General features: G+C 40.2%; 1 protein-coding gene, 1 non-coding gene and 1 pseudogene across 10 annotated transcripts; 2 read left to right on the top strand and 1 right to left on the bottom strand.

Moving 5' to 3' along the window:
* Nucleotides 1-36,887: 36,887 nt before the first annotated feature.
* On the top strand, nucleotides 36,888-37,048 carry LOC140917824 (U1 spliceosomal RNA). Its single transcript, XR_012161014.1, has one exon. It is a non-coding gene; the product is annotated as a U1 spliceosomal RNA (small nuclear RNA).
* A 60,934-nt stretch (nucleotides 37,049-97,982) lies between these two features.
* LOC140917834 (U2 spliceosomal RNA) lies at nucleotides 97,983-98,146 on the bottom strand (annotated as a pseudogene).
* An 87,548-nt stretch (nucleotides 98,147-185,694) lies between these two features.
* Nucleotides 185,695-996,812, top strand: DIAPH2 (diaphanous related formin 2). 9 transcript variants are annotated; one of them, XM_073360856.1, is made up of 28 exons: nucleotides 185,695-186,083; nucleotides 209,734-209,766; nucleotides 212,478-212,651; nucleotides 232,209-232,313; nucleotides 246,866-246,886; nucleotides 291,379-291,518; nucleotides 338,506-338,580; nucleotides 338,666-338,735; nucleotides 340,648-340,784; nucleotides 342,848-342,956; nucleotides 349,016-349,126; nucleotides 366,264-366,382; nucleotides 370,699-370,815; nucleotides 375,478-375,596; nucleotides 376,504-376,568; nucleotides 379,552-379,656; nucleotides 383,345-383,650; nucleotides 391,722-391,836; nucleotides 489,534-489,635; nucleotides 499,487-499,581; nucleotides 541,379-541,480; nucleotides 555,905-556,144; nucleotides 592,842-592,971; nucleotides 709,658-709,783; nucleotides 788,760-788,923; nucleotides 817,908-818,043; nucleotides 845,986-846,081; nucleotides 991,669-996,812. In XM_073360856.1, exons 1-28 carry the CDS (start codon nucleotides 185,724-185,726, stop codon nucleotides 991,731-991,733), a joined length of 3,537 nt encoding a protein of 1,178 aa, XP_073216957.1. In that variant the 5' UTR covers nucleotides 185,695-185,723; the 3' UTR covers nucleotides 991,734-996,812. The 9 variants fall into 9 exon arrangements, 8 of the variants coding, with proteins under 8 accessions (XP_073216957.1, XP_073216954.1, XP_073216959.1 ...); XM_073360853.1 differs by lacking the exon at nucleotides 991,669-996,812 and adding an exon at nucleotides 912,569-912,737; XM_073360858.1 differs by lacking the exon at nucleotides 991,669-996,812 and adding an exon at nucleotides 859,682-859,912.
* The last annotated feature ends 156,621 nt before the right edge of the window (nucleotides 996,813-1,153,433 follow it).

Genomic DNA, 1,153,433 nt, shown 5'->3' with positions numbered 1-1,153,433 from the left:
GGGCAGCCAGAGAAGCAGCCATGCTGAGGCAGAGTGGAGCTGGGAGACTTGAGTGGTGGAGCTGGGGCTGGAGCAGTCTGGAGCCAGGTGCAGTGAGCAGCTGGGGAAAACGAGGGGGACCCTGGGCAGTGAGCCCAGCGCAGGGAGACACCCCCAGCCAAGACGCCATGCTGGCCAGACTTGGAGGGGGATTGTAACCCTGATGGGGGCGGGGGCGATGCTGGAAAGAAGGGTCCTGCCACCTTGAGCCTGAGGGCATGTGGCCACCACCAGAGCAAGTGTCCGACCCACAGCATTCCTGCAGCACAGCCAGGGCCTGAGAAGGGGCCTGGGACTTGTGAGGAACAGACTGAACTTCCCTTACATTCCAGAGATGCTGGTTGTGATGTCCGCATGCCACAGAGCGGGTTGACATGTTTTCCTTTAACCTTTCCCATTTTTTCCTTATTTTTTAAAATTGATTGCTGTTTAATAAATAGTATTTGCTTTGAATGATCAGTGGGTCAGGGAAGTGTCCAGTGCAGAGAGACCACCCCGGAGTGGGGACACCCTAGCCCCTGCCCTAAGTGACCAATGTTGGGGGTCCAGCCCCCCAGAAATCCTGGGCCAAACCTTGTTGGGGTTACAAGGACTCTGCCACCCAGGAGAGTGGAAGGGGTGCCCTGGAGGTCAGGCAGGCCTCTGGGTAAAGGAAGTGGGAGTGAGGACTCAGATCCTTTCACTAACCCACTTCACCGGGGTAATGTATAAGCCAGGAAAGTTCCTCACAATAGTGGGACCATTCCCCCACTTACATTAACATAGAAGAGGCTGTGGATACATTTATTCAGATTGCTCCTTGGTGCATGGATTTTCATTGAAATGGTGAGCGTCCTGCTGTTTATTTCTATGCATATGATGAATGTGTGTGTTTAATGAGTCCCTGCAAAAGTGGTCAAATTGAAAATCCTGTGCACGCCCCTGATCTTGACAGTATTGTATACAATGCGTTTTTGAAATAGTTTGCTTACTTGTTGAACAGGAGTCTTAATTCCATTAGGGTCCCATGGGAAGATTGCTTAGTTACATTTTTTCAGTAACTTTAATATAAGCTATCACACAGTATTGGGGGCTTCTAGCTTTGCAAAACGAAAGCAACAATGATTTTTAAGACAAGTCCTGCTATCCCCTATGAGTCTCATTTCCACATTATCCTGGGACTTACTGTGTAGGTACAGCATACCAGTGTAAAGGTTTAGAAACTTGCTCTCATTCTTTTCGTTTCACAGAGGTGAGACTTGTTTAAAATCTCGGTCATCAGAGTTTAGTTTAATTAAATGCAAACACAAATTAATGAGGATTTCTAAACTAAGATCAATGTAATATAATATTCTTTTATTTCATTTAAACTCAATTCTATTTTATTATAATATTAAATAAAAATGATTAAACACAATCAAAGAGCATTTTATCACTGTACATCCTCTAAGCCCTCTAAAAGCAGCAGCAATTCCCAGAGTCCACATGGCCAAATCTCTTCTCAGTAAAGAGGCAACAAAAAGGAGCTTTGTTATTATGGTCACAAGGAGGACAATTCCATTTAGGGAAGAACAGTGAGGTTGGCCTGCAACATACAGTCCTTCTGTAGGAACCATATTAAAGGGTGGATATTGTCTTTTACATGGAGATACATAGGAATGCTATCTCGGCATGACCTGCTGGAAGCAATGCACCTGAAGAAGATATACCAGAGTAGGATCACAACATCCTTTTACAGGCTGCAGCATGTTCCCCTCCCACAAGCTACCATTAAAAACTGGTCATTGCATTGAAAGTGGGGCTCCATCCTGCTCCCAAGTAATACCACATTTAGGATTTGCTGCATTAGAGGAAGAGGATTTTTGGTGGCCTCTCTACAATGAGAGGGTGACAATAGGCGAGAGGCACATTGTGACTGAGGATCACAAAGGGAAGAATCATTCACCTGTAAATAGGTAATGAAAGTTACCTATCACTGGGAGAAATCCATCTGTATCATACCCAGCTGCTGATTTTCTAACCACAGCCACCTATGTGGACAGGCAAAATACTTTGACTTGTTTAAATGTTGCGCTGGTGAGCAGGTTCACATTGGCAAGGAGCAATTCCAAAAGAGAGGACAGCAACAGCTCCTCCTCCCACTTCTTCCCATTTGCAAGTGAAATGTATTCTAGGTAAACACAAACTGATACTTGTGTCTTACTTTGGATTAAGCACTTCCTCTTTATTCCTTTCTGCACTGTTGTTTATGGTAGTGGGTTTCAGATTCATTAAACACAAGCACTAAACTCAGAAACACATTTTAAAACTGCTATCATGAAGAGCTGCACCCACGTTGGATCATCTTTGTTGATAGAGATTAAGGCATCACAGAAAAGAAGATTAACTCATACAAACAATGAACTTCTTCTATTTGTCAATAAAACCTGCCAGTTTGGTTATAATTGCAATGCTAAAGGGTTACAAGATCAAGGAAGATATAGATATTAATCACCTTTGATATTCCAACACCTGAGAAGAAAAGAGAGCTGAGGAATTCAAAAATGGCTGCCAAAGTACTACGAAACAATGGGGACAAATGCATTCAGTGATGTGAAAGAGAGCGAGTGCTCCAGTGTAACTTTTTGGCTGCACTCTGCAGCTTACTTCAGTGCCACTGGCTGATGGATGGGAGACTGAATTTTATGAATGAATGCAACAGCTCCACAATCATTTTCATTTAACAATTCAAATAGAAGTGAAGGGGTCAAGCATGACAGCTTTAATATAGTGTGAAGCATTGCACTTCCCTGCATTAGAGCTGAACATCTTCACAATGATCCAGTGCTGACCACAGAGTGCAAAACAGCAGGAGCATAATTTAGCAGCAATATGCCGGTACGTGACCACACACACATACGAAGCTGTTCAAGGAGGCATGGGGAAAACAGTTCTGGAACTTGGAGCAACAATCAGACAAGATTTATTCCTTACTCCAGCTGGCTAACCAAAAGCAAATTATCCTAATGCTGTCAAGAAGGTGACAGTGAAAATGAGAATTTAAATGATAGGGGGAAACCTGCCTTCTTCCTAGTGCTTTCTAAAGATCCTTATGGCCTGCAATTTTTAAAAATATATTCCAGACAAAGTTGTCAATGTCACTTATAGTTAAGACTGCTCAATACTTACTAATGCAAGACCCTGTTTTCAATTGCTTGTAAATTGGCCAACTTTAACCTTGCAAGCTGCAATTTTCCTAAGCCAATTTTGTGAATTTTCAGCAAAAATCTTTTAGCCATTTGAAAACTTTGTTCTGGATATTAAATAATTGCTATCTGTTTTGCAGACTAGCTCTAGTGCTTCCTGTCCACTAAGTAATGCATGAGGCATGTTGACAAAACATTTTTCTGTAATTAACAACTATCTAATGCATACACACAAAAGGGCAGAAAGAAGGTTTCATGGGGACACTTATTTCTGATACTTCCTTGCTTTCAAGTGCTTGACTTTTCAACCTTAACATTTTTATAAGGTAGATTTTTTGTTTATATTTTGTTTAAAATAGAAAAATGGAGTTAGCTCCAGCATAATCAAGAATATCCTTAAGTCTTACACACTTCCATCTAACCCAAGACAAGCAGACAACATTTGAAGCAGTTGGCTAATGTAAGCCAGTGAAGGGGATGGACATGATCCAAGCAAATGTTCAGGTTAAGATTGGTACCTTTATTATGAGGAAATTCATTGGACTGGAGGAGAAAGAAACCACATTTTAAGCAATTGCAGAAATAGTTATGAGGGGAGGAAGACAAGGTAATGGGATTTGACAACATGTTCACTCTGAAGGCAGAGGAAATGATGAGATGGAGAAGAAATGGTAGAGTAGATGGGAAGAACCAAGATGTCCGGCGATGGGAAGGTGCTTATTTGTTTGAAGAAGGAGAGAAAAGTGCTTGCTGAGAGACTGTAGTTGAGGATGTGGAAGAGGGCTGCAGTAAGAAAGAGCAAGTGTCAGTGAATTTAATAAGGGAGATATCTGTGGTGAAGACTGGGCTAACAGAGGAAAGGATTGCTTTGGGGACAACTGACACTACCTCCTCAGTGTTCTCTTCAAGCACCTTGGCAAGATTCTGGACTTGAACAAACAGGGGGAAAGTGGGGCTATGTAAGATTTTAAGGTGGAGAAGAGATGGTAGGGGTTACAGTACTATTTTGTGCTTTAAAACATTTAAATAACTTATAAAGCACGATTTACACAGAAGCTCTATTTGTACTTTGCATAACTCTTCACATTATCTGAAAGAACTGACCAAGGTGGGTACATATAAATCTCTAGTACGTAGATGGAGAAACGGAGGCACAGAGAACTGAAGAATGTCACATAGAAAGTGAGTGGCAGTTAGGATGAGCATCCAAGTCTGAGTCCCAGTCTGGATGCTCTTACTAGTGGACTTTGTTGCCTTTGACATACTCACCAGCAACCACACACCACACAACAAAAACACTAACCCAGGAACCTATCCTTGCAACAAAGCCCGTTGCCAACTGTGCCCACATATCTATTCAGGGGACACCATCATAGGGCCTAATCACATCAGCCACACTATCAGAGGCTTGTTCACCTGCACATCTACCAATGTGATATATGCCATCATGTGCCAGCAATGCCCCTCTGCCATGTACATTGCCCAAACCGGACAGTCTCTACATAAAAGAATAAATGAACACAAATCAGATGTCAAGAATTATAACATTCAAAAACCAGTCGGAGAACACTTCAATCTCTCTGGTCACTCGATTTCAGACCTAAAAGTCGCAATTCTTCAACAAAAAAAACTTCAAAAACAGACTCCAACGAGAGACTGCTGAATTGGAATTAATTTGCAAACTGGACACCATTAAATTAGGCTTGAATAAAGACTGGGAGTGGATGGGTCATTACACAAAGTAAAACTATTTCCCCGTGTTTATTTACCCCCCACACACACACACCACTGTTCCTCACACATTCTTGTCAACTGCTGGAAATGACCCACCTTGATTATCACTACAAAAGGTTTTTTTCTCTCCTGCTGGTAATAGCTCACCTTACCGAATCACTCTCGTTACAGTGTGTATGGTAACACCCATGGTTTCATGTTCTCTGTGTATATAAAATCTCCCCACTGTATTTTCCACTGCATGCATCCGATGAAGTGAGCTGTAGCTCACGAAAGCTTATGCTCAAATAAATGTGTCTGTCTCTAAGGTGCCACAAGTTCTCCTGTTCTTTTTGCGGATACAGAGTAACACGGCTGCTACTCTGAAACCTGACATTTTTGGTGTTTCCTCCAAGCAGAGCATCAGCTGGAGGTGCCACAAGTACTCCTTTTCTTTTTACATGTCAAATAGTGTACCTGAAATTGGTATGATAATTTATAATGTCACCTTGTGAGCATATGGCAGTGTCAGATCCTTATGACCTGAGGAGGCTAGGTGGGAAGTTAATGCTATTACTTGCACTTACGCATTTGACTTCCAACCTTCATTACTGCATTACTTTAACATTCTTGATTAAAGATTCCACTGGAATGTAAGGAAGTACCCAGTACCCAGGGCAACAAGTACATTTTCTGACATATTTTAATCAGTAACAATGCAATTGAGGGAGGTAATGAGTTTATCATGAAGTGTTCATCACCACACCACCTTGTGATGGCCCTGTAAACATTTGAATGAGATGGTTGCCAGTCTACTTTAGTGCTATTTGTACCTATGCATTCCATGCGAAGAAAATTTCCTTCTTTTCTATCCAATATGTGGCAGAAGAAAAAACATAAAACTTAATGCCCAAGAGAGAGAAACCTTTGCTTTGACTCATTAGGCAATCTCCAAACAAGTTGTCAGCTTGTTTCAATAAAAAGGCAGGTTAGCATAGATAATCACTCTTCAGCATCAGAGTTGGTACTTGACCTCTCTTCCTCTGCAACTTCTCGCTTATGATTACAGTGAATGGTAAAATGCTTAAGCAAGTTAAAAATAAAGCTGGCGGAGTACAGTGTCTCCCCCACTAAATCGTACTCTAACTAAAAATTGCGATCACGCTGGCAAGAAAAAAGGAGTCTGTCTTTTGTGGGACTGCTAACTTCATATGATATTTGAAGTGCTTTTTAATACACCTGTGGACCCTACACTCAGTCAATGGTAGCTTGAATCAAGTCTCTTCTCTCTCCATTTTCATAAAACATCAGTTGATATGCAATGGATCCCCTTCATTCTGCAGTTTTCCTTAATGAACTAACAAAAGTTAACACTAGCTGGCTGGTGAACTCCTGTACATTGTCTGTAGTGTTTGAAATCCTGGAATGTCACCCGAGTTCCACACTGTTCACTTTACACAGTTATAATTTATTAGGAAATGCCTTACGTGACTTGTCTAATGACATCACAGAAAAGGGCTGTACGCATTCCATTTGTAAGGTATCTGATAGCAGAATTACTCACCTTCATGTCTGTATCATTTGAAGATAGCCCCATCATCTCACAAAGGTCATTATTTCTCCAAAAGGCTTTTCATTCATCCAAGTACCAGCCAACGCTGACATTTTAGTCACTTTATCTGAACTGTTAAATATTCAATTAAAACTTCCAGTTTTGCCACACAGTAAAAATTACTAGCATCAGCCTCCATAAATACTGATATTAATCATGAACAGAGTAATTCACTTTCATTTTACCTTTCCAAGTTCAAGTCTATATATTGTTAGGACTTTAACAAGATAGGGTCCAGGGGAAAGTTACCAAGTTTGTTGGAAAGGCAGGGAGCAGAGGAGAGGTCAGTCCTATCCCTACCCCTCTCATACACCAAACACAGAGGGCCAAGAGAGAGAAAAGAGCAAATGCCTTAATCCATCCTGTTAAAATACAAAACAGCCACTGGGGAGGAGCCCAGATGAGCACACATTCTTTGGAGCCTCTGAGAGGAGCTCAGTACTCTGGTCCAGGTTCATCCTCATCAGTTCAGTGAGCAATGAGCCATTGCCCCTAACTCAGCTGTCTGCCATCTTTGCAGGAAACTTTCCATCCCCTTCCCTCCAGCTTCTCAGAAGGAGGTGCACAGTCTTTAATGTTTGTGTGGGGTGTGGTTTATGATTTGTGCATCATGCAGACATTCAATTCATGTTGCTTACAGAAGAAGTATGATGTGTCTTTTATATAACTTTCATATTTGTGCCCTGTTCTCCATGATCATCCCATCACTCCCTCTAAAAATTGTCATGAATATATTGTCTCAGTGGTTTGTTTTCAATCCCAAGCTGCAGAGAGAGTTTGCTGGCGTGTATGTGGAAGTTTCAGGACAGAAGAACATCAATCCACATGATCCAATAAGCATACTATCAATTTGTCCACAGCCTCAGGGACTAGAAAAAACATTCATTACTTACGATCTGACATTTCACCTGTGTGTTCATGGACACTCCTAAAGTAGAAAATATTATCTACTATGCATTGAGAATTCTAGTAGCCAAATGATCCATTTGCTTTTAATCTGTTTTTTAATCTTCAGCCATTAGAATATGATTAAAATAGACTCCACCGACTGGGACTTTAAGGTGCTCCTAAAGCAAGGCAATATGCATGACCTAGAGCTGGCTGCCTCTTTCACTTTCAAATTTACTTCTTACGGGAAGCAGATGAATCCTTTATTTGACAGAGGATTTGGATAATCTGTCAAGCAAAGGTCTCAGTTAATACCACCACAGCATACGTTTCCATGGACAAATGATGTGCAAAAGAGGACATGAGATGTGTATCAAATAAGGACTCATATGGGGAAATCTGAAGCAGTGTGAAATCTGAAGCAAAATTTTTAAATGGTGGAAGTAAATACGTCATTTACACCTAACCTTACCATAATTAGTCCATGTAACTGACTCCACAAGCTATCATTTAAGGCAAGAGCTTAATAGAGTCACATCAACTTATTACAACTGGCAATTAAATAAAGTTAACCTATTTAGTGTAAAAAGGGACAAGGATAAAGGTCATGTTATGCCGTTACATTAGGAAGGAAGAAACTTTTGGGAAATTTGTTCAGTAATTGTTAGAGTTTCTTGCACCTTCCTATGAAATATTGGCAGTTGAACTGCATTGCCATTTGTCAGACACAGGATACCAAACTAAATAGACCCGATATGATCCAGTATGGCAAAGCCTATGACTGTTTATTTTGTGGGGAAGGGTGAGAGATTAAGATAGAGAAGTCCATTCTGTATTGGCCTGTGGGGAATGAGATTGCTTCAAGAAAGAGCAGCTTTGTGTTTTACCCAAGACACTTTTTGACTTCTTAAAAAAATATTAACTATAACAGTCTAATGCACCAACACACAAATGGCAGTTTAAAGACTTCTCTTTCTTTATGCCAGTGTCTGAAATGGGACTGAAATTTTCCAGTGAAATCTACCAGTCAGGTTTTAATTTAACTCCTCCCTCCCTTCAGGATTGCTTGCTCCCACATCCCTGTCACCTATTATGCATTTTAGGAGAAATGTTCGCTAGAGTCTCATCATGCTTAAGACAAATATTTAATTGAGCTTTTGGTTTAAACAATCCAAGGTTACACATTACTTCCTTTAATTTGATTTCTTTTCTCCACTACAAGTAATGTTCTAACCTTATGGTACCTTCATTGTTCAAGGGAACATAACAGAACTTGTTCTTTCCACGGTCAAGCAAGACAGATTTATTCCAATGATTATTTGTCATCACGAATGATGGGCTAGCAAAATGAGTCATCATACTACTTGAATTAAGTATCCTAAGTGTCCTGGGACTTGCAACATAGTAGATCCAAGTAGTTTATTACAGTTGATGAACGAATACACTTATTGTTTCCACTCTATGCCACCAAGCACAATAGCCACATCAGACTTAGACTCAGTTGATTTCCGCATTTGTTCAACCTAATTGCCACAATATTGGTAATGAGCCACTAGATGTCACTAAATATAGTATAGTACTTACTATAAAGAGGCATTCTTCTTGACCATTGGATTGCCACTCCATTTTTGCTTTTTGAAGTCCACAAACCTACTTTTAGAAAATATAGCTATGGACAAACACAGAAGTATTCAAGGAGATCACTATGAATTTCACAGTTGGGAGTATTTCAGTAATCAGAATGCTGAGAAGCACTTCATACTTACAGATTTAAGCACTCTTGTTTGATTGTCTCAGGAAACCAAAGATAACAAGAGCAACTTAGCATAATAATTGACGTATCTAAACACATCTATAATTGGAGAAACTGTAAAGGTGCAGGACCAAATGCTTTTACTGATCTGCATCATGTTTCATTACAACTAGCAAGTAATGAGATTGACAGTTGAATCATAATGTGCGTGGATATGCAAATTGGACATTAGAAACTCAGATCCATTGACGAGGCACTGTAACTGATGTTCAAAATATATTCACACATCAGATATGACATTAGAAGAATGTTAAGGACTGTAACAAAATAAAAGCAACAAAAAAATCCGTTATATTGAGATGTACCATATGTCCTACCCCACTAAGCACAATGAAGTATATTAAGGAATTCATTCAACTCGTGGCCCATTTTATCTCTGTGTTGGAAAACATATGGTAGATTTATTCCACAACTGAATTTCCTTGTTAAAGAATCTTGCCCTGGATTCTTCCCATGCTAAAGACATATCATTAGTAAATCCCAGCCATATATGATTTTTTCCAAGTTTACTTGATACTCTGATCAATCCCATGGCAACATAGCTGTATAGAGGGCACTATCACTATACTCAGCATTCAAGACAGGTTCCCTATCCCAGTTAATTTACAGTTTGAGGGTACAAAATATGTCCCTTACAGGAGAGCTATATGAACAGTAACTGTGAATTTTTCAGAATAGGAAGGATTCTTTAGTATGATCACTAATGAAATTCTGACTGATTTAGATTCCCAGCACTACCATGTCTGAAAGAGAGGGAGGAGGAACAAAAAGGCAAGAAACTTGTAATACTTGTTGCAAATGAGGGACCTGGGGCTGAAAAGGGTTTTGAGGGCCAATTGAAAAGTAAAAGTAATATTTAGAAGACCTACCCAGGCCATCTGTCTGGTTATGTGGCATGAGGGCGAGACTATTAATTGTTGCTTTGGGATAGAAAACAGAATAAATCAATCTGGGAATAAGTTTTCCTTCTCTGCAAAGGGTACTAAATTGATATATCATTTGTCAACAAGTTTTTTAAGGAGAAGAAAAGTACTGTTTAAACATTTGATCTGTTCCCATTGTAGGAAGAGTTGCATGCTTTTTTTTTTTAAAAAAACTTTTTCCTCTATATAATAGGTTAGCCCAACTGAATAAAAGCAATGAAAATTTAAGACTATTTCTATTGATTAGCTTTCCTCTATCACAAGTGCTATCAAACTATTTTATAATGTCAAAGGAATAAAGACACCCATTAAGGAAGTGAAGGTGCTGGTTTCTCAAGCTGTAAATTAGAACGGGATGGGAACCTTTTTGTTGACCCCACAAATATTTTGGAGTTTAATTTTTTTTCAACATTGAATCAGGATGAAAATTGAAAATCTTAAAAAATACTAAGAAAAACTTTTTCATTTTGGAGCAAACTGTTATGTTTCAATAATTTTGAAATGTTCAGTTTCTATTTTGCCCCATTTTTAAGAAACTTTTTCTAAATAGCTTAAATATCTAAGCAAAAACCATTCTGAAATGAAAAACAATTTGTCATTTTTAAAATGCTGAAATGTTTTGACAATTTTGAAACTTTTCTTTTCCACATTTTTTCAAATTAGGAAATTTGTCATACCTGACCCTGTTTTGAGAACAGGTTCAGTTGTGATTAATCAGCATTTTAACAAAAATGAGTCTAAAATTCCTAACCACCTCTACTGTAAATACTATATCAGAAAGTTACCAGCCTTTATGCAGGTACTTCTTGACAATAATGAGAGAAAGGCAGCTGGGAGACTATGGGCTTTAGCCAGCTGAGTTCACCAGCACAGGAAGGGAGGGAGATAAGGATCTCTCTCTTCTCTCCCGCCTCCACTTTCCCACAATGCTTCGCTGCTGGAGCTCACAGCCTGGGATGCTCACAGCCAGCCTAAAAGCATGCAGACTGCACCCTGAGTGTCTGTGTACTAGACAGTCCTGTAGCCTCCAAACCCTCTTCCCAGGGAGTGAGTGCCCTTTTCCGGCAGCAGCCCCCATCTGTTCCCAGCTTCCTGGCTTTATGGGCCCCACCTGTTCCTGCCCAGCTAAACCTGCTTGCAATCAGTTCCCTGCTCCCTGACTCTCCCTCCAGCTGCATCCCATAGAGTTAAAAAATCTACCTGGCCACCTTAACCCTTTCCAGTCCTCTCTGATGTGGACATCGCATCACAAGAACATGTATTCTATAAATACATTAGGAGCAAGAGAAAAATGAAGGAAAGCATAGGTCCCTTAACTTAGGGCTGGTCTGCACTGTACAGCTAGATCAAAGTAAGGCAGCTTACGACAACCTAATTATGTCAGTGTCTACACTACAGCCTTCCTCCCACCAATGTAAGTACCCAACTACACCAACGTAATAACTCCATTTCTACAAGAGGTGTAAGGCTTATGTCCATGTAGTTAGGATGATGCAGTGTCTGTGTAGACACTGCATTACTTAGACTCATACACTCATAGATATTAAAGGTAAGAAGGGACCATTATGATCATCTAGTCTGACCTCCTGCACAATGCAGGCCACAGAATCTCACCCACCCACTCCTGCAATAAACCTCTCACTTACGTCTGAGCTATTGAAGTCCTCAAATCATGGTTTAAAGACTTCAAGGTGCAGAGAATCCTCTAGCAAGTGACCTGTGCCCCATGCTACAGAGGAAGGCGAAAAATCCCCAGGGCCTCTTCCAATCTGCCCTGGAGGAAAATTCCTTCCCGACCCCAAATATGGTGATCAGCTGAACCCTGAGCATGTGAGCAAGAGTCACCAGCCAGATACCCAGGAAAGAATTCTCTGTAGTAGCTCAGATCCCACTTACATCAGCTGTTGGCTGTCTTGTCCCCAGCAGGGAACAGGAATCGGCAGAGATTCCAGAGAACTAGAAAAAAGGCAAATATAGTGCCAATATATAAAAAGGGGAATAAGGACAACCCAGGAAATTACTGACCAGTTATCTTAACTTCAGAATCCAGAAAAATAATAGAGCAAATAATTAAGCAATTTGCAAACACCTAGAAGATAATAATGTGAGAAGTAACGATCAGCATGGATTTGTCAAGAACAAATCATGTCAGACCAACCTAATAGCTTTCTTTGACAGGGTAACAAGACTTGTGGATAGGTGAGAAGCAGTAGATGTGGTATATCTTGACTTTCATAAGGCTTTTGATACTGTCTCCCATGACCTTCTCATAAACAAACTAGGGAAATACAACCTAGATGGAGCTACTATAAGGTGTATGCATAACTGGTTGAAAAACCATTCCCAGAGAGTAATCACCAGTGGTTCACAGTCAAGCTGGAAGGGTATATCAAGTGGGGTTCCGAAGGGATCATTTCTGGGTCTGATTCTGTTCAATATCACCGTCAATTATTTAGATAAAGACATAGAGATATATTTATAAAGTTTGCGGACGACACCAAGCTGGAAGGGGTTGCAAGTGCTTTAGAAGATAGGATTAAAATTCAAAATGCTCTGGATAAACTGGAGAAAATCAAGAGAAAAGCAACAAACATGATTAAAGGCCTAGAAAACATGACCTATGAGGGAAGGTTGAAAAAATTGGGTTTGTTTAATCTGGAGAAGGGAAGACTGAAGGGGGACATGATATCAGTTTTCAAGTACATAAAAGGTTGTTACAAGGAGGAGGGAGAAAAATTGTTCTCCTTAATTTCTGAGGATAGGACAAGAAGCAATCTTAAATTGCAGCAAGGGTGGTTTAGGTTGGTCATTAGGAAAAGCTTCCTAACTGTTGTTGAAATGGACCTTTAATGGCCCACAGCTGGGCAGATTGTTACCGGTACCAGTGAAAATTCAGAAACAATATGCTTAATGCATAGTAATCTATTTGAGAAAGAATCACACAAGCAGTAAAGGTTATGTAATACACATCTCCCTACTAAGCCTCAATTCCCCAAGCATAAACTCTCAGTAACTACGTTGGCCTGACATAGTATCCTGACTGGCAAACAAAGCAGGTATAGCTACTAGTTCTTTTGGAGACTTCTTTTCCCCACTCAGGTACTTGGTCTGTCAAATGTCCCTCGCAGCAGTGTCTTGGTTACCCCGAGGCCTTCTGTCTCACAGCATCTCTTCAGATGTTCATTGGGGAACTAACTAACTAACTTTGTTTAGCATTTATACCTTTTGTTCTCTGTCCCAGAAATATGCCCTGTGGGCATTTCATTACTGGTTTTTCTAATTAATATTTTGGAAGGCCGTGCAAAACAGACACAGACCAAAGCTCAATCAACATTTACCCTCTCATCAATCATTCACTTCAGCTCTTAGCGTGATGCCATCCAAAGGGGTCATTCTGACCAGGGTCAGCCTGTATCAGCTCACAGATCATGTGTTTTTACATTTTTTTTATTTTGTGAACTGGCCCCCCAGCTGATATATTCCAAAGTTCGATGTCAAAACATACATGCAAATAGAGCTTTCATAAACAATTCAAGTGCAATTTCAGCACTTTCAGTAAATTTCCACACCAACTGTCTAATCTAAGAGATTCCTGCTCCCAGAATCCTTTAGCCAATTCACGCATCCCAAGCCATACCAAACCTCATGCTTACCACATTCATTCATATCAGTCACAGTAATTCAAAATAATTTGGTGCTGTCCCAACAACTGTCAGGGTGGTTAAACACTAGAATAAATTGTCTAGGGAGGTATGGAATTTTCATCATTGGAGATGTTTAAGAGTAGGTTAGTCCTACCTTGAGTGCAGACGACTGGACTAGAAGACCTCTTGAGGTCCCTTCCAGGCCTATAATTCTGTACACTTTGGGTAAGCCCCTATAAAAGCCATAATGATCATGAACAACATGGAGTAGAAGTACCCCTGCACACAGCTGTTTCTGAACTGGGGCACCAGCCACATCAGATGTAAGATCGTCCAGGCTTGCAGGCACTACTCAGGCTCACATAACTGCATTGGGTATCTTATGTATGTTACTGAGTCTGTTTGATTCAGTTCTAGCCAAAAAGATAATAAAGGTCATCAGTCAGTGAATGGTGAACCTAAAAGTTTTGGTTTTCCCCAGAGAAAATCTGAAGAACTGATTGCTCAAACTAGCAGGGTAGACACATACGAAAGAAGAAGTTTGAAGTGTGTATCTCAATCAAATGTACAGGAATGAACTTTCAATCTACTTTAAGACTCAGGAACAGCTGCATAGCCCCAGGAGTGGAGGATGAAAGATGGCTTTAAGCCTTATTTCCTCCCTTCCCTTCTCCTCCAATCTACACAAAGCAAACCAAGGACAAACCTGAGGATCTGGCCCATTAGCTCTACAAATATATACCTAGGTCAAATTCTGCTTTGATTTACACCCATCCATCCCCATTTAAATCAGAGTTTAATTTAACCCAGTGACTTCAGTGAGTTGATTCACTTTGTAAAAAAAAAAACCCCAGGAAGTTATGAGATTCAAATTCCAAAAATAGATTATGTATTGAAACAGGTGAAACTTCATTTAGCAGTTGGGAACCACTAACATAGTTTAGCACTTTTGATGTAGCTTGCCAATAACCAGAGGCTAGTTAGCTACACATCTTTTGGCTTGGGATTCATGTGGTAAAAATATTGAGAGCATAGCCAATTCAGATTATGACCCCAAATTCCATAAAGTTGACTATTTCACTGTGAAAGATCCTGAGGTTCATACTTAAAGGGCTGACCACAATTTGCTGCTAACATAGTAAATTCTCAATTGATGGTGGAATTTAAATATCCAATGGCACTTTTTTTTTTTTTGAAGAGGCTTATAGAAAAAACTGTAAAATCTGCATTTGCTGTTCCATTTAAAAATTTTGTACTGTCGCAGGTTATAGTTAAGTAGCATTTGAATACATTATTGCTGTTGCTTTTATCTAACAAATCATGTTATATTTAATCATGCCAATATTTCATGTATTTCTTCATATAACAATTTGCAATATCATAAGAATTCTGCATCACTGGAAACTTTTAAGCAAAATTGGATGCATTTCTAGAAGATATGCTGTAGCTTCAAGTCCAATCGCTCTGCCTGAACAAGATTAAATACAGTGAAATCTTATGCCCTGTGTTATACGGGAGGTCAAACTAGACTAGCACAATCGTTTCTTATGGCGTTAAAATCTACATATCTATGAAAGAATAGATGACATTATAGACAGTTAAGTGGTATCTTATATACCCCAAAATCTGAGTCCCTCCTATTTTCTACTAAACATAGGTATAGTGAACAACATGCCAATTCTTACCCAACTGAGTCAAACAGGTATAAAATAATGACACAATATGTAAAGGGTTTACAATTTAGAGATGTGAAATGCTGTTAACTTAATTTGTAATCTAATATCTCAGTTAACTAAAATCTTTATGCATCCTAAACTTACAGAAATTGCACCTGGTGAAGGTTGATGCTAATATGCACACTGTGTGAGACTGCAGAATTATAATTTCATCTTTGGAAATTTATATGTAGTTGTGCTACTAAATAAAACCCAGGGATCAGAAGGCAGCAGTTGTGCCTTTAACTTTTTTACTGTTAATTACAGAAAAAATCCATGAAATAGATGTGTATTAACTTCTATATAGATAATACAGTTTCATCTGTGTCGACTCTTAACAAATATAGAAAAGATATATGTTAAGATCCCATGCAGTAGACTCAGTAAATCATTAAATAGATATAATCTATAAAACCTTTATCCTAATGTAGTACTAAGAAAAAATAAAACTTTTTTGTGTTAAATTACTGAACACAACTCATACTGCTCATTCATTTCCCTCTAATTTGGCTTTAGAGCTCCTGTCATAAATATAAAGGGAAGGGTAAACCCCTTTGAAATCCCTCCTGGCCAGGGGAAAGCTCCTCTCACCTGTAAAGGGTTAAGAAGCTAAAGGTAACCTCGCTGGCACCTGACCAAAATGACCAATGAGGAGACAAGATACTTTCAAAAGCTGGGAGGAGGGAGAGAAACAAAGGGTCTGTGTCTGTCTGTAGTCGTCTTGGCCGGGGACAGAACAGGAATGGAGTCTTAGAACTTTTAGTAAGTAATCTAGCTAGGTATGTGTTAGATTATGATTTCTTTAAATGGCTGAGAAAAGAATTGTGCTGAATAGAATAACTATTTCTGTCTGTGTATCTTTTTTGTAACTTAAGGTTTTGCCTAGAGGGGTTCTCTATGTTTTTGAATCTAATTACCCTGTAAGATATCTACCATCCTGATTTTACAGGGGGGATTCCTTTATTTCTATTTACTTCTATTTTTTATTAAAAGTCTTCTTGTAAAACACTGAATGCTTTTTCATTGTTCTCAGATCCAAGGGTTTGGGTCTGTGGTCACCTATGCAAATTGGTGAGGCTTTTTATCCAACATTTCCCAGGAAAGGGGGGGTGCAAGTGTTGGGAGGATTGTTCATTGTTCTTAAGATCCAAGGGTCTGGGTCTGTAGTCACCTAGGCAAATTGGTGAGGCTTTTTACCAAACCTTGTCCAGGAAGTGGGGTGCAAGGTTTTGGGAAGTATTTTGGGGGGAAGGACGCGTCCAAACAGCTCTTCCCCAGTAACCAGTATTAGTTTGGTGGTGGTAGCGGCCAGTCCAAGGATAACGGGAGTAATATTTTGTACCTTGGGGAAGTTTTGACCTAAGCTGGTAAAGATAAGCTTAGGAGGTTTTTCATGCAGGTCCCCACATCTGTACCCTAGAGTTCAGAGTGGGGGAGGAACCGTGACAGCTCCCAAAAGAATAAATGATAAAGATTATATGATTGGCAACTAAAATACACCATTTCATATCTCTCTATATCTGCTTACTATATAACTTACTACCAATTTTAAAACTAGCCTACTGGCTAAGTTTTTATCAGTAGATATTGTGACACAGTCAGGCTGGGGAGCTGTAAGAGGGTGGTCCTGTTGGATTACGGGAAGTGGGTGGGCACAAACCTGCCCACAGCTAAAGAACCCTTCCCCAACCTATGGGACACAAGTAAGTATGGGGGAGACAACAGAAAAAATTATCAGGTGTGAGGGACAAAGTGTCAAAAAATAGAGAACCTGAAGGGGACACCGAGCAGAGAACCCCACACAGTGCCCACTGCTCCTTGAAAGTGTCAAGGGAGCCAGTTGGACATCCCCCAGAAGAACTTTGCTCGGATATGTGAGAGGAGAGTGGAACAGAAATAGGCCCCACAGCCACAAAGAACCCTCTCAGCCAACATCCTCTTCCTGGTGTTATAGATGGCCACTTTGGCCATCGCTAAGAGGAAGTTGATGAGGAGGTCCCACAACTTTGTGGTGCCATGGACAGGGTGTGCATATATAAGAAGGTGGGGGGAGAAGTGCCGCCAAAAATGCAGGAGGTGTTCCAGAAGGAGCTGGGATAGGGGCTGCAACCTGGCACACTCTAGGTAGGTATGCGCCCGGGTCTCCCTCACGCCGCAAAAGGGACAGGCATCAGGAACAGGGGTGAACCATGCCAGGTACACGCCCGTGTTCACAGCTCCATGATGGAGCCAACAATTAATATCTCCACTGAGCCGTGAGACCAAGGTGCAATATAGACTGGCCCACCAGGGTTCCTCACCCTCATTTAGTGTGAAGAAATAGATAGTATGGAGCACAAGCGTGTGGAGATGTGCCCTTAGTGCGGTTCAGAAGCAAACTGGCTGCACGTCACACAGCCAGCTTGGGTTGTTCGGGGAGGACAGTAGGAGTGGCTCCCAGGGCAGAGGTCTGATGTAATGGTCCGGAGGGCCCAGGGCATAGGGTGGGCAGGAAGCACCCTCCCTCAGGATCCACTCGAGGTAAACCTGAGAGATGGACAATAAGGCTGCCCTCACCTCCTGAAGTACGTGCCAGGGAGTTTGAAGGCACCCCATGCACCGAGCAAGCACCAGGAGATCCATCCAGTCTCTCCAGTCATAGTCCAGGAGGCCGCCAATCTGGTGACTCCTGCCAGGACCAACCTCTGGTGCACCAAGGGGGACTCCACAACCTGCACACTCATTAGGGGATTGTGTAGCAGGAGCTCCGCGAGGAGATGTGCCTCCTCATAGCCGCCACCGACCTGGTTGCCAAAACTAGCTTCCTGGCCCGGAGGAGGTCCTGGTAGAACACCGGCAACACATAGAGGTCTCTCTGAAGACCTCTCAGTTAGAGCTAAAGGAGTTGCTGGTCATATCGGAGCGCTCAGAAGCGACACAGGATGGTGTGCACCAGTGTACTCCACACCGGACTCCTTGCACTATAAAAAAGTCTCTGCAGGGCCTGTATGCAAAAGACATGGACCTGGGTGCACAGGCAAATCAGACCCTGTTCTCCCTCCTCCAGGGGGAGACTCGAGACCCCTGCAGAGACCCAGTGCAGTCCTAGTGAAAAGAACTCTAGAACTAATTACTGGGGATGGGCCAGGAAACCCAGGGCAGAGATCAGGGTATTGAGCTGGTGCCAGACCATAGACAGGACTAGCTGATTGAGCACCAGTGCCCTCCCCCACAGGGAAAACATGGGAGCAGTCCTCTCCATCTCGGCCACCCTGCCTTCCAAGCCTTTCCAGTTTTCCGGCGGAGAAGGATGCGTGGCGGAAAGGTAAATGCTGAGATAGAGCAGCGGACCCATGCTCCATCAAATGGCCTGAAGTACAGGTGAGAGGGAACTCGTCTGCCACCCGTCCCCGATCACCAGGCCAGAGCGCTTCACCCAGTTGACTCAGGCAGAGCAGGCTGCCGGAGTAAATGGCCTGGAAAGCCTCCACCCATACCAGGTTGCCCGGGTCCTGGACCACAAGGAGCACATCATTAGCATACACGCATGGGACCAGCCACAACTCCAGCTCACGGAGCACTCGCCCCATTAACCTGAGACAGAGGAAGGGCTCGATGGCTAGAGTGTACAGCTGGCCTGACAGCAGACAGCCTTGATGCACCCCTCACCCGAAGCCAGATCGGCCAAGGTCCAGTTGAGCTTGACCAAATACTCTGTGGAGGTGTACAACACCTGGAGAAAACCCACAAACTGGGTCCCAAAGCTGAACACCCACAGAGTGCCCAGGAGATACCCGTGGTTCACCCTGTTGAACGCCTTCTCCTGGTCTAGGGACAGGAAGGCAAATGATAGACCATCCCTACACCCGCACTCTAAGAGATCCCGGACCAAATACAAGTTGTCGAAGATGCTACAGCCCGGGACGGTGTAGGTCTGGTTGGGGTGGACCACATCCACCAGCACGGACCTCAGCCGCAGCGAGATGGCCTTTGCTACATCCTTGTAGTCCATGCTGAGGAGTGAGACGGGACGCCAGTTCTGAAGGACATGGATGCCCCCTTCTTCAGAAGCAAGGTGAGCACAGCCTGCCTGCATGACAGAGAGAAGACCCTGCTCCCGAAGAACTCGGCCCAGACAGAGACAAGGTCTTGTCCGAGAATGTGCCAGAACGTGTTGTAGAACTACATGGTCAGCCCGTCCATGCCTGGAGATTTATTAGTGGGCATGAGATGGAGGGTTTTTGAGAGTGAGAGGTAGATCCAGCCGGTCCTGGTTGCCTGTGCTAACCATCCCAGAGCACTCTGCAGGCATCGGCATCAGTTGGATCCTGAGAGAAAAGAATGGCATAGAAGGCCCTGGCTCTTCCATGCATCTCCTCCAGATCCGCGAGGGGGGTGATGTCCTCTTCCAAAAGACAGGTGACATGCTTCTTATCCCCCTCCTTTTCTACAGGACGTAGAAGAAGCAGGAGTTGCACTCCATCTCCCAAAGGAGACGGATGCAATATCAAACAAACGTGCTCCGAGCCCGATGGTTCTCAAGGGCTCAGAGCTCCTCCCTCTTCTCCTGGCACACTCCACAGTGGGATGGATCCTCAGGGCTTGTGGCCAGATGCCTCTCGAGCTCCAAGACCTCCCACTCCAGCTGCTCTATCACCACATCCCTCCTCTGGCTGGTGCCCCGGGTGTAGTCACGACAGAAGACCCAGGTGTGCACCTTCCCCACATCTCACCACTTCTGCGCCCAGGGAAAAGTGCACCTCTGCCCTCACCAGGCCAGCCAGAACTCCCGGAAGGATGCCACAAAGCCCACATCCTCCAACAGACTGTTGTCAAAGTGCCAATATGCCAGCCCTGGCCTCTCTGCAGTCAGAGGGGCTGTCAAGGCCACCAGATGGTGATCGAAAATAGGGCTGGCCAGATGCTGGAGGAGTGGGCCCATGAAAGATGATGACAAGATAACTAAATGTGACTGAACCAGAAGTGGCACAACCAGTCTGCCTCCATAAGTAAAAGTAGACTCATCATCCAGGTGGTGGTCACACCAGATGTCCACCAGGGAGAGATGGTCTACCATCTCCCGGATAACATCTGCGGTGGCCAGGCACTGCTTGTTCCCTGAGCGGTCTCGCTTTTCAAGGGTGGTGTTGAAGTCCCCTCCCAGAACCAGGTATTCGCAAGAATCCAAAGAGCCGAGGAAGGTGGACACCTGCCAAAAAAAATGCACCTACTCTGGGCCCAATGTCAGGGAATAGACATTGACAAGGGTCAATGCCAGCCCCTCCACACAAGCCCGGAGGTGCAGCAGGCAGCCCAGCACAACCTCAGCAACCCCCAGAACCTTGGGCCATAGGTTGGGGAGAAGAGGGTGACTATTCCAGCTACATTAACTGTGAAATGCCTAAAATACACCTTGTCTCCTCATTCCAGCTGCCAGCTAGCCTTGGCAGCTCGATCCATATGGGTCTCCTGCAGGAAGATCACAGATTACCCCCCGTCCTGAAGCAAGAAGAGCACCGGGTGTGATGGGTTGGACCCCCTTTTCGAGGTACCACCTGACGTAGTGGGGTCCCACTGAGCCCGCATGTTCCACCAGCCTGGGGTCCGTCACCCTGTCCTGATGCAGACACACAGGTAGGGACACACCCAGCTGTAGAATCACAGAGTCTGCAATCAGCTGTGTGTGGGAAGACTCAGTTTAGGGAATTGCCCAGCACTCAGGTGCACACACCTGCCGGAGTGTAAACCCAAAATTGTATCTCTTGCACCGTATAGAGATCTGTACAGCATAAGTTCATCAAATTCACTCCCTCCCTCCCTCAATGTGGAGAAAGATATGCAAAGCTTCCTACCCCTCTACCCCCCATTACGAATTGCACTAACTAGGTTTTAGAATAAACAAAAAAACAAGTTAATTAACTACAAAAGGTAGATTTTAAATGGTTATAAGGGTTAGCAAACAGAACAAAGCAGATTACTGAGCAAAGAAGAACAAACACGCAAACTAGGCTTAATACATTAAAGAAATTGGCTACGAATAGTAATTTCTCACTCTAAATGTTGTTATACATAGGTTGCAGAGTTTCTTAAAGGTAAACTGCACTGCTTGCAGCTTAAATCTCCAGGTATACCCTTCACAGACTGACCTTTCTCCCCTGGGCTCAGACCCAGCCCCCCTCCCCCCTTCAGCTTAGTTCCTTTGTTTCTTCAGGTGTTTCAGCAATCTTCCTTCTTGGGTGGGCAGGCAGTGGAGAAGAGCCAAGATTAACTCACTTCCCAGCCTTAAATAGAATTTGCATATGTTGGTAACTCTTTGTTTCTCAGCCCTAGTCTACACTTCAAGGTTAGGTCAAATTTAGCCATGTTAAGTCGATTTTATAAGCAATGCATCTACACAACCAACAGCATTCCATTGACCTAAAGGGCTCTTAAAATCAACTGCTGTACTCCTCCCCGGCAAGGGGCGTAGCGCTAAAATCAACCTTGCTGGGTCGAATTTGGAGTAGTGCAGACACAATTTGACAGAACTGGCATCCGGGAGCTATCCCAGAGTGCTCCAATGTGACCGCTCTGGACAGCGCTTTCAACTCCGATGCACAAGCCAAGTACACAGGAAAAGCCCTGGGAAATTTTGAATTTCATTTCCTGTCTGGTCAGCATGGTGAGATCAACAGCACAGGTGACCATGCAGTCCCAGAATTGCAAACGAGCTCCAGCATTGGAGACACTGGATCAGATTCCTGTATGGGGAGAAGAATCTGTGCAGACTGAACTCCGATCAAAAAGAAGAAATGCTAATATATATGCCAAGATCGCACAGGGCATGGTGAAGAGAGGCTACAACAGGGACACACAGAAGTGCCGTGTGAAAGTTAAAGAACTCAGGCAAGCCTACCAAAAGACAAAGGAAGCAAACATTCAAAGCCTCTCTGATGCGCAGCGCACCTAGCCGTGCTCTTCTAATCGTTCTGGTGTCTGACTGCTCAAAATCGGCCACCAGGAGATTTGCCTCAACCTCCCACCCTGCCATAAACGTCTCCCTCTTACTCTCACAGATATTATGGAGCACACAGAAAGCAGCAATAACAATGGGAATACTGGTTGCACTGAAGTCTAACCTAGTCAGCAAACAGCACCAGCGAGCTTTTAAACATCCAAAGGCACATTCTACCACCATTCTGCACTTGCTCAGCCTATAATTGAACTGCTTCTTACTACTGTCCAGGCTGCGTGTGTACGACTTCATGAGCCATGGGAGCAAAGGGTAGGCTGGGTCCCCAAGGATAGCTATTGGCATTTCAACATCCCCAATGGTAATTTTCTGCTCTGGGAAGTAAGTCCCTTCTTGCAGTTGCTCGAACAGCCCAGAGTTCCTAAAGATGCGAGCATCATGCCCCTTTCCAGGCCATCCCATGTTGATGTCAGTGAAACGTCCCTTCTGATCCACCAGTCCTTGTAGCACCATTGAGAAGTACCCCTGGTGGTTTACGTACTGGTTGGCAAGGTGGTCCGGTGCCAAGATAGGGATATGCATTCCGTCTATTGCCCCACCACAGTTAGGGAATCCCATTGCAGCAAAGCCCTCTACTATGACCTGCACATTTCCCAGAGTCACTACCCTTGTTAGCAGAAGGTCAGTGATTGCATTGGTTACTTCGATCACAGCAACTCCCACAGTAGATTTGCCCACACCAAATTGATTCCCGACTGACCGGTAGCAGTCAGGCATTGCAAGCTTCCACAGGGCTACTGCCACTTTCTTCTCAACTGTCAGGGCAGCTCTCATCTTGGTATTCCTGTGCTTCAGGGTGGAGGAAAGCAACTCACAAAGTTCCAGGAAAGTGGCCTTACGCATGCAAAAGTTTTGCAGCCTTGAAGGCTGGGAATCATCCCATACCTGCAACACTATGCTGTCTCACCAGTCTGTGCTTGTTTGCCGGGCCCGGGATCGGCATTCCACTGTATCAACCTGCCCCACTGCCGCCATGATGTTCCAATTGCCACATCCCATGCTTTCAGGAACATCTGTGTCCATGTCCACCTCACAATCATCCTCGTGCTGGCATCTCCTAGCCAGGTTCTGCACATACTGCAGGATAATGCGCGAGGTGTTTACAATGCTCTCAACAGCAGCGCTGAGCTGAGCAGGCTCCATGCTTGCCGTGCTATGGTGTCTGCACGGGTAACCTGGGAAAAAAGGCACCAAATGATTGTCTGCCGTTGCTTTCACGGAAGGAGGGAGAGAGGGAGGGGAGACTGACGACATGTATCCAAAACCACCCACGACAACGTTTTTGCCCCATCAGGCATTGGGAGCTTAACCCAGAATTCCAATGGACAGCAGACACTGCGGGGACCATGGGATAGCTACCCACAGTGCACCACTCTGTGAATCAATGCTAGCCATGGTACTGAAGACGTACTCCACTGACTTAATGCGCTTAGTGGGGACATACACAACTGACTGTATAAAATCGCTTTCTAAAGATTGACTTCTATAAAATCGACCTAATTTTGTAGTGTAGACACTATACCCGTAGCGTAGACATACCAGTTGACCTCTGCCCCATCTTAATGGAAAAACACTAGATGTCCAAGATGGGGTCTAGTACCAGGTGACATGATCACCTGACCCTGCAGTATCCAAGCAGCATCCCAGGCAACTTCCCAGGAAGGAGGGAGATTAGTATCTTCAAAGGTGCTGAGCCCATGCCTTCCACTTGCCCCGCTTTCCCTCAACAAGGATCCAGCCCCTCCAAGTTGTTAGTGGAGGCCCAGCCAGCAGAGCAAGGCTGGGAGCAAATGCGATGATACCAAAGGTCAGGGAGGTAATGGGGAGCAGTGTGAGGAATGGAAATCTCACCCTGGGGCAGGCCCTCTGCCATGCCTGGCAGTAGCTCTGCCATCCTCTCCTCTGCGGGCTGCACGGTAATACACACAACGAAGATAGGGCCCACCCACTTGTCTGAGTGCAACTGGGGGGCTATCTCTGGGCCCAAGCAGAGGTGGTGGCAGGCAGGGGAGGAGAAGGGACGACTACCTGTGCCAGGCAACCAGGGTTGCCAGCGGTGACAGAGCCGGCACCATCCCAGGCATCCCTCTGTGCAGGGCCAGGGGGCAGTCCCTCTGGATGTGCCCCATCACCCAGCAGAGGTAACACTGAGCCTCCTCCCAAAAGTAGTACACCCATTACCAGGCCCAAAAAGGACCCCTCGAGCGCCTCTCTGTCACATGCCACTGGCTGCAGTTGAATCTGCAGCTGTTGTCGGAACAATAGGACATGATGGAAGGCAGGAGAGGGCTGATCACTGACAGGGGCTTCCCAGGGTAGAAAGAAAAGGGGAAAGGGTGGCATTGGGAAGGAAGACATTGGGACAGAGGTGAAAACCACCTGTACGCCCAGGTCCTCCAAGGGCTCAAGGGGGGTGTACACTCCCACACACACACACACACACACACACACACACACACACACACAGCCAGGGGCTTCTCCACTGTCTCCTGGGTGGTGACCTCTGATTCCAGGAAGAAAACCATCTTCCTGTACATTTTTGAGGCTGCCAGCACGGCCATGGGCCCCACCATCCTTGTCAATGCCCACATGGTCTCAACGTGGGGAGAGGTGGGCACCAGGAGGCACTGGACACTGCTTCCTGGTCAAGGTGGAAAAGGGGCCCTGGCCACCAGAGGTGGAACTGGAGGCAGTGACCAGGGTAGATGACAAAGTGGTGGGCAGACAGGCCACAGCCACCTGGGCATACTCTCTGGGGGCCAGGGAAGATGCCTCCAGAGCTGGGGGAAGGAATGGCAAGGGATGGGCAGCAGGGGCTATGGCCAACGGCAAGGCTGCAGAAGAGGGGGCAGTCCCAACCACAGGGGGCTTGGCCTTCTGGGCAGGGTTTTTGCTCTTTTTCTTCCCCTGGCCCTTTCTGCCAGCTGTGGGGTCTCTCCCTAGGGCAGAGGAGACAGGAGGCATGGCAGCAATGGAGTCCATACCCGTGCCCACTACTGCCAGTGCCCCAGCGAGGGCGATGGCAAGCAGTCCGGCAGAAGTGATGGAGAGGGCAGCCAGGACAACCCGGGGGGGTCCCACCCACCATTTCTCCCACCATTCGCAGAGAGGACAGGGGCGAGCACTGGAGGCAGGTGGAGGAAAGGGAAGGGGAAAAGGGAAGGGAAAAGGCCAAACATTCCACCCTGCTAGGCTGTAGGCTGGGGAGGAGGTCACCAAGAAGCGATAAGGTGAGACAAGCAGCCAGGTCCAGGATTGGAGAGTAGTCCCAGACAGTGAGTGGTGGTAGTGGGAAGGAAGACATTGGGATGGCCGGGGGGTAGACAGACTCCCCCCTTTTCCACAACAACAGTAATTACCACCACAGGAGAAGGATGTTATAGTCACTTAGTCTGGCAACAAACCCCCTCCACAATGGTCTGCAGTAGCTCCAGATGGTCCAAGCTGTGCAGCTCCTCTCCCTTCTCCTCACAAACAGCTAGCTCCTCCACAACAGCAGCCAGCGAGGAGAGACCCCGCAGTTGGTAACAAAGTCAGTGGGGGAGTCCCTCACTTCCCCACTGGGGAGCAGGCCAGCAGGGTTCCCTAAGGAGCAGCAAAAACCAGGGAGACCACCAGCCGGCGAGGTAGCAGAGAGGGCTCTAGACCAGGCAAAAAGCTGAGGCAAGTGCTCTGGGCCCAGCAGCAGTAACTACACATCCACAAAAGAATGGTGGAAGACAGGGATATCAGGTCTAGAATGGTAAAGGCCCTTTCCCCCGTAAGCTGAAAAGGAGTTACCTCAGGTCAGTTAGGGACACCTGAATCCAATTAAGGGCTGCCTGAGACCTTTAAAAACTCCTCCTTGGGGGCAGACGTGGAGAAACAAGCTGTTGCAGAGTTACTGGCAGTAGGGAGAAGGGCTGTTCCAGGGTGGAGAGCTGCTTTCCTCTCTACAGAAAAAGCTACAAAACAGACTGCCTGTTTAGGGGAAGGATTGGCACCCCAGGGTGCCAATAAAAAGGCTACCCACCCTTACAGTGAGGATAAGGAAAGATATTCCCCTTTGTTTTCAGTCTTGGTTTCCCCTTTTTCCCCCTGTTGTTTGGCAGAGGGGTACTCTCTCTATCCTGCTCCAGGCTTGTCTGGAGAATACTGGGAAGTAAACGCCCAAGTGGGAGAATAAACATTGTCCAGAGTGGGCGCTGATTACTCTAGGCCCCTACCGCCAGAACGGCCGGGGCGGCGAGTTATATCTCCATGTGGTGCCTTGGCACCAGCAATATTCAGAGCCCAGGGGCCCAGCTCCACCAATACTTGGGGCCGGGTGTCCCCCCCAGCCCACCTCACCCCCCTGTGCTTCCCCCGAGTGTCCCCCGGCCCCCACTTGCTGCCCCCACGACCTCCCCGGACCCAGGAGCAGAGCATCCCTGGCTACCTCTTCTGAGCAGCTCCATGCTGCCTCCCTGCAGCAACTCCTGCCACAGGATCCTACCACCCCACATCTCAACTGCCAGGGCAGACTGACTGAGCTTGCCCTTCCACCTCAGACTCTTCCCTTTTCTGGCAGGATCCTCCACCAGCACAGGAGGCCCCCCCCGCCCGCAGTCACCACTCCTGCCCCATGCTGCACAAGGGGCAACCCCATCCCGCACCCCCCAGTGAGGCTACAGTGAGGTGCAGCAGGAGGGGAGGAGGAGCACGCAGCACCCCCCGGCACCCACCATGGGGGAGGCGAGGGAGATTCCTGGACCTGAGCGGGGCCCTAGGACCACATGCAGTGACAGTGGTGGGGGTGAGTATGCTGCTCGGGAGGGCGGAAAAGGGGGGCTCACTGCTGCCGGCTGGGAAAGGGCTGGGGGAGTCCTCCTCTCTGGCCCCTGACCTGGAGGAGCCTGCTTGCACCCCAAACTCATCCCCAGCCCTGCCCCACCCCAGAACCCACACCCCCAGCCAGAGCTTTCACCCCTCCACACACACACACCCTCAACCCTAACCCTAAGTCTTCCAACACCCCAAACACTTTATCCCCAGTCCCAGCCAGAGCCCTCATCCCCTGCACCCTAACCCTCTGCTTGAGTCCTGAGCCCCTCCAGCACCCCAAACACCTTATCCCCAGTCCCAGTCAGAGCCCTCATCCCTCTGCACTCCAACCCTCTGCCCCAGGCCTGAGCCCCTCTAACACCCCAAACCCCCCAGCCCCAGACAGAGCCCTCACCCCCACACTTCTACTCTCACCCTGAGCCCCTCCCACACCCCAAACTCCTCATTCCCAGCCCCAGACAGAGCCCTCACCCCCTACACCCCTACTTTCACCCTGAGCCCCTCCCACACCCCCAAACCCCTCATCTGCAGCCACACCCCACAGCCCTCACCCCTGCACCCCTCCCATCCCCAAACTCCCTCCCAGAGCCTGCACCCTGCATTCCAATCCCCTCCCCCACCCAAACTCCCTCCCAGAGCCTTGGGCAGGTGGGGGCGGAGCTTGCGGGGGGCAGAGTTTGGGCAGGGGCGGGTTCTGGGCACCACCAAAAATTATACAAACCTACCACCGCTGAGAGCAGGATGCTCTTTTGGCCTACTCAGATTACAGCTGACCTTTTCAAATGTAAAATAACTCATTTTGCTTTGTTTCTTCCTCCCCAGAAAAAACAAACAAACAAAAATACCATTACCAAATAGTAGTTCAATTCTTCTGAGCTGAATTCAGTGCATTTTGGGTGGGGGTGGAAAGCAGAGATTTGATATTATAAACACTTTCTCCCCATTCTGTATACCTCCCCCCAAATCCTAGAGCCCATTTTATCCCTGACATGAAGTATAACTGTTCTGGGGTTGCTCTAGTTTCAGACAGTGGAAGTAGCTCCCTTGCTGATTCGACTGGCCCAGGATCACCAGAACTTTGCATTGTGCTCTGACCCTGGCCCTAACTTCCCATTCTGAACATGCATTAATTTGAGAGAATCCCCATCTACCTGCTTAATGCATTTTTAAGTCCCCTCTGTCCCACTGTTTGTCACAAAGACTGGGTGGGAGAAATGAGGGGAAGAACTAACTTTGCCTTTCCTAAAACCTCTTCAAAGTGCAGTTGTAGGGAGTAGTTTCTGCTAGAAATTTTAGATAGACAGGACAGTGGGGAAAAGAGAGCTACCAATAAACTTTAATACACAATGCTTGATTTCTCAAGGAAAAATTTCCCATGATCTTGTATCATAAAAGACACTTAACCATTCAGAATCACTCTAACAACACAATTTAAACAAACAGCATTTTCATTTCTTGTTGGTGTTACAGAAGCACCAGAACAGCTGCTTTTATTCTAGTATTAGAGATATTAGCATTTGCTGTACATCAGGCTGTGAAGAATCAAGAAATAAAGCTTAGGTCAAGGGAATCTGAATTATTTTTGTACGTTGATGGCATTTTGTTCACTATACAAATTTCTTCCTTCAATTTATCTGTTCAGTCTTTAACAGATCATTTTGGCAGCATCCCTGGATATAAAATTAATTGGTCCAAGACTGCATTATTTCCCATTTCACAGGGTGACTGGCATTTCTATCTTGTTTTGTCTTTAAGATTGCTTTGGATAAGATTAAGTATCCAGAAATATGGTTAACCCCAGGGTTGAAATATTTAGTTCAGAGAAACTTTGATCTCTTAATTATTCACATCAGATTGAACACTGGGAGAAATTGCATTTTGCATTGCTCAGGGAAATTAATCTGGTGAAAACAGCCCCTGATGCACAATTTGATTATCTTTTGTGTAGTAGTCCCCTTGATGTTCCCAACATCCACTTTGAAAACCAGATGAAGATGTTTGTGTGAAAGTTATTCAGAATTTATACCATCACAGTCGTGAAACCAAGTTAGTCAACTTCAAAAATGTACTATTAGGTGAGCTGTAGCTCACGAAAGTTTATGCTCAAATAAATTGGTTAGACTCTAAGGTGCCACAAGTACTCCTTTTCTTTTTACTCTGAGACATGATCCCTTGCTGATTTGGGTTGGGTGGGGTTTTTTTTGTTTTGTTTTGTTTTTTTAATGAGGGGGGAGGGGAGGATGAAACAGGCCTCAGTGCTAGATCTGGATAAGACACCTGAAAAAGCTTGGTTTCTTGTCTGACCATTTGCACCTCCAAGCTGAGTAAGTTAAGCAGCCACCACCATGAGCCTGCCCTATTAGTGTTTGGACTCTGTCATATTCTAAATTGTATAGAAAAATCTACCCGACCAAGAGGCTGAGAGTAGGGAAATTGCTAGTTGGCTAGAAATTGCCAGGTGGCTAGTCTAATTACAACTAGAGACATATTTGTGACATCTAGGTTTGATTATTTCAATTCAGACCTAGGAATAAAGCCACACCCCTAAAAAGCTTCAATTGGTATAAAAACATAACACAGGTCACTCAAAGTTGTGCTTGCAGCACTGACTACCCATTGAATATTTAGTCTGGTTCCAAGACTGCCAAACACATTCAAAGATCTCCATTAGACTGGCCCAAGCTATCTGAGTGTAAAACGGAATGATTTGTTGCCATGACTGGTGAATCTGTGTTGGAATTGCAAGTAATTGTGTTAAGAGCGGGGGAGGAGGGGAGCTTCCTAGGCCCTCCATGCAGGCTAGAAAGCTTTGTAGTGAAGTATGCAAGCTCAGTCAGTCTGCAGAGAGACAGTCCACCATAAAGTGGCGGTGTGCCCCGCTGTTTTAGGAAGCAGCCCACTTTGTCGCTCTCTGCTTTTGCGTTCTTGTGTGTTGTCATTCTGAATTCTAAAAAAATAAGTGTTATGTTGCACCTTCCAGCCCGAGTATTTATGTTTTTATCTAGCTACTCTTTGTGTATGCCGGAAACGTAACAATGAACCCCAACCCCCAAAGAATTCACTGTTACCAGTTGAGGAGAAAAGTTTACATTTTATGTATTTCATTCCTAAACTTATTTCCTTCGGTGTTTGCCTACCAAGTATCAGGAGCTACCACAATCAAATCATGAATTAACTTAACAGTGTTTGGAGAAGGGAGATAATTATTGAAGCTGGTACGTAACTATCTTTTACCATCTTTTTGAGAATGGCACCTCTGGAGTAGCAATTGAAGTGCTTCCTCCCCTCTTGTCAGAGGCGCATTGACCCAACCATCCCACCCCCAGTATGGAAAACTTGTTGGAATGTTTTCTGAGTGGAGAATTAAGTGCTGTTCTTGAAGTGTTTCCATTTTACATCACGGTGATGAAGTTCTCCATCTTATTTAGTACTTCAACAGAAGAAAACAATGTCCAGCTGTAACTGCAATTTATTCTATACGCTACATGTATAAGTGGTGCTTACTCTGTCGACACTATATAACAACATATACTGTAAATCATTTCCCTGAACTTACACTTCAGATCCCAAAGAGTGCCTCCAGCACCATGTGTGTGCAGGGAACCACATGTTATTGCTGCTGCTGAAATGTCAAGAGCGTCTAATTTCTTCCTTCATGGAAATTTGTCTTTAAAACATAAAATCTTGAGGCCACGACTAAGTTGACACCAGTTTTCAAGTAGTTACATTTTTTGTAGCTCTTACCATTAGACAGTAGCAAGCAGTTACATGGGCAGCCTATCCTTACCCCCTCAAAATTACCACTTTGAGTCAAACTGGCACTGTAAACATTGCAAGGAAGTGTTTCATCTTCATTCTGATTGACACCACAACACATCAGTACCAAATACATTAATTTAACATGTTTGGAAATAAGATTTTCCCATTTGAAAATCCAGACTCAAAATACCCTAAACTTGGATATTAGTTTTATCTTGGCTGTAGTCAGACAGCATATACAATAGCTAGGAAGTCTGATCTTTGCAGTTTCATTAGAGCAAGGGCTATAGCTTGTACAGAAACAAATGACCTTGAAACATTCTGATCCCCTTTCCCTGGGGCTAGGACTCAAGATTCCTTGGCGAAAATTAATTAGCAATTTGTGTCAAGAAATCCCAGCTGCAGACATAAAGGGTTTAAATCTCTGTAGATCACTTCAATGCTCAATACCATTTTTAGGCAGAGTAACAAATTTAAGACCACCTAGAAACATCCTCAGTCCAAACACTGGCATCTCCTTGACTTTGTTATAGTCAGAGCCCAAGACTATACTGACATCCATATAACATGAGCTGTGAGAGGTACTTAGCATTGTTGGACAGATCATCGATTAGTAAGATCATTCCTGTACCTGCAGCTCACTCCACCACACCACAAACACCCAAAGATTAAGCAAAAGCAGAACAACATCAAAGCACTTCAGGACCAAGCCAGCTGCGAGACGTTCCAGCAACATCTGTTGGAGAAACTCTCTAGCCTGCCTGACATCATCATTGACATTCAAGAGCACTGGGATCAACTTAAAACACCATTCCCAATGCATGTGCTGAAATCATAGAATATTCCACTAATTAGCACTGTCATAAATATAAATGGACGGGTGACCACCTCTCTGTATACAGTGCTATAAAATCCCTCCTGGCCAGAGGCAAAATTCTTTCACCTGTAAAGGGTTCAGAAGCTAAGGTAACCTCGCTGGCACCTGACCCAAAATGGCCAATTAGGGGACAAGATTCTTTCAAATCTGGAGGGGGGGAAAAGGCTTTTGTCTGTCTGTCGGTGTAATACCTTTGCCAGAAACAGATCAAAGATGCAAGCCTTCCAACTCCTGTAAAGTTAGTAAGTAATCTAGCTAGAAAATGCGTTAGATTTGCTTTTGGTTTTTTTGGCTTGTGAACTTCATTGTGCTGGAGGGAATGTGTATTCCTGTTTTTGTGTCTTTTTGTAACTTAAGGTTTTGCCTAGAGGGATTCTCTATGTTCTGAATCTGATTACCCTGTTAAGTATTTACCATCCTGATTTTACAGAGGTGATTCTTTTACCTTTTCTTTAAATAAAATTCTTCTTTTAAGAACCTGATTGATTTTTCATTGTTCTTAAGATCCAAAGGTTTGGGTTTATGTTCACCTCTACCAATTGATGAGGATATCATTATCAAGCCTTCCTCAGGAAAAAGGGTGTAGGACTTGGGGGGGATATTTTGAGGGAAGACGTCTCCAAGTGGTCTCTTTCCCTGTTCTTTGTTTAAATCGCTTGATGGTGGCAGCGTATCAGGTTTTTAACCTAAGCTGGTTCCCAAGGCAAGAAAGAAATCTGTGCCTTGGGGAAGTTTTAACCTAAGCTGGTAAGAATAAGCTTAGGGGGTCTTTCATGCAGGTCCCCACATCTGTAACGTAGAGTTCAGAGTGGGGAAGGAAACTTGACAGGCACCAAGACTGGTTTGACAAAAACAACAAGGAAATCCTAGCATTCATTCAACATAAAAGAAATGCATTTTGTAACTGGAAAAATGATTCCTTTAACAAACAAAAACATAAGGCCTATCACCTGCTGAAAGCCAAAGTCCAAAGGCAGCTACGTGACATCATAAACAAGTGGTGGCAAAAGAAGGCCTCTGAGATCCAGGGTTTCATAGACCAGGATGACATGAGAGGCTTCTTTCAAGCAATAAATGCTATATATGGGCCAAGCTTCAAAGGCCCAACCCCCTTACGTTCTCAGGATAGCTCCACCCTCCTCAAGGACAATGCATCCATTAACAACACTGGAAGGAGCACTTTGAGAGCCTACTAAACCGCGAATCCATCAAGTTTATTCTACAATGCTCAGCAACGGAACACCTTGCTGATCCCCCACCTTCTGAGAAAGTCCAGCATGCCATCACTCAGACAAAAAAATCACAAGGCACCAGGCCCAGATGACATCCCAGCTGAGGTTTTTAAAGCTGGTGGAACAATGCTCCAGCACAAACTTTGCCAACTCCTTGACAAAACCTGAACCTCCACAGAAATTCCACCGGACTTTAAGAATGCCTTCCTACCCCCCCCCCCCCGATGTTCTGGTTTAACTTGGATTTAAACCTGAAGAGTGGTCAGTTTGGATGAGCTATTACCAGCAGGAGAGTGAGTTTGTGTGTGTATGGGGGTGGGGGGGATGTGAGAAAACCTGGATTTGTGCAGGAAATAGCCCAACTTGATTGTCATGCACATTGTGTAAAGAGTTGTCACTTTGGATGGGCTATCACCAGCAGGAGAGTGAATTTGTGTGGGGGGGTGGAGGGTGAGAAAACCTGGATTTGTGCTGGAAATGGCCCACCTGATGATCACTTTAGATAAGCTATTACCAGCAGGACAGTGGGGTGGGAGTAGGTATTGTTTCATATTCTCTGTGTATATATAAAGCCTGCTGCAGTTTCCACGATATGCATCTGAGGAAGTGAGCTGTAGCTCACGAAAGCTTATGCTCTAATAAATTGGTTAGTCTCTAAGGTGCCACAAGTACTCCTTTTCTTTTTGCGAATACAGACTAACACGGCTGTTACTCTGGAACATTGTTACATTATTCAAGAAAGGGGACAAATCTTTGTGCGGGAATTACAGACGTATTGCTCTCCTCTCCATCGCAGGGAAGGTTCTTGCCTGGATCCTACTAAACCGCCCTTTCCCCCTTGCCAAAGAACTCCTCCCCAAATCACAGTTGGCTTCAGGCCATCCCGAGGCACAACCGAGATGATCTTCGTGGCATGACGGATTCAGGAGAAGTGCAGAGAGCAACACCAGGAACTGTTCGTGGCATTCATCAACCTAACCAAGGCCTTTGACTCTATCAATCGTGATGCCCTATGGAAGGTACTGTGTAGGTTTGGCTGTCCACAGAAATTCATTTCCATCATCAGACTACTCCATGATGGGATGACTGCCACCATTTTGTGCAACGGCTCAGAGACGGAACCATTCACCATTCGCACTGGTGTCAAGCAGGGCTGTGTCATTGTTCCAACACTCTTCTCCATTTACATTGCCATGATTCTGATTCTCATTCGCAACCACCTTCCTGACGGAATCGGGATTGAGTATCGTATGCATGGCAAACTCCTCAATCTTCGACGTCTCCAAACAAAATCTAAGATCATGAGAATTGGCATCACAGACCTTCAGTATGCAGATGACTGTATCATTCTTGACAGGTTTCAGAGTAACAGCCGTGTTAGTCTGTATTCGCAAAAAGAAAAGGAGTACTTGTGGCACCTTAGAGACTAACCAATTTATTAGAGCATAAGCTTTCGTGAGCTACAGCTCACTTCCTCAGATGCATATCGTGGAACCTGCAGCAGGCTTTATATATACACAGAGAATATGAAACAATACCTACTCCCACCCCACTGTCCTGCTGGTAATAGCTTATCTAAAGTGATCATCAGGTGGGCCATTTCCAGCACAAATCCAGGTTTTCTCACCCTCCACCCCCCCACACAAATTCACTCTCCTGCTGGTGATAGCCCATCCAAAGTGACAACTCTTTACACAATATGCATGACAATCAAGTTGGGCTATTTCCTGCACAAATCCAGGTTTTCTCACATCCCCCCCACCCCCATACACACACAAACTCACTCTCCTGCTGGTAATAGCTCATCCAAACTGACCAACCTACAAAGCACCCTAAATCTTTTCGCAGATGCCTATCACAGCCTGGGTCTCTCTCTCAATATAGAGAAAACCAAGGTACCCTATCAGTCCTCACCTGCACAAACTACTCTTCGTACTCCACCAATCACCATCAGAGGAGAACCCCTGGAAAATGTGAACCATTTTCTGTACCTTGGCAGCCATCTCCCCCAAACAGCCAGCTTTGACACAGAAATTGAATACAGGATCCGCTGTGCCAGTGCATCTTTTGGAAGACTACTCAAACAAGTCTTCAGTGATAGGGATCTACAAACAGGTACCAAGATTTTGGTTTACAAGGCAGTTATCATCCTCACCCTTTTCTATGAGTGTGAGACCTGTGTAACCTACAGACGACATCTCAAGTGGCTGGAGTGGTTTCAGCAGCACTGCCTCAGAAGGATTCTCAGGATCAGCTGGGAAGACCAGTGCCCTAACATCAGCAATATAGAAGCAGAAATCATGAAATACCAACTCCACTGGGCTGTCCCCTGTGTACGTATGCCTGACACTCACCTCCAGAAGCGAGTATTCTTCTCTTAGGGTGACCAGATAGCAAGTGTAAAAAATCAGGACAGGGGGTGGGTGGTAGTAGGAGCCCATATTAAAAAAAAGCCCCAAATATCAGGTCCCTATCATATCAGGACATCTGGTCAACCTATCTTCTCTCAGCTAAATCAGGGAAGAAGGGCTTGCAGAAGTGTTTCAAAAATGTACTGAAAGTACAACTTAAAAAGGGAGGCATCAACCCAACAAACTGGGAGGACTTGGCACAGAACAGAACACAGTGGTGCCACACCATACACCAAGCCACAGCTCATTTTGAGAACAGATGTGCTCATGAGACAGAGAAGAGACAAAGGAGGAAAGAAAGGGCACAACACTCCAGCCAACAAATATGCCTCCTCCAAGATTACACCTGTCACTTCTGTGGGAAAATTTGCAGGGCAAGAATTGGGCTCCTCAGCCACTTAAAAATTCACCAATGAACCCCCTTGGAAAACATCATCCTCTCACGGAGGAATAGCCAAAGAGTAAAGATGCTGGATTTATGGTGCATTGCAATAATCTATAACTATTAGCCCTCTTTTGTCCTCAACTGCAGAAGTTGTAACAGCCCACTTCACTTTGAATGGTCTCTTACAACATGTTAATTCCTCATCTTGTTCCATCTTTTATTTAGCTTTAACATTCTGAGTACCTTTGCTGGTCCTGAAGAATGACTCCATGTAAGCTCAAAAAGCTTGTCTCTTTCACCAGCTGAATTTGATCCAATAAAAGATATTACCTTCCCACCTTTTCTCTCTGATTTTAAGACTGTCAACTAAGACAATGCATAACAGATAGAACAGAAGAGGCGAATAAAGGGGGATGGGAGAAGCAAAGGAAAAATAAGGGTTACATTTAATCTTTTTATAATCAATTCCGATTTTACTGGTTCAGCTTGCTCTGAAATTTGCTGCAGATTTCAGAGCTAATATCATGCTTTGCAAGTTTCTCCACTAATTTCCCTTCCTACCTTAGGTTTGTCTGCCTAAGCATTCTGGAGGTATCACCACTGTTGCAACCTGACAGTACAACTGTAGAACACCAGGTTTCAGAGTAGCAGCCGTGTTAGTCTGTATCCGCAAAAAGAAAAGGAGGACTTGTGGCACCTTAGAGACTAACAAATTTATTTGAGCATAAGCTTTCGTGAGCTGCAGCTCACTTCACTGGATGCCACAAGTACTCCTTTTCTTTTTGTAGAACACCACACATCTACACAGCAAGCTTCCTCAGCATTTGCTCTGAGAAAAGCTAAGCATTAAGATGCACTTTCCCATTTAGTGGCCTCTCTTGTCCAACTACTTCACTTTAATGCCATTGGGATTGCCTAGTGTTAACCTGGCAGGGGAGATACCATGATCACGGAGGTGGTTTTCCCAGGGTGAGGTTCATCCATTGCACTGTGGGTGTGCTGACCCCTGCGATTTCCCCAAATGCAGGAAACTCGACTGCATAATTTGTTAACTCTCATGGGCGTCAGTGCCAAACGAAGCCAATTTAAGTTAAGAACCTAATTAGGTTGTTTGCCCTTCTAAATGCATGTAAACCTTGTAAACTGGGCTGAAATTCCATTCCCCCCTCCCAGAAAAATACACATTTGGGTCAACTGAAACATTTTACAACTTCATGTCAATTGCACAGAATGGTTTTGATGGGGGAAAATCCCATGAAGTCAAAATATTTCATTTTTTTATTTGACTTCTTTCAAAATTTCTTTTTAGTTTTGTTTAAATAGCATTTTAAAAGCTCAAAAAACAAAACAAAATATTTTGACCCCAGTTTGTTTGGTTTTTTTAAGAACTGCCTGTGAACCAAAAAAAATTTAAAAATCAGTTATTCACTCATGAGTAGTGTGTTGGTTTTTTTACCCCTAGATGTCTACTCCCATTAGAATATTGCTCTATGGTTAACAGGTCAAGTTAGAGATCCAAAACTCCTTGGCGCTGCATGGAAAATAAAACAAACCTTTCCTCCTAAACACTGAAGTACAAAGCTTGTTTTCTTCCCCAACATGAGGCCAAAGTATTCTGGAGGAAACTATCTATCAAGCATCTACTGGTCAGATGTTTCCTCTGATGCATGTAACTAACTACCCTTCGTTATGTTCACGGCATGCACACAGAGACGTTATATAAAAACATAAATTCTGTTCCTGGAAGGTTGCAACATAACACAACTATATTTTTTTAGGATTCAAAATAATTACACAATAACTCAAAAAGAAAGAGAGCCACAAAGCAGACTGCTCCCTAAAACAGAGGCAGAACTCACCCTGCCTTATTCTAGGCTGGCGCTCTGCTCCCTGACTCTTATTTCACACTTCCCTACAAAGCCCTGTAGCCTACAAACAGGACCAGGAAACCCCTTATAAATTAAGAGGCTGTAATTTTAACACAGTTTCTGACACAGGTTCCCTGTGAGGATGGGGTTGACAAGTAAAGCCTTAATCAAAGTATGAGTAGTGTATTTGTTCAGAAAGAACACAAGTACATTCACTCCTGTGTTTAGAACAAGATCAGTACTTCTGGACTCCTCCTTATTCGTTACATTTTTTCTGACCGTGCATCTTGGTCATGTCAGAGCCTTTAATTATCTAAAGAACCACTGTTCACTGTTAATGTGCCATTTCTGAACGCTAGTAAATTAAGATTTGTTTTGCCAGGTTGATCCTCTACATGCTCTGTACCTGGAGATCCCACTTGCAAGAATCCAGTGTTTTAAGCTTCAAGATCCTCAGAAGAGGAGTCTTCATGAAATTCAAGATTGAAGTTAAGATTCTGTATAGCTCCTTTCATTGCCCTCAGAACAATCACTCTGAAAATTTGGGTAATGGAGAGAATTTTTATTGCAAACATGCTATAGTATGAAGTAGGTTGAAGGATGAACAGAGGAAGGTATTGTGAAGACCAAAACAAGCCTTAAAAATAGGTTTGCAATTACTTTCACAGTTTTGTTTTTCCTCTCAACATTGTCTGCATGCTAGGGGTTTGGGGGGCTTTGTCTGGGGTTAATTTGACTACTAATAGGGTAGCTCATTAGTTACTGTCCTGTAACAAAAGTGGCATGTAGATTCTACATGTGCTGAATTGGCAAGAATTTCTCATTTCATACATCCTTAACATTTTGCTTGCTGTGGCAATTCCACAAAGCCAGTAGGCTTCAAGCAGCTGATGAGAAAAAGCTTGGCTAATTGAAAACATTCTATTGTTTGGGTACACTGGGCAGCAGAACATAGACCACTTTTACCACTAATTCCCTTCTTTTCCACTCCTCCCTCCTATTGCACTGCACTCAAAATACAACAGCTCACGGGGACATTAATGAATGAAAAAGCATGCAAGTTCTATACTTCAGCACATTCAACACTATCAGCTTCATTTTCAAGTGGCAATTTTTAAAGAGAAAAATCCAGATGCCATGCCAGTTTCCATGGGTATGGGCTTAAGGGGCATGGTACCAGGCCTTGAGTTGAATAGTCCTCCAGCCCAGGGGCGGATTTACCATGAAACACACAGTGCCCTGGCATGGGGCTCCACAACAACAGGAGGCCCCAGGGCTGGGCACTTGGGCAGCTCAGCACGGATGCATCCACTGCAGGGGGGGCTGCTCCACAGGAAGGGGGTTGGGGGGGGGGTAGAAGTTGTGAGGGAGGCTCACCTGCAGCCTCAGGGGAGCAGGTGGGAGGTGCGGGTGTTGGGAGCGCTGCGAGCACAGGGCAGCCGCGCAGGCGGCCAGAGAGAAGCAGCACTTTGAAGGGGAAACTGCCGCTTCTGTCCGGCTGCTCCGGAGCACACTCTGCTCCTCCTGATTCCTCCAGCCCATGCTCCCAGGGCCGGATTCAGAGAGGGGGTGGGGCTTTAGGGGCTGAAGCCCAGGGCTCCCAGGCCCACTTAGCCCTGGGCTGCAGCCCCCTAAAGCCCTTGCATTCTAGCCCTGCCTGGAGGGGCGTGGGAGGCGGCTCTGAGAATCGCAGCCAACGGGAGCTGTGGGGGGCAGTGCCTGCGGGGCAAGCACAGGGCTGCGCGGAGCCACCTGAACTCTCTGCACCTGCACCCCCAGCACAAAACAGGAGCTGTCCCAGGTAAGTGCTCCACACCCCAACCCCCGTCCCAGCCCTGAGCCCCCTCCTGCACCCTAACTCCCTCCCAGACCCTACACCGCCACCCCAGCTGCACCCTAACTCCCTCCCAGACCCTGCACCCCCATTCCTGCACCCTAACTCCCTCCCAGACCCTGCACCCCCACTCCTGCACCCTAACTCCCTCCCAGACCCTGCACTCCCAGCCCTGAGCCCCAGGAGGAGAATGCAGGGAAAAAAAATGAAAAACGGGGGAGGGACGAGATAAGAGAGTATGCTCTCCCTGAGCGGGGCGGGGTGGGGAGCCAAAAATGAAGCTGAGCACAGGGCCCCACTAACTCTAAATCCTCCACTGCTCCAGCTCCGTTCCCAAATGCACTAAACCCTTTTCTTCCTGAAAAAGAATATTCTGTTAGCCCCATGTTTTATAGTGATCCAACATTTCTCCATTTTCATTATATAGCATTAACAGAAAAGTCTTATCCTTTAATAACGTTAGTGTTACCTAGAAAATTGTTACTGTAGTTTCTAGAACAGGCACACAACCACCAAAGTTGGAGGAGTTCTAAAGCCATCACCACAAGTATTAATGACAACTGCAGCTCTGCACTCTCTTTCATCTCTCTATCTTGATGTGTTTTTTAACCCCACTACTCAAGGTAGCAAGCTACAGCAAAATCTCACCTTAAGACATAGCCAACAGTCAGAAAGATAATCACAGCCACTTCAATAGGTTCTGGTTTCAAAATTGCTTTTAGCTAAGCCAAACCTGAGTAAGAGGATCTTGTTAACATCCTGTGACAGGGTCCTTTTCCAAACAAAGGAAACATGCTTCAAAACCACACAAAATTAACTTAGCAAAGAAACCAACAAGTGATCCTCTAGAGCAACACTCAGAATGCCTGTTTCTTCCTTCTCCCCTTAGGAACTTTTGAATGGATCATTACCATTCTTTGGTGCCCACGCCATCATTTCAATTTAGATCTTAAGTAACTAACAGCCAGATTTTTAAATGTATTTAGACTTTGGTGCACCAAATGTTGCAAGGCCTTTCTGATTTAGAAGCCTAAATTCCATTTTCAAAATGGATTTAGGCGCTGAAGAGCCAAAATGCCACTTGACAGTCAGTGGGATATAGACTTCTAAATCCCTTTTGAAAATGAGATTTCAGCATCTAAATCAGGAAGGCTTTGCAATGCTGAGCACAGTAAAGGCTAAACACCTTCAAAAATCTGGGCCTAAATCAAGGTAAAGAATTCAATAATAATCGCAAGCAAGAAGTGACATTACCATTTGTCACTCTTGCACAGCACTTGACATGTAAGACCATTATTATAATTATAAGCCAATAGCCAAGTGGTGAATGACTTCACATACCTAGTGTCCACTATTGCAGTCAATGTCTCACTTGAAATGGAATTCACCTTCTGCATCAGAAAAACCGCCAAAATAGTATCTAAACTGAGTGAGAGGGTATGGCAAAACAACAAACTGACAGAACAAAGATGTATGGATCGTGTATGTGTTATCAACATACTTTTGTATGGAGGTGAGACATAGACCTTATACTCTCATCAGGAAAAGAGGCTCAATAGCTTTCATATGTGTTGCCTTCATTGAAACTGGAACCTCCTGTGCAGACAGAGTCACCAATACTGACGTGCTCAAGTAGGCCAGTATACCCAGCATGAAAACACTCCTCAAACAGAGACGTCTCCTCTGGCTTCAGCATGTGTGCCAAATGAACGATGGGCACATCCCAAAGAATGTCCTCAACGGTGAATTAGCATCTGGAAAAAGACCCAAAGGATGCCCAAAATTGCGTTTCAAGGATGTGTGCAAGTGAGACCTCAAAGAAATGCACATGGATGTGGATAACTGGGAAGATCACACTTAGGACTGCTACCTTTGGAAACAAGAGCTTAACAAAGGTCTCCGGAGTTATGAGAGGAAGCAGTCCAGTTTAGCAGAGAAGAAAAGAGCTCGCAGAAAGCAGAGCCCAAAGGGTCGAAACATCACCTTTAAACATGACAGACGCAGCAGAGATGGTCTTTTTTGTGTGGGTCTCTTCAGCCACAGCTACCATAAAACCAATTGAGTAAATTCTTTACTTCTCAGGGGTGCATACCCATGGTCTCTCAAGACTACTAGACAAGTGGTAAAATATTCAAAATCTCCATGGGATTTAAGCCAAGGGCCAGATTTTTAAGGTTTTAGGCACCTTAAGATGCAGATAGGCACCTAATGGGAATTTCAAAAGCACCTTGATCCCTAACTCCCAATGTGTACAAGTTCCATACTTAAGCACATTCAGCACAATAGATCCTAGTGGGTATTCGGCACCTAGAATGCAAAATCCCACTATGCACATCTTTAGGTTCCCAAATACTTTAAAAATCTGGCCCCAAATGATTCATCTACTGTTGGAAATGGAATGTAGGAGCCTTTTAAAATTTTACCATAAGCTCTTTGTATTAAAAACGTAACTACAGCCACGACTTTCCACAAACTCAGTGCTACAGTATGGACACCGGCTAGGAAGCAAATGCAAGTTAGCAGATTCACAGGATAGATACACACAACTGTATCATTTGTTCCTGCTAATACACCGCCAATGCACTATTCATGGCAGCTGATTTACCTAGAGTAGGTATAAACTGGATTTCATTAAGCAGATTTCTACATCACATCACTTATAAGCAACATCTTAGAGTTCATCGTTTATAGTTTATAATTTCAGGGCCTTGCCGGATCAACATCTGTGTGTGCAAAAGATCAAGTAACAACAGTGGTCAAGAAAGCTATTTTAGCACCTATACCTGGCCAGGAGGACACAGCTTATCTTTGGGCTGTAGAACATTACCATCATCTACACTTTTGTCGCTTCCAGTGGTGTGGGGGGTTGGTTGGTTGTTTTTTTTCTGGGGGTGGGAGGGAGTATGTTATTTTGTTTTTGTTATAAGTCAATAGGAAATAAAGTTCTTTTCAATGTTCCTTTCTTTTTGTTTCTGTATTAATCAGAAGTGGAGCAGAATGCACAAAAAGAGTGCTGTCACAAGTTGTCATTTTTGGATGCTGAAATAAGTTTGAATACTAGATGGCCTTGTTGCTATATTATCCTCAAGTAGAAACCCAAATTGGCTTGTTATTTCAGCTAGACGCATGTGATTTTTCACCTCTACCTTGAAGACCCCGGGGAGGAAGCTCCCCTCCCCACAGACCAACCTGAGATGGACCCAATCCACAGCAGGAACCAGAACTCTAGGCTGATAAGTTACAGTGGACCCCCCCACACCTTCCCCACGAATATCCCTCTTGCTCTGGTGCTATATGCCTGATTTTTAAGATCCAGAGTATTTTAAAAATTGTGCACTGACGTTTTCTCCCTGGATAATAGACCATGCATTGTGAGTTTGAACTGCAGTGCTGAAGCTATGGCATTGTCATGTCCCATCCCCTTACCAGACTCCTCCAACTTCTCTCCCCTCCTCCATCCAGCATCCATTCTGCTCCACCCTGCAACAGTCATCAAGCAAGACACAGCTATAAATCAATGATGTTATTGATTTCTGTAGAATCACTATTATTTATTGGCTAAACCCCTAGACCTTAAAAACAGATTATTAATGAAAAATCATTGTGCCCCGGTGTCTGTGTATTTATCACCCAGCCATCAGGTAGCAATGATCTCAGGGCCACATGAACTGGGGAAAAGCAAGAGGCAGGTTAGAAAGGACCTGGCTGGGGATGAAACAGTTGTAGAAACTACATAGACTGCGTAGACTGTCGGTCCTTCATCAGTTGAGACTGAGCTGATCACAACACATCTTCCAATCTTCTCTCACTCTGGCCATCCTTCGCCATATCTCCTTGTAAGGAAATCATCCCACCTCTTTGGAGGGCAAACATGTGGCTGTTTCTGTTCTCGCAGATACCACTCGGATATAGCTGCAGTCCATCTGTTGTCGCTGAGTCGGGCCAGATGTCCCGCCCACCACATTTTGATGAGCCTGCTTTCAACAACATCTCATACTCCAGACTGCTGCCTAATTATTTCGTTGGGGATGTGATCGCAGAGCGAAATGCCCAAAAACGTTCATTCCATCGCCCTCTGTGTGACAGACAGTTGATGTTCTTCAATCTTTGTCAGCGACCATGTTTTCACTGCCATATAACATTGCTGGAAGCACAGTCAAGTTAAAAAGATTTGCACAAGTTGTTTTGCTGATCTTTCCTTGGAGGATGTCCTTAATGTCACTGAATGTGCACCATCCAGCTTTTTTTCTGCGTGACAGTTCACCTTTCTGATCGTGGCACATGTGGATTTCCTGGCCCAATAAAATGTATTTATCAACCTCTTTGGATCTGCTCTCCTCCAAGAGTTATTTGGGTTCTTGGCAGAACATCTGATCTCATATATTTTGTTTTCAACCAGTTCATTTTTAATCCTTCTTGACTACTTTTCGCATTCAGTTCTTTAAGCATTCTCTCAAGCTGGGCTGTATTTTCGGCTTTCAGCACTATATCATCTGCAAACCTGAGATGGTTTAGCAGCTCTCCATTGATATAATCCCGCCTTTCAAGTCTGCTCATTGAAAAACCAATTCAAGACAGACTCTGAATAATTTTGGTGAAACTATCTCCTTGTTTCACACCTTTCTCGACTGGGATTTGGAGGGGAGTATCAAACAGCGATATGTCTGTGCTGCAGTCAGAGTTCGCTTCCTTTAGTAGTGTGATATATTTCGCACTGATGCCCTGTTCTGAAAGAGCTTCAAGAACAGCGTGAGTCTCTACGCTGTCGAACGCCCTCTGGTAGTCCACAAAGGCAATGCACAAAGAGAACTTGTATTCCCTTGAATGCTCTAGTAGTTGGTTTAGAGTGAAGATGTGGTCTATCATGCTGTAATTCCTTCGAAAGCTGGCTTGCTCTCTAGGTTGCTGTTCATCCAGGTTTCGTGACAGTCAATTTGTTATTATTTTAGTGAACAACTTGTAGATATGCAAAAGCAGGCAGATTGGGCAATAATTCTTTAGATTTTCTCCATCGCCTTTCTTATGCGGCCAGATGGTATTTCCAACTGGACGATATCTTCTGGATTTCCAGGTAGCAGCTGACCCTTTGGGAGAGAGCCTTCCAAAGTTCCTGACCTCCCACCTTAAGCACTTCTGCTGTCAGACTGTCCTTGCCTGGAGCCTTCCCCTCTTTCATTTGATGGACTGCATGACAGACTTCGCTGATGAGAACCGGGAGTATGTGTTCATTGGTTTGTTGAAGTGATGGCATTGGGTCGTCTATTGGGGATGCAAACAGCTGGGTATAGAAATCCCTGCAGATTGCCTCCATCTCTGTTTGATCAGTTACTGATTCTCCATCCCCGTTCTTCAAAGCCAATAATGATGACCTGTACAACGCCATTCCCATTTGCATTTTTTGAGACTTTTACAATCTTCAGCAGCCTTTAGGAGCTTTTCAGTTAGAAATTTCTCGAAGTCTTTCTTCAACTTCATTTGTATGAGCTTGCAGAGAAGGGAGTACTCAAGCCTGTTGCTGCCATTTATTTTCATTTTCCTCCTCTTCTCCAATAAAGTCTTTGTATTCTCAGAGATTCTTCTGCTAGCTCTTCTTGGTCTTTCACACTCAGCTGATTTAACACACTGTTTCAGTCTCTTACTGAAGTTCTCATAATCGTCTTCGCAGTCGTCCAGGAGGCTCCAATCTTCCCTAGAAATGTTTTCCTTCAGGATTGCCTCATCGAAAGCTAATGGTTGGTGCCTTCTGTTCGCCATACACAGTGCTTTTTTCTCCACCTTCACAGTGAATGTGAGTCTGGCTCTCAGTAGGCAATGATCGCTACAGATATTGAATGATGGCACTACTGAAATATGCTGCATGATGCATCTTCTATCGAACAGAAAGTAATTGATTTCATTTTTTGTCTTTGCATTTGGTATGATCCAGGTCCATCTTCTGTTGGCCTTCTTTTGGAATCACATGTTACCAATGAACATTCTCCTTATTTCTGCCAATATAGCTCGTCGTTCTCCGATACTGTACCTTCCTATGGACTTTTTGCCCTCTATCCCTCTTCCAACCTTGGCATTAAAATCTCCCATCACAATCATATATGTGGAACTCTGAGCAAGGGTTTCCTCCAGTTCTTGATAGAATCCTTCCACATCATCATCTTCGCATGCACTTGTGGGAGCATAGAGCTGGATGATTTTGAGGGTACTATTTTGGTTCAATCAGAGGTAAAGCACCCCGATACGCAATGACTTCAAATGGCATGAGACAATTTTCAAAAACCTTTTCTTGTTTATGATGAATCCAACTCCTCCAACTGTCCTTGTGCCTTCTTCTTTTCCTAGCATGACCGTGCTTCCACCCTTCCAGCTGACCTCCATCTCCTTCTTTCGTCGTGTTTCGCAAACACCCAGCACATTGCAGGCTGTTTTTGCCTTTTCCTCCATGAGATGGTTTATCGATTCCTCCCTTCTCAGTGTTCTGCAGTTATAGGTGCACACTGAGAGAGTTGTCCAGTTTCCTTTTGGCGACCTGGCACCTGAGATTCTCTGCAGCCTCTAGTCGTTTGAATGCCTCACTGCCTCCGGAGTGGTGATCGAGGAACGTGCAAAGAACTGAGACTTGGTTTTCCATGTTGTTTTAGCCATTGTTTTCAGCCACCCGCTGGCTGGGCTGTTAGTGGCACATGTGCCTCCTCAACTTAGCTAGCTTACAGCCTTAGAAAGAGAGATTATACTCCCCTCCACAGAGGAAGCAACCCCCACGCTGAGCTGACAGTCCGACACCTTGATATCATGGTTAGACCTGCTGGAGAATACACTCCGCTACCATCGCTGTCGAACAGCCGGGTCACCGCTGCGCCACATTGAGGCATCGAGGTAGGATTTGCAGCAGTGTAGAAACTGGTAGGGTTTTTTTCTCTCAAGTTAATAACAGCTGTCTTTTGTCCCTTGGAAGAGAACATAGTTTCACTGCTTCTCTCACCTCCACCCCACATCACTGCTTCTCTCACCTCCACCCCACATCTTATCATCCCCTTAAAAACAGGAATCTCAGAGAACAGGAGGGAGAGAGGTTGTGTGGGGGAAGGGGGTGGGATAGGTCCAGGATGGAGGAAGGGGAACAGTTGTAGAACACATTGGTTGACTGAGGAGAAAGTCACAGCAGTCCTTTCTCCCTTGGATGATTACAAAATTTTTACCTACCCAGTGTCTGGCCTCTCCCCACATCAAGCCATTCTGCACAAGCCAGTGGAAATGAAGGTGGGAGAAGCATCCGGCCTGGTGGCTTGATAAACACAGTGAAGTGTCCATGTGCAGCAGACAGGCATGGGCCTTGGGGTACCAAATGATGTTGCAGTCTCTCTCTTTCCTTGTCCATTTCTCCACTGTTAGGCAGGCACAGGGGCAGGATTTTCTGGTGATGCCCAGGCTGTGGTGTGGGACCGTGTTTGTGACTTGCATCTCCCTTTACATGGAAACTTTGTATTACTATATTCCCAACTAGCAATTTCCAGTCAAATTGCCTTCTAAGCCTTGAAAGCATATTTCAGCAAATATCTGATGTAGCAGAAACTCCAGCTGTTTCTTGAGGTTCAACAACAGTGCCAGTCTGTTTTGTCCACCTTCACAGCCAACCAAACCCCTCCAATTAAGCAATTTGTAGAGGGGTAACCATTAGGAGAAACAACTCTATGGCATAGACTGCTGGATCTCCTCCATGGGACTGGAAAATCACATCTCTTTTCCATACCGTTACCTTGAAACTCCTATGTTCTCCAAATGCTGGCCAGTCTTTAAAGAAGAAATTGCAAATTTGTAACATATCCCCAAGAAGCAACTGCCACCCCCTTCCTTGTGACAGTATGAATATTTATGTTTTTTAAAAAAATTAGTGCATTTTTCCGATTAGTAGCCTCTGCTCCTTCATCAGGGGCTGCAAAAGTTGTCCGAGAATCAAGGATTCTAACAGTTCCATTGCTGGAACACTTAAACTTTTCAAAATTGTGACCCTTCCACAGCAAAGTTATGTTATGTGGGGGGATTTTTCAGCTTCTTCCAAAGGAAAAAAAGAAATGCTACCCTCGTCTTTGCATTGCCAGGACCTTCAGCTTCAGAGAGGAAAACCATTCCAGCAGGAATGAATCTCCAGGAGTGAAGGAGCAGTACCCTCAGAGATAGCAAAGGCAGACAGAGAAGGACCTTGGAAGAGATGCTCATAGGGATTGTCAGAAGAAACCAGGAGCATGTTTGAATTCCCCAGGACATGGCAGGAATGGGTTCTTCAGCAGGAAGAGATTTTGATGAAGTGATTCGTGGAACAGGACACATGGCGTAGGGAAAGGGAATATTCCCTGATGGAGAAGCTCCTAGAACTGGTGGCCAAACAAGTTTGGAGTCTGCCTTCTCCTGGGGTCCCTGCACCTGTCAATGAACAACCACCATCAGCTGCTCCTCTGGATGCTGTCCAGCATGCTGCAGAGATGGATGACCCTCTTTCAAGAACCACACCAAGTGACCAGGGGGAGAACCTGAGCCTTCATGACTCCTGGGACAACACTCTCCATGAGCTTCCAAAACTCCTTGCCAAGGTACCCCCTGAGCATCCAGGAGAGGAATGACGAGCTTGCAGGAGTCCTGGAATCCCACCAAATGACAACTGTACAAATGGCATTTGCCACATTGGCATCCAGATGGGTGCATAGGCAATATCAACAAGATTTCAGCTTACTAAGTGCACACCATGACCATTCTACAGCTACTGTAACTGAATTGCATTTTTCCATTTATGTCAGAGTCTGGTTTCACAAGCCAAGTTAGGAGCAGGTCCACGGGGTCCTGGAAAGCAACCGTTGGCAGAGACACACCATACAGAACAATAGTGTTTCTGGGAAATAAAACCTGTTCTTTCCTTTTCAGGTACAATCCTGATCTGCTCAGCATGCTGGCATCAGGAATCTTTCCAGTGTTTCTCATATTTGTATTCATGAATCTGCTTCTGTGATCCACCAAGCCTTGTGAACAAGTGAATAGTGATTTATTTATTTTTTGGTTCACACACAAACTTGCCCTCTATTGAGGGGAAAATATTGAGGTACGAGATCCATCAACGGCCCTGGGAAACCTCATCCTCTCAAATCTAGCTACCACACTCTGCTGGGTTTTCTTGCACCAGAAGCAACAGTCAACCAAGATCTGTTCCATGTGAGCTGAATGAATGGTCTTGACCCTCAGGGTCAGCTGCTTTTGAAATGTCACAGTTCTGCCCAAATTCCATCCAGGATCTCCCCAATCACCGACTCCACTGCATAACCATTTTCCTCCACAATAAGGAGCAAAAGCAGATCATCATCCCAAAGTGCCATGTCTTTCACCCAATGTGGTAGGGAATAACAGTAAGGCGTGATGTGATCAGGAACTGCCATAAGCAAATGTGTGTAGGCAGTTGACAGTATCAACACCACACACAGCAAAGTACAGTACTTCCTAGAGTGTCTCACTGTGACTCTCAGAACTCTGGGATACTGCCCTGAAATGGTTACGCTTACCTCACATAAAGCAGAATTGCACTCATGTCTAGCACAGTACATGAGGACTCTCAGCATGGATATGAGAACCATGCAAAGGCATATAAACAGTCCAGTAATGGGGTATGCATGCCAGTGTAGACAGTCAAAAAGTATGCTTGCTGAGGGGTAATATAGCATTCATGAGCAGAGTAGCAAGCCTAAACAAATCCACTTGAGTTATCCTTTTGTTTGTTTTTTCTGCTCCTGATGCATTCTACCCATTATTTTAGATTTAGCTAAATTACTTCATGGCATATAGATTTGAAACCCTAAAATCCTTTAAAATAATTTTTGCTTGTTTTTAGCTTTCTAAAAGCTGAGGACTGGAAAAGTAGCACAACGGTGACTTCAAAAGAGTGAATAGTGAAATGCCAGCATATGACGCAGTTTAATCATGTTGTTTCAAACCACTACTTCGGTTAGGTTTCTAATAAGTCTATTAGTTTAGTGATCTAGATTTTGAATGAAAGAAACTTTAAGGATTTCACACACACTTTTCTCAGTAAGGCATTAGAACATTTGTTTTGTAAGCTCCAATATCTCCCAATGACCCTTCCTTTAAGAGTTAGGGAAACCGGACTTGAATTCCTGATACAAAAATTTTAAAAAGTGAAAACTTAAAATTACATATATATACACACAGAGAGACAGACAGACGCCAAATTTTCAAATACCTTTTTTCAGGTTACCTTTAACATGCATCTTTTAGAGAAACTGAGTTGATTAAGTTAATGTTTTGAGCTACTTCCAGTTGCAGCTAGGAAATTAAAGCAGAGATTCAATGAGTTTGTATTCTGATATTGCAAACAATACTAATATATCTCTAATTAGCTCACTTTTACCCTTTTAGAACGCACTGCAATGTGTGTTCCTTTCTATAGGTTAAGAGGTAGCTGGGTTCTTGAATTCCTGATGGGGCCACAAAGGTGTGGGTTTGCATGTGGGAGGTCGATATTTTCCATTTAACTAAATTTTCCTTAAGTCTGCTGTAAAAATTTCATCAGGCCATTAGTATCTTATAGTGCTTTGTACAGTATGTTAGCAGTTTAAAACAGCTTTATTCCAAGAGACCTTTGAGAAACAGTTCCTGTTCAAATGGTGACATTTCCTTTTTGGACATTAATCATTCCTATGGCAATAGTAAGGCACAAGAAACCAGGACAGACATTGGGCTTGTTTTGCAATACTTCATTAAATTTCGCTGTCCAAACTATGAGGAATCTTTCTCAGAACTCAATTAAGTAGTGGTTACATAATCTAGTAGTTCAAGAGTTTTGTCTCATACAAAGACGTAACTCCAAAGCATTACAGGAAATTTAGTTATTTGTTTTTCTTCCTGCTCTTGTGCAGTCATCTTTTTATTATTTTTGGGTGGGAAGGGATGCCATATCAATCGTAAACTACATAACCAGATTTATCATTAAGAGGGAAAGGATTAAGCACATTGGTTGTTAATTTAGTCTCCCTTTCTGAAAGTTGCTTAATCTGAACATTTCACGAAAACCATTTTTTGTTGCTGTATTTTTTGTGGCTCTCACCGAGCTTGTCACGTACTGGTTAAGAGATGTCAAAAGCAGAGATGATTCTTCTCTCTGTAAATAGAAAGTTTCACAATCCTTATCTTCTGAACCTGCTGAACAATATTCCTAATCCGGACAAACTAAGAATGCTCCTAATGCTTCAGGAGCACGCACATACAGTACAATAATCCTAAACCTAAACAGAAGAACCATTTTCAAAAGGGTAAGCCATTCATAGACTCATAGAAGATTAGGGTTGGAAGAGTCCTCAGGAGGTCATCAAGTCCAATCCCCTGCTCAAAGCAGGACCAACACCAACTAAATCATCCCAGCCAAGGCTTTGTCAAGCTGGGCCTTAAAAACCTCTAATGATGGAGATTCCACCAGCTCCTAGGTAATCCATTCCAGTGCTTCACCACCCTCCCAGTGAAATAGTTTTTCCTAATACCCAACCTAGATCTCCCCCACTGCAACTTGAGACCATTGTTTCTTGTTCTGTCATCTGCCACCACTGAGAATAGCCTAGCTCAATCCTCTTTGGAACCCCCATTCAGGTAATTGAAGGCTGCTATCAAATCCCCCCTTACTCTTCTCTTCTGCAGACTAAATAAACCCAGTTCCCTCAGCCTCTCCTCATAAATCATGTGCCCCAACCCCCTAATCATTTCCATTGCCCTCCACTGGACTCTCTCCAGTTTATCCACATCCTTTCTATAGTGAGGGGGGCTCAAAACTGGACACAATACTCCAAATGTGGTCTCACCAGTGCTGAATAGAGGGGAATAATCTAGGGTGACCAGATGTCCCGATTTTATAGGGACAGTCCCGATATTTGGAGCTTTTTCTTATATAGGCTCCCCCACCCCCTGTCCTGATTTTTTTTCACACTTGCTGTCTGGTCACCCCTAGAATAATCACTTCCCTCGATCTGCTGGCAATGCTTCTACTAATGCAACCCAATATACCATTAGCCTTCTTGGCAACAAGGGCACACTGCTGACTCATCCAGCTTCTCGTCCACTGTAATCCCCAGGTTATTTTATGCAGAACTGCTGCTTAGCCAGTCAGTCCCCAGCCTATAGCGGTGCATGGGATTATTCCATCCTAAGTGCAGGACTCTGCACTTGTCCTTGTTGAACCTCATCAGAGTTCTTTTGGCCCAATCCTCCAATTTGTCTAGGTCACTCTGGACCCTATACCTACCCTCCAGCATATCTACCTCTCCCTCCATCTTAGTGTCATCCACGAACTTGCTGAGGGTGCAATCCATCCCATCATCCAGATGATTGATAAAGATGTTGAAAAAAACTGGCCCCCAGACCGACTCCTGGGGCACTCCACTTGATACCGGCGGCCAACGAGACATCAAGCCATTGATCACTACCTGTTGAGCCCGATGATCTAGCCAACTTTCTATCCACTTTATAGTCCATTCATCCAATCCATACTTTTTTTTACTTGCTGGCAAGAATATTGTGGGAGACCGTATCAAAAGCTTTGCTAAAGTCAAAATATATCACATCCACCCCTTTCCCCATATCCACAGAGCCAGTTATCTCATCCTAGAAGGCAATCAGGTTGGTGAGGTATGACTTGCCCTTGGTGAATCCATGTTGACTGTTCCTGATCACCTTCCTCTCCTCCAAGTGCTTCAAAATGGATTCCTTGAGACCTGCTCCATGATTTTTCCAGGGACTGAGGCGAAGCTGACTAGTCTGTAGTTCCCCTTCTCCTTCTTCCCTTTTTTAAAGATGGGCACTATATTTGCCTTTTTCCAGTCATCTGGGACCTCCCCCAATCACCATGAATTTTCAAATATAATGGCCAATGGCTCCGCAATCACATCAGCTAACTCCCTCAGCACCCTTGGCTGCATTAGATCCGGACCCATGGATTTGTGCATGTCCAGCTTTTCTAAATAGTCCTTAACCTGTTCTTTCACCGAGTACTCACCTGCTTCTCATACTGTGCTGCCCAGTGCAGCAGTCTGGGAGCTGACCTTGTCTGTGAAGACCAAGGCAAAAAAAGCATTGAGTACTTCAGCTTTTTCCACATCAACTGTCACTAGGTTGCCTTCCCCCAGTCAGTAACGGTCCCATTGTTGTTCTCTGCCATCTAGTTTCCCTGAACTGAAGGCTACAAGGTTTTTCCAAGGATGATGCTTAAAATACTTTGACTACAAATGTATTTGGACACTAGTTGACCAGTGTGCCTGAAAGTAATATGTTTGCAGTGCTGTTGTAGCCATATTGGTCCCAGAATATTAAAGAGACCAAGTGGCTGAGGTAAGATCTTTTAATAGATCAACTTCTGTTGGTGAAAGAGACAAGCTTTAGAGCTGCACCAAGCTCTTCTTCAGATCCTGAAGATATCATCTCACCCATCTTGTGTATATGGAATATGGTAGTTGTATGCAAGTACTATACATTTATTAGTTAGTGTCATTTCCCATGAAGATAGTATAGTGTACCAACCAGCACTGACATACACAGCATTTTGTGGTAACTCAGCAGAGTCTGGATGATCAGTTGTAATTTATTTACTTCAAACGAAGTTTTCAAGTAAGCCAAGATTGCACCATTAGTCGGGAACAGAATTTTTTTTAAGTACAGCCCATACACACTACACACTATCTTATCTGAAGTTCTACCATCCTGTCATGGTGACCTCTCCTGGCCTGCCTGCTCTAGACACCCGCAGTGAGTTCCTGTATCTTGGTCTCGTTTCAGTCTTGTTCCTCCACCTCCACCTCGCGTTCTCTGAGGGTATGCTTACACTGCCATTTGGAAATGTGATTTCAGCATGTGTAGACATAACCAAGATTAGCTGTGATCTAATTAGATCAAATGCTAGTTTGAGTAGTAATAGCAGTGAAGCCACAGCAACATGGTCAGTAGCTGATGGAATATGCACCCAGAGATCTGGAAGGGAAAGGCGAGCGAGATCAAAGCTAGCTCAGCTATTTCTACACATGCTGTAAATGCACCTCCTGACTGCAGTACAGACATACAAGAGTGTCTTTTTAAACACTGCCTGGTTCTTTGTCCTGTGTTTCACAGGCCTTGCACACAAAATCAGAGCTAATCATTCTATCTTTATCCCTTAACAACTCTGAAGCGTTTGCTGAAAGGGGCTATCTTGAGCCATTCTTCTCCTTCATGACTGTATTCCACTGAGTTACACCAGGAATCAGATTAACATACGTAACATAATTAACATACTTGTCATAAAGTGAAAGCACTAAAATGGCTTACACAGGTAGCTGCAGCAGCTATATCACCAATTAATGTTGTCCAAATTCAAGCTTCTTCCTTGAGTTTCCTTTAAGTTTCCAAAGCTTTCACTCCAAACTGTGTATGTAGCAATATAAATCTTACACCTCAAGCTCCATCCTCTGAGAAGGCAGATAAAATATATCCATGAAGGACTTAGAACCTTCCCTTCATCTGCACTGCCTTGATGACAGATAGCCTTTTTCATCCTCATGGCACTAATGGTATCCGCCACGTCTGGCTGCAAAGTTGAATCAAAAATCTCTGCTTTTCCTTATATGGTCTTGCAGTCTGACAGCTCATTTGACATGTTCAAAAAAGCAATTCCATGATCAAGATGCAGCATGTTTTTATCGACCTCGCCTGACTGCCTACTAGTGTAAATACTAGAGACACTTGTAGCTTGAATCTTATATGTGGATGGGCCATAATTAATTTGGGAATATTCATTAGAAAAATAAGATTTCATTGGCACTGTACTAGTAAGTAGTCTTCTCTATATTTAAGGCAACAAATGTGCTTTGGGACAAGACAAGCTCTTTTGAAATCAACTCTGAAATTATAAAAGTCTCACCTGATTCCTGTGTATTTCTAAAGGCACAACTCATTAAAGCACAACAAGGGGTAATACAAAATATTCACTTATGCCATCCACTCTTGATGTTCAAGTTGGAAAAAAAAAGGCAGAGGCAATGGTCTGCAAAAATAGATGCAGATCACCAGTCAAGGGAGGAACTGATATTACACAGTAAGCTACCAATTACATTTTAATTTCTTTCTTAAGAAGTAGAGGTTCTAAGAGTTTTAGATTCTGACTGGAATTTTCAAATAAGGTTGGTGGAGTATGGTTCTTGGGAATTAAGCACAGAACTCTCTGGGGCTCCTTTGATAATCACAACATTCTCGCTTTAACATCTTTAGTTTCAGGCCACTTTGAATGCAGTGGAAACACCTCAACCAACCTTTGGCACGTGATGGCACATACCAATATAGCTAACCAGTTTCAGTTCAACAACACAAAGTTCTAGGGAGCCTAACAAAATCATAATAGGGAAAGGAAATGTTTTTCTAAGAAAAGTGTCAAGATCAAGATGAAAAGGAGTACTTGTGGCACCTTAGAGACTAACCAATTTATTTGAGCATGAGCTTTCGTGAGCTACAGCTCACAAGTGAGCTGTAGCTCACGAAAGCTCATGCTCAAATAAATTGGTTAGTCTCTAAGGTGCCACAAGTACTCCTTTTCTTTTTGCGAATACAGACTAACACGGCTGTTCCTCTGAAACCTGTCATTAAAAAAGATCAAGATGAAAACCTTATCTTGTATACTAAAATGATGTTTTTGTCTGTAGTAAAGTACTAAAATTGGTTTATTTAAACTTCCAGAAACTCCACCCTACAGAGAACAGCTGTCAATGTGCTGGGGGTATGCATGAAGTTGCAGGAATGGTTAGGCCAGGTGAATTTCTGTGGAAGGCCTTAGCTGTGTGGAAACGTCTAGCACAATGAAATTTAGCTTGCAAGGTAGAGTCAATAGTGAAGGATAAGAGTACAATAAAAAATAATAATAATGTAGGCAGAACCACTCAACCAGAAATAGAAAACTGAATCAGGAGAAAGGAAATGTGAATACAATGAAATCCATAAAGGGGCAGTGAAACTAGATGCTATACTCCTAGTGATAGCTGAAAAGGCAAAGTGATACTGCCTTTAGACTAAATAATCCCAGTTTGCCGCAATTTAATTATTTTTGGAGAAGCATTAGAAGATACCAGCATCTCTCAAAAATACTACATGCATAAACTAAATGGAATGTGTTGCAGCAATGTAACTAAGGGCAGAAGTTTGACCAGTGCATTTAGTTTTAACTTGTAGTCAGCAGACCTATATTTATATATATGTGCGCATGAATGAAGGGTGGGCATTGTTTGCTCCCAGTAGAACACGAAACGTACCACAACTCCCATTTGCTTAGAAGAGAGTCTTGCTCATTTTGCCACACTATCAGAGGCTCGTTCACCTGCACATCCACCAATGTGATCTATGCCATCATGTGCCAGCAATGCCCCTCTGCCATGTACATTGGTCAAACTGGACAGTCTCTACGTAAAAGAATAAATGGACACAAATCAGATGTCAAGAATTATAACATTCATAAACCAGTCGGAGAACACTTCAATCTCTCTGGTCACGCAATCACAGACATGAAGGTCGCTATCTTAAAACAAAAAAACTTCAAATCCAGACTCCAGCGAGAAACTGCTGAATTGGAATTCATTTGCAAATTGGATACTATTAATTTAGGCTTAAATAGAGACTGGGAGTGGCTAAGTCATTATGCAAGGTAGCCTGTTTCCTCTTGTTTTTTCCTACCCCCCCCCCAGATGTTCTGGTTTAACTTGGATTTAAACCTGGAGAATGGTCAGTTTAGATGAGCTATTACCAGCAGGAGAGTGAGTTTGTGTGTGTATGGGGGTGGGGGGGATGTGAGAAAACCTTGATCTATGCAGGAAATAGCCCGACTTGATTATGTAAAGAGTTGTCACTTTGGATGGGCTAGCACCAGCAGGAGAGTGAATTTGTGTGGGGGGGTGGAGGGTGAGAAAACCTGGATTTGTGCTGGAAATGGCCCACCTGTTGATCACTTTAGATAAGCTATTACCAGCAGGACAGTGGGGTGGGAGGAGGTATTGTTTCATGATTTCTGTGTGTATATAAAGTCTGCTGCAGTTTCCACGGTAAACATCTGATGAAGTGAGCTGTAGCTCACGAAAGCTCATGCTCAAATAAATTGGTTAGTCTCTAAGGTGCCACAAGTACTCCTTTTCTTTTTGCGAATACAGACTAACACGGCTGTTCCTCTGAAACTTGCTCATTTTAGTTCAGCTCCTGTTTGGACATTAAGAGGGGATGCTGGCTGTGGACTTCGAGAGGACTGCCAATGTTTTTCATTTCTCCAAAGTACTTATACAATTTCTGACTTTTCAGAGACTGAAGGACACTGAATTCATGTTTCAAATGCTAATGGAAGTGATACTACAAGCTTGAGCATGAGACTGCTTCAACCATAGTGACGGTCATCTGTTTCAAATGTCTAAAACAGTAGTTGATAGCTGTTGGAAGTTGGATTGGATATGTTTTTCTGCTTGTACATCTCTAAATAAAATATGTGATTTGTTTAGACATTAAAATTCCACAACCCTTAAGCATAATGAGATGGGGAATGAGAAATATTCACCCTTAAAGTATTTAAGTTTATTGCTTAGACACTATAGAAGCTTTCTATTTCTTCAACTCTAGAAAAGGCATGTATGATTTTTGAAAAGGATGAATAAGATAAAGTGTTTCTTAACATACCAAAACTTTCTCCAGCTATGTTCTGTGAATCCCTTGAAGGTTTTCAGAAAGCTGGGTTTCCTTGTTTCCCACTCCTACACAGCACTTCAAAAGGCCACCACTGAAGATACATGTCCTATATTAGTTAACCATGTTCATATTTGCTGTAGTTGTCAGCTCATTTGATCATGAGTAATACAGGATGTGGCTCAATCCTGAATTAACAGAGAGGTGGGCCACAAAACCCATTAAGGTGTGACTCAGAACCTCTCTACTTTAGCCTTTGCACAGTTCAACATCTTGGGAAAAACACAAGCTGCCAAAGGCAACACACCTAGAACTAAAGATCATTTATATCACTTTAAAAAAATATACTCGAGTTTCAATTTACTTTTCGAACTATTGAGTCAAAAGGCTACAAACAACTAATAAAAGGAAAAAACATGAAAAATCCTCAGTAAGGATCTAAAACATTCATGTCTGTAATAAACCATTGACAGATTTCTCAATATTCACACATTGTCTCTTCTCCAAAGGCTTGTAGCTTTTTTTAAACATTCCTGAAACCTCTATACTACTGTGTTAATTTTCCATAAAGTCCAATTTCCCTACTCCTACCATACTTTATACATCTCTTTTAAAGAAGCTTCTAGCATCTGCAGCTGTGTCTGGAAGAAACAGATCTCATCTTCTGAGAAAATTCACTCATTTCCCAAATTATATTTTTATTTAACACCACACACAACTATAAACTAAGATCACTGCTGTGAGGTAGATACATACTGAAAATTAATCAGTATTTGGTTTTAAAGCCTCAGAATCCTATGAAATTATTTACATGGCCTCCATATCAAGCCTTTTGTTACACTTTTAGATGAGTAGGCTTTGCTTCCCAGATTATCAGCAGTGAATAAATTCCTGGAATGTGGACAAACAACATCTATCCTATTCATTGATGATTAAAATCCCTAATCTAAAGGACCCAAATGATGTTTTATTGTGTTTCTATGAAGGGGTGCAGGGCAAGCATTGGTAGTTTCACTATGATGAGGTCATGCCACTTGAATTCCACATTTCGAGACTCTGTTATAGCATTCTGAATAATTTAATACTATCTCGATTTTATGCCTCAGAAAAGCTTTAAATGATATAGACCTCTTCCTGGCTCCTCCTACATAAAGATGAGACTCATATTTAATTCAGAGTTTTATCAGAAGCTTTATTTCCCATTCCCTTAGACTGACATCCTGACTGCTGAATGTCTTGATTCTCATTTACATGGACAAGTAGGAATTATGCTCGATTTTTAGGTTGTATGTGGTTGATGGATGAGGATACACTCCCAGTGCACAGATCAGTAAAAAATATGAATAACCCCAGATGATTTTGAACAATTTTGTTTATGTAGACTGCACAGGCAATTTCTGAACTTCATCCCAATTATATTGCCTTGAAAGTTCGTCCTATAGCCTCTATGTTGTCTAACCACACCTATATTACATTTTGTTGCATTGGGCAAGCATGCTTTTAGAGGGAATCCAGCACAACTGTTCTAGCGATTGTACTAAGCTACAGATATTGTAAAGAACAGTGCCACGGGCAGTTCATAGAAGGCCTGGTCAGACAATTAAAAGTGGTCATAAATCATAACTTGTTTCCGTACATAGTCATAACTTGCAAAGTCTTCCATACATTTTCACAAAAATGAAGGTGGTAACCGGAATCTTATCTCTCCTCATACTCAAGAAAATTTAGTGTCCAATTCTCAGTAATTAATGTTCTTGAATATTAAGTAATTACTTTGTCTCTGGTAATATGCAACAAAATAGGAAGCATCTATAATTACAAGAAAGGCTTTATTATGACATTCAAAATGCAAGCCCATAGCTTACAAGTAAAATCTAATTAAAAGTAACGGGAGAGGAGCATACTTAAAACTCTAACACTTTTTTTTAAGCGAAGGCTCAAAAGTAGAGCTTGTCAAACTCAGAATTTGAGTCATGAGAAATTTAAAGATTTGTTGTCATTCGGAGTTGGAATGGAACAATATTTTCAAAGTTTCCTATGAAATGGAAATTCCCCCAAAAATTCCATTTAAAAAAAATTCATTTTGGAAAAAATTCACACTTCCTTTTCAAAATATATTTTATGTTTATACTTATTGTTTATACATTATTTCATACATAGTAGTAATAATGCATAATGTCACATTTCATGTTATAGACAGTAGGTGAGTGAGGTAATGTCTTTTACAACACTGAAACATGTCATTATGACATAATGCAATGGTTAAAATATTAAGGGCAGCTGCTACTTAGTACAAATTGAAACATCCTATTTTCTTGATCAAACTTCCTTCTGTTTGTCTTAGAATGAAATAGTTTGACATTTTATGCCCTTAAATTTTTTATAAATAAAAAATAGAATGTCAACTATTATGTCATAATGGCATGTCATATTATATACAACTTCTACATATGAAATAATGTACAAATAAAATAAAAAATATTGCAATATTTCCAAAACGTTTTTCTTTTAATTTCAGGAAAATTGTTTTTTGTGGGACATTTTCTTCCAAACTGACATGATTTCAAGAAAAAAAAAAGAGTTTTAAAGAAATATTTTCCAATGGAAACCTGTTGCAACAAAAATTTTGCCAACCAGCTGTACTCAGAAGTTTCTCAAAACATCTTTCTCGATCCAGAAAACCCAATACTTGTTAATACTATTCCACCTTCCCCTTTATAGGATTTGAATGCTCAGCTTTTAACTCTGTCTTTGCTATCATCATATTTGTACCCATTTACAGCATAGATCACTCCTTTCCTCCATCCTAAGTGAGTGTACTGGAAATGACTTCTCAACAAAAGTTCTATTCTCAAATTTGATATTTGACAGCCTGTACTAACCTCAGTGGACCCAATAATCCCTAGCAGCCTTCAAATATTCATTACAATCTAATCTGAGTAAATTCATTACCAAGCACTACATCTGAACTACAGGAGTTCAGTAAGCTAGGGTTTGTCACCCCAGTTTTAATTGCCTGCCCCCCCACACCTTTTTTTTTTTTTTGCGCCACTTAGCAGGAACTTCCAAGTCTTCAGCAACCTTCTACAAATCACTTCCAATTTAATCCAAAATGTCGAGCTCAGCCCCAGTACCCTTTCTGATGGAAAATATGACCCTTTTTTTTTTCAAGCAAGAAACACTGAAGTCTGGCTTCTACCGTGAACTCAGTTGCAATATTAAGTACGGAGTAGCTAACAGTGCAACATGTTACAATATATTTATTAATCTAGCGGTGCACACATTTGTAATTTGGCAAAGAATTGATGAAGAAAAGCTATGCTGGAAGTGGCTCAGTAGATGGAGTAATTCTGGCAATGCACAGTGTATACGATCACTGGAAAGGTATTGTTTCCTTGGCAACTGTCAAATGCATTGTTAATGTCCCCCAGGAAGTTTTAGTCAATAATGACTCAAGTAATTTAAAGCCTATTTTTAAACTAACTTTTTGTTTAGTTTCATCCTATTTCCAAATTGTATGTTTAATTGATTAATGGGATGTGGCTGAACATTTTTATGAAGAAAGGGTTTTAATCTATAGCTAATTTTTCCTTTACAGGTTTAGAACAGCAAACCTGAAGAGACTTAAGCATGTCCTAAAGAGAAGAAACAGCTCACAAGTTGCCTACCCAAAATTGTATGACAGATGCCTGGAAATCAAACTGAATTAAACTGTACACTGTGCTGCTTTATTTTACATAGTTGCAAAGCATGAATTCACATATTAAACTGATCATGAAACTTGAAATCCAAGTAATTCCTAAGAGCACTGAAGAGTATTGGGTAAAAATCACAAGCATTTATATGTCACTTAGGTTTTTAAGTCCCACTGAAAGTTAATAAGGCTTAAACTGTCAAGTCACTTAACATTTTGAGACTTTGACCCATTATACTCATTACAGTAGCATGCAGAAGCTTCAATCCTGTCTGTGTCCCCTAAGTTAAACACTGTATTAAACACTGTGAAAGCAGGGTCCCTGCTCTGGACAGCTAACAGTTGAAGGATGGTGGAGAGAACCATGAAGGGCAGAGGACAAAACTAATATAGCTACAATTATTTGTTTTTAATTTTAATTAAATGCCAGCTTCCAAAGTGTTGTGTTAGAGATTTGAAGGAAAAGACAGTGAAGCAAAAATTTATTTTCATTATTCATATGAAATGTGCAGATGACTATCCCAGCTTTTAACATCTCTACCCCTTGATTAGTTCCGTTTTTCTGTTTTGTCCATCCTCCTTGCCTTTTCATGGCACTGTTATCCACTAGCCACAGGAGGTGCTTATGTTACAGGCATCAAACGACCATAATCCCAGAAAGATAGCATCTCTTAGCTCATCACTTGTTAGCCACCCAGTTCCCTATTTGTAATACCATGTCATTGAAGTACTATGCTTTAGTCCTGGATGTATTGGAAATGCTAATGAAAGAGTTAAATTAGATAGAAGTTCAAGTGATCAAGATAGTCAAGTATAAAACAATACTAGTTCAGCAAAAACACTCACAACTTGCCTGAGGGAAACTTACCTCACCTTTAAAAACAATCCAGCTACACAACTGGGCTTCACTTTCCATTACAAAGACCAACAGCCAAGTCCTCTGGCTGCCAGTTCAGATCCAAAAGTTGTGTTATCTCTGCATCCCACCCAACCCATGCAGCCCAGCCCCTGGATTAACAAGCTAGCCCAAACTGATAAAAGGATTGCTAAATTTGTTAGGGCACAAAGGGACAGTCAGCAGTTGTAATATCTTATCCAGTTCCTCCTGAGTACCTTTCATCATCTGGGGTCTGCATCTGAGAGGGTTTGCGCGTTTTTGTTTGTTTGTTTGTTTGTTTGTTTGTTTGTTTTTGTTATCAGAAATATTGCAAATCATGGAAAGGTTTGAGGATACTGTCTCTGTCAGCTGGTACAAGGGGTAAAGTTTTAAAAAGTAGCTACAACCTGTTTTCAATAGCAATTTAGGCACTGAAGAGCTTAAGCCTCAGTGTAAGACAATGGGATTTAGACTTTTAAGTGCCTAAGTCACTCTTGAAAATGGAACTTAGCTGCTTTTTAGAACTTTACCCAAAACATATATTTCATAAGAAATGGATGAGAGGGAGGGAGGGTACTGGACAACAGCAATTTTTTTAAATAGTAGATTAAGGCACAGGAATCCAGTAAGTATGCAATCTTTTTGCCACCACAGACCATAGCTGGCTTCCAAAACTAAGCCTACTTCCAATTTTTGTGTTGGGTTTATACTTTAAGCACAGTTGTGAAAGAACAAAAATAAAGACAAATTTTACTAACATCCAACATGCCCACTCCTTCTGCATGTCAATAGCACCTTTTAATAGCAATAAGTTTCCACTGATGAACACCCTGTAGCATTACAAGAGGAAGTTGGTTTCTCTGACTTCTTTATCAGCTCAACTCTCAACTAAATTTCAGTGGCAGAATGTATTCCTAATGAAGTTTTAAGAGCCAGAGAAGTTACAATGTTGTTTTCAAATCTTTAGACTGATAAACAAAGCTTAATCTGATATGTAAATCATAAAGAAGGGCCACAGTTAGAAACCCAAGAGGTTAATTTTAATAATTGACATGAACAGGAACATGAACATCATTTGAAGTCAGGCAACAGGATTAAATTTCAAGTTAACACAAACTGCACATTCCTCTTAAAATGCTTATGATGTGGCACAGAGGCCCCACACTGGCAACAAGAAGGTTACTGGTAGCCCCCATCCCACTAGACCTGCAGCAAATGTCAAAAATGGAGAGGGGAGTTAAGGGGAGGATACCAAGCACAATTCAGGGCTGACCAGCAAGGAGAGAAGCCTGATTGCAGCCCAGAGACTGAGCTAGGCTACCAACTTTACAAATACCCGCTAGAAAAGATAACCAAACCCTGGCTGATCAGCAGAAGAACTGACTGCTTGGAGACAAGCTCTGATAGAAGTCTAGGGTTCTACTGAAGGTTTGTCAGATGACCCTCTTTTGAGTTGTGGCTTTTATTGTTTCCGAAGTCCTTAGGGACCTTACCATCCTAGAAAGGTTAGAAATTAAGCGTGCATTGCCAAAGAGCCAAAGCACTACTACCTCAGCCCTCAGAGACAATGACCTACCCACAGAGAGTTGCCCAGAGGGTCCAAAACAGGCAACCCAGACACAGCACCAGAACGGTCTGGTGAAGGCAGCTGAAAGAAAACAGACAAATGTATTTCAAGTCACATAGGTGCAAAGGGCTGAAATGAAACTACTAGTGTGCTAGAATAGGGATAAATTATACTTTTTGCTGTTGATTTCAGCAAACACTACATCAAGCTTGTAGCTGGGGCAGATTCATGTTACCATGTTCACTCACAGATTTCCTTTAATAGAAAAACCTATTACAGAGCTTTATGACGCTGTGCAGACAAAAGTTATGCATAGCCTCTGGAAAGCACAGGCATCACATTCTGTGTTGGGGACCAGTGGTCAGATGGTTAATTACATGTCCATCACAGCAGAAAAGGTGGTTTTCCATTCTGAGTTCTCTCTTAAGCTGCCCTATCACCATGACACAAACAGCACAGGAAATGTATAGAACTGTGCAGCATTCAAGGTTCTGAAAACTATGCTGCAGTCAAAGTACTGCAAAAATGGTATGAAAAATGTGAATGATATGCAAGATATATGAGGTACAGTTACCAATGTGGCATGACAGCATTCACCTCCTGTTGTGAATGGACTTAATATTTTTGTGACTTTTTTTAAATGTTGGTAGGATAAGGACGTTGAAGAAAAAAACCTAACCCATCCCCAGTCTCATTAAGTTACAATTTAAGTTACCGCTTAATTGCAATTATAACTTGTGACGAATCAGGACTGTTCTTAATGTTTCCTCTGAATATTGTGGGGTGCCTCAGTTTCCCCTATGCAATTCTTAAGTCTCTAGGTGGTGGGATAAGGTGTATGATCGTTGCAGAGTTCTAGAGGGCAGGTGTGTGCAGGGGTCTGGACACAGAGAATGGCCGACACCCTGTTTCCTGGCAACTGATGGCCTGGGCCCTTCCCCCCTGCAAGGTGAGAGCTAAAGGGTTGGAGAACAAAGGAATCAGGTGACCTCCTGGCCCGGGAAAGGGACAAAGCCCAGAGGAGGAGGGGCTGGAGAGAGTCAGTTTGGGACTGGCTGGGAACGAGGAGTGAAGTGCAGACGTGGTTGACTGGCTCACTGCCCCCCAAAATGGACCCAGCTGAGGGGTCCTGTTCTCTGCACCTACAAGCTCTGTGTTAGACCATGTTCCTGTTGTCTAATAAACCTTCTGTTTTACTGGCTGGCTGAGAGTCACATCTGACTGCAGAGTTGGAGGGCAGGACCCTCTGGCTTCCCCAAGACCCTGCCTGGGCGGACTCGCTGGGGGAAGCGCACGGAGGGGCAGCGGATGCTGAATGCTCCGAGGTCAGACCCAGGAAGGTGGAAGCTGTGTGAGCTGTGTGTCCTGCAGACAGTCTGCTCACAGAAAGGAGACTTCCCCAGAGTCCTGACTGGCTTCATGAGGAGCAGTTCCAGAGCATCGCCAGGGGACTCCGTGACATAACTCTCTTAAGATTGTGTGTCTGAGGACTCCTGAAATGGCAGAAAGTTTTAATTTCAGGAAAAGCCAAACTAGCTACTCTGCTTGCATTACCCCACTGGGAAACTATGGACATGTTTACATAGTGATCAGATAAAAATGGTTGCCTCTCTTCCCCCCCACAAAAAAAAACACTAAGGATTTACTTATCACTTCCTCTGCCTCTCCTATTTCATGTACAGGCAAAGTTTGTTTTACTCTATTGCAATTGGTTTGAAATATTGCAGTAACATCTGAGAGAATAATGGCAGGGAGCCAAGCAAAATACCATAATGGCAAGAAAGGGTTTCAAACTAACTTTTGGACTATACTATTTGTTAATTATGTAGGGACCAGTATGGTAGTTTTGATCCAAAGCAGTAATAAATCCAACAGCAACACCTGATTAATCAACAGGTTTCTCTCCCCTCTACCCCATCATGGGTGGCTGCCCCTGTACAACACCAAACCCCTCATCTGCAGTTCCAGAAGGTTCATTTCTCTCTTCCTTCAATTCTCGCTACCATTTTTAATCAGATTGATATCCAATTATACTATTTTTATACATTTAATGACTCCTCCTTGTCCTCATCCCACTTATCTTGACCAATTGCCTTAAATTTCCAAGGCTGAAGAACCTCTGGGCACAAGAAGATTTAAGCTGAAATCTATATATCCTCTACTTCCCAAGGGCTTAGCCTCCTCAGACCCTTAGTGTTAATTTGCTATAGATCTCTTTCTACAGCTTGCTGCCACCATCAATGCAACGCTGGCCTTGAGCACCATTGCCATCTCTGTTTATATTTAACCTTTCATCCATGACTATTACATCTCAATTTAGGTCATGCTCCATCAAAATAGCAGCTTTCCTTTCTTCAGCATCTATACAAAGCTGATGTTCATCTTCTCACCATAGACAGTGTGACATTGAACTCCATATGTTTTATGGAAGTATGCTAATGAGTGTGAATATAATGTAACTGGAATATGCTTCATGCAAATGGTCTCTTGTAAGGTATCAGAGGAACAGCCGTGTTAGTCTGTATTCGCAAAAAGAAAAGGAGTACTTGTGGCACCTTAGAGACTAACCAATTTATTTGAGCATGAGCTTTCGTGAGCTACAGCTCACTTCATCAGATGTTTACCGTGGAAACTGCAGCAGACTTTATATACACACAGAAATCATGAAACAATACCTCCTCCCACCCCACTGTCCTGCTGGTAATAGCTTATCTAAAGTGATCAACAAGTGGGCCATTTCCAGCACAAATCCAGGTTTTCTCACCCTCCACCCCCCCACACAAATTCACTCTCCTGCTGGTGCTAGCCCATCCAAAGTGACAACTCTTTACATAATCAAGTCGGGCTATTTCCTGCATAGATCAAGGTTTTCTCACATCCCCCCCACCCCCATACACACACAAACTCAGCAGGAGAGTGAGTTTGTGTGTGTATGGGGGTGGGGGGGATGTGAGAAAACCTTGATCTATGCAGGAAATAGCCCGACTTGATTATGTAAAGAGTTGTCACTTTGGATGGGCTAGCACCAGCAGGAGAGTGAATTTGTGTGGGGGGGTGGAGGGTGAGAAAACCTGGATTTGTGCTGGAAATGGCCCACTTGTTGATCACTTTAGATAAGCTATTACCAGCAGGACAGTGGGGTGGGAGGAGGTATTGTTTCATGATTTCTGTGTGTATATAAAGTCTGCTGCAGTTTCCACGGTAAACATCTGATGAAGTGAGCTGTAGCTCACGAAAGCTCATGCTCAAATAAATTGGTTAGTCTCTAAGGTGCCACAAGTACTCCTTTTCTTTTTGTAAGGTATCATTACAAAGCTTATGATCTACTAAGTCTGTTCATCCTATTTGTTTGCATATATTATTTCTGTGTCTGGAGTTAGGAGAATAAGATAAACTTGTATTACTAATGTAAACATGTTAAGTGGAAGCCATTAAGGGTGCTTCAGAATCAATGAACTGTGAATGGGTTTGTTTACATGCAGGCCTTCCTGTGTAGTTATCTTCCAGCTACTAGGTAATGAAGAAGGATATCTTACAATGATGTGATCATGCCACCTGAACTGAAATCCATCTTAAACCTGGTGCTTTTCCATTTAGAAGGAGGGGTGGGGATCCAAAAAGAGACAAAAGATTCCCGCCTTGTGCCAAAGCTATACAAGGGGGTGGAACAGAATAAAAGGGGCTGCCAGTCATGAGAAATCACCTAGTTACCATCTGAGCTGAAACTAACAAGGACTATACCAGGGGGAAGGATTGGGCCCAGACTAGGAAGGAGTGATTAATACCTGGGGGAGCAAACAGCTGTGCATATCTCTCTATCAGTGTTATAGAGGACAGACAATTCATGAGTTTACCCTGTATAAGCTTTATACAAAGTAAAATGGATTTATTTGGGGTTTGGATCCGATTGGGAACTTGGTGTCTGGGTGCTGGAGATAGGTGACCTGCTGAGCAGTTTTTGGTTTAAGTCTGCAACTTTGAGGGCGTGGACCAGATCTGGGTCTGTGCTGCAGCAAGCTAGCATGTCTGGCTCAACAAGGCAGGGTTCTGGAGTCCCAAGCTGGCAGGGAAAACGGGCTCAGAGGTAATCTCAGCACATCAGGTGACAGTCCCAAGGGGGTCTCTGTGACTGAACCCATCACAGATGGAAACATGATCTTACTACCCCTCCACTCTCTCACTTATCATTTCAGGGTTTGTTTCACAATTACTCATCTTGTTGTAAGATGTGGTTTTAATCAACTTCTCCACCAGTTGCTTTCCTCCAACTCCCTAGCCTTCTCTGTTCCTTTGCAGGGAATTGCTTCTGTTTATGCAATGGCCTTCCATACAACACTTGAAAATAAAAGTGTTCATATGCTCCATGCTGTAACTGACACCAAGTCCTCTTCTATCTGAAGTCTTTCATCACAGCAACATCTCAAACAATAGCAAAAGAAGAAATATTATGCTCTATAGCTATTTAATTGTGTAGCTTTTGGGATATAGTTTGTATGGAAAACACATATTACATTTTATTTCTACTCAGCAAGTGGTTGCAACAGTTGATTTCAGGATCCAACCCTGCAAAATCATTTCTCAATGCTGATTTTAGCAGAAGGATTTGATTTACCCCAACCAGGATGTAGGATTGATTTCAATGTCTAAGGCAAAGGGCACTAAAAGCTGGAACATGGGATGTGCTAGACGGAAGAAAAAACTGGGTAGATAAACATGGGGGAGGGGGAACTAAGGTTGTGTTTAATTTTTTGTTATTTAGCTTTAACTGAAGATGAGCCTCAGGAAGGAAGGAAGTGGAGTATATGTACTATGTGTATCCTCTGTTCAGAGTACAGTGAAAAGGATACCTGCATACAATGGTTAAATATTTTTAATTAGATAACTATAGTGATAACACAAAATGTGACTGTTCTCAACTATGTTAAAAATATTTCATATCTGAGAAAGCCCTCTGCAATGAGGTAATCAAAATAGTAACAAAGGACAAATGTACTCAAGTTGCTATGACAACCTGGACATTTAGATTGCAATTTATGCAAACCGTGTCACTGTATTTACTAATTAACACCATCCAAATATTGTTTTATTCTTATAACCTTCTCCCATAGATAGTCACTCCATTTTCTGGTACTAATTTTGCAGGAAGTTGCTATTTTTTCTGGTTACATTCAAAAACTCATTCAAATTACCTTCCTGGCATATGGTAACTGAGAATTGCATACAGCAATATTCATTCAACAAGTCTGTTTTTCATCAAGTTTCTTGAATATGTTTACTAAGAGGTGACGTTTCTTGGAAGAAAAGTCCAAGAGCTTTAAAAAACTCAGTGGAATGAAGGTACAAAAGGTACAGGCTCAAAAGGTGCAGGCACTCAGGTTAAGAATTTATAATAAAAGGAAAATCTGAGCTAGCAGTAATGCACATGCACAATTCAATCATACGGAAAAAGGCCAGAGGGCAAGAGGTCCTTCTTTGCTATGGATTTTAAGACCATTGCACACAGGCAGATCTAGAAGGATTTGCCTTTGTGTATATCAAAATGCACATATTATTTAAACATTTAAAATTCTGAATACTAAATAATGTTTTTGCTCAGGTATTCAAACTTGGCTTTATCTGACTATCACACCACAATTGTACGAAAAGCTAGGCTCTCTATAAAAGTGATCAATGATCAGTAAGGCCACTAGAAGGCAGTCCAGTTATTTTCTTCAGAGAGAGATTTTTCTACAAGCTAAAGCTTTGTTGTTAAAGAATTTCAGCCAAAAAATAGTTTATGGGGAAAGGAAGCCAATTGGTTTTGTAAGCTATAAAGGTTAAAATATTTCTGTGAAATATTCCCCCTGGAAGCCTTAGAAGCAACGCTTTTCTCCAAAATTTTATGACAGCTGGTATAGCAAGAAAGCATATGCTTTTTTTATATCTCCTAAATAAAAATGACTAATTTGACTTGTTAACACTGATTCTCTGGAGACAAAGCTAAGAGAGTTTCCTGTAGCTTTATCTAGTTCTTATTATACCTTAACTATGCCTGCTTTACATGAGAAATGATTATCCTAGCCATCTGTCTGCCAACACCAGTTAAAGAATTTACAACTGCACTCTTCAGCATATTGGCTTTTTTTGGAAACAATTTTTCCAGAGATTGTGAGATATGAATGACTCCTTTTCTGAAACTTTTGAGACTATGGAAGTAAACAGATAAGTAGTATGCTGTATTTAGAAGTCATACCTGTAATCATCAGACTTTGAAACCTAATATGTTAGGTTACTATTTCTATTTTGAAGGGAAACTTTGAATTTAGTCTTCAGTGTATCGTGATTATGACTGCAGGTAAGGTCCCAGAGGACCATATATAGAATCTACCAGTGAAATGGAAAATCTACTCTTCAAAACACCCAAGAAGCAAAAAGGAGATTAAGAGAGCTAAAGATATGTACAAGAAATAGACAAATACAAATAAGTCTAACAAATTCAGTACTTAAGACACCGGCCAAATCCACAGATTACTTCAAGGACTAGATAGTTAAATATTGGCTGGCCTGGTTGTCGCTGTAGCAGAAGGGAGAATAATATCTAATAAACTAGAATCTTTACCAAAATGAAAAAAACCCACATCTCCTGGCCTTCTTTCCACCACTGCTGGCACCCTCATTTAGATCTGTGCAAATAACTGGTGTCTGTTTGCTGGCAATTCCAAAAAATTGGAAAACTCTGTTTCAGGCTGAACTGAAAATGAAAATTTTCAGAGTTTTTAGCAAATCAAAAAGTAAAAAAAAACCCTTTTGTATCAAAACATCCCATTCAACATGAATAAAATGTTGTCTGTATATTTCCAGCACTTTTAATGGATTTTGCACTTTAAAAAAAAATTGAAGGGTATTTCAAATCAGAATAATTTTGAACTGCAAAATCAAACTGCTGCACTGTAAAAATGTCCAAACAAGGAAGTTTTGCTGAGACAGAGATTTTTTTTTTTAAACACAACTTGGCAAAACCAAACAAGTTAACAACATGTTTTGTCATCAGCAAATCTGAATTTTTTGCTAAAAAAGTTTTGGCCAAAAATTTTCACCCAGCTCTACTCTTATTCAGGCAGCTATAAGAGAATACAGTCAGTGAGGCTGACTAGCTAGTAGACATACTGACATCTCTGCAGTCTGAAGTGAGGTTAGCAGGCAGTGTGCATGACTTCTTCCAGAGTTTAACGTTAAGTAGGGTTAATGAAGTGTGATTTTAGAGGTTATACATTTGGTGGTCGGCACAGAGGTGAAAGCTGTAAAATAACTATCTTGAACTTACTGTTTAGAGGAAACAAAAGCAAGACAACTGTATCCTTTACAGTGAAACAAAAGATGGAAGTCAAAAAAACTAACCTTCGGTGTGACTTCAGGACCGGATGACATGCATAATAGAGCACTGAATAGACCAATTAGTTGAGCTACTCAAAGAATATGATACATCATTGAATCCAGCTACTTGTGCTGAAAGACTGGAGAGTAACCAACTGTGTGTGCAACTTCTTTTTAAAAGGGACCTAAGTTCATATGAGAAATTACAGAATGATCAACCTAGCAAGTAAAACAAGTAGGTATTTAAATATATTGCATCAGAAACACCTTGAAAGTTATAAATTTGGTTTTCCTTTTTAATTTTGTAATTGTAAATTTCCGCAGAATACCTGGGAAAATTTAGCAAAACAGCAGACAAAGAAGAAGCAATACATATGCATTTAGATTTTTCAACTAGGATTTTCAAATGAGCCCAAGGGAGTGCAGTGCCCAAATCCCACTGGATGACTGCTGCACATACAAGGTCCTTAGGCTCTTTCAGAATTCTGTCTTAAAAGGTTTTGATTAAGACACTCACAAAAAACTCTTAAGGGAATCGGCTAATCAAGAGTAAAAAGAAAAGGAGTATTTGTGGCACCTTAGAGACTAACCAATTTATTTGAGCATGAGCTTTCGTGAGCTACAGCTCACTACATCCGATGAAGTGAGCTGTAGCTCACGAAAGCTCATGCTCAAATAAATTGGTTAGTCTCTAAGGTGCCACAAATACTCCTTTTCTTTTTGCGAATAAAGACTAACACGGCTGTTACTCTGAAACCTAATCAAGAGTGTTTGCTGAACTCCTGTCATGAATTGAAGAGTGGATGCTGAGCTGGGGAAGCATTAAATTTACCGTAAAATAAAGTTAAATAAAAAACAGAGTAGAATTATTGAATCACTTTTGCCCACACAGCATCTTTCCGGCTCTCAGGAAAATGGAGAAGAGTAAATTATTTTTTTCTTTATACTTTAGAAAAGAAAACAAGGCTTTACTCAGCCAAAGGCATTAGAAAGCCACTAGACACTGTCAAATTAGAGGCCTGTTATTGTTTTCACTTTGTACCAACTTCATATAGAAAATACAACACTGTGTGGCTTGCATTTATTTATTTATAATACTTTCCACATACATTTTTATTAGTAAATTAGATAATTTTCAAATTAAATTTAAGATTTGTCATTTCATATGCTTTAGACACTGGCAGATAGGACTGCAGCTGCTATAACAAGTTATTGAAAACTGGTCTCTTTGAAAGTAATTATATTTAACCTCTTCTCTTTGAAGTAAAAAAAAATTTGAGGTTTGTAATTGTAGCTAAGACCAGTTGATTGAATGGCAGGAAAAGCAATTCCTTTTGCTGAGAATTGGTCAATCTATTAAGGTTTTATTTACATACACCCACCACCACTACATCTTCGATTAGCTGTACATACAAAGCTATGTAGCAAGCGTCTCTTGTGGATGACGGGGCCAAATGAGAATAGAGGCAATTAGAACTTAGTCTTTAGCCAAGTGGCTGTAGCTTTATGACAGTAGGAACCGCTACTTTATGAAGTAATTGGATTGAGAAGATAAGAAATACCAGAGTTAATAAAACTGAACACCTAAAAAATGACAGCAGGTACAGTGCACAAGTTTATTAACTATTCTGTGATCATGTATCTAACAAGTAGTAACAAATGCATACAGTGTGCCTGATTTCTTTTCTGTTACAGAAAACTGCATATCACGTTTGCTGACATCTCTCTCAGCCTTGTCAAATTTTAGCTGAAGATTTGAAGTCACATTTAGCAGCAGAAAGATGACTTTGGCAGCAGAAAAATGCTTCATCTAACCTGCTACTTTTAAGATCGATATTCATAACAATCAGGGATATACTGTTTAATTTTAAACTGTAATTCCCCTACAGCAACCTCGCCCAGCAACAGTGAGACCGAGAGCAATATCCATCACAAGTTGCCACTGGACTTCCCTCTGTTGATGTTGAAGTTCCAAGTGACTTCATTTGTTGTTCTCTTAACCAGTTTACTTAAAGTCAAGGCTAATGAGCCGCATCATGCCAAGTCCTGCAGCCCTGTGTAGACTGTATGGGGAAATCTCCAAACCTCACATGAGAGATTACAATTCCTTGTTCATCCATTTCCTTTTGTTACTGAAGGTAGGCTGATGTTTAACATACCCCAACTCCCAACCTCTAGGCTAGATTATCTCAGTGGGGGGTGATAATCAGTCAAGCTCCGGATACCAAGAGCAATTGCTCAAAGTTACAATCCATAAATCAAGTATGTAATCTAAACTGATTCAGCAAGTAGACTACCTATTTATCCATGCAATGTGAAGCCTCATAACTTCTTTACAGTCCAGATACATAATGCAGACCCATGAGCACACTCAGTTAAATCCAGGGGAACATGTCTGTGCATAACATACAAACTGAGCAAGAAGGAAAATGACAGTTTTACACACAGCTCAATGACAACCTCTGTCCAACATGCAGTGGTGGTGACAAAAGCCAACAAAATGTTATGAGGTAGAAGAAATTAACTGGAAGACATTTTAAATGGCATGCCTTCCTCTGAAGCATGGGGCACGGGTCACTTCCTGGAGGATTCTCTGCACCTTGAAGTCTTTAAACCATGATTTGAGGACTTCAACAGTTCAGACATAGGTGAGAGGTTTATTGCAGGAGTGGGTGGGCAAGATTCTGTGGCCTGCATTGTGCAGGAGGTCAGATTAGATGATCATAATGGTCCCTTCTGACCTTAATATCTATTAGTAAATAGATGGTAAGACTAAAAAGGACCATTAGGCCACCTAGTCTGACAGAAGTCACTACATTTCACCCAGTTAACCCTGTATTGAGCCAAATATCTAGTATTGTTCTAAAAAGCATACCTTCTAGAAAGGCATCCAGTCTTGATTTGAAGACATCAAGAGATGGAAACTCCACCACCTCCCTTGGTAGTTTGTTCCAATGGTCAACCACCCTCACTGTTGAATTTGTGCCTTATTTCTAATTACGATTTTGTAAGGCTTCAGCTTCCAGACATTGGTTCTTACTATGCTTTCTATGCTAGGTTAAAGAGCTTTTTAGTATATTTTTTCCCTCCCCAACAATGTACTTACATACTGTAATGAGGACACCTCTTGATCTTCCTTGTGATCGTCTGAACAGATTGTGCTCCTTCAGTCTCTTCCTGGAAGGCACTCTCTCCAGCTCACAAATCATATTTTTATGGCTCTTCTATGCATCCTTTCCAGTTTTTCCAACATCCTTTAAAAATGTGAACAAGAGCCTGTTACATGCAATGTGTGTCTCAGCTGGTATGGGAGTTCAAAGTGCCAACATTTTAAACTTGAAACACATTGGGTTTAAATATAGACAGCAAAACTTGTATTCTCAGTGTAAGAAAAGTCTTATTTCAGATTAAAGGAAACAAAGAGAACCTGAATTACTTTCACTGTTACCATTTGTTACTTTAAGTTCACGGTCCATCCTACTCAACTCTTTACTCAGTAGTTTGAAACTTTTCACCCTCTTCATATGCAAATTGTTCCATGCTTCCACCTCTGAACCCTACATCTTGGTTATATCATTTTTGATAGTGCCCTGAAGCAAAAAGTATATTGCAGGTGATGGTGTCAGGACACAAAGTAGCTGTCCATGGAGAATGGGGGTGTTTCTAGTGGGGTTCTGTAGGGAGCTGTATGAGGACTGAGGCTATTCAACATTTCTATCAAGGATCGAGGTGTCCAGTGCAAAAAACAAGTGCTGATAAATTTGCAGAGGACACAAAGATTGGTGAAATAGTAAACAACAACAAGGAAGGGGAAAATCACACAGAGCCATCTGGATGGTCTGGTAAGCTAGGCCTTTTCAAACACAATGTGTTTAATACAGACAATTATCCTAGAATCATAGAATATTAGAATTGGAAGAGACCTCAGGAGGCCATCTAGTCCAATCCCCTGCTCAAAGCAGGACCAACACTAACTAAATCATCCCAGCCAGTGCTGTATCAAGCCGGGCCTTAAAAACCTCTAAGGATGGAGATTCCACCGCCTCCCTAGGTAACCCATTCCAGTGCTTCACCACCCTCCTAGTGAAATAGTGTTTCTTAATATCCAACCTAGACCTCCCGTACTGCAAATTGCAAATGTAGATGTCTATAAACAAGTTGACCTAAACTAATCCAAAGTTAGCACTTTGAGCACTGAAAAAAGTTTGTTTCTCTGCTACTGGATTTCAGACAGCACTATAAAAGTCTAAGTACCCAGTTACTACTGGCATTTAATTTCCTCCTTGACTGAAGACAGGGAAGACATAAGAACTTAAAAATGGCCATAATGAGTCAGATAAATGGTCTATCTAGTGGCCAGTGCCAGATATTTCAGAGGCAATGAATAGATAAGATAATCATCAAATGATCCATCCCCTGTTGCCCATTCCCAGCTTCTGGCAAACAGAGGCGAGGACACCATCCCTGCCCATCTTGGCTAATAGCCATTGATGGACTTATCCTCCATGAATTTATCTCATTCTTTTTTGAAGGCTGTTATAGTCTTGGCCTTCACAACATCCTCTGGCAAAGAGTTCCACAGGTTGACTGTGCTTTGTGTGAAGAAATACTTCCTTTGTTTGTTTTAAACCTGCTGCCTATTAATTGCATTTGGTGACCCTTAGTTCTTGTGTTATGAGAAGCAGTAAATAACACTTTCTTATTTACTTTCTCCACACCAGTCATGATTGTATAGATCTCAATCATATCCCCCCAAGACTAAGCTTGCAAGAAAACCTGCTGTCCAGACTCCAGTGCCCAGAATACAAAGTGTGTGTGTGTTTGAAGCTTCAGCTTGAGCTTTCTGTCATTTCATCATCAGTTGCAATACTAACCATACCTTTGTCAGACACCTCCCAACGAGCTGGACTCAGCAGTCCTGAATCCTGGGATCTGCCACAGTACAAATAACAGGCACACCAGAGCTCCCTACCAGTTAATCCACTCATCACCATTCATTTGGCTTGCTGAGAAACATTCACACAACCACTGCTAGGAACTCTGTGCCAACTCAAACTACGGGAGTCTGACGAAGATGTAGAGCAAGTAAAAAGTAACAATGAGAAAACTGAAATAGCAAAATATAATGAACTAATCCATATTTCTAAGAAATACTCCTGAGGATAGCAAGTCTGGTTCAGCTTCAGGTATCCTATCAACCACAACATGCTAAGACAGCTCTTTAATCTTACAGCCTATCCATACCTACCTATTGAGGCTCTACAGAGCCCAAAGGAACACAATTTCACGTTCCTTTCTACACTTCTTCCCTTGGGCAATATTCAATGTTAATGTGTTAAACAAGCAATTCGCGCTCAGTGTAATACAACTAGAGACAAGCTATTCTTATTTTTCTTACTACCGTCCTTTCTTGAGGAAATCAGGAGGTTTTGATCATATTCTGAAAGTCAAATGTTAGAAAGAATCATGACTTCTTATTTAAAGTGAGATTGTAGCCACAAGCTTGGATACTTAGCTAGATGAATGGATGTAAGTATTTCAGTTCTTTGGTTGTCCTAGCATTTATAAGCTCAGACTCACTGACTTTTTTTATCTGTGAGCAAAATATATACAAGTTTTGTTATACTATAAAAGTTTGCAATTACCATATATTATTTATGTGGAGGTACTCACTCCATCATTAGTAATATTGTGCCCTAGGATCTGCTTGATGCTGACAGTGTTACAAATGTAAACTAGGAAAATAACATATTTCACAGTGATATAGTCAAATCACTTTACCTTAATTTGTTCAGCACAATGAGGCTATTAAATTACCTCATACTACCAAATAAAATCATGTAACGAAAGTGTCATGCCCTGAGCAGACTGCTTAAGGAGAAACTCGCACCCTTTTGGTTGAGTTCTGATATCAAATGCCAAGCACAACCTGTAACTTCCCACCTTCCTGACCCTTCCTTGTGAACAGAATTTGAATAGGAGTTCTAGTACAGGCAGCGTCTACTGAATATTGGCTACTGGGCCGTTTGTTAAGTTTCAGTTCCCATATCGTGTCAGAAGGCCATCCTTGTATCAGTCTGCTGTGCCTAGGTATTTTGACTGTCTCTACATTCCTAGTTTTATCTACTGTAGACCCAACCCTGCACTCCTTTAGCAGCCACAATTCCTACTTATGTTAGTTTCGCCTGCTGGAAGCTATAGGTTGAGCACCTATAGGAGATGAAGTGTTTAACAGTCAGGTTTAAGTGATAGCCGAGTTTCAATTTAAACACAGTTTATTGGAGTAGATAAACAAATAGGTTCTTAATATTGCAGTTTTCTTGAGTGAAATCAGTTTCTTTACAGAAGATTATATGTTTAAATTGCATGCTGCAATATTTAAGTAACAGAACAAAGATTTAAGAAGAAACATTTTAAGAACCGTTATAAAAGAGTATACCACATTTTAGGTCTACGGGTACACACAAAACTTCACCAACTGTGTGTGTGCTTAAGTAATCATAACACGTATTAGCAGAGGACAACAAAAGCAGTGGGCAAGTATTGTCTGTGTGATTTACAATTGTTTGTGCAAGCAGAATAGCTTTTCCCCTTTTAGAAATATCTGTTATGTAACAAGTGTATAAAGGTTTATCAAGATCTGCCATATTTCCATGTGTATGGCGGAAGTATTTCTACATTGTCCTCAGTCAAATTCCAGGTAATGTAGCTGAGATGTTAATGGCAAGTAGAACTGAGCAAAATTTTTCAAACAAAAACTTATTTTTATAGTAAAATATCTAGAGTGATCAACCAAAGCATTTTGCAAATTCATGTAAGATTTCTTCAAATTTTCATTTCAGTTGAAACAAAAGAGAAGTTTCAGAAATGCCAAACTGTTCAAATGTTACCAAAATCAAACATTTCAGTTTTTTAGAATAGAATCAGAAGAGGATTTAGGCACCATTCACAACGTAGATGGTGGTGCCATCTCATAACTTTTAGTCCAGGGGTTAGGGCTCTCACATGGGATGTGGGAAACCCAGGTTCAAGTCCAGAGCAGGGACTTGAACCAGGGTCTCTCTCCTTCCAGTTGAGGCTATTACAGTGTGGATATCACAAGATCTACCATTGAAGATGTTCCCTCTCTCTCAGGCTCCATGCAAACCTGATTGTGAGGTTATTTCCATAACAAGGGGAATACCTGGGTTCCTCCAGAGCAGGATTTGAACTTGTTCTCCCAAATTCCAGTGAATGCCCTAACTCTGGCTAAAAGTCAGAAGGCAGGCAGTAGCACCACTATCTTCTCCACTATTAGTCCTCAAGCACTGGAAAAAAAATGCTGCACTACTACAGTTTGCAACCTACATTTACCCATTCTCAGTTTGACTCCCCTGTCATGAGGACAACTATTGTCCTCGTGGTAGCAGATAGCACATTCTCACATTGTTAAAACAGCCATGTAGGAGAAGTCCTGAATTTTGTAGGATGGACTCTCAGAACAACTAATCATTGCACAGCACGAGGCAACTGTTCTTGAAGATTTAGATAAATCACTGAGCTTATTTTAATCTACAATCATGCCATATAGGCTAGGTAACAGAAAAATCTGAAGAAGACCTAGTCATCTGCTCCTATGTTGACCACAAGGAAACTACAGGGACACGTGCATTGTGTACCGTGTTATCACAGGGCACTACTAGAGCTGCTTGGATATTTTTCAGATAAAATGGTCCCTTGCCTTCAACAAAATGACATTTTCCTCAAAACCAAAACTTTTTAAGATGGAATTTTTGTAAAAATTGCCCATAAAATATTTCAAAATAAAAAAGTTTCATTTTGAAGAATTGTGAAGCTTGTTTGGGAATTACAAAACTTTATTTTTAATTTTATTTAAGGAGAAGCTCCTAATATGCATTATGATTACTAACGTGTCATAATATAATAGCTGAAATATTCTGTTTTTATTTTTTAAATGTCAGGCAGCTGCAACTTTGTACCTGTTGAAATATCTTATCTATTCTCAAAGTGTTTGTGTTGTGAATTAAACAATTTGACACTAAGTGGAAACTGGTATGATCACTTAAGAATCAGAGCCTTGGAGTATGATATTCATTAGCTACTCATCTTTAACAGTTTATTTTCCCTCTGCCTCCAATATGGTTATTTCAAATCTGCGAGTTGCAACCTAAATCCCTTCCAGACTTTTCCTCTGTGGTCATAAGGGAATACAAATAATGGATTATACTGACTGATAAGTATCCTTTGATAGTCCAGACCTAGTTTCATTCTTGCCTATAGCAGTAAAGCAGTTTAGTGCAGCATCATGATATGCTGGAAGAAGATTACTGCATTAAACCCTTCATACAGCTATATGTCATGATTTCCAGACTATGTGACCTAGGCAAACTGCTGGAGGACCTCACTACTGTAGTTTTTTCACAGTTTTGAGGAAGGGAGCTGCAGCCCATAAACTTCAGTTTAACTTATTGGTAGGACCCAACTTAATCTACAGAACGAATTTAAAAACAGGACATCAAGTTTGGCCAGTTTTATCACCACACTTTCATTTTGATATACCTTTTTAAAAATCTGTTGCTCTACAAATACGGAAAGCCACATGAAGACATAGTGAAATGGCAACATACTCTATATTCCATTTTATGCAAAAACTGAAAATAGACTTTTCCCCCCACAGTGCAGTTGTAAACATCCTAGGTGCAAAGTGCAAGGCCGTTAAATATAACGCATCCAGACAAGTGTGATTTGTGTAGATGTCTTTCCTCTTATACAGGTTTAGGGTTTAAAGTGACGGCTTTTTAAGGTGAGACAAGTAAAGAAGCTTTGCTCAGATTCCCAAAACAGAACTACATTAAAATGAAGCTAAGGTTAAGTACATACCAGTATTTTAGAATTCCTTTTACTATGTTCCTGTAAATTATTTTGATCTTAGTACCAAGCAACATAGGCACAGCAATTTTAGAAGCAAGGTTAAAGTTAAGTGACTGAACATATTCAAATATGGAAACACACAGTTCGAGCATTCAAATGGTTCTGCCACATAGTGACATCATGCATTGACCACAATTATAATTAAGACACTTCAGCAGGGGCAGCAAGTTGTATGGGCCCGTGGTGCCCAGGCTCCAGCAATATTCAGGGCCCGGGGGCCCAGCTCCACCAATGTTAGGAGTTGGGTCTCTCCCCGGCCCCCCACTTGCTGCCCCTGCACGCCTCCCCCGAGTGTCCCCCAGCCCACACTTGTCGCCCCTGCACACCTCCCCCGAGTGTCCCCCAGCCCCCACTTGCTGCCCCGGTGTGCCTCCCCGGGGCCTGGGAGCAGAGCATCCCTGTCTCCCCCCTGCAGCTCCATGCTGCCTCCTGCATCAACTGCCACTGCAGGGTCCTAGTGCCCCCCAACCACTACTGCCAGGACAGGCTGACCCTGACCCTGCCCTTCCCCTCAGACCCTTTCATTTTCCAGCGGGACCCTCCACCAGCACAGGGGGGCCCCGGCTCACAGTCACCGCTCCTGCCCCACGCTGGGCAAGGGGCAGCCCCATCCCCAGTGAACCTACAGTGAGGGGCAGCAGCAGGGGAGGAAGCGCACGTGTGATGGCAGCCTCCCCTCCCCCCCACGGCACTCACCACAGGAGAGGCGAGGGGATTTCCTGTACCTGAGAGGAGCCCTAGGAGCACATGCAGTGACAGTGGTGCAAGGTGAGTGTGGTGCAGGGGGGAAGTGGGGGGCCCCCTGCAGAGCTCGCTGCTGCCTGTGGGGAATCCTCCTCTCTGGCCCTTGCCCCAGGGCAGCCTGTCTGCACCCCAAACTCCTCATTTCCAGCCCTGTCCACCCCAGAGCCTGCACCCCCTGCACCCCAACCCTCTGCCCCAGCCCGAGACCCTCCCACACCCCGAACTCCTCATCCCCAGCCCCACCCCACTGCCCTCATCCCCACACCCCAACCCTCTTCCCTAGACCTGAGCCCCCCCATACCCCACAGCCCTCACCCCTGCACCCCAGCCCTCTGCCTGAGCCCCTCACACCCCCAAACTCCTCATCACCAGCCCCACCCCAGAGCCCTCACATTTTTACATTATTTTAAAAAATATACAGTAACTCCTTGCTTAACGTTGTAGTTCTGTTCCTGAAAAATGCTATTTTAAGTGAAACAATGTTAAGTGAATCCAATTTCCCCATAAGAATTAATGTAAATAGGGGGGTTAGGTTCCAGGGAATTTTTTTTTTTGCCAGACAAAAGACTATATTTTATATATGTATACACAGTATAAGTTTTAAACAAACAATTTAATACTGTACACAGCAATGATGATTGTGAAGCTTGGTTGAGGCGGTGGCGTCAGAGGGTGGGATATTTCCCAGGGAATGCCTTACTGCTAAATGATGAACTAGCACTCAGCTGAGCCCCCAAGGGTTAATGCATTGTTGTTAATGCAGCCTCACGCTCTATAAGGCAGCACGAATGGGGGGAGGAGGGAGAAGACAGCATGGCAGAGAGAGACAGAGACACACACCAGGTGTGTGAGAGAGAGATTTTGAGACAGCAGCTGCTGCCAGCAAGCTCCCTCTATTCTGAGCCCTGTCTTGTCCCCATGTGCTGTGTAGAGATGGGGGGGCAGGAACGGGGGGAGGGGGACACCCTGACATCAGGACCCTTCTTCCCCCTCTCCCCTGTACAGCAAGTAGGAGGTTCACGAGAGCAGCTCCAAGGCAGTGGTGGGGAGGGACACCTGAACTGCCCAGCAATTGATAGTCTGCTAGGCGGCAGCCGCACAGGGAACTTAGGGGAGCTGATGGGGGGGCTGTTGGCCCACCCTGGTTCCAAGCCCCCGCCACGAGCGCTCCAACGGGCTGTTCTTTCTGCAAGCAGTGGACAAAGTAGGCGGCTGCCAAACAACACTATAAGGGAGCATAGCGCAACTTTAAATGAGCATGTTCTCTAATTCAGGGGTTCTCAAACTGTGGTCCACAGACCACCAGTGGTCCATGAGCTCCATTCAGGTGGTCCGCAGATAGTTCCGTCTAAGATGCATGCCTGGGCAGCCGCACATGAGAGAATGAAGGGGCACCCATCTAATTAGTGGAGCTGCGCAGGCGTGGCTCCACTAATTAGGAGCCTGGACCCTGGAGAAGACGTATATGTAAGGTGAGATGGTGGCCTTGGGGGGAATAGGGGATAGGTGGGAGGGGGCAGTGGTGTGAGAAGAGGGGGTGGGGGGAATTTGGGACGTGCAGGGCTATGGCGGCCAGAGAAAGAGGCTCCAGTGTTGCGGCTGCTGGGAAGAGACCCACTTCCTTCCCAGCTTCAGCTTTGTGGCTGTTGTGACAGGGGAGAGACCCCCCCTTCTTTCCAGCCTGAGCTCAGGGGCTGCTGCGGTGGGGGAGAAAGGGAGAGAACCCCCCTTCTTCCCAGCCCCAGCTTGGGGGCTGCTGTGGTGGGGGAGAAGGCACATCCATCGCTTTAGAAAGGTTAAGACTGCTGATATTAAAATATGAGTACTTTAATACTCAACAAGTAATTCCAGAAAAAAAATTATTTTTCATAGTTTGTATCTTTGTAGTATCTATTGAAATCTTTCTTTTATTTTCAAGGCCCAGTCCACTGGCTATTTTATTCCACCCTGCAGCAACCCAAAGCAACCAGAGCACAGCAGTCACTTAAACTGTGTTTACAGCTAATGTGCATCTTCAGATCAGCAGAAAACACCCAGAGCCTACTCCATAATTTCCCTGTTTCTCCTGTCTTCCATGCTCCTCTGAAGACATGCCCCCTTCCCAAAAAACACTCTTCTACCTTCACAAATGTTATTCCCCAGCAAAGACACCACTCATTTCTCCCTTCCTTGTTGAATAACTGGTGTAATCAGGGTTTTTGCCATCATTTTCCACAACTGACGTTTCCCGAAGAAGAAATTCATGCATCATTCTCTGGCAAAGAATAAGAAGTAGAATTCCCCTCTTTCAAAATGGTCACTACCTTCCTTGGTTCTCAGCTGAAGTGGAAACACAATTAAAGGCAAGTTGGTGGCCCCCTACATACTGTCAGGAAGTGCAGAGTAGCAGGTGAGTGGATACAGTGTTTTTCACTGTAGCATCAGGCCCATGGAACCATAGGAGATGGCCATTTTGAAAGAAGAGTTCTTCAAGCAGTTCTCTCAGTAAGATCATTCTTCAGTATCTGCTGAAGAAGAAACTTTTGGTTATGATTAACAGGAAACCCATGTATAGCCTATGCAGAATATGTGTCGGCTTTCTAAGACGTACTCCATTAAAGTTTTTAAGAAAGGAGTTCTGACAGCTAAAATTCTTAACAGACCCATTTTTAAATAATTGAAATTCCTAAATTACTTCAATGACACTCATTCTATCCTACACAAAGAAGATTACATGCTTTGATTTTGAAAAGTATGTGTTATATTTTTCCATATGCAAGAGATTGAATCCTTGAGTAAGTGCCTAACTCACCTTGGTTTCAGCTACAAATCTGCAGCTGATGCCCCATAATGTTGTAATATGGAATCTAGTTTCACTTTAGCTTGACACTACATGGTGTATTTAATGCATTATATAGAATAATATACAACTGGTTAGTGAGCAAGGAATAGAAGGGAAGGGGGGTGGAAATCATTGGGTCCTTTCCATTCACAGACAGAATGATTTATAAAGAGTAAGAATTAGTGGAATGTGTTGGAATCTTTGATGCTCGATAATTGGGACACTAATTATTTCCACTGTTTTCTTTAAGCCTACACTTAACAGACATTCTATATGAGGGTTTATATTTATCTTCTCATTAAAAAAAACCTATGCTCTAACTTTTGATTTCACCTAGGTAGCAAACCCAGATTTCAGTGAAGTTGGTGTCTCGAAGCACTATCCATAAAAAACAGAACACCACAGTCCCTATATTAAAAAGCACACCATCTAAAAATGAAAAATTGTAACTGACAGCTGTTAGGATATAGATATTCAGGCCTCTGTAAAGGCCTATACTCTAAGAATTTAGCTGTATTCTTGTCACTTGGCTAGTTATTGAGGTATAAAAGAAAGAATCAAAATCACTGTCTGCCAGCGTAAGGGCCTTCTCTTACTGTGACAGTCTGAGGCCCTGTTCTTAGGCTAAGGCCTTTGGCTAAGCAACAGAGGCAGCCATAAGCTGGGAAGCGAAAGGTCACATCCTCACATTCCGAACTAGTCACATTGAATGAAGGTGCTATTGGGCTGTTGGAATACAGTCCTGTCCAGATAATGCCTATCGCCTCCAGAGAAAGGGAAGTGCCTAGAAGATGTAAAAGGAAACTTAGTTTGATAGCATCCTGTCTGACAAGAACTCACTTACCAATACCTGGGATGTGAAATCCTCACTTCTGTATTGTTTTGTCATTATAGTTCCCACTTTGCTATTGTTTATTTGCATGGTCTCTGTCTGATTCTGTGATTGTTTCTGTCTGCTGTATAATTAATTTTGCTGGGTGTAAACTAATTAAGGTGGTGGGATATAATTGGTTAGCTAATCATGTTACAATATGTTAGGATTGGTTAGTTAAATTTCAGTAAAATGATTGGTTAAGGTATAGCTAAGCAGAACTCAAGTTTGACTATATAGTCTGCAGTCAATGAGGAAGTGAGTGGGTGTGGGGGGGGAAATGGAAACAAGGAATGGAGGTGGGGAAATTGGAATCATGTTTAGCTAAGAGCAGGAATGGGAACAGGGACACAGGTAAGGTTCTGTGATGTCAGAGCTGGGAACGGGGACAACTAAGGAAGGAAACTGGAATCATCCTTGCTGGAAGTTCACCCCAATAAACATTGAATTGTTTGCACCTTTGGACTTCGGGTATTGTTGCTCTCTGTTCATGCGAAAGGACCAGGGAAGTAAGTGGGTGAAGGAATAAGCCCCCTAACAACAGCATTGAAAAATAGAAGGGTAGAATAACCAATCCCCCACATGTGCACACCCTGAAAATGGTCCTTAGAACTGTGGTATGAACCTCGCACATGTTCCTAAAAAACTGCTTCCCAACGCATAGATAATATAGGTTTCTTAGTTTATAGAGAGCGGCATAGTGAGATGTGGGATTTTGTGTGAAGAAACTGAGAAACTTGAGTCAAATAAGGGAGTCATTTCACTGCAGTTGTGGTGCGGCCGTTCACTGAGTTCTAGAATTTAAGAAGCTGTGTCTTGCATCCATATTTTATAAGCTGTGTCCTGCATTCATAAACCTTCTCTCATAGTTATTGATAGCTTCATTCGTCCAGTAGAAAGTATCAGTTGTGCGAGGTCATGGAGGAAAATCTGTCCAATAACAAGAGCCAAAGTCTAGGGCCAGGCTTTTGAGTATCAGGACACAGACCCTGAAAAAGCAATCCGTCAGGCAACCAGTGTTCGGTTACAGCTGGTCTAATTTCAGGGGCTTCACAAAAAATCTTAAATGGAAACATGTTAATTGGAAATTTCTTTCCACTCCTCGCCCCCCCAATTTTTGATGAAAAATTAGTTATTTTAGTTTTGTTTTAAAGAGGTTATGTACTTATTTATTTTCCCCTCTTTCTATTGGAAAGATGGGGAGAGTTTTAGACATTTTATAATGGTAGAAAAATTAGCTCACTTTTTAAAATAACTTATTTCACACTTCCTCAGTGGAAAGAAGAGACTGGTTTCTCACTTCTTTTACTTCACCTTTGATCCCATTCTTCCAGGGTTGCTATGGTTTGGGGGGGCAGGGAAGGGGGAAAGAAGAGACTATGTTCAAAATAACCTCTCCACTGCATCCCACCACAGCCACTGCGTTTTGCAAACCAGGGATAGACCAAAACATTCATTTGTACTAAGTTTGCTCTGGTGCAGTTGAGGTTCAGGTGCACAATAAAATGTAATATTTCTCTACAGTGCATAACTTGCAACAGAATACACAGTGCATGTTCCAAACCCCTTCTTGAAGATGCATTTGCTGTCACACTACATAGACTGCTTTGTTTACCACCAATACCTTTCTCTTCATAATGAGAACTTTCAGTTGTACAAACTGACAACCATTGCTGCAGAAAATTCTTGCATAGCAAAATGGTTTTCAAATAGGCTGCATTAGATCTGATGGGCTAGATAGGTACTGAAATATTCCTAGCCATTTTCATGATGCTCAGGAAACAAAACAAGAAAAGCAAAGCAAATATCTTCTGGGCCAAAGCCTACAACAGGTATACAATCTGGGATAGTCTTCATACAAGAATGCTTTGTAAAATATGCAGTACGTCCTTATAATACATGAGACTAAAAATTTCAATAATAAGCAGTTGAAAATCCATTTATAGTTCAGCAAACAAGTGTATAGCATAGCACAACCCTCTGAAATATTTTTCAAAAGAATTTTAAACACTAACCTGAAGGTTTTTAGATTCTCAACATTACATGTGAATATTCAAGTTTTGTTTTGATGGCCTCTATTAAAAGCTTACATCATAAAGGGGAAGCACAGTTAGAGCAGAAGTCATCATGAATGCTGGGTTCTACTCCCATCTGTGCCACTGACTTCAGTGCCCTTGATCATTTTAAAGGATCTGAGTACCCACAGCTCATCTTGTGTAGTTACTCAGAACCTTTGCACTAATATCTGTACCCATGTTTTTTCCTGCTATTAAGTCAGGATAGCAATACTTCAGGATTGATTGTTTCCCTCTCTGAAATCCTGTGAATAGCACTAAGTGCAAAGTAATTGTTCATGAAGCAATGATGGCACAGATGTATTGCTCTAAAACTCAAACCAGAGCAACGTTTAGACGAGTGCCTCCATTAGAATTGCAGTACAAGACAGAGCCTGATATTTACACTGTCACATGGGCGTGTCACAAGCCTTCTAAAGCTTCCAGTTTAGATGTGGCAGTCAATGAGCTCTACAGCAGATTCAGTAAGCAATAGCTCACATTAAGCCTCCACAGCTTTTGATGTCTTTTGGCACACTTAATTATTACAAGGTCTTTTAAACCCCATACGGGTAATTCCTATTGATTATTTTGTTGCCCACTGCTGAGAGCAAAGCGGATCCACAGCACATTTCTGTGCTTTTAATCTTTGCAAGCGTGCTGCTCATGTCTAACAATGGTTTTGCATTTTTAGGTGAAAGGAAAAACGGACAGCCTTTCTAGGAGGGTCCTACATTTGGCACTAAGCTCAGCTGAGGGGATGAACATCCCTTGTCACTGAAAGCTGCAGAATAGTGATTTGAAAGGATCTTTTTTGCAACTATAGTTCCAAGCTCATAATTGAAATACCTGAAAATATTTCCTATAGAATTGGATGTGGTAAAAACCCAAGTCACTTTCAATCCACTTTCAATCCAAGAGCTAAGCTGCCTGGGTAAAAATCTCCTTCTCATCCCCCACTGAAACTCAACTTTAATACATATCCCCTTGGGTAGAAATGCACAAGTGGCTCCAACGGCAAGCACACCAATATTCTCTCATGAATACCCAAGTCACTCCTCATCCGTACTATACTTAACAGATTAAATTCACAAAGAATATGCAAACTTCTTTAAACCTTTCCCTGTTGAAGTTTAATGGTTACTTTTTAGTTGGGAACACATTTGGATTTATAACTCAGAACAAAGTCTTAAATCTTTCTGTTATCTCTTATTTACAAGCTGAATATTGTTTAAGGGAACGTCTCTGCCCCCAACACATCTTTCTGTCCCATTTTGACGCCACTGTGAAGCAATTAATATTTAATTGTATTATTTCCTTATATGACCACAGTTTATTGCCAAGGACACCAGGCAAACAATTCTGATGTCATTGCAGATTCCAATTCAAGGCAAAGTATTTGAGAGAGGAAATGCAGTTATTCAGACTCATCTACTATTAGTTACACCTAAACTGTTCCATCCATACAGCTATCACAAAGAGCCTAACAAATAACAATGCATCAACTCCCCTGAGAATCAAATATTATCCCTATTACATGGACAGGAAAGCTGCAAGTTTGAATCATTTGCCCAAGGTCAGTGCTGCAGTAGGAAATAAAGCCCCTGTATCACCATGCCCACTTTCGGCTGTTACCACTAAAATAGTGACAACACAGAACAGGAGAGCCAATGAAATTCTCCAGTTATACATTCTTATTTTGTGTGAGCTGAACTATACAGTTGTGAAAACTCCTTGACGCTGTCAACTGCATACTGTATCTGACAAGGCAGAAACAGCATCCTCATACACATGTTTTGTCATTCCCTATCAGTATGGTGCAGTTGTTATCTCACTCACAGAAACTGTCAGCCCTCAGGAGGAACTGTGATTTAATTAGCTTAGGTTACACTCCAAAAGGCACACAACTTGAACGCAAAATACAACAGAATACTGAGAAGCAAATTGCTGTATCTGCTGAGTGTCTGTATTCTGTTAGAACATTGAAAGAAACCTTTCGTATTTTTAGGGTCATTTCATTGGGTGATCTCATTGGACCTGTTCCATTTAAAAATAAGTGTCTAAACGAAGTTTAGTCTGACTTCAGGCGAGCCTGGGGGATACCATGAAGCAGTTTCTGTTAATTTTCCTCTCTTCCTACAATCCTGGCATTACAAAATCAGTAGTATTCATAAAAGCTATAGGAATGCCTGCTCACAAAATAGCAATAATATTAAGTGATAAGATTAATTCTGCAGAGTGGGGCCATTAAATATAGCACATATTTAACATTTTTCAATATACTCCTTATTTACCAAAAGGAAAAGGGCTGATGTCTGGATGTCTAGTTAGTCAATATTAACACAAGTGCCTTTATTTATTTTGTGATTTTCTTAGTTACCTGTAATGCTGACTTTCTGCTAATGCAAGCAGGCAAAAAAAAAACAAGCAGTTTTGCAAATACATCAATTTCAAAGTCATTGTTTCAAAAGAGTAACATTTGTTTAAAATGTTCATGAAATATTCTAAAACAGATGGAAGGTTCACTTTTGTCCTCCCCTGAGCGCACCCTTTATCACACCACCAAGTGCAAGAGAATCAATGATATCCAGGGGTTTTCATCTCTCCCCCTTAGTTTTTCAAATGCAACAATGACAGAAAGAAAAATGGGAAAGAAAAAGCTTAAAGTGAAAACACCCTGGGGAAAAAAGGCAAGGGGAAAAAAAACAAAAAGCAAAATTCCCAGGTTATTCCTTTTCATATGCAAACAGAGACTTTTTGCAAGAGTATCCAGGTGCAAAGAAAAAAAATTAATGAAAAATAGATTAAAGAATTTTAATCAGCTCTTATCACAACCAATTAGTTAATGTACAAATCTTGGCAAGAAGTGCGCGTTTTCCAGTTCCAAAAACAACAAGTTAGTCTACAGGTCCATAAGAGCAGTTTATACAGGCCACACTAAGGGTATGTCTACACTACGAAATTAGGTCGAATTTATAAAAGTCGGTTTTGTAGAAAGCGTTTTTATACAGTTGATTGTGTGTGTCCCCACACAAATGCTCTAAGTGCATGTAGTCAACGGAGTGTGTCCACAGTACTGAGGCAACCATCGACTTCCGGAGCACTGCACTGTGGGTAGCTATCCCACACTTCCCACAGTCTCCGCCGCCCATTTGAATTCTGGGTAGAAATCCCAGTGCCTGATGGAGCTAAAACATTGTCGCAGGTGGTTCTGGGTACATATCGTCAGAGCCCCGTTCCCTCCCTCCCTCCGTGAAAGCAAGGGCAGACAATCGTTTTGCGCCTTTTTTCTTGATTTACCTGTGCAGACACCATACCTCGGCAAGCATGGAGCCCACTCAGCTAACTGTCACTGTATGTCTCCTGGGTGTTGGCAGACGTGGTACTGCATTGCTACACAGCAGCAGTTTATTGCCTTTTGGCAGCAGACAGTGAAGTATGACTGGCAGCCATCATTGACGTAGTCCTGGGTGCTCTTTTAATCGGGCACCTGGGCAAACATGGGAGTGACTCAGCAAGGTCATTTCCCTTGTTTCGTCTCATGGCGATTCAGTCCTACCGGCAGTGCACTGTCTTTTAATCTGCAGCTAGAAGATGATGATGGCCGGTAGTCATATTGCACCGTCTTCTGCAGAGCACCCAGGTGTTGACGATGGCTAGCAGTCATACTGCATAGTCTGCTGCCAGCAAGCTGTATAAAGATACATGAAGTGGCTCAAAACAAGAAATAGATCAGATTTGTTTTGTATTGATTTTCTCCTCCCTCCCTCCCTCCCTCTGTGAAATCAATGGCCTGCTAAACCCAGTTTTGAGTTCTATCCTTGAGGGGGCCATTCAGTTTCTCATAAAGCCACCCCCTTCGTTGATTTTAATTCCCTGTAAGCCAACCCTGTAAGCCATGTCGTCAGTCGCCCCTCCCTCCATCAGGGCAACGACACACAATCGTTCCGCGCCTTTTTTCTGTGCAGACGCCATACCATGGCAAGCATGGAGGCCGCTCAGATCACTTTGGCAATTAGGAGCACATTAAATACCACACGCATTATCCAGCAGTATATGCAGCACCAGAACCTGGCAAAGTGATACCGGGCGAGGAGGCAACGTTAGCGCGGTGATGTGAGTGATGAGGACATGGACACAGACTTCTCTCAAAGCACAGGCCCTGGCAATGCAGGCATCATGGGGCAGGTTCATGTGGTGGAACACCGATTCTGGGCTTCGGAAACAAGTGCAGACTGGTGGGACCGCATAGTGTTGCAGGTCTGAGACGATTCCCAGTGGCTGTGAAATTTTCTCATGCGTAAGGGCACTTTCATGGAACTTTGTGACTTGCTTTCCCCTGCCCTGAGGCGCAAGAATACCAAGATGAGAGCAGCCCTCACAGCTGAGAAGCAAGTGGCAATAACCTTGTGGAAGTTTGCAATGCCAGACAGCTACCGGTCAGTCGGGAATCAATTTGGAGTGGGCAAATCTACTGTGGGGGCTGCTGTGATGCAAGTGGCCAACTCAGTCAAAGATCTGCTGATATCAAGGGTAGTGACCCTGGGAAATGTGCAGGTCATAATGGATGGCTTTGGTGCACTGGGATTCCCTAACTGTGGTGAGGCGATATACGGAATGCATATCCCTATCTTGGCACCGGAGCACCAAGCCGCCGAGTACATAAACCGCAAGGGGTACTTTTCAACAGTGCTGCAAGCTCTGGTGGATCACAAGGGACGTTTCACCAACATCAACATGGAATGGCCGGGAAAGGTACATGACACTCGCATCTTCAGGAACTCTGGTCTGTTTCAAAAGCTGCAGGAAGGGACTTTATTCCCAGACCAGATAATAACTATTGGGGATGTTGAAATGCCTATAGTTATCCTTGGGGACCCAGCCTACCCCTTAATGCCATGGCCACATGAAGCCGTACACAGGCAGCCTGGACAGTAGTCAGGAGCTGTTCAACTACAGGCTGAGCAAGTGCTGAGTGGTGGTAGAATGTGCCTTTGGACGTTTAAAAGCGCGCTGTTGCAGTTTACTGACTCGGTTAGACCTCAGCGAAACCAATATTCCCACTGTTATTACTGCTTGCTGTGTGCTCCACAATATCTGTGAGAGTAAGAGGGAGACGTTTATGGCGGGGTGGGAGGTTGAGGCAAATTGCCTGGCTGCTGGTTATGCACAGCCGGACACCAGGGTGGTTAGAAGAGCACAGGAGGGCATGGTCCGCATCAGAGAAGCTTTGAAAACCAGTTTCAGGACTGGCCAGGTTACGGTGTGAAAGTTCTGTTTGTTTCTCCTTGATGAAACCTCCCGCCCCTTGGTTCACTCTACTTCCCTGTAAGCTAAGCACCTCTCTACCTCCCTTCAGTCACCACTTGCAGAGGCAATAAAGTCATTGTTGCTTCACATTCATGCATTCTTTATTCATTCATCACACAAATAGGGGGATAACTACCAAGGTAGCCCAGGAGGGGTAGTGGAGGAGAGAAGCACCACGAGGGGGGGTGGAGGAGGGAAGGACAAGACCACACAGTACTTTAGAAGTTTAAAACTTTAAAACGTATTGAATCCCAGCCTTCTGTTGCTTGTGCAATCCTCTGCGGTGGAGTGGCTGGGTGGCCAGAGGCCCCCCCACTGCGTTCTTGGGCGTCTGGGTAAGGAGGCTATGGAACTTGGGGAGGAGGGCGATTGGTTACACAGGGGCTGTAGCGGTGGTCTGTGCTCCTGCTGCTTTTCCTGCAGCTCAACCATACACTGGAGCATATTGGTTTCATCCTCCAGCAGCCTCAGTATTAAATCCTGCTTCCTTTCATCACGCTGCCACCACCTTTCAGCTTCAGCCCTCTCTTCAGCCCGCCACCTCTCCTCCCGGTCATTTTCTGCTTTCCTGCACTCTGACATGGTCTGCCTCCACACATTCGTCTATGTTCTGTCAGTGTGGGAGGACAGCATGAGCTGAGAGGTAGACAGGAAATCGATTTTAAGAGCCCTTTAAGGGTATGTCTATACTATGGAATAAGGTCGAATTTATAGAAGTCGTTTTTTTTAGAAATCGGTTTTATATATTCGAGTGTGTGTGTCCCCACAGAAAATGCTCTAAGTGCATTAACTCGGCGGAGCGCTTCCTCAGTACCGAGGCTAGAGTCGACTTCCGGAGCGTTGCACTGTGGGTAGCTATCCCACAGTTCCCGCAGTCTCCGCTGCCCATTGGAATTCTGGGTTGAGATCCCAATGCCTGATGGGGCTAAAACATTGTTGCGGGTGGTTCTGGGTACATATCGTCAGGCCCCCGTTCCCTCCCTCCCTCCGTGAAAGCAAGGGCAGACAATCATTTCGCGCCTTTTTTCCTCAGTTACCTGTGCAGACACCATACCACGGCAAGCATGGAGCCAGCTCAGGTAACCATCACCCTATGTCTCCTGGGTGCTGGCAGACGCGGTACGGCTTTGCTGCACAGTAGCAGCAACCCATTGCCTTCTGGCAGCAGACGGTGCAATACGACTGGTAGTCGTCCTCGTCGTGTCCGAGGTGCTCCTGGCCACGTCGGCTGGGAGCGCCTGAGCAGACATGGGCGCAGGGACTAAATTTGGAGTGACTTGACCAGGTCATTCTCTTTAGTCCTGCAGTCAGTCCTATTGAACCGTCTTATGGTGAGCGGGCAGGCGATACGGACTGCTAGCAGTCGTACTGTACCATCTTCTGCCAGGCAGGCAAGAGATGAGGATTGCTAGTAGTCGTATTGTACCATCTTCTGCCAGGCAGGCAAGAGATGAGGATGGCTAGCAGTCGTACTGTACCATCTTCTGCCGAGCAGCCATGAGATGTGGATGGCATGCAGTCCTTCTGCACCGTCTGCTGCCAGCCAAAGATGTAAAAGATAGATGGAGTGGGTCAAAACAAGAAATAGACCAGATTTGTTTTGTACTCATTTGCCTCCTCCCCTGTCTAGGGGACTCATTCCTCTAGGTCACACTGCAGTCACTCACAGAGAAGGTGCAGCGAGGGAAATCTAGCCATGTATCAATCAGAGGCCAGGCTAATCTCCTTGTTCCAATAAGAACGGTAACTTAGGTGCACCATTTCTTATTGGAACCCTCCGTGAAGTCCTGCCTGAAATACTCCTTGATGTACAGGCACCCCCTTTGTTGATTTTAGCTCCCTGAAGCCAACCCTGTAAGCCGTGTCGTCAGTCGCCCCTCCCTCCGTCAGAGCAACGGCAGACAATCGTTCCGCTCCTTTTTTCTGTGCGGACGCCATACCAAGGCAAGCATGGAGGCCGCTCAGCTCACTTTGGCAATTAGGAGCACATTAAACACCACACGCATTATCCAGCAGTATATGCAGCACCAGAACCTGGCAAAGCGATACCGGGCGAGGAGGCGACGTCAGCGCGGTCACGTGAGTGATCAGGACATGGACACAGATTTCTCTGAAAGCATGGGCCCTGCCAATGCATGCATCATGGTGCTAATGGGGCAGGTTCATGCTGTGGAACGCCGATTCTGGGCTCGGGAAACAAGCACAGACTGGTGGGACCGCATAGTGTTGCAGGTCTGGGACGATTCCCAGTGGCTGCAAAACTTTCGCATGCGTAAGGGCACTTTCATGGAACTTTGTGACTTGCTTTCCCCTGCCCTGAGGTGCATGAATACCAAGATGAGAGCAGCCCTCACAGTTGAGAAGCGAGTGGCGATAGCCCTGTGGAAGCTTGCAACGCCAGACAGCTACCGGTCAGTTGAGAATCAATTTGGAGTGGGCAAATCTACTGTGGGGGCTGCTGTGATGCAAGTAGCCCACGCAATCAAAGATCTGCTGATATCAAGGGTAGTGACCCTGGGAAATGTGCAGGTCATAGTGGATGGCTTTGCTGCAATGGGATTCCCTAACTGTGGTGGGGCTATAGACGGAACCCATATCCCTCTCTTGGCACCGGAGCACCAAGCCGCCGAGTACATAAACTGCAAGGGGTACTTTTTGATAGTGCTGCAAGCTCTGGTGGATCACAAGGGACGTTTCACCAACATCAACGTGGGATGGCCGGGAAAGGTGCATGATGCTCGCATCTTCAGGAACTCTGGTCTGTTTCAAAAGCTGCAGGAAGGGACTTTATTCCCAGACCAGAAAATAACTGTTGGGGATGTTGAAATGCCTATAGTTATCCTTGGGGACCCAGCCTACCCCTTAATGCCATGGCTCATGAAGCCGTACACAGGCAGCCTGGACAGTAGTCAGGAGCTGTTCAACTACAGGCTGAGCAAGTGCAGAATGGTGGTAGAATGTGCATTTGGACGTTTAAAGGCGCGCTGGCGCAGTTTACTGACTCGCTTAGACCTCAGCAAAACCAATATTCCCACTGTTATTACTGCTTGCTGTGTGCTCCACAATATCTGTGAGAGTAAGGGGGAGACGTTTATGGCGGGGTGGGAGGCTGAGGCAAATCACCTGGCTGCTGGTTATGCGCAGCCAGACACCAGGGCGGTTAGAAGAGCACAGGAGGGCGCGGTACGCATCAGAGAAGCTTTGAAAACCAGTTTCATGACTGGCCAGGCTACGGTGTGAAAGTTCTGTTTGTTTCTCCTTGATGAAACCCCCCGCCCCTTGGTTCACTCTACTTCCCTGTAAGCTAACCACCCGCCTCTCCTCCCTTCAATCACCGCTTGCAGAGGCAATAAAGTCATTGTTGCTTCACATTCATGCATTCTTTATTCATTCATCACACAAATAGGGGGATGACTACCAAGGTAGCCCAGGAGGGGTGGTGGAGGAGGGAAGGAAAATGCCACACAGCACTTTAAGCACAGCACTTTAAAAGTTTACAACTTTAAAATTTATTGAATGACAGCCTTCTTTTTTTTGGGGCAATCCTCTGTGGCGGAGTGGCTGGTTGGCCGGAGGCCCCCCCACCACGTTCTTGGGCGTCTGGGTGTGGAGGCTATGGAACTTGGGGAGGAGGGTGGTTGGTTACAGAGGGGCTGCAGTGGCAGTCTGTGCTCCAGCTGCCTTTGCTGCAGCTCAACCATACACTGGAGCATACTGGTTTGGTCCTGCAGCAGCCTCAGCATTGAATCCTGCCTCCTCTCATCACGCTGCCACCACATTTGAGCTTCAGCCCTGTCTTCAGCCCGCCACTTACTCTCTTCAGCCCGCCACCTCTCCTCCCGGTCATTTTGTGCTTTCCTGCACTCTGACATTATTTGCCTCCACGCATTCATCTGTGCTCTGTCAGTGTGGGAGGACAGCATGAGCTCGGAGAACATTTCATCGCGAGTGCGTTTTTTTTTTTCTTTCTAAGCTTCACTAGCCTCTGGGAAGGAGAAGATCCTGTGATCATTGAAACACATGCAGCTGGTGGAGAAAAAAAAAGGGACAGCGATATTTAAAAAGACACATTTTATAAAACAGTGGCTACCCTCTTTCAGGGTAAACCTTGCTGTTAACATTAAATACATAGCACATGTGCTTTCGTTACAAGGTCGCATTTTGCCTCCTCCCACCGCGTGACTACCCCCTCAACCTTCCCCCCTCCCTGTGGCTAACAGCGGGGAACATTTCTGTTTAGCCACAGGCAAACAGCCCAGCAGGAATGGGCTCCTCTGAGTGTCCCCTGAAGAAAAGCACTCTATTTCAACCAGGTGACCATGAATTATATCTCACTCTCCTGAGGATAACACAGAGAGATAAAGAACGGATGTTGTTTGAATGCCAGCAAACATACACTGCAATGCTTTGTTCTACAATGATTCCCGAGTACGTGTTACTGGCCTGGAGTGGTAAAGTGTCCTACCATGAAGGACACAATAAGGCTGCCCTCCCCAGAAACCTTTTGCAAAGGCTTTAGGACTACATCTAGGAGAATCGCAAATGCCAGGGCAAAGTAATCCTTTCACATGCTTGCTTTTAAACCATGTATAGTATTTTAAAAGGTACACTCACCAGAGGTCCCTTCTCCGCCTGCTGGGTCCAGGAGGCAGCCTTGGGTGGGTTCAGGGGGTACTGGCTCCAGATCTAGGGTGAGAAACAGTTCCTGGCTGTCGGGAAAACCGGTTTCTCCGCTTGCTTGCTGTGAGCTATCTACAACCTCCTCATCATCATCGTCTTCTTCGTCCTCAAAACCTGCTTCCGTATTGCCTCCATCTCCATTGAAGGAGTCAAACAACACGGCTGGGGTAGTGGTGGCTGAACCCCCTAAAATGGCATGCAGCTCATCATAGAAGCGGCATGTTTGGGGCTCTGACCCAGAGTGGCTGTTCGCCTCTCTGGTTTTCTGGTAGGCTTGCCTCAGCTCCTTCAGTTTCACACGGCACTGCTTCGGGTCCCTGTTATGGCCTCTGTCCTTCATGCCCTGGGAGATTTTGACAAAGGTTTTGGCATTTCAAAAACTGGAACGGAGTTCTGATAGCACGGATTCCTCTCCCCAAAGAGCGATCAGATCCCGTACCTCCCGTTCGGTCCATGCTGGAGCTCTTTTGCGATTCTGGGACTCCATCATGGTCACCTGTGCTGATGAGCTCTGCATGGTCACCTGCAGCTTGCCACGCTGGCCAAACAGGAAATGAGATTCAAAAGTTCGCGGTTCTTTTCCTGTCTACCTGGCCAGTGCATCTGAGTTGAGAGTGCTGTCCAGAGCGGTCATAATGGAGCACTCTGGGATAGCTCCCGGAGGCCAATACCATCGAATTGTGTCCACAGTACCCCAAATTCGAGCCGGCAACGTCGATTTAAGCGCTAATCCACTTGTCAGGGGTGGAGTAAGGAAATCGATTTTAAGAGCCCTTTAAGTCGAAATAAAGGGCTTCATTGTGTGGACGGGTGCAGGTTTACATCGATTTAACGCTGCTAAATTCGACCTAAAGTCCTAGTGTAGACCAGGGCATAGTCAAAAAAAGGGCTTTGTCGTGTGGACAGGTGCAGGGTTAAATCGATTTAACACTGCTAAATTCAACCTCAACTCCTAGTGTAGACCAGGCCATATATGTTGCTTTTGGCCCATGCAGACAACTCTAGTTAACTAGAGTAAGCGAGGAGGCATTAGAAACAGATTCTGGCAGAGACCTCTGCCCATTGCTCCAGCTGCTTTTATAAGGCTATTTTCATGGCTCCAAGTGGCAGGGGCCAACTGCCCTTTTTCAGTATGGCCAGCTTCCCTCAGACACACTGCTACTGAGTTTTTGGAGCCACTCCAGACTATGGCATAGTCTTGGCAGGCTGCCATAAATTTGAAAGCAGACCCAGGGTTACTTTTTTTTTCTCTTCTTTTTCTTCCCCCCCACCCTCCCCCCCCCGCCTTTTTTTTTTTTTTTTTTTTTTTTTTTTTTACAGTGGAGGCCAGTTCAGCCCCTGAATCCAGAATCTTGAAGATGCAAAGGTATCAAAGCTAGCTTTGAACCATGGGCACTGGAGCGGGGGGCAGGGATAAGGGCGAGCAATGGAAGGAGGGGGTGGAGAGGAGCAAGCGGGGGAAGAGTACGGGGAGGGAGAGGCAGCACAGGAACAGGTCCTCATAGAAAGGGGTAGCATGAGGGTGGGCGTTCAGGGGAAAGGGTGGTGTGGGGTGGAGCCTCAGGGCACCATGGCATAGGGGCGGAGCCACCGTTCAGTGCCCCCTCCCCACTTTTACAGCACTTCTGCTGCTCCTGCTTTGAGCATCCCCTCCCCCATACATTTGCCCTGGGCTGCACTTCCTGGAACTCAGTATCATTTTTTTCCCGTTCCTGGAAGCACTGCAATACCAGGTCGATGCATGGGGTGAACAGAGCAAGCTCCTATTCCATCCCCCTGTTCCAAAAATCAATTTAATATACAGTCCTCGAATAAAGGACATATCAGATATTAAACTGATAAGATCATATAAGGCAGCAACCTCTTTCATCTCATCAAAATTCAGCTTTTCTTCCTCTGGCATTAGGGGGGCCTGGAGGAAATCAGTCCTGTTCTGCAGGTTTAATTCTTAACACTGGTTTAATTACAGGATAGGATTGGCCAGAGAGGTTTCTTTAAACAACAGAAATACATACCCTGATTCCCACTGAAGTACTGACTCTTGTTATGCTGGCTAACAGTTACCAGCCACCTTTTCTAACCCCCTCTGGACCCAACTATGCTGGAAACCAAGGCCCTGACCCAAATCAGAAATAAACACAATATTTCCCTTACAAAGGAAAAAAGCCCTTTACCTAGAAGCCTTTTCCTCTTCTGCAACCTGTTTCTCTTCCCTCCTCTTTCTCACTTGAAGAGAATTTAAGGAAAAAAACAGAGCACAGGTTGCCCTTAATTGGACTCAGGTGTCCATAATTAACCTGAGGTAACCACTTTCAGTTCACAGGAAAAAGGACTTTAACCATTCTAAGACTGATGTACCTGCATTCAATCACTCTTTTAGGACTGTTAGATCTGATTTTGTTACAATAGCAATTTAATTCTACTACAGAACATTACTAGAGCTCCATGAGCTTTGTCTAAAAAAGTTTAAACTAATTCATGTTCCCCATATTATCAAAATTAACATTTCTTACCTGTTCCATGGTACTTGTGATAGTCAATAATTACAGATGGCTTCCATTTTTTACTGCCTCCATATGCAATGCACCACTACAAAAAAGCCTCATGTCTACATGCTAGGTCCAACCTTGCAAGTGTACTTTGCCCATTTTCTTCTCTTCAGCTTAAACATGTACATGCACTAAACCACTGTCATTGTTATGTTTCAGAGTAACAGCCGTGTTAGTCTGTATTCGCAAAAAGAAAAGGAGGACTTGTGGCACCTTAGAGACTAACCAATTTATTTGAGCATAAGCTTTCGTGAGCTTCAGCTCACTCGAAGTCTGAAGCTCACGAAAGCTTATGCTCAAATAAATTGGTTAATCTCTAAGGTGCCACAAGTACTCCTTTTCTTTTTGTCATTGTTATGGTTTTCCATTTTATACTTTGAAATAAAAAACTGAATTCTAACAATTCACTCATCTTTGAACACAAAATAAAAGGAAAAATATGAGCAAATCTGTACAAAGCTATTTCCCAGAACTCTCTCATCAGTACTCCTGAAATAAACAAGATTTATGAAACAGAATTCTATTTGGTGATGGGAGAGTTTATGTTTGGACTACTGTGATTATTTTGGTTTGAGTATATTCTTCAGCCTATGTTTTATAAGGTACAAATGAAGTCACTTTTCCGTCTCATATGACTAGTTTATGGTGGTTGTATTGTAATGCTTTTCTCAAGTATTAGCAACTCTTGCCTTTCAATGGACTGAGAAGTAAGCTGAACTGTAGTCAGGGTTACTCAGTTATTAGGGAATAGCAGTCAAAGTAGAGAAACTTACTGTCAACATCCCACATCCACAGGGTTAACTTAAGAGCTCAAAAAGATTTCGTTTGCCCAGAACTCTGAATCATCATATCAAAGAGACAAGTACCTGAATTTTCATAACAGAAGCAGAACTTCATCCAGTTACACCATCTCCCCTTCCTGAAAGGATAATTTGGCACCTACTGCACTAATCTAACCGGAAATCAGCAGATCACACTATTAAAAAGTAATTTGTTTATGTATCTGAATATATAGAAGTTTCATAGATTCATAGATTCATAGATATTTAGGTCAGAAGGGACCATTATGATCATCTAGTCTGACCTCCTGCACAATGCAGGCCACAGAACTTCACCCACCACTCCAAAAAAAGACCTCACACCTATATCTGTGCTATTGAAGTCCTCAAATTGTAGTTTGAAGACCTCAAGGAGCAGAGAATCCTCCAGCAAGTGACCCATGCCCCATGCTACAGAGGAAGGCGAAAAACCTCCAGGGCCTTCCAATCTGCCCTGGAGGAAAATTCCTTCCCGACCCCAAATATGGCGATCAGCTAAACCCTGAGCATATGGGCAAGATTCATCAGCCAGATACTACAGAAAATTCTTTCCCGGGTAACTTGGATCTTACCCCATCTAAAAACCCATCACAGGCCATTGGGCCTATTTACCATGAATATTTAATTACCAAAACCATGTTATCCCATCATACCATCTCCTCCATAAACTTATCGAGTTTAATCTTAAAGCAAGATAGATCTTTTGCCCCCGCTACTTCCCTCGGAAGGCTATTCCAAAACTTCACTCCTCTGATGGTTAGAAACCTTCGTCTAATTTCTAATCTAAATTTCCTAGTGGCCAGTTTATATCCATTTGTTCTTGTGTCCACATTGGTACTGAGTTTAAATAATTCCTCTCCCTCTCTGGTATTTATCCCTCTGATATATTTATAGAGAGCAATCATATCTCCCCTCAACCTTCTTTTAGTTAGGCTAAACAAGCCAAGCTCCCTGAGTCTCCTTTCATAAGACAAGTTTTCCATTCCTCGGATCATCCTAGTAGCCCTTCTCTGTACCTGTTCCAGTTTGAATTCATCCTTCTTAAACATGGGAGACCAGAACTGCACACAGTATTCCAGGTGAGGTCTCACCAGTGCCTTATATAACGGTACTAAAACCTCCTTATCCCTACTGGAAATACCTCTCCTGATGCATCCCAAGACGACATTAGCTTTTTTCACAGCCATATCACATTGGCAGCTCATAGTCAACCTATGATCAACCAATACTCCAAGGTCCTTTTCCTCCTCCGTTACTTCTAGTTGATGCGTCCCTAGCTTATAACTAAAATTCTTGTTATTAATCCCTAAATGCATGACCTTACACTTCTCACTATTAAATTTCATCCTATTCCTATTACTCCAGTTTACAAGGTCATCCAGATCCTCCTGTAGGGTATCCCTGTCCTTCTCTAAATTAGCAATACCTCCCAGCTTTGTATCATCTGCAAACTTTATTAGCACACTCCCACTTTTTGTGCCCAGGTCAGTAATAAAAAGATTAAATAAGATTGGTCCCAAAACTGATCCTTGAGGAACTCCACTGGTAACCTCCCTCCAACTTGACAGTTCACCTTTCAGTAGGACCCGTTGTAGTCTCCCCTTTAACCAATTCCCTATCCACCTTTCAATTTTCCTATTGATGCCCATCTTATCCAATTTAACTAATAATTCCCCATGTGGCACAGTATCAAACGCCTTACTAAAATCTAAATAAATTAGATCCACTGCGTTTCCTTTATCTAAAAAATCTGTTACTCTCTCAAAGAAGGAAATCAGGTTGGTTTGGCACGATCTACCTTTTGTAAAACCATGTTGTATTTTGTCCCACAAAAGTTCAACAAGAGCTTATTGCCAGTTGTGATTCCCTTTTAGAGATTAGCCCTATTTCCATTCAATTTTATTTAATGTACATTTCAGAAAATAAAGAATTACATGGTGCTAAAATATTACACACACAGGCCAGCTCACATTCCTATGTACACATCCCTCCTCCAGATGTAAAACTGCCAAAGGCTGAAGGCCCTTCATTCAAGGATAATATAACTGATGGCAGCAAGGGCTAGCCTTATGTCACAGTTCGGACTTGCCACCAAGAGTAGTTGTCTCGCTGATGATCACTGGATGCCATCTTTGAACCCAACAACAGAAAAAAAGAAAGTTAATAAACTGAGTGTGGTAAAGCAATTTGTTTGGCATATAAAGAGTGAGGTGACGAGAAATTTTCTAGCATGAAAGTGTCTTATCTATGAGACCTGGCACTTCCAAGTTAAGCCCAGTTTATATGTATGTAGCAGCTGTCAGTCTACAATTTAAGTATGTTTAGCTAATTACTGTGAAATTGCAGGATGATTTACTGTACAGTTTTAAATTTTTATACTGACGTTAGCATTTCTTCTGAGGACTCCTTGCATGCATCTCATAGAATTGACTACCACCCTATCTCCCCATACACTTATGCTTCCCTGACCTTCTGTTCCTGCCAGTGGGAGAGAATGGCAGAACCACTTTCAGAGCCCCACAACATTGCCTATCTTCAATACACACTCTTAGGGTCCCTGGCCGTCAGAACAATATAGGGACGGGAACTAGAAAAGTTATGCTCGAGTCCCTCACATGGCATTATGAAACAAGCCACCGGGCTTATTTCCCATTTCAGCACTGCCCTTTCTTTTTCATGTTAACATGTTTTCAGCTCTCATCCTTCCTGCCAATCAGCATATCCAACATCAATGGTTACACAAGGGATCTGACTGAACTTACAGGACAAAAACATTAAGCTCTGGAATATATTCTTCCAGCTGTGTGTTGCTAGCTGCTTTCACGGCTGTTTCTAGTAATTGCTCTCATGAGACCACTGAATTTAACCATCTTGCAATTAGGCTGTTGTCAAGTTGCTTGCCTTACTTGTTATCCAGGGTATACCATTTGTGACTCACATTTTCAGGGTGATAAGCATATCAGGGACCAAATTCCTCATTCTCTCCCACCTCCCATTCCATCCCCTGGAAATTTAAGACAAGGCCCCTTAAATAATGGTGCTGAATGGCAACTGTTGATACATCGTCTTACAGATATGCCTTCTCTATATTGATGTTGAGACTGAACTCTCATTCAAAATAAAAAATGTCAGCCCTTTTTTGAAGTTCACAAGGAGCACAGGAGGATATTACAATACTAGCCGCACACAGTGTTTTTTTTACAGGAGACATATTAGTGGCAATGTGGACTCACACTAAGGAAGTGATTGTGCTACAGCATTTCAGGAGCACTGTAATGAGAAATCTGCCTCAAAAGAAATAACTAGTCCCTTTTTCTCTTTGAAGAGTTTATCTGCTTCTGACAAGCACACCATCAAGCAATAAAAAATAAAAGAAAACAAAGAATACAGCCTGTAGTTTAGGAGTTTCTCAGTGTACACAGTAGGCTTTGATAGAACTGCTGCGACATCAGATCAGCTTGTAAGCTGGATCAGTTTATAGGACAGAATAACTGCAAAAGCCTGATTTACACAAGAAGCACTAGATGGAAGCTTTAATAGGGGATGTCATAAACATCATTAAAACATATACTCCAAGACCTCAGTTCTAAGTTTCACCTTAGGCAGTTATCTGAATTCTGTGTATCCTAGAGCAGTGGTTCTCAAACTAGGGCCGCCGCTTCTTCAGGGAAAGCCCCTTGTGGGCTGGGCCAGTTTGTTTACCTGATTGCGGTTCCCACTGACCACAGTTCACTGCTCCAGGCCAATGGGGGCTGCGGGAAGCGGCGTGGGCCAAGGGATGTGCTGGCCGCCCTTCCTGCAGCCCCCATTGGCCTGGAGCGGCGAACCATGGCAGGTGGGAGACGCAATCAGCCAAACCTGTGACACGGTAGGTAAACAAACTGGCCCGGACAGCCAGGGGCTTTCCCTGAACAAGCAGCGGCCCTAGTTTGAGAGCCACTGTCCTAGAGGAGCGAGGATTTGGTTTACTGAAGAGTAGTTTCACAGAGTATTTGACAGCAGGGTAATTACAGTGGTTGTCACTGAAGTGTCAGCATTTACCAATCATTACCATATGATGCTGAGATTCTGCAGTTATGTTTTGAATTCTAAATGAGATATTAATTACTTCAGCCCCATCCCAATGTTAACCAATATTGATTTCTTGATGGCAACCACTGCACATCTGACTGTTCTCAAAGTTGCTTTAGATGATTTAGTTGGCTTTGTGTGTCCACACACACCATTCAGCTGTTCTCAAACACAGAAATTTTGGGGGGAAGAAAAGTCAATCTGTGTTGCTATATAAGATCTTAAACATTTGAACTCTGCAGTATAGTGTCAGAAAGACGAACAAAATTCAGCTCTCTCATCCATTCTCCGCGCCCCCGCCCTGCCCCATGTTTTACCATAATTTACTGTTGGTTTCAATTTAGTTATTGCGATAGTACTCAGTTCCTGACTGATGAATGAGATAACCAGAACTTGATAATTTTCAAGTTAAGTTCCAGTGCTGTTAAAAGAGTGGCATTAATAAAATGGACTAGTTCACACCATAGCATCTCACCCCTTCAACCTACTCTACATATAAGTTTAATATCTCTGAAAAAACTCGAGACTGCAAGAGCCATTGAAGTTCCATGTGATATACACCGTGATTATAGTCGCTTTCTGTAGCGATTTGAAAACAGAGTTTACAGTGCACAATACATGATCTAAAGTTTAGCAGCTTCTACCTACCACTTGCTACTAATACCTCTTAACAGTCTTCTAATGTGCCTTCAGCCCTCATCTCTGGATATATTACATTTTGGACACATGAAAAATATCTGGGGCCAAATTTTGAGTCCTCTGAGTATAATAGAAGTTGCTGAATACAAAGCACTTGTGAAGACATGACTACTTTAGGTACCTAAATGAGAGCCATGGGGTGCTGCACTCATGAAAATCCAGTCCCTGGTTTCTCCTTGCAGCATGCTTGCCTGTCATTTGACAGTAACTCTACCTTTCTGCTAACCTCTGCATCAACACCTGTGTGTTACCTGCCAAACACTCACTACACTTGTTTGAGACCTATCCTTGGTTTTGTTTATATTCCACTAACACCTTCAAGGGCCCAGCCAGGGCCAGGGCCCCATTATCCTCAGCTCCATACACACGGAATGCAAGAATCCCTTTTCTACATTGCTTATAGTTTAAAAGACAAGTAGTTAGCTTCACTTGTCATTCAACCAGCAATGGAATCGGACCTGAATTTTTCACCCTAATATAGCATTTTTCTGTATGCAACCAGAATGATTTGCGCACATGATCAGAGGCTAAGCTGTTCCTCCATTACGATGTCATTACCTTGGCCTTCAAACTGCTATTCTGTCTTGAGTTGAAGATATTTTTACATTTCTCCATTCATTAACTTGGGGTATGTTTACACTACGAAATTAGGTCAATTTTTAGAAATCTATTTTATACAGTCGATTGTGTAAGTCCCCACTAAGCATATTAAGTTGGCGGAGTGTGTCCTCAATACTGTGGCTAGCATCGACTTATAGAGAGGTGCACTGTGGATAGCTATCCCACAGTTCCCGCAGTCTCCACTGCCCACTGGAATTCTGGGTTAAGCTTCCAATGCCTGATGGGCCAAAAACATTGTCGAGAGTGTCGTCAGTCACCTCTCCCTCCCTTCCTCCATGAAAGCAATGGCAGACAAACATTTGGTGCCTTTTTTCCTGGGTTACCCATGCAGACACCATACCACGGCAAGCATGGAGCCAGCTCAGATCACCACTGCTGTTGTGAGAATTGTAAACACCTCATGCATTATCCTGCAGTATATGCAGAATGGGGCTAAGAGATGCCAGCATGAGGATGATTGTGAGGAGAACATGGACACAGTTGTTCCTGAAAGCATGGGATGTGGCAATTGGGACATCATGGTGGCAGTGGGGCTGGTTGATACAGTGGAATGCCGATTCTGGGCCCAGCAAACAAGCACAGACCGGTGGGACCGCATAGTGTTGCGAGTATGGGATTACTCACAGTAGCTGCAAAACTTTCGCATGCGTAAGGCCACTTGCCTGGAACTTTGCGAGTTGCTTTCCCCTGCCCTGAAGTGCGGGAATACCAAGATGAAAGCTGCCCTGACAGTTGAGAAGCAAGTGGCGATAGCCCTGTGCAAGCTTGCAATGCCTGACTGCAATTTGGAGTGGGCAAGTCTACTGTGGGGACTGCTGTGATCCAAGTAGCCAATGTAATTACTGACATTCTGCTATCAAGGGTAGTGACTCTGGGAAATGTGCAGGTCATAGTAGAGGGCTTTGCTGTAATGGGGTTCCCTAACTGTGGTGGGGCTTTAGACAGAATGCATATCTCTATCTTGGCACCAGACCACCTTCCCAACCAGTATGTAAACTGGAAGCGGTACTTCTCAATGGTGCTGCAAGCACTGGTGGATCACAAGGGATGTTTCACCGACATCAGCGGGGGATGGCCGGGAAAGGTGCATGAGGCTCTCATCTTTAGGAACTCCAGGCTATTCGAGCAGTTGCAAGAAGGGACTTACGTCCCAGACTGGAAAATTGCAGTTGGGGATGTTGAAATGCCAATAGCTATCCTTGGGGACCCAGCCTACCCCTTGCTCCCATGGCTCATGAAGCTGTACACATGCAGCCTGGACAGTAGTAAGGAGCAGTTCAATTATAGGCTGAGCAAGTGCAGAATGGTGGTAGAATGTACCTTTGGATGTTTAAAAGCTCGCTGGCACTCTTTGCTGACTAGGTTAGACCTCAGCACAACCAGTATTCCCATTGTTATTGCTGCTTGCTCCATAATATCTGTGAGAGTAAGAGGGAGACGTTTATGGCAGGGAGGGAGGTTGAGGCAAATTGCCTGGTGACCGATTTTGAGCAGCCAGACACCAGGGCGATTAGAAGAGCACAGCTAGGTGCGCTGCGCATCAGAGAGAGGCTTTGAAACCCAATTTCATGACTGGCCAGGCTACGATGTGACAGTTGTGCGTGTTTCTCCTTGCTGCAAACCCACCCCCTTTGTTGATTTTAATTCCCTGTAAGCCAACCACCCTCCCCCCTTCGATCACAGCTGGCAAAGGAAATAAAGTCACTATCGTTTTGAAACCATGCATTCTTTCTTTATTAATTAAAAAAAAGTGAGATAACTGACAAGGTAGCCCAGGTGGGGTGGGTTGAAGGAGGAGAGAAGGACAAGGCCACACTGCTTCTTGTAGCCACACTACAAATCAAAACTGTTTGAATGACAGCCTTCTGTTGCTTGGCCATCCTCTGTAGTGGAGTGCTTGGGTGCCCGGAGCCTCCCCACTCCACATCCTTGGGGATGTGGGTGGGGAGGATATGGAACTTGGGGAGGAGGGCAGGTCGTTATACAATGGATGCAGCAGGGGTCTGTGCTCTTGTTGGCTTTCCTGCAGCTCCAACAGACCCTTCATCATGTCCGTTTGCTCTGCCATTAGCCTCAGCATCACCTTCTGCCTTTGCTCTTCGCGCTCACTTAATGCTTTCCTGGACTCTGCCACTGAATGCCTCCATGCATTAACCTGTGCCCTATCAGGGCTGGAGGACTGTGTGAGCTCAGAAAACATGTCATCACGAGTGCGTTTTCTTCGCCTTCTAATCTGCAATAACCTCAGGGATGAGGATGATAGGGGGAGCATAGAAACTTTTGCACCTGGGGGAAGATAAAAAGGGAGAGTAAAATTTAAGATGATACATTTCTGATAACAAAAGGGAGACTCTTTCACAGTGAATCGAGCAATTCACAGCAGACAGCACGTGTACTTTAGGTACAAGGTCGCAATTTGCCTTTTATATTGAGCACCTGCTGGTATGGTGACACATCACAAGTGACTGAGCAACAGAATTCGGTCTCCAGGCAGTCATGGTAAACCTTTTGGTACACAGGGTTGGTTTCTTCCGCCTTTGTAACATGTGGGCATGGTTTCAAACTACAGTGCCATCCTTTCCCATAGCAAGCAATGAAAGTTGGGTTTCACATTTAAAAGGAGGGGCTGCGGTTTTCGGGTGGATGTGCAGCACATACCTCCCCTCACCCTGCCACATGGCTATTCTCTGGGATGATCCCTTTTAGCCAAGTGCAAACAACCCAGCATGAACAGGGTCCTTTTACTGTTCCCTTACAAAAATTCCCCTATTTCAACCAGGTGACTATGAATGATATCACTCTCCTGAGGCTGACACAGAAAGATAAAGACCAAATGTTGCTTGAATGCGATCAAAACCCAGGAGCATTCTCTGCCATGCTTTGTGCTGCAATGATTCCAGACTACTTGCTACTGGCTTGGCGTGGTAAAGCATCCTACCGTGGAGGATGAAATAAGGCAGCCCTCCCCAGAAATCTTCTGCAAAGGCGTTCAAACTACCTCCAGGAGAGCTTCATGGAGATGTCCCTGGAGGATTCCCGCTCCATTCCCTTACACGTTAACAGACTTTTTTAGTAACTGTACTGGCCACGAATGCATCCCAATTCTTCAGGACAAATCAAACATTTATCACTATTGCTTTTAAACCCTGTAATGTAGTTACAAATGTGCACTCACCAGAGCTACCTTCTCCGGCTTCAGGGTCGGGGATCCTGCCTTGGGAAGGTATTGGCTCCAGGATGATGAAAAGGTCCTAGCTGACAGGGAAAATGGATTCTCCACTTCCCTGCTGCGCATTCTCCTCCTCCTCTTCATCATCCTCAAAATCCTCCTCCCTGTTGCATGAGACTCCCCCTTGCAGGTGTCCACGGACAGTGATGGGGTAGCGGTAGGGTCCCCCCCTAGAATGCCATGCAGCTGATCACAGAAACAGTATGTATGGGGCTCTGACCTAGAGCAAACATTTGCTTCCTTTGTCTTTTGGTAGGCTTGCCTGAATTCCTTAACTTTCACATGGCACTGCTGTGTTGTAGCCTCTCTCCACCATGCCCTGTGCAATTTTGGCATATATATTAGCATTTCTTCTTTTTGATCAGAGTTCGGCCTGCACAGATTCTTCTCCCCATACAGGAATCAGATCCAGTGTCTCCCTTTCGGTCCATGCTGGAGCTCACTTGCGATTCTGGGGGGACTGCATGGTCACCTGTACTGCTGAGCTCGCCATGCTGACCAAACAGGAAATGATATTCAAAATTTCCCAGGGTTTTTCCTGTGTACCTGGCTAGTGCATCGGAGTTGAAAGTGCTGTCCAGTGGTCATATTGGGGGCACTCTGGGATAGCTCCCAGAGACCAATACCATCAAATTGCGTCTGCACTACCCCAAATTTGACCCAGCAAGGTCGATCTTAGCGCAACTCCCCTCTCCAGGGAGAAGTACAGAAGTCCATTTTAAGAGCCCTTTAGGTCAACGGAACGGGGTTGGTTGCGTAGACACATTCATTTTAAAGGTTTCAGAGTAGCAGCCGTGTTGGTCTGTATTCTCAAAAAGAATAGGAGTACTTGTGGCACCTTAGAGACTAACATGAAAGCTTATGCTCAAATAAATTTGTTAGTCTCTAAGGTGCCACAAGTACTCCTATTCATTTTAAAATCGACCTAACACAGCTAAATTTGACCTAATCCCATAATGTAGACCAGGGCTTGCTTTACAACATAAAACTGATGTACAGTTTACCATGCATGTAGTGCAAGTTGAATTACTTGCCTCATCCTGAACAGCATGCTGTTGAGGGGGAGGTTTACAAGTAAATTTATCACTACTAAAAATAACCATGATAAAAACCACATTCTTTCCCTGTACTCAGAATGTACTCTATCATTTTATAGTAAAATATCTTAGCTATGTATTTAAATATTAATTCCCAGTCATGATTTCTGGTTTAAAAAAAAAAGAGTTTAAGAAAGTGTATTGTAACTGCTTTTTTGGTTTGTGTAATATTGAATATTAATGCTGAATATTGAAGCTTTACTGCCTAGCTACAAAAGAAAGTGGATTCCAAAGGAGAGAAAGGCTCAAGTTATCTAAAGACTGTTATAATGCAGCATTCTCAGCACAAGTACTACCCAAATGTTTCTACAAACCTTTAACTCAGCCACTTAACTAGCTCTCAAGCTTGTTGACTGAGTAAGGTAGAGCCTCTCCACTTTCAAAAGCTTGGGTACATCACTGACATATGTACCTAACTGGCACTAATTTTCCTTTGCATATTTATGTTAACACACTCAGCTTGGCCTGTAAATTATGTACTTTACCATAGAATAATAAAACATATCAGAATCACTTCTTGATCAGCTTCTTGCTGAGAAGGCACCCACTTTCACATTACAGTAAAAATAGTTGCAACAACACATAGGCTTACTTCATACATCTTGGTTTCTCCTTTCAAGTTGCAGTGGGGGAGGTTTAGATTGGATATTAGGAAAAACTTTTTCACTACGAGAGTGGTGAAACACTGGAATGCGTTACCTAGGGAGGTGGTAGAATCTCCTTCCTTAGAGGTTTTTAAGGTCAGGTTTGACAAAGCCCTGGCTGGGATGATTTAACTGGGAATTGGTCCTGCTTCGAGCAGGGGGTTGGACTAGATGACCTTCTGGGGTCCCTTCCAACCCTGATATTCTATGATTCTATGATTCTTGATCACTGTGGACAACACCGTCTTCTTGTCTGTCACTCAGACCCATAACTTGGGCATCACCTTTGACTCAACCGGCTCTCTAGGTACTCACATCTAAGCTATGCCTAAATCTTGCAGATTGCTTCTTCATAACATGTCTAAGGGATGGCCTTTCCTAACTATTCACACAGCTAACTCTTATGCAGACTGTTCAGAATGCTGATGCAAAGATCAGCTTCCTGACCCACCAACTTGCCCATGTTAACTATCTGCTGGTTCCCCCTTCTCTATCACATCAGACATAAACTTCTTGTATTTCCTTATAGGAGCCTGCATAGCCTACCCCAATCCTACCCATAATCTTGCATTTATTATAGGGAGGTTGACTGCTGCCTCCCATAGACCAGCCTCTATCACCCACTTTTTGCATTTTCAAATATCTTATTGCTTTCTCCATGCTGCCCCACATGCTCCCGTAAAGATCTGCAAAGCCACCTCATTATCCTACTTCATATGCCTCCTCAAAACACTCTGCTGCGACCCCTACAAATCATCTGACTGATTAGGCCGCTGATGTGCCGAGATGACCGTCTTTCATGTTGACCAATACTGTCTTATTTTTTCCTCGTACTCCCCATATGTCTGTATCCATCTGTCTCTTGTTTTATATTAAGATTATAAGCTCTTTGGGTCAGCGGCCAACTTTTTGTTCTGTGTTTATACATGCCTAACACAATGGGGTCCTGATCCATGACCAGGGCTCTATGGTAGTATAAATAATAAATCACTGTATTTAAGCATGCACTTATTATGGTAAAAAATAGAGCCAGCCAAGGCCAGCATGCAAAATGACAGCAAGAGTATACAAACTATCACACAATATAACTGCATGGGAAATATGATCAGAGTTGGCAGAAGTCTAAGCCAGCTAGATGATGTGTTTGTCCAATAGCTTTCATTCCTGATTTAAGGAGGAAGGGAATTTATTTTTAGTATGTGGGAGTGAATGCCTTGAAAAATATTTATTTGTGAACATTTAACTCAACTGGAGAATTTAAAGGTTGTTTGTTCCACCAGATAGGATTTTAAATAACTAGCAAAACATTGAAGTGGATAGTGTCAGACTTTACAAAGGGGGTAAAAAAAAAAAAAAAAACCTTTAAACTGAAGGCATCCAAAGATGTTTCCAAATGGTCTCTTGCCCCACAGCTGTCAGTCACTAAAGTAGGATTGACTGGGGGTTTATGCTGCAGTGGCTGCTCAGTTTCAGCTTAACTCTGTACATTGACCTTTGAGGATTTCTCTCTCTCTCTCTCTCTCTCTCTTTCAAGTAAATATTGGCTAGAGACTTGGCTGGGAAGAGGTTTGAACTAGACCAAGAGTTGCATTACTCCCTTGGGACTCTAGAATTTACATTGCCCATGAAAGCAGGTTCAACTAAAACTAATCAAGTGTTTACCCAGCACCCAAGCAGATGTTCACCATATAGGCCTGCAAAACTTGGAACCTTCAGCAATGAATCAAGGATGAGTTGAGTTATTTATCATTAAGAAATGGTTAATATAACAGGTGCAGATCATCATTTAAACATCCCTCATCAAGTCTGATCTTCCATTACTGAAACGTGTTTTCTCTGAAGAATTTAACTAAGACACATGCTTTACTATGTTTATTGCTATTACATGAAGGCAGTGAGACACTCTAAAAGATGATTTTCTGTCCTTAGCTGTCCACATTTCATGTTGACAATTCTGTGCACCTAATAAATAAATGGAAACTAGCCACAGAGACACTGATGCTCCTGGCAATTTCCCATAAAGCAAGAGTTTTAGATGCACACACATGGCTGGCTCTATCAGAAGAAATGAATCTTCCTCTTGCTGCTGTGGATATAACTCAGCAAGTAGAGAGGAAAAGAGCTCAAACTTTTTACATTTGTCCAGTACACTTACATGATGGATCAAAGACAAAACACAAAATAGCACCATTTAAGATTAAGGGAATAGCCTGTGAGTTAAATACAAGTTAAGCTTTTTCACTACTTCAAAGAAAGCCTGGAGTAAATGGGTTCTTTGCAACTTTGAACAGGCTGCACTTGCAGCTTACACATGCACACACCGGGGCTTTGACTACACCGAACTTCTCTGAAAGTCACCCAAATTTCATACTGCCACCACCTCTGGCTGGTGCTCTGTGGTCAGTCACTGGCAGCTGTACCATTTTATCACCATCCTTACACTATCTCTGAGCAGGGTTACATGGTGTGGTGGTAAAAATGCCAGCACTTAATTTACCCTAGAGCTCCAATTGGTGCTGCCATCAGTATTTTTTGTTAAATGATGTCAAAAAACTTGGGCCAAGTTTTTACATTAACACTTTTAATGGTCAAAGTTGTGTTTACAGGAAGCTCTGCTTTGAAAGTAACTGGACAATTCAAGTTACTCTTGATCTCAAGAATTAAGAGGAAAATCAGCTTTAACTATCACCCAGTGATCTATCTTTTCTCTATTCTATTCTGGGTATAACCCTCCTTACAAAGTCCGGGATACTTTGCTACATATTTCATTTCCTTGATACTTCGATAAATATATTAGTTTTGTTAATAGTAGAAATAGAGTGGCTTAATAGATACACACACACTTCTTTTCCCTAAAACTAATCACGTTATTTCATCAACCACTCTACAAAACAAACATCAAGAGAAATTAGTGAGAACTTGTAACTAGTCTGTGCTGCAAATAAAAGACCCAGTTATTAAGTATTTCATAGATACAAAGCCATAATTAGAGAACCCTGGCCCTTCAGCTCTGTACATAGGTCTCAAACATCCACATTACAGGAAAGCTCCTTTATCTGGGAACAGGCCTTGTTCTCTGTGGGCCAGTCACCAGAGGGCAACATCACATGCCCAAATCCAGTGTGGTACAAGCTTTCTGCATTTCCCATCATGTGTTTGAATCTTACACAAGCAACTCAAGAAATAAACAGCTTCTCAAGCAGCTTTTTTAAAGTGAAGTCATGAGCTAAATTACTTGGAACCATTTGCAAGCCAAATCTAGCAAAGAATGATGCCAGCTACTCATTAAGTAAAGGTGCACACTGGGCACACATTAAAAATCAGTCATCCATTAAAATCAGACAGAAGGAGGGATGACAGGCAGATGCTGGCAGGCATTCTCTTCAAAAGCCCTTGGAACTCACCCCACCCTTGGTCTGCCCAAGCCCAGAAATGCTAATCTTCCAAGAACTCTGCAAGACCCATTTCCTTCTTCTCTTTATTATGAGTGTTGATGAGGGTGTATGCTGAGATATGTGTATGCCAGTATTTAAATGGTTTTTATTTTCTCTCTTCATTCTTAGAATATGTTCCTGGTGCACTATACCAGTGGCTCTCGACTTTTCCAAACTACTGTACCCTTTTCAGGAGTCTGATTTGTCTTGCATACCCCAAGTTTTATCTCACTTAAAAACTACGTTGTTACAAAAGCAGACATAAAAATACCAAAGTGTCACAGCACACAATTACTGAAAAATTGCTTACTTTCTCATTTTTAAAATTTATAAATTTATAAAATAAATCCATTGGAACATAAATATTGAATTTACATTTTGGTGTACAGTATAGAGAGCAGTATAAACAAGTCATTGTATGAAATTTTAATTTGTACCAACTTCACTAGTGCTTTTTATGTAGTCTATTGTAAAACTAGAGAAGTACCCCCTGGAAGACCTCTGTGTACCCCTAGTTAAAACTCCTGCACTATAGGGATGCATAGAGGATTTTAAATAAATAAATAAATAAATAAATAAAGAGTTGACAAATTGGCTGCATGAGTTGGTAAAATTTGCTGGGACAGTATTAGCTACTAACATCACATGACACTTCACAGTGTTGCTTTGCTGGGTTTCATGCAAATATTCTTTGGTTTTTCCATACCTGGATTCATAGCCAGAGATGTTCACTTATAATTTCAGATTCAAAGCAAGATAAAACAAAGTAGCTAAATTATACCAAAACTGGGCAATGAAAGCAGGAGACACTTTGAAATTCACAAGATTTCCATGCAAATCAGAGAATTGGTCCATACTCCCTGAATATGTCCTTTTATTACCTCTGTCCTGACCTTGATCTGTGTTTTTGTCTAATAACAGTGCTCACTTTGTTTATATTGCTCGCTAGAAATAAACACCTATCCTGGCTGCTAGGCACCTTTGACATATTAGAAATGCTTCCTGAGAGATAAACGTTCAACACTACCCTAGCATACCTTCATATGACCTTATGACCCTCTCCCATAGTTAATGGTAAAGGATGGATCTTGCAGCATGTCAAAAAGATAAATACATTCAGGCTTTTTTGGAAGGGGAAGGGAGGGAAATAAACTCCCAATAAACCTGAAACCCAACTGGGTAACCAGTGCAGATCCTAGAAAAACGTTTCTGACTAAGCACACAGCATACCAGCTGTATTCCACATTGGCCTCCATTTCTAGCTTGATTTAAGGCGTGGCCCATATAAAGCACATTGCAGTCATTTCTAGCTGACTGAGGCCTGACTACTGTAGCAAGTTTTACCTGTAAGAGAAATGGTCACTATCCAGGTCAGACATAGAAAAGAGGATTCTGATGCTGCACGACTATACAGCAACAGGCAGAGACTTAATATACCCCTCAACTGCTAATTCTAGTTACAACTGGCAGACACCTTTACAGGGGTAGATACAACACAGGTCCTAACTTCTTATGCATATCATAATTTACCACCACAAGTTTCTATGTAATTTGAAGTATGGTCATTCCCTGTTGTACACTGCATAATGCTGGGGTCATTTGCCTTAATGTGCTTCAGACTGGACGAATGAACTAAGACAAATGTCTTGAAGAGACTTGACATCGTTTCAGTTTTCCATCCTATAAAATCTTCCACCAAAGTTAATTTGCTCTTCCAACCTGGGGAAACTAGTCATAAAACCGCTCTTGCACAAATAGGCTGTTACTAGAGACTTAACTATTGCTTTAACATTCAGCTTTAAGAAGAATTCGCCCAACCGCATGCATATCACCAGTTTCCCTGGGAAGCTAGTGAACTGAAGGGAAAGCAAAATTAGTAGATGGAACAAGTGTCAGTGCCTTGAGTGTTTTATCTTGAGGGCATGAGAATATGACTTTATATGACCTAGCATGCTTGCTTGGCTGCATGGAACACAGAGAAGTCTTTCCAACATTCAAATACAAAGACATAAAACCTTGTTTGTACCATTAAGCCATGATTCTTCTGAGAGATTTAATAAGAGTAAGAAAAATCAAAAATAGGATGCAATAAAGCCCTACTTTTTAAACATGGAAGCTTTAGATAAATCTAGAGCCAGCTACACAATCCTGCTGGAAAAAGAAAAAGAATGATGTTGTCATAAAAGCCTCTGAATCTGGCATGGTTCTGCTTATTATCAGTGTTTGGGTTTCAGGGTCAAACACAGCACCATGTGTCAGTCAGTGTCTGCTTGGTCATTTATGATCACTGAAGCAGAGGCTTTGCATATCTTTTAGAATCATCATTCTTCTTCCCCTCCCCTAACCCCCCAGTAATTTCATTTTCTCTTCCCTTCAGTTAGATCAAGGAAATCTTTCAAGCATCTTCATAGTCTTGAGTTACATCAGCCCTTCCAATACCAGGATTAGGCTGGGGGGAAGAGCAGGAAACAAAGCATCATATTGCTTCACACTGTGCCTCTCTTAGCACTTGGAAATCATGCTCTAGAATGGATAGCTCAGAATAGCTTCTCTGCAGCACAGACCCTCTTAAAGTAAGTGGGACTTTGACCCCTTAATACTGACCCTATAAGCATACAGTTTGCCACTTCTCCCCCTCCACCATTGATGCTATTACTAAGAGCGCCTTCCCTGGTGCCTTGATCCCATACAGAGGGCACAGGAACAAACCAACTCCTGTCCAGTTCCCTGTGGGTGCCTTCAGTCCTCCAAAGGGATTCTCAGGGAGTTCCAAAATCTCACCCTTTTCTCCTTTCTGCCAATCCTTAAGAGCTTGTCCAAGACTAACAAGGCTACTTAGCTCACAGAAAGTTGGTTAGCACTTGGTGAGCCAGCAGAAGCTCCAGGGAATGGGCCTCCAAGAGCTCAAAGGAGGGGTGTGTGCTTTTAAGGATCAACAAGCCCACTACTCACAAGGGGAGCCAACCCTCTTATTGTTCACTGGGGGTTTTCTCCTCTTGCAGGGCTCAGAAGATCCCCAAAAAAAGTAGTAATGCACCCCCATTCTTTTAAATTCCTTTAAAATCCCCCTGGCCCCAGACCTTTGCAGGTGTGCAGAAGTAAGGTTCCTTTCCTATGCACCTACTGAAGTGCTCAAAGAGAAAGGACTTGCTAAGAACAGTGGGATTCAGGAAGCAGATCATCCAGGTGGCTCTCCTAGCTTCCAGTAGGTGCCCTGAAAGTTGGAGGGACTAAGTGAGACCTCACCTAGCAACAGCTATGTATTCAGTGCAGAAAAAAAGTGAGTTTACTTGGATTAGCTAAGCCAAATTACAATAGCAGGGAAGATGTAGCAACTTGGCTTTTAGCTCAGGTTAACAGCCAGAGTTCAACCCCAGGCTCCCACCAAGGTTTTAAAATGAGCAGAGAATCAGAATTAAAAGCAGACTTCCCACATCTTCCCTTCAATTTTTACCTAAGGTACCTAACCAGAGATAAGAACACTTTCCTGGCACACAACAAAGTCATACCCTCCCCCTCCTAAGGCCTAATACTCCAGATAGTTGGAGGCAGAAAGACAGTTGTCTGCTGTGGTGGCAGCTTACATTTCTCAGGCAACAAAAATGGAAACAAACATAAAACTGAGGGAGGAGAAGAGTGCTCAAACATTTAAAAGGGTCAGGAAACTACAACCACCACCCACCCCACTAATCTGTACCCTGTGTGGTGGCTCCTCCTTTGTGAATCTTCATCCTGATGGCCTGTAGTCACTGCTGGGGATTTGCATGTATTTTGCAATCTTTGCAAGGCAAAACAACTAGAAAGTTGTTGACTAGAGCTTGGGTCTCTAAACAGACATTTGTTGCCCTATACTAAGCTTTCCAGGTCAGCCTATAGCCATGTGGCAAATTCAAAGTTGATAATCTAGTTGGCTTTAAACTCAACTTTGATGATCATGGGCATTAGATCTGTTAGATGAGTCCAAAGAACTTAAATCCATTTTTTCCCATCTAGGAACAAATATCGACCATATAAGTCTAGCAAATCCTTCTTTTTTCTTCGGGGGGGAGGGGGGGTTATGTAGAATCTCCTTGTTGTAGTCATTTATTTTCTTGACAAAGTGCAGGACCCCAACCTAGCTTACCAGCTGAGGACCTTAGGTCTATTTTAGTCTACTTTAAAAGAAAGCCAACATCAGGTTTGCCAGCTTGCAGACTTTCCTGTAAAGCAGCTATATCTGCTTCATAAAAAATCATTTGCATTTACTATGAGTAACTCCCATTATCTTGGCCTATAAATGACATTGTCAAGTCAGAGAAAAAGGAATTTTTCCACAGTCTCTTCACTGAAACTGGCTGCAGTGCCCAGCCTCTGAAACTGGTCAGGCCAATAACGCTAGGCCTTAAGCTTCCCCACCTGTAGAACGAGTACAATACTTACCACCATTAGGAAGCACTGATATCTGATAATGAGTTACATGAGAGACAGACATTATTACTTGTTATAGCCTTGAGCTCAATAAATTCCTACAAGCCAGATTTATCACCTGGAAAGTTCTCCTACTGCTTTCTCTCCCCAGCAATTTGATTTTAGAAACTGTACCCTGCTCTTTCTGTGAGCACATCATCAATTTCTTCTGACACACCAAGTTCGTCTGGTGATTGCTAGTGCGCTTTAGTACCCAAGAAGCTCTAATATCCAACTAACAATACTTTTAGGCCAAAAAGGTCTATTTTAAGCTGTTCAGCCGTAATTTTGGCTTCAATTTACAAATGTAATTTTTCATCTACAAATACAGAACTGTGGCTCAATTTTTATTAAATTTATCCTAAGTGATTTGATGCAAAGTGTGGTTAACTTTGCATTTAAACTGCTTGTCATTTTTTGTTGTACCAATTTTCCAAGTGTTTTCATGGGATATGCTTTGTATCCAAGTTCCACCTGAAGGAAAAAAAGCTACATTCCACAACACAAGTGGGCATACATCTTTAAGGGTATTCTTTTCTCTAGTGATGTAGTTAGGAACAATAATGCATTTATTAGTTTTCTAAATTATTAAAGGTACAAAAACAATGCTTAAGTATTATAAGAGTGTCTTTATTTCCCAGCTATGGTCAACAGACTCAAAATTCTTCTCAGGGATTCTGCTTTTTGCCTGGTTAAAAGGAACAGAAACCCACAGTTTTAAAAAAAATGAGTTTGTATTCATCAGAAAAAACAGATTGTTTTCCTGTGTCAAATATAGATCTAAAGTAGGAACAAACCCAGACACTTGAATTTCTCACATCTAGGAGTGAGAATATTTTCAATAAAACCCTCTAACCTGCTACCAGTAACTCTTGTTCCATAAGTGACTTAACCCCATATTTACATAATTAGTTGTGATTGTATCCACAGTAGTTGATTCAAGAGGCTGCATGACAGCCTCCAGTACATGATCTGACCCTTCTGTGGTCCAGAACGTGTTATAAATGGGAAGCCATAGGAAGTGTGATGCTTCCCTCATTATTCCTAATTTATGAAAATTCTCTTTTAATGCACTTCTGTGAAATTTTGTCTTTCAGGTGAATGTTTAAATAGATTGTTGTGATGATTGCTAGTTAAAAATCTTCAGTACCTTCTGTGTATGACATTCTAGCTTATGTAGTTACTATGTTAGCAATGATGATTGATATATATGAACCATCTCTTTCTCGCATATTCTTCTGAGATCTGAACACACATTCAACAATTTGAAACAAATTTTCAATATGTACCACACTACTTTGAAGGCAATCATCTAATACCTTTTGCCTTGAACATCTGTACTCAACTTTTTCCTTCATGATGATTATGTAGCACTAGTAGGAAAAAGAAATGGAGCAATCTTCCAAGGTTGGAATGGTGTGAAATTAGTAAGTCAAACCACTAATGACAATGATCTAGACAATTGGTACTGAGAAAGAAAACTATTTGACTAAAGAGGACTTCAGTGTGTACAGCTAGTCCTCTACAGCCACATGGTTCAAAGCAATCTACCTTTCTTACCCTTCCTTACGCACATTGAAGAGGAAAGCAGACAAACTTATTTTTCTGGCCAGAGGCTTAAACATTCTGTAGGAACTTAATGCTTGTGACTGCCTACATGAAGCTAGCCATTTCAACCCAATTCCAACATATGCTGCTGTGTAGACAGAAGGAAACTTATTTTGCTAACAGACCAAGGTGGTCCTTCCAGAGTACATATATTACACTCAAATCAGAGTTGTACTGAATTTTGTATATTTTCGGTAACAGGCTGTCATGCTAATCCTTTATTCCATTCCATGTAGCTACTCCATAATTAAGGCTGTGTTATGTCTGTCATTTTTGGTATTACAGTTGCATGAAGAGACTAGATTCAAGGCAAGGGCTCTGTTGGGTAGGCACTATACTAGCTATATTAAAAGCACTCCTTTCCCCATAGTTTTTATGCAGCCAAGAAAGGGGTGTAGTACTGTCAGTAGTACCTGCCATACTGCAAAAGTTTCTCAAACAGCACTTCTGGGGACTCTACTTCGGGATATCTTCTGTAGCTGTCCAGAAGATAACTGCCATAATAGTTAACCATTGGTAATAGACAGCAGCATCCTGTGGTGATCTGACAGATATTAGATCACTCCAACCTTTAACCCTCCTGGAGCTCAGCTGAAGTGCCTACAAGGCCTAAGTCCTCAAGTTTGTCCCACCTCCCTTCGATAGAACTTCTGCTGTTAATAGTGTCTCGCCATCTGTATGATATTTTAACTAGGGACTCCCACAAAGTTTTCTTTAGCATCGGTTAAAGCCCAGATGCCTGTAAAGAAGGACAGTTAATGACAAAAAACCATGTGGGGAGTTTGGGGTGGTCTTTTAATTAACAGTTTTGAGGTGGGATAGAACAGGCTGGGTCAATAGCACAGTTGCCAACTTTCACGCAGTAAATAAGCACCCTGACTTTCACAATTAGCCAAAAATCAAGCTAATCCCATTTCAACACTAGGAAAAAACAAGCTAATCCCTAAGAACGCCAACATTCTATGTGACTAGATCCTCCCGGCATGCAGTCTGGGTCTGTGGTGGGCCCGCTGTGCACCCCTGACTCTCTCCTCCCCTTGCCCCTACTTTTTGATCAAAAAAAAAAAAAAAAAAAAAAAAAAAGCAACAAGCTAGAAGCCAAACAAGCAACAAGCCAAAAACTTGCCAACAAGCTCAAAAGCCAATTAAGCCAAAAACAAGCCCAATTTCTGTGTTTTTTCCGTGGGTTTGGCATGTCTGGTCAATAGCTTGTCAGGGCCATCTCAGGTGTTTATCTATTAATTCAACAGTATTTTGATCACAGGTCTTAGTTTCATAGTCAGGTGTACTCTGACCCACACTGTTCCAGCATGTGCTGTTCTTCAGCCTTTAATATTCAGCTAAGCTTGTCACATCATTTCTGGTTCCTAGCTGATACTGTGCAGTGGCAGCAGCCAGCTTGTTAAAGTCCTCAATGGGTGGCTTCCCAGAGATGAGGTTCTCAGAATTCTGCAGCCATTTCCATGTTTAACCAGTTATTGACAGACAGTTGCCAGATAAGGATGAAAGAGAGATGGCTACTGCTTGGAGAACAAATTTTTGCAGGCACAGAACAGCTGCCAGGGACTGCCACAGTTCTTTCCAGACTGCTCCACCCAGCCAGCAGCAGGAGGCAGAAAGCAAACCGCAAAATCATGACTTTGGAAATACCTGACACTGTGGTAGCCTTCTCAGAAGAAACACCTTGTCATTGGTCTTCTCAATATAAATATAAATTATAAATACTGTTGTGTCTTCATCCCTGCCTTAGCAGGAACCATTTGACATTTTTTATCTAGAAACCACTAACACAGCAAGCAGAATCATCGTCTGATGTAGTTGGAAAAAAACAAACACACATTATGTTTCCTACAATGTCCCCAGGCCTGCTGATCTCCTCCTGCCTGTCCCTTAACTACTCCAACACTCTTAGCAATTGATATATCCAGTGACTTATGCAATCTTTTTTAATTTTCATGGAAACCATCAGACAGCCAAAGAAGACAATGAGACTTAGGTGACCAATCAGTACACTAGCAGTATTAGATTAAAAGTACACCAACAATCCATAGTTTAGACATCGGAATTTGGCCAGAGTGGACTAAATTCACTGGAAATGATTTTTCATAAATAATTTAATAAGTCAAAGAAAGGCTGAAATTTGACAAGTAGCTTGGTATTAGAAGTCTGCGGAGCTCTACTCAATATCTCTATTAAGAGTAATGCAATACCTTTACTGGAGTTACTACTCGGTAGTCATGCAGTTAGACTTAGGTGTTAACACAAGTTCTGAAGGGCTTGTGTATATGGGGAATTCCAAAATAAGAGTACCTTATTCTGAAACAAAAATGTCTATTCGTTAAGTTTCAGAAATAGTAGCCCTAAAGCTGATGGCAACACTCACAAATTATAAAGATTCTTCATTCAACACTGGATCATAGCCATCTGACTGTTACCCAGTTTGTATGTCTCCGTATGTGTTTTACGAAGGTCATGATGAATCCAACAACCGTCCAACCTGAATACTGTTATGTGACATGATCTGGAAGGCACATTAGAATAAGGAGTTAATGCACCAGCTTTTAGTTTCTGGAAACCTAGGTTTTAATCTCAGCTTATGTCGGAGATTTATTACCTATCTACATACATCTCAAACCTCCTCATAACTCTGCTTAGAGAACAAATGGGACTTAGAGAACTCTACTCAACCAGAATTGAGGTAGAATGGTAGAGCTATTGCCAAGTTCGTACTATATTTGCCTTCTCTCTGGAGATTTCATGAATACTGTGGCTTTGTTTTCCAATATTTTTACTTCAAGTGAGGTTTCAGTCCTTGTGGTTGGAGAGAGCTCAGTTATCCACTCCTGTAAAAAGGGAAGAGTAAGGGGGGACAGAATATATTCACATTTATCTTTCAACAATAATGTCTGTCACCAGTGTGACATCAAAATAGACAATGCTCAGTCTTCAGCTTTACCTGTATACTTCAATGTGATTCATATCCTGCCACCATGGGATAGGCTGTCCTGTCACACATTGTTCAATTGAATAATGGAGCGAAAAAGTAAAGCTTTTCATCTGAGGATGCAAACTGAGATGGGTTACATTATGTATTGAGGTTACTGTGATGCATATATGAGTGCATGGAGTACTTTTGCAGGGGAACTGAATATTGATGTTTATTTCTTACAGTCATCAGCAACTTTATCTTATCCAGTAGTCAGCTTTATCATATTAAAGGGTGGCTGCTGTCTTGTGAATTGAGCCCAAAGGCTGAGACTTGACTCTATGTAACCTTGGGCAACTCACTTAGCCCCTCTATAGACATGATGCTTATATACCTTTGTAAGCTTTTTTGAAATGATCAGATAAATAAAACCATCAAGTGTGTACTTTTGGTAGCCATTTAAAAAGATGTATGCAACATCTTTTGAGTAGGCTTGAAATCCCTTAGAGTCTGGACATGAAGGAGTACTCTGAGCATGATTATATACTTGCTTTTGTACCATCCTATTCAGTCCTGTATTAAACACTCTAACAGTGGTTTTCAACCTGTGGTCCACAGACCCCGGGAGGTCCACAGATTATATATAACATTTCCAAAGAGATCTGCACCCCCATTTGAAATTTTTTAGGGGTCCATAAATGAAAAGACGGTTGAAAACCACTATTCTAACAGCCTGATCCTGGAAATGCTCTCATGCCAGTAGTAGTTTTGAACTTGCATGTGTAAATGTTAGCAGGATACAAATGCTTTTATAGTATGTGACTACATTATTGCCCTCTTACTAACATTCAGTGGATCCCTGTGAACAGCTGACGTTATTGCAACTATCTCTACATTTAGACCTAGCTCTGTCATCTTTGCCTTTGAAGATTTGCTGGATTGAAGACTCGGACTCTAATGCTAGGGTAAACTCCCTGTTTAAGCCAAAATATTGTTTCCTTGTCAGCACCTGTGAGTTCATTTTCCCCTCTCCCTAGTTCTCATAAGTTCAGAGTAATAGTAAAATTTATATCAAATTAAAGTGACTTGCCTCATTATCAGCCATCCAGCTATTCACAATAATAGCATTAATGTGTTTCACAGACAGAAGTATACTGCAATGTCCTTAGTAGGTTCTCTCTCTTCTGTATTTAATTACTTGTGTATGCATTTATGTAAGCCTGGCTTCCTCTTTTCACTGCCTCTTCCGCTTTCAAAGGCCCCAAGAACATAAATCGTGATATTATTTATGAATCGTTATTAGCTATAATGTCTCTTTTCCTTTCTCAGGAAACTGTGCTGTGGTTAGATGTTGCTGTTATTACTACTGGCATCGGGAGACTCACACTAAGTATTGCTGCAATTAGAGACTGAAGAATCATTTCTCATTATCTAATTGTGTCATCAAAAATGGGGAGAAAAACATTACAATATTAATTACCAGCTTCTAAGTATGCAAAATGATCCTAGGTTATTTGCACAACCAATGTGTGTCTAAGAGAAAAAAAACTCTTCTGCTGTCATTTAAACCTGTGCTACTCCACTGATTTCAGTACGATTGCCTGGGTGTAAGTAAGGTCAAGATTCTGGCCATTACCTTTTAAGAGAAAAGGCTGTTATGTACCAGAAAAAAGTATTCTGTTGTAATTCCTCAATTTCTTATCACTTTCTTGTAAACAGGGAAACCCTCAACCTGTCACCTTGTACTGACAGCCGCCTTGGACAGCACACTCAGCACTGGAGTCAAATTTGGGTCAGCTGCAAAGAGGGCCAGGTAGACTTTCCAGATTAGTAACCAGCACTTGGAGAAGGCCAGTCAAGTGATGAATTTATGAAAGAAGTCCCTAGCCAAAACATAGGAACAGCTAAATGGGAGGTTGGGAGGGAGGCAGATGAAGTGCAAAATAAATGAAATGTGTCAAGTGGTTTTCCAGTTTATAACCACTCATGAGTAACATGACTATCAAAGTCAAGCAGATAAAATCTTTAGACTATGCTACCATGTGTTCCTAAGTAGTAACACACTCATCCAAAGTCTGTAATGGCACCTGACGGAATGGTATCTCAACATATATATATTTACTAAAGTGGACTCACAAGCATCTCTCCTTCTTTAGTTTTCTAATTGGATTGTTTTAGGGAGGGGAGGAAAAGTAATTGAGGAAAGACTAGATTGAGAAAAGATTTCTACATATCTTTCCAAAGGTAACAAGGTTGATGCCTTCAACTTCCCAAATAAAGCCACACATCTTGATCCTGTTCTCAAATTTGGGCCAGATTTCCATTTGGAGTGTGAGCCACAATACTATATCCTTTTTCTAGAAGATTTAGTAACTGTGATATCCAATGCTGTATTTAAGATTATGATCCAATTCCCACAGCTCTGTTTTCACTTGCGGGGGGAGAAGGGGAAGAGTGTTAGGACTGAAGCATTCCCTTCATAATCTCAGCCATGAAGCAATTATTTTCAATTGTAAGAAAACCTCTTCATCTATTTAAGTTACAGAAATGATTCCAACCATGCATAATAATGTAACCCTTCTGCCTGTTAGACTTGGCAGCAACAAGGGCCGGGTTCAGTATCTAGGGGTTCCATTCCAATAATACAATGCAAAACCAGCTCGAGCCCCCACCCAGTGACCTGGGACAAATATATACCACCCCCGCTGGGCGCCTCCAAGAGGCAATACTTCCCCTCTCACAAGCACAGAGTCTGAGTGTAACAAAAAGCCTTTTAATAACAGAGAAACAATGTGGCATTATGTTGGGGAAACACCATCAATAGGATTCATAACACAACCCATGACCAAAAAACCCATCCCAAGCAAATTGGGGCATGTCCTTTCCCTTTAGTTCTTGAGTCCAGCAACCCAAAAGTCACCCAAAGTCCCAAAAGTCCAACGACCCAAAAGTCTGTGTCCCTGGTCAGGGCAGCCCCAGAGTTCAAAAGTTCACCTGCAGAGTTTTACCTCCCAACCTGGGTGGAGATGGGGGGGGTTAAGGGGCACCTTACATGGTCCAAAGCTGGTGGCCCCACCTTTCCATGGGGCTCCATTCTGCCAGCCACCCCATGGGCTGCTCTAGGCATCCAACAAACTGCTCTGCTCCACCAGCTGCTCCGCTCTGCGTCCCGCAAACTGCTCTGCTCCACCAGCCACTCCGCTCTGCTCTGCTCGCCGTCCCGCAAACTGCTCCACCATATATCTTCAGGCTCCCCCACTACTTAACACAACACTCAGTGATTTCAGCTCTTAGTAAGTTTAGCTCTTTTGTGATTTCAGCTTGTAGTAGGGGAGCCTCAGTGCTGGTGCACCATTAGCCCAAAGTGAATTCAGCTCAGCAGCCTGTAACTAGACTCCTAATGGAATCAAAATTAGCTCTGATATTCCACCGTGGAGAGAGGAGGAAGTGCAATTAGCATGTAAGGCCCTCACCAGGGGGCCCATGTCACCAAGTATTAATACCTGTCCCCAGCCTCTCTCCATTCACAGAGTTTTGGAACCCATGTCCCTTGCCTAGCGAGTGCTACTTAGTTGATGGCGAGTCCCTCCAGTTCCACTGTCCTTGATTCCCATAACCAGGGTAACAACAATTTGTTCTTCCTGCCCCAATAACAGAGACACTGGGGATCCCACAGCAGCCAAAGTGACCATTTGGGCAGCTATGGCCTCATTCTAGGTGGGGTGGGTGTGCCTATGCAAATGAGATCGGCCCCTGAAGTTCTTTTCCACAACTTGCCACACCTCACCACCAGATGTCAGGGTGGAGCTCATCCTGACTGCTTACATTAAGTTACCAATTTGGTTAGAATATCATCTTCAAGTAAAAATATTGTGCCTCCATATTAATCCAGCTATGTAGAAAGATGGCTTTCAACAAGCTACAGCCACCAAGTAGTGAGCTACCCATCTCTCCCCACTCACAGGCAGAACCATCCCACGGACCGGGGCAACCACCGGAGGCCCCTCACTTCGGGACATGGGGTGCAGGGGCGGGAAGAGGCAAGGTGGAGTGGGAGCCTGGGGGAAGGGGTGGAGTGGGGGCAGGGCCTGGGCCAGAGGTGGGGGCTGTTCCGGGCCCCTCACCCCCCTAGGGGCCGCCATGCTCACAGGTGGTGTATACATTTCGTCCTAGAAACCATTTTGCTCATGGACGTATGAATGTCACAAGTTCATAGCTATTCAACTGTAAGAAAAAAGCAAAAATACCCAGATTTTGGAAAAAAGAGAGGCATTACCACAACTCTATGGTACTTGTTCTAACTCTAAAGTTAGTCACTATCCTTTGAAAACACCAAGTATCACTGAAAACTCAGATACCTAACTTTCTTCTGCTGAGTACTAAATACACAAGACAGCACAATAAAGCCAAAAAGAGAGGAAACAAATGTCAAGTTTTAAAATAGATCCACTGCAACTAAAATTGTGTCTGATTGACAGTGTAATTGTTACTAAGATAAACTTTAGTTTATTTAAATGTGTTTCTGAAGATATATTAGTCCTATTCTTTCTGGACTTAAGAGTTACCTTGTACACACTAATTTGTAAAGCAAGTGTTCACTTACTAAATCAAGTGCTAGGAACTATAAAGAAATCCAATATGCAATGAACAAATATTGGTTTTAAAAATTGATTACTACTTGCTACAGGATTTAAAGGGTAAGTTTCACAATAAACTTCTTCTTTTGTTTCAGCCCGATATTTGTGTTTGGCAGCAAGCACGCAGGGGCAGAAGTCAAACTTGCCAACAGAATGATCTTATGAAATTCTATAAAATTAGGTTTGTCAATAATAGAGCTGGGCATATGCTAAGAAAAGAAGACACTAGGGTTCAGGGGTAACTTTAAAAACCCTTCCAAGAGCTTCTGGTCTGCTCTGCTAACAAGAGGAAAGAGGCAGGAAGAAGGCTTAAGAAACAGTGACAGAGCTGCCAGAAACAAACCCAGGGTTGGAATAGCCAAGACGCTATACTTAAACTATGTTTGCTTGAAGTGTTTCCAAAGCTAAACAGAATCCCAGCAAGACCTTGATTCATGATATAGTTTCAGATGGACCCAGTTTGGCAATTGCCATACCCCCATTTTTGTTGCATGCTGCAAATGTTTAATAGTTTTACACCAACCTTGATTGGCCACCTTGTGTAAGTGGTAACTTCCAATCCTCCCCCTCACCGCTTCCCCCACTGCCTGAATGACTGGCTGATGTGTCAACATTTAGACTGAAATTTAGTTTATATATTTCTTTGGCTCTATTTACTAAAATGAAGCTGATAATAGAGCTGGCCAGACAACAAGAAATTCATTTCTCACAAAGATCTGCAGTTTCATCATTTTATTTTGTTCTACATTGGGACAAAACTGATTTTTTGAAATTTTCATGAAAAACTGGAGTGTGTGCCTTCAGAATAACTGATACCACAATAGTTCGGGCACTCAGGTTTAGTTCCTGATTAAATCAGGAGGAGTGGGGACTTGAACCTACATTTTCCTTACCCCAATAAGTGCCCAAACCACTGGCCTGCCAGCTTGTTAGGATATAGATATTCAGGCCTGTCTGCAAAGGCCTGTACTTTAAGAATTTAGGGGTATTCTTATCACTTGGCTAGTTCTAGAGGTAAAAAAGAAAGAATCAAAATCACTGTCTGCTGGTGTAAGGGCCTTCTCTTACTGTGACAGTTTGAGGCCCTGTTCTTAGGCTAAGGCCTTTGGCTAAGCAGCAGAGGCAGCCATAAGCTAGGAAGCGAACAGTCACATCCTCACATTCCAAACTAGTCACATTGAAATAAGGTGCTATTGGGCTGTCAGGCACTATCAGGACAGGATTGTATTCCTATCACCTCCAGAGAAAGGGAAGTGCCTAGAAAATGTAAAAGGAAACTTAGTTTGATAGCATCCTGTCTGGCAAGAACTCACTTATCAATAGCTGGGATGTGAAATCCTCACTTCTGTATTGTTTTGTCATTATAGTTCCCACTTTGCTATTGTTTGTCTGTATAATCTCTGTCTGGTTCTGTGATTGTTTCTGTCTGCTGTATAATTAATTTTGCTGGGTGTAAACTAATTAAGGTGGTGGGATATAATTGGTTAGCTAATCATGTTCCAATATGTTAGGATTGGTTAGTTAAATTTCAGTAGAATGATTGGTTAAGGTATAGCTAAGAATAATACTATATAACTTAGGGGCAAACAGGAAGTAAGTTGGGATTCGAAAATAAGGAAAAAGGAACTTGTATTTAAGCTTGCTGGAAGTTCACCCCAATAAACATCAAATTGTTTGCACCTTCGGACTTCGGGTATTGTTGCTCTCTGTTCATGCGAGAAGGACCAGGGAAGTGGGAGAGTGAAGGAATAAGCTCTCTAACACGGCTATTTACAATGAAGTTGCCCACTGCCCAATTAAATGTTAGTGAAAACATGCTTCAACAAAAAAGTTTTGATGTGAATTAATCAACATTTTCCAACAAGAAAATGTTTAATTGTTTTCCCACCTCTAGCTGCCAACTGTCCAAGAGCCCAGGCCTGCCTGACATGAAATGCTCTCAAAAGCCAATGACACATACCAGCTGGCTCCCCACTTCCTGCTATTTTAGAGTGTGGGATGCTGAATATTTTGGAGATGCCGCTACAGCACTACGGATAATGTTAGAGTCTGTAAAGTATCATGTTGATCTATATGCCATGAAGTAAATCACGAAAGGAATCCAGCAGAAACACAGTTGAATGAAGTACTCTTATCCTCCAAGGAATCCGAGGAGAATTTTCTAGCGCTTATTGTTTCACTGAAACATAGGTAAGAAGTGTTTACTCACCTCTAAAAGCCATCCATCACCTCTGATGAGCTGAAGGGCAAGCTAGATGGACTGATGGGGGACTAAGAGAAAACATAACTCATGTGTACTTCACACCACCTTTTTGCCCAAATCCTTTACTTTTCACACAGTAATACAATATTTTAAATTAGAGACCTCCTGGAGTGATTTTGAAATTTTAAACTTCTTTAACATTAATTGCAAAAACAGCAAGATACCTGCCATCCCACCTGCCATCCCCCCTTCTTATGACTATTGCTTCTTAATGCTCTGAGCTTTAGATTTTTTAAAGTTTTAACAAAAATGGAGCTTTTAACCTTCAGGTTCCAGGTTAGTTGAAATAAGGGAAGCAAGTGTCCTAAAGCAGAAAGAATGATGGCCAAGTGTACAGGTGCTGAAGCACATGAATATGTTATTCATCTTCTTCTACTAGCATTTCCCCCTCAAGCTGAACTTCAGCTTGTCAAGTTATTTTGAAGTCAAATAATCTGAACCAAGTTTGTCCTTTCCTCCTTATTTGTACTTTAACTGAACAAATTTATCTCGACCCTAGTATGGAAAACTCACTCTCCATGAACACCCAAGTCCTGACATAACCCTTACAAAGCCTAAAACTCCTGAAAGCAAGACTATATGCAGTCCAGACTAGAATTGGATCTTTTACAACATCGTATTGCTTCACATGTTTTCTGCCCAGACCTCCAAGTGAATTTTCAGTGTCATACAGCAACTTCCAGCCCTGTGTAGAAGAGTGAGTCACCAGTCAGTACACACCCTCGTGGCTAGGCATCGCATAACAGGCTCTTTATCATCCCTTGGCCAAGTCACATTCAGTTCCACCCCACCACAAACAGTGACCTCACACCAGGTCTTTGGTCCTTGACTCTGGGACAAGTGCTCCTTATACCTCTGAACTCCAGGTTTTCATAGGTATCACACACTTAGAATCATAGAATATCAGGGTTGGAAGGGACCCCAGAAGGTCATCTAGTCCAACCCCCTGCTCGAAGCAGGACCAATTCCCAGTTAAATCATCCCAGCCAGGGCTTTGTCAAGCCTGACCTTAAAAACCTCTAAGGAAGGAGATTCTACCACCTCCCTAGGTAACGCATTCCAGTGTTTCACCACCCTCTTAGTGAAAAAGTTTTTCCTAATATCCAATCTAAACCTCCCCCACTGCAACTTGAGACCATTACTCCTCGTTCTGTCATCTGCTACCATTGAGAACAGTCTAGAGCCATCCTCTTTGGAACCCCCTTTCAGGTAGTTGAAAGCAGCTATCAAATCCTCCCTCATTCTTCTCTTCTGCAGGCTAAACAATCCCAGCTCCCTCAGCCTCTCCTCATAACTCATGTGTTCCAGTCCCCTAATCATTTTTGTTGCCCTTCGCTGGACTCTCTCTAATTTATCCACATCCTTCTTGAAGTGTGGGGCCCAAAACTGGACACAGTACTCCAGATGAGGCCTCACCAATGTCAAATAGAGGGGAACGATCACGTCCCTCGATCTGCTCGCTATGCCCCTACTTATACATCCCAAAATGCCATTGGCCTTCTTGGCAACAAGGGCACACTGCTGACTCATATCCAGCTTCTCGTCCACTGTCACCCCTAGGTCCTTTTCCGCAGAACTGCTGCCTAGCCATTCGGTCCCTAGTCTGTAGCTGTGCATTGGGTTCTTCCGTCCTAAGTGCAGGACCCTGCACTTATCCTTATTGAACCTCATCAGATTTCTTTTGGCCCAATCCTCCAATTTGTCTAGGTCCTTCTGTATCCTATCCCTCCCCTCCAGCGTATCTACCACTCCTCCCAGTTTAGTATCATCCGCAAATTTGCTGAGAGTGCAATCCACACCATCCTCCAGATCATTTATGAAGATATTGAACAAAACCGGCCCCAGGACCGACCCTTGGGGCACTCCACTTGATACCGGCTGCCAACTAGACATGGAGCCATTGATCACTACCTGTTGAGCCCGACAATCTATCCAGCTTTCTACCCACCTTATAGTGCAGGCTTGTGTCAGGGCGTTTCACTTGTGTCAGGGCGTTTCACACCACCTTCCTTGGTGGCTAGTAGAAGAACCTAGGCCCTCCCTCTACTCTGGGTTCCAGTCTAGGGACCCCAGAGTAGCGAGCAGCTAAGATCTGCTTCCTCAGACTTTTTGTTGCTTCCTTGGACTTTTTACCTTGGTCTCTTCTCTAGGCCCTTTTCCCCAGCATCTTTCAGGACTCTGCAATTTCTTCCTGGCTCTGGTAGAGAGCAACGCTTCACAGGTCTAGTTCTTGCCCTGCTATCAAGGGTCACTGAAGGAGTTAGCTCCATCCCTGTGGCGTCTCAGTCTCTCTCCTGGCCTTTTGCCAGAGTACCCTTCTCAGGGGAGACCACCACCAAGGCTTACTCTCCCCGCAGCCTCCTGTCTTCTTCCGGCATGAAATTATTTTATATTACCCACAGAGCTCCTCCCAGGTGGATCTCACCCTTAACCTAGTGACACATGTTTTTGCTACCAGGTGACTTAATTATGCTCTCCAGCTCCCTTCCGAAGTCTGATGGGGTATACATCATACCCTGATTATTCTTTTCCAGCAATTATTGCAATGTATGGGAAAGAAATGCAATTGGTTATCCCCATCTTTGTCTGAGAGGATCCGAAATATACCCTTGACACCCATCAGAACTGGTCTTTGATAGTACAGCATACTATAGGGAAAAGTTAAGTTTTCACTAAGGTCATTAACAGCACCAGGCTTCAGATACTTTTGCTATCTTGTTCACTCGATAAGGTCACCTCCCATAAGCGACAATATTAGTTTTCCAAAGCACAGATCAAGTTTTTGTTACACCCTTAAAGAGTTGTCTTAGATTACCACCTTTAAATGCAGCAATGAGACTAAAAAATCATTTGTCTTCTAAGAATTAAAATATTTCTGTATGGCCTTCTAGGTTTGCATTAGAAGCTTTTATTAAAGTGAAAGAGCCGCATGAATGATCACTGATGAGAAAAGCTATAGCATTATTAGAGCAATAAAAGAGTAATTTTAAGATCCAGATTTTATGTTAATTTATGCCTCAGGGCATTGATGCCACTAATATTTCTCTTTATGAGCCCAATTATTTAGTGCTGTCAAACCAGAGTTCTGTACAATAGTGAAGTGTTTAACAGCTAACAGGCCCCTGTGGCATAAAGGCACAGTAACCTACAAATCAGCAATATAAACTCTTTACAGTTCCAAGCATAGTGTAATTTCATAACCAAATTGTTACACAGAATAGGTTTTTTGAGGGCGGTAATATTGTGTAGGATAAACCAGGATATTGTTCCAAGCACAGCACTGAGTAGTATGGAAGAAAGTATGAAGTCCTGAACAGATGACAGAAGGCAAGGAAGGAACATAGGTATAAGATGGTGAGGAAGAAGAGGGGAAAGGTAAGGGAAAGTTATGGACAGATTTTAATTCATGTTTCAGCTAGTTATTTCACTTTCAGAAGTTGAACTGAACCGTGTTCTTCCCCTGTGTAGTGGCAACAATTAGATGCCACTATACAAATTAACATTTTCATTCTTTTGATTGTAAGTAGATAATAAACTTATCCTGACACAGAGCATCTACAAGACAGAAGGAAGATGTGCTTCAGTCAAATAAGCTAGAATACTACTACTTCATTCTTCATTTTAAGCAAGGGTTACAGAATACATTTCTCTTACTGCTGTAATATTAGAAAACATGTATCCCATTATTCAAAGTTGTGTCTGCCTTACAATTGACATTTTCTATTTTTACGAGTGTTATGACTTTCATAGTAGAGCATGTCCACTTGAGTTTCAGAAGACGAGGTTCATGAGTGATGGTTCATTCTGGATGTTGTGCAAGAGATTTCTCCAAGATCATATCTCAGAAACGTATAAAAAATTACTGAAAGTCAATCTCAAGTTACTTATTGGAATCATTTCACCTTGGTAGGATACATTTAGATGATATGGAGGGAATGTTAACTTTGTCTCCCTGGTGCTCCCTGGTTAACTTTGTGCCAACCATACAAGTACAGCATTTGAGATTTAGCGGAATTGTATCTTGCAAGTCAATTCTCATCTGTTGTTGATTTCACATATCTGACCAGTTATCAAACCACACAACACTTCCGTTAGCTTCAGCCTGGCCATTGTATAAAGCTGCAATGTTTTGAATTAATCAACAAGTTAGTCTCTTTTGTAAAGGTTATAGAAAGGTGTGAATAGCAGATGTTTCCAAAAGCAGGTGATAGCTGCTCGTTTTAATACTAAAACCAAGTAATAATTTGGATTTGAAGCACACGTCTCCATGTTCATCTAAACTAGCTAGCATCCTGAGCCACACAGTGATTTGAACATGTACACAAAAGGAAAACAAATTTAGTCTAAAAGTTATTCCCCTTTACATTATACATTACAAAGCAAACTTGTTAGATTTTTCTGCTTTCAATCTGTTAACAAGTATGTCTGTTTAAGAGTTATTTTAGTTAAATGTTAACATAGGTTAGGTTCAATGTTATCCTATGTTTGTTAAGAGATTTGGATTCTCAGATGTGAACTTATACCATCATATGCAGTTTCAAGTTGTTGCAGATACAGTGGGATTTCAAATTTCATATTTATTCTGTTCTGCAAGGATATCTTTGATTCTCAGTGCTTACATTCACATTTACTTAAATTTTAGAATATCAGATTGTTTCAGATGCAACTCAATGATTTAGATTCCAGGCTTTGTAACTGTGTTGTGGTTAGACTCTACCCTAGTGGCTAGAAAGATCATAGGTGTTATTCCCTGTCCCCTCTGTGCTTAAGAAAATTCCAGGCACTTAAATACTGGCAAAGTTAAGTAATCAACACTGCAGAACTGCATAGGAATCAATTTTACTACTAGTAGGAGTAGGACTTAAAGTTGTTTTACAGGAGAGATTTGAGAGCATTTAATTATGTCTGCTTACATTTAATTGATTACACTATGTCATCGTGCCTTAGTGGATCACAGCCGAGAATGCCAAATTCAGGACAGACTGCTGAGAAATAGGACAGATTCACCCCAAACTGGTGGTTATTCTATCATTAGATTATACCAAGCTAGTAACAAAAGTGAACTTCAATGTCACCCCACTAGTTAACAAGAAGTCAAAAATGCAGTCTCCTTAGGCATTCCAGCCCTTGGCTCTCCACTCAGACCCTAGACTTTGACGATGAGTGGTAACTGAAAACCAATTTAATCAATTCTAGGGTCTTCCAATCCCAAGGGACCAGCCACTTAGCAAGGTCAATATATAACTCAGATCTTACCCAATAATCATGCAGATAACAATCCTTTAGTGACTAAGAATTAAAGGTTTAATAATAAAAGAAAAGAAGAGAGTTATAAATGGTTAATAGATCATATACATACAAATGCAAAGTCCTTATACCAGGTGTGAAGCAGTGATGGGATAGACTTTTGCAAGCTAGCAGTTTATCTGGAATTACCCAAAGAGATTGGGTATTCAAAGCTTATTCAAAGCTTCCTTGTTAGAAATCCAGTCCAGAGAAATTAAGCAGGAAATGAAGACAAAATGGAGATGTCTCAGACGCTTCTTTACATTCTCTGCCACGTATAGAATTTTACTGTCCCAAACAAAGGCCACATCGCAGGTGCATGGAAAATTACTGACCCAAGATAGAGTCACATGAGCATATTACACACCCTTACATGCTTTGATGACTCACAGAGGAGCCATTGCCCATATTCTTTCTAACGTGTCTAATATGTCCTTCTAATGCTTATTGGGCAGGATGAATTTCTTTAATTGTGAGCTGAGTGAACTTAATGGGTTATCAATATAAAGCTGTCTGGCTCTAGTGTAAATTCTATCTGGGGGATGTTACCCAGGAATACAATACATGTGCAAGATACCAGTACATAGCCATATTAATAACTTCAGATACAAAGATGATACATGCATATAAACAGCATAATCATACTGAGAAAATCATAACTTTTCCATTGACATCTTACATGATATACTTTGTACCAGATATGTTGCAATTGTAGAACAGTGGTGAAATCAAGAATGTACATCAAGGAAATCATATGGCATCACATACTGTGTCTGGGGATCCCTACTTCTTGCACACTGAATTTGTAGTTGAGAGATTTCCTCTCCACACACACACACACCTCCAACAAATCACAGAACCTGAAACAAAAATTTCCTAATCTGAATCTAAAATGCACTATTACATAAATGTAGACCAACTCACATATAATCTATGTTGGAGATCTGATGAGTACAAACATAAGTGTTAATGCTTGCAGTTTTCCCCTTTTCATTTCATTCAATCATTTTCTCCCAACTATAGACATAGAAATTCAAGTTAGCATTTGTATGTATTTCAGCACTTTGGGTGGAAACAACTTCAATTTTAAAACACACTGAGGCAGCAAGTGCAACAAACCATTTACACTGATGTCATATTTTATCTGGTTTCTGTCAATGGTAATGACTCATGTTTAGAATAGTCAATTGAAAAGGTAATTTTATCAGATGTCTCCCTTTTAAAACTCCTCTGAAACTGCTGCCTACAAACTGATATTAATCACTACTCTGCTAGGCACATGAAATAACCGAACTATCAAGTTATTGCAAGGTATTTGCTGTTCAAGATGGAAAGTAGTTAAAATGAAGCATCCATGCACAGCATCTGTGCCTCCCCATATTTTTGATTGAATTAATTGCCCAGGTATACATCATCACAATACTGCAATCTATCAATGCTGTTAGAATTTTATGCAGTCTTCAGAATTTTTGCTGTTATGAATAAACTGTGGTTCTCTATCACCACCCCACTGGTTTAGTTTTTTTAAAAGGAAGACCTTATTTTGGGGTATGGTAAAGGATTTATTTATTTGTCAAATTTCCATCAGAATATTATATTTCTTGCAGTCAAATATACACATTTGTATTCTATTCAGCATAATATGACCTAATGAGTAAAGCTGACTTTATTTCCAGAACACTTGTCTACTATCAAGTGTTTTTTCCCCAAGGAATAAACAGATTAGATTACTGAATTTGGTACTCCCACACCCCCCACTGGCATAGTCCCTGAGAGCTTTATATTCTGACATTTACAAGCAGCAAACAAGCATCTCTTCTTCATTTTCTATTTCAAAACTACTTTCAAATTAACTCTCCCAATACATTAGGGAATTTTTCGATAAAACAGTGTACGCACATTGTAGTGTGAAAACCCATCCTTCAAATAAATACTTAGGAAAAGCAATTCAACAGTTTTGACTCCAGGAATTAAAGAAAAATTATCCATGAAAAATAATATTGAGATTATACTTACCAAATTTAGATATATATTTGAAGTACTTTAAGGTTTAAATGAAACTTTTTAACACAAGTTAAACTTGGACATGAGAGAACTTGTAAAAGACTCTGGTGGCACATCAATCCTAAAAACCTAGATAGTTCAAGTCCAAAAAATATGTAATGTCAGTCATGGAACGGAAAATCATTAACAACTTCATATTCTTATGAAGCATGATTCAGGCAATATTCTGATGCCTATGAAAAGAAAATCTTGGAAAGATGTTAAAGGTCTGGCCAAGTGTTACTTAAAGGAATTGCTTCTACCCACTGTAATAGTTCTCATATTCAGACGTTAGTAACTTTTCAATCAATATATGAGTACGGGTCCAAACTATACTTTGAAATCTGAAATAATGGTGACCCATCCCACTTAATGCATTTACATGACCCTGGTGGCACATTCAGATTCTGCTAGATAGAGGTTCTAATTTTAAACACTAATCACAGTTGCCAAGTTCACCAATATGAAGCTACTGTAAATGAAGTACTGTCATCTTACCTTGTCTGTAGACAAGATAAACATATGAACACTCCTGGGTCATTTATTTCCCTGCAGTAGGGACCAAGACCTAATGATGATCTATTCTAAGTCTTCATTAACCACTTCACTGCTTATTTTAGAAGTTTGGATGGGAGTGGGAGGACAATGAGGTGCAAGTGCAAAATAAGATTGTAATTGGGAGTTGCTGCAGGAAAGGAAATGCAGAGGTAAGAAAGGAGACTAACAGAAAAGCGAGAAAACAACAAGGAATACTGAAGAGCATGCACAGCAGTGCTTTTAGGGGTAGGCATGTTTTCCTTACTCCATAATGCTGAATATGACAGTTAAGCATTCAGATAACAATTGAAACTAGGTTTGGTTGCTATATATTGACTATTTTCTGCACTCAAATTTGACTCATCTGAAACCAAATCTTCACACTTCCTGGGATCTACTTCACCATCCATATGTTAACACTCAAAACTTTCAGTTGCATCATAACTCTAGCATGATTCGGAAGTGAGGATGCTACTTCTTTCAATAGAAGAGTCCTGAATATTTTGGATTCCATCTGCTTGTTCCAGTCATCAGGTTATAGTTTGCCTACATTTTTACACCTAGTTACCTCATAGAACCCACAGCAAGGACAGTGGAAGAGCTAGCTTTTATTCTCATTAACGCAAGATAGGGTAAGGGATGTTGAGGCAATATCATGTGTAACCAGAGCCCCAATCCATTCCCCTCATCTATGCCACAGGCAGGAGAGATGAGAGGAGGGGAGCCCCATGCTGTGCAAGTTAAGAGGGCCTACTCCATCACTGTGCAATGTTATGCTTAAGGCCTGTGCCCAAGCAGCCCATCATGTTACATGGCCCTCACATCACACGATTTCTTAACCCACCTATTGCACTCAAACCTTTAATAGGGGACAACAGCAATCGGCTTAGACAGACACACCCTTCCTACTGGACATCTAGAAAATCATCTACCTATTGTCTGAAGTCCTCCAAGAAAATACCTGATCCCATGACAGATGATGTATTCTATGCTCTCTAAATAGCGCTGAGGAGGTTTCCTCCATTTATAAATGGTAAGTCACTGTCTATTTCCCTATTGCAGTAATATACTTAAGTTTCCTGGTTTACTTCCTTCCTTATTCAGTTGATCTTGCAAGTCTGGTGATTGGTCATAATATCTTTGAAGCACCTCCAACCAGACCAAGATAATACCAGGGAAAGAGCAGAAATCTGGCTGCCATTCCTCTTTATTCTAATGGTTAAATCAGCCTCTTTTCCTATGCCTAAATCATTCTCCCCCAGGGAAATAATGATCAGCTGCAGATAACAGGAACAGTCCGCCATAGAATGGATAAGAAAAGTCAGCTAGTCCCACACCGGGTCCCCACTTCTGCCATGACAAGTGGGTTGGCCCAATTGTGGAAGTTTCACCCAGGTCCCCTAGGTTTGCTCGATGCCCTTTTCTGTGTCCAGTGAATAATACTATTCCCATATATCCAGATCTCCATAGATGGGGCCTTCCTGCTCAATCCTGAAACAACAGACCATGTACGTAATCAGGAAATATTGTAAATAGTCTTAGAAATACTATGAATAACTTTCAAAGGAAAACTGTTAGGCAGTAAGTCCACTGGTATTACTTAAACAGACTTCCTCGCTTAATTGTTGTTACATATATTCAAATATAACATTCCAACATAACATTTAGACCGTTACTGTACATACATTCCCCTCTTAAGTTTCAGAAATGATTTCTCAGTCTTTATATAGTGTGCATCATCTGGACTTTTCAGAGCCTGAGAACATCTCAGTCCTTTCAAAAACTTCAAAAACCTTTTGCGCATATAACAGAAGTTAGTCCAGTAAAAGATATTGTTTCACTCACCTTGTCTCAGCAAACAAACAGCCTGAGGCGCTCCACAGCTAGCAGCATTCCAGTCCCTGGGTTACCGGACTGGTCCTCAGTTGCTGGTGAAACAGAAATCTGTCGCCTTGTATCCAAAGTGGTGCAGTTATTGGGATCAGCATTCCTTAGGTCTTGATAAGGCTGTCACTCTTTTCCCCATAAAAGCAACTGCGGTCAGGTAAGAATTTACAAACCTTTCAGGCTCTGCCCATTCTCTCTTTAACAGAGATTTTAAAAAGACAGCTTGGAGCAGTTAACTAGCAGCTAAATCTGAGTTCCACAGGATATACAGCCCTCTAGAGTGTGTCTACACTTTAGCTGGTAGAGAACCTGCGTAGAAAGACTCACCTTAGTGCACTAAAAATAGCAGTGTGGATGTTGCAGCACAGGCGAAAGCTTGGGCTAAGCACCCAAGCTCAGATCAAGATGGTCAGACAGGATTGGACTCAGGTGAGTAGCCCAAGCCAAAATGCACAGCACAGCATCCACACTGCTATCTTGAGTGAGTTAATTTGAGCAGAGTCAGTATATGTCTGTCTATCCAGGCTAGGATGATCACTCCCAGTTACGGTGCAGATATAGCCCTAGAGATAACCATTCCTCCCCTTCAAGCTCTTCCTCTATGTCTATCAGACCATGCTGGACCAGAAATCCTCATAGAGAGCTTCCCAAGCAAATAATTCAGCAATTATTCACCTGTAACAAAGCAGTACCAATATTGAGACCCAGCCCTTACAGCAACACTCTCATACACTCCTATGTTTAACAGTCACTAAATCCATACAGCTGTTTTTAACTCCTATTTAAAATCTTCCCCATGCAAAGGTCCGGTTGGGTCAGCTCTCAGAGGGTAACCAGGTTTGGCCAGTGAGGTGGTTTGCTCGCAATTAAAACTTCCTATATAGCTTCAGAAAGCCACAACTGAGCATGTACAGTAACTGGTCTGATCCATACACTTTGGGGGCTCTTCTAGCTGATTTGCCCTGCCCCCTTCTTTTGTGCAGAGATAGAGTGTTCCAGCTAAAATTCTTGTCTTCTGCCCCTTGCTTTTCTCCAATTCTTTAGATCAAAGTCAAATATGGTAATATTTATTGTGTAGGTCTCCTACACACACATAAGAATTGTTAGCTTCTTTAAAAAAGAATTCTCGGGTACTGGCAGTTATGCACTACGCAGCAATGACACTTTCAGACTTTCAGATCCCATCTTAATTACTGGCCAAAGAAACCAGTCTTTACTTGTAAGCTGAACAAGTTTGATAGAGAATTCACTGAAAGAATATGGAACCTTCCTGGTGCCTTTTTTGACAGTTTTTGTGGAGAATACCAAAGTTACAGTAAGCACGCAGAGAAAAGCAACTATCTTGATCTACAATTCTACCTAACTGGCTTAATTGAGCAAATGGATCAGAGCAGGCTTAAGTACCTGCCTTCCTCAGTCCAGGTGGAAACTGTCTGTAATTGTAAAGCACAGCAGGCTCTCTGCCTCACTCTATTTAAAGCAATTAATCCTTTCAAGTAATCCTCATTTACCTCAGAGTTATGTAATATGTAGGGAAAGCATTTTTGTTACCTTATTTTTAAGAGCTGCAAATCAAGCTTAACGTTGGTTTTTACTTTTTTCTATGAGCACAAAAGAGTCAATCTCACTCGAGTTTGGTACCCATTCCTTTTTGGGTTCTTCAGCTCTGTTTTCCAAAAGAAAGCTTCCAGCTGGGAACCTTTTACCTTTGTCTGATCTTTATTACTCATCACAGTCTCATACCTAGGGAGCTGGGTACCTCTGTGGCTTCACCACAGCCCAGGAATCAATAGATGACTTGTCTTTCCAGGATCTCCAATCTCTATACAAATAATAGCTTTATATTTGATGTACTGATCCTTTGCATACATCATAGTATGGTTCAATTTCTGGTAACTGACAATAAGTTACCTTGAAATGCCCAGAAGAACACCCACTAATATCCTTTTGTACTCAAGTGTTAACATTCATTTTTTCAGCCATGTAAGTTATGGTCTATTATCCATTACCTTATTAAAGTGTTCTTAAGAATAAATAAAGTTTTGATATTGAACAGAAGGTATTGTGGAGAGTTATAATTCCACATTGAACAGCCAACACATTTAAAACATTTCAATTATGTTACCCTTACTTGTATACAGAGCTTTGTGAAGTCATTAAAAACATGGCAAAACAAGTTGCATGCTTTCTCTAATAACATAAGCCAACTTGTCTTTGTAGAAAAGACAAAGTAGGAACTAACATCTTTTCATTTGTGTTCACCTGTGTATTTGTCCCCAAACCATTCACTGGATTTCAATTTTTTTTTATTTTTTTTTATTTCCAGTATTTCGTGTCAGCTGAAATGTTTCAGCAAATCTAAGTTAAATACAGATCAGAGTTGTAATTGTTTCCCATATTTATACACTGCATATTGTTAAGGCCTCCAGTTTTTAGAAGTTAAATACTATATAGCATTTCTAGGAAGTTTGGGTAAGAGATTTTGCCTAGTTAACTACAATTAGTATTTCCATTGCAAGTTTAACTTATTTGGTCACATAGTTTCATATGCCCGCTTCATCATTTGATCAAGTTTGAACGTTGAGGTTAATGAAACAAATTCTATCTAGTTATCAGGCATAAAAAGCTTTTCTTTATAATTGACATCGAAACAAGTGATTAGCATGCTGGAGTTCTTGCCAAGCCTTTTCATATGTATTAATTATTCAGAATTAATTCTTTGAAAATTCAGAAAGACAATGATTAGTACAAAATATGTAATTATTCCACATTACATAATGTTCATAGTTTATCATTTATTTACATCAAGTCCTTACTTCTATACCCTTCATCCTGAAAATACTTTTTAAAAAAGGAGTAAGGTTTCCTTTGTAGTAAAGATGCAAAAATATCACTAAAGTATTAGCATTTTAACATATTTATATCACACATACAGTACATTTCCCAGAGACTATATTACACCTTCCTGTTTCGTTATTTTTTGAGTTTGTTGAAAATTTCACATATTTTTATATCCTTTTTTGTCTTCCCTTTCTAAGCTTATCTTCAGAACAGCAATGAGAGTTGGCTTACTGTGGAAACATTTTAAGTTACTCAATCACAAGTATGTAGAACATATTGAACAATTACAGCAGAACCCTGTTTATCCGATCTAATTGGAAATGGGGGCAGATCGGATAATCAAAAATTCAGATAATCTGGAGAATGTGAAAGTGCAAGGTTGCAGCACCATCTAGCAGCCAGAGGAGAGATCACCCACTTCTGGACCTCTGTGCGCTGTTCGGTTAATATGGAGAGCTGGATAATGGAAAGTCAGATAAACGGAGTTCTATTGTATTCTCTTCTGAGATTATAGGGGACCAAATTTTGGTGAAATAAGCATCTTCACACTGAAGTATCAGTTTATCAGTGGAAAAAGAAGTCAGTGAGGTAGTAAAATTTGCAGATGATACAAAATTCCTCAAGATACTTAAGTCTGAAGCCAACTATAAAGAGTTACAAAGGAATCTCACTAAACTGGGTGACTGGGCAATAAAATGGCAGATGAAATTCAATGCTGATAAATTCAAAGTAATGCATATTGGAAAAATAATCCCAACTATAAATACAAAATCATGGAGTCTAAATTAGCTGTTACCAACTCAAGAAAGAGATCTAGAAGTCATTGTGGATAGTGTGCAGAAAACATCTGTTCAATGTGCAGTGGAAGTCAAAAAAGCTAACAGAGTGTTAGGAACACTTTTCACAAAATGATTTCCCCATATCTGACCTCTTAGTACTCATCCTCAGAGAAAACCTTCACAATACCTTCAAAAGATGTGCCTGGAAGCTTAAATTCATAACTTTACTAGTCACTAACAATCAAGAACTCAATAAAAACACTGAATTTATGCCTCATTACCACAAACTGTAACCCACAAACCCTCCTTGAGATGTTAACTGCCCACTGCACCTTGAATGGTCTCCTGCAACATACATTAGCTCTTTTGTTTAACAATTTGTTCCACCTCACATTTAGCTGTGATGCTCTGAGTACCTGAGACCTGAAGAAGAGCTCTGTGTAAGCTCGAAAACTGGCTCCCTCATCAACAGAAGTTAGTCCACTAAAAGATATTACCTCACCCACCTTGTCTCTCTTCTGACCTTTAATGTCAACATTTCTATCTTTTTCAAACATGGGTTTTCAGAGGACTTTTGCTCAAAGTTCTATCATCTTGCTTGTAAATTATTAAACAGCCTTGTTCAAAATGATTGAGTCCATTTAAATTACATGAAGGCTTACAGAAGTTATTAAGGTGCCATAGTGCTGCTATATACCCATTTTAGTCTGCAAAACTCAGAGAACTGCATCATAATCATTCATGCCTTTTTAGCATCATATTCCCTGGTCCTGAAACAAATCATGTGACTCAGATAAAATGCAACTCAGTGCATCCATCTGTGCCCATCAAAAGCATCCCCAAAAGCCCACTGCATGCTGAAATTCTGATGTTTGTAGACATGCTTTTTGAGATATTAAATCATTTCTAGTAGTCACTGTACAAATACATACAACACAGTCAAGTGCCTAGGGGTTGGGGGGAAACTTGTGCAACCCCAGCTACTCAGACTGGAGAAAAACAAATGGATAACAAGCCAATATGCAACAGATGGCACCTTCTAGAGCAGACAAGGCCAATGAGTAATTTTGGAAAATATCACTATGTATCATTCCCTGAAAAGGGAAGTGCAGCAAAAAAGGCGGTTTCCTAGTTTCAGCAACTGTGTGGCCACATTGTTCACAATATGGCCAAACACCACAATGAACAGTTTAGGTCTTCCCACTGACAAAGTACCTTCTGTTTTCAGATGTTCAGACTTTTTAGAAGGTACAGATTTAAAATAAAATGATTTTTAGATAGGGTGTTACTAAAATGTTAAGAGTCTATTCCTGACTGATTGACTTTTGACATTCTGAAGACAAAAAGAAACTGATCAAATTATCAGACTCCCCATTTGTCTCTCCTTACAGAGATGTTCTTAGTAGTAGGGCAATAGTCACATTTATTTGCTATGCTCATCATGTAAAGTCTCCATGCTCTCACTGCCTGCTCATTTCCTGCTTATCCCAAAGATACCTCTTTTAGATATTATACCTCATATTATGCTCTTACTTTCACCCCCAATCCCAAAACCTGACTAAGAAGGATCAACTCTGTTAGCAACTCCTCACATTAAAAGAACACCCAAAAACAAGAAGCATGCTTCACACTAATAGATTGGTGCAACCTGAAACTATAGTATATGATCAGTCAATTAATTCAGATTAACAGGTTTCATAGATTTCATAACAGATTTCATAGTGACAGATTTCATAGTGACTTAACAAATCTGAAGCATCTTTGTATTTAGGGATAATTCAACAGATTCTTCCTTTGTACCACCCAAGAAACAATTGTGATTTACTAGGACAAGGTATCATCATATTTAACTTATTGGCCTATTGGTTCCAACATGCCATCCTCACGCTGAAAAGAAGGCATTTAAGTTCTTGCCATCTGTACAAGACTGGGCCAATTGATAGGAACAAGCTGACGACTCACAGACTGAATAAGAAATGTTATAAATTTTCAGCAAGTAAAATCCTTAATAGAACCTGTCACTATCTTCAGCTCTAATGCTCAAGAAATAAGTTAAGGCATTTTATAACAATGTCATTGCCCTGCTTCAGAGATGGTTTGATTTCAGGGATTACAATTGTCTGAGATACATGGGACCATTTGCCTTGCAGAAGCTATTTAGATAGACCTCTCCTTCACAGCACAGAAACTTCATCTTATAAAACCTCGAGACACAGGCTGATTGATCACTGTTGCTGCACTGCTCCATCATTAAAAGAAGTTTGTTCTGACAAATGCTTCATTCCGCAGAAGAGCAGCATTCTAAACAGCAGTGAGAAGTGAGGGAGTGGGAATGGAAGTATTTGAGGGAGAAGGTTTTTTTAGAGACAGAGGGAAGCCCTAAACATAGAGAGGGAAGGTGTGAGTAAGCAGTTCTCCCGACCTACTCTGCATATAGTCCACAACATTTAAATTCAGACTCAAAATTTTACTATTAAAGAATTGAAACAGCAGCCTTCTTCACAGCCTTGGTTTCTCCTAGGGTTCCTCATTTATGACTGCTCAGACTACCCTTTCTCCTTCAAAGCCACTTCCATCTAAAATCCAGATGGGTTATGAGATGCCTGATCCAATGTGTCTAATATTTTCCCAGCAGGATTGACACCTGCTAATGAGATAGGGTTTTTCAGGCAAACAATGTTAGAGGAATAGGGAAATAAGCAGATCAGAAAAAAACTTGAGCTTGTAGTTAATTTCTAGATATAGGAGGAAAGGGAAAATAAGTGAATTATTTTGCCTTTCTTTCAAGACTAGTTGCATCATAAAGGGATCTAATGCCAGTCGAGGAGTCACAAGTAAAGGCTTCACCTTTTTGCAAAAGCCACTTAGAAATGTTACAGTGCTATTCCCCTAGATAACAATGACAATAATGTGGTCATGTTACACATTAGCCAATGTATATAAAAATATTTAAATGGTTCTTACTTAAATTTTTGTGTAGGAGCCAAAAATAAGGACAGTGAAACTATTTTTCTCTGGTGTAGTTCTAAAACCAGTGTTTAATGTAGTGGGAATAAATTCACAGGAAGATAACTTGAATGTTTTTAGTACTAGGTAAAGAAAAGATTCTTAACTCATTTGCTAAAGAGTATCCTTGTATGTATGTAGGAATATTTATATCATGCTTCTTTAAAGGTCTGTGTTTATGCATTACTATCAATAGTACTGATGCCATGACTTCAGTATTCCTAATAACATTATGTCCAAAACATTCATTATTAGTTATACTTAGATACAAGAGCTAAAGAAAGACTAAATATAGCATGCATGCATATCAGGGTTTCAACACTGCATTTCTTGAGGTTTCATATAGTTTTGTACATCAAATCCATTCTATCCTGCTTCACTAGCAATACCATCTCCCTCCAAAAGGTCCTGATAAAGTTTGAAAACTGAGTAATTCTAACAGATTTAGAAGCTCTGAGTTCTCCTGTGGTTAGCTAGTGATCTAACTCTGAGCTAATATCGCAATACCTACCAAAACGCTGCACCAGCTCTTTTCCCAACATTATTTATATTACAGTTTCATTCAAATGCCTTAACCAGGATTGAACTAAGAATGTGCATACCCATAGTAAGGTGTGTGCTTACAAAAACGTACTCTTTAAAGAGAGAAGACTAAGGGCTGGAGAAGAAGCAAGCAGAGGTGATATGGTTTACAACACATCACACAGCAAGTTAGTGGCAGAGTCAAGAATAGACCTTTGATCTCCTGTGTCCACTGAGTTCTTCCAAAAATGCAGTTTCTATGCACAAAATGTCTGAAACTATGACACTAGCATGGTGAACCCACGATGGATTTCCAATTAGGCACAGTAGGTATGTGCCTAGGGGTGCCAGCATTCTAGGGGTGCCTAAAAATTAAAAGTGGGTTAAAATTTTCATTTTTAATGGAAAACATGGTCAGCTGTAGGCAGGGGGGGCACTGATGATGCTGTGCCTTGAGACACATACAGTGTAAATCTGGTCCTGGGTGAACCTGGGTAGGATTAACCACAATCTGTGACACGCTACAAAGTTCTCCAGCTAGCAGGAAAGGATCCTGCAAAAGATATTCTGGTGAGGAGAGTTAATGCCAGGGATCAGATGCAAGATAGCCCACTCCCTCTTACCACAGGAAATAAGCTATCTGATGGGCCCGCCATTTCCACAAAGAACAAAGAGCCCCAATTATTGAGCTTCCTGTCAGCTGTAAGCAATTTAATCAATGTTACATCTTTGGTACAGGATAGACATTTATCATTTTCAGACACCTGTAACCTGGAGTGTAACTGCATTTGATAATGTACAATCTTCTTATATGGGTTAGCATTATGCTTTTTCCTTCAGTTGTCTTTGCTTCTAGTAAATTGATTTTGATGTTTCCTGCATCCCTTAATAAGTCCTAACCCCCATTGGTTTGAATGGGATTTCTGCCTGTTTAGGTTCATTAAAGATTGCAGCTACTAAGAGTGTTAGTTGGAAGAGGAATGCCTTCTTTTATGGCCATGTATATGGCCTGTTCTCATTTCCTTGCTAAGCTATTTATATAACTCCACAGTAACTTATTTATAACTTCATTAAGCCACTGATATGCAAAGTCTTAGCCAGGGGATTTTGTTTTGGTTTGGTTTTTGCACTATTGTGAAGTAGTTGTAATTTTTTTATGTGTGCAGAATACATTAAGGTTGAAAGGCAGATCTTCTGAAGAACAATCAAGGGACTTTGTCCTTACTTCAAACTTCAGTTATTGAGAGGAATCCAATAGCCATTTTCTCTGGGCTAATTTAATATAAGGGGGCTTCTGGAATGTCCAGATCCACAAAGGAACTTAGGCATCTAACCCCAGACTTAGGTGCCCAACCCCAGACTTAGGCCCCACTGTGATCCACAAAACTCCTTCCCAACACTGGAGTTGTCTAAGCTCACTCAGTGCCTAAGTTTTTAAATTACAAGTTCCCTAGGTACCTCCCTCTAGGCATGCAGATGTTATCTCCCGCTTAAGCTCCAGAGTGATTCATGAACCAAGGGAAGATAATGTTCATCTGCCTAAATCACTTGAGGGGCCCAATCTGGTAGACTTTCTCAAAGGCTGCCGACCAGATCAGGTCCCATTCAAAATCTTGCCACCAGCGGAGGTGGTGGTGCTGATGCTCACTTCTCGTCCAGTGGTATAATTTGATACATAGGCTGAGAAAAAGGTAAATATAGCTGTCTGTAAATATTATTCAGCCTGCCCAGGAGTAGGTTATCTACACTCCATCACACTGGAACTGGGGCTTTAGATACTACTGAATTATAGAAACCCACGACATACAAAATAGCATGAACAATCCTGCAAAGAGATTAAATTTATGACAGGGACATCATCCTCTTCCCCTTTATGTCCATCTACTTAACAGACATCAACCGATAAACTGTGCAGCCAACAAGCCCCAAAGACTAACAGCCTCCAACACTTCTTCGTACTGTCTGCTACACTGTGTTAACGAAAGCAGCAATGTCAAACTTCTGAGTTTAAGAGGTCGTACCTCAAAGAGTTATTCATTCTCTGAAATATTCACACTATTTTTAATACCTTAGAATTTCTGGTTTACTATAGACTTTTGTGCCCTTGTACAGTAGTTGAGAGATTGTGAGGCTTTTGGAACCTGAGCTTTGCAGATGAAGGGGTATTGCTCTGTGACCCTACATTTATGGAACATTTTTCCTTCTCACTTCAGAAGGAAGTCAGAATTCTCCCCTTTTCAAACTTGTTGTATTCTCAAAATGATAGGGACAGTATTGATTTCAAATGTATGCTCTTTATACTTCTGTCCCTTTGTTCATTTTTAATTGAGGATGGCTAAAGCACTGATTAATATTTGCCTACGAATAAAATCTTTTTCTATTTGCATCAGCTGCTCTAAGATCAGTAAAGGGTGTCAAGAGATGGGGTCAAAAAACAGCTCTGAATACTAACTACTTTTAAAAACAATTTAAAGCCTACTCATGCATAACTGGGCAGCCCCTCTGTCTATTAGCTTATCAGTTGTTCTGGACACTTTAAGACAATAGAGATACACAAGAGATATATATGCTTGCATGTCTACAAGTCATTGCTTTTTTTGTAAATTATGTCTGTTGAGTGGAACAAATACATGCCAGATGTTAAGCTGCCATTGCATAAGTTGCTTAGTTTTATTAACAACAGCCACAGATGTCAAGTATCGGGGGTAGCCGTGTTAGTCTGTATCCACAAAAACAACAAGGAGTCCGGTGGCACCTTAAAGATGAACAGATTTATTTGGGCATAAGCTTTCGTGGGTAAAAACCACTTCTTCAGATGCATGGAGTGAAAATTATATATGCAGGCATTATTATACTGACACATGAAGAGAAGGGAGTTACCTCACAAGTGGAGAACCAGTGTTGACAGGGCCAATTTGATCAGGGTGGATGTAGTCCACTCCCAATAATAGATGAGGAGGTGTCAATTCCAGGAGAGGCAAAGCTGCTTTTGTAATGAGCCAGCCACTCCTTCAGGCCCAAATTAATGGTGTTAAATTTGCAAATGAATTTTAGTTCTGCAGTTTCTCTTTGAAGTCTGTTTCTGAAGTTTTTTTAAATCGGTTATAGAATGTCCAAGAAGATTGAAGTGTTCTCCTACTGGCTTTTGTATGTTACCGTTCCTGATGTCCAATTTGTGTCCATTTATTCTTTTACGTAGGGACTGTCCGGTTTGGCCAATGCACATAGCAGAGGGGCATTGCTGGAACATGATGGCAAATATAACATTAGTAGATGTGCAGGTAAATGAGCCTCTGATGGTGTGGCTGATGTGGTTGGGTCCTCTGATGGTGTCGCTAGAGTAGATATGGGGGCAGAGTAGGCAACGAGGTTTGCTACAGGGATTGGTTCCTGGGTTAGTGTTTCTGTTATATATGCCATCATGTGCAGGCAATGCCCCTCTGCCATGTACATTGGTCAAGATGGTCAAGGATGCTACCTCAAGCTCTGGGTGTCCCTAGGCCTCTGACTGCGAGATGCTGAGTCTGGATGATAGGGGATGAATCACTGCATAATTGCTCTATTCTGTTCATTCCCTTTGAATCGTCTGGCATTAGCCACTGTCAGAAGACAGAATACTAAGCTACATGGATCGTTGGTCTTACCCAGTATGGCCATTCTTACGTTATTATGAGGCATTTCTAGAACAAATAACAGAAATATCCAAAACACAAAACCCGGTAATAGTGGGTGACTAACTCCCCAGCCATCTGCTGGAAAAGTAACATGGCAAAACACAAAATCTCTAATAAAGTATTTGAATGTACTGGGGACAAATGTCTTGTTTCAGAAGATGTAGGAACCTGGGGGACAGACATGTTATACTTGATTCTGTCCAACAGGGAGGAATTGGTTGCAAATTTGAAGGTGGAAAGCAATTTGGGTTGAAGTGATCAGGAAATTAAATTACTATAAAGTGGGACAAAACTGGTTGAAACACCATATACAACGGGTAGCTATCAACAGTTCACCTTCAATCTGGGGAACGCCTCTAGTGGGGTGGGAGATCTGTTCTGAGTCGGGTAGTAGTCAATATTTTCATGAATGAATGTAACTTGGATAGTGGAGTGCATTGCTTATAAAATTTGCAGATGACACCAAGCTGAGAGGGTTGCTAACATGTTGGAGAACTGGATTAGAATTCAAAACGACCTTGACAAATTGGAGAATTGGTCTGAAATCAAGATGAAATTCAATAAAGACAAGTGCAAAGTACTACACTGAGGAAGGAAAAATTAAATGCACAACTATGAAACGGGAAATAACTGGTTTCGCATTAGTATTTCAGAAAAGGATAGCAAATTGAATATGAGGCAACAATGTGATGCAGTTGCAAAAGAGGCTAATAGTGTCAGTGTGGACACTGCATTGATTGCATTGACTGTTGCTGCCTTTCAGAAGCTGTCCCACAACGTCCCACACTGACAGTTAAATCGGTGCAAGCGCTCTTGGTGAGAATGTGCACCGCCAACACAAAGAGCACAGTGTGGACATGCAAAAGTGATTTAATTACTGCAGTGGCTGTATGTCAACATACTTTAAGTCAACTTAATATTGTAGTGTAGACTTGCCTTAACACACAGAAGATATAGTTGCCCTGAGTAGTTTCTTTAATAATGGATTTTAATGGTGCAGTTTGAGTAGTTCACAAAGTAGTTATTCTTGGATATATTTTCTGAAAACAATTTCTGTACTGGTGGGTCAACTTTTAAGTCAAACTAAAACTTGCAATACATAAGGAAAACAGGCAGTATCTTGGAGTTCCAATTTAATACAAACTGTCAACCTTCTTAAATATTAGTAGCTTTTATATATGCTGCTTGCTTTAAAATTGGGATCCTCTTTCCTTTTATGGGGTAACCTTCAGAGACATACCTAATGCATGAGTTTTAACTCATGGATTTTCCTTTGAGTATTTTAACGGGAGGTGGGATCAAGGCTTTACACACACTTGAAGAGAGTGGCTAGAGATGTGGGAACGGGAGGTTGTAATATCTCCTTCCACTGACAAGTTCCCTTGAAAGCAGGTTACATTTTAATCTCTCTATCCCTGTTGCTTGCAGACTTGCTTTTTTGTCATCTAAGGTCTCCAGCAGCCACTTGAGGCTATATAGTGAGATCACTGGAGCCAATGTGCTGTCGCAACATTACACACTCTTTTGAAATTGCAATTTAAAGAGATTTTTGTCCTGGGCACTAGATTTCTAGAGTGGCTCAGCAAGCTAACTTTTTTCCTCTTCTTTCTGCACTTTCTTGTCTGCAATGAGAATTGCAGAATTTCTTATCTGCAAGAAAGTTGTGGGGTTTTTGGATTACAGACACCTAAATTAAATTTAAGATTATGTTGTGCAATTGACACAACAATTCTCTACTAAGCTTCTACTTCTGTCACAGACCTTACCTACCATTTGACAGTGTGTCTGTGTGTGTTTTTAGAGGGCTTACATGCAAATATATTTGTAACCTTAGCTATGGAACAACAGTAAGGTGACAATATTTCCCTAAACTGAAAACAGGATAGGTGGGGCTGGTCCAAGCCACCTGGTGTTGTCGCTCACCCCTCCCCCACAAATGGGAATGGGTATGGGCTGGGATCTGGGCAGCAAAGCAAGATGTGAGTGTGCAAGAGTGTGTACTTTTGGGCTCAGAGCCAGAAGGTGAAGCTATTGGATTATGATCTGGCTAGTGATGCGATACCCCTTTGGGAACTGGGACAGCAGAGGGACAGGAAAGAGACTCCTGGTAGCAGGAGGGACCAAGGAGAGTCCAGATAGCAGCCCTAGGAGGGTAGGGGGAGGCCGTGATGTGACAGAAGTGGGCGACTAGAAGCGGTCAGCGTAGGGAAAGAGGCTGGCTGGGAGGGACTGGTGAAGGCTTCAGGGACTGACCCCGAAGGACAAGGGGTGTGGAGGATATGAGGCCAGAGTAGGGGCTCCAGGAACCACTCTGGGGCAGGAGGGCATGAGGCTGGGCTGGGAAACTCTGGGGATGACTCGGGGGCAGGAGGAATAAGGCTGGGGTGGGGGAATAAGGCTGGGGTGGGAACCACTCAGTGGGGAGGAGACACGAGGCTGGAGTGGGGTATAGGGAGGATGGGCTGTGCCCTATGCCCTGGCAGACGCAGATGCTATGAGACCCAGCTGGGCACTTACCAGCCAGGCTCTCTGGTAGGGCCTGGGGCACAGCTCCATGGTCCGGCTGGCCCCACCATTTTTACAACCGTGACAGAGCAGTATTAGTTAAAGACATCCACATCTGGTGGCAAATACTATTGCTTCATATCTATTGTGTGTACTAGTATTATAAGGAAAATAATTTATTCAACAGTCTCTCTTTCTCTTTTTTCCTTGACATCTGTAAAGGCAGCACATGTTTTGTCACTGGGGGGAGGGGAAGCTTTAGCTAAATAATTACACTTTCTATTACACAACTGATAAAACTTTAGTACAGTTCTTACTTACATGGAAACCAGAGAAGAGTTTGAATTAGGGCCCACAGCACTGCCCTCTGATTGGGTTGCATAGTGAGCATGTGACACTGCATTGCATAGCCGGAACACATCAGCCAGGCACCTGTGCAGCCTCCCAGTGGGGGGGTTACTGCCAGGATGTGGAGATGTCCCCCGCCAAACATCGCCACTTACCCCCCCTAAACTTCCCTCTGCACCCCACAGTTTGAAAACTGGGCATTTGTGCTGTTTGCTCATCCAGGACAAGTCTTAAAAAGGGACTGTCCCAGCCAAAACTGGATGTATAGTCACCTTAAACAACAGTCATCCTATTACAGGGAACAAAGAACAGGGAAAGGACCACTTGAAGTTCCTCTTTCCCCAAAATATCCCCCCAAGCCCTTGCACCCCCTTTCCTGGGGAGGCGTGAGAATCAACAAGATGAGCACAAACCAGCCTTGGATTTTTAAGACCCAAAAAACCCAATCAGAGTCTTAAAAAACAGAACTTTATTAGAAGAACAAAAAAAAAGGATAAGAGAACAACTCTGTAAAATCAGAATGGAAGATAATCTTACAGGCAGTCAGATTCAAAGCATAGAGAATCCCTCTAGGCAAAACCTTAAGTAACAAAAAGACACAAAAACAGGAATACACAGGAATACACATTTCATTGTTTTGGCTTTTGAAATTTGCAAATTTCAAAAGCCAAAACAATGAAAACCTAACGCATTTTCTAGCTAGATTACTTACTAACTTTACAGGAGCTTATGCTCAAATAAATTTGTTAGTCTCTAACGTGCCACAAGTACTCTTTTTCTTTTTGTGGATACAGACTAACATGGCTGCTACTCTGAAACCTATTACAGGGGTTCTCAGACTGGGGGTCGGGACCTTACAGGGGGTCACAAGGTTATTACATGAGGGGTCATGAGCCGTCAACCTCCACCCCAAGCCCCGCTTTGCCTCCAGCATTTATAATGATGTTAAATATATTAAAAAGTGTTTTTAATGTATAAGGGGGCTTGCTGTGTGAAAGGGGTCACCAGTACAAAAGTTTGAGAACCACTGTCCTATTATAACACATTAGTGAACCCTTGAAACTTGGCAATGCAAAAGTTTGATGTAGTTACTTTTGGTTACCATTGCAACAGACCTTTGGCACAGAAAAAAATTACATCATAAACACAAACAGTACGATAATGAATTGCATTGACCAATTATTCTTCTGAATTATTTCTGTGATAAAGCTCTGTGAACAATTAATTTTATGATTTACTGCTTGAATTGGGGGAAAAAACACTGAAGAAAAATTTCCTTTATTAACACTAAATGAGAAGTTTTCGGATTTCTCAGAAAAACAATAAATGAATGCATGTGCTTTGGGTCCAATGAAACATTTCATTTGACCCAGAAAAAATGTTTAATTTTGATTTGAACAGTCTAACTGCATTTTTATTAAAAGCAGAGGCTATTTGGAAATACCATTAACAAAATGGGTGGTGGTTATGCCCTTATACCAGGGGTCTCAAACACGCAGCCCGTGGGCCGCATGCAGCCATGGAGCTATTTGCTGCAGCCTGCCAAGCTCCCTCCGCCTACCCCGAGTTATTTCCTGCGGCTGCCAAGCTCCCCTTCCCCACCCTCCCCTGCAGCCTGCCGCGTCCCCACTCCTCTGCCTATCTCAAGGCACTTCCTGCCGCCAAACAGCTGTTTGGCAGCACTTAGTGCTTTCTAGGGGGAGGAGCGGGGAGAAGTGCTCCCAGGGGAGGAGGCAAAGAAGAGGCAGGGCAGGGGTGGGAATTTGGGGAAGGGGTTGGAATGGGGGTAGGGAAGGGGTGGGAAGAGGAGGGCAGGGGCAGGGCCTCATGGAAGGGGTGGAGTGGGGGCGGGGCCGGGGGCAGCGGTGGGGGGGGGTGTCAGTACTGCGGCCCTTGGCCCAATGTACTAGTCCTCCTGTGGCCCTCATGGTAATTTCAGTTTGAGATCCCTGCCTTATACCCTATAGGCCCATGGTTAGAGCACTTCTTGGGGAGACCTGAGATCAAGTCCCTACTCTGCCTTATGTGGAGCAGTGAGTTAAACCTTGATTTTCCACATTGCAGATTAAGTGTCCTAATCACTGGACTATAGCATATTTTGGAGCAAGTTTTTCAGTCTCTCCTGTTGAAGTTGTTCCCCTTTATACAAATAATTCATTGGTCCATTGTTGGCATATTAAAGAAGGTCTGTATTAAAATAATAGAATCATAGAATATCAGGATTGGAAGGGACCTCAGGAGGTCATCTAGTCCAACCCCCTGCTCAAAGCAGGACCGGTCCCCAATTAAATCATCCCAGTCAGAGCTTTGTCAAGCCTGACCTTAAAAACTTCTAAGGAAGGAGATTCTACCACCTCCCTAGGTAACTCATTCCAGTGTTTCACCACCCTCCTAGTGAAAAAGTTTTTCCTAATATCCAACCTAAACCACCCCCAATGCAACTTGAGACCATTACTCCTTGTCCTGTCATCCTCTACACTGAGAATAGTCTAGAACCATCCTCTTTGGAACCACCTCTCAGGTAGTTGAAAGCAGCTATCAAATCCCCCCTCATTCTTCATTTCTGCAGACTAAACAATCCCAGTTCCCTCAGCCTCTCCTCATAAGTCATGTGTTCCAGACCCCTAATCATTTTTGTTGCCCTTCGCTGGACTCTCTCCAATTTATCCACATCCTTCCTGTAGTGTGGGGCCCAAAACTGGACACAGTACTCCAGATGAGACCTCACCAATGTCGAATAGAGGGGAACGATCACGTCCCTCGATCTGCTCGCTATGCCCCTACTTATACATCCCAAAATGCCATAGGCCTTCTTGGCAACAAGGGCACACTCTTGACTCATATCCAGCTTCTCGTCCACTGTCACCCCTAGGTCCTTTTCCGCAGAACTGCTGCCTAGCCATTCGGTCCCTCGTCTGTAGCGGTGCATTGGATTCTTCCGTCCTAAGTGCAGGACCCTGCACTTATCCTTGTTGAACCTCATCAGATTTCTTTTGGCCCAATCCTCCAATTTGTCTAGGTCCCTCTGTATCCTATCCCTACCTGCCACCGTATCTACCACTCCTCCTAGTTTAGTATCATCCGCAAATTTGCTGAGAGTGCAATCCACACCATCCTCCAGATCATTTATGAAGATATTGAACAAAACCGACCCCAGGACCGACCCTTGGGGCACTCCACTTGATACCGGCTGCCAACTAGACATGGAGCCATTGATCACTACCCGTTGAGCCCGACAATCTAGTCAACTTTCTACCCACCTTATAGGGCATTCATCCAGCCCATACTTCTTTAACTTGCTGACAAGAATACTGTGGGAGACAGTGTCGAAAGCTTTGCTAAAGTCAAGAAACAATACATCCACTGCTTTCCCTTCATCCACAGAACCAGTAATCTCATCATAGAAGGTGATTAGATTAGTCAGGCATGATCTTTCCTTGGTGAATCCATGCTGACTGTTCCTGATCACTTTTCTCTCGTGTAAGTGCTTCAGGATAGATTCCTTGAGGACCTGCTCCATGATTTTTCCGGGGACTGAGGTGAGGCTGACTGGCCTGTAGTTCCCAGGATCCTCCTTCTTCCCTTTTTTAAAGATTGGCACTACATTAGCCTTTTTCCAGTCATCCGGAACTTTCCCCGTTCGCCACGAGTTTTCAAAGATAATGGCCAATGACTCTGCAATCACATCCGCCAATTCCTTTAGCACTCTCGGATGCAACGCATCCGGCCCCATGGACTTGTGCACATCCAGCTTTTCTAAATAGTCCCTAACCACTTCTTTCTCCACATAGGGCTGGTCACCTACTCCGCATGCTGTGTTGCCCAGCGCAGCAGTCTGGGATCTGACCTTGTTCGTGAAGACAGAGGCAAAGAAAGCATTGAGTACATTAGCTTTTTCCACATCCTCTGTTACTAGGTTGCCTCCCTCATTCGGAAAGGGGCCCACACTTTCCTTCGCTTTCTTCTTGTTGCCAACATAGCTGAAGAAACCCTTCTTGTCACTCTTAACATCTCTTGCTAGGTGCAGCTCCAGGTGTGATTTGGCCCTCCTGATTTCATTCCTACATGCCTGAGCAATATTTTTATACTCTTCCCTGGTCATCTGTCCAATCTTTCACTTCTTGTAAGCTTCTTTTTTATGTTTAAGATCCGCAAGGATTTCACCGTTAAGCCAAGCTGGTCTCCTACCATATTTACTGTTCTTTCGACACATCGGGATGGTCACAAGGGAGTTTGATTCCGCATAGTTTAAATTGCAGGGTATTACTAATTAAGAGGTCTCTTGTTTTTCTTTTGGGTCTTTTGTTTTTACTGTTTCTCTCCCGCTCTGTGTGAGACTTGCAAGATGCTAATTGTGCCTGTCCTCAAAGTGATACTTTGTAACTGCCCTTTGAAACAGTACACAGAGACTCCCACCCTCTGTAGTTTTTATCTCACTTTGTTGTGTTTGTGACACCCCGAGAGTTGTTAAAGTCGGGAGAGACAGCAAAATAAAAATTGTGATTAAAATGTGGATAAATGTGATAAATGTGGATAAATATGTGGATAAATAAAGAATAGTAGCAAGATAGAATTGTATATTCTGATCTTTTTATTATATTTACAATAAATGTGGCATTTTGCCTTATCCCCTTTACAAGATCCTGTTGGTCTTATTTTTATGATATAACACCATGGAGAGGAACTAGGTGTTCTCCATCCTAAGTAAGTCCCCTAACCATCTGGGTATAGAGTCATTTCCATTCATGCTCTCTCTCTAGCCGAATGAATAGTTAAGCACTTATGAAAAGTGTAACAGCTTCAACGAGAAAGACCTGAATCAAGAGTACCCTATTGCCTTGTGGGTGGGACACTCACCTGCAACTTGGGAAACCTGAATTGACATGCTTGGATCCACGTCAGCAGAGTGGGGACTTGAACCCAGACTACCTATTATGCAGGTTATTGGTTTGGCCTGTGCACAGCAGGCAGCAGTAGCACCCTGAGCTTCTTCTCATGTGGTTTTGTGAATGGCACCTATATCCCCTTGTAAATCTAGGCTGAAAAGCGCTTCTTTTGGCTGAAACTATGCAGCAAAATGTGTCAAATTCACCAATAGTTTTGTTGACCTGCAACTGCATTTTTCAGCAAATAAACTATTCACAAAATTTCACCTAACTCTATTCTGTAGTAAAATATGAGTTATTTAAGTGCTGTCTCTCAGATGTTGATATTAGGTTTGCTTGGAACATGAGTATTTACATGGTGTTATTTAAGTCACTGTATGAATAAAAACTGCATGTGCTGTGCAAAGTGGAGGGAGAATGTGTTCCATGCAGGTGTTAATTCGCTTTATGTAAGAATTAGACTCAGTTTCTATCTAACTGTGACTAGATTTTAGTAATCAAGCTCATTTATTCCCTTTTCAACTGGAAGGCTATTTAACATCCAAAAAAGTAGCTCCAATATTCTCCTACTCATGCCACTAAAACCAGATGAGCGCACATCCTGCCTGCTGTGCATCATTTTAAGTGAATTCCTCATTAATTTTCAAACAAGATAAAAGTATTTAATCCCATGTATTAATGGGATTATGGGAATGCAATATCCTACTGACTCCTTTGTTAATTCCACGATCCTTCTAACACTTAATTACAAAATATAGTATATGAAAATGATGGCAAAGGCCATTATAATTACATAAGTCATGCAGCCATTAAGGTAACGAATGGTAGAATTTTGCAGTGTCATAAATAACAAGGTTACATAAGTCCTGATCTCTTGCTTAAGGCTGGTAGGGGAAGTAGAACATACACAACACACTCCCCAGCTAGCAGAAAGGCAAAGAACAGAAAGTGCTCTACTCAGCAATAACCTCTTTAAATGCTAGCTAATTTATCAGCACTGCTGACAGTCTATGAAGCAAGTTACCATCAATAGTCTGAGGCTGGAAGAATAGTTTACAAGACAAAGTGATACAAGGATGGAATGGTAGGGGAAATATGGGTTGTCTCAGGGCTGTGATAAGGATATTAATCCTTTAAAAAAGAAATTTACAAGTATCCAGAAATATAAATTAAATACACTGGAAGAAATTCATTGGTGCTAGTGCATTTTAGTCACAATTATTCTTATAAAGTTACTTAACACTTAGTATGTTTCACCTTAAAGGCTTTGTAAAAACATTTATTGTGAAATTGTTTTATACTCATTTTAATGAAAAAAAAAGTGATGGAGAGGTTGTGTCCAAACTTGAGTGAAAATCTTTGTCAAATCTAGGGTTTTTAATAGTCTGACTCAGATTCTTGCTCAACATCTCTCCATCTAGTGGTTTAGGGACAGTTTTTGATGAGTGATAGGAGTAGCTAACTTATCTTCTCTATATAGCCGCTCAGGAGGATGTGGAATAGAATTGAAAAGGCAGCAAGATTACAACTGAAATATCCCCACCCCTACCAAAATACATGTACACAAAAATTGAGTAGTTAATCTGTGGAGCACGTTGCTGCAACGCATCACGGAGGCCAAGAGTATAGTAAGATTTAAATTGGATAATGACAACATACTGTTACATTAGGTATAAAAAGTCCATAGAGTTTATTTCCCTTCATAAAGCAATCCATTAATGATGTTAGGAAGAAATTTCCTTTGATAGCAGGTACTCTATAACTGGTCACTATGTAGTTTCTTGCATCTTTCTTTTAGTTATCTGCCTGTGACGTTATTGACATAATCTGGGACCGTATAGGTCATTGTTGCAACCAAAGTCCTGTAGTGGCACCAAATCTTATATAAAGGGGGTCAAATGAGGTGTCTAAGACAAGATTATGGTTTGCTGATTATGATTGTGCTGTCTATATGTGTGTATCATTTTTGTAGTTGAAGTTATGAATGTTGGCTCTGTACTGTCTCTGGTTCAAACTTGTGCTATGCTTCTGGATGACACCCCAGATAAGTTGGTGTCAGCTCTGCCTAGCCTGCTTGATGGCTCATTAAGGACCATCAGCTACACAATTGACCCACTGAGAGAAGGCAGACACGCCTTGGGACTCAGCAAGGTATGCAGGGACATGCCTATGGGCAGAACTCTGAGGTGTTTCCAGGCCACGTGATGGACAGCTTGTCTTTGGAACAAAGAAAGAAAGACCAGATGGCAAGAGAATATAAAAAGCTGCTGCAGCTCCTCCATCTTGTCTTCAATCCTGCTTCTTACCTCTGGAGGCACTTTGCAACATTGAAGCTTTGAACCAAGGACTGAAAGACCCATCCCAGCTGTGGATGTACTCCAGAGACTTGATTTGAACCTGAGGTTTATTCTATCACTGCTGCAAGCCTGAACCAAGAACTTTGAAAGTAAAACTATTCCCTCTCCCCCGCTCCCCCTCACTCCCCCGCCGTTCCTCAGATGTTGTTGTTAACTGCTGGAAATGGCCCACCTTGATTATCACTACAAAAGGTTTTCTCCTCCCCCCCCTCGCCCTCTCCTGCTGGTAATAGCTCATCTTAAGTGATCACTCTCCTTACAGCGTGTATGATAACACCCGTTTTTTCATATTCTGTGTGTATATAAATCTCCTCACTGTACTTTCCACTAAACGCATCCGATGAAGTGAACTGTAGCTCACGAAAGCTTATGCTCATCTTTGGTTAGTCTCTAAGGTGCCACAAGTACTCCTTTTCTTTTTGTGAATACAGACTAACACGGCTGCTACTCTGAAACCTGTCATTATGCAAGGCACTGCATTTAGCCGTATGGAGTGGAAATCTATCAACTTCATGAAAAAACTCATACAGATACAGACAGACATCATCTTCCTTTCCAAATGCAAACAGATGGACATCGTACCAAAAGGACTGAGGTAAAAAATCCATTACAATCTACATACCACACAGACTATGCTGACAGCTTGTGCCACACGCTCTCAAAGAAACTGCAGAACCGCCTGATCAACATCCTCTACAGCAAACAGGGAAAGATTAAGAATGAGCTCTCAAAACTGGATACTCTCATAAAAAACCAGCCTTCCACACAAACTTCCTTGTGGCTAGACTTTACAAAAATGAGACAAGCCATTTACAACACACACTTTGCTTCTCTACAAAAGAAAAAGGACACTAAACTATCTGAACTACTACATGCCACAAGAGGCCACAGCAATGCTTCCCTTAACCCACCCAGCAATATTGTTAACCTATCCAACTATACTCTTAGCCCAGCAGAAGAATCTGTCCTATCTCGGGGCCTCTCCTTCTACCCCTCCACCCCCACGAACATGATACAGTTCTGTGGTGACCTAAAATCCTATTTTCGACGTCTCCGACTCAAGGAATATTTCCAACACACCTCTGAACAACATACTAACCCATAGAGACCTTCCTACCAAGACTACAAAAAGAAGGATTCTAGGTGGACTCCTCCTGAAGGTCAAAACAACAGACTGAACTTCTACATAGAGTGCTTCCGCCAACATGCACGGGCTGAAATTGTGGAAAAGCAGCATCACTTGCTCCATAACCTCAGCCGTGCAGAACACAATGCCATCCACAGCCTCAGAAACAACTCTGACATCATAATCAAAAAGGCTGACAAAGGAGGTGCGGTCATCATCATGAATAGGTCAGAATATGAACAAGAGGCTGCTCGGCAGCTCTCCAACACCACTTTCTACAAGCCATTATCCTCTGATCCCACTGAGGGTTACCAAAAGAAACGACAACATTTGCTCAAGAAACTCCCTGAAAAAGCACAACAACAAATCCGCACAGACACACCCCTGGAACCCCAACCTGGGGTATTCTATCTGCTACCCAAGATCCATAAACATGGAAATCCTGGACGCCCCATCATCTCAGGCATTGGCACCCTGACAGCAGGATTGTCTGGCTCCCTCCTCAGGCCCTACGCTACCAGCACTCCCAGCTATCTCCGAGACACCACTGACTTTCTGAGGAAACTACAATCCATCGGTGATCTTCCTAAAACACCATCCTGGCCACTATGGATGTAGAAGCCCTCTACACCAACATTCCACACAAAGATGGACTACAAGCCGTCAGGAACACTATCCCTGATCATGTCACGGCAAACTTGGTGGCTGAACTTTGTGACTTTGTCCTCAGCCATAACTATTTCACATTTGGGGACAATGTATACCTTTAAATCAGTGGCACTGCTATGGGTACCCGCATGGCCCCACAGTATGCCAACATTTTTATGGCTGACTTAGAACAACGCTTCCTCAGCTCTCGTCCCCTAATGCCCCTATTCTACTTGCACTATATTGATGATATCTTCATCATCTGGACCCATGGAAAAGAAGCCCTTGAGGAATTCCACCATGATTTCAACAATTTCCATCCCACCATCAACCTCAGCCTGGACCAATCCACACAAGAGATCCACTTCCTGGACACTACGGTGCTAATAAGCGATGGTCACATAAACACCACCCTATACTGGAAACCTATTGACTGCTACTCCTACCTACATGCCTCCAGCTTTCACCCAGACCACACCACACGATCCATCGTCTACAGCCAAGCTCTACGATACAACCGCATTTGCTCCAACCCCTCAGACAGAGACAAACGCCTACAAGGTCTCTATCAAGCTTTCTTACAACTACAATACCCACCTGCTGAAGTGAAGAAACAAATTGACAGATCCAGAAGAGTACCCAGAAGTCACCTACTACAGGACAGGCCCAACAAAGAAAATAACAGAACGCCACTAGCCATCACCTTCAGCCCCCAACTAAAACCTCTCCAACGCATCATCAAGGATCTACAACCTATCCTGAAGGACGACCCATCACTCTCTCAAATCTTGGGAGACAGGCCAGTCCTTGCCTACAGACAGCCCCCCAGCCTGAAGCAAATACTCACCAGCAACCACACACCACACAACAGAACCACTAACCCAGGAACCTATCCTTGCAACAAAGCCTGTTGCCAACTGTGTCCACGTATCTATTCAGGGGACACCATCATAGGGCCTAATCACATCAGCCACACTATCAGCGGCTCGTTCACCTGCACATCTACCAATGTGATATATGCCATCATGTGCTAGCAATGCCCCTCTGCCATGTACATTGGTCAAACTGGACAGTCTCTACGTAAAAGAATAAATGGACACAAATCAGATGTCAAGAATTATAATATTCATAAACCAGTCGGAGAACACTTCAATTTCTCTGGTCACTCAATTACAGACCTAAAAGTCGCAATATTACAACAAAAAGACTTCAAAAACAGACTCCAACGAGAGACTGCTGAATTGGAATTAATTTGCAAACTGGATACAATTAATTTAGGCTTGAATAGAGACTGGGAGTGGTTGGGTCATTACACAAAGTAAAACTATTTCCCCATGTTTATTCCCCGCCCCCTCCCCCCCACACACACACACTGTTTCTCACATGTTCTTGTTAACTGCTGGAAATGGCCCACCTTGATTATCACTACAAAAGGTTCCCCCCCGCTCAACTCTCCTGCTGGTAATAGCTCATCTTAAGTGATCACTCTCCTTACAGTGTGTATGATAACACCCATTTTTTCATGTTCTGTGTGTATATAAATCTCCTCACTGTATTTTCCACTGAATGCATCCGATGAAGTGAGCTGTAGCTCACGAAAGCTTATGCTCAAATAAATTGGTTGGTCCCTAAGGTGACACAAGTCCTCCTTTTCTTTTTGCCATTACTGTATGTAATTGATTCCATTTAACCAATTCTAGCTCTCATCTATATCTTATTCCTTTTATGAATAAACCTTTAGATTTTAGATTCTAAAGGATTGGCAACAGCATGATTTGTGGGTAAGACTTGATTCTTATATTGACCTGGGTCTGTGGCTTGGTCCTTTGGGATCGATAGAACCTTTTTTCTTTTACTGGGGTATTGGTTCTCATAACCATTTGTCCCCATAACGAGGGGCACTGGTGGTGATATTGGGAAACTGGAGTGTCTAAGGGAATTGCTTGTGTGATTTGTGGTTAGCCAGTGGGGTAAAACCAAAGTCTTCTCTGTTTGGCTGGTTTGATTTGCCTTGGTGTGCATAGAAACGCCAGCCTTGGGCTGTAACTGCTCTGTTTTAAGCAATTTGTCCTGAATTGGCACTCTCAGTTGGGTCCCGCCAGAACCAGCATCGTTACACCGCCACTGGCCACTATAAGACACTGGACACTGCACTAGATGGTCCAATGATCTGATAGGGCAATTCCTATGCTTGTAGCTCATATTAAACATGACCTTTATAGCAATGAAAAACTAGAAATTAAACAAAACTGAACTGTTTACTTGTGCTTTTCAAAACACACAGTTAATTTAAGCACATCTAACACTTCACAATTTCGGTTTTGCCCATTATTTGGGCAGCAGCACAAGATACTGTAGCATGAGATGAAGTAATAACTGACATGCAAATGATCAAAATGTTAATTTTCCCTAAACTACTGCCATAAAGGGAAATTACTTTCACAACCTCTATAGAGAGCATAATTAATATTCATGTGTAGATATACTTTTATTTACCAATATAAATGAGTTTACAGTGTACTTTATTCTAAACTACTGCTATAAAATGGAAATCACTTTCATAAATGCTATAAAGAGTATCATTAATAATCAGATGTAGATACAGTTTTAGCTCCAGATAGGGAGTTTATCTCGTAATTTGCACTTAACTACTGCTCTGTATGGAAATTAGTTTCATGAACACTTGAAAGCTTAATTACTAATCAAGCATAGATACAGCAGCACAGTTCCAAGTTCACTCTGTATTGTTATACTCCAGAATGACTGCACTCCAAAAAGTGTTTTTGCCAATCCTTTAAAACAAAAGTTTATTACAGAGTTCACTTTAATATTGTTTGCTAAAATATGGACTTCATACAAATATTACAAAAATTATTAGGATACAGACATTGGTGTTTGTCCATACAAATAATGTGGAAGCTAGTCAATAACATTCCCATTTGTATAAAAAGCAGAAGTATCTGCCAAAGTCATGACTCATAAGCTGCTTGTTGGCTGTATTTAACAGCAGAGGAGCCTACAGTTGATTAGCTCTGCTCAAACAATAAATAACATATCACTGCAATCTAAGCAAATTACTGTCTAGTGTTTCAGGGAACATAGCATAATTCATGTGGACCAAGAAAGACTCCAAAATCCCAACCAACAGAAGAAGTCTTGTTAAGAGATTAAAACTAATGGTTCAGTTATCAAAAGTTTAGAGCAGTTATCAATTATGCACTGTTTATCTTTAAAGTCATGGTCAACTATCTATGGTTAAAACATTTTTACTTCAGTCTACCCAAGAACAAACAAGTAGCTATATAATTATATTAATTGGCTCAGTGACTCATCTTTGGTTAGTCTCTAAGGTGCCACAAGTACTCCTTTTCTTTTTGCGAATACAGACTAACACGGCTGTTACTCTGAAACCTGTCATCTTCCTTAGATGACTAGCTAATCTTTTGCCTTCAAATATTGCAGCAGAGAAGTGGGGATAGTGTGTTTGAGGACATGAGTTTTCATGAAGCATAAACATGGATTACAATGACCATTGCGGTTACAGCAATTAAACTATTTCTCATGTAATTCCTGACAACTGTCTAGGATATGAAGTGAGACTCCAATAGAAGCAGAATGTAGATTTACAGAATACCTACTGGTAACCCCACATTCTGAGTTTGCGCTGCCTGGGCATACCTGAATAGTGAAGATGACTATATGATCCTAAATTACATCCACAACGCAGCCCTGAGTTTGAGCAATATAATGTAATTGACACTAATGCTATGCTGAGAAACAGTGTTTCCAGCGACGATAAAGACAACGCTCGATAACTTGCCAAGTTCTGAGGTAAGTCATGCACCAAAATAACTGACCACAATACCAGCTGGCACAATACCAGCACTTGGTTTAACTCATCTGTTAGTTGTCTTTTCATGTTCTTTATTACTAATTTTTTTCGTACCATAGCATGTGCTTCCATCAAATAGGAAGTAGTAGCTCCTAGGGAGCGAATGAATTAAACTAAGCAAAGAATTAATTATTTTTACAAAGAGCTTTTTAAACATGAATATTAAATAGTAATCATTTTAATTAGTTGAAAATCTAAGGAGCATTTTGTTTTACACAAAATTGTAAAGAGAAAGTTACGTGGTAATAGTAGTCTAAATATAAGATAGAGTAAAACTTTCATAAAGAGCAGACAATTTCAGCTCTTAGGATCTCGTCTAACACATCCAGCAAATCAGCTGCACAATTGCATCAATACATGCAACTTCCGACTGAGAAGCTGAGCCACCCCTACCTAGGTTAGAACCCAGGGCTAGCTGGCATGACACAATGATGGAATTTTCCATCAGTAGAGGTTAGAACTGCTTTGGTGGTTTTCCTTTCTGTTTTAACGAGTGCTTCTCTATCATAATAAGCCAGGGTAATCTGTAAAATGAAGATGCTGCCCCAGTGCATTGATAGTGTATTCAGATTGTTTCAGGACATAATCTGAACATGGTAAAAGGGCTTGAACTGAATTTAGCTGTGAATTATAACTTAAGTATAGGAAGCAAAAACAGAATTAATGGCTAATTTCCAATCCTTAAAGAGGTTAATAGTGAGGTGCCCTACACATAGGCTTTGTCTTGGGACATGTATTTTTTTTACTATTGACTTAGAAAGGGATGTTAATTTTGAGATGGCTGAATCTTTTAACCATCATTAAGCTTCATCAAGCTATGAAGTAAGGAATCATAGAATCGTAGAATATCAGGGTTGGAAGGGACCTCAGGAGGTCAGGAACTCCTAAAAGAACCCACAGAATTGACTAACAATGATCAGTGAAATTCTGACTAGTGTAAGCTACTAGAATGCAAATAGGAAAGGATTGTTCAGTTATGATGGATCTGATATGTTATCAATTAGTAATAAGCTGCCAGGAAAGAGCTCTAAGCTTTTCTGTGGTTAGCTTGGGGAAGGGAGCTCATTGTTCATTAGTAACCAAAATAACCATACTCTAGGTTCTATCATGAAGAGAAAACATCACTGGATGGCAGGGGAACATTATTTCACCCTAAAATACTGTGTTCAGTTTGGGTCACCTATCAAAAAAGGAATAGGAATAGAGAAAGTTTTGGGAACCCCACCATAATTGTAAGCAAAGCGGTTTCCCTCGGAGCAACTATCACCAAAATATGACTGTTAAATTGTGACTCATTTACAGCTGCCTGTAAATAATTTATAAATACTGTATCTTGACCAGGTTATTGTGATGTTTACTGTATGCCTATATTGAGTTAATTCAATAGCAGAATTGTCAGGAAATGCACTCAGGAAAGGGGAGGTGGATCCAGGTATACACACCTCTCAGTACAGAATAGCTATATTCATTGAGCCATTTTGTAGGATGGGATACCCTGTTAAATGGATCATTACTCAATTCTGATCTGGTAATTCTTTGTCACTATAAAATTGATAATCTTTTATTTCTCTTCATGCAACTTTGATCATCTAAGAAATAAGTATTTTAATGGGTAGTTCTAGAAATAAAGCGAACCCTGATCGTGCATAACCATATGGGTCTGAGTAGCCCAACTGAAGTTCCATAATTCCATTCCATTCTACCTGGGTTCTTATACCAGGCTTATCACAGTAGCAGCTGAGTGCTTTCCACTAATGCATTAAGCAACATAACTAACATTTGTCATGTATTTCTATTCATTTTCTCCTCAGAGGGAGAAGTATGTGCCACAGAGTGTTTTGTTTTGGAATTTAGGGTATGTCTAAACTACAAACCTAAGTCGACCTATATTAGGTTGATTTACAGCTACGGCAGTAATTACTGCGGTGGTACACGTCCACACTACCCTCCTGCTCTGAAACTGACAAAAAAAGGTGATATAAGGGACACAGGGTTGACACAGACACTGCTTCGCCTTAACTACACCAACTACATCTCTCATGGAGGTGGAGTTATTATGTCGATGTAATAGGGCACTTACATTAGGGAGGAAGGCAGTAGTGTAGACGCTGACATAATTTGCTTGACATAAGCTGCCTTATGTCTACCTAACTGTGTAGTGTAGACCAGCCCTTACTCTCTCTTGCTCTAACGTATACACCTAGGTATACATTAATGTTTGAGAAGGCAAGATCAAAGAATTATGCCTTGCATTTGGAGCTGAAGGGGGTTAGGTTTAGTAATGGTACCTTGTGCCTGGCAAATTCTTTCCACAGGTTTGGGCCAGCCTCTGAGAAAGCTCTGTCTCCTGAAGCTTGTGTGCTTAAAGTTAAGTATGTTTTGGATTTCAGGATCAGGATGAGGACCAACTTAACAATAGTTCAAATAAATGTTCTTATTTTACCAAGATACACCCTTACCCATTTACAAAGATGGCCAACCCCACATGCAAACAATTTTGAGTACTTATGCCTGAGGCTTACATTCTTCAAATAACTTTGCTGTGAGCAATCCTTAAGGAATCGTTGTCTGACATAGCAAAGAGAAAGCATTCCAATCATGAGAGAAAACAAAATAGAAGGGTAGAGGGGAAGAGATATTTTACTTCTGTGAATTTCATGTAATATTGACTTGATAAAAATCGGCTGGCAGGTTGCAAAACACTAGATTAGACTTAGTTTCCCATCTGGAAGCTGGACTTGCCTATTTCTATGGTAGTGACTAATAACAACTTAAGTAAAACCTGCTAACGCAATGTAGTTACCAATTCAACACAAAGCCATTATATCAAGCAGTCTACCAAAATGACTGATCTATGTAATTAGCTTATTTCGTTTAAGAGGAGGTGGGTTAAAATCATTCCTGATTTAATTCCATTGTTCTGAGGAGTTTAACTTTAAAGTTTTGGACTTTACCATTTTATTGACCTGAACCTATATTTACTGAAAATCCCTTTTAAAAAAGTGAACAGTTAAGCATAAAACAAATAGCCAAAACACTTTTTAAAAAAGTTTCTGGAGTGTATCAGATGTGTCAAGTCCTCTCAAACTCCCCTATGAATCTCTCGAATACTAATAAAGATCCCTCACACTGGGACAGGGAAGTAAATAAAGTTGTGAATAAGGGAGAAGACCTACCCTGAGTAAACCTGCCATTCAGGAATAGTCCATCACCTGGGCTCATTACAGCAGGCAGACTAGATAGGAGTGAAGACATCTATAAGCACAAAGTGTAAATGCTTTCTCTAGCTGAAAGAAACCTCATCTTGATTTCTGCATGTTGAGTGAGGGCAAAGGAAAGCTCCGGTGAAATATGTAGGCCTTGCAGCAGCCATCTACTTTTAACTTTTTTGTTAAACTTTCTTGTACCTTTCTGTAGTATGGCATTTGGCCCTATTTCATGTACCTTTCAGCAGTAAAAGATACAGTCTACTTTCTACACTGAGAGTTTTCATCCTGATTTCTATCAGTGAAACCTATTCAACTCAGATATTTCTGTCACTTTTCATCTCCTGATTTGAACTATGTAATGGTAAAAAGAAAAGGAGTACTTTTGGCACCTTAGAGACTAACAAATGTATTTGAGCATAAGCTTTCATGAGCTACTGTTCACTAGTTTATCTAGTCTAACATCAGATCACACATCCTTCTGTTTCCTTTCCTTTTAGATATTTGGGTACTTCAATGAGTTGGTGATATTTGCAAAAAGAAAAGGAGTACTTGTGGCACCTTAGGGACTAACCAATTTATTTGAGCATAAGCTTTCATGAGCTACAGCTCACTTCATCGGATGCATACTGTGGAAAGCACAGAAGATCTTTTCATACACACAAACCATGAAAAAATGGGTGTTTACCACTACAAAAGGTTTTCTCTCCCCCACCCCACTCTCCTGCTGGTAATAGCTTATCTAAAGTGATCACTCTCCTTACAATGTGTATGATAAGCAAGTTGGGCCATTTCCAGCACAAATCCAGGTTTTCTCCCGGGGGAGAGGAGGGGTGTGGGGGGGGGTGTAGGGAGAAAACCTGGATTTGTGCTGGAAATGGCCCAACTTGATTATCATACACATTGTAAGGAGAGTGATCACTTTAGATAAGCTATTACCAGCAGGAGAGTGGGGTGGGGGAGAGAAAACCTTTTGTAGTGGTAAACACCCATTTTTTCGTGGTTTGTGTGTATGAAAAGATCTTCTGTGCTTTCCACAGTATGCATCCGATGAAGTGAGCTGTAGCTCACGAAAGCTTATGCTCAAATAAGTTGGTTAGTCTCTAAGGTGCCACAAGTACTCCTTTTCTTTTTGCGAATACAGACTAACACAGCTGTTACTCTGAAACTTGGTGATATTTGTGCTTCTTATCCTCCAATGAATGCCAACAATCTCTTTCAGAGTAATCTAATCCAAAACAAAGTAAGCAGTCCTTCACCTCTTCCTAGAGTGAATGTTTTTCACTTGATTGCAGGGGAGTAAATGGGAGTAATGGATTTTCTGTTTCCTCAAAAACCCACTCCTGGAAGTCCCAAGAAAAAGAACACTTGCCTAGAATAGACCTCAAGCCTCTGCACAAGACCTATCCTAAAATGATTTTTTTTCTAACTCTCTTTAACTATAACTTTTCATATAATATAACAACACTCTCATCTTTGGTTTAAGACTCTCTCATCTTTGATTTAAGGACTCAGTCATTTATTCTGAGCCTCTACTGATAACATAATTAAGGGAATCTGTCTATGAACAACTTATGAATTGTCTGAAATAATGTGTGTATATATCAAACTACAAACTGCATTGTAAGGATGCTGAGTCTTCTCTGTTTTTTGTTTGTTTTTGTTACGTTCTGTTTTGTTTTGTTTCGTTTTTAAAAAAACTCTCCCTCATGGACTGAAATTCTATGGTCTCTTAATACAGGCATGGGGTAATTAAACCTTGATGGTCTTCTATTCAAATGGAGGCACTCTGGGACAATGAGTTGGCTGGTATCCAGAAGTACCAATCTGCACAGGTGGGCTGGTAACCAAACAACTGATCACCTGATATGGTGTTTGAGGTGGCAAGGCAGGTTATCTGACAAAGGGAGTGGAAGTTACAAAAGGAAGGTTCTCTCACCTGCCATTTTAGAGATAGAAAAGAGACCAGAAATAGAAGAAAGCATAATGGTGGAATGACAGCACACTCCATGATCCAGAGGAGAAACCATGAGGTGCAGGAGGGAGGTCCAGGAGTAGTGACTGGAACCCTGAAAGGACACTGACCCAGCTCCCAAAGAATGCTCACAAGTGGTGAGGAAACTTAGGTAGAGGATCAGAGGGGTAGCCATGTTAGTCTGGATCTGTAAAAGCGGCAAAGAGTCCTGTGGCACCTTATAGACTAACAGACGTATTGGAGCATAAGCTTTCGTGGGTGAATACCCACTTTGTCGGATGCATGTTGTGGAAATGTCCAGAGGAGGTATAAATATGCAAGCAAGAATCAGGCTAGGGATAATGAGGTTAGTTCAGTCAGGGAGAATGAGGCCCTCTTCTAGCAGTTGAGGTACCCTAGAATCCCTAGCCTGATTCTTGCTTGCATATTTATACCTGCCTCTGGACATTTCCACTACATGCATCTGATGAAGTGGGTATTCACCCACGAAAGCTTATGCTCCAATACATCTGTTAGTCTATAGGATACCGCCGGACTCTTTGCCGCTTAGGTAGAGGATATGTCCTTGAAGGGGTAAACTGTAAACCAGAATGCCCACCAGGGTGATGCCCAGGAAAAGGGTGTATTTAAGCTATTGCAGTGTACTGGTGGTGTCAGCAACAGTTTTGGGGAGCTGGAGTAACTGGCCATGGGGTCTCCCTTGTATGGAAGGTATCAAATGGATGGTCTGTGCTCAGGAAGTGTACCAGAGTGGCTGAAGAAAGATACTGCTGTAGTCTACTCAGAGCAAGGGACGCTGAGGAGCATATTGGTTCAGTGTTGGAATCCTGAAACAGAAGCCTGGTGAGTGTCCAAGGGGAGCTTGACAACCACGCTTTCTCTGGTTTATTAGTCTAAACGTAAACCCCTACTGAACATTATTTTCTCTACCCTTTTACTGTCTCTCAGACTTTTCCCCTGGAGCACTGCAGAAAAACATAGTACTCCAAATAATTTGCTCCTCTTTGTCTATCCATTATCTGAACCAGGAGCAACTTCTTTATAATCCTGCTGCATTGACCCTCAGTCACATGACCTACAAGCAATTCTTCTATAATCTTGCTATCATATGACTCTGTCATGTCCTTAAAGGGCCAGAACATGGAACAAAGAGAAGCTGGACCCAGGCCTGTCCTTAAAGGGACAGCATGCATGGTAGCATTCCAGCTATCACGGCAACTAAGGGAAATTATACCTTTCTTTGTGACGCCTATCTTTGAAAATAATATCTGTAGCTATGTTTCCCCTTCACCCCACCCCCTCAAAAGGGGGAACTTCTGCTAAAGCTGCTATCTGTTGGGTACATAAAGACAAAAATCTATTTCTGCTATCTTGCCTTCAAAAGTGTCTTATGAAATAGATCACACTTGAGAATTGAATCACTCATCCTCTTGGGAACTTGGGTTCTCTTCCAAAAGTAAATTTGAGAATATATTGTGCCTGGGAGGAAATATTGTTCTGCAGAGGTGTTGTAATATTTTAGAGCTTTCATTAGTTTTGTCAAAGCTACTCTCTACGTGTCCCTGGGAGATGAATATATCGCACAAGAGAGATGTTGTGTAACCAACTGCAACATTGCCTTAGTTTTAGTCATTTTGAATGTTAAGGATTCTTACTTTCAGCTCCATGCAATTAATGTGGCAAAAAGATGCTGGCTAAGGGCACATACCTCCTTGCTTGAGATTTGTTCACTAGATTATCATGTATAATAAATTTCAATCTGTCTCCAAAATTCAATCTAGAGCATTAACATTTCTGGCGGGTTTTTTACTTTTTCATCTGAAGCAACTATCAATTTATTTCCTCTCTTTGTGAACCAACTTTCGTTGTCATGCCACTTGCCAGATCTAACTTCCTGTCATGAATCTTAAAGATTCTCCATGAAAGTCTCAGGAAAATAGAAGACTGAAGGCAATAAGACCAGTTATGGACACAGTGAGCTAGGAAAGGACTAAAAGTGGCTTCTGTGATTTTTAAATGACTCCATCTTTTCTGACTTGTTGACTGTAAGTTTTTCATCTTGCTGAATTAGTCTGACAGTATCAAGAAGCAAAGAAAGGGCGTCTGGATGTGATGCATTACTGTGTTGTAAAAGCTGCATACATATCCATTGAAGACTCATTATTCTAATTTATGTAAAATTTCCCCTTTCTGTGTGACATTTCCAAATGTAGCTTTTTTGGGGGGGGGGAGGGGGGAGTTTATGCAAAATGGTTCTGAGTTTTTGGAGTACAAACACACTTTTTCCATTCCAAAGAAATTGGGCTTTTAAAAAATCTCTCAAACTGTTCAGAACCCATTTCAAATTGTTACTGGCTATTTGACCAGAACTGTTAACCAGTGTTTGCGGACATGTAGGATTTTTTCTGTTGGGAGAAGTGGTTGAATATGAGTCGGGCATATTCCTGCATGAAATCCTGTTTATTTACAAAAATGTACTAAAAAATCCTGTTTGCCTGCACATTGCAGAAATAAGCAACAGCAGGCAATTTCCTTGATCGCATTGCCTACATCTGCTCCTCCAGTCAGTTCTGTGCCCCAAGGAGCTTTGTTTATCTGTTCCCTCTCCAGGTCACTTTCATGACTGCTTCTCTAAGTGTTTGCCACCTTTTTATTGGCTTTCACTTCTACCACACACAGACAATCCAACCCAAAACTCAGCCTGCCTTTACAATCAGGGAAACACCTGTTGACCTATTTGGGTTGTTCATGTTTTGCTGTGTGGCTGACTGGCTTGGGCAGCAGCCTCCAATTGTGGCAACTAGCATGTGACAGTTATCTTAGAACCCATAGATGTGAGTTCATAGAGCTGTGGACCCTTACACCGATAAAAGTATCTTCAGAAAGAAGGGTGCTTAGCACTTCTATTAGCTTTAAACAGGTGTATAGATCAAAGACCCACTTGATGGCAGCTGTAAACACCTTCTAGTGTGATATGATTTTAAAGAAATGTGCATGCTCCTATAAAAGGGTTCTTCTTTCATTCATCCCCACCAGAATGCCATCAGATGAAAGCTGGGTTGCCATTTTCAAAGCTAGTCCATTTAATGAGTGCCAATTCTCAACTCTGTATGACTCTTACTTTCTGAGGTCTCATCACTCCTGTAAGAGATATTTCTCCTTCTGCGGATGGAGTAACTGAAGCACAGATGCTACCAGATTTGGTTATGGGCACATGAGATGTCTGGCGGAAATGGGAACAAACTGCAGCACCAGTATTGAGGAATAGAAAACGCTGCACAATGCAGAAACATCCCACTGTCTCTCTTACTATGTTCCACAGAAATGAAGAGGAGTGGGAGAATGTATTCCTTGTGGAAAAAACAACATATAAAATTAATGTTCAGACTCAGGATATCTTTTCTGTTTTGCAGACAGATATTCATCTTTACTTTTACTACATATGTGCTGAAAAAATCCAAACCTTAGAGAAAGCATACATTTAAAAGGGGTAAAAACAGAAAATGTAATAGCCAAATCCTGGAAGTTGCTCAGCTTTTTCAGTGTCCATTAAATTTTAACAGCTTTTGGGATTTGGCTCTAGGTCAGTAAAGGTAGTTGAGACCATTATGACAAAACCTAAAAAATGGAATATGCATTACAACATAGTATCTGTGCATGTATCTAATGATGTAGAAAAAACACAAGAGAAAAAGTGTTTAGTTGTGATACTCTCTCCATATATATAATGAAAAGATTAGATCAACTCCTGTAGAAAAATGTATCTTGTTAAAACAAAAGTTATGTATTGCAAACTAAGAGGCATTGCTGTCCCATATTCAGAGAAGGCAGTCATGCCTTGTCATAACATAGTGTTACTCAAAATTAGATTATTAACCTAGGCTCTCAATAATACCATCAGTGAAGGGAGGGACATTCTGTGGAAAGCTGAAGGGGAAAGCAGGAAAATTGCTTGTCAAGGACATTGGAGCAATCCCTACTGTGCACAAGTAATCGCATAATAAATATTAATAGAACCAAATTCAGTATCAAGTAGTACAACAACAGATAAAGGCTTTTGCAAAATTAGTAGGTGGCACAAACAAGGAGATAATTCATTTAGGTGCATCTTTATGCAGGACATGAACTATAAAACATCTTGACACCATTAATCTTGAAGTTCATGAAAACTTGTACATTGTTTTGTCTATCCCTTTTAAGTATCTTGGGACCATCTAGTTTAGCTAGTCCATGAAAGCTATGCGCAGTCATTGTATTGCATTGATGGTTCCTCAGTTAAGCTAGAGTGGAAAAAGATGATAACCCAGTAGTCATATTTGCAGGCAGAGTAGAAAATATCCATTTTAATATCTGAATTTCTGAAAGTGTAATAGCTCATAATTAGAGGGGACAAACCCACACCAGGCTAGGGCAAGGAAGAGTTAATGGTCCATCCATTTGGGTTTGAATTCATAGCTCCTGCCACAGTATCAAACCTGCAGGGAAGACCTTTCAGTTGGAGCAAAAATGAAGCCTTTAAGGGCTTTTGCATTTGAGGGAAGAAGGCAGCTTAGAAATATTGAAGGAAGAAATCTATTTGGAAAATGGCTTGTAGTTAAATCAGTTTTTCTATTTTTATTTTTGTTAATGTAGCTAAGTTTCAGTAGGTGGCTGGATTTCAGTTCTGTATACTTTGTGTATTGTGACTTCCAGCTATTGCTCACTCATGTAGTTAAAGAGAAGCTAGCTTGTAGTTTGTGGGAGTTTTATTATTGTGTGAAAGAAAAATCTGCATGTAAACAGTGTAGTTCTCTGGACTGGAGCCAATGTGTATGTTGAATTGGGAGGCATAGGACCCCACCGGATGACAGTCAACTAAATATTTAGCCTTCTGTTGCGTAAACAAAATTTGCAATGAAAAATCCTTTGTAAAAAGAAAAACAAGTTGGAAGTTTTTGTTTTTAGAAACAAACAAAAAATCAATATGTTTCCTTCAGGTCTTTGCTATCCTTTTGCCAACAAACTTCTCATAATACTATCATTTTTTAGAAAAGTTGAATGGCTCACAAATATTGACTTATACTATTGACAATCTGATAGCCTCATGTGAATTTTCTCTTGTTATGAAAATATGTGAAGGAAAAATTGGGGGAGTGTGGGAAGGAGAGCGGAAATTCAGTCATGATCTAAAATAGGAGGATAAACGGTCCAAAATATGGTAGTTGCTGGCAAAATGGTGCATCTTCCTCTAACTTTGCATTCAGTGGGTAAGCACAATTAATCTTGATTGTGTCAAGGAGGTAGAAATTTCTTGTAGCAAGAAAAGCAACTAATTGGAGGGAGTAATAGAGACATACTAAATAGCTATATCAGGTCCTGGTTTCAAAACACTGGATAAATAACTTCACACTTAAATTGCACTATCCTGGAATTAAAAGACTCCCACTAGAACCCGCATAGAGTATATTCCTTGGTTTACATCCATTTCTTAATAGAGGAAGTGACCCAACATAGGCTGCCATTTTCTTTTAAAGATACTATTTAGGAGTATTATTCTTTGCTCAACTCCAATCCCTTGGCAGTTTGTTATGCCTCGCCATAGCAAATAAAATTCAACTGCAAATGTGCTGTGACTTTTCACATGACTTATTACTCCATCCCCACTCCACCTGTAGCATGTAACCTTTTTTATACAATGGGTTACGTTTGTCAGCTTCCTCTTGCAATTAAGTATGAGAGGCAAACAAGTGGGGACTGACTAAATCAGTGACTCAACAGTTTTGCCATTTTAGCTCAAAACTGACCAACTGAGTGCCTAATCACTTTATGTTATGACTGCTCCCCAGCCACCTCCTAGCTGGCTAGAAGCAAAACAGTAGTTATGACCACAGAAAATAAAGCCCACTGAGTTAGCTGTAAGGAAGCTGCCTGCATTCATTTCCTTCTTCCCTTTTAGAAATGACCAGGACTACTTGTGTGTTTAATGAATTTCTTATAGCTCTAATAGTAAGAATAGCTTTATTTTTATAACTGTTTATTAAGAAGTCTTCAGGAGTTTACAAATCATTAACACACCGTTATCAGAAATAAAACCCCTAAGAAAAGTAGCTTGACACTTAATTTGGACTAGAGAGAGATTATGCAATTTATAATTATCACACTTTTCTATTGGGCAGGGTATTACTATGGTGTAGAAGAAACCTGCTTATGCCATCCAGAGGCATGAACGTTTCTGGGTGTCTACCTTAACTACCTTAACATTGAGTGAATTCTGTTTTCATTATGACTTACCCAGTCTAGACAATTTAATAATAAAAACTTTTCAAAATGCAATTTTTGGCAGTTTAGGTCATTTTGTCAAATATTGAATAAAGGGTAACCAAATAGCTAAGTAGCTGCTCATACACAAATGCTACTTTGTGTCATTTCAGGTTCGCTAATATTTAGGGCATATCTACACTTACCTCCAGAGTGATCAATCCAGCGGGGGGTCGATTTATCATGTCTAGTGAAGCACTCTCCCATCGACTCCGGTACTCCACCAGAGTGAGAAGCATAGTTGGAATCGAGGGGGAAGTGTCAGCAGTCAACCTACCACAGCGAAGACACCGCGGTAAGTAGATCTAGGTAGGTTGATTTCAGCTACGTTATTCAAATAAAGCAAGGATATGTTAAGTTCAGACAACCAAATGTACATGCCTTTTCAGCACCCTTTTCCCCAAACTTGAATATGTGATTTTTCTAGAACTGTACAGAAAAACTGGGGTGCAAAGGACAAAAATATGGTCTATTTGTGGTGATGCTATTGGGATGGGGAGAACAAGAATGCTTGAGGAAGAGGGCACTGGAAGCTGGCATCCCTGGGGCACAGTTATAGTTGCGGTATGCTCTCTGTGGTAGAGGGCTCTTGTGCTAATGCTGAGTAGTTTGTGGATGAAGAAGCAGAGGTTGTTGACAGACTTGATTTGCATTTCCTGTTAGTGGTTAAGTTAAATATAATGTGTTCTCTTTGCTCCAGCAGTGGTTTGCAACACAGCAACTTTCTCTCTGCTGTTTCTCCTAATCCAACTTCCAATTTGATGACTCCATCATTCAATTTGGTAACTTCTTCTTTTACTATTAGAAACTTATAGAACAAATTATTCCCCCGAGCCTCAGATGCAGAGTAGCCATCTGCTTTAGTGCTCAACTGAATTTCTTCAGACAGGTTAGCATTACTGGCTTTGGGATCCATGCCTTCGCTAGCTGTTAGGGGATTCCTCGTGCTGTGAAGCATTCTATTTTGCAAACTTTTTCAAATTTCAGATTCTTTTAGGGTATGTATCTTCTGGTATCTTGTGCTGTTTTCTAGGGATGCATTAAGTAGGTTTAGAGGGTTAAAGAAGGATACCCTTTCAGAGATCTTGCCTCAGGCAGCCATTTTAAACAGGGCCTCTTCTCTCAAGGTCTTTCATTAAATAGCCACTAGCCAATGAATAATAGTTGGCATGTCTCTCAATGCTATGTGCTTGTTATGTCGTAAACCCTCTGATCTCTGTCCTGGACCATATAATGGGCTCACTAAAAGTTGTTCAGATAGCGAATGTTGGCAATTTTATCTTTACTTAATAGTCAAAATACTTGAGATACATAACTTTGTGGCTGAGGTTACATTAGAAACCGCCAGTAGAAATGTTATCCCCTGGGGTGTTTTAGTAATGTGGTTTTCAATGCTATGAAATTATTTTTTGAAAATTAGAGATTGCAATAACTAGAATGGTCAATGAAGGTGCTTAATTTCAATATAAATATCTCTTTAGCAGTACTATTAAGTGTAATATTCCAGCACCAACAGAGCCCTGCTGTTAGGAAACAGTCTGCAGATTACCGAACAAGATCCTATTTATTATTAGTCTACCCCTCCAGCATGGAACACCACAGTAACATAAGGAAGATGGGAGTTGTAGGTGGCAATAACATACCTGGGAACATTGTGAAAGGGGACTAAAGCTGTGCTAGAAAAAAAAGAGACAGAAACCTGGACTAGATAAAAGTGTATAGATCTTAATTTTATCACAAACATTCAACCAGCCATGAAGATCACTGTGAATAAAAGAAAAGGAGTACTTGTGGCACCTTAGAGACTAACCAATTTATTTGAGCATAAGCTTTCGTGAGCTACAGCTCACTTCATCAGATGCTTCACTGGATGCTCCTTTTCTTTTTGCGAATACTGACTAACACGGCTGCTACTCTGAAACGTGTGAATAAAAGGGCGCTTCAACGCTACTCTACACTACAGGACACTACAGTATCTTTCTGTCAAACTTTCCATCTTCTCACTTAGTTCTAAAAAACCTGAATGACTTTCATAAATTTACTTCTACTAGTGACAATCACAACCATTCTTACAGATTATAATGCGCATAGTAGGTGACTGTAAACAAAGGATACTTTAAAAGCAGAATGGTGGGGAGCATTGTCTATTGATTTAAGGAGAGCATTAGGAAAAATGTTTTCTTGTGAAGAAATACGTGGGAGTGCCAAGGAGGTGGGAAAATGCTGCAGAATGAAGCTTGCTCAGTTTTTTCTTAAGATTATCTGCAGACTTCAACATTTAACAAGTTTTTTATTGGTTTTTGAAATGTTTGCCTCACAATGATACCGATTGAAGAATTTTTTGATGAAGGAGGATATTCTGGAGCACAATTAAAAATATTATCAAAAAGGGTGTTGTGTGACCTTTAACACAGATCTTAAACACATTTCAGACAACAATAGTTCTCTGACCTTCTCCAACTTGCTTTCATGTCAAACCCTTCAAATGAGGCATTTAAACCTCCTTGCCCAAAGCCACTGTCACCAACCTCCTCCACACACCATATGGCCCCTTCTGTTTTCAGAAGGGCATAGCTAGCAGGCAGCAAAGCCTCTTGGAAACTGAAAATTTCTGCCCAAAGTCTTGGGATTGTGCATGTGCTTATATAATTTGAGCACGTTTTTGTTTAGCCTAACATTCAGCCTGCTTGCATGCATCCATACAGTTACGAAAATGTCATTCTGGGTATGTTAAGAAGTTCTGTCCTACAAAAAGAAAAGGAGTACTTGTGGCACCTTAGAGACTAACCAATTTATTTGAGCATGAGCTTTCGTGAGCTACAGCTCACTTCATCGGATGCATACCGTGGAAACTGCAGCAGACTTTATATACACACAGAGAATATGAAACAATACCTCCTCCCACCCCACAGTCCTGCTGGTAATAGCTTATCTAAAGTGATCATCAGGTTGGGCCATTTCCAGCACAAATCCAGGTTTTCTCACCCTCCACCCCCCCACACAAATTCACCAGCAGGAGAGTGAATTTGTGTGGGGGGTGGAGGGTGAGAAAACCTGGATTTGTGCTGGAAATGGCCCAACCTGATGATCACTTTAGATAAGCTATTACCAGCAGGACTGTGGGGTGGGAGGAGGTATTGTTTCATATTCTCTGTGTGTATATAAAGTCTGCTGCAGTTTCCACGGTATGCATCCGATGAAGTGAGCTGTAGCTCACGAAAGCTCATGCTCAAATAAATTGGTTAGTCTCTAAGGTGCCACAAGTACTCCTTTTCTTTTTGCGAATACAGACTAACATGGCTGTTACTCTGAAACCTGTCCTACAAAAGACGCTTGGTACATGCAATAAGACTATTCAAAATGCTTTTCTCTGACTTAAACAGAAAAAAAATCTATTATATGTAGGTTCTTATATTGGATATAGTATGAGCTAGAACTGGGTGAAATTTTTTTCGTGAATAGTAAATTAACTGAAAAATACACTTCTATATTTAGAGGTTTTTTTGAGCACTAAAAATATTTGCAAAAAGAAAAGGAGTATTTGTGGCACCTTAGAGACTAACAAATTTATTTGTGCATAAGCTTTTGTGAGCTATAGCTCATTCACGAAAGCTTATGCTCAAATAAATTTGTTAGTCTCTAAGGTGCCACAAGTACTCCTTTTCTTTTCGCGAATACAGACTAACATGGCTGCTACTCTGAAACCTAAAAATATTTGTAACCTTAGGCTGAATTTGGCAAGTAGTTTCAGACAAAAAAAGGAAAATAATCCAAATATGTCAAAATGGTTTGGTTTGACCATCTTGAAACTAAATATCTCAACCTTTTGTTTCAAAATGTTGTGGTTTGAAATGTAGCTATTTTTTTTAAAAAGAGAGGGCAAATAACATCCAAAAATAACGTTGGGACTGAAAGAAAACATTGACATTTTTTGTTGAGGGTTGAATGAAACCAAACCAATTTCTTTTTCTGGGGGGAGGTGGTGGCAGAATTTGTCAGTTCCTCCTCTAAATAAAAAAAATCAATCATTAATTCAGCTCTAGTAAGAGCATTTTCTCATCGTACATTACATGATGTGATTAACATCTGTCAGGTGTGTGTTTTTTGTTTTTTTTTTAAACTCATCCTTCCCCTGCATTAGAAATGTGTGCAGTGGAATATATTGTCTTGTTTTTGGTAGAGATTTTTAAACACAAACTCACTCACACACACACACGTTTGAGAAGACAACTTCAAAGAAATGCACCTTGCACTCGGAGTGGAAGGCTGAGGTTTGTGATGGTGCTTTGTTCCTGGGGGAGTACATTCCAAAGTCTTAGACCAGCCCCCAAGAAAGTTCTGTCTCTCACAGACTAGCTTCACTCTTATTATATAGAATTCTATAGTGCCAGATATTTTAAAAAGAAATTAAAAACTGTGCTGGAGTAAACTTTCAGTGTCTCTAAACTTGATTTAAGGGTTTTTTTCCCTCCATATAAACAAACTATACTGAAAGTAAATTGATGTTTCACTTCATTTAAAAGTTAATTAGCTGAACTGAAATCCCCAACGTACCTTCCTCTAGAGCTTTTATGAGCCTCCCTATGTATGGTGATTTCATTCAATCCGTTCCTTGGATCTTTATTTATACCTTCCCTGCTGGTCTATTTCTTAGGGAGATGAATCCAATATAAACATTCAATTGGGCAAGAGAAGGTTTCCGTAATACCACAGGACTAGTTCTGTGGCAAATGTAAAGCCTGTGTATGGTGAAATGAAGTTCCAGAGCACTTGAAATTGTGTTGGATACATAAAATGCTCCACTCCACAGAATGCTTCAGGAGCACTTAAGATCTGTGCATAGGAATTTAGGACAGCTAAGAAGTAATCCCTCTAAACTGGACTCTGGGGTGACTGCACTTGGTGTTTTATGTTAAGTTATGGGCACCTTGTTACTAAAAATATAAGTTATGTCCTCACTGCAGAGTTAACCAAGGCTTTTACTGGATTTTAGCCCAAATGCCTTATCATCCACACAGAAAATCCTCTGATCTGGGGTTGGAGGTGCTTTAAGCCTGGGGTGAAGATCGTTGGCTGGGGGTATAGCTTGGAGTCTGAGCTCTGGTTTAACTCTGAATGAAACCCACCCAATTTGCAGTGGGGATGCAGGAAAAATCTTTCTAGCACTTATAGTCCTGAAAAGTCCTTTAAGAATTTCACCCCTCCATCTCCAGGACAACCAAGATCTCTCACAATTGACAATATGACTGGAAAGTAGAAGCATTGCCAGCAAATCAAAGGAAGTAATTATTTCTCTCTATTCGGCACTGGTGAGGCCACATTTGGAGTATTGCATCCAGTTTTGCGCTCCCTCGCCTCCTCACCCCCCCGCCCACGAAAGGATGTGGGCAAATTGGAGAGAGTCCAGCGGAGGGCAACGAAAATGATCAGGGGGCTGGGGCACATGACTTACCAGGGAGGCTGAGGGAACTGGGCTTGTTTAGTCTGCAGAAGAGAAGAGTCAGGGGGGATTTGATAGCAGCTTTCAACTACTGAAGGGGGGGTTTCAAAGAGGATGGAGCTTGGCTGTTCTCAGTGGTGGCAGATGACAGAACAAGGAGCAGTGGTCTCAAGTTGCAGTGGGGAAGGTCTAAGTTAGAATTAGGAAAAACTATTTCACTGGGAGGGTGGTGAAGCACTGGAATGGATTACCTAGCAAGGTGATGGAATCTCTATCCTGAGAGGTTTTTAAGGCCCGGCTTCACAAAGCCATGGCTGAGATGATTTAAGTTGGTGTTGGTCTGGCTTTGAGCAGGGGGTTGGACTAGATGACCTCCTGAGGTCTCTTCCAATCCTAATCTTCTCTGATTCTATGAAAGAATCTTTAGACCATCTCAGCAAAGAATCTCCTGGGATACGCCCACAGACACACCCAGATGAGTGCACAAACACTGAGTGTACAATAAAGGGCGTAGGGTTTTGCTGTGCAAATGTTTGCACTCGGCCTAAGCTACCCAGGTGCTGATCACCTGTGGTTAAGACATGCCTAAATAGACAAACTGTTGAGCAAAAATGGTGTGTGTGGGGAGGAGTGTGATTGACTGACCAAAGAGAAGAGTTGTTGATTTTAATTATATCTGACAACACTTGTTTAAACTGTCTTCGTGCTCCAGTCCAGCCTAATTTGGAAAGTGCTGCTGTTTGCATATTGTTAAAAATGATTGCTGGAAATTATTTTTCACTGTTTGCAAACTGGTAATAAAATTCAAAATTCTTTATAAAATTACTAATTCTAAAGTACATGAACTTGCCTTGATAACTTAAAGTGGAACAATATCCTTGAAGTAACAGAAGAAAAAGTTACATGAAGTAATACAAAGGGGCTATGCCTAGAATACATGGGATAAATAGGAAGACTTAAGGTAAAAATTAGGAGAAATGTCCCATATAAAATAGGTTAGACATGGGGTGTCAGCCTACAGGCTGGAAATGGCCTGTTTCAGGGCTTGCATGATATTACCAAATTGTGCAGAATCTGAAACTCCAGTTTTAAGAATGGGATTCTAGCTTTCATGGTTGTGGAAATCTCGCCAACCACAGTGTAAACCAATGCAATTTTATCTTCCTGAGTCTGCAAACAGCCTGAAAAAATAATCAAGTAAACTTCCCACAGCCCTCTAATCTCATTGGAATGTTACCCCTAAAGCTGAATGATGACACTTTAAAAGTGTTTAGTTAAATGGTTAGCAGATAGAAAGGGGAAAGAAGTAAAATTGAAAAGCCTGGGGAAGAGTGAGAATTGGGGATGCATGACAAGAGTGCTGTGTGTGTGAGAGAGCGAGAGCGAGAGAGAATGGGACATAAACAGGAAAGAGGGAGAGGAACAGAAAAAGGAGGCTGGCGAAAGAAACACTAAGGGCAGAAATAACAGTAGTCCTAATGTTGAACATATTCTTCTACTGAGTGACGCTAAATCCAGGATTTGCATAATTAAAATGTTGATATAATACATAAATGCCACATTAAAAATCTGTGTAAGCCTCCCATTGATATCTGTGAGAGGACTGAAGTGTGTGTCGTACTAAATGTATACCCAGCTACACCGAGGATAATTAAAACCAGCACTTAGGCTCTATGCAGAAGGAGTTTGAAAATCCCCTATCAGACTGTGCAACAGTCTTATAGGAGAAAAGGTGAAATCCCCACAATTTAAAATGGCAGATTTCAGAGTAGCAGCCGTGTTAGTCGTATCCGCAAAAAGAAAAGGAGGACTTGTGGCACCTTAGAGACTAACCAATTTATTTGAGCATAAGCTTTCGTGAGCTACAGCTCACTTCATCGGATGCATTGAGCTTGCTGGTCTCTGAGGTGCCACACGTGTCCTCCTTTTCTTTTTACAATTTAAAATGTTTAAGATGGTACTAGAAAATGTTTACCGTAGAGGATGAAGCTAGAACCTGCATTGATTGGAACACATACAGGAGTCTTAAAAGCTAAATATTTCTGTTAGTCACTTTCCAGTAACTAGGTCAAGTTAACATATTTCATAGGAAATACAGCGTCTTTACTAAGTAAGCATACTGGGGGAGGGGAAGGAAACAGTATTGCCAATTGTACCACTGAATAACTGCATGCTAGATAGAAAACTTCAGTCAAAAGATTTAGGAGAGAAACCTCAGATAAAGGGATGCCCTAATTTTAAAAATAACTGAAGAAGTACTTTGAATCGTACTCAGAAATTACAACTCGGGTTTAGGAACCCTAATCCACTATTAACTAAACACTTATAGCATGATTCTCAGGTTCGAAAACGAAGAAAATATTTTACCATTTGAAGTCCAGTGGAGTCAGGTACCCCTGCAGTTTTAGTGTAAATGTTTTGACTGCAAACCCTTGAGAGGAAATAATTGTTTACAGTATAATTCCATAACAAAATGGAACAAGGGCATTGAAGTGTAGGGTTAGTTTATTCCGAATTTGTTTATATTTATATTGGGGAGCAACATCAATTGCTTGTTTCTGTTTAGAACTTTGTTGTTTCACTGAAATTAAAGTAATAGGGGGCTTGAGAACACAGGCTCGGTGAGAGGAACTGCTCCTTGACAAGGAAGTCTCCGAAGTTGTATGGGGAGGGTATTTAGCCCCTCGATTAAGGCTGGAGTCTGGAGCTGAGAGAATTAGATTTATTTTGTCCATGTGTTTGGGGAGAGGGACGGTGAGATTGTAGCCGTGGTTTGGTTACACTGGGGGAAGCTGTAAAGCACTTTCCCAACTTGGGAAGCATGCCCTGGCAGAGCCGTCGTTTGCAGCGAAGCAGAGCTGACGCTCCTGGGCTGTCTAAGCGGGGCTGGTACTTCGCTGTCTCCGGGTGACCCTGGAGCAGCCACCAGCCGCAAACACGCTGGCTCCCTACGCGCCCTCAGTCAGCAGATGTGACCCGCAAGCTCCGGATCAACTAGATGCCCCGCCCCCGCTGCTGTCGCATCTGTTGCTCGCCGCCCCTCCCCCTCCCGTTCTGCTACGGGACTTCAGGAAAAGGGAGCCTCGGAGAAGCTCGAGGTAAGGGCGGCAGCTTCGCCGTGGCTTCACTTTCGTAAGGGGCATGCGCAGGGAGCTGGCCCCATGCTCACTAGGCCGGCGTTCAGGGGTAGGCACATGCGCAGAAGGGTGCCGAGGGCTCTCTCCGACTGGCCGGAGGGGGTGGGGGGAGAAGGAGGCGGCAGCAGCAGGGAGCCGCCCGTCTGCCCTGCGGCGTGTGAAGCGCCTATGGGGCCCTGAGGAAGCCGCTCGCAGCACAGAAGGCCGTCGCTCAGGGGCGCAGGGCAGGAGGATGGAGAACCAGGCGGCCCCGGGTGCGGGGGGCGGGGGCGGCGCGGGCGAGGACACCCCGGGCTCCGGCAGGGCGAACCTCAAGCGCAGCGGGCGCGCCGCGGAGGAGGAGAGCAGGAACAAGCCCAAGCTGGTGAGGGAGCGGGGGGCACCGCGGGAGCGGGCGCGGCGGGAAGAGGCTGGAGGGCGTGTGACGGGGGTGGGAGGCTGGCGTGGGGCAGCAGTCACGCGCTGCGGGTGCGGGTCTAGGTGTCGTGCTGCCGCCGCCCCGGCGGTTGGTCCTAGGGTTTGGGAGCCGGGCGGGTCCTGCGGAGCGGTTTGCGTGCCCCTCAAGCCGTGGGTATTGTGCATGGAAAAGCCCTGCCGGTCCCTGAGACAGCTGTTGCACGCCAGCCCTCGCGCCCGCTCGCAACCCGAGAGGGGGCACAGGGAGGGCCCGGGCGTGTGGGGTTGAGCTCACGATGCTGCCTTTAAAACACGGCTCCTTCAGGAACGGTTCCTCCCGCGAGACAGGACCCGTGACTCACAGCAACAAGTACGGGTTTTGCCCCGAATCCGCCTGTAAACCTCGTTTGGGCTGCATCTTTGCAAGGGGCTCTGAATTCAGCCGTGGTGTGGCAGTTGAAGTGATTTCAAGTGCTCACACCAGGGCTAAACTAAGTAATCGCTGGGGCTACCTTTACAGTGCGACACCTGTTTTGGGATCAAGAGGCACACTGCTGATTCTTTGATAATCAACACACCAAGAAATAGATATATGTAGCCCATGCACTTCATAAAGTGCCTTCTAAATGTGAAAATAATAATTTTAAAGTCACCATTGGGGTTCAGCGGCTAACCTGAAGACTCATAATGTATTAAAATCTAACTTTTCAGCTACTAAGCATTTTTAGGTCTTGTTAATTTTGCACAGTGGAACTTAACCGGTTTCTTAAAGTAGCTGCGTTTACTTATTTCAATCATGGTCTCTATGCTTTTGTGTTTCAATTCCCAATGAAGAGATGGAACTGGCACTTATAAAAAGCTAAATTTTACCAGATCCCTACACTGTCAACTAGGAGACTGCTAGATGAATTTACCAATCTGTCTTCTCACTTGTTAGTGATAAGGGGGCTACCCTGCTCAATTCTCCTTATGTTTATGCTAAAAAAAAAATTGTAAGGCAATATATGTTGAAATTCAATGCCAACAGGTGTTATGGGAGTCCAGAACTAGGAAATAGTGGTTAGCTTCACTAGGAGGGAGAGATTTAAATGAGTTTTAGGAACATTACTTAATGATGCAGATGGGTATTTCAGCATTGCTTGGTTCCTGTAGTTGTCTAATCTGCATGACTATTCCCAGACTCAGATTTGTGTGGAGAAAATCCCAGGTATTTGCCTATGGTAGGTACACTTACTTCCATGAAACAAGACATACTTTTTCAGAGGCACCCTTCTCCCATTCTCTTTCACTCCTTTGCCCGTGAGAACCATGTGTTAGGCCCTTTGCACTCAGTGGAACTACTCAATGCCTAAAATTACTCGGGTACTTAGTTTTGTAGTATCAAGTACTAAACCTCATTCTTATAAAACTAGCAATATAAAACATGCATATTAGCTTTCAACTTTTGCAGCTTTGTTTGGGAATTAGCATCCTGTTGCAGGGGTGGTGGTGGGGGTACAGAATGCTTGATATACACCAAGTTTGGGGAAGGAGTAAAGGGGAAGGGGTGTAGGGTAAAAATACAACTTGCCACAAGTGGCTGCCTGTGGTGCCTCAGAACTTCCAAGGGGAAATTAGGCTGCGCTCAGCTGGAGAGTTGATCCATACTTTAGAAGAGTAAGCTTGTTAAATTTTGTTGGTTTGAACTGTAGCTGAGAGGAGCTGTTTGCCTCAGTGGATTCAGCCCCCTGAGCTTCAAATGAGTTGTTTCTCATGCACTTAATCTTAACGTCCTTGTCTTTGTACAAGTAATAAAGGTAAGGGAATATTTCAAAGACGGGAGGGGAATTCCACTGTACTTCTACTTATGATTGTTGAGTTGTCTGAAATTAAATTGTGTGTTTACGTGATAGTTTGGTATAATTGTTTTCTTGGCATAATTGGGTTACTCAGGGTCTGCCAAGTTAAGTTATGCAAGTCATCGCAAACTAATGCCAATAAAGATGCAATGTGCCTCAGATCTTACAACGTATTTTGTATATGGCAATACATTGTAGAAAAACTGTTTACCTCCACAGTGCCATTCTATAAAACTTGAAATTTGACTTAAATCTGTAAGTCTAGGCTTCCATATTACAGGACCCTGAGCTCAACAGCACTTTGTTATGAGGGAGAGAAAATGTGCACTGAAGGCAGCAGGGGAAACTCTAAACGTGATCTGAATAACCTTTCATATAACAACTGTATTAAAGAGTAACATCCCTGCACTTCATAGGCATGGAAGAGAACTGTGTTGTATGTCAAATGCTGGAGTCTGCACTTGGCAGTTGTACAAAACTCCTCTTCCTAGCTCTCATCAGAATTTATCATATGTATCAGACCCCCAGTGCCACCATCTCCAAGGTTAGTGGAGAGTTCTACCTTTAGGGAAGAATTAAAAGCTTTATGGGAGCAGCTTTCCAAAATTAATTGGGCATGGATGTTAGACATGGTCCCAGATGAGGTGGACTACCCAGCAACAAATCTGAGGTGGTTTAATCTGCGTGACTGACATATCAAACTGCTATGAAATTCACCCTTAGAATTTCACTGTTGTGCATGTAGGTAAATTGGTTAATGTGACTCAGATTTAGAGCAGTGGTCCCCAAGCTTTTTTGGTTGTGCCTTCCCTTACCTTGTCTATGCCCCCTGGGGGCTGGGAGCCAATGCTACAGGTGGGGTCGTGGTCGGGAGCTGGGAGCAGAGCCATGCCAAGAGCGGAGCTGGGGCCATGGCCGGGAGCCAGTGGCCATGGCCTGAGTGGAACTGGGGGCAGAGTGGGGCTGGGTGGCGCTCCCTTCCTGCTCTTTGTGGAGGCTGACCTGTGCCCCTCAGTTGGCAACTGCTGATTTAGAGGCATAGCTGAGCCTAAGCAAGGGTGGTGGATGTTGCTTGTTGATTGGTTACACCACATTGCTTTGAGCATCCCAGTGATGCTCAGATATGTGTTCACACCTTTCTGTTCACTACAGTTAGCCATATAAAGTCTGTGGAGTCTATTCAGCTCATCTTTCTAAAGAGGCACAGTCAAATAAAATCGAAGGTCTGACTCTTACCTAAGCTTGTGAGTTAAAACAACCAAAAAACCCAAACCAAAACAAACCCCAAAACAACAACAAAAATCCCTGTGTGAAAGTATTTTGTCTATAGTTTCCCTGGTTGTATATAGTCACTTTCCTCTTCATTTGGTTCTCTCAGAAACAGAGAAACTCAGAAAGAAAATGTGACTGTGAAATGCAAATTGGCACCTTAATTGAAGAAAGGTAGACTACTTGAGTGTAACATAATTTCACGTGTTATATTGTGAAAATTAACAATAGAAGCACCCAAGTATATATACATTGGCACTAAAAAAAAGACTTTCCACTTTCTGACCTGTCTACATTTAAAATAGTATAGCTTATTGTTTAAAAATAAGTGGTGTAAAACAGATTTGTCGTTCCTAATGTTGACTTCAGTTGAGTAATGCTATGATGCAACTACAAAAGGAGGGTTTTTTACATCTGGCATCTGGATCATGGTAAAGTATACTCTTCTGAGGTAAGCAACTATTGATTAAAATATCCAAGGGTGACTGCGGCTATCCAAATGTTAACTGTTCGAATGTGACATACAGGCATATTCGAGAGAGCTGTTCCTTGACACAATAAATTATATAATGAAAAAGAAATCTAGAACACTATCACAATTGACTAACTTCACTTAAACAAGTAGAATTAAAGCCTTTGTAGTGGATGCACAAAGATATTGTCTACAGAGCAAACATAATACCATATGTCAGCAACAGGATTATAAGCAACTATGGTTGACATAGCTCAGGTATGTCTTAACACTGTAAATGTTAACTTACTCAAATGTTTTGACCTTCTCAGCAGGAGCAGTTTAGCACTGGTGCACCTGAGGCCTCTTAGGGTGTGTCTACACAGCGGCTAGACATGCATGTCTGGCGCATGCGAGCCGACTTGAGCTCATAGGGCTTGGGGCGATGGGGCTGTTCCATTGCTGCATAGACTTTCAGGCTCGGGGTGTAGCCTGAGCTCTGGGACCCTGTGAGGTGGTAGGGTCCCAGGGTTTGGGCTCCTGCCTGAGCCCGGAAGTCTGCACAGCAATAGAACAGTCCCACTAGCCAGAGTCGACCAGCACAGGCCAAATATGGAGTTTTCTTTGCTGTATAGACTAAAGCAGACCTGGATGGATTATATTATTGGCCAGTTTCTGACAAAGTTGATTGGAGCTAGGTATGTAGAGCAGCATGAACTGCAAGGGCATCAACTAGAAAGATATAATATGTCCTGAAGTGTTGATGTAGGTAGGCTTTTGTAGTATGTATCATTCCAGGAGAAACATTAAAATGGGAGAACATCTGATGCACAGATGACCTTCACTGTAAATCTTTCTGCATGAGTTCATGAAGTTTACTGCTGTTACGTTGTAACTGCTGAGGATGACTTTACTGATGAGGCTCAGGTTTTTATTGTGGTTTTATAGAACACAGGATTATCCAGGGCAGCTGGATGTGATGCTAATGTTAAAATCACTTCAGCAAAATATTTAACTTCTTATTGTAAAGGACAGAAGACTTGGAACTTAAGGCTCACCTCTAATTGAGGAGAGCAACTTGATTTGTGGCTTATCTGTTGGGGGCTTGTTTAACTGGAATTTTAAAAATATCAAACTGCTAATAACTTGTTGCATAAAGCCTAACTAATCTGAGGCACTTGGTATCAGGAAGTGCTATTGATGCTAAGAATTCCATAGGATGCTGATTATTCTCTAATTTTTATGGATAAAAACCTACTGTTGGACAAACAAAGCTAAAGGATTTATCCTTCATGCTTAGAGAAGGAAGCAAATTGCTTGAAGTTAGGAAGATAATTTATATAGGAGTATGTTACTACACTATTGTCTCTGTGGGTTGTTAACATTTTTTAATGCATCTAATGCTAGCCAGTGACAGACAAGGTACTGGACTACATAATCCAAAAGTTCATACTGGAGTAATTTCACTCTCATCTCTTTAGTCATGTTTTAGTTTCCCTTCCTGTTTACTCCACACTGTTCCTGTGATGAGAGAGTGCTCTTTCTGCATGCTCTCCTGGGTCTTGCTTAACTAGTGGTAGTTCTGTTGTTAGCAAGTATAAGACGTCATCAAAGCAGAAATGTATCAGTGTTGGACAGAGGGAGAGGAGCAGAGATGTTAGCGAGTTGCTCTTGAAGATTTTTAAGAGGAAGTAGTGGGTTGCTGATGGGCCCTTTTTCAAGACATTTTAAGTAGATTGAGCGGTATAAAACAAAATAAATGGTCTCTGATACTGTTTCACAAGGCCTGTAGCCATACCCTTTCAAACTTGGCTCTCTTTTGATGAAAAAGGTGAGCAGGGTTGGATATATATGAAAGAAAACCTTACCTTTTAAGGTAACTCCCCCTTGTCCCTAACATGTTACATCTAGCAGTGGTGGTGGTAGACGAGCAACAATGCCCCAACTTTAGTTCAAGAACTAAGCTGGCATTTAGAGTTAGACCAGATGCACAACCATGGCCCTGGCCACCTGTAGTAATTAAACTTCTTTGTAGCATTCTTCATAAGAGCAAACAGTGAAATTTCACTGTTTGGTTTATGCTGGTGTTTTGCCTACCTAGCTTGCTGTGCAGATTCAGTTGGATAACACTCTTTCTCCTTGTCTAAAGAGAAATCATTTGACAACTATTTTGTTGCCGCTTAAAGGTGAAACCCTGTGTACAGGATCCAGTTAAGCACTACGATCGTGTAGGCAGTATTTAGTTTTAGTATAGTGCTTAGAGACCTCATAGATCTTGTTATAACTGTTTATGTTTTCACAGAGGTTGTATAATATCCCATTACTTAATGCATTTATGTATGTTGATAGGAAAGAGTAGCAAATGTAGACAATGGATAGGCTGAAGTGAAAAGGAGACTTGGGTTAAAAGATAAATGTAGAATATTACCTGTTAGTAGCTACAACATAAGATATTGAGGACATAAATATTGGTGTTTTGGTGGTGCCTCGGAGCCTCCCCATGGACAAAGACTCCTTTATATTCAGCACAGTATTACAGATGATAAAAAGATGGCCCTTGCCTGAAAATACTTGGTTTGTAAGGTAACTTTATGACGTGTACATAGTATGTGACACTAAATTGAGTAAATGGTTTAAATAAATGCAGTAAATAGCAGCCGTGTTAGTCTGTATTTGCAAAAAGAAAAGGAGGACTTGTGGTGCCTTAGAGACTAACAAATTTATTTGAACATAAGCATATACATCCGATGAAGTGAGCTGTAGCTCACGAGAGCTTATGCTCAAATAAATTTGTTAGTCTCTAAGGTGCCACAAGTCCTCCATTTTTAATTGAGTAAAAATTCAGTGAAGAGTAAAATTTCAGTCTTGACTATCATAAGACTGTTGATAGACAAAGTGTAAATCCTCCCCCAGAAGTTCTTAATAAAGTGAGAAATCATGAACTTGTTCTTGGGTTTTGTAAAACATCTTGCATTTAAATCAAAATTATAGTTCTAAAGCAGTGGTTCTCAACCTTTCCACACTACTGTACCCCTTTCAGGAGTCTGATTTGTCTTGCGTACCCCCAGTTTTCACCCCCACTTAAAAACTACTTGCTTACAAAATCAAAGTGTCACAGCACATTATTACTGAAAATGTGCTTGCTTTCCCATTTTTCCCATATTATAAAATAAATCAATTGGGATATAAATATTGTACTTAAATTTTAGTGTATATAGAGCAGTATAAACAAGGCATTGTCTGTGTAAAATTTTTACAGTACTTGTTTCAAATACTGGAATAAGTGTCATAGCTATTGCCAAATCTTACCATCTTCTCAGTGGGGTCTGCTGGTCCTTGTATACAGTGACTTTCTAATAGACTCCTCCTATTTCTGGTTCCAGCACTCAAATAAAACACCAGACTAGTTTGCTTGGAAAATGTCATGTTCAGTCAGACTGCAAAAGCTGTTAGTGTACATCCTTTGAAATATTTAACCGTTTTTGAAGGAAAGCTAACACACTCACTGTACTTGCCTTGCTATTTATCTAGTGTAACTAATTTTTCAAAAGAATAGTTTAAACTAACTGCACTTTTTTAAACAATATACTAATAAAACCAGTGATCAGCACATTAAAACAGGTTTCAGAGTAACAGCTGTGTTTCCACGGTATGCATCCGATGAAGTGAGCTATAGCTCACGAAAGCTCATGCTCAAATAAATTGGTTAGTCTCTAAGGTGCCACAAGTACTCCTTTTCTTTTCACATTAAAACAGTTGTTCAGAATGCTTTGAATCCTATTTATGGCTGAAACAAGTAGTTGATAGGAGTGTGTTTTCAAACAGTTTGCTAAAATTTGACATGTGGTTATATTTGTTTTTAGTTTTGGTATGTGAAAAGCCATTGAGAAATTGGTCAGTCTTTGCAATCTTAGGGGGATCTGATGGTGCAGTGGCAATGATAAAAAATGGTGCGAATAGTTGAAACACCAGTGTTTACAACTAGTAAGGAGTATAGTTAATTGTTAAAACTCAATATTTTAAAGCATGTTGCTATACTTTGACTCAAGCATCATGTATCTAGAACCAAAACTACAGTCAAACTTGGCAATCCATCTTCATGGCTTTAACATGCCCATTCACAATGTATAGATGTGTAAGACTGTCTAGCATTGAAACATATAATCAGTTAAAATAGACAAAGCTGCACGTGCTCTGTGACTCTGAAAAGGGAATGCTAGTTTTTAATAAGTTACTGAATGGTCTGCTTTTCTCATGTGCAACTGACAAGTTTTCACTTGATTATTCATCATTATTCTTCAGATTTCCTACCACAAGCTGCTTGACAGTTATGAGATGAGTAAAATGAATGAGTGCTTTCTTGCAGTCTTGCATGTATTCTATGCAAGTTCTGTTTAAGTTGAGAGTACATCTAGGCATTTTCCTCTTGATGGCTTTTCAGCAGATACTCATCATTTGGAGCATGTTTTAGGGAAATCTGGAGAATTTGATTATCTTCAGAATCTTATTTTCATGTGAAAGTTGGCAATCAAGAAATTTTTTTAGTGTTTGTATAACAATTGCTAACATTGCAGATAGACTTGTAATCAAACTTTGGATCAACTTAAACTTGTGTACTACATTGGAATCAAATCTTCTGTTCCTGTTTCTGTATGAAATAAAATAGCAGAATGTGCAAATTTCTTCAGATACTTTCTTCATTTGCAGTCTTCTAATAAGTAGATAAACCTTAATCTTATTTTGCTGCTCAGAAACTTTGTGCCGCTTTAGTGCAGTGGTTGGTTGCTAACCTTTTTATGTAACTTGTCTTCTCAGGAGGTTGCAGACACTTTCAGAAAGTTAACCTCCATCCTCTAAAAAATCAGGTCCCTCCAAGAGAGAAATCTTGAGTCGACAACCCACAATTGCTAGTCAAATTGGATAATCTTGGGCTAAGATTAATAGGACATATTGATATATAAATTTACTTGGGCTAAATTACATTGCTGCACCTTTCACTGGGTTTTTTATTTTCAACTTTAAAAACCATGATAACCTTCAGTGCCAAGGAAGGCTTTGAGACGCACAGACAGTTGCAGTGTGTGCAGAAAATGTATGGACTTGACTTTTTTTTTTTTTTTCCTTCTGTCCTCTTTATCAATTTGTGCATAAGAAATTTTGTTTTTGAGGGTGGAAAAGTCTGAAGTTGCATTGAATTAGTATTGTGCTCTCACAACTGTAGCGTGAAGGTATTGGGGAACTGTGAAACTGTAGGCAACTATAATATCACAACATCCAAGTGAATCCACTTAAATCAGGTGGTGACTTTGAATTAGGGGCCTCAAGGGGTGGGGGAAAGAGAGTTGGTCTTCAAGTTGTATAAGGGAAGCCAAGTGGAAAAAAGTATAACACCGTAGTTCATAGTGTTCTGTTTTTTGGTAACTACTTAAAAAGTGTGTTTTGTTAAATGAGTTGTCCAGCTTGTGTGTTTACTTTAGGACACGTAGCGAGACAACTGGGAATAGTTATAACCCCCCCCCAATACTTTAACACAACCCCCAATACTTTAACAAAACCACATTAGTTTCATACATGTTGAATGCTGTTGAGAAATATGAAGATTTTAAAAGTAGGGCTGTCAAGCGATTAAAAAAAATAATCTCGATTAATCGCACTGTTAATAGAATACCATTTATTTAAATATTTTTGGGTGTTTTCCACATTTTCAAATATATTGATTTCAATTATAACACAGAATACAAAGTGTACAGTGCTCACTTTGTTTTTATTACAAATATTTGCACTGTAAAAAACAAAAGAAATAGTATTTTTCAGTTCACCTAATACAAGTACTATAGTGCAATCTCTTTATCCTAAAATGTAGAATTATGTGCAAAAATAACTGCACTGAAAAACAAAACAGTGCAAAACTTTAGAGCCTACAAGTCCACTCAGTCCTACTTCTCATGCAGCCACTCTACACTGCCACTTTACAGTGCTGAAACTTTCTTGCTCAGGGGTGTAAAATAACACCCCACCTGCTCTCCGAGTGCTGCACCTTTCAGCACTGTAAAGTGAAGAGGGGGACATGCATCCATGCTGATGATGGGTTCGTCTCAATAACATCCAAAGCAGTGCAGGCTGGCATATGTTCATTTTCATCGTCTGAGTCAAATGCCACCAGCAGAAGGCTGATTTTCTTTTTTGGTGGTTTGGGCCTGTAGTTTCCGCATTGGAGTGTTGCTCTTTTAAGACTTCTGAAAGCATGCTTCACACCTCATCCCGCTCAGATTTTTGGAAGGCACTTCAGATTCTTAAACCCTGGGTCGAGTGCTGTAGCTATCTTTAGAAATCTGACATTGGTACTTCCTTTGCATTTTGTCAGATCTGCAGCGAAAGTGTTCTTAAAATGAACAACATGTGCTGAGTCTTCATCCGAGACTACAAAATACATGAAATATATGGCAGAATGTGGGTAAAATAGAGCTGGAGACATACAGTTCTCCCCAAGGAGTTCAGTCACAAATTTAATTAATGCATTATTGCTTTAATGAGCGTCATCAGCATGGAAGCACATCCTCTGGAATGGTGGCCAAAGCATGAAGTGGCCTACGAATGTTTAGCGTATCTGGCACGTAGATACCTTGCAATGCCGGTGACAAAAGTTCCATGCAAATGCCTGTTCCCACTTTCTGGTGACATTGTAAATAAGAAGTGGGCAGCATTATCTCCTGTAAATGTAAACGAAGTTGTTTGTCTTACTGATTAGCTGTGCGAGAAGTAGGACTGAGTGTTCTTGTAGGCGCTAAAATTTTGCATTGTTTTGTTTTTGAGTGCAGTTATGTACCACCAAAAAAAGCCTACATTTGTAAGTTGCACTTTCACAAGAAAGAGATTTCACAATAAAGTACTACAGTACTTGTATGAGGTGAATTGAAAAATACTGTTTCTTTTGTTTATCATTTTTACATTGCAAATATTTGTAATAAAAAATATAAAGTGAGCTGTGTATATGCCTGTGTATATAAAGTGAGGTGGTTGTATTCTGTGTTGTAACTGAAATCAACATATTTGAAAATGTAGAAAAACATCCTAAAATATGTAACAAATTTTAATTGGTATTCTATTGTTTAACAGTGCGACTAAAAGCTTACTCATGCATAACTTAAAGTAGACACACTTCTTTAACACTAAACTTGCTGTCCTGACTGAGAACTTACATAGAAATACTATATTACATGTGTAAAATTAGGGCTGCCCATTTTATAAAGATAAGTAGCTGCAGTCTCTTCAAGTGGCTTTTATGCTCAAAATTCTCTTTGTTAAAATGAAGTTGTGATGACTCGCCTGTCTAACAGTAAATGTCTCCAGAGGAGTTTCTAGAAACAGTTGCCATAGATGATGCCTCAACTTCAGTCCAGGTTTTAATCAACTCTTTGGATTCTAGCTTTAACCCATGGTGGTTCTGTCTACACTAGGGCTCCTGCAGGAGCTAGCACCTGCTGGAATATAATTTTAAACCCTAGAGTAAAGGACATGGTTTTACAAACTTTGCCTCTCCAGTCTCTCAGTAGAGTGCTCTCAATTAAAACTGCTTAAATATTTTTTAAAATTAAACAAAAATCCAGACAAAGGGATAAGAAAGACATTACTTGAGTAAATTGACTTTTTGGATGAGCTCTAGTCTTAAATGTCTTCGTGGTTGTTAGTATCTTGCAACATTAAAGATGGGTCTTGGTATTCAGTGAACTTTAACCGATGAGGAAGAACATTTTATTTTATGTGTGGGAGACTGAGATTATCATAAATTGTTCTGTTGAACTCTACTCCTTCATAAGTACTGTAGAAGTATTCTGGGCAAGAGAGCTGGCTTGAGGAGCTGTACAGTGGAGGAGGAGAAGAGGCAGAAGTATAAACTGAAATTGTCTCCCTCAAATATTGGGATGCCCCTAAGGAGGAGAAAACATGATATTGTGTTGCTTGTTCGTTTGTTTTTTTTTTATTGCTGCAGCAGGCACTGGGTGTCTGACTGGCTGTGAAAATGACAATTATGAATGCTTCAGACAAGTATATGTGACAATTTGAATATATTTCAGTGTTCTATTGCTCATTCCTTTCATATGATAGTTGACTTTCCTGAGATAGCATATGGTACTATAGCAACAATCTATTTCACTTTGCAGCAATATTCAGCAGTGCAAGTGCACAAAGTACATGAGTAATAAAATCACTGTTCCTTCTATACTTGTTTTCCAGGTTAAGTAGATAAATGAGAATATACAAAAAATTAATGGTTCCAGATGTAACATCTACAGAATGTACAATAGTTTAGTACTTTTCTTGGATTTACACTGAAGATGAAAACCGACCAGCTGCCATCAGTGCATGCTTTCATGGTTACATTTTGGTAGAAAATTTATCTTTTTCAAAGTAAGTTGAGGAAATCAGTGACACACTTGTTAGTCTCTGCAGACATGGGTTGATCAGAAAACATTAATCTAAAAACTGTCTTCCAAGTCTCTTTGGTTAAATGTCAGTAAATTAGAAGTGCATCCTGATAGTCTGAAAACCAATTTGAGATGCCTACTTAGATTACCTTAAGTGAATTTAGTGCTTGTGAAAGGTGCCAGATGGGCAACACTGGAGAGAGGGGAAGCCATCTGTTCATATAACTGGTTTGGCACTGGCATTGGAAGAAAGTTTGCTTTAACTATGGTGATGAAAACTGGGGTGAAAGACTAATTTAATCCATTTCCTTTTGCAGTCCAGGAAATGGATTGAGAACTTGTTATAAAATGGTCCCTAAATAGCCTTTGGATCAATTCCCAGTACTTAAATACAGGTGAAAATGTAGCCCATACATAACTGAACAATCCAGTTGCCAAATGTCATGTCTTAGTTATGGGGCTAACTGCACATCTGTCCATGTACCTGTCTCGAAGAAGTTGTGCCTTTTCCCATACTTGTCTTATGGTGGAATTTCATTGTTCTTCTGTTTACATTAGGACTTAAGCACATGATTCTATGCTTACAGTGGCATATGACCATGCAGGTCTGACTATGTTTTTGCTGCTTGCTTCGCCTCCCTTCAGAAAGTGATTTTTCACCAACACTCTTTTAAGTATTTTTATTTAGCAGGTAAATGCAATTTGAGAAAACACATGAAAACCGTCTACACATACATTTAATCTCATCTAACTTCAGGGTTGAGCATTTGACCAATCCCAGAATAATTGTTCAGACATTTTAAAGCACTAATTTATTAGAAAGATAACAGAGTAAGATGTTATGGTCTTCTGTAGGGCAAGCCTTCAGTATTTAGGTCTAATTTTAAAAGAAATTACTTAAATGAGATATATTAATTCAAATATGAAGGGCTGAGTCGTAAAAAAAACCACTTTTTTTTTAACCATGTTAATCTAGTATTGAAGTGTGACAGTTACTGAAGACTGAACAACTACAAAAGCAAGAGAAATTAAAAAAAATAAAACATACTAACAATGTCACTTTAAATGGATTTATACTATGTTGGCAGCAGGCCAACTCTTCAAGCAGCTTAATGGCTGTGCATCTTTTCTCTGGGGGTGGAAGTTTAATGAATGTGAACCTTCTTCTCCCCTCCTCCTTTCCCCCCAGTCCCTTCGGAGTTATTCTGTACGTTTGTCTAATCAGTTTAGATTTGTAAGCTCTTTGGGGAAGGATCCATATCTCAACTTGGTTTACAAGTCCTATTAAACACCATGTACATTGATGGCCTCGTACACAAAGGAAGAAATATAAACATACATAAAATGTTTGGTTGGAGTCTTTTAGAACAATCAAGGTGCTCACCTTTTCCCCAATAGGTGACATTAACTTACAGTAAAATGCATGATCAAGACATTTAAGTAGGCGTCTAACAGATGGTACTATGATGCAATCAAAAAGGTAGGCTGCAGCCTACATCCTGGCATTCTTGCTGGAATATTTGAAAATATTTGTCCAGTCAGTTGATTGGCCTGCCAAGCCAATCTTACTTATGTTGCCTGGTTTTAGGAAGTTAATAATATTAACTTGGGTAATATGGGTTATAGGCTTACCAATTAATTTGATTAGAAGAAAAGCGTTTTGTTTCAGAATTAGGCTACATAGTGTTTGCAAGGACTCAGGGGTATGACCAGCACACTTACACTGAGACAAATGTAGCCTTAAAGACTTTTGAGATAAATGGAATAGTAGTCAAACAGTAATTAAATGCTCAAATAATTAGTTACAAATGAAATAATATTGTTTTAGAGATACATGTGATATTATTATATAGTGTAAAGCTTTTGATTGATATACTCTCACCTTTCTTGATAACCTGGTGGTAAGAGACAGAGAACCAGCCTTGCCTCTGGCATGCCAAAAGAGTTCAGATTCAGGTTTTAGTTCCTCAGTTTTTGAGTGGGAGGTGCAGAGCTTAGAAGAAGCTTAAGAGCTATCGAAGCTAACTTACAGTTTTACTTAGAAGCTTTGGAACTCAGAAGCTTAGCACAACTGGAATTTAAAACTCAGAAGCTTCCTTGGCATGGTGGGTCACCCCTTTTAGAGCTTGAACACTCAGGCCCTCCTCCTATGTTCAAACTTGATTTTCTCACCCACAAAATGTTATTAGTTGTACTTCATAGGCTGGCATATTTGTACGTATTGATGACATATTAATGGCATTACATCATTGTCACATCAGTTATTTTTGTCCTACCCGTTTTTTTTTTCTTGTGGTGGACCTGTTGAGTTTAAAAGATAAGAACTTAGGAAGCTCCCTTTGCCAACCTGCTTCCATGCATCCTTTATCTATCTATTTTTAAAGGTCACAGCCATATATGTATGCTAATTTTGCCTTAGCTCAACATACAGGATGTGTCCTGTAGGTCCCTTGCATTACAGCCAATATTCTTTAATATAAACCCATAAATCTATTATAATAAAACAAATATTCAAAACTATAAGAAAATGAGAAATCAGTTAGAAAAAATATATATTCCTGATTGGCAGCACAAAGCTGTCTTTAGCTCATTGTGCACTGATCAGCTTCTGCATGGTTCTCTTTCATGCTCTTCATACTGTATCTCCTTGTGCCGTTAATCTTGTAAGCTATTTCAGATAGGGAAACTTCTGTCTGGTGCAGTTGATTGAAGCTGTGTACAGATTGTTGGGATTTCTGGCAGTAAACATATAAAACACATTGATATGCTTCCATCAGCAAACTTAAATCTAGCAAAGTAATGGGTTCACATGTGCCAGAGCTGGTGGATAGCAATCCTTTTTAAAATGACGTGCATGCTGTTTGTGACATATATAAATTCAGTACTATGGAAACTTATTTTCACCGAGTAAATTGAAAAAAAAAAATATTTGTTTGTATCTGTTGATAGATAGTATAGTGGTCATTTTAAAAGAACCAGATGGCCATTTCCCACCAATCTTTATTTGTTTTATGGTATCACTGAACACTCCCCCCCCCCCCCCCCCAATCAGGATTAGGGCTCCATTCTATGAGATGCTGGAAAAACTCCTTTGAAGATAGAGACCCTGAGTGGAACAGTGTGAAATCTTATTGGGTTAATGAGGCAAAAAATGGTATTACCAGTGGTTGCCCCTGAACTGTGCTGGTAACCACTGCTGTGAGAATATGCTCTGGGAGACAACTGTTAAACTAAAATGCTCTCCCCAATCAGTATGTCAAACACAGGAGGGTGGAGAGAACCTCTTTTTAGCTTTTAAAATGGAATATGCCTCTAGTTATACTACAAGTAGTAAGTTGGGTGATCTGTCTATACAAAACGCCACATAGACATAGGAATTTTTAAAAGGTTCATTAGTTTTCATTCATAATTCTTTAACACATAATTGATTTAAATTCATTAGGATCCCTAGTCTATTTTGTAGACTGTCTAATGTTTAGTGTGAGGCTTCATTTTTTAATTTAATTTTTGGAACCATTATTGAAACTTTTTATACTAGAAATACAGTTTTTTGCCTTAATTATGAAGGAATTATTACTTACTTTAAATGCTACAGTTGGGTAAAGAGTACAACAATAATCCTAGTTTGTTATGACACTACTCTTGTGATAACTTTTTATGTATAATTTTTAACAAAATGTGGTTTGTAATGTTAAGCTTCAAGTATTTAATCTTCATTGTTGGATCCATTAAAAATGTGTTCAGATAACTTGGTTGTAAGAAGGGAATAGCCACATGTTTTGGACAATGCCTTTATAGCTTTTGTTAAAACATTGATTTTTTGGAAAGGTTCAGTCCATTTTACTGTGTGATGGCAAAGGAAAAAATAAAACTTAATCATTACTGATTTATGACACATTTAAAGGAAATAAACCAAAAATAAGTATGCCCATACCGCTAAAGGATGCTCTCAGCCCATCCCCCCCGCCCATTGTTGGAGATTACTCAGAAATCAAGCTTTCTGGATGCATTATGCTTTACTGAATCTTCTATCACTAGAATTGCTTACAACAGAATATACAAAATTTCACTGGTATCTTTTTCCCCTTTAGTTAAATCCTTTTATTGTTTTCCCAAGTAATGACCCTAAATATTTGGAGAATATGGTACTGATGCAATTAAAACAAAGGTCGGGGGGGCTGTATAGGGGAAAAATACTAAGTGGACAGCCTCCTGAGTGACACTTGAGCTCTTTGGTTATTGTCTGAGACTTGAGAGTTTTTCATGGAAGTAAAAATGAAAAGCAATTTCTTGCTAAATATTTACATCATTACACATGAACGAAGAAGCCAGAGATGTGGAGGTGATGAAGCATAACCAAATAGGATGCAGGGCACAAGGTTGGTAGAGGGTGACCTTTAGCTGAAATCGGTTGGCCTGCTCTTTGAGTGATCCACTCTCTTGAGTGGCATGTAGACAAGCATGAAGAAAATAGAGAAGAGAAGAAATTGAGAGAAAACCCTTGAATATGAGGGGAAAAAACATGCTGTCCACTTTCTTAAATATCTTGGAGATACTTCAGTTGAATAAAGAAACTCTGAAGATCTAGAAAGCAGTTAAAAACTTCATTATATGCTGGGATTTCTGGCACCTTCAAAATATTGTTTAGTTGATAATAGCCATCAAAATATCAAGGAAATTTGGTGGTGTTCCCAGTACTGGTCATTTGCCTTCTATGAAAAATGGCTCTCAGTAAAATACAAGCTTAACCGTGAGCAGAACCAGTATTACTTGAAAACAAACAAATAATTCCCCCCCCGCCCCGCCTCTCCCAAGTGTAGTAAAAAGTAGGATACAATTGTGGGCTTAATAAGGCAGAACTAATGTCAGTTATAAGCTATTAAATCTTAGATACGTTATTGATGTGATAGAGTGCTACACTAAATTCTATTTCAAAATTAATTAGATTGAAACTTAGCACAGAGAGTCAGCAGAGTAATGTTACTTGTACTTTTTATGACTGGTAAAGGGGTGCTGCATAGTTCTTTTGGTCTCATTATGGTCTTTATTGATATGGAAAAGAAGAAAGTGTATTAATTTAGATAAAAATTCAGAACCCAGTGAGACCTCCAGGGGACCTAGATGAGAAGAAAAAATTGGACTGAAGAAAATGAGGAATTATGGCAAAGTAAGCTAATTCTTCAGGAGGCGAAAAATGGGAAACTGTGTTATGGGATGTGATAAATGAAGGGGGCTGGGTAGGTCTCTTTTATGGACACCCAGTTAGCTATAAAATCCCTGTTAGTAGCTGTTTTCTCCTTGCTTTACCTGTAAATGGTTAAGTCCATGGGTGAAAGGGAGGGAGTGGGCACCTGACCAAAAGACCCAATGGGAAGGCTAGAACTTAAAATTGGAGGGAACACAACTTCCCCTTTGTCTGTCTGTGGTGCTTTCCTGGAGAGGAGGGGCAGAGCAGCTATGCTTTAAGAGCTTGGGCCAGGTGTGAAACATCATCTGATCATACCTAGAAACTACTCCATGTCTCGTTGGCAGCCAGTATCCAGTGGAGTGCCCCAAGGGTCGGTCCTGGGGCCGGTTTTGTTCAATATCTTCATAAATGATCTGGAGGATGGTGTGGATTGCACTCTCAGCAAATTTGCGGATGATACTAAACTGGGAGGAGTGGTAGATACGCTGGAGGGGAGGGATAGGATACAGAAGGACCTAGACAAATTGGAGGATTGGGCCAAAAGAAATCTGATGAGGTTCAATAAGGATAAGTACAGGGTCCTGCACTTAGGACGGAAGAATCCAATGCACCGCTACAGACGAGGAACCAAATGGCTAGGCAGCAGTTCTGCGGAAAAGGACCTAGGGGTGACAGTGGACGAGAAGCTGGATATGAGTCAGCAGTGTGCCCTTGTTGCCAAGAAGGCTTATGGCATTTTGGGATGTATAAGTAGGGGCATAGCGAGCAGATCGAGGGACGTGATCATTCCCCTCTATTTGACATTGGTGAGGCCTCATCTGGAGTACTGTGTCCAATTTTGGGCCCCACACTACAAGAAGGATGTGGATAAATTGGAGAGAGTCCAGCGAAGGGCAACAAAAATGATTAGGGGTCTAGAACACATGACTTATGAGGAGAGGCTGTGGGAGCTGGGATTGTTTAGCCTGCAGAAGAAAAGAATGAGGGGGGATTTGATAGTTGCTTTCAACTACCTGAAAGGGGGTTCCAAAGAGGATGGCTCTAGACTGTTCTCAATGGTAGCAGATGACAGAACGAGGAGTAATGGTCTCAAGTTGCAGTGGGGGAGGTTTAGATTGGATATTAGGAAAAACTTTTTCACTAAGAGGGTGGTGAAACACTGGAATGCGTTACCTAGGGAGGTGGTAGAATCTCCTTCCTTAGAGGTTTTTAAGGTCAGGCTTGACAAAGCCCTGGCTGGGATGATTTAACTGGGAATTGGTCCTGCTTTAAGCAGGGGGTTGGACTAGATGACCTTCAGGGGTCCCTTCCAACTCTGATATTCTATGATTCTATACTCATTTGAAACACACAGATATGTAAATAGACCAGGAAATGTCTAGGAAGATGTGCTTAGGTTTATTTCTTTTTATTTCTTTATGGTATGTGGACTCCTCTGTGCTAACTCCAAATACTTTTGTTTTGCTTGTAACCTTTAAGCTGGACCTCAAAGTTATTCTTGATTCTTAAATTTTGTATTTTTTTTTTTTAAATCTAGCATTAGCCTAAATTTCCAGATGTATCTTCTTTCTTTTTTTATTCTTAATAAAATGTACCTTTTTTAAGGATAGGATTGAATTTTTGCGTCCTAAGAGGTTTGTGGACATGTTGTTTGATTAGCTGGTGGCAACAGCTGATTCCCTTGGTTTTCCCTCCCAGCTCTTCCCCGGGGTGGGTGGGGATGTTTGTGTTTGTGAGAGAGAGTGAGTACACCACAGGAAGAAATTCCCAAATGCGCTTTCCTGGGTTCTCAAAGGGGTTTTTGCCCTTGGGTGGTGGCAGCATCTACCCGTCCAAGGTCAGAGAAAAGCTGTAACCTTGGGATTTTAACACAAGCTTGGAGTGGCTAGTATTAATTTTTAGAATCCTTGCGGGCCCCCACCTTCTGTGCTCGAAGGACCAGAGTGGGGATTCAGCCTTGACATGGGAGGAGGACGCTTTTAATCACTATTGTTTAGAAAGGTGATAAACAAGGTTAGAAAATTGTGAAAGACTTCAGGTACATAAATTGAAGCCCACAAGCTAGCTGCTATGGAGGCAAAGAAAAGCCAGTGCTGTTGAACTTTATTTGCAGACTTTAATGACTAAACAGGAGACAATAATTCAGTATTTAACATTAAACAGAGTTTAAGAATTGGTGTTCAAGGAGAAGGTAATAAACAGTATGTGTGAATCTTGGCTAAAAATTGGGATTGTTAAATAAAAATACACTAACTCCTCACTTAAAGTCGTCCCGGTTAACATTGTTTTGTTATGTTACTGATCAATTAGGGAACATGCTCATTTAAAGTTGTGCAATGCTTCCTTATAATGTTGTTTGGCAGCCACCTGCTTTGTCCACTGCTTGCAGAAAGAGCAGCCCTTTGCAGATAGCTGGTGGGGGCTTGGAACCAGGGTAGACTGGTAGCCCCCCCATAGGCTCCCTAGGTCCCTGTGCAGCAGCAGCCGAGGAGGCTATCAGTTCAGGCAGTTCCCTGTCCCTCTCCCAACTGCCATGTGCTGCTCCTGCTCTCTGCTTTGGAACTGCTCCTGGGAGCCTCCTGCTTGTTTTGTGGGGCTGGTGGTGGGGGGGAAGAGGGAGGCTAATATTGGGGTCTCCCCCTCCCCCTTGCCATCCGCTTACCCTGTCTCCATAGAGCGGGGAGTGGGGTGGGGGTGGGACGTGATGTGACAGGGCTTAGGACGGAGGGAGCTTGAAGGAAGGAGCTGCTGTCTCAGCTTCCTGATCTAAAAAGGCAGTGTACTTAGAGTCTCTCTCCCTCTCCCCTCCCCTCCCTCTCTCCCACACATAGGGTGTGTCTCTGTCTGCCATGCTGTTTCCCCTCTGTCCATTTGTGTTGTCTTGTACAGTGTGAGGCTATATTAACAACTATGTGTTAACCCTTGGGGGCTCAGCTGATTGCTAGTTCATCATTTAGCAGTAAGGCATTCCCTGGGAAATATCCCATCCTCTTCCACCGTCTAACTTCATCACCTCAACCAAGCTTCACAATCATCATTGCTGTATACAGTATTAAATTGTTTAAAACTTATACTGTGTGTGTATATATATAGTCTTTTGTCTGGTGAAATTTTTTTCCCTGGAACCTAACCCCGCCCTCCATTTACATTAATTCTTATAGGGAAATTGGATTCGCTTAACATCATTTTGCTTAAAGTCGCATTTTTCAGGAACATAACTACAACATTAAGCGAGGAGTTACTGTATATTTCAAGTTTCTGTTTAGGGTTGTTCAGGGTTGATCTCACAGGTGCTGGAATGAAAGTGGGTTAATGAAGCAATTTTGCTTAAATTTAACTTTTTAAAAAAGAAGTCTTTGAAAAAGGGTGGAATGTATCTGTGTGGAAACACCAGTTAATGACACGTACCTAGGCAGGTTCTGTGTATCAATCATGCACAAATTGAGTGACCTCATGACTCTTCAGATTATGGTTAGTCACGCATTTCAGGCCCAGTAGAAATGGACCTAAAGGGTAAATGATCGAGCCTTTTCGTGTTAAAACAGATATCAAATAGTAAGAATAAATAACTGGTTACTAACGGGCTTACCAGCTGCCGTAGACTATGAATTACACTTCGATTTGATAACTTTGGTTTAACCATGCACGTATTCTGGACTACAAACATGCATGGAGGCAGATTGATCAATATTTTATGACTTCAGCTACTGAGGACATAACCATTACTGTCACATAAGTAGTTAACCTTCCTAAGGCCAAAGTTGACAAATCTTAATGGCTAAAATTAAGTCCACATCTAGATACCTGAATGGAACTGGCCTCTTTTAGAAGTGCAGAACAATCATTTCCTAGTGGGAACACCTGTCGAAATCAGTTAAAATTAAAACCTTTAGATTGTAGCTTTGCTGTTCTGAAATATTTCAAAAATAATAATTGCCAAGTAAAAATATCCCCATTGAGGTATGAGTTAATGGAAATTTTGGGCCTGTAATTTGAATTTTCAAAATACTAAATGTGTAGTGTGGTATTCACTACTTTTGCTGAGGTATTATTTAAATATCTAAGTGTGAGCTTTGTACATTCTGAGTTGCAGGGCCAAGAGGAGGGAGAATTGAAAAGTTACTTATAGTTGCTCTAAGCAACTCACTTTAGTGTTAAACCATTATAAACTTCATGAATAAAATGAATTCCCATTTTAAACTGTTTTTACTGTCATTAGTTAATAAAATTAAGTTTTCTAAAGTCTTTGAGAAAAGCCACATAAGAATTAAATTCTATGATTAAAAACAAGTAAATAATTTTAGGTTTTGAGAGTTTTTCCAGAGCTTTTTCAGAAGCATTGTACAATTTAAATCTGTAGGTCATACTTGAGAACTGGCAGAATGAAAGCCAGGCCCCCTAGCCTGAAGCACTGGGGACTCCAGCAGGGGTTCCCCCATTTTGTGGGGTTATGGGCACCTCAGCCTGTTACCTCCTGTGTGGGCAGCAGGTCCGTGGGTGTAGGCAAGATTGTGGTGCAGCTGCCAGGTAAGGAAGCATTGGGATGTGCTGAGCACCGGTTGCAGCCCTGCAAAACATGCCTGTAACTCAGAAAGACCTGTCTTGGTGCTTCCTTTCCTGGCTGCAAATCTGCCTGTGGTCCGGTCTCCTTTTCCCCTACACCCCCAGCCCCCAAAATGAATAAGCGGCAGGCCTGTTGCCAGTATCCAAATACCATTAATGTTAAAGACAGTTGGATGGTTTGGTTCCTGGCAAAAGTTGCTATTAACATGAAGTTTGTTAATATTAGGGTTGCAATTAAGCAACATCCACTGTAACTCAAGGTGAGCTGTATGAGCCAGTAACGGGGCAGTCTCCAAATACTTGAGTAAAACATTGGCTGCTACTTTGAAAGTACAGTATATGCAAAACTGGAGAGTGTAGGGGAGCTTGTCTGTCAAACCGGTAAGCCTTGCTGGGAGGTTAAGGAGTACAATAGCAAGTGGTAGCACTGGTAACAAAAGGGCTACTTTGTGGGTGGTAGAAGCATTAACTACACTGGTTGAGCTATCACAAGTGCTGCTGTCTTTGAAGCTCCCCTTAGTTTCCAGAACCTAATGCTTTATTTTACACAGTATCCATTACTGATGGCACAATATTTGGTGGTTTCAGAGTTCATTAGTGCTTGTCAATTTGATGATTGACTTGGGTATAGAATGTAGGGCAGCGTAAGTGGATGATCTGGCAATAAAGAAAGATGAAATATTCACAATAAAGCAATGTCTGCAGCCTTTGGATACCGTAGACAGTGAAGGAGTAGTGACTGAGTTGCAAACCATAGCAAGTGGATGATTGGATAGGTTTTGGGTTGCTCCCCTACCCTGGTGAATATTCTCTAAAAGCGTTGTGCAATTTCTCCTCCCTGAGGAAATTATCAGTTTTTCAGGGCTCCATCTTGTCAAGGCTCTTGTTCCTAATGTAGGAGAGGCTGTTAACAGTGCAACATAACTATGTGGGTTGCAGTGGCTATAGTATGCTGCTGATGCACAACTTTTTACTTAGCCATATCTGAGCTAGCTAAAGCTACACTACTGAGTATCTGCGGGAGACTGGTACATGAAAGAAAGCTAGCTGGGTGAGTAAAACATAGTCCCTATAAAATTATATGGCTTTGATTGTCTGGATGGGGAAAGCAATTAGAATAAATGGGAAGGGCTCCGTTTAGATACTCCATCACTGAGATATGGGATCTTTAATGGAGGGACCACACTATAGCTAATTCTCTGCCATGCTGGCAAATAACTATCAATTCATGGTTTTGGATAGCTCATGTAAATCAGTGACATTTTTCTCTAGAACTCTGGAATGGTTCCTGCTCAAACTACCAAAGCCATTACTAACTCAATGGTTCTTAAGTAGTATGTGGTGACAGTTACCTGAAATATACATTACTTTTTAATGTGAGCCAGGTGAGAACAAAATAAAGCTTTTAAAGAAATGAAACATTGACACTGCTAGATCTGTCCAGATTGAGTCTTCTGGCAAAATTGAGAGAAGGGTGCTCCTGCTGGAAATAACTTCCTCCACACAAATCTTAAATCATCAAATTTTCAAGTTGTAAAACTAAGTAAACTCGGACTTAGATATAACAGTTCTTGCACTGGTTACTAGAATCCCAGAGTGAGTTTGATGAAAAGTGTTTAAGTTTGATGCTGAATGGTATGTCGAAATTAATAACTTAACATCCTACAACTCATCTTTCTGGGTGGAGGGAAAGTAATGCTGTAAGGGGTTATAATTATCTGTCTTGCTAGCTTAAACCCATTAATAAATCTCAATTTGTTTCTATTAAATCAGCTAAAGGAGGATTTTAGTTACTGTTTCCACATTAATGTACAAGAGCTTAATTTTTTCTTTGTTTCACACAAAGGTAACTTGCTTTTTCTTTTTTCTTTGGTTTTTAATAGAACATTCAAATAAAAACTTTGGCAGATGATGTGGTAAGGTCTTCATGGCAACTTTTGTCTACAGTGCATGCTGTCTTACTCAAAAGGTTGTGGACAATGTAGCCTGTATTTAAAGGATATTAAATGTTTCACTTGTTGGGTTCTACAAATATTTGCAGTAATTGGGGGTGGTAAAAAACTGTAAATTAATTTATAGGTAAAAATACCAATCTGTCGCAGCTATTCTTAAATCCAGTATTTTGAATGATTGTCACTATCCCCAAATGCTTGATTTAGGTCAAAAATACATTAAGCAAAAGGGATGCAGCTTATATAGGGTTACCTGTTTTCAGTTTTGGTAAAGTAAGTCTTACAGTACTAACTTATTCCTTGCTCCCCCTTCCCCATTTCATGAAAAGTCAAGTGGAATTGAAAACCAAATTTGAGTCTTGAATAAGTTGTAAGTGTTAATTGTAGACAACCAAACTTTTAACCTATTGATTTATTACTTAACAATATGTAAAACAGTTTAAGTTAATCACTTTTATGAAAAAAATTCTACAAAAAATACACCTGTAACCTTAAATAAGCTGCTTAAGCCTGTTGCAAACAGGCAGCGAGTTACATTCTCTCGTGGTGCCCCGGGCTCCGGCAATATTCAGGGCCCGGGTGCCTGGCTACACCAATGTTTGGGGCTGGGTCTCCCACCGACCCCACCTGCTGCGCCCCTGCGCCTCCCTTGAGTGTCCCCCGGCCTCCTTGTTGTCCCCGCGCACCTCCCTGGGCCCTGGAGCAGAGCATCCCTGCTTCTCCCCTGTAGCTTCATGCTGCCTCCCTGCATCAACTGCTGCCGCAGGGTGCTAGTGCCCCCCCCAACCACCAGTGTCAGGGTAGGCTGCCCTTCCCCTTCCCCCTCACACCCTTTTGTTTTCCAGCAGGACCCTCCACCAGTACAGCTGCCCTCCACCCCCCGCCTGCACTCACTGCTCCTGCCCCACGCTGCTCCTGCACTCACTGCTCCTGCCCCATCCACCACCCCCAGTGAGGCTACAGTGAGGGGCAACAGGAGGGGAGAAGGTGCATGTAGCCCCCGCCCCGGCATCCACCACAGGGGAGGCGAGGGAGATTCCTGGACCTGAGTGTGACCCTAGGAGCACATGCAGTGACAGTGCTGGGGGTGAGTGTGCTGTTGGGGGAGGGGAGGGGGTGCTCTCCCTCAGAGCTCGTTGTTGCTGGCGGGGAAAGGGCTGGGGGGAGTCCTCCTCTCTGGCCCCAGTCCCAGCTTGCCTGCACCCCAAACTCATCCCCAGCCCTGCCCCACCCCAACCCTCTGCCCTAGCCCTGCCTCTCCAACACCCCAATCCCCTCATCTCCAGCCCCAGCTAGAGCCCTCACCCCCCACACCCTGACCCTCTGCCCCAACCCTGATCCCCCTCCTACATGCCAAACCCTCATCCCCAGACCCACCCCTGCACTCCCCCAAACTCCCTCCCAGAGCCTGCACCCCTCCTGCACTCCAATCCCCTGCCCCAGGCCAGGGCTTGCACCTCAGACGTCCTCCCCCACCCAAACACCCTCCCAGAGCTTGGGCAGGTGGGGGGCTGGAGCTTAGGAGGTGGAGTTTGGGCAGGGGCGGGTTCTGGGCACCACCAAAATTTCTGCAAACCTGCCATCCCTGGTTGCAAATGGACTGTTTTACTGAATCCGTCTTCTTAAGGCTGTTCGATTCCATAAAATATACCTCAATAATGAGATTTGTTAAATGGTTTGTTTGCATTGATGTTAAAGCAGACATAACAAGTATTTCATTCTTCAGTTGGTGGTATAAGATAACAGGTTTTCTGACTAACAGCTATCCGGATAGAATTGTGTATTAATTAATATGGTAACAAACAGCCTTAGAATGAAGGATCACAAGATCACTCTAACTGGTGGAATGATTCTTTCTCCTCTTGTAATAATAAACTAACTGAGTATGCATGCACTTCTAAAGGGGGGAAAAGGAATACAACCCATTCAGTTTTAGTTAAGAACCTTCATTGCAGATCACATGGTATGCTTTTACTAATGTTCGGCAAGTGTATTAAACTGTGAATGGCTGTTTCTATGCAGTAAAACGATTGACTGATTTGTGACACTACGTGCTAATTACAAGAGACTGTACTCAACAACAGAAAAGTTGGTGACAAAACTTTAAGATACTTTGTATTCCTCTGGAAAATTTCTTTATGTGGCAATATTGTGTACACCTGGTGAAGCCGTGATTATCCCCAAAATTTTGCCATTTCAGCTATCCTCCAAAAACCCACCACCAGTCTTCAGGTAAAAGAGGATTGGGCAATTGTCCTCAAATTTATCCATGTTCATCAGAAATTGGCTAACAGGACTGTTACCAGTTGATGTGCAGCATGCCCTTCTCCCCGTTCCAACTATCTTGCAAGATTTTTGAGACCCTAATGTACTGGTGTGTAGCTGAATATGAGAATGGGAATTAAATGTGGTGATGTAGGCTATACTTCAGTGCCACTACTGTGGATTAAACTTAATTCTGAATGGGGGGGGGGGAAATTCTGTGAGAACGAGGAGTTTTACCAATTTATAAATAGTACAGTCTCTGATTTTTGGCCTTGCTACTTAAAATAACACTTGGTATGTTCGTTGCATCATGAGCATGCAATTTGATCAATAAAGATTTATGCTGCTTTCTCATATTGTGCATATATATATATATAGGAATTATTTTAAAATATCTTTTATGTTTTCAGCGTGACAGATTAACCAGTTTTAGAAAATCAGCTGTAAAAAAAGAGAAACCTCTCATTCAGCACCCTGATTCTCAAGCCTCTATAAGTGAATTTCCAGTTGCCCAACCATTGTTTGATGATCGTTGTATGAATTTATCAGAAAAAGAAGTTATGGATCTCTTTGAAAAAATGATGGTAAGCAATTTGCTCAGTTTTTTTCTTATATTTTCATGTGTATCAACAGTTTTGAAATGTGAGATGTCAATGAATAGTTCTTCCACCTTACTTTGAGACTTGACACTTTGGCTGCGGAGCTAGCTACTATTGTGAAACACCAAGACATACCCTATGCACTTCATACAAAGGACAGATATTTAATTTGAGCTACATAATCTGTCAATTGACTGAATAATCAGTAAAACTTGCCTGAGTGTATGGCATGTTCAAGAGTTGCCTAATTCAGGTCTACAGAGAACCACAAAGGACTTAACAAAAGTAGAACAAATTTGAGATTGCTATCCTTGATAAATAACTGTTTTAAACAATCTTCAAATAGCACAGTTAGAGCAATACCAGAAGTTTTACTGCTTATGTGAATGTTGTGAAAGGATTAAGTGATCTCTGAAAAAGACTGGAGGGCTTACTAATACAAAAAGACCTTTTATATACAAATAACACTACATTTTCTTCAGGGTCTTAAGGTTTCATGTATAAACATTAATGTGTTAGGGCCTATGATAACAGTGACATTTATGGCAAAATTACTACAATCATGCTTCTTCCTCAGTAACATGGAAACCTGCTTTTAAAAAAGTAAGTGTGTATAGCTTATGTACATCAGAGGTAATTGTATTCACATATAACTTGCAGCAAAAGACCATGGTTTGCTTTGTTTCATAGCTTTCTCAGTTCCAATTTAACTCATATTTTCTTGGAGCTACTGTATGACTGTCTATGTATAGTTTCTGTGAGTGTTAGATGACTGAGGATTTTTAACGCTTCTGAGCATGTAAGTTGAAATAGGCAATCTAATTCCTTTCCTTAGGACTGACTATTCTTTCAGAAAGCTAGCAAGTGGCAGAGCACCTTTGGAACAAATAAGTAGCAAAGGGTCTTAATTGTTAATACACTACTGCTTTGATACCTAAATCGGCTCCAGGAGAATCTATGTGGGAGGATTTCAGATTTTCCAGATCAATCCAATCGACCCCAGTAAAGGAAAATGTGCATGAAAGAATCAGATTTAATGCTTTAAATGACTAAGCACTTTGTTCTAAAGAGGCATTGAGAGGAACAGGTTCTTTGTGATGGCTCATTTTGGTGAGCAGATTCAATTAACTGTTGTATTTTAAGAGCTCTCAGTTGAAGTTGAAAGCATAAAAAAATCTAACAGTTTGCTACTACCACGAGTAATGGATAATTATTACCTACTGGAGGCTCTTAATTTGTCAACTGAGCACAAACAAGATGCTGAAATATGATAAGGTTTCGAGGGAGTATAATAGAAAGTTAGCATAGTTTTGAGAATGTTAAGCAACGCTAGCACATAGAAGCTTGAATCCGTGGTGTGCCAGTATAAATTAAACAGGAGCAACATGTATTCATGTTAAGAAGGTGAAAATATTTTTTTTAACCTTCGAGTGTATTATTCCAAAGTCTAAATAGAATGTTTGATTGCATCTGAATTTTTATTCAGGTTATTCCCTTTTCAGAAAAGGTTATGCTTACCTTCATGGCATCACATGTATGTAACTGGAGCTGCCATGACTTTGAGCGCCTTCTCCTGTGATCCAAAACACATTCATATCCAGGTGTGAACATAAATTAGGCTTGCTTTATTACAGAGCAGTTGTTAATGCAATCAGCTATAGATTAAAGTAAGATCAGTACTTAAAGCATGAATAAGAAAGTAAATCCATTTGTTCATGTCTGAGTATCACTGATGACACAACAGAATTTTTGGAATCAGTTGCTAACTTTGAGCATTGAGCAACGGACCTTCCAGTGATCTGCCATACATCATCCTTTCATCTCCTTGGTGGTCATCCCCTAGCGTGATATTCTCCACCTTTCCTTCCACAATAATTTTTCCAAGGTTATCTTCATCTCTGAGCCTAATGTGACCAAAGTACATACATTTGCATCTGATTTCCAACATCAGTGTCTGCTTCTCTCTAATAATATAACTTAAGCAACAGGTCAGTTTTGAAATACTTTAGCCATTAATTGCTATTACTCATGGTAGTCAGGGATGCAACTCAATGATTTTGGGGGTCCCTAGACCTCTGACTTGGTGACGGGAGATGGATCACACAATAATTGCCCTGTTAGCTTCATTTGCTCTGATGCATCTGCGGGTTCCAAAGCTCAGGCTCCAACCCAGCCTGAAAGTCTACTCAGCAGTGGAACAGCCCTGCTGTAGCCTAAGCCCAAGTCGGCTGGCACAGGCCAGCCACAAGTTTTTCTTTGCTGAGTAGATGTACCCTGTAATACCAGGGTACAAAATATATAGGAATGACAAAATAATACCATTCCCCCACCAGCGTGACCTATCTGGGGGGAGGGGAGGAAGGGGAAAAGCATAGTCAAATATAGTTAAATTTTAAATGAATCAAACGGTACCATAGGATCTCTGTGGATAGAAATTCCGTGCTTGAATAAGAGTATAGCAGTAGAATCATAGAACCATAGAATATCAGGGTTGGAAGGGACCCCAGAAGGTCATCTAGTCCAACCCCCTGCTCAAAGCAGGACCAATTCCCAGTTAAATCATCCCAGCCAGGGCTTTGTCAAGCCTGACCTTAAAAACCTCTAAGGAAGGAGATTCTACCACCTCCCTAGGTAACGCATTCCAGTGTTTCACCACCCTCTTAGTGAAAAAGTTTTTCCTAATATCCAATCTAAACCTCCCCCACTGCAACTTGAGACCATTAATCCTCATTCTGTCATCTGCTACCATTGAGAACAGTCTAGAGCCATCCTCTTTGGAACCCCTTTCAGGTAGTTGAAAGCAGCTATCAAATCCCCCCTCATTCTTCTCTTCTGCAGGCTAAACAATCCCAGCTCCCTCAGCCTCTCCTCATAACCCATGTGTTCCAGTCCCCTAATCATTTTTGTTGCCCTTCGCTGGACTCTCTCCAATTTATCCACATCCTTCTTGTAGTGTGGGGCCCAAAACTGGACACAGTACTCCAGATGAGGCCTCACCAATGTCGAATAGAGGGGAATGATCACGTCCCTTGATCTGCTCGCTATGCCCCTACTTATACATCCCAAAATGCCATTGGCCTTCTTGGCAACAAGGGCACACTGCTGACTCATATCCAGCTTCTCGTCCACTGTCACCCCTAGGTCCTTTTCCGCAGAACTGCTGCCTAGCCATTCGGTCCCTCGTCTGTAGCTGTGCATTGGGTTCTTCCGTCCCAAGTGCAGGACCCTGCACTTATCCTTATTGAACCTCATCAGATTTCTTTTGGCCCAATCCTCCAATTTGTCTAGGTCTTCCTGTATCCTATCCCTCCCCTCCAGCGTATCTACCACTCCTCCCAGTTTAGTATTATCCGCAAATTTGCTGAGAGTGCAATCCACACCATCCTCCAGATCATTTATGAAGATATTGAATAAAACCGGCCCCAGGACCGACCCTTGGGGTACTCCACTTGATACTGGCTGCCAACTAGATATGGAGCCATTGATCACTACCCGTTGAGCCCGACAATCTAGCCAGCTTTCTACCCACCTTGTAGTGCATTCATCCAGCCCATACTTCCTTAACTTGCTGACAAGAATACTGTGGGAGACCGTGTCAAAAGCTTTGCTAAAGTCAAGAAACCATACATCCACTGCTTTCCCTTCATCCACAGAACCAGTAATCTCATCATAGAAGGCGATTAGATTAGTCAGGCATGACCTTCCCTTGGTAAATCCATGCTGGCTGTTCCTGATCACTTTCCTCTCATGCAAGTGCTTCAGGATTGATTCTTTGAGGATCTGCTCCATGATTTTTCCAGGGACTGAAGTGAGACTGACTGGCCTGTAGTTCCCAGGATCCTCCTTCTTCCCTTTTTTAAAGATTGGCAGTACATTAGCCTTTTTCCAGTCATCCGGGACTTCCCCGGTTCGCCACGAGTTTTCAAAGATAATGGCCAATGGCTCTGCAATCACAGCCGCCAATTCCTTCAGCACTCTCGGATGCAACTCGTCCGGCCCCATGGACTTGTGCACATCCAGCTTTTCTAAATAGTCCCTAACCACCTCTATCTCCACAGAGGGCTGGCCATCTCTTCCCCATGTTGTGATGCCCAGCGCAGCAGTCTGGGAGCTGACCTTGTTATTGAAAACAGAGGCAAAAAAAGCATTGAGTACATTAGCTTTTTCCACATCCTCTGTCACTAGGTTGCCTCCCTCATTCAGTATGGGGCCCACACTTTCCTTGGCTTTCTTCTTGTTGCCAACATACCTGAATAAACCCTTCTTGTTACTCTTAACATCTCTGGCTAGCTGCAGCTCCAGGTGCGATTTGGCCCTCCTGATATCATTCCTACATGCCCGAGCAATATTTTTATACTCTTCCCTGGTCATATGTCCAACCTTCCACTTCTTGTAAGCTTCTTTTTTATGTTTAAGATCTGCTAGGATTTCACCATTAAGCCAAGCTGGTCGCCTGCCATATTTACTATTCTTTCGACTCATCGGGATGGTTTGTCCCTGTAACCTCAACAGGGATTCCTTGAAATACAGCCAGCTCTCCTGGACTCCTTTCCCCTTCAAGTTAGTCCCCCAGGGGATCCTGGCCATCCGTTCCCTGAGGGAGTCGAAGTCTGTAGGAGTATACTACTTGACCACGGTGGTGGTGGTGATGGTGATTGTGAAATGCTCAGGGAGATTAGAGAGGCTATCAAAATAGAAAACTCAATAATAATGAGGGATTTCTATTCCATTATGGACAGCCTCAGGAAGGGATGCAGCGATAAAATTTCTTGGCAACATTAATGACCGCTTCTTGGAGTAGGTAGTCCTGGAACTCAAGGGGAGAGGTAGTTCTTGATTTAGTTCCAAGAGGAGCACAAGATGTGGTCCAAGAAGTGAATGTAGCTCAACGGCTCATAATAGTAACCACAATATAATTAAGTTTTACATCCTTGTTGGGGTGGGAAAATACCTAAAAGAAACCACCACAGTAACGTTAAATTGAGAAAGGGGAACTACACAAAAATAAGGAAGCTAGTTAAATAGAAATTAAAAGGAACAGTCACAAGAGTGAAATGCCTAAAAACTGCAGGGAAACTTTTAATAAACAGCATAATAGAAGCTCAAATTAGGTGTATACAACAAACTAAAAGAATAGAAGACTGAAAAATACCACCAGGGCTAAACAGCAGTGAGAGAGAATCGGAGGCATAAAGGCATCCTTTAAAAATTGGAAGTCCGATCCCAAGGAAAATTAAAAGGAACATAAACTCTGGCAAGTCAAATGTAAAAGTCTAATTGGTGGGCCGAAAAAGAATTTGAAGAGTAACTAGCCAGAGACTCAAAAACTAACAACAAAAAATTTCAGTACCTCAGAAGCCAAAAGCCTGCCAAACAATTGGTGACACCACTGGATGATCGAGGTGCTAAAGGAGTGCTCAAGGTAGATAATGTCATTGTGGAGAAGATAATTAATTCTTTGCATCGGTATTCACTGCAAAGGACTTGAGGGAGATTTCTACACCAAGCCATTCAATAGAGGAGGTTTTGGAACAGACAGATAAAATAAACCGTAATAAGTCACTGGGACTGGATGATATTCACCCAAGGGTTCTGAAGGAACTCAGATAAGTAATTGCTGAACTAATAGTTTTACCGATGACTTAAATCAGTTTCTGTACCAGGTGACTGGAGGAAAGCTTATGTGCCATAGATTTTTTTAAAAAATGCTCCAGATTCAATCTTGGCAATTAAGACTGGTAAGCCAAACTTCAGTACCAGGAAAATTGTAAAGAACAAAATTATCAGACACATAGATAAAAATATCTTGAGAAAGAGTCAATTTGGCTCTTGTAAAGGGAAATCATGCCTCACCAATCTATTAGAATTCTTGGAGGGGGTCAACACATGTGGACAGGGGTGGTCCAGAGGATATAGTGTACTTGAACTTTGACAAAGCCTTTGACAAGGTCCCTCACCAAAGGCTCTTAAGCAGAGTCATCAGTGATGGAATCAGAGGGAAGGTCCTCTCATAGATCAATAACTGGTTAAAAGACAGGAAACAAAAGTTAGGAATAAATGGTCAGTTTTCAGAATGGCGAGAGAGAAATAGGAATTTATACTGGGACTAATGCTGTTCAACATGTTCATAAATGATCTGGAAAAAGGGGCAAATAGTCAGGTGGCACATTTACAGATACAAAATTACTCAAGATTCTTAAGTCGAAAGCTGACTACAAGGAGTTACAAAGGAATCTCACCAAACTTGGTGTCTGAGCAACAAAATGGTAGATGAAATTCAATATTGGTAATTGCAAAGTAATGCACATGGAAAACATAATCCCAATTATACGTACAAAATGTTGGGGTCTAAATTAGCTGCTATCCCTCAAAAAGAGATCATGGATAGTTCTCTGAAAACATCTGCTCAATCTGCATCATCAGTCAAAAAGGCAAAGAGAATGTTAATAACCGTTTAGAAAAGGGAGAGATAAGACTTTAAATATTATAATGCCACTATATTAAATCCATGGTACTCCCACACCTGGGATGCTATATGGAGTTCTGGTCACTCTATCTCAAAAAAGATACATTAGAAATGGACAAGGTACAGGGAAGGGCAACAAATGATTAAGGGTATGGAACAGTTTCCATTTGAGGAGAGATTAGGAAGATTGGGACTAGTGTGATGGGATCCCCCCGGAATGCAGCCTGGGACTGTGCTCCTTGAACTCTCCCCAGCCTGGGCTGTCTTTCACAATGCCTTGTTTGTGACCAGAAGCAACCCCCAGAAATATACGGTCTTGCACTGCTCAAGATGGGCAGTGCAAATTTATTAATTGGTTCACCACTTCAACAATGGAAAGTGGACATACACCAGCCTTGGCAAACCTGAGCGGATTTGCCCCATATTTCATACAAAGGATGTATGGATGTGAGGAATCATTAAAAAAGTGATAGAGAAAAAGATGGAGAATATCTTAATACCCTTATATAAATCCATGGTATGCCCATACCTTGAATACTGCATACAGATGTGGTCCCCTCATCTCAACAAAGATATATTGGCATTAGAAAAGGTTCAGAAAAGTACGCAGTCTAAACTCTCAACCCTATTAGACTGGGCAACATCTAGATTAAGCAGGTTTCTCACCCCACTGGGTACTGCAGTTATTAATATACAGGTTTGTTCCTTAAACCTGGGCCAGTCTTCTCTGTTGGAGTCTTGTCTTCTTCTCAGTGTCTTAGCGAAGGTGTGGGCAGGAGAAGAGCCCAGTATGTGTTCACTCTCTGTTTTATACCCTCATGTGCTTGGGGAGCACAAGTCCAGGCATGTCTGGGGGGCATTGCTGAGTCTCTCCAAGCAATGTTGAGCAAATCTCCTGGTGTGGCCTCATGCAAGTGTGTCATTCATTGCATTGTAGCTCTCTTGCTGGACAGTGGCTGCTGATGGATTCTTTGACACCTCACCTGGGCATTGGTTACTTTCTCTGCTGTTGCATTTGGGGAGCTAATATCTGCCTGATTCCTCAACTTACAGTATGTTTTATTGACTACCATACAACAAAATTCTCATAACTTCATATTCATTAATGATGCACGTATATGGATGGAGAAATGACTTTCAGCAGATCATAACCTTTCCCCTGATACATATAAAGCATTCCTTGTAAGGTAAGATCACAGTTATATGAAATGAGGACTATGGGGTTACAGTACACTCCCCCAAGGTATAGAAAGTCACAACTAGTCAGCTTGGAAAAGAGACAACTAAGGTGGGGTATGATAGAAGTCTATAAAATCATGATTGATGTGAAGAAAGTAAATAGGAAAGTGCTTACCCTTTCACATAACACATGAACTAGAGGGTGTAATGGAATTAGTACACAGCAGGTTTAAAATAAGGAAAAGGAAGTACTACTTCACACGATGCACAGTCAATCTTTGGCACTTGATGACTGGGGTTGTTGTGAAGGCTAAAACTATAACTGGATTCAAAAAAGTATTAGATAAGTTCGCAAAGAATAGGTCCATTAATGGCTATTACTCAGGACAGTCTGGGATGTTACTCTATGCTTTGGGTGTCCCTAGGCCTCTCGCTGCCAGAACCTGGGATTTGAGAATAGGGATAATTGCCCTGTTGAGTTCATGGCCTCAGAAGCATCTAACATTAGCCATTGTTGGAAGACGGGATATTGGACCGTTGGTCTGATCAATTATGGCCGTTCTTAGTTTTGCAAGTTGGCAAATGATAGACCTATTCACTACAAAGGACAACAAGTAATATCTGTTATGCTCTGAGGGCCTCAGTCTGGCCTCGCTGGTGAACACCTTCCACCTGAGCTGGCAGTTGACTCTCTTCCATGCTTTTCCTCCAATTCTGGTAAATTCACAGATTATGCTTCAGTTGAAACTGTGTCAGGCCAAACTCATTCTCCTTGCCCATGCATGGTGAGGCAGTGTTGGTTTCCCAACCTCCTTGTGCTGTCAATTCAGCCTCCCGTACACCTTCCTATCCATCCTGACTTGCTCAGGATGGAATCATGATTGCATGTTGCATCCTGTGCTCAGCTCCTTGCATTTTGTGGTGTGGCTGCTCTGTATTTTAAAGAGGAGGAAGAGCATTGTTCAGCAGCTATTCAGCAGGTTGTATTCAGTAGTAGAAAACCTTCCACCGGAATGGCCTGTTCAGCAAAATGGAAGTGCTTTTGGCCTGTGGAGTTCAGCCAACTGTGACTTGTATCCAGAACAGCTTGGAGTGTTTGCTGCTTATTCAGTCATTGGGCCTTATGCTTAGTTCATTGAGGGCGTATCTAGTGGCTATCTCAGCCTTTCATATTCCCATTCATAGAAGATCAGTATTTTTCTAGTGCTACGGCAGTGAGATTCTTAAAAGGAATTTATCTCCATCTGCTGGTGTGGAAAAATGTTCCCTTGTGAGACCTTAACTCAATCTTGGCAGCTCTGATGAGACCTCTGTTCAAGCCTCTTGCATCCTATCCCTTTCCTCTTATGTCAAAAACTACATTCCTCATGACAATAACACACGCAAGCAGAGTGTGAGAGTTGCAGGCTTTGACAGAGGAACTTCCTTACACACAGTTCTCCAAGGATGGTGACTTTGTGGATGCACCCGAAATTTGTGTCTAAAGTGGTCTCTGTTTCGTTTGTACCAGACTTGTGTCTTTTCCTAAGCCACATTCATACCTGGAGGAGAAGTGCCTTCATATGTTAGATATCAGATGACGTCTGTCCTTCTACCTTGGCAGGACTAAACCCTTTTGAGCTTTACTTCATCTGTGGTGTCGTATACAGATTATATAAAGGAACAGGTAGTCTCCGCACAGATGATCTCTAAGTGGATAACTTGTTGCATCAAGACTATATCCAAAGCAGCTTCAGCTATGCCCCCTAAATGGGCGTGAAGCCATTCTACGAGAGCGCAAGCTAAGTCAATGGCGTTTTTGAGTGACATTGTCAATATTGGACATTTGTGGGGCTGCATGTGGTCAGTGATACGTAAGTTTCTGAACTATTATGCCATTACCACTGCATCAAGAGCAGATGCAAACTTAGGGAAGGCAATCCTTGTTCAAATAGACTCTGCTTGTGAGTCACCTAAGTGGAATACATGGCTGCATCTACTCAAAGAACATATGGTTACTTCCTGTAACTGTGCTACTTTGAGATGTGATGCAGACATGTATTCCACGATTCACCCTCCATCCCCTCTATTTTGAAGTCTAGTCCCTAAGCATTGGGTGCGAAGAAACTGAGGGTGGTCCTGGAAGTGCTGCCTCATATAGCTGGGGAAGGGCTAGGACCATGAGGTGCAAGCACAGCCCCCACCCCATGGATATTATTAGGCAACATTTTCTGGCTCCAGTGTGCTGGGCATGCACCACACCAGTGGAATTTTGAGAGACAGTTACAATAAGTAACTGTTTCTTCCCTTTGTAGCAGAGCTTGCAGCTCTGACAAAGGAGAAATTAATTTGAGGAATCGCCTATCTGAACATATTAGATCTGTTAGTCCAGGGCTTCCTGTGCTTCAGTATAGGAGATGCAGGAGGATAAGAGGAGTCTGGATAGATGGGGAAGCATAGACTAGGCTAGGATGAAGGGATTCCTAAGGCTTGGAGGAAGAATGACCTAGGATGAGGAAGCCAGGAATGCAGTATGTGCAGGGGCTTGATGCTGGGTTTGTAAGTTGGTTTCCCTCCCAGTTGTCTTACAGCCAGCCAGACCATCTAGTACAGGTTCTCAGCTTGGATCCTTACTTCAGTAGCTTTTCCATACCCCTTATCCTCAAGCTATTCTACATGGAAACACTTTATATTTTGTGATGGCAGCACAAAAAAAACGCTTTGTTTTTGGTGTGTGCAGCACCAAGAGCAATGTGGTGTATGAGTAGGGCTCCTAGATATTACAGTAATACAAATACTATCTTTGGTTCAGAGTTCTGTTTTTATGAATGTTGTGACTCAAAAGGACATTGTGATTTCTTAGTTTCTTGTAATTCTCAAGTTACTGCATTGTGAAGTCAATTATTCTGAGTTTTTGGTGGGCTGAGATCACAATGTGGCCATTACCTCTAAATACAGGATAATTTACCTGGACTTACCAACTGAAATTCTTGAATAATTCACTGATTGATTACGGCAAGTATGGACGCTATCAAACTTCATGTTTGTTGTCCAGCTAGTGAGAGTAAATACTAGGATTAAGTGCAGATCGCTTAGGTTTCAGTCCTAGTCTACTAAATGACAAAAGCTATCTTGGGGTATGTCTACACTACGGAATAAGGTCGAATTTACAGAAGTCGGTTTTTTAGAAATCGATTTTATATATTCGAGTGTGTGTGTCCCCACAGAAAATGCTCTAAGTGCATTAAGTGCACTAACTCGGCGGAGTGCTTCCACAGTACCGAGGCTAGAGTAGACTTCTGGAGCGTTGCACTGTGGGTAGCTATCCCACAGTTCCCGCAGTCTCCGCTGCCCATTGGAATTCTGGGTTGAGATCCCAATGCCTGATGGGGCTAAAACATTGTCGCGGGTGGTTCTGGGTACATATTGTCAGGCCCCCATTCCCTCCCTCCCTCCGTGAAAGCAAGGGCAGACAATCATTTCGCGTCTTTTTTCCTGAGTTACCTGTGCAGACGCCATACCATGGCAAGCATGGAGCCCGCTAAGGTAACCGTCACCATGTGTCTCCTGGGTGCTGGCAGACACGGTACGGCATTGCTACACAGTAGCAGCAACCCATTGTCTTCTGGCAGCAGATGGTGCAATACGACTGATAGCCGTCATCGTCGTGTCCGAGGTGCTCCTGGCCATGTCGGCCAGGAGCGCCTGGGCAGACATGGGCGCAGGGACTAAATTTGGAGTGACTTGACCAGGTCATTCTCTTTAGTCCTGCAGTCAGTCCTATTGAACCGTCTTATGGTGAGCAGGCAGGCGATACGGATTGCTAGCATCTTGTGCCAGGCAGGCAAGAGATGAGGATTGCTAGCAGTCGTATTGTACCATCTTCTGCCAGGAAGGCAAGAGATGAGGATGGCATGCAGTCCTTCTGCACCATCTGCTGCCAGACAAAGATGTAAAAGATAGATGGAGTGGATCAAAACAAGAAATAGACCAGATTTGTTTTGTAGTCATTTGCCTCCTCCCCCCGTCTAGGGGACTCATTCCTCTGGGTCACACTGCAGTCACTCACAGGGAAGGTGCAGTGAGGTAAATCTAGCCATGTATCAATCAGAGGCCAGACTAACCTCCTTGTTCCAATAAGAACAAGAATGTAGGTGCACCATTTCTTATTGGAACCCTCCGTGAAGTCCTGCCTGAAATACTCCTTGATGTACAGGCACCCCCTTTGTTGATTTTAGCTCCCTGAAGCCAACCCTGTAAGCCATGTCATCAGTCACCCCTCCCTCCGTCAGAGCTACGGCAGACAATCGTTACACGCCTTTTTTCTGTGCGGACGCCATACCAAGGCAAGCATGGAGGCCGCTCAGCTCACTTTGGCAATTAGGAGCACATTAAACACCACACGCATTATCCAGCAGTATATGCAGCACCAGAACCTGGCAAAGCGATATCGGGCGAGGAGGCGACGTCAGCGCGGTCACGTGAGTGATCAGGACATGGACACAGATTTCTCTGAAAGCATGGGCCCTGCCAATGCATGCATCATGGTGCTAATGGGGCAGGTTCATGCTGTGGAATGCCGATTCTGGGCTCGGAAAACAAGCACAGACTGGTGGGACCGCATAGTGTTGCAGGTCTGGGACGATTCCCAGTGGCTGCGAAACTTTCGCATGCGTAAGAGCACTTCCATGGAACTTTGTGACTTGCTTTCCCCTGCCCTGAGGTGCATGAATACCAAGATGAGAGCAGCCCTCACAGTTGAGAAGCGAGTGGCGATAGCCCTGTGGAAGCTTGCAATGCCAGACAGTTACCGGTCAGTTGGGAATGAATTTGGAGTGGGCAAATCTACTGTGCGGGCTGCTGCGATGCAAGTAGCCCACGCAATCAAAGATCTGCTGATATCAAGGGTAGTGACCCTGGGAAATGTGCAGGTCATAGTGGATGGCTTTGCTGCACTGGGATTCCCTAACTGTGGTGGGGCCATAGACGGAACCCATATCCTTATCTTGGCACCGGAGCACCAAGCCGGCGAGTACATAAACCTCAAGGGGTACTTTTCAATTGTGCTGCAAGCTCTGGTGGATCACAAGGGACATTTCACCAGCATCAACGTGGGATGGCCAGGAAAGGTACATGACGCTCGCATCTTCAGTAACTGTGGTCTGTTTCAAAAGCTGCAGAAAGGGACTTTATTCCCGGACCAGAAAATAACTGTTGGGGATGTTGAAATGCCTATAATTACCCTTGGGGACCCAACCTACCCCTTAATGCCATGGCTCATGAAGCCGTACACAGGCAGCCTGGACAGTAGTCGGGAGCTGTTCAACTACAGGCTGAGCAAGTGCAGAATGGTGGTAGAATGTGCATTTGGACGTTTAAAGGCGCGCTGTTGCAGTTTACTGACTCGGTTAGACCTCAGCGAAACCAATATTCCCACTGTTATTACTGCTTGCTGTGTGCTCCACAATATCTGTGAGAGTAAGAGGGAGACGTTTATGGCGGGGTGGGAGATTGAGGCAAATCGCCTGGCTGCTGGTTCCGCGCAGCCAGACACCAGGGCGGTTAGAAGAGCACAGGAGGGTGCGGTGCGCATCAGAGAAGCTTTGAAAACCAGTTTCATGACTGGCCAGGCTACAGTGTGAAAGTTCTTTGTTTCTCCTTGATGAAACCCCCCGCCCCTTGGTTCACTCTACTTCTCTGTAAGCTAACCACCCGCCCCTCCTCCCTTAGATCACCGCTTGCAGAGGCAATAAAGTCATTGTTGCTTCACATTCATCATTCTTTATTCATTCATCACACAAATCGGGGGATGACTACCAAGGTAGCCCAGGAGGGGTGGTGGAGGAGGGAAGGAAAATGCCACACAGCACTTCAAAAGTTTACAACTTTAAAATGTATTGAATGCCAGCCTTCTTTTTTTTGGGCAATCCTCTGTGGTGGAGTGGCTGGTTGGCCGGTGGACCCCCCACTGTGTTCTTGGGCGTCTGGGTGTGGAGGCTATGGAACTTGGGGAGGAGGGCGGTTGGTTACACAGGGGCTGTAGTGGCAGTCTGTGCTCCAGCTGCCTTTGCTGCAGCTCAACCATACACTGGAGCATACTGGTTTGGTCCTGCAGCAGCCTCAGCATTGAATCCTGCCTCCTCTCATCACGCTGCCGCCACATTTGAGCTTCAGCCCTGTCTTCAGCCCGCCACTTACTCTCTTCAGCCCGCCACCTCTCCTCCCGGTCATTTTGTGCTTTCCTGCACTCTGACATTATTTGCCTCCACGCATTCGTCCGTGCTGCGTCAGTGCGGGAGGACAGCATGAGCTCGGAGAACATTTCATCTCGAGTGCGTTTTTTTTCCTTTCTAATCTTCACTAGCCTCTGGGAAGGAGAAGATCCTGTGATCGTTGAAACACATGCAGCTGGTGGAGGAAAAAAAAAGGGACAGCGGTATTTAAAAGGACACATTTTATAGAACAGTGGCTACACTCTTTCACGGTAAAGCTTGCTGTTAACATTACATACATAGCACATGTGCTTTCATTACAAGGTCGCATTTTGCCTCCCCCCACTGTGTGGCTACCCCCTCCCTTGTCCCCGTGGGTAACAGCGGGGAACATTTCTGTTTAGCCACAGGCAAACAGCCTAGCAGGAACGGGCTCCTTTGAGTGTCCCCTGAAGAAAAGCACTCTATTTCAACCAGGTGACCATGAATGATATCTCACTCTCCTGAGGATAACACAGAGAGATAAAGAACGGATTTTGTTTGAACGCCAGCAAACATACACTGCAATGCTTTGTTGTACAATGATTCCTGAGTACGTGTTACTGGCCTGGAGTGGTAAAATGTCCTACCAGGAAGGACGCAATAAAGCTGCCCTCCCCAGAAACCTTTTGCAAAGGCTTTGGGAGTTACATCCAGGAGAGCCGCGAATGCCAGGGCAAAGTAATCTTTTCACATGCTTGCTTTTAAACCATGTATAGTATTTTAAAAGGTAAACTCATCGGAGGTCCCTTCTCCACCTGCCAGGTCCAGCAAGCAGCCTTGGGTGGGTTCAGGGGGTACTGACTCCAGGTTCAGGGTGAGAAATAGTTCCTGGCTCCTGGCTGTCGGGAAAAGCGGTTTCTCTGCTTGCTTGCTGTGAGCTACCTACAACCTCCTCATCATCTTCTTCATCCCCAAGACCTGCTTCCATGTTGCCTCCATTTCCATTGAAGGAGTCAAACAACACGGCTGAGGTAGTGGTGGCTGAGCCCCCTAAAATGGCATGCAGCTCATCATAGAAGCGGCATGTTTGGGGCTCTGACCCAGAGTGGCTGTTCGCCTCTCTGGTTTTCTGGTAGGCTTGCCTCAGCTCCTTCAGTTTCACGTGGCACTGCTTCGGGTCCCTGTGATGACCTCTGTCCTTCATGCCCTGGGAGATTTTGACAAAGGTTTTGGCATTTTGAAAACGGAAATGGAGTTCGGATAGCACGGATTCCTCTCCCCAAATAGCGATCAGATCCCGTACCTCCCGTTCGGTCCATGCTGGAGCTCTTTTGCGATTCTGGGACTCCATCATGGTCACCTGTGCTGATGAGCTCTGCATGGTCACCTGCAGCTTGCCACGCTGGCCAAACAGGAAATGAGATTCAAAAGTTCGCGGTTCTTTTCCTGTCTACCTGGCCAGTGCATCTGAGTTAAGAGTGCTGGCCAGAGCGATCACAATGGAGCACTCTGGGATAGCTCCCGGAGGCCAGTACCGTCGAATTGTGTCCACAGTACCCCAAATTCGAGCCGGCAAGGCCGATTTAAGCGCTAATCCACTTGTCAGGGGTGGAGTAAGGAAATCGATTTTAAGAGCCCTTTAAGTCGAACTAAAGGGCTTCATTGTGTGGACGGGTGCAGGTTTACATCGATTTAACGCTGCTAAATTCGACCTAAAGTCCTAGTGTAGACCAGGGCTTGGATTTAATTTCTGTATTTTCTATAACTTTTTTGTTTTGAAACAAAAACCCTAGTATGTAGTCAGAAGTAGAAACTTGTTCTTTTTTTCACTTCTCAAGCATTTGTGGTAAGCCTTTTTAATTAATTAATTAATTAATTTTGAGACCCATTCATTAAACTGACATTGATGTCCTCAAATACACATATGTATTAAGACTTTTTCTCTGGAATCCAAATGTCAGTGCAGGAATAGAATTAGGAATTAGTTTTTTTTTTTTTTTCTTGTAATGATTATAATGGGATATTAAAATGCTAGTTCAGTTTGACAGTAAAAACTTCTGTTAAACAACAAAATGGGCGAGACTACCTGTTCCTGAACAGGAAACATAAGCTAACCTCAGTAATTTGAAAAATTGTGGATTTAACTTAAATGTTAATGCTTCATTAACTAATTTGCCAGTCTTAAGACAGCTTCATGAATGGTTTCTTTTAAGTAACTGAATTGAAATAAGAAAAGGAGGACTTGTGGCACCTTAGAGACTAACCAATTTATTAGAGCATAAGCTTTCGTGAGCTACAGCTCACTTCCTCAGATGCATATCGTGGAAACTGCAGCAGGCTTTATATATACACAGAGAATATGAAACAATACCTATTCCCACCCCACTGTCCTGCTGGTAATAGCTTATCTAAAGTGATTTCCAGCACAAATCCAGGTTTTCTCACCCTCCACCCCCCCACACAAATTCACTCTCCTGCTGGTGATAGCCCATCCAAAGTGACAACTCTTTACACAATGTGCATGACAATCAAGCTGGGCTATTTCCTGCATAAATCCAGGTTCTCACATCCCCCCCACCCCCATACACACACAAACTCACTCTCCTGCTGGTAATAGCTCATCCAAACTGACCACTCTTCAAGTTAAAATCCAAGTTAAACCAGAACATCTGGGGGGGGGGGGGTAGGAAAAAACAAGAGGAAACAGGCTACCTTGCATAATGACTTAGCCACTCCAAGTCTCTATTTAAGCCTAAATTAATAGTATCCAATTTGCAAATGAATTCCAATTCAGCAGTTTCTCGCTGGAGTCTGGATTTGAAGTTTTTTTGTTTTAAGATAGCGACCTTCATGTCTGTGATCGCGTGACCAGAGAGATTGAAGTGTTCTCCGACTGGTTTATGAATGTTATAATTCTTGACATCTGATTTGTGTCCATTTATTCTTTTACGTAGAGACTGTCCAGTTTGACCAATGTACATGGCAGAGGGGCATTGCTGGCACATGATGGCATATATCACATTGGTGGATGTGCAGGTGAACGAGCCTCTGATAGTGTGGCTGATGTTATTAGGCCCTGTGATGGTGTCCCCTGAATAGATATGTGGGCACAGTTGGCAACGGGCTTTGTTGCAAGGATAAGTTCCTGGGTTAGTGGTTCTGTTGTGTGGTATGTGGTTGTTGGTGAGTATTTGCTTCAGGTTGCGGGGCTCTCTGTAGGCAAGGACTGGCCTGTCTCCCAAGATTTGTGAGAGTGTTGGGTCATCCTTTAGGATAGGTTGTAGATCCTTAATAATGCGTTGGAGGGGTTTTAGTTGGGGGCTGAAGGTGACGGCTAGTGGCGTTCTGTTATTTTCTTTGTTAGGCCTGTCCTGTAGTAGGTAACTTCTGGGAACTCTTCTGGCTCTATCAATCTGTTTCTTTACTTCTGCAGGTGGGTATCTGATTTGTGTCCATTTATTCTTTTACGTAATCTGATTTGTGTCCATTTATTCTTTTACGTAATCTGATTTGTGTCCATTTATTCTTTCACTGCTGAATTGGAATTCATTTGCAAATTGGATACTATTAATTTAGGCTTAAATAGAGACTTGGAGTGGCTAAGTCATTATGCAAGGTAGCCTGTTTCCTCTTGTTTTTTCCTACCCCCCCCCCCCCCCAGATGTTCTGGTTTAACTTGGATTTTAACTTGAAGAGTGGTCAGTTTGGATGAGCTATTACCAGCAGGAGAGTGAGTTTGTGTGTGGGGGTGGGGGTGGGGGGATGTGAGAACCTGGATTTATGCAGGAAATAGCCCAGCTTGATTGTCATGCACATTGTGTAAAGAGTTGTCACTTTGGATGGGCTATCACCAGCAGGAGAGTGAATTTGTGTGGGGGGGTGGAGGGTGAGAAAACCTGGATTTGTGCTGGAAATCACTTTAGATAAGCTATTACCAGCAGGACAGTGGGGTGGGAATAGGTATTGTTTCATATTCTCTGTGTATATATAAAGCCTGCTGCAGTTTCCACGATATGCATCTGAGGAAGTGAGCTGTAGCTCACGAAAGCTTATGCTCTAATAAATTGGTTAGTCTCTAAGGTGCCACAAGTCCTCCTTTTCTTTTTGCGAATACAGACTAACACGGCTGTTGTTCTGAAACCTGAATTAAAATACTTTCTTTGGTTTAATAAAACATAGACAATTTCTGCCATTCTCGTGTACAATTGCAGTGTTAACTTCAGATGAAGCAACTTGTTATTGCAGGGTCTGTGTACTTAATGCACACTAAACTACTTACATTCTTGTGATGCCTAGATGTACATGTAAAGAAAAACTTAGTGGTTTAAAGTTGAGTTGGTTCCGCACAATCTACTGGGTACAGTTACAAAAGCAAGAAAATAAGTTTAACAATCATACTACTTTTATTGTACCCATATATACTCACCTTGCAGCTACCAAAATACTAAACATCAACAAAAATGGTGAACCCAAATTCCGTTTGTTGCCGCGAAGGTGGAGTAAAAAAATAAGTAAGTAAAATGGCCCTCAGGTGATAAACCTGATAACTTCTGAGGACGGCAGAATGAGAACCACCAATAGAGAATCGAAATAGTGGACAGTGTTTAGAGAGAAAAAAGCTCAAATAATCTGGACAGAAATGTCAAATTGGTTTCTGCTAAGGCTAGCATTATTGTGGGGTTTGGGGGTTTCGGTCATTGCTTTCTGAGGAGGATTTAAGCCAGTGGGCTTCAGGATGGAAAATATAGTTTAACAAAAGATTTATATAAATAATACTTTATCTTCTGTAAGGCCTTTATATTCTTCCCATTTTATAATCTGAATGCTAATGTGCATGCTAGAATTGAAATTTTTACATATATTTTTCTAAAGTTTCGTAGTTAAAATGCTCATCTGCACTGGAAAAGAAGTTCAGCACTTCATTAACATCCAGGTTGTGAGAATGGCACCAACTCATCGCAAGCAAATAGCTAGTGTAAATAAGCACCTTCCAAAATCAGAACTTCGACAAGTCAGGGAAACAGGAGTATTCTGATGAGACTCTATTCCTTGATCAGGGAACATGGCTTGATCGTGGGATTGTAGTGTTCCTAAATCAGTTAGGGATAATCCCACCTGTTAGTGGCTAAATATGGGTTTGGGAAGCTAGCTTTTGGTTCTTAGTATGGGAAACGGGCCTGTGTAAGAAAAAATTTACAAATTTGGTTATTGTGTCAATGTCTAAAAATCTCATTAATACTGGAGCAGTTTTGTTCAAAGTGACAAGTTTTTATGCCATTAAAATGTTTTTTTTTTTATAAAAAACATAGCTTTGGACATTGATAATACAAAATTAATGCATGTGGTCAACTTAACATCTGAATTGGATCAATTTTAGCATCTTGCTTTCCTTGTTTTTTTTACTGGAAGCATACTTCCTTGTCAGTTGTGTTGAACATAATGCTCGTTGTGGGGTATTATGGAAAATTGTAAAATTAAAATTCATATTGTATAGTTAAAGGTATATAATAAAAATTAAATATTGAGATAATTCAGAGGACAGTGTAAGGGAATAATTGACTGGATTACCACAGATATTTCAAGTAGGTACACAGTAACTCAGTCACTGTTAATTTTCAAATATGGAGCAGTTTTTATTTGTAAAGGGGCATCAGTACTAGTCAAGATAAAAGAAAACTGAAATAAGTATTATCATGTCATTTTATGTTGTCTGCTCATTTACAGGAAGACATGAACTTAAATGAAGAACGTAAAGCTCCTTTACGAAATAAGGACTTGACCACGAAACGTGAGATGGTTGGCCAGTACATTTCTGCAACTGCTAAATCTGTAAGTTAACTTTTCCAAGATAGACCAGAATAATAAGCTTGGCTTCATGTACTTTATGCTTTTCGAGATGAAATAGTCTGATTGCTGCCTCAGTTTATCCTTAGAAATCCATTGTGCATAATGCACTTATAATGCCATCAATTGTAGATAAATTGTTTGAGGTGTACTAAATTAATCTGAAACATGACCCTCACTTACTGCAAACTTGTCAGACTTCAAAATCTACAGCTCTAGGGTAATCAGTAGGACTTGATGATGAAAACATGGAATTGTCAAATTTGTAAAGTAATAAAATTGATGTTGGACAAGGTCTCAATTTGTTAAATTAGTTAAGTAGTGTAGCTGGCTTGGTAGGGCACAAGGTGCTCTGGTGCTGGTGAGAATCATTCTGTAGTAAGATGAAATACCACCATTCTTAGGGATAACCTTATGGAGCTGTCAGTCTTCAGTGTTGAAGAATTTCCATGCTCCTCGCTGTGCGCATAAATACCTGTGTTAGTAGATCCACAAATCACAACTTTGTTATGCCATAAAGGTGTTCAGTTACTTAAAAGTATATGGTTGCATGCAAAGAAATTTTAAATTTAATTTTCCTGATACCTGCTGGGAGAGCAATACAGCGGTGCATAGACAATCCAGGAAGTTTTTGGAAAGCGTAGGGGACAATTTCCTGGTGCAAGTGCTAGAGGAGCCAACTGGGGGGGGAGCTTTTCTTGACCTGCTGCTCACAAACCGGGAAGAATTAGTAGGGGAAGCAAAAGTGGATGGGAATCTGGGAGGCAGTGACCATGAGTTGGTTGAGTTCAGGATCCTGACACAGGGAAGAAAGGTAAGCAGCAGGATACGGACCTTGGACTTCAGGAAAGCAGACTTCGACTCCCTCAGGGAACGGATGGGTAGGATCCCCTGGGGGACTAACATGAAGGGGAAAGGAGTCCAGGAGAGCTGGCTGTATTTCAAGGAATCCCTGTTGAGGTTACAGGGACAAACCATCCCGATGAGTCGAAAGAATAGTAAATATGGCAGGCGACCAGCTTGGCTTAACGGTGAAATCCTTGCAGATCTTAAACATAAAAAAGAAGCTTACAAGAAGTGGAAGGTTGGACATATGATCAGGGAAGAATATAAAAATATTGCTCGGGCATGTAGAAATGAAATCAGGAGGGCCAAATAGAACCTGGAGCTGCAGCTAGCGAGAGATGTCAAGAGTAACAAGAAGGGTTTCTTCAGGTATGTTGGCAACAAGAAGAAAGCCAAGGAAAGTGTGGGCCCCTTACTGAATGAGGGAGGCAACCTAGTGACAGAGGATGTGGAAAAAGCTAATGTACTCAATGCTTTTTTTGCCTCTGTCTTCACTAATAAGGTCAGGTCCCAGACAGCTGCGCTGGGCATCACAACATGGGGAATAGATGGCCAGCCCTCTGTAGAGAAAGAGGTGGTTAGGGACTTTTTAGAAAAGCTGGACGTGCACAAGTCCATGGGGCCGGACGAGTTGCATCCGAGAGTGCTAAAGGAATTGGCGGCTGTGATTGCAGAGCCATTGGCCATTATCTTTGAAAACTCGTGGCGAACGGGGGAAGTCCCAGATGACTGGAAAAAGGCTAATGTAGTGCCAATCTTTAAAAAAGGGAAGGAGGAGGATCCCGGGAACTACAGGCCAGTCAGCCTCACCTCAGTCCCTGGAAAAATCATGGAGCAGGTCCTCAAAGAATCAATCCTGAAGCACTTACATGAGAGGAAAGTGATCAGGAACAGTCAGCATGGATTCACCAAGGGAAGGTCATGCCTGACTAATCGCCTTCTATGATGAGATTACTGGTTCTGTGGATGAAGGGAAAGCAGTGGATGTATTGTTTCTTGACTTTAGCAAAGCTTTCGACACTGTCTCCCACAGTATTCTTGTCAGCAAGTTAAAGAAGTATGGGCTGGATGAATGCACTATAAGGTGGGCAGAAAGTTGGTTCGATTGTCGGGCTCAACGGGTAGTGATCAATGGCTCCATGTCTAGTTGGCAGCCGGTGTCAAGTGGAGTGCCCCAGGGGTCGGTCCTGGGGCTGGTTTTGTTCAATATCTTCATAAATGATCTGGAGGATGGTGTGGATTGCACATTCAGCAAATTTGCGGATGATACTAAACTGGGAGGAGTGGTAGATACGCTGGAGGGGAGGGATAGGATACAGAGGGACCTAGACAAATTGGAGGATTGGGCCAAAAGAAATCTGATGAGGTTCAATAAGGATAAGTGCAGGGTCCTGCACTTAGGACGGAAGAACCCAATGCACAGCTACAGACTGGGGACCGAATGGCTAGGCAGCAGTTCTGCGGAAAAGGACCTAGGGGTGACAGTGGACGAGAAGCTGGATATGAGTCAGCAGTGTGCCCTTGTTGCCAAGAAGGCGTATGGCATTTTGGGCTGTATAAGTAGGGGCATAGCGAGCAGATCGAGGGACGTGATCGCCCCCTTTATTCGACATTGGTGAGGCCTCATCTGGAGTACTGTGGTCAGTTTTGGGCCCCACACTACAAGAAGGATGTGGATAAATTGGAGAGAGTCCAGCGAAGGGCAACAAAAATGATTAGGGGTCTGGAACACATGACTTATGAGGAGAGGTCGAGGGACCTGGGATTGTTTAGTCTGCAGAAGAGAAGAATGAGGGGGGATTTGATAGCTGCTTTCAACTATCTGAAAGCGGGTTCCAAAGAGGATGGTTCTAGACTACTCTCAGTGGTAGAAGATGACAGGACAAGGATTAATGGTCTCAAGTTGCAGTGGGGGAGGTTTAGGTTGGATATTAGGAAACACTTTTTCACTAGGAGGGTGGTGAAACACTGGAATGCGTTACCTAGGGAGGTGGTAGAATCTCCTTCCTTAGAAGTTTTTAAGGTCAGGCTTGACAAAGTCCTGGCTGGGATGATTTAATTGGGGATTAGTCCTGCTTTTGAGCAGGGGGTTGGACTAAATGACCTCCTGAGGTCCCTTCCAACCCTAATATTCTATGATTCTATGGAAGTTCCTAGAGGGGGAGATTTTTTTTCAGGTAAAATGGCCACAGGTTTATCCATCTCCAGTTGGCTAATGTTCAGTTAAGGTTGATTGCAGTGAAAGATGGTAACCTATTCTTGGACATCTGTAGTAATTCCACTGTAAATTACTAATGTGTTTTGCCCTGTATTCCTCTTGTATTTGCTGTATATTGTACTTTAAGCAAGCTGTTTTCTGAATGTTAAACAACGCATTGCAGCACTGCCAGAGCAGAGTAACAGCATTTTTTAAAATTTAGCTTTTGGTATCCAAGAGCAGAAATATGTTTCAAGTGATAAGTGAAATTTGCCATTAGCATCATTTTCAATAGAATTGGGTGATGCATAGAGTTTTACTTGGAAATTGGGACTTTTTCCCCCCCATTTTTGCATTGTTGTTTGTAGGAAGATGCTTTGGGAAATACAAGCTTTATATTCAGTGTAATACCTAAAGGCAGAAATTTTAGTAATTTTATGCAACTGTCTGAGTGCAAAATACAGATACTATACATGGATAATCATGGGTTTTTATTTTTAAAATGAACTGCAAAATAAGATCGTTTCTCTTGCTAATGATAAGCATAGAACTGAAAGTGAGGTAAGTGACTTGAGCTTCTGAGTTTTTTAACAGATTTTCATCAGTACACTGTTACTGTATGAAGTTTTGACTTCAAATTTCTTCGCAACACTAGAACTCCGTATAACTGAATTAATTTTTGGAAGAAGTTACATGATTATCCTTTTTCACTGAATGAGGGGAGTTGATTGGTGTAATGTGTAAATAGAGATATTGAAAGAAAGTCGCATCTGTCTTATCTTTATTAAACCAATAGGTATGAAAGCTTAAAGCTTGTCCTTCAGAGAATGAAAAATCCAGAGTGTAAAGCATTACATGTTTCTAAACATACCACAATCATCGAGTACACCAGCTGTAATAACATTTCACTGTTATGAAAATGATTTGGTAATATTTTTGTGTGAACTAGCTTTGGGTTTATTGAGGTATTTTTGATTAGGGTGCTTTAAAGCTTCTTTTTCTCCATTTGATGATGATAAAAAAATCAAATGTAGGATCAGTCCAAGCAAGAAGAAAACCAATTACATGTTACTAAAACTTCCTTGTTGCAGAAGGAATGGAAAAAGTGTCTACTGGGAATATTTAAAGCAATACTCTTTTCAAAAATATTTTCTGAAAGTGGCTTTTCCCCTAAAGATGTTAAGATATAATTTAGGAATTTTATAATAAAGCATGGCTAAGGTTGCATGCCTAACAGGTTTTGTTTGCATTTTAGGAAACTTTAACCTTATCACAATATGTAATACATTGTGGAGAAGTGTAGGATAAACTTGGGTGTTGATTTTAAATACAATACTAAGTATAGTTTTTGTTTTTTTCCAAAACAACCTTCAGAGAAATCTTCATTTTAAAACGTTGTTCAGCCTTCCGTTTGGATGTTTCATCGATGTCTACAATGTTTTCCTTTTAAAATATTGTACTCCAGCTCAAATGTAGACTTTAAAATAGGTAATTTAGGTGCATGTCAATTGAATTCTAAAGCTTGAATTTATAAGTAAACCAGAAGTGTAGATGTATGTTCGTAACTTTTTTCTCAGTAACATTATTATTCTCATGGTCCTAACTTTTCTTTTGTCTTAAATCTAATGAAAGATTTATGTAGGTAAAATAACTAAACTTAGGAGTTAATGATTTTAATGACTTGACCCACCTATTAAGTGTCCTTAAGATTCATCTATGTTTGATAATTGCATCTGTGTTTGATAATCTTTCTGTGGCAACTACAGCAGTTGATTAAAAGGAAAAAAAATTAAACAGTTGACTCAAATGCAATGTCATTTTATTCTTAAGTACTATTTTCATCAGTCTGCTTTTTTTGCTTGATGGTCATCGTCCTCCGCTGGATGTGCTTCCTTCCCACGTAGTTGACTGCTTCTGTGGATATTATCTCTTTCTGGACATTCCCATGAATAAGTTACAGTTTCAGTGCCTTGAGTGGCTTCTTCTCTTTGTTGCAAAAGTACTTTGTAGGAGACGAAGGGCACCTGGGCTGATTTACTGTGAGTTTGCAGATGATTTGCCAAGTGGCCAGCCTTCTGCAAGTCCAAGTTGATGGGTGACTGTTAGAAGGATTTGGCAGCAAAGGTCAGGCAGATCCATGTGACCACCAATTTCGTGTGTTCATATCACACAATTGAGGTTCACATGGTACATGGTCTGCACCAAGTAGTCTGTACACTTAAGCTGGCAGCTCCTTTCTGGAAGTAAAAAGCATATTAGCGGTAAAGTCTTTTGCATGGTTGTAGTAGGGCTGTTCCAGGTTGTTGGTGGTTGGTTTTTTTTTTTTTTTCTGCCAAAGTCTAGCAGCTTAGTTTAAAAAGTATATTAATCAAAAACATAAATGGCCTTAACTATTTTATTGTTTTAGCTGTATAGGTTTCTTAGTTTTGTCTGTACTCCTTTAGATTGTCCTTATTACTCTTGGGATCCATCCATTAATAGCTGAACTATATGATTTTGTTTTTTGCCAGAAAGTTTTTCCTACCCTGTTATGTCAGATAATATTTCCACAGACTACTTAAGATACAAAACAAATTTAAAAACCTGAAGAGTACAAGACTCCTCCCCCCCCCCCCGGGATATCACAATATCAAAAGACATAGCATTTAAACATTTTAATTATGAGCTAATTTGATTTTTTTTTTTTTTTTGGTCACATAATTGTCCCTGTGGGTTCACCACTTTGTGGGGAGGAGGTACACCTGTGCTTGAAGACCTTTGGGAGCAGTGTCCACATTGTCTGCTCCATGGTCTGTACGCCCTCATGCCCTGTTTGAGGGCGTGTTCCTGCTCTGTTTCCTTCTCAACTGCCTTTGGCATGACACTGAGCTTTGTGGCGTCCATTAGTTAGTGCTACCAGTCTTAGGCTTGTTACTTTAATTGCCTTGTTTCCTTAGTGTTTTATAACATCTGACTATTTACTTACTGCACAAATTTGTTTGTGTGTTTTGTGGGCCTGCCTTGTTCAGTCTTTCATAGGTGTGGTTCAGCACCCTGTCCCATTTCCACCCCGATAAGGGCTTCTCCCTTTGTCAGAGGCTTTGTGAATTTTATTTTTAAATTTGTTATTCCAGAAACTTAAGTTTTTAAATCCTACCATACATGCAGAGGGTCTCTTCCCCTGAGCGATAGCCAGTCTAATTGTCTCCACTGTCTAGAGGAGACATTTGATCAGGGTGCAAGATCTGCATCCGATTCAGAAGCAGATCGACGAACTGAGGAAGGACCAGCTTAAGTTGCTGCTCCTGGAGTGTTGTAGGAGACTCTCCTCTGGCTTGTTGACCATGGTACTTGGCTCAGAACCAGCCAGACAAAGCCACCTCAAAAAGGTAAGTATTGACCCCAGCTCCTCTGGTACCTGCTCCATTGGTAGGGCACAAGGGACATTCTGATGGCTCTCTTGCCATAGTCAGTTCTGCCAGCTACAGCACCATCTGAATTGACTCACCAGTGCCTCCTCCAGTAGCATGTAGATAGCTGCTACAGAAGGATCTTCTAGTTTCACAGGAACCTGATTCTCCCCTGCTGATGGTACAGAAAGAAATCCCCCCCTCCTTCTTCAATATTGATGAGTTCAGCATCCTCGTTTGATATAAGGGATGACGCCTCTTTAGAACTGAAGATATCCATTGAGGGATCTGTGGCGGTTCAATGATGAGACAGAACACAGCTTTATGCAAGCAAGCAGGCTGGTCAGCTGAGATGGGCTGTTCTGCCCCCCCGCCTTCCACCTTCTCCTTTTATTATATTTCTCCCCCCTAAGCATTACACACTGCTACCGCAAAAAGATACACAAAGGAATGTATGACGTTGATTAATATACTTATTTGCCATCCTTTATCTACTACAATCCTGGTTCTCAGGCCTTGAGCCCAGGCTAAGAGAGCCTCCCACAGTTGCTGTCCCAACAATCAAGTTCTCATGGTTCATATCTAGCCCTTGTCCTTGGATAGAGCAATGTGTGCATTGCTTCTACAGAACAGTCAGGGTGTGCCCTGCCTGCTTCCAGGTGGAATAGCTAAACATGAACCCTTCAGGGAATCCACCTCCTGCCCACTCTGACCCCTTTTCCTGGCTGTGAAAGAGGGTCTTCAGGAACCAAGCACATGCGAATCCCTCTACAACCACCCTTGAGTCCATCCCCCTTCCCTTGGGCCCCACTTCAGTGGCCCTTTTGAAATCCCTGGGGTATGTATGGGGATGACGATTCCAGCAGGCAAATGCACTAGAGCTCCTACAAATATCAGCAACCTCCATCAGGACCCATATGTGTCCCCTCCTTAGGAACAAGAACTGAGCGATGACAAAGAGGTATGCTGATGTCTCTCTGGTGGGCTGAGGTGCCCCCTCTTTAAAACCTTACAGTACAGGACAAATGGGCACCTCAGAAATCTGTCGTTTGCATCGGTCTCATTGAGTTCAGAGCAGTTTGGTACGTGTGCAACCACTTTCCACCCATAATGAAAGATCATACATTCAGGATCAAGATGGACAACAGAATAACCATGCATTATGTAAGCCAGTGGTTCTCAACCTTTCCAGACTATTGTATCGCTTTCAGGAGTCTGATTAATCTTGCATACCCCAAGTTTCACCTCACTTAAAAACTACTTGCTTACAAAATCAGACATAAAAATACAAAAGTATTTCAACATTGTTGTTGAAAAATTGCTTACTTTCTCATTTTTACCATGTAAAATAAATTGATTGCAATATAATATTGTACTTAGATTTCAATGTATAGTATATAGAGCAGTATAAACAAGTCACTGTCTGTATGAAATTTTGGTTTCTACGGACATTGCTAATGATTGTTATGTAGCCTGTTGTAAAACTAGACAATATCAAGATAAGTTGATGCACCCCCAGAAGACCTTGGTGTACTCCCAGGGTACACATATGTCTGGTTGAGAATCACTGTTGTAAGCCACCAGGTAGGAGCAAGATCCTATCCTTGGGAATAAAAGCATTAGTACTTAGGAATGGATGCATCGCCCATCAGAGGCATGCTTATCAGGTCTGCAGAATATGTTAGCCAACACACTGAACTGACTTTTTTGCCAGGCCCACAAATGGGAGCTGAGGAATCGGATTATACAGGCAATGTTTTTCATTTGGGGCTTCCGAGAGCTAGACCTTTTTGGCATCCAACAAGCAGTGATGCAAGCTACAATTCAGGGGGGTGGTTCTGACTGCATATTTGCAAGGCAGTGGTTTCCTTGCTGCATGGCCAAGAACGCTGCTGGAAGCTTGTCCCCCAACACCATTGCATCTCAAACTTATGAAAAAGAGCAAAGTCAACATCATGCGATGGTGTCAACCTGCCTGAGGCAGATACGGTTCCTGGATCTGTCGCTTTGGCCACCTCTTTGACTGTCACTGATAATAGGCTTGCTGATTGATTCAAGACTTGGGGAAAACTGTTCACCCCAGTCTACCCATGCCACATCGCATGGCTTGGCTCCTGGATGACAAGTAGGTATAGAAATAGACTCTTCATTTGAAGTGCAGAACATAGTATTGAACAATAGAAAACTGTCCATGAGGAAGACTAAACTTCAAAAATGGAAGCAAATCTACTTTTGGTAAATCTACTGTGGTTTGTCTGCTTCAGATTCTCACTTAACTCACATATTGGACTACCTGTTAAACTTGAAGATGTTGAGTTTGTCACTGAGTTCTGTTAAAGTCCAGTGAGCAGCTATTACGGCCTTACACTTACCTGTTTGTTCGTTATTTGCACATCCCACAACCTGCAGGTTCATTAAGGACTTTTCCAAACTCTACATGTTAGAGAGCCCACATGGGCCTCTGACCTTAATTAATCAGAATAGTTTTGGCCAAAATTATTTTTCAGGGGACTTAACATTCATAAAACTGGGGTTCAGGTGACCGTTTCTTGCAGCAGAATGAAATCAACCTTTGTCGTAGGGCTGCCTACAGCAGCACTGAAAATTGACCCAAGTCAGTATTATTACCCAGTTTGAGAGCTGTGATAGTCACTGGAGCTGTCCAAAAACTCAAAGCACCGCACATCGTCTTACACTTGCTTCTCATTAGTTGACTCATGTAGTAACTTGGCCAGAATAAGGCTGTTTGTTTGGTGCCTTAGGGACTTTTAAGGGACTTTGTGTTCCGTAGCTACAACCCAATGCCATGCCTCTGCTCCTCTGCCATGGCTACTTTCCTCATTGGTATGACAGTGACAATGGGTCACTCATACAAGCTGTGCTCTTGGGTCAACACTCGGCAAATGCAATTAAGTTGTGATTTGCAATGTCCCATCTTAATGCTCATTTCTCCTTGGAACTTTATGCAACACAATGCTTATCTAATCCCCCTAAGGCAAAATGTACTGATGGCAATCTCCTTTCTTCTTTGGTCAGTTCCAGGTCATGGTCTTGTTTCATAAAGCAGATTTCTTTATTCATTAAGATTCCTAAAGTGATCGAGTTTTTAAAACTTTTCTGGCCCTTCTCCAATAAGAATTTAGTATCTCAAAGTTGTGTTGGTACAGCACCTAACACAATGGGGTCCTGGCCTATGGCTGCAGCTCTTAGGTCATATAATAATACAAATAAGGTTGTGCTTCTTAAACGTAATTAATCTCTTCCAAGATGTGCTGCACCTTTTTTAACTGTTATTTTCCTTACTTCCTACACTTGTTGTTGTTTGTTTGGAAACTCTAAGGTTTAGTTGGAGAAGAGTTACTACTTGTTTTTTTAAAACTATTTGTGCTCCAGCATCACATGGCTCCTATTTTTCTGCTTCAGTATAACTACAAGGAAGATGGTGTCTTTGCTCAGTCAGCTAATGCCTGCTTTCGTGAAAGTCTGTGAGGTGGTGGTAGTGTGGAAATGCAATAAACTAACTTTCTACACAGTCTGTATCATATTCTAGGAATTTTAACACTTGCCATTTTTAGATGTTAAATGCAAATCTTGAGTTAAATGTAAATCTTTTTCTACTTTTACTTGTTAATTCTAAATTAGGGTTCCAATGAGCAGGAAAGGGATATTTTCTCTAATGTGGATTTCTGTGATGAAATCCTAGTGACTTTCATCTTCTGATGTTTTAATAGAAATGTAGGCAGGTCATATTAGGAAAATAGGTCCTGTTAGAGGGCTAGGTCAGAGTATTTGGGCATTTGTCCTTAATTTATAACTCATGTCAAATGGGAAACATTGCTTTGGAGTTCTAGTGGAGGCCTCACTGAAATTGATTGCAGCTAGCTGAAGTTGCCTGAAAGGCATGTGAGCTATGTCATTTAAGCCTTTTGGGAGGCCGTATAAGCTGCTGGGCTTTCTCACTACCCCATGTACCAAATAACACTCTCTTCAGGTGTGGGATTCTTCTGTTTTTCCTTCAGAACTTCAGCAAAATAAGACAAGTTCACCATATTGATGATGTCCTTTCCCTCCTGATTAGGGATCTAGCTGTTGTTTATGGGATTATTCTCTGTAGGCCATATTCTTGGAACACAAGAGAGAGTCTCTCTCTCTCTCTCTCTCTCTCTTTCTTCTTTGTCCTTTGTAGCTTTTACACTTAAGGATTGCACTCTGCGGGCCATCTGTCTGAGCTGTATAATATGGGTCCTTTCTCCTCACCCGGCAGCAGCAGTCTAGCTTAGCTGATTTATTTTGTTAGCTTTTATGAGGACTTGGTGATCTTTCTGCTATTGCCTTGATCCCTTTGCCAGGCAGCTGATTAATCACAGATGGGACTGGGCCTCATCTCCCCTTCAAGGACCTAACACCCTAATAAGTTATCATTAATCATTAAGGGTTTTTTCCCTGGCAAGTAAAGAGTAAATCTGCTTATCTTGCCCTATAGCATTCGTTCATTCCTAGAAAACTGGGATGGGAATTGAAAAAGTCTTTCTAGTAGATACATAACACTGGCTGTGCTGGGTCAGACCAATGATCAGTCTAGCTCAGTATCGGGTCTTGAGACGGTGGCTGATACCAGAAACAGGGCAATGGCTGAGTGATCTGTCCAGTTCCCAGCTTCTAGCGTTTGGAGGTTTAGGGTCACTGAGAGAGCATGGGGTTGCATCCCTGACCATCTTGGCTAATCACTATTTATGGACCTGTCCTCCATACATGTATCTAATTATTTTTGAACCCAGTTATACTTCTGGCCTTCACAACATCCCCTGGCAACAAGTTCCACAGGTTTACTGTATGTTGTGTGAAGATAGGCAGCAGGTTTAAAACAAAGAAAATGAACTATTTCTTCATGCAACACACTGTCAACCTGTGCAAGTCTTTGCCAGAGGATGTTGTGAAGTCCAAGACTATAACAGGGTTCAAAAAAGAACTAGATAAATTCATGGAGGATAGGTACATCAATGACTATTAGCCAGGATGGGCAGGGATGGTGTTCCTAGCCTCTGTTTGCCAGAAGCTGGAGATGAGTGACAGGGAATGGATCACTTGATGTTCGTTCCTTGTGGGGCAGGTGGCATTGGCCACGGTCGGGAGACAGGGTACTGGGCTAGATGAACCTTTGGTCTGACCCAGTATGGCTGTTCTTATGTTACTATGAAGTACTTCCATATGTTTCTTTTAAATCTACTGCTTAGGTGATCCCTGGTTCTTGTGTTATGTGAAGGGGTAGATAACACTTCTTTATTCACTTTTTCTACATCATTTATGATGTGTAGAGATCTCTGTCAGGTCCCCCACTTCGTCATCTTTTCTAAGATGAACATGGTCAGTTTCTCTAATCTCACCTCCAAGTTCTTCCATATCCCTCATCATTTTTATTGCCTTTCTCTGTACCTTTTCCTATTCCAGTTCATCTTTTTTGAGACGAGCCGACCAGCACTGCATTCAGTATTCCAGGTCTTGAAGTACTATTGATTTATACAGCAGCATGGTGATATTTTCTGTCTTATTTTCTATCCCTTTTCTAATGGTTTCTAACATTTGGATAGCTTTTTTGACTGCTGCTGCATGTTGAGCGGATGTTTTCAGATAACTGTCCACAAAGACTCTAAGATCTTTCTTGAGTGATAACAGATATTTAGACCCCATCATTTTTATGTATGGTTAGGATTATATTTTTGAAATGTGGATTACTTTGCCCTTATCACTATTGAATTTCATTTTGTTGCCCAGTCACTCAGTTTTGCCAGATACCTTTGTAACTCTTCACAGTCAGCTTTGGAATTAACTGTCTTGAGTAACTTTGTTTTGTCTGCGAACTTTGCCACCTCATTGTTTATCCCCTTTTTCAGATGATTTGTGAACATGTTGAACAGCACCGGTTGACAGTACAGAGACAGGGGCTCCTACTATTACATCTTCACTGTGAAAACTATTTATTCATACTCTTTATTTCCTGTCTTGTAATCAGTTAGTGATTCTTGAGAAGACCTTCGCTCTGGTCCCATGAGGGCTGACTTTGCTGAGGAGCTTTTGGGGATGGACCTTTTTGAAGGCTTTGTCCAAGTATATTCTATCCACTGGATCACCCTTGTTCACATGGGTGTTTGACCACCTTCAAAGAATTGTAATAGATTAGTGAGGCATGATTTATTTTCACAAAAGCAATATTGGCACATCGTGTTACTTCTGAGGGAATTCTGCATCCAAATTAAAAATCTGCGCAATATTTTAAAATTCTGCCTATTTTATTTGTCAGAATAACACAAAATAATCATGCCAGTTTCATTTATTTTGGTAATTTATTTCAAATACCTGTCAGCATTTATGTCTGTAACAATACAGGCACACAAAAATTCTCCCAGGAGTAGAGAGTAAAAGAAACGCCTACAACAACCCAATTCCTGTTTCTCTGCCCCCAGAGCACAGCTGTGCCCTCCTCCCCCATCCCATACCCGCTACTTCCCAGAGCCCAGGGATCCAGAGACAGAAACAGCCTTGTGCTGGGTCCTGAGCTTGTATGGAGTTTTCGGCATGCCATCTCCTTCCTTTAGGGCATGCTGGGAATTGCAGGTGCCTGGACCCCCCCCCCCCCCCCCCGGACAATATCTTCTGTTTGTGAGCTGGACTCTGCTGGGACCAGTGGCCTTTAGTGGTGGCCAGAAGCTCCGTAGCCCGTTTCTGTGGGCAGGAGGAAAGGAAATTCTGCTCTCAGAACATTCATTTCTGCATCAGTTCTGCGTTGTGCAGTGGCACAGAATTCCTACAGGAGTAATTGTGCACATTTGTCTGATAATTCTGGTCTTTACTGTAGTTTCAGCCAATCTGTCTAGTATTGAAGTTTGGCTTACTGGCCTGTAATTTCCAGGATCAATGCACAGCAGTGAGAAGACGGCCAGATTTGAGTGGTCAGAGGTAATTGCATTCAAGAGATTACAAATATTTACTGTTGCTCCCTGGTTAGGCTGAAAAGATTTTACCTTGCTTAGTTTACATAAGACTAAATCTAGAGAAGTTGAGTGAACAGTTTGTCATTTTAATTCAATTTGCTGTCTGTCCGTAGTCTTTCAACACTATAGTTGTGTAGGTAACTTCAGGGAGATCTAAGACAACAAAACTCAGTAACCTATAAGAGGCAGAACAAAATGGTAAGGAGTGTCTGGACCATACACCCCTTGACCACTTGGATCTCAGTCAATGGGCATAGACAAAGGGTCCTTTCCCAGGAAGTTGGATTGCTTATCATGCTGCAGCAGGTGAGGAGAGAAGTTGGGGTCTGTTGATTCTAAAGGCAAAACCATCTGGTGGTAATGAACCAAGCAGATACACATGGTTTTTCTGTGGATTAAGTGTTATGTGCAAATCCAGCTACCTGTTAATCTAGGTGCACGCTTGCTGTTAAATGCAGTGATGGCACAATGAAAAAGAATGGCTTCTAAAAACACAAATTCTGGATTATGTGGTTTTGTCACTTTTGGAAAAACATCCATACTGAATATTTGAACAAAAATGTGATGTGAGGACTTCATGAAAATACTAAAATGAGACTTTCAGCCAGAAGCTACATTAGTGAGCTTATGAAAATTGAATTAAAGAAATGTTCCCTCTTAAATACAGTAAAAGCCCCTTTCAGGTAAAAAAACATTTGCTATAGTACAAAGGTAAAATGTATATTAATATGCTATTAAAGGAGTATTCACTTTGTAGTTCTTCTCTACATCTGTTAAAATGTCTAGTGCCTGATGCCTTAACACTTTTTTCAATCTTTTAATACTTGATGTGAAGATATCAAACTAGACTGCTCTTCAGCTGGTAATGAAATATATAAAATATTGGTAATTGAACATGAGTAACCATCTCAACTATTTTTTTCCACCACAGAATGAGAATATGCTAGTTATGATGTGTTAATTCTTAGACTTTTTGATAAATTAAGTATTAAAAGAGTTTAATTCACTAATAAACATTTGACTACTTCTGTGAAATGCTACAACCTACTAATAACTTTGCTATGTTTTTTGTTTTTTTTCACACTATAACCATTCTTCGCTGACCACTGCATGCAGATAGTTGGAAGTAAAGTTGCGGTGAGTACAAATATGGTAGTGTTTTTCCTAAGTACATATTTATATTGTAGAATTTAGGCTTAAAATTGAGTTATTTCATCATATTTTATGCACCCTTAACACATGCCAGATGGTTCTTGTTTTATCATATTATCAGCTTAATAGTTTAGGGGAAAAAGTTGTAAGAAATTATTAATTTACTGTGAACTCTCAATCTGATTCAAAGCCTGTTTAATTCATTGGGAGTCTTACTGTTGACAACAGACTTTGAACCAGGCCTTCTATATGCAGGTGAGGCAGGTTTTGCTTTTTACAGCAAAAGTAATACTTGATTCATAGTTAAGAAATTCAGTTGGTCTTGAGCTTATTGTGTCTCATGTAGACCTTGGTATTCGCCAGTGGCGCATAGTCCAGTACAAACAAATCTGCTTTAGGATATCACTTGGAGCTATGAGAAACTTAGAGTAATCATGCAGATTTCAAGCATGACATGAGGCCTTCCAGGAACTATGGTTTTAATGTTTCATTGGGAGCATCTTCTGTTTTGACTTTTGTCAAAACAAGAAGTTCACTTTTGTCACTTAGTGTGTGTTAACACCTCATTGCTTTCCCAATAAAGTCATTATATATATGAAGTCTGTCATGGCTGGATTAGCATTAGTGAGGTCAAAAGTATTGTGGAATAGAAGAAAGCAAATCTAATGTTGAACTCGAACTCACATGTAAAATTGAGATGCAGCGATGACATAATATGGATTTTTGTGGAAAAAGTAAAGTCTGAGATTGAATCAGTGTCATTGACCATAGAAGCACAGTCAGCACCTCTATATGGTTTACTAAACAAATACATTATTTTGTTGTGGGAATAGACTCCGGAAGTGAGGATAGTTTGGCAAAAGAGTGTTTTTTCAAATTTTTTTTAAGTACAGTGTAATTAAAAACCTACATTTTAAATTACAGCCTGGAGCCAGGATATCTCTTGATGTAACTATGGTAGCGTCGTTTCAAGAAGACATTAAACCAAACACTCATCTGAAAAGTTATTTAGAAGTCTGCTGCAGTGTTTCTGTTTGAATTACTTCAGTGATTCCTTTGCTGTGTAGTCTTGCGTTATGAACCATAAATTTCAATTTTTTGTTTTATAAGGTCTAATAATTGGTGCATCAGCATTTTACATGTTCAAAGGCCATTTGAGATATGCAAGTGTTATAAATGACACGGCTGCTGGTTTGGCCTCATTCAGAATAGAAGCTAAAAAGTTTGTCTACTTGCTGTGCTCTTTGGCTTGTAAATAGCGTTATTTCAAATGCTTCTTCGGATGTGATATCAGAGTAGTGATATAGCAGTCTGTGTATTATAAGGTATTTCCATTCTGGGGAAAATGAGTGAAATGGCCAATCCTACTTAAGTTTTCTGTTTATGCTGTGGAACAGGGATGGGCAAACTGCAGCCCGGATCTGGACCATCAGGGCTTTGGCTCCGGCCCGCGGGATTGCCCTCCCATGGTGCCACAGGCCCCGTGCCACTCTCAGAAGCGGCCAGCACCATGTCCCGGGGACCCAGGGGGAGGGAGAGGGCGCAGGCGCAGAGGGCTCAGTGCTTTGCCCTTGCCTCCAGGCACTGCCCCCTGCAGCTCCCATTGGCTGGGAACGCGGAACAGTGGCCAGTGGGAGCTTCGGGGGAGGTACTTGGAGGCATGGCAAGGGGAGCATGTGGAGCCATGTGCCCCCCACTTCCCCTAGGGGCCACGCAGGGATGCTTCCCAGAGCAGTGTGGCATGGGGCCAGGGCAGGCAGGCAGGGAGCCTGCCCTGGCCCCTGTGTGTGTCGCTGCCACCCCGGAGCCGCTTTGGGAAAGCAGTGCCAGGCTGGAGCCCAGACCTGTCCTGACCTTGCTCCCCAACTCCCTGCCCTAAGCCCCCTGCCTGCACCTTGCACCCCTGCTGCACCCCTGCCCTAAGCCCCCTGCCTGCACCTCGCACCCCTGCTGCACCCCAATCCCCTTCCCTGAGCCCCCTCATACACCCTGCCTCCTTCCTCTGCCCCAATCCCTTGCCCTGAGCCTGTTCCTGCACACCACACCCCCTCCCACACCCCGCAGTCCTTCCCGCACCCTGACCCCCTGCCCCGGCCTTGCATACAATTTCTCCACCCTCGGCTCAAAAAGTTTGCCCATCCCTGCTGTAGAAACTGGGAAAGGGGACAACACAAACAAATTCTTTCTATGTGTGAATTAATCTAAAGGCAGTCCTGAGAGAATATAATTTAAGGAAGGGAAACTGGTAGCATTCCTAATAAAATGAGGAAAATCCCGAGGATTCTAGGAAGTAGCTTTGAAGATTGTACAACAAATACGTCAAGCCTTGAAAGAGGAGTAGAATTGCTAAAAGACAGCCGCCCCCCGAAGCGCTCAAACCAAACCATTGCACATTTCTCTTCTCTTGATTGTTTGTTTGTTTCTTGAAGGTTACAACAATGCACTTTTGTTTAGAGTAACATTGGTAAATAATACAATCCTCAGGTCTCTCTTGAATAGGATGTTACCATGTTGGAGTGAGCATCTTTTCACTGCTCATGACATCTTTTTGGTGACTTTATTAAGTTGAGTGACATCTGTGATTACACATGTAACAAACCAGCATGTCTATCAAATATTATTAATCAAAACAGTGGGCAGGTGTGCTGAGTCTTTAGCAGGTGAGTGTACTCTGATATTCATGAAATGGTAATCAGATTTCTAAATATCTGTGTGCTTGACTATTTTGCTGAGCACATAATTGGTCCATTAATTTTTCCCTAACAGCTCCCCATATTATCATATCAAACTATAAACTTTTTAAACAAAATTTTGGTATAAAATAGTTTGGTTATCAACACTTTATAAAACCTCTTTCTGCCCCATGTTGGTCACACTCCAACAGGTGATAATGTCAGGAGCTGCCTGGGTGATATTCGATCTGTTAAAAAGCCCATTGTTCTCTCATGAAATAGGAACCTATCCATACATATGTAATCTTTTCTGAAAAGATTACAATACAGTCATGTTAAAATTTGAAGGGACACAGTTTGTCAGAGAAATCATGCTTTGCTGTACTGAATGATTTCAGCTTTTAGGAAATGTTTGTTAGTAAATTTTCTTTTAATATAGGCAATGTCAGATACGAGAGAAAATAATGGAACTAGTATACAAGGTTGTGGTTCTGTAATAAACTAATTTTATATTAGGTAGCACATTGTAAACCTTACTGCTTGTCTTGATTTGTTTGGCAGTATTTTCTTATACTTTAGTTGCTGAAAGCAGAGTATTGTAGCCTTTCTTTTAGAATATTTCTTTTTTTTTCTATTAATACCGCAATAAAACAGCCAAGCAGGAGGAACTATAGGTGCTGCTTGCCTTTTTTTGTGTATTTGTATAAGCACGAGTACCAATTTCTTAAAGAATTGCTGTTCATGTCATGAATTTACAGATATAAAACTTAGATGTCATGCTGGTGAATTCGTCGTACAAGCCATGAGGTAGAACTCTTGAAGAGAGATTATTAGTTGCAGGTAATTTAAATCTCAGTAGTTACCAAGAAGTGGTTTTGGGACTAATATTTCTTGAAACCTTCCAAGTTAGTATGATTTTTAGTTGATGGGAATGATCTGTATAAAGAAGTTTAATGTTTCAGGTGAGGAGATGAAAATGTAAAGAATAATTTATTGAAACTTATGAAAAAAACTTAAATTTATCTACAACTTTTACCTGACCAAAAAGTTAAACTTGACTAATAAAAAAGGGAAAAATAGCATAGCAGATGTGGAGGAAAGCAGATTTGGAGGAAAACCCATTTCCTGCTATAAATTGAAAGGGGGGAAAAGCAAAACTCAGAGCCTGAAGATTTTGACAGTCAACTGAACACACAACTTCCAAGCATGGTGCCACATTGAATTGTACTGTTCTTGAATTTAAGAAGATTAAAAGTAGCTTTGAAAATACCTGTAACCAACCCTTTGCTTTCAAATGATAATCACTTGAATAAATAAAATCTCCTAAAAGAATTCAGTATGTATTTTAACTTTTGTTTGGATGCTAATCAACTTTCAAAGGTTTTACTTATCTTATTATTTTTCAGTTATATACATATATATAACTCATTTGTTTCCTCATTGTTTATGCGAGTCCAGTAAAAATGAACAATATTTTTGGAACAAACAGAACTGAAGAAACAAAAATAAAAAAACAAAAATCTTGTCCTGCTATCAGGAATCTAAATGGGTTAAGATCAGATGAGATCTTTGATCAAATATTATTTTAGACAGAAATTTAATCAAGAATTAATACAGTAAAATTAATTGAAACTGCTGTTTTTCATAATTGAATTGAAGTTCACCTGCTAAAAAAGTAATGTCTGAAAGAGATGGTATTCTTTACCTTTTTGTTACCTGAGTAATTAGCTGCAGATTGATTTGATAGGGTGTTCTCAGATGATATCAAATAGTTGGAAATAAGACTTCATAGACTTACAGTTTTAAACCTTGAGATGAAGTCACATGCAGTTCAATGGGGGTGAGTTTGGAAAGATCTTGATGACCCCGGTCAATTTTCTGACTTAAGAATAATTTTAAAGTTGCATAGTAAAGCTATAAGTAACCACACTAAGAGTTGAAAGGTTGGATGAAAAATATTCTTGAAAGTTGACAAGACTTCTGTATGGTGTGACAGGGTCAGGCCAGATGGCTACAGGAGCATAATAGAAGGCAGATATATTAGCCCCAGGCTAAGTAGGTCCCTTTTCCCTGGGTAAGGTAACAGGAAAGGTTCCAGAACAATCAGGAACTTTCTGGAAAAAATTAAGGCAGACAGGCTGATTAGAACACCTGCAGCCAATCAAGAAGCTGACAGAATCAATTAAGACAGGCAGGCTAACCAGGGCACCTGGGTTTAAAAAAGGAGCTCACTTCAGTTTGTGGTGTGCGTGTGAGGAGCTGGGAGCAAGAGGCTCAAGAAGCTGAGAGTGAGAAGGCATACTACTGGAAGACTGAAAAGTACAAGCAGTATCAGACATCAGGAGGAAGGTCCTGTGGTGAGAATAAAGAAGGTGTTGGGAGGAGGCCATGGGGAAGTAGCCCAGGGAGTTGTAGCTGTCACGCAGCTTTTACAGGAGCCACTGTAGACAGCTGCAAACCACAGGGCCCTGAGCTGGAACCCGGAGTAGAGGGTGGGCCCGAGTTTCTCCCCCATCCCTCCAACTCCCTACTTGATACCGGAGGAGTTGAACTGGACTCTGGGTTCCACCAGAGGGGAAGGTCTCTGGCCTGTTCCCCAATCCACTAGGTGAATCAGCAGAGACAGCGGGGATTATTGTTCTTCCTTTTTCCCATGCTGGCCAGTAATGAGGCTAACTGAGTGAAAGGCAGATTGAGCCACGAAAGTGGCCAAACTGAGGGCTGCCGTGAATCTCTGAGGCAAGCAAATCCGCCAATAAGCGTAGGACCCACCAGTACAAAGGAGGAACTTTGTCACAAGTGGTGTGAGCAGTGGGATCTGGTGTGCACAGCCTGGCGGAAGAAGGAGGGTGTTTGGGGAAGGAAAAAAAAGAGGGTGGGGGAGCGGGTTTATTTTTTTTCACCACAATGGAAGATGTAATGCGGGCACTGATACAAGCCATGGTTGCCCAGCAGGAGGCTACCCATGTCCAGGCAGCTGCCCAACAGGAGACAGTGCGGCTGCAGTAGGAGACCAATCGCCTGTTGATGGACCAGGCTGCTCAAGGCTGTACTATGTTGCGGGAACTGGTAAATCAAGTGAAGGCTGTTACGGAGATGAACCATGGCCATGATGGGACGAGGATCGTATGGGCCAGCAACTGCCTGCAGAAAATGATGGGGGAGGATGACATAGAGGCATATCTCCTGGCCTTTGAGAGGACAGTCCTATGGGAGGCCTGGCCTCAAGATCGGTGGTCTGGCATCCTTGCCCCATTCCTGTGTGGGGAGGCCCAGAAGGCTGACTATGATTTGCCTTAAGAAGCTGCAGCAGACTACCTCCAGCTGAAAGCAGAGATCCTGGCCAGATCTGGGGAACAACTGCAGTGCGGGCCCAGTGATATCATGAGTGGAGGCACCAGGAAAACAAAACCCTGTGGTCCCAATTATATGACCTCATCCATCTCACACGAAAGTGGTTGCGAACTGAGTCCCGGAGTCCGGAGAACATACTAGAGGTTCTGGTCATGGATCGATACATGAGGGGACTACCACCAGATCTTGGTGCATAGCTAAGCCAGAACGAACCCTCCACCTATGATGAAGTTGTTGCACTGGTAGAGAGGCGAAGGACAGCAAGGGAGCTGACCCGACCAGTTAAGGAAGAGGTACCCCGGGTTAAACTAGCAGCGCCAAGCCCTAGGGCTCGGGTGACTGGGTCACCAGGAGAGTCCAGGTGGAAAAAGAGAGGGGCTGAAGGCCCCCCGGAAGCCACAAAGAGTCGGAGCACTGCGGGGGAAGAGGTTAGTGTTACACAGTGTTACAATGCCAAGGAGCCTATGCAGTGTAACCTGGGGAACTGGGCAGACCAATGCTCCCTAATCCACCTTGTTGGGGAGGTCTCACTACCCCACATATGTACACTGGACCAGTGAAACTAAATGGGGTAGAGACCATAGCACTGGTTGATTCGGGGAGTGCTATCACGCTTATCTCGGGGAAGCTCATGAAGCGTAGTCAGCTGCTGTGGGCTAAACGTACGGGGAAAACATGCATCCATGGGACAGTTTACTACCCCACCATCCCAGTAAAAATTGAAATCCAGGGGAAAGCTACTGAGGTAGCAGCAGGTGTAGTCCCTAAACTCCCATACCCGGTGCTCATAGGAAGGGACTTCCCAGGGTTTGGAGACTTACTCCCAGTAGGAAGATTGGAGAAAGAAGGGAACCCTGAAATTAGTGAGACATCCACAGTAGACTGTCAACCCCCAGTCTTCTCTGAAATATCCCCAGATTTGTTCTCCACTCCCAGACAGGGTAGAAAGATGAAAAGGGAAAGGAGGACAGCTAAGGCCTTGGGAACCCGAATACTGGCCCAAAGCCAGAGGGTCGCTCTCGTAGGTAGGCGGATCCGAGCAGCTGAACAGGAGGCCACCCAGGAGAGAGAAGCACTCTATCTGACCCCCCACCCTAATGCCTCTTAACCAGTAGAGGCAACAGAGACTGGCCCCCTAGAACTTGGGCAGATTAGCCTCGGAGAGGAAATTTTGGACGGGACCAGGCTGAAGACCCAAGGTACGACAACATTAGGAAGGAGGTGATAGAAGTAGATGGGGTTCCCGTAGAAGGGAAAACCCAGGGACAATGACCCTACTTCATAATGAAGAAGGATCCCTCACATTAGGTTGCAGCAGTACAGGGACAGAAGGTACAGCAGATCCTAGTACCTCAAAAACACTAGAACGCTGTATTAAGTCTTGCCCATAGTCATCTTGTTGGGGGGCATTTGCGGGTAGAGAAGACCCTGGCATGGGTCCTACAACGGTTCCTCTGGCCTGGAGTACATGAAGTATGGAGGTACTGTGCATCCTGCCCAGAGTGTCAGCTGCGCAATCCCCGTTCCCACTTGAGGGCACCTTTAGTACCCCTTCCCATCATAGAGGTCGAGCGAATAACCATGGACCTCGTGGGAGCCCTGGAGAAGACTGCGCGGGGCCACCAATACAAACTTGTTGTTTTGGACTATGCTACTCGCTACCCAGAAGCTGTCCCCCTGTGGAACACAGCCTCTAAAATGATAGCCAAAGAGCTGGTGGGGATCTTTGCCCAAGTGGGGCTACCAGAGGAGATATTAACAGACCCCATTTATGTTGAAGCTAATGAAGGACCTCTGTACACTGCTCCACATACATACCCTGAGGACTTCAGTCTATCCTCCGCAGACCGATGGGCTGGTGGAAAGGTTTAGCCAAACCCTCAAGGCTATGATAAGGAAGGTGGTAAGTCAGGATGGGAAGGATTGGGACACCCTACTACCTTACCTTATGTTCGCCTTCTGGGAGGTACCTCAGGCCTCAACTGGGTTTTCCCCCTTTGAGTTATTATGTGGGTGCCACCCCCGTGGCATACTAGATATCACCAAAGAGATCTGGGAAGAGGAACCCAATGGGGGGAGAAATGTAACAGAACATGTATTTCAGATGCGAGACCGGATAGCCCGGGTCACCCTTATTGTACGGGAACATTTGGAAAAGGCGCAGGAGGCCTAACAAATCCATTACAATCGCTAGGCAAAAGTCCGACCATTTCAACCAGGGGATCGGGTGATGGTGTTGGTACCTACAGCAGAAAACAAGCTTCTGGTCCAATGAAAGGGGCCCTATGAGGTGGTTGAACCTGTGGGGGAAGTAACCTGCAAGGTGTGGCAGCCAGGATGCTGAAAACAAGAACGGATTTATCACATTAACCTCTTGAAACCTTGGCACCAGCAAGAGGCATGTATAGTGGTCCAAGAGGCCCTGATCCAGGGAAATAACCTTCATGAGCAGCTCAGGATATCCCCTGGTCTGACACTGAACCAGAATAAGGAGATAACTGAGATGATCAGCCGATACCAGGATGTGTTTTCAACCAAATCAGGTTGGACCACCGAAGCATATCCCCATATTGTCACAGACCCCGGGGCAAAGGTAACTTTAAGGTCCTACCAGGTCTCTTTGGCAAAAAGGGAGATCATCAAGGTGGAGGTAAAAAGGAGGTTGGAACTGGGAGTCATAGAAGAGTCCCACAGTCAATGGTCGAGCCCAATTTGTGTTGGTGCCCAAACCCGATGGCACCACTAGGTTTTGTAATGACTTTCGCCGGCTAAACGAGAGATCCAAATTTGATGCATACTCCGTATTGATGAGTTAGTTGACTGCCTGGGCAATGCCCGATTTTTGACCATCCTTGATTTAACAAAGCAAGCTTTTACTACTGGAAATTCTGCTGAGCACTAAGTAGTTCTCCATCTCCTAAGGATGGAAAAAATATTGAATATTACATTTTCTGTCGCATTTTAACACAACCTGGTGAAGTGTAACTTTTGTCCTAACATCTGTCTCATTATCTTAACAAATTTTTAGCTAAGTATTAAAGCATTCCATCTTAAGGTATCAAAACATGTTATAACTACTGTAGTGCACCCACCACTGGGTGAAATGTCAGCTGTGCCATTCTGCATCAGCAGTTTTTTGTATAACAGATTTGTGGCAGATCAGAGCATTTCTCCAGCTGAGAAGGCAAGGATGTGTTTAGGTAAGCAGAACACAGAAAACAAATTTAAAAACTTGCCAGGACACTTAGTTTGCATGGATTATGAAAAGTGGGGCTTTGGATTGCAGCTTTCATATATTAGATGAATGAGGGATTGTAGCAGTTTGGCTCTCTAAAATCTTACTTGGGCACTCTTACTGTGTGCTTGGGGGAAAGAGACACCTACTGAACCACGAGTACCATCACTTCATGCTTGGGTTGCCAATTTTGGTTGGATGTATGTCTGGAGGTTTCATCACAGGACATAATCTTTAGTTAAAGATTAATCTTTAATTCATGGAGACTCCAGGATAACCCTGGAGGATTGGCAACCCTACTTCATGCTGAATCGGGACCTTCCTTTGATTGCTGATAAATGTATAGACCCAGGCCCTGTTTAGCTTCACTTAAAAAAAATAAAAAATAAAAATCCATTCTTTCCATAATTACCACTGATCAAATGGCAATATAGGACTGATAATATAGGTAATGTAGGACTGTTATAGCAGGGAAAGTACTTAATTTTTAAGATGACTATGCTTTTAGGAAGTTTCTTAACACTTCAGAGACTTCTTTAAAGTTCTAATATTACATTCAGGGCTACAGTATTGATTACAACCTGAGCTGCCCTGGCTAGCTTTCGAGCTTCCAAGATGATGATGATGATCTGGAAATGCTAAATAGTTTGGGTCATGGTTTCCCAAGAGTCCACCTTAGTTTGTGTCATGGTACTTCAGATGAGATGAGCAGAAGCTCCTAAAGCAGAGCTTCCTTGTAAAATATGTTTGGGGCTGTTGACAGGGTGTTCAGTTTGAAAGCTCTTTGGCTTTGGATCTTGTTTCACCTAGATTAACCTTCCAGATATGCTGCAGAGGTCTAGCTTTACTTAAAGCATTTGGGTGATATTTGAGGAATTTTAAGTTTTTCATTTTGTTTTAAAAATTTTAGTGGTTAGTAATAGTGCAGCTTAGTGTGGGGCGAGCAGTTTAATTGTCAGAATGATGATGAAACTAAGTTAAACTGTTACGTCACCCAGAGTGTAGAGTACTTGAATTGGGGACATACTCCACAAATCTAAACAAGTAAAACTGACTGCAGAACAAGGGGTTTGAATGTAATTAATTTGGCAAATTTAACGGCTGCTACTCTGAAACCACTCTTTATTCAGAAAATCACTTCTCTTTTTAAAATGTTCAGTGATTATTTGTGAGCATTGTATCTTCAAGGTGGAGGATTTGAGTAAACAATGGAACAAGATAAGAAATAAGTCACACCAGGATTGCCTTTGCCTCCCTTTTATCATGCCATATATATTCCAATTAGATAACGAAAGCGTAGAACTTGATAATTTCATTTGGTAGCAAACCCAGTGCAACCAAATAGTTAATGACTATATGGGGGAAAGGGGAATTTTTCATGGAGGTAAACGTTTTTAAATTAAGGTAATGGAGTATTTTTGTTGTCTGCACTCGCTGTGACATATGCAGTGAAAACAACCATTCTGAAAGGCATTATGGAAATGAATGAAGCAAAAAATTGTAGCTGTACAGCCTATTATAACATTTGATGCAAACCAAAAGCCACAACTTAAAACTGATGTACATATGTAATAGTTTTGTATAGGTAAACTAATTGCTTTTACATAGTATCAGACAGTAGGTATTCCTGATGCTTTAGATATAAGGAAACAGCCATTTTGCTGTGAATGGTGAACAATGACAGGAGGGGGTTTTTTGTTTTGTTTTGAAGGTCCAAATGGCTGCAACTTTATATACCTCCTCGAAGCATCCTGTCCTGGCTGCTGTGAAGGGATGGCAATTTAACTTGAGAGCTACCACATGAGCCAACTCCTAGGTCACATACAAGTGCTTAGATTTCCATGAAATCCAAGTGTTGTTTGATGAAGCTTGGCTAATTAGCACAGCTGGTCTTTGATGTCTGGAGTAGCTCCCCCCTTTAGTTTTATCAGACGGGTAATGTCCCAGTCATATGTTGCCTGGACCAGCTGCCACAGAGGGTGCTAGCCTCAAACTTAACTGGCATACCAAGCACAGTAGTGCCATCTTGCTACAGGCATCATGTTCCTAACTAATGGTCAAAACTGGTTTTCAGATTACTTTAGGCTAGCAGGAGCTTTTTAGTTTTGCCCCTTCTATGTTCCTCTCTACTATAGACCTTCTAATTTGAGGTGCTAAAGCCTGATGCTTTTTCTTTTAAATCATTACTCTGACTTTGGGAATACAAAAGATAATTCTGATGCCATTTTATTCTTCAGTTGCTTATCTTTAAGGACGTGTAAAGAAGTGGGTAGAAAAGTACACATTTCATATAAAAAGTAGCATATATGTGTAATAATGTACAGATTCATAGTGTTTTGTTAAAGGAGTCCTGTTCCAACATTTCAATTCTTGTTTTTAAATGTGGTATTGTGCATGAAAGAGAATTCATCCTTTCCCCCAATGTAAGAGCATTGCTTATTTGTCAGCAGGTTGATTTTCATACTTTCCACAGCTGGCATGCTGAAGAATCAACATGCCTTGTTTCTAGACACCTATCTTTCATTTTCATACCTACATCAGTTGCTATAGGCATAACTGATTGGCTGGCTGGAAGTGTGGGCATATAAGCATGGCATATTATTTCTCCATGTTGACTTTATCCTGGAAATTCATTAGCAGAAAGCTAATGCTCCATGCTTGTGCTCTGCTGACTGAGGGAGTGTGAAAGAGATCCAGACTATCTCATGAACATGCAGTTTTTGCGCTACTATATTTTGCATCAGTACTGCAAAATGTCTAGGTCAAGTGAAGCTATTTATTTAAATAAAATAGAATAATTTCATTTTGACGAGTTGTATCTTGTTAGAAGTAGTAAGTATGGCTGATAACGAGAGTTAAAATGAAACAAAAGTAGAAATTTCATAATTTCTCTTAAAAGTACAAAAAAGGATTTATAGCAGGGGGTGCAGTCCCTGACACAATACCCAATGCATACTAAATCCTATTAGATATAAGTCATGGGTGAAATGGGAATATGAAAAATGCCTAACCTATCTTTATTAGTCTCAGTTAGAGACTGTACAAAGCTAAGGAGCTTTAGGAGCTGCATATTAATCATAACCAGTCTTCTGTGATAAACTTATTTCTTGTAACTTATCAAAGCTGTTCAGAAGATTAGTCATTCCCTTTGGTTGAGGAACGTTTTGCATATTATTCTGGATTTGAAAACCATAGCTTTAAAAACTGATTAACAGATACTTCAATTCTAAAAGGTCTCCTTGAATTATACAGCTTAGACAGCTATTTTCCTGTAATGCCATCTCAACAGGGGGGTGGCTTCTTTGCCAAAACCTCTATATCGTTATTTTGTTGTGTAGAGAATAAGATATTCTAGAGAGCATTACTCGAGGCCAGACAAAAGAATCTTGCAGTATCAAGCAATCATTGAATCATACAGAAGTATTTCTTTATTAAATCTTTACTTTAAGCAACAGTTGGTGGATTCCAGCTCCTGTTTCAAGTCATTTTCAATTGCTCAACTCCTTTATCTCGGAGGGGAAAAAGAATTAGCTTAAGGGGCTGCATAAGTAGCTCATGTTAATGCTCATCATTACTAAAGATGTGAGACATGTATAATAGGAGTAATCTGGCAGCTCATTCTGATGCTTTAGCCTTAAAGAACTTGTACATGTTTATGGTAATTCTGATAAAGTACAATGAAATAGGTGTTAAAAGCTTCTTATTGTCAGCTGATGGTGGTGGGATTCATAGTGCGGTGAAATATTAGAAGTGCTGGGCTGCCCCATTTTGTGCTTCTGGAATTTGGATCCTGAGTTTTCGCTTTGAATCCTGACTTGTTACTTTGGGAAGGCTTTAAGGGGGCTGGGTGCATAGCCCTGGGTGCATGGGGAAGGACAGCTCTACTTTCAACTTCATTAAATCCCCTGGGGATACCAGCCATTTGGTTTGTGGTGATTACTACTTAATGGTGTCTAGCTCTCCTCTAATGAAGAGGAGATAACTACGAAGTAAAGAATTGTAGAGTGTTGGCGGTTGGAAATAGAACATGGATAAATAAGGGATCCTGAGTTATCGGTCTCTTTCCCCCAAGTAAAATCTTTAGTGTTGAATTATTTTTTTCCAACACAAATGTTAACAGTGTAGCTACACAAATGAATAAATATATTTGTCTCTATGATTTGGTATGATCTGTCCTCACTAATTGTAATATGTGGGCCTGCTCCAAAGACATGAATGGTGTAATAACATACAGAAGGTAGAATGGAGGAATGAACTTGCACTCAGATGTTTGACTAGTTAGGTAACTTGCAACAACTACCCACTTTCTCCTCATACTTGACTAATTACTCTGATGCTTTAGCACTGGTGCTTTCAAAGTAAATAAAAAGGACAGGATCTCTGCTATATAACTGACACCTTAAATTAGACTTGGAAACAAAACTATGTCAAAAAATGATCCATGAGATGTATAAAAATGGAAGGGGAACGTTTCTGCTGGGGAACACGACTCTTCTGCATAAAAAAGAGATTGTGTGAACATTAGCTTTGCTGTATTTTTGTTTTTAGTGGTGCAGTATGGAAAGCTTTGAGAAATCCATGGGACTGCTAATGGTAGGCCTATGCTTGGAGCTAGGGGTGGAAGTGATTTCCAGCTTGAGGAGACATACTAATGCTAGGTCTGGTTGAGCTTGTGTACTACAAATAGAATATAGCCTCTGTAGTGGGCGTTGCCCCAAGTATGTGCCTGTGGTATTGGATGGGTGCATAGTTGGGGTAGCTAACTTCTCCCACTGCTGTTGCTACACTCTATTTTTAGTGCACTAGCTCAGTCACAGCTAGCATGAGTGTTTCTCTTCAAGATGGAAACCTCAGCCCGAGCTCAAGGTGTAGCCATACTCAAGTGTCTCACTGGACACTCTTCTTTGATTTAATTGTTAGGCGTGAAGAGAGAACAGTGTGCCTTCTATAAGAAATCTAAGAAGAAGTGCATAGTACACTGCTGATAATTTGCAAATAGCTAGGTATATAAATGAAACAATACTTGGTCCATGAAGTATGCTTGAAAAGTTTTAGAGCAGATATTAGCATCAAATTTTCAGTTCTTTCAGCATGTCCAACTTCGGAGCATGGTGCCAACCTTTTTATTTCTGATTCTGTACCTTTATGGAAGATGGGTTGCTTGTCATTAGTTTATCAAGAAGAAAATAAAACTGTACTGTTTAGAAAGGAGAGATCTATTTTTCAAATAGGACATTTACTTATTGCCCAGAGATAGCTGAGAATTTTAAATCATTGCATGTTAGTGTGAAAAAGCTGTTTAGAATGGGGTTTAATTTTTTTTCTCATTTAATCTTGTGTACTTGGGTTCATGCTAATTGAGTCACCTGGCTGAATCTTGACTTTCTAATCTCCTGTTTTTAGTGCTTCATGTTTGCAGTATTTAGGACCTTAAACTTATTGCTGGCTGAGGATGATTTTTTTTCTGCACTTCTGTACAGTAGTTTTCAGATAAAATTTCACATCAGGGAAGATAATTCTTGTGACCATTTGTCTGTGGAAAAAGCTTCCTTAGCTGTTCAGGGGCATGCCATGTTAAAAATAGTTAGAGGCAATGGATTAGTGAGCGTGGATCAGAAGCAGCCTAATCAGGTACTCCAGTGCCAGAGGAAAGGAGATGTGGTCCACCCCTCTCTCCCCAAAGCTTGTGATATCCAGAACTCTGTGTGGGTAAAAACACCTCTTTCTGACTCATTCAATGCTCTCTATCTTCCTGAGCCATGTGACCTGGATATAGAAGAAATTCCAGGAAGGAACCAGCGTTGGGGTCAGAGAAACTGAAGCTGTCAGTAACAAATGCAGAAGCAGCCTACACAGAGGAGTCATTTGACACCTGAAGTCAGGCTGCTTTCTTCAGTTTAAATTAAGGTCTGTCTCTCTGGTCACTTGACCTTCATGCTCTTTTCTCCTTTTGCCCCATCTTCTCTGCTTTCTTCCTCTTCCCCTGCTAATCCACTTCTAACAAAAACTGACCCAAAGGGTTGAAAAGAATTATCCAACTAATGATGTTGGTAAACCATAGTTTGGGTCATTCTGCTTGTAAGTTGTATTCCTTTCCTTTTCCCTTTGTCTAATGTAGTTAGAGAGCAGCAGTTTGGGACAGGGTTATGGTGGTTATTATTTCTACTGTGCCTAGTACAATGGCACCCCATTCTTGGTTGACCTTAAGACAGTAAATTCTATATAATATGTGGTTCATTGCATGGATGGCATTGCCATGTATGTATCTATGTATACGTTCACTTAGTATTTCAAACATGACTAAATATTGTTTAAATCCGTGAAACATTCTTAAAATAATGACACTCCATTTAGTACCTTCAGGATTTAAGGTATAAAATGTTATGATTGAAGTTTCAAATATGTCATATTGCCAAGTCAAATATAAAGTTCGTAATGAAGAAAAAATTTATTTTCTGGACCAAAAATATCACCTGCCATAAATTAGCCTGAAAACTTACTAGATGTCCCTTATTTATTAGCAGTAAACAGTCTGTTCTGTCATATCCTTGTGCTTTCTCTTTATTGTACACTAAATCCTCTCTCTCTTGCTCAGAAAATTCTAATTGACTTTTATTTTGGAGTGGTGTACTGAGTTTGGGCTTCAGGATTTGGCCCTTGGAAAATGGGACATCTACCCCCCACCCCCCAACCCGGTGCCTCTTAAAGAATTTGCATACATTTTCCCACAAGTAATATTTCGAGGTGAGAAATGTAAAATATGCATATGCAATGTACGACGACACAGCAGTATAAAAAGTATCACTGTAAATGATGTGAGGAATTCTGTGATCCATTACAAAGTGGGAAAAAATATAAGGTTTAAGTGACCAGTATAAAATGTGCTAAATACTTGTAAAGCTACGTGTTCTTCAAGTGGCTCTGCGTATTCCCAATAATGGGGTACTGCACCCCCTGGTGGTGCCTAATGGTAAAACCTCCTACAAGCAATGCCTGCTGTCCTGTGTGTGTGGCCCCCTCTCACCTCGGTGTCTTTGAATATTTTGAGGGCAAAGGTATATAAGAGGGCACAGTACCCTCTATTGCTTGAGTTGCTGTCAGACAGAAGTGAATTGCTCTGGTCGTTTGGATCTCCGATTTTCTCCATTTTAGCGTCTTGTTGGTTTTATAGTTATATTTTATACTTTTGTTCTTCGTATAGCTTTAGTTTAGGATAGTTTTCAGGATAGATTTAAAGGACCCTTATATTCATGTTGCAATCTAATACAGTCATCAAAAATACCTGCAGTTCATGGTGGAGGGGTGCCGTTTCCAATCCAAGGTTCTCCCATTTAGCATGTCAACAGCACTTTTTTCGAAGTTCCTTTCCTTGGTAGCAGCACATCTGAGAAAACAGTCTTTTTGTTGACCCACATTTGGATGACTGACTGCTGAAAGCTGCTACACCTGAGGTGCTGTTGCAGTACAACATGGTTAGTCTCCTTTGATTCTGGGTCTGCTTCTCAATGTCAAGAAGTCAATCTCTGCCCATCTGAGAGAATTCCCCTTTTTTTAAGTTCTACACTGGACTCAAACAGGAAGAGCTTTTCTTCTGGATGACAGGTATAAAAAAATAGAAGAAATGATTTTTTTTTTTTTTTGCAAATTCAAGCCTGTCAGTACCCAGGAGGTGATCATCTTTCTGGTTCTCCTGGGCCTGATGGCAGCTATAGCTTATGTAATCCCCCCTTGCTCATCTCAGAACGTGTCCAATGTACCATTAGGTGTCTCAAGTTTTCACACGCAGCTGGGACTGTCTTCGTGTGTTTGTCACCATGCTTCAGGGTATTGTGGTTTCACTGAGGTGGTGGATGAACTGATAAAATGTTCTGAGTTCTGCTCAATCCCCCTTCGCCATTGGTGATGATAACGTGAGATTCTTTCAACAAAGGATGGGGTGTCCATTTAGCTTACTTCACAATCCAGGGTCACTGGGTTTTGCAAGCAAAGAGCTTTCAATTCAGTGTGGTACAATTTAGGGCAATTCATTTGGCTCTCGTGTCATTCATCCCTCATGTGCAAGGGAAGGTGGTCACATCGCAGCGGACAATAAAACTGTGTTAAATGAACAAACAAGGGGGAGCTCGCTCATTCCAATCTTGTGCCGAAGCGGTCAGGTTATGGGATAGGTGCATTCTTCATAATATCTATTTGGTGGCACTGCATTTGGCAGGGGAAAGCAGTATGCTAGCAGGTCGTCTCATCGGGGACCGTTCTCAGATTTACAAGTGGTCCCTAAAGGTTCAAGTATCAGAATATCTTTTCCCATTGGGGTCAGCCCAAGGTAGACATGTTTTGAGACAGAAAATCAGCAAGAAATGTTTCCCATTCTACTGAAGAGCAGGGAGGGACTGTCAGTCCCTGCTTGATGCCTACTTTTCCAAAATTCCATTTCAGTTAATTCAGAAAGTGGTGAAGATTAGTCAGTACAGGGCAAAAATGTTGATTGCTCCAGCTTGGGAGAGACAGCTGTGGTTCAGATGGACAATATGTGAGTCTTCCTCTGTCTCCAGATAGGTTGTCACAGCAGCAAGGCAAGCTTTATACACACATGCGTACAGTTACTTTCTGTAATTGCTGTACCAATATCCTTTAATATATAAAAAAGGATTTGTTTTACGTTGGAGTGGACCACTGGTGTAAGGTATCCTGTTTCTGATGTATACAATATTGAACATTTCAGAGAGAAGTGATCATTGCCCCACCCTAAATAGTGTATCTGGCAAAACATAAAGTGGTATGTAATGGGAAGATGCTTATTCCTGATGCCAGCTGGTAAGCAATTTATGCCTCATAGTATTAAGGTCAATGATCTAATTAACTTATTGCTAGTTTAACTGCCAACATGCTTGTTTGTCTAATGCCCTTTTAGACCTTTTCCAAATTCTTTGCTAGCCTGCAACTTGATTGTGGTGCTCTCTAATTTCTTTGGCTTCCTCCTGTTTCATAGCATTAAGACAGGTGGACAAGTTGGCAATGGTTCTTGTTTCCCTTAATGTCTTGAGTAACTTTTTTTTGTAGATATTGCTTTTGTCTGCTACTAAAACTTTGTGTTGTATTGAAAGTAAACTCTGTAGCACTAAACCTCCATAAGCAATCCTAAGAAAAGCAGTGACCATTTCTTTATTTTAGAATAACACACTTCACTGAGCTTAATAGGTTTATTCAGGAACATACTTAAGATGGCTATACTTGACACTTGAGGTAGCAAATAGAGTACACTTAATATCTGCTACTTAGTTTTTCTGAGGCTCTGTTGTGAGTATATATGACCTGTTCGTTGTTCAAACAGTTAAGCTTTGCAAACAGAATTCAAGTGAGCTGAACAGTGTTCTTTTAATAAAAAGTTTCTGCTATGAGATGACTTCTAAAAGTCTTTGTTTCTGCGCCCCTCTCGTTGTTAATTTTATCCATATTAACAGTAGTGTTTTATTTAAATATTGATTACACAAAAAAAAATTGTTTGTTTACTGGCATGGAAAAAACAGATTTGTGGTTTGATGTTGAGACGTTCAGGTCGTCCATCACTAGTTTAAAAAAAAATAGTACTAAAAATCGGTAATTGGACATCTTTCGTTGTGTGATAAATAATGGATAGTTCCGTGATATGCTTTACTAAGATGTTGTATTCTTTCAAAAGAATTCTAACCAGGTAATTGGTATTCTCTGTGAATAATTAAAGCCTGCATTAGTAAGATTGTGATCATGAAGTTGGAATTAATTTCTTATCTGTTTAAAAGTAGATATTTTATATCAAAGTTTCTACATTCTTGAATAAGTTTTTTGGTGGTGAAGACAGGCATTTATAGAAAAGTTTTGCTATAATATACTATAGTGGTGGGTAACCTGCGGCCCGTCAGTGGTGGGCAACCTGCGGGCCTTGAGACAGTGTTTACACTGAGTGTCCACAGGCATGGTTGCCCGCAGCTCCCAGTGGCCACGGTTTTCCGGCCAATGGGAGCTATGGGACATGGCAGCCAGCACGTCCCTGCAGTCCTCACCACTTTCTGCAGCTCCCATTGGCCGGAAACGGCAAACGGCAGCAACTGGGAGCTGCGAGCGGCTGTGCCTGTTGACGGTCAATGTAAACACTGTTTCGCAGCCTGCCAGCAGATTACCCTGTTGGGCTGCGTGTGGGCCACAGGTTGTCCATCATTGATACAGTATATTATTGTATTACAGTATTGTGTAATGGTAATGTAGGACTGTAGTGAAAATAATTTTGAATAAACATGACAATTTTTTGTCTATGTGCATACAGTCCAGAATTTAGTTTAAGCTTGCATATACAAATGTTGTGTTCTCGTTCTGTAATTGTAAATTTGTCAAACACACTAAAGGTAAAATTCTATGTTAAACTGAGTGTCATCTTCAGATAGTATGTATATACATGTGTAAAATAGATAATTGTTTAAGTAGTTGCCCTATTGGTGTTCTATGTAAAGTGTGCATATGCCCCTGTGCCTTCAGTGGACAGTTTTTGGCTTGCACATGCATTCTCCAAATCCTCGTGCCCCATACTGAGGATATAAAGGGCTGCATGGGCAAACTGCCTTCAGTGAGGTGGAACATAGGGCCAGCCTGTTCTCTTCATAATTTAGTTTTAGTATAGTTAGGCTTGTTGGTGTGTGTTAGTTTAATAGTTGTTGGGACTATTGTTTCCCCTAATCTTTTTTTTTCCCCTTGAGTAAGGGGTTCTTCTAGGATATGGTGGGTTCACTGGGGTTGGAGGTGTGCAGGAAGGGGCTCAGGACAAGGGGTGGGGGCAGAGAACGGGTGTGGTGTGTACGAGGGGGCTCAGGGAAGGGGGTTGGGATGCAGAATGCAGGAGGGGGCTCAGAAGGGGTACAGGGAGGAGTGCAGGAGGGGGCTCAGGGCAGGGGTACAGAGAGGAGTGCGGGAGGGGGCTCAGGGCAGGCGGTTGGGGTGCAGGCAGGGGGTTGGGGTGTGGGGTGCAGGAGGGGTTCCGGGTGTGGGCTCCAGCCTGGTGCTGCTTACCTGGAGTGGCTCCAAGGTGGCAGTGGCATGCGCCAGGGCCAGGACAGGCTCCTTGCCTCCCCTGGCCCCATGCTGCTCCCAGAAGCGGCCGGCACCGTGTCTCTGTTGCCCTGGGGAAGGGGGGACAGAGGGCTCCATGCACTGCCCTCGCCTGTGGGTACCTCCCCAGAAGCTCCCTTGGTTCCCCATGGCCAATGGGAGATGCGGGGGGCAGTGCCTGCAGGCAAGGGCATTAGCATGTAAAAATCTCAAGTTTAGACATGGAGGCTAATATTTTTAGAGGAAATAGCCTTAATAATAACAAAAATCATCAAAATAATTTAAAAACTATTTGTTTAAATAAAGATTAAGTTGCTACCCGCTATCTTCTTTGGGTATTTCTTTTCATTGGGTTTCTGTGAGCATACTTATTCAAATATTTGAATCAGTATCATCTAAGTTTAAGGTCCTTTAACAGGGAAAACAGTTATTGAAATGAACGTTCAGATGAAGCTGGAAGTTTCTGAAGTAATGTGGCGTTATTCTATATGCTTCAGCTAACTTTTAAGGGTTTCATTAATTGACTGCGTATAAATTCAGGAGGGACTTGAAGTTTTAATGTTTCTATCAATCAAGCTTCCGAATGCAATCTAGGTGATGATGTTGTTGCTCAGTCAGTTTCACATAAGTGTGGAAAAGAGGAATAATTCTAGGAAATTTACCATGACACACATAGACAGTTCCTAATTTTTCACCGGTGTTTAGCGTATTGCAGGGGAAGCAATCATCATGTCAATATGTCATTTAATCCACTTCAAATCAATTTTTTCGTTGTGGGAATATTGAATGTAGTATTGCATTTGATAGAACTGCTTGCTTTTAACATTCAAATTGTAACTTTTTAATGATTTTTTAAGATTTATAGAAGTATTTTAGAAAAGAGAACACATTTTTTCCTATTGTACAGTCTCAATAATGTGGGTATATATATGTGCTGGTTTCATTGGCAATAAAAATGCCTTAGGACCAAAAGTTATTTTGTAAAAATATTTGTCATTCTCGCTTCACCAAAAATCAGACAAAAAACCTTTGAAAAGTAATCCAGGTCAGCGTATACCGTTCATAAGGGCAAATTGCAGTCTTTGTTCCCTACCAAAGAATAGTCTCTTTCACCTTTATCTGCGATCATTCTCTCTACTACATACTTACGCATAATTATTTAGAAATATAGATTTTTGACATGGTACTGATCCAGCAGAATCGATAAACATCTTTAATATCATACAAGAATTGCTAACTTGGTGCAACATTTTAAAGTGGTATGTCCTATCGCAATTTATTTCACACTTGTCTATGGCTATGGGAAACAGTCCCATTGACTTTCAATGGGGTATAGGCATCCAAGTCACCTAGGTGCTTTTAAAAGGTATTCAGAAGACCAGTGCATTGAAAAAGCTTGGTTTTATGGCAACATTCTCATCACAACTGTGTTATGGAGGTTGTATATGTGGTTTATGAGGGCCTACTTTGGTTGATTGCACTCAAGGAATACATTTATAATCCTTTATCTCCTATTTTAGTAGGAGATAGATGAGCAATTCACTCAACTGATTCAACAGGTGATTTAAGAAATATCTAATCCATTAATAACTGAAATACAGATCTGTTCATTTGGAGTGGCATTAGCTTATTCAAGGTGTGTTAAATTATTTCAATAATGTAAGAATTCAGTGTCTTAGTTTAATTATAGTCCAGTTCATAGTTGCTTGTAGGAGGGTCTTATCCCACATTTAAATGTTAACATCCTATGAGATAAGTAGGTTACCTTATTGATGTGCTGTAAAACTACAATGGTCAGCAAGGTGAGATGGCATTCAATTATTCTAATTAAGATGCAGGTTTACAACTCAGAAGCTATGTCGGATAGCCATATGGAGGGAAGTCTGCTTTTATCCTAACCATTGAAACGAAGTACAGAAATCCCAAGAAGGCACTTGAGATTGTAATCTAGATATGGTGTGTAAATTTTATTGTACTAAAGATGAGGGGAAGAACAAGAAAAATCACAAAAAAGTCCTAAAATGAATATTTTATTGAAAATAATAAAATCTTTAGCTGTTATGGTTATTAATCATTGCTCTGTTAAATGCTGCTTAGCACACAGTGAATGAAAAATACCATTTAAGAACTTTAATTCCTAAGATCTGAATTGACATTTGGTCCCTGCCTAGTTTCACATAGTTTGCCAGGTAGGTGAGGCAAAAACAAATGGTTCTCATTAATACTTCAGCAGATCTTTATTTTGTGAAAATCAGGGCTCAGAATACTTCAATTTTTTTTCATCTTAAGTATCATAGCAACCACCGATGGCTAAATGGCCTAGAATGCTTTTGTAGCACGATAATAAAATTTTGCTGCGTATGCTTAAGAAGAGATGTTAACATTTTAAACTACTTTACAGTTCAAAAACCTGTAAGCCTTTTTGGAATTTCCAGCAATAGTTATTTCCTTGAAAATGACTGAATAATTGGAGAAAAGTCTCTCTTGTGCTTTTATTGTACTAAAATGAGTTTTATGTTTCGCTGCTGTCCTCATGCTTTGAACTGAACTTCTGCTACAAAAATCAGCAGCCTGTCCACCTCTCTCATATCCTCCTTTAGTACTTCTCACTGTATTTGCATACTGCAATTTAAATCTGTGGTAGCAACATATACTCTAGTTTTATGAAAACAAAACAAAGCTGTTGTAAACTAAATTTTGGCCTTTGCTACGGACATATTACTGACAATGGCGCCAAAAAGAGTTAAAAGAGAGATGTCTGAGAAAATGATTTCTCCTTTTTTGTAATCCAGTTGTCACTGAACTACAGCAGTGCTTTAAACATCACGTTTTGCATTTGGAAAAAAAAAAAGATGTGGAGTGCTATAAATAGGACTAGCCCTTCTCTGGAGCCCTTTATTTACCTCTTAACAAGCTTTTTCTCTTTACAAAGTTGAATTCCCATATGATTTCCAGTCTACAAGTCTTCCTCAAACATAAAGATGTTCTTCCAAAGGAAAGTACATATTTGATCTTTCCTGGAGTGTGACAATGGCAGGTGTCTGTTTTGTGGGTGTGTCTTAATTTGGTATGCAAACTTGAACACTGTACAGAATTAAGGTTACACACACACACTTTTTGTGGTCAGGCCACTGAGATGAGTTACCCCTGTACGGAGCCCACTAACATGTGATTGACAAAAGCATCTTCCAGAAGGGCGTTCATTCTTGATCTGAAGATGAATAATTCACACTGTGGACTATCTGAGGGTTTTTAAGATGAGATTAAAAGTTAGAGACATGTTTGTAAAATGGATTAAAACAAAAGTCACTCAGAATGCCAGGTGAACCTAAAAGACAATAGAATTAATATGTGTGGACCCTCATTAACAGGTCCATTGCTGAGAGTGGAAGATAGCTCCCTGCTGAGAATGTACTACACTCTGTATAGCTAGTAGAGAATCTGTCTCACTTGTATCAGATTTTGGTAGAATTTTAAGAACAGCTTTGGCTGTCTTGATTTCAGTCTCTTATTTGGGGCAGCAGTTGGAAATTTTTTTTTAATCACCAAATAGTTGTAAAGTCAGTCCATATCATCCACTTGACTATCTGGGAGTGCTGATCTCTTATTGTCTTTTTACTTTTAATATATCCATTGTATGTGCACTTCTATATACATTATTTGGTTCTATTGATATAAAAGTGCTTGTTTCAGAGTAGTTGAGTCACTTATTTTCTGAGCCCTGATTCCCTAAGGCCCTGAATTGATGCAATTTAGCCCTGTATTATATCAGGCCCCAAACAGTCACGATTATCTTAGACCATGACATTAAAAAACAAAACATACCTCACACATATTGGGTCCTTTTTATTTTTTTCTGGTTTTTGAGGCTTTAGGGTTCAGTTTCCACTGATTTTCTTTTAAATTACACCTGTGAGTGTCACTGCTCCTGGACTTGATAAAATTGTCTAAACTGGCAATGTTGGTATGCATAAGTGTCTTTAAAATTAGTATATTCTAAACAGAGTGGATTGTTTGGCTATAACTGCAGTACAGTAATACTTCCAAATGGCTACTATTACAATGCCTCCTACCATTTTTCCCTTCAATTAATGTATAGGTCATTACTTAAAAAAGGAAAACAACAACAAAAAAACCTTAATTTTTTTAGGGTCCAAAGCCAGTCATTCAGAAATGAAGAAATACCAGTTTTCTGATTGCTTCTGTAACTTTGTTCTGTCCCACATCTGTGCACATCCGTTTTGACTACGACCCTATTAAATTCATGGTCCATTTTGGTCAATTTCTTGGTCACAGGTTTTTAAAAAAGGTAAATTTCATGATTTTAGCTATTTAAATTTGAAATATCACAGTGTTGTAATTGTAGGGGTCCTGACCCAAAAAGGAGTTGTAGGGGGGTCGCAAAGTTATTATAGGGGAGGTTGTGGTACTGCTACCCTTAACTTCTGTGCTGCTGCTGGCGGTGGCACTGCCTTCAGAGCTGGGGGACTGGAGAGTGGTGGCTGCTGGCTGGGAGCCCAGCTCTGAAGACAGAGATGCCACCATCAGCAGTGCAGAAGTAAGTATAGCCACCCTTCCTTCTGCGCTGCTGCTGGCAGGACGCTGCCTTCAGGGCTGAGCGTCTCGCCTACAGCCACCACTCTCTAGCCGCCCAGCTCTGAAGGCAGCGTAGAAGGAAGGGTGGCTATACTGCGACACCCCCACCCCCCCAAAAAAATAACCTTGTGACTCCCCTGCAACTCGCTTTTGGGTCAGGACCCCCAATTTGAGAAACGCTGGTCTCCTCTGTGAAATCTGTATAGTTATGGGGTAAAAGGACACAAAAGACCAGATTTCACGGTCCATGTCATGTTTTTCATGGCTGTGAGTTTGGTAGGGCCCTAACTATATAACAGTCTTCAGTTCCATGATCGCATACTGTGTTTTCCATAGGACCAATGCTTCAGTGATTGCAGAGAATAGATCTAGGTGGGATTGGTAGTGGAATTGAGATTGCATGGGCAACCATAAATCTGGTATTTCCAAACATTCAAGTGCTTGATCTTTCAGCTTAAACTTCTAACGTTATTTTGTATGTAACACAGTATACAACTATTCATTGGAGATGCATTGGGCAAGACAGGTCTGAAGACAATTGCATCTCTATCAGAGTTAATGTGGTAGTGGTTTTAGAAAGATAGATTATGTAGAATGAGAGTAACATGGTTTTTAATAATTACTTTACAGTTGTAGTTAAGTTACATGAGAAATTAGCAGGTGATTAATTATCATCATCGTGTTCCTATTATGCCTCTGGTGTTTATGGAAGTGATGGAGCTCCTCCACTCCTGTATGTTTCTGGCAAGTCTTTCAATGGTTCCCCAGCTGTGCCCCAGGTTTTTCAGTTCGGCTTCCCCAGCTCTTCGCCATGTTGTTTTCAGGCATCCTCGTTTTCGCTTGCCTTCAGTTATGCATCTTATTGCTCCTCTGGTGCTGTAATCAGTTTCCATCCGAAACACATGATCAATCCATCTCCAGCGGCTCCTGGCAATGATGGTGTTTGGATCCTCTTGGCTGCACTGTGTCAATAGATCTTGGTTTGAGATTGTTCTGGGCCAAAAGATATGGTGGGTTTTTCTGAGGCAGGTTGTATGGAATGAAGACAGTTTAGACATGTCATAATTTCTCATTCTCCAGCATTCTGAACTATAAAGTAGTGTTGAAAGTACGGAGCTCTGATAAGTCTCGAGTCTGGTTTTGGTGTTGTATTTTGATGATTTTCAAACTGTATTTAAGCTCCTGAAAGTGTTCCTTGCTTTATTGATTTTGTTCTGGATGCCCTGGCTTGTTCCACTGTCCTCACTTATGGTGCTGCACAAGTATGTGAATGTTTCTACATTGGTGAGAACATAATCCTCTATCAGTACTGCTGATGCTGAGGTGATTTTAAAGGTCACATCATCTGTCTTATTGTGGTTGATTTTCAGTCCAATTTGGTGGCCGAATGTGTTGAGTAGAGTTTTTTTTTTTCTTGTATATGGTGTTTGGTATGTGATAAGAGAGCGATAGAATAGTTGTATCTAGCTACTCTAGTCATATTTAATATATTTCAAAGGTAACAAATCTCAGTAAAAAAATCCATTCCGTCAAAAGTCAGCAGAGTAAGAGTATGTTTTCATGCCTTTTAGAAAACAACCTTTTAGATAATTAAAACAAAGCTGTTAGTCAAATAGTTATTTTTGTTGCAATAACTAAAATATGTCCTCTTGAAACAATTTGCTGGAAAGAAATTTAATTTTAAGAATAACTTCGAGCTCCCTCTGTTATAAATTCTGTACTTGTGGAATACCAGGGTTTGGTGTTAGTATCAGAGAAGTGTCAACAATTCCAAGGGTAAGATGTGCATTTGTCAATATGCACTACTGGTTGAGATTAACATTATTAAGTCTATTTCAGCTTTGAGGAATTGAAATTATTTCTATTTTTCAACTTGTTTTATACCTTCTAAGTATTACATATGAAACAATATTTTGGTTATTTGTATTAGTTTTTTGAGATTAATTTTAATATAGTTGTGTGTGTATTTTTGAGCTTAAATATTTTCATTTTTAGATCTTGTATCTGACTGTTTATCTGCTCCCAGAATGCTAGTAAAGTCTTCTTTTGGTTAAAGCAAAACCATGAATATTAAAGTAATGCTTTTGATAAATTTACTTTGGTTCACATACCTTAAATGTTTAACATCAGTGTCACCTAAACTGCTTACACACTGAAGTAATTCTATGTGGAGACGTATTATTTTTCATGCAGTTTGTGCAAACGTTTTGTTCAAGTTTATCTAGCAGATAAGGAGGTCATTAGGGCTTAAGAAGCAATTACACCTCCAATTACAAAAACAGTTTCAAACTGAAGTATTTAAACTTAAATCATATAGTTCTAGACTAGAGTCAATTCTAATTTAAGTAGTTGACAAAAACCCACTAAAATCAATTCGTAAAATTATGATTTTTCTTACCAGAAAGTATGATTATAGCAAACAGGGACAGCTAAGCAGGACTTGCTGAAGTCCTGACAAAGGAGTTTGTAATCATGTCTCATACAGAGAAGGTTTGGCAGAGTTTTGCATGTCACGTGAAATGGGTATAATTTACAGTAAAAATATACTTGTACCATATATATTTATCCTTCGCACATTACAAATGTATAGCCCCTTGATTTCAGGTTCCTATACATATTACCAGTAATTATGGGATATTCATGTTTTATTTTTCCTAAAAGCAAACTTGGTTAATTAATCCTACCTGCCATTTCTGTATATGCAAGAAATCATTCCTCTTTGCTGAAGAGTGGGAAATCAATAAGAACTTACTGTAGCTGTTGACTCATGACTTTGAATAGGAACCCTCTTCACGACCTTGTCAAACAAAGATGACCACAATTTAAGTGCTAGTGAATGTTTTGATGATCGTGTTTGACAATAGTCCTTTCCTTGTACTGTATGCATCTGGAACTTTGGCTTTTAAAGTAATACATTATACAGCATCAGTGGTCTTACAAAATGGTGTGTGGATTTTTTTGCAGTATTGAATGGTTGACACGTAGGTGTTTTGAAGCATAAAGTCTCACTATCTTTCCATTGCTTGAACTTGAACGTGTCATGCAAATCAGACAAATTACATATATCCGGCATGGTGGAACTCTCCCTGTGGATGCTCAACAGGCTGCTGTGCTCAACCTACACTTGGAGTCCCACATGCTCTTTGCTTCTCGGGTCTGAATAGAGTTCAAGCACGGTCTTGATAACTACAGGCCTCTATATACACACTCGAGGTACAGACCCTATGTGACACCTCTCTTGGCAGTGGGAACCCCGCAGTCCAATTGCATAGGCCCTTAAATTAGTGTCTGCTCTCCCAAGCCCCCCCCAGTAGCTGTTGCATGCTCTTAAGGATTCCGTGAAGCTGTGACTCCTTCAGTTTAGTTTCCCTCTTTGGGGAGTACCTAACAGTGTAAACAAACTACACACAGATTCTACACAGGAATTTCTAAACATGCACACGCCTCACTCGTGTAGAAAACATAAGAGTCTTACAGATCCCTACAAACAAAATAAACATTGTGCATGCAAAACCTTCCGTCCGGGATACTGACCACTCCAAGAGCCCTTTTCAGGGTCCCAACAGAGAGAGAGAGAGTGCGCTTTACTAAGAGCAGACCTTGTCCTTTAATAACTTCCAGTTCTGCTGTCATCTGACCCTCGGCTTCAGTCTCGCTTAGGTGATCCAGGTTGCCGATCCAGGTTGCCCATCAGGTGATCCGTTGCTTGGTTATCACCCATCTGAAGTCCAGACTAGAAAAAACTACTTTCTTGCGGCATGACCACCCTTTGGCAATAACGCCTCTTGGAATTCAGTGCCAGATACAGGCAAAAAGGCAACAGGAAATTGACAGTACATTCTCAGAACCAAAATAATGTTCACAAATCAAAATGACACACACAGGCACACATACTATGTGGTCTCATCTATTTGCTGAATACATTTACTAATTCACATGTAATGCTCTAGACTTCAAACTCTCTATTTAGGCATCCATAATGCTATGGAATAGAATATACCATTTGTACTTGTTATCCCCTTTTATAAAGTGCTTATTCAGCATTAATTATTCTGAAGTCACATGTTTAATGGCACATTAGGCATTGTGTGTGTGTGTCATAACAGCAAATATTCTTCTAAACATCATGTTGTGTAGCGTTGCTATCATTTGTTTAGAAATGAGGGTAGGTTTTGCTGGCTTGCTTATTTCCCCCTCAAACATACCAAGAATCTCACCCAAAAACAGAACAGCCTTTTCAAAATAAAACAAAGACAATAAAAGCTTTGTTGTTTGGCATGTTAGGGTAACGGAGGGGGGCGGGGTCTTGTAGTCAAAAATTTTGGTTAACTAAGGGTTATACTTACCAATGGAATACCAATTTTCAAAGAATTGGAATACAATAAAATGAATAAAGTGTAAAATAGTATACAGGTACTCAGCAATCGGGTAGTAGTACTGCACTGCAGAGTGGTTGCTTTCTTGAAGCACTTAGGTGAATACAGGTAGTTTTCTATATAGTAGGTTATCTTATGACACTAATATCACTATGGGCACTGCATGGCATACACCCAGATCACTAAAAATATACTTAACACTAAAACTATACTGAACATAATTTAATCTTTCTTTGATGGTTCAAAAGGCACTTCAGGATCTTGTAGTACCTCGGTGTCATCGTTATCAACATCAATCATCATTGTAGATTGGGATGAATCTGTAATGGCCCTATGACACACCCTGGAAATTGCTTTTTGAATAAATCCCTAATATCAGCTTGTTTACTTGTCTTCTGTCTCTTTTGCATAAAAGTAGAGTGCAGAATGTGCAATGGCATAACGTCCTGGGCAGTATACTAGTCTCTGTTAGATTGAAGATTTGTATTGCGAGATATCAGAAATGCTGGATAATAGAGCTTTCTGGCTGATAAAGTGCCAGGTAACACAGCTTTTACTGTATTTTGAAAGAGCAATAAAAATTCAGGGCTGGAAGGGAACTCAGGAGGTCATTAGCTCATTGCCCCCGCAATGAGGCAGGACCAGGTATACCCATACCATCTCTGATAGGTTTTTGTCTAATCTTACCTGTTCTTAAAAGCCTCTAGTGACCTGGATTCAACAGCAAAACCTAACCTATTCCAGTACTTGATCTACTACAAGATAGTTTCCTTTATTTATCACCAAAATCTCCCTTGCTGTAGATTAAACTGATTATTTATGGGGATTGTCTCAACAATATTGTTAGCACTGTTACTAGCATGATTATTCTGATCAGTATAGACTGTTTTTTATAGATTGTCATGTTGCAAAATGGTGATAAAGATTACCTAGAAGGGCATTGTACTATCTAGGTGGGCTAGCTTGGTTCTCTGATGCCATGCTGATCAGAGAAATCATTATGTTCCACTTGAAAAAAATTTTTTGTTGACATAATTACTAAGTTCTGTTTATGAAGTAGCTTTCAGGGGGGGAAATAATTTTGTAAGGTTTCCTTAAAATGTATTTGGGCATTGTATTAAGTCAAGCTCTGAAAAGAGGAAGCTGTGAAGAGAAATAAAAGAATACAGCTGCTTATTTCTTTTGATAAGTACAATAGAACTTCAGAGTTACAAACACCTCAGGAACAGCGGTCGTTCGTAACTCTAAAATGTTCATAACTCTAAACAAAACGTTACGGCTGTTCTTTCAAAAGTTTGCAACTGAACATTGACTTAATAAAGCTTTGAAATTTTACTATGCAGAAGAAAAATGCTGCTTTCCCTTCATGTTTTTTAGTAGCCTATGTTTAACAGAGTACGGTACTGTATTTGCTTTTTTTTTTGGGTTTCTGCTGCTGCCTGATTGTGTACTTCAGGTTCCAAATGAGGTGTGTAGTTGACTGGTCAGTTCGTAACTCCTGGAGTTTCTTACTCTGAGGTTCAGCTGTAGTTGTGACCCCAGCATTAAAATAATACTGTAGTTGCTACTGTGCTCTGGATTCTCCCTGTCATACCGTATGAGTAATATCAGCCTTCCAGGGGCCAAAACAGACTTCAGTGCAGAGGTCCAGCACAGGGTACCCTGTACCACTTAAACTTTTCACAGACTGTTTAAGAAGTGCTTGATATGCAGTCTGCACGAGGATAAAACTCAATACTAAATTGGTGAATATCTTCATCCAGATAGTCAATCCTGTGTATTAGTACAAATGACTGTTACTTGATTTATTTCATCTTAAATTTACAGAGAAGTAATAACCTAGGTACATATATGAAACACACCTTATGTTGTCTGAATCAAATTGCAAGGTGCTAACTAAAAAAACAGAAATCAGAATGAGGTGAAGTGGCATTAAGGCACAATGGAAACAGGTGTGGAACAATGTCTTTGTAGACTCTTAAAATACTTCTGTTTCAGAATATCAGAAGTAATCTGATGCTCATTTTGTACCCTATAAGCATTTATGAATTTCAGAATAAGAAATAAAGTAGAGATTTTATATGAAGTGCACAATGGGTGCTTTACCTTGGTAGTAGAATATACGCTAACCTAAACCCTTGCTAAGTGCCATGAATTGCCCTCTTTCATTTTATATTTTTAAGGAATAACATGTCCTGATTATAATAGCACTCAGTTACTGATCTGGACTGTTTACATGAGATATCAATGTGTTTTCTTGTGTGGTACTCAAATCAGTTTCCATCTTTGAGGAAGGAGTGTTGCTGACTGACAGTTTGACAGTAATCTTGAAGAATGATCAAATTACCTTTTCTAATGTTATGCTGCTATATCTCTTGTCAGATTATAACAATATAATGACTTATATAGCACTAAGTAGCTAGAATGTTCGTCATTTATAAAATAACTTTTTTTAATATAAGCAGAGAGAAATGAATATTCATATCTAATAATTTCATCAAATATATTGCATATATCTGTCAGGCAGACATCACTTGTGATCTCTTAACAGGTACCCCAGTACTGCCTCGTTGTGGTGTAATCTTAGTGGAGTACTCACTTAATGCCAATTTAGGAGTGTCTTGTCAAATGTGGATGGCAAAGGAAAATGACTAAAATGTATTGGAGAGAGGGAGCCTTAGTCTTGTTGCTAAGCCACAGGGCTGATGCTAAGGAAACCTGTCTAGTGTTTTTGGTTTGGCCATAGATGGCCAAGAACACAGAGAAGGTATTGTGCCTTAGTTGACCCATTTGAAAACTGGCATAATGCTTGGCTAACTCACAGGCATGTTAGGTCAAATTAGTTGAAGATCCACAGATAGAAGGATATATAATTTGACTGTATCATTGCTGTTTTCACTAATAGTAGAGTTCACTGTAGTTGTTTACTTGATAAAACACCTAAAAGTATGAATAATAAGGAATGGAGAACTAAATGTGCCTTGTATTGTCATTAGGTATAGCTGTTTCTTTGTCTGAAATATTACACAAAGAAAAATGAAATTCTACCTTTCCTGCAAGGAATTAATCATCTGTGCTCTTAGTACTAACAAGAGAAAAAAGGCATTAAAGCAGAGCTTAATAGGCTTTCAAAGGTGTCACTAGGAAATTTCGCTGTTGGCTGCCATAACGCAGCTTGCCACTTTTCTTCTGAAACAGATGTGCTTGACCAGCCAGTGTACCCAGCTTTGTTACAAAGTCATTCAAAATGTAGCTGGACCCTCCATTATCTTAGCAGAAGACACCCTCACCCTACAGATAGGACTGGAAATGGTGAACCGAGTCACAAGGAGCAGATCCTTTAATATAAGCAAAAGGTACCAGCCACGTCTGTCATACCTACCCACTGAGAAATCTTGTGTGAAAGGTTGGATGCAGGCCTCCACAGCCTAATGACAGGTTTATCCAAATAATCAATTCATCTGTTGAAATGAAAAGCACCAAAACTCTTTCTTGGAGTGAGAAAGGAGCAACTATAAAACCAAATGGTTTTGGTTAGTGATATGGTTCCTTTTGGGTGATGGGGTGGGGATTTACTTTGTTTGATGAACCATGCAATATTCACAAATGCTTGAGGACCACTCCCATGTATATAAACAGTGTGCATGGGCAGTTTGAGGCATTCAGCCCCTGTTGGAGCTTGGCTCATACATGACCAGGCAGTTCTATGGGTTGATACCAATTGAAGAACACGAGGTGCTCCTTAAAAGGAACAATAAAGCCTCTCTTCTAAAGAAATAATTCATCAGCTCAGCGTCTAAGTAATCAAACTGTAGGGCAAAGACCACGAGTATTCAATAGATGCATCCTCCATGAAAATACATATTTGCCATTCTTTGTTTCTCTGAGTAGGTTTGCATATATTTTCCTAATTACAGTATTGTCTTCTGAACCTTTTAAAACTGTTTCTTTTGAAAAGCAGATATTTCTTTTTCACTTATATGGAGTTGTTCTAGTGGGAAGTATTAAATGTGACTCCTTTTTAAAACGTGTTTTATGTGGTAAACTCTGGTATGTTAAAAAAAAATTAGACCATTCAGATGTTACTTTGAAGCAACCTATATTGATCATGAAATACATACTGTACATCACAAAAAATTATTTTAGTATGCCTCACTAATTGGAACAGCAGAGGGAAGCTGTCCCATAAGACCAGTGAACAAAATATACAAAAGGAATCTTAAACCGCAACAAAGTAAGATGACTTCACTGACAGTGCAGACCATATTTACCAACATGAGCATATATATATAAAAACAACGATCAGAAAGTGTGTGTATATATAATTCACTACTTTCCAAGTGTATAAAAATACTGTGTATATAGACATATATAATTTAGAATGCCTAGCACATAAAATTGTTAATGCAATATAAATCTCTTCATATGTACACATGTTGTACAGCATGGTTGACGTCCTCCTGTTAATATTTATGAAAAAAGAAATCATGTGAAAGACAAAACTAGGTTGTTTAGAGAGATTGCTCTAACAAAAATGTGTTATCTGAACAGTTAACAATGTCCTTGAAGGGAAGCAACATATATGTTTTATCTGAGTGCAAAGTAGAAGTGTTCATCAAATGTACTCGATATTAAAATTTCTACCTCAATAGATTCTACTAAGCTCAGTAACATTCTTCCGTGCTAAAATGTCCTACAGGTTGCTAGCTGCAGTTAGTGTTGCAAAGCTACCTGAATAGGTCATAGAACTACAGTCAAATGTCCAGCTGCTTATTGTCTTGTAACAAGCAAACAAAATTAAAATGACTCAATTTTCACTACTGTTATATAATTTACTTTTTCTAAGTTGCAGTTGTCAAGGCTGATTCCCCACTCTGGCACTTTGAGTGTAGAAGTTGGGGGCCTGCAAGGATTCTAAAAGTTAATACTGGCCACTGCAGGCTGGTATTAAACTTCTAGGGTTATAGCTTTTCTCTGACCTCGGGATGGGTAGATGCTGCCACCACCCAAGTGCAAACACCCCCACTTCCCCTTTTAAGAACCCAGGAAGGAGCATTTGGCAATTCCTTCCTGTGGGGTACTCTCAAGCCCTTTCAGCCCCCCTCTGGGGAAGAGTTGAGAAAGAAAACAAAGGAAATCAGCTGTTGCCACCAGCTAATTAAACAACATATACATAAACCTCTTAGGGAACAAAAAAACCCAATTGTGTTCTTAAAGTAGGTAAATTTTGCTAAAAACGAAAAGATAGAAAATACATCTGGAACTTAAGCTTTTTGCTAGATCTTAAAAAAACAATTAAGAAAATTAAGCATGAAGAAAGCTCTCTTGAGGTTCAGCTTAAAGGTTACAAGCAAAACAAAATGATTTGGGGGTTAGCATAGAGGAGTCCATGATTTGGGGGTTAGCATAGAGGAGCTAATAAGAAAAAAAGAAGAGATAAACCTAATCACATCTTCCTTGACATTCCCTGATCTACATACATATTTGGGGGTTTCAAATAAGTAGTCTTTAGGTATGATCTGATGTTCTTTCATATCTGGCTTAAAGCATCCTAGAGCATAGTTCAGCCCTGTTCCTGCTCTGCGTCTCCTCTCTCTCTGGAGAACAACAACAGAACAACAAAGGGAAGTTTTTTCCCAATTTTAAAAAGTTCTAGCCTTCCCATTGACTCTTTTGGTCAGCTGCCCACTCACTTCCCTTTACCTATGCATGTAGTCAGAGTTTTTAACCCTTTACAGGTAAAGCAAGTGGAGAACAGCTACCAAGAGGGATTCTATAGCTAACCGGCTGGCTGGGTGTCCACAAAAGGGAGCTACCCCCCACCCATTTATCACAGCAGTTTAGTCAAGAATTGCATGGTTTAATTGGATTTTTTTCCCTATGGATTACTGCACATAATCTTTTCCTTCAGTAAAGGAAGGACAATATGTAAGATAAAGTAATCATTGTGTGGGGGATGGAGACTGTCATCAAAGATGGTAGTACCTGATAAACTGAGCTTGAAAAGAAAGGTTGAAGTAATCAGTGTTTCTCATATTGAGAGATCAGTTGTGAAGGAGTTGATGATAATTCGTGAAACACAAGAATCGTTTAGAATCAATGTCAGTAGGCAGACATAAACAGTATGTGAAATGCCAGTGGTGGTCCATCCAGTCTTCCTAACTTCACTAGCACCCGTAGCCTCTAAATGAGTTGAATTGACGCTTCTGTGCTAAACTACAGTGTTCTTAGTGAGTGAGTCCAGCTCCTATGTTGCTACAGTTTAAGGATAAACAGGGTGAAAGATGCTATTAACACTTTTAGGTTTGGAGGCTCTAGGAGCACACAGAGAACAAAGACAGTGACCACTAACAGAGTTACAAGGAAAACGTCTTGTTTGTATTATAAGTTTTACTAAGCAGATGATTAAGGTTAATAAGTACAAATGCTGAGAAATTCCATGCAATAGACAGTGCTGTATTCATACTCATGTACCCAAAGAGATCAGAGTCTCGTGGATCTTCAACAGGTGGTCATTGATAGAGCGGTGATGCCTGCTGGGGTCTTCCCAATGGGGTATCCCTTTTTATCCTATGTTATGACCACATGCACCACCTTTATCTGTGGGAAGGTTCCACCCTCCTCTTCCTTATTTGTATTTCCACATCCCATAAATTTTGGGGTGCCATGCTTCTCATATACTGTTCAGTTTCTTTTATTCTCATTTATACCTCATTAACATGGACACAAACATGCTCCATTTATAACTTGCGGTAAGAGCAAAATTTATGTATTAAAGTATTATGGCAAAGTATTCTGGAATGGTGGCTAAAGCATGAAGGGGTATACGAATGTTTAGCATATCTGGCACGTAAAGCCGGCTACAAAAGTGCCATGCGAACACCTTTTCTCACTTTTAGGTGACAAGAAGCGGGCAGCATTATCTCCCGTAAATGTAAATAAACTTGTTTGCCTTAGCGATTGGCTACAGAAGAAGTAGGACTGAGTGGACTTATAGGCTCTAAAGTTTTACATTGTTTTGTTTTTTAGTGCAGTTATAAAACGAAAACATGTACGTCTGTAAGTTGCACTTCCACGATGAAGAGATTGCATTTCAGTACTTGTATGAGCTGAAGTGAGCACGGTCTACTTTGTATGCTGTGTTGTAATTGAAACCAATACATTTGAAAATGTAGAAAAACATCCAGAATATTTAATAAATGTCAATAGGTATTCTGTTGTTTAACAGGGCAAGTAAAACTGTTATTAATCATGATTAATTTTTTAAATCACGTGAGTTAACTGCGATTGACCTTCCTAATTTCCACCAATGCTAGTATTCATTTATCTTTGATCCTTATTTCCACCTATTGAAGAAAACCATATATAATTTTTAAAGCAACAGTAACTAACGAAAATATTAAAATCTATAATATGTTGATGCTTCTGGAAAGCATTACCTGAGGGCAGAAGTTTATTTAAATAGTGTGTTTGGAGGAGGTGTCCACCAGCTTAACAATATAGGGGGGGTGTGTGTGTGCGTGCTCGCACGCGCACGGGTATGCTAGTAACAGCACCAGCACCCACTTCTGTTTTTATCCATGAATTGCAGTCCGATTTGGCCATTCATATATGCATCACCACACACTGATTACTTTGCATCTCTACCAGATGCAAATATACCAAATAGTGCACTGTCACATCTTGAGAGAATCCTAACCTCTGGTGCTACTCAGTGAAGCAGTGTCTAACTGAATAAGGCTTACGCTGATGGAAGCATTAAAGATTGTTCCATGTCTCAGTAGCATAATGTCTGTGGAGCACTGTTCAAATCCTTGGTGTATAGCGCATGGAGTGGAGAGCATAATATTGGTTCCTGTTCTCATTTTCAGTGTACATTAGCAGTTTTCTTTATTACACAGTTTACTATTGAACAGAAATAATAATGTTCTTGTCATGCTTGAAGGAATGTTTAAGCGCTAACTGTAAGTATGTGATTACAATAATATTCATTGTGCTAGGCACTTCCCATCCACACAGAGCTTTATAATCGAAGTATACTGGATCGACTGAGGGTGGGGCAGAGGGGTATAACACATAAGCAAGAAAGAACAGTATGATGGTAGTATGTCATGTTAAATTCCACAATCTTTTTGGGGGTGGGGGCTGGAGTTAGTGAGGAGGGGATAAGCGAAACATCAGGATAAGACAAGGGATGGGAAAGGGAATGTTGAAGGGAGAAGGGTAGGGGGGAAAGGGCAGTGGAGGAAGGAGGGAAGAGTATGAAGGGCAGGTGTGAATGGCACTGATGTATAGAGACTAAGGGAGAGGCTGGAGAAACAGCAAATGAGCACTGCAGCATTGCACCTGAAGACTTAAGTCACCCATTTACTGTGACAGACTGCCTACACACCCTCTTGCTTGCAACAGAACCCTACTGTTGCTGCACATGTGCATTTCACTCTGGTTGGAGTGTTAGTTTAGCTTGAGCCAGGTTGGAATTCCAAACGTAACTATTGATAACTTCTGAAATAATTCTTCCTCAAAGGAGCAGGGTTGGAGTGACAGGTTGAGGCCCAAGTGTGCTCAAAAACAGTTAAAAGAACCAGATGATTTTTGTAAACTTTTTTGTGGGGGAGGAGGGTGTGGATTTTTCTGAACTGCTTGCTGAATTGACTCAAAATTTGGACCACTAACCCTACCCCACATGTCTGTGATCATCTGAGCAAATTTTGAGACAGTCTCCGGGTTTTAGAGAAATTAGACTCCGAGTGAGTGAGTGACTCTCAACTATAATTATAGGAGAGCTGCTGCTCTGCTATAATGTATCACTCCTGGGGAAATTCTGCACCACTGTGCATGCATAGAATTTGTCTCCCACAGATTTCTTTGCTTCACCGCAGAAAAATGACTTTCTGATGGGGAAGCGAAGGGAAGCTACATGAGTGGTCATGCAACTCTCCTCAGCAGTATGTTTTGGGTGCCCAGGGCAGCTGACAGAGAGGTAAATCACTGTGGAGCAGGGAGCTCCTACCCTGCGCTGGGCTCAGGTGCTAGTCCTGGCTGGTCTGGATGGAACTTCCTCTTCCCCTGCATGGCATTTGGGGCTGTGTCAGACCTATCCCCAGATGTCTCTCCTGGCTGTAGGAAGCTCTGCAACTCCCCTTCCCCCCCACATGCTCCCTGCACCCATTGCTCTTCAGCTGCAGGGGGAGGGGGTCACTGTACAGGGAGCTGCTCCTCCAGCTGTCCTGCCCCTGTGTATCCAGAATCCCCCGGACGAGCCCCACTCGCCCTGCACCTGGACCACCGCAGTGAGCCTCCTACACCCGGATCCCCACTGTCCTGAGCCCCACTCCCCCAGCATCTGGACCCTCCACTGAGCCCCCCGCACCCCTGAGATTAGCTCTATCCCCCCCGCACCAGACCCTCCACCCTGCTGAGCCCCAACCACCTTCACCTGGACCCCCCTGCAGAGTCCTATTCCTGTTACATCCAGAACCCCCCAACAAGCCCTTGTGCATGCAGATCCCCACCACATGTGGATCCCACACTGAGCCACTTGCACCCAGATTACCCTACACAGAACCTTCTCAATCTACACTTGGATCCCCCCACATTAAGCCCCTCCACACTTGGATCGTGCCTTGATGAGCCTGCTTGCCCACACGTGGTCCACTTGGCATGGAGGGGCATGGCCCTAGAGTGTTTCTGGGGCAGGCCTGGTCCTTGTGCTCTGTCAGGGTTGGTTGCAACCTCATCACTGAGTCCATGTCCTGGGGAGAAGCTGCACAGTGATCTCCCATCTCTGTGCAGTCAGTGGTCTGTGCTTCCCAATGCCATGCTGGAATCTTCACATTGATTCGACAAATAAAATGTGCAGAATTTTAAAATATTGTGTGCAGAATTTTTATTTTTTAGTGCAGATTTAATTTTTTGGTGCAGAACGCCCTCAGGAGTAAATGTATTTTAAAGACATGATTGTGTTCAGCCAGTAGAGGAAGATTCTGAGAAATAAGCTATCTAAGGACTCTTAACTTGTAAGAAATTTAACTGTCCACCTGAAAATTTAAAAAGTATGTAAGTACTTGTTTGTGGTCCTTAAAATTCACATTTGGATATCTCTGAAACATTATTGAAGTAAAAATAACAAGGAGTCTCATGGCACCTTAAAGACTAACAGATTTATTTAAGCACAAGCTTTTGTGGGTAAAAACCCTGAAGAAGCGGGGTTTTTACCCATGAAAGCTTATGCTCAAATAAAGCTGTTAGTCTTTAAGGTGCCATGAGACTCCTTGTTTTTGTGGATACAGACTAACACGGCTACCCCCTGATTATTGAAGTAAATTTTTCATTGATTGTTTTGATTGCAGGTTGTGAAGTGATCCTCAAGTTAATTGTAAATAAGTCTCCACTTAAACTAGAGTAAAAATACTTAGGGACAACTTCAGTCAGGATGAGTTTGGCCCATGGTGTTAAATTAAAATGTGTAGAAGATACCCCATCTCAGATTTAAAAAGTTAGTTTGTGTAAGACTGCTTTTTACTTGTGCTAAATTCTGCTACAAGCACTGTGAGCTCAGTATATCAGCTGACCCGCAGTTTTCCTCCCCATTCCCACCATTTTGGTACTGCATACATGTTGGTGGGGTGGGGTGGGGAGAAGGAGGATTAGTCAAGATGCAACAATTCCCTCCTAATCGATTTCAAATTAAGGAATAAAGCTTTTTGTTCCTCTACTTTTGGTACAGTGTGACGCACACTAATTGCTAGCTTTTGCATTATGTTTTAAAGATCAGAAGGGTATACTAGTAACTTTCATTAATCTCATACAGAGCAGCTAATTAAAATTTGTATTATCCATCCATTTTCTACTTTTTTCCTATGTTCTATATCAGAACGGGATTTCATTAATCCACATATTGCAATAAAATTCTTAAATAATTAGAGCTACATTTAAATCACTGTTCACAGATAGGTTTTACAGTACAATACAAATTTTCAGAAGAGCTTTCACTGATTTGACATGTTGATCCTTAAAGTGACTGAAGTTGAGAAGCTGGAATAATTGGGGGGAAAGGGAGAAGACTTCTTAAATCATTTAAATTTTTAAATCCAGTTTTCCCCTATGCATAGCCCCAAAGAACTTGTTGATAGCTGCAGATAAGTATCTTATCAGATAGATGGAAAACTGCTTGGCTGAGTCATTGAAAGTTTTTCAATACCGGGAGCCTCCATAATCCCTGTTAGCATCTCCAATGTTAGTGTTCTATTCAAAATGGATTTACAATGGAGCAGAAGTTGCTGGTTTACTCTAAAAACAAGTGTTCAATGTGGAATTTGTTCTTACTCTGAATTTTCTAACTAGTGTGTTGTTTTTTCTTCCCCTGAACATTTTATTATTAGGAAGTTGTTGAAATTGGGCTCTGGATGAAAATTTGGCCATGATACCCCTGCTTCACATCAGTGACTGAAACATGGTTTTTGAAGGCTATTTATATAAAAATCAGAGGTGCATTCTGAAAGATAACATGCAGTCGATAGGGTTTTATATTTACTTAGGGTCCTGTTTTGCAACTATTAATATTATAGCTGAAAGTCTCTGTCGCACACCCAAAGCTGATTGATGAGCTTGTACATGAAATCTTATGCAATACAGAACCTTCTCCAGTAGGAGCTACATTTTTTTTCTCCTTTTTTAGTTCTGGTACTGAGAACTTAAATTGGAGTTGCACATAGCTGCTTACAGAAGAAGTCATAAACAGTTTCACTTGTAATCCTCCCTTTCATTCAAACCCCATCCTCACTTATGGTAATTAAAAAACAAAAACAAAAAAACACATAGAATCATAGAATATCAGGGTTGGAAAGACCTCAGGAGGTCATCTAGTCCACCCCCTGCTCAAAGCAGGACCAATCCCTAACTAAGTCACGTTTGTGGTGTTGCAGTTAGGTTTGGCACATGTAAGAAACCAGACAAAAAAGCAGGGAAATAATCATTCAAATCAAGTCATGTGACATCACATACCTTCTTTAGCATGAGCACAAACTTCACCATAACCGCAGCTACCATACCCCACAGACCAGAGCTTAAACTCTAGAGATCTCAGTCATCCAAAACCGCTTTTAGCCATCTCTTTACCACCCAAAAAAATCTCCTAATGTAGCCAAGTATGACACCAATTGTCCATAAGTAATAGGGTTGGAAGGGAAAATAATCATAGGTGCATGCATAACTGATTAGATTGCAGGGGAGATTGGGCTGTGGTATATGGTCTTTGGTGCATGTGGTGATAATTTGTGTATTTGTGGGTGGAGGAATAGAGGCATGTGCTATTGAGTGGCTTAAATTTTCATTTAGTTACCTTGCTTTTGACTCGTGTGTGTGTGTATATATATATATATATATATATATATTTTAAAACAGATTAAAATTGTTAATGTAGTAAAGTCAAGCACGTGTGTTGGGTAATGCATGTGCTGCCTTTCTTTGGCATTAAGATAGTCTGACATATCTGCCCTGTTCCATCAGCAGGATGGAACTTGCTCAAGCAATAAATCAGAGTTGTATAGTGAAGGCAACTCTCTTCTGTAAAATCAGTTGCATTTGTTGCAGATATATTTAGGGAATGAGGCAGGGAACTACAGGAAGAGGCAGGCCCAAGAACTATGAAGAGGCATGAAGGCAGGGATTTGAGTAGTTGGAGATGGTTCGACTTTTGCGTGTCTAGGTCACAAATAAGTTAATATGCCAACTTTTGAAGCTGTAATGCTGGTAAAAAGACAAATCTTCTCTTCATTACATAAAAAGAAAAGGAGTACTTGTGGCACCTTAGAGACGAACCAGTTTATTTGAGCATAAGCTTTCGTGAGCTACAGCTCACTTCATCGAAAGCTTATGCTCAGATAAATTGGTTCGTCTCTAAGGTGCCCCAAGTACTCCTTTTCTTTTTGCGAATATAGACTAACACGGCTGTTACTCTGAAACCTGTCTTTATTACATATTTATCTACTTAATTGATTAACTTAACACTTTAGGAGCTTTTTGTAACGGTTACTTGAAACCTGTGCTTGAAAATCTCAGCAAATGACCAGCAGCTGAAATGAATGTGAAAACTGTGTTTCTGCATGCAGTTCCCATAAAATTGGATAGATAAGCCAAGGAGTAAACTGATAAATTTCACGCTTCCCCAAATTTATTTCTTCCAATACTACCTCAATTTCCATGGAGGATGGGGACTAGAGCCCGTGAGCTAAAACTCATCAGAGCTTCCAGTTGCAGTTTGCATGGAGACAACCAAATTTCAGTTCTTACTACTACTTATGTAATAATACCAAAGCTATTAGTAACTCCTGTAACCCAAGCTTCTTGATATCTGATCACTAGACAATCGTAAAGCTTCAACTCTGCTGAACTTCATATGAAATCAAGAATGTACGGAAACTGATATGCATCTTCAGTGGCGGATTTGGGGTTAATGGGGACCTGTGCTCAGCTTCATTTTTGGGGCCCCAAGAAAGAGAACATTCGCTCTTATCTCCCCCATCCCTGTTTTTCATTCTTTTTTCCTTCATCCTCGTCCTATATTACAATTAATAGGAAGTAAATGAAAATAAAGTGAGGTACCTTAATTGTTTTTGTAGTCTAACTTTTTTTTCACAGACCTCTTGAAAGTTGCTAAGGGTGGAGGCAGACCATTTATATGATCTTTCCAAATATTGTTTGTACTGTTAGCTAACTATTGTAAAGTGCTTTGGATAAGAGCACTTTACTTTTTTTTTTAATTATTATATAAAAAAACATTGGGGTGCAGGGTCTGGGCAGGACTTAGGATGTGGGAGGGGGCTCAGGGTTGGGGTGTGGGGTCTGGGAGGAGGTTAGGGTGCAGGAGTGGGCTGGGTGTGGGGTCTGGCCAGGAGTTAGGGTGTGGGAGGGGGCTCAAGGTTGGAGTGTGGGGGCTGGGTGTTTGGGGTGCGGAGTCTGGCCAGGAGTTAGGGTGTGGGAGGGGGTTCCGAGCTGGGGCAGAGCGTTGGGGTGTGGAGTGCTTACCTGGGGAAGCTTCTGTTTGATGCGAGGGGTGCAGGTGGGGATGGGGGAGCACAGGAGCTTCCGTTTGGTGCTTAGGGCAGGGGTGGGGATGGGGGGGTGCAGGAGTAGGGCAAGGGTGTGTGTGGGGGGGGCTGGGTGTGGGGAGGTGCAGGAGTCAGGGCTGGGGTTGTGGCAGGGAGCAGGAGTGAGGGCAGGGGGCTGGGCCGGGTGTGTGTGGCCAGCTCACTGCCCTGAGCCGCTCAGGGTGTTGGCTGCCTGGCCCGGGGGCCCTGTGCCAGGGCACTGTGTGTTTCATTGTAAATCCGCCTCTGTGCATCTCCCCACATTTGTAGAAAAAGTCCCCACAATTCTTTCCCAGAAATAATGTCTTGAGACAATTGTGTTCATTCCTTCCTTCCTTCGCCCAGCTTCATTGTGTTACTATAACAGATAATGAAGTGCAGGATGGGTGCAGAAAGCTGTAGAGTTATGAAATATTGATGGGATATCCCTCAGATACCAAACTATGTACGAAGGTTAATCTGCCTGGGAGTTGTTTCCTTTCCTTAAATAGGATGTCAGGTGGATTTTCCCATATTTACATATGATGTGTGGAAATCTGTACATTAAAATCTACCTCTTATTTGTATGTTTCATAATGTTAAATATTTTTTTAAATAGTCAATCCTTGTATAATTTGAGTAAATCTTTTTTCTCAATTTTGTTTACTTTTAAAAAATGAGTTACTTTCAAATCCATGGATAAAATCTTAAAATAATGTACACTATTTTCTTCAAACATCATGTCACAGATTAATTTTAGCTCTTAGGGAATTTTATTTAAGCCTTAATATATCATGTGCTATACGTCACTATTAGCTGCTACTTGGGTGATAAGTTTTTTAAATTTCTTCTCTGGAGGATGGAAGAAAATTTTTTATGTGCACTGGCCTTCTTGCTAGCCATACAAGGAATGTTACTGTATACAGCCTTGTTTCCACTTGTAAGTCAGAAGTTTGGATGCAGTACTCTTGCCAGATAGAAAGAATGACCATTCTAGATGTGAAATTTCACATCTGTATTTGCTTAAATATATTCGACTAATTAATGTAATTTGGATTCTGGCTATGTTCAAATTTCATCTGTTTTTTTTCTTTTACAGGGAGGATTGAAAAATAGCAAGCATGAGTGCACACTGTCTTCACAAGAATATGTCCATGAATTACGATCTGGTATCACAGAAGAAAAACTTCTTAACTGCCTAGAATCTCTCAGAGTGTCTCTAACCAGCAATCCAGTCAGGTAGGAGATATGTTTTACTTTATAATAACAGAGATATGTAATGGTGTTAATTGTATATAATAAATTGCTCTACCATATGTAGGACCCCTGTGTGAAACATGTTATAAAATCAGTTAATTTCTTGGATTTCAGTACCAAGATTGAAGTCTAAAAGTACTGTGAAAAGATAAATGATCATAATGGTTAAGTGTGTAAGCCTTCTTTTGAAAGGCATAGGCTTTAGGTTAAGCACTGTTAAGAGGGAAGTGTCTAAAAGCAGAGCAGTAATCTTTATAGTTTCAGACTCTGCTAAACAATGTTTCTTAATGGAAGCTTTAGAAACCAGAAGATTTGCTGCTACTGTTTAAAAAGCACATAGCTTTTCAAATTGCTGAAACGATTGTTTTGGTTGAAGGAAGGGAAATCGTTTGACATCAGAGGTGACTGGTAAATCAAGTTGTTTACCTCTGGTGCCAAAGGAGACACTGGTGCAAGCAATGAAACCTGCTGACTAGTAAGCTATGAATGGTTTTATGTATATTACCATATGGCATATTTGCTAATAGATGTGCCCCAGTGGCTTCAGTATGTCTCCTCCTCTGTGCACAGCTTTAGAGTGAGAATGCACAAAGGATTGACATCTGGGCTGACTTTGAATTTGTGTCCATGTTTATGTGAGGAATATTGGCTGACTTTCCATACCCCTAGTGAGGCTGATAACCCGCTGAGTCCCTGAAGCTGTAACATTTGTCCTGGCTGTTCATAATCTTTTTATACCGTCACTAAACATCCCTGAAGGAAGGGGGGTATGTGACCAGTGCACACTTTCTAAGATGTACAGTAATGGAGCTCCTTTAGTGCTGATGGTGGAATGTCCTGAAGTGAAAGGAGGTGAGGGGCCATTTGCTTCATCCCATATGCACTTCAATATCACAGCCATTCTTTCACAACAAAACTTAATTAGCCCTGGCTCAACACAGCTTTTACTTACCATATTTGGAAAAAAAAAATCTCACGTGAAATATGCTGTACATCCACAACAGCTTGTTTTCAAAGCATCATAAATTGATCAAGTAATCAAAGTTTGCCTGAAAGCTCAAACGTGTCTTCCTAGTGCAGGAGTATTCCCTCACATATTTAAGCTTTATGCCGACAGCAATTTTCGTATTCGTTCTACTAGTCAAAACAAATAAACTACAATGCTCATATTTCAAAGTGTGGCAAGTGGTGTTTGTCGGTTTATTTATTTGTTTATTTATTTTAAGCTTTTCAGATATGTTGTATAAAAGTCTTGAGTGGTATTTTAGGTAATGAATCATTTTGTAATCTTCAATGAAAAAACAAAGTGTAGACTGGAAATTTTTTTTTTATGGTACTTTCCTGGCAGACCAAATCTATCTTTTCTTAACTTTTTTGTTTAACTGTAAATCCCTGTTTTAGAGCCTGTAGTTTTGGAATAAGATTATATAGGTATGTGTGATACAGTGTACAAGTCTTTAAACACTTGGGTAGGAGCAACCTAAAAAGAGTTAGACCAAAATATCTTCAGTTTCCTGTGCCAGCTGCTACTGAGTTTGTGGGCCAAGAACGCAAGGGATAAGAATCTTTGAAGTAAACTGGAGCTCACAGGCAACCAGGCATAATGACTATATTTTAGGTTTGGTGCAGCCAGGGGCTACAGGAGTTGGGGAGGCTGCACCATACACAAAAGAAACAGACTGCAGATCAGAGTTAGAAGGAAAAAGTCTGTGTGCGGTTTCTGGTCTCTTTCTGTACAATAGAAATCTGTTTTGGCAATATTTCCCCATACCCTCCTCCCCATGAGTGCTGACCAGGTGTTGGGTGAAGAAGAGCCCACTGTGTCCTCTGTGCACCTCTGTAAACAGATTTATAATCTTCTTCTTCTTCGAGTTGTTGCTCATGTGTATTCCACAATAGGTGTGCACTGGTGCTGGAAGTTTTTCCCCTAATAGTACCTGTAGGGGGGAGCGCCCCCCGCGACCTCCGGAGTGGCGCCTGCCTGGCGCGATATAAGGGGAGCTGTGCGCTTCCCCCACCCTCAGTTCCTTCTTGCCGCCAGTGAAGGTGCGTCAGAATTGCTCTGCTCTAGCTTTGCTGTAGCTCGTCCCCAGAACTGTTAGTTCATTCACCATTAGTACGTCTAGTTAGTTAGCTGTTTAGTTAGTTTAGTCAGTGAGCCCAGGCTGGGGCATGCCCCCCGCCCCAGGGTTTAAGTCGTGCGGCTCTTGTAGGCATTTTATGCCAAGAAGTGACCTGTATGCAGACTGTTTGCACTGCTTGGGAGAAACCCATATCAGTGAAAGGTGCAAGATTTGCAAGTCGTTTAAGCCTCGGACCAAAAGAGAAAGGAACATTAGACTTTGGGCCATCCTGGTGAAGTCAGCACTGACGCCGACTACTACATGCTGCTCCGAATCGGTACCGGGCACCGCAACGTCAGTACGTGGCAACCCTCTGGTGTCATCAACCAGTCGGCACCGCTCCCCACCCACAGGGCATGCCAAGAGGGCCAGGAAGCCTCCTTCTTTGCAGCGGCACCGAGGGAGGTCTGGGACAGAGGCTAGGCCCGTGTCGGGCAGTCCTTGATCCCCACCGGGCCGCAGGCCTCCGATTCAGGTTGAGCGGAGTAGTCTGGCCCTTTCGGAGCAGGCCTCTCTGGATGTCCAGATGCCGTCCACATCTGAAGCCCTCCAGGTGGCCCAGAACATTATGTCCATGCCGGTGCCTGTAGCGCTGCCAGTGTTGGCCCCGCACTCCAGAGGCAAGCTGCTGTTGGGATCTCCGCAGTCGCCTTCGGCCTGGTACCGGTCTCTGTCAAGGGAACGTTCGTGATGCCGATCAATGCCCAGCGACTGCTCAGAGCAGAGTCCAGGTGGATCGCCCTCGACGCCAACCAGAGTGTCTGGCTGGGTTCCGTCTAGCCGGGATTCGCGGCACCGCTCGTCCTCAAGGAATGAATATTGGTGGGACTGTGGCGGGCTTCGCCATTGGTGCTCATCTCTGAGAGAGTACTGCAATCCATCATGGCACGGTCGTCTATGCCGTTCCCTCTCAGACTCCCACTCCAAGTCTCCGCCAAGACATAGCAGCTCTGGGCGTCGATTGCCAGCGTTTCGCTATCGCGGGTCCACCCGCTGAGGCCATTCTGGAACAGCTGTTACTACCGGTTCTACATGCTGAGATTGTGGTCCCGTGGCTGTTGTAGATCCCGGCACCGCCTCTCCTCCCAGTCCAGAGACAGCAGCAGATCTTACGCCAGCCTGGTCTCCATTCATAGCCATCCTTTGTTGGGCCAGGCCAGCCAATCCGAACAGCTGGCCCTGCCGGTGCCACAGCAGGTGCAGTGGCACCAAGTTTTGTGGCTGACCCAGTGGGCACCATGGCCTCTGTTGCAGCCCCTGGTGGGAGCTAGCTCAGTGGCCTGAGCTTCGGAGGCACAGTCGGCCTCCCTCTCCAGACTCCCAAGAAAGGAGGTGGTGGGACGTGTGTCCTCAGCACCATGCCCAGAGTCTGACCAGGTGGTGGACACTCCAGTGCTGGCCGACACCCAGAGCACCGCACCGGCCTCTTTGCCCTGCCTGGAGGAGGTGACTTGTGGTCCTACCCCCCTCTGTCCCACAGGCAGACTTCAGGGCCTACCAAGAACTTTTAAAGAGGGTGGCAGCAAGCCCCCACCTCCAGGCAGACGAGATGGAGGAGCCCTCAGAATCCTTGTTTAATGTGTTGTCCCCATCGGCACCGGGTAGGGTGGCCTTGCCTCTCCATTAAGGGGTTGCTAAGATATCATATGTCCCATGGCAAACACTGGCCTCGTTGGCCCCCATCTCTAAAAAGGCAGAACGCAAGTACTATGTACCCGCTAAGGGGCATGAGTACTTGTATACCCACCCGGCGCACAACTCCCTGGTGGTCAAGTCGGTCAACCACAGGGAATGGCAGGGTCAGCCAGCCCCGACCCCAAAGAACAAAAACTCGTGGAGACTGGACTCTTTCGGAAGGGAAGTTTATTGATCTTCAAGCTTCCAGTTGCGAGTGGCAAACCATCAGGCTCTCCTGGACCGGTACAAATTCAATCTGTGGGGCTACCTACCCAAGTTTGAGGACTCCCTCCAGGAATGCGATAGGAAGGAGTTCAAAGTGCTAGTGGAGGAAGGGGCAGCGGCCACTTGGGCGTCCCTGCAGGCAGCCTCAGATGTTGCGGACACGGCCGCACGATCAATGGCCTCCGGTGTTCATGAGACGGGCGTCATGGCTCCTGCTCTCTGGACTGTCCAGCGAGTCACAGTCTTCCATGCAGGATCTCCCATTTGATGGGAAAGCTCTGTTTGCAGAGGAAACAGATACAAGTTTGCATGGCATGAAAGACTCCCGCACGACCATCCAGACTCTGGGCCTCTATGTCTCGGCTCTGGCAAAACCTAAGTTCAAGCCGCAGCAGACTCCCACCCAGGCCGCCCTCCCGAAGTATGAGGCCACTGATAAGAAGCAGTGGGCCTATAAGAGATGTTTTCAGAGGCAGTCTTGGCCTGCCCCGCAGCCTGGGTCCTCCAAGGGCAAGCAAGTGGGGAAAAGGCGTTTTTGATGTGACGCTCGGGGGCACTCCACCAGTCCTCATCAGGGATCCACCCCCAATAAAGCTTCCTTTCTCCAACCGGTTGTGTGCTTTCCTCCTGGAATGGTTGTGGCTAACCTCGGACCGATGAGTCCTCAACACCATCTTCTGGGGTTACACCCTCCAGTTTATTTTCTCCCCGTCCCCCTTGGTGGACCCCTCGCACGAAGGAGTGGCTTGTAGGTCTAGGAGCAATAGAGGCGGTGCAGAGCACGCAGCACCCCTTATACCGCGCCAGGCACGCGCCACTCCAGGGGTCGTGGGGAGCGATCCCCCCTAGGGGTACTGCTAGGGGAAAAACTTCCTGCACCAGTGCAGGTGGCGAGCACGCACACCTATTGTGGAATAGACGTGAGCAACACATCTTGAGGAACACCAGTTACGGAAAAGTTAACTGTCTCTTCTGGTACTGTGAAAAGTGCCTCTACAATATGCTTCACTTCCTATGATCAGGTACAGTATAATATATAGGCTGAAAAAATATGAATAAGATGTAAACTGTATACACATGTTCCTATGTTACTTGAATCAGTACCTTTAAAAGCCATTTTAAATAAGGGGCTTTCAGTAAGTTCTCACCTGAAAAAACCTTTGATTTACTTCCTTTAACTGCGTTAGAGGTCAGAACCAAGATCTAAAAGTGTCATGGCGACATTCATTTTTGAAATGTCACTGAAGAGCCAAAAGATTTTTCGTGGGTTTTTTTGATAGCGTAAAACTTTTTTGTCATACTATTGCTCCTTCTGCTTGACTTTTTTTCTGCCTTTGGTCTGTAAATCTTGTCCCTGGGGGTTTAAAATTCCCTGTTCTTCTAGTTAAGTTCTACCAGAGGTGATGGTGGTGGTAGCATATTCTACATAACTCTGAAAACATATAACTTTCCGAGTTCCAGGAAAAAGTGTGCATCAAGTTGCAAACTGCAAAGTCTTGCAATAAAGTCAGATAAACTGTGGAGATCAGGAGGAGATGAAATCCTACTGGAAATAACAGGAAAACCTTTATTGATTGAGTTGAACTCATTGAATTCAGCAGTGATGGACATATCTGTAGTGATTACATCTAGTTCATGAAATGAGGCTAACCAAGCAGACTTCTTGAAGTCAATAAGTAATTCTTATATTAAAACTGGGTTTTCTTCAGGGGCTTCTCCTTATAGCATATATTTGGGCAGATCAGTGCCAGCACTCATGCCAGTAATCATAGGCACAAGAACATAAATCACCCAGCATCTCTTGCAGGGCGCATGTTGAAGGGCCTGGGAGAGCAGGATAAATCTTTATTCTTGTATAATTCTGCTGATGTCTCTCTGTGTGTTGCAGTTTGGGGAGGAGGTTGAGAGTGGGATAAATGTTCATAGTATGGACTTTCAGTGACGGTGGGCAACTAAGAAATGTGACAGGTGACTTCACATAATGTTTTTGTTAAATACACAGAGTCACCTGAGCATGAGACAGTGCTGAGCAGCCACCTTCTCAAATGATTTAAAAAAAAAAAAAAAGATTTTTGTTTGGCATAAAGTATGATTTCCCTTTCCCAGCCTTACATTGGTGGTGTCTGTAGGTTGATACTCAGCCTTGTTGTCAGTAAATAAATAATTTGGCATAAGGGTGGAGCTGTACTCTGTTGTTGAAAATATGTGGTTAATCCCCATCTGATGTTTGAGTTATGTCACAATTTAAGGGCTATATCATACCTTGAAGGTGTGTCCCAGTTAAGGTTAGCGTGGAGGCACACAAACTCGAGGAAGCATTGTGTCTCAGAAGGGTCCATTCCCCTAAGGAGGCCAGGATGTACAGCAGACCGCTGCTTTTGAACCACCCTTGAAGAAGATGAAGTATTCATTTCCTTCTGCAACTGGGTGCCTTGCCATAATTTCTCTGTTACTATTGAAAAGCTAGTGCTGATGGTAGCATTAGCCTTGGAATAGTTGAATTTTGATTTCAAGGCTGAATTTATCACATTGCCTTCAAGGAGTTCCTTGCCCAACTCCTGTGTTGGAGGGCACTGTCTTGCCATAATATTTTAATTCTGGGAGGCTGATTTACCTATTCAGTTCTGCTACTGAGGAAGTAAAATCAAACAAAAAGAAATGAAAAACAAAACTTTTGTATTAGATTGGACATTTTGAGTCTGAAAGTAGCTTTCTTTGAACGTAATAAAAGATGTTCCATGAAAACTGGTCAGCAAAACTCGGAGAAATTCAGAGGCATGTCTGTGTACAGTTCGTGCTCTACTTGTACATTCCCACTTCATACTCTTTCTTTTTCACTTTTAATTTTCTCTGTAGTGTGTGTTCAAAGGATAATTAATGAAATGTTGAAGCTCATCCTCTAATCCCGGAGTCCGCGCGGAAGTGGGGGGTTCGGGAAGGGACAGAACAATTGCCTGGATGAAGAGGCAAATACTTACCTAAAGGTTTTGCTATAGGGATTATTTAGGAGAATTTTAGCACCATTTCTCATTACTTGAGTGAAGTCAATGTCGGTCTCAACAGGTATCTCTTGAGTTGTATTGTTAAATTGGAATGCGTTCTCTGCCATTGGAATGCATTCTCTGTCATGATAGAATTTGTCTTATGGTGAAATACACCCCTCCTGCATACACCTGGGCTCTAGCAGCCCATTCTGTTTCACATGCCTTACATGGCTGCTAGGATAACTGCAACCTATGTCCCAGCTCCCGCTTGCTACCCAGATTTCTTCTTCTAGTGGAATTGAGCATGGAGGAGGTCCATTCTCAGACCTGCTCTACATCTGGTTTTTGTACTAGTATAACTGTTTTGGGTGGGAATACAATTTTTTTGGTAAACTGAAATCGTTAAAAGCAGTACTACCCCTAGTCTGAATGCAGTTACACCAGCATAAGCCTTCTTACATAAGTATAACTGCATCCACACTAGGGGGTTGCAGTGTTTTAACTATATTGGGTATAATTCAATCAGTACAACTTATTTGTGTAGACATGGCCATATAGTTTACTGATTACAGTGTCCTCTACTCTTTATGGCAGTCAGAAGTAGAAAAGGTCACTTCTGCAAGGTTGCGTATATACTAGACATACTGGGGAGATTCAGAGAATTATGCTAATGTAGTGATTTAAAAACATTAGTTCAGTGAAGGGTGGGTGGCAATAACTCATATTCAGCACTTTTATTGGCAGAGTTTAGAATTTATGGATTTTGTGGGAAATAACTCTAGCAGAATTGGTTTTCAAATTGTTAATTATCCTCTGTCTGCTTATTAACTCATAGAATAATGAGGAAGCAGTAATACCATTGTAACTAATTTGGGCAGGGACTTCTTTTCTGTTGGCTTTCGTGTGAAGCTGCTGAAGGCAAACTTCTGGGTGCCAAAACATATAATTTCAAGTATACTTTTTAACATGTTAGTGTAGATGACTGCATTAATGGGGAAGTAAACAATTTACTGACTCCACTACATGCACAAAAGGATGAACAAGAACCTAAGTTAATTCACAATGTTTTGTTTATGGAAGTATCAGTTATTCATGATATAAGCCTTTATTAAGCTATCTGTGAATTTCATGCATATATAGTAGCCTAGCATTTCCAAACAGCTCATATAAAAATATTGTTTCCCAAGTTTGCGTATCTTTTGCATACAGCCTACTTCAATACTTGTCCTGGAGCTCCGTTCATAATTTCTTTCATTGAGGAAATAATTAATAATTTTATCCAAATAAGTAGATGATAGTTGACTAGCACTTGAGAAAATAGGTTAACGACATCTAGTTTATTGTATGCTAAATATTCTCTGTAAATGTGACATCCTTGCGATGACAAAAAACCCAAAACATTTAATAAGATGAAAACTTAAAATATAAAAGTTGTGATTTTGTTGTGCATTTAGTAATTTTCTCTTCCTTGTCGTCATTTTATACTAATAAAATGGAAATAGTGTTGGAAATAAATATAATTTGCTTGGTTGCTCATGTGTTATGAAATGACCGTCAAATAAACATGCAGCATTTTTATATTTAAGGCCATTACGTACCACGTTGCATAACCTGATCATAAGGAAATGAAATTGACTCTTACAAAAAGCCCAGTGATGACAAACTGAATATCGTGGTGAAGCTGGTATATTGTACAAGTTTGATATAATTTGACACACTAATAATGGAACAAAAATATAAAGAAATGTATTCATTTAGAATACCTTCTGGCCATTTTTAAATGTATGACTGTGATTTGTGTCTGTGGAGAAAGTATTGTATTAAGGATAGACCTAAAACATTACCACAGGAGATGTACTAAAATATATTTTTATTTAGCTGCTTTGGGTGAAGTGTAGCTATTAAAGTTAGCCTTGACTGATAATTCACAGCAAGTTCAGAAGACAATTCTTGACACTTTGTACCTTCTAATCTTTGCTAGTTGTTGATAGAATCAGTATATAATCATACTGCTATCAATACTCATTCTCATCACTATGACTTGGAGATCCATAACTTCTGCCAAGCTCATGTACAGGTGAAAATCTGTCATTTACATCATTGGCTGCCTGACTCCAACAAAGGAGGAATAACTTGTAGAAGAAAGTAACCTTGAATAATATTGATATAGGTTAACTAGGCTGTAGGACAGAATTTGGGCCTTGTTTGTTCCTGTGCAACCTCCTAGATCTAAGGCCACACCTATAAGAGACTATTTTACTGTAGCATTTGTGCCAGCATACAGCTAATGACATTGCTGTAGCATGTGCACATTTGGCTTTTTTTTTTTCTCCTGGTGCATCATGTCTTCTCAGTGAGAGGCTTTATTAGCAAAAGACAACTGGCACTGTGGGTAGGCATTCCAATATCTCCTGTGCTATCTTGTGTGCTGCTTTGTCGGTCATTTTTGCAGGCGTTGTGGAATACCAGCATTCCTCTCATGGAATTGTGGGAGCTTGGAGTCAGATTTTCACTATTCCCTTTGTTCCATCCCATAATCTGCTTTTCCTCGCACTGCTTTTCAATCTCTCCACTATCTTGCTGTCAGGAGCAGGGATGCCTAACAGATCAGTGGAGTTCTTGTCTGTTTCAGTGACAGGGCACCTGATAATTCTGTTTGCAGAACTTCAGCTACCACAATGGCCAGTTTGAATTGGAGCAAAACTCCTCTAGGTGGTCTCATTTCTGTGGAAAATGACAAAAATTCTCCTCAGTCAGTGGTGAATTAGCCACTGAGCTAGTGGCCTCGGCCAATGCCCTGACCCACTCTATCTGCCTGCCACTCCTGCTGTGGAGCAGGTTTGAGGTGCAGGTGCTTGACTTGCTGTCCCTACCCTGAGTGGAGCACTGGGCAGGCAAAGTAGGGCAAGCCCCCGCGCCTTGACTACATTTCCCTGGCAGGAGCGCAGGTGGGAGGGGACTGTAGGTGGAAGAGGTGGTGGGGGGGGGCACTTGCTCTGGAGCTCCCACAAAACCCAAATCCACCTCTGTCCTCAGAATGTCTATATTAATTTCTGTGTATTTAATTTGTAATGCCATTTCTTTGGCCAGATAGGTACCTTCTAACTTGGATTTGGGAGCAAGAAATTCAAAGATAGGACAGCTGTGTGACTTTGGGCAAGTTATTTAACCTCTGTGTCTGTTCCCCAGAAAAATGGGAATAATACGCTACATCACAAGAACTTTGTGAGCATTAGATAATGGTTCTGAAGCAGTTGGAAGCTATGAAACCCTATACAACTTGTTGTTACTATTAGTGAAGATAATGGAGTGTAAGTGACATAGTAGGTGTTAAAATGTCGGGAGGTGCTGAGATGCTATGAAGAGGATTCTGATGTGAGTGTCTGCTCAGGTAAAATCTCAGCAGTGGATTCCAAAATTGGGAACCACATTAAACTGACAAAAAAGTAAAAGCACCAATAACTTTTTCAGATGTTTGATTTAGTCACCCCTGAGCCACCACTCATTCTCTGAAACACTTTTTTTTTTTTTTACAAAAAATTCCCTTTATGGACTTTTCACAAGATCTTTCCTAATGGAGGGAAAGAACATTCTATAAAGAAAACGTGTTCGTTTTCTAATCACATTGTATCTATTGCTTAATTGATCACAGTTCAACAATACGGAGGTAATTGTGAAGGCACAAACACTGCATTTGACGTCCCTGTTACAATCCAGCAAGCAAGGACAGACAGATTAGGAAGCAGACACCTTATTACAGCTTGTATAAATGCTCTAGTAATTAGTTGGAGTGGTGAAACAAATGGAGGAGAAAGTAATGATAATTAACAGTAATTTTTTCTTAAAACAAAAAGTAACAATACGCTGTTTATACAGGAAAAGTGTCAAATGCATATGTCATGGATAGTTCAAAAAGCATACAAAGACAGAAACACACCAAGTCTGAAGCCTCCTTTCCATTTAGGATTGGTTTCCTAGGGGAGTTATTCGCCTCTCCCCCCCACGCAAAAAAAGTGTTCTGTTAAAAATGTGTATTCTTTTTAGTCAATTTTATTTATATCCTTGGGTTCTAAAATTTGTATTTGTTGGTTGCAATAGGTTTGGCAAATAAGTTAAATAAAGAAACAAAATATACCTGAGACCTGTTGGACTGATGTTTATTTTCACTTAACTTTTCATGAGAACTCTGAACACGCAGAACTCCTTGGTTTTAGGGTTAGTAAGAAAATTGTATTCCCATGGAATATTTAAAAATAGAAGTTGACTTAAATTTCTAGTTTGCTTAATTGTTTTGTTTGTCTCAACTGCACATTTCCTATATTGGTTTAAGCTTTATCCATTAAATAAGATAATGAAAATATCAAGGTTACAAAGGCATTGCAAACCTACTTGGATTTTGCATTTAAAGTAGCCGTTGTGCAATGTCTATTTGGCTGTCACATTTGTCCCCAGAGGTTTCATTTGTCAAGTGCTTTGGCTTCTATTGAAATGAATTATGCTATCTTAATGAAAAAAAAGTAGTATTAAATTTGCCATATTCTCATAACAGCTCAATACTCACAAAGGTCACCATAAGAATTGTTCCACATTTTAACTTCGTTTAGAATACCAACAACAAATCAGAAGTGGAAGAAGGCAAACCAGCGTGGGGAGGAATAAGCGGATATCTGAAGCAAAGACGGCCTGTTTAAAAAAGCAGAACAGATTTAAATTTTGTTTGGTTTACTGTAGCGTGGTTCAGGTGCTCAGATGCTAATGTGAATTTGGAGTATCTAGAGCTGGTAGATACTGTGTTGATGACTTAATTGGTTGTTACTGATGTTTTTAGTCAGTTTTAGTGAACATGTTTAAAGTTTAGTGTAAACATTTGGCTTTTTCTCAATAGCTGTACGCTGTTAATTTCAAATACATTTAAGAGCAAGAAAATATTAAAAAATTGGAAAAGGGGGAAAAAAAAGAAACCCCAAAAGATTTACATCATTTTTATCCTTAGGGGACAGAGAACACACATTGGGAGAAAACTACATTTATCTTTAAAACAAAACATACAAAAATACAGAAACTGCCTCCAACATTCATGGTGAATAATTCGTGTACTCTTAGCTATGTATTTTTACTTAACTATGATTTTTTTAATCTGTGAAACATTTTGCAATAATTCTTATGAAAAACTATAAAAATGTGTAGTTTTTGCCAGAACATATTGAAAAGTAGTTCCATGACCTCAAATCAGTACTAAAATAGAAAGAAGCCTTGTAATTTTAGTCAGATACAATTGATAGTTGCAGTGCACAGACAGGCTTTTTTTTTTAAATGCTAATATAAATGGAGGCAAAATATAGAAGAGGTTCTTTTAAAGCTGGTATTGTTGCCACTGAACAGTTACCTTCTATGTGGGGGAGGGGGTGGAGAGGAATAAAGAAGAGCAAGTGGAGTCATATTCTTAGCAAGTAGTAGAGGACATCCCTGCTGCATGCCACCCATCCATTTTAAAGCATGCGGCTGGTAAAGAACCTTCTATACCACTTTCTAGCCAGCTGGTTGCGTGAGTATTACAGGGATACTACACCATCATCTGTATGTGTATTCCCCAATAAAACTTCTCCAAACTTCATGGGTGCTGTTAAACTGATCCACTATAGTGGATTTCAGGGAAAATCTTAAACATTATTCTCATCTTTGCTCGCACTGTTTAATCATTGGTGGACGTGTTTCTCCTTTAGTTGAATGTCCTGACATTGACCATTTGATAGGTTACTACTTCAACAGTTCTATTATTTTTTCTGTACATCCTTCTTGAGAGAGACTCACTTTCCATATGAAAGGACATAAAGGACCTTCTCTTTCAATTACATAATCAGAGGATTTGGAAAGCAACTGTAACTGTGATGCTTTTAAAAACTGCTTCAGAGTGTAAGATCCAGTTCAGTTGTGGAAACATCAGCCTGCTGTTAAGTTAGTTTTGCTTGGACTTGGGAAGGATGTCACAATGTGTACTTAGTGGAGTGAGGACAAGCAATGGGACACAATCATTCCGGAAGCCTGCTAAACAACCAGTGGGGCCCCTGGACGATCGAGATATGAAAGGAGCACTTAAAGACGATAAAGTCATCGCAGAAAAACTAAATGAATTCTTTGCTTCAGTCTTCATGGCTGAGGATGTTAGACCTGAGCTGTCTTTTGTAGGTAACAAATCTGCGGAATTGTCACAGATTGAAGTGTCACTAGAGGAGGTTTTGGAATTAATTGAGAAACTTAACAGTAACAAGTCAGCGGGACCAGATGGCATTCACCCAAGAGTTCTGAAAGAACTCCTGTGTGAAATTGCGGAACTATTAACTATGGTTTGTATCCTGTCCTTTAAATCAGCTACTGTACCCAATGACTGGAAGATAGCCAATGTAACATGAATATTTAAGAAGGGCTCTAGAGGTGATCCTGGCAATTAGACTGGTAAGTCTAACGTCAGCATCGGGCAAATTAGTTGAAACGTTAGTAAAGAATACAATGATCAGACACACAAAAGAACATAAATTGTTGCGCAAAAGTCAGCATAGTTTCTGTAACGGGAGATCATGTCTTACTAATCTATTAGTGTTCTATGAAGGGGTCAACAAACATATGGACAAGGGGGATCCAGTGGACATAGTGTAAGCCTTTGACAAGGTCTCTCACCAAAGGTTCTTATGTAAATTAAGTTGTCATGGGGTAAGAGGGATGATCCTTTCATGGATTGAGAACTGGTTAAAAGACAGGGAACAAAGGGTAGGAATATATGGTAAATTTTCAGAATGGAGTGGGGTAACTAGTGGTGTTCCCAAGGGTCAGTCCTAAGACCAATCCTATTCAACTTATCTCATAAATGATCTAGAGAAAGGGGTAAAGAGTGAGATGGCAAAGTTTGCAGATGATACTAAACTGCTCAAGATAGTCAAGACCAAAGCAGACTGTGCCGAACTTCAAAAAGATCTCACAAAACGAAGTGATTGGCCACAAAATGGCAAATGAAATTTAATGTGGATAAATGTAAAGTAATGCACATTGGAAAAAATTACTCCAACTATACATACAATATGATGGGGGCTAACTGAGGTACAACTAATCAGGAGAAAGATGTTGGAGTCATCGTGGATAGTTCTCTGAAGTCGTCCACACAGTGTGCAGCGGCAGTCAAAAAAGCAAACGGGATGTTAGGAATCATTAAAAAAAGGGATAAAGAATAAGGAAAATGTATTTACCTGTTCCCATAATATAAGAACTAGGGGCCACCAAATGAAATTAATGGGCAGCAGGTTTAAAACCAATAAAAGAAAGTTCTTCACTCAGCGCACAGTCAACCTGTGGAACTCCTTGCCTGAGGAGGTTGTGAAGGCAAGGACTATAACAGGGTTTAAAAGAGAACTGTATAAATTCATGGAGGTTAAGTCCATTAATAGCTATTAGCCAGGATGGGTAAGGAATGCCTCTATCAGAGGGTGGAGATGGATGGGCAGGAGAGAGATCACTTGATCATTACCTGTTAGGTTCACTCCCTCTGGGACACCTGGCATTGGCCAGTGTTGGCAGACAGGATACTAGGCTGAATGAATCTTTGGTCTGACCAATTATGGTCATTCTTATGTTCTGTATAAGCAGTTTTCAAATATAGTAGTCTGGTTATATGTTATGCAGCTCAGTCTAAATAGCCAGGCTTTTTAAAAAATTGGTACAATGCTTAAGGCCCAGATTGTTGGCTGGAGATTGATGTAGCTCCCTCCTTTTTTCCTGTACTTGGTCACACAAAAATTTCAGTTATAAGGATCCCAATTTCATTTTATTTTGAGCACACAGGGAAGCACCCATTTCTTAGAGCAAGAATTATACCCTCTACCCTAGCTCATTCATGTCTATTGTCTGAAGTGGATGAGAGAGAATATGATCTACTGGGAGAAAACTAATGAATCCGGACAAGTTATTTGCAGCAGTGTCATCTCAGTGCAGGTGGGTGTATGGTCAGTGCTTTTCAGAAGAATTGATGGCAATAAATCACTAACACTCAGAGTTACATGCATGTGGCAGAAATAGACCTAAATCCACTTAGAAATATTTCTAAAATTGTAATTGTCTTGGTTTCTTTTGAAAGCTGCTGCTGAAATTGTATTACACCTTTGGGGGTGACTTACCACTGTAGTATTATTTTCCCTATACTTCATTGTATTCTAGTTGTCGCACATGGAACAGTTTCTGTACTCACTCTTTCATGGTGGTGGTTTGATATTTAATTCCCCAAGGAGATGCAAAGGATAAATTTCCTAAAGCGTATGTGCATGTAGATTTCCACATGCTAGGTATGGTTTGTGTTTTCTTGCATTTTCTTTTACAGTCAGCATTGCCTCTTCTGAATATTTTGATTTTCCTTTATATATTTTAAATAGGTCTGTCAAGTGATAAAAAAAAAAATGTAATTGCGATTAGTCGTGCTGTTAAACAATAGAATACCATTCATTTTAAATTTTTTTGGATGTTTACTACATTTTCAAACATATTAATTTCAATTACAATACAGAATACAAAGTGTACAATGCTCAATTTTTTGTTACACATATTTGCACTGTAAAATTGATAAACCAAAGAAATAGTATTTTTCAGTTCACCTCATACAAGTACTGTAGTGCAATCTTTTATAATGAAACTTGAATTTACAAATGTAGAATTATGTACAAAAAAACCCTGCATTCAAAAATTAAAACAATGTAAAACTTTAGAGCCTACGAGTCCACTCAGTTCTTTTACTTGATCAGCAAATCACTCAGACAAACAAGGTTGCTTTCAATTTGCAGGAGATAATGCTGCCTGCTTCTTGTTCACAATGTCACCTTAAAGTGAGAACAGGCATTCTCATGGAACTGTTGTAGCTGGCGTTACAAGATATTTACCTGCCAGATGTGCTGAAGATTCTTATGTCCCTTTATGCTTCAACCACCATTCCAGAGGACATGCTTCCATGCTGATGATGGGTTCTCTTGATAATGATCCAAAGGAGTGTGGACTGATGTATGTTCATTTTCATCATCTGAGTCAGATGCCACCAGCAGAAGGTTGATTTTCTTTTTTTGGTTGTTTGGGTTCTGTAGTTTCCGCATCAGAGTGTTGGTCTTTTAAGACTTCTAAAAGTATGCGCCACACCTTGTACCTCTTGGATTTTGGAAGGCACTTCAGATTCTTAAACCTTGGGTGGAGTGCTGTAATCTCACATCATTACCATCTTTGCATTTTATCAAATCTGCTGTGAAAGCGTTCTTAAAATGAACATGTGCTGGGTCATCATCCGAGACTGCTGTAACACGAAATATATGCAGAATGCGGGTAAAACGGAGCAATTCCCCCCCCCCCCCGAAGAGTACAGTCAAAAATTTAATTGACGCATTATTTTTTTACTAAGCGTCATCAGCATGGAAGCATGTCCTCTGCTGATGCATGGAAGGGGCCTATGAATGTTCAGCATATCTGGTATGTAAATACCTGGCAACGCCGGGTACATAAGTGCCATGCGAATGCCTGTTCTCGCATTCAGGTAACGTAAATAAGAAGCAGGCAGCAGTATTTCCCAAAAACATAGTTGTTTGTCTTAGCAATTGGCAGAATAAGAAGTAGGACTGAATGGACTTGTAGGCTTCGAAGTGTTACATGTTTTTTTTTTTGAGTGCAGTTATGTAACCAAAAAAAATCTGCTTTTGTAAATTACACTCATGATAGAGATTGCACTACAGTACTTATGAGGTGAATTGAAAAATACTATTTCTTCTGTTTATCATTTTTACAGTGCATATATAAAAAATTGTATAAAGTGAGCACTGTGAACTTTGTATTCTGTGTTGTAATTGAAATCAATACTGAAAATGTAGAAAAACATCCGAAAACGTTAATACATTTCAATTGGTGTTCTATTGTTATAAATGCGATTTAATTGTGATTAATTTTTTGAGTTAGTCATGGGCGTTAACTGCGATTAATTGAGAGCATGAATTTTAAAGTGTAAAATAATTATTGTAAGGATGTAATAAACCTTGTGTTCATATTCAGTTTTCTTATATACATGGTATCAGTACTGGTTACGATGGCTGTCCAGAGGACAACCATTCTGTTTTGTGGTGACTTCTGAGATTATAAAATTAGTTTTTCAATCAAGATTTGAATGAAAATATTTTTTGATCTTGTAAAAACAGATTTGTATTGGCTTGTCCGTTTTTGGATTGAAACCTGAGCTTTCTGATTTAGAAAGAAATAAAGGGTGTGGGGGAGGATTGATGCTCAAACCTGAGGGGTGAGGTCTGGCCTGAGATGTAGGAGGAAGCATGTTCCAGTCCCTGCTCCGCCTGATTAAGAGTGATGTGGGATGAAAAACTAGTTCACACAAGCTCCCTTCCTCATGAAAACTTTTTTGAAAGTGGACAGCATATATCAATCAGCTCTACTTTACTCCATATGCAAACAAACACCAGGGAGAGACAAATGTGATGTGACTTGAAATTAACTACAAATGATTTTACTGTCTTTCAAAATATTTTCAATTTCAGAAAATCAAACTCTATTCTGAAACAAAAAATACTTGACCTTGTAACGTTTATACATGGTTTGAGCTTGAGTAGTACTATATAACATCCATGCATTCTCTTCTCCCCTCAATGCCACCTCATGTTAAAGGAAAGAGTTTGTTACTCTGATTGTAGATGATGACTTTCAAATTCCTTATCGTGAAACTTTCATCTTTTACATGATCTATAAACATTAATTCCTTAATGCCCCTTTAAATAAACTTAAATATCAGAAGCTACCTCTTTATGTTCCCATATTACTATTTATCAATATTGATTCGTTGCACCTTTATGAATCAGATTGTCTTGCTCTTGTTGTGAGTTGTCATATTACGTATTGGACCATTTGTGTAGTGTCAGAGAAATAACAAATTATAAACTGAAAATATGTGGTGTAATACTAATAATTTGAAAGTAATGCTTATCTAAAAGACTATTTCAGGCCTCTAACTTTAGGGGTGGGCGGTGTGGTTTTGATGTATGTTGAGGCTCAGTAGTGTTCACGTTAGACATCAGTAGAGGAGACATTTGGGAGTGCAATAACTTAATATCAGAAGTAAGAGAGCTTTGATTAAAAAACGCAACTTCAAGAAAGGACGAGTATAAAAATGTGTAATTCAAATAATCTTTCAAATAAATGTGTAGAAAAGTGTTTGCTCTTTAAAAGAAGAAACATCTTAGTGTATGCTTTTTTTAAAATAGAAACCTTTTGCATTTTCTGATTTTTATGTTTTAAGTGCTGTACCATTAGCACAATTTAGAACAGAGAGACATCTGTTTGTTCTTTGTAACGCTGACAAATATTAAATTAGAGACTGCATTAGAATTAATTCACTGTACAGAAATGTACATCCACTCCCCAGAAGTAACTGGGTATGATGAACTACCAGTTTATTACTGATGCACAATAGATAAATAGACACAGATCTGCAGTTTGAAGTTTCTTACCTATAACATGATAGTGATTGCATTACTATAGCACGTAGTGTATTTCAACATAAGCTGAAGTCCCCATCCCTGCCCTTCAGCGGAGAGTAGTTTCAAAAAGTTTATTCAGTCCTTTGCATCTTGAATGAGACTCATAGCAAGTGTGTCAATTGAGATGCTGGTTTCTTGAGAGTAAATACATAAAGTATATTGATAAAAAATGTTTAAAGTGTGGTGTGTTTTAAAAGTTGTTCAGCAGATTGTTCAGAAAATACTGCGAGTTAGTCATGAAAGATTTATTGTATATGTAGTCCTGCAAACTGTTAAACTGTAGCACCACTCTGTTTAGCATAAGTGTAGTAGGAAAGAGCAATTAGTACTACATTACTTTCAAAGTGTGGCTAATTTGCTCTTTACACCAAACTACCAAAAATATTTAGCAGCTGAATGTCATAACGGTCTAAAGAATGATATGGAGTTTAAATTATGTCCTGCAGACTGAACTTTGAGTTTATGAATTGAGTTGGCCATTAGATACAGCATTTACCATGACCAATCTAGAATGACAAATTTAATACTGTAAACTTTCAATGACCTTGACTGTATTATGAATCTACTGTGAATTGGCAATTACAGTTCTAACTTAATGCAAATCGAATACTGTGTGTAAGTATGGCGACAAACTAGTTTTAACTGTCCTATATTATTCCTGAATGTGCTAACAATGACAGTATTTTTTTCTGCAGTAGGAAAGGATATGAATATTCGTGTGCTTCCCTAGTGTGTGATGAAACTGCTGTAAATCTTTTCCAGTACTGTATAGTTTCAAAAACCTTTTATCTATGCACAAAGTTGTCAGTGCGTGAAAATAGGTGCATGCATGTTTTAATTCAAGCACAGAGGTGTGCAAACTCCCATAGAAGACTTGTTTTTTGGAAGCATGGCCATCATGTCCCTGCAGCCTGTCGCTTCCTGCAGCTCCCATTGGCCGGGAATGGTGAACTTCGGCCACTGGGAGCTGCAGGTGGCTGTGCCTGCTGACGGTCAATGTCAGCAAAATGTCTCATGGCCCACGATCAGATGGGCCGCATGTGGCCCGCGGGCTGCAGGTTGTTCCCCATTGCTCTACTTACTCTCAACCACCAGCCTAGAGCCACTTTTGGTTGAGATCTAAGTACCACCTTACTGCCAACCACCTCATCCCCTGTTGCCTTTGGGGGTTCACTTGCATTCTTCACCTGCAACTGGATCAAGATCACTATGGACAGTTGGATTCTGGAGATTATCCATCAGCAATATTCTGTAGAGTTTCCCTCCTTTCCACCTCACAAACTCCCTTCAGGAACTCCCTCCCCAGCACTCTCTCAAGGAAATTCTTTAACAGGAAACCGAATCCCTCTTATACCAAGGGGCAATAGATTGCGTCCCACCTCATCACCAAGGGAGAGGATTCTATTCCCTATATTTCCGATTTCCCCCAAAAGGCAGAGGGTGGAGACCCATCCCGGACCTTCTACAATTCAGCATCTTAATTGGAAAACTTAAGTTTGTGGCTCTTGACAAGAAAGATACATATTTTCACGTGGATGCATTATTCACCCATCACAAAGGAAGTTCCTGCTTTTTATGGTAGGCAAGGAACTCTTACAGTTTTAAATTCTCCCCTTTGGGCTGGTTACAGCACCCAATATTTATGAAGATTTTTTTTCTGTGGTAGCAGCCCAGATGAGACATGAGAGCTATTCGGTATTCCCCTACTTGGATGATTGGCTCCTGGTAGGCTGATCTCATCAGCAGGTCAAGTCGGTAACAAGGGTTCTTGTGCAACTTTTAATGGCCCTAGGCGTTGGTATGAATGGAGCAAAGTCTGTTTTTGTTACCTACAAGATCAATAAACTTTTTAGAGGCAAGATTGGAGGAATGCTCTCATAGAAATAGAGTCCACTTAGAAAGGTTTCATGCACTGAGCACCCTGGTTTCCCACACCATTCGCAGACAGTGAACCATGATGCATAAGTTACGTCACGTAGCTGCATTCACCTACGTGACTCCTTTTGCGGGACTCTACTAACGGTGCCTGCAGACTAGCTCCACTCAACCTTTTGACCAAGCAAGGACTACATCAACTCCAGGGTGGTCATTCCTGCCAGAGTTGTCACCTCTCAAACTTAGTGGTCGAACACCGTTCCCTTCAGCCCTCCAACCCTCATGGCCACCATTGTGACACCTTCTGGGATGAGATGATCATCTGGACAGTCATACTGCCCAGGGTTTTTGGACCCCATCAGACACCAGACTACATATAAATTAATTGGAACTGAGGATGGTCCACCTTGTGTGCGAAGTCTTCCTTCTGCTTATACGCTTGCTCCATATTCAGATAATGTTTCACAATACCACCACTATCTAAACAAACAGGGAGGAGTGAGAGTTTGTCCCCTGTCCCAGGAAACCGTGAGACTTTGGAACTGGTGTGTCAAGAACCGCATCATGATACCTTTCCAGTATTCAGAATTCCCTGGCAGATAAATTAAGCAGAAGCTTCTTGATAGACTACAAGTGGCAGATTAACGACACAGTCCTGAATGAGATATTTACAGATGGGGTACTCCACTGTAGGGACCCCTTGATGTCCCAAATGAACAGAAAGCTCCCTTATATAGATCCAGGGGAGCCATGGGTTGCAACTCCCAAGGTGGTTGATCTGCTGATGTCTCGGACCAATGGCCTCTGTTAGGTCTTTCCTCCTTTTCTCCTACTGCTACTGGTCATAGAAAAGATACATTGTGACAGAACCAACATCATTCTCCTAGCTCCCCACTGGGCCAGACAGTTGAGGTTCACAGAACTTCTAACAATGTTTGCCCACCCACAGGAATCACCCATTCTCAGATATCTTAACCCGGTTAACTTCATTTTATGGCCTGGCTTTTGAGTGGGCATCTAATAGAATGGTCACAGAATCATAGAACTGGAAGGGGACAGGACCTCGAGAGGACATCTAGTCCAGTCCCCTCCACTCACGGCAGGACGAAGTATTTTCTACACCATCCCTGACAGGTGTTTGTCCAACCTGCTCTTAAAAATTCCCAATGATGGAGATTCCACAACCTCCCTAGGCAATTTATTCCAGTGCTTAACCACTCTGACAGGAAGTTTTTCCTAAAGTCTAACCTAAACGGCCCTTGCTGCAATTTAAGTCCATTGCTTCTTATCCTATCCTCAGAGGTTAAGAAAAATAATTTTTCTCCCTCCTCCTTGTAACAACCCTTTAAGTGCTTGAAAACTGTTATGTCCCCTCTGTCTTCTGTTCTCCAGACTAAACAAACCCAATTTTTTTTCAATCTTCCCTCATAGGTCCTGTTTTCTAGACCTTTAATCATTTTTGTAGCTCTTCTCTGGACTTTCTCCAGTTTCCTGAAATGTGGCACCCAGAACTCGACACAATAATCCAGTTGAGGCCTAATCAGTGCGGAGTAGAGCAGAAGAGTGACTTCTCATGTCTTGCTTACAATACTCCTGCTAATACATCCCAGAATGATGTTTGCTTTTTTTGCAAGAGCATTACACTGTTTACTCATATTTAGCTTGAGATCCACTATGATCTCCCAGATCCCTTTCCGCAGTACTCCTTCCTAGGCAGTCATTTCTCAGTTTGTATGTGTGCAACTGATTGTTCCTTCCTACGTGGAGTTCTTTGCATTTGTCCTTATTGAATTTCATCCTATTTACTTCAGACCATTTCTCCAGTTGGTTCAGATCCTTTTGAATTTTAATCCTATCCTCCAAAGCACTTGCAACCCATCCTAACTTGGTATCATCCCTATTTCGGCCCTGGTTCAAGTGATCCTTACCAGAGTAGAAGAGAGTCTAGTAGCCCCTCCTATTGAGTTAAATGGAGACTTTTTAGCCAGGGCACAACTGTACCAACATTATTCAGATACTGTAATAATTCCGTTGGTTTTAGACTCTCTTCTATTGGGGTCTCTCTTTGTTCACTATGAATACACCTTGCAGAGTTACGTGTCTTCCTCCCACCGGTGGAAGGACACTTAATCTTTACTCACCCAGCTACAGTGCAATTCATGAAAGGCCTTATCAGGACCTTCCCCTCAGTGGGACCTTAACCTTGTTGTTTCCAAGCTCATTAATCGCCTTTTGAATGCATGGGGATTTGTACCGCGGCTCACCTGTTCACAAAGGTGGCATTCTTAGTAGCTATCACCTCAGCCAGGAGAGTCAGCAAGCTCGGGGCCATCATGGCACACTCTTATGTATTGTTTCACAAAGAAAAGGCTTCTCTTTGACCTTACCCCATGTTTTTCTCCTAATTTTTGTGTTCGGCGTATATTACAAAATACACTTACCTGTATATTTCTCAAAACTCCACACTTACTTTGAAGTCGAGAGAGATCACTTTATCGATGTCCAGCATCCCCTAGTGTTCCACCTGCAAAGAACCAAACCTGTTAGGAAATTCAGAGGCTCTTCATTGCCATAGCAGTGAGGTCACATGGGCAAGCCATATCATCCCAGAGGATTTCTAAGTGGTCTTAGGATATATCACAGAAAGCTACAAGTTAGCAAATATTCCTACTCCTGGAGGTGTTACAGCAGCCTTCATGGCATCCCTGTCAGACGTTCCACTCTAAAACATCTGCAGAGTGGCCATCTGGAGTTAGATCTACATGTTCGTGACACACTATGCCCTAGTTGATGCCTCAACTGCTGTTGCAAGAGTGGGACTGGTAGTATTTTTGCTACCAGCTTCTTTGCACCTGTCTGCAGTCTGAACGCTGCTTGCCAATCACCCATGGAATACACATAGGGACCATCTCTCAAAGAAGAAATCAAGGTTACTTACTGTAACTGGAAGTTTTTTGTGGTGTGTGGTCCCTATCTGTATTCCACTGTCTGTTCTCCATCCCCTCTGCTTCAGGTCCAGTTGGATTTACAGGAAGAGGCGGTGCTGTAGAGGAATCCACCTGCACTGCCTCTTACACCTTTGTTTGCAAGCACGGAGAGAACTACTGCACATGTGGGCCAACAGACAGTGCTTTGTTTTGACGAATTTTCAGAGTTGGGAGCATGGCACTCATGCATACCCGCGTGTGGAATACAGGTTGGGACCACACATTTTGAAGAACCTCCAGTTAAGTATCTTCCACTTCCTTTTATAGGTTATGATTTAATTAGAACTGTTCTAGTCTTTTTTTTTCTTTTTTTAAAGTAGGCTTTCCTTCTGCTCTCTTCAGAGCAGAGGGGATTTGATTTAATCCTGGACTTCTACATAAAAGTGCGTTCTTGTTGGTTGTTATAACCTTAATACATACTCTTCACAACTCACAGTTAGATGTAGGTTTCATTTTTAGAAGGTAGACACTATCGATTTTTAAAGTGATTTATTTTGAAAACTTTTCATATTAAATTTACAGGTATATCAGAAAATTAATGATTGTTCGGTTATTTCATTTACCAAAGGTAATTGAAGCAGGTATTTATGAAGTCATTGGGAAGTGAACTATCTCCAATTCAACGCGTTAATCATTATTTGGAGGATTTTCTTGCCATGCTGTATTAGGAGGAGAGCATCACCAGATAAACATTTAAATAGTTTTATTTAACTAAAAGAACAATGTTATGTATTCTGGATTTTTTTCTTCAACAGCAAACATATAACATTTTAATAAAACGAGCATATGAATTTTTGAATTTAGTTAAACAGACAAGTTTTTTAAAATCAGGTTTGTTTTTGTTAAAATAGTTTTAAACTAAGATAGTTAAATGAATTAAAAAAAAAAACCCAAAAAACAAACCCAAATTAAATAAACTATGCCAGCCAGGTCAACATGAGAAACTTAAAATATTGGCTTCTGCAGCTAATTCAGTTGTCTTCACCTTCATTTTCCTGTTTGTTCATAATCTGGAAAAGAAAAACAAGCTTTCCTGCCTTTTCAGGTTTCAAACGATTTCTCAATTTGGAATGAATTAATCCAAAGGAAGAAAATATTCTTTCTACACCGGCAGAAGAAGCTACTGCTGTTAAAAATGAGATGATCACTTCAACAGTGTCTGAATCCAAGTGCTTAACTGACTTCCACCAGTTCACTGGTGTGACTTTCTTTAAAACATGAGCAAACATATATTTCTTGAATGATTCACCCTTAGGTCTGAAGTTTATTATAGTTGGCATTAGGGAGGGATGATTGCTGGATGTCCATGTTATAGCCAACTCCTCTTCTTCAGCTTTAAGGTACTTTGACCTTGGTACCGAGTATTGAGAATAGTTTCAAGAAAATGAACTGGAGATAGTGCTTGTCCCATTTGCTATTTTAATGCTTGTAATTTAACTCTGTCATTGCATATTTCTCTTCTTAAAATCACCCAGTTCCTTCCAAATTTCAACAGCCTCAGCAATAGAACAGCTATTTCCCTGCATTTTGTTCAAGGCTACAGAAAGAGGCTTCAGGGTGCTTAGCATATGTTCAGCATTTCTCTTAAGCCCAATGTTGAGAACTTTAACTTTCATGATTTTGTTCAGAAACTGTCATCAGATTAGGCCAGTTCTTGAGATAGTGCTCAAAACAGTCCACTATTCCTAAATTCCATTGCACATCTTGTGGGAGAGTTAGCTTGGTTCCTCCCACTTTTTTCAGAGTAGCTGCTGCAAAGTGGTTGTTATGGAAGTATTTTGCAATTTCAACAACATTAGTCTTTATGTCTGGAACACTGAAGTCTTTGGCTGCGAGGTGCATTTGAATTTTTTTTTCCACAGTTCGTTATAGCTTTTACTGCTACTTCTTGTAGGTATTCTGCAGTGTGCACATTTCCTGATGTATCAATTGTTTCTGTATGGAAGACATTCCCTTCTTCTGTTGTCACACAAGCACATACAACAGTATCATTGTGGACATTGCTTCACCCATCAAGACTCAGGTTAACAATTTCACCCTCTTGACCTTTTGCTCACTGCTCAATTTCTCTTTCATACATTTAATCCAGCAATTTGCCTGCAACATCTGCTCTTTTGGGTGGACTGTATCCTGGTCTCAGTGACTGAACCATGCTAATGAAGTGTGGGTTCTCAATCATACGGAAAGGAGAGTTTGTTGCATAAACAAACGGGGCAATTTTTTTCATCAATTACCTCTTTTTGTAATCTTCTGTTTCTTATCACAAATTTATCTATGGTTGTTTCTGGATGATTGTCAAGGTTCCTTCCCCACTCTGAACTCTAGGGTACAGATGTGGGGACCTGCATGAAAGACCCCCTAAGCTTATTTTTAACAGCTTAGGTTAAAATTTCACCAAGGTACAAACTGTTTTACCTTTTTGTCCTTGGACCTTATGCTGCCACCACCAAAGTGTCTAACAAAAATAATGGGAAGTGCCCACTTGGAAGTGTCTGCACCCCCAAATATCCTCCCAAGCACTACACCCCCTTTCCTGGGGAAGGCTTGATAAAAATCCTCACCAATTTGCATAGGTGAACACAGACCCAAACCCTTGGATCTTAAGAACAATGAAAAAGTAATCAGGTTCTTAAAAGAAGAATTTTAATTAAAAGAAAAAGTAAAAGAAAAACCTCTGTAAAATCAGGAAGGGAAATACCTTACAGAGTAGTCAGATTCAAAACAATAGAGAATCCCTGTAGGCAAAACCTTAAGTTACAAAAAGACACAAAAACAGGAATATCCATTCCATTCAGCACAACTTACTTTATCAGCCATTTAAACAAAACAGAATCTAACACATATCTAACTAGATTGCTTACTAACTCTTTACAGGAGTTCTGACCTTCATTCCTGCTCTGGTCCTGGCAAAAACATCACACAGACAGAGAGGACCCTTTTGTCTTCTCTACCTTCCCCCCAACCTCCCCCCCGCCCCTCCAACTTTGAAAGTATCTTGTCTCCTCATTGGTCATTTTGGTCAGGTGCCAGCGAGGTTATCTTAGCTTCTTAACCCTTTACAGGTGAAAGGGTTTTTCCTCTGGCCAGGAGGAATTTAAAGGTGTTTACCCTTCCCTTTATAACAATGATGGAGATTTTTTCTTTTTGCCACAGGTGATATACTGTGGCTATGTGACATACATTATGTGACTGAAACACTATCATTGACAGATAACTTTGAAACTATAGAAAATGATGGTGATCTTGAAGGTGGATAGTCTTCAGAATCCTGCATGTTGAGGATGGATTCTCCTAAACAAAATAAGTCAATGCAGCTATTTAATTATTATTACAATACTACTCATTCAGTATTACTCATTGCATTCACTGACACTCAGTACTACTTTAAGGGTAAAATTGTAAAAGGAAGATCTGCCTATTTAAGCTATTTGTTTTTTTTATCACAACTGCATCTAAAATGATAGTACCCGTAGAGTAACAGCTATACTTTTTTGCTCAAACATGAGAATTCAAGAATAGTCCAGAAGGAAGACAGGCAGTCCTCAATAAAGAAGTATGAAATATAAAAGTTTACCAACTTGAAGATCTTGCATGTTCAGACATGTTCCTTTCTTCATCTTCAACGCAGCTTCCTTCTGAGAAGGAACACTTTTCATGATGTTGTTTCGTTCAGGCAACTAGGGCTTGCATTTCTTTGTTGCACTGTTTTGCATTTTGCACGCATGCCTGTCTTACCCACAGGTAGAGGAACGTCATTAAAGTATTCCCAAACTGGGTCTCTCTTATGGCCTGCTGCCATTATAAGTTTTCCCTTCCAGTGAGAGAATGGTATTGTCGATCTCAAATCAATGAAGGCTACACTCAGAAAGACCTCAAGACTTCTGGAATATGCTGCTCAAACAGTTTCACTTTTGTTTCTCCTGCCTGTCCCTCCCTTTTCACATTTATCTCCAGATTTCTTCTCCTGGTCCAGATCTATTCCGCTCCCAACAATCTTCTATTCATTGAACTTTTTGAAACTTTGCCCTTTTAGAGAGAGGTAAGGGATTAACTCTGTGTACACACATTTGCAGAGGGACAATAGGGTTGAGGTCTATTATTTCTCACCTCTGTATATTATTTATTTTATTTTAAAACCATTTTTGCTGTTAACAAGCATGTTTATCTCTGGAGACACAAATTGACAGTTTGAGAATGGCAAAACTAAGCCCCTCTGATGGTATCTTCTAGACAGAGCCCCATTGGGTAGATAGAAAGATTAACCTAAATAATCTATACAGAAGCTCCCGGAACCCTGTAAAATTGGGTCCCTAATCCATGAACTATTAGAACTCATTTACAAAACTTTCCTTGAACGTTACATGACTCTGTTGTCTCATACCATAGAATTAGAATTTATAATCCCTATTCCACGATGAGATAAAATGTACCTTAATTAAAACTATCTTTAAATTGCTTTTTCCTCAAACAGCATTTTATAAAAAAAAAAATCTGATTTAAATAAGTTTTTTAAAATTTTTTTTAAACTCATTGATTTTTATTCACTCTGCTTTAGAGGGATCATAATTGCTTTAAAAAAAAAACCAAAAAACCCCCAAACCCCTTATGTTTGAGGTACATAAGCCCACATGAGTAAGACATTTTTAACAGCTTGTTCAGTACAACAGAAAATTTAATTGGCAGGTAATGCTACAGTGTTTAATCTACCAGTATCGGGGTGGTCATGTTAGTAATTTTCACTCCATGCATCTGAAGACGTGGGGTTTTTACCCACGAAAGCTTATGCGCAAATAAATCTTAGTCTTCAAGGTGCCACCAGACTCCTTGTTGTTTTGTAGTCTGTCCGTGTGGTCATGGTGGGGTCTATATATTTGGAATGTAAGGAATTCTGTTATTAGTTTCTCCTGTCTATAAAAATATTGTAATACATGAAATGGAAAGGAATAAAGCTTATAAATTGAAGACAGGAGAGAGTGCACCAGTAAATATAACACTTGATTTCTTTATCACAAACATCATAAAACTACATTATAGAATATCTCAAAATGGCAAAGGTTGACAGCTCAGATTTTAGAGGTGAAAAAATATTATAGCAGGAAGCCTGGAGCCCAGAGACAGGAGGGCTTCTGGTGGGGAGTGTGGCCAGCAGACTGGCTTGAAGCAGGGAGCTCTCCACCTGGTGTAGGGTGACAGCCTGAGCTTTGAAAGAGTTGTAGGGTTTATAACAAGGAGCCTACCAGCCTTTCTTCTCAATTTCTTAGCTCCAGCAGGGACTTGTGAAAGACAGCCAACAGCCGATATAAGTAGTGTTTATATGGACACTGCATCGTCCTAACTGCACCGACATAAGCCCTATGCTTACGTCATTATGTTGGTCTAGTAGGGCACTTACCATCGGCAGAACAAGGCTGTAGTGTAGACACTGACATAATTAGGTCGACGTAAGCTGCCTTACGTCGACCTAACTCTGTAGTGTAGAAACCTGTCAAGATGAAAACTTGTATACTACCTACTATAGTAAATAATAAAGAATGACTGTAAATCCTCCATTGATACATACAAATGGAAGTATGTAGCTTTTAAATATCTGTGTAATAGATTGTTGCTGGTTCTAGAAAAGGGGGTGCATGAGAGAGATATGTGACAAGATATTAGTCATTCTCTTGCACTGTGAAACAGTTGCTCAATCTTTCTGCTTTAAGTAACTTAGAGCCTTATATTGTTGCTGTGTGACACGGTAAAATGTTTTATGGTCTACTTCTGTTTGCGTCATGTAGTTACTATTCCCACTGATGTAAAGGGAAGTTTGATTGAGTAAGGAGAGCAATATTTACTCCTTAAATGATAGTTCCTAGTTATTTGGAATGGGCGTTGATAATGTTTTGTATGCAAAGTAAACATATAGGTTTTCGAGCCTGCCTAACTTGATATTTTTACATTCATGCCAGTCTCTTAGTTTGTTGACTTAGTGTTGTATTCTCAAAAAGTTGGTCTTTGTGTCCTTTTTTTTAATGGAGACTTTAGCGCAACAATTTCATGTGTTGTACCAAACAGTACCTGTTCATACTAAAAACAGAAACATGATGGTTATTTAATGGCCTCGGATGCTTTTTTACTAATAGATGTTATGACGTTTTCTCCACCAAGAAGATCAAGTACAAAAGTAAAACACAAATTACATAAGATTACTGAAGTGCTGCAGCCTCCAAAGATATCAGCAACCACTTCAAGAAAAAAATTTGAAAAGTTATGGAAAATAATCCACTCAAAATTAGAACAAATTAGCATTGTGCTTTGTAAACCTCTGGTAAACCAAGGGGAGCAAATGGCAAATGTGCACTGAGAGAGCCTAGCTGCTTGTCCTAAAAAATTCAGTCCCAAGAAAAAATAATACAGCCATCCTAGCTGCTGAGACTGACTGTATTATGAGGGAAGAAAATAAATTGCTATGACACAGCATTGTGAAAATATAATTAGTACATAGATGAGAACACAACGCTGTGACTCTTTTTGTTGTTGTTAGAAATCAAACACTGCTCACTAGTGCTGCTGTCGCATGAGGAAAGAGGAAGTGCTGCGTAATGCCAGTTGGGAGAAGACAAGGTTGGCAACGGAGGCCTGGCTGCTATTTATGGCATTGGAGAGGCCAGCCCAAGCCCACCACTGTTAAGATTTTGGAATACTGTTTAAAAACAGTTTCACAGTTGCTTTCTGGTTTTGCTTCTTTCTGTATATTTTGTTCACTCATTCGCTAAACAAGATGAACAGGCATTAGCAAGAACTAATATTTCCCCCCCTTTTTTCATCTGTGTGCTTCTAATTTATCAGCCTGTCATCCTGATCCCATCTTCTCCCAACTTCTGTCCAATCTCACTCCTATGAGTGTTACAACCTTCTATAGATAGATTTTTGTCACCTCTTTTAGGGGAAGAAGCTTGTCTTTGATCACACCAGCCTGTCCACTACTTCTTAATTCACTTTTCTGCCTCCTCTAGACTTTGTAGCCCAGTTTTCCTCTCCTGATTTTTTAAATATTTAAATACTGTTTCTTGCCATACTCACCACTCAGATCATCTGACAGGTGGCCTTTTCCCCATCCAATTCAAAAGATTGCCTTTTTTCTCCTGACCATGTTCTCATCCTTTTGGCAATTAAACAATCCACTTCTGCCACTTTCTGTCCTCCTGTGGGTTCTACAACTGTAGGCTCTTCCCGTTCTCCTTCAGTATCACCTTTGGGTCTTCATCCTCTCTTTTCCTCATATCTCTTGTCATCTCTGATTTATATTCTTGGACGTCTCCTCTTCTGTTATCTCCCCTCAGCTCATCTGCTCATTGCTTTCAGCTGCTACCTTCATAGAAATGAGTCCCAGAACTTGCCTTCTGTGCATTGTAATCTCCTCGATGTGCTGGTGTCATTGAGTTGGTCTTTGGAATAAAGCTTCATAGTTTACCTGGGAATCCTCTTGTGCTTCACGAAGCCCTTTGCAGAACACACTGAACTCTGTCTCACGTCTTCCCTGCATATGCCGTCTGTCCTGTGACTTATTCCTTTTCAAGATCTCTTCAATTAAATCATTTCTCTTAGTATCTTCACTTCTAAGCATCTTGGCTTCTTCTCAGTTATCTCCTATCTTTGTTGCTGAAACCTTTGTCTGACCTCTTGTCAGCTCTCCTTTTCTACCCTCCAATCTATAGAAAACACAATTGATCAAAAAAGGAAAAGGAGTACTTGTGGTACCTTAGAGACTAACCAATTTATTTGAGCATAAGCTTTTGATCAAGTCATAAATCATTTCTCTTTCCTGTTACATTGAATTAAGCTTAATAGAAATGAGTCCTTTCATTAGCTTCCTGTCACTGCATCAAATTCTGTCCCCTGCATGATCTTAAAGAGCCTTTGAAATCTTACCACCAGTTCAGTATGTCTCTAGGATGTGTATTCTGCAATGTCAGTCCTCTAAGGCCTTGTTGAACCTAGGTAGCTCTGCAAGGCCATCTAGTGACAGTGGTTCATATGTAGAATTAAACTCTAAAGCCTTCAAATTCTTAATGTTGGAATTTTTTTAAACAAAATGGTAGCAGGATAGGAATTAAGTTTCTATTTTACTTGTTAGTCTTTGACTTGAGCAAGTCAAGTTACTAGAGTTGCCACCTCCAAGATAGAACCTGGCCAATGACCACCCCAAGCGCCACCAACAATTGAGGTCCTACCGCTGACCATAGCGGATAACTCATATGTTTGAGAACCATTTTTACATACACACAGAAAATAAAATGTGTATTTGTTACTTTATCAATTTTTCTTACCGTATATGAACATGACATCACTATCCAAAGGTGTGAATTATTGAGCACTCCAGCATGTCTCAAGTGTGTTTGTGGGGGAACTCCATGTTAAATATTTTAACCATCTAGGCTGGTTAAAAACCCTACATGTTACTAAAATACATGTTCAAAAGGTATGCACTTTAAGCAGGAAATGAAAAAGTAGTGTGCAGTGAGTTCTTGGGTATGAGTGATTTTTCCTTGAAATCTGTACTATTCACCTATCTACTTGCTCTTCACAGATTTAGGTTCCATGGTGCTACTTCATTTATGGTGTAACTGCTAACGTTCAAATACATCTTGACACACAGAACATAACATTAATTTCTTTAATGCATGTTTAAGAATTAAAGGATACAGTGGCAAAAGTTTCAGAGTAACAGCCGTGTTAGTCTGTATTCGCAAAAAGAAAAGGAGTACTTGTGGCACCTTAGAGACTAACCAATTTATTTGAGCATGAGCTTTCGTGAGCTACAGCTCTAGCTCACGAAAGCTCATGCTCAAATAAATTGGTTAGTCTCTAAGGTGCCACAAGTACTCCTTTTCTTAGTGGCAAAAGTGAAATCTCTGAAAGTTGCGTGGGAACATTTTAAAGACACCATAATAGAGGCTCAACTTAAATGTATACCCCAAATTAAAAAACATAGTAAGAGAACCAAAAAAGAGCCACCGTGGCTAAACAACAAAGTAGAAGAAGCAGTGAGAGGCAAAAAGACATCCTTTAAAAAGTGGAAGTTAAATCATAGTGACAAAAATAGAAAGGAGCATGAACACTGACAAATGAAATGTTAAAATACAATTAGGAAGGCCAAAAAAGAATTTGAGGAACAGTGATCCAAAGACTCAAAAAGTAGTAATAATTTTTTTTAAGTACATCAGAAGCAGGAAACGTGCTAAACAACCAGTGGGGCCACTGGATGATTGAGGTGCTAAAGGAGCACTTGGGAACAATAAGGCCATTGCAGAGAAACTAAATGAATTCTTTGCATCGGTCTTCATGGCTCAGGATGTGAAGGAGATTCCCAAACCTGAGCCATTCTTTTTAGGTGACAGATCTGAGGAACTGTCCCAGATTTCGGTATCATTAGAGGAGGTTTTGGAACAAATTGATAAATTTAGCAGCAATAAGTCACCAGGACCAGATGGTATTCACCCCCAACTCCTTCACCTTCGCTCCCAGATCCCTTAGTCACTTCTGAACTGCCTGCCTTGCAGTATCATTAATGCCCACATGGATGAGCTGCAGTGGTTGTAGTCAGAGGGCCAGATGATTCTCCTCGTACCTTTGATAATGTCTTGTATATGGGCCCCTGGCAGGGAGCATATCTCCTGGGATCCCAGGTCACTGCAGCAGATGGATGCCTCTGTCCCACTTAGAAGGCAGTCACCGATCACTGCTGTTGGATCATATTAAAGAAGTTCTGTATTAAAATCACAAATGAGTTTGATTCCCCAGAGTTTAAATTCCAGGGTATTAGTAATTAAGAGGTCTCTTGGTTTTTGGTACTGTTTCTCTCCCTCTATGTGTGAAACTTGCAAGCTGCTAATTGTGTTAGTACATTCTAAGACAGAGTCTATTCTCAAAGCAATTCACAAGAGAGAGAGACTCAAAGCAATACTCTAACAGAAACAGCACCCAGAGACTCCCCACCCTTTTGTTGTATTAACAATTGTGATTAAAATAGAGATAGAGGATGTATGTGGATGGATGCTTGGTGTGGATAATAACTGAATGATCAGGGAGGTGCCAGCCTAAGAATCCAGTGTCCATCGGCTGAAGAAGGCGTCAAGTGGAAATAACCAGAGGACCCCCTGGAGGGCAGACTGGAATCCACCCAACAGCCTCAAGAATGGGAGAACCAAAGAACAAGATAACATCTTGGAGCCGTCAGGAATGTGCTATCTGCTGATTGATTCAGCAACAGCATGATGAAGCAATTCCCATAGACTGGCATAGGAAGAAATTCCTATAAAAATAGACTCTAAAAAGTGAGAATTTTGGGGTCTGATTCTGCAAACCAACTTCCAGGAGCATCAGATGAGCATCTGACAGGCCCTGCTCCCTCCTCATGTCCAGGCCACCTGGCCAGTGGCTTGGCATGAGCAACTCTAAGGCTGGTAACTATGGTAACAACCTTGCAGAATCGGTGTGTGTGGGTGTGTGTGTGTATGAATGAATGTGTGAATAAATATGAGATTGAATGGAATGTTATAGCTATAACTAACTGCTTACTATGATTCTTTCTGTATTCACAATAAATGTGGTATTTTGCCTTTTCCCCTTTAATAAGATCCTGCTGGTTTTTATTTTATTGGTACAACACTGCCATGCTTCATTTTCTCTTTGAAGCAGTGGCTACAGTCCTCCAAGCCTTGGGGATAATGGCTTCTTCTCCACCTTTGGGGAAGATTGCTCTTCTCTGGTTGCCAAGGCAGCATTCTGTATTGATCTCTGTGAACAGTGGGTTGGAAGCGGGGGTAGAACATTGTCTGCTGCCAGAAGTAACTAGCAGCCAGCTTCCTCCCTCTGAAGGTGCCATTTTCTCTTCTCTTTATGGTGCTGCTGCATTTCCCTCCAGCTGGATTGCTTTCTCAGCTTTGGAGGTCTCCAAATGCATGTTTTCAGCAAATTCCTCATGTCACCGAGGCTACCTCTTCCTGTAGCTCTCCCACCTGCTTCCTGAGAGATGCTACTAGTAGACCCCTCTCACAAAGGATGGTCTCCCAAGCTTGGCTTATATAACAAGGAAATGCCAGCCACAGTCCTGGCAAATTCACCCTTAGATCTGGGTAGAGGCATCCCCAGTTAGGTTCTCTGTGTGGACATGGGGGCAGGTGAGGTGATAGTCAGGAGCAGTGTTAGAACTGGAGACGTGGCCTTTCTGAACCATGATTTTATTCTTACTCCCTCTGAATCAAGCTTAACATTTGAACTTTGAACAGAGGCTTCTCAAGTGCTATACTTCTTCAGTGGTTCTGTCCTCTTTTATAGCCTGGTTTATGGCTGTGCTTCTGAATTGCAGAACTGAGACCATATATAACAGTAATGTCATCTTTGTCTTCCTATTTCCAAGCTTTTCAACTATTTATACCTAGAGTAGTGATGGAGATTTTTGGTTAACCTTATGTGCTAGATTTATTCTATTATTCTATAGATTTATTTAATCCAGGGTAATTTGGATTGTAATCCTTTAGGGGCAACACACTTTTTTTGTTTTGTTTTGTTTGTTTTTGTCATGGGTGTGTGCTTACCAGAATAGGCTCTACCTTAATTAAAACAAGATTGAATTTAGTGATTTAATTTTGAGTCTTTGGATTTTTAGGTGGGATATAATCAGAAAGCTGCTGCTTTGTCTTAATTTGATGTCACTTGTTTATGTTCCTGGAAGCTTGAGACCTGTTGAACAAGTGGAAAGGGAGAAGTTAAAAATAATTTGAAGCCTTTTGAGCTGTGTTGATCTGGCAATAAAAGCCTACAACATGTCCACTGACATATAAAGTACTTTTGGAACTACCTTATTGAATGTTATAAATTCATTTTGATTTAAACATAGGAGTGGCCTATCCATGGTTCTGGGCACTTTTCTGTATATTATAAACATGCAAGTATAGGAATACTACTACTAGTGAAAATAAATGTAGTTACTTTGCTATAGCTTAGAAGTGGAAAAACAAAACAATCACAGCACAGATTGTAGCATTAAACATAAATCTTGCTTTCCAAAGGCTCAGAAGTAGAGGTGAATATTGCAAAGGGCTCTTAAGGTCAACAGCTTAAAGCTGTTTCAATTCAAGATTGGGACTGAATTCTGAAGCTCAGGCTCCTTGTCAGCAATTCCTTCTCATTCAAAGTGACACATCTTCAGCTTTTACTTGTGGCATTTGTGACAATATATCATGGGGGGGAAAGCTTTCTTAGAACACGCCAAATTGGTCTTTCTTGAGCAAAGCCAACGTAATCTCAATGGGGAAACACATAATAAACAACACATTTCAATACTAGCTTCTGTATAAATGTATTTAACAGGCTGCTGATTGAGACTTCGCAAACACTGTGTGGGAAAGGCAAAGAAACTCTGCCTCATTCCCCTACCCAGGATCAGATTTCTTTGAGGGGGGGAAATGTCTGCAGTGGAATTGGTCAATTTGGGATGAGACTGTTGAATCAATTTCAGTCTAGATGTCTTCCCTTTAATTTTGTGCATTTGCTAAGTAAACCATGGTGATTTTATGAAGAGAGAGTCTGGAAAGAGGATGCCAAGGAGCCACTTCATTGATAGTTGAAGATATTTTTGAGCAGTTCTGCCAAGCCACAGATAAGGACAGAACAAAAATATTCTCCTTTCAGGAAGTTTCCCGTGTTCTCTAATACTGACCGTTAACACTGGTTCTTCAGTTGAACTGGAGAGGTGCTGTGCTTTCTCGGTTTGCAGGTTGTTAAAAGGCCAAAATTCAGTTCCTGCCAAAATAAATCAAATGCCAGATCAAAAGTGTGACCAGGTGAGGCATAAACAAGCTGGGCTATTCAGTGGTGGCTATTGTGACTTTTGAATCCTGAGCTCTTTGTGAATAGCAGACACAAATATGGTTTCTGAAAGTCAGAGTACCGTCAGCTAATACCAGTTCAGCACTAGTACCAGTCCCCTTTTAGCATCATACTGGGATCATAGACTGTCTACTATCAGGATTCCCTCCCCACTCTGAACTCTAGGGTACAGATGTGGGGACCCTCATGAAAGACCCCCTTAGCTTATTTCTACCATCTTAGGGTAAAAATTCCCCAAGGCACAAACTTCGTACGCTGCCACCACAAAGTGTTTTAACAAAGAATCAGGGAAAGGACCACTTGGAGTTCCTATTCCCCCAAAATATTCCCCCAAGCCTTACACCCCTTTTCCTGGGGAGGCTTGAGAATAATATCCTAACCAATTGGTTACAAAGTAATCAGAGACCCAAATCCCTGGATCTTAGGATCATAGAGAAATCCATCAGGCTCTTAAAAGAAACAACTTTATTAGAAAAAAGGTAAAAGAAGCCCCTCTGTGAAATTAGAATGGAAGATAATCTCACAGGCAATCCGCTTCAAAACACAGAGAATCCCTCTAGGCAAAACCTTAAATTTCAGAAAGACACAAAAACAGCAATACACATTCCCTCCAGCACAGCGAATTTCACAAGTCAAACCAAAAGCAAAATCTAACGCATTTTCTAGCTAGATTTACTAACTCTATAGGAGTTGAATTGCTTGCTTTCTTGATCTGTCTCCAGGCAGAGGCATCACACAGACAGACATACAAAACCTTTCTTCCACCTCAGATTTGAAAGCATCTTGTCCCCTTATTGGTCAGGTGCCAGCTAGTTTACTTGAGCTTCTTAACCCTTTACAGGTAAGAGGATTTTATAGCACTGTGTACAGAAAGGTGGTTACCCTTCCCTTTCTATTTATGACATCTACCGTAACTAGAGAGCTGATACCTCTCATCTTTCTTTCCATGATATGCAGGATTTTAAGCAATAACAAAGCATAGTTTGGCACTGATTGTCAATGTAATTGCCAGTAAAACATTTCAGTATTGTAAAATACTACTATGTTTTCAAATTAAGATATGTATTGCAGGACTCCATATATATTTATAATACAAGCCTATGTCAGATGTTTTGTATTGACAAGCTCTCTCTAAGGTAAATTTTCAGTCTAGTGTACTATTTAAACTCTCAGCACAAATGATTGTTAATGTGTTATGCAATGAAATGGTCTTTACTGCCTCTAAATCCATTGTCCTGATCATAGTAATGTGAATATATTTTCAGCTGCTCATTTTTTCAAACTAATACTATGAATTCCTTAGAGAAAATACTTCATTGGAGTGATAATTATATTCCTTTCTGATTTATCATTGTTTGTAACTAGTTGTCATAACGATTCATGGTTGATTTCTGTTCCTTTAATTATAGAATTGTAACTTGCAAATTTGTGTTTAAAGATCATGAGCTTTTTTGAGTCAACTTTCTGTGACATTGGTATTTTGCTTTTAAAGTTGTTTTGGGACTGTTAGTAAACGTGGTAACTCAGACACCTGATGAATAATTTTTCCATCTTCTGTCAATGAATGGAATTGCTTTTGGGTTGACTGTAAATACCAGGAATAGCATATGGATTTTTTTTGACTTCATATTAGTCTCAGAACTGGTAAGCAACCTCCTTATGCTGTTTAAATAGGAAAGGAATGGTGAAAAAAGTTATCAGTTGTAGATAGGAAATCTAGATGGGAGGCTTTGAAACTTGACAATCAATCCCTATTTAAGTGGTTTAAACAAAGGTTTACAATGGCCTTCCAGGCTTGTTTTCTGTGTACTTCTAAGTTTTCTTTCTAAAACAGAAAATGAAATAATTGGACAGTATGGAAAATCACAACCAACACATTTAGATACTACTTCAGCAGCTACAGATTGTGGCATGGTGGATTAGGAAAAAGGTTGGAGTTTCCTTCTTGAGATCATTGATTCTTATGGATTTGTCAGCTCTTCAGTATTTGAAGATAGTGTCGTCTACTAGAAGTCCTTTCCTGCTGCCACACCACAAGTTTTTCTCGGGAGGAGTTTAGAAAGTACAAATAAACCATTTAAAGTAAGAAATGGGAGGAGATTACAGGTGTGCTAGTGTAAGTGTAAATGGGGTGTGTGAGTGAGAGAGAGAGAGAATTTTATTAATTAGCTGATATACCAGTTCAATTCTGAAACTGAAATCTAACCAACCAGATTTTTTAATTTGGTAAGTGGTGTAGCCAGTGTTATGATGGCACTTAATTAGGATAGCCCTCTTTTTTGTTGAGTCCAGGGAGCTCTAGCTTAGTGATTTTTAGCACTAGGTATTTTGCAGGTTTGCTTTTACATTGGACAGTATTTCTCAGGTAAGGACACTTACCTTAGTTATTAACCAAAAGTTTATTAATGCTCCCAGAGCCAGAGAAGTATACAATCAAATTTCATTCATTAAATGTGGATATCACAGATGTTCTTGGGCAAAAAACATATGCAGTCTTCTAAGCAATTAACATAGATCTGAAAAGTGGCCCAATAGCTATGCCAAAGAACAGAACAAGATTTCTAGTTGCATAGACTTAGTCATCAATTTTCAGTTACTTTCAGGACCACTAATACATGACATGTCAAGTAATTCACGTTTTAAGGCACTGTTAGCAATGTGGTCTGTGCTATTTTATTCATTTGGTATGAAAGGGAGTACTGTAGTTTAAAAAATATTGAGAGGAATTGCATTAAGTCTCTCAGGCCTCTTTGCAGGGGATTTTAAAGGAGAAACATGCATATACCATTCGTTACTTAAATCCCAAAGTATGGTTACTTGAGGTCTCACTGTAAAGAGTGTAGACTCAACAGATAACTTTGAAGTTACTTATATTAAAGAACACAGAAAAACAATATATGTGAAATGACTTCTCACCACTTCTTCTTAGTCTTGTTAATCCCGTAGGAAAAGAACTGTTCATGAGACTGGTCTGTGTGTGTGTTAGCACTTCTGGTTTCTACAGCATATTTATGGGTTCAGTCAGCTCTTAGTTCTGTAACCCTGGAGAAGTGGAGAGGCTGTTGAAATGGGTTCAGTTAGGTCTGGAGCCCAACACTGTGACCTCAGTTTGAGAGAGCCTGATTTAGGGTCCATGGAATGGTGGCTGCTTCTGTGTTTCTATTGAACTTTTGCCAACTGAGCACTCAGATTTCAGCTGTTTCACTGCTGCTTCTGTCAAAATTCAAAAGATAGCATTGGTACATAACAAATGTCTTTGATCCTTTTTTATCAGAGGCTTTTAAACTTGGGTTCATTTCAAAGATTGTATTTGAATATTAGCCCAGACTATTAATTGGTGTTCCCCATTCTTTAAACAATTTTAATATTTCAAAGCTATGCCCTCAATCAGTGCTAATACCTTCTAATATTATTTTATCCTTATTGTGCTGTATGTTTGGTACCACTTATATAACACAACAGTCATTTAGAAAGAAAAGAAAAATCTCTTATAGTTCTGCTAAATTCAGTGGACCTACTTGTACATTCTTATGTCTTCTGCCTTTTATTTTTCCACCTTTAAGGTATACAGTAAAATATAAAAGAATTACACTGGAGGAACAAGACAGATTCCAGTATAGAGTGAAGTATATCTGATTCTTAGGGCACACAAATGTATGGTTTCTAGTTTGGGGTGAAAGCTCAGTGATTTGGATTGCTTGGGGGTACCAAGCAGTTGGCTCAGTTGGACCTTCAGTTTTCTGCGTCTCGTAGGAAGTGATTTCTTAAAGTGGATTTTGACTTGTAGTTTCCATGCTTTTCTCTGGTCCTTGGTGAGCGCATAAGGGACAATAGAGCACTCTGCGCAGGGAAGAGGGCACTTCTTCTTGTTTGTCAGCCAGTAGGAGTTGCTTTTAGCAAGATTAAGAGGGATGGAAGCTTCGTACACAAGTAAACTATGGGAGTCCTTTATATGAGCATCTAACAATAACGGAAAGCAGCGGCATATTAACGCCTAGGCCAACAAGGCCTAGGCCTCGGGGAGCAAATTTGCAGGGGCGGCAAATTTATAATAGCAGCCAGAGGCGGCTGCTTCCCCTGCTGCCAGTTTGTGCTGCCCCCTGTCGCTCCTCCCCCAGCCCCGGCCATGTCCCAACTCCACCCCTTCCCTGTCCCCTCCTTGCCCCGATTGGTCCCCTTCCCCAAATCCCCGCCCCGCCCCACCTCCTCTCCTGAGCGCGCCTCGTTCCCGCCCTTCCCCTCTCCTTTGTGAAGCTGTTTCGTGCACAAGCACTGGCAGGGAGCGGGGAGAAGCAGGACCTGGTGGCGCGCTCAGGGGAGGAGGCGGAGCGGAACAGAGGTGAGCTGCGAAGGTGGGGGCGGCAATTATTTCTGGGCCTAGGGGCGGCAAAATCATTAATCTGCCACTGACTGGAAGACTCCTTATCAAGTGGTGCTGCTTTCCTTTCCTAGGGAATGTGTGCTTCAGTTTCAGCTTTCCCACCAGTTGTCACACCTGTTGGATATGCATATTGGTTCCCACTCCCCCGAGCACCAAGAAGAAACTAAAGATTAGGAAGGATGTATAGGGGTAATGGGTTGTAATCTAACTTGTAACAGAGCAATAGTGTACTGATTAAAAGATTCAGAGGGAACTGTAGCTGCTGAATATATTTTCAGGGCATATTTGACATCTGTATTTATACTTAAGGCCCGTCATTCCTAGTTTTTAATTTGTTGAGAATTTTCTGGGAATTTGGTGGTGTTTATTACAAAAATTGAAGGGAAAAAGGTATACATCAGTGGGAAAAACAGTTTAATAGTTTTGGGGTAATTACCCGGTTAATGTTAGGGGATGGGAGGATGAAATGAAGAGTATTAAAAGTAAAAAGCTTAATGTTGTTGTAATGGATTTTGTTTTCTTTTGAAAACAGTTTAAAAACAGTGGAGTGTTTTTATGCTTGATTAAAGGGGTTTCAGTGTAAATGCCAAAAGGCCTGGGTAGCTATCATAAATATAGAGGGAAGGGTAACAACCTTCCTGTATACAGTACTATAAAATCCCTCCTGGCCAGAGGCACAAAATCCTTTTATCTGTAAAGGGTTAAGAAGCTCAGCTAACCTGGCTGGCACCTGACCAAAAGGACCAATAAGGGGACAAGATACTTTCAAATCTTGGGTGGGGGGAGAAAGGCTTTGTTTTTATGGTCTGTGTCTGTCTGTCCTGTGTGCTTGCTGGAGACAGGTCAAAAGAAGCAGGCACTCCAACTCCATTAGAATTCGTAAGTACTAGCAAGGGAATGTGTTAGCTTATCTTTGTTTTGGCTTGTGTTTTTCTCTGTGCTGAGAGAGAAGGCGTATTCCTGGTTTGCTTTTTAGTAGCTTTAAAGTTTTGCCCAGAGGGAAATCCTCTGTGTTCCTGAATCTGAGTACGCTGTAAAATATTTTCCATCCTGATTTTACAGAGATGATTTTTACCTTTCTTTTTTAAATAAAATCTGAATTTTAAGAACCTGACTGATTTTTCCTTGTTCCAAGACACAGGGGTTTGGGTCTTAGATCATTTTGTAACCAATTGGTTAGGATATTATTCTCAAGCCTCCCCAGGAAAGGGGGTGGAAGGTCTTGGGGGGATTTTGTGGGGAAGAGGAAGTCCAAATGTTCCTTTTCCCTGATGCTTTGTCTAAATCATTTGGTGGCAGCAGCATACTGTTCAAGGACAAGGTGGAATTTGTGTCTTGGGAAAGTTTTTAACCTAAGCTGGTAAAAATAAGATTAGGGGGTCTTACATGCGAGTCCCCACATCTGTACCCCAGAGTTCAGAATGGGGAGAGAACCCTGACAGTAGCGCAAACTCTCAGCAGGTTTTTTGAAGAGTCTTTTCTGAGGCTTGTTCTCCTGCACTTCCAAGTATAGCTGAAGGACTATGGGTGGGGGTGGAGTGAGGGGAGAGTGGGACAAGGATGAATGAACAGGGAGTAATCCTTCCATTGGCACCTAACCCTGCTCCCACTGATTCACTGAGACAGAGCCACTACTTTCCTCACCATGCCATGTGCTCCTCAGCTCTGTAGAAGGGGGGCTACTGGGGGTTCCTGATACTCTGGGACCAAGGTGGTCATGGGGTGCCCAGCACTCTCAGAGAGCAGAGGGCAAAAGGGGGTGCCCCATGGTAAGGAGTGGTGTCTGGCACTGAGGATGACAGAACCACAAGAACTTAGGGGGCTGATACCACCTTCTTCCCTGCTCTGTGAACACTGTGTGCTGGGGAAATGGAAGGGTGCCCCTTCCTGGCTCCAGAACTCCTGGAGGGCAGGGAGGAGGGGTTCAGGTCTTTTGCATGAACATGGTGCCGTACTCATGGGGGTGCCCCATGAGGATGAGGGTTTCTCTCATGCGGAAGTGGTACCTTATGGGGGGGTTGTAGGCAGAGGGTGACCCATGAGGATGAGGGTGCTTGGCACTTTTGTGGGAGGAGTGGATATGGCTCTGTGTCCTGTGGCCTCACTGAAGGGGAGGGGAAGCAGATGGGAACCAGTACTCACCGGGGTGCAGGCTTCCGCTCTCTTTGGCATGTGTCAGTTGCTGGGACGAGACTCCCTGCCTGTCTCGCCCTACTGTGCCAGCTGCAGCAGCCACCAACTGGTAGTTACCCTCTTGGCTTCCCCTTGGAACAGGTGCGTAGTTCTGCAGCACATAGAGAGGGCTCTGTGGGAGGGAAGCTTGGTCTAAGGAGTTACAGAACTTGAAAAGTTTGCGTTTAAACTGGTAAAATGAGAACTCGGTTTTTCCTGGTGGTGTTTGTTTTATATAAAAAAAAAAAAGAGAGAGAGAAAAAGCTCTTAAAGGAAGGGTCTTTGCCTACGCTGCATTCTTGGCCATGTCTGATGTGTCATTTAGGGATAGATTTTCAAAAGTATTGAGCATATACACCTCTACCCCCAATATAATGCGGTCCTTGGGAGACAAAAAAAAAAAAAAAAAAATCTCACCATGTTATAGGTGAGACGGCGTTATATCGAACTTGCATTGGCCCCCCCGTTTCTTGTTCCCTGACCCCCCCACCAGAGACTCCCATCCCTAATCGCCCCCAGGACGCCACTCCCTTGCTCCCTGTCCCCTGACTGCTCCTGTTATACCAACAAAATAAAAACCAGCAGGATCTTATTAAAGGGGAAAAGGTAAAATACCACATTTATTGTGAACACAGAATCATGGTAAGCAGTTAGTTATAGCTATAACGTTCCATTCAATCTTATATTAATTCATACATTCATTCATACACACACACCCAGGTTCTGCAAGGTTGTTACCATAGTTATCAGCCTTAGAGTTGGTCATGCCAAGCGGCTGGCCAGGTGGCCTGGACATGAGGAGGGAGCAGGGCCTTGTCAGATGCACATCTGATGCTCCTGGAAGTTGGTTTGCAGAACCAGACCCCAAAGTTCTCACTTTCCACAGTCCATTTTTATAGGAATTTCTTCCTATGCCAGTCTATGGGAATTGCTTCATCATGCTGTTGCTGAATCAATCAGCTATGTCACATTACTGACATCACATTCCTCCATGCTGCCAGATGTTATCTTGTTCTTTGGTTCTCTCATTCTTGAGGCTGTTGGGTGGATTCCAGTCTGCCCTCCGGGGGTCCTCTGGTTATTTCCACTTGACGCCTTCTTCAGCCGATGGACACTGGATTCTTAGGTTGGCACCTCCCTGATCATTCAGTTATTATCCACACCAAACATCCATCCACATACATCCTCTATCTCTATTTTAATCACAATTGTTAACAAAGCGAAATGAATACAACAAAAGGGCGGGGAGTCTCTGGGTGCTGTTTCTGTTGTTAGAGTATTGCTTTGAGTGTCTCTCTGTGTGAGTAGTTGTTGTTACAAAGAATTGCTTTGAGAACAGACTCTGTCTTAGAATGTACTAACACAATTAGCAGCTTGCAAGTTTCACACACAGAGGGAGAGAAACAGTACCAAAAACCAAGAGACCTCTTAATTAGTAATACCCTGGAATTTAAACTCTGGGGAATCAAACTCATTTGTGATTTTAATACAGAACTTCTTTAATATGATCCAACACTCTGAACCCTATCCACCCTCCCGCCCCCTGACAGGCACTCACTGGCAGCGGCGGGAAGCAGAGCAATGTGGCCCCAGCCTGCTTCACTCTGCCACCTCCCAGCTGTGGCGCTCCTCTTCCCGCTGCTGGTGAGTGTGGGGAGGCTGGGGAAAGGACGTCTCCCTGTACTCACCGGCGGTGGGAAGCGGAGCGCTACGGCTGGGAGCTGGTGGAGTGGAGTGGGCTGGGGCCAGACTGCTCCGCTTCCCGCTGCTGGTGAGTGCGGGGAGGCTTGAGGAAAGGACGTCCTCTGCACTCACCAGCGGCAGGAAGCAGAGCGATGCGGCCCCTCCCCCCTGGTTTCCTTGCCCTGGCCCCAGCTGTGTCTCTGTGGGGCGTGGGAGGTTGGGGAAAGGTCCCGCATTCACCTGCGGTGGGAAGCGGAGTGCTGCAGCTGGGAGCTGGCGGAGTGGAGTGGGCTGGGGCCGGGCTGCTCCGCTTCCGCTGCTGCCTGTGAGTGTGGTGGGAATCCCTTCCCCCAAGTGACATGGCTGTGACCGGGGTGAGGGAAGCAGAGCAGGCTGCTCCCGGTCCCCCGCTAATCCCCCTGGCCACTCTGGGACTGCGGGGCCCCCAAAAGTGCCCCCCCACAGCTCCTCCCTCCCAGACCCTGGTGAGTTGGGAGCCCCGACTGCCCCTGAGACCCTCTGCCCCTTATCCAGTCCCCCGGCCCGGCCCCCTTAACACGCTGCTTAGAGCAGCGTGTCAGAGCTTTACCACATTGTATGCGAACCTGCGTTATATCGGGTTGCATTATATCGGGGTAGAGGTGTAGTTTGCTTTTGTAAGATTTATGGCCAAATTTTTGTAAGAGTTCAGCACCCAATGTGTACTATTTTTTAAATCTGGTCACTTAATTTGGTGTCTAAATGGGAGCTGAGCTCTTTGGAAAATCCGATGCCTATTGTAGGTGCCGAGCCCTTGTGGAAACTCTGTCCTCAGTGACAAGACGGAGGCTATGTCTACACTGGCAACTGAACGACAAAACTTTTGTCTTTCAGCCACGTTAAAAACACCTCCCACCCCCCAAAGACACAATTTTTGCCAATGGGCAGCTCTTTGTCCGCAGGAGCGCCCTCCTGCTAACAACACTAACGTCGCTCATTGAGGGTGGAAGTGTTTTGTTGGCAGGAGAGCTGACAAACAGTGGCTACACTGTGCACCTTTTAGCGACACAGCTGTAGTGACACATCCCTATTGCTAAAAGCTGCGTAGTGTAGAAATAGCCTGAGATAGGAAGCACAAACCGGTGCAGTTGCTGTCATGGTGATTTAGAATGATTTAGAGGATTGGAACAAGCGATCATGAGGGGTCATCTAGTCCAGTCCCCTGCACTGAAGCAGGACCTTCCCTTAATCCCCTCCAATGAGGAGAGTCTACAACCATCTTTGGTAACCTGTTCCAGTACTTAACTGTCCTTATGGGTAGAAAGTTTTTTTCCCTAGTAGCTATCCTACGTATCTTTTGTTGCACATTAAACTGATCACTTGTGGTCCTACCATTGGTGGGCCTGGAGAACAATCGATCAGCATCTTTTATTACAACACTTAACAGGTCCCCACTCAGTCGTCTTCTCTCAAGATAAAACATGCTCAGGATTTTTAATCTTTCCTTTTAAGTCAGGTTTTTAAACGTTGTATCATTTTTGTGGCTCTCCTCTGAACTGCCCTTCAGTTTGTCCCCATCTTTCCTAAAGTGTAACTCCCACAGGGGGACACAGTGCTCCAGTTGAGGCCTCACTGGTGCCAAGTAGAGTGGGGCAATTACCTCATTTCTTTACATACAAAATTTCTTTACACCCCAAAATATTAGACTTTTTTTTGCATTTACATTGTTGGCTTTTACTCAGCTTGTGAACTACAATAATCCCCAGATCCATTTTCAGCATTACAGTACTACACCGTACTAGTTATTCTCCATTTTGTAGTTATGCATGTCTTTTCCTTCCTAACAGCAGTATTTTTGTTCTTATCTTTCTTGAATTTCACTTTATTAATTTTTGACCAATTCTCTAATTTGTCAAGGTCATTTTGAATTCTAATCCTGTTTTCCAAAGTGCTAGAAGCCCCTCCGAGTTTGACATCATCTGAAAATTTTATAAGCATAATGAGTTGGATAATGGAATGGAGAATAATGAAAATATCATATAGTACGAGACCCAAGACAGATCCCTGGGGACCCAAGTAGATACATTGTCCAAGTTTGACAGTGAACCACTGATAACTCAACCTGTTGCTGCACCCACCTTATACTAATTTAATCTAAACCACATTTCCCTAGTTTGTTGTGCTGTTAAATATGTGAAGCAATTTCCCAAATGTCAGCACTAGATTTGTATTCTATAAGTGGAGAAATTTTATTAGTCATGCTCAAAGCTAGCCAGAGTCAGTGACCCAAATTCAGGGGTTCGATATCAATACATTAGTTCAAATCTGTTTTAATGTCTTGGTCATTTATAAAATATATTGGGAACACGGGACAAATCATATCGGAGAATAGTTACACATTTGGTCAAATGAAATAAAAAATGAATAAATTAACATGTACATTTTACTCTTCCCACAGCTGGGTCAACAATTTTGGACATGAAGGTCTTGGGCTTTTGTTGGATGTACTGGAAAGGCTTCTGGACAAGAAACAGTAAGAACCCAAAACATTGGGATGGGAGATGGAAACTGCTATTAAGATTTTGACCTTAGTTAAATCTGTTGGTTTTTCTTTCAAGGCAAGAAAGTATTGACAAGAAGAATCAACATAAGCTTATTCAGTGCCTCAAAGCATTTATGAATAATAAGGTAAGAAATATTTTTGTTTAGTTTTAGGTGCTTTTGATCATGCCTGCCTGTTTGATAAAGAGCTAAGCGGAATAATTAAGTTTAACATTATTGCATCTATTAGTGATATTTTCACTTTTTATTTTAGTCATGCTTCTTTGTCAAAAGTGAGAAATTCAGAGTGATAGATATTTAAGTCCTGCATTAGTGAATCGGGGATAAGGGTGCAGTACAGACTTGAGTGTCCAGTTCATGTATCTTCAGTGAGTTAAAATGATGTTTCAGTCACAATTATGTTGAATTCTATTGAATGCACCAGTGGAGGTAGAAGCATAAATTTGCAAATACCATGGTGTGCTATGGACCAAATTTAATTTGCTTGTTAGGGAAATATTCATAATGCTTCTGTAGAATGGAAATAATAATAAAAAAGTTCTCCCCCAATTTTTTCTTCCTAATACGTGGAGTTTAACAGGAACATGGTGCCTCAAGACTCTTCTCTTTTCTCTTGCCTGTTAAGAGGTGGGTGAAGGGGGAGGAAGAACTATGGTAGGGATTATTTACAGGGAGTTAAAATTAATGATTCCATTATTTCTAAGATACTGTGATCTTGGGGTAATGGGCAGAGTTGGTTTGTTTTTAAGATATTATGAAGGCTACCTAGAGTCTTGGATGGGTGCTCTGTTGGTATGGAGTAGTAGAAATCAAAATACGTAATTTATGGGATCAGCTTTTTTCTTGGACTAAAATGTTTAATTTTAATATATTAAAAAATACACCATGAATTTGGGAGTGACAATGAACATTATATTTTTTTCTGTAAGAAATGTCAATGCTACATTTGGCGAGCAGATTGTAGTGAACTTCGTGATATTCTTTAAACTGTAGAAATAGAAGGCCAGAACTATATGAGAGAGTAGAGAAATATTTAATATTCATAAGACAGATGATATAGTCATTCAACCATTATATTCAGACATGGATGTCCACATTTAATCACCTAGTTCTGTGATTAGCAAGATAAACACAGGTTTAGGTTTTCAGAGGAGCTGAACTTGCAGACCCCATTGACCACAAAACAAGTTCTGGATGCTCTGCATCTTGAGGAAGAACATGTTTTTTTTAAACCTGTTTTGAGATTTTACGTTCTGGTAAACAGAATGATTTAAGCTGTTAATTTTCGATACAGCTTGTTTGTACATGCAGATGAAGTTGGACTACACTCAAATATTGTCTTCAATCACAGACATAAATTATACCTATTTTCTCTTAATATGTGCTAATGTATGTGTGTAATTGAAGTTTCTAGTAGTTGCTATTTCCAAACTTAAAAATAGGTACTACTTTTAAGGGAATAGACTGGAATTATGTTCCCAGATGTTAACCAGTTAAAGTGGAATCTAACCAAAGTTTGTTTCAAAGATTCATGTCCATGAAGAGTTTTACTTGTGTGAGCTGTTTTTTGAAAGTTGCATTATTAGATGATTTGTGACTTTTAATCTTTCATAACAGACTGCAAAGTATTCCATTACTGGTGTTCACCTTATACTTTCATGCTAAATGTAGCAATTTATTGTTGTTAATTAGCTTTATTGATGTTACGTAGCTGAATGTATTGATGAAAGATTCAGTCATTGGATGTAGGTGGGGGGGAAAAAAGTGATGGAACCTCTTTGTTGAGATACCTATTATACTTCAGCATATCTGAATTAGTAAGATTTGTCTTTTTCAGGAAGAAGATTATAGTTTAAAAGATGATTTTGGTCCACAAGCAATAAAGCTGATAGTGTGCTGAAGCAAGTTTCCCATTTAAGTGAAAATACTTGAAAAAAATAGTTTTTATGCCCCATCTTGGATACCCAGGCTTTATGAGTCTGAGGGGGAGGAATAATCTTTTCATGAAGAACTCATTGTTGTCTCTTTCTTTTTAAAGTACGGGTTGCAAAGGATTCTAGGAGATGAAAGAAGCCTTTTTTTACTAGCAAGAGCAATTGATCCAAAGCAACCAAACATGATGACGGAAACAGTAAAAATACTTTCTGCTATTTGTATTGTTGGAGAGGAAAATATGTAAGTAATATGTTTGAGATACTTATTGTATGTAGGGCTTTGAGAAAATAACTAACTTGAGTTATTCCCTTTCATCTATTCCTGCGTTATTTTGGCATGAGAAGGTGATAGCAAATGTTCAGATTAGTTTTACATGTTGTAGGTTATTTTGTTACTCTCTACTTTCTTCTGGAGTAGTATAAAGTGGGATAAACTCATGGCCGGTGTTAAGTAATTTCTCTGAAAAGTGTCTTCAGTAACCAGCAACTACACACAACACCACAGAAACACTAACCCAGGAACCAATCCCTGTAGCAAGCCTCATTGCCTACTCTGTCCCCATATCTACTCTACCTCCATCAGAGGACCCAACTACATCAGCCACACCATCAGGGGCTCATTCACCTTCATGTCTTCTAATGTTATATATGCCATCATGTGCCAGCAATGCCCCTCTGCCATGTTCATTGTCCAAACCGGACAGTCCCTATGTAAAAGAATAAATGGACACAAATAGGACATCAGGAACGGTAACATACAAAAAGCCAGTAGGAGAACACTTCAATCTTCTTGGACATTCTATAACAGATTTACAAGTAGCTATACTTGAACAAAAAAACTTTGGAAACAGACTTCAAAGAGAAACTGCAGAACTGAAATTCATTTGCAAATTTAACAACATTAATTTGGGCTTGAATAGGGTCTGGGAGTGGCTGGCTCATTACAAAAGCAGCTTTGCTTCTCGAATTGACACCTCCTCATCTGTTATTGGGGGTGGACTACATCCACCCTGATCGAATTGGCTCTGTCAACACTGGTTCTCCACTTGTGAGGTAACTCCCTTCTCTGCATGTGTCAGTATATAATGCCTGCATCTGTAATGTTCACTCCATGCATTTGAAGAAGTGGTTTTTTACTCACGAAAGCTTATGCCCAAATAAATCTTAGTCTTTAAGGTGCCATTGGACTCCTTGTTTTTGTGGATACAGACTATCACGGCTACCCCCTGATACTTTTCTTCTTCTGTTATACTGTTTTTAGTTGAGGTGAAAAGAAATGCATTACGTACTTAAATGGACAGAATCAATATTTTGAGAAGTATGTTGGAATAGTTTATATACTGGAATTATATCCTTCATACTGAAATATTGACACTGACCCCATTTACTAAGGGAGTCAAAATGACTTTTGGGTAAAAGAGATTTTCAGTCCATGGTTCTTTATAATCGACACTTGAGTTTATCCGGATCATGACATGTTTGAGCTGTTGAATAGTTTGCTTGTATTGCAATATACAGCATTTCATGTGTGAGTGAAAACCATGGAAAGTCCCTATGTGCTGCAAAACTTAAAATTGCCATGATAGAGACACTGAGTTATTGGCTAGTGAGCCAGTTCTCAGTTCCAGAGAAATTGACAGGCAATGTATGAATAGAGTAGAAGAGCTCCTGCGTACATATGGGTCAAACCATTATGGTTTGTATGGCAGTAAATTATATGTTTTTAACCTGTTAGAATACTTGCAAAAATTAATGAGAGTAGATAAAGGTCACCAAATGGACCCAATAATTTGCTCTTAATTTTTAAAATGCCTTTGATAAGGTCCCTTATCAAATAATTATATGGGAAGAGCCTGAGTCTCATAAATAACGTATTTCGGTTTAGATGAGTCATCATGAACAGCTAAAAAACAAGCAACATATGTACATATCCAGTGTTGTTGCTGGTGTCCAGTCAAAGGTGACACTACTACTTAAGTGGCAAACGATGCAAAATATTAAGTTTTTCTCTGACCTTGTACGATTGACTTTTAATCAAGAAGACTATTAAAAAACAAAACAAAACTCTTAACAGATTTCCCAGATATTGTGATTGAATTTTCATTTTGAAGTAGCCTAGGCATTCTGAAGTTATTTGAAGCTTTTATTTTAACACCCGATGTGGAATATCTAACGTACAGTTTATTACATTCTTGTGTGGTTTGCAAGTGATCAGATCGATATTGGAAGGGGAAGACTGAAAGTAGATAAGCTCTATGGTAAACTGCGTATGAATTCCTCTCTCTCTCTCTCTCTCTCTCTCAGTCTGGACAAACTTTTAGGAGCTATAACGACTGCAGCTGAGAGAAATAACAGAGAACGTTTTTCTCCAGTTGTGGAAGGATTGGAAAACCATGAAGCTTTGCAGTTGCAGGTGGGTTTGCTGTATCTTGAACATGATCTAATTGTCAGATGTCTAAGTATAATAAAAAAATGGTAACAAAATCAAATCAGCTCAACTGTTTTAGCATCTTTTAATTGTTTTGCTATGTAAATTTGTGCCTTTATATATTTCAAAAAAAGAAAAATTTATTGTCGGGGTAATTAGGTAGATAAACTCAGTGGAAATTATTTTCCAGCAGTTAGAATCTATGAATACAAAATCAAGAAGACTTCAAATTCAGTAGAAATATTTGAAGAGCTTTGCAGACATACAATAATTAATTGGTTGTGTTCGACACTGCTTAATTAACATTCTTAGTAATAAAGGCAGTCTTGGAAAATTCTGGGGAATGTTGACCCTAGTATTACTGGCTGGTTTTGGATTTTGGCATGGTGTATTTCCTATCTACCAACAGATATGCTGAAAACAATTTTTTGTTTGCATGTTGTTTAAAAATAAAATAACTTAAAAAGAAATGTTAGATGATTAGCTCGTGGCGGGAGCAAGTGCTTGGAACCCCTTTGGCCTTGCCTCCCCCTAGGAACTGCAGGAACATGCAGAGCTCGGTAGGTGAGCCTGCCAGCCCCCCCCGCCCCCTTCCCAGCACCAGTGGGGGTCCCAGGCTGCTTCCCGGACCCCTCCTCCAAGTACCAGCAAGGGTCCCAGGGCACCCGCCACTGTCTGCCTACCCCGCAGCATCCGTGGTGACCCTGGACCACAACCCCAGAGCACTCATGGCCCCCTGGTCCAAGTTTTAGTTAGGGGTAGATAGTACAAGTCATAGACAGGTCATGGGCCGTGAATTTTTGTTTACTGCCTGTGATCTGTCCATGACTTTTACTAAAAATACCCATGACTAAAGCGTAGTCTTAGTCATAATTGGAGGGGCGGTGGTAGATCCATAATAGACCATGTATTCCCTGGCCATTCCTTTGCTGCTTTAGTTGTGTTCATGCTTACTTGCTGGACACAGTAGTTTAAATCCATTAGGAGAGAGCTTTCTATTAAAAATTATGGTGTACTCTGTTTTTCAAGGACCAGCTGGTTTCCTGAACGACCCTCAAGTAACAACTAAATTTTAGAAGTTAGTGAATTACATACCTGCCGTATGCGAAAAGTCTATTTCCATTTTTCATTACATGTTTGACATTCTATTAATCACACTTCTCGCTTTCTTTATCCATAGAAAATACAAATAATTTTGTTCGTCTCTAAGGTGTCACAAGTACTCCTTTTCTGTTTGCCGATAAAGACTAATACGGCTGCTACTCTGAAACCTTTTAGCCCTCTGTCACAATTTCTAGGCAAAGTGCACTTCTGACCTCTTCTTGTGTATACATTTGTACTGCCAGTTAGGTCTTGAGTACTCCTCTCTTATGGTGGAATGGTATAATTCTCCAATTCTTAGACCAGGCCTTGCACAGTTAGCTCTCAGCATTGGCAAAACAAATCTTGTACCTTCATTGAAGACAGGATGTAGGATCCTTGAAACTAATAGCTTACCCCATTTTCCTTTTATTGCCAAAATGTTTCTTTGGGAGGCTGCTTATTTAGTCATGTGTTGCTTTCCTGTTGATTTCCCCAACAGACCCGTGTTAAGCTAGACAAATAAGTTCGTGCAGCGAAGCCCAAGTATCCTAATGTATGGTGGTTATCTCACTGACCAGGTCACATGCAGTATTGAGAAAACTATAGATCAGTATTTCTAAATTATTACATGGCAGATTCATGTCTGTCACAACTACTGCTTTAGATACTGTGATAAGTATTATACAGTACCGTAAGATGGGTTTTAGGATTAAATATATGTAGAAGCTGAAAGCATTTCATCAACTCCTGATCCCATAGACTTGCAGGATGGTTTTCTACAGGATATTTTCTACCATATTCTTCCACCATCCAACTCCATGTCGAGTTCATCTGCTCAGTGTTGATAGCCATTGCTAATATAGCTAATTGCTACTTTATATGCAGACTTGCTCTTTGACCCAAGACATGCAATACTGGTTTGGGAATTTTTTTAAGTCTTTGAAATACAGGGCATGGAAATATAAAAACAGCTGGTTCATAGCTTAGCAATTTTGTCTAAAGTGCTGGATTGGGATTTCAGAGCAAATGCCTAAGAAGAAAATAAGATATATGAAAGACATGAAGTGATTTCAGTGCAGCCACTGTTGCAGAGAACAGGCCGGGGTTGTGCTCATACTGGTTTGAAGAATTTAGCGTGTGTTGTGACTTTTTAGCCTTAACTAAAAGAAAATCCTTGGAATGGGTATCTGGATCGCTCACTTAACAAGAACTTTACAAGAGCAGTCGACTTGGACTGTGGGTTCAGAAAAGCGGCCAAACTGAGGGCTACCGTGAAGCTCCAAGGCGAGCAAATCCGCCAATAAGCGCAAGACCCACCAAGGTAGAGCAGGAACTTTGTCACAGTACTTAAGGCTATGTTCCTGCCATTACTGCCAAACATGAACATAGTGTATGCAGTGGCAAGTGTCCAGATATGCTACAAGGTTTATCTGGTGTCTGGGAGATACTGCCACCATTAGGCAGGATGCCCCACGTCAGTCCAGTCCATGCTGCATTGCACTTTTTACTACTGTTACCAAGAGCAACATGCTCACTCTAACTGTTTCTGGCTAGAACTTGCTGCTTAGTCAGCATCCATTCTCATCAGCTACTCATGCCTCATTAGGTTTTGGTTTTCACCCCATTGGGATAGGTGGATTTCTGTGCCAAAAGCACTTTGTGCCATGGCAAGATGCCACCTTGCTGTCCACATTGTATACACCACTGTTTGTGTGCCACCTTGTAGCGTCTTTCCCCTCTTGATGCACCTGGACACCCAGGGGCAGTGTTTTATAACTCAGAATTAAAAAAAATTAAAAAAAGTATGACTCTAAAAAGCTATTTTTATAAAGACAAAGTGGATGCAAAGTACTATGAATTAAATGTTTTGTTTTGTTTTTCCTTTCTTCAACTCAAATGTAGTTAATTTAACTTAAATCTTACTTGGGGGGAAAAATGGCCATGGGTTGAAAACCCATGTGCCAAAGTAGAATCTGTGGGGTGGGGAGGGAAGGAAGTTACATATTGATTTTTTTTTTTTTTTTTTTTTAAGTTTGGGAAACACAAAAATCTTCATTTGACTCAGGTGCATTCAGATTGGTGTTTTTACATCCATCTTTTACCATTAAGCAGGCTAAATTGTAAAACAGGCAGAAAAGTCTTGCAGCTGTCTTTTGCTTTCGCTTTCATGATAACTAAATATGTATGTATATGATCTCTACCTTTGTGATTGTTTCGTGGTAGACTATAGGTAAGATAATTCAGTTTAGATAGCAGTTTGTCATTTATTGGCCATATCTGAGAACATAAAACCACCTAAATGAAAACTGTTAAATCAATACTTCTTCTCTACGCTTATTCTTTCAATGGTTAACCTCTCACAATATCCCCAGGTAAGTGTTTTATTATTAATAATAATTTTTATTTTGCCAGCTGGAGAAACTCACCTAGTTTCATTACTTGAATATTCTGTAATGCATTTATGCATTGTCTATCAAATGAATATCTTCTATCATAGAATATTATTATTCTTTGTACTACAGTCAATCATACAGATGTTACAAAGAAGTTCATTTTATAGGTTTTTTCCCATTTTTATTGTCTCCTTGATCCAAATATATACACTTTAGCAAAGGTACAACTGCAAGACTCATTAACTTGTTTCTGACAAAAATGTTCTTTACTTGTAATGTACTAACACAAGCCATTAAGCCAGAATTTCTTCTGGCAGAAACAATCATAGCAGATGGCACCTTTTCTCTCTATTAATTTCCGATTGGACATGTACTTTGGCTTGTTCAGTCATGTCATAGTTGTAACATAACAAGGATCATTCAAGCAAACACAATGATGATGTAGTTATGAGCTTGTACAGTATCCAGAGCCTCTACCAACTTTCTACAGCTGTAGAGAAGGTTGCATTGCTCCAACCTTTTTTGTCCTTTTCAGCATAAATTTAGCACATTCCTTAAGGTGTTTGATTAAAACTAAATGGTAATTAAAATTGAAAAGGGTATTTTTAATCTGTTGCTTATTTTTTTCCCTGGCTACTGTTGATTTTTATGTTGGTTCTGCTTTTACTTGCAGTTAACATCTTTCACCAAACCTGGAATTTCCCAGGAGTCCCCTTGCAGACTTAATGTGTATTAGTACTTTTGGCATTACATTATTGTCTGCCTTTTTAAAAAATAAATCAATTAAAATGCACAGCTCTTCAATTAAACTATAAGTAAGTAGCCTGAGACTTCAGGCATTTTCCAAAATGCTATGCAGGAGTAATGCAAGAGACACCTGGCAATTATCTTTTTGTTGATTATCTTCTAATCTCCAGTTATCACAAAAATACTGGGAAGATGAAGCAGGTCCTCCAGCATGGACGACATTATCAAAAACAAAACTTGGACCCTTCATTAGCAATATAATTCTATATAGTCCCCATAGGTCTTAATGTAAGCATATGGACCAATATTTGCTGTTGCATGTACCTGTTGAGCGTAGTTGTTTAACCATTATAATACGAATGAAACATAATGAATCTGCTTATAAACATCAGTGAATTATCTATATATGAAGAACATGTTTAGGGGTAGCCTAAAGTGGTGCAATAGGACCATCACACTTGTTTTTAATGGGATGAATTTTTTGCTTTTCTGAATTTCATTTATAGACGTAAAAATGGCTATCGTATTTAGTTAAAAGCAAACGAAATAAAACACCATACCCAGTGAACAAAATGTTGGTATATTTGGCTACATTATGGATACTGCATGTAGATCAGGAGAAAAGGTGGAGGGTTATTAACCATCAGAGGAGTGAAGTTTTGGAATAGCCTTCCGAGGGAAGTAGTGGGGGCAAAAGATCTATCTTGCTTTAAGATTAAACTCGATAAGTTTATGGAGGAGATGGTATGATGGGATAACATGGTTTTGGTAATTAAATATTCATGGTAAATAGGCCCAATGGCCTGTGATGGGTTTTTAGATGGGGTAAGATCCAAGTTACCCGGGAAAGAATTTTCTGTAGTATCTGGCTGATGAATCTTGCCCATATGCTCAGGGTTTAGCTGATCGCCATATTTGGGGTCGGGAAGGAATTTTCCTCCAGGGCAGATTGGAAGGCCCTGGAGGTTTTTCGCCTTCCTCTGTAGCATGGGGCACGGGTCACTTGCTGGAGGATTCTCTGCTCCTTGAGGTCTTCAAACTACAATTTGAGGACTTCAATAGCACAGATATAGGTGTGAGGTCTTTTTTAGGAGTGGTGGGTGAAATTCTGTGGCCTGCATTGTGCAGGAGGTCAGACTAGATGATCATAATGGTCCCTTCTGACCTAAATATCTATGAATCTATGTTGTCTTTGTGTAAAATTTCATTAAACTTATTTATAAAAGTGTCATTATAGTAAATGACAAATTTGTTCTAAATTTTAGCAGATAATATAATTCATATTATGCACTGTAATTATATATGAACCTCTCGTATAAACTGAAATCTTGTTGAAGTGTTCCCTAAATACATCACAGAGAGAACTTCTTTCAAAAACAATAGGTATTCACTGGGGAAAATCTCATTATATTTATCAAGGAATTAATTAAAAATCATACAGACGTGCAAACAAAAAAATAAAAACCAAAAACTGTAAACTTTTCCTCAAAGATTCGTGAAAGCATTAAGCTTAAAATCAGATGAACCTTTCAATGATTCAGTGCTGTTCAAACGGCCGTCCTTGTACATTTGTTACACTTATAAAGAAAATTATTTCAGCCATTGTAAAATTATTAGATGATAATGGATTTTAACTGTTATGGGTTCCAGACTGTTGCTGAACAATATGATGAGAAACGTCTTTGTTCTTTGCTATATGCCACTATATTGCATTAGTAAGTTTTTAAAATATTTAAAGGCAGAAAGGATTTATTTGCTTGTATGTAAACTGTGTGTGTGCTGAGAGAGAGATTTTTAGTAAGTTAATATTTCTAATTACAGGTGGCCTGCATGCAGTTTATAAATGCCCTTGTCACTTCTCCAGAAGATCTTGATTTTAGGATACACTTGAGAAATGAATTCCTACGCTGTGGACTGAAGAAAATATTGCCAGTAAGTTGTTTCCACATGTTCACTACAGAAATTAAAATAATTATTATTAACCTCAAGACAATGTTATAAAACAAAAGTAAACCTGTCTGAGGCAGCCTGGTTGAATTTTAATGTTTCATTTAAATGTCAGATAAAGGAAAAAGTGAGTGAGAAATCACATCACCAATAATGACCCGCCTGTCGAATCCATTTTCATTCTACTTCCTGCCTAATATTTTAGGTATTCTTTACTTGTATTTAGGAGCTGGTAATATTTTAGTAGTTTTTAATAATTTTATTCTGAACACAAGAGATTATGCAAAAAAAAGAAAAGCAGTTAAGAGTTGCTTTAGGAATCTTTCTTGCTTTTGCATATCAGCATAACACAATCAGAAATGAATTGGTCAGTTACTGTGACAGTCCTAACGGACTTAGTTTTCATTATGCACCATTTGTCAAATGAACTTCAATATATATCACTTTGAGAGCAGATAGTAATAGATCTGCTTTCCATTTAAAATTATTTCTACAATTCTGTAAAATCCCAGCTCTCCTGCTTGTCTTGACCCCTCTCCAATTTTATTAATTTTTTAAAAAATCAGATAACAAAATCAGTGAGCCATTTAAACACTCTTTCTTGGAGAGGACAGATATTACAATGCAAATAATCCGAGTATGAAGATGCTATTATTAACTATTAACAGTAGGGCATCATAGCATACATGTCTGCTTTCTTGCTGCACTGTTTTCTATAAGTAATGGAATACAGTGTGAAGATGAGATACCTTTATCTAAAATCCTCTTTTTTTATTATTGTACTTCATGAACTTTAATCTCTTGGTGTGCTTCAGCTGGCTCAGGTGTTGCATTACGAAGGCGCACAGTACTACTTTACTGTATCAGAAAATGGGAGAGAATGCATCAGGTGCCCTCCACCACATAAGAAGAATTTCATTCTATATGGTGTTCCAGAAACTGACAGCCAGGATATATCTGGTTAATGCTGAATACAATCATAAGTACCTTCATTTGGATACATGTGGCCTTGGAATGCTGAATTAGGGTTTGACCCTTACAGCTGCCAGTCCAGAAATAATGGCTACCTTAAAAAAAAAAAAAAAGAGGAGGGGCAAACAAAAGTTCTACTCTTTGGGGTAGGAATGAGCCCAGCAATGTGGATGTTAGGTCTGTCATGCATCGGATTTCTGTTGCTTTTACTTTCGGAAGTGGAGCCTGTGCAGTGTTAGTGGGTATAAGTGCAGTATCCTGCTGCTTCTAATACTGTCAGCAGGACTCGATGTAGCTACATTACTGATCCTCTTGCCACAGTGCTAATCAAGTACCTTCATTACTCTGAGCACCAGTAACAGCATGTAGATTTAAAAGTTTTGAGGTTTGGGACCACTGTTCACTTTTCACTCTCGGTTTAATCGAGAATTTTGATCTGCAGCTTCTGTTATCACACTCAAGTTCAAGATATTATCTCATTTTTATACTTCTAATTTTTAATCTTTTTTTGTTCAGGTGGATAACTGAAGGAGTTTTTCTAGTTAAATATTAAATGTACTCTGTTTTTTTGTTCTTTAAGCTGCTCCACTGAAGAAGTTTGAGGGACATTTTGCTTTTTCTAGCCATACTGTGAAGAGGCTTAAATATTCATGTTTTTATTTTTTTGAGTTTTGACAGTTTCCCAACGAATTTTAAAACTGTATCAGCCCCATATAACGATTTTGCATAGTTTCCTCCGCAGGTGAGAAATACACAAATCATGGTGGCTGAGCCTTTGAGATGGAAGGGAATAGCTTCTGACAAAATGAAGGTTATGTCCCTGAGCTTAGTTACTATGTTGGTAGTGATGAGTTCTTTGAGACCCTGGGACTTCATACTACTTTTAATAAGAGTAAATGCCTTTGATGGCCAACCTTGGCCAACTCCTGTCCTACCAGCATTACTTGAATCTTCTTTGAGTTCATTAGGGCTAGATGCTTTTTTGGTGGCTCATCTCATGCAGATTTGATGCCATTTGCTGAAAGAGATAGCTTGGTGTCATTGGTATGTTTCTAGTCATGGAGCTTGTGGGGTATCTCTGCTTCTCCAAGATTTCTCGTAGAGTCGGGAAGAACATAAGAGTACTGTAGTATCTGCGTGTTGCAGTTCTCTGATCCTGTTGAAGATAAATGATGGAATTCCTTGTTGTAACATCCACTAGCATCTTGTAAGTGCATCAGCTGCACCATGTCATTGACTACCAAAGTTGGTAAATGCCAAGTCTTGGATTCTACATATGTGGTGATACAGTTTGAGTAGGAAGTGTAGGAGGGACACAAAGTGGCACAGGAGATTGTCCACATCAAGTGTTGTTTTTTGTGAGAACCAGCTGGAATATTGTTTTCTTTAGAGAAGTTAGTAAATAGTCCTTTGATGGTGACATTCCAGGTTTTGTATATAATGTGTCTAGTTTCCCTCCGCTAGCTTGCTACAAAGTGAGAAGGGATAGTGATAAGTTTAACAGGTCGTGGTCCAGCCATTCAAGTTTTCAGTGGTTTTGTGTGTGTTTGATGGTTATTCCCCTCCAGCTGAAGGCAGGAGTCCAAAATCTCAGATGTGGTGAGATGAGATTGGAAGATTTATGTGAAACAAAGAAGCTAAGTAAACAAGCCCAGATGTTCTTGCATGCCACCAAGTGAGATCTAGTCTGTTGGCTGAAAGTGGTTCAGAAGTGTCTGCTCTATTCAAACACTGTTATTCACAGCAAGGAGAAATATCAACCAAAAGACTTTGAGGAAGGCTGTTTGACCTTGAAAAGAAATTACTCTTCCGAAGCACTGTGGGCAATGTAATCTCTATATATTTCACCACAGCCATCATGGAGTGGATGATTGTACACCATGACCTTAGTGGCCAGCATAAGCTTAAATGGGTCAAGGTAGGAACCACACTGCACAAAACTTTTCTGTCAGAAGCCTTTTGTCGCAGACAGTTTCCTTTATGCTGTGTGAGTTCTGTCGAAGCTGTGTCTTGCAACACTGTTTCCAAATCCCATGTGTGGCTGAGTTCCAGGACAAGCAGCAATTGACAACTACCAAAATGTTGGGTGAAGATTCATTTGGGGAACAAGTAGCTGGAGTGGAGTCAGTCTTCATCTGGCAAGCTAGCAATCTCTCTTCAAGCAGGCAGTTGGAGAGAATAACACTGGGTGAAATTAAATGGCCTGTTGTCCTGAGAGAAATTTAGTGGCCTGTGGTATACAGGAGTTCAGACTAGAATATGTATTCCTTCTGGCCTTAGAATCATGTATTATTTTATACAAACACCTTTATAGAAGGAAGCAGTCTTTTCAGGCCTCTGTGGCAAGCAATTATAGCAGCCGTGAGGACCAGTGCCCTACAAGAAGATTTAATAGTTCTGGTGACCATAAGGAGAATTTGACCAGAGATCTATGACTGCTCCATCTATGTTAATCACGAAACCAGTCGAAAGTTCAGAACGCTCTGGAGGCAGATTTCTTCCATTGGGTCAAGAGTAGCATCAAACTGCTTGGGACAGATGTGTATTGGAAGTGGCACAAAATAGCTACTCAGTTTCTGAAATTCTACAGAAAAAGTTGTGTGTGTGTATAGGCTTGTTGAGAAACATCAGTTTAAGCACTGAGCTTGTCCCTTTCAGGTCTTGCCACTTTGAATGGAATGGAATATAGACTTGTTTCCTTTCTATGGCTCTAATGCTCCTAAAATTTTCAGGAGATAATGCTGTCTGCTTCTTGTTTACAATGTCACCCAAAAGTGAGAACATGGCACTTCTGTAGCCTGCGTTGCAAGGTATTTACCTGTCAGATAAGCTAAACATTCGTATGCCCCTTCATTCTTTGGCCATCATTCCAGAGGATATGCTTCCATGCCGCTGATGCTCATTTAAAAAAAATATGTTAATTACATTTGTGACTGACCTCCTTGGAGGAGAATTGCATGTCTCCTGTTCTGTTTTACCTGCGTTCTGCTGTATATTTCATGTCATAGCAGTCTTGGATGAGGACCCAGCACACGTTCTTTTTAAGAATACTTTCACAGCAGATTTGACAAAATGCAAAGAAGGTACCAATGTGAGATTTCTAAAAATAGCTTCAGCACTTGACCCATGGTTTAAGAATCTGAAAATCTGAGAGGGACGAGGTGTTTCAGAAGACTTTAGAAGAGCAACACTCAGATATGGAAACTACAGAATCTGAACCACCAAAAAAGAAAATCAATTTGCTGGTGGCATCTGACTCAGATGATGAAAATGAGCATGTGTCAGTCTGCTCTGCTTTGGATTGGTATCCAGCAGAATCCATCATCAGCATGGACACGTCCCCTGGAACGGTGGTTAAAGCATGAAGCGACATACGAGTCTTTCGCGCATCTGGCATGTAAATATCTTGCGGTGCCGGTTACAAAAGTGCCATGTGAATGCCTGTTCTCACTTTCAGGTGATATTGTGAACAAGGAACAGATACCATTATCTCCTGCAAATTTAACCAAACTTGTTTCTCTGAGCGATTGGCTGAAGTAGGACTAAGTGGACTTGCAGGCACTAAAATTTCATAGAATAATAGAACTGGAAGGGACCTCAAGAGGTGATTGAGTTCAGTCCCTTGCACTCAAGGCAGGACTAAGTATTATCTAGACCATCCCTGACAGGTGTTTGTCCAACCTGCTCTTAAAAATCCCCAATGATGGAGATTCTACAACTCCCTAGGCAATTTATTCCAGTGCTTAACCACCCTGACAGGAAGTTTTTCCTAATGTCCAACTGAAATCGCCCTTGCTGCAATTTAATCCCAGTGCTTCTTGTCCTATTCTCAGAGGTTAAGAACAACAATTTTTCTCCCTTCTCCTTGTAGCAAGGTTTTATGTACTTGAAAACTGTTATCATGTCCCCTCTCAGTCTTCTCTTTTCCAGCCTAAACAAACCCATTTTTTTCAATCTTCCCTCATAGGTCATGTTTTCTAGACCTTTAATAATTTTTGTTGCTCTTCTCTGGACTTTCTCCAATTTTTCCACATCTTTCCTGAAATGTGGCACCCAGAGCTGGACACAATACTCCAGTTGAGGGCTAATCAGCGGGGAGTAGAGCAGAAGAATTACTTCTTGTGTCTTGATTACAATACTCCTGCTAATACATCCCAGAAGGATGTTTGCTTTTTTTGCAACAGCATTACACCGTTTACTCATATTTAGTTTGAGATCCACTACGATCTCCCAGATCCCTTTCCGCAGTACTCCTTCCTAGGCAGTCATTTCCCATTTTGTGTGTGCGCGCAACTGATTGTTCCTTCCTAAGTGGAGTACTTTGCATTTGTCCTTATTGAATTTCATCCTATTTACTTCAGACCATTTCTCCAGTTGGTTCAGATCCTTTTGAATTTTAATCCTATCCTCCAAAGCACTTGCAACCCCTCCCAGCTTGGTATCGTCCGCAAACTTTAGAGGAGAATTCTTGTTTTAGTCAGATATTCCAATCTCTTTCAACCCCTTGATTTGTTGGTTGCCATTGCCTCACTCTTCACTCATGAGCCATATTCCAAGTAAATCTCAAAGGAGTAATCAGTTAAGGCTAGTTTGCAGGTTATGTTAATGAGTCTAAATTGTTAACTTAGCTGGCAATAGATCATCATCTACCTTTTGCTCTTTCTGTGTTTTGCTCAGTTAACCTCAATCCAAAGTTCTATTGTTTTCAGAGATTTGAAACTTTAAATGCTTTTTTACACATGTAACACTTCTGGTATGCATGCACCATATGCACTTGGGATCAGAATGCTTTAGCCAATAGTGTCAGTTGACCATACCTGCTTCCTTGATGACCTCGAGCCCCTCCTCCCTCATGAGTATTAAGAGGGCCTGATGACCAGCTGGCTCTTAGTTCCTTTCAGTCACTTATGTCTGTGAAACAGACCAAGCTAGCAATCTCCACTTTTTCCCATTTGTATATTTTATTATGGTTCTGTAAATTACTTATTTAGAGAAGACTTAAGTTCCTTTGACAGACTCAGATATTTCTGTATGAATTCTGTTCCAGGGTGTTTAGTTGTGATGCAGCACAAGAGAAGTCAAAACATCAGTCCTTCAGAAGTACTCAAAAGGAATCGGAGCTAAAAATATTGGACTTTTTAGAAGGGTTGTTCATCAGCTATCCTTCAACTTCACAGAGTGAACTATCAGGCCCTTCTAATATGTTACAATATTCTTATGTGGAGCAATGTTACTCAAAGGAATTTAAATCTTTGTACAGGGTCAATTAATGGCTAAATCTCCCTACAAGCCCCCACTGATGCTGCTGAATGCTCAGGCTTGATGGCAGCCACAATTACTATGCAGTGTGCAACATAACTCCAGTTTTGTGGGTTGCCAGTAGAGGTTCAAACTATGCTGGAAGGACCTCCCCTTTGTAGCAAGAATGTTGATACAGAGCAGAAAGCAGTCTGCGAGGACAAGTGATTTTGAAAAAATGGAAGCATGTCATCCTTGGCTTACCAACATCACCTTTCCCCATAAGAGACTTGAATCTTTCATATCCTTTAGTATCTTGATAGATAAGCTTAGCAACAAACCACATCTTTTTAAGGTTATTACATGTTCATTTGACTATTTTTGCACATCCACCAATTCAATACCATAGAGTTTTTTCTCACCCTTCAGTGAAAGTTTGTTAAAGGTCTTCTGAGAGTTTTTCTCTGATAGACAGCCTCTTTCCACCCCCCAAACCTTGGGATCTTAATGTTATACCTACCAGTCTGATTGGACCTCCATTTGCATTATTAGCTTCATGCTTGTTACTCCATTGTTATGAAGATGGTCACCTTCTTCTTCTTTCCCTTATCCCATCAACTGCAGTTGGGTCATCTTTCAAGCATCTGCCATCTATCAGAGGCAGCCCTAAGATCCACTTGCTTACCTCTTTCTTTGATGCAGTCTATCCATCTCTTCCTCTGTTCTGCTTGGACATCTTTCCTACCACCCTCTCCTGCTGTGCTAGCTTCACCAGGTTGCCTTGTTCATCCTCTGCATGTGGTGCTTCCTGGATTTTGTTAGGCACCTCATGGATTTTGACTTCCATTTTTAATTTTGAAATCTGTCTCTTCATGTAACTCCTCATGGTGTGAAGACATTTCAAGCATCTCTGTATTGAACCTGCAGTCGCTTTATTGCCCATGCTTCTGCATGATACAGCATTGTCGGGTACACCGTTGTTTTACACGGTTGGGCTTTTTGTCTCAGTGGCGTATGCTTGTCATACACTGCTCCTGAGATGATGTTGCATGGTTTTCCAGCGCTCCCCTAACTGGATTGTATTTCATGTTCAGTCTTGCCATTTGCCATGACCCAGCAGTCAAGGAACTTGAACTGTTTAGAATGATTTAGTCTTACTCCACTAATCTCTGTGCCCACGTGACCTCAGTCTTAGTCGTGCTCATTTTCATCCCAGATCAGTTTAGCTGGTCATACCACTGGTTAACCTTTTCCTTTTGAGGATGCCCTTATTGCTATTTTGTCTGCATATAGCATCTTCTTGCCTTTTCCCACTGGTAGCTGCCTGCTGACATAGTCTGTCAATATAATAAACAGCACACCTCTGGTGTGGTCTGACTTTCAGTTCAGAGACTTGTCATTCCAAAGTGTGTTCAGATCTCTGTTTTGGGTGATATATAGAGGCAGTCACCATAGTTTTTAGATTCTCAGGTATGCCACACTTCCTCGGCACTGATGCGACGATCCTTCTGTCCACTTGATCATATTTCTTTTTTAGGCCTATGAAAGCCCAGAAGCTATCTTGTTGGTATCTTTACCGGATTAGACATGGCATCTGTAGTTACTCATTGTTTCCTAAAGCTGAACTGCTTTTGTTCACGGAGGGGTTCCACCATTCTCCTAAGCCTAGGGTCCAGAATATCTTCCAGTATCTTTACACCATGTTAAAACAGTTTTATTCCTCAGTAGTTATTCTTATGTATGGGAACCAGGAGAGACTTGCACCAGTTTTCAGGAATTTTCTTGTCTTGCCACATGGCTTTAACCGATTGGCTTATCCATTTTATGCCTCTTTCATCCAAAACTTTCACCAGATCTGCCATCACTTCATCCAGTCCCACTGCCTGACCATTTTTTATTTCCTAAACTGCATTTCTCTTCTCCTCCATTACATCAGGACTAAGCTCACTTGTTGACAGCTCTGGAAAGCTCGTTTTAGGCATTCTGAAAGTATTGTTTCCACCTCTCCTTCACTTGTTCAGGTGTTACGAGCAGTCTCTCCCATCATCATTTACAAATGGCATTACCTTTCGGCAATGCTGTAGATCTTTTTGCCAGCCAGCTGTGGGTCATTTAAAAGCTCGACATATGAATTGTTGAGGGCATTGTCTTTGGCCTTCACTGCCCGCTTGTTAGCTCACTTAGCTTCTTTTATATTTGTTTTCATTTATGCTCTATGGATGAAGATGGCGTTCATCATTGCAATTACATCGGTAAGCAGGGTCTGTGAATTGCAAGCTCTGATGAAGGAACCCCTGTACATGATTTTTCACAAGGATAAATTCACACTCCACTCACGTCCTAAACATCTTCCTAAAATAATCTCAGATTTTAATTTAAATCAGTCCATTCACTTATCCATGTTTCCCTCCAGAGACTGATTCAGCTAAGGGAAAGGCTGCTGCACATACTCTGCATGTCCTCTGATCTCTGTTGCTTCATTTGTCTAGAACAAAGCCATTCAAGCAGTCCCCTAGGCTATTTATTTCTGTTGTTGAGTTAGGCAGTTTCAACTTGGAGGATCTCTAATTGAGTGTCACATTACATGAAGCTACATTATGAGGGGGCCAATTTAGAACTCCCAGGTCATGTTAGGTCACATTCTTGCAGAGCACAGGCCACATTTTCAGCCTCTCTTAGGCCTTGTCTACATTAGAGGGAAAAGTCTATCTAAGCTATGCAATTTGAGTTACATGAATAGTGTAACTCAAGTCAATGTAGCTTAGACCTACTTACAGAGGGGTCCAGACTACGTGAAGTCAACAGCAGATGCTCGTCCGTCGACTCCCCTTACTCTTCTTGATCCGGTGCAGTACAGGAGTTGATAGGAGAGCGATCTGTGGTCGATTTAGCACATCTTCACTAGACACGCTAAATTGACCACCGATGTATCGATTGTCATGCGGCGATCCCCTGGTAAGTATAGACGAGCCCTTAGGGGAATGCCTGTAGCTGATATATGTAGGACTTCTACTTGGAATAATACATGTAGTTCGACTAGCCATTACTCTTTAGTTCAGGCATCTTTTTCAGCTGCCCAGTTTTGGAGGGCTGCTTAGCAATCTTCGTTTAGACTCGTGGAATCTCCTCTGTCTATTAGATGGTGCTTGGGAGTCACAAGAAGTGGAACATGTGAACAAGTACTTGAAGAAAAGAGGAAAGTTGCTTCCATTTAGTAACTGGAGTTCTTCCAGATGTGTTCCACAACCTGACCTCTTTTCTTCACTACTATCAAGTCTAATATTCTGATTTGGTAGAGGTGCAGGAACTGAGGATTGCTTGGTTGCCCTGCCTCCTTTATACCCCTGAGGTGGGAGGTGCTTAAGGTTATCAGGGAGTTGGTGTGACCAATGGACACTTGCTGGCTAAAGTGCACAGGGCACATGCACCTGGATGTGGAACACATCTCAGAGAATTCCAGTTATGAAGGGTAAGTGACTTCCCTTTACAAAGCTAGATAAAAAGTTGCCAGAAACAATAGGTTTAATTATTTTAAGAATATCTCAAATCAGCATCATTACTTGAAAACTGTTGTGCTGATTAACTATTTTCTTGCATGATAAGTAATAACAATTCTTATCAACCATTTTTACATAGAAATTATCCAATGGATAACTGAGGGAACAGAAAAATAAGTACCTTTCTCGAACATACAATAAACTTCCTTGCTATAACTTGATTCAATGTCATCTGAGAGTAGATAATACACCATTGTTTTAGTAAAAAATCTTGCTGTCGCAACACAGTGTAACTTTTTATCTTAAGATCAAAGCTTGGAGTTCTAGGCAGAAAGGACAGATGATTTTGATGCAATTTTTCATGTCATTTCTTGTTTACTGATCTTTTGATGGATCAAACTTGTTCCTAGCATAGTAAGCTACAGTTATGATATTCAGTTACCTTGAAATAGCTTAATGTATGCCAATGTCATAAGAAAGATATTACCATAAGAGCATTTCTAGGCTAAAACTAGTGTTGAATATGAAGGTGCTCGTTCATACCTTGTTCAAGTTGGATTGGTGTGGGTTCATTATTAACTGTTTTCCCACTAAGCCTCTGAAATTAACTCCAGTTTCTGTAGAATTCGATAAGAAGGGATGTCATTCGGACTAAAGCCTCCCATCACTTTACACCAGACCTGAAAGAGCCCCTTTGGCTCCAGATTAAATAATATTTTAACTTTAAAGCATCATTAATTATGTTGGTATACAAATGTGGAATGACTTCTAATTGAGAGTAGTTAAGGTTGACCTCTACACTCAGTTGTGATTATATTTGTGGAAAATATCAGGATCAGATGACCTCTTCTACTGCCAAGTCCTGCACATGCATTTTCTCTCTTGTGGAATTTCTTGACTCCACCATTCAGATGTGTGAGAAGTGGGCACGCTTTTAAATCAAGCTTTAATTTATTATCATTGCTTGGACTTCTGTTTGTTTTTAGGGATTTGACTTTGTATTGCTCCATGGTAAATGTCTCTGATAGTACCAAGGCCACTATATATAAAGCAGATTTGTGGGTAGATTATGATCATAATTTTATTTTACACAATTAACGACAAGCGTTACTGGTTTCTCAGCCCTTCAAAGGCAGTTTAATATTGCATAAGTCCTTCCAAAGGTATTGATGGAGAGCCATAGTAATGAATTGGTCCCCCTGCCAATGTCTGTCTTCTGCTTTCATCTCAGTTGAAACATGACATAAACTGGATCTGTTCCCTTGGAAGTTTCTTTCCATTTAGAAGAGCTATAATTTTTTTTCTTTTGACACCACCTGATGAAATGACTCTATTTCCAAAGGAACAATATTGAAATAAATTGTTTCCTGCATTTCTATGTGTTATTCCTTTGGACTCATGCTTGAGGCACAAATTAAAGCTCATTCAACCAGAGCTGAGGCAGGGACAGTAGCCAGCCTCGGGGCAAATTTCACCAGCTGAGATTTGCATGGAAGCTTCTTGGAGTTCATTGCACATTCGCCAGGAAGATTATTGCCTTTGAACTGTGTTCAGAAAATATTTTAAATTAGGTTCAGGATCATATATAGACAGTTTCTGAAATTAGAATCTTATGGGTATCTTTGTGCCTATTTATATCACATTCTTTTACATCTGGCACTCTGGATTTCTCCTATAAACAGGAAACACCTGCATATTTTTAAAAATTTATGTTTTCACTAGTTTCTTATTCTTGTTCTTGTAGATTTTATCTTAACTCGTTATGTCTCAGATGTATAAAAATGTCTGAAGCTTTGTTTCTTGAAAGAAGATCTGGAGAATACAGTATTTGTATTGAAAGAAATGAAAACTGCCATGTATAATTTACTGGGAGAAAATCTACCTAGGTCCTTATCCATCAGTTACTCTCCTGGTGCGACCCTTCTTTAGGTTACTGTAGTTACAGTCGGTCAAAAACTGGGGGGAGGAGGGGAATTACAGCGTTCTGCTTATATTAAATAATCCCCTTATGATGGTCCCAAGGCATAAAACGTATGACAATGCTAATACTGAAAAATAGGAATACTGTATGTGTCACAAGTGCACTTTGAATGTGTACAGCTTAATGTAATTGCAAAATCCAGTTAAAATGCACCAACAGTGTAATAAAGATCCATAGTTTTTGTAACCACACACATTCCCCTCCTTTTAAGGAAAACCTTACTGTATTTATTTCATTTCTGTGTGGATTTTTAATACGTTAACATCTCAGGGTTTAATTTTTGCAACAGGTATGCAGAAACTATTTACATATGCATTAAGAAATTAATGTAATATATAAATGTCTCCCAACAAAACCCTGAGGATCTATTTTACCTATGAGATTTGACAGCTGACTGACAGCTGAAGTGAAATGTGATATTACATTTCATATGCAAAAGAAATTGAAGTCTGGATAAATTTGTAGTTGTGCATTAAGTGGTTTGGGTGTGATAAACTGTGTATTAATGAAAAAAGAAAAGGAGTACCTGTGCCACCTTAGAGACTAACAAGTTTATTTGAGCATGAGCTTTCGTGAGCTACAGCTCACTTTGTGCCACAAGTACTCCTTTTCTTTTTGCGAATACAGACTAACACAGCTGCTACTCTGAAACCTTTGTATTAATGGTGATCTGACAATTTTTATTTTTATTTTTAATTTTTTAATTAAATATTTTAATTTTTTTTTGTTATATGGGAATGTTCTGCATTAAGTAGAAGTTGAACCTTAATATCAAGTCAATGACCATCTGAAAAGTGCTTTTCTGGGGTAATCTGATATACTACATCACCAGGGTAGTTTATGCTTGCCATAATTTTGATTTTAAAATGTGTTGAGCTGAGCAATCAAATTCCCCAAGCAATAGTAGTGTGAAAAGTTGTTAGTGTAGACAGGCACTAGCCTCTGCATTTAATAAAATGAGGAATGCTTATGTGAGAGATGATGATAGAGCATTTGTTTCTGGCCTTAAGAGGACCAATGTCCGGTCAGACTTGTAGTATTTGCTTCATACTACACTATATTACCCAAAAGTGAAAACTTCACTTTGAGACTAAAGGAAATTTATAATTACCAGGCTCAATACCTGCCAGAAATCTAAAAAATTAGTTGAAAATAAATGCTCTTGAAAATACGATAAACCCTATATATTCCCCGAAAGTAAAACTCAGGGGGAAAAGTATTGATACCTCAGTACACCATGCTAGCCTCACCAAGCAACATGGGACAGATACTGTTCTCTAAGAGGTTTGGGAGGCAATAGATAAAGCAGTGTGTGCAAAGTTAAAAACACAATAGGTCAGTGATATTCAGATTGAGGCTCGGGAGCTGCAAGTGGCTTTTAATATGTCTCCTGTGGCTCTTTGCAGCACATGATATTAAAACATGGTGTGATTTAATTATTAATCACGAGTCTATCTAGATGTCTTGAGAAATCCACAACTATTTTTAATGTTAATTGTAGTTCAGTATGGTCATGAAATGCTATATAAATATCAGTGTTGCCATAAATTATGCATAAATTACCTCATTGCACGTTAAGTGGTGTAGGAGCTGTTATCAGGCTGTTTGGAAAAAGTGTGCATTCCTTTAAGGGAGAGGGAGCCAGGACATGACTTTCTGCTGCAGGCCAGGTTAGCCTGGGACATAAGTATGACCATACTGGGTGAGACCAAAGGTCCATCCAGCCCAGTATCCTTTCTATGGACAGTGGCTAATTCCAGGTGCCCCAGAGGGAGTGAACCTAACAGGTAATGATCAAGTGATCTTTCTCCTGCCATCCTTCTCCACCGTCTGACAAACAGAGGCTAGGGACACCATTCCTTACCCATCCTGGCTAATAGCCATTGATGGACTTGACCTCCATGAATTTATCCAGTTCTCTTTTAAACCCTGTTATAGTCCTACCCTTCACAACCTCTTCAGGCAAGGAGTTCCACAGGTTGACTGTGCGCTGAGTGAAGAAGAACTTCCTTTTATTTGTTTTAAACCTGCTGCCCATTAATTTCATTTGGTGTCCCCTAGTTCTTATATTAGCGGAACAAGTAAATAACTTTTCCTTATTCACTTTCTCCACACCACTCATGATTTTATATACCTCTATCATATCCCCCCCTTAGTCTCCTCTTTTCCAAGCTGAAAAGTCCTAGCCTCTTTAATCTCTCCTTATATGGGACCCCTTCCAAACCCCTAATCATTTTAGTTGCTCTTTTCTGAACCTTTTCTAATGCCAGTATATCTTTGTTGAGATGAGGAGACCACATCTGTATGCAGTATTCAAGATGTGGGCGTACCGTGGATTTACTAAGGGCAATAAGATATTCTCAGTCTTATTCTCGATCCCTTTTTAAATGATTCCTAACTTCCCGCTTCCTTTTTTTGACTGCCGCTGCACACTGAGTAGACATCTTCAGAGAACTATCCACGATGACTCCAAGAACTTTCTCCTGATTAGTTGTAGCTAAATTAGCCCCCATCATATTGTATGTACAGTTGGGGTAATTTTTTCCAATGTGCATTACTTTACATTTATCCACATTAAATTTCATTTGCCATTTTGTTGCCAATCACTTCGTTTTGTGAGATCTTTTTGAAGTTCTTCACAGTCTGCTTTGGTCTTGACTATCTTGAGCAGTTTAGTATCATCTGCAAACTTTGCCACCTCGCTGTTTACCCCTTTCTCCAGATGATTTATGAATAAGTTGAATAGGATTGGTCTTAGGACTGACCCTTGGGAACACCACTAGTTACCCCACTCCATTCTGAAAATTTACCATTTATTCCTACCCTTTGTTCCCTGTCTTTTAACCAGTTCTCAATCCATGAAAGGATCATCCCTCTTACCCCATGACAACTTAATTTACATAAGAACCTTTAGTGAGGGACCTTGTCAGAGGCTTTCTGGAAATCTGAATATACTTTATCCACTGGCTCCCCCTTGTCCACATGTTTGTTGACCCCCTCAAAGAACTCTAATAGATTAGTAAGACGTGATCTCCCGTTACAGAAACCATGTTGACTTTTGTGCAACAATTTATGTTCTTCTATGTGTCTGACAATTTTATTCTTGACTATTGTTTAAACCCAATTTGCCCGGTACTGATGTTAGATTTACTGGTCTGTAATTGCCAGGATCACCTCTAGAGCCCTTCTTAAATATTCATGTTACATTAGCTGTCTTCCAGTCATTGGGTACAGTAGCTGATTTGAAGGACAGGATACAGACCAGATTTCAGAGTAACAGCCGTGTTAGTCTGTATTCGCAAAAAGAAAAGGAGGACTTGTGGCACCTTAGAGACTAACCAATTTATTAGAGCATGAGCTTTCGTGAGCTACAGCTCACTTCCTCAGATGCATATCGTGGAAACTGCAGCAGGCTTTATATATACACAGAGAATATGAAACAATACCTATTCCCACCCCACTGTCCTGCTGGTAATAGCTTATCTAAAGTGATTTCCAGCACAAATCCAGGTTTTCTCACCCTCCACCCCCCCACACAGCAGGAGAGTGAATTTATGTGGGGGGGTGGAGGGTGAGAAAACCTGGATTTGTGCTGGAAATCACTTTAGATAAGCTATTACCAGCAGGACAGTGGGGTGGGAATAGGTATTGTTTCATATTCTCTGTGTATATATAAAGCCTGCTGCAGTTTCCACGATATGCATCTGAGGAAGTGAGCTGTAGCTCACGAAAGCTCATGCTCTAATAAATTGGTTAGTCTCTAAGGTGCCACAAGTCCTCCTTTTCTTTTTGAGGATACAGACCATCATTAATAGTTCCGCAATTTCACATTGGAGTTCTTTTAGAACTCTTGGGTGAATGCCATCTGGTCCCAGTGGCTTGTTACTGTTAAGTTTCTCAATTAATTCCAAAACCACCTCTAGTGACACTTCAGTCTGTGACAATTTCTCAGATTTGTCACTTACAAAAGACAGCTCAGGTTTGGGAATCTCCCGATAGCATTGATAGCATTTCTGAGAATTCCAGAGATAATTGATAAATCATTATCATAGCAGTATATAATCATAAAAAATTCTTCATTGATTTGAAGAATTGTCTAGTATTTAGTTGAGATGTTAGACAAATAAAATTGTTTAACAATTGCAAATGTTATATCTTCAACAAATGAATTAAATATGTATATTCTGAGATTGGCTAGGTAGTAATAAAGAAAAGCCTGGATAACACTTTCTAAAGCATTTGAATGATTTAGGCTCCTAAGTCCTGTTTTAAAAAGTGATTTAGGCACTTCAACTTTTCTGTTTCATTGAAAGTCAGGAAGTGTGTAAATTACTCCCAAAGTGAGTTAGACTCCTAAGTCATTAAATCCTTTTGAAAATTGTACCTCAAATCTATAAGGGCTTAATTACAGAAGTTATTAGAGTGTTTTGAGAGGTTGGTTCTCATGGCCACAGTGAAATAGCTTAATCAAAGCCTTGAACTTCCTATATAATATCTGTGGAAGCAACAGAAGTATCATTATTCATCTCGGTCAGGTCTGTTTCATCTAACTATAGACTCCACATTGCTGACATTTTCCTTTTAGACTCCATGCCTAGTCCTCTTCACCATCTTTGAATATTCCCCACTTGTGATTATTGAATGGCTTTTGAAAACTGCAACTTGAATGGAGACATAGTAAAAGACAATCAAGGTGATATATTAATCTCAAAAATCTCTAGCGTGGCATGCTGTGAAAATGTTGAGTTAGGGAGAAAAAATGTTAAATATTTGTGGTGCATGTGCATTAATGTAATGTATAAAAAAAAATCAATGACTGAGGTTTTAGGTAGTAATTAAACATCAGTTTGAGGGGAAAACTATTGTATGGGCTTCAAGAAGTACCGTGCAGGAAATCAAGCTACATAGTTTGGGAAATGTAAAGCTTAAAACACACGCACAAAAAAAACCCCTTATTTTTTTTATTATACTTTTTTGGTAATCCTACAGCAATAATGTTGTGTACAAAAACAAAAATAAAATTAAAAGTTCCTGCCATACTTGGGACTGTTGTACTTGAATATATCAGTATGTTTTTCTCTATTAATGTTGTTTGTTCTTATCACTATTTGTCAAAGGGACATATACAATTGTCTTAACCACATGCTTTCTTCAGGTGTCATGTAATACTGTTTTCTTGCTTGAACTAGTGTGTTAAAAATGAAAGTATTAGCAATTAGTTTACTGTATTGATCTCCTGAAACCTGTAGGTAAAGAAAATCTCCTGTCTAAAACACACTGTGCTGTAACCTGTTTGTTTTAAAAAGAACCAAAAACCTAAGTTTAATCGGTCTTCTGGTCAGTTCTATCTTGTACTAATGTATTTACTGAAGGAAAAAATTCTGCTTAAAAAGGATGACAAACGTGGTTTTGAAATGTGCCTTTTGAAAACTAGGACCTAAAAGAGAAAGAAAATGAAGAACTTGATATTCAGTTGAAAGTGTTTGATGAAAACAAAGAAGAAGACTTAATTGAATTGTCACATCGTCTCAATGACATCAGAGCTGAAATGGAATATCCTTTTAAAAACTCACTACAGAGAATATACATAAAAATTAAAATAAATTAAATATGTAATAAAAGATTCTAGATTAAATTGATTGGTTGCCACAGTTAAATTATGGTCTCTTGGGTCTATATGTTTCAGGTAGTTTTATGTTCCGGTAGCTTTAATATGAAAAAGTGTTACATAAAGGTACCAATACACATAAATGCATGTTACCGTATATACTTGATTATAAGGTGGTTCATTTATAAGCCGAGACTCGCAAGATGGATAAGTAAAAATGGAAACTTTTTATGACCCATTCATAAGCCGACCCTGTAATTCAGGGGTCAGCAAACTTTGGCTCCTGGGCCATCAGTATAAGCCGCTGGTGGGCTGAGAGGGTTTGTTTACCTTGAGTGTCCGCAGGCACAGCAGTAAACCTAAGTAAACAAAGTGTCCCGGCGCGCCAGCTGCTTACCCTTACGGGCCAGTACAGCAACTGATGGGGAAATTCTTTTGTGGGGAGAAGCTGGGGGTCAAAGTAACCACCCCCTGTGACCACCCCCCACGTGACTCCACCCCTAGTCAGGGACCCCCACACTCATATCCCATCCTATCCCTTCCCACCTTATCTGAGGACAGTCAGGGGAGACTGTCTCTGGCTGGAGCTGCTCCAGCAGGCTTGGCAGCGTGGCCTCAGCCTGCTCCAGTGGGCCAGGCCGGGTGGCATGGCCGCAGCATGTTCCAGTGGGCTGGGCTGGGTGGCATGGCTGCAGCGTGCTCCGGCAGGCCAGTTGGCGCGGCTGCAGCCTGCCAACGCTGGAGCTGCAGCTGCTTTGGAGGCTGGGGGGAGAGCAGCGTGGCCAGAAGTGGAGAGACTCTGGCCCCACCTCTTCCCTTCTGGCTGTGCTGCTTCTCCTTGCTCCCTCTTTTGTGGGGAGGGACTGTGTCCCATCTCTCCCTCTCTATACCCGTTCATAAGTTGACCCCCTTCTCTGATGGTTCCCTTTTTTACTAAAAAAAAATTTGGCGTATGAACAAGTATATATGGTAGTTTACAAGTCATGAAGGGAAAGTAATCTTTCATGAAAAAGGACCTTTCATTAAACCAGTAATTTTGCTCTGTCAGGTAATGATTCTTATAAATTAAGAAAATATACAATTAGTTAAAAAATTATGCAATTCAGTTCATGAAGCCAAACGCTTAATTTTTTTGTGGTATTCAGGGGGTGTTTTGTGTAGACAATAGGCTGCTCTTTTATTAGATGATGAACTCATTTTTACAAATGCAAAATTCTTTAGTGTGTTTAACATGGTATGCACTCCTGAATGTCAGGCATGTCCTTTAACATTTACACACAGATCTTATCTAACTTTCACTGGTATAAAAGTTTGTGATATGTGGGGACATTCTTAACCTTACGTTCCAAAGTGCCAGCCGTATTCTTGCCCCTTTCTAGTTGATGCCAGTAAACTCATCACATGTGTATGTGGGTAAAGACTCTGGGTGTGATTTTCAACTGCCCTTGGGTAAATCAATTGACGGTATACCTACATAAAACTGGTGTGAAATCAGAAATAGGCATTTAGTTTGCAGCTTTATGGAAAATTTCAGTTTCATCTGGAATGAAAAAAGTTAACTCAAATAGGCATCTGATGAAGTGAGCTGTAGCTCACGAAAGCTTATGCTCTAATAAATTGGTTAGTCTCTAAGGTGCCACAAGTACTCCTTTTCTTTTTTCAAATACAGAAGTTCTTCTTTGAGTGCTTGTTCACATCCATTCCACAGTAGATGTGTGCGCGCTATGTGCATGAGTGTTGGTAACCTTTCCTCTTAGCGGCTCCCATCAGGCCGGTGGGCCTCCTGAGTGGCACCACTGTACTGTGCATATATACCCCTGCTGGCCCGATCCCCTCCAGTTTCTTCATACCGTCCGTGGCGGCTTTGTAACAACCTCTCTCTCGTAGAAGAGCAGTCCCTTAGCCTTTGGAGTAGCTGTTATCAGTTAGTTTCCATACAGATTGTGGACACTTAAGTCATTAGGTGCTTGGAGGCCTCCAGCACCTGTCCCGGGCCGCGGGGCAAGCCGCAGGCCCACGGCTTCAAGGCTTGTGCCATGTGCCCCAAACCTATGCCAGTTAGCGACCCCCACGACTCGTGTCTACGTTGCCAGGGGGACGGACATCAAACTGAAAGGTGTAGGATTTGCAAGCCATTTAAGCCAAGGATAAGGAAAGAAAGAGACTTTCGTCTAAAGCAACTGTTGATGGAGGCTGCATTGCAGCTGCTGGGCCCGGAGCGCCCGACGCTGGCTCAGGTTTCCTCGGTTCATAGTGCCCCGGAGCCATCGAGAGACCCAGCACTGGCTAAGCACTGTAAACTGTTGGCCCCAGAGCACCAGGCTAGGCCCCAGCACTGATCGCGTTCCCTGATGCGGCCCCCGGCGCAGCCTAAAGGAAGACGTGGTCGTTCCCCGCACAGGAGGCTGGTGCCTCCCAAGGCCCCGAGTGCTGACAAGAGTGAGAAGGCTGCGGTACCGGCGCTGACGCAGGCGATCCTGGCAGCACAAGCTCCCCCGAGCCCAGACCTAAGTGAGCTCCGTGTGGAGAATGGGCTCGGGGGCATAACAGATCACCCCTCTACGCCTGGCACCTTTGAGGCTGCGGAGGACCTCATTGAGCTGTCGGCTGCGAGCCCCCTCCCATATGGGGAGAACTGTCCGGTGCCCATGTCTCAGTTGCTGTCGAGGGGGTAAGCCGGCAATGGTGTGCTGCTCTAAGACACCGTCCCGGCATGGCTCCGGGAGTTGGTCCCGGTTGAGCTCCGACTCTGCAGACTCGCACTTGCCAGTGGCCCAGAAGGAGCTTGTGGCATCGGCAGCAGGTTGATGCGAGGAAGCACTAGAAAGGGCACACCGCTCTCAAGCACTGCCCAGAGACCGGCACCGGGAGGAGTTGAGACGGCCCTCGCTAGAGGTCTCCCGCAGACGGTCCAAGGAATGGTACCTGGTACCGGTCCCGCTCAGCTTGGAGCCACTCTTTCGAAGAACAACAGTTACGAGAAAGTAAGTAACCGTTTTTTACCAGCAATTCCTAGGCCTAACTATTGCCATGCCAAGCTGCTTCATACATAGTTCTAAAAATGAAGCTTGAACCCCAAAACGAATGTGACAAATATCTGAGCAAGTCCCCCCCCCCCCCCCCCCCCGCCTGCTCCATTCCTTCTCTAAGCATGGGAAATGGGATATTGGCTTACTTACCTTATTTACCATTGGAGATGCTGTCTGCTACAGAGACAGCCACATGCATCTGTATAACTCCAATATTCAGGCTAACAAAGCTGTGCACTGGATATCACTGTCCGGCCCTAAATAAGGGAAGTGCTCCCAGTTATTTCCCGATTCATGCCTATAGAAATTAACCCTTTCCAACATGTGCCACACGGGATTGGTATGGTGAACTGGCACCCCTTGCATTACTGTGGTGTTCTTTAGAATCTCAGCCCTTTTTTAAGCTGTTAAGATGGCAAAGAAAACTTCACAAATGTATAATGAGTGTAACCAATGCCAGGAGGACTACATGAGTCTGCAGAAAGCTGAGAAGAATGCCTTCAAGATGTGAACTGTCCCATTCATTTTAGTGGATATTAACTCAGTAACAGTTTCTTATCAGTTAAATCTTTCACGTTGTCATACCTGTACATTAACTGGTATTTTGTTTGTCAACTTTCAGGCCCACCATGAGATGAAAAGTTGATAGAAACAAATCTCTAGATTCCTTGGATATAATAATGAGTAGACAAAATAGGTATAGTATTTCCAAACAGACATGAAACATGTAATCAATATTTATAATATATATAATCTAATTTTGTTCCACTCTTAAATTAAAATGCCAAATTCATTTGTTGTATGAATTAATCACAGAACCTCAACTCTTAATGATTTTAAAATGTTTGCACCATTACTTATCTTGATTCATGTAAAAGTATAATGTGTTAATTGGTCGGAAAATGGAAAATACCTCAGGCCCTGGTCCTGTAACAAATAGTGCAGGTATATTGCTGAGCCTACATGAAGCTCATTGAGTTCATTTGGGCTGTATGTGGGCCCATCAGTCCCCATGAACACTGAGTTGAAGGATTAGAGCCTTATTTGGCAGATCTTCTGATGAGCGCAGTAAAATAATTTTGGTTAGTTGTAGCTGGAAAAAATAGAAATGTTTTAATGAGGGGGATTGTTTAGAAGGCAATAGAATTTAATTAGAACAATGCAAGTGTATTCCTTACAATATGAACATGTTCATTTCACTCATTTGGCATTTTCCTTAACAATCTTTGCACTGATATGAATGAAGTATACCATCTGCTGTATAACATGCTGAAGGACACAGCTTCTGAAAACTATTTCCTCTCAATATTGCAGCACTTACTACTGGTCAGGAATGATTATTACGTCCGGTAAGAGTCAGCTCTAGCTGTTCTTTTTGCTTTTAATATCAGGTGTCCAAGTTGTAGGGTAATGCAAGCTGAAATATTAACACAGTGGATCTCAAACATATGGTTATTTTATAATCTAGGGTGAACTGCTGAACACAAGTTGTCTTGGTGCACTTATTTAAAGGGAAGAGTTTCATTATAGTAGACAAAAGGATGGTTTTATTTTTGAGTTCCTTGTGGTTTTTCTTCTGTATCTCTTAACTCATTGAATTATTCCTCACTTTTCTACCTGCAGGGCAGAAAGGTTCTTGTCTTCAGAAAATCTACAATACCTTTTTGTTCATGTTTTTATTTCAAAACATCTCCATCCCCTTTCAACTGCATATTGTGTCCTTAGAGTGTAAGGTGTTATTACTTATATGTCAAGTGCCTAGCATAATACTGAATCAGGCAGGAGAATTGGTGTTTTCTTATTGTTAAATCATACAACTACAAATAAATGTCAGTTATTCCAGGTAACGGGGGCTTTTCTAGTTTGTAGAGAAAATACAGGGAATTAGTTGGAAGGGATGAGAAAGAGAAGTTATTGGAAGAGGTTTTTTTAATACTTCCCTCAACTATTTTTCTTTTGACTAGTGTGACAGCTCCATTTTGTTTTCTTTTTGCAATATTTCCTTCAGTTAGACTTGAGATGATTTTTCTGGTTCAACAAAATGGAGTGTGAACTTGAGGTGTAACATTTGTTGCTGATAAACAAGTTTAAATTTTTAAATACAGGGTTCGTCGGCATAGACAGATTACAGAAGTTAGACTAGAGAACTGTGTGTGCTCACAGTACAGTTCCTGAGAAATTAACATGTTGTAACTGATCAAATACTTGTACTATTGCTAATAAAGCCTGATAACCAATCACAGCCAAATGGTGATCCTTAAAAACTTATTAGTTTTACCATATATGATGATAGTGTCATAAATATAAAGGGAAGGGTAACCACCTTTCTGTAGACAGTGTTATAAAATCTCTCCTGGCCAGAGGCAAAATCCTTTCACCTGTAAAGGGTTAAAAAGCTAAGGTAACCCGCTGGCACCTGACCCAAAATGACCAATGAGGAGACAAGATACTTTCAAATCTGGAGTGGGAGTGGGGGGGGAGGCTTTTGTGTGTCTGTGATATACCTTTGCCGGGAACAGATCAAGTATGCAAGCCCTTCAACTCCTGTAAAGATAGTAAGTAATCTAGCTAGAAAATGCGTTAGGTTTTCTTTGTTTTGGCTTGTAAATTCTCTGTGCTGGAGGGAATGTGTGTTCCTGTTTTTGTGTCTTTTTTTGTAATTTAAGGTTTTGCCTAGAGATTTTGAATCTGATTACCCTGAAAAGTATTGACCATCCTGATTTTACAGAGGTGATTCTTTTACCTTTTCTTTAAATAAAATTCTTCTTCTAAGAACCTGATGGATTTTTAATTGTTCTTAAGATCCAAGGGTTTGAGTCTGTGTTCACCTGTACCAATTGGTGAGGATATTATCAAGCCTTCCCCAGGAGAGCGGGTGTAGGGCTTGGGGGAATATTTTTGGGGAATAGGACTCCAAGTGGTCCTTTCCCTGTCCTTTGTCGAAATCACTTGGTAGTGGCAGCATACTGTTCACGGACAAGACAAAGTTTGTACCTTGGGGAAGTTTTTAACCTAAGCTGGTGAAAATAAGCTTAGAGGGTCTTTCATGCGGGTCTCCACATCTGTACCCTAGAGTTCAGAGTGGGGAGGGAACCCTGGCAGTTAGTAATCTGCATTTTCAAAATTATGAACCCGTTTCCAGTTGCTCATAAATTTTGCAAAACTTCCACTGTTCAAGCTGAAATTTTCCCTGCTGGCATTTTGTCATTAACTGACTTTTCATGTAAGTTTTCCAGCAAAACTATTTAGCTGCTTCTGGGAATCAAGGTTAGGGGAAAAAAATCGGTTGTTTTGGCAACCAGTATTAAAACCAACCAAACTCAAAGAAACATTGTTCCTTTTGGAAGCTCTAATGTGTTTTTGATTTGGAAGAGAGTTGTGGCCCTTGGGACAGGAACAGACTTTTTGCTGTCCCCATGAAAATCCTTTTAGAATAGGCCAAGTTATCAGACTCTGGAAGTAGCCACTTGCACGTGCTCCATCGATTTTGGTTGGAGGCTTGCTGTTAAAATCTCTAACATTCCATCTTCGCTGAGTGTGCTCCAATCCTAGGGAGTTTCTACATGCCAGCTAGAGTGATCATGCTCCCAAGCCTGCTCAGCTTCCTATTTGGAGGGCACAGAGCAAGACCTCAAGACAGAGGACATAGAGTGAAAGCAGCAATGCTGTTTCCTTTAGATTTGAGGAAGGTGTACCTGGCTGGGATCCAGAAGGATACCTTCCACTGACTGGTGTCAATGATTGTGTTCACTTCAGAAGCCCCTATTTTTGAGCAAGACCTCATATCCCCTTAACTAGGCAGCAGACACATATATTCCCCCTATTTAAAGATAGGTTGACTTAAAGGTTGCATACAGTCACATCTGGTGGAGCTGCAATAGAACTTGGTCTACAATATGACTGTCCCAGGTCTAATCCTTCTAGCCACACTGCCTTGCAGGTGGAATTTACCAAACATGTATGCGTAGCTATGCTAAAGTTGTATAGTTACGTAGGTCTAACTACTGAACCTGAACCTGGGTTCAGAATCTGCTCATGACCTACAAAGAGTTACATATGGTTCCACAAGGTGTTTTCAGTACTGGGAAATTATACAGAAAAAAACCTGTTGAAAGAACCAAAGCATTAAAGTCCATCACTCAAATTAGAAAATAACAGAATTAAGATCGCTGCTTTAATCTTAATTTGACCTTCTTGTGCATATGCATTAGTCTTGAATTACATTATGAAGTGGTTTTTTTTCCTCAGCTGGGCTGAGAAAGTTCTATTTCATTGTAATCCTACTAATAATTTACATGAAATTCAAATTATTCAAGGACTGTCAGTCTGAAATAATTACAGTAATTTGCCTCTAAAATGCCCTAAATTTTAGACAGTAGTTTGATGGCAGTAGTTTAATGTACAGAGTATAACTAATATGAACTTAAGGTCATAGGACACTTGAAATTCAAATCAGTTTTTATTTGTGTGAGTAGTATTGGGGGGCATGACCATGTTTCAGATAATCGAGATTAGGTAACTGAGGTTGTACTGTATCTGGAAGAACTGTAACAACACTTAAGTAGTGAAGGGCTGACCATCTTAGAAATGTTAGTGTAATGGGCATGTGTTACATTGGTTCTATTAGGTCCATTAGTATGGCTATTAAGTTTAATTTAAAATGGTGTTTTTAAACATATGGCTCATAAATACATGGTTACAAGAAAAAAAGAAATTAAAAGCTAATAATTGAAACATAATGGGAGAGTTAAGAAGTAAGTCTGTCCTCCAAATAGAATTTAGAAAATCCACCAGTAAAGTAGTAGTACACTCCTGCATATAGTGTATGGATGAGGGAAGAGAAGTGAAACACTGCAAATCTCCACATTCAGCTGGTGTCATATTGAAACAACTCACACTTATTCGCGTAAGGAAATAAGACATGTACACAATGAGAGTTGAGAACATAAGAATGTACATACAGGGTCAGACCAAAGGTTCCTCTAGCCCAGTATCCTGTCTCCCGACTGTGGCCAATGCCAGGTGCTTCAGAGTAGCTGTAGTCTGGTCAGTTGTTTTGGTTGCCTAAACATGGATCTTGGGAGCGAAACTCCATTTTTTAAAATCTTGTCTAAACTTATATTAAAAAATAATTTTAAGAAATAAAAGCGCTTTGGTCAGAAATCACATATAATCAGTTTTCTTGGATTCAGAAATACAAGTTCTAAAAAGGTAATGTCCAAACATAAACCTTGAAAATCTTTTCAAATTTAACTTCTCTTTTGAACTTATATTTTTGTCTGTCTGAAAAAATGTGTTCTTGTACAGCTGCAACAGATTGAGTCAGTATATAGTTCCATCCTTCATTTGGAGTTACTTAAACAGTGTGTGGATTTCAAATAATTTGTTTGTTTTTTAGCTCCTTAACGTGACATCATATCTTAAGCTTCTTTAAGGAATTAAAGTAGTTTAAAAATTAACCCCATAAAATTCCATAATACCCAATCTTTTTCATATTTGGTAGCTGTCATCATTTTTAGATTTGTATTTAGAAACGTTAAAAATAAGAATTAGTTGTGTGTGTGGGTGTAGTGCTCTTTGTTGCCAATTAATGACCAAAAGTGGTAATGAAGCAGGTGGGGAGGACAAAATAGGGTAAGTATCATTTTATTTTCCAAAGTGTGAAGAAAGTGAGATACCAAGTGCAAAACAAGAATCTGAACAGAGACCCAGGAGACAGAAGTGAAACGAGTACATGGACTATGTGAACTGCCATGCTCTGTTTAAAATAATACTTCATTTTCAGAGACCAAACTTTGGCTTTTTATTTCATACATCTCTTTATGAGAATGACCGTAACAATTGAATAGACAATGTTTAAACAAGGCCTTTTATTTTCAGTCTTTTCTTCTGTTGAATTTATAATTCAGGTATTAGACGTTATAATTAACCTTTTTTTCTCTGTTCCATAAATTATATGCATGGTTTCCATTATATTAAAACTACATTGATGTGTATTCTTCTATCATCAGAACTCAGTATTACAAGATAATTGAAGAATGCATTTCACAGATAGTACTGCACTGCTGTGGTATGGACCCGGATTTTAAATGTAGAGGAAGATTGGATGTAGATTTTACCCACCTTATTGGTATGTAAACCTGAAGTAACTTGTCTCCTTCGGTTTCTTTGTATTTTAGAAAAATGAATATTTTTATAGGTAAGTGTTCTCTTCAGACTCCTAAAACAGAACTCTGTAACTTTTAATATGCGGTTTTGGGAATGAACTCAAATTTTCTAGAAGTTGAGAGCTCCACTGTATAGCTTGTAATCATATTCTTCTAGAACAGCAAAATATTTTACAATGAAAGTATATTGCATAGACTGTTCAAGCAGATATGCCTGGAAAGTTAGACTATGTTTTATTGAGAACAATGGTCAAAGCGCCACCTAGATTATAATTAGGACTGGTTGGAAAACAAAATCTGTTTCGTGAAAATTATTGAGGTTTTGGCATTTGTTTTCATTCTGCATCAGTAAGAAACCAAGATGTTTCAACAGTTTTCACAAAAAAAAAAAAAGAAAAAACAAACAAAGCATGAGGGGGATAGAGACCACTCCAGAATAGCTGCTAGACCAGTTATTAGGACACTCACCTCAAGCCTAACTCCAGAAGGGGATGGCTGTACTAATGTTGAAAACTTGATTAAAGGGGAGAATTTCCATATTGATTCCATATTGATTTACATTTTATCAGAATGTTACAACTTAAGTAATTTTTGGAAAGTAAATGCACTTTTCTGAGCAATAGGTAAAACATTTAGAATTAACATAATATTTCTAAGAAATTGTATAGCTGTGCATCTATTCAAGAGACATAGTGAAAGGAGGAAGGGTTCAAGAAAGATTTAGTCCTCTGGAAGACTAAAAATGCTGAGGTGAAACTGTGGAATTTGGTTCTGTAGCAATTCATTGCACTTTGAAAATATGTGTATTTGTTTATTACTTAGTAGCACTTATTGTCTTAACCAATTTTGTCTTGGTAATTGTCCTTTTAGATGCATGTGTGAACAAAGCAAAAGTAGAAGAAAGTGAACAAAAAGCAGCAGAATTTTCCAAAAAGGTAAGATCATAAATCATTATCATTTAAGTTATAGACAACTGGAAATCTCTGATTAAAACATGCATCAAAAATCTTTTCCCACCTTTCGGCTGAGGTAGAGAAACTGATTTGCTGTTGTGATCAATATTTGGCAGCATTACTACATAATTTGTATCCTTATTGCAGAAGTGACTTGATATATCAAGTCTACTGTTCTTAGCTGCTAGTGTACATTAGCTTAAGACAATGATAGGAAAAAAAAATCTTGTATTCTAGAGCTTATCCTATACTTGTTTTTTCTTGGGAGTGTTGTCAAGTATATTATCTGTGTATACAGAAAGAATAGAGATGGGTAATTGAGTTATTCAGCATGTGTTGTTTATTTCAAATATGTAATATATACTATACTTGGATATAAGTAGTTTGCTTTATTTTCTTCTGCTCTCACTTGTTTAATGTACTAGAAGGTTCCTTGGAGTTTTGAGAGGTGTTTAAGTGGATATACTAATTTTAGTCTTCAGTTAGTTCCCTTGGTATAAAGGAAATGATGGAACTTTCAATCTTATTTCTCATGAAAGTTAGACTGTGATTAGCTGAAGCTGTTTTCTCTCTTTTCCCTTCCCTTAGTCTTTCTGGATTAAATACAATGATGTTCTTTCTGGAGAATGAACTTCTCAGATGAACATGAGTTGCGCTAAATTCAGAGAATTTTTTCAGGTTTTCCTGTAGTTAACTCTCTTTAGAATACAAAAAGAGTCTAGCGATTAATTCGTTGCTCTCTCTTAAGGCTGTGTTTAGATACATATCTTTCTACTTTAGCAAGGTAAAGTTAAATCAGTTTCAGGAGGAAACCGACTACAACTTAGTATCCTTTACTGTTATTGACTGTGTGGGTGGTCAGTACGTATGTTTATAATGGCAACAAAATGCCTACATTCCTTCAGTAGTAATAAACAGCCAGGAGAGCACTCCAGTTCAGTCCTAAAAGTAATCTTACACTGTTATCTCAGAACAAGTATTTCTTAAATGTTAATCTTTGTGATTTAATATATTTCTAAAGATGTTAATTAAGTTATAAAAAAAACCCTAATATAAATGATTTTGTCCTTCTTTTCATTATTAGGAGTAGATTATCAGGCCATAAAATTATTTCCATGTGAAGCATTTCACTAGGGTTGGTTGGTTGTCTTTAGAACATTTAGTAGTCCTTTTAGTAATTTTGCTTTCTCAGAGTTGGTACCAATGTCTTTTTTTGTTTTGCCACATGACATTCCACTTTCAGAATATCCTTTGAGTAACTGAGAAGCTGCTTCACTTACATCAAACACTGATAACAAACGCATTATGATTGCTCGATAAAGTTTCCAGCCATCATGTCTTTCTGGGTCCTGTGAGAAAATACTGAGTGCTGGACATAAAATAGACCAAAGCAACGTTGATAGATGGACCTGGCCTCAGAATCCTCCTAATTTGAAATGCAACATATTCTGGAATGTATTGGACACATGAACTTAAAACTGAAGCAGAGTCTTGTGTCTTCCCATTCACTTGTCAGTGCTCTTAATATTACTTAAATACTGAGTTAAACACAGCACTATTGGTGTTGGAATCCTCAAAGTAACAAATGATTTGGATGCTTTTCTGTGCACAGCATTTCTTTACTACTATTTGAGAGTCGTAGAATGTTTTCCTCAGCTATGTCTTTCCATCCATCTTCTTGAAGGAGAAAGCTTTACAGAATTGCTCCTAAGGAATTTTGATAATCATTTAAAAAAGTTTGCTAAAGGAAGCCAAAATAAAAACTTCTATTAGAGTAGAAATAGTTTCAGTACCAAATTTAGAAAATGGTAATATTTCAGACTGGGCTTTACATACATCCTGGCATGTCAGGGCCAAAAATCATGTCTACCTGGAACATGACCCGTATTAAATTTTGGGGGAAACATTACATCATGAACTGCAGACCTGTATCTTCACTATATATTAACTGTATGTTCAGCAAGAGTGTGCCAATGCTTGGACATCGTTGCAAATCTGTAAAGTGGCCTCATCTGTCAGATTAGACACGGAAGAATTTATTGAAGATCTCCATTTCTTTTTTCTCTATATTCAGATGTCCTCAAAATCTCCTGGGATGTAGGTCTGTCTTTATTTATCTTGAGAACCCAACTCTTCTAACATATATGCAGCTCTACACCATTTACTTCTGTCAGTGAGTTTTAAGTTTCGTAACTATAAAAGTATAGGACTGCAAGTCACTCCTTTTAAACTATGTCATCTGCAGCAGTGATTGCAGTTCGAAGCAATATTGTTAATCGTCAACAGTGAGAGACTATACTTATCTTCAGATATATTCCTTTAATTCTAACCTATAACGTGTTTTGTTTCTGCTGTGGGGCAAATTAAAGTGATCATCCAAGTGCACGTTGTAGTAACTTAATATTTGCATTCACACAAAATATGGTCATAGATTCTAGGAGCATTACGTTGTGTATGTGAGAACAAAAGCTTATTCCAATCACAGATTGCTTTTTTAAAAAAAAAGAAAAACAAAAACTTCTTGGAATGTAAAAGTCCCCCTTAGAATTGTTACACCCGTTCATAAGCAGGATTCGTTACCCATAGGCCATATTTAATATGATTTGTAATGACATTCCAGAATACTCAAGCTACTTTTAATATTTCAGCTTCATGTCATTTCCGAGGAAATCAGTGTGTTCAAAAGATGTTAAAAAGGTTACAACTTGGAAAGTGCTGGGGAAAAAAAGCTTTTCTGAAGTTTACAATGGCAATTTGTTGTGTAGCTGGATCTATACACATTGTTGTGAATTCTTAGTGACCAGAAGAATTGTGTTTTCTGTAGTTTTCCAATCGGTTATGCAATATAATGAGCCACAAATGCTTCTGTTGCTCTACTCACACTATTGTTTAAAGCCTTTCTGAAATTACAGTATTTAGTGTGAGCATAGATGGATGAATGAGTTTATGATGGTAATCATTGCAGTTTGATGAAGAATTCACAGCTCGACAGGAGGCACAGGCTGAACTTCAGAAACGAGAGGAGAAAATCAAAGAGCTTGAAACAGAAATCCAGCAGCTACGAACCCAGGTAATGAAATGAGATATAGACTGTCATGTCACAGGGAGTTCCACAGTAGAAAATTATAATTAGAATGAAAGAGAAATTACCACCAAGAGAATTGTCTGGTGACAATTTGAAAATTTCTTTTAAATAATTCGGATTGATTTTAAAAGTAGAGTACACAGTGTGTTACTTGACAAATGTGTATGAGTTGGTTCTACAAGAGCATGCAGGATAGAGTCAGACTTTAAGGCCAGGAGGGACTGTTGTGCTCATGTAGTCTGACCCCCTGCACATTGCAGACCATGGAACCTCACCCACCAACTCCTGTAATAGACCCACAACCTCCGACTGAGTTACTGAAGTCCTCAAATCAAGATTTAAAGATTTCAAGTTACAGAGAATCCACCATTTACACTTGCAGGTGACCCTGTGCTCAATGCTCTAGAGGAAAGCAAAAAAAGCCCCAGGGTTTCTGCCAATCTGACCCAGGGGAAAATTTCTTCCTGACCCCAAATATGGCAATCAGATGGTCTCTGAGCATGTTGGCAAGATTAATGGAAATAATGTATTTTCTCAAATGTAAGTGTACGACAAGCCTGTCATAGCTGGTTTGCTTATTGAGGCTAAAATGTCATTAGGTTTTGAGAAATTTGAACTCATGACAATTTTTTTCTTCCAATTATATCCAAAAAATTCACTAATTTAAATTTTAATATAAACTTTAATATGTATTTTACAGAAGTTCCTACCATGGTTCTGAAATCTCACATTTCATGGTTGTCAAATGTATGAATAATCTATGATAAAACTATTTTGTGAATGCTAAAATGTAGATTCTAGCTGAGATTTCCTCACCCCCGTGAGTGAATAAGCGCACTTTTCCATGGGACATTATATCAAGCAGACCTTCCTGTTGGATCACAAAATTAAAACAAAAAACAGATGTACGCAAACTAATCATGGTGGGTGATTGATCGGTTTATATTTCAATATATTTTATTTATTTTTAACTTTGATTTTGGTTTGTTTACTTATTTAATGACACAAAGTTAAATTTACATTCTACATGCATTTTGTTTGGTGGTTGTGCTCTGTCAGATTGCAAATGCATGTTGACTTGGATTTCCATGTTTGGTTCCTTCTAGGTGTAGTATTAAGTATATTCTTTGTGGATTCCCTGTACTTAATCAGCCTTAAATGACAACTTGAAGGTGCTTCTTGTTTGAGATTGTAAACTCACTGTGGTATAAAACTAAATTCATAGTGACTCATTGAGATATGAATAACTCTTACTTTAATTTAACTGTATATCATCTCTGGGATTAGATGCGGTCCGACTAATTGGGACAACATTTTTTAGGTAAAATTAATGCTGTTAGTCTGTACTAATATTCTGCTATACAGTAACTTGAGGTTTTCACTGTCAATATATTTTGTATGTCATAAAGATAACATTTTTACCGCTTGCTGGATGTTAGTTTATATTTAGTTATTATTTGGATTAATTCCTTTTATTTACTAAACAGATGATTGATTCATTTAAACTTAATTTACCTAGTCTTGGTTCTGCAGAAATGTTATGGATCCATTTCTGTACACCAAAGGCATGTTTTATACATCGGAACATGCTTTTCCATTTGTAAGTTTAGAGTGGAATGTTGGAAAGCAGAATGTAATTACCCAAATTGAATTTGGACAACATAATTGCTTGAACATCTCTTCCTTTGCACAAGTGTCATGGGACCTTTAATCACAGAAAGTGGTCAAAATCTCTGTGCTAAGTTTCTTCTGAAAGAAAATACTTATTACAATATATTCATACACAGCACATATATCTTCTTGTCAGAATTAAAGTATACATACTTTTATTCTTGTATCAGTATGTGTCATAACTTGATTTATTATGTTCATGGAACCATAAAAGTAGTATATTTGCGATAAGTCAAGTTACAGAGAGGATTTCATGCTAAAGCACAGTATTACACAGATTTCATTCATCGGCCGTAGACCTTCCTCACAAATTGCCACATCAAATCTTGATTAAAGCAAATGATTTACTATACAGATAAGGGTCTCACTCAGGTGCTGATAATCCAGAGTACATTTTTTCTATCATTTCAATTTATTGCATGTATACATGGCTTTCCGAATATTGACATATTAGACTTTAGGTTTCAGGAGAATCAACTATGATCATCAGAAATGTTTTATGCAGTGCTTAAAAACCAGAGGACAAGATAAAACTTTGCTTGCACCTTGACACATGCTAGATCAGATGAAAACATTACATTACTGATAACTTACGGATCAGAGTTTTAGTATAGAACCACTTCCTGGATTACTAGCATTTTAAAAATATCTGAGTGGATACTCTAATCACTTGCAGATGTTTAGACTGTTAAAATACTTGACATCTCACTAGAGAGTGTAAACTCAGCAAGATAACCCACGGTTGCTTGCGTTAAAGAAGGGGAAATATGTCTGAATTGAAATCTCACCACTTTGTGTTATCTTCTTAACCCTGGGATGGGGGCAAGTGCTTTCCACACGACTGGTTTGAGCGTTGGTGACACTTACGATTCTTCAGCTTCTTGTTGCCTTGAGTGCTGGGGATGGACTAGATAACCTCTCAAGATCCCTTCCAGTTCTATGATTCTATGAACTCTTCTGACCGCATTCAGTTTATATACCCTAGTTTCAGGGCTTGCAGGAGAGGGCCACCCTTTTATTCCTACTGGACACAGGTCAAATGAGTGTTTAGTTTTTATCTTTGTTTCTTGCTACTTCCATTGGTATCCAGTGGATGATGATGGCATATAACAAGTTTCTTCAATAGTTTTGTTATTGAAGTTTGATTCATTTCAAGGACTGCATTTCATTATTTGCCACTGTTTGTCAGTTGGGATCCCCTCCTTTTAAACAATTTCTCTTAATATCCCAAAGTTTATACCCACTATGAAAAAGTTGGGGAATAGTGGTCTGTTTGTAACCATGTGTTTCTGAATTCTAAGTCTGACACTCCTACTGACTTGCTATCTGATCCTGGACAAATGCAAAATTGGAGAAAAAAAATGCCTAAGAGAAGTGTTGGATTAAGAGGCACATTTTAAATGGGAATGTGGTGCCTGAGTTTCTTTGTCTTTGAAAATCTCCCTTTACCTGGTTAGTGTTAGTAAGTATTAATGTTGATTTTTACTAATTTGGCATCCTAGAATGCCTGGTTTCTCTGATTTAGAAGGGAAATATTTATGTAATCACGATGATCGTGAAGATGCTAAAATACTCATTTAAATGTTAGCTACAAGGACTGTTTCACTACAAGCAAGCTGTAGTGGTGTAATATGCAGCAACTGTTTATTTAGTTAGCTAACCTAGCATTTTTATTGATATAGCAGAAGCCAATTAATGTCATTATTTGCCAGTGATTCATGTAAAACCCTGCTAAGTGTAGGGAGAAAATAAGGTGATCTTAGACACCAGTAGGGTTGGGAAATGTTTATACTTTAAAGTACAAACTGTAAAAATTACTTGTCCTAAATACGGTAGGTTTTAAAAACATTTTTTTCTGAGTACTTGTAGATATCTGAGAAATGCTGTGTTTATTGAAGTAGAGAGAGAGATGGCATAGAAATAGCCTGGTCAGTTAGTTAGTTATCAAAGCTTTTTTGCAAAATAAAAAAAAAAAAGTAACTTCATCCTGCTTAAATTTCAGAGTCCATTACTTCCAACTGGTCAGCCTACATCAGGGGCTCCTCCTCTACCGCCGCCGCCACCACCACCGCCACCTCCCTTACCTGGTGGAATCCCACCTCCCCCTCCCCCTCCCCCTCCTCCTCCTCCTCCTTTGCCTGGAGGAAGTGTACCTCCACCACCGCCTCTGTTTGGTGGCCCTCCACTACCACCGCCTCTCGGGGGCATACCTCCTCCTCCAGGAGCTCCAGCATCCCTGCCTTATGGAATGAAGGAGAAGAAAAAGTATAAACTTGAGGTCTCTATGAAGAGAATCAACTGGTCAAAGGTACCTAAGTATTTTTCTCCTTATTGGGGGGAAAAAAAGGTCTGTGAGAAAAAAGAGGGTGAAATTTGTGGAGACAATACAAAACCCCCCCCACCAACAACAAACCCTCTGAGAATTCTATCTGTTCATGCTGTGACCAGGGGTTAGAACAAGGCTGTCTGTGGGAGGCATGGTTTGGGGATGATGCAGTTTTGGGCAAGTGGAGTGTAGCTCCAGCACATTGCGGATTAATTCTCCCCTTCTCCAGATGATAGTGTAAATACTTGGTTGCTTTGGCTGTGTGCTGTTTTCCAGGGTTTGTCTTTCAATAATCTGACAGTATAAGTAGCTTTAAATCTTCATCTATTCATCTTTTTAAAAAGTTTGCTTGGGATTTTTTTTCTTTTTTTGAAATTTAGAAGAAACAACCTTCAATATTTAATATTAGAAGAAACAGCCTTTAATATTTTTTGTGTCAATGATGTATACAAGCTTATATTATCATTATTTTCTTTCTCAAGGACAGGATTTTTAAACAATCTCACTTCAGGGAATATGTCATGGGGTGTAGCTGCCCTGTACTGGCATGCTGTCTTTCCATCCGCCCCGTTGGTTGAGTGTGGTGTGGCTGGCCTTCCCTACATCAGTTTCCCTTCCTGAGGTTGCTCTCCTCAGTTTTCCAGACACCAGCCTGTCCTGGCACTGTGGCTTAGTCCTCTGGTCAGGTTCTAAACCTCTTTCGGGATAGCAAAACTACAAGTAAAATGTCCCAAACAAAGAAAAAGGTTCTTCTGCTCTTCAAGGCTTCTGTTCAGCCTGTCCTTTGGGCCCTATTCCGAGCCCCTTACTGAGCTACTTTGAGAGTCCTCTCTCCTGCTCTGATACAGCACACTTGGCCCTCAGGCTTGTTCCGCTGGCTTATCATTCTCAGACCCTTGCTGGATCTGTGCTTTGTCTTTCCCTGTTTTGGTACAGAGCCATTTCTGGGCTTTCCACAGGAGCCTGTTCAGTCCTTATGGATTCCTGATCCAGATGGATCTCATTCAGTCCTTTTGTGAGGTCCAGATGTCCATTAATCTATCACCTTACCCTCCTTAGTCCTGCTACTTCAGGTTGGGAAGCAGCTAACTAATTAAGATACAGATGTGACTGGCCCCATCTCTCTTAAAGGGGTGAGTCACCCTGTGATAGTATAATTTTAAAATCAACTTCTAGTCATTTAAGTGGAAACTTCATGAATGCTCTGTGCTTTTATTATGCGCTGTTAAGGTATGTGTTGTGAAAGCAAATTAACAGAGTTGTATTCTATTTTTAGGTTGCTTATGTGTTTGTGCCACCTGTTGTGAATGTGGTGGAATACTTGGATAAAAATTGATTTTCATAACTTTTTATTGTGTTACCTGTGGCTTGTTGCACAGAACACCCTTTAACAACACTTATCCCATATCTGTCATGGTGAAACATAAACCATTTCTCTAAAAAAGTCATTTACCTTACTTCTGTCAGTTGCAAAGTCTATCAAATATGTTTTAAAAGCCAGCATGTTAGAAAACATCTGTTCTTTGTTTGCGGAGCCACCAAAATTGCAATGGAAGCCTACTCTTGCAGGATCTGCGATTTCTGTGAAAGGTTGTGTAAACCTTTTAGAGCAGACGTAATCCATTCTGTGGACTTTTCAGAAAACAATGCTTGAATGCTTTTAGCATACTTGTTAGGTCTACAGAGTGCTTAGAGTAAGTTCATAAAATCTCATGTAGTTTTGTTTACTGGGAATGGTGTCATATGCTCCATAATGATACTCACAAAATTACAGCTTTCTCGGTATATAGTGGGATGATCATAATTAGTCCACATCATACTTATTGTTGAGATTCAAATAGAAGAAGTTATGAAAAAGTGTTGAGCTGGAGGATGAACGCTGTGAAAAATAAGCAGAGTTGAGACTGAACATTTGTTTGCCGCTGGAGGTATAAAAATTCATCTAACCAAACAGTAGACTATATGCATGCCCTTTAAATTATTTCTGGGTTGTTTTTTGGGAGTAAAAGCAATTGCATTGTCAGTGCTGATCTCTGGAGTCAGGCCATCACCCCACATCTAGAAGAAAGTGCTGAAGACTCTGCAGGCATCAAAATGGGTTAGGTGTGGGCAGTGCATGTCCCTTTTCTACTTAACATTATTGTGCTTTTGAGTGAGAGCAGACACATGAAAGGTACTGTAAGCTGTGAGAGTATAGCCAGCTGTGCACAGTGGGGCATGGGTCATCAGAACCAACTGTTGGAGGATGAAGATTACAAGGACAATTTTAACTGGACAGTAATGTTCTTTACTAAAGAGTTCAATTGTAGTATGCAAGTATGATATGTAACAGTGGCCTACTGTCACAAATCTATCAGTCTACAAAAGCAGCCCCAAAATAGAACACATCAGTGGATAACCAAGTGTGTTCCTTTGCTGGCTACATTCCCAGTCACACTTAAGTGATGGGGAGACAAATAGTCACATCTCCAACCCAGCTCTCAAGTTGCTTCCTCTGTGTGGTGAGCTACAGTGGGAAAACATCTGCAGTTACACGCCTATACTATATAGGTGGTCTTGGAGTTACAGCACTTGACTGGGACTAAAGCAATCTTGGTTAATTTCTGCCAGAGATTTCCTCTCTGACCGTGATCTTGTTTCTTAATCTGTGAAATGGCAGTAGTCCATGTTTATTCAATACCTTCCTGAATCAGGACCCTCCTGAGGTATTTGTCTGCGGCCCTGAGGAGCAAAACTAGTTTGTTACCCCTGTCTCCACACATGGAGTTAATTGGTTGAATGCATGATTTCAAGAATGTTTGAGTCCAAAGTAAGATAACTTTCACTCCACTGGAAATCGGGGATGTTGTGGTCCTCCTTCTGAAAGGAGGACCAAATTGGGCCCATTGTAGCACTATCTTCTTCTTCGCAGATAATTGTGATACTTTCAGTTCTGTGGCAAGTTCCGTTAAGATTTAAAAAACAAAAAGGCCCAGTAGGCGGATATAGCTATGCAGTACTTAAAAACCTCTGAGTGGAAATGTATATATTGTGAACTTATATAATTTACCATGAGAATAAATTTATATTATTTACCATCGTCAGTGTTCTGCCAGAAGACATAGATGTTAAAAGTAATTCTGAAATATATGTAGCATTTACAAAATTAAAAAAAGTAGAGTTAAAAAACTGACCTTTAAACTAAAATATTAAAGAATCAAGCTCTAACTAAAAAGTTAAGCATTCTTTTCTATTTTGTTTTTGTTACTCATTGACCATCTTGAAATACATTTGGACTTTTCTTACAGTGTTCCCTTTTTTTACCCCTTCTATACTTTTATGTTTAAATATCTGTGTGAGAGCATAAATGGTTATGTGGTCATTCCCTTCTTTACTACAAGAAGATGCTTTCTGGATTCCTCTTATTCACCACTTTATTTTTCCCCTTTAAGCTTCTTAATTGAGTTAGCTCGTATCACTGTTGCAGATAGATCTATTCTCTCGATTTACAGAGTGCCAAATCATCCAGGTGTCTTGTTATATTTTACTTGTGAGTCCTTATAATTCCTGGGCTGGCTATATGAGGTTACTAAATAGAGTTATGCAACACTTTCAGTCTTCCCAGGAGCTCACTAATTTAGCAATGCTCTCACTACAGGAAATTCAGAATGAAGTTTAGTACTTGAATCCTATCCCTTACATGCTGTGCTGTCATTAGACTTCTTGACTTTCCCTCTCATCACATGATTGTTTTAATTAAACTTGTGCTAGACACACAAAATGAGTTGAATCAAAGTTTTGTAAGCCTGCATCTGGTAATTTAAAATCCATTTAATCTTAAATTACATTTAATTTAGAAATCCTGATGCCTGTGTTCCCCCAAATGATTACTCCTTTTGCTAATAAAAAATGCACTGTAAACTTACGTGGTATTGTGTGATTACCACTGCTTGTTTTACTGGGCAGACAATTGCAGTATGAACTCCACTTTTTGGTAATATTTAAAGACAAGTGTCTGCAATTCAGATTATTGCTGAGAACTGATGTCACTGGGGCCAAGCAATATAGTTTTCTCCTGCTTCATCTCAGCGATATGAAATAAAAGCAATAATTCCTGTTCCTGATGCCAAAGTAGTGACCGTGTCAGTGCTTGATAGTTTGTCGTAGAGAACTGGAGAGCTAGATTGCTGCTGTTATAAACCCAGAGAAAATTACAGGCGTTTTATGTCCATATTAAATTCTAAGTATATGGTTTTCAAAACCAGAGGTTTTTCATGAAATTATCATTAAACAGTTACACAGATTATCTTTTAGAACATCTCTCATCCCTCTTCAATAGCCATTGTTGATGCTAAATGCTATTCTTATAAATAAACAAATGTCTAATTTATTTTGGCTGAGCTCTGTCTTATTCACAGCATGAATTCCTGTGGGTTGCCTTTATACTGTTTAAGAAATGCATTGTATGTTATCTGTTTTTAAGTTTAGCATTGAGTTGCCCGCTTGTTCTTATATTATTACAAAGGACAAATAGTGCAGTATTGCCATTCTTCATACTTTTAAATTATTTTGTGCACCTGTACCAGATAGTTTTCTTTTCTGGGACCAAGTATCAGAGGGGTAGTCATGTTAAACTGCATCCACAAAAACAATGAGGTGTCCGGTGGCACCTCAAAGACTAACAGATTTGTTTGGGCATAAGTTTTCGTGGGTAAAAAACCCACTTCTTCAGATGTATGAAGTGAAAATTACAGATACAGGCATAAATATATATTGGCACATGAAGAGCAGGGAGTTACCTTACAAGTGGAGAACCAGTGTTGAAGGCCAATTCAGTCAGGGTGGATGTGGTCCACTCCCAATAATGGATGAGGAAGTATCAATACCAAGAGAGGGAAAAAGGCTTTTGTAGTGAGCCAGCCACTCCCAATCGCCATTCAAGCCCAAATTGATGGTGTTAAATTGGCAAAATAATTGTAGCTTTGCAGTTTCTCTTTGAAGAAGTTTCTTTTCTCGTGTGACAGCTCTTGCTTTCCTGTTTCCTTGTTGTCATAATCTAGTCAAGCAACTAATGAAGACACGGGGCAGAGCTGTGGGGGGAAGTCTGAAAGAAAACTAGTGTCAGATTGATATGATGCTCATCTTAAAGCTATGCATTCAAGGCGCAGCTCAGTCCTGAACCAGAACAGAAAATGTCCAAGAAAGACTAATATTTTCTTCTTAAGAGATCTGTGTGAGTAGAGGGCAAACAGATTAAGACTTAATAGTGCATTTATCTCACTGCTTAGCCTGGCTCAGCGAGAGCATTTTGCTGATCATTTTGTCCAGTTTATCCAGGCTTCCCCTATAGGCAGCCTAGAATTTTTTTCCAGATACCTACCCCATACAAATTAATTAGACCCTTATTCACACTAATACTGTAGCAGTGCAACACTCTAATTCTAGAAAGTCTTTAAGCATTGCAAATATTACATATAGAATCATAGGAATGCAGGGCTATCCAGTCCCCTGTGCTGAGGCAGGACCGCTCCTAGACCAACCCTGACAGATTTGTGTAATCTGTTCCTTAAAAGCCTACAATGATGGGGATTCCACAGTCTACCTGGGAAGCTGGTTCCAGTGCTTAATTATCTTTATGGTGAGAAAGCTTCTCCTAATATTTGACCTAAATCTTGCTTACAGCAGATTGGTTTTTTTTTTGGTCCTGCCTTCAGTGGACATTGAGCAAAGTTGGTCACAGTTCTCTTAGTCTTCAAACATGTAAAGATAATCAGATTCCCACACCCCATCATTCTTCTTTCTTCAAGACGAAACATACCCATATTTTTAAACCATTCCTTATATATCATGTTTTTTAAGCCTTTTATTGTTTTTGTTCTCTGGACTCTGTCCAGATTGTCCATATATTTCTTAGTGTGCCACCCAAAATTTTACTCCATCTGAGTCTTCACCAATACCGAGTAGAGCAGGACAGTTATCTCTCTTGTCTTACATATGCCACTCCTGTAAATACACCCCAGACTGTTAGACTTTTTTGCTACGGGGAGTGCATATTTTTTGTCCAGTATTAGGGAAGGAATTGGTAAATATGTGGGAACCCAGTGGGGTCTATATGGAGGAAGCCAAGCTAATTTCTAGCACCATTTTATAGCCAATGTCCAGTGCAAGTTCTTGTTATGGAACGGGGATGGTGATCATATAAAATGAATAGGAATGGGATTTAGAGGAAAGTCTCATTTATGGAAGCTAGGAAACAAGGGTTCAGGGCTGCTGATGTCTGGTACAGTGGGGAACCAATCCCCTTTCTTTTCTGCCCCCTTTGCACTTACATGAGGGGAGGATGGCAGCCTTCCCCTGCTCCCCAGTAGCGTGAACGATTAAGGAAACAATAACTTGCACTGTACAATTAATTGGTGGATACTCCAAGATATTTTAGGTGAATAAAGTTGCAGCCTAATTAAACCACATCCATTGTCTTCTGTCTTTCTTTGGGCATGGCTGGACAAAGGTGCAGCTCTGTATACTGCAACAGAGTTGTGCTCAATAAAGTCAACGATGAAATTCCTATCACTGTCTCCTTACATTTGTCCGTGTATGCACTCAGTAATCAAAATAGAGTGGAATGTAGGACTTGTAAACCACCAACTTCTTTTTGCATGCTTGTTTTTAATCTAAGGGATAGGTCAAGGGTTGAGAGTTGATAAATTATTTGCCTGGATAGTGGAAAATTCTTGATGCTAGTCTCTCTCTCTCTCTCACACACACACACTCACGTTATTTGTGTAGCTTCCATTGTCTGTTCCTAATAGCAAAGTATGAATGCCGGGCTATCCTTTTGTTTTTTTTTAATTAATAATGATGCCTTCAAAGCAGGAGTGACACTGTAAAAAGGGTTTGAGAAAGCTTTCTGTATTTCTATGGATCTTTATTTTCTGGGCAATTTCTAGTTTTGAGATTATTTTTTAGCAATTCCAAAGTAATTAATCATCCACCACTGATAGGTACCCAAATCCTTTTGAGAGAAAGTGGGCAGGTTCGGGAGAAGGTTGTGTTTGGTGTTTTAGCATTGAAGAAAAGACAATTCACTTGGAAAAAATATATACGTATGCTTAAGTGGACAGTTAGGAGTGTTTTAAAAATAAGTTTGTTGAGATAGCGGACGCTGAAAAACAAGCTGTAATTAAATATCATTATGTCTTTTGCTGTTAGGAACAGACAATGGAAGTGCTGCAGATGATTTTTTGGGGGGAGAGTGTCAAGAACATACCACTATCCAGACAAATAATTTATCATTTCTTAACCCTTTTAGCTACTCCTGAAATTAAAAACAAGTACACAAAAAACATTGGATAATTTATAGTGACTACGTGAGTGGTGTCACACTGATTTCACTTCATGAAATCGGAAGACTTATCCATAATTTTTTAAAAAAAGTGTTAGAAATTAAATGTTTCTTGTTTATAATGTGGAAAATAGTTCAAACACTAGGTAAAAAGAAATTGAATTTAAAGGTGACTTTAAAAAAATTATTTCAAGTAAATATATATTGCGTCTCTTAAGGTAAAGGATATCAGTCCTTAAAATATTAAGCAAGTTTGTGTGTAGGCAAGGCCTTATTCTTGTCTCCTTCTGTCCTAGGGCTTGTCTTCACTGTGTCAGTGCACACCAGTTGAGTGTAAATTCTAGTCCGCACCAGTGTGTTTCACGCTAACTGGCCTTTGTGACCCTGCAGGACTTGACACCCAACTGCTGTTTGCTGACACACTGTGAAGACAAGGCCTTAGAGTTTGCAATTCTAAGGTGCTTAAAACCTTTATTTCCCATTGATTTCGGTGGTGCCCAGCACTTCTGAAAAGTAGACCCCTTGTTCAGGTTCCTATAAATGGCGTTAAATGTCAGGAGTGCGGCATTCTTTTGAAAATTGTGGCCATTTTTTCACTTGCTGGAATGCTTTTTAAATATCTACTAAGTTTAAACCAAATCCTCCATTAGGATCACCCATTGACTGAAAATGAATATTTGAAGTCTGAGTAGTCATTAACTTGAAGAATGAATATTTTGCTTTTTATTTCAGGTTGAACCCCAGGATATATTGGAAAACTGCTTTTGGTTAAAAGTTAGAGAGGATAAATTTGAAAATCCAGATCTGTTTGCAAAACTGGCGCTTACCTTTGGTACACAGATGAAAGGTAAATATACTTGTTCCTTAATTTGAAGCACTCATATGTGTGACTTGGTTTTAATTAATCTCTGTGGTATAAGAAAATATTTTCAATGGAAAAAAATAGTACTGCAATTCATTTTATAGATAGGAAATGTTAAAGAGTCAGGTTATAGGCTGTTACCACAGTAACATAAAATAAATATTTAAAATGTACATTTTATTAGTTATGTAGAGCATGGATTGCTTTACTGCATTATTCTTGGAGTTAATTTTTTTTTTGCATTTAGAAACATTACAGTGTACACAATGTTCTTTGAGGGGGTCAAAAAACATGTGGATAAGCGGGATCCAGTGGACATTGTGTACTTAGATTTCCAGAAAGCCTTTGACCCTCACCAAAGGCTCTTACATAAATTAAGTTGTCATGGGGTAAGAGGGAAGAGCCTTTTGTGGATTGAGAACTGGTTAAAAGACAGGGAACAAAGGGTAGGAATAAATGGTAAATTTTCAGAATGAAGAGGGTAATTAATGGTGTAATTAATTGGTCAGTCCTAGGACCAATCCTATTCAACTTATTCATAAGTGATCTGGAGGAAGGGGTAAACAGTTAGGTGGCAAAGTTTTCAGATGATACTAAACTGCTCAAGATAGTCAAGACCAAAGCAGACTGTGAAGAACTTCAAAAAGATCTCACAAAACGAAGTGATTGGCAACAAAATAGCAAATGAAATTTAATGTGGATAAATGTAAAGTAATGCACATTGGAAAAAATAACCCCAACTATACATACAATATGATTGGGCTAATTTAGCTACAACTAATCAGGAGAAAGTTCTTGGAGTCATTGTGGATAGTTTTCTGAAGATGTCCACGCAGTGTGCAGCAGCAGTCAAAAAAGCAAGCGGGAAGTTAGGAATCATTTAAAAAAGGGATCGAGAATAAGACTGAGAATATCTTATTGCCCTTAGTAAATCCACGGTACGCCCACATCTTGAATACTGCATACAGATGTGGTCTCCTCATCTCAACAAAGATATACTGGCATTAGAAAAGGTTCAGAAAAGAGCAACTAAAATGATTAGGGGTTTGGAAGGGGTCCCATATAAGGAGAGATTAAAGAGGCTAGGACTTTTCAGCTTGGAAAAGAGGAGACTAAGGGTGGGGATATGATAGAGGTATATAAAATCATGAGTGGTGTGGAGAAAGTGAATAAGGAAAAGTTATTTACTTGTTCCGCTAATATAAGAACTAGGGGACACCAAATGAAATTAATGGGCAGCAGGTTTAAACAAATAAAAGGAAGTTCTTCTTCACTCAGTGCACAGTCAACCTGTGAAACTCCTTGCCTGAGGAGGTTGTGAAGGCTAGGACTATAACAGGGTTTAAAAGAGAACTGGATAAATTCATGGAGGTCAAGTCCATTAATGGCTATTAGCCAGGATGGGTAAGGAATGGTGTCCCTAGCCTTTGTTTGTCAGACGGTGGAGATGGGTGGCAAGAGAGAGATCACTTGATCATTACATGTTAGGTTCACTCCCTCAGGGGCACCTGTCATTGGCCACTGTCGGTAGACAGGATACTGGGCTGGATGGACCTTTGGTCTCACCCAGTATGGTCATTCTTATGTTAAGTTCATTACTTACCACATGAATCGTCATCATTCATTGTTTTCAAAATTGTGATATATTTGCATTTTCTAATACATACCAATATAGAAAATGTTCTAATTGAAACAAGATGTTGTTTGTTTGTATTTTTAACTGAGAACTCACTATCCTGAAATTCTGAAAATACTGAATTCAGCTTTTTCTATTGTTGAAATTTTCATGACGTAGAATTTTAGAATAATCTGCCAACATTAGCAAGAACTGTAAAATTAGAGGGAAACTACAATTGTCTTATTGTAAACTATATATAGATATAGATTCACAAAAGTTAGAAAACTTGCGTCTTCGTGTAATGCCGACAGACCCTGGTTGCTGGGATTGAACCTGGGCCTCTGGAACTAAAAGCCAACTGGCTGTTAGCTAAGGCTGTAGAGCAGACTCATAATCTCTCTCTCTTCTCTCTCCTTCCCCCCCTCCCCCCGATGGGACAGAACACCACACCCAGAAGGTGTGATGTGCATATATGTGATTTTTCTGTCTTTTGTGTATCTATTCGTCCCAGAGGTTGGTTCTATATTATTTAAACTGTTTGCATAATGTCATTGTATAATATTCAGTATTCTTCTGGATCATTTTGGAAAACAAAATGAAATGCATATATTGATTGACCATGCCAAAGAGAACAATGCACTAGAAAAGCAATTTTGTGCCAGAGATTTCCATATAGTCAAAATAAGATCGATGCAAGTGACTTTTCAATAGTTCATTTCTGCTAACATTTTGGACTACTAATTAGTTTATTTCTGAAGGATATATTTGCTTTCTCAATCTGTAATAATTTATGTCAGTGTTTCAATTTCAAAAAAATCTGAAATATAGTTGACTGACAATTGAATGGCTTACTGTGGATGTGATTCTTTATAATGTCTTCAGCTTTTTGTGAGTTTTAAACATAATTTTTGTATGCTCTCATCTGAATCTGGACAGAAATTTCTCAAGACGGACAATTGTTCATTATTATTCATTATGAATAATCAATCACTATTTAATGCTTGGGCCATTTGTCAGTAGTTACTATGTCAGGCATTCATAAAGTGCAAGTACTGTTCAGGTATGGTTCAATAATAATTTACTTATGAGTTTATAAGGCAATTCAACAAATGATAGCACTATTTTGGACTAAGTACTAAAAGAATAAATTCATGCAGTTACAAATCCCTTTTTCCTATTTGTCAGGTAGCTACACTACATTGCAATGCAGGAGCATACAATTCTGGAAGATTAATGGAAGTCAGATAATCAAGTGTTCATAGGTCAACTGTGCAAAGTTGATTTAAAGATCAAAACAGCAATCTAGATTTATGCTTGCAAAACAGAATGTGTTTCCTGAAAGAGTGCACTTCTTTCTTTTTCTTTCTTCAGACATGCAGTTGCTCTTACTTTTCTATTTAATGCTGAGAGTTGGATTTTTTCACAATTATGCATTGTATTTTAACAATAGGGAACTTGGGCTCTGATAAAGGGGACTGGTGTGCTGCCACATGTTTCAGAAATTACTAGGGGATGGAGAGAGTTGCTTTAAAAATATTGTGTAATCTACTCTTAATTGACTTGAGTAAAAAGAGAGCCTTCTGATATCTTAACCACATTTTGAACAAGAATAACAAGAACCATTGTGTTTTGAAACATCTAAGTGCTTGTGTAGACAAAGTTAATTTGGATTAAGGTAGTGGGAGAATTTGAAGTAGAATAGCTATTCCTGAATAACTCTGTGTGTCCAATAAAAGTTCCTATCTCACCCACCTTGTCCCCATGTTTGGACACTTACTACAGAATAAAGTACTTCGTGTTTGTTTGACTTTGACAGTGGATTAAGCTAAATAGTTATTCTGGAATAATTCCATGTGTAGACAATCCCTAAATAGAATAGAATACAACTGTATAATAACAGAGTAGCTCTCAAAGTGCCTTACCATACTTAAACTCAGTTCCCTTTTGAAGTAGGTATTATACCCATTTTTTTCAGATAGGAAAGCAGAGTTCTGTTAGCTTTTTGTCGTGACACAGAAGCTCTGTGGCAGAGCCTAATATAGTATCTAGATCTCTTGACCCCAAATCCTATATGTTACCTGAAACTTCTCCTACATGTAAGATCTCCAGTTCTAGAATGTGTGTAGGTGTGTCTCTGTGTATATATTGATACATATCATAGAATCATAGAATATCAGGGTTGGAAGGGACCCCAGAAGGTCATCTAGTCCAACCCCCTGCTCGAAGCAGGACCAATTCCCAGTTAAATCATCCCAGCCAGGGCTTTGTCAAGCCTGACCTTAAAAACCTCTAAGGAAGGAGATTCTACCACCTCCCTAGGTAACGCATTCCAGTGTTTCACCACCCTCTTAGTGAAAAAGTTTTTCCTAATATCCAATCTAAACCTCCCCCACTGCAACTTGAGTTGCACTGCAACTTGCAACTACATATGTGTAGATACACCTGGAAAAAGGAAACACGGCATTATACCTGTAGAAGTGCCCACTTGGAAACGTCTGCCCCCAAAATATCCCCCCAAGCACTACACCCCCTTTCCTGGGGAAGGCTTGATAAAAATCCTCACCAATTTGTACAGGTGAACACAGACCCAAACCCTTGGATCTTAAGAACAATGAAAAAGCAATCAGGTTCTTAAAAGAAGAATTTTAATTAAAGAAAAAGTAAAAGAATCACCTCTGTAAAATCAGGATGGTAAATACCTTACAGGGTAATCAGATTGAATCATAGAATATCAGGGTTGGAAGGGACCTCAGGAGGTCATCTAATCCAACTCCCTGCTCAAAGCAGGACTAATCCCCAATTAAATCAACCCAGCCAGGGCTTTGTCAAGCCTGACCTTAAAAACTTCTAAGGAAAGAGATTCTACCACCTCCCTAGGTAACGCATTCCAGTGTTTCACCACCCTCCTAGTGAAAAAGTTTTTCCTAATATCCAACCTAAATCTCCCCCGCTGCAACTTGAGACCATTACTCCTTGTCCTGTCATCTTCTACCACTGAGAATAGTCTAGAACCATCCTCTTTGGAACCACCTCTCAGGTAGTTGAAAGCAACTATCAAATCCCCCCTCATTCTTTTCTGCAGACTAAACAATCCCAGTTCCCTGAGCCTCTCCTAATAAGTCATGTGTTCCAGACCCCTAATCATTTTTGTTGCCCTTCGCTGGACACTCTCCAATTTTTCCACATGCTTTTTGTAGTGTGGGGCCCAAAACTGGACACAGTACTCCAGATGATTACTTGGTGGGATAACTCACATGACTGGAGTACTGTCATGGATGGTTATAAACTGTTCAGGAAGGACAGGCAGGGCAGAAAAGGTGGGGGAGTAGCACTGTATGTAAGGGAGCAGTATGACTGCTCAGAGCTCCGGTACGAAACTGCAGAAAAACCTGAGTGTCTCTGGATTAAGTTTAGAAGTGTGTGCAACAAGAGTGATGTAGTGGTGGGAGTCTGCTATAGACCACCGGACCAGGGGGATGAGGTGGATGAGGCTTTCTTCCGGCAGCTCACGGAAGCTACTAGATCGCATGCCCTGATTCTCATGGGTGACTTTAATTTTCCTGATATCTGCTGGGAGAGCAACACAGTGGTGCATAGACAATCCAGGAAGTTTTTGGAAAGCGTAGGGGACAATTTCCTGGCGCAAGTGCTAGAGGAGCCAACTAGGGGGGGCGCTTTTCTTGACCTGCTGCTCACAAACCGGGTAGAATTAGTGGGGGAAGCAAAAGTGGATGGGAATCTGGGAGGCAGTGACCATGAGTTGGTTGAGTTCAGGATCCTGACGCAGGGAAGAAAGGTAAGCAGCAGGATACGGACCCTGGACTTCAGGAAAGCAGACTTCGACTCCCTCAGGGAACGGATGGCCAGGATCCCCTGGGGGACTAACTTGAAGGGGAAAGGAGTCCAGGAGAGCTGGCTGTATTTCAAGGAATCCCTGTTGAGGTTACAGGGACAAACCATCCCGATGAGTCGAAAGAATAGTAAATATGGCAGGCGACCAGCTTGGCTTAATGGTGAAATCCTAGCGGATCTTAAACGTAAAAAAGAAGCTTACAAGAAGTGGAAGGTTGGACATATGACCAGGGAAGAGTATAAAAATATTGCTCGGGCATGTAGGAATGTTATCAGGAGGGCCAAATCGCACCTGGAGCTGCAGCTAGCCAGAGATGTCAAGAGTAACAAGAAGGGTTTCTTCAGGTATGTTGGCAACAAGAAGAAAGCCAAGGAATGTGTGGGCCCCTTACTGAATGAGGGAGGCAACCTAGTGACAGAGGATGTGGAAAAAGCTAATGTACTCAATGCTTTTTTTGCCTCTGTTTTCACTAACAAGGTCAGCTCCCAGACTGCTGCGCTGGGCATCACAAAATGTGGAAGAGATGGCCAGCCCTCTGTGGAGATAGAGGCGGTTAGGGACTATTTAGAAAAGCTGGACGTGCACAAGTCCATGGGGCCGGACGAGTTGCATCCGAGAGTGCTGAAGGAATTGGCGGCTGTGATTGCAGAGCCACTGGCCATTATCTTTGAAAACTCGTGGCAAACGGGGGAAGTCCCGGATGACTGGAAAAAGGCTAATGTAGTGCCAATCTTTAAAAAAGGGAAGAAGGAAGATCCTGGGAACTACAGGCCAGTCAGCCTCACCTCAGTCCCTGGAAAAATCATGGAGCAGGTCCTCAAAGAATCAATCCTGAAGCACTTGCATGAGAGGAAAGTGATCAGGAACAGCCAGCATGGATTCACCAAGGGAAGGTCATGCCTGACTAATCTAATCGCCTTTTATGATGAGATTACTGGTTCTGTGGATGAAGGGAAAGCAGTGGATGTATTGTTTCTTGACTTTAGCAAAGCTTTTGACACGGTCTCCCATAGTATTCTTGTCAGCAAGTTAAGGAAGTATGGGCTGGATGAATGCACTATAAGGTGGGTAGAAAGCTGGCTAGATTGTCGGGCTCAACGGGTAGTGATCAATGGCTCCATGTCTAGTTGGCAGCCGGTATCAAGTGGAGTGCCCCAAGGGTCGGTCCCGGGGCCGGTTTTGTTCAATATCTTCATAAATGATCTGGAGGATGGTGTGGATTGCACTCGTCCACTGTCACCCCTAATCCTCCAATTTGTCTAGGTCCCTCTGTATCTTATCCCTACCTGCCACCGTATCTACCACTCCTCCTAGTTTAGTATCATCAGCAAATTTGCTGAGAGTGCAATCCACACCATCCTCCAGATCATTTATGAAGATATTGAACAAAACCGGCCCCGGGACCGACCCTTGGGGTACTCCACTTGATACCGGCTGCCATCTAGACATGGAGCCATTGATCACTACCCATTGAGCCCGACAATCTAGCCAACTTTCTGCCCACCTTATAGTGCATTCATCCAGCCCATACTTCTTTAACTTGCTGACAAGAATACTGTGGGAGACCGTGTCAAAAGCTTTGCTAAAATCAAGAAACAATACATCCACTGCTTTCCTTTCATCCACAGAACCAGTAATCTCATCATAGAAGGCGTTTAGATTAGTCAGGCATGACCTTCCCTTGGTGAATCCATGCTGACTGTTCCTGATCACTTTCCTCTCATGTAAGTGCTTCAGGATTGATTCCTTGAGGACCTGCTCCATGATTTTTCTGGGGACTGAGGTGAGGCTGACTGGCCTGTAGTTCCCAGGATCCTCCTTCTTTCCCTTTTTAAAGATGGGCACTACATTAGCCTTTTTCCAGTCTTCTGGGACTTCCCCCGATCGCCATGAGTTTTCAAAGATAATGGCCAATGGCTCTGCAATCACATCCGCCAATTCCTTTAGCACTCTCGGATGCAACGTATTCGGCCCCATGGACTTGTGCGCGTCCAGCTTTTCTAAATAGTCCCTAACCACTTCTTTCTCCACATAGGGCTGGTCACCTACTCCCCATGCTGTGTTGCCCAGCGCAGCAGTCTGGGAGCTGACCTTGTTCGTGAAGACAGAGGCAAAGAAAGCATTGAGAACATTAGCTTTTTCCACATCCTCTGCCACTAGGTTGCCTCCCTCATTCAGTAAGGGGCCCACGCTTTCCTTGGCTTTCTTCTTGTTGCCAACATACCTGAAGAAACCCTTCTTGTTACTCTTAACATCTCTTGCTAGCTGCAGCTCCAGGTGCGATTTGGCCCTCCAGATTTCATTCCTATGTGCCCGAGCAACATTTTTATACTCTTCCCTGGTCATTTGTCCAATCTTCCACTTCTTGTAAGCTTCTTTTTTATGTTTAAGATCCGCAAGGATTTCACTGTTAAGCCGAGCTGGTTGCTTGCCATATTTACTATTCTTTCGACACATAGGGATGGTTTGTCCCTGTAACCTCAATAGGGATTCTTTGAAATACAGCCAGCTCTCCTGGACTCCTTTCCCCCTCATGTTATTATCCCAGGGGATCCTACCCATCAGTTCCCTGAGGGAGTCGAAGTCTGCTTTCCTGAAGTCCAGGGTCTATATTCTGCTGCTTACCTTTCTTCCCTGTGTCAGGATCCTGAACTCGACCAACTCATGGTCACTGCCTCCCAGATTCCCATCCACTTTTGCTTCCCCCACTAATTCTTCCCGGTTTGTGAGCAGCTGGTCAAGAAAAGCTCTCCCCCTAGTTGGCTCCTCCAGCACTTGCACCAGGAAATTGTCCCCTACATTTTCCAAAAGCTTCCTGGATTGTCTGTGCACCGCTGTAGGGCTCTCGCAGCAGATATCAGGATGATTAAAGTCGCCCATGAGAACCATGAAAACATAGAGAATCCCTCTAGGCTAAACCTTAAGTTACAAAAAGACAGAAAAACAGGCATATCCATTCTATTCAGCACAACTTATTTTATCAGCCATTTAAACAAAACAGAATCTAATGCATATCTAACTAGATTGCTTACTAACTCTTTACAGGAGTTCTGACCTGCATTCCTGCTCTGGTCCCAGCAAAAGCATCACAAAGACAGAGAGGACCCTTAGTGTCCCCCCGTCACCCCACAAGCTTTGAAAGTATCTTGTCTCCTCATTGGTCATTTTGGTCAGGTGCCAGTGAGGTTACCTTAGCTTCTTAACCCTTTACAGGTGAAAGGGTTTATCCTCTGGCCAGGAAGGATTTAAAGGTGGTTAGTCATCCCTTTATATTTATGACAACTAGAAACCATAATAGGAATGTAGTTAAATAATTATAGTTACAATCATCAATATTAACTGCTTGAAGTAACAGCATCAAATATATAACTGTAATGACTAATGCAAACTTCTAGGGTTCTCCAGGGGCTTGATGAGATGCAAAAGATACATAGTTTGTGAAAATTGGTCGGATTTAACCCTGACAAGAGATGATGTTTTCCAGTAATTGAAGAGATGAAAAGGTGTCAAGTGAGATAGTCAATACATTAGTATAATTGTGCGGGTGAAATTAAGTATTGCAGAATCAAAACCGTATTACAGAATTCAAATTACAAGTTAATTGAAGTTAAGGCTGTTTTTCTAATTTTTTTTTAGACTGGCAACTATTTTTCTAGGAGAGTTAGTCATTGTTTGTTGGATAATTCCAGACACAAGAAAAATATCCTAGGTGGAAAGATGAAAAAGCAAAGACTGGTTACTCCAGCTCTATTGGTAATGTAGAGTTTCCCTCTTGATAATAGGAAACGATGAGATGACAGTAGCAGTGGAAAGCATGTTCATGAGTCAAGTTCTGATAGTAATGAGGAGAAAATGTCTTTGTCATCGTAATTGGCACAACATGGACAATTTCTGAATGGGACCTTTTTTACAGAGCAAATTTTTTTATTCTCACAAAACTTTATCCAGATTCTTATAAATGCAGCATGTGCTATGTACCTTGCAGTTCTCAAACCTCAGAACTCAGTTAGCCCTAGAAGGAGGCTCTCAAGTCGGTAGGACAGATTTCATAAACTAAAACAAGTGTTTAGTCTCATGTCTTCCATGTCCCTGCTCTTTTTCTGTTTGTCACTGGATCTCAGAATCATTTGTTTCTGACTAAATATTTTCCATATTTTTTCCTTTAAAATTTCTAACAGGAAAGTCTCATTAAGCTATTTTTATTTTAATATTTTGTTTTTATGAGCTAGCAAAAGTATACTTTTATTTTCTGAGACATTTTCATCATATGATGGTGATAAAAGGGAAGAAGTCTGTCTTTTAAAATAAGTTCTTCATGTGAACGTAAGATGGCATTAACAAATCATAAAGGGATTTGTACTTAATGTGCCTTGGGGAAATGTATTTCTCTATAGGCTGTTCTACTTGTTTCAGAGTAGCAGCCGTGTTAGTCTGTATCCGCAAAAAGAAAAGGAGTACTTGTGGCACTCCTTTTCTTTTTGTGTTCTACTTGTGAATCTTATGGTGAAAGAGAATGATAGCGAGAACTCCCAAGTTTTCTTGGGGAGGTGGCTTTATTTTTCCAGCCCATGGCACTGGCAGCTGGGCTCTTAGCTCTGTTTACTTCTTGAATTAGAAATTGCTTATCAGCATAAGGTAAAATAAACTGGAAATTTCTGTGTCTGTAGTGAAAGTTGGAAAATTATAGAGGGCCCTTACCAACCATGCTTAAGGAAAATCAAACAGAAAGCTGTTTTGGCACAGTCATTGGAGGTTTAATGTACTTTTTAACCTTATTCTGTGTCTCTATCCCTTTACCAGTATTGTTTTTTATGAGTTGCCACCTTCCAGTTGGAGTGACTTGAACACACTTTTTTCTTTCAGAGAGCCAGCGTGCTTTACGTGTTATCCTTTTTTTCTGTGGAAGTCAAAGAGCTAAGGTATTTGCTCCATATTTAATCTTCAATGGCTGAACAGGCTCCTCAGGGTTAGCGAAGTTGCATGGTGATCTTGACCGTCATATTCTTTCCTTACTTTAGGATTGTTCCTGTATTTTTAACCTTCAAAGTGCGTGCCTCAATGTCTCGATAATAGGTACTGAAAAATTATTTGGAGTTACACCTGAGAAACCCATTTCCAGGATCAAAATACCGGGACTTTAAGCGTTCATGTGCTTTACTGTAATGACTGTTGGATTTTTTCCAAGTGTTCCTCCCACTGCTTTTGTAGATGTGAAATTGGTCCTCTTTAGGCTTGGCTGATGAGCTAATATTTTCCTATATCTGACCATCTAAGTAAGACAGATTTGCCCAGAAGCATGGAAAATTCAAAACTCAATCTGCGGAACTCAATGAGATCAGGTAACATGTACAGAGCTCACCATTTTAACAAGTCATTAGTAGTTGCTGCATGGTGTTAGACAAGACTGCACCTTTTTTAATCTTACAGATAATAGGACAAGATGTCAATGGTAAGCATACTTTAACAGTGCTGGTAATGTTTGACAAACATCAACATTTTAATAGAGGAACAGCTTGTCTTAATATTAAACTTTAAGCAACTTGAGTGTAATGTAAATCAACCTTAATTATAGGCCAAATCATGAGGGGTAAAATTTTCAAAAGTGCCTAAGTGAGTTAGGCCCTAACTCGCATTGAAAGTCGATTAGGATTTCAGCTTACATGGAACTGAGGTGCTTTTGAAAGTTTTAACTAACGTCTCTATTGACTTGTTACTTGGTCCTTGATCAGACACATCTCCCATTTACTTCATTAAGAGCTTTGCTTGAGTCAGGTTATGAGTGAAGACTTGAGGATTCATCCTTTATATAAAAATTGAATTTCAGCTACATATTACTTTACCTATGCAATTGTTAGTGAATTTTTTTTCTGAAGAGTGTGTGATAAGTAACTAGTTATGGCAAACCCTAGAATACAATGTAAGAAATTACTGGGGAGTATGAAATACATTATAATGTAACTGCGGCAGTTTGGCAATGCTTAAAATAGATTATTAAAAATGAATGCTAAAGTAAATTAAAAATAATAGTGGAAATGCTACAGTCAGAAATTGTTTTTTCAATTCAAAATAAGGTGGATAGTTGTGCAGTTATACTTTGCTGTTCATAATAGGGTGCTAAAATTTGTGCAAACAGCTTTGGTTTTACAGACAGTTATTGTACTTATTAATGGTGTATTAAAGAATTAGTGTGAACTAATCTTCATAATACTCTCCTGATCATAAAAGGGTAGTACATGGAGTAGTTTGGACTTCAGAAAATCAGCCAGTTTTTTATTATTTTTTGTGAGTTGCTCTTTATATTTTCTCCCCGCTAGAGCTGGGCGGGAAACATTTTTCCACCAAGCAAAAATTGAGATTTCAAATAATTTTCTTTTCCATATCAGAATAAAACTGAGACCTTCTGAATTATTTTGTTGGAAAAAAATTGGCGGGGTGCGGGGGTGGGGGAGGAGACAATCACTTCAATGCAGAATAATCCCACCTGGGATATTCAAGACCAAGTTTCAAATCCCTGCTCAGTCTGATTCAGACCAGGGACTTGCATCTCAGTTTCCCATATCCCAAGTGAGTGCCATAACCACCAGGCTATTTGCTATGCTGGCATGAGTCTCTTCCAATGTAAACTTAGTTGAAACTGGGAAGTTCATGACCAGTTTTAGTTTCAGTGATCTGGCATTTTCTGGAGAAAATCATTTAGTTGGAAAACTCTCAACCAACTCTATTCCACAAAGGCTTTAGTAATGTCTGCAGATGGTTTTGTTTAAATTTGTATTAGGCTTACGGTAAAAGCTAAATATAATTTACAATTTGAAAACAAATTATTTTGCCTTTTGGCTTGCTCTTTTTGGATGATATTCTGCTGATTTTAAACTTCACTTCTGAATCGGTATAGTATGGTTACCGTACACTTATTACCCAGTTCTACAGAAACTGCATAAAATAGATTTGTAGAGCATAACTCAGGAAAAGTGTCGTGGCATAAACAGTTTTTTGGAGTGCAAGTTATATTTCACAAGATGTAAGAGATTTGGCATCTAACACTGTGGAGTAGTCTTACACCATAGAAGTAGCAGTACGCAGCTGGTCCCTTAGATGGTGTTTGCAGTTGTAGATGCTCCTCCCAAAAGAACTACAAAAGAGCTCACAGAATAGGTTCAGTTCAAGACTTCGGTAAGTGTATCTGGATGTGCTGGCCATGGATGTTTTGATTCAGTTTTCACCTTCTGCTTCATGTAGACAGGGTTTTATTTCAACCATTGTACAAATGCCGTGGTTGATTTTGTGTGCAGCAGTGTATAGGATATCTTTTTCTGAGTAGTCATCTTCTCCTAAATAAATGTAGGTAATCAATCTGTGCTGAAGATGTCATTGGCAACATCTGTGTTTCTGGCCAGTGGCTGTAATTACACTGTTTATCTAGTTTACCTCATTCTGCATCTCTCAAGTTAAACTAGCTTGTGAATTGTATTAGTTTTATGATGAACTTTTGATATGAAGAATTGCACACCTATTTGGAATTGTGTGAATAATGGATTTTTCTGTTCACTGGCAATTCTGAAAGATTGAAACAAAATTTTGTTTTGGGTCAACTGAAAATTAATTCTTTTTAAACTTTCAGCAAACCAGTCTGAAACTTCTTTTGGGGGTTTTCTGAAACATTTTGTTAGACCCTAAGCAAAACATTTCTGTTAGAATTTAAGCATTTTTTATTGTTTTAAAGAAATTATAAAACAAAATCGCAGCTTTTTGTTTCAAAAATTATTTTTTCAGAATTTTGACTTTTTTTTTACTGAAAGATTTGGCAAAAATGACACAAATTCACAGTGTTCCACTCTGCTGTCATGCTTTGTTTGCTTTTAGGAATTTTTGCCATTTTGTTCCTAAAGGATAAATTATATATACATTTTATTGTAAGATTTTCTAGTGAAAAGTCTGAGGCCATAACTTTCTCAAAATGCTGCTGATAGGGTTTCGTTCATGTGACACATGGTGAGATTGAAACATATTCAACTTCTCTCTGGAGAAGTGGGGTAAATAACCTGAGTTACTTGGAAAAACGTTATTGCATCATGTATTTGAATCTTTACATGAGTATGGGAATAAGATGTCGAAGAACATAAATATTCCTAGTTCTACTCTGACTTATCAACAAATCTCTTAACAGTTCAGCCCTCTGTATGTTGAGAATCTGTATTGTGACAATGACTGCAAGTGGGTAGTATTGGGTTAGCACCCACCCATGGCTAAAGGACCCTCTCCCAGTTGATGGGGAGGATCCAGTGACCCTGGGGCTCAAATAATTACGGGGGACAACAGAAAAAACAATGATAGGTGTGAAGATCAGAGGGTCAAAAGTAGGGATCCAGAAGGGATGCAAGCGGGTCCTGGAAGGCAGATTTGTTAGCCCTAGAATGTTAAAGGCCCTATAATCTGAGAAGCGGTTACCTCAGGTCAATTAGGGACACCTAAATCCAATTAATGGCTGCTTAAGACCTTTTAAAAACCCCTCTTCAGGTTGGGGGCGGAGCGGGGGGAAGAGGAGGAGACAAGCTGCTGCCAGCCTGGTGGCAGCAGAGAAATAAGCTGCTTCTTCTGCACTCCTTCCCATAGGGGAAATGGCCAAAACTGAGTGTCTGCTAGGGGAAGGACCGACACCCCAGGGAAAACAATAGGATGACAGCTTGCCCCAGTGAGGGAGTAGGAAAAGGTATCCACCTTTGTTTTGTGTTTGTGAGACTTTCCTTTTTCTTTGTTGGAGGATCACCCCTTAGGCCGGCCCTGAGGCCATCCTTGAAAATACGGCCAAATAAGCACAGGGTCAGGATGGGGAGACAAACACTGCCTAGAGTGGAGCTGATTCCCCGCCAACCCTCCCCCCCCCCTACACACACACTCTTCCAGAGGGGGAAGTGCTAAGTCTGGTGAGACAAAGAAGTCTCTGCCACAGTATGTTGAGGACTTCTGGAGCTTCGCAGAATTGACTTTTTTCTGTCTGCTTAAAGATGTGAAAACCTAACTAAGCATGTTTATTTCATTTACTTGATTAGGTGAATTTATTGGGCCCCTGTGAAGACATTCCTGTCCTGGGGACAGGTAAAATTTTAAGGACTGTGCTCATAGTTCACAGTTAATGCGTAGGTATCTTCAAACAAACTGATAACCTGTATTTGAGACTTTCTTGACCTCTGAGTGTTCGTATTTCTATGATGCTTCAGGGCCAATATTGAAAAAGCTTCAAATTCTATCCTAGAAGACAGGCATATTGTTGCCCTTTGTCTTACTGTTAAGTTAACTGAAAAGTTGCACAGAATCAAACTAGAAGACCTGACCTGCGAATAGAACACAAGTCACCAATATGCTGTACCAGTGGTGGATTAATGATTTTGCCACCCCTAGGCCCAGAAATAATTGCCTCCCTCCCAGCTCGCCTCCGCTCCGCCTCCTCCCCTAGCACGCCGCTGGGTCCTGCTTCTCCCTGCTCCCTGACAGTGCTTGTGTGTGAAACAGGTTCGTGGACGGGGGAAGGGAGGGAACGTGGTGCACTCAGGAGAAGAGGTAGGGCTGGGGCGGGGATTTGGGAAAGGGGACCAATAGGGACAGGGAGGGGGCGGGGAAGGGGTGGAGTTGGGGCGGGGCCGGGGGCAGAGGGTTTAAACCAGCACCGGGGGAAGCAACCTCTGGCTGCTATTATAAATTTGCCACCCTAGGCCTAGGCCTTGTTGGTCTAGGCGTTAATACGCTGCTGTGCTGGACCCAAGTCTTATCCACTGAGCCATGCTGTCTTAAAATGGGTGCTCAAAAATGGGTGTGGTTATCCTGTCCTAACCACTATCTGCCAAACATTCCTTCCAGATGACGGAATAGTCCCTAAAGTCTTGATCTTCAACTTTCTATTGCTGTCCAGGAAATAGTTGTATAAACCACTGGCAAGGTGTGTGCTAAGTCCCCTTCTAGTAGCTGGTCCACAGAAGATACCTTACTCCTCTTGGCGAAATGGTAGAGGTCTGTGCTTGGGATTTAAGGGTTCAGAGTACAAACCCTGTCGATAACCTAGCAGATCATTGATTGCATGTAATAGAATTTGTTTAGTCCTATTTGTTTAAACTGTTTAATTCATTCAGGTAGAGAACTTCCTTCAACACAGGTTTTATAGTTAAAAAGACCATTATCTGTCAATTATACCACATTATGTGACAAAACACAGGTGTTGCACACTTTGGTCTTGTGTCACACAGTTGGATTGCATGTGTGTCATGCTGCGAGATTTGAAGGAGGAAAGATGTATTCATTTGCTATAGTTAGGGTGACCAGACAGCAAATGTGAAAAATTGGGACGGGGGTGGGGTGTAATAAGAGCCTTTATAAGAAAAAGACCCCAAAATCGGGACATCTGGTCACCCTAGCTATAGTATGTAAACTCTAATGCAAGAATGGCTCTGGGTAGGAAGTAGAAAGGTATAATGAGAGGAAGTGAAATTTGCTTGTTACATGGGATTGAAGGGAACATGGAAAAGAAATGCCAAAGTCTTCTCCCATTGTTTCAAGTAGTGTGGCCCCATCTAGAAAGCCCTCTTTCAGAATACTCTATTGGCAATAATTGCTAATGTTCATTTGGCACAGCAAGTTTTGTTTTTCTGTTCGGATGAATACTTTATCATGACTACCCTTGCATTTGCCACTTAAAGACTGTACTACTGCAGTATGCTACTGGACATTGCACTGAGTGCAGCATGCGGCAGGCCACTTAAGTGTTGGTTTCCACTGGGGGTACTTGTGCTGTGGGAGCTGCTCTGGCAACTTGTTTTATTCTGGGTGAAGAATACAGCTCGATTTGACCTATTTAGCCGTATGTGGTTTGGATCTCTGAGTGACCTCTCTTCTCCTCATGTGATACTGCTGCGGTTGTCATTGATGTGGAGAGAAAACAAGTTTATATCTCTGCAACTGACTTAATTCTGCAAAACCAGCAACACATGCACATTTATCCTGTAGCTTACTATTTTCTACTTAATGACTATATATTGGTCCCTTCCTTAATTCTTTTAACCTTCCTTGTCTGAGCATAAGCCACCTACATTATTTCTGGATGCTGATCTCAGTACACTTTCTATAGAGCTAAACTTTTTTTTATGTCACTAATTTGTCTTGAGGAGTATGTTACTGTACTCATAAGAACTGAGACTAAATCATGTATCAAGAGATCTGATAGTGACTCCACACAAATTGTGAAACGTGTAAGGTATTGCTATGACGAGTTGACTTTTTCAGCATTGGAGCATGGCAGGATTATGTTTCTGAAAAGATCTGCTTATTCATACATTATGTGCAAAAATAATTCTGATGTCTGCTGGGTTGTAAAGAAGTATGCAGCGAACAAATGTGTTGAAACAAAAATAGAAATGGGTTTTATAATTGTTCTATAGCTATAGTTATGCAACCTGAAAAATCTACTTAGTACATTTTCTTGTTTAGTAGCTGTTTAAAGATATATAATAAAAGCCACATATCTGAAAAATGTTTTTTAATTTTACATGAACCTAAATTAAATCCAACAAGTTTAAAATAAATGAGCACTTACTTTTGGTTAATTTCATGTGTGTTCACAGTACTACATGTAGTATGTTCTGTTTTTTTTTTTCATGTAATACATGATCTAAATATCATATATTGAAGAGGCTAGTGTGTGAATGAGTAATTTCTACAAAAAGAGTCAAATTGCAGAAGAGGTTAGTCAATTAAATTGTAACCTATTTCTGTAACTTCCTGACCATTGAGAAAATATTTCAAATGCTGTTAAAGAAGCGGGGCAAGTCTTAATATTCATAAAAGTTGCCAGGTGGAAACTGTTACTATTGACCTAGTCTGGATTTGAATCAGAAACCTAGATTTGAAAGGCTTGGCCTCCTTTTCAGTCCCACACAACAGTTGCCTGTCTTGGGAGGGGATAGGGGGTTGTTTAAGTTTGTGACATTTTTTCTAAATTTATTTATTTGAAACAGACCCAAGAATAATTGGAGTTAATAAATTGTAAACAATTTGGGCCTAGTGTTGTAAGCTTCGTCATGAATAGTCTCACTGGTGTCAATAAGATTATTCATTTGAGTAGTGAAACAGTAGGATCTTTTTAATGGATTTATAAATTATAGTGGAGTAAATGTAAGGGGGTGCTGTTGTGTTTTTTCCTGTTATCGAAAGGAAATCTTTAAATTAACAAACACAGATAAATACATGAGAGAAAATTGTCATTAATCTTTTCCGTGTGATAACGTCCAACAGGTCAGAGTTAAAGAAACTCTTTGTTTTTTAAGACACATTTTCTACAAACCTAATTTTCTTACCTATATAGTTATAATAACTTGGATTATAAAAATTAAAAATAAAGAAAAAGAGAACCACATCAGTTTTTAACTTCCTGTTCTTTTTGAATGCCTTTTTCAGGTACATGTGCTTTAACATGTCACATCTCAAATGTCTGAACAGTGGAACTGAAAATTCCTTGGGGTCCACTTAGATAGCTGTAGTAACTCACACTCTGGTTTAATACCTAAAATTGTCTATGGAAACGCATCATTTTCAGTTCTGAGGTCTCTCTTCGTCTGACTGCGTGCTCTTAGTTCTGTTGGCCTCTCTACCCTTCTGGCAGAAATTTATTGGTAACTCTCATTCATCTCTGAAGACAGTCTGCCCTATTTATTATTTCTATCAATTTAAAGAGCTCAGGGTTTTGACGCTACTTCAGTCCTTGGCTCTGTGTTAAATCAGTAATTGTGTACTCAGTCAACAGATTCCGCAGTGTCCTCCAATTTAGAATTTGTTTCTTAAGCAAATTTCCATATGCACCTCAATCAAAGATGTCTTCTCTTGCAGTGGGTCCAAAACAGACTTTTTGGATAAATGCATCTGTTTCCCCCTCTGTCAATCAAAATAGAGGTTGGATGTAAAAGTATATTCTCTAAAAGGGGGAGTGTATAACAAAGAAAAAGGAGTGGACAGTGCCAACTCCAATTTCCAGTGTCGTATGGTGGTCAAGCCTACTTCATGATCAGAATCCATGAAGACAAATGCGAATGAGCGTACATTACGTAAGATACTAAAGCTACAATACAATTTAGTACCATTTCACTTACTTCTACCTTTCATACAACCTGTGTCTCAAAATGAAAGCTAATTTAACTAATAGCACATGGAGATGCTTTTAGCTAGCTCCCGGACTCATGTATTCCTCCCTGGGCCTCCCTGAATTGTTGTTTAATAATTATATCACAATAGCACATTTTTCTTGGGAATATCTCTGAACCCTTCTGCTTCAGAAGAAGGGCCAGAATTGTCATTAAGACCTATATTCACATCTCACAATAAATCTTGGCATTTGGTTTGATACAGACATTGTAAAGTGAGGTACAGGAAGTGCTTTTGAAAGCTGGCGGGCTAGCTACTAGAAAGACACATTCTTGTCCACATAGATTTAGTGTCCAATTCCTTGTCTGATATTTTCTCTCTTTTGAAAAGAAAAAAAAAATCAGGACTAACTTTTACTAAGACTAAAGTCAATCTGGCAGCCTATGTTCCTCTTTGTTTATTCATCATATGTTTCTTAAAGTGTGCCTCTGTTCTGAAAAGTGCTGCTTTTGGAATCTTACTGCTGATCAAATGTGCTCTGAGTCATATCTGCTGATTTCACGGAGAACACCAACTTTATGCTACTTTTTTTTTCCTGTTAGACCAGCAAAACTAATGCAGGTCACAGAATGAGTTGGTTTCTATTCCTTTTGTGCTCCTTCAACATAATTGTTCACTAATTTCCAACTGTAGAGCCAGTCACATCTAGCAAGACACACTGAATGCAATTTGTTTGCATAGGTGTTGCTGAAGCCATAATCTGAAGACAATGAGGTTGTACACGTATAACTGACAACATGATTAGACTTCTTGTAACTTTATTACAGGTGATCTTTTTAATGATAAATTGAGCATATTAGATCTGAAAAATAATTGAGCAAAAAGGAAATAATACAGTACTTACACTGTATAAAATGTTGATACTTAAATTAAAAGTATGTTTAAAAAGCCTAGTTTTGGTAAATTTTCCTGTTCTGAACTCTAAACTAAACGGTGAATCTAGTACTGGCAGGGCTTCAGAAGCCTCCCTTCAATTCCTGTAATACACCGGTAATGAATGAGATTTAGGCATAGATATTTAACTCTCTGGATAACAGAGAAAGGAGTGAGTGCTATTTCATCTCCACCCTATTTTTTCCCCCTACAGTGTTAGCTAAATTCCTTATATTGCAGTCTACCAAAGTCCCTGTCTTCTCCATAAAACCTCACTATTTACTGTGAGAAGCTAGTCTGTGTGTGTAAAATAAATATTAATGTAAAGGATACAGGACTTCCAAGAGTTTGTAGAATTTGACAAATGCAAGAGAAAACCATTTCCCCTCTCTCTCTCTCTCTCTCTCTCTCTCTCTCTCTCTCTCTCAGAAGTCTGAATGGATTTGACACCAGCTGGTGCTGTTGGGACAAGGTGTGTTTAAAATATACCAAGTACCCCATTCTTGTAAGTCAGCAGCCTTACATGCTTCATGAATGTAATATTCTTTTAAATCTGTTAAACTGACATATGGAGGTCCATTTGTGCCTTCATTCAACATTACTCAACATTTGAAGTCAAATACGGAGCTTCTTCTGGAGAGTGTTTATTCATCTTTCTGGGATTGTTACAAATTGGCCAGTCTCCCAAGAGTGGAGAAATACATAATGGAGAAAGCTAGATTAATCGTCGGTAACTGGAGTTTTTGTAGTAGTTTGTGACTCTCAGAAATACTTTTTTGCTACCTCTTTATAGTCCTTAGATAGTATTTTGAATCTGTGTAAGGGAACCAAGGAGTATTGGTTCTGTTGATTCCTTAATGCTCTTAGCTAGACTGTTCAGGTCTCCAGGAGGGCATGTAAACGGTGCGACAGTGGTATATTATGCATCAAATAATTTACTTAATTTTTTTATGCTGTGCTGAACACTTCAAAATCTGCCTGAGGGAAGCAGGTTATAATGCATTCCAGACAGATTCTGTGCCCGGGAAAAGTGTTTGATACCTATTTGGAGGAGTATCACTGAGAAGCAATCAGTATAGCTGTTTGGGAGCAATGACTTTTATTGTGTCTCGGCTGCTGTGCCACCCCCATGCAACAATAGGTTTTCTACATTGTAGAGCCTGTAAAGGTGAAGCGACAAGCATGCTAAGTGTTGCACCTGGCACAAGAGAAGATGTAATCAAGAGTGGGTGCTGCTCTGTGCAGGTGGGTGAACACTGTCACATGTAAGCAGGGCAAAGAGGAGAGAAGGGGACTGAGTAGCTCTTCCCAGCCTGAAATGCTGGCAGACCTTGGACTTGACGAAAGAGTGAGATAAGACTAGTGTCTCAGGACTGGGATGACCAGACGTCCCGATTTTATAGGGATAGTCCCAATACTTGGGTCTTTTTCTTATATAGGCGCCTATTACCCACCACCCTTGTCCTGAGTTTTTGCACTTGCTAACTTGTCACCCTACTCAGGACTTTTGTTGTTTTTCAAAGATCTGTAACTCTTGAGTATTTTTAAGAGCAACGTGACTGTAGTTAAGAAATTCCCTTTGCTAAGTCAGTGTTCCTTGCTTTCCTGCCAAGTTGTGCTAGTTTAAAGGAGTTAAACAGGAAGCCCAGAGCACCCACAGCTTCATTAGAGTAAATGGGGGGGAGTTAGGGATCTCTAAGGCATTGGTTTGTTTCAGGAATTAGGGTGACTGGACTGTAGTACCCCACATCTCAAGGAATGGCATAAGATGAGTGGTCTGAGGCTAGGGAAGTGCCCTATAGACCCAGAATAAGAAACAATATCTCTACCCTACCCAGAACCAGTTGGCTTAGAAGCACATAGAACCTAGGAATTGGATCCACTCACAACTGATTGGGGAAAGTCTAGCGTGTTACATGAGCAGGTTGTAACACATGGCCCTAACACTTACTGCCTTCTAAGTGGTTTTGGGCCTTGCAGAGGAATGTTCTGATGTGTGTCTTTGCAGAGGCAATATATGTGGTAGACTGTAGTTATCTATGAAGTACTTTCCTTTTCTTTACATTTTCATAATTCTGAAAAATGTTGATGCTGGTAAGAAAATTCTGAACTGTCTTGACCTTATTAATTTTAGTTGTATAGGGCTTAATAAAAGCAACATTAGTGACTTCACAAGCTGTAACATCCTTTATCCTTTTGTGCTTTTGAATAATGACCTTGTGAAATGTCAGATTCAGTAGTGTTCTGTTTGAAAAAGAATGGACTGATACTTAATGATTTGTGCTTGATGTATTGAAGCTCTTCAGTGAAGGTCAATAATTCTATTAGGGCATTTTTTGTAAGTAAAATGTTGACAGAAATTAACTAGGTAGTTAAATTTTAGCCGACAATGTCACTTTTTCTTTTTTTCTTTGAGGAGTTGTCTAATGATAAGGCCAAATTGTACTTGGTGGGTTTTTTAACATTATGAATATCTCATTTATGTGAAGAATTAAAAATGTTGTTTAATTAAAATCTGTGCTAAATAGTAATACAAAACCAGGTCTCTTTGTCATGGATGGATTATCTCGATGGTTTCACCTCATAAAACATTTTATTGTATAATTACTGTATTTGTATTTGATTATTTGTATTTCATACTTCATTCTTAGTTGTTGTCCCTGTTCAGTGGAAAAGGGTATATGTTTTCTCTTCATTCCTACCTACCCTCTCCTCCCTTTCTCTCTCCCCACCCCAGAGCAAGGTAGATCACAGTCATAGTTCCTGTGCTGAATGGAGCAAATGGGCTATACCTTTCTACTATCCCCAGGTTTTCAAACCACCAAAGAGAGGAGTAAGTAAAGCTGTTTTTCTGCTTGTGCATCTATGCAGTAGCAACTGAAGCTGACTATTGTAGCATACAGGGAGCAGGATTCAGTGGGTTTACTCCCCCACATGCTGGAGGAGGCAGAGTCCTGTCATAATGCTCTCTCCTTGCCATAGTGTAACTTTGTGGGTCCTTGTGAAAAACTCCCCATCTGGCCCTCTGAATATATACAGAGTGTGAAACATACCCAAGTGTATAGCACTCTGCAGTGCAAGCCCTTGAACACCCCTTGGAGGGTTGGGGGAGAGATGTGGCCAAATTCTGATCAGCTGCACCTATAGTATATCTAGAAATGGATCTGTGTGCTGGCCCTAATAGCCAGCCCCTTTGAAGTGATGCAGGGAATGCTAAGGGAAAGTGTGCTGGAGCTGTCTTTGACTACAGTAGGACCCTGTTTATCTGACCCTCCGTTATCCAGCTCTCCCTGTTAACTGGGTAAGCAGTGTGCACTGGTCCAGAAGGGGGTGATCTCTTCTGTGTCCGCTAGATGGCGATGCAGCATTGCAATTGCCCAGTCTCCGGTTTAACCGGGTTTTTGATTGTCCGATCTGGCCCTGGTCCCAATTAGGTCGGATAAATGGGGTTCTGGTGTAGTTAAACAAAGGGGAGAAATGCATGTAGGCCTTCTAGGCTCTCTTCTAACCTGTAGACTAGAATGAATAGCTGGGGAGGGGCTGTGTTGCCACCACGGCCTGCATTCAGACTGGTAATTATGGATTTTATCCCATGCAACTCCCTCAGAATTCCCAATTCACTACCTAATTGCTTAAGCTTTGTGTATGTTGTGGTTATGTATTTCATTGAAAGAGAGTAACATACTAGTGGAAACGGATTTATTTGTTAAGTGTAATAGGTGCTTGTTCTTACTGCACCATGGCAGGACAATTTTGTGCAGAGTGGTAAATTACAACTCTTCTACTTGCATGAAATTAAAATTTATTGCTAGCTGTTCCTCTTAATCAGTTTAAATCTCTGAAGAATTTAGTAAAAATATAGCATAAAATGGTTAACATTAGGTTCATCATTAAGAACCTAATTAGATACCCATCTATCAAGAGGATTCAAGTAAGAGATTTACTTACTGTTATTGCTTTAGTTTAACTTGGGTTTAAAAAATATTTAGTGCAAACATTTAAAATGCTCATAAGTTATTTTTATTATTCCTAATTAGCAAATAAGACAGGATGTCTATTTCTGTACAGGTGGTATATGTAAGGGCAGTATTATGTCTGTAATGTGCTTCCTAAAATTGGAAATTTCTCAGTAATCCTTAATACTGTGAATACTGTATTTTTGTCATGTTATATTGGAATAAAATAGAGAACCTCATGTTTAGAAAACAGACAAGATTCTAAGAGTGTCATCATGGATAAGCAGCTCCAGTATATAGTTCTTCCCAAACAGCATTTGTGTTACTATGTCATAATATTAAATAAGGTTGGCTTTTTGTTATCAAACTCAGTGACTTTTTACTGTGATTCACAGTCCAATTATAAAGCTTTACAAAGTAAGTTAATGTCTTCTCCCTAAAGGTTCATGTTAATTTCTGGGTCTTTTAATTTAGGTTGTGTATTTTGCCAGTCAAGAATCGTAGTGATATGCTGAAGAAATTAATTGTGTGTACTGTAGATCTGTAAAGGTAGTAATTAGTACATAATAGTATTTAACTACTGGGATTGTTCTAGTACAGAATACGTTACCCATTCAACCTATCTCAAGAAGAAATATAATTTATGTATCATCAGTCTGACTTCTATCTGCCTTTGTTTATTAGATTTGTAATGCAGCTGTCATTTTGATTTGTTTGTTTTAATGATTGAAACAGGTTTTTAATAGTAATGTTATATTTTGCCATTCTGAAATCTGTGTTGGGGTGTGTGTGTGTGTGTGCAAACTATGAAGAAGATTGTATGATTTCTTAGGAGCAAGCTCAGAATCATGAGGTAACTGAAGACATTTTCTAATGAATATGATCTTAAGGCAATAGTTCTTTTTATCGCGAGCTTTTTCCCGGGTTTTTAGTGTGACCAAAGAGTTAATTATATGTTGCTGATCGTTTTAAATCAAAATAAGGAGTTTTATCTAACTATTAAAAATGTACAATTTTAGATAACAGATTTTGTTTTAGCTCCAGTTTTGACATTGACTCACTCTGGATCATAGACAAGTCACTTGAACTTTCTGTGACTCAGTTTTCATATTTGTAAATCAGGAATATTATTGACCTCAAATGGCTGTTAAGGCTTAAATAATGTTAAAGCACTTCAACATCTTTAGATAAAAGCAGGAGGGGTTAATATTTGTACAGTGGGAGTGTGTTCAATAGGATTGGTTGTTGTGTTTTTTTTATTATTTTCATTAGGGATTCATTAGTTGAAATTACAAGTCTTGGTTTAAATTTAAAGTATATATTCAAAATTAAAGTATAAAATTGTAAGTGTTTCACCTAATACTTACTTCAGACTTATCAAAAGTGTTTTTATGGCAGAACCATGCCTGCAGATAAGAATAAGATATATAGAAGATACATATCAAGTCTACCATCTCATCTTCATAGCATGAAAACTATGAACATGTAGTGTTTAAATAAAGACCAATTTAACATTTTGATTTAGAAGCTTCACTTTTCTTTAACTTTCAGCACTGTAACACTTCATAAATACAGTCACTCTAATAGTATTGTTCCTGCTTTACTGGAATCATGAGGTGAATATATAATCCTTTCCTTAGAATAGCTTTCTTAGCAAAGAAATGTGACTAAGTCTTTGGAGTGCTGTTATTGGCGGATTGCATTATAAAGTAAATGGTTAATAAATCAAACATTGCATTGGATTAATGGGCACCAGTGTCAAAGCTTAACATTTTTACTTGAATATGACATATGTTCATAAGAGCAATACAACATAATTTAGCATCACTATATGCATACATTTAAGGACTGCAGTGGATAGGGTACTGTGAGGGCCTGAGAACATGCAAGGAATGTGAGGGTGGAGAGTGGCGAGGGTTTGGAAGGCAGTTCTGTATGGGCTGCAGGGAGAGGTGAGCACAACTGTATTTCAGTCAGGGACCACAGCATGTCTGTTTGATCGTCGAGCAGCTGTATCATCGGCTTCTGGCTATCCATGTGCAGTTTCTCATCGATGGCCTCTTTGCATGCTCTCTGGGCACTACCAGCTGCAGAGAATTGCAGCATCTACCGGAACATGTCTTCCTTACTCCTCCGATTCATCATTTGCGGGGAGGGATAGCTCAGTGGTTTGAGCATTGTCCTTCTAAACCCAGGGTTGTGAGTTCAATCCTTGAGGGGGCCATTTAGGGATCTGGGGCAAAAATTTGGGATTGGTCCTGCTTTGAGCAGGGGGTTGGACTAGATGACCACCTGAGGTCCCTTCTAACTCAGAGATTCTATGATTCTATCTCCTCATCAGACAGAACTGCTCAGTGGGCACATCTGCAGAAGCTAAAGAAAGAAAATACAGAGATACTATTGTCAGTGCACTCACAAACTTGATTCATACAAGTTAGATACACCTCTTTTCACTTTCCCTTGGCAGACACACAGTGTGAATGGTGAGTTCGGCCAGGGGTGAGGAAAGGGAAGGGCAACATGGGACAAAGGTTAGGCGTTTTCAGAGGGGTATCACCACAATAGGGAACACTAGAATAGGGACGCTATTCTGAAAACTGTCTGGCACTGTTTTCCACAGGTGGGGATGATAGCAGCCGATATCTTGCTTTTGATAAAATAGGATAAAAACTTCTGCCCCACAATATTAAAATTATTAACCAAAGAGTTGAAAAGACACTGAAATGCCTTCTTCCTCTTTAAAAACCAAAGGCACCTTAGATGTCCTACCATACAATTTCAGGGGGAAAATAATATATGGGCCTTGGAATGTGTGGGCTATTTTGAACTGGGGATTCAAAACTGTTGAGAGTTCCTCACACAAAAAGCTCTCCCAACATCTCTTCCCATTTTAAAACCAAAGGCCTCTAGCTCAAAGGTGTGAAAAGTGCAAGGGCATTTAGTGCTTTACTGCTCAATACCACCATCTTTAAAATAAAATGAAATCAGCCTTTCCACATACCTGTCAAGATCTGAGTTAAAGTTTCTATGCGAGTCTTACTACTTCACCATGATCGTTGGGGAGCAGCAAAGCATTTGCGTTCTCTTGTCTGTGCCTGTTATTTTCTCTCCCTCTTCTATTAATGCTTAATTAGAGTATTTAACAGTCTTAAATTTTTTTTAATCAAAGCCTCTTCATAAAATATGGTTGTATATTATTGTTTCTGATATCTCCAACCTCTAATTTGTTAGTCTCTAAGGTGCCACAAGTACTTCTATTCTTCTTATGGATACAGACTAACATGCCTGCTACTCTAAAACAGTTCAGGGATTGCACTTTTTGGTTTATTTCATTTTTGTGGCACAATATGAACTAATTCTCAGATAAAACATAACCCTTAAGTTGAGTCTTGGCACATGAGTTAAGGAGAGTTTGATTTATCAATAGTTGCTGGGGGAAAAAATGTTGATTTTAAAGAAAAAAACTCTATACAATCTGCATTTGAGACCTTAAATAATTTAGTTTCATGTTTTCTAAAAATGTACTTCTCCCCACAAAACATGGATATTTGGTTTACTATTGACTTTTCAAAGTAGCTGTTGATTTTTTTTTGTTTGAACACGTACAGGAAATTATTAATATTATCGGTTAGCAGTTTTGATTCTGTGTAGTTTCATGGTTTGTCAGTTAATAGCCTGATACAGTTTTTTGTGTGTGTCTCTGTGCTTTGTTCCTTTCAAACAGGATTCAAAATATATTGGGCCAGATTCTCAGCTGGTGTAAATAGGTATAGTTTTTATACCTGCTGAAAATCTGGATCATTTTATCTAAGGAAATGGGGAAACTGACTAGAAATTTTGGGTGGTAACCCGTTTCCAGATGGTTCAGATGAATCCCTAATGCACTTTATTTAGATTCTAAATGGAAATGAATTGTAATGGGGAAAAAAAGTTTTATCGCTCAGTGTCAAATACTGAAACAGTTGATTAATATTGAAAAAGTAGCTTTAAAAAAACTGTAAACACTAACAAATGGATAGTACTTTGATACAATAGACTGCTTTGATAATACTCTTAACCAACCACCATCTTTTGGCACAGGTTAGTCTGTTTTACGCTTGTCCCTCTGTGTCAGATATAATCCATATCAAATGTTTTAGCTGCTAATGTACAGGTTGGCTTAACTCTGTTTATTTAAGCATTATGTATTTGTTTGAAACATTGGGCTGTTAACACATCCCTTATCAGTTGAATTGAAAAAAAAAATCATCTGCTTCTAGAATAACTTTACTTAGAATGATTTAAAGTTTGCGGAATTGTGAAGACTTTATTATGCCAGGCTTTAAATTTCATATGCTAAATATGCTAAATCTAAACTGAAATAAAAATATGCTTTCGCCCTGTACTGAAAGCAGGGGGGCTGTTGTCCAGGCTTGCCAGAGGAAGACACTAGTGTTTTATGACAGGGCAGAGAGGGAACAAGGTCAGAAACTGCTGCAAAAAGGTGGTATTGGTCAGCTTTGCAGCACTGACTCACCCCCTTGGAATGTAAGGGTGGAAGGCTTTAAAGATGTGAGCCCTGTCATTGGAAACCCCTTTCTCCATGTGGCAGGCAAGGCAGCACCCACCCTCCCTTCCCTTGAGGTGTGATTATCAGCTGGGTTTGAACCTGCTGTGGGCATTGTGCTAGTCTATCCTTTTTAGGGGGGCTAGGAAGGAATTTTTTCTCTCACTACGGTATTGACTTTGGAGTGGGGTTTTTTCGCCTTCCCCACAGCGGGTGCTAGGGAACACCTAGTATGGTAAATACAAAAGGTGTGGTAGGTTATATGTTGCAACTTATTTGGTAAGTGTGGTGCGGATGTCCAGTGCAGGTATCCAGTGACCAGATAAATGGCCTGGTAAAGGACTTAAAAAGGAAGTGTTGGTTAAAGGAATGGAACGGCGTGCAGTTTGGAGCTCCTATGGTTGGAACAGCAGGGAGACAACCCTCCTTTCTTATAGCCCACCTTACTCCTCCTACGAGAGGGGGCGGGGGTAGGGGGATGGTGGGATGGTAAGGTCCAGGCAATGGATTTGCTGGAGGGACCTGGATGGAAAAAGAGGGGGAGCAGGTGGAAGCTCCCTCCCTGGGTAATTACAGGATAAATGGGGGTTACCTGTACTGTACACTTTTATCTGCTGGGTAGTCCCAGATATCTAATAATAAAGTTGTGACCTGATTAAATCCATATCAGGTGTCTCCTGTCCTTCTTTCGGAATAGCTGGACAATAATGATAGCCAAACTTGCACACTTCTGACAGACAACACTTAGTTAAATCCAGGTGACTTACCTGGAAACTTTTAGTGCAGCAGAGAGATGCTGAAGTTTTAACACATTTGTTGATGGTGAAGGGGGGGGGGGGAAGATCTCCAAAACACTAGTTGCTATAAAACTTCTACAGTTTCTCTACAATGAAAATCTGGGCATTGGTCCTCATGTAAAATATTTTCTTTAGTTAATATTGTTACAGAGTGTTCCTAAGGTTTTGGCTTCCCCTGCCAGTGATCTCAGTTGTGCACCCCCAGTATGGATGATGGAAGAGTTGTGCCTCCACAGCATATCAAAATCTTAGCTAAGACTCTGTTTTCTTAGAACATAAAGCAGTTAACAAATGATGAATCCAAAAATTGTTTAGTATTGTCAAGGTTCCTCCCCCACTCTGAACTCTAGGGTACAGATGTGGGGACCTGCATGAAAAACCTCCTAAGCTTATCTTTACCAGCTTAGGTCAAAACTTCCCCAAGGTACAAAATATTACCCCCGTTATCCTTAGACTGGCCGCTACCACCACCAAACTAATACTGGTTACTGGGGAAGAGCTGTTTGGACGCGTCCTTCCCCCCAAAATACTTCCCAAAACCTTGCACCCCACTTCCTGGACAAGGTTTGGTAAAAAGCCTCACCAATTTGCCTAGGTGACTACAGACCCAGACCCTTGGATCTGAGAACAATGAAAAAGCATTCAGTGTTTTACAAGAAGACTTTTAATAAAAAATAGAAGTAAATAGAAATAAAGAAATCCCCCCTGTAAAATCAGGATGGTATATATCTTACAGGGTAATTAGATTCAAAAACATAGAGAACCCCTCTAGGCAAAACCTTAAGTTACAAAAAAGATACACAGACAGAAATAGTTATTCTATTCAGCACAATTCTTTTCTCAGCCATTTAAAGAAATCATAATCTAACACATACCTAGCTAGATTACTTACTAAAAGTTCTAAGACTCCATTCCTGTTCTGTCCCCGGCCAAGACGACTACAGACAGACACAGACCCTTTGTTTCTCTCCCTCCTCCCAGCTTTTGAAAGTATCTTGTCTCCTCATTGGTCATTTTGGTCAGGTGCCAGCGAGGTTACCTTTAGCTTCTTAACCCTTTACAGGTGAGAGGAGCTTTCCCCTGGCCAGGAGGGATTTCAAAGGGGTTTACCCTTCCCTTTATATTTATGACACGCCCCCCAAATCTCAGCTAGGGTGAAACACTGGCTGGGATTTCTTCCTGGAGCTCTAGGAAAACAGAGTTAATAAGACACATGCATCTCTAAATATACTACCAAGTACATAAAGACTAACAATATTTTCCACATCTCAAGGACGATTTTAACCAGTTGATTCTGGGAAACTTTCACGGGAGAGTGCATCAGCCACTTTGTTAGAAGCTCCTGAGATGTGTTGGATGTCGAAATCAAAATCTTGGAGAGCTGTGTCAATGGAGTGGTATGCCCGTTCAGTCAGTCCTGGGGTGGCTGAGAACGTTGGCGCGTAGCTAGTGCACAGCTCCTGGATCTGCTGTCGCTGCATACGCCCAAGGGTCATGGAGAGGTTCACCTCTTCCACACCACCAGCGCATTTCCCTTCGTAGTAGACACCTTCAGGCCACTCAGCGTCGTCTCCTCCCTGGGCTGTAAACTGACAAACCTTTAATTCTCTGGAATAAAAGGGCTTTAGAGAATTAATATGATACACCTTAGGCTTTCGGTTGGAGGTGGGGAATGCTATGAGATAATTAACAGCTCCCAGGCGCTCCTGGACCACGAATGGCCCTTCCCACGATGCTTCCATTTTATGGGCCTGGAGCGCCTTTAAGACCATGACCTCGTCTCCTACTTTGAAGGAACGCTCTCTGGCATGTTTATCATACCAGGCTTTTTGCTCTTTTTGAGCATCCTGTAAGTTTTCTCTAGCAAGGGCTAAAGAGGTTCGGAGGGTGTTTTGTAGGTTGGTTACAAAGTCCAGAATGTTAGTTCCTGGAGAAGGTGTAAATCCCTCCCATTGCTGCTTCACCAACTGCAATGGCCCCTTAACCTCACGGCCATATACAAGTTCAAATGGGGAAAACCCTAAACTGGGATGTGGTACAGCTCTGTAGGCAAAGAGCAACTGCTGCAATACTAGGTCCCAATCATTGGAGTGCTCATTTACGAATTTACGTATCATGGCCCCCAAAGTTCCATTAAACTTCTCCACCATGCCATTTGTTTGATGATGGTAAGGAGTGGCAACCAAGTGATTTACCCCATGAGCTTCCCAAAGGTTTTTCATAGTTCCTGCCAGGAAATTAGTCCCTGCATCTGTGAGGATGTCGGAGGGCCAACCTACCCTGGCAAAAATGTCTGCTAGTGCCTGGCACACACTTTTAGCCCTGGTGTTGCTTAGAGCTACTGCTTCCGGCCATCGGGTGGCAAAATCCATGAAAGTCAGTATGTACTGCTTTCCTCTGGGTGTCTTTTTCGGAAAAGGACCCAGAATATCCACAGCTACTCGCTGAAATGGAACTTCAATGATGGGGAGTGGCTGGAGAGGAGCTTTGACCTGGTCTTGGGGTTTTCCCACTCTTTGGCACACCTCACAAGACTGGACATAGGTAGAAACATCCTTGCCCATTCCCTCCCAGTGGAATGACCCCCCCAAACGGTCTTTGGTCCTGTTCACCCCAGCATGGCCACTAGGGTGATCATGGGCTAAGCTCAAGAGCTTGGCCCGGTATTTAGTTGGAACTACCAACTGTCTCTGAGGATGCCAGTCTTCCTGGTGTCCCCCAGAAAGAGTTTCCTTGTATAAAAGTCCTCTTTCTACAACAAACCTGGATCGATTAGAAGAGCTGAGAGGCGGTGGGTTGCTCCGTGCCGCCGTCCAAGCTCTCTGGAGGCTTTCATCTGCTTCCTGTTCGGTCTGGAACTGTTCCCTTGATGCTGGAGACATCAGTTCCTCATGGGATTGTGGACCTAGGCTTGGTCCCTCTGGAAGCGATATAGGGGATGGAGCTGTTTCTGTTGACTGTGAACCGCTCTCCGCTGGTGCACTATGTTGGGATTCAGGCTCCGGCTGAGCCTCTTGTGTAGGGTTATCGGCTGCTGCCAGTTCAGGTTCGGTGGGGCCCTCTGGTGTTGAGGTTGCAAGTACTGGATTCAGTGCTGACACGGGGTCTGGTGTTGGTTGTTTGGCTGGTTCCGGTTCTGGGACTGGTTCCGTCTGGGTCTCCGGGACTGGATTCACTACTGCTGTTGCAGACATTGGCCTGGGGTCCAGGTCCATCACCTCTGACTGGGTCCTGATAGAAGTTTCCGGAACAGAGCTAGGCCTCACGGCTTGTTTAGCCTGGTTGCGGGTGACCATTCCCACCCTCTTGGCCTGCTTCACATGATTGGCCAAGTCTTCCCCCAACAGCATGGGGATGGGATAATCATCATAGACTGCAAAAGTCCACATTCCTGACCAGCCCTTGTACTGGACAGGCAACTTGGCTGTAGGCAAATTGAAAGAGTTGGACTTGAAGGGTTGAATCGTCACTTGGATCTCTGGGTTGATTAAATTGGGGTCCACTAAGGAAGCATGGATAGCTGACACTTGTGCTCCGGTGTCCCTCCACGCGGTGACCTTCTTCCCACCCACACTCACAGTTTTCCTCCGCTCCAAGGGTATCTGGGAGGTATCTGGGCCTGTGGACCTCTGGTGTGATTCCGGTGCAATGAACTGTAATCTGTTGGGGTTCTTGGGGCAGTTGGCCTTTACATGCCCCAGCTCGTTACACTTAAAACATCGTCCAGCTGACGGGTCACTGGGGCGAGGAGGGTTGCTGGAGAACGGGGTGGTGGGACGATAAGGGGTCTGGAGGGTTCTTTGGGAGGTAGGTGGGGCTTTGGGCGGCCCCCGGTAATAGGGTGTGGTCTGGGGTGGTCCCTTCTGGTCTCCGCTCCAACTGCGACCAGTTTTCTTCTTCTCTGCCACCTCCACCCATCTGGCTCCAATCTCTCCTGCCTCAATTACAGTTTTGGGTTTCCCATCTAGGATGTATCTTTCTATTTCCTCAGGAACACCCTCTAAGAATTGTTCCATTTGCATTAGGAAGGGCAAATTTACTGGAGATTCAACACTTGCTCCTGATATCCAGGCATCCCAATGTTTTACAATGTGGTAGGCATGTCGGGTAAATGACATGTCTGGTTTCCACCTTAGGGCTCTGAACCTCCGACGAGACTGCTCGGGTGTTATCCCCATTCTGACTCTCGCCTTGGATTTAAACAGTTCATACTTGTTCATGTGTTCTTTAGGCATTTCAGCTGCCACCTCAGCTAAGGGTCCACTGAGCTGCGGCCTCAGCTCTACCATGTATTGGTCGGTAGAGATGTTGTACCCAAGGCAGGCCCTTTCGAAGTTTTCTAAGAAGGCCTCAGTGTCATCACCTGCCTTGTAGGTGGGGAACTTTCTGGGATGGGAAGTGGTACCTGGAGAAGGGTTGCTAGGGTTTGTTGGTATATTCTGCTGGGCCTTTATCCTCTCCATCTCCTCCACATGCTTCCTCTCTTTTTCCTTCTCCTCCTCCTTCAGCCGCATGAGTTCTATCTGTCTTTCATGTTCCCTTTGTTTTTCCTCAGCCTGAAATTTGGCTAATTCCAGCTGTAGTCGAGCTGAGGATTTGGCCATTCTAACCTCTCTGTTTTTAACTAACTTTACACCCGAGGTTTAGAAATAAACAAACAAAACTTGGCTGTAAAATTTTGCTGTGCTGGAATAGAATACCTATTCTCTGATAGTGATTGTCAGCCTACAGAAAAAGACAATTCCCTTGTCTCTGCTCTGGGCCCAAATTAAAGCAAAAAACCTCCAACTACTTGGAAACCTGCTTACCCAGCCCAAAGAAGAAAAAAAATTTCTTTTCAAACCTGTGCTCCTTGTAAAAAAAAAAAAAAAAAATCAAAATCCTAAAAAAAACCCTGCCACTTTTGTCTCCAGGCAGATGGGTAGAGCACACACCCCCTATTTACTTTTAGGAAGAAAAGAAAAAAAAACCCTCTGGGTTGGAAGACTGTGAATTTCCCTGCAGGAGTTAAGTACCCTGCCTCCAGGCAAAGAAAATCTGCAATTCACAAGATAATCCCCTTTTGTCTCTGCTTGGCCACAAAGTAGAGAGAAACCAAGCTGCTTTCAGTTTCAAAGCTGCCTTCTGGACTTCCTAAAAATTCCTTTTTAAAATCTGTATTTCTAGTTCAAAAAATCTCAACTGGATCTCAAAATGATTTCAGGTTAATCCCACCACTGTGCCACCATGTCAAGGTTCCTCCCCCACTCTGAACTCTAGGGTACAGATGTGGGGACCTGCATGAAAAACCTCCTAAGCTTATCTTTACCAGCTTAGGTCAAAACTTCCCCAAGGTACAAAATATTACCCCCGTTATCCTTAGACTGGCCGCTACCACCACCAAACTAATACTGGTTACTGGGGAAGAGCTGTTTGGACGCGTCCTTCCCCCCAAAATACTTCCCAAAACCTTGCACCCCACTTCCTGGACAAGGTTTGGTAAAAAGCCTCACCAATTTGCCTAGGTGACTACAGACCCAGACCCTTGGATCTGAGAACAATGAAAAAGCATTCAGTGTTTTACAAGAAGACTTTTAATAAAAAATAGAAGTAAATAGAAATAAAGAAATCCCCCCTGTAAAATCAGGATGGTATATATCTTACAGGGTAATTAGATTCAAAAACATAGAGAACCCCTCTAGGCAAAACCTTAAGTTACAAAAAAGATACACAGACAGAAATAGTTATTCTATTCAGCACAATTCTTTTCTCAGCCATTTAAAGAAATCATAATCTAACACATACCTAGCTAGATTACTTACTAAAAGTTCTAAGACTCCATTCCTGTTCTGTCCCCGGCCAAGACGACTACAGACAGACACAGACCCTTTGTTTCTCTCCCTCCTCCCAGCTTTTGAAAGTATCTTGTCTCCTCATTGGTCATTTTGGTCAGGTGCCAGCGAGGTTACCTTTAGCTTCTTAACCCTTTACAGGTGAGAGGAGCTTTCCCCTGGCCAGGAGGGATTTCAAAGGGGTTTACCCTTCCCTTTATATTTATGACAAGTATCTTTTAAAGTTACATACACAACCCATTCATACAAAACTTTAAAAACATGGTTAAAAGAAAAGATTTCTACATTCCTTCACATTTTAATTCATATTTCCTACAATATTTTTATAACACACTCAGTAGAGTTTTCACTTTCATCTCCACCAGATAAGAAAAAAAACCTTCTGCACGCAACTTCCCCAAATGTGCACTCTAATGCAAAACATTAAGTGAGTTCAGCAGTGTTAAGGCAAAATAACTTCTGAAATGCATGAATTGTGTGACCCACTCAGATGTGCCAAACTGTTTATAAAATTGATATGAACATATGTGATCACTTAGTTTTGTGTTCAAGTGAACATTTGAAGTTGGAGTGCGTATTGCTTTTGGAATCTGTTGGAGCTGGAAATGCCAGTTGTCTTGTGTGGTATTGACAGGATTTATTATTGACTTCTGGACCTGACATATGTGTGCACGCGTCCCACAACCCTATCCTCTTGCAGTTCTACACCAGTGTGTGCTGCCTCCGTGGTGGCTTTTAATTGCCAATACACTGAATTGTTGCTCACATATGCATACTTGGCTATTTCTTATCAAACTAGCAGGAGTATAGATAGTAATGTACCTGGGGTAGTACAGGTAGTGGCAACAGAGGCATGGCTTAGCCAGGCCAAGTACATATGCGTATGCACTTGGCATAGCTAAGTCCTGCCGCTGCTGCTGCTTCCCATGCTACCGCAGCTGCTGCTATTTATGCTCACTCTGGCTTGATGAGAAATAGTGTGAGTTTGTGTATGTGAGCCGTGCAATCACACCTTCAGCTCATAGTGTAGACATAGCCTCAGAGAGGCACAGAAGCTTGATTTTTTTCAAGCTGCTTCAGGCAGTGTAGGCTTCTTTCTCGTGTGGTAACAGAAGCTGGATCAGTGTTCTGACTCAGTTTAATCATGTTCTCAATTAGCAGGAGGTGTTAAGCTTGAGATAAGGAAATGGTAGATGTATTAAATAGATTATTGGATTCTTTGATTAGATCTGCCCAAACCACTGATGATATTCCCTACATGATAGCAGAGTTAGCATGTGGATAACTGTGTTTAAGAGGATATTTGGCAGATTCTTTAAAGATACCAGTGTTGTGGCAGACAAGCGAAATATAATAGTGTTAGTGAGTACCTTTAGAAAAACTAAAGATTTAAATAGATTAATAGGGATTTTTGAAGGCGGCTTAGGTAGACTCTTAACTCCCATTCAGCGTTTGACACTTAACACTTGTTGGCTCCTTTGAAAATTCCAGCTTTTAAATAATGAATATTGAGAAGCCATTATGTCAGACGGAAAATGGCATGCTAGTTAGAAAACCCACTGAAGATGTTACGAAAACTATTACCCATGTTATTTTTTTTAAATTCCCATTTAAAATACAAAATAAGTCCTCAAAACCAGAAAGCTTAAATAAATAAATAAATAAATAAATAGAAATAATTCTGGTAACTACAGCTAGAACATGGACAATACAGTTGAACGTAAATAGAAGTGTAAAAAAAAAGTCTAGAGGCAATGAAAATAAAATACATAGTAGACAGTCATTAGATGGAACTAAATGATCATGCACGGAGTATTGGCCTAGAAAGGAAATTAGGCGGTAATTGCAGACTAATGTATTTATGACAGCAGTAAAAAAAGAAATAGACTAGTGGAATGAAAAGCAAAATGATAATGTTACTGTATAGATCACCTATAAACATCAACCAGAAAAGAATTGTTTTGGTCACCTTTACAAAAAATAGAATTGTATTGTTCCTATTTCTATAACATTTGAGATACAGCTAAAGATGAGCTGCATATCAGTGTGAAATAGTAAAAACTGTAGCATCACAGTATGGAAATATTGGGAATTATAAAAGAGTTTGAAGAAATTGAACAAGATATACTTGTTTACACTGCAAAGAGGCTCAAAATGAAGGCATCATGGAAAAATGTAGAAAGTAAATAGAAAATGTAAATTTAAGTCAATATATTTTATTCAGTTATGAAAATATGAAATGGTAGTGAATAGGCATTTTGCTTACCAAGCCCATGATGAGTGAACTAAGAGTTGGGTAGAGGGAAAAATAACATGATTGCTGAAGGGAAATGACCTTCCTTGCCCCAGTTCTCCTTTATATACTTCCTGAACAAACTACCTGAAGAGGTCAATCATTACAACCCATCATTCCGAGACACAGACAGCTTGTGTGACACTCCCTGACACTGCCCTCCTACCTCTGTTACATTTAAGATGTTTAGGCCCAGCAAACTATGACACTTGCGGAAGTGGGCCTGTGTTATAAAGCTACTTTTTATTTTTACTTCATCAAGAGTTCAAGATAATAAATGCTGTTGGCGGGTGGGGAAAATAGGGTTTAGGTAAGTTGCAGACTTTCACCTAAAAAAATAACAATTCTCTTGAGTTACAGTGACTTGGCTCATAGCTTTGGGATGGACTGCAGAGAGAACAAAGGGATTATTCTTTGTGTTTTTAGGATATAACTGATAACATTTGTTTTGTTTTGAACATTTTACAAAGAAACTGTAGCTTTGTTTTCATAGGTTATCAACTGGGGAGAGTTGAGTAGAGGTGCACCAAAAAAATCAGATTGCTGTTGATTGACAATTTGCTCGAAGAATATAATAAAGCAAACATGCTCACAAAAAATTGGGGTGGGGGTGGGCAAGCAGGAAACGTGTAAAAAGAAAACCACCTCAGAAACATCTTCCACAAAGCAGAATCTTACCTTGAAGTTTTGAAGGCAACCAACTCTTTAATCTAGTGAAGTTTACTGCAACGTCGTACATTTGAAGCATACTGAAATATGATGACAAAAGAGGCTATTTTTATCCCCTCCATCATACCTTCTCTTAATGTACAAATTTACAGGAAGTTAAAAACTTCTGGGAATTCCAGTGTTTGCTTGGGACAGTTTATTCCCAGACATACCACAGTCAAAAAGATGCTGACTGAAATAGGCCTTTAGTCTGTCAGGAAGTTGGCCCATTATAGCATGAAGCATTATATCATGAAAATCCTAATTTTCTTTGGGTTTGTCCCATAGTATTTCTTCAAGGGAGAGGTGGATAAGTGCAAGGTTTCATCAATGTTGTACAAAGAAATTTGTCAAATGAACATACAAACAAAACTAGTCAATCACTTTTTTTTTATAGGCCTACTCTTATGCACCTGTTCTTCCCTCTTCGTTTTAGAATGGACTCACCATCCACTTGCTGAGGATTCAACATTTCATGGTATAAAATTAATGTGCCAGATCTTGGAATTGGCATTTAGATCCTGTTGTATTTAGGGGGATTGATTGTATTTGAGACTAGCCAAAATCAACATTTTTGTCAAGTTGCTGAATCTTGATTATACATGTTGAAGTCTCAGTTCAGGTGGGTTAACTCTGGAATCAAGGGTGGGTTGTTTGTTTTAAATCACTCTAATCAGTAACTCCACATGGAGCAGTTAAAAAAAATCTTTAAAACAGAACAGGAGAGATGGCATTCTAAGTTTGCAGTGATGTTGCTATTAGTTTTTGTTTACAACTTCCTTAGTATTTTACTGGAAGTTTGTGCTGAGGCAGCTTTCCTGTCAACATGTTGATTAATTTAGCACAGTTTGCTCTCGGATCAGTAGGTGGGTCAGCTGACCAAGTGTGATATCGACATTGTCTGTCTTTTGATGAACTTCGAACCCACTGGTGGCTAATTCAAAGTAAGAAAAGATTCTGTACTCTCTTTAAGGTTAAGTTATTCCTTTTTGTCTTGAAGAAAATCACAGCCTAAGTATTTGAAAGTGTATTTAAAACAATTGTCAGAAGAAAAAAATATTTGACAGCATAAAGCAAATGAAATATTAGAGAGATGCTGGATTTGTAGCTCTTTGTGGGTTTCAAAATAAAACTTCTTGATGAATAGCTGTAACCTATACTATTTAAATGTATATGTTCTAAGCATCAAATAAATGCAGTTAAGCAGACACATCGTCTAACTTTGAGTTATGTGATAGGGGAAAGTAGATATTTTTCTGTCCAATAAAACTACATTGAATAGAATTGGTTTGGTAATAAATGTCAACACATTTAAGCTGTAAATTTGACTTTTCCACTCAAAAATCTTATTGGTCCTTTATGCTTTTCTGATTGTTGTGAAATAAGTCAATTTTTATCTTCAGTAGCTTTCTGTTTTTAATTAAGAGTTTAGGCTGATTCAAATCTTTCTCCTCATTGTTCTTTTTGTTTTTTGATGAGGTAGGATGTATGTGAATCCACTAGACCAGGAGAGGGTTTAAAGGAATATCTCATTTTGAAATTTGAGTGCTTTATGTGTACAGAACCTACACTACAAAGTTGTGTGTCTGTAATCTTAAAATAAAACAGTTATATCTTGCTATGAGATGCTCTTAATATGCCGTATAAGTGGAACATTGTTACATTGTTCTGCATACAGTCAAGTTTTGGAAGAGAATTTGCAAATAGGAAAAATTAGGATGAGATATTCTATCTGGCTAAACCAGAAATGCCAAAGAACCGAACTCAGTAATACACAGAGAATAAACTCATGATGAACATTTGTCTTGAATTTATTCCAGATCAGCAGACTTAAACAGTTGAAAAAAATCATGGAATAACAGTGCATCTTTGAGAACCTCTTTGATTTTTATAGATGAAAGAGACTACTTCAGGACTATTATTACTTTATATTTGTATTTGAGTGTATATCCTTTATTCAGAAGGAAAAAAATGAAATATTGCTTATCACTGACTTTTTATAATAGAAGAAAGTACTAGAGTTAGCTAGTCTATAACTGATATGTCAGGGTATAATTTTATAAATTGCTCTTTTGTCTTAGCAGAAACTTGTTGAGCATCAACCAGTTATGGTAGGGAGAATATTGATGAGATCCTTTGATCACGGAGTTAAACAAACATAGATAATAGGCTAGTAAAGTTTCTGTTTCGAATTACTGATGGCTAATGTGAAGTAGATACTTAGGCACAGGATGTTTTTTGTTTACTTTAAGTATTTTTTTTCTTCTCATTCAAAAGTCCATGTTTAAAAATGCATTAATAGCCTGTTACCTTCACAGTGGTTTGTTTTTTTTCTTGTAAGGAAGTTGTGGATTAGGATAGGAATACAATTAGGTTTCTAATGTTTTAAGTCTTCTGAAAAACATACCACTTGCATTTTGGTGCTCAGCTACTGTAGTCATGGGTCATATAAATACTGTAAATAAAATTTTATGAATATGATATACATTTTTAATCAATACTCTGTGAAGAGGAAGGAGGAGATGGGATTCCTTAGTTATAGTCTCTACTAAAAATTAGTACAAAGGATTGGGTTTCCTAGAAAGTAGTATAGGTGACACATCTTTTCAGTTTGACTTTATTGGCTTGACAACGTGCTACCAATATATACCCTTTGGTATGTCTTTCAGATACCTCAAACATTAGTACAGTTGACTTGGGGAGAGCTACACATTGCGTTTAGGATTTGGTCCCTTGGTTTAATTGTTATTACTATTCCTGATTTGATGGCAGGTGCTATGTAATATGAGGCCATCTCTGTTGTCTGACTCCTTTTTCCCCAGAGCCATGCACAGTAAGAGCATATAAATCAAAATACGATTGTCCTTTAATGTAAGCAGACCTTTGGGGAAGGAAGCCAGATTACTAGTGGCAGAGATGCAGCCTGAAGTGATGGAACAATGTGATTTGAACCTAGAATTTAAATGAAAGTGGAACAGATTCTAAAAAGTTCACAGTGTGAATTTCATATGCACAAAGATTCTGTGGACCAGCACTTAATGAATTAATATAGGACTGATCCTGCTAAAGGTTTTCATTGGTTCATAGAGATGAAGGCTGGAAGAAACTATTAGATCATCTATTCTGACCTCCTGTAATCACAGGCCATTCCATTTCAGCCAGTTAACTCTTTACTGAGCCCCATGACTTGTGTTTTGCCAAAACATATCTTTGAGGAAAGGTATCCAGTCCTGATTATGAAGTGGACAGTCCACACGTCCTTGGTAGTTTACTAGTTTTAATCAGCCCAATGTTTGTTTGTTTGTTTCTAAATTGTGCCTGATTTCTAATTAATTTGTTTGGCTTCAGCTTCCAGTTGTTGTTGTTGTTTGTTGTTGTTAATGAGCCCTTTAGTACTTGATATTTTCTGCCCGTGAAGGTACTTATACACTATAATCAGGTCGCCTCTCTATCTTCTTTTTGATAAACCAAACATGTTGAGTTCTTTGTCTTTCATTGTGAGGCGTTTTCTCCAGCCCTTGAATAATTTGAGACTCTCTTTTGCACATCTTCCAATTTTTCAACATACTTTTTAAAATGTGGATGCCAGAACTGTATACAGTATTCCAGTATCCGTCCTAGCTATGGCAAATAGAGGTAAGTTCTTTCCAGAGCCACTGCTTTCCAGGATACAACCTCCCCACCCCATTTTGATAATCTTGATGATTACCTGTTGTGTTCATGCCCTCTGAAGCAGCTGTCATTGGTCATTGTTGGAAGACAAGGTACTGGGCTAGATGGACCTTTGGTCTGACCCAGTATGGCCATTCTTATGTAGGTAAGGCCTACATTCCTTGTGCCTAGATGTAGTGCATTTGACTGTATTGAAACACATTTTGTTGGAATGGGCTCAGCGTACCAAATGATTCAGATAGCTCTGTATGACTGTTCTGCCTTCATTATAATTTACTACCCTGCCAAACTTTGTCAGTGGTGATGTTAGATATATTTCCAGATCATTGATGAAAGTCTTAAATAGAATCTGCCTTTATTACCAATCCCTGTTGGAACCCCACTAGAAACACCCCAATTCCATGATGATTCCCCATTGATAGCCATTTTTGAGGTTTGTTAGCCCCATTCTTAATCCATTTAGTGTATGTTTTGCTAACATTTGTATATTCCTTTTTTAAAAAAGGAATATTGAGTAGTCTTAAGTCGAATGCCTTACAAAAGTATATTACAACTATACAGTTACCTTTATCAATCAAACTTGTAATTTCATCAAAAGATGTAGGCAGCCCCCTCACTAAAGTGATTAGGGTTCTGTGCACATGTAAGTTCCGGGCTTTAATTTAATTTACCCATATCTTCCATTATTACAAATCCTTAAACAAAAAGGAAGATGGCACTTTTCTGGAGGCAGAATCCACCAGAAATGTAACATAAATGATTATTTATGTTGATACAGGAACAAAATGTCTAATTCGCTCATTACCTCTTGAAGGATGATGTATGTTGCTGCCAGGTTCTGTCTCCATCTAGAATAATTCACAACCTTAAGTGAAGTGGCACTGAGCATTACATTAACACTCAGAATAGGTGCTAATTTCAGGTGACTAAACAGAAATACAATGTGTGGGGAGGGAAGCATTTTCTTTTTCTGTCCTTTATTACTTTTCCTTTTACCTCCTTTGACAAGGACCCTAGGAAGCTGACAGACATGCCTTCATAACATGCTGTCTTTGGCAGCAAAGGGCTAAGCAAGAGATTTCTTAATGTGCATGGGTTGTGATAACCTCTAGGAATGGTTAACAGAAATAGGGCCATGCTCTATGCTGACAATCAACACTGAGTCACTGGGTATAAATCAGTGCAGAATTTGCTGGGAACTTTAATATTAAGTTCTATAAAAATTGAAGGCATCAGCTTTGTTGTGAATGTTCATGTAAAATAGGTCATTGGCAAGTATTTGTGAAATTCACATTCCATGTGATGCTGTATATATGATATGATAGTGGGGCCTGTCAGACTTAAATTATGTAGGATGCAATAAAAATAAATAGTAACTCCCCCGCCCCCTGTGATTTTAATCATTGTCTGGGTGAACAAAATGTTGGCCTTCACACCCAGGGTCTATCTTGGGTGGCTTACATCTCTTTGATCAACAGTAGGAAAGCTCATGCTGTCAGCTTCAGAAGAACAGCGTTGAATTGCTTCACAATGATGCTTCATTTGGTGTGTCTGCTGGTGAGTGGAAAGAAGTCACTGAAAACGATCTGAATGGCCCTAGGTAGAGCAGTGGGATGTAGACAGGCTCAGGAATTTAGATTTCTTAATGGAGATTTTTATAATCCCCCTTCAGGGTTTTACCTCTTTCACCTTCTTTTTTGAACTTCTTTTCTGGTAGGTATTGTATGGATATTATGCCAGTTGATTGGTTGTGTGTGCGCATGTCTGTAGATATGTATAATATATAGACATACACATAACATTTTCTGTTTCTGACTTTTTAGTTAGTATATTTTGAATGAGTCATTATATCAGGATTGAAATGACTCCTGTGAGTCAGAAGCATTGATGTAGTTTCAATTTTCAGGTTATAGTTTTTCATTAATTGCTACAAATTGGTGAGTAACAGAATTATTTCTGTGATACATTTTCTAACCGTCCTCACGTTTTTCCCCACTATAATCTTCTTGACCAATTATATTGAATTGAATGTGTTTTCACAATCTGTCTATAATCCATTTGCAATTATTTGTACATACCTAATTAGCTATGGGGTGCACTAGCAAATAAATTTGCATAAGATAATTTTTCTCACTTTTTCCTTCATATGTGAGTACATTGCTAATTCATTTATCTTTACATAATAGTTGCTCCAGCATGGTATCCTTCCCCAACAGTGGTCATAACAGGTAATTCAGAGGCAGATGTAACACCCCCAAAATGCACAGATGTTATGCATCACCACAATCAGAGAGGAAATTTCTTCCTAATCCCAAGCAATCAGTGTGTGCCTTATGCCATGAAACAAGAATTTTGATTCATGTACATTTATTCTATCTAAAGTAGCTGGATATTTTCATTCATATATGTTCATCTGATAAATACTAAACTTTTTGCCTCAGCAATAACATGTGACAATGAAGAAAAGGAGGACTTGTGGCACCTTAGAGACTAACCAATTTATTAGAGCATAAGCTTTCGTGAGCTACAGCTCACTTCTTCAGATGAGTTCTTCAATGAGTTTCACAGGTTAATTATGTTTTGTATTAAACAACCTTTTATCATTATATATGTATTCTTTTTAATTACGTTAGTTTATCCTTTAGCCCATGTTCTTGTATTATGAGAGTCAGTAAGTACAAGTGTCCAACTGGCTTCTATAACATTAATTATTCTATGAGCTTCTGTTATGGTCTTCCATATTTTTCTCTTCTCTAAGATAATTAGACACAATATTTTTAATCTGTCCTCATATGGCAGCTTTCCACTCCTCAAACAATTTTTCTTGCTCTTCTGTAGACATTGTCTGTTTTAGTCAGTCTTTTTTGTATGGGGATGACCAGAATTGAAAATAGCATTTAAAGTGTTAAGGTACAGAAGCTTGCTTTTGCACTGCTACATCAGTGCTTTTTACCACTATTCCCTTCTGAACAGCAGTCTTCATTAAGTTGTTTTAAAGAAAAAAAGCTAAGTATACATTTTTAAGTCTATGCCATTAATTTAGAACCTATTTTTTGTGTATGAATAGTTCAAATTATGCATTCCAGTGTGCATAACCTTCCACTCCTACAGAGAATTTCATTTGCCATTGTGTTAAGCAGCCATCTTGATTGGTTAAATCTTCTGGGTGTGAAATAAGGTTTGCTAATCTAAAAATATTAGAATCACCCCATAAACTATTCTTAAAACACAAATATGAAATAAGATTTTAGAAATCGGTGCAGAAATTTATTCTTGTCAGACCAATTTTAGATTCCTAACAAATGACCTGATTTTCAGAGATGTTGAACATCCATGTTGACTTCAGTACTTCTGAAAACGAGGACATTGACTTTGGGGCCTAACTTCAGGAGTCTAATCTTGAAATCCCCAGTTAAATACAATGTTGGCTACTTTCCAGTAGTCACTTTTAATGGTGATGACATTAAATGGTGATTTCCTTTGTTCTCACCTTCCTAATAAACCTGCATGACTGCAGTCTGATCCAAGTGGATTGTTAATTTTATCAGTTTCAACACCACCTCTTTTGGCACCATAATCTATGATTAGTGCCTCATCTTTGTTAACAGAAATAGTAAGTCTGTGTTAGATATCTGTTCAATGTAATGGCCCTTGACTTGCAATAGACAATATGTAGGTGGGCAGCTGTGCTTTTTCCCCCCTGCCACTGTTTGTTCCTTTCACCTAAAACTGAATTTGGAAGGATACTTCATTGGCTTGAATAAATTTTTGTATTGTGTTCTGTCTACTGGGGTATACCAGATCAATATATTTGGACTAGATAGGTATTTCAGTGCTTAGAAATGGAGCTGTCATAAAGGAAAGGTCACACTATGCACCTGTGACAGAAATTGTATACATCTTTATATTTTGTTTATCACTTCATCTGTATAAACTAATAGCTTAGGCACCATAGCTTCATTGAACACAACAACATTTTATGGTGGGAACATTTCAATTCAAATAATTTCATATAAAAATAACAAACATTGACATCTGTTTTAGCATAGCCCAAAGAAAACAACTTCTGTATATGGAGTGTATGTCTCGCCAAGAGACAGAATATTTCTTTATTATGTACTTATTTGCCTTTGAGGGGGAGGGAGCCTTTTAAAACTGCATTTGTTTTGTCCCCTTTGTCCCCTTAAGGCCTTATCAATATCGTCATTGCAAATCTTGTAACAATCCATTGTCCTGTAAATAAACATACTGTGTTCTTATTGTACCAATTAACTTCAGATAGCTCTAGTTGTAAAGAACACTAATGACATGCACCTGCTATCTACTAGCCAGAATGGCAAAGCTGTAATGAGATTAGTTTGTAGTTTCCTTTTGCTACTGGCTGAGCTAGTAGATGTATTTAGTTACAGGATTGTGTGTTTAGAGCCCAAGGTCTCTGCTAAGTAGATCTACTAGCTCAGCAAATAGCAAAAGAAAACTACAAACTCATCTCCATAGCTAATTTTCTTTGTCCTTAAGCACCTTTATAGAGGGAGATTTCTCCCAGCATGCCTTTCCCTGGACAGAGCTTCAGAACACCATCTTTTGTACTGGCTTCTGGATTCATATCTGATTAAATTTGGCACTCAGATCCACTTTGAACTGCTTCTACAAAGCATCATTGTGTCTATTCTTTCCACACCAAAACCTCCTGGTTGCTGTGACAGGGAAGGAAAGATGTTATCTATTATTCTTCCTCTACCTCAGAGACGCAGTTTCTGCAAAGAATGGTGGTTTTTTCTTTTCCTTACCCCACCCCTTTGCCACGGCTTTTGAAGAAGGGGTACTGGGAAATAAAGAGATTTCAGTTGTAATGGGTTTAGAGGAGACTAACTCCTGTCATGTGACCATGGCTATTTTCCTTCAGAGCCCTGCCAAATTCATATGACTGAGGCCAGGAAATACCTGATGCTTCGTTTGTATGTTGGACTCCTATTTTATCCATTACTCTATCCCTTAGCTGCAGGATGTTGAGCAGCAGAGTACTTAAACACATGCTTAACACTAAGTATGTGTGCAGACCTAGTGAAGTCAATGGGTGACACATGCTTAAATGCTTTTGCTGGGTTGAGCATAGGGTGCTCAGCACTTTGCAGGACAGAAATTCCAGCATCTATTTTTATAATCCTCCTTTGTGAATAACAGAACCTGTCTCATCAGCTGCTCTTAACTTTTCAAAGTAGATTAATAGTACGAAACGCATGATTGTAGACCAGCTTCCTTGCTGCCTTTAAGGTTTTGAAGAGCATTGGTGGATCTGACGAGAACCCTGTTTATTTCACTTTGCTACCGCTCCAAAAGAATGGAAGCTGGGTCAGCCTGCAGATAACATCATTCACTTACATTTGGAAAGTTAGCATTGCAAATAAAAGGGTTAGAACCTTCTTTTACAATGGATATGGATTCTTCAGATATTGATGACTTAGGCCCAAACACTCACCACAGAAAGCGTTTATTGACAGCTGGTTGACAGTTCAAATGGATATATGACTCTGAAGTATCATAGCAATGGAAACACTGGACCCAATTATGCTCTCTAAAATGCAGTAACTTAAATGAGAGTTGTAGGAGTGTACGTCTGTGAACAGCACTGGCTCTTAAGGTCTAAATGAATATTAATCACAGGTGTGCTGTGCTTGCTGTGATCCAGACATAGTCTTGGGAACAAAGAATCCCTGATGATGAGATAAATAGAACAACCCAACCATTAACTTTACTTGCTTCTGAATTTCAAACTGTAGATGGCGCTCTTGCTCTTCCAGTTGGTTCAGATGGAGAATTGTTCTCTGTATTTTCTTCTCATCCCTGAGATACCTAGGAATGCCAACCAAAAGATGGTATTGCTTTGCAACATAAACTCCCTGCTTTTCATATGAGCTCCTTCTTGATCAACTTCACAGTGGCCTAGTTAGTCTTAGCATCTCTATGATTATCAGAGGTGAGAGAAGGGAGTGAAGTAGATCAGCTTACTTGCATCTTCAGGGTATTCTGATGGAGATGGCTCTTTTTGCATAACTAGATGAGTCAGAGAAGCAAGATGGGGGAAGATCAGGTTGTACAAAACATGTTTTCATTCTTCTTATCACTTGCTTGATGAGGCGAGTCCAGCTGTGGGATGCCAGACTCAGTTATGGCGAAAGTTGGGCATTGTGTGCTTAAACTCTGTCTTCTGCTTCTGTTATTACTTAGCATTGCTACCATCTTAGGATCTTAGGTCCCAGAAAATTCAAACCACTTCAGTTGCCAAGGTGGCAGTGCAAAGCATATATTTTCTTAAAAAAAGAGTGATACTCAAAGAAGTGGAATGGTTACGAATAGCTATTAACCTATTACGTAATAACCTATTATGTACGTGTGTTTTGAAGTTGAATTCAAAACAAAATGTCATGCATTCACTTTAAAAGTATTCTAAAGCATTTATCTAACTTCAAATGATAACCTTGGCAATTGGTTAAAAATACATTTGTAGTTTAGTGTTCCAAGCGGATGTCTTTGTTATAATTATTTATATCACTTTATAATTTTATAAGAAGAAAATCTGTTTTCCCCCTTTTTCATAGTAAGTTATCTGCAAATGCTTTTTTCCTTGAATAATAGACTGGGCTAGAATATCAGGGCTAATAGGGAGGCTGTTTATAGAAGTGGTGCTCTCTCCAATCTTTTATTGTGTTAAAACCGTAAGTACTAATAGCAAAAACAATGTCTGTAATCAAGAACACACGCTAACACTTTCACAAAGTAGTGAGATTTAACCCTAAATATTGAGTCCCACTAGAGGTTGTTTATTAATACACATGCAATAGTTGTACAGAGTAACATGGCTTCAAGATCGACCTTAAGAATGATATATGTAGTACTGCTGCAGCTGGGCTATTGTTTAGGAGAGTCACGAGGCCTCTCAGGAGTTATTTGTATGTTATTTTTTGTGCAACGTTTTTGTCTGGGAAGCCACAGTGCAAACGGTAGCCATTCAATAGCACCTGCTTCTATTGAAGGAAGCGTGTGAGCTTTTTATTTAGAGAGCATCAGTAGCCATTTCATTAATTGCTTCACAAATGATTAGGCCTTCCTATGTTCTTTTTTCATTTGTGCTACAATTACATCTGGACTTAGTTTTTGAAAATAAAACAGCCAGAATACAAATGTATTGTACAACATTGACTAATGAAAAATGCATTGGGCTTTTTAAAATTGAATAGCTTTTAGGGTGCAATGCCATATTTCAGATTGACTTTACTAATACTTACACTAATTTTAATAGTATTATTTCTGAATAAAATAAAATCTTCTGACATCTTACAGGGGATGTTTCTCTCACATGTTCATACCATTACTTTATGTATGACTATTCTTTTTTCTAACCAGTAAGCAATTGCTCTTCCAGTTGGTTCATTTAATATGACCTGGGTTGTGCCTATATGCAGTACATTTTATCACTGTGTATATTCCTAAACCCGTAGAATATGAAATGTATGGGACAGCAAGAAGGGCAAAGAGCATGAGGAGAAAGTCTTGAATTCTGCTATTGGCAAAGCTTCATTTTAATTTTGTTTTCTAACTACTTGCATGTTAGTCTTCAAAGTTGGTAGGAATGTGTACCTTAATACTGTCAGCATGCCAATTATATGCAAGTTTAATTAGCCTTGATGTAGTGTGCATAAAGTTCTTGCATTTTCTTGAATAAGCTTTGATTTCATTTTATGAACAGAAAATGTGTTCTCCTTTTGTAAGATCAGTTTAATAGGAGTGTGAAAATAAATCCTAGACATTAGTGATTATTACTTTATTTAAAGCATTGGCTGTGGTAACTGTGTCTTGCTTAGATCAGAAGTGAGGAGAGGGACTGTTGATTTACAGTATTTCAGCTCTGTTATCTGAGGATCTCAAAGTGCTTTATACATAAATGCAGTGGTTCTCAATAAGGGATACGTATACCCCTGTGGGAAGACAGAGGGATTCTGGGGGTGGGGGGCGAGGAGGGGAACATGAACTCATCTGGATATTTGCCAAGTTTTACAATAGGCTAAATGGCACTAGTGCCGTCAATACAAACTAAAATTTCATACAGACAGTAACTTGTTTATACTATTCTATATACTATACACTGAAATGTAAGTATATTTTTATTTTTATTTATTTTTATTTCAATTGATTTATTTTATAATTATATGGTAAAAATGAGAGAGTAAGCAATTTTGCAGCACTAGTGTGCTGTGACACTTTTGTATTTTTATGTCTGATTTTGTAAGCAAGTAGTTTTAAAGTGAGGTGAAACTGTTTTGTCTTGTGGGGTACACAAGACAAAACAGACTTCTGAATGAGGTACATTAGTCTGCAAGAGTTGAGAGCCGTTAATAAACGTAAAGGGGGCACACTGGTAGGTCTTGTCTGTGTATTAAAAATGGGTAAAATGAACTGCTATGTAAGAACTAGGAATAGAACACAGAAGTTGATTACTAGTTAGTTGTCTAACAAGTAAACTACTTTTCCTGTCGCTATATGTATGGAACCTAGTGCCTTGATCCGCTGCCACAATAGGATGGGGTGATGAAGTCCTATCTCAGCAGAACAGCCGTAGGGACATCTACTATAGATTTCTAAAGTTTGTGTTTTGCTCCTGAACCAGCTCTGGAGCTCTGATTGCTGTATGGAGTGGGAACTTGTCTCTGGCTATCCCTGAGCCTAGAGAACCACTGTCATAGTGAAATGACCTTGTTTGTGCCTATTGCTGTTTTATGGCATTTCGGTGTTGCTCCTTAAAATATGTATGCTTGCTGAATATCTAGCACATGCAACCTTCTGGAAGTTGCATGTACAGGTATGTAAGCAGTATATTCTTCATACTGCAGAGATTTTGTTTTACTTTTCATTTGGAAATTTACCTTTTTCTCTCACAAAATTTTGTTAGCAATTCATTAGTAAAAACAAAATACTGCAACCAACTCACTTATTAGATCAATGAAACTTTCCAGAAAGCAAGTATACAGAACCTTGCTTTTTTGATATTTACCTACTTACTTATTCCAAGGAAAATTAGTCATGGACTGATAAATTGAGTAAGTATTTTTCAGCAATCCTGGTGGATAAAATCAGAAGATTGTCTGTACGGATGATTAAAGAGAGCGTTTATTTTGTGTCTGTTAGGTAGAGTAGCAAAGAATTGTATTAGTTTATTTACGTATCTAGCATAGTGTTTTAGTGGTAAAAGTTCAAAAAGCTGCTGTTTGTGAATTCCAATATGAGTACTACCATACCGTTACCATCATTGTAACTTGTTTTTAGCCTGTGCTAGATTACATAATTTGAAATAAGATTAGCATTAGGATTACAGTGCAGATTTATTTAAGTATCCTTGGTGTGCTTAACTGAGCATTTGCTTTTTCTATATGTCTGCTCTTCCATATGATGATGAGTCATATGCTTAGAAGAATGGACATTTTTTTTCAGTTCAAAGTGCAGTTTGCACTTCAGGTTCATAAATTCACAGTTTTAATGTGAACTCTCTTCTCTTGTTAGTGGAAGGTGTGATCACAACTTAATGCATATGTAATCAGGGAATAGTTTGCCTTTGCCTGTGCACATGCTCATATTGGCCCCTATTCAGCAAAAGCATTTAAGCATGCACTTAACTTTAAGCAAGTGAGCAATCCCACTAAAGTCAGTGTTAACTTTCCCCCTTTTCAGGGAGCCAGAAATTCTGTTCAGTTGAAGGTTTGCCCTCAGAAGTGTCTGTGGGGGGTTTAGTATTCTGCCTACTAGTTCCATCTCTGATGATAGGGATTGATGCTAGTGAATGTTCACATAGGTTGTTTAATGAGGCATGGCTTTAAGAAACAGAGAGAGATCATGCTTAGTGTAAATATCTTGGAGTGGGGGTGTGTGAAAGGGGTCAAGTAGCTTCACAGTGTTGGACGCCTATTTAGTTTGAAAAAAATTACTAAACATATGTTGAGAAAGAAGAAAAGGTAGGACATTTTTTACTAATTGGTTCTCTTAGTGCCAATGCAGGGTGCATCTCCCACTGTTTAGTCACGGGAGTTCTTTGGCATACTTCAGGGAAACCATGATCAAGACAAACCAAAATAATCATAATTATTAGCCATGGCTACTTTATTATTAAGGAAAGGAAAACATTAAGCAACACAAATGACTGAACACAAATGACAAACTGGTTTCTTCCATCATGATCTCTTCTGTGTCTCTCACTGTGGAGAGATTTTAACAGAGATCACATCCCTAAGGTTTTTAGGGCAACTGGACCTGATGGTTATTAATAAATAACCAGCCACTTCATAGTTGGCAAAGTAGTAATAATACAAATTTATAAATTATATAAATAGTAAATACAAAGTTTTTAATAAATAACCAGCCTGTTTATAGTTGGCAAAATAAGCGATCTAAACTACATCCTATGAAGCTGAAGAGAATATTTAAATAAGTTACTTAGAAGAAGCCATTTAAGGATCTGTCTTGAGATAGGCCAATTAACCAATACTAAGAGTCTAAATCCAATTAAATCCCAGAGTTTCTCTGTTTACTGTTGTTTACCTACATCTTCTCTCCAGGAATGCAGGTTTAACCAATTGGTGATTAACAGGAGAAACTGTTAGTCTTTTAAGTTACAACAGTATTTCAATGTGACATAAAAATCATTACAAGAGTTTTAAATCTAATCTCTAGGCACTGTTCTAGTTAACTTTCTTCTTAGGTTGAAGTCTTTGCGAGGTTTCCCTGGGTTGGTTTCTTATTCAGTCTTTGTTTTTCTTACCTTTTTGTGGTAGGTTATTTGTAGAGATGTGCACGATAAGTTATGGAGTGCTTGCTGTCTAAGCAGAGGAGCACGGGATGCTCACTTCTTCCTTGCTTGTTTAGATTTGGAATGGTTGCTATCGCTGTTTCCTTGGCACCATGCATTTTTGGGTTGATTCAATTCTTGAATATACAGAACTTGGGACATTTCTTTAATTGCCTTTTGTTCTTCTTCTGGCAGGAAAGAACCAGATAACTTTTAAAGTTGGTTTTAATTCTTTCTTTTTATTCAGTCCATTTTCTGAGGTAACTTTTTACTTTTATTAGTGTTTGACAGGATACGAAATTTTGTTTTCAGAAAGTCCAGATACTCTTCTTCTTTATAGAAGAGTTTAGTTCTCAGAATGGTCTTTTCAATTACTCTTAGAAAGCAGTTAGCCTAAGTTGTTGAATTTACATGACAGTTTTTGGAACAATGATTTTCTTCTTTTCCTGCATAGGGTGTGTGTTTGTTTCCACACTGCCAGTAATTAATTTATTAATTCTCCATTATTATAAATACTTTCTACTTTAATGGCTTCTTACATTAATAATTAGTCTAGCATCAAATGACCTTGCTATATTTGTCCATAAAACATCTTACTATTCATATAGCAATGATATCAGGAAGTTGTTGTATGACAGCTTGCATTTAGAACAAGAACATTGTGGTATAGCAGGAGAGGTCAGATTGCACATTTGGGGTGTGAAAGGGTGATTATGACCCAAGGACCTCTTGATGCCAACTGGCAAAGGGCACAAGTGCACACAGGGATCCCCTGGGTTCACCAAAAGAATGTCATGTGTGGTCTCTAATGAAAGCCTGTGTCACACTTGTCATAACCATTGTGAGATGTGTGTAAAGAACATAGTGAGGTGTTGTGTATATGTGCTGAAAGTCACGTTCTCTGGGCCTTGTAATTAAAGGTAGGCCACTCAAAGGTAGCGTGTCTTGAGACAAACTTCCCCAGCCATGACATGGGTGACGCTTAACCTCCGTGGTGGACAAATGTCCGTTGTGTGTCTTACAATAGAAATCTATTAGCATATGGAGGCCAAATGCTAATAAAGCACTAGTGGGGACTTCGGAAGGAAATGAACAGGAAGAAGTAAATAGTGGGAAGGACCCTGTTTTCAGTTGAAGATCAAAGGTCTGGTATGGTATATTGGAGGGTGCAGAGGCACACTGGTATCCTTCAATCTGTGAAGACAAGCTGACAATGGGCTTGATCTTATGAAAGGGGAATCTGAGCCATCCTGGCTGAAAATGCTGGGAAAAGGATTTGGGGTAAACTATCCTGTAGGAGATAGGGGAATGTCTTGTGAGTTAAGCTTAGGTTCTGGAAAGCACATTATGATTTTGTTTTATTTCCAGTATTCATAATTTCATAATTTCTATCACTTCAGTCTCTGTTCCTTTATGCTAAACTTTTATTCTTGTTTTCACTATGAATATATGTAAGTGCTGTGTGGTAAGTGGAGTGGTGATCCTGAGTTGAATCTAATCAGCTGGTATGTTCTGTTGCTTTGGGAGCAGTGGATCTGAGAGCTCTGTGTGTTCAGTGGATCAGGGGCTGAACACACTAGAGGGACTCTCTGAGGACTCAGGGTTTAATGGGTGCTGGTGAAGAGAGAGAGAGGCCTGTGGAAACCTGTAAGTCAGTGCTTGTATTACCAGAGGGTGGTGGAGTCAGGGAGTTGATATACAGCAGGCAGAGACAAGACTGCCTCAATAATAAGGGCCGATCAGAGTGAGGGTCATCACTACCTTGGGTACCTGTGGGAAGTGTCACAGCAATCAGTTACTACCTTGGTAGAACAAGATACATTAGGAAATCTGCAAGATATGTAGCTTTTGGAAACCCTTATCTTTGATTAGCTATTTCATTTAAGGCAGTCTGTGTGGCTTAACATTGTGTTCAGATTTGTTGTGACTTGAACAAGAGCTTAAGGTCTATTCTACTTGAGTTCTGCTAGCTTTTGCATCCTGATTTTGTTGTCTGTCTTAAGGTAATTCACCAGAACTCAACTTATGTTCAGTTCACACTTACAAAACAGCTTTCTTTTGATTCAGAATTCAGAACAGATACCCCACTGCACTGATCACTGCTTCAGTCTCATTTTAATTAGTGCTCCTTCACTGTCTTGCTATGGATTGTCATTGCAGGTTAGTCTTCTGCATTGGGAATTTTCAGAAACAGTGTTGCAAAAGATGAAAACTGGCTTACTACTAACTGTTCTCTGCTTGTATTGCATCTGCAGATCCACACTCACCCTCCCTTCCCCCTTCCTTCAGAGTTCAATGTGTTCTCTTGAGGTAAAGAGGAACTGAGATATGGTTAGGATGTAAGGTCTAGAATAGTGGTATCAAGCTACTTGTCTGTACACTACAACAGCACTGTTATTGCTTTCATTGCCTCTGTTTTCTTATGACTGGACGTGAATAAATAAGGTATGAATTTGTAGAAGGAATACACTGAGGATCTGAAGCAACTGACAAGTAGCCTTTTTTCCCCCTTAGGGAGAGAAGAGCACGTGAGTGAGATGTGTTGGAGTCAGAATTGAGGTAAAAGGAAATGATGCATGATGGGGATACTGAGCTGTTCCCTGAGCACTTTGTACCCATTTGCTCAAAACTTGCAGGACTTGATTGTGATTGTGAGCAGTAAACTACGAGTTAAATGCACACAATAATGTTGAAATATAGTTGGACTAAAAAAGTTGATGCACAAGAATTATTACTAAGACAGTTATTTTCCTACGTCATTTGTGTATTGAATAGCCTTGTATTAACCATAAGAGGCACTGCTGAACCACATTTGAGAGTTTTTCCAACTAGGGTTAGTGCACAGAACCAAAACCTTTTTATACCTACATATTTTAAAAGTTCACGTTTCAAATGGTAACTTCAGGAAGGGGCATCATGAGGTGATGGGCTAATTTTGGTTCCTTGGGAGCTCCAGAGACAGAGCTTGGAGGCAGAAGGCAGCAGCAGTGGGGAAGAGTGTTCCCTTACAGAATTGCCTTCTTACAGCCTGGCAGGAGAGGGAAGAACAGCTCCTTATTCTACTCTACTGCATTTCTCCCAAAGCCCTTGCTCTTCTCAGTTACACCAAAATTAACTATGACAACAACAAATAGTAATCTTTTTGGTTTCTTGATTTGAAACAACCTAAAGGAGTTTGATTTTTTTCAGTGCTGAGCGGTCACCTTCTGGGAATCAGGAGCCTTTTTGGTGTATCAAGGAGGGTACCCAAAAACACTTCTGAAAATCTTGGCCTAGTTCTGTAGCCATCAACACCTACATATACACCCTTGGATCAAACTATTTCATCTGTCAAATAAGTAGGCATAGAGTTTATTTTGAGATGGAAAGTGTGGAAATGCTATACTGATGTGATCTAGATTATAGAATGTTTCCTATCCAGCCTATCCTCATTCATACACATTCCAGCACCCACCTACAACCTGAAAGGGGAGATTGCAGGAAGCTTGATGGGTTGAGATCAGAGGAGGATTCACCATCTTCTCTCTCACCTCTCTTACTTTTGAATTGCATCTCTTTCCTTCGAAGCTTATCGGGGTCAGCCTCAAACCAACATGAGCCATATTGGGCTTGTTAGTCTCTGTTAAGAGTATGGTGGCTTGTTGGCTTTATGGGTCATCCGAGGCTGTAAACTTTTCATGAGTGAGCCCATGTACCAACCAATAATTCAAGTGCTATTAGACACCCTCTTGCCCCCTGTGAAGCCAGCTGTAAACCAGTGCTCTGCAGTGCACATTTTCAATACTGTAGCTGCAAGGTATGTAAATACAATGGCTTTTATAATGTAAACCTTACTATCTGGCCTTCAAGTCCTTAAAAAGTGTCCTTGGTTTAAAAAAAAACAAACAAAAACCCACACAATACAAATAAAAATCTTGCCAAGTAGCAACTGAGGGAACAAAGAGGGGAATATTGGAAGTTGAGATTCCTAAAGGTGGGGAAAAGGAGAAGATGAATAGAGGCAGGGTTAAGGTAGTTTGAGTATATTAACTGTGAAATTTCTTACATTGAAATGTTTGAGTTTGTATGGAAATAGTAAATGTAACTTGGAATTTCCTTGCTTTTCTTTTTCTTGGAAACCTCTATCTTCTTGTAAGGATCTATATCCTGAAATGACTGATACATACTTTTGACCTTAACTTAAACCTAAGGATTTTTAAGAGAATTTAAAAGGTTTAGTCTGAGGGTTTTACTGTGCTTTTCTTGTAAATGACAATTGCTTATCAAATGACTGTTGCTTAGAAGTTATACAGATGTCTTTGTAGTTACGACTTTATCCAGAATCTTTTAGAGTATGGTCCATCAGAATAAAATAGCTGGAACAAAACAAAAAGTGGATGTTACAGTGTTCAGGCCAGAGTAAAGAGACTTTTAAAATTAGCACTAGGGCCGGTAGTAATTGTTTTGAAAACGTATTAATGCTTAATTGAACTGTCCTGGTACTCAAGTGAAAATTCAGGTAAATGCATAGAGAATTATTTAAAATTATTAATATCAAAGGTTTCAGTGAATTAGTGCGAAGATCCCTCCTCCTTAAAAGTTTCTGATTTAAGAACTCTGCTGTACAAGAGAAGAATTTTAACAATGTATGATTGGTTCAAAAATAATCTGAGGTTCAAAAAATAGAAAAGTCAAAATCAGTGTGGGATTCTCAAGCCTGCATAAGATCTTACCTGGGGAATGTGGAACCTGGATCTGAAGCAAAAGTCAAAATCTTTATCCTCCAGCAGTGTTATTTCATACCATAGGATAGGGAGAAAAAGACCAAAATGAAATCATAGGCATGTCCTGATTTAAAAAATTAATCCGTACCTAAGACCTCTGCACCACTCTGTTACTTGAACATAACCACTTTCTGTTGCTTTGAAGAACTAGATTCTGAATGATACCATTTAGACAGAAGTATGGGTAGTTACTGCAGAACATCCTCTGTTAATTAAAAAGTGAGAATATTAAATAGAGAAAAAGAAGGGTGGTGAGTAAATGTTGGCTCTAGAGTCGTCTAAGTCTCAGTGTAAGCATAAGCATTGTATTTTTCTAGATATGGTGGGTCTCAAAGGTCCCCATTAAAAAGAATAAGGATTGTACTTCTCAGAACTTGTCAGACACAGGGCATATCACGTGCATGTACAACTGAGGCACTGAGGACACCACTCTAGCTTTGTGATAACCTTGTTTATACACTTACAGAGCACATTGACTACTGTAAGCATTATTTCTACAACAGTACCAGAGCTTTCCTTGTAAAGATTTTGTAAGAAATACACACGAGGAAGGAAGCAAAGGCTTTGGATTCTAAAATGTCTAATTCAGTCTCAGTGATACAGTGCTCAAATGAACTATAGCAGATTTAATGAGCGATTTGAGGACAGAGACACATGTACTGGACACACTAGGGAAAGAGATTACGTGTACAGGGTCTAATTAGCATGAAATATGAATACATTCATATAAGTAGTCTTGATCTATGGGACTCTTTTATATTATAGAGAATGATTTTTGCATGAGTTTAATGAAGAGAAATTTAGAAGTTGGAATGTACAAAGAATTTTAAAATAGTACTTTAACTTTTTGATTCCGGGAAATCTAAATTCCTGGAGCAAAAAGTGTTCATTCTGAACAGGCAAGAAGATCAAACAAAGAGGGAGCTCTATTTTTTTGTAATCCCAAAATAGTCTTTCAGGATATCCTACTTCACATCAGAGATATCCAAGATATCAAAACAGTGGTCATAAAGGAAAATTCACATAAATTCTTCGAAATCTTGACTGCATCAGTCCCAGACAGGATTGTTTTCTCACTCAGTGAGGGAATGCCAGAGCTTGCGAAGGAGCTCTGGCAAACTCCAGCCACTATTTAACCCATGTCTAAACCAGTAGGAAAAACTATCAAATGTGCACCCCCATCCCAAGAGATTAGAGATTTTATTTCCACTCAAATCCAGGATCATTGGTAGTTGGAGCATTCCAAGAAAAGTCACAATCAATATAAAGCCTGCCCCAAGACAAGGACCCCAAAAAGCTAGACTTGTTTGGGCCCAAGGCTGCCTTATCCTTTTTTGCTGAAGCTTGATGTGACAAACTATCAGGGTGGTGTTGCCCAAATATAATTTCCTTACATGGGAGAGGGCTGGTGAAAGTAACACAGGACTGTAGGGAGGAACAGAAGATGGACAAATTGTTGCCAGAACAGTGCAGCAGGCAGCCATGGACTCCTCCAACATGGTGTCAAAGTTAAAAAGCATGGCTTTGACCCAGAGTCAGACCTCTTGACTGTTAGCATCTCAAATACTATGGTAACCATGGGTGTAACTATGTCCAACACATTTTTTCTGAAGTGCATCTGACCCTTTATGGAAAAGGGCAAGGCAGCTCCAAAAGGACTAGTGATTCATGATGGTACCATGCACGGTCTCCTGTTCGAGGGATCGAGCTCTCCCAGTAAGAGTTTGGACAACATACTTCATTCCTTTAAAGACCTGAAGTCTGCTCTGAGGTCACTGCGGACTGGGGGATCTCACTTAATATACTAATCAATTCCGAAAATATCAGCTCCAAAAGAAACTGTGGGATCATCCAACAGTACCCACCGCCAAAACAATTATGAAAATCAATTATCGTTGCCCATCGTCACCTCTTCTTTTGCCCACTCGCTCCCCATGAGCCAGTCAGCAGATCTGATGGGGGTATTTGTAGCCATATCAGAGTAGATCATGAATCACTAGTGCTCTTTTGGAACTCCCTTGCCCCTTTCCATAAAGGGTCAGATGCACTTCAGAAAAAATGTGTTGGACATAGTTACCCATGGTTACCACCATTCACTGCCAGCCTCTTCCCCATTTCTCTTCAGGAACAATTCTCACCAAAGCCTGTTACAAAAATAAGTGGCCCAGTTGCTTTATCTAGGAGCCACAGAAGAGGTTACCCAGGAACACAGGGGAAGAAGCTTCTATTCTCAATATTACCTTATCTTGAAGAAGAGGTCTCTGTGCTAGACCAGAAGAGATTGAACAACTATCTGTGCTGCCTCAGATTCAGGGTAGTACCCCTTGTCTCCATCATTCTATAGCTTCAGGCTCAAGACAGTTTTGTGATACTCGTTTTCCAAGATACGTACTCCATGTAGCTGGTCACCTTGCCCATTGGAAGTATTTGAGATTCAAGGTGGGATCAGATCAAGATACTGTCATTCAGACTCTACATGGCTTTGAGGATATTTATGAAATGCCCAGTACTGGTAATGGCCCACCTGAGAAAGCAAGGCATTGATGTGTACTGCACTTGGATGACTGGCTGATCAGAAGTAGATGACAGTGGAAGATAGTAGTGAGCCTGAAGTGTGCTCTTCACATACCTGGGCCTCCTAGTGGACTACGAATAATCATCACTGATGCAGTCTCAGAAGATAAGAGTTCACAGCAGCTGTAATGAACGCCACATCAGAACCAAAGTCATATATGACCGAAGTCAACTTGCAGTTTGCATCAGAATATAGTATGAAAGAATGGGGTTATCTCACAGTGTTAAGTCAAATGTCATTGTGCATGCACATTATACTTATACAGACTTTACTTGCAGCCTGTCCAACTCTGGCTCAGGTCACTTATGGAGGAAAGTCTGAGTGCCATAACATATCATTGCAGAACTAACTTAGTGTCTAGATCCAGAAAAGTCATAGAAAAGGTACCCTTCTCTGTCTCCTCCCTGCCAAAGACATTGATCACAGATATATCAGGGACAAGTTGGAGAGCTCATTTGGCCCAATTAAAAATTCACATGGGGTTATAACTTAGAGCTCAGAGCAACTAGACTGTATTGCATTCCTACCTGTTCTTTGAAACTTGGTAGTGCAAATCTTCGGACTGCACGCCAGCTGTGCACTACATTAACAAATAAGGAAGTTCTCTCTCTAGATAGAGGGTCAAAGAGTGAGCAGGGGAACTCTGGAACAAATGGACAGGAATGAAGGCACAATGAACCCTTGGTTGTGGGGGGAGTTAGGTGACTCTGGTAGCGGGTAAGGGGAGGCATGCAGAAATTGTGGTAGTGGGAGATGGAAGGGAGTTGCAGGGAGTCCTTGAAATGGAAATGGATAGAAGGTGGCACTCAAGGAGCTGGTAAGGTGGAATGGAGGAATGCCAGGAGCTCCTGGTGTATGCTCTAAGCTCAGCGCACAAAAACTATGAAGTATGTTTTGGGTATTTGATTCACCAGAATCAAGAGACAAAACAGTGATCCTTCTCATCGTTCCATATTGGTTGGGATAGTTGTGGCTGACAGATCTCTTTCAGATATCCATTAAGCCTCTAGTCAACCTCCCAGGACTGATCTCACAGCACCAGGGTCAGAGGCTCAATTCAATCTTGGAGTCACTGCATACAGTATAGCTCTTGGCTGGTTGTGTACTGTGGATATAGACTGCTCCTTGCAGGTCCAGGAAATTTTCTTTTTCAGAACAGGAAAATATCTACCAGAAGGACTTGCTCATCTAAGTGGAAGAGGTCTTGATACACTTGATCCAGCCCAGGTTGACCTAGCCCAGGCCTCAATACCTCAGAACCCTAACTATTTCTTTCACTTGGAACAGGCCGGCCTTACGTTCAGGTCTAATAAGGTGTTCCGCGCAGCAGTCTGTTTGCCATCTATCAGAGTTCAGGGCAACTGCATCTGTATTCTTCCTCTATTGTCCACAACGGGCACCCATTCTTAGGCTTCCAGCTCCCCAGCCTTCACCTACTTGGGCAGAGGCACGCATCTCTTTTTCTTCTGAACAGAGGTATTTCCAGACTGCACTGCCCCCGGCTTACATTATGAAGTCCCCAGCAAAGTCATACTGCTTAAGCAGCCCTGCCTTACTTTTCTTCTTAAAGAGACTAAAAAGTGTATTTGCCACTGTTAAGTTACCACACAGCTCTTTCTAAGCAAGCCAATTTATTTTGAAGGTAAAATCATTACAGTGAGAACATATTAATAAAAGAACCTACATGCAGACCAATAAGCTTGCCAGAGATCACCCCTACTCCAGCAAGGACTCTGGCAGTTGAATAATCCTTCAGACCACATGAGATTTTTTTCTGATGTTGCATGTTCATAACATCTGGGCTCAGAAGAAGCACCCACATGAATCTGACAGTCACTCTTTTATCCAGTTTGCGGTCTTTGAAGAGACCACAAATTGGTGATCAAGCAGACAATTGGTCTCTCTCCAAGGCTCAGCTTCAGGATAATGGTTCCGGAGGTAAGTAATTCCCAAGTATTTCCTAGAATCCCTACTTTGTTTCTCTAGCACATTGTTTCAAAGAGTCCTTTGAAGCATGTAACACTAGAGTATATCTTAGCCATGTCTCCTCCTTAAAGAAGTTATGTATCATTCAGCAATAATAAATATTTGTATTGTTAATACAATGAATGCCTAAGATGCTTAAACTTAATTCAGTAAGGTGTGCCCAGTATGCTGCAGGAAATCGCCATATGAGTATGCAGATACTGAACAGGCAAAGGCTATATACATTCCTCCTAGCACTAGTTCAAGAACAGTACTGAAAAACTTTATAAGAGAAGGATCCTTATACTGTGAATTGAAATAGAGGTTGTGTGAAGATAATGCTTCAAAGCTTGTAACAGCATTTGTACAGAACCTGAGGATTAATTCCAGTTATATTTGGTGTTGGTATGAATTCAATGGCTAGCTTTTTGTGTGTCATTGAGTGTGTGTGTTGTAACTTTGGCCTCTGCCTGATACTCTGCAACTAATTCGATCTAAAAATAGACTTCAATACTTGATAGAACTGATAACAGGTCAGGTAATTTATAATAGGATTTTCATTTATTCAGGTCTGTTTTCAGAACCACAAGCTGGTGCCAATATCTTTCAACATATCAAAAATAAAATGATGGTAGTTATCAGCCAAAGGATGTCAAGCCTTGGGAGGGAATATTTCCATTTCTTACCCACAACTGGGAACCTATCCAGCTGTATTTATTTAGTTGATTAGAAATGTCCAAAAAAACCATTAAACTGAAATTTTCAAAAAGCTGTCTAATGAAAGACAATTACTGTCTCCTTCACAATTTCTTCTGTTGCTCCTCATTCACCACTTATATGCCTTGTATTTTATTTTTCTCTGTTCTTTTTCTCTCTGCTGGGTATTTTTTTTCATCCTTTAAGTATCTTTCATTTTATTTTCTCTGACATTTTTCTGATATGACCTTTTCTTTCCTCTGTTGTTACCTTTATTAATATTTTGATTTCTCCAGTCCTTCCTGCAGATAGTTTGATTCTCTTAAGACAAGGGGGGTCTAAATTTTGATTCCTGTGTAACCAAGAAATGGTGGTGGTAAAGTTTTCAAGGATGAACAGGTGACGGTGGGAAAAAAAACAAAACCTGAGAGTTGCCCTCCAAATTGATGACAGTTGGATGCCCTGAATACCACTCAAAAGCTCCATTTCAGTGAATCAAGTAAACACTGTGGGGTTTTTTTGTTTATTTTTGTTCTTTTGCTGAATTAGGGGTAGATTTGAGTATGTGTTTGAGAGGGAATGGAAACCTAATTGCTACTAGACTTTGGATGCTGTGTTAAAATTAGTTTTTTTTAGAACATTTTTTTTTACTTACTTACTTAGTTTGTCTAATGGGAATGGTTGGAGGGTGTGTGTGTTTCAAAGCCTTCCTTTCCATTCCTTTCTTTCTTTAAAAGATGAGATGCTATCAGAGAAGATAACTTCCCTGTTAATGTGGTAAATTAGTATTTGTGGGTATAGGCTTGGATAAATATTTTTTGTTGTCCAATGTCTTTTTGGGCTAATGATGTATAGATAGTCTGCTTCTACTAGGGCATGAGGAAATTGAGGTCCATTTCCTCTTTTGTAGCAAAAATTCAAGATGATAAATGATGATTGGATTTTTATGTGCATGTAAAGATTTCTTCTGACTTTGCTTTTGGATAAAAAAAATCTTATGGTTTCTTGTTTCTCTTCATATAAAAGTTTCCCACTTTCAAAAACACACATAGAATACAAAGATTAAATATGGTAGGAAAAATAATCACAGATACAGTAGAAACTCAGTGTTACGGACACCAGCATTACAAACTGACTGGTCAACCACACATATCATTTGGAAGTACCCAATCAAGCAGCAGAGACCAAAACAAACAAACAAACAGAAAGCACACCCGACAAATATAATACAGGACTATGTTAAATGTAAACTACTAAAAAAAAAACCAACAACCCTGCAAGTTTAAAAAAAAAAAAAAAGGCTAGGTAAGGAAATTATTTCTGTGCTTGTTTCATTAAAATTAAGATGGATAAAATCAGCATTTTTCTTCTGCATAGTGAAGTCTCAAAGCTGTATTAAGGCAACATTTAGTTGTAAACTTTCAAAAGTTTACATAATGTTTTGCTCAGAGTTACGAACAATCTCCATTCCCATGGTGTTCGTAACTCTGAGGTCCCACTGTATCTCACCTCCTACATTGTTGCTTTTCTTGGACTAAAAAATGGATCTGTTTTCTGTAACAGTTACATTATGTACTTTTGTACTGCAACTGGCAATGGAATGTTTAATTAATTGTTATTGCCTTTATTTATTTTATTACAAAATAGTGTAAATCAAGGAGAGGCCTTTGCATGGAAGAAACTGGAAATAAGGAAAGCTACATGAAACAAATCTGGAAGAAAGGCTCAATACATTTTAGGATTTGGGTATTTTGCCATATGAAAATGCTGTGTTTTTTAATGATAAATCAAATAACCTGTTGCAGTGAATTTTAAGGCAAAGTATCATTAAAGTCAGGCAATAGCACAAGGTTAAATATAAAGTTGTAGAGAATGGGACCATATTTTGTGGACAATTCTTTGCTTTTTATATTTTGAACAGTACATAACTAAATTGTATAAGTACAAACTAATCACTTCTATATATCAAACTAAAAAAAGGTGCTGGTTGTGGTGATGAATTAGTCTTGACTACTTGAGATGAATGTATGAATTATTAACATAGTGGCTGAGTAAGTCTGTAATTTGATTGTTAGAAGTGCAATCTAAAATAAGACTAAATTAGTTTTTCCTTGGTAGTTTTACTTAAGAATTGTGAATCCTGGTGTTGTGTACCTGTATAGAAATTAAAACAAATTATTTACTAATTTATTATTTTAGACATAAATAACCAAAAACACAGGACAATTGTGTTGTTTTGTTTTAAATAACCATTATATCTGGTGCACTTTCTGCACATGGTTCTAGATATACATTTTGAGGTCCAAAATTGTTCTGCTTCTTAATTTTATTCAGGAATATTATTGGGGGAAAAAGGAGGTCACTGCGAAATTTACAATCTTAGTGGTGAAAAGGCGTAGAAAATTACTTACTTTTTAATGAAAGATTGTGTTGGCCTTGGTATTTATCATGTCCCATGGGCTATGAGTGTTTTTGTGGCTTGGAGCTCCAAAGGCCAGCTTTGATTAATAATGTATAATTTGTAAGTTTCTAAATATATCATAAGAGACCTAATTTCTTTCTTTAACTTTTCGTATATACGGAAAACTAAATTAGAGACTCATGGTAAATGCACTTAATTATTTTGAAACAAAACTAGTGGCCAGAGTAGTAAATTGAGATCACTAGTAAGAGTTCAAATCAGTTGCTTGGCAGATGTAACTTTTCATAAGCATTATATTGCTGTAAGCTCAGCTTTAACTTTTTCCTTTTCTGCATACATGTTATCGCAGTCTAAATTGTTAAACTTTGTGCTAAACAGTTTTCAGCACATAATTATCCTTAACTCAATGTAAAATTAATTAAACATCTGCCCCTTTCCCAGTTTCATTTACAACATGATAGAACCTGAAATATGCCACACAACTTTTTAAAGACATTTCTTTTAAAGAATCAGACTTCTACACTTCATATGACTTTACGGGCAGCGATCGATCCAGCAGGGATCCATTTATTGCATCCAGTCTAGATGTGATAAATTGATCCCCAAGTGCTCTCCCATTGACTCCTGTACTCCAGCGCCACGAGAGGCACAGGCAGAGTTGACGGGGGAACGGCAGCAGTCGACTCACCGCGGTGAAGACACCATGGTAAGTCAATCTAAGTATGTTGACTTCAGCTACGTTATTCCCGTAGCTGAAGTTGCGTAACTTAGATCGATTCCCCCCCTAGTGTAGAACAGGGCTAAAAAGTGGTACAGAGACGCATCTTATGAGCTGTTGTGCTGTATTTTATTATTGTGTTGATTTCTGTGCCAATATAGGAAGATTGTGCCTTCAGTTCCAGTATGAACCTTTTGTCCCACCAGGAATTAAAACACAGACATATAATTTGTTTTTGGTTGAAACTTGGCAGGTGGTTTTAGGTCAGAGGAAGAGAGTACACGTCAGCTCAAAAAGACTCCTTTTTAAAGATATTTGTTTAGCTTGTATTGAAAATTTTGATACATAATGCAAACAGAGGACAGATGAATATTCAGAAAAAAGTGGCCATCTTACATCTTTACTATACTCTTACATCTATACTACTCTTAAGAGCAGTGTGGAGATTGCTATCATATATGTTTCTTACATAATATACTCTGTCTATATTGACATACTAGATGTTGGCAGCTGTTCAGATTCATTACACTGTCATCTCAGTGGTTGTCAAGGTTCCTTCCCCACTCTGAACTCTAGGGTACAGATGTGGGGACCTGCATGAAAACCCCCTAAGCTTATTTTTACCAGCTTAGGTTGAAACGTCCCCAAAGTACAGACTATTTTACCTTTTGCCCTTGGACTTTATTGCTGCCACCACCAAGTGTCTAACAAATATATAACAGGGAAAGAGCCCGCTTGGAAACATCTTTCCCCCCAAAATCCTCCCTAAACCCTACACCCCCTTTCCTGGGGGTGGCTTGATAAAAGTCCTCACCAATTTGCATAGGTGAACACAGATCCAAACCCTTGGATCTTAGGAACAATGAAAAAGCAATTAGGTTCTTAAAAGAAGAATTTTAATTGAAGAAAAAGTAAAAGAATCACCTCTGTAAAATCAGGATGGTAAATACCTTACAGGGTAATCCGATTCAAAGCATAGAGAATCCCTGTAGGCAAAACCTTAAATTACAAAAAGACACAAAAACAGGAATATACATTCCATGCAGCACAGCTTATTTTATCAGCCATTTAAACAAAACAGAATCTAATGCATAACTAGCTAGATTACTTACGAAGTTCTAAGACTCCATTCCTGTTCTGTTCCTGGCAAAAGCCAACACACAGCAGAGAAACTTTGTTTGTTCCCCTCCCCCCCCACCCCTCCAGCTTTGAAAGTATCTTGTCTCCTCATTGGTCATTTTGGGTCAGGTGCCAGCGAGGTTATCCTAGCTTCTTAACCCTTTACAGATGAAAGGGTTTTTCCTCTGGCCAGGAGGGATTTTAAAGATGTTTACCCTTCCCTTTATATTTATGACAGTGGTCAATGACAAACTACGAATTCAAACAGTCAGCATGATGGCTTTAGTACATGATGGCTTTAGTGAAAGACCTCTATGGCCAAAGTCATGCCCGTTGAATTAAGTGAGTCTGAAATAAGAGGTTTGGATGGTTTATTGGACGAATCACTGAAACCAGATTTAAAATAATCTGAAAGTACTTTTATGGGAAATGATCAGGGAGAAGTAAATTTTATCTCTAGTAATTGGGAGTTACTGATTAACCATACATAAGATGACGTGAGTTAATTTGTTAGTAGTTTTGGACAGAGCTGGGGAATAGATTGGACTACTTGTGCCTGGAATGGGCATTACTTTGTTAGAGGGAAAGGAAGTCTGCACACTCTCCATGGTTTAACTCACTACTTTTACTCTTTTAAAGAATAACAACTTTCGGTTTCCTTTTCTTCTAACCTCTCTATTTTTATAAATATAGTCTTAGAAACTACATTAAGAGGTAGAGATATTTAGCTAATATATGATTAGACCTATTTGCATGTATTAGTTAATATTACATGTTTTAAAATCAGTGGCCATAATTTGATAGTAAGTATGTGTGTATAATATGAAAAGTACACTAATCATCTTTTTAATCGGCATTTGTATAAAAAAGTTAAAACAGTAATTCCCACCCCTCTGAGTTATTGACAGAATTTTGGCCAGTGGAGCCATAGACTGTAGATGCGGCTTGCTTGTACCCAAGTGTGTGACTGCCTCCTATAGCCTTCTTAAACCTTGGAGAAAGTAGCAAGCCTATTACACTGGCCAGAGAAACACGCAACAAAATGATAGTTTCTGGGGGAATGGTAAAGAACTTCAGGTCCTGATAAAAAAAAAAGATACAGTATTCCTAGACTCCAGACTCCTGGAGTTTAAGGTCAGAAGAGATCATCATGATCATCTAGTTTGACCTCCTGCACGTTGCAGGCCACAGAACCTCACCCACCCACTCCTGTGCATGTTCTAGAACACTTTTGGTAGGGGTGTAAACATATGCTGTCATATAGTCCCACTATTCCCACCCCACTGAGGCAGGACCAAGTTTATGCAGATCTCCTTGACAGGCATTTGTCAAACTTGTTCTTAAAAAATTTCCAGTGATGGAGATTCTGCAACTTCCCATGGAGCCCATTCCAATGCTTAAATATCCTTATAGTTAGAAAACTTTTCCTAATACCTAACCGAATTCACCCTTTCTGCAGACTAATTATTTCTTATGCTACCTGCTGTGGACATGGAGAAAAAATTTAACACCATGCTCATCATGATAGTCCTTAACATATTTGAAGACTGTTATCAGCTTTCGCCTCAGTCTTATTTTCTCAAGACAAAACATCCAGTTCTTTAAACCTTTCCCCATAGGTCAGCTTTTCTTATTTTTTTTATAATTTTTGTTGCTCTTCTCTGAACTGCTCTCCGATTTGTCCCCATCTTCTTTAAAATGTGGCACCCAAAACTGGACATAGTACTTGAGCTGGTGCCTCACCAGCACTGAGCAAAATGTGACAGTTATTTACTGTCTTACATATAACACTCTTGTTAGTACATCCCAAGATATTAACCTTTTGCAGAGCTGATTCTTTACTGCAGTACTACCATGTAGCTATTTATTCACCTTTTGTATTTGTGCATTTCATTTTTTCCTTCCTAAACAAACCTTTCATCTCATTGACTTCATACCAGTTCCCCAATTTATCAGTGCCATTTTGAATTCTAATCCTGTCCTCCCAAAGTGCTTGCAACACCTCCCATCTTGCTGTCATCCACATATTTTCTAAGGTATCTTTTATTCCATTATGCAAGTCATTTATGGAACTGTTGAATAGTTCCAGACCCTGAACAGATCCCTGCAAGACCTCACAATCCCCTCCCAGTTTGACAGGAAACTATTGGTATTTACTCTGAGTAAATAATATTTTCCTACTTTGCTTATGAGACTGTTGTGTGGGCTGTGTCAAAAGTTTTCCTTAAAATCAAGATGTCTCATCCAGTCGTAAGGGACCTCTCCTGTCTGTCTTTCATGAATTTTCAAAGATAATCACGAACATTTCCGAGACTGATTCAGCTGGTTCCTTAAGTACCCTAGGGTGAATTTTGTCAGGCCCTGCCAACTTGACTATATCTAACTTACCTAAATATTCCTTAACCTGTTCTTCTCTACTTTGGCTTGCATTCCTTCCCTCTTGGTAATATCAGTTGTGCTAAGCATCTGGTCACAATTAAACTTGTTTCTGAAGACTGACACAAACTAGGCATTAAATACCTCGGCTTTCTTGGTGTCATCCATTATTAGCTCTCCTTCCCTGCTGAATAGTGGAGCTACACTTTCCTTTGTCTTTTTCCTCTCAATGTACTTATAGAACCTCTTCTTATTGACTTATGACCTTGGCTAAGTGTAACTAATTCTGTGCCTTAGCCTTTCTGACTTTGTCTTTATATGCTTGTGCTATTATTCTGTATTCATCCTGGAAAATATGTCCATGTTTTCACTTGTTGTCAGATTCCTTTTTCATTTTCAGGTAATGAAAGAGCTCCTGATGGAGTCATATTGCCCTCTATTTTTCCTGTCTTTTCTTCACAACAGGATAGTCTCCTGTTGTGCTTTTAATACTGTCTCCTTGTAAAAACTGCCAGCTTTCCGGAATTCCTTTTCCCCATCGATTTTTCTTCCCATGGGACCTTACCTATCAGTTCTCTGTGTTTGTTAGTCTGCTTTTTTTAAAGTCTATTTCCTCATTCTGCTGTTCTCACCCCTTCCTTTCTTTAGTATCATGAAATGTATTTCATGATCACTCCCACCTTCAGATTCACAATCAATTCCTTCCTGTTATTCTGAATCAAGTGTAAAACTACACTCCCCTTGGTGTCTTCTTCAATCTTCTGAAACAAGGTTGTCCCCAGTACATTCCAAGAACTTATTGGTGATTTTATTTTGGCACATTACTACCAAGATATCTGTTGGAAAAGTAAAGTCCCCCATTACTACCTGGTCTTGTGTTTGGATATTTCTGTTTGTTCTAGTGTTTGTTCTATAAATGCCTCATCCATCTCCTCTTCCTGATTTGGTGGTTTGTAGTAGACCCCGACTAAGACATCACCCATTCTCCTCCCCCTTGCCTCTTTATCCTCACCTAGAGGCTTTGAACTGGTATGTCTCTCACCTCCTTCTGGACCTCAAAACAAGTGTATATATTTTTGCTGTATAATGCAACATCTCCTCCCTCTTTCCCTGTCTGTCCTTTCTGAATAAGCTCTTATTCCTCTAACAGTATCCCAGTCATGAGATTTATCCCACCAATTCTCTGTGATACAAATTGTCATAATTTAGCTTGTGTAGTAATATTTCCAGTTTTTCCTGTTAATTTCCCATGCCCCTTACATTTTCCAGAAGAGAACTGTAGTCAGTTTTACACCTGCGTAGGTGAATAAATTATTTCTCTGGGGCCACTATCCAATGGGTTTGTGAAACACAGCTTTGCAGAATTTTTCAGTTCTGTCATTCATACAACTGATCTGCCTTAACTGCCCTACAAAATTGTCAATAGTACCTATTAGATCCTTATTAAATAAATAGCAATTGAAGGAACGAATCTTCTGAAGAACAATACAACTTGACGTTTAATTCCCCGCCCCCCCCCGAACCCTGCAAAGGTTGTATACAAACCATGACCATACTGTTTGTATTAATGCAGTAGTGGCCTCTTAAATGAATCATTATAAAAGAAAGAATAAATATCTATCTATATTGACAGGATGTTGATAATTGCTGGTATCCACAATTTTTATTTTGTGCTAAAGGTTGTTCGAAGGCTAAAATATTTGTTAGTTAGTTAGAGGTGACTAGGAGTAAAAGATCACATCATTTAGACCATTTTTATTGTTCCAATGTGCAGTTCGCAGATACAAATGTAGTCTAAAATATATCTTAATAAAGTGTAGTCAGCTATGTCCTAATTTTGCTACTGGTCATTTGCTCACTAATGTGCATACTTAAAGCAGTCATCTTTTGCAGGTTACCTGATGCAGTCTACTCCACTTAAAATGGGCATGGCTGTCTCAGAGAGAGGATTTAAATGAATATAACTTAGCAACCTCAAGCTGCTTATAAGTGATATTTTAATTCTATCACTTTGCTCTGATAGTATTTAACAGTCAGTGTTTCTCCTTTGCTATCATTTCATTTTGCAATCTGATGAAGAAGACTACCCTGTTGTGTGTGGTTTTGTTTTCTTTTTTCCTCCCTTCCCTATCTTGATAGGCATGTAGGTGTTAATTGTTCAAACAGTGAATAGTCTGATTGGGTTTAACTGACCATAAAGAAAAACGAAAAGATTTTAAGAGCAGTATCCCCTGTCCCTCCCCTAAGGGTGCAAATAAGTACTATTAATAAAAGCCTAGCTAATGGTTGGTGCACTGATAAGGGAAGCTCCGTCTGAATTTCTGAAATAAGATTTGAGGTGTTCAGAGGATAAAGAGTAGGTGCAATCGGCACAAAAGGAATGTGTGATTTAATTGTATTAATCATTCTTGTTTTAATAAAAAGCTGTTGTATAGGAGGATTACGTTTTAATCCACTGGCTTTGGTTATCTGCATATACCAAGCAATTGAATAGTCTGACCTACTGCATATTGCATTACTAGATCAAGGTGTGTGTGTGTGAGAGAGGGAAATATGTCAACTTTACAGCTATGTCTGTTTTCTCACTTTCTAGTGTCTAGCTTGACAATTGTAAGACCTGCTACTGTTGAGAGCTAATGAAAAAGCTCATTTAGCTGAAGTAGTAGGTAAAACTTGAATGTTTTCTCTAAATATTCTAAATATTATTCACCATGCCCTATGCACATAGTTGTGAACTATAGTAACTATAAATTCCTACTTCTCGGTTGATTTTACAGCAAATTTTCCCTCCACGTTTCCAGGAGTACATAGTCCTCGACAAGTGAACATTAAGTTGTAAGTGTTTTGAATGTTAAAAAAACCAAACAAATAGAAAAAAAAAAACACCTTTTTTCCAGGAAGATTTAGTTGGGTTTTTTGAAGTTTCAAAAACAATGGTGGGAAACTAGCATTTCTCTTTCCAAGTTCTACAAATAATATCATCACCTTAATCTTCACATGGTTTTTAAAAGCTGCGCAAATCCATAGTGTCCACTGTTAGGGGGCTTATTCCTTCACCCACTTACTTCCCTGGTCCTTCTCGCATCAACAGAGAGCAACAATACCCGAAGTCCAAAGGTGCAAACAATTCGATGTTTATTGGGGTGAACTTCCAGCAAGCATGATTCCAGTTTCCTTCCTTAGTATCCTCCTTCCCAGCTCTGACACCACAGAGCCTTACACCTGTGTCCCTGTTCCCATTCCTACCCTTAGCCAAACATGATTCCAACTTCCTTACTCCCATTCCCTGTTCCCATTTCCCCCTTTAGCAAAACATGATTCCAATTTTCTTACCCCCATTCCCTGTTCCCATCTCACATGCCCACCCCCACCCACACCCCATCACTTCCTCATTGACTACAGATTATATAGTAAAACTTGAGTTCTGCTTAGCTATACCTTAACCAATCATTTTACTGAAATTTAACTAACCAATCCTAACATATTGTAACATGATTATGTAACCAATTATATCCCACCACCTCAATTAGTTTACACCCAGCAAAATTAATTATACAGCAGACAGGAACAATCACAGAACCAGACAGAGATTATACAGACAAACAACAGCAAAGTGGGAACTATAATGACAAAACAATACAGAAGTGAGGATTTCACATCCCAGCTATTGATAAGTGAGTTCTTGCCAGACAGGATGCTATCAAACTAAGTTTCCTTTTACATTTTCTAGGCACTTCCCTTTCTCTGGAGGTGATAGGAATACAATCCTGTCCTGATAGTGCCTAACAGCCCAATAGCACCTTATTTCAATGTGACTAGTTTGGAATGTGAGGATGTGACCGTTCGCTTCCCAGCTTATGGCTGCCTCTGCTGCTTAGCCAAAGGCCTTAGCCTAAGAACAGGGCCTCAGACTGTCACAGTAAGAGAAGGCCCTTACACCAGCAGACAGTGATTTTGATTCTTTCTTTTATACCTCTATCACTAGCCAAGTGATAAGAATACACCTAAATTCTTAGAGTACAGACCTTTGCAGACAGGCCTGAATATCTATATCCTAACATCCACTAGCAGACTGACAAGCAATCCTCCCCCTTAAATTAATAAAATTGAAATAAAATAACACTATATATAATTGCTTGAACTGTTCTTGATTTAAAAGGACTTTCTTGTTTTTCTGGAAGTATTTTTTTAAAAGAATCTTACCTATTTTCATGCATGGGAGTTTGCTTGCACCACTTGGCTTGCAAACAACTTAACACTATTTAGTTTTAAATATTTTAATGTTTTTTTAAAATGACTATTTCATTAGTATTAGGTAGTATGAAACTTTTCATTTTAATAAAACCTAAATTTTCCCCTAAAATACCAGAACAGTGTCTGCTTAACTTGACCATTAACATGACTTACCCTTTCCTATCTTTAAAATAGAAATCACATTTTTATAACTAGCCCTTGTTTTAATACAAGATTTGGATCAGACACACAGAACTAGAATGGAGTGAATTCACTTGTGTTGGTACTTGTATGAAAATGTAGCTTTACTTTCCACAGACTCTTCAGCCAGGAGGTGTAGCAATTGAAATATTTTGCATAGCAGACTCGCCATATAGTAAGAGAAGAGCTGACTAGAATCACCTTGTCATTTACCCAGAGCAATGATTCTCAAACGTATTTGATCACGCCCCCCTTCTTTGTGTCTGTAGTGTTTTACGTCCTGCCTCCCGCCACACAAGTACATATACGGATTAAAAAAACAAAACAAAACATGGAACTCTCACTAAATATTAAAAACAGTAAGGCATTGATTCAAACAGAGCAAAACAGATTCATTGTAATAAGAGCAAAAGCAAAAATGCAATTGTGGTTGATGCTTCAATTAAATGTGCACATTGTGTCATAGCAAACAGATTAATGTACAGATGGTGGTGGTGACTTTGAATAATACTATGCAAGATTAACAGAAATCTACCAGAATGCACATCTAGATCCCATATAGAGTCAAATGCACAGCGCCATCTGAGGACCTGATATGTCTGGAGGAATCAGCTTTGCTAGTTATTCATTGCTGTGGGTAAAATGTGCACAGTAAGTATTTTTTCCTAAAGCTTCTCAGCCCTGCTCCCCAGAGTACATTCCATGCCCAGCACCCAGTTTGAGAAGCTGTGACCCAGAGCAAAGCTTGATCAAATTCTGTTTTTTCTACTACATTTCATTCTAGCCATTAATTTATTTTGCTATCTTTGAGTCTATCTAATTCCAACTTTTGTTAGATTTTTTTAACAGCTTAAATCAGATCTGTGTGCATTTTTATTGACTTGTTTTACCAGATCCATTCAGCTTTGACAGTTCAGCAAAGATAATAGAAGTGAAACAATTACTGTCTGTAAAATGAAGGAACTCTTGCTTTTTATAGTGGATTTTCATGGGCTTTTTTAACTGTCCCAATCCAAATTGAAGGAAGACTCATCCAGTTTATACTGAATAAGTAAATTGTAGAAATTTTGAAATTGTAGCTGGTTAAGATCAATTTTTGGAAATTTTTTACATAGACAGATAGTCGTGTAAAATAGATTTGTTCAGAATTTCTGAATCCTTTTTTCTTTTGTCTGAGCTTCCTTTTTGATTTTATTTTAAGCATTTGAGCTGTTAGAAAGAATTTCGATTTGAAACATGGAATATGCTGTTTACATACATACATAAGTTCTTCAAGATCCAGTCGAGCTTTGCCTAGAACAGTTCAAGTTACCCTGGTAAACCTGAGTTCCAAGAAGTGAAACAGTATTTCACTGGAAAGAGTTGTTAATCAAGGTTAAGCTTCTCAGATGCAGAAAATTTTCTATGTTGTCCACAGTATGTTCACGGATTTTAAAGAATGTTATGTTGTAATGCAGGGGTCGGCAACCTTTTAGAAGTGGTGTGCCGAGTCTTCATTTATTCACTTTAATTTAAGGTTTCTTTTACTGTGACCTGAACAGCTGTTTTTCCCCTAGAAATGGGCATTGATCTATAACAATCTTTATTTGGTTCCTAGGTACTGAAGAGGTTTTATAAGTAAGGACTAGAGTCCTGGGACCTAAGAGGTGCCTGTCTATTTATGTGACATTGTGACAGCTGAGATCGTTTATGTTTATGTAGTAGTAGGTTTATGGTGACCTAAGTATGGGCAGAATATTACGAAATGGAGGGTTGCTTAGAAAATTTATTGTTATGTAATGGTGCGTGTGTGTCTAGTGTTATGACGTGTCTCTGTTCCAAGGTAGTTCTTACAGAAACTTACCCTTAGTCTATTAAGACCACTTACATTTATAGTTAGATAAATGGAAGAGTTAAATTCCTCAATTTTATTTTGTAACTATTAAAGGGAGGAGCCTTTCTTAGAAGGATTCATTCTGGGAAGCTTTTGTTAATTACATTCTTCTTTCTTCATACTACTCTCTCTATCCACACACAAACAGCAGATGGATGAAGGCAATGATTTCCGTCACATTTTGCATTGTTGTTTTTTCCTCAAAGATTTGAGACGTGTTTTTGTTCAATGGGGTCATTTCCAAGGATGATACTATTAAAAATAAAATGAAGATGTAGATTGTGAAGAAGGATTATAATCTCTGTATGACACCAGAATCTGATAAATAGTACCAGTATCATTTGTTATGTTATTTTAAAGGAATCAAACAATTAGGGTAGGATAAGGATGTATCTTTGTTTAAGGAATCGGAGACCTCTGCTAAGCTGCCTGCAATTTGCATACCTGCAGAAGACAAAAAAAAAAAAGTGTTCTATGCATATACAGATGACATCTGCAAATGCCATATAATCAAAGATAACTTTTTAAAATCCCAATGGCTAATTCCAGTGTATTGTTCAGATGTCACATTTTCATAAACCATGTACTAATTGCAGCAATTCAGAAGTGAGGAATTGTATTTGTAGACTTTTAAGTTTGACTGACATTAGACCATTCTTAGGCACAGGTGAATACTGCATAATATTTAAGACAGACAAACACAATGCAGTTGGCCAAGATAAGGTTGTTTAATTAAACATAGTTTAGCTTTGTTGCTATGTTCTAGTAAGCAGTTTTTGGTGTCCCAAACTGATGATCATATGACATCACAGCCAATTGTATTACATTTTTTTTTTCATTTGCAACCCTCCTTTCCACTCCCTGGATAACCAGCTGGCTTCCCTCAATACTAGGCTTCTAGCCTTCTAACCCAATCACCAGTTGGTATCCTTCCATACTTAACAAGGTGAAAAAAAGTTAGTGCCTTATGAGCCATTCCAAATAATACCTGATGTGGGAGTTTAAAAAAAAAAAAAAAAGCTATGTATTGTTGGAAGGAGTAGGGACTGGAGAATGAATATAGTGCAACAAATAAATGGAATCCACAAAAATCTAGATAACCAAAATATTTTCTTCTTCGAGTGATTGCTCATGTGTATTCCACAATAGGTATGCGTGCTCGCCACATGCATCGGTGCCGGAAGTTTTTCCCCTAGCAGTACCCGTAGGGGGAGCACCCGAGCGACCCCTGGAGTGGCACCTCCGTGGTGTGGTATAAGGGGAGCTGCGTGCTCCCCCCACCTTCAGTTTCTTCTTGCCGCCAGTGAAGGTGCATTGGAACTGTTTTGCTCCAGCTTTGCTGTAGCTCGTCCCCAGAGCTTTTCGTTCATTTAGTGCTAGTACCTGTAGTTAGTTAGACTGTCTGGCTGGGTACCATCTGACTGGGACTCCTGGCACTGCTCCACGCCACGGAGCAATTACCGACAGTACTGAGGCAGATGTCGCCAGAGGTCCTTGTCTTGCAGAGGTTACCGCAGCCAGCAGCGGCATGGACGTCATCGCCATTCCTGCTCAGAATCCCTCTCCAAGTCTCCGCCAAGGCACCATCTCCACAGCCCGGGGCATAGATCGCCGGCACCGCGCTGTTGCAGGTCTGTCCGTCGGAGCAGATCGCGAAGCAGCAGCTGCAAGTGGTACCAGTCCTCCGCATCAAGATTGCGGTCCCATGGGTGATGTCGCTTCCAGCACCGCCGTTCCGCCCGGTCCCTTGACAGTGGTCGTTCATCAGCCCGGGCTCTGCTCGTAGTTGCCCTTCCATGGGCCGGGCCGGGCCAGGCCAGCCAGGCCGAACAGCCGGGGCCGTCGGTGCCACAGCAGGTGCAGTGGCACCTGGCCCAGTGGCTGGCACAGTGGTACCAGTAGGCACCGTGGCCTCCGACGCAGCCCCTGGTCGGGGCCCGCTCAGTAGCTGGAGCCTCAGAGGCACCGTCAGCCTCTCTCTCCAGGCCCCCGAGGAGAGGTTGGTGGGACGTACGTCCTCGGTACTGTGCCTGGAGACCGACCAGGTGGTGGACCCTCCGGTGCTGACGGATACCCAGAGCACCGTACCAGCTTCCTCACCCTCCCCGGATGAGGCGATAGTGGCTCTGCCCGCCTCTGTCCCGCAGGAGGACTTTAGGGCCCATCAAGAACTTTTAAAACGGGTGACATCGAGCCTTCACCTCCAGGCAGAGGAGCTGGAGGAGAACTCAGACTCCCTGTTTAATATGCTGTCATCTTCGGCACCAGTCAGGGTGGTTTTGTCCCTCCATGAAGGTGTGGCAAGGATTTCAAATGCCCTGTGGCAAATGCCGGCTTCCCTGGCTCCCATCTTGAAGAAGGCGGAACGCAAGTACTTTGTACCTACCAAGGGGCACGAGTACCTCTAAACCCACCCGACGCCCAACTCCCTGGTTGTCCAGTCGGTCAACCACAGGGAGCTGCAGGGCCAACCAGCCCCCACTCTGAAAAACATAGACTCAAGGAGGCTCAACTCTTTTGGCCGAAAGGTTTATTCATCCTCGAGTTTCCAGTTGCGGGTGGCAAACCACCAGACTCTCCTGGGCAGATACGAATTCAACTTGTTGGGTTAGCTGCCTAAATTCGAGGACTCCCTCCAGCAGCGCGATAAAAAAGAGTTCTAAGTGCTGGTGGAGGAGGATGCAGCTGCTGCCAAGGCGTCACTGCAGGTGGCGTCAGGTGCGGTGGACACTGCAGCTCGATCTATGGCCTTGGCGGTGTCCATGAGAAGGGCGTCGTGGCTCCTGCTGTCCAGTGAGGCGCAGTCGTTCATGCAGGATCTCCCGTTTGATGGCAACGGTCTATTTGCGGAACAAATGGATACAAAGCTGCATGGCATGAAGGACTCCCACACGACTCTGCAGACCCTGGGTCTTTTATGTTCTGGCTCCAGCCAAAACTAAGTTTAAGTTGCAGCAGGCCCCTGCTTCGGCTGCCCAGCCTAAGTATGAGGCTGCCTACAAAAGTCAAGAGATAAAAGGCTCCCTCAGCGGCAGTCACGGCCTGCCCCGCAGCCTGGGTCCTCCAAGGGGAAGCAGGTGGGGAAAAGGCAGTTTCGATGGGATGCTGGGGGGGCACCCTGACAGTTCCCAAAGGGAACTAAATGAAGCTTCTCTTCTGCAGTCAGTTGTGTGCTTTCCTCATGGAGTGGTTGCGACTAATCTCGGACTGCTGGGTTCTCAGTTTGGTCTCCCGGGGGCTATACCCTGCAATTTGTTTTGCCCCCGCCCAGCCATTCCCCACCCCTGTTCCTTCTGGGGGATCCTTTGCACGAGCAGGAGGTGCGGCAGCTCCTAGACCTGGGAGCGGTGGAAATGGTCCCCGGGGAGTTCAGAGGCAAGGGGTTCTACTCCTGCTATTTCCTTATCCCGAAGGCCAAAGGGGGACTCAGGCCCATCCTGGACCTGTGGGATCTGAACCAGTTTAAGGTCAAACTCAAGTTCCGCATGGTCTCCCTCCATCATCGCCTTCCAGGATCTGCAGGATGCGTATTTCCACATCCACATATTCAAGGGGCACAGACGCTTCCTCCGTTTCCTGGTGGGACAGAATCGTTACCAATTTACGGTCCTCCCGTTTGGTCTATCCACTGCCCCAAGGGTGTTCACAAAATGTATGTCGGTGGCAGCAGCCTACCTCAGGCGCCGAGGGGTCCAGTTCTTTCCCTATCTGGACAATTGGCTGGTCAAAGGCAGCTCCCATTCGCAGGTGCGGGATCACGAGACACTTCTACTGTCCATGTGTGCTGTCTTGGGCCTGTTAGTAAACGACACCAAGTCCACATTAGTTAGTTAGCGCATAGGGTTTATCGGGATGTTCTTGGATGCCTCGTCGGCCAAGGCCTCCCTCCCACCGGACAGAGCGTGCCTCCAGCTCCTGGGTCACATGTCGGCGTGCACGTATGTGGTCTGCCTCGCCAGGCTCCGAATGAGGCCCCTCCAGCTTTGGCTGGCCTCAGAGTTCTCCCAGGCCCAGGACAGGATGGACAAGGTCCTCACTGTGCCTGATTGCCTCTCTTTGATGGTGTTCCATCCCAAACAACATGCTCCAAGGGGTCCCTTTCCGAGACAGGGTCCCGTCCTTCAAGCTGGTGTCCGATGCATCGGACCTAGTTTGCCCCCCCACCCACCCATGGGGACCGTTCAGACCCAAGAGCTGTGGTCAGCCCCATAGCTATAAATGTCAAGAAACTCAGGGCGGTGCGTCTGGCGTGCGTGGCCTTCTGCTCGCACTTACAGGGCAAGGTAGTCAGGGTCCTCATGGACAATACGGCCACGATGTTCTGTATCAACAGGCAAGGCAGGACCCTATCTTCTGCCCTCTGCCACAAAGCCATTAGCCTTTGGGACTTCTACATAGCCCACGACATCTCTCTGAGGGCCTTTCACATGCCAGGCGCCAGCAACATGCGGGCGGATCACTTGAGCAGGGACTTCTCCTCCCAGCACGAGTAGTCTCTCCACCCAGAAGTGGCTCACCAGCTCTTCTGAGTGTGGGGAACTCCGCAGGTGGACCTATTTGCAACAAGACGGAACCGGCGCTGCCCCCGGTTCTGCTCGGGGGGGGGGGTGTATGGGAAAGGGCATTATCCTCAGTGCCTTCCTCCTGTCATGTTCAGACCAGTTTCGCTATGCCTTCCCCTTGTTCCCTCTCATCAGCAGGGTCCTGGAGAAAGTAAAAATGGACAAGGCACGGGTTCTCCTGATTGCCCTGCCAGCATTGGTACGGGACCCCCATGGGCCTGCCAATGGTTCCGCCGCAGCCATTGCCGCTCCACCTGGACCTGCTCTCCCAGGACTGAGGCTGCCTCCTCCATTCCAACCTCGTGGCTCTCCAACTCATGATGCAGCTGCTCAATGGCTAGGCGGGGAGGAGTGGACGTGTTTGGAGGGGGTCCAGCACGTACTCCTGGAAAGTAGGCGGCCCGCCATACGCCGCGCCTACTTGGCGAAGTGGTCCCGGTTCTCCAGATGGGCTGCCAAGCGGGGTGTTTCCCCGGTGGCCACCCCAATCCAGTTTATCCTAGACTACCTCCTTCACCTTAGAGCCCAGGGCCTGGTGCACCTGGCGGCCATATCAGCCTTCCATCTGCCAGTGTAGGGACACACGGTGTTCTCCCATGCTATGACTGGATGATTCCTTAAGGGGTTGGACCGTCTTTTTCCATATGCTAGGCCCCCTGTCCTGCCGTGGGACCCGAATTTGGTGTTATCCCATCTCATGGGGCCCCCGTTTGAACCTCTGGCCACATGCTCCTGGTCTCTCCTCTCGTGGAAGGTGGCCTTCCTGGTTGCTATCACGTAGGCCAGGCGGGTCTCGGAGCTCAGGGCCCTGACCTCCGAACCCCTGTACACGTTTTTTCATAAGGATAAGGTTCAGCTCCGCCCACACCCTGCTTTCCTCCCTAAGCTTGTCTCCGCCTACCCACACCCCGCGTTCCTCCCTAAGCTGGTCTCCGACTATCACTCGGGCCAGGACATTTTCCTGCCTGTCCTCTGCCCCAAGCCGCATGCGTCCAGTGAGGAACACCGCCTCCACAAGCTCAGCGTGCTTAGGGCGCTAGCCTTCTATCTGGAATGGACTAACCCATTCAGGAAGTCCTCTCAACTGTTTGTTGCCTCAGCTGAACTCATGCGGGGTCAGTCGATTTTCACCCAGCGCCTCTCCCACTAGATCACCTCGTGCATTCCCACCTGTTATTATCTGGCCGGTGTTCCCCTGCCACCAATTGTAAAAGCACACTTGACTCAGGTCCAGGCCTGGTCGGCTGCCTTTGTGGCCCACGTCCCTATCCAGGATATTTGTAGGGCCGCCACTTGGTGTTTGGTTCACACGTTTACCTCGCACTATGCGATTGTCCCCCAAACCAGGGATGACACCGGGTTTGGCAGAGCCGTACTCCATCCTGGGGATCTGTGAACTCCTCCCACCTCCAACAGATATAGCTTGGAATTACCTATTGTGGAATACACGTGAGCAATCACTCGAAGAAGAAAAGACAGTTATTTTTTCCGTAACTGGTGTTCTTTGAGATGTGTTGCTCATGTCTATTCCACATCCCGCCCTCCTCCTCCTCTCTCGGAGTTGTCTGGCAAGAAGGAACTGAGGGTGGGGGACCACGCAGCTTTCCTTATACCGCGCCATGGAGGCACCACTCCAAGGGTTGCTGGGGTGCTACCCCTACATGTACTGCTAGATAACCAAAATATTTTCCCCAGTGCAGTATTTGGAATGTAACTTTTCCGTAATGTCCACTTTCCTTTTTAATGTTGGTGAATCACATCAAGAATCAAAAATCCTATGTACAACATTGATGGACTTTCATCATGATGACATCAGTGATAATTTTTCTTTGGGTATAGATTTTTATATATACACGAACATATGTAAAATAAATGGCTGCCTGTGTGTTAATTGCAACAATTTCCACTTTAAAATGCATACCATGAAGCAGCATATGTCAAAAATTTGCATATGTATTTCAAGGTTTAGCTTTCTTTTCTTGTGGACTTGCAACCAAAATAGATGTTTTGATTTGTACAGGCAAAATACATTTGTTATCTTATATCTAATGTTGTTTAAGATGTTTATGACATTTGTAAAGCACTCATCACCATAATATTTAGGCAGCTACCAAACTTGTCCAGTTTCCACCAACTGTCTCCCACTTAGGGCTGCCAATTTTGGTTGGATATATTCCTGGAGATTTCATCACATGGCATAATCTTTAATTGAAGATCAATCTTTAATTCCTGGAGACTCCAGGCCAATCCTGGAGGGTTGGCAACCCTACTCCAACTGCATATTGAATAGTAATGTTGGAGGGCAGCTCACAATTGGAACTTCCATGTTAAGTGTCTCAAAAGTTGAGGCTAAGGTAGGTTGGGCAGGGGGAGAGGAGAGCCTGGGGGAAGATAGGCAGAAAGTGTGAGACTTGTTCCCCTACTTCAGTATGTGGAGAAGAATAGTAAGGAGAAAGGAAGGGAGAAATAGGTGACAAATTTACTTTGTTCCAGTCCCCTATGTGACATTTCACAAAGAAGCTATTCTTGTCTATGAGGACGCTGTTCATAAAAGGGATACAGTCAATTGAAGCATTTGTCTGAATTTTTTTTGCTCACTAGTTTGTGATTTTACATATTGCTCTAAAGGTCAACAGGAAATATTTGGGTTTCCTTTCCCCTCAGCATTGTACTTTGTGTATTTCCAAGTAATTTCTGTTTAGACTGTTTTACTATAATCAGCATCCACTGCTATTTTGATCCTTTACACAACAACATGAACAAAAGTAAAACAAAGCAGAAACTTAAAAAGGGATTTTGTTTCTGTAAAAGCACTAAAAAATGGCTGGATGAATTGAGGAGCAAATTTAGTATTGAAAACTATATGAGCTAGCACTTTTGCGCGCGCTCTCAAAAAAAGAAAACAAACAAAAACCCCAACCCCCCCCAACACCTCACAACAAGAATAATAATAATAAAAAAGCCCAAACCCCCCTTCCCCCAAAAAATAAAGAACCCAAAACATTAGGTTTCAGGTTGGAACTGTTAAGTTAAGCAGGAAATAAACTCTGATATGGAGCAGTTAATGAAACGTGTTTAATGATTGACAACAATTATTTGAAGACCACAATGTGCCATGATGTTCCATACTTCTACTGTGAGTCCCACAATTGATGTTGACTGGATTAAGTAACATTAGTATTTTTTCTTAATGACCTGCCCCCCCCCCCAAAAAAAATAATGAATGGTGCAAAAGGCTTTTGGTCTGTTCTTTGAGTGTTATGGTAAATTAGAACACTACCTGCGTACCCTAGAACCTGCATGGTTTTTTTTAGTTGTTACCATTACTTATTGCATTTTACTTTTTTTGCCCCTTCTCTTTATTCTGAGATAGCTCACTGATCCTTCTTTCTATATTTATAAAACATTTATAAATTAATGTAATTTCCTTCAACACGATGACATTGGTTAAGCAAAATCAGGTGGCACTGCACATTTGTTTTTTGTTTCGTTATTGTGTTAACAGACTTTAAACTTAAAACAAAATGCACCTTCAGATCAATTATTCTTTTTATTTTTAATGGGATTTTTGTTTTCTGCAAGCTTTGATATAGTAACTTTTGATTTTAGTGATATCAAAGACTGATAACACTTCTGTGATCAACATAGTGTCTTTGTTGATTTCTGTTCTTTCCTTTACTTTTATAACACCTTGTCAAGGTTGTTAGCTTTTATGAATACCGGGAGGATAGAAATGTAGCAGAGGCACTTTATTTATGTTCATACCAAGAGTGGATAGCTGTACAATTTGCATTTCTACCAGGTGGCATTGGGAGTATGTGGTTAGATCACACAGCTGCTGAATTAATTGGCAAGTGGGTGTGGCTAGCAGATGGTTGGCATATCTGGATTTAAAAGATTTTCAGGTCCACCTCTAGATGGATGGATAAATAGTTTATATTCTCAATCCTGAGACTAGAAAACCAGGACTTGAGATTCTTTTGTACTTTTGTTTGTTTCCTGGTGCTGAGTCATACTGAATTGTATATAGGTTTGGTAAAATTCAGATTTTTATAAATTTGATGGATGTGTTAATTTTAAGCATTTTTTTTAAATTAGGCTCGTTGCAAATGGACTAGCGAATGAATAGTAAAAACAGATCTGATTTGTTGAGTTAAGAATATTTAGTTATTATATTTTTATGTGATGTTGACAAGTGGTTTTAACCATTTACAAAGCCTTACTTTTTGAATCTCAAAGTCTACTATAAAATAATTGTCTGATTGTGCTTCTTAATTTTCTACAACCATGAACATTTAAATTAGTAAAAATAGGAAAAAATGCTGAAACTCATGATTTTTCTATCACTGAAAATTTGAATCTATAAAAAAAATTAAGTCTAAATCACTGGATTTTAAATTCTCAAGTTCTCAAGCAGTATTTTTCTGACTTTGCCTATGCGTGCACTTTGATTTTTATATATGAAATACTTTTTCTTCTGTTTGTGTGTACTGTGAAATCGACGTTTAACAACTTTTACTTAAAAGAATCAATCTTTCTAAGCCTAATTTTGTGTGTGTCTGTGTGTGTGTGTACATATATAGTGCACTACAGGGGCTGTAGTCTTCCTCTCTCTGACTTACATTCTTTTTCCTTGACATGCAATTTAATTCTTCTGTGTTTATAGGAAAAAGTTTTATGTATTATGCTTATTTATGAAGTGCTGCTGCAATACAAGTCTACTGCAAGTGATCCAGAATCTTCCAGTTAGCACGTTAGTAGGTAAATGTGATGATACAGAGTATAAAACTGAACTACAACACTGGAAGACAGGTTGGAATAACTTCCTTGCTTCTGATGAGGTTGGGCCGTTTACATGTCAGAGCCGAGAGAATTCTCTATCTCTCATAAAATACCTCTGAAGAGCAAATATTTAGATAGCCATTTGAAACAATCTAATCTATTCTGTTACCCCCAAAAATACATGATGGGAGATGAGACCTAAGGGGAGAGAGAGAAATATTTCTTTTGAAACTGTAGGAGAAACAATGAGGAGTCCTTGTGGCACCTTAGAGAGACAAACAAATGTATTTGGCATAAGCTTTCGTGGGCTATAATCCACTTCATCAGAAGCATCGGACTCATCATTATTTTTGTGATACAGACTAACACGGTTTCCCCTCTGAAACCTGTAGGATAAATGTTATTTAAGGCAGAATGTCATGATCTGAATTAGAATATGGCCAGGAACCTGGATCTATTGCCTTTATTACTACCATATAGGTCTTTAAGGACAGATAGGATATAATTTCAGTGCCAAGTGAAAAATGCCAAATAGCTAATACCACTTCCTTAGAGGTTCAGAACTGACTAGGTTATGGGAGGGTCTTTGCTATTCAGTTTATTACACACCAATGCTGAATGTAACACTGGGGAATTCTTCTGAGACCCCGTCTGCTGGTAGCTTTCCTAAAAAAGAGACTCTGATGCCAAGTTGCTTAAATTCCTTGTTTAAAAAGAGGATGGGGGGGGGTAGGGAGAGAAAAGAGATTTAATAAGGAACTAGTCTTACAATTTTCATCCCACTTGTGAATTGTAGTGGAAGGTAACTTATTGAATTGCTAGGTTTTAGACTGATATTTCTCTACTGCTGGAATGGAAAGGATTTATATGGCTTGATGGTTTTAGACAGTATTTTAACTTTAAGTAGAATAATTCTTTCAAATTTGTAATGCACATAATACTGAAATTAACAAGGTTTTGAGAGAAAATGAATGACTTGGTATTCTAGTAACCTGATGCAGAAGTGCTTCAATAATGTTGTACATGTTTGCTTTAAAATGCAAAGGGCATAATAACTTTTATCCAAGCCTGCATTTAACTGCTTCTCTTTATTACCAAGGTGGATTGTAAAAATGAATAGCAATCTATTTCCTATTCATATTTTTCTTTATAATGTGGATACCTTTGAATACATTATTTGTTTGTCTGATTTTTAGTTAAATTGCTTTTTATGGACATTTAACGTTTAAAATAATATTGCTAATAAATTCTGATTCTGGCCAGTTTTTCATTGTTAAATCCTTTGTTTAATAACTGTGGAACATCAGTGACTTTTATATTGTTACATTTTCATACTTTGTCTCTTTGTATGCTTTATTTTACCAAGTTCAGTCTCATTCAGAAGGATTATTATGAAAATTAGTTTTCATTTTTAAAGCTATACTGTGTTGCTCTCTGTGCATGACATATAGTATGCTATATATAACATTCAGTAGAGAAAGAGAAATTGTGAATTCTTTCCCTCAGTCACACTAGAATTCTTTGTTAATCATGAAGGTAAAATGATGCACAATATTTCAGTTTTAGAAGTTGTACTTTCCGTATCCTTGGAAGGGCTTTTTGGAGATTTTTCAACCACAATTCAATAATCACACATACACCTGGGAAATAGTTGCTGAATTGCATCATACATTATCTGTAAGGTCCAATGTCTCAATTGATATCCACACTGATTCATCCACTTTCTGTGTAACCAAAAGCTTCCCTTTTCTGATCTGTTTTCCCAATATGAGTACATATGTAATCTAATATTTTTCTGCTGATTTGTCTGAATTAATGTTGTACTGCAGTCATACCTTGTGAGATTTCAGTATGGTGTAAGTATCATACATTAAGATGGTTTTAGAGTTGGAGACTTTTTATGCAAATCCAAGTGATTAAGAAGTTTAAATTGGTGATCCAGTAGGTGACAATCTTCCCTTACTGTGCTTGCTGTTACAGCTTTTCAGATGACTTGTAAAACAGGTCCTCATCACTTCCGCAAGACAGGATCTTGTTCAAAGCATATCTGAAATATAGGAAATTAAATAGTCATAAACCACACAGTAAGTCTCTTGAAATGTATCATAGAGACTTGTCTCATCAATATTACTTTTCCCAATAGTACTGATTGACAGATAATCAACAAGAAACTTGGAAACTTTGAGTTCTTTTGGGGCACTTTAGACAATTCAGCTGTCCTAAAATCCAGTTAAGTACCAATACCAACAGCAAATTCGTTTGCATTTTCCACTATTTCCCCCCACGCTGCATCAGATCTTGCTGATTTTTGTTGTTTTTGATTTCCTTTGATCAAGTGTGTAGTACGTAGTAAAACAAGTCCACTTTATTGAAGTTGCTCTGATAATGCATTTGTCACACCAGTTATTCTTTTCAAGATAAGCATATACAATAAGAAAGGTGACTTTATCTTAGCTTGGAATCCAGTTGGCTCGGCTAAAACTTTTGAATGATATGTGCTGACTCAGATACAGTGAGAATGGCTTCATAGTGCAGTTTTATCCAATAAAACCACCTGGTAGCTGTCATTTACACTAGTTGAATAATTTTCTGCTGGAGCTGTTTCTGAGCTTGAACAAATAACTTGTGTCTGGTATTGCTTTTGACTACAAAGTGACATGACACTTGTACAATGATAAAGAATTCTGTAACTTTGGGCATATCTGAGATAGTGTTGACTAAAGCAAAGTTTTGCTTGTGGGCGTGGCAGTGAATGTACCCACATGGAGAGCCTTCTCTTTTATTCTTGCTTGAACTCCGTTAGTCAACTCATTCATGATGTTTGCACTGTCTTAGCATTGTCCCACACAAAACTTCAAGTGGAGTCTCATACTGCATACTTTGACATAGATAAAGTTTGCTAAGGAATCAGTACAAATTTTTCACATCTGATAATTATCAATAGCTCTTTCTTTTACATGAAGGTATTGGATAGTTAGAGTAAGGTGTTCCTTCTTAGAAATGTCTTTAATCTCATCAAGGGAAACAGGAGAAAATAGTCGTTCCTTGATCTTGAATGTCAGCTGTTGTTGTTCTCTCTCTTCACCAGAAACACAAATTAGATCATTCTGACATTTGTGAGATAAGTAACGACCATTCCAACATTCCCTTTTTGAACATAGGTTTGTATCTGTACACATGTGAAGTCTACACAGAGTTAAATCCTTGCTTACTTGAAACCAGGTTTGGTTTCTGGCCCTCGTGACACAATATTTTACCATTGGTGGAGTTGCTTTTAAAATCCTGAAAGTAAGGACATTTAGAGTTAACTCTCACATATATGCCACGGCATACTGTGACAGGGTCGGGCCAGATGGCTACAGGAGAGTGATAGAAGGCAGATTTATTAGCCCCAGGTTAAGTAGGTCCCTTTTCCCTGGGTCAGGTAACAGGGAAGGTTCCAGAACAATCAGAAACTTTCTGGAAACAATTAAGGCAGACAGGCTGATTAGAACACCTGCAGCCAATCAAAAAGCTACTGGAATCAATTAAGGCAGGCTAATCAGGGCACCTGGGTTTAAAAAGTAGCTCACTTCAGTTTGTGATGCGCATGTGAGGAGCTGGGAGCAAGAGACACGAGGAGCTGAGAGTAAGAAGGCATACTGCTGGAGAACTGAGGAGTACAAGCATTATCAAACACCAGGAGGAAGGTCCTATGGTGAGGAGAAAGAAGGTATTGGGAGGAGGCCATGGGGAGGTAGCCCAGGGAGTTGTAGCTGTCGCACAGCTGTTCCAGGAGGCACTCTAGACAGCTGCATTCCACAGGGTCCTGAGCTGGAACCCGGAGTAGAGGGTGGGCCTGGGTTCCCCCCAAACCTCCCAAATCCTGATCAGACACAGGAGGAGTTGACCGGGACTGTGGGTTCATGAAAACGGCCAAACTGAGGGCTGGCCTGAATCTTGGAGGCAAGCAAATCCGCCAGTAAGAGCAAGACCCACCAAGGTAGGGGAGGAACTTTGTCACAATACGTTATGAAACCAAGGCAGTGCAGCTTTAATAGACTGTAGCCTCTAATACACTGGGTATGGTGCTCTTAATAAACAGATATTTCTCAGTCCAGTTAGTGAGTGGAAACTTGTAATCTGAATCTGAACTCATTCTAGTTCTGGACAGCCATTTCATGTTTCAGTATAGGTCTTTTTTTTTTTTTTTAATTCCTCCGTAAACATAAGATACATCAGCTACATGGTTACTATGCATAATATATCAAGATAATTTTCCTGCATATTATTTAAAGCATAAAAAGTCCTATTGATATCCAGGATAGAAATGTCATTCTTTTCAGTAAGGTTTTATAATATAATAGTGTATTTTGGAACTAATGCACTGTAACATTACTGTCAAAACTGCTGATAGAGTGATGCTTTTTAAGTAAGAAGAACAGACATCTGCATTACTCTTCTTACTCAGTATCTCTTTATGTAAAATAGCTGCACATTGTATGTTTGCCATGCAGTGTTCTGTTTAAATTGCACTGTGCAACTCTTCTGTTTTTTTAATAGATAGTTTTATAACAAAAAGCAGATGACAATACTGGCAAAACTTAACAGTCAAGATGTTCAGCCATCATTTTGCTGTGGCGGGACACGGGGCCAGGGCGTTTTTCAAGTGATTGTCCACATGGATTTCACTCTTGGTGTACATGCATACTGGTGTGCAAGATCTCGTTGTCTGGCTATTTCAAAAGAATGACAGGAGACATTAGATATGGCTCTAATCAGGCCGCAACTTTATTATTAGATGTCTGGGACTAACCTGTAGTGCAGGCGAAAACCCCCACAATTCAGCGGGGGTGGGGGGGTGCTTTTTTCAGCCCACCCCCACCCCACACCTTTCCATTCATATCCCTCCAGCAGATCCACTGGCAGGAACCTCCAATTCCAGGAGTGCAGGGGGGCTTCCACCCTTTTTCATGCAGGTCTCCCCAGCAATTCCGTTGCCGGGACCTTACCGCCCCCCCACACTTGTAGGAGGGGTAAAGGTGGACTATAATGATGGGGGGTTGGCTCCCTGCTGTACCAGTCAGGAGTCCCCAGCTGCCCTGGCTTGCTCAATTACCAAGCACCTTTGATCAGTTCTTTTCCCAAGCCATTTATCTGTTCTTTTGTGCCTTAATTTATGGAGTACTGCACTGAACATCCGCTATACACCTAAATAAAGAGTTGCGACATACAGCCTACCACCCATCATGCTATGCATGAACAGAGCCCACCTGAACCTGCTGCGAGGATGGTGAAGAAACCCCCACTGCATCTGGCCAATATGGTGGTAAGCGTATGCCTAAGTTTAATTCAACCAGTTGGTTTATATAAAGTATTACTTCATGTTATGGGCAAGATAGGGTTCCTTGCCTGTGCACATAGAACCACAATTGTCAACGTTATGTCTGCAGGATTTGAGATTGATCAGACCTGAGACATATCAGTGTCTGTAAGCAATGGGCACTTGAGATGTCTTTTATGTCTAGAAGAACATGTTTCTGAGCATTGCTCAGTATGCAAATCTTTTTCAAAGCACACTCTGAAGGCAAGAAACTATTTCACACAACACACAGTCAACCTGTGGAACTCTTTGACAAGGGATGTAAAACTATAACTGGATCAAAAAAAAAAAGGAATTAGATAAGTTCAAAGAAAATAGTTCCATCAATGGCTATTAGCCAAGATGATCAGGGATGCAACCCCACGCTCTGGTGTCCCTTGGTGTCTGAATGCCAGGTGCTGGAACTGGATGACAAGAGATGGATCACTTGATGATTGCCTTGTTCTGTTCATTCCCTTTGAAGCATCTGGCATTGTGCACTGTCAGAAGACAGGATACTGGGCTTGATGGACCATTGGTCTGACCCAGTATGGCTATTTTTGTGTTCTGAAAAGGTAGACTGCAGCTGCATCTTCTAGAAACATCAGACATTTTTTGATCCCAATAAGCAGTTGGAGAGATCTCCACCTAGTTAGTCACACTTCTCTCATGTCACCCAGAGCTCATAGCACACTCAGAGGTCCCATTCTTTTGCTTTGGTGTTGACTCAAAAAGTGGCTGTAAAAATCACCACTTCAAGGACCAGGGTAGATACAAATCTCCCTCCCCTGTGAGGAAATAAAAATCCTCCCCCAATGCTCCAACATTCCAAAGTCTCAAGGCAGAGCTACAGAAATTGGCACCGATGATCACTTCACATAGTAAACACTGTGCCACCTTCTTCCCTTCCCCCTCAGTAGCACTCAGTCGGCATACCTCTTTTTGGCATTGAGTGTCCTGGTGCCAGATAAGTTTGTACCTATGGTGACTGCACTGAGAATGCCTACACTGAGCACATCAGTGCCAGCAACTGGACTCATGGGTATGGATGGAAGATAGCACCAAGACTGTTCTCAGCACAGGTTGATTCAGCTAGGGGACTGGTACTGGCATCTTTAGCCTTGGTCAGATGAAGAGAGGAAATAAGTAACTATAGCCCTTAATAGGCAGAGGACACTTGTCCAAATCACTCCTATGAAAGAAGAATTCTCTTCAGCGTCTTCAGAGGAACAGAGCATATCTGCTAGACTCTGACCCATCTTCACCATGGATAACCCTGGAAATGGGTCAGACAATTTAGGCAAGAATCCCTATGAGGAACTCTCAAGTCTTCTGGGTCTGGCCTCTAGACCAGATGCAAGTTTCGGTACAGTGGTCCATCGGTTGATCTTCACATAGGATTCCTTTTTACTCATCTCGAGGCATTGTATACTGCCTGCTAATCAACAAAAGTGGAATCTGTGTATTCAATTGTTCAAAGAAACAACTCTTACTTACCTTACAGAAATTGTTGTTCTTCAAAATGTGTTGTCCAAATGGATCCCACAACCTGCTAATTTTTAATCCTTCTGTAAGGACTTCTTCATTGGTAAAAAAAGTAAGAAGTGGTTGAGACCACTCTGACCCTTATCGCCTCAGCTTCATTGGTTGTGAAGGCTCCCAGAGCACACTGAACACTGCTATTCAAAAATCTGATTTTGTGTGCCTGGGGCACAAGCACATCAAGAGTGAAATCTGTGTGGACAGTACATCTCCAAGAACCACAATTACTGTAATGTAAGTAACTGTTCTTTCTAAAACACGATCTTCTTTTATATTGGGAGTACAAACACTTATGCGTCAATCAATCAAACTGTTATGCTGATGTGATCTCAACTTTAATGCCATCTTAACATAGTGTTTGTCTGAGAAGTTGAAGGGATGCTCACTGTGCTGAATGTTGTTTTAGGCTGCACTCCGAATCCCTTTTATAAACTCTAAAACCAACTAATTTAAAGAAAAAGAGAAAATGTCAACTCAGAGGGTAAAATATAAAATCTTATTTAATGCTGTTAGGGCCTCTAAACATATTGTAGTGGTAACATTTAATGGTGTTCTGTAATTGAGTGAGTGAACAGGTGTACAAGTATATTAGTTAACATGCAACTGCTAATTTCCAAAAGCCATGTGTGCTTACAGATTTTTGTACCAACTACTAGAGTAACCTCCTTCCCTCCTCTTAATTAGGTCTCTGAACCATTACAACATGTTTGTGTATGTTCCTTGTGATTAGTACCATTAATCTTGTTTTATATATTTTGAACTTCTAGAACATTTTGACTAATGTCATTGTTACGTCTTCATATGCTAAACAGGTGTAAAATGGAAATAGTTCTTTCTGTGGGATATATTAGTTAGTTCACAGATGTAGGTATCACTGAAGACACATGCTTTATGTACATGCAGTACATAACATAGAAGAACGGAATGGAAAACAATCTCTTACAGCAGGTTGCATCATCTCTTTTTCCTCCAGCTTTGATAAACAAATACATTATTACTCACAAAATAGAACATAACACCAAATGAAAACAAAATCTTGATTGCTTACCAACATGTTTAATTTAGACTCTCTCTTTGTTGTTCTGGAAAGAGTTGTTGCTGGCCTTTCCCAACACCTGAACCTTTTAATTTTCCTTGATTTGAGTCGCATTCTCTCTCCCTTTCTGGTTGAGGCAGAGAGTGAAGAGAAGCAAAGAATAAAAAAGTGAAATCACTGTATATGTGTAGACATTATGAGGCACTGATGTGCAGAAGTTAAAAGATACGTTTCTTTTGGTCTTTTAGTGAATAATTAAGTGAATTAATTTAGTGAATTAATTAAGAAAGGTTCCACTCATCCCAATTTAGGGAAATCTATCTTTAAAGCGACTAAACAAAAAAAAAGTATTGTTTTCCATTTAAAATTAATCTCATGCTGTCCATTTCATTATGGTTTTTTTTTTTCTTGAGAACCAAGTATTTTGAATAAAGGAGTTTGCCAGTGAAGAATAATTAATGTATAAATCAGCATTCAACCAAGTGAAACAATGAATGCTTGTTTACTGTAACCTGCTTTTGTTTTAATAACACTCAGAATGAGGCTAATTTCTTAATTACCCTGATTTTCAACATATCTATGAATATTTTGTTTTTGTTGAAATATGTTTTCTGAACAAATGCTTCTTCCCCCTTTTTGTTCAGTTTTTGATTAATAGGTTTCAGGTTAAGTAAAAATTATATTCACTTCCTTCAATGCAGTATCCCTTTTGGCAGATATATTTGTAAATTACAAAAACAAGAGTTAGTATAAAATTATAACACAAACACTGTTTCAGAATGAATTTAGGATTCTAAATAACACAAACATTTAATGTACTGGAAACCCTGAGATAAGGGTCTGACACAGAATTTATAAATCACTTCCTCTTTCTCTTTTAACATATTAATCAGTACTCTACATGAGTACGAATAAAAAATCAAAATTTGTATAGCAACCTTTTCTCTGACACAAGAAATCTGATTTCAGACTTTAGTGTTTTGTGTGTGTGTATAAATATATCTCTGCACTGCAACTCATTGAGTCTAAAGACATCTTCCTTCCTAAGTATTATATTTTAACATTTGTATACATGTTTTATATATATTTCAACTATTGTGTGTATGTGCATACACAAGCACACATGTAAAGATTGCAGTAAAGTAATGGCTGTTGCAGAAAACATTGTCAAAAGATTCACCATGCTCAAAAACTACGGAAATTACAAGATAAAAATAAAATTGCCTTTGTTGAAATGTCTGACCTTGCTCTTGTTTCATGAATTCAGTTTATTTCAGATACATTTTGTTGACACATTGCATATGTGGTCCACAACAAGTACTGTATTAAGCTGAAGTCAACAATGCATGTTAGTATAACATCTGACACAGACATTTCTTAATCACAAAGTTAAAACAAAAAAAAAAAGTAATGTATCCATGATCAAAGTGAAGGTTCCTACATGATTTTATTCATACTTACCATAGTATATGCATGGGATTTCAAGAGCTTGCTTATTATGTGGTCACTCCTTTTTTCCATCAAAAGGAAGCTAGATATACACTACTTCTCTAATATTATCTTCCATTTATGCAAATGCTGTAGTTTCCATGGGGATGTTGTAAGAAGAATGAAAGAGGAAAGTGGTCCACACAACTGAATGGGAGAGATGTCTGAGAAACTGTCTCTATTAGGGCAGAATCTACACTCTGAAAAAGTTTGATAATCTCAGAATTTTACTGTCATCCATTTGTAGATTTCTTTAATTTTTAAATTAAATGGAGATGTCAAGATGCCATAGTAAAGGGTATTTAATAGGATTTAAAATTAAAATTATGCTTATTTCCTTTGCAGTCCAGCTAGAATAGAGAATCATTTGTTTATATTTTCCCCATTAATTTACATTGTCATTTAAGATCACTGACATAAATCTATCCTATGTATTTTACTGCAGATGCAAATATGTTTATACTACTTAAACTCACTGAGCACGCACCTACTGGTGTATAATTCAACATATATGTTAAGGTTGCCATGGTAACTTGAGCAACACTTAATCAATGTAACTAATAATGAAATATAATTAATTCTCTGAGTGACACATCCTATTAATGCACAATATATTGTCTCAGTGAAGGGAGAGGAGGGGGAGAGAATGCAAAAAGCAATGGCAGCAGAGGACTTAACAATATCCTTATCTCCAGTAGCGCGCGCGTGTGTGTATATACACCCACACACACATTCAAATAAGTGTTTTTTTTTTAAACCTACAGATTTCTTTCAAATATAAGGCATAATGGTATAAATAATAGAGATGAATGGAAATGCTACCGGGTTGCAATCTCTAGGTTTTTGATTAATGTTTAGCTGTTACTGTATTAATCATTCAATGTTACTTTGTTAAACTGCATTTTAATCTTGGTTACATATAGCAGCTAAACAACTTGTCGTGTTGCATGTACCTACTGGGATATAAGTTAATAGGGGAGTGCTGTAACCACAAACATTACAAAAGGACAGTTTTACTAAACTAGACTGGGGAAAGGATCATAACCAAGTTTAGTTTATTTATGCTGATACCCACGCATCAGTGCAAAACTAATGAATTTTTAACACAATATTATATAAAATATTTGACTTGAAAGAAATAAGAAAATGTAGTAGAAATATGTTACTTAGTAGAGTAATTACTGCTACTTACCTGAGTTGTTAGTTTTAATAATTATTGAAAATTTGGAATGACTGCCTTACCACAGTACTTTTACTAGCCACAGATTTATGCTACAATGTGAATGTTAAAATTTTGCATGGATATTAACTATTAAATTACTGTCTGAGGAGTAAATATTTGTCATTACTTTCCCAAGAGAGCTCTCCAAGCATAACCTGTGGATAATGTGCATTACCATATAATAAACAGGAGCAAATGCAGTGGCAGAGTAGACTCTCTGATGACAATTTACAAATATTGATCAAGACATGTAGGTAAATGACCGACAAAATTGATTTAAACTGCCGGCAGTAACTTTCTTAATTTAACAATAGATGAGGGGTGCTTTTATGCTAGCCCCTTCTCTTGCACCATCATTTAATTGGATCTTGTGTGGAGTTACAGGGCTCCAACCATATAACCAGTGATTCAGAGTAGACTCTTTTCAGCCTATCTCTAGGACTCAGCTCACTTCTGAATACTCTAGCCCTCCATCTGTGAGGGAGGTAGCCAGGGGAGCCTCTGTCTGTGAAATTTTAAGATTTACCCTTCTTCCTACAGACAAAAGATCTACCAGCCAAATCCCGGGTCTCATTTAACTCTGGGATCTGGCCCTTTTTATTTTCACTGGACATTGGCTGCAAATTATGATGAACAAAACATTTGTACATTATCTCTTAATATTAAAATTCCCGTTCTTTTTCCTTTTAATCTAACTGCTCCACAGTGCTGCAAGGAATGCGCGCGCGCACACGCACACAACCAAACCTCCACTCCCCCCTACCCCCCCCCCCCCAAAATATATCAAACGCATCATAACACACCCCACCAGATCTTCACCAATTTGGCCCGACTGGAAAAAAATTCCTTCCTGATCCTGAAAACAAGTAACTATGACGTTTTGGAAATGCAGATCCATATAACTTCACTACAGGAACGGAAGCAGTGGGAAGTGGGGCAGTTATTGGGACAAGATTGTCCCCCAGACACTGGGGAAGGCTTTCAATTGAATAGAGAGGGAGGTGATAGCCAATAAAAGTCTATTGGTGACTGATAGTTGTAAAATTAAATCCTGCTTTTGATATCATTATATACTAATTGAATTGTTGATTCTGCAGATATGAACACTTGAGTAACTTTAAGCATGGGAGTAGGCCATTGCTATTGTGCTCAATGGACCTACTCTGTTGTGTAACGTTACTTATGTGTAGAAGTGTTTGTAGGATCAGATCCTAGGTGACAGTTACTCATTCTTGATTTGTATCCTTCAGTTATGTCTCAGAAGGCATTGACGTTCTAATCTCAAATGGACAAATATTTGTATCATAATTTTTAAAGATGACCTAGAAAAGGGTGCAAGCTAGGTTAAATGATTTTTTGCGGTTGTGTCCTGGTTTTCCTGAAAGTGTTTTGTTTTGCTGGGTTTTTTTCGGGTAGAGGGCTCTTGGAAGAAGTGTGGTGTTCACTCCCATGTTACAGTTGAAGGAGGTGAAGTGTTGCATTTTTGATAGAAACCTGCTTTCTTCCAAACATTCATTGGTCACTGGAAATTCAAAAAGTGTAAACAAACAAAGAGCAAGTTGTACACAGAACGACTAAATGTGCCTTCTCTTTTCCGTTGCTCAGTTGTCAACCATGTGTGTTTTGTGATAAGATAATTTCATTAGTTTGGCATTCATTATTGTCTTCCAGAATAATAAAATTATGAATTTCTTAAAGTTGAAAAACAAACAACGAACTTTTAGAGACCACCTTTAAGCATCTTAAAAAGCAAATCTACAAACCTTTTTTTTCCTTTTTGTATTACCTCTAAGGACCGTCAGATATAAAGAAAGCCATGTGTGTGCATTTGCTTGATAGAATTTAAGATTAATTTAATTGGTACCTGTGAAATTTGCATGAAAAATATTTGTCCAGTTATGCAAAAAAGTGTTCGTATGTACGTGTTTAAAATTTAAATGTGTGTGTTAGTATATATCATTTTATAAGTTCCAAATATAAAACTTCCAGTCAGATAAGCAAATGTATTAATCCAAAACCTAGAATATTCATAATAGTTGTGATTTGATTTTATGCATTACAGCAACGGTATTCATAATTTTAATTAAATTATTAAAAATGTAGTAGATGCCTACAGTTTTGAGAGTATTGTCATTAGATCTCATAAACAAAACTGGTCTGTGACTGATGGGTTCAGGACGGTACAGGAAATGGCGGTGCTTCAGCAGATAGCTCTCATCTTCTTTGACCTGTATTGAATCACTGGAGAGTTTATTGTTGAATGTGTTGGATTTAAAAAAAAAAAGAAAAACTGAGAAAACAACCAGTTTCTGTGATTTTAGTATTTTTGCAAGAGTGGAAGTATACATCCCAGTGTCCTATCAAATTTCAGTTCGTAAATTCTGTATGGCCCTTCTACTGCTTTTTAATTTTGTTTTATTTGCCATTGTGTTTGAGAAGATCTTATTGTGAGCTAACGTGTTTCTTTTCCCTTGAACTGAAGAAAAATTGAGAAGTTATTTTTTCCCCTCTAAGGTAGCATTAGTGTCTTAAATGAAGTTGTATCTGTTAAAAATTTAAAACTATTATTGGTGAATTAGAAATTCATATGTACACATTTATTTTACAGCTAAAAAGGCAGTAGATGATACAGAAGAAAAGAAAGTAGTTCTGCCAAAGAAACGAGTTAAAGAATTAAGAATCTTGGATGGAAAAACAGCACAGAATCTGTGTAAGTAGTATTAAATCATTTATCCGATAAGCAGAAAAATGAGCTTGCAAACGAGCTTTAACTGGTTGTTGTGTTAATTCCCCTTCCCCCTCTTATCTTGTCATTTTCAGTCTACAAGGAAAATAATAAAAGGAAATAAACATTTATTTTCCTCATGATGCTGCAGCTGTTCTGCAGAACCCAGTTCCTTATTCATCTGCTTGTTGCTGAACTCTGGACAAATAATGCATTATATTGCGTGAAACGCAGTGTAGCAAAATGGTTTTGACAATTCTCCAGACTCATGCAGTGGGGAAATAGGAGCACAACTGCATTCTCTCAACAAGTCTGCAGTCACTTCTGTGGGTCGAGGCATAGGCTCTTAAGAGGAAAAAGAGAGTCAAAGAAGTAGCTACTTCAAATGGCTTTCTCTTCAGGTCTAGGCACATTTCCAGTCAAAACTCACTCAAGATTTACTGCTCTTTACAGTTGGTAGACTTTGTTCTTTGAGTAATTGTATTCCACTGAGGGTTATGCGTGCACACAATGCACCCTGACCTTTTGAAAGTAATGTTGTTTGGCAGTCCGCATATGCACCCTGTGCCACCTCATGATTTTGCCCAATGCGATAAAGGTGCGGCAGGCTGCAGGTGTCTCCAGTTCCTTCTCACCGCCACATGTTCTGAGTTGGAGTTTCTACTCCAAAAGTTTACAAAAATATCCAAACTGTTCATAGTTCAGATTTATTGTTTGTTCTGTATTTTTTTGTTTGATTCCACCTTTTTTGTAGCAGATTTAGAAATTGGGGCGCCATTTAAATGGTGTTTTCTGCCAGACTACTCCCTTCCCCTCTTCCCCCTAGTACCCGGGATTGGGTACTGGATTATGCCAGAGTTGCTGGGGTTCAAAACCTGTACTGCCTGCTCCTTCTCATTTTCCATCAGTGATGAGCACCAGCACTTTCTGTACTGCTTGGGGGAAGCCCATATCATAGCCACGTGCAGTGTCTGCCTCTCCTTTCCTGACCGTACTCAAGAGAACCAGACTCTCTACCTCAGGAGAGACTTTATGGAGGATGCCATGAGACCGGCTTCGGCTCATGGCTAGGGAACCCACTCTGTACGTCAGCCTGAACAGGTGAAAATGCTCCCCATACTGCAGAACCCCCATAGTGTTTCACCAGGACCAATGCTAAGGACTTCACACCGGAGCATAGCCATGAACTAAGGAAGCATGCACATATTAAGCATGACAGTAAGTTTTACTCCAAGTCTGTGAAGGATTTGGCACTGTCCATGAGTTCTGGCCATACTCCATGTCTCACGAGACCGAGAAATGGATGCACTGATTGCTGGATCTGCCGGTATCAATTACAGATCCTGCCACTCCATCTCCTCCAGCTCCACTGGTGTCCCGGGAACTGTGAGTCTCCAGATAGATGCAGTTCCCTCCAGAACGGATACCCCGGGAGATTGGGAAGAGCCCTGAGTGTCCATGAGTTGTTTGCACCTGAGGGACTGCCGTCTCCATGAGCCCCGATCTTACCACCAGTTGGAAGGGACCTTTCGACTGCTATGTCCCTGCTGCCTTCTATTCCAGTAATTCCGACAGTACCACCATTTGGTGAGAATTCTGACTCCTTTGATTCAGACGATACGGATGTCTGACACTGTGTCCATATCTCTCGTTCTGGAAGCATGACTACTGGAATGTTCCAGTGGCACCATGGTAGTTCTCCACCTTACCGTATCCACATAGTTGTTATCTGGCACTGTGGTCCCAGGCTATGCAACAGCAGGTCAACTGGGTTGTGGCCCCAATATTCATGCTCTGAAAGATCCCACTAGGTTCAGGAGAATTTCTCCACGTTGCCACCACAACCCTTGTCAGGTAGGTGCTCCGACAGTGTTGGTTGACATGCTGGTTAGCCCAACTTCACCGGTATCCCTCATCTTCTCCAGATGCAGCCACTCCTTCAATCCCCTCCTCTCTGTTGGACAACTATCACCAGTTCCAAGAATTGCTGTGGAGAATAGCCAATGTCCTATAGATCCCCTTAGAGGAGGTACAAGACAGTCAGCACCAGCTGCTTGACATCTTACACAGTTTGATACCAATGAGTGTGGTCCTACCAACCAGTGGTGACATCCTCCAGTTGGCATGCACTGGCATACCCCAGCCACACATCCACACATCCTGAAAGGGGTTGAGAAGTAATACTGTGTCCCTACCAAAGGGTCAGTGTTCCTGTTCTCTCATTCTCTACCGAACTCATTGGTCATCCAGGTGACTTCAGAGTATTCCAAGCTACAACACCCCTGCTCCACCCTCGTGACTCTGCAGTCATGGACATCTTTGACTGATGAGGAACTCCAGTGAGGGATCTTCTCGCATTCCACAACAACAACAGATGCACCCAATATTGTTCAAGGAGAGAAATCAGAGCCCAGTCTCTGTGGGATGCCCTAACCATGAATTGGTGGGACTGCACATGCTATGCTTCCCCCCGCCCCCACCTGGCTCCTCCTACCACAAGTAGTCCACAAGGTCAGATGAGAGAAAGCAGCAACTCCTGATCGCCCCCTGCTGGCCTTACCAATTCGGGCTCCCACTTCTCCTCTGCATGTTGAAGCACCTTCCACTCATGCTTTGGCTGTTCCCAGAGCTACTCACCACAACAGCAGACTCAGACACCCCAACTTGCACACCCGTCGATTGATGGCTTGGTTTTTGGATGGCTACGTCCACTAGCTCAGGAGTACTCTCTGCCAGTGCAAGTGTCCTTTGAAGCATCAGGAAAGACTCCGCAAGGTGCTCATATTGAGCCAAATGGATGCATTTCACTTCCTGGGCTACACGACAGGGCCTTGTCCCCGAAGCGATGGGCATCCCACTACCCTTGGGGTATTTCCTCTTTCTGAAGGACTCGGGACTAGCACTCAGTTCCATAAAGCTGCCATTAAGCACTCTGAGCCATAAAGCTGGGGGAGTGAAAGAGCTTGAGGCTACCCCACAGGAAGGAATTCCCAAGTGCGCCTTCCTGGGTTCTCAAAAGGGTTTTTTTGTTTGTTTGTTTTTTTGCATTTGGGTGGTGGCAGCATCTACCCATCCAAGGTCAGAGAGAAGCTGTAACCTTGGGAGTTTAATACAAGCCTGGAGTGGCCAGTATTAATTTTTAGAATTCTTGCGGGCCCCCACCTTCTGTACTCGAAGTGCCAGAGTGGGGAATCAGCCTTGACACCCCCCAATGGGATCTCACCTCATTGACAACCACTCCCTCCTGCTCGCTATTTCTCTTTTCCATGAAAGTCGCTTTCCTTATAGCTATTACATCAGCTAGGAGGGTTGGGAGACATGGTAGCTAACCCTTCTCCCCCTTCAGCACTTTCTATAAAGACAAGGTCTCTTCACGTCTTCACTCTAAGTTCCTACCCAAGGTGGTTTCCGAGTTCCACTTCAGTCAAGTCATACATTTACATACCTTCTTCCCCAAGCCTCACACCTCTAATGGAAAAAGGAGGTCTCACTTGTTAGATGTTCGGAGAGCTTTGGCTTTTCATCTTGATTAGACAAAGCCCTTCCGGAAATCTCCTCTGCTTTAGTAGCCATAGCAGAGAGATTCAAAGGCAAGCCATTTCCACGGAGAGAATCTCCAAGTGGGACTCAGAGTGCATTACGCACTGCTATCAATTATTGGGACAATCCTCCCAAAGAGATTTGGGCCCATTCTACGAGAGCACAAGCATCAACTACAGCCGCACTCCACAGTGTGCCCCTTGCAGACATGTGCAAGTAGCCATGTGGTGTTCGATACACATCTTATTCCACACACACTGCTCTAGTGCATGATTCTGCCATGGGTGATGCATTTGGAGCAGCAATTCTCCATTCCGCAGTCTCCTTACACTATCTTCCCACATAGGTAGTGCTGGTTACTTGCTCTTGGTGGAATACAATAGGGACTATCCCTCAAAGAAGAAAATGAACATACTTACCTGTAACTGGAGGTTCTTCAAGATGTGTGGTCTCTATCAGAATTCCAAATGCACCGTACTTACCCTCTGCTGTGGATCCCATAGATCTGTGGTAGAGAAGGAACTGGAGATGCCAGTTGCCTGCTGCATCCTTTATCACCTCAGGCTTAACCATGAGGCTGCATAGGATGCTTGTGCGGACTGTCGAACACTGAAAGCTCCAGCTCCCGGCACATGTGCATAACCGTCAGCAGAATACAGGTAGGGGCCATGCATCTCAAAGAATCTCCAGTTACAGGTAAATAACTTCATTTTCTGTTGCACTCCATCTCCCTCTGGGGAAATTTCTTAGGAGCTGCTGTTTGGGACTCTGTGATAGCATGACTCATGAAAAAACTTGGACTCGTCTCTCAATAGCTGTGCCCCTCTAGCCATCTAAAGCACATCCCATTTTGACTTATTGTTATTGTACCACAGAACTAATTCAGACTAATGACTGTGTGACCTGTTGTTTAAAAGAGCACAAGAGCAAGTGAGAATAGGAGAGCTAGTAATCACAAAACGCATTTCATTTAGATAAGTAAATTTGTACTAATTGTTTAAGTAACACTTCATAGTAGATATGTACTTCTAAATGTAATGTTACGTGTCTCAGAAATATAATGAAATCTTAGTAATGCAAGGTCTTACTGCCATTAAACCTTTCTATGAAGGGTGGAATAATTGTTGAGAATTACTTGGATTGTGAATTTGCAAAATTTATATAAAGCAAGAGGTATGTACATTGATGCAGTGATTCATTTAATGTGTGGAATAGGAAATGTTAAAACAAACATTTTAAAATGAAAAGCTTTACCCATTGAATTTAACACATGGAGAAGCTTTGAAGTATTTCACACATTTGTGTTTGGAAGTCCCCAGTTAATACCTGTGCAGGCTGCAAGTCCTATCCTAAACTGGGGAATCTTTAATATTTAAATCGGTTAACAAAAACATTTAGTTATTATCATTATGTCTGTTCTTTACCATTATTTTCACTAAACCAGCATAATTTACCCTGAAAGCAAGGGCAGATACTTCTGCCCAATACAATTCTGTTCATTTTTGGAGTAAAGAATCTATTACTGCCATCTATGATAACGCTAGTATATGCCTGCCTCATTGCCCACGTCAAGAATAGCCTTGCAATCTGACCCTATATAATTCTACTTAATGAGGATTTTTGGAAAGTATTTTAAAAATGTAGCAACAAAATATGTGCAGGCTTACAGAAAAAATACGTTATTAATTAGTACTGCTGAGAAACATGTAGGTTCTCATTTTCTAACTGTCATGGGCTAAGAGCTCAATCAGGCCAAAACTTTATGACTTGGTCACCTAAAGTTAGCCGCATGACACAGAACCAATTGACCTAAACAGTTGGTCTTATCTCTGTCTCCTGTCTTCCTCCTCTTCCCCCCCCCCGCCATCCCATTGAATTTAGTGGTAGCTCGAGGTGGTAATTACCTGTGAAAACCAAGCTACTTTTAATTCGGTTTTGAGATTTAAGGTAGAGCTGTGGCCTCAATACTTAGTGGCAGGATGACGTGTCGCTGTGCATTGATTCTTAAAGGCAGCTTTGATAAATTCCTTAAGGAGCAAGTCCCCTTCATATTCCCAGGCCAAGTGGTCGTTGTGGAGGTGGTGGTGGGGAATTGCAGAACCATACCACTATCTGCCTGGCCCATCTACGCACATATGGAATGAAAACACAATGGAAAAGTAACAATGATTCCCCACCTGCGGTCTCACATACATTCTGTAAGCTTCAGAATGACAATGCCCAATTACCTGAATTGCTTTAGCTCCCATACTCAGCTGGGCGACTGCTGTTGCTGCCCCAATCCTGAATGAGAGGGAACCATATGAGAGAGGCCCATCCTCCCTGGTCTTATTGCCACGTGTGCCCTCGCAGCCTCCACAGGGAAGATCCCAGGCTTGCCACCTTCCTGTAGAATAGTGGATTCACTCTCGCCCCCTTGATCCATTTTTGACGACTTCCAGGTGAATATAACCAATCACCCCTTCCAGTGTATATCCCTCAGTTCCAAAGACCTGCCAGAAGAATCCTTACAGGATCCAGCTACTAGCTCACTGATCTTAAAAGCTCCAAAAAAGGCTGCCACAAATGCCAGCCTGAATAAGGCCATCTCCTGTCCACAGCCTCACGTATGGATTTCAGGATCTACATCAGATCCCTAAGTGTGTTAACGGTGATGGAATGACATGTATCCTCACTCCGGCTGGTGCTTCCAGACCACCCCACTCTAAACTTTTGAACTAAAACACTGGGTAACAGCTTAGCCATTGACAGATGTAAGGGCTGACAGGTGAGTAGAGATGGTTGAAGATGCCAGCTGTTGGATTGCTAACAAAACCATGCACTGCAGCATATATTTCTCTGCAATGGGCCATATTGGTGACAGGCCTTCCAGATCCTGGAATTGCACAGAATTTAACTCTGCAATGTTTGCGGAGATACCGATCTCTGTGCTACACTGACAACCATCATATGCCAAGATTCCATAGTTAGTGGTATTTGTTCGGGTTCCTTGTTGGCTCCTGGTGCCAGATCCCAAAATCTGTCCATCTGAAAATGAGACAGTGCATGTGCTATGCTATTATCAACCCTGGGCACATGCTTGGAAGAGAAATAGATGCTAATGCTTAAACATGGTAGTACAAATGCCCTTACCAATCACATAACCTTGTGTGATCTGGAGGACTGGTGATGGATAACGTATACCAGCTATGTTGTCACACCAGAAACAAGCCCTTTTATTTGCAAACTCCATTCCCCAAATAACCACTGGAACCTAAACAAGAAAAATTCCAGGAATGTTATACTCTGCACTATCCCTGTTACCATCCAGGTGGAGAACCATTTTTTGGGTGAACTATCTGCTTTGGTAAAATATCCCAAAACCCATCCCTTCCAAAGCATCTGAGTAGATCTTAAAATCAACCTCCATTATTCATACATTCCCTTCAGAATGACACTCCATTAAAATTGCTCAGAAATTGTCCCCACACCCTGGGGATGAAATCCTCCTCCATCTTTCTAATAACTCTTTTAAAATGGTGAGGTCTTTCTATGCTTGCAGTGGTCACTGCTAACCCCAGGGCTACCACCGAGCAGGGAAAGTTGTGACTAGACTGCAGTTCACAGAGTGTAACTTTCTTTGCCCCTCTACCTCTTCTAATTAAGCCCAGTATCTCCCAAAGCTTATCCTGAGGGAGTTGCAGTATACCAGCCTATGCATCTAGCTTGATCCCCAGCTAGGTCAGTGTAGAGGACGGTCCCTCTGTGTTGGTCACATGTGCTGTCTCTCTCCTATTTTGAAAGTCCATTATTGAGAGACAGGCTCAAATATTAACATAGTTGAAAGAGTATCAAAGCAATAATTATCAAAGCTCACCTTATGGCCTGGTCATGTTATTAGAATGAGTGATGATAGACTCCGAAAGAAAGGTTTCTCAGAAAGCACAGGAGGGGTGGTCAATGAAAATATTTTTGACATGTTTAAATAGAATCTTAGCTCATTCAACATAAATTTTGATATCAGACACATAATGAAGAGCAACTATCAATGAAGGTTGTAAACACTTTGAAGAAGATAGATGTGGAAAAACTGATTTTTAAAAAAAGGCCAAGCATCCTGTCAAGTATTCAGTGGGAAACTGCATGTTCCCTTGTGACATCTGTTCAGGATCTTGCTTCTCACAGATTGGACTGTGTAGCCACATGAGAACACCACATGATGCTGTGACGACATTGTCAGATGGGATGGAGAGCCATATCATGGCCAGGGTGTTCGTGTTAGCACAGACATGGCTCACCTTGACACAACTGTGCCAAGGCACGGTTAATGTTGAAGTCTACATGGAGCCAGTATTGAAAATGATGGCACAGAAGCCAACCTCAGGTAGAAACTTTGGCCACATTGGGTCACTGGTAGAAACTGATCTGAGACACTCTTCTCTGACAAGCTGATTTGACACCCTGTCATAAAGGGAAGGGTAAACCCCTTTAAAATCCCTCCTGGCCAGAGGAAAAATCCTCTCACCTGTAAAGGGTTAAGAAGCTAAAGGTAACCTCGCTGGCACCTGACCAAAATGACCAATGAGGAGACAAGATACTTTCAAAAGCTGGGAGGAGGGAGAGAAACAAAGGGTTTGTGTCTGTCTGTCTATGCTGCTTTTGCCAGGGATAGAACAGGAATGGAGTCTTAGAACTTTTAGTAAGTAATCTAGCTAGGTATGTGTTATGATTTCTTTAAATGGCTGAGAAAAGAATTGTGCTGAATAGAATGACTATTCCTGTCTGTGTGTCTTTTTTGTAACTTAAGGTTTTGCCTAGAGGGATTCTCTATGTTTTGAATCTAATTACCCTGTAAGGTATCTACCATCCTGATTTTACAGAGGTGATTCCTTTACTTCTATTAAAAGTCTTCTTGTAAGAAAACTGAATGCTTTTTCATTCTCAGATCCAAGGGTTTGGGTCTGTGGTCACCTATGCAAATTGGTGAGGATTTTTACTAAACCTTCCCCAGGAAGTGGGGTGCAAGGGTTGGGAGGATTTTTGGGGGAAAGATGTGTCCAAACTACGTTTCCCAGTAAACCCAGTTAAAGTTTGGTGGTGGCAGTGGAGATCCAGGGACGAAGGATAAAATTAATTTGTACCTTGGGGAAGTTTTAACCTAAACTGGTAAGAATAAGCTTAGGAGGTTTTCATGCAGGTCCCCACATCTGTACCCTAGAGTTCAGAGTGGGGGAGGAACCTTGACACACCCCTTCAAGTTATTGCAGCTCAGATGGTTGCAACTGTGGTAGCCTATCAGGACTACTTGATGACTTTTAAGTCCAAAATCCATTTGGAAGAGTATAGATTAGCACAGGGGCCACACAGCAATGGGGCTTCCCTGAGATATTTCAGCTAACTCATCTTAAATTTCTTTGAGAGCCTCAGAGCTGTGTTAGGCTTTAAAAGTATACAGCATGTGCTCACCTCAGTACTGGCCCCGCTACTACCCCAGTAGAGGTGGGGAGGAGGGCCACGTGTCTTTTCCCACATCATGTTTATCCCTTTGGGAAATGTTGTACTGCTGTTGATGTTGCATTTTTTCAGCACTTTATCTCACACAATGCCATAGAGTACCAGCTCCCAATGATTATTAACAATCTCAAGTGCACAATTTACACATACATGTGAGTGCTTTTTGTGAAAGGGGCAGGATTGAAAGTAAGAGATTGAAATATTCTATTCACAGCATACGTCCAGTAGGTACAGTAGCAGTGCAGACATTTCACCCTTCATAGAAAATTGCTTCAGTGTTTGTGAGGGTGTGTGTTGCAGTATGAGAGAGTAGAATCATAGGACAGGAAGAGAGCTCAAGGGGTCAAAAGGTGACCAGATAACAAATGTGAAAAATCAGGACAGGATGTGGGGAGCAATAGGTGCCTAGGTTTAAAAAAAAAAAAAAAAAAAAAAAGCCCCAAATATCAGGACTGTCCCTATAAATCGGGACATCTGGTCACTCTAGGTCGTCTAGTCCAGTTCCCTGCACTTATTTCAGTCTTTGGCCTGTCAGTTCAAATCATCAAGGAGGGAAAATATAATTGCCTTTTTATTTTTTAAGAATGTGGACATTTGTCATTAGAAATTGTCATGAGATAACCGACTTATTTTGCTAAAACTTTATGTAGTCTTCTATATAAATTTGTTTTTTCCTGTAGATAATCTGACCTATAGTTAACCTATTTCTGAATGTGTTTTTGCAGTAAAAATATTACTTAAAATATGATGTTGCTTCATACTTTTGACTTATTTGTTTTTAATAACTTCCTATTTAATTTCAGCAATCTTTCTGGGATCTTTCCGAATGCCTTATGAAGAAATAAAAAATATTATTTTAGAGGTGGATGAAAAGAAGCTGAGTGAATCCTTGATTCAGGTAAGTCATAATGTAATCTGTTTCAGCAAAACAGCTTTCCTCATAACAATCTCTTCAAAGAAATGAGCTTTAACTCAAGAAGAAGAATAAGGAACTATTCAAAATTGTATGCTAAACGCATGCTATAAACTCCTCACTTTATCTTCTTTAATACCTATGCATTGTGACTGCTCTTTCCGTTTTATTTTTGGGTGCGAAGAATACAGACAAAGTAATTGTTATATAAAGGAACTGTTGACAAAAGGGTACATTTGTTTGCCATAGTCTGGCTTCTTTTTGCTTTCATGTTAATTTTCTCATGCATACAGAAAATACTAAAATAATAATGAGCAAATACTCAAATGGTCATTAAGCTATCTTCTACTGATGACGTGTGGGGATGCCCCAACCCCCATTCATGTCAGAGAATACAAGAGCCATGTTGGACATCAGATACATTGATTTAATATGGGGTAATATTTACTGCTTGTTAATTACAATATTTTGCAAGTTCGTGCTTCATCATGATGACTTACAGATTTTTTTTTTTGCAGTCTGTGGCAGAGGACATAGTACAATTATATTATTGACACCTTTTATTTAATATATGCCAGGGTATCGTGCTGCTTCATGCAATGACCCCTTAAAGTCAATGAGTTTTGCCTGCGTGGTGACTGTATTGTCAGGCACCATGTACTTAACAATCAGTCATGTTTCCTTTTGTCACTGTGAACATAAATATTGCCTGCAATCATGAAGTATGGAATTTATTCTCTTCTCTGTGCACCTCCATATACTTTCCTCTTCATAGGGGGAAGTTAGTACAGTGTCTGATTCTGCATGGAGACAAACCTACTCCTAACTTGAACTGATTTGATGAGGAGTGAGGCCTCAGTAAATTATCAATGACCAAATAAATCTATTTAAATCTATGCAGAATCCGTCACAAAAAGTCCTGGATGCTATTATTAGTGGGTTTATATGATGTACAGCAGAGAAAGCATAAAAATGATACTAATGTGTTGCTCAAGACCCGTTACACCATGTGAAATACTTATCGGGAAAACAAGCTGTCAAGTTTCCTTCCCCACTCTGAACTCCAGGGTACAGATGTGGGGACCTGCATGAAAGACCCCCTAAGCTTATTCTTACCATCTTAGGTTAAAAACTTCCCCAGGGTACAAACTTTGCCTTGTCCTTGAACCCTATGCTGCAACCACCAAGCGTGTTAAACAAAGAACAGGGAAAGAGCCCACTTGGAGACGTCCTCCCCCAAAATATCCCCCCAAACCCTACACCCCCTTTCCTGTGGAAGCCTTGATAAAAAATCCTCACCAATTTGTACAGGTGAACACAGACCCAAAGCCTTTGGATCTTAAGAACAATAAAAAATCAATCAGGTTCTTAAAAGAAGAATTTTAATTAAAGAAAAGGTAAAAGAATCACCTCTGTAAAATCAGGATGGTAAATACCTTACAGGGTAATCAGATTCAAAACAGAGAATCCCTGTAGGCAAAACCTTAAGTTACAAAAAGACACAAAAACAGAAGTATACATTCAATTCAGCACATCTTATTTTGCCAGCCATTAAACAAAAGAAAATCTAACGCATTTCTAGCGAGATTACTTACTAACAAACAGTTGTAAGGCTGCATTCCTGATCTGTTCCCAGCGAAAGCATCAGACAGACAGACCCTTTGTTCCCGCCCCTTCCAGCTTTGAAAGTATCTTGTCTCCTCGTTGGTCATTTTGGTCAGGTGCCAGCGAGGTTATCTTAGCTTCTTAACCCTTTACAGATGAAAGGGTTTTGCCTCTGGCCAGGTGGGATTTTATTGCACTGTATACAGAAAGGTGGTTACCCTTCCCTTTGTGTTTGTGACACAAGCTATATAATATAAGTCTGACCTTATTCAAACACTTCTGAAAAAAAATCTTCCATTCGAATCTAATCCTCCAGATATGTGAGATTGTCATTTATTTACTAGTATAACATTTTCAGTAATACCAATTGCAAAGTATTTACTGGTGGAGGTTGTTTATTTAATCATTTAATACATTTTAGATCTTCTAAAAAATTGTGTACAAAAACTTAGTTATGCCTCTTACATATCACAGGAGGTAAAGCTAAATTGGTATTATATAGTTGTACATATTGAAAATGCTACTTTTCTAATTTATTGTGTTTTAGAAGATATTACTTCCATCTTGTAATTACCAGAAATAATTGGATTATTACTTATATTGAGTACAGAGGAAAATTAATACCATGGTGCTAGTTGCTAGAGAAAAAACTCGCTGGGAAAGAGCAGCGTGTTGTCAGAGTCCTTTTTTCTGCAACTTGTTCCCCCAGATGCTGTCACAGGTCAAATCTGGGAAACTTCAGTGCATGCTGAAAGTCAGGTGTTCGGTTATAGTGTCCAAGATTTAAAAAAATAAAATAAAAAATTGCCATTGCAAAGAAGGCAGCTTGCTCTAATGAGTGGGAAGGGCAGCGGTGCATTTTATAATGATCTGTTCATTTTCAGTGTGCTATGTTCTGAGCAGCAGAGAAACTCACCAGCTTCTCTAGTAAGGCTTCATTGAACTGCTGTCTGAAAGGGACAGTACAGGCGTAGTCAGTGCTGAGCTGCGGGGTGTGTGTGTGGGGGTGGTTCTCGAAGTGTGGGAAAGAAAAGTCTATCTTTGCTTCTCTTGCTGGGAGACATGAATTCTTGCCTTTTCTGTGACCTAAGAGCAACCAACTTGATTACTTTCTTCACTTAGAATATAGGCAGTGTATATGAAACTGTTGAAAGATAAATTGTGATTTACCCCTTAAAACAGCTGTGAGTTGCAAAAGACTGGGGAGGGGGGCATAGTGGTGGGAATCCTCAGCCCATATTCAAGAAGGGAGAAGAGAATGAAAAGCACATTCCTCTTCTCTCTTCCAGGTGGCAGGAAAGTCAGATGTGTCAGGGCACAGACCTCTTTTCCTAGAAGTTGGTTAGGTTCTCTGGGAAAACTCTTTCGCAGAATTTCCCAGCCTGGGATTTAGAGGTGAATCACAAAGCTAGTTCAGAAGGAAGTAGAGTAGAAGAGTAATTTCCATGTTGAATTGAATTAGTCATAGAAAGCCATATGACTCTGGATCATCTTGGCTTCACATTATACTTGAGCTGCTGTGCTGAAACTGGAGAACTTTTTGAAATCCAGGAGGAGTCCCTAATATAGCTAGTCAAAAGAGCCAATATACATTTTGCAAAGATTACCTTTCCTTGGGTATAAGATGTATCAATAAATGTATGGCTGATCCAACCACCTTTTGAATTCCTTTGAATTCCAGTGATTGTATGTTGTTTTTACCTTACCCACTGCAAGTGTTATGTTGAGTTATTTATTAAAATAGTTTTTATATAGTAGCAAATCCATATGGTCGTATTTTGTAATTAATCTTTACCTCAGAGTCTGTTTTTAGGAATTGCTGAGAAGTGGAGTAAGATTAAAATTAAAAAAAAAAAAGAAGACTCTTGTGTGGGGTGCAGAGGGTATGGTGGGTTGTGAGAATTATTTGATCCGAAGATGAATAAATTATGAAGTTGTAATTTATTGTGTGTTAGAAGAGTTTAGAAGTGTTCTATTATGACAAAACAAAAACAATATACTGCATTACAACGCTTGTCTGTTGAAAAAAGAATATATATATATATTTTCAATTGGCTTCAGATTTCTTCAAATCATATTGATCTTTCAGAAATGCTGGCATGTATATGGTGGTCATGCAACAAAAAATTGTGTGTAACTAGCAGTATCCATGAAAATCACAGTGAAGTGTTATGTAAATGGATTTTTGTCAAGTTGTGATTCTCAGCTGTGGTAAAATTAGAGGTCTTTCATTTACTTGTTTATATGACCTCCGTTACTAATAATGAGTACATACAACCTTAGGCCTGTTCTTTTCATCAACAGCTATAGTATTTACATAAGGCATTGATGAATGCTAAATTATGCTAGCTTCTGAGACGAGTGGAAAAAACTAAATTAACCTTTAACCATTAAACAAAAAAAGAGTGAAAATTTTTGCCAATTCTGTTTCTCCTCTTGTAAATTTGGTACGTTATTGCTTTCAACTCAGCATAATCCTTCATTGCTTATTCTTGTCTAGTAGAGGGAAACTCAGGTGTGTGTGAAGGTACAAATTTAATATTGTTTAATTATCAGAGCTGCAGTTAACAGATTGTGTGTTCTAACAATTCCTGAGCTATCCGTCAATGCTGGGTTTCCCAGGTTACAACAGTGTATAAATGACAGTGGTCTTAAGAGAGTTTGCCATTTCAGTGCTAAGAACCATCAAACTGTTAAGCTACAAGTAGTGATCATGTTAAAGCAAAATGTGTGCTGAAATGTGAGAGCCAGCTCATCCAGATGTAATGGAAAAAAAAAAAACAACCCAGCACTTGGATAACTATTAAATATAAATGATTCTCTTGATTCTGCCTGTGTTAAACTTGATGGCAAAACTCTGATGTTGAAGCTTGGGCTCAGTGTTCGGAATGTTTAAGATGAAAATAGCAGCTAACAAGGGAGAGGGGTCCTACAGACAAGAGTCTCTTTTGCTGTACAACCCTGGTTGATCCCTGGAGCAGGTCCATCCTGAGCACTGAACGAGGCAAGAATCCAACAGCAAAAATATGTGACCATGTAAGTAGATTGTATCATAATGCATTCACACAAGGGGGCTGAATTAAGATGCATAACTTAATGCAGAGGTTAACTTAACTTCTGTCATTTTCTTATTTTTGAGTGCTTGATTTGACATTGTATCCGTAATAATGATCTTTTAACATACTTTTGTATGTAACTTCCTAGACTTAAAAAAAAAAAAAAAAAATGAAAAAAAATCCATCGTGGCGGCATATTGACGCCCACAGTAGGGCTGGAAGTTTTAGAGCGATCCCAGATCTCTTTCATTGAGCTAAAAAAGTAACTGACAGTATTTTGTGTGCCAGCACTAGAGTGGGATGGGACTTGTAGCCAGTATGTTTCACAGATATTTGCTGAGCAGAGGAATGATGAGAGCGAGAAATCCTGGGTTTCATTCCCTTTACAAAGAAATAGCAAATCACTAATTTTGGGTGGAAGGGGGGTAGATTTGGATTTATACCCCATCCTTTTAAATCAAAGTCTAAATACTTAGTGCAAAAAACCCAAACCAAAATAAAGCAAAACCACCACCAAAAAGTAAAACAACCACACATTGGAATAAACCCTGCATGGTAAAGTCCTCCTATTGAGGAGAAAAATACATTCCCCCTTTTGTATATTAGTGCTTAGCTTAATTTCATGCTATAGCCTTCCATCAGGGCCTGTACTGAAATTCCAGTGAGCTTAATTTTAGCACAACCAGGCCGTTGTATCCTTCAACTATGAGCCCAACAAGCAGCCTAGTAGTATGTTTCTAGTAGATTATTAAGCTTAATTGTTTGGAAGCTGGTAATGATGTAGGGTGGTAATTTCTGTAGCATATTGTAGAAACGTATAAATGAAAAAAAATAGAAAAACTGAATACATGATACATTGTTTTACTATCTGCTTTCCTTTTTTCCCCCCACTAATCAATGTTTCTTTAATACACCGTTGTTTGTGCATTTTTATTTGGGGTATTGAGTCCATATGTATTGGAATACAGGTGCAATTCAAGGCAACTGCATCTGCACTCCCTCTTTGTAGAACAGTAGGCGCACCTACACTCTGTCGTCTGGCTCCCCTGGCCATCACCTCTTGGGTGAAGAGATACATCTGTGTCCCATCTGACCCGGTGTATCTCCAGGATGAACAGTTCCTTGCCTTCCCTGTCTTATTCCTAGTAAAAGACTCTGCTTAAGTAGACCTTATGGAGACTAACAGGGTAATTTCCCACAGTTATAAGGTACTGCACATCACTTCCGATGCAAGCCTATTTTATTTGTAAGTAAAAGCATTACACAACAAACAATATTAAAACAATTAAAAAATCTACACTGGGCAGTCAGTTCATGTGGTTTTAAACCAGACAGTCTTGCATTTCTAATGTTTTTCCCCCATCTAGAACTGAGACCAAACTGGATATGTTTGGTCCAGTATTGGATAGTGGGTGCCATTTTAAATAGTATTCCCTGCCCCCACTGATGTGATGACACGCTCTTCAAAATGGCGGCCTTCTTGCAGCATGACAATGCACACTGCATTCAAGGTCTCGCTGGTGGGGGTGAGCCCCCTCTGTTCCCAGAATTATCAGGTCTGGTATTCTGAAGAAGTGTGAGTGGTCACTTTAAGCTATCTGTATGCTAATAAACTTACCAGAAATCTCTCTAACCCTAAGATGGGTTTTCTTTTTTACACTCTTTCATTATACAAAAGGGAGAAGAGGGAGGGAGTTATGCAAACAATCCAGTAGAGCATTGTTTTTTAATTATTAATTTTTATTTTCCTTTGTTTTGCTTTTATATTTCCGATTAGAAATTTGCAGAAGTTAGTAAGAGTTCAATACATACTTTGTTGTGCTTATGTATTTGTTATAAACTGTCTGAAGTGATGAAAGCTTAGGTGGTTGTAAATGTGATCAGTATGGGAAGCATGACATTGATAAGACTACAAAATCTGTTTACATGGAGTTGTTGTTTTCCCTAGAATTTAAAATAAGAACTCAGATTGAGCAACCAACTCTTGACAGAAAACTATCATCTATTAAATTATAGAAGTCACTGTCAAGTATTGTTTCAATTCCTGCACACTGATTTTATAAAACCAACAATAAGACATTCCAGTTTTCTGTCCTCTCATTGCAACTTTTTTTTATTAGACGTAAAATCCTAGTGTCATAGAGGAATTTACAGCCAGAGATAGAAATTTTCCTATTTGTGGACCCCATTTCTTTTGTTGAAGCTGGTTTATTTTTTTCTCCATCCTGATATAGTAGACACTGCTCTTTGTGGGGAAAAGTGCCAGTAGCAGGATTAGGTAGCTGATCTGTACTGCACCCTACTGAAGTACATGGATGGAGGGGCTTTTTATTACCTCCTTCCTCAGATACCATCTAAGATTCTAATGAGGCAGGGACTATGTCCAGCAATATCCTCAAAACACCAGAAAGGAAATAGACTTCAAGTAATTGACTAGATATAGGACTTCAGTTAATGTTCTTTCTCTGATTTTGAATGCATAGCGTGGACTTGCTGTAGTACATCATAGATTCAAATACTTAAGGAAAATATTTAAACTCAAAGCATTGAGGCTCCTACATTAATCTACAGTTTGGACATAGTGAGACTGGTTTACAGTGTATTTTCATAGGCACTGTAGTTTGAGTTCAGTAAGGTTTCTCTGTGTGCTTTTACATGTACTTTTTATGTCAATTTGCAGATTTTTAGAGTCAGTGGTGGTTTTTTTGGGGTATGCTGTGCTGAGAAGCAGTTTGGGGGTATGTTGCTGCACCATAACAATTGCACTAACATAAAAAAACAGTTATGCCCTTCTTCAACCTTAAACTTGCTTCTTTCATCCTGGCCAAAATTCTTATTTAGTGTCACGCTTCATCAGTTGACAAGTGCAAATCCCCAGGCAGGGTTGGGAAGTGAAGCCAGAATAGTTATGGTCACTTAAATCTGATGTAGCTTGCATCTCTGTGTTAGTTGTATAGTATATTGTACGAGTATGTCTGAAAGACTTTCTCTTTTATTACTATTGTGGTCCTATTTTTTGGGGATGATAACATGCAAAGGTGGAACAGATACTGAAACTTTTTAAAGAGAATATTCTTAAAACCCAAATTCTCACTTAATAAACTGCTCCAAAATATCCCTGAACATACTGAATCAATTTCTCGCGTTCCCCCTTTCGAGACCTTCTCCATAAAGCAACGTACTTCTTTTTCTCCATTTAATAGAGGCGTAAGAAATGGAGGGGGAGGAAGGCATTGTAAAATAATTGTCTATATGTAGTTATTCATGGTACCAGCTGTAGCTGGTCAAGAATCAGAGAAAATCAGAGTGGTACATTAACCAAAATGACATTGAAACTCAAAATTCAATTTATTTGATTGAAAAATGTCTCCCTAAAGTCCTTCAGATAGATGTATTAAATCTAAAGTGTTGCTTTAGGACCCCCATAAAAAGAAAATTTGAATGATGAATAAAGTCTATCATTCAAGGAGTTTTGGACCTTGACGATAAACAAAACATTTTTAAAGAGTTGAATAAGACTTAGCCACTTAAGGGTAAGGATCAACTTTACTGATTGTTGTATCTTAGGCACATTCAGTATCTATTAAAATAAAGTAGTGGTGAATTTATTCTGAAAACAATGGACATTTTTTTTAATAGACTGAATGTTCATCTGTAACATGTAAAATAATGGAATATTTATCTATTGGATATTTTATTTCACTATGATGATTTATTTGTTTCAATTTTAGTTATTTTGGGCTGACGCATTGCATTCCATATAATGTTATAAAGTATGCTAATGAATGTGAATATAATGTAACTGGAATATGCTTCATGAACAAGGTCTATTGTAAGGTATCATTACAAATTTTATAATCTACTGAGTATGGTCATCCTATTTGTATAAATATATCATTCTTGTATATGAAGCTAGAAATATGAAGTGTTACTCTTAACTCCTATTGTAACTATGTAAAGTGTGAGCCATTAATGGTGGCTTGGAATCTTGATTGCTCCCATCAACTAGGACAGTTGGTTGTAATGAGTCTGTTTACTTGCAAGCTTTCCTGTGAGTCAGGCGAGGAAGAATGAAGGCTTGGATGTCTCAGGACATGTGACTGTCACCTGGTACTGGAATCCATCTGAAACCTGGTGCTTTTCCATTTAGAAGGAGGGGTGGGGACCCAGAGGGACACAAGATTCCTGCCTTGTGCCAAAGCTATATAAGGGGGTGGAACAGAACAAAGTGGGCTGCAGTCATGAGAAATCCCCTAGCTACCACTGGAGCTGGAATCGGGACTGTACCAGGGGAAAGGATTGGGCCCAGACTAGAATGGGGTCGAAGCTGTGAAAGAAGCTTATTGGAACATCTCTGAGGGTGAGATTTTTATCTGCAATCAGTTTCTTAATGTATTAGGCTTAGACTTACATGTTTTGTTTAATTTTGCTTCGTAACTTACTTTGTTCTGTCTGTTAGTACTTGGAACCACTTAAATTCTACTTTTTATATTTAATAAAATCACTTTTTGCTTATTACTGAACCCAGAGTTAGTGACGAATACCTGGGGAGCAAACAGCTGTGCATATCTCTCTATCAGTGTTATAGAGGGCGGACAATTTATGAGTTTACCCTGTATAAGCTTAAAATGGAGTGGAATGGATTTATTTGGGGTTTGGATCCAATTGGGAACTGGGTATCTGGGTGCTAGAGACAGGAGCACTTCTTAAGCTGTTTTCTGTTAAGTCTGCAGCTTTTGGTGGGGCATGGTTCAGACCTCGGTCTGTGTTTGCAGCAGGCTAGTGTGTCTGGCTCAATCAAACAGGGTTCTGAAGTCCCAAGCTGGCAGGGAAAATGGGCTCAGAGACAGTTTCAGCACATCATGTGGCAATCCCAAGGGGGTTTCTGTGACCCAACCTGTCACGTGTACAATTAATATAACAGATGCTATCTACCATTCTGTTTTTTGCACCTTTGATGAGTAATAAAACTGGTATGTAAATGTTGGAATTGTCATTTTAGCTGAATATGTAATAGATTTGTTAGGTATCTGAAGAGTACTTAACCTCAAATTAAAAATTTGAGTAAAACAAAGCAGTGGTTTAAAAATTCAGTTGTAGGCAAAATTTGAGAGGTAATGAAAATATATAATTTTGGACAAATACTTAACTTTCGTGTATGAATTCAAGCTGTTTCCAATTTTTTAAATCTTGTTTTATTTACTTACGTTAAACAGTATGAGAATGTACATGTAATTGACTACGTATATGAGAGAGATTATTATATACAGAATAGGTCCTGCAAAACTTAGTTATATCTCCCAGGTATTTTTTAACGGAGTTAAGCAGGTCAACTTTGTAGTATTTTTTGGAGGGTGAGGGGAAATCAAATTTTATAAAAATGTGTCATAAAGAGCAATCCTTAATTTGTGTTGGATATTCATAGATAAAATCAAATGCTTAATTTATTGAAACCCAGCCTAATTTTGGGATTTTTTTGAGAAAATTCATTTGTCTCTCCTCCCCCCTTATGCTTATCATATTTTCTTATGTGGAGCGTCATCTTATTCCTTGTCATTATTGAGGCATACTGATTTTTTTTCTCTACATTATGTGGTAAGAAAATATATCATTTAGCCATTAAAGTAGAGCTAATACTCTGTATTGAATGTTTTTAGTTCATATGAAAGGAATCTTAAAGATGGTGCTAGAAACTCCAGTCAGTTTATTCAAAGTAGTACTATGGTTTATGCAGATGACAGTTCAAGCTGTGCTTTTGTTAATTTGCTAGTATCTTATAATTTCTACTTGTCCTCTAGTGCATGTATTATTTGGCTGCTGTATACTATGGTTCACGTTATTTTTTTTTAAGCCCTGTCCTTCCTTTCCCCATTCTCCTCCTTTGTATGTCTTCGTGTTCTGTATCTGTCTAATTTAGATGGGAATATTTTTGTGGTGGGGAATTTTAGAATATTTATTAGTGATAATAAGCCCCAGGCACGTACCTTTCGCAGAGGCAGTGGGATGGACTCGAACTGTTAATTAGGTCTAGAATGGCAAGTCCTATTGCTATTCTGACTTCATGCTTTTAATGCAATTTATTTTAACTAAAACAGTGTGGTTTATTACCTGCAAATACATTATCACTCTTTTCATGATCCCCAAAACATTGCCGGAAGACTCATATCTAAAACACTTTGTCTCCTACATACAACTCCAAATATGCTGAGCAGCTCTGCAGAAGGACTTCAGAAAAAACTGAGGAATCATCTTCTGCACCTCACATATTCCAGAAGGGGCCACTTCAAACAAGAACACAGGAAGGAAGAAAATCATGAAACCTACCTGGAGGTCATGCAAGAAACACCAGACTGCTATATTTAAAAAAATAAATAAAAAAACACCAAAACAAAACGAACCCCCCCCCCCCAAAAAAAAACATTAAAAAAAAAAAACTACAATAACTCCACAAGTCACAGAACACCACCTCTGGAAAAATGACACCAGGACCCTCGATGTGGACAGTACACGACAACCCAAAATCATCAATTTTTCAAGACTGCCCCTACTGGAGCTGAATTATCAGGGGACTAAGGGACTGAAATTCTGCCCCATGTCAGAGCCTGATGCCATACAAAATGTGTGGAGAACCAACTCCAACTTAAAGAATTATTTCACAATAATGATGGCACGACCCACAACTGTCCACCGACAGTTTTAAGTAAAAAGAATCATCTGACTGGTCAGCCAACAGTGGATGAAATCACACACTTCTTCATTACATGGATTTCTTCAGGAAAAAAAATTGGTTGTGGAATCCTTAACAAACAAGACATCCTTCACAGTCCCTGAAATCCAACCACCAGACAGTGATCAAACCAGCAGACAAAGGGGATACCATCATAATTCTCAGCCAGGTTGACTACCTTGAGGACAACTGACAACTCTCTGGCACCACCTACTGTAAAGAACACAAAGACGACCGCATTTCACAATTCACCAAGGAATTTTAGAAAGATCAAATCCTTCCCCAAACTCCAAAAGAAACTCTGCAACTTTATGCCTCATGAATTCATCCCAGGGACCTTCTACAGGCTTCCCAACATACACAAACAAGGGAACCTGTGCAGACCCATTATATCTGGCCACGCCATTCTTACTGAAGGGATAATCAGGATACATAGAAACTATCTTCAAACCACTTACCACACAAAAGGCCATCTTCCTCTTGGATGCGGATGATTTCCTTCAGAAACTTCACAGTGTTGTTCACCTCCCTCAGGACACCATTCTCGCCACCATGGATATCACCTCAGTATACACCAACATCTCTCACAATGACTGCAACATTGCCTGCCTCAAATATTAGGATAATGGACGATAATCAGGTATCCACCCCAAGCACATCACCAAACTCACTTACATCTCTACTCTGATACAACATGGTCCTTGGAAGTAAAAAAATCTTACCGCGCTATAGGTGAGACCGCGTTCTCGAATTTCCTTTGCCCCCCTGCTCCTTGTCCCCTGACCGCCCCCTTCAGAGACCCCCGTTCCCTAATCACCCCCAGGACCCCACCCTCTACCGAACCCCCCTGTCCCCTGACTGCCCAGACCCCTATCCACATCCTCCGCCCCCTGACAGGCACTCAGTGGTGGGAAGCGGAGCAGCCCGCTCTACTCCACCAGCTCCCAGCCGTGGCACTCTGCTTCCCGCCGCCAGTGAGTGTGGGGAGGTTGGATAGGGGGTGGGGTCCTGGAGGTGATTAGGGACGCAGGGTCTCTGGAGGGGATGGTCAGGGGATAAGAAGCGGGGGGGCATCCTTTCCCCAATCTCCCCGCACTCACCGGTGGCGGGAAGCGGAGCGCTGCGGCTGGAAGCTGATGTGCTGATCCAGTGGAGCGCTGCTTTACCACGTTGTATGCGAACCCATGTTCTATTGGGTCGCATTAAAACTACCTTTCTTCCCTAGGCCTTAACTCCTTATCTTTTCCCCTCCTTCCTGCTGACCAACAGCTGTTTCCTTATACGTGAGTTCACACAGAAGATAACACTGGCATGTAGGGTTGAAAGGTCTCTGCTGGTTTCTTTTAAAAAGGCATTCTTTTTGTCTTTTTGAAAATCGTCTTCAATCACCCCTATCAGAGAGAGAGAAAGAGAGAGGCCTTTAGAAACTTCCCCTTATTTCATTAGTTAATCTTTGAATCAGACATCCTCCCTCCTTCATTCCTTTTGTCCTTTAACCCATTATTTTCAAGGCCTTCCTTCTACTTGCTAGTCAGGGCCATTCTTTATAATACACTGTCATAAATATAAAGGGAAGGGTACCACCTTTCTGTATACAGAACTACAAAATCCCTCCTGACCAGGGGCAAAACCCTTTCACTTGTAAAGGGTTAAGAAGCTAAGATAACCTCGCTGGCACCTGACCAAAATGACCAATGAGGAGACAAGTTACTTTCAAACCTGGAGGGGCGGGAGGGGGACAAAGGGTCTGTCTGTCTGTCTGATGCTTTTGCTGAGAACAGATCAGGAATACTCTTCAGAACTTCTGTTAAGTTAGTAAGTAATCTAGCTAGAAATGCGTTAGATTTCCTTTTGTTAAATGGCTGGTAAAATAGGTTGTGCTGAATGGAATGTATATTCCTGTTTTTGTGTCTTTTTGTAACTTAAGGTTTTGCCTACAGGGATTTTCTGTTTTGAATCTGATTACCCTGTAAGGTATTTACCATCCTGATTTTACAGAGGTGATTCTTTTACCTTTTCTTTAATTAAAATTCTTCTTTTAAGAACCTGATTGATCTTTTATTGTTCTTAAGATCCAAGGTTTTGGGTCTGTGTTCACCTGTACAAATTGGTGAGGATTTTTATCAAGCCTTCCTCAGAAAAGGGGGTGTAGTGCTTGGGGGGATATTTTGGGGGAAGACGTCTCCAAGTGGGCTCTTTCCCTGATCTTTGTTTAACACGCTTGGTGGTGGCAGCATAGGGTTCAAGGACAAGGCAAAGTTTGTACCCTGGGGCAGTTTTTAACCTAAGCTAGTAAGAATAAGCTTAGGGAGTCTTTCATGCAGGTCTCCACATCTGTACTCTAGAGTTCAGAGTGGGGAAGGAACCTTGACGTGGTGGCAGAGCGGTGGGATCATTTTGAGATTTTTTTTTTTTGAGATCATTTTGAAGCAGAAGTACAGTAGGATTTTAAAAGGACATTTTTTTCCCCCCTTTGGGCTGCTTGGAAGCAGGTTTTAAGCTGAAAGCAATTAGAGTTTTTCTGTCTCTGCCTGGGGCCAGAGCAGCAGGCATAACAAAAGGGATCGTTCTTTTTGAGCTGGAGTTTTCTCTACCTAAAGGGAGGGTAGTTAACCTCCTGCAGGGAAATTCACAAGTTTTTCACGGACCTGAAGAGGGTTTTTTTTTTTTTTTTTTTTTAGCTAAGAGCAGGTAGAGGATTTTACTGTAGGCTGAGAATAGCTATCACAGAACATAGGTATCTGGTTACAGCACAACAAAATTTTACAAGCCAGGGGTTTTTTTTGTTTTCTTTCTAACTCTCGGGTGTAAAGTTAGTTAAAAACAGAGAGGTTAACATGACAGAAACCAAGGCACAACACAGACTGGAGTTAACCAGACTGGAGGCAGTGAAAGAGGCAGAAAAACCCCTAGAGGCTGCCCACAGGAGAGAAATGGAGGCAAAGGAAAATGAGAGGAAGCATGCTGAGGAGGAAAAGGAAAAAGAGAGGAAGCATGCACTGGAGATGGAGAAGGCAAAGGCTCAGCAGAATATAGCAACAAACCCTAGCAATCCTTCTCCAGGTACCACTGGTCATCCCAGAAAGTTTCCCACCTACAAGGCAGGCGATGATACCGAGGCCTTCCTAGAAAACTTTGAAAGGGCCTGCCTTGGGTACAGCATCTCTGCAGACCAATACATAGTAGGGCTGAGGCTGCAGCTCAGTGGACCCTTAGCCGAGGTGGAGGCTGAAATGCCTAAGGAACACATGAACAAGTATGAACTGTTTAAAACCAAGACGAGAGTCAGACCGAGCACCCGAGTATTCCTGTCGGCGGTTCAGAGCCCTAAGTTGGAAACCAGACATTTACCCGACATGCCTACCACATTGTGAAACATTGGGATGCCTGGATATCAGGGGCAAGTGTTGAATCTCCAGAAGATTTGCCCTTCCTAATGCAAATGGAGCAGTTCTTAGAGGATGTTCCTGAGGAAAAAGAAAGATACATCCTAGATGGGAAGTCCACAACTGTAATCGAGGTGGGGGAGATTGGAGCCAAATGGATGGAGGTGGCAGAAAAGAAAAAAAACTAGTAGCACTTGGGGCGATTATCAGAAGGGGCAAACTGGAACAAAACGGGTGGAGGGAGGAGAGAGGAACAATCCTGGTCGCAGTTGGAGCGGAGACCAGAAGGGACAACCTCCAACCTCACCCTACAACTGGGGACAGCCCAAGGCCCCCGACCCACACCAAGGAACACTCCAGACACCTTATTGTCCTGCCACACCATTCTCCAGCAATCCAACTCGCCCCAGTGACCCGTCAGCTGGACGATGTTTTAAATGTAATGAGCCAGGGCATGTAAAGGCCAACTGCCCCAAGCACCCCAACAGATTACAGTTCATTGCACCGGAATCACACCAGAGGTCCTCAGGCCCAGATGCCTCCCAGATACCCTCGGAGCAGAGGGAAACTGTGAGTGTGGGCGGGAAGAAGGTCACAGCGTGGAGGGACACCGGAGCACAAATGTAGGCTATCCTTGCTTCCTTAGTGGACCCCAATTTAATCAACCCAGAGATCCAAGTGACTATTCAACCCTTCAAGTCAAAGTCTTTTGACTTGCCTCCAGCCAAGTGGCCGGTCCAGTACGAGTGCTGGTCAGGAACATGGACTTTTGCAGTCTATGATGATTATCCCATCCCCATGCTGTTAGGGAAGACTTGGCCAATCATGTGAAGCTAGCCAAGAGGGTGGGAATGGTCACCCGCAGCCAGGCTAAGCAAGCTGTCACACCTAGCTCTATTCCAGAAACTTCTACCAGGACCCTGTCAGAGGTGATGGAACAGGACCCCATGCCAACGTCAGCAACAGCAATAGTGGATCCAGTCCCAGAGACCCAGACAGAGCCAGTCCCAGAATCGGAATCGGCAGAACAACCAGCACCAGAACCAGTGCCAGCACTGAATGCAGTTCTGGCAACCCCAACACCAGAGGGCCCACCGAACCTGCACCAGCAACAGCAGATAACTCTACACAAGAGGCTCAGTCGGAGCCTGAACCCCAACATAGTGCATCAGCGGAGAACGGTTCACAGTCAGCGGAAACAGCCCCATCACTTGCATCGCTTCCGGGGGAACCAAGCATAGGTCCACAGTCTTATTGGGAACTGATGTCTCCAGCATCAAGGGAACAGTTCCAGACCGAACAGGAAGCAGATGAAAGCCTCCAGAGAGCATGGACGGCGGCACGGAGCAACCCACCACCTCTCAGCTCTTCTAATTGATCCAGGTTTGTTGTAGAAAGAGGACTTTTATACAAGGAAACTCTTTCTGGTGGACACCAGGAAGACTGGCATCCTCAGAGACAGTTGGTAGTTCCAACTAAATACCGGGCCAAGCTCTTGAGCTTAGCCCACGATCACCCTAGTGGCCATGCTGGGGTGAACAGGACCAAAGACCGTTTTGGGGGGGTCATTCCACTGGGAGGGAATGGGCAAGGATGTTTCTACCTATGTCCGGTCTTGTGAGGTATGCCAAAGAGTGGGAAAACCCCAAGACCAGGTCAAAGCCCCTCTCCAGCCACTCCCCATCATTGAGGTTTCATTTCAGTGAGTAGCTGTGGATATTCTGGGTCCTTTTCCGAAAAAGACACCCAGAGGAAAGCAGTACATACTGACTTTCATGGATTTTGCCACCCGATGGCCGGATGCCATAGCTCTAAGCAACACCAGGGCTAAAAGTGTGTGCCAGGCACTAACAGATATTTTTGCCAGGGTAGGCTGGTCCTCCGACATCCTCACAGATGCAGGAACTAATTTCCTGGCAGGAACTATGGAAAGCCTTTGGGAAGCTCATGGGATGAATCACTTGGTTGCCACCCCTTACCATCATCAAACAAATGGCCTGGTGGAGAAGTTTTATGGGACTTTGGGGGCCAGGATATGAAATTTGTAAATAAGCACTTCAGTGATTAGGACCTAGTGTTGCAGCAGTTGCTCTTTGCCTACAGATCTGTACCACATCCCAGTTTAGGGTTTTCACCATTTGAACTTGTATATGTCCGCGAGGTTAAGAAGCCATTACACCTGAAGCAGCTATGGATGGGATTTACACCTTCTCCAGGAACTAACATTCTGGACTTTGTAACCAACCTACAAAACCCCCTCCAAACCACGTTAGCCCTTGCTAAAGAAAACCTACAGGATGCTCAAAAAGAGCAAGAAAGCCTGGTATTATAAACATGCCAGAGAGTGTTCCTTCAAAGTAGGGGACCAGGTCGTGATCATAAAGGTGCTCCAGGTCCATAAAATGGAAGCGTCGTGGGAAGGGCCATTCACGGTCCAAGAGCACCTGGGAGCTGTTAATTATCTCATAGCATTTTCCACCTCCAACTGAAAGCCTAAGGTGTACTATATTAATTCTCGAAAGCCCAAGAATTAAAGTTTTGTCAGTTTTCAGCCCAGGAAGGAGACGACGCTGAGTGGCCCAAAGGTGTCTACTACGAAGGGAAATGTGGTGGTGGTGTGGAAGAGGTGAACTTCTCCATGACTCTTGGGCATATGCAGCAACAGCAGATCAAGGAGCTGTGCACTAGCTATGTGCCGACATTCTCAGCCGCCCCAGGACTGACTGAACGGGCATACCACTCCATTGACACAGGTAATGCTCACCCAATTAAAGTCCAACCTTACCTGATGTCTCCTCAAGCTAAATCTGCTGTAGAACAGGAGATTCAAGATATGCTACAGATGGGTGTAATCTGCCCCTCTGGCAGTGCATGGGCATCTCCAGTGGTTCTAGTTCCCAAACCAGATGGGGAGATATGTTTTTGTGTTTTCTACCGTAAGCTAAATGCTGAAACTCACCCAGACAACTATCCAATGCCGCTCACAGATGAGCTATTGGAGCAACTGGGACAGGCCCAGTTCATCTCTACCTTGGACTTAACCAAGGAGTACTGGCAGGTACTGCTAGATGAATCCGCCGAGGAAAGGTCAGCCTTCACCACACTTGTCGGGCTGTATGAATTTAATGTACTCCTTTTCGGGCTGCGGAATGCACCCGCCACCTTCCAAATACTTGTAGATGTTCTCCTAGCAGGATTAGGAGAATATGCAGTCGCCTACCTTGACGATGTGGCCATGTTTTCAGATTCCTGGACAGACCACCTGGAACATCTACAAAAAGTCTTCGAGCGCATAAGGGAGGCACGACTAACTGTTAAGGCTAAGAAGTGTCAAACAGGCCTAAACGAGTGACTTACCTTGGACACCAGGTGAGTCAAGGAACTACCAACCCCTTACAGGCCAAAGTGGATGCCATCCAAAAGTGGCCTGTCCCAATGTAAAAGAAACAGGTTCAATCCTTCTTAGGCTTGGCTGGATATTACAGGCAATTTGTACCGCAATACAGCCAAATAGCCACCCCACTGACACACCTAACCAAAAAGAAACAGCCAAATGCCATTCAAGTGTCAGAAGGCCTTAAACCAGCTTAAAGCGACACTCATGTCTGACCCTGTGCTAAGGGCCCCATACTTAGACAAACTGTTCCTAGTAACCACAGATGCATCCAAGTGTGTTGTGGGAGCAGTCTTAATGCAGGAAGGACCGGATCAAGAATTCCATCCTGTAGTGTTGCTTAGAAGAAGCTGTCTGAGAGGGAAAGCAACTGGTCAGTCAGTGAAAAAGAATGTTACACCATTATCTACGCTCTGGAAAAGCTCCATCCTATATTTGGGGATGGCGTTTCCACCTGCAAACCGACCATGCTGTGCTACGGTGGCTTCATACCACCACGGGAAATAACAAAAAGCTTATTCAGTGGAGTTTAGCTCTCCAAGATTTTGATTTCGACATCCAACACATCTCAGGAGCTTCCAACAAAGTGGATGATGCATTCTCCCCTGAAAGTTTCCCAGAATCAACTGGTTAAAATTGTCCTTGAGATGTGGAAAATATTGTTAGTCTTCATACACTTGGTAGAGCTCCAGGAAGAAATCACAGCCAGTGTTTCACCGTAGCTGAGATTTGGGGGGCGTGTCATAAATATAAAGGGAAGGGTAACCACCTTTCTGTATACAGTGCAATAAAATCCCTCCTGGCCAGAGGCAAAACCCTTTCACCTGCAAAGGGTTAAGAAGCTAAGATAACCTCGCTGGCACCTGACCAAAATGACCAATGAGGAGACAAGTTACTTTCAAAGCTGGGGTGGAGCAGGGACAAAGGGTCTGTCTGTCTGTGGGATGCTTTTGCTGGGAACAGATCAGGAATGCAGCCTTACAACTGTTTGTTAGTAAGTAATCTTGGTACAAATGCATTAGATTTCCTTTCGTTTAATGGCTGGCAAAATAAGATGTGCTGGATGGAATGTACATTCCTGTTTTTTGTCTTTTTGTAACTTAAGGTTTTGCCTACAGGGATTCTCTGTTTTGAATCTGATTACCCTGTAAGGTATTCACCATCCTGATTTTACAGAGGTGATACTTCTACCTTTTCTTTAATTAAAATTCTTCTTTTAAGAACCTGATTAATTTTTCATTGTTCTTAAGATCCAAGGTCTTGGGTCTGTGTTCACCTGTACAAATTGGTGAGGATTTTTATCAAGCCTTCCCCAGGAAAGGGAGTATAGGGCTTGGGGGGATATTTTGGGGGAAGACGTCTCCAAGTGGGCTTTTTCTCTGGTCGTTGTGTAAGATGTTTGGTGGTGGCAACGTACAGTTCAAGGACAAGGCAATGTTTGTACCTTGGGGAAGTTTTTAACCTAAACTGGTAAGAATAAGCTTAGGGGGATCTTTCATGCAGGTCTCCACATCTGTACTCTAGAGTTCAGAGTGGGGAAGGAACCTTGACATCCACATATTTCCTTAACCAAGTTTAAGCTAACTTGAATTGTTTAATTTTATACTTATGCCACTCTCACCCTTCTTGACACTCTTTTTTCCATTGTTTCTCTGGTGATTTTTCCTCTCCCATACTGATGATTGATAACTCTGGCAGCCTGTTGTTGGCCCTCTCTCCTCTTCCCTCTAAACTGTGTACCTTGGCAAGTCTCCCCCCAGGAAGAGAATGATCTGTATGTTTCGGACTCCAAGATCTAACTCTCCACCCAACTTCCATGATTTGACCCATCCCCTCCTTTGACTGCCTCTGTCACTTTTTCTGTGAAGGTATACTGACAACTCAAGCTCATCACATCAAAAACTGAAAAATATTTTTCCTCAAAGATGTTTTCCTTCAGCTCTTTTCTTTATTACCATTGACCTCACAAGTATCTTCCCTGTCCCATTGGCTTGTAAGCTGAATGTCATTGTTTACTCTTCTTCACACATGGATTCTTTAGTCATGTTGGATTTCCAACAAATGGCTATCATCAGTCCATAGACGTCAGTCCTCAACAAGTCTCTCAGACCTCTCTGCTCTTATCTCAGTTTGTTGCTCAGGTTAGACTGTTAATCTCTGTTCCCTTCATGTCAACCTCCTATGCTTGCCTCCACATGTCCTCCTGTATGGTCCTGTATGCCTGAACCACCTCTTGAGCCACAAATGTTATACTTTCACTTTCAAACTCCACTTGAAAAACACACTTTTTCAAGGCTGTACATGTATCAGTGACTAAAATCTGTGTGAATGTATATAAATAAATGCACATAAATATATGTTATAAAGTAAATTATTATTTTTTTAAATTTTTCAGACATACATCACTACCTATCATTTACCTGGTTCCTCCCACACACAACTCTTTTTGTTGTTTGTAACTTCCTCTTGTTCTTGAAAGCTCTAGGGCTGTTTTTGGAAGTCTAATGAAATTAGAAAATACATAAAATCTCTGCAACTTGAACTTTTATTAAAATTCATTGAAATTCATCAATTTTTGTACCAGTACGAGACTACATGCCAAAGAATGATTTAATTTTTCTTAATACAGTGTAGAGAGCAGAGCTCTTTACTCAGCTTTAATAAGCAACATTTTAACAGAATGAATGTGTAGTTCAAAGTCTAAAAAGCTAGCAATTTATTGTATTGTATTGAAAGGGTTAAGACATTGAACATGTAATAAAATAAAATTCAGCTTTATTGACAATGCAGAGAAATAGAACAAATGGGTATTTTAAGCTTTGGTCTGTATTTTAGTTCTTGAAAACCTATGCAACTGGAAGTGTTAAAAGCTGCTTCTAATGAAAAGTACACAAGATCTCAAGTTTTTCTCCCTGTGTGCAATCACTCACTCTCATTTTCTGCTCATGTAGTTGCAGCTACTTCTAATGGCTTCTCCCCTTTTAATTTTTTTATTTTTTGGGGGGAACTCTTCCTTCACTTATAGCCCTGTAGTCCACATCAGTTTCAGTTGAATTACAAAGCTGTAAATGAAAGTGGAATTTGGCCTCAATATTTATCCTGGCTCTGTTAGTTTGTTCCTAAATTAGTCAATAAACTGTCACTTATCTGTGATTGGAATTCTAACTGTTCTGGTAGGAGAGACCTACTGTTAACTAATTTTTTCTCCATTTGTTCAATAATGTGTTCAAGTAAATTGAAAACAAATTCACTTCTGCTCACCAGCTACCATCATAGAAAATTTAGAACTAAGTGTGCAGGATTTTTTCTTGTCGAGGATTTTTCCTCCAAAAGAAATCTTTATTGGTATAGATTGTACTGAATTAAAAAGTAACAGTAACACTTAATTGTGTGGCATACCAAGAATTATTACTTCAACTTTTAGGTTAATGTGTACAACACTTTTTAACAGTTTAAAATGAATTGACAAAGTTGGATTCTTTGTTGTGAAAAGTAGACTGAAGTCACAAGTGAACACTATATTAATGTAGATTTAAAAAAAAAATCTACTGAAACAATTTTCTTAAGTTTGTTAATTTCTTGAACAGTGAATGCAAGGCTCTTCCAGACTTATGGAACACATAAAAGATGCCATAGGTTGAGGATTTGTTGTGAAGGAAAGTTGAACACAGTTTTAGTTAGTGGGAGGTATCGTGTAGGATGAAAGAAACCTTCAGACACTTACTTTACTGGCATTATTCTGTATGGCTCCAATGTGTTAATACTTTTAATAAATGTTCTCTCTAAATTTTTTCGTCGTGGGTTTTCTTCATATCTAAGATCTTGATCTGATTTCCCCTCACACTGTATTGTTTACTTTATAACTTACCTCCCTCTCTCCATGTCTTGACTATCCTATTTCCAGCACACTCCCCTTAGGGCCATCTTTAACTAGGAAGGCAAGGATGTTGCTGAGAAGCTAAATGATTTACTTGCATATATCTTCACAAGAGGATTTTGGGGAGAAGATGCCTGCCCATCCTGGCATCCAGTAATAAAGATGACATTCCCTCGGAAGAAGAGGTGCTGGAACAAATCGCTTTAAAAGCGCATAGATAGCGTACATCTAAGAGTTCTGAAGGAACTGAGGCCTGGTCTATACTGCCAGGGAGGGGGATCAATCTAAGTTACACCGCTTCAGCCACGTGACTAACGTAGCTGAAGTCGACATACTTAGATCTACTTACCATTGTGTCTTCACTGTGGTAAGTTGATGGCTGACGCTTCCCCATCGACTCCGCTTCTGCTTCTCACTCCGGTGGAGTACCAGAGTCGACGGGAGAGCACTCGGTGGTCAATTTATCGATTTAGACTAGATGCAATAAATAGACCCCCACTGGGTCGATCGGTGCCAGTTGATCCAGTGGGTAATGTAGGTAAGCCTAAAAAGGAAAACTATGTATCTCTAATCTTACAGTTCTTTGCAAATGTTAATTTGAGTAGCAGAAAAAGGAGAACAGGAGACATTATCTAGAGTTGGAGAAGGTCTTTGACAGGTCCCTCAGAAGAGACTAGTAAAGAAACAAAGTAGTCATGGAGCGAAGGCAAAGTATTGTCATGGATCAAAAACTGGTTAGGAAACCAAAGGGGGAACAAGTAGGACAAAATGGTCAGTTTTTATTATGGCAAAAGGTTAACAGCAGAGTGCCTCAAAATTCAGTACTTGGTTGAGTGTTGTTTAACATATTCACTAATGATCTGTGAAAGGCGTGGTGGTGGTAAGCAGTGACACAGCCAAAATTGTCAATGACACAAACTTATTTAGGTTAGTGAAGACCATAAAGGACTGAGGAATTCTGTAGAAACCTAACCCAGGTCGGTGATTTGGCAGTACAGTAGTACGTGATATGTTGATAAATGCAAAGTAATGTACAATAGAGGGGGAAGAATGCTACTCGTACTTCCTTAAGAAGTTCTAATGTAACTATCACCTTAAGAAAGCATCTGTAGTACTTACTCCTGGGATAATTCTGCGCCATTGCACATGTGCAGAATTCATGTCCCCTGCAGATTTCTTTGCTTCCCTGCAGAAAAATGACTTTCTAACTGGGAAGCAAAGGGAAGCCACAAGAGCAATCTTATGACCCTCCCCAGCAGTACATTTCAGGTTCCCAGGGCAGCAGGCAGAGAGGTAAATCAATGTAGGGTACGGTGCAGGACTGAGAAAGACCCAGCTGGGCTGGGGAGGACGAGACTTCCTCTTCTCCTGAATGGCATATGGGGCTGTGTCAGACCCACCCCCAGATTCTCCCTCACCCCTACAGCTGTAGTAAGATTTGCAAAGTGCTTTCCTCCCCTGCCCGCCCCTGCCTGCACTTCCTGCACCCACTTCTCCTCAGCTGCATGGGGAGGGATTACTGTACAGGGAGCTGCTCCCCCATCTGCCCATCCCCATGCAAGTCCACATCCCCCTCATACCCAGACCCTCCACTGAGTCTCATCCCCCAACCTCCTGCAAGCCCCACTGCCCCTGCACCTGGACCACCCCAACAAGCCACCCTCATCTGGATCCCCACCCTTATGATTCCCAACCAGCTGCACCTGGATCCACACCCCCCACTGAGCCCCACTCCCCCTGCATCTGGACCCCACGAGCTCCCCACTCCCAGACCCCCTGCTGAGCTCAATCTCCCTCCCCACACCTGGAGCCCCAACCACGTTCACCTGGACCCCACACAGAGTCCCATTACTGTTGCACCCAGAACTCCTAACAAGTGCCTGTGCATCCAGATCCTCCCTGCACCAGATCCCCCACTCAGCCAGCCACCTGCACTCAGATTGCCCCACACAGGACTCTTTCAACCCACACCTAGATATCCCCACACTAAGCCCTTCCACACTTGGATCTTGCCTTGCTGAGCCTGCCTGCCCACACCCGGTGCACCTGGCATGGAGGGACAGAGCCCTGGGGTGTTTCTGGGGCAGGCCCAGTCCTTGTGCTGCATCAGAGTTGGGTGCAGCCTCACGACTAAGTCTGTGTCCTGGGAGGGCGGAACTGCATGGTGCATGCCAGTGGCCTTTGCTCTCCAGTGCCATGCCGGAGCTTCCACACTTATCTGACAAATAAAATTTGCAGAATTTCAAAATACTTTGTGCAGAATTTTTAATTTTTTGGCATAGAATCCCCTCAGGAGTAAGTACTGTGTAGCGTTATTGGTCACCTCATCTTGAAAAGGGTATTGTAGAATTGGGGCGTGGGGGAGTTAGAGAAGAGTGAAGAGTGATTAGAAGCAAGCAAACATTCTCATGTAAAGGGAGATGTCTCATGTAAAGAAAAAAATTGGTGTCTTCATCTTAGAAAGGAGATGAAAAAGAGGAGACATAAAAAGTATATACAAGAACAAAAGGTCTAGAGAAAGTAGATCAGAAGCCTCATTCTCCCTGTCTCATAACACAGTGACTAGGGGACATGAATTGAAATTAGGTGGCACTTGCAAAAGTGATGGGTTTTTTGGATTGTTTTTTAAATACAGCACATAATTAGAATGTGGAACTCCTTGCCATAGGATGTTGTTGGGACCATAAACTTAGTATGATTCAGAAAAGGATTGGACATTTATATAATTAGCAAGAATATCCAAAGTTGCTGTAGTTGGTGCTAGCAAATTTTGAGCAACTCTGTGGTTCGGGTTTTAAGATCGTTTACTAGAGAGGAAGATGAAATCCAATGTGGGCCAGGTGGAAATTATTCCACATCTGTCCACTTCAGGGTACTTGAATCTTCCTCTGAAGTGTATTGTGTTGGCCTCTGTCAGATACTGGAGTAAATGGTTCTTGATTCTGAGGGCTTGTCCACACTATCAGCCTGATCGATGGGCAGTGATTGATGCAGCGGGGGGTCTACTTATGTATAGTATAGACGTGATAAATCGACTGCCAGTCGCTCTAGTGTCAACTGTGGTACTCCACCTTAAGTAGATCTAAGTACGTTGACTTTAGCTACATTATTCACGTAGCTGAAGTTGCGTACATTAGATCGATTCTCCCCCCACACACACACATCCATAGTGTAAACCAGCCCTGAGTCAGTAACTGAGGCAGTTTCCATGTTCCTATAGCCTAGTTGTCGTGTGTTGAAATACTTTGCACATATAATAGATCTTTCATCCAGTAATTTCAAAGTGCTTTATAACCATTGCTTACTGGAGCCTGAATGCTTTATTGGATTTTAATCAGCACTTGTACTGCTAATTCTTCATCAGTGGCATTTATTCCAAAACATATGGACCATGTCCTATGATCTTCATCAATGGACATTTCAAATGGGAACTATTAAAATATTCACAATGGACAAAATCCAGTCCCTTTCCAATAAACAGTGAGAAAATGTTTGAAATCCATAGTTAAGGTTGAGTCTTATTGATTTATATTATAAATAGGGCTGTCAAGCGATTAAAAAAATTAATAGCCATGAATCATGCGATTAAAAAAATTGTGATTAATTGCACTGTTAAACAGTAATAGAATCCCATTTATTTAAATATTTTTAATGTTTTCTACATTTTCAAACATTGATTCCAATTACAACACAGAATACAAAGTGTATAGTGTTCAATTTATATTTATTTCTGATTACAAATATTTGCACTGTAAAAAACAAAGGAAATAGTATTTTTCAATTCAGCTAATATAAGTACTGTACTGCAATCTCTTCATCATAAAACTGGAACTTACAGTTGTAGAATTATGTACAAAAAATAACTGAATTCAAAAATAAAACAATGTAAATCTTTACAGCCTTCTAGTCTACTCAGTCCTATTTCTTGTTCAGCCAATCACTTAGACAAACAAGTTGGTTTACATTTGCAGAAGATAATGCTGCCGGCTTCTTGTTCACAGTGTCACCTGAAAGTGAGAATGGGCATTCTCATGGCACTGTTGCAGCCTGGTGTCACAAGATATTTACGTGCCAGATGTGCTAAAGATTCATATGTCCCTTCATGCTTCAACCACCATTCCAGGGGACATATGTCCATGCCGATGACAGATTCTGCTTGATAAGAATCCAAAGCAGTGAGGACCAATGCATGTTCATTTTCATCCTCTGACTCAGATGCCACCAGCAGAAGGTTGATTTTGTTTTTTTGGTGGTTCAGGTTCTGTAGTTTCCACATCGGAATGTTGCTCTTTTAAGACTTCTGAATGCATGCTCCACACCTCGTCGCTCTCAGTTTTTGGAAGGCACTTCGGATTCTTAAACCTTGGGTTGAGTGCTGTAGCTATCTTCAGAAATCTCACTTTCATACCTTCTTTATGTTTTGTCAAATCTGCAGTGGAAGTGTTCTTAAAATGAACAACATGTGCTGGGTCATCATCCAAGACTACAATAACATGAAATATATGGCATAATATGTGTAAAACAGAGCTGGAGACATACAATTCTCCCACCAAGAGTTCAGTCGCAAATTTAATTAACGCATTATTTTTTTAACGAGCATCAGCATGGAAGCATGTCCTCTGGAATGGTGGCTGAAGCATGAAGGGGCATATGAACGTTTAGCACATCTGGCACGTAAATGCCTTGCAATGCTGGCTACAAAAGTCCCATGCAGATGCCTGCTCTTCTTTCTGGTGATATTGTAAATAAGATGTGGGCAGCATTATCTCCCATAAATTTAAACGAACGTGTTTGTCTTAGTGATTGAACAAAACATAGGACTGAACGGACTTGTAGGCTCTAAAGTTTTGCGTTGTTTTGGTTGAGTTCAGTTATGTAACCAAAAAATTGACATTTGTAAGTTGCACTTTCATGATGGAGATTGCACTACAGTACTTGTATGAGGTGAATTGAAAAATACTATTTCTTTTGTTTATCCTTTTACAGTGCACATATTTGTAATAAAAATAATATAAAGTGAGCACTGTACACTTTCTATTCTGTGTTGTAATAGAAATCAATATATGTGAAAATGTAGAAAAACATGCAAAATATTTAATGTATTTCAGTGAGTATTCTATTGTTTAAGTGCGCTTAATCGTGATTAATTTTTAAAATCATGATTAGTTTTTTTTTGAGTTAATTGCCTGAGTTAACTGCAATTAATTGACAGACCTAATTATTAACATGATATTGCCCTCACCTTACAATCCTCATGGGGGGCAGGAGTAGATAAGTTGTGTTTTATATAAGATTTTGCAAGTGTGCCCAGTCACAAAAATGTCAACAAGAATAATAATTTTACCCAAATTTAATGTTATTTTGACAGGATACCTGCAAGAGATGTGTTTAAAAAAAATATTGGTAATATTTCGAAAATTCTTCTAACAGTGTTTTGCCACATCAAAGCTTCAAAACAATTAATTCTACAAATTTCAAATTAATTTTACTTTAAAATACTTCGGCAAAATCTAGTGCATGGGACAGTGAAAGTTATTTTCTCATGGAACATGCATAGCAGAATGGCACATATGCTCCACTGGCTTTAAAACTTGCCAGTGGAGTCTAAAAGTGTTCTTCCTTTTAAAAAAAAGAAAGAAAAAAAAAGTCTTTTAGCCCTTTCATTTGTGTACAGATAGGGCAGGGATCGGCAATCTTTGGCATGCAGCCCGCCAGGGTAAGCCTCGTGGCAGGCCGGGCCGGTTTGTTTACCTGCTGCGTCTACAGGCTTGGCCGATCGCGGCTCCCACTGGCTGCGGTTCGCTGCTCGAGGCCAATCTGGGCTGCGGGAAGCGGCGCGGGCCGAGGGATGTCTACACTGCAATTAAAAACCTCTGTCTGGCCCGTGCCAGCTGACTCTTACTGGCGGTGCTTAGGGTCAGGGGTTGTTCAATTGCAGTGTAGAGGTTTAGGATTTGTCTGGAGCCCAGGCTCTAGGACCCTTTGGTGTGGGAGGATCCGAGAGCTCAGGCTGCATCCTGAGTCCGAACGTCTATATGCAATTAAACAGCTCTTTAGCCTGAGCCCCTTAGTTCCAGACAGCTAGCATGGGTCAGCTGTGGGTTTTTAATTGAGTGTAGACATACCTATAGAGGTCACATCATGTCTCCTGCACTTCCTTCACAGTTTTGGTACAAAGTAGAGGAAGCTGCTGTAACTCTTAGAGGGTCTTATCCATCAATGAAATTCTTTAATCTCATTACTGACCAAAACCAGGAGAAAGCCTTACTGATTGTTTTTGTATAATTAGTATATGCTTCTGAAGTTCAGTACCCTTCAGTACCTATACTCTCAACCCTAACTCAAATATTACAAAAGTCTGGTTTGGTTTTTTGGTTTGGTTTGGTTTTTTTTGGTTGTCTGAGTTTATTAAGGTGGAACTGTCGCATAACAAGCAGTATGCTCCCAAGAGTGAAATGATTGCTCAGGCTGACCTGTTTCTCTTGACTCAAGGAAGTGTGTGTGTGTGGGTTTTATTTTTAATGTCAATGTTGTTTTGCTATAAAAATATTGAAAAGTTGTCAGTCTTTAGTGAATGATTGTCCGTCCTGGAGCCAAGGGAATAGTTATTTTCTCAGTTTTGTGAGCTCAAAATCTGTAAGAGGGTTCAGCTTTGTGTTGCCATATAACAAGGGTGATGAAGTCAGGAGTTATTGCAGAGACTGATTAATATATGACCGTGTAAGGCATCAGTCCCCAGTTATGTTAACTGCCATGAATTTGCATGTTTTTTTTTCAAAATACATTCATATTTTGCTAGTTTATGCTGCTCTATTGGATCATATTATGTGAACAAATTCCTTTCCGAACTGTTACATATATAATTATAATATCATAAATTAGGATAGTAAAGATTCATTTGATATGTCCATTGAACGCTCTGTCTTCCTCATTTTCACTTTTCTTCATGTTTGTATGAGACTACCTTCCTTTTTTCGTTCAGTTTTATATTTTATTATGGAGGTATTCGTAGCAACTGTATATTTAAGGTTCTACTGAGACTTGCAGTTGTGATTGGGATTAATTATCTTTATGTAATACAAATGTACACCAGCATCCATCTTGTGACACTTATACTTATGGTAAAGGCTCTCCAACACCTCTCCTCTCCCCGGCAGGCAAATTTGACTTAAATCTATTCAGCTGCTTAGAAGTTACAGACAGAATAACTCTTCTTTGACATGTAGCTGTGCAGCCTGTTTCCTTCAGATCCTTCTAGCTAAAAAATACCTTGGTAATAACATCCTATGCTTACTATGTAGGTGGAGTTAAACTAAATGTAAGACTTGTGGCAGTGTTTTATTAAATGCTTCTGTTATTAATTTTGTTTGTCATAATTTATTTATGCCAAGGAATGCTGCTGCCTTCATAAAACCACCAGTCTATTACCACTTTCCTTACCCCCTTAGTCTTCTGCAATCCCATTGTGGTTCGACAAAAGGAATCCTTTTCTTAGGGGCCTGGCAAGAATTGCCATATCCAGGCTGCTCTCTGGCATATCACAGTAGGTCTGCCAGCTGGACAGTATTCCCTGTTAGTACAGGTATATGAAGGGATTCTTAGTTTGCTTTTACAGCAAGCCTCTTCCTCTCCCTGCTCTCTCTCTGGTGTTGGGATGTGGTGATAGGGAAGGGGGGACTTGCAACAAAACTTGTTTGAGAAGCAAAATTGTGTCTCAATTTGAGAGGCAATTTCTGTGTCCGACTAGCTTTTCCAGGTCACTTTTTTGGCCTCCCTAGCACTGGGTAATCACTAAAACACAGTGAGCTCCTCATCCTGGTTCTCTGCACTGTGGTCAGAATGCTGTCCCCATGCCCTTCTATCCATTTTAAAAAAGTAATACCTTTAAGATATAAAAATGTCCAGTTTTAACCTTTTTATCAAACGTATAACTTTCAACTAAATATCCTCCTTCAAGGATGTTTCAGCCTGGCTCCCATGCTAGGACTGCATGCTCCATTGCCCACCTTGTGTTCCCATGCAAAAGCATAAAAGGCAGGGCAACCACATTTTTCCCTCAGTTTCTTCTTAGAGCGTGTGGCAGCGAGAGGGAACCTGGCAAGTGTTTTACCTGCTGGTCATCCTTGTTATTCTGGTGAAGATCTCCCTCTCTCTCATATAATATCTGAAATAAAAGAACTAACAAAAGAAGAAGGAAAAAGGATAGAGGAGATAGTTGTACATACCCCTTTCTATGCCCCGTACAGTGGAGAACCATCATGGTGAACTGTAAGCTTTCAGGGTTTAGGGCTCTGCCCAGCCTGTGGCAGAATCATTCCTCTTGTCAAAAGGCATAGCCAATGTAAATGTTCTGTTCAAATAAGTTCTTTTCTGTTCGAGGAAGACACACATTTCTGATAAATGTGCAGTGTGCAAATCATTCACGTAGAGGACTTTCAAGTCAAGGGAGACGCAGTCCAATTTCATCTGCTCCAGCAGTTTTATGCATTTTTCTCCAGCTCAGAGCAGGGAGTCCTCAACACTAGTTTTCACAGATGACTTCGGAGCAAGTGTAGGAGACCCTGCTACAGAGCACTGATCCAGCACAGGCATAACAGGACACAAGTAGGAGGGTACCCAATTTGTATGTTATGGTGGCTCGACATCATTGCATGTGTCCCATAGATAGTTCACTTTGTATAGATCCAGAAAGAGGAAGAGATCAGTCTTTTCAGTGGTTATCACTGCCTAGAACACTGACAATGGGGACAGAGCAGCCAGACTCTTAATTGTTTCGAGACAGAGCTGTCCAACCAGCCCCAGTGGCTGGTGATTTCATGGAGAGAGGTGGGCAAACTGTGGCCCACGGGCCACATCCGGCCTGCGGGACCGTCCTGCCCGGACCCTGAGCTCTAGGCTGGGGAGGCTAGTACCCGGCCCCTTTCCTGCTGTTTCCCCTCCCCTGCAGCCTCAGCACGCTGTGCTGCAAGTGCTCTGGCCCACCACTCCTGTCAGGCAGCGTGGCGGCATGGTAAGGGGGCAGGGAGTAGGGGGCCCCAGAGGGCAGTCAGGGGACAGGGAGGAGGGGACCATTGAATGGGGGGGCTGGATAGGCATGGGAGTCCTGGGGGGCCTGTTATGGGGTGGTGGTGTGGATAGAGGTCAGGGGACAGGGAGCAGGGGGTGTTGGATATGCGTGGGAGTCCCAGGGGGCCTGTCGGGGGCGGGGGTGTGGATGGGGTCGGGGCAGTCAGGGAACAGGGAGAAGGGGCGGTTGGATAGGGGTTGGGTTCCCCGGGGGTGGTTAGGGGTGGGGGTCCTGGGAGGGGGTGGTCAAGGGACAAGGAGCAGGGGGGATTGGATGGGTCGGGGCAGTCAGTGGGCAGGAAATGGAAGGGGGAGGATAGGGGCTGGGGGCCAGACTGTTTGGGGAGTCACAGCCTTCCCTACCCAGCCCTCCATATAGTTTTGCAACCCTGATGTGGCCCTCCAGCCAAAAAGCTTGCCCATCCCTGACCTAGGATCTTCTAATACATATTTCCCGAGACTCTGGATATTTAGATGGTGGTTGTCTGTGAATAGTCACACAAACTGTGATATCCTGGCTGCATCAGTCCCCTGCCAGCATTGATTCCCCCATTAGCAAAGGCAAACAGGAATTGGCCAAAGCCCTTTAGCAAACTCCATACACTGTTCAGCTGACCTCCAACATGGCAGAGAAACATTACCAAGTGCCCCAGCTAAATTCAGAACACTTCTCTTCCCACCCAGTGCCTCAGGTCATTAGTAGTCACAATGGTACAAGAGAAACCCTAGTCAGTGAAAGGTACATGTACACCCAGGGACAAAGGACCCCAAAAGTTGAATCTCTTTGGGGGCAAAGCTTATTGATTGGCCTCACTGCAACTATAGGTGGCAAATTATCAAGCATTATTTGCCAAGTAACATGTCCTGACAAGGAGGAGGTCAACTTACCTTTTGTCCAAGCTGCCTGATGATGGTAGGGAGGAGATAAAGGAAATTATATTCATGGCCAGATGGTTGCCAGGACAGCCTAGGACATGGTTGTAAGGTTGGTGGCTGTGACCATGTAATCCTGAGATGAGCCTTCGGAGCTCTACCAGAGGCGCAACTCGTCAAAGAGATGGAGCTTTTCAGTTTGAAGGCTGACAAAGCACTTCACCCTCTTGAAGAACATGAGGGCCATCCTGAGATCCATTGAGGGATTGACACACCATCCCCTACTGAAAGCCCTACAAGTATTAGTCTTGACAGGGGCAATGGGCTCATGCTGAACCTCAGGGCAGACATAATCAAAATGGTCATGGTGCCAAAGGAGACAATCATCCTCTGCTTCCCTTGTCATCCCGGTCGGCCAGACAACAAATTTGGTGGGAATGTCAGGAGCCACATCAGAGCTGATCATCACAGCCACAACTATTACCTTATGAACATACCTCTCAGTCGTAGGCCACGTGCTGGCATTCATTTACGTGAAGCTGCTTGTCAAACTTTGCCTTCAAACTCTCCAACTTGGGCTAAGGAATGTCTGTTCTTCACTGAAAATGTGATAAGAAACAAAGGTCATAGTACCATGTCATGTTACCACAGAGACCTGATACCCAAACAACATGGGATTACACACAACCATTCTAGAGTCCAGAGCCACCGGGGTAGCTTGTACAATATTACTGCCTGTCCTCCAATGGGATGCTCATCCTTCTGCCTGGAGGACATCAACTTCTGGAAATAGTGTGACATGAATGTCCCTTAACTTTCCAGGAATCAACAAGTGAGCAGATTTCCTGAGCACATGGTCCCTCTACACACCCTTCATGGAAATGATATTCTATCAGTGGGGTACATGGAAGACTACTTTGTCAGAAAGGACAATGCAAAATGTTAAAACTTTTGCTCAAGAGGGTCCATGGTTGCTACTGCATGACTCTCTTACAGTGGAACAAAGAATTCATATACATCTTCTGTATATCTTCATATACATCTTCATATACATAATCATATTCTGATTACCAGGGTGATTTCTGAACTCAAGTAACAAAGCTATGATCATTCTGGTATCTCTATAGTGGCTGAGGCAGTTTGGGCTGACAGATCTGCTTTAGATGTCCATTTAACCTCTGATCCAGCCCCCACACTTTCTGGATGTGATCTCATAACGTCACAGCCAGAAACTCCATCTAGACCCAAAGTCACTGCACCCGACAGTGTGGCCGCTGTTTGGCTAAGAACAGTGGACAGACTGCTCCTGTCAGGTGCAGGAAATTGCAATATGTCCCGCATTACCCAGGATCTTGAAAATGTCTGCAGAAAGGGAGACCCATTCACGTACACTTTGTAAGGTCTTTTGGAGCAAGATTTCCCTCCCATAGACGTAGGCCAAATAGAGTTAAAGTTTTGGTGCTAAATAATACTGGGAAACTGCCATGGAAAAGCTTTAACTTAGAGTTGTAGTGTCTCAGCTGTATTTCCACACCACTCAAATGGTTTAAAAAAAACACACACAAATCTTAAGTTAAAGTAACATGAACATAATAGAGCGTGAATCTTCATTGCCACGCTCAGCCACACCAACATATGAACTATGTCTCTATCACATTTCCAATTCAACAATGTCCTTATTCTCATCATACACATACAAGAAGTGAAAATCACATTGCAATGGACAGCCTTAACTATAACCTATTATGAAGAACTTGCTATCTCTGTGTATGTGAAAGTGAATATGATATTTGTGGGATTTTGTTAGCAATAGAGTTGGTAAATTTTTTAAATGTTAAATTTTGGCCATTTTTTTCATTGCATTCAAATTTTGATATGGAAATACCCCTGAGAATTTCAATGAGCGTGACTGTGCACAATGTTTTTGTTACTTTTCCATTTCCTGTTTTTGATCAGTTTTAGTCAAGAACAATCACATTTAACATCACATTGTCCGGTTGTGATTAACCCTTTGTCATGTTCTAACATAACATCCGGTTGTGATTAACCCTATTCAAACATCTAACGTAACCTCTAATCATAACATCCGGTTGTGATTAACCCTATTCAAAGTCATGTTCTAACATAAACTGATTTTCTAATGAATGCGTAGGCTTAAGTGTACCTCCTTTTAGCAATGATTTTACTTTGCAACTTCTCTTGGGACCTCCTGAAAAGCAATATGTGCAACTTCTACAGTATAGCTAGGCAGAAATATACATTCAGATAACTTCAGTTTCTGGTAAATAATCTTTGTCATCTTAACAGCCACAGCTTTGGACTCATACTCTGTGATGTATTTTTTTTTTTAATTTAAAATATCATAGTTTGCCAGTGATTCTCTCTCTCTCTCTGTCTCTCAGAGATTAATTAGAATTATCAAGGAAAAGTGTATTTGATCGTATTTATTTATTTGGGTTAGTTAATTCTTCTGGGTAGCTGCAAAATAAACAGATTTAAACATATCCTCGTGTACTGCTACCTTCAGAGGTTTAAGTAATACAACAGGATTATCATTGACATTAGATCAGTATTAAAATTTATGCCTCAGGTGTGGAATGGTATTCTGTGTTAGCACAGTGAGGAATCTGAAGATTGTTTTTAGGACTGAATTAAAGACAAAAAGACTGACTTGTAAAGATGCTTCGCATATTAATGTCTTTCATTCTGTGTGATTATATTTGAGGTTTTTAGAGATGTGTGACTTAAATTGTTGCCGACTTTCATTTTATAACAAGTACTTTTGAAAACCTTTTTTTGTATATATCAGAATATGCCAACACTTCCCTGTTGTTCTATCTTCAGAACATATGTTAGACACATTATATTGATAGGAGAGATTGTCAAAAGAAAAAAAATTTTTAAATAAGTTTATATATGTTATGAGCTTCAGGTATATAATATAATTGGAAATACACTTTCATCTTCTGTTTTATTATGGTTCTGTTCCAGGATGTGACTTATAATATAACCTTTTATTTAGTTTTATTTTTCTTAATCAAGATAAGATCAATAATTAAAGGAGGAAGTCTGCAAATCCATCAAATTAATATCTTAATACCTATCTTCCCACAATCACTACATTGTATCTTTGCATAACTTTAAAGCTTCATATTTGATGTTTTATTGACTACCCTCACTTATTAATAATGTCTGGATAAGTTAAGTAAAAAATAATTTCATAAAGAAGTGTTCCAGGAAACCTATATGGTGAAAAATCCTGGTCTATTTTAAAACAGTGGATGGACAAAAGTAGTAGTTTCAGTAATAGCTGGCATTTTGTATACCATCTTTCATCCAAAGATCTCAAATAATAATAACTTTTAAAACTGGAAGTACATGAATAACTATATCTGTTTGGGGCTCTGGGCAGCGGTGCAAAAAAGGCAGAAGTCATTCTGCAGTGAAAGGTCACATCCTTAACAAATAATACACAATCATTCTGGAAAGAATTTGGTGAATCCTCTACTCAGTGTAAATCACTGGTGAATTTTAGATAGGCAGACTGTAATTTCTCATTGGTATTTTTCTGTACACAAGAATAATAGCCTTAATCCAATGGAACTGTCATGAGAGTTATAACAAATCAGCATTCTTGCTTGCAATCCAAAATAATGTTGTTTTGTTCCATTGTAAATTCCTGGCTTTAGTCTGTATAAGCAAGAGCCATATCATTTAACAAAAAGCAAATTAACAAAACATCTTACAAAATCATTAATGTGTTTTGAATTGAATCCCTAAGGCATTTCCAAATTCTGTAGCATGAGAAAATCCTCTTCATGCTATCCCAGTCCATTTGTGTACTCATTGCCATGATGACAATATTTTGAGTAAGAGCTTCACTGAAATCATTAATCATATTTATTTATTAAATCAGTGATTTTTGGAATCCAGTACCTTGGTATTAATTTCTGCAAGTTTATAAGAATGATCATTAATCAATTTCCTCTCAAGAAAAAAGGATTTTGCATATCAAAATGCATTTTTAGTTGTTTGATTATGAAGATAGACTCTGGACCATATCTCTCAGAAAATTACCTCTACTTCCATGAACTTCCTGGGCTTCAGAGCTGCAAGAGATGTAACTTTTTCTAGAAGGAATTATCCATGTAATGTAGGATTAGATGTTTGTTCTCTCTCCCCTTTCCAGGGGTAAAGTGTCTTACTTAGCCCTCAGTAACCATATATGATTAATTAGTATATTTTGGAATGACCTATTAAACATACTCAATGAATCCCCATTACTGCCACTCAGTTTGTTCCCCAGGCTGCCGGAGTGTTAATTAACTGGAAAGATTTAAAGGGGGCAGGGCCTGACATCATTCAAACTTCTCCATGGCTAACATTTCAGATGTCAATAAGAGACTTGAAGAAGAAGACGATGCAGCTCAAAAATTATCTTGTTACCGCTCTCAAAATTTGTATGCAGGCAAAACTGGCAATCAGGATGGTGCAGATTGTCTGATTGGAGATTAAACTCCAAGCCAAGAGGTCTCTGTGTACCCAGACTTGTATAGGATGTTTATTCCAGCCCCAAAGAATAGTCCCATAAAATGAGAACTGTTAATACAGTACCAACTTTTCCATGAACTTGGACCATCCAAACTCCCATAGCTCCATAAATACCTGTATCTGATGTGTGTGCACATGCGCGTGGAACCTTCCCAGCTTCCATAGCTCCATAAATACTGTCAACTGTGTGTGTGTTTGTGTGTGCGCGTGCATAGCTCCATAAATACCTGTATTTGGGGTGTGTTTTAGTTATCCTGTAGAGGAGCCTTGGCTTTCTGTAGTAGTTGCTGACTCAAAATGATGCAGATATTTTAAATTGAAAATGGGTCTTAATAATAAATGAGCATTTGTGCTGCAGTCTGAGTGTGTGCAAACAGAGGTATAATAAACAGCAGAAATAATTTTATCATCACACATCTGCTATTTGTTCTAAATGGAATCCCAGCAGGATTACTCTTTTGCTTGTTCAGTTTGTTTGATTCTAACACCATTTTCGCTGTCTGGAGATGGTTTATCATTTTACTTCTAAAGCAAATTGAACCAGTAACAAAAAAAAGAAGATAATTAGTACCAAAGTTTGTCATTTTCATAAGTAGATGTAGTTAATCATAAAGCTGAGTAAAAATAATTTGGAAATGAATACACTTTATTGGGAAATAAAAACATGATTATCACACAAGGTAAACAGAAGTATAACGATTGTATTTGAAGAGACTTTTTCTTTTATTAGTACAATAGCAAATTTAACTTTGTACCTCAGTTAATACCTTGAATATCTTTAAACAGTTAACTTGGAGTGGGGAGGGATGAACACAAACAGCTTCCTGATGATTAGATGAGACTATATTTGGTTATAGTATGTCTTATTAAAACAGTTCTGGATATTTTAGAAAAGATGTTAAAAAAAAAAAAAAAGTAGTAGTGTCTTCCATGGGTATGTGATATTAGTTGCAAGATTGTAGACTTGATCTTCATCTGAGGTAAAGGAGGGAAGAAAAAATGAAACCACCTTCTTTTGAGCTTCATTGGGCATCAGATCATCTTTCACTAGTCCTTGTAAAATAGTCTTTACAAGGAAAACTGACCATTTCAACCCTTTTTTTCCCATGGTCTCCCCATCTCCATCACAACTAAACTTTTCACCTTCACCTTTGAAGCCCTATATATCCTTGCCCCTCCTTACTCAACCTTCTCTCTTGTTTTGTTGTTCCCTGTCCTCTTCCTTCAGTAAGTGACCTACTTGTCCCACAAGTGTCTTTCATTCTGCTCTTCACTCAAGGAACACCATTCCTGAGCTACTCTGCGCGGAAGGATTTAAGTGAAGACTCACTTCTGTTACGATGTCTATCCCTGAGTTTAGATAACTAACTTTGCAACTCTAAAATAATCAAGAAATGGGCAGCTGTCTTGTTAGTTCTGTGTTCCTGCTGTCACCCTGGACGCTCTGTTTGTACGTTGTGTTCCTTTCTCCCATCATTTGCTTTCTATAATATTGAGATCTCTGTGCATGATTTGTCTGTATAGCACTTAACTCTGCCATATTATTAATACACTGTAATACATTTTATTAGCTGCAGTGGCATTCCAGACCATTTGGAAACATACATGATTAAAAAGTTTAATATTAAATATTATAATAAAATACTCCTAAATTACTTTTTATCCATATTTCATAAATAAGTAGACACAAAAGTAGCAAAACACAGATTTCTACAACCTTTGGTTTTAAAACAAAAACAAAATTCTTGGCTGGGTAAACTTAAAAAGAAAAAAAAAAGTTGTGAACCTGCTTGTTTTCTGCTTTCAACACATTTTAACATTACTGCAGTTGAAGCACAGTTAGTTACCTTGTTAATGTATTTGTGACTGATAAAATCAGCTTTGAAGCAACAACTACAAGACTTGGAGAAATAATGTGTGCAGGGTGTCTGTGTACGAAACAATTTGAGTGCATTTATGTATGCTTACTTTGTTCCCTGCAGCTCTTTTTAAATATTAGTATTTTCCATGTTGCATTGGATTATGCAAGTAAAATAGAAGACCTTGAAATGCACACTTACTAAACTACATTAACTGTGTCAGTGCTTTGTTTTTGAAAAGGGACATGAATTATGGAGGAGCATTTTGACAGTTGCAACCATTAAAAGACATTGACTGAAAGATTCTGAGACACTGTCAGTTCCCTGAAATGCTATGTGTAAATTAAATTTAAGTTGTATCCTCTTTTAAAGGGAAAATGAAAGTAATAATGGGCAAAATGACTTTTCCCCAAGGTCACAAAAATTAAATTTCTTTATGTGCTTCCTTGGATATTTAATTTGTGAGAATTTATTATATAGAAAAAACAAATAGAGGTAATTATTACTTAAGCATCAAATAGAGCAAAGGCTTCATGACAATGTGTTGAGGCAAATTTCCATTTTCACTTTTATTTCATGGGAACGTGTATCTTGATCGATGTGTGCATTCAATTCAAGTGCATTTTTTCCTATGAAGAAATAAGGAAAGGACAAAGATTTGTTCTTCAGAACTGTGAAAACTAGACTGGAACTGGTCATGTAATATTCTATTTATTTCTATTTTTTTCTTACAGGACTGACACTTTACCAGCTCTGCTTTTAATTCATGTAAGCTTGTAACTGGTATTGAAGGGGTTGTACTATATAATCAATACGAAACTTTCTTAGTATTCTATCCAAACTCAGTGAGTGTGAGGTTTTGCGTCATTTGAGTCACAACTGCCAACTGTTGATCCTGTATCTGAAAGTTTTAGGCATTGTGTTCACATGTATAAAACAAATGTCTTTGCAAACTAATGTTTTTTGAAAACTATGTACAGTATGCTTTTAGAATCTGTGACTGACAGATATGTTGCAGGTCTTGGAGCTAGAATAAAGAGCAGGTGTGGTATTGTGTGCAGTCTTTGCCAGGGCTTTCCCTAAAAAAGAAATCAAGCGTGTTTCTCCATAACAAAGTCTATGGACAGAACCAGCATGAGAAAAAGAAATCATAATGTTAAAAAGCCAAACAACTATAAGAACACTACTTAATTCTAGATGGCATAGGCACAGTGATAGTTATGCCATTCTAAAATGAGTTTGACAAAATAAATTAGGGTCTTTTGCAGTTTAAACACAATTTATGTACAATATGATGGACTTAATCATGGAGAGCCCAATTCTGTTCTTCTACAAGTAGCATGGCTCAGTGAGTTGAAATGAGATGAGAAAGAACAGTTAGGTTTTGGTAAGAAAGTAAGGGCATTATAGTTCAATACCTTCACTTCACTAACAATTAACATTTAAGGAAAATAAAGTTTGGGGAATGCTGTAGGAAAATTGCCAAAATGTGGGAAGTAGTTAAGTTCTCCGTTCTATGAACAGGAATAATTTTACATCCCACTTCTGAAATACCATAAAGTGAAAGCTATGATGCATGAAAGATTGTATTCTACTGTTACAGTGGTGTCACAGACTCATCTATACCGAAGTTTTCCATTTAAAAACCTTTAGTTGTAGTAGCCTTACAAAACTACAGTAGGCTGAAACATGAGTAGTGAGTCAGAGATACGATTTTTGTAATTTGAATTCCAACATATATTCAATGATGAAAGTGATTTTTTAACATAAATATATGGAAATACATGTCGACCACAGTTTGGGTCAGCAAGCAGCTGATGTTGCTTAATTGTAATGGAGACTGTAATAAGTCCTATAAGTTTTAGCAAGGACATTTGAACTGCGTCCACTTCCCAGAGGAGTTTGTACATCAGTAAGATAGTGTAATGTTAGCTTGTGAGAATGGCTTGCATTTAGTTAGGGTGTGCATTACTTTTATCCCTTTCTGCTCCGGCTTCCCTTCTGTAGGTCTGGAAAGCATCCTTAAATGTATTCAGCCTTTTTCTGCAACATAGACTATTAGATAGCAGATTCTGGAACTCAGCAAAGGCAGTCCAGGTGGACTAGACTGTATGTATGCTATCTGAAACAGCTTTGTAAAGGTGTAGGGGGAAAAAAATGGGTCCTTAAGCATTCATCACAAGGGATCCTATAAAATCCTTATGCTACTCTAGAGCTGATTCAGATATTATCTTTTGCCATCAGTGCTCCAGTTTTCTGTCTTCCCAGTTTGTCTACCATAAGTCATCGATGAGCAATGGCGATCTGTGGCGGCAAGGCAGAGGGAAGGACAGCCACTAGGAACTAGTGTATTGATGAGTGTGTACAATAGTAGTACACATGTTCTATCAGCCTGGCAACATTCTGATCCAGCTGGACACCTGTGTTTAACAGGAAACCTAAGATCCTTGAGTCTCTTAGAGCAGACAAGTATATCCTGCTCAATTTTTTTTTTAAAAAAAAGCTAGTCTTTTCTTCTTACACATGACAAAGAAAAAACTGTGCAAGAATAAATTTTACATATATTGATTTAACTATAAAATTAGGGATTTCTGTACACCTGTACTACCCAAAGTATATTTATTTAAAATAAAGCAATGAAGAGGGGCATGCAAATTAGGCCTGTCCTTTTGCCAGAGTTCAGTTAGTCATATGATATATGCAGCATTTTCTTTGTGTATAGTGAGATGAGCTTATGAACCAATTTTACATCTTGCTTAGCATTATCAGAGGAGAAGAGGTTGAAAAGTTATGCTTAATAGCTAAAGCTCCAGAGACTTATGCAATTTTGGAATGGTTTCCATTTCTGTGTAAATGTCTTTCAAGTGATGACTGCAGACTGCTTTTGTGGATAAGGCCCAGAGTTATTTTGGGAAGTAAAATTTTGCTTTCTATGTGGGTGGGAAGGAAGATAATACTCCTTATTTATAATTTAATGAGGAAGATGAAACCACAGGGGCAAAAAAAAAAAAAGTTGGGAGCCAATGACTAATACTTGAATGTGTTGGTGCTAGTGGTTCAGAGATCACAGCCCTAACTCCTTAATACTGGAAAATCATGATTCCTGTCACAGAGGCTGTTTAGTGGAGATGCTGACATCTGTATAAACCCATCTAACTTACTGATTTGTTGTGTTACTTGTACGTTAAGAGATCAATGTTTGCATGCATTGGAAATATCCAAATGGGGAAAAAATAGAGGGTCTCACAATATTCCCTTAATTACCAAGTCATCTAACAAACTACAAACATCGTATAATATAAAATGTTTAACAAATGCTCATTAAAATCACAGCAATTAGCAGACTATGAAGGTAAAGTAATATGCTTTTTTATTTCTTTGGTTCCAGAATTTGGTGAAGAATCTTCCTGAACAGAAGGAACTCAGTGCCTTAGCCCAGTTAAAGCATGAATATGATGATCTCTGTGAGCCAGAACAGTTTGGAGTTGTGGTATGTGTTCGACTAATATTCAGCCGGGCTTGTCATTTATAAGATACATTAAAAGGAAAAACATTTAAATAGTGTATTTTTTTTTTCATTACTGTTAATGCATGTTTTTCAGACTGCACATATTGTGGACCACTGTCTCTCTCTTTCTCTCTCTCTCATTTATTTTGCACAATATTGACAAAAATCAGGAAATTAAGGTTCTTATGGAATAGAATCCCTACAGGTACTTAACAGAGCCTACTCTATACTGTACCACTGAAAGGAACAGTGATGTATAATTAACGGCCACTTTCTATAAAAGTCATTTCTATGACAAATCAAATCTCTCTGCTGATTGACAATGGAGTGCTGTTGATAAATAATAGAGCAGAAGAGGTATATTTTAGAACTTCTTAAGGATTCATTTATGCAGAGTCATCGACTGATGATTTTTTTCGCCCATTTGTTGTTTGTACTTAATATCTAAGAGACTGCATTGGCAATTGAAAGAGTTAGCCTATGTATTATTCCTAAGTTCAGATATTCCTCCCTCGCCTTGCAATAAAAAATTAGGCTATTCATGCTCATATATTTGTAACATATATCATTTTGCTACTAAAAGGAGTGGAACTTGAGAAAAGATGCAAGATATCTTATTAAGACGAATCAATAATTTTAGGGTTTATAATAAACTTTGTTTATTCAGATAAATTGTGGACCTGACTGCAAAACCTAGTAAAACCTCTGCATTTGGGAAAATTTCAGATCTGGATCCAAGTTCTGGGCTAGATTCTGATGATACTCAACCTTGAGTTGCAGCACTTGTCTCCAAAAAGTAGTCCCTATTCGGAGACAAAGTATGACCAAAATAAGAAAATCAAAATGTGTCCATTTGTGACTAGGACTCATCTCTAAATCAAATGTTCCAATATAGCATAAGTTACGTAGTAAAGTCTAAGTTCCAAAAGTACTATCCAGAAGTGTTTTGTAAAAAGTGTGTAGTTCAATTGCTATATATGCAGTAAATCAGATTGTCACAAAAATAACTGCAATTTTGGCTAGAGATCGTAGTCTGTCCTGGGAAAAATGTTATAAGCAGATATCCATTAGAACAGGAGTTCTTAAATTTCATTAAACTGCGACCCCTCTTCTGACAATAAAGTTATTACATGACCCCTGGAGCCCAAGCCCTGCCACCCCAGGTTGTGGGTGAGAGGGGGCTGCAGCCTAAGCACCATTGCCCCAGGTGGGGCTGGAGCTCCGGCTTCAGCTTCAGACCTGAGTCCCAGCAAATCTAATGCTGGCCCTGGTGACCCAGTCAAATGGGATCGCAACCCTCTTTGGGGTCCTGACCCACAGTTTGGAAACCGCTGCATTAGAAGTTCAGTTTGGGCACCCAGTTTGACTGCACAAAATATAAGTAAGTCAGTCCTTACAACGCTTCTCAGATGTTGAGGCAAAGGAAAAACGTTTGGCCTGATCAGATGTGGCTTTTTTAAATATAGGAACTGGAAAATGAAAGGTTTAGTGATTTTTCATATATTTTCTAGCTTTCTAATGAATGGCCTAGTTCTACAATGTCATCCCTTTTGGAGAGACCAATTTATACAGGAGCAACTTCAAAAGTAATCTGGGGAGGGGGTTCAGGAGGACCCTGTGGTTGGAGGAGAGGAGAAGAGAGGTAAAGGTAACAGAGAGTAGCATACAACCTCAAGAAAAGAATTAGTTCAGGTTGATTCTGTTGTTGAGGTAGTTTATTCTATTTATCAGTGTCTGAAGGCATACTTTTCAAAAAGTAGGTCAATTGTTTTGAGACACACCTTACTATTGCTAAGTAGTTTGCTAGGTTTTTTTACAGGCTAAAAAAAAAAAAGGCCCTGGTTACTCCTTTTCTGTGCAAAAGTATATAAAAGGGAACTATTTAATGCCAAACCTTTAAGTTCCAGTGGCAACACAGAAAAAGTCATCCAACAGTTCCCATGAAGTCTTCCCTAAGGATCTTCTGTCTCTCCTAAATTATTTTCAGTTTGTAAGCCACACATTCCACCTTGATATGTTTAATGTGTTAAAGCTCCCATACTTTCACCACAGGAGGATGTAGGCTCCCTTTGGAGTCACTGTCATTTGTGTGTGTGTTTGTGTGTGTACTGGTTTTTTTAATCAACCCATGTTTATCATAGAGGTAGATTCTGTTTAAAATCAGAAACATTCTTCCCTCAGAAGCTGTATCCTTGAGTCTGCTTCATTCCAGGCCCTGCTGGTCCTGGGATGAGCCATAAATAAGGCTACGTTTTAGTCATGGGTATATTTAGTAAAAGTTATGGACAGGTCATGGGCAGTAAACGAAGTTTCATGGCCTCTGACCTGTCCATGACTTGTACTGTCTACCCCTAACTAAAACTTGGTCCTGGGGGCTGCGGGTGCTCTTCTGGGGCAGGCGGGTGGTGGTGGGCGGCCTGTGATTCATGCTGGTTGGGGTTGGGGGCGTGGAGCCGGCAGCGGTGCGTGGCCCGGCGCCCCTGCTGGTGGTGGCGTGGTGGGGAGTGTTGGCGGACTCCCAGGCTCCCTATCCAGCTCCGCGTGTCCCTTCAGCTCCTAGGAGGAGGGAAGGTTGGGGGGCTCCGCATGCTGCCCTCGCCATGAGTTCTGGCTCCATAGCTGCGGTTCCCGGCCGATGGGAGCTGCAGGGGCAGAGCACAGAGCTCCCTGGCCCCTCTGCCTAGAAGCTGCATGGACATGCTGGCCGCTTCCAGGGGGAGCCTCCCCCCAACTAGGTAAGTGCCACCGTGCTCTCCAACCCAGCCCTGATCCCCCTCCCACACCTAAACTGCTGCCGAGTATTTGAGCAGCCCCTGAGCTGGCTGCACCGGCTGCTGCAACAGTCACAGAGTCACGGAAAGTCACAGAATCTATAACCTCTGTGACAGACACGCAGTCTTAGCTGTAAATAAGTTTTGAATTAATACAGCCTTATTATAAATTAGGCTGTTCTTTATATTCACTCATCTAGCTGCAATAAGGGAAGTGTGTGTTTGTGTCTGTATGTGCATATATACATTTATATATACACACATAGATTTAATATAATATAACATAGTTTGCTAGCAGTGTGCTTTCTACTACATCTGACAAATTTCTGATATCTTTTCTTACCCTTCTTGTGATTTCAAGAAAGCTCATCATTCTTGGTATTCAGTTATCTGGAATCCCCTGCAACCTGACTTTGGTAACAGACCTTATCACTGTATCCTTTTCCCCCTAAACTCTAGGCTTTTTTTTTCTTTCTTAATCTTGTTTGTTCCTTGTCCTCTGTCAGCTATGGATATGAGTTTTCTCACAGCTGCCTGCATTTTAATAATTTGGTTTATTAAATCAAAAATAATTTACCCTTTTCTCTTCAAACTGTTATTGGTTTGTGGTTATGGCCAACAACTGTTATCTGTGCTAAATAAATTTAATAGTAAAGATATAAACTGGAAAAATCTGATTGGAATAACATTAGTTAAAGCTATGTTTCACTTTCCTGGCCATTCAGCAAAATGAAAGGAAAAAAAAATTGTGTGATTTCACTAATAATATTTAGAATTTACATTCGGTGTAGTAACTTTCATTGGTCAAAATGAAAATGGAAAAAAAATAATGTTGATATGATCACAAAGCCACAAAGTGTTTGAAGACACAGATTACTGTTCAGATCCAGTAGTTGCTTTACCTTTTAAAACCAGATAGGTAGATTAATATTGACATACGCAAGTAAAAACATGGTACTGAAAATGAAGTTAAATGCATTGCTAGTGTATTAGTGACATATCATGGATCTGAAAAGCTGGTTGTAACAGCTTAGAGGTTGTATTAGTTGATGCAACCTATTTTTAATTACATGCTCATTTTTTGTTATTTTTACTTAATAACATGCCATATATTCATCCTGTCTTGGAGGATGATAGTCATGACCTTGACAGATTGCATAAAGATAACATAGCTTTTATATTCTGTATCTTGATACAGTGTATCTTGACTGGTATGAAATTTATTGTTTACAAATTGGACTGGATTGCCAACATAAATGACAATGTAACTCAAATTATTTTTTGTTCTAAAAAGCGGCAATTAGATTAGTTCTCAGGCTTACATTTTTTATTAGGTTTGATAATGTCAACAGATATTTAAGTAACCCAATGACAGCCACTGTAATGCTGTAGTGCTAAACTGTCCTCCGTGAATGGTTAATGTTCTTGTACTGAGAGGAAAGTTTACTTACTCTTATGGCAACATCCAAGTTAGAAGAGAATCCTAGAGTAACATCATTTTAATTCACAGTTGTCAGTTACGAGTATTTGCTATTTGTGCATTCATGAGGTGTTTAGCTGCTGTTGTAGTGCATTTGATGTATGCCATTTCTGCAAAGATGTACTTGAAATAGTTATCTTATTTTGTCATGATGTAATCAGAAAAAAGTTAAGGGTGTTGCTAAGATTATTGACCATTTAAAGTGAAGTTTTGGGTGAGAGGATTTCCCAAACAATATGCCATTTGATATAAACTGATACAAATTCTGCTGTTATACTCGGGTAAATCTGGAGTAACTCAACTGGGATGATGGCAGTTGCTGTGGATTTATACCATTATGAAAGCAGAATTTAGCTTCCTGCTTTTATGAATTGTATGCTTTCTGAAATTTCACTTATTATTATTATTATTATTTTATTTATTACTATTTATTTATTATTCCAAAAATCATTCTCATGCCCCTTGTTTTTTTTGTATAACAGTGTGGTCAATTTACCTTTGACTCAATCTATCAACCTTTCATTCAAATACTCTTAATTGTTAGTAATTTCTTTCGCATAAAATCCTACTTACCCCTAAGTGCTATTGAAAAAAACTCTACCCATCTCATTCTGGTTGTCTTTACGTAGCTGTGTTTCTGCATTTGTCTCCAGACCTCTAATATCAGGACATTACAGTTAAACTTTCAAGTATCTTGTTTTTCATTAAAATAAAAAAAAGTCCAAACTTTGTTCTGTTGTCCACCATCCATTTTAGTAGTGTAAATACTACTACAATTCTGGTTTCATGTCAGTGGAGGAAAGACACCAGGGAATGGTCTGAGGCCAAGAAGAGACCTGGGGGTTTGGGAACAGAGGGCTGGGGCGGCCGGCCAAATAGCCCCAGGCAGAGGGCATCAACCGGGGTAAGGGGTCGGTGTTACGAGTGTGGGGAATTGGGGCGTATAGTGACCCAATGCCCCAACAGGGAAGAGCCAATGCAGTGCAGTCTGGGAGATTATGGGGAGCAATGTGGCCTAATCAGCCTGGTAGGGGTCGCAGTGACCCCACGTGGGTATACAAGGTTGGTAAAAATGAATGGTATTGAGACCATAGCATTAGTGGATTCCAGGAGTGCTGTCACGCTGGTCTCAAGGAAGTTGATGGGGTAAGACCAACTAACCTGGGCCAAAAACACAGGGGTAACGTGCATTCATGGCACCATAAATTTTCACCCCACAATCCCAGTACGGATTGAGATCCAGGGGAACCCTATGAGGGTAACTGCAGGGGTGGTCTCCAGGCTCTCCTACCCAGTCTTAATTGGTAGGGACTTCCCTGGGTTTGAGAGCTTACTCCCCCCAGTAGAGCCAGGGGTGGGTAGCAACTCCCGGGCTGAGACTGAGGCACCTACAGATGGCCTCACCCCAGTTTTTGCTGGATTTGCCCCAGAGTTATTTTCCCACAGGGGCAGGTGAGGATATCTCCCGAATTAACCCCAGAAAAATGAACAGAGGTCATTGATATGATCCAACAGAACCAAGACGTATTCTGTACACAGCCAGGCCATACGACACTGGTCCAACATCATATCGTCACCAGTTCCGGAGTAAGAGTGATGATAAGACCGTACCAAATACAGGAAACTAAAAGGGAAGAAATTCGGGTGGAAGTGAAGAAGATGCTGGAACTCGGGGTTATTGAAGAATCCCACAGCCAGTGGTCCAGCCCTATCATCCTAGTCCCCGAGCCTGACGGCACCCCGAGGTTATGCAATGACTTCCGGAAGTTGAATGAAGTAACCCAATTTGATGCATATCCGATACCATGCATCAACGAGCTAGTTGGTTAGTTAGGCAAGGCCTGATACCTAACCACCGTGGACCTGACCAAAGGATATTGGCAAATCTCCCTGGCCGAGAATGCCAAGGAGAAGACTGCCTTCTCTACACCTGATGGCCTGTTCCAGTACACTGTCCTCCTTTTCGGACTCCATGGGGCCCCTGCAACATTCCAACGACTTATGAACAGATTGTTGCGACCCCATGCCAAGTATGCCACCTCCTATTTAGACGACATAGTCATCCATAGCCCTGACTGGAAAACACACCTAGGAAAAATAGAAGTGGTGCTAGACGCTGTGCGGAAGGCCGGCCTCACTGCCAACCCCCTCAAGAGCATGATAGGGCTAGCTGAAGCCAGATATCTCGGGTATGTAGTAGGGAGAGGCTTGGTGAAACCCCAGTGGAACAAAGTGGAGGCAATACAGAGTTGGCCTTGATCGGTCCTCAAAAAGCCGGTTTCTAGGGATAGTAGGATACTATCAGAGATTCATCCCTCATTTCGCCATGAGAGCAAGGCCGTTGATGGACCTGATAAAGGCCCCGAGATAGTAAAGTGGACTGATGCGGCGGAAGGAGCATTCGCAGATTTAAGGACAGCCCTTTGCTGTCGTCCAGTACTCATAGCTCCAGACTTTGAAAAGGAATTCATCCTACAAACAGACGCCTGGGAGGTAGGGCTAGGAGCCGTCCTTTCACAGATGGTAGGGGAGGAGGAACACCCGATCCTATACCTCAGCTGGAAACTCCTCCCCAGGGAACAAAAGTACGCTGTTGTTGAAAAGGAATGTCTGGCGGTAAAATGGGCCATGGAGACTCTCCGCTACTACCTACTGGGGCGGCGATTTACCCTCTTGACAGACCACGCCCCGCTCCAGTGGATGCACAGAAACAAGGAGAAGAACACAAGTGTGACTAGATGGTTCCTATCCCTGCAACCCTTTCATTGCCGGGTACAGTATAGGGCCAGAAGCCAACACAGCAACGCTGATGGCCTGTCACGACAGCGCTGCCTGTCGTCCGAAGTAGCCCAACCCCATAGTGTTGAGCTGGAGGGGTCGGGGCGTAGAGTGAATATGTGATACAGCATGGCCAGAGGGCAGCAGGAGAGTGATAGAGGGGAGATATGTAAGCCCCAGGATGATGAGAGCCTTATTCCTCTGCAGAGAGATTAATTAGAGCACCTGAAGCCAGTCACCTGATAAACCCCCCCGCTTAAATCAGACAGGGGGAGGAGTTGAGGCAGAGTGGTTTGGTTTGGTGTTGGAGCGGAGGAGAGTTTGGAGAAGTGTTGTGGCGGGCTTGAAGACCAAGACCCTAGGTAAAGGGAAACGCAGCTTGCGCAGAGAGGGCATGAAGCCCCACAAGCTGAAGGGCCGGAGAGGGAAGTAGCCCAGGGGAAGGAATCACTAGTTCAAGTGGTTTGTTGCTATCCCTAGGGCCCCTGGGCTGGGACCTGGAGTAGAGGGTGGGCCCGGGTAGGGCCGGCTGTACAGTTTTTGCTGCCCCAAGTAGTGAAAAAAAACTGCCGCCACGGCCGGCAAAAGGGAGAAGCTGCCGCCGATTTGCTGCCGTGGCCGGCGGAACAGAGAAGCTGCCACCAAATTGCCGGCAGGACAGAGGGGCTGCTGCTGATTTGCCGCCACCGCGAAAACACTGCCGCCCGTTTCTAACTGCCGCCCCAAGCACCTGCTTGGAATGCTGGTGCCTGGAGCCGGCCCTGGGCCCCGGTCCCCCCCTCTCCACTCCTGTTCTTTGGGATACTAGTGGGACAGTTGATAACCCAGACCAGGGCAAGAAATGGTGCCCTGAACCCCACCCACAAGAAGAGAAAGCGCAGGACCCATCATAGTAGTGCCAGCAATTTGCCAAAAAGACCTAGCTGGGAAAGTAATGAGTGATCATAAAAAAACAATAATTGCCTTAATTGAGGGGTGACTGCAGGAAGAAGCTGCAGGAAGGGACAGTCTCCTGTAGTAGTCACTGATGAAGGAAGACTCCAGGTGGTCAGCCCTTCCTGTCATGGCTGGGTAGAAAGCACCAGCTGGAAGCTTTGTTTGCCTTTTGTGAGTTTGTGGTCATTTTGGACAATGAATGAAGCCAAGAAAGAGGGACTAAAGAGGGACTAAGGTGTGGCTGCTATCTCTCCAGGCTGGTGAGGAAGCAGTGTTTTATACAAAGTACAATATGCAAATTTAAGATATTTTAACATTTTAATTGATTCGGGTGTGGCTGCATCCAAAGGACTGACACTGGTGTCTCATATATTACCAGTTTAAGGATACTGGTACTACCAAGGTTACTGTCTGTTTCATTTTGTTTTTGTTTGGTAGGGTGCCGGGGAGATTTATCAGAATGTTAAAGTAGCACTTGGTGTTAAAAGTTAGGCCACATTTTAGGAATATAGTTATAGCACCATAGCTACACTGGCATAACCCTGTAGTGTACAGCAATGGATGGGTTTTTTTGTGGCTGCAGAAATAACAGCTCTATGAGTGAAGGTAGCTAGGTTGACGGAAGTATTCTTCAGTGACTTGGCTACATTTACACTGGGGCTTAGGTCAGAATATCTACGGTGCTCAGAGGTGTGGATTTTTATATCCCTAAGCTCTGTGGCTATTATCAAACTAAATTTTCAGTGTAGATCAGGTTATGTGCACATGGAGAGCTACCAGCAATGATATGTTTCATCCCCTGTATGCGGCCCACTCTTGTCTTGCAGAGCTTTAATGCATCCCATTTATTCCACAGATCCACCTTTCTCCCAGCCCCTGGGAGAGTTGCATTCCTCTCCCATGTGCTCCTATAGAGTCCCATTGTCCTCTTCATGCTGTTCGTACAGGCATAATCTGTGTATTGTTCCCAGGGTCTCCCACCATCTTACTGTTTTTATATATATATATACACACACACACTCAGCAAACATTGTCCAGCTATGCCAGAAGGACAGGAGACACTGCATGTGTGGTTTAATTAAGTTGCAACTTCATTCCTAAACATCTGGGAGTATCCAGCAGATAAAAGTGTACAGTGCTGGTGATTCCCTAATTATTTACATATGACTGGGAGAGGGGCTGCTCTGAGCCCTCCCCCTTTACTCATCCTCGTCCCCAGCCAACCTGCTGCTGGGACCCTTTGTCACCAGGGGCAGATTAAGGTTTTGTGGGATCCATGGACCAGAGCAAGTGGGAGGCCCTGCCCATACCTTCCGCTTACAGTCCCCTCCATCCCCCCACTCCTGCCGGGGAAATGGGGTTGGGGCATGGGGACTTGCCCCATTCCACTTGGAGCTCCTTCCGGGGAGTGGGGTCAGGTCGTGGGGCTTTGTCTGCTCTGCCCACGCACCCAGTGCTCTGCCCACCCAGCAAGTACCTACTCCCACTCCCTGGCTGTAGCACTGCGGGGATGGAATGGAGCAAGCCCCTGAACCCCAACCCTGTGCCCCAGCTGGAACGCTGGGCAGACAGAGTGGTTCAGAGTACTCGGACGCTCTTTTTTTCCGGGGCCCCCAATTGGCTGGGGCCCCTGGGCACAGGCCTCATTGGCCAAGTGACTAATTCGCCACTGTCTTTCACGCTGTCTGGAGTTACTCATGACATGAGTGCCTCAGAGCAGATTGTCAAAAACAGAGCAGACACCCCAAACTGGTGTTGTGTTCTGTAATTAGATTTCACCAATGTAGAACCAAATGTAAATTCCCAAAATGCGGCAATAGCCTTATATTGGAGTCACAGAGAGTTTGCTTAGACTCTCCAGTCTGTCTTGCCACCCAGACAATCTGGATTTAGTGATAAATGGCCATTTATACCAAAAATCACAAATTTCTGATTACTCCCATTCCCAAGAGACCAGTCACTCACCCAGGTCAAGTTGCATTCTAGCTCTCATACCAAAGACAATGCTGGTAGCCAATTCTATAGTAAACTAAATATAATTTATTAACTCGGAAAAGGAAATGAGTTATTGGGAAATTAAAGCAGGTAAAATACACATACAGGTGAGTCACAGTCTATAATTTCTAATGGTAGTGGAGTTGTAGTAATCTATTAGTTTCCCAAAAGTCTCCCAGGGATACCCAAAATAATTCTGGGTATCTCTTTCTTCTTGTTGCATCATTCTGCCCTCTTAGAATCTAAACAGTCCAGACACGGATGATTTTTCCCTGAATCCATACTGATAGCTTCTTCTCACAGAAAACAGGCTGACAGGGTCACCACCTATGCTGGCTCTTTCTTTGATGGGTGGAGAGAGAGGAGCACATTTAGAGTCTTTGGTATTTGTGTGTGATGATCACTTTTCTTCAGATGTGCACAAATTAGCACTTTCCTGCTGAAGTTTTTCATTTCCATTACACAAAGCTTCTTTCTCGTTGATGGGTTATTTAGTTACAGGGGTATATGCAATGTAAGTGTTTGCTGTTACATTATAACAGGATACAGATAAGTGAAAACAATGTGTGTAAGTTTAAACACCAAATACATTCTTATACATATAACAATCATTTTGATCTGTTCTAATACACAGGTGAATTGGCCTGGAGCTTTGGTGTGAGCTGGCATTTGGTCTGCCAGCATCGCACCCTAGAATGAGTGTTAAGGGGGACTGTAAAGGAGGTGGGTTGATTCTCTGCCATACCAGTTATAGGTGCCACAAACTCCTGCTCCCCGTCCTCCCCGTTTCTGGTCCTGTAAGGAATACCTCCTTTAAAACCTTTACCAATCCATTTTATATGGTCACCATATCCCTTCCCTATGGAATACCTGGACATTCACCACAAGGAGCTGTCAGTAATTAGCTGGGCTGGCTCCCCGCCCCCTTCTCCCTCCTAATATCTAGCAGTGGTCCCAGACACCTACTAATGCCATCTTTGATGTCTGCCAAAAACATGACAGCTCCATGATGACTTTAGTGAGAGCAGTTACAAAAGGGTTATTTCCCCACAGAGTTAGGGATGCTTTTGCTTATGTATTTCAGCAGATGCTTGTTGGATTACACTCAGAAGCATAACTCTTCCAATAACTTTTTTTTTTTTTAAATCCTTACTATTACTACTCTGGATATTCTTGTTAGCCATATAAATGTCAAAAAAGCTCTTGGCCTCAATTTTGTGACAATTAATTCCACATGTAAATGTCTCTAATACAGAGGTCCCCAAGCTGTACAGCACTCCCCTCTAGGGGGTGTGGAGATACATCGGGGGAGGGCAGGGGGGCTTGGGCCAGTCCCATGTGGGCAGAGATGGAGTGCCACCCAGCCTCTCAATGCCCCAGCTCTGCTCCGGTCCCTCCCCCAGCTGCATCCCCAGCATCTGGCCCTGTACTTGGCCCTGTCCCCAGCCTCAGTGTATCTCTTCTGCTGGCCCTGTACCATCCCCCAGCCTTTGCTGCTGGCTGCAGCTCCGTTCCTGGCCTGGGGTGGGAGTGTAGTCGCACTTGGCTGCTCTGCTTCCAGCCTCTGCCCCCTCACTCCCGGCCTTGTCCACCCTCAGTCGCAGTCCTGCTCCTGGCCCTGGCTCAGGGGAGGAGATGGAAGGAGGGCACAGACAGGCATGGCGGGGGGGGGGGGGGGCAGGCACAACCCTGAAAAGTTTGGGCACTGCTGCTGTAATATGTCTCACGTATTAAGAGATCTCTAAAAAGATTTTCATTAACTCTCTCAATCAGTCAATAAAGTTATTTAAAACAACTTTTTTATGTGTTTTGCTATTTTAATCACAATTTACACTAATGTTTTAATAGTCCATTTGGAAGGTAAGAGGAAGTGTTAGATTATTTGTGATGGATAAGAAAGGCAAGAACATTTTTTGGCAGTGAGCCATAAATCTAGCAAAATTGATCGGGGGGACTAAGTTATTGAATCACTAATGAGTATATTCCTGAAGGTGTAGTGCATGACTGATTCCTTCCTGACTAGCTGCAGTGTTTGGAGGTATTGTGAATGATTGCTTTGCAACATGAACAACTGTAGCTATTGAGAAATATCCAAAGTGTAAAGATCATGGTATCTTAGTTAACTGTTTTTTTAAAGAAATGCATCAAAAGGACAACAGACTGAAATCCAAATGTTTAATTGTGTACCACTTGTATCCAAGTAGTTAGGGGAATAGAAAGAATGGAGCTAGTCTGTGTCCTGGCTGGATATTTCTCTGAAGTCTTTTTGCACAAATCTTAGCTCTTGCTTCAAGAGTCTCAAAGTACCAGAATTTTGTGTAACTCTCCTCAGGAGAGTAGGCAACATAATCTGAGGCCAGTTCAGAGGGAGTTACATAGTTCATCATAGACTCAAGCAGAAAGCTCTGCCCCTTCCTCTGCCAGTTTTCATCATCATTTGCTGTGATACATTGATTATATAGCTCTTTCTGGAGCATTCTGTGGTGGGGGGTAAATTTGAAAGGTCCCAGCAAGAAGAGTAGCACCTATTAGACTCTGAGGCGAAATTATTCTTGATAGTCACTCTTCGATACTATCAGTGAGGCCCAAATTGTCATGCATAGTTAGTAACAACTATTAAGACCACAACTCAAGGTAGTATTGCCTACAGTTGTTAGGAGAAATGACAAGTAATCCATTTTAGATCTCAGTTTATTAAAAACAAACAAAAAATCCCAATCAAAACAACAAACAAACAAAAAAACCCACGTCATATGTTCACAAGATCTCAGATCTTGGCTCCAGGGAGAAGGCCAGCTTGTGCAACTGAGACCTCAACTGAGAGAAGCGATCAGGAAAAAAAAAAAAAACACACACACAAACCTGTGAATGTGATGGATATAGCTGTCCTTCAGCTAATACAAAAATTATTTACAAATGAGCTGCTGTTCCATCACCGTTCGTCTTCCTTCATGATTAATTTACTTTTTTAACCTCTGTTGGTATACATTTTAGACGTTTGAGATTTAATCTAGGTAAAACAAGATTATATGACTGTGCCTGATTGACCAGGGCAGACAGTTTCAGTAGAGTCTTATGGGGATTGATGAACATTTTGCAGAACTTTGTGTTTGGTTATTAGTCACATTATTGCTGCAGGAAGAAAGAGGGAGAAATTAATTTTCATCTGAAAACGCAGCTTAAGAGTAACCCAACCAAGTATTAATTTAAAAAAAAATATTAAGGGAATTTTACATTCACATTTGGAATTCTTTGCCCCAAGATTGAAGCCAAGAGCTTACTTTTTTTTAATCCTGTATTGGACATTTATGTGGCTAACAAGAATATCCAGAGTAGTTACAGTGAGGATTTTTTTTTTAAATAGTTTTTTAGAAGAGTTATGCTTTTGGGAATAAGCCAACATGTGAAAGTTGGGAGGTTAGCAAGAACTTTTCTTATTGCACGTGATTCCATAATCACCCTTTGCTGGGTGATTCTTGCATATTTTTCTGAACCATTTGGTATTGAGGTCAAGGACAGGATACTTCACTAAGCTAACCACTGGTCTGATGAAAGTATGGCAATATTTATGTTCAATTGGCATGCAAAATTATCTGAATCTAATGGGAATTTACTAGTTGCAGACTCTTTCTCAGTGTTTGCTGCACATTGTGTTTAAGTGGCTAAATGTTGGTTTTATGTACAGTGTTGGAGTTATTTTTATCACAGGAAATAGAACTAATGAGCACTATATAAATAGCTATTGGAAATATACAGTGTAAAACCAAACTTGATAACACAAGAAGCACTGTTGAAGAGAAATCTGTATGCAGTGCTTCAAAATGTATGCAGTACATAAAAGTGAGCTCATAAGACTTTATTATAACTTAATTACTTAACATGAACATTTTAAAAGGGATTTGAAATTTTTCATATACAATATTTCATCTGTGTTATAAAATGTAAGATAATTTTCTAGTGTTACTTTAAAATGTAACAAGTCCAAAAGTAAGAGGTAGTTTTAGAATGTTAAGCACCATAATAATAGGTAATTTCTTTGGAACTGTGACGTCAGTGACAGAATGTTAGTGACAGAGTCTTATTTAATCTGTAGTTTTTAGCATTCCATGTATCTGGTTTTCATCTACTTCACCTTGAGGAAGTATTTTGGCAGAATGCACAATGCTGGTTGCCAGTGATTTTTGCAATTTACCTAAATAAAACTCTCCAATTCTAGAAAATGTTTTATTAATATTAAATAGGTTGTTGCAATTGGTTAAACTGAAATTGACATTGTTCTGGGAAAAGCTCTTATATTTGGAGATACATATTACTTGAAACAATGAGAATGCAGTTGTACTGTATGACTTTATGTTGGAAAGAGACAATATTGTGTATAAAATTGAGGTATGAAAAGCTTTTTGTTCTGTTTGTCTATATTCTCACTTAGCATTCTTCATCTTGCAGATGAGCTCAGTGAAAATGTTACGGCCTCGCCTCAATGGCATCCTTTTCAAGCTTATGTTTGAGGAACATGTAAACAACATCAGACCTGGCATGATGGCAGTAACGCTAGCCTGTGAGGAGTTGAAGAAGAGTGAGAGCTTTAATAGGTGGTTAGAGCTAGTGTTGTTGATTGGAAACTACATGAATTCAGGCTCAAGAAATGCCCAATCGCTGGGGTTTAACATCAGCTTTCTTTGCAAGGTAAGGTTAAACTATAACAACTTTTATTATTTTATAAGTGCAGAGTTGGGGCCAGATTCTGTGCAATGCTGCTCTAAACAAACAACTGAGAGTGCACCACCATGTGAGAATCCCCAGCTGGTACTCAGCCAATGTAGCCAACTCAATATTACCCCATTTATGATAAAGGGTCTGTGTGCCCAAAGGCTGAAGGAAGGGATATTGCTGGAGATTTCCTGTCTTCTGCTGATCCTTAATCAGTGTAACCACTCCTTGGAGGAAGTTACAAAATCATATACATTAGAACAGAGCTAAACCTGCTCTGATACTTACTAGAGGTTTCTCACAAGCTACAGGTGCCCCAAAGATTTAGGTAAAACAAATGTATTGAATAGTTGATTGGGCTCAGAGATCACTCCAGAATGTTATCTACAAAGGCCTATAGGGGTGAGAGGAATAAAAGCATGGTTGTTATCATCTGGGTATATCATATGTAACCAGTTCCCTGCCAGTCATAGATTTCAAGGCCAGAAAGGACTCTGTAGTATAGGCCATAGAATTTTCCCGAAATAATTCCTAATATTTTGGTTCAATTTCAGTTGTCAGGTTTATTGTGCCAGTGCTGGGTGATACTGCTGACCTGTGATACATTGGAGGTCAGGCCAGGGATATGTGTAGACCTGGGGGTACGCAGAGGTCTTTAAGGGGATACTCAAATCATCTAGATCATTGTTTCTCAACCTAGTGGTTGCAGCCCCGGGATCACAAGTGGAGGACCAGCATTAGGGGGTGGCAAGCAGGGCAATTGCCCAGGTCCCATGCCACCGGGGGCCTCGGAAAACTAAGTTACATGTCGCCTGGGGGTCGGGCTTCAGACAAAGCTCACAAGTGACAAACAGGCTCAAGTAGCACACTGAAATGTAAGTGCACTATTTATATTCCAATTGATTTATTTTATAATTCTATGGTAAAAATGAGAAAGTAAGCAATTTTTCAGTCCTAGTGTGCTGTGACACTTTTGCATTTTTATGTCTGATTTTTGTATGCAAGTAATTTTTAAGTGAGGTGAAATTTGGGGTACACAGGACAAATCAGACTCCTGAATGGGGTACAATAGTCTGGAAAGGTGGAGAACCACTGGGCTAGATGATCTGGGTGGTCCCTTCTGCCTTTAAACTCTGACTCTGTTTTAGAGAAAAATAGGCAGAAATATTAAATAGTTCCAGTGTAAAAAGGGAACATACATCAGTCGCCTTTGAGTGTACTGAAAAATATGTTTATGATTACAGATGGGTTCCTTATGCTTCAATCTGTAACCATCCTATATTTAACTAAGATTGTGTGACTGCAAAACTGCAGGCACAAAGAAACCTTCAAAAGCTATAGTTTTAATATAATTGAATTTGGTTATGTCCATAGTAAGTACATGCAAGACATAGCTAATCTGAATCAGTTTGCAAGATCCAGTTTTATGTGGATTTTAAAACAGTGCAAAAATGGCAGATTATTAAATCACTGATAAATACATGTTTTAAAACTGGTTAGCACTTAAATCTTGTATATGCACAGTCATGCAGATGGATGAAGTACGGATTAACCTGGTTTAACTAAGTACATAATGTACATTGCAGTAAATTTGGAACATGGGGAATTGGGCACAGGACTCCTGTTACTGTTACCAAGTGTTCCATGCCTAGTTTCCTTAGCACTGTTCTGATTTTTTTCCACTTTTTTGCAGTTCTGCTTCCTCCTCACCATCACACACACATAAGCAGAGGATGTAATACTTGTAACAATTAAGTTTGTTTGGTCTTCTCTGCAGTCCTTGGCTGACATTTGGCTTGTGCATGAAACTATGCTAGCTGTTGCATGCTTTGGCTGCAGCAGTTGAATGCTTTAATATGCATTGGAATGTGTGGCATTTTGCTTACAAACACTGTAATTGATTTTGCTTACAAACACTGTAATTGATTTTGCTTACTAACACTGTAATTGATTTTGGGGAGCAATGTAGCAGAAACTGTGTATACCCTAGGACATGCCAGGCAACACATTGTGGCTCTTATTAAAAGGAGGGGTGTCATGATGCAGAAGAAAAGGATACAACTTTTGCATGACAGGGAGATGCAGAGTGGTTTAAGGGGTGTGGTGCTCATGCAACTGAGGTTGCTATCAACCAAGTCAACTGCTGCCGGTCTGAGCTTGTGAGGAAGCTGTTGTTTTTGAGGGTGTGTCCTACTCTTGTGGCGACTCTCATGAGAGGATAAGAGAAACTAATTTTGACCAGCCTAAATTCATCAGATTAGACGTCAACAATCAAAGTGGTGTGTGTGTGTGTAAAAGTAAATTGCTTTTTTTCCCACCTTATTGTTTGCCACCATCATGGTTGTCAAATTTCCCCCAGATCATAGGTGACTCTTGAGCTTTTGATGTAGGTGTTTTTATTCTACAGCTGTAATGGAACTGTCAACACCCCCTCCCCCCCCCCCCCCCCCCCGGTAATGTCTTTGGTCAATGCTGCTCCTTTAAAATATTTCCCTGCTTGATTGAGTGTCAATCAAGGAAGATTTCCTCTTCCATCTTGTCCTTGTTTTAGGATGACAGGTTCAAGCTCATTCTTAAGCAAACTCATATTATTTAAACCAGGGTCGATACCAAGGGTGAAGTACTTCCTTGAAACAGAGAGCAGCCTTCATAATTGCACAGGCAAGTAGGCCTGCAGGGATTCAGTGTGCATGCAGATATGGAGGCTGCTTTATGGTAACGAGTGGGTCCTTAGTTAATATTTAACAGGGATGACGGGCATTCTTCCGGTAGGCGTTCTTGTTCTAGTGACTTACAGTACTACCTAACAGTGCAAACTGGGGATATAAATATAAACAAGCAACCTCAAGTCTTGAGAACAGTTTATTTGCCAAAGTCTGGATAATCCCAAAGTATGACTTTATCAGATTGTTTTAAAATTAAAAGCTTTCAGTTCTGAACCCTCCCTCACACCCCCCCCCCCCCCCAAAACCCACCAAATTAAAACAGGAATAATTTAAACTTGATTATTTTTTTAAAGCTTGGCAAACATTTTGTTTTTTTTCTTTTGTGTGTTATGCTAATTTAGACATCCAGTGTGTCTAGATATGAAACCATATATTTTTTTAGTTAAAATCTTTTCTCCTGTACTGAACCTTGCTTATTTATGTAAATTGACTCCTTTGGAATAAAGGGAATAAATAACCTGTACAAAAATTAAAAGGGTGAACATTAATATCACGGAAGACTTTTATAGCAACTTCATATGTTTTGGTGATAGCCTTTCTGTCATCTACCTCTCAAATAAAAGTTTTGCCACACAACACTGATCTGACATCTTTCACTAGAGGTAGACTCAAAGGATTTAGCACAAAGCTTTTGCCAACTTCAGATAAAATAAAAACAATCTCCTTGGAAATACTATCATGTAGTAATAGCAGTTTTAAAGAGAGAGAGAGAGAGAAGACTGAAGGTTTTTAAATCAAATACTGCTTTCATTTTTCAGTAGAATTTTCATCTAGTCGGAAATTCATGCTTTAAGCAGGAAACGACTTGTCCTTAATATGTGAGGAAGACTATGCATGCATAGTATTCCTGCACAATGTAGATACAGGAAGGTAATTCTTAGAGTTCAGGTAATATGTTTATGGATAGCTGTCAGCATAAATCTCTCCGATGCTGACATAGTACATGTAAATTGACTAATGTTGTAAATTGTATTCTACTGAATTAAATAACTGTTGAAGCATAGCTAATTACGGTTGCAGCTAAATTCCAGTTACTATATCTGAGGTATAATTGCTTCTTTTCAGTTGGACTGTTCCATACTAAACTTTTTTTTTTTTAGGACTGCTATTTCCATTTAAATTATTTTAAAACTAATTTTCTCTTTGGTAGATTTGGAAAGAAAGTAATAAACTGTTCTATGTAATAATCTAGGTTGTAATAAGGTGTTTACTTTGGTGGTGGTTGCAGAATATATCAAATGTCCTTTGTTATCGGTTGATGTCAAAAATTAAACTAGTTACCATACACAATCATTGGAATAAAAATCCAAGAGATGGCTAAACCAAAAATGTTAATTATACCAAAGGTGTCATTAATGCATAGCTAGAAGTATTACTTTCACCGTAGAATATTAATTGAGAGCAGCACATTTTCGCTATGTGATACACCAAACTAGCATGTGCTTAACTGAAAGAAAATTAATGGAGGTGAAGATGAGTTTTCTGATAGAGTGCCCTATGGATGTCTGTTAGTTATTATAGAAACAACAGATAGTGATGCTAGAGATAAGGGTCATTGTGCCATTTCCATTGTAGACCCCTTTTTTTAGCAGTTTACATCTTGGCCATTCTAATTTACATTGGATAAAAAGAAAATCATACAGTAGTCAGACAAAAAGTATGTTTCCTTGTAAAATATCATTGAATTGTGTTGTTTTTAGTAACTTTTTGATTCCTTAAGATATTTTTTGGCTGAAACTTTTGTTACTTGTACTTTAGTAATCCTCAGATACTTGATTCTTAGTATTAACTCTGTCTCATTTACTTCCTTTTAAAAATGAGATATTTATGTTTGAGAAATGACTTTTTGCAGTACTTTAACTTCATAATTTTGTTTTGTTCCCTAGGTAACTTTGTTTTATTGCAAGTTATTAACAGTAATAATGGCTACACGTTGTTTGCTAAGAATCCAGTTTTTGGTAGATAACAATGAAAGTCTCCTATTCAATTTGTACCTAAATTTCACTGATACTGTATCGGTTGATATGGAGGGATTATAAACACAATACAATATTAGTGGATTTTACTTCCCTCTCGGCCACCCCGCCCCCACCCCCAGTGCTCGTTTGTAACAGAAGTACTCTTTATCCATAGTGGTTCATGACACAAACTATTCTGCTTTGCCCTCATGGTGCATCTAAGACCTCTTCTGGGGCGGCTTCTCTGAGAGTTTACAGGATACTTCAGTCTTCACGCCCACTGTGTCCTTAATCTTCATTTTGATTTTGGCAACCTTTGGGCCAGTTGTTTCTTACCACTTCATTGTGTATAATACATTTGCATTTCTGTTGTAATGGCTCCGAAGCGATTTAAGAAATTGAACAATGTCAGCTGGTGACTTTTTCTTTTATAAAAACACATTAAATATGATACCTGGCTTTAAATGTAAAATTTAGTTTATCAACCTTATTACAACAGTCCAGGCAAGTTTGTGTTTTAAGGTTACCAGCCAATATTTGTCTCATGTTGAAATGTAGTTAATTACAACTCAAGACCCCTACAATTCCTAAGCAAAATGGGTATATGTTGGAAGTATTTGATTTGTTCAGTGTGTGTGATGCTTGACCTTCATTTTAAATGTTATTTTATTCCAGTTAATAGAATCTTCTTATTCCTAAGACATTCAATAATTCACTGTACTATTAGAAGAATGTTTCACAAATGAAATACTTCACTTGTCCTTTGATTTTACATTTGAATTTATTAGTTTCATCTGACTTTGTTTTTTCTCCCTATTTCTTGTTTTTATTGTTATGGAAAAGCACAACACAGGTCAACTAATATCAGTAATCACAAGTTATTCTATTGGCCAGTATTATGTTGCCTTCAGTTTTGTTTCATGCCATCCAGAGGTATACAGAAGCCAGCAATTCCATAGAAAGCAACTTAAATATGTGAAATACAGAAGCCAGCAATTCCATAGAAAGCAACTTAAATATGTGAAATATCTTATGTCACTATGATTTGCTTGGATTCCTTGAGCGTGCTGGTACTTTCCTCCTTTGAGAACTCCAGGGGAATCTTTCTCTTTACAAGGAACTTGACCATCTTTCACTTTCCGAGTTTCATTGGAGGAAACTGTTAGTCTTTTTTTCAGTTGGGTAGAGTGCACATATTATATAATGAGTAAGTTTTAAACTTTATACCTGTTCCATGTAGTTAGTTTTTCAAAAACACCCTTTTTTAAAAATGGCGGATGATCATCAATGGTATGAGTCACAATCTGTACGTGGCATTTGCATGAGCTCTGTTGCAGGGTTAGATTAGAAGTAGGCTGTGATAATTTACAGCCAATGTAAGAAACACATTTCTTCCATTATTAATTTTTTAAGCACTGCAAGCTGGAAAACTGACAACTTTCACCAGCTTTAAAATAAATAAATACAGAAATGAATATGCTTTTTTTACATTTGTTTTCTCAGAGCCTATTTACTTTTGTTTAGGTATGATAGCATCACACATCAAGATTTAATTATAAATTTCAGTTTATAGTGTAATATATTTTCTATAGAACAATGCTTTATTAATTTGATCGCCTTTTGGCTATTAGATTTACTTACACACGCACAAACACACGTTATTAAAATAAATGTTGAGGAAAGAAAGATAACCAGGCAATACTCACAGTAAGTTTGATTTCTTCCCTTTGAAAAATTTCTCTTTAAAATAATGGAATTTTCACTCTGGGTTTGGGGGGAAGCTATAAAATACTGAGAAAGAGGCCCATTTGCTAGCGAATCTATTCAATGTGTGTGTGTATATAAAAACTGACATGGGTGAGCTACTTCCTATAAAGAGCTATCAATGTAGTGAATGGAGAAGGGGAAGGGTGGGAGGGGACAAAGCCCCTTGTTCCAGCTAGGGGGAAGCATCCACCTGCTGAGAGATGGGCAGTGAATTAGAGTTTTGGCTGTTACCAGCTTCCTGAATAGGGTACTGGTGCCACAAAGTTTGTTTGCATCATACTGATTAATTGTTTTATTAGTCACTACGAAGGCTACACTGGGGAAAGTTTATTTTTAGTACAAATGCAGATATACCCATTTTCATATGAAGGGATACATTTTGACTCTTGGTTTAACTGGACTTCTGTGTTAGTTCCCATCATTTGAAAGGCGGCCATATAGCGACTGTGCTTTAGGTGCATTTTATTTCCTTTTTTGGTTTATGGATTATACCAAAATAAAAAGTTACATGAACTGTGTCTGCATTACATAAATATACAGTAGATGTAGACATATATTGTCCTAAACAAGAAAAAAGATGTAAAGAAACCTTCCTTTTTTGGTAAAACCACTTATGGGAAGTGACGAGTCTCAGGTTTGCAAGAAAAGAACAAATGTTGATGAGTCCCCATATATCATACGTGGCAATAAATAATTTCAACATTGGAACAGACAAAGAAGAAAAATATGGTTTATGGTCTAGCTGTAAGCTTTACTTGGTTCACCACAAAGGCTCTTTCCATAGAGAATTTGAGATCAAATTAACCCAGCTGGTTTAGTATTCTATGGTCTCGTGTATTCATTTTCTCAGTCTAATCTATGCCTGATTTTATGATTCTCAAAGTATGGGAAAGCTGACAAGATAAAGAACATTTTGTGTATATAATTAGTCACTTAGAAAACAGGTTTTTTTTATTCTCTAAGAGCTCTCATCTGGAGAGACTTTCGCCTTTTGTGAATGGAATTTAGAAAGAATCTAATGGTGTGACCTTTCCACTTAGTTTTTTATACTATATTTTTCCCCAATATAGAGATGTTGCCAGTGGGTCAGTCTTCAGATCTGACAAAAGGCAATGGGCACAAATACAAAAGCAAGTGGGAAGTATAGGAAAGCAGGAGGAACCAGGCAAGCATATTAAGTTGAAAATGTAGACTATGTTTAAAAGTTATGAATGTCTTAATGGTTGGACAGTAATTCAAGCCATCACTTACTAGATAAGCCTCCACACATGGTAAGAGAGTCTGAAGTTAATAGCCTTAGAAAAAATAAAATGTTTTAAAATTTATTCAGCATATTTCTTTAACTATGTGGAAAATTTACCAGACTTACAAAGGGGAGTTAGGTGTCCAATTTCTATTGAAAATCATTGTTGTTTGAGAACCTAACTCTCATTTGTGGTTTGGAAAAATAGTCTGGCAAGTGTGTTAAGTCATGAAGAGAAGAGATGTAGAAGATAGAAGTATAGTGGTTTGGATTGCTTCAGCTGTATATTTCCACTATTTCCAACTGTGTATGTGTAATCTTTGCCATAGGTTTCTAGACCTTCAAACTGTAGGTTTTATATTCAAACTACAATATTATTTTAAGATGCGTTCCAAAATGGTTATGTGTATGTGGGCTCAATTGTAGCACCATTTTCAGTTAGGTTTTTAATGGACTACATGATTTTTGCCAGCAAAGTTTTCCTCTTTCTATCTGAGTTCCTACAGATACTTAATTTGATAGTGAATGTCTCTGGCATGTCTTATTGTCTATTGATTGCACAAATATTCTTTTCAGATATTGGCAAGCAATGGAGCTTTTCTTTTTGGTCCACGGTTTGATGATGTGCAGTAGAACAAGAGACATTGCAAACAGCGGCAATGTTGTAGGGATTGAGAGTTGGAGTCATTACACTTTTTTTTTAAAATTGTGGCATGTGTTATGTGTAGTAAATTGTGGTATGTGTTCAACCGAGTTAGATGGAAGGTTTATACAGAATGCTAAACAAACGTTAAGAGCTTGGTTTCTTTAAGTTGACACAAGTGAAAATCAGGTTTATCGTCATTGAAGTTATGCAGGTATAAAACTCTGTGACTTGTTGAATTTCATGAAGTAGTTACATAATTGAAATGTATATGTCTGTACAAAGTTCCCTAGATCCCACCTGCAGGTTTCTGAAGGATGGGTTCTCAGAACTTTCTTCCATAAATGTTTTGCATATATTCCATTAGTCTTACCACTTGATTTTATTGGAAAAAAATCATCGATGGTGTGTGTGTGTGTGTGTGTGTGTGTCTGTAAATATTCAAAGTAATAGTACGGATCTTAAATTTAAACATTCAGCATGAAGAAACCATACATTTAGAGGTTAGAATATTAAATAGGAGCAGGTTAAATCATGGATAAGAATCTGTGATGTATTACCTAAATGGGATTTAGGGAAAGTTAACTGATTTCTCTGTAAGTCTGCTGAGGAAGTTGGATAACTTAGTTAAGTGGGACTTCATGTCTCTATATTGAATAAAGACTAAAAAAAAACAACTTTAGATTTGTCTGTCAGTCTGTTAAACAGCTGTAAATATAGAACAATGCAGTTTGTGTTTTTGTAAAGTACATATATGTGATGGGCCAAAATTTCTGTGACTGTATGGACAAATGCATAACTCTCAGTAGGACATAACATACAGATGTATAAAAGAACATTTAGCTTAATGCTGGATAATGACTGGGTATCGTATTTAATAGACAAATCTTCCAATAAAACATCATTCTTCTTCGAGAGCTGTCCCTGTGGGTGCTCCACTCTAGGTGTTGGTGTGTCCCTGTGCCTTCGCTCAGAGATTTTTACAGTAGTACTCGTACAGGTCGCACATGTGCAGAGCTCGCCTCTTCCCCCCCCCCCCCCCCCCAACACACACACACACACGCTCTCTGAGTGTACCTTCATAGTACGCGTGCATGACCGGTCTCCTCAGTTCCTTCTCTACCGTCCCTGGCCTGAGACGGAACTCAGAAGACTCGTTAGAAAACTTTTTCTCCCTTGTTACTCTTACCCTTTTAGATAGTTACTTTGTTACCACTAGTGTTAGTTATTAGTGTTACCAGTAGTGGGTGTTAGTTTCTCTCTCAAAAATTCTCTTAGTTCCTGTCAGTACACCCACTTCGGACATGCCTGGCTCCCCAGGCTTTAAGCGCTGCTCTAATTGTAAGGATGCCATCCTTCTATCTGATGGCCATTCAAAATGCATAAAATGTTTGGGGGAGTCCCACTTCCCCCCAAAATGTGCCCACTGCAGCAAACTTAAGTTTAGGGCACGAAAGGACAGGGAGTTGAGGCTAAAGCTGCTACTGTTGCAAAAATCCTTACGGTCAGCTTCAGACCCAGGTGCTGATTCCGGCTCTGCTCCACACCACAGCCCCCCGCCTCTAAGAAGACGAAGAAAACTTCAAAAAAAAAAATCACCTTCTGTCACCCGCAAAGCAAACTTCGCGGGAGAAGGCTTCTTCCGGCAGGTCTACCACCTCCCTCCCAGCGATCCCCCGGCTGAGCACTTTTGACGCACAGGCTCTGGCGCCGTGCGAAACCTGCCTGCGGCTGCGGGGGTAGTGCGAAGCTCCGGTGCCAAGGCTTCAGGCTTCCAGTTGCCTGCCTCTCAATTGGCACCTTTCGGCACCATGATGGAAGTGGTGCCGACACATGCAGATGTGGCTCCTCCCCCTCTCCCCCCTGCAGGCTATCACCGCTGCACCGACACCCGCTGAGCTGGCCGTCAGCGAAACAACTTTAAAGACATCGGTGCAGAGGAACTTTTCGTTGCAGCAGATTCCTCTCGCACAGCCCTCACCTCACAGAGAGGCTTCAGCACCCCAATTTACTAGTCAAATGACCTGCTTTTGTCACCCATTTTGCAGTCACCCTTACTGAATGTCTGCTTTTCGCCAAATGCTCAGCCAGGGTCTGAACAGCCTTCCTCCAGTGAGGAGGAAGCTGGTTTCCAGGAGCATTTTTCACCATATGAAGTCTCTCATCCTCAGACCCCAATTAATAGAGGTCCTAGAAACAGCACCTCTTGCTACTCTCAGGATCCTGCCCCATAGTGTGTAAACCTGTGGATGGCACCACCTATGACCTTCCCACCACAGTGGCAATACTGGGCCCCGTGGGCATCCTGTCCTCGAGACCACACTCACTATGCCACCTCAACCAAGCCCAACACCAGCCTGGCACCACAAGCTCACAAACCTGCCACTGATGCCAGTCACCAGACAGCACCATCACAAGTGCAGAATCAGGCACGACCTGTCTCGAACCCAGCAGACCCAGTTATGCCTGACGAAGCTCTGCTTCCTCCTCCCCCCATCATCTTTAGATGACTTCAAAATTTCAAGACCTTTTCAAAAGAGTGGCCAGTGAATTAAGAAAAGGAGTACTTGTGGCACCTTAGAGACTAACCAATTTATTTGAGCATAAGCTTTCACTTTGAAGTGAGCTGTAGCTCACGAAAGCTTATGCTCAAATAAATTGGTTAGTCTCTAAGGAGCCACAAGTACTCCTTTTCTTTTTGCGAATACAGACTAACACGGCTGCTACTCTGAAACCAGTGAATTAAGAATTAATCTGGAGGAGGTTCCTGAACAGCAGCATGAGTTAACGGACATCCTGCGGCTGCCGCCTTCTTCTAGAATTGCATTGCCAATCAACCCAGCCCTTCTGGAACCTACCAAAGCCATCTGGCAGACTCCTGCTGTAAGCTTTACCTACCTGCAAATGAGCGGACCGCAAGTACTTCATCCCTTCCAAGGGCTCTGAATTTCTTTTCACTCATCCAGCACCTAATTCGCTGGTAGTTGATGCAGTCAACCAAAAGTACGAGCACCGGTAGCTCCTCTCCACCCCAGCCGATAAAGAGAGTAAGCTTTTAGATCTGCTTGGACATAAAATATACGTATCTTCCACCCTACAATTTCGAATTGCTAATTATACGGCCATTGTGGCAAAATATGATCACAAAAATTACAACAAAATGGTTACCCTCGCCACCATAATCCCAGTGCTGGAGCAGGGCAATTGGTTTTTAGCCCTTGACCTACAGGGCACCTATTTTCATGTGACAATACATCCAGCCCACAGACGCTTCCTTCATTTCACCCTCGGCTCGACTCATTTTCAATACAGGGTACTATCCTTCTGCCTACCCACTGCCCCTCGTGTTTTTCCAAGCTCCTGGATGTAGTTACTGACCACCTCAGGAAGCAAGGAGTCATAATATTTCCTTACCTAGATGACTGCTTCCTCAAAGCCTCAATGCTCGACGAAGTGCTTCGATTCATGCAACTCACCGTTGATTGTTTCCTATCCCTCGGCCTATAAATAAACAATGACAAATCCACATGAATTCCTACCCAGCACCTGGAGTTTATTGGAGCACACCTCGATTCCCGGATGGGAATAGCATCTCTCTTGTCCAATCGCTTCAACACCATAAAGCAGCTGGCAACAGAACTTCTCAACAGTCCTAAAGTCACCGCTCGAGACTGTTTACGAGTACTATGTCACATGGCCCTGTGCATTTTCGTAGTCCAAAACGCACAACTCTACATGAGGTGCTTCCAAGCTTGGTTGGCCATAGTTTACAGACCCAATGTGCATGCACTAAACAAACCCCTATCCATACCTTTCTGAGTCAAAGACTGTCTCCTATGGTGGACAGTTCCCTCCAACCTCTGCTCTGGAGTCCCCTTTCTCCAGGAGGCTCCATCCATCATAATGACTACCGACGCATCCCTCACAGGGTGGGGTACTCACATGTTACATATCGCAACCCAGGGGCTATGGACTCCAATGGAAACCTCCCTGCACATAAACATTCTGTAGCTTTGAGCTGTGAGCAATGCCTGCCCCTTCCTCTCATTAATCTGGAACCAACATGTACGGATAATGACAGACATCATCGCTTGCAAGTTCTATGTAAACAGACAGGGAGGAGCTCGCTCTCATTCGCTTTGCACAGAAGCTATGAAACTCTGGAACTGGTGCCTTATGAACAATATCTGGATATCAGCCGCCTACCTTCCCAGGGCTATGAATACCACAAAGGATGAATTAAGCAGACGCTTTCCCTTGGACCATGAATGGGAGATAAATGAAACGATCATCACCAACGTATTCCGCATTTGGGGCTACCCAACCATAGACCTCTTTGCAGCTGCGAAAAACACGAAATGCCCTGAATTTTGATCCAGAGCAGGACTGGGTAAACACTCCCTGGGAGATGCATTTATGATCCGTGGCTCTGGAACTTACTCTATGCTTTTCCCCCGGTCCCGATTCTCCACAGAGTTCTGACAAAAATACAAACAGATTGTGCCTTGATTGTCCCAGGGTAGCCCAGACAGCCGCGTTCCCATTCCTCACCAGGATGTCAACTCGACCTCCAATCTCACAGCATCTCATCCGAACCTCCTAACGCAGCAACATGGCCGATTTCTCCACCCCAATCTGTCCATGCTTCACCTCAAAGCTTGGTTCCTACATGGTTCTCCCAAAACAAACTAGCATGCTCTGACAAAGTTCAAAGAGTGCTCCTCTATAGCAGAACACAATCTACTCGCACCACCTATCTCTGAAAGTGAAAGCGATTCACACAATGGTGCTCAACTAAACAACATCGTCCTAGTTCTGCACCTCTTTCGCTCATACTTGACTACCTATTAGACCTCAAGCAATCGGGCCTTTCTTTCAGCTCCATCAAAGTCCACCTAGCTGCTATTACAACTTTTCATGACAAGATGGAAGATACCTCTGTTTTTGCTCATCCAATCACCAAGTGTTTTCTCAGCGGGCTCCAATCCCTATACCCGGACATTAAACCTCCGACCCCTCTGTGGGACCTTCACTTAGTATTATCTTGCTTAACTCAACAACCATTCGAACCCCTAGCTACTTGCTCCCTCTTACACCTTTCTATGAAAACAGCATTCTTAGTGGCAATCACTTTTGCCAGTCGGGCAGGAGAAATAGCAGCTCTCATGGCAGACCCACTGTATACCCTATTTTTTAAGGACAAAGTTACCCTTCAATTACACCCCAAATTTCTTCCAAAGGTGCATTCGTCACTCCGTATCAACGAGCTGAAACACCTACCAACTTTTTTCCTAAACCACATGCAAACTCTTTTGAATCCACAATGCATACGTTAGATGTACGCAGGACTTTGTCCTTGTATTTGGATAGAACCAAGCCCTTTAGGAACTCTTCTAGACTCTTTGTCTCCATTACGGAGTGATCCAGAGGGACACCTGTTTCGACCCAGAGACTTTCAAAATGGATTTCTGACTGCATCCGATTCCGTTACGCCTCCAGCAGACATCAGAACTCACTCCACTAGATTAGTGGCTACCTCTGTGGCTTTTCTACGCAAAGTTTCCCTGACTGACATCTGTAAAGCAGCCACTTGGTCTTCTGAACACACTTTTGTTAAGCACTATGCCCTTACTCAGGGCCCCCTCTCGGATACATGATTAGGCAGAGCTGTTTTATCTACTGCATTTCCACCCAATCGGAAGTCCCTACCTCCTTGAGATACACCCCTTTTAAGTCACCTAGAGTGGAGCACCCACAGGGACAGCTCTCGAAGAAGAGGAGGAGGTTACTCACCCTGTGCAGTAACTGATAGTCTTGGAGGCGAGTATCCCTGTGGGTGCTCCACTACCCACTCTCTCCCCTCTACTTTGGAGTTGGGGTAGCCTTCATTGTAGAGAAGGAACTGAGGAGACCAGTCGCGTATGCGTACTATTAAGGTATGCTCAGAATGGGGGGGGCAAGCTCTGTGCATGCATGACTGGTACGAGTACTGCTGTAAAAATATCCGAGCGAAGGCGCAAGGACGCACCAACACCAGGAGTGGAGCACCCACAGGGACGAAGAACGTCAGTTACTGCAGAGGTTGAGTAACCTCCTCCTATGCATTCTTAAGTATACATTCTTAACATAAATTAATATTCAAGTGTAGTACTTATCAGTTGTTGGACTTTTGTTCAACAGTAATACGAAGATTTAGAAAAACTGCAAAAAAAGGCCTCCAAGAGGAAGACATCTTCCTACTATAAATTACATTTTGTTGAATTAGAGTCAGTCCCAGTCATGGAGAATCCGGAAAAGCGTTTTTGATGACAGATTTAGAAGTAAACCCAGAAAAGCATGTATTAAACCTGTCTGGTCGTAGCTACAAAGCTAATGTCTTTATGGTAATTACAAATCCTTAAAAATACATTATCTTTCTGGATGTTATATTGCAATGTGTGGTGTTATTGAAGAAAGCAATGATTTGTAAACAACCCTTGGCAGAGAGCACAGAACTTAATTTTGTTTAAATAAAGGAGACCAGCATTAGAATGCATGTGCTGTAGCAAGACTGGCAAGCAATAGTAGCTGTTTTGATCTATGCACTGGAGTGTTCATGATTGCTTAAGTATTAACTGTTCTGTGGATATACAAATATGATAGAGAAAGAAGCAACGACTAGAGAAAAAAAGATAATGCACTAGGATAACTAAAGGTGAAACTTCTGAATATGTTGGTGGGTTTGACAATTTTGCACCAATAAACCAAGGACTACTCTTTACCATGTTGCAATAAATATTAACTTTTTGCTATGCCGAGAAGATACTTAGGGTTGTGTGACGTTGCCATGGCAAAAATCTATTTCATTGAAGGGGGGGAAGAGGGGGGAAGGAGGGTTATTTTTAGGCTTGCAGAAAGTTCAGGTTCTGTTTTTGTTCTGCTCTGAATCAGCGGAGTGAGGTACAGCAGGAATAATTTCATCTGTAACAGAGCTTTCTTAGTCAATGCTTCCTTCACCTCAGCTGCTTACTGTGTTCACTTTATATGGCAGATGTTAATTATTACATTTTTGTATATTCTAAATGATTCAAAGCCACAGTGTTTGTATCCAGCTCCAGAACACCTCTTAAGTTTGGGCCAAAACTATACTGTACATATAAATAGCTATAAAACATACTAGTAAACATTTAAGGTAGGATTTTCAAAATTGCCTAAATGATTTAGGAGTATAAATCTTGTAAATCAGTGGGACCTGTGTTTGTAATTCATAAGTGGATTGAAACCCCCACCCTGAGAAAATGCTAATTTTTATCAATAAACACATAGTGCATGTACTTTATAGAGGGGTCTTGAATTTTAATATTTTTAAGACTATTTTGTGAGATTAAAAACACATTCTCACACCTCCAAAGGAACGATGTCTCTGCTTTCTGAACCAATCCTCAGAAAATGGGGGTTTATTGACCTCTTGCATCATCTACATTTGAGAGCTCTACTTCTAGGGTCAAAGTGAAGGAAACAACCGCCGATACTCTCCACTACCTGCCCATTCCCATACCATGTCCCTGCTCTCATCATTTCACATCTGTTCCTCAATTTTCTTCCACTTTTAGTCTGTATGCTTTTCTGTTTTTTATCTTCTCTCCCCTCTTCCACTTATCTGTTCCCTTCTGCCTTTCCTTTCCCCTCTGTTCTTCTCTTCCCCTCTTCTGTTTTTTTATCTACCTTGTGAACTTACAGCTTCCCACCCTGCAAAATATGAGGTGTGTAAGAGCTTCCTGGATATCTTTCCAGACTGTTGCATCTTGCAATACCTCTAATTATTGCTACACTTTTTGGTATGCCTGATATAACACATCTGGCAGAGCTGGGGACAAGTGTTGGAGTGGTAGCGTTGGTGATGTTGGAACACCATGAATAAAACTTCCCAGCACGTGATTAAGACCTCTTTTTGTTGAAGGGTAGGGGAAAGATAGACTTCGAGTAGTGTAGTCTCTTTAGAACTAAGTATTAGAGGGCCTCGTTACAGCTTTGGTACCAAACAACTTTGTGGTATGCGGTGGTATGAAAACATATATGTGTGTGTATATGTATATGGGGTGGGGGGTGAGAGGGAAACTGTTAAATTAGGGCAAGACTGTGGTCCTCCTTAGTCAAATTGGTGAGCAGTTACTCTCAATTAATGCCGTTGACATTGATCACTGATGTGAGTAAAGAGTTCATAATTTGGTCCCCCCTTAAGTAATAAGCCTGCTTTGTGCACTACATAAAGCATTAATTTGTATTGTATACCAAGTTTCTGAATCTCTCATATTGGTTTTGTTCACACTATAATTAGATTTCTCTTAGTTTGTTTTTTTTCCCCCCTAGAAAACTGCAGGAAAGTTTAGCATTTTCTTATCTCTCTCTTTACAAGAAAGCAAAATTGTTTTCTTTGAATACTTAAATATTTTAAATGGGAAATCTCATTCTGTTACTACTTTAAGTTTTTCAGTGCAATTTACACATTTCTGCATATAAAGACGTACTTAATTGGCAGTTTTGTACTTAATATGTTACCTAAAGATGTCAAATGTATTTTTTTCCTGTCTGCACTATGTATTTTTGTTGAATGCAAACTGAAAAGCACATGAGTGACAAGTTAGTTCTGCCAGAGCAATTATGCAGTATTTAAAACCATTCTGAAACTTGACTTATTCTATATTTATTCATACTGCAAATGCAGAAATATAATGTGCAAAGCACAGTATCTATTCTAGTTTTAAAAAACATCTGACAAAATATCTTAAGGCCACTGGACAGACATGTATTTTATAACTGCACTGTGGTATCTTAGGAATTAGAGATAAAAAGAATCCATGTGGTCATCTAGAGTCCTTCACAGTGCAGAATTGTTTCCTAAAGTACGTTTCTTCATAATAACTTGTCTAGCACACTTCTAGATGACTGAACCCATGGGACTTCCACCACTGTCCTTGCAAGAACATTTTTACCATTTAATGTAAAGAGTACCTACTGTTTCAAATCAGTTATAGATAGGTACCTACAAAGAATAAGGGGAAAATTGTGTGTGTGTGTGTGTGTGTGTGTATATATATATGCACACATATGCATACTATGCTTAGATGAACAATACAGATGGTTTGTCTTTTCTTTTTGTTTTTCAAATCAGATGGCAACTATTGCGTAGTCTTACTTGGTATAATCATGGAGCTGATAATGACATATTTCAGTTTATGGAATATTATTAAAACTTCTATATGTAGTTTGTTGTGTCTTAAAGAAGGTTGATCTTAAAATCTGACCATTTGTGTACAATACTATTATGAAAGCTCAGTAATCCTTTATCGTAAATGTTGTTGATCTTTACAGTGGGGTCTATTATAATCTTCTGGATTTGCACGGTATTGTGCTAGGCTTGAGCGTTGAGCTGCTCCATTATAGGGATTTTTTTGTGATTGAGTTAGATTTAACAAATAGGGAGGAATTAACATTGCCTGTTATAACTTTCATTGCCCTTTTAAGAGATGAAAGTGTTAAAAAAATAATTAAATAAAACACATTGACAAAACCTATTACACTGTGAAATAACAGATAAGGAGTTTGATTGTCTAAGAAGGAACAGATGCTAGGAATTAAGGAGCTAGGAGGGGTTGGGGTCAGACAAAATAGTATATACAGAAGAAGAGATCTGGGAACTGGCATGCAGGTAGTTAGCACATTTGAGTTGCAGGGCAGACAAATTCCATACAGAGTGAGAAGGGGGAGGAGTGAACTGTTTACTATTGGTTTAAACCAGAAGTGAGACAAATAATTCTGCAACTGGAAGTACTGCAGTACACCTGAGAGGTGCAATATTTTAGGAGTAGATTTCTTCTGTCATCCCCAGTCTGCAGTGCATGAGTAGATGTGGGCAGTGTAAAAGCTGTGTGAGTGTGTAAAGTGGGGGTGGAGTTCTGAGAGACAGAACAAAGGCCCAGCAGTTGGAAAGACAGGATAAAGCAGAGATGCCTTGTGTGGACTGCTCTTATAGGCTACTTGGAGAGAGATGAGATGGAGGATTCAAATGGAGAGGCCAAAGCAGCCAGCAGAGATGGTGTACTTCTGAGCTTTTATTTTGAACAACTGATTTCTGATTCTTCTAGCCAGATAACCCTTCCCTATTATCTGAGAAACTTCCACAGAACTTCACAAAGCAAAATAAGTATAAATCAACACTCCTCCACTGAAGATTACTTTAAGGCTTACCCTTATCAACAGATGGCAAGAAAGTGGATGAAGGAACTAAAGGCCTTTATTGTTAATTCTTTTGGTAAAAAGTATTAGCCCATAATCAATTTTCCAAGTGTCACAACTGGTCAGTGCAGACTGTATAAAGCCTAAGGAAGGTGTTTAGCTATCCTGGTCTGGTGGTAATTGATAATGCAGACTTCACACGTCTCTAGATAAGTAGCCTATAAAACCTTTGGTAATTATCTGATACAACTGACAATCAGTTTTACCTCTTGTAGGCAACTGTTAAAGTCACGTATCTAAAAAGTGGAAGGTTTAGCTGTCATCTCCATTGTCAGGTGATTATTCTTCAGTGGGAATGAGGCATTGGAAATGGGACTCATCCTCTGGCAATATAATTAAACCATACCCACAAACTACAAAGTGAACAAATGAAGTATCTGTACTTCAGTGCATACCCCTGTCATCTGTTTATCACTGCCATTCGCTTAGAGGGGGAGAAAAAAAGGCTATGGTAGGATGTTAGAGGAACATAGTTGAAGACCAGACGGTGAACCTTCCCTGGAGTGCCTAGTCAGGTCTCTGATCTTCAGCTGTTGCTTGTCTCTTTGTAAGGATCCTTGACTCACTCCTTTCTGAATGGGTTTAAAGGCGTACAGTTCTCCGTCCCCCCACCATATGTTGTGATATCCACTGCAAGACAGTATGCCTAACAACCAGCACCTGTGCTTGCTTGCTTTCTGAGGATAATGTCAGTGTTTTTACCAGTAATCTCACAAGTTTTCTGAAGCAAGCACATTTATTCTTAGAGCAAAAGCATTACAGAGAAAACATTTAAAAAGTGATAAATGACCCTAACGCACAGTAAAAGTTTACAGTTGGTCACCCCTACCTCCAACATCAGGCTCTGGTAGGTGTCAGTCTTTCAGAACCTTCAAATGTGTTTGCTACCTTGGATACTAATTCTTGTCAGATTTCAGATCAAGAATAAGACCCATTTGGGATAATCCAGGCTTTTTTTTTTTTTTTTTTGGTCGGGTCTCCTATAACACATTATCACAAATCAATGGCCCTCTTCTCTGGCTGAAGCTTCAAAAGGCTGTGTTTTTGCATAACCAGTGTTGGGAAATCTGCATTTATCAGCCCCTGGTGATTCTAGATTTCTTAGGACCCTCCCTCCCCCAGTGAGACAGGAACACACAAATACACATACCTGTTTTGATACAAAGGTGGATAAATATTCTATTGCTCATATTGTTTGGTCCGTGTCAATATATTGCTTTTTGGGGTTTTTTTGTGTGTTAAACGTAAAATACAATATGGTTCCCAAAGGTGCTGCATGCAGTTGTAATGTGTGACACAATTCCTTTCTCCTGTATTGGGATAACAGTCCTATAGAGGACACTTAGAGACAGAGCATTGATGAACATCGGAATGGTTATGGTAACATCTCCAGTTAACGATAAATGCACCTGACCATCGTGGCTACAACTGAAAATTGTTTGGCTCTTGAGGCAAAGCTCTTGACTTTTATAGTGGATCTGCAAAGGGGAAAAAAAATCTGAGAATTCTGTTTACAGCCTTTTCTACTTTTATGTGAGTTTGTTATGAAATGCTCATTCTCCTTACATTCACTTTGTAATGCCACTGTGTGTGTATGTACACACGTGCACACATACACTGTAGGGAGAGAGCATGTATGTATATGTTGGTTAAAACTTTAAATATTGTATTACTGATCAGACACTTGGAGGTATCTTTCAGAAGCAATCCTGTAGCTAACATGGCAGGTGGAAGTACGCAAGAACTATAGAATCATGCACTAATTGTAGTATTTAATATTAGCAAAGTGCTTCAGTTATGTGTAATCAATAGGTCTACATGCATGTACTTATATATTTTCGGGGCTGCTGGCCATTACCTTAAAAAAAAAAAAAAGGTATAACTACGTGTTTACTTAAATACACTGGAAAAAATATGGTATTGCAAAATAAATTGGATACTTGCAAAAGCAAATCTTAAGTTTGCTCTCCATTCCAAATCCTATAGACAATGGGAGTTGTTGATGGGCAAAGGCATCAGGATTGGGGCCTTTATGGAGAAAATCATTAAAAAATGAAATGTTTATAAACACGATGTGTTGTGTTCTGACAGTCACTTTGTTCAAAAATGTTTAATGCTAACCACATAAGTTCAATAGTAGTAGTGATGGAGTTTGTTTAGTGAGGGTTTGGATGGCAATAGATGCTTTGGGGACAGTTATGGTGAGTTTCTCTACTTGATTGATGGCTCCAATATCCAGGTGAATCATATCTTGAGAAGAGGGGAGAGGACGTAGATTCTTGAGCTCTCAGCATGCAGTATTTAAAGGTTAAAACAAAAGGCAAATGTGAGAAATATTTTTGAGTAACATTGCCTCAGAAAATGGCACCTTTTTCTTTATTGTTGACCCATATATTAATATGTACTTTTGTAAATCTTAAATTACATAGAACCCTGATTTATGGACATTAATGCAGTAATCTTAGTCTGTTTTATTGAATAGAAAAAGGCTTTGATTTGTTAGTGCTTAAATATTGCCCTGTGGTTACACTTAAGTAGTTGTTTCTCTAACCTCCTTTGCTAGGTGCCCATTTTTATTTTATGTATCTATATGTACATAACGGTCACGTTCTTCTGTCATGTTCAGGAATTATTTTTTCTTGTTTTTGCAATCATCCTTTTCGGGTGGGGTTGCCAATTTTGTTTGTACGTATTCCTGGAGGTTTCATCACACGATGTAATGTTTAATTAAAGATTAATCTTTAATTCTTCTTTGAGAGGTGTCCCTGTGGGTGCTCCACTCCAGGTGTTGGTATATCCCTGTGTCTTCGCTTGGAGATTTTTACAGCAGTACTCGTACCGGTTGCGGACGCGCAGAGCCTGCCCCCCTGCTCTGAGCATACCTTAATAGTACGCATGTGCGACCGATCTCCTCGGTTCCTTCTCTGACATCCACGGCCTAAGACAGAGCTCAGCAGACTTGTAAGAGACTTTCTCTCTCTTCATTCACATACCTTCCCTGTTAGTCTGTTTGTTACCAGTAGTACTTAGATACCACTTTTCCTGTCTTTTTCTCTCTAAACCAAAAAACAACAACAACAAAAAAATTCTTTGTTCCTGTCAGTGGCAGCTGCTTCCGATATGCCTGGCTCCCCAGGCTTTAAGCGCTGGTCTAACTGCAGTGATGCCATCCCTATTACAGATGGCCATTCACAATGTATAAAATGTTTGGTGGACTCCCACGTCCCCCCAAAATGTGCCCACTGCAGCAAGCTTAAATCCAGGGCATGTAAGCACAGGGAGCTGAGATTAAAACTTCTCCTTCTTCAGAAATCTTTAGGGTCAGCTTCAGACCCAGTCGCCGACTCCGTAGCCACCCTGCCTCAAAGAAAGACCAAAAGATTTTTAAAAAACCTGGCACCCTCTCTCACCTGCAAAGAGTTCTTTGTGGGGCAAGACTTCTCCGGGCAGGTCTACAGCCTCCCTCCCTGTGCTGCCCCAGCTGAGCACTTTTGACGTGTCGGGCTCCTACGGCGCCACATGAAACCTGCCTGAGCTGCGGCTGTAGCACAAAGCTCTGGTGCCGAGGCTTCAGGCTTCCAGTTGCCTTCCTCTCTCGTGGCATCGTTTGGCACCATGACGGAAGCGGTGCCGACACATGTTGACGTGCCTGACACACACAACCCCCTCCTTCCCCCGCAGGCTATTCCTGCTCTCCCAGCCCATCTTCCGCTGAGCTGACTGGCAGTGAAACAATGTTCAGGACATGGTTGCAGAGGAACCTTTCTTCACAGCAGATTCCCCTCGCACAGCCCTCACCTCACAGAGGAGCTCCAGCACCCCAATTTACACAGTCAAGGGACCTGCTGGTGTCACCGATCCTGCAGTCACCCCTGTTTAATGCCTGCTTCTCTCCAAATGCTCAGTCAGGGTCCGGACAGCCTTCTTCCAGTGATGAGGAAGCTGGACTTCAGGGTGAGTTTTCACCAAATCAAATCTCCCATCCTCAGACCCCAATCAATAGAGGTCATAGAAAAATTACCTCATCCTACTTTCAGGATTCTGCCCTGTGGTGTGTAAACCCCTGGATGGCACCACCCATGCCCTTCCCACCACAGTGGCAATATTGGGCTCCATAGGCATCTTATCCTTGAGACCACACTCTCTGTCACCACAGCCAGGAGTGACACCTGCCCGCCACCACCAGCTGACGATCCTGCCACTGATGTAAGGGACCAGGCAGCACCGTCACAACTGCAGGAGCTGTCACGACCTGCCTCGAACCCAGCAGACCCAGTTGTTACGCCTGATGAAGCCCTACTTCCTCTTCCCCCATCATCTTTGGACAACTTCTCAAAAGAGTTGCCAGTGAGTTTAGAATTAGCTTGGAGAAGGCTCCTGAACAGCAGCATGAGTTAACGGACATCCTGCAGCCCTCTCCTTCTAGGATTGCATTACCAATCAACCCAGCCCTTTTGAAACCTGCTAAGACCATCTGGAAGACTCCCACTACAAGCCTACCTACCTGTAAGCGAGTGGACCGCAAGTACTTCATTTCTTCCAGGGGGTCTGAATTCCTTTTCACTCACCCAGTGCCAAACTCGGTGGCAGTAGACACAATCAACGAAAAGAACGAGCATCAGTTTCCCCACTCCACCTCATCCGACAAGGACAGGAAGCGATTAGATCTGCTCGGATGTAAAGTATACGCATCTTCTATGTTACAATTTCGCATTGCTAATCATACTGCCTTTCTGGAAAAATTTGACCACAAAAATTTCAACAAATTTGTTGAAAAGAAACACAATTTACAGCTCTAGGTTCTGAGGGACAAATCATCTCACATTTTGCTCTTCAAGCGGCCCTTGATGCAGCCAATACTGCAGTAAGATCTACTGCTACAGAAGTTGTCATGCACCGAGGTTCGTGGTTCTCCTCCTCTTCCTTTCCTCGAGAGGTCCAGAGTACTATCGAAGATCTTTCCTTCGACGGCGACAAACTCATTGCCTCCACGATGAATGACATACTCCATTCAATGAAGGACTCAAGGGTAACTCTCCGGTCCCTAGGGATTCAAACCCCTACAACCAGAAGGTGACAATATAGAAATCAACCTTACCAGCGCCCACAGTACCCCACATACACCCAGCAATTCCATAGGTCACATGAGCAACAACAAACAGCAATAGCAGAGACCCAGATACCAGGATCACTGCCCCAATTCCTTGACAGCATCTCAATCCCCTCCAACTAATAAGCAGATTTGAAGCCTTAGTCAGGTGTATAGAAAACAACGTTCCCACTTCAGTGCTTACACCCTATGTCCCTATTTTTGGACACCACCTGTGGCCATTCTCCCATCAATGGCAAAACATTACCACCGTCCAGTGGGTTATGGAGGTCGTCACAATTGGCTATTCCATCCCTTTCATATCCTTGCCTCCTACCCATCCACCCTCCCCATCCCTCTTCAGGGACCCCTCTCATGAGCAACTGCTCCTCCAAGAAGTACAACACCTTCTTCTATTGGGAGCAGTGGAACTTGTGCCCAAAGAACACAGAGGGAAAGGGTTTTATTCCCATTATTTCGTAACCAAAAAGAAGACGGGGGGATGGTGACCAATCCTTGACCTCAGGCGGCGCAACAAATTTATTAAAAAACAAAAGTTCAAAATGGTTACCCTCACCACCGTAATCCCAGTGCTGGAGCAGGGCAATTCGTTTTCAGCCCTCAACCTACAGGACGCCTATTTTCATGTGACTATACATGCGACCCACAAATGTTTCCTTCGTTTTATCCATGATTAACCCATTTTCAATACAGGGTGCTACCCTTTGGCCTATCCAACGCCCCAAATGTTTTTTACAAGCTCCTAGCTGAAGTCACTGCCTACCTCAGGAGACAAGGGGTCATAATATTTCCTTACCTCAACGATTGTCTTTTCAAAGTCGCAACACTCGACAAAGTGCTTCGATTCATGCAGCTCACCGTCGCTTGCTTCCTATCCCTCGGCCTACAAATAAACAAAAACAAATCCATGTTATCTCTGACCCAGCACCTGGAGTTCGTAGCAGCACACCTTGATTCCTGGTTGGGATTAGCATCTCTCCCGCCCGACCGCTTCAACACCATAAAACTACTGGCCACGAAACTTCGCAACAGTCCTCAGGTCACTGCTCTAGACTGTCTACGACTATTGGGTCTCATGGCCTCATGGACTTTCGTGGTCAAAAATGCACAATTACACATGAGGTGTTTGCAAATTTGGTTGGCCACGATTTACAGTCTGAATGTACACGCTCTAAACAAGCTTCTATCCATACCTTTCCCTATCCATATCAAGTCCCTGCCTCCTTGAGATATACCCCTTTTAAGTCACCTGGAGTGGAGCACCACAGGGACAGCTCTCGAAGAAGAGGAGGAGGTTACTCACCCTGTGTAGTAACTGATGTTCTTGGAGACAAGTGTCCCCGTGGGTGCTCCACTACCCACCCTCCTCTCCTCTACTTCGGAGTTGGGGTAGCCTTCATTGTAGAGAAGGAACTGAGGAGACCAGTCACGTACGCGTACTATTAAGGTACACTCAGAGGAGTGGGGGCAGGCTCTGCGTGTGCGTGACCAGTAAGAGTACAGCTGTAAAAATCTCTGAGCGAAGGTACAGGGACGCACCAACACCAGGAGTGGAGCACCCACAGGGACACTCACCTCGAAGAACGTCAGTTACTGCTCTTGCTTCAGACTCCAGGACAATCCTGGAGGGTTGGCAACCATAATTTTGGTCCCTGATTTTATTATATTTGTCATCTAATCCAAAACAGTGCACACAATCATAACTAGTTTTGTACAAGTTTAAACTGCCGGAAATTTGACTGAGAAGGCTTGGGGCCCTCATCCTACAAACACTTAGGCATGTGCATATCTTTAGTAATGCAAGTAGTTTAATAGAGTCCGTTAGATTAGGCATGGAAATAAATTTATACATACAAGTAGTTGCAGAATTGAGGTCTACATTATTTAAGAGTTAGTTTAAAGGTAAACTACAAAGCTTCAACAAAATCTCTCCTAAACTCAGAAATAGCTTTTGGTGTGTTTTTTAATCCTTTCCTACCTCTACAGGAAAATTCTATGTAACTCGTATGTAACTCATCCTCAAGCAGTTGTCTATATTTGTTCATATGGTGTTAAGTCTTCTCTTTTGTCTTCAGCTGTTGCATAGACTCTTCATTGCAAATTTGAAAGAATTTAGATTTCTGTAAATGCAGCTAAAAATTAGGAAAACCAAGCCTTAACAGCCTCTACTGGGGCTACTGCTACATAGTAGGAAGAAAAAAAAATAAAATCCTCTTCAAAGAGGTGCACGTCATCACCAGAGTAGTAGTACTTTGTGTCTCGGAGAGCAGGAAGAGAAGTTGCCAGCGTATCTAGCGGGTAGGGAAGAAGTCAAGATGCAGGGAAGCATTGGGGGGGAAGAGTGGGAAATGTGATGGACGGAAATGAAGAGCAAATTTTTCAATTTGTTTTGAATATCATAGGAGTTTGTTCTTCATTTCCTTCTCTCTGTCACATTTCCTCCTCTTCCCCTGCAAATGATGCCCTGCATCTTGGTTTTCCCCAATTCCTCTATGAAATTGTATAGGTAGGTTTACAAATTCTATAGAAAGAATGTTTGATGTGTAAGTTATTAAATTTTGTGAGGTGTTTTACTCACACAGGCCGTGAAAGGGTTAATATGGGCCTGAAAAGCTGGGTTAACCTGCCTCCTTATATCAGGAGAGCTACAGGCCTAATTGGAAATAAAGCCCAGCTGGCGGAGAGCAGGGCTTGTTTCCCTAAAGAGTTGGGTAAGCCTCTGTAGAGGAAAAACAAAAAATGGAGGAGAGGATGTGGGGAGTTACCTGTGTCTCTGAGAAGCAGCCTGAAGTAAGGCTGAGAATGAGGAAGGAGATAAGAGCAGAAATCCTTTCCCAGGGCAAGCTGGAGGACAAGCTGGAACGGTGCTGTTCTGGTGGGTCCCAATTGAGAGTGCCAATTCAGGACAAATTGCTTAAAGCAGGGCAGTTACAGCCCAAGGCTGGGGTTCCTTTGCTATTAAGGGACACCAAACCAGCCACAACAGAGAGGACTTTGGTTTTACCCCACTGGCTAACCACAAGTCACACAAGCAATTCCCTTAGACACTTCAGTTTTCCAGTATCACCTCCAATGCCACTCATTATGGGGATGAATGGTTATGAAAACCTAAACCCCAGTAAAAGAAAAAAGGTTCTCTTGATCCCAAAGGACCAAACCCCAGACCTAGGTCAATATACAAATAAGATCTTACCCACAAATCACACTGTTTCCACTTCTTCAGAATCTAAAATCTAAAGGTTTATTCATAAAAGGAAAAAGATATAGATGAGAGCTAGAATTGGTTAAATGGAATCAATTACATCCAGTAATAGCAAAGTTCTTGGTTCAGGCTTGTGGCAGTGATAGAATAAACTGCATATTCAAATCAAGTCTCTGGAGTACATCCACAGCTGGGATGGGTCATTCAGTCCTTTGTTCGAAGCTTCAGTGTAGCAAAGTTCCTCCAGAGGTATGAAGCCGAATTGGAGATAAGATGGAGATGAGGCAGCTGCCTTTTATAGTCTCCTCCAGGTGTAAGAACACCTCTTTGTTTTTACTGTGGAAAATTACCACAAAATGGAGTTTGGAGTCACATGGCTACAGGTGGTAGCCATTGCCCATATGCTCTCTTGAATGTCTTCAGGAAGACTTCTTATGTGGATTGGAGTCTTCCAAGGTCTATTGTCAGTTAAGTGTTTCTTGATTGGGCACTTAACATGTAAATTCCTTTTTCAAGAAGCTGACCAAATGCTTTAGTAAGGCTACTTTAGAATTAAAACACATTGATATACAAGTACATAGCCAATATTCAGAACTTCAGCTACAAAAAATGATACACACGCACACACAGATAGCATAATCATAATTAGCAAATCATAACCTTTTCCATAGACACCTTACATGACAACCTTTGTACAATATTTGCTGCAGATATATAACTATGGTTGCACCAATGATCTATACAGTCACAGGTTACGTCAGTAATGTCACACAAGCTGAATGTGTGAGGAGTAGTGGGCCTGTCCCTGGATTGTTGTGTGGATTGAGGAACAGAAGCACAGTCTAAAGCACCAGAGGCATGCTTCTGACAAGATGGTTGCCAGCTGTGAGACCGTTTGGGTTGAAGGTGTGGCTGTGCTTATATTTATGTTGGATTTTTGGAAAAAGACTCTGAGGCCACAGAAAGGGCTGAACACTGTATAGTGGTCTGGCTAGAGGGCAAAGTCACTCTTATGTTCAGCAAAGTCCAAATGAATGTGGGGGAAACTGAGATAAAAGGTGCTTCAATGATACATCCAACCAGAAGGAGGGGGCATGCTGAGTTGACAACTTTGCTACAAGTTGTGTAGAGAAAATTCTATATAACACATTTGTTTTCATCCCTGTTCAATTGTATAGTCTCTCTTGCCATCCTCCACCCTCACCCACCTGTCTCTATCAGGCATTTAGGATAGAGATGTTTTAAGTTACTTGACTTTTAGAAAGTTATTTTTCTCTTCTATTAAATCCTTTGACAGCTCTCGGTTTACTAAAGACATTTCAGAAAGCTCATTTTACATAAACATTTACATAAGCACTGATAGTAGAAGTGGCATGCAAACCATGTACTTATGTCCCAGTCTCCCATATTTATATAGTTGGATGAAGAATAGACATTTAGTAGCAAAGAATATTTGAAAAACTAAGTTCATTTAAAGAGATACAGCCAACTAGAAATCTAGTCAATTAAATATATAGATCTCACACACACACACTCTTTCTGGTGCTGAACTTGCCATTTTGTGTATTTTTGAAATCATAGTTCCATAATGTTTTTTTTACCTCCCCCCTGCTGATATGTAAAAGACCCACATAAATATATGGGAAAGTGACTGACCATGGTGGGGAAACAATAAAACTTACTATTCATAAGTGCTGTCAAATACACAAAGTAAAAATATCTTGTGCTTTGGATAGTTTATCTTCAGTCTTTCAGTTACAGTATTTTTAGGTGTCATTTGTAACAATGGTAGGTAAAAAAAAATTCAGAATGAAGTTTGCTTTTCAAGTTGACATTTACTTCAATCTCTATGCTCCTAAATAGCCAAACCAAAAAGCAGATCCTCTAAAGCTTTTTACAAATGGCTGTGGCATGATGTATGGCTTCAAAACTCAACCAGAATGTTACACATAAAGGAAGATTTATCTCTTTCTGAGGCATAGACCTGAAGACTGGAGAGTTCAGAAACTAGATGATTGGTATGTCCATGCCACAAGTTTTATGTTCTGTATGTATGAGATTTTAAATCATTTAAATCATTGACGTTTTTGACAATGTATCTGTTACTATTGATTTTCCAATTTTGTGCTTTGCCGTTCAACTGAAAGTTGTTCTTAATAAATTCCTATTGAGCATTGTGTTGCTCTATTGAAATTTATCAATTATACTATGCACACAAAGATCTCTTTCATAAATCTGAGCAAATTTAGAAAAAATCAATGTATTATGAAAAATAACTTTGTCATAAAAATCAGTTATCCATATTTAAACTTGATAGCATTTAACCAGCAACTTCTTCTTTAGCTATAAATGAACTGGGAAAAAACTGAACCAAACTAGAACTGCATTAAATTAGTAAAGTGCATTGCAAGCCCTGTATACACAAGTGCCGTGTTAAGATTTTAATACTCTTGCACCATTTCATAAAGTTATTAAAGATGAGGGAGATAGCATTGATTTTATTACACTCTGAGATCAGTTACTTACTGGCCAAATGAAAATTACAATTAAAATTGCAATATGTTATATTAATTGGTGGTATATTAGCAGTTCTGATAGTGTAGTATTATCATTTCCGTTCTTCAATTCTTTAATAATTTAATGATTCAGACTGACACATTTGCATAACTTTAAAAAATATTTCCAAACTGTAAAACTATTTATTTAAATGCATATTGAACTTAGTCTCACTTTTATTTCTTTCAATTTACTACATTTAAAACAACACTTACCTTGTAAGCATTTCTGCCAAATTACATGCTAATGTGGGAGAAAGGGAGACTGGAATGACCAATCCTGATGGTGTTTGAGCATGAAGCAGAGTGGATTTGAATAGGATTCTTGCTTACAGCCTGGGGTCTAGGTGTGGAGCTGTTTGGAAAACAAGGACCTTATGTAAATGAATCCTCTCCTTTCCTGCGCACGCAATGACGACTTCCAAGATTTCCTTTTATCCCTGGATTTTGCCCATGGGGGGCAGTATTTGTCATATTTTTATCATGAAATAATGAAAGACTTACATAGGAAATTGCATACAAAGCAGTACATTAAAAGATAATGTTATGGCTGCAAGGTAGAAAATGCCTGAATTAAAGCTAAATGTGTTACCTTAATTTGATCTCCTTGAGAATACACTTTATTAGAGGTTTAATTACACGATCATATATTATTTATTCTACGAGAGTCATGCTCTATTTAGTGCATAGTCTAATGATGACTAAAGTAAAAGGTTGCAAGAACAGAAAGGATGTTTTCTTGTGTTAAAGACACTGGGCTGGGACACAACAGAGGCATGTTCTGTTCTTGGCTTTGCCACAGACTACCTATGAGATAGTGGGCAACACCATTACAATGCACCTATGCAACAAGGATAAAATAAGGTTGCCAGGGCAACCTTAGTTCTGGCTTTTACTTACTTTTGAGTGCTTGACTTAGGAATCTTCACTTTCTGTTAAGTCATTTTTGCATGCAATTTCCTACATCTCTCTAAAAAGGAATTAAAAAACAAACCCCAAAACCATAATTACCCCTATGTGGGCTATCAGCAGAGTTGGAACCCAGAATGTTTAGGCTAAAGGTGTAATTGGTAGCAGGTACTGTGGTGTTACTCTCTGTAGATGATGAAGTTTAAGGCCAGAAGGGACCGCCAGATTATCTAGTCGGACCTCCTGTAAATCACAGGCCACCAACACCACACACATCTAAACCCAACAACTAAAATTAGACTAAAGTATTACAACCCACAGGTGACTAGGCTATTTAGAGAACAGGAGACAGTGAGGTGTCCCAGTGCCCGGAGTAGGATTGCCAACTTTCTACTCACACAAAATCTAACACATTTGCCCTCCCCCACCCCTCCTCTGAGGCCCCACCCTCCGTTTACTCAATCGCCTCCTCCCTCTGTTGCTCACTCTCCCCACCCTTACTGACTCTCTCCTTTTCACCTGGCGGGCTCGGGATTGGTGTGTGGGAGGTGGTGAGGGCTCTGGGGTGGGGCTGGGGATGAGGGATTTGGGGTGCAGGAGGGGATGAGGGCTCCGGCTGGGGGTGCAGGCTTTGGGGTGGGCCTGGGGATGAGGGGTTTGGGGTGCAGGAGGGTGTTCCGGGCTGAGACCGAGTGGTACGGAGGACAGGATGGGGATCAGGGCTGGGGCAGGGCTTAGGGGCACAGAAAAGGTCAGGGGTGCAGGCTCGGGGCAGCTATTAGCTCAGGCGGCTCCTGGAAGCAGCAGCATGTCCCCTCTTCAGCTCCTAGGCGGACGGGCCGCAGTTCCTGGCCAGTGGGAGCTGCAGAACCGGCGCTTGGGGCAGGTGCAGTGTGCAGTGTGGAACCCCCTGGCTGCCCCTACACATAGGAGCCAAATGGGGGACATGCTGCTGTTTCCGGGGGCTGCGCGGAGCCAGGGTAGGCAGGGAGCCTGCCTTAGCCTCACTGTGCTGCTCATCAGACTTTTAATGGCCCGGTCAGCAGTGGTGACCGGAGCCACCAGGGTCCCTTTTCAACTGGGCATTTTGGTCAGAAACTGGACACCTGGCAACCCTAGCCCAGAAGCATCCATTAGATGGGATGCAACACACTTTGCCAGTTTTGTGCTCAGCTTTTTTTATGCAGCATCAGTATTTTGAGAATTGGCTATCCTGGTTTCTCTTCCTGGCTATGGAAGGGAGTGTTTTTTTAATGTTTAAAGATAGCACAGCCTAGCACATGCATTCAGAAAGGGAAAGGAGTAATTAGGGGCTCCCCTTTATGAACTGCAGCTTACCACCACTATCCTGTTTGATGAGCAAATTCTGCCAGCTAATGCTTTGCCTACTACTCATCTGTTTTCTCCCGTGTTCCCATGCGGGAACATTTTGGCTGCATCCCTTGCATTCCCAGAAATGCTTGGAGTCAAAACCTGGAGGACACTAATGAGGGCTCTGATAGTGGAGGGACAGTTCTTACTCCCACCGACTCCACTGCATGGCCACATAAGCCCTAGGAACAATTTGGCCCTAATGATGTGTTACTAAAGTGTATTTTCATATGTTTGTTTTGGGGATTTTTTTACTTCCCTTGAAATAAGATCAGCTTTACTGACTACATTTCAATAGGTATTTGTTCTAATGTTAATGTACTGTAAATCTGCCTCGAAGCACTTCTCTACAGTGAGAAGTGTAAAGAGAATGAGAAAAAAAATAATCTTCTCATCTGCCACTATTTTCCTTGTCTGTCATCTTTAAAAAAAATCAGTGATCTATTTCAGATGTAGCTTTTATCTTATAGCCCAAATAAGACATTTCTCAGTTTGAGAAGACAGTGACTAAATCTCAGCTGTCCAGGCTTTTTCAACAAATACCTAGCTGCTCAGAAAAACACTTACATTGATTCTTGACTTACACAGTCTTTTCTGCATTCATTGGCTATTTAACATAATGCAGCATAAATCTGTGGCTCATTTTTAAATGTATTTGTTCATCTAAAACTTGCACCTGGCGAGCCCTACCTTGTTCAGTGTGCAGTTCATCACTGTGCAAAAGGCCATCCCAAGATTGTGGAATGTCAGTGAGTGGACTTAATTTGTGATTAGGACTTGTGTCTTTATTGTGTGCAATGATTTAATTTCACCCTCAGAGCATTCGTAGTGTGTCCAAAGAATCAAGTATGCTCATTCTGTGTTTGTGTGTGTGTGCGGCCATGTGCATGTCACTCTCACAACCTACGTTAAATCTGAATCTTGGTAGGAGAATCAAAAGTAAGTGTACTACAGACTTACAAAGTATGAATCTCAAAGCATTATAACATGGCCAAATCAAAACCAGTGTTTACTGGAACATTCAAAAAGTATCTCTCATCCATGATGATCAGTTTTCAGCCAAATTCCTACTTTGACTTTAAAACCATATATTACTAATATTGCACTAGAGCAGTGGGATAGGAAGGTCATAGATTTTATTTTATTTGAACTCAACTCAAAAATGGCTGTACTATTTGTTTCTGATCAGGGGTCAAAAATCATGCTCTGACAAAGTCTGTGACAAAGACAAGACTTTCAGCCTAAGAGATTAAAAGTTCTGAAAGACTGAAAACAGGCCTTAGAATGGAAGCTATTAGGAAACTTCATGTTATAATGTCCCAGTCATACTGATAATTACTTGTTTAGACAATGCTTGATTAATTGTCACTGAATGTAAACGACTGTTTATTATTGTTTGCCTGTTGCTGGTAATCAGTTGGATTATCTGTAGTTAAGGCAATGATTTAGTTATGGAGCTTGTGGAAGTCACAGAATCAGTGACTTCCAGTGACCCCAGGACTTCAGCCTGAGGTGGTTGGGAGCTACAGGGTCCCTACAGCCTGTGGGGACAGGGAGCTGTGGGGTACCCCCAGTGTCTCTGGCAGCCCCCCGGAGCTCCAGGCTGCCATTGGTAGTGGGGTACCCCATAGCTCCCAGCTGCCATGGGTGGTGGGGGAACCCTGAGCTCCTGGCTCCTGGCCCTCCATGTGGCGGGGGTACCCAGCAGCAGCAAGGAACCCCTGGAGCTGCAGGTGTCGTGGGTACCTCACAGCCCCCAGCTGCTACAGGCAGCTCCTAGCCCCTGCATAGCTGCCCCACTTCAGGCAGTGTGAGGATCTGCACATCCCTATTTTGTTAGGGATATTTTTAGTAAAAGTCACGGACAGGTCACGGCTTCCATGACTTTTTCTTTTTTGCCCGTGACCTGTCCGTGACTTTTACTAAATATTCAAGACAAAATCTTAGCCATACCTCTGAAGCATAAAACATAACACTAAAGATAATGGCAACAATGGCATAAATGTACCCATTGTGGAACGCCTGTCAGTCGAGTTCCACTGGGGATTAATTCAGCCAAGTTAGATGTTTTTCCTATGTAGGACTTCAGGACTGAGTTTCATGTTGTTTTATTTTGTGGGTCTTAACTTGTTAAATAGTAAAAATTATAAAGGAAAACCCACCTGAAAATAATATTTGTTTGATATGTTCTTAGCTCTATTACCTAACTGTTATAAATACCTTGAAGAAGGTGCATTAAATAAAGATATTATTTAGTGAGCCCAGTATACAGTGCAAAAGGCAAAGATTAACTTCATTAAATCAGTCTTCTCACTGTTTCCATCTGAGCAGCAGGAGTGCCTAGACAAGTAGATTTCACTGCATGCTTTCTCTTTTGTTGTCATTGGCAATCCTTAAACTATATTTGGTCACCCCAATAACACTTAACAGAATTCAGTTGATCAGCTTTGTGACACAGTGCTGTCCAAGATTTTTAACAGTATGAGAATATACTAAGGTGTTTAAGTAGTCCAGTAAAATACCAACACAGACTTAGTATAGTATTTTTATTCGTGCCACAGAACCCAGCTCTGATAGTCTGAAGGGAAGATAAATTTTTAGCCATTTGAATTAACTCAATTTTACCTACTCTGTGATGATGCAACACTGAAAAATAAATCTTTTTTTTCTTGTTAAACCCTTTGAAGAAATAATTAAACTTAGTTTACTTTTTAAATTTAGTGGCTACGGAACTGAATTTAGGTGTTTTTTTTCTTTTTTCTTTTTAAAAAAAATGGGTGGGAGGGGACTTTTGTGGAGATGGTGCGGTAATACATTAAGACCTGATTTATACTGCATACCATTACTAAACATTTTTTGGTCTTTAGTAACCAAATCAGTATGAATTAAATTGCTTTCTAATTGCCTCAATATCCTATATTTTTAAAAACCTGTTTATGGAGTGTACTCATTCTTAACAGGGTAAATCCTTAAAGCTGAAAGGCCTGCATTAAAATGAATATCAGCAGGGCAAACCTGTCATCTGAGGATTATAGAATTATAACTTCTAACAATTTGCAGAATGAGACAAAAAAACTGGAGATTTTGTGCACATATTAATGTATTCTTTTAAAATAAATCCTTGATTTCATTTGCAGGATATGCTGTAGCTTAGTCTGTATTAGACAAAGCACTAGATGTCAAGGTGGGTTAAAAAGCATTTACAAATTCATCTGTGATAGTAATGCTCATCGATGAAAAAGTCTCTGAAAATAATTATGTGCAGTCTGTATCTGCGTTATTCTGTGCTGTTAGTATCCTTGCAAGCAAGTAATAATTACATCCTCTATATCGGCCAAATCTAAAATGAATACACACAAACACTTTTGAGTTATACCTGCATGGGTGGGAGACGAAGAGACGAGGTAGGTGACACTATCTTTCATTGGATCAACTTCTGGTGGTGAGAGAGACAAACTTTCAAGCTTACACAGAGCTCTTATTCAGGTCTGAGAAGTGTACTTAGTGTGTCACAGCTAAATAGAAGGTGGAACAGGCTGTGTAGCATAAGTATTTGTAGTTGTATGTAGTGGTCAGAGGGTTATAGATTGTGAGACCTCTGGATGATGTTTTGTTTAGTTGTATTTTTAGAAGAAGTAGATGCCACTGTTATGTTTTGCTTCCCCTTTCTTCACATTGTGGAGTTAACCAAATTTTGCCATCTGAAATGGAATCCTTCATTGTTGGGTGGGATACAGAAACTCTGAGCTGAGACTTAAATGCATCATCTGATGATTCCCTTTGATCCATAGGGTTCTTCATTAGACACCCAAACACATACAGATGGGAATTAGCATGGGGGTTGGCCCCAAAATCAGTGGTTATCTGCAAATTTGTCAGAACCCGTGTATCTTAGCAGTGCCACAACTTTCCCATGATTCTTGCTGTCCATAAGTTTCTTTCAATGGGGAGTGATTCAGACCATGCAAGGAGCCCCCATATATGGTTGGTGGTGGAACAGTGGAATGGAGAGAGGCCATGTCTCCATTTGTTCTCATTGAGTCTGAAGAATCTCCAGCAAGCTCCTGTAGAGACATTTCCATGGGAGAGCAGAAAGCATGATGAGATATTGAAACTACTCCCTCTCTCATTCTCCTGCTAGCCAGCCAGTCTGGATCTCTTGGGCTTTTCACCTCTCTTTTTGCAGAAGAGGGTGGGGGATTGGGAGGAGGCTGTTTAGTTCTTAATTTCAAACGTTCTGTGAAGGACCAACCAAATAGGTTATGAAACACTAATATAATTCCATCTTGATTGATTGATTACTTATTGGATTTTGCTTAAATGAGTAATTGGGATTTATGATGGGAAGAAGCTCCATTAACCTCTCCCTTGAGAGCTTAAAAGAGCAAACGTAGATTAGGGGGCACTGTATCCCAGAATACATGCAGCAGAGGGATTGCTTTAGAAGTTGGAATTCATTTAGAAAGGTGAATTGAATAACCTATTCAATTTCTAACAATATTTTAACTTCTAGACTAACAATGTTTCAACATTCAGTCCTCCCCTTTGTGTGGACCATCTTTGCACTTCATACTGAGCATAACTGACATTGAAACAGATGTGCAGAACCACGCATCTCTGTATTCTGAAAAAAAAATTAAAAATTTATGGTGTTTGGATTTTTCAAATATTTCAGATCTTTTATATGATTAACATTGTTTTAGAAACCACACTAAGGTTGATTTTAAAGGAAATGATTTTGAGGATCATAACAATTTTTAATTTCATTCACAAGTTGGAAATGTAGATAATTTTCACTAAAATCTTTAATTAAGTGAATTAAAATAAATCTTAAAGTAGATTTAAGAAAACATTTTCATAAAGCTAAATAATATATTCTTTCCTTATGTCTTTACTCTGCTCTTATCTTTGCAGATTAGAGATACTAAATCATCAAATCAAAAAACAACACTCTTGCATTTTCTGGCTGAAATCTGTGAAGAGAATTATCGGGACATCTTAAAATTCACAGACGAACTGGAACATGTTGAGAGTGCAAGCAAAGGTAAGCATGTAGATAATATATCTAGAGTAGTTTTTATCTGTATTGGTATGGAATGCTCTCAGAACATTTAATTTTAGATTGTAGGATTATGTAACCTCTAAGCATTAATAATCCTCATGGATTTTTCTTCTTCTGGTTGTTTATTGACCTGGGAAAAGGTACAGGGAGTGGTTGCTTTTAAGTGGAGTGAGATAACACAGCACATTACAGTGAAGTACTTTGAACTTCACACAAGGAGTTTTATAACATCAGCATCCCAATAATTTTCAGCTCCCCATTAATGGTTTTAAAGACCTGCTTTATTGTTCATATATGCAATCACAACATACACAATTAAATAGTCAAATCTCCTTAAATCATTATTATCTAATTCAAATTGCAAGGAAACCAAGACATCTTAATTTTACAGGACAGTTAGTCAAGTCCTCAGAAGTATAAAAATTCCTTACATTAGTAGTCATTGGACATTTTGAAGGATTTTTCCAGGACTGTTTGGATAGATGATGACTGGGGATTTGAAACCAAAACGCAGTTTTACTGGTCAGGTCTTTACCCATGTATTCATTCATATTGTCAGGTTTGTAGAGCGTTGTGTTTTTTATTCAGACAAATACTGCCTATGTTTTTGAATGCTAACGTTATTGATCAACAAGTAACAGCAAAACACTTCAGTCTCTGCTCAGAGGTAACTACTATAAGTGGTGTTACACATTTACAGATATTTTGTTCCATATTACAAGCCTGTGATTTTTGATGCTATAATCAAGGAAACAATAGACTTAGTACAGAGTAATTTTTTTCTTGTATTTTGCATTGTTCAGTATTATCAAATGAATAAGAAACTGTGCTTCAAAAAGGTACCAGAATAAAAAAAGGTTGAGGTTATGCTCTCTATCATTTTCCCAGTAAAACAGATAAAAATAGAGGTCACTTGTCGTTTGTACAATTTATTTAATTAAAAAACAATTTCTACTGGAACTAAATTTAAAAAGCTCATATTTAGTCCAGCGTCTTTAAACAATTTATCTTTACAAAACCTAAATGTTAGGTCACTTGCCTGGTTTTAAAATGGCAAAATCTTCCTGAAAGATCTCTTGCACACTTTAAATACTGTGTTAAATTCTGAGGTGCTGTAATCAATGGAAGTTTGCTTGAGAAAAAACTGAGTCAGGAACTCAGAGCTTGACCCTTACTGAATCTGTCTTATATGTTAATACCCAACATTATCATAATTTAACATAAAAACTATTCCAACTGTTAACTAAAGAACATTTAAAACTGTAGCCTGCCACTGTGGAGCCCAATTCTGCAAACCTTTCTGCATTTATGTAATGTAACTCATATCTGTCAGTGCTGGTAAGAGTGGACCATAACGTTGAGCTAAAAACAAATATTCGAGAAATCTTCATGAGGCTAAGTCTCAATGAATGTCATTTAGGACTTTAAGTTACTTTTGGAAATTTTACCCTTTATCCCAATATTTGGCAGAGAATAAAAGCCACCTCTAATTCTTTTTCACACAGTAGGTATTATACTGCCATCAATTAATATTATTTTAAGGTTGTTTACAGTGGTATCAAAAGTTTGATCTGTTTAAAGTGTGGGGAATGAATGGGCTTTTTTTCTTATTTCAAATATCAGTGTGGTAAATGTGGGTAAACAGTGATGTATTAATGGTGACAGTTGGTGAGCATGTACCTTTCTAGGCACAAGTACTTCTACACAAAATTAAAGATCCCAATTAAAATACTAATGTCACAGTCATAGGGTCAGCTGTGCTTTAGGCCTCTTTTAGTTCCTGTCAAGTACATAGGTTTTGCTACTCTCCCCCGTTACTGCCTTACAGTGGTAGACTGGATCTTTGGGCTGCAGCTTTTCTGTTTACCAGCTATGTTAATCCAACAGGCCCAACTCTCTTCACAGTGGTGTTCTGGCAGCACTGTGCTACACACACACACATCTCCCCCATAGCTCTAGGGCAGGGTTAGAGGTCTGATTATAGTGACTCAAAAACAGCATCTTCAAACAAGGTATGATTTATTTATGGAAAGATACACAGTATGCAGAGTAAAGGTACAAAACCAATAAAGGTTTATGCTCATATTTCTCTTTGCCTAAACCTTAATCTTTCCTTGCTAGCTTTGGTACATTCTGTTCAGTGCAACTACCTCCATCTCAGGGCTGGTGATAGAGAGCCTGTTTGCTGCAGTTCCTGTGTATCTTCCTCAGTGTGTCTCTGTCAGCCCCTAAGACAGCCTCTGACAACCCACTCAAGTTCCTCATCCCATCCCCTCCCGCTTCTTACCTAGACCCGCATCATTACGATTTTAGTAACCCCTTGGATCCAAGGTTTCTGGAAAGAGAAATTGCCAGCCTGGTTGGAGTCAGGGAGGGTCATTCCCCAATTTATAGCTTCCGTATTGTTTCCTTAAGGATCCTTGGTGCCCTCTAGACTCCACCTTATCTTTGCCAATATTTTGTTCCCTTCCTAACAGCCTTTTTTGACTGAACTCCTTGCAGTCAGGCAGAATAATATCAAACTGATAAAGTGAAGTGCCTAAAATATTTATTAAAAAGAATACACATAATTCCCTCGTTTGCCACAATAAGCAAAATAAAGCTAAACATAAAACATAGTTTGCCATGCCAAAAGCCCTCTGAAGTGTAAATGATCTGATCAGGTACACTCACAATAATAGTGCTTCTTCCATCTTTATTCTGTTCTTTTGTTTACTTAAATTGGGTCTCGCACTGGTTAGTCTCAACATTTCCCTCTCTTCCCCTGCAGTAAAATTGTTTGTTCTTGTATGCATGTGTTAAATTTCAAGATAAAAATATTTCCTTTGTCTGTATGTTCACATTGTCATATTAATAATTTGTCTCCTTTATTGTTATGGATGTGTGAACTTTCTTTCTTATATCTTATTAGTGCTGCCTGTTAACTCTTAGTTAACTTAAGAGTTTTATTATTGGCCATTCTGTCACTTTTTAATATTTTTTGCCCTTAATTCTTGGCTGTACAATTTATCATACAAAACTTGTTTAAAACCTGCATGAGACCAGATTTGCAGTCTCACTTTGAGTACAATCTCTACTACACTTGGAAATTGCCAAGTAGTTATTGATATCCATAGATCTCCAGTACCGATCTTGCCACGCAATCACTGAATATGTTCTGCACTTAAAGGAAATAAGTAGTTAGTGAGTGTCAAGAGTTTGTTAAAGAGATGCATTTTTTTTTTATTCCCCCCCTTTTGTTTTGGAAACAACTTCCCAAGTTCTTTCTGGAGATATCATATTTATGCTGATTTTTGTTTGTTTATAAATATGTGGCTGTTTATGTAAGAACTTGGCAACAGGTTTCTCCAAATATGTCATGTGGAAACCCCAAATTGTTGAATTTTCATGAGTGATTGTGTCGTACAAAAGTCTTAGCATTTTGTAAAGTATTGAAGGGTTACTATAAAAAAAAAAATGTACCATGGCCCTAAATATTAGTTTCTGGTGTAAGTATTTAACTAAACATGAGTTAGATCAGGAGAGAACTTGATCCTTCACTCTATTTTACGCATTTGAGAAAACCCCACCAAAAAAAACAGTACATGAAATGGGCATGGTCAAATAGTATAAATTCCCAGTTTGATTTACTTTAAAATTATTATATTCTGATAATGAAAATTACTTTTTGAGAAATTATATATATACACGCAATAGAGTCAATAGCAACATCATCTATACGACCCTATATAATTTGGCTGTGCTGCTGTACAGTCTGTCGGCCATAATTCTGTTCATCCACCAAAAATGTTAAAAGTTAATTAAATCTTTACAACATTAGTGGTTCTCATGACAAACAATGTGGAGTTGTGAAATAATGTTGGCTTGATTTGCATAAGAAATACTGTTTTCAATAAGAAATAAAAATTAAAAGCTGAAAACTTAGATAACCCTGTATTTTAAAAGCCCTTTTTGTTTTATTGCCAGCCTCTGTGGCCTTTATAATGGATTGGTCTATCTGTCTCTTTAACTATTTATTATAAGTATTATAGTTAAACGTAATATACTTCACAAAAATTAATTTAGAGCTAATACAATGTCTGGTTTGAGAGCACTGATTGTGTGAGGTTTCCAATACCACTGTATTCAAATGTATTAACCCTGGCCCATAGGGACCATCCTTAGGGCTTTTAACCATTATAGAGTAATTCATTCTCCATATTACATATAAACCTTGACATCTAATGACTATACTGGAAGAATTCCAGTTATTCACAAGTCGGTTGTGGGCACATGTTAGGAAATGTACTGGAACCCAAAATTCACTACTTAATAAATGTACATAGGGACACAGGAATTACCATAGTGGATCAGAACCAAGCGGTCTCTTTGTTCTATGACCTTGTCTCTGAGCATGGCCAGCACTTGATGCTTTAGAGAGGGGATTAAGAAATCATTTAGTAGGCCGCTTCCTCTCCCCCCCCCCCACTTTAGAACTCATCTTAATCTTTAATAGCTAAAGACTGGCTAAAACCAGGGGTTCTCAAAATGGGGGTCGGGACCCCTTAGGGGGTCATGAGGTTATTACATGGGAGCGGTCGTGAGCTGTCAGCCTTCACTCCAAACTCCGCTTTGCCTCCAGCATTTATAATGGTGTTAAATATGTAAAAAAGTGTTTTTAATTCATAAGGTGGGGTCGCACACAAAGATATGTGAAAGGGGTCACCAGTACAAAAGTTTGAGATCCACTGGCTTATACCTTGCATGAGGGTCAATATTCCTTCCAGAATTTGTTAGCATTAACTAAAGTAACTCTGGATATTCTTGTTATCCAATCACTTTTTGAATTTTCCTAAACTTTTGGTCCCAACACCATCCTGCTTCCTGTGGTAATGAATTTCATAGTTGTGTTTTGTGAAAACATATTTCCTCGTATCAGTTTTTAAATTGCCACCTTTTCTATTCATTGAATGTCCCCTTGTTTTTGCATATGGGACACTGAGATCAGAATTTCTTGATCTACCTTCTCTATTTATTCTATATTTTATTCATTATTAATTCATTCATTATTTTATCATATCCTCTGTTATTTGAGTCCTAAACAATCACTATCTGTTTTTCTTTCCATATGAGAGTTCATACTCCTAATAATTCTGGTTGCCCTTCCGTAAACCCCTTTAATTTTGCAATACAATATGTAAAGTATTCTTAAACAGTTACCTTAGTCTTACAGAATCAAAAGCTGCTGTCGTGGGTTTTGAATTAAATACTTCTTGGCCATTCAGATATTTAAACTGACATCTGCCGAAGGCAGTGTCTCCTGTATACTAAACTTTTAGAATCCATAATAAATATGGTCCATACTCTTGGAAGATCAGGAATTTATGTCGTAAAAATTAGTCACAGTACACAGCTGGATGAGCTATTACCAGCAGGAGAGTGAGTTTGTGTGTGTATGGGGGTGGGTGGGATGTGAGAACCTGGATTTATGCAGGAAATAGCCCAGCTTGATTGTCATGCACATTGTGTAAAGAGTTGTCACTTTGGATGGGCTATCACCAGCAGGAGAGTGAATTTGTGTGGGGGGGTGGAGGGTGAGAAAACCTGGATTTGTGCTGGAAATCACTTTAGATAAGCTATTACCAGCAGGACAGTGGGGTGGGAATAGGTATTGTTTCATATTCTCTGTGTATATATAAAGCCTGCTGCAGTTTCCACGATATGCATCTGAGGAAGTGAGCTGTAGCTCACGAAAGCTCATGCTCTAATAAATTGGTTAGTCTCTAAGGTGCCACAAGTCCTCCTTTTCTTTTTGCGAATACAGACTAACACGGCTGTTACTCTGAAACCTAGCAATATCATGAAAACTGCCTCGTGGGTTGTATTCATATTGCTTCAGGGGAAATATTGCATACATTTCTTTACTTCAGTAGTGTGCAAGCTGATAGCCCAGAAAGTTTCCAACTAAACTTGTCACTGTCCATATTAACTCTCCTATTAAAGGAAACACACACACTCACTCACTTTCCATAATCCTGGATAGGCAAAGTGATTTTTAAACAAATACAGTAGGCAGTGTTCTATGTACTAACGCAACCTAGCCAATAGAATCATAGAATATCAGGGCTGGAAGGGACCTCAGGAGGTCATCTAGTCCAACCACCTGGTCAAAGCAGGACCAGTCTCCAACTAAATCATCCCAGCCAGGGCTTTGTCAAGCCTGACCTTAAAAACCTCCAAGGAAGGAGATTCCACCACCTCCCTAGGTAACGCATTCCAGTGTTTCACCACCCTCCTAGTGAAAAAGTTTTTCCTAATATCCAACCTAGACCTCCCCCACTGCAACTTGAGACCATTACTCCTTGTTGTGTCATCTGCTACCCCTGAGAACAGTCTAGATCCATCCTCTTTGGAACCCCCTTTCAGGTAGTTGAAAGCAGCTATCATATCCCCCCTCATTCTTCTCTTCCACAGACTAAACAATCCCAGTTCCCTCAGCCTCTCCTCATAAGTTATGTGCCCCATCCCCCTAATCATTTTTGTTGCCTTCTGCTGGGCGCTTTCCAATTTTTCCACATGCTTCTTGTAGTGTGGGGCCCAAAACTGGACACAGTACTCCAGATGAGGCCTCACCAATGTGGAATAGAGGGGAATGATCGCATCCTTCAATCTGCTGGCAATGCCCCTACTTATACAGCCCAAAATGCTGTTCGCCTTCTTGGCAACAAGGCACACTGTTGACTCATATCCAGCTTCTCATCCACTTTAACCCCTAGATTCTTTTCTGCAGAACTGGTGCCTAGCCATTCGGTCCCTAGTCTGTAGCGGTGCATGGGATTCTTCCGTCCTAAGTGCAGGACTCCACACTTGTCCTTGTTGAACCTCATCAGATTTCTTTTGACCCAATCCTCTAATTTGTCTAGGTCCCTCTGTATCCTATCCCTACCCTCCAGCATATCTAGCACTCCTCCAGATCATTAATGAAGATATTGAACAAAACCGGCCCCAGGATTGACCCTTGGGGCACTCCGCTTGATACCAGCTGCCAACTAGACATGGAGCCATTAATCATTACCCATTGAGCCCAATGATCTAGCCAGCTTTCTATCCACCTTGCAGTCTGTTCATCCAGCCCATACTACTTTAACTTGCTGGCAAGAATACTGTGGGAGACGGTATCAAAAGCTTTGCTAAAGTCAAGGAATAGTTTACCATTTTCTTTCAGCAGTGTTCATTTTACTATAGTCTGCTGTTAATTGTTTGCAACTTTTTTGCATCAATTTCAGATTCTAATAAAATGTGAAAAATGCTGCCATAGGAAGCTATCAATTTTGTATTATGAATTCAGAACTTGTACTGTAGTTACAAGGAAACCAAAGGAGAGTTAAATTTTTGACTAATGTCTTGCACTTTTTTTGCATACAAAAGATGAGTCTGACAACAAAAATCCATTTGGGCTGAGTTTCTAAATCTGCAAATGAGGGTTTAGGAAAGGGCTAAGGGAGTCTTATCTATAACCACTAGCACATTTAACATGCTGCATATGCATTTTACTTACTAATATTAGTCATGTTATGTAACAATTACACAGTAGATTGACTAAGAATAGCCACCTTTTTCAAAATTCATTGTGTTTGATGCAAAAAACATGTTTTATTCATAAATCATCATTTTGTTTTCTTCCTTCTTCATGTGCTGTGCCTATATTGAGACAACAATTTTCTGTGGGGAGTTCTGCTTAAAACTCTTGGCCCAGTGTATCCCTCTTTGATGTGTTCTGTACTAAGTGTGGTGTAGAAGAAAAAATATGGTTACAGTGTATAGTGCATTTTAGTTAAGTACATTTGATTGTGTTTAGTGCTAGTTGTTGGAAAAGTAGAAGAACTACAGCTTTTGTCTGTTTGAGAAAGCTAATTAGGGGCATGCTGGGAAGAGCACCCACTCTGCGAGGTTCAAACAATATGTTTGTGCATCAGTTTCTGTTCAACTTTCATCTTCATGTATACATCACACCTTTGCACAGCACTGATCCCCTGAGGTGCACAAATGCAGATGAAATAGAAGCAAGAACAGGTCCGTGATTCATCTTCGTCTGCATACCATGCACAGTCTGTGTGGCACAATAATATGAAAAAGTGAAAGAGAAGACTTTCTGTAGTCAGGGTGGTGGGACAACGTTTTTGGAAGGTGATGGGTACTAATGGTATTTCAACATTATTAAAACTGTTCTCTCAAATTTGTGAAACAATGTTATTCTGATTTTTATTTATTTATTTATTTATTTTAAGTATGGAAGTCACAGATACATGTTTATAAAAGACTTCTTTGAAAAATGGTGCTTGAAAAATTCCACATCCACTGGAATTCTCTTGTGTTTCTTCCAGTAGCTCCTGAAACCTTCTGATTTTTCTTGATTGTTCTTATCATCCTATGGTGATTTATCTGCATTCTCTCATATCCCACTGACAGTGTTTCAGATCATTATTGAAATACAGCATCTTATCCTGTACCTACATTCCTTAGGACAGGATCAATGTCAGTGTGCTCGAGGGCCAACAAGCACAGGTAGTTTATAATGCTTTTTGCCCAGTACATTCTGAGTTTTGTGGACAAAATGTTAACTTCTTACCAATTGCCTGTGGTGATTTTGAGGGGCTTCCTTAAGGTATTGGCAGAGGACATGAAAAGGCTTTTTTGATGTACAGTAGAACCTCAGAGTTACAAACACCTTGGGAATGGCGGTTCTTGATAACAACTACATTTTCTCAAGTTTGGACATCTTGAGAGGTCATTCCTGGCATACTCTATTTAAAATATGGTTATACAGGGCTCTGCTGGGCTCCTCAGGCTTTTCTCCTTCTAACTAGGGTTTGGATACATCCATTGTGATACTTTGTGGGGTTAACTGGAGTGTGTGGGGTTAATCGCTATCACCTACTTATAGCATGAAGGAGTCTTGTCTGTGCCCACTGGGGATACTTCTCCCGGAGCTACTGGCTGCAGGGGACACAAGCATTCCACTCTGGGTTACTGTAAGCCCCTCTCTCACCCTCTGCAGGCGAGCAATTTACACACCCTGCTTTGTTACCCTTGAGTGCCCAATCCTTTTTGTTCTGGTTACCAGCAATGTATGCCAATCCACTGTTTCCCTGGAAGCACCACACCCTAGTTTACCAGTGTCCCCTCAATTCAACACTCTTTGACACAAGCACTTGATTGTGTCTGTAGTAAAAAACAAATACTAGTATATTTAACACAGCTTAAGATAAAGATCCAAAATAGATGAAGGTGAAAGGATTGGAAAACAAAGTTACAGATAAAAGAAAAAATATAAAAATCAATCTATAGCCTGGACTTATTGACAAATTCCTTCCCAGTCCAGTACAGAGCTCACCCAAAAGTCAATCCTTACAGCATATGTCCAGTCCAGACAACATTCTGTGAGATGCTCGTGCTGATAGACCATCACCTCCACAATGGATACCGTTGTCCCCTTTCTTCTTCTGATAGACAGTCTGAGACTTTTTTGTCTCATTTTATAATAAGAGCATTAGATTTTAACTTCAGCTGAGCCCTGAATAGTGTCTCCTATTCAGAGAGTTTCCTTGGGTTCTTTTATCTTCATAAGTACTCAGGTCTGCATGGTATTTAATGCAATATAGTGATGTCTAACTGAGTTTGCATAGAGCTTTGAACAATAGCTTTAGGAATCTTGATGAAGAACCAAGAACACCCAGTGGCAATAATTGAAAAGTTAACATTAACTATTACACTTTTGATCAAATAATGTGAAAAAGCAAGGAGAGAAATAACCTTCTGAAGATATGTACAATTTACTGTGAAGGATAGTTCAGAACAATGCCTTGAATGGGTGGCACTTAGTAGATATTACCACTTTTCTGATACTATAGTTAGTATTTGATACTACAGTATTTCTGATTTCTGTAGTAATGAAGAGAATTATCAGAGACATAGATGAACATGATATGTTGGGAAGAGTCAAAACTGCTTTTGTAAAGGAAAACCATGTCTCATCAACCTGTTAGAATTCTTTGGGGGGGGGGGTCAGCAAACACGTGGACAAGGGCGATCGAGTGGATATAGTTTACTTGGACTTTCTGAAAGCTTTTGACAGTGTCTCTCATCAAAGACTTTTAAGCAAAGTAAAGCAAAGTCATGGGATTAGAGGGACGGTCCTCTCATGGATCAGTGACCAGTTAAAAGATAGGAAACAAAGGTTAAGAATAAACCGTTTTCACAGTTGAGACAAGTAAATAGTGAATAGATTAAAAACACACAGATTAAGAACAAGAAGATTAAGACTAGCATAAGAACACAGGAACATGTAATAAATTAAAGGACAGTACATTTAGGACAAAAAAATGAACTACTAATTACACTGTGTATAGTAAACCTGTGCAGTTGTCTGCCACAGTAGGTAATTCAGATACATACTGTAGCTGGATTTTCAGAAGGGTCGGATAATTCCATGACCACTAAAACATGTAGCCATGCAAGGTGAGACAATGAGGGTCGTCAAACATCAGAACATATATTGATTACCTGCCAGGAAGAGGGATTGATGATTTGCATTTTATGAATTTTGAGATTGGGAAGCTTTTTCAGATTTTGCATCAGGGATGTGAAGCCCAAAGCTTGTGCAGCAGAAAGCTTAGAGGACCCCTATGCAAATCTAGCTTTCTAGAATATTTGGAATGTTGTTGTAACGTTATGTTTAATTGTCCAATCACAAGAATAAAAATTGCCACATTTACAGTAATAGATATTATATGTTATAGATATTAGAGTCGATATAGATGTTTATTGTTTTAGAGAGAGAATTAATAATTAATCTAATGCTGAAATAGAGCTGCCACTGGAATGGAACACCACGGGCATTCTATTCTACCAGTATTATGCAACTGTTTTTAGGAGGGGAAACTACACAGGGAAATTTTAAGTATGAAGAATTTAATTACTGGAAATCAAATTTTTCTGTTACATTTGGTTAAAAATAAAATACTTGTGAAATGACTTAGGCTGTTCTAGTAACCACAAATGTTTCAGACTTGATCTAACGTGGTATCTTTAGCAGCATAGCACTACCTAACTTTGTAATTACTGAGTGAGGGAAGAATGCCACCTATAAAAGAAACTCACCTGAGATAGCATCTGGGAATCCTTGGAGGAATCATATTCTGCTTCTAACCAGGCCTGAGCTTTGGTTTACTTATATCTGAAGAGATCATAGCCTGACATGGAGTGCTATTTCTGCATAAAAGCAAGATGATCTATTTAATATTTGTACTTGATAGTTTATAGAAATATAAATATACCTTAGATAATGGATTACCAATTTACTAACCAACAGTAGGTCACTTGCTTTGCAGAGGAGTTTTCTATATGTGTGCTGCTCTAAAATGGTGGCATTTAAAACAATTTCCTTTGATCTGATTGTGTAACCTTACGTATGTGTGTTGAAGTGTAAAAAATAGATTATTAATTTTGGAGAATTTTAGACCTTGTAAAAGTGAAGGACTGATTGAATTTTCTGTGTGTATTTGGGACAGGCACTGTGCTAAATATAAAAAGTGTATTAAAAAAAAAACCCTCAATGTACCCCGGTTTTCAAATGTAGCACCACTGCTTCTATAATTCTAGTACTGTCATTTGTTCCAGAAGTTGTCACTGGTATTCTGAGATTAATAAGAACTGAGACCAGACTGTCTTCAGGTCAACGGAATCTTTCTATTGTGACCTATTTCAGCAATGAAGAATAAATATTTTTAGTCCCTTTTAAAAATTAAAAAGGTGAGATGTGGTTCTTTGTCACCCAGAAGATACCTTATCAGAATTTTTTTACCCTGTTGACTATGCTTATCTCTCTCTCTCTCTCAACAAAAAACAAAACAAAACCTCACTTTGCTCACCCTCGCAGTTGTATAATTGAGGAACAACATTTCTTACTATGAATAGTTAATGTTTATTTTTCTGACCCAACTATTGGTGTGGAGAGTCCTATTAACAAGGGATGTCAATTATGATTCTAGCAGCATACTCAAAATTGCTTCTGTAAAGGTGAAATGATTCCTCTCTTCCAGGCCCCTTTCTTGTTTCTGGCATGAGTATGGAAAGGGTAAAATTAACTCTTGCCCAGAAGAGCTTATGCTAACACTACATGTCACTTAATTTCCATAGAGGGAGTTGTTCAAAACAACCCTGTGTATCCTTTTTTACCCCATAGGAGGGATTTAGACTCACTCCAAATACACCATCATGGTAGTAGTTTTGAGGCTGACCGGGCTAGAAGAATGACCATGTAAAAAGTTGGGGTATCAGTTTAGAGCATTTTTTTTTTAACTTGGCTTTGTTTCAAATTAGACCATAACCAAAGTTTTCAGAATTTCCCTCAGGGCCCTGCCTGTGATTTGATGCAAGTTCATTAAACACAAGATGTTTTTGTAAAACATGTTAGGTTCAGTGACTCTGCATTTTCTGATTAAACAGAATTTTGTAGGACCAATTCTGACCAGATCTATAGGGCCATGAGATTCATGACTGTATGGATACAGTGCCTCAAAACCCCTGAATTGGGGCAGTAAATCTGTAGGCTGGAGTATCTAGGAGAAGGCTGCATAGCAACCCCATCACCTAGCAGGGCTGAAATGCAGCTCTGTGCACAAAGATTGATTGTTAGGGATTCATGTAGATAGGACGAGATGATTAATTTCACCTTTAATTAATAATGAAAAAATCTAACAGTGTGTTGTGTGTGGCAGCCTCATGTTAGCTGCATGATGATAGCCTCTGACTGCTGTGTTTTACAATTATGATGACCTATAATGCATTGGCATTATAAACATTTTTGAGAAAAACTCCAAAATATCTCTTACAATCTTTTTTAATTAGTTAACTGTAGAATAAAATAACAGTTAAATGATGACATTATTGAACAATTAAACCATTGATAACTACCTTAAATTAATCTTTCTCTTTTGCACTAATACCTAAAATTATCATCCCAAAAGAAGTGTACATTGAGGGATGTCTTTTCAGAGTTAGCCTTTAAAGCATGGAAGTTACCTTCTAAAATAATGAGTAATTTATCTCATTATTATTGTTGTTCAGAATCTACAATCTTCCCATGTACTTCCTTGCATGTAATGAAGGAAATACTTTGGTCATTGCAAATGCCTGTGTTATCGAACTACAAATGCTTAGTCATCTAAGTCCCCATGTTTCAATCAACTCTTGGTGATTGACCTCTGAACCCGACCTTAGTGGGGCTTCATGTGGGTACAGGGATTTTCTCCCCACATCATTTGCTGTGGCATCAAGGCTTAGAGCGATTTTCTGGTTTTTAAGGGCTATTGTGTGTGTGGTTTAAATATTTGTGTGTATGTGTACAGGTAAATGCTAAAATAACGTGTGGCTGGTGGCATTTATTCATGATCTGTTGTTTGTGATGCATAAAGAGCATACCCCAGGTTGCCATTTGTAGTAGGAAGAGATTTCACTATTCACCATAATTGATTGCCTTTTTAATTCCTGTATTATCAGGATATTTGTGATGGCCTTTTGTAGAGGTACACCGTTGTCTGTAGTAATATGTGTTTTTATATCTAAGTAGATCCATTAATAGCCACAAACTTCCTGGGAACTAGAAGCACAGACAGTAGTCTCACTTTCACTCTACCTAGTAAAAGTATTAGCCCTCTGGTCATCTTTTCCATTTGGCAATTCCTTATCAAAACCTCAACTGCTATTCATATATAGTATATTTAGGGTTGAATTTGAAGCTTAAAACAAGTGTTTCGCTGTAGTTTATTATCTTTTATGTTGAAAATGTTTTTGATACACCCGTGTAATTTATTTTCTAGAGATTAATTTTTAAGATTAATCTATCTTTTCTTTATAAAAATTCTCTTTATAAAGGTTTACTGGTTTACTAGACATGTTTGATAAATCCTGTATTGGTTTTCTCCTGTGGCTAACACTTTTACTTGCAGCTTTGTGGATTTTTACAGTTTGATTTAAAATCTCTAGTGTTTTATAGGTCGGCTTGAGGGATTAAACCAAAAAGGGTTAGTAAAGTTTAATTAAAACCATTGCATCTGATAGAAAAAAGCATATTAATGGATGTGAAGTCACTATTAATCTGAAGGTTTTGCATAAATCTGAAATGGGTTTCACTTCAGTTAGATTTGTTCCATTCTACAAGATAAAAGCTGGTTAAGTTCCCTATAAACAGCATTAACTTCTTATAAACAGCATAAATTATTGTAAATTTTAATGACCAAAACCACATTTGAGCTGTTCTATACTTTGACTTGCAAAGCAGTTTTTTTTTTTTTGGCAGAATGAATGGTATTTGTACAACTTGCTTCAACCATTGCCTGCTGTAATTTTTGTTTAAACATAATTGGTCATCTGTTCCATCATGTGTGACTTTTCATTGTCCCAGACTAGTTAGCATGATTTGTGTGCAAGAGGATTGTCATAAATATAAAGGGAAGGGTGAAATCCCTCCTGGCCAGGGGAAAGCTCCTCTCACCTGTAAAGGGTTAAGAAGCTAAAGGTAACCTCGCTGGCACCTGACCAAAATGACCAATGAGGAGACAAGATACTTTCAAAAGCTGGGAGGAGGGAGAGAAACAAAGGGTCTGTGTGTCTGTCTATATGCTCGTCTTTACCGGGGATAGACCAGGAATGGAGTCTTAGAACTTTTAGTAAGTAATCTAGCTAGGTATGTGTTAGATTATGGTTTCTTTAAATGGCTGAGAAAAGAATTGTGCTGAATAGAATAACTATTTCTGTCTGTGTGTCTTTTTTGTAACTTAAGGTTTTGCCTAGAGGGGTTCTCTATGTTTTTGAATCTAATTACCCTGCAAGATATCTACCATCCTGATTTTACAGGGGGGATTTCTTTATTTCTATTTACTTCTATTTTTATTAAAAGTCGTCTTGTAAGAAAACTGAATGCTTTTTCATTGTTCTCAGATCCAAGGGTTTGGGTCTGTGGTCACCTATGCAAATTGGTGAGGCTTTTTATCCAACATTTCCCAGGAAAGGCGGGGTGCAAGTGTTGGGAGGATTGTTCATTGTTCTTAAGATCCAAGGGTCTGGGTCTGTAGTCACCTAGGCAAATTGGTGAGGCTTTTTACCAAACCTTGTCCAGGAAGTGGGGTGCAAGGTTTTGGGAAGTATTTTGGGGGGAAGGACGCGTCCAAACAGCTCTTCCCCAGTAACCAGTATTAGTTTGGTGGTGGCAGCGGCCAGTCCAAGGACAACGGGTGTAATATTTTGTACCTTGGGGAAGTTTTGACCTAAGCTGGTAAAGATAAGCTTAGGAGGATTTTCATGCAGGTCCCCACATCTGTACCCTAGAGTTCAGAGTGGGGGAGGAACCTTGACAAGGATACTTTTGCACTCTCCCCAAAAATCCTGGCTATGGTGTGATCTTTTTGTAATTTAATGGGGTGCTTTTTTTTGTTTGTTTTTTTATCATTTAGTGAGATTCTGAGTAATAGAATGACTTCAAATGTAAAATCATTCAGATCACTCAACTGCACATATTAATTGGAGGAGTGGAACTTGTGTGAATTTCAAATAAGAGCTAAGGGATCATCTTTTTGATGATGTAAAACAGCAGTAGTTGTCATGGCCTAGTACTTTGGATTTGTCCTTGCTGTTTTTAGATGGGTAACCATGCCACAGATTGAGCTACACATAAAACCTAACCACATAAAAATACGTACAGGATTTCCTACATTTGGCTTTCTTCTTTGCTAATCACAAGTGGATGTAGTATATTTTTCTCTGTCCTAAGCAAAATAAAAGAAATAAGGCTCAATTGCTCTAATAGCACAGAAATAATTTTGTTTCAGAAGAGAGAAATCAAGATTAGGAAAAAAAATAAACAGAATTCACTTATTTAAAGACTAAACTAACAATAAAACATGAATTGAACAGAAATTAGATTTTAATATGAAAAAGGATTAGGAGAGCAAGTCATGCATTTCCTAAAATCTCCAATAATCTGCTGTTAGCTGGTAGCAAAATTCTTGATCTTTTTAAAGTTGGAAAACCTACCTCAAGATTTTTGAAAAACAAAAACAAACTAAGAAGCAGTTTTATACACCTTTTCTGGGAAATATAAATAGGAGTCAAAATAACTAATCACTGAAAGATTATTGAATTTGTGTTGTTTGAGCAGGAAATAGGACTTCATAGAAACTTACTTTGACATTTGCATATCATTTTGCATTTTTCGGAGACAAGATATGTCATGTGGTAAGAAATTATAGGCCAGTGACAAGCTGGATGCTTTTCCTGTTCAGTTCCAGAAATGAACAATTAAGTTTTCAAAAAGATATAGTTTTTTTGTACTAAAAAAATATTTTAGAGCCAGATGGTCTGCATCATACACACTTTCAACTTTAATTCTTTATTTAACTTCCCATTTCTTAAAATGAACATCAAAAATTTAAATTGTGTTGGTGTATGAGGACTACAGCGAGGAGCCTTGATCCAGATGAACCTAGATCTTTGGGGTTGTCATAGTGAGGTTTCTCTATGAACAAATCTATTGGAATCGTAGAGGGGTGAATGTTATGTCTGGTGGGATATGAGAGTAGTGAATGGTGCAGAGGGCTTTATATTCATATAAAACTTTGAGCATTTAAAATGTAGATTCAAATTTTTAAATGTTTTAAAGCTTAATGTGGAAAAATAGATTCATGCTCCTCTTCCACGTCTGCTATTCCTTTTTCCTTTTAGCTGCTTCCAAGTTTTCTCTCTCTTGCCCCTGTGCCATATCCCCGCTGTAACCCGTTCCAAGATCAGACCCCATATTCTCATCCACTCCACTACACTCATTCCATTATCGCCTTACTATGTCCCTTCCTAAACTCACATTTTCTCCATCTTAATGTTTGTGAGCTATCGTAAGGTAAAAACACAGTGAAGATCAGACATTTCAGTTTTAAAACCCTCTTCGGAGGGGATAGAGGGCTATTTACCTTGTGGTTTACTTCGTAATAAAACGAATGTGCCTGGTCTTCACTATGTTTTTTTTACCTCGGGGTGTATCATGCGTTTTAGTTTTCATGAGGTCAAAAATGCACTTTCTAGCAGTGAAGGCAAGTCCTGATTACGCAAGAGACTTACAGATCTATGGAAAAACTACGCCTGAATGCAGTTTCCTCTGGGAGAGTCCTCACCAGTGATTGGCGTCTTTTGGTCAGAGTCCTTTGGCAGGAGGTGGGCACTGGGTTTGGAGGGGCAAGTAGGTTCTTCCACTCCTCCTGCTCAGCTTTCTGCTTCTGGTCATGGTCTGCCTCATTGCTCGGAAATCATGTCTGTCTTTTTTTTCACCTTCTTTCTTTTTAAGAAAGTTTGTAACACCTCTCCTTCCCTTGGGGATTGGCGGAGAGTCATTACAAGTTAGAGGCTCTGCCAGTATCTATCATTGTTCCACAAGGATAGAGCTGCTGAAGACACCTTGATGGCCTGGTTACACGTTTTCAGACATAGTACTTTTGCTACATTCAAGGACCTTGCTGACAAATTGATGTTCTAATTAACAAGAACTGTTAAAAATCTTAAATAGTATTATGCAAAACAAAAAATTTCACAAGTTTACATGGACAGGTTCTCTAAACTGTCACAATATACAGATGAGTTAATTTGGATGAATGGGAGCTAACTACTTCCGCCAAGAGAAGGCGAATAGTTTTGTTTTCTGCATCTCCAAGTGTATTACTCTTTTGGCATGTTAGATTCCAGGAAAACTTCTACCTTTCTGAAATGGTCATAATGGAAGAATTCTAAACATTTCTAGTGACAACATAAAGGTCATATTAAGTAATAAAAAGATTTCTTGGTTTGGTGAGTATCGTGATGAATCGGGTGTTTGGTCACTAAGTCTTGACCTGAAGTCTACGTAACTCTTTTGGTGCAAGGACAGTCTCTTGGTTCTGTGTATGGACAGCACCTAGCACAACGGGTCCTGGCCAATAATTGGAATTCTTAGGCATTATTGCAATACAAATAACAATAATAATGTTTTCTGTAGCTCAGTGACAACTTTACGGTAGGTTATCTGTTCCCCTTTAGCTTTTTGTTTCATCGAATTGTAGAACATCAGGGCTGGAAGGGACCTCAGGAGGTCATCTAGTCCAACACACTGCTCAAAGCAGGACCGATCCCCGATTAAATCATCCCAGCCAGATCTTTGTCAAGCCTGACGGTAAAAACTTCTAAGGAAGGAGATTCCACCACCTCCCTAGGTAACGCATTCCAGTGTTTCACCACCCTCCTAGTGAAAAAGTTTTTCCTAATGTCCAACCTAAATCTCCCCCACTGCAACTTGAGACCATTACTCCTTGTCCTGTCATCTGCTACCACTGAGAATAGTCTAGATCCATCCTCTTTGGAACCACCTTTCAGGTAGTTGAAAGCAACTATCAAATCTCCCCTCATTCTTCTCTTCTGTAGACTAAACAATCCCAGTTCCTTCAGCCTCTCCTCGTAAGTCATGTGTTCCAGTCCCCTAATCATTTTTGTTTCCCCTCCGCTGGACTCTCTCCAATTTTTCCACATGCTTCTTGTAGTGTGGGGCCCAAAACTGGACACAGTACTCCCAATGAGGCTTCACAATGTCGAATAGAGGGGAACGATCACGTCTCTAGATCTGCTGGCAGTGCCCCTACTTATACACCCCAGAATGCCATTGGCCTTCTTGGCTACAAGGGCACACTGTTGACTCATATCCAGCTTCTAGTCCACTGTAACCCTTAGGTCCTTTTCTGCAGAACTGCTGCCTAGCCATTCGGTCCCTAGTCTGTAGCGGTGCATGGGATTCTTCTGTCCTAAGTGCAGGACTCTGCACTTGTCCTTGTTGAACCTCATCAGATTTCTTTCAGCCCAATCCTCCAATTTGTCCCTCCTTATCCTATCCCTACCCTCCAGCGTATCTACCACTCCTCCCAGTTTAGTGTCACCTGCAAACTTGCTGAGGGTGCAATTCACGCCATCCTCCAAATCATTAATGAAGATATAGAACAAAACCAGCCCCAGGACTGACCCTTGGGGCACTCCACTTGATACTGGCTGCCAACTAGACATGGAGCCATTGATCACTACCCATTGAGCCCGACAATCTAGCCAATTTTCTACCCACCTTATAGTGCATTCATCCAGCCCATACTACTTTAACTTGCTGACAAGAATACTGTGGAGACAGTGTCAAAAGCTTTGCTAAAGTCAAGGAACACCACGTCCACTGCTTTCCCTTCATCCACAGAGCCAGTTATCTCGTCATAGAAGGCAATTAGATTAGTCAGGCATGACTTGCCCTTGGTGAATCCATGCTGACTGTTCCTGATCACTTTCCTCTCATCTAAGTGCTTCAGAATTGATTCCTTGAGGACCTGCTCCATGATTTTTCCGGGGACTGAGGTGAGGCTGACTGGCCTGTAGTTCCCAGGATCCTCCTCCTTCCCTTTTTTAAAGATGGGTACGACTTTCGCCTTTTTCCAGTCATCCAGGACTTCCCCGGATCGCCATGAGTTTTCAAAGATAATGGGCAATGGCTCTGCAATCACATCCGCCAACTCCTTTAGCACTCCCGGATGCAACGCAAAAGGACAAAGTGATTTTATTTATTTATTTATTTATCTTATTATTTTAAGTTTATGATGATTTTCTTGTCAAGATTTAATGGTAAGCATTTGACAGTCATAGTTCTTTGATTGTCTTTGAATAGTAGAAAAGTGAGACAAACTGCATACCACAACATGTGTCTCAATGGAACATTCTGAATAACTGAAGAGTAATCAAGGACACATTGTCAAGGTATTGATGCTATGAATTCCTGGAGTAAATGTTAGTGGTCTTCATTGCATCTTTGTTTATAAATGTGAGCAAAGCAGTGCTATGGTTATTCATAAATTTATGCTTTCACGGTATTGGAATCAAAGTGCAGATACCTGATCCCCAGCAGTTCTCAAACTGTGGGTCAGGACCCCAAAGTGGGTTGCGACCCCATTTCAGTGGGGTAACCAAGGCTGGCCTAGACTTGCTGGGTCCCAGGACCAAAGCCCGAGAGCTTCAGCCATTGGCGTCTGTACTCAGGTTACAGGCCCGCTGCCTGGGGCTGAAGCCCTTGGGCTTCCGCTTTGCCTCCCCGCCGCCACCCCGGGCTCGGGCGGGCGGGCTCAGGCTTCAGTCCCCCATCCTGGGGTCACACAGTAAGTTTTATTGTCCAAAGCGGGTCATGGTGCAATGAAGTTTGAGAATCCCTGAGATAAACTAATCAAGATCTATGATTTTAAATTTAACCTTCTTTAGGAAAAACTCATTTTCTGTAGGCTAACTGGTTTCCAGTGAAATCTGTTTTTTTACAGCTTACAATAAAAACTACAGCACGTGCATACAAAGTTTGATGGGTTTTGTTTTGTTTGTTTGTAGTACCAAAAGAAATAATGTTCATATTTCTATTTTGATTTCTCTATTGTCTTTCTTTATATTGTTATTGAAATCCAAAAAAATGATAAAAACAGTGAAGAAAAAACACTGTTCAGAAATGCAGTTCTTGCAAAGTTATTACTTAGACTGTGTAGAAAATGACTGCACCACAACCAAATGGGGGCAGAATTTGTCTGGGCTTATGCAAAGAAGGGCAGCTCTGCTTTGTGGTTGTGGGGGCGGAGAGGAGAAGAAGGAGGTCAGAAACTGCTGTAAAAGGTGCTTGGTGGTCAGCATTGCAGCAGTGACTCAACCCCACCCCCACGAACATACATAAAGGCACAAAACCTGAGTGAGCCAAGTCTCTATCTAAGCAGTGAGGGGAGGGGGTTCGGGGACTCTTATGATTGGTATGACAGGAAACCAACACCTTCCCCCCCACCCCCCTTTCTCATAGCCCTCCTTAACCCTCTTACAAGTCTGGTGGATGGTAAGGTCCAAGCCATGGGTTGGCTGGGAGACCTGGATGGAAACAAAGGGGGGCTGGTGGAAACCCCAAGGATTGATTTGAATATCCTATATTCGCCACACAACATTCCTTGCTATGTCATATATCAGAGTAAGTCTGAATTGCACCACTCTGTTAAACAGAGTCCCTGGGGAGGTGCCTTAAGACAATGAGGGAAGTTTATCTTTTCCTTTTGAGGATTTAGAGTATATTTCTTCACACATAAGTATCTTCCGTCTTCTCCCCTCCCTGTGTTTTCAATTAGTAAATATTATCTGAATTTGTGTCTGTTTGGTTGTGATGCTTTAGGGTTCAATCCAGACCAGTAAGAGGTTGTCACCACCTGCTCTGCAACTTTGGGTACCTTAAATGCTATGCTGCTGTGGCTCACAGCGTTCATACCAGCAGCCAGCCACACAAGCATACAGGTCACAGTCTGGCTTTCACCAGCCAGTTACTTTTTGCAGAATGATCCCAAAACCCTCCCAGTCCCAAATTTTGCCAAAACTATCTACGAATGTGACAATAGGCTGAGGTTCCAGAATTGAGATTTAATGTGTTACCCTCTCAGGCCCAGCAAGTGAGAGTTTTGCAATTGCTAAGCTGTGTGACAAAGGTCCTGACACAAGAGCTTATTAGCCTTGTTAGCAAACTCTTCAAGAGATATCTGTCTGCAGTGTCCAGCCCTCTCCTGGAACACTCACAGAAATTATTCAGTTTTATTACTCCTTTAAAGAGGCAATACACTGTAGCTCATTAATTTAATTGCTCTTATTTTAATCACAACCTTAAATTGGTTTACAGTAAAAGTAAAGCAAGTGTATTTAACAAAAGGACATAGCATTAAGTGATACCAAGTATAAGGAATAAAGATAAAAAGGGTTACAAGCAAACAAAAGTAAAACTATATTTCTCAGACTAAAATTTAATTTCTGCCATTTACAATCTTTGTCTCAGCAGATTTCTCATCTAAATTCAATTCCAAGAGACTTCAATCCCCTTGGTTGAAGGATCTAACGTTCTGTGATTTCTTGATCTCTGAACCCTTTAATCTACAAGTAATGGATAACTCTGGGGTTCTCTACCCTTTCTTTTTTAGTCCAGTAAACCTTTGAAATTTGTTCTTTGAAAAGTAAGCCCGGCCCAAGCTTCTCTCTCAACAAACGTTTTTAACAGAGGCTCTCTGTGCCAATCCTGCAAAGACATGCTGCTTAGTACTGTATTATGTTCCAAAGACGTATGTGGGGCTACTCATGATAGTAAGCGCCGCAGCTGTTAATTCCAAATTGGGCTATTAGAGTGAATTTCACTCTGTGCTGAGTTACAGCACAAGGCCTAAGTCTTCAAAACAGTGCTTAATTGTGACTTAAGTGGTTCACACACCTAATGCTGGTACTCTGCACAGACATTAATTTCACCCTTTAACTATTCTAACTCTGATAATCCAGCCCCAAACTACTTATATACAAAGAGTATTTTTACTCAACCAAGCAAAGAAAGTCCACATCTTGTTCTTTGTCACAATCTCTGGAAAATGATTATCTATCTTACCTATAATTTTATATGATCTAAAATACATAGTACCTTCATAAGTCTTTTGTAGAATAGCTGAATCTCTTTCTCAGGGATTTCTAAGCTGGATTGCACGTTATGTTTTTCAGAATTGTATATGTAATACATTTTAACAAAGGAAAAAGAAGACTGTATCAAATTCTTCTGCTTCCCATGCAGTTATTTTCTATCCCAAAACATGAATACTTGGAACTGTCGTTACTAGTATCCATCATTGGAGTTATGGCAATTTATACTGGCTGAAGATCTGCCCTTTAAGGACATTGTAAATTGGAGGATATTTTAAACTTTTGGAAAGCATGCAATTCTTAAGATATTTATTCAAGTGTAAATGTTATGACTGCAGTATGCTGTTTTGTTTGTTTTTGCATACTATGAAAATAAGGCTATATGGATAGTACTAAGGTTGAGTTGTTAAATAATTTAAAAAAACTGCTTTGATCATCATGTTTGGATAGTGTACTGCATTATGTAATACAATGTTATGTAGTAGGAGGAATTTTCATGCTAATTGCTTAACTATTACAGAAAATACCTGGCTCATTACTGTTAGTGAGAACACTAAAAAAGTTTATTGAATTTGCAAACGTTTTTTCCTTGCTCTGTTACCATTTTAACAGTATGCAGAACACAAAAAAGATGCTGCCTGAAGGAATAAGTAAGTTATGCAATTATTTTGTACATGAGTGCTGGAACAATTTTTATAGCGGGGGTGCTGAGAGTTATTGAACCGAACTATAAACCCTGTATATGATGGAAACCACTTCAAGCCAGGGGGAGCAGCAGCACCCCAAGTTCCAGCTCCTATGACTTTCTGTGATTTATCTTTTGCCATCTCACTCAACATGCAAAATAATTATCCTGGTTTGCAATACAGATACACTTAACTGTGTTTCTAGTGAGTTGGTTTTGTTTAATAAGCTATCAGGAGGCTATGGTGGTTCAAGGGCACAGTGATTTTCTGCATCTTTAAACTACAGATTTTTTAACCTACTCTCAAAAACAGCTATAAAATTTGCAGAGACTTAAATATGCACACTATTAGAAAAACCTTACGTCAGACAGACCCACTGGACTAAATTTAATTTTGGCATAATTCAATTGACATTATCAAAGTCTTGGTCCTTGAAAGTTATATTGTCATAGCTACATAGGTTAGGGTGTGTGTGGTTCTCCAAGCACTTTTACAAATAATTCTTAAGGCAAACTTTGTCATGTTGCTCTTTGAAACCAGAGATCCTTCTGTGTTAGGGATTTGAAACACTTTAAAGTAGATCTTGCCACAGATTTTTTTCCCCCACTTGAGAAGGGGTTGTCAAGGTTCCTCCCCCACTCTGAACTCTAGGGTACAGATGTGGGGACCTGCATGAAAAACCTCCTAAGCTTATCTTTACCAGCTTAGGTCAAAACTTCCCCAAGGTACAAAATATTACACCCGTTATCCTTGGACTGGCCGCTACCACCACCAAACTAATACTGGTTACTGGGGAAGAGCTGTTTGGACGCGTCCTTCCCCCCAAAATACTTCCCAAAACCTTGCACCCCACTTCCTGGACAAGGTTTGGTAAAAAGCCTCACCAATTTGCCTAGGTGACTACAGACCCAGACCCTTGGATCTTAAGAACAATGAACAATCCTCCCAACACTTGCACCCCGCCTTTCCTGGGAAATGTTGGATAAAAAGCCTCACCAATTTGCATAGGTGACCACAGACCCAAACCCTTGGATCTGAGAACAATGAAAAAGCATTCAGTTTTTTACAAGAAGACTTTTAATAAAAATAGAAGTAAATAGAAATGAAGAAATCCCCCCTGTAAAATCAGGATGGTAGATATCTTACAGGGTAATTAGATTCAAAAACATAGAGAACCCCTCTAGGCAAAACCTTAAGTTACAAAAAAGATACACAGACAGAAATAGTTATTCTATTCAGCACAATTCTTTTCTCAGCCATTTAAATAAATCATAATCTAACACATACCTAGCTAGATTACTTACTAAAAGTTCTAAGGCTCCATTCCTGGTCTATCCCTGGCAAAGACCAGCATATAGACAGACACAGAGACCCTTTGTTTCTCTCCCTCCTCCCAGCTTTTGAAAGTATCTTGTCTCCTCATTGGTCATTTTGGTCAGGTGCCAGGGAGGTTACCTTTAGCTTCTTAACCCTTTACAGGTGAGAGGAGCTTTCCCCTGGCCAGGAGGGATTGCAAAGGGGTTTACCCTTCCCTTTATATTTATGACAGGGGTCTACTCTTCTTGACTGTAACATGCATTACTGCAAATTCCTACCTTCCTTTACAGTCCTGGGCTTTTGGAAAGGACTGAAAGGCAGGGAGAGTCTGTGTTTCTTAAGGGAGCACTGTTATATGGTCTGCTTCAAGCTTTATTTATTTCATTAATTTTGTGTGGGCTCTGTATGTAAAATTAACACCTAGTACTTGGAATAGCTAAATGTCTATATTAACATGTAAAATGGGTAGAGATTGTGGTTTGTCTAAAAATTATAATGATTAAACATGTTTGCGTAGCTGTAGTAAAGATACACTGTTTTGAAGTAAATATATAGAATCAAATATTCTAGCTCTTCCTTGTCATGCAAGACATTCAGCATTCATTGCATCCTTGCATAAAATGAAGAGCAAGAATCTATGGAAGAATGTGATCTGAAACCTATGCTAAATGTTCTGTGTGGTATGGACCTGAGCTGCTTAACTGTCAGGACATTTTGGTAGGGGGAGCTGGAGTAACATGGCTTGTACACAATATACACTGCTCCAATGGCCCAAACCCACATGTAAGAAGCAGCAGCATGGTGCATGCACTCCTTGTTCCCAAACTTCTGGAGTAGTAGCACAGTGTCCCCACACCTATTAAGGCAGGTTACATCTTGAGGATTCCATTCCTTAAGTTCCACACCAGTTTCGCTGAGCGTTAAGTTGATCTAGACAGACTGTGTGTCTATTCAATGATTTGGTACTTTCTTACAGAATGATGAAGGCATGAGAGAGATCTTGTCAGGGGCTACTGAAAGATAGAGAAGGTGGATTAGGCTAAGATGCTTGTTTTGAGAGGTTGTGGGTATCTGTGTACAGTGGCAGGTTGGGAAATCAGCTATATTATTTGCCCTCCAATACCCTACCCCTTCGCAGCTTGCAGTTATTCACTTTTCCAGTCAAGTAAATCTTTACATCGAAAAGGAATGGTGTTACTAATTTGTAATCCTCAAATCTTTGTTGGGAAAAGCGTCCTTGTGTTACAGGAATAACATTTAATTTTCAAAAAAAGAAAAGGAGTACTTGTGGCACCTTAGAGACTAACACCTGTAGCTCAGGAAAGCTTATGCTCAGATAAATTTGTTAGTCTCTAAGGTGCCACAAGTACTCCTTTTCTTTTTGCGAATACAAACTAACACGGCTGCTACTCTGAAACCTGACATTTAATTTTCAGTGTGCGGTTTTCTGAGATTTTTACAGCTGTCAGTTAAAATTGCCTAAACAGACACAGGGGTTACAAAGGTATTTCCACCTCTCTTTCTGAAAATGTACGAATGTAATATACTTATTTCAAAACACTTAGATCTACACATATAACACAGTAAACTTTTACTTTTTTGTATTTGTTTGGCCATGGGAGATAGACTTCAGTTCATTATTGATTTAAAAGCAGTTACGTATGGGATGTTTGTCTCACGGGTAATAATTTGAAGGCCTCAGCCTGTTCCTAGTGGATAACTATTCCCATTAAAAATAAAATTCAAATCTGTAATAAACATCCCCTTGCTAGCGGACGTAAAGTCAAAAAAAAAAAAAGGCAAAGGATTTAATTTTCATTGAGACCAAATTTTCCTCTTACACCCAGAAGTAATCCCCCCATTCAAAGGGGGTGAGGGGGCATATTGATGGGACAGTGTAAGGAAGCTATTGTTCATGCTGCACTTATTTGTGGATAAGTAGAAAAGATTTCATTTTACTTGGTTGTTGTCATGTCACCTTTCATTAGAGCAGGTAGTCAACGATTTAAAATGCTCCATATTTTTGTTTACTTATTCTGGTTGTTTCACTGACATCTACTGTTGTAAATTGTAGCAGCTCTGTTTTAAGTCACTGAAGCTGTAACGACTGCCTATTGTGCTGATCAGTATTGTCTCATTGTTTCCTTGTACTCTGTCTCTAAATCTGTCTGTATCTCTGTTGTTTTTTGTCTTATGCTTAGATTGTAAAGTCCTTTTGGATAGGGACCATCTTTTTGACCTGTGTTTGTACAGTGCCTAACACAATAAGGTCCTGGTCTGTGAATGGAGCTCCTTGGCACTCTGATAAAAAACAAAAAAAACCTAATAATCACCTAATCTTTTTATACCGGCAGAAAATTTGGACCATATTAACCAGTGTAAGTTCCCCCTTTGTGACATAATACAAAATCTGATTGAGTCTGGTGATATTTCAGTGTGGATGGTGAAAGTCTGAGAAGATCAGGGGTTTTGTTTTGTTTTAAATCGTCCCCTCAAAGGGGGGAAAAAACAACCTTAAGAATACAAAGATATTAAAGTTCTTGAAAAGCCCCATTTCACCATTAAGGATGCTAATGATATACACTATATTCTATATGAAACTTTGAATATGATTGGAACCAATGAGGGATGTTTTTACATGCTTATTACGTGTACTATCTTCGACTAAAATTTTCCAGGTACTTTGTGTGATAGGGCAATTTCCTGCAATATCTTTCAAAGATCTTATTTGAATTAAATGTATGCATTATTCTGGGATTCTGTGACAGGCCTGATACCTGGGACTTCAGAGGACTATAATGAAGATGTGCCAGACAACCATGGAGTTTTGGGATAAGTGAAATCCTGGGCAAATTTCCCAACTCTGATTATGCAAAACCCCAACCTTTTGAAGCTACACCTTGAGGAGAGGGTCATTGTCTCCTGATTACTTGTTACAGAAGGCCAACATCAAAGGCCCATGCTATATGATGAAACAGCTGATTGCCCAGCCTTTATGTTGGGCCTTCGATCTGGTTCTGGATCGAAGATGCGTAAACTTGTAACCACTGGGAAAACTCAGTTTGGGGTTTTGAAGGTCTAAAACCCACCAGAGCTCTAAGTTGGGAGTAGGGGGTAATTTCTGGTAATCGTTTTAACATGGTGTAGTTTTTTATTGTGTTAATGTTTTCTGTGCAGTGCTTTGAGCTTCAAGAATAAATTTACTTGCTTAGAAGGAACAGTGTAGTAAATAACTGAGAAACATGCTGGTAACGGTCATCAGAGAGAAAGCAAAGCGCAGGCGCTGGCCTGATTAGATAGTCTGGCTTGCTGGAGATATAACCGTGTAAGGCAGGGAGCTCTGCAGTCTTAAAAATCCCTGGTCAGGAGGGAGTGAGACACCAATCTCTGCCCAAGAAAGGTGATGGCTGGGAACCAGCAGCCTAAAGTGGGTGCCCTTGGTGGATCATAGATCGGCAATACTGGTGCAATTGCCGTGAGTCTGTTGCATTTAGTATTGTACAATGAATTATATTCTCTTCATTATTTCTGAACTCATATACATTCATTTTTCTTTTTAATTGTATGTGTATAGTGAAGTCAAAGTAATTGTAACCATTTAGAATTAACACTTTTGCAGAAGTGATAGTCTTGCAAAACAGGTAATGAGAATTAAATCTATGGCTACGTCTGCATTCAGTAGTTAATTGTGTAGACAGCTACACTGCATCTCATTCCCACCATGCAGGTGAAAAGCAGTGGCTGTGAGTTTAGTACTGGTAGAACTATGCAATCCTTTGCAAATATAAATTAAATAATAATTATAACCCTTGTGGGTTACATATTCTTATCACATTTTGTCAGCTGGCAAAACTGAGACAGAGAGAGGTTAAATCGCTAGCTCAAGGCCACACAAAGTGAGCACTAGAGCACATATTAAACATCAGAGTCCTAGGACAGACAACACACCTCATGTAACCGTGACAAATCTTTAAAGACTAAGAGATTCTTGATAAGAATTCTGAAACTTTAGGAGAAGTGCTAACTCTAGCTTTAATACTGGTGGGAATTCAACATCCCAGTTCTAGAATTCAGGCTGAGGAGAAAAAGCCACTGGAGGAGAAAATATGCTACTTAAGCCTACTCAGATGTAGTCAGATAGGTACAGTTATAGTAGAAAATAAACACTCATTTGGACACACTGATTCTTATAAATACTAATATTAATTCTAAGTCCATAGCTGGCAGCTGTAATTCCAGTTTTAGCAATGGACAGGAATTCTTTCAAAACAAAACTCCCCCTCACCTTTTACTTCAAAACTCCTCCTTTGACTTTGCCTGTAGATCAAGAATGGCGACTGAAAACAATCTCAGTTCTACACTTACATTCTCTCTAATGTATTGATTCTGGGACAGTGAGGAGGAAGAGGAATTGTGATCCCTTAATACCAATGAGGCATATTTTGCTTGTGGTAACTAAGGAATTCAGGTGTAGAGAGGCTAATAAACGTTGCCAGTGGCAATCTAGAAACACTTCACCACCATGTTTGTGCTAAAATCTGAATGTTTATGTTTAAGTAACAAAAGACATATCCAAAATGTAAGCTCCAATTGTGAATATGGATGAAGGTTAACAATCCTCTGGATGAAGTGAGACTTATTCTGAGATAGGTTTTCTCTGAAGGAGGTTTTTGTCCTATATAGCTGAGGCAAATTCCTAGGAACAGGAAAAGTGTTTGCTGACTCCTTTATGGAATTTAACTGGGAAGACCCAGATGTCCATCCTGACAAAGACAGGGGTATGAAAGGAGTCATAGGAGCTTTGCCAAAAGAGATCAGTCAGGGAACAACTGAGATGAGGAGAAAGAGTTCAGATAGGAGAAGCATTGCATTGAGAAGCTGCTAGTAACAAGCTACTGTTGTTAAACCACTAGGATTTCTGGTTTTGGATTGGGTTATGGTCACTCTTTAGACCAGGGGTCTCAAAGTCCCGGGGGGCCATCTGTGGCCTGAGAACCTCTCCACTGCGGCCCATGGAAACTTTTTAAAGAAGTTCTTTCATCTGGCCCTCATGGCTGCTGGCTGGCAGGGGAGGGGAGCAGGCAGGAGAGATTCACATGCCCCTTCCCACAATGTTGCTCCATCCTGCTGCTTATGGGACCTTCCCAAGGGTTGCACTCGGCAATGTGCCATTCGCCTCGGGCGCTCCACTCCCTGCAAGCGATTCCCTATCCCTGCTGTTACCGGTGGAGTGACCCATGCAGCCACGCTGCTGGTTGTCTGCTACAGGAGCTGAACCCCGCAGCTCCCATTGGCTGGAAAGGAGAGGGACAGAGATACCATCACTAGTTGCTGGGCAGAGTCAGCCATGGAGGCAGCATCACTAGTCGCCGGACAAAGTCAGCCAGGGCGGCATGAGGCCAAGGGAGTGAGGGAAAAGGGTGGGAAACCGTCTTGGAGGTGGTGTGAACACCATCTTCAGTGACCTTATTGGCCCGCTGGGAGGATTTGAGGACTGCCACTGGCCCAAAGATAAATGGAGTTTGAGATCCCTGCTTTAGACCAGTGGTGTCACCTCCAACTATAAGTTAAAAAACCTCAAGAGACCATCGTCAGAACTGGAGCAGAATCTTTGACCTGCTCAAGCAGTGCATACACTTTTGCATGAGTAGGAATCTCCAACATAGCATCTGTGAAGGAGATGTGTTATAGCCCAGGGCTTACATACCACAAGGAAGGATGCTGATTTCCATCCAACACCCTCAACTCATGTTTCATATACAAACATAGATCTACTTTGGATCAGACGAGTATTCCACTTATCATAATCCAGTACACTGTCTCAGAGTGACCAGTACTTCATGTTTCAGTGAGAGGTGCCAGAAATCGCAAAGTTGACAATTATGGAATAGCTTGCCCATAATGGATTTTTCTTTTTAACTCTGCTAGATTGGTTAATTCTGGAAACACAAAAGTGCACGTCTCTCTCTCTCTCTCTCTCTCTCTCTCTCTCTCTCTTTCCCTAAATCAGACCTAAAGTAATTGTTAATGCTCTCATTAGCTATATAAAAGTCTAATCTTACTGTAAATCATTTAATAATCCTGATCTTAACATCTAGCAGCAATACATTCCACGGGCTACTTATGTATTGTATGTCCTTTGATCAATTTTAAACGTGCTTCCTTTTAAACAACTTCAGTCTGTTCTTGAGTTGTGAGGTTAAACAAAAAATTCTCGTTTAACTTGTCTATACCATTGCTTGTTACGTGTTCCCTCTCAACAGTCCCAACTCTCTTCAGTCTTTCTTCATACAGAAGTCTCTCCATGACTGTAATAATTTTGTGTTTCCCCTCTCTGAAAGTCACCTTTTTCTGCTGCATGTTTTAGATAAGGTAACTAGAACAGGACACAATATTCCAATACTCCTCTGTGGGAGTACCACAGATGTGTGCAGGAGTGGCAAACTTCACCCATAGAGAATGGGGATTTTAGGGAGCTATAGCATGGATGTTTTAACAACAGTACTGTTGTTGGGACAATCTTTTATTGTTCTGCTCTTCCTCCACTCCCTCTGTACAGGATTTCTGAGGCATGTATTGGAGTAGGTAACCTTAATTGACCTGTTCTCGCTGGTTCATGTGTGTGTAAAACGTATTTATTATTTCCAGAGAGAGTAGTAACCCTTCTAGTAGAAAGATTTAGCTTTGTTTTGAATCTATAGTTTCATTGATGAATTTTGCTGTTTGAGTCTAGCTGTTTTATTGACTGTTTACTGTCCTTCTGTACTCATATTGCAACAGTCCACGAAATGTTAGAGGAAAAAAGAACAGTCAAATAAAGAACTTCTACAAATAAGTTCAGCTATCAATCAAAAATACAAGAAGAAATACATTTAAGAAAATGTGATAGAAATGTAGTTCTACAAAGATCTAGATATCTTATATGCCAGGGATTTTAATGACACACACATTTCTAGGGAGCTTCTCAGCGCGGTATCACTAACACTGATAATTTTGAAGAAATCCTGACTTAAGGGCTTGTGATGGGAGGAGCAAGGAGACTCTCCTCATCCTCAACCAAAACCATACTCACTGATTTAAAAAAAAAAAAGCAGCATGGCAGAAGACAGTAAGGGGAAAGCGAAATAAAGAGGGGAGTCTTTATACTTCCTTATATATAGGAGGTAAAATTTGGACTCATTTAGATTTTAGAGATCACCGAAGAGAGCAAACTCCACAACCAAGGGCCATACACAGAAAATGCCTTATCCTTATCAATGTAAATAAAGCTCTGGAAATCCATATTATAAATGTTGCTGTTTAACACACATTAGTATGCCCATAAATAAAAATAGCTCTGTTTATGGTGACACCACCAATTTGATCATCTCTTAAGCATGAGAAATCCTTTTAGTTTACCCCATCACCATTGCTGAGATGTACCAAGATAACTGTCACATACACACTAAGTGAATGTGATTTAAAAAAATAAATACACTTACATTTACTCAGCAATGAGTTTTCTAAAAGACAAAACAAAATAAAAAATACCCAGAGTATTCCTTATTTTTTTCTACACACAATGCCTGAAAAGAGAGTTATCCACACTACCAATTCACAATTCCTGCTCTAAATGAAATGAGTGGAAGTGTCACGGTTCCTCCCCCACTCTGAACTCTAGGGTACAGATGTGGGGACCTGCATGAAAAACCTCCTAAGCTTATCTTTACCAGCTTAGGTCAAAACTTCCCCAAGGTACAAAATATTCTCCCCGTTATCCTTGGACTGGCCGCTACCACCACCAAACTAATACTGGTTACTGGGGAAGAGCTGTTTGGACGCGTCTTTTCCCCCAAAATACTTCCGAAAACCCTGCACCCCACTTCCTGGACAAGGTTTGGTAAAAAGCCTCACCAATTTGCCTAGGTGACTACAGACCCAGACCCTTGGATCTTAAGAACAATGAACAATCCTCCCAACACTTGCACCCCCCCTTTCCTGGGAAATGTTGGATAAAAAGCCTCACCAATTTGCATAGGTGACCACAGACCCAAACCCTTGGATCTGAGAACAATGAAAAAGCATTCAGTTCTTTACAAGAAGACTTTTAATAAAAAATAGAAGTAAATAGAAATAAAGAAATCCCCCCTGTAAAATCAGGATGGTAGATATCTTACAGGGTAATTAGATTCAAAAACATAGAGAACCCCTCTAGGCAAAACCTTAAGTTACAAAAAAGATACACAGACAGAAATAGTTATTCTATTCAGCACAATTCTTTTCTCAGCCATTTAAAGAAATCATAATCTAACACATACCTAGCTAGATTACTTACTAAAAGTTCTAAGACTCCATTCCTGGTCTATCCCCGGCCAAGACGACTACAGACAGACACAGACCCTTTGTTTCTCTCCCTCCTCCCAGCTTTTGAAAGTATCTTGTCTCCTCATTGGTCATTTTGGTCAGGTGCCAGCGAGGTTACCTTTAGCTTCTTAACCCTTTACAGGTGAGAGGAGCTTTCCCCTGGCCAGGAGGGATTTCAAAGGGGTTTACCCTTCCCTTTATATTTATGACAGGAAGTTTTGCCATTTACGTCAATATGCAATAGATTAGACCCAAAATGGCAGTATTTCCATTTTTTTTAAAGTATAGATGGCATTGCAAAGTATTAAAGGCTAAAACAATCAACTTCTGCCCTCAGGTGCATGTGTGCAAGTGAAGGCATCATTTGGCTCTCTAGGGTTTAGAGAAACAGAAGGGCAGAAAAATGCATTTTAAAAATATTTTTCTAAAACCCTTTTTATAATTCAAAGAGAGATAAATTATTTTCTAGATTCACGGAGAAGGGCTGCAGGGTCCGTTGGTTTATGAATTCTATGCCTAGTTACCACCCTGAAACAATTTTAACAGCTGAGTAATGAACCCCGTGAAAAGAGGGTTTAATAACAAGAATTCTGGCAAGTTTAACTAGAAGGCTTGAATGGCATCACTATAATAATATCCTTTGTTGTTGTGGTTGTCTAAATCATAAAAAGTGAGAGCCAAAGGCGATAAGTAGCTCAGTATATTTAAGCTGTTTTCTCCACATTCCAAATCTTTTACTTTTTTTTATTCCTGTCAAACTAATGCCTGATAACTTTTCAGAGAGTTATATTTTACACAAAAACACAGTATATATTAATAGCTCTACAGGACTCCTTAAAAAACAGGATTCCTTCGCCCCCCCCCCCCACCTTCAGCTTGTGAAACTGCTGATGAAACTTCCATGAAATAAATGTTATTTTTGTATGACCGTGTTTTGCATTTTCAAGATCCCTAGGAATGAACTTGTTCAATGAATTAGGAGAAATAATGAGAGTCCCAGTGAATTCTGATGAGAGAGCCTGTAGAATTGAATCTGCATTAAAATTGTCAGTGTAAAACTAAAGAGGATAATATTGTTCCACAACAGTTTTAATTAGCACTTCAGTTTTTCTGAATGTCTGAGTGTTTTTTTTTCCCCTTCACTGAAAATCACGACGAAACAGAGGGAACAGAAGAACACTTGAATTCAAAAAGCCCCAGCATTAAGCAACGGTGACAGCACCACATTTTTCTTTGTTTTAATGAAGATGTTACAACGCTCAGCCACTCACAGTGAGTGAGGCACGCAGCAGTGCATCCGGGTGGTTGGCAGTGAGCACGACAGTGAAGAATAAAGCCAACAAACAGTGAAATTACTTTGGCTACCAAGATGTTTCCCTCCAGTTTAGGTTGTGTGTGTGTATATATGCAATCCCAGTATCTGAAGGAGAATTGGTTGAAACCAATTTAATTAAACAAAAGTCAACTTGAAGTTGAATCCTCCATGCTTCTTGAAAAAAGTATTGCCATCATTACAAGGCTCAATGTTTAAAAATAAGAGAGATTAAGCCACATATCTGGATTCAGTGACAGTACTAAGGTTTAAGACTGGTAGCTTTACCTGGAAAAATGGAATTCTGAAGGAAATAATTTCTACGGTTCTTTTCTTTACCTTTCTTTGCTTTACTTCTGTTTCTCTTTCTCTCTCTCTCTGTATTTAAGGTTATTAAAAATACTTAGGTTGGAAGAAGTGTGGAACAACTATGGAATTCACCATGAACAGCACTTTACAGACCTAACTAACCTGTAGAATATCCACGGTGATAAACACTATGGGAGGGAGGGAGAAGGGGAAATAGAGAAAGGAAGAGACAGTTGGCTTTCCATTTCCAGTTTTCAAAACAAATGAAATATTCTGAAGAGAAAGCTGATAGATACATTGGACACTTGTATTGTCCTTTAATATTTCCCATTCTTAGTCTGATACACGGACCAACATCATGTAAGTATGCATATAAATAAAGAACTTATTGGTAGATGAATAGGGGATGGGAGAAATGAAAGACCAAAACTATTTATCTGTTTATTTTGTAGCTTTTCCTCTCCTCAGGGGAGGAATAATGCTTTTTAGTAATATATATTGTAGAAATACTTCAGTATCACCCAGAAGAAAAAAAAGTTTCAGATAAAGACAGGACTTGGTATATTCGCTGCTTGCTTCATTAAAATCATTTGCTGCATTTCGAAGGTGGGAGAAGTTTTATATCAGCTTCACAAACCTGTCAAAGTTTAATAGCTCAGGCTGAAAAATCCAATAACTTTCTCCTTACCATGATCACAGAACTTTTTAAAGTCTGATTTACATAGATATTTTATGGGTGTGTGTGTGTGTGTTCTAACTCTGATCTTTATAAGAGGATGTATGGCCTGATTTTCACAAGAGCTCAACAAATGTGTCTCTGATGTAAATCAATTGAGGTTTGGGTGTTCATTACTTTTGAAAGTGAGGTTATAAGATTAGGGCTTTATGATAAAAGTAGGAGAAGCAAGGGAAATGAAAACATAGGGGGTAGGGCAAAAAAACCCAAACAAACCAAGAAACCAAGGTCAAAGGTGTAGATAAGAATTTTCAGTCAGATGTTTTCTGTATAAATTACTGCTATTAGATTTGATAACCCCAACAGCCAATACCCTTCACCCCACCCTCAAACAAATAACCATGAATTTCCCAACTTCCCAGTGGTACTGACTGAATATACTGCTACAATACAAAAGTCAACTTGGAGTTGAATCCTGCATGCTTCTTGAAAAATGTATTGCCATTTTTTACCATTTGAATTTCTCCATACATGATCCTGGTCCTCCTCTCTTCAACAACCAAAGCCTAACCTCTGCCTCCACTCATGCCTCCTCCCCTCCCTGCCCCTATTGGATGCCTCCGCAAATCCCTGCCTTGGCCCCGCCTTCTCCCCCAAGCGTGCTGCGCTAAACAGCTGTTTCACGGAGCAAGCGCAGGGAGGGAGGGGGGAGAAGCAGGATCGAGCGGCGTGGTCAGGGGAGGAGGAGGAGGTGGAGGCAGAGGTGAGCTGGGGCAGGGTGGGGAGATGCTGGTGGGTGCTCTTTTCCCCCTGGGTGTTCCAGCTTTGGTAGACTTTTAAAGTTTAACACTTACAACTAAAAGTTTTCCATAGTAAAACAGATAGGAAAATCTGTTCAAGTTTTCTTTAGTTATAAAATCAATACATAAACCGCTGAACACAGAATATATTGTAATCATGTATTAGTTTGAATTGACAAGACATTTCTACAGGCATAAAATTGTGTGTGGAAAAAAATGTAAATACAAGTTAATTCAAATACTTCCACTCAAAAAAATCTATGCCCTACACATTAATATGCATATATATAGGGTGAGAGATTCTGCAATCTGTTACACCAGTTTTATGTTGGTATGACAGCACTGAAATCAGTGGCATTACACCATCAAAACTGGTGTAATGCAGTGGGGAACCAGGCCCTTAACGTTTAAAATGTATGTTGAATACAGCACACACAGACTACCCTTTTCCAATATTCAGCTTCATGATCGGCTCTTCTCGTCTTTTACCCAGAATTCTGGTATGTAAGTTTTCTGATGAACTTCAGGGATGTGGATGTGCACAAATATATTATTAAGAAAGGTAAAGTTAAATTAAAAAGAGTGCTAAGATTTCAGGAATACAAGCCATGAGCTTGAGGGGAAGACATAGTCAATTTTTTTTTATTTAAATAAGAATTCATTTTTTTCCTCCTTCTCTCTAGTTGGTTGTAAATATTCTTAAAATTTTGAAAATCTATTTTTTATCAATTTTGAACTTTTTTTTACCATTTAGCAGACAGTTTTCTCTGTATGTGCCTTGTGGAAGTATAAGTAAACATAGCTCATCTCTTTTTATTTCTGATTGTGTTCTGAGAAATTGAATGTCAAGAGGGTTCTTAGACTAGAATTTCCAATTAAGTTGCGCTCCTTTTGCTGGTTGGCTGCTTGACTGGCTGTCTGTGCAAGCAGAAGAGCATATAGTAGTATAGATCAGAGGTGGGCAAACTACAGCCCATGGGACCATCCTGCCCATTCCCTGAGCTCCTGGCCGGGGAGGCTAGCTTCTGGCCCCTTCCCCCGCTGTCACCCCTTCCCCCGCTGTCACTCCTTCCCCCGCAGCCACGCCGGCGGCGCAGCTGGCTCTGTCCAGGCAGTGTGGCTTCCAGTCCTGCCTCTCTGAGTGGCATGGTAATGGGGTGGGGAGGCTGGATAAGGGGCAGAGGGTCCTGGGGGGCAGTCAGAGGACAGGCGGTAGGGGGCGGTTGGATGGGGCAGAGGGTCTGGGGGGGGCAGTCAGGGGATGCGGAGCAGGGCAGGATGGATAGGTGTGGGAGTGCTGGGGTGGCCGGGCAGGGATGTGGATAGGCGTTGGGGCAGTCAGGGGACAGGGAGCAGGGGGGTTGGATGGGGGTGGGGTCCTGGGGAGGCGGTTAGGGGCAGAAGGTCCTTGGAGGGGGCAGTCAGGGGACAGGTAGTGGGGGGGAGGGTGGGGTCAGGGGAAAAGGAGCAGGGAGTGGCTGGGCGGGGCAGGGTTGGATGAGTCGGGTTCTGAGGGGGGCGGATGGGGGCGGGGGGCCAGGCTGTTTGGGGAGGCACAGCCTTCCCTACCCGGTCCTCCATACAGTTTCACAACCCCGCATGTGGCCCTCGGGCCAAAAGGTTTGCCCACCCTTCGTATAGATTCTATATAAACAAGATAACAGTTTGCATCTAAGTTACTTAGCAGCGTCTCTTTAAGCTTTTCAGCTCCAGGACTTTGAAAATAACTGCTAAATTAAAGTTTGCGCTGCTATAACCTATGGATTATATTTTTGGGCCCCATGTTCATTCTTTTGTTGTTCAAGCACAAATGATTAGTGGCAAAAGGAATAATGTAATGGTGTAAACAAGGTTCTTACTGTGCTATTTGTTGTGCTAATAGCACAATGCACTTTATATACTATTACTACCGATAAAGTAAATATAATACAATAGCTATGGCCAAAGTTCTTGGGAAGACCAAAAACAAAATTATTTTTTGGTGTTTTCACGAAGAAACTTCTTGTTGCCCAGCTAATAGTGGGAGCGGTTAGTTTGGTTAATTGTTTTGATAAACCTTTCCTTTTAAAGCCTCTAGTAATTTTCAGTAATTATTTGGGCCAGGAAGTCAACATACGCCACCATCAGAAAGGCGATGTTATATGTCAGTGAAACATGGTTGCTGACGAACATCAACTGCCTCTCACACAGAGGGCAATCGAACGAATATTTCTGGGCATTTCGCTCCTCGATCACATCCCCAGTGAAATAATTAGGCAGCAGTCTGGAGTGCGAGATGTTGTTGAAAGCAGGCTCAGCAAAATGCGGTGGGCGGGACTTGTTGCCCGACTAAGTGACAACAGATGGACCGCAGCTCTATCAGAGTGGTATCCGTGAGAACAGAAACAACCATGCGGTCAGCCTCCCAAGATGTGGGATGATTTCCTAACAAGGAGATATGGACAAGCATGGCGAAGGATGGCCAGAGCAAGAGAAGATTGGAAGACGTGTGGTGATCGGCTCAGTCTCAACTGATAAAGGACCAACAGTCTACGCAGTAATTTTCAGCTTGCCAGTGTTAAAAAAAAAAAAAAAAAAAAAAAGCTGTCTACATATTGTTCATTTGACTTGAATTACCTTAATCCAACTTGGATCTGGATAGAATGATGAGAGTTACTGGGGGGAGGTGTGTTTCAGGTTAAAAACAGCAGCTGAATAAAATTGCGTTGAGGCTTTACTTAGGTTTGTTTCTATTATATCATGTTGTTTGACCCTTATGAACATTATGGCAAAGAGTATTATGCACTGTGGATCTTAATTTTATTGAAAAGCTTACAAAATAGAGCAAGTTTCGTAAAACATAGCATTTTTAAAGTTTTCCCTGCTGTCTTCACTATGTGGTATCATAATCTAGAGTTGATAAATCTGATCAAAATAATTCTAATATTTCAGTCCTTATGGCAAGAAGTTTAGATATGATTTTTAAATTCTAGGCAGTCTGTAATGATGGATGATTTAAAAATGTTTGGTACAGTTGCATTTTGATCTATATCTGCATACTGCTGCCCTTTTTCATCCAAAAGTGTTTATTGATTCTGGGAGAGTTTTCATAATTTAGGTTGAGAGAATAAGGAACCTAGTGAATGTTTAAAAAAAAATGTAATAAAACCCTTGAATTAAAATGACTGTAGTACTTAGTTGGGTTTGTTTGTTTATTGTTTTGTTTTGTTTTTGGTGCTACAGAATTAAGTAATAGTCTTAAATGAGTCAAAAAGAAAAGGAGGACTTGTGGCACCTTAGAGACTAACAAATGTATTTGAGCATAAGCTTTCGTGAGCTACAGCTCACTTCATCGGACGCGTTCAGTGGAAAATACAGTGGGGAGATTTATATACACACAACACGAAACAATGGGTGTTACCATACACACTGTAACGAGAGTGATCAGGTAAGGTGAGCTGGTGCGGTGGGGAGGAAACACCTTTTGTAGTGATAATGAAGGTGAGCCATTTCCAGCGGTTGACAGAACGTCTGAGGAACAGTGGGGGCGGGGGGAATAAACATGGGGAAATAGTTTTACTTTGTGTAATGACCCATCCACTCCCAGTCTCTATTCAAATCTAAGTTAATTGTATCCAGTTTGCAAATTAATTCCAATTCAGCAGTCTCTCGTTGAAGTCTGTTTTTGAAGTTTTTTTTGGTTGAAGAATTGCCACTTTTAGGTCAGTAATCGAGTAACCAAAGAGACTGAAGTGTTCTCCGACTGGTTTTTGAATGTTATAATTCTTGACATCTGATTTTTGTCCATTTATTCTTTCACGTAGAGACTGCCCAGTTTGGCCAATGTACATGGCAGAGGGGCATTGCTGGCACATGATGGCATATATCACATTGGTAGATGTGCAGGTGAATGAGCCTTGGATCATGTGGCTGATGTGATTAGGCCCTATGATGGTGTCCCCTGAATAGATATGTAGACACAGTTGGCAACGGGCTTTGTTGCAAGGATAGGTTCATGGGTTGGTGATTCTGGTGTGTGGTTGCTGGTGAGTATTTGCTTCAGGTTGGGGGGCTGTCTGTAAGCAAGGACTGGCCTGTCTCCCAAGATGTGTGAGAGTGATGGGTCGTCCTTCAGGATAGGTTGTAGATCCTTGATGATGCGTTGGAGAGGTTTGAGTTGGGGGCTGAAGGTGATGGCTAGTGGCGTTCTGTTATTTTCTTTGTTGGACCTGTCCTGTAGTAGGTAACTTCTGGGTACTCTTCTGGCTCTGTCAATCTATTTCTTCACTTCAGCAGGTAGGTATTGTAGTTGTAAGAACACTTGATAGAGATCTTGTAGGTGTTTGTCTCTGTCTGAGGGGTTGGAGCAAATGCAGTTGTATCGTAGAGCTTGGCTGTAGACAATGAATCATGTGGTGTGGTCTGGATGAAAGCTGGAAGCATGTAGGTAGGAGTAGCAGTCAGTAGGTTTCCGGTATAGGGTGGTGTTTATGTGACCATCGCTTATTAGCACCGTAGTGTCCAGGAAGTGGATCTCTTGTGTGGACTGGTCCAGGCTGAGGTTGATGGTGGGATGGAAATTGTTGAAATCATGGTGGAATTCCTCAAGGGCTTCTTTTCCATGGGTCCAGATGATGAAGATGTCATCAGTGTAGCGCAAGTAGAGTAGGGGCATTAGGGGACGAGAGCTGAGGAAGCGTTGTTCTAAGTCAGCCATAAAAACGTTGGCATATTGTGTGGCCATGTGGGTACCCATAGCAGTGCTGCTGATTTGAAGGTATATGTTGTCCCCAAATGTGAAATAGTTATGGGTGAGGACAAAGTCACAAAGTTCAGCCACCAGGTTTGCCGTGACATTATCGGGGATGCTGTTCCTGATGGCTTGTAGTCCATCTTTGTGTGGAATGTTGGTGCAGAGGGCTTCTACATCCATAGTGGCTAGGATGGTGTTTTGAGGAAGAGCACCGATGGATTATAGTTTCCTCAGGAAATCAGTGGTGTCTTGAAGATAGCTGGGAGTGCTGGTAGCGTAGGGCCTGAGGAGGGAGTCTACATAGCCAGACAATCCTGCTGTCAGGGTGCCAATGCCTGAGATGATGGGGTGTCCAGGATTTCCGGGCTTATGGATCTTGGGTAGCAGAATACCCCAGGTTGGGGTTCCAGGGGTGTGTCTGTGCAGATTTGTTCTTGTGCTTTTTCAGGGAGTTTCTTGAGCAAATGGTGTAGTTTCTTTTGGTAACCCTCAGTGGGATCAGAGGGTAATGGCATGTAGAAAGTGGTGTTAGAGAGCTGCCTAGTAGCCTCTTGTTCATATTCCGACCTATTCATGATGACGATAGCACCTCCTTTGTCAGCCTTTTTGATTATGATGTCAGAGTTGTTTCTGAGGCTGTGGATGGCATTGTGTTCTGTACGGCTGAGGTTGTGGGGCAAGTGATGCTGGTTTTCCACAATTTCAGTCCGTGCATGTCGGCGGAAGCACTCTATGTAGAAGTCCAGTCTGTTGTTTCGACCTTCAGGAGGAGTCCACCCAGAATCCTTCTTTTTGTAGTCTTGGTAGGAAGGTTTCTGTGGGTTAGTATGTTGTTCAGAGGTATGTTGGAAATATTCCCTGAGTCGGAGACGTCGAAAATAGGATTCTAGGTCACCACAGAACTGTATCATGTTTGTGGGGGTGGAGGGGTAGAAGGAGAGGCCCCGAGATAGGACAGATTCTTCTGCTGGGCTAAGAGTATAGTTGGATAGATTAACAATATTGTTGGGTGGGTTAAGGGAACCACTGTTGTGGCCCCTTGTGGCATGTAGTAGTTTAGTGTCCTTTTTCTTTCGTAGAGAAGCAAAGTGTGTGTTGTAAATGGCTTGTCTAGTTTTTGTAAAGTCCAGCCACGAGGAAATTTGCGTGGAAGGTTGTTTTTTTATGAGAGTATCCAGTTTTGAGAGCTCATTCTTAATCTTTCCCTGTAGAGGCTGTAGAGGATGTTGGTCAGGTGGTTCCGCAGTTTCTTTGAGAGCGTGTGGCACAAGCTGTCAGCATCGTCTGTGTGGTATGTAGATTGTAATGTTTCAGAGTAACAGCCAAGTTAGTCTGTATTCACAAAAAGAAAAGGAGTACTTGTGGCACCTTAGAGACTAACCAATTTATTTGATCATAAGCTTTCGTGAGCTACAGCTCACTTCATCGGATGCATCTCTAAGGTAGATTGTAATGGATTTTTTACTTCACTCCTTTTGGTATGATGTCCATCTGTTTGCATTTGGAAAGGAAGATGATGTCTGTATCTGAGTTTTTTCATGAAATTGATAGATTTCCATACGGCTAAATTCAGTGCCTTGCGTAATGACAGGTTTCAGAGTAGCAGCCGTGTTAGTCTGTATCCGCAAAAAGAAAAGGAGGGCTTGTGGCACCTTAGAGACTAACAAATTTATTTGAGCATAAGCTTTCGTGAGTTACAGCTCACTTCATCGGATGCATTCAGTGGAAAATCAAGTGGGGAGATTTACATACACAGATCATTGTAAATGGCAAAGGAGCAAAAATATACCCTTTGTCTTAGGGCTTTTAATATGTTTTTTAAAAATTACTGAAATTTGCTGTGTGGCTTCACGATTGTAAGAAAGAACAGAAGTTGAGCTTGTATTTCAGTTTGACAAGGAAGAATCCATCTCAGAGAGGCAAACATTCATTCCCTTTACATCTGTGAAATATGTTCTTCTTGCATGTTCCTTCCAAAATATATTAAAAGTTCCTGGGTTTTTTCTTAGTTTTCATTGGCTGACCGAAGTACACGGTGGCCTGTTATGATTTTGTACTGTTTCTGGAAATCCAGGCAATTTGTGCGTGGTGGGGGGGAGGGCAGGCGGAATTAAAATTAGAAAAGAGCTAATAAAGTACCTAGTTCATCCCCCTGCCAGTGCAATTCCCTCCCTTTCCCCCCCAAATCTCTGTAGTGCTTTGCTAGTCTAGTTTAAGTGTTGAATGTGATCCGCATTCAGCCACTTCCCTTGGAAACACACACAGCTTCTTGTTTTAGTTCAGTCAGTGAATTTGTATTAGAGCTACAGAACTCTGTCTCAGGCAGATGACAACCTAGAGAGTTACATCAATGAAATTCCAGCAGTCCACCAAACTACCTGGAAGCTGTTAGCATACCACATCCGAGTCCAATCCTGCACTGCCCTACACAACTGGTTTCATAAAAAATTCAAGTCGTTGATTTAAAATCAGCAAAGCCCTAAATGTTCCTATATTACAGTTATGTGACGGTTTGCCTTTTCCCCCCATGTCACATTACAAGATGTAAAATCTGCTGCTGTTTCCAAGTTTTAACCTTGCCATCTTCAGCAACTGGGCATTTTTAGTGGAGAGTCCATGTTTTTGATATCTACTTCTGCTAGATGTCCAGCTGAGCCTGAATTTGGCCATCTTAAATTTGGTCAGGCTTTGGATCAACATTATTGATGACAGGGAATAGATATTTTTGTTAGTAAACAGGCAGATTTATTATTTTGATGTGGATTGTTTGCTTTTATTGATTTATGACATCTGGGTGATTGTGATGGGCATGGGCCTCAGTGTGACTGTCTAAGTAGATGGCATATAGCTTTAGACCTGACTGTGGGATGGAAAGACTTAATGAAAATTATAGCATTATTACCTTCAGGCCCAATCTTCTGTGCTACGTTAATTTTTTCTCCTGTAGAAATTGTATACTTGTTTAGAGGGTAAGGGAGAGGCATTGCAAATATTATTAGGTAAGTACTGGAACCCACTGAGGATCAGTTGTTTGACTATTTAGGATTTTGTTTTCAATGTTTTTTGCAATCAAATGAATGCTAAATTAAATATACACATGAAAGAATTTTGGATGGTGGCATTGTTTTGGAACGCATTGTGCTTATGTGTTTGGATGGGGGCATTTCTGGATATTATTGTAGTGTGTGTATGGTTTCTAACTATTTTTTTCCTGTTTACCCTGATAATCTTTATTTGGACACTTGGCTATTGCCCTTTAATAACTGCCCTGGGTTCTGAAGTATGTTCAGCAACATTGTTTCACATTCTATGTAGGGAGACCACGGAGCAATTATTTCTGGAGACTTGATCTGTTCTGTTCCTTGGGTAGTGAACAGGGAAAAACAAGACAGAAAAAGATTGTGCAGATTAAACATAAACTTACACTGAGACATTTTGTGTTGGTCCCATTGATTTTGCTCCCTGTTTCCTCTAGGGAATATAGTGTGTGTGCTTAGAGTTGGCCCTGGGAGTTTTAATGACCTTAGTGATGCACTGATTTTCGATTAAACCTTTGATCAGTTATAACTGGAGATCTTTAGTGAGGTAGGATGTGCCAGGAATGCACAAAGGGGATTTTTTTGTTTTTCCTACTGAACACCCCATCGCGGTTGGGGAGTCACTTATCACAAACTGAGCAGTAGTTTGCCTTACATTTTAGCTCTGTAGGAGCATAAACTACTTATTTAAAGTATCAGAGGGGTAGCTGTGTTAGTCTGTATCCATAAAAACAACGAGGAGTCTGGTGGAACCTTAAAGACTAACAGTTCACGTACAGCCCCGAGCTAAAACCTCTCCAGCACATCATACATAATCTACAACCTATCCCGGAAAACGATCTCTCACACAGACCTTGGGAACCAGGCCAGTCTTCTCTTACAGACAGCCCCCAACCTGAAACAAATACTCACCAGCAACTACACACCACACCACAGAAACACTAACCCAGGAACCAATCCCTGTAACAAACCTCGTTGCCTACTCTGTCCCTATATCTACTCTAGCGACACCATCAGAGGACCCAACCACATCAGCCACACCATCAGGTGCTCATTCACCTGTACATCTACTATTGTGATATGTGCCAGCAATGCCCCTCTGCCATGTACATTGTCCAAACCGGACAGTTTCTATGTAAAAGAATAAATGGACACAAATCGGACATCAGGAATGGTAACATACAAAAGCCAGTAGGAGAACACTTCAATCTCCTTGGACATTCTATCACAGATTTAAAAGTAGCCATACTTCAACCAAAAAACTTCAAAAACAGACTTCAAAGAGAAACTGCAGAGATACAATTCATTTGCAAATTTAACACCATTAATTTGGGCTTGAATAGTGACTGGGAGTTGCTGGCTCACTACAAAAGCAATTTTCCCTCACTTACTATTGACACCTCTTCATCAATTATTGGGAGTGGACCACATACACACTGATTGAATTGGCCCTGTCAGCATTGGTTCTCCACTTGAAAGGTAACTCCCTTCTCTTCATGTGTCAGTATATTTATGCCTGCATCTGTAATTTTCACTCCATGCATCTGAAGAAGTGGCTTTTTTACCCACGAAAGCTTATGCCCAATAAATCTGTTAGTCTTTAAGGTGCCACCGGACTCCTTGTTGTTTTATTTATTTAAAAAATCCTCGTATTTGTTTCTAATTTATAAATGTTAATTTTGAAAGGAAAACATGGTTTTATAGTAAATATTCAGTGATATTTCATAACAAACTGAACATTTTATCATAATCTCAGTTAGTTTATGTATATGCCATTTCAATAAAATAGTATCCCAGGAGAGTACAATGCACAGTATGTCACAAATAATATATGTTTGGACTTACAACTGGGTATATCACATGATCATGTAATATATATGAACTATATAGCCTTAACTCTGGATTTCTTTGGTTTTATTTAGGGCTGTCGATTAATTGCAGTTAATTCATGTGATTAACTCAAAAAATAATCACGATTAAAAAAATTAATTGTGACTAATCAGTTGTGATTAATCAGTTCATTAATTGCACTGTTAAACAATTGAATATTGAAATGTATTAAATATTTTTGCATGCTTTTCTACATTTTCAAATATCTTTATTTTAATTACAACATCGAATACAAAGTGTACATTGCTCACTTTATATTTTCATTACAAATATTTGCACTGTAAAAATGATAAACGAAATAGTATTTTTCAGTTCCCCTCATACAGGTACTATAGTGCAATTTCTTTATTATGAAAGTGCAATTTACAAATATAGATTTTTTTTTGGTTACGTAACTGCACTCCAAAACAAAATAATGTAAAACTTGAGAACCTGCAAGTCCATGCAGTCCTACTTCTTATTCAGCCAATCGCTAAGACAAACAAGTTTGTTTACTTGTTTGCAGGAGATAATGCTTCCACTTCTTAATTACAATGTGACTTGAAAGTGAGAACAGGCTTTCTCATGACGCTTTTGTAGCCGGCTTTGTAAAGATATTTACATGCCAGTTATGCTAAACATTCATATGCCCCTTTATGCTTCAGCCACCATTCCAGAGGACATGCTTCCATGCTTATGACGCTCATTAAAAAAAAATAAAGCGTTAATTAAATATGTGACTGGAGTCATTGGGGGAGAATTGTATGTCTACTGCTCTGTTTTACCCGTGTTCTGCCATATATTTCATGTTATAGCAGTCTCGGATGGTGACCCAGCACATGGTGTTCGTTTTAAGAGCATTTTCCCTGCAGATTTGACAAAATGCAAAGAAAGTACCAGTGTGAGATTTTTAAGGTTAGCTACAGCAATCGACCCAAGGTTTAAGAATCTGAAGTGCCTTCCAAAATCTGAGAAGGATGAGGTGTGGAACATGCTTTTAGAAGTCTTAAAAGAGCAACACTCTGATGTGGAAACTACAGAACCCGAACCAGAAAAAAATATCAGCCTTCTGCTGGGGGCATCTGACTTGGAGAATGAAAATAAATATGCGTCGGTCTGCACTGCTTTGGATTTTTATAGAGCAAAACCCATCATCAGCATGGACACATGGTTGTTGAAGCATGAAGGGACATGAATCTTTGGCATATCTGGCACGTAAATATCTTGTGACACTGGCTACAACAGGGCCACATGAACGCCTGTTCTCACTTTCAGGTGACATTGTAAACAAGAAGCTGGCAGCATTATCTCATGCAAATGTAAACAAACTTGTTTGAGTGATTGGCTGACCAAGAAGTAGGACTGAGTGGACTCATAGGCTCTAAAGTTTTCCATTGTATTATTTTTTAATGCAGTTATTTTTGTACATAATTTTACATTTGTTATTTCAACTTTCATGATAGATTGCACTACAGTACCTGTATTAAGTAAATTGAAAAATACTTTTTTTGTTTTTTACAGTGCAAATATTTGTAATAAAAATAAATATAAAGTGAGCAACTGTACACTGTATTTGAAAATGTAGAAAACATCCAAAATATTTAAATAAATGATATTCTGTAATTGTTTAATAGTGTAATTAAGTGCACAATTAATCATCATTTTTAATCATGTGGTTGCATAATTAATCACGATTATTTTTAATCACGTGATTAATTGCACCGGTAATCACGATTATTTTTAATCACTTGACAGCCCTAGCTTTATTACTTGAAAATTTTAGCCTTTATGTTGCATTAACATAATTCTTTGCTTTTAATAGATATCCCTTTTTATGTAACTTTTTTTTTTGGCTGAAGCTAAACATGAAGAAGGTTTGTGCATTAATAATACATGAAATGTAACAAGGAAGATATTTATTCCTTTTTAACGAATCTCAGCTGGAATGGCAAAGGCTTTTTTATGGTTTCTGGGTGAGAAACGCTATTTCTTTCTAACTAAAAAATGAATTTCCTTTAAGTTGCCTTAGGTAAATTTAAGATTGTTAGTTCCTAGCTAAAGCAGTGAATTGAATTTATAAGTGTGACTCCCTTTCCTACTAGTTTGCTTGAGGATTTTAGACAAATTCACTTTACTTGTCAGATAATGCTCGCTACTTATCTTCTCATTCTAGGGGAAAAAATACTCTTTATCTATACTTGGCTGTTCTCTCTTTTCCTCCCTGCTAATGGTTTTGAATGTTCAGGTCTGGAAAAAAAAATGGTTTTCTTATACTTGTAATAGTATCTCTGCCTTTCACATTATACATTATAAATAGGGTTTATTTCTGTTTTATGGAGACTCTGACATACCAGAAGAATACTGAAGACCCAGTATACTCTGTGATAAACTGGAAACTTGGCTAAACTACGTAGCAAGCCCTCCTAGATTTTGCAGTACAGTAGAAATTCTCACAGCTCAGGTAAACTCAGAAATTGACATTTTTACTAAACTGAATTTGAAAATTCATAATACTGTCAAATCAGAATATTTTTTCAGTGAGTGTATTCATCTAAATTAAATGTAATTGACTTCACCCTTTAATTTTCAATTGTCACTGTTTGTACGGACAGCCTACAAATGTGCTGTGGAAGTTGTCAGGAGGAAAATCTGTCATGTTTGGCTTCTGCTTGGGGCAGGTGATTCTTTTGGTACTAGACAAACCATGGGAGATGATTTGACATTTAAATTGTTATTGTTAGGGTTGTGCGGTTTTTGTTTGTTTGACATTGCACTCCATTGGGATGAGCAGCTCAATCTTGCATTGGTTGATATTCAAGACTTAATTGGTTACACCTGGTTCATGTTCTTAAGTCTTTCTTCATAGTCATATGTTGTCATTCTAAATGAAATCTTATGTGCAGAAGAACGTTGTTGTTATACCCATAATCCGTAGCAAATTCTGGATCCTATCTATATAGAAATACAATTGGTGATGTTAAGATACTATTTGCAAGAACCAGTCCTGCAAATGGCTTTAGTTTAGATAGTACAATTATGCTGGCTCCGATGGCTGGATAATATATTTTTAAACAAGGTGTTGAAAAACATTCTTCAAATGTTACAATGTTGACAGCCATTTCAAACAGTTATACCCCAGCCACTCTAGCCAGCACATCTGTTGCACATTTTCAACATTGTTCTTGAAAATAGTTAACCTGGCACATTTTGTAGTATACATAGGGTGTTATTTATACAATAGGAATACACAGTCCCTTATCACAAAAATGAGTCATTATGCTGCTGTGTAGAGACTCCATAGTTAAACTAGTAAACCTTTAAAAGCCTGGACCCCTCCTTTTGGTTTTTAGCATTTATTCCTTTAATCTAGTCAAATTCCTTTACCATTTACCTAGCACTATCCAATTTGTTGCTGCATTTTTTTTCATTTCCATTTTACCCTGTCCCCAGGTTGTCGTTGTTTGTTTTAAATAGGACAGTTCATTTTCTAAAATAGGCAATGGCATTTTTTCCCCCTTTTCTCTAAATCCAACCCAGAGCAGCACAATAGGGAAGACTTCCTTTAAATTTATTTTGTGGCTCAGCAGGTAAGATTTCCCCAGTAGTGAATGGAGAATAAGTATGGGTAAGATGGCAGAGCTAAGCTCAGTGATGGGGCAGTAACTATTTCCAAGCTTTCTGGTGTACTCTAAACATCTTTAAAGGGAAAACATCTTTTACAACAAACCAGTACAGTGTTTTAATTGGCTAACATTCATTTGATTTTTTAAAACTATCTAGAACATTATTTTTAAATGGTAGCATAAGAATGGCCATATTGGGTCAGACCAAAGGTCCATCCAGCCCAGTATCCTGTCTACCAACAGTGGCCAATGCCAGGTGCCCCAGAGGGAGTGAACCTAACAGGTAATGATTAAGTGATCTCTCTCCTGCCATCCATCTCCACTCTCTGACAGAGGCTAGAGACGCCATTCTTTGCCCATCCTGGCTAATAGCCATTAATGGACTTGACCTCCATGAATTTATCCAGTTCTCTTTTAAACCCTGTTATAGTCCTAGCCTTCACAACCTCCTCAGGCAAGAAGTTCCACAGGTTTATTTGTTTTAAACCTACTGCCCATTAATTTCATTTGGTGGCCCCTATTCTTGTATTAGGGGAACAAGTAAATAACTTTTCCTTATTCACTTTCTCCATACCACTCATGACTTTATATACCTCTATCATATCCCCCCTTAGTCCCCTCTTTTCAAAGCTGAAAAGTCCTAACCTCTTTAATCTCTCCTCATATGGGACCCCTTCCAAACCCCTAATCATTTTAGTTGCCCTTTTCTGAACCTTTTCTAATGCCAGTATATCTTTGTTGAGATGAGGGGACCACATCTGTACTCAAGATGTGGGCGTACCATGGATTTATATAAGGGCAATAAGATATTCTCAGTCTTATTCTCTATCCCTTTTTAAATGATTCCTAACATCCCGCTTGCTTTTTTGACTGCCACTGCACGCTGCGTGGATGTCTTCAGAGGACTATCCACAATGACTCCAACATCTTTCTCCTGATTAGTTGTACCTCAATTAGCCCCCATCATATTGTATGTATAGTTGGGGTTATTTTTTCCAATGTGCATTACTTTACATTTATCCACATTAAATTTCATTTGCCATTTTGTCACCAATCACTTCGTTTTGTGAGATCTTTTTGAAGTTCTTCACAGTCTGCTTTGGTCTTGACTATCTTGAGCAGTTTTGTGTCATCTGCAAACTTTGCCACCTCACTGTTTACCCCTTTCTCCAGATCATTTATGAATAGGTTGAATAGGATTGGTCCCAGGACCGACCCTTGGGAACACCACTAGTTACTCCTCTCCATTCTGAAAATTTACCATTTATTCCTGCCCTTTGTTCCCTGTCTTTTAAACAGTTCTCAATCCACGAAAAGATCATCCCTCTTATCCCATGACAACTTAATTTACATAAAAGCCTTTGGTGAGGGACCTTGTCAAAGGCTTTCTGGAAATCTAAATACACTATGTCCACTGGCTCCCCCTTGTCCAAGTGTTTGTTGACCCCCTCAAAGAACTCTAATAGATTAGTAAGATACTATATCCCTTTACAGAAACCATGTTGACTTTTGTGCAACAATTTATGTTCTTCTGTGTGTCTGAGAATTTTATTCTTTACTATTGTTTCAACTAATTTGCCCAATACTGAAGTTAGATTTGCCGGTCTGTAATTGCCAGGATCACCTCTAGAGCCCTTCTTAAATATTGGCGTTATATTAGCTATCTTCCAGTCATTGGGTACAGTAGCTGATTTAAAGGGCAGGATACAAACCATAGTTAATAGTTCCGCAGTTTCACATTGGAGTTCTTTCAGAACTCTTGGGTGAGTGACGTCTGGTCCTGGTGACTTGTTACTTTTAAGTTTCTGGATTAATTCCAAAACCTCCTCTTGTGACACTTCAATCTGTGACAGTTCCTCAGATTTGTCACCTACAAATACGGCTCAGGTTTGGGAATCTCCCTAACATCCTCAGCCTTGAAGACTGAAGCAAAGAATTAATTTAGTTTATCTGCGATGACTTTATCGTCTTTAAGTTCTCCTTTTGTATCTCGATTGTCCAGAAGCCCCATTGGTTGTTTAACAGGCTTCCTGCTTCTGATGTACTTAAAAAACATTTTGTTGTTACCTTTTGAGTTTTTGGCTAGCTGTTCTTCAAGCTCCTTTTTAGCTTTTCTTATTACATTGAATTTGTTTATGCTCCTTTCTATTTACCTCACTAGTATTTGACATCCACTTTTTAAAAGATGCCTTTTTATCTCTCACTACTTCTTTTACATGGTTGTGAAGCCACAGTGGCTCTTTTTTAGTTTAGTTAGCTATGTGTTTACAAACTTAATTTTGACTGAGAGTATGGTAAAAAAACAAAACAGGCAAAGAGAAAAATTGTGGGAGTGAATATTATTGTCATGATATACTATTATGTAGTTAGATAAATCAAAATCAGTAACTTTGAAATGGAGTATCATGTAAATGTCTGTGAAAAGTAGTACATTTTAGTAATGTGTGATTGATTTGCTCTGGTTTAAAGTGCTTTATCTTAGACATACCCTATAGTTCAAATGGCATTGGATATTGGATATCACTACTGAAAAAAGAACATAATGAGATATGCATGTTTCTAGCTGTACGTCACACTATTGCTTATTAATGAAGTGCCTACCAATCGAGTGATTCTGTGATTTATACTGACTCATTATATAATGTTCGATTATGGTAGTATTCAGATGAGCAAAAGGATTGAGAATAGTTAATCAACAAGGAAAGTGGCTTCAAGCAACCTAATATTTTTTTTTTGTGAAATTCCTGTAAAAGGGAAGCCATAATCATCTCTAAAATGTATGTTAAGGTAAATAATGTTTCAGAACATACATACAGAGTGTTTGGGTATTCAACTTGAAGTAATACGTAGATGCAGATACAGAGTAATACAAAGAATGATTTCATACCTGATCTGGAAATCAGAAGAAGAAGGTGGGTAAGGTAATGTTTGTATTGGACCAACTTCTATTGGTAAGAGAGAGAAGCTTTTGTGCATACATAGGTTCTGAAGAAGAGCTCCGTGTACTCTTGAAAGCTTGTCTCTCTTGCCAAAAGAAGATGGTCCAATAAAAGATATTTGTATCTTGTATCTCTAATATCCTGGGACCAGCACAGCTACAACAGCAACACTGAATATATGATTTGGAAATGGTGATCAGTAACCCTGGTGTTGCAGATTAAATAAATTCACAAGATTGAGAGCAACTGCAATAATATCTTGCATTAATACAACATGGGAAGGGGGAAATGTAGGGAGCATTTTCTCCATTTTATGCCCCACTTAAAGGACAGTTATAAAGATTGCTTCCTTAATATGTACCCATTGGTGAGGAGTGGAATGTTTCACCACCTTAGAGTACAATGTAACTTGTGCACTGACCCTTTTGTATCAGGGAACTCATTGAGGGATTTACATGTGTGAGGTACAAATTCCTTCTGGAGCTCCTCTTGTGGTGTTGTGCCTTTAAACGCATCTACAAATGGATAAGCTATAAGCAGGCAGAGTGTCAAATGTTGCATCGGGTATGTCTTCCTCATGCTATGAATAATCAAGTAAAATACTAATGTAAATTCCAAAACATTAGATTATTTTTGCAGAACTTTTAGGTAATCATTTAGTGCTAGCATATAAGTGAGATCTCTATAAAGATAAACATACTAAAAGGTTGATTCCAGATAATTTTCACTTCTTCAGCACCTTCCATTGGAGTACATCAAAGCATTTTACTGGTACTAATAAATTGAGCTGCACTACTGCTCCATTAATTAGTTGTTTATTATTTCAGAAGGGGTAACTGAAACAGAGAGGCTAAAGGACATAAAAATGGCACGGTTCTTCTCCCCTCCCCTTTGTAATGTATATGAATGAGGCCTGAAAATCTTTCCCCTCACTTTTAATCTTGGCAAATTAAGAGTAAAGAATGTCAAGTTTTATCTTTTCTGTTTTTCTGGAGAAATGTAATGAATTTTTTCTTGGACTTTAATAGTTGAGTCTGAATGTTTCACAAACAGACGTTTTCTCTCGTGCATTTGTTAGGCATTGAGTTAAAGATATTTACAAAAGCAAGAAAACAAATATTTTTAATAGTTTGAATAGAAGCCCCTTCCCCTTTAAGCTTCCTTGGTATTGCACTTGATGTTGTTCTATTTTCTGTACCGTTATTATTTATATTACCTTGTAAGAAAAAAAAACATGTCAGCTAGACCCGGAATTCTAATTTGTAGAAAGAAGTGGGGAAAACATGACTTTAAGACTTCCTTGTACATCAAAAAGAAATAAAACAAGGTACAGCCCTTTTTTTCTCCTTGTCAGGAGACTTGGCCGAGGACATGTGGAAAGTCAATGTTAGAGCCAAGAAAACATCTCCAACTCTCTGAATATTTACAAACTACCTTTAAACACTGTGCCTAAGAAATGAAGCCTCATTTTTCTCCTCAAGAACAACAAATGCTGGCTTTTCTTTTCATACATGATGCCAGCTAATAGTCATGTGTTGATGGCTGACTAACAAATGACATTATTTGTAACACTGATATCAGGCACTGGCCTAAGTGGTTACTAATTAACATCCTTGGATTAAAATGCTGCTCCTTTGGCATTAGAATTGTCAGTTTATTTTTATATTTCCACCAGTGATTTCCACAGTATCCAAGTGATGCAGCCAAGGAATTGGAGACAACTGCTTATGATTAGGACAGCCAGTTGCTAGAGGCTTCTCTAGAAAGTGCATTTTAAGCATTTGACAGGATTGAGAAGATTAGTTCCATATGAACTAAAAATAATCTTAAAGACTGTAATTAAGGTATGCTTAAAGGGTAGCTACTTTTGGGGGTGCATAACGCAGATGTATATTACCTGACGAAATGTTCTGGTTGGGGCTTATTTGGGAATCATTCTTCTACTATATACAGAAGACTTGGTTCAACCATCCATCACCGAATTATTCCAAAAATGTCACAGTCTGCACTGCAAACAGCAAGTTTGTGTGTATTCTTTAGCTGATTTACAAATAGCTTCCTTATCCCTGTAGCTATGAATGGACAAAAGTTAGTAGCTCATGTGATTACATTCTTCTGTCATACTGTAGTGAAGCATTCTTTGTGAATTCCTGCTGTTTGTTGCATAGGAGTACTTCAGGGTATGGAGAGTGCAAAACTGCAATGCACAATGAAGAGTTACAAACCAAGGCTGTCTACTGTGGTGGCTGGTGCTCTGTGTGCCCTAGGTAGCACGGTCTGTCTAGAGGGGTTGTCTTGATAGCTAGTGCGTACATTGCATGTGTCATGACATTCTAGCCAGAAGTTGCTTTACGCTATGCTTTTTGAGGTCAACACCAAAATGTGCCCAAAGTCAATGACAACACTACTCCAGTACTCAGTCTCCATCTTCCTTAATTAAAGGGTGCACATTGAGGAGGAGAAATTAGAAGGTTGACATTAGAGAGGATGTAGGGGCAGAAAAAGAGATGGAATCTCTGATTAACATCTGAATGACTGCAAAGAGTGTTGGTTGTGGAGGGAGATGTAAATAACATTTATCTGCACCACATTAGCAAAATTTTGCCCAGTATATGTAAATAACTGATTGGACGCTACATAAAGTCTAGGATACATTAATATAATTCATGACATGAAGCACATCATAGTTGCTACTGTTTATATTGCATATAAATGTTTTATGGCCACTACCGTGTGGAGGAGATAAGAGTATGGAGAAAGAGAGTGAATTAGAATCAAGTGGCCTCATTCTCAGAGCACCCACAGCTCTCTCACACTTAGTAAGAGCTGTTGATTCTCACCATCTTTGAAAATTAGGCCATATTTATTAAGGGCCTAACTATGGATTTTGATGCATAATTTTTGGTGGCCAAGTTTGAAGATGTTAGTCTATTGAAGACCACATTGGCATTACCCCAGAAATTCATTTTTTCCTTATGAAAAGAGGTTCATTTTTCTGGGGAATTAACATGTCATGTAAGAATCAGCTATTCAGTTTCCTGGAGATAAACATTCAGTGATGTTTATTTCACTGCTTTTGGGAAAAAATACTGTTATTTCCCTATGCTTAAGTTGATCATATTACAGTATCTAATATCCTGATGCAGAATTAGGAAAAATGTGGATACGTATGCAATCCTTGTGCATGGTACAATCCTGACATCACAGGTCAAACTGGGAGAGAGCAGATTCCATATTTTATGTTCACAGTCTGAAATGTAACATCAGGACTTCATTCTCCCCTCAATCCACAGTGGATCTCTCTCCGATATCAGTGGGAGATTTGCACAGAGATCAAGGGGAGAACACAGCCTACATATAGTAACCAGATGTTTGTGAATTATTTAATAAATACCTTATTTTCCTATTCAGTAAGGAAATGTGTTCCTGTTAGTCAACTGCTGATTCTGCCTTTTGTTTCTCTTTCTTTCCTATCTTCCTCTCACTCTTCTCTTTTCTTGCACATATCTTGTTTTCCCTTCTGCTTTTCTTTCCCTGAAACAACTGCTAATCTGTTTACACTCTGTTTGTGTTTGGAAAGTAAACTTTGCAGCCATGAAGGCTAGAAATTTCATTTTTAAATGAAAGCTTAGATTCTGCTGCATCTGTCTGTCTTGTAGGCTGCATAAATAGATCCAGTGGGGTGAATTTGACACACGAGCAGCATATTTGACACCATGCATGAAAATGTGAGCAGCTCAGTGCAGGAACTGTCCTTGAATTTCAGACATAGTGGGCAGTGCCACAAATAATGTTTAGATGGTTCTCCTCAATTCAGGGACTGTCTTATGGGTTTGTACAGTGTCTAGCACAGTGGGGTCCTGATCCATGAACAGAGTCTCTAGGCATTACTTCAGTATAAATAACAGTAATAATATATTTAAAATAAGAACATCTTGAATGTGGATTGTGGATGTGAATTTCTGATGACAGATTTTCTTAACAAAGATCAGTATTGTACGAAATAATGTGATAGTTGTTTATCATATTGTATCAGATTTTGAAAACGTTATTTTGAAAATGGAACTGAGGTGCTGGAGACAGATTTCTTTTAACACAGTTTCTGTGACAGGAGAGTTTCAAGCTGGATATTACTGATTACTGTGAAGTGCAAATGGTGCTATTTTGCTTTACAGCTATCATTAAAAAATGTCTTGTATTCATTAAGATAAATATGTGCTGCATGGGCAACAAAATTGAGAGAGAGAATGGAAATTACGTGTACAATAAAAGCTCAACCCAGCAGAAATTAGTGAATGTATCTTTTCACTAACAGGGCAAAAAAAGTTACTGTTTTCAGATATTTTTCTGCATGTGTAAAATTTTAAAATGCCTTGATTTAAAATTTAATTTAGTGGTCCATATTGGATGCATTTACAAATAAACTATTACTGTTTCATGTATTAGAACACCATTTTAATATATATTTGATTATAATATAGTGTCTAGTAAGGTATTTGTCTTCAAGGATGTATAATTTACTTGTCTTCAGCTGTATGAACACGTTAATAACTTTCAAGCACACGTATAAAGATGCAAATTGTATTTTATTTATTTTTCCTATACTTGGTTTTTTTTCTTCTGAAAGCTTCCTTTCTCTTTTAACACATGTGGGCAATATAGCTATACAAATTTGAGCAAATTGATTTTAATGGAGCAAGGAGAGTTCTTCCATGTTCCTATTACACCTCTACCCTGATATAACACAAATTTGGATATAACACAGTAAAGCAGCGCTCCGTGGGGGCTGCCCACTCCAGTGGATCAAAGCAAGTTCGATTTAATGCGGTTTCACCTCTGATGCAGTAAGATTTTTTGGCTCCCGACTTTTGAGCCTTTTCTGATTTCACATATAGCTTTGTGGTGCTCATCATAATTTCAGATGAATACCACGGTACTAACCTTGTTGGCATTAAAACTCCTGGAGTACTTTTAATAAGAGATTCGGTATTAACCCCAGTGTCATAGGCAAATTCCATTTCGGGTAAAAATAGTATATGTTGCTTCCTAAACATTATAATTTCAATTGGGTACATAACCCTTTACCTCTGTCCCTTGTCATGTTGCTGGAGCAGAATGGGAGCTAAATTCTATGCCAGTGTGTTTCAGCCCACAATTAGTTGATGACTAACTATGCAGATTATCATGCTGCTACAAAATCTTTCAGAATAAAATATGCTGTAAAAATGCATATAGTATAGTGTCATATAAGGTTACTGTTATCCAATTTATAGTATGTGGCCAGACTACTATCCTCTAAAGCATACCCACTGTCTTCCATGGAATACTCTTCAGGCAAGCATTCTGCCCATATGCTATCATTTTGCAAGGTTGAGGCCTGATACCATCTTGACCAAAGAATGAGCTTCAGTTTAGACTTTTCCATCTGAAATCTAATCTGATCTGAAATCATAACTGGATCCGTGCTTATGTGTCAAATGCAAAAATAACTGATAAACCTAATGGGTAAGTGTCATAAATATAAAGGGAAGGGTAAACCCCTTTAAAATCCCTCCTGGCCAAAGGAAAAATCCTCTGACCTGTAAAGGGTTAAGAAGCTAAAGGTAACCTCGCTGGCACCTGACCAAAATGACCAATGAGGAGACAAGATACTTTCAAAAGCTGGGAGGAGGGAGAGAAACAAAGGGTCTGTGTCTGTCGGTATGCTGCTTTTCCAGGGATAGACCAGGAATGGAGTCTTAGAACTTTTAGTAAGTAATCTAGCTAGGTATGTGTTAGATTATGATTTCTTTAAATGGCTGAGAAAAGAACTGTGCTGAATAGAATGACTATTCCTGTCTGTGTGTCCTTTTTGTAACTTAAGGTTTTGCCTAGAGGGATTCTCTATGTTTTGAATCTAATTACCCTGTAAGGTATCTACCCTCCTGATTTTACAGAGGTGATTCCTTTACTTCTATTTCTATTAAAAGTCTTCTTGTAAGAAAACTGAATGCTTTTTCATTGTTCTCAGATCCAAGGGTTTGGGTCTGTGGTCACCTATGCAAATTGGTGAGGATTTTTACCAAACCTTTCCCAGGAAGTGGGGTGCAAGGGTTGGGAGGATTTGGGGGGGAAAGACGTGTCCAAACTACGTTTCCCAGTAAACCCAGTTAGAGTTTGGTGGTGGAAGTGGATATTCCAAGGGCAAAGGATAAAATTAATTTGTACCTTGGGGAAGTTTTAACCTAAGCTGGTAAAAGTAAGCTTAGGAGGTTTTCATGCAGGTCCCCACATCTGTACCCTAGAGTTCAGAGTGGGGGAGGAACCTTGACAGTAAGGTTCTCAGGTGTGTCTAAACTTGGCTCAGATGCATCATGAAGGAGCCATCAGGGACTTGGTTATGGCACCTGGTTCCCAACTAGCATGATGGCAGTGCAGTTTAGAGCTAGAGGAGGGCAGGTAGGTAGGCATGGTCCCTTTCCACAAGAGCTTACCATCTAGGAATCAGGCAACATATGATGGTGGGGAGGGGAGGATAAAACTACTTTTTTTTTTCCGATTTACTTTTGATCAATATAAATAATTATCCAGTACACTGAAAAAATGGATAAAAAGAACATTTATGAAGTTTGCTAAGTCAATCACTCAAAAGTTAGGAAATTCCTACAGGCAACTGTCCTTGACTACATAAACCTGTTTGCTATTCAGAGAAGCAATGAAGCAATCAAATGTTTTACTGTCTTTCTGAAGGGCTACAAGTTCATGATTATTCTCAAAGTTGAAGGAGTTACTCTCAGTTTGTCTAAAATGATTTTGAAATAATTTGAAATATATATTACAAAAATTAGAGCATAATTGCTCTCAACAGCCATCTTGTTGATTATTGATCATCATTAGCAGTATGAGAACTCCAGTACAAGAAACTGCAGACTAGTTTTCATTCTGTTACAACAATCAGAAGAGAAATTGTATGCTGAAAATTCGACTCCATTCTGTTTGGTGGTTTTCACAGTAACATGGAAATAATCGATTGACGTTACAATGGTTGGTATTAAAAAGTCAACATTTAGGGTGTGAATTTAAAGCAGGTTAAAGCTGATTAACTCCATGTATGGAAACTCTTATTCTGGAATTATGCTTTATTTTGAACTAGCTTAATCCACCTATTTCAAATATAGGAAAATATGATGGTATTAAAGTTTCCATGGTGTGGTAATGGTTAGAAAATGTTAATAGTGATTGTACTAATATGTAATGTCAAAACATGATTAAATTTCCATAATATACAATGCAAATTACAGCACTACTATTTTGTCTCTAGAAAATCTAGAATTTAGTGGTATCTAGTCTCCTATAGACTGAGTCTATCAAAAATCTATTGCACTGTTCAGTTGAAAACCTACTTCAGAGAGGTGGAGAACTAGAAAAACATTTTTGTTTTGATTAAACATTTTGTGGGTTGATTAAGATTATACAGAAGCAATTTGAGTTAAATTGGTAGCTATCTATTTACGAACAATGGGTAAAGGACGACGTACAGCCAGGAAAATGTACATTCAGATTCTAAAACTGCGTGCCTATTCTTCTTCATTGTGCCCCACCATAGGTATTGTAAAGGTCTCTAAAAAGTGTATAATCTTCTTTGGTACATGTCCTCCAGTAAAATACGTAGTCAGAAGGGAATGGGTCATGACAGGTTACCACCTTAGTTCTGAATTTTCTGTGTCTTAATGGTGGTTTATTGTTCATATAATTGTCTTCACAACTGAGTGTTGGATACATTAGAAGAGAAAACAGGAACTTGTTATTTGCTACATTTTGATTCTTCACTGGAAAAATACCAAAGACACTGTGGTGCTAGGCATAGCATATAAACCTCTTGAGAACGATAGCTCTTGTGTGTTTTTGCATCAGAGCTAAAAAGAGTATGAAAGCCACTAATGAAGTGGAAGCCTAATATTTTCATTGAGCTTCTGTGACTGAATGTAGGAGTCTAAACTATTAAAGAAAGAGAGAGAGACTGTTCAGAAAAAGCTAATCAGTATGTTTCTGGAATTGCACTGGGGTGGGGGAAATCAGGGAGCCAAGGAAGCATAATACCACTATTATATTTATTTGAGCATGAGCTTTCGTGAGCTACAGCTCACTTCATCGGATGCATGCTCAAATAAATTGGTTAGTCTCTAAGGTGCCACAAGTACTCCTTTTCTTTTTGCGAATACAGACTAACACAGCTGCTACTCTGAAACCTACCACTATTATAGTAAATGCTAACTGTTAACTTCCTCTATCATAGTTCCCCTTTTCTTAATATGTGTATCCATCAGCTCCAGAAATAGACTGTCAGGACAAGTATTGCATTTACAGCTTAAAGAACAGTCATCTAATTTATAACTCACATTAAAAGTGTCAGCTTTTTTTCTTTTTAATTTTTGCAGTGTGAGTGTTCCAAACGATGCTGTGCCTGTGCAGTACATGCTCGCCTTCGTTATACAATTAAATTAGGTTGTCAACCTGCTTTTAATTATTGGTTTGTCTCTTGCTTTAGTAAAGTAAATTAAAGGTGCATTTGTCTTGACAGAAAGCTATGGCCTTATATTTTCCTTGTGTTTTCACTAAGTTGTCCTACTTACAAGCAGTATCATTTAATAAAGTCATTGATTGCATTCCATTTGGCTGCCTTTACTGTACTGCTGGAGTGGTCATTTACTTAGCTACTTGTGTTGTACTGGCACAAAGTGAATGGAATAGGCATTGACTTGATGAATTTAATAGTCCTTTGTTGTACAGTATGTTGCAATTACAAACCTGTCTCCAGCAAAAGGAGTCTTGCTTGTGGTAACTGTTTGTCATCTCCCTAATATCACCAGCCTTCAGCCATTCAAGCACTCTCCTTTGGGCTATGCCAGCCCTAACTTTGCCTTGTAAATTAACAAAAGGTTAAGCCCAGACCCTTTGAATTGCTCTCCTGTGATATCCAGTCTCTGACTCTGAGTACTCTCAGAAATTCCAGATCCTTTTCACACAGCGGTGCCATGTACCCCACTTTAAATCGTTGCTCCTGTATACCACACAGCACTTGTGAGTGCTAGTTATAAAACAAAAATAGGTTTGTTTAAGAATAAAGATTTAACTAGAGATGAGAGTGCAGTGGCAGTAAATGGTTATAACAGAATCATAAAATGTGAACTTGGGTCTGCACTTCTCAATAGTTACTCTATAAAGTAGGTTTTCCCCACAAAGTCCAGTCTGCTGCAGAGCTGGCAGGTTTCACAAGAACCAGGATCTAAATGTTCATGAAAGCCCCATGCTCCTGAAGGGGTTTCCTCAGTGAATGAATACAGAGTGCATATACATACACATTGTTATACTGAAACAGTGTTTTGTCCATCTTTATAGCCAGGGCAATCTCCTCCTGGCTCTTTTGTTCGTTTTCACCTCCAAATGGTTTTGATCATTTGCAGTTGTCTTTGATTATTTTCTGTAGACTGTTCTGGATTGTGGTCATTGTAGACAACAGAACCTTGCATAACCTCGCCAGCTGACTAGGGAGGGGTTACAGCTCCCATTTGATTGAATGGGTCATCACCAGGACACATTATACCTGGTCACTATTTTTTATTCAAAGTCTCTAAAGCATATTTTCACTATAAATACATATCTGTATATATGTCTTGCAATGATGGACTCTTTACAAATTATGACCTTTCTGTAAATACCTTGCATGTAACTCTATGAAAAAATATCCTGTAAAACAAGTATTTGGTGCAGTGAGTTTGTCAGGTCTGAAGTGAGAGTTCTTTGCAAGGAACAGGGAACCCTTTGAAAAGGAACCTCTGAGTATGTCAACACAGCATTGTAAGCCTGCGGTTAATGGGACTCATGTCAGGGAACCCTGGGCTTGAGTGTTTACACTGCATTTTTACCCTAGGTTAAGGATTTTCTGTCCAGTGCTCAAACCTAGGGCTCTGGCGTCCACACTGCAGTGCACAGACCTGAGTCAAAGTAACCCTATCCCGGAGTGCCTAGTTTCCCCCCCTCCCCCAGTGTTGACAGTCTATTCTTAGAAATGTGTTGCGCTGTGGGAAAACTCTACTGCTCACCCTGTTTCCTAACTGTGACTGTGCTATTGATGGGACTCAGGTGCCCATAAGGAGCACATGAGTACATAAACTGCATGATTAACTCCTTTGGTGGCTGTCTCAGTAGAATGACTGCAGTTTGAGAAGGCTTTGTACTGAAGTACCATCTAATCTGCAAATTGGGTTCTCCACCTCTGGGCAGAGTCACATTGGCAGGAAAATGCCCATGTGCACCTGTACTGAGGATAATTAGCACATCAGTTTCCAGGGCTGTCAAACTATTACAATGAAACTTTGCAATTCTTAACTTTTAAATGGGATGTTCAATGAGGGGGTTTTGTTTGTTTGTTTATTTTATTTATTTAATTGTCTGTTTTTTTCAGAGGAAAAACACACCCACACACACCCTGGCTGCTGCCGACTGTGGAGCAGTGAAGTGCCTCCCCAGGGTTTGGGGGTGTAGTGTGCTTCAGCACCTCCCAGGGATTCCTTGTCCCTGCCCCTGCCACACCCCAGGAGGCAGGGATAAAGGATCCTCAGGAGGCTATGGGAAAGTTTTGGGGCTGGCTCCCACTCACTGCCTTCACAGTGCACGCTGCCCGGGCACCTCCACGCGCACAACCCCAGAGAGGGCAATGGGGACCAGAGAGTGGAGCAGGGACCAAGCGGATGCCCTGTAGGAAGGGGGAGCAGCCAGGATATTGGGGGATCATCTCTCCCCCCGCCATGCTGAGGTGGGAGCTCTGCCACTTACCTTCCCTGCAGGGCAGCTGCGTAGTCCCCACTGTGCTCTTTGACCTTTGCTCCCGGGCTCCCCTTCCCACCCTGGGCTTGCATGTGCTCTCTTTGCAAAAAAAGCTTCCTCTAATCCATCTCCATTGAGAACCCTGCAGGCTTTGTGATAGTGTGCTTGAAGACTGGTATTCAGCAGACAATAAGTTAACACTGATCTGAACTGCTGCCGTTTCCAAAGGGAGGTGTCACTTCCATTTGCATTAGACTGCACTACAGATTGTTGGCAGAAAGAGGACGAGGACTAAGGAAGTTGCCCCAAGGAACTCTGGGATACATCTGGAGGACTTCTCGACCCAAGCCAAGCTGGGGCTGTGTGTACACAAGAAAGCCATAGGGCTCGGACCCTACATCCCAGCTTAACCCTGGCTCAGATCCTCCAATCCTGCAGGGTCCTGGGACCCTAAGCTCAAGCTCTAGGTCAACACAACTGATGTGCAGACAGAAGCGGGGTTGGGCTTGAGCCCAGGCTTGTATTGTTGTGTAGATGTACCATCTGTGTCACAAAGACCCAGGGTTGAATCCCTGTTCTGGAGCAAGGACTTGAACCCAGGTCTCTCACATCAGAGGAGAGTGTCCTAGCCACCAAGCTATAGGGTATTCTGGGGTGGGTCCCTCACTTCCTTATGGTAATAGACTCAAAGGTCCAATCTATTTCACTTAACAAAGAGAAGGTGAGGGAGTGTCTTGATTACAGTCTATAATTATATTTAAGAATGGGCTCTTCAATCTAGCACAGAAAGGCATGTTACAGTCCAATGACTGAAAGTTGAAACTAGACCAATTCAGATGGGAAATAGCGTACTAGCTAGTGTGAGCCCTGATACCACAAACCAGCCTACTAAGGATGGGAAACTCAGTCCCAGCTGCAGTACAGACATGCCCCAATTTTCTAGTTGGGGGAACATGTTATTATTTATATGAAGTGGAACAGATGAGATTAAGAGATATCCATCACAGAATACCCTTTAGCCTAGTGGTTATGACAATCACCTACACTGTGGGAGGCCCATGTTCAAATTCTTGCTCTGAATAAGCACGTCCTGGATGAGTGCCCTAACTACTGGGTATAAAGTCAATACTGCCACTACCTGCTCCTCAAGAATGGTGGCTGAGTCCTCTTGTGGATTTATCAACTTCACCCCTCTCCTCCTCCCTCCCCCTCCCCCCAAAAAACAAAAACGCCAAACAGCTATTTGGTGAATTCAGCTTGAATTCACAAATAAACTTCAGGTAACCTGAAGCTGCATTGTAAACAAATCAGCTATTTCCCTGAAAAAATTCACCTAACTCTTCTAATAACTCCACCTTTGATTGTGCCTGGTCCATGGGACGTCAGGTTCTACAATCAAGTTCCAGATAAAATATAGCAATTTAAAACACTGGCTTTTTAAAGGTACTTACTAGTGTTGTTGGAAAGACAATCACCTTGCTTCATTTTTATTTATTTATTTATTTTTAGTAACAGTGTTCCCAATAATGCCAACTTGGATATCCACCAGCATTGGTATGCTATATTTAAACACCTGTGATTAATTTATATTACTGTAGTGTGTGTGTGTGTGTGTGTAAAAATTGTATTTTGCTTTTCCATAGCATACAAGTTTAAATAAAAATCGATCATATATTGGCAGTAAAACATCCTGCCTCTCAAATACGAATTTTTTAAATCAACTATAAATTGATAACAGTGAGGAACAACCATATTTTAAAGGTCTGATTGTTTACGCAACATTGCTTGCCATAGTATAGGAGGACATTCAATTGCTTTAGTATGCTTTTTGTTGAAATAGTCTCGGTGTGTTGCAAAGATTTACAGCTGCATGAAACAGTTTACAAATTTGTTTTCTGAGCTGATTAACAAAAAGATGTTTGGAGTCTAATGCTGACATCAGATTAAAAAACAGAGATGCCATTATAAAATGATTGCATGCTGGAAATATAGGAAATTGTCCCTTAGGCAAAGAAACATTTGGAAGTTTCCTTCTGCTTCGTTCTACAATAATATGCTGATATGGAAGGAAATAATTGCCTCTAAAGCTTGACCATATAGTCATAACATTCTTAATTTAAGGGTCATGATTTTCACAGGTGTAGACATCCACAACTCTTCTTGTCTTAAATAAGAGATATAGGTGCTCATCCTTTCCAAACATCAGGCTCATTGGATGGAAGGGCTTTTTCAATTTACATTTAGCTCTATGGATTTATTGTGGTAAAGGAGCAGTTAGTTCCTTCTTTTTTTCTCGTTCTTTGAGCTGTTGTAATATGTTTACTACTTAAGAGAGTTTTCTGGCATATGACTATGTAACAGACCCCTAAACATTTTGAATGGAGATGTGGTCCCCTTTGGAAATCTTAGACATAGTTGGCTGACCCCAAGGGGTCTGCGGACCACAGATTGAAAACCAGTGTTCTATGGTAACGACAACCTTTTGTGGACCCCTTAAACATAGTCTGCAGATCCCCCAGAGGGTTGAGAACCACCCTATATAATGTTATGTCACAGACAATGGGCCATTTTGTCTACTTCTCCATGAACTACAAAGGAGAAAAAAGCAGCAGCAATTCAACTCTACTTCTCCCAAAACTATCTGAGGGAGACATCATTCCCCACTTCTTGCCCTGCACTTCCACTGCCATCTTTGCAACTAAGCCAATGGAAGTTTCTCCAGACAAGTACCATGTAGTAGCGGCTCTGTGGGTTTGGGGAGGAGTGACTAGCTAATGAAGGTGAAGCTGTGAACAGCTTCTTCATGTGACATTGTGATCTATGAAGCTTGTGAAATCTCTGTAGGGATTTAAAGCTGCTCCTTTCAGTATTAAGTCACAATTACTTTTAGAGTCCTTGGGTATGCCAGAAGCAATAGCAAGCAGCTGATGGCTGTCTTGTACCATCCTGCAAGTATGGAAAGAGGCTTGTGAAGCTGTTAAGAGGGGCTAGCCTGTTGAATGAGTGCTACAAAATCCATGACATTTCTTTTGAGCTCTGGTGAGGCCTATGTGACCAAATGATGCTCTTGGCCACTGCCACAGACTCAAAATTTCCCCTCCGGGGGTGTGTGTCTCAGCAATTCTTTAATGAGTCATTCCAAGCTCCCCAAGTGGTTGTTTCCCCAGGAAAAGGATATTTGGACTGTTTCAAATTTTCTGAGTAAATTTAGGAGTGATATTATTTACTTTATAAGTATTACTGTGTGTTCAAATATTGGAAGGGACATCCAGAGCACGAGATAGACAGTCCTAATATATGTATGTTTTAAACATTTAAAGAAATATCAGCTGTTCTGTCCTTGATTCTAGATGCTGTAGATACAAATATAAAATATCAGCACATAAGAAACAAACCAGTGACTTCTTCAGCAATCCTAAGTATCTGCACGTGTCTTCTCAGCCCATAGGCAAGGGACCTGGTGATTTGACCCCTTTCTGCCTTGGCAGCAAACTACAGTAACTCCTTGACTTACTACCTGATGGAAAGAAAGAGTGGATCTCCCACTCCTTCCTTATTTCCACTACTTTCAATCAGCTACTGTCAAGGTTCCTCCCCCACTCTGAACTCTAGGGTACAGATGTGGGGACCTGCATGAAAAAACCTCCTAAGCTTATCTTTACCAGCTTAGGTCAAAACTTCCCCAAGGTACAAAATATTCCCCCCGTTGTCCTTGGACTGGCCGCTACCACCACCAAACTAATACTGGTTACTGGGGAAGAGCTGTTTGGACGCGTCTTTCCCCCCAAAATACTTCCCAAAACCCTGCACCCCACTTCTTGGACAAGGTTTGGTAAAAAGCCTCACCAATTTGCCTAGGTGACTACAGACCCAGACCCTTGGATCTTAAGAACAATGAACAATCCTCCCAACACTTGCACCACCCCCTTTCCTGGGAAATGTTGGATAAAAAGCCTCACCAATTTGCATAGGTGACCACAGACCCAAACCCTTGGATCTGAGAACAATGAAAAAGCATTCAGTTCTTTACAAGAAGACTTTTAATAAAAAATAGAAGTAAATAGAAATAAAGAAATCCCCCCTGTAAAATCAGGATGGTAGATATCTTACAGGGTAATTAGATTCAAAAACATAGAGAACCCCTCTAGGCAAAACCTTAAGTTACAAAAAAGATACACAGACAGAAATAGTTATTCTATTCAGCACAATTCTTTTCTCAGCCATTTAAAGAAATCATAATCTAACACATACCTAGCTAGATTACTTACTAAAAGTTCTAAGACTCCATTCCTGGTCTATCCCCGGCAGAAAACCAGCATATAGACAGACACAGACCCTTTGTTTCTCTCCCTCCTCCCAGCTTTTGAAAGTATCTTGTCTCCTCATTGGTCATTTTGGTTAGGTGTCAGCGAGGTTACCTTTAGCTTCTTAACCCTTTACAGGTGAGAGGAGCTTTCCCCTGGCCAGGAGGGATTTCAAAGGGGTTTACCCTTCCCTTTATATTTATGACACGCCCCCCAAATCTCAGCTAGGGTGAAACACTGGCTGGGATTTCTTCCTGGAGCTCTAGGAAAAACAGAGTTAATAAGACACATGCATCTCTAAATATACTACCAAGTACATAAAGACTAACAATATTTTCCACATCTCAAGGACGATTTTAACCAGTTGATTCTGGGAAACTTTCACGGGAGAGTGCATCAGCCACTTTGTTAGAAGCTCCTGAGATGTGTTGGATGTCGAAATCAAAATCTTGGAGAGCTAAACTCCACCGAAGAAGTTTTTTGTTAGTTTCTTTGACGGTGTGAAGCCACTTTAGTGCAGCATGGTCGGTTTGCAGGTGGAAACGCCGTCCCCAAACATATGGGCGTAGCTTTTCCAGAGCGTAGACAATGGCATAACATTCTTTTTCAGTGACTGACCAGTTGCTTTCCCTCTCAGACAGTTTTTTGCTGAGAAACACTACAGGGTGGAATTCTTGATCAGGTCCTTTCTGCATTAAAACTGCTCCCACACCACGCTCGGATGCATCTGTGGTTACTAGGAACGGGTTGTCAAAGTCTGGGGCCCTTAGTACAGGGTCAGACATGAGTGTCGCTTTAAGCTTGTTAAAGGCCTTCTGACACTTTCCGGTCCACTGAACAGCATTTGGCTGTTTCTTTTTGGTTAGGTCTGTCAGTGGGGCAGCGATTTGGCTGTAGTGCGGTACAAATCGTCTGTAATAACCGGCCAAGCCTAAGAAGGATTGAACCTGTTTCTTTGACTTTGGGACAGGCCACTTTTGGATAGCATCCACTTTGGCCTGTAGGGGGCTGATAGTTCCTTGACCCACCTGGTGTCCAAGGTAAGTCACTCTGTTTAGGCCTATTTGACACTTCTTAGCCTTAACAGTTAGTCCTGCCTCCCTTATGCGCTCAAGGACTTTTTGTAGATGTTCCAGGTGGTCTGCCCAGGAATCCGAAAATATGGCCACGTCGTCAAGGTAGGCGACTGCATATTCTCCTAATCCCGCTAGGAGACCATCTACAAGTCTTTGGAAAGTGGCGGGTGCATTTCGCAGCCCGAAAGGGAGTACATTAAATTCATACAGCCCGAGATGTGTGATGAAGGCTGACCTTTCCTTGGCAGATTCATCTAGCGGTACCTGCCAGTACCCCTTGGTTAAGTCCAAGGTAGAGATGAACTGGGCCCGTCCCAGTTTCTCTAATAGTTCATCTGTGCGTGGCATGGGATAGTTGTCTGGGCGAGTTACAGCATTTAGCTTACGGTAGTCCACGCAAAAACGTATTTCCCCATCTGGTTTGGGAACTAGAACCACTGGAGATGCCCATGCACTTTCAGAGGGGCGGATTACACCCATCTGTAACATATCCTGGATCTCCCGTTCTATAGCAGTTTTAGCTTGAGGAGACACCCGGTAAGGTTGGACCCTAATTGGGTGAGCATTACCTGTGTCAATGGAGTGGTATGCCCGTTCAGTCAGTCCTGGGGTGGCTGAGAACGTTGGCGCGTAGCTAGTGCACAGCTCCTGGATCTGCTGTCGCTGCATACGCCCAAGGGTCATGGAGAGGTTCACCTCTTCCACACCACCAGCACATTTCCCTTCGTAGTAAACACCTTCAGGCCACTCAGCGTCGTCTCCTCCCTGGGCTGTAAACTGACAAACCTTTAATTCTCTGGAATAAAAGGGCTTTAGAGAATTAATATGGTACACCTTAGGCTTTCGGTTGGAGGTGGGGAATGCTATGAGATAATTAAGAGCTCCCAGGCGCTCCTGCACCATGAATGGCCCTTCCCACGATGCTTCCATTTTATGGGCCTGGAGCGCCTTTAAGACCATGACCTGGTCCCCTACTTTGAAGGAACGCTCTCTGGCATGTTTATCATACCAGGCTTTTTGCTCTTTTTGAGCATCCTGTAAGTTTTCTTTAGCAAGGGCTAAAGAGGTTCGGAGGGTGTTTTGTAGGTTGGTTACAAAGTCCAGAATATTAGTTCCTGGAGAAGGTGTAAATCCCTCCCATTGCTGCTTCACCAACTGCAATGGCCCCTTAATCTCACGGCCATATACAAGTTCAAATGGGGAAAACCCTAAACTGGGATGTGGTACAGCTCTGTAGGCAAAGAGCAACTGCTGCAACACTAGGTCCCAATCATTGGAGTGCTCATTTACGAATTTATGTATCATGGCCCCCAAAGTTCCATTAAACTTCTCCACCATGCCATTTGTTTGATGATGGTAAGGAGTGGCAACCAAGTGATTTACCCCATGAGCTTCCCAAAGGTTTTTCATAGTTCCTGCCAGGAAATTAGTCCCTGCATCTGTGAGGATGTCGGAGGGCCAACCTACCCTGGCAAAAATGTCTGCTAGTGCCTGGCACACACTTTTAGCCCTGGTGTTGCTTAGAGCTACTGCTTCCGGCCATCGGGTAGCAAAATCCATGAAAGCCAGTATGTACTGCTTTCCTCTGGGTGTCTTTTTCGGAAAAGGACCCAGAATATCCACAGCTACTCGCTGAAATGGAACTTCAATGATGGGGAGTGGTTGTAGAGGGGCTTTGACCTGGTCTTGGGGTTTTCCCACTCTTTGGCACACCTCACAAGACTGGACATAGGTAGAAACATCCTTGCCCATTCCCTCCCAGTGGAATGACCCCCCCAAATGGTCTTTGGTCCTGTTCACCCCAGCATGGCCACTAGGGTGATCATGGGCTAAGCTCAAGAGCTTGGCCCGGTATTTAGTTGGAACTACCAACTGTCTCTGAGGATGCCAGTCTTCCTGGTGTCCACCAGAAAGAGTTTCCTTGTATAAAAGTCCTCTTTCTACAACAAACCTGGATCGATTAGAAGAGCTGAGAGGCGGTGGGTTGCTCCGTGCTGCCGTCCAAGCTCTCTGGAGGCTTTCATCTGCTTCCTGTTCGGTCTGGAACTGTTCCCTTGATGCTGGAGACATCAGTTCCTCATTGGATTGGGGACCTAGGCTTGGTCCCTCTGGAAGCGATATAGGGGATGGAGCTGTTTCTGTTGACTGTGAACCGCTCTCCGCTGGTGCACTATGTTGGGAATAAGGCTCCGGCTGAGCCTCTTGTGTAGGGTTATCGGCTGCTGCCAGTTCAGGTTCGGTGGGGCCCTCTGGTGTTGAGGTTGCAAGTACTGGATTCAGTACTGGCACGGGGTCTGGTGTTGGTTGTTTGGCTGGTTCCGGTTCTGGGACTGGTTCCGTCTGGGTCTCTGGGACTGGATCCACTACTGCTGTTGCAGACATTGGCCTGGGGTCCGGGTCCATCACCTCTGACCGGGCCCTGATAGAAGTTTCCGGAACAGAGCTAGGCCTCACGGCTTGTTTAGCCTGGCTGCGGGTGACCGTTCCCACCCTCTTGGCCTGCTTCACGTGATTGGCCAAGTCTTCCCCCAACAGCATGGGGATGGGATAATCATCATAGACTGCAAAAGTCCACATTCCTGACCAGCCCTTGTACTGGACAGGCAACTTGGCTGTAGGCAAATTGAAAGAGTTGGACTTGAAGGGTTGAATCGTCACTTGGATCTCTGGGTTGATTAAATTGGGGTCCACTAAGGAAGCATGGATAGCTGACACTTGTGCTCCGGTGTCCCTTCACGCGGTGACCTTCTTCCCGCCCACACTCACAGTTTCCCTCCGCTCCAAGGGTATCTGGGAGGTATCTGGGCCTGAGGACCTCTGGTGTGATTCCGGTGCAATGAACTGTAATCTGTTGGGGTTCTTGGGGCAGTTGGCCTTTACATGCCCCAGCTCGTTACATTTAAAACATCGTCCAGCTGACGGGTCACTGGGGCGAGGTGGGTTGCTGGAGAACGGGGTGGTGGGACGATAAGGGGTCTGGAGGGTTCTTTGGGAGGTAGGTGGGGCTTTGGGCGGCCCCCGGTAATAGGGTGTGGTCTGGGGTGGTCCCTTCTGGTCTCCGCTCCAACTGCGACCAGTTTTCTTCTTCTCTGCCACCTCCACCCATCTGGCTCCAATCTCTCCTGCCTCGATTACAGTTTTGGGCTTCCCGTCTAGGATGTATCTTTCTATTTCCTCAGGAACACCCTCTAAGAATTGTTCCATTTGCATTAGGAAGGGCAAATTTACTGGAGATTCAACACTTGCTCCTGATATCCAGGCATCCCAATGTTTCACAATGTGGTAGGCATGTCAGGTAAATGACATGTCTGGTTTCCACCTTAGGGCTCTGAACCTCCAACGAGACTGCTCGGGTGTTATCCCCATTCTGACTCTCGCCTTGGATTTAAACAGTTCATACTTGTTCATGTGTTCTTTAGGCATTTCAGCTGCCACCTCAGCTAAGGGTCCACTGAGATGCGGCCTCAGCTCTACCATGTATTGGTCAGTAGAGATGTTGTACCCAAGGCAGGCCCTTTCGAAGTTTTCTAAGAAGGCCTCAGTATCATCACCTGCCTTGTAGGTAGGGAACTTTCTGGGATGGGAAGTGGTACCTGGAGAAGGATTACTAGGGTTTGTTGGGATATTCTGCTGAGCCTTTATCTTCTCCATCTCCTCCACATACTTCCTCTCTTTTTCCTCCAGTTCTTTGTCCCTTGCTTCCATAGCTCTCCTGTGAGCAGCCGCTTGGTGTTGTTCTGCTTCTCTCGCTGTCTCCCTTTCTTGTTCCTTCTTCAGCCGCATGAGTTCTATCTGTCTTTCATGTTCCCTTTGTCTTTCCTCAGCCTGAAATTTGGCTAATTCCAGCTGTAGTCGAGCTGAGGATTTGGTCATTCTAACCTCTCTGTTTTTAACTAACTTTACACCCGAGGTTTAGAAATAAACAAACAAAACTTGGCTGTAAAATTTTGCTGTGCTGGAATAGAATACCTATTCTCTGATAGTGATTGTCAGCCTACAGAAAAAGACAATTCCCTTGTCTCTGCTCTGGGCCCAAATTAAAGCAAAAAACCTCCAACTACTTGGAAACCTGCTTACCCAGCCCAAAGAAAAAGCCAATGGGTAGAACACACACCCCCTATTTACTTTTAGGAAGAAAAGAAAAAAAAAACCTCTGGGTTGGAAGACTGTGAATTTCCCTGCAGGAGTTAAGTACCCTGCCTCCAGGCAAAGAAAACCTGCAATTCACAAGATAATCCCCTTTTGTCTCTGCTTGGCCACAAAGCAGAGAGAAACCAAGCTGCTTTCAGTTTCAAAGCTGCTTTCTGGACTTCCTAAAAATTCCTTTTTAAAATCTGTATTTCTAGTTCAAAAAATCTCAACTGGATCTCAAAATGATTTCAGGTTAATCCCACCACTGTGCCACCATGTCAAGGTTCCTCCCCCACTCTGAACTCTAGGGTACAGATTTGGGGACCTGCATGAAAAAACCTCCTAAGCTTATCTTTACCAGCTTAGGTCAAAACTTCCCCAAGGTACAAAATATTCCCCCCGTTGTCCTTGGACTGGCCGCTACCACCACCAAACTAATAATGGTTACTGGGGAAGAGCTGTTTGGACGCGTCTTTTCCCCCAAAATACTTCCGAAAACCCTGCACCCCACTTCCTGGACAAGGTTTGGTAAAAAGCCTCACCAATTTGCCTAGGTGACTACAGACCCAGACCCTTGGATCTTAAGAACAATGAACAATCCTCCCAACACTTGCACCCCCCCCTTTCCTGGGAAATGTTGGATAAAAAGCCTCACCAATTTGCATAGGTGACCACAGACCCAAACCCTTGGATCTGAGAACAATGAAAAAGCATTCAGTTCTTTACAAGAAGACTTTTAATAAAAAATAGAAGTAAATAGAAATAAAGAAATCCCCCCTGTAAAATCAGGATGGTAGATATCTTACAGGGTAATTAGATTCAAAAACATAGAGAACCCCTCTAGGCAAAACCTTAAGTTACAAAAAAGATACACAGACAGAAATAGTTATTCTATTCAGCACAATTCTTTTCTCAGCCATTTAAAGAAATCATAATCTAACACATACCTAGCTAGATTACTTACTAAAAGTTCTAAGACTCCATTCCTGGTCTATCCCCGGCCAAGACGACTACAGACAGACACAGACCCTTTGTTTCTCTCCCTCCTCCCAGCTTTTGAAAGTATCTTGTCTCCTCATTGGTCATTTTGGTCAGGTGTCAGCGAGGTTACCTTTAGCTTCTTAACCCTTTACAGGTGAGAGGAGCTTTCCCCTGGCCAGGAGGGATTTCAAAGGGGTTTACCCTTCCCTTTATATTTATGACAGCTACAAATTATTTTCCCATGCTCCAGTGCTTGTGCATCTCATCATATTTTCTACAGATAATCTTTTAGAACTGATGCATGTGAGCACTATACTAAATGGTTCTTAGAACATGAGCCTGATCGGGGTTTTGTGCATGTGTAGGGGGATGGGTATTTGGCTGAATTTCAAGTGAATTCTCCCTTCATTGAGATGAGTTTATTAAATAGGTTTAAAATTGTATTTATTTTGCTTTTTCTAGAAGTTGAATTTTAAATGTTTTAAGTAAGGAGAGGAAGTCTAAAGTATCTTTCAAAATGGATCCTAATTTTTAATAGAAAGTCATGAGTGGAAATACTTTGCATATTCTTTTTCTGCTCCTTCTTTTCCATTCATCTATTTTTTTCAATGGAACAAGAAAATCTACTTTTGTCACTTTATGGCCGCTATAGAATGTTGTTGGGTCTTTTAACACAGTTTCAGTTATAGTATCAGTGTAGTGGTGACCTGTTGTCATACCTTGCACATGCATCCGAGCAAATGAGGAAACCGCAGCAGGGAGCAGAATGAAGGAGCAATAGGTCTATGGGGCAGTCCTTTTTACTTTGCTTTCTTCATGCACAGCAATATCATGAAAAAAAACATACACCTACACATACATGTAAGGCTAGAATTCCAAATCAGAGTTTAAATAACAATCATAACATTCTTTAGTTTTTTCCCTTGTATTTGAAGCTACCAAAATATCTCAATAAAATAACTGCTAAATGTTGGTTTTGGCTTATTTTACATATATCATGCAGAAGATTTTGAAATTACCGTAACTATTGTAAGTATGGGTTTTTTGGTGAGACTGTGTAACTGTTTCTGTATGTTCAGGCTGTCATCTTGATTTATTAATCATGTTTACAGTTCATTTTTAAACCACGGTGAACACTTTTAAAAGAGCCAGAATAAAACTATATTTTTGAGAATGTAATTTCTTATCAGTTGTCTTTAGGGATCAATTGCTTAATGACTACCAACAAGCAGTTATTTTACTCTTATCAACTCAGACATCAAATTATGTTAATCATGGCTACCTATTTTCTGTTCAACCACAATGTATGTGCTTTCCCTTACTACTTTATAAGTGCAACATCTTAGAAAATCTTAGCTCACTGGTGTAGCTTAAGAAATCAACATCACAGTAACATAAATCCTGATCCCACGTGATAGCGCATATGTTTTTTTGGCTTCATGTTATTCAACAAGACCTTTAAAAATGCATTGATCTGCTGTCCTTATCACCCCTTCTAATCATCTTAATTACGTGTTGTAGCTGTTGATGATTCCTCTAACTTCTATGTCAAAATATAATTGTACACCATAAAAAGCTTCTCAAAAACAACACCACCTAGTTAAGGGAGTACTGTAGGACTTATGAAGTAGTATAAGGATCTACCCAAAGGAATAACAAATTTAAAATATTTACAGGGGATTGGAGCCTGTCTGTTATGGGACATTATATAGCTGTAAAATGCGCAGTGTTTGCTTGAAACATCTCATCCTATTAGCAAATGATGATCCTTTTGGAAAAGGATTATGTAAATTCTGTTGACTTATTGGGGGTATATAGATATAGGGAATGTGGCTCTTGGATGAAAGAGGACCTAAGGTTTGGATTAAACAGTCCTAAGGTACGACTCCTAGCAACAGCTAAGCCTGAGGAGAATGCTGAACAAAAGATACCCCAGAAGAGGGGTGAGCTTTTATTGATATGCAGTTTGCAGGCTTTATTATATTAGGTACAAACACACAAATACACAGTAAATCTTGTAAAAAATATTATTATGGTTCAGTTGTTGGGCCAGAAATATAAGTAAGAAAAAAGTGTGTCTCTGGACAAAATCCAGGTGGAAGATTGAGCTGAAGGAGTTACTTGTGCCTGCATGAATGTCTAGAACCTACTCTAAACATGGCCATAAACTCTTCCTTATCCCATATGGAAGCAAGCACCAACATCTGTTGTGCAACAGGCTACCTGAAGAGCTAGCTCAACAGGTGAATTTTAGCTGTTCCATACCTATTTATGCTAGAGACCACATTGAGTGCAGTTCCAAAGTTCTGAATGAAGTCACAGTTCCCAGGGCAGGTCTTTAGCTGTCTCCCATTTTGTTGGCAGTTTTACTGCCCCATAACTTCCTATGACTCTCAGCCTCCTCATAGGGTTTATTCCAGTTTCGAAGCTTTGGCAGCTGAACTGGCCAAAATAAATAGTGTGACTGAAGTTCAACATTCCTATTTTTTCCCAGCCATTCCTTGTTATTTCTTTGTTTTATGAGACCAACAAAACAGTGACACAGCTGTGATTCTTTCGCTCTTACTAATCATAGAATCATAGAATATCAGGGTTGGAAGGGACCCCAGAAGGTCATCTAGTCCAACCCCCTGCTCAAAGCAGGACCAATTCCCAGTTAAATCATCCCAGCCAGGGCTTTGTCAAGCCTGACCTTAAAAACCTCTAAGGAAGGAGATTCTACCACCTCCCTAGGTAACGCATTCCAGTGTTTCACCACCCTCTTAGTGAAAAAGTTTTTCCTAATATCCAATCTAAACCTCCCCCACTGCAACTTGAGACCATTACTCCTCGTTCTGTCATCTGCTACCATTGAGAACAGTCTAGAGCCATCCTCTTTGGAACCCCCTTTCAGGTAGTTGAAAGCAGCTATCAAATCCCCCCTCATTCTTCTCTTCTGCAGGCTAAACAATCCCAGCTCCCTCAGCCTCTCCTCATAAGTCATGTGTTCCAGTCCCCTAATCATTTTTGTTGCCCTTCGCTGGACTCTCTCCAATTTATCCACATCCTTCTTGAAGTGTGGGGCCCAAAACTGGACACAGTACTCCAGATGAGGCCTCACCAATGTCGAATAGAGGGGAACGATCACGTCCCTCGATCTGCTCGCTATGCCCCTACTTATACATCCCAAAATGCCATTGGCCTTCTTGGCAACAAGGGCACACTGCTGACTCATATCCAGCTTCTCGTCCACTGTCACCCCTAGGTCCTTTTCTGCAGAACTGCTGCCTAGCCATTCGGTCCCTAGTCTGTAGCTGTGCATTGGGTTCTTCCGTCCTAAGTGCAGGACCCTGCACTTATCCTTATTGAACCTCATCAGATTCCTTTTGGCCCAATCTTCCAATTGGTCTAGGTCCTTCTGTATCCTATCCCTCCCCTCCAGCGTATCTACCACTCCTCCCAGTTTAGTATCATCCGCAAATTTGCTGAGAGTGCAATCCACACCATCCTCCAGATCATTTATGAAGATATTGAATAAAACCGGCCCCAGGACCGACCCTTGGGGCACTCCACTTGATACCGGCTGCCAACTAGACATGGAGCCATTGATCACTACCCGTTGAGCCCGACAATTTAGCCAGCTTTCTACCCACCTTATAGTGCATTCATCCAGCCCATACTTCCTTAACTTGCTGACAAGAATACTATGGGAGACCGTGTCAAAAGCTTTGCTAAAGTCAAGAAACAATACATCCACTGCTTTCCCTTCATCCACAGAACCAGTAATCTCATCATAAAAGGCGATTAGATTAGTCAGGCATGACCTTCCCTTGGTGAATCCATGCTGGCTGTTCCTGATCACTTTCCTCTCATGCAAGTGCTTCAGGATTGATTCTTTGAGGACCTGCTCCATGATAATGCCCCTGTATTTAGATGCCCTGCTTCATATCCATCTTTTTTCAAGGTTAGTTTAAACCAATGTTTCCCAGACTTGAAAATCCCCCCGCCCTCCACCCACCGCCACACACATTTCAAGAAAAAGAAACTAAATGCACAAGACCTTTGCCCCTAGCCCCTGCTGCTCAACAATCTGTTGTTTAAGGTCAATCTGTATTAATGTATACATCTTCCACAGACCCCCAACTTGTCTTTTGCACCCTCCTCACCAGTTTGGAAGATGGTGGTATCCAAGGGACACACTGTCACCTAGTGGACAGAGCACTGGACTGAGACCTGGGTTCTATTTCCAGCTCCATCACTGGTCTGCTGCGTGACCTGGGGAGTCACTTCACCTCCCTGTTTCTCAGTTTTTACATCTCTGATGAGATCTAATGATGAAAAGCGCTATATAAGAGCGATGTGGTATAATTATTATTATTTATTAATGTATTAATTATATTTTCATACAATATTTCCTTTCTGTTCTTACATGCTTGGATGAGCAGTGAAATAGGGAATGATATTGACATTTGAAATATCATTGACAGCTGACTGAGCACCCATTGAAGTGAATGGGGCAGGGCTCACCAGAGACCTATCCTTTTAGGCATTCTGTGAACATATGCAGATCTCTGTACTGGGTTACACTTCGTATTTTGAAGGTTTTCTTCATAACCGTAATAGCCAGAGACCTCTGAAGAATCCGCAAATGAGATGTTTGTCTGTGTGAGCCCCTACAAGCATAACTAAGGCCCTACCAGTTTCACAGTCCATTTTTGTCAATTTCACAGTCATAGGATTTTAAAAATCGTAAATTTCATGATATCAGAAATTTAACCTGAAATTCCATGGTATTGTAACTGTAGGGGTCCTGACTCTAAAGGAGGTGGTGGTGGGGGGGGTCACAGGGTTATTGTAGGGGGGTCGTGGTATTGCCACCCTTATTTCTGCGCTGCTGCTGGTGGCAGTGCTGCCTTCAGGGCTGAGTGGCTGGAGAGCGGTGGAGGTTGGCCAGGAGCCCAGCTTTGCAGGCAGTGCTGCTACCAGCAGAAGCGCAGAAGTAAGGATGGCATGGTATGGTATTGCCATCCTTACTTTTCTGCTGCTGCCTTCAGAGCTGGACCTTCGGTTAGCAGCTGCCACTCTCTGTGTGCCCAGCTCTGAAGGAAACAACGCAGAAGTAAGGGTGGCATGGTATAGTATTGTCACCTTTACTTCTGTGCTGCTATTGGCAGGGCGCTGCCTTCAGAGTTGGGTTCCTGGCCAACAGCTCTGGCAGTGCAGAAGTAAGTTTGGCAATACCGTGACACCCCCGCCTACCCTCCCCCAATAATCTTGCAGCTCCCCCATAACCCCTTTTTGTGTCGGGACCCCCAGTTTGAGAAATGCTGGTCTTCCCCATGAGGTCTGTATAGTAGAGGAGTAAAAGTACACAAAAGACCAGATTTCATGGGGGAGACCAGATTTCATGGTCCCTGACATGTTGGTTGTGGCTGTGAATTTGGTAGGGCCCATACCATAACCACACACTTTCTATTTGAGAAACACTGATTTTTAGCCACTGTGACAAAGCTCTGTCCTTGCCTCCGTGGGCCCCGCATTTCCTGGTGGATTTCACTAGCCTCAGAGGCTCACTGTGACCCTCCATGTAACCCTTCTTTCTCTAGAGACAAGGGTCACAGTCTACTGAGCCATTTTCATCATAAGCCAGCAAGGGAGGTGAGGAGAAGTTATCCTTCCTTGTGCCTGATATGGTGTGTACTACTCAGCCTCGCCAACAACGCAACTTCCTTCCACAGCTCCTGATGTGCACACCCACCTGACTGCCTGGGAGGCTTTTAACTAGTTTCAGCCAGCGCCTGATTGGCTTCAGGTGTCCCAATCAACCTAGCATTCTCCCTGCCTTCTGGAAAGTTCTTAATTGGCCAGGTGTCTTAATTGACCTGGAGCTACTTCCATTTCACTTAACCTGGTACGAGGGATTTGTTTAGCCTGGAGCTAATATATTTTTCTCCCACTACTTTTCTATAGCCATCTGGCCTTGCCCTGTCACACCACTTTAGCACAAGCTGTGGCAAAAATGGATCATCATGAGCAGTATACAATATCTGCTACCTTGAGAATGTAATTGATTTATCCTTTTGTCATTTCCATCACAAAATATATTTATACACTTCATAGGGAGTTTTTTGTGGGTTTTTTTTATTTTCTATTACTAATGGTAGCTGATAAAAGATTCATACTGCTGTAGAGAGATTAGTGATTTTTTTATTTCTTTGTATTCTGCAGTCACACGCTTGAGCGGGGAAGACATACACACCCAAATATAGTATATTATTACTATATAAGTAGATTTCCTTTTGCCATATATAATAACAATATTGTGAGAAACAAAACAAAAAGTGTTTTAAGTACTTAAGTGTACAGGCATCTGAATGTGCTTTGGGTAAGATGATAATTTTATATTATAGCACAGCAAATCATAATAAAACACTCCAGGTGCATTGTCAATCATTGTCTTAGGTATTTGTTCATTTGCAAGTGTAAAGATTTAAAACATTCTTGAGAGGAGTTTGTGTAATCTGATTTTCTCCTCACCATCATCCTACTCCCAACCAAATGAAAAAGTCCCTAAATATTGCTGTGGGTGAAGCTGTTCTTTGTACAAAGAAAAGCTGCAGTGTTTTCCTCCCCATACAGTTTAAATTGCTGACGAAGACTTTACCAAACCTAGAATCATAGAATATCAGGGTTGGAAGAGACCTCAGGAGGTCATCTAGTCCAACCCCTTGCTCAAAAGCAGGACCCATACCCAATTAAATCATCCCAGCCAGGGCTTTGTCAAGCCTGACCTTAAAAACTTCTAAGGAAGGAGGTTCCACCACCTCCCTAGGCAACGCATTCCAGTGTTTCACCACCCTCCTAGTGAAAAAGTTTCTCCTAATATCCAACCTAAATCTCCCCCACTGCAACTTGAGACCATTACTCCTTGTCCTGTCTTCATCCACCACTGAGAAAAGTCTAGAACCATCCTCTCTGGAACTACCTCTCAGGTAGTTGAAAGCAGCTATCAAATCCCCCCTCATTCTTCTCTTCTGCAGACTAAACAATGCCAGTTCCCTCAGCCTCTCCTCATAAGTCATGTGTTCCAGACCCCTAATCATTTTTGTTGCCCTTTTGTCGCTGGACTCTCTCCAATTTATCCACATCCTTCTTGTAGTGTGGGGCCCAAAACTGGACACAGTATTCCAGATGAGGCCTCACCAATGTCGAATAGAGGGGGACGATCACGTCCCTCGATTTGCTCGCTATGCCCCTACTTATACATCCCAAAATGCCATTGGCCTTCTTGGCAACAAGGGCACACTGCTGGCTCATATCCAGCTTCTCGTCCACTGTCACCCCTAGGTCCTTTTCCGCAGAACTGCTGCCTAGCCATTCGGTCCCTAGTCTGTAGCTGTGCATTGGGTTCTTCCGTCCTAAGTGCAGGACTCTGCACTTATCCTTATTGAACCTCATCAGATTTCTTTTGGCCCAATCCTCCAATTTGTCTAGGTCCCTCTGAATCCTATCCCTGCCCTGGCACGTTGGTGGAAATGAAATAGATTGTGCTTTCTGGCATGTTAAATTTAGTGCCTGCATCTATGAGTGTTCTTTTCATAATAGCATCTGAAGATTGGCATTTTCTGTCATATTCAAAAGCTAACATCATACTGTATGGTGACTTCCATCATTCTTTCAGGTTTCAGAGTTGTGGCCGTGTTAGTCTGTATCAGCAAAAACAACGAGGAGTACTTGTGGCATCTTAGAGACTAACAATTTTATTTGGTTTATAAGAGTGGGTTTTAGCCCACGAAAGCTTGTGCCCAAATAAATTTGTTAGTCTCTAAGGTGCCACAAGTACTCCTCATTGCTTTTATCATTCTTTCAGTTTCCACAACTTGTAATGTTGAAATTTCTGAAACTACCTTAATGCCCTTGTGAATGCCTTAAACACAAGAACATTAGGCAGGGCCAGATTCAAGAATTTTGGGGCACTGTGCACTCCAACAATTGCCCCACTCCCCACCTTCCATAACTTGGGGGTGGGAGGTAGGTGGGAAGTCCTTGGGATTGGAAAGTGAGCCCACCCTGCAACTCACCCCACAGCAGCGCCTGTCCTTCAGGGCTGCCCCAGCTCCTCGCTCCGGCCCATTGACTCTGGCCACAGTATTCAGGCTGTGCAATTTCCCACTCCACCCCTTCCTAGACCTGGGTTGGAGGTTTTTTTTATTTGCTGGAGGAGGGGCCTAGTAGTTTCTCCCCACCATCAAGTTGGGGGCCCTGTGCAAATGCACCTAGTGCAGTCCACATTGGTTATTCCAGGCCTGGCATTAGATAACTACATTTTTTGAGTAATGCTTATAAATGTACATGTATAACCACATTGACAGCCGCTCATGCCCCATTCAGATCAGTAATTCATGGTGTCTTGTCCCTCACACACACACACCCCATCAAAATGTCTTACTGTTCTGCTCTCTTAATTAGGGGACAGTGGAGAAGAAAGTTAGGGACAATTTCAGTCTATGAAAGCAAATTTTCATTCATATTTTGTTGTTGGCAAATTCCAAAATAGAATTGCTAAGATACAGCAAACAAACAGCTTTTGATATAATTTGATTGGTCTAATATTCCTGAGAATTAAATTTTATTATATATGACTTTATGGAATCTAGACCGTACTCGGCACAACTGTTTGCAGTGTTATCATTAACTAATCTTTATACTGAGATCTTTAAAAAGATGCCAAATATTTAAGCAATATTAAAGGATAAAAATGGCTAAGAGACCCTTGAATCTTGAGCTAAACTTAATACAAATCACATTGTTTTACTAATTTCTCTGTTTGTAATCCACGTTGCACAATGGGGTACAGATTCATGAATGGGGGTTCTAGGTACTATGACAATACAAATAATAATTAATAATCAACATTGCAATATTTGGTAGTTATCACTTTACTTTGGTGTCTCTCTCTCTCATTAAAAACTGTCATGGGGCAGCTAATTCGTGAGTCAGCTGAGAAGCACAGTTTGGTATGAAAGAAATACATTTGATATCATCCCTGCTAAATTATAGATCTATTTCATATAGTATTGAATTTTTATCACCTAAACAAGTCCTGAGATCCTGAGTCAGCTGCAAAATGCAGTAGTTCTACTGGGCTTTGCAATGTGTTTCTGGTTTCCATTAAGGTAGTTACAAAGAGGTACTATATTCCACTGTAAAATATATAATGGATGGGATGTCTGTGCTTCAGTGGTACTCTGTGTTATGTGCAACATGCTGAATGAGGTTACAAATCAGGCTGCTGTCACTGGATACAGTTGTGTTCATATTGGAAGTATGGAACGTACAATATAATGTTCAGGGATTATGTGATCTTACTGTAACACCGATCGACCCCAGTCACTGGCGGGCAGAATCAAACCTGGGTCCTCTGGAGCTTAGCGCATGAGCCTCTACTGCATGAGCTAAAAACCAACCTATTCTGACAGTTGTACAAATCGTGTAAATTATTTTGGTTTTGTTTCCCATTCTTTGGTTTTTTTTCTTTGTTTTCCAGTCCTGACTGTCTTCTAATTTGTGTGAAATGTTAGGTGATCTAAAGGCTATTCAGAATTTTGAAGCAAGCCAATTATGTCTGCATCACTTAAATGGCTTTATAGCAATGAGCTATGGTGAGAGTGTCAGGTTTATGTGAATCATCTGAAGAACATTTCTTTCTCTGAAAAGACAATGGAGATTATTGTGTATGGCATGAATGTTGAGTATCTCACTGCAGTATAAGGATTATAGGATGGAGCTGGAGGACAATCTAGGTGGCCTTGATGTGCTTCTATTCAGCTAGGAAACACAAGATTGAGGCAGCTAAACCAACTCACTTAGCAATAGAAGTCTAAACCAGTTTTCAACTCCCTTTAATCCCTTGGGCTAATAGAGTTCTTTAAAAACAGAGTTAGGAGGAAACACCAATGTGAAAACGATGTATAACAGCCCCTTCTCCTTCTCTTGAATGCTGGCTTTAAATGATTCTGAAAGGTTGTCTACGATTCTTTACACCTCTGGGAGTACGGTTCTCACTTCAACAAATTGAAAAGACCAGAAAGCAGTTACCTTTCAAAAAGCATAGAAATTCTGAAACCATGAGAGAAGTAGCACATTGGAAGCTTGCCCGTATATATATGTGTTTTTCTTTCTCTATGTATAGTGTGTGGTTGTATAAATACACAGAAACGTGTGTGTGTGTATATATATAGAATATAATGTAATGTGCATGTAGTATATATACACATAGTATGTGCGGACATTTGTATGTGTTTCCCTACATAGGGACTGAGACAAATCACAGTAGCAGAATGACTCTGTAGGGAGTGTTTTTTAGCAGCAGAGAAGGGGTGCAGAGAAAATGGAGCTGGTTTGTTGCAGAGAAGAGCACTTCAATGACAGGTGAAAGTATCCTGTGTAAAAAGAAAAGGAGTACTTGTGGCACCTTAGAGACTAACAAATTTATTTGAGCATAAGCTTTCATGAGGTACAGCTCACCGCATCGGATGCATGCAGTGGAAAATACAGCGTGCAGGACAGTTGCAGCAGACAGGTCTCAAACTCCTGCCGAAGTGGGGGTTGGAGGTGGGGGTGTGTAATGTTTAAAGGCAAAATGAGGTAGTGTCTGTAAGACGGACTATAGCCTTATGCAGTACTAAGTTCCATTTTTCTCACAAGGTGATTCTGAAATGAGCTATCACCAGATTGCATTATTTTATTTTAAAATACAAGAAACAGAATTCATACTTGTAGAGTAGATTTACGCATGAACAACACATAATCATAGATATTCTATTTCCAAAATAGAAGACCTGACATGTCTCCTTAATAAGCAATTCCAGCTCATGTATTCAATCATAAAACAAATTAGAGGAATTGTTTTTTAGTTCACTGTTTTATTACAGAATGAACTTGAAAAAGATTCATTTGAAACTCATGACAATTTTTTCTAATGTTTTGTAAATATTTTTGCATCTAAACTGGCATCTAGTATTCCAGATTTCATCATGGTATGATGTAAATCTATTAAAAAGCAGGGTGCTTAAAAAATCTGCCTCAACTACAGTGTGGTTACTATTGTCTCTTTACTGATCTTTCATGAAATTTACTGAAGTGATGTTGCTTTTACTTTTAGCTGAGCTACCCAGGACATATAATGATAAAATTTCTGTCTTGTGAAGGACTTTCATTCAGAGATCATTGAGAAAAATGTACCTATTCAACTCTATATTCTCTTCATTTTTTATTGTTTTTTGAGTGAAACATGGTCTTCTATTAATCCACAGATTAGAGGTAAAGCATGATGGAACAGTGTAAACATATTTCCCTATTAAAAAGAAAAGGAGTACTTGTGGCACCTTAGAGACTAACCAATTTATTTGAGCATAAGCTTTCGTGAGCTACAGCTCACTTCATCGGATGCATATTCCCTATTAAAGTGTCTCAACTGTTTTGGAGGGATCACTAGGTGTAACATGGACATTATGGTTAGGTCTCTGTGCCCTCTTACTCTACCCATCCCCCTACTAATGCTGCTAACAAAGGTGACTATTGCCTTGATCAGTTGTGATCTTATTTTGTGGGTTTTGGTGGGTTTTTTCCCCCCAGTATGAGTATGTTTTCTGGGGCTAGACTGAGGTATAGACTATCAACATTCTGTCTTTTTGCCATACTTATTTGGCAAGTTTGAACTTTGGACTTGTTGGTGAATAATTCTGTGTCTCATTGGTCCATTTGGCTAACCAGTTCTACATACAACATTTCCTTTCAATAAATCATTAATATACATTTAAATCAATTTTATATTTTTGAAAAAGGAACTAGGTTTTTAAATTGTCAAAATATCTGAATTTGGGGATGGAAGAAAGCTGCTAGTAAGCATAAATTCCTTTTCAACATAAGGTCTGTGAAAGTGTGTGTTGTTGAGGATGGGTTCCCTCATATAAGTTTTGAATAAAGACTTAGGTCCCATGTAGTTTGTGATTTTTCTTTCACTGTTCATATCACTAAACATAGAATATGTCAGTTTCTTCAGTTGGTATTTTACATGAAGGCATCTTGGTGTTCATTTGAAATTAAACAAACCTATGCAAGTCTGGTGTTAGCAAATATCCAGTGAAAGTGTGTGGAAAATATGTAAAGATAAACATAACTGAAATGCTATTTAATTGTATTAAAATATATTTAGCTTTAATAAAACCATACAAGTCAAGAAATTAGGACTCTGTCACACTTCTAAATCAGCCCTGAGCCAAAATATTGTGCCTCTCTTTGAAAGACATAAGGTTATAGCTAAATAGTGAGCTAAGTTAATTGTCTCTGTAACCTAGTCCCAGCCCAGAACATGTGTATGGTTCCTTAATTCTTGGACCATTTCCAGGATGTAATTTTCCAGTATGTAATAGGCAAGGAGACCTATTCTGTGAAATCACTGTAAATGATGGTCTTAAGTACAATTACCTTCACATATTTCTGTTTCACTTACATTAACATGTTGACTTGGTTTTAGGAGCTTAGGTGTTAATGTGTCTCCGTGAGCTCAAGAAAGGCTAAGATTGATGTTTATAGTACATATTTTGCCACTGTTTGTAATGTCTTGTCTTTCAGGCCGAGTGTGCAGTGGTTTCATTTCACTACATCGTACGCTAATGGTACACCCTTTCCAATGCAATTTGTCACAAGTTTTTGGTGCATGATATTTAAGTGAAATCATAGTTCTTGTCATGGGTTGTTCTTTGTTTTGTTTTTCTTTTAACTCAGGCTTTTCTTGTTTCTAGATTTTGAAAGTTTTGTATTTGCCCTGTTACAGTTTTCCAGTTTAGGTTTTTGTTTGCTTGTTTTTTTTTTGTTTTAATCTGTACGTATTTTTGAAATCTGTATTAAAAATACTGTATTATTCAGATAGCAATAAGACAATGATATATGAAATTAGCATTAGCCTTTGTAAGATGTGTAAGCATTTGTGGTGTCAAGAAGACTAGAAGCTAGTTCTGGATCATGATTGAGATCATGAGTTTCCCAAGTTCAACAGTTTCTATTCCACAGAGTGCCATTTTGTCCCAGATGATTGATAAAAGTCTCCTGCCTTATTCTGCATAGATTATGAAAAGGCTATCACTATCAAGAGCTTCCACAGATACCCACTTCATTAAACATGATCCCAGATTGTCAGTTAATTTATTTCTTAGATGGAATGTCTCATTAAACTCTGATGAGGCTAGGAGCTGCTCAGAGTTAGACTTATAAAGCACTCTTATCTTAAAATTGTGCTCTGTCCCTGCTGGCAAAGTGATAGGACAGAACAGTGAAATCAATGCATAGTTCATTTTATCTTTGACAAACTGAAATATTGTTTTGCTGCAATAGTCCTATGGGGTCGAGAGATTTAAAATCTCTCACACAGTGGATTAGCAGTGTTTTACAAAGCCCTTTGTGTTTTTGTTTGCTTTTTGTTTTGTTTTCCATTTCTCCCTTCTACCTACAGAAGTAATTATTGTTTTTTTAGCTTTGGGGGATAACCCGTAACTGCTTAACTTAATAGCTTTATAATCAGTAGTACTTGCCATCCTATTTTTAAGCTACATTTTTTCTTTGTAGACAATGTATTGGGTAAGAAATCCTATAAAAACACCAAAGTCTGACATATTTAATATCTTGGTTTTAGAAAGGCTTAAAAAGCAAATGCAGTGGTAAAGAGAGTTCAAAAGACAATCTATTACTTGATTCTGCCTTTTTGAAATTACAGTTAAAAGCACTAGTTGTCGTATTTTTCAGTAGCAGTTTTTGTAGTGGTGCATTTCGACAACAAGAAATCTAGATTCTAAAAGCCTTAAAGAAAAATAATTAAAAATCACTTAGTTATGGCCTTTCTCCTTTGTTTTCCAGATGTGACTTGCAGAGGTAAAAATGGTGCATATTATCATTGTCAAAAATAATAAGATGGCTTTTATAATACTACTTTGAATTTACACAAATGAAATGACTGATGTATAATACTGACAGGAGATGATTTTTCTGGAAGAAAAAATGAACTTTGGTCAGGGATTGAAACTGAGTCACTTTTTGCCAACAAGTTGACAAAAAAGGATGAGTAATAACATGAGGTGGGGACGTTAGTTCAGTCGCTGATGGCGTCTCTACACAGATATACTTAGGAAAGTTGAGACAAATCAACTCAAGTTGTGAAGTAAGCCTGATCTATGCTTAAAATTTAGGTTAATTTAGCTGAGGTGTGAGAAGCCCACACCCCTGACACCATAGCTGTGCTGACCTAACCCCAAGTATAGGCATAGCTAGTCCACAGAAGAAACGTGTGTTGACGTAGCTATCGTCACTCTGGGAGTTGGTGTTCCGAGAGTGACAGAAGAGCCTCTTCCATCTCTAGAGGCTGTGTCTATACCTTGCAGTTATGCCAGCATAGCTACAGTATCATACCTATGCCCTTATAGTCCCCGTAGTGTAGATGTGGCCTTACGTGTGTTAAAACTCTGTGTGTATGTTCTCATTCAGAAGTAAATTGACCTTAGTTGACTGTAGCTTAATCTTCCTCCAAGGAGGATATAATATAAAAATCCTAGGAACTGTTGTAGATCAATTAGAAGTCCAGAAGAGCTCATCTGGAATCTGAAACCTGAAGCCATGCCCTATGCTTGTACGCTTCGACTCTGCTATTAGTGATTCTGCTAAAGCAACAAATACCTTTACCAGAATCTCAGGTGGATGAGTTTGTCTGGTTTTACTTTGATTAAGGCTTGAAAACGTCTGTAGGTCAACCAGCTGTAATATTTTCTATGGAGTTACATAGATATCATGCTTACTACTGACCTTGTATGTGGATATTAGTTATAATCTCACTCAAGTCTGACCTTTTCATGAGTTGAATGAATAAATCTAAAAAGTTCCCAGTTTTTATAAAGTTTACCTTTTCCAAAAACCCTGGTGTTTGCCTCAAGGCAGGAAGGAATATGATGTACTATTTCTGCTGAGGGCACACCTGTGTTTGCTTCAGTTTGGCACTGGGATATTCAAGAATAATTACAGGATATTAAATGAAAATATGTTAAACAGCAGCAGTTTTTCAGAATCCAAACTTTAGTAGTGCAGATCGAATTTGCATTCCTACAAACTGAGGTGTTTTTTTGTTTGTTTGTTTTGTGGCTTTGTTTTGTTTTGTTTTGTTTTTCCCCTGAGCTGTTCATCAAGCTCTTTTAAGAAGACTTCTATTTTCACTTTCCCTCAGGGTTAAGAAGTAAATTCATCATTAAAATATTCTCAGTGCATGGAGTTAGTCTTAATACTATCCAGACTCACAACTAAGCTAATTCACTCATTTTACATCAACTTGCCTTTACTTATCAAAGCCATCTAAATACTGGTTTCAGAGTAACAGCTGTGTTAGTCTGTATTCGCAAAAAGAAAAGGAGTACTTGTGGCACCTTAGAGACTAACCAATTTATTTGAGCATGAGCTTTCGTGAGCTACAGCTCACTTCATCCGATGAAGTGAGCTGTAGCTCACGAAAGCTCATGCTCAAATAAATTGGTTAGTCTCTAAGGTGCCACAAGTACTCCTTTTCTTTTTTCATCTAAATACTGTTATTAGCTCTCATTCTTCAGAATCTTTGCTTTGCGTCAACTAATATGACACTCAGGCATGATAAACTTTGCTTTTCATTAAAAACAGGAAGGTTTACAGAGCTTTTGAATTTTTATTGTGTAAAAGAAAATGTCTACATTCACCCTCTGTTCGAAAACAATTCTTAGTCTGATGTGGTTTTTCTTAGACAAAATTATTAGCATCTCCCTGGATTCAATGACAAACTTGCTAATAATGGGACTGTATTGCAGTGGATATAGTGTGTAATAGAATGCTCAGGCTGGCTTACTTTCAAACACTTTCCCACTCTGGCTGGCACTTGACATTAACATGAAATTCACTGTTTCTAGCATTTATGAAGATTAAAGTAGCCTGCTAAACATTTATTGAACCTTTGTTCACACATACTCTGAACCACTGTTTTCTGCAAATTAAATAAGTGATAAGGATTTCTAATGACAAGGGAAGAAATAATATAGGTAGAATAGTCAAAAGAGGGGAAAAAAGAGATCACCTTCCATGTCAAAATGACACCATGCATCATGTTAAATGACTGCAGATCTCTATTCGTCATAAATAATAAACAAAATCATCATTTCATCAGTTACAAATTTAATTATGTATGATGACCAGAGCGTTGATGATAGTTTTGTGATAGTCTCTGAATAAAGGGAATACTAATCAAACGAGATGATTATACCATTACTCCTTATCATGGAAAAGCATGTGCCATTACTCCTCTCCCCCCTTCCCCCCCACATATAACAAAACTTACTTACAGATATTTAATATTCATTAAAAGACCTAGGCGTGGGAGAGATTTTGTTTTTGGAGCTGAACTTAATCTCTCCGCCTCATAAATACCATCAGTTATAGGTAGACTTGGAAGGATTAGATTTTTATAGATAAATGTCAGTAATTGTTGATTTCACCATATATACAGAAGCTGATGAAAAATATTTCCCTCAACGATAATCAACATTTATAGATAGAGTAAGAAAAATTCTGCTTGAGCACTTACTAGAGTTTGATTTAAGGTTATTTACTGTGTATATTTTGACACGTTATGTTGATGGCCTCATAATTTTGTTCAACTGTGAAAATGTAAATAAAAAAACCAAAAATGGTTAATTAAAGCCACATAATTTTACATATCTGTGAAATTTAAATCAATCAATAATAATCTTAAAAAATTCTAGTTATAAAAATGGAAAACTGAATTCTGCCAAGCCTAGTTATAGGACTCCAAACACAGACACACGCATGCAAGACACTGTAGTTTACTCAACCTGAGGGCACAAAAGTTTCATGTATCTCAACCACCCAGCCTTCTCATATTGCTAAATGGGAGGGTGATCCCCACTGATTCTGGGACAGGAAGCCTTGCTTGGTCACAATATGGAAGAAGGTTGAGAACCAATTTAATAAAGCTGTGTGGAGTTAGATATGTTTTTGTGTAATCATATAAGTTAGAGATAGAAAACACCACTATTTACACTAACCTTCGGGGAGAGGTAGATATGCTGGAGGGTAGGGATAGGGTCCAGAATGACCTAGACAAACTGGAGGATTGGGCCAAAATAAATCTGATGAGGTTCAACAAGGACAAGTGAAGAGACCTACACTTAGGAAGGAAGAATCCCATGTACTGCTACAGGCTGGGAACCGACTAGCTAAGCAGCTGTTCTGCAGAAAAGGACCTGGGGATTACAGTGGATGAGAAGCTGGATATGAGTCAGCAGTGTGCCCTCATTGCCAAGAAGGCCAACGGCATGTTGGGCTGTATTAGTAGGAGCCTTGCCAGCAGATCGAGGGAAGTGATTATTCCCCTCTATTCAGCACTGGTGAAGCCACACCTGGAGTATTGTGTCCAGTTTTGGTCCCCCCACTACAAAAGGGATGTGGACAAATTGTAGAGAGTCCAGCGGAGGGCAATGAAAATGATTAGGGGGCTGGGGCACGTGACTACTTACGGGGAGAGGCTGAGGGAACAGGGGTTATTTAGTCTGCAGAAGAGAAGAGTGAGGGGGGATTCAATAGCAGTCTTCAAATACCTGAAGGGGGGTTTTCTCAGTGGTGGCAGATGACAGAACAAGAAGCAATGGTCTCAAGTTGCAGTGGGGGAGGTCTAGGTTGGATATTAGAAAAAACTCTTTCACTAGGAGGGTGGTGAAGCACTGGAATGGGTTACCTAGGGAGGTGGTGGAATCTCCATCCTTAGAGGTTTTTAAGGCCCGGCTTGACAAGGCCTTGGCTGGGATGATTTAGCTGGTGTTGGTCCTGCTTTGAGCAGGGGTTTGGACTAGATGACCTCCTGAGGTCTCTTCCAACCCTAATCTTCTATGATTCTGTGACCACTTAGGTAATTGCTGGATTGTTCTCTGGTGTGTACATTAGTGATTTGTCTGGTACAGATTTCAATAATTCAAGCAGTGGGGCTTCTCTCACCTGTTTTGGGGGTCTATTACATGGTTGAACTGATTTCACTGGTCAGATTTTCTTTTCTTTTTTTCATCTTTTTCAATATGGTTTTTATTCTTGAATGTTGGCTGTATTTTTTTTAAATTGAACACAGTTACTGGCTATTGATAATGTAGTCTAATATTTCATATTGGATATGTTTTTACTAAGTTTTATGGTTATAATATGTTACAATAGAGAAGGCAATATAACTAGTGCTATTCATAGAACCATAGAATATCAGGGTTGGAAGGGACCTCAGGAGGTCATCTAGTCCAACCCTCTGCTCAAAGCAGGACCAATCCCCAACTAAATCATCACAGCCAGGGCTTTGTCAAGCCTGACCTTAAAAACTTCTAAGGAAGGAGGTTCCACCACCTCCCTAGGTAACGCATTCCAGTGTTTCACCACCGTCCTAGTGAAAAAGTTTTTCCTAATATCCAACCTAAACCTCCCCCACTGCAACTTGAGACCATTACTCCTTGTCCTGTCCTCTTCTACCATTGAGAATAGTGTAGAACCATCCTCTCTGGAACCACCTCCCAGGTAGTTGAAAGCAGCTATCAAATCCCCCCTCATTCTTCTCTTCTGCAGACTAAACAATCCCAGTTCCCTCAGCCTTTCTCATAACTCATGTGTTCCAGTCCCCTAATAATTTTTGTTGCCCTTCGCTGGACTCTCTCCAATTTTTCCACATCCTTCTTGTAGTGTGGGGCCCAAAACTGGACACAGTACTCCAGATGAGGCCTCACCAATGTCAAATAGAGGGGAACAATCACATCCCTCGATCTGCTGGCAATGCCCCTACTTATACATCTCTGTATTAATATATTTTGTTTACCTGCAGAACAGGTACAGTATAAGTGGTGCCAGTGTAAACTTCCCCATATCTAGGGATGAGAGATTGGCCCACTCGCTCTCCTGTTTTGACCATCAGTTAGTACCAGTTAAATTGGTAGTTTTATGGAAGGGGCACATCCACTAGCAACTGGACTGACAACTCATTAAACACAGGGTCAAGCAGCTATCAGGTAACTTAATTTATGTGATTGTAGAATCATAGAATATCAGGGTTCGAAGGGACCTCAGGAGGTCATCTAGTCCAACCCCCTGCTCAAAGCAGGACCAATCCCCAACTAAATCATCCCAGTCAGGGCTTTGTCAAGCCGGACCTTAAAAACCTCTAAGGATGGAGATTCCACCACCTCCCTAGATAACCCATTCCAGTGCTTCACCGTATGTTACAATATAAAGTTGAACTTATGAAAATATCAGCCTTTTTTTTAAAAGTAAGTTTCTAGACATCATGGGTTGCAGAGAAAAGCTTGCAAACATGACCCAAGTACACATTAAAAGCTCAGATACCAGAAAGAAAAGACAAAGAACTGTGAAAACTTTGAGAACTCACTGTTTTTAAACCAATGTTTTGATTTTGTGGGGGCCTAACTCATGATCTGTGAATACTTGGGAATGATAATACTGTTCTTCTTTGAGTGCTTGCTGATGTCTATTCCACATTAGGTGTGTGTGCATGCTCTGTGCACCCTTGTTAAAGATTTTTTCCCCTTCAGTGGTATCTGTTGGATCCGTTCTAAGTGCCACCTCATGCACCAGTATAACAGGCCGGTATCAAGCGGAGTGCCCCAAGGGTCGGTCCTGGGGCCGGTTTTGTTCAATATCTTCATAAATGATCTGGAGGATGATGTGGATTGCACCCTCAGCAAGTTTGCAGATGACACTAAACTGGGAGGAGTGGTAGATACGCTGGAGGGTAGGGATAGGATACAGAGGGCGCTAGACAAATTAGAGGATTGGGCCAAAAGAAATCTGATGAGGTTCAACAAGGACAAGTGCGCAGTCCTGCACTTAGGACGGAAGAATCCCATGCACCGCTACAGACTAGGGACCGAATGGCTCGGCAGCAGTTCTGCAGAAAAGGACATAGGGGTTACAGTGGACTAGAAGCTGGATATGAGTCAACAGTGTGCCCTTGTTGCCAAGAAGGCCAATGGCATTTTGGGATGTATAAGTAGGGGCATAGCGAGCAGATCGAGGGACGTGATCGTTCCCCTCTATTCGACATTGTGAGGCCTCATCTGGAGTACTGTGTCCAGTTTTGGGCCCCACACTACAAGAAGGATGTGGAAAATTGGAAAGAGTCCAGTGAAGGGCAACAAAAATGATTAGGGGACTGGACACATGACTTATGAGGAGAGGCTGAGGGAACTGGGATTGTTTAGTCTGCGGAAGAGAAGAATGAGGGGGGATTTGATAGCTGCTTTCAACTACCTGAAAGGGGGTTCCAAAGAGGATGGATCTAGACTGTTCTTAGTGGTAGCTGATGACAGAACAAGGAGTAATGGTCTCAAGTTGCAGTGGGGGAGGTTTAGGTTGGATATTAGGAAAAACTTTTTCACTAGGAGGGTGGTGAAACACTGGAATGCGTTACCGAGGGAGGTGGTGGAATCACCTTCCTTAGAAGTTTTTAAGGTCAGGCTTGACAAAGCCCTGTCTGGGATGATTTAGTTGGGGATTGGTCCTGCTTTGAGCAGGGGGATGGACTAGATGACCTCCTGAGGTCCCTTCCAACCCTGATATTCTATGATTCTATGATAAAAATCTCACTTTAGTAGTCTGTCTATGATGGGATCCCCAGGGTGCAGCCTGGGACTGAGGGACTGCTGTGCCCTCTTAACTCTCTAGCCTGGTCTGTCTCTCACAATGCTTTGCTAGTGACAATCAGCAAACCCCTCCAGGCGCTGTTATCACTCAGCACAACCGCATGTGGAGCCCCACACCCAGCTAGATTGCATGAATGCTCCCAGAGCCACTCATGAATCACACGGAGAAAGTCACCAGCCGAATCCTGCCAGCCTTGTACCTCAGGAATATGCTGTCTTGCACTGCTGAAGATGAGCAGTGCAAGTTTATTAGTTGGTTCACCACTTCATCAATGGAAACTGGATATACACCAACCTTTGTAAATCTGACCAGATTTACCAAACACTTCAGGCAAACTCACTAGTAAAGATAAACAGTAAAACAAGTTTATTGACTGCAAAAGATAGATTTTAAGTGATTATGAATGATCGGCAAAAATTCCAGAGTGGTTACCAAAAGAAAAGAAAATATAAGCATGCAATGTAAACTCCTAACCCTATTAGACTGGACAACATCTAGATTAAGCAGTTTCTCTCACCCCACTGGATATTACAGTTCATAGTACACAGGTTTCACCCTTGAAACCTGGGCCAGTCTCCTCTGTTAGTCTTCTGTCTTCTGCTTGCAGCATAGGTGGGGACAGGAGAAAAGGCCAAGCATGGAGCTCCTGTGTTCCGTTCTATACCCTTAGTCCATGTGCTTGGAGAACACAAGGCCAGGCATGTCTGGGGGCATTTCTGAGTCCCTAGACAAGGTTGAGCTATGTCCCTGATGTGACCTTCTTCAGAGGAGTCACTGAATTGTAGCTCCCTTACTGGTCAATGGCTGTTGACTGTCGTTTGACACTTGCCCGGGCTTTGGTTACTTTCCTTGCTGTTGTCTGTGGGGAGCTAATATCTGGCTGATTCCCCCAACTTACAGCATGTTTTAGTGACAATCATACAACACAGTCTCATAATTTCATATACACTAATGATATACATATTTAGATAGAATGGTGAATTTCAGCAGATTGTACCCTTTCCCCAATTCCTTACATGGCATGGATTATATAAATATCACAATTATATATAAATGAGGAATATAAGGGTTACAGGGTGCTCCCCAAGGTATAGAATGGCACAATGTCTATCATAACAAGTGTAAAGTGTCTTTCTGTTGTGAACTATTTATGGTGGGTGGTTGTTGTTGGTCAGCTTCTATGTTCTGCCCCAGAGGTGGCTGCTTTCAAACCACTTTCAGTTTAGGACTAATCTCAGCCCTAGGGCTAAAAATAATATTTAAAACTTAACAATACTTCTGGAGCTGAAAAGAACCAATCTTTTGCATGATGAATCAGAAACTGATAATCTGGGGGATGAATTTGTTTCCACACCATCCTTTTTAACTCTCTGTGGACTACTTCATGCAGGAAGAACACTTATGAATTCTAGTAAATTACTTCTCTGGCCAAGGAAATTAGGTTTATGACCTTCCACGTATTCCAGGCACTCACAAGGATAAATAGGTCACTAAACAATCATCTGTTTAAAAAGTAAAGTAGTTATGAATTATTTGTGCATATATGACATAATGAAGAGAAAATTATAGTGTGACAATAATACTTAATCATTGTAATCAACAATGCCAATAAGTGAAGTACTAAAATAATGCATAGGTATTTCTGCTGTTGTCTCCATGAAGTTATTTTTCAGTAAGAAAATATTAATATCAGTATATGACCACTCTGTTTCCAATGCTTTTAGCTATTTATAGCACAGTTTTTCCTCAAGTTCATCATTGCATTTGATTCATTAATGAAGTAGCTGATGGCTGTGGGATCTCTTGGGAAAGTTCCTTTGTTCTATGATCAGTCTTGAGGAAAATAGAGATCATTAAGCAAATGTGGGTTAGTAGTATGTGGCAAGTGTGACTTTACATTTCACATGCTCTTTTCACTAAATGGTTGTAATGCTGCTGTGAGGCCAAAAGAAAACTACTGAAAATTCCACTAAAATATGTGAGAATTCTTGCAGACAGCAGGAATTCTGCAGGGGCTTTCCTGGCTTCTTCCTCTGTTATGAACGTACCTCTTACCATGTTAAATGTGTAAACAGTAGAAGAACTACAACACAGTTTACACGGAGTAAAACAACCGAAGAAATGGAGGAAGTGCACAAAATGAACAGACAACACAACCAAATAAAAATAACAATGAAAAACCAGAAAAAAAATTGGAATCAACAAACAAGACAGAATATGCTGTAACAGAACCATAACTAAGACCCAGAACTTCAGTCTTCACAATGTTATAAACAAAAGAGGGTTCATGGGAAGAAATTTTCTACATGTACATATGAAAATGAAAATGTGTATGTTAAGAGAGACAAGAGTGTGACAGAATATCTGCTTCTTCTGCCATGTGTTTGGCTTACTCCGTGTACGAGTGGTGGTGAATTAGAAATTAAAGATGAGGAAATTGTCCTTTGAGCACATTGAGCTATCTTCTAGAGCCACACACTTAATTCATTTAGGGTGGCTGTCACCATCATTTCCTGATAGCAACTCTCCATGATATGGAGCCGAATTGTTACAGCTCTTGGTTGTAATGCAAGAAACTGAAAGATTCTTGCTAGTGTTGTTTCATTTAAATTTTTGACCATGGCAGTTGGAAAGTATTTAGCACAGTCCATGTTATTCCTCCTTTCATTTTTGTCTTCTGCTGCAGCTTCCTTTTTATTGCTGCTTCTTTCTGTGTCAGTTCTCAATACTTTGCTTTATCATCTTCCTCTCCATCTCTCCCATTCGGTTTCTGGAAATTAACAAGATGTGGTCCTTCAGTGTGTGTATGTCATGCTAGTTTGTCCATCAGGCCTGCCTACTATGTACCCACGTGTGTATAATACGATCTTATATATAAAATATAGTAAAAATTAAGCACCAGGTTTTAAAAGTCAACATTTTTTTGTGGGGAAGGAACTCCACTCCCAGTCTCAGTCAAGTGTGTTTGTTAGGTGTGCCAGCCCACTATCAGTTGTTACCAGCCTTCATTCTCTAACATTATCACTTCCTTGGGGCACTCTCTACATAGGATATGAGGAAATAAAAATGCAAGCTGAAAGAAATGTGCATTGTTTTGAGAGAGAGAGAGAGAGAGAGAAGCAGTTTGGCTTTGTTTTGCAATGATCACAAAATTCAGTTTGGCTTTTGAATAGACAAAACAGAAATATAGCCATTCCTCATCTCTGCTAAAATATGATTTTGTGCAACTGCATGGATCACTAGATATTTAGTGGGGAAAAATAAAGCCTTTGACCTGTAGGTAACCAGTTCTAATCTATGTGAGGTTAATAGCAATGGAAAGCTCTTACCTTTTCTTGGTGGTTGGATGGTTATGTTAAAAACCTGGAGGTCTGAGTTTGGTTCCTTGAAAACAGGTGTCTACTTTGCAAAAATCACTTCACAATTGGCACCATTCTTTGCAGACTTTGTATAGAAACCAGGTATTGAAGGGACATTTAGACTGAATGTTTGTGAAGCCTTAGCATTTATCCCTCAAGAACGGGGTTGAGGCACATTATCAGGGGGGCTAAACATATTTGGTTGCTGTCCATTCCTTCTCTGTGGGTAGAGAATAAGTTAGTAGCTTTAACCACTAATTTTGAATCATGTGTTCTTTCATATCAGCATGTGGCACATAATTCTAAGACTATTAAATGCAGATGTAAGCATTATAAATAAATATAAAGGGGAAGAAGTAATTGTTAACTGTAACAAAGAATATCATACATCCCTGAGCTGAAGACTTATTGTAACATAGAAGACAGAATGTTTATATTTCAGCATTGATTTTTTTCATTTAATTCACCAATGATTAAATTAATAGTCTGAAAAAAAATCATTTAAAATTACAGAGCACATAGAAAATTACAAAGGATGCAATAAAACTGAAAACGGAGGTCTTGGTAGCTTAGTAAAATCACTGTTGTGATTGTGTGTAGTGGGGGGCGGTATCAGGCACAGATGGGAAAAAGCATACACAGTTTTTGCATCCTTTCATTGCAGAATGAACACTGGATGTAGGATACACATGTTCTTTGTCAAGGCACATTTTTAATGCAGAGGAATTATTCCTCCCTGACAAAACCCAGCTTGATTCTTGGTATACCATTGTTCAAGGAATTATTTCCTCTTCTGTGGGTGTTCAGAGAAGTACCATTGAGGCCTTATTCTTTGACTTCTGCTTTTTTCTCTCTCTTGCTCTCAGATCAGGAAGTCAAGGTGCATTTATACCTTTCAATCATCCAGGATTCAGAAAAAGTTCACTCTGATAACATGTTTCTCATTTTTGAAGTGACTCATTATCAGGAGGCTGTGAATTTCAAATAGAAAAAAATACAATTGCTGCCTTTTTTCCTGGTATTCAGTCCAGGTCTTGAAGGTCATAAATAATGCAATATCTTTGGGGAAAGTTGTCTATGTACATGTAAGTTCTGTGTTTCCATTTGCTCTATTAGCACACCTATAACAAAACTACATTGTGAAGGTTTCAGAGTCTAGTATGACCAAAGCTGCCTTACACACACACACACACACAGACACATACACACACGAAAGACCCCTGGTGCACCCAGGGTGTATATAGATAGATACTCTACTTCACTAGCTAGACTTGGGTTGTTTTGTGCCTAATCTGTTAGTTCTGATGCCCTCTCTTCAAGGTATTGTGCCTTATTTATGCTATTCCAAATGAATTTAGCCCCTTGCTTTTTGCAAACATAGGCCAAAGATTATTTTTTAAGAAGGTTCTAAGCCTTAGAGTTGCTAAGCAAACCTTCCAAATGTGAAGAGATTGAGTGTTGTCTTCCCAAGTCTGAAAACAGAGAGACTAAAAGAATGGGTACAATTTTGCTGTCACTTACACAAAAGTAAATCTGGAATAATTCAGATGAAGTCCTGGAAGTTACTCTAGAATTCTCTTCAGTATGAGAGCAGTGTGTGACCCAGTAGTTTTAAGAGGTGTGACTTGTTTACTTTAATGGGATATTAACGGAGGCTTAGTGATGATTTAAATGTCAACATTGTTAATTATTCCCCTTCCAAACATTTGAGCAGAAACTCTCTGAAAATGCAACTACAGTTATTGATGGATGCAGTGGTGGATACTGGCACAAGGGTCAGCTGGTTACTATTAAGTCTTTCTGAAGATAGGATCTAAGTTCAAACCTAATCCCAAAATGCCTCATCACTTCTTTTCTTTCCTCCCCATAAGATAGAAGAAAATAGGAACTTCTCTCTGTATCTCGTTCCCAAAGCATCAACTACTTCCTAAGAGTTAAATACTTAAGCAGCCTCTCAAGCTTTCCTGGGTGTTTAAAAAACACACAAACAAACAAACAAACCACTCACCATTGGTCCAAAAACCAATTGCCAAAACTTCTAGCTTTTTTCCCCTTTCCCATGTGATTATGCAATGTCAGCAGAAATGTTTGTGTTGCATAAAATCAGTGTAATACAAAATTAATTAGGGGTATGGAACAGCTTCCGTATGAGGAGAGATTACTAAGACTGGGACTTTTCAGCTTGGAAAAGAGACGGCTAAGGGGAGATATGACGGAGCTCAATAAAATCGTGACCGGTGTAGAGAAAGTAAATAAGGAAGTGTTATTTACTCCTTCTCATAACACAAGAATTATTGGTCACCAAATGAAATTAATAGGCAGCAGGTTTAGAGCAAACAAAAGGAAGTATTTCTTCACACAACGCACAGTCACCCTGTGGTACTCCTTGCCAGAGGATGTTATGAAGGCCACGACCATAACAGGGTTCAAAAAAGAACTAGATAAATTCATGGAGGATAGGTCCATTCATGGCTATTAGCCAGGATGGGCAGGAATGGTGTTCCTAGCCTCTGTTTGCCAGAAGCTGGGAATGAGCGACGGGGGATGGATCACTTGATGATTAGCTGTTTTATTTATTCCCTCTGGGGCACCTGGCATTGGCCACTGTTGGAAGACAGGATACTGGGCTAGATGGACCGTTGGTCTGACCCAATAGGGCCATTCTTATGTATGTATGTTAATATAAAATTACTCAGAACACACATATGTTGCTGCATCTCTTCCCCCCTTCCTTTGTTATTGCCTGATTGTAATCTTTGAGGTAGAGACCTTGTTGTTTTGTTTGTAAAGTGCAGTAAATTATTCCTCTGGAAATGTTCTTGCATGGCTTACAGCTAGTGGCAGTATAATAATGATACTGTGAAGAATGAAAGCACACTTCCTCTTAATATTCTCCTCCTCTACTGACCCAAACTATTCTCAAATACTGGTTGGTAGTGTGCTAGAGTACTGTCCTATCTCTCAGGCCACTGATGTGACTGATTGTGGAATGACAGAAGTTAGAGGTGGAGAGGACCTATCAGATCATCCTGTCCATCTCCTTGCAAATACATATGTCACTGCCTGAATGTAAATATAAAGCAACATGTTTGTTTAATCATTTGGTGCAGGGATTTTTATAGAAAGCTCATTCTTAGTAGAATTGCTTCGAAGAAGAAATAGACATACTAGTAGCTGGGCATTTTATGAAGTCCTCCAGAATCAGTCTTTCGCTAACAGTCGAGTTGTTGTCATAAATATACGTACTATTGTAATTCAGCAAATTTGAACATGGCCTGTTCACCTGTGTACGTTTCTATGTGTTTGGGGGATTCTTTCAAAAGTAAGTGTTAAAATATTAAAAATGAGCAGTTTCTGTTTGTTCTAGCATTTTGATAAATATTTTTCAAGAAAGAAAACAGTCTACTTTTTGTTGTAATTTTACTGTATGTCTTCAAAGTTCTGTTCCTGTAAAAAAAAAAAAAAAAAAAATCCCCCACACCCACCCAAAAAAGATTGTGTTGTTCAGTTGCTGCATCCAAAGAATCTTCAGAGGATGTACAGAGTCAGCTAATTCGATGTTTCCAGCCATCTGGCTCTGTTACTTAAGGATATTAAGAGGAAATATATGATGGGGTATTATGAAAGTTTTATTGGCAGGTTTTGGAGGTAGTCACATAACTCACAAATAGTGAAGCCACAAGTGATTAATGTACATCATCTCCAGTGAGTGGCAGCAAAACTTTTTTGTGCCACACCAGACCACCATTCATTTGGTAGAGGTAACATGTTTTGCAGAAAAAAGGCATTTTTTATATATTTAAATGATCTTTACGTATTTGTATTTGAAATGTTTTTATTCTCTTTCTGGCAAAATCAAGCTACTGTAAATCCAACTGTCCAGGCTACACAGAGAAAAATAACTGATCAATATTAGGAACCTCTAAAAATAACCTACAATAAAGTTTTCTCTTTTATATTGTAAATTTACTTTTATATCTCCTATCTGATGTACCAAGGGTAGCAACAGGACTCCTGGAATGTGGGATTTTGGGTTTTGCTCATGATGTAAAACTACAGTTTCTGTCCTTGGTGGGGTGTGAAATGTCAGAACTTACATAAGATTGTTCCAGACTCATCTGTAAAAAAAAAAAATATATCTGTAATTTTGAGAGGAAATTCCATATTGGGAGGAAGAGAAACTTTGTATGGCTATTTGTGTATTTGGGTGAGAGGTAGTTAATAGTTATCAGAAAAAAATCCCAGCATTTCTCCTGTCTTGTTCTTCCCTCCCCATGTTTCTATCATGTTTAATCTCAAAACCATAGTACTGTCAGAGAAGAGAGAGATTCTTTGACCATGGGAAATTTTCTCAATATGGAAGAGGACATTACTTTTCCTAGTAGTGGATCATATTCATCAGGCTACTGTATTACTCGTGACATCATGGAAGCTGGGAATTTTTTGATAGATGCATTTTAGAATAGGACTGCACTGTTTCATTTGGTCTTTCTGTGTGTGTATTTCAGCAGGATCTGTTGGACTCAGTGCAAAAAGAGCCAGCACCCTATTTAGCATGGGTTTGTTACTGTCTTGCTAGTGATATGCATGTGGTGGTGTGGCATCTTGTAGGAGTAGTGTGGAGACAGGTGGCCTACCTGCTTGTGTAGTAATGTAGAGGATTCCCCACATACAGTGGCCCCTCTAGCTTATGCTCTGGGAGGTAGTCCCACCCAGTTCTCCTTGGCTGGAAAGATGGTGTCCACAACATATGGGAAAAGTATTGTGATATGAATCCCTTTTTTGTCAGTCTTGCTAGTTATTAATGACTAATGTAGGTAAAATTATAAGATTTATTTTAAAAAAAATTCATGTCACTCACTAGCAGTTCAAATGATATCTTTACACTTGAATTAACCCCAAGGAAAGATTGAGATCATTCGTACATATCTAACTATAATTTAGCACCATTAAGGAAAGGATCAGATTAGAATAGGATTAGAAAGGATTCAAATAGTTTGGACTGAACAATGAAGGAATATCAGTAAAATGCAGTCTGGTTCTAATGATTCTACTGTTACTTTATAATTATGTGCAAGCAAAGTAAAGCACTTTACCTCCATTTTTCTTTAGCGAAGTTGAAATTGCTAATGTGATTTTGTGCCCTCCCAGTCCACACCACCCCTGTCATGTCCCATAATTAAGCTTTAAATCACAACAGTCTACACTATCGTAAGAAGAAGTTACACATTCCATTCACAGATGTTTGTTTGCCATTATCACAATTAAGCAGTTTGTATTTAACTACAATCTACAGTATCTCCTGTGAAGAATGTTGTGTTGCACAATACCAGCACATACTGTATATTTGGATTGCATATCAGTTAATAGTTTCAGATAAACTGCTTTTTGAGTATATATATCTCAGCTTTGGGCAATTATGTTACAGAATCTTTGTCAGCAACCATAACACGGACTTTGTTTGTTTGTTTTTGCAAAGTGACTATGGGTGAATTTTTTGATGATTTTTAATATTTTTGCCCACATAAGGGGGAAAAAAATGTGAATGGCAGGAACCACAGGCAAAATTGGAATCTTTCAGACAAGTAGTAATAGTTTTATTGGATCTTTAACTTTAAGACAAGTTGTCACTGTTCTGGCAGCTGTGAAAGTAGGGAAGGAAGCAGCTGCCCTGAGCTGTCATTGACCTTTCCCCTTTTCAGTGTTCAAATGCCAAGCGTCCTATTATTCCAAAATCTGCAGACCCATACAGACTACTGCATGGGAAGCCACCAAAGCTTCACAGGAGAGTTTAGTTCTCCCTGCAGCTATAACAATTTCTGCAGTAAGAGTGAGCTGATGTCTGATTTGCAGGGTGGGGATAACCAGTTACAAGACCCCCATTCATTTTATATTTGCTAAGGGTAACATAACACCTGCTTCTAGAAACAACCCCAGAGAGGGGATTTTTAGCACTTGTCCTTACTTAGGATAAAACATTTATTGTAAATAAATGAATACGCTTTCACTTAACCATTAAAATGGACTATACTGTTGAAATGGGTTGTTGATCCATAATCTTTTTTCTCGTTAACGTAACATCTGTTTAATTTCCTTTTCTCATTCTGGGTTATGCTATGGTATTAAAAATGGGACTGGGATTGAGAATTCAATCAATGAAAAATATTGGCAAATTTACTTGTTTTTTATTTGTTTCTATGCCTGTTTTTACACACTTAGGACACTGAGGCCTGCTGTACACAACACAGTTATTCAGGTACAGCTGTGTCAGCCAAGAGTGTAAAAACAATCACCCTCCCAGTTGACACAGCTAAAATGACAACAAAAAAACAACAAAACAGTTTCTCTCTCTCACACACACACCCACACACCCACCCTGAAGAGTTAGTCTGTCCATTTAGCTGATGTCTCTTGGGAAGGAGGTATTGCTCTGCCAGCAAAAGGATGTCTCCTGTCTGCATATGCAGCATCTATACTCGGGGGCTACCCTGACATTAGACTCTGTAGTCTAGATATGGCTTAAGTAAATAGTAATAATAATGCTCTAGTAGAGAGAAGGGTTGTTAAAACAGTGATTTGGTAGTAGGTTACAGTTGGTTTTCAGAAAAATAATTCTGTGGATACTCTGTTAATCTCCTAGGGATTTCTATCTCTTGTATATATCCATTATACTTGATATAAAAAACACTCGTAAATAGACATGGTTTGGTTATTAGATGAAGTTGGGAATGCTTTTAAGCTGTTCTATTTTAATAGATTTCAGTGTTAGCAATTATCATTGATCTTGACTTAATAGTTTATTCAGCTTATTTGTTGGTATATTATCAAATACTAGGGTTATTTTAAATAAATATTGTCAGAAACTAATGCAGATCAACTGTATTGTTGGTTTACATTTAAAAAATCACATTCACCACCGAATCAGAATTACAGTATAATAATTTGAAAGAGAAATAGAAGGTAAATGTAGTAAAACATAGTCACCAAAGATGTAGGTGTTTGTTAAGATGCATGATGTAGAAATTAGGAGATCTATCTTTTTTGTTCCTAATATACTTCAAAATTTTCTCTTTATTGTCCTTAACTCTACCAGTCATAGATTTTTTCCTTGTGTCTTTTTGCTTGCCTTATCAGTTATCTACAATTCCTAGCTTCTAGTTTGTATTCATTACTGTCAACTTCCTCTTTCTTCCATTTCTTGTACATTAGAGAGAGAGAGAGGGTGTGCTGCCTTCACATACTCTCTAAACACGTTGGGTTTTTAACCAATGCAACCTTCTTCCTTGATTGTGGTTTTTGGGAATCTTGTAAAGTGTTCTTTAATAATTCCTAATTATCATTTAAATTTGTTCTGATTAAATTTTTCCTCCCAGCTGATTTAGCATAATTGTTTTCTGCTTTGTGATATTGGCCCTTTTAAAGCCCGCTTAAAGCTGTGTTCCTTGATGATTAGAAACCCTAATTTTGACATCCTATATTGAGAATTCCAGTGTCAGGAGGTTAATATATGGAGGTTAATATATGATCATAACTGGAAATGATGCACTACCTAATGCCCAAGCATTGGGACAAATATGTAGATATTGCAATAGGAATTGGGATTTTGATTTTGTATTTGTTGGATGCTGTTTGTGATCACATTTTTAAACACACTCCTTAAAAATTACATAGATTTATGGTGAGTTTTCAGATCCACTAATAGAATTTAATATATGCATAAAAATAACATTTTGAAAACTTTTTTTAGTTTAATCAGCATTTACCTTGACCATATTAGTCAATATGTTGTTGCTTATTTAAACTCATATTTTTATTAGGCAGCGATAGTATACTAGTGGAGAAAATAAAATTTGCTGTTTGCAGGTAGGTACATAGGAAGTCCTTGTTATTTTGAGAACAGTATTTGTTTTTATTTTATGAATAAAATCTTAAAATTAGAAAGTGTTCAGATGACACTTTAAATGATCCTAATGATTAATAAATTTTAAAAAAAACATTAAACAAATATGAAACAAAACAGATTTATCTTGGTAAAACTGAGTTTTCCTTCAATATGCAGGGTAGATAATGTACTACAGAACTTGGAGCTTGTGAAATCAAGGAGGGATATGGTGTACGCAAAATCTGACTGGCAGACTAAAAGAACTAAAGTTGTTTTTTTTTTCTTTGAAAGTGGCCACTTTGGGGAGGGAGCCATGACAGAATACTGGTTCAGTACTCACATATTTATGGCAAGGGCCACCTGTTCAAAGAAGTTCCATTTTGCTGCATGTACACAGTATCGTGCCTCTTTATTATTAACAAGCTTACTGACCCAAAACCTCCAAAGACTCTTATCAAATGTCCATGACCCATCACAAAGCCAATGAAAACATCTTCTTATTTGTCATCCTTCATAATACTTAAGTAGTAAATCCTTCACAATGATTTACTGATGAGTGGAAACAAGGAAAACGTACATGCAGCATTATATATGTAAATATACATTTAACATGTATTTATTTAAAATAAAGACTCGAATACCTTTCCTAAACAGCAAGGGGTGGGTGGGTGCAAGCACATATGTACACACATAACGAGAGAGCATGCACACGTGAGCTGAACTCCGATGAGACAGTGTTTTGTCAGAAAATGCCAGTTCATCGCATCTGAAATATTTCATGAAAAAGTATTGGATTTGACAAGGGCACCCTCCCTGTTACTTGGCAGACTTGTGAGGACCCCAAGGTTTCAGGGTCCAGCTCTGAGGCAGATTACTGAATTCCTTAATGACATTCTCATTAAAAGTTCTTTCTGGGAAATGCTGTTTTGTTTTCATTAGCAGAACTGTCTGAATTAATAATGAATAAGTTCACTTGGAAGTTATTTACATAAAGTACTGTTCTCATGTCACTGCCACAGACAGCTTCTCCTATTAGGGGTGAGAGAGAGCATCCTGCGACTGAATTTGTAGAGTGTCCAGTTTAATGCAACACTACATGCCATGGGATAGCCTGCTAGAAATCCAGCCCAGCACGCGAGCTAGTACAGCACCATTGTGGATGCAGTTACATTGGTCTTGCATGGATAGGGTTTTGCTGTGGGGTGCTCCACCCATGTTAGCCCAGACTAACTGCATTGAAGATATGCTCACAAAGATTGGGGAATGACCTGCTTGACTACTGATGCTTTCAGAGTATTCAGAATCACCAAGGAATCAATAAGTACCTAAAGGTTGTTTACTTCATAAACAAAAGGCAGACATACTCCCCCACATAAAAGGAGAAGATCTCACCTCTGACATTTCTTTCTGTTTTTAAAAATGTCATTGAATGACGCTGGTTTGGCTAGTTAAGGGACATCTTACAGATTATCTACAAAATTGTCTTTTGTCCTGTGTGTCAAAAACTAAAATACTTCAATAAATGTAGAGAGTAAGTCTTTGCCTTTGTACTTTTATCTTAGTTAAGACATTTAGTTGAATAACGCAAGTGCTTTTGAATTTCGTTGTTACCTCTATCCATGAGCTAAGGCTTAAAATGTTGTCAGTTGAAGAAACAAAATTCAATTTGTTAGGATCTTAGGAATCAAAATATAAGGTTTTATCAATGGAACGCAGTTTCCATGCTTATGTGCTCATAAGATACACGTTTCTACAAACGTCTGGCAGTGTTTCCACTGTTTTGCTGTTTTTTTAGAAATATCCATACATTTGACTGTGACTTTTTCTTTAAATTCTAGCTGCTTGGAAGCTGTGATGATGTCATTGATTCACTTACAAACACTTCCAAGCAAATCAGACTGCCTTTGGGATTTTGTGCAGAACCTACACATGCTAATTCAAATACGTTGTAATCTATTTCCACACATAATTAGTAGTGCTGTTAATGAAAGTTGGGCACTTGTCAATGGAGGAGTACAACTCTTTCATGTGTAAATCATCCCTCAGACTTATTCTATATAACCTCCTAATGTTTTGGGGCCTATCTAACCCCAATGTGTGCAAAAATGTAAATGAAAATTGTCATGCCAAATCTGTGCTTCTTAAGTATTCTCAAACTAGGATGGAGTTCAGTCTTTCCTCAGTGGTTCTGTCATCCTACCTGTTGTGGTTTCTGTGTACTGGTAAAAAAAGTCATTAAAAAGGTACTGGAGTCAGTTAGACCCTTCAATGTCAGTGGTAAAAATGAAATATTACACTTCTAAGATCTTTGGGGTCTCCTGGACCCCAAACGCGTACCAAAATTGAAATAAAACATGACAGGCAAACCACTGCCTCTTCTTTCTTTACATATTCTCAAACTATGATGGGAACAACCTGTTATAATTTATTTAATCCGAATACCAGTTGTGGCTTTAGTGTAGTAAAAAAAGTCATTCCAATTTTATTGGGGTCAGTTTGACCCCCACATTAACTATGAAGGTATTCTAGCATCAGATTGTTTTAATTTTGAGGCAGCAGTTATGATATGATTATATTAATATTTCAGTATTGTTATTATATTCATCATTTCAGTGGTTTTTGTTTTTCAAAAGAAATGCACCAAAAGAGTCTTGGGAGTTTTTGAGACCCCAGATAGCATTTGCCACATGTATCATCACAATTGTCCAGCTAGTTGAGTTTCTTCTAACATAACACTCTCAACTTGATTTTCTGGGAAGCCTACGCTTGCTAAGAAGAGTTTTTAGGGAAGCCACAGTTGTCAGATCCACTTTCTGGCAAACCCATAGTCGCTGAGGCAAATACTCATTGTTGTGTAGAAAAGACTCTTGTTTGCTGGGAAAAAGACTCACTGTTTCATTGCACATGCACATGTCTGAATGAATATATTGTTTGAATTTTGTTGAATTGCACCTGGCATCAAAAATCTCTGACTAAGAGATGAATATTTCTCGGGGGCGTAGATACAGAAATGGTGAAACTACTGTGTAAAAAGAATGACGAGTACTTGTGGCATCTTAGACTTACAAGTTTATTTGGGCACAAGCTTTTGTGGGCTAAAACGCACTTCATCAGATGCTTAGAGTGGGAAAAAACAATGGGCAGGTATAAATCATAGAATCATAGAATATCAGGGTTGGAAGGGACCCCAGAAGGTCATCTAGTCCAACCCCCTGCTCAAAGCAGGACCAATTCCCAGTTAAATCATCCCAGCCAGGGCTTTGTCAAGCCTGACCTTAAAAACCTCTAAGGAAGGAGATTCTACCACCTCCCTAGGTAACGCATTCCAGTGTTTCACCACCCTCTTAGTGAAAAAGTTTTTCCTAATATCCAATCTAAACCTCCCCCACTGCAACTTGAGACCATTACTCCTCGTTCTGTCATCTGCTACCATTGAGAACAGTCTAGAGCCATCCTCTTTGGAACCCCCTTTCAGGTAGTTGAAAGCAGCTATCAAATCCCCCCTCATTCTTCTCTTCTGCAGGCTAAACAATCCCAGCTCCCTCAGCCTCTCCTCATAACTCATGTGTTCCAGTCCCCTAATCATTTTTGTTGCCCTTCGCTGGACTCTCTCCAATTTATCCACATCCTTCTTGAAGTGTGGGGCCCAAAACTGGACACAGTACTCCAGATGAGGCCTCACCAATGTCGAATAGAGGGGAATGATCACGTCCCTCGATCTGCTCGCTATGCCCCTACTTATACATCCCAAAATGCCATTGGCCTTCTTGGCAACAAGGGCACACTGCTGACTCATATCCAGCTTCTCGTCCACTGTCACCCCTAGGTCCTTTTCCGCAGAACTGCTGCCTAGCCATTCGGTCCCTAGTCTGTAGCTGTGCATTGGGTTCTTCCATCCTAAGTGCAGGACCCTGCACTTATCCTTATTGAACCTCATCAGATTTCTTTTGGCCCAATCCTCCAATTTGTCTAGGTCCTTCTGTATCCTATCCCTCCCCTCCAGCGTATCTACCACTCCTCCCAGTTTAGTATCATCCGCAAATTTGCTGAGAGTGCAATCCACACCATCCTCCAGATCATTTATGAAGATACACAGTACGTGAAAAGATTAGTTTTTGTAGTGACCCATCCACTCCCAGTCTTTATTTGTCCAGTTTGCAAATTAATTCCAGTTCTTCAGTTTCTCGTTGGAGAAGTTTTTTGAAGTTTTTTTTGTTGAAGAATTGCCACTTTTAAGTCTATTATTGAGCGTCCAGGGAGATTGAAGTGTTCTCCGACTGGTTTTTGGATGTTGTAATTCTTGACACCTGATTTGTGTCCGTTTATTCTCTTGCATAGAGACTGATTTAATTGGGGATTGGTCCTGCTTTGAGCAGGGGGTTGGACTAGATGACCTCCTGAGGTCCCTTCCAACCCTGATATTCTATGATTCTGTCTGGTTTGGCCAATGTACATGGCACAGGTGCATTGCTGGCACGTGATGGCATATATCACATTGGTAGATGTGCAGGTGAACGAGCCCCGCTGATGTGGTTAGGTCCTATGATGGAGTCCCTTGAATAGATATGCAGACAGAGTTGGCAACGGGGTTGGATGCAGGGATCCATTGCCAACTCCATCCACATATCTGATATATGCCATCATGTGCCCCTCTGCCATGTACATTGGCCAAACTGGACATTCTCTATGCAAAAGAATAAATGGACACAAATCAGACTTCAAGAATTATAACATTGAAAAACCAGTCGGAGAACACTTCAATCTCCCTGGACACTCAATAACAGACTTAAACGTGGCAATTCTTCAACAACAAAAACCTTCAAAAACAGACTTCAACGAGAAACTGCAGAACTGGAATTAATTTGCAAACTGGACGCGGTCAAATTAGTCCTGAATAAAGACTGGGAGTGGATGGGTGACTACAAAAACTAATTTCCCCCTACTGTTACTCACACCTTCTTGTCAACTGTTTGAAATTACATTGGCCTCATTACCACTACAAAGTATTCTACTGTTGAGAATAGCCCACTTCCACCTTAACTGAATTGTCTTGTTAGCACTGACCTCCTACTTGCTAAGGCAACTCACATCTTTTCATGTACTGTGTATTTATATCTGCCTAATGTATTTTTCACTCCATACATTTGATGGAAGTGGGTTTTAGCCCACGAAAGCTTGTGCCCAGATAAATTTGTTAGTCTCTAAGTTGCCACAAGTACTCTTTGTTGTTTTTGCTGATACAAACTAACTTGGCTACCACTCTGAAACCTGTAAAAAGAATCTTTCTGGAGTGCCTCTGTAGCTGAGGGGTGGTCTTTCTCCATGCCTAATTTCCATCATGGTGTTGGACTGGTACAAGCCACAGTCTCTGATTCCTGATAGTGACCCCCACCTTGTTAATGCAGGATTTAAACATCATGTCACACTGGTGCAGGAATAAAAACTTGCAGCCTTTCCTCAGGCTTCTGGGGAAGGAGCATCTAGCATGCTGGGTACTGATGTGTAGGGCCTAGGAAATGGGGAAGGAGTTACATCTGTTCCAGAGAACGAGACAAAAAACACATAAAAATAAGTGAAATGTAAAAACTTGGTATATTCAGAACATGGCATCTAGGTGCCTCATTTGTTCAAAGTAGTAGGTTGTTTACTCCCACTTGGCTGCATATGTACCTTTTATAATGTTGCTGTTACTATCTGTTTTCATTATCTAAACATGGGGTGAGTTAGACCCTGGTGTCTGTAGAGTGTATAGCTTTTTAAAAGTTTATTTGATCATGGTTTCAGTAAGACACCAACACAAGTACTGTGTAGTGTGCTTCTGAATCCAGGGAAGTTTTAACTTGTTCGTAGTTCACTAATTATAATAAAGTCACTTTTAAATGCATCCCATGTGGGTTTTCCCCCCCAATTTCAACATACTAAGATTTCTAAGACCCAGTAGGGAAGTAGTTGGGTGATTTTTCATCTAATATGAGGATTAATTAAGCACAGAAACTCGTTATACTTTTTTGTCATTGTTAATTGGTTTTGTCTTGATACTTTTAAATTTCAAATGCAAAGATAAAGGACTATTTATGCTAGGCAGTTATGCACTTAAATATTTTCACAGTGCTGAATGCAGTTAAACTTTGTTTTCTGTTATTGTGCCAGTTTATTTACCAGCTCCTTTTCTCTTTACCAACAAAATAACCATTTCCATCTTTCTAATTTATTTTTCAGAATTTATAATTTATAATTTATAGAAAATGTTCTAGCACATTTTACTTCTGTGCTGTTTTCTCTGTATTCAAATATATCATGTTGCTGATAAAACCTATTACTGTTGTAATTCAAACAAGTTCTTCGCTTACAACATAAATATCACTGTTTCTCTTCAGGCTCACCAAAAATGAATAAACCAATAAACTATTTGCACTGGGTGCAAAGGTCAGCCTGCATGGGTCATGTTTGCAAGACCTGGGCCTTACTACGTTGGCTGTGCTATTGCATCTTCTGCTCATCTAGTATCTCACCCTCCCCCCTCAATTAAAATAATAAAAGAAGATAGATGCAGTATATTGGAATTTGATACTTATGACTTGTTGCCGCTTTAAATTGGCAGTAACTACACTAAGTTCCATGAAGTTACACCAATACGAAATGGGTTCAGATGAGAACAGGGTCAGTTTAATAGATTTTTGCTGTGTGTAGTGGATTTACATCTGCATCATTTTTTTCGCTATCTGTGTTTCCACTGTGTGTGTGTGTGTGAGACTTCTCCTATCTCTTAGTTTAAAACCTTTTGATTTATTATTTTTTAATCACACCGTTTTATTTTAAGTACAAAAAGAAAAGGAAAAAGATAAATATTCATAGTAAGTGTTCTGGGTGAGTCACTTGTGAAACAGCAAAACTTACCAATTTAATAAAAAATGAAAACCTGTGAAAAGGTGTCTAGTGTATTACACCTATAGATCAACTGAGTCCCCTTATTAAAATGAACTTTGGAAGCACAATCAGATAAACTGCAGGAAAGAACTACATAACTGTAGTTTTAAATGGCTTGGTACTGCATCTTGTATGCAGTGATATGGTATAAGACATAAAACATTCAACAAAGAGACCTTGTAATCAATCAGTAGATATCTGCCTTAGAGTGAGACTAGTCGTCTATAAAGCTGTCTCCACTGTCATTAAAAGCTTGCTAGTTTGTGTCAAAGACATTTCCTTTAAAATGAAAGCGGCAAAATTCTAGACTCTCAGAAAGTAATGCTGAGGAAGGATCTGGCTGTGAAACAGTATACTAATATTAAAGGGTTAATCTTGGAAAATATGCTATTGTGATTTCTTGTCCAACCTTAGGGACTGATTTTTGTGAGCTCCACAGCTATATGTGGTGCACATCAGAAGGCAGATGGCAGAATATGGTTCAAAAATGCGTATTTTGCGTGTAGAGATAGCACATACATATTTGTATTAAACCGAACCTAACTGTTTTGTATGATCAGAGAGGAAATTAAAGGAGGAAGTCAGTACTTCAAGATTTTTTAAATACAAATAGCAACCTGCTTTGTCAGTATTTTCTTCCTATACTGAATACATTTGGGTTTGCTGAGAGCATTCTCCCTTATAACCCTGCTTCACCTTCCATGTTTGTCCTCCCACTGGTACAATGGAAATAATTGTGATGTGGAATGTTCTAACCATATCAAATGGGGGTGAGGGTGAGGGAGAATGGGGGTGAGGGAGAATGTGAAGGAGACACCTCTTGTGGAATCAGATCTCTTTAGTTAACAAACCTTCTAAAACAAATTACAAAAAAAAAAAAGGGGGGGGGGTTGAATTGGTTAAGGTTTTAAAAAAATACATCTAAGCTTCCTCATTATGAAGGTCTCTCTTCACAGTTGTCCCTGCCAGTTTCTGGATATCCTTAATTCCCAGTGAAGACCATAGTAGTTGAGGCTCATTTCACAGGATTAGTCCCTAAGAAAAGCAACAAGTGCCAAGATATTTTGGTGTGTTTTTTTTTTTTGTTTGGTTGGTTTGGTTTGGTTTGGTTTTTAAACAAGACAAATCTTTTTTAAACTCCTCCAGTGGAAGATCAGTTACTGGCCTGCCATTAAAAAAAAAAAAAAAGTAATACTCAACTGTGCGTGTTGAACATCAATTAATTTCTTATATTCCTATATTTGGTGTTTGATTCCTCCACCAGCCCCTATTCTCTCTCTCCCCCTACAATGTCTGAACTTTCTGTGCATATTTTCTGGCAATTTCTCCACTCTGAGTTATGAAAGGACTCATGTCATTGTAGCAAGAGTACTTTGCTACCACAGTAGTATCATTCTACTGCTGAAATTCTGCCAAGAATTTGATTTTGCATATTCCATTCTAAAACCAATACAGCTGTGAAAGATTTAAAATTGCCAGCTAATACTGTAGTTCTATCCTTTTTTTTTTCCTTTTCTTTCTCTGTTGGGGACAGGGTAGATTTGTTTTAAATTGATTTAAAACATGATTTAAATCACTAGTCTGGAAGACTCGATTTAATCATGGATTTCTACATAAAAGTGCATTCTTGTTGGTTGTTATAACCTTAATATATATTCTTCACAACGCAGAGATAGATGTAGGTTTCATTTTTAGAAAGTATACACTATATACATTTTTAAAGTGATTTGTTTTGAAAACTTTTCAGATTAGTTTTACAGCTACATCAAAAAATGAATGATTGTTTGGTTATTTCATTTACCAAAGGTAATTGAACCAGATATTTATGAAGTCTTTGGGAGGTAAACAATCTCCAATTCAAATATGAATTAATCATTAGTATTTGGAGGATTTTCTTGCCATGCTGTATTAGAAGGAGAACATCGCCAGACAGGCATTTAAATATTTTTATTTAACTAAAACAACAAAGTTATGTATTCTGGATTTTTTTCTTCAACAGCAAACATATAATATTTTAACAAAACAAGCATAGGAATTTTTAAATTTAGTTAAACATTCAAGTTTTTAAAATAAGTTTGTTTTTGTTAACATTGTATTTAACTAAAATAATTACATGAAATTAAAAAAAAAAAAAAAAATTAAATCGACTGTGTCAGCCAGGTCAACATGAGAAACTTAAAGTATTGGCTTCTGCAGCTAACTCAGTCGTCTTCACCTTCATTTTCATGTTTGTTCATAATCTGAAAAAGAAAAACAAGCTTTTCTGCTTTTTCAGGTCCCAAATGATTTCTCAATTTGGAATAAATTAGTCCAAAGGAAGAAAATATTCTTTCTACACCAGCAGAAGAAGCTCCTGCTGTTAAAAGTGAGATTATCACTTCAACAGTCTCTAAATCCAAGTGCTTAAGTGACTTCCACTAGTTCACTGCTGTGACTTTCTTTAAAACGTCATCAACAAACATATATTTCTTGAATGGTTCTTATTCCCAAACTGGATCTCTTTTACGGCCTGCTGTCATTATAGGTTTTCCCTTCTAGTATGGTAGATCTCAATTCAATGAGGAGTACACTCAGAAAGACCTCAAGACTTCTGGAATATGCTGCTCAAACAGTTTCACTTTTGTTTCTACTGCCTGTCCCTCCCTTCTCACATTTATCTCCAGACTTCTTCTCCTTGTCCAGATCTATTCCGCCCCCAACAGTCTTCTGTTCATTGAACTTTTTTGAAACTTTGCACTTTTAGAGAGAGGTAAGGGATTGACTCTGTGTACACAAATCTGCAGAGGGACAATAGGTTGTGGTCTGTTATTTCTCACCTCTATATATTATATATTTATTTATTTAATTAAAAACATTTTTGCTGTTAACAAGCATATTATCTCTGGAGACACAAATCCACTGTTTGAGAACTGCAAAACTAAGCATCTCTGATGGTATCTTCTAGACTGAGCACTGAGTCCCATTTGGTAGATAGAAAGATTAACGTAAATAATCTAAACAGAAGCCCCTGGAGCCCCATAGGATTGGGTCTCTAATCCATGAACTATTGGAACTCATTTTCAGAACTGTCCTTAAACATTACATGAATCTATTGTCTTATACCATAGAATTAGAATTTATAATCCCTATCCATGATGAGATATCTTTGAGCTATAATGTATCTTAATTAAAACTATCTTGAGATATGCTTTTTGAGGAAAAAAACTTTTATAAAAAAAATCTGATTTAAATTTAAGAAAAATTTTTTTATTATTTCATTTTTTAAAAAAATAATTGATTTTTATCCACCCTGATTGAAGAATGTGCTTTATTTCACATGGAAGCATATTACAACCCACAGTCTGGAAGCCCTATGCTTAGTGTCATAGCCATCCAAATTAGGAAAAAGTTAATTCTTTAGATCATTGTCAGATAATATTCTTCAAAGATGCTGGCAGGAGTAGGAAAGCATGGAGCATGGAGCAAGTGAAAGGTAGAAAAGGACCCTGTAAGAACCAGGCTGGAGAAGGTGTAAAATGAATATGCAATACTAGCACATTTTTAATAGGGTCCTTGAGATAAGTCTTCAAGGAGAAGGACAGGAAAAAAGGTGTGAAGAATTTCAAGGATAATAAAGCCATAATTAATACAGTGTTTGAGGGTACATTGAGATATTACAGAATATTTTATTTTAAAATTAATATTATTGCTGTTTCACCATATGTTCTTCATTTGTATTTGTGTAAAGTGTCAACAGCTCCTAGTATCCAAATCTTTGTCGGTAGGTGTTAAAAGTATTGAGGGCTTCCACAGATGTTGGTTTATAGAAATCAGTGTATTTCAATAAAAAGAAAAATATTTGATCTTTTTCTATAATTTTCCCTTAAATCATTTATATAGCCAAGTACATGCATTAATAAGATAAAATCTCTTTGAACCTTAGTTTCTCTTTAATCTTCAAATTAGATTTAAAAGAATGAAATATTAGAATTTCCATCAATAAATTTAAATAGAAATAGATCCATTTGAACTAATGGCTGAATAAAATGGTGACATTCCCACATTTAACATGATGATTTGGTATATTATATTACACATTCTCACTTATTTTATGAAGGGTAGAATTTTTATGAGCAGTAATTCAGAAAAATGAGAGCCTGCTTCGTGGAATTATTCTCTTTACCTCAAGAATACTTCTACCGACATTGCTTTTCTTGATATTGCTTTTCTTTAACATTTTTTCTTTAAATTAGAATTCCAGAAGTTTTTCTAATTCATTGTCTCATTCCTTTTCTAAGTTTCAGCTCAAAATCTCAAGAGCAACCTTGATTCAATGGAACTTCAGATCCAGCGTCTAGAAAACGACATAAAGATGTTCCCTAAATCAGAAGATGCACATGATAAATTTGTGGAAAAGATGACCATATCCTTTTTGCACTTCTGGTTTGATAATCTTAGTTGTTTTGTCTGTCTTATTAAATATTTACAATATTTGAAATTAACAGTTAGAAGTGTGTGTTGTTTCATGTTTATTGTTTTGCACAGGGAAGAGCATATCAGAAAATTTTGAGTGTTTCTTCTCTGTAGCTTGTAGCATTTATAATCAGACTTTTAAGAAAAAAGATGACACCACTCTCAAGGCTTCCCACTGAAGGAACTGAATACCCAGGATCCTGTCGTAAACTGGAGAGAGTATATCTTTATATGATCCAAGAACAACTTTTTGATAGTGGTTGCATCACTTCAGGCTCAAAGAATATGGAAAGAAGGGTAGAAAATGGAAAATACTTAGTGAGAAGTTTTGGCTGCAAAATTTTGGCTCATCAAGAAACTTTAAACTTTAATTTAAAGTATTACAAGTTGCTGATAGTCATTGTCTGTTTTGATTTTTTTGAAAGTTATAATTTTAGGAGAAAAGTGCCAGCTCTGGTAAGTATGATTAAATAGTCTGAACTGAAGATTGACTTATCATTTTATCTCTGTAGGGAATAAATACTGTGAATTCTTTATCTAAAAGTAACTAAAATAGACAGCTGTATGTCAGTCACTGTCTCAAGATTTAACTTCTGGTTGTTCCACCCTTCCACTCTTTCAAAAATTTTCACTTATGAAGTAGTTCAACTTTTGGTCAAGAGTAAAGAAATGTATGTGCAAGAAGCTGACTATCAAATTTATGTGGAACTGACTACATTTCCATTGTGGTTAAAGGAAATTTTCAGTCAGTAATTTAATATAGAAATCCACATATTTCTTTAAATGAGAAAATGTTTAATGTGTGTTTGCCTGTTCCTGACTCATGAGGTTTGTATATGTATTTATTTACAGCAGCTTGAGGGGCTGATAGAATGTAGTATGAGTATTCAACTTCCTCCATAGGAGAGGCCGTACAGGTAGGTATGTTTGCCAGTGGGCTCACCTTAATGCATTTGGAGAAATCTGTTGAGCATGATCAGTGGACTAATGTAAAGTGGAGCAATCCTGCCAACTGGCATACTAATTTGTAAGGGAGTTAGAGAAAAGTCATTGTTCGGCCATGCTGGAAGAAGGACAGGAGACACGGGATTTAATTAGGCCACAACTTTATCCTTACATATCTGGGAATACCCAGCAGATAAAACTATACAGTACAAGTAACTGCATAATCTTTTCAATATATTCTCAAGGGGCTTCTGTCAACCCTCTCCCTTACCCATCGTGCTGCTGGGACCTCACCATCCAGCCTCTTGAATGAAGGTTTGGAGGGAGGGGAGTTTGGCTCCCTGCCATACTAGTCGTATGAGCCCTAAGCCCCCCTCCTCCCACCCCCTGGTTTCCACTCTTTTAAAGAATACATCCTTTAAATCCTTTACCAATCTGTTTTCTCTGATTGCTGCTGCATCCCTTCCCTACAGAGTACCTGCACTGGACATCTGCCTCACATTTACATAATGAGTTTCAACGTTATAGCCTAACTCCCATTTCAATTTTGCTCCAACAAAACCCCCAAACCTGCTGAAGGGAAGGCAAAAAAAACCCAGAAACCCCGCTTACCTTGGCCAATCTTGTGGTAAGGAAAAAATTCCTCCCCAGTCCCCCAAGAAAGGAGCAGCTAGCACAGTGCTGCCCACAGCTGATCCTTACAGAACCCAGTATTTCACTACATTCATGGGTTGAAGGATTGGTGCTGCTCCACTTGGTCCAAGTAAAAGACTTTTCTTGCACTGGCATGGACCTATATAATCCCTCACCCCTTTTCTGGTCACCTACGGGGGGACCTGGTTTGAAGCTGCACCAGAAAGTCACTCCCTAGCTCAATAGCCCTTAAAGCAAGTGGTACACACTTTTTCCAACAAGCCAGTTTACAGCCCACACTGCGATGAGGTGCAGTGAGAGAGTGAGTCATAAGCTCTCAAGTGCTGTCTTCCCTGCATGGACCATTAACAGTTTCTGGCTGGACCACAGGAAAGTAGTTCAGGGCTAATTTATATCAAAAACTTTCCTCTTGCTTTATGCATTGCCTTCCATCCCATTTGCTTCAGGGTTTCATAAGAAAACGGTCCTGAATATGGCCAGAATAATCTGTGTTACCAGAATATTTTGCATAACAGTTCTAAAGCTCCAACCTCCTACTTCATCTACTTTCCCAGGCTCCCTTCCTTAACCACAATCCAGTCTGCTCATTCAGTCAGCTTGTTTTGTGAACAGAGCATCCTTCAGGAGCTAGATCCACATTTAGTTTAGTTCACACTTGAGAAAAAAAGAGTACCTTCTCTGCCTATTATAGGGAATCACTTCCAGTGTTTTAAGTCCTATTCTAAAGGCTTTGGACAAAGGGCTCACCCCTGGGTTCCTCAGGGTGCAGGTTTCAGTTGTAGCTGCACTTAGGCTGTCAGAGTTTTCACGTAAATTCTAATCTTAGTTTCTCATTTCCTAGCAGCTTCTTGTATTTGACCACCTGTCATATCCCCATGACCCATTATTTAGGGCTTCTCTCTTTCATTTGAGATGGTTTTCTTGATTTCGAGGGTTTTCTTTATTTTCAAGGTGGTTGAAGGAGTTTCCTTCATCATCCTCAAGTTCAATATGTGGGGAAGAGCCAGTCAGATCAAATCCATCTGCAATGGTGATATTTAGGCTGGAAAGAGTGTAATTTCTTACCTGGTAATTCTATTGGTACACATGAGTTAAACCATTGCAGGACCATGTCCTTCAGTTCTCTGAAAAAATGTTGATGCTCTTGTTCTGTATGTATGTTTATAGTGCGGATCAGTTACTTAAATCTTTGAAATAGCTCACATAGGGTAAGTATGAGTGACAATGGTGGCTGGATCATATGAAAATGCTAAAATTCTGTTGCTTCCTTCCTGATTTTTTTAAAGAAATGGGACTCCTTCATCTGACTGCATTGGTAGAACCAGACTGCACAGAGGAATTAAAAGGTAAGAACAATTTCATTTTAATAGATCGCTGCTAACTTTTTCATGCTGCCAAAATTCTGGGGCCTGATGAGTTTTCTATGGAAGTTAAGGCTGGAGCTGTGAAACTGAACTAACGAAACTGCTTCACTTCATTGCACATCACCACACTTCTGATATGACAGCGAGATGCCATCCATGGCTCTTGGTAATTAAAAGAGGCATGTTAGGCAGTAGTAGGTGCCTGGCTGCTTTATCATACTGTAACATTGAACAAATTTGATGACTTGACAAAATAGATAAGTCTGTAAGAAAACAACTGTTTCTGTCTAAGGATTTTTGTTTTCATAATTAATTGATGACCTGATAAATGGTTGATTTTTATTTTTAGAAAGGCAGTTCCAGTAAATTAAATTGTAGTACATGATCAAAATTGATATTTCTTATCACCATTAAATACACCCTTTTATTTTATACTCAAATACTTTTTTTTTTAGACTCAGGAACAACACTGCTGCTTAAAAGAGACAAAAAGGAGGTCTTTCTGCTTCCCTTGTGTGTTTCTGTCAGCCCAGTGTAGAATTGTTTGGGTGCTGATGGCACACAGTGAAATTAGAAACTTGTGGAATTTCAGGGAGAGTGAGCTCAATGTGCTTTATAACTGCTTGTGCTTTTCAGAAAAAGGATGACAAAAATGTCAGAACATTAATCATTCTCAGCAGAGGGAGCTCTGGGATGCACTTCCATGTATATATCGTAATTAAAGGTATTGTTTCCCTTTCCCTGTACACCAATACAAGAGGCTACTCAGTATCAATTGTAGCTGGAGCTGTCTTCAGTGAATATTAAATAAATATTGCATGATGCCGTACTAAGAGAAGAGGTCAGTTAATAGAGCACCCTATTCCCAACAGTGAAGCAAATTTTATGATGAGAAAATATTGACCCAGTTTTCATGTGCTTAAAAAAAAGAGAGAGAGAGAAGAGAAGTAAGAAACAGGTCCAGGTATTGATTAGGCTTTAAGTGATGAAGAATGAATGTAAAGCTTACTTACAAAATTGAAATATGTATTCTTGCTTTTCTTGTTCCCCCTTTAAACAATTTAATTTGTAATTTCATATCACCTGTTTTTTCTCTCTTTCTCTGTAAGTTATGACTTCAGTGAGTAGTATTTCATGTACTGTAATCTGTAACTATCAGAGCGATTATCTCATGAAGCTGCATTCATATTTACACAAAGACATGGAAGAAGAGAGTAGTGATACAGTATTCCACAAACTGTTCAAAGCTAAAACATTGCAGAGAAATTTTATTCAGATAAACATGGTAGGCTGATTAAAATGTTAAATTAAAACTTTTTAATTTTAATTTATGTAGTTATTTTGTCTGTAGTCTTTAACTTGATATAAATTTGAACTGTTATTTTAACACATTTTATGGACTAAAAATGTGAGGAATCATGGAGTCACATCTATCTGAATAGCAGATTTAGTGGAGAAGTTGCTGAAACTAAATGAAAAGAGAGCCTTTGATAGTAGAATTAGATTTGGTTTATTTTAGATTTGCTTTAGAACTCTGCACAGACTTGTTTTTAGATTGGTTGTCCTAGAAATATCAATGCAGCTCCATGTTCAGGAGTATATATATTTTCCCTGTATAATTGTTCAGAAATTTCAGTTTAAAATAGTAATAAAAGCACTCCAGGCAGTATAATTGTCAAGGTTCCTTCCTCACTCTGAACTCTAGGGTACAGATGTGGAGACCTGCATGAAAGACCCCCTAAGCTTATTCTTACCAGCTTAGGTTAAAAACTTCCCCAAGGTGCAAACTTTGCCTTGTCCTTGAACCGTATGCTGCCACCACCAAGCGTGTTAACAAAGAACAGGAAGAGAGCCCACTTGGAGTTGTCTTCCCCCAAAATATCCCCTCAAGCCCTACACCCCTTTTCCTGGGGAAGGCTTGATAAAAATCCTCACCAATTTGTGCAGGTGAACACAGACTCAAAGCCTTGGATCTTAAGAACAATGAAAAATCAATCAGGTTCTTAAAAGAAGAATTTTAATTAAAGAAAAGGTAAAAGAATCACCTCTGTAAAATCAAGATGGTAAATACCTTACAGGGTAAACAGATTCAAAACATAGAGAATCCCTGTAGGCAAAACCTTAAGTTACAAAAAGACACAAAAACAGGAGTATACATTCCATTCAGCACAGCTTATTTTACCGGCCATCTTACAAAAGTAAATCTAACGTGTTTCTAGCTAGGTTACTTACTAACTTAACAGAAGTTCTGAAGAGCATTCCTGACCTGGTCCTGGCAAAAGCATCACACAGACAGACAGACCCTTTGCCCCCCCCCCTCCAGCTTTGAAAGTATCTTGTCTCCTCATTGGTCATTTTGGGTCAGGTGCCAGCGAGGTTATCTTAGCTTCTTAACCCTTTACAGGTGAGGGTTTTTATAGAGGGGTTTAAAATCAAGAGGGATTTGATAGCACTGTATACAGAAAGATGGTTATCCTTCCCTTTATTTTTATGACAATAATTTTAGGGGATTATTACCTTTTTCAAGTGGTTAATCATTGTTCTTTTGCCTTAATGTGCATAGCAGACAGTACCGCTAGAAATAATGAGGTCTGAGTTGGAACTGTTAGGGTTATAAGGAGTAGACGCCTTGCAGAAGCAGACAGACTCTAGGCTATTACTACTTCCACCTTGAGCAGTTTACTTTCTAGATTTTAAGGCCAGAAAGGGACTATTAGGAACATCTAGTCTGTTCTCCTGCATAGTACATGCCAAAGAATGTCAACCAATCAATTCAGCATCAAATCCATAACTTCTGTTTGAGCAGTAGCATATCTTTTTGAAAGGTCTTGATTAAAAGGTGTCAAGTAATGGAGAATCCACCATATCCCTGGGTAATTTGTTCCAAGGATTAATTACCTTCACTGTTAAAAATTGAATCTTATTTCTAGTCTGAATTTGTCTAACCTCATCTTCCAGCCATAGGATCTCATTATGCCTTTTTCTGCTAGATTAAAGATCTGTGTGCTGTCAGAAATGACTTCCCCATGTTGATACCTGTAGACCATGATCAAGACTCCTCCTAACCTTCTCTTGGATAAACTAAATAGATTAAATTTCTGTAGTCTGTACTGTATTTTCTAGGTCTTGAATTATTTTTGTAACTCCTTTTTGAACCTTTCTAATATATCTACATTCTTTTTGAAGTGTGGAGTTTAGAACTGAACACATTATCCCAGTAATAGTCTCACTAATGCCATATGCATTAGGCCTAATACCACAGCTCTACTTGTACTTGATATTCCTGTGTCTCATTGGCCCTATTAGTTACAGCATCATATTCAGTTAGCTACCATGACCGTAAGTCCTTTTCAGAGTCACTGCTTTCCAAGATATAGTCCCATCTTATAAGTGAGACTTCGATTTTTTGGTCCTAGATTTATAGAACTTCTTTTCCTTTCTTTTTTCCAGAGAGTCCTTTGCTTTACATAATGTTTATAGCGCCATTGTATACAGTGCCATTTATTAGCAGCCTGCTATAGTACAGCTACTATATAGCTTACATCTCCTTAAGCAGGGAGAAGGCTGCAGCCACTACACAGTCCCTCTGGCCTTCTTCATTTTTGGTGGTTAATCATCCCAACATTTTGAGAGCCAACCAAACCCAGGTTATTCCAGTACCTACCATTTTGTTTTTATTAACATATTTTCCCATGCCTAATAGTTTTTGAATGGTCCAAACTAGATGCGAGCTGCACTTAAAATTTAGCTCAACATACATCTGTCAGGCAGGGGTATGAGAGAAACACAGCCCTGATGCCATAGCTATGGCAACCTAACCCCCCACCGCTCCGTGTAGATGCGGGTATGTCAGTGGAAGAATGCTTCTATGGCCATAGCTAACTTTGCTAGGGACAGCGGAGTATTAACGCCTAGGCCGACAAATTTGCAGGGGCGGCAAATTTATAATAGCAGCCAGAGGCTGCTTCCACTGGTGCTGGTTTGCACCCTCTCCCCCTGGCCCTGCCCCAACTCCACCCCTTCCCCGCCCCCTCCCTGCCCCTTTTGGTCCCCTTCCCCAAATCCCTTGCCTCTGCTCTGCCGCCGCCTCCTCTCTTGAGTGCACTGCATTCCGCCCCTTCCCCCCTCCTTTGCAAACCTGTTTCACGCACAAGTACTGTCAGGGAGCCGGGAGAAGCAGGTCCCGGCACCGCGCTCAGGGGAGGAGGTGGTGGCAGAGCGGAGGCGAGCTGAGGGGGGGGAGGGGCAGCAATTACTTCTGGGCCTAGGAGTGGCAAAATCATTAATCTGCCACTGGCTAGGGCAGGTAACAATTGTACACCAACATAAAAGTCCTTCTGTCTGGCTGCATCTACATTACAGGGTTATGCTGGTGTAGTCTCTGTGGTGTAGAGACAACCTTAGGCTTTTGAAGTTCATATTCATTGTTGTGAGGGGAGTGTGGAAGGGGAAGTTTAATCCTTAGTTGCTCTCACTGTATGGGCAAAGGCAGTTTTCCGCAAGGCTTGTTAAAAAGATAGCACTATATCTGATTACATTGTGAAGGCAGTTCTTGGAAAAAGTAAGGCAAATTTATTTATTAACCATTAAAGCAAATGCAGATTATTGTAGTATTCAGGAAAAATTCAAAGATGCATGCTGCCCCCCTTCCCCTGAAAAGCACAATCTCTTGTTTTCAGTGCCTTTTTCTTATCATCGATCAGTGAGGGGGTTGTTTTGTTTGCGGGGATTGGAATTTGTTTCAGTGAGACATTCACAATAACATTCATGTATGTTGTCCCAGATGATTGGCAAAGTCTCTTCTGCCTAGGGACATTGTTGATTAATCCAGCCATCAAGGGCCTAGTGGTAAAATCTGCAGCTGGCAGAGACAAGACTGGTAGTACTTGCAGGACCAGTTTCTTCCTGTTATAATAATTATACCAGGGAGGACTTTGTCCTGTAATAAAGAAACCATCTGATACCATGTCTAGATCTTGGAATACTTTTGACCAAAGGTTTGCTAGTTCACATTGCTTGTAGCTTGTACTAGGAATTTCCTATTCTTTGTGGGCAAATCACTGTTTACCTTTTGGAAGGAGATGTGCTCATTTGTCCACAGAGAGAAGCAAGATATAGTTAAAAGGCCAATGGTTTCACACCATTACCGTTGACTTTTTAACTATATCTTGACTAATCAGACACGAGGTGCAAGTTAGTGAGAAAAGAGCCGGAACAACTATTTCTAATAGTGATGCTTGGTTTACTCACCTTACTATATTGCATTAAATCCACCTTTGACAAGTTATTTTTTTACTCTTTTATAAAGAGAAAAGATGGTCAAAATTTTTAATCCCAGGTCCAGCAAGTATTCTCACTAAATGCAAGTAGTAGTCATAAGAAATAATGTAATAAATATGCAGTATTATTGTAGCTATCTTTTGTTGGACCAACTTCTGTTGGTGAGAGAGATAAGTTCTGTCACCAACAGAAGTTGGTCCAATAAAAGATATTTCCTCACACACCTTGTCTCTCTCAAGGCAGTAAATAGACTGTTGAAGTTGGGCTTGCTATCTTTATTTGGAGTCAGGGAACTGAGTTGGGAACTCAGCCTTATTTTTTCCACTCGTTGTCATTTATCTTCCCCTCTCCCCCCCGCCCGTATTGAAAAAAAAAGTTATAAAATAAACCTGTTATTTTCTTCATCCTAATCTACATTTATACTCTTCATAGAATTTCTTAATGTCAGTTTTCCTCTTTACCTGCTAGTAAAACCTTTCAGTAAAAAGTGGTGTTGTTATGCTTACATAATAGGGGCATGTTGATGGGGTGGGGCGGAATTTTTTCTCTGGTTGTCTTTAAGATCATTGCCTCTCTGACATTCAGAAAACCTCAATAAATAATTACTGCCACTCCAGGCAGGGAAACCCAGTGCCAGGCTTTCTATTTTTGAGAGAGAGAGAGAGACTGGACTGGGTGTGTAGGAAAAGGAGTCACATCAATGAGAGTAGAGAAGGAAGGCTACGAAAAGCAGTTTGACAACTTTAGAACAAACTGATGGTTTGGATTTTGTGGGTTAGCTTCCTCACACAGCTGTGTTACTGCACATGTGTCCTGACGTACAACTAACTTACAGGTAGTTGCTTCAGCTGTGGACCTATCTTGAGCGGAGACTGTACATTTTGATACTGTGTGGTGGTTTTGTGATGTACACAAATGAAGACAAGGCTGAAATAACCAACCTCATTTGCACTGACAACCTACTTGCTAGGATTTGAGTTGAAAGGTTCGTGCATTTAAGTCATTCTGCCATATTTTTGATACTTTTGAAGAATTGATATGTAGCATATAATAGTGTATGTGGTATGCAATAATGAGAAGAGAATTTTATTTCTTAAAAAATCTAGTTATGTTGTAAGTAATGAACCTAATGAGATGTATCCAGAATGCAGCTCTCTTTTAATTTACGTATTTTTAAATCAATGAAGCCTTTCTTGTTTTATCTGTGGGTGGTTTCTATATTTCTAGTCACTGATACTGCATCTGTCACAGTATTAACTGAACACTAGACAAAAAACATTGTCACATACACAAATCACAAAGTTTTGGTGCTGCCTTTCAGTTTTCTCCATCCTGCCTACAAGTGATTACAGATCTATTTTTTATTAATATTGTCAGAGGAAGCTTGTAATTATGGGAATTATATTGCAAAGAGATGTCTTGAAAGGATTCTTGAAGGTGGTGATATCAATAGCTCTAATGTCTCTCAGGAGGAATTCTATATTTGTGTTCTCGATGCTAGAAATGCTGTGTGCCTGGATCCCACTAGTCTCATTTATACTGTGGGCAGTTGAATGGTTCATGATAAATAAAGCAGTCATGGTTGTAAAATGAGAGGGAGGGGAAGTGTCAATCTATGAGAGTAGCCTAGACCATCTCATTGAGGGCCCAGTTAATCTGTGAAGGACCTTGAATTTGATCCATTATTGCATATGGAGATATTGTAGCAAGCAGAGCACATGGGGAATGTGTTTGCAATTGGCCTGAGTAGCTCTTCAGGTATTCTGTGACTTGTTGTGTCATATGAAGCTTTAAGGCCACTACATTGATTCCAAGATACAGAGCCTTGAACTAGTCAGGCCTGGCGTTCACAAATGCAGGTCTGTGTTCAATAGCATGACGTGTACAATCTCCTACCCTGGCACAGACTGGAAAAAGGATTTTGTAGTGGGTGCTGCTACTGTTTTTAGTTTGGTATGTAATATTAGCAGAGTGTGAGGAATCTGAGAACTCTGTTTGCTATCTTAATGATTTAAGGATTAGATACACTCTGTTGAAGGCTGGTATAATGGTGGTTGTCTGTCTTTGAGGTGTTTCCCTATGACCATTAACTTCCTCCTTTCCAGAGTTTATTTGGATTTGGTGCATCAAAAGAAAAGCTGACCCATTAAGAGAGATCCAGGTCCCATACTGCCCTGTTACAATTTCAGCCTAGAACAGGAGAATTCTGGTGCTATTAGCTCTTAAGATTTATGGGAGCTGTAGGCCTGATAGCGAGGGATGTTGGAAGAGAATCTGTATATAAGAACTTTTATTTTGTCCAGTGTGGGAAACTTGAAAGGAATAAGATCCGTGGTTAAGTCTCTCAAGCTGAAGGGTCTGGGAAGAGGCCTACATGGACAGCTGGGTAAAGTAGCCCAAGGAAGGGGTGAAATTTAACTAAACAATCTTAACTAAACGTTGTCATAGCCTGAGAAGGGAATCTGGGGACTGTTGCAGAGTATAGGAAGTAGCACTGAGGAAACAAGAAGAAGTGGATGGCCTAGATAGCTTTTTCTGAGTTCTCCCTCTTGAGGGGGAAGATATCTTTACTGCGATGTAAGCAAAGGGTTAGTAGAATTTGAGTTAGCAGACCCTGACTTTGTTAATCTAGGTCTTGAGTGTCTACACTCATCTGTACTCTCAGGTTAGGATTTGCTGAACCCTGCCTCTCAACCTGGGGCTCCAGTGGCTATACTACATTATGCAAGTCTGAATCAAACCACCCATATCCCAGAATTCCTCATGCCTTGAGATAAACAACTCCTTCTCTTTTTAATCCTTCACCCACTCAGTAACCCGTTGTACACTAGTTGATCTTTGTGTATACTTAAGTGGTGCAGGAACCTTGCTGTTACTGCTGTCCCCAGACCACTTTTGCACAAAGGTTCTGTAAGTCCATTCTCCACTGCATGAGATTGTCCTCTGAGGGCTTACTAATTAATTGTCCACCCATAAAATTAAAAGATCAAGGCATCTAAGAGCCCTGGCAGGGTCTGCAGAATCAGAGATGTTTTGGGGAAACAAGGAAACTTTGAAGATGCACAAAAGAGAGTGGAAAATAATTATCCCATTGCAAAGAAATGGACATATAGGCAAAATTCCTTTCATGTAATGTACCAGAGCAGTGATTTGTTATTTCTCTTTATTCTGATTTTCAAAAAGAGATGACATTTGCCAAAACAAAATACTATTTAAACAAAATTAAAACTTCCAGCATTTGGGTTTTTGCAATTTTTTGACGCCAATGACATAATTTCTGGCATTCAGCCGTATGTCCAGGTCACCATTACTTAAGGTAGTGATGGTAAGTCTTGTTGTGTGGTAATAACAGCTGTATTCACAACATGAGTTTTGTTGGTTCCTCGCATAACCTGTCTTGAGTGTAATGAGATCCATTTGAGAAACGACGTGTTACCTTCTTTAAACGTTTTTGGCAATATGTGAAATGTCCACTCTTCATTAAACTGATAGGATGACTCCTATCAGCGAGTTATTTCATGTAGTCATCCAACTTGGCACTGGAGAAAACCATGTACTGGGAGGCAAAAACTACTGATTGTCTGCCAGCTAAACGTTTTCTCCAGCATGAGGGCTCAGAGTGACTGAGCAGCCAGGCATCGTTAAGACACGGACAAGGAATGCTGACAGAATGTTAATGGCATTAACATACTGTCATCTGTTAGAACCTGTAATCACCTTATAGCTTATTATGGAAAAAATAATTGACTTAAAGAAATGTCATTTCAGAGAAGCACATACTCTTTTTCAGGCAGATTGAAATATGGGGTGTCCGTTGTTTCGTAAGTGTGATGGGGTACCACCTGACATACTGGGATACCGCTGAGCCCGCCTGTTTCACCAGCCTGGGCTCCCTTACACTGTCCTGTTGAGCCAGGCCCTCAAGCCTCCTCCAGCACACACACAGTTAGGGACACAACCAGTTGCAGAAAGACAGACACTGAAATCAGCACTGCATGGGAGGGTTTCAGCTAGGGAATTGCCCAGCACTCAAGTGCATACCCCCTCTGGAGTCTAAACCTAAAATTATATTGTCTTGTGCTGCACAGAGAACTATACAGTGGAAGCTCATGAAATTTGCCCCCTCCCTCAATGTGGAGAACAGTATGCACAGCTTTTGTCGTCCCCCCCGCAGTTATGAATTCCACAGACTGGTTGTAGAGAAAACAAAAACCGGTTTATTAGCTACAAAAGATAGATTTTAAGTGATTATAAAGGATAGCAAACAGATCAAAGCAGATTACCCAGCAAATAAAACAAAAAGCAATATAAGCTTAAAATACTAAAGAAACTGGCTACAAGTAGTAATTTCTCACCCTAAATGTTGTTTTAGGTAGATTGCAGAGGTTCTTGAAGGCAAATTGTTCTTGCTTGCACCTGAAAACTCCAGGTATTTCTTTAACAGGCTAGATACCTTTCCAGCCTGGGCTCATTCCTTCTACACTCCCTCCCCTCCAACCCTTTGTTTCTTAGGGCTTGTCTACACTGGCAATGTACAGCGCTGCAACTTTCTCACTTAGGGGTGTGAAAAACCACGCCCCTGAGCTCAGCAAGTTTCAGCATTGTAAAGCACCAGTGTAGACCGTGCACCAGCACTGGGAGCCGCACCTCTTGTGGAGGTGGTTTTTTTAGAGCGGTGGGAGAGCTCTCTCCCAGCACTCTGCTGCAACCACACAAGCCATGTTAAAGCACTGCCAGCGTAGACTAGCCCTTAGATGTCACAGCAGTCATGTTGGGTGGGGGTTCAGTGAAGAATGACCACTGATTATGTCACTCCCCTGCCTGAAATAGGATTTATATATGGTGGGAATCCTTTGTTTTCCAGGGTGATTTCCTCTCCTCCCCCAGTGGAAAAATACTGGTATTCTATCATGGAGTCCAGTACCAGGGACATAATCACATGACCCTGCAGTGTCAAAGCAGCCGTGAGTCAGAGGTTGTTTGTAGCATCCCAAGAAAGCTTCTGAGGGAGGTGGGAGATTAGCATTTTCAAAGACCAAATGGTCCATTGACTTGTTCCCAGTTAGCCTGCCACACTGATTGCATTCTGTCTGGTGTGCGTTCCCCAGATGCAAACACTTTTGTATTACAGATGTATAGTCTATAGTCCTAACTTTAGATACAAAAATGATACATTCTTACAAATAGGATAATCCTATTCAGTAAACCATAACCTTGTCAGCGATACCTCACATGACCTATATTGCATAAAATACTTTGATTATGACACAATCATATCATTATATTACTATGAAAAAATATGGGATGCAGTGTCAGATGTCATTTCAGAGGAGCCCATTCTCTTTTGCAGGCAGATTGAAATCTGGGGTGTCCAGTGCTTCGTGATTGTCTGTATTAAATTCTGATCTTGTTCTGAACTACGGTCTTTTCAGAAATAAGCGAGAGGAGGCAGTTAGGTACTTCTGTGACCCCCATTTCTGAAGTTGAGTTTATTTTAAACTTGCATTTCTGATATGGAGGCACCCCTTAGTACCTGGAGGTGGTTGGGGTAATTGAAATAGCTCCAATTGTAGGTCTTTTTAATAAGTTAATGACAAAAGGATTATACATGAGCTTTTAGTTTATAGTATTTATCCAAAGATCTTTCCAGTAGCAGTCTACAAAGGTGACATTTTAAAATATGTTGATTGAAAAGCAAGTTCTGACCTACAATTTGTCTTTGGGAAAATCACTGCTAGTTATCCAGAGAGAAGCATTCTCTTTATAGTGCCCAATGAAAAGAGAATTTCTTATTGACGTTCATATGGGTTGTGTGAGTCTAATTGCCTGTGAACAATACTGAAAAATACCCTGCAACAGATCTTCGGTGGAAAGGATGAAAATCTTCATAATTATAGAATTTTTTTCAGACCTATTTGTTCTAAAACCTAGTTCTCTCATTTTAAAAAAATGAAACAAATAGCTTTCAGAATTCCCTTAAGTAGGGAGCAAAATTCTAATGGGAGTTTAAAAGTAGCTACTCACTGTTACCATGTACACTTCAAAGTTCTGTGGCGATTAACATTGCAACAGAAAAGAGTGGCTTGTAGACATAACACTGGTGTCTTGTTATTCTGGTATAAATCCTGTGGTTTTGTTTGTTTTGTTTTTTTAAAGAGAGAGAGGAGAGAGACCCACTCAATATTTTTCATATGTTATTCCTTTAGTGTTGGGCTTTGATTTAAAATGCGGGTATTGAGACCTTTCTCTTGACAAATTCTGCTTACATCTAGAAAGCATTGATACAGCCTCCAAGAAGCGTATGTATTAGGATCTGTTACATCAGGGAATTAAGTCTTGTTCAGAGAGGTTTGCCAGTGCATGGAAGGAAAGTGATACAGGATTGATGCCTTTAAAATTTAGCCTAGGAGATCACAGAATATGAGCTGTCCTTCATAAGAGTTACTTAAGAAATTGATACTCAAACAACGCTGTTAAGTGTTCTCTTGCCATTAGTCACAATGAAAAGTAGGACTTTCTTGCCATGCCAGTATAGGGAAAACTAAACAAATAATGCTACTAATGTCACGTATTGTCGATATTGCATGGAAATTAAAGAAATTTAACATCAACTGTGGTTGAAAATTGCCATTTTTTCTAACAGGGGAAAGTAATGTGAGCCAAATTCTGCCCTCTGTGAAGCCCCATACAAGTGCATTGAAGTCAATGACTCCTGTGATCTCTTGATTTCAGTGGATTTTATAGGGTTTAAATGATGGTAGAATTTGGCCCAGAATAAGGAATGCCACCTTTGAAAAAATTTCGAAGTTGTTGAAACCATCCTGAAGAAATGATGAACACTGTCACCACACTGTAATTAGTATTTATTAGGAATGTTGGTAGTGTAGCATTTAAGGAGGATGTTCTTTTTGATACTGTGTTTCTGGGCTAAGCATTAATTTTGTATCTTTTTTTATAATAGCTTAGTGTGAGTTCAGTTCTATCTACTGAATAAAATGTTCTATTTAGTTTGGATGCCTCTTGAGAATAACTTATATAAAAGTTGAGAAATAGAAAGTAATTATATTGTTTTCCAAATTTCTGTGGTATGTAGCCGAGGAAAGTTTGCCCCCTTTAACTAAGGTCAACGGGCAAATACAGAAAAGTCAGCCTTCATATGCTGCTGAAACTTTAGTATGTCATAGTATTTCATGGAAATATGGAAAAGCTTGTAATAAAACTCAGATATTAATTTTGTAATGTAGACTTTTCATGTTCTCATTTTTTCTCTTGTTTATCCTGCTTTTGCGGTTTCTAATGGCAGGGAAAGGAAGTTGACCAGGTTTATAGAAAGGAAGTCTTGTTCACAGCTCCTTAGCCTCTTTGCTTCCTGGTAGGTGAAGACTTGATGACTGTCTTTCTCACAGGATGGGAGAAGAGGGAAATAGAAAGTTACTAATTGGTCATTCTATTTGCTATATGTCCCTCTTCTCCCATCCTGAGAGAAAGACAGTCATCAAGTCTTGATCACATATAATTAAAAATTCTTTGTTGACATCTTCTCACCAAAACAGATAACCGGAAGGGAAAACATTTAATAGCAACAACGAAAAATATGGCATTACTATTAGGACTGTGCCAATATGTTTCTTGGCCCTATCTCCTCAGGATAGCTATTTAATTTCATTATCCTAATCCTATAAGAGAGGAGCAGAGCAGGTGGAGATTGGATGTGAATTTAATTAGCTCTGAAGTTCTTGCTATTCTCATGCTTCACCTCTGATTAGATTAATTTAGTTGTTCTGCTCAGCTGAGTAGGTGACTGGAGTAACAAAAGAGGACGTAGGCAGGGAATCACTGATTGGGAAGTGTAGCAGCCAGGAGTTAGGAGTGTGGTTGGGTGAGAATGAGAAGCAACTAGGAGACATGGTGGGGACAAAGATATGCTGTTAGAGGTAGTGAGTCATGGAACAGGAGGGGGTTGAAGAAAGAAAAACAAACAAAAAGTTAAAGTATGAATGAATGAGAATGAAGAAACCAAACAAGACAGATGAAATAGGGTATTTTGGTATTGTCTTTCTATATTTTCCAGTAATCTGATATTGCCAGGACAGCAGGGGGTGGAGGGAATAGTTACAGAATTCATTTGTAACTCGATATAAATGACAAAGTGAGTACTAAAAGACTATACTGAAAGATACCAACCATAAAAATTCTTTTTTGAGTGAAGTCCCTTTGTGTATTCCACATGTGGGATGCACACCATTCACCTGAGCCTGGACTTTTTTGCAAGCAATGTACATTGGCCCACACATGCGCCATAGCTGTCCATGTGCTTTCAGCTGAGGGCCATTGCCTCTCCAGTTGCTTCTTACCACCACATGGTCTACGTTGGAATCTTTCATGTCCTCAGCTCCTTTTTACTGCATCATTCCTGTAAGAATTGTACATAGTAAGTTTTTAGTAGTTTTAAATAGTATAGTGTAGCATAAATTATTAGATAGCTTTTTTGTTTTCCACCACCCGGGGACTTTTTCCCTGAGAAGCCTGGGAAATGTCCAGGGTCCCTGCATTCAAAAACTGTGAATGACCAATACTGTGGGTGACCAGTATCAACACTGTCTGGGTGAGGCTCCCGTTTCTGCCAAGTGCAGCATCTTCCACTTCACCTCCCCTCTGAACTCAGGATCAGGAACTGAAACTCAGAAAACAGCTCATGAAGAAGACAGTGGAAGCCCCAATCAGATCTGGGCCCCCATACATCAGCCTTGAAAAGTGGACAGCACCCCTCAAAGCACCATCTTGGGAACAGAGGCTAATTCTGTTAAGCCTAAAGAGAAGGCTTTGCAGGGCAGTAAGAGGCACTCTCATAGACATAAGGACAAATTATCTATGTGCATGGCACACCCCAAAAGAAGGGAAGAGCCAGCACACACGGGTACTAAAGTCTAAGGCTGACTAAATTTTCACAGGTCCGATGATTCCAACACCAGTTCCAGTGGTGAAGATGTGAGAAAGACAGCTCCTGGTACTTCCATCCACTTTGGGAACCGGGGCAGTACCCATAGTGACACCAGTGGACTCTACTTGTGCTTTAGGAATGTCTGAGACATATGTCTTCCCAGAAGACATTTTGCTCTCCCCATCCGCATTGACTGCTCTTATTGGGTCTGTCTATATTCCAGTAGGTTGTAACACCGGAGGAAGAGTCTATCAGAGATTAAGTCATTCCCCCATTCCACCCACTTGCCTTAAATCACAACCATTGGTACAATCAGTACTACTGGTGATCAGAGATCTAGCTGTCTTCTCTTCTGATGATCTGGAGGCTCCGCAGGATTCTGCGACCTCAGACATAAGCCCTAGAAAGTCAGGGATTCCAACCAGACATGACTGGCCAATGGACAGGTGGTACCGTATGCCATGGGCTTCCCTCTGCTGGTGGATCGAACATATTGGCAATATTGGAAACTGTGGGAGCTCTGTGCCAGGACACCCCTTCCTCCCCCGGATCCATGCATCTGTTCTGCTTGCCATTGCCCACCCATATACAACTGGCCCTGTTGGAGTATTCAGAGGAAGAAGGTGAACTGGTTGTGATGGTTCTCACAGTTTTGGGAGCAATCTCATCACTGAAGAAGGTGGTCACTCTATCTTTTTCATGTCTGTCAGATGACTTTAAATAATACCAAGAGCTCATGCACAAGGAAGTGGCAGAGCTACAAATGGAGCTAGGGAAAAGTTGCCCTCTCCATCAACAACCCAGCAAAGATGGTATTTAGCACACGCCTGCTTGTTGTACTTCTGCCCCTAAGATGGCCAAGAAGTGCTACTTTGTCCCATCCAAGAGGAGGAAAATTCTTGTATCTCACCTTCTGCCAAACTCCCTGGTAGTGCAGGCAACTACAGAGCAGTCCAAGAAACAGAACCCAAAGGCTACTCCATCTGATAAGGGACACAAGAGGCTTCATCTGAGAAGAAAGGTTGTCTCTTCCCCGTCCCTGTAATTCAGGATCTCTAATTATCAGGCTCTCTGGGCCAAATAAGATTCCATCCATTCTAGAGTTTAAGGACAAGCTCCCTAAAGAGGATAGAACCTGCTTCCATGCCTTGTGGATGAGGGCAAATTGGTGGCCGAAACTTCACTCCAAGCCATAGCTCTGGCTATTGGGAGATGGCTGTGGCCATTTTTATGAGGAGACTCTTGTGGTTGCAAACCTCAGGTTTCCCTAGAGAGGTGCAGAGTACCATCCAAGATCTACCCTTTAATACTATCAATACATTCCATGAGACAATGGAGGAGTTTCTCCACTCCTCAAAGACTTAATAACAACTCTTCATTCACTGGACATTTATACCCTTGTCCCCAAGAAGCAGCATTGTAGACAGGGGTATAGAGGAAGATCACCACCTCAGTCCTTTTATCATCAACATCCTGAGGAGCCACCACACGAGAGACAGAGGGTATACAGACCCAGGAACCCAGCCTCTGCAACATCCATTCATCCTGTAACCCCCAAGTGAAGAGTTTCTTGTCATGGGGCTGTCGAGACCCACATCCCTTTATTGGTGCCTTTTCATTCCCCTAATCAGATGTTTGGAGGCTGTCTTATCCAATTTGTCAAAGAAAGGAGGGCCCTAACTACAGACAAATGAGTATTAGAGGTTTTGACAGCTACCTAATCGAGTTTCTGACAACTCCTTCCTGCCAATCCCCTTCCCAATTCGTATTCAGGGACCACTCTCATGAGGAGATTTTATGACAGGTAGTGAACTTGCTGATCCCCAGAGGAGCCATAGAAAAGGTTCCAGCTCAACACTATAGGGATTCTATTCTCCTTATTTCTTGATCCCCAGATGGAGTCCAGTTCTCAAGCTATGTCAGTTAAACAAGTTTATCCACAAATTAAAAACTGCATGATATCCTTGGCATCAATAATTTCCTCATTAGAGTGGGGCACATGGTTTATGCCTCTTGACATGAAAGATGCATATTTTCATATAGATATCCATCCAGCCCACAGGAGTTTCCTCAGGTTCCTCTTCAACCAAGACCATTACCAATTCAGAGGCCTTCCCTTTGGTCTGGCCACAGCGCCCAGGGCGTTTACAGAATTTTTTTTTTTCAGTGGTGTCTATTGCATGACGAGAAGGTTTTAGTCTTCCTGTACCTCAACAACTGTCTTCTCCTAGGCAACACCTGCAAGGCGTTTCATAGGGCAACTCAGGTTCTGTACGGCCTTTTACCTTCCCTAGGTTACTGCGTCAATAACAAAAAAAAAATCCATGTTGACCCCCACAAGGTCATGGGGTGATATTAGACTTGACTGCAGCAACAGCAGTATCTCTACCTCCCAAAAGGTTTCAGGCCATAAGCGTAATCATACGCCAGGTCACTGTCAGAACCAGGATGTCAGTGAGAACTTGCCTTTCCCTCCTTGGCAGCTATGTTGGTGGGAAAAGCTCTCCTGCTGACATAGTGCTGTCCACACCAGCCCTTATGTTAAAGTAACTTATGTCTCTTGGGGGATGTTTTTTCCCACCCCTGAGCGACATAAGTTGTACTGACAAAAGTGGTAGAGTAGACAAGCCCTTAGATAAACAAGCAAGGGGGAATGAGCTCTCTCTCTTTGTGCTTAGAGGCAGTCACCCTCTGGAATTGGTGTATCAAGCATCACATAACCTTATCAGCAGCATACTTACCAAAATTGCCTAGCAGATACTTTTGCAGTAATCACAAGAGGGAGATTAATGATTCAGTTCTCATCGACGTCTTCATTTAGTGGGAATTGCCAGCCTTTCTCCTCACAAGCAAACAGGAAGCTTCCTTTGTACTGCACCAGAGTAGCTCTGGGCAGATTGGGAGATACCCTCCTGATGTCGCCTGGGGTATGCTTTCCCTCCAGTTCCTTTGATAGTAAAGGTTCAATGGAAGATTTGCCAAGACAGAGCTTGACTCATCCTCATTGCACCCAACTGATAGAGGCTGTTCTGCTTCACAGATCTGTGGAAGATCTCAGTGCAACCATCCATGAACATCCCCACTTGCCGGACCTTCTGAAGCAACACAGGAGCATGGTTTCACAAACCAATTCAGGACCACTGCAACTAAGAGCCCAGTTTTTAGAGAGAATCAGAGACAGAGTGCTCATGTTCCAACAGGATGCAAAGTATAAAAGATTCTACAAGAAGATGTTTCTCAGTTAAATGGAAGCATATCTCCACTTGGGCTCATCAACACAATTTGTCTCTGGACTCCACTGGATATCTTACATTATCTATGTACCCTTAAGTCTTTAGGTCTTGTATTCAGTTCCCTGCAGCTACATTTAGCAGCAATCAGCACTTTGCATCGACCAGTGGATAACCATACCATCTTCACGCATCCTGTCCCAACTAGATGTTTGAAGGGGATTCTGAGATCCTTTTTGCCTGTGGTGGTGATTGCACCTCAGTGGGACCTTTGTTTTGTTCTGTGGTATCTAAGACTCCCTTTGAGCTGCTGGCCACATGCTCTATGACTCATCTGTCCATGAAGCTATAATGCCAGAAGAATCAGTGAACTGGCAGTGCTTAAATCGGGCCCGCCATACAGGAAAGGTCTGACTACACTTCCTCCCCAGATTCATACCCAAGGTAGCTTCTGAGTTTCATGAGTCAGGTCATCCGCTTATCTGTATTTTTTCCTAAACTACATGCCTCAGAAGAGGAAAGAAGACTGCATTTTCTGGACATGAGGAAGGCTTTGGCCTTTTATCTGCCAAGAATAAAGATTTTTAGAAAGACTCCTAAATTTGTTTCTATGAGAGTGATCAAGAGTTCAACTTATGTTGGTGCAGAGACTTCTGAACCGGATCTTGGATTATATTATCACCAACAATCTGGCATCCCCGCTGCCCCTCTCTTTGTGCCATCAGTTGAGAGCACAAGGAGAGAGCTACAGAGCATGTGTGGGCCAAACAGTACTGCTTGCAAAAAAATTCCAGACTTAGGTGCATGGTGCACATTCATATCCCATGCGTGGAATATAGATAGGGACCACACATCTCAAAGAACCTCCAATTATGGATAAATAACCTCCATTAACATACACTTTTTTCTATGCATTACTTGATACAGAATTTCCTATCAATGTATTGTGCCATATCTATCATATGTGGGAGTAGCTGACAAAACACCAGGGTAATTGAACACTACCAGGGCTGGGCTAAAGTTCCTTCACACACCCATGTGACTGGCTAAAATAGCATGTATTTAAAATGCAGATAAATTATGAAAGACGGATTATTGAGATTTCATTGTCAAATATAGAGTGGGAGTATCATTCTGCTTGGGCTTTGCCTTTTATCATGTATTGGAGAGCATAGCAATTCTCCACATACAATCCCATATTTTATTTAATATAGCTTGTCAAGGTTCCTCCCCCACTCTGAACTCTAGGGTACAGATGTGGGGACCCGCATGAAAACCTCCTAAGCTTACTTTTACCAGCTTAGGTTAAAACTTCCCCAAGGTACAAATTAATTTTATCCTTTGCCCTTGGAATATCCACTGCCACCATCAAACTCTAACTGGGTTTACTGGGAAACATAGTTTGGACACATCTTACCCCCCAAAATCCTCCCAACCCTTGCACCCCACTTCCTGGGAAAGGTTTGATAAAAATCCTCACCAATTTGCATAGGTGACCACAGACCCAAACCCTTGGATCTGAGAACAATGAAAAAGCATTCAGTTTTCTTACAAGAAGACTTTTAATAAAAAATAGAAGTAAATAGAAATAAAGAAATCCCCCCTGTAAAATCAGGATGGTAGATATCTTGCAGGGTAATTAGATTCAAAAACATAGAGAACCCCTCTAGGCAAAACCTTAAGTTACGAAAAAGATACACAGACAGAAATAGTTATTCTATTCAGCACAATTCTTTTCTCAGCCATTTAAAGATATCATAATCTAACACATACCTAGCTAGATTACTTACTAAAAGTTCTAAGGCTCCATTCCTGGTCTATCCCCGGCAGAAAACCAGCATACAGACAGACACAGACCCTTTGTTTCTCTCCCTCCTCCCAGCTTTTGAAAGTATCTTGTCTCCTCATTGGTCATTTTGGTCAGGTGCCAGCGAGGTTACCTTTAGCTTCTTAACCCTTTACAGGTGAGAGGATTTTTCCTCTGGCCAGGAAGGATTTTAAAGGGGTTTACCCTTCCCTTTATATTTATGACATAGCTGATCAACCTCTGACTTTGTAAATTATAATTTCTAGATTTTATTTTATGATTGTGGGCGTTTTGTCTTTGTTGAAGTAGTACATTGCTATTCATGATAGTGCCACTAAAAGAACTACTGCTGTGAAACGTGTCCAATATTTGCCTAGATGCTATGGAGATAGTTTCTTTAGAAATGGTTAAAAATAACTACGTAATAACAAATAATGCAAATATTACTTTTATGGCTCGGAGAGATCATTTCCAAGGCCATGCAGAACTCCAGCTGGTATAGAAATCAATTACAGATTATTGTTTTAAAATATTGTAAATATGCCAATCCAAGAACATTCAGAATAGCATTGTTTTCTAAAGCAATACTGTCGCACAAAGAAATTACTGTAGGGGTTCTTAATAGTTCAGTAATAACCTTTCTGAAACCCTCTTAATTCTCGTCTCCTGCTTGGTTAAATAGGAGGCGTTTATAATTTATACACAAGATGTACTTTAAAACATAATTGACAAAAAATATAGCGCTAATACAGAAGTGGAACACAAAGTAGTTCCAGGTCTACAGAAAAGCCATATGTTCATTTAAAACATATTTTTATATATATAAATAAGGATGGCATTCCAGTTTTTTTAAATGCTGTAAACTACTGTGAACAGTGGGTAACTGGGTATTTTAAATCAAGGTGAAGACAAATCATTCAAATTAATTTATTTGTTGATCAATTAAATATAAGAATCTATAAAATTATAATAGCTTGTGGTGCCCTGATTTTTATACATTTACATGTATATTTTGCTTTTTGTTTATGCTAATGTAGTTGCAAATTGAATTCCTTAAGAAAGTGAAACTTCAGCTAGAAGTGTTACAGGTCATGTGACAGTGCCTAAACACCAAGATTTAAACCTCATTTGTTACAGAAGAGAAAGAAAGAAAATACTGATATCTTTTTCCATCTTTCTCTTCTCATTTTTCAGTCAACCCAACCAAATCCCTCAAAGTTCTATACTGCCTATGGATTTTTTTCTTTATATAGGTTATAGAATGGGATAGAAGAACTGCCTCATTCAGAATGTCAGAGAACGATTCCATCTTGCAGGAAGAGACGACAGATGTCAGACCTCACTAATCAACCCCATTTTGCTCCCCTAATCAGTGAGCCCATGGTAGAGGGTTTTTTTCCATGTTATTTTAACTTGTGTGTGTTATCTCATTTAAAAGTAAAAAAGCACTGACTTTTTTTAAAAGTAAAAAAGCACTGTTGCTCGGACCTGGGGGACCCTACAGCATTCAGGTGCATATGAAAGCAGCGCATTTTATTTGAGTGTCAGTTCAGTCACAGTATATCTGCTTTTGAAACACAACTGTGGTGTGATAACCCTCTAAAAAGACAACTGCTTGTGTGTGTGATATGTTATATGTGTATACGAATGTACATGATGAATTGTAGGTACCAAAACAATACTATTGAAGTTGAGTGTTCCGTCTTACACAGGTATGTGAAAAACGACAATAAGCTCGTTGCCAGTTGAGCCCCACATAAACATGTGTTTAACAGTAGTTGTTTAAGACCATTTGTTAACACTGGTATTTTCCATAACCATGTTCTAGCATGATACAGTGTGTTTTGTGGACAGGCTTGTGGACAGGCCTCAATCCTGTTACAACCATATTCAAAACCATCTACTTGTTTAGACTTCCAGGAAGGGTAAAAACACAGAATAAGAGCCTCATCTTTACTCCAGCCTCTTCATGTTGCTGTAACTTAAGCCACCTTGACTGCTTAAGTTACACTGGGGCTCTCTCCAGCCCCTGGAACAGCCCAGTATCAGGGTGGCATAAAGCCACCTTAGCCCCCTGCTCCCTTGAGTGGCAAGTTCTGTGCTGCAGCTCTTGGTGGCACAGGACAGAATCTCATCCATCTCTCCCAGTAACCACACAGGTTACAGACAAGGATAGGGAAAAAGGTTTTAAAAATATGTTGTGACTGCAGTGTAGATGCGGCTTTCATCTAGAATTTGGAGCTTGAGAGAGAACGGTATGTAACGCCACAAAGAAAAGGCCAAGTCTTTGGTAACAATGCAGTATTGAGATTCCCTGAGAACTCCATGCACAAATAAATAAAATAAAATACCCATCTCATGATGAAGCATGGGAAGCAGAGTAGATGAGGACATAAGTGATAGATAAAAGATTCCAGACAGTAACAGAAACTGAAAGAGGTTGCAATCCAGGAAACCAGTATGCTTTAAATTGTTCCTGAGACACAGCAATACCTGCTTGAAAAGCTGTTTGTCAGGGAGAAGAACCACAGTGATTCAGTGAATTTAAAATTATTCAAGTGTAGAAAGAGTAAGCGACACTGCTAACACACATTCTTTGGGTGAAGCATGTCTGAGAGGAGATTCTGTTGTCCAGTAGGAGGCATGTGGAAGTAAGCTGGGGATAGAGGAAAAGCAATGGAAAGTTTTGGTGATGTGAGGTAAATTCTCACATTTCTTACAAGAAAAAAAAGAGACTCTCAACTTGAGATCTAGTCAATTTAAAAAAAAAGTGACATGTTCTGTATTTCACTTACCCATTCCTCAAGTCGGCTGCCAATTTTTAGTTTTATAAACACATTCCTCCTCAGCCCTCTGCCTTACTGTTGCTTGAGGAAGACCCTCAATAGGGGGACCTGACTGAAAATACAAGGGAAACAATGAAACTGGCAATACAGAAAGCATAGAGTAAACCATTGCACTTCAGAATAAACTGTAATTTTTAAGTTGTTGTTGTCTTAAAACTTTTAAATAGTCCAAAAGGAACATACTAGAGCAGTGTAACAGGATCCTCTGCCCACCCCTCTTCCTGGGGACCGCTGACTGCCCCAATAAAGCTCAGAGAGGCTTCCTGTTATGCAGCACCCATGGCTTTATTTACACAAACAGTTCTCCCACCACCAGTGTTGACCTATTTACAATGCTTACAGGGTTAGTTCCCTCTTTGGCTTGCAGTCAGCCCGCAGCCGGGAGACTGTCCATTCTCCTGGCAGCCCCTCTTCATACTGGCTCCTAGCCCTTATAACTGCTGGCTTGTCAGGCCCACAGGTGGAGCCAGTCCCCAGGCCAGGCATCATGCCTGTTACACCAGCCCCAGTCTATTTCTCTTGATTGGAGATGGCTGAGCAGGGGCTAATTAGGTGCTTTTGCAACAGCACCCTGCTACAAGCAGTAATCATAGAAATGTAGGGCTGGTAAGGACCCCAAGAAGCCATTAAGTCCAGCCCCTTACATTGAGGCAAGACCAAGTAAATCTAGACCATTCCTGACAGGTGTTTATCCAATCTCCTCTTAAAAATTTCCATTGATAGGGATTTTGCAGCCTCCCTGGGAAGTCCATTCCAGAGACTAACTGTATAGGATAGATTTATCTAACCTAAACCTCCCTTGCTGCAGATTCAGCCCATTACTTCTTGTCCTATCTTCAGTGAACATGGAGAACAATTGATCAGTGTCCTTTTTATAACAGTCCTTAACATAATTGAAGACTGATCAGGTCCCTCCTCAGTCGTCTTTTCTCAAGACTAAACAAAACCATTTTTTTTATCCTTTCCTTATAGGTCAGGTTTTCTAAACCTTTTATCGTTTTTGTTGCTCTCCTCTGGCCTCTCTCCAGTTTATCCATATCTTTCCTGAAGTGTGTGGTGCCCAGAACTGGAGACAGTATCCTGCTGAAACCTCACCAATACTGAGTAGAACAGGACATTTACCTCCCATTGGTTACGTACAACGCTCCTTTTAATACATCCCAGAATGATATTAGCCTTTTTAGCAACTTCATTGCATTGTTGACTTGTATTTTGAATTTGAATCCTCTTCTCCTAAGATACCTGGGAGACATCCCTTCCTGGGTTACTGTCATCTGCAGATTTTGTACGCATACTTTTCATTCCATAACCCAAGTCAATAATGAATAAATAGAATGGTACCAGACCCAGGACTGGTTCCTGTAGAACCTCAATAAATACACCCTCCCAGTTGGACAGTGAACCCTTGATAACTATTCTTCCAACCAGTTGTGCCTTCACCTTATAGTAATTGCATCTAGAACACCTGTTCCTAGTTTGCTAGAATGTCATGTAGTACTGTCAAAAGCAAGATATATTTCATCTACTTCTTGCCACTTCCCCCACCACCACCACCACCATCCCATAGGTCAGTTACCCTGTCAAAGAAAAAAATTGGGTTGGTTTGGTATGATTTGTACTTGACAAATCCATGTTGGCTATTCCTTATAACCACCTTATCCTTTAGGTCAGTGGTTTTCAAACTTTTTTTCTGGTGACCCAGTTGAAGAAAATTGTTGCGACCCAGTGGAGCTGGGGCAGTGGGTTGAGGTGCGGGGGTGAGGCTGGAGATGAGGGTTTGGGGGTGCTGGCTTTTGGTGGGCTGTGGGCTGGGGTGGGGAGTTGGGGTGCAGGAGGAGGTCAAGGCTCCAAGCTGGGGGTGTAGGCCCTGGGGTGGGGCTAGGGATGAGCAGCTTGGGGTGCAGGAGGAGGCTCCAAGTTTGCGGGGGCTCAGGTCTGGGGCAGGGGATTGGGGTGTGGGAGGGGGTTAGTGCTCTGGGCTGGAGTGCAGGCTTTGAGCTGGGGCCAGGGATGAGAGGTTTGGGGTACAGGAAGGGCTCCCAGTTTTGGGGGGGACTCAGGGCTGGGGCAGAGGATTGGCGTTGCAGGCTTACCTCCGGTGGCTCCCAGTCAGCGGCGCAGTGGGGGTGCTAAGGCAGGCTTCCTGCCTGTCCTGGCACCATGTACTGTGCTGCACCCTGGAAGCAGCCAGCAGCAGGTGCAGCTCCTAGGCGGAGGTGCACAGGCACACACACACACACACACACACACACCCCCACTCCCATTGGCCGGGAGCCAGTGCTCGGGGCGGGGTCAGCGCACGGAGTCCCTGGGGTCAGCGCACGGAGTCCCTTGGCCCCGCGCCTCGGAGCCGCACCTGCTGCTGGCCGCTTCTAGGGCGCAGTGCGGTGTCAGAACAGGTAGGTGCTAGCCTGCCTTAGCTGGGCAGCACCGCCGACGGGACTTTTAACGGCCTGGTCAGCAGTGCTGACCACAGGCACCACGACCCAGTGCCTGACATTCTGTGACCGAGTAGTAGGTCATGACCTGCAGTTTGAAAACCACTGCTTTAGGTGCTTACAAACTCATTGTTTAGTAATTGTTCCAGCATCTTTCCAGGTAAATTAGGCTGACTTGTCTATAATTCCTCAGGTCTTCTTTGTTCCTGCTTTTAAAGATAGGTACTATGTTTGCCCTTCTCAAGTCCTCTAGAACCTTAGCCGTCCTCCATGAGTTCTCAAAGATAATTGCTAATGATTGCAAGATTGTGTCAGCTAGTTCCTTAAGTAACCTGGCCCTGCTGGCTTGAATACATCTAACTTATCTAAATATTCTTTAACCTGTTCTTCCTCTGTTTGGGCTTGCTCCTTCCCTCTTATTGTTTAATATTAGTTGTGTTGAGTATCTGGTAACCATTAACTTTTTCAGTGAAGAGTGAATCAAAATAAGCATTAAACACTTAAGTTTTCTTGATATAATCAGTTATTAGCTCTCCTTCCCTGCTAAATAGAGGACCGACACTTTTCTTCACCTTTCTCTTACTCCTAATGTGAACCTCTTCTTATCGCCTTTTATGTCCCTGGATAGGTGTAACTCGTTTTGTGCCTTAGCCTTTCTAATTTTGTCCCTAAATTCTTGTGCTATTTGTAGTCCTCGCTTGATGTGAGTAATTAGACTTGAGGGAGGCCTCACTTCTTGGGACAGAGAATTAGGAAGGTAAATTGGTCAGCAGGCTGGAAAAGAATGTCTGTACTAGCTAAGATAAGGGGGAACCACTAAGGAACCATTTCCAATGGAAAAGAGAATAATACATAAGATAAGTTGTGGACGTAAAGGTGTACATGAACAGTGCGTGAAATGAGCATGCTCTACAGATATTGGTTTCTACAAAACATGTGATGCAATGAATAGTAAATGCAAGGTAATGTGTAAATGTATATGAAGGAAGACATTACTGTGTAACTTTGACGTGTGGTATAAGAACATTTATACAGGGTCAGACTAAAGGTCCATCTAGCCCAGTATCCTGTCTTCTGACAGTGGACAGTGCGAGGTGCCCCAGAAGGAATGAACTGAACAGGTAATCATCAGGTGATCCATCCCCTGTCACTCATTCCGAGCTTCTGGCAAACAGAGGCTAGGAACACCATTCCTGCCCATCCTGACTAATAGCCATTGATGGACCTATCCTCCATTAATTTATCTCGTTCTTTTTTTAACCCTGTTATAGTCTTGGCCTTCACAACATCCTCTGGCAAAGAGTTCCACAGACTGTGTTGTGTGAAGAAATACTTCCTTTTGTTTGTTTTAAACCTGCTGCCTATTAATTTCATTTGGTGACCCCTAGTTCTTGTGTTATGAGAAGGAGTAAATAACACTTCCTTATTTACTTTCTCCACACCAGTCATGATTTTATAGACCTCTGTCATATCCCCCATTAATCGTCTCTTTTCCAAGCTGAAAAGTCCCAGTCTTACTAATCTTTCCTCATAAGGCAACTGTTCCATACACCTAATAATTTTTGTTGCCTTTTTTTTAATCCTTTTCCAATTCCAATATATCTTTTTTGAGACGGGGTGACCACATCTGCACACAGTATTCAACATGTGGGCGTATCATGGATTTATACAGAGGCAACATGATATTTTCTGTACTATTATCTATCCCTTTCTTAATGATGCCCAACATTCTTTTAGCTTTTTTGACTGCCACTGCACATCGAGTGGATGTTTTCAGAGAACTATCCACAATGACTCCAAGATCTCTTTCTTGAGTGGTAACAGCAAATTTAGACCTCATCGTTTGATATGTATAGTTGGGATTATGTTTTCCAATGTGCATTACTTTGCATTTATCAACATTGAATTTCATCTGCCATTGTGTTGTCCCAGTCACCCAGTTTTGAGAGATCCTTTTGTAGCTCTTCGCAGTCTGCCTGGGTCTTAACTATCTTGAGTCGTTTTGTATCATCTGCAAATTTTGCCACCTCACTGTTTATCCCTTTTTCTAGATCTTTTATGAATATGTTGAATAGGACTGGTCCCAGTACAGACCCCTGGGGAACACCACTATTTACCTCTCTCCATTCTGAAAACTGACCATTTATACCTACTCTTTGTTTCCTATCTTTTAACCAGTTACCAATCCATGAGAGCACCTTCCCTCTTATCCTATGACTGCTTATTTTGCTTTTGGTGAGGGACCTTGTCAAAGACTTTCTGAAAATCTAAGTACACTGTATCCACTGGATCCCCCTTGTGCACATGCTCATTAACCTCCTCGAAGAATTCTAGTAGATTGGTGAGGCATGATTTACCTTTACAAAAACCATGTTGACTCTTCCCCAATAAATTATGTTCATCTATGTGTCTGACAGTTTTGTTCTTTACTATAGTTTCAACCAGTTTGCCCAGCAATGAAATCAGGCTTACCGGCCTGTGATTGCCAGGATCACCTCTGGAGCCCTTTTTAAAAATTGGTGTCACATTAGCTATCCTCCAGTCATTTGATACAGAATCTGATTTAAATGATACCTTACAGACTACTGTTAGTAGTTCTGCAATTGCACATCTGAGTTCCTTCAGAACTCTTTGGTGAATTCTATCTGGTCCTGGTGACTTATTACTGTTTAGTTTATCAATTTGTTCCACAACCTCCTCTAATGACACCTCAGTTTGGGACAGTTCTTCAGATTTGTCACCTAAACAGAAGACTCAGGTTTGGGAATCTCCCTCACAGCCTAAGCCTTGAAGACTTGCAAAACTCCCGTTAGCTAGCTCCTCTGGTATACATTTTATCCACCCCTTGCACTTAATCAACTCAAGTGTAGTTTGATTATATGTCAAAAAAGACAACTCAGTGTCAAGTTTGGAGTCTAGCTGATTTCTTAGAAACCAGGTGAATAAGGTCTCAGAAGCTGCCCCAGTATACGGATAAGCGGATAAGGTTTCAAAAGGTACACCAACATACTGGTGTCATGATTCGGAAGCACTCCTCTGGAGCAGGTAACATATATATCCCTTAATGTGAGGATCACAATATAGCATTAAGGGAAATGGCATTGGAAATGTTAAAGGATTTAAATGAAGAAATTAGTACCATGCTGCAGAAGTCGGTTAAATCTAAAGATGGACCTGATGGACTCCCCAAAGAAGTATTAGGGGGAAACTGGGCCCAGGTGAAAAAGGAACTCCAGAGAGTGGGGGGAGGGAAAGAATGCTTCAAGGGCACAGCAGAGCTCTGTTGAAGGACTCTGAAATTTTCAAAAAATAGAGCCCATTGGCCTCCATGGAAAAAATACTATCTAGTTGTTGTGCCCTCCTCCCTCGCACTCTCCCCAGCAGAGAGAGTCCAAATCAAGGGAGCAGTTTCTCAAGGATTATTTTTGATGGCTAAAACATCACAACAAAATGTGCAACCTTGAGAGGTGAATATAAAAACAATAAAAAGCAAATAAAAGTTGTAGGAGAGGAAACAAACTAAATGGAAAAAATTCCTGGAAGTTCAGGGAGAAACCAGTGTCTGTTACCTATTTGTGAAAATTCAAAGTAAAAAACAGTCATCCATCAAGGACTGTATTTGGAGAGTTCAGCTTTGCAGACAGAGTATACTAAGTTAAGAAATAAGTGAAAAAAAAAATAGCTTAAACCTACCAAAAGCATTCGGCTGAAAAATGTGTCACTTTGGGATATAAGCAAGCAATTGGGGGTGGGGGTGGGGGGCGAAAGACCTTAAAAGCGGCTTTTGCACATATTAACACTGCAGAGTTCAGTGGGAATTAACAGGTGAGGGCTATGGAAATGTTTAACAGTGAATGTGTTAAAAAGAATGTTTAAGTGTTAAAGAAGAGAATGCTTGCTTTGATAATGAAACTGAGTTATGGCAGCATATCTCAGTGCAGTAACACCCGTGAAACCCTCAGAAAAAAAAAATCAAATTATACAAAGGAGAGGTCAGGTGATAATTACCACCACTACATGTTTCCCCCACTCCCCTCTTTACAGCCATTCTGAAGGAAATGGACCCTTCCCAATGAATGTGTCTGTACAAGATCAATTGTGCTGGCTGCTGCAGGCAGAGTAATAATCTGATTTGAATCACTGGACTATGAATAATTTAGTCAAAATCACTAAAAAGAAAATAGGGATTTTGTATGGTTTAGCTGTTTCCAGGTATACTAATGGAGAAGTAACCTGTGTACAGTTTTCAGAGGAACAGCCGTGTTAGTCTGTATTCGCAAAAAGAAAAGGAGTACTTGTGGCACCTTAGAGACTAACCAATTTATTTGAGCATGAGCTTTCGTGAGCTACAGCTCACTGTAGCTCACGAAAGCTCATGCTCAAATAAATTGGTTAGTCTCTAAGGTGCCACAAGTACTCCTTTTCTTTCTGTGTACAGTTGTTGTTTTAATTATTTTTCTACACAAATTGCTAAAAGGTGGTGTGGGAAGAGGAGGAGGAGATGACCCCTAGTAAGTTGAAAAAGAACTACTGCCTGTCAAAAAAAAAAAAAAAAAAAAAAAGTAAGGTGTATCAATCTGTTTACTAAAGCCTCAGATAACTAAGATGCAAAACATAAGGGAGTGAAAACAGCAGTAAAACAAAATGTTGCTAAAATACATCAGATATTAGAGCCCTGGCCAAAAAAGTCATCTTGCCTTTAAATAACTTATTTAAAGGTTAAATATAAAAATAAAAATTGTAGTTTAGAAATATAAGCAACTTAAATGTCATCTGCTCATAACTTGCAATTTTCAAAAATAAAACTACCCTAACAGTATTCTTCTGCACTCCTTACCTATTTTTCCACGTTTCCACTTTTTGAAGGATTCCTTTTTGATTTTCAGGCCATTCATGTTTAGCTGTACTTTGCTTTTTAAAATTGCCTAATTTAAAATTTGCACTGTTCATTAGCAGATTTATCTTACATTTTGATAATTCTCATGTAATGACTGACTGAAACTAGTAACTATTGACTGTCTGGTGAGAGTCTTGTCTTGTGAATTATCCAGCAAAACTTCTCTGCCAAAGAGTTTCTCACAAACTTTGGGTTCTTATTCAAACCAAATCTTCAAACACTTTGTTTTCTACCCCTCACTTGTTTATGTAGATCTCCACTGCCATGTCACACATTTACTTTCTTATTTAAACAGTTTTAATCAAAAGTTGTAAAAAAGCTGCATCAAGCTTTTCAAATCAAAATTAAATGAAGCCACAATGGGTTACTGTTTTGGAAGGAACCCGGTTGCCTGCAGGCATTTTAGATATTAAACTTCTAAAAAAACAAACAAACAAAAAAAAAACCCCTAGCAAACAATGTAATTTTTTTATTGTATGTTCAGACCATTGAATTACAAGTTTCTAAAATTGTGGTAATTTCACTGATTTGTGCTGCTTTGCTCTGTGTGCCTTCATGTGTGTGTGTTGCAACTAAAGTCACTTTTAAACTTCGATAGTTAAGCACCCAAGTTATGAAATGAGAAAGTAACATCTGAGAGATTGATTTTGGATTTTCTAACCTCAATTTTCTTCATATTTTACTGATATAAGATCAGCATCATGCCCAGAATACACAATGTTAACTGTACACACTTACACGTTGTGATACGTTGTTTAATTATAAAGCTACATGCTATTTCTCAAATAATGCAATATAAGTGTTCTCTATAATGCTGGATAATCCCTGATAGGCTATCCCTGATAGTTTTGTTCCAAGAATGAGCATAAAAGATGGAGTAAACAAATACGGTTTTTTGAATCCTTGCTCTACTACTTGTTTAATATTAACATTGGCCAAGACTCTTCATCTCTCCTCTGAAGTTTTCCATCTGTATAATAGGGATAATGATTATTATTTCCTGTTTAGAGCTGTAAAGAGGATTAATTAATAAAGAGGTGACCTGTAAAGGGGGGAAAATATGACTTCTGTTTTTACTTCTTTATCATTCATAATGAGGCATGAAAGTTTGAGAGTGTTGAGAGGTAGGGGATTGGTAATCATTTCCTCGTTCCCCAAGAAATATTATGAACATCTTCCCTCATTTTGCTGGAGAACTCTTTTGAGAATTGGAGTGGGAGGTTTCTCTGACTTCAGTAGAAAGGCCAAGGGTGTTCGAATATTTAACAGAGACATTTTTCTCTCAAGTAGAAAGAAAAGGAGTACTTGTGGCACCTTAGAGACTAACCAATTTATTAGAGCATAAGCTTTCGTGAGCTACAGCTCACTTCCTCAGCTCTGAGGAAGTGAGCTGTAGCTCACGAAAGCTTATGCTCTAATAAATTGGTTAGTCTCTAAGGTGCCACAAGTACTCCTTTTCTTTTTGCGAATACAGACTAACACGGCTGTTACTCTGAAACTTTTCTCTCAAGTGTTTGCCTGAGTTTGAATTAAATAAGTGTCATCATAAATCAGCAAAAACAAAGTTTAAACACTGACAACAACAACAAAAAATAAAAACAACAAAAACATTTCTTGCTCATATGTTTTTGCTTCTGTCAAGTTTCCTTGTTTTTTGTGATGTCATATTCCCCCAGTTCTGTAGTCCTCCAGCAGAAATAGAGAATTCAAGAACTGATATATTTAGTGTGTTTTGTTTTGGGAGTGGAGGTATCAAGAAAAATATGTTTTGGTCTTTAATCCACCCATACACATAAACACCTTTTAATTTCTCTGCAGGTCATTTTTTAATGTTTTTCATCAAGCAATAGGTATTAAGTATAAGTACTATTTGTGCTGTGTGATCCCTAGTTTTATGTTTAATTCTGATTTTTCTTGCCTTTGTGCGTGTAAGTTTGACAGTAAATTAAAATATTTTAAAATATTGTGTTTAAATAATTGAGTTCCCCATTGGTCATTTGACATTGAGTCGGCTTCAAGTACTATAGGTTTTGTTCTTGCTGGATTGTAAATTGCAATTTATTGGAACATAAATGAAGTAATAGTGGGGAAATTTGAGAAGGAGGAGAATAACTTATGAATGAGAGCAGACAAGGGGAAATTTACCAAATTTTCTTATTTAACATAATTCTACATTTTTGTACAACATTTTATTCAAAGTGCCACAAGATGGTGTGTAACCAGCTTTTAGAGCCATTTTTAAAGTATAATATATTTTTAAACAAATATAGGTGTTACAACTGAAATTGATTTTTTGTTTTGCCTCTAAATTAAAATATCTGGATTTCGGTGCATTTGGCAGAAGTTATGGAAGAATTCATTTGGCCAAAACAATGTACACGGGGAAATTAGAGATTAAATTTAAAGTACAAAACGTGTTTATTATGGTGAATTATGGCATAATAAAGAGTTGGCTGTTTGGAGGTTGAAATGTACAGCTAATTTTCCAGAGTAAGCTTTTAAAATGTTACTTATCAATCCAACAAGTGATGTGGGTCACTGGGCTAGGTGAACCACTGGTCTGCCCCAGTTTGGCAGTTATGTTCTTATGAAAAATGCGCATCTAAAATCATTGATTATGCTGCACAGGAAACTGACACTTGGACTAGAGTTGAGTTGTAACATAAATTAACTAGTCAATTATTGACTGTTCCATTTGACTTTGTATGCCTTAAGAATCTGAAAAGATTTCAATGTTGTCAGAAACAAGTACTGTCCAGGGATTCTAATGGGTTCATCAGCTGGGTCCTAGCTAGAACTTTCAGCAAATGTTGCTCAGCTGTGCCATCTGCCATGTATGCCTTCTGCATAGCATTTTAATCCAGTAAAGTGTTTCTTTTTATTAACCTGTTTACGCAGTATTTAAAATCTGCACATGAACACCTGATCCCTGCAGTAACCAGAGCCTTTATCATTGTATGTCTGTGTTCTCATTAAGAATAATGACAGGCCGAAGAAAATAGGGCATGTTCTTCACTCTGTTAGTGAACAGTAAGTTTCTTTAACTCATACAAACAGTTAATTTGGACTCTGAAGAATTGTTTCTGAAAACTAAGTGAAGGAGTAACAGTAAAAGGTAAATGTGCTTTGTGCACTCTTTATGTAGTTTTGGCAAGGTACTATAACTAAGGGCAAGTCTACACACAAAATTGCACTGGTTTCATTTATAGTGTTTAGTTAAACTGATGTAACTTTATGTGTGGACACTCAAATAGGTTTTTAACCTGGCTAGTATCAATTTAGCTAGTGCGACAAGTAAACAGACATGAGCCAGATTTAAACTGATATGAGCATCTACACACAAAGTGACACTGTTTTTTAGCAAGTCGCTATAAAAAGCTTTGTGGGTTATATTGATACAACTTTGCACATAGACCAGGATTTAAGGTGTTTCACATCGTATAAACGGTAGATGCAAAGTGAACATCAAGGTCAAATTCCTCACTTTCTCTTCAGTTTTATTTTTTTATTACCATCCTTAATTATCTTAAAGTATGAACAAATTGTTGGCTAAATTGAAGTGATTTTTAGCATTTTGGGAATCACCTCAAATTGTTTGAAGAAAAGATATTCTATCGCAGGCAGCAACTATGTAACTATAATAATATTTTTAAAGTAGAATAAGTATTTAAGAACATATATATATGTGTGTGTGTGTGTGTGTATATACTTTTAACTTTTTTTCATTGTACAATTTGATTTTTTCTTTTCTTTTTTTTTTTAAATACATTAAATGGGGTACTAGGATAAATTTAGTAAATTCCACAGCATAGTATGTGCATAGAATTGGCATATTGTTTGATTGCAGTAAAGTGGTTAAAATATATGCATTGGGCCATAGATTCAGGGTCATTGTTCTTAACTGTATAATTTTGCATCCACAATCCATTGGGTCCAAACTTTTGCACCCGGAAATATGCAGAGCCTAACATTAAAGTAGAATAAAGACAATGGATTTCAAGAAGGTAGATTTAGCATACTCAGAGAATTGGAAAGTAAGATGCCTTCGGGAAGCAAGTGTAAGTGAAAATGGAATTCAAGAGTGTTGACAGTTTTTTTAAAAAGAAACATTATTAAAGGCACAAGAGCAAACTATCCCAATGCCATTCCAAATATAAAAAGTTTGTTAAGAGAATACCTGGCTTAACAAGGAGATGTTAAAGAGTCATACAAAAAGTTGAGATGGGTCAAATTACAAGGGTGGATATGAAAAAACAATGCAAGCCTGTAGGGACAAAATTAGAAAGGCCAAGGCAAAAAATGAGATTAAACTAGCTAGGGAAATAAAGTGAAACAGGAAAAGATTCAAAATACATGAGAAGCAAGAGGAAGACCAAGAATAGGGTAGGTCCATTACTCAATGGGAGGCGGAGGGGAAGAGATGACAGCAGAAAACATAGCAATGGGTGAAGTGCTAACTGCCAATTTTGTTTCAATTTTCACCAAAAAAGTTAGCAGTGATTGTGTAAATGGGTGGGAGAGGATCTGTTAACTAAAATAGGAAAAGAACAAAGTTAAGAATTACTTAGACAAGTTAGGTGTCTTCAGGTTGGCAAGGCCTGATGAAATAACTATAGAATACTTAAGGAACTGGCTAAAGATATCTCTGAGCCATTAGCAGTTATCTTTGAGAAGTCATGGAGGATGGGAGATATACCCGAGGACTGGAAAAGGGCAAATACAGTATCTATCTATGAAAAGGAGAATAAGGACTACCCAGGAATTATAGACGAGTCATCTTAACTTCAGTATCCGGAAAGATAATGGAGCAAATAATCAAACAATCAGTTTGTAAGCACCCAGAAGATCATAAGGTGATAAGTAACAGTCAGCGTGGATTTGTCAAGAACAAAACATGTCAGACCAATTTACAATCCTTCTTTGACAGGGTAACAAGCTTTGTGGATAGCAGGGAAGCAGTAGATGTGATATCGCTCAACTGTAGTAAGGCTTTTGATATCGTGTCACATGACCATCTCATAAACAAATTAGAGAAATATATCCTAGACAAACCTCCTATAAGGCAGGTGCACAACTAGTTGGAAAACCACGCTCAGAGAGTAGTTATCAGTGTTTCATAGTCAAGCTAGAAGAGCTCATTGAGTGTGGTCTTGCAGGGATCCATCCTGCGTTCGGTTCTGTTAAATATCTTCATAAATGATTTGGATAAATGGCAAAGTTCACAGAGTAAACTTATAATTACAGATGATACCAAGCTGGAGGGGTTTCATGCACTTCGGAGGACAGGATTAGAATTCAAAATTATCTTCACAAACTGGAGAAATGGTCTGAAATAAATAGGATGAAATTCAATGAGGACAAATTCCAAGTATTGCACTTAGGAAGGAATAATCAATTGCACAAATACAAAATGGGAAATGACTGCCTTGGAAGGAGTACTGAAGAAAAGGGTTCTATAATGTATCACAAACTAAGTATGAGTAAACAATGTAATATTGTTGCAAAAAAAGCAAACATCATTCTGGGATGTATTAGCAGGAGTATTGTAAGCAAAACACAAGAAGTGATTCTTCCACTCTATTCAGCACTGATAAGGCCTCAGCTGGAGGATTGTGTCCAGTTCTGGGCCCCACACTTTGGGGAAAGACATGGACAAATGGGAGAAAGGAGAGCAACAAAAGTGATTAAAGGTCTAGAAAGCATGACCTAGAAGGATACATTGAAAAAAATGGGGTTGTTTTAGTCTGGAGAAGAGAAGACAAAGGGAGCTCATTAAGTCTTCAAGTATGTAAATGGTTGTTATAAAGAAGAGGGTGATAAATTGTTCTCCTTAACCACCAAGGACAGGACAAGAAGTAATGGGTTTAAAATACAGGAAGGGAGATTTAGGTTAGATAGTAGGTAAAGTTGCAGTGGGGGAGGTTTAGATTGGATATTAGGAAAAACTTTTTCACTAAGAGGGTGGTGAAACACTGGAATGCGTTACCTAGGGAGGTGGTAGAATCTCCTTCCTTAGAGGTTTTTAAGGTCAGGCTTGACAAAGCCCTGGCTGGGATGATTTAACTGGGAATTGGTCCTGCTTCAAGCAGGGGGTTGGACTAGATGACCTTCTGGTGTCCCTTCCAACCCTGATATTCTATGATTCTAAAACTTCCAAACTGTAAGGGTAGTTAAGCACGGGACTATATTATGTAGGGAGGTTGTGGAATCCCTGTCACTGGAGGTTTTTAAGAACACGTTATACAAACACTTTACTGCCCCCATTCCGGCCCCCGCCCCCATTCCAGCCCCCCCGGAACTCCCACCCTTATCCAACCCCTCTTGCTCCCCACCCCTGGCTGCCCCCGGGACTCCTGCATCCTATCCAAACACCCCTGCTCTCTGCCCCCTGACCATCCACCCGGGACGCCCATCCCCTATCCAATCCACCCTGCTCCCCATCCCCTGACCACCCCTGAGACCCCCCGCCCCTATCCAATCTCCCCTGCTCCCCACTTCCTGCTCTCCCCGCCCCATGTTACCTGTGGGGTGGGGGAAAAGGGGGCTCAGTCCTTTTCCTGTGCGTTTCCCCTTCTCGTTTGGCTGCTCTCCCTGGCCGTCGGGCAGGGCTCGCTCCCTGTCTGGGTTTGGCTGCTGGGGATAGGAGCCAAGCATGCTGGAGGTGGAGGGAAGCCCTGGCTTGCTCTGCCTCTGTCCCCGGCAGGAGGGCCCAGGCCCCTTGACCGCCTCCCCCCGGGGCACTAGGCCTGGCAGCGCTATAGCCGTGCCACCTGGCCAGAGCTGCAGCCACACTGCCCAGGTGCTGGGGGAACTGTGACTGTGGGGGGGGGAGGGGAGCAGAAGGGGAGGGGCCAGGGGCTAGCCTCTGCCCCACTCACTGCGCTGCCAGGGAGTTGGGCTTGCTCCTCTGTGAGCCTGTCCTGATCCCACTCCCTGGCAGGAGCTTGGGGGCCAGATGTGACCTGCTGGCCGTAGTTTGCCCCCTTCTGCTCTATGATCAGAAAGGAGAAAAATCCATTGGAAATTATCACATCAAGGTCTTCATTTTTCCTTTATCCTCTGCCTCAGTTTTTTTTGGATATGTGTTCCATAGAGGATGTGTTGGGAACATAGTTGGAAGTGATGGTCAGTCTCTCCTGTACATTAAACATCACTCCTGGTTTAGTAGTTTAGGGAAGCAGGGCCCTTAGGAGTATAGCATGGTGCCCGTTGAGTACTGCAGATGCACTGGGCCTCTGCATTAATGTCCCAGTCATTGGTGTGTGTCAGAAGATATGTGATACTATGCTGTGAATCTCAAGATACCTGTATGTGTGTTTGGCTCTTATCTCCCTGTCTAATATGTGGAGTTGTGTGAGTGAACTGCACTCTCCAGTCTTTCCTCCCCAACAGATTGGCAAGCTGAAGCTCATGGAGTTTCCTGGCCTCTGTGTCCATTTCCCCCCCATAAAAGGAAATATAATCCTTACCTATGCATAAAGCATAGAACCAAGATTGGGAATCTGCTGTGACTGCACACCATCAAATAGCAAGAATTTCTTATCAGAAGTGTTGGGTTAACTGTTTAACTTGTTACATTCTACATAGTTTTCAGTGAAGCAGTGAAGGTAACTTGGAAACAAACCAAGTCAGACATATTTGAAATTTCAAATGTTATGTTTTTATCCTAATTTGAATTTTAAATACTAATTCACTGCATTCTTGTTTCGTTTCTTGTTAACATCCCACTTTGCTTTTCATTCATCTCTTTGTTACTATCTCTATATTTTTTCCTCATTTCTGTTCCTTGATTAAAGGAAGGGAATCCTTTATGAACGAAATGCAATAGATGTACACCAACAGAGAGAGTTATTAGTAAGGCACTGATGCTCTGTTTCACCAAGTATATGAAAAAATTAAATTTGTGATGCGATGACTGCCTTATGGACAACAAACTTCCTTAAGGGCATAAACAAAGGATAGTGATAAATAGGAATACATTTAGCAGGGTAATGTGTTTAGCGGGGTGCTTTGGGGGTTGGTGTAAGGTCCAGTTTTGTTTAACAGCTTTATGAATGATCTGGAGAATAAGATAAACAGCACATCAATTAAATTCACAGATAATAAATTGGTAGGTAATGCAAACACCAGTGAGAGCAGAGACATAATACAAAGGGACCTAGGGAGAGTGGAAATATGAGCAGGAAATAATAAAATGAGATTGAGCCTGCAAAAGTGCATGTTAATACATCTGGGAAAAATAATACAGAACACATGCGGTTATTGGGAAGATAAGTTGCTGATGGAAGACAGCAAATTGTATACAAGTTCATTCTGGTATATGGCAAAAAAACAAAACGAAAAAGCGAACAAAACTTGGTGTTGCATTATAGATCATCATATCTTCAAAATGGCTTGACTTACTAACTCAAAATTGGTTTTATTGGTCTTGTTTGAGAAGTGCTTGTTTGCTTTGTAGGGATAAATGAAGGAATTAAAGATATACAATAACAACAACTTGTGAAATGCACATACAATACACTCAGGCCTTGTCTACAGTACAGATGCTTTGACAATATAGCTATAGTCGTATAGCTATGCCTGCAGAGCCCAAACAATGTAGACATAGTTCTATACTAACAGAAGGAGCTTTTTTTGTCAGTGTAGTAACACTTGCCTCCCCAAACGATTACTTATGCCATCAGAAGCACTCTTCTTTTGGTTTAGCTGCATCTATACTGGGGTTTCTGCTAACTTAGCTATGTCAGCTGGGGTGACATTTTTTCAGACCCCTGAATGACATAACTATCCTGACAAAACATTGTAGTGTAGATCTTACCTAAGGTAAGCAGGTAAGTTAACTAGGGCTTCATTTGGTGTGGCTACAAAGTGAAGTGGAGGAAAACTTTGTGATGGGCCGAGATGGAAAGAAGCCACACAGAGCAAGAAGGAAAGGGAAACTTTACATGAGATTTTGTAAATTGATGAAAGTGTTTGCATTTTTCTTGGCTGAAACAAGCTATCATTTGTTTCCTGGTTTTTGGGGTGAAGGTGGTATAAAGATAGATTATGGAGGTGGAGTAGTCTGGTGCCTGTATGCTGACCTGTGGTTGGGAAATCATCTGCATGGATATGCATGTGCATTAAAATGGCCAGATGAGGTATTTTGTTTGTTTTTAGTTTCTGCTTGTTCCTTTTCTGTTATCGCCAGGCTGTCACCCACGTTGTGCTCTTACAGAGTTGTTTTCATAACTAGGTACAGAACAGAATGGCTACTACCTTAAGTCACACTCTTACAGATTTGTTTATGGATAGTCAGAAGAATGTTTACAATTGTTTAAAAACATAAACTAAAGCTCACCTGTTATTCACTATAGGCAGTGAAGTGGCATCTTCATGTGCTGACCCAGTTGCTGGTGGGAATGGCAACTGTGGATGGGTAGAAGTGGAGTTGGAAGGGAATGTGCAAGGACATATGCCATGTTGAATGTAAAGTAGACCAGAAAGTACATTGGGGATATGGAATATGGATTTGGGTGCGTGTATGTTGGAACACAGGGATCGGGGGGAAGCAGGAGTTGGTGTATAGAGGAAGAGCAATCACAAACTGGCAGGGCATGGAGAGGAAGTGTAGGTATTGCCAGAAAGGGTTGGTGGTGGTGCATGCAGGGGGAGAAGGGTACAGGGAAAGGCATGGAGGTGAATGTGGGGCTTATAGGGAGAAGGGGAGTGTGGGAATTAGCAGGGAGGGGAGTACAGGGTTTAGCAGGGAGGTAGAGGGGTCTTGCAGTTAGCAAGTAGGCAGGTATGGGGATCAAGGAAGGAGGGTATGAGGGAAGATGGGGAGATGGGAGTGGGGCATGCAGGGATGAGTGGTAGGGGGGAAAGGCAGTCATTTATCAAGGTTGAATTTTAATATCTCCTACTTATGCAATATTGTAGGGCTTACTTTTCAGTGAGGATAAGAGTTTTTGTGTTAATCCTGTTAATATATGTCTACCCCAAGACCCACATTGATGTAACATTCAATGGAATTATATTTGTTCTCTATGCATTTAATTACTACACATTTAATAAACTACACAGAAATGTACATCCAACAATACCTTCCCAATAAGCAAACAAAATAAGAGGTCAAAATGAAGGGTGGGTGAGTGATATAGTTTTGGGTTGGTGGTTTACCTTTTTTGTTTGTTTTTTTGATGAGACTATGCAGATACTCCACATGAGGGAGCCCCTTTCTATTCGTTAATGCAGACTGTATCTGGAAAAGTGCTTCATTTCTGGTATTTCTGTACAAGAAAGATACAGGCAAATTTAAATAAATTCATATAAGAAAAGGAAAAAATATTAAAGAGATGAAGTAACTTATGAATGAAGAGTAAAAGCTAACTGTTTATATTTTGGCTAAATACTTATGAACAGGCTATAATATGTTTGTGGGAAATGATGGAAAAAATGTTTAGAGTTTTCCAAAGGGAGAGGTATACCTAGGAATACATTAAATTTAACAGGGGAGAAATATCAGGCTAAATAGAAAGAAAGCCTTCCTAACACTGAGTACTGTTGGAATGTAGAATAGTTTCCTAAGGGAAATAGTGGAAGCTCCATAGTTAGACTCACATAAGTTAAGCTGTCCAGATCACTTGATTATATTGTAAGGAGGGATCCTGCTCTGGTTGAGGAAGAGACAAGATGATGCAATACGTTTTTCTTTTCCAATTGTTGTAATTTTTTTAAACATACAGTATATGAAATTGAAGAAAAAAGGTGCCCAATAACCTCCTAGGGTGCTGACAGTATGGTCCTGTCCTGCTAAAAGTTAGTGCATTTAACAGGAACTGAAATGGGTTTCACAGGTTACTGAATCGATTGCCAGGGAGTTAATACTAGAAGCAGGTGAAAAAACTGCAGCAAAGACAAGCAACAACCCCAGGTCTCACTGCAGTTGCAAAATTATCCCTGGCAAAATGTTCCATATGTGGACACAGTTGGCAACAACAAAGCCCGTTGCCACATATCTATTCAGGGGACACCATCATAGGACCTAATCACATTAGCCATGCCATCAGGAGCTCGTTCACTTGCATATCTACCAGTGTGATATGTGTCAGCAATACCCCTCTGCCATGTACATTGGCCAAACCGGACAGTCTCTACGTAAAAGAATAAATGGACACAAATCAGACGTCACGAATTATAACATTCAAAAAGCAGTTGGAGAACACTTCAATCTCTCTGGTCACTCGATTACAGACCTAAAAGTTGCGATTCTTCAACAAAAAAACTTCAAAAACAGACTCCAACGAGAGACTGCTGAGTAGGAATTAATTTGCAAACTGGACACCATTAAATTAAGCTTGAATAAAGACTGGGAGTGGATGTGTCATTACACAAAGTAAAACTACTTCCCCATGTTTATTTTTCCCCCCTGCTGTTCCTCACACGTTCTTGTCAAGTGCTGGAAATGGCCCATCTTGATTATCACTACAAAAGGGTTTTTTTTTCTCTCTTGCTGGTAATAGCTCACCTTAACCGATCACTCTCATTATAGTGTGTCTGATAACACCCATTGTTTCATGTTCTCTGTGTATATATATATCTTCCTACTGTATTTTCCACTGCATGGATCCAATGAAGTGGGTTTTAGCCCACGAAAGCTTATGCTCAAATAAATTTGTTAGTCTCTAAGGTGCCACAAGTACTCCTGGTTTTTTGTGGATACAGACTAACATGGCTGCTACTCTGAAACCTACACTTGTTCTATCTCTTCTTATTGCCTAAACAATACAAAGCTGACATACTGCAACATTTCTCATTCTTGCAATCAGCAGCTTTTGATTTAATTCGCGGATTCTGCACGATACAGTGCGGATTTTACTTTTTTAATAGTTTGACAAGGAGATTGCAACAAACAAGGCAATTGGAAGCCTGCTGGGGTTCCAGGGGCTTCATAAATATGCAATGTGCTTCTCTTCATTTCCCCTGGCCCCTAAAGAAGAGAGATGCTGAATAAAATTAAAACCACGAGAACTTTGGAGTTATTACTTATTTAAAATGAGCACTGGCCATTTTACAGGTTTATCTAGATTTGAAGTCAAACAAGTAAAATTAATGAATGATATAATATTCATTTTATAATACTGTATTGCTTCTTTTTACTATTTACTGCTTACCTTTAAACTAAATATCTTTAGGTAAAACTATTTTCCCTCTTGGATTATCCTTTCTGATTTAATAGCTTTATTGAGTTTTATGTTCTGGCTTACTATGCAGATAAAGCTTTTTTTGTATTAAAATATAGTTTTCATGAGAATGAACATTAGTGTAATGTTACATTCAGATATCTATTGTATCTCCCTGCAATCGTGTACTCATAACTTTGTCAAAAAATCCTTTTTTGGGTTGAAACTTCCTTTGTTTTTCCTGTCAGGGTGGAATTGTTTTATTATTTGTGTTTATTTATTTTAAGAATTTTAGGAAAATACCTGCAGTGCTTTGAGTTCTGAGACAGTGGGATACATTATTTTCAGCTTAATTTAAAAAAAAAAAAGAATTATTTTTAGTCCCAGTATATCAAAAAAGGATGAAAATGAAATTAATCTGCAAACTGATCATTTGGCTACACGAGGAAATGTGCTAAATTTGGAGGGTAAAAAACAAGTGATAATGTAAGTGACTCTCAAACTGTTTCATTGCATGTTCATTCATGGCATCTAGGATTTTAGTAGAGTCTTATGAAAACTACATATGCTGTTTATCTGGTTTGACTAGGCACTGGGCTGTTAATGGAACAGTTTGCACAAAGGAGATTGTGGAAACTCTGGTTGAGTGGTTAAGGTGCTAACATGAAATTTGGGAGACACTGGATATGTTCCCAGCTCTACTGTAGGTTTCCTATGTGAACCTGCGAAAGTCACTCTCTTCATGCTTCAGTTTTCCATCTCTAAAGTGGTATCCCTATCTCACAAGGTGGTTGTTAGGTGCTCCAATATTATGGTGGTGGGGGCATGTAAGTATTAAAGATAGTGTAATAAGTTTCTAGCTGAAACATGTAGTAAACCTATTTAATTGAACTCCAATAACAAACAGGATAGGAGAAAATAATGTTTTGTTTTGTTTTCTTATGGGAAGGTAGAATAGTCATAAGGTAAATTGACTGACTGCTGTACTATTAAAGGTGAACTTTAAAGAAAAAAACTTGTTCTTTTACTGCTTCTCTGATGTGTAAAGATATTCTGAATTCTTTCTTCACAACTCCACTCTTGGTTTTTGGTGGTGGTATTTTGGGTTTTTGTTGTTGTTGTTTTCTCTCTTGTTTTGTTAGCATGGTCCATTACAAATAGAGGAAACTCAGAATCTTTTGTTTTTAGTTTCATTACTCTTTCAAGCACAGAGGTGGGAGGGTGACAAACCAGAAGAGAAGAAAGGTGGGAATTTCACCCCTTTTATTCCAAGTGAGGTGAGAACTCTAAAAATGAATAGGTACAATTTAAATTATTAACCAAATCATTGGTCAATTAACCAAAGACAGTTTTCTTTTCTTTTATAGTTTAAAAAATGCATTAAATGCAGAAAGGAAGGATGGTCTTGTGTTTAAGGCACTGGACGTGGACCTAGGAGACGTGGATTCAGATCCTGACTCTATTACAGGCTTTCTCTGCTTCTGTGTAAGGCCCTGATCCTTATACACATGGTTAGCCATAAGCACATGCATAAGTTGTTGAAGGATGGGGCCTAAATTGGTGAGAAGTTTTCATTTCTCCCATCTTTTGTCTGTCCAGTCTATTTAGATTGTAAATTCTCAGCTATTGTGTAGAACAATAGGTTCCTAATCTGGGAAAACATTTATTCTATGTAATAAAATCTTAAGGTTGCAGTCTTAAATACTAAACGTCAGGAATGGAAAAAAGTTATCAGCCACACTGCACACACTGTGTAGTATGGTATGCATTTAACAGGACAATTAGTAGACAGAATATTGTTTAGTCACATCAGGTTGGCCACATTGTGCCTATCGGAATCTTAACATTTTCATACTCTGACTCTTGTGCATTTGAATATGTGGGCACTAAATTATCAATACATTATGGTAGTTGTTTGCATTAAATATATTTGTTACTTTCTGTATGAATTCTCTTTATATACATGTGCTCTCCTGACCTAGGCATTCATTTTTCATACTTCGTTTCGGATATACTAAACCTTGAAATCTTATATACTTCAAAAACTAATTCTAGAACTTTAACAACGGAGAAGAATAAGGGACTTACTAATGTTTCTGCTTTTGAAAGAACCTTGGAAAGGGATTGGAAGTGAACCCCCATAGAAGTGTATTTATCTCGTGGAAGTGTCTATCAGGTCTCCTGATTCAGCTTGTTAAAGTAGGGTACACCTGGCAACTCAGATAAACCCCAGCTAATTAAATCCAAACGAAGCAGGGAGACTGCATGAGCAAAAGGAGAGCTAAAATGGTTGCAATTTATATGAAAGATTTAGAGCAAACAAAGTTGTTAATGTTATAAGCTACATTGTATCACTGTACATTTCCAAGCTAATATAACTTGTCCAGTAGTGGCAACCTTATAACAGTGTCATTCAGTTTTGTGCCACACTCCTACTTTTTATTGTTCATAGCACATCCTGTGACAGTGCCTTAGTTATTTGAAATGATCATGTTTAATTAATACGAAAATAATATGCAAAATGAGTTTTACAAAACCATAACATAAATATTTGATTTCTTTGCAATACCTGCATTTCAATCGTTTTCTTTAACTTTTCTTTATTCATCTAAACAGATTTTACCTAGTTACTATCCGGGGAAGGTACACTAGAGATTCATTACTCAAGATACTGAAGTTATATTTCATTGTTTAAACTGAACATGTTTAAACTCTTAAGGCTCTTTTTCCATCTCTTTTCATTACCTATGAGTGACATAAAGTATGACTGGTATTTTGTCTTGTCATCTTTTAATATTCCTCATTGTGTCCTATCATGAACTGAGAATGAAGACAAAGACAACTTGGATTTAGAACAGAATTTTGGTTGCTTTTTAGGCCCCGGGTCCTCTTGCTGCCTCATCGCATACAGAGGGGTCTGCTTCCCCTAATCATCAGGCTAAAAGTTCTCAGACTAGTTTAAATCACCCCTCTTTTCATGTCCCTGAAAACATATACATGAGAGCATTGTACTGCAGGTCTGGAGAAAATTGAAGAACATTGGGGGAAGAGTGAAAAGCACTCCCAATATATTGTACCCTACATGGCTATGTTTACTTAGTTATCAGTTAGACTGCTCTAGTCCTGTTCTTCTCCATTGCTCTGTTCCAAAACATATGTGGCCAAAGTGGGTGGAAATGACCATCTATCACACTACTCTTCTTAACTTTGTGAGCTCGGTATGTCTGTTACTCTTTAAAAGTGTGGCACACTTTTCATTCCTGTGGGAACCATGAAAACCCCATCAGACCAGCTTTACAGCTCCTATTGTTGATTTGTACTGTCGGAGGAGCACAAATGCTTATGGTTACTTTAAAAAGTAAACTGGGCATTTGCAATAGAAAACAAATCTTCAGAAATGATCTGTTGGAATTTATTCTTCAGATGGAGCAATTCAGAAGCCCTTATTTATTTGCCCCTGCCTAGAGATTCCATGAAGATATGAAGCACTGAACTGCATTTATTGATCAACAGAGATACAAGTCAGAAAGACAGCACCAAAGTTATGCTGATATAAAGTTCTATCACTTAGATAATAGACTAGTTTATATTTATGTAGGGGGAAAGGGCCCAGCAGATTGTCTTCAGTAATTATTCTGTAATTTCCTTTGAAATTTGACCTCATGAAAGTGATAGATTAATGTAATTGCCTAGAGCCAGGAATATTGTAGATAGACACTGAAGGTTCCCCAAACAGCTCTCCTAGTTTATACTGAGATTAAAAGAATTTTGCTTTTTTTCCTGTTTCCCTTGCAAATCAGACAGGACTTGCCTTCATTAGAAAATTAGGTTTTGTTTGAATACATCATTCAGATTTTGTATTAAATGTGGCTTTCCAGTTTGTGAAGATAGGGACTGTTATAAATATAAAGGGAAGGGTAACCACCTTTCTGCTTACAGTGCTATAAAATCCCTGCTGGCCAGAGGCAAAGTCCTTTTACCTGTAAAGGGTTAAGAAGTTCAGGTAACCTGGCTGGCTCCTGACCCAAAATGACCAATGAGGGGACAAGATATTTTCAAATCTGGAGGAGCGTGGGGGAAAGGTTTTTGTCTGTCTGTGTGACACCTTTGCTGGGAACAGATCAAGGATGAAAGCCCTCCAACTCCTGTAAAGTTAGTAAGTAATCTAGCTAGAAAATGTGTTAGGTTTTCTTTGTTTTGGCTTGTGAAATTTGCTGTGCTGGAGGAAATGTGCATTCCTGTTTTTGTATCTTTTTTGTAACTTAAGGTTTTGCCTAGAGGGATTCTCAGTGTTTTTAATCTGACTGCCTGTAAGATTATCTTCCATTCTGATCTTACTGAGTTGTTCTCTTATCTTTTTTTGTTCTTCTAATAAGTTCTGTTTTTTAAGAATCTGATTGGGTTTTTTCGGTCTTAAAAATCCAAGGCTGGTTTGTGCTCATCTTGTTTATTCTCAAGCCTCCCCAGGAAAGGGGGTGTCAGGGCTTGGGGGGATATTTTGGGGAAATAGGAACTCCAAGTGGTCCTTTCCCTGATTGTTTGTCAAATCACTTGGTGGTGGCAGCGTTTACCTAATCCAAGGGCAAAGACTTTATGCCTTGGGGAAGTTTTAACCTAAGCTGGTAGAAATAAGCTTAGGGGGTCTTTCATGCGGGTCCCCACATCTGTACCCTAGAGTTATCTAGTTTTGTTATATAGACAAACATCCAATAATATTTTTTGCAGTCACAAAGAACTTTTCATCCATGGATCTCAAAGCTTTCTGCCAGGACAAGATTTTGTGTGAACAAGACACCACATTTTGTTATTCGAAGACCTATAGAGGAAAAGTGTTACGTAAGAGCAAAATACTGTAGTGTATTCTCTTTCAAATGCTTCCATCACTGTAGTATCTAGCTATTGTGTCATCTTTCAATGATGGGTTATCATTTTGGTTTCCTTATTAGCATAGCTGGATTACAGTAAGAGTTCAGTATGAAAAAATGACTTTTCAAATCAAAAAGTATTGAAAGTGGTTTTATGTCAATTTGACAATAAATGACATGCATACGATCTAAATTAACTGATCAAAATAACTGGTATTCCCTTCTTTAAGTGAAAATTATAACTAATTGTCCATCTAATTGTCTATCTATCCAACTGTCTGTCTATCTTTAGGCCAGATTTGGCAGAGTTTATACAGACCAAACCAGCTTCTGCATCTAAAATTCCTCACTAATCATAACAGTTCTTCTTTTTTATCCACTTTTAAAATGCCAAAGGATTGAGTGATGGTAGAATTGAGAAGATTTACAGACTGTGGCTTTTTGCTCTGCTCTGCAGTCTCTAAGAAGGTCAGCATGTTAGTAATAATTTCCTGTTTCTACCGCTGGTCACTAACATTATTTATTATAGAGCCGTAACATCCATCTTCATTATGTATCTAAAACAATATTACAATGAACATAAAATTATTGTTGATGGCTGTCGACACTGAAGTTTGTTCTATTTGTGCTTTCTCTTAAATCTTACTGTCTGAATGAACTGTTAATAATTGCTGTACTTGAGACAGCTGAGAACCTGTTGGATTTCTTCTGTGTTTCCCACAGCCCTTTGGGCAGAGCCAAAACATTCCAGTGACGATTTCAGCATTATTATGCAGAACAGACAGACTTTCTGCAGGAAGAAATAACTACATAGATATCTTCATTACAACTCAGATTAATGAGTGTATGCTATATGAGCCTTGTACTAAATGCTCTCTATAGCTATATAGATATACCAAATGCCTTCCACTGCAGCGTAGATCACTTGTAGGTTTAAAGTAGTGTAAATGTGAATTCTCTGTAACTTGAAGTCTTTAAACCATAATTTGAGGACTTCAGTAACTCAGTCACAGGATAGGGGTCTATTTCAGGACTGGATGTATGAGTTTCTGTGGCCTGCAACGTGCAGGAGGTCAGATTAGATGATCACAGTGATCCCTTCTGACCTTAAAGTCTATGAGTATAAGTCTATCAAGATGTAGAGGTACATACAGTAAATAGGTTACACGGTAATTAGATATGAGAATGCAACTACATTAAACCTACATTTCTGAAGGTCATTCCTTCGGTATTTGGGTAGAATAGTTGAGAGTAAGTTGTGTGTATGTGAGTTAGAGGTCTGCATGTATTTAAAAATACTTAATTTGTAAAAAATCTGTTCTAGCAAGTTCTAAACGCAGTCTTCAAGGTGCAATGTGCTATTTGATTTTGTTTCTATTTAATTTTATAGCACCTTTATTGATACAGCACTATGGCTCACATAAGTGTCAGCTAATATTTATTTAGGAAACTAGCATAATAGGCATCCATGCTCTTGTCAACATGTCTATGTATATTGCATTTAAAGTTAGTAGGAATTGTGTACCCCAAGAACAAAATGTGCTTCACTCTGTAAACATGATGCAGCAATAGGGATAGTCTGCTGTGCTGATCATTGCTGTGTGCTGTTGCAGCTGAAGAATGTGAAGTGATTACATTCTGTCTCATGGTTTGTGTTGGAGGTCCTTGCATCACTCCGAAGTACATTTTTTTGAAGTCAATAAAAGAGTGAGTACGTGTAAGTACGGATCAGAAACTAAACAAAAAACAATGCAAATTGTGAAAAAATTGGAAAAACAGTCATTTTAGAATATACATTATATTTGTTCTTACTAAATAAGTAGATGTATAGATTCCCAGGCCAGAAGTACCATTATGATCATCTAGTCTGACATCCCACATAACACAGGCCGTAGAACTTCCCCAAAATGAATCCTAGAGCAGATCTTTTCGAAAAACAGCCAATCTTGATTTTAAAATCCATAGTGATGGGGAATCCACCATGACCCTTGGTGAATTCTTGCAATGGTTAATTACCCTCCCTGTTGAAAGTGTACATCATATTTCTGGTCTAAATTTGTCTAGCTTCAGTTTCCAGCTATGGATTAAGAACATAAGAACGGCCATACTGGGTGAGACCAAAGGTCCATCAAGCCCAGTATCCTGTCCTCTGACAGTGGCCAATGGCAGGTGCCCCAAAGGGAATGAACAGAGAGGTTATCATCAAGTGATCCTTGCCCTATCACCCAATCCCAGCTTCTGGCAAACAGAGGCTAGGAACACCATTCCTGCCCATCCTGGCTAATAGCCATTGATGGAGCTACCCTCTATGAATTTATCTCGTTCTTTTTTTAACCCTGTTACAGTCTTGGCCTTCACAACATCCTCTGGCAAAGAGTTCCACAGACTGTGTTGTGTGAAGAAATACTTCCTTTTGTTTGTTTTAAACCTGCTGCCTATTAATTTCATTTGGTGACCCCTAGTTCTTGTGTTATGAGAAGGAGTAAATAACACTTCCTTATTTACTTTCTTCACACCAGTCATGATTTTATAGACCTCTATCCTATCCCCCATTAATCGTCTCTTTTCCAAGCTGAAAAGTCCCAGTCTTACTAATCTCTCCTCACAGGGCAACTGTTCCGTACACCTAATAATTTTTGTTGCCTTTTTTTTTAATCCTTTTCTAATTCCAATAGATCTTTTTTGAGAGGGGGTGACCACATCTGCACATAGTATTCAACATGTGGGCGTACCATGGATTTATACAGAGGCAACATGATATTTTCTGTACTATTATCTATCCCTTTCTTAATAATGCCCAACAGTCTGTTAGCTTTTTTGACTGCCGCTGCACACTGAGTGGATGTTTTCAGAGAACTGTCCACAGTGACTCCAAGATCTCTTTCTTGACTGGTAACAGCTAATTTAGACCCCATCATTTGATATATATAATTGGGATTATGTTTTCCAATTGCATTACTTTGCATTTATCAACACTGAATTTCATCTGCCATTTTGTTGTCCCAGTCACCCAGTTTTGAGAGATCCTTTTGTAGCTCTTCGCAGTCTGCCTGGGTCTTAACTATCTTGAGTCGTTTTGTATCATCTGCATATTTTGCCACCTCACTGTTTATCCCTTTTTCTAGATCATTTATGAATATGTTGAATAGGACTGGTCCCAGTACAGACCCCTGGGGAACACCACTATTTACCTCTCTCCATTCTAAAAACTGACCATTTATACCTACCCTTTGTTTCCTATCTTTTAACCAGTTACCAATCCATGAGAGCACCTTCCTCTTGTCCCATAACTGCTTATTTTGCTTTTGGTGAGGGACCTTGTCAAAGGCATTCTGAAAATCTAAGTACACTATGTCCACTGGATCCCCCTTGTGCACATGCTCATTAACCTCCTCGAAGAATTCTAGTAGATTGGTGAGGCATGATTTACCTTTACAAAAACCATGTTGACTCTTCCCCAATAAATTATGTTCATCTATGTGTCTGACAGTTTTGTTCTTTACTATCGTTTCAACCAATTTTCCCGGTACTGAAGTGAGGCTTACTGGCCTGTAGTTGCCAGGATCACCTCTGGAGCCCTTTTTAAAAATTGGCATCACATTAGCTATCCTCCAGTCATTTGGTACAGAAGTTGATTTAAATGATAGGTTACAAATGCCAGTTAGTAGTCCTGCAATTTCACATTTGAGTTCCTTCAGAACTCTTAGGTGAATACCATCAGGTCCTAGAGACTTATTACTGTTTAGTTTATCAGTTTGTTCCAAAACTTCCTCTAATGACACCTCCATTTGGGACAGTTCCTCAGATCTGTCACCCAAAAAGAATGTCTCGGGTTTGGAATCTCCCTCACATCCAGGGAAGACCTATGCAAAAAATTCATTTAGTTTCTTCGCAATGGCCTTATCATCTTTGAGTGCTCCTTTAGCATCTCAATCATCCAGTGATCCCCCTGGTGGTTTAGCAGGCTTTCTGCTTCTGATGTATGTATAAAAAAAATTTCTGTTACTTTTGGCGTCTTTGGCTAGCTGTTCTTCAAATTCTTTTTTGGTCTTTCTAATTATATTTTTACACTTCATTTGCCAGAGTTTATGCTCTTTTCTATGTTCCTCATTTCCTCTATCTTCCACTTTTTAAAGGATGCCTTTTTGACTCTCATTGCTTCTTTTACTTTGTTGTTTAACCACAGTGGCTATTTTGTGGTTCTCTTATGATGTTTTTTAAATTGAGGTATACATTTAAGTTGAGCCTCTATTATGGTGTCTTTAAAAAGTTTCCACGCAGCTTGCAGGGATTTTACTTTTGGTACTGTACCTTTTAATTTCTGTTTCACTAACCTCCTCATTTTTTGTGTGGTTCCCCTTTCTGAAATTAAATGTAACAGTGTTGGGCTGTTGTGGAGTTTTCCCCACCACAGGGATGTTAAATTTAATTATATTATGGTCACTATTACCAAGTGGTCCAGTTACATTCACCTCTTGGACCTGATCCTGTGCTCCACTTAGGGCTAAATCAAGAATTCCCTCTCCTCTTGTGGGTTTCAGGATCAGCTGCTCCAAGAAGCAGACGCTTAAGGGACCCTTGGAGTAAGTTTGTTGTCTGTAGTGTTTGTGGTGTGCTTGTTGCTTGACTGAAATATACCGTGTAGTCCGTTTGTTTGGGAGACCTCATGCTGACCATGTGTGCCGTGTACCATGTGTGTGCTGAGCCTATATTTGATACACGTAGGTACTTATAGACGATAATCAAGTCACCCCTTTACCTGCTCTTTGTAAAGCTTAAATAGATTGAGTTCCTCGAGTCTGTCATGCCTTATCATGTTTTCTATACTTAAATCTTTCTCGTGGGAGTTCTCTGAACCCTTTCCAGTTAATCAGCATCCTTCTTTTGGCCCTTTTGGCCCAGTGTCACACTGACTTATGTTATGCTTAACAGCTTATGTTCTGTTGATTACCTACCATGACCCCCAAATCTTTTTCAGAGTCTCTGCTTCCTAGGATAGAGTCCCCCATTCTGTAAATATGGCCTACATTCTTTGTTCCTAGGTGTATACATTTACATTTAGCTAGATTTAGTTTGCTTGCGCCCAGCTTATCAAGTGCATCAGTGACCTGTCCTCTTGATTACTTACCAGTCCCACAATTTTGTCATCTGCAAACTTTCAGTGATCATTTCATGTTTTCTTCTATCTCATTGATAAACTTGTTAAATGTTAATGTTAAATGGTTGCATAGTCTGTGAAACTAAGTGTAGTAATCAAAGACCTAGCTTTCTTTAGTGAAGAAACTTATTTTAATAATTAAAAACTTTTCATGCATTGGAACCATTAACTTTTCAGCAATGTTATTTTGTCCTGAAATGTGGACATATATCGTCCGTTGCAGTGGGAATTACGGCAACACACCCATTCTTTCCTAGTGTACTGTACTTCTGTTCTGCAACTGTTCTAATGCCCTGGTTTTGCCTTATACATACTTGGAGGAAAAAACTCCAACTGCGTCAAAATACAGCATATATGCATTCAAAATTCCAAATGTTTGAAGTTTATTAATGGGTTATCTTTCAGCCTGCATTTGGTATGTAGTTGGACTATATGCTAAGTTCAAAAGGTTAAAAAGTCATCCATTTAAAAGATGGGCAGTTTATTGAAGAAGAGAATAATAAGAAACACGTCTTGTCCATTTTAGGGTCAAACGGAATACAATTCAAAGTAAAGGGTACAAACCAGGGCTTACTTCAGCCTTCATGGACATAGAGGGCCAGATGTCTCTGGTGTTTTCCTTGGTATTATATTAGGGATGAATCAAGCCCAAAATATGCAAGTAGAACATTCCCTGGTTTCTCTCTAGCCTCCTGTCCACTTTCCCCTTTATTATTCCCTTTTGTTCTTCATTTCTTAGCCCTGAGGATGTCAGATACCAGCTCCACTGCCAATGAGGTTCATTTGCAAGCTGCATTTGCTAATCCACCCATCCTTGTTAACAGAATGCAATGTTTACTCTTTGGTGAGGGTTTTAATCCCCTCCCTGCCAAAGTGTGTGTACTTGTGATTATTTGCAGAATTTTTCTGCACAATTAGATTTTTTCTGCCTAATTGTATCTTGGTTTCCCCCTCACTGTTACATTTAAAAGTCAGTATTGTCCCTTGAAGCTTAGCTAAATATTTTTTCCATACACTCAAATGTCAATTTTCAAAAAATATTGGCAATAATTTACAATGTGTATTGATCTAATCTACTGCAAGACAGAATGGTTTAAGCTTCATGGGCCTTTTTATCTACAGGATTGCTCACTGGTTCATATTTGACCCAAAGTGACGGCTGCCAAAAGTCCTTACCAACTGATAAGTTGTTCGCTTGGGTGAAATGAATCTTTGGTTTTATTCTCGTTCATAGTGGGCATATGTCCAGTTCACTGTAACCATCCCCCCTAAATAGGCACTAATTACCTCCTTTAACAACAGCGTCAGAGGCACTAATCTTCAATGGGGCATGGAGATTGCACTCTCCTCTTGCCCAGGGTTAAAGTACATTTGAGGCATTATGGGAAAGCTTATACTGTTGCTGCCTGTACTGCATCTGTTTGTTGTGTGGCTTAATTGAAGATTTCCACACACACACACACACACAATATCGGTTAGTCATGTAAAGAAAGATTAAACTTTAAGCAGCTCTCTTTAGAACCCTCTTTTCCAAGCAGCTTTGCATAAACAGTAGCAATCATGGAGTAAAGTACAGCTTTCTAGCTAGTGTACTCAGGTGCTGCAGTAAGATAACACCTATGACTCCTGAAATTTTCCTGGGTATGTATGAGTAGAGAACTGATTGTTGTTGATCAACAGTGATGATGTAGAATCATTCTCATGAAAACTGGGTACCACAAAGTATTATTAAAAGTTTGCAGATTCTGGATACATAAGCATCCCAGCCATTGGAGTGAATTGCTTTGAAAAATGCTAAGATTTCAGTGGGCATTTACCACAATTTAAGTTGGCCAATCTAGCTTGGGGGGAAAAAAACAGATAAATGAAAGATGCAAAACTCAACTGTAAGTATGAGAATTCCTGGAAACAGAATGTAAAGAAAAGGAGTACTTGTGGCACCTTAGAGACTAACCGATTTATTTGAGCATAAGCTTTCGTGAGCTACAGCTCACTTCATTGGATGCATGCAGTGGAAAATACAGTAGGGAGATTTTATATACACAGAGAACATGAAACAATGAGTGTTACCATACACTCTGTAACGAGAGTGATCAGGTAAGGTGAGACGTCAAGAATTATAACATTCAAAAACCAGTCGGAGAACACTTCAGCCTCCCTGGTTACTTGATTACAGACCTAAAAGTCACGATCCTTCAACAAAAAAACTTCAAAAACAGACTTCAACGAGAGACTCCTGAATTAGAATTAATTTGAAAACTGGACACCATTAACTTCGGCTTGAATAAAGACTGGGAGTGGATGTGTCATTACACAAAGTAAAACTGTTTCCCCATTTTATTTCCCCCACACTCACACTGTTCCTCACACGTTCTTGTCAGCTGCTGGAAATGGCCCACCTTGATTATCACAAGAGAAGGTTTTTTTCCTCTCCTGCTGGTAATAGCTCACCTTATCTGATCACTCTAGTTACAGTGTTTATGGTAACACCCATTGTTTCATGTTTCTGTGTGTATAAAATCTCCCCACTGTATTTGCCACTGAATGCATCCGATGAAGTGAACTGTAGCTCACGAAAGCTTATGGTCAAATAAATGTGTTAGTCTCTGAGGTGCCACAAGTACGCCTTTTCTTTTTGCGGATACAGACTAACATGGCTGCTACTCTGAAACCTGTCAGAGTGTAAAGACACTCCCATGCAAGTTTCCTAGAATGCTGTATCTCTTTTGAAAAAGATATCCAGAGAAAGCAGTTATCCCAGATTTGTGGACTTAAAACACAGCATCAGAAAATCCCATAAGGGAGAATACTTATTGTATGCATCTCCAAAATGATGCTCGTTTCACAAAGTTGGGTTTGATTTTTGATGTGTGTGTCGACAGTGCAATCATACTGTTGCTATTATTAACAGCTTATTGTAGCTGTTTCTTTTCTCATATAAAATGTTGTAACACACTGATGTTATCTTTTTAGAAGTATCATTCTGTGTGTTGCCATAGATGCACAAAGTGACTGCTTTTCTAGCAACAGTGGGAGAAAAAAAATTACAATATGTGGATTAGTCTAATTTTGAACTATTGTTAATGAGACCAATCTCAGGCCCTGTATCACTTGTGTGAGAAGGAGTGCCTGGCACAGGGAGCGTGGCCAAGGTGCCCCAATGCCCTCATGATCCCCAACTCCACAGGGCTGTTGGCAGCTAGTGAAAGTGGCTGCTCTAATTTGTGTTGCTGATCAGTTCAGAATCAGAGCTTGAGTCTAACAACTTGATTGTAGCTGAGGATCTGGGCAATCTGATGTGTACCTGGTATTTCCTCTTTATAATTTACACATAATAACAGTTGCACATACAGTAATGTGGATGCAAGTCATATCTAAAGATGTAGTGGAATTTCCTAGATTAAACACAACTTTAAATGATTAACCAGTCTTTTTCTCTGTATATTGGTAAAATAGAAATGTACAGTATAAAGCAAAAAAGTAGAATTAATGTACATTAGTAAATTTAATCTGCTTGCTAATGTTATCATGAATTGTCATATGTCCACTGTATTTAGGAAAATTCAGTCTTGATGTATGGTGCTTTGCTCTGAATGCAGGGAAAGGAATTAGTTTGTGTCTTTGTTTAGTGTGTTCAAAATGCAATGAAAGGCAATCATGTTTTTATAAAGTTTAATTTCTGATACTGTGTATTTATATAAAACATGAACATATTTTATTTCTCCATCTATTTCACCATAAACTCGAAGGCATAGTTGTGGCCTAGGGTGAATTGGTCCCACAATATGGTGCCCACAGTTCATAAGGTAAGTGCTGCATTGCTGGCACAAAACAAAGGGAACAGGTCTTGACAGGTGGAAAATTGCAACTGCAACAGTGGAGACAAGGTTTGAAAATCAAGTCCAAGGTGGTGTGATGATATAGTAATAAATAATAATCATAATGATCAGCAGATAACATTTTTATTTTAACCTTTTTGAAGGAGAAATACTGAATGACATGTATGTCTAACTTAATTATAATATTTCTCACTTCCTTTTTTGCTAGTCAGATTCTGCCCAATGTCTGTGCTCTCTGACCATAGCGTTTTGGACACAGTATGAAAAATTTTCTCTTATGCATACTTTACATATACAATGGATATAATTTATTTGTGGACTTTAGTGGGGATGAATTGGACTTAGCAAGTTTCAAGGGAGTTTCACATAACCAGTTTAAAAAAATACACATTTTTCTCTAGATTCCTTTCTACTCAATTTTGGGGTGGAGTGGAGTGAATTTAGGCCCTAGTGTGAAAGTTTCTTTTTATGGACACAAGAGTGTGCATACATAACTACCTGGACATGGAACTTAAATATTTAACTCCTGATATAATTCTATTTAATTTACTGATTCCCAGTGTTGTTGGGCTATCATTAAGTTGATACATATACATACTCTAAAGAATGAGGGAGATTCATTTTGAAAATCTGTTTCTTTCTCAGCATTTTAAGTTGGCTTCTGTGGGCCAGCTATACTGTCTGCAAGGAAAAGCCCTTAAAAGGAGTTACAGAGATGAATTTGGCCTATTGTAATTTTGTTCTAAAAGTAATTATGTTGTTTTTAATGTCATTTACATATAAATTGGGGCAAAACATAAAAACCCTGTTTTTCATCAAGTTAAGATGCATCTGTAAATCAGTTGTATTTTAAAACACATAATTAAGTTGACGTAGGTAATCTACAACTAGAAGAGAGATCTTCTTTCAGAAAGTCAAGTTGCTATTGGAAAACTGCGAGTGGTTGAGATTTGCAGTCTTTTAGATCTCACTACTCCAGAGTGAGTTTTTATTTTTGAGAAATTCTTAAATTGTTTTTAAAATTGGCATGATTCATAGAAACAGCAGCAAAATTGTTATGCGGAAGACTGGATTGAATTCTTTTCCTGATCAATTGTGTAGCGTTTAGCACAATTGACAGTGGTTAGTTAGTTTAATATATTTTCTCTTCCTACTTGGCATTGGGGAGGAAATGAAAGTTCCCAACAGTGAAAAGCAAACTGGGAGCTCTCCGATATGGGACAGCTGTAATTCTGCACCTGGTTCAAATGTTGAAGTGTTTATCTGTGGAACTAAGACTTCTATGTTGCTATGTTCGGGACGTACTATCTTTATTGTAATTTTATATGCTTGGCATTGGATTTGAGTACTGGAGGCCCGTAAAGCAAGAGTGAAAGAGTTATTTCTTCAAAAGAAATTTGACTTACTTTTGGTTAAAGATGTGTCTTAACTTCCAACCTAAGCTTCAGATCCACTCCATCATTGTGTAAAGAAGAAAACAAAACTTAGAGAAGTTCATTAGCACTTGCAAAATGTCTTATTAACATTCTTTACTGCTTCCAGGCTTTTTTCATGTGGTCAGTGTTAAGGTTGTGGAGTTTTTTTTTTGTTTTGTTTTTTAGTTGTGGCTAGATTTATATAGACTTTATTTTATTTATTTATTTATATTACACTTAGGCGTAATGAATAAGAAGTTATGGTTAATTTTTGTTCAGATAAAAACAGATTTTAATTTGTACATTAAATGAAATTCCTTCTTCATTTTGTTTACTCGACTAAAACTAAACTTTGAAATAATTTGATGAATTTGGATTTTCCATTTTGTTTAATGTATTACAAAGTAAGTTGTGCACATGATGTAGTCTCACATGTTGCTGCTTTTGACCATTCAAAACAATGACTACTGTGTTATGAAGTGTGCTTGTTGCTTAGGGTTGTTTGAACTGTCAGGACATTTTCTAATGGTGTTTGTAATGTTAAATGTATAGTTTGTGTTATGGAAAAAGTACTTTGGGGCTTCCAGCTCCGACCACACAGTCCAGTCATGTTGCACATTTGGTCATATCAAATGAACTGTCCTAGCAATGATATTAGTTGCTGTTTTCAGCTTCTCTTGTGTTTAAATGTATGAGCTTTATTATTTTCATGGCTGTTGAAAATCTTGCTTTTTTCTATTTGCTTTCATAGGGCCTAATTCTGCTCATGTTTGCCATTAATTGGAAGCAAGATCGGACCCTTCTTCCTTGCACCCTTTTTTGTAAATCTACTTATTTCCCCCTCTATCATTCTTTATTACCTTTTGCTTCTGCACTTTGACCCATTCCATATTCTTTCCTCTCTGTTATTCTCCCCTTTTAATTTCTTTTTTCTGTCTTTAGCCCCTATACTGCTCTTCTGCTTCTTGACTTCAAATTTTTGTTTCTTTCCTAACTGCTGCTCCCTCTTTAAAAAGCAGGGATTTAGTGGAGGTCATACTAGGTAGTGGGTGCAGGGGGGAGGGTTGGCACATTAGGGTATATTTTATTATTTATATTGGCAAAGGTGTATTGAGTAGGCTACAGTCTTTGCCTTCACGGTGTTTGCCACTAGCTAGTCATCATATATATAAAAAGTGTGCATGCATGTATTTTCAATTTCATGAGCAGAAAAAGACACAACATAAAAAAGTGTAATGGCTCAATTGTTTCTAAGCAAATATAGGCAGTATATAAGGCATCTGCAACCAAGTTGGAACAGTTCCACCATGGCTCATTGATGGTGATAGAATCTAATATCTCTGCAACTCAGTTGGTAGCAGTAGTAGGCTGTTATGGTCTATGTGGATCAGCTGGAGGCTGTATATTTTTTCAGTATTCTTTTCTGGCCCAGAGTGGAGAAGGAAGATATGTAGCCTGCTTACTCTTTCCCTTGGTCTGCCCAGTCTTCATTGTGGGAGCTGCAGTGTGTCCCCCAGGAGGACAAGACAATAGTGAAATGGAGACAGCTGAGTCTTCCCTCTTGAAACCCATTTTTTTGTGGAAGGGGGTGGAAACCATGCATGTAAATCTCTCCAAGTGATCTGCAAAGTGAATCTTGAGTGGATAATCTTAGTCAAAGTCTGCATGTTCCATGGGTACAATCTTCTTGGTCAGATCACTATTATCTTGTCCTCCTGGAGGACACACTGTATTTCCCACAATGAAGACTGGGCAAACCAAGAGAAAGAGTGAGCAGGCTACATATCTACGTGATTGGACATAATGAGACCCTATACCTGGATGAAACTTAGTATATGGAGGAAGCATGCATAAACACTTGAAAATGCAGAGTTGCACTGCTAGTCATGTTTGGAAAGCATTTACAGTTAGTGTATGGTTTTCTTTAGATTTTCCACACTTGAGTTATGGCGTGGATCTTATCAATTGAGAATGTATACAGATGCAAACTGGTATGTGGGAAAAAAAAGCAGGCAAGTGCAAAGTACCATGTTCATAATAAATTTGAGCATAAGTGGGGCATGAGAAACAATATAACTGACCATACAACATGGTCAAAATAGTTAGGAAAGGCATTTTTATAAATAAAGTAAATGTAGTCATCTCAATGTCAGCAATAAAGAGTGTACCAATAACAAATGGCAAACACAACTTTTTAAGAGAAAATATGTTTTCAACAACAAAGAACAATAAAAAACTTGAAAGATTTTTCTGTTTACTGTAATGCGTGGACGCATGTGCGTACACACACAGATATAATGGTGGAAAGTGCAAAAACTTGGATGATTTGAAATATTTTCTTTGTAAGTTAGCTAAATGTCCTGTAATGCAAAAATTGCAATGAAATGTACTGTGATGGGACAAGGCCTGATGGCTACAGTAAAGTAGTGGGAGACAGATATATCAGCCACAGGCTAAACAAATCCCTGTTACCAGGATAAGCAAGTGGCAGCTGCTCCAGGTCAATTAAGACACATGGGGCCAATTAAGATCTTTCCAGAAGGCAGGGAAGACAGCTAGGTTGATTGGGACACCTGAAGCCAATCAGGGGCTGGCTGAAACTAGTTAAAAGCCTTCCAGTTAGTCAGGTGGGTGCATGTGTCAGGAGCTGTAGGAGGAAGCTGTGCTGTTGGACAAACTGAGCAGTACAAACCAAAACAGGCAGAAGGAAGGAGGCCCTGAGGTAAGGGTGAAGGAGATATTTAGGAAGTGGGGGGCTGCTGTGGGGAAGTGGCCAGGGAATTGTACATATCCTGTTTCCAAAAGGTCAGCTACCATAGCTGATACTATTAGGGTCCCTGGGCTGGAGCCTGGAGTAGAGGGCGGGCCTGGGTCCCCCCCCTTCTCTCTCCTTCCCCCCCACCCCCCGTAATTACTGTAATCAGTGAGACTGGGAGACAACAGAGACTGTGCAAGGGAGAGTAGCCTCTCCTCACCTCCATTGCTGGCTTATGATGAAAATGGCTCAGTAGTTGCCTCTGGAGAGAGAAGGGCTAGGTGGAGGGTCACGGTGAGCCTCTGAGGCTAGCGAAATCCACCAGGAAGTGCGGGACTCACGGAGACAAGGACAGAGCTTCGTCACAGTATGTAGTGCAGAAAATAGTGAAATAACCTATATGCCAATGATATCCCCCACAGTACAGGGCCAGTTTTGAGATAATGCTCCTGTACTTTTCCAGAAGAATTGTTATGTAGCCATCTCCATTCACTTACCTGCAGATTCCAATCAATCCCACTTCAGATATTTAGGTGGATGTGATCAGTCACATGAAGTGAGAGACTTGACACATGGAACAGGCTTAAATACAATATAATAAAAGAAACATGAATCAACATAAATAAGTCTTGATAAGAAATTTAGTTGCACACGATTGTGATTTTCCCTTCATCTTAAGATAATGTTAAAGGTGTTAAAAGTATCCTGACACCTCTGCACTAAATAAAGCTGCAATTGTAAACATAGTTCTCTGGTTGATGATGGCCAATCATACGATAACCCGTGAGACAGAAGGTAAAATAATGAAGGAGGAATAATTTTCCTCCATAGCTTTAAAATACTATTAAGAAAACCAGTGACTTTATTTGCAATTACTTTAAAGTAGTGTCTTTCTTTCTGCTTGCCATAGCATCACTTCATGGACTGTTACCTTTGAGATGGAGAATTGGTCTTCAAGAGAATTTTAAATAGCATTGCAAAGAGGCATAACAACATTACCAACAAAGGTTACTAGCCAAGAAAACACTGTGGGGAGAGCTGCTTTTTGGAAAGTATTGAATGAAGGATGTTCTATTTCTTAGAAATGTTATTTAAAATTCAGAGACCAGCCTCCTGGTTTAAAAAAAATGTTTACGTTGATGATCATATTGCAGTTTGTGGGTGTGGGCTTTTGTTGTTTGTCATGCCTCCAGGTGGAATTCTCACATGATGATTCCTTACTTGCCACGTCTGATGTCTCTTGTAAAGATCTGATGTCAGATTGCATGAAATTATACTGTCCAGCTTGTTCTGATCAAAATACTGCCTCAGTGACATTTTGGAAAGCACTTATGCTAATTTCAGGCTGCAGAATGCCAGAAGTACATAAATTATGCCATTCATCTTTGTCTGAAAAAATGTAATAATAAAATTGTTAGACAGTTGTTACTGTAACAGGCTGGGTGTGTTTGCCTGAAGTATCCCACCCTCTTAGCAGGTTTTAATCCTTTTGGGGAAAGGGCTAAATGGATTAGGCTGACTCACCGAGGCAGGTTTCTCATGATCTTATCCAGATATAAGAGAGAGAGAAGTGGGTATCTAGAGAGAGGAGGTGGTGATCAGTCCTGAGAGAGGTATTCCAACATTAGGCAAATTGGGCTGAAAACTGGAGCATAGCTCTATGTTGCTAATTTCTTTGTCAATAAAACTAAACCCCAGGTTGTTGATGAATTTTATTTTCACTACCCAGCTTGTGGACAATATGTGGGCACCCTTTTACAGTTTAAAAACAGTTTTACAGTTTACAGTTTCCTTGTGCCAAAGAAAGACCTTCAGTCAGAAATAGTCTTCAACTTCTAGGTCACTTGGCATCTTGCACTTTTGTCACAGAAAATGTGAGGTTACACCTTCACCGTTTCCAGGGATGGCTCAGATCAATTTACTTGCCAAACAGACATAGCCTAGACAAACAGGTGTCAGTTCTTCAATAGATAAAACCCTTACTAAACTAGTAGAAGCACATAGCTGCAGGAATTCCCTCCCTTCAACCAATGCCAGTGTTAACTGTAACCACGGATGCTTCTCTGCTAATATGTGGAGAGCACCTTGATACTGTCATGGTACAGGGCAGATGATCACCCCAAGAAACCACTCTCCACCACAACCAATTGGGGTTCCTCCATTGGCCATTTCCCCCAACACCTCTGATCCTCAGACTGGTGAACAAAATCAGACAGGACAAGGGCAGAGTTATCATAATCGTCTTGATGTGGTTGAAGCGAGTGTGGTATTCTTACTCATTTCACCCAGCTCCTTTGTCCATCAATAAATCTTCCAACCACTCCTCAGCTTTTCTTCTAGGATGCTGGTCAGCTGCTGCATCCTAATTCAAGAATTCTCCACCTCATGGCTCCCCGATGGTCCGCTTGCGTAAAATTAGCCTGTTCTACAGAGGTATAACAGATATTACTTCATAGTAGGAAAGAGTCTATCAGAAATACTTTATTTCAAAAGTGAAGACTTGGTCACTGGTGCAAACTCTGGAAAGTAGTTCCTGAATCTGCCTTGCTTCTGCTTGTTGTGAATTACCTTCTAGAGCCAAAAAAGAAAAAAGGAGGGGGTATTGTTAGTTATCTCAAGGTTCATTTGGCTGCTTTAACAGATTTTCATTTCTCAATTGAGGTGTTCTTGCTGTTTGCTCACTCTACAACTGTAAGGTTCATGAAAGGATTGGGAAATATTTGGATCCCAGTTTGGGACCTTAATTCAGTTCTTAAGTCATATGAAACCTTCTTTTGAACTGACGGTGACCTACTCCTTACTAAATTTGTCTGTGAATAAAGCCTTCTTAGTGCCTGTTATATCCGCCCATCAAGTCTGAGAAATTGGGTCCTTCCTTAATGGCAGACCCTCCTTTCACGATATTCTACCAGATCAAGGTTTCCTTATGGCCACACCCCAAGTTCCTTCCTAAAGTGTCATCTGAGTTTCATCTCAATCAGATAATTTACCTACCAGTTTTCTTTCCAAAACCACCTAATTCCAATTAGATAAGACTAAACTATTTCAAAAATCTCCCACAGTAACTCCTCGCTTAAAGTCATCCCGGTTCATGTTGTTACATTGCTGATCAATTAGGGAACATGCTCGTTTAAAGTTGCACAATTCTCCCTTATAATGTTGTTTGTCAGCCGCCTGCTTTGCCCATTGCTTGCAGAAACAGCAGCTCGTTGGAGCTAGCTGATGGGGGCTTGGAACCGGAAGCTCCCCTATCAGCTTCCCGCTCCCCTAAATTCCCTGTGCAGCAGCCGCCCAGCAGGCTACCAATTGCTGGGCAGTTCAGCTGTCCCTCCCCCCACTGCGATGTGCTGCTCCTGCCCTCTGCCTTGGAGCCTCCTGCTTGCTGAGCAAGTGGGGAAGGAGAAGAGGGGTGCTGATGTCAGGGTGTCCTCCTCCACCCCATTCCTAATTCTGTACCCCTTCTCCACAGAGCGGGGGGGGGGTGACATGACAGGGCTCAGGAGGTTGCTGACAGCAGCTGCTGTCTCAACTTGCTGACCTACTTAAAAAGGCAATGTACTTAGAGTGGGGTCAGTATACTTAAAGGGGCAATGTGCATCTCTCTCTCACACACACACACACACACACACTCACTCTGTGTCTCTGTCTCTCTCTGCCATGCTGTCTCCCCTTCCTCCATTCCTGCTGCCTTGTAGAGTGTGAGGCTACATTAACAATGTGTTAACCATTGAGGGCTCAGCCATCATTTCGCAGTTAGGCATTCTCTGGGAAATATCCCACTGTCTGACTTCACCACCTCAACCAAGCTTCACAATCATCTTTGCTGTGTACGGTATTAAATTCTTTGTTTAAAATGTATAGTGTGTATATATGTGTGTGTATTCATCTATCTATCAAATATAGTCTCTTGTCTGGCGAAAAAAATTTCCCTGGAACCTAACCCCTCCCCTATTTACATTAATTCTTACGGGGAAATTGGATTCACTTAATATCGTTTCGCTTATAGTAGCATTTTTCATGAACATAACTACAACTTTAAGCGAGGAGTTACTGTACTCTCTTTGGTTAATTTGTAGACCAATCTAAAGGTTCTGCTATTTCTACCCAAAGGCTGTTGAAATGGATTTCTGGTTGTATTATTGCTTGTTACAGTGCTGTCAGCATTGCTCCTTCTTCTGCTGGGTCAGCTCGTTCTGAAAGGTCACAGTTGACGACTATGGCTCTACTTAAAAATGTCCTCAGTTTCTGAGATCTGCAGAACTGGTACATGGTTCTCAGTACAGTGCTTTTCCAAGCATTATGACCTAGTCGATGCCTCTAGATCTGCTAAAAGAAAAGGAGGACTTGTGGCACCTTAGAGACTAACAAATTTATTTGAGCATAAGCTTTCATGAGCTACAGCTCACCTCATCGGATGCATTCAGTGGAAAATACAGTGGGGAGATTTATATACACAGAGAACATGAAACAACGGGTGTTACAATATACACTGTAAGGAGAGCGATCACTTAAGATGAGCTAATACCAGCAGGAGAGCGGCGGGGGGGGGGGGGGAGGAGAGAAAACCTTTTGTAGTGATAATCAAAGTGGGCCATTTCCAGCAGTTGACAAGAACGTCTGAGGAACAGGCCGGGGGGGGGGGGGGGGGAAATAAACATGGGGAAATAGTTTTACTTTGTGTAATGAGTGGGAGTGGATGGGTATTGCTTGAAGTGGAGCTTAGGGACACGACTCAAAGAAGAAAGAGAATTTATTCACTATGAAGGGTGTTCACCCCACACAGGAGTAGAAGAAGTTAATGGGGGCCGCATGGGCCTGCCACACCCCAGAAAGGAGCAGTGGCCTAGAGAGGTGGCACATAGAGCAGCCAATCAGGGCCCAGCAGACTATTACAAAAGGAGCTGCAGGGCACAGCAGGGTCAGTTGCTGCAGAGAGCCCAAGGAGTGAGGACTGCGTTCCTAGCAGGCTATAGCAAGGGTAGCGCTTTGGACAAAGACGTTGCTGGCTGGGGCTAGGGAAACAAGAGGGAGCTCCTAGCTGGCTGCTGGGACTTGCTGACAGAATGTCTTGAGAACAGGTAGACGAAGGTGCTTGGGCCATGGGGAAGTGGCCCAGGGAATTGAAGCAGCATTGAACGAAGTTAAGGAGATGCAGCAAGAGGCTGCTATCTACGGGGTCCCTGGGTTGGGACCCAGAGTAGTGGGTGTGTGTGGGTCCCTTCCATTCACCACTGGGGAAGTGTCTTGAGTGGAGGACAGTGAAACCCACGCCCTGGAAGGAGGAAACACAGATGATGACATGACCAGAGAGCCAAGTCAGGAAAAAGATGTGTTTTTGGAGTGACACAGGTCCGCAAGCAGAGACGACGACAAGAGAGGCACCACCAAAACAGGGTGCACTGGCTGGCAGGCCTAATCCCCAGGACAGCCAGCAGGAGGCACCACCATGGGGAGTGAACTCTGTCACACTCGCCCTGTGCAATGCCTGAAGTTCTTGGAGATGTGTACCCCCCTATGGGTACTCCACTACCGTCCCTCCTTCCCCTCTGCTTTGGAGTTTCCTCCTGAGTGGAGAAGAAACTATGGGTGGTTTGCCCACATTGCCTGATGTAGCCTTGGAGCAGGAAACCAGCATATTGGCAGCACATGTGTGGGCCAGATGGACACTGCTCATGAAAATCTCTGATTGAAGGCAGGTGGGGTGCACCTGAAGTGGAGTGAGCACCCATGGGGGACATATCTTGAAGAACTACAGTTACTGCACAGGGTGAGTGTAACTCCTCTTTTTAAAAGTGAATAGTTGAGAGTTTCCCTTGAGGACAGGAGCTGGTTTTCTCAGTTGGTCTTTGAGTGTAGAGTACTTTTCTCATACTTTCTGAGAGCAGGGCTCAAGCTGAGCTTCTTTTATATTTTGAAGTGGTGAGGTCTTCTTTGTGCATTAAGCTGTAGTGGTGCACCAAAGGTGATTTTACTCTATCGTGTATATACAGTGCAAAAGTAGTTCCATTACTTGTATGGATAAACTGTTATCAACAACTCATTTTAAGCCAGAACACAAAACAGAGATGGCATATTAACTTCAAGATGTGCAAGTGGCAGATCTATTTAAACCAAGAAAAAACTATTTATATTGGAAACTGCAGTTATGTCACAATTTAGAAATGACCCTTTGTTATGACGCAGAATAAAACTTTCTGAAAAACGGATTTTTTTCTTCACCTAGAGACAACACAACTGGTTAATCCACTACAGTTTTGGAGGCATAAACTTTGTCATGTGATCAAATATGAAAATTCCATGCTGAGTTCAGATTTTGATGATCAACAGGTGGTATTGAGGGGTTCATGGTAATCCTTTAGTGGACGTACTAGACCCATACATTTTGCGGGGAAAGAGTCTTAACACTTGAATAGCAAAAGCGTTGCTGGTCCTGTTTAAAATGAATTACATGAATCACAAATGACAGGTTTCAGAGTAACAGCCGTGTTAGTCTTGTATTCGCAAAAAGAAAAGGAGGACTTGTGGCACCTTAGAGACTAACCAATTTATTAGAGCATAAGCTTTCGTGAGCTACAGCTCACTTCTTCAGATGCATATCGTGGAAACTGCAGCAGGCTTTATATATACACAGAGAATATGAAACAATATCTATTCCCACCCCACTGTCCTGCTGGTAATAGCTTATCTAAAAACTTTTTAGATAAGCTATTACCAGCAGGACAGTGGGGTGGGAATAGATATTGTTTCATATTCTCTGTGTATATATAAAGCCTGCTGCAGTTTCCACGATATGCATCTGAAGAAGTGAGCTGTAGCTCACGAAAGCTTATGCTCTAATAAATTGGTTAGTCTCTAAGGTGCCACAAGTCCTCCTTTTCTTTTTATGAATCACAAAAGGGGCTTTGAATAGCAGTTGGTTTTCAATTATATTCATTCTTCTCTAAAATCTATATAGGTCATTATATGTTCTTTTTCTGGCTTTTTCTCTGTTTGTTTTATTGTCACTAATTATTCTGCTTGTATGTTGCAGCTCATATTAGTAAAAGAGAACCTGTGAAACCACAAAAATATTTAAATAGCTGGAAAGGAGTGATATAAAAACTCCAGAGCAAAGCTAGTAGGAATTCAGGCTGAAACTCTAATCTAACATTGTGCACTGTCACACTTCTGAAACTTTTGTAATACTATGTCATTACAAAATATATCCAAAAGTAATGAATTTTTAGCTTGCCTTTTTGTTTCTGTGATTGTGATTTTCAGAAGAGCCAAACATTCACAGCTCCTGTTGAAGTCAATGAGAGATGCGGGCGCTCAGATCTTCTGGAAATCAGGCCTTACATTTATGTATATTACAAAAATTGCTCCCCAATAAACATTCTACATTCTCTAGTTCAGCTGAGAACAGACTTCTACAATCAAATTGGAAAGCTTTGAAAAACAGACTTTATCTTGGAAATGTTGATAGTGTGCTATAATTAAACTTCATTATCTGAGATTTTGAATGTCCTGAGAGAGGGTACCATTGTCGGTACAGTGAGAATATCATTCAATTAAGAGTATGGAATACCTAATTGAATAATAACTTTAGCTATTACAAACTATGAAATCATTGCATGAAAATGACAGAAGCAGGTAGATGAATACTGACCTGCATATTTTCTCTCTTGCAGCCTTTAGCATTAAGGGAGAAAATGGTGGAGTGCTTCATCTTTACATTGTTATATAGCTCATAGACATATTTTGCTTGACCTTCACCTGATTATGATTTAGCAATCTACAGGTATAAAGAAAACTGTTTCCTAACTCTGTTCCTAAGCTATACGAGTTTAAAGTATATTTTAGAAATAGCAAACGGGTCATCAGATATTCAAACCCGGCAACAACTCTCAAAGCTGTTTCATTATTAGGTTTCCTTAGGGAAACTGAAGTGTAATGACACACTTATTTTCCAGCATGGGGGTAATCACTTTTCAGTTGTATAGCATTGTTTGCCATCAAACGGTGATAATGAAACAAATTGACAAAACACCACCAAATGCAGAGTGGGGTGCTTAATATTTTTCACCTGCTAACAGCACTGACATTGTATATGCTTCCTTTCCTAACTTGGCAGGGGAGGGGCAAGAGGAATGATGCCCAACCAGTCCCTGTACTGAGTTGTTTTCTTTATTTCCCCTCACCACAAAGCAGACATTTGGACATGTACAGGTCTTTAGTGGATCCATAAAGGCAGGTTTGCACAAATTCGCGAGAAACCCTCTGAAGATTTCTTACAAAAAGTAGTATTTTCCATATTTAATAAGGGTTCCATGTTTTCCTATGACCGTTCCAAAATATGTTTAAGGCATATATTTTCTGTACCGTGACAAGCCTTCAAACAGCAAGTACATTCTGAACATAATGTATGGGCAAATAGTGGATAAAAAATCAGACTTCTTTATTTTTGCCAGTGCTGCTTAGGAATCCCACACTGACTGTTGCTTACCTTTTCATCTCAATGCCAGTTTATTTACTCCGGTTAGCTCTTTGATTCTTTGTTTTCCAGGCAGTAGAGCGAGAACTTTGCCACAGCAGATATTTTAGGAGCAGGAAGTCTTGCACCTTACTTCCTCACAGACCTCAGTTTACCTCCTCAGTGGTACTTTGCTTTTTACTGGGAATTGCATAGTCATCTGTAGTATAATGCCTCCTGCCCACCTCTGTTAAGATGCACTTATTCATATCTTCTTATAACCACAAACTTCAAAAAAACAAGTGTGAAAAGGAAAATCTCCCAATGGAATATATCTCTAACTTCATTCTTTTAATTCAGAGTCTCCTATAACAAGTAGGTATGAAGAGCTATCAGAGTAACTTTGTTTTTAATTGTTATTGCAGGGATGTGGTCTTCTGGGGCCTCTGCTGGGCTTCTTATTCCCCTTCTCCTATTGCATTGGCTGGTCAGAGGGGGAAGGAAAGATGCTCATACTCTGATCTCTGTTCATTGCACCACTTCACATTCCCAGCCAATGTGACCAAAATTCTGGTTGTTCTTTCTATCCCACCTCCAATCTGTGGTGGTGAGAGGCAAATTACCAGATTTTTGTTTTGTTTAATTGCTGAGACAGACTTAGGGCATTGCAAATAGGTCGTATGTTTAGGTTTGAAATTGGTGAGATTCCTGATATCTTCAGGAAGGGAGTTCTGTGAACATGGACAGGCTACTGTGAAAGCTCTGTCTCCAGCTCTTGCCAATCTTTTACTTGCTTTGATTATCCCTGTCATTCTTTCAAATATGCAGTGTCAGGGTTACTGAAGATGTGGCAGCTCAGACCCAAATTGCAGAGAGATTTAGAAAACTAGGAACACGATCCTGAACTTGAAGTCGGCCCCCCTCAAAGCTGGACCTTCAATTTTTGTTCTTTGAACTTGACTTCCTTATCCCCCTGTCTGATTTATGTATTATATGATAGAAACCAATAAACCCCAAGGCAGCAGAGGTAATTTTTACTACCACAGGCATATAGCGATTCAGAATCACACTTTGTGCTCACTGGGTGATAACTTTCAGGTTTCAGAGTAACAGCCGTGTTAGTCTGTATTCGCAAAAAGAAAAGGAGTACTTGTGGCACCTTACAGACTAACCAATTTATTTGAGCATGAGCTTTCGTGAGCTACAGCTCACTTCATCAGATCTAGTAGCCACAAGTACTCCTTTTCTTTTTGGGTGATAACTATTTTCTTATGTTTGACAGTATGCAATAGTGTGGCATGTATATCCATCAGTTGCTTAATTTAGTGAGCTTCTTCAGGCCTTTGGTAAAATGCCAGCAAATGATAGTCATTTTGTAACTTTCCAAGTATGAAGCTCATTGACCAAATGACTGAACATTTCTTTTCACCAAATATTACTAGTTTTATAGAATGACATATTCTTAATACTGAGGATTCCTCACCACGCTTTCCAACACATACTCTTCTTAAATTTAATTTGCTCCTCACAACTCCTTATATATAAGGCTAAGATTTTGTCATGGATATTTTTAGTAAAAATCATGGACGTGTCCTGGGCAATAAATAAAAATTCACAGAAGCCATGACCTGTCTGTGACTTTTACTGCTGCAGGTCCATGGTTTCCCCTGCCTCCGTGGTGGCTGGGAGCTGTGGGGTTCCCCCTGTGGAAGCTGGAAGTTTTGGGGGGGATCCCTCTTCCCATGGTGGCTGGGAACTGCAGGGTGACCATATTTCCCAAAGAGAAAATGGGACACCCCCCAGCCACTCGCCCGAGGTGTCCCCCTCCCTCCACACAAGACTGTTGCCCATCACTGGAACCCTTGGAAGGGCCCCTCAGGAGTCTGTCAGCTGTCACTGGAACCTTGCAGGGAGCCCCCTGTCGCTGCTGTCACCTGTCTCTGGAACCCTTCCAGAGTCCTGCAGCCCCTGGAGCTGAAGCAGAGAATGTCATGGCAGTCTCTGGAAGTCACAGATTCCGTGCCTTCAATGACCTCCGTGACATAAACGTAGCCTTACTTATATATCTTTCTGTGTCTAAACACTGACTTGTTTGCCTGTGTGTTGGTCTTCCATGTCAAAGTAACAAGAGGTTTCAGAGTAGCAGCCGTGTTAGTCTGTATTCGCAAAAAGAAAAGGAGTACTTGTGGCACCTTAGAGACTAACCAATTTATTTGAGCATAAGCTTTCGTGAGCTACATCCGATGAAGTGAGCTGTAGCTCACGAAAGCTTATGCTCAAATAAAAAAATAACAAGCGAATCAGACAGTACTTTTAATATGGCAGCTCAACTGATTAAAAATGAGCAGTTTCTCCAGAGGGAAAACACTAATGTAGCAGACACATGACATTTTAAAGTAAAATGTCCTAGTCAGCTGAATAATCTGTTAATGGAAGCTCCACTTGCCTACCTCTTAGAGCTTTGAGAGAGAACATTCTTCTTGTTTCACTGAATGCTTATATTTGAGGTTACTTTAGAGTTATTTGGGGAGAAGTCATGCAATGAGTAATACTATATTATCTAATAACATGCATTGGGTTTTTTTCATTTCAATAACTGAACCTTTTATTTTATTTTCTGTCTGAAGGTTAAGTGTAGTTGAAAATTAGAAGGAAACAGTTGGCTTTTAAATCATCTCGTTTATTATTGTTGTTTGTTATTATTCTAGACTAAAATAATGCAACTTCAAACCTTCTAATTTGGTGCTCAAAAATTCTCAAACTCTGATTTAAAAGCGGTTGCCATCTGTAGTAAGATGAAAATGAGAAAAGGAAGTAGAGTGAAGGGTGTATAAAATGCATATACTAAGCTCTTTTTCTGTGACCTAATAAAATAAAATTTTCAAAGCTTTACTGTGGATAATGTATGGAATGTTACATAGATGGTAATCAGATACTGTTGTGTTATTAGCTTGGTGGAGTATTTTCTAGCCTAAGAAATGAAACCGCTAATGAAACAAATACCCTCTTTTCCTAACATGCCCCAAAATAGAAATCATGTTCCTGTGGAACATGTGGAATTTGTCTAAAAACCTAGCCAAATCAAGGCTGAAAATTTAGCAAAGACCGCAGCAAAGACGGCAAAGCATCCATCAGCGGGGTAGCCGTGTTAGTCTGTATCCACAAAAACAATGAGGAGTCTGGTGGCACTAAAGACTAACAGATTTATTAAATTTTAATTTTATTAAAGACTAACAGATTTATTTGGGCATAAGCTTATGTGTGTAAAAAAAATCCACTTCATGGACCCAAAACATTCATGGAAGTAGTCATTTTACAGTTTGCTTAGAGCTGTAAAAGTCCTTAGCCCAGATGTTTAAAGAGGTAGCTAGGTATGCCACTTGTCTGACATGATACTAAACATGACGTTGCAGTTGTAGGTAGGTGTATTTAACATCCTTAAATCTTACTGGAACCAGACAAAATGGATGACTGGTTGTCGTTATCATCCTTGCGCTTAAGGAGACGGCATATAAACCCTACAACAGTCCTCTACAACTGACCAATAACTCAAGTTTCCATTGCTGTCTTCCTACAGGAACACTATGCTTAAAGCTCATGCATACTTCTAGAAAGAAGATGCTTAACCTCAGTTAGTGTTCTACCATGGGAAAGTAGCATAGAGTGGAAAAGGGCACCACCCAAAAGAATTTGTGGTATAGACAAGCAGAGACACTTGCAAATAAAATTCCCTTCACTTGTTGCTTGTCAAATCATCTTCAAAATATATAATCTTAACAGTCAAGTAGGTAAAACTTGAAAGTCAATGGCAAAAGGCAGTACATTGAAGTCAATGGCAAAACTTCCATTGACTTCAGTGGAGTCAGGTTTTAACCTCAAGGCTGTATTAGAAACAGGAGTTTGTTGAGTTATCATAACAATACTGTTATCTATAGTTTTTATAGCTTTGTATTTTCAGATTTTGCATCTCAGTTCCTTATTCTTCAAATGATGCATGCAAGTTCACTTTTTTGGTGATAACATTTTTTATTGGTTTTAAGTATTTTAGGGTAATTTATGCTTGTTGCTAATATAACACTAATTTTTGAGGGAATATAACAATGTATGTAACTTTGTAGTTCCTCACATCTTTAATATGTTGCTTTATTTTCTGTAAGGTGATAAGTTAACTCATGGTAAAAATATACCCTTGAAATTCCATTACAGCAACACAATGGCCAAAACATAGAGTGAGTGCTGTAGTTCCACTGCACACTTTTGGGTAGGCAGATAAAGAAAAGGCCATGAATGGGAACTCAACAGAGCCTTGTGCAAAGAGTCAAACTTCATGGCAGGCGGTTCCATGGACCATGGCTGCTACTGAATCACAAGGGCTGTTGTTGTGGCTGCAGAAGTGTCCCTTTTCCTGCCCACTGCATTGGAGGAAGAAGAATTCCATTCCCACAGTCCTCACACAGCTTATTTTCTTAAGGGGAGGATAGACGGAACTTGTAAAATTGTGTAGGTTAACATATATTTTTTTTCCAAGACAAGTTTGCTGAGTAGGTTGTTCAGGACAGTGGCTCGCAGCCACTAATGTGTGTATCAGCAAAGGTAATTCAGGCTTTAATAAGAAATTCTCTAGGCTGTGTGAAACCCTCAATCCAGGAATGTGCCATTGCTGCCCACAAATGTGCTAGGCCCCGATGCATCATAAATGCCAGCCTCGTATTCGTTTGTGTATATCCTAATTTTCAGTGGAGACAGAGGTACTCCAAACCATGGTCCTATGTAAACTGAGAGTTTGTAGCCATCCAAGCTCCACTGTGGGTAGATTGTGGACAACTGAATTGGAAAGCAGTAGGCATTGCTGACATATATGTACCTAAATAAAAGGTTCACAACCTCTAGTTTAGGGTTAGCATGGAAGTTTTTCCTATTTTTAAAATGTGATTAGTTCACACTACATTAAGATGCACCTTTCCCCCCATCTTATTGATTATATTTTTTTTATGTCAATGGATTTTAGAAGCTAGCAGGAAAAAACATTATGTAGCACTCCACAAAACACAAAGAGCAACCTGAACATTTCAAGACCTTATAAAGAAAATCTTGGGTAGTTTAAGTTGTCTTAGTCATTTTTTGCTGATAAAAATTATACATAAATGTATAGGCAGGGCACGGTGGAACATAAGCACTAGAAGCAAAAAACTCACCATGGATATCCCATTTGCTTCTTTGATGTAGGGTTTTTTGTGCCCAGATTTCTGTTGTAAACAAACTTTGTGAGTGTCTCATCCACCTTGTAATCTAACCAATTTTCCTCTCTTTTTTGCTTTGTTTTGTAGATAATAGTGATTTTATTTTTTTGTTTGTTTTGGTAAGGAAACGTGCATTCTAGCATTTTGACATACTGCTTATACCTCTAAAATATCTTGTCAGTGATAGAAAAAGAGGTTGTTATGTTTCTGATTGTACATTTGTGGAATTATTTTCTTCTATAACACTTTATATACTGCGTAACACTAAGGATTTTGACATTTAAAAATGTAGAAATTGCCAGGATTAGACCAAAAGAGTGTAGGTGCTCCAAGTTGGACACAGTTTATCAGTAAATCCAGTTCTTATTTCAAACCTGTGAGTATGTCACTCATTAAGTTGTAGCAGTAATGTACATACAGAAGGAAAATATATCTTTGATGTACCAGCAAGCTTTGTAGGGAATAAACCTTCCTTGGTTATTTCCCCTCCTTCCAAAAAATATTTGCATATGATTTACAGTAAAATTTGTCTTAAAAGCCACTGAAAGTCTTCAAAGAAAGATGAAACAGAATTGATATGTTTGAGATGATTTGGAAAAATAGGTTGCCTAGAAAGAGGTGGTCTCTCTTGCATGGACTTCTCCATGTTGTTCTTAGAATACTGTGTTTAAGTGAAAAGAAAAGGAGTACTTGTGGCACCTTAGAGACTAACCAATTTATTTGAGCATGAGCTTTCGTGAGCTACAGCTCACTTCATCGGATGCATACCGTGGAAACATCGGTATGCATCCGATGAAGTGAGCTGTAGCTCACGAAAGCTCATGCTCAAATAAATTGGTTAGTCTCTAAGGTGCCACAAGTACTCCTTTTCGTTTTGTGAATACAGACTAACATGGCTGTTACTCTGAAACCTGTGTTTAAGTGAGGGGTTTGATACCCTCACTTAGTCACAAACAAGGAAAATTCAAGCAAAATATTAGAACTGTTTTCAATAGAGCATCTTTTCACATTGGTATTGCATTGCATGAGGCTTCTAAGATTGCATAGGCTTTTGAGATATCACCCATACCTAAGTAAAATGGAAATGTTAAGAATAGAATTTCAGCCTGGATTCTCTTACCTTTTTATTCATGGGTGTCACAACTCGATTACTTCTCTGTCGGATTGTTTGGTTTGTGGGTTGGGTGGTTTTTTTTATGTACAGCACAGCAATTTCATCAACTGAAGTTCTGGGTCAGAGGAACTTGTTTAACCATGGACTAACAGTTTTAAAGGTAGTGTGTGCCTGATCTTAAAACAAACAACAAAAGAGAGAAGTGTATTGAAGCTGTTAATAACCTTTGAGGAAAACAATGGGGAAACTCTCTCTTAATTCTTCCCTTAATAACGTGTGTTAACAGTTAAATATTCTCAGATACGTTTTTCTGAAGATAGATTATATTGTGTTTACATATAAAATGACTTCCTTTCATGTGAAGTGATAGTTGTACCAAATTTCTAATGAAACCTATTGTGAAGGTCAAGTGGATCGCTACTTGATTTCTAGCCCCTCTTCAGTTACTAATAAGTATGTGCAATATACTTCAGCATGCAACAGACTTGTGACATTTTAAACAACGGGCAGATACTGTGCATTCTTGAGTCCTATATACATCCCTACCATTTCATTCCCAATCTGCTTTTGAGGAGAGATTGACAATTTACATTTCATGTCTAATTCTTTGTTGTTTATATCACTCATGTTTTCTACCACATCCAGGGACAGTGTGTGTTTGTTTTTTGAATCTCTAACTTCAAATGAATGAGAGTGTCTTATTGACAGCTTCAGGGTTAATTTAAAGTATCAATTTTCACTAGCTATTTTTATGTTCATTGTTGTAAATGTTGCACATTTCAAGTAGTGATTCTCAAATGTAGTCCAGCAAGCCACTTCTGCCACAGTTGTAAAGCATCTAGTCTTTCTTTAGGCAGTAATGCTTCTCTTGTTATGCTTGATGCTTCCTGCTAGTCCAGAACTCTTTGGAGTTCAAGAAGTTTTTTTTAAATCAACTAATCTTTAAAAGAAAAAAAAAGTGAAAAATCTTCACCTCTCTGCACCCTAAATTGCTACTTTGTCTTTATTTTGGGAGTATTTGGTGTAAATTCAACAGTGTTCAAAATTGGAGCTATAATAAACACATAGAAGGATGTAATCAAACCGCAAAGTGAGAGATTAGTTCAATAGGTGGATATGGGCAATTAGATGCAATTCAGTGCAAATGGATATAAAATCCTACACCCATGGAGAGCACATGGACATTACAGAGGCAAAATGGGGCTCAGCAGTCATTGCATTATGGCAGGATTGTTTCATCTTGTCTCTAATACTGTCTGGTATTACTTTTTTCAGGTAACTAAGCAGTAGGATTTTCACCATTAAATGAGAGGCCATAACAAGGGGAAGTTTGCAAACCAATGATGAAATGTTCCTGAGTACATATAATTCTGCCTCACCCCCATAAAATCAGTAAATATCAGGTTGGATTATAGAGCAATATCAATTAAATGAGAATATAATTTAACTTTTGTGCTATTTTGTTGTTTGTTTTAACACTGAGATGGTTATATTTGCATGATCTTCCTTAACACAAACTTACAGCTTTGCTAAGAGTGCCCGAGACCAGTATGAAAAGTTGTCCAACATGCATAACAACATGACCAAGTTATATGAGAATTTGGGAGAGTACTTTACCTTTGATCCCAAAGCAACAAGTATAGAGGAATTTTTTGGTGATCTGAGCAACTTCCGAACTATGTTCTTGGTAAGTAAAGACTAACAAAACAGTGATACAACATTATTGTGTTTTGCTTCAAACTTTTCAGTGTTGTTTTTCCCCCAAGTGCTCATTGATAAAATAGATTGTGTGTTTTGATCCTATAACAGAGAATGACAGGTGTAAATCGACAGTTTAGAAACAGATTGAATTATTTTCTCTTCGAGAGCTATTGATTTGCAGTCCCCTGTTCCAACTTGTTAGTTCACAATTCTTAAAAAATTACATTTGGATTTGATGGTTATTTAGGTATGCATATAAAATGTTCTTCTCCCTGTTTAAAAAACAAACTGAGGAAGAAAAAAACCACCCACATTTAACACATGTGCAAAAAAACTACATGAAATTGGACAGGTCCATGTTTGAAAAATATTAAAATAAAAAATCTGTATGGTTGTCACTGGTGACGCCGACATTTGCATCATTCTGAAATCTAGAGACTAAGCTTTTTAGTAGAATATTGCAGTTTAGCAGGCAAGAAGATAGAAACCTTCAAAATAAGCTTTCTATCTCTGATTAAAGGAATCCCCCAGAGCTCCTTTGGGTCCTAAATTCTATTATTCCCAGCCAGCCAATGTGTCTGACTCATATTTTTTTTTTTTTTTTAAGAAATTTTGTTTTTTCAAAATAACATGTAAGTAGGGAAGCAGGTAGGGAAAAGAGATGGACAGAACATCACACTGTGCCTCCAGGGAATAGTCAAATTGCCTTGACTTATCAGTACTACTTAGCCATTTACCACACAGCTAAAGCAAATAGATCCGTATTGCCAGAAACAAGCTTTAATTCTTTAACTATCAGGATTTTCAGTATAGTAGATGCAAACTGCTCTTAAAGCATAACTTTAGTACATAATTTAATTTTTTTAAACTTTAACTACAGCACATTTTAATTATTTGTAATACAGTTAAAATTGTTCATTTTCCTAAGTCATTTATGCAATGCTGCTATAATAGGACATTACCACTAGCACATCAGTATAAAGATTGGTCATGGACAAAAGCAAGTGTAATGAGATATATCCGTGCATCTATTTTTCCTGAAATCCCATGCTAAAATTTTCAAATGTGGCAGCTTAAATTTGGGCAGCTGAAATAAGTAATTCTACCCAAATAATACAATAGCTAGGGAAAAATTAGCTGATCTGGAGATTGTATTCAGATGAACAAGATTAAGCATTATGGCCAAAATCTGTCCTCAGATGTATGTATGTAACTCCCATGAAAGTATATAGGACTTCACTGAATATTTGCCCTTGCATTTCCTAGAAGTCACATTACAGTGGGAAATCCCATTTTTATTTTGTTTAAACCTTACTACTTAATCTTCCTTCAGACTTACTGGATATTTAGACATAGAATGTCTTTTTACTCTTCAGTGCTTAACGGTGAATTTCTGGAAAATACATTATAACTGGTTTGGACTTTTATTCTTCAGATGTTTTAAACCAAGTGGCTAGTTTTACAAAAGCATGTGGCTTTTGAGGGGACTCTACCACTAGTGGGAAGAAAAATTTGTGATATTTGTGTTTTCAGTTGGGAGAAGAGAGAACTAAAATAAGATGTTCTAAACTCTGCCAAGAATAAAAATGTAAAAAATTGTGACCTTTCCAACTGAACATATAAAAAGAACTATTCTATAGCTTCACTAATCCAGGAGGAGCTGAAAATGTCATTAATTCATGTATAAAATGTGGTTCTTCTCTGAAGAGTAATTCTGTAAGAATCTTATTTTGGAGTTCCATGTTTTTCTCACTGATATCAAAGGTGTTCATTTTGCAAGAAAAAGATATCTCAAATATAACCCCTATAAACTCCCCACGTGATCATAGAGTTGAGCTGGGGTCTTTCCTTCTCAGTCGTCATTTCTAGTAATAAAGACTCAGCAAGCCTCAGACTTGGCCTGCATTTACACTCGTTCTATCTCACTTCTCAAATTATGAATCCTCCTGTCTCCCCCCATAACACCTGTGGGAAACACATTTTCTTCAGTAGTTTTGATTTGATGATGATGGTAATAAATGGAGTAGAGTCCAGCTCACTCCATCTTGGCAACGCTGGCTGTAAAATGCTAATATGGTAAGAAGCAATAATAAAAGGCACTTTTGTTCCTGAAATCAGCAGATCTGTCTGTAAATGTACCCATGTGCAGGAAGCAGATCTATATAGTATAAAGGTGCATTTGTACACATCCATTTTTCAGAGTAATATGGCACTTTATAAAAAGAAATGACTGCAAAACCTTTGTGTATTCAGTTGTTAATTTTATCCAGTACACTTTTTCTTTTCCTGTTTTGCCAGTCTGCATTAACTTAACACCATTACTAATAATGTTGCATTTATTAATGAATAATTAAAATACAGTATATGTGTATTATATTATAACTACTGTAAACAAATTTGAGAGGAAGCAAAAAAAAAAGTTACATTTATATCTATGGAAAGAGAGAGACTGCATAGTCACTCATGACAAAGGTGTAAAATGAAGAGAAAGACCTCATATTTTTTTAAAAAGCCATAGTGAGTGATCATTTCTGTGTGGAAGTCACTTTAAAAGGGAATAATGAAGAGCGAAGAGACAAAAATACCAACTGAAAATAAGTCTTTGTTTCATTCAGGTTAATGACAAAGCTACTATTGACTTGATTGCAGGCTGAATTTCACCCCTAGTGCCACATCCTGCATTCTCTGCTCACCCAAAACTCCCATTGATTCTAAATGCAGGATTTAGCTTACTTTACAACAGCATTTTAGATATTTTGTAGTCTTAACCACATAGAAAATATGTATTCTGTGTTGTAATTGAAATAAAAAAGTATATTGTTTTTATTACAAATATTTACACTGTAAAAATGATAAAAGAAATAGTATTTGTCAATTCACTTCATTCAAGTACTGTAGTGCAATCTTTGTCATGAAAGTGCAACTTACAAATGTAGATATATTTTGTTTTATAACTCAAAACACTCAAAAACAAAACAATGTAAAACTTCAGAACCTACAAATCCACTCAGTCCTACTTCTCATTCAGCCAATCACGAAGACAAACAGTTTGTGTACATTTATAGGAGATAATGCTGCTCTCTTCTTATTTACAATGTCACCAGAAAGTGAGAACAGGCATTCACATGGCACTTTTGTAGCCAGTATTGCAAGGTATTTACATACCAGATCTGCTGAACATTCGTATGCCCCTTCATGCTTCGGCCACCATTCCAAAAGACATGCTTCCATGCTGATGATGCTCATTAAAAAAAAAATGTTTTAATTAAATTTGTGACTGAACTCTTTGTGGGAGAATTGTATGTCGTCTCCTCTGTTTCACCCATATTCTGCCATATATTCCATGTTATAGCAGTCTGATGATGATCCAGCACATGTTGGTCATTTTAAGAACACTTTCCCTGCAGATTTCACAAAACGCAAAGAAGGTACCAATGTGAAATTTCTAAAGATAACTACAACACCACTTGATTCAAGGTTTAAGAATTTGAAGTGCCTTCCAAAATCTCAGAGGGACGAGGTATGCAGCATGCTTTCAGAAATCTTAAAAAAGCAACACTCCATTGCAGAAACTACAGAATCCTAAAAAAAGAAACTCAGCCTTCTGCTTGTGGCATCTTACCCAGATAATGAAAATGAACATGCATCGCTTTGCAGTGCTTTGGATTGTTATTGAGCAGAACCCGTCATCAGCATGGATGCATGTCCCCTGGAATGGTCGTTGAACCTGAAGGGACATATGAATCTTTAGTGCATGTGGCATGTAAATATCTTGCAACACTGGCTACAAAGTGCCATGGGAACGCCTGTTCTCACTTTCAGGTGACATTGCAAACAAGAAGCAGGCAGCATTATCTCCTGCAAATGTAAACAAACTTGTTTGTATGAGCGTTTTGCTGAACAAGAACTAGGACTGAGTGGACTTGCAGGCTCTAAAATTGTACATTGCTTTATTTTTGAATGCAGTTTTTTGTACATAATTTTGCATTTGTAAGTTCAACTTTCTCGATAGAGATTGCACTATAGTACTTGTATTTGGTGAATCGAAAAATACGATTTCTTTTTTTTTACAGTGCAAATACTTGTAATCAAAAATAAATATAAAATGAGCACTGTACACTTTCTATTCTGTGATATAATTTAAATCAATATATTTGAAACTATAGAAAACATCCAAAAATATGTAAATGGTATTCTATTATTGTTTAACAGTGTGGTTAATTTTTTTTAATCTCTTGACAGCCCTATTTATTTATTTATCCCAATTTCACTATAATTCTTTGATTGACTTTATATACATGTGTATAATTCACACATTTGCAAATGTTTCTCCTTGAATATAAAAAATAAAAACTGTGCAGACTATTTTAATCACTTACTTTGGCAGACATTTTATACTTGCTCTATATGCACTATGTTCCCTTTAAACATGATTCTGCCCTCAGATTTGTGCACACAAATCTTTGTGAGTATTTCTAAGGCAATATTTGACCTTAACAATTTACCATAAATATAAACCTCACCTGTTTCATAATTGTATTAGATGTCCAGTGTAAAAACCAACAGTATTATATTGGAATGCTAAAGTCAGGTTTTATGGATTTTTCCTTTAAATATAATAATAGATAAAATAAATAATAAATAAAAACTAAAGCAATGCCTCTAGGCCAACCAAGAACAGGACACTTTTGTGCTGGACACTGTATGAACATGAAGTAATAGACAATACCTGCCCCAGTGAGCTTAGGGCACTATTTTTAAAGGGAATTTGGCACCTAATGGGAGTTAGGTGCATATTCTATGTAAAAATCTGGTCCTTTAAGGATTGTCTAGAAAGACATTTAGTCCGTAGCAAATTGGGGTAAAGTTTCCATCTGGATGCTCTTGCTTTGCACTAACAGTTCCTTAGTGTACTTTGATCTACCCTGCTTTGAAATGGAAGTAGATTGAACTGCAGCATGGGGCATGGGTCACTTGAAGCTTTAAACTAGTGTAAATGGTGGATTCTCTGTACCTTGAAGACTTTAAATCATTATTTGAGACTTCATTAACACAATGAGAGGTTAGGGATCCAGTAAAGGAGTGAGTAGGGGAGGTTCTGTGGCCTACAATGTGAAGGAGTTCAGACTAGATCAGGGATCGCCAACCTTTGGCACACGCCACACTCGGGAAAGCTGCTGGCAGGCCGGGACAGTTTGTTTATCTGCAGCGTCTGCAGGTTCGGCCGATCACAGCTCCAACTGGCCATGGATTGCTGTCCCAGGCCGATGGCGGCTGCAGGAAGCAGCATGGGCCGAGGGATGTGCTGGCCACCTTCCCGCAGCCCCCATTGGCCTGGGAGAGCAAACTGTGGCCAGTGGGAGCTGCGATCGGCCGAACCTGCAGACGCGGCAGGTAAACAAACTGTCCCGGCCCGCCAGCTGATTTCCCTGGTGGGTCGCATGCCAAAGGTTGCCGATACCTGGACTAGATGATCATGATGATCCCTTCTGACCTTAAAGTCTACGAGTCTATGAACTGTTTGTGTGTGGCAGCAGAGTCCAGATGGACATTTAGTGTGCAGCATGCTAATACAGGATAGATTTACACCCCAATTTGCTGCAAACTGTGTATGTCTCTGTAGACAAGCTCTAAATCTAAAGAGAGAAGAGAGATGAAGATTAGGGAGGAAAGGATGTAACACAAGCAGAATTAACACTGATAGTTAACTAACATCATGTTAGTTTCATGATTTTTTGGGATTTGGGGCTTGGAGAGCTTGTTGTTTAAATCCTTTGGTGGGATTGTATTGGAAGAGAATTAGCTAAATGGAAAGAAAAAGAGAGGGGCCATAAAAGGGAAGGAGGATAGGGCAAGTGAGAGAAGGCAAGGACGGGAGCATGGAGGAGAGGTGGAGCAAGGCTGAGGTGAAGACTGAATGGAAGGGGGTTGGAGTAAACAGCCAATCTGCGCAGGAGAGAGAATCACAGAAATGCATGGCTGGAAGGGACCTCAAGGTCATCTAGTACATCCCCTGTGCTGAGGCAGGATTAAGAATACCTAAACCATCTCTGACAGGCATTTGTGTAACCTTTTCTTAAAAACCTGTAATGACAGCAATTTCACCACTCCTTTAATATCCTGTTTTAATTCTTAACTATTTTTATAGTTAGATTTTTTTTCCCTGATATCTACCCTAAATCTCCCTGGCTGCAAACCTAGCTGATTTCTTCTTGTTGTACCCGCATTGGGCATGGACAACAAGTGATCACCATTCTCTTTATAACAATATTTTTCATATTTGAAGTCTGTTACTATTCCCCCTCAGCTTTCTCCTCTCAACTAAACATGCCCAGTTCTTTCAACGTTTCCTCATGTGTAATGCTTCCTAAACCTCTTTTGTTTTTGTTGTTCTTGGTTTCCTCTAGGTTCTTTCCAGGTTATTCACATCTTTCTTAAAGTGAAGAGTCTGAAACTGGACACAGTACAACATCTGAGGCTTCGATAGTGCCACGTCGAGCAAAAAATTAGTTCTTGTCCCTTACATGCAACACTCGTGTTAGTACATCCCAGAATGACATTTGTTCTTTTTTGCAACAACATAATGTTGTTGACTTATATTCAATTTGTGTCCCTCCCCACTCTGAACTCTAGGATACAGATGTGGGGTCCCGCATGAAAGACCCCCAAGCTTATTTCTACTCGCTTAGGTTAAAAACTTCCCCAAGGCACAAATCCTTCCTTGTCCTTGATGGGTAATGCTGCCACCACCAAGTGAGTTAGACAAAGATTCAGGAAAAAGACCACTCTGAGTTCCTGTTCCCTAAAATATCCTCTTCAAACCTCTTCACCTCCTTTCCTGGGGAGACTTGAGAATAATATACCAACCAAATAGGTAAACCAGATTCTTAAAAAAACGGAACTTTATTATAAAGAAAAAAAATTAAAAGAAGCACCTCTGTAAAATCAGGATGGAAGGTAACTTTACAGGGTAATTAGATTCAAAACACAGAGGAGTCCCCTCTAGGCAAAACTTTAAAGTTACAAAAAACAGTGATAAACCTCCTTCTAAGCATAGGGAAAATTCATAAGCTAAAAACAAAAGATAATCTAACGCACCTTGCCTTATTTACTTACTCTTTTTGCAATATTGAGACTCATTTTAGGATGATTTTAGGAGAAGGAGTTTTCTGACCTGATGTTTCTCTGCTTCCCCAGAGAACACACACAACAAAAAACTCAAACAAAGCCTTTCTCCCCTCCCCCCAGATTTGAAAGTATCCTCTTTCCCCATTGGTCCTTTTGGTCAGGGGCTAACCAGTTTATTTGAGCTTCTTAACCCCTTACAGGTAAGGAGGATTCTAGGCTACCTTTAGCTATATGGTTATGACAATTTGTGATCCATTATAATACCCGGATCCTTTTCTGCTGGAGTGCTGCCTAAGCAGTTATTTCCCATTTTGTAGTTGTGCATTTGATTTGTCTTTCCTAAACACAGTGGTTTGGCAATGGCCTTTATTGAATTTCATCATCTTGATTTCTGACCAATTCTCCAGTTTATCAAGATCATTTTGAATTGTAATCTTGTCCTCCGAAGTGCTTGTAACCTCTTCCAGCTTTGTGTCATCTCCTCTCTATTATTCAAGTTGTTATAAGAACAGTCAGGGTCAAAACTGTACAAAACAGTCTGATGATATCAGTGTCAGACAACCCTGGCTTAAACTGTATACAGCACTCTGATGTCATCATCGGTGTCAGACAACTGCTGCTTAAACTGCTTCTTCATCTGCTCCTGCCAGCTCAAGTCTCTGGCTGCCTCCTCTCTTCAGTTTCTTCCCTTCTTTCCTCAAGACCACATATGGGGAGTTAAAGTAAGTTGCTTCATGGATACTATTGCCCCCAGAAAAGGGAGAAGGGTTCTCCAGAATTCTAGATCTGCAAGGTACTTCAATTTGTAAATATATTGTGTGACATGTCCTGCTAGTGTTCTATGTTTGTTTAGAGATCTGGATATCTATATCTTTTCATAAACACTCAAAATACATATATTTATTTGTAGATTTTGTTGCAGTGTGGCGGGAGTGTAGTGAACTGAGAATTTACTTGAAATCAAAGTTTTTCCCAGACTCTTCTCAGATTTATAAACTTCAGACTGCACCATTAAACTTTCACTTTTAAGTGAAGAGTCGTTTGGCTAAAGGATAAGGCTATGGAAATACCTTGATGGGTGAGATTAGAAGACAGTAATAAATGATTTATTTGCCTTGTGCCACTCGGCTCTTCCTTCTTCAGACATCTCAATAAGAATAAGGATTAAATACATGTGGCCGAAATTTTTGTTAAACAGTTTAAAACCTGAGACTTAACTTGTTACCCAGCAAATAAGTCCTCATGATCCAGGGTACTGTTGTAGGTCCTAGTGCCTACAGGGCCAGCTGTGTCATCCTCCTCTTTCTTCCCAGTGCGCAGATATGCGTGCAGGCAGAAACACACACCAGTTGGGATATCCCCCTTGGGCCACAGCTGGAGAAGGAAATGGGTGCTCTGGAGATGGTGCCCCATTTCTGTGCCCAGTACTAAGGCATATCCCTGGAGGTGTTCACATCACTATCTATATGTTTCATCCAGTTATCCAGTTCAAGCCCAGATTTTTTTATTAGCAGCCTCCTTACATTACCAACATTCAGTGAACGTTCGGCGACTGTCCGCACTCCCCAAAACCCTCGCCACCTATCAAGAGGTCTGCAGAGATGTACTGAGAGAGACAAAAAGCTGTTCTTCTTCAAGTGCTGTCCCTTGAGTGCTCCACTTTAGGTGTTTGTGTGCCCCAGCACTCGTAATCAGAGATTTGTAGTGGCAGTGCCTGGTTGGGTCGCACATGCGCGGTCCCTGTCTTGTACTGCTTTGAGCAGTTAACCGGCGCTGTGCGACCAAAACCCCTCTCCCCCCGCAGTTCCTTCTCTACCGTCTTTGGCTTTGAGTTGGAGCACTTAGCAGTGCCTCGCTACTTAGTTCTTCTAGCCTATTTACTACCATCATTTAGTTAGGATAGTTAGTGAATTAGTTTCTCTTTGTCCCTGTTGCCTCATTTAAAAAAAAAAAACATAAGCAAAATAAAGTATGTATTTTTATTATTATTATTTGTTACAAGCTAAGTTTCAGTTGACCCTTTAGAATAGTTAGCCTCTCTGGGGGCAAAAGCCTTTCCTGATGGGAATGCCTGGTTCTCCAGGCTTTAAACATTGCCTCACCTGCAGTCTGTCCATACCAGTTTCAGATGGATACGCGCAGTGTGTTCACTGCCTAGGAGAAACACACATAACACACAAATGTCCTCATTGCCACAAGTTAACTGCTTGAACAAGAAAGGCTAGAGACTTAGAACTAAAACACCTTCTCATGGAGAAGTCTCTCAGACCGGTATCTGAGCCTGAAGCCCGGACCCCACCTGGACAAGCCTCGCGAACCATGGCTTCGCGAACCAAGGGTCCCTCCTCCACCACCCAGGCGTCTGATTACCCTATTAAAAAAGTGTCCAAAAAGCAGGTAGTCATATCCCTGATGCAGGAATCGGCCAAGAAGTGCCATTAAGAAAACGTCAAACAGCATCAGCGCTGACCACACTGGCTGTGCCAGTAGCCAAGATAGCATGACCATCTGGCACTGCCAGTACCCCAAGAGCTAAGGGCTCTAAAAGAGCCAGCTCAGATACAGGCACCATGGGGAAATCAAAACCCCATGCCTCAACTCCAATGCATCCAAAGCCACTATCTGCACACAGTGGCATGGCACTGGTGCAGACTGTGACTAACTCTTCAACCCTCCACTGCATGCCCAGTGCACCCACCAGCACAGCCTGTGGTGCCAACATATACACCATAGCTCCCAGCACTGACTGTCATGCAGCCTCCAGTATAGATGATGCAGACACCACAGCAGTTCCTAAGGCACAAAGAACTCTTAATCCAGTTCTACACGTGACTGTCCCATTTTCGGCACCGACGTGTGCCCAGCACATTCTGCACCGAGTCTTCTTACGACTCCATCACGCTCCGCTCCACCTTTTTTGAGCGATGAGGAGGACGACAAAGAAGGGCAAATAGACTCCCCTCGAAAATCTCCTGCCCCCCATGAGCCATCCAAAATGGGACCCCCTCAGGGGGTGTATTATACTGATCCCAGACATCCACAATGGTACAGCCAACCCTGGGGCTCACCTATGTCCCTTTCACCCCAGTGAACATACTGGAATCTGTGGGCGACATACCCCACACAACAGGGATTGCCTACCACATCCAAACTAAGCACACACCAATCACCTGCACCTTCAGTACCTGGATCTTTGGAACCAGCAGGGAAAGGAGATGAAGAGGAGGAAGAAACCCTGAGACCAGGGCACTACATACTCACCTGTCATCATCCTCCCCCTAATATCAGGGCTGATTTCAAACAATTCCAGGACCTATTTAAAAGGATGGCGAGTTTTCTGGACATCTCTGTGGAAGAGGTAAAGGTGCAGGGGTCAAAGTAACTTAAAGGACTTACCGGTATGCCGGAGTCCTGAGCGGCGGGGAAGGGGGGCCGGGGCCTCAACCAAAAGGGGCAGGGCCTTTAAATCCCCGGGCCCTTTAAATCTGCTCAGGACTCCGGCGTACTGGCTTCCCCAGGCCAGCAATTTAAAGTGCCTGGGGTTCCCGGCCCTTTAAATTGCTGCCAGAGCGCTGGGGCTCAGGCTGCAATTTAAAGCCTCGGGCCCTTTAAATCGCCACTCCGGGGCTTTAAATCGCCGGCCTGGGGAAGCCAGTACAATCGGACTGGACCAGCTTACTTTCACCTCTGTCCATGGGACAAAGCACAAACTAGTGGACATTTTGAATACATCCTCTTCTTCCCAAATCTATTTACCTATGAACTATACAATAATGGAACCTGTCAAAAGCATTTGGCAGACCTCTGCAACTGCTCCTCCAACCCGCAAGAGGTCTGACAAAAAATATTTTATGCCAGCCTAGGACACAGAGTTCCTCTTCTCCCATCCAACACCAAATTCATAATCAATGCAGACCATGAATGTGGCAGACAACAGCAGCCCAAGAAAACACCTTATGATAAGGACTGGAAAAGTCTCGACCTTTTTGGCCACCAGGCTTACATCTCTGGATAGCCAGTTCTGAGGCCTTTCTGGCAAAGTATGATTACAACAATTACACAAAGTTTTCCAAATTTATTGACTTTATTTATGAAGGTATAAAAGAAGAATTGATAGCACTTGTATCAGAGGGACAGCTCATCTCTAGAACAACTCTCCAAGCTGCACTGGACTCTGTGGATTCAGTGGCGACCACAGTGGTGATGAGAAGGGCCTCATGGCTCCATCTCTCCGACTTCCTTAGGGAAATGCAATACATAGTCAAAGACTGACGATTCTCTCCGTACACTGAAAGATTCACAGTCAACACTCCGATCTCTAGATCCAAGAAAAGACAGTGGAGTTACTATGCCGCAGTGCATATTCACAACAACAATGACAGTACGAGTCACAGGATCGCAAATAGAGGCTATCAAGGAGAGGACAGCCTACTCCTTCAGCAGCTGCGTTGCAGCCATCGACAGGGGGGGGCAACAAATTTGAAGCCTTGGTCGAGGGCCGAAGAACCCCATGCCTTTTTGTGCTGAAGACGTCTACTCTCTCCTGACCATTCAGAGATTGCCTAGTTCCATTTTATCCAATCTGGAAAACCATCACATCCACCAGATGCATGCTAGAAATCATACAAACTAGTTACACCATCCCTTTTCTTTTCAAACCCCCTACCCACCCTCCCTCCCTGTCTCTCTTCAGGGATCCCTCTCACAAACATCTACTGCGTCAGGAGGTTATCCACCTCATACATCTACAAGCAGTAGAACCCATTCCAACAAGACACAAATGGAGGGTATTTTATTTCCACTATTTTCTCACAAAGAAAAAGTCAGGCAGGTGGAGACCCATACTCGATCAGGACCATGAGTGAGAGCTCAACAACAACTACACAACTACACATATTTCAAGAGTGGGGTTACCAACAATAGACCTCTCTGCAACCGTGTGAAATACCAAATGCCCCAGGTTTTGCTCCAGGGCAGGTCTTAGTACACATTCTCTCGGCGACACCTTTCTCATCGAGTGGAATGCTCTCCTCTTATATGCCTACCCTCCTCCTGGCTCAAGTGATCCATAAGATCAGGCAGGGCAGAGCCACAGTAATCCTAATAGCCCCCACATGGCCCTGACAAATCTAGTATCCTTACCTTCTCCCGCTGGCAGTGCATCCACCACACATGCTCCCGCTTCTGCCTCAACTGCTGTCCCAGCATGCAGATCACATCCTGCATCCGTATCCTCAAAGATTCCACCTGAGATCATGGCTCCTCCATGGCTCAAGGGATCTGAGTTGACCTGCTCAGAAGATGTACAAAACATATTATTAAATAGTAGTAGAGCAACTACCCACCACACGGACCTACACAAGTGCCAGCAATTCAGTGCCTGGTGCCAACGAAAGCAGATGGTATCCATTTCAGCCTCCTTACCCTTAATATTAGACTACCTCTTAGATCATAAAATGGCAGGCCTTTCCATGAGTTCAATAAGAGTACACCTCTCCGCTATCACAGCGTTTCACCACAAAGTGGATCAACTCTGTCTTTGCTTGCCCACTCACCAAACATTTCCTCAAAGGCCTCTCCAACATCTACCCAGAACTACATGATTCTACTTACACCATGGGACCTCAACCTAGTCCTTCAGGCCCTCACCAGTTCCCCATTCAAACCCATGGCTACATGCTCAATATTATATGAAGGTGGCATTTCTAGTGGCAATTACATCTGTCAGACGTGTAGGAGAGTTGTGTGCTCTCATGGCAGATCCCCTCATACACTGTCTATTTTAAAAGATAAAGTATCCCTGAGACCACACCCCAAGTTTTTACCAAAAGTCATCTCAGCCTTCCATCTGAACCAAGCCATTCACCTACCGACATTCTATCCCAAGCCTCATAAGGATAGGAGGCAGTCCACACTTCATATTCTCGATGTATGGTGGGCAATGGCCTTTTACATAGACAGAACAAGACCATTTTGTAAACCACCCAAACTGTTTGTTTCCATCACTAAACACTCCAAAGGGAGTGCCATATCCAAACAGAGGCTCTCCAAATGGATATCTGCTTGCATAAAACAATGCTGTCATCAATGTGACTGACAGCCTCCTATGGGGATCCGCACACTTCCTCCAGAGCCCTATCGACCTCCATTGCTTTCCTTAACAACGTACCCATCATGGACGTCTGTAGCGCTACAACCTGGACCTCAGCCCATATCTTTACACAGCATTATGCATTAGAGCAACAGGCAACATCTGATGCTTCTTTTGGACTCACTGTCTTCTGCCATGACTTCAACTCCGAATTCCCCTCCTCCTACCGGAGGGCACTGCTCTGAAGTCACCTAAAGGGGAGCACCCACAAGGACAGCACTCGAAGAATAGAAAGTTACTCACCTTATGCAGTAACATAGGTTCTTCGAGATGTGTCCCTCTGTGGGTGCTCCACTTCGAGATGTGTCCCTCTGTGGGTCCTCCTCCCTTCTACTTTGGAGTTTATCACTTAGTCTCTCCAATAGAGAAGGAACAGAGGTGGGATTGGTCGCACAACACCAGCTGACTGCCTGAAGCGGTGCAAGACGGGGACTGCACATGTGCGACCCAGCCGGGCATTGCCACCACAAATCTTTGATTACGAGCACGGGAGCACAAACACCTAAAGTGGAGCACCCACAGGGACACACATCTCAAAGAACCGACGTTATTGCACAAGGTGGGTAACTTTCTCATTCCAGCTGTTCCAGGTCATGACAGATAGTAATGTTTTCCATATCCCAAATATGGTGTTCACTGTTAGCCTGTGCAAACCAGTGGAAACCTGAACAGGTTAGAGCTGAAGCTCTATAGAATGCTATACCACTCTTATCTATAATAGCAAGGAGTCCAGATGAAAGCCACATTGCAAATAGAGGAGAACAGAAGATGTCCTAAGAATTTCTCCTGTATTCAGTAGTGTTCAAAAAGAATTCTACGTTTATGTACATAATGAAACTGGTTGTCGATGAATCACAGTTAACTCATGCGATTAACTCAAAAAATTAACTGCGATTTAAAAAATTAATCACGAATAATCGCACTGTTAAACAATAGAATACCAATTGAAATGTATAAAAAAAAATTGATGTTTTGATTTTCAAATATACTGATCTCTATTACAACACAAAATACAAAATACAGTGCTCACTTTATATTAAATTTTGATTACAGATATTTGCACTGTAAAAATGATAAAAGAACTAGTATTTTTCAGTTCACCTCATACAAGTACTGTAGTGCAATCTCTATCATGAAAGTGTAACTTACAAATGTAGGGGGGGGTTGTTACATAACTGCACTCAAAAACAAAACAATGTAAAACTTTAGAGCCTACAAGTCCACTCAGTACTACTTCTTGTTCAGCCAATCGCTAAGACAAACAAGTTTGTTTACATTTACAGAAGATTCTGCTGCCTGCTTCATATTTACTATGTCGCCTAAAAGCGATAACAGGCATTCTCATGGCACTTTTGTAGACAGCATTGCAAAGCATTTAAGTGCCAGATATGCTAAATATTTGTATGCCCCTTCATGCTTCAGCCACCATTTCAGAGGACATGCTTCCATGCTGATGACGATCGTTAAAAAAAGTGCATTATTTAAATTTGTGACTGAACTCCTTGGGGGAGAATTGTATGTCTCCTCCGTTTTACCTGCAATCTGCCATATATTTCATGTTACAGCAGTCTTGGATTATGACCTAGCACATGTTGTTTGATTTACCAACACTGTCACTGCAGATTTGACAAAATGCAAAGATTTGCAAAGTGAGAGATTTCTAAAAATAGTTACAGCACTTGACCCAAGGTTTAAGAATCTGAAGTACCATCCAAAATCTGAGAGGGATGAGGTATGGAGCATGCTTTCAGAAGTCTTAAAAGAGCAACACTCAGATGCGAAAACTACAGAACCCAAACCACCACTTTTGCTGGTGGCATCTGACTCAGATTAAAATGAACATGCATCGGTCCACGTTACTTTGGATCATTATCGAGCAGAACCCATCATCAGCATGGATGCATATCCTCGGGAATGGTGCTTGAAGCATGAAGGGACATACGAATCTTTAGCGCATCTGGCACGTAAATATGCAACGATGCTGGTTACAACAGTTCCATGCGAACATTAAATGCGCTCACTTTCAGGTGACATTGTAAACAAGAAGCAGGCAGCATTATCTCCTGCAAATGTAACCAAACTTGTTTGTCTGAGCGATTTGCTGAAATAGGACTGAGTAGACTTGTAGGCTCTAGAGTTTTACATTGTTTTATTTTTGAATGCAGTTATTTTTTTTGTTCATAATTCGACCTTTGTAAGTTCAACTTTCATGATAAAGAGATTGCACTACAGTACCTGTATTGGTGAATTGAAAATACAATTTCTTTTGTTTTTTACCGTGCAAATATTTGTAATAAAAAGTAAATATAAAAGCACTCTACACTTTGTATTCTGTGTTGTAATTGAAATTAATATATTTGAAAATGTAGGAAACAACCAAAATATTTAAATAAATGGTACTCTATTATTTTTAACAGTGCTATTAATCGTGATTATTTTTAATCGTTTGACAGCCCTAAATGAGACTATTTACAGATCTACTGGAAAGGGTAAACCCCTCATGTTCCAGGACATAAGCCAAACAATAAACAATGCAGTTGGTGTAACAGGGCCTCCTCGATCCCACATCTGTCTCGGTCTACAAACCATGCAGAGACCTTTGTGCTGGTTCAACACCCTGTGCAGTTTGTTTATTATTGAGTCCCACTACCTTCACAGAATACCTAGCGCCTTTACAAGCAGGGGAAGAGCAATCTCTCTCTCTCTTACTGCCTGCTTTCCCCCTTTTCATTTCCTTCCTGTGCCTATTTGTGGGCTCTGGCTAATGGCTTAATTAGCCTTTCTGCCCTGCCCCACCCACAAATTAGGCACAGGTCTGCCTCGAAAGCTCCAATCTGCTATGCCTGATTGGAGCTGCTGTGAACAGAGAACTGGCTCAGGGTTTCCTACCTAGCACTCTGTTAACGTTGGGAAGAAACTGCCTGATGTATAAATTATTACATAATTGTCCACCTACTGTTTTTTTTTTCTCCCTTTCCGCTACAATATCTTTCTCTGTCAGAAACAGGATACTGAAGTAAATAGACTAGTGATCTTTGGTATAGCCAGTTGTATGTTGCTGTGTTCTGGTTCACAGCCACTGATAACTCCCTTCCAACTTTACACTATTCCAGGGTTTCATGGCTCATTTAGTAAATTTCCAAGCTGGCTAAACAAATAGCCCATCAGGATGTTCTTAAGGGTGGAGTGAAAAGAAAAGTCAAAATTAAATGAAGTTAAAAATATGTTCTAAATGTCTCCTGTGAACATTCCATATAAATATTCAGCGATTGACTTCAACATAATTTACACAAGAATAACACAACTGAAGTCAAGTTACTTTAATGTTACCAAGATATTTAATCTCACTGGCAAACTCATGTTGTTTTCTTCAGAGAAGTGTAGAATGAATGGTTTCAATGAGTACTTAAAAAAGGATAATTAGATTATTAGTTTCTGAGTGAAAAATAGCCACCAACCCTTGTTTGCTATTTTAAGCAGATTATGGTTACTTTGGGTCAGAAGCAGATATACATATTTTTTCTTCTCTAATTGTTATCTTCATCAAAAGTTAAACATATATTGCAGAGAACAGAAAAATAATATTTAATAATAGGAACTTAGAATAAAACTAGTTTAAACAAGATACATGTGTCAATTAGTTTTAATAAGACATAAGCTTCCAGAGCAAATTTAAAAAGGGCCTAAATGGATAAATTAATCTTTAACAACATTGTGGGGATGTTGCTTTTTTTGTCTCATCTAAAAATGAAATGTGTCCAAAAATGACTTCTTTTCCTAGTGGGATTTGTTCTAGGTTTTCAGAAGTTATGACAATAAATGACAAGATATTACAGAGTTTTTTAAAATCCCAAGCAGTCAATGTTAGGCCAAAAACTAACTTTCATTGTCGTGATCAAAGCATATCAGTGACTGCAAAATAAGAGAAAATTCCCTTGAGTCTTACAGTTCATCTTCACATATATTTTTTCAGCAAAATGTTCCCTATGAATAAGTTGTTGTTGCATTATCCCTTAGCATCAGGAAGAAAGGAAGTTATAAGGGAGGCAATATGGGATGGTGCAGTGGCTGACCTTTCTCAGTTGCTTTGTGAGCAGATACAGATATTGATTACTATCAAAATGTTTTCTGTGCTTTGGAAAAGGGCACTTAGCCCAACAAGCCTGCCTTGTTTGTTTCTTTGTTTTTCTCTTCTCCCCTGATTTCCAACTTTATTTTTGAATCACTTCTCCTCCTCCACATACCAAGTTGCCATTAAAATGTCTAATTGTTTCTCTTACATAGTTTTTACCACTACATGATTAGCTTTGTGCTTTAAAGGTAGTGTTATTTTGGTACTATTATGTGATGATTATAACAGCAGAAAATACACTGTAGAGTTAGTTATAAGGGCCGTCAGTCAAGGGACTGCTTTAAATCTGGAAGGCTGTCAACCATATGACTGCAACTAGGCAAATACAATTGACAGCAATCCTGCCTAGTAATCTAGTCAACTGTTCCCTATAGGTCATGATGGTACTCTGAGCTATTATGGTTCCATCTAGAGATGCGGGAACTAGAAAGAGAACCGTCCATTATTCTGATTTACAAAAGCTATGCCTACACCTCCTTCTCCTTATCTTTTTTTTTTTTTTCCTCTCCTTGCTGGAAGCACAGAGCAGGCAGGTCAGTCACCTTTACCATGCCTTCCCTTTTCTGATTCTTCTCATGGAAGAAGGAAGAAAATAATAAATCAAGGAGGCAAAACAGCCTTTTCCTCAGGATGTTCAGGACCACCCTCCCATCCCTGCATCCCTTTTGGTCTCTTCTTCACTTGCAGGCTCTCTTGCATTAGATTGGTTCCCTGTCCTCACAATGGCTGTGTTGGCAATTCTACGTAAACAGGACTAAATGATTAGAGAGCAGTTCTGTTGAGTAAGAAGATGCCATTTTTACACAGATGTTTTACAGAAGAGACATTAATTTCCAGTATCATTGATTTAGTCTTTTCTCTAATAAGGGTAAACTCAATCTCCTTTATTCTTGGTTTATAACAGAATCATAGATCAGGGTAAGTACCATTGGGCAGGTGCACTGCCTTTTATGTTCTGTTTAGTGCAGCTTGGGGCACTTAATAAATATTAATAGTAATTCAGGTTGTTAAGCAAGATACCATTTTACTCCATTTTACTATGGATCCTTACTTTAGCCAACCAAATTCTTATCAAATGCTCTGTGACATTGTCTTGGACATGCAGGAAGAAACGGAGGACGTGGTTCAGTTAGGTCACAACTTGATTAACTTGACTTATCTGGGAACTACCAGCAATAATTCATACAGCGCAGGTCATGATTCCTTTCTTAATTGTTTCCACTTGGTAGAGAGCTGCCATTAGATCCCCACTCCTCCAAACCTGGTCCCAGGCATTGCTGGGACTCTTCCACCCTCCCTTCTTATTAAGGTTAAGAGGTTGAGGAAGAGGGGTTGTCTCCTCACTGTGCCAAATATTAAGTGCCCCAACCCCATTCCCCAGCATCTTTTGGGGATGCCTTTCCCTAAGTCTACTTTAAATTCTGCTTTATCAGGGAACTGGACGCTGATGTGTGGAACAAGTACCTGCATTGGACACCTGCTCAGTCACGACAGTTTGAACCTAACCTCCTGACCTACATCTCTGGGTCCCTGAGCTGCTGTGGAAAAGGCAAAAAAACCCACGCCACCGAGGCCACTTTGGTGCTGAGGGAAAAATTCCTTCCCAGTTCTGAGAAAGGTCACTAGTGCAATGCCAATAGCAAAAATCCCAGCCTGTACTAATCCCATGGGTGGAAAGGTGGGAGCTGTAAATTCAGGCATGAGAGGGGGCTCAGGGTGGAGGAACAGAGCTTATGTGACCTACCCCAGAGGCACAGGAACCAGTGGCTTGCTGTGGCTCAACAAGCACTCAGCTGATGCCTTCCCCCCTTCCTGCCACCTCCTCTCAACCCCTGAGGAAAGGGAGGAAAGACCCACAACCCTTTTTTCTCATCATTTCAGACAAAGTCACCCCTTTGAGGTTACGTGGATTGCATTCTAAATAGCTAACATTCATTTTGTTTTAATTTGTCTTTCTTGGCATTTCCTTAACTAATTCACTGAAATTCTTTAAGAAAAACTCTTCTCTTACAAGGATGTGATGGCTGTTTTCAGTCAAATTAAGTCTTCAACCCCCACAAAACTGTATTATATCTTATTTACCTGGCATTTAGAGAAGGACTCCCAAAATAAGGAGGGTGACTCACAAGACTTATGATCTGCAGGCTCTGCCTTTTATGCAGATACATTCACAAGCACATATTGACCGGTCTAAAACTAATATTTGAAAACAGAATGTCTGCCAGAAAAAAAGTTGGACTCAATTGGAAAAGGTAATCACAAGCATTTAATGGCCTGGCTGTCACAAGTTACAGATAAGCTTTTTTCTTATTCTTTTTCCACATGAGCAAATTATGTCTGGTAGTCTGTGTCTCAACAATAACTCTGCTTTCCTGAACCCAAGTATCCCCGCTTGTGCTTGAGTAAGAGATAAAGTCTTTAAATTCGATTATGAAGAAATGAAGCACAGTTTATAGTCCAAAGAGAGTAAACATTTAAGCATATATGAGCAGTTTATCAGTTGGCAGTGTAGATGAATGGGTTCCTGTAAAAGAAAAAAACAAACTCAGCTGTAGTTTTGTATCAACAATGACCATTGATTGTCAATCAGTCAGCATATGGAGGATGCACTTTGAGGTTACTCAGTGGTACAAAAGCTGTTCTTTGTGCTCCAGCAAAATGTAAAGCATGATTAACTGTTAATGGTTTGACAGCCAGCATTAGCCCACACGTATCTCAAGTGTTCCTAGATTTCATAAAGCTAAGTTGTCTCTTGTCCACTTTAAAATGGAGGGAACTGAGCATTTGTTTTACTTCCTTCACAGGAAAAATGTTTTTCACCATGGTAGTTTTCAGTGGGTTTTAGCACAAATGCCATTTCAGTTAACCTTGTAATCCTTCCTTCCAGTTTCTTGCATTTGCTTGCTATACATTGCTTAAATGAAATGGCAAGCTGTTCGGCACAGAGACCATTTCTTCCTGGGTTATTTACCAGACCCTCTATGAATGGGTGCAATTCTCAGTGGGTCCATAATAATAATTAATAATAAATGATGGTCTGTGTTTGTACACTGTCTGGCACAATGGAGTCCTGATCCATGACTGGGGATCCTAGGTGCTATGGTAATACCACGGCTACTAATAGATTCATAGATTATAAAGCCTGAAGGGACTACGTGATCATCTAGTCTGACCTCCTGCACAGTACAGACCATAGAACTTCCATGAATTTATTCTTGTTTACATTTTGGAGCATATTTATTTTAGAAAAACATTCAATCTTAATCTTAAACTTGTCAATGATGGAAAGGCTACCACAGCCCTTGGTAAATTGTTCCCATGATTAATTAACCTCATTTCCAGTCAGATTTATCGTGCTTCAACACCGAGCCCCCACATTTTGTCGTACCTGTGTCTGCTAGATTGAAGAGTCCATATTGGTTCCCCATGTAGGAACTTATAACATGTTCTCAAGTCATCCCTTTACCTTAGTAAACAAAGTTGACCAAGCTGAAGCCTTATTACATGTCTTGAATGCCTGGCAATTGAATAAATAAATTGAGACCAAACTGAGATGTAGAGATCTGCCCACCAGCTTACTATGGGATGGTTAAATATCCGTATTCAGAATGCTTAGAAAGTAACGGGTCCATGGAATAGTCTTAAAAATGCCTGTATGGGGTAGCAGAAAGGTGTGGAAAAATAAACAGTAGAAGTTCCAAATTTTTGCTGGCAAAGCCTTAGGCTAAGAAGGACTCATTCAACATAAAATTTGGATCCAAAGATCTTCTGAATGGAATCCTATTATGAGGTCTTTCAAGGTACTTATTAATCAAAGTGGCTCCCGCTGGGTTCATATTTAGACACAAAGCAATTTTATGATTCTGCACACCACCTAACTACATGGTTCCACACCAGTGACTAAACATGTGCAGTGGTAGAGTAAGCCCAAATAGGCACTGGATTTAATCTAACCTAATAGCTCCCACCTGGCTCCTTGTCCCTACCAGTCCCATGTTCAGACTTATAGTGCTGAGTACCTAGATCCTTTCTACACTTAAGTACATGAAGTACTAAAAGAATATGGAGCTAAAAAGTGATAAAGATTGTAACACAGCTGATCATAACTGAAATACTATGGAAAATTAATCTGACCAATGTTATACTACATTAAAAACATCATAATGAAATTATAAAAAGGAACATTGCGCAGGCTCCACACCAGTTCCTTCAGACCTTCTATCAATTCCCTTCTGAATGGAGGCTGCTGTATCATCCTTTACTCTCTGCAGCGTTACACAGGCATTAATTAACTTACATCAATCCTGCACAATCTTCTTTGCAACTCTTGGCAGTTCTCGCATTCTCCATTAACTCTCCCGAAGGTTTTTCAACAGAGAATTTTCTTCCTGGGAGTAATTTTTAATGCACAATATCAAGGTCAGGGTGTACCAAAGTTTCTGAGTCTTTGCACTTGAGCTGCTCACTCTAGGCAGTGATCTCACACTATTATTCTACCTTGATTTTAAATGAATACAGTGCTGGCAAGCTCTGTTAAGTTCTCTCTGCACACGCAGAGCAGACATGCAACGATTAAAGCTTTTGCATACTGCTCGACCAATGAGCCTCCACCCTGACCCAGAAGGACGACTTTCTGGGATGAGAGAGTAGTTCAGTTGCTACGGTCCTTTCAGGCTGTGCTGAGATTTTATGCTATTGATCAATTCATTCACCAATTCATTTAATTGACATCAGAGAATAGCTACTTCTGATCACTACATTCATAGGCCAGATTTAGCAACCTGAGTGCCTCTGTATTCCTTTATTTTTCTCCAATTTTTATTTTTGTTTTATTTATATTCACCTGGCTTGATCATTGTGGCTGAGTATTGTATTGTGACAAAAAACTAAATAAATGAAATTATAACAACTAATGGCTAATTAGAAAACTGCATGAAGGTTACATATCTTTAGCTTAAAGTGGAAAAGAACTAAAAATCTGTGTGTAGCCAGTTTCTGTCATTTTGCTTTTAATGATAAGTGTACATTTTGTTGAAGTGTAACTACTCATTTCAAATCTTCCATTAATTATCTGAATGAGGGCTTTCCATATCAATTATGAAGTCAAGATTTTGATTTTTATCAAATATTTTAAATATTTGGGTGGAAGTAGCAATTAAGACTGTAGTCCAAAATCTATTCTCCTAAAATCTATTTTTCAAATGTACAGCACATAAATGTATTATACAAAGTTAAAGGACATACAGCATGGTTGGCTTTTTGTTACTAGCCCTGATCTTTATTCACTCATCTCATTACACATGGAAAACCACTGTTGCATTAATGTACTATATTGTCATCTTCAGCAGTTATGCTGTGGTGTTGATAAGATGGTTAGCAAAGCCCATCTCCCCACTGAATATACCACAGTAGCAGTATTTGCCAGGAGTCATAATCTCTAATGACATCCCTTAGAAGTTCCATTTCAGACATGAGGCCTCTGATGCATGAACCACAAGATTAAATCACGAGTGCAATCATGATTTTTACCCTTATTGTTTCATATTCACCCACTGGGAATCACAAGCTTTGCCTGCCACATTTTATACTACCTTGGTTCGTCATGTTTCAGGGTTCCTTTCCTTTGTTATTGGGTTAGCATTTTATTTGAATTTGTCATTCATCCCAAAGAGATAATGGAATACTCAGATATATAATGAGAAAAAAAAACATATTTAGTTTGGCAACACTAAGCTTGCATTCCTGTAGCTTATAGATTCATTTCCAGTTAATCAAAGTTCACCATTCTAATGAGCTGTGACGAGAAAGACGTTTTTTTTCTTACAACTTCAGGTTGTGTTTTTTGCAGTTGTAAGGCAAATTTAAAGGAAGGCCTTAGGGATCAGAGCCAGCCTTCATTATCAGTGCATGACCGCTTTGTAACTAACTGCATCTTTAATATCCAAGGAGATTTTGCACACTACAATCTGTTTCTTTGTTCTTCTTTTTAATAATTTATCTTTGTGATGCTATTCACAACTGTGTTAGTGTGCAAAGATCTGTTTGTCCATCAAACCTCAAGATATATACAGCATGTAAGAGACGCATTAATTTTTTATTTGATTCTTAAGGAAGCTGAGCAGTAAGCTGGCTGTGCTGAAAACAAGAGGCTTACTTCAGTGAATCCTAATAAAGACAAGGGGGAACATGTACACACATTTTGCTTCAACTTGCTTCCTAAACAACAGATAATTTCCTCAAAGAATGTATTTCTCTGCCCAGAAGGAGTCATTTGTACAATTAAGCTCAAATAAACTTTTCATCTGATCTTCAATGCGCAAGTGAGGAAAAAAAAATATTAACCTGAAAGCTCTCTGGTACTCTACACCAACAAATATACTTAGGATTGTGTTTGTGCATGATATTTAGTCCCCCAAATAGGTCATAATTAAGGTTTTAGCTAAATTCAAGAGGGCCATTTGTTTATAATATTTATACTTTACTGGAAATCTGAAATTAGTGTTCCCATCTGCACTTTTCCTTCCCCAAATATTATGCCAGACTACAGAGAATGAAAAATACGTAGAGAATTAAATGTTTTCCATCGTTTTTTTTAATCTCACATTTATCCTGATCATTAAATAGACTCTTTCTCTTAATATCTGATATAACAAAGATATAGGATTAATATGCCTGGGGAAATAAGTACAGCATTCTTTATGAGCACTTTATATAAAAAAGTGATATTTTCCCTCTAAGTGCTTTTTTCCTTTTTCAATCCTTAGTCCCCACTATGGTAGCATCTCACGGTTTTCTAAATTACACAAATATTTTGGCCCCAACAACACTGAAGAGTAAACCTTTGTATGCATTCATGATTCTTTCTGCATGAAAAAACATTTCCTAACATCTGCTCGAAAGTTGTTCTTTCTGTTATTTTCACTTATATCCCTTTGTCCTGGGTAAAAAATGGAAACTTCATTTAAAGATTTTTATGCACTTTAATCAAATCCGCTTTTAACATAATCCCAAAGAAGACAACTGCCACATGAAACATGATCACTCAGCCCGTCTCTTATACCTACCACTTTCCACTGTAAAATGTAATCCTTATTTTTCTTCTGTATTACAGTGATCATTTTGCCAAAGAAAAGTGGATGACAAAACCACCTTGTAGAACAAAATAATTCTGAACCTTTTCATTAAACACCAAAAATGTATCTCTTTGAATAAAAGTACAATTCATATTGATGAAAGATTTTATATGTACTTACGTATATTTTGAGAGGGAAATATTATATGAGTATCTTTACAAATGTGCTGCAGGTGCCCACAGCAAGATTTTTATTCGTAACTTTGAATTTTCTTTTGTTTTGCAACACTTAAATGTGACGTGTAACTATTAACTTAATATGTAGTGTTTTGTGTTGTAAGAGCAATGCATAGTTGTGTAGTACAACTGGCAATTGGTGGTATATGGTTTGAGTTTTTATTGACTTATATTGTAGTAACACAAACCTCCTCTTTTTAAAACGCAATTTCTAAGTATAAAACGTTGCCAGTATTGAAGCAGGGCATCCCAGAAAAGGGCATGGCTGGTGTTCAATACCCAAAAAAAAGATAACCTGAAATTGCACCATGGTGTGTCATAAGCAAAGAGCTTTAGCACAGTAGTATGAAGGAGAATGTAAACAGAATAAAGGCCAGCAGAAGAAAGGAGAAATGAAAAAGTGTGAAGATTGAAAAGTGTTAAAATCTGTTTTGGCCCTTTTATTGTTTCTTTCCCTAGCTGATCTCCTTGTCATCCTCAGCCAGGAAGAAATCTTTGCCATATCCATGCAATTTTTATCACTGAACTCTAAAAGGCAAATTTTGCAGGTGAAAATTGACTCTTCAGTTTTCAAAGCTTATGAACTTCTTCCAAAGCTTATGAATGTTTGCAGAAGCCCAAATATGGGGTGGCCAGATGGGAAAGATTTGTCCTTTAAACAAAGTCTATTTATACTACAACTGATACCATTTTCTCCTGAGCTGAGGTATATAAGATTCTAACTCAGTCTTGGGCACAGAAGACTCCCTCTAACAGTAAACTACGGAAAGAGCAGGTACTAGACATAGTGGAAGTTTGAGGTCCCCAGAAAGAATTTTTCCCTTTATTAACTTTCCTCAAGCCAGCACCTGGCATAGCTATTCTGCCAGATGGGAAGATGCCACTCTCAAACAATTTTGCCATTTTCACAATGGCAAAATTTTTCAAAATGAACACAGAAAAAACGTGAAAAAAATTCATAGGGCTCCCTTTCTCACCCATCTATGGTTAAGCTCTTGGCATGCAGAGTTTTCTGTAGATGAATCAGAAGGAGAATGCATGTGTTTTATATATAGCTGGCAAAGATTCATTTAAAGTTAGCCAGAAAGATGGACAGACACACAAGTGTGTGCGTGCGCAGTGTTGGTCCAAGGAGATTAGCTAGACAAGGTGAGGTAATATCTTTTGTTGGACCAACTTCTATTGGTGAAAGAGAGAGACTTTCAAGCTTACACAGAACTCTTCATCAGGTCTGGGAATGATACTCAGTGTCACAGCGAAATGCAAGATGAAATAGAAACAGATGTTGCAAGAGACCATTCAAGGTGAAATGGGTGATTAACATCTCTACAGTCATAGAACAAGGAGGTTGAGTGGGTTACAGATTATTGTAATGAGCCGTAAATCCAGTGTCTTAATTATGGTTTTTGGTGTCTACCATAGTTAAAGAATTTAATTTCCCAGGCTCGTCTTTCGATGGTGTTGTGCAGGTTTCCTCTGAGCATGAGAACTGAAAGGTCAGATATGGAGTGATCGTTTTTTGAAAAGTTTTTGCCCACAAATAATAGTGGTGGTTTTATCTTGTATTATTTTTCTGTGTGAGTTCATTCGAGAGCATAGCTATTCTTGTTTCACCCACATAGATGATGTTGGGGCATTGAGTGCACTGGATGAAGTATATCACATGTTACGGCTAGTCTTAGTCCTAGGTGTTTTTTCTGGATTGTATTTGTCTGGGTACACCACAAGAAGGATAGGAGACACTTGTTATGGATTTTAATCAGTCCGCAACTTTATTATATAGATGTCTGGGACTACCCAGCAGATAAAGTGTACAGTGCAGGCAAATCCATGCTTATTCAAATCAGTGTCAATGGCTACTGGGCTACTAGTTTGTTAATCTGTGACATTTCTTATTTGTTTTTTTCTTAAGGTTATGGGGATTTACTTTCATTGCAGTTTGTGAAGTTGCAATGAAATGAAGTGTCTGCCAGTTGTGATCAAATGTGCAGAAACAGAACTGTCCAAAAAAAGAAGGGATAAAATATTGTTTTCTTCTTTTTTTTTCTTTCTCTCAAAATATTGTTGCTTTTTAACAGTGTACTTGGTGCAGTAAATACCAATCTTAAAGTCTAATTTTCAGAGGTGCTCTGAACCTTCAATTCCCTTGATATCAGTGGGAGCTGTAGGTACCTAGCACCTCTGGGGGAAAAACAGGTCATTAGCTACTAAATAGGATGCCATATGGGGTGGGTTCTTTCAGGGTACGTATACACAGGGATAAAAGACCCACAACACAGCCCTGGCTGGCCTGGCTCTGACTACAGGGCTGAAAATTGCTATGTAAACATCTGCGCTCAGAATGGAGCCAGAATCCTGGGACCCTTCACGGTCTCAGGCTCCAGCCCGAGCCCAAGCATCTACACTATTTTCAGCCCATCAAGCCTGAGTCAATGGACCCGGGCCTGCCATGGCTTTGTTTTATCTTTTTATCCCTGTGTAAACACACCAGAATAGCCCAGTGGCTAGGGCACTTTACTACAATGTGAGAGACCAAAATTCAAATTTCTTCACCATAGCAGGCGGAAAGGGGAATTGAACCTGGGACTCCCACATTCTAGGTGAGTGCCCTAACCACTGGGCTAAAAGTTTTAAGGAGGCTACGAGCCTCATCATCACTACCACCACCTTCTCCTCCTTATCAAGAGGTTTTGTGACTCCAGCCCAAAATACCAGAATGTTATAAAAATGTTAAAAACAATTATTTTGATTTAACATTTTCAGAACATTTTGATTTTTTGGTTCAGTTGAGGTTATTCAGCAAATTTGACATAAATTCATAAATAATTTTGCTTTAACCAAAACTGCAATTTCCACCAGATAAACTATTCACCAAAAGTATTTAGCCTAGCTCTAACCATAAAAAAGATGTCTTCATGGGGTCCTTAAATGTACAGAAAGTAAGCGTTTTCGGCTGAGCCTAAAATGGCCCTGTTATTCCATGTGTAAAGGGCAGCAGGGAACAACGCATCATGATGGGCTCTTTTGACCAAATATGTTCCTCCTCCTTTGTAGGTTTGAGTTATGTCATTTGCATGATTTGGGCTGACATAGAGGCTGAAATTTTTAGAATTTAAGAAATTCAGACAGATCACTTCCCTTAGTTTAAATGCAGGATTTATATCAAATTCACCTACATGAGGGGTTCTGAAACTGGGGGTCGGATCCCTCAAGGGGTCGCAAGGTTATTACATTGGGTGGCCAGGAGCTCTCAGCCTCCACCCCAAACCCTGCTTTGCCGCCAGCATTTATAATGGTGTTAAATATATTTTAAAGTGTTTTTAATTTATAAGGGGGGTCGCACTCAGAGACTTGCTATGTGAAAGGGGTCACCAGTACAAAAGTTTGAGAACCACTGACCTAGACTGCTTTGAAAATCTCAACCAGAACATTTTAGAAAGCATAAATTAAACTGCAGTAGAAACCAACAGAACTGTAGTAACTTGTATATAAAGTGCCTTCACATGGGGGACTTGCCTTTCTTCCAGCTTGCCACTTGCCATCCTCAAGGTTTCTGTCTGAGACAGTCTGACGTAGGTCCATTATCTTGCCTACGTAAGCCCAGGGGATTGCTATAGAAAAATTTCATGCATTTCATCTCCCCATAGGTGTTACCTGCTGTTCTAGTTGTGAAGAACTATTTCAGTATTTCTAATCATCTTCTCTATCTCTCTCAAATCTATTAGTATTTCATGTTGCACTCTCTCCAAGGGTTGTATAGATTGCTACATGTTCAGGATCATTAGGTACTAACTCTTTTTCCTTTTCCCTTATTGGATACATGATAAAATAGTAGATTAACACCTCATTTTATTACTGGTCTAGTAGGCACTGTGTATTTCAAAACCTCCCTTTTAAGTGTATCTAATCTAGGTAAAAATCTGCTTCACTTGTGCAAAATATCATCCTTCAGTAATTCTTTAACACAGATGGTTCTTTAATTTCCCACCTCCCCAAGCTGTAATGTTTTGGCTTGATTTGTACCTGATTTTTTTTTTCTTATAGAAAAAGAAACAGGAGGCTTTGACTAAATAAAGTTATTTACTTAATGCTATCAAAAGCACATAAATCTCTCCTCAGGAAGCAATAGTGTAGCCCCAGTACGGGCAAAGTCTACACACAACCAATTTTTTTTAAAATTAAATTACCAGTTCCCCAATTTACAGTGCATAAATCATGGAAAAATCCTATTTTCAACATTTCTTATACAGGAGGCACTGAAGGAAAACAACAAGAGAAGAGAAATGGAGGAGAAGAGCAAGAGAGCCAAGCTGGCAAAAGAGAAAGCTGAACGAGAGAGACTAGAGCGGCAGCAGAAGAAGAAGCAGCTGATTGATATGAACAAAGGTAAGACAACATTTTCAGTAGAGGAATTTGTAAACAGAACAAAAGATATTCTAGTTAAATCTCCTCCAGGTTAGAATGAAAAGTCCTTAATTGCTATTTTGAAAGTGCAGGAACCAAGTTAACTTTTCTAGTGTCAATTTTCTACCTTGGTTTGGCATACCTGATTTTCATGTTATTCTGCATCTGTCATTCACTATATGCAATGTCTCTTCCAATGCATTTTGTGGTGAATTATTGACTTGTTTTCATTTGTTGCAGTCAACTGATTTCTTTTTATATGGATTTCCTCCCAAGAAAAAGTTTCTTTCTTGTTTTGTTGTTAATTTTATTCTGTAAACATCTCCATAATCAAGATATTGTGGCAATTAACATCTTTCTTTTTGAGCTTGGAGGCTCCATGTTATAAATGGATGTTCTCCCAACAGTACTGTTATGAGCTGAAAAATCTGGTTCAGCTGTGAGCCTAAATACAGAGTGACATTTCAGCATGATAAAAAGTAATGTGTTGAGCTTACTGGTTAGCTAGAATGACATTATGTAGTTCATGAGGGCATTCTATGAGAGAGCCCCAGAGGGAGAGGAAGGAGAAATCAATTGGCTCCTAATATCTATTTTTTGCAAAGTTCCAGAAGCCTGCAAAATGCAGGCTTTACTTTCCATCCCTTTGGACCCCATAACTGAGGGGAGAAGACACAAATATGAATTAGATTGAACAAGAGATTACTTTAGACTTCAGTTGCTGTTCTCCTTCTGTGATCATTTTTGTGCTGTTGTGAGACTGAACTAATCCTTCTCAATCATAAAACGTATAAAAATGCTCAGTATGTGACTACAACTTCTCTTTTCAACCCAGTGAACAAATCTGACAGGTTCACTTCAAGCAAAATAATAGATTTCTTTTTCTTTGACAAATCTTATGTAAGGTGCCAAGATATATAAGTTTTTTACCAGAATGATGTTACAATAAACCGTATAATTAGAGTGAATTGAGATAGCACTAAACTGGAGATCAATCAATTACGGAGAAGGGTTTGAAATAAAAACATTATATTTTAAGTGTGTATATACAGTATTTGTAGTGAAAGGTAGTTTATTCAGGGATGCTTTACACTTCAGAAATATTAGGACAAAATTTTCAAAAGTGATCAATGATTTTGTGAGCCTTTATTTTTGGATGTCCAGCTGGAGAGGCCTTTGGCCTTATTTCCAGATATGTTGAGCACCCACAGCTCTCATTGAACCACAGGGAGTTCTGAGTGCTCCTCAGTTTTGAAATCAGGCCCAAGATATCCTAAAAAATGGAGTTCCCATAGTAACTGGCCTTCATTTTCTATGAAAACTGCTTTGCCGATATACTTTTAACACAGTTTCATTAAAATGTCTTCTAGTGAGTTTAATTGGGGACTTTCACACTATAGCAAGCCTGGGGAAAAAATATGGCTACGATTTTCAAATGTGACCAGTGACTTCGGGTTCCTCAATTTTTGGTGGCACAACTTGAGACATTTTAAAAGGGCCAGCATATCAAAAGGTGGGTGCTTGGCATTTAGTGAAAATGAGGCCACTTTAAAGTTCTCAAACTGAGCACTCAAAAATTGAGGATCTCCAGGTTACTGGGACTTTTGAAAATGTTAGCTACATAATATTGTTGTTTTTTCAAGTTTGCTACACTGTGTAATTCCCTGTCAGTCTTTTAATATAATTAACTTGTCTAGCAATATTCTGTATTCCCTTTTGCAGTTATTTCATATCTTCTCACTTTGTAGAAAAGAGCGGTCTATCTCTCAGCCTAGATTCTTTTTGCTGCCTTTCCAGTGAAATCATAATTCCAGCAGTATGTCTGTGAAATCACATGCTTAATTGCAATGTAAATGGGAAATAAATGGGCAAGGGAAGTAAGGACAACCCCAGGGACGGACCAGTCAGCTTAACTTCAGTACCCAGAAAGATAATGAAGCAAATAATTAAGCAATCTATTTACAATTACCTTAAAAATAATAAGTAACAGTCAGCATGGGTTTGTAAAGAACAAATCATGTCAAACCAACCTAATAGCTTTCTTTGACACGCCTTGTGTATGTGAGGGGAAAAGTGGTAGATGTGGTATATCTTGACTTTTAGTAAGGCTTTTGATATCGCATGGGGTCGTGCCAAGCATCAGTTCTGGGTATGGAACTGTTGAATATCTTCATCAATGATTTCAATGATAGTATAGAGCAGTGGCGGGCAACTTGCGGCCTGTCAAGGTAATCCGCTGGTGGGCCACCAGACTGTTTGTTTACATTTGCACAGCTGCCCACAGCTCTCAATGTCCGCAGTTTGCTGTTCCTGGCCAATGGGAGCTGTGGGAAGCAGTGTCCAGCCCATGCCGCTTCCCACAGCTCCCATTGGCCGGGAATGGCAAATCGCGGCCACAGGGAGCTGCAGGCAGCCATGCAAATGTAAACAAATGGTCTGGCGGCCTACCAGCACATTACCCTGATGGGCCGCAGGATGCCCACCACTAGTATAGAGAGTACACTTATAAAGTTTGCAGACGATACCAAGCTGGAAGAGATTGGAAGAGATTGCTTTGGAGGATAGGATTAAAATTCAAAATGATCTGGAGAAATGGTCTGAAGTAAATAGGATGATATTCAGTAAGGACAAACGCAGAGTACTCCACTTAGGAAAGAACAATCAGTTGCACACATACAAAATGGGAAATGACTGCCTAGGAAGGAGTACTGCAGAAAGGGATCTGGGGGTCATAGTGAGTCACAAGATAAATATGAGTCAACAGTGTAACACTGTTGCAAAAAAAGTAAGCATCCTTCTAGGATGTATTAGCAAGAGTTTTGTAAACAAGACACGAGAAGTATTTCTTCCGCTCTACTCTACATTGATTAGGCCGCAACTGGAGTATTCTGTCCAGTTCTGGGTGCCACATTTCAGGAAAGATGTGGACAAATTGGAGAAAGTCCAGAGAAGTGCAACAAAAATGATTAAAGGTCTAGAAAACATGACCTATGAGGGAAGATTTAAAAAATTAGATTTGTTTAGTCTGGAGAAGAGAAAAATGATAACTGTTTTCAAGTACATAAAGGTTGTTAGAAGTTTTCTTTTTAGGGGGAAAGGGAAATTCTTAAATAATGGTGTAAAAAAAATCAGGAAAAAACTAGGACAACGTACTTTCTGAACATGAATAAATAGATTCCTGGCTAGTTATCCAGAACATGTTGTTGCAGTGACCTTTTTCATGAATATGTGAAGTCATCTCGCTGGAGAGTTTTCATGAAATTTTCTTGTATATGTAACTAAAGCCATAAAACCCTGGGTGGGAAAATTCATGCATTGTCATTTTGACTAAAGAACAGCATACAAGTCAGATAGTTGGCTGTGTCAACCAGTTGAGATGTGATTTCAGTATTGCACCACCATTATGGAGGTCTATGAAAGAGATTGAAAAACAAAAATAACATCAGTTTGTTGTAAAGGTTTAAAAACTGTAAGAAGAATTTGACTACATTTTTTTCATATTTCCTGTTAAGATTGTTACACTAGTACAGAAACATGATTGACTCTAGTTTACAATTATTTGTATTTTGATCCCATATGCCCAGTTCTCTCCTGTAATTAAAAAAAATTGGAATGGGAAAAAAGCACAAAGAGCCTCATCCAGCTACTGCTGAAGTCAGTGAGATACTCCCATTGACTTCAAGAGGGGCTAGATCAAACTCAGAAACTCTGCCAGGCCTGACTTGTGCAGTTTCTTCTTGTGGAGGGCTGTCAGTCTTGTGGGCTAGTTGAGATAAGGCGTTTAAAACCCACAGAACTTGATCATCATCAAGCAATTTTGTTGATCCTACGGCTTTAGTGTAGATTGCTAGCCACTTTAATGATGCTGTCCAGCCTCACCTTCCGACTGGCAGCCAGGCTCCCTTAGGAGCTGTGTTCTATGTCTCTGCACATCCTCACTTTGAACAGTGTATGTACAGAGTGGAACCTGTTTAGAAATATATTAGGGTTTTGAGAGTAGTGTGGTATAGAATGCAATTTCTTTCCTTGCTGCTGTATCCTCTCAGACCTCCATGCTCCATCCCAATATCCTGTAGAGGGGCTCCTGGAAAGTAGGAACCCATGCCATCAGCCCACTATGTTTTGCCTTTCAAAGTTTTACAAGCATTTCCACCCCTTGTTCTGCTTACATTACATTTTGTGCTATCCAGAAGAGGGTTCCTTTGGGACATAGTGCCCCAAATAATCTGAATTTTCTGAAAGATAGTTCCCACCATCGCTGGGAGATGAACATGTCAACTACACTTTCAAACCTAAATCCTGGTCTTCACACAGTTTTTGTACCAGTACAGCTATTTGTACTGGTTCAGCTCCTACTGTGGGTGCAGTTATAGTGATGCAAAGGTACCTTATAACAGTCTACCTTATTCCTCTTCTCATGTGGGAATTGCTATGCCAGTATGTTGCATCCACACTAAAAGAGTTGTACCACTTTAACTATATAGATATGTAGTTAAATCAGTGCAACTTTTGCATTAGATAAGTCCTTGTATAATTAATATTTGGCAAGAATGGCTAGTCACCTGTAAACACTCAGAACTTTGCAATGAGCCAAATTAGAACAGTTTTCCTTTCATCTTGGTCTGTGATCTTTCTTAGATGTGCAACTAATTATTTTTAAGAGAACATATTTATTAGATACCTTGCTATATTTGTTGACAGTGATAAATTATGTTTTCCTATTTCTTTCATGTTTTGTATTGTATTTTTTAAAGTAGTTGTACAAACTTCCACTGTAACGTATGCACAGAGATATACATACACAAATTGTTTTTGTGGTAGTCTTGTAAAAATTCTTGGACATAATATTTTTGGAAGCTTATACACATGATTTTGCCACAGAGCCTCTAAATCTCATTATGTTTGTTTATATGTTTGTTTGGGGGGCTTTTTGTTTGGTTTCTAGTTTGTTTTGTTTGAAGTGACTTCTTCAGAGTTTGCGGTGAACTTTATTTTTATGACATATTGATGATGTAATCTTTTTTTAGCCCCATGAAACCACATACTCTAACATTATTTTGTATCTGGCTAGAGTGGAAAAGATACCAAATTAAAAAAAAATAGGAATAACCCATAGATTTGTTCAGATAAGCCTTTGATGACTTGTGTAGGTGGCAAACTCTTTCAATTCACAGTATGATGTGAATTCTTCTCTAGTTAGTTTCAGTTTAAATACAAATTCTACCTAAAAGAGTAAACTTCCATTTTATTAGATTAAGTTTAATGAGATGTGTTCAACACTTGACCAATCACTGGGCTTCCTTTATTTCTTATTAAGTGTCAGATGACTTTGCTGGAAATTTGTTTTAATATGTAGCCGAAGAAGGGGATATTCTGGGAAGTGTTAATGCATGATGCCTCAAACTGTCTTGATCATAAATCTTGCTCATAAATATGAAGGAACTTTACTGGAAGTAGATTTTAACTGAAGTTTCAAATTTGGTCCTTGGTCTGTGTGGAAAATACCAGTGTGTGGTTGGCTATCCAGTGTAAAATGTGCTGAAACCACCATATATAATACTGAACTGCCAGTAACTACCTTCAGTGGCCGTGTTCAAATCTTAACCAGGGCCTGATGATGAAAATAACCCTATCTACCTGTCTTCATTGCTGAAGTATGTGTTCTCTTCTATAATAAAACCATTGTATGCCATAATATCCATTCCACATGTTATACCATTCCACATGTTATACCTCTAGTGAAAAAGACAATTAGAATCCAGAACATTCTCATTCAATAAGTATGTCTTAGTTTACCAAATGAGTTTTTTTCCTTGTTACGTTCAGCTTTGCAGGGTCATTGCTGCTTATGAAAATGGCTTGCAATTTTTTCTAAGCCAATATGACACAGAAGTCATAGTGGAAAGGTGCATACGTCCTCTCAAGCTGTCATTTTGACAAGGTGACTCTTTTCACCCAGGGATATTTTAACCTAACACTGTTTTTTCACTCATTCTCTAACTATTTTTGAATATAAAATTCTAATGCTCTCCTGAAACCTTTCAGTGTGGAACAAACAAGTGCCTTCAGTTTTCCAGCCTCTTAGTTTACATGTCTAAAGTAATCTTACTGCCTACCTGCATTTTAAGGGCTGAATCAAGGAATTTTTTAATTTTTTTTTTTACATATTGTAAAATGACTAGCATATTTTAGACATTATATAAATATAAACAGTAATAATAAATCCTGCTTCCTGCAGCTGGTAGGACAAAAGATTATAGGGAGCCCTTTTCGCCCCACTCCAACAGTCAAGCAAAGCATATACTGGATAACATCAGTGCTAATCCCTTGCTGCTCCAGCCAGAGTAGTAGTTACCCCTAAAATATTAAAATATATCCATATTAAGACAATTCAAATTTTTTCACATGAGGACAAAGGCAGGGTGATTTGAATAATGTATCAATTAGTCCCTCCCAGAATCAAGTATCAAAATTATATTTCCACCAGTAAACTTATGCAAGTACTCCTTTGTGTGTCTGTTTTATGAAGGTATATTAATGTTTTCCCCTAACACAGATGAAGATAATGTAAATGGAGTTCTTTGGTAGTGGTTGATGGCTATCTGGGATGTCTAGGTGTTCTAATTCTAAAAACATATGGACATCCCAATATTGAATCATAAGTCACCTATTAAAAATGTATCTATTCTATTAATGTTCAGACCTGCGTTCGTAATAATAGCTGAATTTCACAGAACTGTTTCACGGGCATTGATGATGTAAGGGTCCAGTGCAGAAGGTCACTTTCACAACTAGTCCCTAATGTCACAGCAGTGTCTTAATTTTTATGTACTTATTCTGTGTCCTTCAAGATAAGCATGCAGACTGGGGAAAAAAACGACCCTAAAATTGGTGTTAGAAGGATATTGCTTTTGACCCATACTACTGCATCAGCATTCATATAACACCGCTTTGTGCTAACTGATAGTGTTGGCTAGTGGTTAGAACAGGATACCTGGAGTAATGAAACCTGGATTCAGTTGCCTACTGTATTAATGGTTAGCTGTGTGACTCTAAGTAATTCAGTATCCTTATGCCTCAGTTCCCTATCTATAAAATATGAATAATACTTATCTGTTTTTGTAAAGTGCCATGAGATCATTGGATGAAAGGTTCTACATCAGTGCAAGTTGTAATACTGGATCTTTCATCTGAGGATATTGACAATAATAATAATCCAACACTTTACAAAGCTTCATAAACCCCCAGGAAGTAATCATACTAAGGTACTGTGTGGTTAAATTAGCTCAAAGGGAATCAGGGAAAGAAACAATAGTAGAAACAAGGAGCCATGATTTCCAGACCCCCTGCTCCTTCCACTGGAGCATACTTCATTATATCATGATTTTTTTATTTTGTATTTATTTGCATATATTTGTTTATTGGGGGATTCAGCTTCATAGCTTCTGTAAGTCAAGTGGATTGTGCACCTGCCAGGGGGTTCCTTGCATTTATTCCTCCCTCAAGTTCCCACTGTGCCACCCTTCCATGCCCTTCTATTTCAGGGACTCGTGCAACTCCACACACCCCTCCTCCCTCATGCCAGGGGCTCTGTGTGTCCACACATGGTTACCTTCTCGCCATGTCAGGGGATCTGTGTGGCCCCCATTCTCTCCTCCCACATATCTGGGTCCCACATTGTCATTCCCATGCTAGGACCTCTATTTGCTCTCCTTTCCCACCTGTGGCAGGGTCTCTTTGTTGCCCCACATTCCCTTTCCCTGTCTGCATTCACCCTTTCTGGATCCCTGTTGTCCCCACCCATTCTCCACCTCCACATCTCTGAATCCCTGCTTCTCCCCATCCCCACTTCTCCCTTCCCTTCTGCTGCCAGAGTCTGCTTTCTCCTCTCCATCTCCAGTCCTCTCTTTCTAGGTTCCTGCTTCCATGTCCACCCACCAGTTCCCCCTTCTGGTTCCCCGCTTTCCTTACCACAGCCACTCCCCACCCTGTCATTTCCTTGTGGATCCCTGCTTTACCCCTTTCTGGGTCTCCATTCCCTACCATCTCCAAGTCCACTTCCCCTCTGGGTCCCTGCTTACCCACACTGCCATCATTAGCCCTTAGTCTTCACTGGGTCTCTGCTTCCCCCACTGCCACTCGGGAGCACATCCTTTGGTGTCCCTGGAGCTTGCCACCTAGTGTTGCCCCCTTCTGCTCCAGGTCCCCTACTCTACTCATCTTTCTTTCCCTTGGATCCCAGCTTCCTTTGTAGAAACTGTCCTTGTAAGGCTCTCATATTTCTGTTAGAGTCCAGGCTACAGTCAAAGTTCCCATACAGGAAGTTACGCTATTGCTTCTGGCAGCTCTGATTTTCTTGTAAATTGGGCTTTTCTGGTGTTGTGACTTGCACCAAAATCAGTAGGCTTGTGCCTACTCATGCCTAGAACATTCCTTGAAGTTTTGGAGTTTATTGAAGATGATGTTCAAAAGTTACCACATTACTGACAAACAAAGAAGTTATATCAAGTTGGGTATTACATTTCGCTTCGCTCAGCCACCTATTTGTATTAGGAACCTAGGGTCAAGGACTGGAAGAGACCTCCGTGACATCAAGTCTAGTTCCCTACAGTCACAGAAACCATAATATAATCGTGTACTTAAATTTATCAGGCTTCGTTTTAAAATTAGTTCGCTTGTTTGTCCCCACTACTATTAGAAAGCACTCCTCCGATGGTTAGAAACCTTCATCTAACCCTACCTCTTTTCATCATATGTTGTGATTGGTGGTTTTGTTCCACCACACACATCATAAAACGTGTAGCAATCCTTAAAAAAGAGTGTGAATTTGTTAACTGGCAAGTTAGGTTCAGATAGCAATAATCTATCAATCAAAACTTGGGATCATTTGAGCATTTCCCAAAACTTTAATACAACTAATCATTTATAATTTCTCAAGAGCTTGAAGAGCTTGAAAAATGTGCTTGGAGGGTTCTGGGGAAGAGGAGATACCAAATCATAAAGGCTGGAGTAAATATGTGATGAGATTATTGGGTGGTAAATGCACTTGGGGGATACAGAACAGCTATAACTGAGCCAAAGGGTAAGAAGCTCAAGTTATAAAAAGGTGACAATAAAGACAGCCAATGAGGATCATCTTGGGATCAATAAACTCATTGTATTTACATTTTAGAAAAATATTTCCTGGAGAAAATAAAATGGTAGGGTATAAAAATGTTTTGTAAAAGAGTTATCAGCACTTACTATGAAAAAACCATGGCACTTCTTCAAAAAGAAGAACTTACCAAATTACAACTTACAACGTACCAAATTGTTGGCTGAACTGACCAAGTTCCAAGATAATTGCCTATATAATTCCCACATCCTGTCATGTCATTTGGACAAACTATTCTTATCCAAACTGTTATGCAGTAGTGGTGTTCTTGAATATGACAGCTGTGCTGCATCCCAGAGGTGGCCATACTTTTCAGTGTAATTGTTCAGTAAAATGATGCTTATACATACCATACTTGATGGGTGTTAGATAAATAGTAATAAAAATTTCTGAAATAAATAATTTAGTTGGTCAGCTAGCAGCCTCTTTACTGATGGTTTAGCCAGTAGTCAAAGAACAGGAAGGAGATTTGCACTTTAAATATAGAACTGTCATAAAACCGAAGCTTTATCTGTATGCAACTGAAGGGTGGGAGGAAGAATGGGTTGCTTGTTGAATTTTGCATCAGTGGAATGTTGTTTTTGTAGCTGCAGCATATAGTTTCACACGTCTGTTGAGATTTTTTTCTCCCAAGGGGCTTTCTACCACAGTATGTCGAGACAGAGACAAATTAATCATGTTGATAAGTTTTTTATCTACTGTACCATGGTGTTAAACAGCTCTGAAGAAATATACTACTGAAACTTTTCAAAAATAGCTTAATTAGAAGTGATTTGAATCAATTAACTTTCATTCTCCATCAGCTAATACCGTAATACACCTTAGTTTTTAATATTGTTTCCACTGAAACATGCTGAGTTACTAAGGGTTGGAAGGTTCTTTTAGATATTAGCCTAATACGGCACTCCTATACATTGCACATTATTATTAAAAACATTTAGACATTACATTCAATTTAAGAGCAAACTGATGATTAGACAATGCATACAGCACTTTTCTTCAGGAGAGTAACTCCACTAGGTATAACAAAGAACCCTTGTTTAATATCAGAAGTCTGCCTATCTTTTTTTTCCCCCTCATATGCAGACATCTAATTAAATGAATTGAACCTTTCTTTCATTGATTTAAGTAGAGCTTTGTCAGGATCAGATTACAGTAATTAAATATGCAGCTTCAAATTGCAAGTCATTGGTGAGATGTGTAACCTGTTGTGCGAGGAAAGTGATTAAAAAACCAAAGAATATCTATAAACTAACACTGTGTTTAAGATTGAGTATGTGATGCCTCATCTTTTTAAATTGAAGAAGAAGCAACATGTGATCATTCCTAAAGTTTAAGGCAGTAAAACTAGAGAGACAAGGTGGATGAGTTAATATCACTGGTAGCTACAAATTTGTGTTCTGTGTACAGTACATGCCTGCTGCCTGTCACAGTGTGACTTGTCCATTTAAGGAGAGATGAGACCAGTCAGGCTTGTGCCATAATAAATTAGCTGCTTCCCAGGCTGAGGGGACAGGACTAAAGTGGGTCATGTGATAGCTTAATGGACATCCGGGCCTTAAAAAAGGGCTGAGGGAGATCCGTCGGGGTGACAGGCTGGTCTGGGCTGGAGGCAGTGAGTCAGGGTATGCTGGACAAGGTAATCTAGAGGAACCAATTTTGGGGGCGCAGAGCAGGGAAGGATGTAAGGAACAGAGAACAGTAAATATCTCAGAGGAATCGGTCTAGGAGCTGAGTGTTCTATCTCTGAGCCTTAGAGACACTCAAAGGTAACCCAGAAAGGGGCTGGAATAGGACCCAGAGAGCAGGTTGAAGAGAAGTCCCCAAAAGGGAGAAAAACGTTTTTGTACTGGGGGCAATTTTTCGTTGGACTTTTGCTATGCTGGAAGGAGTTAAATTTTATTTGTGATTTGGCTGTAGAACTAAGCCACATCTCCAGCACAGTCTGGTGTTTGGAAAGCCATGGAGACCAATCTCAGGAAGGGAAATTGAGGCAGAGAGTGCCAGCTGATTATTTTTATTTAACTTTATCTTGCAGAAGACCATTCTAAGATATGAGATAAAGGCTGAAAACAATCTAAATAGCTCTGTACTAAAGGAAGTGCCGTAATAGCACCCTTGTGCTGCCTAATCATTAATTAGAAACTTGTTTTAGTTTAATATTTCAATATTGTAATTTTTTTTACCGAAGTGTCAAATGAACAGCTGCTATTCATCAATATAGCAATTAAATTAGTTGTGTTCTCAGTCAAGTGTATTTACATTCAAGTCAATAGTTGTTGCTGACAGATTCATAGTATCAACTGAGAGCACTCAGCCCAAACAAAGAATATCCAATTAATAGATTTCATAAGCCGACATGGAATGTATAGGTTCCTGGCCTATATTTGAATGAGTACAGAGAAGTCTCAGTGTTCAACAGCAGATTATTATTGCACCACCCATTTGATAGTTGTTTGTCAGCATTTTATAGTGTGCAGTGGTGACACATTACATTCTGGGTGTTAACACCTCATTCTATTTCCATTCAATAACTCTAGGTGTTTAACTCTCCTACAAGTGTCTTTCTATTGCAAAAGAATTGAGAGAGATCACTTTTAAGCAGAAAGTGGTAAAGAAAATTAACAGTACGCAACTGAAATCAAAAGAGTACCCCAAGAAATTCCACCTTGAGGAAAAGATTTGAGGTACCGCTAGGGGCAGAGGAAGAGAGAGAGACTGGAGCTGAAGAAAAACAGGCAGGGCTCAGAGACAATGTGATTCAGGCAATAGCAGTCACAGTTGGACATCAACATAGAGCAAGAAAAGGATAAGCTGGAAAAGGAAAGGATATGAGGTCTCAGTGAGAACAGAAAAATACTGAACGGAAAACTCCTGAATGCTAAAACCAAGGAAATATTGGGGAGAAAAGGGGAAAAAAAGGAGTACAAGAAAGCAAACAAAGCCACGGAAAGCAAAGCAAAGCAAGGAAAGATAAAAGTAGAGATGTTGAAGACCTAGCTGCTGAAGCTTGTGCTGTAATGGGAAACCACAGAGTCATTTATCAAGTGACTAAAACCCTGTGTGGAAATATCAAGACAGGAAATGGACCAGTAAAAACCAAAGATGGAAAAATGCTCACAATTGAGGTAGAACAGAAAAATGGTCAGAGCATTTCAAAGTACTCAACAATCCCAGACCCACTTCACCAGATTTTGATGAAAAGCGAACCTGATCAACTTGACATTAACATTAACCCAGTAGAGGCTAAAGTTAAGAAGCTGAAACATAACAGAATGGCAGGCAATGATCAAACTGCAACAGAAATGCTAAACGCACTTGAAACCAATTAAACTGACAACTGTTCAATTAAGTTTTGGGAAACGAGACCCTTCCTGGCCAGTGGAAACATGCATTCATTGTCAGAATACCCCAGAAGGGTGATCTTACTGACTAACACCTGGAGAAAAGTACTTGTGGCACTGGGTTTTGGTTTGGTTTTTTTGCGGATACAGATTAACACAGCTTCTACTCTGAAAACCGGAGAGGAGTTGCACTACTCTCTGTTGTAGGGAGTCTTCTGCAGTGTGATACTATATAGCAGTGGTTCTCAAACTTTTGTACTGGTGACCCCTTTCTCGTAGCAAGCCTCTGAGTGAGACCCCCCCCCCCGTTATAAATTAAAAACACATTTTTAAATATTTAACACCATTATAAATGCTGAAGGCAAAGCAGGGTTTGGGGTGGAGACTGACAGCTTGCGACTTCCCATGTAATAACCTCACAACCCCCTGAGGGGTCCCAACCCCCAGTTTGAGAACTCCTGCGATGAAAGAGGCAATGGATGCAAAGCTTAGAGAAGAATATGTTGAATTCAGACCCAAGAGATCCTCCGTAGATCTAGTATTCACGTTAGGTAGCATCATAGAAGTGTATGTATAGATTGTCAAGGTCCCCTCATCATCAATTTCATTGATTTTTCAAAAAGTATTTGACAGCTTGTACAGACATACATTGAGGAATGTTCTTCAGTCCTACAGAATCCCAGCTAAATCTGTCAGCATCTCTCAGGTCACATACTGAAGATGCTAAATGCTCTGTAAGGGTGAACAACCAGACAACAGACAATAATAGTAGACCAAACAAGGCTCAATTTAGTTATGCTAAAACAAATATTCTTTCAACCCAGACATCAAACAGTAACTTCATATGACAAGATAAAAATATCAAGAACAAACCACATTTCACTTAGCTGGGCAGCACCATAATGGCTAACTGAGATCTCAAGAAGAAAGTGGCATCAAGGATAAGGAAAGACATCCACAGCATTTACCAAACTCAGCAATGTATGGAAATCAGATATACAGCACTATACAGAATGAAACTGAGCATTTTAAATGCAAACATAATGTCTGTTAATGAGAGCTGGAGATCTACCAAAAAGTAGGAAAACTAAGTGCCTATAAAAGATTCTGAGCATTGGTTGGAAAGACTTTATCACCAATGACAAGATCTGAGATATTACCAACCAGCAGCTTGTTTCCACTAGAATCAGAAGGATGATCTGGACATAGTTGGGGAATATCCTCCAGATGCCAACTCCTGTATGAAGCTGTCAAGTGGAAATCAAAGGCGCCCAACAGAAACTTTAAGAAGAACTTTAAGAAGAAAGCTCCTACTCAAATTCTGTCACTGGGACTATAATAGCAAATTCAGATTCTTTCAGTCTATTGAAGCTGTGATTTTCAATAGAGCGTAAAGGAGTTAGGAACCCAGGTGCCATTGCAATCCAATTTTGTGTGCCTGAATAAATAACATGCCCTATATAAGAGCATATAATACAAATTCATCGGACTAGCGAGATTAATACATGTTGTGCAGTGACAGTATGTACGTATACACACACACACACACATTTGTTTTGGAATGCAGCTATTTTTGACAAAAAGACTTCGCTGTTTTTCCCTTTGTGTCTGTGTAGTTTGTTTCCCAAACTTTTAAGTTTAGAGCAAAATGTGTTTGTGACAGAGGGTGGCTCCTCTCCCACCTTCTCCCCGCAGAAACTGTACGGACTCCAGTGTTGGTGCCTTCACTATATTCTTTTAAGTTCCCTGCACCAGGTCCACCAACAAGCCCTGTGCAACTGTCTATTGATAGTGCCAACAGCACTTTTGACCCTCTGCCCAGGACATGAGGGAAATAGAGGGACCAGCTGAGCTCAACTAGCCCTCGTCCGTGCCCCCCGCCCTCATCCTTGGCACTTCCTTCCTGCCTCTTTATCCACCTTGCACTGATGAGGTACTTGACTCCGTAAATCATACAGTGGGCCAGCCTGACTGCCTAATTACCCCGATCAGCTTTCTCAAGGGGAACTAATTAACACCTGAGTGATCAGAGTGCAGGCTCACCAGTTTGCACACTGCAGTCTCACAGTGGGGTTTCAGAGTAGCAGCCGTGTTGGTCTGTATTTGCACAAAGAAAATGCATCAGATGAAGTGAGCTGTAGCTCACAAAAGCTCATGCACAAATAAATTTGTTAGTCTCTAAGGTGCCACAAGTACTCCTTTTCTTTTTTACAGTGGGGTTTATAATTTTACATTTCACCAAAGTGTATGTATTTTTATAAAGTTATTTGTTTATCTGGGGTTGGGGAAATGCTGCCTTTATGTTAGTGTTTTCCCTGTAGCCCTTTTTTGGTCAGAAACCCTTCAAACATTTTATTTTTTATTTTTATGTATTTATTTTTTCACCAACTGGTCCTTTTTGAAATGCAGAAGGAGAGAGATTTTGCTTATTCTTGCTAGTCTGAGGTCATGTGCATTAGTTTAAATCTATTTTGAAAGGTGGATATCTCAGCTGTAGCTCACGAAAGCTTATGCTCTAATAAATTGGTTAGTCTCTAAGGTGCCACAAGTCCTCCTTTTCTTTTTATCTCAGCTTCTGTTTATTATGATTATTTAAAAACAATTGAAAAGGAAAAGCAATTGTGTCAGAGCAGATTCTTTGAACTAATTATCACTATAGTAAATTTAAGTTGGAAAAGGAAACAGACTTCACCTTCTAGTGCACTTATCAAAGACTCACTGCAGTAAAGAAAAGGATTTCCAGCTCTCATTTCCATGGAAAATAACCTGAAGCTTTGCCATTTTTTCTTTAGTTTCTTTTTCTCGTCCGAGGAACGCACCCTAATTAAGGTGGGGGTGGGAGGAGAATTAAAATTTATACATTAGTCTTTGAGTATTTTCACTCTAGTGGGTCTTCCAAAAGAATGTTGGGCTCAATTTAGGGAGCTACCATCTTTAAATCCTTTCTGAAAGCTTCCAGTATTCTTAGGAGTCACTAATTCTAATTATTAGGCCGTTCTGTCTTTAGGGTCATTTCAAGTTATAAGCTTAAATACGTCACTTGGAGAATAGAATTTAAGTGGAAGTGACATCAGAAATGAGACTGAGTAAGTCGCAAGCTTTAGCAATAAATCCTCCTTGTATATAATTCTGGATAAAGCAAACTGCAGACACATTCGATGCTTACTTCCCAAGGTGTAAAGTTTTAGTTTTATATTTTCAGTGAGGTAATGTCACAAATCAAATATTTGGGAAGGAATTCTATTTCATCTTGTGCTATAAATGTTAAAAGGACATTCTGCTAGTATATTTTTAGCTGCAAAACTAGATGTTTGCCTTGGCCTCATATCAATAAAAAGAGAACCTTTTTGATTGGTGAGCTATCTGCATTTTTGCGAAGAAGTAAGAACCTTTATGAGTAGTATTAGGGCTCAGTCCACAAGAGAAAAGGCCTTGGAGCAAGTGAACAAGTTTCTTCTTATTAAAATAGTATATGAAGATGTAACTTTGGGTTTTGAATGCATAGTTTTCATTGAAAAATTCAATTTGATATTCCTTTATAATAAGTAGTCTGAATGTGGGAAGCCTTTTGTTCTTCACTTTCTGTTTCTGCACTTCACTCTCTCAGTTTCTTGTATATTCATTCAATCCTACATAGCTCAATCAGACATTCCTCAGTTACTGGGTTATAGAATACAAACGCATGTGTTATAAGTTTGATATATACATATAGAGGAAAGAAATACATTAGTGAGTTAGATTTCATTTTTAATGCTATGAGTCCATACTCTAATATGCTTTTTACCTTATTTCCCACCTATTTCCTTCTACACTGTATAATCAAAATTCAGCTATGTGCTGTAAGTTGAACTGTGTATCCTATCTATTGATAGCTAAATGATGATATGAGAAATGAGGAAATTACTGGGAAAAATACTATTCCTTATTAACTTATGCTTGGTTTTACAGAGAACAATATGAGCAACATGTTTCTAGTGAAATTTTTGTAAATATTAATTGTTCATAATATCCATCCTAGTGATACATTAGTGTATCATGCCGCCATGCTGGAAATTAAAGTTGAACCATGAATTCTGGATTCAGTGTTTCTCTTACTGGGAATCAAGTGTGTGATGAAAGCCAAGTTATATTTAGCAGTGTGTGCCTCCTGTCTGACTTAGACTGTTTAGATCTCATAGTAGGCCGACCCTGAGCTGCAGCGTATGTGTGTCTGTCTCCCCATAATCTCTGGCCAGTCTTAAAAATGGGATCTCAGACATCTGTTTTAAGTATTTTCCTACACTGTTGGAAAATCTGCTCATCATTTGTTCTAGATGGAAGACAGCCAACTATAGATAAGCCAACAGATAGTCTGTTTGAACAGCATAGTTTTAGCATTTCTGAGTATTTCTTCATTTCAGTGTTAACATGGATGTTGTCCTCAACATCCCTTCCTGACGAACAGAAAGAATCTAACTCAGGAGCTTGGATTTTGCTTCTGCCTGGGCTGGCAACCTACCGATTTTGAAGTGACAATGCAAATTAATCAAGCCTGGGCGCTGGTAGTCTTCCAGTCTCATCCCATAATTACACATGCTGCAGTGTGCTTTCATCCCATATTAGCCTACTCTGTTTGTGTGGCACTTCAAGAGCATTTGAACAGAGAAATCCTTCTCCCGTGCTGCCAGCTGTCCAGAAACTGACACCAGTCTTTGGTAAAGTCGCAGTGTGATATCAGTAAGTCCCAAGAGCCCAGGAAGGACAGACAAGTTTTTTCCCACAATACATTGTAAATGAATCCTTAGACTGGCCTGGATAACTACAATGAAGATGTATTAGCAGCAGCAGCATAAAAGTGGAACAGTAGTTTTGGTGCAATGTAATGCTGCCCCAGGCTACACACATCAGTTGCTAACACCTTTGGGGATGTAAGACACTGATAGGCTATAAAGTTTCAGTGGCTAGTCTCCTAGCAGATAAGCTTTGACCTGGGTCACTGTTTCCTACTATCTCTCACAGGGAGTCTGTATCTGGTCTGTCGGTAAAAAAGCTATGAGTTTTTAGAATCCAGATAATTCTGTGACCTTGACAGCTTTGGGCCTGCAAAAGGTTTTTCCCCCAGGAGAAATCATAACTTGGAAAGTTCTCCATTTATGCACATCCTCCAGTATTCATAATTCAGAAAATACCTATACAAGTAAAAACCATAGGTACAGATACAATCATTATTGTGTGGTTAAGATTAGGTAGCTGTCACAATTTTACATAATGTTAATCACTGTAAAGAGACAAAATGGTTGATGGTTTCATAGTGATGGTAGACATCCTCCCACCCCAACAACCCCCCATTTTACAGAGATCTCAGTGGCATTAGCAACTTTAGCAAAATCTACTGTTCAGATAAATAGATTTCAAGCTCTGTTTGAGTCTTGACAATAGAGGACAATTAAATTTAGAATAACCTGAATTTCAGACAGTCTGTGTTTGGGAAATCAGGGTTTAATTTTATAGTGAGGAAACTGGCATAACATAGTCTGTTCATTCAGGCTGCCACATTTGATTGTTTTAAAACTGCTGCTGCCTCTGTGTGCTCGTCCTGAGTGAAGAAGGAAAGAGCTAGCCAGCACTCTGAATTGGCAGAAATCAATATTAGAAAAAAATCAATCCCACAGCCCAGAAGACAAAATAATTGGTGAAGATCACTTGAACAGTCTTGTTCTGTGGTGCTGTAGTCTCAAAGAAGGATGCCACATTAAAAGGCTCATGCATGGAACACGATAGTGTACTCTGTCAGTACCTTGAAAAATTGTAAGAGGGACCTCGTGGAACTCGCATGTAAACACGTAAAATATGTTAAAGAAGTCATGTGCAAAAAAGAAACATGAGATCCCAGTGTGAATGATAAAAACCTTTCTTTTCCTAAAAAAAAACAAGATAAGTTCTTAAAGAAGAAAGTAACCTTTAAAGGAAGATGACTCCATTAATGCTAGAAGGATTCAAGACCTTGGATTATATGATGCTTATACATAGGTGCCAATCGCAAAACTTTAAAGTTGCTTCAGTTACTTGACTTCCGATCATAACATTAAGAAAGTAATTGAACTTGTATATTACTGTAAAATGTATATTACTTTGGGTACAATACCTCTCGTATTGCCTCATTTTCTGTCAGTTTGGCAGTTTTGTGGCCCCCATGTTAGAGGTGTGTGTCTATTTGTTACTGAGCATTCCACATTCATGCTTATTTTTCTAAGTTTCATGAAAATCAACCTTGCAAAGGCCATAAATCCATTCAGAATAAGGCACCTGGGACAATGCTGATGCATTTTAGTTGAATACATTCCTGCTAAAATAGACCTTGACTAGTGTGATATTTTCTGAAAATGGAAAATATGTAATTCTAGAAATCTTTTTTATAGCTTGCCAGTACAACTAAGCATAGCTTTGTCATTTTATTAACCTGATCTCAGGCTTATGTAAAGTTATCACAAACAATGAGTTGAAATGTTATGTATGGAAGGCCTTGTGTTGTTTTGTAGACTGACGTGAGATATTGATTCTCTTATCGTTCACACTTCCCTAACCTGTTCTTCTTTTAATTAGAAGTTGATAATATTCACAGAATTTTACTCTGGTAGAAATTGCTGAGGAAAACTGGTTCTCAAGGGCATTTTTACTCTGTACACAAAATGAATTTAGAAACAAAAATTGAAAACCAGTGCTATCAAGAGAACAAAAATATAAAACTTCCAAGAAAAAAAACTGACCATCATACACTATGTTGTGACCAAATATTTAATTATATAGTAATTATTTATATTAGTTTATTATACTAAGCACTTTCTACTAGTGAGTGGTCTGTATATACAATGACTATGATTACACAAACTAGTAAAAGCTGTGAAACTCTTTAACCCTTTCACTTTTAAAATGCAGCCAGTTTTGGAATGTGGCAGCTATTAGCAGCCCACAGCAGTGTAATATAGGACAAGAAGTGCAGAGGGAAAGTATAGCAGTTTAAAACTCCATGAGCAATGAAGATGGACAGAATGTAATTATCCAAAGTGGAATTTGCCCAGGATGTGGAAGTATGACCTCTAGCTCCTGGAGAACTTCCTTGGGATCTTAAATGACTGTAAGCTGTTCAGGCCTTGCTTTTGTTTTTTATTCTTATTTTGTGTAATGCTGTAAATCTTTAGATGCTATGCAAACACGTTGAGACATTTTCCTTGCTTGCCCTAAGGAACTTAGTCAAAGACAGACAAATTATACTACAATAATTCTTGAAAGGAAGGGTATAAGGCATACTGGTGAAGAGAAAAACGTAGGAAAGATTTAGGACATAATTAGATTTCAGTGAATGACTGGAATAGAGATTTGCTTCCATGGCAAACAAAAAGCACATTTCACACTCAAAAATGAGTTTAGGAACAACAGAAAACAAGGGTTGTAATGAAAACTGTTTTTCCGTCTCAACTGTAGTGGTCACTGCTACTCTGGCTATACTAAATGAAGAAAAAGTTTTTCTTGTATTGATTTGTCAACTGTAATCCGCATCCTGATGATATGATTTATAAATGGGAAAGCAAATACCTTTCTGTTAAATGTCGGTGGGCTTATCTAAGGTTTAGCATATGAAATTTGTCAGGGAAGAGATAAAAGAACACTGTGGCCACTAAATCTTAGCTAAGGAACACCTAGTCCCACATTGAGAACAAAATCAAGAAAACATTTATTCTTCATTTCCATGTTTCCTCACTTTTTGATGAGAACTAGAAATCAATATTTGGTAAGATAGTTTTCCATTGAAAAGAGAGAGAGTGGATTCACAAATGTGTGAAGGATTGTAGTTGCTCTGTGGAAAAAGTGCTAAATAAACATATTCTTTATCATCCTCAATTTCATCAGGCTTGTGATTTCTACCTTTACAACACATTCATCTAGGTTAATTTAGCAGTATGTGGACTATGCTAAAATATATTGCTTTCTAAGTTGTAGAATCCTAGCTTCTACAGATACTTCAGATATATCCACAATATAATGCAAGTGCCACCTCTTCCAATAAATTGTTATAAAAAAAGAAGATACTTTAATCCCTTTGCTCTCTCTCTGAGCTGGCTTAAATGTCAGATTCATATGGTTATTCATGTAAGTTTAGAAACCTGGTGTGCTTGATGATCACAACTTCTGATCTACATTAATTTCTTGCACTGTTCTTATCCAAATTATGATAACCTAGAAACGACTATCACACATGTGGTGGAACAGAATGTTTTGCATCTTTACACCTGCTATGTTGCATAGCTGTGAACTGGAAAATGCCACATTAGGAAGATATTTAAAATATTGAAACAGTAGATTGGTAGTTATACATACCGAGAGAGAGATCCCTTAGCAGTAACAAAACATTTATATAAAAGTGTTTTAAACAGTTAGCCTTTCATTTGTATTTCTCTTGATTTTTACATTTAAAAAAGAAAGATTTAAGTAGTGATATGCAAGAGCAATCTCTTCACTGTTGATACAATCACGATAAAAGCAAAATTAAATAAACATTATTTTTTTAATTTAAACAGTAAAAAAATAAAACCAGGATTAAATGTTGTCCTTTGATTTCCAGCTACCATTGGTGAGGAGCAAAATATAAGGAACAAGAGTCTAAGTTTGAGGACAGATAATCTGGCATTAGGATGGTAATGATTTCTCTATATATTTAAACGCTTCCAGAAAGACATGCTTCCGTTTAGTTTAGTTTCCATCTTATCTGCTTCACTCTCTGACATACCATATTATATTAGCTGTAGGTTGCTAGTTAGTTGGACAACAGTTTAATGGATTCATTGTAATGTTTCAGATCGAGTTGTTATATGAAGAAAATGTAAGATCATCCCTTCACACGCACCATCAGATAGTTTCTTAAAGGATATTTGGTTTGATAAGTATAATGAACAAGCAGCTATGTTCCCTATGTAAGAAAGTATATAACTGTTATATGTTCACATTTGTAGAAGAACGTATTTAAAAAGTTTATTCAATGGAAAACTTAAGCCTCCTTTTCCATTATGTGTTCAAGAATGACAGAAATAGACTGTTTGCTCTCTATAATGTATGCAACAATGTAAGTTGAGGAAAACAATTGGTTTGGTAACTCATTGGGTTTTTTCTCCCAGCCCAATTCATCCTTTTGGTGCATACCAATCACAAACTTCCTGGAACATTTTTGGTGAATTCTTACCTCTGAAATAATTCTTATCAAGCAAAACTAGCGTCTCAGGTGAAAACTGCAGGTTGAGGTTTCTTGAGCATAGCCTCTATTCACAACAGATTTTTCCCAGTTTTGTGATGGACTGTTTAATAACTGGTTTTGGTATCAGTCCTAATGGTTGAGTCAACTGGATGGATTTCTCTTATTCCTGCTGTCTCTGTGCTCCTTCACACTCCTGTCCAACCTCATTCTTTTTTTTTCATTCTGGTCATAGGTTGTCTGCTCCCACAAAATCTTCGCTCCAATGTCTGGTTCCTCTCAAATTGTGGCTTAGTTGCTTTGCAGTTCTACTTTCTGTATATGTATTTGTTTCTGTAATACACAGCGGAATTTTGTACAAGTTTTAATGGACCTGATATAGGAAGCTATTTACACATGTGCCTTGCTTTCAACATGTTGAGAACAATGGGAAAACTCCTGTGCTTAAAGTTAGTCATGTACTTAAGTAACTTGACTTCCTGAATCAGGACCTGTAGGTATTTGTTAAAAGTAAAACTGAATTTTCATGAAGATATATGGGCTCTAAGGGTTACTCTCGCGATTCCATAATTTACACTGTCCAGATGAATCTAATCATTTATTCCAGGTTCAAAACTATATCTTTTCTTTTCTTTTCTTTTTTCTTTTACTGGATAGGAGCAAATCAGCAAAGATTCATTCCAAAACACTTTCTTCCTTCATGATAGCAGAGAGCTCTATTCACCTCTCTCTGAATGGCTGTCATAATCTTTTCCACAGACTTCTTTTTCAGAGAAACTGTACTTGTCTGGTAGTGCGATTTCTAACTCCACTGATTTTAAGGCTGCAATATTCTTCATTTGGCAAGTAAATCATTAAGTAGTGATTCAACAGCTCAGGTGGCTTGGCTGTTGGACCATGTGAGCTGAGTTTCTGAAAGCTCCAGGTAATCCACTCTGCCCTCTGCCAATACCACGCAATACTTTGAGAATTCAGAATTTATTTCATTGTAATAATTGATACCATGTTTCATATATTGGTTAAATGATGAGTCATCATGACTTAATTGTGTACCTATATAATACTGCCTACTTAACCTGTCTTTGTCAAAATAGTATGTAAAGCCGTGCATTTGAGAACTTTGAATTGCATATTATTTACTGAATAATCAACTCCTACTGCAATACTGATGTGACCACTCAGCTTGCTCTGCCAGTCAGATGACACAAATTTGAGCAGCCTAGAGAAACTAACTGAATGTATCCATTGGAGCAGATTTGTGAGTGGTGATGTGCTGGATCTATGTGGTTCAAAGGCATTAAAAAAGTTATGACCTATTGATAACGTAACAAGCAGGGAGCTATTGGATTATAATGTGGAGTTCTTGTATTGTTTGAGTATAATTAAATGCTAGTTACTAATACTGTATATTACATTTACTGGCAGCTTCAGTTGGTGGACAGCATCTGCCCGCTGGAGGGTTTTATTGATTTTGAAATTCAGTGTCACTTCTGTTCGAGGGCATGTGCTGTTTGAATTATAAGACATAATTAATTTCTTCAAAATACAAAATATTTATTCAGTTCACCTGCACTCCATGTAAGCGTAGACATACAACACCTGCTCATTACCAAAATTGATTATTTTTGCTAAAAACAAATATGTGATTAAAATATTAGAAATTATTACTGACCAAGTGGACATGCTTTGAGTTGTCTTGGTTTGGGCATAGCAACACTGAAGTACTTCCTTGTGCAAGAAGATCTGTGTCTTTAATTTCCCCTTCAGTCTCATGTCTGACTATACAAAGTCATTTTGACCCCAAATGAGATTACACAGACTACAGATGACCTAGTTATTGTAGTTTTGTGTATTATTTACCATAATACTACATATGTTTGCGCTAACGTTACACTACATGCACGCCCTTTTTTGTAATGGGGCTGTAATGATAAAATAATCGAATGCCGTATAGGTCTTCTGCAGTAAACCTTTTATTTGTATTCTTGAAGTTGGGTTACACTTAAAAATAACTGCAGCCAAGTTTTGAAATACATCATTTTTATTAAAGTGTGGCTTAAAAAAAAACCTGAATGTAAAATCTGCTAAGAGTAGAGGTGGGCGTGAATCAAAACTCCTGTTCTGAACAGCCCCAAGCTTTAGTCTCTAAGGTGCCACAAGTACTCCTGTTCTTTTTGCGGATACAGACTAACACGGCTGCTACTCTAGAACTTGTGGTGTATATCTAAACTTAGCAGACCAACCTCTGTGCTAGTTCAGCATGTCTGTAAACAATGACATTTGCAAAGTGATTTTGTCCTTAACACTTGTGGAATAAGACACAGGACAGCGACATGTGGTTTAAATAAGGCTGCAACTTTATTAGCTTTAAATAACCAATTAGCATCAGAATGGGACAGATCACTCCTAAGCTACCCAGCAGGTGCAAGTCCTATCCAGTTCAGTTTTCCAGTATTGGATCCACAAAGCAATCATTCGGCTGTTAGGGGAACAGACAAAATGTGGCTTTCAGGTGTGAACCATTTCCCTGCTCTAATTATACCAACTCCTTACACTCCCTGCAACAATTAGGCAATTGCAGGGCAGTATAGACCTGCTTTCTATCTTCATTGCCCAGGGCCAATCAGGATCCTCACAGCAAGTAATCAAGGGGTCAAGAGGGCCAGAAAACAGGGACCCCTCAGATTCTAGCTCTTCCCAGCATGATGTTGCAGGGAGAGAAGTTTCACACACGTTCTCTAATACCCCCTTCCCTTCTGGTTCCAGGACTCCACCAAGAAAGAAAGGGTGAACTGAGAAGCTGCTGCCTCATTCCTTGAGGCCAGGTCCAACTCTCACCCCATTAATGTTCTTGCCATTTGGGAAGAAAGAAATGAAATAATTATTTTTGTTTCATATAAAATACCTGCGCTAGATAGTGGTTTCTCAACTTCATTAAACTTGAGATTTTCGTTTTACAAGTTTCTGTGCCTTTGCAGGTGGTGTAGAACAAATTAAATGTATTACCAAAGATCTTTTTATTTTTTTTACCTGGTACATAAGCAAAAGCTGCTAGGGAGTCTGAAATTCCATTCTAACCATACTCATCACTTTTAGATGAAGATCAACCTGAAGTGGAGCTTCCTATTCAATTCCCTGTTAGTCACTTGAGAACTTCTGGTTCAGATAAAATTTAATTAAGATCTGAACCCAACCCAAAACTAAAATCTGATTGACAAAATTCTGAAAGACACAGCCTCTGTAGTCAATGTCTAGTGTTACACAGTTGTTTACTTTGATATTCCATAAAAATTTGTTGTTTTAGCTGCCACGGTAACTAAAGGTAGGACAGTGACATCCACTGTAAAGTAGTGGAAGTTTGTATAAAGGTATGTGAGGTGTTAAAGGAGTTAGTAGATTGTTTCTGTACTTCTTTATTTATTTATTTTTTAGTTGGAAACACAGTAGATTTTTTTCTAAAATGCATATTGGTAACCACTGTGTTTATTAATTTTTCAACATAAGGTCTATAATAGAACAGCTAAATTTACATATGAAGTGACCATATTCAGTCTGTGTTTGAAACTTGTACTGTATATTTTTGGTTCCATGCTTTGATAAGCATGTGAGGCTAAATGTTTGCTGTAATAGTTCATTCTCATTTTAATTTCTCTTAAATCTTTATCTTTTGAACATAAATTCAATGCAGGAAAAACTACTAACAAAATCATGTAAGCAAAAACAACCGCTTCCCCTCCACACACACACTTCTGATCTAAGTGGCACAAGGAGTAGTTCCATTGACATCAAGGGTTAAAGATTCACAAGGATAAAACAAGATCAGAATCTGGCCTGCTCTTTTAGAGGCTTCTGTTGTTGCTTTTCTGGCTATGTTGCCTTCTGCCTCCCGCCCCACATAACTTACAAGTTTTCCACACCTACTGAATGCTAAATGTTTTCTCTCACTTTGATTTACAATTTCAGTATACCATTTAACTTGCACTAATGTTTGTTGTCTACAAATATGAACAAAGGACTGTTATGGGATTGGCATATTCTTACATGGGGTCTGAATGTGGCCCAATTAATCTATATGTAGTAGTGAACCAAATTGAAGAACCATAAGCAACGGAAGAATGCTATAAAACTAATGAGGGGTGGGAGAGACAGAGATAATGTATCTTCTGAATGTGTCTTTCAGCATCCTATCGTTTCTACATGATTCACAGACTAGAAATATTTACAAAGACACAAATCTTTCATGTAAACTAATTGTCTTCCTACAGTCCAGTGAGGTACTTAATATTCAGTTGACAACAAAAAGTCCCAGAGATGCTAATAAAAATTCAACATCGCATTACTCTACCTGTTCACTCAGTCTAGTCAGCTTTTGAGATTTAGATCTTAACATATTCACATGAACAGAACAAGAGACATGGTTCATTGATGCAGTTACAACTTATGGCAATCCTTGACCTGTATTTCTTGCATTTATTACATGCCACCATGAGCCCTTAATAACAGAACAAATTGAAACATGAAGAAAGTTAAACACTCAGATGAATAACATAAAAAAAATTAATCATTTTTAGCCAATCTCCCATAATGCTCCAGGGAACCAGGCAATTTAAGGCCTAATGGCTTGCCTCCCTGAATACGAACAAATGGGAGCAAGAAAGAAATGGCATTCTGTGTACTGAGTTCAGATATATGTCTAGCAATGAAGGCGTTTTTTTTTATTCCTTCTCAAAGCTACCTGCTTGAAAGACCAAGGAGAACCCCTGTGAAATTAGTGGGGATACAGTATAAATAGAATGAATAAATAAATAAATGGTAAGAAGTGTGTTTATTTTATAGATCTCTGAGATAGAAGCAGACTGTTTTAAATGTTTGCAATATTAACACAATTGGTACTTAACCTCAAGTCACTGTGTTTTATCAAGTTTCAGAGGAACAGCCGTGTTAGTCTGTATTCGCAAAAAGAAAAGGAGTACTTGTGGCACCTTAGAGACTAACCAATTTATTTGAGCATGAGCTTTCGTGAGCTACAGCTCACTTCATCAGATGTTTACCGTGGAAACTGCAGCAGACTTTATATACACACAGAAATCATGAAACAATACCTCCTCCCACCCCACTGTCCTGCTGGTAATAGCTTATCTAAAGTGATCAACAGGTGGGCCATTTCCAGCACAAATCCAGGTTTTCTCACCCTCCACCCCCCCACACAAATTCACTCTCCTGCTGGTGCTAGCCCATCCAAAGTGACAACTCTTTACATAATCAAGTCGGGCTATTTCCTGCATAGATCAAGGTTTTCTCACATCCCCCCCACCCCCATACACACACAAACTCACTCTCCTGCTGGTAATAGCTCATCTAAACTGACCATTCTCCAGGTTTAACTTGGATTTAAACCTGGAGAATGGTCAGTTTAGATGAGCTATTACCAGCAGGAGAGTGAGTTTGTGTGTGTATGGGGGTGGGGGGGATGTGAGAAAACCTTGATCTATGCAGGAAATAGCCCGACTTGATTATGTAAAGAGTTGTCACTTTGGATGGGCTAGCACCAGCAGGAGAGTGAATTTGTGTGGGGGGGTGGAGGGTGAGAAAACCTGGATTTGTGCTGGAAATGGCCCACCTGTTGATCACTTTAGATAAGCTATTACCAGCAGGACAGTGGGGTGGGAGGAGGTATTGTTTCATGATTTCTGTGTGTATATAAAGTCTGCTGCAGTTTCCACGGTAAACATCTGATGAAGTGAGCTGTAGCTCACGAAAGCTCATGCTCAAATAAATTGGTTAGTCTCTAAGGTGCCACAAGTACTCCTTTTCTTTTTGTGTTTTATCAAATCACTCCACGTGCATTTATTCCATTAAATAGGGTCACTAGATTCTTGCTCAGGAATATCTTATAAGGTTCTTAACCATCAAGTAGCAGTCACAGATCAGCAGTTATTTATTTGCATACTGCACATGTCATCAATAATACACAGGACAAGATCTTTAAATTGAAAGAACAGTGAGGTTGTCATCAGTATTGCTTAATAGACCATCATAAGCAAACTAGTCAGGAGTCTGTATGAAGCGTTCATTATGTTATACTATATATGAATTTAATTTAGAGGTTTTATGTAAATCTGATGTCAGTTTTGCTTTCTTTTTTTCATGCAATCTCACTTTAATTGCACTGAGATTAATTTTACTTTTTCCCCTATTCATAGAGGGTGATGAGACAGGAGTGATGGATAATCTGCTCGAGGCCCTGCAGTCAGGAGCAGCCTTCCGGGATCGCAGGAAACGAACACCAAGAATTCAGGGTGAGTAAGACATTTTCTACTAGATTTGTGGTTATGGAGGGAGGGGAATCTAGTGTTCCAAATATGGGGATGAGGGGAAGAGTCTTGCCCAGGCTTTTAAGAGCTTTCACTGAAAGTTGGTCTTTCACTTCTGGTATGAAATCTCAGCAGGTTATAGCTGTGTGATCACAATTTTAAACTTGGTAACTAATTATCTTCAGATAATTGTAGACTCTGCAGAAAACTAGAACAAGGGTTCCCACTGTGTTTAATTTCACATTTTAAAAAATCATTGTTTTTTTAAAAGAGCATGTGTGTATTTTATATCATTTAAACCCATCAGTATAATTAAATTATTTGTTGTAATTGGCCCTAAGAAAGTCATAGTAACTTCTTACACTAATGGAGTGATGCATATGGCCGCTAGCTTTTCTCAAGGGCCATGCTCAGGTTCATGCTCATTGGGCTAGAAGCTGTAACCTTTATGGGGAGTAAAACTCAATTCATTATTAAAGCAGCTTCATTCTGTTGTTTTACTAACATTCTGTAGGGATGTTCTTGAATTATTGTCCTCTGTACAGGTATTGGTTTTGAAGTGACTCAAGGAAGAGTGGAGCAAATACTCACACACACATAACTTTCAAACACATAAAATATATAAATTATTGTTACTTTGAATCTATCTCTTATTAAAGTGTATGGCAACATACGTTGTATTTTGTAATTTTCTAGTTTTAACTTGTCTTATAGCAAAAATAGTATTTTAATAAATCAGATTGTTTAAAATGACTTCTTTACGCAGGGCAAAATCAAGCCCTTATGAGTCAGATCCATGCGGAGGGTTTGGAAAAGTGGTATTGGTGGCAAATTGGGAAGTACATCTTACCACTCCATAAAAGAGTAAAGTGAGTCCCCGCTCACCCCATTAGTTCTGATCCTGCAGTTAGAGCCATGTAGACAGACTTCTTGCGACTTACCTTTACATCCATATGTAATATATAAGTCTTGGAGCTATCTGACTGCAAGAATACATTTTATCTCAAAGGGAGAGGTAGCCAGGAATATTACCACTGTTTTCTTCACACCCTATCCCTGACTGCCACGTAGGGCTTAGGACTTCGAATTACCACTACTGTTCAATTTTGCTCTGAACTATCAGTGCAAAACCATTCATTGTCATTTTAGACTCAGCATAGTCTCCATGCAGCTGAGTTAATAAGGCACAATGTGCTACCTTCTATCTGGTAGCAGTAAAAGTAAAGGAATATAATAGTGATTTATTATTGTTTATAATTTGTCATAAACCTGATCTTAAAAAAAAGAACAAGAGTGAAATACTCGATGCACACACTATTCGCAAACTGTGCTACATTTTCAAAATCATCCTTCCATCTGAGCAATATTTCTGTTCTCCCAATTAAAAGAAATAATATGAGCATGCCTGAGTAATTAATTTGTTATTTTTAAAATGGAAACAGGACAAAGTATGTTTTCTGTTGTCCTTGATCTGAAAGCTTATAAATACAATGTGGTGCATGTCTGCAGTAAACTTGGTCAGAGTAGGCAATCTTAATGTAGTCTGTCAGATTTTTTTCTTTTTTGCTAACATTGGCTTTGCTTTCGTCTGTGATAGTCATAAGACTAGATGTAGAAATCTTGATTGATTCTGTCATCAGTGGTGAAAATTAATATATTAAGTCCTACCCCCACTCCCCGTAAAGTCTGTTGAACAATCAGGGGATCATTCATTTTACCTTTTATTGAACCTTTTGTCTTACAACCCGGCTACATAAATGAACACCGAATTTTCATAAGTGCATACTGTATTTTCTAATGGCACAGTGACGCAACAGTACTTTTAGTTAAGGGTCTGCATAAACTCCTCTGTTCAATAGCTCAGAACTTCCTCCAAAATATTCGCCTGTGGCTGAAATTTATGATGCCTCATTATTCTTTTTCTTTCTTAGAAAGTCTGTGTGTCAGATATGAAGTAGACATGTAATAATGTTATGAGTACTGCTACGTAATAGTTTTATGAACATGGTATGTGACCTGGTCAGTGAGGTCAAGTTATTGTATATTGAGGGTAGTGGAATGTTTATTGTATACTTATGATGGCTGAATTCAACTGCTTGTGTATATGAAGGTGACACACTGGCTTCTCAGATAAGAACACTGAAGAGTACGCTTATAAAATCATAGAAATGACTAGTTTCAGTAATGCTGTCTTCACTCTAATAAGTTGCAGGACTTATTTTGGCAAAGCTTGGCACTTGGAAATGAAAAGAATGCTAAAGTGTTAGAGCCCTTCTCAAGGGAAAAGGGAGGAGGGGTGTCACTTGCCAAAAACTGTTTAGGGAGACAGGCTAACACAAAGAGAGATACTCTGTGGAGCATGTCTAATGATTTGGGCTATCCCAGAGCCATGAAATGGTAAGCCTGAAGGAAAAGCTAAATATGCATACAGTCTGTTGTCGTTTTGAAGTTGTTTTCTCTGAAACACTTTTGTTCCAAATAAATAATACTTTGCTTTAAGGAGGCTGTTTGATTACTGTGTCACTGCCCCAGAGAGAACAGAATTGCAGGGTTAGAATATGTGAGACCTACTGAGGTAAATCATGGTTGATGCACAGGGAGGGGACTGCAACTCAGGGCCCAGTCTGAGAGTGTGAGAATTGCATGATTCCACTCTGAGAGACAGGTGACAGCTTGAGACCTAAAGGGGGGTGCATGTGGAGAGAACAGGAGGGGGATTAGAGATTCAGTTAGCCCAATAACTGGGGAAGTTTGTACAAAATTGCTTCCGCCACTGTTTTTCAATCAATCCCGCTCCTGCTATTCACAACCTATCCTGTACTTTCCCACTATTAGGCCAATTCCTCTGCCTTGTTTGAGGAAGTAAGCAAGGGTTTGACCCTTCATCCTGGAGACACATATGTGACTAGGACTGTAACTTGTGACACAATGGCAGCACACATTTATTTTAAAAAGATAGGGAGCCCTATTTGAGTGGAGAAGAGAAGTGAAAGCTAGGGAGATATAAAGACTCCCAATTATGGAGAGGTGTGAGAGAAGGATGTAGCACTGGTGCAGAGAGATGAGAGCAGAATTTACCCAGCTCACTTCCCTTAACAGAGACTCTTCTGTGTAGTTACGGCTCACTCCACGAGTAAACATAATCTTAGAGGTGCTGCTAGCCAATTGGGGGCCCTAAGAAGGAGTATTTTACACACACACACACTAAAAAGCAAGTAGGGGGCCCCATTGAGCTGCTCAGGGCCCGAAGCAATTGCTTAGTCTGCTTAGCACCAACTCCAATCTTGTCTTTAGTCTATCGGCTGTTTATCATTAAGTAGCTGTAGTGCCACTGTGGATGGAATATTGTGGGTTCAGAAAGGATGTAGAAAAAATAGGGAAAATACAAAAAAGGGAACCAAATCTGGAAGAAATGTTAAAAGAGACAAAGGGAGCTAAATGTATATAGTTTAAAAAGGAGAATATATGAAGATAGGTACACGGGGACATCTTCAAGGAGTATAAATGAAGGAAGGGAATTACTCATAGACTCAGAGTTGATAGGACATTGAGCAATGACCTGAAAGGAAGGAAGTGAGGGTAGTGGGGAATAGTTCTCAACAGCAAGAGCAATTGGTCAATGGAACAAGTATTCAAGAATAGATTCAGAATAAAATGTTAGTGGAATTGATGTTTCAAGCAGTCCAGCAAAATGCAAAGAATGAAACTGAATGAATCAAGTCTTCTTTTCTGGCATCTACTTTCCATGGTTATATTAGGAGTTTAACAAACTATTTACTCATATTTGTGCTGGAAATGGCCCAACCTGATGATCACTTTAGATAAGCTATTACCAGCAGGACAGTGGGGTGGGAGGAGGTATTGTTTCATATTCTCTGTGTGTATATAAAGTCTGCTGCAGTTTCCACGGCATGCATCCGATGAAGTGAGCTGCAGCTCACGAAAGCTCATGCTCAAATAAATGGGTTAGTCTCTAAGGTACCACAAGTCCTCCTTTTCTTTCTGCATATGTTGGTAGTCATCAGAAGTGGTTGCCAGCTAATAACAGTTCAATAGCCTATGTAAAAGGACGAGCTGGTCTTATTTCAGTCCCTAATAAACATTATATCACAAAATCAACTCACTGTTTGGCACCCTTGTCACTCTGTGCAGAAAGGCCAAGAACTGAATTATCCTTTTTCCCTAGAGTAAGTCTTTCCGTAACAGTTTTCAGGCACAAGAGCACAGCAGTGTGAAGGTGTATGCACTGGAACTGTCCATACTGTACTTTCTGTATTGATAAAGAAAGTCCTTTATTTATCAAAGTTTTTAAGCTAGGACCTTTCATGGCCACTAAATTCACTTCTAGAAAAAGAGAGAGACAGAAAGGAATGATTAAATTAACCTAAATCATCAGGTTCTTGAATTAAAACCCAATATGGTGTATAAAAGAATAAATAGCAGATGGGAAAGATACAGCACAATTTATTTTCATACATAAAGTAATTACATTGGCCATTCAGTACTCACTTTGAGATATTTCTAAGACAAAATAGCATGTTTAGATTCCAGTGTAACCCTCTTAAAGCTAATGCATTTGTTTCACTGTTCTTAAACTCACACCAGACCAATTCTAGCAATTTCTTTGACCTCCAGATCACTTCTTTATAGCAGCAGATCACTTCTTTATATTCATTTCCTTCTGATCTTCAAATTATCCCATAGATCTTACATAAAAATAATTTCAATCTATGTTCAAGTATTGTTCAGATGCAGCACATCAGACTAGAGATTTTACCCACTTACGAGTGAAGGTTTTTCATTATAAATTCTGTGTTCTGCTTCTGCATGGATTACTTCCCAGACATTAATAGTTTCTCATGTCAGGACCATTGACAATGGTCCTTGGCCTCTGACTCATTTTGCAGCTCCTTGAAGAACTGCTTTCCTATTTCTATATTAGCTCCTGGATCTTTTCAAAACTAATCTCAGAACTTATTTGCTTGATACTGATTTTTAATTTGCTTTCTTATTTCATTTATTAAGGGCAATGAGATTCTCATTTTGGGTGACTCTACATAAGCATAGTGATTCACTGATTGATTAATCAGATCTAGGTTTGCATTACCAGAAGATAGAAGTTTAGGAGTGCAATATACAGTGGAGTTGATGACATTTTTTGTCAACAACTGGAGAACAAATTGAGTACAGACTGTTTTATGCCCTATTTATATGCAAAATTGTTCTAAGCAAGAACTGATGTTCTCTATAGAAATTTCAATCACTTCTTCTTGTCCCTTTTCCAACAGAATATAATCAGCTCTCATGCATATTTCGTCAGCGATGATCTCTGCAGGACAGCGAGATATAGGGTCAATTCCATTTGACTGTTGTGAAAGCATGAATTTAGCAGGCTGATTTTTGATATAGGAAATGGTGTAAAGGTTAGCATAAAGAAAGAATATTCTGCAAGAAACTTCCTCTTGTGATGCCTATTTTCATGACAGAAATTCAGACTACTATTTGGCCACAAGCCAGTATTCCCCTTTGACAAACCTACAGTTTAACAGTGATGGCGTAGATGTACCAATCCTTGCATATATTCCAGAAATATGATGAATAACCACATGTGACTGACATTCTTAGAACATTTGATGGTTCTTCTGCCCAGAATCAATAGAGGGTTCAACAGAATTTTATAATCCATTTTTATCTTAGTCTCTTGTGAGTCAAAAAAAATTTCAGCTTCATTAGAAAATAATTAGTTATGACATTTTACATTCATTTTTATACATACATCATTTGCATATATAAGGAATATAGCAGGATATAACTATCCTGGAATATGTCATTTCATCTTGTGGGTGTGAGTAACGTAGGCTGAATGGATACAGTCCATATCCACAAATAGCTATTTGTTCAAATCAACTCTGTCTTTAAAATTCTCTTGCTTTTAAATCCATTTATTGTTGAGCTATTGCCACCTTTAATTTCATGCTGTGTTAAACTGAGCCAGCCTTGAAAAATTAAAAAATGTACTCTGGGTATTATTTTAGGTAAATTCTATGGCCTGTGGTATACCGGAGGTCAGACTAGATTATCACAATGGTTCTTTCTGGCCTTGGACTTTATGAGTCTTTCAATAATAGGCTTTAAGACCTAAATTTTAGAAGATGATTAGTGATTTTGCATGACTCTATTTTTTAGGGAGCACCCAATTTGAAATTCCTTACAGGGACGTGGTTTCTCAGGAAGTGTTGAGCAGTACAGACCCTCTAAAAATCAGGACGTATGAAGGTGTGTAAAATTGGCATCCAAAAATGAAGGCACCCTAAATCATTAGTCCCTTTTTAACATTTAGATCTAGTTGTTCATTTGTAGTATGAGAAGAAAGGGGTCTCTAAAGTGTAATCAACAAAAAGCTGAACTATATTAGGCTTGGAGGTATCAATAATCGGATATTGCTAAGGACCTTATGAGATTCACAAACTAGTTTTTTTAATTGCTCCAGTACAGATTAGTTCCTTGAGAGTTATGTGGAACTGCTGTGCTTCTGTCTTTACAGTAACACTGATCTGTGTGTCAATTTTAGTTAAAACTAAAGATGGGCGTAAGCATTCTCATGGGGAGCCTTTGAGTAAGTACAATGCCACCAAATAAGGAGAAACTATTTTACAAATGAAATAATAATAAAATTATTGGAGGACTCTTTTGTTCTGTACCCTTGGCTAGTACATTGTATCCTTTTTGTCCATCACTTGTCTGTGTTTTCATTTGTTTGTAAGCTTGTTGGGGCAAGGAATAATGTCGTCGTCTTTGTTTTCCAGCACCTAGCACAATGGGACCCTTGTCATTATTTGGGTATTTGGGCAGTAACTCAACAAATAGTTTAATAATAAGCACTTTTACTGGAAGAATATAAAAACAAACATGTTGCATCACAACATCTTTGCATTGTATCATCATGTTGTATCACAGTACCATCAAACCACAAATATGTTTGAACAAGTAAGATTGACATGTCAAAATGTGGACTACCCCTTAAATTAGTTCAGATCGTAGATGACAAACTCTAGCACCACCTAATATTTGAGTACCTAATTGAAACAGCAATTTAAAAGTAAACACTCTCTCATTTGCCTTGGAAGCCACTCCCTCTCTGTTACGTAACTCTCCAAAATATTCAAACAGCTGGAAGACGCTTGTAGATGAGATTTTGAGACTTACAACCAATATCTAAATGGGAGCTAGATGGGAAAATTTTACCAACTTTTAAAACTCACTATAAACTTCTAAAGAGAATGTTATTTAGTTTCCTTTTTAGTATTCTGGATGGATTCTGATGATGGGGGCTTGGAGTTTTCATGAGTGAGGATCTTCTTTAGACAGGAGCTAAGTGAGTGCCTCTGGGGTTTTAGCAGGAGGAAACAAAAAAAATATTTTATTTTGTTTTAATTTCCTGTGGGAGAAGTAGGGTAGGTCTTGGGATTTCTTAGCTTGCTGGGCTGTTTGGTTGTGTTTGGCTAGCATGTAGCATATAGCTAGCTGTCTGTACTTTCTCTGTGCAGTAAGCAAGAATTTTTCATTTCATACATTATTCATAACTTGCTGCAGTGCTTCCAGAAAGTCAGCATCTATCCTTCACACACACAAAAGAAGAAAGAGGGAAATATATTTTTGCTGTTGTTTTGAAAGTTAGGGCAAAGATTTCATCTTCAAGTGGTCTTGGTAGCAGTCATCCATCCTTAATCAAAAGCAAATAAGAGAGAGAAACATTAATGTTATATTTCTTTCTGTTCTCTGGCAACGTTGGACATAGGTTTCATTTCACTGCTGCATCTTGAGCTATTCTGACTGCAAATAACATAATTCTTAACAAAAACCAAGTGAAAGAGAGATATTTTGTAGGTTGTTACTGTTGCAATTGTGGTATATTTCCCTTAAGTACATGATAACAAGCAAACTCAACCACATGATAAAAATACCCCAGCAATATGGTCATTTCACACAGTTTCTTTTTCATGCATGTGTTCTCTATCTCAATGAAGTTTCATATCATAAACCTGTTGCCAAAACCAATGCATAATGAAAATGAAAACAACAACAACATGAGAAAGAGAGATAATAGCTGAAACCGCTAGTCTTAACATAAAAAGTAGATCTTTCTTTTGGTGTATTTGCTTCTTATGGTTTTATCAAGAAGATCTAAGATAGAGGCACAAACCTGAACGTGATGGTATGATATTCTGATCAGCTTGACTGATAAAAATATCATTTAGCAAAAGAGGCAAATTGTCAGTGGTGGCTGCTAATATGTAAAAGACAATTTTACTACTAAAACCACCAATTGTAATGTTTTCCTTCTTTTTGATCTTTGAAAGAACTCTGAAAGGACCAAGATGGGCTCCCTAACAAGAGCAAATAACTTTCATAACAGGAACGGGGAAGTACCGCTAACAAATAACAGGAGCTGTCCTGGTAGCAGAGTTGAGTACTAAAGTGTACTGTAAATTCCAAAGAAACTTAAGTTAAGACACACAGACCAATGTGGACCCACCCCATCTCAGGGGTTACTCCTAACGGCATTATGTTCCATGGGGATACAATGACTCCCACAGTTCTTGGTTTGTTGGAGCTCACTGGACTTAGCTGGGGTTGAAGGAGAGGATATATCCCTTCCTCTTTCCCTTTAAGGTATTCTGGTCCTTGTGCTTTGGGGAGTGTGGGAAAAGGGCAAAGAGGCTCTTTGTTCCGTCTTTCCACCTTGCATAACCACATCTTGGCTGGCTAATATCTGACCTTAAATCTGAGATGTACAATCTGGAATTGGAGATACTGATGATGAAAGTTTTAATTGTTAATAAAAGAGGAAAGAGTGCATGACTGAGTTTTAAAAGTAAGCTTTACAATGGTAAAGGAAAGCGAAAGTGTTTTTTTCTGGTTTATAGAAAAGGGCCCTTATTGTTTGTGCTATGTTAATATCTGGTAATGCAGAAAGGGGTATTGCATCTGTATTTGGGCCGCAGATGGAATTATCATTATAAACATTTGATACATACCACAAGTGCGGCATCAAAGAAGAGAAAGTGGAAAGAGAAAGAAGTTATCCTTCTTGATCATGTCAAGGAAGGGGTTTACACATGCAACTAATGGTGGTGCAATTTAGGAAGTTCCCGAAAATGTAACCCAAAAATGTATGTTTTAAAATAAATTTATAGTTTTGATATGAAAATGTTACAATATAAGTATAAATGTGTTTGCTTTCAAGGATCAGGAAGTTTGGTTATATTGACAGGCCGGGGGGGAGGGCGCTTGGGATACAATACAAGACCCAGTGTACCTGTTTGTGATGCATAGAATAAACTGCTTTAGTAAGGGAAGTGGGGCATTTTAAGAGTGGGCTACAATGACTTTATGTAATGTCCTTCATGGTAGAGAAGTAGGAGTTTTGACTGTCATGGGTAAAAAGAAGATTCTTCATTGCTGCTACAAATCACAAACAAGACTCCACTAACTAATCACACCTTATGCCATCTAGCATCTTCGCCCAGGGACTTCCCAAGGCCTCCTGGCTACCCTAGAGTATAGATTTGGGTAAGAAATGGCAGTGTTGATGAAAATGAAAGATTTATCTTTTATTTTTTTAACAATTGTGCAATTGCTACAGCCCAGACACCCCAGATATGGATGCTAAGAAGGATGAATGGATTTTGATGTTGATGTTTTGCTTATGGTAGATGGAAAATATGTTAGGGGGTCTCTGTAGCTTTTGTGGCTCCAGACTTAGTTGTCATCCATTTCTAAGTCAGAAGACTTAAGGGCGTATTACAAATGTTCAGCACTGCAAGATTCAACAGACTAGAAATCTTGCCCTTGAAAGATGCAAAGGCCTTTGGTGCCTACGAAGTTTTTATTTTACTTTTTCTTGGACCCAAAGCTATAAGGCCTGTGAAGTACAGATGTAACATATCGTATATTTTCTACTAGACAGAAATGGTTTTTTTTCTTGCCTGATGGTATTTTTAATCTGTGTGTGTGTCGTATTTTGAACAAATGGCAAGTATGGCAAAGCAGAACAGTTGACTGGGTTTGTTGGTGGTGTAAAATCTTGTGCACAGTGCCACTTAGTATTGTAACTTTTCTGGAAGAATATACCAAACAGGGCAGTAATAGTTCAAAAGTGACTGAAAAGAAATAGCACCTTCCTTTGAGATAATTCATTCAGACTTTTGCCCATTCAGATAGCCATAGTGAAAAACTCCAAGGCTTTTTTTTTTTTGCTTTGGGACGAAATATTGTTTTTTAACAAAGTTGTTACCAGGAGTTTTGACAACAGCAAAATCTCATGTTGGAGTTTTGCCTGAAGGAAGACTTCAGGATTTAGCCCAGTATGGGAATCATTTTCTTAATGATCCTTTTAAACATTAGTGTATGCAGCCTTAAAATAATTAATTTTATTCTATTGTGAAAGAAATTCACTGTAGAAGCATTTATTTTAAAACTTGAAAAGTAACACTGTTTATTTTCTCTATGATAGCAACCCTGAGTGGAGATATATTTGATATAGAAATATTTATCTCTTTTTCTCTGTGCATTTATAAACACCTAGATAAATGTGTCTGGGTAAAATCCATAGGCAAATAAATTATGGGTTTGGAAAAGTACATCTAGTTTTGTGTATGAAACTGTTGTTTTTTCCTGTCTCCTGTTTTGCAAATCTTGCAAATGAACAGGTAGATTTTAATATAATACATTATAATTAATTAAACACTGTTTCAATAAAATCTCTTCCTCATCAGGCTGTGAAAATAAAAAAGACTACATTTCATTGCAGTCCTACATATTAATTGATACATTGATTTTTCAAATGCACGATAATTAATGAGACACACACTGCATGCTCTATCTTCTTAAGCTTGTTTTATTATTGTACATGACTACAGGATTTAACTGCAAATCTTGTACCTTCACTAGGTTTCTTGTCTTTAGAGGCTATACTCTAAACATTAAAAATTGCATATTTTCAATGTAGTATTGTTTCCTTTTAGAAAAATATTCTTGCTCTTTTACAACTTTGCCAATGTCCTGACATGCTAAAACTGAAAAAGGAAATAGCCTCAGGGTACGAGATTATTAGAGAAATCTGATTCTGAAATATTTTCCTTCTAATATTTGTTTAAGCAAATTTCTATGCAGACCTAACTGTTCTTTCTGGTTTTTTTCTTACCACTAAACAGCTAAATGTTTTCTGTGGAATTAAACTTAAAGTTTCCAGAAATGTTAATAGCTAATGCCCTTTTTTGAGTGTCCTAGTTCAGAAATATTGCAGCTGCAATGGCATTATGTGCCATCACTTTTCCACTTTCTCACTGCAGGGGAGTTACAGCTTTAAGGTACATGTATGCTCTTTGTGCTTTAGATCTGAGTGTGGAATATATTAATAGAATATGTACTGCAGTCTGTGCTGAAATGCAACTTTTGGATCATTTTTGAATACCATACATCAATATCATGTCAGCTTGCAGCACATCAATGAGATGCACACTGGGCATAATTTAAGAATTGTCTTGTGAACTTGATTTATTTGAGGAAACTTGTTATATTGTCATTACCATTTCCATTTTAGCAGTATGCATGAGAGAGAAAAAATTAAAACAAACCTGCCTTATTCAACTTTGACACCTAATTTGAATCTTTTATGCGAGCTATCTGGAAAGCTGCCACCACTTGTTAAACTTCAATAGGATAAAATGAAACTGAGACAGTAGAACATTACTGCTTTTTAATGGCTTTAGATAATTTTCAGATTACATAAAGACACTTTTTAATTAAAAAAAAAATTCAGTGCACGCTTTTAAAAAATTACCCAGATCTATGTATTATGTCTGAATCCATCAGAATTCTCCAACCCAGAAAAGAACAGAACTTATATTTTACTGTAATTTGAAACTTTTGATGATGAGCATCCTGAAGGTTAGAATTAACACATGACTTTCACATTTATCCTTCTATTATACCAAATAAAATCATGTTAGACAGTTAGGTTTCCTGATGGCTGCTCTTATTTGTTAAAACACATTAAAATAAAACTTCACACAGCTAGAACCCAATCCATTTAAAAGAATGTATTGCAAATGGTACTTTTATGAGTAAATTGATTTCTGATATACATGTTTGTTGTCTGAGCTGGTAAGAATGTTTATCGTTATTTATATAGTTTGCAAAGTGTGCTAGATGCTTTTTTGACAAACCAGAAGCTAAACCTATCCATAATAGTGTTGTGGAGTCATTTTGCTGCCTTGTTAATCAAACAGAATGGCATCACCTGTGCTTTGCATACAAGACAAAAAAATTATTGCAACAGACTACCTACAATTAAATGTCTCCCATGCTTTGAAAATAAATGGCTCAATGTTACTTTCACCAAATATCTGGTCTTCATCTTAGAGATCCTATAGTACTGAGGCACTAATATCCTTTGATTTTGTTATACTCCACTGACAATATCTCTGTAATTTGTTTATTTTTTCACAATATGTAGAAGCATTTTTCATATCTCATTTTTAGATGGAGGATTTTTGCTTACAATAGAAGAGTCGTGGACTAATGAGACTTATTCATATCATTTAAGTACCTCAGAGTTATCCCAAATGTAATGGCAAAAGATAAAGAAGGGATCACAAATAATAAATTTGTCCGGCTTTCTCCACCAAGACATTATTGCAAGCTTTAAGTCAGCTTTTATTGGTAAATATAAATATGGGTTATATAAGAAAAGACCATCTATAATGGCATTCAGATCTAGTTTTAGTAATTGCTTTAGTCCAGAGAGCTCCATAAACAGTCCCAAGGCAATTTAAAAACAGGTATTTGTTGTATAATCAGTTTTTACTACGTATGCATTTTATTTTATGATTTTGGTAGTTAAAGTAATACAACTAAATAATATATCCTAGTCGACTAGTATGTAAACTACGGTCACAGCATGTCCATGTGTTACTTTGCATATGGGATGAATGTCGTTCGCAAAGAGAAGGGAATTAAAAAAGCAAAATACTAAAGCAATGTTAACCCCTAAGCTTCCTAAACCAGACTGCCCTGGGTTTTAGCCAAGAACTTCCATTATAAACTGTGGGAGTTACATAGGTATGAAACATTTCACAACTTGGAGTATTTAGGAATATGAATACAGGCAAATATACAAAAAGCAGAAGTGTGTGAATTAGGATAAGTACAGTGTCCTTACCTGTGTGTCATTGTATCTAGGCATAACTGTATTGATTATCTTCCACTGAAGAATGCTATGTCTTGGTGAAGGGTTGTTTTTTATGTTAACCTCAGATCCTATTGCAACTGATTCGCAAAATACCAGACAATCCAGATACGTATAGACCATATCTGTGCAAGAAGTATTTTCCCAAGTGTGTAAAATCATCATCTTTCTCTGATAAAAAATGCTAATGCTTGTGTGTTGTAATTGGCAGACATAGCAATATATGGCACTATTAACTCCAAACATTATATATATTGTTGTGTTGCTTGTACACTTGTATACTGCTTTAAATTAAATTTGTGTTAATTTCCTTCATATTTTTTTTAATTCAAGCTAAAGGGTAATACTTGAATCTGTGTAAATGAAAATATGCAATGGAGATTGATATCCTTTCTGAATAATGTCATTCAAAAATATGGTGCTAAGGATAAATGTTTATTATAAATTACTTCTGAGTTTACATAAGTAACCCAAAGTTCAAGTATTAATTACCAGATTTATAAATAGTGAAAAAGAGCTACCTGCCTTTATTAGTATAAATTATAAGACAATACAGCCTGCAAATATTATCTGTAATGTTATACTGCAAAGTATCTGAATACATTTATAAGCATAAAAAAAAGTTTAAATATCTGCACTATATTTATTCTCTTACTTCCTTAAGAACCAAAGGTATAAGTTCTCCTGTTACAATCTACAGATATATTAGTATGTGTCCTTTTGAAGCAAATATATAATGTCCATTAATGATAAACATGACACAAGAGTAATGAAAGAACTGTATGGTACCATGGTATCTGCGAAACATCTTATGTAACATAATTGCTTACAATGCTTCATACATATAGGGTAAGTCAAGGGTACCATGCTAATTACTTCTGGTATCAAATTTGACTATTATTGCTCTTATTTTTAGAGGCCCTTTCGAACTAAGCATATGATTTTGCAGGTCCTAGGAAAGCTACACAATCCGGCTGTTATCATGGTCTGAGTTGCCACAGCCTATTATGAAGCTCCTAAAGCTTTGTTTTCAATTCCAAAAGCCTATTTAAATGTCAGGTGTGGGGAAGTAAGCTTTGAGAACTGAAAAATAAGCTTTTATGAGACTCAGAAATGGATGTGGCAACCTGTTTCTCACAAAGAGTAATCCAAACACTAGCTGCAAGTTAGTATGGTTGGGTTTTATATGAGTGGCAAGTACACCATCATTTACATTTTTGGCATCTCAGTTCAACTTAAAGCTGTGCTGTTCTGATGAGGAATGTTCACTAGATTTTAAGGGCAAAAGTTTGAAAGCTTGATGTCTAAATTGTGCATATACAGTTAGCATGCACATCCATTGAGTTAACAGCAAACACACCCATTCAGAAATTATTTTTATACATTCAGATACTGATTTTTATATGCACAAATGAAGGATATACAAGTTTAGCATAGATATCAAATCACATTTTGGAACTGACATGTTTTTGTTAATAAAAACTGAGTTATCTTGAAATGGGTTTAAACCCCCACCACCAACTTGCTGCTTGAAAAATTCTGTTTCTGCAATATTTTTGCATTTCTGTAGTGGCAGCATGCATTTCCCAGGGGATCCCAAAAAACCTGTGCATAAACTAAGGAACTGTTTATGGCACAATGGCCATGACTTTTTTAATAAACATAACATAAAGTAATGAAGGAGGAATATGAACATAGTCTTTCCAGCAAAGTGGTGCTCATAGCTGCGCAGCCTGACTTGCAGATCCTAAGATTAAAACTGCTACACAGCCATCATACTGTTCAGCCTATCCAGGCCTAGACATGCACATTAGACTACAAGCCACACTATATCCCCCACCACCACCACCTCTCGAGAGGGTTAGGGGCACCACTGAGAGACTTCCAGGCAGTCTCTGCCAGTAAGTGTGTCTGTCCCCGCCACACACTGAATCTCACAATTCTTGGAGATACGAACCTCTTCCTACCTATCGTGTCAGCCTAAGCAGGCAAATGTGTTTATTCCCTGCAAAGAATGTCTATCCGCACAGTTTTGACAGAATATTCTGAGACATGGAAACCTGAATGACACTCTGCCTAGACTCAAACAGAAAAGAAAATGCAATGCTTAGTCAATGTAACAACAACAACACATTTAGCAACTGAATGCCAATACGATACCCTAAGGATAAGGACAGATAATAGCCCTGAATCACACTCCAGCGGCATGGGTGTGTGGAAAATCCTTGCTACAGGTAGAGAGTGTGAATGGTCCATTGTTCCTTCCCTGCTCAGCCTAGGCAGGGAGCAGTTCCCGAAGAGGCTCCTTAGAGCCAAAGGGAATGTCCATTGGCACAGCCCAATGCAAAGCCAGGCTATGATTGGTCAGGAGAGGGAAATATCCATTGGCATCCATCTAGAGAAACCTCTGGCAAAAAAGTACCAGCTAGCTACCATGCCACTGTCCTGTGAATCTATTTGTAGAGCTAAGGGAAGGGCAGCTGATCTTGTCTCTGAATTATAAACACAATATAAACATAATTTTCTCAGGTGTCTCCCAAATTAGCAGGTCAGCTTTAGATTTGTTTGTAATAAAAGATGCTTGGCCTTATGGCCAGTTTCAGAAAATAGGTCTCAGAACGCTTTCATTCACGTTTAAGTGGGCAACAATATGTTATGATTCTCCTTTTATTTTCTTCCAAGTAAATTATTGGTAGGATAAAGATATTTTTAAGTCATAGAAAAAAATAACATCCATAAAATAGATTGATTCACACTGTTCAAATGTCATCTTGTGAGATTTAAACATATTGCATAAAGACAATAAATGTCATCCTAAAAGTTTAGCAATCAGCTGGACACATGTCTATTAAGTTTGATTACAATAATAAACCTGAGTGGTGTTAATTTGTAGAAATGTTAAATTTATTATTGCTTTTATATTACCTGAATAAATGGCTGTTTCACTCCTTCCACAAATGATCATATGACTTGAAAAATATTTTCTGAAGTATAGATACGATATAACATTTTTATATGTAATTCTTCTTATGAAGTGTCCATAAAACACTTCACAGAAGAGGCTGAAACAGACAGAGAGGGTCTTCAAAATTAGATCCTGGGCAGTGATTATCATACAAGTAGAAAAGGAAAAACTGCAGGAAGGTGGACTAGAGCCAAAGACGAAATTTAATAATGGTAAAAATGCAAGTATTATTACAGACTACAGAAGCTACAATGAAGGGAGAATGTAAGGATGCAATAACATGAGGAGAAGATAAAGTTATTCATTTGATTTGAGGAAAGGAATATTAAAAATAAATAAATGGGAAGCAGTTCAAGAGAGAAAACAACACAAATATCCACACTATGAAAAGAGTCCGAAAGCCAGGAGTATGTGAGTTGGGTACGGCAGTGAATTTAAGAGAGTCAGAGTAGAACAAGAATCCATGTAAGTTTCAAAAACCAGGAACACAAGATACATAGCTTGATGGAAAGTCAGTAAAGGTTATAGAAAACGAGTGTTCTGGTCCTGCTTCCTGGATCAAATGAACAGTGTGGACACAAAGTCTGACGGACCTGAGATTTAGAGAGAAGGGATTTAGGAAGATCAGAAAGGGGATTTGCAATAGCTGATGGGAAGTAATTAAGGCGTGAATAAGTACTTTTGTAGCCAGTGGTGTCTAAGGGTAAGGATGAATTGTGGTGTTGGATTTACAGATGAATGATTGTGTTAAAGCACAGTGAGTTAGAGAATGAGTCAGGAACATGAAAAAAGAAGGATTTTTCATTGGCACAGAGATTATTTTGGTAGAAATTTAGGTTGTACCAAGGAGCATCAGGAAACTGGTGGTAGAGAATTCAGAGTGTGAAACAAAGGAGTATAGTGTATATTGTGTCATCTGCATATGTGATTGTCAAGTCTGAAGTGATATCATCACATGAGGGGACAGATCCTTAGCTGCATGCATTGAAATTGTCATAGCTCCATTGAATTCAGTTGATCTATGACAATTTAGGCAAGTTGAGCATTTGACTCAAGATATCCAACAGTAAGAAGGCACATAAAAGACACACTTTGGAGCACTTCACATTGGAAAGAGAAAAAGATGATGTGAAGCCTCTGTTAGAAATGCAAAAGTTGTGGCTAGAGGGACCAGAAAAAACCCACTATAGGGATATGATTAAACAATCCACCCCAACATTCCTGCCTTTTTTCTTTCTTTTACCATTATTCTTAAAATCCCTAATTCTTTCAAAATAAAGCAAGATGTCTTGAACTCATTTATGGTCTTTATTACAACCTCTTTCCACAGTAACTTATTCCATATATTTTATACCCTTTTTTCTGGAGAACCTTTGCCCAAGTACCCCCTATTTTTAAATTACAGTAGGTCTCATGCATTTTAAACCTCTTACTTCTGAGGGAATGCTGTAACATTGTTGATGACAGCAATTTAGAATAAAACACTGAATAATCTTGTGAAGACAAGTAGTGATGAAGCTGATAGATTGGGCAAGGGTGAAGATGCTATTAGTCTGTTTTTATGGGCCAGTCTACAATGAAAACTTACATCAGCATAGCTAAGTGTCTTAGGGGTGTGAAAAATCCACACATTTGAGAGATGTAGCTTGTCAGCCTATCCACCTGGTGTAGACAGTGCTTGGTCAATGGACGAATTATTCCATTGACCTAGCTACCATCTCTCAGGGGGGTGGATTAACTACAATAGTGATAGGAGAGCCCCATCTGTCACTCTAGTGGGTGTCTACACTGAAGTGCTACATCAGCATAGCTGTAGCGCCACAACTGCATCAGTTCAGCATTTTAAGTGTAGACCATAGGTCTCTTTATCCAAAGATCTCAAAGTGCTTTACAGAACTGTTTATTCCGCCTCCGTTTTACAGATAAAGAAACAAATGTACAGAGAAGTTAAGGGCCTGGGCGTCAGAAGAGCTTAGTACCTACAGATCCCATTGAAATCAAAGGGAGCGGCATGTTCCCAGCCTATCTGGAAATCCAAGTGCTTTGTAATCTACCCAGGGTCATACAGTTGGTCAGCGAATCAAACAAACAAACCATTCCCAGTCTCTATTCAAGCCTAAGTTAATTGTATTTGCAAATTGGATACAATTAACTTAGGCTTGAATAGAGACTGGGAATGGTTGATTCATTATAAAAAGTAACCTATTTCCCCTTGTTTATTATCATCATCCCTCCTCCCCCCCCCCTTCCTCAGATGTTCTTGTTAAACCCTGGATTTGTGCTGGAAATGGCCCACCTTGATTATCATACACATTGTAAGGAGAGTGATCATTTTAGATAAGCTATTACCAGCAGGAGAGCAGGGTGGGGGGGAGAGAAAACCTTTTGTAGTGATAAACACCCATTTTTTCATGGTTTGTGTATATAAGAGCATCTTCTGTATTTTCCACAGTATGCATCCGATGAAGTGAGCTGTAGCTCACGAAAGCTTATGCTCAAATAAATTGGTTAGTGTCTAAGGTGCCACAAGTACTCCTTTTCTTTTTTTTTAAGATATTAAATAAAATTGTTGAAGCAGCTATATGCAGTGTACTTGACAAATAACCGAATCTGCTTTTCGAATTATAATTATTTTGTGTGTGCCTGGTACTTTACTGTAGTTAAGTAAACATTCACCCCATGCCTCCATTTTAGAGTTTAAGATGAGAGCATTCGGGCAGATGTTGGAAGTAGTGCACGTGTGAGTTCAAGTCAACTCGTTTTTTGTCCCCTGAAGTAAAAAGAATGTGGTGAAGGAGCAATATAGCAACATTAAGTTTAACCAACAAAAGGACAGGGATTTATAGGCAAGATGACATTTTCCTTTTCTAACATGATTTACACTGTGAAGTGTTTATCAATCTTCTTGCTTTTTTTGTTATCGTTCACTCCCCCTCCCATCCCAGCTGTTGGTTAATGTGTTTTGCAGTTAGAGGCCCATTATTGGCAATGTAAATGTTTACATAATGCTCAGCATCTGCACCATAATATGCTTAAATGAAAACAACACAACCACAAACCAATCAAACGTTACTAAGATACTTCTCTGAGTTTTTCATGGGAGGACTGCATTCCATTCATGACCCTTTGCAATCAAACCAGTTTACGAAAGGTTTACCCAATTTACTACTAAGGCCTGGATGCAAACCAATATTACAATCAGTGGGTCTAATTCTGCAAAGATTTTCACCCCTTGCGATACCCTAAAAGTCAAGAGGCCTCTTTGTATGGTTTTATCATGACATTACATATCACTTCCAGGATAAGTTTGTTTGGATTGCGCAAGGAGTAGGTCAGGATAGAAATTTTCCCTTGGGTTCTTTTCTGGCTTTTCAGTGCAACCTTGAGCCAGACAAATCAGATAAAAAAAAATGACTTAGTATTTGATTTGTGGCTAAGCTTTACTACTACAGTAAATAATGGGAGTGATGAAATTCCTTTTGGCTGAGGAGCTTCAAACAGTCACTTTTCTATATGAAAGCAGACCCTGGGAAACAATCATAGTGGTAACATTACATTTTTTGATAGATTGAATCTTCAAATATCTAAGTCATAAGTGGACTGAAAAAATAGTATCTCTTTTGTTAAAATATAAACTAATAGTCAAGTGTGTTTCTAGGAAATGAGACTTGATTGTGGCACTAATGCTATTTCCGTAATGATTTTTATACTGTTATTCTAATGCAAGTGCCCATTACTGCTGACAAATAGTATTTGGGAGCCATAAAATTGGAGTGTCCACAACTATCTCAGCTCTGTCAGGAGCAGCAACATGAAATTAATATTTTAGGTTTCCATTTGAGTTCGTGAAAAACATAATCACAAGGTATCAGTGTCCTGTAGCTGTCTGGAATTGACAAATTCTCAATATACTTTAAAAGTGTGATTCTGTGCTTTCATGCCGAGATCTGAAGTTTTGTTCATGATGACAACTGATTTTAGATGGATTCTTATTTCTACTGGTAGTTATTTGTAGGTTTTTTTTTAATAAAACCACGATTTGAAAGAAGCGAAGATACAGAAGAGGATGTATTCAGTATGAAGAGACTAATGATTCTGTGAAATCTGACTCAGTTTCCCTGAAAATTTTTCTTCTTTGTGGTAACTGCAGTGCTGCTACATAGTATGATAGTAAAGTAAACATTTACCATTTATGATGGTGCAACTATAGAAAGTCAGATTACAGATTTTTCTTTTCTACATTTATTTTCACCATGTAGTCCATTTTGTTTGACAGTTATAATAATTGTTTGTTAGTCCTGGGGTTTTAAAAACTGTGAGTACCTTTTGATGATGGCTGAGGTGATGATGATGACTTGCCATACATTAGCTACTCATTTTTATTCTTGATGTTAGTGTTGTTAGTTTTCTCCTGTGAAAGTTTTCTCTTTTTACTCCTCATATTCAGTACTCATCTACCAATGCAGAGACTCTTCTGTGCAAATCCTACCCCCCAAAACCACAGAAACTATCTTATATTGGAACTGGAAGACATTTTTCCTGATGCCAGATCTGATGGCACAATAAAGTGAAACCATTATAAGAATTTCTCAAATATGCATTGCCATAGTGATTAACATTGGATGCCTGGCAGACAACTGCTTTTCCATGAGTATGGCAAAAGTTCCCGTCAATTAAATGGTGAAGTATTTGGTAGCATGTGCCAGTCTAGAAATCACAAATTATGTATAAATATTTGACACCACAACAGATGGTATGGCCTAGATCACATGTAAGGTATCATGTTTTCTTCTGTGCCACCTCCTTCTCCACTCACCCCCCTTATTCCCCCAGTCAACTGACTGTAAACGACATGTGTTGCTTATTAAAGGGTAGAGTTCTTGGAACTATTAAGTCATTTTAGTTTCAAAACCACAGCTTTGGCTGAATAGAATTTCTGAGAATTAAACTTGCAACAAACATTTCATAAGCCCTCTGAGTAATGTCCTTGGACTTCTCTACATAACATCTGATCTGGTGTACATTACCTACTATAACTATAATGGTAAAGTAGAGAAATTTGAGAGCACTACAACACACATACCAAAAATCTGACTTTTGTTTCCCGCAGAAAACTTTTAATCCTAAACATTTCATTACCTCTGCTGCTGACCCTTTACATCAACTAACCTTCTAAATAAGGGACACTGATCTTTCTGATGTACCTCTATCTTTATGAGGGATATTCCTTTCTCCTTGGTAAGAGGGAAGTTGACCTGCAAAGAGGTTGAGACGGTTGAGATGGTGAAGGTGCTGGGCAATCTAAGACCAGAATGACGGGCCTCAACAGCCCACTATCCCAGCACTCCTATTGAACCCCCCTCCCCTCTCAGAACCTTACATCATAGTGTAGGTCTTTGAATAAGTGGCTGGGGAGGTGAATTAAATGAAATGAATGGGTGAGTGGCTGAGGTTGGTTAGACCAGAGCAGAGGAGAGGGGAGCAGGACTCAGGCAGTGGGTGGCTGGGATGAGAACCTAGATGTAATCATGTTGCAAATCATTGTTAGTTGATGGCCAAATTTGTTTAACATATTTGTTATCTTTTCTTGTTGAGGCTGGCAGTATTTTTAATGAAACAAGTAATTGTGTGGATATTCCACTGTCATGTACTTAAATCAAACTCATAAGAGTCAAAGGCTGGTACAATAAAATTTTGTGCAAAGCAAAGTTCCAGAATGACAGGACAGAGGATTAGTCTTCCATAAGACTGGTGTGGTGAAGGTAGAGGTGCTTTGATACTGCAAATGCATCAGCTGTGCATTTTGAGGAGAAAAATATTTTATATACCCACTGCGTCCAATAGGAAGCAAAGCAAGGAAGCAAACACCCTACACTCAACTTTTGAGTTCTTCACAATAATTGGGTGTGAACTCCTAGCTCTCTCTCTTTCTTCTGCATTTTCCCCTGCACTCCTGAGATTAATCACCACAAACTCCCTTGCTAGGAACCCACTCAAACCAGATGCCATCTATAGGGCCTAATTAATTAATTAACTTGAAGGGTGTGCTGATCAAGCACAGATGGATGGGCCCTATGTTACACGTAAGGGCTAGTCATCTTGTGACAGTTTCTTACACCATGACTTACGTTAGTGCAAATGCTTAAGTAAAAGGCAGACATAGTGACAATACTTCAAAACAGCTTTAAAAATAATCAAATCTGGCTACATTCAGAAGTTATTTAAGTACATGGAACATTGTTTGTTATGATCAGACAACTGAAAAGTTCTTGGAAGCAATGCGAGTTTTTAACCCCCTTCAAGGCTTCTTATGCTACACTGGTACATAGAGAGGATCATATCTGTTCCAGCATACTAGCCTTTTGGGTAAAACGCAGTATGCCAGAACTTAAGTAAATTGAGATTGATAGACTGAAAGCAGTAACATCATTCTATTTTGGGTGTCTAGCGCAAAATATCTTTCAGATATGATAGATTTTGCAGTTGTTTTTCTCTGGGTGAAAGTATTGAAGATTCATTGCATGTAATCTTGCACTGTTAAATTATAAACATGGGAGCACAAAACAAGAGACTTTGTATCAAGCATGTTGCCACAGAATGAACTCATCTGAGGAAGCTAAAGTCACTATGGTCCAGTGTTTCTCAAATGTGGCCACCAGGGGGCTTTTCTTGTGGCCACAGCCTCCTGGGCTGGGATGGGGGGAAATATATTGGCCCCTCCCCTCCCTGTTGCTCCTGAATGCACTGCCTTGGTGTTGATTGCTGCCGCCGCCAGCAGAAGTTTGTGCCCTACCACCTTCTGACGATACCTGGGGCACAACCCTGGAATAACAGGCGGCCAGTGAATTCCCACCTTCCCAGGGGCAGTGGGGCTCAGGCTTTGGGCTTCAGCCATGAGATTGCAGGGTGAGGGGCTTTGGACTCCAGCCCCAGGCTCTAGCTGTGTTGTGGCAGGCCCCAGGGCTTTGGGCTCCAGCTTCCTGCTGCCTCCTCTGACCCCCCCATCCAGGGCTTAATTTGTCCCCAGGCTAGGCAGGACTGGATAAGTCTGCTGTGAAAAGTGATACTTGTATGTTTATTAATATCACTTTTAACAACAGACTTAGTAGCTAGCAATAAATAAGTTACAATGATTTGGATAGGTATATGTGCATATTTCTTTGTTTTTCCTAAAGCTAATGCAGTATTGTAGCAAAAAGTGTGAGAGCAGCCACCAGCAAGAATTGGTGGCCGCACTCTGAAGCCACCAAAAATTTGTCCTGAGAACCCCTGACTGTTCCAGAACTTTTGTTGCAGTTGATTTTATGAAGTGTTATTTTTGAACCAGTTATCTACAAGCTATCATTTGATTGTGCACCTTTATCTTGAAAATTCTAATAATCAGAAAAATGAATGGAAAGTCTTTACATTCTTGAGGTGTCAAAACTTCTAGCAGCTTAGCAAAGCGCATTGTTGGTTGAAAATGGTCATAGAAATGTTTGAGTGTATATATGATACGTAAATTTAATATTATCCCTTGAAATTTGCCACTTGCTTCCTGAAAACCACAGACTCCAGATTAGTACTATTAGTAAGAATGAATGGAAGCCAAGTTTGCTGCTTTTCAAACACTAACATCTGTTTTGCAGTGCATGGAAAGAAACATCACAACCATTGCATATAGTTATTTAATTTCACAAGGAAACACATTTATGTTAATTTTGGCATGTACACTGAATACTGACATTTGTATACATTTTCTTCAGGAAAAATGTAAATTATTTCAGATGAGAACTATGTGCTGATTTTTAAGTGAGGATGTCTCTGGATTTTTTTCTGTATAAATACCGCATTCACATAAGAGTTCAGTTTTTCTTCAGCTGCGAACAGTAGTGTTGACTATTTGATATATGTTCCGTTTGTCTGGTGTAAAAACTGCAGAAGAAAGTTAATTATGAAGACTTTGAGGCTTTCATTACTTTCCAACTTTAATGAAATTTTAAAATATAGTGAGATGTACGTTGTTGCAGTTGGTAATAGTTCAATGTGTCTTGATACTTATGTCAAGTACCACTCAGAAAGGTGGTGACAGGATATAGATAGGAAGAGGTTAACCCCATACCGTAGGCTAAGGAGCCCACGCCCCCTCACCCGGCATGCTCCAGCTAGACCACAGTATAAAAGGGAGCAGCTCAGCATAGTCAGGGTTGACCACGGAGGAGAGAGGATATACATTGCTGGCTCCTGCCTGGGAGCTATCAGAACCCCAAAATGCAAAAGCCAGGCACACCAAGACCCAGGTCAATACCCAGCTGTCTGTGGACACCCACAAGGGAAAGGAGTCGCAGGGAACTTCACCTGCCAACCTCCCTGAAGAACTAGAGGACCTGTGGATTATGGAGCAGGAAGATAAGGTGGGAAGTAGCCTAGGGGAACCAGACATTGATCCAGTTGTGGAACTGGGAATGGAATTAGTGTTTCAGGGAGATCTCTGCTGACTCAGTGGCAGATACACTCGTCAGTGATAGGGCCCTGGGCTGGGACCTAGTGGAGTAGGGAGGTCCTGGGTCTTCCTACCCAGGCTGCCAACCCACCCTGGTTGGTGGCCTACCCCCTTTTTGGCCACTAAGCCATGTTGCCTGGCACAGAAGGACAGTCCTATTGACTTTGGACTTTAGGCCATGCTGCCCTGAGCAAAAGGGCAGCCCTGTTGACCCTGGACACTTGTCCATGATGCACGGCACAGAAGGGCAGCCCTATTGACTCCAGCAACTAGGTCACGCTGCCCTGCACAGTGCACAGAAGGGCAGCCCTATTGACCCTGGACACTAGGCCATGCTGCCCTGTGTAGAAGGGTAGCCCCATTCACTCTGGCCTCTAAGCTGTACCTCCCTGCGTTGAAGGGTGGTCCTATTGGCTCCGGCCTCTACGCCATACTGCCCAGACTCTAAGGACAGGTCACTGGCACTGGCCATTGTGCCATATTGTCCTGAGCTATAGGGCTCCCCTAACAGACATAGGCCACTCAGCCAGGCTGCCCTGAATTTAAGAGCAGCCTCCATCCCCCCGATTCAGACCATTAGGTCATACCCTCCTGAGAAGAGGTGCAGTTGTTTGGACTTGGTCACAGTGTCAAAACACTCCAAAGAGGTGACAGGGTATTCCTGCCCTGTGACAGAAGTATTAAGGATTACATTATGGCTTTGTTATTGGTGCTAGTAGCGCCATTAGAGGCTGACACACCAAAAAAGGAGGTTCAGTCATGGAGTATAATAAACTTAAAAGGACACGCAAAAAAACCCCATTGCTATCACTTGCTATCACTTACTCAGATGTAGGGGTAGGTGATCTATCACGCTCACCTACTAATGCCTTGTAAAATTGTATTCAGTTTGGAAGCTGGACGAAAACTTCCTTGAACATTTAGGAGAAATGCAGCAAGGAATCAATTCTGAAGCACTTAGAGGAGAGGAAAGTGATCAAGAACAGTCAGCATGGATTCACCAAGGGCAAGTCATGCCTGACTAATCTAATTGCCTTCTATGACTAGATAACTCGCTCTGTGGATGAGGGGAAAGCAGTGGACATGTTATTCCTTGACTTTAGCAAAGCTTTTGTTACGGTCTCCCACAGTATTCTTGCCAGCAAGTTAAAGTATGGGCTGGATGAATGGACTATAAAGTGGATAGAAAGCTGCTTAGATCATTGGGCTCAACGGGTAGTTATCAATGGCTCCATGTCTATTTGGCAGCCGGTATCAAGCTGAGTGCCCCAAGGGTCAGTCATGGGGTTGGTTTTGTTCAATATCTTCATTAACGATCCGGAGGATGGCGTGGGCAAGTTTTTAGATGACACTAAACTGGGAAGAGTGGTAGGTATGCTGGAGGGTAGGGATAGGATACAGAAGGACCTAGACAAATTAGAGGATTGGGCCAAAAGAAATCTGATGAGGTTCAACAAGGATAAGTGCAGAGTCCTGCACTTAGGACGGAAGAATCCCATGCACCGCTACAGACTAGGGACCAAATGGCTAGGCAGCAGTTCTGCAGAAAAGGACCTAGGGGTTACAGTGGACAAGAAGCTGGATATGAGTCAACAGTGTGCCCTTGTTGCCAAGAAGGCTAACGGCAATTGGGGCTGTATAAGTAGAGGCATTGCCAGCAGATCGAGGGACATGATCGTTCCCCTCTATTCGACATTGGTGAGACCTCATCTGTAGCACTGAGTCCAGTTTTTGGCCCCACACTATAAGAATGATGTAGAAAAATTGGAAAGCATCCAGCGGAGAGCAACAAAAATGATTAGGGGACTGGAACACATGAGTTATGAGGAGAGGCTGAGGGAACTAGGGATGTTTAGTCTACAGAAGAGAAGAATGAGGGGGGATTTGATAGCTGCTTTCAACTGCCTGAAAGGGGGTTCCAAAGAGGTTGGATCTAGACTGTTCTCAGGGGTACCAGATGATAGAACAAGGAGTAATGGTCTCAAGTTGCAGTGGGGGAGATTCAGGTTGGATATTAGGAAAAACTTTTTCACTAGAAGGGTGATGAAGCACTGGAATGCGTTACCTAGGCAGGTGGTGGAATCTCCTTCCTTTGAGGTTTCTAAGGTCAGGCTTGACAAAGCCCTGGCTGGGATGATTTAGTTGGGATTGGCCCTGCTTTGAGCAGGGGGTTGGACTAGATGACCTCCTGAGGTCCCTTCCAACCCTAATATTCTATGATTCTATAAAAATATTTCCTGTGTATGAAATAATGGCTCTGGGTTCAGTTCAGGAACACCCATTATTATTTTAAACCTTTGGATTTTGTTATAGTTTGAAACATTGACACAGGTGTGCATTCACTCTTACGCCTGTGTGAAAATATGTAGTAGGCCAAATCGTACAGCCCTTGCTTGGTAGGAGTTTTGGTTCAGTAAACACAAATTCTGTAACCCTTCCTGACAGCAGGAGTTTTACCAGAATATGATATTTGGCCATTTGTTATATATATAAATATACGCTTTAAACAAGCAGATCACCCAGTGCCCAAAATATGAATACCTTTTGGCCCTTGCAGGAAAGGACCAGGCTCGTGATTACACTTGTGAACAATCTTGGCAGTGTACAGACAAATGAATCTCAAGTGTTCTTCAATTTTCTCTCTCCTTCTTACCACTCTGTAGTACTTCACTTTCATATTTGACTTGTCCAGATTGCATGTGCAGTTCTGTTATTGCCAGCATATGTCAACAACAGTGTCAATGAAAGTACCCTGCCCTTCATTCCACAGTCAGACAGTTCTTCCCTACATTAGTCCCAGATCCTGCAAAGTGAACATTGCATATATACTCCTTCCATCCAGTGGACAGCAAGGAAGTAATGATGTGTAATTATTATTTTTTCTGTACATTTGCATCTGTCTCAGGAAAGGTGTGATCCTATAAGTTGTCTGGTTTGTTTGGTGGTTTTTACTCTGAGGCTTGTAGCTTTCAGTATTACTCACACATTCTGGATTTTAAAAAAAGACATTTTATTTTTCTTTTGGTGGGAGCTGGGGGGAGGCAGGAAGGGGGAGATTATGGCAATTATAGCTGTTATTCCTAACTTATTAACCTTTTTAATAACTCAGAGGGAGAACTAATGATTCTGTGCTGCAAATACTGTATCAGTTGTTTCATGAACATTTTTGGACCTGGTCCTGCAGTCTATATATACACAAGTATTCTCATGGAACTCATATTCCTTGTGTGTGTAAGGGTTGTAGTATCATGCCCTATATCGTCACTTTTGCTGTAGTTAAAAGACATGGCAATATTTTAGGGAGGGTTAAGAGACTGGTGAGGTAGAGGCTGTGACAAGAAATGCATAAACACTGGCTCCTCTAGAGCAGTTAAAACTGATATGACTTGCTATTACAATAGCAGCTAAAAGGATAATAATGGTCTTTGAAAATTAAAAAGCTCTAAGGCAGAAATGTCTTACTGTACATCGAGTGTGTGGAGGAATCAATTACAAATGTTGCTTTGCTCTTCCCTTCAAAAGACACAAGTCATGCCATTATATTTATTTTAATGCTTTTATTAGTGAGATAAAATATCTGGGACTGGGTGGCATCAGGAAAACTTTGGTATGAATGTAGACCAGGGTACTTTTTTATTTTTTGCTTTGTGGCCTCTCTTAGACTGTCCTGAGGGGACTGTGTGTGTTTGACATCTCATTCTAAAGTATATAAAATCATAAAAATAATTGTAAGATCTGTGACAGCGTCATTAATCTCAATAATTGTCATTAGTCCTATTAAAACAAGAAGCACATAATAACAATGCAGTGATTATGTATTTTCCTAGTTTTAAGTAGCAGAAGACACAGATTTACAGAAAGCAAATTCCTTGCAGCCATGCCACAATAACACTGCAGCTGTATTACAGGCAAGTGTGCTAAATTGGCTAACTGGCTGGCATGAATTATGCCGTTACAAAACTGGTTAATTCATAATTCAGAGAAGGTTGGCTTCAAAGCTACCTTATTGACATGCCTGAAGAAAGTGGATGGAACTAATTAACACTCAGCATTATATAATAGGAAGAATTAAATAAAGCAGCTTCAGTGTTAAACTCAGACCCCTATGAAGATATTCCCTTTAGTTATGGGGATTTTGGAATGATGGACAGGCTAAACCAAAACTCATAATCCTATTACAGTCTCCTATACCCATCTAATAAGCTTAAAGGGCTGGGGTTGTTTTGGTTTTTGGGTTTTTGGGTTGTTTTTTTTTTTACAGTCTATGATATTGCCTTTTCCCTATAGTTTTTCCTGATAATATTTTATTTATTGTACACATTGAACATCTTGTTGTTTAAAATGTTTGTATAAATGTTGATATATTTTAACTGTAATTGTGCTATTGGCTTCTAGGGATTTCAAATTATATTTTTACTAAAGGTATTCTGTTATGAGGAACATAAATATGATAATTATAACTGAACCTCTACAAGGGTGATATATATGGAAATATCAAACCCGTAGGGGTATCATGAACTACAGAGTGCAAACAAGTGATGTTTGAACTGTATTATATACTCTAGGGCTTCTGTTCCCGCAGAGTTATTATTGTATCTGAGATTACTCACACCTCCTGAAGTAGCTTTCTTCCCCCCACAACTTCTATCCCCACTAAACAATTATTGTGAGAGACAATACTCATGTTCCAATGGCTGGAAGAAGATGAAGCTGGTGGTTTAGACTAGTGAATCAATTTTCAGCTGAGCTATGTGGTTCATATGAATTAATTGATCCTTTAAGAGCATTTGTCTGACTATCAAACTTCTCATTCAGTTCAATGAGCTTTGTAATTATCATTTAACTTAAATTTTGCAAGATACTGTTTATATCAATACACTAAGAGTGATGTGTGGAATTTTTTGGCTGCAAATCATGTGACGTTCACAATTTGAAAGTTGGATGTATACGTTATGCTTTCTGTGCTCATGTTCCAATTTTTAACGATGTCAACCTACTGGGGTGAGTTAGCAGCTTATTGAACAGGAATAATGCTTATCTATAACTAGTCAAAGAATAAATAGATGATACAAATCTCAACTGTTAATTGCTGACACTTTTGTCTGAAGTTCTATCTGAGTTCTAATTCAAAATATGTTTACCAATGCCAACACCAATGTTGTGTGCACCAACCCACACAACAGAAATATCTTGCTTATTTATTCATGTAAAAAACAAAACAAAAAACCCACACTTTTTTGGGCCATATTGTTTTGGGGCCTTATATGGGGGTCAGTCAGGGAAGGAACTTGTCCTTACACTTCACACTAAGAAAATTAGCTTAAAGATCATTTTAGCCTTAATTATATAACATCTAGATTAACATGGTGGGACAAACAAAGCAGGGCTTCTATAAAGAAAAGATATTCGTCTCTAATGTAGTTGAATTTATTGAGTGTGTCAGCAAAACAGTACATAAAAGAGAACCAAATGATGTAATTTATTACCTTCAAAACAGACTTTTAAGCATGCACACTAAATAGTCATGAACAAGAGGTAAAGCATTGAAATAGCTTCAAAACTGGCTATGAATCTGCAAGCAAGGGTAGGAATAAATGGTCAATTTTCATCACGGCTAAATGTGTCACAGGGGATTCTCTGCAGTTCTTTACCTATTTTAATATATATAATCTGTAAAATGAGATAAACCTGGAGGTGATAAGTGTTCAGATAATTCAAAATTATTTAATTTAAGTAAGTGTAGAGAAGACTGTGGTTAACTTCTGAGGACACTAATAAAGCTAGATAAATTGGCAATATGTGGCAGATAAAATTAGCTCTGGCAAATGGAAAGTAATGCATGTTGAAAGGAATACTTTTATCTACATATACATGTTCTTTTATCTACATATATGTAGATAAAAGTGTGTGTGTATATATATAATATGTATTATTGGGTTTGAAATTAACTTTTTTTACATAGGACAAATAGTATTATTGTGGAGAACTAAATGCGAATCTGTTCTTGATGGGCAGCTGCAGTCAAAAAATAAACTGGGTTGTATAAAGAATCAAATAAAATACTAGTTGTATTTCAAAAAATATTTATAGCCGCAATAGAAGAGGTTCAGAACTAAACAAGCAAAATTATTAAAAGCCTGGAAAGTTTTCATGTGAAGAGGTTGAAAAGATCAGCACTGTTTAGTTTAGAGAGGGGACAAATAAGCGGAGGCCTTCATTAAAGGGATACAAAATTATAAATAGTATAAGTAAATAAGGCCAGGTCTACAGTGCAAACTTTAGTGCAGTATTCTTGGTTAGGTGTGTGATTTTATGGGGGTTTTTTAGGACATTTCTATACAGGCAAGGCCCTAATGCAAATGCAGTTATACTGGCAAAAAAGTGCTTTTCCCAGCATAACTTATTTTGTTTTGGAGAGCTGGTATAAGCTATGCCAGCAAAAGAACTCTTTTGCCTATTGTATAAGTTGCATCTACGCAAGGAGGGTTTGCCAACATAGCTGTACCAGCAAACCTTTTCTGTATAGACTAGGACTAGGGATGTTTGTTTTTACCCTTTCTCATGATACAAAAACAAGCTGACATTTAATTAAATTGAAAGGCAATAAATGTAAAACAGATAATTTTTACACAATGTATAATTAACTTGTGGAACTCACTGCCATAAAATATCATGGAAGCAAAGGGTTTAGTATGATGATTTTTTTAAAGGGTTAGACATTTACATGTACTATTAAAATCCTCAGTCACATTAGATCCCAATCACATTCACAGTACATTAGGTCCTAGTTCAGTAAAGTATCCTTATTTCAGAGGGCTGCTTACATATGTACTTCACTCCCATTGAAGTTAATTGGAATTAACGTGCTTAAGTACTCTCCTGAATTAGGGCCTTACACAGGATAAAAAGTATAAGGGACATAAATCTGCATGCTTCAGGGCATAAGACATTGATCAGGTTAGGCAGAAATTGTGCCTACTAGCAGATTACTGCATAATTGTCCAACATGAGGAGGTTTGCACCGTCCTCTAAGTATCTGTTATTGACCATCAGACACAGGTACTGGATTTGAAAGGCCACTGGACTGAACTTGAATGGTTATCTTTATGTTTGAATGTGTCCTGGACCCTCACTTTTATGCACTAGGACTGTTGAACCCTTGAAAGGGCTACGTCAAGACCCTGCCATCAGAGCTTCTATAGTGTAATTTCATATCAGTATCTCCATGAAAATTTGCAAAGATGAAACACCGAATTCTCATATTTGTATGTGTTATTGTCTCAACATAATGCCACTGAGATGCTCAAAGTTTGGAGTAGATGCAGTTCAGAAATTGTTCCCAAAATGAGTTCACATTTCTTCCCACCAACCTTGGATGTTAAGGTGTTTGTGCTGTGTACGTTTGTCCCTTTTGTGTTCTGTGTATACATCTAGTATAACTACTTAAAACAACTTTGTTTTCTTTGTCTCTCACACACATACACACACACACAAATGTAATTAAAAGAATCCTGTGTCTTCCCAGGTGGTTTAGATAACATGAGTTTTCTTTATGATATTGGTAGAGGTAGGATGTTGATATATTTATTAATAATAGTAGCAGTCTTAATAGCAACATAATATAGTTTTTTATTATTTCTGTAATGCCAGAGTTTTAAATGGCATTTGACAGAGATATACAAGAGGACATGGTCTATCCTCTGAGGAGCTTACATGAAGCTTAGTGCTGTTTAGATTATGTTGTGAAGGATGTTCTCTGGTATGTTTTGTTATATTTAAATTAATCTGTATGAAGAGCTCTTTCTACCTGGCATTTCCAATATTCATAGACGGTATCTTTTAGTGAGAGAAGAATTACTAACCCGTAGGTAGGATTCTGTGAGACTAGTATAATCAATATACATACTATCCCATCCTCTCCCACCTCCCCCAGGGAAGTTTTATATCATAATTTTAAATTGCTATCTTTAAATCAGATATGAAATTTGTCAGAATTTACTGTATGACTTAAAAAAATTAACTGTCTTTGAATATGTCTTTGGATGCCATGCACTAGATGCCTCACATTCAGGAGTGTGAATCCATTCTACAGGTCAATAGTGCTTTTAGAGAAATTTGCTTATAGGTGCGTAATTGTCCTTTTGATTAAAGCAATTGCAAATTATTCACATAAAATTGTACAGAAGTGGCTGTATGCTTGTAAATCAGTGAAGATATTAAGAGAATGGTTTGCCAAGCTTTCGATTTTTTCCCTACAAAGTAATAATAGAGGAGGTAAAGAAAAGACACTTCACAACTGAAATAGGGTAAAATATCAGATTGTTAAATTAGTTGCATATTTAAGTAAAGAAACTATTGATCAAGCAGATTTCCAAATGAATCTTTGGAAAAAAATCCAAAAAAACCCCCAAAATGAACTCAACAGCATTCCTGCGGGGATTGGCCTTCATCAAATGTTTACAGTGGTTTTTGGTACCTTGGCACTACAGTCATACCACTGGGGGGTTGAGAGACAATGCCGAGGGTAAAATTTCAGTTCATTGCTTCCGAGGAGATGTGTGCAGGCTTTTGAGCTGAAAGGTTCATTAGGTCAGACTACATGAGCGGTCAGTTAGCCCAAGAAGACAGGAATGTATTTTTTTTTTCTTCCTACAAAAGGAGGAGGGGAAATAATCCAACTTTAGGAATTGCATCATTCACTTCCTACAATCACAGTTCCTATACTATCAAGTTGTACATCTTTACATTCTGCAAGAATTAAAGGATAATAGGTAAACTAGAATTGGATATGTGATTCAATCATAACTAGATTATTTAGAAGATTTTTATTTATTAAGTATGGTGAGATTTATGTAGGTTTGAATAGGAAGCCAAATGCTTATTCTTTAATGCCAGTGATATATAAACTATAATAGTATGATGTACAAACAACAATTTTAAATTAAACCGGTTTCTCAGTTTTGTTCTCTTACAGACAAATTAAAGTAGTCAGTGTCTGCTTTATCCTTTAAAGATGTTAAATAACTAGTGTCTAACTTTTGGTTTGTGTCAGATATTCTGAAGATACTTCATAAATTCTTTTCCTTATGAGCATGTACATGTTTCAAAGCAAGGGTGACTTGGACAGCCTATTCCATTATACATAAGTCTATTTTATTTCTAAGTGTCATCCATTAGGACAAACATCTTGAAAAGGACACTGACTGAAATTTCATTCCTTGTCCTAACGGGTAGATATAAAATAAATTTATGTTTAATGGAATAGATTATCTAAAATTCCTGTTTTTGAAGAGTGGATGTTATGAATATTTATTAAATAGATCCTAATACTAACAGACATCCATATCATAGGAAATAACACCTATTCATTGAGGGCAACAATGTTTGCATCACAGCAGCAAAAGTAATATAGCTGCCAAACGGGCAGAGACTAAATAAATTAAGAAAGAAATTTTGTATTAAACTTATTCTCAAAGTAAAAATTCATTACAGTCTAGTTGAAAATTTTCCTTCAATAAAGAGAAACAGTTTTTAGTACTAATTTCTCCTTTAGATGAAATATTTTTATCTTAAACTGTTGTTAAAAGGCAATTTCAGTAATATTATTGTAACTATATTATACACTGCTGCTGTTAGAAAAGGCAGCTGAAAGGATAGGACATTCAAAGGCAGAGCAATGTAAAGGAGTGCAGGCCCTGCACAGAAATTATGTTCCCCAATTCACAGAAAGATGCTCAACAGACAAAAATATGCAAAAATTGCTGCAATATTGAGCTGCCTAATGCAGAATGCGTCCCGTCATGAGAAAAAAAATGCGGTACACCAAATAGCACTGGTCATGAACTGAAACATCTATTGAAGGAAAGTGAAGAAAAAAAAACACCTCATTGATACTGGGAAGACGTGGTACACTGTACAACCACACATATGGCTGAATCTGTAGTAAGAGGCCTATGGGAATGTGTAGCCAACCTTGTCATCTGATATTAAGGCCACACATTTTCAGATGGCACCTGTGTACTTAAATATACACTGAAACATTTATCTTTTGCCATATGGGGGTGGAATGATGTGAGTGTGCAGATTTTTTTGCTAGTAAGTTAAAGCTACTCTGAGCAACTTTACTTTTATAATTCATTTCCTGTAGCAGCCTACTTTGTTCTTCAGGATAGCATATGTGTTATTTTTGTCTTTGTCCTGACTCCCACCAAGTTACTTCTGACTGTGCCCACTTTTTTAATGAGATCTTTTAGGAATCTTTTATGTAGATTTTTTTTTTTCAGTGTGGCCCTACCTTAGGAAAATGTGTGTATTAGATAGCCTTTCACTGTACCTTTGACTTGAAGGCAGGCACTAAACTACCTATGAGCCGTTTTTCTATGTCTGTGTGCTAAAAATTAGAGTAACCTTCAGAAGTGCGCACCTATGTTATGGAGAAAGCACTCTAGAAACTCCTGTAAATAAATACAATACAAAACCTGACTATGCCCAAACCATAACCACCTATTTAATACTGTATTACTGATTATACACTGTACTACTGACATAAACCAGAAACATTATCCCATGCAGCAGGTTCACAAAAGAGTTGCAAATACTGGTTAAGAGGAGTATAATATGGGTGCAATCAGAGTACTATCAATGCACTGCAGAAGTTACTCTCTCGGGAAAAAGTATGTTTCTGCAGAATGCTGGTAGCCAAGGTATTGCCACAGTGACAAGAACTCTCTTGCTATTGGCAGAAATTTGCAACTATTTGTAAAGCTTTAAATATATCAGTATAAAAAAAATATAAATTATATGCCACCATCTGAAAACAGGGTGCATATATGGCCTACAAGGGACTCAGAAAAGTTCACTGCATATTAGAACACAACTGACTCCTAAAATCTGATTGTCAGAACTTGGAGAACTGAAGTTCAAAAAAGGTGTGGTGGCCAGGGGGAGAGTACTAGCAAAGTTTGAGAGAAACAGATTTTTTTTTTACTAAGAGAAATAGTTCTTCACTAAGCAGTGTGAAGAGCAGGTATGATAGATCCTAATCAGGAAATTACAAAACCTTTCTATGAAAGAGCGATAGACTTGGGTCATATTCTGTCTTCAGATGCCTGTGTACAGCTGTCATCAATTTCATTGAGAGCTCCACGCCAGCATCGAAAGACAGAAGTTAGCTGTTATTTAGAAATACAGCTACTGCTTCAGAAATGTTTTCTGGGTTCCATCATCCTATTCAATAAAATAAGATGATGACAAAGTTCTGGAAATTTCTTGTTGAAACACAAGACCTTTGCTCTTGCTTGTGGCTTTGCCTGAAAGGCAATTTAGTAGTGCTCTGGAGAGTCTGTGCCTGGAATACGCGGCTTAAAATACGCAAATTAAAAACTTTATTTGTATATCACAAATATGTTGTCAGTATTTTGATTTTTAATTTGTGGAAGTGATTTGAAATAGCTAAGATATTAAACTTGAAATAATTATCAAACCCAAATTGTCATTGAGATGAGGCTAAACAATGGAGGTTCTATTTTAAGAAAATTCCAGTCTCCTTAGCTGCAAATAAAATTAACAGATGGTGTTCCACAAAGATGACATCAGAAACTGAAATACTGAGAGCACTGGTTTAATTAAGTCAAAATCAGAGAATGAGCTTATCAACTTTAGTGAATATATGTCACTGCATACACTAATATGGTGTGGTAAAGTGACATGACATCATCTTGAGTGATGGTACATGGCACAGGAGGAAAATGGGGACAAGGGACTACAGCTGTCTAAAAGGAGGAAATGTCTGCAAGCAAGCAGAATGTGGTCCTCTATAGTGGAGTAAATCCTGTGCTCCCAACAACCTCCCCCAATCCCATGTCACTCACACACACTTATGGAGTGCCAGGAGAAGAGAGAAGGAACTGAAAGTCATTCTATTTCTCCTTGGTTTTAGCAGAGACTCCCTTTTCTTCTGAAGGGCAGGGGGAGCTGGAGGCAGTAGGCTCTTTCTCATTTTCTCCTTGCGCCCTTGAGAGAAAGGGAAAAAAATCTTCCTATAGAGGAAAGGAGGCAGAGGGGGGACCTAGATAAGACAATTGTTTTTCTCGTATCTATCAGGTTCCTTCTGTGCTCAGTCTATTGGCAGAAAGGGATTTGGAACTTAATCTGCCCAGCCAGAAACCAGCCCCTCTTGCTGCTTCTATTTCATATTCTTCTATCTGATGAGTGCTTCTTTCACAAGCCAGGAAAGAGGAGGTGTGTTTTGGGGGAAGCTCATGATAGGGAAAAAAGGGACAATTATCCCTCTGTTTTAGCAAAGAAAGAGAATTTGTGCTCCCCTTAAAAACTCTTTACTCTGTGTGTTTGAGAGAGAGAGAAAACGTGCCCACCTTTTGTCTTACTATGTCAATAAGGAAAAAGAATGAGGAGTACTTGTGGCACTTAGAGACTAACAAATACATTTGAGCATAAGCTTTCGTGGGCTAAAGCCCACTTCATCAGATGCATGCAATGGAAAATACAGTAGGAAGATATATATATATATACAGAGAACATGAAAAAATGGGGGTTGCCATACCAACTCTAAAATGGCAAGCCCCATTTTTTCATGTTCTCTCTGTGTGTGTGTGTGTGTGTAGATATACATATATATCTTCCTACTGTATTTTCCACTGCATGCATCTGATGAAGTGGGCTTTACCCCACGAAAGCTTATGCTCAAAAACATTTGTTAGTCTCTAAGTGCCACAAGTACTCCTCGTTCTTTTTGCTGATACAGACTAACATGGCTACCACTCTGAAATAAGGGGCATTATATGCCAGTTGTTTCTCACGCACATTACCTGTTAGCATCAATAAGAGATCTGTGTGTGGGAGCATCTGGCCCTACATATCAATCTAAATGAAGAAACCCACTATTTTAAATTGAAGATATGTTTAAAAATGAAATATGTCTTTCTATTTTTGTTTTTAAATCACTAAAATATATCATGTGATAAATGGCTGTTTTCATGCTTCTAAGAGGGAAAACCTTTGAAATAATAAAGGCAAGCTGTTATTTTTTTTTTGTGTAAATCCTTAAAGTTTAGAGTTAGGATATATAATATACTCTCCAGTAATTTAATCTGTTAAAAACATTCAGTAAGAAGTTATTTTAATTGTGGGCTAATTAATTATAGTTGACTGAGTTGAGCTAAATATAGTAGGTTTATTTTAGACATACAAATCAGTGGTTTGTCAGCTTTTCAAGGCATAATCCTAGTTTCAACATTAGCTGACGGTAGTCACTCCATCAGGCCTGAAGATGTGCTCTGGAGCATCGCATCTTTTCACTCATGACTAGTTATTTATTTTATGAAGCATAATTCACAACTGGCATAACGAAAGTGGGCAGGGCTGAAGAAAATATTCCAAAAGGTTCCCTTTATTTTTATTTGTTTCCTTCATTCATATAATAGGCAATTGTCAGTGAATTATAAATGCTGCTGCAACCTGCATCTCCATGTGTGGTTTTATTTCCATGGCAAAAAATAGCACCCAAACATAACAAATTTAATTCATGTAAATTATGTCTCTTCTGGCTGTATATTCAAGAATATGTAAATTTAACCTTGCTCCATAAAAGTAACTCACTGCTAGTAGCTTCTGTGACAAATAAACCCTGCTATATAACATACTGCATTTTCATAATACTGCATAATGCAAAGGACAGTCTTAGAAACTGCCTTCATAAGACAGGAATTTGCACTTTTTTAACTGAATATGGTTTCTTTGGTTCTGTTTTAATCCAGGCATCTGTGGATGTTGTTTTTATTTGAAAAGAAAGGGATGAGTTGTTTCTAAATGTGTGTTGTTGCTCCGGGCATGCGAAAGAATGAGTTTCAATCAATCAGCTGTTTACAAAAAGACTGTCTTAGTGTCAGTGCCAGTTGATGGATGTTAGGAGTTGAAACCAGGATTTGTGCTCTTCGGTCACTGAGCTGACAAGGGAAGCACGCTTGCTCAGGTGAAACTCTCTTTCTCCAAGAAAGAGGGTATCAAGGTGCCCTGTTTGAGGCCATTCTTCCCCCAAGCCATACTGGTATTCTCAGCCAGAGAGGGGTATTACTCATCACTCATGGAGGGAAACTGAACAGCATAAATAATCAGTATTATTATTGGTTGCATTGAATAGCACTTTGAACAGATAGAGCCCTGCCTGGACACAAAATTTGTATCCACATCCGATCCACAAAAAAGATCCCCGCATATAAAGCGGATATCTGTGGATTTACAGGGCTCTATGGATAGACATAAGATTAATGTTAAAATTCAGTGTAGAAATGAGGAGATCCATTTTTAATACATACACATAATGGTAAAGTAAAATGGTGCTTTAATAAAAGCACCAGAATTGAAAATGAGCTTGGTCCAATTCTAGTGTCCAGTAGATATTAATGTCAAAGTTAGAGAATAAAGCCACATTATGTTTTGTGCATGAGTTATAACCTTACTCTCTACCAAGTGGACAGAAACACACACCAAAACAGCAACTGGAGAACTATATTAATGGAGATTACCTTTCCCTCTTCAGGGATTTTTTTTTTCACCTGATGCTTGCGTTGGCTAGCCATGGAGAATGTACTCCATTCCACAATACTGTGATACTTTATTTGCTACCAGTTCTACTTGCATCATGGATTTTTTTCCCGCATGGAGGAGTCTGCATTTGCATACCTCTCTCGGGATGGACTTCACCTTAGTAAGGAAGGAAATAGACTTCTAGGATGGAGGATGGCACAACCGATCAAGAGAGCTTTAAACTAGGAATCTGGGGGAGATCGTTGGGAGATGTCCAGGTAATCTCCACGCCGAATTTTCTCTTTGAGAGGGAAGAAAACGAAGTAAGAGAGGATATAGCCGTGGGTAGGAGAATGGACATCAGTAGGAACAGTAGTGACATACCAGTCAAATAGGTGATACTGATGGTAGAATGTCTGTGCCTAATCAGGTAAAGAATGTGAGTGAGGCCAAACAGCAAAAATTAAGATGTTTGTACGCTAATGCCAGGAGCCTAGGTAACAAAATGGAGGAACTAGAGCTACTGGGGCAAGAAGTGAAACCAGATTTTATAGGAATAACAGAAACATGATGGAATAGTAGTCATGACTGGACTACAGATCTTGAAGGGTATGTGCTCTTTAGGAAAGACAGAAATAAAGGCAAAGGTGGTGGAGTAGCATTGTATATCAATGATGAGGTAAACTGTGAAGAAATAAGAAGTGATGGAATGGATAAGACAGAGTCTGTCTGGGCAAAAATCACATTGAAGAAGAAAGCTCCTAGAGCCTCCCCTGGGATAGTGCTTGGGATGTGCTGTAGGCCGCCGGGATCCAATTTGGATATGGATAGAGATCTCTTTAATGTTTTTAATGAAGTAAATACTAATGGGAGTTGTGTGATCATGGGAGACTTGAACTTCCCAGATACAGACTGGAGGACAAGTGCTAGTAATAATAATAGGGCTCAGACTTTCCTGGATGCGATAGCTGATGGATTCCTTCACCAAGTAGTTGCTGAACTGACAAGAGGGGATGCCATTTTAAGATTTGGTTTTGGTGAGTAGTGGGGACCTCATAGAAGAAATGGTTGTAGGGGACAACCTTGGTTCGCGCAATCATGAGCTAATTCAGTTCAAACTAAACGGAAGGATAAACAAAAACAGATCTGTGACTAGGGTTTTTGATTTGAAAAGCGCTAACTTTAAAAAATTAAGGAAATTAGTTAGGGAAGTAGATTGGACTGAAGAACTTGTGGATCTAAAGACGGAGGAGGCCTGGGATTACTTCAAGTCAAAGCTGCAGAAGCTATTGGAAGCCTGCATCCCAAGAAGGGGAAAAAATTCATAGGCAGGAGTTGTAGACCAAGCTGGATGAGCAAGCATCTCAGAGAGGTGATTAAGAAAAAGCAGAAAGCCTAGAAGGAGTAGAAGATGGGAGGGATTAGCAAGGAAGGCTACCTTATTGAGATCAGAACATGTAGGGATAAAGTGAGAAAGGCCAAAAGCCACGTAGAGTTGGACATTGCAAAGAGAATTAAAACCAATAGTAAAAGGTTCTATAGCCATATAAATAAGAAGAAAACAAAGAAAGAAGAAGTGGGACCACTAAACACTGAGGATGGAGTGGAGGTTAAGGATAATCTAGGTATGGCCCAATATCTAAACAAATACTTTGCCTCAATCTTTAATGAGGCTAATGAGGATCTCAGGGATAATGGTAGGATGACAAATGGAAATGAGGATATGGAGGTAGATATTACCACATCCGAGGTAGAAGCCAAACTTGAACAGCTTAATGGGACTAAATCGGGGGGCCCAGATAATCTTCATCCAAGAATATTAAAGGAACTGGCACATGAAATTGCAAGCCCATTTGCAAAAAACTTTAATGAATCTGTAAATTCAGGGGTTGTAGTGTATGACTGGAGAACTGCTAACATAGTTCCTGTTTTTAAGAAAGGGGAAAAAAAGTGATCCGGGTAACTACAGGCCTGGTAATTTGACATCTGTAGTATGCAAAGTCTTGGAAAAAAATTTGAAGGAGAAAGTAGTTAAGGACATTGATGTCAGTGGTAATTGAGACAAAATACAACATGGTTTTAAAAAAGGTAGATCCTCTCAAACCAACCTGATCTCCTTTTTTGAGAAGGTAAAAGATTTTTTAGACAAAGGAAACGCAGTGCGTCTAATTTATTTTGATTTCAGTGAGGCATTTGATATGGTTCCATATGGGGAATCATTAGCTAAATTAGAAAAGATGGGGATCAATATGAAAATTGAAAGATGGATAAGGAATGGTTAAAGGGGAGACTACAACGGGTCACACAGAAAGGTGAACTGTCAGGCTGAAGGGAGGTTGCAAGTGGAGTTCCTCAGGGATCAGTTTTGGGACCAATCTTATTTAATCTTTTTATTACTGACCTTGGCACAAAAAGTGGGAATGTGCTAATCAAGTTTGCGGATGACACAAAGTTGAGAGGTATTGCCAATAGAGAGAAGGTCTGGGATATCATGCAGGAAGATCAGGATGACCTTGTAAACTAGAGTAAGAGTAATAGGATGAAATTTAATAGTGAAAAGTGCAAAGTCATGCATTTAGGGATTAATAACAAGAATTTTTGTAATAAACTGAGGACACATCACTTGGAAGTAACAGAGGAGAAGGACCTCGGAGTATTGGTCGATCACAGGATGATTATGAGGTGCCAATGTGATATGGCCATGAAAAAAGCTAATAAGGTCTTGGGATGCATCAGGCGAGGTATTTCCAGTAGAGATAAGGAGGTGTTAGTACCGTTATACAAGGCACCGGTGAGACCTCATCTGGACTACTGTGTGCAGTTCTGGTGTCCCATGTTTAAGAAGGATGAATTCAAACTGGAACAGGTACAGAGAAGGGCTACTAGGATGGTCCGAGGAATGGAAGGCCTGTCTTATGAAGGTAGACTCAAGGAGCTTGGCTTGTTTAGCCTAGCCAAAAGAAGGCTGAGAGGAGATGTGATTGCTCTCTATAAATATATCAGAGGGATAAATAGAATAATTATTTAAGGGATAAAAAGAATAATTATTTAAGCTCAGTACCAGTGTGGACAAAAGAACAAATGGATATAAACTGGCCATCAGGAAGTTTAGACTTGAAATTAGACGAAGGTTTCTAACCATCAGAGGAGTGAAGTTCTAGAACAGCCTTCCAAGGGAAGAAGTGGGGGCAAAAGACATATCTGGCTTCAAGACTAAGCTTGATAAGTTTATGGAAGGGCTGATGTGATAGGATAGCCCAATTTTGGCAATTAATTGATCTTTATCTATTCGCAGTAGATATGCCCAATGGCCTGTGATGGGATGTTAGATGGGGTGGGATCTGAGTTAAGACAGAGAATTCTTTCCTGGGTGTCTGGCTGGTGAGTCTTGCCCACGTGCTCAGGGTTTAGCTGATCACCATATTTGGGGTCGGGAAGGAATTTTCCTCCAGGGCAGATTGGCAGAGGCCCTGGAGTTTTTTCACCTTCCTCTACAGCGTGGAGCACGGGTCACTTGCTGGAGGATTCTCTGCACCTTGAAGTCTTTAAACCACGATTTGAGGACTTCAATAGCTCAGACATAGGTTTGGGGTTTGTTACCGGAGTGGGTGGGTGAGATTCTGTGGCCTGCGTTGTGCAGGAGGTCAGAAGAGATGATCATAATGGTTCCTTCTGACCTTAAATTCTATGGTTCTATGACATACGTAAAGAATTTGTATTCTCAGCCATGCTCACAGAAATAAATTACTAACTGTAGAGTTAGAATTATTTCAGTGCAGCACAACCTTTCCTGTATGGTCACCAGATTACATATTTTGGCATCAATCATAAAACAGAATTTGATTAAGTCAATTAACATAAAGTTTCAGAATGTGTCTCCCTGTTGATTATTTGGAAACACTCCATTCATATTGCTGTATAATGGTATAAAATAAGGAGAACATCCAAAGATGTTTTAGAAGGAAATTTTCCAAATTTTACTCTTACACTATATAGTCAAAACGGTACTCTGTCTAAGATTATAATAATCAATGTATCTTTGGTGGACACGATTTTGATTTCAGCACATAATTTGATGGCAGATGGGAAAGTGACGAGATCTCTTACTGATTTTAGTTGGCTCAGTTATCAGATTTGCTTGCAGTGACTTGCATTTGAGTTCTAATACATGCGTACTTTATACCAGAATTAATCTTTTTGCATTGTCACAACTCAATGCTAATTCCAACTGAAATTATGTAGCACATTCATTTTAATAAATTCAGTTTGCACTGTGGCTTGTATTGGCCAACATTTGATATTTTAAACCAGCAGTTCATGTACATTTACTGTATGAGGTCCAAACACTGTTTGTCAAACAGTATCATTTTTAAAGAGAGGAAAATAAAACATGACAAACTGCACTATGTCTTTGAATGTGTGATTATGTAAATTTGTTTATGTTAATCTCCGATACATTACCTAGCATTAGCTCCCTTTCCTTTATCTAGCTGACGCTAAAGCTTGTGTTAATTTACAGCAGAAATATAGGTATGCTTGAAATCACCTAATTTGAAATTGTAGTTCTTAGACTGAAGAAGTAAGAAATCTAATTATGTAAAGAGTATTTTGAATAAAATATTGCATAAATGAGTAGAAACATAGTTAATTTCCAAATGCAACCAAAAGTAACAGTCTTTCAAAGTAGTGGTTTGTCATCATAACATTAAGCCATTTCATTCTCTTTAAATTAATATGCATATTTTAAGTATGCCAGAGTGAAGAAGTCTACTGTTTTCATTTTGATAGTATTTCTCACAACTTGCTGTGAGATTTCTGATGAGAAACTAATTCTCTAAAAAATAAAAGGAGTACTTGTGGCACCTTAGAGACTAACAAATTTATTGGAGCATAAGCTTTCGTGAGCTACAGCTCACTTCATCGGATGCGTATAATTAGATTTACCCATGACTTTCTCTCTAATCATGAGACTAGAAGTTTAAGATCCTTCTTAAAAAAAAAAAAAAAAAAAGCCCCACACTGTGCTTCACTTTATTTAAGATGGCGAATTTATAACTGCCGTCAGTATGTCCTTATTTTCATTAATGTGAACGCTCTTTGTACAAATAATGAAGTTTGCTTTTTAAAATATTGTTAAACACAATAGACCAACTCCTGTTTTCCTTACTTAAGCAAAAGTACCTTTTTTACTTTTTTTGTGAGTTTTGCCTGGATAAAGACTGCAGGATATGGTCCGGTATTCAAATGAAAATAAAATATAAAAATCCATTTCTATGTAAGATACATTTTATGTAAGTAAGATTCAGCTTATTCGTATATTCTATTTTATATACCTATATGGTAAAATTACTTTTTTAAACAGGAAGTTAGATTGAGATATTGACTGAGCAAGCTCTGCAGTAGAAAAGCATTCCTATGTGCGATAGGCAGCAGACAGGAATGATGAGAGTCTGCAACTCTGCCACTTGCTTCAGTTTTTACAGAATGTAGGAACTAGCATGACAGTTCTCATTTCCTATTCCAACTAAATTTGCACTATTAGAACATGAGAAACAACAAATGTAAAGAACTAAAGTAATCTGCCTGTAGGAAAAAAAAAATGTTCAAAGAACTCCATGGATAGGCACATTGAAATAAGATTTTATTTGCACACTGTGATTGTGATTTTGCAGAGTTTCCCCTCTCCTATCCCAGATAATGATTATTGAGCAATTAGAGTACTGTATCTCTATCAATAAAGTGCCTACAAATAATAACCCCATTAGGACACCATTGCAACATTAACGGTAGCATATGTAAACTGATACTTGTGGAGTTCCCACACACAATAGACTGATTAGTGCACATAAATAGTATTATGAGAGCTAGATACAGTTTGCCCAAGGCGGCATGTTTCATTACGTCAGTCACTATCTGATTCAAGCACCTAGGACATTTTTAAAATTAAACTATTACACATAACCAGGAACTTGATGTGAAAAGATCAACATTAAGCCCAAAAAATTGAGGCTTCTAATACTGAAGCAGTTAAGAATTTTAAGTAGTGCAAATTAATGTTTGCTGTGCTGCAGTGCTTCTGCACATGTAATAATGATTGGGATAAGAGGTCAATAGGAAGAGATTTTATAGCAATAATGGTTCCCTGCCCTGTTTTTCTCTTGTATCTTTGGCTCAGCAAAGGCAAAGCTTTTTGTCAGAGGATCTGACACAATGCAGCTGCAAACAGCAGGGGGAGAGTTTGGCCAAATTGCCAGCCTCTAATGAACATCTATAAAACAAAACAAAATTTACATTACCAATGACAAATCAAAGCTGAAAGTTCGCCTTGCCTGTTGTCATTCATTGCCATTCATATTTAGGAAGCAGACTGCTGTGATAATTGATTTGATGGTCCAGCTTGAGTGGAAGCACTTCTGGGCATAGCAGGCCTCAGAGATGCCAAAAAAGAAGAAAAGGTGGGAATGAAATAATGCACTACTTTCTCCTCAGAGGCATGTGGCCCAGTTTTTGAGAACAGAAAAACATGCTTTAGAAAAAAAAAAACTCTTAAGAACTCAGTAATAAATACAAAAATGACCATATAGCCTCAGTCAGATTAAAAATAGGCATTCAGACAGAGACAATGAGCATACATATTTTACTGGCAGGTGAATAATAGGAGAGCACTGTGGAAATAATCTGATTTTTAACGGACTCTGTCCATGGGAGTACCTTTTTCGCTGCTCTTTTGTGTAAGGACAAAAGTGGTTCCCTTTCTAAAAAGTCTTTTAATTTTTTTAAGCTGTTCAAAGTGGAATTGATGGTTCAGAAGAAGAAAATGAAAACAGTAATTGAGTTTCAAAGGCAATATATATGCCTGGATTATCCAAACTCCTATTGAGTTTATTTACTTCAACCAATAGGTGATAATGAAGCTTGTCTCTATATTTGTGTCTGGAGGGTGGTGTTCACCCATAGCCTCCTGCTGATATGAATAACTTAGGAATCTAAGTGCCGGTTGAGAAAAATAGATAAAAAAGGTACTCAATTCAGTACCTGACCTCTTAATCACAACTCCCAGCTCAACTGTGTGCCCTGTCATCAATTTAAAGAACCAAACAAAACCAGAAAAAAAACGTGAGCTGTCAAAACACAAATTTTAATCAGAACCTGTTTGTCTTCTGAGAGAAAGGTACTTACTTACTTGCAGAAGCTGTGTAGTACTTTAACTTTGCTGAACTGTTTGTATTCATAGTCTGGGGTTTGGGATTGTGGGTTTGTGTGTGTGTTTTTGGCAACTGTAAAGAAAGCAGGCATGGCTCAAGTTTGACAGCAGAGAGTTTTAAAAAGAGAAAAGGGGTGGGGAGAGCTGATGAACTAGACAGAAACAAGTTTATAAATATGCTGCCCTAGTTCAAAAGTAAATCTCGCCACCTCTGATTTTCAATTTTTTATCAGTATTTTCTCAGCTGCAACAAGATAATAGGCATTGTAAGCCTATTGTCCACTCAATACATACATTGACAATAGACAAAAACAACTCAACTGTAAAAAAGAAGTTCTATAAAAGACTCATGTATTAACTGCTTATGGAAACACTTGGTATTTTTCTTTTTATCCATTATAATTTTTTAATGCTTCTTTTGGTATGTTGGAAGCACAGACTCAGAGTTTAAGATAATACGTTAAACATCCAAAAGTGGGATAACTAGAGTCTCTCACATATTATATTCCTTTATTATCTTCACTAATGTATATGATACCTTTTTGCAAGGATCAAGGCACTTGACAGAATTATAAACAAGAAACCCTTTCACTCATCACCACTGGTGTGGAATGCAGTGAATACAATAAAAGTTTTTTAGGAGAGGAAGTGAAAAAAATGTTTACTGTCTTATCAAGACACTCAGTAAAACACAACACAGATACAGGGTTGGCTGGCAGAAGACTACAACTTTATTAGCTTTACACTTTTATCTTTATTTGGGGGAGAGGGCTAACCTGCCCCAAAAAAGACTATGCATTTTTTTTATTCCAGTGCATTGTTAAATCACCTCCATGCCAAACATACAATATTCAGGGATGGGTCTCTTAAGCCTAACCCCTAGGATTCAACATCTCTCTGAATCCTCTCCCCTCATCTCCCTCTGTGTGAAGAGGAACGAGGATACCTGCGAAGGATACTTCAGTCTATGAAGATTTAAGACTTCTTCGTCTAGTGTAATCGGGTCCACCTGTTATCTCCCAGGGCTCATGTTTTATTTCTGTGAGCTGGCCCATTTGAGCGTCTCCTGCACATTGGCCATGGGGGGTGCCAGCAACAGCTTGGCTACAGCCTCCTCCCCACTGCCTGGTATCTACCTCCCATCAATCCAGTCTCTTAAATCCTCCCAACCACATATCTGTCACTGTGTCTGATAATTCCCACCTTCCCTGTAAAGTCCCAGAGCATTGTATCTGATTTCCCTGTGTTTGATCACCGGGCTACCAGTGTCTCCAGAAAAGACTCTAGTGACCTTTCAGTTCCTACTTCTTCAGGCCTGATCCACATCAGCACAGTTGACATTTCTCTATCAAGCATTTCAGACCAAACCACATTCGGTGCCAGCAACAGCCAGGTAATCCAATCCAAGTTCCTGCTAAATCCTGACTCTCAGATTCCTCAGTTACATTCCCTTCCCTCACACTCTGGCCACAGACAGACAGACACAGGCATAATCTTCACATTCATTTTGGGAGGAGAGGAGGCCCTAGAGTAGCCAAGCCTGGCCTTGCTTTCCTCTACTCCTCTCGGAATTCCCAGGATTGTCCGTCCTCTGTTTGTCATTTCAAATAGTGTCCCCACTGAGATAGGGATGGTAGGGGGGCAGTGAAGTTACCAGGTAATTTAGATAGGCAAAGACCAAATCTGGTTATGACGTTGGGATTTAACCCCTGCTCAAATGTGTCATAGATTTTCAGTGACCATAAGTGGTCAGAAACCCTCAGTTGTATATGTTGTGACATTGGATATGTCTTCACTGCACAGTTAACCCAGGCAACTGGCAATTGATTCTGAGCACCTACTTTAGCCTAGCCGACATGTGTGTCCCCCCACAACAAAGCTCTACCCACGTAACAATGTCCTCGCTGTTTTTGCATTTGCCCCTATGTGACTAGGGGCATGTTTCATAGTTCTTTGTGCTGAGAGATGCTTGAGAATTCTTTCCCTGTTAATTATGGGGAACTTGTCTGCCCTTTGGGGAGGGGATGTGGGAAAGACATTGAAAAACTATAAGCACTCGAATGATTTTTACCTACATCCTCACGGCAAAGTTAAAGTGGAATCTGGGTTCTAATCTATACGCTGGGTTCTAATCAAATCCAGATTAGAGGCTTCTGTGTGGATAGTGAGCGAATTGGACTAAAAGCCATATAAGAGCCTGGGTTAACTGTAGACTGAAGGCAATACCCATTATGTAATATTACAACATGATGGTGTGTCTCAGGTTTTCCTGCAAGTCCCATTCATTTAAATAAGAGACGGTTCTGGTTCCAAATTGCAACATGTCTGCATTTTAACAAGTTTTCTATTAACGACATTGTGTATTCTTTTATATTAAATTACTGGGTCTTTTTAATGTATTAAATTTGTTATTGAGATATCCTGGTGGTTTTCACCCTGCAAGTATTTATTTAAATAGAGTATAGATACATTCCAGTGCCTTACCCTTTGACACAATCTTGGAGAAGAATCCTCATCACAAGACACTGTGTGTATACATACATATAGAATCACACATACAGAATATGTGTTGGTTTGGTGTGGCCATAAAGGCTTTATAAACATTACTCATGAGTGGTAAAGCCAGGAGTGAGTTACACAAAATATCAATTAATTCATGCCAGTAACATCTTTATACTACCCCACACTGCCACACATTTTGTACCTACCATGAAAGTTACAGAAAAACTATTTTAGGAATATGTTAGAGAGGCTTTAATAATTCTGGGTTATTTCTAGTATTTCTTCCTCTGTAAAGCCAGGTGCCTTAGGTACTTGTCTTCAGGCAAACTGTCCTGCAGTACCTCAAGAGCCTGAGTACAAGTCTCAGGGAAGACTGTTAAGAACCAGGGCACAAGCTGGTTGTGAGTTCTATACTTAGCCTTCACCAACCAATTATCAAGTTTAAACTCCTCAAGCACTATAACAGCATTAACATGGAGTCAAAGACAGTCCTCTTGGGTACTCTGATCTGTCTTGCCACGCAGGTGAGCCTACCTTTATAATAGATAGATACACCAAGAATCACAGCATTATTCAGGTTACTCCCAGTCCCAAAGAACCAGTCACTTACCCCAGGTCATTTGCATTAGATCACACCTAAAAAAATGCTTGTAGCCAATCCTATTATAAACTATCTAAAGATTTATTAAAAGGAAACGAGTTATTTACAAGGTTAAAAGCAGGTAAACATATATACACATATAAATTACAAGCTTAAGTTGCAAAAGGTAATAGACGCTTCTATAGCAAGTAAGCTTTTTATGTTCTTCAGGGTTAACCCAGGCTAAATAGCTGAAGATCCCTTGCTTATGCCTAGAAACCTTTACCCCCAGAGTCCAAGCAGCATAGAAATTCCTTTCCTTTTTGTTACAGTTTTTCCCTTCCTCCCATGTGCTATGGCTGCAAACTCAGGTGATGGGAGGAATCCACTTGCATTACTCATCTTAAGGGTGAGGAAGAGCAGAGCAGCAGAATCTTTTGTCCTCTTTAATGTTCCACAGTAGTCCGTCTGGGATTGATGGACCTTCCTTGTTGGCCAGGACGTAACACCTTCTGTTGGAGAGCAGCACTAGTTAATGTCTCTCTCGTGTGGTGATTTACATAGTCATAGAGGCTCACAATATAAATGCTCAAGTATTACCTTACATTATGGGATAGGATGTTAAAAGTGAAATTAATGCATGCAGCAACTCATGAGCATTCCATACACACCTTCTTATAATTCTATTATCTATTTCAACAATGCTGACACACAGGTGAGCCAGAGTGGTTCTAGCTATGCATTTATCAGTGTTCAGGAGAGACATGGGACTTTGGCATGAGATGGCGCCTAGTCTGCTAGCATCACAACTTAGTTATTACCATTAATCCAGCTGTGCAGGAATGTGAAGGAAAGAAAAAAAATCAAAATAATTAATGTAATAGTCTTGTAAAATTATCTAAAATAGCATTTGGAACCCTAAAAATCATTAATTCAAAGCCTAGTATTTCAGGAACTTCCCAGGGAAGCTGCACATGCTGGGGACTAGTTAGTGTGCGAGAATCTGTGACATGCTTCTGCCCAGTGGGACAAACTCCCATTTCTAGTCTGAAGGGTTGCAAAATATTGCATTTCAAAGCCATGATATTTTTTGAAGATGCTCAGGATTTTGACATGTTAGAGTAAGTCTGATGATCTAGATTTGTGAGTAGAGAGAAGCTGATACAGCCATAGGGATGTGATACATTTAATTGTCACATGCTTGTCTAATTTATGACATGAATATTGCCTAAATGATGACCAGGGAGAGGGTGTATTTTTTCACATCTGATTTCTTCAGCTTAAAATTGGGAGGAGTTCTGCATAATACACAGAAGTCTGATTCCATGGCCTCAAGAAAACAAAAAGTAATGAGAATTATATTTGCACAAATAAATGCTGTTTTCCTGCATTATTTTTTTTTACCAAATGCAAACAATTGTAACATAAGCACACCCTGTTTTCATGTTGGTTTGTTCAAGGAGTGAAGAAAATATGACAGTTTAGGATTTTTATGTTGCTATTCTGCAACATTCCTTGGAGAAAATGTATTTGCAGTTCATTATTTTTGGATTAAGAGAAAAAATAAGTGAGAAAATACAGAAATACACACATACACACACAAAAAGTATGTTATACACATAGTATATAATATGTGATGAGTTAAGTTCAAAATTACATTATATTCACTGCTGAGAACTATTGATAACTTTACAGTCATATAATCACACCTGACTTATCTGTTGCACTCATGAGGATAAATAACATATTTACATTTAAGTCATCACATATCCTGTACAATATGTAGTCATTAAATGGAAATTGCATTCTGGGTATTCTGGCACGTATTCACTGAATTCATTTTAAAATATTACTTTTAGTTTTACTGTTGTTTCCAGAGAAACCCTATTGAAAGCTAGAGATGAGGATTCATGAAGTAAGCATGTCTGGTGTATTTCTGTTTGAGATAACTGTGCTCCCTGTAGCTCACGAAAGCTTATGCTCTAATAAATTGGTTAGTCTCTAAGGTGCCACAAGTCCTCCTTTTCTTTTTGCGAATACAGACTAACACGGCTGTTACTCTGAAACCTGTGCTCCCTTACTGGACCTTTTCATATCTCTGATTGTATGCAGCCCAGTGTATTATCTCCCTTGTCAAATAACTTTCAGCTTTGGATCTGCAATCCCTTGATCAAAGCCTTAGCATAACACTTAAGCATTGCACCTTAATCAGTGGGCTTCAGCATATTTGTACATTAAGTCAAATCATTAGTGCTGCCCCAGTTTCTTGAGGGGCTGATAAAGATTGGATTTGGATGGACTGGCAGGGGAAAGTCATCCCTAGGGTCTTGGTTGGATTGCCCCCTTCTTGACAGCCTTGTGCATGAGCAGGGATTGGCCAGATGAGGCTGGGGTAGGGCACTGAGTTCCAGTTTCTGTGTCTTGATTGGTCCATGCATGGGCACTTCTTTGGTCTGATGGGATCCCCACACTCCTAAGGGGAAGGGGTCAGCTTGCATTGCTCTTCTTGGACTTTCTTCCAACCCACCCACCCTTTCCTCAGATTTTTGTTTTGTTTTGTTCTGCTGCTCTGGGTTGTGGTCAGTGCCCCATACTAAGAAGGAAAGGGGAAATCTGAGGCCTTTTCTGATGAAGGTGAATTTCATAGGAAAAGGACTGATGGTGACAACTTCTTAAGGATTGTCCAGCCTTTACAGTAGCTTATTTATGAACCACACTGAACATATCCTATTGGGTAAATAGTCTGGGAAGGAGCTTCCCAGATATTCTCCCATTACTTGTGTTATGTTGTAGCTAATGAAAGCTCTGGATTTCGTTTTAACCATTTGGATGACCTTGTAAACTGGAGTAAGAGTAATAGGATGAAATTTAATAGTGAGAAGTGTAAGGTCATACATTTAGGGATTAATAACAAGAATTTCTGTTATAAACTGGGGACGGATTACTTGGAAGTAATGAAGGAGGAAAAGGACCTTGGAGTATTGGTTGTTCCAGGACGACTATGAGCCGGCTATGTGATATGGCCGTGAAAAAAGCTAATGCAGTCTTGGGATGCATCAGGCGAGGTATTTCTAGTAGAGATAAGGAGGTGTTAGTACCGTTATACAAGGCACTAGTGAGACCTCATCTGGACTACTGTGTGCAGTTCTGGTGTCCCATGTTTAAGAAGGATGAATTCAAACTGGAACAGGTACAGAGAAGGGCTACTAGAATGGTCCAAGAAATGGAAAGCCTGTCTTATGAAGGTAGACTCAAGGAGCTTGGCTTGTTTAGCCTAACTAAAAGAAGGTTGAGGGGAGATATGATTGCTCTCTATAAATATATCAGAGGGATAAATACTGGAGAGGGAGAAGAATTATTTAAGCTCAGTACCAATGTGGGCACAAGAACAAATGGATATAAACTGGCCATCAGGAAGTTTAGACTTGAAATTAGACAAAGGTTTCTAACCATCAGAGGAGTGAAGTTATGGAATAGCCTTCCAAGGGAAGCAGTGGGGGAAAGACCTATCTGGTTTCAAGATTAAACTCAATAAGTTTATGGAGGAGATGGGATGATGGGATAACATAATTTTGGCAATTAATTGATCTTTAAATATTCATGGTAAATAGGCCCAGTGGCCTGTGATGGGATGTTAGATGTGGTAGTATCTGAGTTACTACAGAGAATTCTTTCCTGGGTATCTGGCTGGTGAGTCTTGCCCATATGCTCAGGGTTCAGCCATATTTGGGGTCGGGAAGGAATTTTCCTCCAGGGCAGATTGGAAGAGGCCCTGGGGGTTTTTCACCTTCCTCTGTAGCAGGGGGCATGGGTCACTTGCTGGAGGATTCTCTTCACCTTGAAGTCTTTAAACCATGATTTGAGGACTTCAATAGCTCAGAGATAGGTGAGAGGTTTATTGCATTCCGGTAGGTGAGATTCTGTGGCCTGCGTTGTGCAGGAGGTCGGACTAGATGATTGTGATGGTCCCTTCTGACCTTAATATCGATGAATCTATGAAACTAAGCTCTCTGTGGGCAGTCTTATTTACTGTGGTGTGTAGGCCAAGTATCTGTGGGCATCTCATCTTTATCATTTCTTATACTATCTTTGAAATGACCAGGACGTTTACCTGGAATTAATGTAAGATGTAGCAAGAGTGCCATGTAGAATTAAAAAGATTAGATAAATAACTATAGACACAGTGTTGACATACAAAAGCTAAAAATGAGATTAGCCTATTTTCATATTTGAAGTGACTCTTTTTCTAATACTGTGGTTTCTGCAGTCAGTATGTAGTAGATAGGATGCATGTTTTCCTGCATAGTTTTGGCCTAGACTGTTTAATGAGAGCATGAGACAATTAATTTTGGCCTAGTACTAAGTTTTCCATTTGATTACCAGATTTTAAAGTTCTCTGTCACCTCCCCAAAATGTAGCTTCCCCCAAAAAGTGGAAATATGTTTCCACTACATTGCCCAGGAATTTATCCACAATACTCTCATTAATATTCATTGCAATTGCACTGATAAATTCCCAGGCAACCCTTTGAAAATTTATCTGAGAAGGCTCGGAGCTGTCTTCCAATGGATAATAGAAAAAGGAGTGCACTGTGTTAGGGTTGCCAACCCTCCAGGATTGTCCTGGAGTCTCCAGAAAATAAAAATTTCTAATTAAAGATTATGTCATGTGATGAAAGCTTCAGGAATATATCTAACCACAAATTGGTAACCCTAAGTGTGTTGGAAATATTGGATGTAGAATTTTTATTCACAAGCTAGTACACACTCAATTATTTTTTGTTACCTATGTTAGTAAGAGCCATTATGATGCTCAGACATGATAAAATTCTCCATAATATTTTAGGAAAGAACCAAACATTTTGCAACAGGATTTAAAGTTGTAACATTTTATTTTACACTGCTACTCCATTCTTTAAAAAACGGCAAGGAAAAACTCACTGTAATATGGAGATGCCAAATTGTTACAAATAAAGCCCTTCTCAAAGCACAAGAGAGAAGCACAAAAGCGCCTTGCTTAAAAAGCCAGAAAGATATTGGAAGGTGACAGATGGTATTCAGATGCCTGATCTGAGTCATTAAAACTTTTCTAAGAACTAGGAGAAGCAAGTTGGACTTGAGGTAGTTTTAGGAGTTAGTTAGGCAGGTCTTTTTGAACATTAGGAACTCTTTTGAAGGATAAAGTTACTAAAAACTAGTTCAGGGCTTTCACACAGCATAAATTAAGCCAAAACTTTTTATAGATCATTTTAATGCAGACAGAATTGTTCTTTTGAGCCCTTCTATTTCTTTCTACCTAAAAGTATAAATCAGCAAACATTCTTTTTCAATGATTATATCATTTCTGTCTTCCTAAAGATTTATTGATATTTTATAGTACGGTGGAGGTTTATTCGAAAACAATATGCTTGTATAGATTATAAATAGTTTAGAACTGTTGAAAAAACATTGGATGAGATTGTCAAGAAAAAGACCCTTATACATTGGTACAACTGATACTGAAAAATAAGTATATAAATCTGTCTGCTTAAAGTTTTATCTAGATATTTTTTGTACATTTGCTATGAAATAAAACTTTAAATAAAACTAAATTTTAACTGTACTGAAACTGGGAGCCCATCTCTTAAATAATGAAAAAGACATGAAGCAGGTGGGTTCATTGTCTCCAGCTTTTATATGCTTCTTGAGCTCTGACTTTGACATTGAGTATCGAAATAGCTGAAGAATAAGTTTTCTCTCAGTGGGTATTGGAAGATGGGAAAAGTTTAGGAGATGGTGCATTTTTTTTCTGATTGAAAGCAATTCGGAGTGTGGGGAAGAAAGAACTTCTTCATTTTTAGTTACTGTTTATTAAGTGTCAAGCATGTGCTCAGTGCTTTAAAAAACATAGAACAAAATACGGCCCCTCCTCCAAAGAGTTTGCAGTGTAAATTAATCTGAATTAGAGAGTAAAGTCTAAACTTATTATACATAAAAACAGAGGACCAAATTCTTTACAGATAAACTCCATGGAAGTGAATGCAATTACTAAAGTCAAGAATTGACACTATATTTGGTATATTTTATATATATAAACTCATACCAGATATATAAATTGATGCTTATAGCACAGTCCACTGACAGTCACATGAGTTGTCCTGTTGTCTTCATAGCAGTAGACCAGTTGTTTTAGTAAGGGTTTGAAACATGGGACCTTCGAGTGGCACCTTAGGGTACTATATCACAGTTTTCATTTTTTGTTTGCATACATTGGAGAGTTTTATTTCCTTTTTCTACCTTTTAAAAACTCTAGCAACTTTTTAAAGCTTTTTTATAATTTCAATTTGCCACTTCAAAAATTTTTTGTTTTCTCTTTACTGTGTTTGTTTAAATGCCTGTTTTAAAAATAACTCATAACAGACTTTAGCTTTGTATACAAATAAATGAATCAATTCAGTTGTTTTAATGGAGAGCCACCTGGGAATACAAGAATAAAAGTAGTAAACATAATATTTCTTGTTGCTGAAAAATAATTGAGAATATCACACAGAGGAAGTCATGCTTTAAATAAAGACTTCATATCACATTTAAAACTCAAGTGGGACCTTCAAGTATTCTGTTTAGTAGAATAATATATTGATGAACTCTGAGACAATTAATTATGTTGTTTCACATCAATTACAAATGCATCAGTTGCATTATCATTTTACATATGTCCCTTACAATTCATCACCATTAAATATTAGCATTATTATACAAATTGAGATACACACAATATATGTTTTTTCTAAACAGTGACATGAACCAACATCATTAATTTAATTTAAAATACATAGCTTGTAATGCACCTTCATTATTTACTTACAGGATGAAATTCACCTATTGCAAAATGCTCAGGTCGGGTCCTCTGTGCCACAAAATCCCTATACTTCAAAACAAGTCCTAGGCAAAGTTGGATGGTTTCCTGATGTGTGCTGGGGGGTAGTCTCCATGGCAGTTCCAAATATGTGGGCATGAAGGGGGTACTGGTGCTTTGCTTTTGCAGACAGTGTTTGGAAATCCCTGAATTAGTCGTAGTCAAGGAGCAGTGGCTGCTTAATTAGCCCATAGACTGCTGAACCCTCAGGAAAGCGATGCTGAAGTTCCACAAATATGTATTCCATTTCCACTTAAGCCTTCCACTCAAACAACATAGCCCATATATGACCCTTGAGGATTTCACTCTTGATGTACATAATGTGGGTGTTAAAAGTTCTGATCAAAAACCTTGCAGATTCCAAATTTCTTATGGGGATATAGACACATTCAACTTCTTTCCAAGTTATTTTTTAGGTGAATTTCAGTAGTAGACATTTGGAAATATGGCATAAATATCATTTTCTTATGCCGTTGATTTTCCAAATCTGAAGTTTCCAAAAAAGTTACCATGCTACTTCACTTCTTGGTACTGAGAGTCAGGATTTCCCAACATGAATTGCAGCCCTGGCAATAGGCAGACAGTAATTGGAGGTTGGTACATAAGGTTTTAGTATTGGTCTCTAGTGAATTATTTAAGAATATAATGCTTGATTCCCTTATGAATCAGTACATACTTTCTCATTCTAAAAATAGATGCTGTCCCATTAACCCTGGAGTTTTGTACATGACGCACTAGCTAAAAAGTAAGATATTCTATTCCTAAAAAGAACAGATAGTTGGCAATCTTTACTAAACAGAAGCATGAAACTGTAAACCTGGCAATGTGTTATAAAACTGTCTCATAAAGTACATATAAATCACATTTACAGTAGTGTCAAAAGGGATAAAAGCTTTGTTTTGGTATTACAAATCAGTTGCCTGAATGTGTGGATTTATTACTACAAACATATACAAGGAATTATAGTTGTGATCATTAAATCCGTTTTCTCTTGTGATCTCAGCTACACTTGAACATGTCTTCAGAGATGAAAATCTAAGCATATTCACCCACCATGACAACTGGATCTCCAATACTATTTAAACTATAGCTGTTAAAACATACCACTGTGATCAATATAAGTCAGAATTTCAGCTCAAAAACCATAGATGTGCTGAAGGTCTTTTGGAAATTATTTTATTGAAATGAACTTTGTATACAAACTGAGAAATCTACAGTGGCAAATATAAACCGGAAACCTGTAAACAAATCAGTTCAACTGTTTGTTTCACACAATGTGAAATGCTACAGTAATGCAAAAAACCTCACTACTAAGCCTCTGAAATGAATGTGGTGTTTTTTCTGTATTGTAATCCAGTTGCATTGTTCAGGAGCTACTGCTATGCTTTCTCTCTGTGCTGTATCTACTTCAAAATCGTTATTGGGGGTGATATGGGGGTTGGGGGGGTGACACTAGTCATATTGTGCCAGGATGCTGAAAACACTGGCTTTCCACAGGGAGCAGCAAATGGGCATAATTCATATAATATATACAAAAGAATCTCAAACCATATAAATCAACTTAGCAGAGAAACCTGCATGTAGGATATTCTATGAGCAGAATCACAGATATTTAGGAACATACATTTTATACAGCCTGTATGCCTAACTATTATAAAAGTCTAATGGGTCTAAAAACTCTTGAGTAACCACTTTTCTATAGGTTTCAGAGTAACAGCCGTGTTAGTCTGTATTCGCAAAAAGAAAAGGAGGACTTGTGGCACCTTAGAGACTAACCAATTTATTAGAGCATAAGCTTTCGTGAGCTACAGCTCACTTCCTCAGAATTATAACATTCATAAACCAGTCGGAGAACACTTCAATCTCTCTGGTCACGCGATCACAGACATGAAGGTCGCTATCTTAAAACAAAAAAACTTCAAATCCAGACTCCAGCGAGAAACTGCTGAATTGGAATTCATTTGCAAATTGGATACTATTAATTTAGGCTTAAATAGAGACTTGGAGTGGCTAAGTCATTATGCAAGGTAGCCTGTTTCCTCTTGTTTTTTCCTACCCCCCCCCCAGATGTTCTGGTTTAACTTGGATTTTAACTTGAAGAGTGGTCAGTTTGGATGAGCTATTACCAGCAGGAGAGTGAGTTTGTGTGTGTATGGGGGTGGGGGGGATGTGAGAACCTGGATTTGTGCAGGAAATAGCCCAGCTTGATTGTCATGCACATTGTGTAAAGAGTTGTCACTTTGGATGGGCTATCACCAGCAGGAGAGTGAATTTGTGTGGGGGGGTGGAGGGTGAGAAAACCTGGATTTGTGCTGGAAATCACTTTAGATAAGCTATTACCAGCAGGACAGTGGGGTGGGAATAGGTATTGTTTCATATTCTCTGTGTATATATAAAGCCTGCTGCAGTTTCCACGATATGCATCTGAGGAAGTGAGCTGTAGCTCACGAAAGCTTATGCTCTAATAAATTGGTTAGTCTCTAAGGTGCCACAAGTCCTCCTTTTCTTTTCACTTTTCTATAAAGAACATCATGGGTTTTTGTAATAAAGAATCTAATACCTCTGTATCATTTTGAATACATTTGGATGTCATGCAAAGAATGAGCATATGCAGGACTTAATAAAGAAACGTCATTTCTTCTATAGTGATCACTGAAGCATAATGCAGTAAATGAGGTATTTTTTTAAACTGCTCTATCCCAGAACAGTCAAACATATATATTCAAGAAGCTGCAAAATGTTATACTTGATACATCTGCTGAACCCTGAGCCAACAGCAGTTTAAAGCTGACTTTACACCTACACCAACATATTGCAAATGTCAAATAATTTGTGGGAAAATGCTGATATGCAATTTTGACTTGCAATAGATCTGGTTTGCCAGTGCATTTTCTTTTCTGTTATGATCCGCATTTTTGTTATGATTTTGAGTTTGTGTCCCCATTTATCTCCCATTTACTGATGTTTTGAAGAAAATAATAATTAAATTGCAGGATAATTATTTTCTTAACTCCAAGCATTGATACAATTTGTCTTGCCCAGATTGCTTTATTTTCTGCACACACAATGCCTTGTTGTTGTTTTTGTTATAAAATGTAGTAAACACATCAATTTATTCTGCAAATTGTTTTTTCTTTTAAGGTTTGATTCATTAGTACAGACATCTTGCATTCCTTTTGGTAATGGTGCATTTGTCAGGCAGCAGCCTACAGAAAAGTGAAACTATAACTTTTTTCCTGTACAGTCTATAGTACCTTCTATAGCACCAGCCTGTCATTGCTAAAAAAGGTGGTTTCTCAGGAGACGTTGACTTTTTTTTTTTCACAATACTGTTTTTAAAATGACTCTTTATCCTCTGTTTTTCAGTAAATTATCTCTAAAGCAAACAGGGTGTATTTCACTCCAGCTAGGGATGGGAGGCTCATTTATCTATGGATCACTGTGTGTTGCACATCAGTATCACAGAACATTGGAGATAAAATTTATACACAGCAAAAAAGAAAATGTATTTTTCATTTAAGAAGTCAACCTCTTGCTCTGTTACAGAAAGCAGCTCAGACTGACTTGTGTCTGTATTCAGTGCTAATGCTAAAACAGAGTTGCAACTCTGTGCTCTATTCCATATTTAATAAGCTAGAGAGTATAAATAAATGAGTGAGCAAAAGTCAAATGCTGTGCATAACAGCCATCTTCTGTCTACTTTTAATTTATTGTCCGTCTCAGTGGGGCAGCATGCAGAACTTTGCTTTCCCACCTTCCTATATTGCTAATTCTAATTCCGTTTTTCCCAATGCTGTCCCTGCAGCACTTCTGGCTGGTCAAATGTGTTGAGTTACTTGCCAGACTCACTCCATTCGTTAGGTGCTTGAGGATTAAAGTGTGTTTGCTTCCATTGTCAATCTATTTCTTTAAAGATTAAACTAGAGAGAGCCTAGTCTGGTGAAGAAGATCGTGTGGGAAAGGGGAAATTTTCCAAATTAAGGTTTTTACATCCAGATAGGCTTCATTAAAATTATCAGTTTATTTTATTCTGAAGGGGAGAGGGTATTTTTTTTAGTTTTATGAGCTTTCACAAAATAGTGACTAGTTGTATATATTCTCCTGCTATACATATGTTTTAGTGTTTGACGGTCTACTTGCTCAATAGATTTTTATGAGAAATTTTTCAGGGTGGTTAGAAAGAGCAAGTAGTTCACTGGCTTTAATAATTTTCCTTTTTTTTTTTTTAACTAATTTAATTAATTTACTAATTGATTTTCCATAGTCATTCTTTTGGCTTAAGACAGGCTTCACTCTTAAGTTTTTTGCCTTTTTCCACAACAGAGAATTGAGCAGAGATTTGTGGCTACACTTAGGTGGGCACTGAAGTTACTACTTGGCTACAAGTTCTGAAGTTTGTAGTTCTGCAAGAGTCTTTTAATTGTTCATATAGTGGAGAAGGGAAAGGATAATGATTTAGTAGTATCTCTTGAATTTCTCATATTGTCAGTCAGATCTGGGCATATACTACAGATATGCCGTTTCTAGACGACACCTGAGGGCGTGTGTGTAAATATTGCAAATCTTATTAATATTGCAAAGATAGCAAATACCTTTGGATACAGCAGCTGTGTCAACATGGGGAAAAAATCTGCATATCGGATGTTGTCTGGGAGAAGAGGCACCAAGCACTTTATGATAGATTTTTTTGTTTGGTTGTTGGTTTTTAGTTGTGCTATTATTAGTCTGTTATTTAAGAAGTTTTTAGTAAGGTTTTGGGGGTTTTTTTATGGGTTCTTCCTAGCAAAGAGTCTGGTTTGTGTTCTAGAACTTTCCAAGCTAATCAACATCAGTGATAAATTTCTTTGAGTAAAGTCACCCAACCAATCATTATTTGACTTCAGTTCAGATACCCTTTTTTCCCTGCTGTTTCCCTGACTATTTTATATTTAGTAGAACAAAATAAATCTTCAAGAAACGGTGCTTTTGGTCAGCTTTTTAAATGCAAAGAAAGGCTGTTTCTCTTATTTGTGTTTGCTTATTGGACACATTTTAATATCTAAAAATTCTTAAATATAGCTGGTTATGCAGGTGGCAGGGGGATACTTTTTAAGATTTGGCTGTGAAGCAATTTTCTGCTGGCTTGATTTTGTAATTTTGAGCTCCCTATTTCCTTTATCCTTTAGACATGCTCTTTCTTTTGGTCTTAATGGGCATATTCAGACTCATAACAAAAAAAAAGTTTATTGAGTGAAAAGCAGGCAGCTTCCAGGGTTGAGCATCTTGTTTGCCACTTTGCTATGCACTTCACTGTAGTTGCTGCACTTTTGCTGTCATGTTGTTAGATCTCACAAGTTTAGCCGGTTAGGACTGTCTTGGTAAATGTGTGGGAGATCCCGTCACTGCTCCTAGGTGCCCTTCTGAATTCCCTTGTGGTGTCAGATGATGTATTCTTCACTTTCCATTCTAAACTCTTGTGATTCTTGTGCCCTGCTAAATTTACTTATGTATGAAAATGTGTAACCTAATATGTAAGTATTTTTTGAAGGGATAAAATTGTTCACAGGTTTGACTTGTATTTAATTATTTACCCACATGAACAACTGGATCTAAGTCCAGTTTCTAGTCCAGTTGACGCAGGACCGGCAGGGAGTTAGGGTATTGGGGGGTGGGGGTGAAGAGCACGAGCTTGGGACGGGGCTTGGGACACAAGAGGAGTTGTGGGGTGCCGGATCCAGGCAGCTCTCACCTTGGGCAGTTCCCCGCAAGCGGTAACCTGTCCCGGCTGGTCCTAGGCAGAGACGTAACAGGCGGCTCTACACACTGCCTCCGCCCGCAGGAGCCGCCCTCACAGGTCCCATTAGCTGCTGTTCCCGGCCAATGGGAGCTGAGGAGCCAGCCCTCAGGGTGGGCAGGGGCAGTGGCAGCGGCAGCGCGCAGAGCCACTTACCGCGCCTCTGCCTAGGAGAAGCCGGGACATGTCACCACTTGCAGGGACCCACCCAAGGTGAGTACCCTCTGGATCCAGCCCCAATCCAACCTCCCTCCCAGAGCCCGTGGCCCTCACCCCCTCCCACACCCAAACTTCCTCCCTCTTAGTTAACCGGCATTTTTCACTTACCAGCACCCCCCATTTTGCCAACATGCTGGATAAAACAGCTTTTACTGTATATAAATGTAAGTTATTATTAGTGTAAATGGAACAGGTGTCCATTGCTGCTCTTTGCTTCTACTAGACCAAAGCTTGGACACTAAAGTAGAAAACACATGTTGGGCCCTATAGTTAAGGTTGCACTAGTGATGTTGTGAACAACATTTTTTTTTTCAAGGGATTTTATAACTTAACAATAATAACAACTAGTCCTATAGTTTATGCACTTGTGATAAAGTTGGCCTTCTGTCATAACACACACAGATTCCTTAATTTCTAATTACTTTAAAAATTACCTTAGACTTCTGACTTTTTGAAATTTAGATGGCTATAAAGGTAGGTGGATGTGTCATTGTGGATGGATAAGTCATTGAACAAACCTCACTGAGAGCCTTGAAGGAAGTTAAGCTCTGCAGTGCCCAGAAAGCTCAGGCTAATATAGAGCAGAATAGTACTGATGTTTAAAATTGGAGAGGGAGATGAACATTTGAACCACTTCCAAGTTAAGAACATTTAGTTAGGGCTTATCTCTTGCAGTTCCATTATGGCTTTCATCTGAGCATCTCGAAGTACTTTAACAAATAATTTATCCCCAAAACACCTTTGTGAGGGGAGATGAATATTGTGCCAATAAACAGTAGTGACTAATGGTTCTTAAAACTCCCTAAATACATATTTATGTCATCTACATTTTAAAAGTTTTTATTAATATGGCATGTTAGAGGTAGTTAGACAGTTTTTCATGTCAACTCTTACTTGTTAGAGAAAATGTATTATAACTTTTTAAAAAATTAACCCCTTCACTGCCCAATAGTTGCTTAGTGAACATCTAGCAAAGCAGTATGTACCTCTATGGCACCATGGACATAGCACCATCAACGTGTCCTGTTGAATTTTTGCATATGAAGAAAACTAGAAAAGGAACACCAAAAATACGTGTGTACTGTCAGGATTGTGATGCAAACCAACAAGAGCAAGATAATTCACTGTTAAGAATGGTGTTTCATCTGTAATTCATTCCATTCTGCATAGGTATTGCAGGTACTATAGAAGGAAGCATGATCTTACATCCTATATGATCTGCAATACTTAAGCACAGTAGAAAGATTTAAGAAATAGTGGCAGCTTATAGTTCAATATCATTTTTTGTTGGTCTCTGTCCTACAGCTTTAATTTTAAACAGTTTTTTGTTGCAAATTGTTTAATATTTTTAAAAAAATCTATGTTATGCCTGTTCATATTTCATTCATTAAATCAGAAACTTTAACTCCCCCCGCCTGTGGAAATCAGTCAAGACAGCGTGATGTAATTTATTACTTTAATCTTTACTATTCTTGGACTTTTCAAAAAAGAATTAAAAATATAAAGCCTTGCTGTTGAGATAAAAAGGATTTTTGATATATCTGGAGACTTAAAAAAACAGAAACTGTAAAAATTTTACAGCTTCAAAGTGTTTCTCAGATGTTGCATTTTCAAGGACATTTTGTTTATGTGTATCTTTTCCCAAGCTTCTGTCTTTCCTTGCTTTCCTTGTTGCTCTGTCCAACTTAGTGGTATCTTAATGATTCTGGGTGAAATTCTGGCCCATTTAAAGTGAACCACAAAACTCCCATTAATTCAAATGGCTCCAAGATTTCAGCTGCTGTGCCTGAAGTCCCCCAGAGGTATTTACAGGTTTGAGTTTTCTGTGCTCTAATGTAGTTTTTGTCAACATTTCCACTATAAACTCCTTGTTTTCAGGATTTTGCAACTCTGTTACTATAATCCATAGTTGGATCACTGCAGTAAAATTTTGTCCCTTGGGCCAGATTTGTTAGATGGTGAATTACAGTAGATTTCCTTCTGCAGCTCGAAAGTTACTTCTCTTTCCCCTTAACAAGTTTCTCAGTGGCCTGTTTTAGATGTCATACACATGGTTCTTTCCATCTTTAATTGTGATTTTTTTTTACTTAAATTGTTCAGTGTCATAATCCTTATCCACATTTGTCGTTTTAAACATAGAATGTATGTTGTTTTGAAGTTTATTTTGGTATTTAGTAGCTTCTTTTGCTCAATAGCCCCTGTAATACATAGGTATCAAATGTGTTACTCTACCTAAGTTAAGCACGCCAAGGTATCAAAATACAGTTTGATATTACTTCAAAGTGTTTGTAAATACTCAGTTCTCAATGCTGTGCAGCCTGCTTCTAAACACCGTCAAAGCAGCAATATGTTTTTACTCTCTGAATGACCCCTACAGTGTAGTCTCGGCAAAGTGGCCGAGGATGCATACTTCACATCTTATTTCTTCTCCTTTTCCTTTAAAATAAATAAATAAATAAAATGCCCATCCTCATTCAAATGGTTCTGGGTTGAGTGGACATTCTTAGCACGCAAGAGGTTAAGACAGCTGTGCGCTTTTTACCCAATGCAGTGTTTCGAAAGTTCACATATTGAGAAGCATTGTAAAGGTACAACATACACTAGCCCTGTGTGCACTCAAAATGATTGACAAAGGGTAAAATAAATGTGCAATTTTATTTATTGTCAAAAATGATCAAATACATGAGAACAGGAAGCTTGGATGCCACAATATGTTGATTAAGAGGCCTTTTGCAAGGGTTGTAGTAAAAGAAATATGCCCAGAATCTCTAGGCAGCAAGCATTTGGATTCAGCCCATTTTGTCCTTTGAACATTGTACATCATTGGATTGTACACAGAACAAAAGAACTGTTATTTAGGCCTTGTCTACACTATGCAGTTTTGTTGACAAAAGTCAGCTTTTGTCGACAAAACAGTGGAGGGTGTACATACTGAAATGCTCCTCCTGCCGATGTAACTCCCCTGCTATGCCAACATAATAAAACCACCTCAAGAAGAGGCAAAGAGCTTATGTTGGTGTAGACACTGCGTTCCTTACGTCTGCTTTTGACTGTCATTCTTGTCAATTTCACGGCTCCACTCGAGCAAGGAGCCCCGCTGAGAACGATGCTGCCCCCCCAGGGTTCTGGTTGCCGCTCCCCACCAGGAACATGGAAGCCAGCCAGACTCCGGGCATGGATCACCCAGCTGGAGGTGAGAAGCCCCAGGTGGCTTCCCCCTGCGTCCTGGCTAGGAGCACAGAGGTGAGAAGTCCCCAGGGAGCTGTGTGGAGCTGTGAACCCTGGCTCCCAGTCCTCCATACTGACCACCTTCAGTTGGTGGAAGTGCTCCTGGTGAGGATGCTCACCACCAACAGGAGAGTAGTGTGGACATCAGCAACCGCAGTAATTAATGCAGTAGCTGTAAGTCGACCTAACATAGGTCAACTTATCTTTGTAGTGTAGACATAGCCTTAGTCTCACTGCCCACTGCCCTTCAACAGCAAAGACTAACGCATCCCCAAGTATCTCTGTCTACCTGCAGTTCATAACCACTGTGTTCTAATCATAACTGAACTGCTGTGTACAACAATTCAGATGTTAAGTAGAAACTGCAATGGCTCAGACCCTTCTACTCTATGTTCTAAGGCCAGCCTGGTAAAACAATAATATTGAGTGATTGCTGTTAGCAGCACTTTAGTTGATAGGATTGAATTTTCTTGTGAGGTGCTAGGTGATAAGTGAGGATCAGACATTTGCTCTGATTGGATGAGGATGTGCTGAAGGAACACCTTCAAGGTGATCAGACCTTTGCCTTTCCCCCTGTGAGTTAATATCAATTGTTCACCTCCCCCCCCCCCTTTTTTTTTTACAAGCAATAGGAAACATCTTTATCACACAACCAGGATCCTTAACAAGAATTCAGTAAATATGCATGGGAACAAGTATATTTTTACCCCTGTAAAATAATTTACCACTTTTAAAAGAAATTGCTCTTATCACCATTTGGAAATAATTTTGTTTCAATTTCATACAACTTTATAAAGATGTTTAATACTAATATTTTATATTTCTATAGAACCTTTCATACTGAAGGATGGAAGAACATTTAAAATTCAGTTTCTGCTCCAATTCCATTATTGGCAAGATAAAAGAGACAAGAGTTGTCACCATGCAACACATATCTGTGCATAGCATGGATTTTCACGGTGGTAAACCCTATTTTCTCTAAGTACCTGAAGGGTCTGTGTATTCAATTAAAATAGCCTGCAATATTTTAATATTTTTCTGATTTATACTCCTTCCTCAATATTTTATTTCCACAAAATTTTGCTGACTAGTTATTCAAATATATTAACTTCTGATAAACAGCAAAATTGTGGATAACAAACTTTTACTGGAGTATAGTATTAATATAATAGTTGATGTCCAGACCTCGGCTGTTGGACAGAATGTAGCATTGCCTGTTTTGGCACAGCAGAAACCTTAATCTAGAGGGAGAGAGATTCCATATCCTAGATGCCAAAAGGCCCAGAATTTATAATGTCATAAGATGAAAATGTTTAGAAAATTATTTAGGCTTTATCCACACTAAAAAGGGTTTGCTAGTTCAGTTATATGGTATAGCTATACCAGGAGGAGGGAGCTGGACAGGGGGCAGGTGCTCTGCGACTGAGGGGACTATTTCCCATCCCTCCTGAAGTCACACCTGGGCTGAATCCACTGGCTCCCTGGGGTCCTCTGTTCGGTGTTCTCTACTGGATCCCTGATTTCATCCCTCTGACCGTCACTTCTATCCTTGTTTTTTCATTTGTTGTCCCCCGTGATCAGTTGATGCCTGGGTCCAGTGACGACTCCACTTAAGCTGAGGGGTGGGTGGCATTTATTAATGGGTTGGCCTACACCCACCCATTCCCAGAGCTTCAGTAGGTATATGGTATAGCTATAGCAGCAAATTCTTCCAGTGGAGTTGCCCCTTATGTCAGCAAAAGGGTGCTTTTGACAATATAATTTATACCTTTGAACAAAGTAAGCTGCACTGGCATGAAGGTTGTGGTGGCATCACTGTTTGTTTTTTATACACCTAACCAACACAGCTATGTTAGCAAAACTTTTCAATGTAGTCCAGGCTGCAGAATTTTTGTAGCTCTTGTAAGGAGAATATCAACTCCCACCCACTGGCTGTCTAATATCACTATTACAGGAAATAAGTCTAGAAATCTTTATGATGGCTATCTAAAGTCCTTCGTTTATACTCTCACACACTAGTCTCTTGACCTTAACATCTAGATCTGATGCTCTCTCTGTGAAGGTTGTCTTGCAAGCCATGTGTAATCCTAATTGCTCAGCTCCCTTACATGAGGGTTGTGCTTCTTACTCAATTTCCACAAACAGAAACTATGTAGAGTTCTACGTACTACAGGTTCTACGTTTAGAATTCTAGGGTTTACAGAAAGGAACTGCCACATTTAGGAGGACAGCATAGCCTTTTTATAACCTCACCTCCTGATTCTCAGTGTTGTGAAAGAGCTTACACAGTGCCTATTGGATATTGCTTTCTAGAAACTCCATAAAGCTCAGCTGTGCCGGGGTGCCCATTGCACAAGTGTGAATATGCAGAGGCTATTCTCTCAAAGAACTACCATAACTGGTGATTAATCTTTCATTAAAAGGCTTAACAGTAGTGAAAATTCAGGCACGACTGATCTGAGGCTGCCTGCAGAGAAGTGAGGAATCTCCAGATAATCCCATCATCATTTGTGATAGGAGAATCCTAAAATCCAAACCAAAATAGTAAACTAGATTATACTGTGAGAAAAAGAGGATTTCTGTTTTAAGGCAGTACTGGCCTTACCTTGCACTTCTAGATCTGCAAATGTATGATAAGGGAGTTGTCTGGTTATAATTATGCTTTGGAGAATTAGATTTTTATTGGTAAACGGTAAATGTGATTTCACCGTACACACAAAAACAGACGAACTATTTCCATTGCTAATAACTGAAATGTTCAGACAGGTAAAGTAAGAAAAATGCTGCTTAGAATTTATTAAGAACTTAAAGAAAGAAGTACCTCAAAGTATGACTAAATTAAGACGCACTTGACATCTAATTTCATTTAATTTTATCACTGTTGTCAGATTTATTGGATGAACAAAACCGTTACATTTTTCTTTTAGTTGCTTTAAAGTACCATGGTTGTGAGCATAGTGGAATGGAAATTCCAATTACAGAATGTGGTAAGGGATTACAGAATGCAGAATCTGGTAAGGGATTACAGTATTTTGGGGAGCACATGTGAGTGAAAATTAGACATGTTATATGCAAGATTTTTTGGGGAGGGTATTGTGACATAGTGAGTGCTGCTTGCCATAAACTATCAGGGTGGTATATGGTGTAGGTAATTTAGCACATATAGCCAAAAACCACATATGTGTCTAACACTTGCTGAAACCCCTGCTGCGTGATGTTACAATCCAGACTAGGTAGTGTGGTGGAAAATTAACCATGTGTTGTGTTTGAATCAGAACCCGCCTTTATTCAAGCATACATATGCAGGGAGAGTCAGCCATAGCTGTTCTGTGTAAGCAGAAAATACAGGAGTTTATATAGCTGAAAACCACAATTTGTTCAGCACACTTCCTTTAACAGCATTTTTCCTTAATTGGCATATAGTGCAAGTTCTAACAGTAGCTTTCCTTATTTTGGATATGGCAAAACAAGCTTTTCCTGTTGACAGGTTGTTCTTTGTGGTTAACAGGTGTTTCCTAATTTCTAACTATTAGGGTTACATTTCTTAAGCTGTTCTGTTGCAACTGCCCCACAATGGAATTTTTGTCAGCTTCTACTTATGCTTTTACACACACAGTTAGCTTGACCAAAGTTTTAGGCCTACTTGGGAGGTTTAGGCCTACTGGATTTTTCCTCCACAGTAGAAATATGGTGAGATTCTTCTCTTTTAGCAGAAACATAAATGTGCTTGAGAAAATGATATTCCTAGTTAGGAATTATCAGTGTACCATCAAGAAAGAAAATTATAGGAATGAGGCACCTTGAATTAACAAAAACTGATGAAATTTATCTTTAGCTGTGGAACCAGTAATTTAAAATATTTGTGATTCAGAAAGGTATGCTCCTAATACATGATCCGTATGTGTGTATCTCCCAAAAGTACCTTAAATTTCCTTCTGTTGTTGGCTGAAGCATTCAAATTATTCTCAAGAGTCTTCAGCATAAATCCACAAAAAGAACAGGAGTACTTGTGGCACCTTCGAGTCTAACAAATTTATTAGAGCATAAGCTTTCATATACTACAGCCCACTTCATTGGATGCATAGAATGGAACATATAGTAAGAAGATATATATATACACACATACATACAGAGAAGGTGGAAGTTGCCATACAAACTGTAAAATGCTAATTTATTAAAAAACTTTTGTAGTGATAATCAAGATGGCCCATTTAGACAGTTGACAAGAAGGTGTGAGGATATTTAACATGGGTGAATAGATTCAATATGTGTAATGACCCAGGCACTCCCAGTCTCTATTCAAACCCAAGTTAATAGTATCTAGTTTGCATATTAATTCAAGCTCAGCAGTTTCTCACTGGAGTCTGTTTTTGAAACTTTTCTGTTGCAGAATTGCCACCTTTATGTCTTTTACTGATTGGCCAGAGAGGTTGAAGTGTTCTCCTATCGGTTTTTGAATGTTATGATTCCTGATGTCAGATTTGTGTCCATTTATTCTTTTGCATAGAGACTGTCCAGTTTGGCCCATGTACATGGCAGAGGGGCATTACTGGTACATGATGGCATATATCACATTGGCAGATGTGCAGGTGAACGAGCCCCTGATGGCGTGGCTAATGTGATTAAGTCCTATGATGGTGTCACTTGAATAAATATGTGGACAGAGTTGGCATCGGGCTTTGTTGCAAGGATAGGTTCCTGGGTTAGAGTTTTTGTTGTGTGGTTGCTGGTGAGTATTTGCTCCAGGTTGGGGGGCTGTCTGTAAGCAAGGACTGGTCTGTCTCCCAAGATCTGTGAGAGTGAGGGATTTTTCATAAACCCAGGTTTGCACATCTTTCGTATTTCTAATGTTGGCCATCTCTGCTTATTTGCGACATTGTAGGCTAAAAAGGTTACTTGTTTGTGATCAGAGGTTATGAACCTAGCACACAACACTCACAGTTTCTGTTTTTACCATATATACGAGCACAGGTAAATTAATATAGTTATACTGATATAAACCCCACTGGGGACATTCTTATTGCAGTAAAAGTGGGTTTTTCCCCCCCAATTTGGCTTAAATCCTTTCCTAAGCAACGTAAGTTAAACTGAGGAAAATAAAAAAGGGGAGGGGATTTTATTAGAATGAGTGTGTTCACGTGGGGTTTAATGCCAGTGTAACTATATCAGTTTCTATCCCCACCTTATCTTATGCTGGTATAACTTTCCTGTTGTAGGCAATCCCTTAGTCTTGGTCACAAGGGCATAGACCAAGGATTCTTTCCCCCTGGTGAGTTCTGTGGCAATGAGGATACAATTGGCATACAAAATGGGAGAAGTCTAAGGACCCAAAGAGAAGACATGGGTTGAGCTGATGGGCACAGTGGTGATATTGAGCTTGAAATCTTACATCACTGAAACTCCCAGTGCTGCTTCCATGTATTTCATACTATTGGAAGCAAGAAACAGGGGAATTAATCATGAGGCTCTCAAAGAAGAATTTTGCTCTTAATACTGAATTTCCCTCTGTATTATAGTAAGAGTTATAGACACACTGTACAGTGAGGGTTAAATGAAATCCTGTTGCCCCATCATGACAGATTATAAAGAAAGAAAACATATTTGTCATATAGGAGTTGCCTTGTTATAACTTCCATAAATCTTAATTCCAGTACCTGGGTGAGTTCAATCATTTATGAAATGGTAGAACATACACGCAAATATAAAGCTTAGGGTGGATAGTGAATCACATGTTGATATACACTTGTTCTTTTTAGTGTAGGTCAAATACTTATTTCCACTTGCCTTACTTTTTTTTTTTTCATTTTATTTATTCTAATACAATTATTGGAGGGGAAATTATTATATTTTGTTGGTTCATCATCGTTGAAACTGTGGCTGTTCTGATGTAATTAACCATCCAAAGTAATGAATTCTAAATTGCATTTTCAATTACTAAAATTATCTTGAACTAAAAAAATTCATTTTGTCCCATAGAAAGCTTCATTGCTTTATCACTGTTGTTGTACTAGAGCTTTAGATTAGGGTAACTTAGTTTTTAAATTAAATGTCAAATATAATTTGTCAGTGGAAACATGAAGTGTATGACTGTACTCTGAGGGGAAAAAGCCAGCTCAGCAACCTTTAATATTGATATATACATAAAATCAACTTTCCACCCAATTAGATCATGTCTGGCAGAATGTGAAATGTAATTTTACATATACATGCATACTTACACTGCTGTAAATAGAAAGAATAAACAGTACCTAAGGCTAAAGTTTTGTCATAGCTGTCAGAGAAATATTAGATTCCAAAATTTTAATTTTTATTAAATATTAATGACTTTTGACATTGAGATTTTTGCTATGATATTTGAAACTTTGGGATGTTTGTGTGTGCATGAGTGGGTGTATGATTGGCTTTGTAATAGTAAACAGCTGAACAAACTTAACTGAAAGCCTCGGAGAGCACCAATTTGAACCCTAGGCAGTATGGAAGGCTAATAGAGAGCAAGAGGTCAGGGATAATGCTGTGAGTAACATAAAGGATCAAACCCATGGACTCCCAATGAGAGCTGAAATTCTTCAAAAGATCCATGGGCCAACCCATGCTTTCCCATGATTAGTTAACCCAAAAAAAATAAAGATTTTTGGTAGAGAAGAACACAGATATGTTTTGCTAACCGGAATCACAGCATCTACCCTTGAGGTACAGATTTAATTTCTAGAAAGTTAGAAGTAAATCATTAAAATACTTTTGGAGTTGCAAGGAATTAAGCATTTTAAATAAAAATTCCTAGCACTGGTGTCTCATGGGTTATTCGGGGACGGGGGGGGGGGGGGGGGGGTTGGACCACTCTGGTGTAAAAAGTTTACGTAGATGTAGAGCTAAAGAAAACCTCATGCATACACTGTCTTTAAAAAAAACAAGAACAAAGTTATTAGCATCATTTGTTATTCATGCTTCTGTCTGGCGCATCGAAGCCAGCAAATAAAACAATTCATCAAATGCCAGTGTTTATAATTTTCCATGTGATAACTCTGGCATTAAAATTGAGAGACAAAATGAGTGTGCTTACCTTCTAATAGGCTGAACATGAGATGCTAGCTGCTTGGCACTACAGAAAAGTTACAGTGCATAAAGACTTGTGCCTAAGAAGATGGAAAACACCCTAAGAAGATGGAAAACCATAGAAAACTTTAGGCACCTTTCACATAAAGTTTTCTATCTAGCTTCCTTCCAGAGCATATAGGTCTGTGCACAGAATACTTTATGCACTGAAGTTCACATGAAGTTTTATAATATCAATATTTATTAACTGTATTTACATTGTTCATTTTATCCACATGAAATTTTATATCATCAATATTTATGAAGTCTCTTTACATTTCAAATACTGTATAATATTGCACATTTTAAAATAGGCAATTTGTGGGCAAAAACAATCATTAGCTAAAAGTTAAGATGGTTATGGTAAATATTAAACCGTATGCAAGCAGTTTAAAGAAACAAAATTTTAGCCATGTGTCTTTCAACATAAATATTAACAACATATTTTCCATAGTTGAAGACATGCGTATTAATTCTCTGTATATTAAAGTAGTTCAAAAGTATGTTTTTTGGGTCATAGTATAAGTTTTTCTGAATACATTTCAAGCAAAGTTTTGTGTGCTTATATTGTAAATCACTGAACATAGGCGATATAAGACAAAGGAATACTTATGTAAATTGCCTTACATGGTGACTTTCATAGTTTTAATATTTGAATTATGTAACTGTTATTGTTTGAGAGGAAGGATAGCTCAATGGTTAGGGTTCTATCCTGGGATTCTAGAGTCCTGGGTTCCATTCCTTGCCTTACCACAGACTTCCTATGCAACCCTGGGCAATTACCATAATGTGTCTGATCCCTTAATCCCTCATCTCCAAAATGGGGATAGCAGTAATTCCCTACCCCACAAAAGTGTTGTGAGGAAAAATATATTAAAGATTGTTAAGCATTCAAATACTATGGTATAGGGGACAAGACAGATAGATAAAGATTAGGTAATTTACTACAGAAACTTGACCTTTCAGTGAACAAAGTATTTTTTTTTTGGGGGGGGAGTGGGAAGTACATGAATTTGACAACTGTTATATGCTCTCATGAGTAAGTAGAGAGAGATCTGTTATCTCTATGACTTAACTATTTTCCATCCTAGTCGGTTTGATTATTTCTACATTCATTTTAAGAATTAAAAGAAAAATATACTTAGTCATATTACACAGGCTAATGAGAGCCAACAGTTTTAGTATAGCATGTCTGCATGGCACAGCTATGTCATTAAGCATTGGAAAAACTACTGAGTTGAAGTCCCAGATATGCACATTGCACTTCTTTATGCATAAAGCCACTTGTCTGAGTTTTTTTTTTCTTTCTCAATTTGTATTAATTTTTCCTTTTTTTTTTTAAAGGAATTTGGTAAATGCATATCTTTTTGGTGGTTGACAATTTATTGTTTAGACATCTCACACTATGTACTATGTGAAACCACAGGTTTCTATTTGGAATAGTAAAATGAATAAATAGAGAATAACTTGTGCAAAAATGGGATTATGATTAGAATTGATAATCAACATAGAATAGGCTGTTCTCATACCCCTTAGTTTAGACCTTGTTTTATGAGTTGGCAGGTTAAGGTAAAGACTTGGGGGACCCTAGATTTTACCTTGACCTACTAACTCACATGTAAACTATGAACTGCCGTGTCTGTGTTTGAATTTTACCTTCCATTAGTAAATTTGAGTTAATTAGCTTTGAGAGAAGAACACACCTTTTTCCTATTGAAGGTTCATCCTTAAAAGAACCTTATTTTATCTTCTGTCCTATGGTTGTCAAACAAAAAAAGCCAAAAAAACCCAGCAAGCCAATTATATGCTTACCCAGCCAATCAGAATTTAATGGTATCATTAAAGTGTGGGAGCAATGCACATAAATTGTGTGGATTTCCACAAGAACAGTTAGGACAAAGTTGCTTCTTGTTGAGCCAAAACTACATATTTTTAATCTAAAATTAATTAATCCCTTTCTTTTCCCAATTTACCCTTTAATATGAACTCACCAATAAGGGCTTCTTTACACTAAGTGTTCTAACACAATGTCACGTGTTCAGTAATATTAGATTAAACACATTAGCACTCATTGTAGACAAGGACTGTTGTCATAAAGTTTGAAGCTAGAAGGGACCACCAGGTGATCCAGAGATCACCTGCTGTGTTTAAAATCCTGACAATTGGTCATGGTTAACCTATACTAACTTGAAATGTAATGCTTTTTATAATAAATCAATTGCTGGAGGAGTCTCTTTAAACCACGATTTGAGGACTTCAATAGCTCAGACATAGGTGAGAGGTTTTTCGCAGGAGTGGGTGGGTGAGCTTCTGTGGCCTGCGTTTTGCAGGAGGTCGGACTAGATGATCATAATGGTCCCTTCTGACCTTAGTGTCTATGAATCTATGAAATCATTTAACATCTGACTATGACTATATGACAAAACTTTAAATACAATAGTTTTTGTCGGCGCAGAGAGAAAACACATTTAACGTTATGTTGATTAACATATTATTTACCCAGTACTGCTTCCCACTGTAAAGAAACGCTGAAAAGAATTTTTCTTTCCTCTGCTTACTCAGTTTAATGTGCATCCCCTTACAGTCTGTCCAGTCATATTTACTTTAAAAGAGTTAAAAGTGAAAGATTGGTGTTTCAAGAGAGATTTAAATTAGTGTTTTACCGTCTAATCCACGACAGGAAAAATAAGCCCTGCTATCACTGAATAAGAAATATTAGAATTCTGTTTCCATATCTGAATACTAAATTTTGAGTCCTTGGTGCATAGAAGTGATGCCTGAGCATTGCCATAGAATCACAAAGTATGTTTCATCCTCTTAGGGAAATATTTACATTTTTCTATCCCATCACTTTTACTCCTTCTGACCTATATATTTTCTCATCCTTTCCCGCTATTTCTCACTTGCTATCTCCCTTTTTCTACTCTCTTCTTTGCTTCTTTCTTCTCTTCATCTCTGCATACTTATTTTTTCTTTACTTGTTCATTTTTCAACTCTTGTTTACTTCCTGTTCCCTTGTCACAGTTAGTCCTTCATTTTGAGTGTTCAAAAGTACCACTTGACCAGTTAATGTTCCCCAGTAAGAGATGTCAAGACACTTAGTTTTTTGTTATAAACTATTTGCAGAGAAGCTCAATACATCTATTTTTTGTTAGAAAAATATTTCACAAAAGGAAACCTCCTTTTACAGTAACAGCTGTCTGCATCCTTACTCATCAGTATCGTCCATCAAAAATTAAAAGTTTTATTTTTTAGGAAAAAAAGCCTTGACAACGATCATCTTCTCTTACTGCTCAGTGATATGGAGTTGCAGGCAGGGCTCAGAGCAAATTCATCACTATGTGTTTCTTTATACTGTGACAGGGCATCGGGAGCCCTCCTGAGATAGGCCTGCAACAACCAGTGTATTTGCCTCAATTTTCCCTTTTGTGCCAAATCTAGAGTTTCCCAGCACAGTCCAAACCATACTTTCACTCATTCAGGTCCCAACAGTTCATCAGCTCACCATGTACACTCCAGGGTCTCTTGCCACACCCCAGCTTCGCCTTTTGGCTCCAGCATCTGTCACCACATCCCAGCTCTCTGGAGGAGTTTCAGCATCTCTCTCCACACATTCCAGCCCCTCCAGCTGGAGTACTTCTCTGCCCCGTTTCATCCTCAGGTCTGGTTCTAGCTATCACCCAGAAACATTAGCAGGCTTACTCTTCTATCATTCCTCAGTCTTTTCTAGCCCTCTGGCTTCAGTTCTCCAGCTCAGAGAGCAGTTGGCATCTCCCACTGCTGCTGCCAGCCTTCAGACCTGTCTGGCTACGCCTCTCTAGACTGGAAAAGTTTGTAGAGGATCCTCTGACTGTCTTCTGCTTTCACCACCCTGATGTGGCTTTGTTGCTCAACTAGGGAACTCTCACTGCTCCCTCCTTCAGGGGCATCCCCTTCCTGAAGCCTTCAGCCCAGCTTTGCTCTTCTCCTGAACTCTGGGTTGTGAACTCTCTGCTTCCTCTAGATTCTCTGTCTCTGGCTTCTAATTTCTAAACTTTCTCTTGTCTTTGGCTGTCTGTCATTTATGATTCCCAGGGGCAGCCCCACCGTCCTAATTACATTAAACTAGGGCACACCTGGACTGAACATTTAAGGTGCCAGCTACCTTATTACTATTACCTTTCAGACAAGTTTAAGAGAAGTTAGGTGAGTTGGACAATGTATCGTAAGTGTGCATTGAATTTGAAATCAGGCAGAAATATTTTTAAATCAGAGAAGCCAGTCCTGTTAATGTAAGAAATTACATGAAAAAATAACAGAATCTTAAATCTGCTGTAGTTTTTCCAGTGACCCAGATCTGACAGCACTGTTTCAAGATACAAAAAACAATGAGCCACACTTAAAAAGGCTGCACACTTACTTGCTTCTGTAAGCTGAGCTCATTTCACACTGCGTTCCTCCATTCTGCCTTACTCCTGCCCCACAAACTCAATTTCCCTCAATTTCAAAGAGACTGCAACCACATTTCGCCAGGGGATCTGTATGCCCCTTCCTCTTCCTTTCCCCATCCTGAATGTGGAATTACAAAAGTTAACTTTAACCAGCAGTTATTTCAACCTCTGTATGTAATGTTAAATTTTCCTTAACAGGAACTGATAAGAGATCTGTACTAGACAGCTCTTAGTAGAATGTGCATTCCAATCTCTCAAACAACCTATGGGAGATCACGTTCAAACAAAACATTCCAGAGTTGTAGAAATTTTAGGAAAGAGCAGCTAGAACTTAAAATATTTGGCAATCTGAGCGAGCAACTTCATGGCTAAAAAAACTATAGTTACTTTTTCTAAAATCCATCATATGGCACAAACATTGACACTTTAGTATTATGTGGAGAAAGAAAAAGCACTCTCTTCAAGAGTTCACTTAGAAGTGAGCTTTATTTTCCCTGACCCAGATGTGTCCAAGTTACGATAAAAGAAAGAAATCAGCTATCTCAATTGATGATACTGATCTTTAGAGTACATATACATATGCCCACAAAAGTCCTCTAAAAAGATTACCTTCAGCATATTCTTTTAATGGCTTTGTCAAACTGTCATACTGAAATGTTTTGTGTTTGGCGATTAGTGCTTTGATATGAAAGTTTTTGCAGGAATTCCATGGAAAAAATCTTACCTGTGTCCTTGGGAGGTTCCCTCTTTCTTCAGTATCCCTTGAAATGCCATTCTCCATTTCAGGATGCTCAGTTTTTCTTAAAGGAAAACTCTAGTGATTGGTGCTTATACCTCAAATAGGTAAATAAATATATATTAGAATTTAATGATATTTTCCACTATTCGCATAGGGCATGATTCTCCTTTTGCTTACACCCGTTGCACTCCAACCTAGTGTCATTTGACATAACAGCAATTGCTGAACATGTGTTACAATGTATTTCTCTTTTTTCCCCCCAAGTGTTACCCCCATACTTCTACAACATTAAAAACAGCTTTGACAAATGGTGGTTTCTAAAGGGAGAACAAGTTCACTGCTACTTTTGCATCAATGGATACCAAGATGGAATCTTATTGGTGATTTTGGATTGTTATTTATAGCTAAAAAACTTAATTACTTTGGTTATTGACTCTTTTTTGTGGTTACTGTGGTTTACTCGTAAACTGTTGGGGGGGGTGTTGTTTGTTTGTTTTTGTTTTTTTGCCTTTGATAACTCATGAATACTGTTAATAGTAAGGAAACTTTATATAGTTACCAAAGGTAGAGCTGGAAGATATGGTGATTAGGATATCTCTTACATTGTGTCAGATTTTTATTTTAAATATCTAAGCCCTTCATTGCAGAGATCAATTCCATAATGTGTGTCTCCTTCCCAAGACGCAGAGTTGAGAATCACTACTTTAAGGATTCTTTGTGGCTGCAATAATGAACAAAACTACTGAAAAATAATTAAAGAACTTGATAATCAGTTCATTAATCAAGTATATCTGCTGTACATTATACAGAGACAAATAGAGAAGGACACTGTGATAGCCAGAAATCCTCTCTCAAAATCAAAAGTAAAGATAAATACAATTGAATTTCCCTTTGTGGTTTGATTTCTGTCTCGCTGCATTCATCTATAAACCATCTATCAAGGCAAGCTGCCCACTATTAGTTGATTCAGAGCTGGTTTTGAAAGCTGGACCTGAACCTCCCTTGATATTTGCCTGATAACCACCTAAAATCTGCTTGTTGCTTGTAAAAGCTGCATTTAATCATCCAGTCTTTAATTTTGTTCTCTCAATGAAACCCACATATCACTGCACTGTAACTTAGCAAATGTACACTGAGAAAAAGAAGTAAAAGTGCTCCCTGTTGCAAGGTTTCTGAATTCCAGTTATATTAGAAGTGAAACATGATCTTTCTCAGATATTAGCGCCATAGTTATGTATTTTTCTCCTCTCCTTCCTTCCCTCCATTCTTGTTCTGTTGTTAACCCCTGGTTAGATAAAAACATGTCATAAAAGCCTCCCTTCATTTAATCTGTTTATAGACACAGTTGTATCTTACTCAGCAGTGCCCAGAGTGCCATGGGGAGGCATATTTTATTCAAGACATACTCAGTAATGCAATACAAGTTTACTTTGCATAGTATGACAAGAGGATGATGTAATATCATTTATTGGACCAACTTCCGTTGGTGAGAGACACAAGCTTTCAAGCTTACACAGAGCTCTTCTTCAAGTCTTCTTCAGGTCTGTGTAAGCTTGAAAGCTTCTCTTTCTCACGCTATGCAAATAAAACGCTACCTTTTATCTTTAATATCTTGGGACCAACAACACTGCATACAGTTTTGCATGGTGTATTTTGTACAAGGGTAATAGCGTTAAAGAAAAAACAATTACAGAATTAAATAGCTGCAGTATTTATAACAGACAGTTATAAAGTCCACTCCCAGCTGCTTTATATGAGACAGACTGAAACTCAAAGGTTTTCCAGTTGTTATCCTTTAAGTGCAGTTTCCCCAGCACATAAGGGTGTGGTGGATAAAGGGCTGTGGGATAAATTCCAAACATTCTCAGTGTCTTCTCCTCCTAACAATGCAGCCATAGCTTCCTTTACATCCTCAACCCAGCACCCAGCCTGAATAGATAATGTGAGAACTAGGTAAATGCCTGTGATGGGGTTTGGGGCTGTCTCCCCACAAGCTCATGGAGATGCAGCAGAGCCACTTGGTGGAGACGACTTCAGCCTTGTGGTCAAAGTAAACTATGAGCATCCCAGCCTCATGTGGCTGGGAGGATCCATGTAGTGGTGGACGCTTTGACCCTGCCCTTAATGTGCACTACCTTTTAGTAGCACCCCTTTGAGACACTTTTCTTCGAGTGTATATCAAAAAATACAAAGCAACCAAAGAGTCCCTAACTTATACCGCTGATTATACCATTCCAAGGCAAAATCATAAAACTAAACATGAAATTACAAGTTGCTCATATTTCAACTTTTTTCCTAAAGCATCGTCCAGCTTGATTTCTCACTTTTCAATCTATTTACGTAGGTTTCAGAATCCACTGTTTATGCACGTCCTGGTGCAGATTTAATTGTAGAAAGGAATGGTGTTAATACATTGTGTGTTTTTCTTTGGGGTGTGGGATTTTGGTCTACAGTTGATACAATAGGTGTGTTAACAGAAGCCTACTCTCTGAAAGATATTTTTTTTTTTAGCATGATATAAAAATCAGAAGCCTTTCAAATATAAAAAAAAAAGGAACACTTTCTGCAATTTTCTACAGGAACAAAACCAAAATCCTGTAAATTTCATTAGAATTTTAACTTCACAGAGGGCTATGGTGTTTCATTCTGACATTACATATCGATGGCAAGTGAGACATCTTCATCTGTACTAATAAGGCTAAAGTTCATAATTCACAGGGAACAAATGTTCCATACTCTGTCCAGGTTGTTTAGGAACAGTATTTATATTCCACTAAATTTAGTAATATTTAGTTGTTTAATCTGAGTATATGAGATGTGTAAATGATGTAAGATCTGTTCTCAATTAATGACAACTCAGATAAAAAATTATATACCAATTTTGGTCTCTGCAAAAATTCATGAAGTAGTCACAAATCAAAATGAACCTAAGTGAAGAACTACTCTATAGGAGATCATTAGGAGAATGTTCATTATTCAGGTGTAGTCTGTAGGCTACTTTGCCTTTTGGAACCCTTTGTAATTGAGCTCTCTTTCTTTGTTCTTTTTTTTATTCTTTAATTTGGCATCCTGTTAAATGAAACATTAATTTCTCTTAGGGCCAAATGTTCATCCCACTGTCTAGCTACAGAAGCTGGGCTGGATCCTGAGGAGATGCCCTCCCCCGCAATGCCTAGGTCTGTAGAGTTGCTTCAGTTTAGACTTATTAAATATATGTAGTATGTTATTCCAAAAATGAATTGGTCTTCAAACAAAGAGACAAAATCTCTGTCCCAAAAAGCTTTCAAGCCATGTGCGCCTTTTGCTCTTCTGATCCTGTCTTTAGCCTGTCCACAGTCTGGGAGCCCCCATAAAGATGAGCTTGGTACCATAATGAGGTACACACCCCTTTTACAGCTCTTATAAATCCAGCTGCACATGCCCTTGCACAGGGGCCTTAATTCAGAGTGATAGAGCATAATTTAGAAGAATGTCTGTTTAGGACATCTGTACTCTTACATAATGCGTTTCTTTAGCTAGACTGGGTTACTGTTTGATCTTATAGCAGATCCTGTTTCAGATATTTTCTTGGAGGAGTTTAATTTGATATTCAGTGTAAACTTTTGTACTGATACTTTGTGTACAGTATCACAGCTCCCAACCTCCTCTCTAGTAGATTATGGCTGTTACTCTACTCCTGTACTGCCTTTATCCTCAGTTTCCCTTGCTGGAAATTGCTGCCAGAGCAGCACTTTTCTTCCTCTTGGGGTGGTATAATTCGCAGCCTGTTCCAAAACTATCATCAGTGGAGCTGCATGGTTAGGATTTTGCCAAGTGAACTTCAGGTCACATATTCTTCGTGAAGGTCCAGAGAGGATGAGCCATCTGTTCGTCCATTTCTACCTGTTTAATAAGCAAGAAATTTCAATACATTTGTTATTAATCACTCTGTAACTGTGGATTACATAGTCACCTTTTGCAGCTTTAATGTAGAGTGTGTTTTTGTCTAACAAGTTAATACTAAATCAATCACTGAGAAATTCTGGGATTTCTACTGGATATATGTATCTGGGAGATACTCTAACCAGTTTCTTTGGAACCTTAAAATAAATGATATTTTGGTCAACCATGTTGAAATTACATATCTGACGAGCTTTCTAGAACTTAAGGTATGTGTTTGGGATTTTCAAGGTCACTCCTTAACTCCTAGAACCAGGAGTTATCTGTCCAGTGTGTGGCTGATTTTACAATAATGATTCACTTTTGAGACATTGCTAAGAGTATCTCGTAAGGTAGCTGCTTTGTTATTTATTTGCTTTTTGTTTTTTAAAGACAGTTTTAGTTTTTTCCCTTCTGTCCTACCAAAGTTGGAATGTTCAGGAGTAGAATCCCCTCCCAATACCAAGTCACTGAGACAAGAAAACTACATCCTTTATCCTTTTACACGATTCTTGGAAAATTTGTAATGGTTCTTAATTGTATATTCTTCCTTTACCTAGTATTGATTTTAGGGCTGACAAGCAATTAAAAAAATTAATTGTGCAATTATAAAAACTAATCGTGATTAATCATGCAATTAATCACATTGTAAAACAATAATAGAATACCATTTATTTAATATTTTGGGATGTTTTCTACATTTTCAAATACATTGATTTCAATTATAACACAGAATACAAGGTGTACAGTGCTCACTTTATATTTATTTTTGTATACAAATATTTGCACTGTAAAAAACAAAAGAAATAGTATTTTTCAATTAATCTAATACAAGTACTGTAGCATAATCTCTTTATCATGAAAGTTGAACTTACAAATGTAGAATTATGTACAAAAATATAACTGCATTAAAAAAAAAACCAATGTAAAACGTGAGAGCCTACAAGTCCACTCAGTCCTACTTCTTGGTCAGCCAATCACTCAGACAAACAAGTTTGTTTACATTTGCAGGAGATACTGCTGCCCACTTCTTCTTTACAATGTCACCTGAAAGTGAGAACAGGTGTTCTCATGGCACAGTTGTCGTCAGCATCGCAGGTTATTTACATGCCAGATGCGCTAAAGATTCATATGTCCCTTTATGCTTCAGCCACCATTCCAGAGGACATGCATCCATACAGATGACAGGTTCTGCTTGATAAAAGTCCAAAGCAGAGAGGACCGATGCATGTTCATTTTCATCATCTGAGTCAGATGCCATCAACAGAAGGTTGATTTTCTTTTTTGGTGATTCGAGTTCCACAGTTTCCACATCGGAGTGTTGCTTTTTTAAGACTTCTGAAAGCATGCTCCACACCTCGTCCCTCTCAGATTTTGGAAGGCACTTCAGATTCTTCAATCTTAGGTCAAGTGCTGAAGCTATTTTAGAAATCTCACATTGGTACCTTCTTTGCATTTTGTGAGATCTGCAGCAAAAGTGCTCTTAAAATGAACATGTACTGAGTCATCATCGAGACTATTATAACATGAAATATATGGTAGAATGCAAGTAAAATAGAACTGGAGACATACAATTCTCCCCCCAAGGAGTTGAGTAACAAATTCAATTAACAAGAATCATCAGCATGGAAGCATATCCTTTGGAATGGTGGCCAAAGTGTGAAGGAGCATATGAATGTTTAGCATATCTGTCACGTAAATACCTTGCAATGCTGTCTACAAATGTCCCATGTGAACGCCTGTTCTCACTTTCTGGTGACGTAAATAGTAAGTGGGCAGCATTATCTCCCATGAATGTAAATACATTTGTTTGTTTTAGCGATTGGCTGAACAAGAAGTAGAACTGAGTGGACTTGTAGGCTCTAAAGTTTTGCATTGTTTTGTTTTTGAGTGCAGTTATATAACAAAAAAAAGTCTACATTTGTAAGTTGCACTTTTATGATAAAGAGCTTGCACTATAGTACTTGTACAAGGTGAATTGAAAAATACTGTTTCTTTTGTTTATCATTTTTACAGTGTAAAATGATATTGATTATATTATTTAATCAAAAATAATATAAATTAAGTAGTGTACACTTTGTATTCTGTGTTGTAATTGAAATCAATATATTTGAAAATGTAGAAAAACATCAAAAATATTTAATACATTTCAATTGGTCTATTGTTTAACAATGTGATTAAAACTGTGATTAATTTTTTTGAGTTAATCGCATGAGTTAACTGCGATTAACCCATAGCTCTAGTTGATTTACAATATCTTCAGTTACATTCCCTGATAATTAATGCCCAGCTGAGGTTAACTGAGGTAGCAGTTGCCTTTATCACAGTTTTAGACCGCTTGTTTATCTAATTTTTAACTGTATTTTCTTTAGAATAAAAATCAAATGAATAAACACATTACATTTAAGGACGTCAAAAACAAAGTAAAGATTCTTCTTACCTACTTAATACCAGCAAGAAATACAAAACTATAGGAATATTCCCCATTACACAGCTGTGTAAGAAAGGACAAAATACCAATGTCTCTGGGTCTCAAACTGCACATATTACAGAACTTTAAAGTTGAGAATAGCATCTCAAAAGGCAAGTACTTAACTAATAATAGTTAGCTATAAAGGCAGCCTATAAGCAATGCAATGGATTTTAACAGCCTTATTGGGAACTGCCTCCAGAAATGGAGAGGTTGTGTTGTTCATAGGGCCTTTGATATTCATCAGCTATAGACCCTTTAAATTTCGTGGGGTGTTTTAACTTTTCTTTTCCTTTTTCATGAATTCTTCCAACTGATCATATCATTACTTTGACCTTATGTTAATATGTCTGTCAGTGTTTCTTTCTTAGACCTGGTCTACACTAGGACTTTAGGTCAAATTTAGCAGCGTTAAATCGATGTAAACCTGCACCCGTCCACACGATGAAGCCCTTTATTTCGACTTAAAGGGCTCTTAAAATCGATTTCCTTACTCCAGCCCGACAAGTGGATTAGTGCTTAAATCGGCCTTGCCAGGTCGAATTTAGGGTACTGTGGACACAATTCGACAGTATTGGCCTCCGGGAGCTATCCCAGAGTGCTCCATTGTGACTGCTCTGGACAGCACTCTCAACTCAGATGCACGATTGTCTGCCGTTGCTCTGACGCAGGGAGGGGTGACTGACGACACGGCTTACCGGGTTGGCTTACACTGAGTTAAAATCAACAAAGGGGGTGGTTTTACATCAAGGAGTATTTCAGGCAGGACTTCACGGAGAAAGAAATAAGAAATGGTGCACCTAAGTTATTGTTCTTATTGGAACAAGTAGGTTGGTGTGGACTCTGATTGATACATGGCTAGATTTACCTCGCTGCACCTTCTCTGTGAGTGACTGCAGTGTGACCTAGAGGAATGAGTCCCTTAGACGGGGGGCGGCGGCAGTGGGTTGCAAATAAGTACAAAACAAATCTGGTCTATTTCTTGTTTTGATCCACTCCATCTATCTTTTACATCTTTGGATGGCAGCAGACGGTGCAGAAGGACTGCATGCCATCCACATCTCATGGCTGCTCGGCAGAAGATGGTACAATAGGACTGCTAGCCATCCTCATCTCTTGCCTGCCCGGCAGAAAATGCTACAAGAGGACTGCTAGCAATCCGTATCGCCTGCCTGCTCACCATAAGAGGTTCAATAGGACTGGCTGCAGGACTAAGGAGAATGACCTGATCAAGTCACTCCAAATTTAGTCCCTGCGCCCATGTCTGCCCAGGCGCTCCTGATTGACCTCACAGAAGCAACCAGGAGCACCTCGGACATGACAATGACGGCTACCAGTCCTACTGTACCATCTGCTGCCACAAGGCAATGGGTTGCTGCTGCTGTGTAGCAATGCAGTACCACGTCTGCCAGCACCCAGGAGACATACGGTGACGGTGAGCTGAGCGGGCTTCATGCTTGCCGTGGTATGGCGTCTGCACAGGTAACCCAGGAAAAAAGGCGCAAAATGATTGTCTGCCCTTGCTTTCACGGAGGGAGGGAGGGGAGGGTGGCCTGACGACATGTACCCAGAACCACCTGCGACAATGTTTTAGCCCCATCAGGCATTGGGATCTCAACCCAGAATTCCAATGGGCAGCGGAGCCTGCGGGAACTGTGGGATAGCTACCCACAGTGCAACACTCCGGAAGTCGACGCTGTGGAAGCACTCCGCCAAGTTAATGCACTTAATGCACTTAGAGCATTTTCTGTGGGGACACACACACTCGAATATATAAACCGATTTCTAAAAAAACGACTTCTATAAATTTGACCTAATTTCATAGTGTAGACATACCCTAAACCTAGCAAGCTCATAATGTTGCTGCAGGAATTATAACAGCTGAGACGAGAAAAATAAAACACCTTTTTTTTGTCACTGATACAAAAAGTAAAATTATATGATTAATATTTAATTATTATTAACATAACTCCCTAATTGTCCATGACACTTCAGGATAGGTATTCAGTGCCAAATTTGTAATGTTGCATTGGAAACAGGAGAAAGAAGAAAAAATACTGAATCAAGGCAAGAGAAAGGGAAGAGAGTTAATTACTTTCCACGAGGGTACCAATCCGCTTACACACTTCCTAGGATACTCAGCACTTTCCATTGTGGCATTTAAATTTAACACATTTAAAATAGTGATCAAATAGGTTTTATAGAAGCTAGTGGGATCGTTATGAGGGCGCACAGAGAAATACTGTAAAAAGCTGGGAGGAGGGGCACAACTCAAAGAAGCTCTGAAGGAGATACAAAGCCAGCTTTAACCCTTTCCATCCATCTTTCACAATCCACTTAAGACCAGAGAAACACACAAACTGAGAACTACAAGAGAAAATGAAAAGGCAGCGATAAACTGCATGAATGAAAATAGGAGTTGACAGAAGTGACCATAGAATATTATAGTAACATATATGGGCCCTTTGTCAATGTCAGTAACAAACGTTCACTTAAATGGGAAATTACTACCACTTACATAAAATATGTGACAGGACACAAAAGCACTAGTAAGAAAAGGGTACTTTAAGGCAAGTATAAAGGTTTCACTCCTGTCTTCTTCATGCTACCAAGAACAGGCCTTGGGATTTTGGGAAGGGACAGAAACATGATTCCTTAAAGGAATGTCCAACTTAACTGATTGTAAGAAAGGGTAGAGGGTCTTTGACATGGGGGCTTTAAAAATACTCTTACTAGTGCTAGGGTTATATCTAGGCTGCACTCTGTCTCTGTCACTTATTATCTTTACTGTGCAGCGTAGCTAGCAACATTAATATCCCATACAGTGGTTTGCATTGCAAAAATCAGCTTTTCCCAGTATCGGATATATCAAAGTTAATTCCTATTCTAAGTGCAAGGTGCTGGTGCGGAGCAGAGAGGGAAGCAGAGAAATGTTTCCATCCCTAATATCACTGTGTTATATATACTATTTTCAACAACCAGAGAATCAGCTGTGAACATGCTTGTTATTTTTAACTGTTTTATAAAATAGCCAGTATTAAAATTACATAGTATTATAAGCAACAAAATGAGCAATGTAATATATAAATGCATTGCTAGTGGCTTGCTTAGTTCGTTGTAAAATATTTTTTCAAGCAGAGAGAAGGCAAGGGGGGTATAAATCAGTGCACAACTTGTAGAGTTTCTGCATCTTCATTTTTCCACATCAATTTTAGTTTTATGTTATTTCCCTATGGAGCCTATCTAAAAACTTATATAAAAATCACTTAGTCCATGTCACTTTTACAGACTAGAAGTCAGTTTTCCTGTAAAATTTACAAAAAGACATTATTTTAACTGTTTTGGTTCAAGGAGCACCTTGCTGTACAGACTGACTGCCTGATCTTGAACAGTGACGTTCTCCTAAACTGGGCTCTAATACATTTGACTGATTCATTGGGTTAAAAATTATGTTCATGTTTTCTTCTTACTGAAGCACTTTAAAGGTGGTTTGTTTGGGGTGGGTTTTTTTGTTATTTTCTGGGGGGGTTGCTAAGGAGTGGAGAAGGTTCAGCAAATAACAGAATAAACCCTTTCATGTTTGTAGCCTCTTTTTGCTGAACATTTTGAAACACATTTTTTGTCCTGCATTTCATCAGCATTTACAGATAAAAAAATTTGTCACTCGTGCCAAAGGAAATGTCTAAACTAACATTTGCTATTCATTCATTATTCTTCATAATGTTTTTCGTATATATGTAAAAGCACTTTATTTTGTCTGAACTATCATCTACAGTTACTTTGTAATTCCTAAGGGTTGTCAGATGTTCATTAAATCTTGATTTTCTATCAAGAGGAATTAATAATCTTGCTTTTGAGGGAATTTAGAAGCAATGAGGGATTGAGCTCAAATATTTGAATACCATCTCAGTGTTAAATTGGTTATTCAATTTTCAACTTAGTTTTAACTGGTGGGTGTGGAATAAATTAAGTTCATATATCCTTATCTCCATTTTAATATTTGCCTTTTTCCATAACTATGTTACAGTGGACATGTACAGTAGCTTCTCTTAATTTACCAAAAAAATCTCTTTTCATTCATTTAGAGTACCATCTCAAATAAGAATAAGAGCTAATAATGATGAACTATATGTCTAGATGGTATATAATGTGATCCTTAGGAAATCAAAGTAAATTCAACAGAATACTACAGACATTGATTTGTAGGACAGTTGATCACCTTTCTTCCAAAATCAAGCTAAAAAACTATTCATTTTCTAATACTGTTTCGCTGCAGACTGCCAGTTATATATCTAGGAACACAAGCTCTAAAGTCTTTACCTGTTATTGCTTTATTATATTTACTTTTAACGGCTATGTTTTTATTAGTTTGCTTCATTTTCATTTGCTCATCTCAGTTATAGTGTCCTTTGATAGAAAATCAATTAAAACAGCTAAGGATTTGGAGATGTTTACAGTCTGGTTCACATGCTATCTATCTTTTTCTAATCTGTGTTGTATCAGCCAAGATACAGCCATCATGTCTCCACACCTTGTGCTGTCAAACAGTGACAAGCCAGGCTGCTCTTGTTGACACAGTATGCTCATCCACCATGTAGTGTGGCATTACGTTTACATTCGCCTGCACTTCTGAAACAAAATATGGGTCATGGAGCTTATTTTCCCCTCGCTTTATTCCCTTGCTATATGAATTCGTGTATGTTATTTACATGTGCTGCCATATCATGGCCAATCTGAAGTTGTGCAAATATTACACTATCCTGAGCTGCAGTGCTTTTCAGGACCTCACTATTTAGCTTCATTTCTCCCCCTCCTTGTGTAACAGATTTCTGACCAGATTTCCCAAGTCCCATGTATATTGACACAGTTTCCCAATCCTCCTCCAAGTTCATATTTTCTTCTTTTGATATTTTTAGACGTGGAGTCTCTACAGTAGTTTGAACCCATATGCCATCCCGTCTGTCCCTTAAATAAATAAATAAATAAAATTGCTTGCCTGTATTTTGTTGGCATTTATCTTGCCCTTCAATGGGTAGGCTGAGCTTTGGGGACAGTATCCAGCTCTCAGTGGCCCACAGCTCAAGAAATCTAAATCACTTTTTCATTTCTGAGGCAGAACAATATGCTGCAGGCAAAACACTGTTGCAGTTCAGTTAGAATAAATGCTTTAAATTCTAGAACTAATGACAATGGATGATGTAGGGAATTATCTTTTTCAAGAAGCAGTACAGAGTTACTGTATAGCATCCAGTCAGAAGACTTAAACGGTTACATTTTTTCCTATTATAGTAATTACTTTATGTATCTGATTGCTTGTTTGCTTTCCCGTTGACAGTGCCTGGCTTTTTTGCCCTTATGGGAAGTGCTTTTTGTGGTAACTATTTTTTAACCTTGAGGTTTGTCCTTTTCCTTTATTTTGTACTATTTTCTGTGACAGATTTTCCCAGTAGGCAGGCAGCTACTCCGTGAGGGCAGGAAAATTCAGCAAGTTTCCACTTGAGAAGCTTCCCTGGAATTCCTCCATCAGAGAAACAGAGTTTGTCCCATTCCCAATGGAACCAATGATGGTTCTACCCCCTAAACCTAAGATTTATGAAGGTACAGGGCCAGCCACACACATAGGCTCTTTGCAGCCTTGTTGGCTCTCTGCCCTCCTCAGCTCCAGTTGGACCCAGAACCTACTGCAAGGCGGGGTTCCACAGGGCAGAGGGGGGAAATGGGTAGTATGATAAACTCAGCATTAATATTTTTTTTCACAAATCTTGAGATTGGTAAGAGAACAATCCCACCAGCATTGTTCCACCCCTCCCTCAACACATACTCCAGACCACTTAAGGTCAAGGCATGATAATGTGGAGGCAGCAATACTCCTTCTGTTCTCTTTCCTTTGCAACAGGGATCTTCAAAATGAGTAAATCTGGCCATGGTGGAGGTTAAGAAGGCTTCATATTGGAGTAGAATGGGCAAATATGTGGCTTGTAAAACCAGAGAGTACAATAAGCTATGTATCTGGGCATTTTACTTCAACATGAAGCCCTCCTAACCTCTGTAGCAGCCAGGCTCCACAGCTACTTTGCATCCATTAGCAATGCTGTCTTCCTCCACTCAAAGTGATGCAGGGCAAGTTCTGACTTTTCTTCACTTGAATAATAATATTCTACAGGTAATAGAATTCTGTAAGGACATAAAACTTTCACAAGATTTCATGCAATTCAGTATAAGCTGTGCCGTCTCAGCAGCAGACCACTGGAATTTGAAAATGCTCCAAGAAACACTGATCTTTTCAGCAATGTCAGGGCTGCAGAATAGCAATGCTTTCCATCTTAGCCAAGTTTGGGGAATTTTTTTTTTTTAAAAGCTGCATGCAGTTGAGGGGAAATGCCATGTTTCCAGATTTTCAGCATTTGTGAAAGGTGCAAGCATCCCAAGTGGTGTCAGCTTCAGAAGTGGGAATACTAAGTTGACATAGTGCAGACAGAAATGGCAAAGTTTTTGTGAAGGAAGCAGTATGTTTTTAGGATTTTACCAGTGCCCTAAAATTTGAGGTGTGTTCATAGTCACTTCATTTTGACTGCATATAAAACAAACAGGGAACGTATTGTGTAGTAGGGGAAAGATCTTAAGGATGATATAGGTAGAAGTATTTCTATTGCTAAAAGTTGCTCATCAAGCGATATTTTTCCTGTATTATAGTGATTTTTCCTATTTTAAAATGTTTTATATGAAGAACACTGTATTCCAGGATAGTAAATCCCAAATTCAAATTAAAATAATTCATGTAATAGTATAAGTTTATTTACAAGACATAGGATTTTCTTAGGTCCTGGAAGCTGTTGCCCTTCAGATGGAGCCTCATACTTTATCCCTTTATATATTGCATTATTGCACTGCACCACATTCCTAACCATGCATTGTAAAACTAATTCAAAATTAATTCCATTATTTAATTTTTGCAAAACACATGGATAATCTTTTAGTGATAAAATTATGATTGAGTACTTAGTATTTACCACTAGGAAAACCAGCCAGATGTGGATGGCTCCTTCATCTCACAAGATTTATGGTGCATGCAAGAGCAACGTCCATCTTTTTCTGCACAAAGGCACAGTCTGATATTTGCTTCCTCTTGAATTGTTTTTGTGAGGCATAAAAACGCCCCTTGAAATACAACTGATCCCAAACCATTAAATGTACCTTAAAAAGCATTTTGCACATTGTGTTTGCATGATTATTCTTTTATAAATTTCATATTCATATTAGTTGCTTTATTTAGAAAAAAAACTAAAGAGAATTGTTTAATTTTCTATTCTAGAAAAAGCATTTATCAGACCAAAAACAGATGAGGCATCAAAAGCTCATCTGTCTTATGGGCTTTGTGTTAAATAAGAGGCTATGAATTCCAAATAACTATAGCCCCCACCTGATATTCACTATTGCATTGTGACTAATAATAACATCACCTCTATAGAGCCAGACAAATAAACCAGCAAACCAAGCTGTTTTTGTTGTTTAACTTCAGAAGTGTCTGTACATATATGATTACATAAATTTTGCATGTGTGCGAGGAGACATAAGAACTGCTTTTGGCACAGTTTATTTTAGCTAAACCTCTTTTCTCAAGCCCTGTTAGTTAGCTTGAGTAAAATTCTTTCTTGGTCCAGTCTGTCCACTCGGACGCTCTTTATGTCCTGTCCATTGGTTGCTCCACTAAACAGGTTGTCTCAGGTCTCCCACAGGGCTGTTAATCAAAACCTTTCCTTTCATTCTGCACATGCTTCAATTAATTTTATTTGCCACCATGATTTAAGGTTTAATTTGTATGATTATACACAGATTGACATTTAAAGCCACCATAATATTCCTTCTGTCATCTCTGCAATGTCTCTCTTTACCAGAGTCCAGGTTTGGATGTGTAAAAACTCAACAGATGTAACCAGCACTGGCCCATTGTTTGTAGGATTTACAAACAACATCACCCACCTCTTTCAGTCTTGTATAGCCACCTTCTCTGGTTTGAAATTTGCAAAAATGTCTGGATCCTGCACTAGAAATTGAATTGCAGCTCTCTCATTTGGCGAAATCTCCCACCTTCTATGAACACTATCTAATTACGTCCTCTTCCCTTATCAAAGGGATTTCCTTTAGATTTGTTTCCTTGCAAAAATATATACAGCAACTAGCACAAACAGTTACACCTCAATTATGAATGGCACCAAAGATAACAAAGACAATTGTAGCTTGGTTAAAGTAGATCCTTCTCTAAAGCTCTTCAAAATCACGGTCTGTTGCGGACCAAATGAAAGACAGCACAAAGCTTTAAGCAAGCAAGCAGGCTGGTCTGCCAACGGGCTGCTGCCTGTCAGCTTTTCACCCTCTCTTTTATTTCTCTCTCTCCCCCCGCTCATTACATACTCCAACAGATAAAAGGAATACACTGGCTTCGTATAATATTCTTATTTACCAATATCTATCTACCACATTCCTTGCTTTCGGGCCTTGAGCCCAGTCCTGGGAGGCTTCCCACGGTTCCTGTCATCTGGGCGAGATTCCAAGGCTCATGCCCTTGAGAGGAGCCGTGTGTGCACTGCTCCTACACAACACTCCGGGTGTGCCCTGAATGTTGCCAAGTGTATGAACCTTGTATGAATGCTACAACGGTCTGTTGTCTTTTACATGGTCACCAATTACATTCCCCAGTAAAAAGAAAAGGAGTACTTGTGGCACCTTAGAGACTAACCAATTTATTTGAGCATGAGCTTTCGTGAGCTACAGCTCACTTCATCGGATGCATACCGGGGAAACTGCAGCAGACATTATATACACACAGAGATCATGAAACAATACCTCCTCCCACCCCACTGTCCTGCTGGTAATAGCTTATCTAAAGTGATCATAAATAAACCTGAAGTTTTCTACATGATACTTGAATTCTGAGCATGCCACCTTGGGTATCTGTTTCTCTGTCCATCCTGGTCTTTATAATGCCCTCCATCACTGTACTATCCAAGCCCATACCAAGATGTACTTCCAAAATTCACAACAATAAGCCAAGAGTCTCGTTTTCTCCTTAGTTCCTTTAGGCAGCCAATGCTATGACTGTGTATTTGTTTTCCTCCTTAATTTTGTTTAATTCTTTACCATATATAGCAAAACCTGTCAGTCAACTACTGTGTCTTTTTGATGTAGTCTTTTCATGTGTGTTTTCTAGAGCTGTGCAAATAACAGATTTTTCGGTTTGCTAGCAATTCCTAATATATCAAAAATAAAAATTGTTTCAGGTCAAATTAAAATTGTTTGAAATTTTTTATGCATCAAAAAGCTGAAAAAAAATCAATCTGGGTTGAGCAAATTGTTTCATTTTGACAAATCAAAAGCTTTTGTTTCAATTACAACAAACTATTTTAATTTTTTAAATGAAATTGAAGGAAACATTGAAACAAAAAGTTGTTTTAAGCCAAATATCATTTTGAAATGTTGAATGTTACTCTCAGAATTTTTTTAAGGTAGTGCAGCTTTTTGGTTTTTTGCTTTTTTACAAAAACAATTTGGCAAAACTGGCACAAATTTGTAAATTGATTTGGTGTTACCGAAACTGCATTTTGGCGGGGGGGGGGGGGGGGGAATTAGGCCGAAAAATTTAACTTAGTTCTAGTCTTAGCATAGTCAGATAAGAGAGCAGTTAGAATTGACCTTTCTCGGTTTCCCGCGTTCTTCCTCTTTCCCTCAACTTCCTACTCTCTCCCTTCCCCAGAGGTTCCATATCCGCCTTTTAGCTAAACATGGCAGGACAATTTACTCTAGAACTTTTGAACATTACTTCAATATCAGCCAATGGGTTTATTCTTCGTCTACAAGGCTGTTGGAAACTGCATTAATGTATCATACCTGCACAATATCCATAGCAGCATCTCCTAAGTGCCTGTCCTAAAGCTTGAAGCAGATTTATGTCTGTAATATGTGAACATTAACATTTTACAGGTACTTTGTTCCCTATTTTTACTGTTATTTTATGGGTAAAGAGCCCAGTTGCCAAAGTACTGCTGAAATCCTAGCTCTAACACATCTCTTCTGCCATTGAGTTCTCCGATAATGATGTAGATCCACAGTAGCAGCACTGAAACTAAACTGCCTTTGTTGTTTTATTCTAATAAATCTTTCAGAGTAAAGACGCACGATTATAAATAGCTAAAGAACTTATTTGTTAAAAATAAATGGTAATTTATCTTCACTGGCTTACAGAAACAAAGTAAATTAAGAACAGTAACTATAGAATTAAGTTTTAAGCTGCGAATAGAATATAGGACTCAACAATAGAAATCTTGCAAAGTAAAAAATCCCACCACAGTAGACCATGACCAAAAATCCCAGTATTTAGAACCATACATGGTATGAATGCAGATAGTAATGACAAACCAAAAGTAGTTGTTAAGCATTGACAATATATTTGCCACTGTACGAGACAGAAATTGAGGACAGGTCCTACCCCAAATAGCTTACGTCTAAATGAAAAAACCAGGCAGGCCCATTAGGGAACACAGCAGAGGCATTTGTTAGATTTCTTTTTGTTTTTTGTCAGAAATAGGTACGGTTAGGATGTAGAGCGCATATAACGTGGATCAGATTTTGTGGGATTTGTGCAAGAAATTAATTTTCATAGGAATTTGAATGAAGATAAATTGTGGGTCTCAACAATTTTGAATATGCTGTAATTTGAGTATGATCAATACTAGCAAAATAGGTTATTACTATAAACAGAATAGGGCATGTAGCCTGATTTTAGTTGCACAGTCAGCTAGTAGGCAGAGATGGATATATTTATAGATCAAAACTGACTTGACTCTGACTTGACTGTGAAGTCAGTATCAGAACAGAACAAGAAAAGATGGTCTTGTGGTTAAAGTACTGGACTGGGAGTTACTGGTTGATTTTTGGCGCTGCCGCAGACTTCCTCTGTAACCTGGGCCAGGTTCATATAGCACCGAATTTTTGAAGATATTTAGGTGCTTAAAGAAGCTGATAGTTTCTGACAGAGGTTTTCAAAAGCACCTCGTTGCTTATAATCCATTGATTTCAATGCCAATAGTGGCATCAGTTTCATGACCAATTTACCTTATACCTTAGTATAACTTGTATTAATTTGACATTATTTGGATGTGCAAAATTGTTATAGCTTTCATTTTAAGGGGCAAAGTTGTTCTTCATATTGATGTGTGCCAGGTTTGTAGCTGTTGGAAGGAGAGAAGGGGGAGCTAGAAGCTGAAATAAACCCAAACAAGTAGTTACTACTAAAAAGGAGGTTGGAAGTCTTCAGGACCCGATCTAGCAAGTCTTCTGACAGAGCATGTTGAAGATAGGGTGAACTTATGATTTGGAGGCCTTTGACTCAGAAAGAAAGGATGAATAAAAATAATTTTGCAACATTTTTTATTTACATTGTAAAGCAACACTTTTTTACAGCCAAATACAACAGAGGCACATGGACAACTGTAAAATCATATTGTTGTATTTCCCCTCAGTAGCAATATTTAAACAGAGGAAGATTACACAGAAAGATTTGATGTACTTGACCTAGTTTTAAATGGTCTTTTTATATTGTTGTTACAGTGACTTAGTCACTATTTTGCTAATTCCAGAATCAAAACAGATACTTAACCTGGAACAAAAAGGAGCTTTTACATTTTTTTCATTCTTCCTTTCTGGTTGCTTTGCACATACTTACAATTCTGCAATGGCCTCTTCATACTAGTGTACTTTCTTAAATACATTTGTGTATATAAAAATGAATGTTTCTATTGTCCAGCCAAAAATCTATGACAGTCAGATGTAATTTAGACTTTCTCTGTACTTCATGATTCAGTGTAGCGATGCAGCTTTGTATTGTTATACCTGCCTTGTAAAAGTCCACCCTGCATGCAGTAAGAATTTGGAGATAAAGCATTAAAAATATGTGACAGGACTGGGCACGAGGTGTGATGCAGTATAGTCATATGCTTCATTATCCAAGATAAAAATGTTAAGTGTGATTTCACTCATGATATATATTCACATATTTGAATCTGTTGCAAAGTAACCTAAAATTGTCCCTAGTACTATAGTCTGAGTTCTGCTACTCTATCCATTATTTACATTCCTGTTGTTGTTGTTGTTATACTCTTGTCTAAAACATGGCTAAAATTTAACTAGGACTCAATTTCAAATATTAGAGGACCACAGTCCATACTCACGTGTGTGCACTATCACAACTCCAGTTTTGCACTTACCTAGAAAGATACCTATGCAACCACGTGCACAAGCAAAAATCAGGAGGTGATTTGCATGGATATTTTCATGTACACACACAAAAGTAGGTTCACTTATGTACCAGCATGCAAGAGTCTAATCTTTTCTAATCTCTATTAGAAAGTGAGGCCCACACAAGACAAACTATGTAGCAAATTTTCTTAAAATGTTTACCAAGAATATATTTCACCATTTTTAAGATCTACAATTGACCTGTTTCAGCTATTTGCTAACATGAAATACTTCTGTTTGGATTTCTTGTATCCTAAGTATCAGCACTGTTGTTCTATAAATTATTAGTTCATGGTATAGATTTGATCTTTTGATATTTAAAATAAAAAACCATTCAATAGCTCTTTTTTTTTTCTTTAGTGGCCTATGATTGAAACAGCACGGCAATCTTTGATCCTTCTTCCACTAAATTCCACTAATTTAAGTAGCTTCTGCAGGTGCTTGTGGATGTTGTATGCATGTGGGCGTATTTTGGGCAGGGATGGAAGGAGGAAATAGAAGAAAAATGTTGGTGGCTAGTCATGCCGCATATCTCTGCATTCAAACTATACAAGTGCTACAAAATGAGTAATATGAAGTATGAAACTATTTCAGAAGAAAGTGTCTGGGGACTTTCAAGGAACCAGTGTGATCCACTTTCTTAAAAATTATGTCTAACAATATCTATATGTGGGTTGTAGGTTTCATTTTTATAAATACAGTCGTGCAACAGGTCGTCCTAAGTAATACTCACATGACTATTATGGTTCAGCTGATTAAACCTTCCACATGTCCATAAGATGTTAGGGTGGTTTTTTTTTTTTAATTCTCTTTTTATAATATGTGTATAAAGGAGCAAAGAAAATAAAATCACAAAAAAACTTCTGTTTTGCCAAAAAGTAAAATAATATTATAATCAAATATTTTATATATACATTTAGCTAGTACACTTGCCTAGAAATACAGGCAGGTTCAAATTCTAGACCCAGTCTTCTGCTCAGCTCCTGCATGTTTGTTTTGGGGATGGAGGATTAACCTCTTGTTACGCCTTTTATGCATCCATCTGTCAGATGATCAGAAGTAGTATTTACAGATCTTTACTTACTGTATTGTGGTGGTTTCATACATTACAATGGGTGGATTGAAAGAAAGCCAAGTTTTATGCCTGCCTAGAAGAGGCATGTAAGAGCTTATGAAAATGCATTAAGAATATGGAATGTATTTCTTCACAATACATTTTAATTAAGATAATTAAGTATTCACAATAGTTTCATAGTGTTATAAGAATTTAGAGATACGAATTTTATTAATTGTTAAGTATCAAAGAATCCTTAATGTTGTTCAAATATCACATCATCCAATAAGCCAAGGATTTTTACAGTACATGAATCTAGTAGGATTTTTATGCACTGCAAGTACAATTTATTGCTGTTAACTTTGAAGTTTTTATTATTAATTATGCACAAAATAATTTTACTAACAGGCATTATTATTTGTATTACCATAACACCTACGAACTCTAGTCATTAACCAGGGCCCCATTGTTATTCTTTCCTTTTTAAACTGAGGATATTGAGCCAAATGTTAGTCAGGCTTGCATGAAGTTACCCTGGTTATATTTGCATTGTAGTAACTAAGACCAGAACTTATGTTTTGTTTGCTTGTATGTATATAACTTGTAGGCAGCAGCAGTACACCAAGGAAAGCTAATTCAGTCAGAGACTAACTAAGGCAGAATAGAGGGTTTTATGCTGATGATATAGTCATCCTCTGAAAAAAAGAATCACAACTCTCGATAAGCATTTTCCCAAAATCTAATTCCAATACATTCAGGTAAACAAAATTTGTAACACTAATAGTACCATCTGGTGACTTCCAATAATGTTACATATCTGGCCAATTAGATATATAATATAATTTTTATGTTTTGGTTTAAAGACAGAAATCTGCCTCCTGATATATAGAATTTGCCATTGTTTAGATACAAGTTAGCATACTGTGATATTTAAGCAAACTTTCATTGTTCTTCTCCTCTTGAATTTTAAAGTTTTAATATTAATTATGAAATAAGGATCACACAAAAATCTAAAGCTACCTGCACATTTCTGAGAAATGAGGTAAGAAATGTTGAAACTTATACAAAGCCTAATAATAAATGTTTTGAAATTGTGTATCCTTTAAATACTATTCAAGTCAAGACACATATGTGGTTTTAGTCTTATTCCTCTTTTCTGTTCTTATAATATATATAAGTTAAATGACATGAGCTACGCAGCAGGCCAGAGAGAGAAATGATTAATCAAATCTTTTCCCTATGCCAAATCTATGCACCCAATTTCTTGCCTTCATCTCATCTCTGTCTCTCTTTGGATCTAAACCTGTCATCCCTCATCTGTGTCATTTTGGACCCAAACCTGTCATTATGGGAAAGACAAACAGTTGCCACTGACTGCTATTACTTCTCTGTGGGGATTAGTTCAGTACCAACAAAGAAATAGTCACATGCACATTGGCTACAAATGAGAGCTGCGTTCATCAGAAAAGAAGCTGTCATGGCAACCTTTAGAAAAACCAGTCTTCCTTTTTTCAAAAGTTTTTTGTTTTTATAATTCTTAAATGGAGATGAGGAGAGAGAAAAAGATACAGTTAGCTGGTAAGGTGAGAGTTGAGATATTTCAGAAGAAAGACATTGCTCAAGTCAGTTGTCTAATGGGATGCACTGGTAAATAAGGAAAGTGGAAAAAAGACTAAGACAATTGAGAGCAGGAGAGTGTGGGGGAGAGATCTGTGGTACAACAATAAGGATTAGGAAAAACAATGAAGGAATTAGCAAAAAATCCCCAAGAAAATGAAATACTCTAAGCAATAGAACCCGTGTTTGTGCATATTTATATAAAAGACTTCAGTATTTACAGATTTCAGAGTAACAGCCGTGTTAGTCTGTATGCGCAAAAAGAAAAGGAGTACTTGTGGCACCTTAGAGACTAACCAATTTATTTGAGCATGAGCTTTCGTGAGCTACAGCTCACTTCATCGGATGCATACCGTGGAAACTGCAGCAGACTTTATATACATACAGAGATCATGAAACAATACCTCCTCCCACCCCACTGTCCTGCTGGTAATAGCTTATCTAAAGTGATCATCAAGTTGGGCCATTTCCAGCACAAATCCAGGTTTTCTCACCCTTCACCCCCTCACACACAAACTCACTCTCCTGCTGGTAATAGCCCATCCAAAGTGACAACTCTCTACACAATGTGCATGATAATCAAGGTGAGCCATTTCCCACAAATCCAGGTTTTCTCACCCCCTCATCCCCCTCCAAAAACACACACACACACACAAACTCACTCTCCTGCTGGTAATAGCTCATCCAAAGCGACCACTCTCCCTACAATGTGCATGATAATCAAGGTGGGCCATTTCCAGCACAAATCCAGGTTTTCTCACCCCCCCACCCCCACCCTTTTTTTTTTTTCCCAAAAAAACACACACACAAAAACTCACTCTCCTGCTGGTAATAGCTTATCCAAAGCGACCACTCTCCCTACAATGTGCATGATAATCAAGGTGGGCCATTTCCAGCACAAATCCAGGTTTTCTCACCCCCCCCCAACCCCCATACACATACAAACTCACTCTCCTGCTGGTAATAGCTCATCCAAAGTGACCACTCTCCCTACAATGTGCATGGTAATCAAGGTGGGCCATGTCCAGCACAAATCCAGGCTTTCTCACCCACCCCCCCCTTTTTTCCGGGACACACACACACAGACACAAACTCACACTCCTGCTGGCAATAGCTCATCCAAACTGACCACTCTCCAAGTTTAAATCCAAGTTTAACCAGAACGTCTGTGGGGTGGGGAGGTAGAAAAAAACAAGAGGAAATAGGCTACCTTGCATAATGACTTAGCCACTCCCAGTCTCTATTTAAGCCTAAATTAATAGTATCCAATTTGCAAATGAATTCCAATTCAGCAGTTTCTCGCTGGAGTCTGGATTTGAAGTTTTTTTGTTGTAATATTGCGACCTTCATGTCTGTGATTGCGTGACCAGAGAGACTGAAGTGATCTCCGACTGGTTTATGAATGTTATAATTCTTGACATCTGATTTGTGTCCATTTATTCTTTTACGTAGAGACTGTCCAGTCTGACCAATGTAAATGGCAGAGGGGCATTGCTGGCACATGATGGCATATATCACATTGGTGGATGTGCAGGTGAACGAAAAAAGCTGGAGAAGGTGCTGTCCTGTAGATAAACCATTAAACCATAGTCCAATTTGACCAATCATGCTGGAGGTTCAGGACATAAATAATCCTGCCAAGATATCTCCTGAGCAACCAGCCAGCAGCATCAATCTCAAGCCGTTCTCAAACAGGTTAAATATTACAATGCTACAAGAGTTCACAGCATGCCTGGCTATACCGAAAGAAGGACAGGAGAGATGGCTGCAACTTATTATCAGATGTCTGGGACTGTCCGGCAGATAAAAGTGTACAGTGCAGGTAACCCCATGTTTATTCCATGGTTACCTGGGGTGCTTTTACCAGCTCCCCCTCTTTTTCCATCCAGGTCCCTGCAGCAAATCCATTGCTGGAACCTTTCTATCCACCCCCCACACACCCCCGTAGGAGGGTTAAGGTGTGCTGTAAGAATGGGGAGTTGGCTCCCTGCCGTACCAATCATAGGAGTGCCCAACCAGTTCATTCCTTTAACAAACACCTTTTTAAGTCCTTTTCCAAGCCATTTGCTGGGTCACTGTATACCTTTTCTGTGGAGTACTTGCACTGGACATCCGCCCTACACTTAAATAATGAGTTGCGACATTTCACCTACCGCCCTTCATGCCATGCATGAACAGAGCCCTTCCTGAACCCGCTGTGGGGAAGGCGGGAAAAACCCCAACTGCACCCAAGCCTATATGGAGGTAAGGGAAAAATTCCTACCCCCGCACCTCCCCCCCAAAAAGGGGTGGCTAGCGTAATGCCCACAGCAGGCCTTGATCAAACCTGGTATTTTACCACTAAAGGGGAAGGAGGGTGGGCCCTGCTTGAGGCTTCAGGCGCAGAGCTGCCCCCTTTAAAGCCTGCATTCCTAGGGGATGAGTCAGCGACCTCACTGACCCTTTTGCATCAGTTTTCACCTCTCTTCCTCCCCCACCCCCAGCACTGTTCCCTTCATTCAGCCAGCCAGCCAAATACCACCAGCACCACCCCACCCCCACCCCCACCCCACTTAAAGGTGCAGGATGGTAATTATATAGAAACCAGAAAAGTGCTCCAAATTTACCAAGTACTGTCTATATCTGCATGGTACATAAATTGCACCACACTAAATGGACATGGCAGATACACATCAGAGGCATTTTTATAGCAAGGGTCTCTTTGTTCAGGTTTTCTGCCCACTGCATGTTTTGAATCCCTTGGCACTTAGGGTTGCAGGGGCGGCATATACAGAACTCCATTTGGGAGTCCCACATAAGTATGTGCCAGATCAGGTTCTTAATATACCTGCTGCTGTTTGCTGTGTTGCGTTCTTTCCGTGATGTTGCATTGCTGGCTATGGAAAATCAGACTGATATAAAACAATATTCTTTCCCCAAAGTAGTGAGCATAGACTTCCAAACCCATGTCAAGTGTGCCACACCTATTCCTTCCTTTTTTGCCTTGCTTTCCAGGCTGCATTTTCTCCTGCCTCTGCCACACTGCTATTATGCTTACCAGCTTCTTGCTTTTGATCCATTTTGATGCAGATCACTCCCCTCCCATGTTATTCCTGACTTTCCTGCTGACTAGGCCCCATGTTGTTGTTGCTCCTCCTCTTTCTGCTCAGGGACTACCTTACCACTTGATGTTCCTCCCCATACTACTATTTTTTTTAATTCATCGCCTTCCACCAAAACAGAAAAGAAGTAAAAACAAGTATTTTGCTGGCTTTTGATCACGCATGTCATCTCTCATGCCTTTTTGCTTAATTAGATGTTGTTGGCTCTTCCTGCTGTTGAAAAAGATTCTGCACCAGTTTTGTTATTAAAGAAGTTTGTTATAATATTTTGCACTTTTCAAGTGCTAGAGAGCTCTATTCATTTGAGGAGAAAACTAACGTGCAGAGAAAATAATAGTTTGATTTTGAAACGTCACTGAGCACCAGCAATTGCTCTTGATTCCAGTGGGAGTTTCTAGTGCTTAGCCTTTCTAAACATCAGACCAAAAGTGATCTCCCAATAGACAGAATCCCAACCAGTGGAAAAAGCAGGAATACAGCTCAGGTCACTTGACTGTCAGCCCTGAATTCCTGGCACTAGACCACAGCTGCCCAATTGTACATCGGTCACCATTAAAAAAAATCAGCATGTACTAATAGTTTACCACACAGTGGCATCAGAAATGCTACAGACTTTTTCCTGTGCTTATATAAGGAAAACTCTCACCTGTGGCTCCTCAGATACTATGGTACTATAACAGCTGGTTAATATTGACTTTTTAATGGCAACCACTGTACTTTACCAAGGAGGCAAAAGGATGCTTCCCTATGCACCCCAACTTCTGAAAACAACTTCTGAAAACAAACCAATATAGCTCCCTTTTCTTCCCCCAAAATAGTGCATTATGTCGTGTTGCTTATTTTGTTTGTCTTGGTGGCATGATAAATAAACTGAAATTTTCTACTTTATTATCAGTGTGCTTCATACTCACTGCTTTGGGGATCACTTGTAGCTCAGCATGTTTCACCCATCCATTTTTTTTACATGAATTTACACCTGTTTGCCTTCCTTGTTTGGAACGGACAGATGGTATTGATATATAGCATAGCTGGAAATGTAGAGTGCAGATGATTTCAAAATATTATTTCGCCTCTCTAAATTAATGCCCATATAAACTAAAGCTTTATTTATAAAAGCAGAATACTTTTATGTATCTGTCAGTGATCCAAAATGTTACATTTTGGAGGAATTTACTTTGTTGTTAGAGAAGATAGTTTCATATGACACATAATGCTGAATATAATACATTTCTTTGTAGTAACAGGGCTTCCATTCTGATGAAGTAAAGTTATTCCACTGAATATATAATTTGAGTGACCAAACAGAAAATGTTGCCAACTAACAAAAATTTGCAGTGTACTCTGACATCAGAGAATTGGATTCTTACCCAGGAATAAGTTTTTTGCATAACACAATTTCTTATGAAAAAGTCTTTTTGAGGTTTGGCTTTATCAAGATTTGAGATTTAGCTTTATCAATTGGCCCTTGGCAAAATTGTAGACTGAAATCCAATCAGGTATCCCCTGATAAGCAGATAACCCCCTGGTGGTAACTGTCATTACATTTTTGCTTATGTAAAATTTCTAAAGCTTCAAATCTCATCTCATTGTTCTGCTTTAGAAGAAAGGGGATTTGTAGCTTATGAACAGATTTAACCTTTTGGAAATTTACTATCTAAGTGGGCAATTGTATTGTAATCAGGAAATGAAAGTATAATAATGTGATCAGAGGCAACCCTAACAGTGAAACTAGTAGCATAATAAAATATCAGTAGTGTCTGGGTAGAATTTTGGTTGCATTTATACAATATTTCAGAATGCTAGTAACCACTTGTAAAAGTATAGGAGAGATCTAGCAAAGCCAAATGAAAACAAAAATCCATTCAAAACCCTTCTGCCATTGCAACTTATACTGTGATTGTGCCAGATCTCATAATTAGTGTTTGAGCAAAGTCAGTTCTTGGGGTGAGGGACATCCAAGAAATTACATAATAACTATTCAGAAGTTATTTCTCTCACTTCAGAGGTAGAAGTGTTAGTGAATCACTGACGTCAGCGTTTCATTAACATTTTTACATCTGAAGTGGGAGCATTAATACTGAATAGAACTGGTTGGGAATTTTTCAACTAAGCTTTTTTTAACCATTTTTGTCAGAAAATTCTGATTAATAAAAACTGAAACTGTTTGCAGGAAAGAGTCAGTTTCAACAAAAATGAAATATTTCAAAATTACCAAAATGAAACATTTCAGTTAACCTCAACACAAAAAAAATTCTCATTTTCAGCTTGTGAAAATTTGAGATTTCTACTTTTTGTCCCAATTCAGAACAGCAATCATTTTTTAAAATCTCAAATTCTCATAGGATGGAAAAATCATTTCCCACCCAGCTTTACTATTGAACCATGCCCCATCATGCTGTTGAAGAGGACAGTGCACTGCTAGTGTTTTCATCTTTCAGAGAAGGCATAAAACCAATATCAGTTCAATAATAATTTGCATTTAAGTCTTTCATCTGAGGAACTCAGTGCTTTACAAACATTAATTAATCCTAACAGCACCCACCTGTGAAATCTGTTAGGTGTGATAAGAATAATACCCATTTTATAGACAGATAACCTGAGGCATAGAAAAATTAAATGAATTTTCTGAGATTATACAGATAGTAGGTATCAGTATTGCAAATTAAATTTAGGAGACCCGAGACTCAGAGTCTTGGACTAATCACTAGAAAACTCCCTCCCATGGTACTTTGCGTGAGAGAAGGGATTTAACTCCTGAGTCTTGGCCATCATCTAGCTCAGGAAATTACATCTACCTAAAATTCTCCCTGTAGTTTTAGTTGGTATTCTTCACTTTTCTGCATTAGGGCCTGATCTGAAGCCCACTGAACTCAATGGAAGATTCTCTATGACTGCAGTTGGTGTTATAAAATTAGACCCCTGAACTGCTGACTGTGTACTCCACTTATATTTCACCCCAGCGGTAGCTGCATTTCAGTGGTGGGTGAGTGGTCTTTACATATGGTATGATTTGTACTTGTAAAGACCTTTGGGATGACAGTGGCTATATAATATAGCAATTACTTTTAAAACATGAAACCTCAGTTGTGCAGGCCTTTCCCTGTTAGATACGGTTAGTTTTATCCCCTTTGTTCTGGCAGTCACTATAATGTTCATACAACTTCTGACAGGGAAAATGGTGAATTATTGTGTCTCATACTTTCACCTTCAAGATGTTCCTTTTGCCACATAACTGGAACCAAAAGGGATCTAAACCCATTGTTTTGATTTCCACCACTACATGATGGAATAGCCTTCATGGATATCAACATACGCTTTGTATTTTAAATCTGAATGACTTTTTCTATTTAACTTTGATGATGTTTAGAGGATTCCAGCCATAAACACACTTGGTGAAAGTAATTACTTCCTGTTGCCCTGTGTCAATACACAATCTACAGAGGGAGGGAGATGAGAGAGATATTTATATTTGTATAAACAGAAAGAAAGAGAGAGTTGTTTTTGAGAAGCAACGGATGGCTCAAAGAGTCTATTTTCATATTTCCTTTGCTGGATTATTATATGATTGTATCATTGCATCAAACAGCTGCAAGTGAACGTAAACTGAATACAATGCTAAGTGACCTTTTAGTTTCTCATCATTAAACTTAAGTTAGTTGACCTTTCTCCCTCATGCAGGCTTTCTCCAAAGCACCCTGCTGAACCTTTGGTACTAAACTCTTGAATCATTATCTGTCTTAAGGATTTCCTGTGCCTCGAAGGTACTATGACATTTGCTAAGACTCCCCATTGAACTTTCCAGGCACTTCTGAATCGTGATAGTGTCATTTGATATGTTAGATTTAAAGTACATGAGACTTGTTTTTATAGAATAACTCAAACCAAACAAAAGGAATCAAGTCAGAATTAGCACTTTGACTCTTTGTTGGCACTGTGTGTGTATGCAGGCAGATATGGGAAATGTTTAAATATATTCTTATTGCAATAAATGATAAAAGGTTGAGAAATGCTTTTGAGGTTTTAGAGTGTGCTTTTTCCTCTTTTTTAATAGTCCTGCAAATTCTATTTCCAATCCTTTTACAACTCTACATTTCTAAGAAAATAACTGATATTCCGAACTTGTAGTTTAAATCATTTCTTAGGCTACATAGTCAGTAGACTACATAGGATATAACTGATGTCATTTACATAATTTATGAGAGAAGTCCTGTAACAGATCCTGTATGACAACTTTTGAAAATTCTTTAGCTGCAGTTTACTGTTTTTTGTTTTCACTGAGTCTGACGTGCTAAAGTAATAGACTTGAATTTCAGACAAAAAAAGTATTACATTTAGAAGCAACATACCAAAGTCAAGTTAATATAGTTTACTGTTGCAAGTCAAGTGTATCGTGCCAAAATTCAACCTCTCTACAGATAATACAGTTAATTATTTTTATTTGTTGATGTTTTTTGTTGTTGGTTTCTTTTGAAATATTAGGTCAGAGGGAAAATGATAATTCTGCTAATTGATTTTTGTAAGCAGCCCCCAAATAAGCCCCAATAAGCCCCCAAATAAGCCCCAATAAGCAGCCCCCAAAATAATTGAAATGCCTTAGAAAGAAATAGAGAGCTATTTTATTTACCTTACAAACAAAAATAACAGATTATTAAAGTTAATAAGGCAGCAGATAATATTTACCAACACTTTCTGTTTTTTACTTTAACATTATTTAAACATGCAAGAAATACGAAGCAAACAAAATAGCAGAAATATGCCACTGCGGGACAGGAGTGGAAATTTAGGTTAGATCAGAGGTTCTCAAACTGTGGTCCGCGAGCTCCATTCAGATAGTGCGTGGATAGTTCCCTCTAAGGTGCACGCCTGGGCTGCCACACACGAAAAAATGAAGGGCCACTCACCTAATTAGTGGAGCCACAGCTCCACTAATTAGGTGCCTGGACCCTGGAGAAGATGCACATGTAAGGTGAGGTAGTGATCTTGGGGGGGATAGGGGGTAGGTGGGAGGGGGGCAGTGGGGTGAGAAGAGGGAATGGGGGAATTTGGGCTGCGCAGGGCTGCAGCGGCCAGAGAAAGAAGTGACTTTCCCCAGCTCCTGGGCTGCGGCTGCCGGGGAGAGACAGCCCTCCTTCCCAGCCTCAGCTGTGTGGCTGCTGTGACGGGAGAGAGAGGGCACATCCATCTCATTAGTAAGGTAAGACTACTGATATTAAAATATGAGTTGTGTGCTTTTATTTGTAGAACAAAAAATGTTAAATATTAATTTTTATATATATAGTACTTTTATCCAAAGCTCTTTACAATAGTTAGCTAACAGTACAAACAGCATTTGGAAAAATCATTAAGTGGTCTGCCGAGACCCTCAGCAATTTTCAAGTGGTCCATGGAAAAAAAGTTTGAGAACCACTGGGTTAGATGATCTAAAGTGATTATTCTTAGTGGTGATCACAATTGACTCTGGGCCCTGGTCTCTGGGCTGCTTAGTCCCTTACGGATATGTGTTTCAAATAAATGAAAGGTGGCAACCCAGTTTACATTTTCTTTGTAATAATGAGGAAGAGATGTAGAAAATGTTTTATCACTGTGCTAGAGAAGAAAATTAAATGTGCTTTCTTGAGTATATTACCTATCTATCTATTTGCTGGCTGACCTGGTGTATGTAATGAAGTACCTAGACACTGACCAAGTACTATTAACAACATTCAGCAATCAACGCTAATTCACAGTCCTGCCTGTCATGAAAACTGCTGGCCTTAAACATCCAATTAATCAGAATAGAAACAAAAATAGTATCTCTTTTAGTCATAAGCCTGACTGAATAAAAAAATCCTTGCACTGTGTGCTCTTAAGCCTGACACATTGTAATTCTGGTGAACAGTGGGAAAGCAGGATATTAGCTATTTTCTGAGGTTTAGGTTCATCAACAGAGTACTCTATGGCAGATGTCTTAGCAAAAAAAGAGTTCAAAGCACGATGCCCTTATTTAGCAGTTAGCCTGAATGTCCAAATGCACACGTGGATGGTGGTTTAAGGATCATAGAGCATCTCAAGGACAAGCAAGAGCTCACTACAATGTTATGTTTAGGGGGGATTCTGATTTAGAGGCTGTCATAAAAATAAAGGGAAGGGCAACCACCTTTCTGAATACCATGCTATAAAATCCCTCCTTGCTAGAGGCAGAACCCTTTCACCTGTAAAGGGTTAAGAAGTTAAGATAACCTCGCTGACACCTGACCAAAATGACCAATGAGGAGACAAGATATTTTCAAAGCTGGAGGTGGGGGGGAACAAAGGGTCTCTCTGTCTCTGTGATGCTTTTGCCGGGAACAGATCAGGAATACAGTCTCAGAAACTCTGTTAAGTTAGTAAGTAATCTAGCTAGAAATGCGTTAGATTTCCTTTTGTTTAATGGCTGGTAAAATACGCTATGCTGAATGGAATGTATATTCCTGTTTTCGTGTCTTTTTGTAACTTAAGATTTTGCCTAGAGCAATACTCTATGTTTTGAATCTGATTACCCTGTAAGGTATTTACCATCCTGATTTTACAGAGGTGATTCTTTTACCTTTTCTTTAATTAAAATTCTTCTTTTAAGAACCTGATTGATTTTTCATTGTTCTTAAGATCCAAGGCTTTAGGTCTGTGTTCACCTGTACAAATTGGTGAGGATTTTTATCAAGCCTTCCCCAGGAAAGGGGGTGTAGGGCTTGGGGGGATATTTTGGGGGAAGACATCTCCAAGTGGGCTCTTTCTCTGTTCTTTGTTAACACACTTGGTGGTGGCAGCATAGGGTTCAAGGACAAGGCAAAGTTTGTAACTTGGGGAAGTTTTTAACCTAAGCTGGTAAGAATAAGCTTGGGGGTCTTTCATGCAGGTCCCCACATCTGTACCCTCGAGTTCAGAGTGGGGAAGGAACCCTGACAGAGGCATTCAGTCATAATCCCATGGATGGTAGCTTCATTCCACTGGCTCCTCACCCAAAAGTCTGAACCTGTAGCTCATCTCATACTGAGCAGGATTACTATTGCAACAACACGTCATCAGCGTGAAACTAATCTCTCTTATGACAGTCTCAAAAAGGCACAGACTGTTAGTCGCTATGACCTAATACTTGAAAAGACAGAATTCGTTTTTTCATATAGAACGTTCTCCGTAATAAGATTAAGGAATCATGCAGTTAAAAATATTTAAAGTTGACAAAACAGGAGTCTGAGATTAACCACATCCTCAAATTCCAAAGGAAGTAGGCAGCTTTGGGCAAATATGAATCCTGATGGAATAGGACAGTTTTAGAGGGTGACTGACTAGTGTAGTTCACAGATTTAAAACAGGATCAAAGACGAACTCCAGGAAACTCAGACATTCAAGAACCTAATCTCCATTGTGGTAATTGGGAAGACACTGGAGACAACTGATGAAGGGTTTGATTATAATGTCAATTTAGACATTTTTCAAACAACTAGATCCATAAAATGAGAATTAGAAGGGCAATGTGAGTGAACAGCTGACATTTATCTAAATTGCAGGAAAATGTATGTTGTTCTGTGGCATATAACAAATTGATTTTACAAGGGTAGAAAGCATGTTATAGGAGTTGTCAGTGGTAGGTGGTTAACATCATAGTCTTAGACTTGGAAGTTCTAGGCTGAAGTTTTGTTTAGTGAAATGGTCTCAGACTGTTCTCTGAGAACCACATTACCAACTCAAGATATCTGTGTTCAGGAGAACCTGAGGATCAGGACTGTAATGTCACTAGCAAAAGCGCATGGTAAAGTTTATATATCCCCTTTTATTTTGGGGTGCGTCAGCTGATATTTGGATATCAGCTGTGCCTGGGAAATTGAATCTGAATGTTCTACATTTATTTTTAGATCTGTGACTATAAATCACACGGTGTCTCAGACTCTCCATGTTCTCTTCCTCTAGCCTCTTTGCTAGTTAGATTCTCCCCGACCTGCAGAGCCCAACCCCTGGTCTCTTGCCAGCCCTGAATTGTTTCCTTATTTTTGTATTCTCACCAGTGGCCTGTTCCACACCCTTTTCCTTCTTGCTGCTCGGAGCATGTGGCCAGCTTGCTCTTGCCCTGTCATTCCCCTCCCTTACCTTATTTTCAGCCATGAGGGAAGTTGTGAAGAGAAGACTTCATCTTCCCAAAAATCTTCCTAGGTATCTTTGGGTTTGGGGATGACATTGCTGCTCCCCAGCCTACACCTGTTTCTACTACATTGGCATTGAAGCACTATGCAGTATCTCTCAGTTTTGAATTAAAGGACCAGTGAAGCTGGATGAGAGAGCTGGATGGTCCCACTGCTGCAGGGGAGATGAAAGGAGCAGAGCGACTGTCCACTCCTCTCAAGATACCCAGGTGATTTGGGGACAGTTCGCCCTGGCTTTTCACAGAAGGATGTGGCATGCATGGGGCCAGCCATTTCGCCACACTCTGAAGACACCAACAGAGGAATGGAGTTAAAATGTCATTGGTCATCAGCAAAAAGAAAAGCTAAAGACAGGAGTGGGGTGGCTCATTTGTGGGAGAGGACTTTCCAAGAGACCTGCAAAAGAATCTGAGCAGTCTGAATAGTGGATGTATTTCATTTCCCATCTGTGGTAAGAAGGCCAGGAAATGGGAGGTGAGGTTCAGGTATTTTATTTCCCTGCCTCACTGTAGTGACTAGAAGGAGGGGAAATGAGATTGGTTTTTTTTTTTTTTAAAATATTCCCTATTGAGGAGCCCAGGGGAGCAGGCTGAGATTGAGGTACTCTATCTCCTCTCTGCCTCCCTCCTCCCTTATCTCTAAAGAGGCCAGCATAGGATGATTCTTCTCTCCATGTGTCCTCAGATGGAAGGATGTGTTTAGCTGTTGCCATCTCCGTTGCACTGGCTACTGCTAATGGCAGTGGAGACAGGTGACCCAAATATCAGGCCAACGAATATTACTCAAATGTTATCTTGCCAACTAGCACAAATATCTGTGCTATCTATAAATGTAAGATTCTCTTTGGCTATCCCTACTACCCAGTGCTGTAGTCTCTTGTTTATGAAAAAAGAAAAGCAGTACTTGTGGCACCTTAGAGACTAACAAATTTATTTGAGTATAAGCTTTCATGAGCTACAGCTCACTTCATCAGATGTATTCAGTGGCTTGTTTATGTAAGCATTAACAACATTTGAGAAAATTTTCTCTTCCCAAATCCACATTGTGGATCTTATTCTTCAGTATACATGCAGCTCACCCATGGATGTCACTGGAGGAGCTGGAGCACAATATCTCAGTTGTGACCTGAGGGGAGAATTTTATCCTGAAATGAAATAGGGTTAGTGTGTCAGGGAAGAAGAGTAGAAAGATAAGTTATTAAAGAAATTAAAAACTGACATAGGGACCAGGAGCACAGAGGGTGTGAGCTACTGCAATACATGGAAACAATTATGCAATGCTCTTCTCCCTGCAGTGTGAAAGCAAGCCCATGAGAATTAAAAGTGGTGGAAGTCCTGGGAGGGTGGGAGCAGTAGGTTTTCCCTGTGACATGAACCTTGTGAAGAGCCCTTTATGAGCACAGTATGGTTGGAAGTTCCTGGGTCCTGCAATGGGCTGGAGGGGAGTGAAGTTGTGTAGCAGCCATACTGCATGACAAACTGTCCTGGCAAATTAACATGGTGTGATGATAAACACAGAAGGTGAGGCACTCCATGAAGATGCCATGAATTCATGGGAGTAGGGCTTGTTTTCACCAGAGATCCTTGACCTCAGAGGGGTAAGGATGCCCACTCCACTAGATTTTGAGGAGCCTCCATATTGGAAGAATGATTCATCCCTTGGTTTCAGCTTTAACTGTGAAGCTTCTTGCTTCTATTAGTTTGTGTCACCACTATGACTGATTAGATTCCACTATTTTTACTGTAGCTTGTATGGGCATTTGTGTGTGGGTTTTGTTTTATGGTGTTTTTTTGTTTGTTCATTCAATACAAAGCTCAAGAAAAATCCATCTAGTCTGCATTTTAATTTGATTTAGATAAAATTAAGCTTCTCAGTTGATAACTATTTCATGCTGTTTAATGTAGAGATAGATGTGCATGATAATGAACGTAGGATCAAAAATTATCAAAGAAATCTATTGTTTACAAGATAGCACAGTGTAAAATGTAGACAAGGAAACAGGCACGGGAGTGAGAATGGTAACAATATAGCAGCAGTAGCCACACACACAAAAAAGACAATAATTGTATAGAGCATATAGAAAGGTCTGTAGTCAATACTGGCACATGGTTTCTAGCACTTACTCAGCATTATTAAGAGCACATTTGGAATACAGTGCACAGCTCTGGTCACCCAAATGTACTATAGCAAAATATTGTTGAGTTTGAAAAGGTGCAGTGGAGGATAAGTTACGTTTTTGAGGGTATGAATCATAAAGCAAGATTAGCTAGCTAGACTAGCCTGTTTAGCATGGAGGAAAAAAAACTGAGAGATCTGAGACGTACGAGATTTTGAGGAGAAAGGACCTCATAGATGCCAATAAACTGTTTGGGAGAGTACATAATTCAAAAGCAAAGAGATCACGGACTGAAGTTAAGGAGGAATGGCTAACATCTTATGGCATAGTTAGCAATATTAAGCCTTATTAGCATGCATATGGTGAAGGTATTTTTTATTCATGTTCTGAATGCCTCTGTTGACATGCATACATAGTTAATTCGGAGTCAAAGAATAAATGAAAAATTGTGAATTTAACTCATTTAACTCATTCATCTGTCACCTGGCTGTGAATTGTATTATACTGTAAATCAACTTAAATTAAAATTCAAGGTTGATGGGTGAAAAAAATTGCAAGCATCCACTAGAATATTAAAAAACAAAAACTATGTTTAAATAACGTTAGAGTTGTGACATTGCCTTTGTCAGGTTATGACAGTCAAAGTTAACCTTGTCACTGACCCTCCTTCCATTAGAGGTAATGCATTTTATAAGAGTTTACGGTGTCAGAAATCTGGAGTTGTGGTATCAAGGGGTTTAAGGCTGCCACTGAGTTCTCAGTTCATCTCATTTTGCCTAGGCATTGCAACACTTATGGCTTGTAATACAGTATCATGCATTAGTTGGAAACCCCAGCAATATCTTTGGTAGGAACCATGGGACAAGCAAAGGACAGTATGTCCTAGCTCCAGTCACTTTTTGTCAGTCATAGTTGTATTCAGATATAGGGAGTTGGGAAGTAATTTATTTTCTTTTATTTTAACTGTAGATTGTTTTTGCTTCAAAGAGAAAAAAGAAGTCCTTTATTAAAGTCTGTGAGATTGACATGACAGATTCTATGGCTGTATGTCTTTCTGCCAAATGGCACGTCTTTATGGCATCTGTCTATTATTGAAATCTGTTCTTGATTTTTATTTAGTGCAGGTGATAGATTTAAAAAATAAGGCCTTTTAATAATGCAGACTATAGGCTCCCAGCATTCACAATACATTACATAGAGCAATAAGGGTTTATTGTTCTAATATTCATTTGGGAAGTTTAGAAAAGGCTGACCCTGCACAGAGTTCATTGTAATATATAATGTAAACAAGACTAAAAAGAAAAGTTTCTGGAACAATTGGAACAGTTGTCTAAATAGGTATATTAAAAATGTCCAAAATGCATATAATTCACCCAAAAGCGTACACTGGCTCTTTTGGAACTAATGTATATGTGCTGGTATATATAAGAGGAAATCACTTGTGAAATGTCTCAAAAATGCTCAGTTTAAATAAACCTGTGGTTTGTTTAAATATTGTTATCCTTATTATCTCCTCTGTCCCTGCTCTTTTTGCCACTCTGGTGGTGCAATGCTGCTGTACAGTCACTGGAATCAGCCAGCAATTGATACTCCCTCCAAACAGGAGTTCCTCAGATGGCATAGAGCTGCTCTCCTCTCTTCCCCCACCCAGGGCTTTAGCTTAGGATGGTGTGGGAAGGGTTGCTACAGCTGGATATTTATACTCTGGAAGTCAGGCAGGCCCTTTCCAGGATAGAAAATAGGAAATGTGCAAAGCTGGCTTAGAAGCCACTTTTGCCCTCCATTCCTCTATTGGAGTGGAGAATCTGGACCTACATTTATTTATATTTTTTACATGGCAGAGGTGAATTATGGACTAATTATCTGCTAAATTTGGTTTCCAAATAATCCAGTACATTTGATTTTTGGTACTGCATCATCCACATAAGAGTATCACATAGGGTGACCAGACAGCAAGTGTGAAAAATCGGGACAGGAGGTAGGAGGTAGTAGGAGCCTATATAAGAAAAAGACCCAAAAATCTGGTCACCCTAGTATCACATTAGGCTTCAAGGATGTTGTCATTACACACAAATACCATTAAATTATAGCTGTTCTGAACTCCAAAACACACACACAACAGAACATTGACTATGTTCAGAACATTAACTGTTCTTATAATTTTTAAATGGCGAAAGTGATTTTTTTAATTTTTATTTTTACTAGCAAAAACTGTGCAATTTGTGCTACACTTTAGCGGTTTGACCCTGCTCCCACAGAAGTTGTTGGCAAAATTCTCATTGATTTCAGTGGGAATAAGATCAGATGCTTTATAAACCTGTAGAGAATTTTAGTGGCAAAGGTATTCTATATCGTTGACACAGCTGTCATTCTGCTGCTGGGTGCACCATCAGATATAGCTATAATACATAAAGGAACCAGCATTAAGGGCTAAATTCTGCCCTTGAATACACACTTGGTCTCCTGTGAATTCAATGGGAGCTGCTTGGGCTCAGCCAAGAGGGAAATTTGGCTATAAGGGTTGTTTTTATATTTCATCTCACAATTTGAAATGTGTTTCTCTTGAGCTCTAAATTGCCTTTTGTATAAATCCTTTTAATAAGGAGTAGCTTCACATTTCATAACACGTACATGCCTTTGTTGCAAATAATTTATAGTTAAAGACACATAAAATATTTAGTAATTCACAGTGGGTGGGCTTAGAGAAGTAACAGGTAGTAATGAGATCATCTTGCCAAGCTCGAACAGGAGCTTTTCTTTAATGCTATATAATGAAGACAGTGGACAAGCATTAATGATTACTGCTTGCACCAGCCACTCAGACAGGAAAGATGCAGTTTTAAGTTTTTTTCATAGCATATTCAATTCCATTTAAATATTGCAAACTAGTGAATTGCAAATGTTAACATAGGCATAAATTAAAAATGTTGATATTTTATTTAATCTAAAAATAATAATTCTGGATAGGCTGCCTTTATTGTATTATTTAAAATATCTCATTTTACATGTGGACTACAAGCTATTGCAGAGTTGTCACTATTTTTTTTATAAAGCGAATTTGTTGCTGTTGCATTAAAAATACAGGAGGAGGACTACTGTAGGATTTGGGGGAAAGTGGTTTGCCTTTGACAGGCACTGTCACTAATTGTGGGCTAGGAAGAAAACTATGGTAGCCAGTTTATATGAAACACTAGGAAAGTCTCAGTGCTCAGAAGAATGTTATCCAGCTCCCATTATAAAAGAATTTCTTTTCAGAAAAGAGAGAGTTTTCCACTTTCTTTCCCATCTTTGAATTCATTGCTTTCATATTGTATGCAAAGAATAAAGCATCTGTGCATGGAAGACTGTAACTTCTGGTATTTAAACTGCCAACTGCTAAAACTGATTAAGTTGAACCAGAAGAGGGAAAAAATGTCCCGCTGAGGCAAATGCATTCTTACACCCCTCTTTAATAAAATATTGTAAGGAATAGCTAGAAAGCGTCCCCTTGAACTTTCATCTGGCAGTTTTTGATTGTAGCCTTGTGAAGGAATCACTATTGACTCCTGTCAGGCAGTTTTGGAGAGGAGGTGAAGAGCCTTCTCTCATGATTTTCTGTGTGTTTTGTCAAGTCTAGTGCTTTCAGTTGAAGTGCAAAGTGAAGGCTGATGTCAGGAAATGCCTCAAAGCGTGAGCTGGTGCTGGTCTCCCGCGACTTACTTTTTTTAAAGAATCAGATTGGATTGTAAAATGATGGCAATCTGACTGGACATAAACACGTTTATTGCAGGCTCAGCAGCCGTTACATATCATTAGTGAAAGGAGGCAAGGGGCAAGGGGACCACTTTGATGTCAGCTTCATTCTTTTTAAGGACAAATGCGTTCAGATGGGAAGATACTAACTTTATGACTACTTGTTTACTTAAAGTTCAGAACCCATTACTGCCTTTATTTTTTCTTCCTATTTTCTGGCCTTTAAGTCAAACTTACTTTCAGTGCTAATGCAAATTGAAAGAGTAAGAGAGAGAGAATGGGGAGCTGGGAGTAGTAATAGAAATTGGAAGCCATTTTAAGTTATATTGTTTATGAATTGTCATTTATTAGCATCAGATCAAGTCTGTTCAAAATGTGCACATTCTGTTTTTTTCGCCACATTCTGTACTGTTTTCCTTAATAATAAGTCTCGGTGCCAGTTAAACTAGTGAAACACATTTTTATATCAGCACATTTGTTCTAGCTGACATAAGATACCTTTTTTATTAGTGAATATAATTTTACTTTAGTACAGCCACTAAAAGGGTATTTGCTTTGCATGTTAGCCCTGAAGGGACAAGGTAAGATGTTTACTAGACAGTTCTGTCCCTGTGTTGTTGTTTTTTTCATTGCCAAAGCAGACATGTAATTTGTTTGCTCTTTGAAATGCTTTTTGCACTTTTGAATATTTGACATGTTAAGAAACTGAAGATGTAGGGATAAATGTTTAGCACTATGCATGGGATTCAGCCATGGGATTTCTAGTAACACTAATGGTAGCCCTGCAGTTCAGTCCCAACGATCCAGCAGAAAGGTTGCACATTAGGGGTTTGCTTTGGAGCAAGTTCCAGTGTAAACAGAAGAGGAATATAAATACAGTATAGTATGGAATCTGTATGATACTATAAGGCATATATCTTGGATCTGACCTGCTTCCAAGCTCTGACACATAATAGAATTCATCCTTCTTTTGTGTAATTTTTTTTTAATGAAGCACTTTCAGTTGTCCCATTTGGTTTAAAACAAATCAGAAATTCATGTCCTAAATGTTTCACTAGTCAGAATAATTAAGTTGATCAGGTCTGGGAGCAGTGGAAGGAAAATAATGGGGTCATTGAAGCATTCAAGCTCTAATGGGAACCTGAATTCATTCAGATATCAAATCTAATAATTGCTCTACACCTGTATACACAGTCCCATTGAGCAAATTCACATTCAAGGTTTAGTAGAACAGTTTCAATACTGTGCTCCAAGGGGACTTGATACTGTTTTTAAAAGACAGTGTTATTTTTCAACAACTTCCTTTGTATGGCCAGTTGTATTTTAGCTGAATATGCAGCCTTCATTTATCGGCTTGGAAAATATTTTCATGATGACTTTGTTGCTCGGAGTAACTGTATATCAGACCAGATAAAGAGCTAAGAAAAAGGTGAAGAATATCATGTGGTTTTCAAGGTTTTCACCTTCTGGAGACCAGTTGTTTTGGCCCAAAGCACTAGCGTGGTGAGTAGCAGAGATTATTGTACTCAAGTGGGGCATTTGAAAGCAGTTTGTCTCCATTTTATACAACATGGTAGAAGGGGGGAGATAGCTTACCCACTGGCACAACCGCTGTTTGGAAGAGGAAACTGCACATAGATGAGGTAGTAAGGAGTCAGCATAGATTAGTGAACTTTCAGTAAGGCCACTTGTAGTTCCTGAACCTGCTAACACTGAAGTCAGTTGCAAAACTTCCATGGTCTTCATGGGGTGAAAGTTTACCCCTGCAGTGTTATGACATTATTGATTTTTTTTTTATTTTCTCTCACACGCACACACACACTCTCCCTCCCCCCGCTGCTCCCTCCTTCCCACGGGTATGAAAATGAAAGCTAATGGAGGTAGCTGTTATTAAACGCCAAAGCCAAATAATGCCCAGAGTACTTCTTTTTCCAACCCGATGCAGTAGTTCTTCTTCACCCTTCTTTTATTCTTTCCACTCTCCCCTCAGCCGGGAATTCCATCTCCAAATGAGACAGAATGGATGTATATGGCTCTGCATGCACTGGCACAGAGGCCTATTTTCGTGTGTGTTTTTTAAAGGCCAGTTACCCTTGGAGGGAAGGAGAAAATAGATTGATTTGTCTTGTAACCCTTGAGGCAGGCATGTGTTGTTTCAAAATAAGGCTTTCTATAGTCACCAGTCATGGAAGAGCTTTCAGTTCTTTCACTGAGGTGTTCCCCAGATGCTGGCGTTACCAAAGGAAGCAAAATGGAATTTAAATATTAAATAGAAATTTCAAAGGTTAAAGGAATTTTAACTTGATGGATACTTTCCTTTCATAGAGATGTGAGGCAGTATACATCACTGGAGTCACTACTAATAAAAAGCATGCCCAAATAAATCTGTTAGTCTTTAAGGTGCCACTGGACTCCTTGTTGTTTTTACTACTAAAAAGCTGTCTGAATTAAATAAATTGAATGTAAGGCTTGAGAATAATCCTATCTTTTTCCTGAATTAATATTATATGTTGTTTAAATTGATTGGATTTTGTGAGCTCAGGATAGGAAAAATATTTCTTTACTGGATGGGATCAAGATACAAATAGACTCTCAGATTTTGGTGACAAAAACACACTTATGTTTTCCTCATGAATTGAATGTGGTCACAGCTGGATTGCAGTGCACTAGTAAATGTCATCCCGCATACCATTAAACATTCTAACTTGCACATTATCCATTTTTAAAGCATTTTTGTGTATAAGACACAGAGTATAAACAGTCACTATGAGCCACATTTTTTCATGAATCAGACAAAGACTGCAATTAACAGAACATAAAATATCATGTGTCACAATTACAGGGCTAGCTGCACCTCTGTCCCTTTCTGGTCTCTCTGAATGCCCCCCTCTCCAGTCAGGTTTTAGGCCTTTTGTCTTTACTTATCTTGGGGGTGGAATTCCACAATTCCCACATTCTTAGATCGGGCCCAGCAGTACCCTATATATCAACCATTCTTACCCATCAAATGCAAGTGGGTTCTTCCTTTAGGGAGTCTGTGACCAACGGTAGATAGTGGTCAAGTCAGCCTTCTTAAAAACCATGAATTGTTTATTCTAACAGTAGGAACAAAGCTTTTAGAGAAAAGGGATTAAAAACCAATAGTCTACTCACATGTCTGTCTTACCTAAAGGCCTTAATGGCAACCTAATGTCTTCAAACACCCCAGTGTGTGCCTGTCTCTCAGTCTGGTTCCACCAATCAACTACCCCTGTCTCTTGAGAGAGTATTTGTTTTGAAATCTGCCACAGTTCTTTTGCTCTCCTGTGTTCACATGCCTTTCCCTGTCCTGACATTTTTTCTTAACAACTCTCAAGTCGTTGCTGAGAAGCAGCTTATGTTGAGCCATTTTTTCCTTTCCAGTTTGTTCTTCCTGACAGGCCCTATTAAACTAAACCAGTATGGTCATACAGTAAACTTACTAGTAGCCAGGTCAGCATACAGTATCGTACAATGTTACAGAACAGATCCAAATCCATTACATAATGAACCTATAAAAGGGATGGGAACAGGGAGTACATGCAGTGGGTCAATTAGTAGTCACACAAGTTACTCAGTTCAGTCTTTGTATAACTTTCAGGAGACCCAGGGTAATGTACCCAACTCTGTTATGGTGTAACAGCATTGTGACATTGCCCAACGTACAATCTGGACAGATGGACAGCTGTGTCCCCTCAATTCTCCAATCTGGAGTACCTCTTACACTGCATCACTGAGAGTCACCAATCCTGGTCTGCTTCAGCATGTAAATCACTCCCAGCTATATTGTATGAGTGCTATTGCCAGCCACACATGAATTACATTGTAGGGTGACACCAGCAAATTCCCAGTCCCAGATTTTCCCCTAGAAATGTGCATCTTGTACTGCCCAGCACTCTCCTGGACAATACAAGCGCATATAAAGTCCATAATTTCATTAATAGAAAATGATATGCACAAATCTTGTTATCTCAAATGGAGTTTCCCAAACACTTCAGTCCAAGCATACTAGTTTAGATAAAACAATAAAACAAGTTTTTTAACTCCAGAAAGATTTTAAGTGATTACAAGTAATGAGGCATAAAAGTCAGAATTGGTTACAAAGAATAAAAAGTAAAACGCACTAATATCTAGCTTAAGAAGCTAAATTAATTCAAAGCAAAGGTTTCTTTCACCACATGCTTAGAGCAGTCTGCCTGGATTCCTTTCAACCAGGACCCTTCCCCCAGTTCAGTGTTACTTCCTTGTCTTTCAGGTGTTGTTGAAGCGGTGAGCAGAGAGAAAGAGTGGAGTATTTGGGGGCATCTGTTCCTGTTTTCCTATAGTTCTCTTTTTTCTTTGAAAACCATCTCCAGCTGGAGTTCAGGAGACAGAAGGTCTATGGGGACAGGAAACTCCAGCGGTTCCTTGCCAAAATGTAGATTTCTCGCTCACACCTTTTTTCCTGCCAAAAAGTGGCCGCTTAACTAGATTATAGTTTATTTGATTTTGATTTTGTTGACACCTGGCTGTGGCATCAGTGTGCCTTTTGTCTGTGAGGAACTGGTTTGTGCCTGCTTTTCTAACTTGGAGCATGTCTCAGTGGCATTATAGAGTAGAATATTATGACTTTCCGTACAATATTGCCACACATATTTTACCAGGACAGTAATGATCAGCAAATTGAGTTTACAAATGATATCTCACAAGCTATACTTTATACAAAATCCATCACAGCCTTGTAAAAAAAAGGTGAACATAGGAATGCAAACTGTCACAAGGATCTAAGAGACAGTCCCTGTACCTGTCAAAATTAAAAAGTGTGCCCCATTAAAAGATACATACTTACTCAGAGAAACTTTGCAATCCAACAATTACAAAAGGATTCATTTATTTAGCTTATGTTTGATCCTTATTTGGTTTTTCAAAGTTTTCTATAATTTATCGGTGCTTCCTGTGGGCCAAATTGTGCTCCTGTCTCTTCAGTCTGTAGGACGCTTGGCCCTCAACTCAGAACCTAGTTGCAGAGTAAAGAAGAGGGGAAAATGCGGGGACCCCACCCAGACAGTTTTTGTCTGGTGCTCAGTAGGGCTCTGTTCCAAAGGTGACCCCTGAGCTTCAGTCCCCTGGAGAAGATTGAGCTGGGAAATCCAGAACTATTGACATGCACTAGCCATTTTCTCCTCTGCAGGAGCTCTGCAGCCTGGGAAAAGGATTCTTTTCTCCTCTGCTCCATATCCCATATATCCTCTATACAGTGCTGGGCCTCACGCATTTTGTGCACTGGGGTTCAGGATTTCAGTAAAATAAGTAAGTGACTTCCCCAAACATGACTTTTGAATCTACTGCTGTGTCAATTGCTTGAAAACTCACACTTTTCCTAAAGGGTTGAAATTAGGGCTGTCAAGCGATTAAAAAAATTAATCACGATGAATTGCATTGTTAAACAATAATGGGATGCCATTTATTTAAATATTTTGGATGTTTTCTACATTTTCAAATATATTAATTTCAATTACAACACAGAATACATAGTGTACAGTGCTCGCTTTATATTTATTTTTATTACAAATATTTGCACTGTAAAAAAAGAAATAGTATTTTTCAATTCACTTAATATAAGTGCCCTAGTGCAAGCTCTTTACCATGAAAGTTGAACTTACAAATGTAGAATTATGTACAAAAAATAACTGCATTGAAAAATAAAACAATGTAAATCTTTGGAGCCTACAAGTCCACTCTGTCCTACTTCAACCAATTGCTCAGACAAACAAACTTGGTTACAATTTGCAGGAGATAATGCTGCCCGCTTCTTGTTTACAGTGTCACCTGAAAGTGAGAACAGGTGTTTGCATGGCACTGTTGTAGCCGGCATCGCAAGATATGTGCGTGCCAGATGCACTAAAAACTCTTATGTTCCTTCATCTTCAACCACCATTCCGGAGGATATGCAATCATGCTTGTGATGGGTTCTGCTCGATAACGATCCAAAGCAGAGCGGACCGATGCATGTTCTTTTCCATCATTCGAGTCAGATGCCACCAGCAGAAGGTTGATTTTCTTTTTTGGTGGTTTGGGTTCTGTAGTTTCCGCATCTGAGTGTTGCTCTTTTAAGACTTCTGAAAGCATGCTCCACACCTCCTCCCTCTCAGTTTTTGGAAGACACTTCAGATTCTTAAACCTTGTGTTGAGTGTTGTAGCTATTTTTAGAAATCTGTCATTGGTACCTTCTTTGTGTTTTGTCAAATCTGCTGTGAAAGTGTTCTTAAAACAAATGTGCTGGGTCATCATCCGAGCCTGCTATAACATGAAATATATGGAAGAATGCAGGTAAAATAGAGCCGGAAACATACAGTTCTCCCCAAGGAGTTCAGTCACAAATTTAATTAACACATTATTTTTTAACAAGCATCATCAGCATAGAAGCATGTCCTCTGGAATGGTGGCCAAAGCATGAAGGGGCATACGAATGTTCAACGTATCTGGCACATAAATATCTTGCAACACCAGCTAAAAAAGTGCTATGTGAATGCCTGTTCTCACTTTCAGATGACATTGTAAATAAGAAGCAGGCAGCAGCATCTCCTGTAAATGTAAACAAACTTGTTTGTCTTAGTGATTGACTGAACAAGAAGTAGGACTGAGTGGACTTGTAGGCTCTATGGTTTTACATTGTTTTGTTTTTGAGAGCAGTTATGTAAAAAAAAATCCACATTTGTAAGTTGCACTGTCATGATAAAGGAATTGCACTACAGTGCTTGGATGAGATTAATTGAAAAATACTATTTCTTTTGTTTATAATTTTTACAGTGCACATATTTGTAATAAAAATAATAATATAAAGTGAGCACTGTACGCTTTGTATTCTGTGTTGTAATAGAAATCAATATATTTGAAAATGTAGAAAAATATCCAAAATATTTAATAAATTTCAATTGGTATTCTATTGTTTAACAGTGTGATTAATCATGATTAATTTTTTGTGTTAATTCTGTGAGTTAACTGCAATTAATTGACATCCCTAGTTGAAATAGATCATAGTATAGCCATTTTAATTGTCAGTTAGATTTGCTGAGTGACAAAGATTTGACTCAGAGGCTTGGAAGTCAAATGAATACAGGGACACTGTATCATTTTATCTTTTCTGGTTTCAGGTTACAAAAAAGACTAATCCCAATACATTTAAAATGTCACCTTAAGTTAGTTCTGAAAGGTCAAGTTCAGATTTATTTCACCACGCATGTTTAAGATGCCTATTGAAGCGCTCTTTTAAAAAGTTTGAGTTTAAAATATTAATTAACCAAAATGAAACATACCAACTACTCAGCCTCCAATAACACAGAAGGTAACTGCATTCAAAAATCTGTTTTCGGAATCAAAGGATGTTAGAAATTTAATAAATCTGCCAGGTTAAACTCTGGGTTCTGTTGTATTGATCTGCAACATCAGAGGAGATAAAGAAAAAAGTGGTTGCTAATCCGAATGATGGAGTAAGGATTACTTGACCTAGAGCAGTGGTTTTCAACCTGTCCAAGATTTCCAAAGGGGTCTGCACCTCCATTTGAAATTTTTTAGGGGTTTGCAAATGAAAAAAGTTGAAAACCACTGTTGTGGAGTACTTTCTGAGCTCAATTTACACATGGGTTGTTTTAAGACTAGCCAATGAGTCCAGTTGACTAGACCCCAATTTAGAGAAGCATCTGTTGCTGACTTTCTCAAAGGGTAGTTATTTTAAAAGCTGGAATATGAAGGTGAGATCTTAAAGTATATTTGGTGATAAAATCAAAAAGATGTTCAGAAATTTTTTTCAGACTTGCCTTGTTTGTGAAGTGCGGGTGAAAAGAAGTCAAGAGAAAACATTGACAGAACAAAGGGTGTGACATGATTAATTTATTAAGTACCTAAAATACAATTAAATACCAGTGGCTATCACAAACGTGTAGATGGACTAGTGCAACCTATTACGATATGGCAGACCCCTGTCTGTGTTTCGTTAGCTTGCTTTATTTATCTGTAGTGGTACCATCTCCTGAAAGATCTTTATTTCAGGCCAATTCTAGCCCTGTGCCAAGTAAGCTGTTGGATACACCATTCTGTTAGTATTCAATCCCACCATACACACCTACATCCTCACCTTGCTGTGCTTTTACATGCACCCACACCTTGAAAGATTAATTTGTTTGTTTCAACACAGAGTCGTAACAACAGTGGGGTTAGGATGGCCATGTATTCAAACCCAAATATATCACCATTTTTCCTAGTACTGCCCTTTCCTTAATATATATTTTACTTTGTTCCTTAGAAAGATTTGTTTCTATAAACTAGAAAGAGTTGTCAGGCTCTTAATTAGTTCTCATTATTGACTAGAATAAATTGTCATAATCACTCATAGGAACAACTGTAGGCAATACCTGAAAGAGAATATCGTGTCCAGCCACTAGCACTTAGAAAAGATTGGACAATGATGGGCTTCCTGGCTGCCTTTTGCATTCTCCAATGTCACCAACAATTACCAAGGGAATTTAACCTACCAAGGAAGAAGGTTCAAGTGTTCTATGGGGAAAAGTAATAAGTGGGTTAATAGTCACCCTTAGTTGCTGTTTACAGCTACTGACAATATGCTGTGTTACAGCAAACTGCATTGAAACTTAGCTTTAATGTTCCCTATCTATGGGTGGCCCAATGCAGTCTGTTGAAGACATGATAACATTACAGACAGAGACTGTGCAGGATGTAGCAAGCCAAATTCACCATGATCCAGCTTCAGTGAAAGAAAAAACAGTTCTAAGCAGTTACTGGAACTTCCATTCTTTCATTGAGGTCAGGTGGTATGTTCAATCTTAACATGAACATCACAGCTGCACAACTTGCTCATTGGAATTAAGTATTGTGGCAGTGGTTTAGGGTTCTTCATCTGCAGACAGTGTGGTGGCCTGCTTACTAATTTTTAGTGCAATCACTCTAAATACTTATTGTAATTAAGAGGTTGAAAGGATAGACCACTTCACAATTCATCAGCTCTGTCATACTAAGCAGAGTTCAATGTTTAATTCCTTACAGTGCTAGAAGGATTGTGTAGTAGTTTACTGGACAGGAGCTTGTTTTGTTTTAACAAATATTGATTGTAATGTCCCCAGAGACCAAACTAACTGGGAATTGCTGACCCAAACAGTGGAAAACCGTTACAATGGTTGCCATTAAAAAGTTTTCCTTTATACTTAGACCTGGCAAATGTTGACTTTTTTTTATTGGCAGGCATTTGTACGTTTTCCACAGAAAGAGACATCCAAGATTTTTGGTTTTAAGAATTATTTTCAAATGAAATTCACTATAGTCTGCCATTTTATATTGTTTATTGTTTATGTTATAGTAAAGTACACTAGAATTATATGAATATTGTCCCCTGGGTCTCTTATGAAAATGAGATGGCTTTCCCAGGGAGAAAAATTGAAAATGAATGAATGAATGAATGAATGAATGAATATTTGATGCAAATGCTTTCATTGCGTTCCAAAGGCATAGGCCTTACAAATGCCCATAGAGGGTGCATTTCCCCATCTTCTGTGATGCTTCAACCAAAATTACTCTGATAAAATGGAACTTTTCTTGTTCTTTCCACTGCTAAATTGTTCTCTTAGTTCCTTTTTTGAGTGGTCATTTTCAAATTTACTCAGCCAGGATATATTTTTAACATGAAGTACTGCTCTGTTTTATTTTGATTGCTCTGGAAAAGGTCATTCTTTCACTTTTGGGAAGTTTAAAATAAAAGACATATTGACTTTGGACACTTAACTTAATAATGTTAATTTTTTTAAATATACCAGCATCATCGTCTCACTCTTAGGTCTCATGCCTCCTGCACAAAACTTCCTGGCTACAAATTCCTCAAGCCAGAGCATTTAGCACAAATACCACTCCTCGCCCTACATACCAGCAACATGCTGACACTGGTTCTCGAGTATACTACTGTGACCTGTCAGCCATAACATTTATTAGATGGGTCTTTTACTCTTCAGTTGTGAAAGCACGGTCACAGGATTACTTTTCAGGGGCAAGGGGGAAATAATTCCCCTTGTACTGTTGCTTCTCTGAAGATATCATCTCCCACGACCAACTTCCCCATAGCATTTGAGGGTTTTGCTTTTACTGCTGCTTATAAGTGAATATTTCATCCTTTTGCCTGAAAAAGGATCAGAAGGTTCAGGGCACTGGGTCAGAATGTTTCTAGCTACTCCTATGTAGGGATTCTGTAGCCATCCAAAACTCTGTAGCTTTGGGATTTCAATCCAGATTCATGTGGCAGGCTTGATACCCAAGAGAGGGAATGATGTCTTCAAAGAAGTATAATTACAAGGTAAGTAATTTTCCCTTACAGGCATAAAACCCAGTACATAGAGATGAACCCTTTAGTCTTGATGACTGTTGGCTACTATAAGAAAAACTACAATCATCACTGACATATCTTGCAAATGAATGAAGGCAGTTACATTATATTTTATTACAATATAGAAATGAGCTTTAAGTTGATTTTACAATTAAAATGAAATTCCAGATTCTATTTGTCATATCTGCTGCTGTGTGCTCTTTTCTGGAGACTTTAAAAACCTCAGGTTTCAGAAATATGTTGCAAATTATGCATGAATACAATTGAAGTAATTACACATGCAGTGGCCATAGTTGACTGCACAGTTGTTTGCTCATTTTTCTGAAAGTTTAAGCTACAATTCTTTTCAGGGGGAAGAGCGAGGACACTATTTTCATATTTGAATAACTGAATAATTTTCCACTTGAGAATTATTGGATTTTTTTAAACTATTCAGTTCTGAAAATTAAGGAGACAGTAATGTTTATAAACCACAAGAACTACACCTGGGATATATGCAACTCATGTTACTAGTTTAGTTGAACAACAAAATTTGCAACGATTTAATTTCAATTGTCATATTTAACCTGTTGTCTAGATGTTAGAAGCTACTGTTTCCCCATTTCTCCTTGGAGGAATTGTTCTATGTTTGAATAACGAGGTACAAGTGTCAGAGGAACAGCCGTGTTAGTCTGTATTCGCAAAAAGAAAAGGAGTACTTGTGGCACCTTAGAGACTAACCAATTTATTTGAGCATGAGCTTTCGTGAGCTACAGCTCACTTCATCAGATGTTTACCGTGGAAACTGCAGCAGACTTCTGTGTGTATATAAAGTCTGCTGCAGTTTCCACGGTAAACATCTGATGAAGTGAGCTGTAGCTCACGAAAGCTCATGCTCAAATAAATTGGTTAGTCTCTAAGGTGCCACAAGTACTCCTTTTCTTTTTGCGAGGTACAAGTGGTAATAATTTCCTCTTTCTGAGCATTCATTATTTCTTTACCTTGTCACACAAAGTTGTCACTTTTGAACTCTTGGGATTTAAAATCAGACAAGTTTCTTTACTGTGAAAGAGGTAAAGTTAGGTTATCATTTTTTATTCATAAGGTATAACTGTAGTAACTAGAAGTTTTTAGAATGCACATGTAACTATAGAGCAGGGGTGCGCAAACTTTTTGGCCCAAGGGCCACATCGGGGAATAGAAATTGTATGGCAGGCCATACATGCTCACAAAATTGGTGTTGGGGTGCGGGAGAGGGTGTGAGCTCTGGGGTGGAGTTGGGGATGAGGAGTTTGGGGTGTAGCAGGGTGCTCTGGGCTGGGACCGAGGGGTTCGGAGGGCAGGAGGAGGATCACGGCTAGGGCAGGAGTGGGGGAAGGGATGCAGGTTCCGGCTGGGGGCGCAGGCTCTGGGGAGGGGCTAGGGATGAGGAGTTTGGGGTGCAGGAGGGTGCTCCAGGCTGGGATTGAGGGGGTTGGAGAGCGGAAGGGGGATCAGTACTGGGGCATGGGGAGAGGCTCGGGGTGCAGGCTCCAAGCGGCGCTTACCTCAAGCGGCTCCTGGAAGCAGTGACAGGTCCCTTCTCCGGCTCCTACGGGGAGGTGAGGCCTGGTGGCTCTGCACACTGCCCCATCTGCAGGCACCAACCTTGCAGCTCCCATTGGAGCATGTAGGAGCTGGAGCGGGATCATGCTACGGATTCTGGGAGCTGCGTGGAGCAGCCCCCGACCCTGTGCCCTGGCTAGAGCAGCCCCCAACCCAGCACCCCGGCCAGAGCAGGGCCAAGCCGCTGCTACGGCCCCCAACCCAGTGCCCCGGCCAGAGTGCTGGAGCAGGGCCGAGCCATGTGGTGCAGTCCCCAGCCCAGCTCCCCAGCTGGAGCTCATATTGCCAGCTTAAAATGGCTCACGAGCCAGATCCGACCCGCAGGCCATAGTTTGCCCACCCGTGCTATAGACAAGGTTTTACTGCTCCTGTCAGCCATACATATGCTATTAAATACTCGTGTGCTCATGGATCTTATTCAAAGCTATTGGCAAAATGATGGGCAGAAAGGCATTTGTGTACAAAGGGTGGGTGTTAAATGACAGAGGTTGTGAAACCACTGAGCTTATCTGTATGACTCCTTCCTCATTCATTACAAATAGTGGAAGGAGTGTAGTGAATGAGGCATTGGGTTGCAGGAAGAGAAAGTTTGATCTTGTAGTTAAGGTACTGGACTGGGACCCAGCCTTGTCTCAGCCACAAACTTTCTGTGTGATGTAAGTTAGATCAAAACGTTCCAAGTGGTGACTGCATGTGAGCTCTTCCCTTTCTCTGTGACCAGCATGAGATAACGTGGACCTGATTTTCAGAAGTACTGAGTATTCATAACTCTGAACTCAGTGAAGCTGCAGGTGCTCACTACCTCTGAAAAATTAATTATCTCAAGGTGAGCACTCAGGCTAGCACTTTACACTAGCACTTATGTCAGCAAAACTTTTGTCACTCAGGGTTGTGAAAAAACACCTCCCTGAGTGACATAAGTTTTGCCAGCGCTGTGTTGGCAGGAGACACTCTCCCGCAGACATACCTACCGCAGCTTGTAATAAAACCAGCTCAACAAAAACGGGAGAGCTCTCTCCCATCGGCATAACGCGGCTACACCAGCGTTCTTCCAGTGACACAGTTGTATCAGTGCAGCTGTGCTGCTGTAAACTTGTAAGTATAGACAATCACTGAAGCATCCAATTTAGTGGACACTTTAGACTCAATTTTTCTCTGTTCCTCATCTGTAAAATGGAGGCAGTAGTGCTTTTCTGACTCACAGGGGTGTTTTGAAGATAAATTAATTCATGTTTGTGAGGTATTTGGCTATTATGCTGATAAGCACTGTAGAAAAGTTCATGAGGAAATAAGATTTCACACACTTAGTAAAGTGTCTGGAGGGTGGACAGTAAACAAGGCTTGGAGCCACACAGTTTGTGGGGAGGATTAAGAAATATTGAATGGGTCTCATTTTACTGAGCATTGTCTATCCTGTACATGGAATGTGGCCTCTGTCCTGAGGAAAAAAATATGTATGCATCCGAGAGTTGCATCCGAGAGTGCTGAAGGAATTGGCGGCTGTGATTGCAGAGCCATTGGCCATTATCTTTGAAAACTCGTGGCGAACCGGGGAAGTCCCGGATGACTGGAAAAAGGCTAATGTAGTGCCAATCTTTAAAAAAGGGAAGAAGGAGGATCCTGGGAACTACAGGCCAGTCAGCCTCACCTCAGTCCCTGGAAAAATCATGGAGCAGGTCCTCAAAGAATCAATCCTGAAGCACTTGCATGAGAGGAAAGTGATCAGGAACAGCCAGCATTGATTCACCAAGGGAAGGTCATGCCTGACTAATCTAATCGCCTTTTATGATGAGATTACTGGTTCTGTGGATGAAGGGAAAGCAGTGGATGTATTGTTTCTTGACTTTAGCAAAGCTTTTGACACGGTCTCCCACAGTATTCTTGTCAGCAAGTTAAGGAAGTATGGGCTGGATAAATGCACTATAAGGTGGGTAGAAAGCTGGCTAGATTGTCGGGCTCAACGGGTAGTGATCAATGGCTCCATGTCTAGTTGGCAGCCGGTATCAAGTGGAGTACCCCAAGGGTCGGTCCTGGGGCCGGTTTTGTTCAATATCTTCATAAATGATCTGGAGGATGGTGTGGATTGCACTCTCAGCAAATTTGCGGATGATACTAAACTGGGAGGAGTGGTAGATACGCTGGAGGGGAGGGATAGGATACAGAAGGACCTAGACAAATTGGAGGATTGGGCCAAAAGAAATCTGATGAGGTTCAATAAGGATAAGTGCAGGGTCCTGCACTTAGGACGGAAGAACCCAATGCACAGCTACAAACTAGGGACCGAATGGCTAGGCAGCAGTTCTGCGGAAAAGGACCTAGGGGTGACAGTGGACGAGAAGCTGGATATGAGTCAGCAGTGTGCCCTTGTTGCCAAGATGGCCAATGGCATTTTGGGATGTATAAGTAGGGGCATAGCGAGCAGATCGAGGGACGTGATCGTTCCCCTCTATTCGACATTGGTGAGGCCTCATCTGGAGTACTGTGTCCAGTTTTGGGCCCCACACTTCAAGAAGGATGTGGATAAATTGGAGAGAGTCCAGCGAAGGGCAACAAAAATGATTAGGGGACTGGAACACATGAGTTATGAGGAGAGGCTGAGGGAGCTGGGATTGTTTAGCCTGCAGAAGAGAAGAATGAGGGGGGATTTGATAGCTGCTTTCAACTACCTGAAAGGGGGTTCCAAAGAGGATGGCTCTAGACTGTTCTCAATGGTAGCAGATGACAGAACGAGGAGTAATGGTCTCAAGTTGCAGTGGGGGAGGTTTAGATTGGATATTAGGAAAAACTTTTTCACTAAGAGGGTGGTGAAACACTGGAATGCGTTACCTAGGGAGGTGGTAGAATCTCCTTCCTTAGAGGTTTTTAAGGTCAGGCTTGACAAAGCCCTGGCTGGGATGATTTAACTGGGAATTGGTCCTGCTTCGAGCAGGGGGTTGGACTAGATGACCTTCTGGGGTCCCTTCCAACCCTGATATTCTATGATTCTATGTATGGTCATGTTAAAGACTGTATCACAGTTAGAGCTATGCGAAAAATTGATTTTTTCCAATTTGCTGGCAGATTTGAGAAATAAAAAAAATGTTTTGTGTTGTTTTTAAAAAAATGTGGCAAACCAATTTAAAAAAAAATTGATCAAAGCGTTTAGTTTTAATATTTTTACAGAAAATTAAAGAAAGTTTCAAAATGAAAAGTAGTTTTGAAACCTAAAAATAAAACCTTGATTTTCAAATGGAACATTTTGGCAATTTTTGTTTTTTCAACTTTGACAATTCAGCAAATTCAATATGAATTTGCTAAATGGTTTGGTTGATTTGAGTCTACAATATTTGCTGAAATATATTTGGTCTAAACATTTTGCCCAGTTCCAGTTACAATGCAAACTAAGGTTATCTGCACAACCATAATTTTAGCATTTCCTAACTTTTGAGTTCTTTACACTTTGGAGCCTTATCCATATTTTTAACTGTAGAGTTATTTAACAGAATTTAATATAAAAAATACTATCACAGATGTGCACCTTAACTTGCCAATAGCCTTAACTATATTTTTTTTATTGGATACCTTGAATGTGCAAATAGAGGTTGTTTCCTATGATACGTATAAGAAAGCACAAAGGAATACTGTAGATATTGAATAATCTTCAGTAAGCTTAAATTGGTTTGTTTAAGGGCTATCACTTTATAGAATTCATTTTTTCATTGATGCTTTTGTGCATTCAATTTATTGTCTAGTCTCACATAGGCTCTCAGCATCTGAATTTAGCTTTGTAAGTGCATACCATATTTGTCATAGAACATAACTAAGATCGAAGCTCAATTAGCAAATGAAAGCCTTATACAAAAACTGAAATGCACACACCCAGTAACCCTTTTCAAAAAAGGTCTTTTTAATGAGCTTTGACATTTTGCCCACAGAAGATCACTGGTGCTGTTTCTATGCAGTTCCAATGTTAAGCTGAATAACTGTTTTTTGACTGATACTTGGACTGATTCATAAGATTTGACTTTACTCCAGTGAATTAGTCAGCTTAGTAAGTATGTAAATATTAGTCATTAAGAGCCTAAGAGAATGGTTTTATACACTTGTAGTTTTAATGGTAGACATGTCAAAGTAAACACTTCTGTACCCATTATAGCATAATACAGATTTAGTTTTGTGTTCCTTGAAGCTATAGTTAGTACACTGTGGATTTTTCTGCTATCAAGTATTTCAGTTTCACCAAAGTTGCTATAATTGAATTTATTTGATCATGTAACCTCTATATTGCTACTAGAGATGATAGTTTCCAAAAAGGGAGGTTCGTAATAAGAGAGAGAGCACCGATTTTTAATACCTGGAAGGGGGGGGGTAAGAAAGTGAAATACAGAAAAGTGATTTAATCTTAGTAGTGATTACAGTTCTGTAAAATATCATTTGTTTTTTCCTCTAACACAGCAGAGTTTCATGCTGATAACAAGCTACTGAATTAATAAATCCATTGCAACTATTGAGAGGTTTTTTTTAATAACATAAGTACTGTTGAGCACTAAGAAAAGGAGACTACCTTTCACAGATGTTTTTTCCCCTACCGGATCTGTAATTCCTCATACATAAAGAATGTAGGGCGAAATTATACATTTGAAATTTCATATCAAGTCAAAGGATATAATTAGAATATTTTGCCTAAGAAATAATTGTTCAGAACTTTTCCCCCCATTCATCTCATGGCACAAAACTGACAGGCAGGTGGGCATCTCTTTTCATCTTTACACGTGGGTAATTTTGCATTACAGTTAACGAGAGATAGGTGCATGTATCCACAGCAGAGTTGACTGAATATTATTTATTTCCATCACAAAACTAAACTGAGATGATAAAGAAGCAGTATGGTAGGTCTTTTCGTGGTGCTTCATTTGTCTGAACCTTTCTTCGACAGACACTGAAGCAGAGTTAATGAGTGAGCAAAAAACTCCCTCTTGAATTTTTCTTCCAAACTTCCCCATCACTTCATCTCTGCCCTCATAAAGAAACTGTCTCTTCTTCTGATTAATACAGGCTTTACTCCTAAATTTTTCCATTTCTTTGGCAGCAGTGATGGCATCTTCAAATTCATTATGTCTGCAGGCCACAACAAAATCAAGGCAGCTTCTCATCAAAGTAGTAGTGGTCATGCTGTCCATCGATTGAGTTTGTAATACCTTGCTTACAAAGTTCAGTTTGAACAGGATATCGTGCCAAACCACAACTGAGACCAGAAATTTGAATTCAGTGATCTGGTTTGCCAGGCTTTTTGCCTCATGTCATATTCCGACCTTGGCATTACTCAACTGTGCCAGTTCCATCAGGGAGTTGTAAACCACAGTCACTTGGTACCTTGCTGGCCTTTCGCTATCAATGCAGCTCTCCCAGTGAACATCACTTACTGCCTTCACGGTCAGATCTGTAACATTGTCCATGAGGATCTTCCACCTGATAGTTGATGCTGAAAACAGGACATATATCATTTGCAGTACTCCAAAGAGAGATATTAAATCTAAAGAAGATGATGCTGCATCTGACACAATCAGGTTGAGGGAATGGCAGCCACAAGGCATGAAGGAAGCTCTTGGATTCAGCATAAGGATCCTTGCCTAGATGTCACCGTTTCTTCCCTTCATGTTCATGCCATTGTTATAACCTTGGCCGTTCTGAAGCTTTATTTTATTCTCATTCAAATCTTTTATAAACAGTTGTGTTAAGCCTTTTCCAGTAGAGTCATCCACAGACTGGAAACAGATAAAGTGTTCCTTTACTTGGATACAGCCATCCTCGTTGTCAACAAGTCTTACTGTAAATGACATCTTTTCACTGTGACTAATGTAGGGAGTGCAGTCCATTATTACAACATACTACTTTGCTGTGATGAACCGCATCAGTGTTATGAAGCACCTTCCTTTCCATAAGGTCAATAAATTAATTTTGAATTGTTTTGCTGCAGTAATGGCTCATAGCTGCTTTACAAACTACTCCATGTAGGTGCTCATGCATGACGTTGCCATATTTCCCAAGGAGCTCTACCAACCCAGGAAATTACCATTATGTTCAGTGAACGTCGTATCCAACAAGCCCCGGGAAGCCAAATTATTCTTTGCAAGAAAGAGGGTAATTGAGATAAGATGCTTGAGCACATTCCTCCAGTGCTGTGTTTCCATGGTACTTACACACTTCAAGTCTTAAAGCGCATTGTACACTTTCAAAATTACACAATAAAACAAGGTTCACAATATCGCAGCTGGACTCTCGCTTCACTTGGTTCTTATATCTCACTGTCGATGCCCCGCACCTTATATACCTGCGAGGGCATGGCTGACAAGATTCTAGGTGGTTCAAGGAAAATGTAGTTCTCAGAAAGGTTCCGCTAGATTCTCCAGAACGTTCTAGGAGGTTAGTGAAAATGAATCCACATACAAAATACTGGAAACATTTTACTTCAAACATTCTATTTTCCCTTTTGTCACTAACAACAAAAATGGCACCCCAGACCGTCACATGGGTCACCTGCTCCTAAATCTGGCCATGAGGCACTGATACACTGTGCCTGATACACTGAGGCACTGATTAAGTATGTGAAGTCTAGCTATTTCTAAAGACCGAACAAATAACATCTTGTGTTCTGCATTTAATGGTCAGTCTTATAGTAATTAAGCAGATACAGGACAAGCTTGGTTGTGGGATCAAGAACTACTACACGGAATCCACAAGCAGCTAGTAAGTTCTTTGGGACTATTTTAAAATTCACATATACACGTCCAAGAGTGATCATCACTTCTGCACTAAGTGATTACAGCTTGTCACTCTTCCTGGGTGGCTTATTTTTACAGTAGTTCTCCTGACAATACAGACATTTTGTTGTAATTACTGACCACCTTCTGCAGACCTAAACTACACATATATAAACAAATCTTGTCCATCAGCTAGATATGTATGCTGGGATGGATGAATAATGGCCACAGAAATTTTATCATTCACCATGATTTTTACCTGCTCCTGCAGTGTACATCTATGCCTTCTTGATATTTGCTTTCAACTGTAATGTTGGATGCTATCAAGTTAAAGCTAAAGTCTTGTATCTTTGTTTTTTCCCCATGCTTTTTGTGGACATTTGCCCTTCATTTAAATGGTGAGAGTGGGATTTCTTTGCAATAATAGCTTTACATACACACAAAAAACTTGTTTTACCCAATGTGGCTCCGATAAAGCAAAAGAGAAAATACAGCCACTGTGGATAGCTGAAGGTACACTTCTCTGGAGTTATTTCATTCAGGTAATTATTTTACTTGACATTTTAGAGCTACTCACACTTTATTTAATCGATTTGGTCCACATTGCAGCCTCCGTTGTGAAATCTCCTGTTTTAGCGCTGTGTCAGTCAATGTTGGATGAGCTGTAAAGCTTCAAGCTTATGCTCTGCTGAACCAGCTTTGACACGTTTGTCTGCTGACTGGATGTGGAGTGAATACTTTTGTATAAAGCTTATCACTCTACGCTATAGCAATAGCTATTCTGTATCCTTCATTTAAATTTCTTAATACTTGAATTTGTGGCTATGGCGGGTTTGTATTGAGTTTTGGTTATTTACTGCTTGCTTGATCTATAAGCCCATCCACCCTTCCAGCCCAAATACCACTAGGGGTTCATATATAATTTGGTTTTCTGGCTTTTGGAGGAAGTTTCTTTGTCTGCAGATCATTGCATTAACTTTGTTTTTGGCCTTACCATTTCTATGTGAGCTGAGATCAGAGGCTGCTAATAGGAGAGCTCAGAGGTAGTGGGACTAGTGGTGAGGGGTCCATGGTTTCATTGTTGGACTTTGTTTGTTCTTTTTGTATGGACTATGTAGCTGGGCCCTGGGCCCCTGAGTAAACACCTGAGACAGGACTTTGTTAGTGCCATAGTAAGGGCCTCATGGTTCTGATTCTAGGAGCATTGATCAGCCCCATTTTTGAAGTCTGAGTGGTTAATTGCTTAGAGGCTGGTGGTGAGGTGTGGAGGTGACCTGAGCTAAGCAGCAAGACTTGGAATAAAAAGTTGCTTGCCACACAAACTCAGGAACTGCAAACAGAGGCAGCTAACAGGAAAGTTTCAGAGGGACCATGAATGGCTTTCATTCCTGGTTCTGCTCTATATGTGATTTCAAGATGGCCAGCAGTAGAACAGTGGTGATGACCTACAGTAACTGTGCTATGTTTGCTTTCCTGCCTGAAGCCAGAAGGTGCTTCTTGTGCATAAAGTGCAAGTTGATTACTGCTGGAAGAAAAGATTCTTGGATTGGAAAGGCAAGTAGAACTGTTACTGAGAATTAGAGAAGCTGTGGAGTTCCTAGATAGCCAGATTCAGGAAACTTCAGTCCCCCACATTCAAGAAAGAAAGGAGCTGGCCACCAAGAAGACACAGAGAGAGAGGACTCCAGAGAGAAGGATGGCAGTTTGTAACCACCAGAAACAAGCAGTCATGGCAACGTTCTACACAGCTCAAGATAGACAAGAATGGGCAGGCTGTGGCCACCAGAGAGAAGAGTACCAGGAGAAATTCCACACAGCTAGAAGTTTCCAGTTGATACCACGTCCTCAGCATGGGAACTGTGGAATATAATTGTCAAGATCCAGCTAGTCCAAAGGAACAGAGAGTTGTACAGGACACACCTGTCAATGGCAGCTTGGCCCAACCTGTAAGACAGGATTGCCCACAAAGTGTTCTTCAACCATCCAAGGAAGACAGACGATCCTTGTTGAGAATTAAATAACCAGAAGAATTGAAAGGACATTCTGCATGTGGCAGGCAGACAACAGAATGATGTGCTGCCATCCCAGAGTCAAGACACAAGACATCACTCTAAAATTGGATAGATTTCTGAAGTGAATGTGAAAGGATCAATTGGTGATGATTCTTATTGCCACCAATGATAGTGTTTTGTGGGCTCTCTCACATATAATGGATCACTTCAGGGAACTCGGAAGCATGCGGAAGAAGCAGAATGTCCAAGTGATCTTTTCTGATCCTTCCTGTCCCACAGGTGAAGGAAGATGGAATGCAGTAGATTCTGGAAGTGGCTCAATAAGTGGATGATTCTGGTTTTGTGGAACATTCATCCACCTTCTATGGGGAGAGGAGACTGTATAGTTTGGAGGGCCTGCACCTCAGGAGAAAAGAAACCAATCTTCTCAGGGACTAGCAGACCAGAGTAGTCAGGAGAGCATTAAACTAATAACAAAAGAGGAAAGATATGAGCATTCAGTTAACACAAAAATTGAGGTGTTGAAAACCAAATTAATCAAGGAACCAAAAAATGTGAAGAGAAGAAAATATTTATTTGCTTAATACACCAATGCTAGGAGCCTGGGTAACAAACAAGAGGAATTAGAATTGCTTACTTATGATCATAATCTCAATCTAGTTGGTGTTCCTGAAATCTGGTGGGATGATTCACATGATTGGAATGTTACAACCTATTTAGGAAGGATTGAATGGGCAAAAGGGGAGAGGGAGTGGCACTCTATGCCAAAAAATGGCACTACCTGTTTTCAAGTCACTGATGACTTGGAAGAAATGGTCTTGAATGCTTATAGATCAATGTACTAACAGATAAAGCACAAGATGAGGTGCTGTCTGCTATAGACCATCAAATCACACTAGGGAACAGGATGACCAGCTCCTTACACACCTATCTATATAATGTGTAGGAAAAATGCTGGGTGATCATGGGGGACTTCAGTTTGAGTGACATCTGCTGGAGATCTTGTGCTGCTAATAATAAAACATCCTTGGAATTTCTAAATATTACAGTGACAATTTCCTAACTCAAGAAGTGTTGAAGCCAATACAGTGGAATTATTTATTTAGACCTCATCTTAACAGATAAAGAGGAGCACAGAAATAAAAATTAATGGTAGCTTAGGTACAAGTGGTCATGACTTGATCACATTTATAATGTGCAAACAGGATAACGTCTAGACCAGTAATATATATATTTGGTGCTTTAAAATGTCACATTACTAAAAACAATTATGAGCCAAATTAGTGGGGAAGAAGAATTTAATCAGAAAAATGTGAATGATAATTGCAAATCATTAAGAAAACTATACCAGATGTACCAAAAGCCACAATTGAGGAATAAGACCATATTGGTCATAACACAGATCTGGTTTACAAGGAAAGTGAAGATAGCCATAAAAATATATAACAAATGAAAGAAAGAGGAAGTTGATAGTAATGAATATAAATCAAAATCTAGGAATTGCAGAAAATTGATAAGGGAATCGAAAGGACAGAAGGAAATCTTTGGTCAGCAATGTTAAGGACAATAAGGAGTTTAAGTCTATTAGTAATAAAAAGAACCCCAACAATAGTATTGGTCCATTAGTAGATGGAAGTGCTAGAATTATCAATAATAATGCACAAAAAAGAAGTGTTCAATAAGTATTTTTTTCTTTATATGGGAAAAAAACAGATGAGGTAGTTGTATCATATAACACTATTTCTACTCTACTAGTATCTCAGGAAGATGCTAACCAGCAGCTATTAAAGTGAGGCATTTTGAAATCAGCAGGTCCAGATAATTTGTGTCTATGAGTTTTAAAAGAGGTGGCTGAGGAGCTTACTGGACCACTAATGCTGATTTTCAAGAAGTCTTGGAACTCTGGGGAAGTTCCAGAAAACAGTTGTTGTGCCAATATTCAAAAAGGATACATGGGATTTCCTGGGTTACACAGGCATGTCAGTCTGTCATCAATACTGGGCAAAATAATGGAGTGGCTGGTCCAGAACTCGATTACTAAAGAATTATAGGCAGGTAAGATAATTAATGTTAATCAGCATGGGTTTATGGAAAATACATTGTGACAAACTAACTTGATAGGTTTGACAAGATTACAGTTTTGATTGATAAAGGTAACAGTGTTGATGTAATATACGTAAAACTTCTGCAAGGCATTAGACTTGATATCGCACACATTTTCATTAAAAAACTCGAATTATATAAAATTAACATGGCATACCTTAAATGGATTTAGAAGCTGACTAACTGATAGAACTTAGTATATAATTGTAAATGAGGAATCTCATTGAGCAGGTATGTTTCCAGTGGGGTCGTTTCTAGTGTGGTCCCTCAAAGATCGGTTCTTGGCCCTATGCTGTTTAACATTTTTATCAATGACATAGAAGAAAATAAAATCATCACTGTTTGCAGATGGCTCAAAAATTGGAGGAGTGGAAAATAATGAAGAGGACGGATCACTGATTCAGAGTGATCTAGATCAGTGCTTCTCAAGCCATCTGATGTGGGGGACCAGCAATTTTTTTTTCCAATATGTGCACAGACCGGCACCGGTCCGCGGACCACCACTTTGAGTAGCACTGATTTACATCATTTGATAAGCTGGGTGCAAGCAAAAAATATGCATTTTAATATGGCTACATTTAAATGTGTACATCTAGGAACAAAGAATGCAAGACATGCATACGGGTTGAGGGACTCTGAGAAGCACTGATCCTGAAAAAGATCTGGGGGTCCTGGTGGATAATCACCTTTACATGAGTTCTCAGTGTGACATTGTGGCCAAAAAGGTTAATGTGATCCTTAGATGCATAAACAGGTGAATCTTGAGTCAGGTTATTTTACTATTGTATTTGGTACCGATGCAGCTGCTGCTGGAATACTGTGTCCAGTTCTAGTGTCAACAGTTCAAGAAGCAATTGGAGAGGTTTCAGAGAAGAGCCACAGCAATGATTAAAGGATTAGAAAACATGCTTTAGAATCCTTATTGTTAAAGACTCCAATGAGCTCAATCTGTGGTGTGTTACAGTTTAATAGTACCTAACTGGAGAACAATTGGCTCTTCAATCTAGCAGAGAAAGTTATAACACAACCCAGTGGCTGAAAGTTGAAGCTAGAAAAATTCAGACTGGAACTAGGGCATAAATATTTAACAGAGTTAATAACCACTGGAACAATTTACCATGGATTGTGGTAAATTCTCCATCACTGGCCATTTTTAAATCAAGATTAGATGTTTTTCTAAAAGATCTGCATTAGGAATTATTTTGGGGAAGTTCTCTGGTCATTGTTATATAGGAGGTCAAACTAGATGATCACTGTGTTCCCTTCTGGTCTTGTAATCTATATACAGAAAAACAAAAACTCTGCTCCTTCTGCTTGCTTCTTGTCTCTTTTTCCCTGCTTAGCCACTCTGAACAGCTGTTGGCTAAAACAAATAAAACTATATTTGTTGGATAGGTCTGTTCTAAGGAGCTTGTTCTATATTTGTTTACTGACAGTGAGTGTTCTGCTGTGTACCCATGGTATATGACCTAAAGACAGTACAAATTAGCAGAACCATCAAGAGAATTTCTTTGCCCTGGAGAATTTTATATGCATTCTGCCCCTAATCTCCCAGCATTGTTGTGGGAATGGAAGCAACAATACTTAAGGTTGCAGAATGGTTCCATTCTCATCCCCACTACCATTTTCAGTCACTTTTTGGAGAGAAGAGAGCTAAAACTTCCTTCTCTTGATGTGTCGGCCCCTTATTTATTCACTTAAAAAATTGAGCAAAAATGCTTAACTTCTTTGAGAGTACCAAGCGTGAGAGAGAACTTTTGATTGGCTTTTGAAAATCATATACTGTTAATTCACACTAAATTTTGAATGCCTGCTCTCACTAAAGTCATTCAGTGTGCATTGTAGAGAGGATATGGTACATTTTCTTATGTCCATGGACTGAGGCAAGGCTGTGTGGTTATCTTTCAATTTGCCCCTTTCTAAGGTTTGCAGAAGCAAGGAGACAATGATGCCCTTGTTTCCTATCCCTGCTGATCAAGATGGGAGGCAGTCATTAAGTGGATCATACTGGACTTTAGTAAGGCATTTGACACAGTCTCACATTCTCATAAGCAAATTACGGTAATAATGTCTAGATTAAATTACTATAAAGTTGGTGCACAACTGGTTGAAAGATAGTAGTCAAAGAATAGTTTGTTAGGTGTAACTGTTTCACGTTACTCAGCCCTGGGAAGGCTTCAAACAAAGTGCAGAAAAGAGCAACAAAATTGATAAGATGTCGGAAACATGACCTATGAGGAAAGGTTGAAAGATTGGACATGTTCAGAGAAGAGAACTTGAAGGGGGACATAAGTCTTCAGATATGTAAAAGGATGGTGTCATAAATATAAAGGGAAGGGTAAACACCTTTAAAATCCCTCCTGGCCAGAGGAAAAACCCTTTCACCTGGAAATGGTTAAGAAGCTAGGATAATCTCGCTGGCACCTGACCAAAATGACCAATGAGGAGACAAGATACTTTCAAAAGTGGGAGGGGGGGAGAAACAAAGGCTCTCTCAGTCTGTGTGATGTGCTGAATGGAGTGTAGATTCTGTTTTTGTGTCTTTTTGTAACTTAAGGTTTTGCCTAGAGGGATTCTCTATGTTTTGAATCTAATTACCCTGTAAGGTATTTACCATCCTGATTTTACAGAGGTGATTCTTTTTACTTTTTCTTCTATTAAAATTCTTCTTTTAAGAAACTGAATGCTTTTTCATTGTTCTTAAGATCCAAGGGTTTGGGTCTGTGGTCACCTATGCAAATTGATGAGGATTTTTATTAAACCTTCCCCAGAAAGGCGGGGGGGGTAATGTTTGGGAGGATTTGGGTGGGGGAAAGACTTTTCCAAACAGACTCTTTCCTAATAATAATACCGGTTAGATGTTTGGTGGTGGCAGCGAAAGTCCAAGGGCAAAAGGTAAAATAGTTTGTACCTTGGGGAAGTTTTAACCTAAGCTGGGAAAAGTAAACTTAGGAGGTTTTCATGCAGGTCCCCACATCTGTACCCTAGAGCTGACAGTGGGGAAGGAACCTTGACAGATGGTGATTAGTTGTTCTCTATATCACCCACGGGGAGGACAAGAAGTAATGTGCTTAGTTTGCGCCAAGGGAGAGTTAGGTTGAATATTAGGAAAAACTTTCTAATTATAAGGATAGTTAAGCACTGGAGGGAAGTTGTTTTCCATGACTGGAGGTTTTTAAGAACAGGTTAGACAGACACCTGTCAGGGGTGGTTTAGGTATACTTAATCCTACCTCTTGCAGTCCCCTCCAGCCCTACATTTCTATGGTATTGTATATGACAGCAAATTTTAACATAAACTGTTTAAAACTAAAAAGAAAAGGAGTACTTGTGGCACCCTAGAGACGAACAAATTTATTTGAGCATAAGCTTTCGTGAGCTACAGTGAGAAGTGATGCTGTAGCTCACGAAAGCTTATGCTCAAATAAATTTGTTAGTCTCTAAGGTGCCACAAGTTCTCCTTTTCTTTTTGCGAATACAGACTAACACGGCTGCTACTCTGAAACCTGTTTAAAACTAAATGGATTGTGTTTTCAAAAGCACCTGTGGTGCAAAAGTCCCACACTATGTACTTCACTGTCTCAGTAAAATCTACTGTGTACATTCTGTCATAAATGGCTGTAACTGATTCTGGTATACACTGTACTACAACATGTTTCACAAACGTTTTAGAAGGAATTGTAGGATACTGTATTTGAGAAATAGTGTCTTAGATACAGGGTTGCCAACCCTCCAGGATTCTCCTGGAGTCTCCAGGAATTAAAAATTAATCTTTAATTAATAATTGTCATGTGATGAAAGCTCCAGGAATATGTCCAATCAAAATTGGCAACCCTACTTAGATAACTAAAGACTTTCACACTGCATGTGCAAATCTCCACTTTAGTACTGAACTGTGCAGCCTTTTTTCCATAAAACATTTGCACACAGATGACTATATATCTGGCTGTGTGCGAGAATAGGATGAGGTTGAACTTAGTATATATTATGGAACTTCTTGTAATACAAGGTTTTCAGAACAATTAACTGTGAACTTGTTTTTGTTACCCTCATTCTTATATCCAGTGTTTGTATCTCTTATTTGCCTTTTCCTACCACTACATTTTATGTTCTTCAGAAACATATATGTTCTAAAACATACAATGATAATCAAATTGACAGACAGAATTACAAAATAAATATCATTGAGATTAAAAATTGGCTCAGTGGATGTAACATTTCCTTTACAACGGCTGTGAGATCTATGGATAAAAAAGAGCTATAGACATACTATGAATCATTGGTAAGGCCTAATCACATTTTCAGCAGGTCTGATTATTACAGTGCATAAACCAGTTTTAATTTGCACTAAAAGAGGTTCTCAGATGAAGTCTATCCCCATAAAGATCTTAATATGAAACTCTTTGTTTTAGATTAAGGTGTGTATATATACACTAATACTTCATTTCCTCTGTAAACCCTACGAACACAAATGGAAATTTTGATCACAGCGGAACAGGTGACTACACTAATACAATCTCAAAATACAGTAACAGTTTTACATAGCTACTAACAGCTAAATCTAATCCATCGCTATTTTTAGTGTGGCACAAAGGTAAGACCAGAATATAATTTGCATTCTGCTTCCCTTCCCAACAGTAAAAGTTGCAAGAAAGTTCTCTTGTTGAGCACTGTCGACCTCTCTGATCCAGTTTTCTAGTTACTTATTTACATATTTACTGCAGAAAAATCTCTTTAAGTGCTAATATCATGTCTTAGTGAGAATAACTGGATCATTGCCCTCTCCGATGGAGTTGTCCAGAACTTTCTCCCTGCCGCCGCCACCAGCTACCTCTCTAGCTTATGATCTGTGTGCTTGCCATCCTTAGTAAATGTAAATCCTTTCTTAACAGTTGCAAATAATTTAGAAAACCAATTCAGGTTACTGCTAATGATTAGAAATTAAATTAGCTTGATTTGAGGTCATCTTGGGAAGGAAAGTCCAGTGTTGCCAACTGCTGGAAGTTTGATGTTTTTCTTAAGGCCTCGGCTCCTGGACTCACATAATTAGACGAGAATCTTAACTTTCATTTGAGAAAAAAAAGTTTCCTGCCACCTTCACTGTTGAGAAAACATGAACTCTAAAGAGACAAAAACCATAAAGCAAATAAAAAGAAACCAACATTTACTATCGTTCGTAAATCGCATGATTTTTTGCACATTTAGAGTTAGTAATATGGAAAATCTATCAACTAAATAGCTCAGCAGATGACAGTACTTGGGCACCTCTCCCTACTGCTACTGTTGTATTAGAAGCACATCACATGTTTGAGTCGATACTCCCCTTCCTGGATTTTTCCTGCTTAGGCAGCAGTGCACTGAGCTTTAATTTCCAGTAACTGCTGACCTTATCATTGGCAGGTGAGGTATATTCCCTCACAAGAGGGGTAGTGTAGATGCATTATCTTAACCATGCAAGGATGGAAGCGGGGAAAGGGAAGGCTGCGAAAACACCAACAAGAGCTACAAAAATACTGTGGAGGAGTTTCCATTGGATTGGACAAGGGATCTACACCATACACTTTCCCTCATCTAGGCAGTCAGCCAATTTCTGGCTTTGTTGGTTGAGGACTTAAGTAATCAATAGAACACCTTTGTCAAACAAGAATTTTATCCATATCAGTTGCATTTTGTGCAGCAGACTAGCTGCCTCTGAAATCCACAGAAACAAATCCATTCTTGTTTCGAAAAAGAAAAGTCTGTTTTCTGCCACATTCCTGGCTTTTAAAACAACTTTGAAAGCATTTGTCTTTAGCCCATGATTATTTCTTCCTGTGACGGGGATATATTCATTGCAATAATTACTCTGTAATATTTCATACTGAAAGTTGTTAACACCACACAATCAGGAAATGTTTAGGAAGTGGCTGATTTAACTGTTCTATTTATATAAGTATGTGTACCCAATTCAAGTGAACCATCTTCCAACCCTTACATTTTTTGTGTATCTTGTTCTGTCCGAGAGGTGTATTTTCACCACATTTGTACTGAACACTCAGTGGAAATTTGAATTGCCTTTCCTCCAAAGTCACTGTACATAGACACTTTGTAGAATAACACTTTTACCCAGCATTTTAGTTGTCATCTGCTATTTCCAAGGGGAGTATGCTTCAGGATTCTTCCAATGCTTTTATCACCCTGCTTCTCTGATCAAGTAAGTAATTTATTGCTGATTGCAGAACTCTTGAACTCAGCCTGGCAGCTGCAGTGTAAAACCTCTCTGATCCAGTTTTCTAGTTACTTATTTACATATTTATTTGAAATAGTTTTCAGGACTGTTTGAAAACCTCTTGACATTGCAATATCCATGTTTCAAATCTTATGGTGTGTTGTTTTTTCTCTCTTTTTATTACAGATAACAGACGAGTAACTTTGGAAAGGTCACGTTCTCGCCACAATGGAACTATCACAGCTATATGATTCCTCTGAAGCCAAAGAATTGGAGAATTGTTTTACTTACTTTAAAATGCAGATCTATTGAAAAAAGTTATACATACAGACACCGGCAATGATCAGAAATGAAATTTAAATGAATTCTAGTGAAGAACAGACCAGAAGATAAATACACATTATGTACTTTTAAGAGCTAAAAAAAAAAAATCCACTTACTGTACTTTAGTAACACAATTATCAGGATTTGTAAACAGTGTTAAACTATAAGGATCTATGTTATCTTGTTATCTGATGTGTTACTTGCCATTTTTAAGGTAGCAACTATCTTGAAGAGAGTTGAGACTTCTAGGAAAATATTCTATAAGGAGCAGAATTAGAAAATAGAAACTTGCTGAAAAAATGCAGCAACGAACAAGATCAGGTCACAGAAGGGAGGCATGATTCCAATTTGGACATTAAAGGAAAAATGAACAAAAATTTGCATATTAATGAATTCAGATATGAGCTGATATTGCACACATCATAGGAGACCTATTTTGTAAGCATGAGAAAGCAGTGTATAGCCCCAATCAAGTTACTTACAATCTTATCTCAAGTTAAAGCTTGATGGATTTAGCTACTTTGGTTGCAGTTAAACTTACCATAAATCTAAGGTTTCCATGGTTTGATGATATAAAACTACTTATTGATAAAAACATGGGATTGTACCAATGTTAAACCGTATCAATTGCATAATATGTTTTTAACTATATTTAAAAGAAGTATTTTCTAATTATGCACTTATAAAATATATACTTTATGCACATATTTTTAAGGAAAAATAATTATCATATTGTAATTATTCTAAAATGCCTTTGTTTAGCTTTTAGAGACAAACTACATTATGCAGCTGTTCAGGACTGCCTCTTTCTAAGTTTTCCCTTTGTTTCTCAGGTAAAATACCCTCCTTTACAGTTGGATCTTCGTGCTGGAGAGTAAGCAGATAAAAAATTTTGTTTTTTACCCTTCAACACTAAGCAGCAGTGACCACAATCATTGTAGCAGCCTGACCTTCCAAGGAGGTGCCTCCCATTCTAATTTAAATACAAGCCCCTACACTTAGCACCTCAGGTGAGCTTAGTAGCTGAGACTGCTTACATTCTACCATTTAATGGGAAACTACAGTCCAACTACCCTTACCTCCCCAGCCTGAACCTGAACATGCGGCCTTGCTGGGCGTTGACTTTAACCTCTACCAAGGACTCAAGGGTTATTGTTTTTATGTCATCATGAATGGAAGTGAGCATGGAATGTGGACATTCCACATAACAGGAAATGGTATAAAAAAGTAGAGATATGCTCTGCAATTGATTCAGTTTTGCCACCACGTGGGTTATATTTTTATGGACATTATTATTCCCTGAGGATATTGGACACCTTTTTTCTATGTTATAAACAGTGTTTGAAAAGTAGGGTAGGCACTCTATTTTCTGTGCACCAGTTGTTAATCACAGAAAAAGTGGAGCAGTCATATTTGGAAGCAGTATAACTTTGCACTACTCTTTTGAACCAAAAGTCTTTATACAGTAGCTTCTTTATGCTTTGCTGGCTTAAAGACTTTCAAGATTACTGACTGGTCTGGGCTAAATTCTTACAGTATTGAATTTCATTACAAGAAAAGGCATTGAGCTTCTAAATATGCAGGAATGAATAGGATCAGCCCTGCTGATATTTCACATAAGTCATAAAATAACCTAGTAAATTTTGCATCCATAGTAGGGAAAAGAAATACCGAGGGGTAGTTAAAGCCACTGGTTTATTTGATGGCATAAATTGCAGGCTTTTATTTTAGGTTCTCATTGAAGTCAAATGGGAAAATTCCCATAGAATTAAAAGGGAGCAGGATTTTTACACATCATTACATTTCTCAACACAAACATGACGCAAACCTAGTGAAATGTATGCTGTAAAAATAATACGACTGTGTCTAGTTTCCTTCTGGTAACAAAGTAAAGAGTTGTGTGTGTATTTTAGAAAAAAATATAAAACATAATTGTCTCCACTGTTTCAGTAAGAGGCAGTAAGAATTACATTCCATTTTGCATAAGCAAACACTGGCTTTGTATTGATGAGTCTAAATTTTTTAAAATTTTAAAGTAGTAAATTCACAGTTGTAAAAAGGTGCTCAATGTAAAATAGTCAAAATGTAAAGAAATTAGGTCTGTAATGGCTATATTTCTGATTTATACCATCGTGAAACAATGTACTGAAGCTCAAAAGTAAGATAAACAATTTACTAGGATTTAAAGGCAGAAATGTTGAAAATAATCATTAGAACACATGTGAACTTAACCTAAAACCCACAATGGATTCGTTATACTGTAGCACTAATTGTTACAAGTACAGAGTTCTTCATTTCCTGGCATTGTGTTTTTGAAAAAGCTCTGTAGTAGCAGATTGCAGATATTTAAAAACCAAATCCTAGCAAAAAGCAAATCCAAAAAAGTAACATGATCTGATATTTCTATTTTGCTACACAGTCCTTTTTTCATGTTTGAAACATTTCTATAATTTAACGGACATATCTGTTAGAAACAAAAGTGTGTTTCAAAGGAAAACTAGTTGAAAAGATAATTTATGTAAATACCGGGTGCTTGTATTTATGAAGTCTAAAAATATTTTCTGAAATGAATGCTGGGTCACTTTGTCTTTTGATAGCTTTTCAGTCGATATGAAATTGCAGCTATTTTTAATGTTTTTATTATTGATAATTTTCATAGTTGTCACATTTATGTAGTGACCTAGAAGGTATGTTTAGCCCAGAAGTGCAGCACCTTTTTCAGAAATGGACTTGCCTTATTTTCTAATATTAAAAAATAAAAATAAAAAAATATTTCAGTTAAATTATATTTGCACTCAGAGTAATCCCAGAAAATAAATCACCAGAGCTTTTTGCACACATTACAAACCATTTAGGGAATACGACATAAAATTCCTACTAATTATATTTTATTATAAGTCCCTTAAGATATTACATTACACCTATCACAGCACATTGGTTTGCATTCACATTTTAAAATTTAAAAGTAACAAAGGAAAAAAACATTTTATGATATTATTCTGTTTACATTTCTTAGAGGTTTTTTTAAAGAGGAAATTATTTGTGACTTTAAAATGAATGAAACTACATTTGTAAGTTGATATGGAAATTTAATATTAAAGTAAAATTTATATATGCACATATCTATTACTTAAAACTACTGACAGTATGGGTCAGACTCATAAAAGCACTCGGCATTATTTACGCAAGGTTTACGCTGTTAGGTCAGAAAAAAGTGCAACACACCATGTAATGTATCAAGTCTGTGATTCTGCAAATGTCCTTTTCCTGCACATAAGTGACATTTGTTTTGAATGTTAACCACACCTTTGACTAGTGCTCAAGCCAAAACAAATATAATGGCTCCTAGGTCATTAAGAAGCATTCCCAAAAATACTGTTGCACAAGTTTGGTCTGGTTTTGGACATTAATGGCCCATATGGCAGCAATCTACATACATTTGCCTGTTCTTAATTAAAAATGCAAACTTTACCATATGTTCCCTTTTATCAGACACACACCTGATATGATATACACACACTGTATATGTTAATATGTACTATGTGTGAAATCCACTGAAACCACTGAGTTTTTCATGGTTTCCATCCAGACCACTGTTTAGCACAGGCTTACTTAAAACTCATCCCACAGTTGAAGAAGGATTGCAAAACTTGAAGAGAAGCTGCAAAATTTCAGGTTGATATCCAAAGGTTTGATTGGCTGCAAATTTCATAAGGAAGTTTTGTATAGCTCTACTTGTACAGCTGTCAGCCACAAAGGACCAAGCTTATACTGGGTACTTCCCCAATAGAATTGCTCGTTTAAAAAACTGTGGTAGGTACAATAGGGTCAAAAGTTGTCCTTACCCTAAATTGCTAAATGCAGATCTGTGTAACTTTTAAGGGCCACAGTCTGGCAGAACTTGCACATGTTGTGCTGTTCACTCTATTCTTGAGAAAGGAATACCGTACTTGACACTGCATCTTGCACATTAAACAAGGACTTGCTTGAATTGTGCTTAGCTCTCTCCATGTTTAAACCTCTGAAAGTTCAGGCATTCTATCACCTGTTAGTAAATCGGATCACTGTTGAAGAAAGGAAGCAGTAGACATATAATCCCACCTTTTGTGTGCCATATTGCTTTTGTGCATCTTACATACTCAAATGAGTGTTTCTGAGCCACATCTCTTCTACTACACACACATTCCTTCTGCTGTGAGATGAAAAAACAAATTTCTCCAAAATGCTTTGTGTTTGTATACTCAAAAACTTGTATTCTTCTGTGCACAGAAAGCGGTGTTATACATACTTGCTGGTAAATTCTACTGAGAGAGTGAGTCTCTCTGGGTGCAACTCAGTCCTCACTGAAGTCAATGGAAAGACTTCATTGGAGTGAGATCAGGCCCTCAATACACATAACTTCCATTAGTACCCTTTTATACATAGGGCACAAAATATGAACATATTCTTTTACAATTTACCTTAATTCCACACACTTACCATGTACCACTCTGTGTGATTTCTGTTTGGAGTCAGACATGTAGGGTAATGTCTCTCCAGATGCCAAAACAATACAAATGAGAAATAAACCAAAACTCATGCACTTGTATTTTTTAAGTGAATAATGCCCAACTATGTGTTTGTATATTATCTTTAAAATATTTTTGGTGAAATCAGAGCCTGGTTTTTAATGAATACATTCTGAACACTGTAGCAAACTTATATGTTTAAGATGATTTTGTTAAATTCTCTAGTGTTTACCTGTTTAATCCAATTGACCAATGTCAAGCTGAAGCATATCTATATTACGTGACATAACGGGGTATGAAAGTTATTTCCTATTTAAGGGTTTTTTTTTACTCTGAGGTGTCAAGTATGTTTGTTTGAATTATGGGGAATGATGTCTTCTTTTATGGATGACTTCAAAAATACAGCTGAAAAAGATTGTATACTGTTTATTGGTGATGCCATTTTAGTTAAAAAGTAACAATAAAATGCAATCATTGAACACATTACAATGGGTCCATATTAAACAGATTAAATATCTTGAGTCAACCAGAGACATTTCATGATACAGATATTATAAATCAGCTAGCCAGCCATGGCTGGTATTTTCCAAGTCGTTTACTTCACTCTATCACAAAATGGCCATATTGGAATAGAAGCTTGACAGGATTTTCACATTAAAAATAGTCTATTGTGCATTATGCAACTTAATTATACTGCCATAGTGGACTGAAATGACTTAAAGAGAGGAGATTGCCCTGAATTTCTCAAGTATCTCGCTGCAGCTTCTAAATATGCAGGAATGAATAGGATCAGCCCTGCTGATATTTCACATAAGTCATAAAATAACCTAGTAAATTTTGCATCCATAGTAGGGAAAAGAAATACTGAGGGGTAGTTAAAGCCAGTGGTGAGCTGGAGCTGGTTCGCACTGGTTTGCTAGAACCGGTTGTTAAATTTAGAAGCTGTTTTAGAACTGGTTGTTCTGTGAGGAGCACCCAAGGTGGGTGCAGAGCACCCGCCGGCAGCTCCCCGCCCCATCCCCGGCCCCAGCTCACCTCCGCCTCCTCCCCTGAATGCGCCACCCTGCCCTGCTTCTCCGCCCTCCCCCTTCCCCCAGGCTTCCCGCAAATCAGCTGTTTACACAGCAAGCCGGGGCAGGCTGAGAAGCAAGCGGTGGCTTCCCGCTCAGGTCCAGGGAGGCAGAGGTGAGCTGGGGCAGGGTGGGGTGCCAGGAGGGCTGCCCACGCCGCAGCAGGTAACCCGGGGCAGGGGGACGCACGCAGGGGAACCGTTCTTCACCCCAGCTCATCTCCGCCACCCTAGGCCTGAGTGGGAAGCCGCCGCCTGCTTCTCAGCCCTCCCCGGCTTCCCGCCGAACAGCTGATTCGCAGGAAGCCGGGAGGGGCGCGGTGTGTTCAGGGGAGGAGGTGGACGCGAGCTGGAGCTGGGCGTGGGACGGGAGCTGCCGGTGGGTGCTCTGCACCTACCAATTTTCCCCGTGGGTGTACCAGCCCTGGAGCACCCAGGGAGTCGGTGCCTAAGGCACCACTTTTGATATGATCAGTGGGGGAGCGGCTGCTCCCCCTGTTCCCCCCCCAGCTATGCTCCCCCACTCCTAGGAGCCAGAGGGACCTGCCGGATGCTTCCTGGGAGCTGCCCCAGGTAAGCACCGCCGGGACTCCCCACCTCGCCCCCCCGGCAGGTGCCTCTGGCTCTTAAGGGTGGGGTGGGCACCCACTACGGTGGCCCACAAGACCCTCCTGCCCGGTTCTGGGGGCAGTCAGGTGACAGGAGAGGGGAGTGGATGGGGCAGGGGTCCTTGGGGGTGGGGGGATCAAGAAACGCGTGGGGGTTGGATGCGGCAGGAATCCTGGGGGGCAGGGGTGGGCAGTGACCCCCTCATGGGGTGAGGAGGGAACCTGTTGTTAAGATTTTGGCAGCTTATCACTGGTTAAAGCCACTGGTTTATTTGATGGCATAAATTGCCGGCTTTTATTTTATTATAGTGCAATTGTAATTATTGTAAAAGAGAAAAAACTACCCAAGTTTACTGGGTTAGAGATTTACCACATTAAATGAAAACAACTCAATGCCTGTTGTAAGTCTAAAGTCTAGGGTTGTTTCAGTTTTGCACTATTGGTTCTTCGCTTCCTAGCACAAGACAAGTCCGAATTGCAGTCACTCGCAGATATTTTGGCCTTGGTCTCAGAATGAGGTTGCGCCTATCTGTGTCTCAGACCGCTAGCCCCACACTGTCTTCCTCAACTCCAGTTACTTTCCTCTGTACTCAGTTAAGAAGCTCACTGTGAGAACTGTAGTGTCACAACCAGTTTTGGTTTTTTACCTCCACCTACAGATATTAGCTTACATGTGCATTTCCTTTGTGTAGCCTTTAATTTGCCCTCTTTCCCTTCACTCTTCCCCAAAACTGCTCCTCAAGTACCCTTTGCACAATTTAACTATGGAGTCACTATGTTGGCTCTCTAATTTAATTTAAAATTTGCTCAGTTCATTGGCCTCAAAAGTACTTGATAAAGCAAAGTAGACTTTATCTGGAGAAGATTATAATAAACAATACCAGACAAAACATTTCAGAAATTCTTTAACTGTTGTAATATTGAAATGGGAAGAGAATTGCTACTTTGGACTGATATAAAACAGAGGGTAATCTGGTACTACACGCTAAACAAATACTGCCCTTAGTGTAGTATATACTGTATTGCAAAAAAAAGAAAGAAACTGATCAGTCAACCAATTAGCTGGATTGTGCAATGAATGGAAAAACCACCCAGATAAAACAATTCCAACATAATTTTACATATACAGTATAGTTTCTGCTGCACAGAAGATGGCACCATATGATACGGTATGTAATATTCCCATAATCAATGATGGGCAGAAACAATTTCCATGCCTGTGCACTAAATCAGTGTTTCGATCAATACATAGCATTAAGCCAGATGCTTACTGCAGTTCAAACATAATTTATATGCATAGTTCATAGTAATAAGGAATCGTAAGTATATTCCTAATAGCTTAAAGAAATTAATATGCGCCATAGTTCTCATCATGTGGTGCAGTTTCGAGGAACGTGGAAAATCCTTTAACATGCTGAAAGATCCAGAGTTTAGTGGGTTTGTATTATGGCTGTGTTTAAAATAAATGGGCAAACTTAGTCCTGCTCTAAGTTGTTTGACTTCAAAACAGTTACATAAGGGAAGAATTTGGCTCAGCATATTACAAAAGAGGAGATAGTTATACTACAAATTAAACTGAACAGATATGCCTACAACCACAGCAAGAAACACAATCCTATTTCCAAGTAACTCAGGGACACTGTTGGTGTGGTCTAAAGTAAGCTGTGTTCCACCCTCTGCACCCAGAAGATGACCAGAACAACATGCGACTAAGTGCAATAGGCAGAATTTCCCAGGAGAACTGATGTGTGGGGAGAAATAATTGTAAATAAGATAAAATGAAAGTTTTAAATTGAAGAAATACAATTATTCTGTACTAGGGCTTGATTCTGCACCCATTGAAGTGAATGGCAAAGCTGCCTTTGATCTAAATGGTGCACGATCAGTTCCCCAAAGAGTAGCAGCGTTCTTAGCTAAATGGACAGACCCAATCCAGATCTCATGGAAGTCAATGAGAATTTAACCACGGACTTCAGTGGGAGTGGGCGGAAAGATGGAAAAGAACTGTGAACCTGGAAAGAAACCTTGTATTATGTGTAAAGGAATATTCCTAAAACTAATTCAAACCTACAGGGAGGTACATCTGCCAACAACATATTGGTGATACACTTAAGCAATAGTCCTTGGAATCTGAATTTATTAATTTAATGCTGTCCATATACCTGTGAGGATTGTGTTTGGGATTTTGAAAATCGCTGATGAGGTAGAATAGCCAGGGCAAAATCCTGCCTGCAGCAATGCTTCAAAATTCTATTATGCCAGAGAAAATGAAATTTAAATCCAGACATTTGCATGTAAAGATTTTTATAAATTACTTGAAACTGAAATAAGTCTATAGATTTAGGATGTTTCTCTTTGACACTTGTGCGCGAAAGACTGAATGAATCTCAGCCGGGTTTGAAAGTAGTGAAAATAGCAAAATAATTTGCATTACATAACTCAGATGCTCTGTACATAATTCTGTGATCAGGGGTCCATTAGCAATAGAAAGACAGGCATAGTGCCCTTCCTCTAAAGAACAGAAAGCACTTTACAACCATTAATGACATTAGTCTAACAGCCCCATATGAGTTAGGATAATTAATCCTTTTTTTGCAAATGGGGAAACTGAGGCAAAAAGTTTAAATTACTTGCCTGAGGTCACAAGCCAAGTTAGTGCCTGAACTAGGAATAGACCCTGTAGATCACCAGTTCCAGTCATGTGCTGTAACTATGTGTATGTATATCCTACAATCAGAATTTGCCTCTTGCTGCACAGCTTCAGTCCAAAATCTTAGCTTTCTTTCTTTTACGTTTTTTTAAAAATTGGTTGTAGCTCTTATGGTTGCAGAGAGAACATAAATTTGAACTGAGGGTAAACTGATGCAGTGAGTCTGAGTCTGCAGAGCCTGAAACAGTAGCTCAGAGGGATGAAGAGCCCCATGCATCTCAGTCAGGGCCCTCTGATTCCCCAGCCACAGAGTTTGGCCTTTATTTTTTCAGGAAGCCATGGGAATTTACTTTTCTCCCACCCCCTGTCTCCCTGCCCTACTGGGAACCTGCCTACAGCTGCCACTTGTTCTCTGACTTTCCCTTCAAGAGGGTATCGGTCAGATTATAACACATGCCAGGCAGCCGCAGGTCCCAGAAGTATAGACTGATGAGTAGGGCTGCAGGGACATACAGTGTAGCAGCAGAGGTCCTGGGATATTAGCGGCTGTGGCCACTTACAAGCTCTCCCTTTTTTTCCACACACTGGAGAAAGGTGGTTCTGAACTGGGCCACCTGAACAACACTATGGGAATCAAGGTCTGGGGGCTGGAACTAGGCAGCCTGAAGAGCATAACAAAAAAAAAATATATATATTGAAAATAATCAATGATGAATTGTCTGTGATTTGCATCTAGGAACCATAGTTGGGTTGGTGTGGGGCGAGGGATATTTAATTGTGACAGAATGGATTAATGTTGCTGTACAATATAAGGATCATTGCTGAAGAATTTGGTCCCAGTGTGCTGTGATGTATACACTGTTCTCCCTGTAACACGTCCTCCTTCACTCAACCCAATGTTACTGTACAATTAGTGTTTATCAACTATTGTAGTTGAATGTCTGCATTGCTGATTGGATTTTCTGCCTCACAAGGACAGACCTGAAGGCAAAATGCTTGCTTCAATAATTGTATCTTTAAAAAAATTAAAAGAACATAACTCAAACTGAGAGTCATTTCAAATTGTATCCGATTGCTTTCTAAGAAGAGATGGCATCACCATTATCACCGAAATTGCTCAATCCCAGCAGATTCCACTTTCCAAATCCATGCTTTGTATGTGTGTGTGCGCAGAATGCTGCTATGATTAACTGAGTTATATTACTAATTGACAGCAGTGTCCTGGGGTGAGTATAACATACCAAAATTAACTATTAATCTAACATGTTAAAACTGCCTATCAGCTTGAAAATTGCAACCTCAATAATTACCAGCTTGTTTCCATGTTCAAAGAGGTTGGCAAAGAGACTGTTCTTTGGACTGGTTGGTTGTAGCAGTCCAAGGTCTTTTTGTTCTCACTCTCATAAGTAACATATTGGCAGAGTTCCATAGTTAGGCAGTCTGCAAAACTATTTCAAGTTTTCCAACACTGTCAATTTGAGCACAATTCCAAACGCTCAAGTAAAATGGAGAGTGAAATACTGGAAACAGAAATATATTCAGGTGAAATATATAAAAAAATGCTTTATTGCTGTGATTTCCATGTGCTATTTGAAATAAAAATACATTGAAGGATCCCATTACTGTATTAATTCACTTTTTAGATGTGTAAATTCCTCAGAGACACAATCACAGCCTTAATTATATGCAAGGGTCTTTGTTGCACATATGATACTCTGTGCAATCATAATGCTTTGTATATCGATTGACTCAGACCCTTATTCCTTCTAAGCAAATCTTAAAGGCCTGGAGCAGCTGCTGGAATGTGATTCCTATATGATGGAATGAAGCTTATTCAGCAATCTTGTAATGATTAAGGTAATAAGGGTAATTTATAGCCTCTTATGTCTTAGCAATACCTCAGGCCAAAACACAGAACTGATGTTAAGGGAAACAATAGCCTGCTAAAAGACTTGTGGACACTAAACCACACCAATTCTGTTAGGTACTGACAAGCAAGGAAATCCTGTAGATGATATATAATTTATAGGAAAGCTTTAATTAGTTTATAGCTGGGGCTTAAATGTCTGGTTAATATTCCAAGCCAGACATCTAAAAGGCTCTTGATTTTAGAATTATTGGACAAATTATCTAATGAAAGATCTATACTTATTGCAATTGTTCACTTGGATGCTGCTGTGTAGCCGGTAAATATTCAAATTTTCAAGATTACAACCCAACTTTAATGTTTTTAAACTAAATATCTCCTCAGTGCCTGATTCAAAGCTCACTGAAGTCAACAGGAGCAATGCCATGGACTTCAATGGTCTTTGGATAATGCCACAACAGCATATTATATAACCTTTGTTACAGCTCTCACTTGTAGTATAAATCAAGTTCTTCAACAGCAACAAAACCTAACTAGTGCCCAACTTTATTAGACAACTTACTGCCCTAAAGTATCCTGATGAGCAGTTCTGTTCCAGCTTTATTAGAAAGTCACCTCTGGTAAGCAACTGGTTTTTATTGGTCTTATGAGTAGCTGTTTTCAACAGGTTACTCTGCATTTATGTGGTCATGTTTGTGGATATAAGAGACTTGTGTAGCAGCTGAAGGGCTAAAGGAATAACTTATGGGGCTGGGAATCAGGAATTCTTATGTCCTGATGCCAGTTCCACCCACTGTAGTGCCTTGATCAAGTTATTTAACCTCTGACTCTGTCTGAACTAGTTGTTTCCACCCTAAAGTAGTCTATCATTGCTACTCCTGGGACAGTGCCATCATTGTTTTAGCCACAAAGGTGTCTAAATCTACGGAGTTTTCTCTACACCAGTGCTCCCACCAGTGCAGTTGCCACAGTGGAAAATCTTAGGAGAGAAAAGCTAGAATAAATAAGGCTACTGTGCCATTCTGTGCACTTTCCATCTTATTTCACAGGAGTGTGATGAAATTTCATTAGCAGGGCTGGTTCAGTTTTTTCACTGAAAATTATTTTTGACCAAAAGAGGTTTTTTTAAAAAAAAAAATTGTCAAATTTTTGTTTCTGTTTTTTTAAAAATATGTTTTTAAACACCAGGAAACAAAACCAAAATTACTATTTGTTTAATTTTAAATAAAAATTTTTGTTTTGGGTCAACTTGAGAAAACAAACAAAAAAGTTCAGGTTTTGCTTTTTCATCAAATTCCCTGACACCCTCCACCCCCTTCCGCTAACAAAAAAAAAACAAAAAAACCCCAGAACATTATGTGGGGGGGAAAGATTTTTTAAAAATTTTCCTGCAGAAAAAATATCTTTTTTTTTGCTAGCCCTATAAATTACATTGTGTTTGGACAGTCTGTGAAGATTAAAAGTTTTATATAAATGCTAATTCTTACTAGATTTTCAGTCTTGGAGCATTTTTTTATTTTTTAAAACATTTGAATTATAGAATGCCATTTTTATCACTGTCTGAGGTTTTTTTCTGTGAAAGCCTAGAATTTAAGTGGTTTTATTAAATGAAATATTAAACCACATTAGTGATTAATCTGTCCAGATAAATCTATATATCCCTGCTCTGGGATTTTTTTTCTAAACTCAAATGTTGTCAGTTTAGTAATATTTGATTCATACTCTACCACAGAACTCACCCAGTCCTTAAAGGGAAAAGAATTCAATGATCTAATACATCTTATCAAATTTCCTTTTTTGTACTATGAGCTAATGTACAAACACATGGGATGACGGAAGTTTAATCATACACAGTTTGCTCAGTACAGTCACTTTGCAAAAAATAATGCTGACCTTATTCTTGATAACATATGGCCCCATTATGTAGTACTCAGCTATTAACTGTACTTTGTAAGTGCTGCCTTACAGAATACTTACCCCACCTGGGTATTTTCTAAACAATTTGGAATGCAGAAGCTATTCCAGCAGCATCTTTCTTGCGGTTCATACGTGTATAAGAACCCTGATTATCTTTCTTATCAATACCAAGTACCAAGAAATTGAACAGTCACTGACAATACTTTAGGTCTGATTTAGGTTCGCACAAAAATCAATTAAAAATTTGCATACCTAATAATAATAGAAATAAGTGTTTTTTCTTTTTAAAATGTCAATAAAAATGTTTTTGTTCAGATGTACATATTCCCCTGCAGAATCAACAACCCAAATATTGCAATTGTATGGGTCTTTTAAGGCAATTCAATGTTTGGTTAAAGTTCCATACAGTATTTAAACCATTTTTCCTACAAAAAGCATTGATTTATCACTTTCAAAGGCATCAGTAGCTGATGGGCCTTTCTATGGATCACAGAAGGCATCAGTATACAGAAATGGGCAGGAACAATGCTCTCTGCTAATGGGTTTGGGAAAGTTGGAGGGACTTTGAAGGCAATATGGAGAAGTATAGTGCTGCTATTTAGACCACATCTGTGTATAGCGGTACTGTTCAGAATCACTTCCAGCTACAGCACAGATTGGAGTGCCAGGTCCATCACACCACAATGGAGGTCATTTGGAAGTGCAGGTAATATCCATAGCTGGCTGAGTGACAAGGAAGGAAAAAGGAGGCTATTGAAGAAAAATGAAGAGTGGAGGGGCAGGGATTAGAAATATAGAGGAGGAGGAGGGAGAAAAGAGAAGACAATGTAGGAGCAAGACAGAGAGGGAAGGTGGTAGAGGGAAGAGAGAGGCAGATTTTAGAAGAGGAGTAGTTGGGAGATCTCTATCTAACCATATTAATGATGAGGGACAGATAAAACAGAAAAGTGGAAGTGTGATATGACCATCTTTGCTTTCAGTCATTCCAGTATAAATCCCCTAAGGAGTTACTTCAGATTTAGAGTGGTGTGACAGCAAAATTTGGCACAAAGTATATCGGAAAGAGAGCAGGAGGGGAATTAGTGAAGGGAGAAGAAGCCCAAAAGAAAGGCAGACTCCAGGGGAATGAAGGGTTTGGAAAAGAATAATTGGTCTTGGAGTAAAAAGAGAAACTTCTGAGGGAAAATGCAAACAATGGAGAGAGCAAGCCTCCAGCTATGTAAAGTTATCTCCATGCCTGCTAGGAGGGAGTTACATTCATCAGAAGATACTATCAGAATGCCATGAGCATGTTGTCATCGAAGACTGATTAGAAAAAGGTTTTTGCCAATGCCATTAGAACGATGTTAAAATACATTCAGTAGGAAATATCTTTTTAACATATTAATTGTGTATAAAGATCTCATTTTTTTAAAATAGGGTGCAAAAAAGAAACCACTTTGCCACCCTAGAATAGATTAAAGTCAGGCATCTGAAATCATGGTTGTATTAGACATGTTGAAATGAGATAGCTGGTAAAATTAATTGGAATACTTAGTCCTTTCTTAAACTGGAATTCTTCCAAAATATCATAACCCTAATATTAATCATACACTTGCGTAGACACAAGTTACAGAAAGGGTCAGAGAAGAGATGTGCTTCAGTGAATCTGAAAAAAATGCAGGTGCTTTCCAACCTCTTTGAGTCTGCCCTCACGCATCCTGCCCACATCATCGCTCCTCTAAGGCATTATTTATACAGCAGCCGCCACCTAAAGGAATACCAGATCATAGGAAGTATAATCCCTGTTACATAACAAAAGAACTCAGAAGGATAAAATTCCCCATTTCAGTGGTTTTCAGCCAACTTTGTGAGGAAAGCTGTCAAGGTTCCTCCCCTACCCTGAACTCTAGGGTACAGATGTGGGGACCTGCATGAAAACCTCCTAAACTTACTTTCACCAGCTTAGGTTAAAACTTCCCCAAGGTACAAATTAATTTTATCCTTTGTCCCTGGATCTCCACTGCCACCACCAAACTCTAACTGGGTTTACTGGGAAACGTAGTTTGGACACGTCTTTCCCCCAAAAATCCTCCCAACCCTTGCACCTCACTTCCTGGGGAAGGTTTGGTAAAAATCCTCACCAATTTGCTTGTGACCACAGGTGACCACAGACCCAAACCCTTGGATCTGAGAACAATGAAAAAGCATTCAGTTTTCTTACAAGAAGACTTTTAATTGAAGTAAAGAAATCACCTCTGTAAAATCAGGATGGTAGATACCTTACAGGGTAATTAGATTCAAAACATAGACAATCCCTCTAGGCAAAACCTTAAATTACAAAAAAGACACACAGACAGGAATAGTCATTCTATTCAGCACAGTTCTTTTCTCATCCATTTAAAGAAATCATAATCTAACACATACCTAGCTAGATTACTTACTAAAGTTCTAAGACTCCATTCCTGGTCTATTCCCGGCAAAAGCAGCATACCGACAGACACAGACCCTTTGTTTCTCTCCCTCCTCCCAGCTTTTGAAAGTATCTTGTCTCCTCATTGGTCATTTTGGTCAGGTTACCTTTAGCTTCTTAACCATTTACAGGTGAGAGGATTTTTCCTCTGGCCAGGAGGGATTTTAAAGGGGTTTACCCTTCCCTTTATATTTATGACAAAAGCCTCTTCAGTTTTCTTCTTTTCCTGTTCATTTAGCCTGACATCACTAAGGGTATGTCAACACTGCAGCTGGAAACAAGCCCCTCAGCCCAGGTAGACAGATTTGTGCTAATGTTACTCTAGCTAGTACACAAAAAACAGAAATGTGAACGTTGTGGCTTTGGCTGGTGCTCAGGCTCTCAACTCAAGCCTAGGTGGGGTGGGCTTCAGAGCCCAAGTCGCAACCGCCACACTGCTATTTTTAGTCTGTCTATCTGGGCTGGGAGGCTTGCTCCTAGACATACCCAAAGATCTCTGTCCTGCAAAATATCAAGTGCCCTTAACTGCTCTGTTTGCAAGGACATAACACTGCCAGCAAGTCTATCTTTCTCAACCTTACCAATCCCGGTGATAACGAGTGATTGAGACTCGTTGTCCTTTATTTATGAACTATATAGGATCTAACTCATAGGCCAAAATTAATTTCCTGTGGAGGAAAAAGTATAATATAGGACTTAAAAAAGAAAAAGAAAAGTAAAATATGGAATCATAGGCATCCTGCTTTGACACAATTTAATATGGAGTTGAGTGAGGCTGACCTGTTAAAGCATGTATTAAGGGGATGCTTTTTCTTTGCATCAAAGTAAAGACACATTAATGTAAATGATTAAAGTACCTGGTAAAAGTCTTCTAGCAAGACTTTTCTCAGATATTACAAAATGGATTGTTCCACACAACCAAAAAAAAAAAAAAAAAAAAGTAAAACTTCACCAAACCAGGCCTATCCTTTTGTCAGCTTCTTTCAGTATTTAATGATTTTCAGTTTAGAGGTGTATAATTGATTGAACTATACCTAGTTACATGATTTTATCAGAAACTGAGATACTGTGTTAGGCCATGTCACAACTTCTTTCATTTGTTGTGAGGGAGTTTTCATTGACTGATTTACTATCAACAAGAATCAGATACAGGTGAATAAGCCTAAACAGATACTGGAGTAAAAGATCAGGTAGGATCTGCTTTGCCTGATTCAAACACTGGAATATTTTGTTGAATTTATGACAATTTTTCTGATTCTCAGATAATTGTAAGATATGCAAAATGAATTTAACATACTCAGAATGAATCTTATGTTACATTCGTGTCAACTTACATTGGTGTCAACTTGCATGAAATATATTATACAAAAGTGCTAATGTATCTACCTCAGAATAATTTCAACCAACACGCAGCCCTGAGAACTGTGGAACATAGACCCTGTTTATCAGTGCACAGCAACACTAGACAAATTTTAGTCTAGGAAACGAAGACTACCACAATATCTAACAGTAACTGTGGAGGAATTTACGGAAGAAAACTTAAGAGAAAAGTGCCGTCTTTAACAGTAGATGTAGACAAGATCTCATCCAGAGAGCCAATTAGATGAAAATGAACATTTCAACCATACTTCATGCCCCTCTGATGCTTTGGAAGCAAGCTGATTTTCAGGTGGATGTTACCTGGTTACTGGCGGATTTCAAGATTTGGGTGGCCAGTGGGGGAGGTTTAGATTGGATATTAGGAAAAACTTTTTCACTAAGAGGGTGGTGAAACACTGGAATGCGTTACCTAGGGAGGTGGTAGAATCTCCTTCCTTAGAGGTTTTTAAGGTCAGGCTTGACAAAGCCCTGGCTGGGATGATTTAACTGGGAATTGGTCCTGCTTCGAGCAGGGGGTTGGACTAGATGACCTTCTGGGGTCCCTTCCAACCCTGATATTCTATGATTATATGATTCTATGATCAGCCACTGGAACATGGGAGTAGGTGAGTTTAGGGTGATGGAAATCCCATCTTACATGTACCTCCCTTACCATGAGCCTCCACGCTTCTCCGACCTGGAGTATTTCCTTCCCCGGTTCTCAACCACATTGTCAAGCTGGGAGTCAGCAAGACAGAGGTGGGACATAGCTATAGCTGGGAAGAATGAACATGGGGCCATGACCATCTGTAAGGAGGATCAGCATGTGAAAACAGGGAAAGTGAGGTACTCAGTTCATTGGTGGAGAGTTTTGGTGACAGGGTGCTAGACAATGAGGACTTTCACTGCATTTTGCGGGAGGGAGAGAGCTACAGCTGGATTGGGTAAGTGTATATATGTATGTAGTATCTCAGTGGAGAATGATGAAAGGGTTAAAGAAGCAAAGTGTTTATATTTCTCATAAGGGCTGCTTACTCAGGCACAATGTAAATGTACCAATCCAATAGCGTGTTATATGAATAAATGTTTTGGCCTGAATTAATAGCGGATATAACTTCATCAACTTCAGTGGAATTAGAACAGTGATTAATCTGGTTTTCTTTCCCCTTCGAAGAAGGCTGTCCCTCTTTGGCTCAGTTCCCTACACTGAAAGCCTTCACAGTAGGAAGCAAATCTCATCCTGAACGTACCAATGTGAGCTGTATTTGAAAACAGTATTTTATTTTAAAACTGGTATTTTTAAGCCTTATGCTTTTATCTCCAAACGTACGTGTTTTGAGTTTGTAACACACTGTGAAGTTTCACTAATATAGGCAAATTCCTTGAGCAAAAGCAGGCCCATATCACAGCAAACAACAGCATTTAAGCAAAGAGGATTTTGCATCCAAAATATGTAAAAATGTGTATTTTGATTTGATTTAATCAAAACTGCAAATAAAGCCCAAACAAAGGGGGGGAGGGAGGAGAAAATCCAATGAAACTGTAAAACTTTCCCTATGAAATTCTGAAAAACAAAGAAAAATTTTTGCATTTCTCTAGTTGCAACTAAACCAATTTAACCACAAACGAACTGTACAGAGGAAGCATTATTGCTACTATGAATAGTGCTTTCTACTTCTACATCAACATAAAGAAAAGGAGGACGTGTGGCACCTTAAAGACTAACAAATTTATCTGACCATAAGCTTTCATGAGCTACAGCTCACTTCATCGGTTGCTTATGCTCAAATAAATTTGTTAGTCTCTAAGTTGCCACAAGTCCTCCTTTTCTTTTTGCGGATACAGACTAACACGGCTGCTACTCTGAAACCTGAAATATATCAACATAGGATTTCCTGGATGTTAATGAATAAAGCCTCACAATGCTTAGGTGAGTATTTATTCCCCTTTCATAAATTGAAAAATGTGGGCCTTCACCTCTTTGCCTTAGTTTTCCCAAGTGACTTAATTTTAGGCATCTACATTTTTGGTGCCCAATTTTAGGAACTTAAGACCCAATTTTTGGAGGAGCTCAGCACACACAATTCCCACTGAAGTCCATGGGGGCCATAGGCAGCACACACCTATGGAAATCAGGTCCAAGGTGTTTCACGTTTGGCACTCAAACATGAAGGCACATAAATTAGAGGACTTTTTCAAATTTTCGGCCTTTCTTACTTGCCCAAAGTTTTACAGAGACAGTACTAGGGTTAGAAACTGAACCCAGAGTTCTCTACATCAAGTGCTCTAACCACTTGAGGACCTGTACTATACTAGAGGTCAGACTAGATGATCACAGTGATGCATTCTGGCCTAGAAGTCTATGAAATACTCCTTTCCATTCAGCAACATGTGAAGGGGTTACATTCTCTGACATTTGAGAGTTATTGTGACTAATTTTCCCAGAGCTGGACAAATACCTGGAAATCACAGAGACCTTCATCTCAAAGCTGCTGGTTCTAATCTAGCCCAGGATGGTAGTGACCAAAAGTTATTTCTATTGGATGATAATTTGGCAATGTATTGTATGTACAATTGGTTTGGGTTGTTGGTCCAGTTCTTAGTGGACATCTGTCTACAATGCAAAAACTACCACCAGAATTGGCATTACTTCACCCTCTTATTAGTAGTCTAAATATTAAGGCGGTAGACTGACCAGTCCTTTCATATCACATCTCTAGCTCAGGAGTGAATTACAGTTGCGGGATAATTTGCACTACTACTTCCTATGTTGAAATAATTCTATGGATAAACAGAAGTCGTGACTATCCAATGTTGTCTGACTCCTTCCACTTGTCCAAAATTTACACCAGCGGGAATACACCATAACAGATTTTCCCTTTAAATTTGTTAAGCAAAACATCTCTTCTGGACTGAAAATGTGCATTGCCAAATTTAAGATGGCAATGAGGACAAAATTGCAGTAGCTGAAAAAATAGAAGTTTATTCTGAAAACACTGAGGTGTGGGTGTTATTTTTCTTTAGCACTGATACAATGAGAAATGGAGCAAGCTCGATAAATGGATCAGGGAAGAATCTCTCTCCTCCTAGGTCCTGCTTTTAATAAGCTTCTTAAATATAAGGTTTAAGGCATTTTGTAATTATTTTAATTATGCTAATAGCATTTGTGCACAAAACTCATGAATCTAGGAACTACCTTTCTAAACAGTGTAATACGTGTAAATAGTGAAGCTCAGACAAAGCTCGTGCTGCACAATTACTACAAGAGACACAGGAACGCTGTGCTTCACATAACCATTGCAGATGTTGCTAAAGCTACTGATCTAAATGGACCTCCTAAGTTATATGAGATATATCTACACTGGAAGAATTCAGAGCTGTAATTCTCAAGTTCAGTTACAGCAACAGTGGAAGCTGTAGGGTAGACAGGACTCAGGGATTTGAAACTCTTTACTGTTTCACTCTTCAGGATCCCTAGTGATGATGACTTCTCAATCTCCCCAGGCAAGTTTGTCCATTCTTATCATACAATTATAAATTGTTTTCCAAGGTAAATAGGTTGCTTAGAAAATTGTTAAAACATTATTTGCAAATTAAGACAGGATACCTTGAGTTCTAGGGTCTAGCTCCCAAATTTGGAAATGGCTTCTAAATTTGTCAACATGAAGCAAATAGTTTGAATGATCATTCATCCATAGTGGGGGAGCAATATCTGATTACATGAGTCTGTCTGCTTAAGTGCTAAACTCACTACCTCTATTAGAGAGCTGGCTTAGGGGATGGAACACTAGATCAGCAGGCTCAGCCCATAGATGATGTTGCAGCTGCTGAGCCTTTTTTCTGCTTATGGGGGAAGCTACAGAAGGGGATCCTAATATTTGATGGATTCAGGTCTTATTTAACCTTAATCCGCTCCCAAATGGCTTATCAAGCTTTTATCTTTAGCTGACTGGGGCAATTCAACAACAGCAAATACTGCTCGATACTGGGGCAATTCAACAACAGCAAATATACCTTTGGTGGCTTATATGCCATGAACGGGTGGGCAGATTCCAGGTCTTAGCAGACAGATGTCCGCAATCCAAATTACCCTCAGGATGTTGTCAGTTTCAGTAGAGAGCTTAAGGATCAGGTGTGCCCTTAAGTCTGATTTGTCATATCACCATCTGATGTGGTCCCTCCAGATTAAGGATCAGACATATTAGCAGGGCTGCAGTGGGGGTGGGGTGGGCAGCCCATTCTGAACTTGTTTTATATATAAAACAGACTTCTGTTTCTGCAGCTGTCAATCTGACACCTTCCATGAGCGCTAGACTCCCCTAAGATACATTTCTTCATATTTAGCTTAAGGTGCAAGGTGAGCTGCAAAGTCAGCCTCAAGATTCCATTGACATCAGTAATATGTGCGGGATGTTCCTTTTGGGCTGGAGGGGGTCAATCACACTCCAGCCAAAGGCTGGTTCTTTTCCTCACATAGGTATTGAAGCTGTATAACTCTATTGACAGTGGAATTATTCCTGATTTACATATGTGTACATGACAGCAGAATCAGGATAATCCTTTTTACAACTTCCTTCAGGTCCCCCTACAGTCATGGTGGCAAATTCCAACAAGCCAAGAGGCTCTGTGGAATTCCATGGCAGCAGGAAACATTCTAGGGCATCACTGTGAAAAATAATGAGGATATTTTTAAGGTAGTAACGTATTGAATGCCCCTTTAGCTGGAAGGGAGACTTCAGCACATAAGGGAGTTTTGAGATGATAGATGTAGTTCACATTGAATAAATATTTCCTGTTACATTATTTTCTCCCAGTGTAGTTTGTCTACAGTTACCAAATCCTCTCTTGGAGCCTGATCTTGCAAGGTTCTCATTAGTGGGCATGCTCTGAGCCACCAGAATCAGACCCTCAGTTGTCTTTTCTTCTGGATGTATATTGGAGATCAAAATTGCAACCACATAATTCTAGAAAGCATTACAAATATTTACATCTAGAGGAGCATCATGAATCTTTTCTCAAATATACAGGCTGATCTACAATTTAGACTGAGCTTCAATAAGGACTAGGGACACTGACTCTGTAGAAGATTCAGTTCAAATTAGAACCCAGAATAGGTTTTGATGGGTCAATATTAGTTTTCAAAAGTGTCTGCCTGTGAGAAAGAGAGAGCACAACCTTAGAGACCATGCATCATGTTTATAAATCTTTGTACAGGTCACTGTGCTTTTATGCATGATGAACATTCCTCACCACCCTACTTGTCTGATTTGAACAAGTCCTTTTATTTAAAAACAACACAATATACAACAAATTGCTATGGACAGTGGAAAATTGCAAATCTAGTCAGGGAAAAAAGCAGAGATCCCACAAGTTTAGTTTCTCCCTGTAATTTGTCTGCTATTTTCTACAGCCTCCCATTCCTTCATTTGAAAACAATAACTACATCAAGCTCTAGTCTTCATTTGGCCCTCCAAATGAACTGCTAGCCTGTTAATCCAGCCTTAAAGACCAGACAGCAGCAGCAAGCTGGAGCCATTAACCAGCAAACTAGTGTGAAAATACATACACATTCACACCCTCTCACGATGAATCTACAACAGCAAATTTAGTACCTATTTTTCAGCACAAATGAAGCTACAGAGAGCTAGCAATGGTGTAAGTGATAGTGTAGAGAGAGCACAGAGGTTTTGTCTCAGCACTGCATACACAAGGTTTACAATAGTATCCATTTTTCAGCACCTAGTGTTAGCAATAAGGCCCTGATGCTGCAATTTGTTCCACATGACAAGACACTATGTTCTCACAAAGCCATGTGCAGGTGCAGAGGTCTGCCTGTGTGGAACAAAATGCAGGATCAAGGCTTGAATTTGCAAGTCCTATTGGCTGTGTCTTTACTAGACTTCTTAGTTGTGTTTGACACCTGTTGATAATACTGCTCCTCCAGACTTGTCTCAATTGGCCTTAAACTCTGTTGTCCCACTAAATGGACATAGGGTCAGCCAAGCGTTGTTTAAAATTACACCTATTTTAAACAGTTTGTTGGCTCCAGCTGAACCTTGTCTACACGATGCATATTTGGCATACCAACCACTATGCAGTCCACCTGGCATGCTGAAACACATATCTGACTCCACATCTGGGTACTCTTAACAGTGCTAAGGTGTTACAATCCTTTCCGTATTAGATTTGCATCAAGCAAGGCTGACCACAATACGGTCCTCCCACATGCTACTCTCCATCAGAGATGTATTCATGTGGACATAAGTGCCTGGTGAAATAGCCCTAAGGGTGCAGATTGTTCTTGCACTGCCACCCCACACTGGGCACTATTCAGCTGGCCTGATTGGGTTTCCATTTGTACTCCAATGCACAGCGGTCAAGTCGGTCACAATCCACCTAACTGCACAAGTCATGCTGCATACACCTTGGAGCACAGTTGCATGCTATTTGCACAGTGTAGAGCTACGACTACTGTCACTAATATTGTATAACCCTATTCTACTGTCAGCAGGTCTCAGAGGAGTGCAACAGAAGAGAATGTCTTAAAGCAGACATCCAACTGGGAAAAATCAGAGCTCTGGGTCCAGCAAAACTTGGTAATACATGGTACTTTAATTGTGTATGTCAGGGTGTCTCACCATGATGGGCAAATGGAGGCACAAGAAGACAAAGGATCTCTTATGGAGCCATTGCATGGATTTCAATAATTATGGCACCAACAGGGATCCAAAGAGATTATTCTGAAAACCTATCAAATGTAATAGAGAATGAGGCCCTTTCAACCATTCTGGAGCAATCTATAGCAGATACCCATTCTATAGAATTTACAGATGATTCTTTATCATTTTCTGTTAAACCACATGGGACTCCATAAGGAGCTGTTTAAATCTTGGCATAATTAAACATACATGTCTAACTGTCTGCATATTGTTTAGCCACTGCTGACAGAAAGTCTACTGCAGCAGCTCTACTGATTCAAGTATTAAAACATAAATTATATTATCTACTGCATACAAAGTCTACATCTGTTTTTGGTTCACCCCCCTCCACCCCCCGCCATGTATCTTCAGTGTAGTGTGTAACAGCTACTTCATTCTGTCAGAACATATAATCATCCTAGGTTAATTCTGAACTTTCCCTCTTCCTCCCAGCTCTACCCTTTTACCTCCATTGCTTTCTTTGTTTTGGGTCACTGGGCCAGGCATGCTCTCTTGTTATCAGAGTTTCACAGTTCACAGTTTGAAACCCCACCAGTTCTTAACACAGATGTTGCAGACAAGAGATATTTAACCACTAGTGTTGCATTTGTAAACAGAGCCATTGTGGCAGAAGGTGAAGAACTGCATTCAGAAATAGAAAGGCTATGGTAAGACATTTTGCTAAGACTTATCTTACAATTATTTGACATTTAGAAAAACTACATTGTAACGCTTCATCTTTTGCCTTCAGTTATCTCTGTTTCACATGGGATTTCAATCCCAGTGCTTCTTGGAGGTACTGTCCAGATGCAGCAGATGCCTAATATTGATCCAAATGCCTGGAATTCTGCATCCAACAGTAAATATCTACTTCAATAGGTGTGTTTGTATATAAGGCTCTGAACGGGTTTGAACTAGAACATTGGCTCCAAAAACCTTTGAAGTTTGGGGGATTTCAAATCCATACTGCTCCTGAACCATGAGGCTTGACTCCATCTGTAGAAGGGGATTCCATACGTCAGCACCAGATCTAAAGCCCTTTGAATTTTTTTGGGGGGAAGTCTGAATCCAAAACCATAATTCATGGCTCAAGCCATCTCTGATATAGACTTTTGCAAACTAACTTTGACAACAAGCCCATTGTTTCTACATACATAAATATAAAGCCATTAGTGCACTTCAGCTAAAACAATGATGGGCGCTCCTTCTTCAAAACAGCCAGCATGAACTATAGCTGAGGGTTCCCGGGGTAAGCCATGACCTTCCATCCTCATACAAACCAATGCCACTGAGCCTAATAGTCTCCTCCTCTTTTTCTTCATTAGAAACTGCAGCATCTGGGAGAGGCCTTTACGGCTCCCAGACATCAAGAGAGCTGTGAAAGTGACAGTTTGGAATCTTATCTGCTGTGTTACTAATGGTTGTGTTCCCCCATCATCACACCCCTCTCCTACAATTTCTACCCCTCACATCCCAAACTTTTTACTTGGCGTCCTTTTTTCCTCCTCCCTCTTATTTCACCCATTCGCCTCCTATTTCCACATTCCTCTCCCCACTTCAGCTCGGAGTGATGGTTGCCAGCTGTCATCATCACCACTAAGCTGGCCCTGTGCTTGTGTTTTGTATCACTTTCTCCCACTCCTCAGCTGTTTGCCTTTTTTAGATTGCACGGCAAAGGCTGTTCCACATACATATTTCTTCAGCACCCACCACAGTAGGATCCTCACTGAAGCCTATGGGCACTAACACAATACAAAGAAACATCTTAAAAAGTAATAAGGAGCATTCAGCGTTGACTTTCCCTGATGGCAAAACTTAGTTATTCATAAGCTTCTGGAGAGTAAACACAAATGTTAAAAAAGAAAATGATAGATGAGAAACAGGTGTAGCATCTGGGGAGCACTATACTCTTGAGTTACTGCAAGCTGTTTGACATGCTCCTTACATCTACATTTCATAGAAGAGGGGAAATTATTACTTACCTTGGCAAATTGGATGTGAGAAGTAATTAGAAGACTATCCCCTTGAAATTTCAGGAGATTATGCAAAGAGTGACAGAGTCCTTTATGTTTCCAGGGCATGGATTCAAATCTAATTCAGACTTGTCATTGCCATGTTAGTGGTCTAGATTCTATAGAAGGGGTAGTCGCAGCCCAACTCTGTCCTGAATACTACTGTTGCTCAGCTGAGTACCTAACTGGCTTCTGCTCCCCACAGGCTGTTGCTGGATGGAAGGCTGATCCAGTAGTTAGGGCACCAGCCTGGCATTCAGGAGTTCATTTACCTCCTCTGCCCCTGTGACTTTGGGCACGTTACTTAGGGTATATTTACACTATGAAATTAGGTCGATTTTATAGAAGTCAAATTTTAGAAAGGGATTTTATACAGTCGATTGTATGTCCCCACTAAGCGCATTAAGTTGGTGGAGTAAGTCCTCAATACCGTGGCTAGCATCAACTCACAGAGTGGTGCACTGTGGGTAGCTATCCCACAGTCCCTGCAGCCCATTGGAATTCTGGGTTAAGCTTCCAATGCCTGATGGGGCAAATACACTGTCACAGGTGGTTTTGTACATGTCGTCAGTCTCCCCTGCCTGCCTCCCTCCCTCCATGAAAGCAATGGTAAATGATCGTTTTGTGCCTTTTTTCCTGAGTCACCCATGCAGACACCATAGCACGGCAAGCATGGAGACTGCTCAGCTCAGCACTGCTGCTGAGAGCATTGTTAACATCTCATGCATTATTCTACAGTATGTGCAGAACCTGGCTAGGAGACACCAGCATGAGGACGATTTTGAGATGGACATGGCCACAGACGTTCCTGAAAGCACAGGAAGTGTCAGTTGTGACATCATGGTGGCAGTGGGGCTGGTTGATACAGTGGAACGCCGATTCTGGGCCCAGCAAACAAGCACAGACTGGTGCAACTGCATACTGTTGTGGCTCTGGGATGATTCCCAGTGGCTGCAAAAATTTTGCATGCCTAAGGCCACTTTCCTGGAACTTTTGAGTTGCTTTCCCCTGCCCTGAAGTGCAGGAATACCAAGATGAGCACTGCCCTGACAGTTGAGAAGCGAGTGGCGATAGCCCTGTGGAAGCTTGCAACACCTGACTGCTACCGGTCAGTGGGGAATCAATTTGGAGTGGGCAAATCTACTGTGAGGGCTGCTGTGATCCAAGTAGCCAGTGCAATCACTGACTTTCTGCTAACAAGGGTAGTGACTCTGGGAAATGTGCAGGTCATAATAGAGGGCTTTGCTGCAATGGGGTTCCCTGACTGTGGTGGGGCGATAGATGGAACCCATATCCCCATCTTGGCACCAGACCACCTTGCCACCAATACATAAACTGCAAGGGGTATTTCTCAATGGTGCTGCAAGAACTGGTGGATCACAAGGGACGTTTCACCAACATCAGCGTGGCATGGCCCAGAAAGGCACATGACGCTCGCATCTGTAGGAACTCTGGGCTGTTCGAACAGCTGCAAGAAAGGACTTACTTTCCAGACCAGAAAATTACCATTGGGAATGTTGAAATGCCAATAGTTATCCTTGGGGACCCAGCCTACCCGTTGCTCCCATGGCCCAGGCTGCCTGTGTACGGCTTCATGAACAGTAGTAAGGAGCAGTTCAACTATAGGCTGAGCAAGTGCATAATGGGCCTTTGGTCATTTAAAAGCTCGCTGGCAGTGTTTGCTGACTAGGTTAGACCTCAGTTCAACCAACATTCCCATTGTTATTGCTGCTTGCTGTGTGCTCCATAATATCTGTGAGAGTAAGCGGGAGACGTTTATGGTAGGGTGGGAGGTTGAGGCAAATCGCCTGGCAGCCGATTTTGAGCAGTCAGACACCAGGGCGATTAGAAGAACACAGGTAGGTGTGCTGCACACCAGAGAGGCTTTGAAACCCAGTTTCATGACTGGCCAGGCTACGGTGTGACAGTTGTGTGTGTTTCTCCTTGATGAAGAACCGGTTGCTCCCTTTGTTGAATTTACTTCCCTGGAAGCCAGTCTCCCCCTCCCCTTAGACCACAGTTGGCAAAGGAAATAAAGTCCCTATTGTTTTGAATCCATGCATTCTTTATTTATTTTTTTATAAAGGGAGATCACTGACAAGGTAGCTCAGGTGGGGTGGGGGAGGTGGGAAGGACAAGGCCACATTGCTTATTATAGCCACACTACAAATCAAAGCTGTTTGAATGACAGTCTTCTGTTGCTTGGGCCATCTTCTGGAGTGGAGTGGCTGGGTTCCTGGAGCCTCCCCCTTTGCATTCTTGGGCGTCTGGGTGAGGAGGATATGGAACCTGGGAGGAGGGCAGGCGGTTATACAGTGGATACAACGGCGGTCTGTGCTCTTGTTGCAGCTCCACCAGACACCTGATCTTGTCCTTTTGCTCCCCCATTAGCCTCAGCATAGCCTCCTGCGTGTTCTGATCACGTTCACTGACTGCTTTCCTGGCCTCTGCCACTGAATGCCTCCATGCATTCAGCTGTGCCCGATCAGTGCGGGAGGATTGCATGAGCTTGAAAAAAAAATGGCATTGCGAGTGCATTTTTTTCACCTTCTAATCTGTGATAACCTCATGGACAGAGATGTTAGGGAGAGCATAGAAACATTTGCACCTGCAAGGGGGATAAAAAGGGAGAGTAAAATTTAAGAAGATACATTCCTGAGAACAAAAAAGAGAGAGACTCTTTCACAGTGAATCAAGCAATTCACAGCAGACAGCACATGTGCTTTAGGTACAAGGTCTCATTTTGCCTTTTATATTGAGTGCCTGCCGGTATGGTGACACATCACACACACGTCTGGGCAACAGAATTCGGTTTCCAGGCAGCCATGGTAAACCTTTTGGTACATGGGGTTGGCTTCTTCCGCCTTCATAATATGTAGGAATGGTTTCAAACTTCAGCGCCCTCCTTCCCCATAGCAAACAATGCCGGTTGGGTTTGCCATTTAAAAATTTTGGGGTGGACCTGCAGCACACCCCTCCCCACCACATGGCTATTCTCTGGGATGATCCCTTCACCCCTCCCCACACTCCATGGCTATTCTCAGGGATGATACCTTTTAGCCAAGTGCAAACAGCCCAGAATGAATGGGATCCTTTTGCTGTTCCCTTACAAAAATTCCCCTATTTCAACCAGGTGACCATGAATGATATCACTCTCCTGAGGCTAACACAGAAAGATAAAGACTGAATGTTGCATGAATATGACCACAACCCAGGACCATTTGCTGCCATGCTTTGTGCTACAATGATTCCAGACTACTTGCTATTGGCTTGGCATGGTAGTGTCCTACCATAGTGGACGAAATAAGGCAGCCCTCCCCAGAAACCTTCGGCAAAGGCTTTCAGAGTACCTCTAGGAGAGCTTCATGGAGATTCCCGCTCCACCCCCAGACAAATAAGAGACTTTTCCAGTAGCTGCTCTGGCCGTGAATGCATCCCAATTCTTCAGGGCAAATCAAACATTAAACACAATTGCTTTTAACCCCAGTAGTGTAGTTACAAATGTGCACTCACCAGAGGTGCCTTCTCTGCCTTCAGGGTCCGGGAACAATAGGCCCTGGGAGGGTATTTGCTCCAGGGTGATGAAAAGTTCCTGGCTGCCGGATTCTCTGCTTGCCTGCTGCGCATTCTCCTCCTCTTTCTCCTCTTCCTCATCCACAAAATCCTCCTCCATGTTGTATGAGACTCCCCCCTTGCAGGTGTCCACAGACAGTGGTGGGGTAGTGGTAGGGTCCCCCCCCCAAAAAAAATGGCATGCAGCTGATCACAGAAGTGGCATTACTGGGGCTCTGACCATTTGCCTCCTTTGTCTTTTGGTAGGCTTGCCTGAGCTCCTTAACTTTCAGGTGGCACTGCTGTGTGTCCCTGGTGTAGCCTCTCTCCACCATGCCCTGTGCGATTTTGGCATATATCTTAGCATTTCTTCTTTTTAATCAGAGTTCTGCCTGCACAGATTTTTCTCCCCATACAGGAATCAGATCCAGTGTCTCCCATTCGATCCATGCTGGAGCTCGTTTGCGATTCTGGGACTGCATGGTCACCCGTGCTGCTGAGCTCGCCATGCTGACCAAACAGGAAATGAAATTCAAAAGTTCCCAGGGCTTTTCCTGTGTACCTGGCTAGTGCATCAGAGTTGAATGATCTGTCCAGAGCGGTCACATTGAGCGCTCTGGGATAGCTCCTGGAGGCCAATTCTGTCGAATTGCACAATGCTGAATCTGCACTACCCCAAATTTGAACCAGCAAGGTTGATTTTAGGGCTACTCCCCTTACCAAGGAGGAGTACAGCAGTTGATGTTAAGAGCCCTTTAGGTCAACGGAACGGGGTTGGTTGTGTAGCCACATTGCTTATAAAATTGACCTAACTCAGCTAAATTCAGCCTAACCTCATAGTGTAGACCAGGGCTCAGCCTCTGTAGGCCTCAATTCCCCATCTGTAAAATGGGGACAACAGAACTGCTCTAGCCCACGGGGATGTTATAAGGAGAAATACATTAGAGATTTTGAGCCATTCAGTTACAGTGGTGACAGGGGGCATATGGGTTCCTAAAATAGATTTCGATCATGGTTGTGATACCTTGTTAGGGTTAGTGTGGAGGAAGCTTGCATTGTTTATTCCAGTGCTACTCCGGTTCTGTGGATGACATCAAGCTCTAGCTCTAGATCTTTCAACCTGGCACCTTTCAGTGCTGACTAGAGAGAATAAAACCTGAAATCTAGTTATAGTTTCTAACTGGATAGTAGAAACTGACATAGTCTTTTCTTTGGCTCCTTATCCCCTCTGCATTTCTGGTTTTCATTACGACATATTTAGAAAAAGGATGGGGAGGGTTGGTGGGTGAGGGAGAGGATACAGCCCTTTATAATTTGTCGCTTCCAAAATGACAACTTTTGCCCCCTTCCTGTTTTCCAATTCCATGTTTATTGTTCCATTAAATCTTTTGTGCTAAAGCTATGCATGCCTATCTGCTTGATTAATTATACACTATCTTCCTTCATCTTCAAAGTTAAACTGACAGTAATTGCCCAAAATTGAATGCATGACCTCTAAGTCTCTGCCCTGTTTAGTGTACCAGAGAGGGATTTGGTTACACTCTCTAATCTGCTGTCATTGAAGTATAAAGAGATTTAGTCCCCAACTCTGAGACAATGTTTCATATCAGAATAAAAAAGTGCTGATAATCACCATTCATCACCTGCAATACAAACCAGAGTCCTCTCTATCTGATACACTGGCATGTAAAGTAACTACTGCCTAAGGGAGTTAAAGATGTTGCCCCCATTGGCTAATGCAGGGTCAAACCAAGACCGGATGGGTACCACTCCTCCTCTTAAAGTTAATCACTCATAAGGAAAAAATTGCCTATTTTTTCAATCATTAAAAATTATTTGCTTACTTAATTTTTACTTGTTATTGGTAATTAAGCATTGCTAAGGAACCTCCATCAAAACATATTTACTCGTGTTTCCTATTTTATTTAAAATCTAAAAATATTTATTGCAAACTACTGTGTTTTAAGAACAAATGCAAATATTTATGCACAAAACAACAAGACTCAAGTTCAGAAATCACCCTCCTCTTCTATGAGCATTGGGGATTGAGAGTGTGTTGAATGGATCTGGGGGCACTGATAAGATATGTCATCTCTGTGGAATCATCCCATCCCCCACTGAGAACCTACAGAGGCCCCATGCTGCATCCTTGCAAGGACCAGGTTCTACTAAGTTTGAGGGTCAGGATGGTTAGGAAGAGGAGCTGCTGCTCTCATGGCTGAACTCTCATTGGCTGAACCTGCAGATATCCGCAAAGGAATCAGGCGTTAATGCTACTCCAAGCAACTCTCAGACAAATACACTCAAGCTTTTGGTCCTGTTGAAACTCAAGCTAATAGACCGCTAATACAATTGTAAATTCTAGCATTGATGCTCCACAGACATGTGTTCAAGGAGGTTTTAAAGTGTCTCCCTTAGCTTTTACAAATGTCTGTGATTGTCTACACTAGAATTTACAATTGTGGTAGCTAATTTGAATTATCTGACAATCAATTAGTTCAACCAAAGGTTGTATCAGTACATCTGTAAGAAGCCATGCTGCCATGAGTAGGGAGACTAGCCGAGTAGCATGGAGCAATCGGCCCGCTAAGTGGCCATCTCTCCTACTCCTGCCTATCTGGGGATTGCCTTTCCCATGGATCCCCATGATCTGCAGTGGTGGAAAACCCCAAACCCTATCCACTTTGTAACCTCTTGAACTCCTTGCCCACCCTGCCGTCCACTCGGTAGGGGTGGTTTCCTGGAAACTCAGTGATCCTCATGGGTTACTTTGTGAAAGAGGATGCTAAAGCCCTGAATAAACTTTCTTTTTTCTCCCAATGACTTCATATTACAAAGAAACTGTCTGGATTAAGCACTGGTTGACACTTGTGTTCTCCAGAAGTGCTGAAGAACTTTTGAAGGCAGCTAAAGTATCCAACTGACAAAGAACTATCCAAGTGGCCAGCTTCCTTAGGGCAGTCATTACCTTCTGTTCCATGGGGAATGGTGCTCTCATTTCAATACCCTGGCATTACATTGCTTGGGCTAGCTCATCAAGAAGGTAGAGAAAGGTCTCCTTCCATATGCTGATGTGCTGCTTATCAAAGATCTGAAGAACAACTTGGTCTTACCAATGTGAAGTCATGATCTAGACCTCCCGACAATGCTGTACCTCATAAGCATCGTCCTCAAGCACTGCATGGAACTGACTACTCTGAGCTGAGCATAGGGGTGCACAATCATTGCAGCAAACCCCCCATTTGTTGCTGTTCTTGGTCTATGTCTCTCTGAAAATACTGCTGGAATACCACATAGCTATGCCTCCCAGTGACTTTTCAAGAGCTCTAATAGAAACCTTTTTGGCCAAGCAAGGAGCAAGAGCCTGGTCTCCATTCTGAGGAAAGGATGAGGAAATGTCAAAAGCCTCAGGGGCTCATGGTTGTTTAACTACTTCAACAACTTCCCAAAATATCCCAGAAAAAAAAACTGCCTCAGGGATCTGTCCCAGGAACTGTTGGAGAGATATCCAGAGTGACTGTAACATGGTCACAGAATGTAGTTCAGTGCTAGCATGGATGCAGGGTAAACTACAACTAACCTCCGGCAAAAATGGTATGCCCAGTGTGGACACTGCATTGCTGATACTTCACACTGAGAATATCCCACCAGTTCAAAATTCTGTACTGGGGACAAGGCCTATATGACGAACATTTCCAACTAAAGATGAACCATAAGCTCTGCTACAGCAGAGTACTAACAGGAAAGGGTAGATGCAGCTCAGAGAGAGGCCAGGCAATTTGACAGGAGAGAAGGGAGAATGAGACTATAAAGTCAGGCTCTGCCTCCACTGGCCAGGGAAACGTGTTTGCACCTTTCTAGCAAGCTGATCTTTATCATGGTTCTTGATGGAAAGATGCTAATACCTTGTCCCTGGCCAGTAGAGATGAGCCTTACTTGTTTGTCAGGTGTCTTGGCTCTACTTGTTTATCTCACAGAACAGTTGCTAAGATAGTGAAGAACAGAATTCACACTTTTCCTGATGCTCCTGCTTTTGCTGAACACAGTTTTCTGCAAGGTTAGGCAAAGAGGGGAAAACCACATTAGTTTTCATTGGCTACAGTCTTTGCAAAGGAAATGGATAGAAATATAATTCATAGCTTCAATATGAAAGGTCAACCTCTGAGGCAAACAAGAGACACACTGAGCTCAATTTTTGGTTCAGATCAAGCTGTGCTTGGCGCAGGACTGGAGCAGAGATGGGTGGACTATATCATTGTGCATCTCTTCTCAGAACCTTGAGCCACTTCATCCCTAGCCCAAATTAGAGCAGCCTCAAGGCTATTCTAATTTACACCTGGCTGCAACAGCCACCAAAGGGCTATCAGAACAGCCAAAATCAGCAGAGTACAATAGCGCTCTCTGTATGCCTCCTTCCCACTACATCCTTTCACCAGGGATGACACAGAACTGGCTAAACTGGACTCACACAAAAGGGAATCTGAGTACTGAGCAGTGGAGTACAGGATCTGGCCTAGTAATCATAAGTCCATGCTTTCTTTATACTCATGATACTACACCTCTTCATTACTTGTGCAAAGGCTTTCAGATGAAGTATCTGGAGTATGAAAGGGTTTTTATATGATCACATTCTGTTTTATTCTGGTCTATCGTATTATATTTTCTACTTCCTCTATTCCAGCAATTCTGCCTTTAAATTGTGGCTTGATCAGAGCTGAGAAGTACAAAACTCTTGTTCTTACAACTACCCAGCAGGAGAAAGGACCAATGCAACTTCTTCTATAGTGAAAGTCTACTTAAGTGACTATAACATTAACAATAGGAGAAGACCTCCTAGTAAATTCAGAGACAAAAATCTAAAGATCCACCGTGACTTTAACTGCTGTCAAGTTTTAAAGGAGAAATTTTTATCCTGGGAGAACATAGACTCAGAAATTAAATCCATTTACTTTTTGTTTGTTTTCCATTACTAATTTTCATATTTGCTAATTACCAAAGCTACATGTGTTTAGATAAAAGGTTTAACTGCACATAGCCCAATTACTCATCCTATCTGATCATGTTAAAGTAGCATAATATTGGGGCTGTGACAATGGCATTTCACTGTAAACCTGAGTTTCCTATTTTTTCCACTTTCTTTTGAAGTGAGGTTGTTAAGACAGAGCTGAAACAAACACTGGATCAAATATTTCCTTCCCTGTATTTACTGGAACGTGTATTTTTAAAAGTTATTGCAAGTATGGGGTTAACAGAAGTGGAAACTAAAGTCTTCAGTTCACCTATCAACAAGGGTTCTCTTAATGACCTTGGTGGATTCCTGGCCTATAGGAACTGAAGGAAGAGAGTGGAGAAGATTTCAACAAGAGAAAGTCAGCAGAGGAGAAAGAGGAAGGGATTGGCTAGCAGGCGAGTGAGGTTGAAGGGATGAGTTGATGATTGAGAGATGGAACTCCACTATTGAGAGATCAAAGAAGGAGCATTGTTTAGTGAAAGCAAAGTTGAGTGGATGGCCAATTTTGTGAGTGGGGAAGCTGGTGTGGTCAAATGAAGAACTGAAGGAGTTGGGAGGCGAAGGGGCCAGATTGCATATCAATAAGGAATTGGAAGTTGCTGAGGATTACGGTAGGGATATTATGAGGGAAGAACAGTATTTGCAGATGGGAGGAGCTTTTAGGGGGGGTGGAGAAATCTGACATGATGGAGGAGAGGAGAATAGAGAGTCTGATGGTGAGATTTTAGTATGGTTAGAACTAAACAAAGATTCCTCAAGTGTGATTTCATATATGTTGGATAGAGTTCTCTGCAGATATGTACGGATGTCTGCTGCTACCAGTGACAACAAACACTATGGAAGTAGGAGAGTCATGCTGCTTTGTGTGCATTATTCAGGTTTATGTTCAATATTAATGTATATCTCTCAGTGAAAGCAATGTCAGCTGTGCTTCATGTCTTCCTGCCCCTCACACTGTTAGGAGTTAGTTCACTAAGTTTTGGAACCGTCTTTCCACCAGTCTATAATTTTGGGTCTTCCATTCTCCCTTTCCCTATAATCTGAGGTTTGTTTTGAAAAGATAAGTGAATGTTGTGATCATGAATCTGTGAGACTACTATCCATAGTATGAGCGGAGATTGGAGCAGGCAGGTATGCTGTGCGTGCAGACTGCTGGCCTTACAAGAGCTCTGTGGACAGGCAGCCACCTGTCTGTTGGAAAAGCAACTGCATGTAAAACTAGGAATTACACTGAATTCTCAGCCCCTGGCTTGTCAACCTTTCTGCCCACAATGGGAGTCTGCTGCATTAAATCATACATCTGAGAAGTGATTTGAAGTAGTGTGGAGATCCTCATCTCCAGAGCATGGGCTGCAGTAAAAAGGTTGCCATTTAGCTGACCATAAGAATCTCCCTCTTTGGGACGGTTATAATCCCAGAGGTGATACCTAATGTGTGAATGTTTCCACCAATGCCAAGGGGCATGTAAACTTCCCCCTGTCAGCATCTCCCACTCCTGACCTGTATCAGCTCCCAGGATTTCAGTCCTGGAGCTTTGCTGAGCAGAGGTTGTCATTCATGCCAGAGTGTGATTTGGTTTTGAGACATGTACAAGTGGGCACTAAGATAAAACCTCCTAATTTATTACTACAGGATTGAACTCTATCATTTCTGAAGCACAAATGTCCTTTGCCCACATCATAAACTGAGCAGATCTCATGTCTGATACAGCATCCTCACACTCTGAAAAGCCTGCTTTTTTGTACAGTGACAGACCTCTGAATAGGGAATCAAATCAGGCAAAGAGTTAAAAGAGTCATACAAGAAACCCGATCAAATCACTGCAGGAGATGAAACTCCGGGGGATCAGATACAAAATGCTCTCACTTCTTATTAGGTTAACTTGTCCACAGAAAAAATAAATATGGCCTTGCCGTGTTTGTGGCAGAGCACAAGTGAAAAACAGATTGAAAAGGTGATTTTTAATTTAGAATGATAAGATTACTGACTCCATTTCCTGACGTGCTTGCTGTTCTCAGTCTTAGGGCTACTGTTTTTTAATGCATTCCAAATGTAAACAGGAAAAAAGCCATTTCTCATTCCAAGCTCTCGCTTTCTGTCACTCTTTATCTGAAAACATATTGAAAATCTGGACATATGCACTCATCCTAACTATGGCCCTGATTCAATAAGATATTTAACTATGTGCCTAACTTGAAGCACATGACTAGCTCCATTGAGTTTGACACCAAATAGCAGCAATAAATTAAAATTAGCTACCCCGGGTAGAACTTATTACATATAGTAGCTGTCTTTCAACTTTTCCCCCTCCCTCCTCCATGCCACCCTCTTTATCAGCATAGGGGCTTTGCTGCATGAATTATACCAAAGGGTTGATGGCAGATGTGTAGAAGTTTGAAGTACAGTTCCACATGATTTTTGTCTGATTTCCACTGTTACTTTAAAGGAAAGGGAGCGTATGGGCCATTATATATAGGAATTACTTTCTCACTACTGAAATGCAGCTACCTGTGAGAGGGAACAAAGCAGCTGTTTGAAAATACACAACATCTTAGAACAGGAAATGAAAAAACACTCTCCCCAGACATAAGAACATCAGTATCTCTTGCAGCTGTCTAGTGGCCCTTTAAGTTTCTGCAGAAGAAAAGGTTTCGTTTTAAACATGTGATGTTTCTAGCCCTCCTGATGTGAAGAAACTCTTCAGAATGTGGCCCAGTACAGCATTTTCTTTAATTTATAGAAGAAGGCAGTCTGAAATGATATTTCTAAGGTGTGAACTGATCCATTATCTTACCAGAATGTTACCTCTGAAGCCTAATGACATCAAGCGACACATAATTGGGAAAGATTCTATACTCAGTTACAAAAGTCAAGGAATTGACATCAAAATCAGACATGAAATCGCCCACCTGCGTTATTTTGGCAGATATGTCCAGCTAATGGGCTTACCCAGCATGACTGGGCATCAGTGAAATTGGAGATGGAAGAGAGCTGTTAGATTAGTGGTGTACAACCTGCAGCCCAAGACTGCTCCTGACACTATAGATTTCTTGAAGAATAAAGTACCAGTGAGAACAGTTGGTGAAACAGAGTAGAAATCTTCTGGTTGTGTTAGACTGAGCATATCTAGGGGTTTTCAGCAGCAGTTGCCAAGCTCATCCTGTGCCTCTCTTTGCAATGATCAGTGAGGACTGCTACAGGAGCAGAGGTCTTCACTTGCAACTGTAAGGTTTTTTTTTATGAAGAACTTCAGCAAATTGACCTTTGCCAACACATTCTCAGGAAATAGGAGTATGATATCCATCCCTGTATTGAACTGATCAAGGAGCTTTAAGGTTTGGTCAGCAGTTCAGAGACTACAAAAGGGTTCAAGCTGCTCCCATTTTCAGCTGAATCTTAAAAAGCTGAGGCTAAAGGTCAGGTAGAACTGATTCCTTAAAAATTATCTTAACCAAGTTAAGTGAAACAAATGTACTGAATTTTATGAAAGCCTGCTGAATCAGAGACATGCAAATTTACAGAAGGGGGCTGCTGTTTCCATATGTTTTTGTCAGTATGTATATTTGTGAACAGACTTTTTTATAATGAAGCTGAAGAAACCCAGCACAACAGTCACCTGTGAGATCCCATAGTGCTAGCTGATCTAAGAGATCGAGCTAGATATCAAGACAATGATTTCAGAGAAGTAGGAAAAGTCTTCTCATTGCTGTAACTACAGGCTTGAAATACCAAACAAAGCAAGGAGTTAGAGATCTTAGGTTCCCATGGTAATTAATAGGACTGCTTTGTGCTTATGCGTTATAGGCTTGATCCCATGAGGAAGTGAGCACCCTCAGCTCCTTTTATTGCATCCTGTTTTATGATCTTTCATATAAATAAGTGCATAACATTTGGAAACATGACATAATACTTGATAGACATGTAGTTTAAGAATACAGTGGGCCATATATAGCCCTGGATTATGTGCATTACCCATACAGAAAGCATTGTACCTCAAGAGCTTATTAGGAAGTGTATGCCTCTCACTCTTAATGGGGTACAAGTTATGCTCCCCTATGTAGCTGGCCAGTTCACCTAGCCTATCCAGAAGGTGGGCAAGAATATAGTCCCACCTCCTCTTCAATACAGCCTACCCCAGAGGTTCTCAAAGTGTGGTCCATGGCCTACCAGTGGTCCGCAAGCTCCTTTCAGGTGGTCCATGGATAGTTCCCTCTAAAGGTGTGCACCTGGGCAGCTGCACACGAAAAGAATGAAGGGCCACCCACCTTATTAGTGGAGCTGCACAGGTGTGGCTTCACTAATTAGGTGCCTGAATCCTGGAGAAGATGTACATGTAAGGTGAGGTGGTGGCCTTGGGGGGAATGGGGGTAGGTGGGAGGGGGTAGTGGGGTGAGAAGAGGGGATGGGGGGGGAATTTGGGACATGCTGGGCTGCGACGGCCAGAGAAAGAACGTTCCCCAGCTCCAGGGCTGCGGTGAGACCCCCCCTCCTTCCCAGCCTCAGTTCGGGGGGCTGCTGTGGCGAAGGAGAGAGGGCACATCCATTGCTTTAGAAAGGTAAGACTACTGATATTAAAAATATGAGTTGTGTGCTTTTATTTGTAGAACAAAAAATGTTAATAATTAAGGGTTTTTTTATATAGTGCTTTACAACAGTTAGCTAATGGTACAAACAACATTTGGAAGGATCATTAAGTGGTCCGCCAAGCCCCTCAGCAATTTAAGTGGTCTGCGGAAAAAAAAGTTTGAGAACCACTGGCCTACTGTATTTGTGGTGGCTAGCACCCCAGGGTTCACTAGCCGAAAACAGTGTGTGCTCCAATAAGCAACAGGGTGTGCAGTTATTTTTGTTAAACATTTGTATTACAATAGGGCCAAGAAGCCCCAGTCAGGATCAGAACCATATGTTGAGGCAATGTCCAAACCCTGAAGGGATTGCTATCTAATTTAAGGTATAATAAAATAGCAAAAAGTAGGAGAGAAAAAGAAGGAAAAGAGTAACATCAATAATAATTCATCAGTATATAGGCTAGCTACTTAGCACACAACTGGTTGGTTACAATTTCATATGCCTGTTTTGTGTGACAGTCCATGAACACCAACTGGGTCTAATTGTACATCTCTGAAATGGACAGTTGTGTCATTTTTTCCCTAATGTGTCCGTGGTGGCAATATTTACCTGCAGAGAAAATACAAACTTTAAGATAGCACAGAAAAGTTCATTTTGAGCAAGTTAATTAACACAAACCAAAATTCTAATTGTTGTTGCTGCTTTATGAATAAAGATACTTAAGTATATAAATATTAAATAGAAATATTTTAATGGACACATTTAAATATTTAATATGCCATTATGTCATTTTTTTTTTCAGATTAAAAATTCACAAACTCTCTCATCTCTTTCATCCTGATAAGGTAATGTATTTATCTTAATTATTTGTTAGATATTGTTATAAACATTGTGAATATTTTATATTTAAAATAAAGCAGATATATTTTCCCCCTTTCCATTATGGCTGTGTGGAGATAACATTAGTATTTAAGTAGGTATTTTATGTACTAGTTAATAAAATTTTGCTACATCGACCAAATATAGTTAATTACTGATTGTATAGAAACATGGTTGTACACACTTTGGTAACTCTACAGCCGTTTTTATATGAGGATCTCAAAGCACTTCACAAGCATTAATAACTTGTGCTATAAGAGCTACGAGTTAACTCAAAACTGATTTCATTTTGCAGATAGCTAAACTGAGTTTTAGGGCAAAATCTTGAAAACTGAGTGAGCAAATGTTTTAAGATGAAGCTTGTAAAGTAGGAACTCTAGAGTGTTTAAATTAGAAGTAGAATCCAGTGGTTCTACAAGTGTAATTTATATTTGAAGTACAGTAGTTTCCACTGGGGGTGTGTGTGGCTAGCTAGCAAGGTTGAAAGGGAAGACTGTTAATACAGGAGTTTCATAGAGACAGCAGAATGCATGCAGTACCACACAATTTAAAGAAACAGTCTATATCTGCAATACCATCAGATGAGCGCACTCTCTTGAATTTGCCAAACATGCCTGGACTCTGATGCCACTTCCTTGCTTACAGGTAGCTGGCCATCTAACTGATGCCATGTGTTGTGGCTTTATTCATGCAACTAGCCGCCTGATTTTAGCCTATTCCTTCACAGTCAAATAGACATGGCAGTGTAATGTGTGGCTCTGCCCTTGACTGCTTCCTTGTAGGGACTGGCTATTTTCTTTCTTCCGCAGTTTGCGCATGTGGGCTGCTCCATGGCCATGACCTTCAATGTTATGTTCCAGGTGATAAACTTCAGCCCTTGCCCATGTTGCATGTGCAGTATACAGCACTATATAAGTGATGAAACTACATGTATGTAGCATTATTCTTTGCTGCATAGATGTGTGTGTTCTTTAATTCAAGACCCAATTGCAATACATATAGCAGGTAGAGATACAGATACTGTGGGAACTTGCTCTACAGTGTCCTGATGTCTGTGTGCATATGTGTGGTTTTTAAAAACTATAATTTATTGAATGTCATTCTCCTGACTGCTTCATGCGCACATGCATGCTCTCTCTCGGGAAGATGCTCACATGCTATAGTTATTGGCATTGTATAAAGAACCTGAATAAAGTAGGATAGATAGAATGGAGTGCAATTACAGTATCACATTTCCCATTCCATTAAGGTTAATTTTTGCACCAAACAGTCAGGTTATTTTATTGTATTAAAAGAAAAATTGTAAAAAACAAAGGACAGATGTAATTGAACCCCCCCTCACTCTGTGGAAATAGAAAAATATGACAGCTAAACAAAGGGGGCTTGATATGTATATTTTTCCCCATGGCATGTTGTTAAGCAGCATTTTTTTTAAAAGTTAAATGGAATGCCTTAAATGTTCATCTTGACACCAACACAAGAGTTTATTAATGTATAAAGGTTAAATTAAAAAATAAATACAAACTAATGCACAAACTCATTCTGGCAAGAATACATCAACATTGTAATGTCAAATGTTAACAGGGCACACACAGGAAAGCAACCGAGTGAGTAAACATTGATTGAAAAATTATCCTTATTTATGAGAATCCTGTTAATAAAGAAACCTAATGAGTGACACTTGCATCCAAAAATTTAAGGCAACTTACTGAGCTAAAGGAGAATTTGCTTTAACTGCCAGTTAAATACTACTGATTTCCTCCTCCAAGCATCCAGTCATTGTCCTTGAAATTATAGCATGCAGCTCCCGTAGCTTCTTCATCCTAATGAACCCTTACTCCTCTGCTATACCATTAGCTGAATTGATTTTACTATTTGTTCTCCAAACTGTCACCCTGGGATTGATCCAAAGCCCCATGAAGTCCTGAGTGGAAGTTCAGAACTGTTGAGGTGGTTCAAAATTTTCTTTTTTGATGGCCTTAAGAGTTCTGCATCTCCTCCATCCCTTCTGTTTTTGAATGACTGGTTGTTCAAACACACAAAGGTGTCAAAATAAATGCTCATCCATATGTCTCTAGAGGAAAGAGACTAAGGTCTTAGACATGCTCAATGTGCTATTTTCAAGTCTCCAGAAGTTTGGTATTTCTAAGTGCTCATGTTCCTTATTCAGTGCTATGAATGAAATGCATGCCAATCATGGCGGTGTTTTTTAAACTTGTTACTTCCAGAATGCATATATGCACTGTTTATTTAATACTAACTTTATGCTTGGGTTCTCAGTTGAAGAATCCATTCCTGCTCCCTGTGAAGGCAGTGGAAGTAGAATTTGAGACAGAAAAGTTAAGGATATTATTGCAACAGGGCATGAAGGTGAACAGTGTTTGCCAATAAGATTTCCAAACTATGAATTGCGTATATTCTTTTGGAATGGTTTAAAGGTTTCTCCTTTCATCAAGTGTAAAGTCACTTTTCAGTATTCATTTATGTGTACAGAGTACACAGTTTCCCTCCATTCACATACATATACAGTGCCAGAGAAGTAGTTTGATGCCCTTTGCAAGAACCAGATTTGATCTACAGTGTCTAAATGTTATTAAAATAGCCACTATGAGAATGTTAGTTACGGAAGCGCACATTGGTATGGAAACTAGATTTTAAAGACACTTTAGAGACCCAAACCTATTCCCATAGGAATTTTGTCATTGACTTCGATGGGATAATGATCAGGCATTATTTATTATAAAACTGTTGACTAGAGCTGGTCTTTTTTTATTTTTGGATGAAACCGCTTTTTATTGGAATATATAATTTCACTGAAATGTTTTGCAGGAATATGTCAATTTTTACTAAATTTTCAATGGGAGAATGTTAAAATGAATTGTTTCAGCTTTCTTGTTTTCTTTCAATGTCGTAAGATTTCATTTTACTAAAGTAAAAAATTGTTTCTCATTTTACAATATTTTTAAGCAATATTTTACATTATTGAAACAAAACATTTCTCTTATCAAAATGAACCATTTTGACATTATCAAAACAAAATATTACAAAGTTTCTGAATAAAAATATTTGAGAATTTCCATTTCACCGAAAAAATTTGCCATTTCAACTTTATTTTCCAATTCAGAATGGAATCATTTCAAAATGTCAGAATTTCCCATGGAACAGAAATTTTGTTCTGCAATCAGCCTGCTTGTGCTTGTTGTTTCATTTTTTTTTTTATTAGTGGATAGGGTGGTTTATCTATCAGTATGCAGTTTGTTTTTCTTTTTAGACAAAATGTCTCTTGCTCACAGAATAAAAACATGACAGATTTCAAGCTTGAAAATGAAACTGACTTTTGATGGGAGCAAAAAAGGCCATTAAATCCAACAGGTTTTCCCCTTTCTCTTTCTAATTAAAATACATTTAATCAACTTGATAAAAAATACTCTAAGATCAAGATAAGACATGGATTTTGTCAAGGTGAATAGAATATTGTTAAAGTTGCAGCTTTGTGAGGACATTGGTTTTGTATGGAAATTCCATTGTAAGCAGACAATGTCACTGACATTCTATATCTCACACATGATCAGATTCATTCCCAGCAAGCCCACTGCAATCAGTGGAGTTACTCAGGATTCGTTAGTGTAAATGAGATGAGAATTTGGTCACTGTAGATAGCCTAAGTATAAATAGAGATTGGAAAATTGATCTGCCAAGTGGTATGATTGGGCCAAATCATATAAAACTACCGTTGATTGCAATTAATTTTACCAGAATACAAAGTGATTTAACACTAAAATATATATCTTCAGGATCCAGCCTATTGTAAATACATCCTTTTCATGGCTTGAGATGGCAAGTCTGAACTAAGCACTAGGACACATTTTCCTGATCAGATATTAAAAACCACCGTCTGGAAAGTATTTGGGAGCCTTACTGGGAGGCATGAATTTGAACATAAGGCAATTTGTCTGCTGCAAAATGAGAAATCATAATGTTCTTGCTACTCAACCAAGCTTATTTCACAGCCTGATTTATTATGGCACAGAGTGGATGACCAGTTTGATGCAGAAAGCAAACATAAAAGGAGAAGAAAACATGAGACAGTGAGTCACCGAAGTGAGTAAATCTTGTGAGAAAGTTTTAGCATAGCAGTTAATTTAAAAAATTGCCTAAACCTTTGCTATGTTGAACACATTTTATGCTTATTATAGTACCTGCTACCACTCAAATCCAATCTTGGTTCTCTTTTACTTATTGATTCATGATGGAATTTAAAAAGTACGATCTGCAGCACACAAGCCTTGGAAGAGAGGAGAGTACAGAGAAGATGAACCTTTCTCCAAGATGTTCAGAAAATGTGTAAGATCCTTAACTCAGCTTCTCCTAAAAACAAAAATCTCCAAACAGATGGTTGAAGAATTGGTAGCTGACAAGACTGTTGGACAATCAACAATAGAAACTAATTACCATATAATCCTACTAATGGTACCTAAGCAGGTACTTTTTGACACAACGTAAGTTCTTTGACTGGCTAAGTATCTTCTCTTCAGTGAGCAAAGTTAAAAGGCATAATTAGTAAACTACTTCAAGAAGAAATCATCAAATCACTTTGAAAGAGTAAGTATAGTTATCTGACAACTTCCAAAGTTAACTTTGTTGGCAAAAGGAAAAGTAGCATTCCAAAAAGTTCTCCCTGTTGACAAAGTATCAAGTGGCCACAGAGACTAGGGAATAAATCACATCTGCCTGTAAAAAATCTGCAAGAGGGATTGAGTAAAGTAACTTTTCTGCTGAATTCTCCCATCAGAAGGGAGGTTGACATTCCTTTCTACTGGCCACAGGGCATGAGCCTCCAATTCCAGCTTGGTCAGGGCAGGCTTTCCCTTTTCAGACTGAAGACACGGATTGCTAACAATGAGGATAATCAACAACTGGAACAATTTATCAAGGGTGGTGGTGGAGGATTTTCCATGACTGGAAATTTTAAAATAAAAAATGGTTGTTTTTCTAAAAGATATGCTCAAGTTCAAACAGGAATTATTTTGGGGAAATTCTATGGCCTGTGATATACAGAAAGTCAGACTAAATGATCACAGTGGTCCCTTCTGACCTTGGAATCTATGAACTTCACAGATGTTCCAAATTCTACAATATTTTAAAATATATATCTTTGAACATTCTTTTGAGACATGACTATACCAAAATGGCATAGCTTCCCAATGGCTTCTAGGCCAAAACCCCTTTGCCAGAGGTGGGGGTTTTACAGCATGGAGAGGGAATTTTTTTTACAGTCATAGTGGGTGGCAGGGCTAGTGAGAAAATTCTCCTGGATTGTTACTGTGGAGAATGGCTCTTCTCCAACTTCTCCTCACTCCTTGACCAGCCACAAGCCTGAAAACACATCGTATGGAGTTAGAGGGGAGTCACAGTTGCTCCCGCTGCTAGAACTTTGGCCGAGTGGATTTTCGACACTCTTTTCATCCACAGCAAAAAAGAGAAAGGATGACAGACCTCAAAGTCATTTGACAAGATGTGTGACTTTTACGGTGGTTTTCTGGGAAGTGCTAGTAATTTTGCTGCTTTAAAAAAGTCCAAAATTAAAATATTACAGAAAAAAAATCAGATTTAAACAAACTAACTTGAGATTTGTAATTTTATATTTGTAAGGCAAATTTATTACCTACTTTATCAATGTTTGTACTACAATATAAATTGTAGCCCATAAAAATAGTTTGTATAGATGTGAGAAATACTGAAATTAGATTTTGCTTTATTAGATGGTACAAATATGAGTGATTGATTTTTTAATCAGTTTTTGTATTTTGACAAGTCAGAGAATATGAACAAAACTTTTCAATTTAGTTACTGTGGTGTCACTCACATAATCAATAAAATATTGTGTTTTACTTAGATCTTTATTATGGACAACATATTTTCAGTTAGTTTTTGTTTCATGGAAGAGAAAAAAAGCAAACAGAGATGGTTCATTTTCTTTTGCTTCAATGGGTGCAGTAGAAATAGAACCTGCTGTAGAATGTTAATAATGGCACAAGAATCCCACTTGCTAGAAAAACCTTTGTTTCTTACTGAGATTTTTAGAAGGTTGCCAGAGACCCATCATGTTCTAGTGACTGGAGGAATATTTTTACTTAATTACAGTAGTTTAAAGCCATGAAGTAGATGAGATTTTGGGTTTATTTCACCCTTTGCACCTGAACAAAAGAATCTGGCTGTACTAGAGTAGCAAGGACACTACTTAGATTTGCAGAAGCAGCACGCAGTTATTGAATAGTCTGGGTGTAAAAGGTAATGGTATCAAGAGACACTTTACTTTCTGCTGCTAACAGATTCACCTGCAGTACTGCAAATCAAAATGTTCATGTGTAGCACAGCAAGTCACAATATGAAACTGGCATGGTGAGAAGTGTATTGCCGAAGCAGTTCCCAGGAATGAGAAAAAAGTAATGGGGGAAAATTCACTATTTACATTTTTTTTTAAATTTGCAACTTTCATGATGTAAATTAAAAGTAGTACACAAAGGACCTGATCCTGAGAGCTGCTGAACCCCCAAAACTTGCATTAAACTCCATTGGTCTGGATCAGGCTGCTCTACATTTTATGGTTCCTTAGTTAATTGTCGATCAGCCTAGGTGTGGGCAATAATCATAACTGATTCCATGTTTGTCTGCACTGCAGAACCCTAGGAATTATATACAGTATGGATGGGGTGATCAAAACCCTTCACCATTAACCTAGCTCTGCTCTGACTGAAGTCAGTTAACAGAGTTAGGCTAAGGGTGAGTGCTTTTGAAAATCCCATTTTACCTCTCCCCATTGCCAACTAGTGAAACCCTAAAGAATAATGCTGAATACCTGGTTTGTTTAATTTTAACTGGCATGGGGAATGAAGCAGGACAGACTCTCAAATGGTTGGTCCCTGTAATCCTTTCAGTTTATGATGAAAAGTAATCAACTGAAAAGGCACAAGTTTGTCAGCCCTGATACTTATCCTTTTCTCCATTTTCTTCCTTTGCTGGAGATTGAAGATTGCTGAAATAATAATAATTTGAGCCTAATAGCATCCTCGTCAATAAATGCTTTGTGAAGGAATAGCCATTATCAAGTTCAAAAGAGTGACATGGTTTTACTGGGCAATATTGTTTTATTTGCTTCCAGAATATCTGGTGGTTTAATTACATTACAGGTGTGATCAACGGCTATTTATATTTACACCCATTCTAGAATAAGTCTGTATGATCTGTCAGTTTGGCATAACCTCTTGTGCACTTGACAGGGGCTAATAAGGTGTCATTAAGTGGGTGTCATTCACAGCGAGGCTTGCAGATTTGTATATCTCAGGCCAGAATTTGTCTGGCTTTTCTATTGACAAGCAGATCCCTCACTCATGCTTTAAAACTGACAGATTTTTGGAAGGAAGAAATATGGAGCAGAGTTTGGAATTTAAGCCTTTACTACCCTCTGTAGTTTAAAATATTCACTATCAATAATAAGTGAAGATTTAAGAAAAACATATAATTTGACATCTGAAGTGGAAAACACAGCTTTGGGAACTCTATGACCCTGGTGGTGCTTATGCTGCCTGGCAAATAAGTTAAAACTGAATCAATATTTATTGAATGCTATGTATTTGCTAGGGGGGAAAAAAATCATACTTGTGAGCTGACAAGTATTAGTGGAAGAGTTAAACATTCAGCTTCATTTTAGTTGAAATAAGCTAGTTTACTTCTCCTAATGAGAAATGGAAACATTTTCCATGCAGGCTATTAACAATGTGCACTTAGTGCTTGTGCACCCTGACACCAACAATAAGGGTGTGTGGGTAGTATAGGAACTAGCTGATAGCTCATAAAGTACATAAACTCTTTAGTTGTTTGAGTTTTATAGGTCCATGACCTATTGCCCTCTCATGTGTCACTGGACACTAACGCAAAACACCTGAAGTTCCTAGGCAAAGCTAAACATTTCTCTATAAAGCAAGGGGAGGTTTTTATTTTTATAGCAAATGAAGGATGTAGATTTATTCCTTTCCATATAATCAATGTTGTTACCATGAAGTGACAACTGATCTCACAGCACACTGCATTTTGAGTTCTTTAGACCGGAAAGCTGTTGGGTGCTGTGTCAAGTCAGGGACTGGTTTATCTATAAAGAGTATACAATTTTAAAAGATATAAGACAGATTTCTCACAGGTTGCAGTTGTTTGTTGTTTTTTTCTAAAGAAAGGCAGAATATATCAGTGGCTAAATATCAGCAATTCAGGGGGTAGGGTGACAGATTCTATCTGGTAGAATAGAAAAGGAATTATCTTTGGATCAATTTTCTTTGTTCCTCAGATTTAATGATGGAGAAGACACTGTAAAGACGAATGCCTGGAAATATAAGTAGTCTGATAAGGAATGCAAGATGCTGGACTCTTTGCTGCAGTGAAGAACACACCTCACAGAACACAGAGTGAAGCCAGATAATCTGATTGGTCAGGTTTAGGAGAGAGCAGCCAAATGTGTAGCAAACATGCCGGTGTCCAGAGCTTAATCACTTAAGATGCTTTCCCCCTCCTCCAATCACTTGTGTATTCTCATGTAGTGAATTCTAATCACTACATCTGCTTCATTCCTGAATCCCACATTATTACTGATAGAGTAAAATCAACCTCTTTATACTAAGACAGCCCCAAAGGGGGCCATTAGTACAGAGTTACTGCACAGAAAAGGAGAAGCTGTTTTGGATCTATGTGTAAAAAGATGGGCTTAAAGACAGAATACAAATCACCATCTCATCAAAGTTACAAGCTAGACACTTGATTATTCATATGACTGGCTTTGACTTCTTTATTATATTATTATAATCATCATCATCATCATCATCTTCAACAGTGTATTAGACCCCCTCATGACTAGAGGAAATAGCAAGTAAGTTCAGGGATCTGCCACAGACATACTGGCTAATTAATGGAGAATCAAAAGGCACCAGTAAAGTTTACAAGGCTATTTGTAAAAAGAAAAGGAGTACTTGTTGCACCTTAGAGACTAACCAATTTATGCTCAAATAAATTGGTTAGTCTCTCAGGTGCCACAAGTACTCCTTTTCTTTTTGCGAATACAGACTAACACGGCTGCTACTCTAAAGGCTATTTGTGAGGCCTCAGAAATCAGATACAAGAAAAATCTTCCAACTTTTCCGAGGGAAAGATGGAACTCCTGTCAAGAATCCTACACAAGTACGTACAAAATGGCAAGTTTCTGTTAAAAATACCACTGAAAACTAGTCCAATATTTTAACAGAAGCAACTGATTTACAGCTAAGTTGAAATGCAGTATCTATTTTAAATGCCTTTTTTTAATTGCTTGTAACAAATTCCTTTTTAGTTGAAATTGTGTATGCTAGGTCTTAGTCCAGGGGTGGGAAATTTTGCAGTGTTTCAGAAAAATCTCTCCAGCCATTTTTGTGTTCTCTGTGTGGATGCTAAATATACTTGCATCTTTGGTCAAGATATGATCTCACATGCAGTGGTGTTCATACAAGACTTGGAGGCTTACAATGGTGACATGATCAAGGGTACGTAGGTGGAACAAGGGAGTGACATTTACATTTGGAGCTAGTAAATAATTTCAGTTGAACAGTTTTCCATTGGAAAATGCTGAGTAGACAGAATTGCATGGATGCAAAGGGAATATATGGATTCCGTCAACACTTTCAGTGTAATCATAGAAGGCTGGTCTGTCTGCCTAGTTTCCTGCCAGCTTATCTGCCAGGCTGCCCACCTGCAGATGGACAGGCAGGTAACCTAGCTGGCCTGCTGCCCTCTCCTCTCTTGCCTGACTGGTTTGCTGCTTTCCAGCTCCCTCCCGCCCTCCTTGTTGGGTCACTGGCTACATAGCAAGATGCTAGCTTGCCATTGGACAGCTCCCTGAACAGCTTGCTGGCTGGCAGGCAGGTTACCCTGCTGCCTGGTCACCTGGCTGCCTAGCTATCTTGCTGCTGACCAGCTGACCAGCTTCCCAGTTGTCCAGCTATCTGATGGTCAGGCAGCCTGCCCGGCTGTCTGGCCAGAGGGCATCAAATTGGATTGCTTTATTTCACTGAAAATTTTGCAGTGATGTGGATTCATTATGATTCAGCAACCTAAAATTTCCCTTGAAAAGGAAGTTCATTCCAGATTCCGAGTAGTTATATTTAGTTTAAAATAAATTAACCAAAATAATTTTTGAACTGTGAAAACACCTTGACAGTGCGTCTGCCTTAAACTTTTCTGATAGTATGATTTTACAGTGGCCAAGTCGACTGTTATTTTGAATGTTGCAAGCTTCATTTTCACATCTTGCTTACAGCTCCACACCCAGATTAACTGAAACTAGTGTAGAAAGGATTATTTTACATTTCCTTGCGCCAGTCTCCCCTTGTATTGTTGGCAGGGTTGTGGGAGAGGGGAGGATTTCACTCTGTGGGAGGCAATCAGTGTTGTTGCCTCCCTTCTCTCAGAGTTTTCAATTTCCATCATCATGGATGTTGCAGCTTGCTAAAGTGATTTGTTGAATCAACACATCCCTTTAACTGTCTTAGTCATGCCCCCTACTGGTTTGGCATCAATCAATTTTTGAGCTGTGATGATCCCCTGGAATTTACTCTTGGCAGCCTTTGTGCTGTGGGCCTCTATGGCTTTATATCAAGTGTCTCTGCACATTGAACACCATGTGGACCCAGAACTGGATTTCGCCTACAGTTTTGCCTGGGAACCCTGACTGACTTTCCTAAATATTTACTGCAGGCAATACTGCAACAACACACACAAAGCAGGATTTGATGAACTCTGAGTTTCTATAAGGCTGGTGCACTTAAATTAGTCAAGCATCTCCGGGTTTATTCATAATAAAAAACCTGATTTGTGGAGTTTTAGTAGCAGGGTGTGCAGAGGAACAGCTTGCTGGAATTCACTACATGTTTTTGGTGGATTCCATTAGAAAGAGGTGACGGAATGATAAAAAAATGTAACTCTCACATTTCCTTTAAGAATCTGACATTGATTCAAATCCAGAATCTATCCCATCCCCAAACAATGTTTTTAATGGGATTAGCCATGGGGTATTATCGGTTGTTAATGGGCACTAGCCCAGAAGCCTAGGGCAGGGATGGGCTCCAGCCTGAGCTGCAACTTCAAAGTACATTTGCACCTCAGAGTTACAAATACCAGAGTTATGAACTTACCAGTCAACGACACAGCTCATTTGGAACTGGAAGTACACAATCAGGCAGAAGCGGAGACCAAAAAATACATAAATAAATAAAAGCATGCATATGTAAACTACTGAAAAAAAAAAAAGGGAAAGTTTCAAAAAAAAAGATTTGATAAGGTAAGGACACTTTATGTGCTTGTTTAATTTAAATTAAGATGGTTAAAAGCAGCATTTTTCTTCTGCATAGTGTGGCAGAGGTTCGACCTTGTCTCAGTGCCTCCCACGCTTCCTGGCGGATTACGCTAGCCTCAGAGGCTCACTGTGACCCTCTATGTAGCCCTTCTCCCTCTAGAGTCAAGGGTCACAGTCTATTGAGCCATTTTCATCATAAGCCAGCAAGGAGGTTGGGGAGAGAACTCCCTCAGTCTCTATGGGCTTATTCCAGAACAGTTTAGCCTCCTGTCCTGACAGGGGCCTGTCTTCCCCTCCCAGGAGGTGTTTCTGTAGTGGCAGGTTGGGGGGAACCCAGGCACACCCTCTACTCTGGGTTCTGGCCCATCAGCTGTTGGCAACCGACCTTTCACTGCCAGAGTTGCTACATTTCCCTGTGCCACTTCCCCACAGCTCTCTCTCAACACCTTCTTCTCTCACCCCTTACCTTAGGGCTCCCTTTCCAGTAGCTTGAGGATGTCTTCATTACTCAGCCCTTCAGCCACACTTTCTCTCCCCGGGCTCTCCTTGATCTGACTATATACCTTTTATAGTATCAGGGGCCCTTAATTAGAGTCAGGTATTCACATTAGCTTAATGGCCTCACCTGACTCTTTTCAAGTTAATTGGAGCCAGGTGTTTTCATTAGCCTAATGGCTTCAACTGACTCTTTACAGGCTAATTGGAGTCATGTGTCCACTCTAGCCTGGACTAGGGAAGCCTGCTCTGGTCAGTCAGGGAACAGAAAACTGCTTATCCAGGGGCCAGTATATCTGCCTTCTACTACTCTGTTGTAGTCCGGGGTTCTCTGCTCGGTGTCCCCGTCCGGTTCCCTTCGTTTGACCCTCTGACCGCACTCCCGTCCCTGTTTTTCATTAGTTGTCCCCCGTAATTAGTTGGTTCTCCAGGCCCTGTGGATCCCCCCCTTAGGCTGTGGGGGGATCCTTTTGTAGTGGACGAGCTCTGCCCGCCCACGTCCTGGATTCCCAATAGGACTACTCTGTTGTAGTCCGGGGTTCTCTGCTCGGTGTCCCCGTCCGGTTCCCTTCGTTTGACCCTCTGACCGCACTCCCGTCCCTGTTGTTCATTAGTTGTCCCCCGTAATTATTTGGTTTTCCAGGTCCTGTGGACCCCCCCCTTAGGCTGGGAGGGATCCTTTAGCAGTGGACGGGCTTCCCCTGCCCACTTTCTGGATCCCAATAAGACTACTCTGTTGTACACGCTCGTGCTCCACACCCTTCACGCCCTCACCCTTGTGTCCCACCCCGATACAAAATGGTGGGACCTCCTGCCACCTTTGGAGGGTGAGGAGCCCCGGTGGGCCAGCCTATATTCCACCTTGGTCCCAAGGCCTGCCGGGGATATCAGTTGGCGGCTCCTTCACGGAGCCGTGAGCACGGGCATGTTCTTGGCGTGGTTCACCCCTATCCCAGACACCTGCCCCTTTTGCGGCGTGAGGGAAACCCTGGCACACATATATCTCGAGTGTGCCAGACTGCAGCCCCTATTCCAGCTCCTCGCAAATATTTTATTATGTTTTTGGTTGCACTTTTCCCCTCACCTTCTTATTTATGCACTTCCTATCTGTAGCCCCACAAAGTCACGGGATCTCCTGGTAAACCTCCTCCTGGTCCTAGCTAAAATGGCCATCTATAAAATCAGAGTGAGGAGGTTGGCCGATGGAGTCTCCTGTGACTGTGGGGCCTATTTCCGATCCTCGGTCCGTTCACGTATCCGGGCAGAGTTCCTCTGGGTGGTATCCACTGACTCCCTTGACGCCTTTGAGGAGCAGTGGGCACTGTCTGGGGTTCTCTGCTTGGTCTCCCCTTCCGGTTCCCTTCGTATGACCCTTTGACTGCACTCCTGTCCCTGTTATATCATTAGTTGTCCCCCAGATTTATTTGGTATCCAGGTCCCGTGGATCCCCCTCTTAGGCTGGGGGGATCCTTTAGCAGTGGACGGGCTTCACCTGCCCACTTCCTGGATCCCAATAGGACTACTCTGTTGTACCCAACTGGCCTGGGTCTATCACAATAGTTAAGTTTCAAAGTTGTATTATGTCAATTCAGTTGTAAACCTTTGAAAGAACAACCATAACATTTTGTTCAGAGTTACAAACATTTCAGAGTTATGAACAACCTCCATTCCAGAGTTATTTGTAACTCTGAGGTTCTACTGTACAGGTACCTGTCATTTGATCAAGAAGCTTTAAAGCTCAGTGCCTTGCCCATAACAATGGGACATTTATGTGTAAAACTTGGGGAAATCCACTGAAGTTAAGTTAATGGAATTTCTTTGTCTTTACATCAAGATAATCTCTTCTAGGACAGACAGACAGACAGAGAGAGAGAGAGTGTGTGTGGACAGTACCTATCACACTGTAGTTGCTTCTGGCATACAAATATAACTGAGCAGAATTTAGCCCATAGTTCTTTCAGAATATTCTGTATACTAATTGGATGTACATGTCCACAAGTGGGCACATTGCTCATAAACTTTGCTCAGCAAGTGAATAGACCAAGCTTTTTTGTGGCCTCCACCATGTTTCATTACTCTTCTACTATTACTGGAGCACTTAGGAGACAGAGTCATGGATCAGGATCCAATTGTGCTAGGCGCTTTACAAACACAGAACAAAAAGACAGCCCTTGCCCCAAAGAGCTTACAATCTAAGCATAAGACAAAGAAAGCAGAGGGATTCACACAGACCAATGGGAGAGGACAATATTGGTCAGTATAATGGACAGTGATCTCAGCACACCAGTAGCCTGTCAAAGTTTGTAGGCATCACAGCAAAGGAGAGCTTTACTGAGTGATGTAAAGGCGGATAATAAGTTAGTTTTGCAGATATTTACAGAGAGCTCCTCCCAAACCTGCTCTCTTGCTCTATCTATCTCACCAAGCAGTAAAATATTTAGGGGAATGGGAGTGTTTGCTCACCTTGGTTTGTCTCTATGTCACTGAAAACTCTTGCTGCCAGCTGAACCAGCAGAGGGCACAAGGGGTGCATAGAGTTTTAGAGGGATCCTTTGATTCAGATGTATGCATATTAAGTTTACCAAAAGGTGGTACGTGAGGTCTCTAGAAAGCCAGTAGCCCACTGGTCATCAAAATCACTGCAGAATGTATGGATGGATAATACTGAAGGAATTTTGTATCTTCACTGAACATTATGTTCTTAAGGTATGTGAATTAAGGCAGGTCACCAGAAATTGATAAACATGGTCCTGTCAGGCAGTAGGGAAGAGATGCTTATCTTGCTTTGGCTGGTCTTATGTGTACTGTAGTCCTTCACAGTGGAGGCCTACCTACAGTCTGAGCCAAATGCTAATCAAGAGATTGTAAACTCAACAAGAAAGAGGCATCCAGGAAAAAGTAACAAGTGGGGTATGTGTCCTGTTTACGAGTGAAAGCTATGATTTTTGGGGATATAACTTGGGTACCGGGAGACACCCTGAATCTTTCACCAAGGAGGCAAGATGACAGCATGACTTGTCACATGAATTGAAGATCACAGCAAAGCCTGGCTGAAAAACACAGAAAGGACTGCGGGGTGTGCTTTGCTATACAAGAGATGAAAGTAACTAGTTAAATAAGTCTAGGATCTAGAATGCAAGTTATGATTGTATTTTATATATAACCATTTGTTTCCAATATTTCTACTTGCTATCATTTGAATTTCTATGCTTTCCTAAATAAACTTTTCTTGTTTTCACTATAAACATATATAAGTGCTATGTGTTAAGAGTAGCTATGATCTAAGGTGTGATTGGTAAGCTGGGGTGGGGTACTGTTGCTTTGGGAGCTTAAAATCTGTGAATTCTGTGACTGTCCAGTAAACGAGGGGCTGGACACTATAGGGGGACATGATAGGGCTCTGGGGTTGGAGTATGCCTATCACTAACCTGCAGAGGGAGAGTGGACCCTGCATAGGCTAGGAGCAGAGTGCTTCAGTTGCCTGTGGCTGGCGGAGTCAGGAGCTGACCTATGCAGGCACAGATAAGGCTTCCCCATGCTAAGGGCAGGTGGTAACTCTGGATGCCCCTGGTAAGTGTCACAATTCCTGGACACCGCTGTCATGGCACTAAAGTTCTTTTAGCTTCCTGCTGTAAGATTTCCCATTCTGTGTTTGACACCTGAGGCTATTTCTATGCCTGCCTGCAGCCATGCAGGTGTGTGAAGTACTGGGAATCCTGATAGTGTTTTCCCCGGTTCCTATACAAAAGTCACCTGGATCTGTGCAGACTGCTGCTGCTGCAGAGGCTGAATGATGGAAAGCCCTGTAGGTCCTGACAAACTGTGAGTTAGGGTTCCTAGTTTGAGATGAGAGGTCCCCACCAGGAGGCATAATTATGAGCATGCTTGCTTCTCACTCCTCCTCCAGACCATGTAAGGAGCAAATAATCAAGGACCATGTAGGAAGCAAATAACTGTGCTGTGGACTGAAGAGACTCTTGACTTCCACTATTTTAGGCAGCAAGAATTAGCTGGAGCTGGCCACCGGCTCGCATTTAGACATATAGCCTGCTGAGGGATCTCCCTCCTTGGTGTGGTATGATGTTTGGATCAGCCTGCAGAAGTATCACTGTCCTCATCTGGATTTACCAGTAGCCTGGATTCTACTGCTCCCCCTGCTGGTATCTCCAACAATACCTGGCCGCTGCAGTCTGAAGCCTTGATGCAATGTGCTCCCGAGAAATGGGGGATGCTGCTGTTCATTAATATGTCTATGCTTGTGTCAGTTTCTGCACTCCATAGTCCAGTCCAGCATTACCTCACAGGTGGGAGGAGGACAATCAACTTGGGCCATAGGGACCCAGGATATGTTTAAATTATCCTTGCTTGACTGGACATTTGGATTTCCTCTAAGAACTTCCCTGACTTATTTCCGTTTGCACCCTCTTGAGCCTGGGTCCAAGAAAATCAAATAGGAAACAATTTTGCAACTTTTGTTACAAATCCTGTTTAATGGAAAGGGGCTAGTTTCCACTATTGGGCTTAAAAGTGCATAGTTCTTCATTGAAAACAGCGCACTTTTGAGGGAATACTTTGTGCATTTTGTACATTTTTGAAAAATCTAGAACAATTTTTGAGTTGAAAATGAAAAGTGGATACATTTCTAGTGTTTTCAGTTTCATTTAAAAAACCTCACACAACACGTGGGCATGAGAGCACTTTCTAACAATACATCTGTTGCTGTTTCCTTTGAGAGTAAGCTGTGCAGTTCTGTATTGCCAAAATCACTCATCCTGCAAGCTAATTGCCAACAGAGGGTATTGTGTTTGATGAATGACTAAAGAATGAGTGAGTAAATAAGTTGCCCCTCAAGGTCCTGTAGACTGAGTGTCCCTGGTTTTTGCAGAGGGAAAAATCCAGCTACGAATGCCTCATCCTGCATGCAATACTCCCACCAACAGCAGTGGAATTACTTGGGTGAGTCAGGATGAATGATCTAATCCAGCTCTCATCAAAGTCAATGAAAGATCCCTGTAGACTTCAACAGGAGATCAAGCCCCTGTCACATAAGGGTTGCAGGATTGACCCCTTGGCTGTTATTGTCATGCCACTTTTTCCTCTTCCCCCATGCCCTGTTTTTAAGAAGTCCCCTTGTCTTTAGAACAATGTAAAAAACAAATACAAACTGAAGAAAAACAATGAAGAGTCTGGTGGCACCTTAAAGACGAATAGATTTATTTGGGCATAAGCTTTCATGGGTAAAAACCCACTTCTTCAGATGCATGGAGTGAAAGTTAAAGATAAAAATAAAATAAAAATAAAAAAATAAATTTAAGTTATTTATGCCTGTATCTGTAATTTTCACTCCACTCATCTGAAGAAGTGGGTTTTTTACCCACAAAAACTTATGCCCAAATAAATCTGTTAGTCTTTAAGGTGCCACCGGACTCCTCATTGTTTTTCTGAATACAGACTAACACGGCTACGCCTCTAAAACTGAAAGAAGTACAACAAAGCCAAAATACCATTATCCGGCTCTTATGATATTTTCCTATAGTGCTTCTGCAGTAGCATGTTATTTTCAGTGCCTCTTTCAGCAGTTGTGCTTCCTACATTGTCTCCTCCAATATTTTACCAGCTTTTTTCAATATCCTGTAACTCATCCTCCTTTCTATCTGTATCCTCATTTCTCTCAGAATTTCATTGCCCATCTTCCTGTGGCCCTAATGCAATAATCGGGTTTGTGATGCTGGTAAGCCAAGTGCCAGCTCTGGTCAAGGCCACAGGCATCAGCTAAGAGCTGACAAACACAGAGGTGGAAGCCAGACCTGCTCACTTGTGTTAGTGTAGTTCAAAGTAGATGTTAAAATGTATAAGAATGTATTTAGTGTTTAAACTCCATGAAAAACTGGTGGGATGTTGGAGGCATTGTTTTCACTTATCTGTACCCTGTTATAATGTAAAAGCAAACATTTGCATTGTATATACCCCTGTAACTAAGTAACCCATCAAACAAGAAAGAAGCCTTTTGTAATGCAAATGAAGAATTTTAACAGGAAAGTGCTGATTTCTGCACATGGAAAGCTAATGGTCGTTGTGTAAGAGATCAAAGTTCAAAGTCTGCAAGTGCATTCCTCTCTCCCCACCATAAAAGAAAGGACGTGAGGACTGTCTGGTCAGCTTAGTTTCTGTGAGAAGAAGCTATAAATACAGACACAAGGAAAAATGCTTAATCTGTGGACTGTGTGGAGCCTAGCTGAGCAGAATAACCAAAAAAGAAAATGGAGATCCCCAAATTTACTCTGGATGGCCCTAAAAGACTTTTTGGAAGACTCCCAGATAACTTCACCTCTGCTACCTTTTGAAATTATAGACTGTGACTCACCTGTACATATATTTTTACCTGCTTTAACCTCTCAATAGCTCTCATTTCTTTTTCTTAGCTAATAAACCTTTAGTTAGTTTACTATGGAATTCACTACCAGCATTGTCTTTGGTGAGACAGGTAGGTTGCAAATCCACCTGATGTGTGACTGGTCTCTTGGGACTGGGTGTAACCTGAATATTTTGTGATTTTTGGTGTAAGTGGCCACTTATCACATAGTCCAGCTTGCCTGGGTGGCAAGATAGACTGGAGTGTCTAAGGGGACTGTCTGTGACTCCATTATAAGGCTATTGTAGTACTTTGGTAGTCCACATCTGTTAGTGGATTGGTGAAACCTAATTATAGAACATACCACCAGTTGGAGTGGCTGCTCTGAGGTTGGAAGTCTTGGTTCTGAGCCAGTCCAGACAGTGCGACAGGGTTATGCATTCTTCAATCCATTTTCAAACATCCCCTGCCATCTTATTTCTATTTTTGATCACACCGTTTGTCTCCTCCTGTATTTTCACTCTACAATAAAACTTGTGTGTCACAGTGTCCTTTCTCTTCCAGCATCTATACTATCAAATTTCTCCACACATATTTGCCCCCTGACTTTTCACCTGAACTGCACATTACCCTCTCCCCACCTTCCTGTGTTACACTGCTGTATGGTCCCTCAATAATAATGTTCTAGCTCCTTTTCTGAAAATTGTCTTTTCCAGGCTCCATAGATTGATGCTTTTTGGCCCCTCTTTGCTCTCCACACTTACCCACAATACTGTCTTTCGCTAGAGATGACATTATTCTATTGCTTTCCCCTGTTAATCTATTTCACATGTTCTCTGGAGTGTCATTTTTTCAGCTTCAGCTGTCTCCTAATTACATTTTCTAACACTTTCTGCGCTAAGTACTGTACAACACATTATAATTCTACTACACCTTTGCACATTCTGCTCTGTACATCTCCACTTCTCCTCCCCATTGTCAGATCCTCATAGATACCATCTTGATGAATAAATTATCAAGATTGTTCTACAAGAAATCTGCCATGTGGTATGTGACCTCTTTTAAATCTGAGAGTTAGTTATGAATCCCATATTAGAACGACATGAGCTGTTCTTGTGCAGTTGTGTGTCAAGCTATTGTAGCAGCCAGTTCATCTGAATATGCACCATCTTCCTTTTGTTTTCTTTCCCCTCTTTTCTTCATCACTTTTAGGACAAAATAAACTAAGAATAGGAGGTATGCACAAAATAAAAATTGATCCAAACCTTCACTAAAAACTCAAACTGAACCACAGCAAGTCTTCTTTGAGATACAAAATTAAATATATCTATATAGATGTATATCTTTTTTTCTTCTGTTCCTCTGCTGTCTTGAGTTTGGTCAAGAATCAGAGAGATCCATGCGTCACTAGGAGGGTTAATCATGTTTGCTGGCCCAAGTAGAAAGGAGTATTGGAAATCTCACAAGATTCTCTCATAAGAAACTTATATCAGTTTTACAAGTTATTACAGATCAAATAAGCATCCACACTTTTCGGTTCTTATCAAAACTGAACTATAAGACTTCCTGACATGCATCCATCAACAGCTAAACAGAAACCCTAATTCTAATATAGTGAACATTCAAGGAAAACATTGTTTAGTGCCTTTCTTTTACATTGTTATTGCCCTAGTGCAATCTCATACTTCTAAAATGTACCTTAACAGTAAGAAGCATTAACAAGTGACAAAGAGTGAAAGCAGAGCAGAGATGAGAATGGGGGGGAAATAGCCCCTTTCAGCTATCTAGCTTCTCAGGCCTGCTGTACAGCCAGGAACTTATTTCTGAGGCTATTAAAGGGAATGGCAAAAGGAAAAAGAAACCATACAGCAAAAAATTTCTGGCATAGCTTTCCCTAACCTCTATAGAGAAAGGACACCTCTTGCTGTTATGTGTGGTATGTGTGAAATCTACCCCTGACAAAGTGAAACCCTGAGAGAGACAAGGTGAGTGAAGTAATTGGACCAACTTCCATTGATGAAAGAGACAAGCTTTTGAGCTCCACAGATCTGTCCCAAAGAAGAGCTCTGTGGTGCTCAAAAGTTGGATTTTTAAAAAAAAATAAAAGAACATCTGTAACATTGCTATATCATGTCTGTATGTGTATGGTAATGTAATGAACATGAAAGGGTTTAGTGCTTTCAAAGATGAAAGAATCTTATCAGTAACTGTTCAATCTTTCTAATTCACCAGCACCCCATTCATTGAGGCATATTGTCACACCCCAGTGGCCCCCTCCCTCAAGGAATCCCCTGGGGAAGGCAGATTAGCATTGTATATTGCTAACACTGTTGCAAGCATTGCAGGATATTTTGGGAAGGGTCAAAGGTGTAAGTAAGTGTGAAATGGAGGATTCCTTTGCAGGTCGCGAGAGGCGGGAGGGCGGGGGGGGGGGCTGGAGGGGGAGACGGAAAAGAGCAAAACATGGGTTAACTCCACGCTTCTGCTAGGCCCAAAGATAAGACGCTGACTCCAGACAGCTCAAGGCACACAACACATCTAATTCTCAGCTGCCTGCAAGAAAGAGGGGGCCCCAGAATCCACCGGCAAGCTGTGAGAAAGGGAGATCAACTGAACAAACCCGCAGAGCCAGCCCATAACAAGAGAGGAAAATGAAGGCCAACATGGAGAAAAACAAAGAGGACAACAAAGTCTAACTGGTGTGTTTTGGAAAAGTCAAGGAGACCACAGAAAACTGGTGTAGACTAGCACAAAGAGCACCAGGAACAGAGGTCATGGAATGAAATACCCACAACGGAGACCAGAACTTAAAACCCTTCTAAAAGCTGGAGCAATTCAGAAATCACAGCAAACCCCGGACGACCTGGGCCCAGAACAGAACTCCCATCCACCCTTCCCCCTCTTCTTCTTATGTTACACCCAGGCTTGGCCAGCCTCGGGTAGAGTGTGTGTAAGTATAAAAGTGAGTTAGGGCTGGGGACACTAACGCTTTCTTCCTTCTTCTAAATGACATGGGGAGCACCCATCACTCTTCGCTGTTATTTTATTATTTTATCAATAAAGCTTTAAAATTTAAACACTTGGTGTGTTACTTCATCTCCTCCCTTAACAATCCTGTGGCCTCAGCCTGATCAACTAATGCCTCAGGCAAATTGGTAACAAAAATCTATCACAGTATACTGCTGTATAATCACAATCAAGGAAGTCTAAGCAAACTTCATAAAGACAATTTTACTTTACTTGTTACAGGGTTGTATGTAATTTTACACAATCGCAGATTATGTACCACTGATCGAATTTAGAAGGCACCCAGAATAAGGGGATCTGCTATGTACTTTAAAGCATCTTATTTAAGTCCCCTAAGTCATTTTCCATTTTATATTTCCCGTAACACCATCACATGAGTCCAACCAACCCTGCCATAAGTAATTAACTAGAACAATGCCATTGTCTCTAATGCCAAGTGAGGTAAGAAGCAGTGGCCCCCTTAAATTCAAGCTCGTATTTTAAAGAGCCACTAAGTAATTTTGCATAGCACTTTTACGATGGCAGTTTACTCACCTTATCAAAGCAACACACTTTCTTGCCATGAGAACATATCAATCTAAAATCAGATTGATGCAAAGCAAAAGTGAGGTGGGATGAGGGGAGTTCTCCTCACTTGTTATAGCCAGAAATTGTTGAGAACTCCAGCTGAAGGCATACTACAGTATTTTCGTTTCCAGTTTTAACACAGTACATCGCTACTGGTCCCATAATGCACAGTACTACATCCGAAGCTTGCTACAACACCCTGTGTTCTCTCTCTAGATTAAAATGCTTAATACAAAGATTTCTGTTCATGTCTGTAGATCAGACACAGTTCTCCAGTAGATTGATGACCTGAAGAGTGTACCTTTGAGCTTTGGCTACAAACAAGGGTGAACCAATTAGTGCAACCTAAGAGAACACAAGCATTTGACTCTGAAATGATTTAGGCAGTGTGAAATGTTTCCAAAATGAACACAAACCTGACCCAGTCTTTGTCTCATCACCCAAATGAGGAAGCATGGGCCTATGGGCTCCATCTGCTAGGGTGTTCATGGTGCCTATGTACTATCGTAATAGGCCAATTACAAAATGAATAGATGTCTATATATTATTCCAAGGTCACAGAAGCCTTAAGTTGGAAATGCACAATTACTTTTACCCAAATACCTATAACTGTACCCCTACCCCAATAATAACCTCTCTGTATTAGCCTTATTACCAAGGTCATGCAGCATTAAATGATCAGTATTCTCAAGAATTATCATCTCTCTCTCTCTGAATCTTATAACAATTCCACACTATAATATTATTAAACTAAATTTGATTCATGCATATATTACCAACTCCCAGGACTTCTGCCTGCCTTTTTATGAGCATACACAGATCGCAGAAAAGGGTTGTCCATAAATTACATAACACACTTTTTGGTGATTTTCAAGACCCACCCACCCACTTGTAGCACTTTATAATACTCCAACCAACACTCTGTCATGTAAAATGACCACCCCCCACAATGTGTTACATAATTTATCAACAGCCCCAAAGAGATGAATGCATTTTATCTCCTCAATGAAATCAAGCATGTTAAGGAAAGCCAGTCCCCACTCTCCCTAAAAGGTACAGTACATGTCACCATAGCTAGTCCATCGACAGATGCAAATCTCCAAGTCTGAAATCCTTAAATTAAGGGATATATATGGTAAAAGCACAGGTTAGTGTGGTGACTAAGGATCGTATGCCATATGAGACAAAGGGATGTACAAAAATGTTTTGTAGTTCAGATTTACTATTTCTATACACGATAGAACAAATACATGCTTTTTCTGAATGTAAAATGTCGCCTTCATAGCTATGGAAGTTTAAAGTCCTATGGAAATGTAACTGAACTAATTCAAGGAAAGTACTCATAAGACCACATCTTACAAAATAAGGAAGGTAGGTGTAATATGGCAGACTGGCAGTTGTATGGGGGCAATGCTAAGGTTGTTTGCATGACCTTAATCGTATATTTTCACATGGCAAAATCCATCCTCTCTCTTTGTCTTTTAGAAGGAGAGGGTGGCATTTTGACGTTGGTGAGTGGTTGGGGGACTGGGGATGACAAATTCTTATGTTTTTTCTTTCCCTGGCCATCATTAATTAGGGATGTCACATGGCAAAGATGGAGCTGTAGTAGTAATTGATGTTATAAATCATTGTATGTTTAAATATTGCAAATACGTGTACAGCTACTGATCAGGACTCTTATCTTTTACAATATAAAGGAAAATGAATAAGTAATATCTAAATAGAGTATTTGGAAATATATATAATTAATTTAGTGGATCCAAAGTGAATTTCCATATTTCTAAAACAGAAAAAAATCACAAACCTGTCCCCAAAACCCTGAGCTGTGATTTCTTAAAAGATCATTTTTCTTTTCCCCAAAATATTGCTGCTACATCTACTCAACTTTAACTGCGGTTTAAAGACATAGGTTCTAAAAAATGCTCCAGCGGCAATTTCAAGGCACTGGGATCCAGATACTCAAAGGTATTTAAGTGCTTAATTGCCACTGAAGTCAATGGAAGTTAGACGTCTAAATACTTTTGAGGATCTGGTCCTGGGACGTTGAAATGACGGGCCTTAGAAGTGAAATGCATACAAGGACTCAGGCAGAGCTCCCAAACTGCGCAGAGAGGAACCCCATTCTTTTTTTCATTTTGGCTCCCACCTCCACATGTGGCTTCTCTCTTCCTATCTCCAGATCAATATTGCTTTATGAGACCATGGGGCCGAAATTAAAAAAAGAAATCTACACCAGAACATGCAGAATTCTATGCATGCTTTATGTGCACATTAGCCAGGTGTGCTTTATGTATAGGAGTACAGCTAATTATCTCAATACCTCTCTAAAATTAGTAAGAGACACTACTCACCAACTCCAGCTAGAGTAAAGTAAATTGGGCATATCTAGGCCAAGTCATTTTGAAGTCAGAAAACTCTGCCCAAAATAAAACCCTATCTTAACTTTCAGGGGGTAGCCGTGTTAGTCTGTATCCACAAAAACAACAAGGAATCCGGTGGCAGCTTAAAGACTAACAGGTTTATTTGGGCATAAGCTTTCATGGATAAAAAACCCACTTCTTCAGATGCATGCCACCGGACTCCTTGTTAACTTAACTTTGATGGCCATACCTCCTATACCTCTTGTCCGATTTTCCCCAGACTTTGTAGGAAAATGTTATCCTTGTATACCAAGGATCTGAAATGTGGAATGGTAGGCAAATTCATTCACTTTTGAGAAATTTAGGAGGGTGAGTACCTGTGCATGTGTGTAAGTGCAAGTCAGACTTATTATGGACAGCATATTTTCATTTTGGACAATGTGTGCCTTTACATGTTTAAAGAATACATATGATTATGAAGTGAATAACTTACAGAAATGTTTTGATATTTTTTCAGTGAAAAAAGCAGCTGTTTTGGAGGTTGGAAGAAAAAATCCAAACTCTGCCAAAGGATGTTTGATCCCTTGCTGAGACTTTGTGGGAGAGTTTGGTAAGAAAATGGGGAATCCTGGATCTTACAGTTGGACTCCAGAGGGCCCCCAAAACATGGAATGTATAAATATTTCATTATATGTCATGTCTGTCATTTTGATTGGTTAATGAAGCTCTACAGAGATTCTAAAAAAGGTATAACTCAACAATATGCAGATACATACATTAGTAAGCAATATATAAGATTTTAGGTTAAAGCAAATGCAGTTTTCTAGCAGATCATAATACAATTTGCACATAATTTTCATCCAAAATTCATAAGGCTTTTTAAAAGCATTAACTATTCCTACACCCAAGATAGACAAATCAAGGTAGAGGAATTTTGAGTGACTTGGCCAAAGCTACAGTGAGCTAGTGTCTGAGACAGGATTAGAATACAAGGATCCTGACCTTCATCCCTCTGCCTTAACCACCAGAGTATACACTCTCTTCCATGATATACAAAGAAGGAAAAAAAACACTCAAATGGGAGCTGGATAAGCAATAGGTTTTCTTGAGTGAAGACTCTTACAATATTTAACTCCTTTGCTGCACTGCATCTGCTGTGTTGATGCATTCAGCTGCAATCAATGCAATGTTCAGGTTCCAGACATACATGGTGCAGTATGTTCAGCAATACAGCAGATGCACCTTATCTGCAAGTTTGCAGCAGTCAAGTGGTTAATGTTTGACTAGAGTATGCGCCTTCCCCACATTGTGTCCAACTTTCACATGACATTGTTTTAATTCAAACCCTGTAAGTTTAATTTTTTCCACTTTCCATTGCCTCACATTTTTGTGTTGATCCCTCACCATTGCTATTTTAGCACACAGATGCACCATCAATACTTCACATCTTCTACTAAAAGTACTTTGAAAGCAAACCTTCAACCAGTTCTGTCACTGTTTTAACGTTAAATAACCCAAACCCAAGGTACTGGAGTGCCCATCTCTCCCCTTATGCTGGTCCAAGACAGATGTGATTGTATGGCTATATCCTTGCCCTCTGACCAGAGATTCTGTTTCTCCATCTGAAGCTGCCTGAGGGCAGGGTTTTTTCAGTTCAGGAACCATCTCTGTGGAACTCCCTTCCTATGCATGTCTGATGAATAAGTCTGCAGCTGTATTCAAAGCTTTCTGCAAGTAAGGCATTTCAGTTCATATCAGTTCATTTCTGTCCTTTTCTCCTCTGCTGTTCATTAGTTGTTTTAGATTATTTTCTCTGCCCATGTTGCTTGAATGACTTATATTTCTTGTCTATTGAGTCTACTATTTTAATTTTGTACTGAAGCTCATTTTTTGGGCAATGGATGCTTTAGAAAATAAAACAACAGAGGGAGCTATGTCAAGGTAGAGGTTTTTTACTTGGCTTCTGCTGCTATATGATGTACAAAAATGCATAGTCAGAAGTTTTACTTTATACACAAGATTGCCCTGGAGAAAGAGGTTACAGGCTAAGATGAAGATTTGTTTTGCTTAACATTATTAAATCCTCCTCCTCATCTTTGTGCTATCCATTGCCATTTTATTTTGTGGAAATAGCTTCACACCATAGGTTAACAAAGTTGACAACTGGTAATACTTAAAGGGGGTATTAAGTTAATGCATTTAAAACATCAAAGGTTTACAGCCCAAAATTGATCATCCCAAGCCATTTTAAGTAAGAGAGATCAATACAATCAGCTCCTCCTCTTTAAGTATAAATAAATGCTTTAATAGACATAGGCATAGACACTGGCCGTAGATTATAATTAGATGCAGGATTTACTTGCTACATATTGCAGAGAGGTCCCTTTAAATACCCTGATAACCAGCCACAATTATTAACGTTGCTTGACTTTCTAGCATTACAAATATTGGAATGGATGCACTGGCACTGAAACCCTTGATGAAAATACCAGTTAAGAATCTAGACTAGGGATAAGATTTTCAAAAGTGACGAGTGATTTTGGTCTCCCAAATTCAGGCACCATATAGTTTTTGAAAATCAGGCCACCCTGAGGTGTCTAAAAATGGGCACTCAAAATCACTACTCACTTTTGAGAATCTTAGTGTAGGTGATTGTTTGATCTTTGTGCATGTTGGTGGGGACATATGCAGCACCATAGCCTGTGCTATGCCTGTTACATGAATATATTACTTACTTCAGTCTCCAAGGTTATCAGTCCAACACTTTTCTTCAAACCCTCTAAAATTCACTTTGAGAGGGAAAAATTAAGATCAGTTCCACCTTAAACCTTTTCTGGGGCCCCATAGGGGGACCACATCTTCCCCCTCCTCTCTCCCTAGTACTCACTCCATAGGACCTGTGAATCTAAAATTCTGGGGACCAGACAGGTTGTTAGCTTGGAAAAAGCAGGAATCACATATTTTCAGAATCAATCCATATGAATGCCAGCCAATTTGTTCTACAGCCTGTGCCCATTTTAAGTGAAACAATGATAAACAATTTTATTGAAACCACCACTTGGATCACTCACCTACATCAGTATATTTATCACTTAATATACAGTGGTCAGAGAAGTGCATTTTATTTATTAAATATTTTCTTTTGGGTGGAACCAATATCTATTTTCTCAAAGATCAATTTTAACTAGAACCAATGCATTTTAAATTTTCATGCAAGTCAGGACTAAGTATTTATGTTGTTTTTCTTTATACAGTACTGCATGTGGTGTGTTTTACTTGGAAAGTTGAATGCATAGGAATAGTGGTTCAGTGGTATATTTCTTCCTCATACTCCCCAACTTTCACAAAAAATAAATTAGGTTTTCTTACTGTTTTGTGTTCATCACGACCAGGAAAATCTGCTGCTAGTGAAACTTCCTTGTGATGCCCAAGGCCTTTTCAAACAGATCCTTAGTTATAAAAGGCAGCTGTGGGGTGGATGTAACTAGCAAGCATCTGCAATAATTCAAAAAGGAAAGAGGCAATGTTAGTGCTGGGCAAATAGATTTGGATAAATAAAAACAGATCCAAATGTAATGCGTAAGTCAAAGAGAAACTGAACCAAAAGATTTTAGGAAGTTCAATAAAGTTCAGTTAAACTAATAATAATATTTTTCACTTGTCTCTGCCTTTCCACCTGCTGGAATGGTTGGTGGAGAAAGTGCCAAAATACAGCAAGGGAGGTTCTACTGGCAGTCATTCCAGCCTACCCAGAAGCTGGATGTACTGAAAATCTCCCCCAAAGAACCATTCTTGCAAAGTAACCACTATAGTTTGGATATACATCTGAGTTTTGAGAGCAGCTATCTGGTCAAAACCATATTTTTTTTTAGGTTTGTCTACTGCTAGAAAATAATCCAATACCTCCTAATCTCTATAGTTACTTGTGTAAATGAAAAAGAATCTTGACAGATTAGCACAGGGTTTATAAAGGACATGTAGAAAGATAATATGCCTCTGAAGAATATGTGACCTGAGGAAGAGCTCTGTGTAAGCTCTAAAGCTGGTCTCTTTCACCAACAGAAGTTGATCCAATAAAGGATATTACGTCACCCTTCTCATCTCTCTAATATCCAGGGACCACCATGGCTACAACAACACTGCAAACAACAAGCCTTTGCTCATTTTATATGTGCTAGATATACAACAGGAGACTTAGTGGACGGTCAATAAACAGGTTGTCAGTATGCCAGAAGGGATGAATAGAAGTGATGGGCCAAACTGGTTTGGTAAAGAAGAGATGTCTCTGAACAAACCCTGAGGCCTACTGTTAGGCAATATATTCCATCTACCTTGAATTGTTGCTATTTTTTGGAAGAGCCATCCTTATGTGTGATAATGCTAGAGATGATATATTAGACAGGAAGAGTGATCTAAAGAACACAGAACTGAGACTTAAATGTTCTGGGTTCTAGTCTTGCTTTTCCCTGCAGACATCCTGTGTAACTTTATGGAAGTGCTTAACCTCACTGTGCTTCAGTTTTCAACTGTAAGCATAAAATACATTCCTATCTCAAAAGGAGGTATGTCAGACTTAAGTCACTGGTGCTTGTAAAGAATACATTGTACTTCTAGAATGCTCTCCATCTGAGAATTTCAAAGTAGGATCAAGCAAAGCCAACTGGAATATCATACTTGAAACTCAAACAGAGTCTTAGGACATTCACTAACAGCATCAGCTGAGAACCTGGTTGTGGGTGATAATGGTTATTCTTCAAGGAAAACACATTACACCTGTGTTTTATTCTCTGCACAGGCTGCTACTTGGCTGCCAGGGGAAATTATTGGTGCTGATAACTACATGGAAAATCCTAAATGGAACAGACCAAGGATAAAAAAGTCCTCTCCACCTCTAGCCCACTGTGCCATCTATGCTCATCCAGGACACTGCAACTCCATTGTTTGTGTGAAGTTTGTGGGAGTTGAAGGCAGGGCATTTCCATATCTCAGTAACTTGTTCCCACTCTAAGTATGCTTGGGTAAACTTGGATCTTTCAAAGCGTGGCCATCTCTCTGCCTGGCTTTTCAAACTGATTAAAGCTATGAAATCCTTTATCCTTCACTAACTGACTAGATATGTCATATATCTGTGGAGATAAAGGAAGAAAGAGGCATGCCTCGGGGTCCTATTTCACCCCGGGGTGTTCGCTACTTCCCACCACCCAACACAGATGTAATGAGGTTAAGTGGTGTCCGTATAAAATAAGTAAGAACTACTAATTATTCCTCAAGAAAGGCTTTTAATGATTTTCGACTATAGTAACAGCATAAACAAAACAAGAAAAGGAAAACCAAACACGAGCACTGAATAAGAATTAATACAAAAGGCAGATTATATTGAAGACAAGTGCAAGTACATGTAATATTGTGGACCATTTGCGAGTTTCTGAACAGTGACTCTACATATGCTGGTCCTGGCAGGTCATAATAAAAGACCTGAAGACAAGCATAAGTAAAGCTATTATTCACCAGCTCTATATTCCTGGTGACAAACTATTTCAAAGGCAACATAAAGCTGATGAACGACAGCGCTACATGCATTTGCTCGGACTACTTAAAAGACAAGCACTAATACATGCAAAGCTATTATGCATCAGCCAGCTACTATTGATTTTATACTACAGTATCGATAAAGCTATGATCGATTTGGCTCGAGCGACCAGACTTCTTTACTCCATAGACTTACCCTGCATTTGTCCAAAAATACGTTACCCTTCAATCAGCTGCTTTCCACACCGGCCAGGTACAGACAGTCGAGAAGTGCACGTCCCTTCAGTTCAGGGGGTGTGGGTACCGAAAACACCTGTGCCTTCATTCTTTTTATCTGATCTGATGGCCGTGTTTTAGAACAGACCAACCAATCAGGGTGGGCCACATTGTTTATGTGGTTGCCCTAGTTGTATAATTGATGCATATTTAATTTTTATGTCCAATTGTTAGTTGTTCGTATAATTGAGGCCTATTTATTTTCGGTAGCCAATTAGATTTTGAATGTGGGTAATCTGGGGTTGATAAATACATAGGAGTCAGCATAAATTATTGTCTGGCTGCAGCGCGTCCTGACAACAAGCCACAAGCTTAAGTTTTGCTTTTGCAAGGCTTGCATTTTAAAGCATACGGAAGTTTGAGGCCTAACGTTTGCAATACTTCTATTTTGTTCAAGCTTGACAAGACAGTTACTCAATTTATTCACAGTGTCTAAATGCAGCAAGCAGCAGGGAAGCATTGTGTTTTGTTCCTCTTACATTTAATGTTAAGTACTCAATCATGTGAACTACTGTGCCTAGATACCATGAATGATGGGAGTTCTAGAATTGAATATTTAAATACTCCTGTAATTATCTGAATAGTGTATCACAAATCCTGTATTGATTTAGCTCAGGTTTTAGAGGGGCCTGCGCTTTTGGAGAAGAATAGTACTTCTGTTTCCCCACTGGCTGTCAAATGGCCAGGATGTTCATTGTACTGATGTATGTGAAAACCTAGGTAGCCAGGGCTTTGTTAAAGTTATTAATATAGCTATAAATATGCTAGCCAGCATATATTAGCCAACACAGTATTTAGCACATATGACAGTTTACACTTTTAGCACATTGGTAAACTAACTAATCCTCACTACATTATCCCTATTTGATCTATAAAGTAGAATCACAGACTTTAAGGTCAGAAGGGACCATTATGATCATCTAATCTGACCTCCTGCACAACGCAGGCCACAGAATCTCACCCACCCACTCCTGTAACAAACCCCTGACCTATGTCTGAGTTACTGAAGTCCTCAAATCGTGGTTTAAAGATTTCAAGGTGCAAAGAATCCTCCAGCAAGTGACCCATGCCCCATGCTGCAGAGGAAAGCGAAACCCCCCCAGGGCCTCTGCCAATCTGCCCTGGAGGAAAATTCCTTCTCAACCCCAAATATGGCAATCAGCCAAACCCTGAGCATGTAGGAAAGACTCACCAGCCAGAAATCCAGGAATGAATTTTTTGAAGTAACTCAGATCCCACCCTATCTAGCGTCCCATCACAGGCCATTGGGCATATTTACCGCTAATAGTCAAAGATCAATTAATTGCCAAAATTAGGCTATCCCATCCCCTCCATAAACTTATCAAGCTTAGTCTTGAAGCCAGATAGGTCTTTTGTCTCCACTGCTTCCCTTGGAAGGCTGTTCAGAACTTCACTCCTCCGATAGTTAGAAACCTTCATTTAATTTCAAGTGTAAACTTCCTGATAGCCAGTTTGTTTCCATTTGTTCTTGTGTCCACATTGGTACTGAGCTTAAATAATTCCTCTCCCTCCTTGGTATTTATCCCTCTGATATATTTATAGAGATCAATCAATTAAATGTGTCTGATTTGGAAGGACTCCAAATGACTTACATTGGAGTTGGATTACACCCTGAGAGAGGCTAACTATCCCCAAGGCTCATGAATCAGTGGAGAAGAACCAGGATGAGGACACAGGAATTATTGGCTCCCAATCCTATGCTATTAGCCACTAAGTCTCATTTAATGAACATTCAGCACATTTCACACTCCTTACTTGGGAGGACACCACTAATAGACGAGGGAAAACATATAATTTGTCTGTATCATAGAATTATAGAACTGGAAGAGATATCGAGAGGTCATCTAGTCCAGTCCCTTGCACTCAAGGCAGGACTAAGTATTATCTATGCCATCCCTGACAGGTGTTTGTCCAACCTGCTCTTAAAAATCCCCAATGATGGAGATTCCACAACCTCCCTAGGCAATTTATTCTAGTGCTTAACCACTCTGACAGTTAGCAAGTTTTTCCTAATGTCCAACCTAAATCGCCCTGGCTGCAATTTAAGCCCATTGCTTCTTATCCTATCCTCAGAGGTTAAGAAGAACAATTTTTCTCCCTCCTCCATGTAACAACCTTTTATGTACTTGACAACTATTATCATGTCCCCTCTCAGTCTTCTCTTCTCCAGACTAAACAAACCCAATTTTTTCAATCTTCCCTCATAGGTCATGTTTTCTAGACCTTTAATAATTTTTGTAGTTCTTTTCTGGACTTTCTCCAATTTCCTGAAATGTGGCACCCAGAACTGGACACAATAATCCAGTTGAGGCCTAATCAGTGCAGAGTAGAGCAGAAGAATTACTTCTCCTGTCTTGCTTACAATACTCCTGCTAATACATCCCAGAATGATGTTTGCTTTTTTTGCAACAGCGTTACACTGTATACTCATATTTAGCTTGAGATCCACTATGATCTCCCAGATCCCTTTCTGCAGTACTCCTTCCTAGGCAATCATTTCTCAGTTTGTATGTGTGCAACTGATTGTTCCTTTCTAAGTGGAGTACTTTGCATTTGTCCTCATTGAATTTCATCCTATTTACTTCAGACCATTTCTCCAGTTTGTCCAGATCCTTTTGAATTTTAATCCTATGCTCCAAAGCACTTGCAACCCCTCCCAGCTTGGTATCATCCGCAAACTTTATAAGTGTACTCTCTATGCCATTATCTAAATCATTGATGAAGATATTGAACAGAACCAGACCCAGAACCGATCCCTGCGGGACCCCACACGTTATGCCTTTCCAACATGACTGTGAACCACTGATAACTACTCTCTGGGACGGATTTTCCAACCAGTTATGCACCCACCTTATAGTATCTCCATCTAGGTTGTATTTCCCTAGTTTGTTTATGAGAAGGTTATGCGAGACTGTATCAAAAGCCTTACTAAAGTCAAGATATAGCACATCTACCATGTCTCCCCTATCCACAAGGCTTGTTACCCTGTCAAAGAAAGCTATCAGGTTGGTTTGACATGATTTGTTCTTGACAAATTCATGCTGACTGTGATTTATCGCCTTATTATCTTCTAGGTGTTTGCAAATTGATTGTCTAATTATTTGCTCCATTATCTTTCTGGGTATAGAAGTTAAGCTGACTGGTCTGTAATGCCCTGGGTTGTCCTTATTTCCCGTTTTATAGATGGGCACTATATTTGCCCCTTTCCAGTCTTCTGGAATGTCTTCCATGACTTTTCAAAGATAATTGCTAACGGCTCAGTCTGCTCCTGGAGTATTCTAGCATGCATTTCATCAGGCCCTGGTGATTTGAAGACATCTAACTTGTCTAAGTAATTTTTGACTTGTTCTTTCCGTATTTTAGACTCTGATCCTACCTCATTTTCACTGGCATTCACTGTTAGATGTTCAATTGCGGCCAACCTTCTTGGTGAAAACCAAAACAAATAAGTCAGTAAGCACCTCCGCCATTTCCACATTTTCTGTTATTGTCTTCCCCCCCATCATTGAGTAATGGGCCTACTCTGTCCTTGGTCTTCCTCTTGCTTCTAAGGTATTTGTAGAATGTTTTCTTGTTTCCCTTTATGTCCCTAGCTAGATTGATCTCGTTTTGTGCCTTGACTTTTCTAATTTTCTCCCTACATACTGGTGTTATTTTTTTATATTGACTGAGTTTCCACTTTTTGTAGGACTCTTTTTTGAGTTTTAGCTCATTGAAGATCTCCTGGTTAAGCCAGGGTGGTCTCTTGCCATACTTCCTATCTTTCTTACACAGTGGGATAGTTTGCTCTTGTGCCCTTAATAATGTCTCTTTGAAAAACTGCCAACTGGTATGAACTGCCATCAAGTCAATCATACTGCTTGTGAAAGGGGCATAAGATGCTTGACATGTATGGAAAAATATCTGTGAAAGAAGGTTATGTTATTAGCTCTGAGAGGGGAGTGGGGTTCCTTGGGTTAGAGCATTGGGGGTGGAGGCAGCTGGAAATCAGGATGTGTGGCTCTGGGAGGGCAGCGCTCCTGCAAAACCTGAATGTGTTCCCCCAGTGCCTTTTCCTTTTGCCTGCATGCCAAATGGATTACACGAGATAGAATTCTTTTCCTCTCTTTTTATTTTATGTCTGGCATTTAGCCAAAGTAAGTGCTTTAATCTTATGTATACTTAAAATGTGGCTTTTTGCCTAGGAATTCCTAACATATTGGCATTTTGCCTAAAGTGCTTTATCATGCACTATCTATAAAATGAGTTACTTAAAAAAGGCATTTTGCCATAGTATTGCTTATTATAGAACTTCACCCCCGACCCCACAGCCTGGCCTGGCCATCTGCACGAGTGTAAGTTAAATTAACAAAAACTAGTGTCCCACTACTTAATGACCATTATTCCCCACCAAAGGTAGCAACCTTGTACTGCTTGTTTGGACTGATCTTTTGGCTAGATAGCTCCTGGCTAACTCACCAATTTATTGATAAATTGTATAATCAATTGCTTGAGCACACATTGGGCTGTTATGAAATATATTCAAGAAGCCAAATAACCAGTGTCAGTCAGGTTTATTGCTCTAAGCCAATAAAAATATAGTACAGGAAAAAAAGTTCTATGCAATAGCAGGTTCCAGGAAACCATCTTATGCAGTGATGTTACATTCACTTTATGCAGGTGTGCTCCAAAGTTACACATTTCAGCTGTAACAGCTGTGTTAGTCTGTATTCGCAAAAAGAAAAGGAGTACTTGTGGCACCTTAGAGACTAACCAATTTATTTGAGCATGAGCTTTCGTGAGCTACAGCTCACTTCATCGATGAAGCAGGGCATGCATCCGATGAAGTGAGCTGTAGCTCACGAAAGCTCATGCTCAAATAAATTGGTTAGTCTCTAAGGTGCCACAAGTACTCCTTTTCTTTTTACATTTCAGCTGGTATTTATATGATGATTTTACAAATTACAGATCTCAACACTTCACTAAAATCCAACCCATTAGTTTGTCCCAGTTCCCTAACACATTGTTCCTTTTCTTCCTTATCTTAGTTTTGGATACTAGTATTCTAGGTATTGGTCCATGAAAGTACTTCCCTAGGTTACACGAAGACATAGAACGAAATATATCTTCATTTTGCCAAGTTTCCTATCTGTGTATACAAAATGCTTTCTTCAGCAAATGCAAGGAATTATGGGATACTTAGCATAAATGAACAGGATTATTGTACACTATAGGCCAGTTTAGGCTCTATTACTGTTACAATATTTGTTCTTAATTTTAGGGGTGCTTAATGTACACTAATATTTATATAAATATATATGGTGTGGATAATACACATTATATATATATATATGTGTGTGTATATATATATATATATATATATGCATGCTAGCTAGCATGTATTAGTCAACACAGTATTTAGCACATATGACAGTTTACACATTTAGTGCATTGGTAAACTAACTAATCCACACTACATTGTCCCTATTTGATCTATAAAGTAATTGTGTCTGATTTGGAAAGACTCCAAATGATTTATATTGGAGTTGAATTAGAGCCTGAGAAAGGCTGGGTGACAATCTCCAAGGGTAAATGAGTCAATGGAGTAGAACCAGGATTAGGACTCAGGAGTTCTCGTCTCCCAGTCCCATGCTATTAGCCCCTATGAACACCCATCACATGTCACACTGCTTTCTTGGGAGGATGCCACTAACAGAAGAGGGAAAATGTGTAATTTGGCTGTATGGTGTGTACTGCCATCAAGCCAATCAAATGCTTTTGAATGGGGCATGAGAGTGTCACAAGAATTTACAGTAACTATTAAGTCACTTACTAAAATAACCAATGCAGGTCATTGAGCCCAAATTGATTTTCTCTATTCTTTCCATTCTCTCTCCTCAGTAGGCAAACAAACATGTTCTCTATGAATATACATCACAACAGACTGACAATCACTGAGCAACCCAAACTATTTATCCACAAAATCTATCATTCAGCTTATTACAATGTATCCAACCACCACCACATGCTTTGCTTCAGGGAATGAAATACATAGAAATTGCTGAATAAATGATGTCACCACAAGACAAGGCCAGAATAATGAGTCAGTGAAGTTCTAAATAAGACATAAAGTCCATTTTTCACCCCCTCTTCAGGGTGCTGGAACAATTTTTATTATGGGGGTGCTGATTTTGTTGAACCAAACTGTAAATAATTAAAACCACTTCAAGTCAGGGGGTGCAGCAGCATGCCCAGAATCCCTAGTTCCAGTGCCTAAGCCTCTCTTCCTCTTTTCTTGTCTTCTCCCTGCCTTTCCTGCTTTGTTCTCTACCTTTTATCATTTTTCTGTCTCCTTCACACTTCTCTGATTCTCCATTTCTCCAAACTCATGCTTGTAGATGTTATCCATTCCTCTTAAATATACCAGGGTGTCTTGTTTTGTCCATTTCCTCATTGCCTTTTTCCCCATGGCTTTAGGAGGGTCATTCTAAGCACCTGAGGTGGTTTGGTGACCAACTCCCATTGAATTTTGGTGAGAATTGGTCACCTAATTCCCTAAGGGATTTTTGAAAATAGGTGTTTGCAATATTTGTGGAAGTTAGTAGTAAACTACTCTTACCTTCCAAAAAGGAACTTTGAAAATGACAGCTCTTCCACAGTCTGAAATGAGAATCTCAAAACAAAAATTACTCTTTCTTTGTGTCTACCCGCTGGTTCAGCCCTCAAGAATTATTATTTTGCAACTGCTTAGTATCAATTTCCATGTACATTTTAAAATTTGAATGAATAGAAGGTCCTACTCAAGGAGACAGAAACTGGAGCAGCTACTTAAGTCACCTCTCATCAAGTGTGAACTTCCTGAACACAGAATTGAATAATCGAGCTGATCGGAGGATAACAATGCTGTTTCATGGCAACTTTTGAGGTTTCAAATTTGTTTTTGATCAGTATTGGAACAAAACCAAAACCTGTCAAACATTTTCACAAAAATAGAAGAAAGTGTGTATGTGTCTTTGTGTTTATATCATGGGTGGTGTGTATGTGTCAGGGTGCTGGCCAGAGATGGGAGAGATCCAAATTTAAGTACTTGCTCTGCCTGATCTAGAACAGAGTTTTTTATCTCAGATCACTCCAAATCTGTCTCTCCCACATCCCAGGTCAGTTCCATAACCACCGAGCAACAGAGTCTCTCTTTCTCCCCTTCCCTCCCTAGTTTAATAGAAACTGATTCAGTTTCAGCAAAAGTTCCAACCAGCTCTGCTGAACAACTTTCAAATGATGTATACCACTCTTAGCCCAGTGGGCTGAGTCCTGCTTGCCTTTCTAACACAAGCAGTGTCAATGGGAGCTTAAAAGCAAGAAAATAGAACAGAATTTAGACACTCACAGAAGTTACTTCACCCATGTCTGAGTCAGAACAGAGCAGCAGTGCTGCACAACAGTTCAGGAAATGGGGAGGGGAATAATATAGTGTCCAAATTAAACTGCTGGGGGAATTTTAGGTAGGTGGAATGTAATTATGAGATTGGAATTTGGCCAGGACACCATCGAAGGAGTTATGAACCTGCCAAGCAGTCATGAAACAACCTGCCTCATAGTTTTCCCTAAAGTAGTGGGGAAAGGACAGTCTTTCCACTGACACAATGTTGGATAGGCCAACAATTAAATTCCTTACTCGTGGTCCCACAGTATCAAGGCAAACAGGGAAAGAAAAATTCTGCTTTTGGCCTAAAAAAAACCACAGTGGCTTTGCAGGATATTCAAACAAATACAGAGAAAAGTGGTATACAGAGTGAATAATATCAGTGAGTTTCACAATATATATTTATTTTGTCTTGTTTTGTTAGTAGGTGGTTAGTATAAACACTGTCTCTAATGTTCACAAGAGCCCATAAATCATCTTAAAGTATGCAGACTGCCTTTCTCTAGGTGTGTGTTAGCTTTCAACCAGTGTTTTATGTCATAATCTTTTGTAAAAATGCATAGAGAGGAAATTTAGATGAAAAAATTAATAAAAATCCAATTTTATGAAGCATTCAAGCTGACTAAACAGAACTCTGTGACTGGTTATTAAGTTATGAAAAGACCTTTATCATCTCCTCCCACTTACACACAATCTAGAAATCCTGTTTAGTGAAACCATGGAATTTTCAAGAATCAGACAGTGCTGTCGATCAAGAAGCCAGGCAACCTTGTGGGTCTGCTGCCATTATCAGAAGTAAGGGTGAATTTGTGGTGCTTCTGATCAGGTTCAGAATTGATACCACAGAAATTAGAAGTGATTTTCTTGATTTCTTTCCGTCCTTCAGTTTTATTGTGCATGACATTCTCCAGAGATTAAGGTGACAGTTTACAGTTCAGCTAGAAGGGACTACATCAGAAATATCTGCCTAGTGCAGAATTGTCTGCATTGGATTGCAACAAGGTCCTGAAAAATTAATGTTGGAGAGAGAGAAACTTTAATTTTTATCAAAGTTTTGCCACTGGCCCTCCTTTCCTCAAAGAAGTGCTGATTTTAAAGCCCTGTCTGTTTCCATCAATCTGTTGGAATTAATCCTATTTAAATTTGTTTCAGTAAGTTCTTTTACTTCTCATTAATTTTAAAATATTTTTCTTCAGTTGAATGTAGTCCAGTGTAAGTCTAAGTACATAAGTCAGTGCCTGACGGTTTTTTTGCCCATTAGCACTGCTGTTCAATAAAAGATGCAACGCAGAACCACTGCTTACACTAGATAAGTAAATGACAGTTTCCTTAATCAGATTGTAGGGAGCGGGGAAAAACAGAGATTTTATTTGGAAACAAACTGTTTAAGTTTTGATTCCTTCAGAAATTAAAATGAATGGTTTTACATAAATGTTCCTGCTAAGTGGCTACAGAGGAAAACATCCCCTGCTAATGGAATATAAAATAAACGTATACAGTTAAAAAGAACACTTTTTGATTTGTAAAATTTAGTATAATTAGGTAATTTCCCTTTGTGTGCAAGCAGCCTTGGCACTAAACTCCCACAAAGTGATGAGTCACATGAAGCTGATTATTGCCTTGTAAATAGCAAGAAGCAAGCAAAAATTATCATTTGAATACAGTAACCTGTGAGTATAATGCATTCTTATAATTTTATTGCAGAACCAGTAGCAAAAGTGCACCCTGATGGTTGAGGAAGTTTTACCAACATTGTTTTCTGGAACTCTTGAGGGCCTGACAGAATGTATGTGACAAGTAACGTTAACACGCTCCTTTGCTGAGCTGTGCAAACACTTTCAACCACCACCTGTAGATGAATTCACTCTTTTAAAGGGCTCATTTCTTTGATACCTTTGTAGCAATTTGGTAGCTCTAAGCATTTCTTTGATTTTTTTATGCACTGTCAAAGGTACATAGTACAGAAAATTGACAAATCCTTACATCAAACTTTTCAGAATAAAGACCTCAACTAATGTAGAAGCAAAACTATATACAATTACTCATGCACAGAGTCTAGGCTTTAATGAATATATGGGGTCAAATTCCCTTCTGGTGAAAATCCATTGAAGTCAGTAGAGTTATGCCATGAGGTAATCTGGCCCAAATCCTTTAGTATGTGTAAATGAACAGATTTACAGAATGCTAATCATAGTGCAGTTGGTTTTCAAACTCATTTAGTGAGCGTCTTACCAAAGGGAATTGTATCTTCTTTAGTGAATGCAACACCCACCAAACCGTAGGATCCATGGAGTAAACCATGGAGTAAATAGTCTTACTCTTTTGCATAATTGGTAGCAATGAGAAACCTTCTGGGGTTTAACAATTTTTTTAAAGTTTGGTTTTTACATGTATCTTCCCCATAAACCATTAATAAAATCAAATTGTAAACATAAGTATTCTTGTTTGAAAGGAATTGTCCTGATTCTGGAAATACTGTGCACTTCTTGTTTCCTGCCTCCATGTGGCCGCTCAGAAACTCACTTTTTACCAGAGCCAAAAAACCCGACCCTCTAACAATGACAGTAAAACTCCGATTTAGCACGTGTTTTGCTAGCCGGTTCTAAATTTGGCAAGAGCAAGTGGTCTCATCTCTCATCATTAGCATGTACATGACATGTTCAAAGGGCCATACCAAGTGCCTTTTTATATTACATATGCTGTGTGACTTGAGACACATTAAAAGATAATTAAGTACATTAAAAATAATTGATTTACTTATTTTTTTGGTTTAAATAGGGACATAAAAATGATTCATGCCCACTTTATTTCCCAAAGAATATCTTTCATAGTACCAATGTACATTATGTAGAAGCAATGCTCTCTACACAACACTTCCTGTGCAGTGTCAAAGGAACAGGCAGACTGTAATCAATAAGTCAGAAATATAAAATAGGATGAAAATCTGGACAGGTATTTGGTTTGAAAAAATCCAAAATCCCTGAGTACATCTAAAATGGTAATAATAAATGGACCAGTGCAAATAATGTGAGGGAAAGTACACAGCGGCCAGCCCTTAACTACAATGGGAGAAAAACACATTTTCCTGCTAGGAGTGCCCATTCCCAGTTATGAATCTAAGTAGCCATTTTCATGTGCAAAATCCCAAACTCATTCTTGGTAATTACTCTTGAAGTTTTGCATGCATGACTGTGTGCCCAGGTATTTGAAAGTCAGGTCCTAAATTTTTGTGAACGTTCAGTTTAACAATAGTTTCTTCTGTATTAAACTGATTTCTAAAGTATGTTCTTCCATATGAGCAATCACAGGGGTCTGAGTCAGTTCCATGTTGTGGTGGACATAATATCAATAACCTAGAAACAGTGATGGATGGCTACTAATAGGCAGGTGGAAAAATACATGCTACCCACTACTAGTGGGAAAAGGATCTTTTATTATATTTATTTATTTTTAGCAACTCAGTGACCCGTTTGTCAATGTTATTGTTGGAGTTTGTTTTTGGTACTCTTGCTATTTATACTGAATTGTGCGAATGTTACTTGGACTGACTGGATGTGATTTATTTTTCAATCATATGCACCAAGAATGTGCTGATTCTGGTTTCTGTGGTCTAGAAATTATGACAAGGCTCTGGGAACCTGCAAGAAGCTTCTGTGCTCCTGTTTTCTTGGAGTTCACTCAGCCAATAAACCTGCAAAACTGAGCAAGTAACAGGACTTCACTGAAAGAATGATGCAGCTTCACATGTGACCATTTATTGGTAGGAATTGTGTAACTAAGGAGTTGGCCCACTCAATTAACGTTTATTTACTCTGATTCCACTTCTCTTTGGTTCCATTAGAATCCTAGTTGCCTCTGAAACAGCTCCAGTCCCTTCTCATTCCTAGAAGATTACTGGCAGTGTCAATATTGGAAGATTCAGTTGACTGAAAAAAGGGTATAACAAACCAAACAGCCTAGTACTTAGAGCTCACCTAAGAGGCATTCAAAATAGAATCTATCCTCTTTCCATTCCAGTAGCAACTGCTTCAGCTGACTGGAACATGAACATTATCAGTGTCCCATTGTTGTATGACATCAGTTATACATGGCTACTTTCTGCATCTTATGCAAAATATCTATTCGAAAACTGCAGTAGGCTTGTAAAGAAGAGAAAAATATCCAAAGGCAAATGTGTATACAAAGATAAATGTTCATGTCTATAGGTGCATTTCTTAAAGGGGTAAAAGCAACATACAGAAAGCATGTGCCAGCATTTTCTATTAGAAAGAATGGACAAGTTGCAAATTTCTAAACTAGAGATTTTTTTTAAAAGAGTTATTTTCTGCTCCATAGGAAAAAATGGGGCAAGATAGAGATCTAGGGAGAAATATAGTTTGGAAATAATTTAAGGAAAAAAAGATGTGAAAAATAAGAGGAAAAAAAGCTGATTGCTATTTTGAGAGTTATCTTGGTTATGTGCAGGTATAGTCACCACAGTTGTCTGAATAACTAATTTTTTGGTTCAGTGGCTAAAATAAGAAAATTTTAAAAAATTGTTTCAGGGTTATCCAAAACTAAACTTTGGCAACATTTTTTGTGAACCAAAAATGCTGAAAATTAGTATTTCTGGTTAAACAAAACATTTTGTTCAACACAATTTAAAACTTTAATTTATGTTTTAGAAGGTTAATAAAGTAAAATTTGAAAAAAGTTTTGAATAAAAAACCCAAACATTTTATGTAAAAATATTTTTTAAAAAAAAGTTTAGATTCTTAGGGATTTCCCCCCATTTTTTTAAATGAAAACATTCAGACCCGAACTTGCAAATTGTTCTAGCTGATTTAAATATACAACTTTTATTAAAAAAAGGTTTTACATGAAAAATTTCACCCTTCTCTAGTAGTCACATGCTTTCTTCATACCACTTTAAACCACTATGCTCAGTATGACAGCTTAGACCAGCCATGTGTGGCACTAAAGATTATTGGTGGGCTAATGAAACCCTGATCCAAATACAATGAATAATTTCATATCCATCCAGATTACTTAAAAAATTCTGTGTGAAATGTTTTAAACACAAATCTTTTGTAGCATTTGGGACTCTATCTTGAAACTCTCCAAATCTAAGGAAATTCATTTGGTAAAATATAGCACATGATCCAGACTTCTATATTATTCATTCTGTGATTTCTAGTCATTTAAGTATCTGATTATTTGTGACCTTGGACTCTCCTTATCTGAGATTATTGTGTCAGAAAGCTTGGCAGTCAAAATATCCTTGCATGGAAATGAAGGAGAAGAAATAGCAGACAATATTCATGATTACACTTATTACAGCTATAAGTTCTTCCATCAAGGATCTCAAAGCACTTTGTAAGTATTAATAAATTAAGACTCAAACACATATTCCTGGTAAATATCTTCATGTTACAGGTTGGACTGAGCTAAACCCTTAGAGCTCGATCCTCAGCTGCACCAGGGCATATCTTGGTGTGGGTGAGGAGTGGGGCAAGTCCAAAGTCACCTTTCTTTCCCCTGCTTCCAATCCTGCAGCTGTTTGGAGGCCAGATTGGGTCTTGACATAAGTTAAAGTAGCCCTTTTAACTTGCATCGCTTGTAATAATCACTAGGAGCCACTGCGCTGGTAAGAATCTGCAGCACAGTCGTCTCCTAATAATATTCTTCAGTTTCTCATGCAATAGTGAGACAGGACTCATGAACAGTTTGTTCAACTGCATCAGTCCCTGCATATATGAGAGGTTTCAGAGTAACAGCCGTGTTAGTCTGTATTCGCAAAAAGAAAAGGAGTACTTGTGGCACCTTAGAGACTAACCAATTTATTTGAGCATGAGCTTTCGTGAGCTACAGCTCACTTCATCAGATGAAGTGAGCTGTAGCTCATGAAAGCTCATGCTCAAATAAATTGGTTAGTCTCTAAGGTGCCACAAGTACTCCTTTTCTTTTTGTATATATGAGAGAAGATTGCTGTCTGGTCTGAAGACACTCCTCAGTAATTCCCTGTTCCGACAGGTCTGGCACCCTGAAAATCATTCACATTTGGCCACATTTTGTAATATCTCTGATTTTAAATCCCGAGATTCAGCCCTTTTTTCCACTGTGGCCTAGATTGCAAGGCAATGCATAATTCACAGCCCTGTCATCGACAGCCAGTCCAGCTCATTTCTGATGTTTTTTAAAAACATGCTCAGATTCTGAGGGAAAAGCCAGGAAGCTGCTCTGATGATAGCTGAAGAGAGTGCTTTGAATGAAAAGAATTAAGAAAAAAGAAATGAAGATAACTTTTCCAACAAGAATTTCACTCTGACATTTCCCTAACTTGACATAGTGTTTAATTATCAATTTATCTTCCACTTCGGTGATAAGGAGTATACATTTAAATAAACAAGGTAGCAGTGATGGCTTGTCAGCCCAGGCAAGCAAGGCACAGCCTAGCCAAGAATTCCCAAAAGCTACACAATAAATTGTGCATATTCTTTTTAAACTGATAAATATATATAGATTTAAGAATAAATTGTGATTTGATTTAAATATCTCAACCCACTCTCTCAGGAAGTGAACTGCAACACCAGAAAGTTCAAAGAATGTAGTGCAGTGTGAGGCTCAAATCTTGGTATAGTTAATAGTGCCTCACAAAGCTGCCTTGTTACCATGGTAATTTACCACGTCCAGGAGTCACTTTACAAGGGCCTTTCTGTGGTAACCACAGCTTGGTGTGCCCACAGCAGGACTGTAGCAGTTAAGCCCTGGCTCCAGGTGTTTTGCAGAGGATAAGGCCTGTGCCTCGCTGGTCCCCTCCCTAATGGGGCGGGCTGTGTGTGTACGCATGAGGAGCCAACAGTGGTGGCTCCAGCTCCCACGTCTGCCTGCTGCTTCTTCACTATAAAGAAGGTAAGATTTTAATAGCTATTACATCATACGTTGGATGGGCGTGGAAATAACTATTTTGTGATTTGTGCCTCACCTGTCAAAAAAGTCATCAGCCATCACTGCAAAGTAGGAGTATTATTTATCTAACCCATAGCACCTAGGAACCCTAGTTGTGGATCAGGGTCCCATCATTGTAGGCACTATACAGACATGTAACAGTCTCTGCCCCAGAGTCTTTACAATCTACAGGAGAGTCAGGGTGCAGGAGCAGGACAACAGAGAACATGTGGCTTGAGATGGGCGATGTAACAAAATGAATAGAATCAAGCAGAAAAGCAGAAGTTGCAGCTCTTCATTTGCCTAAAGCAATGACAATGTATTAGATATGGCATTTAAGAGAGGCATTAAGTATTATCAACATAAATCCAAAAGAAATTATGTGCCCACTTAAGAAAACAAAATATTTTAAAGTAATATTTATTTTCATTGTCTGAAATTATATACTTAAGGTCATGACCTTTCCTCTACAGATGGTGTCAATTGAAAGAGGTTTGAAATTTCTTCTAAATATTCAGGTTGCTTACATATTTGATGAGAGAGAGGGGTTGGTTTTTTTTGTTTCACATAAAGCTGAAATGCTATGTTCTATATCTGAATCTTTTGAAAATTATTCAGAATTCTGGTGGAAGATCCAGGGCTGCTCCTTGGGAAGAGTTGGAGGCCTGGGGATGGTCTTAATTTTTTTTTTAAACAAAAAGCTGAATTGTTATTAAAAACAGTTCTTAAAAGCTAAAATATTTTGGTATTGTTTTATTGTGAAAAAACTAAAAAATTGCAAAAAGGCAAAAAAATTCAAAATGTGGGGGGAGGAGGGGAAGGAATTGGCAGTTTTTACATGTCTTTAATGACATCTAAGAAAGTAAACGTTTAAGAACTTGTAAATGGAAATATACAATTATCAGAATTCATTCCAGCTAGAGTAATATTGAGTGCCTTGTACCCAACTTCTTCCGTGCAGGGTTTGCACTGATAGGCTTATTGCCTGTAGGTTGATGTTCGCGATGCTGCCTTTGCCACAGGGCTGCACCCAGTGCAGCCCAGAAATAGGTGGTTCTCTCTTAGGAGTATGAGTGTGACCAGGATAGGTTCTACTGAGGGGTCTTAAAGTCCCCTTTCTTTAACAGATCCCCTGGAAGTGGCAGTAGTACAAGCACTGCCTGGCTTTCCCCAAGGGTGAAATCCCTCTGGGGGTACAGAAAGGAGTACAAGTTGAATTTCCCTGCACCAGCTCACTTCATTTATGAAACCTTAGGAGACACTTTTTTGCATCTCTCATAACACAATTTATATAGAAATTTATTCATTTACATGATAGGCTGATGGCATTAATCATTTGCTGCTATCAAATAAAGTAATGCAGCAGAGAAAACCAGTACCAGCTGATGGGCAAGGGGGGAGGGGGCAGAGTGAGAGCAGCAGCTTCAGCAGATGTAACTGAGTATGCTCAGTCCATGTGAACATGCTCAGTCCAAGCCAAGCAGCACCTCTTTGGGGGCATATGACTCTGTGTGCCCCCTTCCATGTAGACTAGTCAGGTGTCCGGTTTTTAACCGGAATGCCCAGTCAAAAAGGAACACTGGTGGCTCTAGTCAGCACTGCAGATTGGGCCGTTAAAAGTCCTGTCGGCGCGCAGTGGGGCTGAGGCAGGTTCGCTGCCTGCCGTGGCTCCGCGTGGCTCCCGGAAGCATCGGCATGTCCCTCCTCTGGCTCCTACATGTAGGGGTAGCCTATGTGTGAGGACAACAGCTTATGTGTAGGCTCTGCATGCTGCCCCTGCTCAAGCGCTGGCTCTGCATCTCCCATTGGCTGGGAACCACAGCCAATGGGAGCTGCGGGGATGGCATCTGTGCAGGGGCCAGAGCAGGGACATCCTGCTGCATCCGGGAGCTGCTGGAGGTAAGCGCCACCTGGAGCCTGCACCCCAACCTCCTCCCACACCCCAACCCCCTGCCTGAGCCCTGATACCCTTCCTTCACCCCAAAGTCTGATCCCCAGGGTCTGTACCCCAACCAGAGCCTGCAACACAACCCAACCCACAGTCCAGAGCCCACTCCCGCACTCTGAACCCCTCAGCCCCAGCCTGAAGCCCCATCCTGCACCCCAAATCCCTCAGTCCCAGTTCCACACCAACAACTGGAACCCAACCCCCTACTCCAGCCTGGTGCAAATGAGCAAGTGAGTGAGGGTGGGGAGAGTGAGCAACAGAGGGAGGGCAGATGGAGTGAGCAGGGGGTGGGGCCTTGGAGAGCGGTGGGGCAAAGGTGTTCCATTTTCATAGAATCATAGACTATCAGGGTTGGAAGGGACCTCAGGAGGTCATCTAGTCCAATCCCCTGCTCAAAGCAGGACCAATCCCCAATTTTTGCCCCAGATCCCTAAATGGCCCCCTCAAGGATTGAACTCACAACCCTGGGTTTAGCAGGCCAATGCTCAAACCACTGAGCTATCCCTCCCCCCCTGCACTCTTTTGTGCAACCCTACTCCCACGCGTCACCTCTGCAATGTGCTTTGGCTAATATGTTAATGGAAGTTGTAAATGCTAAAGATTCTTGTGTATTCTTGCATGATTTTAAGCTATTGTTGGACTAAATTCTGCTTACCTCCTTCATTGACTTCAGGTTTGTTACATTGTGTTTGTTTTATCTATAAACAAGACTGGAAGCTTTAATGGGAGGGGGGGAAGGAATGAAATATTTGTATCTCATTTAGTGGACAACCACAGGTCAGAGAGTGCTACCATTAGTAACCTGGGATGAGCACACATTAATTGATTTGTCTTTAATGAGGGTTGAGCAGGGCAAATCCTGTCAGGTGCTGAACTGTAACTGTCTCTTTGTGACAGTTTTACCTTCACCCTTTATGTTATTACCACCATTATAGAAAGTGAAAAACTGTGACGAGGTGTATTATAAAACCTGCACTGCCAAGGAAAGGGTTTGGGGGGTTGTGTGTGGTAAGGTAGCCCGCCCCGCTGGCCTTGCTAATCATGCACTATAGCTATAGGAAGGAGGACTTTAAAAGGAGGAAGCTGGAGTATGCAAGGGGTGAAGCTCTGAGAAGATTGGCTCCTGAAATAGCAGGAGTAGCCCGCCACATCAGAATCCTCTCCCCACAAACCTCTGCAAGGTGTCCGTGAACCCCAGGGCAAGACCTGATAGGGGGACTGACTTGGCTACCCAGCCATAAGGACTCCAACAAAGCTGTTACACAGGCATCCCTGAAGTAACGTGGAGCCTTGGATTTTTTTAGCTTTCTCTTGACCCCAGGAAGGACTAGGTTTGTGCTGACCTGAACTTTTGCTCCCCCACACCCCGAAGCAAAATAAGCAGTACATGATAGTGGGGCTGCTACCAGGACTAAGATTCTGTGACCTGTAGTAGGCCAAACCTGTGGTGGAAGCTGGGTGTGGTGAGGGGTCCCAGCCCGGCACTGGAGACGCCCCAGAGATACTCTTTACAGTGTCTCTATGGCGTCTTCCTATCTTCACTTTTAAGGCTATTTTTTGTTTCTGAGAGAGCATTACGACTACCTCTTAGTCAGATTATAGATGCCGTGCTAGCTATACTGTTACAGTACTAAACCTGCCATTGGTGGACTCCTGGTTGGCCACCAGCTAATGAGTTTTATGATTAATATACCATTTTGCTCCTCTAGTCTTACGTCTTTTTGCCAGAGAGAGTTTCCAATTTCTGGCTTTAAGACAGGCTTCCATTATTCTGCTAGCTGACATTCTCAACCACAGCCAAGGCAAAACTTTGGAAGAAGAACTCTCATGTTCTAGCTTTTCAGATAATATCCCCGTTTTTTTTTTCCCTGAGGATGGGATTCTCTGTGTTGTCTACATTTATTTGAGACTTGAATCTTATAAAAGACAACACCACGGTGGTTGGGAGAAAAGAAAGAATGGAGAAATATATGTATGGAAAAATATGCGTATGGAAAGTTAACTCCTATTTTCAAGGTCTTAATATTTCCAGTTGGTTTGGGAATTCCCACAGTTAGCTCTATTATGGGTAATTTACAAGTTTGTATTATGTAGTTCTCAAATTCCCCCAGCACCTGTTTTAAGGGCACACTGTTTTGCTGATGAATAACCCAAGCCTTAGATAGTGATTTGTCATTAATCATTATAAGCAATAGGTCTAACAAGTTATAAATTCAAAGTAAGTCTGTTTTACTAGCTCTGTATTTATTAAAGCTGAAATAGTCTATTAATTTCATTACAAAAGAGCACATAGAAATGTTTCTGTTGTGACAGGCCCTTTGTCTTTAAGGGACATCTCATATTCTGTCAGGATGGCCCAATGAAACAACTGTTTGCCTCTGCAAGGAAACTGTGACAAAGCCCATTCTTAAGTTTATCCAGGTACTTGAACAAGCCTCATCACTGTTTTGTCTTAACACCTTAGTCTGACTCCATGTTGCATTTGTTCTAACACACTAACTACTGCCAAAGCATCTGCCAGTCATTGAAATCTAGTCCTCTCACGCACTTCATGCATGGAATGGAAAAACTGTTTTGTCCGGTCATTATAGCCTGAAGCACTAGGAGAGCAGGATCAGCAATCAAGATTATTTCCCCAAGAGTCAAGTTGAAGTTGTGTTTATCAAAAACTACATTATTTTAAAATGTATCTAAGTTACTGCAAGCAAGACAAATAATTGGCACAGTCTTTTCTCCAAAAGCTATGTTTTGTTAAAACTGCATCTTGGTTATAAAGGAAGAAATGCTGAGAAAAATCACTCACATGTTTTACTGAAATTCATTTCCTTTCTATACTATTTTTCCAGGACAGCACATAATTGCTCCTTGAGTAGTCCCAATCTTCAAAGTTGTATTAGATTTTTATGGTTTTCATATGCCCTTTGGAATCATACTGACTTCATCACAGTTCACAGTGATTTTACATTTGCACTGTATCAAACCACATAATTACATGACCAAAACGCCTATCTGGTTAACTTTGGTTAATGACTATAACATATTACCAGCGTGTGGAGTAGTTGGTGCACTTGGATGTGAGAGATTCCTCATAGAAATGGAAATGTGAGGACAACAGACATAAGATTTGCTCAGATCAATCCCACTTAACTATTTATAAATATAAGAGTCCAATGACTTATGTATTTTAACAGCAGGCAGTATAATTCACAATTGCTAATGGAGACTAACTTTTAAAACTTTCACCATGCATGCTTGGACACTCCTTGGGTTCACTGAGCACAGGTGAGACGTCTCTTTTTTTCTAATGTTCAGTTCCAGTTCACTGAAGCCACACCCACCCTCTCAGGGAAGGAAAACTCTGAAGGTTCCTCTCATTGTCCTTCCTCAGAATTATTCTCTTTGAGAAGGCAGGATCTGAATGCCCTTCCTATTGAGTAAAGGAGCAAACAAACCACAAACCCTTCAATATTATCTTGAAGGTACTGGACCTTCTCTGCAGAGGCCATTTGCATCCGTTCCATCTCTGAGGATCCCTTTTTCCATTGACTTTCAGGTAGCATATCCTCAACATACCCATATTGCTAGAGACTTCAGGACAGCCACTGCTCCACACCAGTTTAAAATGACTGGGTCCTCCAGTATAGAATCTCTGCATAGAAAGTTGTAGCAGCCTACCAGCCAACAATATTACCTACTTTGTAGAATCTACCAGAGGTCTGGAGGGAGGTATGTCCCTGCTGGGTACTCGCCTCCACGTGTGGATAGTAGATCCCCAAAAGGCATCTAGCAGATCTTGTGAAGGTGGGGTAGTGACCAATGACTAGAGCTGAATCTGTTAGCAGGGACTTGAACTTGTGTCTCGACATCCCAGGTGAGTTCCCTAACCACTAGCCTGTTAGTTCTCACTGTGTTTTTCATGAAAAATCTCAAAGGTCCTGGTTTCATCTTGATGCAGAACAGAAACACATGTCAAAACCTTGATTTTTCTGTGAAACAGAATTCTTGTTTTCTGTCCAGCCCTACTGACCACCATCCCTCTGTGAGGAGTGGAGGATATTTGAGCATTGAAGGTCTCCTCTATCAGCAGATCTGTAGGAACAATCTGGAACTCCATGTGTAACTCCTCTGAACACATTAAAGGATTCTTAGCCACATGATTTTGGAGCCCTTGATATGCCTAAAGGATGAAGTCTCCTGAGCTAACCCTCAGAACAGCTCATCTAGGAACAAGGGGTACAGTCTAGAGCAACTCTGTCAACACTTGAGAGATGCCATTTAACAGCTTGTATTATCTATTCACTGTCTCCCTCATCTTCCTCCTCACTGGCTTAATGGTACCTACTGTGCTGTGGAATTGACTAATCCAAACTTTGTTCTTGACTCTTATGTAAGCCCTTTGGTCTGAAGCCTTAGAGAATGGGCAGTGCATATAAGAGGCTTGGGAAGGCTAAGCCTGCCCCAAAAGAGCTGGACATGCAGGAGGGCCAATTCCAGCCCACAGCCTTTCGAGTGCTAGAAGTGAAGCTCCCTAGAAGTGGGGGGGGGGCACCAGCATCGGCACCACGGCCCTGCTCACACTTTGCCCCAAGGCCCTGCCCTCATTCTGCTTCTTCCCCTTAGCTCCCACCCCACCTTCCGCTCTCCTTACCCATCAGAGTGGTGTATATAGTTCCCTAGATTTCTAGGTGAAGCTCAAGCAGGTGTTCGTTTAAGTCTTTAAACCCCTAGAAAACTGAACCAACTCTTTTTGCTCCCAATACCCGGCATAAGGGTTACACCTATATTCTAGTGGGAATACATGCTGGAATAGGCAATTCTTCCTCATTTCATGACGTCTATTTCCTCTAATAAGTTCTTTACCAGTTTTGTCAAATCCTATAGCTAAGTACCAGTACATTATTGAGTATGAAGAAAGAAGCTAAGTTTTTAAAATGACAGAGTTGGGGCTAGAAAGAACACTGATTAAAATCAAGAGAGCATGATGCCAACAACTTTGTAGCTAATGACTTTGGAAAACATGATCCGTAACTAGCATTAGGTTTTCATAAGATAAGTGTGTCTGCATAAACTCCACAGTAATATTTTATATGTGTCCTGTTGATACAAAGCATGCTGGGAACTCATTCAGTAACAGACAAATCTCAAACATATTAACCTTTATGAGCCTGATTTTCAGAGGTGCTGAACGCCCAAATGTTCCGTTGACATCAACTAGAGTTCTAGGTGTTTGTTAGCATCTTTACAAATTTTACATTTCTTATGCATCAATTGGAAAAAACAACAAAACACACATTTACCTTTTAGAAAGTTAGTTCACATCCACTTCAGCAAGGTAGTGACTTAAAATGTAGAGAGGTGACTTTTCAGTCACAGCTGCAGGGGCTATACTTTCATATTCAAGCCACTGTAAAGTCAAAAAGCATTATTCATCGAGATTTCATCTGTTTACCTGTATTATTATGAAAGTTCTTTGCCAGTGTAGAAAAGTGTGTTCATGACACACTTATCAAAATAAGAGGCGAACCTCTTAAACACATGGATGCTTCACATACTAATATGTGCACCAGTTTTAATCATCCATAATACTCGATTGTGGATTTCAAGTAGAAAGAGAATACAGACATATTTATTTCAGGGGTTACATAAATAAATAGAGAGAATAAATATATGTATTTATTTCAGCAGAATAGAATCATAGAATCAGAGGACTGGAAGGGGCCTCGAGAGATCATCTAGTCCAGGCCCCTGCACTCAAAGCAAGACTAAGAATTATCTAGACCATCCCTGACCGGTATTTGTCTAACCCGCTCTTAAAAATCTCCAGTGATAGAGATTCCACAACCTCCCTAGGCAATTTATTCCAGTGCTTAACTACCTTGACAGGAAGTTTTTCATTATGTTCAACCTAAACCGCCCTTAATGAAATTTAAGCCCATTGCTTCCTGTCCTATCCTTAGAGGTTAACAAGAACATTTTTTCTCCTTCCTACTTGTAATAACCTTTTATGTACTTGAAAACTGTTATCTCCCGTCTTAGTCTTCTCTTCTCCAGTCTAAACAAACCCAGTTTTTTCAATCTTCCCTCATAGGTCATATGTTCTGACCTTTAATAGTTTTTCTTGCTCTTCTCTGGACTTTCTCCAATTTGTCCATATCTTTCCTGAAATATGGCACCCAGAACTGGACACAGTATTCCAGTTGAGGTCTAATCAGTGTGGAGTAGAGCAGAAGAATTACTTTTCATGTCTTGCTTACAACACTCCTGCTAATACATCTCAGAATAATGTTTGCTTTTTTTGCAACAGTGTTACACTGTTGACTCATATTTAGTTTATAATCCATTATGACCCTCAGATCCCTCTTTGCAGTACTCTTTCTTAGGCAATCATTTTCCATTTTGTAGGTGTGCAACTGATTGTTCCTTCCTAAGTAGAGTATTATGCATTTGTCTTCATTGAATTTCATTTTATTTGCTTCTGATCATTACTCCAGTTTCTCCAGATCATTTTTAATCTAAATCCTATCCTCCAAAGCACTTGCAACCTCTCCCAGCTTGGTGTCGTCCACAAACTTTATAAGTAGGGCTTTACCAAATTCACAGTCCATTTTGGTCAATTTCACAGCCAGGGGATTTTAAAATCAATCAATTTCACTTTTCAGAAGTTTACATCTGAAATTTCAGGGTGTTGTAACCATGGGGTTCTTGATCCAAAATGCGGTCAGGGTTGGGGGGATTGCAAGGATATTGTACAGGGATCATGGGATTGCCACCCTTGCTTCTGTCCTGCTGCTGTCAGGGGCACTGCCTTCAGATCTGGCCAGCCAGAGAGGAAGGCTGCTGGGCATCCAGCTCTAAAGCCAGCACCACCACTAGCAGCAGCTCAGCAATGTGAGTCACAGGGTATGGGGTGGGGATGGGTTCCCATAGGTCTGGTTTTGCTCAGCAGTCTCCTGCCCCAGTGGGGGTGGGTGTGTGACAGCTTGAGCTGCAGCCTCTCTGCACGAGGTGGTAGTGGTGACAGCTCAAGCTGCCGAGCTTCCTGTAGCTGGGGGATATCCTAGAGGTGGGTGTGACCCACCCTGGGAGCGGGCCCTGCAGGGGAAGAGGAAGTCTTAATCCCTAGCTGGGACTAGCATCTGGAGCCGTATGCAGGGTAGGCGCCCCCGTCAGGGTGTCATATTTCACGGGGGGGAGGGAGGGAGATCATATTTCATGGTCCATGATGCATTTTCCATGGCCATGAATTTGGTAGGGCCCTATTTATAAGTGTACTCTTTATGCCATTATCTAAATTATTGCTGAATATATTGAACAGTACCAGACCCTGATCCCTGTGGGACCCCACTCACTATACCCTTCCAGCTTGGCTGTGAACTACTGATAACTACTCTCTGGGAAAGGTTTCCAACCAGTTATGCATCCATGTTATAGTAGTTCCATCTAGTTGTATTACCTTAGTTTGTTTATGAGACAGACAGTCATGAAAGAGAGTATCAAAAGTCTTACTAAAGACAAGATATACCACATCTACCACCTGCCCTCTATCCACAAGGCTTGTTACCCCGTGAAAGAAAGCTATCAGGCTGGTTTGACATGATTTGTTCTTGACAAATCCATGCTGTTACTTATCACCTTATTATCTTAGGATCATAGAATATCAGGGCTGGATGGGACCTCAGGAGGTCATCTAGTCCAACCCCCTGCTCAAAGCAGGACCAATCCCCAACTAAATCATCCCAGCCAGGGCCTTGTCAAGCCTGACCTTAAAAACCTCTAAGGAAGGAGATTCCACCACCTCCCTAGATAACCCATACCAGGGCTTCACCACCCTCCTAGTGAAAAAGTTTTTCCTAATATCCAACCTAAACCTCCCCCACTGCCGTTTGAGACCATTACTCCTCATTCTGTCAACTGGTACCACTGAGAACAGTCTAGATCCATCCTCTTTGGAACCCCCTTTCAGGTAGTTGAAAGCAGCTATCAAATCCCCCCTCGTTCTTCTCTTCTGCAGACCAGTTCCCTCTGCCTCTCCTCATAAGTTATGTGCTCCAGCCCCCTAATCATTTTTTTGTTGCCCTCTGCTGGATGCTTTCCAATTTTTCCACATCCTTCTTATAGTGTGGGGCCCAAAACCGGACACAGTACTCCAGATGAGGCCTCACCAATGCCAAATAGAGGGGAATGATCACGTCCCTGGATCTGCTGGCGATGCTCCTACTTATACAGCCCAAAATGCCGTTAGCCTTCTTGGCAACAAAACACTCTTGATTCATATCCAGCTTGTCATCCACTGTAATCCCTAGATCCTTTTCTGCAGAACTGTTGCCTAGCCACTTGGTCCCTAGTCTGTAGCAGTGCATGGGATTCTTCCGTCCTAAGTGCAGGACTCCGCACTTGTCCTTGTTGAATCTCATCAGATTTCTTTTGGCCCAATCCTCTAATTTGTCTAGGTCCCTCTGTATCCTATCTACCACTCCTCCCAGTTTAGTGTCATCTGCAAACTTGCTGAGGGTGCAATCCACACCATCCTCCAGATCATTAAGATATTGAACAAAACCGGCCCCAGGACCGACCCTTGGGGTACTCCGCTTGATACCGCTGCCAACTAGACATGGAGCCATTGATCACTACCTGTTGAGCCCGATGATCTAGCCAGCTTTCTATCCACCTTATAGTCCATTCACCCAGCCCATACTTCTTTAACTTGCTGGCAAGAATACTGTGGGAGACCGTATCAAAAGCTTTGTTAAAGTCAAGGAATAACACATCCACTGCTTTCCCCTCATCCACAGAGCCAGTTATCTCGTCATATCTTCTAGGTGTTTGGGAATGGATTGCTTCATTATTTGCTCCATTATCTGTCTGGGTACTGAAGTTAAGCTGACTGGTCTGTAATTCCCCGGGTTGTCCTTCTGCAGCTTATATACATTGCATGGGGCATGTGCAAAGGAAGTCAGAAGCAAGAGCTGTGGTAAAACGGTGTTAGGTTGGGAGAGTTTGAAAGTTTGACTTAAGCTACTCTCCCCTCCCAGATCCACAGAGGGGATGATGTGATGATGCAATAGTGGAAAGGAGCTACAGATATGTTCCTTTCTCCCCTCTTGTTCAAAGGGAGGATTTTAGTGTGCAAAGGGAGGATTTAGTGCTTTTGTAGTGGGCTGTAGCACGAAGCAAATTATGCCAGTGCTCACTACTGAGTTCAGTAGTCTGTTTTATCTATCCATTTATGTTAGTGCACTATAAGAATCTATTACCATGGTGTCTATGTTCTTTCCAAGTAAAGAAAACCATTTTTACCCTTTACTTAGCAACATAGACAATAGGTTCCAGTAGCAGCGGAATAAGTTGACTGCATGGCATTTTGCAAGATAAATTCCTCACCATAGTCTGTTTCTTTTTGCATTGTCGCTTGCAAAACCTTCAAAGTTACTGTCTCCTCATCCACCGCTGCTGATACCCACTGTACACACTTGAGCTATGGATCAGTGGGTACACTCTGTACCTTTGCATGCCAAGATGAGGAAAATCAATTTCACTCTTGAAGAGATGAAACTAGTGTTGCAGAAGATCAGTGCGTACTTCCAAGTGCTCTAGGGCACTGAAGTCTTAATGGGGATTCAACAAAACAGGACATAGGTATGGAACAAAATTCTCTATTCTAATGCTAGGAATACTTTAAGAAAATCAAAACACTCTAAAGGAAGAGAAAAATATTCATTGCTTTAACTGCAGTAAATACTAATGCCCTTTTACATTAGTCACATTAAATACTATATGTTATAATACTAACTATAAATTAGAACGGTTATATTATAAACACAATAAAAGCTGTAGGTACACTAAGAAAGGGAGAGGTAAAAACATCAGGCGTGATGTTGGAGGAAAGCCAGTGTGTGTCTAAAGTATTGCTGAGATTAAGAGAAATTCACCTGTAAAAAATATTTTGGTTGTCACTTATCTAAGTAGAGATCATGTAGAAAGAAATATAACTTTGTTTTATTGCTTCTTAATTCTTTTACCCCTATAAAAGTTATATATGTTTACAGAACCTGAAGAAGTAAACACAAAAGGGCGTCTTCTTTAAAAATCCTCATTTCATTATATATCTCACATACATTTAAAAGTATGAGTAATGACTGTTCTTATTTTTCATGTTTTTGCTGGAGAGCTCTTTGGATGACCTAGAGATGCAGATTTTGAGTTTTCTTAGCCATTATTTGAAGGGGGGCGGGGGAAGGCTGAGTCATTTACAAAGAGAACTTTTCTATCAAGTGCTTGAATAAAAAAAAACAACAAAACGATTGAAATGTTAATTGTCTGCATAAACCCCGCCCACTGCTTCTCACATGGTTCATCAGAATTAATTTACAGGGCTTCTCTGATGTCATAAGCCATTTCTCTAGCCATGCAGTTAGACAAACGGAGACAGAGTTCAATTTCTAAATCAAACAAGCAGGGTGGGGGATGGAAATTTCAAGTTATTTTATTCACCAAATGCAAAAAGGCCTTGGATCTTGCAAGGAGCAGCACATGGACAGACCCTTGTGCCCACAGAGATCCCTACTGGAAACAATGCACAGAGAACTCTTTGCAAGATCATGGCCTGAGCCAGGAAAAGAGAGAATGGGAGAGTCAGAAAGCTATACTTGTCCAGGGGCTTATTTTACTCATGCATTCAAGCTTTCAGCAAATTCTATAAAGTTTTGCAGGAATGATTTTCATCCCTTTCACATTCTTCACATATTGAGTATTAGAGATTTGTGGAGGAACAGACAAAACTTGCTTAGTCATGTCAGTTTCCTGTCTGCTGTGTTTGGAAAGAAAAAGGCAGCCAAGTATCTTGTCACATGCTAAAAACTCTTTTCTGAATATCAATTTTGCTCAACTGGCTGGGGAAAAGAAATCAAATATAAAGCAAAGCTGATGTAAGAAAATCCTAGTATAGAAGTAACAGGTCTTTCGTAAACCTGACTTTTACTGAAAGATGGAAATACAACAGTAGTTTTGAACTGTTTGCTTGTGGGAAAAAAGATACACTTTGGATTTTTGTTCTTTTTTAAAAAGTGGTGATCTAAACAATTATAGGTTTTCCTTAATGCACACCATTATTTATAATGATATATGGACAAAACAAACATTCATTATTTAACCTTTGGCACTATTTACATAATGAACTACTAAATTAAACAATTAGTCTGCATACATACTTTTAGAGCTTTAGCAGCTAATGCTTTCAAAGAAGGTCAAACATTTCAAAAGGATTAACTTTCAAAATATACAGCAAGAAAACAAATTGGGTCTTTTGTAATGGAGATAAAGCCCTCACAGACCCTATAAGGCCACAAAGTCTGAGTCTGAGATGACAAGCCATTAATACCTTTATAAATTTCAGGTGCAATCTCTACAAATGTATAGTACACACTGTCACATAGCTAGGATCAGCACTCTGGATCCCACATTTTATCCAGTTCTTTATATACTCAGGACTACAGTGTTACTTTTCCACATCATAATTCCTGGAAACTGCCTTGGCCCCTGATTTTGCAATGAGCTCTGCACAGGCAGACCCTGGATGCCTTTAGCTTCAATGTGGCTCCAAGAGGATATCAGAGTCTGCCTGTGCAGAGCTTATTGCAGGATCCAAGCCATATTATGGAAATGGATGTCTCTGGACAAGTTAGAAGAGTTGGTGCTTTGGGGATATCTACAGGCCCAGATTTATATACCTGTATGTCCTTTATAGAAAAGCAAAGATGACCAGTTTGCTTTTGTATTCTGTGAATAGCTCATTCTGTAGGTAACAGTTACCCCTACATTTTTAAATCTTGCATCCTTTTTCTTTGGTTCATCATAAATCAGAGTATCTATGACTGAAATCATTAGCTGTTTCTCACTTAGGGCAAGTATATGGGGGTGGGGGGTGTTAAGCCCAGTAAGTTTAAATTGTGTAAGATGCCTTGCTAATTGCGGTGCTAAATATAAGAACCATCTCTCCTGGTTCTCAGCTTCTGTGTGGTATAAGTGATACATTTCAGCAGTTTTTCATTCAGATGCAAATTATGGAATATCACTGCCATCATTGTAGCTTATACGGGCAACTGGGGGTATCTACACAGTAAAGACAAACCTGCAGCTGGCCCATGCCAGCCAACTTGAGCTTGTCGGGCTTGGGCTGTGGGACTGTTTCATCGCTGTGTAGATCTCAGGGTCCTAGAGTCCGAGCTCCACCTGAGCCCAGAAGCCTACACAGAATGAAACAGCCCCACAGCCCAAATCCCGTGAGCCCAAGTTGACTGGCATGGGCCAGCTGTGGGGTTTTCTTTGCTGTGTAGACATACATGGAAGTCAATAAAGCAATAGTGTAACAAATCTGAAGCCATCTTTGGAATAGTTGTTGCTGTGGTGCACAACAGAGCCACTTGGAACTTCAGAGTGACAGCAGGCACAACACTCAGATCCTCCCTTTCCAGTACTAAAAGGACCGACCAGTTGGCTCAAAGGTCCACACCACTGAGTCATGTAGTTATACCAACATACGTTGGTTGTGAAGACCCAGCCTAAGTTTAACTGAGGAAACAAATCGGCAAAAGAGAAAAAGAGGTTGTCAAGGTTCCCTCCCCACTCTGAACTCTAGGGTACAGATGTGGGGACCCGCATGAAAGACCCCCTAAGCTTATTTCTACCAGTTTAGGTTAAAACTTCCCCAAGGCACAAAGTCTTTGCCCTTGGATTAGGTAAAACACTGCCACCACCAAGTGTTTTAGACAAAAAAACAGGGAAAGGACCACTTGGAGTTCCTATTTTCCCAAAATATCTCCCCAACCCCTTACACCCCCATTCCTGGGGAGGCTTGAGAATAAACAAGATGAGCACAAACCCCTTGGATTATTAAGACCCCAAAAACCCAATCAGATTCTTAAAAATCAGAACTTTATTAGAAAAAAACAAACAAACAAACAAACAAAAAAGATAAGAGAACAACTCTGTAAGATCAGAATGGAAGATAATCTTACAGGCAGTCAGATTCAAAACACAGAGAATCCCTCTAGGCAAAACCTTAAGTTACAAAAAGACACAAAAACAGGAATACAAATTTCTTCCAGCACAGCGAATTTACAAGCCAAAACAAAGAAAACACAATGCATTTTCTAGCTAGATTGCTTTCTAACTTTACAGGAGTTGAAGGGCTTGCATCCTTGATCTGTTCCTGGCAAAGGTATCACACAGACAGATAAAAGCTTTTTTCCCCTCATCCAGATTTGAAAGTATCTTGTCCCCTCATTGGTCATTTTGGGTCAGGTGCCAGCGAGGTTACCTTAGCTTCTTAACCCTTTACAGGAGAAAGGATTTTGCCTCTGGCCAGGAGGGATTTTATAGCACTGTATACAGAAAGGTGGTTACCCTTCCCTTTATATTTATGGCAGAGGTACATAATAGCTGGCCAGCCTCAGAAACAGACCAAAGTAGGGAAATCAAGTAGCATGAGATCAGATATCTTCACTACTTTTAGTTATTCTGTGGGAGGCAGTCCTAGAGCAGTTATCCCTTTTGCTGTCATTAATCAACTGTATGCTCCTCTACTTCCTTGCTTTATCTAAACAAAAAAATATAATCAACAAATATCACCTTTCATCTGAGATTCTTATGTCAGGGACTCCTAAAAAATAAAAAAACTAATTACTAAAATGCGGCCCAATCTAAAACACAAATTTCTCCAATGGTCAATTTTTCTTTCCTCCATCTGCTGGGACTTGATCCGATAAGATGAATCTGTGTGTGTTACAGAATAAAAGTTGGCTAACTGAAACAAACTGCTCCATGCTAGCTCCACTCCCCTAACAAATCATATCAGAATTCTGAGTCCAAATCACAACCTGTTTCTGTGGCCTGATCCAAGTAAGTATTTTGCGCAGGGGAGCAGGATCCATGTGTAAATTGCTCTTGACTTGCCTGTGTTGCAGTGTCCAATGATGATAATCCATAAAAACTTTGAAAAGATGTCTATTGACTGATCTAATTGCTACAGAATCTGTTAGTCAGAGTCTGCCCTTTAAAAGTTGATTAAAATCACTGAATGCAATAAAAGCTGGATCAAACACAGCGCATAGCTGACTAATTGGTCTACAGCACTGAATTCAAAATCTTAATCAGAGCCTCTAAGAAATGCTGTGTAAAAAAAAAGATTCTTAATAAATTGTCATAAGATCCTCCTTATGTTCTTTGTCTGAATGCCACTGTGAAAATGCCTTTTCAGAGATTGCCTACTGGCAAAGGCTTTGTGAACTTTAATGTCCTCCTTTCTCCTTTTCTGTTCTCTGTAATATATTTTACATTATTTTTTTCCCTTTGTTCCTATAGGAAAATTCTCTCAGGGACAACATCTTTGCTTTTTCTTCCTTTGGGTATGTCTACACTGTCAAAAAAAAAAAAAAAAAAAGGACTTGGCATTGTGGTTTTCCAAAAAGGAAAAAATACCAGCACAAAACCAGATGCTGTAGCTATGACATTTGCAAAGGCATCCTAAACACCAGGTGTACTATACAAATACCCAGTTTCTTTTTGTACCCTGCCACACTGGTATCATATGGTTGAAGCATCTGGTCATTCCTACCCATGTTTTTCATAGACAGTATTTGTTAAAAGCAAGTATACAACATGGCTTATTTATGTGCTGTGAGCAGAAAGTGCCACGATGGCCTTATTGTGTATGCTAATGGAAGCAATAAAGATAGGCACAACTGTTAACCTACAATTATCTTCACAGCCTAGTCTAATTTCAGCAGGTTTCTACTCTTTTGACTTTGAGTTGCTGAAGAAACATGGTTTTTATAGTCCTTCATGCTTTTGCAGCAAAATAATAAAACCTCAAACCACAGGCTACAAATGCAAGTGCTTCTCACGAAGGTGAGAGCAAGAAGTGAAGTAACCAAGGTGGAACAATTTACATTTGTTTCTAACATGTATATTAATGTTCTTAGAAAAGACCTCTTAACTCAAATAATGAATTTTGTGGTATTCCTAATTCTGTGATACTTGGGTTACTGAACCATTCATATTTCCTTACCATGACCCTGTACCTTCAGCCTGCCAACAACCATCTAACTTTCCAACGGGTGGATGTTACTCATGCAGCACCTGATCCTGCAAGAGACTATGTGGGCATATCCCTGTGGTGTACACAACCCTACTGAATTCAGTGGGGTTATGAGTGGGTGTGGGGTTCATCTGCCCAGAGTTTCTTCCAGGATCAGTAACTAAGGCCCAGATAATTGATTTCAAGAGGATTTAGGTGCCTAATTACCTTTGAGGATCTGGGCCTAAGCAAACAGAGAATCATTATTAATATCTTCCCATAAGGGCAAGACAGTTTCTTGACCTTTTGCTTTAGCAGACATTTTAATATGGTTTCTGGTCTAGGAGACCATGGTTTCAAACTAACTATAAAAGTAAGCAGAACACAGCCACCCACCCTTCCTCCATACACACACTTAGTAGCTTCAGAATGCTGTCAGGTAGAAGAAGTAGGGCTAGAGTGCCTACCCTCTTGTCAAAGTAGATTCTACTAAGGTACAAACATTCTATATAGTTGAAAGGACCTGCATCCATCCATCACTTTTCAGAGCAAGGGAACAAGATTCTGAAAAGCAATTCCTCTGTTGTAGAGCATTAGCGATTACTCCTCTTCCCCCCCCACCCCTTTATTAAAAAGGGATTATCAACAAGCTGTTTGACATACTGACTACAGTATTTGGAAGACGTTAAGAAATTTAGGCAATCTAAGAGCAGGTTGTCTTATGGCGCAAGCTGGCAAATCCAATAACAGAAATCACTAGCATAAATTGGATCACTGGGGTACAATTTTGGAAAAGGCTAGAAAATAACTAGATTTCAGGGTAAGGATGATGGGTTAAAGTTTGTCTGGTATTGCCTGTAGTTATGTGGGCAGGCATTGATGGACTTTGAATGTTGCTTGCTTTTTATAATGTTGTTTTACAATCAATGTGGTAACAATGATGTTGGGCTTTGTTTGTGTTTGTTTAAGACACGAAGAAGTTGAGAGAGAGGTTCCTACTCTTCCATTAGAAAAAGAATAATCATAACATTCAGAACTATGTGGAACAGTTTAAACTTTTGCTGGGCATCCTCACTATTGTTACTGCAAGTGTCAGGCTACAGAATTTATTCATTTGTATTATATCTGTAGAAATCCACTTGTGTGAGCCCTAGCATGTAATCCCAAACTGTTCTCATGCTGTTCAAGGGATTGTTCTGCATATAGATTGGTTTGTGTGACCATATGTTTAAAAGTTCATTTCACAGGAACAGCTGAATCAGTTGATGAGATTGAAGTGTATTCACATTGTCTCCACAGTCTTCATTAAAGGAGATGGGGGTCAATATTCATTCTGGAGATTCCTGTGTCTAGCCATTATTTTGACCGAAATGGAACTGGAGGAAAAAAATATCTTGTCCCCAATTTATTTTCCATCTTTATCAATATATTGCAGATGCTGCTGCTATTCTGTTTCTATTCATTAGCATTACTGCAAATTGTGTTATAACTGAGGATTTAACTAGTCTCAGTAACTGGCAGGATCCTCCTTAGGAAAAATATCCATCTCATCCTGGTTCTTTGCTCATTTCTGAACTCGGCAGATGGATCACTTGTCCTGTTCCTTTTCATCATTTGACTTTTTAAAATTATCTTTATTATGCCAAAACTAAAATCTCTGTGCTTTGAATTATAAGAGATGTATATTAAATTTACTATGGGAAGAAAACTTGAATGAATCTCTGTAAGTTAGAATTTTTTGTTTATGGGAAGGAAATGTAACAGTGAAATAATAATAAAAAATCTCCTCTAGTTTTCCAGCGCTAAAGCCTTGCATATCTCAACTAATCACCCCTTCTATTAGTTTATTATGTAACATCTTTACAAAAAGATTACTGCATGCAGCCCACAGGTACAAAGAAACTATGAACTCATTCATTAGCTGAGTAAAACTGCTTCATTGACTTGAGCTGCCCAATGTGGTTCCATTTTGATTCTGGTACATCTCATTTTGAAACTGAAAACAAACTCAGTGTTTTGTCTTACAGCCCATATTCAAAAAGGACTTATACATGTACTTTCATGCTTATGGCTCTTTCCACAGTCAGCAGCTGTATAGTCTAGAGCCCTAAACTTTGTTTCTTTTCCTAAATCCCGGGATAAAGGTATTTACCCTCATCTGAACATCTTAGTCCTGTAATATTTTAAAATATGGACTAAAAAGCTAATAGTTCATAGGACGTTAGACAAGCCCGTTATATGAACTTAAAGTTGTTTCACTGGAGTTTAGCACTACACTTAATAGAACAAAAAATCTGTTCCTTTTAATACAGTAAACCTATTTGGGAGTGAGTCTAAAATCAAACATCTTACCTTCACATGAAATGTCGTGACAAATTGGCAAAAATACGTTAAAATTATTTGCTGAGTGGTCTAATAAAATCAGCTTGATACATAAGCATGACAATGTAGCAGAAGGATAAACAAAGACAAATTAATTACTTGAACTTGGAAACCTCTGTTAGGCTTCATACAAACCTCCAAAGGCACACAGGCTGTATATTTTGCTCCGGTCTTGCTGTTTTTTTCCAGTAATAACCTCCTATTTTTTCCTCTATTTCTAGTAAAGTGTTTTTATGACATTAAGAAAAACAATAGTGCTGGAACAAAATTCCCTTTCAAATGCATGTACCCTGTGTTTTAGTAGTTAGTTTGCAAACAACTGGAGTTTAATCCGTATTCAATTTCATTTTGGCAAGGTCAGGCCATCAGTCTGTTACAGAGACAACAAAGCTGAGTATTACTCTTTTGAGTTGGTATCTTTTTAGACCATTGAACTTGAAAGAAGTGTGATGAACTAATTTATTTTTAAACTAAGCATATAAGAAAAGACAATGCAGTGGTCATTCACACTTATTCGGTGGGAAAAAGATGCATTTTAATACAGTGCATGTTTTTTGGTTCTATTTTTCCTTTTCACCTAACACTCCTAACCCCCATGAACACCCCCTTTTTGTCTCCCTCCCCCTTTGTTTTCTAGTGTCCTTGTTTATATGACTCTGTTCAGTCCAAAGTTTAATTCCTGCATTGGGTTAGGGTAGAATGAGCATAATACCTCCAACAGTCTGGGTGTGTCCAAGGCAAAAGTGTCACATAAACTCTGACATACTTACAATACAATTCCAATCCTCAAACCTCACATTTTGCTTATTTGAGAAAATGGTGTGGTCTGTGAAAATTAGTTTTTCTATTTTAAAGCATAAATGTAGATTTATAAATTTTCATACTTTACATGTCCATATTCCAAGTTAATGTTTGGACAGAGATCAATGTTCATAATGGAACATGCAAACCTTTCATATTCTGTGTATCTAAATCTAATTTTATGCAATCTTGAAAGGGACGGAGGGAGGGCAGAGAAAGAGACAAAAACAAAGTCGTTGACACAACGTTGCAAAATGTGTGTGATTTTTTTCCCCCTACAATTATTGTACACAAAAAAAATCCCTTATTTAACCCTGAACCTCCACTCGCATGTAAGGTTATGCTGTTCTCCCCTCCTGCTTTTCAGCATGCCTAATTAATTTTGTTTACAGCCACATAGCAAGGAGCACTGGTGGGAGAACAATCAGGGTCACCAAAAATTGTGGATATAAATTTTGTTAATCACTGATAATATAATAATGAATGTCGGTACTGAAGGCTTAAAACTTCTGTATATTATAAGAGAAAATGTAACCTCTCACTCAGTTTATTTCAAACAGTGCAGTGAAACTGCTATAAAAGCATGTCAGCTGAAGTTATTTTTGTTGTTGGTATGGAGTAAGTCACATACCTAACATGGCGTCCCAGTGTATGTTTATGCATCTTTGAGGAAGAGACCACAGAACATAATATAGGCAAGATTTTGTATCCAGGCAGCTCTTTGCTGAATAGGTTGGCAGATTATAAGAATGCCATTTTGACCTCTGATTATTTTAAACAATATCTTAAAGAATAAAAACACACACTAACCAGCAGAATGACACTAGCTGGGCACCAATTTTGTAATGCTCTTTGATCACACCTAAAGCTTCATTTAACCAGATTCAGCATCCATAGAAGAGTTGTTTCTTCCCTTGATAATTGTGGCATCAGCCTTTCCCCTGAATTTTGAATAATAAGCACAGTATTAACCCACAATGATTAATGGCCTCACCAAAGAAAAGTGTCAAGTCAATGCAATTTTTTTTTTGAATAGCACCATTACAGTTTTCTCACTGAGAGACTGTCAAGAGACATTGTCCAGATAGTCAATTAAAGAAAAAAGTCATTACCTGTGTTGTCAACATAGGGCCAGAGCATGGCTTGCGCTGCATGGCTGCATAAGGGAAGAGCTTGTCTTCATTTGAAATACTACGGCAGCTGTGCAACTGTAGTGCATCCGTGTAGATACTACCTATGCGGACAGGAGGTTCTCCCATCAGAGTAGGTAGTCCACTTCCCCAAGCGGCAGTAGGTAGGTGGACAGAAGAACTCCTCCATTGAACTAGCGCTGTCAACTGGGGGTTAGGTTAGCTTAACTATGTTGCTTAGGAGTGTGGATTTTTCACAGCCCTGAATGACATAGCTCATATGCAAATGACATAGCTCATATGCAAAGCCTTCCCCAAGAAAGGGGGTGTAGGGCTTGAAGGGATTTTGGGGGGAAAGACGTTTCCAAGCGTGTTCTTTCCCTGTTATATTTGTTAGAAGCTTGGTGGTGGCAGCAATAAAGTCCAGGGACAAAAGATAACAGTTTGTACCGTGGGGAAGTTTTAACCTAAGCTGGTAAAAATAAGCTTAGGGGGTTTTTCATGCAGGTCCCCACATCTGTATCCTAGAGTTCAGAGTGGGGAAGGAACCTTGACAGGGTATTTGTGGCACCTTACAGACTAACAAATTTATCTGAGCATAAGCTTTCATGAGCTACAGCTCACTTCATAGCTCACAAAAGCTTATGCTAAAAAAAATTTGTTAGTCTCTAAGGTGCCACAAGTACTCCTTTTCTTTTTGTGAATACAGACTAGCACGGCTGCTACTCTGAAACTTGACAGGGTATGTTTTCACTGCAGAGTTTGCCTGGGTATGGGAACTCAGGTTAGCCAAGCTCAGGTATGAGTGTCCATACTATTAAATAACAGTTGAGCCCAAATCCTTGGTTTGTAGAGGAAAGTGTGATGTGGAGTAGTTATTTATCTGTGCTATAGATATCTACTGTTATTGGGAGATTTTATTAAAAGCTTCTGTTTACACTTCCTGCCTTTGTTTCCCAAACATTCACATGCCAGTGGATTGTGCAACCAAATACTTAATTTTTTTAAAAAACAACAATTAAACAAAATCACCACCACAGGCAGCCCAGTGCAAGTGTTAAGAAAAAGTGCATTGCAGAAATAAAAAACAAGGCTAATCAGTGTTATAGCACTGGTAATGGAATTGCACATTGCCACTGTACTGTTCTGCCCCCATGGAGGTAGTGTGAACAAGGTACATCTTCCTATGCATACTTCCATTTCCTACCCAGAACTGTCCACTTGTTTCAGGATGTGGTAGCGTGGAACAATGTTCATTGAAAATTGCTGCATCAGGGTGGCCTGAGAAGGGGCAGGGGCCTGCTATCTCCTAGTTACCAGGCTAAGTAGCCACTCGAATAGTTCACTCTGCTGCTTTTAGTCCTGGTTCCTTGTTGCCCTGCTGTGCTCAGTGTAGTCCACCACCATTCTCTCCTCCCTCTCTCTGTCCTGTTCCAGCATTTCCCTCTGTATTTCTACATGCTGGTCCAACTTCTGGCCAGAGTCCTTTTACAGGTCCCACAGCAAGTTGTTGCTGTCCCTTTTCCCTGATTCACAGTCCTCTCCTCAAGAGGCCTGGGTGGATGCCTTGCTCCAAATGAGGTAGAAAAGCCTGGCACAAGCAATAAAAATACTTACTTTGTTGTTTAGGGAGAAAAAGAAAATTGTATCTCCTTTAATATTCTACATCACAGCAAGGCTACAAGTTGTAACTTTTATCTCCTGGGTGTGCCTTAATTCTCTCTCTTTATCTAGGGCTGAATTTAAGGGTAGGTGACCAGGCAACCACCTGGGCTGCTAGGCTTGGGGCATGCTGGGCTCACAGATTTACAGATCCTAGCGTGCAAATTTATCATATTATATGACAGGGATATATCATGTATGTAAATCATGCAAAGTCATGAAATGGGCTACAAATAAGTTATTCAAAAGTTTAACAAATGCAGGTGATGGGGTGGGGAATGCATGGCATTAGGCTCTGTGCTTTGGACAGTGCTGAGCACCTACTCAAATTTATCAGGTTCACAGTAAGTTAAAAATTTGCTGTTTGGTGTCTTCTGCCTTGCAGCTTATGGCCTTCTTTTTTTTTTCCTCCTTTTTCTATACTGAATCACCATCGACTTATTCCAATTATCCGCCAGCCTGCCATTTGGAGAGTTAGAATCATAGATCCTTATACAAGTGATGATTATCGGTGATAGATTTCCAAATTGTAGACTTTACTGACCACACACCAGACATCCACCAGGACCCCGGTGTGAGCCTCTGATCAGCTAGTAGCATACTGAGATGAGGATCTTCTAGTTGGCATCTCTCTGAGTGCTATGTAGAAATGGAGCAGATCATGTGGAATGTGGGGTTTAAATATTGACCAGATCTATATAATCTGGTAGGTTTCAGAGTACCAGCCGTGTTAGTCTGTGTATATAATGTCTTCTGCAGTTTCCACGGTATGCATCCGATGAAGTGAGCTGTAGCTCACGAAAGCTCATGCTCAAATAAATTGGTTAGTCTCTAAGGTGCCACAAGTACTCCTTTTCTTTTTGATAATCTGGTAGGTGATTTCCAGTGCAGAAGAAGGGAGTAGTTAGAAAAGCAGAAAAATACAGGCTTTAGGAGACTGTGGGAAATCACTGGAGGACTATCAGCACTCATGTTCTGTAATCTGGCTCAGAGCCTACATCCATACTGCAAAGTAGGTGGGCTAGAGCTTGTGTTGAAGAAAAACCTGGGCTCTAACCTATTCATCCAGCCAGGTAAGCAAGTCTGGGTTGAAAGCGTATGTAAACCCCAGGTAAAAGGTTTGTGTGTGTGGATAGTAGGAAAACCTGGTTTAACTCTGCAGTGAAGACATGTGTAACACCGACAGACCCCGGTTGGCGAGATCGAACCTGGGAACTCTGGAGATAAATGCATGAGCTAAATGCCATACAGCTGTTAGCTAAGGCTGTAGAGCAAACTCATTAATCTCTAAGTGGTCTCGTGCCACTAGATGGCACAGAACACCACACCCAGAAAATGTGTAGGTTACACACCTCCCCTAGCTGAGGAAGCATGTCCTGAGCTTCAAAGACTTACCAGTTGAAATCCTGGACAAGCCCCTTCTTGTAACACTGACAGACCCTGGTGGGCGGGATCGAACCTAGGACCTCTGGAGCTAAATGCATGAGCCAAAAGCCATATGGCTGTTAGCGAAGGCTGTAGAGCAGACTCATTAATCTCTCTCTAAGTGGTCTTGGTGCCTGTCATAAATATAAAGGGAAGGGTAAACCCCTTTGAAATCCCTCCTGGCCAGGGGAAAGCTCCTCTCACCTGTAAAGGGTTAAGAAGCTAAAGGTAACCTCGCTGGCACCTGACCAAAATGACCAATGAGGAGACAAGATACTTTCAAAAGCTGGGAGGAGGGAGAGAAACAAAAGGTCTGTGTCTGTCTGTAGTCGTCTTGGCCGGGGACAGAACAGGAATGGAGTCTTAGAACTTTTAGTAAGTAATCTAGCTAGGTATGTGTTAGATTATGATTTCTTTAAATGGCTGAGAAAAGAATTGTGCTGAATAGAATAACTATTTCTGTCTGTGTATCTTTTTTGTAACTTAAGGTTTTGCCTAGAGGGGTTCTCTATGTTTTTAAATCTAATTACCCTGTAAGATATCTACCATCCTGATTTTACAGGGGGGATTTCTTTATTTCTATTTACTTCTATTTTTTATTAAAAGTCTTCTTGTAAAACACTGAATGCTTTTTCATTGTTCTCAGATCCAAGGGTTTGGGTCTGTGGTCACCTATGCAAATTGGTGAGGCTTTTTATCCAACATTTCCCAGGAAAGGGGGGGTGCAAGTGTTGGGAGGATTGTTCATTGTTCTTAAGATCCAAGGGTCTGGGTCTGTAGTCACCTAAGCAAATTGGTGAGGCTTTTTACCAAACCTTGTCCAGGAAGTGGGGTGCAAGGTTTTGGGAAGTATTTTGGGGGGAAGGACGCGTCCAAACAACTCTTCCCCAGTAACCAGTATTAGTTTGGTGGTGGTAGCGGCCAGTCCAAGGATAACGGGGGTAATATTTTGTACCTTGGGGAAGTTTTGACCTAAGCTGGTAAAGATAAGCTTAGGAGGTTTTTCATGCAGGTCCCCACATCTGTACCCTAGAGTTCAGAGTGGGGGAGGAACCGTGACAGTGCCCCTAGATGGGATACACCACCACACCCAGAAGATACGTGGGTTACACATGCCCACAAAGAAATGCCATTAAGTTGCGTGTAAGACTTCACTTCACTCAACCAAATAGTGTAGCCCAGAGTGTAAAGTGAATTTTGAATTGGGGATGCAGAATTGTTTTTTAACTCTTTGCCTTTCACTCATCTTGACCACGTAGACTGGTTGGTTTTGTTTGTGTTTAGTCTCCTTCATTCACTTCTTCTTATACAATGTTTTGGGGTTTGTTTCTGCACACAGTTCAATAGCAAAATCCCACTTTACACAGATATATAAATTATTGAAACATGCCTATTCATAGTAAGTTTTTATAAACCCTTACCTAAAAATACTCAACTATTGGATTAACCCCACCTTACATTCTCCCTCCCCCTGTCCCCCCACTGCAATCAAATCAGGTTCCTTGCAGACTATTTTATAATATTCAAGATGATTAGATTGAAAGCTTCCATTTGTTAGAAGTCTAATTTGAATGTTTATGGCTATTTAATTGGTCTGCCCATACAGTGCATGCCTAGAATTAAAATCCATCCTCCCACCCCAAGACCCTACAAACATGGTTCAACATTCTTCAGAAATGTTGTATACTACAGAATACAGCATGGAAAACTGCATGACTCCCTGAGTGCACAGAATCAGTGGTACTGAAGAGGTTAATCAAAATAGCATTACTCCCTGTAATATTGAATACTTTTCAATTTGCCGCACAAATATTTAGAAATAATGCACACTGGAAAAGTTAATCCCAGCTATACATATAAAATGGTGGGGTCTAAATTAGCTGTTACCACTCAAGAAAGAGATCTTGGAGTCATTGTGGATAGTTCTCTGAAAACATCCACTCACTGTGCAGCAGCAGTCAAAAGAGTGACCAGAATGTTGGGAATCATTAAGAAAGGGATAGATAAGATGACAGATAGATAAGATAGATAAGATGACAGAAAATATCATATTGCTTCTATATAAATCCATGGTACGCCCACATCTTGAATACTGTGTGCAGATGTGGTCGCCTCATCTCAAAGAAGATGTATTGGAATTGGAAAAGGTTCAGAAAAGGGCAACAGAAATGATTAGGGGTATGGAACAGCTTCTGTATGAGGAGTGATTAATAAGAATGGGACTTTTCAGCTCGGAAGAGAGACAACTAAAGAGGGATATCATAGAGGTCTATAAAATCATGACTGGTGTGGAGAAAGTAAATAAGGAAGTGTTATTTACTCCTTTTCATAACACAAGAACTAGGGGTCATCAAATGAAATTAATAGGCAGCAGGTTTAAAACAAACAAAAGGAAGCATTTTTTTTCCCACACAGTGCACAGTCAACCTGTGGAACTCCTGGCCAGAAAATGTTGTGAAGGCCAGGACTATAACAGGGTTCAAAAAAGAACTAGATAAGTTCATGGAGGACAGGCCCATCAATGGCTATTAGCTAGGATGGGCAGGAATGGGGCCCCTAGTCTCTGTTTGCCAGAAGCTGAGAATGGCTGACAGGGGATGGATCACTTGATGATTACCTGTTCTGTTCATTCCTTCTGGGCACCTGACATTGCCCACTGTTGGAAGACAGGATACTGGCACAGATGGACCTTTGGCCAGACCCAGTATGGCCATTCTTATGGTCTTATGTCTGGGTGTTTTGCTACTTAAAATGCTTTCTTTACCAGCAGAAAGAAAAGGATTTTTTTTCTTTGTATTTCTGTCATAAAACAATTGGTGTGTCATGTTGCATCACATCACATTGCATTATGAAATGCAAACTGACATACTTTATCCTTAAGGTATTTGAACATATCATGTCAAAGTAGAAGAAAGAATGCTCTCTCTCTCTCACTCTCTCTCTGGGTAGTATCTGTTTTTTATTCTTGTTTTAATTTCTCTGTAATCTCTATTTAAAAAAGTAGTAAAGGACAAGCAGCCAGCTCTCCTACCTAAACTCAATGTCCATTCTAACCCCTATTCTTTTCTTAAGCAAACTAAGAAAGAAGAAAGCCACGAGAGCTTGAGAAAACCCACCAGATGAGCAAGGTCACTTTAAAATAAAAATCACTTGTCCGGTTTGAGTGCCTGAGGAAAAAAATAATTAAAGTCAATGGAGAATTTAGAAGTGAGAAAAATATAGGGCAACAAGAAATCATAATAAAACCAGTCCCTGGGAAGCCAGAGGGGCTTAATGCCACTCATCATCAATTTGTGGGATGGGATATATGTCAAGGATTAAAAATAAGAGTTTGTCAGAAAATACAAGCCAGACTTGGGCTTTTGTACAAGGAGGAAATCAGGGATCTAAGTGGTGTTTTGGTGTCATGGCATTCAGGGCCACGCCTTGGCATTTTTTTTGCCGTAGGCGACTTACAGTTTGTGTACCCCTGCCCTTCTACCTTATTCACTTTACATTTTTATTATGCATTTAACTTAACATTTTGGCATTTACACTTTCTCTCCAGAAATTTTTTTTTTTTGTTTTTGGAAAAGTTATTTTCCAAAATGTTGCTGCCCCCTTGAGTCTGACATCCACTGTAGCTGCACGTCTAGAAGGTAAGGTTGACCTTGGTAGGTATTAACTGTCAGAGACTTATTTATCTAAGGATTCATTTAGCTTTGCAATGACAAAGGGCTTCAGGTGAACTTTGTAAATTGTAAAATCTCTATATTCCTATGGGTCACAAATCCAAAAGCAACATTGGGGTGTGTCATAAATATAAAGGGAAGGGTAAACCCCTTTGAAATCCCTCCTGGCCAGGGGAAAGCTCCTCTCACCTGTAAAGGGTTAAGAAGCTAAAGGTAACCTCGCTGGCACCTGACCAAAATGACCAATGAGGAGACAAGATACTTTCAAAAGCTGGGAGGAGGGAGAGAAACAAAGGGTCTGTGTCTGTCTGTAGTCGTCTTGGCCGGGGACAGAACAGGAATGGAGTCTTAGAACTTTTAGTAAGTAATCTAGCTAGGTATGTGTTAGATTATGATTTCTTTAAATGGCTGAGAAAAGAATTGTGCTGAATAGAATAACTATTTCTGTCTGTGTATCTTTTTTGTAACTTAAGGTTTTGCCTAGAGGGGTTCTCTATGTTTTTAAATCTAATTACCCTGTAAGATATCTACCATCCTGATTTTACAGGGGGGATTTCTTTATTTCTATTTACTTCTATTTTTTATTAAAAGTCTTCTTGTAAAACACTGAATGCTTTTTCATTGTTCTCAGATCCAAGGGTTTGGGTCTGTGGTCACCTATGCAAATTGGTGAGGCTTTTTATCCAACATTTCCCAGGAAAGGGGGGGTGCAAGTGTTGGGAGGATTGTTCATTGTTCTTAAGATCCAAGGGTCTGGGTCTGTAGTCACCTAAGCAAATTGGTGAGGCTTTTTACCAAACCTTGTCCAGGAAGTGGGGTGCAAGGTTTTGGGAAGTATTTTGGGGGGAACTACGCGTCCAAACAGCTCTTCCCCAGTAACCAGTATTAGTTTGGTGGTGGTAGCGGCCAGTCCAAGGATAATGGGGGTAATATTTTGTACCTTGGGGAAGTTTTGACCTAAGCTGGTAAAGATAAGCTTAGGAGGGTTTTCATGCAGGTCCCCACATCTGTACCCTAGAGTTCAGAGTGGGGGAGGAACTGTGACAGGGTGGCTTGTTTTTGAAAGGCAACACAGTGATTTGAAGTGATTAAAGATCTTCAGTGTCCTGGCGTCTAGTGGTAATCCAAACTTTTGCTATTAGTACCTCACTTTCAGAAGCACTGAAATTGCCTTACCGTGCATTTTAAAAATCCCCTCCACTCCACAGCAGACTTAGATTTATTCTCTGCATTTTTTATGAGTTACAGTTTACAACTTACAGTACATTTCTTAAGAGTCTCGTGAATCGGTTACTTGATAGATATGAACCTATTTATTCACTCTTTACTTACACCCTGAGTGACTTCCCCTAGATGTTTCAAGATCTGACATGAGTATTCCATAAACCTCCACTGCCCAGAAGGTTAAAACATGTTCTCATGCCCATTGTCAGTGCCCTTGTGCACTCATGTCCTGTTTTTGTTGGTCTGACAGCCATTTTAGCATAAACTAGTTGGCACTTATTCCTTTTTTTGGCTGTCCATGTCTAGAGTACTTTCCCGTGCGATTTGTGCTAGTCTTTATTGAAGGACTAAAATGCCTGCACATTAGGCAAGCCAGAGAGAAGATACTTCAATCCTGTCAGTTTTCTTAAGGAAATCTTTTGGGAAACGTGTACTGCCCTTACTCTGGTCTGTGCATACCTAGAAGGTGCCAGTGCAGCAACTTTCAGAAGCAATACATTGACTTCAAAATGGGTATTTATTTTAAAGAAAACCTTTCGCTATGCACTTCAACTAGTATAACATTCAGACTATGATAGAAATCCTTAGTTCTTTGCCAGTGTTAGATTGTCCTGTATAGCATATTTCCTACTTCTTAACTCAGTCTAATTTTCATCCATTGCTGGTTATTAAAAGCCAGACAGAAGATCTTGTGATACCTTTATTAGTTCTTTGGTAATCCTCTATGCAAAATACTATATTTTATAACATTTGTTAAACATCATAAATTTGGGTTCCAAAACGCTCTATCCCTTTATTGTACTTTCAATCTCTTCCCCTTCGTGGGGTCCAGTATGTTGTTACTCTCCTGCTTTACTCCAGCATCTTTTCCAGTTCCCCAAATTCAAAGTTGACTTGTGCTGGGATACGTATTGTAGGGTGCCTGAATTGTCCTGGAGGTTATTGCTGCTCCTACAAGGGACACGAAATGCAGACATACTTACACAGTCTTTGTCCCTGCCTGGAAATCTGGCCTGTCCTCCTGTGAGACGAATGTGTTGGGATTTGGATCTTTTCCCTAACAATAATTTAGTTGGGTGATGAAGTGTTAGAATTGCACAACAAGGCAACCCAGATTTCTCTCTCACTTATGGCCTTCCCAGCTTCCTTCATTTGTTTGTTTTGACATTTCTTTTGCACATTTTCTTTTCCTTTTCTTACAGCAGTATGGTACATCTAAAGCTATACATGTTTTTGCTACTCCCACCATATCCCTTTACTTAACATAATACTCATTTGTGTTTCACACTAAATGGTTTTGTTTTCACCTCCTAGTTACAAGAAGTCTGAAACATTCTACAGGAAAAGGCATATAAGGAAATATGGACTTAGCCATAACAGCTATATTTGAAATTGTAATAAACACTCAGAGCTATTATTGAGTTTCAAAAATATATGTGTGTGGTGTTGCAAGCAATGTGTGGAAGTAATATTTAATATTCTTCTCTTAGTGAGATCTTTTGTTAGTTTTCTGAAACAATGATCTAAAAAGCACTGCAAAGCAGACTTTCTACTAGTTAGATGAAAGTAACTTTCTCCAAAAAGTTTAACACTTTCATTCAGAAACTTGATTGGTGTGGGTCTATGGTTCAATAGTTATACAACTTCTCCCACTGTCCTATTTTCTTCTAACTTTATTAAACTTAATTTACAAGCAGAAGAGAAACCCCTGCTAAGGCCAATGCGAGAAGATAAAACTGCCAGTACAGGGTAAAGGACTACCTGCCTGACACATGATTCATTAGGGGATTTATTCATTCAACATCCTTCTGGAATTGTTGACACTAGAACTGGACACAGTATTCCAGAATGGTCGTACCAGTGCTAAATGCACAGATAAAGTAATTGCTCTCCTTATTGAAAGTTTATCTTCCATATAGGATACATTTTAAAAAAAAAATCCTTATTAGAAGATGATCCTTTTCAAATTCTATAAGTGTCTAGAATAATTTCTATATAAATCTAGAGGGCTTATCACTATTAAATTGTAAAGGTCTTTTCCTTATGAGAAGCTTCCTTTCTTCTTTTAGGATACTTAATTTAAGGGAGACATTGGGAAATTCTAAACCATTAGAGGAATGTGGATCATTTGTTGTATCTATACTACTATGCTTTGGACAACTGGGAGCCGCCTCCAGGTTTCCAGCACAAGCTTTTTTATTGCCTCCCAGTTTTGTCAACTAAGCTGGGACTGAGGCTCTCTTGGCATTGCTCTGCTGGCTTCAGGAAAACAGCACCCTCCGTAGGCCCCTACAGAAGTTCTCCTTGTTGGCAAGCACTAACACTTTTCAGACTAGCACTTTTCTAGGTTTTGCCTAGAGGGATTCTCTATGTTTTGACTCTGATTACCCTGTAAGGTATTTACCATCCTGATTTTACAGAGGTGATTCTTTTACCTTTTCTTTAATTAAAATTCTTCTTCTAAGATCCTGATTGATTTTTCACTGTTGTTAAGATCCAAGGCTTTGGGCCTGTGTTCACCTGTACAAATTGGTGAGGACTTTTATAAAGCCTTCCCCAGAAAAGGGGGTGTAGGGCTTGGGGGAAGACTTCTCCAAGTGGGCTCTTTCCCTGTTCTTTATTTAACACGCTTGGTGGTGGCAGCATATGGTTCAAGGGCAAGGCAAAGTTTGTACCTTAGGGAAGTTTTTAACCTAAGCTGGTAAAAATAAGCTTAGGGGGTCTTTCATGAAGGTCCCCACATCTGTACCCTAGAGTTCAGAGTGGGGACAGAACCTTGACATGGTGCCACAAATACCCTTTTACTTTTCAGAGAGTTCTACAAGACTGCAGGCTGGTTCTCATGCCACAACTGCTCTTTGAAAAAATCATATCCTTAATATATGATAGAGATCTGTACAAGCTATGGGTTTTCTTCATGTAGGAATATAGATTGCAATTTGTTTTGGCTTGGCCCTTTAAGCATATTTCATTTTAACGTATGCAAAAAGTATCAATCAGCCCATATTCTATGCACATTTCCAGTATTTGAAACATACTCTTATCAAGTGGGTAACTGAGGTTTCTGACTAGATACCTCAAAGGGCTTCCACTAACCATGTCTGCCTAGGAGAAAAGATTATGTCCTACAGTTACAGGCCTGGAAAAACAGAGCTCATGTTCTATCCCCACATCAACCAATGACTTGTTTACTAGCTTTGGTCAGGATCCTTTTCTTCTGTGTCTTTTTACTGATTAGAATATGAAGATAATACTTAACTATCTCCAAGAGGTATAGAGAAGCTTGGATTTGTTCATAAAAATGCTTTTGATAGTCCCTGATGAAAGACACTAAAGTAGTTCAAAGTTTGATGCCTACCAATGAAATACCCTAACCCTCATGTTTTAGCAACACTGGGAATATATCCATGTTCATTTTACTACAGCATGACAAGCTTTACTGCCAGCAAAGAAGCCATAACTCAAACTAAAGAAAATACAATTTATTCTATTGTTTGAGTACGGTCTAGTTATACTTACAGATTTCATTTGACTATAGGACAAACAGAGTGAGCTACAATACTTGAACCACCAAGCTGGCCTGACTATATAGGCAAGTTACTCAACTATGTCATTTTAATGTTTCCTACACATTTTGTTTTATATATTGTGTATCTCACTTGAATCTGATGTCCCCACCCCAGTGCTATAGGCTTAAGTTCCATAAAAAATGCTCAAGTGTAAAAAAACACAAAGCAACAACTACTGCATAGTGAAAGAGGGGAAGTCTCAAGACGGTTGCTGTAGCTACTCATGATTCCATTTCTCAGAGGCGGTTATGGCTTATCAGTCAAACATCAGAGCAGCATTAGCTGCTGGGAATCTTTCCAGTGTCAGAGTTCACACCATAAAAAATAAACCTACACACCTTCTAAAGTATGGATTAGCACTAGTGCAGGCTGCAAATGTGTGAAACAAGTAATTGGATAGAAAAACACAAGGGCTACAACTTCCTTCTCATCTGAACAAAATGGTGAGACCAGGAATCTGATAAGAAGAAGAGAACTTGCAGCAGGTGCATGTAGAGACTAAATGTTATGATACCATCTGCACTCATCTAATTCTAGGCACATCGTTGCAGAGAACCATAGAAAAATCAGACAACAGCTTTGACTGTGAGATATAAATCGAGAATATTGGCTCTGCTCAAAAGCAGGGATTGGAGATTAGTGATAATGGACCATTTGCTAGCATCAAGCCTGGGCCTCCTCCCAAAATCTGGTGTCTCTTGGCCAATAGAAAATCAAAACAGCTGCATGCCAGTGACGTACAGCTGTTTATTGTTTGCTGATCCATGCTGCAGAATATGCCACATGCGATAAAGCAATTGCTGGATAGTGAGAGCTTAAAGATGAAACTAGAGTAATCTCATCTTGATAAACACAGAGAGAAGAGTAACTAACAAACACACTTCAGTTCTGTAAGCCAGTATCCCGAATGAGTCAATCTGCTTATTAAGTTTAGGGATACAGCATGGAATGCACATAGCCTATATGACGGTAGCGTTTCTCCAAAGTGTAATGATCATAATAGAACAGCAATTACTGGAGACCTAACACCACTAGGAGAAACTATGACCACCGCTACCTGTTTTTGCACCTTCCAGCTCTTGAAGTTTGGTGTTTTATTTATACTTGAATAGTTTAATGGTCTTCCTAAAGCTACATAGCAGCCACTTAGGTCTGGAAAGCTATGACCTAAATTTCAGGGGTTTTTTTGTTTGTTTTTTTTTAAACTAAAAGAGAAAGTAAATTGCAGATTTTTTCCTAACCTAAAGAGTTTAAATTGTAATGCAAAACCATAGCAGCACATTAGCATTTCTACTTTGGAACAAGCTAGAAAAGTTCTGAACACCCCCTCCTTCACCATAAAGAGACAAAAGTTCATGCAGTAAAAATGTTTTTCCATAAAAAAATGTAGCAAAAGAAAATATAGAAGAGGGGTCACATGACACTGGCAAGGAGAATGACGGTCTTGCAGCCAAATTCCTGTGGTCTAGAGGTCAGTCCCACTTTGTGCTGTTCTATTTACATTAATCAATTTGTTTTTAAAAGCACTTCCTGTACTGCTGTATTTCCTAATCTATGTATAGGAAATTCTCTGATTACAAAAAGTAAATATTAATTAGCATGACATACTAAATGTGTCTCTCCTTTTAAGGCCCAGGTCCACCTTGACATTTTGTGATGCTGCATCTGCAATCCAGTGGTTGGGAGAAGGCTATTTTGATAGTCTTTGAGAGCGCTTCAATACTTCTTCATTCTCAAAGCTCTCCTTCCTTGAGTATTTCTAATTCACTTTCTATGACTGGCAGGAAGCATGACTGGTAAAAAGTGGTGCATCATGTTTGGGGAAAGTTATCTGTTCTCCCATCTGGTCAAAACTGGAATGTCTGGAAATTAAAACTCAACAAATTCAGACTAGAAATAAGGTGCAAATTTTTAACAGTAATGTTAACTAACAATTGGAACAATTTGCCAAGAGTTGTGGTGGATTCTCTATCACTGGACATTTTAAAATCAAGATTGGGTGTTTTTATAAAAGATAGGCTCTAGTTCAAGTACAGCTATGACTTGAAGCAGGAATTAATACAGCATACTCTTATGGCCTGTGTTATGCAGAAGGTCAGACAAGACAATCACAACAGTCCCTCTTGGCCTTAAAAATCTATGAATCAAAGAGATGGTAGCAGTTGTCTTTGCTTTGACAACCCTCTAGGGAAATGGATCTGACACAGGGCCTCTCATATCCAGACATTCAGTTGAGCCACAGTGCCCCTAGTGTAACAAATATATCAATAGTTGAAGTCATCCTTCAAAGAAGGGTCAGCACTTGAGGACATTCAGACCCCTGCTTTGCTCAAGAATAGGAATGTCTCACTGTATTCGAATGAATACCTGCATTGAGCTAAGGATATGGTAAATAGCACAATTGGCACTTTACATCAATGTAGACATAACAGGCCCTATTCTGAGTTCTAGCCAAGGTGCACTTGGTGCAGTACTCCAATACCAACTATCAAAGACCAATATGACTGTGTGAATTCTTTATGCCCCTCAGCCTCAATCCTCCCAAACCAGTAGCTCGTATAGCAGCTCTCTCTCACACACACACACGCACAAAATCATGCATTCTCTCATAGCCTGGTCCCTTCATTTTTCTCTATATATTCATCGTCTCTGGGCACATGTGGAAGACACCACCTTGTAGGAGGAAAGAGCTTCAGGCAGGATTTGGGGCATTAACCAATACACAGATACAGGGTGTTTAAGGGCAAAAGGAACCATTAGGTCATTTATTTTTATGTCCTGGGTATCACAGGCCATATAATTTCACCCAGTTGAGCACAGTACCTTGTGTTTGGCTAAAGTGCATCTTCCAGAAAAGCATCCAGACATCAAGAGGTAGAGAATCCACCACTTCGCTTGGTAGTTTGCTCCAAAGCTCACTGTTAAGAATGTGTGCCTTATTATGAAAAGGCAGGGAGAAACAATGCTGGGACTGTGACTGGTGGAAGGAAGGATGACAAATGGCAGAGATGGGTTGGAGAACTTGATAGCTTGGGAAGTCTGTCCATGTACCACTTATGAATTCTGATTAATTTTATTAACTCTATGTTTAACTCTGTGCATTGTTTCAGGGTCTATGTCACAAATTGTGCCCCATCTGGAAGCAGCTAAAGGACAACCAAAGAAGTCATTAACATGGAATGACTTTGTTCAGTGGGAAAATGAATATGCTAAAAAGAGATTGGCCAAGCTAAAGGAAGATGGTTATCCAAGGTTGTTTGCAGGTGGCAGGGGAGGAGGAATGTGGGCTTGGAGAAATGGAAGTTCATCAGAAAAGGAGAGCAGAGAAATCAGCATCAGAAGCTGCTATTAAAAAGACCCATGGTCTCTGAGCTAGAGGAACCATTTCACTACTGGACCTGAACAAGCCAGAGGGATCTTATTGCAGGGGCAGGGAGAGAAAACCTGAGGCTGAGTAAGAGGAGAGAGTCTTGGGACCGTGAAATGACTGACCAACAATCCAAAGAGCTCTTGGAGTAGCAGGGATGTAGGAGGGAGGTAGCATGCAGGTTTTGTTATTTTGCATGGATCCACAATTGTCTAGGCTTTGTGTGTGAATGAAGTGTGTACTGTGTGATTAATAAGCTATTTTGAAAAGTCTCTTGAGTTCTTTACAGTAAGTATTGTGTGTCCCCAAAGCATAACACTGTAAATTGCAGTATCTAGGAGAGTGGAGCTCTGGATAAGCTACTGGGGAGAGAGCTGGAGGGTGGGGAGTTCATCCCTGATCTTAGGGACCAAGGCAGCTAGACAGTGGGGTCCCACTTCTGCGAAAGGTACTAGACAGGGAGTCTGTATCCCAGGAGTGAGCCTGCGAGACCAGAGAGGATGGCTGGATTCTGTTCGGACTGTATAGAACCACACAAAATTCAGTGGGGGCAGCTTGACCACATCTATGATGCATGGACTGGGGAAGAATAATTACAGTGGCAGTCACTGAAGAAAGGTGAGAACGTGAGTGAACTGGTTTTGGGTGCGGGGCGGGAGCTGTATGTTAGAGAGGCGGGGGGTGGGGACATCTGAAGGGAAGAAGATGGAGAAGAAGAGAGTGTGTTATTGGAGGACATCATTGGCAGTGGAAAGAAAGAGTCATGTTTTCCTCTCTGTAGAAGAAGAGAGTTTACCAGGAGCTGGTAGAGCTTTCCATAAGTGCTGCTAGAGGGCTCAGAAGAGTATTGCCTAATCAGCAAGCTGAGAGGAGGCGGTGGGAAATGGATGGCATGGCAGTACCTTCCCATAGCAAGAGGCCTGTGGCCTAAAACACAGAGGATCTGCACTGATAAGCAGGAAGTGAATCTTTCTGATGTGGACTGTAGGGATTGCATGTGTGTTGATCTCTAGATTTGCACATATTTAGTAAGTGTCCCTGTAAGGGAAAGCAGTCTGTTGCCCACCAAGAGTTGTCTCTCGGGTTTCCCGTGCCCTAAGCAAAAGAGTAAAGTGTCCTCCTTCTGATAATCTACAGTCACTAAATGTTTTGCTGCTGTAGACAATTGCTTGTGTAGTCATCCCTAACAAGCACTAGATGCTCATGCCTATTTGTTTGGAAGCAGGCTGACTACAGAATCCCTATTGCTAGCTCATTCATGGATGTGTGTGTGTGACCAGCATATTTGAGTGTTACTTAAATCTTCTGCCAATCAAATGATCAGAACATTCTGAAAGTGTTTTACAGAAGATCAGTAAATTGCTGCTATTTTATTGTTAACAACATTTTGTTATGTACGAGCCCACAAATTTTCCTTTGATACCATCACAAATACAAGAGACAAGAACTAATCAAAAAGAGGAATTCTTTATATAATTCATCAAGGAAGAGAGAACATTAAATAAACTAATCAAAAAATAAATCATATGGCACAAAGCCATTTGAATTTGATTCTAGTAAAAAAAATCCACTTATTTCTGTTAGAAATGTTTAATATTTAATGTTATTTTCAGCATACAAGTGACCCAGAGGAGGAGTAAATATACACAGACACACCATACTAGATTCATAAAGGGTACCCAAGTGTAACTTTTGGATGCATGCTGCCTAACTTGGGATTGTGAATTCCACTAGGCATCCAAGGTCCCTATACAATGCATAGGGAGAGTTAGATGCCTAAAGATGGGATTCACAGGAGCCTGCATGGTGAGAGGGGAATCACTTAAGCTAGTCAGTTGGAACTGCAGCTGAGAGGGAAGTGACCTTAGCACTACCCCTCAAAAGGAAGCTAGGTGCCTAACTCTGGACTAGAGGCAGATCCCAATCCTTGCTCAAGATTCACAGCTATGGATCTTCTCCTGAACTTGGGCACTGAAGCCAGGTCAGCCCTTTCTCAAGAAAAAAAGGGGGGGGCAGGGAGGTGCTGCTTCTCCCATTTTTGGTCCAAATCCCTCTGCTGCCCACTTTGTAGCAGGGACTTCCCAGGTGAGTAGCCTAGCCACGGCATTATGGGGTGATTCTCTCTCAGAGCCAGTGATTATGGAAGTATTTCCTATGAAGTGAAACAGTTTTGGCAGGAGAGTGTGAGAGCCATCCTAAAATACCCTTGCATAGCCCAGTGGTTAGGGCACACCCCTAGGAGGTGGAAGACCTGGTTTCAACTCCTTGCTTTGCATCGGATAGAGAGGAGGGATTTGAACCTTGTCTCTTACATCCTGAGTGAATGCTCTAATCCAGCAGTTCTCAAACTGTGGGTCGGGACCCCAAAGTGGATCACAACCAGTAGCGTAGCTACAGGGGTGAGCAGGGCAGCGGCCGCCCCTCCACTGAGCAGAAGTAGCACCTTTTTAATTCTTTGGTGCCTTTTAAATTTTTGCTCACCTGGTGGCACGCTGGGTCCGGGGCGGTGGCGCGCCGGGTCCTTCAGTGCCGCCGAAGACCGGAGCGAGTGAAGGACCCGACGCCGAAGCACTGCTGAAGACCCAGAGCGCCGCCTGCCCTACTGCCCAAGACCTGGAGCACTGCCAGGTAAGTACTAGTGAGTGGCGCCTTTTTTTTTTTTTTTTTTTAAATCTCCGCTCCCCGTTTTCTCCACCTGGCTACACCACTGGTCACAACCCCATTTTAATGGGGTCGCCTGGGCTGGGTTAGACTTTCTGGGGCCCAGGGCTGAAGCCCAAGCCTGAACCCCACTGCCTAGCAGGGCCAATTGGGGGAGGAGGAGGGCAGGAGAGCCATTTGGTGTGGGCATCAAGCTCAAAGGGGGCCTCAAATTTAGACACGTGTTAATTTTTTGGCATTTGATAAGTTTTGCAACTTGGTTTTATGCACATCCCTATCAGCAAATAAGAGATGTGATTTGGTAAAAGATAATTTTTTTGTTAACTGATATAGATTTTGTCATATTAAAGAGTTAAAAATTTTCATGCATACTACTAAAAATATATCTGTTCTGAAGACACAAGTTTAGACCATGATGAACATGTCCTCTCAGATCGGCTGATTATATAAACAAACCACTACTAGTGGCTGGTGCTGGATCAAGTGCGTGTTGAAAGATAGAGAATTGTTACATTTTAGTGTCTTTATCGTTTTACATCTAGTTGACTAAGGAATTATTTGTGTGTGAGAATTCCTCATTATCATCTTCATATGGTTGCTAAAAGAGGTGACTGGTTCGTTGGTTGGTTGGGCCCTAGCTTGGCCATTGTCACAGGCTTTAGTAGTCTATAGGCCCAGATTCAAGGTGAAAATTTGTGAGGATAATCTTGTACAGTGAGTTTTGTGAGGACACACATTTGGCATATTTGGACATTATCCCTCGGTCTGTATCCGTGTTTTTACTCATACATTCTAATCTTCCCTCCCTTTCCCTCTCTCTCAAATTCCTTTGTCTTCAGCTCAGCCAGTTGTATTATACCTTGTGGGCTTGAGTTTTGATTCAGTGATAAGGAAAATAACCTGTCTGACTGTTTCATTTTATGTTCTTTAGTATTCCTTCATTTTAAGTCTTTTCAGCATTTGTGTACCTGTTTACAGTAGAAGATTTCAAGTGTAGATAAACTACTTATTTACAGCAGAATATTTCAAGTGTGGGTAGGCTACATATTAACCAGATAGATCACTATGAAGGGGAGATTTGAAAGTGGTGCAAGCAAGAGACAGCGAAAAAAACTGAGTGAAGCAGCAGCTAAGAGCTCAAAGCCAATAACTTCATTTCTCAAACACTGGAAAACATACCTTACCCAACAAACAATGCTACAGATAAATGATAAAACTCTGCAACTACAACAGGTGATATTTCAATGGCAATACCTGAACATGAGAATAGTAGTCAAGAAGGAGATGTGCCAACAGTAACAGATGCAGCAGACATCTGCCTACAGACAGCCCCGCAACCTGAAGCAAATACTCACCAACAACCACATACCACACAACAGAACCACTAACCCAGGAACTTATCCTTGCAACAAAGCCCGTTGCCAACTGTGCCCACATATCTATTCAGGGGACACCATCACAGGGCCTAATAACATCAGCCACACTATCAGAGGCTTGTTCACCTGCACATCCACCAATGTGATATATGCCATCATGTGCCAGCAATGCCCCTCTGCCATGTACATTGGTCAAACTGGACAGTCTCTACGTAAAAGAATAAATGGACACAAATCAGATGTCAAGAATTATAACATTCATAAACCAGTCGGAGAACACTTCAATCTCTCTGGTCACGCGATCACAGACATGAAGGTCGCTATCTTAAAACAAAAAAACTTCAAATCCAGACTCCAGCGAGAAACTGCTGAATTGGAATTCATTTGCAAATTGGATACTATTAATTTAGGCTTAAATAGAGACTTGGAGTGGCTAAGTCATTATGCAAGGTAGCCTGTTTCCTCTTGTTTTTTCCTACCCCCCCCCCCAGATGTTCTGGTTTAACTTGGATTTTAACTTGAAGAGTGGTCAGTTTGGATGAGCTATTACCAGCAGGAGAGTGAGTTTGTGTGTGTATGGGGGTGGGGGGGATGTGAGAACCTGGATTTGTGCAGGAAATAGCCCAGCTTGATTGTCATGCACATTGTGTAAAGAGTTGTCACTTTGGATGGGCTATCACCAGCAGGAGAGTGAATTTGTGTGGGGGGGTGGAGGGTGAGAAAACCTGGATTTGTGCTGGAAATCACTTTAGATAAGCTATTACCAGCAGGACAGTGGGGTGGGAATAGGTATTGTTTCATATTCTCTGTGTATATATAAAGCCTGCTGCAGTTTCCACGATATGCATCTGAGGAAGTGAGCTGTAGCTCACGAAAGCTTATGCTCTAATAAATTGGTTAGTCTCTAAGGTGCCACAAGTCCTCCTTTTCTAGATGCAGCAGAAGATCCTGTGTATGATCAAGAAACTCAACAGCAACAGGAAGATGTAGATCTTACACAGCAAGAGCAATTCATGAATATTACAGGTTTGACTGTGACGGACATTGGAATTATTGACAAGAGCAATGCTTCCCAAATGCAATCTTTTCTTCAAATTAGTTGTTTTGAAATTCCAAGTAACATTCCATGAGATGCTGATAATCATGCCTTCCCTACTCGTCTGCTGACAAAAAACAAAAAAACACAACTCTTCCAAATCGTGAGACCTGCACAAGAGACTGGTTATGCTGCGTTACCTGTGGTTCTTTCAACCCAAAGCTCTTTGTAACTTTTACTCTGTGCAAGGCAGTGTCAGGAAATAAATCAGGGTAGACATGGCTATCCAACAGATAGATGGCTGGCACAAACAGGACAACACAAGAGTGCTTTCACTTAAAGCTAAACTTTACTTAGTCTCAAGCACTTATATACAGGTCTGCAACAGGTTAGTAAGACACCCTCAACCCTTGAGAATTACCAAAGCTGAGTGTGGCTCTTGAGTGGCACAATGGCAGCCTGTCTGCTAGTGGGGAACCAAGATGCATCCAGAGGGAGAGTCCAGTCCTGAAGAGTCCCCCTACCTCAAACTTTTCCCCCTTATTTATACATTAGTAACAGAATGACGTCCCTTAAAGCAAACTTGTTAAGTAAGCAGTTTCAATGGTCAAGTGAGAGGTTCCTTCTGATTGATTAACCAGGTATGGGTTTTTCCCAGAGTTTGCAGCCTTGAGGCCCCAATAGACATTCCTGGGGCACATCCTGCTCTTTAAGATGCATATATCAGCAACTTCAACACAATTCTTATCAGGAAGGACGCGGGGTTAAGCTGCCCTCTCTGTGGCACCCAGAACCCCCTTCTGCCTTGGTTAAGTTAAGCCTGCTGACTTGGCTGCTTTTTGCAATAAGCCATAGTGGTTTCAGGCACTTTACTGGTTTGCCAAAGTCTCCCCGTACAGCTGGAGTACGGAAAAACAATCTCTGTACTGTGCACACTGCTTCATTTTGAACAAAAAAGTGCTGAAAATGCATCAGTTCTCTCTGATCAATCAGGATGGAGTATCAACAGAGGTTGGAGGAAGTTGAAAGACTGAATGCCATCACGAGAGCTCAGCATCACACAAAGAAAACTATGTTGCATGGAAAATCAGCCAGTAGGGCAGCATCAGCTGAAAGTTCAGCTGAGAATTTACTCTTAACTGAACTCTCTACAGGAACTAACTGGAAAAAACTTCTTGAGCGCAGCCTTACGGTCATCCTTTTTCTTTCTGAGTGAGGATTGGCTTTCTTTGGTTCTAGTCAATGTAGTGGTGATCGTGCAAATGGAAATTTTCTAGACATAGCTGAGCTCCTCAGCAAATATGACCCATTTTTATTGGAGCATGTTAAATGTGTTTGAGAATTGCAAGAGAGTCAAAAGTGCATGCAAGTCCATTATCTCTCCACACGCATACAAAACAAGTTTATTGAGCTATGTGGGTCATTTGTACAAACAATTCTTGAAGAGATTTGAAATGCCAAGTATTTTTCAATAATTGTTGATGCCATTCCAGATTGTTCTCACAAGGAACAGACTACTATGGTTATTTGATATGTTAAGATTGTAGGCAGCTCAAAATTTTCAATTGAAGAAAGGTTTATTTTGTTTGATAATTTCATGAGAAAAACTGGAAAAGAAATTGCTGATCAAGTACTAGCAATTCTAGAAGGTTTTAAGTTAGATTTTCAAGTCTGCATTGATCAAGCCTATGACAATGGATCTAATATGGCTGGGAAGTACAAAAGGTGTACAAGCAGTTCTGCTTGAGCATAATTCAGACTGTATTTTCTCCAGCTTTGGAAACCACACACTAAACCTTGTAAGTGTTGACTGTGCTGAATCATGCAAGGAGGCAACTACTTACTTTGGAGCTGTTGAGCAAATGTACAATCTCTTCAGGAGCAGTCCACAAAGATGGGAAATTCTAAAGCAATATCTTCCTGTTTCACTGCATGGGATGTCCAAAACTAGATGGTCTGCATGGATTGATGGTGTTCAACCAGTTGCTCAGCATTTGAATTCAGTGAGAAAGGCTTTAAATGAGCTTTAATCTCTCAATCTCACTGCACAGGATCGAACTGAGTTCAGTCTATTCAGAAGCACATGTCCAAATTTGAATGCATTCTGATGTCATCTTTGTGGATGAAGCTGCTTACAATGATCCACCAAACTAATCTGGTAATTGAAGCAACAATTCTACACTTGATGTAGAGAGGGACAACATTGAAAGTTTTATCAATGACATTCAACAGATTTGTGAACAATGGGATGCGATCCTGACTGAGTCCAAATTAGTAGCACAGAATATTGGCATTTCATCTGAGTTCTCCACCAATCACAACTTACCTACTGAATCCAATGCCGAGCAGCATTATAGGGTCAATGTCTTCCTTGTCATCATTGCATAATGACAGGTTTCAGAGTAGCAGCCGTGTTAGTCTGTATCCACAAAAAGAAAAGGAGGACTTGTAGCACCTTAGAGACTAACCAATTTATTTGAGCATAAGCTTTCGTGAGCTACAGCTCACTTCATCGGATGTGAGCTGTAGCTCACGAAAGCTTATGCTCAAATAAATTGGTTAGTCTCTAAGGTGCCACAAGTCCTCCTTTTCTTGTCATCATTGACTCTATTCAGTCAGGTCTTACACATTGATCTGAGTCACTTGCAACTAATTTGTACCCTTTTTGGGTTTCTTTGGCAGTTCAACAGACTGAGTAATGAAGATCTACTTTCTGCAGCTGAAAAGTTTCAGCAACAGTACAACAAAGAAATCTCAAAAGATCTCAATGATGAGGTCATCTTCCTCAAACAAATGTATTCCATGAACTTTAAATTGGATTGCAAGCCAAAGGAATTGCTTCAAGAAATACTTGAACTTGGACTCTCTGGAGTGTTTCCTAATATCACAATTGCATTGTGTATTTTTGTCAGTTTGCCTGCATCAGTGGCTTCAGGTGAATGGACCTTAAACATGTTTAAGCAGGTAAAGAACTATCACTGTTCAAATATGGGACAAGAGCGTTGAAGGGGCTCGCCATGCTTAATATCAGCTGTGACATTGCACCAAAGCTATATTTTTCCTCACTAATTCCTCCTAACTCCTCACAACGGCATCCACAGTTGGATCTTGTCTTAAGCTGAAGTTGTGAGCTCTTTAGGGGCACGGACAGTCTGCCTGCAACATGTTTTTACAGTGCATAGAACAAAGGACATCATGTTCCTTGGTTACAGCCCCTAGATGCTACCAGAGTACAATTAAACTTACAAGACTGTGCTAAACCTGTTGTTTGGAAGTCTCTCTACAGTGTGAGGAACAAGAAAATGTGCCTTAGTCTTGTCTTACAGGGGTCACTACTAGGTGGGAGAGTGCAGGTCAGTTTCCATGCCTGTTCAGTTGTTAGCTTTTCTGCTGTGACAGCCAGCCAATTAGTGCAAAATGCATTGGTGTTTTCCACTTGTGATACCACTGATAACTGACAAACCTTTGTATATACTAGAATACAGTACAGATGAAAATACTTTTTCGTAACTCAGTGTATTGTCATGTCTGTATTTGGTATCCCATAGACCGTGTGTCTAACAATCTTTCACATGCTGAGAAAAATCTATTTGAAAACGCTCTATCTTCAAGGATAGAAAATGGTATAAATCCTGACTTTTTTTTGTTTAGACTATAATCTGGTTTTCCAGAGCAGACTCTCTGCAACCAATTTCTTCACTGAAACAACATATGTAATTTCCCCTTTAAAAAGAAACACACATCAAGAGGTGTTGTGATTGGGAAGACAGCTTTTTAATGGTGCTGTAGAATAGAATAAACTTTGTACTTGCCACAGATTAGTATTTAAATAGCTTGCTTGGATGTATTCACAGGTAATTACAAAAAACAAACAACCACCCCCAGCCACCATAACCTTTAATTAGATACCACTTTCAGAATTAAAAGTTATTTTGCCTCAACTCCATGCATATAGCCTTTTTTTGGGGAACTTTATCACCCCCCAGTTGAACAGTTGCCTCTTCACACACAATAGATTCTGCCTCCCATCTGTACAAAAACACAGGAGACTTCATGAAGCAACACATGGTTTGCTTGTTTTTCTAGTGAAAAGTGTCATCTTAATTCTCTCACTCTCTTAATTCTCTCACACACACACCCACCCACCCACCAAGCAGAGTTAGGAAGAAAGAATGTGTTTAAACCCTGGATTTGTGCGGGAAATGGCCCACCTTGATTATCATACACATTGTAAGGAGAGTGATCACTTTAGATAAGCTATTACCAGCAGCAGAGTGGGGTGGGGGGAGAGAAAACCTTTTGTAGTGGTAAACACCCATTTTTTCATGCTTTGTGTGTATAAAAAGATCATCGGATGCATACTGTGGAAAGTATAGAAGAAGTGAGCTGTAGCTCACGAAAGCTTATGCTCAAATAAATTGGTTAGTCTCTAAGGTGCCACAAGTCCTCCTTTTCTTTTTGTGTTTATTGAGGTTTGCTTTTCAAAAGCAAGTGTCCTTCAGTAGCTAACGAGTGTTTGAATTTGATATTTATCTTCATGTTTATTTCATGCTATAACTAGATATTACAGCATTTAGTTCTAGATCCTGCAAGGACTTAACTACATGCTAAAGTCTGGTCTAATGAAGTCAATGGGGCTACTTACAGGTTGTAAGCATGTCTTTAAGCTTAAGGGAAAGATCCTCAGTTGGTGTAAATTGTTATAGGCCCACTGAATTAAATGGCCCAATGACAATTTCCACTACCTAAGGATTGTCCCTTAAGTTTTTGCAGGAGCAGGACTAAGCTTGTCTACACTGCTGATTAGCTCAGCAAGCTGTGGTGTGAATGTACAGGGCACTTGCCTCCTATGCATTAACTGATCATGTGGACTCTGCTTACAGTAGCATGCTTTGATTTATTGCTATTTCAAACTGCAATATATCAGTGTATATGAAGCTCTTAATGTGCAGTGAGGATGGTCCACATGGCAAATTTAGCATGCAATAAGCTAGAGTGCTGTACATTCACATACTAGCTTGCTGAGCATTAAGTCTGTGTGAGGAAGCCCTTGGAGAGCAAGTTCTTTGAAGCAGGACCATCTCTTCATACCTGTGTGTCAAGCACCTATCATGTTTTGGGCACGCTACTGTATCTACTTACCATTTCAAGTGAGTGCTATGGTTTGAGCCGGTGAATCTTTCATTGAAAGCCTCTTAAATTAAAACTGGCTTTTTGACAATGAAAAAATCAATTTTTTATTTTGCTAATGAAAACTGGACATCTTTGGTTACCTTTTTAGTTTTCAAAAAACTAAAAATTCTTCCAAGGCAGTTCTAGAAAAGCAAGTACATTTTTTGGTTTTTGTTTTTCAGTGAAAAAGCTTTACTGACCATACCAAAAACATTTGCAGAAAGCTAGGGATTTTTGCCCCCCCCTCCAAATTTGCATTTTTAATTAACTCTAGTTAGGTTACTGGGTTAAAACTCACTGAAGTGGCTTTATCCTGATAGAGGTATTGGGCTTCAGTGGAATTATTCTTACATCAATGTAACAGAGTAGAAATAGGCCTCCTGTGTGTCTGGCCCGTTTTACTAGTAGCAATGGAATGATTTCTCCACTTGCTCTCCTGATCCCTTTTCCCCTCAAAAAAAAAAAGAGGTTGGAAAAAAAAAATCTTTGTGCAGATTCAATTTGTATGGAATTTTCCTTTAAAACATTTGGAATGAAATTTACTGTTCTTAAAAAGCAAACTATTAACAGCACAAAATGGGGTATTAGAGAAGGTGACTGAAACCTTGCCATTTGTGACCTGAGCTAGGAAATAAAAGGCAAACATATCTCACTACACCACCCCGCCCCCAAGTCTCCTTATGTTTCTCACACACAACTAAAAGTGCCCACTAGGCTTTTGGATCTGAACCTTGACAGTCTGTTATTCTGAAACATGACCAACTTATTTTACCTAGTTTTACGGAAGTTAATGGAGATAGAAATAAGCTCTTATGATGTCTCTTTATCCTGTGAAGCTTTCTGCAACTGTTTATCTTGACATTCTGGAAAGTGACTGTGCTTCATCATCCAGTTATGAAAACAGATACAAGAGTAGCACTATGCCTTACTACTAGGTGCATCAGCTTAGGGCAAAAAGTTGATTGCTTCTCGCTGGGAAACCTGACTTTAAATGAGAAAAATACTTGATGTTCATGCATGCCCCTCTGGTTTCCTGCACTCATGTCCATCTTAGTTTGGCACTGTGTGTATTAGTTGGTTGGATCATCTCACTTTGGTCAAGATGCCAAGCACTAACTGCTTTATATGGGCACTCTGCATAATCAGGCAAGTGGCATCATTTGCAGCTGGAATGCTCTTCTCAGTGACATACTTGAAGCATTGGTGACTCATGCCTCTTAACAATTGAGTACCCCTGTTTGTGTGCCCAAAAAGCAAAAAGAGCCCCTTCATGGTGGATAAAAGGAAGACATGGAAAACAAGAGAATTTTTGGCTGCCAAAAAAGGCTGGTTGTAGTGCAGCTGGCAATTTGGACAACTTACAATATATTCAGTAGGAAAATACTGTTTCTACTGCAGCAACAGAGAAACTAAACCACCCAAGACTGAGGTTGTGCCCTTGATTTGAGAAGTTGGCTGCTGTCTGTATAAAGGCATAGAGTGGAAGAGGTACAACTTTGTACTAGTCTACGTGGTTCTATCAAAAGCTAAAGTCTCTGTGCCACAGGAATAGTGTGGAAGGGCTATCCACTCCTCCTGAATTAGGGTGTGGCTTTACGTCAGGTGAGCTATAGGAGCTTGTCCAGAGTCCACAGCCAAAAACTATTGAACTCTGACTCTTTCTTCCTCGCAGAATAGAATCCTAAAATATAGCAGTAGTAAAAAGTGTGTGAGATAGTATGCAAAAAAAAAAAAAATAGATGAGAACGCTTAATATACTAAATCATGACATCACCAGAAACTCGATCATGAGTGTGTCCTAAATAATGTACAATTAAAACCCATTTAACTGTTAAGGATAGGTGCTATGTTCCCAGTGCTGCTCTGAGCCTCTGCCCAGGCTAGTTTCATAAGTAGCTTGGACAGTTCTAGTTTTTAAAGGTTTTTTTTTTTGGTCCCAAGTTCCTTTCTAAATGTTAACACATGTGTATTTAAAAGCATTTGTTGTTTTGTTCAACTTCTAGGAGGAAACTAAATGACATGGAGACAGTGTAAGACAAGAACAGTGAAATTTTAAATATTGTCATTGTTGGTATGATGACCTCCTGGGGTCCTTGTGGCAGATAATGAGGTATGAACAACTGGATCATGTTTTTCCTACATCGTTAAGCACCAAATCCAAGATCTGTTGGAGACAATAGCCCATGAGGATATGAACTTAGAAAGCATAAGATTCAATTCTCAGGGGATATTTATAACAAATAGGCAAATACTGCTGCATCTACCAAAAACTCTTCTCCAGAGAGTCTAACTATCATGTGTACTTTCACATATTTCCAATCCAAATATAGCATACTGGGTGCTAAGGTCATGTAATGTCATGTTCTGTTATATACTTTCCAGTTACATCAATTCTTGGAATTCTAAAGAGTGAAAAGAATAAACTCTTGTTCTGTATACATCTCAATGTGAAACAGTACCTCCTGTACCTGGTACAAACACCCACTCCCCTACCAACCATCAAAGGTCCTTCCCTCCTCTACACAATCTGTTGTGCAGAATGAGAACTGTTCCCTATCCATCCTCTGTGGCCCATCTCCTCTCAGCTGAGAGCATCACACATGTCTGTACTAGCTTGCCTCACTTCATGGAACCAGTTCTGGGCTCTCGGCTAGTAAGACTACAGCCCTAGCTGCTGTTGCTCTGCATGAAGCAGCAAACACTTGCACCTGGTAACAAGGGGAGGCAAGATCAAAATCACTGGTGATCTGAGATGCTGTCAGAAAGGGAGATGGAATATTATGACTGGTTCTCTGCAGTCCGATCAGGGCCTCTTCCACAGTTGTCACAGGCCACGTATGCTTAAAATCCTCTAACCAACAAGAGCGATCAGTCCTGATTTGCATGGGAGAAGGTGGGGCAGCAGAAAATAGAGACAAGAAATATATATTTTCACCTCTATGCAATTATTTGTGTTCTAGCTCAGTAACCTAGCAATAGACATATTGAATTGGCTGTGCTGGAAATAAATGTGTAAAACCGAATCATGGATAATAAATCTCTTTAATTCTGCATAATCACATGCAGTATAGGTTGCAGAATGTGGCTTCTCATCTGTTGAGCAAGGTTAGCCAAAAGGGTGACTTGCTGAATGCGAGGCAAGGCTTTGACTTGGATATCTGAAGCTGTACAAAGACTGGATCCTAGTTATCTCAAATTGCCTACTTTGCCTCTCCATGTATTATACTAGCTAATCAACAGAAAAGTCCATTTCCCCCTCATCTGGAATTTGTTGCTAGTTGTGTGGTTTACTGAAGCCCATGTTTAAAACAACAAGCAGCTATCCCTTTAAAATCCTAGGGGTTTCCTGGTTGCAGGCTAGTAGACTCCGAGGAAAGTGTGCAATCTGTGTCCTCAGTCTGCAAAGAGCCAGTCTTCAAGATGTCTGAGTAGAGTATGCTGGGATGAGTAGTGCCTGTCTGCATTAGGAAGTGGCCTGCTTTGTGTCTCTCTGGTTTTGGTTCTTGTGTACTAGGAAGGGTTCTAGATTCTAAGAAATAAAGTAGTGTTATATACAATCCTCCAGAAAGATTTAAAAACGATAAACGCTCTACCTTTTCTGTATATATGCTGTGAACATAATACTGGTTTGATGGTATCCCTGCTCATCTAACACAGTCCGGGCTTTAAACTATATAGCGTAAGGCATCCCAAAGTTTCTTAAAAATTGTATTTTCTGTAGATTGTTTTTACACATGGGAACAATTAAAATGTTTACATCTGTTTACATTACTACATCTGCATTAACATGTTTTACTTTTTTATATTTTCAGATCAACAAATTTAAATGACAATAGCAGATTGTGTGAGAATGTAACACTTGAAGTATAAGACTGACAGCTTTGGAGAGTGGAAATCCTCTCGTTATCCATAAAAATTGGTGTAGTCTATGCTGTGGTAATTTAAACGTCCCACACCATCCTGTCAGTTGTGCTGTATTTTGCTGCGTAACTACAAAAAGTGATGCTGTCAATCTGTGCCAGAAGAGTACCCAGAAGTCACCTACTACAGGACAGGCCTAACAAAGAAAATAACAGAACGCCACTAGCCGTCACCTTCAGCCCCCAACTAAAACCCCTCCAACGCATCATCAAGGATCTACAACCTATCCTGAAGGACGACCCATCACTCTCACAAATCTTGGGAGACAGGCCAGTCCTTGCCTACAGACAGCCCCCCAACCTGAAGCAAATACTCACCAGCAACCACATACCACACAACAGAACCACTAACCCAGGAACCTATCCTTGCAACAAAGCCTGTTGCCAACTGTGATATCTATTCCGGGGACACCATCACCTTGATTATCATTATGCATTATGCATTGTAAGGAGAGTGATCACTTTAGATAAGCTAGTACCAGCAGGAGAGTGGGGTGGAGGGAGAGAAAACCTTTTGTAGTGATAAACACCCATTTTTTCATGGTTTGTGTGTATAAAAACATCCTCACTATTTTCTACTTTATGCATCTGATGAAGTGAGCTGTTGCTCATGAAAGCTTATGCTCAAATAAATTGGTTAGTCTCTAAGGTGCCACAAGTACTCCTTTTCTTTTTGCGAATACAGACTAACACGGCTGTTACTCTGAAACCAGTTTAGATACAGAATGTTAGAGAGAGTCCCTGAATGGTTATCTTTTCTCTCATGGAGCTTCTTCCCTTCTTTATGTTGCTGAATCCTGAAATTATTAATGTGGATTGATATCAGTTATGTGATTAAGATATGCCTTGTGTCGGAGGAAAACCACAACATGATTTACTTGAACACTGATCTAGAGGAGCTCTGGAGGAACGCCACATTCACGTGGAGAGAGAGAGAGGAATGCTGGTGTTCAAAATATTTTCAAGTGTGAGAATTGCCTTGGAAGGTGCCAGTTTCTTCAGCCCTTCACTTTCCTTTGCCCCTATCCAATGACTCTTGCTGCTATCAGACATTCCTATCATACACTCAAAACATTATTAGTGCTGCTTCTGGTTCCAAGCTTTGGCTATCAAAGAAGACTTCTTCCCACTGCCTTAGGACTGTCTCCATAAGGGTCATCATGGCCTATTCAATCTTGGCTTTTCTGTAGAGATTGCTACTTTCTTCAACTTAGTCATTTTACAATATTTGAGCAGATTTTAGTCTTTGGAACCTTGTGCATATTGATTTTGGTATGACTTTCATACTATTCATTCTGGGTCAAATTGTGCAGTCTGGGCACATGCAGAGGGGCAGAAGTAGGGGCTTTAATATCATCTCGGTTGAGAAGATGTGGCTATGAAACAAACTTCTAGAGACTGGGTGAATCCAGAGTCTTACTGTCTTTAGGAAAAATGGCAAAACTTTCCACAGGAACTCTCCTCTAATAGAACTCTTCATTCACGAAGTGCTTAAGTTCCTTGTTTCCCAATGTATAGGATGGTTGTCTACTGTAACAAAGCCTTGTCATAACAACACTTTTCACACAAACATCTCCTTCTGCCCCTCTCAGAAACAGAAATTTAAGATTCTTATTTAAAAAAACACCTAAAAAACCTACCAGACTGCGTAAGCTGGGGGTGGTGGTGTCGTCTCTCATCGGACCAGGAAAGAGACAGCACCACACCAGTGTGTACATCAAGTGTATGCTCAGCATCCGTTATTGTTCAGACACTCAGTTACACAAGAACAAAGCAATTCCCTGACCAACACTGGTTTGCAATCCTCAGACACCTTGCCCCTTGCTTCTCTCAGATCCTGCTAAGAAGGCTAGCCCCTTTCAAGTCCCCATGTGAATCTTGGAATAGGTGGGCAATTCTCAATCCTTTCCTGGCTGTTTCATCCTTTCACTCAGAGACTTGACTCTGAAAATGGGGAAAAGTGCTAGAGACTTCAATAAGTCCACGAGGGACTTCCCTGCTACCACTGATTTTATGTGGAAGTCATTCAGATAATTAGTGATGGGCAACTGTATTAAACTCTAAGATATTTTTTCCCTATCTGCAATATACATGTGCTATTGGATTTTTGCATTCTTTTTCAGTTAAAATATCTAAATGAAAACCTGAATGGAACCAAAAGCTGTAAGTCCCTTTACCTATTCATGAACATAAAATCAAGTCAGTGCCTAGAGTGTTATCCTCCAAGTTTTTGCTAATATCCATATCAATTAATATCAAGCTCACTGATTTTTCAAACACTCTCCATGTCAGCTACCAGATGTTAGAATGACATGATTAAATAGCTTCAATTCTGTAGCATCCATAATCCTATTCTTAAAATGCTTGCCCCCCGTCTAGCTTTACATAGTATTTTTAAATAAAACAAAAACACAATGCAGTAATTCATTTAAACAGTGTCCTTTCTGTCACTCTAATGGCTGACACTTAGCAGTAATATTTTATTATGACACTGAATTGTCCCAGTTCAGTAAATATCTGTACAGACAGACAATCTATTCTAAACAAATACAGGGTCAAATAATTTGGTTTGGCAGAATGGAATATACCCAGTCTTTCTTATTTAGAGACTAAATAGCCAGTGATAGCAAGAGAACAGTGCTACTGGATTTAAATTACATACTTTTTCAGCCTTTCCTCAACTGAAAATCCTGCTTGCTACAATTTCACAAAGAAGAAGATTGGGTATAAGTATTAAGACTGAATTTTTATGATGACTGAAGGAAAAATATCCCCGTTAAGAAGAAATGATTGCAATGAAGCGGTCTGGCTCATTCATCTTCACCTAAATTGATTCATAAAACTATAAACTTTGACTTGGCTAATCCACCCAATTTCATTCTGTCAAGCATTGATACCAACAAATGATTGTTTAGTTTGCACAGTCTCCCCTCTATCATCCCCTCCCCCTGCCCCGGTTGCATATCTTGTTTGTGCTGCCCTAAGTTCTCCTTGGTGATGAGAAGGGAATTTGCTTTGTAGGAAACTGGGGTAGGTTGGCAGAATTTTCTGACAAACAGACATTGGATGGGTAGCAGCCTGGAAAAACTTTCCATTCCACCTCTTTTCTTTTGGCACTTATCTCACTGCATTGTAAAGGTGTCAAAAACAGGTACTGGAATAATGCAGAGAAGAAGAATACGTGAAGTGGAAATGCAAATAGAAGGCAATGTGGAGAATTGCCTTCTACCCTCCCTCTACAAGAGATTTCTGGGTAGCCTCTGAAAGGGAGAAAGCTAGCTTTCTCTCTCGAATAAAAAAACTTGTAATCTGGAGATAGGAAATGAATTCTTCTAAGACAAAAAACTAAATTATATAAAAATATAGTGTGTTAAAGCAGTTCCACAACAATGAATCTGATTAACAAATAGCAGGTCTTGTCATATAAATTATCTTTTAAAATTAGATTTTAAATAATGTAGTAATGCTTTCATGTATCCCGTATTTTTTTCAAACAAACAGATTGGTTAACTTCCTAATATTTCTGAAAGGTGCAATTCCATCCCGGCTCTGAAGGAACTGAGAAACTAGTGGTTTACAATCAATCATTCAATTATAGACATTCAATGCTATTTTCTAAAACTTAGTTTTCGCTTACATTTAATCATCCTCTTTGTGCTCGTAGATTTGATTTTTTCCCAGTTGTTTCCAAAAAAGTATCTGCTGAACATTAGGAACAACTGTACCCATTGAGACATTTATTGATACTGTCAAGATCAACATAGTGCCCATAAAAGAGAGCATGATTAGACATTTTAGTATGTCCATTTATCTTAATATTTCTGCCATTACCAATGAACAATTTAAATAACTCTTTCATATAGGTTACAGTAAGCTGTGGGGAAGAGCTCTACAATATTTTTTATTAATCTGATTGAAATGTTAATACATTTTAGATAGTTATGCAGCAGTAAAGGCAGCACCAAAGTTGACTGATTGCTGTAAGAAAATGTAGAATGCAGCATAAACCCGACAGCACTATAGCCTTAAAGCTACACAAGTCCCAGCACACTTACAGCTATCACTCGGGGCCCAATCTATGGCCTAAATTGGTGGCAGATTAGACATGCAGCATGAGCTTCCTTCTGCCGTCTAACTTTGCTGCGACTAGGGACATCCTGCACTTCTTTTTTCCCTCAGCTACCTTGGAGGGCACTAGTATGAGATAACTGTGGCAGGCCTCTCTGGGGAGGGAAAAAAAAAAAGTGGTGGAAGGGACAGTGCCTGGTTTCCTCCTGCTTCCCACAAATCACAGTATGTCTCCTAACTGGAGAAGGAAAAATATACCACACATACACAGAGTAATGACTAGATTGTAACTTGGATTTACATCTGCGAAACCCCCTTCCCCTGCTGAGCTGTAGGGAAAGGGACAGACAGTGGGACAGAATGAACTTGCACAATACAGAAAGCATGCTCAGTTGTGTGGAGTCAAGATTCCATGGCAGTTGGAGAAAACTGGTGTGTGTGTGTGTGTGTGGGGGGGAAGGGGGCTGGAGACCAGCATCTGAGGGGAGGGTCTCTGCTAACAATGGCTCTGAGAAAACAGGGTTTTAGTGGACATCTTGTGACCTGCTGCCTGGCTCCAGTCACTGTCCATGATTGCTCTTGATTTGTCCCATGACGGATGGTAATTAGGAAGACTGGAGAGCTCCTCATTCCCATAGACCGTCACAAGGACTGAGGAAGAGTAGGGTTGGGGTGAGTTGGCTTTTCTGGATGATATTGTGTTTTCTTGGTGGACTCCGAGTTCATAGCGGGAACGTGTTAAATGTCATATGGGTGTCTTTAAACAATCTCTCATTTGAGGGTGGGTTGGTTTTTTTTTTTTATAAAGTAGTTTGTATTTTGGTTAATTTTTTATTAGCCAGAGGTTTGGAAGGATTTGCTGCACAGCTGAGGTACTAGCTAGCTCAGTTACGGCCTGAACTTGATGGAGATGTGGGCAGCATTCTGCATCACTGTTGTATTGTTTGTACAATGGGCATAAGGTGGGGTAAGAACTACCAGTGCCTGTGCATGGGCTACTTGGACTCGTGGCTGGTTCCATAGCAGTAAGAGAGCCATGTGCACCCACTATTGAATTGCTAACCCTTTACCCAGAGAACAGGATCATGGCTTAGCCACCATCATCATGCTGGAAACAGCAGGTGAGCAAGAAGCTGAGGTGGTGGGGGCATAATTTGCTGGGAGTGTAGGCATCCCCTCCAAGAGCAAGAGAGAATCAGAGGGTCCTCTAAGTACCTCTAAGGGAATATCTAGACTTCTGTCATGTGGTGTGATTTGCAGCTCGAGGAGACAGACCTGAGCTAGCTTTACTCTTGCTAGCTCAGGTACAAGAGCAGTGCAGCTGTGGCAGCACGGCCTTCAGTATGGACTGTACCGAGGGTCCCAGGTGGACTTGCCTGCCTTGAAACATGCACTATTGTGGCTTCACTGCTCCGGTACTGCAGCTAGATTTGATATAGCTTGCTCAGATACTTCTTCTTGAACTGCAATCACATCCTGTGACTGCTATACAGACATATGCTTAGAGGCACACATTCCACATATGAGCTGTTCCTGGGGAAGCACAGTTTTATGCCACTTCAAATGCATGAATTGTGGCAGAGCCAGTTTATCCCTAAATTGTATTCACTTTCCATCAACTTTCTCAATCCTTTTCACACATGTGCAAAACATATGGTCCTCAGTGAGAACTTCCGGAACAAGAACATCTGAGTTAGAGCACAAACAAGCAAAGGAACAGCTTTCTCAGGACATATCTAGTCCCACCGTCATCAACTGTTCACTGCTTTTAAATAGGACCATCATTTGGTTCTAAACGTGCAAACACTATTTTTTATTCACACAAAACAGCTGGAGAGACTTATGTATTCTAAGTCCCTGGACTTCAGCTGCAACATTTTTGAAAGAGCACAGTAAGAGATGTTGCAAACCAAGAGCTCATTCTTCTTAAAAACTGAACATGTAAATCTGGAAGTTAGAATAAAAATGCCTTCTTAAACATAAAGTTCACTTCCATGATGCTTTAATTAGTGCTACTGTCAAGGCAGAAAGATGGACAATCTTTCCCAAAAGGGTATAGTGCAGAAACTAGGGATCTCCTCTGAGATTACTTCCTTCTAATGGCTTCAAACCTTCACTCACATATTACACTAGGTAGATGGCATTTTATGAGCAAAGATGGAAGACTAATCCTGTTCTTGTTGCAGAGCCTGTAAGTATTTGAATATAAAAAGACTACTATGTCTGCTACAAATACATTAGCACAAACTTATAAAGATATATTAAAAGCACTCAAAGGCTATCATTAATTCAGACCGTCTCAAAATTGACAAACTTCTATTAAATCAATCTCAACTTTTATTTTTTTAAATGGTTTGTATCCTTTATGGCTGAGAAGGAAGTTTGAAAATGTGACCGGAGTACAACTGCCTGTGTGCACAAGCCTGAAACAATATCTTAAGAGGTTTGAACCGATCCCCTATATCTTAACTCTGAAATCTGCCACCCTGGAGGAGCTGCCAACACAAGACTCTGGTACCTGCAAAGGCTCCCAAAGACATTCCATCATGGATCGCTGAGTTGGTGTCACCAGGCCCTTTTCCATCCTACAACATAGTCTTCTCAACTTTAATAGGACTACATTTTTAATTTAACTGATGAGAGCTGGATGAAAATTCAAGCCCATCTCAACGAAACCTAGGTTTTCAATGGTTTACGCTTCCTGGGAAGTAGTCATGCTAAACTTTTTGTTTGGGTTTTCTTTAGTATTTAGTTGTGACAGTAAGTACTTTTCCCAGATCTGAGGAAAAGCTTAAAAGTTTGTCTCTCTCACCAACAGAAGTTTGTCCAATAAAAGATATTACTTCCCTTCCCAATATCTGACACAGCTACAACAACATAGAAAGTAGCCTTCATGAGAGGATATGCCAGAAGTGGTAGTGAAAGGGTACTACCCTCACTTCAGTGAGGATAGAGGACTCTGTGGCTTTTTTTTCTTAATCAGCTATAATTTTGTAAGGAATTGACTTGGGTTTCAATTTGGCATTAGCAAGTGGTGTGGAGAATCAGTTTAGCTTCCTCCCAAGTGGAAGTATCTCCTGGAGATGCACAAAGCTCTGTGTATTAGACAGAGAGAGACCAGATAAAAAGACTTTGTGGAAGATTCCATATTCAGCATAGGAAATAAAGAAATAATTGAGGGGAGGAGGGGGAAGGGAGTTGGTCAGGGAACTGCCTTCCAAACTAGCATCATGTAGCAGAAAAAAGCAAGAGCTGCAGTAAATGCTGCCTGTAGGGGAGACTGCTACATTTGCCACAGTGACAGTGCTGTAGAATCTGACAAAGAAACAAGTACTCAGGAATCATCTGTTAGTGACCATGACAAGGAGGGCAGTTCTTGCAGACACTGTCACATGGAAAGAAAACAGGCTGAAGAGCTATAAACAAAGTAATGATAAATGGCAATGTATTAAGCTGAAAAGGGGAAGTTGTCCACCCCTTCTTCCATGATACATCAGAGTAGCCCCAGTCTTATTTAACATCTTTATTAATGATCTGGAAGAAGAGGTAAACAGCACATTAATTAAATTCACAGTGTGGCAGATACAAGTGAATACACAGAAATAATAGAAAAGATTTAGAAAAATGGTCAGGTAATAAAAGATTCCGCTTGGGAAAATAAGCTCAGATACTGAGGGAGAAAATAATTCAGAACACAGACTGTTAATGAGAGGCAGATTCTTAGAAAGGAGTTATGCTGATTCAGACCTGAGGAGTGGCAATGGAGAACAAAGTTCTCTAGTGTGGTGTGGAAGTAGGAAAAAAGATTTTTTTTTGCTGCAGAGGCATTGTGTCATCAGCTGGAGCAGGGGTTAGCAACCTTCAGCATGCGGCCCATCAGGGTAATCCTTGTGGGCTGCAAGACATTTTGTTTATGTTGACCGTCCGCAGGCACGGCCCGGCCCCCTGCAGCTCACAGTGGACGAGCCTGTGGGACACAACTATAGGTTTTTCTGGCATAAGTCTCCATTCAAATCAGTCACACACTTTCATTGCAAGCCAGGCAGTTCACGGATAGACTCCTGATGCATGATCAATAGTGCTGTCTATTCTGGTAGGCATCCCCCCCCACGCCCACCCCTCTTTATGGAACTCCTGTAGGTGCCAGTGATGAATCTTTACTTACTGGAGGAAGATCTCACAAAGATGGGATTTTTAAAATTAATGAAGAGAATGTAGTGCTGCTGAGAAGTGTTGGTTTGATGGGCCTGGAAAACTGTTCCTAGTGTATTCTTAGAGCATATACAGGAAAGGGACATCAGGACAAGGTTTTTCCATATCAGCCTGCTACCGAGTCTCACTCTTGATTTCTAGGTGTGCCAATTCATTCCTTAATCATCTTCTGAGAATGCCTTTAACAATGCCAATTTTGTTGAAGGTTTGTGATGTGGATATAACCACTAGGAACTGGATTGAAACCATCAATTCATTTCACAGAGTACGAAGCAGCTATTGGGTAGCCATGACTTTCAGCCTTTACTGAAGGGGCAGAAGTGAGCTAGTGATCTTTACATGAAAGGCACTATCACCTGCCTGAGCCCTCTAGGGTGACCAGATGTCCTGATTTTATAGGGACAGTCCCAATTTTGGGATCTTTTTCTTATATAGGCTCCTATTGCCCCTCTCCCTTGTCCCGATTTTTCACATTTGCTGCCTGGTCACCCTAGAGCCATCACAGTAAGTGGTCATTTAGAACACTGCTGGAGATGCATCATAGTAACTGACCAAAGAATGTTAGTGACTGAAAATATGGGGCAAGTTAGTTACCAAAATAGGTTTGAGTAGACTCTTTTAAAGGAGAAATCCAAGGGCCATGACAGAGACCTTGAAATGGGATTATATTTGTAAATAGACTCAAGTAGCTATTTTTCTTAACATGGGTTGAATACACTTATTAAGCATTGACTAATTTTTATAGCCCTCATTTAAAGTGATTTAAGTGGTTATGCCATGCTTGGCAGAGGCTAACATGGTTTGAGAGATTTGGATGCATTTCTTTGATATGTTAATATTCCATTGGCTGAATTTTTTGTAAATTGTAGACATCATTTACAACATTTTTGTCAACAGCAAAGTCTGAAGCAAAATATCTTCAGGTTTGCCTGTCCATACAATAGACCGAGAAGGTCAGAAGGAATACAAAAATGTATATATGAAAACACATTTGTAGTGGGGGAAATTAGAGGCAAAGAACTCATTTCCCCACTGCCACCACCCCATCCTCCTTTCTTCCATCACAGGGTCTTTCCTAATGATGGAGGTCTGTATGCAGTTTCTCTGGACCTTAGTCATACTGCTTTGTCTTTCCTTAACAGACAGACAATCAGAGATCAGTGCTAAGCAGTCCTCCACCATAGATACTATTTACATTCTTAGTACTGTAAGCTCAGGATTCACCTTGAGACTCAAACTTCAGTCACTGTTAGCAGTGCAACATAATGCCTATTGTTGTAGAGCTAGCTCACTTCCCACCCCTCCTCTTCCCGGATGCCTGGGAGCCTGAGCTCCAACCGGAGATGCAATGTCAAAATAGCACCTACACAGTTATTTTTAGCACACTAGTGCGAGCCCTGCTAACACAAGCCTCCTGCTCAGGGGTGAAAGTAAAACGCAGATTTTACCAGTATGGGGCCGCACTGGCCCCCCCAAAGGGGCATGGCCTCAGACAGAAGGGGTGGGACTGGGGGGGGGGGGGGGTCAGCATCCCCCAGCCAGTCTATCTGTGCTCCCTGGTCCACGCCGCCCGTGGCTCCAGCGGTGACTAAAAGGGCCCAGGGCTCTGGCCGGCACAGCCTTGATAGCGGCAGAGGCGACCAGAGCCCCGGGCCCTTTTAAATCGTGGCCCCAGGGCAGCTACTTCTTTTGCCCCCCCACCATCAGTGGCAGCTTTAAATTCAGTGGTATGGGCTGGTCCTGGCCGCTACTTTTTACTGGTACACCGTACCAGCCCGTACCCCATTACTTTCACCCCTGCTCCTGCTCCCTCCCAGATGCAGTGTAGACATATTCTCAAAGACTGTTCTGAAGGAAAATCTGTTGCAATGCTTGAATGTACTTCAAAGATGCCAGAGAGGATTCCTTCTGTTGTGTTTAACAACACTGGCATTTTCTTACCCCAGGAACTTTTTTCCTGCCTGAATCAGGTGACATTGGATTGAGCTGCATCTCTATCTAATGTATTCACTTCAGCACACAACAGTGAGTTATGTTAGAGTTGGTAAGAAACAGACCTTTTGTTTCCCCTGCAAGAAGTAGTGTGGTTTCTAGACTATAATTGGATAGTTTGAGATGTTGACATTTTTCCCATTTTGACAGCCAAATCAATATTATTGAAAGCACTTTGTAGACATTCGTGACAGCCTAAGGATTAATACCTCTAGTCTATCTCAACATGGCTGCCATTTATAGTATTTATAGATAAAATAGCGGTGGTATTTTTTGGGTGAATCAGAAATGTTTTAAGTAGGTAGTAAAATAATTGCTGCCAATAACTCAGTCATTAAAGGGGAACCAAATACCTGCAGTTAGCAGGAGTTGGGAAGCAGATTAGTTAGATATCCAGTACCTGGTGCTGGAGAGGACACATCAGAACTGTGTGTTTGAACACAGTACAAGAAATCCCACCTAACCTCAGAACTCAAAGGACAGAGAGAACTTCAGAACTCAGAGTAGCTGAGACTTGTTTACTCACTACTGATCGATGGGTGAGCCTCCAGAGCTTCACAATTAAGCAGCAGCAAACCGCTAAATTGAAGTATCTGAGCTTCCAAACTCTACAATATTGTATTGAATCTTCCTGAAACCTTTCATGGTATATTTTGCATTTCTATTTCCAAACAAGGGGGTGGAAAGATGTGCAAAAATAAAACTAATGTGAATTTCATATAGAATAACAATTTTAGCTTAGAGTTAGAGTTTAAGCCAGAGGTCTGGACCATGCTGATGATATTCAAGTGGCTTTGCCAATCTCCAACAGCAATCCACCTTATTACTGACTTCCCGTTGACAAGAATGGTTGGAGAAAAGTTACACAATACATAGCCAATTGCAAGATGTTTTCAGAGCTAGATGCAGCATACGCCATTATCAAAGGAAGGGTTGTAATTTTGTCTTAAAAAAATGTCTAGCAATTTAGGACACCAACTTTCAGGGGAGGTCACAGCAGGGAGAAGAGTATGACCAATAGCTTTTAGTTTGGCTACTATTTTTAGTTCTTGGTTTTCAGTTCAGTGACAGGTGGTCCTAAGCAATGCTGAAATTGGGAAATCGCGCTCATCCAGCATTTAACAAGATTGTCTCCAACAGTCTGTAATTTTGGATATAAAAGATTAAAAAGCATTTTTTGTTTGTGCATCATTCTATCCAATATTTACCATGTTTCATGCCTCAGGACCTTGGGTGAGAGGGTAGAACTTAAAATTTAAGTTTTTTATTTCAGTGTGTGAAAGGAAGGGGAACAACAGTGACGCCAACTTACTTTTTCGGATTCTCTGCTTCACAGCAATATGTTCTTGTGCACCTGTCAAAGTCTGATAGGTTCCAGCATACTGTGGCTTACTCAGATTTGTGGCAACAAGTTACTTTGGTCTTGCTTGCTTTAAATTAGAAAATCTTATGAAACAGTTAAACTGCCATACATTAAAGGAAGTCCTTATAATAAACATAAGCTTTCTTTGTAAGTAGTAATAAAATGCTCGGCAGTTCTAGTTCAGTTAGTTTATTCATGTATCTAAATCTTTTCAAATACTTATGCATTTTTGGTAACTCAGCTCTATGCCTTTATGTAGAACGTATTCCAGACTGTCAGAAAATCCCATAAAAGATCTTAAGAATCTAAATTTGTGACATTAATATAGTCAAAGATGAAAATACAGCTTCATGATCCCTCCCCTCCGACCTGCTTTTATCTATACAAAAAATGGAAGCAGTGTAGCATCCACAACAGGAGAAATGATGTCACTTTATCTCTGAAAAATACACAGCTGACTGACTGAATAACCTGCACAGATAATATGCTAATAAAATGGGCTTGGGCTGTATAAAATTGGATTGGCTATAAACTGGTTCCTGAAGGGAAAGAGCTTGGTCTGCGAGTCTCCTAGTGTGAGATTTTTTTCATTTAACAGGTACTTCATTGTAATTAAAATAAAAATGAAATAGCTTTCACAATACTCTAAGAGAGTTTATCAAGGCCTATCTGAAGACTGAGGTAATTTTGTATCCAATAACGTAGTTATGCAAATGTCTCTTCTTTCCCAAAGCAGAAAAAGATCAATCTCTTTATTACATTTTCTAACAGGAAGGAAGCCTTTTGTAATAGAAATTTGTACGTAGTGAAGAATCTGTAGATTCAGAGAACAGATAATGTAAATTATATTGTGATTAACAGCTGGCTTAAAGGTTAAGGAAGCTCTTGGCAGGAAGGATCATTATGATCATCTATTCACTCCTCTTCAACATCTGATCCAGAGGTGTGCAGGCTGTCCTTGCAATGGCTTTATCCTATTTGCATAAAGCCAAATATTCACATGGTGTCTCCCAGATGTGAGTAAGGGAGCATGCTGTCCAGGCCTATTTGTATTTGCCTCAGTTAGAGGTAACAAAAACTCTTACTCTGTTGGAAAGTACCGGATTTTTCTCTTACACTATTTCTAATACAAGCTGTTTGCAATAACAAAGGAAAAAATAGAAATTTAAGTGACAGGTCAGTTATGTTAGCATCTCATCACTAGCTAATCGGAGACCATCTTTTCCTCAATGGCCTGAAAAGGTGAACAGCATATGGACACCACACCTCACCACATATCCAAATACAGACTGTCTGGGAAAGGCATAGAGCTGGCCAGGAAATGGCTTTCCTATTCTGTGAAAACTTTTGAGATTTTGAAAAATGTCCCATTCCTGATTGGGATGAAGCAGACCTTTTAGATCCTTCCCCCACCCCCAATAAAAAAAACCAGACACACATCCTGACCCCCATCCAGAACAGCCAATAGCCCGGTGGTTAGGGCACTCCTCTGGGGTGTGGGAGATTCAGGTTTAAATTCCTGGTCTGAATCAGGTGGAGCAGGGACTTGAATCTGTGTCTCATCCTCAGGGAATGTCCTTGTCACTGGGCTATTGGCTACTCAGGGGTATGGTGGATCTTTCTCTCTCTTTGACAAACAGTTCCGTCCTGGATCTGAGACACTTTTCCGGACTAAAATTTCATCAAAACTCATACGGTCCCACAAAAAGTTTAGCTTTTGACAAATCGGCATTTTCCAGGACTTTTATTATAAGCTTCCCAACCACCTCTAGGAAGGAATGTGGCTTGACAATATGGCCAACTATATGGGACTGGAGCACTACCCATGCTCACAAGGAATGCCCATGCATTGCACTAGGTCTCCCAGGGAGGAACAGCAGGGTGCACATCTCCATCAGTGTCAGCAACTGCTTGTGGTTACGTTTTCTGGCAATGGGCGCTCGACTGAGGCGGTAAAGCAGCAAATGGATTTAGGCAGGGATAAAAAACAGGTAAGAGATGCGGTAGTCTTATGCTCTTATTTTAAAAAAAACTGGCAAGGGTAGAGTGTTGAACTACAATTTGTTTTAGAAAAAAGAACAGGAGTACTTGTGGCACCTTTGAGACTGCCTAAATTTGTTAGTCTCTAAGGTGCCACAAGTACTCCTTTTCTTTTTGCGGGTACAGACTAATACAGCTGCTGCTCTGAAACCTGTCAATTTTTTTTTAAAGAGTTTATCTTAAAAATAAACCAGGCTGAAATTGACTGACCAAGCTGTGTACTAGCTGGCCTATGCAATTACATAATTATCTCAGCAAGACTTTTATTTGGTCCCTCTTTTTTGTTGTAGTGTGGAATTTGATTTCCCTCACCATTAAACATCACTTAGAGCTAGTGCAAAGCTCCACCATCCCTGTTTAGCCTGGGCTATTCTTTGCATATTCTGTAAATTGTTAAGTCCCATAATCTTTCCCTCCCTGAGTAGCCTGACTGAGGGATTGTTTTGGTCAGAGCCTTTGCAATAAGTTGTCTTAAAGTTGGATTGTAAACACTTTAGGGGCAGAGTCTATTTTGGTGTCTTTGTACACAGCCTAGCACAATAGGGTTTGATTCTAATTAGATATTTCTGTGATACAATTAATACGAAATGAAGGTGGAGACAGACCAAATAGTTGATGCCTAACACATTTCAGGGAGGCATGGATATGCATATTAACTTCAGCTGTTCCTTCCCTCCATTGCCAGCATGATAATAGGAAGAAGGGGGAATGGCACACCCCACTCAACATGCTCAGCCTGGGATGCAACCATGATTCCTCATCCTCCAGCTTTAGGCTGCTTGTGAGAAGGCAACAGAGGGTACTTTTTGCAGCAGCATAGAGCCGTCTGGTCCTCCCTCCTTACTGGCATTAATGATCTGGATGATGGGGTGGATTGCACCCTCAGCAAGTTTGTGGATATCACTAAGCTGGGGGGAAGAGGCAGATTCGCTGGAGGGTAGGGATAGGGTCCAGACTGACCTAGACAAATTGGAGGATTGGGCCAAAAGAAATCTGATGAGGTTCAACAAGAAGTGCACAGTCGGAAGAATCCCATACACTGCTACAGGCTGGGGACCGACTGGCTAAATGGCAGTTCTGCAGAAAAGGACCTGGGGATTACAGTGGATTCATATCCAGCTTCTCATCAAAAGTGTGCCCTTGTTGCCAAGAAGGCTAACAGCATATTGGGCTGCATTAGTAGGAGTATTGCCAGAAGATTGAGGGAAGTGACTATTCCCCTCTATTCGGCACTGGTGAGGCCACATCTGGAGTATTGCATCCAGTTTTCGGCCTCTCACTACAGAAAGGATATGGACAAATGAGAGAGAGTCCAGTGGAGGGAAACAAAAGTGATTAGGGGCTGGGGCACATGATTTATGAGGAGACGCTGAGGGACCGGGGCTTATTTAGTCTGAAGAAGAGAAGAGCGAGGGGGGATTTGATAGCAGCCTTCAACTACCTGAAGGACGGGGTTCCAAAGAGGATGGAGCTAGGCTGTTCTCAGTGGTGGCAGATGACAGAACAAGGAGCAATGGTCTCAAGTTGCAGTGTGGGAGGTCTAGGTTGGATATTAGGAAACACTATTTCACTAAGAGGGTGGTGAAGCACTGGAATGGGTTACCTAGGGAATCCATAGAGGTTTCCTTGCATGGGTTCTCTTGCTGGTTCTGTGGATCTGCAGAGCTGGAGACATATTGCTGGGGCAGCACATTTCCCCATGCATTGTTAATGCTGGTAGACAGCTGGAGAAGACAGGTACAAGGGGAACCCCTGATTGCTATGTGGGGAGAGAAAAAAGACTCGGTTGAGAGGCAGTTTGTGTGAGAGGATGAAGGACAGAATGAGATGAGTTTAGAGAAAGGGATGGGAAAGAGCGGGTGTGGTCTGTGGAGATAAAAGGCTGGGGTTTGAGGAAGAGGCCGTATCAGAGGAGTTTGGGGAAGTAGAGGAATGAGGTTGCATCTCACATGTAAAGAAGCCTGCAGAGGAAATGAGGACAGAGTGGGGGAGTTAAACATGGTATAGTAGACAAGAGCCAATTAGACTACAGCATAGGAAAAGCAGAAGTTGTCCTAAAACAGCTGGAAAGCAAGCTCCATCATGCCACCCTAGGGAATACCTCAGTGCTGAGGGCCCCGAATAAATGCAGACCTAGCTCTGCATCCGCCTGCCTTCCAGAAGAGCCCCTGCTTCTGGCAGTGTTCTGAGACATTCTGGATCTGTTAGGTATGTGTCTGAGACAGCATCTTGTCTTGGCTATTCCCTGGACTCCACCAGGCCCATAGCCCCAGGAAATGACTGACAGAAGCCCTCTCCTATCTCTTTGCAGGGCTGTACATCTGTATAGCCATAAGTCTAGCTTGAGAGCTGTGTATAAAGCATTTCCAAAGGTTAGTCGAATAAATGTAGTTGGCCCATGATCATCAGTCTTTTTCCTTGAGAAGCAGTTTCCTCTGCACTGAACCCTGTCTCACCTCATATATCTATGTGAGATGGCTTACAACTATCCCTTTTCAGTTTGAGGAGCCAACTAATCGGGAAAAATTGTTGGCCTCTGACTCTGTACCAGTAGCATCATTCTAACTTGTAAGTATAGCTATTTCCTGTGATAGAAATTCCTAGACTACTGCTTGAAGTTTGGATAGCCAGTGTCTATTTCAGTTTTATTGCCATAGAGTGAAGTGGAGGAAAATAGTCCGCCATAACCACAAATCAATGGTAAAATCCCTGATCGATTGCCATGAGGTCATTCAGCTAGATGAAGTATTTCTGTGCAGTCTGGCAAACCTCACAAGCAGGAAGCAATCTATTAGGGTCTGAAAACAGGAAAACAAATAAGGATGGGCTAGATGCCATACTCTACCATCTCACACAGTTCTACTAATGCTTAGCTCTCAGTGTTTGTAGAGTGCTTTAAGATCTACAGGGAACAAAGAGGCTAAGTATAACTATTTAGGAGAAGTATTCCTAAACCAGAGCCCCTACATAAGGAAAAAGGTCCATACCCTCCACAACCACTATACATTTCTCAATTTTTCTTCCCTTCGTACAGTTCTCCAAACAAGTCACTCATACAACCATAGAAAGCAAACTTTTCCTCTGAATCTGTCACGGTATGCAATGTCTTTTCTACAGCTGGTCAAAACACTGAAGTTTCATTTAAATCTTATCGAAGTTCTGACAAAGAAAATGGAGAAAAAATATGAAGATTATTGGTATGACGTTATAAGGATGAGTTTGAAAACGTTGGCCTTGACCTTCCTGTGCCTCAATTTCTCCAGCTGTAATTTGGAAATAAATATTTAACTGGGAGGGCTTCAGTGGAGGTAGTTACTGGTCAGGTGTCAAGTACTATTGCTATTAGAACTGGGACATAATGGGAAGCCTTCCAAAGTGCTGGATGTGGGGAGGGATAAGAAAGCAGGTAATTTAGAGTGTTTTTGAAGAAAGAGGGCATATTGTATAAAAAAGCAAATGGTTCTTCTGAAGACTGCAAAGGGGAATGTTAGGATATATGTAGCAGGAATTGGAATTACTGGGGAATTAAAACAGTTGAGGATGACTACTACTGTGTTTTGATATATTAGAGGTTGCAGAATTTGAATCCAGTTTCACATTGAAGCATTGACTCTGCAAATTGTGAAAGTGAAAGCAGGAACTTGCTGCTTATGCCTGTATTTGGGGCATGAACATGGCTGCACACCTCTGATGGACAAATATAAGACCGTTTTAAGCACTTTACTTGCCTCATTTGGCCACAGTATGACAACAAAGACTGATACAGTTTGCAACAACTTGCCGCTTTATGTGGGAGTTTCGTTTTTCTTTGCGTGAAAGGTATTAGCCTGACAGCTTTGGAGACTGAAGTTCTTCATTGACAGAGCTGGTACCACTGGCAATATTGCTGGAAGTTTCAGCAGGGAAACCAAGCACCGAATAGGCAGGTGTAACTACCCGAGGTTTGCTTGGTCAAGAACAGCATTCAGGTATGTTAGTTGCAACTGTTCTGTGGATAAATTATGGATTTCAGTCCCAACAGCTGTCAAATTTTCATTTTTCACCAGTGCTAAACTTACTTTAAAAGGAATAAGGGAAAAGTGAATCCCTGTGTGAAATTGTGATGTGGCACGGGTTGTGGCCATCATGTATTTTCACACTGTGGTTAAGTGAGTTGAAAATAGTGTAATGGGAAGTGCTGACACAGACAATGATGTCTGGTTTTTCTGTCCTAACATGCTTGGTATTTCCTTATATATCCAGACAGGAATACACCCTTCACTGTCACAGATTTCTAAGTCTAAATTACTAGTTAATCACATACACAAAGATACAGTTTCTTTCAGGAAGAATATTTATAACAGAGGAGGTTTAGAAAAAACCCAATTCTTGGGGGCTCAGATCCAGAACATAAGTGGTATTGGATTATACTAAAGTTAACTTTTCTGTCTTGTTTATACTATAATACATAGACAAGGAAAGACTGTAAGGAAAGGAGGAAGATGCATTAAGAGCTTATGAGTTGCAGAATTAATTAACGGTAGGGCACAGAATAGGAACTCTAAGCCAGGTTCTAGTCATGGCTGTTCCAGTGACTTGCCAATTTGGACAAGTTACTTAACCTTTCTGTACCTCATTTTCTCACCACTGTAAAAAACTAAGTGATTATTCCTGTCTTTTGTAAAGCACACTGAGATGTCTGGGTAAAAGTGGTATTTTAGAATGAATTCTATCCTATGTCAATTTGCCAATTTTGTTTCACTAGGAATTAGGCGAGAAGAACTTGTTTCTTTAAACACACAGAATCTAAGTATTATTTTACCTCTTTATTCTAATCTAAAAGCTCTGCAACTCCCATCTTATACTGTGGGAACCTACATCCATTGGTGAAGGGTTTAAGCACAATTACAGCAAAAAAAAAAAAAAGCGTGTTAAAAAAGGAGAAATAGGATAAAACTTCATTTACTGTTCGCTCAACCACCTTCAGAGGAGAGTCTGAAAGTGTATTCACACATTGTTTTAGGACCACTTAAACTGATTCCAAAGTGGTTTGAACAGTGACAATAGTTGAGTAGAGCTGGGTGAAATTTTTTTATTGGAATAACTTATTTACTGAAAAAAGCAGATTTGAGTTGATTATGGTGAATTTTTCCAGTTGAAAAAATTCAGAAATGTCTAAGTTGTTTGTTTCAGAAAGATGTTTGGTTTTGGAATTTACTTCAATTTTATTGAACAAACATTGAAAAAGTTTAAATCACTGGAAAACCCAAAACAAAACAGTTAGTTTCTGGTCAATGAAAATGTTTGTTTGTTTGTTGTTGGATCAAAAGCAATTTGGGGATGCTCTTTTGTTTTGCCAGTTTAAAAAAAAAAGTTTTTATTTCAAATGGACCTGAAATTTGAAATCCCCCCGCCAGCTTCATTTTTCAGCCACTGAATGGAAAAGTTTCTTGCTTAGCTCTATAGTTGAGTTCCTGTGTGCTCTGCAGAAAGCTGACCTAACTTCTGTGTCAAGGTTCTCTAAATTTTGATGCACTGCAGTGCAGCAGGCAAACGACCCTCATGAGCACAGTAGCATGTGAATATTTCTTGAATGATTACACAGTGTACCCTGGGTATTGTCTCGTGTGTGTGCAGCTTGAAAAAGTATGTTGCTTGTGCCCTTTCTACCAGTTTAACTCCTGTTTGTTAAGAACTTGCATAAGCACAAAAGGACTCAGTTTAAATCTCCCCCAGACCCTCCTCTTTTTAAGGATTTTGAATGGTTTGCTCATTTCAGTGGGTAGGGATTTATATACTATTTCTTGTGAATTGAAATGAAAATTGAAAACATTGGAGTTAAATATCTCCAATTTATAAAATCAGTATTTTCTTTTACCAGGACTAGAGAAGGCCTTAATCATCTCTAAACCCCCTTAAACTGCTGGGAAGTTCAAATCTGGAACTAAACTCTCTGGGAAGTCCCAATTAAAGATGATTTCAATCTGTGTAGGGTTTTTCCTTAATGTTTTAAATGAGGTCAGATTTTTTCCTATGAAAAAAAATCCCTATGGACTTATTCTGTTAAGTGCTTATTTTATACAATTTTTTTTAAACACATGATCAGATTCAGAGTTACTATACAGTTTCATTGCCAGGCTGTACAAGCTGGGGAGAAAAGTATGCATTGTTTATGTGGTCTTGCAGGGGCTTCTGCTTTAAGGAGACCGAAATTTATTGACTCTGCCGCCCTTAAGCCTTTATATAACCATTCAGCAGTGTTTAGATATTTTTAACCTGTTCTAGACCTAGAGCCCTACAAGATTTCCTTAAACATTGCTGCAAAAGTGAAAAAGCAAACTTACAAATAAGGCTGTACTGCTTTTGGAAATAAAATATCGAAAAACAATCGCAGTGCCTTAACCTTCCACCTCCCTTGCCAGAGGTCTTTAACTTCTTCAACTATGGGTCCATTTTTTCCATTTAGGGTTTTTAAGGTTGCTTGGCTATTTAATATAATGGTCATCTTCATACCTTAATAAAACAAAAATTGAATTATATGCACTACTGGGCAAGCATGACATGACTTTTGCTAGCATATGTACGGTGTGAAAACCTGTGGGAAAATCCTATTCAATTTAGGTTCCACTTGAGCACCCTGCAGTGCACTGGAAATGAGTTCAGTCTTAATGTTACTGAAAAAGGTAGAAGCTGAGGAAAGGTGGAGATTACCAATTTGAACCTAATTAAAAAGACCTGATGATAATGCGAGAAAGCCAGATGGCAAAGTCAATTTCTCAGCTCTATACTGGCCAGGAGATGGAATATGTTTAGCCATTGACATTCTACAAGGGTAGTCTGATAATATCAGCAGGGAAACCAAAAAGATTACTCCAGCAGTGTTGGACCTTGTATTTATAACTGTTGTTTACCAGGGCCTAAAGAATAGTGTAAATACTTTACTTTCAGTGAAGTTCTCACATACTACAGTCTTCTAAGATAGGGTACTTGCAAAACTCACAGCTCAGGCACCTTGACCCAAGTTTTCCAACTTGGGTGCAAATGCTAGACACCTAACTGTGCCTTTATTTTTCAGATGTACTGACCTTCCAAAGCCCCTACTGAAATTAATCTGAAGGTGTAGGTGCTCAGTGCCTTGGGAAAATAGAAGCACTTAGGTACTTAAATCTGTTTAAGCTCCTAGTTTTAGGCAACCAAACTTGGAAAATTTTGGCCCCCAATTTTAAACGCGATATCCTATACTCTGCTAGAACTCTAGGATATTCAATGCCAAAATTATGAATAAAATCTGGATTAAATGGATAATATAAGATTACATCTGTGGTTGTGGTGATAATTGGTCACCATTAAAACCTAAATTGAATAGGGTTTTCTCACAGGTTTTCACACCTTACATACCATTAAAAATAATGCCTTTGCAAGACACTGACTTTACTGAGGTATGTGATAATGCCTAGGTTCTAAATTGAAGGAATACTGTGATAATACTCTCTATTTGCAAAGGCACATTGTGAATATTAACAGTGGCCAAAACACACACCGGTTTCTCCACACAGCGTGTTAGTCTGTACCAATGAGGTATAAATTCTAATGTATACCAGCATGCTGCTCACCAACTGGCCCATGTGGGCCCCACTGACAAGTTCTAAAAGTTCCCTTTTACGTGTTAGTGTAGTACTGTTTGAACCAGGAGTAACTTGCACTAGAAAACTTTGTGTGCCGCAGCGCTATTCACACCAGACAGTTGGCGCACAATATGCTGGTGCGAGTTAGACTTTACGCCCCGCTGCGTGGACTTATGCATGATGTGGACAAGCCCTTAATAGAGGAAAGTAATAATATCTTATACATGACTATTATATGCCACAGGCAGAGAATAGGTGGGACCAGGGTGCATTGGTACTCCCTGGCCTCTCTCTGAAGGTCAGCTATAGCACCGCTAGCAGTCCAGTTCACAAAGTTTGCTCTATAAGAGATTCAGAATCTCTGGGTGGGAAACCCAGAGAAATTTAGCATAATAGGTCAGAGACCCTGGCCACTCAGACAGTGACCTTCAAATCTCCTTGTTTTGAATTTCCTGTCCAATCAGCATCCACAATATGTCAGCTTGGAGTGATACATTTTCCCCAGTTATAATGTTTCACATTTTCTCCACCCTTTCATAAGTACATGTACCATATAACTTCCAAAAAGAAAACCCAAACAACAACATGGCAAAACCCTGTACAGAAATGCTTTGGGGCAGAGCTATAACTCATGTAAATTAAGCCTCCAGAGCTAGCTAGCTATTCTTTTCTCTTACAGAGGAGCACAAAACTTCTCTTCCTTTTAAATCTTCCAGCTCTAGGATTCACAGATATGCTTAACACTAATAGCATCTGTAAGGTATTAGTTCTGGAAAATCCTCTGCAGAAACAGACTTTTCTGAATATCTTTCTCTGCCGCTTCACACTGCCCGCTCCTAACTCCCTTGGATATGCGAGAGCAATATTGCTGTAAGTAGTGATCCAGAGAAGGGCACTTCCAATTACCAAACCATTTCATTTAAAAGGAAAGAATATTTATTTTGTGTCTTTCCTAACTTAATCATTACAAAGACCTCCTTTTCCTCTAGGAGCTGAGTTGGCTCCAAACTTGGTATTACTTGTCTCTACCATCTTGCTGAGAGAAAGTTCTCAGATGGCCTTAATCACATCTCTCACAGAGCAGCACAAGCAGTCTGCCGTTTCCCTTTTTTTTTTTTTAAACACACAAATGCATTACAATATGTTGCTTATTTTATCAGCAAAAATAAAAGGGAGATAAATTACCTTAACTATTAACCTTTTATATCATAGCAGCTTGTATCTAATATCCAGTTGTGTGTGTGAATAAAATATCAATATTGCTAGCATGTCCCAGTAGCATTACCCAACCAGTCTCATCATGAGTTTAGACCATCTAAAGCATAAATTAAAGCTATTGAAAACATTGGATGACTAGTGGATTTGGTGACATTTCTTTCTTTCAGTTACATATAAACCAGTTTACATACAATTATCTTTGTCAGTCTGTATGTAAACTCATTAAACCTGCTTTAAGAAGCTGGTCTGAAATATGACACAAATAATAAAGTGTCCCCAAATACAAAATTCAAGACAAATTGGCAGTTAGTGTGCATAGTCAAGTACTCAGTGCTCTAGCAATAGTTTTGAGGAGTTCACTCACCCTTAAAATCCTAATGAATCTTGGTTTCTTGTTCTTTGGCACAAGTTATGCAGTAATCCTTAAAAGTATAACTGTTGGTTAACAAATGTCATATAGCTCCAATAGGAATGTTGGTCTCTTGGCTTTAAGCTCCACAGGAAAAGAAATAGCTGTCTTGTTTCAAATACCTCTAAAAGTAGACAATGTTTAACTGGGATTTTTGAATCCACAGCATAAATATGAAAAGACTGACCAATTTAGGCTTGGTTCATGAAGGGATACAATTATAGAATACAGTCTTAATGTTTAATTTGATTATATCAAAATCTTGGTTTCTCCCTGCTTCAAAAAAAGTGTTTAGACTAGACCAGCATTCTTCAGTGAATGGTAAATGATTACTTAACACAGGTGCTAAATCTCCCTTAAACAGAACAGCTTGTGCCAATTACTGAGTAATGTGGTTCATCTAACTAGCTCCCACCTTTAGTGACTGTATACCAAAGCTGCAGCTAACATTTCATTGTGTGTGTGAATATAATAAAATGATGGCACTAAAAAAAGTCATATTAATGAGTATCCTTAAAGTCTTTGTCTCTGTGCTTAAAATAATAGGTGATTGCCACCCTACCACCAAATTTTCCTGCTGTGGAATTGTTTCATTGTGGTAGCATTTACTTACCTGCTGATTTTGTTTGGGAGACTGAAATTAACACTTGGTCTATTCAGCACATTTTTTCCCTTGTATATTACCTGCTGCAATATAGTTCAATAAAGTACATGAGAGGTGATTAGGTTCAACTTTATTTTCCCATCAATATAACATTCTGAAAATTGCTTTAATGCATTTAATCTGTATTTTGTGCTACACAGACAAATATGATAATTTTCCTAGTGAAAATGGCTAATAGAGTTTCAAGGTCTGAAGTTGAGATTGAGAGTGCAGTAATAACTCCTTCTCGGAGTGTGCAGACCACTTTTTAGCCTTTGTTTGTTTGTTCTTATTTGGATAGTTGCCTTAGTCTTTTTTCCCTAATAAGTTAACATGTATAGTATTGTAGCTTTGTTTTTGTTGGGGCTGTAATTAAGACCCTTTTCTACAATTGGATCTGGGTGGCTGCAGGGGTCCACCTGTGCACAGCTCATTGTACGATCAAGCTTTTTGTCCCTGGGGCAGACTTCTCTGAGGTGCCATGGAAGTCATACAGGTGAAAGTGCTTATCCAGAAGATAAGTGTACCAAAACCCCCACATTTTGATTTTTTAAAATGTTTTTTTTTTTACTTTGCCTGAGAAGAGTGCTGGCCAGGATGCATATCTTTTTCCTACACACCCCCATTAGGAAGCCATACACAAGCTAATATTCAGTGTTAAATTTGTGCTTCTCCCTTCCTTGCTATACAGTCCCTTTGAGGATGATGATGATATGAGCTCAGAAATGAGCACCAGCTTGTGGATCCCTGACTTGGTTCCAGTATCAGTGAGCAGGATTGATGGGGTAACTGGCACGGAGTTGGTGCAGAGCAAATTTGGGTAGAGTCAGTTGTGCAAGTACGGTGCTATGGTAGGGTACACCATAACAGTAAGATATTTGTAGCTAGTACGGCATTCTGGAAAGACACCAGAGGATCCCACCTCCAGCTCCGCCCCCAGCCTGCCACGCAGCTGTCTCCTGAGTCCTCCTGCCTGGGGTCTGTACAGCAGCACCGCTGGAGGACAGGGCAGGGCTGGGGACAGTACAGCTGCTGCACCAAGGAGCTGCCAGTGTGGGGAGCCTGGTGGCCCCATGTTCTGCTCCTTTAACTGCTGCAGTTCCCGAGAGAGCTCTGTGGTTTAGCGGCCCTATGCCAGCAACTCCTTCAGCGCCAGCAACTCCTCCGCCCCCAGCCCTTCTACTCAATTGCATCTCCTGAGTTCTCCTGCCTGGAGTCTGTACAGCAGAAGTCGCTGGTGCAGAGGGAGGAGGACAGAGCCTCCCCCAGGTAATGTGGGATGGATGTGGATCATGGGGAGGGAATGGGGAGAGCGTGGGGGCCCTGGGCTGGGGGCATGGGGGTCACGTATGGAGGTCACGGGCCACCCCCTTTTGAGTCCCTCCTGTGCATGCAGCATACCAGCAAGAAATTATTTCTACTTGCACTGCTGGGTAGAGTGGGCTTCCAACAAATGATAAAAGTGAAGTGACTAATTTAAGTATGTAAACAAAGACCTTATTCATATTTTGGGATTTGGGAATGGGGATTACCTTACTGAGCCAACAGGGCTTTCTCTGAGCTAGAAGGGATTCAGCAGCAGGAGAGGGCAGACAGTATTTACACAAAAACAACAAGGAGTCCGGTGGCACCTTAAAGACTAACAGATTCATCTGGGCATAAGATTTCATGGGCTAGAACCCACTTCATTTGGTGCATCAATTTCTTGCATGAGCTGGTCAGGAAATTTGACTACCTTTTTTGTTGCAAAAACTTTTCCTGTACAAGGGTTGGTTTTGATCACAATTTGTTCAGAAAATGTTTCTTGGGTCCAGGATGGATTTGGGAGGGGGGAGGAAGCAGGGGAGAAAGAGACACCAACCAACCCCTCCTCTCCCAGAATATCCAATGGCTTGGTGATTTAGGGCATTCACCTGCAATGTGAGATACCCAGCTTCAAATCCTTGATCTGAATCAGACAGAACAGCCACTTCAACTTAGATCTCCCACATCTTAGGTGAGGGCCAAACCACCAGGCTGTTGACTATTCTGTGCATGTGTCTCTTGTTTAGAAGTTTTTCAGTGAAAAAGATCTTGGGGAAATTGGGGACATCTCAGTGTTTTGCGGGATGGAAAAACGATTTCCTGCTTAGTACTAGTGAATGGGCTGCAGATCTCCTGGCTAAGGGGTGGTTTCTACGTGTCTTGTATGACTGTAATTCATCCTCCACATGGACTTGTTGACACTAGCAATTCTGCTTCTTGGATCATCCTGCCTGTAGCCAGACTTGCCTCGGCCTGAATACGGCCCAAAATCTTGCAGTCAGCGGCAACTGGATCACTGTATGTGTCTGAAACCCACAACTAATGAGACTTAAAATTTCTTTTATGAATACATCAGGGGTGAAAGTATCACAGAAGACTTACCAGTATGGGGGCCTGGCTTTGGGTCCTGGAAGGGCCAGGGTATCAGGTGGAAGGGACCGGCTGGAGGTCAGCCTCCCACAGCCAGCCCATCTGCACTGCCTGGCCCTTGCCACCTTGGGCTCCAGCGGCAATTTAAAAGGACCCAGGGCTCTGGCTGCTGCCACAGTACAGCCTACTTTCACCTCTGGAATACATGTAATTAGTCATATTAGCTGCTAAATTATTCCTGTGGGTATAGAATTAAAGAAACATTCAAGGTGCAGGCAGGAGCAAAGTGACACATTTACAAACAATAGTTTCACGTCAGTCCCTGCAGGAGAAAAAGTTTGAGATAAATGTGTGACAAACAAATCACTTTTTAATCTCTGAGAAGATTTTGATAAGTGAAGTACATGCAGAGTTTTATTATGTATAATGGCAAAAATCTTGTAATTTATAAGCTGTTAGACAATGGGTTCATTGAACACAATATCAGCTCATGGAGAATAACCTAAGCAAAACCAGACCCTATATTTTTTGTGTTGGTATACAGCTGTATGAACAAACCATGGAAGATTTTCATCACAGTCAATAATATTCTATCACTTACTGGTGGTAGAGTGAATCCACATTTGTGTGAGTCAGCTTCAACAAACTGATAAACAAGTCAGGATAGGATAATCATTCATTTCCTTTTAAATTAAATGAGTTGGCGATTAGAATGCCATACTCTGGATCATTGATTATGGCAATATTACTTATACATACTTAAAGGAAACTGATTATTTGTATGACATTAAATAGTAGATACTTGATACTAGATAAAATATATTTAAAGTACAGTTCTAATCTGGAAAGTGACTGTAAAAATGACTCCTGTTAATTTGCAGACCATCAGCTTGTTTTTTGTTCCATTGGCACTGGGAAGCCAAAACATCTGAACTGAGAGAGCTGAGGAATTTGTTCCTCCTTTTGCATCAAAATAATTGGTTACTTAGCCCTGGTCTACGCTACGAGTTTAGGTCGAATTTAGCAGTGTTAGGTCGATTTAACCCTGCACCCGTCCACACAACCAAGCCTATTTTGTTGACTTAAAGGGTTCTTAAAATCGATTTCTGTACTCCCCCTCGGCGAGGTGTTTAGTGCTAAAATCGACCTCGCTGGGTTGAATTTGGTGTAGTGTGGAGGCAATTTGATGGTATTGGCCTCCGGGAGCTATCCCAGAGTGCTCCATTCTGACCACTCTGGACAGCACTCTCAACTCAGATGCACTGGCCAGGTAGACAGGAAAAGCCCCAGGAACTTTTGAATTTCATTTCCTGTTTGGCAAGCATGGTGAGCTGATCAGCACAGGTGACCATGCAGTCCCAGAATAGCAAAAGAGCTCCAGCATGGACCGAACAGGAGGTACTGGATCTGATCGCTGTATGGGGAGAAGAATACATGCAGGCAGAACTCCGTTCCAAAAGAGGAAATGCCAATATATATGCCAAAATCTCCAAGGGCATGATGAACAGAGGCTACAACAGGGACACACAGCAGTGCCAACTGAAAATTAAGGAGCTCAGGCAAGCCTGTCAAAAAACAAAGGAGGCAAACGGTCACTCGGGGTCAAAGCCCCATACATGCTGCTTCTATGATGAGCTACATGCAATTCTAGGGGAGGACCCTACTACTACCCCACCACTGTCCGTGGACACCTGCAAGGGTGGAGTCTCACACAACAGGGATGAGGATTTTGTGGATGAGGAGAAAGTGCACAGCAGGCAAGTGGACAATCTCTTCTCCTCGGCAG

The sequence above is a fragment of the Lepidochelys kempii genome, chromosome 9 (assembly GCF_965140265.1).
Source record: "Lepidochelys kempii isolate rLepKem1 chromosome 9, rLepKem1.hap2, whole genome shotgun sequence".
In the NCBI taxonomy this organism is placed as follows: domain Eukaryota; kingdom Metazoa; phylum Chordata; order Testudines; family Cheloniidae; genus Lepidochelys; species Lepidochelys kempii.
Note: the sequence above shows the minus strand (reverse complement) of the source record. Positions and strands in the feature narration are given on the sequence as shown.

Bases quoted from the DNA above. Each gene is read 5' to 3' on its own strand.
- DIAPH2 (XM_073360853.1), top strand. From the start codon at position 185,724: ATGCGCAGGGAGCTGGCCCCATGCTCACTAGGCCGGCGTTCAGGGGTA. The intron at 383,651-391,721 runs GTACCTAAGTAT...TTTTTATTTCAG, and splicing joins AGAGAATCAACTGGTCAAAG to GTTGAACCCCAGGATATATT. The intron at 499,582-541,378 runs GTAAGTCATAAT...CTTTGGTTCCAG, and splicing joins TGAGTGAATCCTTGATTCAG to AATTTGGTGAAGAATCTTCC.